The following is a 991,275-nucleotide window of genomic DNA, read 5'->3' as shown; positions in this document are numbered from 1 at the left end:
TATTACCTGAGTTTTGAATAGGTAATCAATGTTTTTCTCCATTTTCACAGCATAAAACTAATTTCGAGTTTGAAGCACATCAGAAGAGGCAACTACATCTGTTAAAATATTAGTACAGCCTAAAGAAGTAATTAACTATGTGAAAAAATTTTGGAAGGATTCTCCTTGTCAAACACATACTTTATCTAACAGTATGCCAAAGCTTGCCCCTTGCATCGGCTATTCTCTCAACCCTTGAAACTAGAATTTCTAAGATGTTTCTTGGTCACTGGCTCTCCTATCACTGATGTCAATACAAGTATATGCAGTTTCCAGCCCTCTCCCAGTTTCTCATTTTTTGCCTCACACCCCTCTATTTCTCATCCCAACTTCTTGGTTTATATACTCAGCTCTCCTCTTCTTTCAAGCTCCTCATTTTTGTTTGCCTATTCTGTTTCCTGTCATTTCTCTGACTTCCGTGACTTTCATACAAATCAGAAAACATTTCATTGGTGTTACCAATAAGATTACTCCTTTCCTTCTGGTCAGGAAACTGACCAAACGCAGGAATATCTTCCAAGTCTCCTACTCTTCTAAACTTTCTACCCATTTTCAAACGGTTCTTTCTTTGCCCCCCACCCCCAGACCAGCATTCTGTTCTCTTCTAGATTTGGAAAAGTTCTCAATGCTAGAACTGGTTGAAAATCTAATCTACATATAATGAAAGTGTATTACACCCCTTTACTTCCACTGAACTGTGATACGATTGAAGACAGGGACTGTTATCTTAATATAGCAGCATTTGACACAATACCTGGAACACTGTAGCCACCAAACAAGTGATTACTGAATGAATAAAATTCCAATGTAAATTGCAGTTTTCTCTGATTTGTACACTTTGTTGTAAAGTAAGGCTTTGACAAGAGTTTTTGTATTAAATAATAATTCATGACTTAAAATGATACTTAAGTATGAAATCTCTAATCATAACTTCTCTTTTATACTGCTTTCAATAGAGTATCTTCAGTTGAACCTCCAGAAAGAATACAGTAAACAGTATTACTTATGAAGATTTCCAAAGGAACAAAATATAATGAATGTATACCTAAATGTACACTTTATATGTTACCTAATTCCACTCTTAAAACAGACCCCCAGCCTCTGGCTCGGTAGTTCAGTTGATTAGTGTCATCCCTATGCACCAAGGTTCTATGTTCAATCCCCAGTCAGGCACATATAAGAATCAGCCAATGAATGCATAAATAAGTGGAACAAGTCCATGCTTCTTTCGCTTTCTCTCTCACTCTCATTCGCACTCTCCCTTCCTTTCTCTCTCTAAAATCAATAAATACCATATTTTTCGCACTATAAGATGCACCTGACCATAAGATGCACCTAGGTTTAGAGGAGGAAAACAAGAAAAAAAATATTCTGAACTAAATGATGTACTAAAATATTTAATAAGATATAACAGAATAATATTTCAACCATGTAAAGTGAACAGCAGTCAACAGCAGTATTGAGAACCATCATTACTGTCATTAACAAATGAGGAGAGATTTTAAGGTTCGAGTACTCTTCTAGTTCTCTGGGAACCCCAAGAACTCATCATCGCTAGTCTCAGAATTTATGAAGTTCAGTCACTCACAATCACTGGTATCACTTTCTTTGCTATCTTCATACTGACCAGATGCCCTGAGATTCAGCAGTAAAGTGGGACATTTAAGCGTCCCCAGGGTTTTCGCGTGGGCCCACCGCTTCCTCTTCTAACAGCTGTCGCCACCGCTGACAGGTCAGGTAATACACATCACTGTCTGTGACACAATATTCACTCCATAAGATGCACAGACATTTTCCCCCCACTTTTGGGGGAAAAAAGTGCGTCTTATGGAGCAAAAAATATGGTAATTTTTTTTAAAGACCAACCCCCAAAGTTACTGGTCAATCCATTTAATTTGAAATTTTTTAGCCTCCCTTCTCTATCAGCAAAGATGGTCGGGAGTTATCTAGAATTCCATATATTGGTCTCTCACTGTGCTAGAGAAACAGTTATTTTCAAAGACCTAAAAACAAGAAAGACAGCAGTTCAACTGGGATTCCATGCCCAACATTGAGCAGCATCAAGTGTCTTGTTCAAGAAGCTAGTCAGAGTCCCTGGGTGTTATTTGTGCATCACTCTCCAACTCAGGTCTTTTCTATACATTATATTTTTCAATGAAAAACAAATCAGTATTTTTCCACTTGATATTGAAATAACTGGGGTTAAAAAGAAGTAACAACTTCCTTGGTAGACTCTCTAAATGGAACATTTTATTTATTCAACCTACTATAAACCTATGATTAAAAATTCCTTCTTTAATTTCAAAGGTATTATTGTCCTTAACAAAACTCATCAAAGGTTCCTGTAGACAAATAAAAATATATAATAATGACTTTCTGGTGCACCTTAATCTTCCCCACCAACTTACCCAACTACACAGGTAGCCATCCCTGACCCACACTCATAGTCAAATATAGTTCCTATTCCTTAACTGTACTTCTCCTTACAACTAGAACTAGACTGAAGCAAGAGAGGCACCTAGGGTGCAAAATTTATGGAGACATTCACTCTCAGGGCCGAGCAAGTGCCACCCGGTAGTTATATAACCCTAAAAGTCTTATTTTGTGTCCTAGGCATCTCTTATGCCTCAGCGTAGTCCTGGCCCTACTTTTCTGTCCCACCTCTACTCCTCTTACTTCTCTAATAAATAACAAACCACAATCTAATACTGACAAACCAAAGATTGAAAATTAAGCAACACTTTTAAATATAATTTTGCACCATTGAAAATTATGTTTTCAAGGAAAATCTCTTGCTCACAATGTGATGTTAGGTGAAAAATAGACAAGGCAGGAATGCCTATATACACTTAAGATTCTTTTTCAAATGTTTAAGGTACCTTATTTTCCACCCTGACTCTGAGTCCATGTGCTTCAGACCATGTGGATGACCACAGTTCCAAGAGTTACCACCTGGTCCAGATATGACCTATCATCATATGCTATCTCCCTGACTATAGGAATAAATATGGAATATGACCCAATTTATTTAATGAAATATAATCCCAAGACCAATACTAAAACTATGGGTAAGAGGAGCTCTTTTTATGTTGGGCTTGCTAAACTGAAAGAATGTAAGCCTATAGCCACCAGAGGGATCCACATGGGACATGGGGAAAGCCTACCTGGAAGTATACCTAACACAAGAGAAAGCCGCTGGGAATGTCCTAAGGCCATTGTTTGAGCCCACTGAATCCATCTATACCTGAAGAGAGTATACTTCTGTGCACCCTAGAACCCTAAAAGAGTATGAGTAGGATTTTGTCTCATACAACTGAAGAAATTTAAAAATCTAATATTATTACTAGTTACCAGAAGAAACTGATATCAGTATTCAAATGGAAAAACTAAAGTCGCTTATTTGTCTAAATTACTGGAAGCACAGATTCAACCCCAGGAGGGTCTAATATCCATGTTCTTTCCACTATACCATATTCTCAAAAAAAGCTGGAAATTCTTCTATGCTTTATAATTTTCTGTAACCAAAATGTAAGTCCTTACATGGAGTGAGTACTCTATTAACACTTGCTGAAGGACTAAAAAAGGAAGAATCATATGCCTTCCTGCTGTCTGTCCCATTCCTGCAATAACTCGCCTCTTGTGTGGCACAGAGCATTTTTGCATTATTTTTATAACATAAGCTCCCTCAAGGACATGTCTATTTCTTTACCATCTTATCCTCTTTCAAAAACCATGATATTACTGTATATAATAGCAACTGTTCTTAACTAAGCTAAGTCACTTCGATCACAGAATTCCTGTTCTGGTCACAGGATAAATCAAGATCCAAAATACAAACAAGAAATAAAAAATTAGAAGATGCCATCACCAAAGTCTAGCTACTATTCTGTTATAATCAATTGTGAAATTCAAATAAGAACATGCATATTACCCTATAAGTGAGATGGTGTTGTTTATGTTAATATTTTAAGATACTTGTAATAAAAGCATTAACTTCTAAAAAATATCAGCTACTTATAAACAGTCAAATCTCTTTCAAATGTTATTGTTGAGGGTGAGAGAGAAGAGTAGTGAAGCAGGATTTGTGAATATAATATCCCTGACATTTTCAAGAAATCCATCTAAAAACTATGAGAATTTTTGTCAAGAGTTGGAACACTCAATAATAAATGTTTCAAAACTTTTGTTTCCCTAAAAGGTGTGGTGGATTGATTCATATCCAGATCAAAGACACGGATTGAACATTCTTTTTTATAACTTATTCAGAAATGTCCTTTTTCTGGCTATGATCCACAACTTTCTTAGGGTTTTGTTAAGGAGGACTGAGAAAATATAAACAAATAATTATACAAATGTAATATAATATGTTTATGTTACATATATCAGTAAGAGAAAATCAGCCTCATGCTTTCCAAAACAAAGTTCTTATTATATATATATCTAGACAAAGATCCATATAGTTTTCCAATATAACTGTTTATAAATTGGGATAGTGATCTAACTATTTGTCATTAATAACTATCTGAGACAACGGCATTGTTTAGTTCCCTTTAATTACTCTACTATTCCAAATTTACTCAATACATAGAAAGTAAAGAGGCCTGACAAAGTGATGGTACTAAACAGAATATATTAGTTTGTAGTAAGTTCAGAATGGATATGAAATGTGATAATGACTAGATCTGTATCATTAGAAAGTCTCTATATTGAAACAAACAAAAGGTGCAAGCAAAAATCTGAAAAGCCTTAGTGAAAGTTAAAATGATGATTAACCATATAAGAGTGTAGAGAAAGCATGTGATTCTGAAGGAAATATAATTAAAGAGAAAGTCAGGACATTGTACAATCCATTTCATGAAGTAAGAGGTGGTGTGACTGCTAGGGTGGCTACTAACCCAATCATTACCAAAATTGAATATTAGAAGAGTCAAATGCATTTTTCGTTGTATAACGTAAAATTAACAAAAGAGCCCTACCAACTGATGAGGCAAACTTGGGAAACCCTCCCAAGTTAGGCATTTAGAGAGCAGAACGGACACAAACTATAGAAGTCTCCAACTCCAAGGAGACAACACACTCAAGAAACAACAGCAAGAAGCAAGCATTAGAGTGATCAAGGACTAACTCTTCACCTTTGTGACAAGGCTAGAAATACTCTTGTTCTGCAAACCCCAGTACACAAGGATCAGGAATAAGAACCTTGCATGTATACTAATGGCATAATGCAAAAACATCAGCCTTCATTTTGAAAGCAAAATATAGTTTAACAACTTTAATGACTTGAGTCCTATTATAAAATTGTTAAGGGTCTAAAGGAATCACTTAAATTTGACTGTATTTTATAGAGCTAGTTAGTTATGTCCTAGATCCACAAAAGTTTCAAGAAATACCACTTGCTAATATCAAGGGTCTCATAAACATTGTTTTTCTTTTTTCTTTGTAATTTTTGTTTCTTGATTTGAGAGAGAGAAGGGAAAGGAGATGAGAGGGGAGATAAGAGGGGAGGGAAGGGGAGGGAAAAGATATTTATTAAATATTGTTCCTTAAAAACTAATCATACATAAGTAGGAGGCAGAAAACATTCAACTAAGAGTTTTATGTATTACTACACTTGAAAACAGTTTAAATTTTAAATAGATCAAGTAAATGTGGTTTAAGGTAGAGAAGAACACTAGAGGTTAAGAAAGTAATATTTAGTTTTCCTGTACCACTTTTAGGCAAATATAGGCAAATATTTGTGGTTTAAATGAAAGGAACTGTAGCAAACTATCCAACAATAGATGATAATCTAAGGTGAAAGAAAAATAATTCAGGAATTCAGACAAACTAGACATGTTTTCAGGTAAAAAGCATTTAAACTTCTGACTATCTCTACTGAGATAGAGTAATCAAAGAACCGTAAAAGAACAGCTAATTACAGATATTTCTAATTATTTGCTCTGTCTACAAAAATACAAATGTCATTCAATTTAAGTAAACTTAATGTAATTATTTTAATTTCCTAAGTCTAAAGTTTTGGACTTTTAGGGTGGTAGAATAAACACAGTAATTCTAGGGCAGATAAAATTAAAGATATAATGTAAAGAACTTACATAATATGGAAATTGAGGGCTTTCTAAATTGAGGCATTTCTTCTTCATAACCTTGTGAGGCAATTTAATCATCCACATTTTACAGATGAGGAAACTGGTTTAAAGAGATTAAATAACTTGCCCAAAACCCCACAGAAAAATTTCCAGATTTCTAACTGAAACCTAGATTGTCTGGCTCAAAAAAAAATGAATCTTCTGTCACTACACACTGGGACCTAGCAAGAAACACCTATATTAAAACTGTCAGTCTTTTAATTAAAATCTTCTAAAGGAGGAGACAATGTCAAGCTTATATTAAGTAGTAATAATTTATAGACTAAAAGTCAGTCATACTTTCATAAGTATAATATGAACATTTCAGAAATAATTCCAAATCATGCATGACATTAAATTTTTAAGAGCTGAATAATTAATATCCCAAAAGTGAAGAAATCTGAAAATTTTTGTAGAAAGACACTAAATAAACTTCATCCTACCTAGCTATTTTGAACTTTAAAGAAAAAACTTGAGAGGCCCCATGTTGTGTCAGCCATAAATCAGTTTCATATGTGTACCTAGGATTATATTTTTATTTATGAAATAAGAAAAAGTAGATCATTGCTTAGGTCTGATTCTTTTGTTCTGACTTTAATTTGTCCTCTATTTATTATTTTCCATTTTTCTTCCAGATCTTGGAGATCTTTTCTAACTTAAGGTAACTGAATCTACAGCTCAGGAACTCCTGCAAATTTAGATGCAAGTGCAGATATACTGCAAAGAAAACCATAAAATTGCAATGATTGGTAGTGTTGGCAAAAAAAAACAAAAGTTTCAGTTATTTTCCAAAGCATTAATCTTGTGAAATTATTGGTGACTTTTCTTCTCTAGGGTTTTTATTTTTTACTGTTTATTTTAAAGCATTTAATTTTTACATAAAAATCAAAGAAGAGGATGAAAAGGAAAGACAGAGGAAGGCAGGGGAAAAAATACCTAGAGCTTTGATTTGAAAACATCTAAGCATCTTATTCTTTCCAAAGTCCCAGGACTATGACTTGCTTGATCCCTTTACTCTCAGTGATGTGGTAAATTAACGATATATAAACGTTCCAAAGGCAAATGAGATATGAAAAAATGTTTAATCAATCCAAAGATCTATAAATTCTGAGACAGAGCTCTTACTTGCAATGCTTAAGAAATTAGTTATAAAAACAAGGTAAGTATGAAAAACAGATTTAGAGTAAACAAACTAAAAAACAGGATTAAAATACTTAAAAGAGTGCAGAAGTTTCCTAACTATGGAAAAATTACAAATACAATAAACACATATGTGAACTTACAACAATTTCTTATTTTATTATAAACAGAAGTCCTGTATTAAAATATTCCCTTACCAACATCATGAAACAACACCCAACAGTTTTGAGTTCTATCTAAATACAAATCTAATTACTTCATTTTCCATGAAATAGTTCTTTTAAAAGTTCACATGTGTAACCTTTCTTTTTCCATTATAAAACATATTTAGATTAATCCAATATATTAAGTATATTACCAATACTTTGCATAACTGATAGTCCCTTGAACCTGTCTTCAAAAAAAAGATGCTTATTTAAAAATCAAGTACGAAACTATAATCTATTAACACAGGAGTCCAATTTTAAAACAAAACTTTTATTTGTATAACAAGTTCATTAAATTTTGATTTTTTCTGATTATCAAAATAGAATTTACTCATCTGGGCCTTCATTTGCAAATATGATGACTTCTTACAAGACTGCTTTATAATAGGTTCATGGAATTAAATTACTATAGGTTTTATAAACAGTATTCCCATCTACAAATGGAAATAATCACCTTACAATATTTTGGTATGATATATATTTGTGCTGGTTTTCCAACTTGATCATTTCAGTTTCTCTGTTCCTTAAAATGTATTATTTAAAAACTGTCTTAAAAATGTTATTCCTGTGTAGGTAGTTGGGTAGTTACTGAACAATTCAAGTTTTCTGTTTGAAATTTCTCATAGTGGAATATTGGTGGAAAGAAAATAGCAAATTTGAAATGGTCGCAGACCAATGTTATAGTTACCTAACAGTTGAAGATGATCTCAAAAGTGATATTTTTACCACAAGCCTGGACTATTCCTTCCAAACTTCTGGCATCAACCTTTGAAGTAGTGCAGAAGCTGCATTAACAGGACCCTAAATAATTTGACATGTATATGCTTAATGCTGCTCACCATCAGTGCAGAAGAGAAACAGATCTTCACCAAAGGTTTCATGAAGAAAACAGAAAATGTTTCCACTATGCCTATGTACTTTCTTAAGACATCCCCAATACTTTTGGAAACATAGTTCCCTTGGTTCAAGAATATCAGCAAAAACGTCCTGATTGGTGTGCTTCAGTGGGTTAATCACTGGCCTGAGAACCAAATGGTCGCCAGTTCAATTCCCAGTCATGACACATGCCTGGATTGCGGGCCAGGCCCCAGTTGGGGGCCCATGAGAGGAAACCACACATTGATGTTTCTCTCCCTCTCCCTAAAATAAATAAATATTCCTTTAAAAAGATTATTAGCAAAAAAAGTGTTCCTGAATTACAAGATATACTAAGCCTTCCTTTGCACTGACAAACTTGTGACTCTTCACAAATGTCTTTGTTCATACCAAATATGTATACCAGGACTACAACACTGCACTTTTAAAATAATTATATTTTTGCAATAGTTTTTTTTTTTTTATCCTGTTCCAATTCCATAGGATGAAAAGCACTTTCTAACCTTTAATCACTAGAATGGTTTTGGTCTATTCTTAGTGATTTTTACGTTATACTTTTATATACAGTGGCTCCATTTGAGAACATTTTTATTATCTTAAAATACCATTAGAAAAATGGTATACTACCCCCACCTTAGAGCAATTGGTATCAAAGTGACAGTGAGATCACTATGATTATATGCACTTCTTACTAATTTAAAAAATTGAGGCTTCTTTTTAACCATAAGGCAAACGAAAATAAAAGGCTACATTCCTTAATAACTTTTTAGATTTGGGATTGCACAGCACTAAGGGACATCAAAATGTACAAAGTAAAAAGCGACAACGCAGTTAAAGTCCTTAATTCGTGCATGACAGACCCAAATAGGGTTAAGAAAGCTGACACTAAGGGAGACTCCAATGGCAGAAAGCTGATCCAAAGGTGCCACCCAACATCTCAACCCTAAATGGCAAGGAGCAGAAATCGCCCCAGCTGTACTAGCTTCACACTTAATAGTTTCTCTCTCGACTGTATCTTCAGAGTCACGTCTGGCCCAGACAGGACCAGGGACCAGACAGGACCAGGAATAGAAGGTGAGGGGAAAAGCGGGAGGTGAGGAAATTGACCTATGGGAGAAGGCTTGGGGCCAGACCGCAAGGGTCAAAGGAATCTGAAGGGCCCCATGGGCAGGAAGAGATTGGAGAATACCTAGGGGTTTCGGGGCGGCCGCCACAGCTGGAGGGCCTCCCCAGGAGAGCAGCACACAGAGAGAAGGGGATGCAGGAGCAAAGGGCGGTGCCTACAGTCCAACCTCCCTGGCTCCACATCCCGCAGCCCCCCGACCCGGTGATGGGGCGGGGCCGAGGCGCCGGCCTCAGCCTTTTCGCGCCGGCACCCGCCCCCTCAGCCTCCTGTCCGGGATAAGTGGGAGGGGTGGGCCTCGCCGGGCCCACGGGCGGCCTGACCCAAAACCCGAACCATGAGTGCTGCACCATAAGCAGAGTACAGGCGTGAGACCCCACAGCCTGGGGCGGGAGGGGGGTGGCTGAGAGCGGAGGAAGAACATTCGGCGCAGCCGCGGGAGCTAGGGCTGAGTCCCAGGCACCCCTCTGCGGGCAGGGAGTGTAACCTGGGTTCTCCGCTGCCCTGCCCTTCTCTTCCCCCCATTCCATGGCGTTGCCCCGGGCAACAGCGCCCGCGGCAGGCGCGAAACTCACTTACCTAGAACCTGACAAGCAGGAGCCCCTCAGACACGGGAGCCAGTCACCACCCCGCGTCACGGGGGCCGCCACAGCCAATGGGCGCCGCTGTCATGAGCCTCTACGGCCAATCCAGCTGCACTCCGGTCTCCGGGCACCCGCGAGGCCTCAGCCAATGGGCACAAGCGGAAGGCGGTGCTGCCTGCCGGCCCCCAACCCCCTCCTCTACCACCTCCCTGGAGGCGGGGCGCGGCCGATTGGCCCAGACCCGGGAGGGTGGGACTTGGACTTCAGGTCCGGTGGGCATGTGAGGACCCGCGGCAGCGGGCGAGGCCGCTCCCCTCTGGGCCCTCTCTCCGGTTAGGGTGGGGTCCTGAGGTCCGCCTGTTTGCACTTCTCTCCTAGTCCCCCCCTAGCCCGCTCCTCTGCAGCCCGTGTCCAGGGCCGCCGGGTGGGAAGTGAGGGCGGGATGCGCCGGAGGCGGACAGCGGCGTCACAGGAAACTTTGGGAGAATCGCCTGGCCCTGGTCGGGAAGTGGCCGGGCCCGGTGTGATAAACTGGGGCCGCCTGGAAGGGACTACCCTGCGGATCAGCAGCCGGAAAGGAATTCAGAGGGTGGGGGAAGAGGTGTGATTAAAATATTAAGTGTGCCTGCGGGGTGCTGGGTGACCCCGGGATCTGAAATCTCCTGGAGTGAAAGCTGCTTTGGGAATGTGCACACCCGACCCGTAAATACGCATTTTTCGTCCTCAGAACCAGTGAGTTTTTCCTGTACATTTTACTTGCATCAGTTGTAATTTCATAAGGATTTTCAGCTTCCTCAATGCACTCTTGATTGACTTAAAGGCAGGAGCTGTCTTTCTCGTCCCTGTAATTCCCGTGCCTGAGATTAAAAAAAAAAAGGCTACACCCTCAATGCTAGAATTGTGATTGTGATAGATGCTGTCTAAAGCGTCGTGTGAGTGGTCCTTATAAATAAAAGTCCTTACTTATTCCAGAGTCTAGAATGCATGAAGAACCCAAATTGGTTTGCTCTTCCAGTGAAGCAGTTTCTGAAGCATACTTCACCAAAAGAATTTAGTGGAAAATGAATAATGTGAGCTAAGCAAAGATAACTAGGTGATCTGTAACACCATAATAGGTATTAGTCACTAATTCAAGGGTGTGTTCCTGTAGCCGACTTTTTAAGGCATTGTATCAAGTACTTTGCCTGAACCACATTCTTTGCCTGGAGTAAATCTTAACTTCAACGAGCCCCATCTCCACCCTACACACCTTTAACACTGTGGGAGCCAAAGAAGAGGGGTGAATACATATTTTTTCTAAACAGGGTTATTTATTTGACCATTGTGAAACTTCTACCCATAGGAAAGCATATATTTTAATTGGGCTTTTTCTTCTTTACTGTTTCAAAGACCCCAGACAGTGTTGTAAAGACAGATTTTAAAATAAGTGATGCAGAGGGATCTAATCAGATCACTGGGGAGGAAATGGGAGGAGTGGTAAGAGGAGGTTGCAGAGTCAATGGTAAATAGTCTAGCATTGAATTAGCTAAGAAGCTGAAAGGCTCCAAAGTGCATAGAATTGCGGGCCAGAAGATTTAAAATAAAAAGAGTGCAGAGAGGGGCTCTCGCGCTCTTTTCCTCCAGGATGCCTGGATGATTGTGCTGCAGCTGCCTCTATTTCCCAAAGAACGGTATTTTGGGTGGGTTTTGGATAGGAGAAGAAACTGGGTCCAGCCTAGGATCAGTCTGGCCTGGCAGGGTTATTCTTTGGGTGTTTCAGAGGGGATGAGCTCTGAGGCAGAAACCTGCCATTCATCCAAAATTGTGTATCTTTTGTATCTTATGTTGTTTTAGTTTGTAAAATAATCCTACAGAAATAAGATAAAAACTAACAAGGGGAAATAATAGGAGAACTCAGGTGTTAAAGATTTTAACCTTATTGATAGGCTTAAGTGATTAAAGCTTAAGTGACTAATGTCTGTGGAAAGCTGTTATTCCAAAATTGTGTAGCTTTTGAAGAAAGACTCCTTTCCTTTATCTTTGCTTCTAGAATTTTGCCTAAGGGTGGTAACAGGCAGCAGGACCGCACTTGCTGCTTAGTGTAACAAAAGACACTTAATTCTCCCCATCCATGATGAAGAAAGAGATTTTCCTTCTCAAATCATTTACCTTAAAAAACTTGTAGTTGTTAAGTACTTTCTTATCTCTTTGAAGTTAAATCATTTTGATGGCTATGTAGGTCTTCTGTCAGCTAGTGTTTTGTCAGCTTTTCTTTCCAGGAATGTCAGCCTCAATGTCTCTTTGAAATGCAAACATTAAGAGAGCTAGTACCCATGAATGGATAAAGGAAGGTGGTATATATACAATGCAACATTATTTAGTCTTTAAAAAAAGAAGGAAATCGTGCCATTTACAACATGAATGGACCTTGATATCATTATGCTGTGATATTAGTCAAACAAAGAAATACAAATACTATATGATCTCACTTCTATGTGAAAATTATTTTAAAAGCTCATAGTTACAGGGACAGTGGGAGAACTAAGTGATGAGGAGATAGCCAACCTAACAGAGGAGGAGATAACCAACCTAATAGATGTAGAGTTCAAAACACTGGTGATAAAGATGCTCACAGACTTAACAGATATGCTTGAGTACAGCAAATGCAGAAGAGAAGAAATGAAGGCTAAACTAAATGAACCGAAGGAAAATCCACACAAAACCAATGGTAAAGGGAAGGAAACCATGGTTCAAATCAATGATTTGTAACACAGGGAAGAAATAAACAGTCAAACAGTACAGAAATGAGGAAACAAGAATTTACAAAAATGAGAAGCTTAGGAACCTTTGGTACAACTTTATAAACGGGCGAACATCCACATAATAGGGGTGCCAGAAGGAGAAGAGGAAGACAAGAAATCGAACGCTTATGTGAAAAAACAATGAAGGGAAACTTCCCAAATTTGGCCAAGGAAATAGATATACAAGTCCAGGAAGCACTGAGAATACCAAACAATTTGGACGCGGAGAGGACCACACCAAGACACATAATTATTAAAATGCCAAAGGTTAAAGATAAAGAGAGAATCTTAAAAGCAGCAAGAGAAAAGCAGAGAGTTACTTACAAAGGGTGCCTATACAACTATCAGCTAATTTCTCAAAAGGAACTTTGCAGGCAAAAAGAGACTAGCAAGAAGTATTCAATGTAATGAAAAGCAAGGGCCTATAACCAAGACTACTCTGTCCGCCAAAAGTATCATTTAGAATGGAAGGGCAGATAAAGAGCTTCCCAGGCCCTTAAGGTAAAGCTAAAGGAATTCATCATCACCAAACCATTATTATCTGAAATGTTAAAAGCACTAATTTAAGAAAAAGAAGATCAAAACTATGGACATTAAAATGACAACAAACTCACAACCATCAACAACAGAATCTAAAAAATAAAAACAAACTAAGCAAACAACCAGAATAGGAACAGAATCATAGTTACGGGGATGATTTGGAGGGTTATCAGCTGGGAGGGGGAAGGGGGAAAAATGGGGAAATGGTGCAGGGATTAAGAAGCATAATTGGTTGGTATAAAACATACAGGGGGGGAGTTAAGAATAATATAGGAAAGGGTGAAGCCAAAGAACTTATATGCATGAGCTGTGGACATGAACTAAGGGGGTTGGGATTGCTAGAGGGAAGGGGGTTACTGGACAGAAGGGATGAAAGGAAAAGAAATTGGGAATACTGTAATAGCATAATCAATAAAATACACTTTAAAATAAAATAAAATGAAATTAAAAAAAAAAAAAAAACTGGGAAGACAAAAACCTCATCCCCAGGGTAACCTTTCCCCTATGGTCTTTCCTCTCTGGAGATAACATCTAGGCCTCAGTAGTTCAGCTCCAGGCCCAGAAAAGCAGCAAAACCAGGTGGGCAACACCAGGACCAAATGCAGTGAGTAAAGACCCCCTATCCTGCCACTGACCAATCAAGGGAGACCATGACCTAAAAGGACACACACCTGGAGCACTGAAGAATATTCTACTGAAACCCACCCCTGAGAACTCCCCTAAGATTCCCACGTGCAAGAAAGAGATAAAAGCCTCAAGACAAAGGACCCAGGGTGTGTGCTGTCCCTCTGGGGAGTAGCCTGCACCATTTTCCTTTTCCTTCCACACCTACACCCCCTCTTCTTTCTTCACAGACATGACATCCCCTAAACTCTAAGGCAATGGGCATCTGGCAGCTTGTCCCAGGCTAATCCCCTGAACCTGCCTCAAAGCCCCCTTTTCTCTGAGTTCCCAGTGAGCTAAGGTGGCCCAGCCTAGGCTCTCCTGTTGCTTCTTCTATGCTAAGCCCTTTCTTGTTTCACTGTCCACAGTTTTAATAAACATACGCTCATATTCACAGGGACTCGTGTTGTGAGATCTTTCCTGCATGAACTCAAAAACCCACACACTACAGCTGGCTCTAGGCATGCCCACTCAGGGCCAGGCCCCTGTCCAGTAACACCTTAATGCTGAACTACAAATACATTTTAATAGAGTCAAAAATGATAATAAATAAATGCTTATTATGTGTTTTGTAGTGACTAGTAACTGCACAAACTAAGCCTACGTGAACAAAAACCTCTTAAAATAGAAAAAATTTAATTTTCTGTAATATCAAATAAAGGTCTGATGATGAAAACAGAACTGTTTGATCTATGATGTATATGTGTTTTAAGGAAATCAAATCTCTGGAAACAATAAGATTCTTTCTAGTGCTTCAACAGTTCTCTCAGTTCTCACCTATTCATTCAAGAAACTTAAAAACTGGCATATGCCAAGCACTTTGCTAAAAAATGCAATTTTGAATGAATGTACTTCAAATAAATGAATGTGGAAAAAACCTGTGCTGCATTTTTAAAACTGGTAAAACAATTACAACAAGTCCAGTTTAAAATTTCCCCTTTGTTATAATCACTTTGCTTTGCTACACTTTTAACAAGCACTTTCTTTCACCTGAATTTAAATACACTGTTCAATTTCCTTACATCTTGTAAATGTAGGAAGAATATGGAAGAATAAATGAAAATAATTTCCTGTCTAGATGATCCATGGGCTTCATAAAATACTAGCCACCCCCACAGCGCCTGGAGGGATATTATTTCAGTTGAAGCTGTTAGCATTAGATTTAAGAGATTCATCATCTACCATTAAAATTTAGATCTATACCAGGTACTGTCATAGCTTTGAAATGCCAAAGTACAGCCCAGGTATAGAGAAATACTAAGTCCTTAGTATATATTCCATTTTCCCAAATACTAGTTTTTGTCTGTTCTAATAACATTACTTACCTAGACAAATGAATACAATAATGTAGATATCAAACCTTAGGCAACTAGTAAAAAATAATCTTAAAAGTTCCTCCTTTACCCTGCCTCTCTATCACCCCCAACTCCCCATTTTCCTGTTTAATAGTTTCTCATAATAGTCTTCCAGAGAAATCTTGGCTGTGTGCTATGTAAGTCATACCATAACTATCCCTCCCTTTTTCTTTATCTATATTTCTTCTCTTTTCCTCCTTTCTGCCAACTCCTTTGCTTTGTGACTTTGCTATTTCTAATCCACAATTAATACCAAACCACTTGCACATACCACTCCTAAAATGTAGATAATGATGAGGTATGCAACAAGGGACTCATACCTATCTTTATTCTACATGTGCTGCAGTACCTGCTTTCAGAGCATATAAATATCCTTGACTTTAAAAATTGTTCTCTTGAATGAATCATTTCAGTAGAGAGTACATTTGTGTGCAATATTCTTTAGGACTTCTTTTTTCGACTTCCAAATTTCAAATTTCAGAATAGCTATATGGCTTCCTTTATTGAACAAATCTATATAAGGAAAATAAAGGAGGGAAAGAAGAAAAGAAAAGGGAAATAAAATTGGAGGAGGAAACCTCCTATTCTGCCTTCAAAATAGATATTGAATTCATTAACATCATCTCACAACCATCCCTCCCAGAAAGAGGGTAGCTGTCTTCCTAGAATTTCAATATTGTTTCCCATGCTTACCTGACCTTCTGCTCGCCATTGAGAAATACTAACACCAACATTCCCAACCAAGTCATACTCATTCCAAAATGCCCCTGTCCCCTTTTACGTCATCCTTTTCTCAGAATTTACCTGTCCTTTCCTTCATGCCCTTAGTCCTAGCTCATTAGACCTTCAAAGATAACTGTCAAATGTGTGCTAGTGGGACAGTGGTGAAGTAATGATTTCCACACGTAGGTTAATGCACTAGCATTGTCAGAGTCACCTGGGAACCTTTTCAAAGTACATGCTCCTAGAAAAACAAATACCATATGACTTCACTTATATGTGGAATCTAAAGAACAAAATAAACAAAACAGAAACAGACTCATACAGACAGAGAACAGACTGGCAATTGACAGAGGGGAGGGGTAGGAGGGCTGGGTGAAAAAGTTGAAGGCGTTAAGAAGTACAAATTAGTAGTTACAGAATGGTCACAGAGGTGTAAATCACAGCATAGGAAATACAGTCAACAATATAATATTAACTATGTATGGGTCCAGGTGATTGCTTGAGGTATCAGGAGTGCGGGGACCACTTAATGAGGTATGTGGCTATCTGGCCACTGTACTGTGCGTCTGAAACTAATACATAATGATATTGAGTGTAGGTTGTAGTTGAAATTTTTTAATTCTTGGTAAAAAAATTAAAATTAAAACATTTCAATAAAATATATATTCCTAGATTTACCCACTAATGATTCTGACTTCGATGGTCTGAGAAGAGTTCATAAAATCTGTGTTTAGAATGAGACCAATAAATCTGGTCAATATAGTGGGCTGATCACTTATTCTGCTCCTTCCCAAACTCCTTGAAATAGCATAAATACAGCTCGAGATCACCAGGAACCTAAGACCAAGGGGTCTCAGAGGATATAGGTGAGAAGAGAGGCTGAAAACAACAGAATCGGTTGGCCATCTATATCAGGAGTAGGTAAATCTTCAGACCACTCCCCAACTAAGCAGTTAGGTAACACACTGCCCTAACCCAATCCAGAGACAATAAAATTTATTCCCTGGTAAGAGTAAACTAGAGAAGCTCTGGTTGAAGAAATCCAAATTGCTGAGTTTAAGGATGAGGTGTCTTACTGGATATTGGGATTAAAGGAATAAGTAGAAGTCAGTCTATGAAACTTCCTTTGCCACTCAACACCAGTAATGACTGTTCCCAGATTTATATCCTGCAGAGAGGATATTGGAGGATTCCTTTCTCAGAAAACTGACTTCCCCAAGGAAAAATACTTTTATGGATACAAGAAATAGATAGTTTCATCCCCTGCCTAATCACATCAAGAATGAGGTCTACCAATCCAAAAATTCCAGCCATGCAGGTCGTTTCTTTCACTCTTAAGCATAAATAGACATCTGGGAATAACCACCACTTTTAAGGAAACCCACAATCATCAAAATCAGACACCAAAACAAACAAGAAAAAAATTGGGGGTGGGAGTAGGGTGTTGTTGAACCTAACCAAAGCAGAGAAAATAAAATTTCAAAACTATGAATAATATCCTTAAAGAAGATATGAATTAAAACAAGATGCTACTTTTGAAAGAAATATTCAAAGAAAAAAAAATGAGCTCTTGGAAATTAAAAAATAATGAATTTTAAAATTCAATTGTGGATGGTAAAATGAAGTTTAGGTCGCAAAAGAAGGATAAAAACACAAACAGTTTAAAACTATATGAGAGCAAAGAGATTTTAGGATCAATCTAGGAGATTGTACATCTAACCTAAGAAGTTCCAAAAAGGGAAAAGGAGGTTGTTGGTGAGAGATCGAATCATCAAAGAAAGGCCTTTTCCCAGAATCAAAAGAAGTGTGTTTCCAGATTGAAATGGATCTCGTGAGTGCCTTGAATAAATGAAAAATACTCTCACAGAAAGGCACTTAATTTTAAATGTCAGAACAATAAGATGAAGAAAATTCCCTAAATGGTTCAGATAGAAAGACAAACAGATTGCATACAAAAGATCAGGCATAATAATAGAGAATGATATTGAACTTTTCAACAATGATACTGGAAGCTAGAATAAAATAGAGAAATATCTATACATTCCAAAGGAAAGATTATTTACAATCTGGAATTCCCTATAAAATCAACCAATTAATCAAGTCTAAGAGCAAAATAAAGATATTCTCAGACATACAAGATTTCAAAAATTTTTTTCCTATGGAAGCTTTCCTCAGGAAGGTACTCGAAGGTGTTTTTTACCCAAAAGAGGGAGTACAAAAGAGAAATGAAGACATGGATCGACACTGGAGAAAGGAAAAGAAATTTCCCAGGATGATAGTGGAGGAAATTTCCAGGGTAACAACTGACAGGCCTAAAAATCAGTTAGATTGAGCCAGGAGAATGGAAGTCTCAAAAACTGATGTCTTCAAGAAAAAAAAGGATCATTAGATTATCAATGTATTTCACTACACGAAGGGATGTATGAGTTATAACATAATTTGGAGATGACTTAAAAGTAGGCATATACAGGAGAAAGCAAATTAAAAGTTAAGCAATTATTACATACAGGAAAATCATATTTAAAAAGAGAAACTTTACATTTAAAAATGTAATTATAGTATAGATGCGACTCAGCCTTAAAAAGTACTGTAGTTCCTACAATATTGCAGGAATAGGATGAGGGAAACACTTGGGTGGAAATAATGTGAGGGAGCTAAACCTTCTTCCATGGTAGGAAGTCAGTAGACAATTTCTAATACTGAAAAGGCAAGAAAGGGTATTGTAAGAATGCTTCCAGGGTGGGAAGTGTAAAATCAGTGTTTAGAGTTCTACTATGGGTCTGGTAATGGAACTGAAAAGTAACAGTGGTTAGGGCTGCGGGCTCCTTTATGTTATAAATCTTGGGCTATCATTTCATTTATATGGCTTTGATTTTTTTTTTTTTTTAATAATCTGCAGGTGAGTGCACAGGCAGCTTTGAGAACTACTAGGATAAAAAACAAAACAAGGAACACCTGTCCCTATCACTGCAGACAGTATACATGTTTAAAAGGATAGTGCCAGGTAATAATGCTCTGTCTTTGCTTTCTAACTTGTATGGTTATTCAGTCAATGAATATTTGTTGTTGAGCACCTACTATGTGCCAAGCACTGTGACAAACTCTGAGGATACAACAGTGAACTTCAGGGACAGGACTTCTCCTTTGAGATCAAGTGGGAGATACAGACAAACAAGAAAACAAATTAACATACCATCACAGATTGTGATAAATGCTAGGAAGGAAATGAATAAAATGATGTAAGAGAATAAAGAGACTCAGTGAGAACCAACTGAGATTCAAGTCTTAGTTTCACAATTACATAGTGTAAATTTCAGCAAATCCTGTTATTTCTTTCTTCATTTTTGTGTCTATTAATTGCAGATAATAATTGTAACCTCACTGGTTCTTAGGAAGATTGAGATGGAGTAAATGAATGAACTCATAATTTATAACTTCGTATTCAGGTAGAAGGTGTATTACCCTTATGGGCATCCTTATTGATTCTTAATTGGTACCCTTGCCCGCTTGCCTAGTGTACTATGGTACACATTATCAACAGATTAAGCCATGTAACCACCATTTTCACTTTTATGTTCCCGCATTCAAATGCTTTGGCTTAGAGCAACAATTTTCAACCTTTTTCATTTCATGGCACACAAACTAATTACTAAAATTCTGTGGCACACCAAAACATATATTTTATTCTTGCTAATCTGACAAAAATAGGTATAATTTTGATTTATTTGCACCATATGGCTATTGTGTTGGCTATTGTCATTTTTTATTTGATAAGCTAAGCTAAAAGAGGTCAGTGTCCCTGATAACTAGTCAGGTATTGCATGTTTTAAAATTTCTTGGAACACACCAGTGTGCCCCTTGCATCACATTGGTTGAAAATCACTGGCTTAGAGGTAAGTCTAGTTTCTTAACCTTGGTTAAGCAATTTAACAATCCAGACTTCTCTCCCACCTTGCTGTTACATCTCTCCATTCCTCCAGCAATAGAATACTTTATGCCTCTATATGTAATTTATTTTTAATTTACATACAGTAAAATTACTCTTTTTGGTGTACAGTTCAATGAGTTTTGACCAATGCATAGCCATGCAACCACCACCACTATCAAGATGTGGAACAGTTCCAAACACTCCCCTCCCTCACACACACACACACACACACACACACACACACACACACACACACACACAAAATCTCCTAATGTTACCCTTTGGTAGTCAACCGTAAGCCCACACATGTCCTGATCTGTTCTTCATCCCTATAGTTTTGCCTTTTCCAAAATGTTATAAATACCATCATACAGTTTTTAGCATTTTGAGTCTGACTTTCTCCACTTAGTATAATGCATTTGAGATTCATCTATGTTACTGTATGTGTTAGCTGTTTCTTCTATTTTATTTCAGTGTAGTATTTCATTGTTTATTCATTTTCCAGTTGAGAGACATTTGTTTTTTTCCAGCTTTAGGCAAATCTGAACAAAGTTACTATAAACATTCACATATAGATTTTATTATGTGAACATACACTTTCGTTTTTCTTGGGCAAATACTGAGGAGTAAGATCACTAGGCCATGTGGTAAGTGCATATTTACCTTCAGGACAAACTGCCAATCTTTTCCCAAAGGGGCTGCATTCCCACCAGTAATGACAGTTCCAATCTCTCCTCATTCTCACCAACACTTGGTATTGTCTGGTGTTCTTCTTAGGGTGGGAGATTGGTGGGTTTGTTTGTTTTGTCATTCTCTTAGGTGTGTACTAGTAACTTATAGAGGTTTTAATTATATCCCCTAATGACTAATAATGTTGAGCATCTTTTCATGTGCTTATTCGCCATCTACTTATCTTCTTTGATGAAGTGTCTGGTCGAAACTTCTGCCCACTTTAAAAATTAGGTTGTTATTTTGAAAAGGAAGAACAAAGTTGAAGTATGACTAAGACCTAACTTGAAGAACTTATAAAGCTAGAGTAATCAAGAGAGTGAGCTGTCAGTTAAAACAGACACACAGATCAATGGAACAGAATAACAAGCCCAGATAAATACCCATGTAAATGTGGTCCATTGATTATAAGCCAAGCTGTAAAGATAATTCAGTGGAGAAAGAATAATCTTTTTAATAAAAAATGCTGGAAAAATTGGACATTGACATACAAAAATTTTCTGTGGCTTGTCTTTGACCAATATACTCAAAATGGAGCACATATCTAAATACAAAATGTTAAACAACAAAGCTTTTAGAAGGAAACCTTTGTGACCTTCAGTTAAGAAAAGAGTTCTTAGATAGAACACCAAAAGCACGATACATAAAAGAAAAAATTGCAAATCGAACTTGATAAGAATTAGAAATTTTACCCTATGAAAGATACTGGAAGAAGGAAAAGATAAGCCACAAAAAAATATTTGCAAATCACACACCTGACAAAGGGCATGAAGCCAGTATAAAACTCTCCACTAAAGATATGATTTCCAGTTTTTTAAGTATATTTTATTGATTATGTTGTTACAGTATTCCCATTTTTTTCCCTTTGCTCCCCTCTGCCCAGGAACCCCCTTCCCTCCAGCAATCCCATCCCCCTTAGTTCATGTCCATGAGTCATGCATATATGTTCTTTGGCTTCACCTTTTCCTATATTATTCCTCACTTCCCCCTATTTTATACCAACCAATTATGCTTCTTAATCCCTGCACCATTTCCCCACTTCTCTCCCTTCCCCTTCCCAGCTGATAACACTCCAAATGATTCCCTTATTTATGATTCTGTTCCTATTCTGGTTTGCTTAGTTGGATTTTGTCTTCATTTTTTAGATGTAGTTGTTGATAGTTGTGAGTTGATCTTTTTCTTAAATAAGCCCCTTTAAATTTCAGATAGTAATGGCTTGGTGATGATGAACTCCTTTAGCTTTGCCTTATCTGGGAAGAACTTCATCTGCCCTTCTAAATAATAGCTTTGCTGGATAGAGTAATATTGGTTGTAGGTCCTTGCTTTTCATCACATTGAATACTTCTTGCCCGTCTCTTTTTGCCTAAAAAGTTTCTTTTGAGAAATCAGCTGATAATCTTAGAGGAATCCCTTTGTAGGTAACTCTCTGCTTTTCTCTTGTTGCTTTTAAGATTCTCTCTTTGTCTTTAACCTTTGGCATTTTAATAATGATGTGTCTTGGTGTGGTCCTTTTTGGGTCTAGCTTGTTTGGGATTGTGTGTGCTTCCTGGACTTGTATGTCTATTTCCTGCACCAAATTTGGGAAGTTTTCCTTCATTATTTTTTCACATAAGCTTTCAATTTCTTGCTCTACCTCTTCTCCTTCTGGCACCCATCTGGTTCAGATGTTGGTATGTTAAAGTTGTCCCAGAGGTTCCTAAGCCTCTCCTCATTTTTTTCAATTCTTATTTCCTCATTCTGTACTGGTTGACTACTTTTTTTCTTCCTTATGTTCCAAATCATTGATTTGAACTCCAGGTTCCTTTCCTTCACCATTGGTTTTGTGTGGATTTTCCTTCAGTTCATTTAGTTTAGCTTTCACTTCTTCTCTTATGCGTTTTCCATACTCAATCATATCTATCAAGCCTGTGAGCATCTTTATCACCAGTGTTTTGAACTCTACATCTGTTAGGTTGGCTATCTCCTCTTTTATTCGGTTGGCTATCTCCTCATTGCTTAGTTCTCCCACTAGAACCTTGATGTGTTCCGTCTTTTGGGCCATACTTCTCTGTCTCCTCATCTTGACAGGCTCCTGTGTCTTTGCCTCTGTGTCTTAGGTAGAGCTGTCACACCTGTTATGTTGTAAGGGGCAGAGCCTTAGGTATTGGTCAGTATGGGTGACCCATTTCACCACGTTGTGGTGCTTGTGTGAGGGAGGGGTCTGAGAGGAAACAATGCTGCTTGCTCAGCACTTGCCCCTTTTCCAGGCACTTCTACCACTTCCATATGGGACTGGCGCCTCTCTAGCTCTTGCCCTGGCCTTCCTTCACAGAATGGGTGGGTCTGTGGATGTTCTAGGACCATGAGGGCCCTTTAAACAAGTGGACTCTGCTGTGAGACAGGCAGTTTCTGCCTCCACCCCAACCCCCACTAGTTTTCACAGTCAGAAGCAGTGAGGCTTTATTTTCCCCGGCACTAGAACTATAGCTGTGTGGTCTGGTCTGGTGCTGGGAGCACTCCCCAGGTGTGCCCCCCTACTTTTTAAAATGTGTGACTGAGCTTTCCACTGGCCTGCCACTGCTGCGATTACACCACATCCTCTCCACCCTGGCTCCCCCCCCCCCAACTGTCTGGGTGAGTATTTCTTCTTTATATTTTTGTTTGTTGGACTTTCATGCAGCTTGGCTTTCTGGAACTTCCAATTGTCTCTATTTTTGAGGTATTTTTATTCCTTCTTAGCTGTAGGGGAACATGCAGCGTATCTGTCCAGGCCTCCATCTTGGCCAAAAGTCTCCCAATTATGATTGTGACTTCCATTTTTTCAGGTTCAACTCAATTCTCATCTCTGTGGAAACTTCAAAGAGCGAATGAACTAGAATTCATGTTTCTGGACCATTAGTGAATGAATGATTGAGCATGTCTTGGCCATTATTACTTCCTATAAAATAATATACTCTAATAAATATACTCTAATATTCTGGACCCCTTTTAACTAAAAATCTGTGTGTATTTGCCAGACACTTGACATCCTGCAGTACATTACCATGGAATGAAATAAAATTTTATTGACTGAAACAAAGAATAAGTTCCATGGATGGATGGCATCATCTTACCTATCCCAAATTGCTCACATTATGGCTTAGCCTGAGGGCAGAACTGATACCATATATTTTGTAACTGTGTATAATGTCTTGTGTGGATCTGTGAATGTGCATTTGTCTCAGTATACAGTTATAGAAAGTTTAAGATGTTTTGGAAAAGTTCTAAATTATATAATTTATTCTGTTGAAATAGCAACTCTATTCATATTCAGCTCTTCCCAAATATGTTGTTGCTTTATTATTTCTTTAAAATCAGAATATTTTGGCTTTGTCAAAACCATTTAGTCTAACCTCATTTTACAAAAAGCCTTGATTTGCTATATTTAAATGCAGCCCTATTGCTAGGCCTATATTAGTATGAACAACCAATTGAGGAGCCCTTAAAAATTAATGTCCTGAGCACTGATATTTCAGGAGTCTGGGAAAATATGTCACCTTGATGCTTCTCCAAAAGATTATAAGACAATGGATTTACAATACAGATTGCTTCCCCATACTTACACATACAAGGAAGGGGAGCCCATTCAGTAAGGTTTACACAGGTACAATGGCTGGCACAGGTACAATGCAGTTGCTCAGGCTCCTGCACACAGAAGGGTACTGTCCTTGGTTTATTGCTCTTCCATTGCCACTTTGAAATTCTTAATAATTTTATCTTTGAACTTGTGTTTTTAAGTGAAGTCTAATGAAACAATGGAGTGTATGTTTAAACAGAGAAGATATGCACTTGCCATTCTGTTCTCTTTAGTATTCCCAATGCCTCAGGAATACAGTCTGCCAGTGACCCCACAATGCATGAGAGTTCAGTTAGCTCAAAGTGAGTGTAAGGTCAGTATGTGTTACATCTATGATTGAGTAAACAGGGGTACTGACAATCCCAAAAACCATGCTTCCATTCAAACCAGAAATAGCTTCAAATGGAGAAAGAAGGCAGTGGCATTTTAAGAAACATGACTATCTGAAGATAGAGGTGTAGGTTGATCTGCTTCGCCTCCCTGCACAACCACAGACAGAATTACAACTATTTCTCAAAACAAATAACAATCAGGAACATAAGAAAATAGAGCTGTATGGAGTTCAACAACCAAGGATTTAAAGAAGCCATATTCATCCAGACAGGTTGGAGAGGCAGAGTTGTGCAGACTGGTAGAGAGGTGGGGAGACAAAAGTGTCACTGTCACATGAAGAGGTGGCAGAACTGGGGCTCCACACTAATGTGTGGTGGATAAAAATCAGGAGGGATACCTTGGGAGATAGCAATCTCAGCCCCAGGCAAAACGGCAGAGCCCAGGATTCCAGCACTGGGAAGATAAATCCCCATAACTTCTGACTGTAAAAAACCAGTGGGGGTTGGGGTGGCAGGATAAACTGCTGGATTTTCAGGAAAGTTTGTTTAAAGGGCCCATACAGACTTAGAATGTACGCAAACCAACCCTGTCTGGGATTCACCACCAGGGCAACAGCTGGAAGGGTGCCAGTCATATATGGGAAGTGGGTGAAGTGACTGGAAATGGGGCGAGTGCCAGGCAAACCTCCAGAAGCCAGGCACCAGCACTGAGCCCTCCCCCGCCACAGAGCTAGAAAGCAGTGAAGTGGGTGGCTCCACCCCACACAATTTACAGGTGCCTTTTATAGGGAGTCAAAGCAGCTCTACCTAATACATAGGAACAAACACAGGGAGACTGCCAAATTGAGGATACAAAGAAATATGACCCAAATGAAAGAACAGAACAAAACTCCAGAAAAAAAAAGGAGACAACCCAACCTATCAGATTCAGAGTTCAAAGCACTGATAATCAGGATGATCAAACAACTCAATGAGTATGACAAAAACATAAGGGGAGATATGAAGGTTACACTAAGTGAAATAAAGAAAAATCTAAAGGGAACCAACAATGGATAGGATAAAGCCAAGAATCAAACCAACAATTTGGAATACAAGGAAGGAAAAAGCATTGAATCATAACAGTAGGAAGAAAAAGGAGTTAAAGGGGGGGGGCGGTGGTAAGCGTGGGAACCTCTGGGACAACTTTAAACATACCAAATCCAAATCATAGGGATGACAGAAGAAGAGGAAAACAAGAAATTAAAAACTTATTTGAAAAAATAATAAAAGAAAACTTTCCTGATTTGGTGCAGAAAATAGACATACAAGTCCAGGAAGCACAGAGAGCCCCAAACAATTTGAACCCAAAGAGGACTACACCAAGACACATCATAATTAAAATGCTAATGGTTAAAGATAACAAGAGAAACTTAAAAGCAGCAAGAGAAAAGCGGAGAGTTACCTACAAAGGAGTTCCCATAAGATTATCAGCTGATTTCTCAAAAGAAACTTTGTAGGCAAAAAGAGACGGGCAAGAAGTATTCAATGTGATGAAAAGCAAGGACCTACAACCTAGACCACTCCATCCAGCAAAGCTATTATTTATAATGGAAGGGCAGATGAAGTGCTTCCCAGACAAGGTGAAGCTAAAGGAGTCAACAGAATCTAAAAAAAAAAAACTAAGCAAACAACCAGAATAGGAACAGAATCAGGTATGGAGATCATTTGGAGGGATATCAGCTGGAAGGGGAAGGGGGAGAATGGGGGAAAAGGTACAGGGATTAAGAAGTATAATTGGTAGGTACAAAATAGACAGGGGGAAGTAAAGAATAGTAAAGTAAATGGAGAAGCCAAAGAACTTATATACATGACCCATGAACATGAACTATAGGGAGGGGGGTTACTAGAGGGAAGGACATACCTGGCAGAGGGGAGCAAGGAGGGAAAAATTGGGACAACTATAATAGTATTACCAATAAAGTATATTTTTAAAAAAGAAACATGAATATCCAAGGAACCCTATTCTTTCTTACTCATGTCCTATATTAGCCAATACTTATACTAAATAATGACATAGAAGGAAAGGGAAAGACAGGGTATCATATAGTTACTTTCATTTTTTGTCCTTCCTTACTCATTAGTAAGCCAAAGATAGAGAGCGTTCATAAATGTGAGCATATCAAGAAGCAAGATAAAAAGGTGAGCTAGTTTTGTGTAATTTCCAAATCCTGTTAAAAATGAAATACATATTCATATATGAGCTACAAAATATGAATTCTGTAATTTCAGTAATCCACATAAAATTTAAATGTTCTTACATTTTCATGTAAAAATATTACACATTAGAAAAACAACAGTAAAGTTCATGTTAATAATTAAAGTTACGAATTCCCTTTACTTAGTAGCAAATAAAAAATACCATCACAATTTGAGAGAGAGAGGGACTGAAGAAGGGGAAAAGCCTTCTAGCATCTTTATAAGAACTTTTTTCCTGGTTTTTGAACAAAGTGGAATTTTCATTTTACACTGACGGGTACTACACATGTCCACCAGCTTAGCTGAGAAATAGAAGCTATCAAAAGAGCCATTCATTTGCCTAAGCCAATCTGTTTGTTCTGGCATGTGTTTTATAACCATAATTTATTATTTAGATTGATACTCAAGCCTCTCAGAAGAGTAAGCAAAATATGTATCTCAGTAGTTTGTGTTTGATTGCATTTCCAAATTTTAAAAAATAGATTGAGATTATAATTTTATATTATCTACTTTATCTCATTTACTGGAGGATATCTAGAATATCATAATAAACTAAATATAGTAATATTTTTCCTTATTTATTTCTAGGGGCATTTTAGAGGAAAACAATTGAGTGTTCTTACTTGAAAATCACAGTCTGCTTTGGAACATCATGATTGTCACTAAGAAGAAATTTAGTGAGTAATGCAAAATGAAGTTTCCTAAACTCTTTATATTTTAAAAAATGTAATTAATCAGAAAGTAATTAACCTAAGAGACTTTCTCCAAGAGTGTAGAAATTGGCCCTGACCAGTGTGGTTCATTTGGTTGGGTGTCCTATTGCAAAGGGAAAGGACACTAGTTCCATTCCTGGTCAGGACACATGTTTCTCTCCCTCTCCTCTTCTCTCCTTTCCCCTCTCTCTAAAAATAGTAAATAAAATCTTTTTTAGAAAAGAGTGATAGAAATTGTGTTCCACTTGTCCCTTTCCTCCCCCTACTTCAGCCAAAATTACAATTTCATTATTTGAATAATTGAACGACATTGTATAAGTTTATATGTTATATAATTGACATAATTACTGTATTATATGACATTGTGTAAGGTGTACAATGTGTTGACTCAAAACACTTATATATTACAACATGATGACCATCTTAGCATCAGCTAACATCACATGATCATTTCTTTTTTTGTAGTAGGAACAATCAATATCCAGTCTCTTAGTAATTCTGAAGCTTATAATATAGTATTGTACATGTAATTACTATTCTGTGCATTAGCTCTCCAGGATTTATCTACTAGTTCCAAGTTTGCACCCTTAAACAACTTAGCCCTATTCCCCCAGAGTCCCATCCCCCAGCTTTGGTATCTACTATTCTATTCTCTGTTTTAAAGAGATTGGCTTTTTAGATTACACATATAAATGATATCATACAGTAATTGTCTTTCTCTGACATCTCACTTAGCATAGTGCCCTCAAGATCCATTCATGTTGTCACAACTGCCAAGATTTTGTTTTCTCATGGCTGAATAATACTTGTGTGTATGTACCATCCTCTTTATCCATTCATCTGCTGCCCTCTGCTTCCTTCTAGGAATTTTATGTTTAAATCTAATCTATTTTTAGTTAATTTTTGTGAGTGGTATAAGATAGTAGTCCAGTTTTCTGCTTGTGGAATCCAGTTTTCCCAACACCATTTGTTGAAAACTCTATCCTTTTACCATTTAGTGTTGCTGGCTGCCTTGTCAAATATTAGTTGACCTTACGTGCAGGGGTTTATTTCTGGGCTCTCTGTTTTGTTTCATTGGTCTGTGTGTCTATTTTTATGCAACTACCATAATTACTATAGATATGGGGGATTTTCATTTTTAAATAAATACTTTGAAATCCTATTGCATTGTATGCTTTTTAATTTACCAAGTAGCATTTTATTAAGTTCCTAATACATACTAGTAGTAATCTTCCATTTCAGTGGTGAAAGGGATATAAACAATTAAGTAAATAAGATTACTTCAGATAGTGCTAAATTCTAGTTAGAAGGTGAAACAAAGTAATGTGAGATAGAGCATGTAATGCTAGGTGCAGAGAGGGTCCTTGCTAATATTAGATAAGGAGTCTAAGAAGGCCTCTTTTAAGAAGGTGACACTTGAAATAAGAATTGAAAGGGGATAAAGGAGCCATCCACAGGAAGATTTGGAAGCAGAATGTTCTAGACATCAATTCCAGATGAGAGCCCATGTAAAGGCCCTAAGATGGAATACTTTGGAGTGTTGCAGGGACAGAAAGAGAACCAGTATAACTGGAGCATAATGAACAGAGAGGAAAGGAGGCACGTAAATAAGATGGAGATGAGCTCAGCTTTATGGGTAAGAACAATACTCTATACTTTATTATAACTGCAATAAGAAGCCAACAGAGTTTTAAGCAGGTTAATAATATGATTGATTTTACTTTTTGAAAAAAGATCACTTATGCTGCTGCATGGAGAATAAACTGTAGGAGAGCAAGAGAGAAAATAATTAAGAGACTGCTAAAATGGTCTGGGAAGTGGTGACAGTGGTTGGTTTGGATTAACATGGTACATTGGGATGGAGAGGAGGGAAGGAACTCAGGATATATTAAGAGACATCTTTAAAATGACATTATTATTGTAGAATAATAGATTCTAATATAAATGAACATAATTTAAACAAATTGCAAATATCACTCAATTCATTTCAACAGTGATTGATTACATGTGTCTCAGGTTTTATGTTATATGAATCCTAACTCATAAGGTAGTTTTCTCAAGAAACACAGTGTTTTATTTGTGGAAATATCTGTAGTGATAAAAACGATCTCCAATAAAGGACATTGCTTTAAAAGTTATCAAGTCAAAGTCAACTGAAAAATTAAAAATAAAAATAATTTTATTCCAGACTATTTCTAAAAGAATTAATGAAACTTTAGGAAAAGAGGTTTGAACTCAGCTCTCTCTCTCAAACTGTCAAACTACTGGCATGGGAGGAGACTTGGATACCTTTTTTGGACTACACTGAAAATATACAGAGTTCTAAATAATCATTGGGAGCCCTGTAGTACAATGTATAAAATTAAAATGTAATATTTCTTAAGCAATATTTAGAAAGAAACTCCGTGGCATGCTCTAAAAAGAAAAGAAACTTGGCATTACAATATGCAAAACACCAAAAGCTCTGCTGTTATGGGCTATTATTTTATCTTCCCCAGATCCATACATTGAAGCCCAGTACTTCAAGATATGACTCTATTAGGAGATAGTCCTGTTAAACAGATGATTAAGTTAAAATGAGGGTTGTCTTGAAAGTAAGTACACTAATATGCATAGAAGATTAAATGATAAAAAAGGTTCAATATACATTATCTATTGTTACTTCAATAGTACTCTCCATTCACAGTAGAATTCAAAGGCCAAAAAATGTTACAAATGGCATATTTAAAGAATCTTTTTGTGAATCCTTTTTAAAATAAACTTTGACTAGTCACATCCAGATGTATCTGTTTTCTAAATCTGGATGTTCATATACTAGGCTTCAAACCACAGTGCAGCAATAATGACCATCAATATTATCTGTGTAAGAAGGACCAACCAGAAACTTCAGTAAGCAAGGTTTGTTTGATAGAAAGAAGGCATTGTTCATAAATCCTCTTTTTGCAGAGTGAGCCCAAGCTTTTGCTGCCTAGTTATGATGTTAATCAATGTCAAAATTTAGAAAGACCTCATTAGTATTTAGTTCATCATCAATGGTATAAATACAATGAAATTGCTTTTCCTATAGGAGTTATAGATTACATTTAGTCACCTTTTACTTCATCTCCTCTTCTCCAACCTTGAGTGATCTACTCAAGGCCCAAAGGGAGCTAGAGGTAAATGTTTTACAGCAAACACTAGCTAGGCTTCTGCTTCTTCATAGGCTCTTGTTAGAGAATGTTATTAAATGCACTATTGGGTCCCAATAAATACAATGTAAATTGAGTACTTCTGTGCTCAGATTTGTACCAAGTGCTTTTACACACACTGTCCTATAAAAACCCTGTTGGGTAGGCACTAACATTATCCCAATTTACAGATATTAAAAAAAAAGAAGAAGAAGAAGAAGAAGCCCTGCTGGATGGCTCAGTTAGTTGGAGCGTCATCCCATACACCCCAAAGTTGTGTGTTCAATCCCCCATCAGTGCACATACCTAGATTTCACGTTCATTTTCCAGTCTGGGCACATATGGGAGGCAACTGATCGATGTTTCTCTCACATCTTTCTCTCTCTCTCTTTCTCTCAAGTCAATAAAAATATCCTTGGATGACAATTAAAAAAAAAAAAAAAAAGAAACAGAAGTTAAATGCATGATTTATAGTCTCACAGCTTGTTAGTATATATATTGTGATTTGAATCCAGGTGATTGAATGCAAGAGCCACTTAACCATTATCTATGCTTCCTTGACAGTTAAGTCTATTAATTCACAAGCAGAGGAGTGACTTTAAGAGGAAAAAGGATGATCAACATCTGTGCAAAATGACAAAACAGTAGGTAGGATAAAATCTTCTGAAGTAAAAAAGAACACAGCTAATATAAAAATCTCTTCATAGCTCTAAATGTCAAACTTAAGTTTGAGAAGCTGCACCACAATTTCCCACCTATGTGGCCTTGGGAAAATTACTAAACTGAGTCTTAATTCTCTCATTTTTAAAATAAGGATAATAAGAGCACCAACTTCATAGGGTGGTTGTGAGGATTAAATGGCATAATGCACATAAAGTGTTTATTATAGTACCTGGCATTTATAAATGCCCCATAAATGTTAGCTACTGTTACTTTTGTTTTATTTTAATTTTATTTATTGATTTGAGAGAGAGAGAGAAAGAGGGAGAAATATCAATCTGTTGTTCTACTTATTTATGTATTCATTAGTTGCTTCTTATATGTGCCCTGACCGGGGATCAAACCTGCAACCTTGGCATAGCAGGACAACACTCTAACAAATTAAGCTACCCTGCCAGAACCTACTTACTGTTATTTGTAGTATTTTGTTTTCTTGAGCTTCTTGCCCACAAAGAATTTTTTTTCTTTTGCCTTTGTGTTCTATATTCTTCCTACAACCCTGAGCTAGAGTTGAGCCCTACTAATAAAAGCTTCAGACAACCAGATATCTTCACTTTCTTCCTGCAATTCTATTTGCCACCATCTATATCTCTACTGATTTACTGCCATGTTAGAGATTTTTATCCATATATTGTAATTTAGAACCTTCCCTTTTATCTGGCTTTGAAACATGTTGTATTAAATTCTCAAATGATAACTTTAGAGTTTACTGCAAAGTCCTTATTATAGCCTTCAGAAAACTTAAAGTTGTTCTTAGGGGAACAATCATTGCTTTGCATTACATTATTGAATTGAAAATGTAGAAGAACAATATCAACTTTAAAATGAAATTATACACCTGGAGAGGGAGTATAAATGTAAAAAGGAGAGCACCTTATTATCACTCTTTCAAGCTGCTGGAGTAAAACTTAAGTCATTGCATATTCCAACATCAAAAACTCTCTTGGATATACTAAAGAACAGCATTATGCACACAGCAGTAAAATAAGGAAGTTATTAGAGGGAGCCACTAAGAATAAAAAATTGCCGAGAGATTTTTTTAATGGATAATATAATAAGCTCACTAATAAGAATTCTAAAATAGCTCTGAGATTTTCCTACTGAAACTGAATTCCTTGGGGTACTTAACTAGTCAGGGACATCAACTTGATTTTTTTCCTGTTTAAATTATCCATACCTCTTACTGAACCATGCAAGAATGTTTCTAACTATATCAGCTAAACCCAAAGAAACATTGGATTTTGGTATTTTTGATATTTGTATTTATCAGAGTACTCTATGAAAATAAGTGGAATTAGACTTTCTTTTAAAGACCTGGGAGAATGACAAAAGCTTTTCGAATGAAGACTAAGTATTTAAAGGAGTCATGCTTCACCATCTTGCTATAATCCTATAAACTAACTTCATAATGTAGAAACTCTTCTAATTGCAGAACGTTTAAGAATTATTGCATGTCACCTCAATAAACCTAGTCATGAAAGTTTGTTTTTTTTTCAGCTGACATTGTTTTGAAACATACCTACCAGTTCATTTCCCTTGCTAATTTCCATCAACCTAATAGAGTAACTTGTTTCAAATGGGATTCAATGCTTTTGGACTTATGAACTCTCTACCTTTTATGTTTATGGTTCTAATGATGTAAAATTTCCTCCCTCTCCTTGATGACTGTGTACTGATAAATTTCTGAATTAGTTACTGAGTTGGCCACATTGTATAGTACAGCAAATGGTTGATCCTTTTTTGTTTGTTTTTAAATTATTAAAACTGTTAGTTCGGGGGGCGGGGGGGGGGGTCTTGGTCCCATGCTCTGCCCTCTATAGACTTAGGAAATTGCCTGGCATGAGGTTCCTTCCATTGACTTCCACCCCATCAAGGCTTCTATAGCAAGAATTAGAACCATAATTAAGGAAATACACAATAAATCACTTTAAAATACTAGAGACAAAACAAGAAATAGTCGTTTTTATTTTTCTTTTTTGCCACGCAGAAAAAGAGGGTGGAATTTTTTGGCAAAAATTGACCACGTTCTCTACTTTCAGAAATCAGAACTTCTCCAGAGTCAGCCAGTACGTGGAGGGGAAACAGGAGCCGGAGCGTCCTGCTCCCCTCCTCGCCTTCTCCCGGCTCTTGCTCCAGCTCGCATTCTCCGGGATTTACGCAGGGACCCACCCGAGACCCAGGCCATTCCTGGCCTGGCCCAAACCGAGAGGGTGCGGCTCCGGGCTCAAACCAGAGCCCAGTCCCAACAACAGAGAGGAGTCCCCTCCAGCGTCCTAGAGCGGCCGCGGAGCCGGCTCTGGGAGGAGCCGGGGTCCAGGCGGAGACTCCTTACCCACAAGTTCTCCAACTGTTCCAGGTCCTCCAGAAGACGGGGCTGCCTTTGTTCTGGGTCTAGGTAGCAGAGTCCCCGCACTAGGGTGCGACCCTCGGGCGGTGCGATTCCTCTCGAGGAGCTGGGTTCCCGCCTGCAGTGCTGCCGCGATCTAGGGCGGTTCCTACTCCGACTCGCGTTGGCCGAAGATAATCTTCGTCCCGCCCTGGGCGCTGCCTTCCTCTGGGAGCCTCCCTCCAACCACTGAATCCGCTGCAGGCAGGCCTCTGTGGGGAGCCTGTGGGCTGCTGCTTGGGGGAACTGAGACGAACCCAGCCAGGGAAGTGGACGGTCTGGTGCCCAGGCCGCGTGTAGTTGTTCTGGTGTCACCCGACGTCCAGCGGGTTAATTTAGTTTCTGGATAGACCACATTATACCAGGTTTAATAGTGCTCGGGTTTTGTGATAATGAAATAAGAAAATAATGAGAATATCAGTAAGTGCTATCTATTTGTATAGTTCTTCCTATGTGGGTGGCATTGTTAATTACCTAACACAGACGCTCATTCATTCATTAATTCATTCAATGCACATTTATCACAGGCTGTGTATCAGTACAGCAAGGTGTTGGCGATGAATAACCACCCCTTGGTGAGGAAATTTTTCAGGATCCCCGCCCTTCTGAAGCTTATTTAAGGATGGAAGTTTGGTTGGAGTATGGAAGGGAGACAAGACTCTAAATAACCATAAAATATCATTTATTTACGAGTTTGAGAGCTTGTAACGGAGGTATCTATGGGGAGGTGGTGGAGATGGGAATGAGGAACAAAGGGAAGACTTCCTAAGCAAGTCCTATTTTAACTGTGACCTGAAAGATGAGGAAGAATCGGCCAGACTCAAATGGTGTTCCAGGCCTAGGAACAGCACCTGTGAGGGCTCAGCTGGAAGGAGTACTGCCCTAGCACTGAGCGTGCCATTCCTCTTCTTATCTCCCTCAGTACCCGTAGCAGAGTGGTGAAACTGGAAGCTAATTTTGATCCTAACAATATTTCCTTCTAATGAGCACCTGTGCAGTTTCTTCCTATCTCCTCATTGATCAAAATAGATATTTTTGAAAATATGAAGAAAACAGTTTTATGTCACTGTGGTTTTCCATTGCCTTCTAAATCAAATGTAAACAACTAAACTTGCTTGAAAAGTTCTCTGTCAAACCAAGGATCCATAGTCAATTCCAGCTTTTGCTCTGATGCACTCTTCACTCTTCAGTTGATGTTGGCTTCTTTTGGAACAGTGTATTTTCATCTCAATGCTCTGATCTACAAGCCATTCAGAGCACTGCATACATGAAGCAGTTGTGTTCTTGGCACAATGACTCCTGGTATCCCAAATATCTCCTTGTCTCCAGAAAATGTTTACTTCTTAACCACTTCCTACTTGTACAACACAGTAGGAACTATTACTTTACATAGTTTCAAGTACTGGATGTAGCACCCTTTGTATTTATAAGAATTCTATCCCAATCCAACTATAAATTGTTTATTGGGCACTGATTCCTTTTCTTCCCACGTTGGAGCCTGTCAGCTCCTATTCAATTCCAGGTGTAGGCTAGGCATTGCAGAACCATCTGATGGTAACAGGATGGAGGCTGACTCAACCTCACCCCACCAGCTATCTCCTTTTCTGCCTTAAGGGAGATTGTGTATATATCTTACTCTTTCATTTCCTTTGCTTATTGCTGCTCCCAGTGCTGTACTTCTACTGTAGTAGAATTCATATCCATTACTTTTTTCTTCTTTCCTGTTTATGATTAGATTACTTTATCAATCTGTTTTATTTATGAACCAAAAAAAGAGATAGCAAGAGCCTAGTACGTACTATAGGATGCTAGTAATACTACCTGGTATAGCTAACTGAACCTCCTCTTTGTTCCCATAATATCCTGTGAATATGCCTATGATTATTTTTACCAAATTGTATTACAAATAGTTGTGTTAGTCTCCTCTTATTAATTAGACTTCCTTGAGGGTAGAGATTAGAGTCTTTTTTTTTAAGATTCTATTTATTTATTTTTAGAGAGAAGGGAAGGGAGGGAGAAAAAAGAGGGAGAGAAACATTAATGTGTGAGAGAACCATTGATAGGTTGCCTCTCACACACCCCCAACTGGGGATCTGGCCCACAACCCAGGCATGTGCCCTGGGAATTGAACCAGTGACCTTTTGGTTCGCAGGCTGGCACTCAATCCACTGAGCCACACCAGACAGGGCAGAGTCTTTTTTTTTTTTTTTCATTCATTTGTTTTTCTCTGTCTAGCACAATTGCTAGCATGTTGTAAGTACTCAATGAATATAATTTGAATGGATAAAAAAATTAACAATTTATGGTTAAAGTTTTTAAGTGAAATGGGTGTGAATTGGAGGCTAACTTCTAAAGTCTGAAAATACCTAGAAATTGTCTTCAGGATCTTCACACATCTTCATCAAATTCTTACCCTCTAAATAAATATACTTTCCCTCAAACATTGAGTTAGGGTGTATGTGTGCTTGCATGTTTGAGTGCGTGTAGTTTTATTTCAACTAAACAAAAGGAACAAGCATGTGAGGTATCAATTCCCCATTTTACCAATGAGAAAACAGTCTCAGAAGGTTAAAAATGGTCATACTCTTAAAAAGAAAACCAGTGTTCAAACACAGTTGGGTTTTTTTTTTACTTCACAAACCCAGGTTTTCTGATACCAAAGCCAGTGTTCTTTCTTTGATAGAAATCAAACTTTGTATTTTCCTACTATTCAAGTAATTAATCAATAATATAAAAAAATAGAAATTTCAGATGAGCAAAATAAAACAAAAAATACATAATTTCATCATTCAGGGCCAACCATTGTTAATGTTTTTGTGTATATTTACATATATACATATATATATATATACACACACACACACACAGTACATACATACAGATACACTTTTTTCCACAAAAATTGAATCACACTAAATTTAATCTTGTAATCTCCTTTTTTGCTTAATATGTGATCACTCTCTTGATTCATTTATTCCAGGGTTTTTGACCTCAGCGTTGCTGACACTTGGGGCCATGTGACTTTGTTGTGGGGGTCTAAGAGGCTTTCCTGTTCACTATAGCAGATTTAGCAGCATCCCAGGCCATTAGTACCACTTCCCGCTTCATTGTAGCAACCCAAAATATATCTCCAGATGTTGACAAGTATCCCCTGGGGGACAAAATTAATAATATATAACATTAATCATTTTTCCTTTTATTTAAACCGATATACCTAACGGCTATTAGAACATCAATAGTAAGTGCTTTGCTTTTTAAATTTTTAAAAATATTTTGTTTCAGAAATAATATCAATTGATACTGGAAATTTTAAAAAATTAGATGTTTTAACAATTTATCAAACTCCGAAGTAATGCCAGCACACTCAGAATAATTTTTCACCTCTTAGAATATCCCCTCTTTATGGCTTTTGGATTTGTTAATGTTTAAAATACAGTTAAGTTTCATTGAAAAAAGCATAAGTTATCTCAAAGCAAAGATACAGTAGCATCGTGAGAAATGCATGGGGACTGATAGCTTTTGGGAGGAGTGAATTTGCTAAATGAGTGATCTTGATAAAGTTTTCATACACAGATATGAAGTTGGATAGATTTTTATCATGGCAATCTCTTTTGTATTTTTAGTTAAACCAACTTCTAAATCAGGACATTCTTACACTAAAAGTTTAAAAACATCTTTCAAAAGCTATTAAAAAATTCAGGGAAGTTTTTAGAATCTTATATTTTAGTTCAATTATTTATTTTTAAACGAAAGTCACAGAAAATTGCATAATACATAAATATGCAGTTCAGTGAATTACTACAGTATGAACATTGTGTAATCACCTATTTAGGCCAAGAAGTAAAGCTCAAGAAGCATGCCTACTTCCATGCCCAGTCCCAATCACAGCTTCTTCTCTCTTCTTAAGTGTAGTCCTTTCCTGATATTTATAGGGAAATGCTATGTAATTACTTTCTTGTTCCTTTTATTTGTTTACCACATAAGCATGCATCTGTTTACATTGGAGTTTAGTTTAACTTGTTTTTAAACTTTATAAAAATGGAACCATAGAGTGTGCAGTTTTTTCTCTTTAGCTCATTATGTTTGTCTGCCATTGCTTACACTATAATTCATTTATTTTTACTGTTGTATTGATTTACATTGTATGAGTATATCACTGCCCTTGACATTTAGTTGTTTCTCATTTTTGGCTGATGAACATTCTTATGCATGTTTCATGGTATACATGTGCACACATTTCTGACAGGCATATATCTAGAAATTGAATTGCATCATAGAGAATACAGTCAACTTTATGGCATAATACCAAATTGTTTTCCAAAGTGATTCTTCCAATTTATACACCCCACCAACAGTGAATGAGTGTTCCTGTTTCTCTGTATCCTCACCAACACTTAATATATTTAGTCTTTTTAATATTTAGCCATTTTGGTTGGTTTGTAGAGGCTTTAATTTATATTTTCCTGATTAAGAATGAGACAGAGCACCTTTCCATGTGTTTACAGAAAGATATGCCTCTTTGATAGTTTCTTGCCCATTTTTCTATTGTTTTCCTTCAGTCTTTTTCTCAATATTTTGCAGTAAGTAATTTCTCAGTATGAGTTATTTATGTCTTTCACTCTGACTTGCTTCTTTTTAATTCTCAGCTTTTCTAGGCACTCTGTATTAGGTATATCTCTTGTATATCCACTTAATTAGATTTTGTTTCATAATCTTTCTGATGGTCATTTTGTTTCCATAGGTAAACTTATTGATATTATAAATCCCTTCTTATGTTTTCTATTTATATTTTATTGTATGTGGTCTATATATTTTTATAATTGCATTTTATATTTATATGTGTGTGTTTCTTCTAAAAATGTAAAAAAATATTGTATTCTAGGTCGTGTAAAGACTAAAAGTTACCATAACTTTACATATTTTATTTTCTGTTTTTACATATTATATATTTTTTCATATGGAAAAAGAACATGCAGGTTATAATTATTATAATAGTTTTAATATCCCTCCATGCTACTTCCTACTCTCTAAAACCTGTGTTTAATTAACTCCATTATTTTTCTGTATTTTCATTTTCTGCATTTTCTATTTATTGAGGTGACATTGGTTAATAGGATCATAAAGGTTTCAAGTGTACATTTTTATGATACTAGATCTGTATATTGCACTGTGTCCACCATCTTTTTTCTGTAGTTTCTAAATTTATTTTTATATCTTGAAATATGGTTGTAAGTTTTTCACTTGCTCTATCAGCTTTAAAATGTAATTATAACCTCGGCTGTAACATAGATAAAATCAGCATTTTACATACATCTCACCTTTTCACTCCTTTTGCCTCTCCTATTTTGTTAATTATATTATTTCTACATTGTCATGATTCATAAAATTACATTCTAATATGTAACCATAATTTACACAGTTGTTTTGATCTTAGTCTTAAATTAAATGCATTCAATGCTTTCAACCAGTGCTACTGGAAATAATACTAGCTTCCCAAGGTTCTTAAGATCAATGAAAATATTCAGTCAACATTTAATATATTACAGGCCTTATACCAGGGCAACAACAGAGGGCAACAACACCTTCTCTGCCTTTAGAGCACTCCCATGTCTCATAAAAGAGACAGACCATTTCAGTACAGTGTGATAAGAGGTGTGTCAGAAATTAAAGTGTTCTTAAGTGGCTTGGGAATGAGGCAAAAAAAGGATTCCTGGAGTGGGCAGGTGGCAACTGAGTTGCATCCTGGAGGATGAACAAGTTATGGCCCACTGAAGATGGGAAGAAAGGTGTTCCTGGCCGGGACAACAGCAAAGACAGACACGTAATAGAGAATCCACAGTGACTAATTTTCAGTAATCCTGAATGTCTGACCTTGGACATAGGATGTGACTGGGGAAAAGAGCAGTGATGGGGCTAGAGACACAGTTAAGAGGGGGATGATGGAGGAGATGTGGAACCACTGTGTAGTCTTAAGTAAAGAAGTGATTGATTAGATTTGCATTTCTGTTGGAACACTGGCAGCCAGAGAAATGTGGTGCTCTCTCTAAATTCTGTTAGGTAGGTGAGGGGGAGGGTAAAGAGAAAAACTTCCTGGGTCTTCTGTTTCTGAAAAGGAATCCATCTAACATAACCCTCATGCCAAAGAGACACACTTGGGGGTGGCAAATTTTGCCCCCTACACTAGGTATTGCACTTTTTGCTTGATTAAATAATTCTAAATTGAGTTTGGAAATAAGATATGTATTTGACAAATATATTACATAATTTTATCCTGGACATCTCAAAGTGACCTTGATCTAGAGAGAAGTTCTCATAACAAACAAATGTTAGGACAAAATGGCCTTCTCCTGTGAGAACCTAGATTGTATTTATGATTTTCTTTTAAGTTAACCTAGTGTCCAATATCCTATTCTAATCCAGAGAAAGGACACTACTAATCTAGAAGTGAATGACAGTTTTATATTTTCATGGTTAAATACATATACTTTTAATGTTTAAACACACTATTTTTAGAACCTTAATTTTGAACATTAAGAAACTAAATTTTGGAATAAGTCATTTATTCCACTCTTCATAGCTTTGGCATAATTTCTCCCTAGGAAGTCATAAAGCTTCCTCAAATAACAAATATAAAATAAGTGTCCCCAAAGACTACAGGAGGTGGAAGAACAGGTCGATCCTGTAATATAATGAAAAGCATTCCGGTCTGCAGGTCAGATGGACATCAATTAAATGGCTGCACGTTTTGGAATTAGCTAGTTCTACCCCTAAATGGCTGCATTATTTAGGGGTAGTTGGTTAACTTCTCAGGTTCTAAGTGTCTCCATTTTAAAATATGAGGACATTGATGTCTAACTTTAAGGCTGATGGGGAATCAGAAATAATATGTGAATAATATATAATATACGTAGTATATGCAAAACACTAAACACAGTCAAGCCATGTAAAAAATGCGGATTAATTTTTAATATTATTCCAAAATATAAAAATAATATTGATACTATACAAGAGTGGACCCCCAAAACCTGGAACTTATTTATGAAAAATTGTGTTTTTATTCTTACATGTTCAGTCACCTTCAAAGTACTCTCCATTTGATGCAATACACCTACTGAGAGTTTTTCCACTGCTCAAAACAGTTTTTGAACTTGTCGATTTTGATACTTTTTGTACTTTTGACATTTTTTATTTCACCTCCTCCACATCAGCAAAACTTTTCCCTTTGAGGGCTTTTTGTCATCCAGAAAGATAAAAATAAAGTTGCTTGGGGTGAGACTGGGTGAATAGGGAGGGTAGGGCACAGGGGTCATGCTGTTTTTGGTCAAAAACTGTTGAACACTCAGTGCAGTGTGGGCAGGTGCACTCGTAAATCAGCCACATGAAACAGGCAAACATGATTGAAGGGTCTTCAAAAAATAATTCACTGAAGCCAAATGCAACCTCTCACAACAATGCCAGCTGGTACACTGATACAGATGGGTTCCTAGAATACTCACCTAGCAGGGGAAGTCTATACTACAATGGGCCTGCCCTCCAGAAGATAATTTCATTGGGGGCGGGGGGTCCCTTCTTATAATTAATTTGGTGTTCTGAGACTGTAACCACAAAACCAGCTCAAAATGGTCCTATCCTGTTTGCAACAAGATGGTGAGGTGCCTTTCAGAATCAACAGGCCAAAACCACAAGTCATGTAGCTGATGAATGCACAGAGGAGAGAACTTTTACCTCCAGCTGCAACCAAAAGCAAACTCTCCCTATCCTGCCTGCCCCATACCCTCCCACCAAAGGAAGGAAAGGACTAGGACATAACTGGAACTTGAACACTGGAACCCTTGTCCAGAAAGATCCAGTGCTAAAGCCCCTTATAAATGAGCAAGTTCCAGGGTCCTCCAATTAAAACTTACCCCACCAGTGCTTCCACACACCTGTTCCCTCTAACCCCTTACAGACCCTTCCCAAACTCTGGATGGAGAAGGGGAATTTGGGCTCTGTCCCCATCTCCCCTTTTGGCTGCCTCTCAAAAATAAGCTTGTTGCATACTCTATGCTTTAGTGATTGGTCTTCCTGCATGACAGGCATTCACACTTGGAGTTTGATTATAGGACCCAGTTTCCAATGTGTGTGAGGGATTCCTCTATACCAACAACAAGCAATTCTCAGGACACCAACAGAGTGTTCAATTCTGACACTATCTACATGGAGATAGCTTGAGATTCCAAGGGTAAAGACTCAGTCCTGTAAGACTTGTACCCTCACTTTCAAATACCAGTCACAAGTATAGGTTGTTACCCGTGCTTCTGACCAACTTGTTATAAATTGGAGGTTCCCTTGTCCCCCTCCTTGGGTTCAATTAATTTACTAGAACAGTTCACAAAGCTCAGGAAAATAGCTTCCTTACATTTACTTGTTTATTATAATAGGATATGATTAAAACACACACACATGCTCACACACACATGAACAGCCAGATAAAAGAGAGGAGTAAAACAAGGTTAGGTGGGAATAAGCTTGGAGCTTACATGCCCTCTGGGGGTGCCATTCTTTCACCACCTCCACATGTTCGCCAACCTAGAATCTTTCTGAACCCCATCCTCTTGGGTTTTTATGGAGGCTTCATTACATAGACATGATTGATTAAATCATTGACCATTGGCAATTGATTCAACCTCCACCCCCTCTTCCTACCCTAGAAAGTCAAAGGGTGTAACTGAAAGTTTCAACTCTAATTACAGGGTTGGCCCTCCTGGCAATCATACCTCATTGTTAGGAGGGCTCCAAAATTTACCTTGTTAACATAATAAAAGATGTTGATCATTTTCAGTACTAAAGATATTCCAAAGCTTTTAGAAGTTCTGTGCCAGGAAAGGGGTTGACCTCCAAATATATATTTCTTATTATAAATCACAATACTCACAATATATTAATGGAAAGGTCTACATTTATCTATTATTGAGATATAGGATACTTTAATATAGTTAAATTTACTAATATTTTCCTTTATAATATGCACATATTGTATATATCTATCTATACAATATAGGGTACTCTGGGGAGCTTTCACCCTAAGGAGGAGTCAGCTGGCTGCAGCAAGCCTGGGCCCTGAGTGTAGATTTTCACAGGATGCTCCCAAGAGAGTCTAGGCAGACAAGGGGGGGGTGGTGATGGGAACTTAGTTGTGTGGCTCTAGGGTGAGGGCCTTTATCCCCTTGCCTGCTAGACCTATACCACTGTTCCCTTGTTGAATCCTCTCTTGATATGGCCAAATCTTAATTTTTTTTTTTTGTCCTGATGAACTGTGCTGAACTTATTCTGATGACTTCCTGAGCCCCTGCCCCACAACAAAGGCTCCCAGGCCCCAGGAGGGTGGTGGCTGGCCTTGGTGAACCTTGAGACTTATGCTGAGTGGCCTCAGACCCAGCACTTGCTCTGACTTTGAATCTGTACCTGGTAACTCATGAGAACCTACCTCATGCAACTTGCATACATGTCAGAGGGTCTTTCAGAGACTGAACCTAATAGGGAGCTGGCAGGCAGAGGCGGATCTTGGGGTTCCTTGGGGCTTTGCTGACCTGCCTGTGCGTTCAGTGCTGGTGTAAGCTGGCCTTGGTATACAGCTGAGCTCCTCTCACACACACCCAGGCCCAGCAGAGGCAGCCACAAACTGTGAATTGCTTTATAGCTTCAAACGGGTTCCCAGGACCAGTCACAGGTAGTGTCTGACATTGATCTAAAATGGAGTAACTCCTAAGAGGTCCCAGAGCTGACACACCCAGTGGCAGGCTTCAGACCACATCACAGCATGACCCAATTATCTCCACAAGCAGCACATCCAAAGGGAATCTCAGCAGGCACCAGAATCTGCTGGGCCAGATTCCACTTTGTGGGGTCAGCATCTTCACAGCAGCTTATACATTGTGGTTGAGAGCAATCTTCACAGTCAGCCAGCCTGAGGATTGACCCCACCCATGAACAGGACAACAGCAATCACACTCAACTACAACAGGGGGGTTCACATAACCCACACAATAAACATTCTTTAAGCAACTAGTCAAACTGTTGAGGGAGACTGCACTACTGAGCCCCACGAGACACCTTCTACATACATAAGGCCACCCTACCAAGAATGGGAAACATAGCAAATCTATTTAATGCAAAAAAACAAATACAGAGAGATGGCCAAAATAGAGAGACAAAGAAACATGCTCCAAATAAAAGAACAGGAGAAATTCCAGGGAAAAAGAAACTAAATGAAATAGAGGGAAGCCATCTACCAGATACAGAGTTCAAAACAATTGTTATAAGAATGCTCGAGGAATGTAGGGGAAGAACAGATGAACTCATTGAGAACTTAAAGAGATAATAGGCATAAAAAAAGGACATAAAAACTATAAAAAAGAATCAGTCAGAAATGAAGATTACAATAGCTGAAATAAATAATACATTAGAAGAAATCAACAGCAGACTAGATGAAGCAGAGGACTGAACCAGCAATTTGGAAGACAAGGTAGCAGAACACACACAATCAAAGCAGCAAAAAGAAAAATAATTATTTAAAAATGAGAATAGTTTAGGGATACTTTTGGACAACATAAAGTAAAACAATATCCACATGATAGGGGTACCAGAAGGAGGAGAGAGAATAAAGAATTAAGAACATATTTGAAGAAATAATGACTGAAAATTTCTCTAATTTGGTGAAGGAAAAAGAAACACAAATCTAGGAAATGCAGACAGTCCCAATCAAAATGAACCCAAAGAGGCCCACACAAAGACACATCATAATTAAAATGTCAAAGGTTAAAGAGGAAAATGTAGCAAGAGAAAGATAGTTGCCTACATGAGAGGTCTCATAAAACTGTCAGATGATTTCTCAACAAAAAACATTACAGCTCAGAAGGGATTGCAATGGAATATTCAAAGTGGTAAAAAGCAAGGACCTACAACCAAGACTACTCTACCCAGTGAGGCTATGATTTAAAATTGAAGGAGAAATAAAAAGCTTCCTGGATAAGAAAAAGCTAAAGAAGTTCACCACATCAAACTATTCTTATAAGAAATGTTAAAGGAACTTCTTTAAGGAAAAGGAATAAAAGGAGAAACATGATTATGAATAATAAAATGGCAATAAATATGCACCAGTCAATAATCATTTTAAATGTAAATGGATTAAATACTCCAATCAAAGGACATAGGGTAGCTGAATAAATAAATAAACAAGACCCATACATAGTCTATCTAAAAGAGACCCACCTCAAGCCCTGGCTGCTGTGGCTCAGTGGATTGAGCGTCGGCCCGTGAGCCAAGTGTCGCTGGTTCGATTCCCAGTCAGGGCACATTACTAGGTTGTACGTCAGGTCCCCAGTTGGGGGAGCGAGTGAGAGGCAACCACACAGTGATGTTTCTCTCCCTCTCTTTCTCCTTTCCTCTCTCTCATATAAAATAAAATAAAGAAACAAATAAATTATTTTAAATAAATAAATAAATAAATAAATAAATAAAAAATAAATAAAAGACACCCACCTCAGAAGGAAAAATACATACAGACTAAAAGTAAAGGGATGGAAAAGAATATTTCATGCAAATAGAAATGGGGAAAAAAAAGCTGGGGTAGCAACATTTATATCAGACAAAGTAGATGTTAACAAAGTCTATACTAAGACACAAAGAAGGACACTACATAATGATAAAGGGATCAATCCAACAGGAAGATACAGACAGCTCTAGTAAACATTTATGCACCCAACATAGAGACACCTAAATATATAAAGTAAATATTGATGGACTTAAAGAGAGATCAATAGCAATATAATCATAGTGGGGATTTTAACACCATGTTGACATCATTGAATAGATCTTCCAGACAGAAAATCAACAAAAAAAATAATTGAAACAGACTCATAGATACAAAGAACAGACTGATGGTTGCCAGAGAGCATTGAGGGTGGGGACTGGGTGAAAAAAGGAAGGGATTAAAAGATGTACCACTTGGTAGTAACAAAACAGTTATGGGAATGTAAAGTACAGCATAGGAAACATAGTCAATAATATTGTACTAACTTTGTATGGTACCAGGGGGAACACTTTGTAAAGTATATAATTGTCATACTTATGATGTACACCTAATATTAATACCAAATATTGAATGTAAATTGTAATTGAAAAATGAAATTTAAAATATATATATTTGTTTCCCTTTATTTTAAAAAAATTAATGAGTTTAAATGTATTTATTTAAGTGGGCAAATGGTACTATATTTTTTAAAAAGATTTTATTTATTTATTTTTAGAGAGGGCAAAAGGGAGGGAGAAAGAGAGAGAAAGAAATATCAATGTGTGGTTACCTCTTGCATGACCCCAGCCAGGGACCTGGCCCACAATCCAGGCATGTGCCCTGACTGGGAATCGAACCACTGACCCTTTGATTCACAGACTGGAGCTCAATCCACTAAGCCATACCAGTCAGGGGGCAGATGGTACAAAATTATATGTCAACTTATTTTAACAAAGGGAGAAATTATGGATTTTGTTCTATTTTTAATTATGAAATATAACATATATACATAAGAATGTGTAAAATGTATACACGCAACTTAGAGAAAAATTATAAAATGAATATTTGAGTATCTGCTGTTCAAGTTACAAAATAAAATATTGTCAATATTTGTATGGATGAAAAGGGAGCCATATACTAAACCTGACAGGCTCAGGGGAGACCTGCATGGAGGGCCTTATAAACTCAGAGACCAAAAGCAACCACAGGGTTATCTGAACAAAAATATTCTTAACTAAAAGCATGTCATGACTGGTAGTCACATCCTAATCCTGTAGCTTCCTTGACAAAGGTCAATCTTCACCTTAAGTGAGCCTGTCTATCATCTCTTTACATCTAAGGTAACATACCTTTGAAATGTCAGAGTAACTTCCTTTTCCAGACAAAGCAGGGCACACCCACTGCACCAGAGCAGGAGACCACAGAACCTCTCCTTGTTTTCTTGCTCCCCAAACACCATTTCTATGTGCTGTACATGTTAATTATTAACTATCCTGTACCCACCTAAAAAAGAAGTATGTGTCTCTCTGTTTTACTTTTTATCTAATCCCAGAGATTTCCCTGCTTTACTTTCTCTTGTTTCCTTAATCTACCACTGATGGATTTCATGTAACCTTCCTTATATGTCCTCCTTTGATTATAATGCATAAAATAAGATGCAAACTGCTATTCTCTGGAGTGTTCTCTCAATCCATTAAGATTTTGCTTTCCAGAAATGATCATTTTGGCTCAAACTCTTATAAGACTTTTTCTTCAGCTGGGCATTTTTTGGTCGACATTAGGAAGCTCTTCATGCACCTTTGCCCGAACACACCTTTTCCCCTCTCCCCAGAGGTAACAGCCATATTTACTTTCATATCATTCTCTTCCTTTTATATTTATACAATCTATATATGTATCCCTAATGACAAATTATTTATTTTTGCCTGGTTTTAAACTGTATACAGTGCAATCCTAGTATGTGTATTGCAGTTTTACTTGCTTCTGTCACTCAGCAACATTTTGTGAAACTCAAGTTACTAAGTGTCTGTTTTCACTGCTGTATGGTATTTCATTATATGAATATATCACAACCTTTTAAGGTATGCTACTGTAATGAGTATCTTCATTATCTTCAGTTTCTGTATATTATGAACCAAACTGCTATGAATGTTATTATACATGATTCTTTGTGCCCAGGAACAAGAATTCTTTTAGAGCACTTACCCAGGAGTAGGATTCCCTGGGGGTAGAGTATGAGTGTAATGAATTCAACTAGATATTACTACTTTTCCAAAGAAATCGTACCAGCTAACACTCCTTCTAAGAGGAATAAGAGTTTCCAATGTTCAGTAGCAGAGTACTTGGAATTGTCTGATTTCACATTTAAATGTGCATTTCTCTGATTAATAATGTAAGTAAGCATCTTTTCTTATGTGTATTAGCCACTAAGTTTCCTCTTTTGTGAAGGTTCTTGTCCAGTTACCTGCCCATTTTTAGTGGGTTATAAATCTTTTTCTATTGTATTGTAATTCTTTCTACATTCTGTATACTAGCTTTTTCCTCACATTTGTATTATAAATCTTGGCTTAATTTGTGAGTTGTTTAATTATTTTTATCATGTCTATTAATATACAAAAGTTTTTATGTAATAAAATATAAAAAATATTTTTCTTTGTGGTTTACGCTTTTTGTGCCTTGTTTTGGGAATTTTTTATTAAAGATCATAATACCTTTTTGCAGATTATTTTAAAATTCTTCCTTATGACAATAGCATAAGGTTCTTTTATTTACACTTTTCTTCACATTAGGGACTTGTTTGTTTATGTGTTAACAATGGCCATTAACAGACTGAAGACTGGTGCAATCACTGTGGAAAACAGTGAAGAATATCTTCAAAAAACTGACAATGGCAGTGCCTTTTGACCCAGTGATTCCACTGCCAGGAATATACCCTAAGAATTGTGAAACAGCAATACAAAAGAACCTATGCACACCCTATGTTCATAGCAGTGCTATTTACAATAGCCAAGTGCTGGAACCAGCCTTCATGCCCATCAGTAAATGAGTGGATCAAAAACTGCAGTACATTTACACAATGGAATACTACATAGCAGAAAGAAAGAAGGAGCTCCTACCATTTGTGACAGCAAGGATGGAACTGGAAAATATTATGCTAAGTGAAATAAGCCAGTCAGTGAAAGACAAATACCATGTGATCTCACCTATAAGAGGAACCTAATGAACAAAATAAACTAACAAGCAAAATAGAACCAGAGACATGGAAATATGGAATAGACTGAAAGTGACCAGAAGGGTATAGGGAGAGGGATAATGGTGGAGAAAAGGGGAAGGAACTAGTCAAAGAACATGCATGAATGACCCATAGACATGGACAACAGGGCTGGGACTGACTGTGGGAGTGCGGGGTGGGATGGCTGTAGGAGTGCAAAGTGGGAAAAATTGGAACAATTGTAATAGAATAACAATACAAATATTATAAAATAAAAAATCAAAATAAAAAACAAAAAATTTAAATTTTTAAAAAATAATCATGAAATTAAAGAGCATAAACTATGTTTTACATATTTTATCTCATTTAATCCATATGATAATCTTATGAGATAGATTTTATTATCCCTATTTCACAGGAGAGGTTTTAAAGATGCTTTCTCAAGTTCACAGAGCTCATTAGTGAGCAGTAGAATCAGAATTCTCGTGCAGGTCTACCTGATTCTAAAGCCCATTCTATTCTTGCTGTTCTGAGTATATTATAGCATTAAAATTACATTCGGGAAATTATAACTTTTTAAAAGGTAGTTTTTGTTATGTGATCAGGGTGGAGTTTCAGAGGAGAGATCAAGCCAGATGATTCCATGAAGTTAAGAACTGAAGCTGGAGGAAATAAAAATGGCAGTGACATATCAGCTATTTGATGTCCAGTAATGAAACTCTGGAGATGAGTAGCATTCATTGCTAAATGTCCCATTTTTTCTAAAAATTTTATGTCACATAAACTCTGACCTTTCTTACTCAGAGGTATGCTCAATTGGCCCTTTCTGAGGAGTCCCACAATGTTATTTCAATAATGATGCCCCAGTGTTACAGAGAATTCCCACCCTGGTGGGGAAAAAGAAAATAAGTTAGATAAGCGTCTTTGGGACAGAACATCTCATTCATCTCTGTATTCTGATCACAAAGACTAGCGTGCTGTTCATGGGGCTCTACTCTCTGAGTCTTATTGAAGGACTTGTTTATACTCATTAACATTAATGCAGTGACTGTCTTCCAGGTCACCTTGTCCTAGCAGCACAGAAAAAGATATTTATGTCTGCCATCCACCTAGCTTTCTTTCCTAATACCACTGCTACCTAATATTTAAGCACAGATAGGTATCATTTAATAAAAACACTTATAAGAAGGTTGAAAGAATAATCAGTTTTAACCTTGACTCAGCAATTCTCAAAAGAGAGAAACCATTACTACTACAGAAAACAAAGAAATTCTCCAAGGACAGCAGTCAAAATGTAGAATAAAAACTAATACCCAGATTCTTGACGAATAGGTAATGGAACAGTTAATTAGAAGCCACTTTTCCTCCCCTTCACAAGCAAAGAGCAAGAAGAACCTAGACCAACCCATCTTTGACTTTATGACAAGTCTCATAAGAAAGGTGTGGAAGTTCTTAAGCAAGAGGCCATAGTTCAGCTAACTAAACTCTACATCCTTCTTTTCAGATATCTTTCTTGTTTTTATTGCATTTTTACTTCCTCACCTATTTTATGCTATTAAAGTGTTTTGGGTTTTTTTTAAGCCTTTTCTAAATGGATCTGCCTTTTGACCCAGTGATCCCACTTCTGGGAATATATCTGTAGAAACCCAAGACTAATTGGAAAGAATATAAGCACCCCTATGTTCATTGCAGCGTTATTTACATTCACCAAGATATGGAAGTAGCTCAAGTGTCCATCAGTAGATGAGTGGATAAAACAGCTATGGGACATTTATACAATGTAACAGTACTTGGTCATAAAAAAGAAGAAAATGTTACCCCTTGTGTCAGTATGGATGGACCAGAAGAACATTATGCTAAGTGAAATAAGCCAGTCAGAGAAAGGCAAATACCATATGATTTCATCATATGTGGAATCTAATGAACAAACTGAACTAATAAGCAAAACAGAGACAGACTCATAGAGGGAGAGCAGGATGGCAGCTCTGGAGTGGGGAGGAGGGGGCTGGAGGGATCAAGCAAAAAGGAAAAAGGACATGGACAATGAGGTAGTGATTGCAGGTGGAGGGGGTGTAAGAGGGATAAATGATAATAGAAAAACTACAATAAAAAATAAGATAAAAGTCATATATATATAAAAGAAAATAATAACAGTTTAATAGTAATTGTTAAATCATAGAATACAATAAATGTTATTCAAATGATCAGGGAAAGAAAATATGGAAAGAGGGGTGTGGAAAAAAAGAACGGGTGTAAAGACAATAATAAAAGCCTGTTAGTGAAAAATCACAAACATCTAACTAGCAAGAAGGAAAGAAGAGAAGCAGAACATGCTTATAAAAGACTAATAATAGTAATAATAGTGATGATAATTATAGGTAAAACTCCTATTTGAAAAGTGAAATGAAGAGGAAGCCAAGGAAGACTGCTAATTATGGAACAAATAACTCCTGTTTCAGGTTTAAACTTTAGAATTAAAAAGGATATAAAAAGAGTGATTTACCATAGTAAGGAAAACTGATACTTTGAAACAGGAATTCTGGCTGCTCATTTTAGTCTCCCTAACTGAATGGCATGATAAAGTATAGTACATGCAGAAATATCTGACCTAAGTGATGTTAGAGAGGTTTCCTCAAGATTTAGAAGCCTGAGAGCTATACGGTAAAAGACAGTTCAGGGTGAAGTAGGATGTCTATGTTCTTGACAACACAGAGAATATGAGCCATATTTCAGATTAAGAGAAAGATTCCAAAAGTTAAGAATTTCTCATATTTCATTTGGCAAGTCAATTAGACTTCTTTTTCCCAAATAAATGAAATATCAGGTACTTTGTAAGCAGTTTCCTTACCATAGACAGTGCTTTCCCTTGAAGGTAGCTTATTAAATTTAAGGAAAAAAATATTTTTTCCTAAATAAATGAAATGATAACTTAAAAATTAATTCCATCTTATGCAAAGTAACCATTATTTGGTAAAGTTTGCTTGCAACATATTGTAAAACAGTGGAAATAGTTATAACCTAGTTTAATATAAATTTTAATACATTTTTTAAGATTCACTTGATTCATCTAAAATGTTACTCTACTGACAGTATAATTTTGAATCATGATAGTAAGACAATAATCAATTCTCTTAAAGAATAAAAATGAAAAATGAATTCACACTTTGTAATGTTTTACATGAACCTAACCTGATCCCATCCTCAGTTTTGGTGGAGAAAAATTAAAATCAAATCCCTATTTCAGGATTGGACTAGAATAAAATATCTAAGTTGTTTAGATCATTAGTCACTTTAAGTAAAATATATCAGATACATAATGTCTCAATGAAAACAAATGACTCTATGATGCCAAGCTTAGTGAAACAAAAATACCACTATTTATGCTTCTTTTCTCAGACACTTTAGCCTTTAGCATCTCATAAATCCTAGCTAATTATATTTCAAGAGAAAGGTTTAATTATAAGTTTAATATGCTTCCCTTTTTATCAATGAATCAATATCACACATGGAGAACACTATGGGAATAGGACAGAAATGCAAATACATTAAAATAATTACCTTAGTGGGTTCTATATGTGAAGAACTTCCTAAACAATGATGTCATCACACAACAGAAAACACTGCCTCACTAAATAGGCTATTCATTTGACAACCATTTATTAAGCACTGACTCTGTTCCAGCCATGTTGTGCTAGGTTCTGGGTTGTATAAGGAAGAAATGTAGGTAGACAGCATTTCTGCTCTTAGAGAACTCATAGCTCTGGGATAGTGAATCCGTCTATTTGGAGGTGCTGTCCCTGCAGTTCCTTAAGAAGCCAATGGTGCATGACCCCTTCAGTGCTATCAAAGTCAGTCTGTTCATTGTTGCTTAGGCTGCAGACCTCAGGGGTTTCTTCTTGCCAAAAAGTTTTTGACTTAATTTCTAAGAGAGGTATAGACTTCTAAATACCACAGAATTTTATAAATTTAAAGCAACATGTAATAACTTAAATATCAAAAAAGAGCTTTACTATACCAGGATTATAATTTCATTCCACAATATAAAAGAGAATAATAACATGTGTTCATTGATAAGTCATTTCAAGATCACTCTGGTGTCAAAATTAGCAGTGCTGAAACACTATGAGCTGGTCTGCTAATTACATTCCCCTTTAGTAAGCTGTGCCTCTCTAAAAACATCAATATAGCTTTCCCCGTTTTACTTACTCTATTTGAAAGGCCATAGCATGAGTGTCAACTTAATCCTCCAATGTGCTGTGATAATGAATCAATCGTTTTATCTATTAAAGTATAGATCTGCTTTTAACTGGAGACTCCGTGATTGTGTCTCCTTCCAGGAAGATTTACTTTCACAGTGCAGAGAAAGAGAATATACTTCTTTCTCCATTAGGGAAATCCGTCACCAAGGACCTAACTGGTGGGTATTGCTGATGCAGAACAAATAACCTTAGTGTTAACGCAGCACATGGCATCACTAGTGAAAGCATAATGGCATCTGGGTAATGAACAAGGTCTGTAATTAGCCACTCTACAGTCTTATTCAGATTACCTAAGGATAATCTGCTGTATAAAATAATTTGACTGTGCAATATTTTTACATAAACTATCTCTAACCTTTATTACTGTCTAAAATAACCTTTACAATCTTCATTTTACAGTAGACATTTAATCTCAAAAGTAAGTGAAATTGCCAATGTTACAAAAAATAAAGCAGCCAGAGTCAGCATTTGAATCCAGATCAACCTGGATCCGTACTTCCTCTTATGACACAGCATTGCCTCTGCAACAAACCCATTCTCTGCCTTGAAATGGAATGGTGGTTCTATATTCAAAATAACTGCCTCAATATAGAAGTCAGCAGCTTTTATAAAATTGGCAGAGTGGAATCATCAGTTTCTTCATAAAGCAACATGATTAATGAGATATTCACCAAGACATTGGAAATCTTTCAGTTCTACTTTGCTGTGTTTCGAACACAGGCCTGAAGCAAACATGTCTAGCCTCAGCACAAAACCTGTCAACTTGAGAGTCACATCTTCATTTCCCATCTCTCCAAGCCATTTTTAAAGCAACGAGTATTGTGTATGGACAAAAGTGCAGAAGTGCAGCAGGAGGGCTTAAATTTGAGAGTAGCAAAGCAGATATTCATCCCTAAAGGAAAGACTGCAATTTCATATTTTCATGCAAAACAAGTCTAAAGAGGAAGCTGTGTTACACTTTGTGACTGAGGTGAAACTATCATGCACCAGCTAATGCCACATGTAAACTGTGAAATCCCTCTAAAAAGGTGACAGAAATTTTGAAATAATGAGAGGCTGGTATGACCAATCTATACCTTTTGTAGAGCCATCATTAAAGGGTCAAGCATCAGTGTGTCAGAATGTCCTGTTGCCTTTAAACAGAGTTGCTTAACTTCCAAAGACATGTGGTTCAATTGAGGGAAAAAACCTGTGTATTGTGTTAGTTTATTGCATAATTTTTTAAATTTCTTTCTTAATGATGCATAACCTAATGGCGTATCTTGCAATCAATAATATCTTAGTTTCAATGAAATATGACTCAAGAAAATCTAATTACCATGGCTGGCACATGGTATGTACTTTCTGAATGTTAGTTATACAATAAGCAACGCCCCCTCCCCCAACCGCAAAACAAAAAAGGACTATAAAGTTGTATGTGTACATATATAACTGTAAACATTTAATCAACAAAGATATAGAGAGAATATAAACACACAAATGAAATTATTTTTAAATAAGTTTGTATTCAACGCTTTCCTGTATTAGTTTCGGGTATATAACACAGCAGATAGACATCCATATAGGTTACAAAGTGTTCCCTCAGATAATTCAAGTGTCCACCTGGCACACAATGATATTATGTTAGGTTGGTGGGTTAATGGATTTTTTTTTTTTCTGTTTGCACATTGTTACAGAAACTTGCCATTTTCTTATCATTTAAAAATGTTTTAATTAAAAAATGTATTTCGTGAGCATGTTAAAAAAATTAAGTTTAAATGGTATATAAATGAAATGTCTCTCTGATCCCAGACCCCATTTTTGTTTTCTAGAAGCAATTACTGATTTCATTTTCTTATATAACCTTCTTGAGTTTTTCTCTGCAGAAACAAGCATGTGTGTGTGTGTGTGTGTGTGTGTGTGTGTGTGTGTGTATACGCACACATATAGTATATAAGGAGTACACTTTTTCTTACACAAATGCAAGTATACAAGGTCTGTCCAGAAACAGTACAGCCATTGTTAATATAACAAGTACAGTTTGCACAGCATCGGTGTAACCTGACAGCCAAGGAGAGTGGACTGGAATGCGCATGCATGAACAATGATGACTTCACTGTACTAGTCAGTGGGGGCAATAGACACCATTAAGTGAGCAGGTGTACTGTGTGGCTGTCGCATTCAAAATGACTGAGCGAGTAGAGCAAAATGCATCACATTTTGCATTAGGCTTGAACATTCCTCTGTGAAAACTATTTCTGAGGCTTTCAGGGATGATGCAATGAGTGCAGCACAAATAAGAGTGTGGCACAAATGCTTCAAAGATGGTCAAGAATCTTTTGAAAGTGATCCACATTCTAGAAGGCCTGCAACAAGGACACCTGAGAATGTTGAATGTTATGGGCTGCAATCAACAAAGATCGGCAACTGACAGTGCGAGAGCTAGAATCCAATCTGGGGATTCCAAAAACTACTGTGTCTGAGATCTTGACTCAGGATCTTGGCATGAAACATGTTTCGGCACAATTTGTTCTGTGTCTTCTGCTACCAGAGCAGAAGGAGCATCATGCTGCAGTTGCTAATGACTTGATTTAAACTGTTACCAATGAACCGGATTTCCTCAAGAAGGTCATAACTTTGAAGGAGATTGAGGCATCATTGTCCTGTGTACAATGTTTCTTGTATCTTGTATCTTCTTCAATAAATGTCTCGTTTTCATATTACATGGCTGGATACCTTCTGGACAGACCTCATACTTTACATACTATTCTCTACTGTTATTTTTATACTCTAATGCTATACCTTGAATATTATTCTATAGCCCCTATAGATTTCAATTCCTCTTGACATCCATATAGTATTTTTATCTGTTAGAGTTCAGTGTAGAAAACAGAAATCACTCTAGGTATTTCAGGTAGGAAAGTGTTTAAAGCAGGAAATCAGGTACTTACACAATTGTAGAATGGGTTCAAGGAAAAGACAGTAGTGTGCTACTAGGCACCGAATTCAAAGGCACACCACTGTAATACAGAGGTCAGCAAACTGCTGCTGTTTCCACTGCTTCCGCCTCACAACCGCCTCAGTTCCCCCAGAAGGTGGTGACTAGACACTGACTGCCACATCCAGGCCACTGCTTGTAGATAATGACAAAGCTGGTAACTCGACACTGTACTGCTAAGACTGACTGCAAACACTAATGAGCTAGCAGCTCGTTAAAAAGCATGAGGCCTCTAGCTTACTTCCACCTTCAGGTGCCTCTCATTGGTGGAAGAAAATTCTCATTCAGAGCCCAGCTGCCGGAGAGTTTGGGAAAAGAAATGGGAAGGAATATGGAAAAGGGTAGAAATGGATGTTAGTGCTAATTGGCCATAAACAACACAGTATTGCACAGTATCAATTGGCTACACATTATTTAACCAGTCCTCAATTATGTGTATGTGGAGGGGAATGATATGTTTGTTCGCTACTTAATGGTATTTTGTTATAACAAATAATGAGGCAATAACTGTCAGTCAAAATAGTTTTCTGAGCATCAAATTCTAAGAAGTAAAATTCCTGGCATTACCAGTTGGTTGTACACAGCTTTACACAGTAAGAAAGGAAAAAACACGTTCCACACTGCCTGAAACACAAACTGTCATTAGTAGCTTAATTATGACATCAAAGATAGATTTAAAAATTTTTAAATGTTAACCATGTAACATTTTAATCATACAAAAGAATGCCCCACACCCCCACCTGCTCCCCTATTGCTGTCATATATACAAGCATTTTAGAAACACCTTCTTTCCTCTATCTCAAAATACACAGTAGATCTGGGTTTGTAGTTCAAGCCTCTCATCAAAATCTCACCCCCTCTGTGGTTTCATTGTGTTTACCAGTCCTGCCCTAAGTGGTGTGGCTGTCACAGGTGGGAACAGGTAACCAGGTTCTTAGTGATTGTGAACAATGCATTGAACCAAACACACAGGGAGTTTATAGCAGAAAGAGAGAGAGAGAACAAATTTATTAGGTGATAGTACACTCCACTAGACCAAAAGCCCACTTTTTTTTGCTGAGAGACTGCCTTCCAGGATCTTGGGTTATGTTCATAATGGTAAGATATTGAGGTAATCGAGTAGTAGTAGGAGCTCCTGCCACTATAGTCACTGTGACCCCCTGGGGAGGCTTTGCCTACCATGAGGCCACTTTAAGGAAACTCACTAACACTACAGAAGTCTCCAAAGATACCTCTGATGCTCTAGCTGGACTATCAAGATCAAGAGACTCACTGGCAAATGTAGTTATGGATAACTGCCACATCCTTGACTATCCTTTAGCAGAATAAGGCGGGGTATGCACTGTTATCAATAAAACCTGCTGCACCTATATAAGTAACTCTGGAATGATCAAAACTAACATAGAAAATTTATGAATAGGCAGAGCGGCAACAGAAATACAACAAATGGGACCAAGGAATTAGGAATACCCTGACCTCCTGGCTCCCTGGCTTAACATGACTACTATTCCTCCTAGGTCCCTTAAAAACATTGCTGCTCTTCCTACTTTTAGGACCTTATTTGTTTAATTTACTTGTTAAGTTTTTATCTTCTAGACTTAAGCAGTTCCACATCAAAATGATAATGTTCTGAGGTTTCCAACCAATTCCTAAGGATGATGTTGAAGCTGACCAACATACAGCATCCATGATCGCCTCAGCAGTTCCTTTTCAACCTCTAGAAAAAACAGGATGAGAGTTCTGTGGTTCTCAATAGTCAGGGACCACTGTTCCGTCTAAGGCAGAAGTTACAGAAGAATGATCTGTGCCCTATGACAACCCCAAAAAGATTTTTGAGAACAATGTCTCCCAGGGGGAAGTTGAGGCAGAAGGTAGTCAGGAGTGAGGAAACTCTGGAGGTGCCCCATGACTTTGGCAAAGTGGCTCATTTATTTTGTTTTTAGATTCAATCATTGATAAATACATATTTATTGCATTTTATTGTTCATATTTTTTATCTTTTTTCTTCTTTTTAAAGAAGACCTTCTAACATTTTAATCTAAATTAGCCAGATAACTGGCTGTTGTTTGCTATCAGGAAATCCAGAGGAACAGGACATTTGGGGACTTTGGGGCAGGGACATGAAAGTGCTGAGTGACAGTGGTCTCCAGTGGTGGTGAGGGGTGCAATGACTGAAAGAACATGCCAGGGTGTCTGCAATGGACAATAGTGGCAAGAGTAGGGGTTCTACACTGCCCTTGGACGGTCCCAGAGTGCCACCTGCTTTACAAGAAAGGCTGAGGATAAAGACCACTGGAGACTGAGTTATAGTCCAGTCACTGCACACTTTAGCTATGTGACCTTTTTAGGCATAAGTTTCTCATTCACACTTGACAATGAGGAACAGACACCCAAAGAGCTCTTCTTGGGTTAAAATTCTGTAAGTGTCCTTGATCACCCCAGACATCCAAGATTGTAATGTTTTTTCTGTTTTTAAACATTTTTAGGTTCGATTCCCAGTCAGGGCACATGACTAGGTTACATGTCAGGACCCCAGTTGGGGGCGCGAGTGAGAGGCAACCACACAGTGATGTTTCTCTCCCTCTCTTTCTCCTTTCCCGTCTCTCTAAAAATAAATAAATAAATAAACAAACAAATAAATAAATAATTAAAAAACACATTTTTAATACATTGTTTTATTTTTCTATTACAGTTGATATACAATATTATAGTGGGTTCCATTAATTTGATTTACTTTTTGTCCAATAAATATGTATAGGTTACATGTTTCTAGTAATAAATCTAACTGTTTTTACTGGCAAAAGGTGCCTTCCTGACCCTAAAACATCTACTTTTACCAAAAGTCTGAGTAAAAAATAATTTCTATATAACCATATAGTATAAGAGTCTTAAATATTTTTATTTTACCAAATTAAATTAAATTAATTTTATAAAGTAAATAATTCAATATTTATTTAATGAATAAATAAGTGTCATTCAAAGATTATTTCTGTCATACCACTTCCCAAGACACTATATTCTGAATGTGTATAAAATTTAGTGAAGATTATATTAGTCAGGATTCTCCAAAGAAATAGAACTAATAGGAGATTTTAAGTAAATAGATTTATTATAAGGAATTGGCTCACAGGATTATGTTGGTTGGCAAATCCAAAATCTGAAGAGTAGTCTGGCAGACTGGAGATTCAGGAAGAGTCAATGTTGCAGTTCCAGTTCAAAGGCATTCTGCTGGCAGAATTCCCTTCCTTCCAATGAGGTCAGTCTTTATCTGATTCGATGAGGCCCACTCACATTATGAAAGGGTAATTTCCTTCACTCAAAATCTACTGAGTTAAATGTGAATCTCATCTAAAAAAAAAAAAAAAAAACTTTCACAGAAACATCTAGAATACTGTATGACCACCACCCCCCATATGTGGGTGTGGTGGCCTGGACAAGTTGACACACATAACCACCATGACACATATGGTTAAGTGTTAAAATAAATGGAGTAGACAGTAAATGCTGTCTATTATCATGGAAAGAAAGGAAAACCCACTTAACTATAGTGATTGGGGAAGGCTTCATGGAAGTGGTGTGGCTTACACGGTGCCTAGGGATAGGTGAAGATGGTGAGAGTTTCCATTTCCTTCTCACCAAGACAGTGAATGGCAGAGACATAGGCAAGGAAGATTTTTCCAGATGTTCCTTAAACACTTACCTTCTCCATGAGCCCATCTGAAGCCTAATTAATTACTCCAGATAAACACTTATTTGAAATCTTTTAGAAGAAAACAGAAAGCTATTAAACCAAGCAATCGCAGCTAACATTTCTTATTTACTATATGTACCAATCACTTTGCTAAGTGTATTATCTAATTTAATAGAACCAAGACATAACACCTTAAAAGCAGGTGTTGCTATTATCCCCACTTTATAGTTACAGAAGACTGAAGCTCAGAGAGGTTAAGTCACTTGCCCCACACTACCCAGTGATAACTAGATAGGAAGCCAGGATTGAAATCTAGGCCTGCTTGATATGAAACTCACGATTTTAAACACCAAACTAGATGTAAAAAGAAAAAAAATGCTATCAGGACAAGAAATCGACAATGCTCTAAGTTTATCTTAATTTTGATTCCCCTCAAAGCAAGCTTGAGAGAAGATTTCAGATGCCTATGAGCACATCTGGAATGTGCTCTTGGGAAGCACACTGTGAGGAGGTACAGCAGAGAAAGGACATCCAGTAAAGAATGTATTACTGTGTGGGCTCAGTCCCCCTGAGAACTCTAAGAGACTGTGTAGTACATGGCTCAGCACTGACCCACCAAGGGGCAAGGAGGCTGGCACATTTACCTACCAATTCTCAACCCTCACTGATTGACTGTTTTTCCTAAAGAGATGAACTCCGTAACATTATTGACCTTCAGCATACGTGGGCTGAGCAGGATTCGTCGTCGTCGGCAGCCGTCCGTCTCGAGAGAGGATGGTGTAGCTTCTTAGGAGTCTATCTGCACCGCCGAGAATGGCTGTGCAGTCCGACTCGGGAGTGACACGGTATCTGTCTCCTCCCGTGTTGAATCGACATCTTGCGATGACGGTGGAGTGTCCTCTCCAGTGAAGCTGAAGCTACAGAGCCTGGGCAGGGTGATATGGAGCAGGATTACAGGTGCTTAAAGAAGGAAGCCCTTGGTGTAGATGGAAACTGCCACTGAAATTACAGGTGAGCTTCACATTGGACACATGGGATACAATTGGGAGATTAACAGCATCTGTTACAAGATACAAATTGATTAAAAATAATTAATAATGAGATAATTTCCATATTGTATTAGAACAGTTCATTTCATAAATAAATGGATTTAGGCTTCAATGAAATTGTGTCATGAAATAAATTAGTTTTCATCCTTCAAATTCCCATTTTAAGTAACTCATAACATAAAAAAGGAACTAGCTCTGGCCGGTGTGGTTCAGTGGATTGAGTGCTGGCCTATGAACCAAAGGGTTGTCAGTACTATTCCCAGTCAGGGCACATGCCTGGGTTACAGGCCAGGTCCCCAGTTGGTGGCGCACAAGAGGCAACCACACACTGATGTTTCCCTCTCTTTCTCCTTCCCTTCCCCTCTCTCTAAAAATAAATAAAGTCTTAAAAACAAGAAACTAAAATGATATTCGTTTCTAAGAACATATGAGTATTCATTATAGATTCACATATTAAAAAATATTTGCAGCATCAACCAGACCAACCCACCATTGCTCTGGACAGCCACTAACCACTGTAAATAGATAATCACTGCTTTTACTCTTGCTGGAGACACATGCAACGTATGTGGATATGTGACTAGATTGTCCTTGCAAATCAGAAAGTCAGCAGTTGTTCTGGAGAACAATTTCCTATCTCTTTGAAGTGCCATCTTAATGACTTTTCAAAACAAACTGTGTGTGTACCTTTATAACCTAATTTTGTGTATTTTTCCTTACATCAGATCATCCTAAACGTGCCCTACAATTTGGTTAAAATCTGTTCACCTACTTTTTTTCATGATGTAGTTATAAGCAAGCAGAGATTCCATTTTATTTACAGAGATACCATTTTTCTTATATAGGTAACAGACTGGATTTCAGAACTAAAATAAGTTAAGGTAGCAAACACTCAAGTCACAATTTCCCCAAAACCATGAGCTTGGGGCTATTTTAAAATTGCTTATTTCCTTATCATATGACTAAAAAGTTTAATTGCTTCTAAATCAAGGGTTCCAAGAATCGTTTTCTCTATGCCTCTCCTAGCAGAGGGAGAAGTGGCCCAAGTGTTTTCCTGTGAATTTTGAATGCTGTATAATGACTTCCTAACTAGTGAGTTCACAGGATGCTTAAGGACTGACAGCTTTAAAAAAAAAGCATTTGTGATCCTTCCCCATGTGGGAAGGCCACCCCCCCTCTACACCCTCACTCTTATTAGGGATTTCTGGACCCAAGGGTAGGTAGGACGACGACCATGTCCAGCTTGAAGCAGCTAGAGGAGCTCGAGACCTTCACCCATTGTCCTTTATAAGATTATAAAGGGTCTTCAGTCTGAGGGGGAGGGATTGTTATTTTTTATTGTTAAAATAATTAATTAATTAATTAATTATTAAAAAAAAAAGAAGAAGATACATGAAAGGGAGAAGCGGGAGAACTTGTATGTACGACCCATGAGCATGGACTTGGGGTGGCGGTTGCTGGGGGAGGGGGGTGCTGGGCGGAGGGGAGCAAAGGGAAAAATATTGAAACTATTGTAACAATATAATCAATAAAATATACTTAAAAAGAAGCATTTGCTATGAAGAAAATGAGAAGTTTATTTCAGAATTTTTAGAGCTATTTTCTTAATATATGTGGAGAGATCTTGAAGAAAAATAGAAAAGTGGAGTGAGATGCCAGTTCAGTATCATAGAGTTAACCTGAGGGTGTCCTCCTGGAAATACTCAACTGTCATCAGTCTGAGGCTAAAACACCCTTTCTCTTTCTTAGCCTGGAATTTATTTCTATAAACACGTCAGCCATTGAGTTTATTTTGCAGAAAGTGCAGTTATTGCCTCATTAAAAACAAAGCACCCACAACCTATTTCCTAAAGGACAGAGATTGATATTTAATCCAGAAGTTGTTCTTAAAAGACTAAAAGTCCCCAGGGTTTGAAAAGTTGAAAACTATATTTGTTGATAGGAAATACTGTAGTATTCATTCTAAAAAAAATTTTATTTTTGCCTTCTAATAAAAGTAGGCAAAAGACCCAAATGTGCTTTAGGATGTAATTTTTATTTAATATGCAGTTATCACTGTGGACATTTTCTTTAAATCTAGAAAAGTACCTCAAGGATAATTAGACCAAATAATAAATTAAGAATGAATTATAGAAGACTATCTTTTTTCCATCATAATCAAAGTCAAAATCACATTTCTAATTTAACATTCAGTATCTGAATCCACCTAAGTGGCCTATCCTTTGGCAATTTGAAGAATCTTTTTACTACAAGTTCATTCAGCAAAAAACTGCAGACTTTGTATCCCGTGAATATGAGGTTACTCTTGAAAATTCTCTGTGTGCCAGGCTTGTCTGCATGGATTTCTTAGGTCTCAGTCACAACTTATTTTAATAATTTGTTTATGTAAGGACACCAGGAAGGCAGAACATATTCTACCTGTCCTTTGCAACTGGAATCACCAGTTTCACCATTAGAATTATTATACAAGGTTCTTTTGCTATTAATATCTGCTTATAGACATAGCTAAATATTTGAAGTAAAAAAACAAAATACGAAAAACCCTTGCTAGAGGTAATAAAATAAAACCATTTCTAAAACAGGATGTAAAAATTTTAAACCCTACTTAGGGGGTGGTAAAAGCAGCCAGTCTCAGAGTCTATCTAATTTGTTTTCAAAGCTGAAAAAACAAAACCTAACTACAGTGGAATGGATAAGAATGCAGTACTTCATTTCTTATCACACTCTGTCTATATTAATGGAAAAATAATCCAACCATGTATACTTTTAGGATGTTATATTTTCATAAATACGAGCACAAATAAGTTTCTCATAGTGTCAATTACAACTGCTTATTTATAGGAACAAAGTTATTGCATTTCTTTCTGTCCTCTATTTTCTTTCTTCATTTTCAGTACAAACATTTCTGCTGTTGTGTTTTAGTACTTATTCACTTTGAATGAAACTTCTCCTTCTATCTTTGGCAGTATTTTTGTATTCTCCAAAAATTTTAGTGTGTTTATTGAATTATGCTCATTCTACTCTTTCATTAAGACAGCAGTTGCTGGAAGTAGTTTTCTGTATCTGCTGCTGCCCTGGAACCCAGCTGTAATCACGGTGTCATTTTCCGGAGATGTTTATCATTTGAAGATACTCAGTTTATGAATTAAATCAGACAAGGAATTTACAAATGTTTATAAATGTTCAGTTACCATTTTTGAAGGTTGAGACACATCTGCTTGGTGAACCTCATCTTCCTCATCTGTAAAGTGAGGAGGTTAGAATATACAATCTCTAAGGTTTCTTTCAACTCTAACATCCTAGATTTTAGGCTGTGGGACCAGAATGCATAGGTCTTAATTCTGGTTATTTCTTTGTCTGCCTTAGGAAAGTTACTTAACCAATCAGTTAATAAGGATAATAACACCTATGTAACAGGGTTGCAATAAAAATTAAATAAATCAATGCACGTCAAACACATTGGTCAGTGCCTGGCATATAAGTATCCTTTAATATTAGCTCCTGTTATTATTATTTTATAATATTATCATTTTACAAGTAGATATTCATTTAAGCTTTCGTTTATTTATTTAAAATTTTTTTATTCAACACATTCAGTATAGTATTGGGAACTTAAAAAATCAAGTGAAACATTATTCTTGATCTCAGGGATACTAGAGTCTCATGGAGAAAAAAAAGCAAGTAAATAAATACTTATGATTCAGTGCAGTAATTGCTTTAACAGCAGAAAAAAGTGTGGGCATGAGCAGGTGGTGTGAGGGCAGGCTTATAGGATGGAAGAGATCATGACTAAGTTGAATGCTCACACTTGAGCTAGGGTTAACTAGAGTTAGCAAGGGAACAGGGGTAGGGACTGGGGGATGGAAGGAGTGAGGATGTCCATGTAGAGGGAATATCACAACATTGAAGGATATGTGAGTTGTCCCTAATGAAAGAAATGTGCTCATGGTGAAATGAGCTTATTCTCTCAAGAGGATTTGGATCTGAATTCTGCCTCTTCCTTTATCAATCATCTATCTTGGGTTCCAAACCTTATTGGTTAGTTTCAAGGGGGAATTGGAAACAGTGATAATATATCCCCAAAGTGTGGATTCTAACAAGGTTCATAAAAAAGGAATTATTATTATTACTCACATAAGGATTACATTTCAAGCTGTATAAAAATGAGAGCCAAAGCCTATTTTGAAGGCATAGTGAGTCAACTAAGGCTAAAATCTTTAACTCTTATGTTCCCCTATCATTCCCCCCTGTTAGTTGTTAATTGTCTTATTTCTGTAAGATCAATTTACAAACTAAAACAACATAGGATATATTAGTGGTGTTGTTGCAATAGTCCTTTGAAAGGTCTACCCAGTATTTCACATTTTAGGAAAAGTTTTCATTTGGGCTGGTGTGTGAACATGACTTCCTTCTAGCTCCGCATTAATGCTAGTAATGTTTACGCTTATTCTGTTCTGTTGGTTCATCTTCTGCTTTGGGTAGTTTCTTAATATGCATGCTTACTCAAATCATTACTTAGCTAAAGCTGTAAAAAAAGCTCTCTTCACAGCTGTCACTTTCCTCAGCTTCCTTCTCTCCATGACCTTGCACCAGAAATTCTAGCTACCTTGGTCTCCCTGGACTTTCAATTCATGACACTGCTGGGCCCTGTTTGGATTCCTTTACCTGTGCTGTAGCCTCTCCAGGAAGCAAACTGGGGTAATAATAGGCTCCTTGCATATTACAGCACTGCACTATGCATTGTCTAATATTTGAAAACCATTATTTTACACATTCCATCTCATTTTTTAACTGTTAAAGTTGTGAGGGCAAATCCAATAACCCATTACTTCATCATGGCAGAAAGTTTTTAGCAATCTTTTAAGTGTACAAACAAATATATCTTAAGTATACCTATTTATTTAACAAAACAATTTATAAGCACTTATACAGCCACCTCCACAGGAAGTATGTCTTAAGAAAGGAACTATGTCAGTTCTGGCTTCTACAGTCCTTATTTCAACAATAGGTGGATCTGTAGATCAAAAACTGATCTCAATTAAGGAGCCGAAAGACTGCCAACAGCCTCATTCATCCTCTCCAATCTAATGTGATTCAGAATTTGAGTAGGTGGCTCACGGTAATCTCTTAACCGTGCATCCTGCTACCCCTTAGTCACTCCAATCCCCAGGTTGAGTTTCTATGGTCCTGTCCATTCACTATGACCCTACCTGCCATGAACAAAGCTGACTGCACTAGAGCTGGGCCAATCAGTGAACAGAAATTGGGATAGACTCTATCTATCATCTATCTACCTATTTATCTACCTATATACATGCATACTTATCTAGAGAAAAGGTTACAAAACATGAAGGGCGATAAAGAGATTCAGAGTCTGTTAGGCTGGACTACAACATGTGAACTGGAGCTGTGAGCTGCCACATTCTGTGTGGACCAATGTGAGTCATCCACAGACACACAGAGAAAAGAATGTAACATATATACATTGAAAAATAAAGATGGCAGAACATGGCCTGAATTCCTGATGATTTTCCTGTTCTTCATTCCAATCTTTTCTTAAATTCTTGCCATTGGATCCTATGATACCTCTTTGTACTCCTATTTTCTTAAAACTAGTTTTCAATGACATGTTACCTCCCACAGACCTAGAATTTGGGTTGCTCAGAGCCAATTACCAGGATTCCGCATTTCTGAGCTTGCTTTGCTGCCTGTCAAGTTTGGAAAACACCTCTTGTCCTCTGACTGATATTCTTTCTACCACTGTGAGTTTTAGTTTCTAAGACTTGCCTTTTCCTCTGGTCTTACTACCCTCTCTTCCCCTTGCCATCTTCTCCTGGATCACTAAAGCCCTGCCCTGACACCTCAGTGACTGCAGCCCCTCTGCCTTTTCTGTGCACTGACCTCTAGCATAAGGCCCATCAGACTCAAGGACCGCCCATCCGGGACCCTTGGCTCCTGTGCTCCTGCCCTTCAAGAAAGTGATGAATCACACTGAGGAGGCTGCCACTCTTCCTACTTTCAAGGTCAAGCCCCAATGTGATGTAGATTTTCCTTCTACATAATTTCTGGGGCAAAGCAGGCTGCCATGCTTTGTGATATTCTTCTTTCCAATCCAGCCAAAGTCACGGTAGGAGTTTGGCAAAGAGAGAATGGATATCATTCATCATGCCTCCCTTTTTCCTCTCAAGAGAGCACCTAGCTAAGGCCAACCTATATAAAAAGGTATAATTGAACACATTAATAATCAAGGCTTCATTATGCTATTTTCCATGGTTGCAGACACACTGAAACATGGCACTTTCAGAATAAAAATGGACATGCATTGCCTCCTATATCTTGAGTATGTATTATTATGAGAACTCTTCTTTTCTTTCACACACCCATGTTTCTCTCCAGCTGACAATAAATTTGCTAAGTCCTGCATAAAACAATTTTTAGCAAGAAGATACATGAGGGCAGTAGTAGTGGGTTATTTAAGAAAGAGAAAAACATAAATATTGCTGAACAGGTCACAAATGAAGTCTTAAAATGAGTACTTAGATAACCTAAGAGTACTGATTAGAGAAATAAAAATGTTAGAAGATTCCATGTGAATTTGGATTACAACTATTAAACTCTTTCACAAATCTACCCAAACTCAATAGATATGAACATTTTTTAAAGAAGAGAAGTTTTTATGTCTCTAGTGAGTTTCAGGCTTTTGTTTTTCATTTTATGAACTAAAAAGCCAAGATAAACTTTTGTCTTGTAATCATATGCCTCTCCATCCAAACAAGAAAGACATTAAAATAAGAAGTACATTATAATCAACTTTAAAAAATGACTGCTTATCCTCAAATTCCACTTAATAACAGCAGGAAAAAGCAGCCAAAGACATGAATAAACAATGCACAGATAACTAAACACAAGTACAAATAAATGCTGTATATAAAAACATGTTTAACCTTTTTAACCAAGATGCAAACTGATATCACAACATAATACTCTTATTTCTCCATCACATCAAGAGAAGTTAAAAAAGATAATAGTTGATGCTAGTAAAGGTACATTGAAATAGTTGCTCACATATTACTGGTAAGAGTACAAATTGATGCAACCTTCTCAGACTAAATTTGGCAATCGGTATGAAGAATATTAAGCATGTTCATTCCTTTTGACCAATGCTTTTCTCTTCAAAGATTCTATTCTGGGAAATAATCTGAGATATGGGCAAAGACTCATGCATAAAAATGGTTATAACAGCAAAATTTATGAAGTATTTTGTGTCAGAATAACTTTAGCTCTAAGTACCAGAAACTCTGACACTAGCGGACTTAAAAGAAGAGGAATCTATTTTACAGAGGAGGAGGTAAGCTTCAGGGTTCCTCAATGTTGCAAACAAACTAGGTTTCATTCGTCTTTTCTGCAGTGTTCAGAGCTGGCAGAAAGTAAGAAGGCTGTACATCACAATTCACAATGTCTCCAAAAAGAAGAGACACCATTCCCTTGTATGGCTGTGTCTTAGATATGAGGAAATTGCCCCACATCTCTCTGTTAGAACTTCCCTTCACATTAGTGGCTATAAGTGGCCATATGCCATTTCTGAACCAATCAGTGGGAAAGAGAATTGTATTATTCTTAAGCCTACCATGTCCACTCCTGGAGCTTATGGTGGAATTATTCTTTCTGAGGTGCTTAGCTACACAAAGGAGGAGTACATTTCTGAACAAACCTTTGTACTTTTTGAGAAACAGAAAGGGCAACCAAAACTTCACATTACATGTAGATATAAATGAATTAAACTAGTTGTTTGGTAAAATAAGTTATGGTACATGCATGCTATGTAGTAGATGATGGTCTGGCCATTATAAATGTTGTGTTTGAAGAATGTTTAACATAGGAAACTTTTCATGCTATAATGTTGTCTTAGTCTGCTAGGGTTGCAATAACAAAATTCCACAGAGTGGGTGGGTTAAACAAAAACTTATTTCTCACAGAGAAACTGGAAAAGCCATTTTCCTGCTGCCTGTCATCTGGCAGACCCAATAAGCAGAGACAGGGATTGAATCTTTATAGGTGCTTTATTCAGATGGTCAGCGATCTTAGAAGACAGAGGGTTTGTACCCTAACAGACTGCCTTAAATTCCATTATAAAAAGACCCTTTTTATAAGGAGAGGAAAAGTGTAGGTAAGGGGTTTGGAACTCAGAGAAAAAGTTAATCAGATAAAAGCTGCAGCATTCTTTCATCTGTGTCCTGGGTAGTGGCCCTTGTGCCCTGGGCAGTGGTCTTTGTATCCTGGGCATTGGTCTTTGTGTTCTAAGTGGTGGTCATCTCACCATGGAGCACACGGCTCAGATACCATCTTTATTGCTTGCAGTCCTCCTGAGGCACAGAGGTGAAACTTCTTATGGTTTCCTGGAGTCAAGGTGCGTCATACCTCCAATTCCTGAAACAATAGCTTTTACATACATGGATTACTCAACTTAGTTATTACCTGAAGCTAAAACTTTCCAAAATTTGAGTCCCCCATCAATAGTTCCGAAAAAAATTATCAAGGTACTGGCTAAATCAGTTCCTGGTGAGAGCTCTCTTCCTGGCTTTTAGATGGCTGCCTTCTTGCTGTATCCTCACAGGGAGCAAGCTCCCTGGTGTCTCTTCCTATAAGGGAGCTCATCATGAGGGTCCCACCCTCATTACCTATCTAACCCTAATCACATCCAAAAGGCTCTATCTCCAAATATCACCACTTTGGGGACATAAACATTTCATCCACAACAAATGTTATGTCAAAAAAGGAAGATTAGAAAACTCTATACACATTATATCTATATAATACATATGCATGCATGTTAGTATATAACGAGAAAAATAGGGAAGAAATGACAAAATGTGGGTGTCTCTGTGTTATAAAATTATTGGTGATTTTCATTGTCTTCTCTATTTTATTTTTTATCTTTTTCTACATAGATACACATAGAAAAGAATAAAAGTAATTTTATTCATAAAAATTCCACTCGTATTTGATGTTAATGACAGCTCTAATTTTATAAAAGTCAATCCTGTACTATTTACTCACTGTATATGATACAATATTTTAATACTATTTAATGACCTCTGTTTCTAAGAGTACTGGTTGAGGACCTCGGTGGAATACTGCTCTGACTAGCTGTTGCCATACTAATATATTTGAGTAAGTTGTACCTTTTCATTATCAGACTAATTCAGGCTCATTGGACCTTCTTATCATCTATCCCCTGTTTACCTTAAAGGGACGCTGGTGGAATTGACTAGGAAAAAGTGCAAGGATTGGAACAAAGGCTTTTATTTTAATCCTCCTGACAAGCTGGTAGGGTCAACAACTATCCCAGTTTGCTCAAGGCAAGGAGGTTTCCCAGGATGTGGGACTTTCCATGCTAAAACCAGGAAAGAAGTCGTGACAAAGCTGGGATGGGTTGGCCTCCCTAGCCACAGTTCCAAAGCTGCTCAGGCCAAGACTCACACCTGGGTTGAATTGAAAAATGATTTGGGGAGCTAAAATATATTCATTTTGGTTTTTTTGTTCACTCTGTTTTTTTTATTAAAGTCTCTCTTGGAGCATTCCAAGCTGTTTCTGTTATGCTACTAAGGAATGGAATTTTTTGTAATTTTTCAGCCAACAGTCAAGGGAAGCAGAAAGACTCAAGAGGCTGGGTGGGGCAGCAGCATCAGGAAAGCCTTAGGAGGAAAAAAAAGTAAAACTCAGTAGGGAGGGGCCTTTGTTGCTCAGACATCTACAGAAATCTTGTCTATTGGAAACTTTCTTTTTAAAAAACTAAGGATTTGATCTTTTTATAAGGTCTACCACTCAAGTTTTTATTCATCTTTATCCTCACTTTCAGTTTTCTTGAATCACGAACTGAGTAGCTCAAACTTAATTTTAACATAGGCCTCATATTTATGTACAGAGATTATGTGCAAAACCATACCTAGTTTTCACAGAATTACACAAATAGATGCATTCTATGAGGTGTGTTATACACAGCCCTTTTCTTGTTTTAAAAAAAAGTTTAATATCATTTTGTATTAGTTTCAGGTGTACATCATAGTGGTTAGACAATAATATATTTAACAAAGTGTTCCCTCAATATTTCCAGTACCCAGCTGACACCATACATAGTTATTATATTATTGACTATATTTCCTATGCTCTACTTTACATCCACATGACTATTTTCTAACTGTCGGAGCAGCCGTGCTCTGAGAAATCACCCGGAGACCACTGTGGGACCAGGCAACGGGTTTAAAGAGGGAACAAAGGGGGAAGGAGGTGGAGGGGAGAGGCAACTCCCAGAATGAGTTGAGGCTCCTAGGAACAAGTGGAATGGAGGGCAAGGGAAATGGGGAATAGGGAATGAGGACTCCCGGTCCTCCTCGTGGGCCCATAGGAGTCGTACCCACACTTCTGCAGGTGCCTCTTTTATACTTGTCAACCACACATTTCGGTGAGGGTGAGTCTGCTTATCAACATATTCAGTAGGTCATTTGCATCTCACTGCTCCCCGACCCCAACCAGGTTAGTTAACATATCCTGCTGGCCTGGTGTGTAAATCCATTAACATATCTTCTGGGAACAGACTAGGTTCATTAACATATCCAAAGCCCAGGTGTGCATTCTAGCTTCCTCCATGTTCTGACAGTAACAACCAATTTGTACTTCTTAATTCAGAAACCATTTTCACCTAGTCCCCCAAATGCCCTCCCCTCTAGCAAACATCAGTCTGTTCTCTGTAACTGAGTCTTTCTATTTTACTTGCTCATTTATTTTGTTCTTCAGTTCCACATACAAGTGAAATCATATGGTATTTCTTTCTCTGTCTGACTTATTTCACTTAGCATAATACCTTCATGGTCCACCCATGATATCGCAAATTGTAAGATTTCATTTTTTTTAAATATATATATATATATATATATATATATATATATATATATATACACAGTACTATTCTTTTCCGATACCCCTGGCTGGTTTGGCTCAGTGGATTGAGCGTCGGCCTGCGAGCTAAGTGTCGCTGGTTCGATCTTCCAGTCAGGGCACATCAGAGAAGGAAAACTCTGATTCCAAAAAACCTCCGCTGCCTTGCGGCATACCTCTTCAGGGGAAAGGCTAAGGGAGTAAACCCCGATAGAAAATCCAGAGCCGGAGTCCCTAAGGCGGTTTGACGTTGTAGTCAACACCGGCAACTCCTGCGGCGCACCTGAAGCCAAGCTGTATTGACTCCGTCTTTCCCTTGGACCCTTCAGCTGCGAAGAGAGGGGGGGTCTGCTGCATGGGCAACAGCAGACCCTCCATATCACCCTGCCCAGGCTCTGTAGCTTCAGCTTCACTGGAGAGGACACTCCAGCGTCATCGCAAGATGTCGATTCAACACGGGAGGAGACAGATACCGTGTCACTCCCGAGTCGGACTGCACAGCCATTCTCGCGGTGCAGATAGACTCTTAAGAAGCTACACCATTGTCTCTCGAGACGGACGGCTGCCGACGATTCTTTTCCGATAAATGTGATTATCAGAAAGCTCAAGAAAAAAACTTCAAATGTGAAAATCCGTACATAGCTAACAATAGCATGCAATCATTTAAGAATATGAAAGTTAAAAGATTATTTATAAAATGAAGATCACGAAATGAATGAGAAAAGGGTCACATACTAAACTTGACAGGCTCAGGGAAGGCCTGCATGGTGGTCTTACAAACTCAGAGACCAAAAGCAACCACATATGATGATCTGATCATAAACTTCCTAACTAAAAGCATGTCATGGCAGATAGTCACATCCTAGTCCTGTAGCTTCCCTGACAAAGGTCAATCTTCACCTTAAGAGAGCCTGTCTATCATCTCTTTGCATCTAAGATAACATACCTTTGAAATGTCAGAGTAACTTCCTTTTCCAGACAAAGCAGGGCACACCCACTGCAATAGAGCAGGAGACCACAGAACCTCTCCTTGTTTTCTTGCTCCCCGAACACCATCTTTACATGCCCTACATGTTAATTATTAACTATCCAATACCCACCAATGTAAAAGAAGTATGTGTCTCTCTGTTTTACTTTTTATCTAATCCCACATTTCTCCACTTTGCTTTCTCCTCCTGTTATCAATGGAAGTGGGGTTCCTGTGGTATAGCAAAGAAAAGAATTTCCTGAGACAGGCACAGGAACGTGGGCCCTGTAGTATGATTTATTGATGAAATACAATTAAGGGGGTTCCCCTCCTGACTTCCCAATGTTCCATCTCCACCCATCTCACCACGGAAAAAGCCCATTCTTGTCTTCAGTAGGGCCAGGATGAAGGCCACTGTCCAGAGTTTATGTTCCATATTAAAATCCAGTCCAGTCCAGCATCCAGCTAGTTTAGCGTGTATTTCTAGCTGTAGTCATTGCTTTACTTTGTTATTCAGGCTCCCTCATGGAGGCCATGGGTCATGCGGCTGCTAAGGCCATGTGGCCATGGAGAGAACAGGTGTGTTCACTGTGCAAGTGTGGGTCACTAACAAGAAAGCTGGGGGAGGGCTCTCCTTTGTTCCCCTAGGGATATAACCAGGAGTTTGGGTTTGGGACAGACCAGATGCTTTCTCAAAATGACCAATCAACTTCTCAAGTTTAAGCAGGCTTTGGATAGGGTCCATCCCCCAGTTAGATTTACAGGCCTCTGTGGTCCAGGACCTTCTCCTGAACCTTCTCCCCCACCAACAATCAGGGGGCAAGGGAGGAGTTAATCCTCTTGGTGGAGCAATGCTATGATCCCCTGGAGTATGAAAAGCTGTAGCTTCCTGGTGATATTGATTGGGGGACTCAAATGTTAGAAAATTTTAGTTTCTGGTAACAGCTAATAAGTTTAGTAATAAATGTATGTAAAAGCCTATTGTTTCAGGAATTGGAGGTATAACCCACCTTGACTCTAGGAGACCATAAGCAGTTTCACCTTTGAGCTTCAGGAGGACTGCAAGCAATAAAGATGGTATCTGAGCCATTGTGCTCCAGGGTGAGATGCCCACCACCCAGGACACAAAGACCACAGCCCACAGCCCAGGACACAGATGAAAGAATGCTGCAGCTTTTATCCAATTAACTTTTTCCCTGAATTCCAAACCCCTTACCTACACTTTTCCTCTCCTTATAGAAAGGGTCTGTTTATAACAGAATTTAAGACAGTCTGTTGGGGTACAAACCTGCTGTCTTCTCAGATCATCGACCATCTGAATAAAGCGCCCATAAAGATTCAATCCTGGTCTCTGCTTTCTGGGTCTTGTAGATGACAGGCCGCAGGAACACTCGCTTTTCTGGTTTCAATACAAACAGACTTTTGCTTCCTAGTTTTTTACGTTCAATGTCTAGTCTCTTTTACTCCCCTTTCTCAACAGCTAGCTAAACAACAACGGTAGCACTGCCTCCTTAATCTATCACCAATGGATTTCATGTAACCCTCTTTGCATTTTCTCCTTTGATTCTAATGTATAAAATAAGTTGCAAAACTGCCATTCTCTGGAGCATTTTCTCAATCTGTTACGATTTTGCTTCCCAGCAATTGTCAATAATTTGGCTCAAATAAACTCATAAAAATTCTCTACAGGTTTGGACATTTCTCACATTGACAACTATAATTTCCAATATTGGATGGCTACTGAGGAGAAAAAGGTATTTAACATTAGATTTACTGCTCCAATCAAGTCAACTGCACTGAATGGGTGGTTAAACTCAGACTCTAATGGTTTAGGCTAATGAGATGTACTTGCTTTGTTTTCTTGAATTAGTATGTGTATGCATGTCCATTAGCACCAGGATGTTTTCTGTGTTTGTTGAATGAATTGGTCTGTTCTTAGGGTGTGTGGCAGGAAAATATGTTTGAGAAATTAACCTCTATTATTTTTTCTTTTTATTTCTTCTACTCCCTTTCTCTCCATTCAGGTTAAGTGTTGATTTGATGAGATGAACCATTCTGGGTATTTAAGCCATAGTCCACACTCATAAGAAATTTTATTGCACCCCAAATATGGCATACAAGCTGCAAAGAGCTACTGGTCTTGAAGGAGCTGTGCTAACCACCACAATGCCCACTCTGCTATAAACTGGGCAGGTGGACAATTGCTGTTCAGAGGGCTCCATCTTTGTCCTGTGTGTCTGGAATCATCCGCAACTGGTGGGAGGGAGGTAGAGGATGGAATTGAGTTCTGTAGGTAGAAAGTAAATCTCTCCGAAAAGACAGTTTAAATTTTCTGAAGGCTAAGCAAAATGGGGACTGACCAAGATGGCTCTAACATTCCCCTCAGCTTGACTAAACTTTAGACAAGCTTCTTTCTGACCATAGGCTCCTCGCGGTCTTATTTTAGAGTATTTACTTTAGAAAACTTGGAATTTTAAATCCTTTCTCACCTCTTTGAAATTTTCTACAACTCAGGAATGCCTTTCTTAAGGATATGGGAGGCATCCCTTTAAAATATAATTATTAAGAAAGATAGTGCCCCTATATGGAAGTCTCTGGGGGAGGATAGGATCCTAATACTCAACAATTAATAAATACAAATTGTTACCAGAACACGTCTATTCTGAGGCTGGCCCTGTCCCAATTTGGTCTGGGACCTTTTGAGTGTCAGACAACCTCCCAATTCTTGACTCACCCAGGAAAAATTTCAAGGACAAGTTTGAGTGCAAACAAAGCATGTTTTATCCAGGTAGAGAAAAAGAAAGAGGCTGGGACACAGGAACCGCTGTGAAAGAAGAGAAAAATCCAGTCTGAGTGGACACAGGCCTACTCACAAGTCAATTAGTTCTTAGGATTGTATGTATTTCCAAGGGTTAGGGAGCGGGGCGAGACTTTCTCCAAGCTTTGTGGCACCAAATTCAGGCTCTGCCTTCTAGCTGGGAAGGCGATCCATTCTGGAAATGTCATGGCTTTCACCCCCTTCTACTTGTGGTGTCAATTTTCTCTAATATAATATAATGAGCTTTGGGGTTGTTCTCTGGCCAATTTTCCTCCATCTTGGATTAGTCTGGATTTAACTGGTTCTTTTGTTATCTATCTGCCTGACTAAGGTGATTTAAACCATCTGCTCTTAAGTGTCTTTAGTTAGGGAGGATAGGGTGTTGTGATTTATCAGCTGGCTGTTGATTGCTCAGCCATTCCAGCCATTTGTTCAACCATTTGTTTCAGTTTCCGCATTCCACTTACCAGGGAATTTTCCTAGTTTCTTACTAACCTGCCTCAGGATGACCTAATCACATTGATCAACTTTTTTTCTAAAGTTCTCAGTATTTTTTCATGAGCTCACCCAGCATTTCAAAATCTTCCTACCTTTTGCTTCTGTGGAGTATAGTTTTTCTCCTCCATTTCAACAGTCTTTTTCCCCTATTGCAATAATCTTGAATAAAGTTTTTCTTGTATGTTTAACTGGTTTGGCAAAATTTTTCTTTTATAGGATTCAAAAGTAAACAGTTAAGCTGTCATGTATACTTCAGTTTGTGGCCGGAAAGTCAGAAGAAATAGAAACATTTCTGCTCTGTAGCTGGCTCCTGAAATCATGGATATTTTGGGTATTAGAGTCCGATTCAAAAACAAACTATTTCTTTACATACCTGCTTCCTTTTTGAAATTATGTTTCTTGTTCTTACCATCAAAAATGGACACTTTTCCCCCCAAAATTGATTATTTATATTCCCTTCTGGGACATAAAAGTTGTTATGAGAGTTGAAATTAGGATCTGTAAACTGAATAGCAGAGCCTAGCCCTTGACAGCCATTCAGCCAATGCAAAGGAAGTTGCACTCTTTCATCAAAGGGCCAATATATTCAATAGCCCATAAGTAAAGAAGAGAAAGTTCTAATTTGAGGAATTATCTTTCACAGCTTGAGAAGGTGATATAAGGTTTCTTTGTCAATTATAAATAATAGAAGAACTAAAATGAAAACAGCTTAAACAATAAAGACTTCTCAAGTTCCATATAACAAGAATGAATGGTGTAAAAGTTTTCTACTATTGCTGTAAGTAATTACCACAAACACAGTTTCAAGTGTCAGAATCTGGGCACAGCATCTCCTTATTGGATCTTCTACTCAGGCCCCAAGAAATCAGGCTAGTAGCTGGTCTGGGCTCTTATCTGGAGGTTTAGGAAGATTTTGCCTTCATGCTCATTCAGGTTTTGTAGGAATTCATTCCTTGAGGGTTATAGGAGTAAGCTCCCATTTCCTTGATATGGCCCTCTGCATCTTCAAGCCAACAAACAATGGCACCTCAAGTTCTTCTCATGCTTCAAATATCTGACTTCATCTTCTACCAGCTGGAGAGATACCTCTGCTTTTAGGCGCTCATGTAATTGTATTGGAAAATCCAGGATAATCTTCCTATTTTAATGTCATTTGATTACTAATCTTAATTACATATGTAATATCCATTCTACCTTGTAAAGTAACATTCACAAGAGTAATACCAAAGTCAAAGGTCATGGAGACCAAAGTTCTGCCCACCATAGATGGATTTGGAGTATATTTTGGAGGCAAAGGAGAAAATATTTGCTTCAAGAAGTATTTAACATTTTATCTAATGAGACACCGACCCCTTATCCAGAAACTTATTAAAGGCCCTCACATTTTCCTTTAGTACTTGCATTCATTAATCTACATATATGCACTGTAGGGAAAAAGTGGGCTTACAGCTGTGAATACACCAAACACAGAGTTTATTCTTATTATTTATTACTTATTGTATTATTTGCCATACAAACAACTGTAAACCTACTTCTGCCCCATTCTACTGCTTGGGTGTTTTCAGTGTGCAAAAGAGGGAAAAGACAACTATCACTCAAGAAAAATTTGAATGTGGTAATCAGAATTGTGGTTTGTGAGGCAGAGACATGATGAAATTAAACAGGAATTTTTCAGTGCCTAAGTCACTTTTTCCACTGTCTCCTCCCATATGGTTGTGCTGGCATGAACAGAAGAAGCAGAAATGAATGAAGAGGAAGGGCATTTGGGCCTTGGGGTCACATATAATATGTGAGGAGGGGAAACCAGAAGTGTATTATATTAAAGAAGTTAAAATGGCAAAAGGAAAAAAAAAGACTCAGGAAGTCCTAATTAGGAAAAGGCCAAATAAAGGGAGAAACAGTGTTAGGACCACACAATGTCATCAACCAACCTTTCTGGAAGAAATTTTATTTGAGAGGTGCACATTTAAAAAACTTTTTTTTTTCATAATATATATACTCTCACTACTTAGAATCAGTCCTGTCATTTTATAATGATATTCAACTACTTACAGAATCCTTGTCAAGTACATTGTATACATACGTGCATGCATACATACATACTACTCTTTGGGGGGTACTATCTTGGGGAGAAGAAAACCTAAGTAAAGACTGAATGAACAGATTGATAAACCTAAGATGGGAAAAGATGCTAAACAAAAGGGCTGCCTGGAGTGTGCTCTATTTTCTCTAACAAGCCCAGAGTCTCTGGGGGGAAAAAAAATCCACAACGATGGAAAATGTGCATTTTATTTTGTTGCTCCTTCTAGCAGATACTATTTTGGATTTTTAATAAAAAACAAGCTTGCATTCATGATTCAAATTTTAAAACCTCTAGGTCACTGTGTATTAAACAGATTAATAGATTTTGCTTTTTATCACCTTGGATCAGCCAAAACAATTATGCCCTCTAGCCTCTGAAATTTGTACTGCAAAGGCCATTTTAATTACTTGCTTCAGCTTTATCCTCCTCAACTTTGGTTCTTGAAGTCAAAAGTCAGCAAAAATGTGGTTTGTGTTCACAAAGACCCCTCTAGGTGTAAGTAAAGCAATTAATCTAATTTGGCTGCAATAATATGGCTATTGTGAGGTTAATTTCTCCTCTTAGTTCTACCAGGGGGGAAAAAAAGCATTTTTAATTGCTCTTATGCTACGCTTCTATAATCATAGTTTTTTAAAACTATAGAAAAAATACTCCCTAAAATTTGCTAAGGAGGAAGTTATCCATCATATCCTAATAAAGGCACATTTATAATCACAAATTATTGGTGTTGCCTGCCTAACCTTCATTAATCATCTGACATTTAGGATGTTGATTTTTAAAAAGCCCCCTCAGCATCTATTAACAATGCTTTGATTTGTTCTATTTCTACTCTTAGAGACAATCAGATGGAGAGTTCTGAAACCTGTTTATTAATTTGTTCCTTTGAGCCTTTTGTGTCCCGTCTGCATGCTAAGGCAAACCTCACCTTGAAAGAACTCAGTAGCAGTTCTCAAAAACAGGAGTTTCAATGCCCTCATCTGGAGCTACCTTTCAAAGAATTTCAGTACATATATCTGAACACACTGACAACATTTTGACCAAGTCTCTTTCATAGAGTTGGAATTCAGATAAGTTGTCAGGTTTTTGAAAATACCTCCCTACCTAAATTGGATCACTGCTAATTGCTCTGATAAACTGCAATGCATAGTTAAGAGAGAGAGTAATATTGAAAAGAAACCTTAGTCAGGAGAGCAGATGATGGCGGCCAAGTAGGTAGAAGCTGAGCTCACTTGCTCTTGCCCCCAACTCATACGATTCAACACCAGGAAGACAAACAACTCAATTAAAAAATGGGCAAAGGAATGAATAGACACTTCTCCAAGGAGGGGGCACATGCAGAGGGCCCATAGACATATAAAAAGATGCTCAACATCACTAGCCATCAGAGAGATGCAAATTAAAACCAAAATGAGATACCACCTCACACCTGTCAGAATGGCCATCATCAACAAATCAACAAACAACAATTGCTGGTGAGGATGTGGAGAAAAGGGAACCTTAGTGCACTGTTGGTGGGAATGCAGACTGGTGTAGCCACTGTGGAAGAGAGTATAGAATTTCCTCAAAAAACTAACAATGGAACTGCCTTTTGATCTAGCAATCCTACTGCTGGGATTATACCCAAAGAATCCTGAAACACCAATTCAAAAGAACTTATGCACCCCTATGTTCATAACGGTGCTATTTACAATAGCCACGTGAGGAAGACCAGGAAAGAAGAAGAGGTGACGTTAAAGATTAAATGCTTCCAGCCCTGGCTGGTGTGGCTCAGTGGATTGAGTACTGGCCTGTGAACCTAAGAGTCGCTGGTTTGATTCCCAGTCAGAGCACATGCCTGGGTTGCAGACCAGGTCCCCAGTTGGGGGCACATGAGGGGCAATCACACATTGATGCTTCTCTCCCTTTCTTTCTCCCTCCCTTCCCCTCTTTCTAAAAATAAATAAAACCTTTAAAAAAAGATTAAATGCTTCCAGTTTCTGGGTCTTTAAACTGAAGTGACAAATCTCATTTGGTTACTTTAAATCTTACTTGGAACTAAAATGGGAGTGGTTTGAGGTATCCTTCCTGGCATACAGAGGATCTGATTCATAGCAACAGCTACATGTACCTGGACATTCTGTGTCACACAAGCATCTGCATTTGACATGTCCAGCAGAGAGAAAAAATAAACATACAAAAATCACCTTGGAGCTCTAAAAGCTCAGATTGTCCTGGAACTTTGAGATATCTCAAGTAGGAGAATGGGGATGTTCAGGAGCAAAGGCAGTTTAAACCCCAGGTGAGTGTCTCCCCATGACTTAATTCTTCTTAAATTTTGATTTTTTTACATTGCCTAAAATTCTTATCAGTGAGTTTCACTTGCTTTATTAATATCAAAGCCTCTTATAAGGATAGCAAACACCTCTGGGATGGTTAAAGAAATTGCTATCATGCACAAATAGATGAATATAACTGGGCAGGATCGGTTTAATAAGTCTTTGGGACAAGAAAAGGACATTTTTTCTTAAGTTTTTAGAATCATATCACATGGTAGGAAATTCAGTATCAGTCATGTTTGGGAGGCCCTCCTCCTCTCTAGCATCACAGAAGAATCCCAAGTAGCTTGTGCTATCCGAAAAACCTGGGGAGGAGAGCCCGGTGCTGAGCTCATCACAGCTGCACTGAGATCCTCGTTATTCGTGCTCATGTGGCTCTCTGCTGACATGGCATCTGCCACCTCTGCACAACTGCCAACCACCAAACCCTACCACCCCTCCACTTCCAGGCTCTCGGAGGTGTCCATTCTCATAGCCCTCTTGTTCAATCAACAGAGCCCACCCCATCACTGCCCTCACCCCCTCACATATCCTGCTGTTAAAAAAAAAAAAAAGGCAGGCTTTTGAAAACAAAATCTTTTTAACTTTCCACTGAGCTAAGAAGGCTCCTCACCTCCAGGGTATTTGCCCTTTTGAGAAAGGGAAGGTAAAAGCCTCTTTAATGGAGAGCTATTCTGTTCATGTTTCTACTTGCTGGATAACCGCCCACACCAAACTGGCTAAAAACAATAGCAATTCCTTATTTTGCATTCAGATGTGGAGCGGACAGGGCTCAGGTGGTTTTTATGTTGGGATCTCTCATGTGGTTGCAGTGACAAGGTGGCTGGGCCTGGGGTCTTCGTAAAGGCTTTTTCACTCATAGGACTGGCCCCTGGACTGGGCTACTACTCCAACAGCTGCCTTCCTCTCGTGTGGTCTCTCTGTGTGGTGTAGGCAGCAGAGCTCTTACAAGGCAGCCAAGCCTCCCAGAGAGACTAGAGCAAGTATCTCAAGAAATACCAGCAGAAGCTGCATGGGCTTTTCTAATCTGGCCTCAAAAATGACTCAGAGTTATGTCCACTGAATTCTGTTCACAAAGATCCACTCAGGTTCAAGAGAAGGCTCCACAGACTTCACCAGTGATGGGAAGAAAGTGAAAGAATGTGTGGTCATGTTTAAAAAACAACATAAGACTTTCTAAGAAAAAAAAGAAGTGACTTGTTTCTCAATTAGGTTATTCTTCTCTCTTGTGTCCACCCATGACTGCCAGGCTGCTGCAAACTTTTTCTGGATTAGAAATTCATCCACCTTCCATTTCCCATCCTCTTTGTAGAGCTCTCAATTTTGGTACCGCTGATCCAAGTCCTGATGATCTCTCTCTGGACAAAGCTGGGATGAGTTCTCTTTCTGATCACTCTTTGTAGCCGTGTGTACTGAAACTCGTGGGCCAGTACTATTTCTACCCCTGGGCAGGCTGCTGGGAACCAGGTTCCAAGCCTGGGCAAGAAACAGCTTTGGTTTTCTGGAGGAGATATTGAGGAAGTGTTTAGAGGCACTGAGGCTTGAAGTGAGCAGGGCCAAAAAGAAAGGTGTGCATATAGAAGTGGCAACAGCTCACAGGACTTCCTCCTCTGTGACTAAAAATTGGGTAGAATTTCTCTGAGCCTCATGTCTTTCCTCTTGAATGTCACGGCCCTCTGACAGGACACAGAACACAGCTGCATAGTGCTCATCTTGACTGCAGTCCAGGAAGGTTACCTCTGGGCCTCCACTCCTGCTTAGAAAATGGGCAGCCTTGCAGGATTAGGGTCTAAAATTTCTATCATGATATAAGCCTGGCCCATATTGGTTCTGTAGCTGTTCTTTTTTTTTGCAAGATGTATCGTAACCTATAAACTACCAACTTACAAAATGAGTGTAAACATAAACCCACTGTAAATTGGGTATTAATTGTAATAAGCAAGTATTTTACCACATTATGATTCTAAATCAACTTGCAGCACAAATTGTTTCTGGCACTTTTTAATGAATCATCACCCGGGGATATGTTTATTGATTTGAGAGAGAGAGAGAAAGAAACATTGATCAGTTGTCTCCTGTATGAGCCCTGACTGGGGATTGGACCCACAACCTAGGTATGTGCCCTGACCAGGAATCGAACCTGTAACCTTTTATTGGTGTACAGAACAATGCTCCAACCAACTGAGCCACCTGGCCAGTGCTCTGACACTTTTATTGAACTGTTTTTTTCAAACAATTCACAGAACTGTGGCAGATTAGATTAATTTTGGACTTTTAAAATATTATGTAAATAAAATTCATCCTCAAAGAAATGCTTCTTCATTACATATAATTCAGTGAACTTTTAAAAAATGAACTATTTCTTTTAGCTTCAATAGAAAAAACAGAAAAGCAATTCTGTTGCCTCTTATGTATATAATAAATCTGTTCACATTTCCTGTAGTTAATTTATTTAAAAAAATTTTTAAATGGTGAACCATGCTTCTCCTATTTGTCTGGGATGTTGTGTGGTTAATAGTCCAGTCTCACATTTGCACAGGGCCCGCTGTCAAAAATGGCACCACAGGGAATCCACTATAATTTTAAGACATGTTGCAGAGTCACATATGTCCATAAATCTAAATTCACTAGAATGTTTATGGGAACACAGTCATCACCAGATTTGAAAATAAATCCTTTATTGCTTTCATTTTGAACTTCACCCTTTACTTGACTGAAATTATCTTTATCAGATAATGAATGAGGGGCATCATAATGTGTGAACAAGTTTCGCAGAGCAATCTCATTTGGAAAACTTCTTTAAGTTCTTGTCAGGGCCCATTTTGAACATAACCAAGGCAATTATCTCTATTCCCTTTTAAAAATATTGACCTTGCTAATATTTGTGATACGTAATAATTAACATGTAATGAGAACAATAGCCAAAACCATAAATTCACTTAAGTACAGATTTAAGAAATCTAAAATCTACATATATTGCCCACCAATATGGTGCCTGCCTATAAAACTGTCTCTACCCACTTGATAAAAATTATTTTTATTTATATATAAAATAGCCTGAAGTTCATTAAAAAAGAAAGAAAAAGTGGAATTCACCTCAAATACTTCCTCATCAGTTCTTGAAAAATCAATGTAGTTCCTATTAATTTATTTAATCACCTAGGATTATAACTATGTAAGTCATAGTCTCCCTTCTTAAATATTCCTAAGAAGTATAAAATCTTAATAAGTACATTTTAATATTTATTTATTTATTTATTTTAAATATTTTATTTATTTATTTTTAGAGAGAGGGAGAGGGAGGGAGAGAAATATCAATGTGTGGTTACCTCTTGCATGCCCCCAACTGGGGACCCAGCCCCAAACCCAGGCATGCACCCTGACTGGGAATTGAATCGGCCACCCTTTAATTCACAGGCCAGCACTCAATCCACTGAGCCACACCAGCTAGGGCATAAGTACACATTTTTAAAAGTAAGTATAAAATAATATTTAGATGAGATGTTAGCATCTTCTCCCCCCTCCTCCCTACCAGCCACTTCTAGATCTTTCAACACACAAAAGTTGAGGAGAATTGGGCATGGTCCTTGAACCTCTCTGACCCTTCAGGACATCATCTGTGGGCATTATGTACTTGCATGTGGGGTAATTAGATAGGATGCAGAAGTAAAGGTGGTCAGTTTATTATTCCTTTAACTGGGAGTAGTCTCCTTTCTCCAAACCTGGGTTTTAGTATATCACTGTTTAAAATAAGCTACCAGCACCCTCCTCTCTGTTGAGGACAGGACATTGCAAATGTCACTCATTCATAGTCTCCAAAGGTCCAAGTTGATGCAATGGCAGGTAACACAAATCCTCCTCTCACTCACCACTGTTCCACCCCTGTGAACCGCACTGCCCCCTCAGAACCATTGTGTAACATCACTGGTTCTTATCAGGGCCCCCTGAGGAGTGGTGAAGAAAATCCCATGGCTGGAGTGTGGATTGATCATTCTGTCCTCAGAAGAGTCCCTTCCGGCAGCCTTACATGCACCCCAGAATCTTCTTGTTTCCATTCTCATCAGGTGCTGTTTCACTTGGTCCCCCTCTTGGTCTCTACTCTTCATTCTTTCAGCACATGATCTTTCCTCCTATAACACCAGGAAAACGGAGACCCCAAGATGGATGCTCAACCTCTCAACTTCTCCCCTGCTCCTGTCCTAGCTTTGTTCCTCATTTAATTTTATCCCATTTCTAGTGTATCTTCAATCTTTCCCTCTTCATTGACTTTTCCTTCATTTATAAATGTAACCAAGCCTCTCCAATCCACAAAGAGTTCCTGTCTATCCTGCTATCTCCTCTAACCACTTTCAACCACCAGTCTTACTTCTCTGTCACTGATGGTGTTTCTGCAAGAGTGTTCTGAACTCATCTCCATTTTTATCCACACCGGGTTCCACTCCTCCTATGTTATAGATGCTATTATGATTATTGAGTACATCGATTAAGTCAATTACTAGCAATGGTGCTAGGCATTGGGGATATAGCAATGAACAAGGCAGACATAATTCCAATCATCATGGAACATAAAGTCTAAGTGAGTTTGTCAGTTTGGGATCTCTGAGAAACATATGCCAAGATGAGATTTGATGTGCGAGAGAGTTATTAGGGGAAATGCCAGGACAGGGTAAAGGAGCTAAAGTAGGCAGGGAGAGTTCTTAGACCACACTGCGGGTCTGTTACCTGTGAAGGGAGAGAAGGAAGAAAGGGTTGGCTGGGAGAAGCCACAGACCACAGTGTAGCTCTGAGAAAATCTCAGCTGGCTGATGGGATGTCATTTAACAAGTTTCCTGTTAATGAAATCCTGTGCTGTGCTCAATTAATGGTTGGGAGAAGCCTCTGAAAGTGGGGTCTCAGTGTTCCCTGGGGGTAGAAGTTATCAATAAACTATGCTTCTTTCAGCAGGCTGGAGATGTGCACAGCATGTCTCCATGATCACCCCCGTCTGCACCACCAGCTGCACAGATTCACTTCTCCACGCAGGTTCTCACGGTCCACATGTGCCTCTATTCCTGAAGGGAAACTAGAAGAGGGAGTCACCCTGTAGAGATAAACTGTAGCCCCTGTTGTCACAGTTGGTCTCAATCTTTGATGATAACTGTCCTCTCTCTCCTCATATCTGAATGCCCCCATCCTCAGCTATCTCTTCTGCCAGTCTTGTTGGCTTTCCTAGTAGTAAAACCCCAAACCTCAGTCTTGAGGGGTCCAATCTGTTGAAAATATTAACCTTTTCACACCTAAGCTGCTGCACATGTCCATTCTATTACAGTCGGGCAAGGGAGTAACCAGAAACACCTAAGTGAACCACCTCGGTTCCACCCATCTTCTTTGGCACCCTCATTTTGTCAAAGCAGCCCTACTTTTCCTGCGGGCTGGGACAAATTACCTCTGTCAAGATGGCAAACTCCTCACCCTACCTGCTAGTCCTTGGATGCAAGGGGTCTATAGTGATCTGGCAGAAGCCATAGCTTGTAGTTCACAGGGACCCCTGCTATGTTTCCTCACAACAGTGTGCCCCTCCAGTGAAGAGGACTGCCAACACCGCAGAGTCCAGAGTCCAATGAACCTCTGAGCGTTGCTGGTGCCCCTCCTCCAGCACACTCCTGATGGCCATGGTGAATGGTGTGTCCTTGGGGCCCCTCCACAGAGTATGTTACCCTGCATTAGATCTGGTTTCACATAATATATCCACTCTGGCATCCCACTTCCTTTAGCCTTTTTATTTTCTCCTCTACCACATTCAGGGCAACTCAGGCACTTCCACTTTGTTTAGCTTAGTACATCATTTATTCCAGGCTTCTAAGAGTCATCCTAGTTGAGTTAGTCCCATCCCTTTGGGTCCTTGCCAGGGTAGTAAATCCCATGTCCTGAGAAAGCATCACAAGTTACTGAAATTTATGTCTGATCCCCTGATCAAGCACCTTTAAGATTCAACTTCAGGGGAATTCCCCCAGCTTGTGTATACAGATGCTGGCTAATTCTTACAGTTTCTTCGATAGAAATTGCTTTCCTTCTTTCTCAGGTCTAAGGATTTAATCCTGGTAATTATCCTGGCAGCCACCAGTGCAGGTGGAATAGCTCCTGAGGTCATTATCTATTGCTTTAGGGTAGAAAGAGCTCAGCAGAATCTTTCCTCTCAGGACTTCTAGCCCTTTCCTTCAGAGAGCTAGGCCACTTCTCCTAGGTCTGAGATTTTGGGGCTCTGCAGTTAAAACTCACAGAAGCACCAACCCAGATATCCCTGTTTCATGTGTCAGGATCCAGGCTGTCCCAGCCTCAGCCCTTACCTTAGCACATAGACCTCCTTTGACTAAGCATTTAATATCACTGGAGTTTGGCAGTTTCAACTATCACAACTTGATTTTGCTCTTTGGCTCTGATTGCTCTCCCATGGCAGGGGATAAGGTCTTCTTTGTAAACCACCGGATAAGCTCTCACATTTAGACTTTAACCTTCAACAACTCTTATAAGGATTTCCAGTCATCCCTCCATGAGGCTTCAGTACCACTTAGTAATAACCAGCAGACTCCACTGTTGGCTTTGTTCTTCCCATATTTTTCTAGTGCCTGCATCATACCACTCTCAAGGGCATTCCCATCCCTGAAGTTTCCCAGGTCATCAGCTTCCCAACATCATACCAAACTTCCTTCCAACCTTATCTGCCATCTGTCTCCTCTCATAAGCACCCTAAGCTCCTCACAGTTCTCCAGGCATGTTTTGTGGGATCATGGCTACATGCCTTTGCCTATGGTAGTGCCTCTGCCTACAGTTTTCCTCTTCTCCACCTCTGTAACCCATCATTCAAGGTTAGCTCAAGCATCAGCTTATGAGAGAGTCATAATGTAGACATTTCTTTGCTATAAGGTCAGTCAGACCTGGGTTGTAATCCCAGCTATATCACTAACAGCAGCTTCTTCAGGATGTAAACTCTTCTGTTAATGCTCAAACTACAGAGATAATGAGTCTCCTGGGAAGCCCCAGAGTGCAGCTCCATGTTATAATAAGGTTGTAGTAAGGTGCTCAGCTTGAGTGCAAGTGGGAGCTGGACTGTCTTTGGTTCTTTTAAAATGCATCCAAGGGCTCCTAAAGGCCAGACTATCTCTGCGGGCCAGAGTGGTGAGATGTCAAGCAGTTGAGTTAGTGGTTAAGACTTTGGAGCCAGATGGGTCTAGATGCAAATCCTGACTATGCTGAATGGCTGTGAACAACTTACTTAAGCTTCTGAGCCTCAGTTTCCTCCTGGGAAACCTGGAAACAGTAAGCCTAGCTCATAGCATGGTGGTGAGGTTTGATTGAGAGAATGTATAGAAAGTATCTGGTACTCTGCTCAGCATATTATAAGAGTTGGATGAAATGTAGAAATGACATTGAGCAGTTCATATTCCCATCTCCGGTGAGGGTCTGTCTTTAGATAGAGGACCTGTCATAGATGGTCGAAAGGATATCCTAAGTGGGTTTTATGCCTGGTGAGCGGAGCTGGCCTCCTTTGTCTTTAAAGCTCTTTGCCTCCTCCTTCCCTGACTCTTGTTCTGTGTATCAGTGCTTCATTTCTGCCCAAATTGCTGAGCACAGTTCTCCCCAGCTTGTGCCCAATGCCCTGAATCTCATTTACTCTCTCATTTCATCAACATGTTCTGCCTGCACCCATCCTTCTCTGATTAGGGCCTTGCTGGGGAGCTACCTAATTAATCTGGTGAAGCAATTAAGGTCAGGGCATTAGTGGCTGATAATGCTGCATTCCTCCTAGGGAATCTGCTGTATTTTAATGGGAATGTCCTTCACTTGATGCAAAGGAGTGACTAATGGGCTAATTTCAGGACACTTGCAAGGTCAACATCATTGGGACAGCAACCTACATAGAATCCAATTGCAAAACAGAATAGGAGCGTGAGTGCCGGACACTGGCTGAGAGATGAGCTCTCCTGTCCCTTGAAGTTGGTTCATGTAGCTGAGGGAGCACAGCTGCTTCAAGGAGCACACCAAGTAAACTGTGCAGTAGAGCTGGCTCAGGTGTGTGCATTTCTGAGACACTGCTTTGATTCAGGGTTTCAGCCTCCCTTGTTTCTCCACAGGTTTCCCTGCCTCCTTCAGCAGGTCTCTTTCTAGTCTCTCTTCCATACCACTGATGGGGAAACTTTAGAAGATATCATCCTGAGGATGTAACCCTCTTTGCTTAAAATCTGCTATCAGGTCCCTGTTACTATCAAGGTAAAGTCTAAACTCCTCAGCCCAACACATAAGCCCTTGTCCTCCGCTCCCTCATCCAGGCACATTTCCACCCCCATTGCATACCAACACCACAGACCAAACACATGACTTGCTGTTCCCTAAAGTCCCCCAGATCTAGGATTTGCAATTCCCAATGCCTGGATTGTCTTCTTCCTTACCCCAGCCTCCTACCACACTCAGCTCCTCCTTTTCCTCCTCTAACAGATTTTCCCATGGGCTCCTATTCATTTCTTCAAGACACCTCTTTTATCATATCCAGGTGAAGTCTTCATGATCCTTCCACCCTCACTTTACCCTGGCAAAGTGAGTCATTTTCTCTTTTGTCCTACCAGCAGTAACTCTGTTATAATATTTCCACTTTAAAAAGTAACTTGTTCTATATGTTTCATGACATATTAAGGGAATGCTCTTTCAGCATGTGGAGAGTGTCCTATTTGTTTAAATGCTTAGCCTCAGAGATTCAAGGTGATCAATAAATGTGTTCTGGGTGAAATGAATATAGCTATGAATGACCAGAATTTAATTTGTATTCTGTATCTTCCACATATTATTGGGCAAATTATTTAATCTCTCAGTGCCTCCATTTCCTATTTTGGAAAACTAGAATAAAACACCCGCTGAGGAGGATGGAAATGAGACTTCAAGTATGGAAGTGTCCTGCCCGTGCTGGACACAGATGGATGTCACATTGTGCTGTTGCCCCCACTTTTGCTCACCTCCATGCATATAAGTCTAATTGAGCTACAGTACTTTTGAAAACACATAACCAGTCACTGGAAAAATCAAGAGTCTGGGAGGGAAAGCCAGTGTTTGCTGAGCACCTTCCATCGCCTTGCCTCATGCTTGACAGTTTAGATGCTGTTCCCAAAGCTTTCTTCCACCCAGTATCCCCCTTCCCACCAGCAATCCCATCCCCCTTAGTTCATGTCCATGGGTCACGTGTGTAAGTTCTTTGGTTTCACCCTTTCCTATACTATTCTTAAAACTCCCCTGTTTATTTTGTATCTACCAGTAATGCTTCTTAATCCCTGCACCATTTCCCCATTTCTCCCCCTTCCCCCTCCCAGCTGATAACCCTCCAAATGATCTCCATACCTATGGTTCTGTTCCTATTCTGGTTGTTTGCTTATTTTTGTTGTTATTTGTTCTGATTTTACTTTTTAGGTTCTGTTGTTGATAGTTGTGAGTTGTCGTTTTAATGGTCATAGTTTTGATTTTTTTTTTCTTTAATAAGTCCCTTTAACATTTCATATAACAAGGGCTTGGTGATGGTGAACTCCTTTAGCTCCTTGGGTGCCTGACTCGCTCACTGCATATAGTCAAAGAGTAACAGTGGTTGCTCAATGAACACTTTTATTTAAATAAATTGAATATAATATTTTTTATGTTAACTCAGAGTTTGAGGACCATTTTATTCTGCTGTACCTTCTCAGTAATTAAGTTACAGATTTTCCTTGAACAATTACTATTATGTTGACACACACACACACACACACACACACACACATACGTATGTGTATCTTTAGCCTGGAATAAATGTATTTAGCTCCTGGGTTGTGCCAGCTTTGTGAATAAAGAATTTGAAGAAATACATCTCTACTATAAATTGACATATTCTCTACTAACAACAAATAGAGAAAATGAAAGAGAGAGAAAGAGAGAGAGAGATTGCTGTACGTGTATAGATCCATAGAGAGATAATAAATCTCTCCTCCATTTGACAGCTATTTGGAGCAAACTACTAACCTGGTATCTTGGAATAGCTTACTTGTTAAATGTTGGGAGAATCAGGTAACTGTAAGGGAGTCCAATTGCTATGGAATGTCAATCTTTGAGATGTATTTTCTGCTCAAAGAAACTGACAAGGAAATCTTTCAGGAACCAGAACCAGAAGACATTCTGGATATAAAAGGAAAAATACTACAATAAACTCTTGATTACGGAACACTTTTAAAACAAATGGAAGTGACAATAAAATGTCATTTCCGTGGCCCTGTACAGATTCAGTCTGTCAGTACCTGGACAAGACTCTTCCAGTCCTTCATTATTATATATGAATTATAATATTTATATGCTGTTACTTATTGCTTACAGATGTTGTCTCTTAAATAATGTATATCCCCAAGGGTACATATATAATGGTGTTGTGCTCATGTTTCATTTGTATATATTTGTGACTGAGGAATTATTTGTAGTGTTCCCTATATATATCACGTAGTGTTTTAGGTACTGGGTATATAGCAATAAGTCATTGTCTGTTCTCACGAAGTTCACGTCCTGAGGCTAGAGCTGAGGGTAGATGGAGACAGCAAGGGTGTTAAATAAATTGATTAACAAGAAAAACATAATAGAGTGGAAAGTGCTATGCATAGGCAACATAAAGTCCGTACAGAGGTAATAGGCTTGGCATGTTGAAGGAACAAAGGTGACATTGTTGGACAGAACTGGTAAGTGTAGTGATAGAAGGCAAGGTAGAGCATCAGGCTTGGAAAGTCTAGGTATTAAGTTTGGATTTTATTTTCAGTGCAATGGGAAGCTGTTGGAGGAATTTTACTCTGAGTAGTGACAGAATCTGAAAAACATTTAGAAATGTGGGCAGAGAATAGATTCCTGTGAGTTGAGACTGGAAGCCATGTTGTATGTCAAATGTAATTGAAAAATAAATTTAAAATAAAGAAGTAAGTAAGTACATAAATAAATAAGTAATATTTCCAGTTAGAAGGTATGATTTTGGGTTGGGAAAAACATGATGGTGGCACAGACCAAGATAATACTAGTGCAGACACAGTCATTGGAAAGGTTCTACATATGATTCACATTTGTTTTCTGTTCATTAACTCCTCATGAAACTTTCCTAAATAAAATTTTAGCTGTGGGATCAAATTCCCATGAGAAATTATTTCAGTGCTGCCAAAGGTGTGGCAAAAGAATTAGAATATCTCTTTGTCTTTTTTACTAAATAGTAAATGTAAGCCAAGCACCATGCTTTATGCTTCATCTTATTTAATCCTCATTCCAACACTATGAAGGAGATATTATAATTATTCCTATTTTATGGGATTGGAAAACTGAGGCTCTGAAGCCTAAGGTTGCACAGCTAATTACAGGTATAATTAGAATCTTAAAGCAGATCTATTTCTATCAAACCAGAGAATTTAAAATTTAACCAACTTAAACCACCTTTCAAGAGTGAAATACATAAGTTATTTGCTATAAATATCTAGTACATTTTCATCCTGTCCGTCATAATTTTACCAAGGACTCTAGAACTCTATCACTGAATAAATTGGGGTCAGGAGAATATAATTGAGTCTGTGGCCATGACTTTGGAATAAAGTACATCAAAGAGGAGCAAGGAGTTGCCAGGTGGATTGTATGTTTCTTATGAGCTCTAAAGTGAGGGCAGGTACCTCACCAAGCACTTACAATAGAACAGTCTTCTTAAGTCAGGAATTGCTGAACAACCCGTACTTGTGTTCTAATTTAAAATTCTGTTAATTCTATTTAAGTGCCTTTTAACCTTGTAGCCCTTTTTCTACAGCCTCTTTCAATATCCTCCTTCAGGTCCGTATCACCTGGTGCCTAAGCAGAATAATGCTGGTATTGCTTTATAGTTTACAAAACAACTTTTTACAGTACATTATTACCTCAACTCGCACAACATTGGGAAGTAGATATCAATATATTTTGTTGGTTTGTTGGTACATATGTCGTTTTTCACTTTTTAACATATTTGTGGTTAGAATATGGTTTACACGTAATGACAGCTTACAATTGCTACCAGCCTGATAGCAGTTTTCCTGTAGCTGTCATTAACTATGATAGCTCAGTATGACATACTTTCCCTGGTGGTATGCATGGAATTCACTGTTTTCAACAGCTAGCTCCTTACAGACTGTTTAAGGAATATGAGTCCTGGTTATTGCGTAAAAAATTTTCTATTGAACACCTTGGGAAATATCTAGTAACAAATTTTTCAGAATGAATGGAGCTTGAAAACATTACAGAGACAATAGTGGAGCACTCTTTTTAAAATGGCACATCACCAATGCATCAATGGCACAGAGAATGATACTGTATAGACAAAATATGGGTGCATACTGTTCTGAATCAAAGGGTGATTTAGAAGAGTTGCACTGTGAATATAAAAAATGTTTAGAAAATACCTACACTCAGACATTCTTAGTTTATGACATTTCTAGGGTCTCAGTGCTTTTTCACAGCACTCTTAGGCCAAAAAAACATATCAAACTGTTCCATTTATTAAACAGTTAGGTCTAATAACTTAGAAACAACTTACATTTTTAAAAATTTTATTCTTATGTAACTAGAATTGCCTTCTAATGAGATTGATCTGCTTTTAGCGTACTATACAACTTCCAAAACAGAATCAGATTGGACACTGGAACCCATCTCTCCTGTTCCAAGTATGTGCTTATATATCAAAGCAATTGCCAAGAACCCAGCTTCACAAAGTCAGTGTCATCAAAAGGAATGCACCTGACCTAATGTTGGAATTGTGAATAACCTTCAAGCTCATAGTTTGTACCATGTCTAATAGATGTCAAGTATCACTGTTTTCCTTGAAAATATAAACTATCCCACATCACCCTTGTGAATCACTTCGGTTTCTTCAGGTGACTGGGTGCATGTTTGGGGAACCATGGCCTTAACTATTTTCTTTGGCTCATAGTTTAGTTTTAGGAATGCATAACAGTAACATATGATAAAACACCATATGTAAATAAGTATACAGGAGCAATTTAATAACTTTAAAGTAAAAATTCCAAAGTGATAAGAAATCGTTTTGTCATAGTTTTATTGACAAAAATTTGGGGGTACGTAGTGCTTTTTCGTAACTGATGGCATCTTAGATTCTATTTTATTTATCAAGGTAATAAGGCATTCAATTCTGAATTGATCTCCTTGCCTTTAGGCACTTATAAAATACTTTGTTGCCAGGTCAGTTGCCCTAACTCATAATTTTTGTTATGACATTTCCCTGATAAAAATACTCAGTAATTTGCCTTTGCCTACATAAAATCTAGGTTTCTCAATGTGACAAGTAATGCTCTCTGCAGTCTATTCTAATGGACTTACAATTGGAGCCTTAGCTGAGGAGACTGTCAGCCTGCATCTCCTATTCAATGGTAAATCACTTTTCCACTCTAGGCCTGAGTTTCTGCATCTATAAAATGAGAGGTTGGAGTAGATTAATAGTTCCTAACATTTTGAAAAAATTTGGACACTGACATTCAGTTGCCAGAGTTTTAGTCTACAATAAAATTTAATATTCACAGAACTCTGTCTTAATAGTATTGTGTTGCCAATAAAGTGGATTATAGCCTAACATAAATAACAAAAACCCCTGAATAAAGTTAACTGTATAAAAAACTTAACTTTACTGTCTTGTTTTAATTTAGATATGGACCTTATAGGTTATTGAGCACTGGCTCTTACTCCAGCATTTGGCACCAATGAACTAGACACTATTTAAACTGGAGCCTTAGACCAGGAGCATCACATCACTGGGAGGGTTATTGGAAATGCTGAATTGCAGGTCTGCTGAATCCAGGTCTGCATTTTAACATGATTTCGGGTGATTCGCTTGCACAATGAAGTGTGAGAAGCCTTAGACTAGATGCTTTCCAGCAAGAACATTCTCTTTTATCTCTAATTCTCTTGTACAGCCTTGACACAGCTGTCAAGCCATGGCTTGGATTGAACTAATCTTGTACTTTTCTTCCACATTTCTTATTGATTGGCCAACTCCATGCCTTCCTCCCACCTGTTTTTCGAGGATTGGCTTGGGTTCTACCTTTGCTCCTGTAACCTCAGGTCTATGTGACTTCAGTCAAGTCGAGTTTTCAGTCTAACTCACAATTTCCTTAGCCATAAAATAGGAATAAACATATCTATTTCATAAGGCTGTTAAAAAGATTAAATGAGCTAATATATGCAAACTTTGTATCACAGTGCTTGGTATAATAGGACCTTGATAAGGAGTAGGTGCTATAGTTGTTGTCCTTGTTCTTACTGCAGCAGTAATGGAACAGTGTGCCACACAGACAAAATCCCCTGCCCAGTGGAGCTTACTTTCTAATGGGCGCCACTAAGTAAATGCTTGTCGGGTGATGTAATTATATCTTAACTTGCCATACAGTCATTCATAGGCCAAGTGAGTCCTGGAGATTGTCAGAAAGCTAGCTGTGAGATTTTTGTATGCTTATGATCTTTACCATATTATGTTTTTCATAATGGCTATTTATGCATTTTCTGGCTCATCAAACTCTAAGTGCCTTGCCCTGGCACTTTACACATAGTGGGTATGCTCAGCACATGACAGAATTTTAGGAAGCCTCTCTTTCAGTACTCTCTTTGCCTTCCAGTGTGAGGCTGCTGTGGTGAGGGCTGTCTGAGCAGCTTCTTAGATGAGGGTGTTCCTGGTTTCAATCAGACACTGTTCTCTCTGGATTACACTGCTTGCCCTAGCCATTTAAGGTGAACATCTGTATTTCTAGCCTCACTGTTGCTAACTTGCCTCATTATGGATGCTGATGGCTTTAGGGAAAACTTCCAGCTAGAAAAGAAAACAATGCCAACCACAGGCTGGTGCTGAGTGCACAGGCTTTCTGTCCATTACTGTACAACATTTATCCATTCTCTCTGACTTTGTGATGTGACCTTTCCTGCAATGTCAGATGGCTATCATAAAAAGATCTTGGAAACTTTTGACTTAAATATAAAAATGATCTCTAAAGCAATTTCAGGAAAATTAAATTAAAAAAAAAAAAAAACTGCCATGGGGCTCCATTTGGCCTTGTCTGCCCCATGATCTAATTAACACCCATTCTTTTTCAATTAAATCACCAGATTTGTTTTGGCAAATCTAAGATAAATTCAATTTGTCCTCTCTCTACTACCCACTTTGGTAAGATCAGGGCTGGTGCTTCTGTAAATCAATTTCCTGAAACTAGGTCAACACCAGCAGAAAGGGCTTGGAAACCAAGATTGTCTGGTTCACTGGAACAACTTAAAATTACCCCCGAGCTGGGGCTGCCCTCCTCACTGGAGCCTCATCACCAATGTGCTGATTAGCTTCTTTTTCTGTAACAAGCCCCAATAAAGCTGCATCTCTCAGAAAACACTCATATTCTCTACATCCTTAAATCCACCATCAAAATCCAAGATGCTTGGGGGAGATCATTAATTCAGACATTTGACTGAACAGCCCTTTATTTCTTTTTTCCCCTAAGTAGCAAGTTATGCTAAGTGCAGGGGAGGAAAACTCAGTAATTCACGGAACAAGCATTCATCTTACTTTTTTACATTTAAATCACTAGAGTGAAGGGTCAAGAAAGGCTATGACAGAAATTCTTGTAGAAGAAAATCCCTCTGTTGCCCAGCGCCAGTCATCTTTCTGCTGCATAAATCATTGCATTCATTCTGTGGAATGTCAGCTCCAGCTGAAATCATAGTACCCAAGAGAAGGGCTCTCTTCAGTGTTTCACACTGTGACAGTTGTAGTTATCTGGGGTCAGCCTGACTGATGTAACAGCCCCTGCAAAATAGCAAGATTCATTAAAGAGTCGCTCCTACTCAATGCTTGGTGCTGCCCTGGCCACACGGTGGGAGTGAGGAATCTGCATTGCTGCCCATGATCTCCACCTGCAGCACACCTAGGCCTCCTGTTCCCCTCCAAGGCCACCTGCGGTGGCTGGCCACATGCTCCTGCTTCACTTCTTTTGGAGAGATACCAAAACATTTAACAGACAAGGAGGGTGCTGCCTCTTGACTCTAATCTGAAAAAAAAGAATGAGCAGAAAGTGCAATAAAGCTAAATTTTCTAAAGTAGATATCTCTGGACTTCCTTAACCCCTTCTATCCTTTTCTGCCCTCTTCATTGTCAGGAATAAGATTAAGAGCCAGGCAGGAGGCTGGCCTCAGGTACACAGGGAAGGACATGACCTTTGGCTTTGGCAGCCTTGTCCTGCCTTTTGCCTCTCTCCCAGATGGCACCCTTTCCTTCTCATCACCTGTTTTCCCAACTCACCTGCAGGTCTGCACTCGTGACTCCTCCCCCACTACCCCAAGGTTCCCACTTCTGCACCTGCTCCCTTCACTATTGTGCCAGACCCTCTCCTTTATTATCTCCAATGACGATACACCCTCCACACCACACTTCTATGTCCCCACCTTGACTGAAACCTCACTCCTAATGGAGCCCCTGCTGACAGGGGGAGTAAAGTTTTGTTCTAACTTATTTTCAATCATTACCATGTTCACTATTTACTTGAAGCAGGCTGCCTTTGGCTACCAGAAGACATCTGCTGTGGGCAGCCATACCAGAGGCTTGCCTGTGGGGTAGGATATGAATGCCACGAGGCAAGAATTTCACCCCTCTCAAACAAAGCAACCACCTCACAGCCCTGAGAGAACTTTTCCCAGGTCAGTGGTTCTCAAATGTGAGCATGCATCAGAATCAGAGGGAGGGCTTGGTAAAAGAGATTGTTGGCTCACCCTTAGAAGTGTGGAGTCAGTAGGCCTGAGGTGGAGCCTGAGAATCTGCATTTTTCCTAATTCCCAGGATGCTGATGCTGCTGATCCTGGGACTACACTTAGAGAACTGCCATGTTAGGTAAGTGTAGTAGGTTAGCGTAGTAGAAATTAGTGATTAACCACCAGCGAGCTTCTGAGGAAAGGGTAGCCTCGAGGAGGTGAAAGAGTTGGGTTGATCTTGGGCATGAGACTGTCCTCTGACCTCATCATCAGCCCCGATGTTTTCTCCTGCTCCTGATAAGAGGGGTGAAACACAGGAGCCAGGTTGCTCTCTTTCCTGGTTCCTCCTCTTCTTCCCATCCTTCCTTTTTACTTTCTTTTCTTTTCTTTCTCTCTCTTCAAAGTCACCTTATCTGAGATATGTTGTAAAAGATGTGATCTCAAAAGTAGATTTACAAGTAAACCAGAATGCCATTTCGGCAACAGATTTCACCTGAGATTGGGACTCTGGGAGGGGGGTGGTATAGAGGAGGGTCCTACAAGGAGTGAAATGAGAAACTCAAGAAGAACAATAAGACTGGATCCTTCTCCAGATTCAAACTCCCTCTCACAAGTTATTTTTCACTAGGAGACAAAATTAGGCAAGTTAAACACAACATTATTGCTTCTGTACCACATGTATTTTACTCAGTCTTCACAACAAGGAAGTATGGTTACTAATTCTTTGTTTTCAGATGAGGAAATTGAGTTTTCAAAAGGCTAATAACATGGGAACACTCACTCAGCAACTCTGACCCAGAGCAAAGATCTTAGTCCCGTGTTTGGGATGAATTCCTTCACAAGATCTGCTGGAATGATGGTGACAGACGTGGGTGATTGTGGGGGAGTTATAATCCACAGGGGAGTTATTTTGACAAATAACTAGAGACTTGGGACTGGAAAGATTCTACAGCCTGGCTAACAAACTTAGAGGATTAAAGTACAACTGAGAAATAAAAAGTAAGAAAGCTAAAGGAAGAAATGAAAACTTTCAATTGTTAGAAAAGAATCAGCTAGCCACACAATTTGCCCTGTACTCCTTCCTTATCTCTGTTACCTATCCACAGTGACGAGCTGGGCAAAACCCCAGGCCCATGATTACACTTCAGTACCTGTAGGGACCCCCACACAGCAGCTAGGTGTGAACATGGAGACCAGCTGGACTGGTGACTCCTGCTCTAGCACTGCTCCCACCTTTCTGCCCCCCAGGATTAGCTTGGTGTTTCCCACTGTTATCTGTGTGAACTTGGCTTTACCTCTAGGGCCAAGACTTCACTTTCCAGCTGCCTGATGAAAATCTCTACCAGGAGCCCACCTATCCTCAAACTCAGCACTTACTGAGCTGAACTAACTTTACCACCCAACAGACTCCTCTGTTTCTACAGCTGATCAAATTTAAAGACAGCAATCATTTTGATGTCTCATTTTCTCTTCTACAGAATTCAGCCAATGACCAATCTATCACCTTTCAAACATCAGGACCACAAGTCTAGCTCAGACCCTCACTTTCTGTTTCAGACATTATCACTGGATCCTCTTATCTCTCCTCACTTTCAGTTGCTCCCAACTCTGACTTGTCCTCCATGCCAGGACCACACCATCCTGGAACAGCTCTAGTTACGCTGCTTCTCCACATTAGAATGTTCAATAGCTCTCCGTTGTTGAATCAGGCACATGTTCTTCAGATCGGTTTTAGACCTTCCCCCGCAAAAAAATATGACCCCTGGAGGGACATCAACTTGTTTTCCCATCCAGAAACTAGTGCTTCTTTTGGTAGGTGGCTTTAAGATTATTTATGGGGACCCATGCCCTCCTCCCTAATCTACATGGTTTGGCTGGCACTGATCCCTTTTCTTGGCTGTAGGAGTGAAGACATGACACATCCTTCCAGACACAGTAATTGATTCAGGGACAGGAGGAAATGACTTAAATCAGACCAATGAGTCTCTATTCTAAAGCTTTTGTCTGAACAACTGAGAAAGAGAAGCTCATTTTCTGTTGAGACTGCTAGAAGTAACTATGAAAAAAGACTGGAGTTCCCAGGAGTTAACAAGTATAACATGATAGTAAAGCCAACAGAAAGAGAAGAAGAAAAGTTTAGAGAGCAAGGCGGGAGTCCCTGGATCCAGCTCTGATTGAAGCAGGAGCACCCCCTGAGTATCCAATCAGGTAAGGCAATGCATACCTTTCTGAGCTTAGTCCAATTTTAATGTGCTGCAGTCAGTTCAACCTAAAGAATCCTGGCCAGCTTTCATCTCTCTTTCAAACATCTCCTACCCCTCTACAATTATACTGAACTATTTGCTCCTGTCTCAAAAGCATATGATTTTACATATTTGTGCTTTTGCTTGTGCTATTCTTTCTATCTGCAAGAGTCTGCAGCCATCTTCATCAGCCCAATTTTTTACGGTCTCTTTCAGATGTTTTCTCCCATCTGATGCCCTTTCTGCTTTTCAGCCACGTGGAGTTTTTCCCCTGTTTGAATCCTACCCACCCTACATGGAGTCTTCTTTATCATTAAATACAGTATCTTTCACCAGTGGTCCATATTAGATGCTCAGTAAACTAGTGTGAATTGGCCTAAAGGAGAATGAAAGGTTTTACACATAGAAATGAAGCTAACACTTGTTAGATTCGATTGACTTTACGTCCTGGGAAAAATAACAGAAAATAGCTCATTATCCTTTTTGACTTTTGTTTCTTCCAGCAGACAGGTAAGTATTTTCATTGCTACATCCTTAATCACACATGTCACTGTAAACTATAATTCTGCAGCACAAAAACACTTTAGCTTGAACCTGTGGGAAGCAAGAGAACTTCTGGTCATAGACATTTTATTACTTTAATATTGGTGCTTCCTTTTACAGAGACTTTGTTGTTTTGTTGTTGTTTCTGTGTTTGGATTTTTTCTCAAAGTCAATATTGAAGATTTATTTCAATATTTCAGTATTTCTGAGGCTGCTGTATTGCTTGCTTCTTCTGAGTACTGAAAATTCTTTCAGCCTTGTTGGTTTTACTATGACACTATTTGAAAGGAATGTTCAGTTGCATTCAGTGTTTATATAACAGCTGCCAGTTCATCCTCTGAGTGATTACAGCTTCTCTATGGAAAAAGGAAAGTAAGGACACTGCAGTTTGGCAGAAGAGAGGCTCTTTCCATAGATGCTAATGTCAATGGTTAATAAGAAAAAGCCAAATGCCTTGAGTTTCTTGTCTATGTGAGGCCAAAGACCCACTTTTTGTCCCTTAAGTTAAAACAGTTACTTTGATATCACATAAACACAACCTGTGGAATCAGGCATTGAATTCAAAAGGAATCCTAGGACTGAAATCCAGACCTTTTTTCCTTCATTGCCACAAGCTACATCTACTTGAAGAGCTTCTTTATACATTAGCAGGAAAACAAAACAAAAACAAAAAACCCAGAAAGGGTAGATTTATTTGGTAAGTAAGTTAGAAAAGGAACTCCAGATAGTCTCTGCTTTGTTCCAACTTCCTGCTCTAATATTCTTTCATATGGGACTTTCCAGGAAAGGCTAAAAGTCAAAGGAGCATGCTGACCTCTTTACAAAGTATTCTCCAAAGCCCTATCTAGCTTCTACTGGCCCATTCATCTACTTTTCATCTCGGTTTTAACCGCTCCTATTGCTTTTCAACTTCTCTCCACTTTCCTTCTTTCTTTTACATGGCTTCTGTTTATGGCCTTCCATGTCTTTCCTTCCCTCTCTGTGTATTTCACTTTGTTCTTAATGCAAATATAGTACAATATTCCCTCACTTATCACAGGTATTAAATTCTAGACCCGCCGTGAAGTAAGAACCTTACATTTATTCTACACTTTTTTAGATTTTATTTATTTTTAGAGAGAGGGGAAGGGAGGGAGAAGGAGGGAGAGAAACATCAATGTGTGGTTGCCTCTCTCATGCCCCCAAATGGGGACTTGGCCCACAACCCAGGCATGTGCCCTGACTGGGAATCAAACCAGCAACCCTCTGGTTCAGAGGCTAGCACTCAATCCACTGAGCCACACCAACCAGGACAATTGGTTGTCTCTTGAATACACCCCGACCCGGGTCAGAACCCACAACCCAGGCATGTGCCCTGACTGTGAATCTAATCAAAGACCTTTTGCTTTGCAGGACAATGCCCAACCAATTGAGCCACATGGGTTAGAAAACCGTCAGTATCTCTTAAAGTTCTCTGGGATTGAGGACTACATCCTTTGTAAAATTCATAGCAAGGGAAGGGAAATAATGCCTGGTATAGTCAAGAAGATCCCATGAAGAAGGCATATGATGTTTTTGGCACAGAAGAAGGAAATCGGCTGGAATGTGAGGAAAAGCCTGGGCAAAGGCAAAGAGCTGGAACTGAGGCTGATTGGAGCTCAGTTGGAACACAAGTTGGACAATAGTAGGGTACTCTTGTTTGAGAAATGTGCAAACATTTGGAGAGGCAAGGTGAGTTGTAATTGGGATTTAGAAGTCAGGCCTCACACCTACTAGAATGGTAAAAGTCCAAAAACAAACATTGGTAATACCAAATGCTACAAGGATGTGAAGCAGGAGGAATTCTAATTCCTTGCTAGAGGGAATGTAAAAAGGAACAGTCACTTTGGAAGACAACTTGGCATTTTCATAGAAAACAAAAACACAAACAACAAAAAAATGTATTCTTAACATACAATCCAGAAATCATGCTCCTTGGTATTTACCCAAATGAGATGAAAACTTATGTTCACACAAAAACCTGCACATGGATGTTTATAGCAGCTTTATTCATAATTGTCAGAACTTGGAAGCAACCAACATGTCCTTCACTAGATGATAATAAATGAAGCTAAACAGAATGAAAAGCCATGAAATGTCATAGAGGAATCTTAAATACATATTACTAAGTGAAAAATGCCTATTTAAAAAGGCTGCTTAATATAGGAGTCCAACTATACAACACTCTAGAAAAGGCAAAACTATGGAGATAGTAAAAAAAGAAAAAATCAGTGGCTTCCAGGGGTTAGGGGGAAGGAGCGATGAATAGGAAGGGCATAAAAGATTTTGGCGCAGTGAAACTATTCTGTAAAATGTTACAATGGTCAATACATGCTATTGTACATTTGTCAAAATGTTACCATACAGCCACTGGGGTTCTGCTGCCCCCACCTATAAACTCCAGAGGCAGAGGTTTGGTGAAAAATGAAATGATTTTTTAAATTTAAAGGCTATATCTACAATTTGGAAAAATAATGGGCTTCTGCCTCAAAGCCCATTCCCTTTAAAATACCCGAAGGGAAATAACCCCTCCATCTGTGCCTGATCAGTTCAAGGCTGTGCCTGGAACCCCATTTCCCATTTAAAAAATACCATCCTCTGGGAAATAGGTGGCTTAGCTGGTTCTGGTCACAGTTCCGGTCAAAGTTCCACTTCAGGCATCTTTTGGATTCTGCAGCCAGCGTTCTACTCGTGGTTGCTGCACTTCCCTCTGGCCACTGCCAGCTAGCCCAGCGAATGCACCCCGGCCCTCCAGCCATTGTCTCGCCAATGCATCCCTGTGCCTGGCCAAGCAGGGCCACGCAGCACAGGACCAGTCACCAGTGGGGCTGCCGCTTCTTGGCTGAGGAGGGTCAGAAGCCCGTTGCTGGGTCACGCGGTCTCCAGGGCCCGCTGGCCCAGGAATGCTCAGGAACACTGGGTTAGCAAAGGGGAGGAAAGACGGTGAGCTTCCACACGCAGCGCACTCCGTTTTAAGGTCTCATCCCCAAATCCTATGCGTGCTGGAAGCCAGTAGGAGGGTCTTTTCCTCTGTCCAAACATTCCACTAGCCACGTGTCTCTCTAAGTTTCCTTCTGCTATGTCATGACACTGCTCGGTTGCCAGAGCAACACCCACTGACTTGCTAGTTGTTTATCTTTCCCTGAGGGATGGAATCACTGTGCTGGCTTCAATCTGCCACCCTGGGGTTTCCTCTGACTTCTCCCTTCTCTGGGGAGTACAGCCTCTAGCACCAGATTGGAGTTCCCCCGCTTCCCAGCGATCTGGCCAAACCCTACCACCCCCGTTACAAAAACCCAAGTGTACAACACCAAGAGTGAATCCTAATGTAAACTATGGACTTTGGGTGATAACGGTGTGTCAGTGTAGGTTCATCAATTATAATAAATGTATCGTTCTGGTGCAGGAGATTGATAGTGGGGGAGGCTGTGTATCTGCAGGGACAAGGAGTACAAGTATATAGGAACTCTATACTTTCTTCTCATTTTTGCTGCAATCCCAAAAGTAGTCTACAAAAGTCTATTTTTAAATTTTTATTCATTGATTTTAGAGAGAGGAAGGAAGAGAGAGAGAGAGAGAGAGAAACATCAGTTTGTTGTTCCAATTATTTACGCATTCATTGGCTGATATTTGTATGTGCCCTGACAGGGGATTGAATTTGCGACCTTGGCATATCAGAACCACACTCTAACTAACTGAGCTTCCCAGCCAGGGCCATAAAATAGTCTATTTTTAAAAATGGGGGTGAGAGAAATGACAGACTGAGGATTTGAAAGTTTGGACTAGAGCAGCAATTTTCAACCTTTTTCATCTCATGGCACACATAAATTAATTAATAAAGCTCTTCAGTACATCAAAAGTATATATATATATATATTTTGCCAACCTGACAAAAAAAAAGAAAAAGGTATAATTTTGATTCATTCACACTGGATGGCCATTGTTGTGCTGGCTGTTGTCATTTTTTTAATTGACAGTCTAAGGGAAAAGAGGTCACTGCCCCTGACTAAATAGTCAGGTGTTGCATGTTTTAAAAAATCATGTAGCACACCAGTTGAAAAATCACTGGACTAGAGGCAGCAGGATGCTTTATATTTTATGAACAGGGAATAATGTGGTATGAGCAATGGTTTAAGAAGAACACCTTGACCACAATTTATAGAGTAGATGAAAACAGCAAGAGGCTATAGCAACAATGAAAATGTAAAGATGAGAGATGGTTGGAGATTTGGTGAGAATCTGAAACTCAGTGTGAAGGAGGCCTTGATGATTGACATCTCATCTTGAGCCTTATGGTTCTCTTTTCATTATCCTGATAAATTAAAGCAGTGTTGAAGTTATCCAAAAGGGAAGGAGAAAAAGTATGAAAAAAAGAATTGAAATGTGCACTAGGCTCTGAAAATCTGTACTTTAAATGAGGCTGGAAGGGGGCATATGTGAAGCACTTGAGTACATTATAAAGTCACCATATGAATTATTTTTAAAATCAAATTTGCAAAGGCCATTGCCATTGCTTGGATGCATTTGTAAATCAGGCAGTTGCTTAAGTCATCTTGAACAGCTAATGCTATAATTTCCATGAAAAGGCTCAAAATATTAAAACATTAATTGAAAAAGAGCACTTTGAAAATCTTGTTTGCAGACTTCATTCAGCTGGGCAGGATAGGGTCAGACCAGTTTTTCATCTGCAGGATAAGCTAAGCCTTTTTGCATGATTGCCCTGGAAAACAAATCCTTCATACAGTAAATGAATGACTCCTTGGTCTGTTTGCTTTATTAAAGGCTATCGCAGTCCTTTTTATTTATTAGGCTCTCAGTTTCTACTAAATTCTCAAACTTGAATATGAAATCTCCTGTGTTATTTAATCTGCTAGCCTTTGTTTATTCCCTCATTTTATGAAGCCAGGGCTGGCAGAGTCAGCTTTTATTATAATGACTGTAAAGTGTCTGTGGCATCTGTGATGAGAATCAGCCTGGCAGGACAGGGGTCTGCTGTTCCCTGCTCTTCTCCTGCAGGTTAGCAATCTGGGGTAGTGGGCACAGATGCCTCCCCAAGCACTCCCTCCTGTCCCCCAACAGCTCCTGCCAACCTTTAGTTCCCCTTTAGAGAGCAGAGGGTAACTCAATGTCAGCAACTCAGGCAAGCTAATCTTTCCTCTGAGGCAGTTGACAGAAGCTGCTGAGAACACGGGAGTGATTCTGGGCTCCCTCTCTGAAAGTGTCTGTTGATTTCAAGGTCATGTAGGTAATGCACATAAATGGAGTTTTAATTAGAGCAGACACTACAGAGTATGGTAGGAAACAGAGAAGAGGGAAGAGGAGAACTAATGTGCCTATTCTGGCCCAGGTACTTCATTCAATTTAGCACATTTTATTTTACCATCTTATGAGAGAGAGAAAAACATCATTTTCCTCTTTTATAGGTTAAAAAATGAAAGCACAGGAAAATAAAACAACCCACAGATAGGTATGCAACTAAGAAATTACTGGTCAGAGATGGAGCTGGGGGTGTTAACCCAGGCCTGCCCAACTTCAGAACCTGAGTACTTTTCATTTTACTGATTCTTGTCTTGGTTCTATTACCAGGCCCACTAAGACCCCCAGGGCTCTGTGCCAACCCTGTCTGTGTGACTCATTCCTGAAATACTTCTGAGGTCCTTGCCTGAATGGCAGAGCCAAAGGGCTTACCCGAGGAAACTTACCTTTCTGTCCCTCCCAAACTGCGTGTCAGCTGGGAAGTTCTCATTCTTCTCACACACACGGATTTTTGTCAGTGGTAGGATTAATTTAGCTCATTAAGCTCCTTCCCATTAGGTTTGTGGCTTAAGTGAGGTGTCAAAATTTGATGTGTAATATTTTGTTAATTCAATTGATGTGCTACTTCTTTGAACCCTTTTCAGAGCCCATGTTATGACCATCTGGACACTTCCTTCTCTTGGAGTTTTTGGGATGGCAGCCAAAGCAAGTACAGAATGCTGAACAGATCAATATAGTTAAGCGCATTACCATAATCCACAGACATTAAAACGTCAATACCTCATTCCCCTGACAAAGCTTACATCAGACAGAAGGCTCCATGGCACAGGAGATAGATTCATTAGGCTTTCACCTCTGGGAATGGGTTTCAGCACAGATGAAAAGATGAGTTTGATGTTAACTTTGCCAAACTTTGTTTATTGGCATTTGGGCTCCAAGCATAATCCAATCAGGTTAACAGCTTTTCCTTACAAAAAAGGGGCACTCTCCACATTTGTCCCATGAAACACATGATGTCGATACAGGAATCCATTTGAGCTCTGTGTGACTGGTGCCCCGTTCTATTAAAAACACCTGCAAACATTAGATGGCAAAGCTTCACATATAAACACATCAGTAAGCTAATCCAAGACATGAAGAATTTTAAAACTCAGTGAGTATTTCTCAGGCATCTACTGTGTGCCTGATACTGAAGATGTAGCAGGGGGAGCACAACAGACTAGGGGCGTCAGGTAACTGTAGATGCTATGAGGAAAACAGATGTGAAAATGTGAAGTGGGGACTCACAGTGTAAAGTAGAGTGGTGAGAAAAAGATTTGGGAAGAATATGGACCATGGAAAACAGCAGCCGTACAGAAGGTAAGGAGTTAGGGGTGAGGCATCCTAGATAGAAAGAATAGTAAAATGCCTTGAGTTGAGAATAAGCTTAATTTATGAGAAACAGAAACGAGGTCATCAGGGGCCTTAAAGTCAGAGAAGTTGACACAGCCTTCCTAGACAAGGTAAAAACTGGGGGAGTCACTGGCGGATCTAAAGTAGAAAAGTGACTTTATTTTTTATTGTTTTATTTTGTATTGTAATATTTGTTATTATTATTAATTACGACTCATTCTTTAAAATAAATATTGTTCTGGCTATAGCAGTGGTTCTTCAACAGCAAGCAATTTTACTTCCCCAGGGGACATTTGGCAATGTCTGGACACTTAGTTGTCACAACTGGGGTGTACTACTGACACCTAGTGGGTAGAGGCCAGGAATGCTGCTGAACATCCTGTAATGCCAGGGATATCCTCCTACAACTAAACAGCCAGTCTAAAATCCTGAGCTGTGGTATGGAGAATGAATTGTTGGGAAAGCAGGACAGAGTGAAAGCAGGAAGCTGGAGCAGGATCCCTGGAGAAATTATGGTTATTTGGTCTATAATAGCAGCAGCAGGGTTGGAGAGAGGTATATTTTGGAGATAAAGTTGATAGAACCTGCTGATAAATCAGCTATGGGAAGTAAACGAAACAGGAGTCAAGGATGACTCCCATGTTTTTAGTCTGAGTAACTGGGCATACAGTGAAGTCATTTATCAAGCTAGGACAGAATGTGCAAGGAATTGGGTGAGGGGAGAAGAACATGAGTTTTATTTTAGGCACGTTAAATATGAGATCTGTTAGACTTCCCAGTGGAGATACCGAGTGGCTTAATACACACACCTGAAACTAAAGGTAGGGGTTAGTTATGAGCATGTAGATACCATTTAAGACCATAGGACTGAATAAAGATAATCTCCTAAGAAGAGAAGATGGGAGGAGCAGGGGAGGGAGTGCTCATCTGCCCAATATTTAGGCGCCAAACCGAGGAGGAACTGGCCACTGAGAATGAAATAAGAGCCCCCCCCCCCAAAAGACCCCAATTTTGGCTGGCTCAGTTTGGTCAAGGCAGTGGCATCATGCTTTGGTGACATGGACAGTACTGAACCCTGATTGGAGTGGGTCGAAGAGAGCACAGGGTTTTAGGAGATGTAATCACAGAATTTGAATTCTTTCAATAAATACTGCTGAAAAGAAAAGCAGAGAAATGGGATGGTTGATTCCAATTGTAGAACAACAAGTAAAGGGTTTTCTTCCTTAATAAATCCTTTCTTTTCTAAATCCTAATTTGTAATAATTACTCATTAAATTAACCAGTAAGAATTTAAATCAATATTTTTTGTTGTTTCTTAGGGATTGATATTTAACACATGTATTTTATTAAAATTAAAACTACTTTATGAATGAAATTTAAGAAAAATCCCAGAACCACTGAAGAGCCACTAAAACTTCAGAATAGTAGTTTTTCTAAAAATATTTTGGAAAACCACTACACAAAATTAATTTAATTTTAACAAAATTTCATGTGCCAGTCATTAGAGCCATAAACATTTACTCCCAATAAGTCCTTTCTCCTGAACCTGAAATTATAGCAAAATTTTAATCTTGGTACAGTGAAGGAGAAATAATGCCCCTGGATTAGGGTAGAGAATTATCTCTTGAGATTCTAATCTATGCAGTTTCTTTCCTGGGGTAGCTTTCATGATGAATGAATCCTACATTTAAACATGACACTCACCTGAGCTTTTGAAAATAAGGAAGGTTCTCACTCTCACACCAAGTCAATGCCAATGAGGACTAACCAAGTTTGTGATAGTTTCTGCCATGCACACATCTTTTATGTAAGTTATCTTATTAGGAGCTTCCAAACTCACTTGAGTGAGGAAGCAGTTAGACAAAGTCCACAATCCTTCCCAAATTATCAGCATCTTCAGTATAAGACTTCTGATACAGAAAAGCTTCCAAAGGCTCCAAGAAAGACTGTATTAAGTCTTCAGGGGATGTTTCTCCATTTTTGGCATATTTCACTTTCCCTTAATATCATTTTATCTGCCTTGGCATAATTTTACTTTCTTTAAATATATATATTTTAAGTTTTAGGCTGTGTAGAATCATTTTTAGCCTTGAGGTAAAAGTCAATTCATAGCCATTTAGCAGTGTCCAGTGTTCATTTACTGAAAAATTGCAAAATGACAAAAGTAGACGCATTTGAACACATTGCAACAAGTTCACAAGTTTGAAAGACACATAACACTCTGGTTTTGCGCAGAATGCAAGATAAATCTGGTGGCTTGACCTGATTAGATCCTCAGTTAAAACTACATAGTTTGCAGCAAGGACGGAGCGTGGGGGTCATCTAGTTTTACCACCTTAATTCTCAAATAAAAAACTTAAGGCCAAAGCATAGGAGTATCTGGCTAAGGGCAGAAGAATAGGACAGAACCAGGTCCTCCTTCGTAGCATTCTCCTTGAGCTCCCTCCGCAGCTCCCCTCCCTACCTGGTCTTGTGTGCAGGGCAGCCAGGCCTCATTGTGAGCACTGGCCACTCTCTATGGCTGAAAGATTCTCCAATGTGTCAGGCTGTGTCCTCTTTTTAGCACCCTAGTCATGTAACTCTTTTTGCCCAGAATCTATTACTCCCACAATTACCTGGCAAAAATTTAGTTCATTTTCAAGACTCAGCTAGAGCCTTTCCATGAAGCATCTTTAGATCCTCATATGTCAAATAAAACATTGCCTCTTTTGTGTTTCTACTATAGAATCATAATCGCTAACATTTATTGAGCATTTACTATGTACCAGTAATATTACAAGTTATGTCTTAATTAATCCTTATAACATACTGTACGATAGGAACTATTATTTATCTCCAGTTTAAAAACGAGGAAGTTGAAGTTCTGAAAGTTTAGGTAGTTTTTTAAGAACTGCCAGAAGTGAGATACTCCCCCTAGTGGTGAGTCAAGCGTCCACACGCCTAACAATTGTGCTATGTTATTGTATTGTACAGTGGTTGTGGCATAGCACCCATAACATGGAAGTGTACTTAAGTTTGATATAGATTTTTCTTTCCCACTAGACTATAAGCTGCTTAAGGAAAGGACTTGTGTTTTCACTTCTGACAGGGAGTAAGTCCTCAATACATATTTGCTGAATGACTGCATCCATGGAAGAAAATCACTTTTCCTGGCTGGTTCTTAAAGTGCAGTTCCACATCAGTCCATGCATAATGATCATTTTTAAATGAGCAGGCTGGACTAGTGCCGTATATGCCTGAATGATGATTTTCCTGAAAAAACACTACCTATTTTTGGTAAAAATGTCAGACAATTAAAAGGCTTTATGTATTAGCAAAATCAAATATTTCTGTAGGTCAATGAGAACTTCCAGTTTCTCTTTCATTTTTCTTGTTAAGGAAGAAACTGGGAGCAAGAGAGGAAGTAGGGAACAGTAGAAGTAGTGTCAGAGTGGAGGAGAGGATACCTGGCACCCTGCTCTGCAGCTACTTAGCTGCAGGTGACATTCTGGCCATTGGCACAGCCTGTGAAAACAGCCCCTTTCATTTCAAAGCAGGGATATGCTTCCATACATTCTCTAAGGCCTTGTAAATGCAAATATTCTGGAACTCTAAAATTCACCAGATGTTCTGTGGGCTCATCCAAAATACAAGTCATATGAAAAACTCTGTTACTTTGGATTTTCTATATTACAGATGTGAAGCTGCTTTAAAAAAGACACAAAATGAAGACAGAAAATGAGACTGAAGCTATGCTTCTTTTCTAGGGGCAAGGTCTTCAAAGATTTTGTGTTTATGATGGTGAGAACAATTAGAGAAGCTCTCACCTGTGAGTGGTCATCAGCCAGAAGGAGCTGGAAAGATGCTGTGACGCTGCACTAATCCTCTAGCCCACCTTGTACTGCCTGTCAGATGGAAGTGGGGGAGCTCACTGAATATCTCTTCAAGGGCGACTGTTCCATGGTTTATTTCACTTACTCCTGAAATCAACTCATTATCTCTCTTGTCACCACAGGTGTATGTGGATCAGAAGCCTCTGTATGACCTGTTACCATGTTTCCCACAGTCTTTCTATTAATGCTCTAGCTTTGGTCATATCCATTATCTCTCCATGATTATTGCCAAAGTCATATGCTTCTGGTTTGTTTGTTTTTTACTTTGACCCCTGTCTACAATATTTTTTTTAGATGATTATGAATCATCTGAGGAAATGCTCACTTCTGCCACCTTCTAGTCATGAGTCTTAGAAATTCATACCAATCTCTGACAATAAGAAAAATACAATATGCATGCATTTAAAATGTGACACCTGTTAAAAGAAAACCCTTAATTTCATAAATAAATGGTTTCTTTGGTTCAACATTTAAAATTATATTGATTTTTAATTTTCATAATTTTCTCATAAATGCATTTTGCTTCTAAAAGTCACAAAAAAACAATTTAGTGTTTGAAATTAACAATAAATGCTCATTATTTAATTAATAGGAGGCTATCACATTTTCAGTGATAAGCTATGGAGCTCACAGTATATAAGTTTCTGATAATTTTAGACAAGGCATGTCAGCTGTTCTTAATATTATAAGCTTCCTTTTATGTTCTAGAACTTCCTTTTTTAGGCTTACTAGATCTATTTACAGAACATCAAATTTTCCCCACAAGCTCTCTCAATTGCATTTTTCTCAATGATTATTCTTACAGAACAGATAGGATATTCTTATTTTTTCCATCTTAGTAAATGCTAACAAAGTTTTGTTTTGTCTTTGTAAATTCTGAGGAATCTAGCAATAATGGACAAAAACTAAAGAGTCCAATATCTGTATGTTCTTATTCTTAAAATGGCCATATTTTTGAGATTATCCTTTTTGCAAAGTGGCAGTCCATGTTTCCACTTCAGTAACTTTGCTGTAATGGAAAGTCATGTAAGTGTTGCCAGAATCAATACTTTAGATCCTTCATCTGTCCCAGGCAACAGGATTCATGACGGTAATGCTGTATACCATGTGTTTCTATTAGAAATGATCTGAGTTTCTTATTTGTAGTTATGCTGCAAGATGGTGTGATTCTGAGTCTACTTTCTCCCAAAGTGATACATGATTTTATTGCCTTGTTTTTTAGAAGGCATTCTTTTATTTCTAAGGCATTGTGAAATTATTTCATTTCTCTATATTTATACCAAGAAGAAGGAAGAAATTATCCATTTCTATTTCTTCTCTGTCACATTAGTTACCAAGCTAATCTTCCTTGTGCTTCCAGTGGACAGTTGTCTACCAGTTATTTATAGTCAACTAATGATCACTCTTCAGGAATGTAGAGATAAATGTGTTCCACATTTTCGACTGTAATAAGGCAGTCAGCTGGCTAGAAAGTTCAATGAGAAGACTCTCAAAAACTGGCTTCAAGATTGTCCATATTTATAGCTGGTTAGAAATAGGACTCGGGAAGTATTCATTCTGTACTTGTCACCAACAACACATCAGGGGTTTACGATAAATGGAGACATCCCCTTGGGAATGGCAGTCAAGGTTCCTAAAAGTAGACCTTGTGTGTAATGGCAATTTTGCTATTATTTACATAATTTAAGTAAATCTTACATCTGGCTGACAGGATGATTTTTCTAGGAAATCTCCATTGTCACCAGATCTCTAAAGTCCCAGGTATATGTGTAAGGATGGTGGTAGCATCCTCCCAACAACTGTTTCTTCTTTGAAAGATGACTTGTTTCTCTTTCTTCTGACACCCCTAAGAGCAGGAATGAAATCATAAAAAAAGAAAGAACACAATAGTGTGTTCTTTCCTGACACAGACCCTTTCCCAAGATTTTCCATTTTTACCAATAATCATGCACCTTCCTTGCTCTCAGACGTCAATCTGGAAATAAGAAAATTGTTCTACTTGAGGGTGAGAGAAAGAGAAACAGGGCTCAGAGTTTGGTAAGAGAAAATTTTGTTTGATGTAAAATAACCTGAAATAAAATGCCTGTGAAAGATAAGTGGACTGAGATTTCCTACCTCCTCACTTTGTGAGACATTGACATTTTGTCAGGAGTATGGGTTGAGTTGGTACATGGGACATGGGAACTATTAACTGCAACTTAATAGTGATCTAGAGTTTTTGTCTCTACCAATGTGACAGAAAGATTCCATCTTATCATGGAAGAATTGCTAAAGCACACTCAGGTTTATTTTCTAAATCTTGATCTGAGATCATATACTTTTAAGAAATCACCATACTCAAATAGTATAGATTTAGTATATTCATCTTTCAGATTAGGCAGAAGCCAGACATTCAAAAGAATATTCAAATCTTGAATCTCATGGAGGAGGCAAAAACAATAAAATGGAATAAAGGATAAAGAACAACAGCAACACATTTTAGGCATTGTTGCATTATTTTAAAGACAGTGATAAGGGTAAGTAAAAATTCAATGGAAGCCCTGACTGGTGTGGCTTAGTTGGTAGGGTGTCATTTCACAAACCATAAGGTTGCCAGTTCAATTCCTGGTCAGAGCACATGCCTGGGTAGTGGGTTCCATGCCCGGATGGGATGCATATGAGAAGCAACTGATCAATGATTCGTTCTCACATTGATGTTTTTCTCCCTCTCTTTCTCCTTTCCTTTCCCTCTCTCTAAAAATGAATAAATAAAATCTTTTTAAAAATTCAATGGAAGATAAGTAACTGTAAAAAAACCTGAAAACCCAACTCAACTTGTTTAAGCATAGAAGGGGAATTTATAGTTTTATCAGTCATAGTTGGGGGTATAGGTGAGGTTCAATCAGGGTTGCATCCTTTTCTAAGTAATTCTGTAGGTTTTTTCAGCAGTGAAAAAGCCTTTTTGGAAAATACATACTTTCTTTTTCTTTGTGTTTTTATAAGTCTCCTTAAGCCTAAACTTGCCTTTTTAAATTATATTTCATTAATTGTGCTTTTACAGTTGTCCCAATCTTTCCTCCTTTACCTCCCTCCACCCAGCACCTCCCACTTTCTTTCTCAGGCAATCCCGACACCATTGTTCATGTCCATGGGTCATGCATATAAGTTTTTTGGCTGCTCCAATTCCTTTTTTTTTTTTTTTTAAAGTTTATTTATTTATTTATTTATTTTTTAAATTTTGGTTTTTCAATTACAGTTGTCCCCTTTTCCCCTAATTTCTCTCCCCCACCCAACCCACCCCCTCTCCCGCAGTCATATCCCTCCCCGTTGTCCATGTCCATGAGTCTTTTATACGGGTTCTTTGACTAATCCCTTCCCTTACTTATCCCCCTTCTCTCCCTCTCCCCTCCCCCCTATTGACTGCTATTCTGCTCTTTGTTCTATTTAGTTCCTTTGTTTGTGTTGTTCTTTAGTTTCCTGTATTAGGTGATATCATATGGTATTTTTCTTTCTTTGCCTGGCTTATTTCACTAAGCATAATTCTCTCTAGTTCCATCCATGTTGTTGCAAATGGCAGGAGTTCCTTCTTTCTTTCTGCTGCATAGTATTCCATTGTGTAAATGTACCACAGTTTTTTGATCCACTCATCTACAGATGGGCACTTAGGTTGTTTCCAGCACTTAGCTATTGTAAACAGTGCTGCAATGAACATAGGAGTGCATAAGTTCTTTTGAATTGGTGTTTCAAGATTCTTCGGGTATAATCCTAGTAGTGGAGTTGCTGGTTCAAAAGGCAGTTCCATTTTTAATCTTTTGAGGTAATTCCATACTGTTCTCCATAGTGGCTGCACCAGTCTGCATTCCCACCAACAGTGCAGTAGGGTTCCCGTTTCTCCACATCCTCGCCAGCACTTGTTGCTTGTTGATTTGTTGATGATGGCCATTCTGACTGGTGTAAAATGGTATCTCATTGTGGTTTTTATTTGCATCTCCCTGATGGCTAATGATGTTGAGCATTTTTTCGTGTGTCTATGGACCTTCTGTATGTCCTCTTCGGAGAAGTGTTTGTTCAGGTCCCTTGCCCATTTTTTAATTGGGTTGTTTGTTTTCTTGATGTTTAGTTGTATCAGCTCTTTATATATTTTGGAAATCAGTCCCCTGTCTGTGATGTCATTGGCAAATATGTTTTCCCATATGGTTGGTTTCCTTTTCATCTTGCTGATGTTTTCTTTTGCTGAGCAGAAACTCTTCAGTTTGATGTAATCCCATTTATTTATTTTTTCCTTTATTTCTCTTGCTTTAGGAGATGTATCCGTGAAGAGATTGTTATGTGAGATATCTGATATTTTCTTGCCTATGTTTTCCTCTAGGACTTTTATGGTGTCACAGCTTACATTTAAGTCTTTGATCCATCTTGAGTTTATTCTTGTGTGTGGTGTAAGTTGGTGGTCTAGTTTCATTTTTTTGCAGGTCCCTATCCAGTTCTCCCAGCACCATTTGTTAAAGAGGCTCTTCTCACTCCATTTTATGTTCCTTCCTCCTTTATCAAAGATTAGTTGACCATAGAGGCCTGGGTTTATTTCTGGACTCTCTATTCTGTTCCACTGATCTGTATGTCTGTTCTTATGCCAGTACCATACTGTTTTGATTACAGTGGCTTTGTAGTATTGTTTGATATCTGGTGTTGTGATTCCTCCTGCTGTGTTCTTCTGTCTCAAGATTGCTTTTGCTATTCGGGGTCTTTTTTGGTTCCATATGAATTTATGGAGTATTTGTTCTAGGTCTGTGAAATATGTCATTGGTATTTTAATAGGGATTGCATTGAATCTGTAAATTGCTTTGGGTAGTATGACCATTTTGATGGTGTTGATTCTTCCCATCCAAGAACATGGTATTTGCTTCCATTTATTTGTTTCTTCCTTAATTTCTTTCTTCAATGTTATGTAATTTTCAGAATACAGGTCTTTTATCTCTTTGGTTAAGTTTACTCCTAGGTACTTTATTTTTCTTGTTGCTATAGTAAATGGTATTTTCTTTTTTGTCTCTGTCTCTGCTATTTTATTGTTGGTGTACAGAAATGCCTTAGATTTCTGTATATTTATTTTGTACCCTGCGATTTTGCCAAATTCACTTATTATATCGAGTAGTCTTTTAGTGGAGTTTATAGGATTTTCTAGGTATACTATCATGTCATCTGCATATAATGAAAGTTTTACTTCCTCTTTCCCAATTTGGATGCCTTTTATTTCTTTTTCTTGTCTGATTGCTGTGGCTAGGACTTCCAACACTATGTTGAAAAGGAGTGGAGAGAGTGGACAACCTTGTCTAGTTCCTGAGTTCAGGGGGAATGCTTTCAGTTTTTGTCCATTGAGTATGATGTTGGTCTCAGGCTTCTCATATATAGCCTTAATTATGTTAAGATATGCTCCCTTTATTCCCATTTTGTTGAGTGTTTTCATCATAAATGGGTGTTGTACTTTATCAAATGCTTTTTCTGCATCTATTGAAATGATCATGTGATTTTTGTCTTTCATTCTGTTTAGGTGATGTATTATATTTATTGATTTGCAAATATTAAACCATCCTTGCATCCCTGGAATGAAGCCCACTTGATCATGATGTATGATCTTTTTGATGTATTGCTGGATCCTGTTTGCCAATATTTTATTGAGGATTTTAGCATCGATGTTCATCAGTGATATTGGCCTGTAGTTTTCTTTCTTTGTTGTGTCTTGACCTGGTTTGGGGATTAGGATAATACTGGCTTCATAGAAAGAGTTTGGGATTTTCCCCTCTTCTTGGATTTTTTGGAACAGTTTGAGGAGGATAGGAGTTAGTTCTTCCCTGAATGTTTTGTAGAATTCGCCTGTGAAGCCATCCGGTCCAGGGCTTTTGTGTGCCGGGAGATTTTGGATTACTGTTTCAATTTCCTTTTTTGTTATTGGTTTGTTGAGACTTTCCACTTCTTCTTGATTCAGTTTTGGAAGGTTGTATGTTTCTAGAAATTTGTCCATTTCTTCTAGATTGTCAAATTTCTTGTCATACAGTTGTCTGAAGTAATTTCTAACTATCATTTGTATTTCTGAGGTATCAGTCGTGATTTCTCCTCTTTCATTTCTGATTTTGTTTATTTGTGTCTTCTCTCTTTTTTTCTTGATTAGACTGGCTAGAGGCTTGTCGATTTTGTTGATTTTTTCGAAGAACCAGCTCCTAGTTTTGTTGATCTTTTGGATTGTTTGTTTAGTCTCTATGTCATTTAGTTCTGCTCTGATCTTGATGATTTCATTCCTTCTTCTTGCCCTAGGCTTTGTTTGTTGTTGTTGTTCTAGTTCTTGTAGCACTGTGGTTAGGTTTTTTATTTGAGATTCTTCTAGCCTTTTCAGATATGCCTGTATTGCTATAAACTTTCCTCTCAGGACTGCTTTTGCTGTGTCCCACAGGTTTTGGGTTGTTGTGTGCTCATTATCATTAGTTTCTAGAAATTTCTCGATTTCTTCTTTGATGTCATTGTTAACCCATTCATTATTTAATAGCATGTTATTCAATCTCCATGGGTTTGGGTGTCTTTGATTTTTTTTTCTGAGGTTGATTTCTAGTTTCAAGGCATTGTGATCTGAAAAGATGCTTGATATGATTTCAATTTTCTTGAATTTGTTGAGGCTTGTTTTGTGACCTATCATGTGGTCTATCTTTGAAAATGTCCCATGTGCACTTGAAAAGAATGTATATTTTGCTTCTTTGGGGTGAAAAGTTCTATATATATCAGTTAGATCCATGTGGTTTAGTGTGTTGTTCAATGCCTGTATATCCTTGGTGTTTCTTTGCTTTGATGATCTGTCTATTGTTGATAATGGAGTGTTGAAGTCCCCTACTATGAGTGTGTTGTTGTTGATATCCTTTTTGTGGTCTTCTAGTATTTGCTTTATGTATTTGGGTGCTCCTATGTTGGGTGCATATATGTTTATCAAAGTCATATCTTCTTGATGGATTGTTCCTTTAAGTATTATGAAATGTCCTTCTTTGTCTCTTTTTATTGTCCTTGCTTTGAAATCCATTTTGTCTGATATGAGAACTGCTACCCCGGCTTTTTTTTCCGGTCCGTTTGCTTGGAATATTTTTTTATATCCCTTTACTTTCAGTCTGTGTAAATCTTTTGTTTTCAGGTGTGTTTCTTGTAGACAGCAAATATGTGGATCCTGTTTTCTTATCCATTCCGTTACCCTATGTCTTTTAATTGGAGCATTTAATCCATTTACATTTAAGGTTATTATTGACGTGTATTTATTCATTTCCCTTTGTACCTCTGTTCCTCTCCTCTCTTGTTTTTTCCTTTTTTCTTAGAACAGTCCCTTTAGCATCTCTTGCAATGCTGGTTTGGTGGAGATGTATTCTTTCAGTCTTCCTTTGTCTGAGAAACTCCTTATTTCACCTTCTATTTTGAATGAGAGTCTTGCTGGGTAGAGTATTCTTGGTTGTGCTCCACTTCCTTTACTGTACTTTACATCCCATGGCTATTCTGTAACTACTTATTTGTATTTCTTAATCCCCTCACCTCTTCACCCATTCCCCCACAGTCCCCTCCCATCTGGCAATCATCAAAATGTTCCCCATATCCATGATTCTGTCTCTGTTCTTCTTAGTTTGTTTTCTATATTCTATTGTTGATAGGGGTGTATTTATTGTCATTTTATAATTTTGATCTTCTTTTTCTTAAATAATTCCCTTTAACATTTCTTTTTAAAAAATTATTTATTTGTTTGTTGGTTGGTTGGTTTTTAGAGAGGGGGGAAAGGAGAAAGAGAGGGAGAGAAACATCACTGTGTGGTTGCCTCTCACTTGCGTCCCCAACTGGGGACCTGATGTGCAACCTAGTCATGTGCCCTGACTGGGAATCAAACCAGCAACACTTGGTTCACAGGCCAACACTCAATCCACTGAACCACAGCAGCCAGGGCTCTCTTTAACATTTGTTATAATAATGGTTTGGTGATAATGAACTCTTTTAGTTTCTTCTTGTCTGGGAAGCTCTTTATCTGCCCTTAATTCTAAATGGTAGCTTTGCTGGATAGAGCAATCTTAGTTGTAGGTCCCTGCATTTCATGACTTGGAATATTTCTTGCCAATCCCTTCTAGATTGCAAACTTTCTTCTGAGAAATGAGCTGACAGTCTTATGGGAACTCTCCTGTAGGTAACTAACTGATTTTCTCTTGTTGCTTTTAAGATTTTCTTTTTATCTTTAAACTTTGGCATTTTAATTATGATGCTCTTGGAGTGGGCCTCTTTGGGTCCAAATTGTTTGGAACTCTGTGTTTCCTGGACTTGTATGTCTATTTCCTTCACCAAATTAGGAAACTTTTCTTTCGTTATTTTTTTTCAAATAGATTTCCAATTTCTTGCTCTTTCTCTTCTCCATCTGGCACCCCTATAGTGCAAATGTTAGAATGCTGGAAGTTGAAGTTGTCCCAGAGGTTGCACTGTCCTCATGTTTTTGTATTTTTTCTTCTCGTTGTCCTGATTTTTTTTGTTTGTTTCCTTATATTCCAAATCATTGGTTTGATTCCCAGCTTCATCCATTTGACTGTTGTTTTCCTGTAAATTGTTCTTTATTTCAATTAGTATATCCTTCATTTCTGACTGGATCTTTTTTATGCTGCTGGGGTCCTCACTAAAATCCTTGAGCATCCCTATGACCAGTGTTTTGAACTCTGCACCTAATAGATTGTTTATCTTCATTTTGTTTAGTTCTTTTTTAATCTGTTCCTTCATTTGGGCCATGTTTCTTTGCCTCCTCATTTTGGCAGCCTCCCTGTGTTTGTTTCTATGTATTAGGTAGAACTGCTATGACTCTCTGTCTTGGTAGCATGGCCTAATGTAGTAGATGTTCTTTAGGGTCCAGTGGCACACCTCTATCACCCAAGCTGGGTACTTGAGGTGTACCTTTCATGTGGGCTGAGTACACCCTCCTCTTGTAGTTGAGCCTTGGTTGCTGTTGGCAAGCCAGTCATTTGCAAGGACTGGCTGTGACCACTAACCCCCAACCTCTGCCTCAGTGGAGGATCAACTGTGCAGGGGCAGGGTAGTGGTGCTCTGAAGTGGGCTGTAGCTAACCAGCAGGTGCACAAGCTCTGGGGTTTCTTGGGTGGTGCAGACCAAGGTCAGCCACTACCTGTGTTCTTTCCAAGGCCACACTGCATGAGGTAAAATACAATCTACAGATGTCTGCTACTTGTGTTGGGCTTGGAGGTCCCTAGGCGAAGCCAAGCTGTGAATGTAGGCTGGCTGATGCTAGTGCCAGTCCTGGGGCACTAAGCAAGAGGTATGGTAGTGAGGGTAGCTCACTGAGGCTGGCTGTTCTTTGTTTGAGAGGATTTAGGAAGATGTGAAGCATGCTTCAAGTCAGGCCATTCAAATGGGAAAGCCACAGTTAACAGATTGGGTGGGCCCATAAGTTAGGTTGGGGAGCCTCAGGGGTGGGGCAAACAGTGTTAGCCAGGTTGATGGAGTCTCAGATATGGCACCTGTCTGCCAGCTCTGTGGCTCTGTGAGAGGAGGGCTCAGAAAATGCACAATGACCTCTGTTCACCATTCTGTCTGGGAGAAAGCTGTCTCCCAGCTCTTGCCATGATGCCAGACACTTCAATTCCTCCTTGTATGCTACTGGTGCCTTTCAAGCTGCTACCCCAGTGCTGGAGCTTAGAGGGAGTGAGTCAGTAAATCCGTGTGCAGGTTTTTTAAGAGAAACTGCTTGGGAATTCAGAAGTTTCTTCCACTGACTCAATCTCTGCTGGTTTTTGCAGTCAGAAGTTATGGGGACTTATATTCCTGTCACTAGAACCCTGGGCTAGGGGCCAGGTGTGGGCTGGGACCCCTCACTTCTGAGATAACCCTCCTGAATTTTTATCCACCACATGCGGGCATAGTGAGCCTGTTCCTCATCACTGCATCTCTGCACCTCCTGCCAGTCTGGATGATTGTGGTTTCCTTGCTTCCACAGTTGTTAGACTTCCATTCAACTTGATTTCTGACAGATCTGAGTGATGGTTGTCCTATAGCTTAGTTTTAATTTTGATGTGGTTGTGCAAGTAGGCAAGCCCTGTTTACCTACACCTCTACTTTGATTGGAAGTAAACTTGCCTTTCTATTTTAGGATTCTATTGAAGACCACAGGGCATTCTAACTTACTGATTTTTCTTACCAGGCTTTCTAGTGCTATAGCCTCAGTAGGCACATAGTCACAATCTCTGTGTTTAACCAATTATTTTGCTACCACATGACAATGATTGCCAATTTTTCAGCCTAAAATAAAAGTATATTCACTGTCTTTTACCTAATATCCACTCACTAATTTTTTCACTTTTTAAGTCTTTTACTTTCAACACCTTAAACTAAGATCAAATTCTGAGTCCATTATGATATGTTTGGGTGGAAATAACCAAATATGTAGAGTGACTTCAGCATCAAAATGTTAGGGTGGTTAGTGATGTGGGCTGTGAAAGAATTCACAAATAGATGAAGGTGTAGAGAGTAAAGATTTTATTCACTCTTCAAGAAGGGAGAGGGGCATGGTGTGGAGATATCCACCAGCACTGAGGGATGGGGTTTTGAGCTTTTATTGGATTGCAGTTGGATTTAAAAAGGGTGGGGGTTGCTGTGTGTGGCCCCTGGGCTGTTGGGGCATTGTAACAGGAGGCTGCAGTTTGTTTCAGTGTTATCTTCTGCCTGTGGCTGTAGGAAGATGTTAGTCATGGTCTATTCTTGATTTCCAGTAATTTCCAGTCCTAGGGACATAAGCTTAGTAAAGTAAAATGGCAGTAATGCTTAACAAGGTCATAGGCCTGCTCAGTAAAAAATGCCATGGTAGCAAATGGTCTGACTATATTCTTTCAAAAAGTGCTTTATTGACTTGTGTAATAAACAGTTTGTTGATTTCCAGCATGACTTGATTAGGGCTCTGGCTCCATTTCTCTGTGGTACTAGGCTCTGCCTTTCTCCTCGTGTTAGTTTGGTCCTCAGGCTGGCTTCCTTCATAGTAATGAGGTGGCTGCCAGTGACTAACATGCTACGTGTTCTTTATCACAAATAACACATTTATCTCTAAATTTCACAGATTTTCTGTCGCATTAGTAGAGAAAGAAGCTCTAGTTCACAACTAAGTTGTAGTTAATAGTTTTTGTGTCCTCATGTATTAACTTAATACATACTCCTGACAAAATATACTCGGGAATTTAGAGATCTGGTGGCAATGAAGTTGTCTGCTCTTCACTTCTATGCCAGCTCTGCAGAGGATTCCTAGACACCACTTTGTACCCAGCACAGTTGTATTTTATACTCACAGCTCTTGTTACTCTATTCCTTTTCACTAACACATCAGCAAACCCATTAATTTCCAATTAAACTTCAAACCACTTTCTTAAGAATGAACTCAAATATTAGAATAGTTCATGTATAAACCAGGATTAACTTAGAATGTCCAAACACATATTCAACTACAAAGAAAATAAAACAGGTTATGAGAAAGATGTAGTCAGAATGGTACCTAGAAATTTCCCAGGCAGAGATCCACACAGCCCTCTGGTTCCGTGTGAACTGTTTAGAGGCATGCAGAAAGCAGTCTAGGGACATCAGATGAAAATGCTTTCTTCCTTCTTAAGAGGAGTGCTGGGAAATTCCAAAAGAGGAAGATCAGAAGGAGAGAAATTTGGACAAGACAACATAAATAACTCAGAAATCTCAGCAAACAATATTAGATTTGGTGGTTCAAGCTTATAATTCTCTCTCCGTATGCCATTTTTTGGGACCGTATATAGGGCTTTGTCTTAAAACTCAGCCTTTTCCTATCACAGTGGCCTTTTAGATTTAGATGTCACAACTAAGCAGATACACTCTGACACCTCACCCATTGTGACAACAGATTAACAACTATGCCATCAATGCTGGCTTGGATACAGCTAGAATTCAGTTAGTGGACAACCCGTCTAACTTGCCCACAGCTCAGTGTAAGGGCATCCAGAGTGTCTCAGAACAGCTCTCACTTCTCACCCAGGCAGTTATCCTGTTTCCCAAACTGTTTAACTGCCCAGCAATTTAACCACATAATAAATACAAATTAAACTTTTAGATGTCCCAAACTTTATTATGATCACTGGGGTGAAACCAACTTAAGGGAGCAAGTATTTGAGGGAAGAAATAGTTATTGTATTATCATTGTGCACAAAAGCCAGGGGGATGCAAATTCATCACTTTACTGCTTTGTTTGGTTTGTTTCATTTCCTCTCATCCAGACCTTCTCTCTTGTTCCATAACCTATTTTGTATTCTGCTGGTAGATCTAGCTCCTCTTCCCCAAAGAAAGCAAGCTAAATTGTTTTTAGATAAAAATGTCATCTGCCTCCCGCAAAATGGGAAATTCAATCATACAAATGACTGTACAAATGACTGTGGAGGCTGGTTCTCCATTTCCAATGTGTGTCACTTAGAAGGAGATGTTCTTCAGCCGCTCTTGTGCATTATAATGGAGGCTAAAAGCCCACACCCCAGTCACGGCAGAGGACATGCAAAGATGCTTCTCCCTCCTGCCAACACATCTTTTCAGGTTGTAAAATCTTAATAGTTAAGAGGAGCTAAGAAAGCAGACTGCATTTGGGAAGTCCAGTCCACCAAGCCCGGAGTACAGGCCAGAGACATAAAATGGAAACAGTGACTTGCTGTGTGGTCTGGGGACAAATAAGTCCCTCCTCCAACTGAAACATCCTCTGTGAGATTAAGGCATAGAGAGCCTGAGAGCCATAAGAGGAAAGGGGCCACAAGGTTTGGTTGACATGTCAGCTGGCTTTAACCAAATTTTTGCCGCCTCAAGCTAATCGAGTATTTCCCTGAGATTACCGCTCCTCTCTGTTTGATGCTGTTTTTAGGTAAATTCTGAACATGTTTTTAAGATCCATCTATTTTAAAAACTGTTTTTAAATCCTCATCCAAGGATATGTTTTTATTGATTTTAAAGAGAGGAGAAAGAGAGAGCAAGAGAGAGAGAAACATTAATGTGAGAGAGAAACATTACATTGATCAATTGCCTCCCATATGTGCCCCGACCAGGGATTAAACTGGCAACCTAGGTATGTGCCCTGACTGGAACATGAACCTGCAACCTTTTGGTATATAGGACAATGTTCCAACCGAGTCAACCAGCCAGGGCTAAGATCCATCTCTTTTTAGTAGACATAGTTTAAAGGCAATTTTAGTTTTTGAAATACCCATATTATTCAGACTCAAGATTGGAGGGAAAGACACTAATTGTTAAAGACACCTTGCAAGGAAAAAGTTAGTGGGGATTTTCAGATTATTTTAATATGCTTAGATAACTTTTCCCCACAAGAATGGGAACAATACATTTAAGTGCATTAGCATCCTCTTTTGGCAGCCACAAAGGTGGTGAATGGAATGGAAACTGAGTGTCCATTTCGGGCCAGGACTCAATGTGAGGGATTTTATGTATATTTTCTTACATATTCCAGAAAACCCCATTAGATTGGAATTATTATTTTTATTTTCACAGGTAACAATATTAAGGCTGACAATATTTAAATTGCCCATGTTTCTGCACAGAGAGTGAGTGAACTAGAATTTGACCTGCCTGACTATGCTTTTTTCATTACATTTTTCAATATGCGGTATATGACTTGAAGAAAGTAGATTTCAATAAACCTTTTCTACCTTGCACCTTCTCAATTTCTAGAGAAAGAAATACATGGGAGTATTATGTCTTTATGGGGCAAAGGACTCATACCTCAAGAATGAAAATTTCTCTCTTGTATTTACTCTTCCACAGCTCCCTTCCCTTTTTCTATTTGCATGATCATGGGAATTTGTAATAGAGATAGAAATCCTAGGGAAAATGTGATTATGTCCCTCCAAAAAATACTAAAGTGATAGTCCAGGAGATTCATTTCTTCATCAAAATTCACACTTCCAACCCTGGCCAGGTGGCTCAGCTGCTTGGAGCATCGTCTCATACACTAAAAATGTTGCGGGTTCAATCCCTGGTAAGAGCACATACCTGAGTTATGGGTTCAAACCCCACTTGGGGCATGTATGGTAAGCAACTGATCAATGTCTCTCTGTCTCTCTCTCTTAAACCAATAAACATAACCTTTGGCAAGGATTAAAAAAAAAAGTCACCTTTTCTAAAAACAACAACAACAAAATCAAAACTCACACACACATACCTTATAAGAATTCTGTGTATGTCACCTAGTCTGGATGGTGAACTTCTTGTTTGTTTGTTTTTTCATTAGAACAACTCAGCAAAATAAAATTCTGGTTTATTGGTGGGACAACATTGTTTCACACATACATCAAACAGGCCAAAAATAAATAAATAAATAAACAGCAACTTCATAAACAAAAAGGGGGGAAAAAGCAACCTTTTATCTTTGGCCTTTTTAACCATCTCATTCAAACCAGCTACTTATCGTACAGCTAAGTACATACACAGAAAGTTACTGGAATGCTCGGAATAAGATTGGTTTTTTGTTGTTGTTTTTGCCTTTTTTTACAAGGTTTTTTCTCTCCTTTGAGATTATAATGAACATGGTCACACCGCAAGTAAAGTCGGAAGTAGGACAGAGAACGCTCCAAAGGCTGGTTTGGTCATCCCGAGATCATTAAAAATGACTGACCCCTAACAATATGTACAAAAATATAAAATGTAAATAAAAAATACAAACAAATTTTCCTTTTTAAAGTACTTTTAAGAAAAAAAGCAGGGCCTTGGAAGTTTTGGTTTTTTTCCTCCCCTGTTGCAAATTCACGTGTGGTTTTGGGTGGGTGGTGGAGAGCGTGTGTCATCGGCTGGTGGCGCTGCCCGCAGCGGCGGGAGGTCGGAACTCTCTGCTGGAAGGTGACCATGTTTAGATTCTGAGATGGGAAGTGGAAGGTGAATAGGTCACGGCGGCCTTTTTTTAAGTTTAACTTTTCCTTTTCTGCTGTCTGGTCATCCTCATCTTTCTTCTGCTTCTTGGTGTCAACGTGTCGTCCTCATCGTCTTCAGCTGCCCGTTTGACCATAGCTGTCTCAGCCGCCTCATCTTCATCTCCATCCTCTTCCTCACCATCACCTTCCTCCTCCTCCTCCTTCTCCCCTCCTTCTTCCTCTTCTTCATTTACCTCATTGTCAGCCTCCTGCTCCCCATTTTCCTCATTAGCGTTGCCATTAGCAGGTGCATCTCTTCCATTCTCTGTCTCCTCCACAACTTCCTTCTTCTCTTTAAGTCTTTGGTGGTGATCTTGGAGCTGGTATCCACGGCCACGTCTGACATGGTGGGCACGCCGGTGATCCTATGCAGCGGATTAAAAAAAAAAAGGAAATTCGAGGACTCCGGCGAAAAAGCTGCCGGAGTCCGCAGTGACTGAGGAGGAGGCACGCCGCGGAGGTGGATGCAGCGAGTGGAAGGTGAACTGCTTATGGAAAGAAATCTTTGGTCTTGGACTTCATCATGAACTGAGGACCTCCTATGGGGAGTGAATGGTGGTTTGGCTGGCATGGCCACTGCCCAAATTGCTGGTGTGGGTCTGAGGGATTGTCCTAAGGGAGGCCAGGGTTTAGAGGCCAAGGGACAAAGCAAGCTAGTTGACACTCTGCAGGAGAGATGTGGAGGGAAGGGTCAGAGGTAGGCCTGAAATTAAAGGTGCAGATCCTAGAGGCTAGAGTCTGTTAGAAGCAAAGGTCTAAGCAAAGAGCAGGGCAGAAACAAGAATGAAGATAAACCCCCATCCAACAACTAACAACTCCATTCTTCCCCCCAGAGGACGCATTTCTGTCCTTTTCCTTCCTGTGAGAATAATCTGATTGGACCCCTTCTTGTTGCACTCATGTCATTGCACATCATGTTTTTTCTTACCTCCACTTCTTGCCATATTTTCTATTATCTATATTATTCTAAATGTGACCTACATGCTTTTACATTTTCTACTTAGTTCTACAGTCATTTATCTGCCTCCTTTTTACAAACTACATTGAAAAAATTTATAATCTGTGGAAACAGAGCATTATTACCTATAAAGTAAAATGGAGACACTCAGAACAACGGCATCCAGATAACCCTCTGGACATGGAGCCCAGTAGAAACCTGTCCTCTTGTACAAACATTCCCCTTAGTGTTATACAAAGAAGAATCTGGTACAAGAACAGTCTCCCTGGTAAATACAGAATCACTACTATCAACTTGCTTTGTAATACCTATGTAAGGGACATTGTGATTCAACCTTGAATAATAAAACATTGAAGAACAAAACATTGTTGGGCCTGCTGTTGTACTTAAAATAAAACTGATGCAATTCTCAAGATAAAACTCAGAGAGTAGGTTATTATCATCTAAAACTGGGCTTGGGTTATGATGGGAACCTTCTTGGAGTGTATCTTCTGACTGTCCACCCCACCCTAGAGAAGCTTTTCTTGGCCAATGCACTCACACTCTGCCAGGAGCCAAATAAACAAACAAACAAACAAAAGAATTCTTAAAATAAATGTACCCTGAAGGGAATATCATGGAATATCATGTCAATCCTTCTATCTCCTCTGTGCCTACTTCAGAAAATCAGAGAGAGGTGTCAGTGACCAGGTCAGTTTCAGCAAATCTATGACCCAACTTTATGTCCCATTTAAGGAGAAAACAAGAGGGTGATATTCTCATCCCTCTACAGCTCTGGAGCTTGATTTTATCAAATATCTCAAATCAATACAAGGCAGGTCAGCATCTAAACTCTAAGTCTAAAATGTGCCTGACACAGGTTGCTAGCATATTGAGCCAGAATTTCTAAATTTCTTCCTTCGAATTCAAGAAGCCTCCTGAGGTCTTTTCACTACATTATCACACAGTCCCCTTAGTGGGTTTGTGGTTGGATTGGTTAAAAGCAAATCTGAACATTATCTCACTTAATGTATCTGCTCTAGGCTGAGAGATTCTAACTTAGTATTTGTTGTGTTTCCAGATCTTTTTGATCTCTTATGGTTTGGTTTGGAAATGGGAATGCACAGGTGCAATGTGGCAATCAAAGTAGGGAAGGTGATCATTTACATTCTAATACACACAGAGACTTTGTAGTCTAGGTTACTTATACATCAAATAGATGTCATTTCATAAACACCTCTAAACAACTGTGCTCCATTATTTAAATGGAAAGCAGTGCTGTTAATGGGTATCTAAGGACTAAAATCAATTTAACTTAGAGGCACTCAGCTGCTACAACAGTTGTGAACATGTCTGAATGTTAATAAACACTGATTAGTATTAATATCATACAAGGCTTTAAATGCGGCTAGCATGAAATTTCCAATCTGATGGACAGAGAAGCCTGTTGACAAAGATTTATTCTCTTTATTCCCTTGTCTAAAGAAATTTTCCATGGGTTTGACAGTATTAAAATTAGTTTCACAAAGATATTAAGGCATTTCTTGAATTTTCAGACTATAATACTCTCATGAAAAAAGAGAAGTTGAACACTCATTTGTCACCCAAAAACAACACTGAAATTATACAGAGGAAATTCAGAAGCAGCAAGTAGAATGTGAAAATTAGAAGAAAAGACAGAGTGAAGGTATGCAGACTGTTATAATATAGAACAGCTGGGGAATGAGGGGCGGCTGTTTCTCAGTGAAGCTGACAGCAGCCGTGACCTGAATAACAAGCAATAATGTGGGGACATGGCCCCACTTTTGTTCCCTTTCAACGTAAGTGTAAATGATCAAAATAAAGGCAAGTGAAACATATTGATTGAAATTGCAAAGATGTCTGATTTTAGCAAGTTTCATGTGAACTCTGAATTCTGATTTCTATTTTCTCAATCACCATTAATTGCCTTGACTACCCTGTGATATGAAATGACCGGACACAGAGTAAAGTGCTAAGGTTAGGATTAATATGGATCAGTGGGTTTTACTTGAATAATATCTATTATCTAGGATAGTTATATATTTTTAATATCTTTATTGTGATATAATTGACAAATAAAATTGTATATGTTTAAGGTGCAACTTGTTGTTCTGATATATGTAGACATTGTGAAATGATCGATCACCACAGTCGAGCTAGCAAAATACCCATCACCTCATATAGGCACCATTTTTTCTTTTTCTTTTTCTTTTTTTTTTTAATGTGACAAGGACACTTAAGCAAATTTCAAATATATAATACAGTATCGTTAACTATAGTTACCATGCTGCACATTAGATTTCCAGAACCCATTCATTACAAAGGTGATTTGGCAGTGCAGTGGATGAAAGAAAGATCTTTTCAATAACTGGTATTAGGTAAGTTGGATATCTATATGAGAAAAAATCTGCATGCTCCATATAAAAAAATAAATTCTAAGAGGGTTGCAAATTCTAATGTGAAAGGTCAAGTTTCTAGAAAAGAACATAGGGGAATATTTTCATGACTGTGGCATGGGCAAAATTCTCAAAGATACACAAAGTATTTAACTATAAAAACAAACAAAAAAAAGAATAAATTGGACTGTAAGGTTAAGAAATGTATATCACAGCCCATGGTGTGAGAGAAGATATTTGTACTACAGATATCCAATGAAGACATGGGAACATGTTTCTTCACAGCAAAGAAAACAACAAAATAAAAAAGACAACTCACTGAATGGGAAAATATATTTGCAAATGATATATCTGATAAGGCATTAATATCCAAACTATATAAAGAACCCATACAACTCAATAACAACAAGAACAACAAAAAAGTAACAAGAATCTGATAGAAAATTGGGCAGAAGACATGAATAGACATCTCTCCAAAGAAGACATACAGATGGCCAACAGACATATGAAAAGATGCTCAACATCATTAATCATCAGGGAAATGCAAGTTAAAACCACGGTGAGATATCACCTTTCACCTGTCAGAATAACTACTATCAAAAAGTCAACCAATAAGTGTTAGTAAGGATGTGAAGAAAAGGGAACCCTTGTGTACTATTGTTGAGAGTGGTGCAGCCACTGTGGAAAATAATTTCTTCAAAAAACTAAAAATAAAGCTACCATATGAGTCAGCAAATCTACTTGTATTTATAAAAAAAGAAAGAAAAAAAAAACCCCAAAACACTAATTTGAAAAGATATATACACTTGTATTATTTACAATAGCCAAGATATGGAAGCAACCTAAGAGTCCATTTATAGATGGGTGGATAAAGAAGTTGCGAGATATATATATATATATGTATATATACACACACACACATATATAATATACATATGTATGTATGTGTGTATATATCTCTCTATATAAGTAGATATATATACAATGGATTATTACTCAGCAATAAAAAAGAATAAAATCTTGCCATTTGGGACAATATGGATGGAATAAATCATACAGAGAAAGACAAATACAATATGGTTTCACTTACAGGTGGAATCTAAATAAAACAAAACAAACATGCAAACAAACAAAACAAAAATAGACTCATAGAAACAAAGGGAAATATAGTGAGTACTAACGTAATAATTTTGCATGGTGATATATGGTTACTATACTTGGTCTGGTGATCACATTGTAAGGTATATAAACGTTGAATCTCTATATTGTACACCTGAGGCTAATAGCATATTGTAGTATGCCGACTATACTTAAATTTTAAAAAGAATAATACATATCAATTAGACAATACAAAATGAATGTACAAAGAGACAATAAACATATGAGGATACTCAACTTCATTGGTCACACAAAAAAATGGCACACTGAATTAAATAAAATAGTCTTGCCAAAAGTATGGTTCTGTCATCTTTTAAGATGTTTAGTAATTTTATACTCTCCCTTCTATGTCTCTATGTTAGTGCATATGGCCAGTTAGCCAACTGTGACAAGTAGGTCTCATGTTAGTAGTACACGGGTAAGGAAACGTGCATCTAGAGCATGTGCATAATCATTCCTCACTCCCACTCTGTTGACTTAAAGTGCAAGGCCTATATAGTGCATGTTACTTTGTTTTATACACGGCTTCTGATGTCTTATTAATATACTGTCTCTTTATTTGGAGGCTGATTATACAGGCGTGCTCAATTTTTAAAAACATATCCAGCTGTGTATTCATAATTTGTTTACTTCTATGTATAACATTATACATCTTTTATAGCTCTTACACTTCAATAAAGAGTTTTAAATATCAAATAACACCTGAACTTAAATGTTAACAGGTCCTTATTCTATGCTATAACCTTAAAAGAAAGTTGAAAGATTATTAATACAATGGACACACATGTAATCTATACTAGTTGTTAAATTTTGCCATATTTGATTTCTCTTTCACTCACATACATGTGTCTTATCTAAAGCAGTTAAGATTAAGTTTTCAACATTATTACACTTCATTTCTTTATTCTTCAGTGTGTTTCTCCTAAGAACAAGTACAAAACCACATAAACACTACAAACCACAATTTTATTGAACTTAAAAATATGGGAACCAATCCCATCCCTTTCAGACTACATGTTTTCCAGTAGCATTGGGTTTTAGTCATTTGTGTAAGTTGGAATTCCCCATAATCAAAACAATCTTTGAAAATTGCTAAAATTGTTTGTGTATATAACTTTAAATAGTAATTATAAAGTTTGAGGACTATTGAGCTAGCCCTTTTAAAGGGGGGATGAGATGAAAATCAGCTCTAAATATAGATCTCTTGGCATTAAAATAATTCAGCCTTTAAGATAATCATCAAATCTCTAAATGCAATGAAGAGAAGATGAGGACTTTAAACTGCCTTTGCTTATCTTCAGATTGAATTCATGTTTTAATAGCAGTAAGCAAAGTTATTTTCATATTTGTTAATTTGCGTGTTGTTTTGAGGAATAAATGAGCTATAAATGTGAAAGCACTTAGCCCAGGGCCTAGCACATAGTTGTTCCTCAATAAATAAATATGAACTGATTTTGAGTTTAAGATTTGCTTGGTCAGATCCAAACATATATTAATTTTTAAAAGTAATAGAGAAATACTCAGCTACCTGCTGCCTGTCATTTCATATATACATTTCTTACAACTCTGCTAAACTGCTGTCACACTCATGCACTTGGGAATTGATCTCAGGCCCCTTAAGTGGAGTCACACTCATCCACAGGATAGGTTCTCAAATCAGTATAAAAAAAGAAATGCAATTGAACATCACTAAAGGATAAATGCCTCCTTATCGGTAGCCCAATGCACCATTGATCTTCTCCTTCATTCCCCAAAATCTCAGTCCCCCTTACCATTCACCTCCCACCTGCCACTCAGCAGAGCCCATGGAACCTTTCAGAATGCCCCTTGCTTAGTTTTCCAGTGTGTTTTCCTCAATAAGAATATGCAGTCTCTGGGAGAAATTCCATGACAATTATTTTAATGATCAGTAATGAGACAGAAAAAATTAATAACCCCTTTTCTCTTAATTTTACTCACTTGAGTATTAATTAATTCAGTAGCGTGTGTTTTCTTCTGTACATGTTAGGGGCTTAATTAAAATTAACCCCTAAGAGGAAATACAGCCTGTTTACATAAGTATTTTTATTATCAATTTTATAAGTAAATTGAAAAATATTCTTATTAAAAACACACACAATGCAGAAGGATATAAACTAAAAGATCATAATCCTTACCACTTCCCCCAAAGTCCAATCCACTCTCCAGAGACAACCAACTACTCTTAAAAGCTTTCTGTGTTATCTTTCCACCTTTACTTTTTTGTTCATATATGTATATATACAAATAAAAAGCATGGTATTGTTTTCTTTGCCCTTGTATAACAATACTGAAGTTATGTAACAATGGATTTTAGTTGATTAGCTCTTTTCACTAAATAATATATTTTGGTTAAACTTCCCATAACCATGTTTCACCTCATTTTTTAAAAATTTGCTCATGCAATATTTTATAGTAAAAATGCATCATATAATCTAGTATTCACTATCTGATGAATATTTAGTTGTTTCTAGTTTTCCACTACTACAAATAATACTTCAAGCAACATTATGGTTATTGTCTCTGTGCATATTTGTATTTTTCTAGGAGAGATATCTTGAAGACTTCTTAGGCAATAGGTAAAATTAAAAAAAATATTTTCTTGCTATCCTCTAAAAAGCCTTGGTCTTTATACCCAAGAATGCAGAATACCTGGGTCCTTTACACTCTTTTCCTCAACTGATATTGCCCTCAATTTTTGCAAGTAAGATAGAAAATAAATTATATGTGTTTATGTTAACATGAACTGTTCTCATATCTAAAGAAGTACCCAACTTTACATTAATGTATTTTTCTGCGTCTGCTTGTTTACTTTATGCATTTTAAAGTTTGAATGTTTGTCTTTTTCTTAATGATTTGTAAAAACTCATATAATTTTCATATTGTTTTAGGTAATATGTCACTCATCTTTTAAATTTAAGATGTCATTTTGTCTTTCAGAAGTTTTTAATTGTTATATAGCCAAGTCTTTCCTTGATTATGGTTTCTGAATTTAGGGTATTGTTTAAGAAAGTCATCTCCATTTCAATGTTATAAAAATATCCTCCCATATTTTCCTTTTGTAGGTATTTTTAATAGACAATTCCTTAATCATAGAAATTTCTATTGGTATATGGAGTAAAGTAGTAATCCAACCTTTAAATTTTTTCAAGTGATTCACCTATTATGAAATAAGCTATTCTTTCCTCACTCATCTGAAACATTTCCCTTATCTTCTTTATTTTTAAATTAAATTTGAAATATTTGTTTATATATATATATTATTTTTTTTTACATTTAAAAAAAATGTTATTTATTTATTTATTTTTAGAGAGAGGGGAAAGGAGAAAGAGAGGGAGGGAAACATTACTGTGTGGTTGTCTCTCACTCACGCCCCCAACTGGGGAGCTGACGTGCAACCTAGTCATGTGCCCTGACTGGGAATCGAACCAGCAACATTTGGTTCACAGGCCGATGTTCAACGCACTGAGCCACAGCAGCCAAGGCTATTTCCCTTATCTTATACTAGATACTCATATATACTTGGATTTGTTTCAGAACTCCCAATTCTGTTCCACACAGACACATTTATAAATGGCACAAAATTTTAATTGCTATAATATTATACAGTGTTTATTGTATTTTTTTCATTACCATTTTCCCCCTTATACCCTTCTCCCCACCCCACAATCACCACAGTGTTGTCCATGTCCATAAGTTCTTTCTTTTTTGCTCGATCCCTCCACTCCCACAACACCCCCACAGGGCTGTTAGCCTGCTCTCTACCTATGAGTCTGTCTTTATTTTGCTTGTTAGTTCAGTTTGTTCATTAGATTCCACATATGAGTGAAATCATATGGTATTTGTCTTTCTCTGACTGGCTTATTTCACTTAGCACAATGTTCTCCAGGTTCATCCATGCTGTCGCAAATGGTAAAATTTTCTTCTTTTTGATAGCCCATTAGTATTCCATTGTGTAAAGTCCCATAGTTGTTTTATCTACTCATTTACTGATAGACACTTGGGCTGCTTCCATATTTTGGCAATTATAAATAACACTGCAATGAACACAGGGATGCTTATAACATTGTACAGTTTTTGATACATGATGGAGCACATGCTCCACTTGTTCTTATTTGTGGGTTTCAAAATATTTTGTATAGCTATTAGATCATACTTGTTAATTTAGTTTTTTATCTATTTTGTTGTATTGTTATTCAATTACAGTTGTCCCAATTTTTCCCCCATTGCTCTCCCCTGCCCCACCCAACCCCCTGCTCCCGGTCAATTCCTACTTAGTTGTCCATGTCCATGGGTCCTTTATACTTGTTTATTGAATAGACCCGTCCTCTTCTTTCCCCCTCCTCACTCTCCTCTGGTCACTATCAGTCTGTTCCTTATTTCCATGTCACTGGTTCTAGTTTGCTTGTTTGTTTGTTTTGTTCATTAGATTCCTGTATTAGGTGAAATCATATGGTATTTGTCTTTTGCCACCTAGCTTACTTCACTTAGCATAGTACTCCCCTTTTTCATGCATGCTGTCATGAAAGGTAGGAGTTCCTTCTTTCTTTCTGCTGCATAGTACTCCATTGTGTAAATGTACCACAGTTTTTTGATCCACTCATACACCGATGGGCAGGCAGTTAGGCTGTTTCTAGCACTTGGCTATTGTGAATAGTGCTGCTATGAATATAGGGGTGCATAAGTTCTTTGAATTGGGGTTTCAGGATTCTTCAGGTATAATCCCAGCAGTGAAATCACTGTATCAAAAGGCAGTTCCATTTTTAGTTTTTTGAGGAAATTCCATACTCTCTTCAACAGTGGCTGCACCAGTCTGCATCCCCACCAATAGTGCACTAGGGTTCCCTTTTCTCTGCATCCTCGCCAGCACTTGTTGTTTGTTGATTTGTTAATTATGGCCATTCTGACTCATGTGAGGTGGTATCTCATTGTGGTTTTAATTTTAATCTCTCTGATGGCTAGTGATGTTAAGCATCCTTTCATATGTCTATGGGCCTTCTGTATGTCCTCCTTGGAGAAGTGTCTGTTCAGGTCGTTTGCTCATTCTTTAATTGGATTGTTTGTCACATTGGTGTTGAGTCGTATGAGTTCTTTATATATTTTGGAGATCAAACCCTTGTTCGAGGTATCATTGGCAAATATGTTTTCCCATACGGTTGGTTCTCTTTCATTTTGTTGATGTTTTCTTTAGCCATACAGAAGCTTTTTAATTTGATGAGGTCCCATTTGTTTACTCTTTCCTTTATTTCCCTTGCCCTAGAGGATATATCAGCAAAACATATTGCTGTGTGGGATATCAGAAATTTTGCTGCCTGTTTTCCTCTATGACTTTTATGGTGTTGTGACTTATATTTAGGTCTTTTATCCATCTTGAGTTTATTTTGGTGTATAGTGTAAGTTGGTGGTGTAGTTCATTTTTTGCATGTACCTGTTCAGATCTTTCAACACCATTTACTGAGGCTATATTTACTCTATTTTATACTCCTGCCCACTTTGTCAAATATTAATTGACAATAGAGACATGGGTTTATTTCTGGGTTCTCTAAGCTGTTTCATTGACCTATGTGGCTGTTGTTATGCCAGTACCAGACTGTTTTTACTACAGTGGCCTTGTAATATAGTTTGATATCAGGTATTGTGGTCCCTCCTACTTTGTTCTTCTTTCTCAAAATTGCTGAGGTTATTTCAGGTTGTTTATAGTTCCATATAAATTTTTGAAATATTTGTTCTATAGTTAATTATGTTATTTAAATTCTATGTATACCTTTATTTATTTTTCATCTATTTTGTCAACTTTCTGAGAGAAGTTGGCATTTCCTATTAAAATTGTTTTTTTGACTTTTCTATGTAAATTCATCACTGATTTTTTTTACATATTAGTGATTGTCAACATATTTCAAATCTACTTTTTAGATGCATAATGTTTCCTGACTGTTATGGTTTCTAGGTGAATGATAACTTCTTGTTACGTTGAAATATCACTCTTTTCCTTATATCTTTTATCCCTCAAGTCTATTGTTATGTTTGCTTTATTTGTTATAACATTTGTTTGGAATATTTTTGAAGTTATTGTTGATGGTGGTGGTGATGATGTGTGTGTGTGCACGCGTGCGCGTGTGTGTGTGTGTGCATGTGTCTGAGGATCTTTTTCTCTATATTTGTCCCATCTGCTTTCTATTTTCTAGGAATTCCTTACAATTATTGAACTGCTGAGGGCAAAATTTTAAAATTTGCTTTCTTCTGCTGATAAAGATTTATTCATTGAAGAATATGAATTTTTTATTTTTAAAATATATTTGAGGTAGAAAGGGAGGTAAATGCATGTGCGCATTCCATCACTTTCCTCCAATTTTTAATTTTGATTCTTTTAACTTTACTACATCAAGGCTTTTGTATTTAGGGGCAGTTCTCTAGAGGTAGATAATTTAATGAACTCTCAAGTTCTTATCCCAATCTCTTTGTTCTCCTAATCTTTATTCTTTTCTCTTTAGTTCCCCAAATAAAGAAGACAGAAAGAAAACAAACATGAAAATCAGATATCAATTTTACTTTTGTGCTCATCCACTGTGAAAAAAGTTGATTTTGGTTGAAATTTCTGACTAAAATAAAGCCCCTGAATTATTAGAGGATTTCCTCTTAAACTGAATACCCAATGCATGGATACACAAGCACTTTCATTACCTTCAAATGACTAGAACATTTTGATGAAATAGTCTTATTCATAAGCCATTAAAACAAAAAAAAAGTGGAATCAAGTGAGTAACCTCTCTTAGAGAACTTATGTAAAAGTACTGACAGAGTACAACCTCATAGAGAATAATGAAGTTTCCTAATTTGATAATGAAGTGCAGAGTGTCTTGTCAAGAAATAACGTCTTAAATTAGCCCATGATTTAAGGGAGAGATTTAAAAGAATCATATTTTGAAAGGGGCAAATAACTACTTAGATCAAACAATATATTCAACTCTTATGTACACTGTCCAACTCAGGAACAAGGTGTCAGACTTGAACTAAATTTATAGTAGACTTGAACACTAAATGCATATAAGAGACCAGACCATAAAATCAGTCCCAAGAGAGTAATAGTAACCGACACATAGAACAGCAGGGAGCCATTTCACACGTTCTTTCAGTAGAAAATATAGTAAAGGGGATTAGAGGAAAAGTGTTTCAGAGAAAGCCAGGGCTTGCTAAATAGGCCAGGTGAAAAGAATATTAATTCTAATATACAAGGCAACCATTCAAGGGTGAAGTGTTAGAGATTGTAGTAAATTCTTTTGTGTGTCAAATTGAGTGCCATCCATACCATGCCAAGAAAACGTTCTATATAGGGCCATGAACTCAGTGGAAAATTGAGTAACATCTATAAATTTTATTCACTCCTTTTTTCAGGTAATTAAAGACATTAAACTAGATCAGACCCAACAAGGACCCTTAACAACGCCTTGGTGAACATTGCTCTAGAGTTAATTATGCTATCATTAATCATTTACCCATTGTTCATAATCACTCAAGCATTTTTAATATAAGAAGATTATTATTCAAGCCAGTTTTAAATTAATTTTTCAAATAAGATTTGGAGGGCTTGAGAACAGTGCTACTTCCAGTCAAGATGGAAGCATAGGTAGACAGGCTTTGCCTCTTCACACAACCATAGAAAGAATTACAACCAGATCTCAAAAAACAGTTAACAACCAGAACCATCAGAGAAATGAGCTGTATGGAAATCTGATAACCAAAATTTAAAGAAGCCACATTCAATCAGATGGGTAGGAGGAGTGGAGTCATAGAGATGGGGCAGAGAGGCAGTGTGGCTTGGACAAGTGTCAGTGATCCCACATCCACATGTGGTAGATAAAAATTGGGAGGGTTACCCAGGGAGCAAGTGATCCTAGACCCAGGCTAGACTCCAGAACCCAGGATTCCAGCACCAGGAAGATAAACCCCTATTACTTCTGGATGTAAAAACCAGTGAGGGTTGGGGTGACAGAAGAAACTGCCAGGTTTTGCTGCTTAAAGGGCCCACATGGCCTTAGAACATATGTAAACCCCAGGGCAGCACCCAGAAAGGCACCAATAGCATATGGAAAGTGGGTGGAGTGACTGGAAATGGGGTGAGTACCAGGCAAATCATCAGAAGTCAGACAGTGGCATAGGCCCCTCTCTGAGCCCCCGACCATGAACAGAGCCACAAAGCACTGAAGTAGGTGGCCCTACCCTTGCAATTACCTAAGACTCCACCCCACACAATTTAAGATACCTTTGCTACATAGGCCATGCTACTAAGACAGGGAGTAAAAGCAGCTCCACCTAATATACAGAAATAAACACAGGGAGGCTACCAAATTAAGAAGGCAGACTTCCAGCCAAGAAGGAGGCCTAGACTGACATGCTCCATCTCCCTCCACAACTAAGAAGGAATACAACTACCACAAAACCAGAAATAACCAGAAGTTCCAGAAATAAAGCTCCATGGAAGTCCAACATATGAATTTACAAATAGGTGGTGCTCATCTGGACGGGTAGATGGGATGAAGCCGGGGCAGAGAGGTTAAGCTGTGCTGGCACTGGCAGCTGCAGTGATGGCAGCAGGACAGTGGGGAGCACAGACACCCATATTTAAGGGGAGGTGAGAAGCGCCAGGGGAGCACCCTCAGCTGCAGACCAAACCCGTCAGATCATGATTCCAACACCGGGGAAGGCAGACCCCCATTTCCTCAGACTGCGAGGGCCAGAGGGCATGGGGACAGAGGAGGAAGCTCCCAGTCTCTCAGCAGAGTGAATGGCAGGAACACATCTTGGACCCCCACTCCCACACAAAATGCCACAGTGTGGTGAGAAGGGTCGCCTGGTTGTAACTAGTGCATAGGGCTCTGCCCCCTATAGCGTAGGAGGTGTGACAGCCCCACCAAGAAAGCAAAGGTAAACACAAAACTGTCAGGATGGCACAGATCATGATAGAGATTCCAATCACACAGCTGACCAGAATGCAAATATCTAATCTAATGGCTCAGCAGATCAGAAATCTTTCTGAGGCACAGTTCAGAGCTTTGGTTATATGAATGCTTACAGACCTAACAGCAGATCTTAAACAAGATGGGGAAGAAATGAAGTACTGCTGAAATAAATGAAAACACATATGAAACTAGTGGTGAGGGAAGAAAACCAGGGATCAAATCAACAAATTGGAACATAGGGAAGGAAGAGTCAACCACTGCAGAAAGAGGAAACAAAAAGTGAAGAAAATGAGGAGAGGCTCAGAAACCTATGGGACAGCTATAAGGGGGCCAACATCCAAATCATAGGGTTGCCAGAAGGTGTAGAAGAACAACTAGAAATTGAAAAATTATGTGAAAAAATAATGAAGCAGAACTTCCCTAACTTGGGAAAGGAAATAGACTTACAGGTCCAGAAAGTACAGAGAGTTCCAAAAAACTGGACCCAGGGAGAACCAAACCAAGACACATTATAATCAAAATGTCAAAAATTAAGGATAAAAAGAGAATCTTAAAAGCAGCAAGAGAGAAGAGAATTACATACAAAAGGGTCCCAATAAGACTATCAGCTGATTTCTCAAAAGAAACTCTGCAGGCAAGAAGGGACTGGCAAGAAATATTCAAAGTAATGAAAAGCAAAAACCTACAACCATGATTATTCTATCCAGTAAAGTTGTCTTTCAGAATAGAAGTGCAGAGAAAGTTCTTCCAGGACAAAGTAAAACTGAAGGAGTTCATCAGATCCAAACCACTGTTATATGAAATGTTAAAGGGACTTGTTTAGGAGGAAGAGTATCAAACTATGAAGATTAAAATGAAAACTGTATCACAACAACCAACAACAGAAGCTAGGGAATTGAAACAAAGGCAAACTAAGTAGGCAACGAGAATGGGAAAAGAATTATAAGTATAGGGAACATTTTGGGGGAGGTCAGCAGGAAGAGGGTATAGGGGAAGATGGTACAGGAATTAAGAAGCATAGTAGGAGGGAGTGGAGTAGACAGGAAGATGTTGAGAAGAACTATATTCACAACCAATAGGCATGGACTAAGGGGTGGACAACTTGTGGAAGGCAGGTCACTGGGTGCAGGGGAACAAAGGGAAAAGAAATTGGGACAACTTTAACAGCACAATCAATAAAGCATATTTTTAAAAAAGAACGCAAAGAAATATGGTTGAAATGAAAGAACAGAACAAAACCCCAGAAAAAGAACTAAATAAAATGGAGCTAGCCAACCTATCAGATGCAGAGTTCAAAACACCAGTGACAAGGATGCTCAGAGAACTCAGAGAGTATGGCAAAAATAAAGGAGAAATTAAGGTTACACAAAGTGAAATAAAGAAAAACATACAGGGAGCCAACAGTTATTGGAAGGAAGCCAAGTTCAAATCAATGATCTGGAACAAAAGGCAGAAAAAAACAACCAGAACAGAAAGAAGAAACAAGAATGAAATAAATAAATAAAATGAGGAAAGCTGTAGGAACCTCTGGGACAACTTTAAATGTACCAACATCAAAATCATGGAGGTGCAAAAGGAGAATAGGAAGAGCAAGAAATCAAAATTTATTTGAAAAAAGAATGAAAGAAAACTTCCCTAATTTGGTGAAGGAAATATACATACAAGTCCAGGAAGGATAGAGTCCCAAACAAGTTACACCCAAAGAGGACCACACCAAGACACATCATAATTAAAATGCCAAAAGATAAACAGAGAATTTAAAAGCAGAAAATGAAAAGCAGAGTTAGCTTCAGAGGAGTTGCCATAAAACTATCAGCTGATTGATTTCTCAGAAGAAACTTTGTAGGCAAGAAGAGACTGGCAAGAAGTATTCAAAGTGATGAAAAGCAAGGACCTACAACCTAGATTAATCTACATTGCAAAACTTTCATTTAGAATGCAAGGGCAGATACAATGCTTCCCAGACAAGGTAAAGTTAAAGCAGTTCATCATCACCAAGCCATTAATACATGAAACGGTAAAGGGGCTTATTTAAGAAAAAAGAAAAGATCAAACTATGAACATTAAAATGATAACAAACTCACAACTATCAACAACTGAGTCTAAAAAAACAAAAACAAAAGCAAACTAAGCAAACAACCAGAACAGGAACAGAATCACAGGTATAGAGATCATTTGGAGGGTTATCAGCTGGAAGGGAGAAGAGGGAGAATGGGGGAAATGGTGCAGGGATTAAGAAGCATAATTGATGGGAATAAAATAGACAGGGGGAAGTTAAGAATAGGAAAGGGAGAAGCCAAAGAACTTATATGCATGACCCATGGATATGAATTAAGGGGTGGGGGATTGCTGGAGGGAAGGGGGTACTGGGTGGAGGGGGACAAAGTGAGAAAAACTGGGACAACTGTAATAGCATGTCAATAAAATATATTTAAAAAAAGAATTGAACAGCTTGGATACAATGATCAATTGACAGTTATATCCGTCAGTTGGTAGTGTTCTCTGTCTCTCCTCATTGGGAGCATTTCTGGTAGGATATACCTTCTTTGCAGATCCAGCTTTATTATAGGCATAGCTCCTGTCTGTTCTAGTTGTTCACAACTTTTGTCTTTCAATAGTTGTACCATAAATTTTTAATCTGTTGACATAGGAACAACCAGATGACATGGACCTGAATCACATTTGTTTCTTAAATATCAATTACACATCTGTTTTGTTCCTTATTCACTTTTTACTCATCATGCTCCTACCTTTGTTTCAGGAGCATTCCCTAGTTGTCCACTGGAAGTAACTTGTTGATGTGTTTCTTTAACACCATATAGGTTCTTATACAAGGTCTGTCCAGAAAAATCCAGCCATTCTTAATATAACAAGAACAGTTTGCCCGACATCGATGTAAACTGGCAACCAAGGAGAGTAGATTGGAATGTTCATGCATGAACAATGATGACTTCACTGTACTAGTCAATGGGGGCAGTAGATGCCATTGAGTGAGCATTTGTACTGTGTGGCTACATTCAAAATTAGTGAGTAGAGCAATGAATCTGCATCAAATTTTGCATTAAGCTTGAACATTCCTCCATGGAAATTATTCGGATGATTCAGAAGGCTTTTGGGGATGATGTAATGAGTGCAGCACAAATAAAAGTGTGGCACCAATGCTTCCAAGATGGTCTAGAATTTGTTGAAAGTGCTCATGTTCTGGAAGGTCTGCAACATGCAGAACACCTGAGAACATTTAACATGTACAGACTGCAATAAACAGGGATCGGCAATTGACAGTGCGAGAACTAGAAGCTGATCTGAGGATTCCAAAACACTACTGTGTTCAAGATTTTGATGCTGGATCATGGCATGGAACATTTCATGGCAAAAATCATTATGTGGCTTCAGCTACCAGAGCAGAAGGAACATTGTGTTGCAGCTGGAGGAAATGTGTGAGGTCCTAAGGTGTCTACTTTGAAGGGGATTGAGGCATCATTATCTTATGTACAATGTTTTTTGTATCTTGTATCTTCTTCAATAAATGCCTCTATTTTCCATATTATATGGTTGAATATTTTCTGGAAAGACCTCATATGCTTGCATGTAGGTCACATACATGACCATTTTGGATGTATTAAGTGTTTTATAATATTCTCAGACTACATCTTGAAAAGAGCTAATTTTCTTATTTTTTTCTACAGACTTTACAACAGTTCCATACCTTTCTTTTAAATAAGTTATAGCCCTGGCTGGTGTGGCTCAGTTGGTTGGGTGTCATGCTACAAACCAAATGATCACCAGTTCAATTACTGGTCAGGGAACATGGCTGGGTTGCAAGTTTGATCCCTGCTTGGGTATCATGCATGAGGCAACTAATCAATGTTTCTATCTCACATGGATGTTTCTCTCCCTTTCTTTCTCCCTCCCTTTTTCTCTCTCTAGAACCAATAAAAGAAAAAATTTAAATGTTATACATCTATGCATTCATTACAGGTTCTATTTTTATGGGCTCTTCCCTGTCTCTTTTCTCAATTGTTAACTAATAAAACTTAAGTTTTATATGTACATACTTTAGGATCAAATAGTTCTCCAGGGTTTGTAATGGAAAAGAGTAGTGTCCCATACCCACTCCAGCATTTACCTTCCCAAGAGAAAACAGATTTCAATTCTTAGCTGAATATTTTGATATTTACCTCCATAACTCAAAATAATGAGGTTGGATTCCTACCATTGATTTTTATTTTAGACATTATTTATTGCCTTCCCTCTATGAAATATGGGGATTTTTGTTCATTTCCTTGTCCTGTTCCTACCAAACATGTGTTCACTTTCCTTACCTCATCTGTCCAATATGATTTGTCATAATCTTCATTAGATTAATATCAGGATTTACTATGAAAGTGCTTTCCATAGCTGAAATAAATGGTAAATTCAAATAACTTTTTCTTTCTACTTAACATTTTGTTTTCCCTGTTACCCCAATTATTATTAAATCTTTAAATATAAAATATTCTAATAACTCAGAGTGTCTGACCAAATTACATATTCCAAATAAACTAGATTTTCAGGGTTAAACTTATTTATAAGGAAAAATGTCAGAGGAAGACATGTAGTTTATAAGGACAGAATGATGAGCCTAATAAAATTGTTGGCTGGATGCTCTCTAATATCTTCTTAAACTATGAGATTTCTTAATGAAATTATCCTAGAAATAATTCAAAACTTTTCTTTCCTAGACATAATTCAAAATTTTTTCCCTAAAATCCTTCTCACTTACAAAATGGATTTGGATATTCTAGTTTGTAGAATTATTATTTTGAAAAAATTCATTGTCTTAGTCATAACCAAAGAATTGTTTTTAAGCTGGCTTACCGTGGGGAAATAATTCTGAGTCTCATGATGAATGTATTTTGGAATATCTAAAGTAAACTGTGTGCGTGGTAGTGAAATTCTGCTCAAGGGCATGCCAGTTTTCTGGTAGATCCTACACATTTCCTCAATATCAAGGAAGAACAACTCTCTCTGGTTTCTCTTATTCTCTGTTTTTAAATCTCAGTCTTTTTTATTCACAGTCAACTCTTTGTCCACCATTGAGTCAACTTAAAATCCTAGGCTTTATTGGGAAGATTTACTAATGATTTTTTTAAAAATTCATAAATATTGGTAGTTGGAAGTTCTTTCTTCTTCCATGTTGAAGTTGCTAAGTGACCGGGGAGGGAAGCTACATTAGCATTCACTGTGTACCAACACTTCTCTGACTAGATGAATGTGAGTCTATTGGTACCAGGATGAATTTTATTGTCAGCATTTTTGCTATCTGCATGGTTTTTGCGTTCGTGCTGAGTGCTTTTCTCGGCTTCAAATTTCAGTCTTCATTCCAAATTGACAATGCAAAGGTGTGAGTCACTGTGGCTTAACAATGTGAATAATAGCCCCTCAAATAGGATCTCTGGGCACTGGACCTTTCTTGCCACAATGGACATGCAGCTTTTGTTCTGTGGGAAGTCAAGAGGAGAGAGGCTTGAAAAACAGTTTAGATTAGGAATCTTCTTTTAATTGGGTGATAATTCATAAGGAAAATGTTCTTAGCTTTATGGTCTGTGAGTCAATGCAGTTTTGCTGTCATTTTGAATAATTCAATAAAATTTAAAACCAAGTATTTAATTCAATACATTGACTAAGCCCTCAATCTGTTTCAGGCAATGCAGATTTAGGATACTGTGTGGACATAAACATGAGTCTCTGCCTGTGTTCACTCAGCTGACCTGGTAAATGCTATCCTAAGTTAAGAGACCTCTTTAGCTGTTCTTTCTTCTCATTCATAGCTGCCTTGGGGACAATGAGGTGGTCGGGAGAAACTGTTTGGAGTCCTGGGGGACAAACAAAAATAATGTGTAAGTCAGACAGTAGATAATTAACTTGGATCTTTTTTCTAAATGTTTTCCACTTATTCTGGATCAGGGGAGCAAGTTCTTCCATCTGAAGGCTCTAGTGGTCCATATTTATGGTATGTTTGGGGGTTCAGATGGTTCCTGAAGTTACACTACATTAATGTCACTTGTAGTTAAGTGACAGTACACATAGCTAGTCCTCTCTTTCTTAGATCCTGTCGTTTTTCATGCAGATAATTTGTGGGAAACATGTGCCATTTTTTTTTCAGATTTAATGTGTTTTATTGATTAAAATATTACATTTGTGCCAATTTCCCTTCCCTCTGCTCCCCTCCACCCAGTGGCCCCCCTCCCTCCAGTTGTCCCCCCCTTTTAGATTATGTCCATTAGTTGTGCATACAGTTCCTCCCAACCTCTCTCCGTCTATTCCATTCCCTCCTACCTTGATCCCCAATTCCTATATCATCTCCCTCCCTTTCCCCATTCCCCCTCCCTGTTGACCTCCCCCCAATATGCTTCCCGTACCCACGGTTCCTTTTCCACTCTCGTTGCCTATTTAGTTTGCCTTTGTTTCATCTCCTTAGCTTCTGTTTTTTAAACCAGTCCCTTTAACATCTCATATAACAGTGGTTTGGATCTAATGAACTCTTTCAGTTTTATTTTGTCCTGGAAACACTTTCTCTGTCCCTCTACTCTGAATGACAATTTCACTGGATAGAGTATTCGTGGTTGTAGGTTTTGGATTTTCATTACTTTGAATATTTCTTGCCAGTCCCTTCTTGCCTGTAGGGTTTCCCTTGAGAAGTCAGCTGATAGTCTAATTGGGACCCCTTTGTACATAATTCTTTTCTTCTCTCTTGCTGCTTTTAAGATTCTCTCTTTATCTTTAATTTTTGACATTTTGATTATAATGTGTCTTGGAGTGGTTCTCCCTGGGTCCAGTCTCTTGGGAACTCTCCTTGCTTCCTGGACCTGCAAGTCTATTCCCTTCCCCAAGTCTGGGAAGTTCTCCTTTATTATATTTTCACTCAATTTTTCAAGTTCTAGTTCATCTTCCTCATTCTCTGGCAAACCAATGATTCTTATGTTGGGCCTTTTATAGCTGTCCCAGAGGTTTCTGATCCTCTCATTGTTGCTTCCCATTTCCTCTCGCTGCATTGGTTGACTGCTTGTTCCTTCTCCATATTCCAGTTTGTTGAAATGAACTCTGGATTTTTGTTCCTCACCATCTGTCTCGTATGCGGTTTTGTTCCTTTCGTTATGAAAGTTTTTCGCTTCTTTCTTATCTTTTTCCTGCTCTTTTGTGAATTCTGTAAGCCACCTGATAACAATGGCCCAGAACTGAGCCTCTGACAGGTTTCTTATCTGTTCATCTGTCAGGTTCTCTATCTGCTGCCTGGTGAGCTGTGTCACCGGGATTTCTATAGTTGTCTGCCTCATTTTGACAGATGCGTTTTGTTTTCTTGGGCCGGCTGTAAGGGGCAGTGCCTGTGTACGCGTCACAAATCAGCGACCGGCGCCTGTCTGCGACCTATTTCGCAGCCCTGTGGTGCTTTCTTTCTTTGGGGGCGGGGTCCAAAATGGATTCACACAGTTATTCAGCTAGGAGACCGGGATCCGTCCTCCCGCCCCCCTGGGCCTCACTGTTCAAGGCGATGCGGCGGCCGCTCTCCCCAGCGCTGGGGTTGCGCACTGCCAGGGGCTTGACTGCCGCCGGGATTTTTCGCCCCCCGCCGCTCCGCAAACAGCTTTGCCCTCTTTAACTCTTACCTGCCCGAATGGCACCGCTGGTTTATAACTTCATATGTTGGGCTTCCGTGTAGTTTTATTTTCTGGAATTTCTAGTTATCCTTTGTTTTGAAGTAGTTGTATTCCTCTCTAGTTGTAGAGGGAGACTTAGCGTGTCCGTCTAAGCCTCCATCTTGGCCGGAAGTCCAAACATGTGCCATTTTCAAAATCAGCCTTTAGCCTTAATAAATCTTGTAGACATATTTCTGATGGGTCAGGGTCACTTCTGCAGAATTTGAAAATATCACAAAGGCATAACAGTTTCTTTTAAAATGCACCTTTTAAATATATCTTGGCTCATATTCTGAAAACAGATTCAAAATATACTGTTCATCCAGCTGACATTGCTAGGGAGGTTTCCAACATATACATCATTCTTTATTTCTTTTCTTGTATACTATACAAGTTGAAACCTTGCTTGGGTCTTTCTCTTTCACTTTTGATTGATTCATCTAATTTTCACTTTGGCTCAGCCCAACAGCCATTACTATGTACCACACATCCTTTTTATAACAGCCAGTGTCAAAAATGCATTCTTTCTAGTACACCCAATAGGCCTCAATGATTTTTATTAATTCAAAATTTTAAGTATACATTATAATTATTCTTCCTTTGCTAAAATTGTACCGCATTTCACCACTGGGAGTCCCTTCAAGCTGGTTCCAGTGTTCTCTTAATATATCCCTATTAATTTTTGACTGTTTATTTGCTTTTTGGCAAAACAACTTGTATTTCACCTGTTTATTCAGCTTTTTCTCCAATTAGCCCTGATTCCTGTTAGTGGGAAATAATGTAGAAACCAGGATCTGAATGCTATACATACTTACTGATATATTCATTGACACTGGTCATTTATTCTCACTGAAACAAGCTGGAATTATACATATCATAAAATCACCAATTCCCTTTAAAATAACCAACTCAAATAGAACATTACAGGGCTTTTTAAAAAATTCCTTGTTTATATTTGTATTTCTTTTTCTTTAAACTGAAAATATATTTGTATGATTGTGGGAGAGGGGATGGGTTGGGTGGGGGAGAGAAATTGGGGGAAAAGGGGACAACTGTAATTGAAAAACCAAAAATAAAAAATAAAATAAAAAAAAGAAAAAGAAAATATATTTGTATTTCTATACATATATATACACATATGTAAATCTTAGAATCAATCTTAGAATACCAATATTACTCCTAAAATAAAATGGAAGGAAAGTTTAAAATTTTTAAATATTTTTTCACTCTCTAAGGATATATAGTAAGAGTTTCATGTAGAAAAGCACTTAAGTAATTCTTCTCTTAGTTTTTGATTTGACATACAGCTAAATTCATTTATTTCACTTTATTTCCAATCTAAAGGTTTTCTTTTTTATTAATTTTATTTTTTAATATGTAAAACATTTACTTGGTTCAAAAGTCAAAATAAGTAAAGTGTATTAGAGAAATCTCACTTTTATCTCTATCCTGTCCAACCCTTATTTCCCCCATGAAAAAACACTTTTTATGTGCTACTTTTCTATTATTTAGCAAATACATATATATTCTTATACAAAATGTAGCACAGTATATATACATCCTGTATTACAACGTTTTTTTCAAGGCAATATATCCTGGAGATAACTTTGTATGAGTTACCATCGATCTTATTTCTTTTTTAATAGTCAGATAAATAATTATTTTTCCTTTGTATATATGATAGTCATGCAACCAGCCCACTATTAATGGACATCTGAATCACTCCTAATATTTTGAGATTAAAAATAATGCTGCAATTAATAACCTTGTTCATATGTTTGTTCTATGTTTGTGGAGATGTGTCTTCAGAATATATTTCTTTTAAAAATTTTTATTTAATTTATTGGGGTGACATTGGTTAATAAAATTATATAGGTTTCAAGTGTATAATTCTATAATATATCAACTATATATTGTATGGTGTGTTCACTACGCAAAATCAAATCTCCTTCCATCACCATGTACCCTCCTTTACCTTTCCTTACCCATCTTTCCCTCTAGTAATCATCATATTGTTATTTTTGTCTACAAGTTGCTTTTTTTCTTAATTTCTTCACCTTTTTCATCCAGCCCTCCTACTGCCCTCCCATCTAACAGTTGTCAGTCTGTTTCAGGATAGATTTCTTAAAGTGGATTGACAAATTTTTCTCCATAAAGGTTGTAACATTTGCACTTCCACAAGTAATGTATAAGAATGCCTATTTCTCCAAAGCCCTGATAATAGCATATGTTGTCTATTTGTGAATTTGTGCCTAAAGTGTAAAAAAATCTCAGTTTTGAGAATCTACTCAAAATAGTTAGATTGAGCATCTCTTCTGGTCTATTTCCCACAGCTCCCAACACATAAACACAGAAAACACACACATTCATGCAATTCTCCCTCCTACATATACCTAGAATAGGGGGCTCTAAAAAATAGGCAAATTAGACTTGGCTAGTGTCTCAGTTGGTTGTAGCATCATCCCAGTTTTGATCCCTGTCACTGCACATGCCTGGGTTGTGGGTTCTATCCCTGGTTAGTGTGCATAGCAGGGGCAACCGATCAATGTTCCTCTCTAACATTGATGTTTCTCTACCTCTCTCTCTCCCTTGATTCCCTTCTCTCTAAAGTCAATAAGCATGTCCTCAAGTGAATATATATGTGTGTGTATATATGTGTGTGTGTGTGTGTGTGTGTGTGTGTGTGTGTGTGTATATATCCTGGCTGGTTTGGCTCAGTGGATTGAGCGTCGGCCTGCGAGCTAAGTGTCGCTGGTTCGATCTTCCAGTCAGGGCACATCAGAGAAGGAAAACTCTGATTCCAAAAAACCTCCGCTGCCTTGCGGCATACCTCTTCAGGGGAAAGGCTAAGGGAGTAAACCCCGACAGAAAATCCGGAGCCGGAGTCCCTAAGGCGGTTTGACGTTGTAGTCAACACTGGCAACTCCTGCGGCGCACCTGAAGCCAAGCTGTATTGACTCCGTCTTTCCCTTGGATCCTTCAGCTGCGAAGAGAGGGGGGGTCTGTTGCATGGGCAACAGCAGACCCTCCATATCACCCTGCCCAGGCTCTGTAGCTTCAGCTTCACTGGAGAGGACACTCCAGCGTCATCGTAAGATGTCGATTCAACACGGGAGGAGACAGATACCGTGTCACTCCTGAGTCGGACTGCACAGCCATTCTCGGCGGTGCAGATAGACTCTTAAGAAGCTACACCATCGTCTCTCGAGACGGACGGCTGCCGACGACGATATATATATATATATCCAGAAAGCGAAAAATCTTCAGTCCCCAAGAATAACCAGTCATTAGAGAAAATCCTCTAACAGGACAAAGAGATTAAAACAAGGAAACAGAAAAAGCTACTTGTAGGAAACAGACTCTTCAGGGAGAAAAAAACTCAAAAAAACTGTGTGTGGTGGGGGTGGGGGTGGGGTGGGGTGGTGGTTACCGCTTTGGGAATCTCATTGCATATGCTTCATAATAAAATCATTCAGATTAACAAAGAGCAATAAAAATTAACCATAGCACATACCTGCATCATAACTAGGAAACTGAGAAAACTATGAACTTCAATTTACATATAAGTAAAGAAGCAAATAACCAATACAAGCACAGTCAGCTTCAGATAACACAAAAGATTTTATCATCAAGCAAGGATCATGTGGAAGAGAAGTTCATCTCAAAAAGGTAAGAGTCTCACTTGCGTGGGAAAATACTAAGAGCATATCTGAGCCCTGACTATTAGGAAATCAAAAGAAAGGAGTTGGAAAGGGTGTTAAACCACTGGTATCAACCTGGGAGAGCACTATTTCTGGTTGAGAAGGGCAAAGAAGAAAATTGCTAAATATAAGGACCTATTATAATAAGATAAAACTTAGAAGCTTACAGATTTCTTTAAAGCAAAAGCTAAGGGATGTTTATTGTATCAACAAAAGAAGATAATCTTGAATTATGAAATAATGTAAGCCACCAAATAATTTTTTCCTTGCTGTAGGATTGCTTAGTATTTCTGGACCCAGCAAACACAATACAAATAATCATGAAAAAGAGCTTAGAATTCATGCAAAGTTACTATGTGGAAAAAAACGACAGAACTACTGCAGTTGAAAACAGTGTAAAATTAGCAAAGCAAAATAAAAAATAAAACTATGAAACAGAAGAAAACTAAAACAAAATATCCTCACAAAAGCAATCACAGACATGAAGGAACACCACAAACTGGAAATTAAAAATTCAGAGTTGAAACGAACAAACAATAGGAATACATGAAATAGTATCTGAATAAACTCGGGGTAATTTCTTAAAGACAAATTTTTAATAATGAAGACTTAACTACTAGGTGCCTAGAAAAAATGTGTAGGAGTCAAGGAGTTAATATAAATGACCCATGGACATGAACAACAGGGTGGGATTCACTGTGGGAGAGGGCAAAGGTGGTGGGGCAGGGGATAGCAATGGGAAAAAAATGGAACAACTGTAATTTAACAACAGTAAAAAAATATTTTTTTAATGTGTAGAATTGAGTACAGTAAGGGTCATAGAGAACAGAAATTAAAAGAGCCAAGAAAATCAAAAGAAAGTAATAGATATTGAAAACAGAAAAAGAAGATCCAAAGTACATATAATTGATGTTCCAAAGATAAAATACATTATAATGGGAAAGAACTGTACATAAAATATAATGCAAAAGTTTTCTGAGGAGTAAAATCCTGAATATACATATAAAGGAATCCACTGTGTATCTGGGGAGAATCTCCCAAGTTATCAACTTCAAGGTATAGATTAGTAAAACTCTTGGATCTTAGGAAATAGAACCTTGGGGTTTTCCAGTTATTTACCACAGGAAAATAAAGTTGGCAACAAAATTCTCAACAGCAATAAATAAAGCAATACAGTAGCAGAGGAACATTTTCAAGACACTTAAGGAAAACATGAACCAAAGATTTTGTGTCAGCTAAGCTATCACTCAAGTTTCAAGTGTATAGAAAAACAGTTTTTAAATTGCAATAATTAGGAGAATATTTTTGGTGGATTCAAGATGGTCACAAATTCTTCTGACACTCACTCCATTGAGAGGTGAGTTCTAATCCCTTCTTCTTGAATATGGGCTCCATAACTACTTTGACCAATAGAATATTGTGGAAATCATGCTGTGTTCATTTTTAAGCCAAGGTCAAAAGAAACTGTGCCTTGGCTGGTGTGGCTCAGTGGATTGAACACCAGCCTGCAAATGAGAAGGTTGCTGGTTCAGTTCCCAGTCAAGGCACACATCTGGGTGTAGGCCAGGTTCCCAGTTGGGGGTGTATCAGGGTGTGTGTTTCTCTCACATATTACTGTTTCTTTCCCTCTCATTCTCCCTCCCTTCTGGTCTATAAAAGAAAATAAATATCCCTGGCTGGTGTGGCTCAGTGGATTGAGTGCCAGCTTGCAAACCACATGCCTAGGTTGTGGGCATGGTCCCCAGTAGGGGGCATGCAAGAGACAACCACACATTGATGTTTCCCTCTCTTTCTCCCTCCCTTCCTCTCTCTAAAAATAAATTTAAAAATTAAAAAACAAATAAATAAATAAAATATTAAAAAATAAATTGGCAACATCTACTTTCTATTTCTGGAAAAATTAGCCCCTATTGCCCTAGGGCCACAATGCAAGAAGTCCACTACCTTGTTGGTAAGACCACATGCAGAAGCCCTGAGACTATATGATGAGAGAGAGGCTGAGCCCAGCCTTGCAGCTGTCCCTGTCAAGGCATTAACCATGTGAGCAAAGCCATCTTGAAACTTCAAAAACGAGCTCAGTTGCCAGCTAAATATACAAAGTGACAACAGTCAAAACCACATGGAGCAGAAGAATCACCCAGCTAAGCTCCATCTGAATTCTTGAGATATAATAAAATGATGGGAATTTTTAAGCTTCTAGATTTGGGGGAAGTTTCTTATGCAAAAAAGAAATAGTTAACTAGGAAAATATAGATCTCTTCTTAAAGAATCTGTAAGTAATGAGTCTCATTCAACTAAGAGATAATTGCAGAAACTTCAGCTAAGAACACGTAGTGAACTTTAAAAAAGGTTTAATTGAAGATCTAAGACTAAAACAAGATGAGAAAAGGACTGTAAAAATAGTTAAAATGTTATATGTCTGACAAATAGAAATAAAAAAAAAACACTAAAACAAATGTGAGAAAAGGTAAGCTAGAATAAGTAGAAAATTTTGTTAACTGCTGGAGAGGAAATTGATGGTAGTCAAAGCATACCCTGGAAAACCTTTATAAATAGAAGCTTAAGTAAGAAAAGAGGAAATTAAGGTCATTGTCTAAGGTATTAATATAGAGGCTACATGTGGGCACTTTGGCCTACAACCTCAACTTTGTCCTCAGACAACAGCCATGATCATCCACTAGATATTGGAATGAATAAGCCTTCAGAAGATTCTAGCCTCCAGACTCCAAATCTGGCATCTGAAGCTTTTGACACAATGGAGCAAAGACAAGTCATGTCTACTCACAGAACCATAGAGATAACAAATGACTATTATTGTTTTAAGGCAAGCCTCTTCAGTGAGCCTGACTCAGAAACACCTAACTTGTCCCTAAGAGATGTGCAATGACTGTGCTGACTTCCTTTTCAGGAGTCAAGAGAAAAAGATGTACTGTTTGGCTTCTTATGTCTTAACAAATCATCATGCTTTCACTTGATCATAACACTCTTGGTTGTAAGTTTCAGAAAACTCAACCAAAAGTAGCTTACACAAACAAAGAAGTTTATTCCTTCATCTATTTGAAAGGTCTATGTGGATCCAGCTTCAGATATCTCTGAATTAAAGAAATAAAACAATGTCATCAGGACTGAGTCTCTCTCCAACTTTCTGTGGCTCTGCTCTTTTCCCTGTTTCTTCATCCTTAACTTCCAGGTAGACAAGATGGCTACCAATAATTGCAGGCCAACAACCTTCCAGAGTTAAGTCTGACAGAAAAAAATGTGCTTTCCTTGCAGCAGATGCAGCCAAAAAGTCTGATTGCATGTGCATCCATCTCTGAACCAATTACTACAGATAAAATGCAATGTTCTGATTGGCTACATGAGTCAAGTGAATTTCTTTGAGGCAGATCAAATAAAAATAGAGATGATGATCTAAGAGGATATCAAGGTTTAATGACCACAGAAGGATAGGTGTGTAAAAATAAGAATTGTACAGCAAAATTAAACGAAATGCATATAACATATAGGGCAATGGATAAGCTAAAATTTTCTAAAACATGCTAGTGAAACACCTTTTGTAATATCTCCCCTCCTACATCCCTCAATCCAATGAAGAAGTATAGAGAGTATACTGTTCATAGAGGTTGTTTAGCAATTCCATTTCCAAAGACATTATTTCCCCTCAACTTTTTGAGTCTTAGTTTTCTATGAGTACCTTAGTTTGTATTTTAAAAAATATTTTTATTGTATTTTTTCCATTACCATTTATTTCCTTATGCCCCCACCCCCTGCAATCACGATGCTGTTGTCCATGTTCATGAATCCTTTTTTCTTTGTGTTCATAAAAATGTGTATTTAAAAATGTAACTACAAGTACCTAGGGACTTCCAGCCAAGATGGAGGTCTAGACTGACATGCTCTGTCTCCCTCCACAACTAAGAAGGAATACAACTACCTCAAAACTAGAGACAACCAGAAGTTCCAGAAAGTCAAACTGCATGGAAGTTCAGCAAACAAAGATATAAAGAAGAAATACTCATCCAGACAGGTAAGAGGGGTGGAGCCAGGGCTGAGAGGACTCGGTATGGTGGCAGCAGCAGCGACAGCAGCAGTGGCAGACTGGCAGAAAGCACAGTGACATGTTTTAAAGTCAGGAAGGACACCTGGGGAGTAACCCCAGCACTGGGGAAAATCAAGCCTCTTTGCTTCTGACTGTGCAGACCACTGGGAGTTGGGGTGGAGGCAGAAACTGCCCGTCTCTCAGCAGAGTCCACTTATTTAAAGGGCCCCCATGGTCCTAGAACATCCGCAGACCCACCCACTCTGGGAATGACGTCCAGGGCAGCAACTAGTGGGGTGCCAGTACAGTGCGGAAGTGAGAGAGGTGCCTGGAAAAGGGGTAGTGCTGGGCAGGCAGCATTGTTCCCTCTCAGACCCCTCCCCCACATACAGCACCACAACATGGTGAAATAAGTCGCCCTGTACTGACAAATCCCTAAGGCTCCACCCCGTACAACATAACAGGAGCGACAGCTCTACCTGGGATTTGGAGGCAAACAAACACAGGAGTCTGTCAGAATGAGGAGACAGAGAAGTATGGCCCAAAATTGGGAATAGATCAAGGTTCCAGTGGGAGAACTAAGTGACGAGGAGATAGCCAACCTAATAGATGAGGAGATAGCCAATCTAACAGATGCAGAATTCAAAACACTGGTGATAAAAATGTTCACAGGCTTGACAGATATGCTCGAGTATGCAAACACATAAGAGAAGAAGAGAAGGCTATGTTAAGTGAAACAAAGGAAAATCCACACAAAACCAATGGTGAAGGGAAGGAAACCAGGGTTCAAATCAATGACTTGGAACATAAGGAAGAAAAAAACAGCCAACCAGAGCAGAAATGAGGAAGCAAGCATTGAAAAAAATGAGGAAAACTTCCAAAATTTTGCAAAAGAGATAGACATACAGGTTTGGGAAGCACGAAGGGTCCCGGGTCAGCTGGACCCAGAGGGGACCACACCAGGACGCATCATGATTGAGATGCCAAAGGTGAAAGATAAAGAGAGAGTCCTGGGGGCAGCAAGAGAGAGGCAAAGAGTTGCCTACAGGGGGGTGCCTATAGGACTATCAGCTGATTTGTCAGTTGACAGTTTGCAAGCAGGAAGGGACTGGCAAGCAGTATTCAATCTGATGAAAGGCAACCTGCAACCAGGATTACTCTATCCAGCAAGGCAATCATTTGGAATGGAAGAGCAGATGAAGTGCTTCTCAGACAAGGTGAAGCTAAAGGAGTTCATCATCACCAAGCCATTATTTTATGAAATGTCAAAGGGACTTACTTAAGAAAAAGGAGATCAAAACTATTAACACTAAATGACAACAAACTCACAACTATCAACAATTGAATCTAAAAAGTAAAAACAAAATCCAACTAAGCAAACCAGAATAGCAACAGAATCATAGGTGTGGGGATCGTTTGGAGGGTTATCAGCTGGGAGGGGTGAGCAGGAGAAATGGGGAAATGGTGCAGGGACTAAGAAGTATAATCGGTTGGTACAAAATAGACAGAGGGATGTTAAGTATAATATAGGAAAGGGGGAAGCCAAAGAACTTATATGAACAACTCATGGACATGAACTAAGGGGGGTAGGACTGCTGGAGGGAAGGGGGATACTTGGCAGAGGGGAGCAAAGGGGGAAAAATGGAACTACTGTAACAACATAATCAATAAAATATACTTAAAAAAATCTATCATTATTATTATTGCTGATGCATTCTGGGTTAGTCCTCCCAGGTTAATGTCTTTTGGTGCCCCCTTTTTGTTCTCCACATGTTGGTTGCCCAAAAAGTGGCATTGCCCCTTAACACACAGCATATGGCTCACAAGGTCTATAGCTGGGCAGATGATTGCTATATTGAACAGGAAATCTACCAAGTCCTGAAGTATAACTGAGAAGTATAGTCCAGATTGAGAAGGCCTCTTGTTTCAATACTCTCTAGAACCGATATTTTATTTGGTGCATCCAATGATCCCATAAACCCATATTAGATTAGACAGAGATCAGAAATATGTGTCTTACTTTGACCATCAAACATTTCTTAATGTAAGTGTCAGAGATGAATTGTGTAACAAAGATTAATGGCCTTTTCTGGCTCTCCCAGTGAGCCTGTTTCTTTCCTCGCTCCATTTCAATCAGCATTGAAAGGAACTTGGAAGATACCATTAATTATTTCCCATATTCATTCTCCTTTCTTCCCTTTAATTAAAAAATGCCTTAAGTTTTAGTTTGGAACATTGCTGACCAACTAGAGATTATATTTTTCAACCTGCCTTATAGCTGTGTGAGACCAAAGGGATTCATGTCATTGGGATGTGGGCATTCTGGTCATGTCCTGAAAAAGAATCTCCTTCACCTGGCTTCCTCTTCCCTCTTCCCACCCACTGGAGGAAATGGCAACAACAAGGACCTAGAGGTGGAAACTACATACTAAGGATAGTTGGGCCTATCCAGCAGCCTGGTGTTAGTATGAGCATAGACAGCATAGCCACCCTTTAGTCACATAGATGGCTTACTTTGGGATTTTTACATGAAAAGGAAAGAAATTTTTAACTTAAGCCACAATATTTCAGAGTCTCTTTGTTACTGCAGCTTAGTTTATGTCCTCACTAACGGAACAGCTCAGAAAATCTTAATTGCTGTATGAAACAGCATAATTACCACCATTTGTATTGTTCTAATGATAATCACCTGATGCATTCACTAATAAACTGTTTATGTCAAGGTTGCCTTATTTAAAAGATCAACAATGACAACATACAGCATAGGTACGATACAGTACAGGTGCAGATTACAAAGACAATAGTCCATTTATAACCTGAACAGCATTCTTGTGCTGAGTAATAGGCATGTGCAGACTTCACATCTCTTCTACTAAGACAGGTATCAGAGAGAAGATGACATTCCCACAGATCCTTTGGAAAAGGCAATACTGTGATCAGGGAAAGGGCATGAAGAGATGTGGTTAAAGTATGGAGCCACAATTTGTATCTCTCTTGGAAACACATTTGCTGCTAAGTAACTGGTACTAAAATAAATTCTGAAACTAAAATCGACAGTTTCAGTGAAACTTGAGGGCAAATATACAACCACAGAGGGCAAAAAGGCAGAGGAGTAACATGCATCACCCGGATTAAGGCCTTTTCGTAAAATGCATCTGCTCTTCAGACTGTGAAGTCTATTTCCTGCCACTCCTCCCTTTTGATCCTTAAGAGAGATGGCTGGCTAAGCAGAGACTCAGAGCCGCTGCAGGCTGACAGGAATTCCTGGCAGTCAAGTTGTCTTTATGTTTCTGTGTTACAAGACTTCTATTATCAAGGACTTTTTAAAAAATTAATTAATTTGTTTCTTTGTTTCTTTGTTTATTTTTAGAGAGAGGGGAAAAGAGAAAGAGAAGGAGAGAAACATCACTGTGTGGTTGCCTCTCACTTGTGCCCCCAACTGGGGACCTGACATGCAACCTAGTAATGTGCCCTGACTGGGAATTGAAGCAGCAACACTTATGTGCCATATATTAGAATATTTGTTTTATTCACTACTGCTTATTAGCTACACATGAAAAAGTTTATTCTGGGTCTTAGAAGTTTCACAGACATGTGTATTCCTTTTTACAATCTGGTAAAAAAGACCAAAGTGAGAATTTTTCCTTGGAAGAGAAAACAGCCTCAAGTATCCGAGAACTCCTTGCCACAAATTTACCTTCTCCTGAGGAACTCAAATCTCCTCTCCAAATATATGAATTTGTAAAGAGTCTCTTGTCTTTCATGACTGAGTACATGGGGCATGCAAAGCTGAAAAAAACCTGATAAATAGACTTAATTAATATAGCAATGTGCCTGAAAGCTCTCATATTGGGACAAATTAAATGACTTTATAAAGACCTGCAAAAAATCTTTCTTGCCACAGATCTTGAGAAATATAAGGTATTTATTTTCAATGTTCACTTTTACAATTCACATTAATGAAAATTATCATATTCCAGCAAGGTCAGTGAAACGAGCACTACTGTGACCTCTCTATTGTGTGTCCTATCAATCATATATTGCCTCCAGTCGCTCTTGTGAAGGTATTCACCATTTACACCATGAAATAAACTGTTACTTTGCACTAGGTATTGGTCTGAATAAAAAAAATAATGCCCACTAGTAGTTCTATGAAACTTAGAGTAGCCAAGGAGCAAGATACAAATATGGCAAGTGTAAGACTTTTTCAGAGATTTCAAGGCCAAATGTAATTAGCTGCTAAAAACAGAACAAGTGGTCTAAAAATATAGTGAAAATTCTTAAAGCACCCAGCCCTGGGCCAAGTACTTTCCATTTATTATCTCACCAAATCTGCTGCACAGCCTCTCAGGTATTAACTCCACTTGGAGAAACAAAAGTTTAAAGAGGTAAAGCAATTTGTTTAAATTCATGAAACTAGTTAATTTTTACGAACCAGGGGTATGGACTTGGGGGGTATTGCTGGGGGAGGGGGGTGCTGGGTGGAGGGGAGCAAGGGGGAGAAATTTGGAACTGTTGTAACAATATAATCAATAAAAAACATTAAAAAAAAATTCATGCAACTATTAAATGAGGGGTCTGGGACTGGAATCCAGACCTTGTTTTCTCCAAAGACTTGAGTATAGTGGGCCAGTTAGGCTTTTGAGGAGAGAAGTGACTAACCTGACCAGTTTTAGAGGAAAGAGCATTTGGCCAAGGGAAGAGCAAGGGCCTTCAGAGTCAGGTCTGAAGGGAACAAAGGACTGGAAGGTGGGAGCCTAAGGCTTGCCTGTGACTCAATCCCAGGGAGTGATTACCTCTTCCTTTTGTAAGGACATACAGAGAGGTAAGAAGTTTAGTTGTTTCTACCATACTCGCATTCCACTTTTACATTTGCTCTCTGTTTCACTGGTGGTCTAATTATATGAGTTAATTTGGGGGACAGAAAAATCTGCCTTCTATAGAATTCAAATTAAAAGTCCTCAACTCCTTTTTGTAGAAGGGCATCTGGATATTAGCATTTCCAATTGTGCCTAGCAGCCAAGAAGGAGATAAACACATCGGAAAGTTGACTTTTCGTTATGTCCTTGAGCATATCATTGCAATGGAAACTTTAGTCCAATTAGGATTTATGCCACAGACCTATGGTTCCAAAAAAAGCTACAAAATTTGTAAAGAAGATTCTGTTTTAAACCTGCGGGAAATATCAAGCTAATGTCTCCCAGGGCTTCTAAGATACAGTGGTCTCCAAATTGGCCCTCTGTGTTGTGCCCTAGGGCAGCACAGCAGTGTTGCAATTGTGTCTAATTAACCTCCTGCTACACACAAAATGTCAGGAAGGAAAATCACCAAACTAGAGTAAGATTCTGGGTTGTTGTTATTTTCAACAAGGATAGAACTAGCTATTTCAGATTTTGAGGCAACTACTCTGAAATTCAGCTGGATATTAAGATGTTCATATTAGGATATTTCCATGTCAAAGATGAGATTTGAATATACCTTAACCCGGAGCAGAGAAAGGCAGAGATTATTATAGCTGAATATTAATTTTTTTACGAAGTTTGGTTCCATGAAAAATTCTGTTCTCTGTATAACTCAAGGTGACTGCCATAGCTGGATGTTTTCCTTTGTTCAATCACATGGTAGCTGGACAGGGAGAGCAAAAGACTGCATTATAATTCAGTTGGAATAGGCTAAACTATGCTACAGTAACAACTCCAAAATCATAGTGTCTTTAAATACCAAAGCTTTTCAAACACACTACATGTTCATTGGGTCCACTGGGACCTAGCCTGAAGGAGGTTATATCTCTATGGCGCCACAATTGCCACCTTGTTTTCTATTGCTGTATATCAAATTACCACAAATTTAGCAGCTTAAAACAGCACACTACCATACACACCTGTACTATCTTACAGGTTCTGTGGTCTAGGAATCCAGGCACAGCCTAGCTGGGTCGTTGACTCTTGGACTCTCACAGAGCTGCAATTAAGGTGTTAGCTAGAGCAAGGAGTCTTATCTGAAGGCTTGACTGTTGAAGGATCTACTTTCAAGCTCATGTGATTGTTGGCAGGATTCAGTACCTTGCAGTTTTTTCAATGGGGGCTTCATTTTCTTGCCATGTGGGCCTCTTAGTAGCTTGCTTCACTAAAGCCAACAAGGAAGAGAATGTGCTAGGAAGACAGAATTTACAATCTTATATTATAATGGAGGTGACATCCCATCGCCTTTGCTATATTCTATTAGTTAGTATCAAGTTACCAGAACAGCCTACACTCAAGAGGAGGGGATTGCACAAGGACATGAATTACAGGATGTGGAGATCACTGAAGGCCACCATAGAGTCTGTCCGTCACCCACCAAGACAGAAAAAAGTGAACATGAGGGACCATGCACTGGCTCTTAATGATGCATCACTTCCACTTACATCTCACTGGTCATATCAAATCACATAGTTACATCTATTTTGGGACAGGGAGTATGCAAACCCACTACATGCCAAGAAAAAGGAAAAACAGAACCTTTGCTAACAGCCCCTATGACTACCACATTTTATTCATGAAATAAAATCACTTTATTCTCTGTAGAGGGATTCACCAGTTATAAACAGATCAGTGTAAAATAACAGGTGAAAAATTAACCAAGAAAATTATACCATTGTCTTAACTTGGGTTCCCCTAGAAGTAGACCCTGAGTACAAATTTTTAATTTTGAAAGTGATCACAAGGAAATGTGGATGTGAGAGAAGAAGGGAAGAAAGCTTAGAAAGGGTGTGTGATAACAGTTGCTATTGTGGGCAACTGGGGCTCAGATCCTCTGGGAAGAAATTCTCCTAAGAGTTATCCCTCCCGTGAGATGAGTAAAGTAGGATATTACTCTTTCGGCTCCATCTGTCACTGGCTGAGGCCTGGTCCCCAGGGGGCATTACCTCCTGGACATTTCTGACCAGACCTTCGCTGGGCTGAGAGAAAGCACCCAAGCAAAGAGTTTCAAGGGCTTGTGCTGTCTACATGTACTGGCATGGTGAGTGATAAAAGTTTGCGTTGCCTGGGTCCAAAAGCATCTGCTACAACCATTAGCCTTGTTTTATGTGGGGACTGAAAGTCAAGGGAACTGGGTTTCAGAATCAGGCTCTTATACTATTTATAATTTGTGATTTGTGTCATTGGAACTCTGTGTTCCTCTCATACCCTGAGTCCAACTCCAAAGTTTATAATAAAAAGTAAACTCTAAGCTTCTTAGTTGTAGATAATCAATACAGCTTATGCATTAGTATTATAAGTAGTAATAAGTAATAATAACACTGAAAGACTGTGCATACTCTTATATTATCATCAGTATTAGAGGGGGACAGTTTATTATCATTACCAACAATTTCCCTGACTTTTCTTTTTTTAAAAAAATATGTTTTATTGATTATTCTGTTACAGTTGTCCCAATTTCCCTTCCCTCTGCTCCCTCCACCCAGAGGCCCCCCTCCCTCTAGTTGTCCCCCTCTTTTAGTCCATGTCCATTGGTTGTGCATATAGTTCTTCTTTTTTTTTTTTTTTTCAGATTTAATGTGTTTTATTGATTAAAATATTACATTTGTGCCAGTTTCCCTTCCCTCTGCTCCCCTCCACCCAGTGGCCCCCCTCCCTCCAGTTGTCCCCCCCTTTTAGATTATGTCCATTAGTTGTGCATATAGTTCCTCCCAACTTCTCTCCGTCTATTCCATTCCCTCCTACCTTGATCCCCAATTCCTATATCATCTCCCTCCCTTTCCCCATTCCCCCTCCCTGTTACCTCCCCCCAATATGCTTCCCGTACCCACAGTTCCTTTTCCACTCTCGTTGCCTATTTAGTTTGCCTTTGTTTCATCTCCCTAGCTTCTGTTTTTTTTAAACCAGTCCCTTTAACATCTCATATAACAGTGGTTTGGATCTAATGAACTCTTTCAGTTTTATTTTGTCCTGGAAATACTTTCTCTGTCCTTCTATTCTGAATGACAATTTCGCTGGGTAGAGTATTCGTGGTTGTAGGTTTTGGATTTTCATTACTTTGAATATTTCTTGCCAGTCCCTTCTTGCCTGTAGGGTTTCCCTTGAGAAGTCAGCTGATAGTCTAATTGGGACCCCTTTGTACATAATTCTTTTCTTCTCTCTTGCTGCTTTTAAGATTCTCTCTTTATCTTTAATTTTTGACATTTTGATTATAATGTGTCTTGGAGTGGTTCTCCCTGGGTCCAGTCTCTTGGGAACTCTCCTTGCTTCCTGGACCTGCAAGTCTATTCCCTTCCCCAAGTCTGGGAAGTTCTCCTTTATTATATTTTCACTCAATTTTTCAAGTTCTAGTTCATCTTCCTCATTCTCTGGCAAACCAATGATTCTTATGTTGGGCCTTTTATAGCTGTCCCAGAGGTTTCTGATCCTCTCATTTTTGCTTCCCATTTCCTCTCGCTGCATTGGTTGACTGCTTGTTCCTTCTCCATATTCCAGTTTGTTGAAATGAACTCTGGATTTTATTTCCTTTCCTTCTGTCTCGTATGCGGTTTTGTTCCTTTCGTTATGAAAGTTTTTCGCTTCTTTCATATCTTTTTCCTGCTCTTTTGTGAATTCTGTAAGCCACCTGATAACAATGGCCCAGAACTGAGCCTCTGACAGGTTTCTTATCTGTTCATCTGTCAGGTTCTCTATCTGCTGCCTGGTGAGTTGTGTCACCGGTATTTCTATAGTTGTCTGCCTCATTTTAACAGATGCGTTTTGTTTTCTTGGGCCGGCTGTAAGGGGCAGTGCCTGTGTACGCGTCACAAATCAGCGACCGGCCGGCGCCTGCCTGTCCGCGACCTATTTCGCAGCCCTGTGGTGCTTTCTTTGGGGGCGGGGGTCCAAAATGGATTCACACAGTTATTCAGCTAGGAGACCGGGATCCGTCCTCCCGCCCCCCTGGGCCTCACTGTTCAAGGCGATGCGGCGGCTGCTCTCCCCAGCGCCGGAGTCGCGCACCGCCAGGGGCTTGACGGATCCGGGGTTCCTCGCCGCCCCGCCGCTCCAGGTGCGACTGCAAACAGCACTGCCCTCTTTAACTCTTACCTGCCCAAATGGCACCGCTGGTTTATAACTTCATATGTTGGACTTCCGTGTAGTTTTATTTTCTGGAATTTCTAGTTATCCTTTGTTTTGAAGTAGTTGTATTCCTCTTTAGTTGTAGAGGGAGACCTAGCGTGTCGTCTAAGCCTCCATCTTGGCCGGAAGTCGCATATAGTTCTTCTTGACCTCTTCCTTTCTATTCCATTCCCTCCTACTATGCTTCTTAATTCCTATACCATCTCCCTCCCTCTCCTTCTTCCCCCTCCCTACCGGACTCCCCCCAGTGTGTTCCCCATACCTATAGTTCTTTTTCCACTCTCGTTGCCTATTTAGTTTGCCTTTTTTTCGATTCCCTAGCTTCTGTTATTGGTTGTTGTGATGCAGTTTTCATTTGAATGTTCATAGTTTTGATCCTTCTACTAAACCAGTCCCTTTAACATCTTATATAGCAGTGGTTTGGATCTAATGAACTCCTTCAGTTTTATTTTGTCCTGGAAGCACTTTCTCTGCCCTTCTATTCTGAATGACAGTTTCACTGGATAGAGTATTCATGGACGTAGGTTTTATGTGCTGTATCTTGTAAACATCTTTGCCACAAGCATTTTTGCTGCATAACTAATTAGCTGTAAGGCAATTTTGCCATAAGAGATAAAATAACTAGTTAACAGCTTGGTTTATACTTGACAGACTTAATATATTTTGTCAGTTTGGTTTCATTTCTCCATTGACAAAGAAGTTCTCATAGTATTCCCATTTTTATATTATATAAATCTTAGCCCTTATAGTGGTCTGTACAGTGACAAGTAGATGTAGTGGTCTTAAGAGAGTGGATGATAACAACTATGCATAAAACTAAATTGCATACTATACTAGAAAACGATAACATATCAGTTTACAAATCCTTCAATATGATAACACATCAGTTTCTAAATCCTTCAGTGAGCACAGTCATCCTTCACACCCATTAAAACCAAAACTTTAGCATGCTATGGAAAATATAAGAGAAGCAGCTACTAATTCACAACAGTCTTCAGGGGCATTAATTACTGATTCTTTAGCTGGAAATTGATACCTCTCTTGATGTAGGAAGAAATTGTAGTGAAAAAGAAAAGAAGTGTGATACTGAATGAGATGAATCAACAACCAAAAAGTATTTTATAATACTATGGACAAAATAGTTTGAAGGAAATATTCTTTCATTTGTTGCAATAAAGTCTTTACTTTTTAAAATTAATTTCTTCACACATCATTATGTCCTTTTAAATGTCCCTCTCTTTTATTTTTGTTCTTTTATCTTTCTCTGTGAAATTGCCTTGCAGCCAGTTAAGTGTTTGCAGGGAAAATGCTTGTGGCAAAGATGTTTACAAGACTACCTAGAACACCACAGATGGATGCTACTGAAGCTGTGGAGGTAGTAGGGTCAAAGGCATCTGAGGATGGGGAGCTCTGGAGGTGGTGGAAACACAGGAACAAAAAGATAACCTTATGATCTCCGGGAACTTCCAGCCATGTGTATTATTATTGTTATTATAGCTAGGGCTGTAATAATAAAGTGCCGCAAATTAAGTGGCTTAACCAACAGAAATCTATTGTCTCACAGCTCTGGAGTCTGGAAGTCTGAGACCAAGATGTTAGCAGGGTTGGTTCCTCCTGAAGGTTATAAGAAAGATTCTATTCCATGCCTCTCCCCTGGCTTCTGGTGGTTTTCTGGCAATCTTTGGCATTTCGTGGCTTATAGAAGTATCACCTGGAACTCTGCCTTCATCTTCACATGGTAACCTTCTTATGTATCTGTCTGTGTCCTAATTTCCCCTTTTTATCACACCATATTTGATGAATTCATCCAGACTAAGTTCTGGAAAGGCAATAGTTCACAGTCTTATAGAACTTTACAAACACACATTCCTGGGCCCCATGTAGATATAGAGAATATGCATTTTGGGGATATAAAGTCTAAAAATCTGCATGTTCATAAACTACTTTGGTGATTTTTATGCAGCTATACATAGGCCAGTACTTGGGACCTCTAAGGTAGAGTTTACTTCCCAGTGAGTCTCTGGCTACTGCTTACCAAGTCCAGTGTCATGATTATGTATTTCCAGCCCTCCTGGAACATCATGATGTAGAGTATTATTTCTTAAAGATCCTAAGCATCATACTGGATCCATGATCAAATATGCTTTGGAAATGCTGAGTTAATCACAGTAAAACAAGTTACTGTAGGACTTCTCAAAACTTTAATAGGATAATGTACATTGTAAACTGGAGTAGGGAAGGGTGGTATGCAACATCTTCCTATCTTATTTTACTAAAGAAACTTTTTTTTCCTAGCTAACTTTCTAAGACCATTCTTTTCAAGACATATTTTAGAAAATAAAACGTAATCTGGAGCCATTTTCAGGAGATCTAGCTTCCAACTCCAACATATTATTCAAGGAAGCTAAAACCTCTTTAAATCTTATTATTTTCCTCATCTATAAAATTGAGGAAATTTGCTCCAAAATACTTTTTAGGTCTTGTAAAATTAATTTATTTATTTCTGACTCACATAAGTCATGCTTTTATTTAATATGACATCTACTTTACTCTGGTGCCTTTGATTCTTTCTATCACATTAGGGAGAAACCGAATTTCCACCAAAGAAGGTACTATTCAAGGCACCTTTGGGGGGATGTATGAGAAAGAATCCATGATACCTCTCCTCAGGAAAGTTCTGTTATGTAGGAGAGACAGACAATCACATCTTTGTCTCTTTCTCTTTTCTCTCTTATTATCAGCTGCCATGTCTGACTTTGGTATTCAGAAGATATGTGTTTAGTAAAAAATGTGATAAAGTGCTCTGTTGCTTCTCTATTTATCTTCATTATCTCCAGGGAGATAATAAGCCAACATGAAAATCAATGAAAGGTTAACTGTCCCTTTCTCCTAATAAGGGAAATGTTTTAAACGGGTTTTTAGAAAAATTCAGTCTTCAATCCCCTTGTGGCTTCCTTTAAATGAAAATTAGCAACTGGCGTGGCTCAGTTGGCTGGGTGTCATTCCACAACGTGAAGTGCCACTGGTTTGATTTCCTGTCAGAGCACATGCCTGGGTTGTGGACCCAGTTTCCAGTTGGGGCACATGGGAGAGGCAACTCTTTGATGTTTCTCTCACATATTGATGTTCCTCTGTCTCCTTCCCTTTCCCTATCTCTAAAAAATAAATAAAATCTTTAAAAAATAAAATAAAATTAGCATAGAAAACTGAGTGAAAAGTAAATGTAATGCCATAGGCAAGTTGGACTGACCCAGAAAAAGTGTTTCTGGCATTAGCAAACTTCTGTGTGTTGTGGGCAGTGGATGATACAAAGAGAAAGGGGCTACGCCCTCACACCCTGGGGCCTGTCCCTCTTGATGAGATGTTTCTGTGTCCCCTAGGGTCATACTTCCAGATGTTGGAAATTTGGTTTGAGGTCCTGAACCTGCTGAGCAGTGTATCTCAAGGGACTGGTACCTCCCTTTAGGGTATGGTTGCCAGATTTAGCCAATAAAAATACAGGATGCCTAGTTAAATGTACATTTCAGAGAAACAAGTTTTTTTTAGTGAAAATATGTCCTAAATATTGCACTGGAAATATATATACTGAAAAATTTTGTTGTTTCTCTGAAGTTCACATATAGCATCCTGTGTTTAATCTAACAGTCCCATTTTAGGGAGCTATTTCATAATCTGTGGAGGGCATCTTGCCATCATAGTGATGGAGCAGCAGGAATGCTACATATTGTGCATGTGACAGACAATTTTACACGGTAGAGAATTGTCCCATAGCCAAATGACCTTTGAATATCCCACTGGACACTCATGAAAACAAAGCTGGGATGGTTTTAATGTACACGATTTAACATACAATGAACTCTTAAAAATCAGAATGGAACAAATTTGTAAATTAAGCGGTGATTTTACTTTGTTTTTTCTTTTTCAGCATGTTACCAACAGCTGTTCATAATTCCTGAAAACCATGTCACCTATGGCAACAGTGCCTGTGGTATAAGTCACCAATATACCACACCTGAATCATCTATGGCTGTCACCATCATAATGACTCCTATGAGTGTGTGCAAACACTGGATTCTTCATTATTCCTGTAGTATTCCTGAGCCCAACTTCTTACATTTTAAAATATAGTATTATAAATCATTTTCCTGTTATTTCTCTTTTACATTAAAATTATGGCATTATCCATTATGTTCGAACTATTTGTAGAGATAAATTATTGTTACCTGTGAATTTCATTTTGGGAGAATAAGGAGGGGCTTGGGTCTAATAGTGTTGATACCCATTGCTGGAGGGGCCTGGGAATTCAGTTTTGTCTACCATGCAGTACAGATAAGCTCAAGTGAAAAAAAGAACTTGGAAGGAAGAAAAGTTCTAAAATTTTAAAAGAAAAATCAAAATGGTGTGACTGTGCAACTATATTGCAACCTCTTCATCGCTTCCTTTTTCATCTCTCTAAATCCCGCTGAGAGCAGAGAGCTTAATCTTGATTCTTCTTTCAATGGCTTTAAAATGTTATTTTTTCCCCCCTAAGCTTTCATACACTAATTACATCATTGCATGGATGTATTTCTTTGCATTAATCAAAGTTGTGTTTTATGAATCCCAAAAGATCTAAATAGAAAAATTCAAACCCTGAGGCTGCTTAGTGTTTATTAATATCAATACATCTGTCAGTATAAATAACGATAATGTTGATTAGGATTTTTTAACAATCTACTTCTGAGTGAATACCTTGTCTTGCTAAGCAGAGGACAGACCTAAATCCTGAGGGTATCCAAAAGAATAATAACAATTCACATTCTAGGCTATTAAGCAATTTGTCTGGCAATTAACTTTCAATATGGTATCTTAAACCACTATTATCATAATAAATAGCATTTGGGTAAAAACAATGTTATGGATTGCTAAGGAAAAGAAGGAAAAAAACAGATGCTAGTGACAAAGAGAAGTGACAAAGAGGAAGGACAACAATGAGCCAGAATGTTCTGATTATCAAATGCTATGTAATAACCTCCCCTCAATATTAGCAGATTAAAGCAATACCAATTTAATTATATCTCATAATTTGGGGAGACAGGAATTCAGGTAGCATTGATCTGGGCAATTCTTCTGCTTCAAAGTGGCATCTACCAGAGTCACTCAGGTATTAAACTGAAGGATGAACCAGTCTGGAAGATTCAAGATGATTTTCTTCATGTGCTCAATGTCTTGACAAGAAGACTTAGAAGCCTAGGTTTGGCTGGACTCCAACCTCTTCATCTTATCTTTTCTGTAGGGTAACTGGACTGATCACCTGGTGGCTCAGGGCTGAAAGGATGTTTACCATAAAATGAAACAGCCAGTTTCTTAGGGCTTTGGCTCAGAAACTAGTGCAGTGTCATTTCTGCCATATTCTGTAGGTCACAGATGGTGCACAGATTCATAGGGAAGGAAAATAGACCTCACCGCACAATGGGAAAGGGATCATAGAATTTGTGGCCACTTATACAACCAGATTTAAAGGAAATAAAGATGATGAGTGGGTTGGTGGACACATAATATACTACCCCAGATTCAAAGTACCATGTCATGCAGGAAAACCATTGTGAAAAGAGACAGAGGGGAATGGCACAGTGAAAGATGAACAAGGTCAGCAAAAATGATACTACTATGGACCTGAAGAAGCCTGACAATGAGTTAAATTTATAATGTTGTGAAAGAGTACAGCATCATGTAACATGACAACATCATGCTAGCTAATACAAAAAAGTACAAGCTAATATTTAAAAATATTACACAATGCATATTTTATTTCTGTAAGATTATGTCTCCAAAGGTTCTTTTCCAAGTGAGGAAAGAACACAGCAAAGACTAGAGATTAAATGTCCCCATTTGGACTTCCAAACTAAGTTCATGAAGTCCATGTTATACAAGAATGTGAAAGAGTCAGGTTGTTTAGAGCAAGGAGGAGTTGCAGTTTTAAATGAGCCTGAATTTAGGGGATTGAAGTTATAAAATGTACCGCAGAATAGAAAGGATAAAGATACAATTGTCAAGCACTGGGATGTGCTACACCACATGAACAGTTATCTAATTTTCATATGTGAATACTGCTGATGCATGAGGCATCTGGGCCAGAAAAGAGTTCTTTATTGATACAACCAGATCAACAACTGGAATAACACTGCAGCATGTGTCCCCCACACCTAGTCCCGCAGGCTTCTCCAGGAGAGCCACGGAATCATTTAACTCAGGTGGTGGGTTGTGGAGAGCAATGGATTTTCTCCAGTTATACAGAGAGAAGCAGGTGCTTTAATTCCCCTCCCAGAATAAAACTAGAAAGGAAAAAAACAGAAACAAAAACTTTTGTTGCCTTGAGATTGGGATGGAAAAGACCCTAACCATTTGGATTGTAAATAAAATCTCTCTAGGAGCCTATCACAGGGTGTCTATCACAGGGTGTTTGGCTTTGGGGGAGATAAGGGAAGTTATATTATTCTCTTGAATCAGAGCAATTAGCTACATCATTAGGGAAACAAATGACTACAGATCTAATCCTTATGGTATGTGAAAATGCTTCCAGGGGAAGTGAAAGCTAACATTCTCTATCTTTAGGATGTTTACATTTCTGTGTCTCAGGAGGCTAGAGCTTTTCACAGGAACACTGAGGAATCCTGAAAAGTTTTATTTCCCTGAAATGATGTAACAGTGGTTTCCTGATATGTAGGATGGCAATAAAAATATTTGCTACACTGGGGTGGGGGATGCAGGTAGAGGTTAGGAAGCCATATATATTTCAAGGCAAGCCTAGGATAAATATGGTAGCCAAGGTAATCAATTTTTATTGCTTTTAGCTTCATGTACAAGTGACCTGATCATAGTGACATAAATAAATAAGGGTTTATGCACTAACAAAATATCTGAAGAAAGTAGTTCAGGTCTGTACTCAAGTTATCAATGATCCCAACTCCACCCAGCTTTTTACTGCCACTTTCGTATATGGCTTGCTGGTTGCAAGATGGCTGCTCTAGCTCCTGATAACATGTATACATTCCAATCAGCAAGAAAGGGGGGAAAAAAAAACAAAGGCAAAAGATACATGTCAGGTTTTTTTTTAAGTCATGGAAACAATAGCTTTTGAGAAGCCAACCCCATAATTTCCACTCGTATTTTATTGCCCATCCCTAGCAAAAAGAAGTCTAAAGATGTGAATAGTTCTACTAATGACATTGGGTTTCTTTTAGCAAGAAGCAGAGCTCTCAGAACAGCAACCAGCAATGTCCCCCACCTCCTGGTCTTCGCTTTAAGGAAGGAGAGTGTAAGACTAAAAATATCCCACGTGGTTTGGAAGTAGGGTGAATGTGGGAGAGGTTTCTGCCTCACTTCCTGTCTGGATCTGTGAGAGGAGACTTCCTCTTAGTGTGCCGGCATTGTCACAAGGTGGCTGAAGTAGGGTAGGAAGGAGGGAGTGGCATGTTTGGGCAGAGAGAGGATCAGAGCACAATATGAGGATCATCCAGAAGTTCATGCCTCTCTGCACAGCAACTCAGAAGGACCATAAGGGTCAGAGGACTAAAAAGGGTCCCAGTTGGGGTGAAGAGGATGCAAAAGGCATGGACAGGTCACCAGAGGCTCTGGCAGAAGGACAAACGTAAGTATTATGTTTCTGTTCAAGCCCCCCCGTCAGCCGTGGCCAGGTGCATCAGCAGCAGACGCAGTGCTATGGAGGCCGATCCCTGAGACAGCCACTGGAGGCTGGCAAAGCGCTGAGCCCCACCTGCAGGGCACACACACTGCCCTGACACTCTGATGGCCCGAAGTTCCCCTGTACCCCAGTACCACTGGGGGCTGGAAGGAAAGGCCTGAACTTCAAATTGTGTACTCTAAGTCCTGAAGAAGCCATAACTAACTGAGAGACTAAATATTTACTGAATGTGACTAAATTACCTTTAATCTGAAAAATCAAGATTATATTTTCCACCATCTAAAGAAATAATGAGTGGGATAGGGTGAACTCAATATGGAGACATAAAAACCTCACATTTCCGAACACTTGAGAAGTATGTAAATTTAAAATTTATGGTGATATGTAAAGTTATGATTACAGTGTGGAAGTTAATAAGTTAGAAATATGTGACCATTTCTGACATCTAAGCTAAGTGTAATGATTAAGCTAATTTCTTTACTCTTCAGAGCACAAACATTAACTAAGCCTCCCATGAACAGATGTTGTGTTCCATGCAGGGCACCTTACTGTAACTGGTAAAGTGGAGGGACGGACTGTTTCTGGGCTCTCTGAGCATGAGAGAGGGAACCCCACAGAGGCGAGTGAAGCAAGGTAGCTTCCACGTGCTCATGTCACGAGTAAGGGTATGTGTTAGGCTGAGGAATTCTTAGCAGTTTGGGGTAAGCTGGAGGGACACGTTGTGGACAACTTTTCTGCCTTAGTACCCAATCCACTCCAAGAGGAAAGAAGAAATGGAATGTTCCTCAGTACTTAGTTGTCACTAGGGAATTCGTAAGAAATTCTTAGGAGGAAGTGATAGGAGAGGGAGTATTGTAATCACAAATACTTAAAATAGCTATTATTGGCCGTGAATTTCTACTCTGCAGGAAACATGAAGATAATAGTTACTTATTATCTTCAATTTTTACAATAATTCTTGCATATGAAGAAACAGAGATTCAAGGATATTAAGTCAGGGCTTTAAGCCCCGGCCAGTGAGTGCAATGCCAAAGCAGGGCACTGTTCGCAGTGCTATGGGGCCCAAGCACATGTGCCTATCCCACAGAACTGTGCTAACAGTCTTTGGCCACTTACCCAAGTCCTCTCACTCTGAAAATGGGGAAAGCTTGTTAGAGACAAGGAGTGGGATTTCCCTCCTGTTCCTAGGTACCTCACCTCCCATTCCTGCCAAAAAAGTAAAGGCTGAAGGTCCCTATCTTTAGGTCTGGGTTCCTAACCAACAAAATCTGGGTGCATAAAAAAAAAAGGAACAGGATCTTCCACACAGTTTTGTGATAACAGCAAAAAGGGTCCTCATTTCTAAAAGATGCAGTCAGTCTTCCTGGTAGAAACACAGTGAATTTTTTGAAATTCATAACCAATTACATATGCATTTGGAATTTTTCCATTAAATTCTTTAAGCTACTCCCTTTCAACCTCATAACAAATGTTGTCAACCCTGGGGGACCACCAGGGAGCATAGGAGTTTCATATGTCTTAAATCTGTGTCCAGATTACAATATTTGCAAATATTCAACTTATTATTTTCTTTGGATCACTGGAGTGTAGCACTAAAAAAAAAAAAAAATCTGAATTTCAATTTTTGGTTTATTTCCCAGAATGGAATTCACTATGTCTTAAGTTTTATGAGTCCCTTTAGAAAGTTAGGGGCAGATCTCATCTTACTCACCACAAAGAAAAACAACCATTGAAGATACCCTGTGGCTTGTATGTCTTATATCTAACTTCCTCCTTTTGTTCAAATTCCTAAGGGTCCCCTGGGGTGAAAAGATAGTGAAGCATGGATGGAAAGGAGAATGACAGTGCAGGATGGGAAAGTTTATGTCACCAGCCAACACAATGTAGAGAGATCTGATGTTTGGGAATTAATCTTCCAAATATTTTGAGCTTTTCATATACAACAAAGATATAAAGAATGTGGTATTTATTGGCATGTTTCATTAATTAAATGTAAAACTTTGTTGTCAACGGCTCTTGAGGTAATTTACAACTTGGCCTGCACTTAAGTACCCAATCATATGGATTTATAATAGGATAGTGTCATCTCTTGTGTTGCCCACTAGACCCTCAAAAATGATTCTGCAAGAAGGAAATAAGCCCAAAATGGCAGCATCAAGGCTGAGCATTATTTCACAGCAGGACAAGACACAATGCTTTAGGAGGTCAAGCACACCTAGGCTTGATCTGAGTTGGATCTGGCAAGTGAAGTTTGCCAGAAAGAATTTCTGGAGTAGACTGAGACAAACTTAGCTTGATGTAACAAGGCTTTAGCCAAGTGTTGGGGTAGAACCTAAAGGCTGAGTACGAGGAACATATTTCAGTCCCTAGAAGAGAATGAAAGGAACTAGACAGGGCTTGGGGCAGGGTTCAAGTACCATTAGGACAAAATACTTTAAGAAACTAAAGTAAAAGCCAAGTTATAAGCAGTTGACACAATCAACGTGAAGATGAAAGTCTGCAGCCCGATAATCCTGGGAAAGCCTAGCAGCCACTCTAAGTAACACAGACTGTGTTACAATTGAGAAAGGGGCATTTAATAGGTTCATGATGTTGGATCATGGATGGGTGAGCAAAGAGGCTGCCTCATTCCACAACTCCAAGGGGCATGTGCAAGGCATCCCTTTCCATTACCCAAAGGATGAGATGCAAAGGGAAGGCCATGTGGATAGTGTCCATTAGAGTTGTCCCATTCAATGGTTCTGTATGGGAGATATTTAGTCTATACATGTGAGCCTTTATAACCTTTAGCCTGGTACAGATAGAGCAAAAGGCACTGACTGTAAGTTTCTATTTGTGCATATTTAAGACTGATTTAGAAATCATTCTAAAATATCTTGCTCCAAGTTGAGTATAGCATATTGTTGAATATGAAGAGCCAGAGAAGCAGTTCAACTGAATCAGAATGTATTTGTCAGAGGTAAGGATCACAGAGTTTTAAATAACAAAGTGATTTGATTCTGATCCTTTGATTTATTTGTACAAGTTTCTCACATGAGCCTAGAAAGTTTTACACCAGAGACAAGCATTCAAGTTAAGAAGGGCCTGAAAATTTAAACCTACAGCATTTCCTTGCCAGAGACTCCAGTGTCTGACTGACAGAGACCATTTATTTCTCTCCATTGCTACATCTTCAGGGTGTGCCTGTCCACAACTTCTCACAATGATAAACTTCTCTTTATTCTGGTGTCCACACTCACCTTCCACTCAGACTACAATGATAAACTACAACATGAAGAGTTGTAAAGGTTTGCCTAGAAAATAAATCTCACTTGGATTTTCTCCTGGCATCTTGTTTGGGCCCATGTCTGAAGCTATGATTGATTAAAGGTGGTCGTGATGGCACAAAGCTGGAGCTGTGATCACTCTGTGTCTTTTATTCTGAGAAAAATAAATCAAGAGGAACAGCACTATGTGGCAGGGAAGTGAGGGATCCCAGACCTCTTTCTGTGGCAGGCTGGAGGAATAAGTCAATCTCCCACGGAGCTCCCAAGAGTCTCAACTTTATTTTCATGATCAGGGTAGCTACTTTTCAGAAGCACAATGTGACACTCATACAGGGAAAGCTTGTCTTACTTGGCTCAGCTAAATATGCTGAGAGTGAAAGGGTTAGGAAGGCACTTCCCTTCTTTTTACCCTTAGTGAACTGGAAGGCACTGTGAAAATATATTTTGTGTCTTTGAACATTTCTGGACTCACTGCTGGTAACATTTATAGAAGCCACATGGTGATACAGAAGCCTCACTCTCAAAAGCAAGATGATTGAAAATAATGAACTAAATATTCTGTCCTAGGTTGAGTGACAAGGCAGGCTGAGATGACAGTGGATCCCAATTATCAGAAACCTAGAACTTACCCCCTTAAGGACTTCCTCTCCCTCTGTATCCCTTACAATCAATTATCAACACCTCTCAAGGTTACCTCCTAAATATCTCTTAAATCCCCATTAATTGTTTCCATCTCCAGCACTAATATACCTGGCCTTCAAGCTTTCACTGGGACACACACACACACATACACACACACACACACACACACATGCACACACACACACACACACAGCCCCCCAATCCATGGTCTTCTTCCTCTCATTTCTGGACTTTCACAGTCCATTCCCCATGCAGTAGTCAGAGAGGTCTTTTTATAACATCAATCAAGTTATGCCTTGTCTGACCTCCTTTCACACTGCAAATAAAATCCAAACTCTTTCCCATGGCTCTCAAGGAGCTTAATTACCTGACTTCTGCCTCTCCATTTTCATTTACTACAACTCTCCAATCATTCATGGTCCTCTAGACACACTGACCTTCATCCTGTTTCTCATACTTTGTACTTAACTCCCTTCTCTTTTTAGCATGTGCTTCCTTTTGATTCTGGCTCCTTTGTACTATATAGGGTATCAGATTAAATGTCTACATCATAGAGAGTTCTTCCTGACTACCAACAGATTTTCACTCCTCGCCAAATCTGTCACATTTTGTAGATTACTTAACCATTTATTCATTTACTGTTACCCTCCAACAGACTACAGACTCCATGAGAATAAATATCTCACCTTTATGCCTAGTAATACCTGGCATATAGTAGTTACTCAATAAATACAGCCAGCCCTTCATACCCATGGGTGCCAGACCCACAGATTCAGCCAAGCTCAGATAAAAAATATATCTTTTTAAATGTTATGTTGTTACTGTTATGTACCTGTAGTTAGGCCTAAAATGTTTGCTGCTGTACTGAACATGTATAGTCTTTTTTCTTGTCATTATTCCTAAACAACATAGTATAACAACTATTTATATAACATTTACATTGTAAGTAATTTGGAGAAGATTTAAAGTACATAGGATGATGTATGTAGGTTACATGCAAATACACCATTTTATATAAAAGACTTGAGCATCCTTAGATTTTGGTATCTGCTGGAGATAGGAGTGGTGGAGTTCTTGGAACCAGTCCCCCACAGATACCGAGGGACAACTGTATTTATTAAATTGAATGAAAATGAATTAATGAAGAAATGGCATTCTGGCTCCAACCCTGAACTCCAAGTTTCTGAGTGTTCCAGCTCTCAGGCTAACCTGCTGCCCAGTATTACATTAACTTACTTTCCACTGGTTAAAGGCACCTCAAGAGAGTTTGATATTTCACTTCTGGGCCTATTCTGCTTTGACTGGGTTCTGCTTATGGCAAGGGCCTGAGCCTCTGTGTGGGGCCCTGATGCTGAGTACCAGTTGTACTTATTCAAGTACACTAGCCAACAGCAGAAAAGGATGGTGAGATGAAATAAAGATAGTCACAAATTTATTGACCCTCTTTCTTGGTATATGTTCTGGAGTGTATGTCCACTCCTCTTGAATCTGGGTGTTTTTCGTGACTGCTTTGGCTGCTAGACTACATTGGGAGTAATGTTGTACCAGCATCTGGGTCCAGGCCTTACCAGACATTTCCTGCCTTTAGGAACATACTCTCTTAGACCCTTAAGTCACCATATAAGAAGTTCAACTACATTATAGAGAGACCACATGGAGAAGCCCTGAAATTATAGGAAAGGAAGAGGGGGCCAGCTGAACCCAGGCATCAGTCAACACAAATAAGGCAACAGAAATAGGAATGAATCTTTCTTGGACCCTCCAAATTTCAGTAGCCCCTAGCTGAATATAACTGAGTGACCCCAATCAATGCTCCATGGGGCAGAAGAATTGCCTAGCTGAGCCCTGCCCAAATTCCTAACCCACAGATTTTGAACTTAATGAAATGACAATTGTTTTAAGGCATTACATTTTGGGTTCCTTGTCAAGTAACAAGGAATAACAAGACAAGCAGGTAGATTGCATGTTGTCCTTCAAAGAAGGAATGACCCTCTACTCCTTGAAAAAGATGGTTATAATCACTCAGTGATATAATATGTGAATAAACCATAATCAATACTTAAGAGTGAGGGCAATGAATGGTGGCTTCTCGGGTTCAGAACCAAACGCCTGGCATTTTTCTAGAACAGCCAAGCTAAACAATAATAATATTAAGAATATCTCATCAAGACAAACCGTAAATGAAAGATACTATAATAATACACAATTCAATTCCAATCCAATTTTCCTCCAAGCCTATCTGATGAGACTACCCAAATAGTGTGTGATGTAGTAATTACAGGTGTACTTTATCAGATGCTGATATAGTATCTGATCACAATTTCTAGAGTTTGTTTTTTTTTGAGAATGTACAACATTCTCAGAAATAAATCCCCCCAAAAAACTTCCAGCACCCTTTACAAACCCATCTACCAAACCAACTAACAGATAAGAAAAAAAATCTAGTAATTTTTCTTCAGAGTTCAGACTTTCTAGAGATTGTCTAAATCTGATAATGTACTAGAATATAGTTTCTGTCTTTTTAAATCATTGCTGTATCTCCAGCAACTACAACAGGGCCTAGTACATAGTAGGAGTTCAATAAATATTATTGATAAAATAAATCACTGCATTATAAAATAATAGAGGCAATTCTGGGAGAGATGGTCACTCTACAGGTATCAGACTACCAGCACCTCCTCAGGGCCTCAGGCATGCCCAAGTGTTGTTCAGAGGATTATGTCTCAAAAATATTTTATTTCGAAATTTTAAAGTGTGTTTATATTATTTAAGCAATAAAGAATAAAAAATAACATACCTAATAACCATGTACTATCATCCAGTTTGAGATGATATAGTTGCAGTAATGTCCAATACGCTTAGTGTGGCTCTCTTCATGTAGCTTCCCCACCTTCCCTGAATTATAACCACTATACTTGATTTGGTGTTTACCAATCTCATATACATATTTCTTTATACTTATATAAATATGTATATTTAAGTACCAAGAGTATTATATTGCATGTTTTAAATTGCACATGTTATCTTACTGTATGAATTCTTCTGCAATTTGCCTTAGTTTATATTTAAGTGTAATTCCTTCTGGAATTTCTATACATATACATGGCACACATATATATAGATATACTATACATACTACTCTGTAACCTCATTTTTATGGTTTCTCGCACTAAAATATTTCACAGTGCAAAAAGTAATATATCAAACACAGTTGGATATATCTCAAGTAAAACGTTGCAGATATGCTAGAAGCCCTGTGTGTGCCCTTCCTCCACTGCATTCGTCCCCTTCACTACCTCTCCTCTACTCCTCCCATAGCCAGAATTTGTATTTATATTTTGTATTCCCCAAAATATCTATTATTTGTATTTTTCAAAACTTAATACAGCATTCTCTTCTAAAAAGCAAAATACTAACTTTTTGAGGATCTGGGCTCTACACAGGGATATCATTTCTAATACCCCCACCCCCGTTCCCCCGGTAAGAGCCCTATGCCCAGTCTCAGCTCCACTTCATAGCCACTAAACCTCTTAGTCTCTAGATCCCTCAGGACTGGAGATATTCAGAGCAGTCTGAAGGCATTTTCTCTCTCTCTTCATTTTTCACACTGTGCATTTCTACTGTTTTATTGTGAGCTCATCTATGCATTTTAAAATGTTTATTTTACCTTTCTTCAGCAAAGATATTTTCAGAATATCTAATCTGCCAAGTTCTTAGAAGTAAAAGTCTCAAAAATATTTTCTACATATTCTAAATATATTGTTGTTGGCACATAGTCATTTCCCATAAAAATTTCACAACTTAAATGGCAGGAAGGTATTTACGAAACATCTGCTGGAATTTTTTCTTTTTGTGAGGTATATCAATTTCATCTAAGCAACTCCCTTTGTTTCAGTGTTAATGTGTTCATATGATCATTTTGAAATATAGTGTTTATAGTATTAAAATAAAGAATAATAACATGCCTAATAGGTGAAAAAAACTAATAGATTTTTCATTCATTAGGATACAATCATAGTGAAATCTTCTATGACTTTCCAGGACTGCCTGACTTGGGAGATTTTTGTTCTTCATTTGTGATTTTTATGGGCTACCAAGCTGCTATAACTTTGGGTATTTCTAAAATCCAGGCTAGGTATGAAGATTTCTTATTAAAAATAAAGTTAAAACAGGAGGACAAAACATAATTGCACCAATTTGAGCAGAATCATGTTTATTCAAAGTAGAGTTCTTCTATTATCATTCTTAATAGCTATTAATTATGCTCTAGGGTAAAACATGAAGCATGCCTTTTAAAATAAAAATATTTGAAAGAGGACTTTTTGATACTATTTGATAACTATGTATTCAGTTTTGAAATTATTCACTTAGAGTGTTGCTACCACAAGCTCTCAGTGCTGAACTTGGAAAGCTATTTCAATGGATAGTCATTTAGAACATTTAGAGTAATAAGACAAAATGAGTATTTGAATGAATCATTGACCCAAACAAAAAAAGCCTCCATATTATTTAAAATGCATCAGAAACCCTGAAATAATTAGCAGTGAATTTAAGTGCAGTGGAACATCCCTAGATCTTTGCTCTAGGTGCAAAGTAGTGAATGAATCTTTTGGGGCCTATCTAAAATTAATGTTGCTCAAGGCTCCCTTCGTGGCACTTACTGTAGGGCATGTTTTACTTCATCAGAGAAAAATACGAGGAAGATGGTGTTAAAATATGCAACCTAGCTGGAAAAAATCATTCTTTCTTCTAATTTTCTACTATTCTACAAAATATAACTTTTTGATATCACTATCCAAACAACTCCACAAAAAATAAACAATGAAAATTAAAATGTTAAGGCCTATAGTTCCTACTTTGTTCAAAATGATTTATCTGTTTGAAAGATCTATTTTTACACTTCTTGAAATTAATAATATATCCATGAATGCTGAAAATATTATATTTCTTGAGCTGGATGGTGATTATATATCTTTATTAAAAATTATTAATTTAAGCATGTTTGTGTGTATGCTATACCTCAATAAAAATTTTTAAAAACAGGTACAATAAAAGTCTCTACAATAATATACATGAAGAAATCTCAGTTAATATCTTAGACCAAAAGTTAATCTTCCTAATTATACATAACCATTTTAAAATAAAAAGGAAAAATCCACAACCCAAGAAAAGAATGTGCAAAGTATAATAACTTCAGCTGATGAACAACATGAGCTTGAACTGCATGGGGCCATTTATATGCAGAACTTTTCAATAAGTAAAGTTGGCCTTCTTTATCTGTAGGTTTTGTATCTGGGGATTCAACCACCCATGGATCAAAAACGGGATTTTTGCATTCCCAATCACATACCTAAAATACTGTTTTCAAGCTGCAGTTGATTGAATCTGTGGATGTGAAAACCCGGACTGTGAAGTCACAAGTTATGTGAATTTCCAACTGCATGGGGTCAGTGCCCCAACCCCTGAGTTGTTCAAGAGTCAACTTAGTTCATAGAAAAAACTTCAAAGGGGAGTTTACACATATAAGATAATGTTAAATCTCATGTATAAAAAATGAAGTGCAAAGAAAACTCTATTGAAACACCACTTTTTGTTTACTAGCTTGTCAAAGGTCGAAAAGGTTGATAACACTATGTGGTAAGCAAGATGATAAAGAGACACATTTCTCTATTATAGGCAAATATAAATTGGTATCATTTCATGAAGGATAATTTGATAGCATTTATCACACTTACAGATGAGATTTTGACACAATTCCACTTCTAAGTATTTAACTTACAGATGTGTTCAAGCATGGGCAAAGTGACATATACAAAGATATTTATGGCGGTATTCCTTGCAAGACGAGAAGATGGAAAACAACCTAAATGTCTATAAGTAGTAGACTGGTTGAATAATGGTGCAGTCACACAATCAAATATTTTTAACCCCAGAAAAGAATGAGAATATTCTTTATGAGCTAATAGAGCAGGATGTCCAAGATCTTTTGTGGGTGAAAAATGAAAAGTGTGCAGGACAGTGTACAATATGCTATCATACAAAAAAGAGGGGGATAGTATATATTCATATTTGCTTGTATGTGCACAAAATATTCCTGAAAGATACACCAGAAACTCATTACTATTTATTGACCAGAAAGGGGAACTGGGTGGCTTGGGAACAAAGGTACAAGGAGGACTTTTCACTCTATGGCCTTTTGTATCTTTTGAATATTGAACTAAGGTAATGTGTTTCCAGAATAAAAGGATACGTTTTTAAAAATATACCCATGATTTTCTGTCCTTTCAAGTAATCTTGAGATACCTTGCAGATTGGAATACATCAAAAGCACTGTGGGTGCACAGGGTAATCTTATCCTGCTTTCATGGATCAGCAGGAGAGAGTTATTGTATGCATTACAATTATTTGAAAATTCCAGAGATCATGTTTGTGCCATGTGCTGATTTTTAGTGACTGTTTGTGTTCCTAGTCTTTGTTATTAAAAAGGCAAATTACTAAAAGACTACTAAAAAGGTAAAAATTGTGGTAGAGAATTACACTGTCTCTTTCAATATTAATTCCATTATTCTAAGAAATCCCAGGAATCAGTTAAAGAAAGTGGTTGTTCAAATTCTAATTAAATCCCATAGTTATTGAAATATTGCTTATCTTTTTGAAGAGTGCCTTTTAGAGAATGTCCTAAATAGAAGTTAAAGGATACAAGAAAAGACAAGCTTGGCATTAAGACAACCAGCTTGCTGGACTGGTGCCATGTCTTATTTTATGTTCAGCAGGCATCTAACACAGAAAATAATCAGAACTGGTTTTTGGCAGTTAATTATCAAATGGCTGGGCTAAATAGACAATCTGACCGATTGTGCCAATACCAATCATTAAAGTAGCGGGAAAAAAATCAGACCACATACAACGATGGCCTTAATTACCCCATGGTGTTAAGATTTATGTGAAGAGAAATTATTTAAAATTTTTATACCATTAGGGTAGAGATTGTTTTGTAGTGATCACTTCTGGTTTTCTTTGTGGAAAAAATTAAGTTGCTGATCCTACTGTAAAAGACAGGGTATTTATGGAAGGCCTACTCTGCACCAGGCACTTAATTTTGGCTGAGTAATCTTTAAAACTACATAAGGTAGGTTTAGTTATCCACATTTTCAGATGAGGAAACAAAAACACAGAAGTAATGCATTTGGGAGTGATGGAGCTAGCATTCAAACCAATTTCTGACCAAAAAAGAAGACCAATCTTTTTCCACCATACTTTTATGTAAGCTACTGCCCATAATCCAGTTTTGTCAGCTAAGAGCACTTTTTCTTTCACCAGTGCAGGACTCAGTGTAGGGTTAAAAAATTTCATGCAGCCCTAGCTGCTGTGGTTCAGTGGATTGAGCATCGGCCTGTGAGCCAAGTGTCGCTGGTTCGATTCCCAGTCAGAGCACATGACTAGGTTGCATGTCAGGTCCCCAGTTGGGGGAGCCAGTGAGAGGCAACCACACAGTGATGTTTCTCTCCCTTTCTTTCTCCTTTCCCCTCTCTCTAAAAATAAAATAAAATAAATAAAATAAACAAACAAACAAATAAATTATAAAAATAATAATAATAATGCATTTTAAAAAATTGCATGCAATTGTCAACCACTTTAGCCTCTTAATCTGGAACATCTCCATAGCTTTTTCTCTCTTCTCCAACATTGACATTTAAAAAAAAACTTGTTCCTCTAAACACCTTTTTCCCCATTTATTTATTTTATTTTATTTTTTGAGAGAAAGAAAAAGAGGGAGCAACGTCCATTTATTGTTCCACTTATTTATGCCTACATTGGTTGATTCTTATATGTGCCCTGACCTAGGATCAAACCTGCAACTTTGGCATATTGGATAGATGCTCTAACAAACTGAGCTACCCGGCCAGGGCCCTTGTTTTACTTTTGAAAAATTGGAAGTTCCTTTTACATTTTCCTGATGTCTCCTGTTGATTAGATTAAGGTTTTATTTTTCTCAGTTGGAGAAATAATGTGTTCATTTCTAAACCACAGAAACTGTGCGATAAATGCTTGCTATCTTAACCTGCAAAATTTTAGGACACTTGGTCATGCTGCAAGAGATTACTAATATATGCGTATACACATGCACATATACATTTTAGAAATCCTAAGTACACACTAAGATCTCCCTTCTAACCCCTTCTCACATTTCATATTTGTATGTCCCTTCTTTCTCACTGACAAACATTGCTCAGGGATATTTTTAGAAAAGGTATTTATTCATTTGCTTAAACTGATTATACATCCAAAGTTATTTCAGGATTGCTTCACCATGCCACTACACAATAAACTTATTAAAAGAGACTATAATTTGTTTGCAATTATTCCCTCTTCCCCAGCCTCTTCTCTATCCTAGAATGAGGGTATATAGTTAAATTTCATGTGCACACACTATTCTTTTCTCTTCCTCTGTGTGTGGTTCTGATATTTATTTCCTATAAAACTGTAATAGAAACAAAATGAATTTGTTTGTTTAATCCCAGTTTTAAGGTTTTTTCAATGTACTCACACTTATTGATTTAACTTTTTGCATATGTAGAATATCAACATGTTTGAAAAGCCAAAATTATAAAGTTATTCTCAGAGAAGTGTTACTCTCATCTGTATCCATTCTACTCTATTCACTTCACCATGCTCTTAATAGTAATCATTAACATTCTTTTCTCATTTATCTTTTTCTAAATTTTGTAATGACAAGATATGTGTATGGTTTTTTATTTTACCTTCTTTTTATACAAAATGTCTCATAAAAAATGTGCTCTTTTGGACTTTGCTTTTTTTATTTAATGTTATTTCCCTGGGAATCACCCTATATAATTTCATAGAGATCATTCTCATTCTTTTTTACAGTTGCATTAGTACTTCTCTGTGCATAGTTTACGCTTGACCATTTAGGCAGTTTCCAATATTTTATAATTACAAATATTGCCGAAGTGAATAAGCTATTCATACATATTTTGGATTGTTGGAGGTGTACCTGCAGGAAAAATTCCCCAAAGTGAGAATTCTGAACACAGGGTCAATACCCAGGCAATTTTATTTGATAGTGCAAGAGTCATCTCCACTCTGCATTCCCCCAGCAATGTATGAGGGTACTCAATTCCCCACAACCTCATCAACAAAAAGTGTGGCCCTACTTTTGAGTTTTAATCAATCCATTGAGAAAAATGCTATCTCAGTGTGGCTTTATTTCATATTTCTCTGTTTATGAGTGATGTTGGACATCTTTTTATATGTTTAAGTCTAGCTTTATATCTATTTCTGTGAATTGTCTGTTTATATCTTTTACTCATTTTTTTTCTGCCAGGTTTTCAAACTATTTTTTCTTCAATTTGTAAAAGTTCTTTATATATTGAGAATATTAGCTCTTCACGCATGGTATATATTGCAAAATATTTTTCCCAGTTTGGCAACTGTGTTTTAAATTTGCCTATAGTGCTTTTTGCCATGCTAAAATTAAAAAAATTTATCATTAAACCTATTAATGTTTCCTTTTTATTGTCTCTGGATTTTGAGTGCTGCTTAAAATGAAACTTTCTTCACAAAAAAGCAATTCACCTTTGTTTTCCTCAAATGCCTATGTTGTTTTATATTTTATATTAACATCTCTGATACATTTGGGAATTTATTTAAATATGTCTCATGCAGTGATTTAAGATAACACTTTAATCATATATTAGATTTTTATATACTTGATTCTATATATGGACTTGGTTCTATTCCATTGATCTGTCTATTCATCCCTGTACCAGAATGACATTGTTTTAATGATAAAAACTTTACAGTATATTCCAATGTCTGGTAGTGCTTCTCCTCTTTCAGAAATGTTATTTTTCAATGTTTTCCTAAGTATTCTTTTGTGTTCATTTTCACATACGAACTTTGCAATCAATCTTTTTAGCTCTATTTTTAAAAGTTGTTAAAACTTTTATTGGGATAACATTACAGTTTACAACACGATGGTTTCCTTCTTTCTTGAGATTAATGTAAAAGTATTTGTTGTTGCTTGTTGTCTCTTTCAGAGCTCACCTGATTAGGTCTGGCCCATCCAGCGTAATCTCCCTTTTAAGTTATAGTCAACCATTAGAGAACCTAATTGCATCTATAATAAATATCTCTGTTGCCATATACCCTAACATAATCGTGAGAGTTACATCTAGCAAATCATAGGTTCAGACACACTCAAGAGAGGGGATTATACAGAGGTTGTACACAAGGGGCCAAGAATCTTTAGGGCCATCTTAGAATTCTGCTACAGATACCACAGATATTTTAGAAAGAAAGTAAAATATTCTACTTTTTTTGTTGTAGCAAACTCAAGTGATTACAAAAGTTGGAAAGGTGATTTTAATGAGTAACCTGAGCCAAGTATGGCAAAGTATAGTGTCACGCTTTGTTTATCAGGGAAAGCAGAAACTCACCCCAAACAAATGTCACTCAGGGACATGGACCACTTACCAGATCACCTGATTTTTTAAGAGATGTTAGAAATCTGAATTTGTATGTGGAATCTGTCATTTTAAAAATGCTGGAAACTAGCTCAAATTTAGAAATATATATATGTTGTGGGCAAAACAACTCATAATTAAGACTGTATTCAGACTACTATGTGTTATGGAACTGACCTATTGCGACCACACAACAGTATAAGCAGTGAGGTTAAAAGACGGGCCCAAGCATCACCAAAGTACTTCATGTCAGGGTTTGGATTAGAAACTCAATTTTTGTAGCTCCTGACATTCCTTTTATCCTAAGTAATCACTGAACTTATCCCTTGTTAGGTATTCAAATAACCCACTTGAAATTCAAAGTGCTTTAAATTGATTAATCATTTCTCAAGACATTTACCTTTCAAACTTAAAAAAAAAAAAAAAAAGAAGAATCATTTTACCTTCCTTTTATCTTGAAGTCAAATGCCACAGGGCAGATTTTTATTCATGGTTCTTGTACTGAGATGAGGTATAATTTATCAAGTTTTAGTAACATTTTGATATATTGCTTTTGAAAAAAACAGGTGCCAAGAGATTAGTGATATGACATCTGGATAAACAGTTGTCTTCAAATTGAAAAGCAAAGGTTCCTCTCAATTAACTTATATCATATTAGACAGTTGTGTCAAGTGGTTTCTTCATGGAGTTTGACATCAGGACAAATATTATTAATAACAAATCAATTTTTCAGGTACATCGTAAAATATAATTAGTTACTATCTGAAGAGTGCTTTGTATGTAGGAATGGCTTTATAAATACCAAATAAAATTTCTCGTGAATAGCCCAGAATGTATTTGACATGAATCAAAATTGCCCATGACAATTTTGTGGTATAAACACTGTAATTATAAAACTCAGTGATTCTAACCAAATAGAAGGGTATGAATAGTGTAAATAGATGTATTTTGGAAATAAACACTAATCCAAAAAAAATTTTAAATTGAGGAATATTGCTGTACAGAGAAACAGCAAAATTGTAGGGGCAAACAATAAGATTTGACTATTTGATGATTTCTTTGGTTTAAAATGAGATTATCTTCTTACTTAGAATTAATCATTTGACGTAATGTGAAAACCTTAAAGGAATGAAATCAGGGAATTAACTCTACCCTATAAATCCTTGCAATATTAGGAGATTCATAAACACATCCCAGGGTTATAAACTGGCATCTTTTATTATTGGGATAAAGAAGAGCCCCTTTTCAAAATGCTGCCGAGTAGATAGGAATTAAAACTATTAGAACTCTTACAATTCAGTAAAATAAAAAGACAAATAAGCCAATTAAAAATTGGCAATGGGGGGAGCAATGAGGGAAAAAATGGGACAACTGTAATTGAAAAACAATTTTAAAAAATTGGCAGTGGATATGGATAGACATTTCGCCAAAGAAGGTATATAGATGACCAATAAGCACATGAAAAGATATTCAATAGCCTACCCTTAGCAACTGAATAAATGCAGATTCAAGTCACAATGAGATACTATTTCTTACCCACCAGGATGGCTAGAATCAAAAAGTCAGATAACAATTTTATTAGTGAGAATATGAAGAAATCAAAACCTTCATACACTACTGGAGTAATGTAATATGGTATAGCAACTTTGGAAAATAGTCTGAAGTTTCTTCAAAAGTTAGAAATAGAATACCACATCACAACTATACTAGGGTAGCAATTTTTTAAATAATAATAACAAATATTGGTAAGTATGTAGGGAAATTGGAGCACTCATATGTCACAGATGGAAATGTAAAATAGTGCAGCCACTGTGGAAAACAGTTTGATGGTGCTTCAAAAAGTTAGACATAATATTAATATATGAATTGAAAGCAGAGACTAAATAGATATTAGTATACCAATATGTACTGTGGTATTTATTCAAAACAGCCAAAAGGTGTAAATAATCCAAGTGTCTGTCAATAGATGAACTGATAAACAACATGTGGTGTATACATACAGACAATGGAATATGATGCAGCTATAAAAATAAAGTTCTGATACATGATTCAACATTAATGAATTTGAACATAATTGTGAAATAAAACAGACATAAAAAGACAAATACTAAATGACAAATACTAAATGATTCATTCCACCTAGAATAGGCAAATTCATAAAGACAAAAAGTAGAGTAGAAGTTACCAATGGTTGAGGGGAGGGGATTAGGAATTATTGGTTAACGTGTATAGAGCTTTGATCAGAGTGGTAAACAGTTTTGGAAACAGTGGTAATGGTTGCATAATATTGCAACTATAATTCTCGTCGGCAGCCGTCCGTCTCGAGAGACGATGGTGTAGCTTCTTAAGAGTCCATCTGCACCGCCGAGAATGGCTGTGCAGTCCGACTCGGGAGTGACATGGTATCTGTCTCCTCCCGTGTTGAATCAACATCTTGCGATGATGCTGGAGTGTCCTCTCCAGTGAAGCTGAAGCTACAGAGCCTGGGCAGGGTGATATGGAGGGTCTGCTGTTGCCCATGCAGCAGACCCCCCCTCTCTTCGCAGCTGAAGGGTCCAAGGGAAAGACGGAGTCAATACAGCTTGGGTTCAGGTGCGCCGCAGGAGTTGCCGGTGTTGACTACAACGTCAAACCGCCTTAGGGACTCCGGCTCCGGATTTTCTGTCGGGGTTTACTCCCTTAGCCTTTCCCCTGAAGAGGTATGCCGCAAGGCAGCGGAGGTTTTTTGGAGTCAGAGTTTTCCTTCTCTGATGTGCCCTGACTGGAAGATTGAACCAGCGACACTTAGCTCGCAGGCCGACGCTCAATCCACTGAGCTAAACCAGCCAGGGCATGCAACTATAATTAGTATCACTTAATTGTACAATTAAATGACAAATGTTTGTTATATATATTTTATTACAATTTCAATTTAATTTAATTTTTTAGATTTTATTTATTTTTAAAGAGAGGGGAAGGGAGGGGGAAAGAGCGGGAGTGAAACATCAATGTGTGAGAGAAACATCAATTGGTAGCCTCTCGCACATGCCACAACCAGGGACCTGGCCCACAACCCAGTTATGTGCCCTGATTGGGAATTGAACAGGCAACCTTTCACTTTGTGGACAATGCCCAGCCAACTGAGCCATGCCAGCCAGGGCTACTTTACAATTAAAAAAAATAAGTAACATACAGACTCCTCATCAAGATGGAGGCATAGGTAAACTTGCTTCGCCTCCTCATACAATTATAGCAAACATTACAACTAGACTACAAAACAAATATCACCCAGATTTGTCAGAAAATCAAGCTGTATGGAAGTCCAACAACCAAGGATTTAAAGAAGCCACATTCATTCACATGGGTAGGAGGGGTGGAGATGCAGAAGAGCAAGGAGAGGCAGTGGGCAGGTGGTCTCACATTTGCATGTGGTAGATAAAAATTGGGAGTGATACCTTAGGAGCAAGGGATCCCAGCCCCACACCAAAGCACCCAGTCCAGGGTTCCAGCACCAGGAAGATAAGTCCCCATACCTTCTGGCTACAAAAACCAGTGGGGGTTGGGGTGGCAGAAGAAACTGCAGAAGTCTCAGAAGATTCCCCTTAAAGGGCCTGCAACCAACTTAGGACTCATGCAGACATATGTCCTCTGGTATTCAGCACCAGGGCAACAGCTGAAAGGGCATCAGAGGCATACAGGGAGAAACTGAAGTGACTGGCAGCAGGGCAAGTGCTGGGAGACAGTGTCCTCCCCAGCAAAACTCCACAAGCTAAGCAGCAGCACTATCCCCTCTCTGAGCCTTCCCCAAACACAGCCACAGAACAATGACACAGGTGGCCTGACCCTGGCATTAACTAGGGCTCCACCCCATACAACTTACAGGTGTGTTTTTCTACAACAGGCCATGCTACTAAGATAGGGAGTCAAAGCAGCTCCACCAAATACACAGAAACAAACACAAGGAGGCTGCCAAATTGAGGAGACAAAGAAATATGGCCAAAATGAAAGAACAGAACAAAACTTCCGAAAAAGAACTAAACAAAATGGAGATAAGCAACCTATCAAATGCAGAGTTCAAAATGCAGGTTAGCAGAATGCCCAAAGAACTCATTGGGTACTTCAACAGCATCAAAAAGACCCAGGTAGAAAATAAGGTTACATTTAGTGAAATAAAGAGAAATCTACAGGGAATGAACAGTGGAGGGGATGAAGCCAAGAATCAAATCAATGATTTGGAAAATAAGGAAGTAAAAAGCATTCCATCAGAACAGCAAGAAGAAAAAAGAATTCAAAAAATGACGATAGACTACAGAGCTGCTGAAACATCTTTAAATGTACCAACGTCTGAGTCATAGGGGTGCCAGAAGGAAAAGAGGTAGAGCAAGAAATGGAAACCTTATTTGAAAAATAATTAAGAAAAACTTCCCTAATTTGGTGAAGGAAATAGACATACAAGTCCAGGAAGCACAGAGAATTCCAAACAAGTTGGACCCAAAGAGGACCACACCAAGACACATCATAATTAAAATGCCAAAGGTTAAAGAAAAAGAAAGAATCTTAAAAGCAGCAAGAGAGAAGCAGCAAGTTACCTACAAGGGAGTTCCCATAGGACTGTTAGCTGATTTCTCAAAAGAAACTTTTCAGGCAAGAAGAAACTGACAAGAAGTGTTCAAAGTGATGAAAAGCCAAGGATCTACAACCTATATTACTCTATCCAGAAAAGCTATTATTTAAAATGGAAGGGCAGATAAAGTGCTTCCCAGACAAGGTAAAGCAAAAGGAGTTCACCATCACCAAGCCATTATTATATGAAATGCTAAAGGGAATTATATAAGAAAAAGAAGACCAAAACTATGAACATAACGTGGTAATAAATTCACAACTATCAACAACTGAATCTAAAAAACAAACTAAGCAAACAAGCAGAATAGGAATGTAATCATAGATATGGAGATCACTTGGACAGTTATCAGCAGGGAGGCAGAAGGGGAGAATTGGGGGAAAGGTGCAGGGATTAAGTACAAACTGGTAGGTACAAAATAGACAGGGAGATGTTAAGAACAGTATAGGAAATGGAGATGCTAAAAAACTTATATGCATGACTCATGGACATGAACTAAGAGGGGAGGGATTGCTGGAGGGAATGCAAATACTGAGCAGAGGAGGGCAAAGGGGGAAAACTGGGACAATGTAATAACATAATCAATAAAATAGTTTTTAAAAATCACAAATAATAAAAATAACATACAAAAAACCCCCACTGATCTCTACACTTTAAATGGGTGGATTTTGTGATGTGAATTATATTGTAATAAAGCTGCTATTTAAAAAAGCTATTGTTGCTAAATTTCCAGATACTTCCTAAATATCATCCACACACATGCATACAAATAAGTATATTTATATATTGCATCTCTGTTCTCCAACAAACTTTCCTGAATACCTCTCATCCCATCAGTTAATTCCATGCTCTTCCTTCATAGCATTTACCACAGTTGACATTTTCTGTCTCACCAGATTCCTTGCTCCATGAAAGTCAAGTTCAAGTTTGCATTTAATTCATAGTGCTTAGCATAGTGTGTGCCACATAACTGGTGTTGAATAAATGAATGATTGGGCTCAGAGTTTGCATGAATAACTATGGGTCTCTTGTCACTGATAAGTAAACACTTGCAGAACCTACGGGTAGACAGCACAAAAAAAGTTTATATAAAACAGTGAATAACACATGATTTTTAAAATTACCTTGGGAGCCTACCCCAAGAGATATATCTATAAGCACATTAAATGCAATATGTATATGAATTTACTAAAGAAAGGCCTACCCAACAGTGATTTGAAAGATGATGCAAGAGTTTTCACCACCTAATAGGGTGCTATTTTGTATTTGGATAAAATATTCACTTATACATATGTAAAAATTGAATTTTAGACTGTAAAGTGTTAAGAGGAATTTTAAATTCTGGAAACAAACAAAAAAGTTGCTGCTATGAGAAGGAAACTACCACGAAGAGGCAAAGAGTTCTGATTTATTTAAATTTCAAAAATGATATTTCAGATTAAAAAAACCCTTATAAATAGTGTCTGACTTTAGAGAAACACAGACTTCAGATTAAACAGGTCTGAAGAACAGTAAAGCAAGAGCAAAAAGCAAACTCAGACTGAAATTGAGAAAATATTCCTGAAGCTAATTACAGTAAAAAAGTGGAACCATTTCCTTAAAGAGGTAATTATATGAATTCAATAGTGATATTCAAATGTAAACGTTTATAGAAAATGTGATATTAATTTTTCTGATACAGTAAGTTCTACTAGGTGACTCATGAATTCATTATCCTTTTCCATCTTCTCCTTCTACACTTTTGCTTCCTATGAAGTTTTGCATTTTACCTGAGACTGGGTCTGATGAGTGTTTTACAATTGTGTGCTTAGTCAGCATTTTATATTTTATAGTATGCATTTATCTAAATGTCATATTAAAACTTCACCCAAAAGACTAGGCCCAGTGAAGGTTATATGATATGATTTTCTCAGCTTGAGTTTAGAGAAAGAAATTCTATTTTAGGTCAAAATTTCCCAGCCTAAATGACAATGACAAGTAGTAAAATATTCCGAAACTCTTATTCAAACAGTTAACATTCTATACAAATATGACACATTTAATATATAAGTCAAGGTACAAACTGGAATTTTTGGTTTGAGTAGCTAATTTAGAAATCCTCTCCTAGACCCCAAAAAATATGATAGTAAAGGAATAAACCCATATTATGTGAATGGAGGAAAGATTTTTAGAAATTTCTGGAAGATAAAAAAGGAGGAGAGCCTGTTGGCAGACTAAACAAAGCAATGACAGGAGAACTCCATGCATGCTGTTCAGGTGAGAGGGAAATGCTGACCTTCCTGGCAGAAGTTCAGGGGAAGCAGGTACTGTGAGAAGGGAGGTAGGAGCCAAAAAGAGAAGAGTTAATGGACCATCTATCTCCTGAAGAGCTCCACTGGGCAAGCAGCCACCTCTCCCAGCAGTCCAGCTCTCTGTCCAGGACACCCAGAATGTTATTCCTAGGCAAAAATCTGGGGAGGTTTCTCTTAAGAATTTAGCCTGAGCAGAATTAGATGATTAGGGGAGCCATTGCCATGTTGACATTGGAGCCACCCCTGCTTTATGGCCCTATTCCCGAGGTCTGCAGAGTCCCTGGTCAGCCATGACGCTAGAGAACAGAGGAGAAAAACAGTATAGCCCTGACCGGTGTGGTTCTGTTGGTTGAGTATCAGCCCATAAAGCAAACAGTCGCTGGTTTGGTCCCAGGTCAAGGCATACGCCTGGGTTGCAAGTTTTGTCCCTGGTCAGTTGCATGTAAAAAGCAACTAATCAATGTTTCTCTCTCACACTGAAGTTTCTCTCCACCTCTTTTTCCTTCCCTTTTCCTCTCTCTAAAAATAAATATATAAAGCCTTAGGTAAAAAAAAAAAAAAAAAAACAGAACAAAACAGCACCGGTGCTCCAGGCCAGGTACCTGGCATGATCAACAGTTGAGCAAGATCACAGACATAGGAAGAAGTCATCAACATAGAAGACATAGAAAAAGTTGTTGTAAATTTTTTTTTTTTTAATTCTATGAAAATGGGACCATCCGAAGTGTCCTTGGGCAAAACAGAATGGACTCAAGACAATAAATAAAAAAAGGGGAACAGATAATATTTGTGACATGAGCTAAAAAAAAAGCAACTGTTTCTTCCCTTAAGAAGTAAAAATTTGACCCTGGCTGCTGTGGCTCACTGGATTGAGTGTTGGCCTGCAAACCAAGTGTCGCTGCTTCGATTCCCAGTCAGAGCACATGACTAGGTTGTACGTCAGGTCCCCAGTTGGGGGTGCAAGTGAGAGGCAATCACACAATGATGTTTCTCTCCATCTCTTTCTACTTTCCCCTCTCTCTAAAAATAAAATAAACAGATCTCAAAAGTGGGTCAAACAGTGTTAGCCCAGTTGATGGAGTCTCAGATATGGCACCAGTTTGCCTGCTCTGTTGGGGGAGGGTTTAGAAAAGAGACAATGGCCTCTGCTCACCTTGATGCCAGACACTTCAGTTCCTCCCTGTATCCCACAGGTGGCTTTCAAGCTACTACCCTGGTGCTGGAGCTCAGAGGGAGTGAGTGACTAGAAACAACAGAGGATCCAAGATGGCGGAGAGTAAGTGGAAGCTACACTAGCCTCCTCCCAGGACCAGTTTAGATTTACAACTTAATTTTTGAGAAATCATCTGGAATAACCAACCGAACACTAGCTGGAAAAAAGTCTTATAACCATGGAGAGACAGAAAAGGCCGCTACATCACAACTTGACCGGTAGGGAGTGCGGAGACGGGGAAGGGCTGGCTGGGCTCCCACGGGTGGCAGCTGAAGGGACTGAGAAACACCTCAGCAGCCAGGGGTTCCCCCTGAGAAGGGCAGGGTCTAAACCCCCAGCTGGGCTTCCCAGCCTACAGCAACAGAGTGGAAAGTAAAATAGTATCAGCTGTGGAAACCGAAAAGCCACAGGGTTTCTTGCTAGCCAGAGAGAAACAGCAGGAGAAAAAGAGCTCTTAAGTGGATAACATAGGAAAATATTTTGGCCCCCACTTACCCTGGGCTCAAGCAGAGGGAAGGCAGAGAGGACTGGAGACGCTTGGGGAGAGTTTGGAGCGGTGGCTTTGAGAGGAGAACTGGGGGAGCAGCCGACCGGGTCCCAGTGCTGACTCATCCCCAGTACTGCAGGCAGACCATTGCCCTCCAAGTGGCGTCAGCCTGAGGGGAAGCAAAATCCCTGCCTACAGGAATTAAGCTGCCACACCTATGGTCCTTAAGCCTGACGGCTAATCACAGATTGAATAGATTAACAATTAAAGAAGTCAAACAAAGGCAATAGATTCCTGGAAGTCTCCAACAGGCTGCCTAGGACCAGACTGGTACATGATCTGATGCCACCAGAGGCAGATCCAGGAAATGCAGATCATTCTAAGAAGCATCAATAATACGAGTCACAAAAATGGGGAGACAGAGAAACAACCCCCCATCGGAAGGAAAGGTAGAATCCCCAGAAAGAGTGCTAAATGAAATAGAAGAGAGCCAACTATCAGATATGAAATTCAAAACATGGATTACGGAGAAGTTCAATGAGCTCAGTGGAAACTACAAAGAACTCCAGGGAAACTACAAGGAACTGCAGAAAAAGTACAAGGAACTTACTGAGAATTACACCAGCATGAAAAAGGACATAGAAGCTATCAATAAGAGCCAGGAGGAAATGAAGAATACGATCTCTGAATTGAAGAGCACAGTAGAAGGAAATAAAAGCAGGCTAGAGGAAGCAGAAGATCGGATCAGCGAGCTGAAGGACAATGTAGACAAAAACTCACAGACAGTGCAACAAAATGAAAAGAAACTGAACAAGACTGAAGAGGTTCTAAGACAGCTGCAGGACATGTAACGTAATAATATCCGTATCATAAAAATTTCAGAAGGAGAAGAAGAGCAAGGGATAGAAGACCTCTTTGAAAAACTAATGTGTTGTATTAAATGTGGTCGAGGGCGCAGAAGTAATTACAGCAAGGAGAATGAGTTGGTTGGAGGGCTGCTGCATGCTCTGGCAGGTCAGCAGCGAGCGGCGCAAAGACCTCTCCTTTTATTGAGTTTTACAAGTATAGAAATCAATAGGGAGGGTAAGGAATGAGCTCACAGGCACATTCCAATATTGATTACAATATACAATTACTTGGGATTACAACGCAAGGAGGTTAATATATAAACTATAAAGAATGTTTCCTAACAAAAACAAAAAATAGGAATTCATTCATCTATTCTTTTAAGACTATGGGAACGGATACACTGTTCCTTAAACATTAACAGAAAGCATGCAGGGTTAAGCAGTACCTGTGCTCGGTTTTGTTTGGTTTCCTTGTCAACATCAGGGAGGATGGAGTACTCAGCAAGATTTCTCTTAAGTCACAGAATGTTTTGAAATCCTGAGGCATGATCAGTCAAAGACTGTCAGCGCTAGCGAGTCCAGCTCACCAGCTTGGGTCATAGAACACCTGGACCGAGAGGCATGAGAACATGCCTCAGTTTAGGAACCTTGATTTCCATCATCTCTAATGACAGAAAACTTCCCTAACATGAGGAGAGAAAGAGTCACGCAAGTCCAGGAAGCACAGAGGGTCCCAATGAAGATGAACCCCAACAGGCCCACTTCAAGACACATCATAATTAAAATGCCAACATTCAAAGATAAAGAGAGAATCCTAAAAGCAGCAAGAGAGAAACAGCTAATAACATACAAGGGAGCTCCAATAAGGCTATCATCAGATTTCTCAGCAGAAACACTACAAGCCAGAAGGGAATAGCAAAAACTATTCCAAGCAATGAAAAACAAAGGCCTACAACTATGAATACTCTACCCAGCAAGGCTCTCATTCAAAATGGAAGGTGAAATAAGGAGTTTCCAAGACAAAAGAAGGCTAAAAGAATACATCTCCACCAAACCAGCATTGCAAGAGATGCTAAAGGGTCTGCTTTAAGAAGATGAAGAAACAGAGAGAGACAGAGAGGAACACCAGTACAAAGGGGGGAAATGACAATGAATAAGTACTTATTGGTAATAACCTTAAATGCAAATGGATTTAATGCTCCAATCAAAAGACATAGGGTAGCTGAATGGATTAGAAAGCATGACCCACATATATGGTGTCTACAAGAGACCCACCTTAGAACAAAAGATCTACACAGACTGAAAGTGAAGGCAAGAAAAAAAGTATTTCAAGCAAATGGACATGAAAAAAAAGCTGGGGTAGCAATACTTATATCAGACAAAACAGATTTCACAGCAAAGGCCATAAAAAGAGACAAAGAAGGATATTTCATAATACTTAAGGGAAAAATCCATCAAGAAGATATAACCCTTATAAATATATATGCACCCAACTTAGGAGCACCTAAATATGTAAGGAAAATTTTGAAAGACTCCAAGAAAGATATAGACAGCAACACACTCATAGTAGGGACTTTAACACCCCATTGTCAACAATAGACAGATCTTCAAAGCAAAGAAACACCAAAAATATTGAGGCACTGAAAAACACTCTAGATCAAATGGACTTAGTCGATATATATAGAACTTTTCACCCCAAAGAAGCAAAATATACATTCTTCTCAAGTACACATGAAACATTTTCAAAGATAGACCACATGGTAGGACACAAAACAAGCCTCAACAAATTCAAGAATATTGAAATTATATCAAGCATCTTCTCAGATCACAATGCCTTAAAATTGGAAATCAACCTCAAGGAAAAAACTCAAAAACATTCAAACTCATGGAGAATGAATAACATGCTATTAAATAATGAATGGGTTCACAATGACATCAAGGAAGAAATAAAAAAGTTTCTGAAAACTAATGATAATGAACACACAACAACCCAAAACCTATTGGATACAGCAAAAGCAGTCCTGAGAGGAAAGTTCATAGCAATACAGGCCTACCTAAAAAAGCTAGAAGAATCTCTAATAAAAAATGTAACCCTACAGCTACAAGAACTAGAGGAAGCACAACAAGCAATGCCCAGATAAAGTAGAAGGGAGAAAATCATCAAGATCAGAGCACAATTAAATAACATAGAGACTAAACTAACAATTCAAAAGATCAACATAAGTAGGAGCTGGTTCTTTGAAAAGATAAACAAAATTGACAATCCTTTAACCAGGCTCATCAAGAAAAAAAGAGAGAGGACCCAAATAAATAAAATCAGAAACAAAAGAGGAGAAATTACAACCAATACCACAGAAATAAAAAGAATTGTAAGAAATTATTACGAACAACTGTATGGCAAGAAATTTGACAACCTAGAGGAAATGGACAAATTCCTGGAAACATATAGTCTTCCAAAACTGAATCAAGAAGAAGCAGAAAGCCTGAATAGACCAATAACAACTAGTGAAATTGAAGCAGTAATCAAAAATTCCCAGCACACAAAAGCCCTGGACCGGATGGTTTCACAGGTGAATTCTACAAAACATTTAGGAAAGAAATAACTCCTATTCTCCTCAGACTATTCCAAAAGATCCAAGAAGAAGGAAGACTCCCAAACTTGTTCTATGAAGCCAGTATTACCCTAATTCCAAAACCAGGTCAAGACACAACAAAGAAAGAAAACTACAGGCCAATATTGCTGATGAACATAGATGCTAAAATCCTCAACAAAATATTGACAAACCAGATCCAGCAACACATTAGAAAGATTATACACCACGATCAAGTGGGATTCATCCCAGGGATGCAAGGATGGTTTAATATTCACAAATCAATAAACATAATACACCACATAAACAAAATGAAAGACAAAAACCACATGGTCATATCAATAGATACAGAAAAAGCATTTGATAAAGTACAACACCCATTTATGATGAAAACTCTCAGCAAAATGGGAATAGAGGAAGTATACCTCAACAAATGGTGTTGGGAGAACTGGACAGGGACATGTAAAAAAATGAAACTAGACCACCAACTTACACCATACACCAGAATAAACTCAAAATGAATCAAAGACTTAACTGTAAGCTGTGATACCATAAAAGTCCTAGAGGATAAAATAGGCAGGAAAGTTTCAGATATCCCACATAGCAACATTTTCTCTAATATCTCTCCTAAGGCAAGGGAAATAAAGGAAAGAATAAACAGATGGGGCTACATCAAACTAAAAAGTTTCTTCTCAGCTAAAGAAAACATCAGCAAGATGAAAATGAAACCAACCATATGGAAAAATATATTTGTCAATGACATCTCAGACAAGGGAATGATCTCCAAAATATATAAAGAACTCATATGACTCAACACCAAGAAGACAGACAACCTAATCAAAAAATGGGCAAAGGACCTAAACAAACACTTCTCCAAATAGGACATACAGAGGGTTCATAGACATATGAAAGAATACTCAACATCACTAGCCATCAGAGAGATGCAAATAAAAACCACAATGAGATACCACCTCACACCAGTCAGAAAGGCCATCATCAACAAATCAATAAAAAACTTGTACTGGAGAGGGTGCGGAGAAATGGGAAGCCTGGTGCACTGCTGGTGGGAATGCAGACTGGTGCAGTCACTATGGAAAACAGTTTTGAAGTTCCTCAAAAAACTAAAAATGGAACTACCTTTTGAACCAGCAATTCCATTGCTAAGATTATATCTGAAAAATCCTGAAACACCAATTCAAAAGAACATATGCACCCCTATGTTCATAGCAGCACTATTTACAACAGCCAAGTGCTGGAAACAACCTACGTGCCCATCTGTAGATGAGTGGATCAAAAAACTGCGGTACATTTACACAATGGAGTATTATGTAGCAGAAAGAAAGAAGGAACTTCTACCATTTGCAACAACATGGATGGAACTAGAGAGAATTATGCTTAGCGAAATATGCCAGGCAACAAAAGAAAAATTCCTTATGCTGTCACCTATTACAGGAAACTAATGAACAACACAAACGAATGAGCAAAATTGAACCAGAGGTATGTAAACAAGGAGTAGACTAACAGTAACAAGGGGGGAGGGGGGAGGGAGAGAAGGGGGAAAGAAGGGGAAGGGTCTAGTCAAAGAACATGTATAAATGACCCATGGACATGGACAACTGAGTGGGGACTAAATGTTGGAGAAGGAGGGTACAGGGTGCAAGGAAGCAAGAGGGGGGAAAAAAGTGAGACAACTGTAATGGAAAAACAAACAAAAAATTTTTAGTGGAGAAAAAAATGAAAATATGAAGAATGGAAATGCCAGTTCAGTGAATATTAGAAGGACAATGATTTTCCTTCACACTGTATATTTTTCTCCCTATCTGATCCCTCCAGAGTTTGGCATTCTAAAGAAGTAAGTAATGACATAAGTTTCTTTGCATAAAACTAATAAGAAAAGTTGTTAATAGAGGTTTTTTGTTTTTTTTTTTGACCAAGACTTTGACTGAAATGTCATGCCTAAAGGACACATGCTTGGGCTCTGGTTGTTACCAAAAAGTCCTGAGGAACTGGGAATGACTTTTGAAGGTAATAAAAGCCCACGAGATAAAAGGCCTGGTACCATGGTTGGTTGTGCGGTCCACAGCAATTATTCCAAGGAGGAAATAAAGGTTGTTTTCCTGAAAGATGGCTAGAAGGGACCTTAAGGCACAATGGAAAACCAGAAGGATTTGGAAAAGATTGGTGTGTACAGGCAAGGCTAAATGCCAGGTATGTGCCTCAGCTTCTGTGCCCTGAAGGGCAGACTGAAGGTCACCCTAAATGTTCCTTGCGTAAGTTACAGCAAAGCAGAACTAAAGATCATAAGTGATCATTTTCTGCTCTTATTGTGTTTATGCAAATGAACAGGATAAATTAAAAATGGACTTAATGCAGTCCCTTTAATGACAAGGAGGGTAATCTTAGAAAAATCATTATTCAAGGAAAATCACAAGATCAGTGGTTGACTATAAAGTAGTGTAGCTAACTGTCTTTAAAGTTTCTTTTCATTTAAAATATGTTTTCGCTTGAAAGTTAAACTATGTCTGTGTTATCATCAAAGATATTTAATTTACAGGCAAGAAGAATGTCAAATGCCTTGCAACTGGGTATCTTTACAATAAGATAGTCTTACAGATTTAGAGACTTGTTTGTGGGTTATGTTACAGAAATTAACATGCGTTTTCTGTTTTCAAAGGGCATAAGCCTATGATCTCATTACCTGAGTGATTATCTGTACCTATAGGCCTCACTTAATCCTGTCTGCATTGCTGCCTCCTGAGACTCAATGGTTTGGCTGAACTAATTGGCTGGGTTGGTGAAGAACGGAGTGGTCTGTGGGATTCACTTTAAAACTGGTTCCTCTTTTCTATCCTAATGGCTTGGACCAAAACGCCCAGAGGTCTGAGAGGGGGGAAACCTAAAATATTTCTCTCAGCCCAAACTAAGTATAATGGGCAAAAGAGTTTTGGACAGGTGAGATGTACCTGGCACACCTTCCTCCAAAGAAGCCCCCCCCTTTTTTTCCCTAATATGGGACATTGAAAAATTAATCCCTGCCTTTTGTCATCTAGTAGTTATGAATTGAATGATGTCTTTTAACCCTTCTGCCAAATCTTTGCCCCCAGAATACAACAAGGATGCCAGCCTGTTAAACCAAGCACGTCACTGTCCGGGGACAGCCAACTGACCTGGAGTCTGCACGATCCTTTGCCATGTGGGAAGGCCACCCTCCCCTCCACACCCCCACTCTTATTAGGGATTTCTGGACCCAAGGGTAGGTAGGATGATGACCATGTCCAGCTTGAAGCAGTTAGAGGAGCTTCAGACCTTCGCCCATTGTCCTTTACAAGATTATAAAGGGTCTTAATATCTGAGAGGGAGGGATTGTTATTTTTTATTGTTAAAATAATTAATTAATCATTTATTTATTAAAAAAAGAAGAATATATGAAAGGGTGAAGCAGGAGAGCTTGTATGTACGAACCATGGGCATGGATTTGGTGGGGCATTGCTGCGGGAGGGGGGTGCTAGGGGGAGGAGAGAAAAGGGGAAAAATTGGAATTATTGTAACAATATAACCAATAAAATATATAAAATAAAACAACAAAAAATAAAAATAAAAAATAAAATAAAATAAACAAATAAGTAAATAAATTATTTTTTAAGAAAAAGAAGTAAAAATTTATTTGAAACTTCAGAAAAAATATAAAAGTCGTGGTTTAAAAAAGCAAACTAAGTTATGGCTGCATTTGATGCAAAATATGAAAACAGAATTTATGTAAGAATATTCATTATACAAGTATTGGTCTTTGTTGGCTCAGGGGTCATGACACTGAGACCCAGCACACTCCTTTTCTATTCAATGCACCATATTTATGCAATGGTTAATAACATAAATATTCTCATCTAACTTAACAGAAGTAAATAAAAATTCTTTAAATAAACAAATATTTTAGACTTCCGGCCAAGATAGAGGCTTAGACTGACACACTTGGTCTCTCTCTACAACTAAGGAATACAACTACCTCAAAACAAAAGATAACCAGAAATTCCAGAAAATACAACTACATGGAAGTCCAACATATGAAGTCATAAACCAGCGGTGCTCGTCCAGACGGGTAGGAGGGGTGAAAAACTGCGGTGCTGTTTGTGATAGCAGCGGGGATATTAGTGGGACTGTGAGAAACGCCAGGGGAGCAATCCCGGCTGCGGTCGAGACCCTGCAGCTCGCGATTCCAATGCTGGGAAAGGCAGCCCCCCCATTGCCTTGGACAGTGAGGCCCAGAGGGCGGGGGGGCAGATCCCGGTCTCTCAGCAGAGAATAATGGCAGAAATCCATCTTGGACCCCCCCACACACACAAAGTGCCACAGTGTGGCGAAAAAGTTCGCCGATCGTCGCCTGGCCACTGGGTAGTGACGAGTGCATGGGGCTCTGCCCCCTATAGCCTGCCCAGAAAGCAAAGCTAAACACAAGACTGTCAGATTGAAGCAGACAACAATTGAAATCCCAGTGACTCAGCTCACCAGGCAGAAGACGTGGGGCCTGACAGACAAACAAATAGAAAATCTTTCTGAGGCTCAGTTCAGAGCTATAGTTATAAGGTGGCTTATATAATTAACAAAAGATTTGGAACAAGACAGGGAAGGAATGAAAGCTAATCATACTGACATGAACGAAAACACATATGAGACAAGTGGAGAGGAAATAAAATCCAGAGATCAAATCAACAAACCGGAACATAGGAAAGGAACAAACAGACAACCAGTGCGGAAAGAGAAAACAGAAAGCAAGGAAAGAGAGAAGAGGATCAGAAACCTCTGAGACAGCTATAAACGAATCAACATTCGAATAATAGGATTGCCAGAGGGCGAAGAAGAACTAGAAATTGAAAAATTATGTGAAAAAATAATGAAGCAGAACTTTCCAAACTTGGGGAAGGAAATAGACTTACAAGTTCAGGAAGCACAGAGAGTTCCAATAAAACTGGACCCAGGGAGAACCACTCCAAGATGCATTATAATCAAATTGTCAAAAATTAAAAATAAAGAGAGAATCTTAAAAGCAGCAAGAGAGAAGAAAAGAATTATGTACAAAGAGTCCCAATTAGACTCTCAGCGGATTTCTCAAAGGAGACCCTGCAGGCAAGAAGGGACTGGCAAGAAATATTCAAAGTAATGAAAATCAAAAACCTACAGCCACAAATACTCTATCCAGTGAAACTGTCATTCAGAATAGAAGGGCAGAGAAAGTGCTTCCAGGACAAAGCAAAACTGAAGGAGTTCATTAGATCCAAACCACTATTATATGAGATGTTAAAGGGACTGGTTTAGAAGAAGGAGGATCAAAACTACGAACATTCAAATGAAAATTGCATCACAACAACCAATAACAGAAGCTAGGAACCAAAACAAAGGCAAACTAAGTAGGCACCAAGAGTGGAAAAAGAACATTTACATATTCAAATGCAACCAACAAAAGAACTAAAATAATTAGTACCAGAAACTATAATAAGTGGAAAATGAACTAAGGAAAAGAAGTGATCTAAGTCTTAATCTTTCAAGGCAGGAATTAAAAGACAGTGGCTTAATTGACAAACAGGAAAGGGCATTATCGAGTATATTTAGTGGTATGGAGATAATCACTGGAAAAACATTTTAAATGTTTAGTAGGCTACATCTGTGGTAAAAAGGGGATAGGAGGTTGTTACTTTTCATTACAAGCCTATATATAACACTATTTTGGAAGAGAGAGATATTCTTGTTGCTACATGAAAATATTGCTTTGGTAAAAATTAAAATGAAAAATTGTTTTTCTGAAAGTCAGTAAAGGAAATACTATATTTGAGCCATCATTTTTTCATTCATGCGAACATTAAGTGATCAGCTAAGCTGGGAAACATGAAGTAAACTAACAGATTCATTAGGGCTTGCCCCTAACCCCTGAGAAAGTCAAATGACTTTAGGATTCAAGGAAAGGTTAAAAAAAAAAAAAAAAAACAACAACAACAACTAAAAACTTATCCTAGGACAACTATGATGGTTTGGCAAAAGACATAGCCACTGCTTCTGAACAAGGTGAAGCCATTGCTGGAAAAAGAGAAACCTAGAACAGAAATGGCCACCAAAGATGGAGAGGGTGTCAGGAAACCATTAGCTGGGATTGCCCACCCAAAGGCACCAGAGCCCACAGAAGGTAGGGGTCTCACCTTGGATGAGATACTAGAAAACAATTGTGGGGGCTGCTGCTTTAGACAACATAATCAGGAACTCCCTCAGATAAGTTAACATTCGAACAGAGACCTATTAAAAAGAAAGAAAGTTTCAGACAAGGAAATCATCAAGTGAAAAGGCCCTAGGGTAGAACCCATGCTCACGGCAAGACATCCACCAATGTCTCAAAGGTTTTTCTAACTAAATATGCCCCCAACTAGACTGGATGTCCCCCTCAAATTAGTCATCTTCCAGCACTCCCAACCTTAGTAAATGGGACAAGTGCACTGCCACTGGCCAGGAAGCTAGGAGTCATCGTTCACAAGAGCTTCTTCCTATCTGCAATATCTAATGCATCTAATGCATCCTGAGGACAACCATCCTAGTCCACAGCACCCTCATCACTTGCAGGGACTCCTGTAGGAGCTTCTCCATGCTCTTCACCATCCACTCTCATTACACTCTCTACCCTGCAGCGTGTAAAAATGCAAGTTAGGGCATGGCAATCTCTTACTAAATTAGTGACGTTTGGTGACTTCCCAGTGCTCTTAGTATAAAGACTGAAATAATTAGTTTGGCCTAAGATGGCCCCCATGATCTGGTCCTTCTGACCTCTCCAGTCTCACCTTGCACTCTCTCGCCTTTGCTCTCTGCACTCTATTCACAATGGTTTTCTTCAGGTGTGAGAATACTAGTGTTACTCCTGCCTCAGGTGTCTGGCATCTGCTGACCACTGTGTGTGGCCATGCCTTGAGAGGTATATTTTATTGAAACTTTAGATCTCATTTCAAATGTCACTTCCTCAGGGACAACTCCCCTGATTAGGTCAGACCCTAGTTCTATCACTTCTTGTACTTTTTCTTCCTTATCAATCTCTTAAGTTCTCTAATGGAAGGAACAGTGTCTATTTTGTTTATATCCCCAGCACTTACAACAGTGTCTGGCATATAATAGGTATTCAATAAAATAAACTTTCCCCTCCCAACCCCCTGGATATATATCAGTTCTTGGCCTTCCCTCGAGACCTCCAACTTCCTCTTTAACTCAAGGGACAGGAAAAGCCACACAAAACTTCCCCAGCTATTCCCTAGAGTAGGGGGTGAAGAGAAGGGATATGCTTGCTTCCTCTAAATCGGCCAAGTGGAATCTCTCTTATTACCCTTTGCAACACTGGTCTGCACCAGAAATAATAAGCTTGGACCAGAGAGAGAAGAGAGGACTCCTGGGTGTGCAAACCCTGGCCACTGATTCCCGACACCCCTGGTCCACTAATAGTGGAAGACCACCACTGATGCAAGACTTCCAACCCCAGAGCTCCCAGCACCTATATAATGGTGGGAAGGGGCCCAACAGGTAACAAAGGACATTCAGAAGTTCTTAAAATAACTACAAAAACAAATAATAAATATGTATTATTTACTACGGGACAGGCACTGAGATAAGCATTTTAAATGAATTACCTTATTTAATTCTATCAGCAACCTGTAAGCCAGGAACTATTAATATTTTGTCCAATTTATAAATGAGGGAAGACATCTAGAGAAGTGCTATAATTTATCTTAATATCAAAGGTAAATAACTGGCAGAACAAACTTTGCAATGCAAACCACTGTGTTATACTGCATTGGCAACATGAACCTTCTAATGGTAAAAGTGGTGTAAGCTACTACAATTTACCAAAGCCAGGCCATTAACTAGGAAGTCCAAACATATCATTAGGCAATTTTTCTAACAAATGTGAACTAGTGCCACTTTTTTAAAAATCACAAATTCAGTATTCTTTGCCTCATATATTCATGGTTGTGATTATTCAAACATCATATACATGAGCATAATATACATGACTTATTTTATTTTATTTACTCATTATATTTAAACTTTATTGTATTTTTTTCCATTGCCCTTTAGTCCCCTTATTCTAAGGCACAGTAGCTATAAATGTGTTATAGGGGACACAGGCTCTAATATGTCCCATTATTGAAGAGTATCTGTCTATAGTCAAAAGGTCAATAAGCCCTGTGGCTGGGTCAATACTATACTCATCATTCTGATTGGCTTGCCACCACACACTTTGCCTGTGTACTACAATGTGCTGGAACTCCCAACTGTGGGTATGTGCAAAGTGGTGGAAATATATATGAGCCATGTAGCTACCAATTCCCCAGCTACGAGCAGGTGCAATGACCCTGCTGGTGATCCCCAGTGATTTCAGTGAATGTGGTCTTAGGCAGCTTAGAGAAGTAGAGTTCATTGCTCTTCCCCATAGGGGATTCTGCACAACATACTTTGATCTTTGCCTATTCCATTTTTTTCCCAATTTCCCATACAACCCTACCTTCAAGTAACAAGGAGGTCTGGCCATGGGCCTTTAAGTCTATATGGATGATGACCTCTCCTGGCTGCTAAGATTAAGAAATATATAGCTAAATCCCCTCTTCAGGAAAAGGAACGTTTAAGTCTACCAAAAAAAAAAAAAATGCCCTAAAGATTCACAGGACTAGTTGACAAATTAACAGAATTACTTTGCTGTTACTGCATCATGCAATGCAATAAGAACACTTTTTAAAATTCTGAAAGCTTCCTGCCATAAAATCTCTGAGTATAAACTATTATTATGAAAACAGTTCACCTTTGCTACATAAGTGAGGCGGTAAAAAGTCCAAACCACCTATATCAGGCAAGATCTGAAAATTAAGGCTTTGTCAAACTGAAAGAATGAAATGCATGTCACAGCCTCTGGAACCAGCCAGCAGGTCAAGGTTTGAATCTGTTTCTGCCATTTACTAGCTGAGTGACTCTGGGCAAGTTACTTTACCTGTCTGAGCTTCAGATTCCACTAAATGGGATCCAATACACCACCTAGCTCTTAAAGTTTATGGTGCAGGTTACATACAGCACTTAACAAAGCCCCTGGCAGTATTAAGTACTTAATAAATGGTAACAATTATTGTGACATTGACAGTCATGTGAAGCAATGATCTCCAAAGGTCTTTCATTATTCATTTCTATTAGGAAAAGAAAACCTGGATAGTGCATCTCAATACATATATATTATTTATAAATCATATCCATATATACGAATGTGTTATGTGTAATATTCATTAATTAATTTGAAATAGAACTGTTTGCCCTGGCTGATATGGTTCAGTTGGTTGGAGCACCATCCCATACACTGAAATATTGCTGGTTTGATTTCCAGTCAGAGCATATACCTAAGTTGCAGGTTTGATCGCCAGTCAGGGCACATATGGGAGACAACTGATCAATGTTTCTTGCTCTCTCAAATCAATAAATATATCCTCAGATAAGGATTAAAACAATTTTTAAATAGAACTGTTTCAATATTAACACCTTATCAGATGTATCATTGGCACATATGTTTTCCCATTCAGTAGGTTGCCTTTTCATTTTCTTGATGGTTTCCTTTGCTCTACAAAAACTTTTTAGTTTGATGCAGTCCTATTTGTTTATATTTTGTTTCCCTTGCCTGAAAAAATATATCAGAAAAATATTGCTATGAGAAATGTTCAAGACTTTACTGCTTATGTTTTCTTCCAAAATTTTTATGGTTTCAAGTGTAACATTTAAGTCTTTAATCCATTTTGAGTTTATTCTTGTGTATTGTGTAAGAAGGTGGTCTGGTTTCATTTTTTTTTTTGCACCTATCTGTTCAATTTTCTCAACACTGTTTATTGAATAGACTATCTTTACCCTATTGAATGTTCTTGCCTTGTCAAATATTAATTAATAATAAAGGCATGGGCTTATTTCTGATCTTTCTATTCTGTTTCATTGATCTATATGTCTGTTTTTATGCCATTACCATGCTTTTGAATTACTATGGCCTTGTAGAATAATTTGATATGAGGTAGCATGATTCCTCAAATTTTGTTCTCCTTTCTCAAGATTGGTGTGGTTATTTGGGGTCTTTTATGGTTCCATATAAATTTTTGGAATACCTGTTTTAGTTCTGTGAAATAGTCCATTTGTATCTTTATAGAAATTGCACTGAATCTATAGATGGCCTTCCTTGGGTAGTATGGACATTTTAGTAATCTTAATTCTTCTTATCCATGAACATGGTATATATTTCCACTTATTTGCATTTTTTTAAATTTCGTTTTTCAGTATCTTACAATTTTCTTAGTACAGGTCTTTTACATCCTTGGTTAAATTTATTTTGGTGAAAATGCAGACTGATGCAGCTGCTGTGGAAAGCAGTATGGAGTTATCTCACAAAATTAAAAATGAGCCCCAGCTGGTATGGCTCACTTGGTTGGGCATTGCCCTGAAAACCAACAGGTCACCAATTTAATTCCCATTCAGAGCACATGCCTGTGTTGTTGGTTTGGTCCCAGGTTTGGGTGCATATGGAAGGCAACCAGTTAAAGTTTCTCTCTCACATTGATGTTTTTATCCCTTTTTTCTCCTCCCATTCCCCTCTCTCCAAAATTAAAAAATATGTAAAATTTAAGAAGTATTTTAATTAAAAATGAAATTATCTTATGACCCGGTGATTCCACTTCTGGGAATATATCCAAAGAAACCCAAAACACTAATTCAAAAGACTATCTGCACCCCTATGTTCATTGTAGTGTTATTTATAATAGCTAAGATTTGGAAGCAGCCCAAGTGTCCACCAGTATGTAAGTGGGTAACAAAGCTGTGGTGCATTTACACAATGAAATACTATTCAGCTGTAAGGGAATCTTATCATTTGCAACAGCATGGATGGACCTGGAGCATATTATCCTAAGTGAAGCAAGCCCCTCAGAGAAAAACAAATACTTGATCTAATAAACAAAATAAACTAACAAAATAGAGACATATTTACAAACTGACAGCTTTCCAAGGGGAGGGTGAAAAAGGAAAAGGGACTGAGAAGAAAAGTCATAGACATAGACAACAGTACGGTGGTTACAAGAGGGAAAGAGGGGTGGGTGTGATAGAAGAGCGTAAAAGGGGATAGATGGTAATGGCAGGAGACTTAACTTGGGGTGATGAACACAAAATAATGCACAGGTGATGTGTTGTAGAATTGTTACACAAAAAATAAAAAAGAACTGCCTGAATGATGAAACAGAACAAATATAAATTTGTACAATTTTCTTTCCAATGAATTGTCTCGTGAACTCCTAATGTATTGCACCTTACCGAAGACTACTGTTCTAAAGGCTCAAAATCAAGAGCATTTCCCAAAGGATCTAGGTCCAAGTCCAAGCTCATATTTCTCCCCTCTAACTTCTCAACATCCCTCTCTCTAGATTTACCTTCCACTGCTCCAAAACGTTAAATCCTATAAACCAGTGTGGGGAACTTCTTTCTGCCTCCCTCATAAACCATACTCACTGCACTTGAGAGTTCAGCTCATGTCCCACGTATTTCTCAATATAAGGCCCCGTTTGGGGAGTCCTGTCCTGCCTATAATTAGCTCCACATGAATATATGCCATCTTGGACTCCACATCTTGTATTTCTAGCAAGACCATGAGACCTGACACAGGAACCATGTCTTAGGCTTGCTGGCGATCTGTGGTACCCAGACAGACCTGATGCTAGTGAATAAGAGATCTTAAAAAACCTGTTGAATCATTTACATGCAATTTATTTCTATTTTTAAAAAGTATCTTGATGGTCTCCCTGTCTAAAGTTTGTTCCACCATATAAACTAATCATAAAAATCAAAGTTTCTTGCTACACGTTATTCAAATCTACTTTTTAAAATTAAACAATCTCAGAGGTAAAAAGAACTCCCTTATTTTTCAGATGTGAAAACCAAGATTTGGAGAGATTAAGTGACTTCACTGTTTTAAACAGTTTTGAAAAGAAATTTTCAGAGTTCAAGATAATTCTTTATTTGTCAGAATAAAAATGTTTGGCATGGATGGGGAAAGAGTTTAGACATTCCTTTTACAGCTTGGCTCAGATGAGATCCTTTAGAACAGGAAAACCTCTTTCAGTCTTGCCTCCATTTTTTAGGGCTCTGGGTATTATTTTACACTGTAAAAAAGCACTATGCTTCTAAAATCTGTCACACACACACACACACACACACACACACACACACACACACACACACACACAAATCAACCACCCTTGTTGTTATATCAGGTACACTGAGAATTGAACATAAGCAGTGTTAGGCAGTTAGATGTCCTAAGTATAAGATGATGACTATTGAATAGAGCAAATCAATTACCTTTTTCCCTCCTCAGACAGTGGCCTACAGGGGATAGATATGTGCAGGCTGTAAATAGTTTATTACTTGGTAGCTCTTCCTAATGGCCAGGCAGCAGTGAAGCTGACAAGGTAACAAGTAGTCATTCAGTCAAAGGTCACTTTCTCTTGCCCAGCAGCCTTTTCACTTGGAAATACAATCTGGGTCTAATGTTGGTTTGAAAGGAAAGGTCATTATACCACCTAGTTCCAGGCATCAACTTTATAAAAGTTTTAAAATTGTACTTCTTTTAAAAATGAACTCAAACCTCTGATATTTGTGCTTTATTGCCAGTGAAAAGAACTGATTGCCACGGTGAGCATAACTGCTTTTATGGAGAAGTAATAGCCAAGTAGTGGAGAATAAATCTTGTAGCTCTGAGAAGGAAGTCTGAAACAAAATTCATCACTCCATTTAGTTTTCAGAAATAAAAATGATGAACATGGGTCTCTGGGTTTTTCTATTATAATTGTCTGTGCAAGCAGATAGGGAGACTGTGAGGTCTGAAGGGTGCTGCCCTGGAGAGGGGTACTGGGCACTTAAAAGTAGAGGGGAGAAATCTCCTGACAGCAGAGGCTCTTGTACAGTAGCAAAGGACTAGTTCTGAGTCACTCTGTGCTGGGCAGAAAGACTAGAACCTCAAAGACAACTGGATTTACATTTGCAGTTTCAAAAAAGAAAAATTTAATGTTGAAGGTAGACCTAGGCAATTCTACTAGGACAGGGGAAGTAAAATCTACATTTAAGATGTAATTTTCATTGCATTCACGGAGAAGACTCTTCCAATTCTGGCTTTACTAATAATATTAGGAATGTTGGCCACAGCCAGTTCAATTAAAATCATTTGGCATTGATTCAGGTTTGTCTGTTTTGGGGCCAAGTAACTCCAAAGTGAATAATACTGATTATTACATACAATATGTTTTTCCTAATTTTTTCCCCTATTTAATCTCTTGCACTATTTATAATCACAATTTTTTTTAACACCTCTTGAATCTATCTCCCATTATCTGTAGGTCTTCACATTCTTTAAATAAAGCTAGACTAACTGCTTATTTCATAATTCAGCCCTTATTTCTTGAAGAGAGAAAATGACTCATCCTCAATATAGGTGCATTTCCATAGTTTATACTTTGAAATCTAACCATGGGCAGGCTACTTGGCATGTCCACTAATTCCTTTGAGAATTTTTCTCGGTTATGTGAATATACTTCAGAAATGAGTTATTCAAGTTTAGATTTGTGTGTTGATCTTGTAATAACTCCATAATATATTGGCCATAATTCTTTCAGTTGGACAGTCTCTACTTGTCCCACACTGCAGCAATGCAGCTCTATCTTAGGGCCATCACCACTGTAATCTCCATTCTTCAGATGTACAGCATTATAGGCCATTTTGAATCACATCAAGCTGAAAGCAGAGCTGCAGTTTCTATATCTCCATGAAGGAAATGTGTTCCTCAGTTTTAAGCTGACTAAAATGAGCAAAGGGTTGGTCTTGCATCAAGGAGGGTAAATGAATTCACAGCAATTCATAGATTAATTAAACCACAGGTTGGGAGGAAAACTGCCACAAACATTACAACAGGTTTACTATCAGTATTATGAAAGGAGAAATAAAAAATTTAAAAAAAAAACAGTAAGACATTAATAAATGAAGTACAAAGTGCATAGAGACAATCCTCAAAAGAGTAAATAAATAGCTAATAACCAAATGTGCAGAAATATTCAGTCCTACCAGTAATCCAATAAATACAAATTTTAAAAAGATATAATTTCATCCTTTAAGTCAGAAAAAAATACAAAAATTAAAATACTCAATATTGCTGAAATGGCAGTCTAGCATGTTAATACAGGCTGCCAATCACATTTTAATTTGCTCATCCCTTTAAAGAACATTTCGACAAAAAGCATTAAGAATGTTAAAACCCTGCATACTGACCTGACCAGTGTGGGCAGGTGGGTGGGCATTGGCCTGCAAAGCAAAGTCACTGGTTTGATCCCTGGTCAGAGCACATGCCTAGGTTTTGGGTTTAGTCCCAAGTTGAGACATGTAAAAGAGCCATCCAATCAATGTTTCTCTCTCTCACATTGATGTTTCTCTCTCTTTCTCCCTCCCTTCTCCTCTCTCTAAAAGTGAATAAAATCTTTTTAAAAAAATACATACTTTTGATTCAATAGTTCTAAAGAAAGTAATAATCTAAAATGAAAAGAAAAATCTGTTGTGCATAAAGCTATTCATTTCAAAATTATTTGCAGTACATTAGCAAAAATTTTAAACAAATTGAGTAATCAAAAATAGAAAAATATGCCCTGGCTAGTGTAACCCAGTTGGCTGGAGCATTGGCCCATACACGGAGAGTTGTGTGTTCAATCCCTGGTCAGGCCATGTGTGGGAGGGAGCTGATCAATGTTTCTCACATCGATCTCTCTCTCTTTTTCTCTCTCTCTCTCTTCCTCTCTCTCTCTTCCCCCCTCTTCTTTCTCTATAAATCAATAAACATGAAAAATCAGAAAATGCTAAACATATGGCATATTTCTGGTCAGTACAACAGTTAGAGCTGTGGGAAATATTCCTTCTCTATCTCAACTACATTAAAATCTAATTTAAAAATTTTAATCTATAAATAATCTTAATATTTTTAAATCCTCAATGCACAAGTTGAGCAGTACACTAAAAATACAGCAGTTTCCCTTCCTTATACTCATTTCACTTTCCATGATTTGTTACCATGGTCCAAAATATTATATGAAAAATTTCACAAATAAACAATTCATAATTTTAAAATTGTCCACCATTCTGACTAATATGATGAAATTTTACACTATTCTTCCCAGGATCACCTCTTTGAATCACCCCTTTGTCTAGCATCTCCATGCTGTGTACCTGCCCACCATTGTCACTTAGCAGCCATCTTGATATTCTGATCAACTGTTACAGTGTCACAGTGCTTGTGTTCACGTAATCCTTATTTTACTTAATAATGGCCCCGAAGCACAAGAGTAGTGATGCCAAAGAGGAGCCATGAAGTGCTTAAGTGAAAAAGTGGAAGTTCTCAACTTAGCAAGAAAGAAAACCATACGTTGAGGTTGCTAAGATCTACTGTAAGAACAAATCTTTTAGCTGTGAAATTGTGAAGAAGGAAAAAGAAATTTGTGCTAGTTTTGCTGTCGCACCTCAAACTACAAAAGTTACAGCCACAGTGTGTGATAAGTATTTAGTTAAAATGGAGAAAGCATTAAATTTGTAGATGGGAGGTGTGAACAGAAAACATGTTCCCATTGATGGTAATGCATTGCACTAGAAAGCAGTGAGCCTATACAAAGACTTCAGCAAAGGATCCCTTTAAACTATTAACACCAAGCCATTTGCTGCACATAAAGAATGGTCACACAGATTCAAGAACAGGTTTGAACTGAAAAATATAAAAATTATTGGAGGGGCTGTGTCTAGCAATGAAGAAGTTGCTTCTACATTTCTGGCAGAGTTGAAGTCGATTAAGGAGAAAGATACCATCCAAAGCAAATCTTCAATTGTGATGAAACTGGGCTCTTCTTGAATATGACCAATAGGATGTACGCTCATAAAGTGCCAAGGCGTCACCAGGGCATAAAAGATGGGAAAACAGATTAACTCTGTTACCATGTGGGAATGCTACAGGGCATATGATAAAGCCAGGGTAGTGTACAGAGCGAAAAACCCACATGCTCTCCAAAATAAAAACAAAAATTATCTGCCCATGTTCCTGCAGCATAATCAGAAAGTGTGGGTGATGGCCATCATGTTTATGGAATGGTTCCACCAATGCATCACAAGAATAAGAGTGGACACAGTACAATAAAATATTTTGAGAGAAGACCACTTTCCCATAGTTTTCATTACAGTATATTGCTACAACTTTTTTATTCTATTATTAGTTATTGTTGTTAATCCCTTACTGTGCCTAATTCATAGATTAAACTTTATTATAGGTGTGCATGTATGGAGAAGAAACATAGTATATATAGGATCCACTACAATTCACGGTTTCAAGCACCTAGTGGGGGTCTTGGAACATATTCCCCGTAGACAAGGGGGGACTACTGTATAGCCAAAAAATAAGTATTGAATTGGGAAACAGATCTAGAAAACCCACTGAGCAAGATTTTTTAAAAAGAGAAAAGATAAAAGAGGTATTAAGCAACATGTGGGACAGAAAGATCAGGTCCAATATGTATGTAATCGAAATTTCAGGAATAAAGAATAGAGAGGATGGGAAGAGCCAATATTTAAATTAAAAAAATGGTTTAGATTTTCCATTTGGAAAGATACATGAGGTCTCAAGTGAAAGAGGCACACCAAGTTCTGAAGAAAGTAAAGCCAATACACACCTAACTCATAGTAAAGCTGCAAGTATCAAAATCACAGAGAAAAATGCTAAAAGCTACCAGAAAGAAAAGTCATTTTACCTATAAAAAAACAAAAAAGAGCTCAGGTAACTCACCTGTGAAGTGTATCCACACAGTAAAGAAAAAAAATCCCAAAGGTATTACTGAAAATTCTGAAGCCCTCTACTAGTAGTTGGGTTTATCGACATTGCTTGTTACCTTTATTTATATCCGGTACTTATTTCCCTATTTTATACCTTGCTGCCTTACTGAAGTCTCTCAGTGTTTACATAGTTTTCCAGTTGATTCTCTTGTGTTTTCCATGTATACAATTATATCACCTAGAAATAACAATACTTTTATCTCCTTTTTACCAATGTTTATTTATTTGGTTTCTTGATTTTGTCTAATTGTGTAGACCAGAACTTCTGGAACAATCTTGGAAAGCCTTGTTTTGCTCATCACTTTACAGACTACTTCCAGAGTACAATCTTAAATTAACATAATGTCATTTGATTCCTGTTTTACTTATGGGATATTTATAAATGGCCCTGGCTGGTGTGGCCCAGTGGTTTGAGTGCCAGCCTGCAAACTGAAAGTCCCTGGTTTGATTTCCAGTCAGGGCACATGCCTGGGTTGTGTGCCAGGTCCACAATTGGTGTGTGTGTGTAATAGGCAACCCATTGATATATCCCTCTATCTCCTGTACACTGATGCTTCTCTTTCTCTCTTTCTTCCTCTCATCTGCTCTCTCTAAAAGTAAATAAAATCTTTTTAAATAAAAATGAATGTTGAGCATTATTAAATACATTTTCAGCATCTATGAAATTGATCATATAATTTTTCTACCTTCATTTATTAATATGGTAAATTATGTCAATAGTTTTTTTCTGATGTTGAATTATTCCTGCACTCCAAGATAAAATGCTTCTTGGTCATGGTTTATTATCCTTTTAATGTGTTGCTGACTTTTGTTTGTTGATATTTTATTTAGATATATTACATGGATATTCATAAGAAAAGTTCACCTTTTTCTTTTTTTCTCCTGTCATTTTTGGGTTCTGGTACCAATGTTTTCTCATTTTATGAAAAGGATTTGGAAGCTTTTCCTATGTCCTATAACAATTTATATAGCATTAGAACTGTCTTTTAGGAGTTAATAAAATTCTCCTATGAAAACATCTGATGGTGTTTGGGGAATTATATTTCAATACATTCCACGTTTCTTCTCTCATAATTCTTGCATGTATTTTTTAATCTCTTCTGAGATTAATTTTAGTAATTTAATTTCTCCTATTGCATAAATCTTATTAAGATAGTTTTATATATTTTATATATTGCATATGTGTATATATACATATATAATCTCAAAATTAAAGAAAAAATACTATACAAAAATGGTGTTTACCCCCAAACTTTTTGAGTGACTTGTTGACCATCATCACAAACATGAGTATCATTTTACTACAAACAAGGAAAGCCTCCTTTATAACCCAAATAAAAGCATCAAATTCAGCAAACAAACATTGGTATATTACTACCATCCAATCATCAAACCCCATTTAGGTTTCACCAGTTGTACCAATGATGTCCTTTCAAACAAAAAGATCTAGTTCAGAATCATGTGTTCTATTTAGTTATCACATCCCTTCATTCTCCTTCACTGTGGAAGGAGACTCATTCTTTCAGTGACTTTCATGATCTTCACACTTTAAAACACCATAGATTAGTTATTTTGTCGAATGTCCCACAATTTTGGTTTGTCTAAAATTTCCTCATGTTGAGATTCAGATTAAGTGTCTTGGCAGGAATATTACAGAAATGATGGGAAAATTTTTTTTATTTTTGTGGTTAAATTTATCACTCTTTATTATTGTCTCTGGATTTTGAGTCATAATTACAAAGCCTTTTCCACACTACGATTACATAAGTAATCACTCATTTTTCAGTGATACTTAAGTTGTTAGCATCTTACCCTTAGATCTCACCCTTAGTTTATTCTTGTGTATATTGTGAGATCTAATTTTACCTTTTCCCAAATGGTTACCCAAGTCCATCTTTAACTCAGTGATTCGAGATGCCACACTTATCATGTACTGGTTTTCTACATGAAGTTGGATCTCTGTCTGGGCTTTCTATTCTGTTCATTTTTATAAGTCTGTCTTTATATTCATTTATCACTACCACACTTCTTTATTTATAGGGTCTTTGTTGTTGTTTTGGTGTTTTTGCAGACACTTCTTGCATGTTTTTTTTTTTTTCCATGCAAACTTTAAGAGCAATTTTTTTAATCCCATATTACAGCTTGTTTGTGTTTTTGTTAGGGTGGCAACATATTAATAATTTCACTTCAAGAAAATGTCATGAGTTTTCCTTTTCTAAAACAGAGAATTTTGCTCTTTCAGGAGTGTTTTAAGGTTATAGAAATTTCTTAACTTTATTCTTTACTTTGAAACTAGACAAATTTGCCTTGCCTCTGCAGTTCCCTTTCTTTCTTCTTTTACATAAGTTGTATACTCCTTATACCATCTCTCTACATGTACATCCTTCTCTCTATTCTTTCAAACAAGGTGAGGTCCCAGCATGTGCTAGGCAGGGTCACCACCTCTGGTCTCTGTAGGTGGTGCATTTCTTGTCTCTAGGGTATATCATGCACACTGCAGTTCATGTTCCTATGCAAGGCCTTATCAGAAAGCCCACAGCATTATCTCTATTAAGCATACAGAAAGGACATAGTAAGGTCTATACAGTATGAATTGTCAATAGAATTACATCTGGAAATATCGTACAAACATTAATCACTTTGTTCTTTGAGTAGCTTATATCTGATTATGTGTTGATTACATGTCCATCTTCATTCATCTGAATCTTTCTTTGAGGGAAATAATGACTTATTTATGAATTAACAGTGTTTGGCACATAATACTAGATGTTCAATAAATATTTATTAATTGACTGACTGAATGAATGAATGAATGAATGAGTGAGTGAATTGTGTCCATCACAAGCAGGCTCTACTCTATATAAGACATAGCTGTTGCTTCTTCCAGAGTTTTATTTTCTATCCCATGCCATTTCAAACTTGAGAATCTTTTCCTGTGTAAGAAAAGGATATAATATTTTAGACTACTACATTACAAGATGCACTTAAAGTAATATTTCTCTCAAAAGTAGTTCTTAGAGTGTGGCTACTCTTCAATGATATCTTTAGTAGACATCTCAAGATATCAAAGCCATTGGATTACTTACAAGCTCTCTGCATGTTTTCAGACAGCAGAGTTTGTAGATTTGTTGTCACTATGAAAACTCCTGGAGCTAGACAAGAAAGATTTCTCTCTAAGTATTAAAAATGAAGAATATTAGAAACAAAGTAGCTTTTAGCTGAAATCCACTGCACACAGCCACATTCTCTCACTCTAGTTTTTACTCCCTCAAAAACCTTAAATTGAACTCACAGTGAGTTTTTAAAGCTTCAGAGGAACATAGTGCTTTCTGACATTTTCCTGGTTTACTTCTTCAGGCAAAGTGTTGTTCAATTTCATTCTAAGTCATTCAATTTGCTTAATCTCTTCACAAAAAAAAAGAAACATTTAATACTTTTTACAAGCACATAGCACTTTTCTTTCAAGAATCCTCAAGTAGTAAGTAAACAAAAGCAATATTCTTAAATAAGATTATGAGAGGAAATAGATGTTCCCATAGAATCTCTTCTTCCTTGGTAGAAGTGAGAAGAAGGTGAAGTAAAAAATGTAAAAGATAAAGGAAAGAACCTCAGAATGACCTGATCAAATCTAAATCTCTCAAAAAAGTGCCATCAACTTTCAGAATCAATATCTTAATGGTCATTCATTTCTGGTGGGCTTATGTTTGCAGCATGTGGGAATGGGAAATGAAAGAGAAGGGTTAGTATGATGACTAAGGCCAGCTCATTTGGGTGGGGCTAAGCAGGTGGTAGACCTTCCCCTCTTCCAATTTGTTGGGGAAAGCCATTGCTTTTCATGAAGCACAAGGAAGGGATGTTACCACAGTAACTTTTGAGGCAGGAAGGAGGGGACAGCATTCCACTTTGTGTTATGAAAAAATGTTCTTGAAATGGCATGCACTAGTGACTGGATCCAGATTGAAAGCAACTAAGAAGTGGTCCTTATGTTGCTCCTAGCCATGAAAATACAGATTCTAGTTTCCTGTCCTATATAAAAAAAGGGTTTTTAAAGAAATGTCATTTGACAGAGTTCGTAGGGATGAACTCTCATTCTTTTTTTTTTAAAGATTTTATTTATTTATTTTTAGAGAAAGGGGAAAGGATAGAGAAAGAGAGGAAGAGAAATATCAGTTGGTTGCCTCTTGTATGCACCCTAACAGGGACTTAACCCACAGCCCTGGCATGTGGCCTGACCAGGAATCAAACCAGTGACCTTTTACTTTGTAGAATGACACCTGACCAACTGAGTCACACTGGTCAGGACTGAACCTTCATTCTTATAATTTGGGAGAGAATAAACACCTCGGATCTCCTAAATCAGTTTTATCTCTACTTGCATTAAAACTACAATTAAGTCATTACAATTATCTCCAAATATAGGGTCTGGATTTCCTGTTATTTCAGAAAAAAAAATAAGTAGACAAGTTAACAGGTGATCACAATGTGAACAAGAAATGTTTGGAAATATAATTATTTGTACAACCACTGTTCAATATAAATATACATTTTTAGTTCCAAATACATAAGTCAAGGTGAAAAAAATCACTTTCTGTAATCTAAGATGTTTTAAATATTTCCACATTTCATGTGGAAGCTACAACTTTTCTTCAGATCCAAGCCATCACAAGAATTCTTGAAAAACACACTTTATGAGACTCTTCTTTTTGAGGGAGATTCGCACAATCTGTGATCACTATTAGGTTTAAAGGCATTTAGAGTTATTTTCTAATTGCCTTTGAATCTAAAGTCTTGATCATAAGATTAAAGGTTATCATCACCTTAATATTAAAATCAGGATTTTTAATATTAAAATTCTATTGATACCTTTTGGTTAGCTAAAAAAACAATTCACCTAGTTGTTCTTTAAGTTATTCCAGCCATTCTTTTGACTTTCCCTATAGCAACAGAACTTATGATATCACAGGAGGAATAGTCATTTTCTCTGCTTGGATTAACTATTTTTAGGACTAAAAAACAATAATAAAATGAGCCTACTTTAATATACATAAAAGAAGACTTCCAGCCAAGATGGAGGCATAAACTGACATGCTCTGTCTCCCTCTACAACTAAGAAGGATTACAACCACCACAAAACTAAAAATAATAAGAAGTTCCTGAAAATAAAGCTACATGGAAGTCCAATGTCTGAAGTCATAAACAAGTGGTACTCATCCAGATGGGTAGAAAGTGTGAACCCGCAGCTGAGAAAGATCGAACTGTGCTGGAGGCAGCAGCCACAGCAGTGAACAGCGGGACCTGGTAAGCAGACACTCGTATTTGGGGGGAAGGAGAGAAGCACCTGGGATCCAACTCCGGCCCCGGCTGCAGACCAGATCAGTTGGCTCACGATTCCAACGCTGGGGAAGGCAGACCCCATTGGGAGGCGGCCCTGTCCCTCAGCTGAGAGTAACAGCAGGAATCCATATTGGACCCCCACCCCCATGCAAAGTGCCACAGTGTGGTGAGAAAGGTGGCCAGGTTGTGACGAACACACAGGGCTCCGCCCAATATGGCGTAGGAGGTGTGACAGCGCCCCCACAAAAGAAAAAAAGATAAACAAAACGGTCAGAATAGCAGAATTAATGATTGAAATACCAACCACACAGCTAACAAAAAAAAATAAAAGCCTTGACCGATGAACAAATAGCGAATCTTTCCAAGGCTCAGTTCAGAGCTATAGTTATAAGATAGCTTATAGACCTAACAGCGGGGCTGAATCAAGACAGGGAAGGAATGAAGGCTAGTCCTGCTGAAATGAACAAAAATACATACAAGACAAGTGGTGAGAAAGGGAAAGCCATGGATCAAATTAACAAATTGGATCATAGGGAGGGAACAAACAGTTAACCAGTGAAGAAAGAGAAAACAAAAAATGAGAAATATAATGAGAGGCTCAGAAACCTCTGGGACAGCTATAAGCAATCGAACATTCGAATTATCGGATTGGCAGAGGGTGAAGAAGAAGAACTCGTCGTCGGCAGCCGTCCGTCTCGAGAGACGATGGTGTAGCTTCTTAAGAGTCCATCTGCACCGCCGAGAATGGCTGTGCAGTCCGACTCGGGAGTGACATGGTATCTGTCTCCTCCCGTGTTGAATCAACATCTTGCGATGATGCTGGAGTGTCCTCTCCAGTGAAGCTGAAGCTACAGAGCCTGGGCAGGGTGATATGGAGGGTCTGCTGTTGCCCATGCAGCAGACCCCCCCTCTCTTCGCAGCTGAAGGGTCCAAGGGAAAGACGGAGTCAATACAGCTTGGGTTCAGGTGCGCCGCAGGAGTTGCCGGTGTTGACTACAACGTCAAACCGCCTTAGGGACTCCGGCTCCGGATTTTCTGTCGGGGTTTACTCCCTTAGCCTTTCCCCTGAAGAGGTAAGCCGCAAGGCAGCAGAGGTTTTTTTGGAGTCAGAGTTTTCCTTCTCTGAGAAGAAGAACTAGAAATTGAAAAATTACGTGAAAAAATAATGAAGCAGAACTTCCCAAACTTGGGGAAGAAAATAAACTTACAGGTCCAGGAAGCACAGAGAGTTCTGGATAGGCTGGACCCAGGGAGGACCACACCAAGACACATTATCATCAAAATGTCAAAAATTAAGGATAAAGAGAGAATCTTAAAAGCAGCAAGAGAGAAGAGTATTATGTACAAAGGGGTCCCAATTGGACTATCAGTGGATTTCTCAAAGGAGACTCTACAGGCAAGAAGGGACTGACAAGAAATATTCAAAGTAATGAAAATCAAAAACCTACAACCATGATTACTCTATCCAGCGAAGCTATCATTCAGGATAGAAGGGCAGAGAAAGTGCTTCCAGGACAAAGTAAAACTGAAGGAGTTTGTTAGATCCAAAGCACTGTTTATGAGATGTTTAAAAGAAGGAGGATCAAAACTATGAACATTAAAATGAAAACTGTATCACAACAACCAACAACAGGAGCTAGGGGATCGAAACAAAGGCAGACAAAGTAGGCAACAAGAGGGGAAAAAGAATTATAGGTATGAGGAACATTTTGGGCGAGGTCAGCGGGGAGGTGGAAGAGGGGAAAAGGGAGGGAGATGACACAGGAATTAAGAAGCATAGTAGGAGGGAGTGGAGTAGACAGGAAGATGTTGAGAAGAACTATATGCACAACCAATGGGCATGGACTAAGTGGGGGGACAACTGGAGGGAGGGGGAAAAAGGGGGGAAAGAAATTGGGACAACTGTAACAGCATAATCAATAATAAATATATATATATATATATATATATACATAAAAGTGTCAAGAATTTTAAAATAAGCTTTATAAGAGATCCATAACTACTTCTCTTAGTAACTTGAAAACAAGCAGAACATGCAAGGTAACCAAAGAAATTCTGGATTTAAAATCCCTGTGGTAGCTATTGATCAGCAAAAATTCAACAGGTTATCTATGGCTAAATCATGTGACTTATGGTCAACCACACTGATATTAAGGTGTGTCTGCTTACTACTATAGAGACCATATTTTTAATTGTGGGGAAACAGTTGAAACACTTTTGCCAACTTCAGAGACTCCACTTGTGACTTAAGTTCAATTTAACTATCATGAGATAGCCAGCACCTCTATGATCAACATCAGAAAACAAGAATGTTCTCCTGTAATAAATACTAGCAAAAGATATGTATATTTCTGTTTTTCAGATGGCTGTATCTTTTTAATACAATTTTAGTTCAAAGTTCCATTCATCTCTGTTTCTGCATTAGAGAAAAAAAATTACTTTATTTGATTAACTATGAGGACTGGGAAGAAGTATCCCATCTATCTTAATATCTAATTCAATGCATTCATTAGGAAGAAACAATTCCATAACCTCAAGTAAATCATCTCAAATTAGAATGGTCAAAACAAAAAGGTTAATATCCAAATAGAATTTAGTGTGTTACATAAGCATGTGAAATCATCTAAAATTAAAACTACTCATTTTGTACCAGAGCAATAATAAAAGCCAAAATTCTGCTCATTGTTCTCCAGTGAAGCATGAATAATTTGTGATTCAGGTAAGTTTTTCGTCTCCCTGAGTCTTCCACAGATTTTATCAATTTCATTATTCAAACTAGTTATTTAAAGCACTTTAGCTACCCTAGAACTGATGACACTAGATGTTGTACCTTCTGATGTTACTATTTGTAGATCTGTCCTTCAGCCCTCATGGAAAACAGTTTGACCATGTCTTATAAGACAAAGGAAAATCCCAGGGCCTAGCCTTGCTTCCCACTCTCCCTGAATCTGGCCTGGTCCTTCTCCATATTCTCTAACACTCTCCCTGGATTTACATCTTTTCTCATTCACAGTTATCTGATCCTATCTAGTCTTTCCAGAAATCTGCCTATAGTGGAATTTTTAGATTATCCTCTTTTACATCTGGAAACTCTTAAATTTATTGGGGTGACATTGGTTAATAAAAGTATACAGCTTTCAAGTGTACAATTCTACAATGTGTCACCTGGATATCGCATTGTATGTTTACCACCCAAAGTCAAGTCTCCTTCCATCACCATATATTTGACCCCCTTTATCTTTTTCTACTTCTCCACCACCTCCCTTTCCCTCTGGTCACCACCACACAATTGTCTGTGTCTTGTTTGATTGTTTGTTGCTTTAAGTTTTATATCCCACATAGGTGAAATCATGTGGTTCTTGAGTTTTTTCATCTGACTTATTTCTTAGCATATTCTCAAGATCCATCCATGTTGTTTCAAATGACCGTATTTCATCTTTTCTTAGGGCTGAGTAGTATTCCATTATCTATATGTACTACATCTTTTTTATCCAATCGCCTACTGAAGGACACTTTGGTTACTTGCAAACAACACCTCTGATAAGGGGTTAATATCCAAAATAAATAAAGAACTCATACAACTCAACAACAAAAGACAATCCAATTAAAAAATAGGCAGAGGACCTGAACAGACATTTCTCCCAAGAAGACATACAAATAAGACAACAGATACATTAAAAGTAGGAGTATCCAGTGATTGCGGAGGAGGAAGAATGAGGATAACAACTCTAGAAAAGGGGATGAACATCCTCAAATGTGGAAAGTTGTGAAAAAGATCAGACGTTTTCAGACAGAGGTTCCAAATTCCAGCAGTATGTGTGGATAACTAGAGCAGACTGAGTGGAGGGCAGTAGGAATTGGTGAGCACTGAGACAACAGGAGAAAACAGGCCACTTCGAAGGGGCCAGCCACATGGAGAGCAGTCACACAGAAGTCTCAAAAGAAAGCAGAAATCTGGATATTCATAGAACATCTTGAAATATTATATTTCATTGTTAGTGACATGTTTTTAAAATTACCACTCTGTGGGCTGTATGAAACATATCTCTGGTAGGCCCACAAAGATATCCAGATGCTAATCCTTGGAACCCATATATTTGTTACCTTCCATAGCAAAAGGGATTTTGCAGATCTCGATATGGGCAGATTATCCTGGATTATCTGAGTGTAGCCTAAATGTAATCCCACTTGTCCTCAGGAGAGGGAGGCAGAGAGAGGTTTGACTGCAAAAGAGGAGACACAATGGAAGCAAGAGGTTGGAATGATGTGAGGATGGGGTCAGGAGCTAAGGAATTCAGGCAGTCTCAGAAGCTATAAAAAGCAAGAAAACACATTCCCCTCAAGGGTCTCCAGAAGGAAAAAGTCCTAATAACATCTTGATTTTAGGCCAGTGAAACTGATTTCAAAATTAGGGGTTCCAGAAATGTAAAAGAATAAATCTGTGTTGCTTTAAGCCACCAAGTTTACGGCAATTTGTTACAGAAGCCACAGGAAACTAGAGCATCTTCTGACCCACTTCAGCTCTTTGAGAAGTCAGTTGCATGTATGTTTGTGTGTCCAAGTAGAAAATGACTCAACATTAGACTATTGAGGTGACTCTGGACTAAACTGCTGGTCTTCCTCCTCTACCCTCTTTGAAAAACATTTATTTATAAATCATTCTGCCTTATTAGTCTCTGAGTTCCTTAAGGACAGGAACTGCATCTCACTCTGTTTATGTCTCTATTACGTACCAGAGTTCTTGGCACATATTCTTTGATTATTGACTAGATGAAAGGCAAAGTAGAAAGAAAAGTTGGAGCCAAATCACCAAGGTTTTATTATTGCCATGCCAAGATATTTGAATTTTATCCTGATGGAGATGGGGAAAAAATAAAACATTTTAAGCATAAGAGACATATGACTGGTTTTGCTTCTTAGAAACTGATATTATCTTAAGGACATTTTAGAAAGCATAACTAAAATTAGGCCACTGGTTGGAAATCTGTTGCAGTAATACAGTAATGCTATAAACCAGGACTAAATCAATGGTAATAAGTATATGAAGAAAATTGATCAGCTATTGGGGTTTAAATTGATGGTAGAAAGACTGATTCAATACAATAAAAGAGGGCAAAGGAAAAGTCATGATGGCTCTCACATTTTTGATGGCAAAAGTAAGGTGGAAAAAGGAAAGCTTGAGAAAGATCAGTTCTGTTTGACAGGTTGAGATTGTAATGCCCATGAGACACTAAAATGAAATGTTTGGTTGATTACATTTTCTTGAACTTAGAAGGGAAGTATGAGATAGAAACTGAGGTTTTGTCAATAATCACTGCCATTGAAGCCACTAGTTTTGATGACATCACACAGAGAATGTGCATAGATCAAGAAGAGTAAAAGAGAAGAAAAGAGAGGAATGGAGAAGAATGGAGAGAAGAGAAGAAGCTCAAGGACTAGAGCAATTTAAGAGACGATTACAGAAGAGTAACTCCTAAAGTAAATAGAGAGAGGACAAATAATCAATGAAAAGAAGAAAAGTTTTTTAAAAGGCAAATCACCAAAACCAAAGATACAAAAAATACTGAAAAACAGGGGTGTGGTTATCAGTATCAAACATGGAAAATAATTGAGACAAAAATATTGAGGTTTGTCCAAGAAATTTGGCAGCTACAAGAATATAACTGTTCTTAGCAAGACAAGTTTCAATGATAGGGCAAGGTGAGGGCATCAGGCAGAATTAAAATTGTAACTGACCAGTCACAAATTAAAGGCAGGAGTATAAAAACAGTAAGCAGAGGGGTAGGGATTAGCTCTGGACTCTGAATGCAATTGAATTGGTAGACATCCTGGAGGAAATTGAAGAGGATTCTGCTTGATTAAATCTAGTTTGTCTGTGAAATTATGTTGCAATTCTCTTCTGAGAGTAATGTGAATTAGAAGATAAGATGTGAAATAGTAATCAAACTGATGGAGAAAGAGAGCTGACCAGGAGAATTAAAATAAAGTCCAGGAAGTATGGGAGACCAGCATACACTGGATGCCATGAATTTATGGAAGTTCCATATGACCCAGTTGTATAATTTTTCTCCATGGCTGGTACAGTAGAAACAGGGACCAAAGAGTTAAGAATATTCATGTGCCACGGATCTCTGACAGAAGGAAGAAAGTGAAGCCAGGACAAAGCTGATGGCCTGAGAGATGGTGAAGATACTAAGGGATAGGATACTAGAGAATAAGAAAATCAAAATGATAAGATGTTCTAGTCATATAATAACATGTAGGGATCTAATATTTCAGTTGGATCCTACCTGGTTCAAAGATCAAACCATGAAGCAGTTGACTAAATGGGAGTTGGAAAAAGCCCTCAGAAGTGGCTCTGGCAGGGTAGCTCATTTGCTTAGAGCATTGTCCCCATACACCAAGACTGTGGGTTTGATCTCAGGTCAGGGCAAATGCAACAATCAACCAATGAATACATAAATAAATGGAACAACAAGTCAATGTCTCTCTCTCCCCCCCCCCTCTTTCTTTCTGTCTAAAGTCAATTTTAAAACACTTAAAAGAAAAAAAAGCCCTTAGATCCAAGAAGGGAGGAATCCTAAGACAAATGTGATGCTAGGAGAGTAGATACTGATGTCACACAGAAGGATTGCAGGGGCAAAAGAATGTGACATTTCAATAACTTTTTCTAACAGTCCCACTTAGTGTCCGGTACTGTATTAAGCAATGAGTCAGACCCTATACAACTAAAAAAAAATGAAATTAGTAAATAAGTATATCCCATTTAGTATGTGATAAATAGTAATTGACATGAAATACCCAACTACAGTAGGCATTCAAAGGAGCAAGTATAGTCAACTTGACAAGTTCAGAGAACACTTCACGGAGAAAGTGATGTTTGCCTGTTACTAAAGGAAGTGTATTACGAAGTAGACAGTTGACAGTGATAAAGAGGAGTTAAGGGCAGCCAGTCCTTAGGATGTGTAAGTGAGAGCTGCAAGCACAAAAAGTGTACAGGACTAAAATGGCATTTTGCTTCCAACGTCTCCAGCTGCCCTAAAGCCCAACTAAACCATTCAGCAGCACACCATCACTACACCTACTGGCCTTAAATGCCACTTTCAACACTTCCGTTTCCTTGTTAAATCCTTTCATTTCTTTCCAGTTCCTTTATCATTAAAATAAAAAGCCTCAACTCTTACATCACAAAGAGAATGTTGTAAAAGCTGTCCTACTTGCCCCACATCCCCTGTCCATCTGTATTTCTCACCATTTATCTATCATGCAATATGTTATCAGATTCCCTTCTCTCTGATTCATATGTTTTCTTCATCTGTAATATTTCTCCCAAATGTTCCTGCCAAATAAGGTCATCCTTCATAAACGGGCTGATGTTCTGTGGCTCCCATGCCTTTCCTTGGCTATCTCTGTATTACTTTACTGCATATTGCAGTTCTTAGAACTATGCTATCTCCTGGAATTCTCTAATAGTCCATTTGTGTTAGACTTGTCTCTTCAACCAAGGTCCCTGAGGAGACAGACCTTGTTTTATACCCTTCAATCCCCACAGTGGTTTGTAGAATGTTGAATACACTGATGTTTGAGAGACAAATTAGTATGGTAAAAAGTACCTGAGTCAAGAGATCTCACTTTTTAATTCAACTTTGTCCCTCAGGCTATATTCTCTTTCTTTGTGAATTGAGGAGCTTAGACTCATGATCACCTGGATCCCTTTCAACCACTGCAATTTGATTCTAGCAATACTAATTATTTTATTTATTTGACCAGAAACTGTGATAGTGTACATACACATACATCATACTGTTGTGATTCTAAGATTCTATCACATGGCATGCACATATTTAATAAAATAAAAACAAAATATTCAATGTACACTTTCATTGTAAGAGGCAAGTGCAACATGGGGTCTATTACAGATATTCAATAAATATTTATTAAATTCATTCATTCATTAGCAAATATTTATTAAGTACCTATTATGTGTCAGGCACAATTCCAGGTTCTGTAGGACACAGTGGTAAATAAGATAGACAAGGTCTTTTCTCTGCTGGAGCAGATAGCAAATAAATGTACAATATCACATTACATGTTACATGTTACATGTACTATGTTACTTATGTCAATAAGTGCTACAAAGAAAACTAAAGCATGAAAAAGGGATAGAAAGCCATGGGGTAGTTATAGATGAGATAGTCATCTTTCAATTTTATAAAGTAAAGATATGGGTATATTTATAGACAAGGACCTTGATAAGTGTAGATGTAAACCCAGAGATATGTATAGATATACAGATAAATAGAGATAAAAGCATTTTAGATACAGCACTATGTGCCACATATTAAGCTGAAGTGTGTCATAGTCACTAGTTTATTAAATCTTCTCAACGGTTCTCTGAGATGTACTACCCTGTTTTGCAAATGAAAAAAATTTATTGGAAGAGTTTAAATAATATGTCCAAAGTCACCTAGCCAGAAAGTATCAACAAGAGAAACCACATTTCATTTGCATACATTTGCATAAGCAAACAAGCTATGCTGAGTTTATTATACAAATATCTTCAAAATAAGAATAGGAAGAAAACTATCAAGTATTCTGTTTACCAGGAAAGAAAATGTATTTTCACCTTAATTAATCTTAAAAGGTCAAAGGCCCTCTGTATATTTAAGAATTTTAATAAAATATTATACCATCATAAAGGGCAATAACATAGATAAATATGAAGAGATAGCCAAGATATATTTTTATATGAAAAATAAAGGTGTAAAAATGTAATATATTATGCTGCCATTTTTGTATAAAAGTGGATGGATTTTTTTGCTGTGCATGTATATGCATAGGATAGCTCTAGAAGGATACAAAAAAAGTTGAAAATAGTGATTGTGCTAGAAATGAGTAGACAAAGATGCTTACTTTTCACTGTATGTATGTTTTATAACTCTTAAAGCTTTTCGTATGTGCATTTATTGCTTATATAAAAATAAATTTAACATTTTTGAATTTTTTCAAATGGAATAATTAATGTCAACAGGATGCCCGACATTAATTGAACAGTCATGTGCAAATAAATCTTTTTCTTAACAAAGCATACAATTTTCCATGAGAGCTTTCACTAAGTTGGACAATATCTGGACAGTAAGAAGTTAGTTAGAAACAGTAATTTTCCACCAGACATCTAAAACATGATAGGATCCAAAAAGTTGCTTGTAAGTATAATGGAATTGAACTTTGGGTTATTTTTCAAACCTTTCCTTCTACATGACATTTCCCCTTCAAACTTTTAAATCTCCACTGAGAACCCATGAAGGAACATATTATTTACAAGAAAATGGGAGGTAAATGAGAAAATGTCAAAATTTCTTTGTATAAAATTACAAGAATGCCAAATGCCCATATTATCCTGTTATTTAATGTATTTTAAAAATAAAATGCAGTTTATAATAATCATTTGTTCTTTTGAGGCATAAAATGTAAGCTTTAGATGTAATATGTATAGTAAGAAGTTTCACCTCATTCAAATTCATGACTCTATATTGAAATAGAAGGTAGAGTCCAGGGTACAACTTCAGTATAATTCACTGTGAATTCAGACCTGTAGATAGACATCCTTGGTTATCACAACTTATAGCTCAATATGATTGCAACTGAGAAAGCATTTAACTGGCACTAAAAGCTTTTTATATATTATATATGCTAGCTTTGTGTAGTTAGTCAAATCTGTAATTAACTCTCCTTTATAATAAGCTTTGGGGAAGTATGTGGACATGCAGGTAATGAAATCATGGCAGGATGATGCTTTGTGTCATTTTGTGGGCTAGTTATAGCTCCAGAAAGAGAATGGTGCTGGATAAACACAAATTAGAACACAGCATTACAGAGATCTTTAATTTGAGATTACTTAGAAAAAAATAACTAAGGTTTGACTTACACTAGCCATGCATCTATAGAAACGTGGGTTTTTCACTTTCAAACTTCACTTCACAGGGGTAAGGCTGCCACTCAGTTTTCTTCTTCCTAACAGGGCAGGTAGATCATTGAGATGGTTGTCTATGCTAAGAAAGTAGTGTACATATTTAGAGCAGAAATTTCATCAGCATAAAACTAATTGGGTTGAAATGAAGCTCTTTTGACCTTACTGTCATTAGCTTCCTATTGTAACCAAACAACCGAGATACCTTTGAATTATTCACCGGGTCCTATAATTTATTAATGGAGAATCTGATGGCTTGCCCAATTAATGATATAAATTTTATCCAGGAAGGATTTTATACCTCTCTAATAAGTGTTAACCATCTTGTGAGGTTAAAAAAAATATAGAATTTGGGTCAAGAAAACTCAAGGGATTGATGTGACTCATTAGCAAGTGGTTAGAATAAGAGTAAAATAATTTTCATCCAGAATTTACAAAAATAAATGGAGTACATTTTCCATTAGTGTGGTTTCAAAACAGAGAAGAAACATACTGAAAAAGATTTCCTTTGACAAAACATGAAGATTGAGCCATGACTGGTGTGGCTCAATTGGCTGGGCATTGTCCTGCAGAGCAAAAGGTTCCCAGTTTGATTCCCAGTCAGGATACATGCTTAGGCTGCACATTGTGGTGGGGGTGGGGGTTGGGGGTTGATGAGCATGCACAACAGGATAGCAAGTGTGAGAAGCAACCATTCAATGTTTCTCTCTCACATCAATGCTTCTTTCCCGCCCTTCCTCTCTCTCTAAAAATAAATAAATAAAATCTTAAAAAAAGAAACATAAAGATTGAGATGGGAATAACAGAATCATAAAGAGATGTTCTATAGTTGGAAATACTAAAGGTCCGTGATTCAAAAGCTGTATTAGTCATATATCTTGACTATATGCCTGAGACAAGAAATACTCTATATCTGAAAAAAAAGAATGCCTGAAACCATCTTATGTGCACAGGTGGACCTGATATCTTATCTTTTGCATATACAACTAGATCCTCTGAGCCAAAGTTTTCTTTAAAGTCTTACACAGATGTACAGAAGTGGTCAAAGAATTGCTTTTCCTACCCACTCCAACGTAGCAGGACAATACCCAGACAACTTCCTACAAAGAAGGCTTTTGCCAAGAGAAACAAATATATGCACAAAGAAAGGCAAACAATTTTGCTCAAATCACTAGCCTTCCTGTGCTGCTCTATAATCCTTGATTGAGCAGATGGCATTTTTTTCCTACCAGACATAAGACAAGATGACGGAAAGAATATAAAAAAGATACTACTGAAGAAAAGAACATGCATTTACTCAGAGCAGAAATTAGCATTTTTAGAGATAATAAGCTAATATATTCCCAAATAGAGAGCAATAAGTGATAATATTTGATCAGTTCCCCAAAGAATGGGGAAGACTATGCAATAAGCAATTACAATGGGGAGTAATTTATGTGGGCCAGAGTTAGAGTCGTGGAAATATCAGATGGTGAGATGACTTTGGAAACAAGAGGGTTAAGAGAGGTAGAAAAATGTGTCTTAGCTCAAAGCAACAATTTAAATATTTCATATAGCCCTGGCTGATGTGACTCAGTGAATTGAGTGCCGGCCTGCAGACTGAGGGGTTGCCAGTTCAGTTCCCAGTCACGGCACATGCCAGGGTTGCAGGCCAGATCCCCATTTGGAAGCATGAGAGAGGCAACAGATCACTGTTTCTCTCACACATCATGTTTCACTCCCTCTCTTTCTTCTTCCTTTCCCCTCTCTGTAAAAGTACATAAACAAATAAATAAAATAGGGAAATATATTAAATAAATAAATAAATAAATAAATAAATATTGCATATAGGCAAGAGCAAGCAAGGTAAATTCATGAAACAATGATGAAGCCAATGATTGTTCTGGATTGCCTAGAGAAGGCAGAAAGGGTCAATTTGGAAGAATGGCTGATATAAAATAATAGAATGTGGAATTGTTCCTCTTGACATTAAACACCCCCATTGGAATGCCACGAGCAAGGGAAAATTAATTATTCATAAATGCAGAAATTACTATATAAAAATTCCCTGAAGTTTTCAATTTGTTATAAAAGCACTTTACTTAACCAAAGGTCACATCCTCATCTGGACATGGCTGAGAAAACTAGAAGTAAGCAACAGCAGCCTTTGAATATATAGAGGGGAAAAAATAGCAAACACATACATTAAGGTCACCAAATTTGCCATTAGAAAACTGTCTCCCACTCAGAAGCTTTCCCCTCTTATTTTAGAAAAATTCCAACTCCCCTCTCCATTACAGATGAGAAGCAAGAAATTAAAATGGGTAGTTTCTAGACTCAGGCATTCTGACAGTTGTAATATTTGATAACTGACAGCCTGACAATGAAGAAGAAGGTAAAAAGGATACTGAAAGCAGCCATAAGTTGAGAGATTTGGGTAATAATTTCTTTTAACTAAGATCAATTACCTCAGTAAAATATCTTCATTAAGTTATTTTAATGCTTTCTTTTCACTATCTAATAACTTTGCTCCTAATAACAGAAGCTCTTATTGTACAATACAAGTCAAAAAAGAATAGCTTAAAAATATGCAAAAAAGCCAATTTTGTCCCATTTTCTGACCAATTACAGATGTTACATCCTTTTACTTAGTTTTCCATTGTAACATGTGGTTGTATTTACACTGAACATCTATAATACTTGCTTCAAGACAGCTGAATGAAGGCTACTGTGCAACTACAATATCTTCCTTCTAATGCTGTAATCACATCTTTGCAGAGAAATAGCAAATTTTTAATAACTATGTTAAAGGCGTATATATTCCAAGAAAAAATTTTTTCTTCTTTTTACTAGGCAGAGTTCTTGCCAACACAGTTTTCTTCTCATTGATATCATATCATACAAACTGGTCTAAGTAAACACATGAAAATGGAAATTGCTTCAAAGTTGAATACAATCCTGATATAGCAGTCATACTCTGTTGCTTTTCTTTATTAATTATTAATGCACAAGAAAGTGCAAACATGCTAAGATTTATTCTAGAGTCATGTGTTTGTACCTTGGGCTTCGAGACCCTTGTCCAAATGTATCTGGAGGAGCAGATGAGGATGGTATCATGGTGTGCAAATATGGAGTTCCTTTCTGGGGCCATGTTATGATACCTAAAATTAAGAGAGAATAATAATCATAATGAATATATTTTGAGTATTTATTATGCCCAGGCACTCTTCTAAGTTGTTTCCTAAATTAACCCATTTAATTTTTTTAAAAAACAACAAGCTCTATTAGGCAGGACAATTATTATTATTATTCTAAATATAAGACAACTGTGGCTGAGAGGTTAAGTAACTTGACCATAATCACAAAGCTGTAAATTACAGCCTAAATTCAAAAGCATGCCCATCACAAGGAAACTCTTCAGTGCCGCAACTGGGGTTTCCCCTTCTATTTATTAATTACTATACCTTTCAAAAGAATACTACAAGATTTAAGATTATAGAGTTGACAAGATGATACAGCACTAGCATTTCCCTAGTTATTGTTCTCTGCCACTCCAGGTTTATGAAAAGAATAAAGGACAGCAGAGCAGAATTCTAAAACACAGCAACAGTAACCTGTAGCACAGTTGCTGATCTTCAGGAACATGTTAACAGTTGACTTTGTGGACCCCCTTTTCAATATTAACAGAAGTGCTCAATATAACAGAAGTGCAAATATCACACATAACTGCTCTTGAGATTTGGTTTGTGGTCATTCCCATTATGTTATTCAGGATTCTTTCAGTTGCAAAGGGATGAAACCAACTCAACTAATTTAAGCTAACGTAACTTAAGCTAATGTAATATTAGGAGTTTACTACTGGTTTCAGATCAAGCTAGATATAAGCATTCAAACATGTAGTTTATATATTTTTCATCTCCAGCTTGGCTTACCCCCATGTTGCTTTCATTCTCAGGGTGACCTCAATTGTGTGCAAATGCTATCAGCAGGTCTAGGCTTAGCAATCTCAGAAAACAAAAGGGTTTCTTTTTCCCAGTGATTTCAGCAAAATGTCCTAATCGGATGTTTATTGCTGTGACTGGCCCACTTGAGTCACAGGCCTACCTCTGAACAAATCTCTGTGGCCAAGATGTATATAGCTCTCTCTGTCCTACATAAACCACTGGCTTCAGAGAAAGGTTCAGCACTAGCTGAATCATAGGAGTGTTTCCCCAAAGGAGGATGGTTTCTGCTCAATATAGGGAAATGGATGTTGAGCAAGAATAAACCACATTTATCCATTATATCTATCATGCCAGAAGAATAAGTTGTCTTCTAGTCATACCACTTTGAGATTTGGGTTTCTCTGTCGAACTGACTTCCCTACAATTAATTAACCTGTAGTGAGTCAAGGCAAAAGTGAGCCAAATAATACTTACAAAATTTCACTGAATTATGGCAATGAAGATGTGTAGATAGAGCAGCAGCAGAAAACTTATCTGTTGCTGACAATCAAAGATGTTGTGGTTTTAGGGCAAAGGCAACCTTTAGCATAGAGAAAAGAGAGGCATTGCTGATAAAGTATTATACTTTACTATACCACAGTCAGTAGTTCAAATTCACATAGATGATGCTTATTATGAAAGTAACTGCAAGTTACATACACATGAGACTTTGTAGCTTTGCAAATATTCCAAGAATAATATTGTCAGCAGTAATATCTTTAAATGCCAAGAATGCTCTTTGGAAATAAAACATGAAAGTACTTTCAATATTTTCCTACACATGAAAGTTTTTCTAATTTAATTCAATTTCTCATGGTACTTATGCTTCCATTAATCTAAGGTTACAGTCACTCAATTCAGATAGTTCTATTCTTGTAAATATAGTGTTAAGAAATTTCATTTGCAAGTCGGTGGTTTAAAGCTGGAGTTGATTTTCCCATTGAAAATTTATTATAAATAGTGACTGGGTTCCAAGGCTAGCCCATGAGTATTAACCAAGTAATTTGAATGTGCTAGGTATAGGGCCTAGCACATTGTAAACACTTATAGATTACGGCTATTATTGCCCTGACCAGTGTGGCTCATTTGTTCAGGCATCTTCCCACAAAGCAAAAAGTCTCCAGTTCAATTCCCAGTTAGGGCACATGCTTGAATTGCAGGCTCAGTCTCCAGTCTGAGTTGCATGTGAGAGGCAACAAATCAATGTTTCACACATCAATGTTTCTCTCCCTCTCTTTCTCCCTTCCTTCCTCTCTCTCTAAAAATTAAAAAAAAAGATTATAGCTATTATTATTAGTTATAATATGATAAGCATGAACAAAATAATAAAATTACTTTCAAAATACAAATAAGGATTAAACTAATGAGCATTTAGAAAAATAACAGACAGGGTCACTCAGTAAGTTACTATGGAGAAAAAAAGCCTTATTTGTTTTAATTCCTAATTCCACTTCAAAGAATTTGAATTTAATGCATTTCAGCTTAAAATGTTTTCATTATTACTAAAAGAGAATTTAGGGAATTATCTTAACACTTTCAGTATAGAATATTTTAAAATTATTAATTATAATTTAAATTTTGGGATTCCATATAGCTGCAAAACTGAATCAAATATTGTTAGTATTACTAGATCTGAAGATATGGGAATAATATTTAATGAGTTGCTTTTTATTTACCAAGAACTTTTCAGAATTTCTCCTTCCACATGCTTACATCCAGATGCAATTCCATTTATAAATTGAGGACACAGTACATTGCTATTACCAAAAAGGAACTGTGATGGGGACACAGCCATATATGAATTTACATCTTAATTATTTACACTCTTCTCTTTGTAGTCTGAGTATTCTGTGCCTCACAGCTGTTTTGCAGACGAAATATCATCCAGTATTAGTAATGCAGGCACTACTTTCTGGTAAATTGCATAACTTCTCAGTAAAATTAACTTCATCTAAGAATTAGCCTTGGCTGGTGTGGCTCAGTGGATTGAACACTGGCCTGTGAACTGCAAGGTCACCAGTTCGATTCCCAGTGAGGGCACATGCCTGGGTTGCAGGCTGGAACCCCAGTTAGAGGCATGAAAGAGGCAACAGATCAATGTTTCTCCTGAACGTCAATGTTTCCCTCCCTCTCTTTCTCCCTTCCTTTACCCCTCTAGAAATAAATGAAAAAATTTTTTTGACAAAATGAATTAATTCCACAGATCTATTATAAAATAATCTGATGTTAATTTTTTATGTTTTAAAAATTGTAAAAATGTTAAAAATATCTAACTGCTATCATTTATCTGACCACTTTTACTTTAGTGACACTTTTGGGGAGACTTTTAAAAATTAGATATCTACTTAAAAAATAAATAAATGTAGAGAATCATGGGTACCTCATTAGGGTTTGAACTGCTCCTTTCCAAGTATCTGGCACATTGTCACACACAAAGATGAAGAGAGAACATCAGACCAAAATTTCCTTCATTTTTGCATTCATTCAACAAGCACTTAATATGTGTCAGACATGTTTCTAGGTTCTAGGAAGACAGAAGAAAACACGACAAAGGCCTGATCCTCCCTGGGACTTATATTCTGCTTGAGGAAGACAAACAATAAGTTATTAGGTAATCTTATTTTCCCAATGAAGAAAAATAAAGCAGGGTTAAAATAAGGTGGGAGAGAGAGGGGCAGTGATCAGGTAAGACCTGTCTGAAGAAGTGACATTTGAGAAAAGATTGAAGAGATGCAAAATCAGAGATGACCAGGATGTGCAAAGGCCCGGAGGTGGAACAAGCTTACTATGTTCAAGGAACAGCAAGATCCTCGTGGCTAGGACAGTAAGCAGTCAAGAGGGAGAAAGACAGAAAATTAGAACACAAAAGTAGAGAAGGCCTGACTCTGTAAGGCAGGCAGGCCATGGTAACGAGTTTGGGTTTACTACAGTTGCAATGGGAAGTCACTGGATGTTTACAAATAAAGACTGACACGATACAAAGTTTGGAGAACACACTCTAAGGAGAGAGGAAGCCAGCCATTTCTGAAGTCCAAGCAAGGGCTGATACTACTGCAATTTTACAATATTGACTCTTTACTGCCTAATTTCCAAGATGAAAAATAAAAACTATTTCTGTGCAAGTGGTGTGTTGGGAACAAAAAAATCAGCTATTTAGTTGAAGTGGTACAAATGCAGCTAGAATAAAATACCTGTTTCTATAATAACTGTAGAGAAACTGCTTCCCCAAACTGCCAATTTATAGAAGTTTTTTGTGGATGGTAAATTAGAGAAGAGTATAAAAAGTCAGAATATTTTGAAAAACATCTACCACCTTGTCTCTCAACCCCTCCCCTTAGCAACAGTCTAACTCCTGGGTGCTGTTCTGAATAGAAAAGCAGGATGTGTACTGCAGGCAATGCACACCTTCTTCCAAAGTAAAATGCTGCCGTCCTGAGGTTGCTAGAGTACTAAAATAATGCAAAAAAACAAAAACTTGTTTCTGTTTGACATTTCTGTGAGCAAGGTATTTGATTTGGAAAGTATAATATATAAAGATCATTACTGTAAGAAAAACAAGAAATAAACCTGACTGATCTCACTCCCTTGCTTTGCTTGGCCCAACCTGTGTTCTATTAAATGGATCTGTTTACAGTTGATTTTGAAAACTTTCTTTTTTAGTGGGCTGTTAATTCATTACAGATAGAGTATATGTTTATGGGGGGGGGGTTCTCCCCTCTATAGCAACTAACATTAGATCTGGTATCTTTTCAAATGGTAAATCTTCTGAACCCCTTTCATGATTATTGACCTATTTAGGATTTTTATTTATTCAATTTTGATAAATTATATTCTTCTAGGAAAACACCAACTTTTCCCATATTGTCAAATTTACTACCATAGAGTTGCATATAATAGTCTTCTATAAAAGTTTTAGTCTCTCATCTATTCATATTTTTAATCATTAGAATTACAGCTTTTTACTTTCTCCTATTACTACAGAATTTTAAGCAGAGAGGACTGCCTATAGTAGCTTAGCCAGAATTTGAGCCCAGGCAGTCTGACACAAGAACACTTTCTCTTAAACAGTAAGTAATATTGCCTCTTAACATAGATATGATTATTTATTAAAACCTGGAAATGTGTCATTACAGTAGAAAAAATGAATTGCTAACATATTATAAGATAATCTGATATTTTTAAAAATAAATTATAGCAAAAAAAAAACAAACCCATTTGTGTTCATATTCACAGAGAAAAAATCTGTAGAAATAGTCACCAAACTGTTGACAGCAGTAGTAATTTCAGGGTTGGGGTGCAGATTTCAAGACATTTACGTTTTTTATTACATATTCTCCTCTCTAAATAGAGCCGGCATGAAATAGTAAGTCATTGAAAGGAAGAAAGAAGAGGTGAAGGACAAAGAGGAGGAGGAAGTGATGAAGGATGAGACTTCTGTCGATGTTGAAGGCTGTACAACACAAATAGGAATGGGCTTGTGATACTGAGATGTCTCCTCAAATTCTTTCAAGTCTCCAGCATTTTCATTCTCTCTTCTTTCTAATATTCCTAAGTATCCCTCATCGTGATTTTACAACAAAAGGTACTTTCACCCTGAGGATTCTTCCAGTTCTTTATTATTTTTTTTCCCTTTCCTTTTTCAAAATAGGGCCCAAGATCACCAATGAACGTTCTTTTTCTTCTATTTCCCCTCTACCCAGTCCTTACTTAATATACCACATAAGCTCGTTTCCAAAGCAAGAGCCATGCTGAAATTGTTCTCTTGAAAGTGAGCACGGACAGCAAAACCACCTCCTTCCCGGCACCGGCCCCAAACCTGGAGCGGACAGGCCGGGCTGGCGCCGGCGCCGGCGGCTGTGAGGCCTCTTGGGCACAGCGTGCTGTGCTGGGCCGGCGGCGCTGCTGGGGCCCAGCGTTCGCGCAGCTCGGCCTTGCAACTCCAAGGGCCGCAGGGAGGCGGAGCGGGTGGGTGTGGAGGAATCAGTTCCACACTCCTGTCCGCACCCAGGCACTCAGCTTTGCGAGGTAGGACCCGGAGGTTTTAAGTTGCAGGAGCGTGACCCAGAAGGAGATGGCCGACTGTGCATTTAAAAAGGAGAAAAATCTTTCCCGGTTCCGCTGTTCTGCACCACAACCATGGCAGGATGAGGCGTGATTTTATTAAAGGAATCCACAGCATTTCGTTACAAAATGATGTCTTTATTACCATATGCAATGGACAGTAATCATCGCCCCACTTCCTCAAGTGTATTACCGTGAGGTAACCGAAATTTCCTGCAGGGAGGCGGGCGAGGCAGATCTCCCGATCCTACTACACAGGCGAGTACCTGACCATCCTTCCCCTCCGATGGAAGAAGAATAAAGGAAAAGCCTGCTTTAAGGAAGCCCCTGTCCTCCGGCTTCCGAAGTGTTTCCTCATCAGAGGCCCAGAGTGGCAGCCTAAAGAAGAAAGCGAGAAGCCCTAGTAGCCCGGCCATTGGGTCTTTCCTTGTCTGCCCCAGCCTTCTGGGGACGGAGAAACGCTGGGAGTGAGACCCTACTGGCTATGCAGCAAGGTAAAGAGAGGGATCTAGAGAAGGGGCAAAGATTGCAGCAAAGACCAGCTACCGCAGAGCCAGGGATTTAGGCAGTGATCTCGTGGAGGCAGGGGCCCCCAGGATGACCCCTAGGCCCAATGGTGCCGGGGCTCAGAGCAGTAAGGCGCATCCTGCTCTATGCGGGACCCTTCCTCCTCAGTGGGTATACCCCAGCTTTCAGATTGCTGCCAGGTACATTTGGACACTGTAGGATGGGGGTAGCTCTGGAAGAGAAAGAAGTATCCCCAGGAACCCATCAGGGATCCTGATGAGGGAAGAAAGAACTTCATGGGAATAGGATTTACCCCAGCTCTTTACATACCTGTCTCCTTCCTCTCAGGCCTCAGCTCTAGGTCACCTCTTCGCTAGGGTCCTCTGTGCTCATCCTGACAAGACCCCTTCCCTAAAGCCCCTCTAGAAACCAGTTGTTACCACCTTTGGCTTCTAATAATAATCAGAATAAACTATCCTGTGTATTCATTTCTTTCACTTGTTTATTGTCTCTCTCTCCCAAGTGATAAGTTCCACAAGAACAGGAAGTAGATCTACCTTTTTCTGTGCTATCTTAGTTTGGTTTAACTGCCCCCCCCACCCACAAAAATAAATAAATAAATAAATAAATAAATAAGATTTTCGATTGAGGAGTTAAAGCCAGGCAACACTGGGAAGAAAGGAACAGGGGAGAAAGGGAAGAGAGGAAAGCCAATAAAAAGGAGGTCACCACTGGGGCCAAACTGAGCTTCAGCCCTCCACTGGTGAGGAGGCTGGGCATTTATCAAACATCTGGGCCTCATTGGCTAAGGAGCCTCTGAGGTGTTTATGAATATCTGAGCATATATGCAGGCCTAGAGAGCACTCTTGTGGGAGAAACTTGAGCACCCATTGCCTCAAGTAGGAACCGTTGGCAGGCAACCTCCAGAGAAGAGGAAGTGAGTATGGGCTGTGCAAGAGCAGGGTAGCCTGTGCTTATTACAGAGAGCATCCGATCCACATCAGGGGCTAGCACAAGGTATGTGCTCTATAAACTACAGCTGAATAAAGAAAGGATTGAGGAAACTAATAAACAAAGCAAACAAATGAGCATGATAGAACCAGACACATGCAAACAGGGAACAGACTGACAGTGACCAAGGGGGATGGGAAGGGGGGAAGGAAGAGAAGAAGGGGAAGGGTCTAGTCAGGGAACCAATAGGAATGACCCGTGGACATGGATAACTAAATGGGTTTGGTCTGTGGGAGAAGGGGGAGGTTGGTGGAGCTGGGCAGAGCAAAGGGGAAAAAATGGGAAAACTGTAATAGAAAAACAATATATAATTTTTTAAAAAAGGATTGAGACATGAATGAATAAGAGAGGAGATGACTAGGATTCTAGTAATTATAATGCCAGAGAAGCTTTATTTTTCTTGGTGTTGGCCTTTATTTTGACCCATGTTCTTAGGTTTTTGCATCCTTCTTCTGCCAGGCTGAGAAAGGTTCATCAGATTTTTCCTTCCACATGCTCCTTCTCTTCCTCTTTCTGTTCCTCTTTGGCTCCTTGGCCTCTGCTTCATATTCTTCCTTCCTCATGCTTATCCCACCTTCAGGGGGAAAAAAAGCACTTCCCAATGACTTCATCTGTACTAGCTTTTCAGTAAGAAAAATATTGCTAGGTTTCATGGAAATAAATATAGCATTATTATTGATCCTGTTTCCCTGGTTTGTAAGTTATGGCCTATAAATTAGTTGGCCTATTTTTAGAAGTTGCATTAATTCTTTTGGGCCAGTTGAGTACCCTTTAGTGCACAAACAGCAAGAGAAGTTAAATTTACAATATTGCACACTGCAACCATTAATCTAGATCAACGCATGCTAGGGACAACTTCCCCCTTTCCTTCTTTGCATATATGTACTTTTCATCTGGGCTATGAATAGGACATCATTCATGTCCTAAGAAAAATAGTATTATATCTTAGGGGTATTATACCTAAGTTCTTGATTAATAATAGTCAAAATATTTTAAGCTTAAATGAATATTGCTGATGTGCACATTCTTTTTGGTTTTCCCCAGGAACTCTTGGTTCATATAAGCCTGGCTTTATTTTATTACATAGCAAGCTCTCTGCATGAGTGAGCTTTCTTTAACCATGCAAACAATATTAGTGAATTTGAAGTCACTAAACACATCTGTTTACATATCTTTTTTTAAAAGATTTTATTTATATTTTTAGAGAACGGGAATAAAGGGAGAAAGAAAGGGTGAGAAACATTGATATGAGAGAAAAGCATTGATTGGTTGCCTCTTGCACACACTCCAATCAGGGATGTGACATAGGCCCTGACCAGGAATCAAACCGGCAACCTTTCACTTTGCAGGATGACACCCAACAATCTGAGCCACACCTATCAGGGCTGATTATATTTCTAGTTGTTTTCTATAGGAACTCCTCTCTCATTTTTCATAACAAATAGTTTTTCCGATTTCATAGTTAGCTGCTACAAAACTGGATAATAAATGCAACTTTTCTGGCAGAGGTCAGCTGCATAGTACTATTTGAACTTAAAAGTATTCAATAAACTCACTTCTCTTCATGGTTCCTGTGATGGTTAATTTTATGTGTCAAATTGACTAGGCCATGGTACCGCAGCTTTTGGTCACACACCAGTTTAGATGTTGCTGTAAAGATATTTTTTTTAGGTATGATTAACACTGAAATTAATAAGACTTTGTATACAGCAGATTACCCTCCATAATGTGGGTGGGCCTCATCCAGTGAGTTGAAGGCCTTAAGAGAAAAGACTCAGATCACTCAAGGAAGAAGGAATTCTGCTAGTAGATTTCCTTCAAACTTGAAATTGCAACACCAACTCTTCCCTGAGTCTCTAGCCTGCCAATCTGCCCTGCAGATTTCAGACTTGCCAGCCCCAACAATTGCATAAGTCAATTCCTTAAAATAAATCTCTCCCTTTATTTACATAAGAACTGTATTAGTCAGGGTTCTCCAGAGAAGCAGAACCAATAGGATAAATGGATACATATATATCCATCTGAAGGACCCTGACTAATTCAGTTCCTAATCTGCAAAGGAAGTAAATTTTTAGTGGAAAGCCCTATATGAATTTTTGTATGTTTAGAATTCCTTCCTTGCCTCTTCTCCATCCTTTCAGACATCAGGTTGTGTTAAGGACACAAAGAAGAAAAGGCATGGGTATTCCTAAGCAGTTTCAATATGATGAGATGATATCAGAATACATGTAAGTGAAGCAGATATATACCGAAGTAAGTAGGCAGACCCAGTACCAGAAGATGCTGGGGAGGTTTGACAGAAAAATCACACTGACACTGAGTGTTGAGAGATTAATAGGAGGTGTGGGAAGTATAGAAAATCTAGACAGTTACAATATTTGGTTCAAAAAACATGGCAGCCACCTCTAATAATCATTGATACATTCAAAAAATATTTATTGAGTATATGTTTTCTGCCATAGATGGCTTTTGTCCTTATTTTGACTCGTTTAACAGCCCCCTTCCTAGGCTTGTGAAGATCCATCACATGTATCCTGCTAGATGGCTGCCTTGCATAGTTCTGTTCCCTTCAGGTTCTGCAGCAGATGTTGGGGATAAAATGGCGAGCACAAACAAAAAGAAGATGTTTAGGATTAACTTTAGTGACTAGTGACAGAAATCCTGAAATAAAAATGGCTTAAGCAAAATAGAATTTTATTTCTCTCATCTAAACGTCCGGATCTGTGATCTACAGTTCGAATAATGGCATTAGGCTTCCTTCACATTCCTGCTCTTTCAGCCTCCTCATGCAGTTGTCACCTGATGACCCAACAAGCCTGCTCCAGCTCCAAGCCAGCAGAAGGAAAGAAGTTGGGGGTGAGCATTCATCTTCTCTTTACAGACACTTCTGAAAGTCACATACATCACTCTCATCAAATCCCATCTTATCGAACTTAGTTATCCACCTACAGCTAGTCCTCACTAGTGGCAGCCAAATACCCAGCTAATAATTGAAAAAGAAAAAGACAAATATTGAGAGGCAAAAGAGTGTGTGGCAAAAAGGAGGGAATCAGGATCTCTGAAAACTACACCCTTAAGTTCAAATAGAGAGTTGATAAGCAGAAGATAGTTGGGTTTTTTTGTTTGTTTGTTTTTTAAAGTCTTTGCTACATAATTACATTGTTTTAATGATAGCCATCTAGAGCCAGTTGTTTAGAAGAAAAGTGTATTTGAATTTTTCCATAAATCAAGATAAAAATGTATTTTATGGTTTTTCTGTGAGTTACTTGACCAATGGTTAAGTCAATTATTTGTTTGGCCTGGATAATTCTTTTGTTTGTTTGGCCTGGATAATTCTTTGTTGTGAGGTCCTGGCCTGTGCTTGTTAGGCAGAGTTGCCAGATCAAATACAGGGCACCCAATCAAACCTGAATTTTAGATGAACAATGCTGTTAATGTGATTCAACTTCAACTGGGCGTCCTATACTTCATTTGGCTGCCTCACCATGTGTATTTTTATTTGCTAAAGCTGGCAACCTGATTACAGGATATTGAGCATCCCTAATTGCTATCTACTAGGTGCCAGTAACACACCACAGCTCTGCCCCTCCAGTTATGACAACTATATGTCTCTAATGTTCCCCCTCCACCCCAGCCACACCCACCTTCCCCCCTCAAACACATCTTAAGGATCACTGCTCTATAAGGTATGTAGAACAGTGTACTTCACAGAAAAGGTCCCTTGGCCTAGGAGGCCTTGTCTAAACACAAAAATCTTTGGGGCCAAACCTTTAAAGTCAAGTAGTGAAGGTTTTGTGTTTGCTTCTCCGCCCTGGCATATCCCTGCTCAAGAGTATTTAGTCACTGTTGTCACCAATTCAATGCCAGAGGAGTCCCCAGTTTGGAGACTTTTGAAGGGAAGAGAGACTTTATTCAGTGCAAAAAGCTGAGCTGGCCACAAAGGGGCAGTCTTTGATGGAAACTGAGAGTGTGCTCCCAAGGCAATTGTTTCTTTAAAGATAAATAATAGGTATATTTTCATTCTTTTGTGTTTTGAATCCTTCATATGATATATATGTGAGGAAAACACAAGCAATGAAAACAGAAAGTAGAAGTCAATAATAAGGTTTCTCACTAATAGTAAAAGTCTGAAACACTTTTTTTTTTTTGTATTAAACCATATTTATGTGATGTCCATGAAGGAGCAGCATAGTCGGACTTCCCCCTCAAAGAACCTGTTATGAGGAGCATTATTGACACTGATATGTCTCTGGATTCTTGTAAGGTTCATAACAAGAACACACAGCCTCTGGCTGCTCCAAGCCAATAGCTAAGCATAGCAGAGATACCAAGGAAGTACCCTGGTTCAATAGGCCTTGCAGCTCTGCTCTCAGTCTTCATGCACAACACCACATGAGAAAAAGGCACCCTCTTTGAAGATAAAGAACTAAGTGGAGAGGGTGGCTCAGTCAGTAGTTGGTACTAACCACCAGACCTGTGAGGACATCTTGAACCATCTAGCTCCAGTAAGTTTCCAGGTGACTTGCAACCACATAAATAATTATAGGCAATACCTACATCAGATCCACCTGTCTGAGTACAACCTACCTTGCTGGCCCACAGAATCATGAAAAAATCAAGTGGATGTTGTAATCATCTACTAAATTTTGGAACGACATGTTAAGCAGCAATAGATAACTGATACACACCTAAAATAAGGTATAGATGGCTAAAGATTAACATATGTGTGTATATGTATATACACATACACATATTATATACATATATACACGTGTGTGTGTGTGTGTGTGTGGTCTGTCCAGAAGCTATCCAGACACATAATATGAAAAATAGAGGCATTTACTGAAGAAGATACAAGATACAAGAAACATTGTACATAGGACAATGACATCTCAGTCCCCTTCAAAGTAGGGACCTTGGGACCTCATACAGTTCTCCCAATTGCCATCAGCTACCAGTTGTATTTTCTTGAATCTCATCAATCTCTTCCCTTTCAAAATTGATTTTAGTTGTGGAAAAAGCCAGAAGTTGCAGGGAGCCAAATCTGGGCTGAAGGGGACTGAGTCATCTGGGTGATTTGATGTTTCACCAAAAAACTCTGCAGGAGACGTGATACATGAGCTGGTGCATTGTTTTGAAGAAGCTGCCAATCACCAGTTGCCTATAGGTGCGGCCTTCTGAATCATCTCCATAATTTCCTCAGAGGAATGTTCAAGCTTAACCAAAAATTTGATGCAGATTTGTTGCTTTACAAGCTCAGTCATTTTGAATCCGATGGCCACACAGTACACATGCTCACTCAATAGCATCTACCATCCCCACTGACTAGTACAGTGAAGCCGTCCTTGTTCATGCATGCACATTTTAGTCCACTCTCTTTGGCTGCCAGATTTCATTGGTGCCATGCAAACCATTCTCGTTATATTAACAATGACTGGATTTTTCTAGGCAGGGTACCTGTATACATATATATCACATACTAACAAAGTGAAAGTTTAACTCTTTATATTAATATCAAACAGAATAGATTTTAACACAAAAGCCATTACTAGAATTAAAGAGAATCAATATAATTCTAAATTGTGTATAACTAATAAAATGTTCTGAAAATATATAAAGGAAAAAATGGAACTACAAGAAGAAATAAATTCACAATAACACAACTGTATTAGTGATTAAAATAGGTCAAGGTATCCAGCCATGTATACCAGGATCTCTAACTCGAGTCCTCGAGTCCCCGAGTCCTCTAACAAGGACCAGAAAGGTAACATAAGTGAGTAAAACAGATTAAGTTTAAAAGAATATGGTATGGTGGAGTCTTTGGTAACCTGAGGAGCACATACCCCAAACAAAAGCATCTCAGATTCTATGAACTGGTTCTGACCAGTGGGCCTCCATTTTCCATAATATGTGGTACGTGTATATCTGTTATCTCTACCACAGCTTGGTCAAATTGTATCATAGTTAAATATTTTTATATCTGCCCCCCCCTACACACACACACACACACAGTGAGAGCTTCCACATGCTGGAACAATATCTTATTTATCTTTATATCCCACGATAGATCCCCTAACATACAGTAAACCTGCACTAAATGCTTGTGACAGAAATGGTAAATGAATGAATAAATGACCAGGAGCCCATAGCAGCAAATTATCCAGACCAAGGCATTAACTGGATAATGACAAGAATAATCAAATCATGGACATGAACATGAAGCATCTCACAAAGGTCTGCTTCTTTGTGATGTGACAGGCAACCAGTTGACAGCTCTCTGCTTACTGACAGTCTGTAACCTGAGATTCTAGAAGCTCAGTGTTTGGAAAAGGCACTCATATCTTTCATTTTTAATTAGGTGACCACCGATTAGATTATTATTGCTAGAGACAGGCTGATTAAGGAGTCAGTGAGGAGTCATTTGTCCTCCTAGGAGCCTGTCATTGGGGTACATTTACATAATGACAGCTCCCCAGCTGGAAGCTCTACTGTCTGCTAGTGACACTCTGGTGATAAATGCTGGTCCCTCACTCTTTGGGCCTTCAGTAAATTTTTCCTAGCAAGAAGTCTTTTAGAGGAAATGTTATTCAAAAAACTTTAGAAATGGAAATTAACCCAAGAGAAATTTGTTCAGGCTTCTAGGTCTCTCTTCTCTTTTTTGTAAAAAGTAAGTTTCTTAAGGTGGTGGTGGTAGGATGGTAGAGGAAGGGAGGGTTTATAAGTTCTACCTTAGAAAGACCCCTTTGGGGCTCTTTAATCACCTTAAAGGGGATGGGGAGGTATAAGGAGTGTGTGTGTGGGGGGGAGTCTGGGATAGGCATTGGAGAGTGGGGGAAGGGGGATCTTTTTCCTAAATATTGTTATATCTGAAAAATAGAAAAACATCTTTTCACTTGATAATTATTTCAAACTAAATCAGTCTCAAACCTCCAGGTTGTCTTTTTACTGTTTTTCCTTTTTATTTTCAAAAGACTTTCAAGGCTCATTGTGCTTCTCCATTTCTACATAAACAGTTGATTGCATTCATTAAATGAAGCATTTATTGAGCTAAGAAAGAGAGAAAGAAAAAGAAAGAGCAAGAGAGAAAATTCTGCCTCTGATTAATTAAGATTAGTGAAGCCTCAGTTATTTTTTAAATGGAATGCCATTAATCAAGTCCTTAAGTTGAATCATAAAAAAGACAAATGGAAAAACCGAACTTCAAATGCAGCCTTAAAAACAGCCAAATAAATATAGGAAAAACTAACTCATTTGGAGTAAGTATTCCAAATTAAAGAAAAATCTAATTATAAAAACAGAAAGAAAACTTTTTAAATTCTTTTTTTATTGTTATTCTATTAGTTGTCTCAATTCCTCCCCTTTTCCCTCCTCTGCCCAGGCCACTGCCAATCCCACAGTTAATTTCCACACTGTTGTCCATGTCCATGAGTCATTCATAGATGTTTTTGAATAGTTTCTTCCCCTACTTTCCACCATTGTCCCCCTTCCCCCTCCCCTCAAAATACAACTTTTTAATAGCATTGCTAGGGAGGAATCCTTATGGGCCACTTAATGATGTACTACCCTACCCATTTGTCTGAAATGTTCTGAAATAGGTGAAATATTTTTTTCATGCATTCTTTTAAAATTATTAATTTTCTTAGTAAATCTATTGTTTTCATAAATGGTGACGGTTATGCTCAGTACAGGTCCAAATTGTGTAAGTACGTCAATATTAAAAAAGAATATATTCCAACTTCCGGCCAAGATAGAGGCACAGACAAACACACTACATCTCCATCCACAACTAAGAAGGAACACAATTACCTCAAAACTAGAGACAACCAGAAGTTCCAGAAACTCAAGCTGCAAAGAAGTCGAATAAAAAAAGATATAAAGAAGAAATACTCATCCAGACAGGTAGGAGGGGCAGAGCCATGGCGGAGAGAACGCGGTGTGGTGGTGGCAGGAGATGTGACAGTGGCAGCAGTGGCAGTGGCAGGCCTGTGGAAAATGCAGTCACACATTTTAAAAAGTCAGGAAGGACATCTGCGGAGCATTCCCAGCCCCAGACCAGGCCGCGCAGCTCACAGTTCCAGTGCTGGGGAAAATAAGAGCCTCATTGCTTCTGACTATGCAAACCAGTAGAGGTTGAGGTGGGGGAATAAACTGCCAGTCTCTCAGCAGAGTCCGCTTGTTTGAAGGGCTCCCATGGCCCTAGAACATTCACAGACCCACCCACTCGGGGAACGATGGCCAGCGCAACAGCTAGAGAGGTGCCAGTCCCATACGGAGGTGGGAGAGGTGCCTGGAAGAGGAGCGAGTGCTGAACGAGTGCCATTGTTCCCTCTCAGGCCCCTTCCCCACACACAGCGCCACAGTGTGGTGAAAGGGTTGCCCTATACTGACGAATATCTAAGACTCCACCCCTTACAACGTAACAGGAGTGACAGCTTACCTAAAACACAGAGGCAAACAAATATTGGAGCCTGTCAAGATGAGCAGACAGAGAAGTATGGCCCAAAAGAGGGAATGGATCAATGCTCCAGTGGGAGAACTAAGCAATGAGGAGATAGCAACCTAAAATATGAAGAGTTCAAAAGAGTGGTGATAAAGATGCTCACAGACTTGACAGATATATTTAAGTATGGCAAATGCATAATGGAAAAAAGTAAAGGCTATCCTATCCAGAAGGAGAAGAGGAAGAGCAAGAAATTGAAAGCTTATGTGAAAAAATAATAAAGGAAAACTCCCCAAATTTGGCAAGGTAATAGGCATACAAGTCCAGGAAGTACGTACAGAGAGTCGCTAACAAACTAGATCCAATGAGGACCATGCCGAAACATACCATCATTAAAATGCCAAAAGTTCAAGATAAAGAGAGAATCTTAAAAGCAGCAAAAGAAAAGCAGAGAGTTACTGACAAAGGGGTGCTTATAAGAGAGTCACCTGATTTCTCAAAAAGAAACCTTGCAGGCAAGAAGGGACTGGAAAGAAGTATTCAACATGATGAAAAGCAAGGACGTACAACCAAGACCACTCTATCCAGCAAAGCTATCATTTAGAATGGAAGGGCAGATAAAGTGTTTCCCAGACAAGGTAAAGCTAAAAGAATTCATCATCACCAAGCCATTATTATATGAAATGTTAAAGGGACTTACTTAAAGAAAAGAAGATCAAAACTATGAACATTAAAGTGATAACAAACTCACAACTATCAACAACTGAATCTAAAAAATAGAAACATAATCTAACTAAGTAAACCAGAATAGGAACAGAGTCACAGGTATGGAGATCACTTGAAGGGTTATCAGCTGGAAGGGGGAAAGGGGAGGAATGGGGAAATGGTGCAGGGATTAAGAAGCATAATTGGTAAATACAAAACAGACAGGGAAAGTTAAGAATAATATAGGAAAGGGTGAAGCCAAGGAATTTATATGCATGACCCATGTTCATGAACTAAGGGGGGTGGGGTTGCTAGAGGGAAGAGGGCTGCTGGACAGAGGGGAGCAAAGGAAAAAAAATTGGGACTACTGTAACAACATAATGAATAAAATATACTTTTTAAAAAACGGTATATTCCCAGAACACAAAGGATTCAACGTCATAACATCTACTAATGCCACTCACCATATTAACAGATTAAAAAGAAAAAACATAGCAACACCAATTATTTGTTTTGCTCATAAATCTGTAATTTGGAAAGGACTTGGTAAAAAATAGTCCATCTCTGCTTCACACAAGTTGGTTGGAGTGGCTTCACTGGGGCTGGTAATTCAACTTCCATGATAGCTCATTTATAAGCAAGTTGATACTAGCTATTGTCTAGAAGCCCAGCCAAAATTTTTAGGGGAACCTAAGTTAGTTTTCACAGGGTTGCTTGGGCTTCTTATCAGCATAAAGCTGGGTTCCAAAAGGAAGTGCTCTGTAAAACCTAAGTGGAAGCTCCAAGGCTTCATAGGATTTCTCCTTGGGACTCTCAGAATGTCATGTTTAATGCAGTCCATTAGTTACTCAAGTCTCTTAAGCCATCCTAGATCCAAGGGGAGGGGACTACTTAGTCTGGTTTGGAGATGCAAACTTTCATAAGAGTTGTATAAGTATACAAGCTGTGTGCACCTGGAAATCGTGGGGTTTGTGGAAAGGTATTGCACCCCCCTCTCTTATGGAGCAGATGTCACTGATCCCATGGGAAGCTGAACCTGGCTGCAGCCTCTCCACTAAGCAGAAGAAGTAAGCTGGGTCTCAGCTCATTGATCAAATGACCAACAGTGAGCACCAGTGAGTATTTTAGTCAATCCTCTCATTGTACTCCAGGTCTATTTGTCTATTCACAGCCATTATGCCAGACACTTCCTAGGTTCTGTTAGTCTGGAAACTCACATCCTTCAATATTTGAAAAATTCAGATCTCTTTGTTCTCTCTTGGCATTCCTATTATTTGAACATTGAATTCTCTGGACTAGTTCTCTGATTTTCTTATTTTTTAATTCCTATTTTTCATCTCTTTTTTATTTGCCCTGCTTACAGGAAAATTTTTTCAATATTATCTTCCAATATTCTATTGAGTTTTTTTCCCATTGCTAACATGTTTTTAATTTCTAAAACTTATTTTTGTTCTTTATGAATTTTTTAGGATCCTCTTCTTGTTTTATAGTTAAAACATTTTATCTCTCTGGGAATATTAAAGATAGTTTTGGTTCTTTTTTTTTTTTTTTTTTTTTAAAGTTTTCTTCTACCTGGCCCTGACTTGTGTGGCTCAGTGTGTTGAGCATTATCCTGCAAACTGAAAGACCACCAGTTTGTTTCCCGGTCAGGGCACATGACTGGGTTGCAACCAGGTCCTCAGTTGTGAGCATGCGAGAGGCAGCCAATCAATGGATGTTTCTCTTTAACATTAATGTTTCTCTTCCTCTCTCCCTCCCTTCTCCTCTCTCTAAAAATAAATAAATGAAATATTTTTTAATCTAAAATAATAATAACAATAATAAAGTTTTCTGCTGCCTGGATATCTGTTGTCCTCCAAGTTTCTATTTTCTGTTCGTTTTTGTCCTATGTTAGCTTTTCTCATATACCTGAAAATCCTTGGCTTTCCACCCTTGATAAAGAGTAGGGAACTAAAAAGCATATCAATAAGGCCTATACTCAGACTTCTCTTAAAAAGAAGACGGGCCATTTGTTGAGAAAGCTATAATGTTGTTATATTTAAGTACTCCTCTTTGCTCGGTCATATTTCCAAGAGTCTTCTGACACTGACTAGAGAGCAAGAGTCTAGTTGACTGTGTTCTGGAAGCTAAATGAAGGATGAGGTCTTGATGTCTGTGCAGAGGCTCTGTTTTACCTTCTCTGGAGATACACTTCCAGCCTTCTGCCTAGATACACAATGGGCAGTTGCCCGATGGCGTGAAGAGAAGAAGGGAATTTTAAAATCTAAGCATTTCTCAAACAGCATTTGCCCCATAATCTTTATTATAGCGTGACTCCCAACACACCTACCCATACACAGGACACGCTTCACAGTCAGTTCAAAATGTTCCTGGAACTAATAGTTCCTAAGCCTTTTCAAAATTCTGCAGTAAATTCTGAATTGTGTTCATTCTCAGCTTTCTCAGCTGTTAGTTTGAGGTCTGGTTTTGGCAGTCAGTTTGCTCTCAATCATCTGCTTTCAGCCTTACAAGTTTGTTGCTATTTCCTCCTCTCAGGATGTCACCATATTGAGAGTTTTTGACTTTTTAAAATATATATTGTCTGTGGTAAAAAGGTACAAACTTCCAGTTATAGGGTAAATAAGTCATGGGGATATAATGTACCACACGGTGACTACAGTTAATAATAGGGCATCATATATTTAAATGTTGTTAAAGAGTAAATCTTCTAAGTTCTCATCACAAGAAAAAAAATTTTTGTAACCATGTGAGGTAATTGATGTTACCAAAATTTACTGTGATGATCATTTTGCAATATAAAATCATTATGTTATACACCTTGAACTACTACAATGTTATAAGTCAATTGTATCTCAATAAAACTGGGAAAAGAAAAAATAAGCTATCTGTAGTTTTTGTATGATTTGGTAAGGAATAACATTATATATGCCATTATATCCCAGTCAGCATTCTTAACCTAGAAGTTTTAATTGTTTTATTTTAACCATATATATATATAGTTACTGAGCAAAGTGGGGCTTGTTCAGCATAGTGCCTTGGTGTAAGACCCAAAAATTAGTGTTGAGGAAAGCAGGTCTTTATTTACAATATTCCAACCTTGGGAGGGCTGGAAGCATTCCTGCTCAGTGCCCTGTTCTCTCATGGGACCCAGCACTTCCCTTGCTCCCCAAAAGGCTATAAGCCAAAACCAAGCCCCATTCCTTATCTGTCTGCTCTCTCCTTCAGGTTCTGAGGTACGTTGTCTTCAGTCTCCATATAATAGTCCAGGAAAGCATGTGTCATGCTACACTGGATCATGATGAAGTCCCAGAAAGGGACAAGTCCTGAGAGTGTCCTCTCCACACGTCCCAAGTTCCAAGAGTCCAGATAGAGTCTGGGTCTGCAAGGCAGAATCCCTTGTGGCTTTGGAGCCAACTGAAATAGGCACTATCAAAGCAGCAGCATGCCTGCTTTCTTACTAGCCCAGACCACATGGCTGGATCCTGATTGCAAATTGCATAGCTGCCTCTCACATGTCTGCTACAACCTGCTGCTCCATCATGCTCCTCTAACATGCTTCCTCTATTCTGGATCTTCACATGGCCAATGGGCCCTTCTTCCCATCAGACTTCATGGTGGACTGGCAGAGTCCCTCTGCAGTCTTTCAGACTGTGTGGCCCAGCCCACAATAGCTGCCGCCTTTCATTTAAATCCTGACCATGGCCTGTGATGCAGTGGGTGTGGTGACCAGTTGTGGCTACCTGCTGGAGATCTTGCACAGTCTCTGTGAGCTCTCCGCCATCACTCTATGGTCAAAGTTTCTCCCATCTCATGAGCTCTCCACTGCCACTCCATGGCCACAGCTCCTCCCGTCTCCCCTATGCCAGGAGGCAGGTGCCACAACCATCTGCATAACTAAGAAACTAGCTACCAGCCATAGATATGCAAAGTACCTTGAAAGCTGCACTATCTCCTTCCTCCATTCCCAAAACCACAGGCTCTGGGGAATTTGGGGATTCCCTCTGTAACATTAGCACCTGCTGAACAGTGTTTAAGATTTTTCCGTACTGAAAACATTAGCCTCTGAAAGTAAGTAGGTAAGACAGACACAAAATAATCTAGTCTAAACTGGGGTGCTACAGATTTCTAATCTATAACCAAGCTTGTAAAACTACTCTAAAATAGGTAACTACTGTATATTCTATGGTAGTTTAACTTATACAAATTTTAAAGTTTATTGGTGTATAAAAGTTTATTAGATGACATAGCAGTAGGACCTAGCACCAGACTTCATTGTTGAAACCCAGACCTTGAGTAGTTTATTAAACTCTTCTGAGACTCAGTTGTTCAATTCTAATTTCATTGAGAGGATTAAATGAGTGAAATCATATAAACTGCTTTGAATAGTGCCAGGTACCTAGTAAGTATGCAATAAATTTTAAGAATGAGAATTGAAATGCAATTTAGCATATTGACATTAATTTTTTTATGTACAAATCCTTAAAATACCTTTTGTACAGTACTCAAGAGATTAAATTGCCTTACATACAATTGAAAAGAATGGCTTTCAGAAAAATTTAATATTGTTTCTTCAACAGGAAAATTTGAAACATTTACAATAATTTCTAGTTTGTACTTACCTTAAACTTTATCAGTTCTGCCAAAGCTTAAAAGAAAAAGATACTTTAAATTTCTATCATAATTGTACTGTCATAAAATAAACAATGAAGGAGTCACACTGTGTATGTCAATTTAATAAAGCCAGTATATATTTAATAGCGAGCTAAGTTCCATGTGACACGTGTTTTTAAAAATTACCACTTCCATTTGGTAATTAAAGCCAATTAAACTTTTTTGTCTTTCTGCTATCGAAATGAACTTCCTTTTATGCTTAATTAGCAGATGTAAGGCTTCCCTGCTGATAAAAATATTTTACCACTTGAAAACCAGCATCACGGTACTTACAGTATGAAGCATGGGTGACATCTGGTGGTCACATAAGCTCATCACATAAAACTATGCACTTGGAATTACTTCATTTGTGGTTTTAAGGCTCCTTTTTATAAAAAGAAAATAAACTTAAAAATCAAAAACTTTTAAGTGAGTATTTTTATATATTATAAACTTCAAAAGTTGTTTTTAGGTGAGACATGTAAAAGATTACAAAATTTACCCTGCTGTAAAATGAACCAATGACATTGAGAGATGTTTAAAATATCCACACAAAGCAGAGGAAGAGGACAAAAGTATAAAGAAAACTGAGAAAAACAAAGATAACAGATATAAAACAAAGACAATAGAAAGCCAGAATATGAAGAATTAGTATAAATAAAAGGACAGGCCCTGTGGAACACAATTTAAAAAATTTTTTGAAAACTGGAGGCATACCTAAATCTAAAGATTTAAAGGGACTGCTGTATTACACAGTTAAAAATTAGCTAGAATTAACTGTTCCTCAAAATCATGTATAAATACAGTTAATACCTTCTTTATTCAATTTAATCACCCAGTTTCCCAACTGCTTTATCAGCAGGAAATTCAATATCTCCCTCTGGAATCTCCATCCTCTCATAGATATGCAGGAATTCTCATGGCCATTACAATCTCTCAAAGGTCAGCAGGAGGATACTCCAGCCTTCACATCCAAGCAAGAATAGAACTGCACCATGACCAGCCCACTCCTGTGGTCCCCACTGAGCTCAACAAGTTAATGAACATCAGTTCATATAAATGAGGGAAATAGCAAATTACCATTAGACAAATAACACAGTAGTAATGTGGCAGACAAGAACCATCAATGGACACTGAAATTACTGGACAAAGTATAACAAGAAATAGGACAGTCTCAAAGAATCTCCCTCTAAGGTATGTATTAATTGAAAAGAGGAAAAATAGAAACGTTGCCTTGGAAAAACCCTGCAGACAGCACTTAAACCATGTGGTTGAGATGGATGTTATCACTGGTGATGTGACATTAACATCACTCCTGATGTGATGCACTTCTGTGGGGCTGGGGGGTTGCCAAAATGCATAACTTCTATCTAATCAAGCATGATAAAACACCAGACAAACCTAAATTAAGGGACATTCTTAAACAGATAACTGACCAGTCACTACTCTTCAAAAGTACCAAGTCCATGGAAGACAAAGGAAGACTGAGAAAATGTCGCTAAGTGCAATGTGGGTTCTTGAGAGGAATCCTCAACTAGATACAGTACACTAGTCAAGAAACTGTCAAAATTTGAATAAAATCTTTAGTTTAGTCCATATCATTGTTTCGGTGTTAATTTCCTCGTGTCGATCATTATAATTGTGTAGTTTGTTGATAACTTGAAGAGAACCTGAGTGAAGGGCATATGGGATTTTCTAAACTATTTTTGCAACTTTTCTAGAAGTCTACAATTAGTTCAAAATAAAAAGGTTTTATTCAAGCCCATACAGTTCACTTAACCCTGATACAGATCCCACTCCAAAGAGCATTGTCCTTGGAGAGAAATGATCAGTCTCAGTGCTGTCCCAGCCACGTTTGTTTCACCCCCTGGGCTTCTGGGTGAGGAGCCTTTTGTGCTCAGCTCTCCCCATTTTTTATACACAGATACATCCCAGGGTTTCTGTTGGGCCAGAAGTTCTGGGGTAGGACTGAGTTCTGATTTTGGTCTCTTCACGATGTCAAAACCATGTCTGCCTTTCACCGTAGAGAATGATTCATAGAACAAGTAGCATTTTTAATTTTTAGAACATGAAGGGTCTGATTACTGCCCTTTCCCTATGCTATTCTCATACTCCTTCAGAACTGCTAGATGTAGCAGACATGGTTGGTCCCCAGACCACACCCCCTCAACCCCATGATCACTTGATGAGGTTCCTGCTTTCAGTGCTTCTCACTTCTTTACCTGAGAGCTCTTTATGACACTGAAGAAGCTTAGTCCTGGCCAGCAGGTGTAACCTGCAGTGTGGAGGAGTTAAGACTCTTGAGGGCCAAGCCAGGGGAGCAGGAAGTGGATGAATAAATGCTCCATTTTCCCTCTCTCCAGGGCTAATACACAGAAGGCCCTCTGCAGGCCCCAGTTGCTCATGGTGGTGGCAGGTTCCACTGTCTCACTCTTATTACTGATCCACTTGTGCTTCCTGGGATCACCTTTAAAAAAATTCCCTGCATCCAAACTATCACAGAGATATTTAATGATATAGAAAAATGTCCTCAGGGTATTCTGAACTGAAAATAAAACTCATTAGAAGGCAGTATAAGCCCTGGCCAGGTAGTTCAGTCAGTTAGAGCATTGTCCCTATATGCCAAGTTTTCAGATTCAATCCTTGGTAAAGGCACATAAAAGAAGCAACAAATGCATAAGTGGAACAACAAATTGATCTCTCTCTCTCTCTCTCTCTCTCTCTCTCTCTCTCTCTCTCTCAATCAATAAATCAATTAAACATTATTTTAAGAAAGAAAGCAGTATCATCAGTTCCTGTCTAACTAGCACAGTCTATGGCTTCCTCCCCTACAAACAACCACAGACGTGGTGCTGAAGCTCAAGGGAGGTAGGTGTGTCCCAGTGTTAACCCCCAAACTGTGGGAAACGTGGGTCATGGAGTGTGTGCCTGGAGGATAGGGCTGTGTGGAAGGGAGGGGAATGTATAGGTTGGAATAGATGAAGGCCAGACACCAGGGACAAGCATGAACTACTGGGCTTCATTAGTTCCTCCCTTTTTCTCCTCTTCCTCCACATCTTCTGGACAAGGCCATTGATGGTTGAATGCATTGTGTAGCAGCCCAATCCAAGTGCCATCCTGGGGTGTTGGGTAACACTGGGTAGTGCAGGAACTTAGTTACAGGCTGGAGTTGATAAAGGTCAGTGCAGGCTTATATTCTCCCCTTTTCATGGCATCTTCCTATGTCATCAGGACTCCACCCACATCCCCAACAACCATGGCCTAATCAATTACAACAAAGGGAGGCGCCCCCACCCCCCACCCCTGTTCCCTGAGCAGTAGGCCTAAGCTAGGGGTGGGGCGTGAGATAAATGAGTCGTTGATCCTAGATTTCTTTATTTCTAGACACAGCACCACTCCTCATTAATGTAAGATGACACAGGTTGGGCTTAGGCTTTTATCCCTTCCCCAGCTAAACATTTTCAGCCAGGAAATCAGACCCAAGGAAATATAAAGAGGTAAAAGGAGACTTCTGAAAAGTATGAACACTATGAAAGAGATTACCTTTGTAATTAAAAAAACTTAGGAAAAAATATTAAGACCCATTTCACATGACGATTAAGTTTAATGCACAGAATGCATCGCCCAAGTATAAAATTTTGTGCCTGTGTAACAAAGAGGGGTGCCAAACACTGGAGGTAAGTTTGTATATTTGGAAGTTAGAAGATGAGGGAATGTCCCCAATTGCTTTTAGTATTTCCTTTGTGTCATAGGATATGAGGGCATTTACCTAGAGCAAAGGAGAAAGTTTTGAGGTGCTTGAGAGGATCAGAGGGGAAGGTTGGAAGTTTGAGGAAATAACCTCATGGAGCCAAGACAGTGAACTGCCACGATAAAACCAGCATGCTTGATGGTCATGAGTTTATAGTGGGGCTGATCTTCTCTGCCACGTGACTTCTGTCATCAACACATGGCTGCACTTTTGCAGACATGAACAGAGCAGACAGAGGGTTTATCCAGGTAAGGGTTTTCCAGACATGAACAAAAGATAAAGGGCATAGAAGTTCAGAGAACTGGCGAAGGTGTAAATGAAATGATAAAGCATTCAACTGAAGCTGGAAAAAGAAATATGTAGAAAAAATGGCTGCCAGACAGGGAGAATGCGGAGACACCAATGACTACATTTATTTTTACATATTTTCATCTTTATGTAGATTTCCTACAGCTTGTTGAATGAACCAATTATGTATCTTTTAAAAGAGTGACCCTTTTATTTTATTCTCTATACACAAGTTACATACTCCTGTATATATTTAATTTTAGTCACAAAACATTTTATAAGAATAGAGTGCAGAGGTAAAATTACAACATTTATTTCCCTAATAAATCTCTTTGCAAGTTAGCGTATATAGTCAAACTGTTCATTAACAATGGATGAAAGCCATGCTTTGTTTCTCAAAGCTCTGTATCTTTAGATAGCTGTTCTCAACAAGCCTCCATCTGGGGTAAGAAAGTATTGTAGGTAGAACTGACAGAATGAACATGTTATCCTTTAGGAAGCCTTGCTGCTCACAGTTGCAATGTTCTAGGGTCTTTCGATCATCAGACAAAGAATACAACCTGACTCATGCTAGCAAACTCTCCAGCTGCTCCGGTCTGTCAGCAAGGCCTAGTGGAGTTACATCACAGCTCAGGTGATGGCAAAATGACTGCGACAACTTGAAGCCACAGGAAAGAAACTTCATAGAGATTCCCCAAACCCCACGTGTGGAGGCGACCTCAGCTGCAGCCACCGCAGCCTCTGTCAGGCGAGCGAAGTGTCTGCAGCTGTGAATTTAACGTCACCTCGAGTCAGACCAATGTTCTCTTCTGCCATCTAGTGACCATTTGTGGAAATGCAGACCCAAAAATTCCCTCAAAGACGATGCGGTGGTTCTGGTAAGGAGCTGGCCAAGAGAAGTGGAGAGATTTAGAAAATAGATGTGAAGAGGAAGCCATTGCTCTTTGAAGGTCACTGTGCTTAGAGATGATGTGACAGATGGACACAGAGGTGCTGTAGGGCTCCACTTTGTACTCATTCCTTCTGGCCCCACTCCCAGTCCATTCTGACAGTTGACTGTTCTGACCAGCAGCAAGGCAACCCCAGGCCCACCACCAAAGTCTCTGCTGTGAACTCAGAGACGACAGCCAAGAAGAGGAAACAGCGTTCCATAGACTTCAACACCAGCCCTTCAGAGTCCCATTCCAGCAGCCGGATGTGCCTCGTTTCCCTCCAACACTGACTTGTCCACCAGCACCAGTGTCAAAACAACGGGTCTTTTCCTTGTTCCTCCAACTTCTTATTTTGAACTTTACTTCTCCCAAATGTGTACTGTCCAATTCCTATAAGAAATCCTTATTACGTATACTTCGTGCGTCTGCTTCCCTGAGTGAACTTTGTTGAAACACTCCCTCTGCCATAATCCGTGACCGCCAAGTTTCCCGTTAAACTCAGCTCCAAATGCAAATCTCAGGAGGTGGCATCTAATTGGTGGAATCTAATTCATGTTTACATTCAAGAAAATATGGAAATTGGGAAATGTATGGTTTTGTGGGGTAAGTAAAGGAGCAGATAATGCAACCAGAGGGGTTTGGAGGGAACATCTGTTAGGAGCTGCTGCCTGCTGCAGAGGTACAGCGATAACCCACTTTCACCTGTTGTCAGGGTTAAATATCCTGACCACTCTCTCTTCCTGCCCTCTGGACCTCTTCTGGGCTCTCCATGGCTATCTCAGGGCTTTTACCTGTACCCCGCTTATGTCCATACCCCGCTGAGCAGTTAATTCCTGACCACATTTCTGATATTACATCCAGTATTACTTCCATCAAGAAGACTTCTGTATTTTCAGCAAAACTTTTAAAATCCATTTTGAAGATATTTAAGGCCCCATGGAACCATTTATAATAGTGATTCTCAATTTTTAAATTCTACATCATTATAGACCAATGTTTGAAAATTACAAATCAATTAGAAATAAATAAATAAAAATAAAACAAATAAAACACAAGACAAAATATTTTATTATTAGATTCAACAGTATATGTCAAATTGCCATTAAATGTTTCTTAATGCATATTCTCAATAAAGTGTTACCCATTGATTCTCTACCCTGGCTACTGTCATGAGGGTAACTTGAAAGTATCACCTGGGGAGATTTTTTAAAATAGCACTAATTCCCTACTGATCAAAATAGCTGGGAGGTGAGGCTTGACATATATACAAGTTATACATATATTTAGTTCCCCTATATGATTCTAATATAAGACTATGGTTGAAAATCAATTACCCAGACAATAAGTTGGCTAAAAGAAGAAACATAGTATAAATGATCCATGGACATGGACAACAGGGTGGGGATTGACTGTGGGAGAGAGGGTGGGCAGGGTGCAGGGGAGAGCAATGGAGGAAAAAATGGGACAACTGTAACAGAAAGACAATAAAAAAATTTTTTTAAAGGAGAAACTGTCTTCTTTCTCTCTAGTTGCTAAGTGTAAAGCCTAGCATGAGTTTGTTTCTTATCACCAACTTAATTTATTCACAAAATATTTACATTGAAAAGCCCTGTCTGCTAAGCATGTAGCTCTAAATACTATAGTTTTTTTCAATACCCCTTTTTATTTCATATACTGTATATATTTATTTATTTTATGCTCAGAAGCAGTTTACCTAAATTACTGCATGCACTGGGGAATTATTTTAAAAATATTTTATTTATTATTTATTTTTAGAGAGAGGGGAAGAGAGGGAGAGAAACATTGATACATGAGAGAAACATTCATTTGCCTTTCGCATGTCCCCAAATGGGGACCTGGCCCACAACCGAGGCATGTGCCCTGAGCAGGAATCAACCCAGCGACTTTCCAGTTCTCAGGCTGGCACTCAATCCACGGAGCCACACCAGCCAAAGTTTAGAAATTAATTATTTTAAAAATATTGCCCAAAAGGCTTTCTTCTTTTCTTTTTCTTTCTTTTTTTCTTTCTTTCAATTTATGTAACTGCTCTTGTGAATTTTTTTTTCTGTTTTCAACCCAACTCTGATGCCTCTTACCCTTCCAGCAGGCCAGCCTAAAAATGTCAGATTGGGCTAATCCATATCCTTAAATATCTTAGAAGATTTTTACATAAATTTATTCATTTTTTCCAATTAAAACTGTTGTCTTTGTTTCTGTGTTTGTTTTGCAGTTGGGTCTCCTATTTTTTTCTTAAGAGTTTTCATGGAGCTTCTCTATTTTCTCCAGAAACATTCTACTCCCCCACAATCTCAAAGATCTAAAACTGCACACTTTCAAATGTTTTACCATTTTCTTCATTTCAGCTTTAAAGATTCTAAAGCCCCTTTGTGAAGATTTTGGGGGTTCTGGAAAATTATTTAGGAGAATTTTTAAAAAGTTATTCTTTGTTTGCCAATTTTCTATTCTTAAATATCTTAGTGAATTTTTCTAAATGAGAGGTTTCAGTGTAATTTGATTTTTTCTCTTTCTCCCTATTTTCTTCTTTGACAGCCTGACCATAAAGACAGAAGCTGAAAATTTCAGATGAAACTCTGGGGAATATATTAGGAGGCTGTCCCTGAATCTATTTCTTTCTCTTCTACTTAATAGAGGTTTTCCTTTCACCCCTCTGGGCTAGAAAGTGTTTTATAAATGAACACCCCTCCCCCTACAAGTAGCCTAGTTATAAAACTGAGGGTGAATTTATTAAATATGAGAATGTTCTGGAACTCATTTCTTCTCTTTCACCTTCAACAGTTGCTAGCTTCTTGTAGGAAATCCACTTTAGGAAATCTTAAAGGCACTTGGGAATTAATTAACGAGGAATTTTTCATGAAGTTGTGGTTTTCCTTTCTACTTCAAATACCCTGCTTTTTCTGCAAGCCTAAGACATGATATGGTGTTCTCTGATGAAGAACAACATTATGTATTTAAGTGTTGACTCAACCTGGTGCTGCCTTGTGGCTGGGAAATTAAGGTGGAGATGAAAGAACATGGGTTTTAGAGTTAGAATACAGAATTCAAGTTTTCTGTCACTACCACCTATTAACTGCATATTTGTAATTAATTTGCTTGGTCTCTACCCTATTTTCTTTATCCCTGAAGCGGCGGTCATATCTACTCCTATAGAATTGTTGAGAGAATTGAATTTGATAATATACATAAAAGTGTGAAACACAGGACTTGGCACCTAGGGAGGCATTCCAAGGAGAAACAACTAGGTCTTGATATCCAAGAGAGCTGTTGATTGGTGGGAACAGAGATTGTCAAACAAGCCCCATTTTCCACTATCCTTGACTATGCCCTAACAGTCTTGTTATGTGCTTTCCCTAATATGCTGGTTTTCAATACTGGTTACATATTAGGATCACTTAGGGAATTTAAAAAAATAAAAATGAAGGTGAAGGTACAATGACAAATGAAATCAATCTTTGAAGGTGGAAGGCAAAGATATATGTTTCTCAGGTGATTCTAATATCTAAAACAGGATTGAAAATCTCTGAACTAAGCAATTTTATACTAAGAAAAGACATCATAGTAACTTTAAGAACAATTGTATAACTGTTAACAACAACAACAAAAAACATGTCACAGACTGGGAGAAAATACTTGCAAAACATAAATCTGATAAAAGTTTATCCAGAATTTATAAAGAACTCTTATAGTTCAATAATAAGAAGACAAACAACTCAATTTAAAAAGTGGGCAAAAGATATGTGCAGATAATTTGTATTAATCATGTTTTTCCTTATATTTTCTGCATATCATGATGTTCTGACATCATACAAAGTTTGATGGATGGGAAGAGACTGCCCCTTCCAGAGCTGACCTCTTCTTAGAAATAGCAAAGACTGGGCTGGGGATACATCTATTATGTATATGCAAGCCAACCACTCCCAAATCTGTAGCCTGAGCTACCTCTTTAATTCTGACACACCAAGCCAATATTTCCCATGCCTTAAATCATCCCAGGGCCAGATACTAGACAACTGGAGACTACCCTATAACCTAAATTCCACTGCAATTATTCATATTAGCCCACCCTAAAGTGATACCCTGCCCACAGAAGAAACCTAAATGAAGCTGATTTCTCCTCCTTTTTTCTCTTGCCCAGTCTCAAATGGAGGGGTGGGGGAAGAGAGTTGGTTTAGTAGCTAGCATTAGGGCTGCTCTTTGGGAAATTTGCCAAGTAGATGTGAGTGTTTGGATTCTTCGTCAATGTTTTTATGCTGTCCTCCAAATTTCCCAAGGCCTCTCCCTTTTCCTGTCTTCTTGTTCTCCCTGTAGGAACCCAGTGCCCCTTCCACTTCTCTAGGGCAATTATCTTGAAACATTTTTCCCACTTGTCCCTTAAAATAAACATGAAAATTTGTGCACACTCATGCTCATTTTAAGTTAATTAACATTTTATCATATATTTAAATAAGTCAATTTCTTGTTAACAGAAGATACAAAATAATAAATGTTTTATAAGATGAAATAGGATAATTGATTATAATTTAAATCACTGTCTCAAGATAAGATTTGATGAAATAGGTCTAAACTACCTTTTCGAATAAACATATTCCACCTAAAGAAGTGACATTACATTTTTATCTGGCAATTTTATCCAATATCCCTCAAATTTTTGGTAGCCTCACAAAACATTTCATTTGCATTTAACATAACAAGCACCATTATCTATTCTTCCTAGCCTGTCATGAATTCAGTGTCCGAAAATGGGTAAAATACCCTGTTTCTCAGGCCAGCTTTCACTTCTAACAGAAATGTGTACAAGATATGTATGCTTTAATTATTGCAAGGGGTTTCCTTGAATGAAAAACTTTGATATTTCTTTGGCTCCTCTGAAGTATTTGTATTCCAGAGCCAAGCCCTGTGGTGATTTGGGTTGGGGGTGGGAGATAGGTATGCCATTCTTTCTTTTTTTCCTCCTCACCTGAGTTTTTTTTATTTTAAATTGCTTTTAGAGAGAGAGGGAGGGAGAGAAAGAAACATCAGTGTGCAAGAGAAACATCAATTCGTTGCCTTCCATAATGTGCCAGGATGGTACGTGACCTGACTGGGGACTGGATTGAAACCTAGATATGTGCCTTGATGGGGAATCAAACCCTAGACCTTTTGGTTATGGGACGATGCTTCAGCCAACTAAGTCACACTGGCTAGGGTGGGTATGCCATTCCTTCACAGCAATGGGGACTCAAACATTTCAGGCATATCAGTTTTAGGTAAGGGTACATAAAGATGTTGACATCTCTTAAAACTATTGATGTAACTGCACATTTTATAAAGTTTCCAGCTATCACCATGGATGTACATAGCTATTGTAATCTTTTAAATCTTAATTCTATTTGAAACTTTGTATTTATAGAATAAAAGGATTCACACTGTTTAAAGAAACCTTAGATATCATGAACCTGGTGGTGAGAGTATTTGGGAAGGTGCTAGAACTTGTCCATTGCCCTGGAAATTACTCAGTGATTGTGGCCATCTATTGTCTCCTCTATTCTTAGATTAAAGAGAAAATCCATAGTTAAGCTTTATTTCTGAATGTACTTTTTTTTTATTTCCGAGCTATTAAAGTATAGATGTCTTTTTAAGATTACTTGCAAAAGCTATTTTGTCTTTCTCTATTTTATATATAATAAAATTTAGTTTTGACCTAAACGACTTAAGATTGTATTCATTTAAGAAGATTTTAGTACATTTTCATGTATGTTTGTCTTAATATATAGGTGAATATATTACTTGAGAAACTTCAGATGGGGTTAAACAATATTTTATGACAAAGAAAAATCACATAAATATCAAATTTCATTGTTTATCAATGATGTTTGATGGAACCCACAGGCATAGTCCCTTGTCCATGGTGGCTTATGCGCTACAACAGACAAGTTGAGTAGTTGCACCAGGCTCAAATGTCTAAAATATTTACTATATAGTGTTTTACAGAAAATGTTTGCTGATCTCTGCATCAGATAATTATCATACAATTTAAAAAGGTTGTGTTCCAGGTAGAAACAAAATGGTGTACAGACTAAGTTTATTTTCAGCATAGTTTTTTTAAAGGAAGACATAAAAGAGAAAATTTTTTTCTTTACTCTTCTAGGTTCTTTTGGCTGGTCTTCTAATTAAGTTGACATAAGACATATTAATAAGAGAAAACAAATTCAATTTCATATGTATGGGAGCGTCACTTAGATATAAGAGGCTCTCTGATAGTCAGGCAATTGAGGCTTATATGCCATACCGAGTAAAGGAGAAGCAGGGTGGGAGGGTGGGAAGCAAGATGATTCACAGGAAGATGGAAAGAGCAAATGTCTGTCAAACAAATATGCCATGAAGAAACAATGGGACACAGCGAAGACTGAACAAACAGGCCCTGTCAAGCTCTCCCCAGCTCATAAAACTTAGAGCATACTCTTTGTAGTTATTCCTTGTGAAAGTTCGCTTCCTGAAAATGACCTTCTATCTAAATTCTTTAGGCAGTTAATAGGGAGGTAAAAAGCTCTTCACGAGTTTTTTGGACCTTGAGTGTCTTTAGTTCTAAATAATCCACATGCCAAAATGGCACATTCTGGGAAGACTTGTTCTGAACCCCTTCATAGAGTAAACCAATTCTAAATGGAATCCTGTATAGTACTTTTCTAAACTATTCAGAGTGAAGTCCAAAGTCATTAGCATGGTAAACAATGGCATTCTTAAAACTGCCCTTACCTCTATAACTTCTGCTCTGCCTCAGTCACTCTGATTCAGTTGCTGTTCTAGGACTCCAACTTCAGGACCTTTGCACTTACTAGATGTCTCTCTCTCTCTCTCTCTCTCTCTCACACACACACACACACACACATCAGCATACTATTATTGGTCATTGCATTCCTTGTCCTGATCAAATGTGATCTCATGTAGAGGCTTTCCTTAGCTGCTTAACTAAAAATAGTGCCCAGTCACACACATACTCTATTTTCTGCAATGTAAGCCCCCCTGACTCAGGTACTTTCAGAAAGTTTTATTCAACACTATATTTTAAGTATTGTATTGTATTTATTTTTTTTAGAGAGAGAAGGGAGGGACAAAGAGAGGGAAAAAAATTGATATGTGAGAGAATCATCAATCGGTGGCCTCTCAAATGTTCCTAACTGGGAACCTGGCCAGCAACCCAGGCATGTGCCCTGACAGGGAATCAAGCTGGCAACCTTTCCAGTCACAGGCCAGCACTCAATCCACTGAGCCACTGCCCCCAGAGCTCAACACATATTTTAGAAGTCTTTGGTTCAGAGTAGATGCTCAAAACTATTTGTTGATTGAATGAATAAATGATCCTCGAAATGGATATAGGTAATTTATCAATGAAAAATTTGTATCTAAAATGCTGCAGTTTTGTTGACAAAATATATGCATGCACATACATACCATCCCACCTGGTTAATGAAAAGATTTAAGGAATGAAAAAAAAAAAAGTGAGTAGAAATGTGGATACATTTGCAGATAAAACTGAACTACTATTGTCTAGACTGCATAAACCTGGAATAGCTGTGGACACTTGGAAGCCAGTCACAAAGGATCAGTGGTGCACAGAAGAGGAAGCCCTGAGCTGGGCTGGAATAGAACAGCAGGGAATATGAACCTGCAGGCTGTGTGTTAGTCCCTCTCACTCATAATGGCTCATTACCCATTTAAGAGGCCTGTAATGCAGGCCTTTTACAGATAAGGAAATTAACTCCTAGTGAAGTAATTTGCCTTAACCTTCTCTCACTTTCTTATGCAATTAAGCTAGTGAATTAATTGTTAAGATTACCAGCAGAAAAATAACACATTGTTGGTGATTTGCAAAATGAAATTATACCTTATTGGAATTCTGAGAAGCAGGAAATGTGGACAGAGGACAAATGGCTGACATTATGGTTCTTCCTAACAATTCACTATGGAAATAATACAAGGACATGATATGGGTGGGATTTGTCTAAAACCAAAAGTTGTGCTGGAGCTAGGAAGCAAATGGAGGAAATTAATGATTTCCTCAGAATTAGTGGTAGAATCCATCTTACTTAGCATCTTTATAAATGATCTGGAGGAGACTATCAAAGAATTATTGGATTTAAATTGACTTTTCCCTTGTATAGCTGGAAAGGTTTAGATAAGAGATAACAATCATTGAGATGTTAATAAACCCTATCTTCACCTGAGGGATTTGAATAGCTGATCAGTAAAATGAACTATTTCATCCAAAAAGAAGGTGTGTCTGCATGTGTGTTGGGGGTAGTGGGAGAAACACCGAATGACTAAAGTACTGACTGAAGGTGGAATCAAAATGGGAATTTTGGGAAAACACAGATGGGGACAGAGTGAGTTTTGGGTTAAAAAAACACAATTATTAGTATTTCCCTAAGAGGTAACTGAAACCTCTCCTAGGAAATTCTGACATCACCATCAACAACCACCCAGGCTAGTGTGGTTCAGTGTGTTGGGAGTCGTCCCACAAATGGAAAGGTTGCTGGTTTGATTCTTAGGCACTGCACATGCGTGGGTTGTGGGCCAGTTGGGGGCATTCGAGAGGTAATAGATGGCTGGTTCTCCCGAATATTGATGATATTTCTCTCTTTCTCCCACCAATCTCCTCTCTAAAAAAATAAATAAATAAACTCACTAGAAAAATGTGGGTAGGAGGTGGCTGCTTATAGCAACTAAGAGAACATAAAAATACTAGGTTGAGGAAAATGGAGGAATATAAGATATTGGGTAAGAGCACAGTGGTTTTTATTTGTTGTTTTTGCCAGTTAAGATCTGCTAAGGTATGCACATCTTTTGCTGGTTTCCTGAGTGTAATTTAATACTTCACCTTCCCAGGATTCAAACTGCTTTTCCAAAATCATTTCATAGTTATTCGTTTATTCATGCCTGCCCCTGTAACCGAGCAAACTGGGCCCATTCCAGTGGTGCCTTGGTGTCTGACCCAACAATTAGTGTTAAGATAAACAGGTCTTTATTTATAGGATTCTAACCTGGGTGTGGGGGGAGCTGGGAGCACTTCAGCTTAGAGCCCTGTTCTCCCATGAGACCCAGCACTTCGCTTTCTCCCCAAGAGGCTATAAGCCAAAACCAAGCCCAGTAATTCTCCGTCTCCTTATCTGTGTTTAAACCAGCTGTGTGAACAGTTCTCCAGTCCCTCTGGAAAGTACACTCATGAGTTTTAGAGTCACCATCCTCTCGCAGCAGCTCTTTCCTTCAGGATCTGGGTACGTTGTCCTCAGCCTCCTTATAATAGTCCGGAAAAGCAAATTATTTCTTACACTGAGTTATGGTGAAGTCCAGGAAAAGCACAAGTCCTAAGAGAGTGTTGTCTCCATAAGTTTTGAGTTCCAAAAGTCCAGAGAGAGTCCAGATCTGCAAGGCTAGAGTGGGCATGAGCAAAGCAGCAGCATGCCTGCTTTCTTACTAGCCCAAGTTGCATGGCCAAATCATCTCTACAAACTGCATTAACTGCTGCTTCCCACATGGCTGCTATAACATGGCCCTTTTTCTTTTAAATCCTGACCCGGAACTTCCTAGGAGACCTCATCATCTGAATCCTCTCACAATGAGCTACCTTTGCCAGTTTTCCTCATATCGTTTACATTCTTTCGGCTGCCGTTTTTAGCCACAGAAAGAGTTCCCATCACTGGGGCTTCCATGAGTCAGGATACATTCTGAAAGTCACATACACCTTTTGCCCCTGGGGGCAGTAGCACAGCTATTATCTAGCTACCAACTTGCCATAGATATGCAAAGTATCTTAACCACAGTATGGTCTGCTCTTCCCTTTCCCCATCCCCCAACCATGGGCTTTGGGAACTTTGGGGACCTCTCACCCGGTTTCACCCCCACCATTATTAGCTCCTCGCGTGAGGGAATCTTGTTACATTCAACTGCAAAATTTGTTATGTATCTCCTTAATATTTCTACCAGATTTATAAAAAGAGTAAACATATTTATGTTTTTCTAAGATGATGTGATTTCTTATAAGATTTGAGGAACATTTAAATAAATTGGGAGGTTGTGTGTATTGTTTATAATGTTTTAGCACAACCAGCATAAATCATTAATTCTTGTATGAGGAAAGTGATTGTAAAATCATGAAAATTTGTTATGCTATGCTTTGACACATATCTTTGGTACTTTCTCAAAATATTCTTAGGAATTCAGTTTGGAGAAAGAAAAATGAGAGCTTGAAATAAATTCTAGCTATTTGAAGACTACTGTCATAAAAGTTAGGATAGAAGAGCTGATATGATTAATACAAATTTTTATTGATTGCTTTCTTAAAAAAATGAAAATAATTAGATTATTTTCCAAGATACCACCTGTTATCACATAACTTCTTTTCTTGTATTTTCTTAATTAATGCAAGCTTACATAATTTTCTTCAGTTTTTCTCTAAGCCATTGTTAAAGAAAATAATTCAGTGGCATTTGTTAAAGACAGTAAGGCAGATTTACTTAGTAGGAAAGAGATTGAGCTCAACTCTGAACACAGCGCTGGCAAGTGGGAATTCATAACCAAGGTGGAGGAGTGGGATGGAGGGGTGATGTCAATGGATGGAAAATTACTAAGAGGAAACATCAAATAAAGGTCAGGGAGATTTAGGCTAAACTACCCTAATAGGATTAATGCGGAAGGCAGGCCAGCCAGGGCTATCAGACACCTTCTGGGGGTGGGGCGTGGGGTTGAGAATAAGATCCTTGATCAAATGCACCTGACTATTGGAGCTCTTATGGCCTGCTATGAAGTTTTGTATAAAGTCAGAAATTCTGAAGATCAAGAAGAGCCATGTTAGACTGCGCAAATGTTGATCCTACATCAAAACTTGTTTTCCCCCCAGCTGGTGTGCCTCACTGGATTGAGTGCCAGCCTGTGAACTGAAAGGTCTGTTTTGAATCCTGGTCAGGGCACATGCCAGGGTTGGTTGCAGGCCAGGTCCCCAGTTAGGGGAGTGCAAGAGGCAACCACACATTGATGTTTCTCTCCCTCTCTTTCTCCCTTCCTCTCTTTCGCAAAATAAAGTCTTAAAAAAAAACTTGTTCCCTATATACTGTCTAAAATCTTTTACTTCTTTGCTACGCATTAGAGACACTTTCACTTGGAGGTTTTATTTAGGACACAAGTATCTTTACTGTTGTTATAACTGTTAGAATACCTGCATCTTTGGGATGATAAGGTGTATAGGGTTGATAACTCCTTATTATAAATTATTTCATTCCTAGTGTTTTCCTGAAAGGTAATGGAGATGAAATGGATGGAACCAAAGGTGGGTGGGGCTTGTGATGAGGGAGGTGAGGGTGGAGAAGGGAAAGGGCAAGCCTCACTGGGATGGCTTTGTGAGGATTGTGGGGAAGAGGCACGCTGAGAGGTGGGAGAAAATCGCATCAGGAAAAACTGTGGAAGACTTTGAAAAGGGGGAAAAGATTCATGAGTGGTCTATGGCAGGGGACCCCAACGCCTGTGCTGCAGACCAGTATAGTCTGTGGCCTGTTAGGCTGCACAGCAGGAGGTGAGTGACTGTGGAGCAAGGCAGTGAAACCTCGCTGGCAGTACTGCCTGAGCTCCTCCTGCCTCCTGTCTTCCTGTCCCCTCTCCTCCATGGAAAAATTGTCTTCCACAAAACCGGTCCCTGATGCCAAAAAAGTTGGGGATCGCTGTTCTATGGAATATTAGGTGTTGTCTAGCTCAAACTTCTTGGGCTACATGATTCATTGTTTCTGACAAGAAGAAAATTCTGAGATGCCCTAAATTAAATTACTACAGGCCAGAGGCAAAACCAACAAAAGATTTCTCACACTCCTTAGTATTTGTTGGAATTATTAAACTAACTTCCAGTTGGCTATTTCTGAGATTATCTAAAGAGAGAGAATAGCCAGGGGCTGTGGAACCTTGGGAGCCTCTGCATCTAGTTTACAAGTTTTATGGACTCTGCTGCTCCCATCCCAGAACTAGCCCATCCCCTTGTCTGTAGCTAATGTAAATCCCTGCAAAGTGGCTTATGTGCTTCTCCCCACTAACTAGTTGTATAAAAACACTTGCAAAACTCTGGGACAACTGGTGGACATATTGTCTTTTCTGCCTGTTTGACCCCTTTTTGTTTTTTCCACCCTCTAGCCTGCTATAATGTAATTTAGAATATCTCAAATTTTTCTTCTTGTCGTCTAAGGGCTATCTCATCACTCTATTAGCTACAGTAAATAGACAGTAATATAATGGGGTTCAGGATGCACTACGCTTAAATATGGCACCTTGGTGTACTGAGTATTTTAAGCTGAAGGAGTTTGAGAAAGCAGCAGAAGCAAAAAGGTATTTTTTACCTTCTCCCTCCTCCTTCTCCCCTGAAGAGGTGTCCTCTTTTTACTCAAAAGAAAGTAACATCCTTATCTTCAATATAGAGGGACATCAAGAATCTGACTAACAGGCCTTGCTTAATTTCCTCCAACTTACTACACTTACCTCATATCCTTTGTCCTCTCACACTTCCTCATGACCACCCACTCTGAGGCAGACCTAGCATGAAAGCACCCAGGTTTAACTGTTTCTTAGGTCTTCATTTCCTTACAAGTTTCCCATGCCACATAAAACTTACATTAAATTATTTCATCTGCTTTTCTGCTGTTAATTTGCCTTTGCGAGTTTAATTTTCAGACCCAGTCAGGGACACTTAGAGTGCCAAGGAAAACATTTTTTCTCTGCACAAATACAAATAATTTCTTGTCCATAACACACAAATGCATTTTTGCTAGTGAGGATGCAATCGATTTATTGTCCTGTGAACATTGAATGTTGACCAGTTTGACACCTGTTGCCAAATTATGTCAGCATAGCTGATTGCTTATATTTCTGTCTGCTCTTTGATGTCTCTGTTGTTTTTTTAAACACTTTCTTGGTTCCTTCATTAATTACTGAGTTTTAAAGAGTCTTTATACATGTTTTGCATTTGATTAACAGCTATGATTTTGCCTTTTAAGAAACTTAAACCTTAATGATTTAAGAGATCATACTCCAAGATGCCCAATGGCTTCTCCACAAAGCCAGCTGAATGCACACTTTGGAGAAATATACCTCCAAGGCAGCCCCAACAGGTCTGCTATGGTTTCCAGAGGCAAATACCTAAAAATATGAGACCTTTCACTTTGCTGACTCTTTCCCCAATTGCCACACACTTATATAGACCAATATGTTTTTGAGTTTCTTTGACTTATCTGGACCTATGGCTGAAGATGTATTGTAGAACTTAAGCTGTAAGTACTCAATGTGCCTTTTTATATGTGTTTACAACTCAGAAATGCCTTTACCTCTCATTTTATAACTGTAAAAGGTTTTCCTGTCTTTGGAGAATATTATATACTAGTTAATAAAGTTTCTTAAACAACTGTAGTCTGATTAATTTATAGACAACTAAGTGCTTATATAGATGGAATATTTCTAAATTACCAGAAAATAAGGAAATCAAATATCTATTACTTTAAAAAAATCTATTTAAAAATAAAGAGAAACAGCTATATCAGAAATATTTTTAAAATCCAAATTTACATAATTAAGATGAATGTTTGGTAAATGAAAATAGTTTTAATAATTTTAATTAAAAAAAGAGCTATTCCTTCTCTCTGATTTATGTTTTAAGTATAATATAAGTGTATGTCAGGGAATAAAATTTTTCCTCTGGCATCTTAGGCTCAGTATTTGATGGCCTTTGAATTCAATTGACAAAAAACAGATTAACAAGAGAAAAGATGGATGTAAGTATCTGAATAAAAATCCAGGAATTTACAGAAAAATGTGACTCAAGGAGCAGTTAGAATTAGGGATTTACATACCATCTTAATAGGGGCGAGAAAGGGAGAGAAAACCATTTACAGGAATACAAGTTACTTTTTGGAAATATAAATGAACCATAGAATGGGAGATAGATGTTTAGGAGTGCCGTAGACTTCTCACCTCTGGGGATGGGAGTCAGTCTCTCCTGGTTGCTCCCAGGGAGATAATTTATGACAACTGAGTTTTTGTTGTGGTTGTTTTTTGTTTTTTGAGTTCTTTGGGGAGGCTGTACTTTCAGGCAGATGGGGGTGTCAACAATTCAAATGCCTCCTACTCAAAATAACTTTTATGCCACAGTGGCATACTCTGAACCCCTTCATTTATATTTTATTTTACTTGAATTTGTTTTTTCTAAGCTACAGGTTTATTGATCGAAGTTGTTGATATTACTCTGATACAATGTTTAAGGTTTTCAAAAATATAAATTTTGTTCAATTAAATTGAATCATGAAACTTTAAATTTCTATAGTAATTATGTTTTATAGTATGTCAGCTTTAAGATAATTCCCAAGATCTGTAGGTAACTTAAGACTTTGGACTGTTATCAAGTTAAGTTAATTAGTAGGTAATCATTGATTATCAGGACAATTTTTAGGTAAATCAGAACACTGAATCATTGATCAAAAAGCAAAGCTTGAAATTTATCTACTTTTCATTTTATTTTTACACTACAAAGAGTCCATTTATTCAGTCATGTTAACAAATATGTTCATTTTTTGCCATTTTAGTAAGACACAAAAGAGATGTGCAATGCTATAGAAAGTTGTATTATGTGTTTTCCCATGCTAGTTGCTCAAATGCTTGTGCATGATATACAGTTCAACAATCTATCCCTGTCGGAAGCAAATAAAAGTCAATTAGTTTGTTAAAAGTTATTATTATTAGAGGCGGTTTAGGTTATAATAGGAGCAAGAATGACAGTAAAATAAATTGTGCATGTGCTTTGTTTTTTTTAAGTAGCGTTTTATTTTTCCCTAAAATAAAATAAAATAATTTTAAAAATTCTCTGAATTTCTTTACACTTAGAAGTTGGGGGGGGCAGCAAAGAGTTTTTGTTTGTGTGAAAAATGTAAAACACATTTACTTTTTGAATAACTAAAAAGGAACAATAGCATATAAACCCATTGCATATTAAAATAACAAATAGTATTTTAAAAAATTAAACAAAACTGCGTTTTTTTAAAACCAAAAAATATGAGAAGAATGGTATTGTTTTATGTTTTGGAAAATTTTTGACGTATCTGACTTACTATAAAATAGCTGGATTCTCATGTCTGCTTTTGCATTTAATCTGATGTGATAGCCTCTGTACTGTACAGTTGTGAGAGAATGAAAATTAAAAGGGCAAATAACATGTTAATATTATTATAAAAATAAATTTTAGTTTATGCATCTCCTGAAAGAGTTTTAAGGACCCTAGAGGTTCAAAACCACACTGCATCCTTGCCATGAACAATGTTTGCTTCCCACCAAATTGCTGTGTTGAAAACTAGTTCCCAATGTGATGGTATTAGGAGGTAAGGCTTTAGGAGGTGATGAGGTCATAAGGGCAGAGCTCTCATAAATGGGATTAGTGATCTTATAAAATAGATCTCAGACTGCTCCCCTACCCTCTTCTGGGTATGTGAGAACGCAACTAGAGTTACTGTTTATGAACCAAGAAGTGGGCCCTTACCGGACACTGAATCAGCCAGTGTCTTGCAGAACTATGACAAATAATTGCTTATTGTTGAAGCTGCCCAGTCTATGGTATTTTGTTATGGCAGCCCAAATTAACTAAGACAGTTCCTAAGAAAAGGGTCAGTTTATTTTAGATTATAAAATAGGATGGCGAAGAAGACTTGAAAAGTGAATTTTATTTTCCTTGTTTTTATAATACCTGAGTTTGTAAAATCTATAAAGTAAGTTAAATTTTACCAAAGATTACTCAGTTTTAATGCTTACTTCCTTGATTAACTGATTACTAACCTTCATTTTTAATACGAAAAGTTCACCTTTTGCTTTCATGCTATCTGCCTGTGTTGCAGAAATTCTGTGGTTTATCAGAATAGTTTTGTTTGTACTTTATGTTGATTTAATTATGTTCTTAATTATTTAAGAAAAAAAGAACAAAAGTCCTTTTTTTTTTTAAGGACTAGGTTTCTTTACATTCATGTTACCTTCTGTGCTTATTTAAACAATCTTTTATTGACACTTGAATTAAATAAGTTACCAAGTATTGTTTCTAGGTAACTTATTGATCCTACCTTAATTAAATGTTCACATATCCTCTGACAACTCTTGAAATTGTCTTCCTCACACTGGAATGCTAAATTTAGAAAATAAAAAGTAAAAACTTCAAGATATCTTTTACACTTAAAAATATCTTTAAGATTCTCAAAAAGATCCCAGGGGAAAAATCACAAAGATTTGGTTTTTCATGTTATTAAAAGAGAAATACTAGAAATAATTAGGCTTGTTTGAGATGTTCCTGTTGTAAGAATTAGATGGGAAGAGTTGTCAGATCAGAAGAGATTGTCACTCATCCAGTGGATAGATTTGTATTGATAAATGTTGTCAAGATAAATTTTCAGAGATTGTATATGTTATGGGATCTCCCTAGAGCTTTGCCAGTGCCCTTGCTACCAAAAATAGGTTTTTACTTTCATGAGAAGTTGGATGAAAACTCATGAAATAGTAATGCATTGCACCCTGATAGAGAATTTTACTTTTTCATTCTGATATTTTTGGTTGTAGTAATAAATGAACTACAGCTTTTGAGTCTTTGTAATGTACAGATAGTTTAAAAAATTTTTATTCTGATATTTAGCTCCTGAGAACTCTGTTATAAGTTATAGCCCAGAGTCTGTTTCTTCAGCAAATAGGGACAGTCCAGAGAGTAGTGGTAAAGGACCATAACAGGTGTTTCAAACTATCAGCATTTCAAAACAAAACAGAACAAATTCTTGCTCAGGATTCTGAGTTGATGTCGCTTAGATAACTTTCAGACCTTACCAATGAACTGAGTTAGAATTTCCAAAACTTTTTTTAGTCCAGAGACTGGTGTCTTTATAAGAGCAGACAGCTAACCAAGATCTAGCACAGCAAAAGTTATTTAGAGAGGATTGAGTGAAGTGACGAGGGAAATTTTATTGTGGTTATTTGTTTGGAATATTGTTGATGAGTTACTGTTCTATTTCTTGGATATATAAGAAAGCCATTTCTTTTCTTAAGCAATCTAACACACAATTTAGTGGACTGCTTTTGTAAGCTGAAATAAGACATTTTTATATGGTATTTGATTCTCACTGACTCCTCAAATTCATAAACTTTTACTAAATCTTAGTGCTTTTCATGACAATACAGTTACATGCATACATTCAATAAGAATTTGTCTGCCTTTACACCAGAATATAACAGGACAAATTGCTTGGAATATATAATTTGAGAATGGTGCTTTTTAAACAGCTATGATATGTTCATTTTTATGGAAAATGAAGGTTTACTTTACATATGAAACCAATACCTATTAAGCCCACCCAAGAAAATTATCTTCCAGGGTCCCAAGCTTACAAATGATAAGAGGATGTTCACTTAGGCAAGTCAGGAAACTTAGCCAATTTTGAAGACCTAAAAAAAAAAGAGGAAGTCATCAAATTTATAGGTAATACCAAAAAAAAAAATGAAGAGGAGTTTTTCTACTTGATTTCTTACCCTCAGGATAGAAAATAATAGAAGCTTTTAAGATGCCAATCCAAGCTTCCTTCCAAAATCTTTCAATCAGAACTTTATTTTGTGGCCTATTCATGCTTAGTGCTTAAGTTTGAATAGCAAACTCAAAGAAGCTTATAAAGCTGATTAACCCTGTTGCTCATAGGCTTTTCTCTAAGAACCAGTAATAAATATTCAAGGCTTTCATCAGGGCCAGGTGAGGCAAGTGAGACCTAGCAGTGCCATGCCAAGCCAAACTGGAGCCTGAAGCAAAAGAAAAAATCAGTAATATTGATCCTGTCTTTGTTTAAAATTTTGACATTTTGGCCCTGTGTGGGTCGCTCAGTTGGTTGGAGTATCATCCTGTACACCAAAAAGTTGCGGGATCAGGGCGCATAACACTGTGGGTCCAATCCCTGTCAGGTGCATATGGGAGGCAGCCAAGGGATGTCTCTCTCCCTCTCTCTCTCACGTCCTCTCTAGAATCAACAAAACATATCCTCAGGTGAGGATTAAAAAAAAAATTTTTAATTTGACATTTTGTTCATTTTTTTGCATTCTTTTTGATTTTGAAAAATATTGCATGAAAGTATTATTCATTCATTATTCATTAATTAGTTTTTAGTTCCCCCTTAAATCTTGTGCCCCAGGCAAGTACTTCATTGCCTCACCCTGATCATGGCTTTGTTTTGTGAACCATGTATTCTCTCTGAGGCCTTCTCAATTCTGACATTGTAGTGATAAAGCAGCCACAAATGAAATGTTAATGAATGATCCTAGCTATATTCCAATAAATCTTTAATGATGAAGATTGAAATTTGATTTTATGTGTCACAAAAAATTATTTATCTTTGATAGTTTTTAACCATGTAAAATATAAGAACCATTCTTAGCTCACAGGAGGTACAAAAACAGGCAAAAGGCTAAAATTGGCCCACAGGCTGTAGTTTGTGGATTTCTTCCCTTGCTTTACTTATGTAAACAATCAGGCCAAACTTAATAAAATTAGCCTTTTTTTCTGTGTGTAGTTAAGAGTAATCTTTGAAATTATTATTATTACAAGGGGAGGAGACTGTCAGGAAAAGTTGTGAAATACCTTAAATGACAAGAGAAAAAATATTACTGGGTGTCTTACAAAATGCTAGGTGTCGTCTAGCCTACTCTCCGTTGTTATTTGTCCAATATGACCTTCAAGTCCTACTATGTTTAATAATGTGATTGTGTGAAAATGTGTTATGCATTTCAGGGAACTTATGTTAATTAAAAACCTTTGTAACATCTCTATAACTTTCTCAAATAGAAGAGGAAAAGGTCCTACTCTCATAACTTCTTATTACTACAAGATTAGGAACAATTTACCAATGACTTTTAATTATTCTGTTGTATTGGGAACTGACTATATTATCCATGGGTTGCATATATCTTTCTAATGATGCTGTTATTTCAGAGAATGTTTCTCAAAATTCTTTTCTGGAATTGACTTCAAAGGTATCAGTGCATTATTGTGAATACCTCAGTGTACATATTCATCCACTTAAGAAAGATTTGATTTTAGAAAGAGTCAAAGTGTTTTGGAAATAATTTTGGTCTCAATGTACAGATATGAGACCAAGGATAAAAAATGATAAGGCTTTAGATGGCCTCCTTTCCACCTTGACTCTTTTACCACAAGAAAAGTAGAATTTATCCAAAAGTCTTTTAGCACTTTAAAGCATATGAAGTATTAAGTATAGAGTACTAAATGAAATTTCCACTTGGGTTCTTCCAATTCCTGCTCCCCAGCCAAATTTACCAGTGGGTACTACTATTAACAAATATGGGTACAAATATTAACAAGTCCCACTATTAGCAATATGATATATATAAACACTAAATTATTTAGGAGTTTCTAAAGAAAGATCTATATATAATAATTATACATATATTTAAAAAACCTGAATCATGTGATGTATATTTGCCTATAATTTTCCTTTTACTCATAACCATCATGGGCATTCAGTATGCAATAAAGGTGATATTTTATATCACAGTGTTTTCATTGCACCTAAAAGACATTATCTGGTGAGTACAACTCATGCCTACAGATTTTCTCCTAGTTCCAATAATGATCAGCATTTCTCATGAGTCCCTCACATCTTTGTTGCAAATACCATAATATTTCACCTTCAATATTTCAGTATGCACCTCTTAACAACAACAACAACAAGAAGACAGTTTCTTATATAATCATGGTATTCTTTTAATGCCTAAGAAAATTAAGATAATTATATAATATCACCTAATATACAGTTCATATATAAATATCCCCATTTGTACAAAAACAATTTTCTTAATTGTTTTGTTAAATTATTTTAAACTAGAATCCATTCTATGTTCATACATTTCATTGGGTATTTTTGCTTCCTCAGTCTTCTTAAATCTAGTTCAGATATTCTATTTTGTTTTAATGACATTTAATTTTTAAAGAGTCTAGGTTAGATGTTTTATAAATTATTGTCCTATATTCCTTTCTTCTAAAGTAAGGTTTATTGAGATGTAATTTATGTAGTGTAAAATTCATCCTTTTCAGTGGATAATTCTATTAATTTTGACAATTACATTTAGTCATATAACCACCACCACAATCAGAATATAGCATACTTCTAACTCCCCCAAAAGTTTCATTCTGCTTTTTTGTAGTAAACTCCTCCCCCGACTGCTAAATTCTGGCAACCAATGTTCTATTTTCTGTCCTGACAGTTTTGCCTTTTTCGGGAAGTCTTGCAAGTATTATTTCGATTCTGACTTCTGAGTCTTACTACTTTCATGTGTTAAAGACTTAATCAATGTGTGATACCACAATTTATTCATTTGCCAGTGGAAAAATTGTTGGTGTGCAGGGTTCTATTTTTTGTTCTAAAAATTTTATTTATACACACATAACAGAATTAAAAATTTTTTTTATTGTTTTTCTATTACAATTGTCCCATTTTTCCCCCCATTGCTCCCGCCCCCCACCCAGCTCACCCCTTCTCCCATGGTCATTACCCATTGCTCCCCCCCCACCCAGCTCACCCCTTCTCCCATGGTCATTACCCACCCTGTTGTCCATGTCCATGGGTTATTTATACTAGTTCCTTTACTAAACCCTTCCCTACTCACCCCCTTCCCTCCTCCCTCCCCCACCGATAACTGTTATTATGTTCCTTGTTCAATTTTGTTCATTTGTTTGTGTTGTTCATTAGTTTCCTGTATTAGGTGATATCATATGCTATTTGTCTTTTGTTACCTGGCTTATTTCGCTAAGCATAATTCTCTAGTTCCATCCATATTGTTGCAAATGGTGGTAGTTCCTTCTTTCTTTCTGCTGCATAGTACTCCACTGTGTAAATGTACCACAGTTTTTTGATCCACTCATCTACAGATGGGCACTTAGGCTGTTTCCAGCACTTGGCTATTGTGAACAGTGCTGCTATAAACATAGGGGTGTAGTCTGCAGGTTTTGACAATTATGTATAAAGCTGCTATAAATATTTGCATACAGGCTTTTGTGTAAACATATATTTTCATTACTCTTTAGTAAATATCTGGGACTGAGACTGTTGGATCATATAGTAACTGTGTGTTTAATTTTATAAGAACTGGCTGCATGTTTTTCTCTGGTTGTTCCACATCCTTGCTGACACTTGCTATGTCATTTAAAAAATTTTTAGCCTTTCCAGTAGGTGTGTAATGGTATCTTATGTATTTAATTTGAATTACCTTAATGAATAATGATGTTGAATTGTTTATTTCTGAAGGGCAAAAACAGATAGTTTCTGGACTGAATTCCATTAGAAAGATCCTACCCCCAAAACAGTCAAGTCATTTCTTGATTTTTTCCCCCCTCCTTTCAAGTTTTCTCTCTTTTGGCTGAGATCATAACTAAGCCCCAATGCCTGCCCCAGTTTAGTGAGAAAGCTGACAGAATTTCAATTCTAAAATCTTTTATTTGCTTGTGTGGATTACAGTTTCTCTACCAAAGGAAGAGAATAAGCTAAAGTTAGGAATTGTGTGGTATTTTTTGAAAATTATTTTCAATTGTAGCTTACACAAGGTGAAGCTTTAGTGCTATGTCTCTTACTCTCTTTCTTTTTCAAACACACATACGCTTGACTAATGGCTTCCCAGAAAATGTATTCCATACTCATGTTTTACTTTTTTTATTTTAGAAATTATTATTTCCCCATTAATCTACCCTTCAGAGTTTCTATTCAAAGTAATCATTCTACAACTTAATATTAGCAAATATTCCTTAATGTGCCTGGAAAGGGATTATTAATTTTCTTCACAGATTATTCTCCAAAACTACATTTATAAGAAGAGACTATGAAGCACATCTCAATATTGTTGAGTATAATCTGGACTAGAAAGGCACAGTCAGAAATGAGACATTTCAGGGGTAAGGGGAAGAAAGTAGATAAAACAGCAAGGGATAGGCAATACAACTTAAAGTAGGTTTTAGAGTTAATTTCCCTTAGAATTAAAGTTCCTGTTGAAATAACACATTTTCTTGCAACTCTTTATAGATGCTTGTCACTTTCCCATGACTCTGTGCTCCACATACCTTTTTAGTGAAGATTGTGACACACTTTAGTTCTCTTAAGACATCCAAAATAAATTTCCTCCTTCATATATGTGTGTGTGTGTATATATATATATATATATATATATATATATATATATATATATAGTGTAGAATGTTGGTGATGAGGAGAAAGTTATTTATCACTTCATGGTTGACAGGGAAAACAATATATTAATTTGAGAAATGGAGTTCCTCCAGACCCCAGCACATGAAAATGGCACTTACCACTATCTGCTGTTGTGTGACATAGTGACAAGTCAGCAGTGAACACCTTCAACTTGTACTCCAAAAAAGATTCAAATTATTCGAATTAGACCTGAATCATTAATGTTTAGGGATATTAAGTTTTAAAAATATAGAAGAAAATAGGAAGAGATACTATATTGATTTGTCAGTGAAAATCATTGGCAAAACAATAGGAATTGGACAGAAGCCCAAGATACATGTGCATGCACACACACACACACACACACACACACACTTACAAAATAAGGTTGAAAGGAATCTATAAGACAGTGGTGAAAGGAGATGAAGTCACAAAGGACAGCATGCTTCCTAAAACACTGGTTCTCAAGCTTTTTTGAATCAATTCCCTTGGATGGGGCAAAAAACCCAAGCACATACTTCACTTGTTCTCATATTTCAGGTGGGGGTGGGAGAGGTGACTCTTAATAACAATTGTTGTTAGACAACCAAATTTAGAAGAGGTTACGTTTCTGTCTGCTTTGACAATAGGGTTTTAGAGAATATAATTTTTAACCCATGTACCTTTCGCTTAACATGTAGTTAGTGGAAAATAATGGACCCCAAAGAGGGTTGCATTGGCATCACTGCATGCTGCAGGCATAAGTGAACAAACACACAACAAACTAAATTAAAAATGATTTTAAAAAAGTAAAAAGCAAGTAAATACAATTGAAAGGCACTCAAGGTAACACAGGGGATAAAATGATAAAGTCTGTCCTTCCAGATAGTGGAGGAAATTCATATAATTTATGAAGTTAAAGAGGACAGACTCCCAAGTCATTTCTCCCATTGCTTTCACAATTAGATATGACTCTAACTTTGTATTTTTAAAGAAAAACATAACTTTAAAAAATTACTTTATTATTCCTTTCTATATCCAAGAAGGATTATCGTACTCTCCGAGTAGTGACAAATAACAATGTCTAATCACTTGGCTCAGGAGGCAACAGAAGACAAGTCTCCTAATCAAGGGATTAATAAAAGCCAACAGTGTCAGACACAGGATCGGAGGAGAGGTGAGAGTTGCCCCTGTTTTAGCATCATCCTTCCTTCATCATCCTGAATTCGTCCCAGGAGGGATTACACATGGCACTTAAATAGTTCTTTGAATTCATACAGTTTGTGGATCCTGATTATAATTGTTTTATCTATAGAATGGGAGATAAAACTCATTTTCTATAGGGAGCAGGTCAGGAAGCTGCAACCTGCTACTAGTAATCAGACTTGGAAGTGGAGCAAATAAATTTGGAGTGTCAACTATTAGTTATTTTACTAATAACACAAATTTGTCAGTGTGTAGAACTGTGGCTCACCATTTGAGTTACTAAAAGTAATTTTAATTATCTGGCCTTTCTTTGTTTATTCTACTTAACTATTTTAGAATTATATAATAAGAAACCCAACCATTAATAAACTAAGGAGGAAAAACATGAAATTGGCTAGGGAGACTCATGTAACTTAGTTGTTTCTTCTAAAGGCCCTGCTTTACCAGTTGAAAACAAGAGAACATCAGTTATAATATAGGACATAGCTGGGCACAGAATTGAAAAAATATAAATGGTAAAATATCATTGTTTTATTAATTTCATTTAAAACATAAATATATGTCTTAAGCAAAATAAAAAGTCAATAAACACTTACCTTGACTTCAATTACCCAATTAATTTTTTATTTTTAAATATATTTTGATTATGCTATTACACTTGTCCCAATTTTTCTACCTTTGCCCCCCTCCACCTGGTACCCACCATTCCCTCTGGCAATCCCTCCCTTTAGTCCACAACCATGTGTCATGTATATAAGTTCTTTGGCTATTCCAATTCCTATACCGTTCTTAATATCCCCCTGTCTATTCTGTACCTACATCTTAATCCCTACACCTTTTTCCCCATTCTCCCCCTTCCTCATCCCAGATGATAACCCTCCAAACAATCTCCATATTTATGATTCTGTTTCTGTTCTGCTTGTTTGCTTAGTTTGTTTTTTAGACTCAAGGTTAATAGCTGTGAATTTATTGCCATTTTAATGTTTATAATTTTGATCTTCTTTTTCTTAAATAAGTCCCTTTAACATTTCATATAATAAGGACTTGGTGATGAGGAACTCCTTTAGCTTTAGCTTGTCTGGGAAGCACTTTATCTGACCTTTGATTCTAAACAGCTTCGCTGTATAGAGTAATCTAGGTTGTAGGTCCTTGCTTTTCATCATTTTGAATACTTCTTGACAGTCCTTTCTATCTTGCAAAGCTTCTTTTGAGAAATCAGCTGCCAGTCTTATGGGGACTCTTTTTTTCTTGCCGCTTTTAAGAGCCTCTCTGTATCTTTAACCTTTGACATTTTATTTATGATGTATCTTGGTGTGGTCCTCTTTGCATCCATCTTATTTAGGACTCTGTGTGTTTCCTGGACTTGTATCTCTATTGCCTTCGCCAAAGTTGGGAAGTTTTATTAAATTATTTTTTCAGATAAGTTCCCTATTTCTTGTTCTTTCTCCTCTCCTTACAGCACCCCTATTATTCAAATGTTACTACATTTGAAGTTGTCCCAGAGGCTCCTTAGCTTACTCTCATTTTTAAAAAATTATTTTTTCTTCTTGTTCTGATTAGTTTTTTCTTCCTGATGTTTTAAATCATTAATTTGATTCTTGGCTTCTTCCACTCCACTGTTGATTCCCTATAGGTTTTTATTTCACTTAATGCAAACCTCATTTCTGCTTGTGTCTTTTTTATGTTGTTGAAGTACCTAATGAGTTCCTTGAGCATCCTAATAATCAGTGCTTTGAACTCTGCATATGATAGATTGATTATTTCCATGTTGCTTAGTTCTTTTTCTGGAGTTTTATTCTATTCTTTTATTTGGACCATATTTCTTTGTCTCCTCATTTTGGCAGCCTCCCTGTGTTTGTTTCTATGTATTAAGTAGAACTGCTTTCACTCCTTGTCTTAGTAGCATGGCCTATTGTAGAAAAGCACATGTGTTTCGGCCAAGATGGTGGCCTAGACAGACACGCTGCATCTCTCTCCACAACTAAGAGGGAATACAACTACCTCAAAACTAGACACAACCAGAAGTTCCAGAAAATTGAGCTGCATGGAAGGCCAACAAACAAAGATATAAAGAGATACTCACCCAGACAGGTAGGAGGGATGGAGCCGGAGCAAAGAGGACATAGTGTGGTGGCGGCAGCAGTGGTGGCAGCAGCAGGCTGCCAGAAAGCACAGTCACACATTTTAAAAAGTCAGAAGGGACACCTGGGGAGCACTCCCAGCACCAGACAAGACCATACAGATCATGGTCCCAGCACTGGGGAAAATCAAGTCTCATTGCTTCTGACTGTGCAAACTAGTGGGGGTTGGAGCGGAGGAAGAAACTGCGGGTCTCTCAGCAGAGTCCACTTGTTTAAAGGGCCCCCACAGTCCTAGAACATCTGCAGACCCACCCGCTTTGGGAACGACAGCCAGGGCAACAACTAGAGAGGTGCCAGTCCCATACAAAGTGGGAGAAGTGCCTGGAAAAGGGGCGAGTGTTGAGCAAGTGGCATTGTTCCCTCTCAGACTCCTACCCCACATACAGAACCACAACGTGGTAAAACAGGTCACCCTCTACTGATGAGAAAACATAAGGTTCCTCCCCTTACAACATAACAGGAGTGACAGCTCTACCTAAAACACAAAGGCAAACAAACACAGGAGCTTGTCAAGATGAGGAGACAGAGAAGTATGGCCCAAAAAGGGGAATAAATCAAGGTTCCAGTGGTAGAACTAAGCGATGAAGAGATAGCCAACCTACCAAACAAGGAGACAGCCAACCTAACAGACACAGAGTTCAAAACATTGATGATAAAGATGCTCACAGACATGACAGACATGCTTAAGTAAGGCAAATGGATAAGGAAAGAAGTTAAGGCTATGTTAAGTGAAACGAAAAAAAAAAAATCCACACAAAACCAGTGGTGAAGAGAAGGAAACGGGGTTCAAGTCAAGTATTTGGAACATAAGGTGGAAAACAACAGTCAACCAATACAGAATGAGGAAACAATAATTGAAAAAAATGAGGAGTGGCTTAGGAACCTCTGGAACAACTTTAAACATGCCAACATCCGAATCATAGGGGTGCCAGAAGGAGAAGAGGAAGAGCAAGAAATTGAAAGCTTATGTGAAAAAATAATGAAGGAAAACTCCCCAAATTTGGCAAAGGTAATAGGCATACAAGTCCAGGAAGTACGTACAGAGTGTCCCTAACAAGCTAGACCCAATGAGGACCACACTAAGACACACCATCATTAAAATGCCAAAGGTTCAAGATAAAGAGAGAATCTTAAAAGCAGCAAGAGAAAAGCAGAAAGTTACTTACACAGGGGTGCCTATAAGACTGTCAGCTGATTTCTCAAAAAGAAACCTTGCAGGCAAGAAGGGACTGACAAGAAGTAGTCAATGTGATGAAAAGCAAGGACGTACAACCAAGACCACTCTATCCAGCAAAGCTATCATTTAGAATGGAAGGGCAGATAAAGTGTTTCCCAGACAAGGTAAAGCTAATAGAATTCATCATCACCAAGCCATTGTTATATGAAATGTTAAAGGGACTTACTTAAGGAAAAGATCAAAACTATGAACATTAAAGTGATAACAAACTCACAACTATCAACAACTGAATCAAAAAAATAAAAACAAAATCCAAGTAAGCAAACCAGAATAGGAACAGAATCATAGGTATGGGGATCATTTGGAGGGTTATCCACTGGGAGGGGGAAGGGGGAGAAATGGGGAAATGGTGCAGGGATTAAGAAGCATAATTGGTAAATACAAAACAGACAGGGGGAAGTTAAGAATAATATAGGAAATGGTGAAGCCAAAGAACATATATGCATGACCCATGGACATGAACTAAGTGGGGTGAGATTGCTGGAGGGAAGGGGGGTACTGGGCAGAGGGGAGCAACGGGAAAAATTGAAACTAACTATAACATAATCAATAAAATATACTTTAAAAAAGAGAAAAAAAAGAGAAAAGTACACGCATAACTTGGATTCAGCAGAGCCTTAGGCTATCTCTAGGGTGGGGTAACTCATGTGAACCAGGTTGATGGAGTCTCTGATATGGTGTCACTGCTCTGTGGCTCTGTGAGGGGAGGTCTCAGAAAAGGGACCATGGCCGCTGCCTGGCCTCTGGAGTTTTGTCTGGGAGGAAGCTGTCCTTTAGCACTTGCCCTGCTGCCAGACACTTCAATTTCTCTCTGTATGCTGCTGGTGTCCTTCAGGCTGCTGCCCCTGTGCTGAAGCCCAGAGGGAGCTAGTATGAGTAAGTCCTAAGTTCAGTGTAGGTCCTTAATGAGGAGACTCTGAGAATCCCTCAGTTCCTTCCACCATTCTAACGCCTACTGGTTTTTACAGTCAGAAGTTATGGGGACTTATCTTCCTGGCACTGAAATCCTGGACTGGGTGACCTGGTATGGAGCTGGAATCCCTTGCTCCTGAGGTATCCCACTACACCTGGATGTGGGACTGCCCATTCCACATCTCTGCACCTGTGTCTCAGTGTCTCTGCCCCTCTTACTGTCTGGATGAATGTGACTTCTTTAATTCCTTGATTGTTGGACTTCCATGCAGCTCGATTTTCTGACAATTCTGGGTGATACTTATTTTGTAGTCTAGTTGTATTTCTGCTGTGGTTGTGTGAGGAGGTGAGCCATGTTTACCTATGCCTCCATCTTGACCAGAAGTCCCCAATTAATTTATATAGAAGTAGAACAATGAATTCTCTGATTTACCTCTGGTTAACTGTTTCATGAGCTTGAATTAATCTCTGAAAAGTTATGAATAATTGACTGTTTTGCTCTCTCCTGTTAAACTACAAGTCTTGATTTCCACAGGACGGACTGTGTTTTGCTGGTTCAATACATTTTCTATTCCCACAATAACAAATTACCAAAAATGTAGCAATTTAAAACAACACCTATTTATTATTTCACAGTTCTGTATGTCAGAAGTCCTTGCATAGGCCCATTTGGATTCTCTGCTCAGGTCTCAGGCTGAAATCAAGGTGTTAGCAAGGCAATGTTCCCTTTTAGTTCGGGGTTGTCTTCCAAGCTTATGTATTGTATTTGTTGGCAGAATTCAGAATTCTGTAGGACTGAACACCAGACTTTGGCTGGCCAACAGCCAGAGTCCACTCATTTTCAGATCACCTGCCATTTCTTGCCACATCCTCTGGCCACAGCACTTCAAGGCCAAACAGTAAAGCACACACTGCTTTGAATCTCCCTGACTTCTTGACCTTTTTTTGAAAGAGCTCCCTTGACTACCCAGAATAATCTCCCTTTAAAATGCAGCTGAAAAGGTATTTACAGGTGCTGGTGACTCCCAAGTAAGCAAAGTAGGGGTTGATTCTGATAGAAGTGATAATCAAATACTGAAATACCACAACTGCACACTGTGGTACCTGCTGTGAAGGGAATGAACTGGGTGGTGTGGGAGAATGACTACAGAACAGCTCTTGTGACAGGAGGTGCTATCTGAGCTGAAACCTGGAAGATGAGCATGAATCAGTCATGAGAAGAGCTGAGGGAAGAACAGTCCAGGCAACAGCTGAATTTTTTAATATTATACCTGAAACAAACAATTCAAGAGTACAGATTGTCCTCCTGAATAGACATTTCTGAAAGCCTGTTTTCTCTATTATCTTTGACTCTTATTTCAACAAAAACACAATTCAATAAGGAATTAAATGTATTGAATACTTGGAGTGTTGCATGCTTTCTGGATGCATAAAGCAATGTCTTCTGCCCCTCATTGTCCTTTTCAGTCATTTGGCTATCCATTGTACCTACAATCAGTGGGATCAATGGCATGTTAATGGTGCTCTACCTCTGTCATCAGTGCCATAGGATGTTTTTAGCTATTTATAACAACCATCATTACCCACTGGCAAGCATTAAAGCCTTTTATACATGGGTCTCATTTATATGTAAATGTGAATTTCAAAGTAAGTGCATTCTGTCAGCAAAGAAAGAAAAGGCTTTCCAGTTAAACTGTTTTTAACATTTTAAATCTATATACTAGATTTTAGTGTAAATCTATGTATAACACAGGTTTACCTCAGTTCTGAGTTATATTCAAATATGAAAATAAGTCATTATTGTGGGTTTCTTCATTTCCTCCCTATCATTCCCTTCTATCTAATTCATAAATAACTAAATCCTGAAAACCCCTTGTAAGAAATGTTTCTTAACCCTACTTCATTATGCCCACCATGATTGTCTTAATTCATGTTTTTAAGGCCTCTCCATTGACCCTTTGAATAATATTAGTGTTCCTGCTACAAGTCTCTTCCTACTGTGGTCCATCTTCCATACAGCTGCCAGATTATGTTCCTAAAAACTGAACAAACTGTGTCCTCATGAAGCTTACATTCTACTGGAAGAGACTGGAAGTTAAAAAAAAAAAAAGGCAAAATAAATGTGTGATAATGAAGTATAAATAAAAACAGGGTAAGAGGAAAGAGGAGGAAGTCATTTTATTTTATTTCACTTTATTGAGATAAAATTGATATAGAGAACTATATAAGTTTAAGGTGTACAGTATAAGGGTGCAGTAATTTGATAAGGTGGTAAGCTTTGCTTATAAAAATTGTGAATGTCTTTCAGCCAAAGACCAGCAGGAACACATCCAGTCAAACCAAGTTGGGTTTATTGATTTGTCACAAGGAAACAGATAACACACCATGAGGAACTGTGGAGGGTCTCAGTAAGAAGGTGTTGTAAAAGACATAATAATGTATGTCAACTGTAATTAAGATTAAAAATGATTAAAAAAAGACATAGGATTGGGCTTGTGTTAGGTGATTTTGGGAAGGTTCAAGGCTTTGCTCTGGAAATGGATGCTGTCAGGAAGGAGAGGTAATTCTATTATTGGATATTTTAGTAACTGTTATCTAGAAAGTAGGAAGAATGAAGCAAAGCTAAGGTTATAATTGGTCAAGAAATAGAAGTCACTTTATATTTGTCAGAATGTTTGGTTGTTTGGAGGATGTTCTTGTATTTGCTGTGGTTAGACATGATTATGAAGGGTCTTATTTTTGTCTTGTCTATCATGGTCACAGGGAGGTCCTGTCTGATGTTGATGTTTTGTGAAATTATGTTCAACAGAATACGCAGACCTATCTTATAATGGCAGTGACACCAAAGCCTACTTAATAGTTCCAGGCAAGTTCCCAATTGTTCAGGCTGCTTTTCTTTTTGTAACAAAGCCATCAAGTGCTACTATTATCTCTAAATAGCAATGTATAATACTTTAATTGGTTCCTGAATATTTAGAGTATCATCAGTGTTATTACTTAGGGTAATGAGTTCTAATATTCATTACAGCTCTGGTGAGAACCGTAGTTTACTAAATCATCACTGTAATATACAAGACTCTCTGCTACATGCCATGGTAAAGAAAAAAACAAAAACAAACAAACAAAAAAACAGTCACCTGCGTGTGGCTGAAAGACTCTGGAATTGGAAGTTAAGAATTAGTGCTGGGATTTTCAGAAACCACTTCAAAAGTCTCTAACTCACTTGCCTCATCTCTGAAACAAGACGTTAGATTATATGTGTAGTTCCTGAGAGGTTTGCATGGTGTCAGGGTGCCTGGGAAGTAATCACATGGGGAGATTGTTACCAATTCTAGAATCTGATTCAGTATAAGTTTTTGAGATTCATTCTTGTTTTATTTCTTCCTTCCTTCCTTAAAAAAAAAAATTACTGAGTAGTAGCCATTAAATGAGTATACCTGTTTATTCATGCTTTCTCTACTGATGGACATCTGGGCTGCTTATAGATTTTGGTGATCATGAATAAAGCAGCTATAAACATTTTTTGTGCAAGTCTTTTCATGCATATATACTTTTATCTTTCTTGGATCAATACTTCTAAGTGAGATCGCTAGCTAATTGTGTGTGTTTCACTTACATGAAACTAATGGGTCCACAATTTTGACATAGTGAAAGTATTTGAAAAGCTTAGAACCCCTCTCCTTTTGTTCAAAGTGTAGCCTGGTAGAGATGGCAAAGGATATTTTAACAGGCCTCGGGCAATCCCGGTCACTCCTAACCTCTTGTCCTCAAGAATCAAGCTCTGGGGCCCTGGAATATCCCTCTACAGCCGGAGGGATGAAAGCTGTGTGGATAACATAAGTAGGTAAACATAGTTTGGGCAGTGCTTTTGGTAGTAACAGGTATGTAAAACCCTTTCATAATTCTTTGCCTTTAGATTTCCTGGACTTCCATCTCACTGTGATCAAGCTCAGTAAGGGAGATCCCTGAATACTGGCAGAGACCTAAAATAAAAGTCATTCTTAACAAAGAGGCAATTATTAGCCAAGGTTGGATGGTATGTTTGGGTGAAGGCTAGGGAAGGCTGGCCACTGTGGTGGGAAGGTCACACAGGCTCAAATAATAGTCTCTATGGGGATGGACCTTCACTCTTGCTTGCTCAATTAGTTCTCTCAAGTTCTTTAGTAGCTTTTAAAAACTGTCACTGTCCTTCCACCCTTCAGCAGGTAACCATATGAAAGAAACTTTCACTTCCTTTCCAGAAACATACACCTACTTGTATCCATCTTTTGCCCCTCCTTTCCTTATTCCTTCCAATCACAATGAAGATGGTATCATCCCTCCTAAGGTACCTGCCATCCCGTCTTCTCAAGGGCCTTGTTTTATTATCTCTTATCATCTCCTTATCTGTTCCATTAAACTGGGTTATTGCCATCACTGGGCCTCTTCCAATTTCTTCTCCCTCCTGAAAGCTTATCTCCCATCACCAGGTACGGCTTTAGTTATTGTCCTGTCTTTTTGGTATCATTCTAGTCAAACCATCTAAAGGGCTGTCAGCAAAGCATATTTCCACTTGCTCATCACAGTCACCAAGGTCTACCTAGAACCATGTTATCATATAGCAGGCACTTCGAAATCATTTTTAAAATATATGATGGATAGACAGATGGGATTTCAAGGGTGCAGACTTACTGGGTTGACAAACTATCTTTCTGGCGTGTATAGGTAACTTGATATATACTTTCATCTTGAAATAAAGTTATGTAGTTAGTAGTCTGCCACAAGTAACAAAGTATGAAAACGAGGAGAAACACAACACTGTTGCACTACCAATTAACCCTTCACGTAAGAACACCGGTTTTGTTACACATCTGCCACTCCACCGAAGAGGCAGCCCGGGACACGGGTCGGCCTTCAGACGGAACCCTGGTTACCGGTCCTAAGTGGCCACAGTCGCCAAGTCGGGGAGTGGGGTTGAGCGGAAGAGCTGAGCGGCTCCGGGCCAATGGCAGTTCTTGAACTTACACCTACAGACGTCACCGCGGCTTTGCAAACGGATGTCACACAGCTGGCTCCGAAGGGTTGCCTCACCCTAGCAAAGGGGCGCTGGCCTACCGACCTCCGCGCAACCCCTAGGGACGGGAGGCAGCCCTTAGCCCATGCTGGCCAGCGTTTCAGCAGTCCCAGCCCAGCGGCTGTCTCGGCGAGTAGCCGGAGCCCGCAGCCCCGCCCGGCGCGCGCCGCCGCCGCAGCCAGCTCCGCCCCCTGCCCGTGCTGGCTGCGCGCTCCTGCAGCTCCGAGCTGTGTCGCGGGCGCGCGCGCCGCCGGCGGAGCCGCAGTTAAAATGGTCCGAGCGGGACTCTGCGTTCCCCTGGCCGCCGCAGTGACTGACTGAGCCGGCGGGTCAGGCTCGGACAGGTCGCCCAGCCGGAAGGCTCGCTCTCTCCGTCGCGTCCCCAAAGCTCGCGCCCATCGTTCTCCCGGCTTCCCTGGGGAAAGCATGTAGTCCCCGACGGGCGCTGAGGCGGCCCGCAGCTGACGCCCACCCCCCCACCGTCGCATGTGTGCCCGTGTGTACGTGTGTGTGCGCAGGGAGGGCGACCCTGCGGCGGGCCGGAGGCCCAGTCGGCGAGCGGCCTGCCCTGCTGCCGGGAGCCCGCCTGTCCGGGCCTCCCTGCTTCCCCGCCCCGGTCCCCCTCCTCGGGGCCTTCTATATGGGCCACCTTCTCTCGAAGGAGCCGCGTAACCGCCCGAGCCAGAAGAGGCCTCGCTGTTGCAGCTGGTGCCGCCGCCGCCGCCCTCTCCTCAGGCTGCCCCGCCGGACTCCGGCCAAGGCGTCCCCACAGCCGGCGGCGCCCCGGAGCCGGGACTGCTTCTTCCGCGGGCCCTGCATGCTCTGCTTCATCGTGCACAGCCCCGGCGCTCCCGCCCCCGCCGGCCCAGAGGAGGAGCCGCAGCTCTCGCCGCCGCCGCGGGACGGGGCCTACGCCGCGGCCGCCTCCCCTCAGCACCTGGCGCGGCGCTGCGCGGCCCTGGCCGCCGAGGACTGCGCTTCCGCCGCCCGCCGCTTCCTACTCTCCTCGGCTGCTGCCGCCGCCGCCGCCGCCGCCTCGGCCTCGTCGCCCGCCGCTTGCTGCAGAGAGCTGGGGCTGGCTGCGGCCGCCGCCTGGGAGCAGCAGGGCCGGAGCCTTCTCTTGGCCAGCGTGGGGCCCGTGCGCTTCCTGGGGCCGCCCGTCGCGGTGCAGCTCTTCCGGGGGCCGCCGCCGCAGCCGCCGGCCGAGCCCCCCACGCCCCCTGAGATGGTGTGCAAGCGGAAGGGGGCCGGGGTGCCCGCCTGCACCCCCTGTAAGCAGCCCCGCTGTGGCGGTGGGGGTGGCGGCGGTGGCGGCGGCGGGCCAGCGGGAGGGGGCGCCTCGCCTCCCCGGCCCCCCAATGCCGGTGGCTGCCAGGGCTCCGAACAGCCGCCGCAGCCTCTCTGCCCCCCGCCCTCCTCTCCTACTTCCGAGGGTGCCCCCGCCGAAGGCGGCGGGGACGCTGTCCGAGCGGGGAGCGCCGCCCCCTCGACTGCCCAGCAGCAGCACGACTGCGGCAACGCGGACTGTCAAGACCCCCGCGGAAACCCCTGCGACTGTCCTAGGGAATCGCCCCCCGAAACCCCAGACATCAACCAGCTGCCGCCATCCATCCTGCTCAAGGTGGGTCTGGGCGACAGCGCGGGACGCGCGCTCCCCCCCCCCACCCGGCCCCCTCCTCGAGGTTTCCTCTCTCCTCCCCTTCAGCGCGGAGGAGGGGGTTCCCTGACAGCCGGGGACGTCCGAAGGGGAGAGTGGGAGACCAATGGGGCGGATGCTTAGGGCCTCCTTTTTTGAAGTAGGAAAACCTGGAGTCTACTGAATGTCTTTTAAGAGCTTGGATTTGTTGCACACACTTCAGGGCTCATCTATGATGAGATTCCCAGCCCAGTGGTTTGGAAACTATTCCTAGGTTTTCTGTGAGATATTTATTAATTGAGCAACTTGCACTTACTGGGTAAAGACTTTTTATATTAGTATTCGAAAGTCTTCAAGCTACTTTCAGGTTTGATAGCTGGCAGTCGATGCTAGTAAGTTAACTTTTTTGAGCATTTACTATGATCAGGCATTGTGCCAGAGGTTTATATAAATAGTGTCTTAAGTTAACCCTCCAGTGACTGCTATGAGTTAAAACATTGTTAACATCCTTACTTTATATAAGAGGAAACTGGTATTTCAATATTCTATGTCTACAGTGCTAGGTCAGGCAGAAGTGTTTGTTCATGGAGCTCACAGCTGAGTGTGGCTTGCAGACGATGAATGACTTGTCCAAGGTCACACATGGAAAGTAAGAGGTACATCTGGGGAATTTAAGCTTGCTTGACCTGAAAACCCTTTTGTTGAGGCTGTGTTGTATTAGCTTCCTACATTTTAACCCTTACATAAAATTATACAGGTTACCAGAAGATAAGGACAACTAATTTTTATTGGGGGATGGGTGAGTGGAGAAGGGGCAGGTGTCCTGTGGGAGCTTTGTCTCACTTTCAAGTACTAAGTAAAATTGCAGTTTTGTCATTACTAGTGATAAACTTAATTATGTGATAGAGTTTGTATTATTATTAACAAGTGATTTCCCCCCCTCATTTTCTCCCCCCCATCCGCCCATTTCTGGAACTTAAATGTAAACCTCCTTTTCCAGTGTAGATGATATTTAAGACTAGGTACAAGTAACTTAGATAAAATTTGGCTACTTTTATTGTTACTGAAGCAACTGTCATCAATTACAATTGTTACTGTCACCAGTATACTTTGTTTGATTAGACTTTTTGCATATTTATAATCCTGCGTCTTTCTTAAATGTTTTATTGTGACATTAATGTTCTTGAAGGTTATACAACTAGAGTGGGTAACGTTAACTTTTCCATGTGTCAAAACGTAATGACTTTACTCTTAAGGAGGTATATTTGTTGAAGGAGTAATTGTCTCCTTTGTGTGTTCAGGATGTGCATTATAGAGCAGTTGGAACTTTCTTGAGTCCTTTAACTCTGTGGCTGACATGGACAAATAAAATATCAACAAATATTTGGTATAGAGGTTTGATAGCTCTCTTGTTATTTGGTAAGCAAGACTGTTAAAAACAAACTGAAATAAAAAACCAGGTACTTCCTGCTTTCTACCAAAAACCATTATTTCTTGAGGTAGAGAACATTTTAATACATTACAGGAAAAAAAAAAAGGACACAATTTTATAATAAAGAGAATTCCTGTAGGCAAGTTTATTCTACTTTTATATGCTACATTGTTCTTTTTCACATTTTTGCTGTGGACTGTTGAAAACTTGCTCTAAGGTACATTTGGGAATTAGTAGACTTGCCCTGTTGTGTTGGAGAATTTGGACATATTACATAGAATTTTTCCCTGTGTTAGAAACTTGAATAAAGATTGTGCGGGTTTCATGGTCCTAGTTGTATTCAGCAACAAGTGAGTTGGATTGTCTGGAATGAATTGAAATCAAGGTTTATCAGTGATTACCAATCCAAATAGAATTTTCAGGAATAAGTCTTTTGGGGGCAGAGGCTCTCTTGACATAGATCTTGCTTATTGCTGTATCCCCTCCACTAAGTGCAGTGCCTGGCATTTACTAGCACTAATATATATTTATAAACAAATGAATGACCAAAAGTTTAGAAGTCTGGACTGAGACTCTGGGTGAATATGCCATACCCGTAAGAGAAGTGTCTAAGAAATATTTATATCCTGACTCGAGTTTTTGTTCTCAGCTGCAACAGAGCCATGTGATGTTGAGAGTATTCTGGCTGTTTTTGTTGAGAACTGAAGTGTTTGGCTTGGAGAAGAGAAGACTTAGGGGAGCTATAGCTTTATTTTTCTCTTTTCTTTTCTCTTTTCTCTTCTTCCTTCCTTTCTTCCTTCCTTCCTTCCTTCCTTCCTTCCTTCCTTCCTTCCTTCCTTCCTTTCTTTTTTTACAGTATAGAAAGTGTTGTTGCACAGAGAGGCACAAATCCATCACCTCCATTGGAAACATTCTTAGAAAGTATGTATACTCTATGTTCTGCTACCTTGATAATGATTTAATAGCCTTTATGACTGTATTTTTGTACCTTTTGTATCAGAAGTTACTGTAGTTGTAAGAAATAGGGTTATAGAGGGGCAAGAGAAATGTGAGGAAATAAGATTTAAAGGATGTTATTACGGAAAGCTCTCATACTCCCCCAATTTTTTTCAGGTATGGCAAAAGCAAAAGAGAAGAACTGAATTCTATCTTCGGTGCTTCATAGGCAGATTTTTGGCTTACTATTAACAAGGCCTTTCATTTTTAAGTTTTATTTTGTGTGAATAATAAGTGTTACCTGCTTTAAAACATTCAAACAATGCAGGTAAAGCAAAAGTTTGCCTTTGTTTACCTCTACATTTCCTTGTAGTTTCTTCTCCAGAGGGAACTACTAACTACTGTTACCGGTTTAGATTGTTCTTCTAGACCTGTGCTGTTAAGTACAATAGCCACTAGCCACATGTGGCTATTTAAATTTAAAGTAGTTAAAATTAAATAAAATTTAAAATTCAGTTTCTCAGTCACAATAGCCACCTCAATAGTCATGGGTGACTGGCAGCTGTCACTGGACTGTGATCTAGAACATTTCCATCATTGTAGAAAGTTCTGTGTATACCTTGATAGTTTTTCTTTTTTTTTCATAAATGGCATCAAAAATGTACATGTTCTTCAATTTTTTGTTTGTTTATAGTATGGTTTGGAGATCTTCTCCATTAGTGAGTATATGGTTTCCTTCATTCTTTTTAACTGCTCCATAGTATCCTATAGTGTTGGGCTACACTGTATTTATTTCTCTAGGAATGGATGTTTCTAATTAATTGTTATTACACACAATGCTAATTGATTTGTTTTTCTATGTACACGTGATCATCTTTTTCTAGGGTAGATTTCAAGAAGTGAAATTTCAGGTTTGAAGACTATTTGGAAATTTAGAAAGTTTTCTAACAGTAAGAGCTGTGTAAAAATAAAATGAGTTCTTTCTTGAAATAGTAAGCCTCTAGAAATCATAATTATGTAACTTCAGAATAGGAAGAGACCTTTGACAGCATCTGGTCATTCCCCATGTCTTATGCATGAAGATACAGGCTGGAGAAATAAAATGGTTTATTTACCCCAAGACATCTTAGATAGTGAATGGCAGACAATGGACTGGAACCCAGTTTAGTGTTTCCAGGTCCACAGATCTTTTCAACATACTGTGTAAGAGAGCTTTAATAATCTTCTCTCAGAGATTTTATGAAAGAGATTCATGAATGAGGGTGGGCGGGGTGGGGAGGCTGAGGAGGAGCTTATACCAGATGACTGATTTCTAAGCTCTTATGAGTCAGAGGCTAATTTAAAATTGGGTCTGTAGGGTTGAACTGTGATCTTTAGTATAGGAAATTTGAGGAGCAAGGAATAGCTTTTCAAAGGTCAACTGAGAGTAGTATTTTAAGTACTTAAGCCTGTTAAAGTTGATCTTTGGTTAATGGATTGTTTTGGATCAAATAAGCTAGCTTCAATTTTTGCTGCCTGTTGCCTTTATAACTTAAGCAACCTTGCCTACCGATGTGACAATTAGTTATTTATATGGTAGAATAATTATGCAACAATTTTACAAATTATAAAAGTGGAATATTTTTCTTTGTAATTACTATTTGAGTAACTGGGTATGTTGTGATCTATATTTAAATTTTAGAGACTTTATGTGCTGTCTTTAGATATCTTGCTCTTTGTCAGCAGACCTATTTCTTTACAAAGGAAACCAGGTGAGAGATCCAGAATCTATCACCATCATTAGGAAACCACTTCACCATGCATGAACCCTTGATAATGTGTCAGTAGGTGTTAAATCTTTATTTTTACAGCTTTATTACCAACAGGTTGTTTTAGTGTTTGAGGAAGAGTTTTTTAAGAGAAGTGTGCTTTGGAGGAAAGCTTACATACCTGATCTGTTTTGTTTCAGATATGCTAAAAAGGATGACACAATGGAAATTAGTTAAATGAAAAAAACTATCACTTTTTAAAGCTTTGAATGTAGATTCCTAGTGGGTAAGAGGAACTAAATTACATGTAGTATTCTATGCAGGCTTGATTTAAGGCTTCAGTACCAAATAACCTCTAGAAGGTATGTCTCTGGAATTCTAGGGATAGTTTTAGTCAGCATTGAAATGAAATGTTCTTAGGAAGTCAGATTCAAGATTTTTCTTTGCTGGAGAATGCTAAGCAATCTTGATTAACAATCAGGTTACAAAAGGTGAGATTTGTTTTCTTAATTTAGGAAGTCTCTAAATTGTGGTGCCTTATACTGAGTAGCTGTCAAGGGAATAACCTTGTAAGGGAAGGTAAGTGAAGGCAAACACAGAAGCATTTAATATTACCATATTAGTTGCTTAACTTTGGCTAAATATCCCATTTTATGCTTATCGAGAGTCTTGCCCAACTCTTGGCCAATTTGGAGCCCAACTGGTGTGATAGTATACATGTGGAGAAAAAAAAAAAATAGCAGTAGTAATGGGAAATTGATTAGGTACATACACATAAACATACACATATTCCCTAGCTCTGCCACTGAGAGGGCCTTAGAGCAGCAATACTCAATAGTAATGAGTACATTTAATGTATACATCTTTGCTTCTAAATACCATTCTCCAATAAAAGGAATCAGTGCTCCATGGAGAAATAGCTGGTTACAGGGCTAGGACAAAGAAAGTACAAGATGAGCTTAGAATATTTTGTGCCAGAACACAAGGAAGTCCTCCAAAAGTACTGGAGATATGTCAAAAGGACACTTTGTTTCATAGTATCTCCTCCCAAAATACTTCAAGAAAAAGTCTTTAGTGATTGGCTTTAGAATAAAACTTGTTCTTGTATAAATTTTATAATATTTGACTTTGCTATTAAGTAACACTCTATGTAGAAATAGTTGGGCTTTTTTTAGTTTGCTGAGCTTTAAATTTAATAATTGTGAGAAATTATTTTTAATTATAGACGAGAAAATAATTTTATAGTTTGTGATTTCCCTATGTCTGTTTAGTTAGAAAAGTACCAGGAGTATATTTTGTGCCTCTTTTTCTAAATGGTGCTTTATTTAACAGACTATTCAGTAGATTTTGCTTTCAAGCTTTTGGCAGGCAATAAAAATAGAATATTTAAGGAAGAGGGCAAGATATGATGTACATGGGAAAAAGATCAAAAAGACCAGAGAAGAGGAACTTAGTTGAAATAGTTAATTCTGAGAAACTTTTAGAGAGGGGCTCTATCTGAAGCTATAGGATATTATCTGCTTAGTTCCTAACCAAAATGTGTGGTATGTGCATGTGTGTGTGTGTATTTTCTCAAATAATAATTCAGAGGTTCTGGGTGGAAAGATGATAGAATTATGAAAATATAGAGCTTGTGGACTTTTCTAGAAAAGCATCTTTAGTGGTATTTGTGTACCCATTTAAGTGTAAGTTGAGTTTTAATAAATATATACAGTTGTGCAACCATCACTACAATTCAGTTTTAGAACACCTCCACCACCTCAGATACTTCTCTTGTGCCTCTTTGCTGTGATTTTCTGTTCCCACCCCTAGCCCAAGGCAGCCACTCACTGATCTGCTTTCTGCTTTTGTACTTTTACCTTTTCTAGAAAGTTCATATAAATGGATCATACAGCTTGTAGTCTGGAATACTGTGTTGCATTGTTAATACCTCTGTGTCTTTCATGACATCTAGCATAGTCCCTGATGCACAGGAAATAATCATTGTAAAATAACTACACAGCTTTACTCCTTTTCAAGTATTTCTATACAGCATGCTTCCTCATAAATCTTAACTCCTTTTTACAGTACTATCTAATAGCAGATAAGATCTTCTGATATGTTATATTAGTGATTTTCAGCTGGTGTGCTACAAGAATTTTTAAAACATGCAATATCTGACTAGTTAGGGACACTGACCTCTTTTCCCATAGACTGTCAAATTTAAAAAATGACAACAGCTAACACAACAATAGATGTCTGGTCTGAATGAATCAAAATTATACCTTTTTATTTTTTTATTTTTTGTCAGGATTGGCAAAATATATATTTTTTGGTGTGCTGCAGAATTTTAGTAATTAGTTTATGTGTGCCATTGTTGAAAACTGCTGTCTTATACTAATGTCTCACTCAAAAATTGAATCTATCAAAAGGTAAAGACTTCCAGTTATAAAATAAATAAGTCATGGTGATTATAGTTAATAATACTGTATTGCATATCAGAGTTGCTAAGAGAGATATTAAAAGTCCTTATGAGAAAAAGAAAAAGAAAAATTTTGTAACTAGGTATGGTAATGGATGGTCACTAGACTTGATTGTGGTGATCATTTTGAAATAAACTCATATAATGTTATGTGCCAATTATACCTCAATAAAAAAAACTTTAAAAAGAGAAAAATTATGATCTCCCACCCCCAAGAATCTTTCAAGGTTTAGAATAATTGGATATCAGCCTGGCAGTGACTTTCTCATAATTAATAGCTTAGTTATATTGTCCAGATCTGTCACTAAAGATCAGGAACATTAAGCTTGTTTTAAATTCAGGTCCTGACTACAAGTCACTGCTGTTTCCCAATATCCATTCCCTTTATATTCTTTTTAGTAAAGAATCCACCATGTTCCAGCTAGGCACATGACGACCTAATTAGACTTTCTTTCTCTTTCTTTTCCTTCCTTCCTTCCTTCCTTCCTTCCTTCCTTCCTTCCTTCCTTCCTTCCTTCCTTCCTTCCTGCCATTCCTTCCTTCCTTCCTTCCTTCCTTCCTTCCTTCCTTCCTTCCTTCCTTCCTTCCTTCCTCTCTCTCTTTCTTTCTTTGTTTCTTTGTTTCTTTGTTTCTTTGTTTCTTTGTTTCTTTGTTTCTTTCTTTGTTTCTTTGTTTCTTTCTCTCTCTCTCTCTCTCTCTCTCTCTCTCTCTCTCTCTCTCTCTCTCTCTTTCTCTCTCTTTCTCTACCTCTATACCTCTCTCCCTCTCTCCCTCTCCCTCCCTCCATCTCTCCCTCCCTCCTTTCCTTTCTTCCTTCCTTCCTTTTAAAAATATTTTATTTATTTAAATTTAGAGGGAGGAAAAGGGAGGGAGAAAGAGAGGGGAGAAACATCCATCAGTTGCCTCTTGTACACACCCTGACTGGGGACCGAACCTGCAACCTAGGCATGTGCCCTGACTGGGTATTGATTGGATGACCTTTTGGTTGGTGGGAAGATACCCAACTAACTGAGCCATACCGGTCAGGGCTAGATACTATTTCTTAGCCTCTCATGGATAGGTATGGCCTTGCGACTAAATATTAGGTATTAGGTACTAGGTCAAATACCATAAAAGGCAGCTGCTTGTCCTTTCTTTTTTTTTAGGGGTAAACCACCTGGCTTATAAGAGTAAGCCGTCTTTCACCTTATAAGTGAGGGCAATGATGGGAGAGTAATGAGATTTAAGATGATAGACCCCTGAATTTTCTACATTCTTAGAAAACCTAACTTATCAATAGTTTGGACTTCTGTCATGTTTAAGACATTGCTAACAGGCCTCTGTTAAAGTAAGCAGTTTCCTGGCTTGATGTACATGCCATCCAGTTTTTCTCAGTGTCATCTTTTCTTTTTTTGTAGTTTTCCTTATTCTACAAACATATTGTTCCAGATCAGTCCTTTACAGACCTGTGTTCTCTTTCTTCAAAGCGACCTTTGACATGTTTTTTTTTTTTTTTTGAATCTCAAATTATCCAAAGGTAATTCAGAAATGCCTTTGAGTATAATCTTAAAGCCAGTGAACAAATTTCATGTCTTAGTGTCTCCCACAGAAACCCAGGGACATGTACACAGAAGTTTGTGAAATAACTTTGGGGCTGAGTGGTTATTTTCTGAGGAGTTAGGATATGGGTGAGATAGCATTTTAATGACAAAGAAAAGCAGGAATCTTAAAACATGTATTATCTATTATGTAATAGGTTATGCCAGGACTTAGCAGTTTAAAACCACAAACATTTATTATTTTATAATTTCTGTGGGTTTGGAATCCCCATGTGGCTTAGCTGTGTCCTAACTCATGGTCTCTTTATGAGGCTATAATCAATGTGTTGGCTGGAGCTTGAGAATTCCCATCCAAGCTTATTTGTGTGGTTGTTGACATGCCTGTGGTCCTCAGTGGCTGTTGGCCAGATGCTTAAGTTCCTTGCCATGCCACATGGGCTTCTCCATAGGGCTACTTAAAACATGGCAGCTTGCTTCTCCCAGAGTAACAGATCCAAGAATACACAAAATGGAAGCCACAGCTTGTTTTTTACCTAATCTCAGCAATAATATCTTATCATGTCTGCCATACTCTGTTCTTTAGAAGTAAGTCAAGAAAGGGCTGTGGGCAGAGACAGAAGAGGGTAAAAGTGGGGCGGGATAAATGGCAATGGAAGGAGAATTGACTTGGAGTGGTGAACATACAATACAATACACAGATGATGTGTTATAGAATTGTACCCCTGGTGTACAATTAACCAATGCCATCCCAATAAATTCATTAAAAAAGTAAAAAACAAAAACAAACAAAAAAAGAAGTGAGTCAATAGATCGAACTCACATTGAAGAGGATAGGATTACACAGATGTAAATACCAGAAGAAGGGATCATTATGGGCCATTGTGCAGGTTGCTTACCATAAATCATATGCAAAGATTTACTATATATGCATTGATATTTAAACTTAGTATTTTGCCTTTTTACTTTTGTCTGTCTTCACTGGTACTGGTTTTATCTTCCCTTTACCTACTTACTGAATTTCCTTTCCCCTGAGTGAATAAGTCTCATCTAGGTCCACTTAGAGTTAGTCAGTTACTTATGGTTTATAATGATCATCTCACTTTCACAAGAGAAAACTAATGTTTAAAGAAGGTGCTATCCAAAATGAGACATACTTTAAACAAGGTGTTTCTTGGTTATAACGACCATGCTCTACATATTTTCTATTTGTTAAGGGACAAACCAGCCCTTTAAAACCATGTAGTGCTTTAATCTTAACCAGATGATCGAGTCTCCCTGAATCCCAATTTTCTCACATGTAAAATGGGGAAGAAGGCATAAAAATATGCATAAGGGAGGGACTTTCAGCTATGGCTGCACGAAGAGTTTGGTGACCCTTTTCCACAAAAAGCAAAAACAAAAACAAAAAAACTGACCAAAATTCTCCCAAATTGTTTGGACTTTGGAAATTGACCAAAGGCAGGCAACAAATTTCTTGCTTATTCCTAGGAAAACTGCTAGAGTTTCAGGTGAATAATGGAAGTCTACAGCATTCTTGTGTGAGACCCCTACTGTGGCCCCATCCTAGTACTTTTGGCAAAAACTAGAGTTTGGAAAGCTTGCAGCTTCGATGCCAAAGAGGCTAAATACGTTTGGGGCAATCTATTTGTCAACTACAAGTGATGAACTTGGTGGGAAACAAACAGGGAAAATCCACATATTTGCAAGGTTCCGATTGTGGTGCCAGTGGGATCAGTAGGGGACCAGCTAGAAATTTGACAGACAGACCTTGGAAATGAGACAACTATAAAAGGATAAACTTTCCATCTTTATTTTTGTCCTATTGTGAAACCGTGCATATGTGCAGTTGGAACCTGAGAGTGTCTAGCAGAAAGCAAGGGCCAAGGCAGACTTGAAAATGACTAAGCCTGAATGTGCTCTTCCCACACAGAGACTGTGGATTTCCACAAATCCATTGTGTTACAGTTGCCTTGAGTATTCAGTACAGATTTGTAGCCTCTGAGCAGTAGGCTATACCATATAGCCTAGGTATGTAGTAGGCTGTACCATCTAGGTGTTTGTAAGTGCACTCTGTGATATTCACATGATGAAATCACCTAATGTCATATTTCTCAGAATGTATTCCTGTTGTTAAGCGATGCATGACTGCTTAATTGTGGGGGTTCCTGAACCCGCAGTTGCCCCATCGTGGATGAAGAAATTGACCCAGAGACGAAGGACCTGAGGAGGAAGAAGAGAGTGCCCCTAGGGTGGGGTCACTCCTGATATTCTTCTCAATAGAGCTTTTACTGAGTTAGCTACACGCAGAAATGCTTGGGTTGCGAAATCAGCCCTCCACCCAAACATAAAGAGGATTACCAAAGAGGAACATAGATCAATATATTGTAACAATCGGTTAGACTTTCTGGCATCAGAGCACATGGCAAAAGATTAGATTGTACTCCTTGAGTTAAGCATTCTGTTGATAGCAAACATCCTGCTGATACAGACCTAAAGCTGGATAAAGCAGGACAGTCCTCAAAAGATACATTGCATTCCTATTTCTTCCCTCTAGCAAGTGACCAGTGGTGTGATATTTGGAGCATGCCACCAGCTGCTTCCTGTTTTCGGTCAAGTCTTACAGTCCCATTTTCGGGTCTGGCTTGCGCAGCGGTTACAGTTCCCTATACCCACAAAATGGTCTCCTACACTTAGTTACTTTCCTAGCATTTGCCCTGAGATTTATAATTATCATGATAATTTATAACAATCTCATTTTGATTAATACTGTACTGTTGCTCTTGAGCCTATCAATGGTAGTATCCTTGGTCAGAAATGCCTACAGTTCTTGCCCAGTCACACATCACTTCTAGCAAACTTGAGAGACTTGTCCCCCAGTAGGATGCTTATTTATGGTTGGGCCTGTTCTTTTGGTTCTTATGACTGCAGGACACACTTCAACAAGGAACCATCAGAGAACTTTGAGGACAAGATTTACTACTCACAGATCGTGGATGGCATATGACACTTTCAAGGGCCCCACAGTCAGGTCGCAGGTAGAGAACGTGGACTTGGGGCTCTGCCTTTAGTATAATCCAACAGTGGGATGTTTAGCATTTTATGGGTTTACTTTTATTGGCTAATTTAAAGCATAAGAGCAGGAATTACGGCACAGAAAGGGAGAAATGAATTCCACTCAAGTGGTCAGTTATCTAAATTACCCAGGGTTTTCTGAAAGAGGGACATTCATGAGTGGTGATGACCTCGTTCCTTATCTGGTTGTTTTGTTAGTAGCTGTGCCATATAGCTGGCAATATCTTTATTCATAATTGAGGTCTTTTGAAATAGATGTCTTGGCAATCAAAGGCTCAGTGTTAGACACACTACAATAAAAAGAGCTTGTCAGATGCTTGCACTACAAATACCAATTTAGTTTCAATGGTATGTAAAAACTTTGTTTCTATATTTATGTTGTTACTGTCACAAATTACACTTGTATATGTTTTGTGTCCATAAAATTATCATAGATGTCATAGATATATAAGTATTATTTTATGTAGTTGTCTTTTCCATCATTTAGAATTGGAGTTTAAGCCAAAAATGTATTAACTCTGAATTTTATATTTACTTACATACGTACCTACTTTTATTGGTGTTCTTTATTTTTTATGTGGTTTCAGATTACTGTGGTTTCAAATGCTCTTTCAGCCTGAAGGACTCCCTTGAACATTTCTTGTAGGTAGCTCTCCTAGTGACAAACTTACTTAGTGTTTATTTATCTGGAAATACTTTGATTTCTCCTTCATTTTTAAAAAAAATATACTTCATTGATTATATTGTTATAGTATTCCCAATTTTTTCTTTCCTTTGTTCCCCTCTGCCCAGTACCCTCCTCCCGTCTAGCTATCCCACCCCCTTTAGTTCATATCCATGGGTCGTGCATATAAGTTCTTTGGTTTCACCCTTTCCTATATTATTCTTCATTTCCCCCTGTCTATTTTGTACCAACCAATTATGCTTCTTAATCCCTGCACCATTTCCCCATTTCTCTCCCTTCCCCCTTCCAGCCGATAACCCTCCAAATGATCCCCACACCTATGATTCTGTTCCTATTCTGGTTTGCTTAGTAGGATTTTGTTTTTATTTTTTATATTCAGTTGTTGATAGTTGTGAGTTTGTTGTTATTTTAATGTTCATACTTTTGATCTTTTTCTTAAGTAAGTCCCATTGACATTTCATATAATAATAGCTTGGTGATGATGAGCTCCTTTAGCGTTACCTTGTCTGGGAAGCACTTCATTTGCCCTTCCATTCTAAATGATAGCTTTGCTGGATAGAGTAATCTTGGTTGTCAGTCCTTGCTTTTCATCACGTTGAATACTTCTTGCCAGCCCCTACTTCCCTGCAAAGTTTCTTTTGAGAAATCAACTGATAGTCTTATAGGCACCCCTTTGTAGGAAACTCTCTGCTTTTCTCTTGCTGCTTTTAAGATTCTCTCTTTGTCTTTAAACTTTGACATTTTAATGATGATGTGTCTCGGTGTGGTCCTCTTTGGGTCTAGCTTCTTTGGGACTCTGTGCTTCCTGGACTTGTATGTCTATTTCCTTTGCCAAATTTGTGAAGTTTTCCTCCATTATTTTTTCACATAAGTTTTCGATTTCTTGCTCTTCTTCTCCTTCTGGCACCCCTATGATTCGGATGTTGGCGTGTTTAAAGTTGTCCCAGAGGTTCCTAAGCCTCTCCTCATTTTTTTTCAATCCTTGTTTCCTCATTCTGTACTGGTTGACTGTTTATTTCTTCCTTATGTTCCAAATCATTGATTTGAACCCCGGTTTCCTTCCCTTCACCATTGGTTTTGTGTGGATTTTCCTTTGTTTCATTTAGCATAGACTTCACTTCTTCCCTTACGAGTTTGCCATACTTAAGTATATCTGTCAAGCCTGTGAATGTCTTTATCACCAGTATTTTGAACTCTGCATCTGTTAGGTTGGCTATCTCCTTGTCGCTTAGTTCTCCCACTGGAACCTTGATTCGTTCCCCCTTTTGGGCCATACTTCTCTGTCTGCTCATCTTGTCAGGCTCCTGTGTTTGTTTGCCTCTGTGTCTTAGGTAGAGCTGTCGCTCCTGTTATGTTGTAAGGGGTGAAGCCTTAGGGATTTGTCAGTACAGGGCGACCTGTTTCACCATGTCGTGGCACTGTATATGGTGGAGGGGTCTGAGAGGGAACAATGCCATGCCACTTGCTCGGCATTCTCCCCTATTCTAGGCACTTCTCCCACTTCATATGGGACTGGTGCCTCTCTAGCTGTTGTCCTGGTCATTGTTCCCAGAGTGGGTGGGTCTGCGGACATTCTAGGACAATGGGCGCCCTTTAAACAAGTGGATTCTGCTGAAAGACCAGAAGTTTCTGCCTCCACCCCAACCCCCACTGTTTGCACAGTCAGAAGCAATGAGTCTTTAAATTCCCTGGTTCTGGGATGGTGAGCTGTGCGGTCTGGTCTGGTCTGGTCTGGTGCTAGTGTTGGTGCTGGGAGTGTTCCCCCCAGGTGTCCCTCCCTATTTTTTAAAAGATATGACTGCGCTTTCTGCTGGCCTGCTGCCACTGCTGCCGCTGCTCCTGCCTCCCTGACACCACGACCTCTGCCCTGGCTCCGCCCCTTCTACCTGTCTGGATGAGTATTTCTTCTTTATAACTTTGTTTGCTGGACTTCCATACGGCTGGATTTTCTGGAACTTATGGTTGTCTCTAGTTTTGAGGTAGTTGTATTCCTTCTTAGTTGTGGAGGGAGACACAGCGTTTCTGTCTGGGCCTCCATTTGGCCGGAAGTCCCTGAAGTATCTCATAGTTGGTTCAATTCAGGATTTCAATATGGTCCACACATTGTATTTGTTGATGTCTCTTAATTATTAAAGATCTGTATATTGGAGATGGGGAGAAAAGGTGACAGAAGGAGAAGGTCTAGTCAAGGAATAAGTGTGAATGACTATGGACATGGACAACTAAATGAAGATAGACTGTGGTAGAGGGGGGAGGTGGGTAGAGCAGGGGAGAGCAAAGGCGGGAAAAATGGGACAACTGTAATAGAAAATCAATAAAAAAAAAAAAGAGTATTGATCCTAACCATGATCATTTAAAAAATAATTATTACTTTTTAAAACAAGCTTTTCATTTTGGAATAATATTAGAGATGTTGCAAAGATAGTACAGAGGCCTCATGTATTCCTTACCCACTTTCAGTTTCCCCTAAAATTGATATCTTATATTACAGTGATACATTTGTTGAATTGTGAAATTGGCATTGGTACATTTTTTTTTTTTGTTGATGGCCTTTTTCCAATTCAGGAGTGCATTAGTTGTCATTCCTCCATTTTCTCCCCTCACCTTTGACACTTTCTCAGTTTTTCCTCATTTTTCATGATCTTGATTTTTTTTAGGAGTCCTGATCACACACTTCGTTGGATGTCTTACAGTTCATGTATATGATACTTTTCTTGGGTTTATAAATTCCTGGAAAAAAATACCATAAAGATAAAATGTCCTTTTTATGATATTTTTATTTAAAAAATTATATAAAAAATTCACCTGGTTCTAAGGTCAAAACTATAAAACTAGGAACCTTCAGAGTAGTTTCACTTTCATTCCTTTCTCCTTCCTGTTTTCTCCCTTCCCATAAAGATGAGTATTTTTTAATTAATTTTTGGCTTCTTCTTTTACATTTTGTAAATATTGGAAAACACACACAGACCCACACAAACACACACACACATATTCCCCTGCTCTCCTTTTCTCCTTTTCTTACATGAAAGGTAATATTAGTCCATGTTCCTAACTCCTATACAATACTTTCTCTTTAGGACAGCCTGTAACAATGACTCTCCTAATAATGGCTACTTGTATTCAATAAATTTTTGTGCTTTAATGATAATATTTTCTAAAAAATATCATATGGCCTTTTTTTTATTCACAGATATTTTCCAATTTATCCCTGGATGAACGTTGCCTTTCTGCATCATTGGTTTGCAAGTACTGGCGTGACCTTTGTTTAGATTTCCAGTTTTGGAAGCAGTTGGATCTTAGTAGTCGTCAACAGGTATATGTAATTTAATTCTAAGAAATACTCAATTTGATCTATTAAAAAAATCTTTATTCCTCTTCACAAATCACTTCTTTCGTGTTGTAGTTCTCAAGATAGTTTAAATGACTATAATCTATAATTCTGTGCTTTAGTATATTTTGTTTCTGAATTTAAGTTAAAAGCTAGGTTTTTATGGTCAAGAATGTGTTTTTTACTGTGGATTGGTAATTTTGGGTTGCTTCTTAATCCTCTTTGTTTTATTCCTGTTTGTCTTCCCCTTTTTTCATTATTCTTTAAAAAAACTTTAACTTTCTTCTTTTTGGAAGGGTCATATCATGAATATTAGTTTAATAATAGAAGATTATGGCAAATGTTTAGATAGTGCTGCCAGTGTGCCATGTACTGTTCTATGGGTTTTAGACATATGTATTAATTTATGTTATCTTCCCAATAACTTCATGAGTTGATACTATTATTATCCCTGTTTTTAAAATGTATTTTATTCATTTACTGTTGGAGAGAGGGGAAGGGAGGGAGACAGAGGGAGAGAAACATCAATCGGTTGCCTCTCGTCTGCACCCTGGCTGGGACTGAATCCAGAACCTAGGCATGTGCCTTCACCGGTAATTGAACTGGCAACCTTTTGCTTCACAGAATGATGCCTAACCAACTGAGCCACACCACTCAGGACATATTATCCCTATTAATATATTATTATTACAATATTAATAACACTAATCTTATACTATTATCATAGATGAACAAATGGAAGCAAAACTGGCTAACTTACTTAGTTTTAGTTTTACTTTTGATGAATTTTCTAATCCCATTGCCTGGCTGTCCAATATGTTCATTTGCTGGCATAAATTAGGAAAAAAAAGATAGAGTCAGTAGTGCTTATTGCAGACAATTTTCCATTCTTCCATTAAACTTGGTTGTCAATACTGGGCACTGGAAATATATAAAAATATCCAATAAGAATAGGATTTTACCTGGCTGGTGTGGCTCATTGGATTCAGCGTCGGCCTCCAAACCAAATGTCGCTGGTTCGATTCCCAGTCAGGGCACGTGACTAGGTTGCATGTCAGGTCCCCAGTTGGGGTTACGAGTGAGAGGCAACCACACAGTGATGTTTCTCTCCCTCTCTTTCTCCTTTCCCCTCTCTCTAGAAATAAGTAAAACAAATAAATAAATTTAAAAATATAGGATTTTATTAGAGAGCTACAAAATGAGCAAGGTTTTCTGCCTACGTTAGTGTAGTAGTGTAAAATAATCCATTGGCTCTTTACTTCAATACTCTCAGATGTCTGAGCTATGTGTTACAAACTCAGAGTAAAAATAACTTTTTCCTTCTGCTGGCAGTTAGCTTTGGAGATGAAAAATACATAAGGAGGGTTTTAGGAGCTCTGTTCAAGGAACCAGAGACAAAGACCATATATATATTTTTATTATGCCACAGTTTTTGTTATGCTTTAATACTAAGTAGAAAAGTTTCATTTTGATTATGCTTTTCATGCTATAATCTAATTATATTGTTTATTGGGGAAACTTTAATAAAAGAATAGAAAATAAATTTCTACATTTAGGGAAAGTTTAATTTTGCTTTTTTCTCTCTCATAGGTCACTGATGAATTATTGGAAAAAATTGCATCAAGAAGTCAAAATATAATTGAAATCAACATTTCTGATTGTCGCAGTATGTCTGATACTGGTGTATGTGTTTTAGCATTTAAGTGTCCTGGACTTCTTAGGTATACAGCCTACAGGTGTAAACAGCTTTCTGACACCTCTATTATTGCAGTTGCCTCTCACTGTCCTTTACTTCAGAAAGTTCATGTGGGCAACCAGGACAAACTAACTGATGAAGGACTCAAGCAGGTAAATTTTAGCATCTATAAAATTATTTAACTCATGTTAAATAAAAATGTTTTCTTATAGCAACACTTTAAAAGATTGCTATGTTAAAAGTAATGCCCAAACTAAAAGAAGTCATGTTTTTAATGTATCTATGAAAATTTGTTTGGGTTAATGAACTGGTGTGCCGTTGTTATAATTGATAAATTAACTTGTGTTTTATAGTGAGTGCCTGAACTTCTGTGACCAGCTATTTAATCAATGTATTCTTTTGTTACTTAAATTTTGTACTAAATTTTGCTTAGGTAACAATAGTATGCAGTTTGGCTTAGCACTGAATTTTAACTTTTAATTTCCCATTTATGTTACTAAATAATGTGCTTACATGCTTTAAATATCTGTTCTAAGGCATGAATGAAGTCCAAATTAGAGAGTATAAAATGAAGAAAAAGGTGGTAATCATCTATATTTAGCACAAAAGTTGGATTAAAAATGATATCATATGTATTTTATGTTTGATCCTCTTTCTTTGGAAATGGTATTTAATGTTTCTTGCCTCAGAGTTCATTATTCATTCAATGAAAACTGAGTGGATTATATGTGCCTGGCCCTGAATTTGTGAATATTTCAAATATTTGGTGATGTTCCTACTATTTGTACTAGGCACTTCTTGTATTTATTACCTTTAGCTCTTGAAATAACTGTCAAATAGTTGATCTTAAACTCATTTTGTAAAGCAGAAAATTAAGGCTTAGAGAGACTGATGAATTTGCCTAGTATTTAGCAGATGATGGAGTTGAGAGTTGAAGCCTGGATTCTCCAAATCCATTATTTTCTTTCCTCATTTCCAGGCCAATAGACTGTGCTCTTCTAGACTTCGAATAAAGGAGCCTGCTCCAGGAGGGCAGAGGCCATGCACACTTACCAGTCTACCTACAGTACCTTTAGCCAACACTTACTCAAAGAAAGAACTGATAATTTCATTCAAGAACTTTGTCAGGATTAGTATTTGAATTTGGAATTGAGATACGGTCTGAATACTTCTCGATAAAACCAGAGTGTCAATAAAGTCCTAGATTTAAATCTGATATGAGATGAAGTTAGAAATAAAATGAGATTCCTACATTTAAAGATTATATATGAATTAACTGACAACTTCAAGACTAAGTAAATCTTCTGTAGAATGTGAGGTATTTTGAATTCATTAATTTATGATAGATTAGATGTTTGTTTCAGATTTGCATGGTCTGAATTATGAATTAGTTCTATGTAAGGTAATAATCTGAAGAAATAGAAGAAGAATCTAAATCTTTTTCATTCTGAAATAATTTTTTAAAGTGACTGCACTACATTAAGTAATTACACATAAAGACCTCATTGTAGAGAGTAATAATTTCCTATGCTTATGCCATATAATCTCATCTAATATAGGAAACTAATGAACAAAACAAACAAATGAGCAAAATGGAACCAGAGGCATGTAAACAAGGAACAGATGGACAGTGACTTGGGGCGGAGGGCTGGGGAAAGGGGAGAGAAGGGGAAAGGTCTAGTCAAGGAACTAGTTTAAATGACCCATAGACATGGACAACAGGATGGAAATTGACTATTGGGGGAGTGGACAAGTTGGGGGAGAGCAATGGGGGGAAAATGGGGCAACTGTAATAGAAAATCTGAAAAAAAAGAAAAAAAAAGACTGCTATAGCAGGGGTGTCCTAATCTAGCCTCTTTCTTCTCGTGAAATTGTGTTGTGGTATAATAGAAAGAGAATGCCTTTTCTATAAAGATAGAATAGAAATAAAAATTTTATGAAGCAATATGTAGCCTTATGTACAGTACACATTACTATTTTCTATTCTATACTACAGTGTGCACAAAAGTAGGTTTACAGTTGCATTGTGGCATTCTTTAGAGTTAATAAAACTATTGATTCCAACAATCATAACCTGCATGTCTTTTTCCATACAAACAAGTGTAAAACTACTTTTGACCATTCTTGTATTATGTTAAATAAGTGTTGGCCTTGACCAACTTAGTAAATCAATTTCATGACCCAGTGATGTTTGATGAGTTCTTCTGTGGGAGTGTATTACGGTTTTAGTTAACTTACAACTTAAAAATGCATAATGAGGTTTTAAAAGGCCTAGGATGAACTATTCATAATTTATGATTTTTCTTTGAATTGTTATTTCTTACTTATAAACATGGCAAATGATTGAAATGTTGATTTTACGGATCAGGTAGCAGGATATTTTTTTCCCCTCTTCTGTTAGTAAAAACTGATAAGTGTTTTAAGCATAATATAATTTTTTTTGATAATGTCTTTAAAGTGTATTCCAACCATAACCACTGTAATTTTTGACCACGTGAATTTGTTTTTTTTGAGTGGTGTTTATAAAGGCAGTTACATGAACTATTTCTATTTGGAGTTCTGATGGTTCTAAAATTTAATATTTTAATAATTGCATTCTGCTTAACAGTGTTTCTCAAACTTATGGTGAAACACCTGAAAGTCAGGCTGTTTTTGGCCAAACACTATGTTTTTTTTTTTTTTGTTTGTTTGTTTGTAAAATACCACCTTGAAATCTTGGTACTTTTATTTTCATAAAAATAATTGCAAATAATTGTACCAGTGGGATGTATTTCTATTATACTCTTCTCATAAGATAGTATGGGGAAAAAGAGCTAGTTAAGAATAATAGGCTATTTCAGTTTTTCTAGAATTTTATTACCATTTTACCCTTGTCAGCAAACAAAAGAGCGCAGTATTAGAGTATTCAAAGAAATCTAAGAAATTGTATCCTTTATGTTAATATTTTATGTGACTCTGTAGAAATTTCTGGAAATAGTCACTATTTCTCAAATTATTAATAAAATGGTACAAAAATAAGTGTTGCATTGGTAAATATCAGTCTTGCTACATTATGAAATTTTAGGTCTTTAAAAAGATATATGTAGAATGATGTCAGCAAAATGGCAGCGTAGTCAGCTCCAAAATTCCATTCCTTTGCAGAAACATAAAGAAATAGCAGAAACTGTTAGAACCAACTTTGAGAAAACAGTTAGTACTTGACAGCAACCAAGTAAATGCTGAACCAAGAAAAAGCCAATTAAAAAGTGATGGAAAGGCTTCGTGGCGTTTTTACTTGTCAGTGCTCTCCACCTTCCCCAGCTTGGCAACAGGTTTGAATAGCAGCTCACGTTCCCAGGGTGGGACCAAGGTCCCTGGTTCCAGATGGAGAAAAGCACACTTTATTGACAAATTACTATATTTGTATATTCTGACCCTCCTGGAAGCTTCTTGAAGAACTGGTGCAAGGTGCTCAGATCTGTACACTGGATTAAAATTACAAACTTTTGTGCTTCAAAGGACATCCTTTTTTTAAAAAAAAAATTATTTATTTTTAAAGTATATTTTATTGATTATGCTGCTATAGTAGTCCTAATTTTTTCCCCTTTGCTTCCCTCCACCCAGTACTCCCCTTTCCTACAGCAGTCCCACCCCCTTAGTTCATGTCCATGGGTCGTGCATGTAAATTCTTTGGCTTTACTTTTTCCTGTCTATTTTGTACCAACCAATTATGCTTCTTGATCCCTGCACCATTTCCCCATTTCTCCCCCTTCCCCCTCCCAGCTGATAACCCTCCAAATGATTCCCATGCTTATGATTCTGTTCCTATTCTGGTTTGCTTAGTTGGATTTTGTTTTTATTTTTTAGATTCAGTTGTTGATAGTTGTGAGTTTGTTGTCATTTTAATGTTCATAGCTTTGATTTTCTTTTTCTTAAATAAGTCCCTTTAACATTTCATATAATAATGGCTTGATGATGATGAACTCCTTTAGCTTTATCTTGTCTGTGAAGCACTTTATCTGCCCTTCCATTCTAAATGATGGCTTTGCTGCATAGAGTAATTTTGGCTGTAGGTCCTTGCTTTTCATCACGTTGAATACTTCTTGCCAGTCCCTTCTTGCCTGCAAGGTTTCTTTTGAGAAGTCAGCTGATAGTCTTACAGGCACCCCTTTGTAGGTAACTCTCTTCTTTTCTCTTGCTGTTCTTAAGATTCTGTCTTTATCTTTCGCCTTTGGCATTTTAATGATGATGTGTCTGGTGTGGTCCTCTTTGGGTCTAACTTCTTTGGGACTCTCTGTGCTTCCTGGACTTGTATGTCTATTTCCTTTGCCAAATTCGTGAAGTTTTCCTCCATTATTTTTTCACATAAGTTTTCGATTTCTTGCTCTTCTTCTCCTTCTGGCACCCCTATGATTCGGATGTTGGCATGTTTAAAGTTGTCCCAGAGGTTCCTAAGCCTCTCCTCATTTTTTTCAATTCTTGTTTCCTCATTCTGTAGTGGTTGACTGTTTTTTTTCTTTCTTATGTTCCAAATCATTGATTTGAACCCCGGTTTCCTTCCCTTCACCACTGGTTTTGTGTGGATTTTCCTTCATTTCACTTAGCATAGCCTTCACTTCTTATGTGTTTGCCATAGTCAAGCCCATGAGCATCTTTATCACCAGTGTTTTGAACTCTACATCTGTTAGGTTGGCTATCTCCCCGTTGCTTAGTTCTTCCACTGGAACCTTGATCTGCTCCTCCTTTGGGCCATACTTCTCTGTCTCCTCATCTTGACAGGCTCCTGTGTTTTCCTCTGTATCTTAGGTAGAGCTGTCACACCTATTATGTTATAGGGGGTTGAGCCTTAGGTATTCATCAATGTGGGGCAACCCAGTTTACCACCTTGTGGTGCTGTATGTGGAGGAGGGGTCAGAGAGGGAACAATGCTGCTCACTCAGCACTCGCCTATCTTCCCATCACTTCACCTGCTTCTTGTATGACTGGCACCCGCCCCTCTAGCTGTTGTCCTAGTGATGGTTCCCAGAATGGGTGGGTTTGTAGACCTTCTAGGACTAGGGCCTTTAAACAGACTCTCGTGTGAGACTGGCAGTTTCTTCTGTTGCTCCAGTCCCCACTGGTTTTCACAGCCAGAAGCAATGAGGCTTTATCTTCCTGGCAGTGGAACCATGAGCTATGTGGTCTGGCCTGGGACTGGGATTGCTCCCCAGGTGTCCTTCCCGGATTTTATAATATATGACTGCTCTTTCTGACAGTGGCCACGTCCCCTGCCTTGCTGCCACCACTGCCACTACAGCCACCTCACCACGTCCTCTTCTCTCTGGCTCTGCCCCTCCTACCTGTCTGGATGAGTATTTCTTTATATCTTTGTTTGTTGGACTTCCATGCAGTTCAGTTTTCTGGTACTTCTGGTTGGTTTTTTTTTTTTTTTGAGGTAGTCGTAATTCTTTTTATGGTTGTGGAAGGATCAAAATGTGTCTACCTACACCTCCATCTTGGCCAGAAGTCTCAAAGTACATCCTTAATGGAGCAAACAGACAATCCACAAAATGGGAGAAAGTATTTGAAAATCATATATATATATATATATATATATATATATATATATATATATATATATGTGTTTAATACCCAGAAGATAAAGAACCCCTATAACTCAACAAAAACAAACAAAAATACTCCACCAAAAAATCAGTCGAAGAGTGGACGAAATGCTTGAATTGACATCCAAAGAATAGATACAAAAGGCTGACTAGCACATGAAAAGATACTCAACATTATTAGTCATCAGAGAATTGCAAATCAACAACCATAATGAGATACCATTTCACACCTAGTCTGATGGATATTAAAAACACAGAAAGAACCAGAAAATAAAGTATTTCTTTGGATGTGAAGAAGCTTGAACCTTTGTGCATTGCTGGTGGGAATGTAAAATGGTGCACCTGATTTGGAAAGTAGTTTGGTGTTTCCTCAAAAGATTATACACAGAACTGTCATCTGAACCAACAGTTCTTCCATACACACACACACCCCCACACACACTTGTTCACTAATTGCCATAGCAACATTATTCATAATAGCTATAAGGTAGAAACAATCCAAGTGTTTATTAAGAGATGAATGAATATACAAAATATTATATGTACAATGAACTATTATTATTAAGCCATATAATGGAATGAAATGCTGTTACATGGTACCACATGCATGAACCTTGAAAACATGCAAATTTAAGTAAACCTTACACAAAAAACAAAGATTGTATAATTCTACTTATTTAAAATACATTGTATAGGCAAATTCATAGAGACAGTACAAAGAGGTTTTTCAGGGACTGGAAGAAATGTGGAATGGTTATTTGGTACAGAGTTTTTGTTTGGGGTGATGGAAAGTTCTGGCTTTGGATAATGAGTGGTGATAGTTGCACAACACCAAAAATGTCATTAATGTTTCTGAATTACACACCTAAATATGGTTAAAATGACAAAGTTAGCAGTATATGTATTTTACCACAATAAAGGAAAATAACATTGTTTTCAGATTTTGAATTAATGTAAGGTAAAGGAAAAAGTCAGCCTCACCTAATCTGTCTTTACATGTTTCAGTGATATTTAGTTAACTAGGTAAAGAGCAGTTTAAGTAATCTTTATTGAGCATCTACTATGTGTCAGGCACAGTTTATATATTATAACAATTCATATGTTTAATTTCTCTACTTACACACAATCACTCTGTGAGTTAGGAATTGTTCCCTTTTTATAGATTAGAAAGCAATTACAGAGAAATTATAAGTAATTTTTCCAAGGTAAAGTTGTACGTGATAGCGCTGACACACATATCCAGGGATTTCTAGAGCTCATTCACACTTAGCTTATTCACTACCTTTTTCAGATGACATGACACTCATTTTATCCTTATAATGATAATTGATGTTTATAAGGAGACGAGAAAATTCTTCTTTATCAAAATGTGTTATATTTAGGTAGTTTAAGAATGCTTTAAGTATTATCTTTTTAAATTAGCATCAAAGTTAGCAAAGGGAGATATGTTTTGGGTGCTTTTCATCTGACAGGCATTGTATTGTGTGCTTTCATAAATGTTATCCAATTCACTCTTCATTACAACACTGATGTGGTATTTCAAGATGAACAATGGAATCTCTTGGAGTAAAGTAACTTGCCTAAGTTTGATTCTGCTTGATCTCCAAAGCCTAGGTATCATATCTAGAATTTTAAGCTGGTATGTCCAATGACTAGAGAAAATATTCTCCACATGTAATTGTATAGAATCTTCATTTAATGCCAAGAAACTTTATTTTTTTCTGAAAAAATTTCACTATAGCACTTTAACAGTTCTTTTAAAAAAAATCATTATTTTAAAGTGCATTTTATTGATTATGCTGTTATAGTAGTCCCAATTTTTTTCCTTTGCTTTCTTCTGCCCAGTACCCCGCTTCCCTCCAGTAATCCCTTCCACCCCCGCCTTTTAGTTCATGTCCATGGGTTGTGCATATATGTTCTTTGACTTCACCATTTCCTATATTATTCTTAACTTCCCCCTGTCTATTTTGTACCAACTATTTATGCTTCTTAATCACTGCATCATTTTCCCATTTCTCCCCCTTCCTCTTCCCAGCTGATAACCCTCCAAATGATCCCCATACCTATGATTCTGTTCCTATTCTGGTTTGCTTAGTAGGATTTTGTTTTTATTTTTTAGATTCAGTTGTTGATAGTTGTGAGTTTGTTGTCATTTTAATGTTCATAATTTTGATCTTTTTCTAAAGTAAGTCTCTGTGACATTTTATATTATAATTATAATAATAGCTTGGTGATGATGAACTTCTTTAGCTTTACCTTGTCTGGGAAGCACTTCATCTGTCCTTCCATTCTAAATGATAGCTTTGCTGGATAGAGTAATCTGGGTTGTAAGTCCTTGCTTTTCATCACCTTGAATACTTCTTGCCAGTCCCTTCTTGTCTGCAAAGTTGAGGAGGCAGTTTGCACAGACTTCCCCAGGCCAGCACTATCTGACAGAAATATATTGTAAGTCACATGTTATATAAAACTTTCTTGTAGCCATATTAAAAAATAACAAGGTAAATTGATTTTAATACTATACATTATATAGCACAGTACATTCAAAATAAAATATTATCTTTCAATATATAATTATTATAAAAATATTAATGAGCTATTTTAGATTCTTTTCTTCTTACTAAACATAATTTACATTTACAACACACCAAATTTAGATACTCAGTTTTTATGGGGAGTGTCGAAGTGTATGATCTTATTTCCTTTAAAATATATTTTGTTTTATTTTTTATTTTAAATATATTTTATTGATTATAATAACACAGTTGTCCCAATTTTCCCTTTGCACCCCTCCACCTGATGCTCCCACATTCCCTCCAGCATTCTCCCTTAGTTCATGTCCATGGGTCATGCATATAAGTTTCTTTGGCTTCTACATTTCCTTTACTATTAACATCCCCTGCCTATTTTGTACCTACCAATTTTTACTTCTTAATCCCTGCATCTTTTCCTCCATTCTTACCCTTCCCCCTCCCAGCTGATAATCCTCCAAATGATCTCCATATCTGATTCTGTTTCTGTTCTGCTTGTTTGCATAATTTGTTTTTTTAGATTCAGTTGATGAAAGTTATGAAATTATTGCCATTTTAATGTTCATAGTTTTGATCTTTTTCTTATACAGTTCCCTTCAACATTTCATACATTGTTGGTTTGGTGCTGATGAACTCCTTTAGTTTTACCTTGTCTGAGAAGCACTTTTATCTGCCCTTCCATTCTAAATAGCTTTGCTGGATAGAGTAATCTAGGTTGTAGGTCCTTGCTTTTCATCACTTTGAATACTTTTTACCAGCCCCTTCTTGCCTGCAAATTTTCTTTTGAGAAATTAGCTGACAGTCTTATGGGGACTCCTTTGTAGGTAACTGTCTGCTTTTCTCTTGGTGCTTTTAAGATTCTCTCTTTATCTTTATCTTTAATCTTGGCATGTTAATTGTGATATGTATGGAGTGGTCCTCTTTGGGTCTTGCTTGTTTGGGACTCCCTGTGCTTCCTGGACTTACATGTCTATTTCCCTCAACAAATAAGGGAAGTTGTATTTCATTATTTTTTCAAATAAGTTTTCAATTTCTTGCTCTTCCTCTTCTCCTTCTGGCATTTCTTTGATTCAGATGTTGGTACTTTTGGGGATGTCTCAGAGGCTTCTTTTATCCTTGTTTTTTTGAATTCTTTTTTCTTCTTCTGATTGAATGCTTTTTCTTTCTCGTTGGTTCCTTGTAGATTTTTTTTTATTTCATTTAATGCAGCCTTCATTTCTGCCTGACTCTTTTTTATGCCGTTGCACTACCCAGTGATTTCTTTGAGCATCCACCAGGGTTTTGAACTCTGCATCTGATAGATTGCTTATCTCCATTTCATTTAGTTCTTTTCCTGTAGTTTTTTTCTATTCTTTCATTTGTGACATATTTCTTTGTCTCTTAATTTTGGCAGCCTCCCTGTGTTTGTTTCTGTGTATTAGGTAGAGCTGATTTGATTCCCTGTAACATGACTTGTTGTAGAAAAGTAAATTGTGTGGGGTGGAGCCCTAAGTGATCTCTAGGGTGGGACAACCCATTTCACAGCTTTTTGGCTCTGTGTGGGGAGGAGTCAGAGACAGGAAAATGCCGCTGCCTGGGCTCTGGAGATTGCCTAGGAGGAAGCAGTTTCCTGGTACTCTCCCCTTCTTCTTGTATGCCACTTGTGCCCTTCCAGCTGTTGTCCTGGTGCTGAATACCAGAGGGGGTGGGTCTGCATGAGTTCGAAGTCTATTGCCAGTCTATTCCCTATTTCAAGGGAAATCTCTTGAGAATCCTGCAGTTTCTTCCTGCACCCCAACCCCCACTTGTTTTTACAGCCAGAAGTTATGGGACTTATCTTCCTGGTGCTGGAACCCTGGGCTGGGTGTTTTGGTCTGAAGCTAGGATCCCTCCCTCCCAAGGTATCCCTCCTAATTTTTATCCACCACATGTGAATGTGGAACCACCTATTCTGCAGCCTGTTCGTGCCTCTCCCCATCCCCACCTCTCCTACTTGTATGGATGAATGTGGCTTCTTTAAATCCTTGGTTTTCAGACTTCCATACAGTATGATTTTCTGACAAATCTGGGTGATATTTGTTTTGTAATGTACTTGTCATTTTTGCTGTAGTTGTGCATGGAGGCAAAGCGTGTTTACCTACGCCTCCATCTTGATCTAGTTTATTTAATATTTAATGTAATATTTATGTTATAATTATAGTTAGAAAAATAGAAGTTTGGGAACTAACATCATTGTTATTTGGCATTTCCCCCCCCCCTTGAATGTTTTTTTGATATTTGCTATTTCAATGTGTCAATTTTTTTGTGGTAAAATATACATAAAATTTGTTATTTTAACCATTTTAAGTATATAATTCACTGGCATTAAATACATTTATAATGTTGTGTAATCATTACCAATATCTATTTCCAGTACTTTATCATCATTATCAAATAATAACTACATACTTATTAAGGAATTACATACTATTCTCCTGACCTTTTCCCACTACTCCCTAGTAAGTTTTATTCTAATATGTGTTTATGAATTCTAGGCCTATTCTGGGTACCTCTTGTAAGTGTAATCATACAATATTCTTTTGCATCTGCCTCACTTCACTTAACATAATGTTTTAAGGTTCATCTATGTTACAGTATATATCAGAGTTTCATTCCTTCTTATGGCTTAATAATATTCTATTTTCTGTATAAACCACATTTTTTCCCTATTTATTTATTGATGGACACTTGATAGCTTCCTATATTTTTAAGCTAAGTTGTAAAAGTTTTAATCACAGTATTTTTTTAGTTGAAATACTACTAATAAGTAACAAAGGTTTGTGTATTGGTGTTAAATTAGCATTTTTGCGCTTTTTCTAAAAATTTAATATCTTTTCAGTGTGTAATCGATTCATTAAGTGGATATCCTGTATATGTTGTGAAGTCTCATTTGATCTGATTTTTAATTATACACCATGCCAATACAATTTAAAAAATAGTATTAGTTCATATTTTGTGAGCTTATGTAATATATTTTCATTGTATTGAATGGAATTGTCTTTGAACAAGGAAAATTGAACAATAGAAATGTAGGGAAAAGATTCAAATTTGAGCCCTTGAAGTGGGTTAAGTTAGTGGCAGTTAGAAAGTTTTCTTTGCTTTCTTCCATATCTCATAGTCTGTGCTATTCTGCTATACATGAAGAAATGAATGAATCAAGTTATAAAATTTTTGTTTTTATCATTTTACAAACAAGAACAATTAACATAGGTGAAGTCACTTGAAGTTATGGATTGGGTTTTGTTCACTGTCTGTTTTGCATGTCTGTAATAGTTATAGCGGTGACACATTTGGAATGGAAAGTAAGAGGAACAGCTTTCTTTTATTGAAGGTGGCACACCTGACGTTTTAAGAATGTTTTCTTAATATTGGTTTTGAGCAGCTTTCATGTGACATTGGAAGATCAATCCTTATTTTTTTTACAGTGGGTCCCATCTTGTGGTTTCAGTTGTCTGGCTTCTTTGTCAATTGAAGTTTACTCTTCCTAAAGTGTTTGTTTTATTATAAAAGTAACCTAGTAACAACAGATGGCTTCTTAAAACATATTTCTTTTGTAAATTCTCAAAGGTAGTATGCAAAATTTTAATTAAAATTTGAGGTGCTGGTAAAATCACCTCCCAACATCTTATAGAAACATTTGAAAAATACCTTTGGATGTTTTTGAGTAAATTTGTAAATAATCTTGAATAATTATTTTAAATAAGAAAAGGATGAATCAAGAACAACCCATTTTCTATATATTACTTACTCTAGTTTATTTACAGTTTAGTTACTGCCAAAATGAACCATGGCTTAATGGGAGCATAGACTGGCTTCTTTTATAAAGATTTTATTTATTTATTTTTAGAGAGAGGGGAAGGCAGGTAGAAAAGGAGAGAAACATTGATGTCAGTCAGTTGCTTCTCCCACACCCCCAGCTAGGGACCTGGCCCACAACCCAGGCATGTGTCCTTACTGGGAATCAAACCAGAGAACTTTTGGATCGCAGGCCAGCACTCTCTCCACAGAGCCACATCAGCCAGGGCTAGACTGGCTTCTTCTAAGTGAAGTGGCTACACCCTTTTCATTAAACACTTTTTTTCAGGATTGACTGGTGGGTGCCCTTGACACATTGTTCTTCTTGAGTTAGAGGAGAGTTTCTGTTACTAGTCATCTGACTTGTATTTTGCCTTGGGACCCTGACTGGTATAGAATTTTTATCTGTAACATCTTAAATGACATACTAGAGTTCTGTGTTTTAGGTTACCCATTTACTTGGGTGAAGAATGAGAGTTAGAATTATAGAGTGCCAGGTACAAGTAACAATGAAGTATAGGCTGGGTGTGAATGGAGAGGTCTTGTTAGAGATGAAATTCCACAAAGCTGGTAACCTCCATTACCTGGAAGGGCCTTAGGGAGGCTGTTTTCCAGTATCTAACCAAGGTGAGTGGTGATAACGCATCCAGTCAACATCGACCAGATAGGTATTATTACCTGATGATAACTTAGCATTTCACAATGTTCTTTGGTAGGGTATAAAGTATTCTTCAGGTAATTTTGAGGTGTTAGTAGATTCTTTAGGTACTGATGTTTTGCTAGGATAAAATGAGAGTAAATTATTTATTTGATACTGGAGGAGATCAGTTACAGTTTGGGGTTTCCCACCCTGGCACTAGTTCCTGCAGAGGGAGTTTTGTTCTAGTTGGTTTCTGCTCTGGCAAGTTGTGATTTTGTGCATCCAATTTTTTGTCTCTCCAGTTTTGGGGGCAGTGGTGTTCCCTGTAATCTTAATTTCTGATGAATATAAGAAGTGATGTTGATTTTTCAGTTTGTTTAGCTTTTTATTTATTGTTAGAATGGAGTGACAGCTTGTAAGTTCTTTACATGCTGGTCTGGAATCCAGATGTTGATATATATTTTTTAATGGCATTGCAATTATAGGATTATCACCTGGATCTTGTTTACACTCAGTTTTATGCTTGAATATGATAGATCAGTGAAAAGCCCAAGGTCTTTCCCAACCCCGTTTAACTTGGATGGTCTAGACAAGACCTTACTCTAGAGCAGTGGTTCTCAACCTTCCTAATGCCACAACCCTTTAATACAGTTCCTCATGTTGTGGTGACCCCCAACCATAAAATTATTTTTGTTGCTACTTCAGAACTGTAATTTTGTTACTGTTATGAATCGTAATGTAAATATCTGATATGCAGGATGTATTTTCATTGTTACAAATTGAACATAATTAAAGCATAGTGATTAATCACAAAAACAATATGTAATTATATATGTGTTTTCCGGTGGTCTTAGGCGACCCCTGTGAAAGGGTTGTTCGGCCCCCAAAGGGGTCACGACCGACAGCTTGAGAACCGCTGCTCTAGAGTCTGGTTCTTACTCTGTAGTACTACCCATTTGGTGTCTCAGTTGGATGCCAGGGCTCTTTTCAAGATCTGTCCACTTTGCCCCTGACTGGTGTGACTTTGTTGGGTGTTATCCCACAAAGTGAAACGTCGCTGGTTTGATTCCTGGGTTAGGACACATGCCTGGGTTGTGGGTTCTTTCCCTGGCTGGGGCACATACGAGAGGGAACTGATCAAAGTTTCTCTCTCACATTGATGTTTCTCTCCCTCTCTTTCTCCCTTCCCCTCTCTCTAAAAATAAATAATAAAAAAAATCTAAAAAAAAAAAAGATCTTTCTATTTTGTTAGAGCCGGACCTACAATGTCTTTAGCACTCTTTTCCTGGATAAAGAATGCTGTATTTAGAAGAATTATACTACTGCTGCTGCTGCTGCTGCTGCTGCTGCTGCTGCTGCTGCTGCTGCTGCTACTACTACTACTACTACTACTACTACTACTACTACTACTACTACTACTACTACTGTGTTTCAGATAGATGACTAATTGTGTTACATTCAGGGCATATTGACACGGATATTCAAATAGGGCTTGGTTGATGTCCCCTGAATGTTTTTTTGTGGATGATGGACAGATGGTTGCAGCATTGAGAGATTTGAACATCAGCAAACCTGGGAAATACACTGGGTATAATGATTGTCTAGTGCCTGGATAGTCTGGAACATTAGGGCATTTATGGTTGGGGTAATGGTGATTAGTATAGATAGGCACTGATGCATATGCAGTCTTGACTATTACATCCCATGATGGTTTCTAAAACAGAACATCAGTTTCTGCAGTGAGACTAAATGACAGTAATTATAATTATAAACAAGGCAGTTTTCCCTAACAAGTTGCTTAGGTCCCATGCTGCTAATATCTGTTGAGGTCAGCCACGTGGTCCTTATCTGTGTATGGCTACTCATGCGGCCCCTACATCTATGGAAAGTTGTTTGTTTGTAGACAAAGCCACCAAACCCGCTTGCTAAGGTCAAAACTAGATGCAATCAGTTTAAATCTCTCTCCCAGGCTGCAGCAGTATGACTTGACCTATCTTTACATGAGGTCCTACCAACCTGTCTTCATATGCTGATGTCTTAAGATCATGCCTTTTTAAAAAATTTATTATTTTTATTTATTTTTCTATTACAGTTCTCCCCCCCCTTGCTCCTCCCTCTTATTCATGCCTTTTATGTAGATTGTATTTTTTTTAAAGATTTTATTTATTTTTAGAGAGAGGGGAAGAGAGGAAGAGAAACATCAGTACATGAGAGGCATGGATTTGTTGCCTCTCACATGCTCCCAATTGGGAACCTGGCCCGCAACGAGGCATGTGCCCTGACTGGGAATTGAACTGGCGACCTTTTGGTTTGCAGGGCAGCATTCACCAGACAGGGCTAGATTCTATTCTTCTATGGTGCCCTAAGTATGGTACCTAGAATCTGATCAAGTTGGCAAATAAAATAAAGGAATAGTGACAGAGGAAAAGTATCAACTCGATTATTCAGAAAAGATAGATTGGAAAATGTTGCTTAGTAATAAAGTTAAATGAGATTGCTGACTCAATGCTGTAGTTTGGCTGCCTGACTCACTTATCATCAGGAAGGCCAGTCCAGCAGAGTGGCCTGCCTCTGTAGAAGTGGAGATTGCTTGCTTCCTGTGAATAGTTTGTTCCCAAGATGAAGAGTAGAAATTAGCTGAACATACATAATTTATTAAATACAAACTAAGCAGTGAAGAGACCAGGAATTAGATGAATTGAACTTCCTCCGGAAGAAGTAAGCAGTGGTAGAGAAGAAGCATTTTCCTTCTATGTGTGTATTTTCTTGATTTATTTGCTTTAGAACATCTATACTAATTTCTTGCTATGGAAGTTGAGCATTTAGCTCATTTATCCTTCCCTGTCTTCTTTCCTTTCATTTTCCCAACATAATTCTATTATAATTTTGGTTAAATAAGTATTCAGTGTTTACATTTTATAATTATGTACCTATCTTTTTCTCTGTAGAATTTTGTTTTTATTGAAATTAACAAATGTCTTTTTCTCCCCTTCAGTAAATTTTTATTTTTTTTGTTTCTGTCTTTTATTAACCCAAATAAAATTACTTGCCTTTTGGTTTGTTGAAGCAATAGATCAGACATTTGCCACAATAATGTCTGTGAAAGTGGTTGGTCATAAAAATTCCAACACCACATTCATCTGAAAGCACTTCTGACGAAGGCAACTGATTTTGTCTTTCTCATCCACTTTGTAATATTTCAGAATAGCCAGCTTAATCTTCTTTTTCTTATACTTATTTTTCTTGGGAGTAGACTAAGACTTCTTCCTTTTCATAGCACCACTGTGAAGTCTCAACACAAGATAAAGAGTGGACTCCTTTTGAATGTTGTTGTCAGACAAACTACATCAATTTGCCAGTAGCTTGCCAGTAGCTTGCCAGCAAAGATCAGTCTTTGCTGATTAGGAGGAATTCTTGGATCTTGGCCTTTACATTTTCTGTTGTGTATGAGGGTTCAACCTCAAGAGTGATGGTCTTCCTTGTAAGGGTTTTAATGAAAATCTGCATCTTGGCAGTGATTCCACTGCAGATGGCAGATTGGAAAAAGCTTGTTTAGTTTTTGTAGTTTTTACACTGATGGAGCCAAAAGCATTTTCCTACTTGTATCAGTTTATCTATATGTAGATGCTTAATCAAAATTTATCTCCTTAAGCAGATTTTCCTGGCATAGTCTGAAGGCTCCATGATGGACTTCTTGTACTCTTGCATTAGTAGTCATTTTAGTATCTTATCTTCACCATTATCCTTAAGGCATTCCTCATCTTGCTGTTATGTTAGATGTTCTATTACTCAGATGTCATGTCTTCTTTCTCTTGGTGTATCATCATGTTACAGCAATAGTTTCTTGATAAAGAATATATGAGAGATAAATCTTTAAGAAGTTGCATGTCTGAAATGTATTTTTTCTACCCTTACACTTAATTTATAGTCTGAATCCTGAGTATAGAATTTTAGGTGTGAAATAATTTTCCTTTAGGATTTGATGGCATTGACCTATTTCCTTTCAGTGTTATTTTTTTTTTTTTCAAAAGATTTTATTTATTTTTAGAGAGGGGGAAGGGAGGGAGAAAGAGAGGGAGAGAAACATCAGTGCAGGGTTGCCTCTCGTATGCCCCCAACCGGAGACCTGGCCCGCAACCCAGGCATGTGCCTTGACTAGGAATCAAACCAGTGACCCCATGATTCACAGTTTGGTGCTTAATCCAGTGAACCACACCAGCCAGGGTTCAATGTTATTTTTAATTAGTTTGATGCCTTAAAAAAAAAAAAAAAAAAACAACTTAATCCTTTGTATGAAATCTCTTTCTCTCTGAAAGTCAGTAGAATCTCTTTTTATACTCATAATTCTGTAATTTTGTGATGATTTGCCTTGGCATCAGTCTATTTTTGTCATTTGAAGTGAACACATGAGTCAGCCCTTTCAGTCTGGATATCTGTAACCTTTCATCATGGAACATTTTATAGAGTTAATTTTTTGAGTTCTTCCATATTCACTGTATAAGCTTTCACATTGTGCCCACATTTTCAGCAGTGTGCTTCTGCTCTCTGGTATGAATGGTGTATCCCAGTCTGAAGACCCTATATTTTTTGCTCTCCCAATTGAACTCCACTCTTTTACTATTGTGGGAGAATGGCAAGTTCAGGTTGTGCAGTAATGGGAGATGGTCGGGTGGTTAACGCTAAAGCAGACTTTAAAGAATTCTGTGTTTTTAGCACCAACCTTGCCCTCACGGCAGACATTTGTGAGTCTATCGGCGATTCTGTAGGGATTATCAAGTTGCTTCTGTGCTTTCCCCACAATTGATTTAAATTCAGGTTTCTCAGGTATAAATAATGTGCCATTGTACATTTGTTCTAGAAATATGTGTGCCTTTTAATGCATTATAAGATCTGGTAGGTATCTTAAGGAACTTGATGAATACTGATGAGCAAAAATGACATTTCATTGTATCTGCAACAACAGTAATATATAAAATTGTCCTTGATTTCTGTTGTTTACCAAGTCCCATATACTGCTAAATACTGTTTTGTTTTTTCTCTTATATTCATGAGTGACAGAAAGGCTAAAGTTGATTTAGAGGATAGTATGAGAATATAAAAATGTATTTTTTTTCTCATTCACTTTTCTGTAATCTCTGATTTCTACCCATGGACTCAATTTAGAACTCTTGAATTAACTGAAACATGAGACCATAATCATGGTTTCCTATATTTGTCCACATTTTTCAAAGTGATTTCTATAGTGTGTTAGTCTGATCAACCTTTCATTCATTCAGCAAATATTTACTAAGTATCAACTAAGTGTATGACACTGGGTACCAGGGATACATTAGTTAACTAAACAAATTTTTATCATCGTGGAGTTTATGTATCTTGTGGAATATATAATTGGTTATAGTGTAGTGTATGTTTAGATACATAGTTTATATGTATCACCATCCCTAGAAAAATAGCTGAAATCACTTACTTTCTAATTTAAGTGCTTACTTCAATTTTAATGACTATATAATAATCTTATGAATGGACCCTAATTTATACCTTTAGATTTTTTCCTACTGTTTTAAAAAAAAGATTTTATTCTGGCCCAGCTGGTGTGGCTCAGTTGGTTGAGTGTTGTCCCATAAACCCCAAGGTCGCAGGTTTGATTCACAGTCAGGGCACGTCCCTTAGTTGTGGGCTTGGTCGTTGGTTGGGGCACCTGCAGGAGGCAACCAAGAGATGTTTCTCTCACAAGGAGGTTTCTCTCTCTCCCTTCCTCTGTCTGGAATCAGTAAATATATATAAAAATTAAAAAATTCATTCTGTTAATTTTTCTTAGCTAAATCTTTACAACACACCTTTAGTTGATTATTCCAACAATTTATTATTAAAAAATTTAAATATATGGAAAATTTGAATTTTACAGTAAACACAGATCCTCTACTTAGACTATATAATTAATATTTTAGTATGCTTACTTTACTACATATCTATCCAATTACCCATTCCTCTTTAGTTAATTTTTAAGTAAATATTTAGAAGCAGAGTCATGCATTTTTCAGGCACATTTAAAAATAATTTTTTAAATTTATGGTTAAGTAGCCATCCTGGGAAATTTTTATTATTAATTTACACTCTAACCAGTTCAAAGTTCATACTTTGAACCCTTGCCAAAACTGTGTTTTAATTGTTTTTATGTAACTTTTTGCTAATTTTTGATATACAGGTTGTTTCTAAAGTAAGTTTCTCCTTTTACATATGACTCTCTGCATATGTAATACTCATAAAACAGCATTTATAATTTTCTTTGATCTAATCTCCACTGTAGATTTTGAAAAGAAATATATATAATTTGTTCTTTGTTGATACATAATGTTTTTAAATGGGAACATTGTGCTTGTTCATCAGTTACCTCAGGTGCAGTTGGGATTTCAGTCAGAAAATCACTATTCCTTTTTTATTTTTAGTTTATGCATTACAGTAGGTGAATAAGTACTCGTAGAATGTTAGCCATAGCATGCTCAAACTTTTTCCTTTTTCACAGAGTGGTTGTGCCAAAGGTGAGAAATGATTTACTGGGACATTCAGAAGTAGAACTAGAATCTCATGAATTAAATTCTTTCACTCACTGGTCCTTTGTTTTACTTCTTGGGCCTTTTTTTTATGCCTTGGACTGGTGTTCCACTCAGTGCAACACTATAATTGCTATAAAGACTCAGAAATAAAGGTGTGCATTTGAGGTCTTAAGCAATCGAAGTACTTAGGTGGGCATGTAATGGGAGGTAGTTGAAGCAAGAAGTTAGATTAGAAGATGGAAAGGCTTACACAATACTATTTGAAATGATAGATTGCTTGTGTTTTATTTTAAAAGTAGTTTATAAACAATTATATAACTTTGGTATGGCTGTTTTTAAAATAATATGGAAATTTTACCAGATATATGTTACCTTTGTTATTTTCTAAGCATTTAGCCAAATCTTTTTGTTCACAGCTGGGCTCAAAATGCAGAGAACTGAAAGATATTCATTTCGGCCAGTGTTACAAGATCTCTGATGAAGGCATGGTCGTCATAGCTAAGGGCTGTCTGAAATTACAGAGAATATACATGCAGGAAAACAAATTAGTAAGTACTTATATTATCCTTGTGTTTTTGATTTTGTTTCTAACTTTTAAATTCCTTATAATTTACCTTGTAAATTTTCATATGCTTATTATTATTACTTTTTGGTGGTTTAGAGGCAAATCCTACTTAATAGCAAGAATTCTCTCAAAACAATGGTTTTACAAGTTGATCCTCTGATTTTATAGGTGCTTGTATGTGGTCCTTGCATGACAGTCAGCTAACTCAGATATATTGGAAAAAATTAAATTTTGGTTGTAAAACGTAAGTGTGTGGTTGTAGTCCTTTCTGATTCCCCTAGAGATTGTAATAATGTCAAATAGTTTGGATTTTTTAAATATTCTGACAGATATACACTTGTGAAACACAACCTTTCACTAAGTATGGTGAAAAATGGTGATTCAATAAATTGAGGCAGATAATCTTGGTTGCTATACAGTAGTCCCTCTCTGTATCATGGTTCACTTATCGCAGCCTCACTGTATCACGGGATTTTTAAAAATATTATATTTAATTATTTATTGCGGATTTTTCACTATAATGTGGGATTTTGCGGTACTGTATATGTATGTTGTTAAAGTTACGTAGGTTTAAGAGAGTAGAATATGTTTAAGAACATAAGTAGTGTTTATAAAAGTGTGGAAAAGGTTAATAAGGGAATGGGAAAGGTTAATAAGGGACTGGGAATGGTTTATAAGTGTGTGGGAAGGGCTTATAAAGCCTTAAAATATATATAAATACTAAAATAAATGTAAGGTTCCTGCTTCGTGGATTTTCACCTGTTGCCGGGGGGTGGAGGGGTCTAGAATGTAATACCCGCGATAAATGAGGGAATACTGTATAGGTTTTATATTTTAAGCTCACATATGTGTAACTTAGTTATACTTAATATATTATATGTAATGTATTTAAAACCATTTAATTTTATTGAGATATAATTCACATATCATAAAATTCAATTTTAAAGTGTAAATTCAGTGATTTTAGTATATTCACAAAATTGTGCAGTCATCCTCACTAATTCTAGAATATTTTTATTATCATGAAAAAAAACTGTGCTCCTTAGCCATCATTCTCCATTTATCCTTCCTTCAGCCCTTGGCAATTGGTAATCTACTTTCTCTCTCTATGGATTTGCCTGTTCTAGACATTTAATATAAGTGGAATTACCCCGTATGTGGTGTTCTGTGTCTGGCTTCTTTCATTTAGCGTAATGTTTTCATGGTTCATCCCTGTTTTAGCATGTGACAGAGCTTCATTTCTTTTATATGGCTGAATAATATTCAAAATTCATTTAATTTTGATTTGATTGATACACAGTACAAGTTAACAGAAAAAGTTGTCACTAGGGAGGTACTAATAGGGTTTTCAATGCTGAATAAAGGTGCACTTTAAAATATGCAATGTTATTGTGGCCAGTGTGGCTCAGTTGGTTGGAGCACTGTCCCATAAACCAAAAAGTCATGGGTTTGATTTCCAGTTAGGGCACATGCCTAGGTTGCAGGTGTGGTCCCCAGCTGGGGTGCCTATGAAAGGCTACCAATTGATATTTCTCTTTTGCAACGATATTTCTCTCCCTTCCTTCCACTATCTCTAAAATCAATGAGCATGACCTTGGATGATAATCAAAAAAGTTAAAATAGTCAGGGTTGTCTTAAATACATAGCATATTTACAAATACTTCTTTTAAAGATTTTATTTATTTTTAGAAAGAGGAGAAGGAAGGGAGAAAGAGAGGGAGAGAAACGTGGATGTGTGAGAAAAACAGTGATCCATTACCTTTCACGCATGTTTCATCCAGGGACTGTAGCCACAACCCAGGCATATGCCCTGTCTGGGAATAGAACTACAGACCATTCACTTTGCTGGGCAGTATTCAACCAACTGAGCCATGCCGCTCAGGGCCAAAGAAGACTCGCTTTTTAATTGTATCTCCAAAATAAAGAGATCTTTTGTTTCTTCTTAGAATTTATAAAAAATGATAAATACATCTCATATATTAATGTAGGTTTTGAAAGTTTCCTTGAATCATCAGCAATTCAAGTGAGATAATGCTATTTTAAAAATATTTCAGTTAGAAAAATTGGAACACTATGAATTAAGAGTAAATGCTTTTATTACTACATAGAATTATACTTGTCTCTGGAATTATATAGTAAAAATGTTTCACTTTTCTCTTTACTACATTTAGTACAAGCTTAATAATCACTCCTGAGGCAGTATGACCTTGTAGAGGGAATAATGTCTTGGTTAGAGAGACTGAATTTTGAATCCTGGTATCTACTTACTTGCTTTATGATTCTGGGAAAGTTACTTAAGCGCTTATGTCTGAACCCCACTTAACAAATGAGGTTAATACTTGTCTTTTTGCACACAGTGGCTTTGATGATTAAATGACATAATGACCTTAAATTGTCTAGTACGAACTCTGACCCATAAGAGGCTACGAAAAGCCATGGCTGTGTGGCTTAGTTGGTTGGAGCATCAACCCGTACACCAAAAGGTTGGGGGTTCTTTTCTTGGTCAGGGCACATACCTACGTTGCAGATTTGATACCCACTCTCTTTATCCCCTCCTTACTCTGCTAAAAACTAGTGGTTTTTATGAGATTATCACTATATTTATTGGTTGGTTGTTTCCACTTTTCACTCAAGATAAAAGACAGTAAACCCAACTTTTTTTTTTTTTGTATTTAGCACATAATGGGAACATTTGTTGAGTGAGTAATATTTGTTTTCTTGTTGAGTAAATACAGAGAAACATTTTTCTTGGTACATTAAAAATTTTAGTCAGTGGTTTTCCAAAGGAATTAACTGTATGTTTTTTTAAAACTATATATTGTTTTGAAGTTTCTAGTTATGTTCATGTTAGCTTTTTCCTAATATTGTCCATTAGAAAGTTGTTATATACTTAAATACCAAGGGAAACAGTTTTGTATATAGGGCTATTCAGTAAATATTTGATTTCATTGAAAATTTAAAATAATTTTGCCAGATATTAAAGAAAATTCAGTTTAATAAAGTTTTTTTTCAATTGAAGGTTCTTAGAAAATAAAATTTAGAATACTTTGAACTCTTTATATTGGACAATTGCATTATTGATAACCTCCCATAGGAACTTTGCTTTGTAGTTTTGGAATTTATAAAGTAAGGAAGACTATTTGAATTACTTGCAAAACTATAATTTTAAGTAGTTGGGTTGTTTTAAGTCTGAGAAGTGTTGTTATTAGTCATTTAGCAATGAATATTTTAAATAGGGTAAGTAGAAATAATTGTGGTCTGGTTAAAGGCAAGTAATATCTATGCTATTTATATTTTATATGTAATTACAAACAGGAAATATAGACATTATTAAACAGGAAACTATTTTAAATTAACAACTGATAGAAATACTTAGGAGAATATAATGTCTGAAGGATGCCAACAGTATTTGACCTGTGCAGATGTTAATTGTTAGCCATATTGTTTTGCTAATTATCTTATTAAAAAGTGAATTTTCTCAAAAGAGTTTTCGAGTTCCATTGTGTAGTCTGTAACATCTGTGCTATGTAGTATCATAGCATAGTGTTTTTATTTAAATATAAACTTTGCTGACTTTAGAATATCAAATTGGTTGTTTTTATACATTGACAGTATTTGACTGAGTATACTTTTTTCATGTTATACCTTGGCCTTTAGATGGCAGCATTGTCTTTGTATATTTCAGTGATAGCTTTTTGTGTCCTTGATATAACTAAAAAGATAACAATGTTTTTACACAGTTTTTGCAGATATTATGGTTTATTTAAAGTTTTTGTTCTTTAGGTGGTTTTAATGGTAAAAACTTTTAAATTTTTATTTATTTATTTTTATAGAGAGGGGAAGGAAGGGAGAAAGAGAAGGAAAGAAACATCCAATGGTTCCTTCTTTCATGTTCCCAACTGGGGACCTGGCCTGCAACCCAGACATGTGCCCTGACCTTTTGGTTTGTGGGATGACACCCAACTGCTGAGCCACACCAGCCAGAGCAGTGGTAAAATATTTTATTAAAATAATTTGAAGTATTGGTTGCAGCTAGAATGTTAAAAGATGAACTTGATGTTTTTCACAAAGCCAAGATATTCAAACATTATTGTTTGTGGCACTAATTAAAGTAAGATAAACTTTATAATAGAGTAAGGATGCCTGTGTTTACCAGAAGGAAGACGATTATTCACGTGGAAATTGAGGACAGTGACTTGGCATTTTAAGACTCAAATGAATTACGGTGTGGCAAAGAGTTAGGATTTACATCTAAGAATCTTTAAAAAAAAATCTTTTCAAAAGAGAATTAATTTCTGTTTTAGTCATTTTTGAGTTGTACAGGTGTCATGTACCTACATAAATGTATTTTACATTCAACTTAAAACACTTGTATAGAATCTAAAAGTAGATGTGAGGAATACAACTATAGTGAGGGTCTAGTATGTCATATACACTGTTTCCCTGCTCCTTATGATAGCTTGCATACCACTTCTGAGCAATGCCTGCTCCGAAGTTATTTTAAAGGCATATTTAATTTGTGTGTATAGTTACTGATGATCTAGGAACTTCATTAAATATATTCTCTCTGCTTCTTTACTTTCTTTGTTTTAGAGTCTGTTTCTCTAAACAGAGGAACTGTTTGGGCAGCTTTCTATTCTCCTGTAAAATGATGGGGCCAGAGAGGTTATCTATTATTTGTTATCCAATCTGATGTTTTAAAGTACTGTACTAGGATTTTATAAATTATTATGAAAATGGCTTCCATGCTGAGTCCTCTGGTCATCATATTTGATATTATATCTGTATGTGTTGTGTGTATTTTTTAAAAAATACCTTCTACTTGGTAAAGCTGAGTTGTGAACTAGTATAGATTTTCTGTATTATCAAGAAAGTATTAATGCATTATGAATAGATTTTAGAACGTTTTAGGGAAATAATAAATGTTTCCTGATTAAAACTTGATTTTCTGAAAGTTAATTGTGACCTTTTATTTTATTTCAACCTCCAGGTGAATAATTATTTTACTAGTGTTATAATTCTTTGACATCTCCTAGACTCCTTTGGCTGCTTTTACAACATTATTTGTAACATGATTTTTTACTGTTTTTAATTTTATTATCTTTTGGAGGCTTACACAGATAAGGTAGGATCTAAAGTCACTTCCAGGGTTTCTTTCTTCTTCCATGCTGGAAGCATTTAGGGGGTGATTAAGGCAAACACTATGTTTGAATTGAACTGAACAGATTGTGCCTTGATCTTGTGTTTCTTACTCATGTGATTTGGGTTATCTTATATTTTGTGCATTCATTTCCTTATTTGTAGAAAGGATATAAAACTACTTTGAAAATGCTCTTATGAGGATCAGATTAAATGAGATTAAGAGGTAAAGTACCAAATGTGTTTCATAGTCCCAAACATAAGGGATCTTCAATAAAGATAACTTCTTCCACTTCCTACCAGAGTTTATTTCTGAAGTCTGCCAATTTGAATTGGGCTGTATCAGTGACCAATATCATCTACTATGTTCTTATTTCACCCATTAGCTATCTACAGTTTAATTTCTTTTTGCTTCTTGCTGTGATTTGAGGTTCTTGCAGTAGCCAAATAAGTAGACTAGTAATTATGTTATCATCAACTGGGTTATGTAAGGTAAATATTTACATCAGAGCTTAAATAGCAGTAGTTAATTCAGTATGTACTGTATGAAGGCTTATGTTTCTTCATTCATTTACTTTTCCACTTAGAGTTCATGTCAAAGGTTTTGGCCCTCACTCCCCTCAATTCTCCCACTGCACTCCTGATATCTTATTTCTCAAGCACTCCTTGTGAAGTGAGTTTACTTGTAATCTCCAACATAAATAATTTACATTTGTGAGGGAGTCCGTTTTCACTTCAGCCTCCAGATTCTCCCAGGGTAGATATCTGCGTTCATTGCCCTTTCCTCTCTTAATAGAGGAGGCATTTACTTTCACAGAGTGGTAGTTTTCAGTAAACAGTGATTCATGAATGTGGCATTCTAACAAAGGGGACCTGAAGATACTGATCTTCATTTTGCTTATGTATACTACATGTCAGGGTTTTGCTGTTGCTTTTTGATTTTTAAACATATTTAATACTAGTTACCTTTTATTGAGTATTTATAATGTACCTGGCACTGTGAAATTTTACACAATTAATCCTCAAACTTCCATATGTGGTAGCTTATTTTTTTTATTCCATTGTACAGATGAGTATATAGAGGCCTAAAGAGGTTAAGTAACAACAAATCAGTGTCAAAGTCAAGGCTGCAACCCAAATCTGTTAGATTCCCAAACCTTTGTCTCCAAGCTCCTTTGATTACATGGATACATTACTGATGGAGCTAATCCATATGTCTTTGAACCAAGCAGTAATTTCCAAAGGGTATTATCGCCCTTTAAGACATGGACATGTAGTGTGAGACATCAAAGGAAGAAGTTAACTGTTAGTAGGAGCAGATCTCTTTGCTAGGATAACTGATTTTAGGGCAAGCTGTAAATACCAGTGGAGGTATATTAGAATCTTTTCTAGGAAAATTAGTAAAATTATCAAATAAGGAAACAGTCTTCAAGATAATGTTTAATGTTATCTTATGTACAAATAGGAACATAATTAACTTTAACAGAATTGTACTCATTATGTAACAATTTTTACTTTGCAAAATTATACTATTTTACATTTTTTGTGAAATTTGGATTCAGATGCTAATACCATTTCATTTTTGTCCAGCACATCTAACAGAAATTTTAATGGATTAATGAACTGATAACTTTCTTTTTAAAAAAATATTTTATTTTAGAGAGAGGAAAAGGGAGGGAGAAAGAAAGGGAGAGAACATTGATGTGAGAGAGAAACCTCAATTGATTGCCTTCTGCCTTCTGCAAGTGCCTAGATGAGGGCAGAGCACAGAGCCCACAACCCAAGCACGTGCCCTGGCTGGGAATCAAACCCATGACCTTTTGGTTTGCAGGATGACATCCAACCAACTGAGCCACACTAGCTACGGCTGAAATGATAACTTTCTATTCTGTTCCTTAACACTATTTCAAATGTTCATTCAGTTTAGTGAACATTTGAATACCTACTATGTGCCAGCCACATACGAGAGGTGTTGAGGAATTACAAGAATTATATTGCTGAAGAGGAGAGATCTTACTCTAGGCTTAAGTGTGATGGAAGTGTCAATCATAAAAGTAGTTGCTTGTGTGAGAGATAAAAGAGGTATCAGGGATTCCTATAAGTGGTAGGTGATATTTGAACTGGGTCTTGATTGATATATAGTGATATGGTGATTGTGAAGCAAGGAAACATCATTTTGGGGGGGAAAGTGATTGCAATTGGGAGAAATAGCATTAACAAAGATAGCCATAAGGAAAATATGTGGAATGTTTAATAAGCGGTGGGTGTTACAGTAAGAGCTGTACAGGCAGGGTGGGTAGGAGAAGTGTTCATATTTGTGTCTGTAAAGGAAGATAGGGACCAAGTTGTTAAGTTTCTTGAGTCTAGGTATTGGGGATTATATCATGGAATTTCACCAAATGGGAAACATGATCATATTTTTGGGTTTTTAAGTTATTTAAAAATATTTTTTAAAGATTTTATTTACTTTTAGAGATGGGAAGGAAGAAAGAGGGAGAGAAACATCAATGTGTGAGACATACATTGACCAGCTGTCTCTCACCGGCTCCCAACCAGGGACCTGGCCCTCAACCCAAGCGTGTGCCCTGACTGGGAATTGAACTGGTGACCTTTTGGTCTGCAGGCCAGCACTCAGTCCACTGAGCCACACTAGCCAGGACTATTTTTTAAATTTTGAGAAATTAGGGAAAATACAGAATACTAAAAAGAGTAGTAAAATCTATATGCCCATTGCCCAGACATTGACAATTATTTATTTTTAATGTAAATATTTTATTGTTTATGTTATTACAGTTGTCTGAGTTTTTCACATTTTGTTAATTTGGTTCTTTTTCTTGAATGAGTAAAGCAAATAAAGTCTTGTTTTGCCTCCAATGCCATCTCACTATTCCCTTTTAGAGGCAAATAACTATGATGATCCAAAATGCTTTAAACATTAAAAAAAAAAAAAACTTTAAAATACATGATATCATGAACAACAATGTAGTATTGTTTAATTTATAGTCACATATAATTTATATCTGATGTTATTTGGTTAAATAGTCTCACACAGTATATATCAATATGTAATTTTCACTTTTTCTTTTAACTTGTTTATGAGATCTAGCCATAACACATGTATAATTCATTCTTTTTTAATTGTTAGTGTTCTATATATATATATATATATATATATATGCCTTGCTTATTAATTTCCTATTGAAGGATATTTGCTTAGATTGCTTCCAGTATTTTACCATCATAGGCAGTGTTGCAATAAAACTCTGTGCAAGTCTCTTGTGCTTATTTCTAATGCTTAAAAATGTAATTGAATAAGGAGCTAAGATATTTATATTTTCAAATTTTTACTAGATCATGACAAATTTTTCTCCATGAGTAATTGAGATGATGATGCAGGTATATCTTTCTAATAGATTGTCACTCTTTTGAGGGCAGGAAGGTACCTAGTTGTCTCCTTATCCCATCTCTCTCTCATGCTGGCACATAATATTCAGTAAATGTGAGTTTAGTAACAAATGGGTTACTACTGAAATGAACATGCTTTTAAAAATGTATTTCTTCAAATATTTTGGGAACTGCTTTGAAAACTGGATGAATTTGAGTATATAAATAAAAACTTGAAAAATAGCTGAAAGATGCAGTTTTTCTGTCTTTTCTAATAAGTAAATTTCTTTGATCTAGTTACTGTATGAATGATGCCATTTCTTTTTTAATGTATCAGATTTATGTACTCAAAGTCATTAATGTACTCAAGGAGTATTTATTAGGACAGTTGTTTTTTAGCAACATACTGTTCTGATAAACTAGTATATAATTGTTATTCTTTTCAGAATTACATTGACTTGTACTTTCTTTTCATTAATAACATTGGTTTTATATTATTCAAGTGATTTTTTAAAGACCTAATTAAAAGACAAAAGTTATTTGGTAGACAAATATATTAAAAAATGTTAAAATGTTATTTGGAAGATTTTTTCAATTTGAAGAATAAATATGTTACTCATTTATATTCTTTCCTAAAGCTTGATCTCTCACTTTCTTTTTTGTCTATTGGTACCTTTCTCCTTTGAACATCTTTTTTACCTACCAGGTGCCCTGGTTTTTTAAAGAGATAAATGAATTGTATTCTATCATTTGAGAAACATAGAAAACCATAAAGAATGAATGTGAATCTGTGTTTTCTTCCGCTGTATACCAGTATGCTATGGAGGGCAAGCGGTGACTTGGGTAATATCCAAATAATTTTTCTTTGGACTGCATTAATTGTTTTACCCAGCATATTTACCTGCCGAATTATATTAGTTTAGTAATATTATAAGTAGTTCACAAACTTTGGGGACCTGTCCACTGATGATAGAAGATGCTCAGATGCTAACAGAATCTCAGGAAGAAGCTAGCCTAGTATTTAAATGCTCTTATATAAATAACCCAATGATAATACTGCAGAATTTATTATGGTTAAAAATAGGAAACTCCAAATAATATCAACATAGTTTCAGTTTTCTTTCTGAATCAAATTCTGGGTTACTAAAAATATCCAAATTGTTTTGATTTTAACATTTACAGTTGTTAGGTTATTCCTAGTGTTGGGATTTTTTGCTGATGTTATTTTCAACTTATATATTTTATAGTTTAGACCCTTTGTAAAAAATGTAATTTTGTTTACTTTCTTTTGTGACTGCATGTTAAAAAAATCAGATTTGAAACAAATCAATTTATCTCTCAGATGTAACTGCAAGTGCTGTCTCTGGCTTTGTATTCCAGTTTTGGCAATAGTAGTTGGTTGGTTGAGATAAAGAGCCGAGTCATTAGACTTAGCAGATAGAAATTTTATAAGGTTAGATGACAGTGGGATGCTGGGAGTACATTAAATCTGTCATTTATGAGCACACATTCTTCAGCTACCTTTTTAGACTGTCAGTCACTAAGTGAGATGCATTGTTTGGATCTAGGGAGAAGTTTTGGCTTATATATACAAACACTCATGTATTTTTACATTAATGGGTTGCTAGGGTTTTAGGACATCCACAACTTAATCCCATTTATCATTTTAGTGGGTAGGCTTAAAAGGAGAAGGATTAGTTGTTTTGCTTTGTTGTTTTTTTTTTAAGATTTGCCTTTCTGAATATCATTTACTAACTAGTTGGATCTGGCTTTCAGATGATAGGATGCTTCTTTTCTAGCATTTTCTTGTATTTATTATAAAAAAGGTATGTTATCATCAAAGTGCTGTGCCACTTGGGCTTTTATCAGGTGATCCTCTCTTCAGGCAAAAGCTATGCAGTTTATGCTCCTGTCTAGGCAACCTGTTTGGTGAGTACTGTTCCTATTCCTGCTGCAGATTTTGCTTATTTGTGTTACTTAGGTTGGCCTCCTTTTTTGTTTTCCTTGAAGTTCTTGTTCAAGATCTGACATGAAGTTGCCTTCTGGGCAGTAAGTGGATGGATGAATAGTCTTGAGAATGTTGGGGTTAATTTTTTTCCTTGGATTGTACCTTCAGGTGTTTAGGAGCTGAGAAGTTGAAAAGCCAGATGAAAGATGGAGTCTGTTCTACTTTGATATTTACTTATTTTTAAACCCTTCTGTTGCATCTTATTTTGTGTAGCAACATTAGGTTGCAGACAAGATCAATATAGTCTTTTTGTTTTGTGGGTGTCACACTTCACTATTTTTGGTTTCTAAAATCTGATAAATATGATAGAAGTGGGCTACTACAGGGATGTTCTTGGGGGTAAAAAATGTGTAGTGTCTGTTACCAGTTTTTCATTGACTGTTTTGGATTTAAGCATAAAATATAGGTGTTTATCTTTCACTTTAATGTGATATATAAATGAATACACTGAGAATTTGTAATCCAAAGAAATATAGTTATAAATCAGGGTCCTTCTAATTAAATTATGTTTGGGTTATTATTCTTATCTTTTGTTTTCCTCATATTGAATATATCTTTATAAAATTAAAACATTTTTAACTATAGTTAACATTCATTATTATTATTGAATATGTCTTTGATAAAATAAAGAGGAAGATACATATTTATATACATAATTGTATAAATGCATGTACAAATGTCTATATATTATAAAATTATTTCCATCATGTTATGCTAGCTTTTCAGTTTGACTCCTGAGTACATGGTAGAATTAGCTAAACTGTGATTTGTAGATTCTCTGAATGGGGAATCAAAGTATATTTTCATGGGTTTTACTAGGTTAATGCTAACTTTAAATATTTGAAGATAAATTTTAAGTAGTTTGATATTTCATGTATTTTAAATTGTTGCAGGAGACAATTTTTATATACACACTTGTATATACCCCTTTTCCATTTATGGGTAGTCCTATTATGTAATCTATTATACATTTCATAAATTACAATTGTTTTAGGCTTAAGAGTGAAGAAGTTAATGAAAAATAATGTGAAAGGTAAAATTATATTGTATATTCCTCTGAATTCAGTCATATCCTAACAGATTTCCAGAGATTGACTTTATCCTATCCACAATCCAGGAATGCTCTTGCAGGAATCCTCTTGCTAAAATAGCCTTTTAACCACTTCAGAAGTCTATAGTGGCTAACTTCAAAGATTTCTTCAATTTTTAGTCTCTATTCTCATTTCATTCTTAGTTTGTATATTTACTCTTCATCTTCTCTTATCATTTTGCTTTCTTTCAATATGTGTTCATTACCTTCAAGTACAGCTAAATATTTTTGTGTCAAACATTAAGAATTCTACCCCAATTATTACTTCCTCATATTCTTTCAGTTCCCTATATTTTATTATTTCTTATTAACCCATTGATAATTTGTTGTAGACTTCAAGGCTTTCGTTTAGTCATGTAAGCTGCTTGAAATTGGAGATGATGATGTCTTTTTAAAATAAACTTATATGTAGTAACTGACTGTATATTTGTGTGTTTTTTAAAAATATCTTTTTATTATTGTTCTATTTTACTAAATGGTTAATTGTTAGGAGTTCTTAAAAATTAATTTTTTCTAACAAAAATTTTAAAAGTTTCTGAAAAGGACTGCCAATGAAGAAGAACCATTCTACACTCAAGTCTTTTTGGTTTAGGTCTGGAAAAATTCTTTTTGCAATAAGGAAGAAAACTATTAAAAATTAACATTTTTAATGAGACACATTCCAGTGACATTAAAACTTTGACATATACATACAATATAGCTTTTAGGCCATGAGATTTAAATTTTGTTAACAACTGAATTGGTGAAATATGCTTCATTCTATAGCAGTGTCAAGTTATTCTTCATTAGTGTTCATACCAGAAGAGTGGCAAAAATAGTTTGAGGAAGTAAAATCCAAATAAGCCTCTCCTCCTCAAGAATTAAATTTATAGGAAATGATTTCTTAAAAGTGAATGTTGAAACTTGTATCTTTCAATTTTTTGCAAATTACGTTATGTATTTTCATTTTTTGGTTTATATCCCATTGAAGATATTTGATTTGTTTGAGTGCTTCCACCAATGCATTTTCCTTTTCTTCTGCTTTCAGACAATCCTAACAAAAATCTCTCAAGACTACTAAGAATTGTGATCTTTTTCCTTTTGTCATACTTGAATCACTTGACTATTGAAAAGATGAAAGTTAATAAGTTGCTTCTATGGTTGACTTTGTTTAAAAGAGCTTGATTTTATTGTTGCAGTTTAGAAAGAGATAGTTAAATATAATATTTGATACATATCTTGGTTGCTTAGTACCAACAAAATGCACCAAGCAGATCTGGCATACATTTTAGTTAGAAGACTGAAATTGCATGCTTTGAACATGCAGAAATAACATTGAAAAGTGTTTTTAAAAATAGTTTGCATAAAATTCTTAGTTTTTAATTTCATATATTAGAATTTTATTATCTTTTTCTTTAATATGTTCTGATAGTTTTGTAGAATCAAAAATTATGGAAAGAATATCTAAATAAGCATAATTAAATATCTTGTTTCTTAAATTTTTAAAAAGATTAAGTGGCATTTGGAAATTTTAAGGGAAAAAATTGGGCAAGCACTGGTTCACCCAAGTGTCTTGTTTAACCTTGGATTAATTTGTGTTTTTTTCAGTATGGAAGTGATTTTTTCCCTAATATACCTGGATGGTTTTTTTCCTGTAAAGTCCAAGTATATAGGAATCATCTTTTTCTATATTAACGTCTATTGGAAATAACCGCATTTTTTGGAATATACTTTATAGGATTGTATTTTTAGATTATAGAGTCAAGAATAGTTTTCTTAAAGAAGACTATAATTATGCTGATTGGTGATGTGTATAAGAATAGGAGATATTTACAGTCTTTGCGTAGTGGTAAATAATTTTTAGTATATCTTTGTCCAGTGTCACAGGTTAATTCTTTAGACTTGTATGCCTTTTCCTCTTTGCAACAAGGCATGCCTTTTTTACAGCTGTTCTTGAAACTTCTCCACTTATTAGGATCAACATGTAATCACTTTTAATGCTTAATTAATATTCTACCTTTGAGATTCTGTATTTGTACATGTCTTAAGTTAATTATTTATTAATGTTTAGCATATTATATTAAAAGTACATTAAATTTGCATACATATCTTATTGGTCATATTCTTGCTTCTTCTGTCCCTACTTTAAAAAAGTTAAGAAAGGTCCTATTTCTTTAAAAAAAAAAGAGATAGACTTAACCTTGAAAGTGATCTTAAAAGGCCATTACACCAGCTTCCTGCAAATCCCTTTATTGCATGTCTGATAATGAACCATCAGTCATTGTCTGTGTGTCTGTTTGAGGGGGTGTTATTAACAGATGACTGTTCAAGAACGCATGCAGCATTTTAATGACAGTTGAAAAAATATGAGTAAAATGGTACCAAAATGATATTTGACCAGCTTTCTCTACTTTCTAGCATTTTAAAATTATTGTTATTAATGGCCCCTTTAAAAGAAAAAGTTACATATACTCACCATATTATATAAAGACTAGACGATCTCATTTTCAGTACTATTGTCACACTAAATTAATATAAGAATCTGTAATTTGACAATTTAAATAATTGCCTCTTGTGTATAGGTGCATTGTTTTAGGGGACCTTTCCATTTTAGTGTATGGCAATACCCACTAAATAGTGGTCCTCTTAAAACTTTTGTGGTTTCATTTACTATTAACATGCTCTTTGACAGCTGGCCTTTACTAATCTCACAGCATGGGTCTGAAACTTTTTCCTTAAAGCTTCAATACAGTGTGTCCTTTGTTTTCTCCTGGAAAAGGATTTAAACAAACCTTCTATTGCACTTGTTGAATACGTATTTCATAGTAACCACCATGAAGATTGCAGCATTTAAGAAGATGAAGAAGCAAAGATAAAAGGTACACATTCAAGAAGGCTTGGTTTCACAGTTGGTACATAATCCTTTCTGCTGTCATTGGTACCCTAACTCTGTACCTACCAGAACAAAAGAAACTGAATTGGAAATTGTGGGAGCTGGGGAACATTCAGTTGGCAGCCCATCGCATGGCCCATAGGCGTTGTCAGGTCTCAGTTTGATGCCCTTTATTCTTTTTGACAGATGTGAGGTAGGGTCTATGAGGGGGAAGTCATTACTAGAGAGAGGGCAGTGTCAGATCAAAAGTAACCAGTGATCAAACAAGGTAAAGGGCTGTGGAAAATATGCTCTTTCTGGCCTCAACACCTGCCTGATCACTGAAGGGAATAGTCCTATGTGTCAGGGCAAGTTGATTTTCTTTGATGTACAGTGAATTAGAAGTCAGAAGGGAAGCTTAAGTGGGGTACAGAAGACTTTTACTTCCTACTCTTGAACAATTTAGGTGTTTAAATTTTTTACTTTAATTCTCTAGAAGTTATAGAACTCATTCTCGATTGAATAAAATGTTAAAGCTTACCTACACTAATTTTTATCACTATATATTGAGATAGTACTAATAAACAAATAAATTTCAATATAGTATGGAACAAGCCTTAGAAGTCACCAAACTCTTCATTTCTTTCAAGCATATCATTATAATTTTTAATCAGAGCATTTGTATAATTATTATGGTGGATACAAAGTGGATTAGTACTAGGCTTGGTACATAGTAAGTCCCTTTACTGTAAAATTTTGGGAGTTACTTCACTAAGTAATTTCAAATAAGTTTGTATTAACTCTTTCCCCTTAAGTGCTTGTTATTATATTTTCTCTAAAGGTAACCCTTTTCTAAGCAGGCCAGTTGAAAGAAAATTTAAAGAGACAACCTCACTGGAGTTTTGTATGTATGTTTTTTTTTTTACTCCTTCATCTTTGTAAGTATGTGACTAAAGTCTAGAAGAGGGGTGATATTTTTATCTTTCATTAGCTTGCTGTGTGAATAAATTGACAATTGAGGCCTATTTCTAAAGATTTTGGTATTTTCCTTTACATTAAAAGCAGATTGACAGCTACTAGATTTTACTGCCTCAGCTTTTGGTATTTTAAATATGGCTGAATTTCATTCAGGTTCATAAATAAGTCAATAGTCTTTGTCCTCAAATTCTGGAAATAAGAATTTATTTGAAATTCCTGATTTTCCAGTACGAAGAATAAAGATTCTTAGTACCACAGCCTTTTAAAAGTGGTTTTTAATCTAATAATTTGTCTGACTATTCATCTTTGCATGAAGTCACATATTTGTTTATTTTTGATATGGTTATATAACCTTAATTTTCTTTCTTACATTTAGATATATAAGAGAATATAACAATAATATATATTATGTTATATTACCTTCAAAATAAATTAGTATAGGACTTTGAGACTACTGTTCACTATAAATATATTTTATGCTCGAGAAATTTCAGAAAAATGTATTTGAACATACTTATAAATAATGATATTTCTGGTTGATGTTTTAAACTGACTTTGTTCATAACTTGTCATTAAATATATTTGCTTAGGGTCTCTTTAAAGTAGACTTAGGAGTTCTTATGTAGGCATTGAGTTAGAAGTGTTACACTTTTTTATTTGGAATTAATGTCTAGTAAATTAAGATTCTATATCTATTCTTGAAGCCTTTGAAATTTAAGAAATCTTAATACAGATTCATTACACAATCTAAATACAATTAGACTCATTTTTTGCTTTTGATTGTTTTTTAATATGAAGGACTGCAAATTAAAACCAATATATTACTCTGACTTAGGGAGGGAGGAGAATAATTTTGGTTTTTGTCTTGGTTCTCTGAGGGCATCCCTCTAGTCTATCCTTCACTTTCAATATTTGCAAAAAGGATTTGCATTTACTGATATTTTAATATTAAAGTTGAGAAGAAACATTTGTGAAAGGTAAATTTCTCTAAATAAACATCAGTTGTTTTTCAAAATGGACCTCAGCAGCATCAAATTTTACTCATCATCTTTGGCTCATGGCATACTATCATAACTGGCCCATGAGTGATCTTACTCTCTTATAAAAGCTAATTTATCTAAATATTATCTAACACTTACTCAAGAACCTTCTAATTCAAGAACTAGGGTTACCAGTAATTTTCATCTACCTATTTGTTTGTCCCTTTTCTTCGCAGACTCTCCTTTAGAGATAATTACAGGTACCAGAATAACCACTGTCCTGAATTTTAAGTTTGTCATTTTCCCCCATTTTTAATATATATTTTTATGCATAAAACATTTCTAGTTTTTACTTGTGTTTAATCAAGTAGGCCATTGATGAGCTGGTAAAAGTAGTTCTTTAACAGGTAGTCTAATATATTATTATTAGTGACATAATTTAGTAAATTAATCTAAGAGAAGTATGTTTCTGAATTTAAACAATACTATTTAAGTATAACTTTCAAGTGAGATTTGTTAGATTCTCTACTATATTTTCATGGTTTTAGATTTTTAGATTTAAATATACTATACATGTTGATCCCTTGCATTTTCATTTCTTTTTTATAGGTTATGTTTATAAATATGGAAAATGAGGTCTTTTCTTTTTTAGTTTTGGTTTGCTGCAATTGTAGCAATTTCTGTGATCTGATGTGCAGGTTGGAAAAATTATTCTTTTAGATGATGGAGGTAGTTGGTCAGGAATATCTAACTAATTACCAGTTTGGTATGGAGGCAAGTGAATTTTAAGCTTACCAAATGATGTTTATGTTTTACTTATGAGTTTATAGTGTCAGTAATTTAATAAATCCAAACATTGTCTTTTTTTATAAGGATAAAATGAGTGCACTAAATTTCTTTGATTGTTAGATGTATGGATTTAGTGACAGATTCTCAGAGGAAAAAACCTACAATAAATATTTGTTTTGATTTAAGACTTCTTGCTTTCTATAATTTTAGAGCTACTAATTTGTAGAAAAATGAGTGTCCTTTTTTTTTTTTTTTTTTTTGTCTAGCTTAGTTAATTAGATTGGTCAGTAGTGTAGTATTGACCTGATATACAAGTTTTTGTGAAATCAAGTCAAACAACATATTTGGTTGACTACAGGTGGTTTTTTTCTCTAGTTCCTATTTTTTAACATGTAGTCTTTATAAAGTGAGAATAAATATATCTGCCTTCACGCTTTTGCTAATCCTTTGGAAATGTGGTTATTGTAACTAAGAATAGTCAATTAATAAATAGTTAATTAATAAAATGTTATTGGAGATCAAATAAGCACATTTCAACTTTGATTACAACAGATTTTTCTTTCCTGTTACACAAGTTACGGTCATTTATAAGAATGTGGAGTGTAGAATAAATTTTTGTACCAATTTTCACTTTTAGGATATTTTTCAAATGTACAGCATGTGTGTGTGTGTGTGTGTGTGTGTGTGTGTGTGTGTGTGTATACATTTATACATATACACAAATATTACAAAGTTGGTGAAGTGATTTTAAATAAGTGTAGTATAAATTTAAAACGGAGATATTTTTGTTTCATTCTTTCTTTACGTTGTTTGACTGTGCTTCTTTGCTTTATGAAGGAGTCTGAGAAGTTCATATTATTTGTCTTTGCCCTCTAAAATGTATCTTGGTGAGATTGCTTATGAGTGACAAATACAGTTGGCATAAAGTGTTTACGGTTATAGTTTGAGAAACTTCATATACAGTAGTTTATTTATTGAAGTTTATTTAATGTTTTGTAATGCAAGGCACACCTGAAGAAGCAAAACAGTAATCGTTTTCATGATTTTTAAAAGTATAAAATAATTTTATAAAGATAAAATAGCATAGTTTCTTGACTTTTCTCAATGTACACCAATCATTTGGATAATTTAATGGAAAAAGTTATCATACAGTTTACAGGATTCATTAAATACATTGATTTATAGTATTTGGGAGAATAGAAGTTAAGCTTAGAGGTAGAGAGTGGAGTGACATTTTAAACCCTAGAAAATGATATTGAAAGCCTGGAAATGAATGCTGCTTTCCCTATAGGTGGTATAATTCTAGAAAATATATTCTCCTTGACTCCTTTATGGCTACATGGATTGATTACTTTTTTAATAAGTCCAGCCTCCTACCATTCACTTATTCATTAAGCATTTATTGAGTATTAACCACATTTTTCTTGGGTGATGCCAGCATACTTACTTTACAGTAACTATTCACTAACATGAGTTATTACCTTCTTTCTTGTATTTACCTATGCAAGAGCCTGCTGGAGAGGACAGTAACATTGCCTGTCATAGTAATTGCTCCAGAGCCTGGACTCAACCTTTCATACATGGAATACGACATTTTAAGAGTAATGACTTGAAAGTGATGGCATCTAGATAATAGTTTACTTGCTAATTATGATAACTTTGAAGTTATTTTATCTTAGTTACCTAATTAAGATGAAATATTTTGAAGATTAAAATTAAAAGAGCTATTATTAGTATAAAACATGCTATGTGTATTACAATGACTCTTTCTGTTAGTTCTTTATAAAGATGCTTTGCTATTAAAGAAAGACTTTTTTCACTGAGCCATTGTAGTACTTGGGTAGTACATGGTCAGTATTACACAAATAATAATAATGAATTGAGTTTTCTGTTATTCCATTGGGTTAATGTTTTAGTTATTAGGACATTGTCAACTCTATGACATAGAATCTTTCCTTATGAGAAAGCTCAGTTAAAAATTCCCTCTGGTCATAGTACTAGGGAAAGCTACATTTCTGAGCAATTGTTTCCTTTATTATTTTACTACTGTGAATTTTATAAAAGATGTTTTGGTCTCCTTTACTTCTTTGCTTTGGCATCTTAGAAATCAAGAAACAAATTAGTAATTCATTTAAGACCAAGCATTCAGGACTTTCGTCTTTATTATAGAATAATTTCCTTTTAACCCTTACTTTCTTGTTTCAACTTTCATTTCTACTTATTTTTCTCTTGTAGGTATATTTCCATGAACTACCTCAATTTCTTTTTGGAAAGAGGAGGGTTATAAATTTAATTGGTATGAGCATATTCTGTTCTACAACACTTCATTATTGGTGGCTACTTAGCCTCTTTTTTTTTTCCATAAGAAACAATAATCATAGAATAATTTTTTTTTAATTAGAAGACTGTATTTTCACATGTATCCTTTATATGATTCTTCATCTCCATTCCTAAAGTTTTTGTCTTTTCTTTTAAATAGTGACCTTGTCTGCTTCTGGAGTTTTCTAAGACAATCAAATAATGTAACATCTAGAGGCAGAGATATGAATAAAGATGGCTTACAAAAAAATCTTTGATAGTCTTTACTCAGTCATACCATTAGGAAATTTATACATACACAAACACACACACACACACAGACATATATGTGTGTATATATATATTTTAAATAAGAAGTAACTGATGCTTTTGTTTGGGACAGGCTAGACAAAGGGCCATGCAGTGACAGACTTCTCAATGCTTACTCTCACTAAGAGGTTGTAGAAAGGTAGCTTTATTTTTTAATCCTTACCCAAGGACATTTTTTCTTTGCTTTTTAATTTTTTATTAATGTTTGAGAGAGAGAGAGAGAGAGAGAGAGAGAGAGAGAGAGAAAGAGAGAGGTGAGAGAAACGTTAAATAGTTGCCATCTTGCATGTGCCTAACTGGGGATTGAACCCGTAACCTGGGTATGGTCCCTGACAGGGAATTGAACCCATGACATTTTGGTGCACAGGAGGATGTTCCAAACAGCTGAGCCACACTGGCTGGGGAGAAAGGTAGCTTTTGTGTTAGACGGATATTTATGTCAATTCCAGCATTACCAGTTTAATTAACACGTTGTAGATTCCTTTTTAAGCACTTAAAATTAAAATCTTGCAGATTTAATTTCTTTATCTACAAATCTGGGATGATACCATTTACTTTGGTCATTGAGAAAATGAAATAAACTGTGATAGTTTATTTAAATTGCCCCAAAAGGCACCTTGACAAATCACAGTTGTTCATAAAATGTTAACTTCCCCTCTTTTCCTGTTAACTTGCCAACTGTCATTTCTCTTCTGTGTCTTCTTGACCAAAGGAAACCTGGAAGGAAGTCATTGTTAGATCTTTGCTGGTAGTGAATTCTTTTGTTATTGAGTATCTTGCTTAGCAATGGGGAGAAGTAAAGGATGGTCCCTTATGCATTTGAGAGGGTCCATTGAGCCTTTCATCTTGTGGGGAATTTCTGAAAGAGTAATTTTTAACCTCTGGTGTTACTCCTAATAACTTAACCATAAAAGTTTCCCAGTTGATTAATTTTTTTCTTGGATAGCTGTTTCCCAACCACCCATCACCACCAAATCCTCATTTTTAGCAGTTAAATTCTCTTACTATTTAGTGGGGAATATTAAATCATTAATTATGAGCTACATCATGTCAACTATAACATATTTGATTGCAAGTAAGAGAAAATACAGCTCAGGTTTCTTAAATAATAAATTTATTGACTTATAGCTGGACTGTCTCTAGAGGTAGTTCAGCCTTTAGGGTTGATTTGATTCGGTGTCACAATGTATTTATTTATGGGACTGGATCTCTTTGACTTTTTGCTTAGCTTTCTGTTGTGTCATCTTAGATCTAAGTCTTGATCCACTTGTAGTTCAAAGATTGTTGAAAACAATTCCTGAGTATGTGTTGTGCCTGCATCGTTAATTTCTTTTTATTACTGCATATGTTGTGCCCAGTTTTGTATTTGGTACAAAATGTAAACATAACAATTTGTTTTTCAATTTACCTGTTAATGAACAATTGGGTTTAATTGTAAAAAAATTACAATTAAAGTGACTGTGAACATTCATGAATGAGCCTTTGGATGAACAAAAGATTTTATTTCTCTGGAGTAAATGCCTAGGATTGTTATGGCTGGGTCACATGGTAAGTATTTGTTTAAATTTTACTTTGTGAGAAACTGCCAAAGAATTTTACAAAGAAATTATGCCATTTTATGCTCCTTCCAACAATGTTTGATAGCTCCATTTATATTCCATCTTCACCAACAGGTAGTAATGTCAGTCATTTTAATTTTAGCAATTTTGTGTGGATGGCTGTGTAATGGTACCTTATTGTGGTTTGACTTCATTTTCTCTGATGTCTAATGATGTTGAACACTTTTTTATGTGAAATTAGTGAGACATTTCTGTCTCTTTTGTGATGTGTCTGTACAAATGCTTCGCCTATTTTTTAAAAATTTGGTTGTCTTATCAAGCTGTAAGAGTTCTTTATATGTTTTGGATTCAAATTCTTGTGTCAAGTATATGCATTGCAATTACTTCTTCCTTGTCTGTGTCTCTTCTTTTTATTTCCTTTCATTTTGAAGAGCAGAAGGTTTTAATTTTGATGATGTCAAATTTATAATTTATAATGGCAAGTACTTTTGCATCTTGCCTAAAGTAATTAGTGTTTCCCCCCTTAATACTGTTTATGTATTATGCCCGTCCACTAGAGTGGAAACTCAGTAGAAGTATGGAGCTTACCTGCTTTATTCACTAATGCAGCCTCTGCCTAGAAGAGTACCATGCACATGACAGTTGCTCAAAAGTAATTTTTGAATGAGCTAATTTTTTTGTCTCATAGACTAGAAAATTTTATCCATTGTTTCTCTTATTCTCTTTTGTCCTTTATATTAGACTCATCATTAGACTGTCATGTGTCTTTTGATTGATTCTTTGCTTCTCTAGTCCTACTGCTAACTCTTTAATCCTAGCCCCTTTGTTTTTGTGTGTAAATTGCAGCACCTCCTTTGCTTGTCAGATACCACCCCATCCCCATTAGGTTTACCTCTAAGCCAATTTTCAACAAATTAGTGGGGTATTTACTCTTTTCTCAATAATGTTACTTTCTTGTTTAAAAAACTGATTGAAGCTGTATTATAGATAGTAAGGTGTAGAGCCTGATCTCAATTTTTCTCTTTTCCTTTGTTCTTGTTTTCATCCCAATTTGTTTTTCTCTTTCCTGGAATACTATCCCTTTCCTTCCTGCCAAAATGAATCCCACTTATTCTTCAGGTCTTTAACTTATTTTTCAGATCAGATTTTTGCCTGATTTATCTTCCTGAGTATTTGTCCTTCTGGATTCTTTCTTCCTTGAGATAAGAATTCATGCATTCTCCTTTGGTAAGGTTTTGGTTACAGAAGTGATGCTTCTTGCTTGATCACTCCCTTCTTCATTTGACTGAATTTTATAGTGACATTACATGGGAAGGGAGTATTTGACTGAATTTTATAGTGACATTACATGGGAAGGGAGTGACTGTGTTTCAATTTTTTACCTCTTTTAAATAATATTTTACTTTTAATTGTGGTAAAATACATGTAACAAAAATTTGCCATCTTAACCACTTTTTAGTGTGCCTCTAGAACTCTTTTCATCTTGTAAAACTGAAAGTTTATACCAGTTAAACAGCAAGGCTCATTTTCACTCCCCAAAGTCCCTGGCAACCTTTATTCTACTTTCTGTCAATGACTTTGATTCCTCTAGGTACCCCACAAGTGGAATACAGTATTTGTCTTTTTGTGACTCAGTTATTGTATTTAGCATAATCTCCTCATAGTTAATTTATGTTGCAGCATGTGTCATAATTTCCATCGTTTTTTGAGGCTAAATGTTCAATTATATGTATTTACCACATTTTATTTATCCATTCATTTGTTGACAGAATTTGGATCGCTTCCATGTTTTGGCTATTATGAACAATGCTTCTAGAACATGGGTGTATAAATACCTCTTCAAGACTCCTGCTTTCAATCCTTTTGGGTTTATAAACAGAACTGGGATTGCTAGATCATATAAAGATTCTATTTTTAATTTTTCAAGGAACAATGATGCTGTTTTCCACAGTGGCTGTACCATTTTTATTCTCATTGACAGTGTTCAGGTTTTCCAATTTCTCCACAACTTCACTTTACACTATTACTATTTTTTTTTTGATAGCATCCATTCTAATGGGTGTGAGATGTTATCTCATTGTTGTTTCGTGTTTCCCTAATGATTAGTGATATTCAGCATCTTTTCATATCCTTGTTGGCTATTTGTATATCTTTCGAAAATTGTCTATTCAAGTTCCTTGCCTGATTTAAAATCAGGTTTTTTTTTTGCTGTTATTGAATTGCAAGAATTCTTTATATATTCTGAATATGAACCCCTTGTCATATATATATATATATATGTGTGTGTATATATATATACACACATATATATATATGTGATTCATTAATATTTTCTCCTCATCAATAGATTGCCTTTTTTCCTTTTTTGATTGTGTTTTTTGATGGACTTTTAACTTTTTTGTAGGCTGATTTATCTATTTTTTGTGCTTTTGGTGTCATATCCAAAAAACTCATTGCTAAATCCAATGTCAGGAAGCTTTTCCCTTCTGTTTTTCCTAAGAGTTTTAAAGTTTTAGCTCTATGTTTAGGTGTTTGATGTTATTTTGAGTTAATTTTTTTATGTGGTGTGAGGTAAGGGTCCAACTTCATTCTTTTGCATGTGGATATCCAGTTTTCTCAGTGCCATTTGTTGAAAAGGCTTTTTACCATTGCATGTTCTTGCTACCCTTGTTGAAAATCGTTAGACTATATATGTGAGGATTTATTTCTAGGCTATTCTCTTCTGTTGTTATATAAAAGTCTGTCTTTATGCCAGTACCAGCTTTTTGATTGCTGTAGCTTTGTGATAAATTTTGGAATCAGGAACTGTGAGACCTCCAACTTTGTTCTTTTTCAGGATTGTTTGGCTAATTAGGGCACCATTTTAAGGTAGATTTTTTATTTCTGCCAAAATTGCCATTGGGATTTTAATAGAATTACATTAAATATGTAGATCACTTTGGATGGTATTGACATTATAACAATGTTAAATCTGGTTTGTGATCATGGGTTTTTTTTATATTTATTTGGGTTTTCTTTAATTTCTTTCAACAATGTTTTATAGTTTTCAGTATGCAAGTCTTTAACTTCTTGGTTAAGTTTATTCCTAAATATTTTATTCCTTTAGATGCTGTTATAAATGGGATTGTTTTCTAAATTTTCTTTACAGATCACTCATTATTAGTGTAGAGAAATACAACTAATTTTTGTTTGTTGATTTTGTATTCTGCAATTTAACTGAATTCATTTATTCTAGCAATTTTTTTGCCATAATCTTTAGGTTAAATCTATGAATAAAGATAATTTTACTTTTTATTTTCATTTTAACTTTTTTATTTATCTTTTCTTGACTTTCATTAGTGTATTAAATAGCAGTGGCAAAAAAATGGGCATCCTTGCCTTGTTCTTGATGTCAGAAGAAAAGCTTTTAGTCTTTCACTATGGAACGCTATGTAGACTGTGGGCCCTTTCCATCAGTTTTTATTGAACAATATTGGTCACATCTCATGTGCACAGTGTACTTTTTATAGCTAAAAACTGACCATGCTATACTGGTATTAAGTTTTGAATCTTGGTCTTTTCTTTTTTTCTTCTAGAGACTTGCATACAGTTAATTCCCAGGTAATACTTTTAAGACTGTATAGGTATTAGTATGGTACATGCTGCCTTATCACCCTTCTTAGGAACACCTATTAAATAATTGATGGCAATTTTACAAATTGTTTTACAAAGCAAAAGTAGTAGTTTATCCTTCTAATTTCTGGCAAAGTCAGCACTTTATATATATATGTATATATATATTTTAAGAAAGTTACTGATTGAAATATAAGATTCTTTAAAAAAAACAAACCACATGCTAAGAAATTTTTCTTCTACTTATTTTCATATTCTTCCTTGTTTCCTATGTGTAACAAGTATTTTCTATGCAAATATGAGAATGTAGAATCATATATTCTGATATTCTCTTCTTATACAAAAACTAAATAGTTTTGCACAAGAGACAGCATGCTATTTACACAAAAGTTAAATTTGTATATACTGTATACTGCACTTCTACTTCTTTTACAGCACAGATTTCTTATAATAATTTTATAAGGTCTCTTTTTTCTCTTTTGTAAGTATGACATAGTATTTTATTATTTGGAGGTAGCATGAGTCATTCATTTAGTTCTTGATTGGTGACACTTAAGTGGTGCTCACACTCTTGATATTGCAAGAATTGTTATATCAGTTATATGTATATTATTTTGTACAAATTAAGTGTTTTTGTAGGAGAGATTCCCACAGTGGGATTGTTAGGTCAAAGGATGCAGGCACTGATGTTCCCAGTTTCCCCTCCTTATGGGCTTTCTCATTTACATTCCCATAAGCAATGGAAGTGGATTAAGAGTGCTTGTTTCCCATTGCCTTGCCAATAGTGTGTTGCCAATCTATTAGACTTTTGCCATTTTGACAGGCAAGAAATGGTGTCTGAGTCTTCATTTGTGTTTCTCTCATTATGAATCCGATTGGACATCCTTTCATATGTTTAAAGACCACTTGGATTTCTTTTTCTGTGATTACTTATCCTTGGCTCATTTTCCTACCAAGTTGCTGATTTTCTTTTCTATGTTACTAGGTACTTTTTATATTAGTGATATTAGTTCTTTATATGTGATTAGAGTTATAAATATTTTTCCAGTTTGTCCTTTGGCTTTTAGTCTTTGCTTATAGTATATTTGTATTACTGGCTTGTATTTTTAAAATTTATTTACATTTATCATTTTTTCCTTTCTTGGCCCCTGAAGTTTGAGTTATAAAGGAAGAAGCAGCACTTTCTGAATTGATTGGAATGTCTTAAAAAGCATTAGCTAACATAAATTATATAACTTGGTGTATGGCAGAGATGTTGGAATATTTTCAGGACAATAGCATGCAGATGAACTTTTAGATAATAACATTCAACACCACTTTATGTTTTTATAAATAAGAGGTTTTTATGTCTGGGAAGTGTGGAAAGAGTGACCATTCTTTTAAACCTGTACCAGTAAAAAATTTAATTTGGTCAGCACTTGGGAAAAAGCGTTTTTCTTTATTCTTCTGTCCTCAAAGGAGAATAAATATTTTAAAGTTATGAACATGTCTCCAGCCATAGTCACTTTGGTATTAATTTCTTTTAGTTAGTGCCTTGTTAGTAATATGTTCAGCAATTAAGGATTTTAAATGTGGGTATTGCTGTAGATTTAAACATTCAACTGCATACATGATGTATGATAGATATATTGTAGTAATAAAATTAATAATAATTTTTACAAGAAATAGCCCTTTGACATCATAATAATTATTCTCATTAAATATATTATTGAATGCATACTCTTAGGACACCCTTGCTAGGTGAATCAGTTGGTGATTATTTTATTTTTTAACTTTAAATATTTGTCGTACAGTTATTTTTTTTCCAGACAGGCATTAAACCTGTGTTTTTTTTTTAAAAAAAAAATTTGTATGACTCTTCTGAAATTAAAATCAGCATTATCAAAAATTGTTTTAAAGTTAATCTGTTTTTTAAAAACTGTTTGAAAATAGCCTGCTCAAGTATGATGTTATGTTGAAAATTAAATGTTTAAAGGCTTATGGAATTGCTTTAGTTCATTAGTTGCAAAATGTTGGCGTTTTTTAGTTTTGAATAATCTAGCAGTCCCTTTTTTAGTAATTGATGCTCCCATAGTTAGAGCAAAAATTGTAGGAGACAAAAAGAGTTTAACCTTCTCTCAGATTTAAGTATTTAAATAAAATTAAAAATTCTCAAAACATTAAAAGTCCTAGCTTATAAACATTTTATTAAAAACACTTGTGAAAGAGGTTGAATTATTATAGTCCATTTATTTTCTAAGTCATCTTTTCTAGATAAGAGAGGAAACGAAAAAAAAAATTGGATGCTTTCCAAGAGCTGTATGCATGTGCATGAGAAGTTATAATCACTTGATTCAAGTCTGAGTTTTATTGGACAGGCTTGTCTGAAGGGTTAAAATCCCTTCATCATCTCCCAGATGATAACTGGCTTGTTTTTCTCCCCTTAAAACAGTAAGAATGTATTTTTTATAGCTATCTCTAACATGGTGACATAAGCCACTGCTAGCTTAAAGAAATAATGAAATATGAAAAGACAAAAACAGAAAAGGGCATAAAAGAGAAGGTAAAGAAAGGAACAAATCTCAAGGTAAAAGAACAAGAGAATAATGAGGATTAAAAATGATGGAGTAAGTTCAAAGTAGTAAGGGAGGGATACGTGTGCAGTGCTAAATGTTCTAAAAGGGAATCTCCTCATCTTAGAAAATGCCTTTCAAGGTAAGAGAATAGATTTTTTTTAAATGAAGAAATATCAAATTTGAGTGATTTTGTATTATGTATAAATAATATTCAAGGCCAATATATTATTTTTTGACCTTAGGGAACAATTTTAAATTATGTTAAACTTATTTTTTACTGTGTCTTTTACAAAGTAGAGTGATCCAGCTCTGTCAGATCAGACATAGTCCTGGCTGGGTTTGCCCCTAATTTGGGGATGTGCTATAACTTATTTTTTAAGTGAATGTTTAATTTCCACTGTGAGTTTTAAAACTGTTAAGTTAAAAGTTTTAAAATTATTAATTGTAATTTTCCTTTCATTAAGTATAATGAACATTAGACGATTGTTCTCATAACCATTGTTTGACTTATATTTTTGAATGCCATAGATGGGAATGTTGCACATTTCGCTATTTAAACACAGTGAAATTGTATCATTACCTTGTGTGCTATTAATTCTGTGTGCTCAAATTCTAAGTTTCTGAAGCCTAGCAAATTGGCTATTTCAAGCCTATAAAACTGGCCATTGTTTCCTATTTCCTGTTTATATTTGCATACAGTGCCAGAAAAGCTTAATTAAACACCATTTGGGTGAGGAAGAACTAAAATAATACTTCATATTTGAAAAAATATTATGCAAGTAATAAAAGATATTAAATGATTTCAGTCTTTAAAACTAGTTTTCATTTCTTGTATCAAAATTTCAGGGCCTGTTTGCACATTGGTTATTTAGGAACTTTTTTCAGTATACTTGTGTTTTTAGCAATATTGGAGTATTTGGGATTATTTAAAAATCAAAACAAAAATAACTGCAAATATATTAACCCATAGCACAGTATAAATATATAATAGGAAGTTAGTAAATATAGTACTTTTGGTTGATGTTTGTGCATCTGACTGTTTCAGCAAAACCATAAGAAGTGTGAAAACCTGCTGATAAGACATTGTTACTGGATGTTTTATTATTTTATGTTAGAGTATGATATAATGGGTGGCTCATTACTGTTTTTTAAAATTAAACTAAGTGATAATTATTAAGAACACTGGACATCTTTTTGTTGTGTGCATTTTTTTTTCTCTGTATTAGGAAGCCTAACATTTGTTTGTTAATAAATGTTTACAGCTGTTATAGCTATCTATTGTTATGTTATTTTATTGTATTTACAGGCATTGAAATGTTTGGTGAACTGTTTCATAAAAGACATTTTGAATAGGAATCATGTATTTAATTTTATTGTTGCTTAATGATCTATTAAAGATTTTATTTTGGCAAATACAATTTTATTAAAAACAATTAAGTCTCTTGTGATTGTTTATTTGCAGCTAGCTGGCTAACTAGATAAATGTACACATTAAATTTTTTTGAATTTAAATCTATAGATTTGTAAGGTGAATGTACTTTTATGCTAAATTACACTGTTCCATATGACAGCTGAAATTCTGTGTAGCTCTTGGAATACATTTTTAATCACATTGTTTTAAGATAATATTTTAATATGACTAAGTATTTACATATTGGTATAATTTTTTCATGAATTTGGCTTATTAAGATGCATGGATATGTTCTTTTTGTGTACTTAAGGTAGTTAATCTTCAGTGTAACATATTTTAATTTCTATACTAAAATACTTAGAGTACTTTTTATCAGATTGCAGAAAATTAGTGTTTATTAAAAGTACTTTTTATATCAAATTTTTAAGACAGTTATGACCAATGTTTTGGGAGTTAGATTTTGACAGATACATAATATATGTTGGCTTAATTTTTAAAGAACTAATATGTCAACTTTATATATGTTTTCATAAAGCTTTATAATGAAAAATATAATAGAAAAAAGTTAACATTTAGCAGAGCACCTGCTCCACTTAATACCTGATGACATTTGATGAAAGCATAGTTTCTGATCTAGAAATTAGGACCATTATGTATAATTTGAAATTATTATAGTAAAGAATTTTAAATATGAAGGATAAATACAAAAACAAGTAATTTTTTAAAAAGCTGAAGTGGATAAAATGATATTGGCTTAATATTATAACTGGTATTTTATGTCAGTTGGGTTCACAATAACTTATAAGGTCTCTAAAAGTTCAATAATTTGGTGTGATTTAGTGATTACTGATCTCTAAAATATCAACAGCGTAATTTTCATTGTGTACTATTTATTTTATGGTCTCTTCTGTTATCTAATTTATGATCTGTTTATTTGATTTAGAATGTTATTATACTGTTTAAAAATTACTGCTTGATTGAGAAGGCTAAATTATATTGAATCTAATTTGTGTAATAATGAATAGGCTTAATTGAACAAAGGAAAAACGTGTTGTCTTCTGAATTTGAAGATAGTCCGTGCTTTTTGGTTTTGATAATTTAATGTTAAAAATCTTACAGTTTATACTTAATGACAGCTATCATTTATATGAACAAACTTTGAATGCCTGATATATAAAAGGTAATATACAATGATGACTACTGCTTATGTTTGGAAGATATCATCTATTAAATACCTTTTAGTTTTAATTTGTAACTCTGACAATTTATTATAGGGAGTTATTTCATGAGAAATTCAGAATTTAAAATTGATATTGTCATTTAAAATGGTTTACATTTCAAATATATTTTTTCTGTTGTTGGTAAACAAAATGTATTTGTTTAGCAAGTATTTTAATAACAATATGTCACCAGTTTTTTTCTCCCTTAAGTTTTAGAGGGTCACATAGCAGGAAGGATTTTATTGAAAGTCTAAATTTTTGTTAAAGATAGCATTTTATTGGATTCATAATATATCATTTTTTATGAATCATTGTACATAATGTTCAGAATAGATCTGGATGACCTCATTGAAAGAGCTTTCAATGCTGAAGACTGTTAAATACATCATGAGACAGCCTCATCAGCAAGGTGTGTGTGTTTGTAGGACAGTATCATAATTAGACTCTAGTTAATGTGCCTGTTTTGAGATGTTTAAAATGAAGGCTATTTACTTACTGGATTTATTCTGCATATTAGAGCTATTAATCTGTTTTAAAATATTTTGTATATTATAAAATCTTTGGAAGACCTTAGATTTTTATTCTAATTACATTACCAAATGATAAATAATTGCAAACAATTTCAATTGTGTGAGAATCTTTGACATTTTATGAGACTTTGATGCTGAATTAAATAAGCATATGTTTGATGCTTTGTTGCTTAAATGATTCTTTTTTCTTGACAAAGTTTCTATTTTGGGGAGAAAATAAGTCTTTTGTAATTGGAAGAAAGAGAAAGAAAATTTGTTAATAGATTTGCTTAATGTACAACTTTGGGGTAATTTTTAGTTGTTAACTTCAGTTTATTAACATAACTATTTTGAAATATAGTATATTTAATACAATTTATTTACAGCAGTGTTTTAAAAATTACACATAAATTACATTTTCACCTCACCACTCAAAAGCACAATATATTAAATTATAAGTGAGTGAATCTTTATGCTCTTACTAAGATACTTCTATTTTTAACACATTTAGAAAAAGTAAAACTCAGAACAGGCCACTCAAGCTGATTTTCTACCTGTCTTTTCCTCTAGATGTTATAGCTCTAGATGAATTCTAAAAAAGATAAACCAGAGTTCTGTTTTTGAATGTGTTTATTTTCTTTTTACTTCAGTAATAAAGTAGACTTATTGATGTGTTGTTTTCATAAGCCTTTAAATTATTTCCCCCTTTCTAATGGGTTGCATTTTTTCAGCCGTATTAATCGATCAATTCTAAAAATAATTATTACTCTTTTTTGCTTTTATTTTTTGAATTTAATTGGGGTGACATTGGTTCTTAAAATTATGTAGGTTTCAGGTGTACAGTTCTATAATATGTCACCATCACCATTTTTACCTCCACGCCCTCTTCTACCTCCCACCAACACCCTCTGGTAACCACCATACTGTCTGTGTCTATGAGGTGTTTTTCTTTTTTTTTCCTCCCTAATCCTTTCACCTTTTCCATCCAGCCCGGAAACCTAATCTATCATTCTTGACTGATTTTTATGGATATTTCTCCTAGTGAACATAATGATATATTACATGCTGAGTATCTCTTTGTTCTAAAAGTGTAAAAAAAAAATGGAAAAATTAGTAAAAAAAATTTTTTTTGTTACTTTATTACAGTGGTCCCAATTTTTCCGCCTTTGACATCCTCTACCCCGCCCTTCTTTAGATTATGAAAATAAGAAAATAAGTAATTTAAATTTAATACAATAGCTTTTAAAACTTACCTGTTAAATTGGTATTATAAAACCTGTCTTTATTTACCATGCAATGCTATGAAACTAAAATATTTTACAGATTTTAAATTATTTTATAAAGTATAAATCTTATACAAATATAGTATTATTTCTTATGGCCGTCATGTGTTTCTTGCCTCATTTTAAAATAAATGAAATAGACATATTTCATCACTCTTAATAAATAGTAATTTGAGAAACTGCATGTTAATATTTACTCTGGCTTTTTTTATTTTGTGCCTAATTTCTGGGTAGTATGGACAGACTAACTTTCAAACACTGTATTAATATGAATTAAATTTGTAACATAGAAGAAGTACAGGGTGTGGCAAAAGTAGGTTTACAGTTGTGAGTACATGAAACAGTTTATTCTTGCATTATTGTTTATTAATGATTATATTATTTTCAATATGAATAGCTATAAACCTACTTTTTCCCCGCCCTGTATTCTGGCTAAGAACAAAATTTAGGATTGAAGTAAATATTAGTATGGCATTTGGAACACACCACATGCTAACCATATAAGTAAAATGTTAAATTGTAAATTAGTTTCCTTATTGTGCTAATTTCTGAACTCATTTAGAGGATAATCTTAGGAATTTGCTGCTTCGTACTTAGTTTTAAAATAAATCTAGTTTTTGTGAACAATTTCAGAACTTTTTAATTATACCATTTCAATATTGGCAGACAGTGCAAAGTCCATGATTATTTTAAGGAGTGTATTGAAGTATTGTTTTTTTTTTTAACCACATTTCAGGTGCAGTTATATTCAGAAGAATGTGGGAAAATGTTAGTGTATAAATCTATTCTATTACTTATTAAATATTGTTGGTATTAAAGAAATGTTTTAAGTATGGTTTTTCTTGGTTTTAGATATTTAAATTTTTTATGTTGAAATAATTTCAAAGTAGAAGTGTTAGAAGAATATTACAAAGAACTCATACACCCTTTACCTAGCTTTACTAATTTTTAATGTCTTTCTACAAATGTATTTCCTATCATCCTCTATAGTGAATGTGAAAGTATACCTTTTCTTTATGGTAACTATTCTTCTTATTAAAAACTTTATTTCTAGATCATTTTATATCAGGTTCTTCTTTACTAAGCTATGTAAACCTTTTATTATAAAATAAAATAAAGTGAATACTGTAACTGTAGAATGTTCAAAAATTATTTTTAGGTGTACTTTGGGACTAAATTGAGAGGCATTAAATAATTATAATGTATAGAGCTGTAAATGTTGATATTCACCAACATATTTTACAGAATATGTTGTGTTACTGTCACAGAGACTGATGAGTGAAGTGATAATCCTTATCTTAGTAGGGCTTACAGGAATAATAGAAAAAGAATACATGCATAATATGTATATTATATCTTAATAATATATTATGGCCTATGCTTAATCCTTACTTTGCCACTAACCAATTCTTATGAAATGTAAATGAGCAGAATAGTTTAGCATAGCTACCAAGAGTGTAGTTTTACAGTTGTTAGCTTGCAATAAATGAATGACAGAACTAGGTCTGTCTGTTGTAGTTCCTCTCTAACACAGTGATGGACTTCTATGTGACAAAGGTAGTGCCAGAATTAAATGGCCTTAAGTTTCTGTTTTTTTAAAGGTACTTGGCCTATTGTTTTCAAATTGAAATATCTTCTCCCAAAGGATGTGTATATAGTCCAGGTGGCTAAGACTGGAAGCAAATTTAAGTGGCAAGTAGGAGTTATTCCAGAGGAGTTGTGATCCCAGGTACTTAACTGAGTAGAAGTGCTTATATATACATCAGTATTGTTGGAAGGCTTACTCATCAGGTAGAAAGTTGGAATAGGTGAATTCTTCTTTCTAACAACTTGGAATTGTCTAATTTATTCATCATCTTTTCTTAAAAATTTCCTATCTATTAAATGGATAAGAAGTGAAGAAGAGCCAAGAGTAGATGTTGGGAGGAGAAATAAAAGCAGCATGAACATTAGACAATAATATCTTTAGTAACTGAGATTTGGCTATATGTGAAATATTTACCTTCATTTAAAAATATGATAGAAAAGATAAATTGGAGTTTGTAATTGATTAAATTTAAATTACAGTTTTATTTTATATCAGTAACTTGGTTCTGACATAAAAGGCTCTGCCATTAGCTTATTATGGTGAAATGGGATAAGAATATGTTTTAACTACTGAAATGAATTATGCAGTAACTTAGAAATTGTTAGTATTTAAGTATTTTAATTAAAGGGTCCTAAAAAAAGAATGTACATTTTTGAATATGTTACATAAAATATTAGGTTGCTCTGTGAATAATAATGGAGTAAAAATCATCCCTTTTGTTTTTTTCAAAATATTGGAAAATTTATAGTTATATTTTTAAAGATATAAAAAATATTACTTTACTACCTATACGTTTGAAAGTAACAAGTTTAGAATTGAATAAATAGCAGGCTTTTTCCCTTAAGTTTTAAAAGGCTCTTCAGCTGAAACTTAAGTTTATAAGTTTCTTTGCTCACACTTTGACATTTGGGCAGTGTCATAATACGTGTGACTGCTGAAGTAGGACATATATGTGGCATTACTTTCAACTCACTGTTGGGTTGCTTTCCAGCAATGGATTGGACTGCTACATACAAAAAATCTGCTACTCAGGATATTTAAGTTGAGAAAAAAGTTTAATTTTTTTCATATAGGAAGATAGGAAATTGTTTTTTTTTACATGGAAATGTTGCTATACCATCTGTGTTTACATTAGAAATATAGATAGTTCTTGACATACAAATGAGCAACATTTCAAGAATTGATTTTTTAAAGTTTTGTTTTAGACTTGAGTAGAACTGGAAACTTTTTTTAAAGGCATGCTTTTGTAATGGGTCCCTAATCTAGTTTACAATAGCTATTTACATGAACTGTTATGCTAATGGTATGAAATCCAGCCACCTTTAATAAAAATATTTTTGTAGAAAAGTATATTCAGAGCACTAGCTTAGGAGGTCTAAAGGACACAATTCTGTCTTCTCATGGTAACTCCAATGACCTGGACAGCAGGAAATTGAGCAATTTGATAGTTGGAGGCATAGGAATGGGTGTTGGGGGCTGAAAGGGTTTTCTAGTTCAGAAGCTGAAGGGTATGAATAGAACTCTATCCAGAACATACTCAGCATTCCCTGACATTGGCCCTTCATCTCTTTTTCTTTTTTTCCATAGGTTCATTATTCACTTCTTATCACCTATTTTTTGTTGTTGTTGTTGTTACTAGGATTTCTTTCTTCTTCAACTTAAGACACAAAATAGTGTTAGCATTTTTTCTCTTTTCCTCTTTACAGAGCAAGTCTATCTTTTTTTGAGGCTTTCTATGGGCTGACACAAATAATAAATGGAGATTTGGAGAAGGTATAAAAAGACTCTTAGGGAAGCACATAAAGATATGAGTAGTGGACTTTTTTTGAGAGCCCAGAAACCAGAAGTCATTTTCTGTGTATTTGGAAGAACACTCACACTTCCTTAGAGCATTTCCAAGGAAGAACATGAAGTAGAATGGTGATGAAGAGTATGTGAAGAAAGCGTAGATAAGTTAACTTTTCTGAAGTAGGGAACTGAAGATAGAATGCAATAATTTCAGCAGTGCTTACCTTTCTCTGATTCCTTTTCCCACTTCTGTCCCAAATTCAATTTCTGTTTAGCTGGTCCTGAATTATTCCCTCCTTGAAGCCAGAATGGCAGTGGCAGGACTTATTTGAAGAAATGAGGAGACCTGAAGCACAGAAAGGTGATAGCTAGTAAATTTCAGGGCTAAGGTTAGAGTCTGGGCAGTATGGCATCAAAATCTATGTTCTTAACCACTATTCTGTACTGCCTTTATTATAGCAAATTGTTTTGAATCTAATGTTTTAGACCTGAAAGTAGTTAAAATTCTTCTTTTAGACCTATATCTTTTTCTTATATTGTTATATCCAATGCGTAACTACTAGTTTCTTTCTCATTCATTGCACAGAATCACAAAATTAAATTTCCAGGAATACTTGAGGCACTGGGAAGTATATTTTCCCTGTATATCTAAATACTCAGAGAATAATAATAAACATATGTACATATTTTTCAAGAACATGGATAGAAATTTACCCTCAGAATAAAAATTCTTTAAAAACACACCAATTCATGTATTTCTCTGTTTATGTAAACAATTATGGATGAGTTAGTTAAAAACTCAAATGTAATGACTGTTGGATATTGGAGTCTGCTCTTAGTGCTACAACAGTACTTTAGATCAGCATTATTCTGTCAGTAAAGACTTTAATAGGGGGTTTTGATAAAAATTTATTAGACCCAAACTTGGCAGGTTATTTTTTTTATAGGAATGGAAGCAATCAGTTGTATTACATAGTAAATGTCAGTATTATTTTAAGGAGCTTTAGTTTTAGAACTGGATAGATAAGTGTATGGGTGTTTCTTTCTGTGGAGATGGAACAAAACAATTGGAAAAGGACCATCTCGCAACTGCTTGAGTTCTTATTTATGCTACTCACTGCATGCCGAGACTGATGAGTAATTCTCTTATTTTTAGTCTTTATGTATATTTTTCAGTTTAAACAGAGCATGACCAAAACTCATTTGGACTGAACTTGTACTCTTACCCCTCTTCTTTCAATGTATTTTTCTTCTCTGTTCTCTTCCTTGGGTAAAAGTTGTCAGTGGTTTTTCCTACTCATTCATGATAAAGACCCCACATGTCTTAGAATATTTGGCAATATTCCTCTTGGCCTGACTTCTGCTTAGCAAGCCTTATTTCTACATGCCCTTACAAGCCTATTCTGTCTTAGTGGAATCCACATGTGGTTTTCTGAACATGCCACTCACATGCACGTCTTCCTGCCCCAAATTCTCTTTCCCCTCTTTTCCATTAGGTTTATCTTTTAAGGCGTGTTGATTTATGACAGCTTTATGAGGTAGGTATTATCTCCCTGTTTTTCAAATGGAGAAATTAAAGTTTAGAAAGTTTATTTTCCCCAAGAACTGATCAAATTTTTCTACTGGGAACTAGAAATTGGGAAAATGAATCAGTTGCTAATAGAAAAGTTAAATTTCTATTTTATTCTAGAGAAAGATCAGGAAGAGGTATTGAGACTTTCCCCACAGGGGAAGAAAGTTAATTTAAAAAAAAATTATTTATTTATTTTTAGAGAGAGGGGAAGGGGGAGAGAAAGTGAGTGAGAGAAACATTGATGTGAGAGAGAAACTTCAATTGCTTGCCTTGACCTGACCCACAACCCAGGCACGTGCACTGGCCAGGAATTGAACCAGCGACCTTTTGGTTCATAGGCCAGTTCTCAATCCACTGAGCCACATCAGCCAGGGCAGAAGTTAATTTTTTATTGAGTATGTATAAGGCTAACATATGAGGTAACAGAAAAGAAATATCGAATGTGATAGATAGAATACCAAGTGGAGGAGAGGATAAGAGCTCTCTTGGTGCCTAGACCTTTTCATTCTTGTGTTGATAATTAATTATAAGACATTTTCTTTCCCTGGAGTTCATTTGAGTTGATTTTATGTTTTTGGCAATTCAGAGGTCAAAAGTGATGCAGAAGTGTTTATTTGTATTTACCTACTTTCTACTAAGTAGAGGAAATCTTCACTAAAAGGTGATTGTATCAAACAGGTTTATTAATATATTTTATTGAAATCTAGAAAGTGGTTTCTCATGAAAACAATTATAAATGATAATTTTTTTTTGCAATTTTATTTTATTTTATTTATTTATTTTTAATGTGTTTTATTGATTATAATGTTACATTTGTTCCAATTTCCCTTCCCTCTTCTCCCCTCCACCCGGTGGCCCCCTTCCCTCCAGTTGTCCCCCCCTTTTAGATTATGTCCATTAGTTGTGCATACAGTTCCTCCCAACCTCTCTCCGTCTATTCCATTCCCTCCTACCACGCTTCTTAATTTCTATATCATCTCCCTCCCTCTCCCCCTTCCCCCTCCCTGCTGACCTCCCCCCAATATGCTCCCCGTACCTATAGTCCTTTTTCCACTCTCGTTGCCTGTTTAGTTTGCCTTTGTTTCGATTCCCTAGCTTCTGTTGTTGTTTCTTGTGATGCAGTTTTCATTTTAGTGTTCATAGTTTTGATGCTCCTTTTTCTAAACCAGTCCTTTTAACATCTCATATAACAGTGGTTTGGATCTAATGAACTCTCTCAGTTTTATTTTGTCCTGGAAACACTTTCTCTGCCCTTCTATTCTGAATGACAATTTCGCTGGATAGAGTATTCGTGGTTGTAGGTTTTTGCTTTTCATGACTTTGAATATTTCTTGCCAGTCCCTTCTTGCCTGCAGGGTCTCCCTTGAAAAGTCAGCTGATAGTCTAATTGGGACCCCTTTGTACATGATTCTTTTCTTCTCTCTTGCTGCTTTTAAGATTCTCTCTTTATCTTTAACTTTTGACATTTTGATTATAATGTGTCTTGGAGTGGTTCTCCCTGGGTCCAGTTTTTTTGGAATTCTCTGTGCTTCCTGGACCTGTAAGTCTATTTCCTTCTCCAAGTTTGGGAAGTTCTGCCTTATTATATTTTCACTTAATTTTTCAATTTCTAGTTCATCTTCTTCGCCCTCTGGCAAACCAATGATTCTTATATTGGGCCTTTTATAGCTGTCCCAGAGGTTTCTGATCCTCTCATCATTTTCCTTGCTTCCTGTTTTTTCTCTCTGCACTGGTTGACTGTTTGTTCCTTCTTTGTGTTCTGGTTTGTTGATTTGAACTCTGGATTTTATTTCCTCACCATCTGTCTCGTATGTGGTTTTGTTCCTTTCAGTATGAGTGTTTTTCGATTCTTTCTCATCTTTTTCCAGATCTTTTGTTAATTCTGTAAGCCACCTGATAACAATGGCCCTGAACTGAGCCTCTGACAGGTTTCTTATCTGTTCATCTATCAGATTCTTCATCTGTTGCCTGGTGAGCTGCGCCACTGGGATTTCTATAGTTGTCTGCCTCATTTTGACAGATGCATTTTGTTTTCTTGGGCCGGCTATAGGGGGCAGTGCCTGTGTACTTGTCCCAACCCAGCGACCGGCGCCGATCCGCAACCTTTCTCGCGGGAGCTTTGTCGTCACTGCCCAGCAACCAGTGGCGATCCGCAACCTATTTCGCAGCCCTGTGGCGGTTGTGTGGGGGCGGGGCTCCAAGATGGATTCACACAGTTATTCTGCTAGGAGACCGGGATCCGTCCTCCTGCCCCCTGGGCCTCACTGTTCAAGGCGATGTGGTGGCTGCTTCTCCCAGCGTTGGGGTCGCAAGCTGCCGGGTTTTGACTGCAGCTGGGATTGTCCTCCCTGCCGCTGGGATTGCTCTCCCTGCCACTGTCCCAGGTGCGACCGCAAACAGCGCCGCCCCCTTTCGCTCTTACCTGCCCAAAGGGCGCCGCTGGTTTATAACTTCATACGTTGGGCTTCCGTGTAGTTTTATTTTCTGGAATTTCTAGTTATCTTTTGTTTTGAAGTAGTTGTATTCCTCTCTAGTTGTAGAGGGAGGCCGAGCATGTCCGTCTAAGCCTCCATCTTGGCCGGAAGTCCGATAATTTTGTTTTTTAAGTTAGATTATGTTGAGTTTTCCTGTTGGGTTTAACTGTTCAATATTGTAATGAAGTGAAAAATAAATAACACCATTGAAATATGATTAAAACGAAATCAGTCATTCAAATCAGGACTAAATTAGTTCTCAAATGCTGGTAGTTGAAGAAAAGCAGATTCAATAAAAAAGCATAAGGTAGTGGATATAAATTTTCATGGAAACTTTAGCTGCTTCCTATTTATTTAATACAACTGTGCTGCAATGTTTAGTGTTCATGATAGATTGTTTTGGGCTTAAAACTATAGTAAAATTAAAAGGGATGGAGATTCACGTTTTTGGGATGTGAAAGATAAGAGGAGGGAAGATGGTATATGACCTTCCCCTCCGTTAAAAGCAGGTGGGGGACTTCTGGCCGAGATGGAGGTAACTACATGCTGTGTCTCCTCACAACTAACTAAGAAGAAATTTACAACCACTTTAAAACTAAAAAAATCCAGAAAATTGAAACTACAGGGAAGTTCAGCAAAGAAATAAAGAAGAAATAATCAGCCAGAAAAGTAGGAGGGGTGGAGCTGGGAGAGAGAGAAAGAGGAATGGAGCAGTGGCTGCAGGCTGGCAGCACAGCTAGAGGCAGGACGGCTGGTGGGAGCATAGCAGGTGGGCGCAGCCAGCAGTAGCCGTGGTGGAAAACACAGTCAAACAGTTAAAACCTGAGAAACAATCCTAGCCCCCAAATCAGACCACATAGCTTGTTCCAGCGCTGGGGAAAATAGAGCCACATTGCTTCTGACTGTGAAAGCCAGTGGGGGCTGGGGCAGAGAAAGAAGCTACTAGACTCAAAAAGAAGGCAGCTTGGCTAGTACAGGAAGGGGGAGAAGTGCCTAGGAAAGCAATGGCAAGCAGCACTTTTCCCTCTCAGACTCCTCCCCCACAGAAAGTGCCAAAATGCAGTAAAACAGTCACCAGCACTAACGAATACCTAAGGCTCTGCCCCCTTTGGGTGACAGCCCCACCCAAATCACAGAGACAATAATAGAAAACTGTAATGATGAGGAGACAGAGAAGTTTGGCCCAGAAGAGCGGGTAGATCAAGGTCCCAGTGACGAAACTAAGCAATGAGCAGATAATACGTCTAACAGATGAGGAGATAGAGAGGTTAACCGATGCACAGTTTAAGGCATTGGTGATAAAGATGCTCATAGACTTGACAGCAAAGGTTAAACAGGACGGGGAAAGAATGAAGGCTACCGTGGCTGAAATGAAGGACAATTTATATGAAACAAGTGGTGAAGGAACGGAAACCGGGGTTCAAATCAACAAATTAGAACATAAGGAAGAAACAAACCGTCACCAGTACAGAAAGAGGAAATGAGAATTAAAAAAAGAAGAAGAGAGGCTTAGAAACCTCTGGAACAGCTATAAATGAGCCAACATTCGAATCATAGTGTTGCCAGAAGGTGAAGAGGGAGAGCAAGAAATTGAAAAATTATATGAAAAAATAATGAAGGAAAACTTCCCTTATTTGGGGAAGGATATGAACATATGGGTCCAGGAAGCACAGAGAGTCCCAAACTAGATGCAGGGAGGACCACACCAAGACATATCATAATAAAAATGCCGAAGGTTAAGGATGAAGAGAGAATCTTAATAGCAGCAAGAGAGAAGAGGAGAATTACCTACAAAGGGGTACCTGTAAGACTGTCAGCTGATTTCTCAAAAGAAACTTTGCAGGCAATAAGAGCCTGGCAGGAAATATTCAGTGATGAAAAGCAAGGACCTACAACCAAGACTATTCTATCCAGTACAGCTATCATTTAGAATGGAAGGGCGGATAAAGTACTTTCCAGACAAAGGTGAAGGAGTTCATCATCACCAAGCCATTTTGTATGAAGTAGTAAAGGGACTTATTTAAGAAAAATAAGATTGAAACTATGAACATTAAAATGAAAACAGTATCACAACTATCAACAATAGAAGCTAGGGAATGGAAACAAAGGCAAACTAAGCAGACAACTAGAGTGGGGACAGAATCATAGGAATGGGGAGCATGTGGTGGAAGGGCAGCTGGAAGGAGGAAGAGGGGTGAGGGAGGGAAATGGTGCAAGAATTAAGAAGCATAGTAGGACGGGCGGAATGGACAGGTGGGTGTTGAGAAGAGCACTATGCACGACCCATAGACATGGACTAAGGGGGGGTACTGCTGGAGGAAGGGGTGTTGCTGAGTTGAGGGGAGCAAAGGGAAATAAATTGGGACAACTGTAACAGCATAATCAGTAAAACATACAAAAAGTAAAAGCAGGTGGGACCAGATTTCCTCTGTTCAGTGCTTCTCAAACTTTTTGGTGTGAACCCCTTTATACTCTTAAAAATTATGCAGGACCCCAAAAAGCTATTACTTATTTTGTTATACATATTGGTATTTTTGCTTTTGAAATAAAAAAACTTAGACATTTCAAACATACAAGCATACATCCCATTTGTCATCAAAATGTTATTACAGTGTGTTTCTCTGTATAAGAAATCCTTCATTTTAGATCTTCGACATAGGCGATTATTAAAGGATATATATATATGTGTGTGTGTGTGTGTGTGTGTGTGTGTGTGTGTGAGATAATGTGTGTATGTATGTGTATATACATATATACACACATATATATTTGTCTTCCTGACATAATACCTTAAAACCAGATGGAATATTTTGGTATTGAGTGAAACTTTAAAAAATTATTTTAGTTTTTAAGTGTCTAATTTTTTTTAATTAGTGCTATAAATATGAAATCATTTAATCAACAGAAGCAATGATTAGTTTAAGATGTTTTTGAAAAATCTCATGTGAGATCCTGATATGTTTTATATACATATGGGTAAAGTTCCTGATATGTTTTCATATATTTCTGGTTTAAAAATTACTGTTTGCTTTTGTTTTTTCTTGTGACTTTAAAGAGGTAAGGAAGAGGTTGTTAGACATTTGCACTTTTTTTCTGTTGTAATTGTATAGCCTGAAGTCAGAATTATTTTATTATTCTAGTTGATAAATGAAGGAAGATTTACTGTAAAAAACATTTGGCTCTATAAACCTCCATTAGCAGGTTTCAGGAGATCAATCGAATAAATATGTGAACTACCCATGATATTCTTGTTGTCCAATATGATATTACTTGCCAAAAAAAATACAGATTACACTGGGTGAAAAAGGTGAAGGGATTAAGAAGTACAAATTGGTAGTTACAGAATAGTCACAGAGATGTAAATTACAGCATAAGGGAGTATAGTCAGTAATATCATAATAACTATGTATGGGGTCAAATGGGTACTTGAAATATCCGGGATGAGGGACCACTCTGTAAAGTACATGATTGTCTAACCACTGTGCTGTACACCTGAAACTAATACAGAGTAATATTGAATGTAAATTGTAATGGGGGAAAAAAAAAACCCCAAAGATAAATGCAATGTGGAATCTTAGAAGGGATCTTGGAACAAGAAAAAAGCATTAGGAGAAAAATAAATAAGGTCTGTACCTTAGTTAATAGTGTTGTACCAATGTTAATTTTTAGGTTTTGAAAGTTTTACTGTGGCTATGTACATTGTTAATATTAGAAGAAGTGGGGTTTGAAGATATATAGACTGTGTCCTATTTTTGCCACTTTTTATCAAGTCTATAATTACTGCATAATAAAAGGCTTTTTAAATACAAAAAATTACAAATTACACAAACTCAAAACTGTAATAAGAGTTCTCTGTGATACTGGTCACAGAAGTTTTATTTTTCTGAAACTTTTTAAGTGTTGGGACTAACATTTAGGTTCATTTTACCCATCATTTCAGATGTTCTGGGAAGAAATATCTAATGATTTTTTCCATGACATCTACTCTTTTTTTCAGATTCTCGACTGACATTTTATCGTGTTATTGTGTTCCACGCTATTTAGTTCCTCCTGGAGCCTTCCGAATTTCACATGCAATGCTTCAATCAGCTCCTGCAGAGTGGATTTACCTAGGGACCTAGGCCTTACTGGACAAGCAGCCAGTCATGAACAGGGGCAGACTAGCCTTATTCTTTTTAATTTTAATATTGATTTTTTTTGTGTGTTTCAGAGTATAGATATTCATTTTAGCAATTCATTGAAACACGAAAGCCTGTGAGTTTTCTGTAGGAAACATATGCGTATATCTTTACCTAAAATGGATGGATTATGTAGAAATGAGCCTACCTGCTGGTTTTTCTTTCCTATTTTCAATGACTTTTACATTTGACTTAAACATTTTTCTGTTTCTAAAATCTAAGCATGTCTTTGTTATTTTGTTTGTATTTCTGCAATGTAAATCTGCTTGTGTAGATATTTAAGAAGTTTGAAACTGTTCTGTGTATGCACAGAATATGCCTTAATGATATTTTGAGCAGGGATAAGAACCTCAGGTTTACTAAGGAAGTAGAAGAGAGGGATTTCCTTAAGAAGCTTTAAACTAGTTCCAAATTAGGAGTTTATCTTGTATGTCATAAAGATACCACTGTGCTATCAGTTTAAAAGAAAAACAAGATATTGTTAGAATCTTGACTAAATGACTTTAAAGGTATTAAATTGTTTTTTAAAAGCTGTTATAAATCAGACTGCTTTGGAATAGAAACAAAAATTTGGGGCAACTTTTTAGGCGTATAGCTGATTAAAATTAGGTTTTAATATTGGTAGTTATGTAATAGAGAAAAAAGTACTATATTGTATTATAATGAAATCATGGCACTGTATAAAACTGACAGTTAATTTTCAATATTATTATTTAGATCATTGAGCCAGAATTTCAATGTAGATATGGAAGAAAAGGCTCTTATTTTATAAACTGCAAGAATATATGTATTTTTAAAATGCTGAAATATATATTGTTTAAAGTATTGCTTTAAATTTTTTGTATCATTTTGAAAAATTGTAACAACTAACTTAGGTTTTTAATTATTGTTAATGCAATAAATAAACATGGGTCTGAAATTAAATAAATAGAATGAACTGAGAACTCTAAGACTTCTGGTACCTTAAAATTCTGCATGAGAGAATGGCTTACATTTAGAATTCAGCCAGGCATTTTATCTTAAGCTATTTTTGCAAATAAAGAATATCATGCTATATAGAAGCTTGAATTTTCAGAAATATACTGATTTTGGTTTATCTGACTTTAATAGTTTTTGTTGTTCTAAAACTCTAGCAAAGGATACAATGTCAAATACTGTGTAGGAATTGTAAAGTATGAGTTAATCTAGTAAAAATGATTTAAATTAGTTATATTTTAATTTTTAATAAACACTAGGATAATTTTTAAAACTTTACTTCTGAGTTTCTTGATATTTTTTGTAGTACTGAATGTTACTTTATAAAAGAAATGCTTCAGCAATATTTTAAAAACTGTTTTAGTTAAGTCTTATCTAGATGAATGGGCAGTCAATGTCAGTCTTAAAATTCCTTAGCAAGATAACCAAAATTATTTTCCTGCAACATAGAAGCAGTTAAAATAATTTATGCATTGGGTTTTCTGATGTTTAAGTTTGAAAAATTGCCATATAGTCTGAAAATAATTTCAGTGTTCTGGAAATGCTTTGGGGATATTTATTTTCTTTATAAATGGAGATTGAGCACCACCTGTTGGTCAAACTAATGTATTTTAATTTGTGAATTCAGAAACAAAAATTAATGAAGTGATTATGTATGTTAATTACTGAGGTCTTATATATCATATAATTTTGTCAAAATACAGATTTATTTATAAAATCTTTACTTCCTAAAATTCACCAGAATGCTTTTATTATAAAATGATCCATCTTTACTATTTAGATTTTCCTAATTTTGTTCTCTACTACTGGTTAATAAGTAGTCCTTTTAAGGAAGTGAATGGTCTTAACCCTCTGTTTATTATGAAGTTATTAAAAGAGGTGATTATTTTATTTTCATTAAGTGGGAATTATAAAAGTAAGGAAGAACAATTAGACATTTTGTATGTAATTATGCTAGATGTGATCTTTAGAAAATTAAATCATTTCTTTTTTTTTAAATAACAATTTGCAGTAAGAAAGTAACAGCGAATTCTTGTATTAAAAGCAGCAACTATTTTTATTATAGTTATATATTTTTATACTTTTTATGTTGGATGTTTTATTTGAAATGGATGCTTATAATTCAAGTAGGCTTCAAGAAAATAAATTATTAATAATAGATATTATTACAAATATTAATAAAATAACCTAATTTTCTCAGAGCAAAGCAAAAAATGTCTGATGTCACATTTGATACTCTCAAGCATATTACAATATATTTTCTTTAAGACTAGGTACGGAAGGCATCTGTGGTAGTTCTTCCATTAATGACTCGAAGTGATGCTACAGCTGTATCAAACAAAGTCTTAGAAACCCTCATATATTAATAATTACTGTAAATAAAGTAGTGCTTTTGGGTTTTAGGGAGATCTTACTATTTTAAGTCATAGTTCCAAAGAAAGAATTACTCCATGTGTAGTATTAAATGAGTAAATAAGGCTAAAAGAATCTTACATTAGTATTATATATTTCATACCAAAAAGTAACAGATTTTTTAAATATAAAATCAGGCTTATAATGTCTGCTGTATTAGGTTGTTTCAAATCATGCATCATATCCCAATTCCCCTCAACTCCTGCTGCTTTTTCCTATATCCATTTAATGTTATCACTTCTTCCTAGTCTTCTAAACTAGAAACTGCAGACTCAGTCCTGCCTCTCATCTCTGCTGTCAAATTCAGTTTCTAAGCTTTGGAAATGACTCTTCATTCTTTCTTCTTCCCATATTCTTGCCCTGCTTCAGTCTTTCTCATCTCTGACTTATTCCAGAAGCTTCCCAACTGTCATTATTTCCAGTTATTATTTTTTCTCATTTCACTCTATTGTCAGCAGCACTGAAATTTTTTTTGTTTTGTTTTTCTACTAAAACATTCGGCTGGTCATATTAAAAATTCTTCTTTGACTCTCAATTGCCTATCACAAATTAAATATAAATTCCTTGTGGTGGCATTCACTGGAACCTTATAATCTGGTTCCAACCTAGTTTTCTAGCCTTACTTTCTCCTCTTCCTATCCCTTGAAACCAAATGTTACCTCTTTTTGGAGAAGTCACTTTTGCCCTGTTAGCAACTGGATTTTACCACCTAAAGATCTTTTTATCACTAGAAGGGTTATTGGTTTATATGCTTATAAATAGTTAAGAACTTTTTGAAAGCAGTGACTGTCTAGTGTGTTTGTTTGTTTGAACTTTGAATCCAAGTACAAAGCATAGTTCTTGGAACACAAGAGGCTATAAACTTACAGTAAAAAGTATAGACTCTGGGGCAAGATTGTCCGGGTTCAAATTCCACTCTACTTTGTCTCCTGGAGCACTGTACTTAATTCATCAGCCCCTAAATATGTTTAGACATGTACTATGCTTAGAACATTGCCTAGGACATAAAACATAACAATTATTGTTTGAAGAATAAAATGAAATGTTTAGTATTTTAAAATTTGTGAAAGTACACATATTTGAAGTAAAGTTCTTAAAGATTGCTTTTTTGCAGCATAATATCACATTTTAAAACTAATTTGAAATATTTTCTTGAATATCTGAAAACCATTTGTTTAAAAGTTTAGTAACTGAGGACCTATATGTGAAAAGTTTTCATAAGTCTGTCCTTTGGAATTAAAAAATACGCACATGTGTATAGGTAACTATATAATCTTTTAAAAAAGTTTTGTTGTAATATGTTAAAGTAATGACATTAGCTGTAACCAAAATGTGTTTTTTTGGGGGGAGATGCAGAGAAATATTGTTAAATAAAATAAGAAATTGGTACCATATTTTTTTAGGTAGATTTTTAAATTAAAAAATGAAGACTTAGCATAGGCTTTTATTTAGTTACTTTTTAAAGGTAGGTTGAACATAGTAACATCAGTAGGTTTTAAAAGACAACTCTGGGATTTTTGAAGTAGGTCATCCTGTCACAAGGCTTATGGCAGAAATACACTTGTTTGTGACTCACAGTGTCTCAAATTTAATGTTTAAAAATTTTTTTTACTTCCATTATTTTGGCTTAATTTTTTATCACTTCCAACCATGTTCAAAGTGATTTCCCTGATTTTATTTTTCTTTCGGTAGTTTTTGGAGGAAGAATGGGTGGGTACATAAGGAATGCCAAGAGGAAAAAAAAATCTGTCTGTGTGGTTAAATCTTATTCTATCAGTTAAAGATTCTTATTTACCATTTGGCATTGGTAAGATGAAGGTTACAGTATCCTCTGGGATATATGCTACTGAATCCAGACAGTTCTCCTCAAAAATTCATAACAGTCATAAGGAATGAGAGTCACTGAGTAATGTTAATATTAGCTTAGATTGTAAATGTATTTTTAAGAAGCTTACAACTTTTTGGAATTATAAAAGTGTGTATGTCAAACAATAGTGAAGAAATTTGATCCTTTGTTTCGTTGGATGTTGTATTTTGCAGTCTAATATTAAGAGTATACATATTGCATAATTTAAAAAGATATCACTAATAAATATTTTCTTTCTGTGGTTGAATGCTAATGTTAGAAATAAGGATATATTTGACAGTCTGTGTTAGTGTAATATTTTGTGTGTTGGCTTTGGATTTGTCCTTAATGATTGATATACCTTACTCCTGAGATCTTTACTGTGATGGTACTCTTAAATAATTTGTGCAGTTGACAGTTAATATTTAACTGCAAATGGCTCTCTGCTCACTTTTGTATGTTCTTTCATCTTATGATTGTAAAATGCACAATGCATTTTATTTTATAAAATGCAGTATGATTTCATGAACCCATGTCTTTTGGGAGATTTAATTAAATATTAAAAGATAAATATAGTTTAAAGACCTGTAATTATAAAGTTATATTTTTGTTTAGTAAATTGCATGCTGTTCTCTAAAAGTTGTGTGCTGAAAATCATGTAAGGATATTAAAAGAGGAAACAAATATTTAAAAATTATTTTCTAGGAATAAAATTATGTTTTTCTCCATTATTTGATAATATCTGTAAATTATTGAATTCACAATTTTCACTTTGCTTTAGATTAGAATACCTTTACTAATTTCTTAAAATTAGTGTAAAATATTTCAATTTTATATATAACTCATATAAATATGCAGTATTTTACTTTATTTTTTATTTTATTTTATTTTTAAGTATATTTTATTGATTATATTGTTACAATAGTTAAAATTTTTTCCCCTTTGCTCCCCTCCACCCAGTACCCCCTTCCCCCAGCAACATCCCCCCATCCCCCCGCCCAGTTCATGTCCATGGGTCATGCATACAAGCTCTCCAGCTTCACCCTTTCCCATATTATTCTTTTTTTTAATGATTAATTAATTTTTTAAACAATAAAAAAATAATCCCTCCCTCTCAGACTTAAGACTCTTTATAATCTTATAAAGGACAATGGGTGAAGGTCTTGAGCTCCTCTAGCTGCTTCAAGCTGGGCATGGTCGTCGTCCTACCTACCCTTGGGTCCAGAAATTTCTAATAAGAGTGGGGGTATGGAGGGGAGGGTAGTCTTCCCACATGGGGAAGGATCTTGCAGACTCCAGGTCAGTTGCCTGTCCCTGGACAACAGCGTACTTGGTTTAGCAGGCTGGCATCCTTGTTGTATTCCAGCCACTTAGTTCAGTATTTTACTTTATAATGCTAATTTCTCATTGCAAGATAAAGTTACTTCTACCAAGAAATATTTTAATTTTTAAGTATCAGTGATAACCATGTTTTCAGATTAATAAGGAGGCAATAGAAATACACAGTGTTTTTTTAAAAACAGATTTATTTGTTGTCTAATAAATACTGGCACTGTGCTTTAAGTTTGGGTATTTCCCAATTAAGTGTTATTTAGGAAGAAAAAGATACACTAATAGAGAATTAAAATGCAGTGTTATATGTGCTGTAGTAAGTCATGGTTTAGAAATAACTTAGGGCAGTACTTAAGTCTCCGGGGATTTAGAGAATATTTTTGTGAGATGATGCTTCAGTTTGTTTACAGGGAACTGAAAAATACTTCCAAGTGGTAATAGAAACTAAAGAAGGAATTTTAAGCTGAGGAAGCAGTGTGTCCGGAAGTGTGGAGGCATTCAGAGAGCAGGGCCAGGAAGAGGAGACTGTGGACTCTGAGTTTGACTGGAGATACAGGCTATAAAAGTTTTTTGGATGTTATGCTAAGAATTTTGGATTTTATCCTGTAAGCATTGGTGAGGCATTAAAGAATTTTGAGCAGGATAGTAATTACCCATTTACATTTTTGGAAGATTATTCTGGTTACACTGTGGAGGATGAGGGTAGACAGACCAATTAAAGAAATTACTGCTGTGGTACAGGAAAGAGATGACGAGTGCCTGGACTTAAGGCAGTGGCAGTGAGGGTTGAAGGAGAGGGTATTCATGTGGTAGAGTCAGCCAACAAGTCTTGATGATTAATTGGATTTTGGAATGCTTTAGATCAACGTCTGTGTTTCTAGCTTGAGTTGCTACTCACTGGCATAGGGACTAATGGAAAGAGAATACAATTTTGAAAGTGGATGGACTTCAGTATAAACTTGTCATGTTTGAGATGTTAGAGAACCCTAGCTTAGAAATGTCAGAGGAGGCAGTTGGAGGTCTAAAGGCTGAAGTCTAGGAAGAAGAGATTTGAAAAGTAAATATACTGTTCCTGAACTCATTTCATCAGTTGTATTTTATAATTAATGACTTAGACAAGAGTAAAATGATGAATGGAAAGAATTTAGAACTTAGGTTAGAAAAATTTTGGATAAGTAAATATCTGTATAGCCTCTTTTGAATTCAAGGAAACTGTCAGGGATTCATTTCTACTGCTAGTAAATTTCAGTTATTTTCCACCAGTTGTTTCATGTGATTAGTGAAGTTTTCTTAAAGGAAAAGAGAGCAGATGATGATCCACCTATTCTGGATACTTATAAATTTAGGGGAATTAACATTTTAGTGAATACCTAACTCAACAGGGTGGGTTATCTGTGATTTTCTATCACATGTGATAATGTTTCTCTATGTTGGTGTGGGTAGTTGAGAGTTGACAGAATAAAATCATTAAAATGAACAAGAATAATTCAGTATTTTATATGTATTATATAAGTACATGTTTTTAAAAATTTATTTATCAGCTACATTTGACATAGAATATTTATTAGTTTCAGGTGTACAGCATAGTGATGAGACATTTATATACCTTACAAAGAGCTCACCCAGATATCTAGTACCTATCTGAGAACATACAGTTATTACAGTATTAGTGAATATTTTACCTATGCTGCACTTTACATCCCTGTGATTATTTTATAATTGGTGACCACCAGTTTGTTCTCTGTATCTATGAATTTGTTTGTCTTGTTTTTTTAATTTATTTTATTTTTTAGATTTCACATACTAGCAAAATCATATTGGATTTGTCTTTCTGTGTTTTCAGCTTTTCACCATTGGGTATGATGTTAGCTGTGGGCTTATCATATATGGCCTTTATTATGTTGAAGTGTATTTCCACTATTTCCATTTTGCTGAGAGCTTTTATCATAAATGAATGTTGTTGTTTTTTCAAATGCTTTTTCTGCATGTATATGATCATATGATTTTGAGCCTTCATTTTCTTTATGTGGTATATCACAGTAATTGATTTGCAGATGTTGAACCAACCTTGCATCCCAGGGATAAATCCCACTTGATCATGCTGTATGATCTTTTTAATGTATAGCCAAATACAGTTTGTTAATATTTTGTTAAGGATTTTTGCACCTATGTTTATTAGGGATGTTGGCCTGTAATTTTCTTCTTTTGGGATGTCTTGGTCTGGTTTTGGAATCAGTAATTCTTGCCATGTACAATGAGCTGAGCTGCCTTCTTCCATCTTCAATTTTTTGGAAAGTTTGAGAAAGATAATTGTTAATTTTTCTTTGAGTGTTTGGTAAAATTCACTAGTGAAGCCATCAAGTCCAGGACTTGTGTTTGTTGGGAGTTTTTTGATTAGTGATTTGATTTTGTTAGTAGTTCGTGATCTATTCAGATTTTCTTTTTCTTTTTGATTCAATTTTGGAAGATTGTTTACTTCTAGGAATTTATCCATTTCTTTCAGGTTGTCCAATTTATTGCATCTAATCATTCACAACATATTCTTTCATTCCTTGTGTGTGTGTGTGTGTATGTGTTATTTATTGCTTCTCCTCTTTTATTTCTGATTATATTAATTTGGGTCCTCTTTTTTTCTTGATGACTTGATTAAAGGTTTATCAATTCTGTTAATCTTTTTAAAGAACCATATTTTGGTTACATATTTTTTATTGTTTACTTTAAGACTTTTTGTTTATTTCTGCTCTGATCTTTATTATTATTTTTCCTTGGGTTTTGTTGTTGTTTTTTCCTTGGGCTTTGTTGTTGTTTTTTCCTACTTTCTTTAGGTATAAGAATAGATTGTTTTTTGAGATTTTTCTTGTATCTTGAGGTAGGTCTGCGTTGTAATGAATTTCCCTTTTGAAACTGCGTTGGCTATAGATTTTGGGTCATTTCTTTTCATTTGTCTCAAGGTATCTTTTGATTCCTTCCTTGATCTCATTGTTAACCTTTTCATTATTTTGTAGCCTGCCATTTATCCTCCACGTGTTTGTGTGTTTTTTAGATTTTTTCTTGTAAGTGATTTTTCACACCTTTGTGGTCAGAGAAGATGCTTGATACGATTTCAGTCTTCTTGAATTGGTTGAGATTTGTTTTGTGGCATAACATATGGTCTTTCCTAAAAAATTTACGTATTTGTTATAGAAAAATAGAAAACTGAAGAGAAATAAAAGAACTGATAACACACATTTATTAAGAATATACTATGGTCCTGGACAGGTGCCTCAGTTGGTTGAAGCATTGTCCCATACACCAAGGGTTATGGGTTTGATTCCCAGTTGGGGTCCTTATGGGAGGCAGCCAATGCACGTTTCTCTGTCACATCAATGTTTTTCACTCTCTCTGTCTCTGAGATTAATGAACATATCATGGGGTGAGTATTAAAAAAAAAAAGTGTGCGATGTACCAAACATTTCATGTGTATTATCTCATTTAACCTACAAAAGAACAGTCATATAGATACTGTTGCTGCTCCTATTTAGCACATAAGAAAAATGAGGCTAAGAGTGTCATTGCTAGTAAATAGAAGAGTTCCAATTTACCTAACAAAGTCTACACCCTTTCCTCTCTGGTTTTCTGTTTCTAAACTTGATATAAATGGCATCCATGATGGATTTAACATACATCAGTTTCTTTTTTCCCCTGATATCCTTTCTGAGATTTTGTCAGTGTTGATTCATGGAGTTTCACTTCATTCATTTAATTAAAATTTTTTTCAGAGGGCAGTAAGTGTACATAGTTTAAAAGGTCAAAGTATGTTAGGCTCAGAGTGAAAAATGGATCCCTCCCTCAGTTCCACCGAGACAACTGCTTTCAACTTTTTGTTGTTGGTTTCTGCCTTTTATTTACCTCTGTATCCTCCCTTCCCAAATCCATACTACCATTATCTGACTTTTCAGTTCTAATAACATAATGTCTTTCTACTATGAAAGAAAATGATTTAGCATTTTCCATCCTTTCCACCACCATTTTCTTTTTTTTTTCTCTTCCCATCTCTGGTATATTTATTTCATATTAATATGACTATGTGAACATTAACAACAGAGCTATGTAATTTACTATGTTTGCTTTCTTTTGTCCTTTGTGTAAATTTTTAAAATTTAATAGTTCCACCTCCATTTGCTTAGTTTTCTTTGTACCACTTACTAATTCTTACCCTAACTAAACTCTGATAACCTATAAATTCTTTTCAGTCACTAAACTAATACATAAACACGAGGAGTCAGCCAAAATGGAAAAACAAACAAACGATGAATTAGGAAGCAGTGTCAATTATTTAATTTATTAGTTGGTGTCAAAAAATGTATCAATTATGCCTGCCCTGTGTTGATCCCACAAACACTAAATAGATATTTAAAGAATTATTGGTTCGTAAAGGTGCCCTAACCTCCTCCTCTATTTTTACTCATTCAACAGACATTGACCACTCACTGAGTTAAAAAAATGTAGAAGAAGGTATAGGGAATGTTACTATGCAAAATACATGGTTTCTACACTCAAATTGCTTACTGTAATCAGGATAGGGAAGCATTAGAGACAGTAAAATGTAGTGTGTTTGACATGTCATAGCTTTGAAGTCCTACAGTCTGGTGTTTCAATTTTGGTTCTGCAATTGTATTTTGGGAAAAGTTTTTAAATTCTAAGTTCCAGCTTCCTATACAAAAAGATAATTATCTTGCAATGTTGCCTAAGGATGAAGATAATAATCCTTAAAACAACTATCACATGACATACAGGTAGGTATTCAATATTCTGGTAATCTTAGTCCTATTAGAATTATCGTAAAAGATATATGCATTCAGAATGGGAAAATTGAGTGGAAAAGCCTTTGTACATGTTATTTACTTTGTAAAAGTTGCACGAAAAAAGATATGAGTAAATGCTATTCAAAACCTTAGAGTGAATTTATTTCCAGATAAGAGAGACCAGGGAATATTTTTGTGAAGAAACAGGTATTTTAAAAACCATGCCTAAGTGTCCATCAGTAAATGAGTGGATTAAAAAACTGTGGTACGTTTACACAATGGGATACTATGCAGAAGAAAGAAAAAAGGAACTTCTACCTTTTGAGACAGCATGGATGGAACTGGAGAGTATTATGCTAAGTGAACTAAGCCAGTAAGTTGAAGACAAATACCATATGATTTCACCTATAAGAGGAAGCTAATGAACAAAACAAACAAATGAGCAAAATAGAACCAGAGGCATGGAAACAAGGAACAGACTGACAGTGACCAGAGGGGAGGGAGTAAGGAATAAGGGTGGAAAGAAGGGGAAGGAACGAGTTAAGGAACTAGTTAAGGAACTAGTTAGTATAAGTGACCCATGGACATGGACAACAGGGTGGAATTGACTATAGGAGCAAAGGGTAGGCTGGGTGGAGGAGAGCAAAGGGGAAAAATTTGGAACAACTTTATAGGACAACAATAAAATTTTTAGTAAAAAAAGAAAAAATGTTCCATATATTCTAAGACACTCATGTTTCTGTTTCAACATCTCTAAAACAATGTATGCAGCAATGATATATCAGTTTTAAGTGGCAAAATTTTTTCTTGTGGTACATAAAATAGTGATGCATCTTAGATTCAGTGCAGTATAGCAGATAGGGATGAGGTGAATTCTGTAGAGAATGGCAATACCAAAGGCATGGTACTGGATTTCTGGGGGGGCATGAATAGTCCCTTAGAAAGTTTAAGGTGAAGGAAACTAGGGGTGGTGAGCACACAATCTAATATACAGATGATGTATTATAGGATCACACACCTGAATCCTATATAATTTTATTAACCAATGTTACCCCAATAAATACAATAAAAAAGAAAAGGTATGAATGAAAATACAAAAAAAGAAAAAGTTTAAGGTGATATTAATTATTTTCTAAATTCAGTAAAATCAGATAGTAAAAATAGATTTCTTATTCTGTAGTTAAATAATTGGGGAGGAAAAATATAGTGAGCTGGAGCTTGTTGAATCTTTCCCCCTCCAGTTTAGTGATGTCAGAGATTTCAGAATAGTTGAGTTTAATAAATGATGAAATTCTTAGAGATTTAGAGAAAGCAAAGGTGATATAACTCCTTATATAAAAGAGGTGATGTCAGTTGTAAAGCAGTGTCATGGCTCTGTTTTCATTGATATAAAGGCATTCATTTAAAGTAATTCTTAGTTTAAATGAGAACATTAAATTGAAGTGTTTAAAGACATTAGAATCAAATTTTTATATGAAGATGTCAAAGGTACAATCTAAATTTATATGAAAAAAATTTTTTTCTAATTGTCTATGGAGAAAAATCAACCAGAATATGCTAGTTGGCTTACTTTTTATGGTTTTTAAGTAAAAGCTTTCTGTTTCTGACATTGCAGAGAAGCCTTTTCACATAAATAACCTCCCCATAAATCATTCAAAATGTCTATGGGCCTGAATAATAGTTTTTTTGAGTAGTCTGCAAATGACATCTAGTCATTAACTACTTTAGGATGATAAAAGCATTTTGCTAACATTGAGCTTCATTCAAAAGCCTTAACTTTAGATTGGCATATGCTGTTTATAGTATTGTATTTGACTTGTTTGTTAGATGCCTTTTTTTCCCCCTTAGTAAGAAATTTTACTGTTACTTAGCTTGTCAGATATCATTATAAATAGAGGGATAAAAATCTTCATGGTACATTGCAGTGTTTTATACTGAGCATTATTGATCCATAAAGACTTAACAATACATTCTAAGATTGTCATTGCTAGAAAGGACTGAGGAAGGATTAAGAAACTGCATTGACAGAAGTCATCATTTTAATGACAAGCAATTTAGTTTGAGGTAACTGAAGCAGGGAAAAGTGCAATCAATCATCACAGCAAGGATTTTCAAAAATGTTTACCAGTCTATAATGAATGTTGTGTAGATCATTGAGGTCATTTGATAGCTTCTCTTGAGTAATGTTTTCATATTCTAACAAAACAATTCAAGTATTTTAAATGAACTATGTGCTCATTTCCTAAAATTCTGTGGCATGTTAAAGCAGTAAAATATAAAGGATTAAAAAGTTGATAAATATTTTAAAACTCCAGCTGATTCATTACATATTGAAATTAGAAATGTTTTTCTCTCCAGTGATAGTTTACTCAGGTGTCTGGCTAAAGAATACACATAAAGGATACTTCAACATGGGATCAAATTTATTTTCTTGTTATTTGTTTTCAAGTTTTAATAGAATATTAAACATTTCATGTTTAACATTTCTTCAAATTATTTCCTCTTGGTATTCCTTAAAGGGGAAATTTACATGCAGGATATACATTTCCTTCTACCCAGATTCCCCATTAGCTCTGGGATAGTAAATGTGGAGTTGTGTTGAGTTAGGATATAGAGCGAGTGAAGAAAGTGATGGTATGTGTTGCACTCTGAGCATAGCCAAGGCTACTTCTGGAATCACTGGTTGATGCTTTGGAGTTAGTTTTGGATTCAAATTTAGGCTCTATCCTTTACTGGATGGCTGATCTAATCAAGAGATGAAAATCTTCTTTTTGTTCTCTATTTTCTTTCCTGCAGGATTGAAATAATAATACTACCTTACCCATGTGGTGCTTGTAAGAATTAATCTCACAGCCTTTGTAAGGACATTACTGTGTAGTTGTTGACATAAAAGAGCAGTTTAAACATGTTAATTAATTCCTCTTCCCCACCTCACTTGCCTGAGAGCAAAGGTAGTAAAACAGTTATCTTTGTAGTGGCAATAGCGGTAGGGAGAAGGGAAGCATGGTACTACTTTACATTCCAATGAAAATATACTCAGGGTAAGTTACAGTAGGTGTACCCTAGGCCAAGGCTACCTAGAAGGTGAACATTGTGGTGTGCTTTTTAAAAACTGTTTTAATGATTTCATGTTAACTGTTCTGATTTAAATTACTAACCCCATTCATCCAACTAACGCAAATAAAAAACCTTACCTGGCTATTTATTTGACCAAATAGTTTGTTGGAGCGTTGTGTTGTACTAGATCTCTCATTGTAGTAGTTTCATGGTGAAAGAGGTGTCCTGGTCATGTAATTTATGAGTTAAACATTTGCATTTCATTCAACATTCATAGTAAGTAATCTTAAGGGTAATTAAATCATTTATATTTATAAATGTCATTAAATTACATATTTATATTGAATTCTGGGTAAGATGATCATTTGTGGATGCAGTGTTTATACTGATGAGCAGTTCTGGTTTTGGGGTTACACAGACTTGGACTTTAATTGTGAATCTGTCATTTCCCCTGTGTGGAATTGAGTAGTTATTTAATGTTGCTGGTCCTCAGTTTTCTTATATCATAAATCAGAATAATAATAGTACCTACATTTGTGGTTGTATGTTTAATTAAATAAGATAATATGCATCTTGAGAAAGAAGAACAAAGCTGGAGTCATCATGCTCTCCGATTTCAAATTATATTATAAAACTGTAGTAATCGAAACAGTGTGGAACTGGCATAAAAACAGACACATAGATGAATGGAACAAAACAGGCCAGAAATAAACCCACACCTACATATATGGTCAATTAATATATGACAAAGGAGCCAAAACTATACAATGGGGAAAGGACAGCCTCTCCAGCAAATGATGTTGGTGACACTGGACCACTGTCTTATACCGTACACACATTAACTCAAAAAGTCTTGAATACAAATCCAGAAACCATAAAGCTCCTGAAGGAAATATAGGCTAAAGCTCCTTGACATTGGTCTTGGTGTGATTTGTTGTTGTTGTTATTGTTGTTGTGTGTATGAGCAGAAATAAGTAGGACTATACCAAACAAAAGGCTTCTGTATAGCAAAGGAAACAATCCACAGAATGAAAAGGCAACTTACAAAAAGGGAGAAAATATTTGCATATCATATATCTGATAAGGGGTTAATAGCCAATATATATATAGAACTCATAAAACTAGCAAAAAAAAAAAAAAAACAAAACGATTTGATTAAAAAATGGGCAGAGGATCTGAATAGACATTTTTCTAATGAGAATATACAGATAGCCAACAGGTACATGGAAAGATAATCAACATCACTAATCATGAAGGAAAGCATATCAAAACCACAATGGGATATCATCTCCCACCTGTTAGAGTGGCTATTAACAAAAAGAGAAGACATAGGAATGTTGGTGAGGCTTTGGAGGAAAGGGGTCTCTCATGTTGGTGGGAATATGAACCAGTATAGCCACTATAAAAAACAATGTGGATGTTCCTCGAAAAATTAAAAAAGAAAACTACCATATGTTCCGCAATTCCACCTCTTGGTATTCATCCAAAGGGAACAAAAACACTAATTAGAAAAGATGCATGCATCTATATGTTAATTGCAACATTATTTATAATAGCCATTCACTATGAACGTATGATGTCCATGCTGTTATTAGCCACATTTTATAGATGAAGACACCAAGGCACAAAGAAATTAACTTTCTCAAGGCCACATAGGTTATAAGTGGTAGAGAGCCAAAATTCCATGTTCTGGAGATCTATGAAGAGTTCTTAATTAATGCCTTCTTCCTAGTTCTCTTAATGAGTCTTGGGAAGGTTTTTTCCAAGTGGGTCAAATGAACTCCATGAATTATTAAGATGCCACAAATAGATATATTGGCAAAACATTGCATTTATTACTGAGTCTTTCTGAGCATGTTATTTTATAGTTGTTTCATAGTTATATATTTGCAGGTATATCCCAACTCGTATGTCACAAATTTGTTCTCAAGAAGTTGACTATAAAAATGTTCTCAAGACAGAGGGCCATCCTTTGTAGTATATGTGTTGTAGCACCTTTTATTTTTTCTTGAGTTTGAATCTTTGTTGTAATGATTAAAGAGAACTCTTATGGGGCCAGATGTCATGGACTCACCACTATTCTAAATCTGTTTTGTTCTTGTATGTGCTTGTGTGTGTGTGTATGTTCCTCTACCTCCTACCAAATTACTGAATAAGTGAGTAGAGGAAGAATAGAAAAAGTATAAGAGAGCCCAGACATATTTTATGGAGTAATACTTGGGTTTGTAGCAACTTCTCTCCTTCATTTCAGTGTTCTTTGCCTCAGCATAGATCCTTGTCTAGCCAGGCTTTGGGCCTGGGACCTAGAAGATGCTTAATAAACATGTGATGAATAAATATAAATAAATAGATTAAATGAATGTTCTGTTTAGCTTGTAGCTTTCTTTTCTCATCACAAACAGCTATGGGGTAGAAAGTGGGGAAAGGAGAAGCAGCTACCACCCAAGAATGTGACTTGGACATTTGTAAGATTAATAGAGAGGATAAGACCTTTAACAGCAGTGGAAGAAAGCTTCAGTTTTAGAGGTTTATTTATTTATTTATTTATTTTTATTTAATCTTTATATTATTATTTTTCCATTACCATTTAGTCCCCTTATAACCCTCTCCCCCCAGGAATCACCACACTGTTGTCTGTGTACGTAAGTCCTTTTTCCTTTTTGCTTAATCCTTCTATCCCCTCCTTTCTCCTCCCCTCCCTTCTAGGTGTCATCCTATGAATCTGTCCCCATTTTCCTTTTTAGATCAGTTTGTTCATTAGATTCCACATATGAATGAAATCATACGGCATTTTTCTTTCTTTGGCGTATTTCATGTAGCATAATGTTCTCCAGGTCCATCCATACCGTCACAAAAGATAAAAGTTTCTTCTTTTTCATGGCCGAGTAGTATTCCATTGTGTAAATGCCCATAGTTGCTTTATCCACTCATTTACTACTGATGGACATTTGGCCTGGTTCCATGTTTTGGTGATTGTAAATAATGCTGCAATGAATATAGAGTGCTTATGTTCTTTTGAGTTAGTATTTTGGGTCCCTTCAGATATATACTCAGAAGTAGGATCGCTAGGCGAAAAGGCAGATCCATTTTCAGTTTTTTGAGGTATTGCCGCACTGCTTTCCATAGTGGCTGCACCAGTCTGCATTCCCACCAACAGTGCAAAAGTGTTCCCTTTTTCCACATCCTCACTAGCACTTCTCTGCTGATGTATTGATGATAATCATTCTGGCAGGTATGAGATGGTTTCTCATTGTGGTTTTAATTTGCACTTCTCTGATGGCTAGTGATGTTGAGCATCTTTTCATGACTACTGTATTGGCCATCTGTATGTTCTCTTTGGAGAAGTGTCTATTAAGGTCCTTTGCCCCTTTTTAATTTTTTTTTATTTTTTGGCATTGAGTTTTGTTAAGTGCTTTTTATAAATTTTGAATATTAACCCCTTATCAGATGTATCAGCAAATATGTTCTCCCATTCTGTGATTTGTCTCTTTATTTTGTTGATGATTTCCTTTGCTGTGCAAAACTATTTTAGTTTGATGTAGTCCCATTTGTTTATTTTTTATTTTGTTTCCCTTGCCTGGGGAGACATAACTGATAAAATATTGCTACGATCAATGTCCAAGATTTTGCTGCCTATGTTTTCTTCTAGGATTTTTATGGTTTTGGGTCATTTAAGTCTTTGATCCATTTTGAATTCATTCTTCTGTGTGTTGTAAGAAAGTGGCCTAGTTTCATTTTTTCTGCACATACATGTCCAGTTTTCCCAACAACATTTATTGAATAAGCTATCTTTAGTCCATTGTATGTGTTACTTCCTCTTTCAAATATTAATTGACTGTAAAGGTGTGGGTTTAGTTCTGGACTCTCTTCCATTGATCTATGTGTGTTTGTTTTTTTCTTTACTGGTACCATGCTGTTTTGATTACTATGGCCTTATAGTGTAGTTTGATATTAGGCAGCATGATTCCTCCAACTTTGTTCTTCTCTTTTCAGATTGCTGTTGCTATTTGTTGCATTTTGTGGTTCCATATAAATTTTTGAAATATTTGTTCTAGTTTTGTGAAATACATAATGAGAACCTCGATAGGAATTGCACTGAATCTAGATTACTTTGAGTAGTATGGACATTTTAATGATGTTAATTCTTCCTATCCATGAATACTGTATGTACTTCCACTTATTTGTAACTTCTTCAGTTTCTTTCTTCAGTGTCTTATAATTTTCTGAGTACAGATTTTTTCATCCTTGGTTAGGCTTATTCCTAGGTATCTTATTCATTTTGTAGCAGTTGTGAATGGTATTGTTTTCTTAATTTCTCTTTCGGTTAGTTCATTACTAGCATATAAAAATGCAATTGATTTCTGGATATTAATTTTGTACTCTGCTACTTTGCTGAATTCATTTATCCATTCTAGTAGTTTCTTGGTGGAATCTTATGAATTCTCTATGTACAGTGTCATGTCATATGAAAATATAGACAGTTTTACTTCTTCCTTTCCAATTGGGATGCCTTTCATTTCTTCTTCTTGTCTGATTGCTGTGGCTAGGACTTCCAGTACTATGTTGAATAAAGGAGATGAATGCAGACATCCCTGTCTTGTTCCCATTCTTAAGGGGAACACTTGTAGTTTTTGCCCATTGAGTATGATGCTGGCAGTGGGTTTGTCATATATGGTGTTTATTATATTTAGGTTGTTACCTCTATTCCCACTTTGCTGAGAGTTTTTATCATAAATGAGTGCTGGATTTTATCAAATGCTTTTTCTACATTTGTTGATCATGTGCTTTTTACCCTTCATTTTTTTTATGTAGTGAATCACTTTTATTGATTTGTGAATGTTGTACCAACTTTGTACTCCTAGAATAAACCTCACTTGATCATGGTGTATAATCTTTTTGATGCATTGCTGTATTCAGTTTGCTAATGTTTTGTTGAGGATATTAGCATGTTCATCAGGGATATTGGCCTATAATTTTTTTTCTTTGTAGTGTTTTTATCTGGTTTTGGAATTAGGATAATGCTGGCCTCATAAAATGAATTAGGGAGCCTTCCCTCCTCTTTAATTTTATAAAATAATTTGAGAAGGAGCGGTATTGGTTTTTCTCAGAATGTTTGGTAAAATTTTCCTGTGAAGCTATCTGGTCCAGGGCTTTTGTTTGTTGGGAATTTTTTGATTACTTACTTCTTCAATGTCACTAGGTATAATCTGTCGATTCAGATTCTCTGATTCTTCCTAACTTAGTTTTGGAAGATTGTATGTTTTTAGGAATTTATCCATTTCATCCAGGTTGTTCAGTTTGTTGGCATATTGTTCCTAATATTTTCTTACAATCCTTTGTATTTCTTTGGTGTCAGTTATTATTTCTCCCCTTTCATTTTTGTTTTTATTTTGGTCCTTTTTCTTTTTTTCTTGATAAGTCTGGTTAAAGGCTTGTCAATCTTGTTTATCTTTTTAAAGAATCAACTATTGGATTATTTTATTGATTCACTAAGGAAAGTGAGACTATCAGGTGTCATGATTTCTGCATGATTTGCTTAGTAATAGGTATGGATTTTTATTAATCATATTCTTTCCTGTTACTGTTATTTTCTTTAAAACATTTTTACATTGTCCTTTTTTAGCAAATCATTTGTCTTCATCATTTCCACTCACTTCTGGCTTGGATGTATTTATTAGGAAGGGAGGAGCAATGCATGAGCATATAGGGAGAGGTTGGAGGGGGAAGAAGGAGAAAACAGAAGGATGCTTACCAAGAATAAATAGACTTTGGGGTAAATTTCAGCAATCTATTGTTCTTTATTTTTATGTGATTTCCCCCTTTTAGTAATGTTAAAGGGGATATGGGAGAAATAATTTAATAAAATATTGTTGACTTAGAACTTTATATAAACTTCATACTGAGAGAGAAAGTTTTACATGGCATTTTTTCTCAAAATATCTGGCTAATGAACATTCTGTTTCCTTACTATTAATAGATAGATTTCCTTGGGAACATGCAGTTTTTAAAAACAATTAATCTAAAGCTCTGCTCTTTTTTTATTACCATGACTGTTAAATGAGTGACTTAGTTGTATTTGGAAGTGTGTTAGGAAAGTACCCTCTTATCAACCTACCAATGGAATGGAGGATAAAGACCATGATTTCTGTAGGTTATTTGCAGATATGAAGAGTTTCTCAATATTTACAGCTATGACTTTTTATGATAACCCTGTATATGATAAAGTGCCTGGCATCCCTCTTTTCACTTCCCATGGATGTCTCCTAGATTCTTGGAAGTTATTTACTTCTCTTTTAAATTAGATTTGTTGGAGTGACATTGGTTATTAAGATTAAATAGCTTTCAAGAACATTTCTATGATATACAATCTGTATATTGCAGTGTGTGCCCACCACCCAAAGTCAAATCATCTTCCATCGCCATATAACTGACCCCCTCACTCCTTCCCTGGTAACCACCATACTGTTGTCTGTGTTTGTGAGTCTTTGTTTTTCTTGTTTATTCATTTTTTTCTTTCAGCTTTATGTCCCACATGAGTGAAATCATATGGTTCTTTACTTTTTCTTACTTAAACCACTTAGCATGGTATTCTCAAGGCTGATCTAGTATCTTTTAATCTACATGTTTGAAAACTTCGATTCAAAGTTGTTGAGGAGACCTTTTAGCTTTGGATACTTGCAGTTGCTCTTTTGGTGGGGGGTGCAGGATCTGCCTAGTCTCACATTGAGGGGGCAATAGCCACACTACTTTATACTGATATTTACAGGAATAAGAGTGTGAAATGCATTTCATGGCAGTACAAAGGTTTTTAATATTTCCAGTAATAAAGTAACTTGGTGGAAAAACCCCCCATTTTAAGGATTTCGGCTAACATTATTTATTCTTTCAACATCTGTTTTGTGGCGGTACTGTCTTGGGTACTGGAGACTCAAAGATAATGGTTCTCTTTTTAGGGAGATCTTAGTTTGTATGGTGGTGGAAGCAGGGCAAGGGTGGGTGAGATGGAGATCCAATACCTATATTTTCATATTCTTACCTCGCCTCAGATTGCTACAAGTGTGGAGAATGAACATTCTTTTTTGTTTTGTGCACCAGCTTCATGATCCCACCAGGCCAATGCTGATATGAAAATTAAATAAAAATAAATTTGGTGGAGGAGGAATAAATAGGCAGATCACAGAGGGTTTTTTAAGGTGGTGAAAATAATCTGTATGATAACACAATGATGGATACATGTCATTCATTATACATAGTCCAAACCCTTAAAATATCCAAGAACAAGAATGAACTCTAAGGTCGTCGTCGGCAGCCGTCCGTCTCGAGAGACGATGGTGTAGCTTCTTAAGAGTCTATCTGCACCGCCGAGAATGGCTGTGCAGTCCAACTCGGGAGTGACACGGTATCTGTCTCCTCCCGTGTTGAATCGACATCTTGTGATGACGCTGGAGTGTCCTCTCCAGTGAAGCTGAAGCTACAGAGCCTGGGCAGGGTGATATGGAGGGTCTGCTGTTGCCCATGCAGCAGACCCCCCCTCTCTTCGCAGCTGAAGGGTCCAAGGGAAAGGCGGAGTCAATACAGCTTGGCTTCAGGTGCGCTGCAGGAGTTGCCGGTGTGACTACAACATCAAACCACCTTAGGGACTCCGGCTCCGGATTTTCTGTCGGGGTTTACTCCCTTAGCCTTTCCCCTGAAGAGGTATGCCGCAAGGCAGCGGAGGTTTTTTGGAGTCAGAGTTTTCCTTCTCTGATGTGCCCTGACTGGAAGATCGAACCAGCGACACTTAGCTCGCAGGCCAACGCTCAATCCACTGAGCCAAACCAGCCAGGGACGAACTCTAAGGTAAACTAGGGACTTTCAGTGATTATGATGTGTCAATGTAGGTTCATCAGTTATAACAAAGGTATTTGGTTGGTCAAAATGTTCATTTAGTTTTTTTCATGCAATGGTTCTAAGTAGTGCTTAGTTATCTTCATTCAAAACAATATTATTAGATTGTATTGTGACAGCTGTTGTATCAGCGTGCATTTAAATAAAACATCAAAATTGGTGAATTTTGTGCAGCCATTTCAATATTGAAGATGAAAGAATATATGAATTTTTTGCATATTATACTTTATTATTTCAAGAAAGGTAAAAACACAACTGAAACACAAGAAATAAAATAAAAATAGATTTTTGAGGGTATGGAAAAGGTGCTGTGACTGATCAAATTTGTCCAAAGTCGTTTGCAAAGTCTCTTTGTACTATTGACATTGTGGCCAAATAGTTCTTGCTGTGGGGCTGGCTTATGCATTGGAACATGTTTGGCAGCACCCCTGGCCTCTACCCACTAGAAGCCAATAGCGAGAGATAGCCAACATACACACAATGTCCAGATCAATAACGTTATTGGTGAAAATGAAAAATATGTCTTTTATGGAAAATACTAAACAGACTTTGTGGCTGACTCAGTACCCCCCACAGGGCATGCTGATAACGGGAAGGCTATTCATGTGTTGGATGGGGGCTATTTGGGGAATCACTGTACTTCCCTTTCAGTTTTGCTATGAACCTAAATCTGATCTTAAAAAAATAAAGTTTGAATAAAAAATATGAAAGAAGTCACACATTTCTTCATCTATAGCCGATATATCTAATTTGATGAAGTTGGAACTATTGTGTACATTATTTACATTAAATTCTTCAGATTATTTCTCTCTTGGATTAATTTAAGATAATAGACTCAGCACTTTTGTTCTGATCTCACATACACTAAAGATTGAAAGCCTTCCTAGCAGTATAAGAAAATATACATTTCAAGGTAACTCCATCCATATAGTCAATTTTAAAGTCTTTTAATTAAAAACCTACAAAAGTTATTTAATAATTGATATAAATTTCTTTTGAGTGGTGTTTATATATCTTTAAACAAAATAAAATTCTCTGCCATGTTCTAGGGGTTGAATTCTAGCTTTTTAGTTTGATACTTAAAAATAAATTTAATATTGTTCTGATTGAACAGTTTATCAGGGAGGAAGTGAAGAGGCTTTCTGCTATGACTGAAGTATTGTGCCAAGTGTGTGGTGCATCTTAGAAGAAAAACACGATAATTTATATAATCTAAAGTTCTGGTCCTTTTCTGATAACATTGAACCGTTTCACAGTTACAGATTTGTCTTTAAACCTTATGCTTTGAGATAAAATGCTTTAAAAGTAAGAAGGGAAAGTGCTAGATGAAGTTAGGTATAAAGTCATGGCATATTTGCACATGTGTGCATAATATACACCCACTCCATTAAAACTGTTACCTCTTTGGAATAAAATGAAAATAGAAATGCCATTTATTTATGATTTACTTATGAGCTGCTTTCCAGTTTATGAGTTTTCCAGGTTATCCTCCATCCTCTGCCTACCTGTAAACCTCTTTTTTTTTCTTACTAAATTATTTATTTATTTATTTTTAGAGAGAGGGGAAGGGAGGGAGAAAGAGAAGGTGAAAAACTTTGATTGTTTGCCTCTTGTGTGCTCCCTGACTGGGGACCAAATCTGCAACACAGACATGTGCCCTGCTCAGGAATTGAACTGGCAACCTTTGCTTCGTGGGACGAACCCTAACCAACTGAGCCAGACCAGTCAGGGCTAAATGTTGGTTTTTAAAAATAAACTCAGAGAATGTATTTGAAACAAAAAGACATGGTCATTGATTTTTTATAACATCTTAGAGATAGTTCCTCACTCAAATATTACTTCTCTAATTTAAGCCTGCCATATAGAGAAGCCCTAGTTATTTCTTATGCTCTTATCCAACTTAATCTGTTTTCATACGAGTTTTTCATTCACGCACCTGTACATTCACCTGTATTCTATGCTTGTCTTTTGGTGTCATTACAGGTGCTGTGTGTGGATTACTCTTAGGGCAGTGCCTACCCAAGAGCAGGTACAAAATATTTGTTGAATAAACCATAGGCAAGGGCAGCAATTTTTCATTTTATTTTATAGAAATGGAAATTAATACTTAAAGATAGCATTACTAAGTTTACATTATTAGTAGTAGGGGTAGGATTAAGTAACACCCTGAATCTTATAATGTACATCTTGAACACTGACAATTTACTTAATTGAGAATTTCCAACCATTTAAATTTGTTAATCTCCATATAAACTAGAAGTTGAATACTTTGTGGTTATGTATCATTTCATAGTGGAGTTTTTATCTTTTATTTAATGATCTATCCTCATCCAAGGACATACTTACTGGTTTTAGAGAGAGGGGAAGGGAAAGAGAGAAGGAGAGGGAAAGAGAGAGAGGGGAGAGAAACATTGATCAGTTAGTTGCCTTTTGTAAAGGTCCTGACCAGGAATAGAACCCATAGCCTTCTGGTTTGTGGTACGACACTCCAACCAATTGAGCCACACTGGCCAGGGCTCATAGAGGAGTTTTAAAAATTTATGTCCAGTAGTAAAAAATTTTCCATTTTATAAATGTCTTTTATAAAGCATATCTTAGAAATACTGTCTTTGCTATATTTGGGAATAAAAAAAAAAAACCCTCTGATCCCCTTCACCCATTTTACTTAACTCCTTGCTGTGGTATCCGCCAATCTGTTCTCTTTATCTGTGGGCTTTTTTTCTCCCTGTTTGGAGAAGCCTGTGCATAGCTGTTTTAAAAATATTAGATTTGCTGTTATACATTAACAGAGAACTCCATTGAAAAAATATTTTCAAATATTTAGATTTCTGTGTGTTAATTTAGAGCTTTGGAATAACAGTAGGGTGAATATTTTAGAAATCCAAAATTAATATTTTCAAGGTGGCATTTGTGTTAATTAATAAATTTGTAATCCATATCAATCTATAAAAATATGATTAAGTATATACATTATGCAGAATTTTCTAGAAATACTTTGAAGATGTAAATACCTGATGTTTGTTTTAGTCTGTATAATATAATGCCAAATATACAAAGTATTTTTTTCTTTTTTAATTATTTTTCTATTACAGTTGTCCCATTTTTTCTCCTTTCCTCCCCCCTAGCGCCCTCCCCCCTCCCCAGATATACAAAATATTGATCATAGCACTAGTTTTTTTAAATTCAGGTTTTTTGTGATTTATATTTAGGATGCCAACTAAATTTTTAACGATTCCTTAAATAATTTCTACTGCATTTATTAGGAGAAAATCCTGAAAATATTATGCTAGTTTTTAAAAAAAGCTTACTAATACCTTAATGTCAAATACTTTTAATAGTAAAAAACTGCCTTTTTAAACAATTTTTTCATGGGAACTTTAAATAGTTGCAACTTATTATGCTCTAGAATAAATCTAAATTGTCCAGTCATTGAGTTACTAAGAATTATTTCCTCATATTTAAACATTAAAGTTAGTAATATAATTCCTGTTATTAGTTGCACCTTACTTAAAGGTACAGTGTGAGATTTCAAGCAAATTTTGGTTCAGATTTTCAAATCTTGAAAAGATTCATATTGTTTATCAATGCCTCAATTCTACCACACTAATCTATCATATTCTAAAGTTGAGAAACTTGAAAGGTTTGAATTAGTTTACCTCTGTAAGAGAAAGCTGGAGGACATCTAAGTATCTATATATGAAGAGGAACATTGCATTTCTGTTGAAGTTAAACTTAATTTCAGTCTTGAACCTTGCTACTTAAAGTCTGATCTGGGGACGACCAGCATATAGGCAACTCTTAAAAGTTTGTTAGAAATAAGAATCTGCATTTTAACAAGATATGATGTGTATGCACATTAAGGTTTGAGATGCTCTGGTTTAGAATAAGCTGGTCAAACAAAAATGAAAACAGGGCCTGACTTTAGGATGATTAAATACTGTTTTTCAGAGATTAAGATATTTAATAATAGCATAAGTTCCATCAGTCCCAGTAGAAGTAAGCATGCTACTGTATATGTGAACCCTAAGAACAATGTTTGCTTTAGTTATCTCCCAATGAATGATACGGAGGCTGACAAACAGTTGAGCATTGGGAAATCACAAGCAGAATCTTCAGTATATTGACTTTATTCATTAACTCATTTTAAGGTGGTATTGGGTTGAATATACACTAGATATAAATGGGAATAGTTGAAAAGAAGTAAAAAGTTTTGGCTATAATGGTTTTTGGTTTCTATCATTTGAAAATATATATATATATACTTGGGACAATTATATAGAATTAAGATTTGTGTTAATATCTTTAAATGTCAAATTGAAAGCCCTTTGCTACAAGTTAGTACAAATAGTTTTGTTCTTTGATTAGGTAGAATGATAAATCAATATTTCAAGAAATAAGGGAACATTTGCTTTAGTTTAGTTATATCATCAAAGCAACTAAAAGAACAATGAAATAATCAGTGTCCAAACATGAAAACAGAAAAAAAAAAATCTTTTCAATGTAGGCAAGTTATTGATTAAAACAAAATTCTAAATTATTCTGTTGCTTTTTCTAAATAGAGTTCTGTGTTCCTGCCAGTAGTAATTCATAAAATAGTTTTAAAATATAGAACAAACCTTTGGATCATGGATAAAAGAAATATGGTTTTGACTCTATGACTATGTCAATAAAAATTAAAATATATTTCTTAACTGTTGCTATAATTTTAAATAATTTTTTGTTTATTAATATTGCATAGCATTAGAAGATGTAAACTAAGGAAGTAGAAAATAATTGACTGGTTTATTCATCATTTATTGAAATTAGAATAATTATAATTGGTTCTGGTGAAGTTACTGTCATGGGTTGATAAAGCTGGCAAGGCTGAGAGAGCTCTTAACTTCCTAATTCACTTGTGTCAGAAAATTTAAACTTATTTTGAAGTGAAATTCCTTCATTTTAATTTTAAGCCTCTTTATTTTTCTAAATTTAAAAACATTGAAATGAAGAGCTAGCATAGCGGCTGGGATCATCTTGTTATCTTACTTTGTATAATGATTTATAACTTGACAAAAATTTTTGTCTTCTCTCTTTACACTTGAAATACTTTTAGTTCTATCATTGGCTTTCTTTTTATCTTTTGACCATTTTGATAATTTGGGACAGAGCACCCTAGAATGTTTTGGGTGCTCTTAAATGTTTTGGGACAAAAGTAACTGTTGTCTTTGTGATTCAGTTGGGACCAAATGAGTTGATTGAAAAAAGTTGTTATATGAAGAAAAATGGAGAGATTCTTTAAAACAACCACTCTACATTGAATATTGAAATTTTCTTTTCATATTGGGTCATTTGTTCTAATGAAGATAATTTTCTCTTCCTCCCTAATTATGGTTTTTGAAGAGTTAAGTGTCACAAACAACAGGCGATCTGATGAAGTCTATGCAAACGTTCTCAGGATAATGTTAAAGTACATATATATGTGAAATACACATTTCTTTTTAAATGTATTAATGGCTAATAACTCATACTTTTGAAATAGTAGTGAACATTAATGCTATTTCAAGGTATCTTCAACAGCTGTAATGTGATCTGGAAACAACTGTGATTGCTATTGGTGACAACTACTGTGGTTTGCTGCCTATTATGTAATTGAAGTAAGTGCTAAATAAAAGAAAGGGAAAATAAAATGTAATAGAATTAGAGAAAGTAAATAGAAGTTTCTGAATGTAAAAATTAATTTATTTTCCCATCCAAATTTATGAATTTATTAGAGCTTATGGACTGTATGATCAGAAAACCCTTTAATTTATCTGACAACCTTGCTAAACTTTCTTATGAAAATTTCTAGGTAGATATTTGTATCATCTAAAAATAATGATTTTTCCCTTTATTTCCAATCTTTAAAAATGTTCTTTTCTTTTCCATTTTATTTTGACCAAGAGTTTGAGAACTGCATTTAAGAGTAGTGATGCTGGTAATCTCCTTTCTCTTGTTCCTGATCTTAAAGAGAAAAAAGGTCCTACATTATATATGTTTCACGTTAGTTTTTGCCCTATAGGTATTCTTTGCTATCCAAGATTGCTTATAACCTGAATTCAGATAGTTGCTGGAGCAAGGTGATTTTGTTTATTACTTATATATAGTTAATGACTTGGATAGTGAATGATGAGAGCTAAGGAAGTGAGAAAAATTGAAAACTGAAAATTTATTGCAAATTATTTTGCTACTGAGTTTCATCATCAGGTGTTCAGCTAAGTTTGGGTGGAAAGTATCCCTGTGCAGCTTATACCAATTTGAAACAGTTCTCTTCCATTTTTAATTTGTTAAGGCTTTTTTCTTAAATTGTAGATAGGTAATATACTTTGTTACTTGCTTTTCCTGTGTTAATTGAGCTAGTCATTCGATGGTATTTAACCACCTTTGCATTGCAGAACACCTTATGGTATCATTATGTATTATTATTTTTTAATATAATCTTGGAAGTAGTTAGCTAATATTTTATTTGGCAGGGTTTTTTTTTCTTTCTCTCTATCCATAAGTGAAATGGGTTTATATATTTCTTTCTTTTAATGTCTGGTTTTGGATTCAGGATTCCATTAATTAAGACTCCTAAAATAAGGTGGAAATTTTCACACTCTTTCTATTTGCTGGTAAAATTCGTATTATAAAGCCATTAATGTTTCTTAAAAGTTCATTAAAACTTCATAGTGGTTATTGAGCTTTTTAGAAAGGGGAGTTTTGTTTACCATTTAAATTTATTTCATGTTTTATGATACATTCAAGGTCTCTATTTCATCTTTTGCTAATTCTGGCAGTATTTTTCTAGGAATTTATCCACTTTATCTTGACTTTCAACTATTAGCCTATATTTAATATTTAGTGCTCCACTTTTCATTCTGTATCTTGCATTTTTGTTCTATTCCCCACCTCACCCCTGTCTTTGATGAAATGGTTGTCAATATTTTGTAATATTCTTCATCTTCAGAAAAAGCAACCTTTGTTAATCTCTCATTGCTTTTGTTTGGTATTTTGTTGATTTCTGCTCTTTATTCTTTCCTATCTTTTTGTGTCTTAAGATTTTCTTAACAAGGGGTTCCCCTTTCTTTAGTTTGTGTTAATTTAGCTTAATTGGTAAGACAATAACAGATAAAATATTTGATAAGCCTTATATCCTGTATATTTACATTATCTTCCTGACTTTGTTTCTTTTTTTAAATTTCAGTCCCTCTCTAAGATAGTTTTCAGTTTGGGTCTTTGTGAGGCAAACCTTTTGTTTCCTGGTATGCCTGAGTAATTTTTATTCTGCCCTTATTTTTGAGAAACAATTTGGCTTTATATAAAATTCTAGAGTCAAAATTATTTTCCTTTAACACTTTAAAATGGTACTGTTGTATTGTGTATACAGTGTTGTTCCAAAGTTTATCTGCTTTCTTTCTGGAAGCTTTAGAAATTTTATCTTTTTTTTCTTTTTAATTTAAAATGTAACCATAATGTGTCATGGTGTAATATTTCTTATTTTTCCTGTTAGGGGCACCTTTCATTCTGAGTTATTTCATCTTTCATTCTGCAACATTTATTTTAAGTATTCTGTCAAAGATTTAATTTGTCTCTCTACCTTCGTCCCCCCACCATTTTTCCTGAGACGCCTGTTATTTGGATGTTTAGGCATCTGCTTCCATTTGTTGGCTTCTTTTTCATGTTATTATATCTTAACTTTTTCTGTTGCCTTTTAGGAAAGATCACCAGTGTGATTTTCAAAATCAATAATTCATCCTTTAGCTGTATCCAGCCTGCTGTTTGTTTCTTCTGCTGCATTTTTATTACAGATGTTATATTTTTATATCAGTATTTCAAAGTATTTTTTACTCATGCTTTACACTGCTGATATCATCTTTGGTTTATTGTGCTTATTTTAAGTCATTGGTACATCTGTTCCAATAATTCTGCTTCAGCAGATACATAAAACTCCTCCAAAGATAAAGGGAGTCCAAATTTTTAATTGTGCAAGTGCAAGATTGTGTGATATTGATATTGATGAAATGACTAGAGTAAGTCTATGTAGTTCAACCAGTGAGAGTTTCTGGGCATTGGGCGAGAGCCAAACCTGTCTTCATCCAGGCTGTGGTTTGGGGCCCCATCTTGTTCATTGACTCCTTTGGTTTAAATTTCCAGGGGTACAATTGAATTTACCATGGTAAACTCCAAAACAGCAGCAACAATGATTTCTGGCTAGCTGTCTCTCATTTTGCAGGGCTGATTGAAATGCTTAGTCTAGGAGAAACTTGAGGGTGTAGGAACCCATTCTCTTTCACCCTGCTTCTAGAAATGGAGTTCAGTGACATGGCTTTGCCCTCTCTTTCACTTCTGATCTTTCACCCTTTCCTCACTCCAACCAATGGAAAGGGAAACTAGATCTACTCTTATTCCAAGGATGTAGCTACTCTGCCTCTTAAAGTGAATTAGGAAGGATTTAGGTCAGTTTTTGGTCCTTGTTAATCTGGCATTGAACTCCAGGTACCACTGACGTCCTGTTGATCACTCATTTCCTCTTTTTAGTGGTTTGTTCACACCTCACAAGAACCTCTACGCTGCCTGGCATTACCCTGTTGACATTAATAACCAGGCCTTTGCTGCCCAGGTTCTACATGGTGTGGTGAAAGTGTATGATTTGCTTAGCTCAGAGGAGAGGCAAGAGTATTTAAATCTTGATATCAATAGCTATGGAAGAAAGTGTGCTTTTAGGGTACTCTCAATATCCTTAATGATTCTTTTGTTTTGGGAATTTTTTTTCCTTTTTATTTTGTTTTGCTTTGTATTTTTACACCTCATCACATTGTGACACTGAGAAATTGTACATGCCTTTACCTTCTCAGATGCTCTCACTTCTTTTAGCAGCAACATTTTACAAAGTCCTCTTACATACCTTAATTATATTCATTCTAACTGACATTGTGTGGAGGAGATTGTAATGCTCGTAGACGAGCATCATATGGTAACAGCCAGCAAATAATGGTGAGCCAAGGATGTAAACCCAGGACCAGCTGCAGTTCCAGGACTCTATCTGCTACACTACAGCTACACTGGGAATAATTTTTTACAGCAGAATCCTCTGAATGCTTTGAAACTATGCTCAATTCTAGTTTTGTAAGTGAAATGAGTTTCACAGTTTTTACTGTTCAGAAACTTTTAAGTCAACGATTTCCCACAAACCCACATATTCCATATTCATAAGAATTTTTGATGGATTATACTATATATTTTTTAAACCAGCATACTTGCTTTATACTTGACTGCCTCCTAGATGAAATATCTCTTCAATTCCTGATCCTCACAGCTTTAAAAACTGTTGTATGTTCCTCCTTCTCTCCAGTTCAAATTATGATGTGAAAATGATTTATAGTAGCTAAGAACTTATTGTTGGGGGAAAAATCCTGCCACTCTCAAATTATAGAAACTTATTATTTAAATGGAAATTGTGTGATTGTTTTCATTATGATCTATAGACTGCCTTGGAAGTATGTAGCCTCTGGTATAGCATATTATGTTTAGTTTTTCTCTTGATTAGTAGGATCTAATTTGTGTCATTGGAATTTAAAAAAAATTATCTGTGTGTTACCACTTCAAGAATACTGTATATTCTGAGCAGACTCTTCTGTTGATTAGTTTTTCACCACCTAGATTATAGATTCTAGCATATTTTATCAGAAAAAAATAAAATAAAAGATCATATAGCTTGACTTCCTTGATTATATCTGAGCAAATGGAAGGATTAAACAACCTGGCCAAAGCAAATAAGGGTCCAATCTTTCCTGACTCCAACTCTATTTCTTTACATTATACCACTTAATTTTCTAATAAATGGTAAACAAGAATTTTGTATTTTTTTATTTGAATCTTTTCCTCTTGTTGGAATCTCACATTATTTTTCTTTTCAACAACTGGCTGCTTCTTTGCTACCTTTTTTTTTTTTTTTTCTTTTTTTTTTTTTTTTACCCCTCCAGCATATAAAAGGGTAGAAAGAGGAAGAAAAGAGAGCTAACCTTATGAAGTTCTTTCTCAATTCCTGTCTTGTATTAGTCTGCTTGAGTTGCCATACAAAATACCATAGATTGAATGTCTTAAACAGCAGAAACTTATTTTCTTCCAGTCTCAAGGCTGGAAAGTCCAAGGTCAAAGTCCTGCAGAATTCAGTTCTGGAGTAAGCTCTCTTCCTGGCTTTCAGACTGCCACTCTTGCTGTGTCCTCACAGAAAAGTGGGTAGGGAGAGAGGTGTCTCTTACTCTTATAAGGCCACAGTCCTTCCCCAACCTTTAGGACCCCATTGAGCCTCAGTTACTTCCTAAAGACCCTTTCTCCAGGTAGAATCACATAGGGGTTAGGGCTTCAATGTATGAATTTTGGGGGACACAATTCAGTCCATAGCAATTTCTATGTATCATAACCATGTGAATTAGCTCACAGCTGCTAACATGCCTGCTCCAATCTCCTTAATGTGATCTCTCCTCAATGCCAAGGGACGACTGGTATGACTAGATATAAGCATATTGATACAAGCATAAGTTCTTCTGTAACCTTTGGCAAAGCACACACAACCTCATAGGTTTGTTCCTAATTCCCTGATTCAGGTGCAAATAGGCCTTTCTTTTGAAAAGTTTTAGTATAATGTGTGTGTGATCAATTTAAAATAATTTCAGCCATTGAAGTCACTGTTTAAATCTTTATGGAAGGCATCATCAAGCCATGACTGTGTGCACACGTGCACATTCTTTGGCATCAGAATTCCTAGGTTCAAAGGTTCAAATCCTGGCTCAATCACTTAGAATTAGTGAACTTGGACGAGGTATTTGTCTGCCTCAGCTTCTCCTCTGTAAAGTGGAAAGAATTACCTCACAGCTGTTGACATTGAGGATTAACAGAGATAGTGCCTGCTAAATAGTAAGTATCCAGTTGTTAATAATGATTGTTATTATTTTAATTTGCTACTCTTCCTGGCTCTTGGGGCTCAGATGACTGTAGCTCATTTATTCTCTGTGCTTGCTCTAAAAGTTATTTAGGACTTTGGTAAGTTTCAATTTTATGTCTTGTCTTTGTTGGGTAAATTGTTACAGGCATTTTTATCCAGGTTTTTATTATTCTTAAGTTATTTCAGTGCCTAGAGAAATCAGAAATCAACCGATGATATCCCAATAATCTTTTATAGATGAGGAAACTGAGGCCCAAAAGAAGTTAATAACTTGTTCAGTTACTGTAAGCTAGAATTCTCTACAAGGTCTGTTCCCATATCTTGTGCTCTTTCTGTTACACCATGTTGAAACATTTTTAAATGATACCTGATTAATGTAAAGTTCTGTAACATCTGAAATATCTGTAACCCATATAAAACCCAGGCAGTTTATGACCTAGTCCTAAAAGAATCCCATTCAGTGAAGCAAGAGGTTGCTAACTAAAAGTGTTATAAACAGTTTAATTACTTGTGTTGCTCCTAAAAATGCCAAACAGCCCTAATGAACATCAAAATTTCTAAACTATCCTCTGACAAAGAATGTGGTGTTGAAGTCATGATACATACTTAAAAAACAAAGCAAGATAAATATAGAGCATTAATAACAAAACCCCAAAACATTTATTAACCACAGGTAAATAAAAAGTTGTACAGGAAAGAAGCAGTAATATCTCACTATACTGCTTAGCTCTGAATTTTGTTTATATTGTCATAGTTATGTAAATACAAAATATGAATCTAATGGAATTATAATACAGTATTTTTTTTTCTTGTTTTCCTCCTCTAAACCTAGGTGCATCTTATAGTCAGGTGCGTCTTATAGTGCGAAAAATATGGTAACTATATAGGGAAGATTGTGTGTATGTTGGAGCTGGGGGAGAAAATAGAGCTCAACCTTTATTTTCATATTGAAAAATCAACAGATAATGCCTAACATATGAAATCAAGAAGCAACATTAGTATGGTATTAGGAGGTATAGAAGTGAATTCCAAAATAATCTCAAGTAATTGAAAATGCTTGTTATTTCTTGGAAGGGGTAAATTGGAGTGGGGGAAGAGGAGTTTACTGTTTTTTTGGTTTGTTTGTTTTTAACAAACCTTCTGAAGTTATTTACTAATTTAAGCCACATGCATATATACTTTTAATAAAATGAAAGCTAAAAATAAAGAAAAAGCAAACTTTTGCTTAATGATAAATATTTTCACTTTAACTTAGCTGATGCTTTATATGAATGTCCACATAAGCACTGATTTCTTTAGAAGGCGTCACACTTACCTAATTTGTCTAATACTGATTGAATGTCTGTAATGTGCCAGGCATAGCAGAGGATGTAGATATAAACTAGACAATAATCCTTGCTTTCAAGAAAGTTATGATCTAGTCAGGAGATGAGATGTATGCAAATAACCTGAATGGAAGATAGTACAAAATGCCTAACAGCAGAGCAGGGTTTCTTGAGCTTTCTTGACTTTGACCTTGGCCTCAGAACTTGGGTGAAATAATACTGCTTGTATTTCTAGTGACCTGGGCCTTATTTATGATTTGCAGAGGTACCTTAGAATGCAGGTTGCACAGTGCTCTATTGCACTAAATCTGTGACCGAGTATCCTACATATGTGTAGACTAATCTGATTAACTTAAACATTGATACTGAATATCTTTCTAAAGGACAGGAATACCTCTGGCAACCCTAGTGAGGGGAAAGCAGAGGGTAGGGCTCTCCTTTGTTCTTTGTTCTCACCATTATAACTTAGCTCACGCATGTGGGGTAAAAGTATATTTTTGTGAAATTATGGCTCATGTCAAATTATTAAATATTACTTCTACAAATTAACATACTGAATCTTTCCTTGGAATAGTAATCTGTCACTCTTCAACATTACAGAATTAATGCTTGAAAAATCAGAGGCATTTATTATTCCCATTTTGCCTCAGTATTCAATTCATCATTTGGGAATAAGTGATATTTATAGGGTGTCTTGATCATTATTTTAAATCCTTATTGGATCATCCAGTTTAGTCACATCAGTGATTTAAACAGTGGAGAGAAGGAAAGCAGGGGGTACAGAGTTTCCTCTCTAGGTGGATATTGAGTTAGGGAAGAAGCTATGTATATACAGAACATTTTGAAAATTGGTAATTGGTGTCTTGTTTCATCTGAAATACCAGAGAATATGTTAAGTTAGCTAAATTCAAGTTCAACTGGGGGAAGTTGACTTAAAATGTTGTAATTAAAAAAAATTTTATTTCTATTCTTTCTAGAAGCACAGTTTACCATTTAAGAGCTATTTTATGAGCAACTTTCTCATTTACAAGTTAAGTTTCTTTAATATAATACAATTGAAAATTCCTTAAAAATAAAGTTTTAGATTGTAATGAAAAATATTCATGCCGAATTAATTGTTTCTGTGAGTTCAAAACACAAATTTATCTACGGATACCTATATTGTAGGAAAAGCTGATTTCACATTTGTTACTAGTTTTATGTGGCTACTTCTTTACAGATTTCTTATTTTGCCTAATTACTTCTTAAATTATTTCTAGTTCTAATTATCCCTGATAGTTAATGCTAGATGTTAGAGCCAAGGGGGATGGACTAAGTAGGGGGCGTCAGCTGGTGTAAAGATCTGACATACTTTATTCATTTGTTTGGTAAAGAAAACAAGAAGAGGTAGAGTGAATGGACTAGAATTTTAGGAGTGATATTGGTAATATGACATTGAAACAACTATTAAATGGTAAGATAGTGCTTCCTCAATCCACAGGGCTTTGTAGAGGTGGTATTTTATGCTATACTTTAACAAATTAAAAAATATCAGTAAGGATGTAAAGTAATACATTTAATAGATGTGAATCATTTGAAGACAGTCTTCAAAAAACCATCTCACATGCTTCAACACAAGAATTACCATTATAGAAAACCTGCTGAGGCACAGAAATGAAAATATAAAAAATACCTGTTTTTCTAGGATAAAATGTTCTTTCTCTATTTCATATGACCTTTTTAAAGGGAAATTTTATATACAGGTTGTGAAAGCTTTGCTTTTCTACATTAGCTTCAACAGTTGCTTTGATTATGTCGTTACAATTCTGAATGTTTGTTCTGAGCATGTTTTATTGAAATGGTGATCTGCCTTTAATTGCTGAGCTGATTTATAATTATAGTCTTGGGACTCTTAGATCATTAATACAGAATCTAAGTAGTCATTTAGAAAATCCAAAGACAACTCAGGGGCTTCAGGTCTTCTTCACACTAGCTTATGGCTTTTCTAAGACTACAAGTGTAATGGATTCATCGGGGTGGTGGTCCAGATTTACTATATATAATGAGAATTTTAGAATTTTTCAATTAGGACATAAGAACAGTAACAGTACCTGTTACCAAGCTTTGTGGATAAATTGATGTTTCCTCTCTGCGGCTAGGGAAATTCAATTTCTATGCTCTCTTGGGTGCCCTAGAGTTATTTCTGTGACTTTTTACCTTCATGTCAAAGTAAGACATAGTCTGATATGTGTTTCATATATCTTTCTATATGCAGTAAAATATACTTAAATGGTATTAAATTCTCGGTCACATGGGTATTGCCAATTTTCAGAAAACAAATGATGGCTGGAATCCACACCAAATTTATATTACTATGCTTTTACCACATCTTAGTCATTTGTTCTAGAAAAAAATTTTAAGTATGATTTATTGATTATGTTGTTACAGTAGTTCCAATTTTTTTTCCCCTTTGCTCCCCTCTGCCCAGTATTCCGCTTCCCTCAAGCAATCCCATCTCCATTAGTTCATGTCCATGGGTCATGCATATAAGTTGTTTGGCTTCATCCTTTCCTATATTATTCTTACTTCCCCCTGTCTATTTTATACCAATTATGCTTCTTAATCCCTGCACCATTTCCCCCCCTTCCCCCTCCCAGCTGATAACCCTCCAAATGATCCCCATACCTATGATTCTTTTCCTATTCTGGTTTGCTTAGTTGGATTTTGTTTTTATTTTTTAGATTCAGTTGTTGATAGTTGTGAGTTTGTTGTTATTTTAGTGTTCATAGTTTTGATCCTGTTTTTTTAAATAAGTCCCTTTAACATTTCATATAATAATGCCTTGGTGATGATGAACTCTTTTAGCTTTACCTTGTCTGTGAAGCACTTCATCTGCCCTTCCATTCTAAATGATAGCTTTGCTGGATAGAGTAATCTTGGTTGTGGGTCCTCGATTTTCATCAGTTCAAATATTTTTGCCAGTCCCTTCTTGCCTGCAAAGTTTTTTTTTGAGAAATTAGCTGATAGTCTGATGGGAACTCCTTGTAGGTAACTCTCTGCTTTATTCTTGCTCCTTTTAAGATTCTCTCTTTATCTTTAACCTTTGGCATTTTAATTATGATGTGTCTTGGTGTGGGTGTAGCTTGTTTGGGACTCTCTGTGCTTCCTGGACTTGTATGTCTATTTCCTTTGCCAAATTTGGGAAGTTTTCCTCCATTATTTTTTCACACAAGTTTTTGATTTCTTGCTGTTCTTCTTCTTCTGGCACCCCTATGATTCGGATGTTGGCATGTTTAAAGTTGTCCCAGAGCTTCATAAGCCTCTCCTCATTTTTCTCAATTCTTGTTTCCTCATTCTGTAGTGGTTGACTGTTTTTTTTTTTCCTTATGTTCCAATTCATTGATTTGAACCCTGGTTTCCTTCCCTTGACCATTGGTTTTGTGTGAATTTTCCTTCATTTCACTTAGCACAGCCTTCACTTCTCTTATGCATTTGCCATACTCAAGCATATCTGTCAAGCCTGTGAGCAACTTTATCACCAGTGTTTCGAATTCTGCGTCTGTTAGGTTGTCTATCTCCTCATCTGTTAGGTTGGCTCTCTCCTTGTCACTTAGTTCTTCCACTGGAGCCTTGAAATATTCCCTCTTTTGGGCCATACTTATCTGTCTCCTCATCTTGGCAGGCTCCTGTGTTTGTTTGCCTCTGTGTCCCAGGTAGATCTGTCGCTCCTGTTACATCGTTAGGGATTCGTCAGTACTAGGTGACCGGTTTCACCACGTTGTGGCGCTGTATGTGGGGGAGCAGTCTGAGAGGGAACAATGCCGCTTGCTCCGCACTCGCCCCTTTTCCAGGCACTTCTCCTACTTCCATATGGGACTGGCATCTCTAGCTCTTGCCCTGGCCGTCGTTCCCAGAATGGGTGGGTCTGTGGATGTTCTAGGACCATGGGGGCCTTTTAAACAAGCCGACTCTGCTGAGACCAGCAGTTTCTGCCTCTACCCCAACCCCCACTGGTTTGCACAGTCAGAAACAATGAGGCTTGATTTTCCCCGTGCTGGGACTGTTGGCTGCGAGGTCCGTCCCGACTTTTTAAAACATGTAACTATGCTTTCCGCTGGCCTGCCACTGCCGCCACTGCCACCACTACCACACCGAGTCCTCTCTGCCCCAGTTCCGCCCCTCCTACCTGTTTGGATGAGTATTCTTCTTTATATCTTCATTTTTTGTGTTTCCATCAGCTCAATTTTCTGAAACTTCTGGTTGTCTCTAGTTTTGAGGTAGTTGTATTCCTTTTTAGTTGTGGAGGGAGACCCAGCGTGTCTGTCTAGGCCTCCGTCTTGGCCAGAAGTCTGTTCCAGATAGTTTAGAAGCAATTTGAAAATGATGTTTCAGAATTCTTGTTTGTCAGAATTTGTTATCAATATGGTATTCTATCTTAAGAAAAAGCTTGCTGATTTGATTTTGTACTCATGATGCTTTTTAACTCCATTAAACACTGTTCTTCAATTGTATTGTTACCCATTATTGTTTAATTGCTGTGAATACTCAAGACCTAAGCCAGTTTTTTGTCTGAAAAAAATATTTCAGTTATGAAATTTAAAAAATTGGAAGAATTTTAGGAATAAACTAGTTCAAACAGATTAAACAGCTTTTCAAGATATGACATATTGATCTTCAAAATGCTTATGCTGATTTATGCTCTCACTAGTAATGGAAGGGAGTTCTCTTTTCTTTATATCCTAACACTTGTGCAAGAACTTCTTTAAGACTAAGCAGTTCCTCTGTGTGTGTGTGTATATATATATATATATACACACAAACACACATAAACATCTCACAGAGGCTATTGTAGATGTGGTCAAAGACTTGCAAGAATGTTCACTGCAATATTGTTTGTAATACATTAAACTAATTAATAAGATAATTCATAAATAAGCCACTTTTATAGGTTGGTGCAAAAATAATGCCCGATTTTGAGGCCTATTTTAAAACTAAAACTCGTGATTATGAAAATATTTATTGGTTAACATAACCTCCTTTGCTTTCTAGAACCTCATTCCATCTGTCAACTAGCTTATAAATGCCATGGTTGTAAAATTCTTTAGGTTTTGAAGCAGAATATGAATCCAACTCATTTTCAACCTCTTCTCTTGATGTCAGCCTAAGACCATCAAAATGGTTCTGTAGTCCCTGAAACAAGTGATAATCAGAAGGAGCAAGGTCAGGAGAATATGGAGGATGAAGCAATATTTCCCAACCAAGCTCTTTCAAGAAATTTTTGGTGAGTCGAGCTGTGTGAGGACAAGCATTATCATGATGGAAGGTTACAACCTTTCTGTTGACTAAGGAGGGTCACTTTTGGTTCAAAGCTGCTTTCAAATGATGAGGTTGTTCACAGTAAAGATTAGCAGTAATTGTTCGATTGTTGTCTAACAGTTCGTAATGGACAATTCCTTCCATATCACACCGTACACTAAGCATGATCTTCTTTGAATGAAGTCCTCCTCTTGGTTGTTGAACTCTTCGTCCTCTTCAACTGATCCATGATTGGCAGCGTTTAACGTTATGGTAAAGGATCCACTTCTCAGCACCTGTAACAAGCCTACCTAAAAATGGTGCCTGAAGGTGTTGTGAAAGCAATGATTCACAACAAGCAACACACTGTTGCAGATTCTCTGGAGACAGTGTGCAATCCATTTTCCAACTACTGAAACCTTTCCAATCCTTTTCAGTGGCATAGCATGGTTGTATGGGCTACGTTAAATTGTTCTGCAAGTTTCCTAGAGGTAATGGTGGGGTTTTCTCTGACAACAGCTTCCAACACTTCGGAATCAAGATTTTTTTGGACGACCCTCTTTTGTCTTGTTTTTCAAACTGAAATCCCCACTTTGGAAATGGGAAAACCACCTCCTGCAACTTCTTTCTGTCACTGCATCATCCCCATAAGTGCTGTGAATACTTTGCTGCTGTACTTGCATTGGCACCTTTATGAAACTCATAGAGTAAAACATTTCTAATGTGGTCTTTAGATAGGACAAACATGGGTGCAAATATTATGGATGATTTTGAACAATAATAATCTGAAAAAATAAGTATAAGTTAGTCTCTGGAACATCAAAAAATTATAAGAGGCACAAGTTTAATAAATACTATATAAAACTTTCCTTAAAAAAAATTGGACATTACTTTTGCACCAGAATTGGACATTGTTTTAAATTAATGGAGTAGATCTACAAGTATCAATATATCTACATCTCAGCAACATAATGTTGAATGAAAAGATTAAAGCAAATTGTAGAAGGATATATAAAATACAATATTTGAATAAAACCTGTAAAAAAGGATAAAACCTGTAAAAAAGGATAAAACCTGTAAAATACTCTTTAAATGGGATTGGTGGAATATTATTTAGCTTTACAAAGGGTTTATAAAATGTGAAAGTTTGTGTTATATATAATAGGGTAGAAAATTACCGTATTTTACACATTATAAGACGCACCTGAGTAAAAGACACACCTAGGTTTAGAAGAGGAAAACGAGAAAAGTGATTCTGAACCAAATGCTGTTCTAAAATATTTAATAAAATATAACAGTAATATTTCAAATGTGTAACGTGAACATCAGTCAACAGCAGTGTTAAGAGCCATCATCAGGACTTCTGGCCAAGATGGAGGCATAGACAGACACGCTGCATCTCCCTCCACAACTAAGTAGGAATACAACTACCTCAAAACTAGAAACAACCAGAAGTTCCAGAAAATCAAACTACATGGAAGTCCAGCAAACAAAGATATAAAGAAGAAATACTCATCCAGACAGGTAGGAGGGGTGGAGCCGGGGTGGAGAGGACACTGTGTGGTGGCGGCAGCAGTAGCAGCAGAGGAGTGCTGGCGGAAAGCCAGTCACATGTTTTAAAAAGTCAGGAGCGACACCTATGGAGCGTTCCCAGCTCCTCACCTGACCTCATAGCTCATGGTCCCAGTACTGGGGAAAATCAAGCCTCATTGCTTCTGACTGTGCAGACCAGTGGGGGTTGAGGTGGAGGCACAAACTGTCCATCTCTCAGCAGAGTTCGCTTGTCTAAAGGGCCCCACAGTCCCAGAACTTCCACAGACCCATCCACTCTGGGAATTACCACCAGGGCAATAGCTAGAGGGGTGCCAGTCTGGTGCAGAAGTGGGAGAGGTGCCTGGAAAAGGGGCGAGTGCTGGGCAGGTGGCATTGTTCCCTCTTGGACCCCTCCCCCACATACAGCACCACAATGTGGTGAAACGAGTAGCCCTGTACTGACAAATCCCTAAGGCTCCGCCCCTTACAACATAACAGGAGCAACAGCTCTACCTGGAATGCAGAGGCAAACAAACACAGGAGCCTGTCAGAATGAGGAGACAGAGAAGCATGGCCCAAAAGGGGAAACTGATCAAGGTTCCAGTGGGAGAACTAAGCAGTGAGGAGATAGCCAACCTAACAGATGCAGAATTCAAAACCCCAGTGATAAAGATGTTCACAGGCTTGACAGATATGCTTGAGTACGGCAAATGCATAAGAGAAGTGAAGGCTATGCTAAGTGAAACAAAGGAAAATCCACATGAAACCAGTGGTGAAGGGAAGGAAACCGGGGTTCAAGTCAATGATTTGGAACAGAAGGAAGAAAACAAAACAATAGTCAACCAGTGCAGAATGAGGAAGCAGGAATTGAAAAAAATGAGGAGGAAAAAAAATGTGACTATGCTTTCTGCCAGCGTGCCACTGCCGCCACTACACCACGTCCTCTCCGTCCCGGCTCCACCCCTCCTATCTGTCTGGAACCAGAGGGTGAACACACATCATGCTCCCATCGAAGTCCGATCTCGTCCCTTTCCTCCTCCGGTCCCCCGTTGCTGCTGACTAGACGTGTAAGCCTGCCGCCCTCACCCATCAGCGCGGCCCCTGATCCCCCATCAACATGGCCCCTAACCCCCCGTCAGCGTGGCCCCTGACCCCTTGTCAGTGCGGCTCCTGATCTCATCAGCGCAGCCCCTGACCCCCAGTCAGCATGGCCCCTGATCCCCCGTCAGCGCGGCCCCTGATCTCCTCATCAGCGCAGCCCCTGACCCCCCGTCAGCGCGGCCCCTGATCACCCCATCAGCGCGGCCCCTGATCACCCCATCAGCGCGGCCCCTGACGCCTGGCTCCGAGTCTCCCTCTGGCCCCCCACTACCCCCCACCCCCGCCTCCATGATCATTGCCTCCTGCTCCCAGGCCTCCTGTGGCTCCCGGCCCAGCTCTCACTTCATTCATGTCCGCCGGAATGGCCCAGCTTCCCCTTCACCCTCCCCCGGGAGCCACACCTGGCTCTGACTGTCCAGCCCAGCGCCCAGCAGGACGTCCTCGCTCTCCCTCTGGAAGTCCATTTCTGCTCTCTGCTAGAAATTTCCCTGGATGCCCCTCTCTCTCAAATCCCAGCCGCATCCTCTGCATCTCCTCTGCATTAGTCATTGTCAGCCTGCGCCCTCCCCTGTTCCCATCCACACTGAGGCCGCGAGGGGAAAACAAATGAGGAAAACTTCCCAAATTTTGCGAAGGAGATGGACATACAGGTCCAGGAAGCATGGAGGGTCCCGGTTGAGCTGGACTCAGAGGGGACCACACCAGGATGCATCATGACTGAGATGCCAAAGGTGAAAAATTAAGACAGAGTCCTGGGGGCAGTAAGAGAGAGGTGGAGAGTTAGTTGCCTATGGGGAGTAGGGGGTCTGGTGCCTATAGGACTAGGAGCTGATCTCTCAGAGGACACTTTGCAGTCAGGAAGGGACTGGCAAGCAGTTCTCAATGTGATAAAAGGCAACCTGCAATCGGTTGGTACAAAACAGGGGGATGTTAAAAATAATATAGGAAAGGGTGAATCCAAAGAACTTATATGCACGACCCATGGACATGAACTAAGGGGCGTGGGATTGCTGGAGGGAAGTTGGGTACTGGGAAGAGGGAGGTCAAGGGGAAACAATTTGGAACCACTGTAACAACATAATAAAATATACTTAAAACAATAAAATTTAAAAAAAGACAAAACATCATCACTGTCATTAACAAATGAGGAGAGACTTTAAGGTTTAAGTACTCTTCCAGTTTTCTGGAAACCCCAAGAACTCATTATTGCTAGTGTCAGAATTTATGAAGCTCAGTTGCTCACAATCACTGGTATCACTTTCTTCACTATCTTCATACTGACCAGATGCCTGAGATTCAGCAGTAAAGTGGGACATTTAAGCGTCCCCAGGGGTTTCGTGTGGGCCCACCACTTTCTCTTCTAACAGCTGTTGCCACCGCCGACAGGTCAGGTAATGCCATCACGGTCTGTGACGCCATATTTACTCCATAAGATGCACAGACATTTTCCCACTTTTGGGGGAAAGAGAAATGTCTTATGGAGTGAAAAATACAGTATCTATGATTATAGCTACAATAAAACTACACAATATAGGATTGGTCAAAAGTATGTTTACAATTGTAATGCAAATAAATACAATAAGAAATAATATAGAAATAATCTGTGTTTCACATACTCGTACAGGTGTAAACATACTTTTGCCCAGCCCTGTATGTTTACTATTGTGTGTCCTTCTGTTTGTAGCTTGCTTTTCCTATCATTTTGCTTGCTTCTTTTGGCTCACTCTCAAGGAATCTTGTGAATTTTGAAAAACAGTTATTAGATTGTATCAGGATAATAAAGTCTGACTGAATCAAACTTTTTTGATTCATCTGATAAGGAGCCAGGCATTTATTTAGAAGCTGTTTTGTATGAGGTTCTAAACTAAAGGGATCAGACTGATTTTTCTGTTTTAACTAAATAAGAAAATAATAATATATGAAAACAAGTATCTGTGATTAAACAGATGAGAAAATTTATATGCTTATTAGTAACAAAAGAACTCCAAGTGAGAGTAACATTGAGATCTTTATTACCCTGCAGATTGGCAAAATTAAGAAGTGTGATAATTGCTAGTGGTGTCAAGGATATGGAGAAAGGGATGTTCTCTTTAATGGCTGATACCAGTATAGTCATTCTGGAAGACAGGGTAGCAAAAATTCTCCAGATTGAAAAGGCACATATTTCTTGATCCAGGAATTGTACTTAAAAGAATCATTGTGATGCTTTCCAAAATACATGTAGAAGAATATTCATGGAAAGATTTTTGCAATGACAAAACAACAAAACAATAGGAGATAACTTAGATATCTATCAGCATGTTATTGGTTTAAATATATTTGCATTTTCACATGATAGAATACAATGAAACTGTTAATTGATTGAGACAGACTAATGAATGTTGCTCTGAAAGAGTTTCCAAGATACTGTAAGTAAAAAAACTGCATAATAATCTATCAAGTACATACATTGTAATATGTTTATATAAATTAAATTTAAAAGAAAAAATAAGTGCATATAATATATACAAGCATATGCATTAAATATTTTAAAGCAATTGTAAGAAACCTAAGAGTGATTACTTTAGTAAGAGAGATTGGCTTTTACTTTTCATTTTGTATCTCTCAGTACTCTTTATATTTTCTAAACTAATAAATGTTTAATTTATTTTAATAAATAATTTTATTGCCAATAAGACTTAACTCAGATTTTCTCTCTCCTTACCCTCCACCCTTATTCCTACTTTCATTATAAAATAACACCAGCTACAACAAGGAAACAAGTAAAAATCAGCAAGTGACAGAGTGATTATATAAAATAAAAAAACAATTATGTTTTCAGTGAGCATAGATGGTCACTGAAAAACACCCTTCAAAATAGGTCATTATTATAGTTATTTATTGTCTTGTTAGTTTAAAACATGATGTAAAGGTCAGGACAGTAATAGCTAAAGCCAGTTGGTCATTAACTGTGGTAATCATTGACCTTAAAAAGGAGAATTGGTCTTCTAAATGATTTTCTGAAGTTGTTAATAACTGTATTTGAAGATTTGCAGTTATATTGTGATGGTGACAAGCATGCCAAAAGACATTGGCCCCATTCATATGAAAAATTATGTTTTTAGTGTGCAATTTGCAATAACATTTATCAAAATTATTCTTTCTAAAAGGAAAAAATTGATTAGCAGCAGTCACAGTGCCAAGGTTAGCATTAATGGTGCTGAAACATCTAAATTTCCTGGCTTTTAAACCTTGTAAAAACCTTTGAAGAGATTTATATGGCTTTTTGGATATGTAACAGTTCTTAAAAACTAATATGGTCACTTTTTTTTTTCTTGCAGGCAAAAAGTGTTTTTCCTAGAGGTAGATTGGTCAGTCTTTCCTAACTGTTCTTACATTCTCTTCACTCAGTAGGGTTTACTTCTGGGTAAAAGAATGAGGAGTTACTTTTCCTGTCCTTATGTGTGGCTTCCAATGTAACTTTCATTGCATTTATATTTTGTTAGTATAGCAAAATGTCTAACTGTGGGCAGTTGACCTCTAATAGTGTGTTCCATAAGTATGGGTCACATATGTGTTGTCATTGTCAGCTCTGCACTGTTCCTCGGGGCATTTTGCTTGGAGTAGTGGATTTTGAACTGAGGCCAGAAGAGATAGCATTTCTGAATGCAGAGTGCAATGCTTCCTTTTCTTTCTGTTTCTGTGTAAGTTGCTCTCTTTTTCAAGTTTATGTCCTTCCAAAGGTAACAGACCAACCAACTTCAATATTTGAATAAGTTAAATGTAGAATTCTCCTAATTTGTAATAAAATATGTATGATGCTGTTTATAATACTAATTAGATTCCTAAAAATTAACATATTAGTACAGAATAAAGCAGTATATTTAGTTGTGTTTGGCCAGATCATAAGTAGGTAGGAGTCAGACTAAACTTTTAATCATTTCCTGACATAGTTAAAAATCATGTTCAGAAGTATCCTATCAGTCAGATGCATTCCTGTCTTCACAGTCTTCCTAGCAGGGGAAGAGACTGAAATTCTCCTTTCTTAAAACAGTGACAGGGATAGAGCATGAACTAACTAACCATTGTAGTTTAGAGTCAAGAAGGGGTGGACAGATCTCTAGGCCAAGGGATAAGGATCAGTGTCTCCATTTGTTGGTTGAGAAAAAGAAAGTAGTGGGAAGTGGACCATTATGATAGGCTGAACTGAACTGTAAAGTATTTTCAGCCTGTTCTTGGTTGAATGTTTCAATGTCAGTTACAATTTAGAAAATTCTAAGACAAGGAAAGTCTATTGTATTAATCCATATTTTTACTTTTTCTCTTCCTCCTTCCCAATATTCCAAGATTCCTTCTTTAACAGTTCCTTTCCATTTTAAGAACTTTTATTTTCTTATTCTTTTAGGGTAGTTCTGCTAGCAACAAGTTTTATTTCTTTATCTGTGAATGTCTAGGTTTCCTATTCCTTTCCGAAGGATATTTTTGCTGGCTTAAATTCTGGCATGACAATTCTTTTACAACTTGAAAAATGCAGCCCCATTTTCATCTGTGTCCATGTTTTCTCATGAAAAATCTGCTGTAATATTGATTTTTCAAAGTACAACTGGAGAGATTTTGCTGCTTTCAAGATTTTTTAGTCTTTAATTTTTAGGAATTTGATGATATTATGTCCTGGCACATATTTCTTGGGGTTTATCTTTTTAGGGGTTCATGCATCTTCTTAAATGAATAAGTTTGTTTTTTAAACTAAATTTGAGGAAAATTCTGCCATCTTTGAATACTATTTTAATACCACATTCTTCTCTTTTTCTGGACTACTAAATACATGAATGTTAAATCTTTTTATGTAGTGACATAGTTGTCTACAAATTTTAATTTTTTTCAGTTTGTTTTCTCTGTGTTTTTCATATTGGGTACTTTCTATAATTCTTATGTTTCAGTGATTCTTTCCTCTCTTGTCTGCATTCTGCTATTGAGACCATCCAGTGACTTTTTCCTTTTGGTCATTTTACTTTCAGTTCTAAAACTTCCATTTGGCTATTATTTATATCTTTTATTATTTACTGATACTTTCTATTTTTATTTGCTTCAAGGATTTCTGTAATTGCTCATTGAAGAATTTTTATCACGGCTGATTTAACATTTTTGTCAGATAATTTCAACAACTATATCATCTTGGTATTGATGTCTCTTGATTGTCTTTTTCCAGGGAACCTGAAAACAACAAAGTGGTGAATTCTCTGGATTGCCTTTTTGCCTCATTATATTCCTGACTGGGTGTTGGAGAAGCCAGCAACCTGAAAACATTTGTGAATATAGACAAAAAAAAAAAAAAAAAAAGCCACAGGATAGCTCTGCTGTCTTGCTGTTTATAGCCAAAAGATCAGAGTCTTCATGTGTTTATTTTATATATGGTACGCAGTATGTTTTGTACTTAGCAGGAAGATTAAAATACTCCATCGTGTTCTGGACTCAGAAGTGTTAGTTTGAATGTTAATTTCTGTCGTCTGGTTAATATGAATTGTGTCACTTTCTTAGCTTCATTTAGTTGAATGATAGCCATAAATATTTGAAGATGTTTAGAAAGTAGTAAAAGTTAAATGCCATAAGAAAAATTAAAATATGCTCAAAACTTAAAAGAGATCAACTTTGAATGCCAAAGTTTTAAATATATTAAGTTTAAAGCGTATTATGTTAAAAGTTTCAAACCTGAGGTTAGAAGGAATCTGATATCACAGTAAAACAGTTACCTATAATATCTTATTTTTTATGAATGACCTTATATATGAGAAAACCTTAATCTGATAATCTTATCTTCATTGTAGAGAATATAAAACTAATGTACAGAAGATTAAATAATGTATCCAAAGTGGCCATAAAATCTACAGCAGAGCCCCACAGTCAGTACCTGGATTCTAAAATTTTTACCATCTTATTTTATACATTCTCATCTCTGGTCCCTTGTACCTATTGTTCTGAACTGTTCCTGCCTTAACCTCCATGCTTGGAGTGATCTTTTGAAGGTCTTCCTTTGGTAATTTTTGAGATATCATTTGGTCCCCACACAAATCCATAGTTAGTTGATTTTTCTTCTGTGATCCGAAAGCAATGTTTGCAATAACTAGTTTAGCATTTGTCTTTTGTTCTTAGGGGTATCTATCTGTTGAATATTACTCTTCACTACTACTGCACATGCACACATACTACACAGGGCATTTACATAATTGATGGTAAACATTTGTGAGTTGAATTAAAATGAAAATCTCACTACCAGTTAGGCACTTATTTTATTATTTTCTCCCCTGAATATAATGAACTCTGCAATGTTAGGTTAAGTACAAATTGCCCAAGATTTCAAGAGACCAAGCTTCCTTAACTAACTAAACCAGAAACTTCATTGAACAAAGATAGGTTTCTTTTAAAGCTTTAGTGTTTTTGTAATGAAATTCTAGGTTTCACTTCAGATTAACATATAGTATGTTCTGTCTTTTGCCAATTAATTGATTTATATGAAAACAATTATGTTGAACTTATATTGTATAAGTTCTTTACATGGATTATCTCCTTTAATCCTCACATCAACTCAATGGGAGTAAGTACTATAGTAGCTCTGCTTAAGATGAGAATTTAGGATTTTGAGATGTTAAGTACAAAGCTGATATTTGGTGAAATGAGTGATTCAGTTCCAGATCCAAGTCTTAACCATCTGAAGTTGTAGAGATACCTGTCCGCCCATTTCTTCTTATATACATAGTGTTTGCCAGTTTCTGATGTGTATATTTTGAAAACATGAGGAAGAGGGAGATATTTGTGGTGAGGAGAGTAAAGATAGGCACAAGTTGTATGGCATCTCTTCCTCATTCAACCCCCTGTACTTGGTTTTAATTCCTTTCGTTAGAAGGAGAGAGGTCCAGAAACAAGAAAATGTGTGTGTGAGAGACAGGTATTACAAGATGGTGGACACAAGCAGAATGTCTTTGGTGGTTAAGGTGATGAGGGAGGTTTGGTGCAAAGTCAGGGAAGAGGCCATTGGTTTCACTTCCGCAAGGCTCTGGCACTCCAAGGGCTGGGAGCTATAGGAACTGCAGGAGATCACCCTGTGACGTTGGTGCCTTCCTAAGACGCAGGAAAAGCCTTAAGCTGTGCCCAGTGGCACTGCTGCAACAGACATGGAGACTACAGGTGCTAGAGCAGGAGGGGCAGAACAAGTCAGCAGTTTGTGGGGACAGTAACTAAGAGATGGGCATGTGGGCAGGAATGAGGCACTACTTTTGGTATCTCAGAAATGACTATGGAGAATGTTTAGAGATGCTAATTTTCCATCAGTTACTAGTAGGGGAATTCTCGCTCCCTAATTAGGTCATTAAAGGCAAATGTGACCCTATTTTACAGTCCCATGCAAATAAGGTTTGGGATAGCTTTGATTTTATATTGTTGTCAGACAAAATATAGGAGGGAAGCTGTGTAATACAAGGACATTATCACCATATTGCTGAAGCAGTTGGCTTTGAGAATTCCTGGAATGCATACATCCACTAAACATTGTATATTTTTGTGCATATAAAGTACCTTTTTAATACTGAGACCTAACTGTATGTCTTGTTTGATAATCCAGTTAATCCCGTTATATATTGAAACAGTTATTTGATTAAAAAAATTCTAATTTGTATTTTGTTTCTAAACTAGAGAATTGATTCTTCCTGTTTCTTAATAATTTTTTAATTTACATTTTTTTCAATACATAGGAAAAAATAAAAGCAAATTTTCAAAAACTGTTGTTTTGGCCAACCTAAGCAAGGTGTACTTAGATGTATTGTTTTATAATACATTTTCTTTTTATTGCCAGGTTTATAGAAGCTATTTTGAACGACTAAAGGCCAGGTAGAACTATGATACTAATTTATATGTTAAAACAATTTATATTCTATTTTTTAAACTTCTAAGAAAGTATAAAAATTATCGTAGTTTGAATAACGTTTAAAAAGCCTTCTCCCATTTTTTCCCCCTTTTATTCTTTTTTAGCATGTGTTTTTTTGTGGACTATGGGAGTATAAAAATATTGATGTAGAATTTTGGAAATAAGGAAAGCATAAAGTAAAATCACACATAAAATTTCACTGCAAAGAGGTAGTTAACATTTTATCCCCTCAGTTTTTCTCTCTGCACATATACTTGATAGAGTGATGTTTATGCTCCTCATAATAGTATATCCTGCTTTTTAATTACATTGTATTTTCTACTTCATTAAATGTTTTAAGGAAAGATGAATTTTTCATTGCCACATAGAACTCTCTTAAAAATATACACCATCATTTAACCATTATTCTATTTAAATACATTTGGGAGGTTTCTGTTTTTTCATTACTGTAGATAGTGCTATAGCGAACATTCTGGTCCACAAATCTGTCCACTTCTCTGCTTAACTTAGTGCTTAGAAGTCCCCAGAAGTCCTATTCTTGTAAACATCTTTAAGGTTTTTATACTGCAGTTTAAATAAATATAAATAAAAGTCATCTAGCATAGTGCTTTACCAATAGGCACTCCAATATTGACTCTTTCTTAACTATAGAAATTTTGCATTGATTTGTCATTTCATCCTGATAGGGTTTCATCATGATTGGGTTTTTCTAGTATCTGCCTTTCCTTCGTCCCCACCTCCCTCCCTTCTTTCCTTCTTTCCTTCCCTCCCTCCCTCCTTCCTTCCTTTTTTCCTTCCTTCCTTCCTTCCTTTCCTTCCCTTCCTTTTTTGTTCATTCATTTATTCATTCATTAGTTCATGTATTCAGTAAATGATTATTGAGCACCTACTATCTGTGAGGCCCTATTTCACTGGTACATGTTAACTTGGACTTGAGGAGAGTGTTATGAAAATACTTATCTCCGTTGACCCCTATACCTGGAGAATTAAATCTGTGTCTTGACTGCTGTTATAAACATGGCCTCTGCCTTTTTTTGAGGTTCTAATTAAAAAAATAAAATGAAACCTTTATGTGATATACTTTTCCCCTGCCAAATTGACAAAGAAAATATGTTTTTTACATTTGTGTTACTTAGCACGGCTTCTTTTGTGAAGGTTAAATGTGCAGATCAAATGGACTAGGTCAGGTGGATGAAAGACTCACCATATTACTTCCAATTATTGTGTGACCTTATTAAAGGAAGTGGGATTTTATAAGGTGTTTGAGATGTAAGAAAGAACATTTAGTGAGCTGTGAATATATTTGTTCGACATGATAAAAAATGTATAACCTAATTTTAGGTTTTGTTTTTTAATGATAGGTTTTCTTGTTTAAAGAATGTTAAACAGGAATATGTAAGAAATGTTCTATATTCATATGTTAAGGTGTTTGTACTCTTTTATAAGCAGGTGGTTATTGTCTTTCATTTATGATTAAAATACAGATTGCTTGGGCTTTATACCTTGGTAGATATTATTCATCCTGAGAAGCATTTTCTTCTGTTAAAATATTAAAGCCTAATCTGAAATACTTTAACAAACACAAGTGACTTTTTTGAAGGTTGTGCTCTTGCTTCTATGCATTTTCTTTTTGCATATTCTATATCAACCTTTCAGGGAGGAGTGTGTTCTTTGTTATAGAATATTATACATTTAGGTCGGATCTATTCATATTAATGGATTAAACACCTTAGTGGAAACCTTGTAATAACAAATAAGTAACTTTGCTGTTATACTTATTACCCAGGACAGTGTATATTTGGGAGCACTACAAAGCCTGATTTTGGGTGTTCACACTTTGTTGTGCTTTCCAAAGGCTTTAACAGCAGGGATCTGCTGTCATAACCAAGTGCTATTAGAATAAAATGATTTATTAAATTAGAACATTAAAAATAAAATCAATATACTCTAACAAAATAAAGTTCTTCCTTTTATTACCCATCATTTAAAATCTATTGCAAAACACAGGTAAACCTGTTGCGTTTAAGCAGTTAAACTGATTACTGATATTTTACCAATTGAAAGTCTTACTGAACTTGCATTTCCCTCTTGATATATAACTTTGGCTGGTGAACAAGTATAGAATAGAACAGTTTATGTATTTTCATTTCTTCCTATTTTTAAAAATTAAATTTATCGGTGTGATATTGGTTAATAAAAATATATAAGTTCCAGGTATACAATTCTACAATATATCATTTGTATATTGTATTATGTGGCTGGTTTGGCTCAGTGGATTGAGCGTTGGCCTGCGAGCTAAGTGTCGCTGGTTCGATCTTCCAGTCAGGGCACATCAGAGAAGGAAAACTCTGATTCCAAAAAACCTCCGCTGCCTTGCGGCATACCTCTTCAGGGGAAAGGCTAAGGGAGTAAACCCCGACAGAAAATCCGGAGCCGGAGTCCCTAAGGCGGTTTGACGTTGTAGTCAACACCGGCAACTCCTGCGGCGCACCTGAAGCCAAGCTGTATTGACTCCGTCTTTCCCTTGGACCCTTCAGCTGCGAAGAGAGGGGGGGTCTGCTGCATGGGCAACAGCAGACCCTCCATATCACCCTGCCCAGGCTCTGTAGCTTCAGCGTCATCGCAAGATGTCGATTCAACATGGGAGGAGACAGATACCGTGTCACCCCCGAGTCGGACTGCACAACCATTCTCGGCGGTGCAGATAGACTCTTAAGAAGCTACACCATCGTCTCTCGAGACGGACGGCTGCCGACGACGATTGTATTATGTGTTTATGACCCCAAGTCAAGTCTCCTTCCATCACCATTCATCTTGCCTTTACCCACTTCTACCTCTGCCTACGCCCCATGCCCTCTGGCAGTCACCACAATGTTGTCTGTGTCCACAAATCTTTCTTTTTTTCTTTGCTTAATCCCTTTGCCCTTCTCACTCAGCTGTCAATCCCTTCCTCTCTGACAGCTGTTAATCTGATCTCTGTATTTGTGAATCTGTCTCCACTTTGTTAGTTTATTTTGCTCATTAGATTCCACATATAAGTGAAATCATATGGTATTTGTCTTTCTCTGACTGGCTTATTTCACTTAGCATAATACTCTCTAGATCCATCCATGCTGTTTGAAAAGGTAAGATTTCCTTCTTTTTTGTGGCTTAGTACTAGTCCACTGTGTAAATACCACAGCTTTTTTGTTTACTAATGGGCATTTGAGCTGCTTCCAAGTCTTGGCTGTTGTAAATATTACACTGCAATAATCATAGGGATGCATCTATTCTTTCAAATTAGTGTTTTGGGTTTTTTGGGATATAGTTCCAGAAGTGCAATTGCTGGGTCATAAGGCAGTTTCATCTTTAATTTTTTGAGATAACTCATACTACTTTCCATGTTGTCATTTCTATTTTGAATGACTTGGAGGTGGGTAGTTGGGACAAATCATAACAGATTTTTTATTAAGTGCTGATTTATATATCAAGTATAATGATAGGAATCAAAGTTAACTTTCTATAATACAATACTGTTTAACATGTGAGGTCCAAGGAACTGGGGAAAGGAAGTATATACCTTGAGTAACAGCTAATCTTTATTGAGCTCTTTATATATGGTATGTGCCCAGTACATAGGATTCTCTTGGAATGCTCATAAGAACCCCATTAGGTTTGTATCTCATTTTCATACTTTTGGATAATAACTTCTTTAAGGTCACACAGCTAGTAAGATGATGTGGAGTTGGATTACAACTCAGGGAGTCTGAGCACCACAGCAGTTTCTTAGTCATATAATCTGAATTTCTTTTTGTAATAAATAAAAGGTTTCTTTTCACTGATTTGGAGTTAGTACAGTAATTATGCTTTTATTCCATGTATGAGCCAGTTAAAAAAAGGTGTGACTGTGAGCATAGAAGATTCAGAAGAAACATGAGATAAAGGAAAGGAAAGAATCAGAGAAAGGAGATAAGAAGAGAGATGAAAATGCAGGAGAGGGGAGAGGACAATAAATGGTGGAGAGGAATGAGTATTCAGGCAGATGTTGAGGAAGGAAGCAGAGAATGCCTAGTTTCACAGGTAAGGAAAGAACCATAGACAGTTTGATAGTCTAAGTAAATATTTTTTTTTCATGTCTGGCTTTCCTCTTTATGAATTTTAGCATGCTTTTTGAAATACAAACTAGCTCTGCTATTCACAGTTCTTCCACTGTTCTTTGTGTGTTAGCCCTCTGGGACTTAAATTCATTTCATCCTTTATGATGAAACTTTATTCAAAGTTAGATGATTCAGAATTCAAGTTGTATATACTACTACTATTTTTCCCCCTATTTTCTTACACAACACATGATACATCCACACAGTCACATTTGGGTAAGTGATTTGTTTGGAGGGTTTAATTTAGCTTTCAGTGAAAGTCTTGTGAATTTCTCTTTAAACTTTTTGAAATGAATTCTCAAACTTACTATATCTGTTAGTTTAAAGGTTAATTTAGAAATGAAATAAAGTGTGACAGCATGGAAGAGACTTAACTTTGAGAGAATTATGACATTTTTCTGGTGTGATATGACCAAAGAATTAATTGTATGCTTATAAAGCAACTACTTCATTATCAGTTATGTTTACTAATTACTTATTCTCAAATTTAATGCCCAAATAGATTCTTTGGTTGTATTTAAGTACATTGTTGAGTATGTTGTAATGAAATGAGCACTGGGCTCACATGTAACCTTGGGCAGGTTACTTTGACTTCTTTGTGTCTTAATTTGTAAAATGGAGATTGTACCTGTTAAACTGGGTGAGTGAACAAATGCATATGTGTAGTAAAAATGCTTTTAAATATTATTGCTAAATATAGGTATGGTTGTTACATTAGTATATTACTTTTTAGGTTACTCCTTTTATTAATTAAAGGATGAGAAGGTATAGAATAGACTAATTCTCCTGTTTCATTTAGATTACCCAAATATTGAATTCAATAAACTGAAGCATTATTACTCAAGGAAACTTGGTCAGCAAATGGAATGAAAGTGATTGAGTCATATGTAACTACTCATAGGTCCTTTTAATAGGGAAAATATATCTATGTCATTAGTTCTGGACCAGTGTGTTTCCCTTTCACAGTATTTTAATGCATAACTTATGAATCTCTTTTTATCAACCAGTCTGACTTTTCCACACCCAGATTATCATTGAGCAAGATAGAGCAAAAATCAGGGAAGGTCAAATAAGCAATCAAATCATCTGGTTCTCATTGGACACTAATGGAATTTTAGACTTTTAGGAAGTGATTAGTTAATTGTAATGCCCTTGTTGACAAAGGGTCAGTTGTAAAATTGTGGTAAATTTCTAATGAAAATTTGAAATTACTTTGTTGGATTATTATCTCCATTAATAACTATATATAGTTTATTTTTCATATTAAGTCTCACACAAACATTTTTGTTGAAATGATAATGGTAATATGGCTATGATTTTTAAAAGAGTCTAATCTTTTAGAGATATACTGAAATACTGACAAATGTGATGTTTTGTAAGTGAATGGGGCTATTGATGAAACAAGGTGTGCCTTGAGTTAGTAATTATTGAAACTAGATGATTGGTTAATGGAGGTTTATTTTAATATTTTTGTTTAGTTTTGTATATTTTTGAAAGATTTTTTATGATAAAAAGCTAAACACATTAAATTTTACTGCTTTGTGTTTCTGATTAAGGAAATGGTTGTATCATGCTAATTTAAAGTCACGTTAATGAATATGAATTCTTAATTATTGTTTTTCTTGGTATATAATAGGAGTGTTTATTATAGCTCTTTACTAAAATGATAACAAGCATATAATTGAGACTTATTTCAAAATGGGAAAAATTTAATTTATAATATTTGAGTATAGTTTTTAGTTACATTTTTGGGTTCTTTCCATGTGAACTACATAATTATGACATGTAGAAAGTAATAATTCATTGACTGCTGCAAATGACTGTATTCATATAGTTATAACACTTATTATAATTTAACATTTTCTCTTTTCACTAGATTATAAGCTCCATGAGCATAGTCTGTCTGCCTTAATTATTGTAAGCCGCACAGTACTGGGTACATAGCATGCTCAATAAATACAGGAGTCTAACCATGGTTAAAAAGAATATTTATGTACACATAATCTTCTTTTAGATTTGTTTTAAAAATTTACAAAATATATAAAGTGTTCACTAAATGAAGAGTGCAGTGATGAAGGTCTTACTGGACTGATCATAAAGTAAATTCATACCAAGTGTTTTGTCTCCATATTTAACTATTTTCCTTTATGTGACAGGCGCTCACTTGTGTGTTTGTAATACTATTTCAAAGGTGAAGGCTTTTTAGTGCATTAATTTTAATGCACATAGTATACCCTTTGAAAAACATAATGCAAAAAAACAAAGGAATGTGAGAAAAAGAAAGAATTGTTATATAGCTCTTGAAGAGTTGAGTAAACAAATGGAGAAATTTTATTGTGTTCCACTATTTAAACTCTTACAAATATAATGGTATAATTATTGTACTAGGTAGTTAAATAAAATTTCTTCCACTTGGGATTTTTATCATCACAGTCCTTCACATTCTCTTTGTCAGTTGTCAGATGTGGATGGTTTGTGACTCTGTTCTGTGGTGAGGTCTTACTGGGGTACCTCTTGGTGTTCCTTGGGGGCAGGGCCCTGCTGCACATATAGCCTCCTGGGCAACCTTTAGCTGGTTCTGTGTACTGTATACCTTCTGGCCTTCGAAGTTTAATATTACCCTCATCACCCTTCCCTTAGAACAGCGGTTCTCAACCTGTGGGTCGCGACCCCTTTGGGGGTCGAACGACCCTTTCACAAGGGTTGCCTATGACCATCGGAAAACACATATATAATTACGTATTGTTTTTGTGATTAATCACTATGCTTTAATTATGTTCAATTTGTAACAATGAAAATACATCGTGCATATTAGATATTTACATTACGATTCATAAAAGTAGGAAAATTACAGTTATGAAGTAGCAACGAAAATAATTTTATGGTTGGGGGTCACCACAATATGAGGCACTGTATTAAAGGGTCGCGGCATTAGGAAGGTTGAGAACCACTGCCTTAGAACCTTTAACGAATGGCTTCATCAGTTAAAGACATAGAGTATGTTGGGACGTAAAGTTTTTTAAGCCTTATGTTTCTCATATTACCAGTAAAATACTCAGTCAATATAAAGTCATAACCATTCTGCTTGGCTTTCAAACCTCCATAATCTGGCTTCCCCTTTCAGAAGGCCTTGGGAGACTGAACTGGACTAAACTAAACTGGGGTGCAGTGTTCAGATTAAAGTATTCCCAGAAACTTCATGAGTAGCTGTGGGAGCTAGAATTATTCACATCCCAACCTATAGTTTTTGCTCTTGGAGGCAGGGACTCACCCTTATTTTAATACTGCATATTTATTGAATTAAAGGGATCTAAGAGACTTTTCAACCCTGAGTGAAACAAGCCCTTCAATACACACACTATAAAACTGACATTTATATTTTTAAAGGTATTGCTGAATTCTGGACTGGGGTAGCCATTTACTACTGGAGTCATGCCTCTTCTGCTTTCCTAAGCCAGCACTGCATTCGTATGGTTAAAACATGCTGCATGTCAGAGGGGGAACTTAGACAATTAAACACTCTTCCAACTGACTCCTGCCCAGAATCCATATGGCTCTTCCAGTCTAGTGAATCTCACTGAACTGATATACAATGAAATGTTTTTTTCTGTTTAGTTGTAAAGCCCACTTAGAACCTAGCCTAAGCAGATTTCTTTATGCTGGTTTTTATTTTGCATTCACAAGGTAAGGGCACTTCATGGGCCAGCTGACCACTCTGGCTGGAAGACATAAAAAGTAATTTTCCTCCTGGAAAATTACGTAGGAAGTAGACTCACTATGCCCTTGATTCCTGTGGCTTTTCTCTTTTTTTATTAGAAGTGAAAGAAGGCCTTGAATTGGTCTGAGGTTCTGGGTGAGATTAGGTAGTAGCTCCATTAATTTCTTAACATTAATTTTCCAGTTCACTCCAGAATCAAAATGCTGCTGCTGCTTTTCTGGAAAATCCTATCGTTGCCTTTATGAAGCCATTATCTCACTCTTAGCTTCTTTGTGCCACTTGGAACCAATAAGATCAACATTTAAATTTTTTTGATGTTAAAAAGGATTCATTTTCAGTATTGAACCAATAATTCATTAACATGCACTAAGACAGTACTTCATCCACTCACTCATTGTTTTCTTTTTTTATTATTGTTATTCTATTTCAGTTGTCCCAGTTTCTCCCCTTTGCCATCCTTTGCCCAGCCCAACTCCCACAGTCAATTCCCACACCATTGTCCATGTCTGTGGGCCATTCATTCATGTTCTTTGACTAATTCCTTTCCCTTCTTTCCACCTTTTCCACCCCCCCTCTCTCTGGCTGCTCTCAGTCTCTTCTGTGTTTTGAGGTTTCTAGTACTATTTTACTTGCTAGTTTATTTTGTTCATTAAATTCCTCTCATAAGTGAATCATATGGTATTTGTCTTTCACCGACTGGCTTATTTCACTTATCATTGTAGTCTCCGGTTCCATCCATGCTGTCACAAAGGATAGGACTTTATTTTTTCTGATAGGTAATATTCCGTTGCCTAAATGTACCACAGTTTTTTAATCCACTCATCTACTGATGGGCATTTAGACTGTTTCCAGCACATGGCTATTGTAAATAGCATTGCTATGAATATAGAGGTGCATACATTTTTTGAATTGGTATTTCAGGATTCTTATGATATATTCCCAGCAGTGGAATTGCTGTGTGAAAAGGCAGTTCCATTTTTAATTTTTTGAGGAAATTTCATACTGTGTTCCACAGTGGGTGCACCAGTCTGCATTCCCACCAACAGTGCAAAAGTGTTCCCTTTCTCCACATCCTTACCAGCACTTGTTGTTTGTTGATTTATTAATGATAGCTATTCTGACAGGTATGAGATGATATCTCATTGTGGTTTTAATTTGCATCTCTCTGATAGCTAATGATGTTGGATATTTTTTCATATATCTATGGGTCATCTGTATGTCCTCCCTCCTTGGAGAGGTGTCTGTTCAAGTCCTTTGCCCATTTTTAATTGGATTTTTCTCATACTGGTGTTGAATCATATGAGTTCTTTATATACTTTGGAGATTAAACCCTGGTCCAATGTATCATTGGCAAATATGTTCTCCCATACAGTCAGCTCCCTTTTCATTTTGATGATAGTTTCTTTAGCCATGCAGAGCTTTTTAATTTGATATAGTCCTATTTGTTTATTTGTCCTTTATTTCCCTTGCCCTAGGAGATATATCAGCAAAAATATAGTTACATGGGATACCTCATTGCCACTAGGACTTTTATGGTATTATGACTTATAATTAAGTCTTTTATAATTTGGGTTTATTCTGGTATATGGTGTAAGTTGGTAGTCTAATTTCATTTTTTTGCATGTACCAGTCCAGGTCTCCCAACACCATTTAGTGAAGAGGCTATTTTTACTCCATTGTATGCTCATGCCCCCTTCGTCAAATATTAATTGACCATAGAGACATGGGTTCATTTCTAGACTCTCTATTCAGTTGCACTGATCTATGTGTCTGTTCTTATGCCAGTATCAGACAGTTTTGATTACAGTGGCCTTGTTTGATATCAGGTATTGTGATTGCTCCTAATTTGTTCTTCTTTCTCAAGATTGCTGAGGCTAATTAGGGTCTTTTTTTGTTCCATATAAATTTTTGAAATATTTGTTCTAGGTCTGTGAAATATGCCATTGGTACTTTAATAGGAGTTGTTTGAATCTATAGACTGCTTTGGGTAGTATGGGCATTTTGATGGTGTTCACTCTTCTAATCCATGAACACAGTATATACTCCCATTTATTTGTACCTTCCTTAATTTATTTCTTCAGTGTTCTGTAGTTCTCCAGGTACAGTTGTCTCCTTGGTTAAGTTTATACCGAGGTACTTTATCTTTCTTGTTGCTATAGTGAATGGGATTTTTCCTCCTGTATTCTATTTCTGATATTTCATTGTTGGTATACAAAAATGCCTTTAATTTTGAATATTGACTTTGTATCCCGCTATTAAGCCAAACTCACTTATTACACTGAGTAATTTTTTGGTGGAGACTGTAGGGTTTTCTATGTATACTATCATGTCATCTATAAACAATGACAGTTTTACTTACTCCTTTCCAGTTTGGATGACTTTTATTTCTTTTTCTTGTCTGATCATTGTGGCTAGAACTTCCAATACTATGTTGAATAAGAGTGGTGAGAGTGGGCACCCTTGTCTTGTTGTTGATCTTAAGGGAAAAGCTTTTAGTTTTTTCCCATTGAGTATGATGTTGGCAGTTGGTTTGTTATATATAGCCTTTATGATGTTGAGGTATGCTCCATGTATCCCCACTTTACTGAGTGTTTTTATCATAAATGGGTGCTGGATTTTATCCAATGCTTTTTCAGCATCTATTGATATTGTGATTTTTGTCCTTTATTTTGTTTGTGTGCTGTATTACATTTACTGATTTGCAAATATTTGTACTATCCTTGTATCCCTGGGATAAATCCCACTGGATCATGGTGTATGATCTTTTTAATGTATTGTTGGATCCAGATTGCCAATATTTTGTAAAGTATTGGCCTTTAATTTTCTTTCTTTGTTGAGTTTACTTGGTTTTGGAATTAGGATAATACTGGTCTTGTTAAAAGAGTTTGGGAGTCTCCCCTTTTCTTGAATTTTCTGGAATAGTTTGAGAAGGACAGGATCAGCTCTTCTTTAAATGTTTCGTAAAATTTGCCTGTGAAGCCATCCTGTCCTGCACTTTTGTGTGCTGAGAGTTTTTTGATTACTGCTTCATTTTTGCTGCTTGTTACCCATCTGTTCTTTCTGCTTCCTCTTGATTGAGTTTTGGAAGGTTACATGTTTCTAGAAATTTATCCCTTTTGCCCAGGTTGTCCAATTCGTTGGCATATAGTTGTTCATAGTAATTTCTTACAATCCTTTGTATTTCTGTGGTATTGGTTGTTACTTCTTCTCTTTCCTTTCTGATTTTATTTATTTGGGTCCTCTCTCCTTTTCCTTGATGAGTCTGGTTAAAGGTTGGTCAATTTTTTTTTGTTTGTTTGTTTTACCTTTTCAAGGAACCAGCTCCTGGATTCCTTGATTCTTTGAATTGTTTTTTAGTCTATGTCATTTAATTCTGCTCTGATCTTGATTATTTCCTTCCTTCTACTCATTCTGGTCTTTGTTTGTTGTTGTACCTCCAGTTCTTTTAGATATAGGGTTAGGTTGTTTATTTGAGATTTTTCTATCTTCTTTAAGTAGGCCTGTATTGCTATGAACTTCCCTCTCAGACTGCCTTCTCTGTGTCCCATTGGGTTTGGGTTGTGTGTTCATTTTCATTTGTTTCTAGATACCTTTTGATTCCTTCCTTGATCTCATTTTTAACCCATTCATTATTTAATAACATGTTATTCAGTTTCCATGTATTCGAATGCTATTGAGTTTTTTCCTTGAGTTTGGTTTCTAGTTTCAAGCCCTTGTGATCCAAGAAGATGCTTGATATGATTTCAATTTTCTTGAATTTGTTGAGGCTTGTTTTGTGTTCTGCCATGTGGTCTATCTTTGAAAATGATCCATGTACATTTGAAAAGAATGTATATTTTGCTTCTTTGGGCTGAAATGTTCTGTAAATATCAATTAAGTTCACTTTATCTAGAGTGCTGTTCAAGGCCTTGTTGATATTTTTGTTTGGACGATCTAGCCATTGTTGACAGTGGGGTGTTGAAATCCCCTACGATGACTGTATTGCTTCGATCTCTTTCTTAAAGTCCTCCAAGATTTTCCTTATGTATTAAGGTGCTTCTGTGTTGGGTGCATATATTTTTTCAAGGGTTATATCCTCTTGTTGGACTACTCCCTTAAGTATTATGTAGTGACTTCTTTGTTTCTTGTTATGGTCTTTGTTTTGAAGTCTATTTTGTCTGATGTAAGTATTGCTACTCCAGCTTTTCTTTTTTTTTTTGTTCATTTGTTTTTTTCATCCCTTCACTTCTACCCTGTGTAGATCCTTTGTTTTCAAGTGGGTCTTTTGTTGGTTGTGTTTTCTTATGTTTTCAGCTACCCTGTGCCTTTTGATTTGAACATTCAATCCATTTACATTGAAGGTTGTTACTGATAGGTATTTATTCATTGCCATTTTTTTCCGTTTGTGCCTGTGTTCCTCTCACCCACTTCTCTTTTTTTCATCTTCTTAAGGCAGTCTGTTTAGCACCTCTTGCACTGCTGGTTTAGTGGAGATGCACTCTTTTAGCCTTTTTTTTTTTTTTTCTTTTTTCTTGGAAGCTCTTTATTTCACCTTCCATTTTAAATGAGAGCCTTGCTTGGTAGGGTAGTTCTAGTTGTAGATCTTTGCTTTTCATTACTTGGAATATTTCAGGCTGTTGCTTTCTGGCTTGTAGTGTTTCTGTTGAGAAATCAGCTGATAGCCTTATTGGAGCTCCCTTATAATGCTACTAGCTGATTCTCCCTTGCTGCCTTTAAGATTCTCTCTTTGTCTTTAGATTTTGCCATTTTAATTGTTATGAGTCTTGGAGTGGTTCTCTTTGGGTTCCTCTTTATCGGGACCCTCTGTGCTTCCTGAACTTGTGTGACTTTTTCCCTTTGCAAGTTAGGAAAGTTTTCTGTCATTATTTTTTCAAACAGGTTTTCTACCTCTTGCTTCTTTTCTTCTACTTCTGGTATTCCTATGATGTGAATATTTGTACATTTCATGTTATTCTGTAGCTCCCATGAATTGTCTTCATTCTTTTTGAGTCTTTTTACATTTTGTTGCTCTGACTGGGTGGTTTTTCCTACCTTCATTTTCCAACTCACTGATTAAATATTCTGCTTCGCCTAGCCTGGTTTTAATTCCTTCTAGTATATTCTTCAGTTCAGATATTGTATTTTTCATTTCTTCCTGGTTCTTATTCAGAGTTTTTGTGTCCTTTTTTTCATGTTGATGTACTTCCCAGTAAGTTTCTTGTGGTTCTCACTGAGTTCCTTGTGCATCCTTATAACTATTACTTTGAACTCTATGTCTGATAAATTGCTTTCCTCAGTTTCATTTAACACTCTTTCTGAGGATTCCTACTTTTCTTTCAACTGGGTGGTTTTTCTTTGTCTTTCCATTTTAGGTGACTTTTTGTTTGTTTCTGCATTTTAGTTTGGTCTACTTTGACTTCTTGTCTTCATGGGATGCCTTCTGTGGTAAGAGACCTGTTGAACTCAGTGGTGCAATCTCCTTGATTTTCCTGAGCTGGATGCTCTAGGGATGTCCTTTATGCAGTTTATGCGAGCTTTGTTATTGTAATTGGGTTTTGGTTGTTGTTGTCTCATTCATTGGTGGGTTCTGCCCTCTGGCTGACTAACTTAGAGTCACAACCCCCACCACAATTGGTAATGCTGTTGTGCAGGTGCTGCCAGAACAAAATAGAACAACCCAGCAAACAAAACCCACACCAGCAAAAATACTCCCCAACCACAACTGCAATATCAATAACAAATGAGCAAATATTAATAAAGATGGAAAGAGTAAGAATATTATAAGAAAGGAAAAAAATATGAGGTTACTAATGGAAAGAAAAATGATTTTGAGAGGGAAGAGGGAGGAGAAATAATAAGAGTAGGGAATATAAACAAGGCCAAGAAAGGGAGAAAATAAAATTTACAACATAAATAAAAAAGGGATGGAATTACAGAAAATGGATTAAGAAAAGGGAAGAGTATAATGGGGATTTAAATTAAAAATAGTGAAAAAATAGGAACCACATTGCAGAAAAACAACCACTGTAGCAATATCCATGACAAATGAGCAAAGATTAGTAAAGGTGAAAAGAGAATAAGAATATTATTAGAGAGAAAAGGATAAAAAGAGAAAAAGGGTTATGCAATGTCAAAAAGAAAGAAAAATGATTTTGATAAGATAGAGGGAGGAGAAATAATAAACGTAAGGTTAGAAACCAGGTTAAGAGAGGGACAAAATAAAATTTAAACAAAAATAACAGAGGGCAGGAGGAAGGCAAAACGGAGTAGGACAGGGAAATCGTAAGATATGACATTTGACATAAAAAAATAGTGAATATCTAGGAATAAAATGGAAGTAATGCAACAACAACCACACTACCAATGACAAGCAAAGATTAATAAAGGTGGAAAGAGAATAAGGATATTATAAGAAATTGAAAAAAGATTGTGAGATGACTAATGGAAAGAAAAATGGTTTTGAGAGGAAGGGAAGAGGAAAAATAGAATGAGGCATAGAAACAAGGCATAGAAATGGAAAAATAAAATTTAAAATGAAAATCAGAAAGGGAAGGAAGAAGGCAAAATGGAGCAAGAGAAGGGATGACCAAGACATAAGATTTGAAATAAAAGTAAAATAAAAAATAGTGAAATAATAGGAACAAAATTGATGAAAAAGAACGTGGTGGAAATTGTCTCAGCAGAGTCTAGTTTTTCCTACTGTTTTCTCCTTCTGGATCAGTCTCTGGTAATCTCAGATGATATCCCAGTCTACCTTTATGGAAGCTTGTTTGAGGCTACTAGCGATCCACAGTCTGTGGCTGTCTCCTTCAGGCTTTGCTGGTCCTCGCTGTTCTGTCCTGCTGGCTTTTTATAGGCATAAGGTCCAGGAGTGGTTCATCTAACATCAGACAGCACTGCATGCACCACCTCCACCTGCCTCTAAAGGGAGCTTCCAGTGCAATCAGGAGGGTGTGATCCCTGGTTCTCCCCTGGGACGTGCTGTTCAGTTCTCAGGGAAGATGATGGGTGTCTTTCCCTGCCCCTGTGCCACACATCTTGGTCTGTCCCAGGTTATTTCCAATAATGCGTAGTTTCTGATGAATTAGTTGTCCCTTTCATGTGAGGGGCCAGTATGTAAAAGGGTCAGGTCTTTCCTGCTTGGTGTTGATGGCAGCTCTGTATGAGAGCTGAAGCTGGGTGGGATCCTGAATATCCCTTGCCGTGCCAATGTCTAATCTCTCTCCTCTGCTGTTTTCAGTGTAATAAGGCCCAAGGAGGAACTAGCGTAGCTTATTGAATCTGATTTAAAAAAGTTCAGAAAGGGCTCTTTTGAAGATTCCCCTTCTTTCCTCTGTAGATATGAGCCCAGTAAGTGGTTCCTGAGCCTGGCCTTACTGTTTTTCAAAATTTGCAATCCTGTAGGGGGTGGTTAGGCACGCCTTCCTCTTCCCAGAACTTTGTACTCCAAGGTGTGAAGGAACCTGCCTGGCTGCAAAGAATCTCAGGTGCTCAGCTCTTGCCCATTTAGTTCACAGCTCACTGCTCTCGCAGGAGGCTCAGACCTGAACTCTCCATTCTGCTCTCAGCCCCCTACTCACCAGCTATGCTAGGTGGGGCCCTGAAATCAATTCCTGTCCAGCTAGATTCAGTGGGTACAGACTGCTCTTTCAATCTGGTTTTTTTTTTTATGGCAGGGCAGCTGCCCACACAGGGGGTCCCTGCCCAGCCATGTTTCAGCTCCCTTTTTAAAAAGTCTCCCTGTGTCACCCACACTCCCGTGCCAAGTCACTGTCTGGTTCTCTGCATACTGCACGTCCCCCCAAAAGCAAAACAACTCTGGTAGTTGTAGGAGATGGGATTTCTCTCAGGAACTCTCTCAGCTGGCACTGCAGCTATGGATGTGCTATTCGCTTGTGTGTGCAGCCTGTTTCTCCTAGACTCTGTGTATCCTCCCAAGTCTCTTCTGATTAGGGTAGGGGGTTCTTTACGAGGGACTGGCCCCCCCCCCCCCCCCCAGCTCTGGGATGGGAAGGAGCTACTACCGCTGAGTTTTCTGTCTGGTCTCTCCTCTGCTGCAGGCAGGCACTCACACATGGTGTTTCCCCTTCAACTTAAAAAATATCTTACTGGATCGTGCAAAGCATCCTCTGTTCTCTTTGATTCAAAAATTCATGTCAGCCGAGACTCTGTTGATTGTTCAGGTCACTTGTTGGAAGATCAGCCGAGAATCCATGCTGGGACATGAGCAAGTGGGCTCAGCTTCCACCCCCTCGACTGCCATCTTCCATACACTCATTGATTTATATATTTGAAGTTCCTATTATGTTCCAGGCCCTGGGTCAGGCTGTGGGGACAGAGTGGTGGATGCGATAGATGGTGAGATGAAATGAGGTGGAAGAGATAGGAAAGACTCAGATCATGCAGGGCCTTGTAAGTTATATGAGTTTGGATTTTATTCTTAAAATAATTGGTACCATTGGATGATTTTTAATAGCGGACTGGCATGATCTAATTTGTGTGCTGTTTGGGAAATCACTGTGGCTTGATGGGTGGAGAATAGATTTTTGAGGTCAAGTGTCAAAAAGAGGTCCAGTGTGCAGTCTATTGAAGATGTACATGAGAAGAATGATATACGACATCTGTCCAGAAGGTATCCAGCCAAGTAATGTCAAAAATACATTTATTGAAGAAGACACTAGATACAAGAAACATTGTACATAGCACAATGATGCCTTAGTTACCTTCAAAGTAGGCACCTTGGGACCTCACACAGTTCTTCCAGTTGTTGTCAGCTGCCTGTCATATCTTCTTGAGTTTCATTGATGGTCTGAAATCTCTTCCCATTCAAAGGTGATTTTAGTTTTGGGAAAAGCCAGAATTTGTAGGTTGCCAAATCTGGGCTATAGAGGGGCTGAGTCACTTGGATGATTTGATGTTTTGGCAAAAACTCTGCACAAGATGTGACACATGAGCGGGTGTGTTGTTGTGATGAAGCTGCCAATCACCAGTTGCCCGTAGATGTGGCCTTCTGAATCATCTGAATAGTTTCTGCAGAAGAATGTTAAACTTAATGAAAAATTTGATGTTGATTTGTTGCTGTTCTCGCTCATTTTGAATGCCACAGCCACACAGTGCACATGCTCACTCAATAGCATCTACCACCCTCATTAACTAGTACAGTGAAGTCATCATTATTTGCGCATATGTATTCCAGGCCACTCTTCTTGGCTGCCAAGCTACATCGATGTTGTGCACTCTTCTCATTGTGTTAATAATGGTTAGACTTTTTCTGGATAGATCTTATATCTTGGACCATGGTGTCTGTGGTGGCAGTAGAGATGATAAAGAGATAATCTCAGTGTATACTCAAGGCCATCTTCAGTATGTACTAATATTTGGAGGATCTAGTTAGCTGTGGTGGTTATAATTAGTCATGAGATTGTTTCTGGACTGATTCCATATGAATCATTATGATAATTATTAAGAGTATATACTTCTGAGTCTACCCTGGCTGGTTTGGCTCAGTGGATTGAGCGTCGGCCTGCGAGCTAAGTGTCGCTGGTTCGATCTTCCAGTCAGGGCACATCAGAGAAGGAAAACTCTGACTCCAAAAAACCTCCGCTGCCTTGCGGCATACCTCTTCAGGGGAAAGGCTAAGGGAGTAAACCCCGACAGAAAATCCGGAGCCGGAGTCCCTAAGGCGGTTTGACGTTGTAGTCAACACCGGCAACTCCTGCGGCGCACCTGAAGCCAAGCTGTATTGACTCCGTCTTTCCCTTGGATCCTTCAGCTGCGAAGAGAGGGGGGGTCTGCTGCATGGGCAACAGCAGACCCTCCATATCACCCTGCCCAGGCTCTGTAGCTTCAGCTTCACTGGAGAGGACACTCCAGCGTCATCGCAAGATGTCGATTCAACACGGGAGGAGACAGATACCGTGTCACTCCCGAGTCGGACTGCACAGCCATTCTCGGCGGTGCAGATAGACTCTTAAGAAGCTACACCATCGTCTCTCGAGACGGACGGCTGCCGACGACGACGATACTTCTGAGTCCTGAATTAAATTAGTAAGTTTGGGGTGAAGTCTAGGGAAAAATTTTTCTTTAAGTTTTCTGAGCAAGGTCAAGAAACACTTCTTTGAGAGAGAAGGAGAGAAGGAAACATCGATCAGTTGTCTACCATATATGCCTGATTGGGGATTGAACCCCACTCACTTTTAAAAATAGAGATTGGTTTTCATTGAAGCTTCAGGCAATTTTAGTGCCTTAAATACCTTTGTTAACATAATATTTTTAGAAAGCTGAGTGTCAGGAAGGCCCATTTTTTATTTATTAGTAGCACCTTTAGTCTGAATATGCTAAAGCATACTTTACTTTTGAGGGCAGAATTAATCTTTTATCAGATGTACCATGGATGCTGTTGGTTTTATTATTTTAGGAAAACGCGCTTGTGTTGTTTTAGAATTAATGCTACCTGCATACCTTTATTTTCCAATACTTATTCAGAATGGATAAAGAAGATATAAAGTAAGAGTCACCAATATTAAAGTTAATGCAAAGGAGATGTAAATTGCTATTTGAAAAACTAACAAAATTGTTCAACTGGATTTCATCTTGACTATGAGGAAAAAGAATATGAAAGTAAGCCCATGATAGAGAATATTTGGATCTTCTTTTATAAGCTACACCTTTGAACAATGAAGAAAATGGTAGCACAATTATAAGAAGATAATTTCATATGTGGGAATTTTTAGAAGTGGGGGGAGACAGAAAAGGAATTGCATCCTGCCTTTGTTTAAATAAAGTGGGGCCAGGTACATGTGCCAAAAGCTGTCAATGTAACTTCACAGCACTGAGGCCTCAAACTTTCACGTACTTAAGAGTCACTCCAGGGCTTATTAAAAATACAGATCTTTGGGCTTCACCCCTTTTGGCTCTGAGTTTTTAATAAATTCTTCAGGGGATTCTAATATGTATTGCATTAGTCAGGGTTCTCCAGAGAAACAGAACTAATATGAAGTGCGTGTGTGCACGCATGTGTGTGTTTTGTGTGTGTGTGTGTGTGTGTGTGTGTGTGTGAAGAGATTATTGTAAGGAACTGACTGATGCAATTACAGAGTCAGAAAAGGCCCAAAATCTGTAGTTGCTTAATCTGGAGACACATGAAAGCTGATAGTTTGTTTTAGTCTGAGTCCAAAGGTTTAGAACCAGGAGAGCTAATGGTGTTAAATTCCAGTATGAGTTTGAGTCCTAAGGAAGGAGATCAATGTCTCAGCTCAAAGAGTTCAACAGAGAAAGAGAGAACAAATTCTTTCTTATTCAGTCTTTTTGTTTCATTCAAACATTCAGTAGGTTGGATAAGATCCCCACCCACATTGGGGAGGACAATCTGCTTTACCTTTTCAAATGTTAATCTCATCCAGAAACACCCTTACAGACATGCCCAGAATAATGTTTAACCAAATATATGGGTACCTCGTGTCAAAGTCAAGTTGATACATAAAATTAACTATTATGCCATTCAAACCTAAAAAATTTGAAGCAGGAAAGGGCAAAACAAAAGAAACACTTGGCAGAAACACTTGAAGTGAGAAACCTTAAAAGGAGGTCATTGCTGCACTTTAGAAACCAATTGTATAATTTTAATTATAAAACGTCTCCAGAGTAGGCAAATCCATAGAAAGAAAGTTGCCAGGGGTGGGGGATGGAATACGGAAGTGACTGCTAATGAGTAAGGGGTTTCTTTTTTCAGTGATTAACTCATTCTGAAATTTGATATTGGTGATGGATATACAACATTTTGAATATACTAAAAACCACTGAACTGTATGTACCCTTTGAAAAGGGGAATTTTGTAGTATGTGAATTATATGTCAATGAAAACATATCTACTGAGTGAGAGAAGAAGTGGAGGTAGATAGTGTTGACATCTTTGCGATTTTTCTCTATGAAGTGGAAAAACATGGAGTGATAGAAGAGATGTGGGGTAAAGGGAGGATTTCAGAAAAGCCCATAAGAGATATTGCAGCATGTATGCAAATCAATTCAAATGATCTAATGGATAGGGAAATATAAATAATGCAAGTTGGGCAGAGGGAATTTGAGGAACCAAATGCTTAAATCCATTGGAATACTACCTTGAGTGACTTTCTTCCTGTCTCTTCCCTAGGTGACAGATCAGTCGGTGAAAGCATTTGCTGAGCACTGTCCTGAACTTCGGTATGTTGGCTTCATGGGCTGTTCAGTAACTTCCAAAGGAGTCATTCACCTAACTAAGGTAGGAGCCATGACTGTTTTTCCTTCCTGTTTCCAGTTATGATTTATATCAATGCCCTAGCACTGTTAAATGTTCTTGAATGAGACAGAGACCATAATAGAAGCATATAGTGTCTGATAAAGTTAAAACCAGTTTAGGGCAACAATATCTAACCTGCCCTTTACAAAATGGGTCACTTATTTATTAAAAAAAAGCTTACTTTTTTGCTTTCTTTATTGCTAATGACTATGAAATATATACATTAAATAAACTGTTATATGTGACAAAAATTGTTGAAATGTTAACTTAATGTGTTGCATTTAGAAAATATTTTGATTGAAGTGTTCAGTTATTATTAGGTCACCTTTTAAGAAGGGAATATGGTCAGTGCATATTTTTCAGCTGAGTATGTAAGATGAAAGAAAGGTGAATGTATATCTAAAATTAACCTTATAGCTTTCATATACATATACCAAATATATGAAATCTTATATGTTAGTAATGATAAAAGTGCTAGTTCCTTTGTAATCTCTCATATGCATGGCATCTCTACTACTTTCTGGAGCTCTAAAATAATTAGGAGTTAGTTCTTATATACATGTAATGAAAAAGAAAAAACTGGCTCTAAAATTGACCTGTGTAATATTTGATATTTGTCACTGTATGGATTTTAACTGTATTACACAGTACTTAGGAAAGTGGACGTGATTCTTGCCTTTTCCACTCTATAGCTGAGTAACCTATTTATTCAAACTTCCTTCAATTCAGTACTGTTAGAAAATTGCTGTGATAGCAGCACAATACTGAAATAAAACAGGGAAAATCCCAAGTTTGTTTGGGCTTGGTCTCCTCAGGTCTCTTGAAGCTTACAGTTTTAGTGGAAAATAATGTTTTCCTCTTCCCTCCTAGGAAAAGAGCAGATGTTTACAAGTTACCTAGGACTACTGCAATAAGACACTTGGATAGGAGGCGGGGCTCTGTGGTTGGCTTGGGTTTGAATTTTGGCTCTGCCACTTACTAGCTAAGTAGGCAAATAGTTTTTCAGGGTTTTAATTGAAGTAATGCATGCCTTAGCATTGAGATTGCGTAAGTGCTAAACTAAGCAAATGTTAGCTACTAATATTAACTTGGATATCTGAATTGCTGGAAAATCAGAAGTAAACTTTTAGAAAAAAATATCAAGTCACCATTCTAGTCTGATATATCTAAAACAGAGGCTGTGATTGTCCTGTGTCTGAAATGACTGATCAGCTTTAATGGTATTTTGAGGATCAAACCTAAAACCAGTGGAGAGGATAGGCACCTTGTTCTCAATTATTGCTCTATTAGAAAAGAACATCTTATATAACCATAAGTAATGTAATGTTTTGTTCATTTCCTATAACCATGGCCTGAACATCTTGGTAGATGAATGTTTCTAGTCATATTCAGTGCTCTTTATAATGTTAAGTAGAAATGCCTTTAGATGAACAGATTATGTACAAGTGTCATAAAGACCATACGTGGGATTTTTATGAACACTAGAAATTGTACTCATTAAAGACAAAACAAGACTTATTAGATCATTAAGTGCTTCTCTGAGCATTTTGAGGTAGCCAAAAATTATGGTACACTGGTACTTAAGAAATCAGAATTATTCTGTGTGACAAAATAGCAGCTACAGCAAATGTCTGAACTGGAAAGCTCAATTTGCAGAGAAGGTTCTTAAGCTTATAGGCCAGGATTGGTGGTTTGTCCCTTCAGCAGTCAACCTTCTAGATTAATATGAAAGCTGGTCCACAGAGTTTTGAGGATCGTATCTGTTGGAAGACTAGTTTGTGGTATAATGCCACTTTATTTCCTGGATTTAAGTAAAGGCAAGATAGCATTTTATTATTTTTATTCTTTTAATATATTTTATTTTATGGTATTACACTGGTCTATGCCCTGGCTGGTTTGGCTCAGTGGATTGAGCGTCGGCCTGCGAGCTAAGTGTCGCTGGTTCGATCTTCCAGTCAGGGCACATCAGAGAAGGAAAACTCTGACTCCAAAAAACCTCCGCTGCCTTGCGGCATACCTCTTCAGGGGAAAGGCTAAGGGAGTAAACCCCGACAGAAAATCCGGAGCCGGAGTCCCTAAGGCGGTTTGACGTTGTAGTCAACACCGGCAACTCCTGCGGCGCACCTGAAGCCAAGCTGTATTGACTCCGTCTTTCCCTTGGACCCTTCAGCTGCGAAGAGAGGGGGGGTCTGCTGCATGGGCAACAGCAGACCCTCCATATCACCCTGCCCAGGCTCTGTAGCTTCAGCTTCACTGGAGAGGACACTCCAGCGTCATCGCAAGATGTCGACTCAACACGGGAGGAGACAGATACCGTGTCACTCCCGAGTCGGACTGCACAGCCATTCTCGGCGGTGCAGATAGACTCTTAAGAAGCTACACCATTGTCTCTCGAGACGGACGGCTGCCGACGACGACGACGATTACACTGGTCTTAATTTTCCCCTTTTGCCCCCTCCACCTGGTACCCCACATCGTCCCCTCTTAGTTCATGTCTGTGGGTCATGCATATAAGTTCTTTGGCTACTTCATTTCCTATACTGTTCTTAACAAACTTGTCTATTTTGTACCTACCAATGTGTACGTCTTAATCCCTGCACCTTTTCCCCTTTTCTCCCACTTACCCCTCCCAACTGATAACCCTCCAAATGATCTCCATATCTGTGATTCTGTTTCTATTCTGCTTCTTTGCTTAGTTTGTTTTTTAGATTCAATTGTTGATAGTCGTGAATTTATTTCCATTTTAATGTTCATGGTTTTGATCTTCTTTTTCTTATATAGTTCCCTTTAACATTTCGTATAATAATGGTTTGGTGATGATGAACTCCTTTAGTTTTACTTTGTCTGGGAAGCACTTTATTTGCCCTTCCATCTAAATGATAGCTTTGCTGGATAGAGTAATCTTGGTTGTAGGTCCTTGCTTTTCATCACATTGAATACTTCTTGCCCGTCTCTTTTTGCCTACAAAGTTTCTTTTGAGAAATCAGCTGATAGTCTTATGGGGACTTCTTTGTAGGTAACTTGCTGCTTCTCTCTTGCTGCTTTCTTTATATTTAGCCTTTGACATTTTAATTATTATGTGTCTTAATGTGGTCCCCTTTGCATCCATCTTGCTTGGAACTCTGTGCTTCCTGGACTTGTATGTGTATTTCCTTCACCAAATTAGGGAAGTCTTTCCTTATTTATTCAAATAAGTCTTCAGAATTTCAAATAAGTCTTCAATTTCTCGCTCTTCCTCTTCTCCTATGGCACCTCTGTCATTGAGATGTTGATATGTTTGAAGATATTCTAGAGGCTCCTTAGCCTATCCTTGTTTTTGTTTTTTGCTGTTCAGATTGAATGTTTTTTCTTCCTTATGTTCCAAATTATTGATTTGATTCTCAGCTTCAACTCCTCCCTGTTGGTTCTCTGTAATTTTTTCTTCATTTTACTTAGTGTAACCTTCATTTCTTCCTGGGTCTTTTTCTTGCTGTTTAAGTACCCATTGAGTTCATTGAGCATCCTAATTGTCAGTGTTTTGAACTCTGCATCTGTTAGATTGCTTATCTTCTTTTTGCTTAGTTCTTTTTCTGGAGTTTTGTTCTGTTCTTTCATTTGGGTCAATTTTTTTTCTCTCCTCATTTTGGCAGCCTCCCTGTGTTTGTTTCTGTTTGTTTCTATGTGTTAGTAGAGTTGCTTTGACTCCCTGTCTTAGTAGCATAACCTATTGTAGAAAAGTGCATTGGTAAGTTGGATGGGGCAGAGCCTTAAGTAATTGCCAGGGCAAGGCAACTCTTGTTGTCACTGTGGTTCTTTGTGTGTTGGGCTCGGGGAGGGGACAATGCCTTGCCTGGCCTCTGAAGTTTCCTCCAGGCGGAAGCTGTCTCCCAGCACTGGCCCTGATGACAGTCACTTTACTTTCTCCCCATATACCACTGGTGCCCTTCCAGTTGTTGCCTGTGCTGAAGCCCAGAGGAAGTGAATCTGCGTAAGTGCTAAGTCCATTGTAGGCCCTTTATTTATTTATTTTTGAAGATTTTATTTATTTATTTTTATAGAGAGGGGAAGGGAGGGAGAGAAACATCAATATGTGGCTGCCTTTTGTGCATCCCTAACTGGGGCCCTGACCCGCAACCCAGACATGTGCCCTGACTGGGAATCAAACCAGCAGCCCTTTTGTTTGCAGGCCTGCACTCAATCCCCTGAGTCACACCAGCCAGGGCTGTTGAGGGCCCTGTAAGAGGAAACTCCTGAGAGTTCTGAAGTTTCTATTGCCACCCCAACCCCCAATGGTTTTAACAGCTAGAAGTTATAGGGATTTATCTTCCTGGCACTGGAACACTGGGCTGGGTGGTCTGATATCAGGATTGAGGGATCCCTTCCCATTTTTATCCACCACCACATGTGGGTGTGGGACTGCCCCTTTCTCATCTCCATGCCTCTATATGCCTCTCCCTGTCTCTGCATTTCTGCCCTCCAACCTGTCTGGGTGAATGTGGTTTATTTAATTTCTTGGTTGTCAGACTTATGTACAGCTCAATTTTATGAAGATTCTGGGTGATATTTCTTTTGTAGTCTTGTGTGGGTAGGCAAGCTGTGTTTACCTATGCCTCCATCTTGACCGGAAGTCCGATAGCATTTTAAATATGCTTTAACTTTTGAAAAGCCATTTAAATTTTTTAATCTCTTGAAAACCAAGGGTAGAACTCAGGTTTAACTAAAATGAAAACATTTTTGTTAAAATATTTGCATTCTGACAAAATTTGTACATACTAAAACACTAAAAAATGTAATTTACATTCACAAAATTTTGTAAATATATAAAAGTCTTTAGCTCTCAGTTTGCTGATAGAGGGAAGTACCATAAAATTTCTGTGCCTTAGTTTACTACCTATGAAGATAATTGCCTGGATTAGGTGATTTATCTCTAGATATAGAATTTGTTACACATGGAAGAATCTATGAATTTAAGAATCATTGACCTGGAAAGGACTCTGTGGGGGTTTCACTGAAACTAAGAAATGTGAAGTTTTTAGAGAGTTAGAAAGGAATTTTGGGGATTTGTGACAACTTAGATTCTGAAACCAAGGGCAAGAAGACAGAAGATTGGAAATAGATGGAAGAATATATATTTAAGTATATATATTTTTTACACTTGGGAGCATTTAATAAATGCCCCTCTGTGTGGCTTCAGGCTACCAGGACACTGGCCCCACCCATATCCTTAATCTCCACAGCTCTTCTGCTGAAGAATTTGGCCTTCACAATGACACACTGCTTTGGGAGCTTTCTCTTCCCCAGAACTTTGTAGTAGCCCTATCGTACCACATTAATGATAGGAGCAGCTCCATTCTTCTTTTTAGCAGTATTTACCCATGCCTGATCACTGACTAAGGTCCACAGTTTATCAAGGTTGACAGTAGGGAAGAAGCTGTGGTTCTTCTTTAAACAGCAATGCCTCATACCAACCTTCCCAAAGCAACCTGGGAAATATTTATCGAAGTTGATCCTGTGATGATACAAGCCACCATTGTTACCTCAGCCTCCCAGGTGCTTCCTGTGCTTGCCAATGTGGCTGTGGCCATGGCTCATGTGGCTCTAAAGTTTCTGGGTCTTCCTCAGTCTGGGTGGCGTGTTGATGGCCAAGATGCAAGAGCTCAATGAAAGAATTTTGATAGTATCTTAACAATGGTCCCTTGGATTTAATTATACTTGGCTAGATGCTAACTTACTTGGCAATATTTATTGATGACGCACCCTTTGTCTTCAGATAGATTCTGCTAATATCAAACAATACTAGAGGAGGCCACCTTCCTTCTAAGCTGCTATGACTGTGTAAGTGAGAGTCCTAGAAATAGCTAAGACTGAGTGAAGACAGATTGAGAAGATAAAGTCAGGTTTAGTAGACCATGTTTGGAAAAGTAAAGATCTATATTTAGGAAGAAATTATAAGCACTTTTGAGGTCTTCATTTAATAGTTGAAGATGTTAGTGACTTGTTGTATGTGGCAGGATTGAGTCTCCTCCATCACAGGTACATTCTTTTTTATTGCAATATACCTATTTATAAATATAAAACATCTCTATCTTGCTCTTCCTCCTACTTTTTAAAAGTAAGTTTAGCAAATGCAAATAAATTGTGCCTAAATATCATTTGCTCCTAAAGAGACTAGTAGAAACATGTCAAAAGGACCCAGAAGCCAACATGTAGTGGCTCCCACTGGCCTAAGTTGGGATACTTTAAGCTTCAAAAAGGAAAGTGATTGCAATGGACTAAAACAAACAAAATGTACAAAAATCATGAATGATATATAAAGAACAAAACAAAACTGGTTTTCTTATTCCAGCTAAGATGGAATAATAAGGACCAGATTTATTCTCTTCTCTGGAACAACCCCCCCAAACAGACAAAATGTATGAAACAGTGGTCTTCAAGACATGGGATATCAAGGACAAGATTCCTGAGATAGGAGAAACAAACAAGAGGAGCCCTATGATTGCCTCTGTCTAATGCATTGAAAGCATTCCCAGCATGCAACACTGGGACGGGTGAGCCAGGCACAACTTGGCTGACTGTCAGAGTTGAGATGGATCAGAAAGTACAGATAGACCAAGGCAGTCAGGGTTCAGAGGACAGAGTACCAGGGTGGAGAGAATTGCATAGAGAATCCCAGAAATCTGTGGTTGATCTCCCTTGTGCATTCAATGCTAAATAACCCATGGATAAACAAGAAATCAAAAGAGAAATTAGAAAGTTCTTAGAACTGAAGGAGAATAAAAACACAACACATTCGATTTAGTGTGATGCTACTAAAGTACTCTTGGTAAAATTACAGTAATTCTCTGTCCCCTTATGCCCATCTGTGGTTTTGCTTTCTGTGGTTTCAGTTACCTGTGGTCAACTATACTCTGAAAATATTAGATGGAAAATTTCAGAAATAAACAACTCATACATTCTAAATTATGAGGTGTTCTGAGTAGTGTGAAGAAATCTTGTGCCATACTGCTCCATCTCTCCTGGGACATATGAGACAGACCACATTCATACAACTTTTGTTACAGTATATTATTATAATTGCTTTATTATGTTGTTAATCTGTTGTCTAATTTACAAATTAAACTTTGTCATAGGTATGTATATATAGGAAAAAACAATATATATAAGGTTTGGTACTATCCAAAGTTTCAGACATTCTTTGGGGGTCTTGAAATGTATCCCACACAGATAGGGGGGACTACTGTAATAGTATTGAACACCTACATAAGAAAAAGTGAAAGATCTCAAATCAGTGATATTAACTTCTACCTTATGACATTTGAATAAGAAGAGCAAATTAAACTCAAAGTAAGCAGAGAAAAGAAAATAAAGTTTAAAGTAGACATAAATGATATGAGAAAGAAATGTAACAGAACATTAATAAAACCAAAAGCTGGTTCTTTATAAAATAGATAAAATTGATAAATCTCTATTCAGACTGATTAAGAAAAAGAGAGATATAGAGAACGCAAACTGCCAAAATCATGACTCAGAAGAGTGATGTAACTTACAGATTCTACAGATATTAAAAGTACAACAAGGAAATATTATGGACATCTTTATGCCTATTAATTTAACAAATTTGATGAAATGGAAAATTTATTTGAAAGATACAAACTACCAAAGCTCACTCAGGAGAATATAGATTATTTTAATACCCCTATGTCTGAAAGAAATTACATTTGTAGTTAAAAACTGTTAGCTTTAATATATATAACAAATATTTGGTAAGATTCACCAGTGAGTGATCTGGGCCTAGAGTGTGTGTGTGCGTGTGTGCGTGTGTGTATGTGTGTGTATATATATATACATATATATGTATATATATATGTGTATATATATGTATTTGCTAGTGAAATTACAAAGTGTTAGGGATTTGGTTTAAAATAGTATGAAGTTAATAAAAAGGAGAAAAAGGTAAAAGTGGATAAACCCATAAAGGAGGCAAAAATGACAAACTACTGATAACTGAGCTGGGTTATAGGGCACGGGGTTCATTATTCTATTTGCATTACTTTTGTTTATATTTGAAAATTTCTGTAATAAGAAAAAAAAGCCTGTAAGGGGTCAAAAACTTTAAAGTGTTGTTATTAATGTAACATGATAAAATCATACTATTCAATATTATACCTTTTAAGAATGCGTAATAGCATGTGAGGTGATCAAGATAATAATCTAAATATTAATTTAAAAATCAAATAGGCTTTTATGGAGTCTGAAATGTCAAATGGCAAGTGATTTTTACATATAGTTGGAGTGCAAACCTCATAAATGCTGTGAGTTCATGAACTTAATACACATATCTGTTATGAATTGACTTATACCAGATCAGTTCAAATGATTTCAGTCAAGATTTTACTTTAAATAATTTAAGGAAGATGTCAAAGAAGTTTTGACAAGAAGTTTATTTTTACAATATACTTATATAAACCTTTTATATTTTTCATAATTTAGGGATAGATAAATTTTTTAGATTGTTGAAATATTATAAAGTTGTGACTGTTAATAATATTCTGATAACACATTAAATCTTTTTTTTTCAGTTATTCAATTTATAAGCACGAACTGAGTTCTTAAGATATAATACGTATGAGCTTGGATGAAGATTTTTATGTTGGCTAGTTGTCGGCAGCCGTCAGTCTCGAGAGACGATGGCGTAGCTTCTTGAGAGTCTATCTGCACCGCCGAGAATGGCTGTGCAGTCCGACTCGGGAGTGACAATCCCTGCCGCACTTGGTACAGGTGAAGGCAGATGGCCGTTGTTGCTGCTGCTGACGCTGCTTCCGCCTCGATCTTTTCTGGACCGCCTCCTCGTTGCGCGCAGCCTCCGCGCGTGACGTACCTTGCCTGACCGCGAGCCTCCAGGCTAGGCGGTCGTCTGCTTGAACTTCCCATGTGTTGAGATTGATGGAGCATTGTGTCATGTCCTTTTTGCAGATGTCTTTGAACCGCAGTTTTGGGCGCCCTGTCATCCTCTTGCCTTCTGCTAGCTAGCTCGCCGTAGAGGAGGTCTTTGGGGATACGGCCTGCATCCATTCTTTTGACATGGCCGAGCCACCTGAGGCGTCTCTCGCTAAGAACTGCATGCAAACTGCTCATGTTGGCTCGCTTCAGCACCTCGGTGTTGGGGACCTTATCCTGCCAGGCGACATGCAGGACGCGTCGCAGGCACCTCATGTGGAAGCTGTTGAGTTTCCTTTCGTGCCTTGCGTAGGTGGTCCACGTCTCGCTGCCATAGAGGAGAGTGCTGAGTACGCAGGCTTGGTAGATGCGCAGTCTGGTTTTCTCAGTGAGGCTGGAATTGTTCCACGCTCGCCGGTTCAGTCTGGCCATAACTGTGGCTGCCCTGGCGATTCTCCGGTTGACCTCCAAGTCGACTGACAGAGAGCTCGAGATGGTGGACCCGAGGTAAGTGAAGTCGTTGACAACCTCCAGGGTGTACCCGTCGATGGTGATGCATGGGGGAGTCCCCGTGCCTTGAGCCATAACATTCGTCTTCGTCAGGCTGATGGCTAGTCCGAACTCCTTGCATGCATGGGAAAGGCAAGTGACTAGCTGCTGGAGTCCCTCTTCGGACTGTGATGTCAAAGCTGTGTCGTCGGCGAAGAGCATCTCACGGATGAGCACCTCTTTGACTTTGTTCTTGGCTCGTAGACGGGCCAGGTTGTAGAGCTTGCCATCGGATCTGGTGTGAATGAAGACACCCTCGCTGCAGTCCTTAAAGGCGTATTGGAGGAGCATGGAGAATAAGATTCCGAACAGCGTAGGCGCGAGGACGCAGCCCTGCTTTACTCCGCTGCTGACTGGGAAGGCCTCAGAGGTTGCGCCGTTGTAGGACACCGTGCTGTGCATGTTGTCGTGAAAGGACATGACCACAGCAAGCAGATGTGGTGGACAGCCAATCTTCCGTAGCAAGCTGAAGAGACCGCTTCGACTGACCAGATCAAACGCCTTCGTAAGGTCGATAAAGGCGAGGTAGAATGGTTTATGCTGCTCGTGACACTTCTCCTGCAGCTGGCGTAGGGAGAAGATCATGTCCACTGTTGATCGGCCAGCTCTGAAGCCACACTGGGACTCTGGGTAGACACGGGAAGCAAGGGTCTGCAGGCGGGCAAGAGCGACCCGGGCGAATACTTTGCCGACGACGCTGAGGAGAGAGATGCCCCGGTAGTTGTTGCAGTCGCTGCGGTCTCCTTTGTTCTTGTACATGGTGATAATGTTGGCATCTCTCATATCCTGGGGGATGTAACCCTCCTTCCAGCAGCGACAGAGTAGATGGTGGAGCGGCTGTAGCAGGACTGGTTTCCCGCTCTTTAGGATTTCTGGAGGGATTCCGTCGCTTCCTGGTGCTTTCCCGCAAGCGAGGCGGTCGATGGCTTTGCTGAGCTCTGCCGCAGTAGGTGGGGTGTCTAGCTCCTCCATGACTGGTAGGTCTGGGATGGCGTTAAGAGCAGTGTCTGTTACGGTGTTCTTCGTCGCGTACAGCTCGAGGTAGTGCTCGGTCCACCGCCGCATTTGCTGTTCCTGGTCAGTGATGACCTCACCTGTCTTGGACTTAAGGGGGGCGATCTTGGAGGGGATTGGGCCTGTTGCCTTCTTGATACCCTCATACATTCCTCGTGTGTTGCCTATATCGGCGGCTTCCTGAATGCTTCTGCACAGGTTTAGCCAATAGGTGTTGGCACAGTGGCGGGCGGTCTTCTGGACTTTGTTCCTGGCAGCCCGTAGAGCTTGAAGTGTACTGGGAGTGGGCGTGGTCTTGTAAGCCAGTAGGGCCTTCCTCTTAGCCTCGATCACGGGTTCCATTTCTTCCCAGTGAGCCTCGTACCAGTCAGCGTTCTTCCGCTCTTTCTTCCCGTAAGCAATAATGGCGGAGTTGTATATGGCGTCGCGGAGACGTGGCCAATTGGATTCGATAATGTCATCTGCCGCCACTCCCTCGCCGAGTGCATCTTCCATCTTGTTGATGAATTGCTGGGTCTTAACTGGGTTGCTGGCACAACTGGTGTTGATGCGTGGGCGACCCTTCATCTTGGAGTGGTGCAACCTCTTCGGCGTTATGCGCACCTTGCTTACCACGAGGGCATGGTCCGTGTCGCAGTCTGCATTGTGGTAGCTGCGGGTGAGGAGGGTGCTGCCAATATCCGTTCTTCTGGTGATGACGAGGTCAAGCTGGTGCCAGTGGCGGGAGCGGGGATGCCTCCATGACACCTGGTGGATCTCTTTGCACTTGAAGAATGTGTTTGTCACGCACAGGCCGTGGTGACACGAAAGCTCAAGCAGTCGCTGACCATTCTCATTGATCTTTCCTCTCCCAAAGTTTCCAAGGCAGGTGGGCCAGGCCATGTGGTCGGCTCCTACTCTTGCGTTGAAGTCTCCAAGGAGATAGAGAGCGTTACTTCTGGGGATCTTGGATAACGCTTCGTCCAGTGCATGGTAGAACTGTTCTTTCTCTTCGATGGTGGCGCAGAGGGTTGGGGCGTACGCACTAAGAATGCTGACTGGGCCGAAAGTTGTTGACAATCGGAGGGTAAGTAATCTCTCTGTGCCTCCTGTGGGTGGCTCTATGGAGTTAACAAGCGTGTTCTTCACAGCAAACCCAACACCGTGCTGTCTTGGTTGGTCCGGAGACTTCCCTTGCCAGTAGAAGGTGTAGTTGGTTTCTCTGATAGTTCCGTTGTCGGCCAACCGGGTCTCCTGTAGAGCCGCAATGTCGATGTTTAGTCATGCCAGTTCCCTATCGATGACAGCAGTTTTCCTGACACCCTTGATCCACGGAAGGTCTGCAGTAAGTCCGGGGCACATGGTCCTGATGTTCCAGCTAGCGAGGCGAAGAGCCGGAGGCTTCTTTCTTGTTGTTTGCTTGGAATTAACTGGTGCGGGTGTTTTGTGGCCCACTTTTCGAGAGGCGCCTCTCTGATCCCCACGCACCCAGTGGGGCAGGCGAGCCATGGCGAGACGGCACCTAATTGGCTGGGGCTGCCCAGCTTGAGGCGGGCGGTAGCTGTCCAGTGAGGTGCGATGACCTCTCCCACCGTCAGAGGAGACCCCTGGCGCTCGTTTCCTTCGCCAATCGGATGAGCTTATAACCGGTATCTGTCTCCTCCCGTGTTGAGTCGACATCTTGCGATGACGCTGGAGTGTCCTCTCCAGTGAAACTGAAGCTACAGAGCCTGGGCAGGGTGATATGGAGGGTCTGCTGTTGCCCATGCAGCAGACCCCCCCCTCTCTTCGCAGCTGAAGGGTCCAAGGGAAAGACAAAGTCAATACAGCTTGGCTTCAGGTGCGCCGCAGGAGTTGCCGGTGTTGACTACAATGTCAAACCGCCTTAGGGACTCCGGCTCCGGATTTTCTGTCGGGGTTTACTCCCTTAGCCTTTCCCCTGAAGAGGTATGCCGCAAGGCAGTGGAGGTTTTTTGGAGTCAGAGTTTTCCTTCTCTGATTTTAGAGATGTCCTTCCTCTTTCCTCCTTTACAGGAGTAGAGATGGCTAGTGCTTACCTTTAAACAGAGTTTTTTTGGGAAGGTGACAGCTAAATAAAATGCCCAAATCTCTGACATTTTCTTAAGCCATAATCACATTTAAAGAACTTTCTTTAAAAAAAGTCACCATTTTTAAAAGCACTTATGCTTGAAAATATGAAATGTGTTAAAAAAATTGATTTTTTTAAGTCAATTTAATGTAAGTAACTGAAAGTTTGTTCATTCATGGAGCTAACTCAATTTTCATCTTCCTTTTCTTGGTTATTCAGAGACTAGAAATAAAAAATGAACTCTCTTGCCTTTTATATTTCCAAACAACTAATCGGTTAAGAATGTCTTATTCTAAGTTTAGGAAGAATATACTGTTTATTTTGCTACTTTAGAGGTAATATTACTGTATAGTCATAGATCATAGATTATAACTTCAGTTGTTTCTGATTAATTATAGTACTTGCATGATATTTTGATATGTAAAAAATACATATTTTTAAATTCATTCAGCTCTGAAATATTATGTAGCGAATATGACCAAGTGAGTATTATGAAGGGGTCTGTGTTGCATGACTATGTTTTCAATTCTTTTTAGCCTTCTAGGAGTTATGAGTTGAGCCAAACACTGAGTGTTGAGAATATCTGTGCCTGATTCAGTCCATTAAATTTTTTCTTAAAGATTTGGAACTGAAAACCAGATATTGCTGTCATCAGAGCTAATGGTGTGACTACTAATTGTATAACCTTAAGCAAATCACCTCATCTCTTTGCCTCAGTTTTCTAATCTGTCAGATGAGGATAATAATACCATCTACCTTCCCCTAGGATTGTAGAAGCAGAGGGCTTCAAACATAACTAAAGAAGCAGTTGAAAAATATAATGAATAAATAAAATAATTACTGAGAAAAATATTCACCGTGGTATATGGTAGTTCTTATATCTTTAGTCCTAACCTACTTATATACTTTCATTAAAATAAAAATGTAAAATAATTTTTATAAAATAAATCTTACTTGAAAACTTGATGAACCTTGTTTCTACATGAGTGTCAATGCTGAATCTTAGTATTGGTAATTGTCTGCTCTTCCTTTTTTTTTCCCTGCTGACCTTTTTAGGGTTATTTAATGATTTAAGTTAACACACTGAACAACTAAAATAGCATCTTTAATAAAAATTATTTAAAATATTCCTACATAACAATACACAGAATTGGGTATACTGTTATTCCTTGTTATTGCACAAATTGGTGACCAGTTTTTGTTTTTCTAAATTAGTATAGGCAATGTTTACATAAACTGTATTAATTTACCATATTTATTTTTTTCATTCTGTTAAGTCAGTGATACCTGTTCTGTGAGGCTACTCTTTTTATAACTCTGTTACTCACACTCTAGTTGCAATGTGTGTGTATATATACGTGCTACATTTTCATTTCAGCAGATGCAATAGCAGGATATATCAATATGACAATAGTAAAATAAATGAACTCATCTTTCAAATGACTCAGTTTGTGGAAGTTCTAACAAGCAAAGTGAACAAATGAGTTTCTTTGTTGCATCTATTGTTTGATAAAATGGTTGCTTCAGGCTTAATATAAATATATACACATAAAATGAAGAAACTTGGCAATCTTTTCTGAAAGGGCCTTTCTTGGATCTTGACTTTATATTTTAAATATTATTTTACTCTACTTACATTATTCTCAGTTAACTCCTTGAGTTTTTATTACACCCTTGTTTATAAATTGTGGGGGACATTTTTTGCAAATATTCTTGTAAAACTGTATTTCAACTATATTTATTTGGTCTCTTAACACATGAGGTCAGTCTTTATCCAAGAAAGATATTAGGAGTTGTTGCTTTCATGCTCCTTTAGATTTCCAAAATCATTCACACTGTTTTTTTGACAGAAATTTTATTTAAGGATCAGTGTGAGTCTTCTTACACAGTCTTGTAGTTCATATCCAAAAAGTGATGTTGGACATGGATGGGTTTCATCTCTAAGTCAACAGAACAGACTACAAATCAGGGAAACCAGATTTGGGGCTTAATGAGAATAAGTTATATGTAACTTAATGAGGAAATACACTACTGAGGGAAAAAAAGTAGATAGATCATATTTATTAATTTAACATAAACAGTTATTAAGAACTACAGAGTTGCCCTGACTGGTTTGACTAAGTGGTTTGGGAGTCATCCTGAAAACCAAAAGATCACCGGTTCGATTCCTGGTCAGGGCACATGCCCTGGTCATGGGCCAGACCCTAGGTTAGGGGCATGTGAAACGCAGCCTATTCTCTTACACATTGATGTTTTTCTCCCTCTCTTTTTCCTTCCCTTCCACTGTCTCTAAAAATAAATAAATAAAATCTTTAAAAAAAGATTACAGAGTTAAAAGAATCTAATTAATTTAAAATCATATTCAATTGATAACAAGCATTGGCACTTATATTGACTTATTTTTTTAAACATTTATAAAATATTTAACAGTGTTTTATTTGTAATTAGCTATCTTATTTAAGCACTATTTTCACTTGACCTAGGCAGATCAGCCATGGGAAGTACCTGCATGTATACATATTATATACTGATTCACACACATATTTAAATATAGTACACACCCAATCAGTAATCATAGAGAATCCAAATAATCGTGATTTTATTTACAACTTTATTTAACACTGTGTGATGTTTAGAGTGAGAATGTACAGGGGGTCCTGGATACCGAAAGGAAGATTATGTTGTGCCTTTATTGTAGCCATATTCTTTGAAAATAGGGAATTTATTTCTATAGTAACTGTCTATTACTCAAAAATTAAGTTATTTATGCTACAGTAGGGGTGTGTATTCTGAAACTTTAGCTTGGAACTTCAATATTTAAACAGAATTTGGGCCTACATATTATTACTCATTGTTTTCCATAATACTTTTTGGACTAAAGTTTGGTTCTGAGCTCACTCTTCTCCAGACATACTGGCCCAACAACTGAGTCCAGTCGAGTCCACTGACTAAAGGCAACTGAACTCCTCACATGTTTGCTCTCTAGCCCAGAGGGATCACAGGCATTTACACAAAAGGTGTTTATCAGAGTGTATTTACAAAACCTTTAGAAATATAGCTGCTTTCCCTACTGTAGACTTCCTTTCAATTGATTGTATCCCATTGGGATGATTTTTTTCCCCCAAGAAAAAGCTTCCCACTGGAGCCTTCTCTTATATTCACTAGAAGAAATGCTTGATCATTATGTTTGATCAGAGGTACTTTTTCAACATGCAAATTGGCTATCAATCTCGGATCTTTAAAAATGAAACAAGACCCCTGAGCCTGAGAAAGCAGCTCAAGTTATGACTTTTACAGCTTTCATCTGGCTTAAAGAAGAAAACAAAATTGATCAGCTTCTGGGTTGTTAGATTGACTACTTCTCTTCATTGTTGGAAACTGGCTTTCCTTCCCCCTTCTTTCTTTTTGCCTTAATGCTGCTCCTAGGTCTGTTTGCCTTCAGGTCCTTTCTTCTGTCTAAGCATACTTTTCTGTATCATAGGGACTTCACTCTATAGGTGCCATTTAGTGGAAGGCAGGAAGGCCAAAGAGAGGGAGAGCTAGAGTATTTGTCTCCCTTCCTCTCTATCAGGAGGCATTTTGGGTAACATCTTTATCTACTCCTTGGTTCCAGCCCTGGACAGATCCCTTGAAGCTCCAGATTGTATTGGATGACCATGGCCTGTGGGCTCCAGTAACACTGACTCTTCCTTTGGTCCCTCCAGCCTTGGGCTGCCTGTGGTTTCCTGCTGTTGCTAAATCTCTGACCTACATAGCCTCTCCAGTTCATCTTCTCAGCTTCTACTTAATTAGAATAACCAATTTCCTTAATGAAATTCTCTTCATGTCGTTCAATAAATACCTGTAGTGGTTTCTGTTTTCTTGCTTAGTCCCAGTATATCTTCCTTTCTGTGTCATTTTGTGTTTCTTACAAGAGAGTACATTTGAGAAAATAGAACTGATATATATTTCCTCTCAGAGAATCTTGTGACAATGAGGGTCAAAGCACAAAGCAGAGAATTGCACATAAGATAAGATTTAAATTATACTTGATCCTTCTTTAGACTATCACTAGTCCTGGATGTAGACAAGCTATCACTAGAGAGATAGGGATAGCTAGCTATGTGACAGTTGAGAGTAATGAAGCCATGGTGAGTCCTAAGAATAGGATAGAGGGATAGCTGCCTGATTATAGAAAGATACTTTTTATACATGCTCCTAGCAAGAATAAAATTTAAATGTTTTCCTAGAGCTATAATATACAATGTCAAATCATAGAGGCAATGTAAAGAAAAATATTTGACTAAATAAGAAGTGAATTGTTTTGAATTAGTAATTTGAGTCATTAGTTATTAGTTACCAGTTAATTCAAATTATACCTTAATGGCTTTGGCTGACAAAAAGTAACATGCTGTCATGTCGGTACTTCTATTTATTGTTTTAATTAAAAAATTAATTTTGTATGGTGTAAGTTGGTGGTCTTGTGATCTCCCAACACTATTTATTGAAACGGCTATTTTTACTCCATTTTATGTTCCTGACCCCTTGGTCAAATATTAATTGACCATAGAGACATGGGTTTATTTCTGGGCTCTATTCTGTTCCATTGATCTCTGTGTCTTTTTGTGTCAGTACTAGACCGTTTTGATTACCGTGGCCTTGTAGTATAGTTTGATATCAGGTATTGTGATCCCTCCTACTTTGTTCTTCTTTCTCAAGATTGCTGAGGCGATTCAGGGTCTTCTTTGGTTCCATATAAATTTTTGAAATATTTGATCTAGATCTGTGAAATAGGCCATTGGTATTTTAACCCTTTGAGTGCCATGTGTAATTCAAAATTTGGATCAACATGAGAAAAAATTATATCAATATATAACCTGAGGTACAAAAAAAGAGAACAAAACAGAAAATAAAAATTATTCCATTGTTATTTACATTTATAGCCATCGAAAAAAGAGTCGCTGGCACTTTTGGGAAAACGTGTCAGCGTCACTCACAGCAACGTTGGCACTCAAAGGGTTAATGGGGATTGTGTTAAATCTATACATTGTTTTGCATAGTATAGACATTTTGATGGTGTTAACTCTTCTAATCCATGAACACAGTATATACTTCCATTTATTTCTACCTTCCTTAATTTCTTTCTATTTCTGATATTTCATTGTTGGTATACAAAAATGCCTTTAATTTCTGAATATTGACTTTGTATCCCGCTATTAAGCCAAACTCACTTATTACACTGAGTAATTTTTTGGTGGAGACTGTGGGGTTTTCTATGTACACTATCATGTCATCTACAAATAATGACAGTTTCACTTGCTCCTTTCTGGTTCGGATGACTTTTATTTCTTTTTCTCGTCTGATCTTGTGGCTAGAACTTCCAATGCTATGTTGAATAAGAGTGGTGAGAGTGGGCACCCTTGTCTTGTTGTTGATCTTAAGGGAAAAGCTTAGGTTTCTCATATATCGCCTTCATTATGTTGAAGTATGCTCCCTTTATTCCTACTTGGCTGATTATTTTTATCATAAGTGGGTGCTGTACATTATCAAATGCTTTTTCAACATCTGTTGATACAATCATGTGATTTTTGTCTTTCATTTTGTTTATGTAGTGAATTATGTTTATTGATCCTTGCATTCCTGGGATGAATTCCACTGGATCATGGTGTTTGATCTCTTTAATGTATTGCTGGATCTGTATTGCCAATATTTTGTTGAGAATTTTAGCATCTGTTTTAGCATCTGTGGTTTTCTTTCTTTGCCTTTACCTGGTTTTGAAATTAGGATAATACTGACCTCATAAAAAGTTTGGGAGTGTTCCATCTTCTTGAATTTTTTGGAATAGTTTGAGAAGGATAGGAGTTAGTTCTTTAAATGTTTAGTAAAATTCACCTGTGAAGCCATCCAGTCCAGGGCTTTTGTGTGCCAGGAGCTTTTGATTACTGCTTCAATTTCACTAGTTATCAGTCTTCAGGCTTTCTGCTTCTTTTTGACTCAGTTTTGGAAGCTTGTATAGTTATAGAAATTTGTCCATTTTGCCCAGGTTGTTCAATTTATTGGCATATAGTTGTTGATAGTAGTTTCTCACAATCCTTTATATTACTGTGGTATTGGTTGTAACTGCTCTTTCATTCCTGATTTTATTTATTTGAGTCCTTTCTCCTTTTTCTTGATTAGTTTTATTAAAGGCTTGTCAATTTTATATTTTCAAAGAACCAACTCCTGGATTTATTGATCCTTTAAAGACTTAAATATAAGCCATGACACCGTAAAAGTCCTAGGGGAAAACGTAGGCAGTAAAATTTCAGATAATTCATGCAGCAATGTTTTCACCAATATATCTCCTAGGACAAGGGAGATAAAGGAAAAAATAAACAAATGGAACTACATCAAAATAAAAAGCTTCTGCGTGGCTAAAGAAAACATCATCACTTCCGGCCAAGATGGAGGCATAAACAGACACGCTGCATCTCCCTCCACAACTAAGAAGGAATACAACTACCTCAAAACTAGAAACAACCAAAGTTCCAGAAAATCAAACTGCATGGAAGTCCAACGAACAAAGATATAAAGAAGAAATACTCATCCAGACAGGTAGGAGGGGTGGAGCCGGGGCGGAGAGGACGTGGTGTGGTGGTTGGCATCAGCAGTGGCAGCAGCAGACTGGCAGAAAGCACAGTTACATGTTTTAAAATGTCAGGAGGGACACGTGGGGAGCTTTCCCAGCTCCTCACTGGACCTCACAGCTCACAGTCCCCGCACCGGGGAAAATCAAGCCTCATTGCTTCTAACTATGCAAACCAGTGGGGGTTGGGGCAGAGGCAGAAACTGCCAGTCTTTCAGCAGAGTCTGCTTGTCTAAAGGGTGCCCACAGTCCTAGAACCTTTGCAGACCCATCCACTTGGGGAATGAAAGCCAGGGCAACAGCTAGAGAGGTAACAGTCTTATACGAAAGTGGGAGAAGTGCCTGGAAAAGGACCGAGTGCTGAGCAAGCAGCATTGTTTCCTCTCAGACCCCTCCCTCACATACAGTGCCACAACTTAGTGAAACAGGTCTCTCTGTATACAAATCCCTAAGGCTCCACCCCTTACAACATAACAGGAGCGACAGCTCTACCTAATACAGAGAGGCAAACAAACACAGGAGCCTGTCAAGATGAGGAGACAGAGAAGTATGGCCCAAAAGGGGAAACGGATCAAGATTCCAGTGGGAGAACTAAGCAAAGAGGAGATAGCCAACCTAACAGATGAGGAAATAGATCACCTAAACAAAATGAAAGACAAAAATCACACGATCATATCAATAGATGCAGAAAAAGCATTTGATAAAGTACAACACCCATTTATGATGAAAACACTCAGCAAACTGGGAATAGAGGGAGCATACCTCAACATAATAAAGGCTATATACGAGAAACTGACGCAAACATCATACTCAGCGGAAAAAAACTGAAAGCATTCCCCCCAAGATCAGGAAGAAGACAAGGATGTCCACTCTCTCTACTCCTACTCAACATAGTGTTGGAAGTGCTAGCCACAGCAGTCAGACAAGAAAAAGAAATAAAAGGTATCTAAATTGGAAAGGAGGAAGTAAAACTGTCATTATTTGCAGATGATGTGACAGTGGACATAAAAACCCTATAGACTCCACTAAAAAACTATGCGACATAATAAGTGAATTTGGCAAAATAGCAGGGTACAAAGTCAATATACAGAAATCAAAGGCATTTCTGTACACGAATAATAAAATATCAGGGATAGAAACTAAAAAAAAATCCCATTTACTATAGCAACAAGAAAAATAAAATACCTAGGAATAAACTTAACCAAAGAGATAAAAGACCTGTACTCGGAAAACCACATAACACTGAAGAAAGAAATTAAGGAAGATGCAAATAAATGGAAACAAATGCCATGTTCATGAAGGGAACAAACAACATCATTAAAATGGCCATACTACCCAAAGCAATTTACAGATTCAAAGCAATCCCTATTAAAATACCAATGACATTTTTCACAGTCCTAGAACAAATACTTCAAAAATTTATATGGAACCAAAAAAGACCCTGAATAGCCAAAGCAATCTTGAGACAGAAGAACACAGCATGAGGAATCACAGTACCAGACATCAGACTATATTACAAAGCCACTGTGATCAAGACAGTCTGGTACTAGCATAAGAACAGACATATAGATCAATGGAACAGAATAGAGAACCCAGAAGTAAACCCAGGTCTATATGGTCAACTAATATTTGACAAAGGGGGAAGGAGCATAAAATGGAGTGAGAAGAGCCTCTTCAACAAATGGTGCTGGGAGAACTGGACAGGGACGTGCAAAAAAATGAAACTAGACCAACAACTTATACCACACACGAGAATAAACTCAAGATGGATCAAAGACTTAAATGTATGCCATCACACCATAAAAGTCCTAGAGGAAAACATTGGCAGGAAAATTTCAGATATCCCACGTAGCAATATTTTCACCGATACATCTCCTAAGGCAAGGGAAATAAAGGAAAGAATAAACAAATGGGACTACATCAAACTAAAGAGTTTCTGCTCAGCAAAAGAAAACCTCAACAAGATGAAAAGGAAACCAACCTTATGGGAAAACATTTACCAATGATACCTCAGACAAGGGATTGATCTCCAAAATATATAAAGAACTTATACATCTCAACACCAAGAAGACAGACAACCCAATTAAAAAATGGGCAAAGGACCTGAACAAACACTTCTCCAAGGAGAATACACAGAGGGTCCATAGACACATGAAAGAATGCTCAACATCACTAGCCATCAGAGAGATGCAAATAAAAATCACAATGAGATGCCACTTTACACCTGTCAGAATGGCCATCATCAACAAATCAACAAACAGCAAGTGCTAGTGAGGATGTGGAGAAAAGGGAACCCTAGTGCATTGTTGATGGGAATTCAGACTGGGACAGCCACTATGGAAAACAGTATGGAATTAATTACCTCAAAAAACTTAAAATGGAACTGCCTTTGGAACCAGCGATTCCACTGCTAGGATTATACCCGAAGAATCCTGAAACCCCAATTCAAAAGAACTTATGCACCCTATGTTCATACAGCGCTATTTACAATAGTCAAGTGCTGGAAACATCCTAAGTGCCCATCTGTAAATGAGTGGATCAAAAAAACTGTGGTACATTTACACAATGGAATACTATGCAGCAGAAAGAAAGAAGGAACTCCTGCCATTTGCGACAACATGGATGGAACTAGAGAGAATTATGCTTAGTGAAATAAGCCAGGCAATGAAAGAAAAATACCATATGATATCACCTGATACAGGAGACTAATGAACAACACAAACAAATGAACAAAATTGAACAAGGAACAGAATAACAGTTATTAGGGGGGAGGGAGAGAAGGGGGATAAGTAGAGGAAGGGTCTAGTCAAGGAACGTGTATAAATGACACATGGACATGGACGATGGGGAGGGATATGATTTTGGGAGAATGGGTGGGCTGGGTGGGGGGGAGCAATGGGGGAAAAATGGGACAACTGTAATTGAAAAAATTTTAAAAATAAATTAATTAATTTTAAAAAGAGTGTTGAGGATGCAGAGAAAAGGGAACTCTAGTGCACTGCTGGTGGGAATGCAGACTGGTGCAGCCACTGTGGAAAACAGTATGGTATTTCCTCAAAAAACTAAAAATGGAACTGCCTATTGACCTAATGATTCCACTGCTGGGATTATATCCTAAGAATCCTGAAACACTGGTTCAAAAGAATCTATGCACCAATGTTCATAGCAGCATTATTACAATAGCCAAGTGCAGGAAACAGCCTAAGTGCCCATCAGTAAATTAGTGGATCGAAAAATGATGGTACACTTACACAACGGAATATTATGCAGCAGAAAGAAAGGAGCTCCTACCTTTTGCAACAGCGTGGATGGAACTGTAGAATATTGTGCTAAGTGAAATAAGCCAGTCAATGAGAGACAAATACTATATGATCTCACTTATAAGACGAAACTAATGAAGAAAAACAATCTAACAAACACAATAGAACCAGTGGCATAGAAACATGAAACAGCTGACAGTGACCAGAGGGGTGCCGGGAGGGGGATAATGGTGGAAAGAAGAGGAAGGGACTAGTCAAAGAACATGTATGAATGACCCATGGAAATGTACAACAGTGTGGGGACTGATTGTGGGAGCAGGAGGTAGACTAAGTGGAGGAGGGCCAAGGGGAAAAATAGGGACAACTGTAATAGAACAATAATAAAATATTTAAAAAATAATTGAGAAGGAACTCCTACCTTTTGTGACAGAATGGATGGAAATGAAGAGTATTATGCTAAGTGAAATAAGCCAGGTGGCAAAAGACAAATACCTTATGATCTCACCTGTAAGAGGAACCTAATGAACAAAACAAACAAATGAACAAAATAGAACCAGAGGCTTGGAAACAAGGAACAGACTGACACAACCAGTGGGGTGAGGGGAAGGGGATAAGGGTTGAAAGAAGGGGAAGGGTCATCTAGTCAAGGAACATCTCTAAATGACCCATGGACATGGACAATAGGGTAGGGATTGACTGTGGGATTTGGGGGGCGGGGTTAGTGGGGCTGGGGGAAGCAATGGGGGAAAATTGGGACAACTGTAAAAGAATAACAATAAAAAAGGCAATAAATAAATACCATTACATAAGCCAAAAAAATTAATTTTAATAAAGGCTTTCTATTGATGTAAGAAGATATAAGTGATTCAAAGTATATAACATTAAAGTAAATCATAAATCAGTATTTAAGGATTTACCTTAGATATATACAAGACATTGTAATTTTCTCAATTGGTTGAAGCTTTTCAAGTCATAAATGAACAAAATTGGTTGAGAGAACAGAATTACAGATGGACAGTTTTTTGTATTAAGAAGTAGTGCTTCAATATATAAATCAAAGTTATAAATTTTTTTGCAGTTAATTTTGAAAAAAATTGTATTATCTAATGGTGTAATTTTTTATATTTTGTATTACTTAATGTCAAGGAAAACTTAAATATATTTTCTGATTATTGTTTCTTATTGATAACTGATACACTACCTATAGCATAGTCATTAACCTAGAATTTTAGATCATTCACTTCCAGCTGTTAAAACTGAGTGCGATTAGGGAGTCAGGAACTAAAACTTACCAATTCCAAATTTAAATATATTATAAACTAAATGCTATTGCTTCTTGGAATTGTTATTGTGGAATAAAGGTAAAACTAAGTGAAACAAATGGGATCTGATTCAATGTTTGGAGAATTCCTCATGTGGCTTTTGGGTATAAATCCTTACATGCAGTTTAAAATGTTTGAGTCTTCTTAGGCCATATTTTTCCCTGGGAAAGTTTTCATTCTTTCATTATCATATGTGGTTGGGGCACTTGGATACTGCCATGAAGAATTAAATCAAGTACAATATGAGAAATGAAGACTGTGGAAGAAATAGCATTTTTTCCAAATTTTCATCCTGATTTGGGGGGTTGGAGAGGCAGATGAGAATCTGTGACTACTTTCTCACTAGTAGGAGTGATCTGATTGGTTCATTTTTAGATTGTTAATATCAAGCTTGTTTTTCAACTAGAAAAGGCTTTATTGGGGCCTTAAGGAGTAATGATAGGGGTAAGAATTACATGTATGTTCTGGAATGTTTCTTCTTTTACAAATGGCTTAGAGATTGAGAGGCAGGAAAGCTGCTGATGGATGCCTAGGCTAGCTGTTTTCTCCTGGTGTCATCGGGTGCTCCAGACCTATCAGTAACCCTTAGAGAGCAGCCACAGGTACCTGTTGATGGGGCCTTGTGCTGTTCCTCTTAGTGTTAGGAAATCTTTTCGGGGTATAGGGAAGGCCCAGGTGGCTCAGCTGGTACTTATCCTGTGTGCCAGGGCTTTTTGAGTCACTCTCTCTGAAACAACCTGGTCATAGAAGAGGAATACTAATTTTTGAAATTAAGGTTTAGGCACTTTTTACTCTTAGCTTTGGTTTTAGACTGACACTCAGAAATGAGATGTAAGGCTCAGAGTATTTTGATGTGGAGGTGAGTCCCAGTTGCACATTCTAAACCAGAAAGGAAGTAAAAAAGACATTTTTTTAGACAGTAGCTACAACATTTCTGTAACATTTTTTTGTAAGGACAAAAAATAAGAGGATATGCCAGAGTATTTTTAAAAATTAAACATTATCAATGTCATGCCTTTGTTTTTTAGCTTTACACATTTAGAAATAAAGAATGGAATACTTTGACTGTTTTGCTTTAATAGTGTAAGATGAAGAGGTCAATGTACAGGCCACTGGGCTTGGATATGATAAGTTTTGGTGTTGGACTAATAGCATTTCAATTATTTTAGTACTTTTAAAAATAAGATCACAAAATTTTTATTTGGAATATAATTCTAAAACTTTCAACACATCATAGTGCGATATGTGGATGCAAATGACTAACATGGGTTCAAAATTCCATGAACTGTCTTTTGTTTTTGTTTTTCAAATAGATATCTGAACTTAGTAGGAGGAAAATGAAAGAGAAGTATACAACCAGTCCTCTTAGATAAAGTAGTCTCTTCTTGCCTGCATTTACACTTGACTTAATTTACCCTTAATTTATTTGAGCTTTGATTTATTTTTCTTAACTAAAACAATGTGAACATTTTATTTTTTACTGTAATTGAACAACAGTTCTGTTTCTTTGTTCCTGCTTTGTAAAAAGTGATAGGGCTGTTTAGTGCTGCTAACTTTTTAGTGCTGTTTGTAACTTGTTATGAGCTCTAAAGTCTTAGAGAAGGGAATTTGGTGGAAAGAAAAGTACTAGAGAAAAGTCAGATAGAGACCATGCTGCCTGCCAGAGTGAGAGAGGAGTACCAGAGCAGCCATTCTGAATTGGTTTAAGAAGCAGAAATCCAATTAGCAAATCCATGTTTCTGCAGCAGAAGACAGTGACTAAAATGTTGGTGAACTACTCAAAATTCTTGCCTCACACATCAAAACTGACAACTTATGGAGGCTTTTAAAAAGTTTTTTCTTCATTTTAAGAACAAATATGTAAATGGAGAACCGATTATGCTTCTTGCTCTAAAATGACCTTTAATTGTGTGGAATGGGAATTTTTTAAAAAATTAATGCTTACATCTTCCTTAAGTTTATGTTCAGTTGTATCACTTTTAAAAGCATGTAGCTTCAGAGCTGTGGATCCTCCATTTGATACAGATAAAAAATGGAGACTTGATCTCTGGAAACTTAAATAATTTTTAAAGTTTAGATCCTGGTTCTCTTCTTCTCAGAAGAGGCCTGAGGTGACTCCTGAAAATGGTTTGAAATTCGCTTGACCCAGAAAACCCCACAAAATCATGAAAAGCAGGAGATTCAAATCTTCATGTTTATTTTCAGAACACTCATGAAACTGCCCAGGGCATCAAGGGTATGCATATCTGAAAAGCCACCAAGTATCTGAAGGATGTCACTTCACAGAACCAATGTGTGCCATTCCATAGGTACAGTGCTGGAAGTGCCAGGTGTGCTCAGGTCAAACAGTGGGGCTGGACACAGGATTAGTGTTCCAAAAAGAAGTGCTATGTTTTTGCTATATTTGCTTAAAAATTCAGAGAGTAATGCTGAACTTAATGATTTAGATGTAGACTCTCTGGTCTTTGAGCACATCCAGGTGAACAAAGCTCCTGAGATGTGGTATAGAACTTACAGAGCTCATGGGCGGAGGAACCCATGTGTGAGCTCTCCCGCCACACTGAGATGATCCTACTGAAAAGAGCAGATTGTTCCTAAAGCAGAAGAGGTTGTACTGAAGAAAAAAATATTCCAGAAGAAGCTGAAGAACAAAACTTTACGGCCTGGAAGTAAATTCAACATAAAATAAATGCTAATAAAATTTTTACAAAAAGTTTATATCCCGATTTCAAATATACCCATTTAGCAATAAGCATTTAATAAATGTGTTTGATGCACCCATCACTGGTGTTAGGCACTGGTAACACAAAAGTGAGTAAGACATGGTCCCTGACCTGCAGTACCTTGCCTTTGACTTTAGTGTAAGGGACATACGCTTAATTTTATTATATTTAAATTTTTAAAAATTAATTTGAGAGAAAGAGATGGGGCAGGGAGAGGGAGAGAAACAGAGAGAGAAATGTTGATTTGTTGTTACACTTATTTATGCATTCATCTGTTGATTCTTGTATGTGCTCTGACTGGGGCCCTATCTTCATGTATCAGGACAGTATTCTGACCAACTGAGGTACCTGGCCATGGCAGGCACATGCAATTAATTAGACCAAGTTATAAAGCACTGTGTTTAAGGCTGTGGTGAGAGAATGAGCTATAACCTTGATGGGTATATAGAGGGCAGAGTCTCTTACTCTGGCTGTGGGCATCCCAGGAGGTTTCAGAGAGGACATGTGCTGGAGCCATGAAGGCTGAATTCTGCTTTCATAGGAAATGAAGACAGCTTTGTAACTGCCCCAGGTGGCTCAGGACATTGTAGCTGTTAATGCCTTTTTTTTAAAAAGAATCTTGCGGTGCAGGGACTAAGAAGCATAATCAGTTGGTATAAAATAGACAGGGGGAAGTTAAGAATAGTGTAGGAAAGGGTGAAGCCAAAGAACTTATATGCAGGACCCATGGACATGAGCTAAGGGGGGTGGGATTGCTGGAGGGAAGCGGGGTATTGGGTAGAGGGGAGCAAAGGGAAAAAAATTGGAACTACTGTAACAACATAATCAATAAAATATACTTTAAAAAAATCTTGCTAACCCACCATGTATTATATTTTATTATTATGGGTATGCATGCCTGTATATTAATTCAATCAAGTAATAATTTATTTTTTATTCATTATATATTATAGGGTTGCTATGATTGTACCTAGCTTAGCACATTTATATATAATCAGTACTTTTATATTTTTAATCTAGAAGAGTCAATGCCATCTATGTGCTAATGACTCCACAATTTATTTGATAGGCATCTCAGACATAGCATATTCAAAACCAAACTCCTTTTTCCTACCTGTCCCCAAAGCATCTTAATTAACTGCAACAATACCTACCAGATGTTCAAATCCCAAACCTTGGGATCATCCTTGATTCTCCTTTCTCTCACGCCCCTTAACCTATTTGTCAAAAAATTCTGTTGATTCTAATTTCTAATTTCAAATATATTGAGAACCTGATCACTTCACACAACCTCCAGCTGCTGTTACTGTTTCCAAGTCACTGATATTGCTTGATTGGATTCATTCAGTACAATCTCTCTGCTTCTATCCTTGCTCCTCTTCTAGACTCACAGAAACTAGAATGATCATTTAAAAATGTAAGTTATATCATGTCATGCACCAGCTTAAAATCTCCAGGAGCTCCCCAAATTCTTTAAAGCAAAATCTAAAAACTTACTCTGGCCTATAAGGTCTCATAGAGTCTGCCCTACTTCACTCACTTCCTTGGCCATGTCTCCTGTTAGGTTCCCTTCTACTCACTCTGCACCAGCACCTCCAGCTCCTAGCTAATCATCCAAAATGCTAGGGCAGTTCCCATCTCAGGGCCTTTTGCACTAACTCTTGCGTTAGACATCAGCATGGTTTTGTTTGCTCTCTCACCTCCTTCAAATCTTTGCTCTGATGATCGTGTTTTCAATGAGATCATCCTTGACTGCCTATTTAAAATTATGCCCCATGTTTCTTCCCTCCACTGTTTTCCATCTGCCTTGCCTTGCTTTATTTTTTCTCTATAGAACATAACACCATTCAACATACTATATAATTTGCTTATTTATTTATTGTTACCCCTGCCCTCTTCCAAGTAGGGAATATAAGCACCCCATGGACAGGAATTTTTGTCTGTTTTGTTTACTGCTGTATTGTAGCAGCTAGAATATTTTCTGGTACATAATATGTATCCAGTAGTTATTGCCTATATGAATTATATCATCTGCATTCTTTTATGAGTAAGTGAAGAGGCTGAGCTTAACAAATGATTTCTACACTTGAAGTGACTGTATATTTATATATTAGTTGCTCTGTATTAGGGAAGTGTTTCCTAGTCCAGGCTGAGATCAACTGGGTATCTTTTTCAGAAATAGTAACGGTTGGCCTCATCCCAAGCCAGTTAACTCAGAACTTTTAAGGATGGGACTTAGGCATTACTACTTTTTAAGAGTTACCCACATGATCCTGAAGTGTAGCCAAGGTTAAAGCCAGATATTCGGGAAACATTTAAGTGTGAATAAATGAATGAAAGTGCACCACAACTACTGCACCAGAGACCCAGGTTTGGGTCAGCTCAAGCATTAAGATTAGATGTCAAATGTTCATGCAGTGAAGGTCCTTGATAGGCAAGCTCTGGGATTCCCTTTTGCAGTTGGGATATTTTTATTTCCTAAAGGTTTCAGAGAGGGTCCTGAGCCACACAGCCCAGAAAGCACTGATAGGGGAGGACAAGGGGAAAGGGAGGGTGAAGGAGATGGAGAAAACAATGAGGGGACCCCCCAAGTAGCTATAGCACGAAGGCAACTTTGGTCCCATGGTCCCTTGGCAGTTATCAATTGATGATTCCTGCCTAAAGGGCATAGTTATATTGAGGACTGCCTAGATAATAATTTATGTTAAGGCAAGTATATTTCTATGACTCGCCAATTTTTCCTCTCTTTAGACTAATCAAGAAATGAGATCAGTTTTAAAGTAATGAACACAGCTCTCTGAACACAGTGAGAAGAACTTCTTGAAATGGGGAAAGAGGTCTGAGCTAGCCTAACAAATGTCAGGGAATGGTGGGATGGACACTGAAGGGCCTTGATAGGAAGGTTCTGGGACTCCTTTTTACACCTGAAGTATTTTTGTTTTCTAAAGTTTTCAGAGAGGGTGTGAGATGTAATCAAAGTGATTTAAGGAATATTAATCTGGCTGGTAATGTGGCAAGAAGGAGTTAGAAGAGGTAGCTCTGAGGAGAAGCAGTGCAGTGAACTGTCCTAGAAAGCAGAACAGAATGTGGATAAAATGGAGAAAGATATCAGATCCTGCAGGAGAGTAAAGACCAAATAGGCCTTGGATTTGGAAATAAAGCAAAGAGACAGTGGCCCAGTGTGAATAAGAAGGCAGTGGTTGGAGGGAATACATAGAGAAGGTGCTAGAGAATTAACATGGTAGCTACTGTGGATGCGATAGCATTTAAGACCCTGGAGAGTCCTATTTTCATGAGTACAATTAGAAATTTTTTTTGTCTCTACCAGGCCCTTGCGCTTGTTACTTAAAAGCTTTCAGTTCCCATTGAGGTCCTCAGTTCTATGAGATGCTGGAAAGGATTTGCCTGATGTCCTAAATGTGTTTTATTTAGCTTTTATTACCATTTCTGTACTTGAGTGCCAGCTTTAACAAAGCAGAGGTTCAGGCCTATTGATGAGAAGAAGGAATGCTCTTTATTCTTTCTCTTGTCCAACCAAGTTCTTCTCTAAATGTACATAGCAGGCCCTGTCTCTAAAATGTGGAAGCTTTCCTACGCTCAGGGAGAGAAATTCTCTCTGCCCCTTTTCTTTTGATATTTTTTTAGGTTTTACCATGCCGGAATCCATGCTAAAGCTCTCTCCCTTTCTCCTGTGTCTCCCCTCCCTGTCCTTAGTAGAAGGCTTTCCCCAGTTTTCTTATAAATGCCTTTCTCTAACCCTTATATCCCTGTGCCTTTGGTGTCTGCAGTAATCCTCTTGGCAGCCTGACAGGTGATTTGCAGATGAGTGTGTGGTACTGATCTACAGGCCCAGTTTACCCTGTCAGGGCAGCCTGTCTTAACCCTTGGCTCGGATCCCTAAAGATAACAACCGATTGCTCTGAAACTCAGTCCCAATAAGGCCAATGTCTGCAGGGTTGGCAAGAAGTAATTTAGGTACTAGTTGACATTTGAACATATTTAACTACACAGAAGTGTTCAGTCATTTCAAAAATTATCACCTCCAACTGGCGTCACATAAATTATCCTTGTTAGCCTGAAACAGTGGAACATCCCTACTGTCTTTGCCAAGATTCTGTGAGTCTTCTGTTGTTTTAGTCACTGTAGTCAACCTGTACAATTGAGAATTTTGTTTCATTTTTTGCTTTTCCAAAGTCTTAAGAAAATTTAGAAGCCATTTAAGGTATTTTTATAATCCTCCAAGCCTGTCTCCTAGGTAACATTTTAGTGTCTCACTTTATACTTAAATGCATATACGGCCATACCAGTCATTGGCTAAATACAGTCTTTAACCTGAATTGGTCAACGTAATATTTTCCCCAATAAAAGCAGTATTAAACTGAAAGTTGATTACCTACTTTCTACATTCTGACTCAAGTTTCTTTTAAAATACTTTACTAAATGTTTAAAAATTGGAGTGAAGCATTTAGAAGATCTTGGTTGTATGGCTTTGCTTATTCAAATCCTCTGTGATTTGTATAACCCAAGACTACCAGTGAATTTATAAGGAAAGTAAGTTTAATTAAAATGTCAGTTTCGTAAATGTAATTATTTGTTTCAGACTCCAAAGGATTATTTTAGGTAGCTTTTTATGAAACACTGGAGGGCACTATTATGAAATTCCCATAGCAGGGGAAAGAATGTGATGAATTTGACAGAGCTGTTTGTGGAGTTTTGAATGAAAATATGCCACATCTCCTAGAGGTGTTCAGTATGTGCCTTATAATGATGCAGCTTACCAGGAATTAAGTTCCTGGGACTGCCTTTGGATACTGTCATATTTCAAGCTCAGCTGACTAAAATGGTCATAGGGAAGGCCATGAGAGCCTAGCCAGTGAGTGTCAGCTAAAGGGGGAAAAAAAGAGCCGTAATTGAATCGAAGAATAAAACACACTTCAAGATCTCAGTGGAATGCTGACATGTGGGAACGAAAGTAAATCTGTTTCCTCATATATGAATTTGTGCTCCATTGCAAGAGTAAGAGATGTTCCATTTATGGACAATACGTACAGGGTGGTATCAGCCACAGTGGCCCAGTGCCATCACCTGACCCACCTTGCAATGGGAATTGGCCTGGCTGCCAGATTTCTAACAGCTCAGGAGGCAAGCAACCAGAATTAGAGTTTTGTCACATGTAGATAATCACTGGAATTGTTAGTCATTGATATTCCATTGTTCTAGAAGATACCTTTAAATTTTTCCAAGTCTATAAACAGTGTAGTTTAGATATGCTAGCATCTCTCTCCCTATAATCTGTACTTTAATAAGTTTTTCAAACCTCTTTGGTCCTCAATTATCTTCCCTAACGTGAGAGGACTGAACTGGCACCAACAACTTAAAATTTTCTTCTCTATGGAACTTTATAGTATGTTCCTACTATGTCCTGGTTGATAAATGAGACTTTTTTTATTGTGGTAAAAGGCACATAATATACAATTTACCTTTTTAATTATTTTAAAGTGTATATAGTTCATTGGTATTAAGTACATTCACATTGTTGTGACAAAGAATTTTACAATAAAGGAAGCTAAAAGATATGTAAGAATTTACATAGAAATTTTGTGTCAGAAGCTGTGCTAGTTCCCAAAATATACATGTGGAGGAGATATTTGTGTGGCTGGATAAAATTTTTATGAATATATGACTTCCAAATGACTATAATAAAGGATAATTGGGAAAATACAGTGAAGTTCTATGTGTATTATATCTGGCTGTATTTAACAGTTCACGTATGTATGTGGTTATACATAATAAAATTCATCCTTTACATTCATAGATTTAATAGTCATGCTTCAAAGTATTTTCAAGAAATCCTGTAAGTCCTTTTCATGTATTTCTGGTTTTGCTGTGGTGTAGACATGGAGCTGCTCTCAGGACAGGAGCCCTGCAAGCCACCCAGCACCTGCAATTCAAAGAGGCTATTTGGTGTTTTACATGCTCCCAAAGAGTACCTCTCCAAAAGCAAAAAAATTTTGGGTGTTGGGATTAAAAATACTCTGTAAAAAGAGCTAACTGTAAAAATAATGTGGTTTAAGAAAAATCATGGTTTTTCTATAGAGAGTAGAAGTATAGGGTATATTACTGAGGGGAACATTAGTAAGAGTAATTAATAACAAATTTGACAGTGATGTGATTCTTGACATGTACAAGTTTATCTGTGCTTAATCAAGAATAATAAAACTTGACCAGTGAAACCAATATAGCCACTTCTTTAGCCCCAATGCAAAATCTTATGGGAAATAAAAGTTTAGTGAGTATAAAAAGATGGTTACCTTGTGGTGTTAAGATATGTATAGGAAATGTGACTGTTCACAAAATATTAATTGAGTAAAAGTCAGGGATTGGTTTGAGAAATTTAGCGAGACTCTCTTCCCCCACATCTGACAAATGTGGTGCTAACAAAACGGCTACATCAGAATTTCCTTTCTTCTCAGAAAGTACTTTCTTGGGAACTGAAGGTACACCTAGAGGAGAAGCTGAGTGGACCAAGAAGCTCCCTCTGTCCTTCTGTGGGCATATGCATCTAATAAAGGGCAGTGAGCCTCAGTGTTTAAAGCGACTGAGGATATTCTTATTGTCTTAAGAGAAACCTGCCTTATCCTTAAGGATACAAAGTTCCCTACAGAACACTGTATTAATTTTTTATTGCTGTGCAAGTTATCACATACTTAGCAGCTTAAAAGGATGTACGTTTATCATCTTACTGTTTCCATGGGTCAAGTGTCCAGATACTACAAGTTGGTTTTTGCCCAGGGTCTCACCAGGCCATAATCAAGGTCTCAATTGGTGTTGCATTTCTTTCTAGAGCTTAGATGCTCTTACAAGTAAATGTTATTAAGCAAAAATAACTTATTTGAAAAGTAATTTATTTGAAGAGGATAACTAAGATCCTGTTATCTTTGTTTAAGTGACATTATTATTTTTCTTTAGAGACTAAACATCAGAGGAAGACAGGAAACATCAGGAAAACTGTAGAAAAAATGGAGAAATGGGGAAAGTGGTATCTGGAGAAAATATTTACTTCTTTTTTTTTTTAATGTGTTTTATTGATTATAATATTACATTTGTGCCAATTTCCCTTCCCTCTGCTCCCCTCCACCCGGTGGCCCCCCTCCCTCCAGTTGTCCCCCCCTTTTAGATCATGTCCATTAGTTGTGCATACAGTTCTTCTCAACCTCTCTCTGTCTATTCCATTCCCTCCTACCATGATCCTTAATTCCTATATCATCTCCCTCCCTCTCCCCATTCCCCCTCCCTGTTGACCTCCCCCCAATATGTTCCCCGTACCTAAAGTTCTTTTTCCACTCTTGTTGCCTGTTTAGTTTGCCTTTGTTTCAATTCCCTAGCTTCTGTTGTTTCTTGTGATACAGTTTTCATTTTAGATTTCATTGTCTTGATCCTCCTTTTTCTAAACCAGTCCCTTTAACATCTCATATAACAGTGGTTTGGATCTAATGAACTCTTTCAGTTTTATTTTGTCCTGGAAACACTTTCTCTGTCCTTCTATTCTGAATGACAATTTCGCTGGATAGAGTATTCGTGGTTGTAGGTTTTGGATTTTCATTACTTTGAATATTTCTTGCCAGTCCCTTCTTGCCTGCAGGGTCTCCCTTGAGAAGTCAGCTGATAGTCTAATTGGGACCCCTTTGTACATAATTCTTTTCTTCTCTCTTGCTGCTTTTAAGATTCTCTCTTTATCTTTAATTTTTGACATTTTGATTATAATGTGTCTTGGAGTGGTTCTCCCTGGGTCCAGTTTTTTTGGAACTCTCTGTGCTTCCTGGACCTGTAAGTCTATTTCCTTCCCCAAGTCTGGGAAGTTCTCCTTTATTATATTTTCACTTAATTTTTCAAGTTCTAGTTCATCTTCCTCGCTCTCTGGCAAACCAATGATTCTTATGTTGGGCCTTTTATAGCTGTCCCAGAGGTTTCTGATCCTCTCATCGTTGCTTCCCATTTCCTCTCGCTGCATTGGTTGACTGCTTGTTCCTTCTCCATATTCCAGTTTGTTGAAATGAACTCTGGATTTTATTTCCTCACCATCTGTCTCGTATGTGGTTTTGTTCCTTTCGTTATGAGTGTTTTTCGCTTCTTTCTCATCTTTTTCCTGCTCTTTTGTGAATTCTGTAAGCCACCTGATAACAATGGCCCAGAACTGAGCCTCTGAAAGGTTTCTTATCTGTTCATCTGTCAGGTTCTCCATCTGTTGCCTGGTGAGCTGTGCCACCGGGATTTCTATAGTTGTCTGCCTCATTTTGACAGATGCGTTTTGTTTTCTTGGGCCGGCTGTAAGGGGCAGTGCCTGTGTACGCGTCACAATCCAGCGACTGGCGCCAGTCCGCGACCTATTTCGCAGCCCTGTGGCGCTTTCTTTGGGGGCGGGGGTCCAAGATGGATTCACACAGTTATTCCGCTAGGAGACCAGGATCCGTCCTCCCGCCCCCCTGGGCCTCACCGTTCAAGGCGGTGTGGTGGCTGCTTTCCCCAGCGTTGGGGTCGCGAGCTGCCGGGGGTTCGACTGCAGCCGGGATTGTCCTCCCTGCCGCTGGGATTGTTCTCCCCGCCGCTGTCCCAGGTGCGACCGCAAACAGCGCCGCCCCCTTTCGCTCGTCCTACCTGCCCAAAGGGCGCCGCTGGTTTATAACTTCATATGTTGGGCTTCCGTGTAGTTTTATTTTCTGGAATTTCTAGTTATCCTTTGTTTTGAAGTAGTTGTATTCCTCTCTAGTTGTAGAGGGAGACCTAGTGCGTCCGTCTAAGCCTCCATCTTGGCCGGAAGTCAATATTTACTTCTTAAACAACATGATATATTGCTTTCCACACAGTGAAGCACACAACCCATAATAGTACCATTTGGAGTACATTGATAAAATAGCACTGAGATATCTCTGAATTAATCACTTAACTCATATATTATCTTTTTAAAAATGAGAAGACCTATGGAAAAATAGCATAATTGTGAAGATAAATATTTGAAATTGAACAATGTTAAAGAGAATAATCCTATCAAAATGTGGGTACTTAATATATTTAACAGCTTCCTTACCTACTAGATTGCTAATTTTTATTTTTATTATGCCTCAATAAAATGTGTTTTATTTTAATGTGTTGTCATTTATATATTCACCAAAGATTTCTGCCCTCATTTCTCATTCAGTATGTAAAATATTATTTAAACACTTAGTTTAATTAAATGATTTGGGAGTATTATCTATTCAAATATTATACAGTGATACTCTACTTTGTAATAAACTACATAATTTTTGAGAATGAAGGTAACATTTACTTTTTTCATTTTTATTCTCTTTATCTCATCAGCTAAGAAACCTTTCCAGCTTGGACCTACGTCATATCACTGAACTGGACAATGAAACCGTGATGGAAATTGTCAAGAGATGCAAAAATCTTAGTTCTCTCAATCTCTGTCTGAACTGGATCATAAATGACAGGTAATGAGTGTAACATCTTAAAAACAGTCTTCCAGGAAAAAAACATGTTTTCTATATACCAAGTAGTACTTATCATTATAACAAGGTATGTCAACTTCAAGGAAAATTTAATATAGCCATGCCTTTTCAAATAGATGTGTTTAAGTTTTGAAAACCTAGGTGTATACTTTTAATCTATCCATTGCATATATTTGCAACATGGTTTTCATGTACTAAGATTCAAATATTTGCCTAAACAGTTATATCAACAGCAGTCTCTTGAATTTTTTTCTTTGTCATCCATCCAGGATAACTTGCTTCTTTGTCAACTTCAATATTTTTTGCAACTTTTGTAGTTGATTTTACCATTCACTTATCAAGGAAAATGATTCTTAGAAACTATTTCAAACATTATACATTCGGATCCTTTCTCAAGGATGGTATTTTGTTCTCTGTATAAATATAATTTGTTTTCAAAGTGAAAGTCATGTGATGGTTAATTTAATATATAAAGATGTGTATAACAAGTAGTTTTTTTCATATAAACAGTGAGAAACTATTTCTTTGAAATATTGCATGAAGGAAAAATAATGATGTAAAAACCCTCAAGATTAAACTTTTCTTTTATAATGAAAACAACTGCAAAGTAGTGCTATTGTACTGCTCCTGGTTAGTTTAGGTGGGCTCTTAAATAGAGGAATGAGACAAGATGTTTTTGTTCAGTGACTTCTCAAGAATAAGTTTTTAAAAAAACAGACCACCAGAAATATATTGCTTTTAAAATAGGAAGAACTGTTTAAGTTAAAAATAGAACCTATTTAGATTTAAAATTTTTTTTTCACAAATAGCAGTAATAATTTATAAAGTTTGTGACTGATAATGCTTTAATTTCAGGACACTTTTCCCTGCCACTTCTTTTAAAATTAAATTTATTGAGGTGACATTTGTTAGAAAAATTATATTGGTTTCACTCTCCTCCACTTTTAATTTCCTTTTATACTTTGAAAATGAAATCACGTTGTGGTTTCATTGTGGTAAATTCTGATGACATTTTCTTAAATTAACCTGCATACTCTTTAAATTATGTGATAACCTTTGACTTGGCTGTTTCTTAGTAAAGTTTTCTTGAAAAATTTACTTACCTAGAATGAGCACAAGGTCATCATTTATAAAAGGTGTTTATTGTTTTTGAGTAATAGTCATTATATGAAGTAAATTGAAATCTAAAGAAAAGTGATAAAAATTGTAAAAATAAAATTCTCTATAGTCAACATTCTTCATAAATAATTATATGACAGCTTTAATCTTTTAAGTGTCTTTTCATAACAACTAATAAAATAAAGTACATAAAAACATTTTCCTATAATTTACACACCAATGATATTTATATATAAAATTTTTAGTTTTCTTTTTAAAAACTAATCTCATTTGTTTTTTTGATCATAGGTATCAAGTGTTCATTTCTTTGTTTTTTTTTAAGGTGTTTACTATTAGCTTAATATTGAGATAAACTTCTTAGTAATGCATCAGATTAAAAGGAGAAAACTGTTTCTGCAACAAAATGATTATGAAAACGAAGGCCTTTCATTCCACAACAATTTCCTGTGTACCTGCAGGGTAGAGGAGTCAGTACTTGAAGAGTAAATATGATGCAGTATATATATAATTATCAGGGTTATCTCCTAAGCAAATAGTTTCTTAGATTTGAATCATTTAGGCAAAGACATTCAGGGATTTCAAATCTTCAAGTTCTTGAAAAATTTACTTAGTTTAACTTGGTATTTACAAATGGAAAACTGGGCAGTGCTCACTTTGCCTTTTCTTCCCTTTGTTAGGCTCTATCCACTCTGGCTTCTTGCTGTTTCAATCAGTTTTTTCTTACTTAACTGTAATGGTTATTTGCCATTTGATCCTAAATATATGTACTGTAGAGATTTCTTTGCAAGGAATGAAAACATATTTTTATATTTTTAATGGAAAAGTTTGGATTAATTGAGAAAACATGCATTTTAATGAGGTTGAGCAGTAGAGTTTTAAAGATCAGACTCTTAGGTTTTAATTACACTGCTTGCACTTATCCTGTGTACTGTAATAGAAGTTGCGAACATTAAAACCCACTTTGCAGTACCATCTAAATTACTCATCTCATTGTTCTTGCCATAGTCTTTCACTAAGCTAAGTAATATTTGTAATTATATTGGTATAAATCTAGGACTTCCCATCAGACTTAATTATAATTTTAGCACTTAGCTCAAATGGGACAGTAACCTTTCATATAGAGGGCATTGGGATGCACTAATGCATTTAGCCTATCAATTAACATCTCTTTTACATTTGTTCATTATTACTATCTTCTAATAAATTAGAAGCATTCATTAAGCCCCTACTAAATACTTGGTACTGTGTCTCAAACTGGAGGGCCCTCAGTGCCTGCTGCTCTCAAAGGTTGCTCTCTAGGTGACATAAGATTTCCTGAGTAAGATAATAGTGAGCCATGTAAGGATAAGGGGAGAAAAGTAACCTTCATTACCCTTAATTCTTTCACTATCTTTTTTTCAGTGGAAGGTTATACTCTTCCTATTAAACTTAGACCATTTTCTCGACTTTTCTTTGGCTTTTAATATGGACATATTTTTCCATCCTTGGTCCAGTAAACACTTGGTGAGGACAAACAAGAAAAAGCAAATAGCTAGTTAGTCAATTTTCCATTTCGTAATTGGGACTTACACACCAATGATATTTATATCTAAAAGTTTTAGTTTTCTATTTTAAAACTAATCTCTTTTTTTGATCACATAGGTTTCAAGTGTACATTTCTGTGATACATGATCTGTATATTGCATTGTGTGCTCACCACTCAAAGTCAATTAAAAATTTTTTTTTCAAAGTCATTATTTTCTTTCATAATTGAAGTATGATAGAACCTTTGATAATATTTTATACATAGTATATGTAAAAAGGATATATATTTAATGTTGCTAGCTTTAATAAAGGATTCCTCACATGAAGATGAACTTTGGTACTCAGATCTTAGACGTAAGATTTACTCTAGATTTAAAAGTTCTTATCTGTAAATTTTATTTTGAAGTTCAAAATTTTAAAATGCGGAGTAATTGGAAGTCTTTAGTGTCCTGCTCATGATACCTTTTAGCATTTTGAGGTTCTCGAATTGATCTGTGTGACTAAGACATGCTGTTCTTTATGTTTGTTTTGCTAAGAGCACCTTTTGTATTTAGAGAGTTAAACAGCATGATATTTTCTTGTATTCAGAGGATGGTCTAGTCATTTGACATTTACTATTGCTTTTGAATACAAGTAGAATGTAAGTGGTTTATGAAAAGAAGACACTGACTATTTCTATCAATGATTTAAATTAAATATCTGGTGGTTATATCTCCACTCTCTCTGACTCAAGTTTATTGAAATATTTATTTGTATTTGATATAAATCTTTTGTTATTTCACATCCAATGTGGTTTTCATTGTTTTGTCATGGAGTCTAAAAGCAGTATGCTTTGGATGTAAGAAATTGATATGTAAAAAAATTGAATGGTTCTGAGCATTTTTACAGTGATATGCTTATAATGGCTCTTTTGTTGTTTTTTGCTAATAAGAATTAAGTGAAATCTAATTGATTTTAATAGATTTGTACAAAAGATGTTTTTGATATTGAAGTTGGCTATAAGGAGGGAATTAATCTTCCCATTTTGGATTTTTGACATTAGTCATGAAAATAAAGTTCAGTCACACACACACACACACACACACACACACACACACTCATTCACTCACTCAACTCACTCACTCAACTCATTATCAACTATGTGATTTTTTTTAATTGACAGTTGACCATGCTTTCTCATGAATTAAGATAACGGTAGAGGATAACAATACAAAAGAAATGAAACATCCACCAGCTAAAGTCACAAATCATAACAAAAGTCAAGCTGGTTGTTTTAGTAAATTATGTTGCCAACTAGTTGATCTTGCCTAGCTAGAGATTTATTCTTTAAATTTGCATTTAAAAACATGTTTAATGTATCGAACATTCTTTAAAGAGTTAATTTGCTGTGTGAATCTTTTATTTATGTAAGTGGGCTATGGCATCAGTGAACACTCTCTAAAATTTGGAGAATTTTAAATCTTAGACTGTTCTTACCAGTTTCTTTCAAGTATAAAATAACATTTGCAATATGTTACTATTTCACTTGATGTATACAGGACTAGTATTTAGAATAGCAACTACAGATATTTTCTCTTTAAATAAAATTTAAATAAGATCACTTGAAGTCGTAAACGTGAGTTCAGTCCCTGAAGCTGTTTTGTTTGGCCTGTACAATATTTTAAACATTGAATTATTTGCCAACACTTTAACGATTGGGATAGTTCACATGAAAATTCTGAATTTGGGCCTTCTCTTGGAAAAGTGGCGGATCTAGGAACACTGGACCCATGTATTCTCATGTCATCAGTTTTCCCAGGATAAGGAATGGCTGTTCTCTTTGGCCATTCTCCATTTCTTCACCATTCCACCAAACATGATCTCTTATTTTGTATTATCTCCCTGTCTCCACCCAGTCTACAAATTCAATTCTCCTTTATTAAAATTCAGAATGTAGAGATTTTTACATATTTTTGGTTTTATATCTAATAGTTTTTAAAATTGAGTTTGATAAAAAATATATTCACAGGTAATAGAGAGTTACTCAGTCTACCCAAATTGTTTCTTCATTATTTCAGGTATCAGAATTTTGGCCACCAGGTTACAGGGGGAAACAGAATTCAGCTTAAAATAAGTTAAAGCCTTCATTTTCATTGACTACCTTCCAAAATGGAGAACTCACTTTCACTTAGGGTTCAAACTGAAGTGTTACAAAAAAGTTTCCTGAGTAGTAAAGAAAGTTGAACTGGTTTACTGAACTCCCTCTGACTCCGAGCATATGATTTAAAATGAACTTATTTGCAGTGCTTAGTATATGATTCATGGTTCCTTTGTTTACAATATTAAGAGGAATCTTAATGCTGTTTTTTCTCTTCTACTTTTCTGTGTGTAGCCCTTTTATTCTTTTAGGTATACTCAGGTTGAATTTGTAGAGTGACAGATTACTTCACCACCCCATTCAGGGAGACTGACAGCACCCTGGCTCATGTAAAACTCAATGAGGCATTCTATAAAGATTTTTCTAACTCCCTTGATCTTCTCTGGATGTTTATTCTGTTTCTTCTTTCAAATTTCCGTTGATTCAATAAAAAACGGTGACATTTAGAAATAAAGTTCAGAGAGGATTTGAGCAGGTGTTGGTGATATAAGATATTTGCTGAGTGCCCATTGTGCTTTATTTCCAAGAATTGTTTTGGAACATATGCTATATATTGTATTCATAAGTGTTTGAAGACTGGGTGGATAATCTACCATCTTCCTGTGAATGTCATGTCACAATGGACTTTGAATTTTATTTCATTTCAATCCCCTAATATTACTTAATTCTCCTAGAGACAGAGGTTTAAAGATTGCCCAAGGGAGACAAACCTGTCCATTAAATCAGCAAGCATAGATGAATTTGAGTTTGAGAATATTTTGTTTTCTATTAAACTTAAGTGGTCTGTAGGAGAGGAATACTTTTCACCTTGGAGTATTGAATGTGAGGTTTGCACAGTTTTCTCCTATAAAAGCCTGCAAACTGGAAATAAAGAGGCAGAAAAAATAATGTTGACTATCGAAGCAGCTCTGGTGATATTTATAGCAGAACTTTCCTACCTGGGAAGAATGCTGAGCAGTCCATCTGCATACTTTTGGTGCCTAATAATGTGGCTGTGTTGGTTAGATGGAGCTTTACCATAACTGAATTTTTGCTTATTTTTGTAATCTGCATAGTTTTCTGTATGTTCTGTAATATTTATTTATATTTTTGGAAAAAAGAAGAAATATATCTTACTGAGTTCTGGGAATATTGTAGGACTGGAACAGAGTGTTTCTGAGCTAGTGACCCTTGTTTGAGGTTGGCATATTTTTGACACTCTTTTATAAGGCCATTCCTAGAAGAATAAAATGGTATCGGAGTAACTACTATTCAGACTCCCAAACTATTTACAAACATGATGCCTTCTGTGTTCTCCTGTCCATTAGACCATTTCTTTGAAGCCATGTTTGGTTTCTCTAGTGCTAGTGAGGTCAGAGTATATATTTTCTCTCTTGTTTTTGGACCAAAGATAATAACAACAACTAACAGTAGCTATCATTTATTACTGTATAAGCTGTGCCACAGAATGTACTAGGTGTTTAGATACAATGTTTCATTTAATCTTTACAACAATCCCGAGGAAGAAATTAACCTCATTTTACTTTTTTTCTTTTCTTTTTCCTTTATATTTTATTGATTATGTTATTACAGTGGTCCCAGTTTTTCCCCCTTTGCCCCGCTCTACCCAAAACTCCCCTCTCCTCAGGCAGTCCCCACACCATTATCCATGTCCATGGGTCATGCATGTAAGTTCTTTGGCTACTCCATTTCCTATACTGTACTTTACATCCCCATGTCTATTTAGTAGCTATCTATTTCTTTTTTTTTAAGTATATTTTATTGATTGTATTGTTACAACAGTTTCAATTTTTCCCCTTTGCTCCCCTCCACCCAGCACACCCCCTCTCCCAGCAATCCACCCCCCCAACCCATACCCATGGGTCGTGCATACAAGTTCTCTGGCTTCACCCTTTCCTATATTATTCATTTTTGAAAAAATAATTAATTTTTTATAACAATAAAAAATGACAACCCTCGCCCCTCAGACTTAAGACCCTTTATAATCTTATAAAGGACAATGGGCGAAGCTCTTGTACACCTCTAGCTGCTTCAAGCTGGGCATGGTCGTCGTCCTACCTACCCTTGGGTCCAGAAATCCCTAATAAGAGTGGGGGTGTGGAGGGTAGGGTGGCCTTCCCACATGGGGAAGGATCATGCAGACTCCAGGTCAGTTGGCTGTCCTTGAACAACAGCGTACTTGCTTTAACAGGCTGGCATCCTTGTTGTATTAACCTCATTTTTCAATGAAGAAATTAAGGCCCAGAGAGGTTAGACGCTCTCCATTTAGTGGTGTAACTGAGACTGGAATCCATTCTTGTGTGTCTTCAAAGTCCAAGCCATAACCATGAGATGCTCACTGTCTCCCAATACCTTATTCTACTTCCAGTCTAGAGTGATCTAATGATTTGATTTGCTCTGGACCATTCCTGTTGTTTTGGAATTCTTTGAGATTTAGCATTTCTGATGCTGCTGCCTCCTTCTGTGTTCCGAAGTGTGCTGGTTTGGATGCTAAATTATAGGGTCATCAGATCTCAGACTACATTTAATCATTCTGAACATCATTAGAATTTTACCTTCTCTTTTCCCTATGTGGTATCCTTGTGTTATCTTACTGCATACACAGAACTATAGAGTTTTACAACAACTTATTTTGGAATAAAAATTAAAAAAATTTCCCCAACAACTTCATTAGTAAATACTGTTCACTTCCTTCAAAGTTACTTGAGGTAAAGCAGAAAGTTTTGTGTCTTGTACTGCACCTGGCTTATAGTTGAAATTAAAGAAATCAAATTAAATTTGAATGGGTATTTATTTAAGCATGTGATGATATGCATTTATTTTACATTTTTTAAATCCATGCTTGAATATGTGTTTATTGCTTTCAAGGGATAGAAAGGTGTGTTGTGTATGTTGAGGGGTAGGGAGAGATAGAGAGAGAAGGGCAGGGAGGAGCATCATTGTGAGAGAAAAACCTCAATCAGTTGCTTCCCAGATATGCCCGACCTGGGAGCAAACCCACAACCTAGGTATGTGCCCTGACTGGGGATTGAAACCCCAACCTTTTAGTGTACAAGACAATGCTTCAACCAACTGAGATACCCAGCCAGAGCTACAAATATTTTATTATATAAAAATGCTCCCTGTCAGTTGTAGCAAATATTTAACCATTTCAGAGTAAAAGAGAATACTGGGTATGCACTTTAAATTAGTTATTACCAAGTTAAACAATAAAAAGAAAGTTAACTTTATTAAAAGTTACAGTGGCTTTGTAAAAAGTAATTGCCATAACTAATCTGTATTGCTTTCCTAGTGTAGGGATTTCAAATAACTAATGATATTTTTCTACAAAAAGTGAAGATTCTGTGATGAAATGATTTATGCTTTTTTAACTGATGACATTCTTAGTGTATTCAAAACGTAACTTTTTCATTTTTTTGGTATGTAGTAATATTGAATATTGGCTCTGATATTGGTCCTTTAAATAATTGCCTCTAGTTACCAAAAATCATTTTTGGGGAAGTATTAATTGGTATATGACACTAGAGTACTTAACTTGAAAGGAAGTATCTGCATGGGATGTACATGTCTCAGCCTGCTTTGATTTTTTAACTCCAGTTCTAGAGATGGATGGAAACTAGATTTGATGTGAATGAGTTTGTCTTATTGATTCTCCATGCTCACATTATATTGTCTTATAGAATAATGTGGATTTTTATGATATTCCTAATATATAATGCTAATTTAAAATTTTGGCTTTTGTCTTTGGTCCCTAGTGAGCAATAATGCGTAGGTGAACATTTCTGCAAATAATAAATAAAAGAGCTTCTATAGGATCATAGTATTGGTATTCTTGGATGTGATACTCAAAACGATTCTACCACTTTTTTGTTTTTCAGGCAATATAAGATCAGTAACAAATATATTAAGAATTTAGTTGCAGGACTGAAAAGCATGTTTTACATATTATGAAATAAGAATTTGTGATCAAATCATGGGAAAGAACAGGACACATCTTATATGATAATGAATACAGTGCTAAACACCAATGGACCTGGAAGCTTTCTAACCTCAAACCTGTTTTTATATTGTTAACAATGAAGAAAAATCTTCATTTATTGAAGATTCATTGATGAAGAAATGATAATAATTTATTGGCTGGACAAATTTATGACCATCTGTCCCTCTCCTACTTTCTCCAGGAGTTGTCTTATTTTAATGCCCAACCAGAAATAATATTTAAAATAACTCACTGTTGTCAAAATTTTATAATGTATGATAAATGAAGCCCAGTACATAGTGAAAATATGAGAAAGGTAATTAAATCTGACAATTTTCTTGTAAAAGACTTAAGATGATTAGTTATTAATTTAGTACAAGAGATTTAGCTTCAGCTTAAAATAGTTTATAAACAGTGGCATTAAGAAATATTTTAGAAAATAAGTATACACGTGCTTAACCATTAAGAGGAGAAATTTCTGGACCTCGATTGATAGTAATTAAAAATGGCAGACCTGACATGTACGTGCCTGGCCTATTTTCCATGTGACAGTTCTTTCAGAAATTAAGAAAGAAGACATGAAGAATGACAGTACTTTCAGCTTGAACCCTTTGCTTCATGAAAAAGGAAAGGTTGTATGTATATCATTTATCAACTGATAAAATATTTAATTTAAGGTAGCAGAATAACTCCTCACTTACTGAAGTCAAAAAAAGCAAACATGTTTTATTAACATAGACAGTTGCACTACTAATGATTTATCTTAAAATGAATGTGAATTCTTTTATATTTAAAGCAAAGATGAAATAATGTGGTGTTTGTAATGAGTTGCTGCATCATGTCACTGTCCAGCTGAATCCATTATACAGCACTTACTGGTGGCATATGTCATTGTGTGGCTGCATAATGTTTTGTTTATTAGTCTCCTTGTAAGGGGACCAGTGTCTTTATCTTTGGGCCACTACCCTCACCTAAGCTCTGGCACCTTGCACAGGGCCTGACACAGAGAATTAATTTAATACTCGTGTGTTGGAAGAATGATATAAGTGCTACTTTTGTAGGATATATAAACCTGCTTTTAAATATGGCTTGAACTTTGGATGAAATCCAGGCAATTTTCTTCCAGATATATTTATTTCTGAATAAAGATGCTACTTTATAAAGTGAGGATTTCATGCCATTGTATGAATTCAGAGAGAGCTTGCTTTATGGATTGCATGCTATTTATCTGAAAGCCTGAGCCTTTTTATTTGAACAATAAATAGGATTTTAATGTTGAATCATTGGGTTCTGCCCTTTTAATAAGGTCTTTGGTATACTTTTAAGTGAAGAACTAGAACCTTCACTTTCTTTTCATATGTAATAATACCTTGTATTAAATTGACAAGAGACAGAGAAGACAGTCACAGCTTTTTTCTGCTTCTTGGTGAGAAAAGCCTGGCTGTATGAGAAAGTGTTACAAATTTTTCCTTAACTCTTTTTGTAGCACTTTTAAGTGGTGCTCTTTAATTGTATGTTTAATATTTGGTTATTTGCCACTATGAACCTAAACATACTGATTAAGGCAAGGTTCACATTAGAACAATTATCTGGTTAATTGCTCTGCTGCAAAAATGGGCTAAAAAATCATCAAAACATCAAGTTGTGAAAGCACTGGCAGGAGTTTCAAAACTACCATGCATACCTGCTGCAAATCACATCAGCAAAGCAATTAATTTAGGCTAATTGCTTTTCTGTTCATTCAGGATGCACTTTGGAACTATCTTTTGAAATTGTGGCAATTGAGATTAATAAGCAATATAATTAAAGAATGTTAGAATAGTCATTGTTTTTCTAAAGTGATAACTATTGCATGTGAACCTATATATTATATTGGTCACCCAGGTAGGACTTCGAAATAATTAAAGCAAAATTAGAGCATTATAGTCATTTACACAAAATAAGTTGAGTAAATTACCTGTTATGAAACTGTAGCATGGGGTTATCTTTAATTCCTAGTTATCAATTAGAATTATCTAATTTCAGTAATTCACGCTAAGGTATACCATCAGAGGGGAAGTACCTTGCCACCAAAGAATGCACTGGGTAGTGGCATTTTCTCTAGATGAATGTGTATTTGGCTTCTCATATAGCTTCCATTAATGTGATTAGGACTTTTAAATGTCTTATAAACCAGATTAGGCACATTTCATATTATTGAAAATTTCTGTTATTTAGTATCATAATTTTGGCAGCACCAGTTTGTCTAAAATGGAAAACTAATTGAGTTCCTATTTCTCTGTAAAGCAATGTTTTAACAGCTCCTCAGCAAAAAAAAAAAAAAAAAAAAAAGGCAAGTTTAGGATTCAGTTCTTTATTGGAAAATTAGAAACCTTATTAATGGTAGAAATTGCCATTTCCCAAACTGCTCTGCTTTTCACTCTATTGTCAAACAGCAAGTAGCTCTTTCTTTCACTTCTTTCCTTCTATAAGGAGCAATTCTTATACAGTATGTTTAGTGGCATATCCTCCCCCATGAAATTCTCCGAAGCAAATAGATTGTATTATATTAAGGACTGTGGCTCTTGAATATTTTAGAGACACATATGGTAAAAGAAGTCCTGGTAACACTGATCACTTTGTGACTTTCTGGGCTGGGACAAGAAATTTAGAAAGATATTTTAAACATGAGATTAGATGCAATAAATTAAAGATAAATTTCAGGTTTTGTTTTGATGTTCTACTGTTTGTTCATAGATACAACAGTTATTTTATGATAATTTCTTTTTCTTTTTCTCTTTTTAATTCACTATGAATAGATCTCTGAGTCTAGCTAATTAACAGCATCACAAAGCTAAATTCTTCTCTGAGAAATATTTTCACAGAGAAGGACAAAATTCTGTATTATTTTTTTTACAATGATATATTTACTTCTTTTCCAAACTTCATAGTTTCTAGAAGTGCTTTACACTTGATTCAGATTTCTTGGTGATTCTACTTGTGGAATGTTCAATTAGAAAGCTACTTATTGAAGGTAAAAATAGCAAAACATGAAATTTGTTGATTAGAGCAACTAGAAAAGTGTTGAGGACTCAAAGCACAGAAAAACAAAGAAACCAATATAATGGTATCAGTCACTGTGTCTGGATGTTGGTTTTCTTTTGAAATCTGTCATTGAACCAACAGAACAATGTTAACTCTAGTTTGGGAAAAATTTCAAGCTAGTACTTCATTTTTGGCTTTCAAAACTTGAATTTTGCAGTTATTTATATTTGAAAGATAACATAGGTTCTATAACATTTTATCACTATTCTGCAGATTTAGAAGATTGCAAATTATAGCCACAAATTTTCCCCTCCCTGTCTGCATGCGTTTGTGCAACGTGGCATAGCCTGTTGCCACGCCAAGAGGTAGTTTGTTTCCCTGTCCCCTTCCATCTGGGCTGCCTTTTTGTCTTGCACTGACCAATAGGATGTGGGGAAAATTATGTTGCAGGACTTTCAAGCTTTGGTTTCAAGAGGCCTTCCAACTTCTTTTCTTGCCTTTCTGGAATGCTCCTCCCCCTGAAGAAGCTCACACTAGTCTTCTGAGGATGAGAGATCTCACAGAGATAGAGGACTGGCCAACAGCCAGAACTACTTGTCGGATATGTGAGTGAGGTCATTTTAGACAATCCAGCCTCAGTCAAGCTTTCTGATTCCTGTGGTTTGTTAATGAAACCAGGAGAACTGCTCAGCTGAGCCCAGTTCATATTGCTGGCCTACAGAGCTGTGAGTGTATAAGAGCTGTATTTTCTTTTAATCTACTAAGTTTTGATTAGGTTTGTTCTATACCTGTGGATGACTGAGTCTAATTTTGTAGCTGCTTTATGTTGAGAATTCTATATTAAGTTAAGCAAGATACCAAGGATATTTTGTTCATTATCTCATTTAATTATCAACTCTGTGACATAAGTATCACTACAACCTATTTTATAGATGAGGTAAAATGTGGCTGAGAGAGGTAAAGTATCTTGCTGATTTATGATCACAGCTCTTAAGTGCAAAATCATGATTGAATGTAGATCTGCCTGACCTCAATCCCATCTATCAAATTGCCTCCAGCCGCTTATTCTGAGTTTAAAAATATAGTTGGTTGCAATAAGCAGTTAAACCTACTAATGGAGTCTGCTAAATGTAAGTGTTAGCTAAATACCATAATAATAATATTATGATAAAATGAATATCATTGTATAAAATAAATATTACAATAACATGACATCGACTTGCAGTTTTTAGTGTTACTGTTTAATCTTAAATATTCATCTTAAAATATATGGGGAAAGAAGGCAGCATTTCTGGTTTCATAAGGACCTTGAGTCTGAAAGGAACAGTGCAAATACAAATTTAAACATTAATTTTATATATATTAGGAATAGTTTTTGGTGCGTCTTAGTATTAAGAATATATCCTTTTCTATTTTATTGTCAAGTTAGAAATGGGATTGAGAAGACCCTCCTTTAGAAGAGTTGTAGCTGAGGCTTAATTACCATTATATTTTTGTCTTCAGCATCTGTATCTTCTAATAAGTCTTGGAAGAACATAACTTCTATGGCATACAGACAATAATGGTACTAATACCTGCCACAAAAATTCCACAGGTAGAAGTAGAGTCCATTCATTTTTGAAATTATTTTATTCTGATATTACAGTACCCTATATCAACAAATCAGGTAATTCTGGTAGGTGATTCTGACATATTTATCATAGCTTACCTTACTATTTATCATACCAGCACACTAATAAGACCTGTCATGGGGTTTTATTGCCTGTTAAATAAAGCCTGGGAGCATTTCCTTCATGATTTATTAAGGTATTTTGAGAACTGGTTTCATTTGGGAAATACAGTTTCCATTTCTTTTCTTTTTAACTTTAGTTTACACTGAATTCTTATTTTTGATTTTGATTAATCTTTTCTTTTTGTTATCAATAAGTTACCAGTGTATTTTAGTATTTTAATATTTTATTGTATTGTACAGACATACACATGAATGCCTTGTATGAATATATCTGGAGAATCTTATGTTTGGGATGAGGAGAGAAAATAAGTTCCATTTTTTTCTTTTAGTTCTAGTTTAGACTCATATGGATTACAAATTTATTGCAATGTTACCTTGATAACAGCATAGAAAATAAAATTATGACTCTTCCACAGCACTGGACACCCACCCAGAAGCTCACTAAGTGCATGTTGATTGGTTAGATGGCAATCAAACCTAGTGAACATAGCTTGTGTTCAAGGTAAGAGGGGGAAAAACTGCATGTTGGTTACGAAATAGCACAGTTCAAAATAAGTTAGTCAAAACAGTTGAATTTATTTAGTGGTTGTAGACAGAGTCTTTGAAAATGCTTTATAAATGTAATTGAAGAGTTAAACACTCACTGAATTTTCTAACATAGAGTGGTGGTTTATGTGTGAGGCACATGAACACAATTTTAGTCTGATTGACAACATGGTAACCTTACTAGATTAAAAAAAAAAAAAAAAAAAAAACAGAATGAAGAAGTTGGGGAGAAAAACCTTGGAGAAATATGATATCCTTGACAAAATATGTCAAGACTATGCCCTGGCTTTCTTTATTGAATTTAGTAATGAATTTGAAAAAAGAAAAACAAAAAAATTTTATGACATTTCTTTCTGTAGATTTATATACATTTATGGAATACCTGTGTTTGAAGAAATACATATTACTTAACCATACAGTTAATATCTTGGATCTTCTGGTCTTATTAGAATTAGAAATATTTAATAAATTATGTTTTTAAATAGAGGTCCATCTTCTTTTTGTTTCTAAGATTTTCTTTCACAACTTTATCCCTAGTACTGAGACATCATTATGGTATAGAGGAGCCTCCTGTTTTTGGGCGGGAGGAGTGGGTGATGGCTCTTGGCAGCCATCCATCTCCAAGTAGGATGTAACTGTGACACCTGTTAGAGGCAGAGAAGTATCACCTCGCAAGCCCTGACAGACAGCCACACAGATATTGCTGCCACTTGATGGCCATCTCCCGTTTTGAAAATGTAACTGTTTAAAAAGCAACAAGGTCACAATGACTTTACAGTACTACTCTTGTTGCTTATTATGTGCACATATATTATGATTCTTTCCCCATTGACGCTAGTTCTCTAATGTTTGATTTGAATGGTTACATTTATCTTCACTAACTTGTCACTGTTAGTTGCATACTGTAACTTTCATTGAATTTGGTACTTAGAATTTGTGATGACCCACACTGCTGGGCTTGGGAGTATGTTTCGGGGAGAACGTAGGATATACTCCACAGTAGCAGGAAATCCTAACACACACCTCCCTATGTTTTATTGATGTCATATTAGCATTGATTTTACTTTATTGTTGGGGTAATGATAAGCATTTAGGTGGACAAACTGCCTAGGATTAAACCTGTGGAATGGTTATCCTCAGTCAGTTTGTCCTCAGGCCATAATCAAAAGTGTACATGTGTTCTTTTGAAAGTTCTATTAAATCTATTATTTGAAAGTGCCAGTCATATACAGATGAAAATTCCAGAATATATAAAAAAATATATTCTTATCCCCAGTAATAAACTTCAATCATTGATTTCAATAATCACATTTGCAAGCTAGCTCCATCTAAAATAAATATCCCAAGTCTTAGTGTAAAAGTAATTTTTTCAGTGTAATCAACTCTTTTTTTTTTTTTAATTTCAGAAACATAGATACATCCAACTGGGTTGTTTGATTTTAAGCATTGTGCAAATGAAACTTATTTTTAAAGACTTCTAAGTGGGAAAATCAACAATCTTTGACTTTCTATTTTAAGGGTAATAAGGGGGAAATTTCTCTTCCATTTCTATGTAATTTACTGTGACTACTTTTTGACATTTACAAATTATGTCTTTTATTTTGACATGCACATGAAAAAATGAGTGACTTTGGGATTCAGATCTGAAGAACCCTCATGAGTGCTTAGACATGTTGCCTTCATCTCCCCACTTCTCTTTCCCCCAGGAACAGGACGATTTCTAAACAAGATGTAGTTTTCCCATAGCCTTTGTAAAAGGAGCCTTTCTTCACCTTTCTGATCTATTACAGAGCATTTAATTCTTGGGTAATGTTTTCCCCTTTTAATTTTTGTCTTCTTCCCTTACTTAAGCTGTTTATTTTACTTTTTTTTTTTTTTTTTATATAGTCACTGATGACATTTTCTCAGGTAATTTTTCCCCTTTAACTTGGATCTTCTTCTATTCCTTAAATTGGTAGAATATTTTCTTTTATCGTTGTCAGTGTCACTGATGACATTTTCATCTGATTCTTGACATATTCATTTTATAATACAGAGCATTGTAAGAAGTATTTTTGGTCAGTGACATTTTGGCAAACATTTGCCAGTGGCCACCAGAGAAGGTCAGTTAGACTCAGAGCAATGGAATAAGTTATCTCGAAGGGCTTCTTCATAATACTAATGAATAGGGCTTTTTTTTTTTTCCCAAACTTTTATCATTGATTCATTCACTATATAACCTTGGTAAACTTATTTAAGTTCTCTTTTTATAAGAAACATTGTAAGGCTTAATCATGTCTCAAAAGCACCTTGAGTATGAATCATTAGTTCATTACAGGATGGTGGCCTGGGTGGTGCCATCCATCATTGATGATTTGTCACTGTCGGGGCCACGTGGTTCCTGCAAAGCAACAGCAAATATCTTCATCAAGCTTTTAAAAGACACTAGAAGGTTACTTATTGCTTATTGTGTAGTAATACTGAAGTGTTCACAATTATCTGAAGAAAATAAGACAATTAGAATGTACTCATTATTATGTATTTTCATATACATCTTCAAATAAGACCCTTTAATAACTAGCTACTTTATCTTTGTGAAATGTTTCTTTTTCTTGCAGTTTTTACCCAAATATATTTTAATGAGTTACACTTCTCAAAATATTATTGCATTATCTCTACACACACATATTCACGTGCACAATGGACTAATAGGAGATTAAATGAAATTTCAAAATATTCTAGGAAGCAAGACTCTTAATTTGTAATTTTTAGTTCAGTGGAGAAAATATAATAACTAAAAATTAAGGAAAATTAACTTTACTTTGAATATTTCTATGTAATTCTGAGTTTGAGGTAGTTTATAGAATCTGCTTTGGAAGTAGTTTGAAAGGACACTCTTCTGTAAGCTCCTGACTCTTTACTGCCTAAAGTTCTTCTTTCTACCTCTTTTCCTTCATCTATCATCTGTATCCATTTAATTAACATATTAAATCACACTCTATCTGACACAATGCTTCTTACAACGACAAGATCAGCACTTTCTTGAAGTGTTTAAAATCAGGTTATTTATTCTCCGTTTAAAAACAGACTACAATACATCCCCTTAACCTTAGAGCTTGGCAGGTCTATGAGAGGTCTTAAAATACAGAGAAGTCTCTCTGGAGTGTGTTTTGTAGGAGTGGAGCAGGGAGGGCACAGTGGATGCCAAAGGGCAAACCGCTGGAGGGAATTCACTGCACATGCAGATTTCCCTTTGCTTGTCTTGTTCTGTTTTTCCAGCCCTGTGGCTTGCAGGTTTATTAAAATGCTAATGAGGTTCATTCTATTTTTATTGGCAGCTCTCCAAATTTGATTATTGATATATCTGAATAGCAGTGGAATGCAACATCAAAGTCTCACTTGACTCTTTTCCTTAGATTTTTGTCAGTAGAAATATAAATACCAACATGTCAGATGGATCATATGCACATTTTTATCTGTGTAAAAGTGGAATATTATAAAAGAACTGTCAGCTCTTTGGAAATGAGCTTTTTTTTTTTTTTTTTTTTTTTTTTTTTGGTTTTTCAATTACAGTTGTCCCCTTTTCCCCCAATTTCTCTCCCCCACCCAACCGGAAATGAGCTTTTATTGGGATGGCGATTTGTCTCCCATGGGCTCCTTCTTAAGTATACTGTCACAAACTGAAGAGTAACCATAAACTGAAGAGTAACCATATTTTCAGCAATGAGTGCCCAAGTATGTCTGTGGGTTTCCATTGTTGTTCTCATTTTCCTGGGCTCTGGTATTTTATATCTTGAACAAACTGACTAAAGTATATACTAATAAACTTAAGAATAATCCACTTGTGACTAGAATGTGATTGAGAAATTGTCATATCTCTACCTGCTCTTTCTGAAAATTTTAACCGGAGACCCTTAAAATTGACAAGAACTTCTGAGAATAACCATGTGACTCCGCCATTCTGCAGTTTTAAAACTGGGACTCTGAGATCACCTGTGACTCATCCAGGTTCACACAGCTTGCTAGTGGCTAAGGTGAAGCCCGAAGGCTGCTTTCCCTGGACTCTTAGACTCCGTGCCCCACGTGGCTGGGTTCCCCCTCACCATTGTTTACTAGCCTCTGGTTTGCCACCAGCACTTGTTTTCTCTCATGGCCTAGAATAGACGGAATATTGCTGGATTGTAGGCATCTGTATGTCTTCTATGCCCCTTTACAACAACACATATAAGTAGGTTTTTAGTAAATATTTTTTTGAAAGATTGAGATTACCTGAAATCCCGCTATCCAGATATTTGCACTGTTCACATTTTGGTGAGTATCTTTCCAGATATGCACATACGTGCATGTATTCTTCCCTTCCTCCTTTTGGAATTACATTGCCTGTACTATTTTGCAGTGTTTCTGTAAGTCAACAATATACTATGGATTTATTTTTTAATAAACATGTTTATATCACCATTTCTCATGGATTTTTGGTAGTTTTAGCACATTGTATTTAATTTAACTGATCTCTTAGTGGTAGACATTTAATTATTTCCAACTTTTACTCCTATAAATACCTGTATTATGAACATTCTTTTCTTTCCACCTTTCTGACTTTATTTTTCGTTTTTCTTTAATTTTTTATTGTAGTTTTTTCCATTACCATTTAGTCTCCTTATATTCCCCTCTGCAATCACCACACTATTATCCATGTCCAGGAGTCCTTTCTTTTTGCTCAATCCCTCCACCCTATAACCTCTCCCCTCCCCCTTAGCTCTCATCCTGCCCTCTGTCTGTGAGTCTCCCTCTATGTTGCTTGTTAATTCAGTTTGTTCATTGGATTCTACATAATGAGTGAAATCATATGGTATTTGTCTTTCTCTGACTGACTTATTTCACTTAGCATAATGTTCTCCAGGTCCATACATACTGTCGAAAAGGGTAAAACTTTCTTCTTTTTTACGGCTGAGTAGTATTTCATTGTGTAAATGTCCCATAGTTGTTTTATCCACTCCTCTACTGATGGACACTTGGGCTGCTTCCATATGTTGGTGATTGTAAATAATGGTGCAGTGAAAATAGGGGTGCTTAAGTTCTTTCAAATCAGTGTTTTGGATTTCTTCAGAGATATTCCCAGAAGTGGAATCACTGGGTCAAAAGGCAGATCTGTTTTTTATTCTTTGAGGCATCTCCACACTGCTTTCCATAGTGGCTGTACTAGTCTGCATTCCCACCAACAGTGCATGAGGGTTCCCCTTTCTCCACATCCTCACCAGCACTTGTTTTTTTTATTTATTGATGATAGCCATTCTGGCAGGTGTGAGATGATATCTCACTGCGGTTTTAATTTGCATTTCTCTGATGATTAGTGATGTTGAGCACCTTTTCATATGTCTTTTGGCCATCTGTGTGTCCTCTTTGGAGAAGTGCGTATTCAGGTCCTTTATCCGTTTTTTAATTGGTTGGGTTGTTTGTTTGGCATTGAGTTTTGCAAATTCTTTATAAATTTTGGATATTAACCCCTTATCACATGTATTGGTAAATATATTCTCCCATTCTATGGGTTGTATTTTTATTTTGTTAATGCTTTCCTTTGCTGTATTTATTCAATAAATGGTGTTGGGAAAATTGGACAGATACATGCAGAAAAATGAAACTAGATCATCTTCTTATACCACACACAAGAATAAATCCAAAATGTACTAAAGACTTAAATATTAGACCCCAAACCATAAAAATCATAGAAGAAAACAGGCAGCAAAATCTTGGGCATTGCTCTTAGCAATATTTTGTTGGATGTTTCTTCCCAGGCAAGGGAACCAAAAGAAAAAATAAACTAAAAAGTTTCTGCACAGCAAATGATGTACATTCTTACACTTCTTTGTATACTCTTAGTTTTGTCTCCTTAAGGTAAAATTCTTGAAATGGAGTTTTTGCATATGAGGGTATACATATCTAAAACATGTAGCTTAATTATTTATAGAGATGATTAAATCAATATATGTCTGCAGTCCTGCAAAGAGTGTCTGTTTGTCCATACCTATACCAACTTTGGATGCTATCATCAACTATTTGGAGTATTTAAAAATGACTTTAAGGTTTAATAACTGAAAAACACTTAGAATAAATTATTTAGGCACAAGTGTATTTTCCAATAAAGGACTGCAGAAGCCTAGATTTGAATCCTGGCTCTGCCACTTCCTACCTGCTTATCATTGACAAGTTACTTAACCTCCGTCTATCTGATTTTCTTACATATACAATGGGGATGGCAGTAATATTTACTTCATAAAGTTTTTGTGTGATTTAAATGTGATTATACTTGTAAAGCACTTTGAACAATTTATGGCACATAGTTAACTGCTCATTACATGCCCCCTATAATAATTATTATAATTATTACTATCAGTGAGTATTTGCTTACTATCTACAATTTATAGTGCACAATGCTGGAATGTTTAAAAGAAAAGTTACATATTCAAGTTAAATAACAACATGAAATTACAATATGTCATAAGTACAGCCTTTGACTAAAATATTATTAATTACCAAATGAATGGCATATTCATGAAACAGAATCCCCTTATAATATTTGGAAGTTTGGTCTACTGTTTCATATTCTTATTTTCTAAAAGGAGCAACTCTTCTTATTATTTAGGGTAACCATATGTCTCAATTGGTGCAGTACAGTCCTGGTTTGTGTCTGGCCTAATGTCATGATCGGATGATAAGTTGTATGGTTACCTTGTTTCTGATCAGTATATTCCTTCGGTGGATGTCATTGTGATGATGTGATGTCAACTTCTTGCTTTGGCAAGGGAGCTATTTTACTATTATGTTTGCTCATTTGTTCTATTTTAAATTAGTTTTGTAATTTAATTTGGAGGATAATCTTATTTTCAGGTGCTCAGAGGAAATCTCATTCTTACATATCATGTACTGCTTACAATTGTTAGGAGGTAGACTCTGGAAAAATAGTTTATTGCCAGGTTTTAGATGATCTAGCATGCTGCATCATGGTACCTACCGAGACTTTATTTTTCTGAAACCAAAGGGAGAAATATTCAGGATGAATTATGGCAGTTAGGTGGAAAATTTTTAATCGTAAGTAAAACAAATCCACTCTTTCTTGAGTTCTAACATATTATTTTGCACACAAGTATGCTTGTAATGCTAAATACATTTTGAGCAATGTGTAGTTCTCTGTATCTTCAGTACAGATTTTTTAAAAAGTTAATATCCTGCATTGTTGACATTTTAGCCTTTTTCCCAATATTTGATTGTCAATTGAAACTTCTTATCTGTTTTCCTTGCCATTGATGTCACAATAATACATATAAAGGATTGAGAGTTTAGTTTTTGAATGATAAATAAATGTTAAAGAGGAATATAAAGGAACAGAGGTTGGCTCTATGATTGACCCTGGCAAAAGTGAAACATTTTAATCTCTTTTATTATAACTATCTCTTAATTAGGTATTATCAAATGTTAGGGAAAAATGCTTGTCACATTTGGATTATTATTTAGGAAATTCATGCTTTGAATCATAATGGGTCTTGATCACTTTTTCTGATCAAATGAGAACACTGTAATATTATTGTTTGATTCAATACAGCTTGTATTCCTTTTTTAAAAAATCATTTATTATGTGCTAGGCACTGTGCTTAGTATCTTATTGCTTGCAATACATTGTTGAATAAGAAACAGCCTCTGCTCAGGTGTAGGGTGGAGGGGAGGAGGCTAATAAGACCAGCAATTAGCCATAGGATTTTCGTAACTTCCCTGCGTATTATTCCAGAATAACAGCAGACATCACTAACACTTGTATAGCATTGACTCTGATAGTCACTGTTCTAAGTTTTTTTTGCATATACAGTATTCCCTCACTTATCGCAGGTATTACATTCTAGACCCCACCCCTACGAAGTAGAAACCTTGCATTTATTCTACACTCTTAAACTTACATAACTTTAATAACATATGTATACAGTATTGCAAAATCCCTTAATATAGAGAAAAATCCGCGATAAATAATTAAATATAATATTTTTAAAAATCCCATGACACAGTGAGGCCGCGGTAAGTGAACCGTAATATAGAGAGGGACTACTGTATTAAATTTCTAACAATCCCTTGAGGTAGATACTATATAATGTCCGTTCCCATTTTTCAAATGAGGAACCCAAGGCACAAGAGATTAAGTTGTCAGTGTCACATAAGTAGGATACTATTTTCTATCCGACATTAACTTTATTTTTTATTTTTATTTTTAAATTTTTTAAATCCTCACCCAAGGATATGTTTATTGATTTAAGAGAGAGGAAGGGAGAGAGAGTGAGAAAAAAGAAACATCGTTGTGAGAGAGAAACTTCGATTGGTTGCCTCCCATACATGCCCCGACTGGGGATCGAATCCTCAATCTAATTATGTGCCCTGAGTGGGGATCAAACCCTCAACCTTTTGTTGTGTGGGACTACAACCCAACCAACTGAGCCACCTGTCCAGGGCCCAGTTGAACTCTTTAAAGAAGCATTCCTGATTCACATGTCTCTGTTTTGTATATCATAAATATTATGAATGGTTACCTGTGTGAATCAAGAATATGTGAGAAAAAGACTCATGGACATGGACAACGGGGAGGGATATGATTGCGGGAAAGGGGGTGGGTTGGGTGGGGGAGAGAAATTAGGGGAAAAGGGGACAACTGTAATTGAAAAACCAAAAAAAAAAAAAAGAAGAATATGTGAGAGAAAATTGCTGATTATGATTTTATTTATTCTTCATTTATTCATTTACCAGATATTTATTAAGCATCTACCATGACCAGGCATTTGGGATAGGCAGCGAGCAGAACATTAACATTCCCTGCCTTCACAGAGTTTATAGTTCAATAATAAGCACCTCTGACAGAGTCAAGGGATTTCTGGATAATTGTATGATAACTTTTGCCAATTTTCACTTTATCATTTCTATTTACTCCTTTTGACTCTGCTGATCATTCTGAAACCTTATTTGCTATTCCTATAATTGGAGAAATTAATGGTCTCTAATTTGCATGTGTGGATAGGTTTTAATTACTGTCCATTATACTTTCTGTAACCTGGATTTTCACATATTGTACTATGACTTTATTAAACTATATTTTATATACCAAATTTCATTGCTCTAGCTGATAACAGATGGTTTTTGGCTTTCATTTAGATTTTCTAACTTATTTTCAGTGACTAGCAAAACTTCCTATTGCAGTTATATTTCTTTTTACATAGAGGAAAAATGAGTAAACTTTTACTGTCCTAATGAGAAACTAATCCTGGGTCCTGAGTTGCTTTATCATTATCCAGTGGTGTGACTCCTTGCCAACTACTCTATCCAGTTGGTGACTTTGACCTCTGTGGAAACCTTGGGATGCTAATGGGTGGCAACTTTTGACAAGAACTGACCCACTGGTTGAGTTTGCATTGGATTTTCTTTCAGCGTGTCATGATTCTCTCCCCAGAGTCTCTCAGACAGGTGATCATTATGCAGTCTTTTCTGCTATAAAAGAAATCTCCCATCTGTCCTCCAGGGACCCAGGGGTTCACATTGTGAAGGCTTAAAGTCTTGGGGGCTGGATGACCTTCTCCTGAGGCCCAGAAACAGGGTGGAAAAAAGGGTGTTTGCTCTTAGATAAGAGAATTGGCTCCTGTCACAGCCCTAGCCATGAGTCTTCCGGGCTGACTTGGCAGCTGGCTTTTCCCCAGAGCCCCTGTCAAGACTCTTATGGCCTTGTAGAATTAGGTTGGCCCCAAAAAGCCATGCCTGCATGGGCCACCATTAGGGACTTTATTATTATTATTTTTTAGATCTTTGAGAATAATCTTTTCTTTGCTTCTGCTCTCCCTCGCAACTGTCCCAAATAATATCTGAATTCATTTTTTTTTTTCACTTTCAAACTTGTTTTAGGACTTTTTCTTCCCTCACATAGGGAGTCTGCATCTAAGTATATGAGAGGGGGCTTTCTTCTTGGATTTTTGTCTTTATTAGGATATTAAGCTAAACATGGAACATAATTTGGGAAAAACTATTTTTCTTACTGGTGGCTCATTTTTTGCCGGTAGAATGCCAACCCAATTTTACTCTGCATTCTTAAAACTAGTAACAGAGCTTTCTTCCTCTACTCTTCTATCAGAAGCAAGTAGTGGTTTGTCTAATTACTGTACTGTGGTTACAATTATAGAGAAAAGGTCAGTCTAGTCATGGCAAATTAAAGTAGGGAAAAGCTACATTTTTAACCACTAAGAGTGGTTCATGCTGTTCATCAGCATGTAACCTGTTTTCTAGGATATATTAAGTTAGTCTTGGTATTGTAGTACACTCACTCGGTTAAAGACCTTTGGTGCTGCGGAGATGAGATTATAGCACACAATTTATATTAATTATATATCCTTTCACTGTGTCTCATCATGAATTTTAGGATCTGGATTTTGTAAAACCTGATAACTGTAATGAGTAGTAATAGGCATTTCAAGTCCTTAGTTGACCCTTTTATTTTTAGGTGTTTAACAAAGTAAAATGATCTGTTGAGATTTAGGATTTCTTAACTTTTTAATGGTAACTAACAGGGATATACTATTTAACTAAAATTCTTATTGCAGTCATGTTTCATTTTATATATATGAAAAGTGCATAAACCTTTTACTAACTTGAGAAACAAGCCTGGTATCTACATTGATTTAACATCGCTGTTTTAACTTATATATCTTTAGGTAATATTTAAGCATTTTAACTTAACATCATGGTTTAGTACAAGTTAGTACAATGTGATGGAAAAGTAAATATTTGTGTTAATAACCCCTTCTGAAAAATCTGAACAGTTCTCAATATATCTTTCTATGCTATGCAGGATGTATCACACATCACCAGGTTTTTATAGATCTGAAATGTAGTCTTTCTAAGTAATCCTTTGAATCAAATTGCATAATCAAGAAAAAGGAGGTGGAAAAGTTGAGTTTGTCTGGATTAGACTTGTGAGGGATATGAGAACAAACCTACATTTTATATTCTAGAGTAGATTTCTCTATTTAAAGTAATTGTATGTGATATTAGGCCGAGGACATTCTGATCTTGAATCTCTGAGTTCTTCATAAATCTAAAAGATGATATTACCGAAATACCATTATTTACTTGCTAGGGACTTCCCTAATATCTTGGTCCCCTTTTCCTCGTAGTTGAAAGGTTCAAGTTATAATTTTGGGTCTTCGAAGCTCCCCATAGCTGTATCTGTCTCTTCCAGGATCTTCTATACCCAAGAGAAAACGTAAAACTGAGTAGATTTATTTGAGGTCTCAGATGCTATCATTTTGAATTCCTTAACTGAGTATGTCATGGTTGATTATGTCAACCTTCCCACTGAGACTAGTTTGCTCTAAGTCAAGCTGGAGCTGAGATATCCCACTTGACTATGTGGTCAGAGACAGTGACTTTTTTCTTGATACCATAGAAATCAAATTTTGAATTTAATTAATTTTAGGATTTTAAATATTTGGTCTGTATGTCATTTTGAGATAGTCCCTGGCTCTGTTCTTTCTCTTTCAGTCCTTCTACTTACTAATGTTTGAATAAAAATGCTGCCTACCCCAATGATCCATACCCATACACATACGCACACACACACACACACACACACAGTATTAGAAGTTGGTTGTGATCGCTTTATAATAAAAGTTTTATTTGTGGAAATTTGATAATATCCTTAAATATCATAAGATACAGCATTTCATATTTGCTTAAGCCATGTTTTGAGGTTTATAACTTTCTTATTGGCTCCATATATTTCATATTAAATTTATTTTTTATCTATTCAGTAACTTTATTGCTGTTGTGAATGATACCATTTCAGTGTTTAGTAACTGGTTATTATTGGTAAATGAGAGTACATTTTTTACACATTTTACATATATTTTTGTATGTAAATTTCTAGTTGATCATATTTTTGACTTTTTTATAGTTTCTAAAACTCTGGTAGTAGATTCTCTTGGATCTTAAGGATAGTCACATCAGCTGAAGATAGTGACAATTTGCTGTCTCTTTTTAAATATTTTTGCCTTTTATTTCCTTCATATATTTGATTGCATTTTCTAGAACATCAAGAGGCAAGTTTGTTGCTTTTCCTAAACTTTTCACCCCTTTTTTCCCCTTTTTTAAAAAGCATATATATTAAGTGAAGAAAAAAGGCAAGAAGTATTAATAGAAAATTTCCTTTGCCTGGGTAGTTAGGGTTGAAGGGTGGTTTACAGAAGTAATTGGTGCACTCATTTTACTTAACATTGAACATTAAAATAGCTAAACTGAGGTACACTTTTGTTTTTAGTTACTATCAAGCATAAATTATTGGTTTTTAGAGCTTTCTTATCTACAGCTTTTAGTTGTTTTTCTTAAGAAAAATCAAAATTAAATTCTCTCATTATTGTGTTTTTGTAGATCACAGCAAATATGATATTTTTAAATAAAAAAGTGTTGAATTAGATTTTAGTGAATTTATTCTTTAAAAAATGGAACCTTCCTGTAAGAAATACTTTGGCATGTTTTCATGATTAAATCTATATAGAACATACATTAATAGTGATGTACAATTGTAGAATGTTGACAGAATGTATTTTAATTAATCTGTATTGTACAACAAAATGAATGATTTAGAATGGATAAGTCTTTTGAGGATTTAAAACCCTTTTCCTTTCACTTATTTAAATAAAAGAATTTTCCGTAATCATCTCACATTTGTATGTTGTCTTAGCTTACTTTTTTTCCTAGTTTGTTTAATATCATTCATAGGCGTGTATGAGATAAAAAATCAAATGGTACATGAATCATATTATCAAATGGTGGAAATTTGCGTACCTGAGAGCTAGATATAATTTTGATTTGATTCATTACATAAAATAGACTTATTGAAAGTCTGGTTTTTTAATTTGAATAATAAAGATCATTTTAAGAATGATTAAAAATAAAATTATATCATTTAATTTTAAAAGATTGATATTTAGTTCTTTATATTACTAATTATACTGGTTCCACTATTTTAATTTTTTAAGTGTATGTTTGTATGCAAAAGAACTAACTATCCATATTGGAATCAAATTATTATTCTTACTACAGGAGTATAATTGCTGCTGTTATCTTTTGTTTTTGTTTTTATTTGATGTATAATGCTAGAAGTTATTTTTTTTAAAACTCTATTTTAGATAGAACCATCAAATGATTCCTAAAACTTGTTTTTATGAAAACTTGTTGACATTTTGTTTTTATAACGTATTTATAATTTCTCTTAAGTAATGAAAAATAAACAATAGGTGTGATTCAGAGTAGAATACTAAAATATCAGCAAGCTTTGATACTTTCTCTACTCCAGATAAGTTAAACTATCAGATTATGGAAAAGAGAACTATTATTTTTTGTACTTCAATATCATATGTCTAGGACATACAAGTAGAGTTTTGTACTTAGATCTTTATTAATTCACATTTCTCCAGAAATTATTTATTGAATTAAATACATAGATTTTGTTCCTTAGGTTGAATGTATTTGCATTTTATATTATATAAAGGATTTTTTCCTCATTAATTCAATGAACTCAAATATATATATTGCACCTAATGTATTTTGACACTGTGCTAGGTGCTGGGCACAAAAAGGTTAATAAATATAGGCATACCTGGGAGGTATTTCTGGTTTGGTTCCAGAACACCACAATAAAGCAAGTATCACTATAGTGAGTTACACAAATGTTTTGGTTTCCAGTGCTTATAAAAGTTATGTTTATACTATACTGTAATCTATTAAGTGTGCCATAGCATTATGTCTGTACATACCTTAACTTAAAAATAGTTTATTAATAAAAATGCTGACTATCATCTGGACTGTCATTGAGTTATAATCTTTTTGCTGGCAGAGGGTTGTGCCTCGATTTTGATGGCTGCTGACTCATCATGGTGGTGGTTGCTGAAGGTTGGGGTGGCTGCGGTAATTCCATAAAATAAGACAGCTTTGAAGTTTACCGCATCAAGTGACTGTTCCTTTCAGACTATTTCTCAGAATTCAATGCTATTCAATAGCATTTTACCCACAGTAGAACATCTGTCAGAATTAGAGTCAATCCTTTTAAAGCCTCCTGCTGCTTTATCAACTAAGTTTATATAATATTATCAGTCTTTTCTTCTCGTTTCAACAGTCTTCATAGCAACTTCATCAGGAGCAGATTCCCTCTCAGAAAACCCCTTTCTTTGCTCCTTCATAGTAGCAACTCCTCATTCATTAAAAATTTATCATGAGATTACAGAATTTCAGTCACATCTTCAGGCTGCATTTTTAATTATTTTAATTCTCTTGCTATTTCTAGAATATCTGCAGTTACTTCCTCTACTGAACTCCTGAATCTCTCAATGTCATCCATGAGGGTTGGGATCAACTTTTTCCAAACTCCTGTTAATCTTGATGTTTTGACCTCTTCCCATGCATCGCAAATGTTCTTAATGGCATCTAGAATGGTAAATTTGTTTCAAGAAGATTTTCAACTTACTTCGCCCAGATCCATCAGAGGAATCACTGCCTGTGGCAGTTATTGCTTTACGAAATGCATTTCTTAAATAATAAGACTTGAGTCAAAATTACTCCTGGATCCATGGACTTCAGAAAGGATGTTGCATTAGCAGGCATCAAAACAACATTAATCTTGTGTGTCTTTGTTAGAGCTCTTGGGTGACCAGGTGCATTGGCAATTAGCAGTATGAGCAGTAGCTCTCAACAATGGGCATAATATATTCAGTAAACCATGTTGTAAATAGATGTGATGTTATCCAGGCTTTGTTGTTCCATTTATAGAGCATAGGCAGAGTAGTTTTAGCATAATTCTTAAAGGCCCTATGATTTTCACAATGGTAAATGAGCACTGACTTTAACTTAGAGTCACCAGTTGCATTAACCTCTAACAAGGCACTCAGCCTGTCTTTTGAAGCTTGAAGGCAGGTGTTGACCACCTGTCTAGCAATGAAAATCTTAGATAGTATCCTCTTCCAAAATGTTTCATCTATATTAAAAATCTGTTGTTTATTGTAACTATACCCTCATTAGTTATGTTAGCTATGTCTGCCCAACCAGCTATAGTTTCTACATCAGCACTTGCTGAGTCACCTTGCACTTTTAGTTATGGAGATGGCTGCTTTCCTTACGCCTCATGAATTAAGCTCTGCTAGCCTCAAACTTTTCTTCTGAAACTTCTTCACCTTTCTCAGCCTTCATAAAATTGAAGAGGGTTAGGACCTTGCTTGAATTATATTTTGTCTTAAGGGAATGGTGTAGCTGGTTTGACCTTTTATCCAGATCACTAAAATTTTCTCCACACAGCAATAAGGCTGTTTTTCTTTCTTATCATTCATCTGTTTACTGCAGTAGCTTTTTTAATCCTCTTTAAGAACATTTTGTTTCCACTCAGAATTCTGCTGTTTTGTTCAAGAGGGCCTACCTTTCATCCTATCTCTGCTTTCACTGTACCTTTCTCACTAAGCTTTATTATTTTTAAATTTTGATTTAAAGTGAGAGATGTGCAATTCTTCCTTTCTCTTGAACACTTAGAACACTTAGAGTTATTAATTGACCCATTTTCAATGTTGTTTCTCAGGGAATACGGAGGCCTGAGGAAAGGGAGAAGTGGCTGGTCCAAGCCGCAGTCAGAACACAATCATTTAATTAATTTGCCACCTTATATATGTGTGGTTTGTGGTGCCCCCAAACAATTACAGTAGTAACATATCACATCACTGATCACAGGTCACGATAACAAATGTAATAGTAATGGAAAACTTGGAAATATGAGAATTACCAAAATGTGACACAGAGACATGAAGTGAGCAAGTGCTATTGGGAAAGTGGTACTAATAGACTTGCTAAATGCAGGAATGTCACAAATCTTCAACTTGTGAAAAATGCAACATCTGCAAAGTACAATAAAGTGAAGCTCAGTAGAATGAGGTCTGCCTGTAATGTTTTAAGTTGCTCATAGGCACCAGTAAGGGGAAAGACAGACTTAAGAATGAATAACTAGGACTTCCGGCCAAGATGGAGGCTTAGACGGACACGCTAAGTCTCCCTCTACAACTAGAGAGGAATACAACTACTTCAAAACAAAGGATAACTAGAAATTCCAGAAAATAAAACTACACGGAAGCCCAACATATGAAGTTATAAACCAGCGGTGCCATTCGGGCAGGTAAGAGTTAAAGAGGGCAAAGCTGTTGGCGGAGCGGCGGGGCGGCAGTCAAGCCCCTGGCAGTGCGCAACCCCAGCGCTGGGGAGAGCGGCCACCGCATCTCCCTGAACAGTGAGGCCCAGGGGGGCGGGAGGATGGATCCCGGTCTCCTAGCTGAATAACTGTGTGAATCCATTTTGGACCCCCGCCCCCAAAGAAAGAAAGCACCACAGGACTGCGAAATAGGTCGCGGACAGGCGCTGGTCGCTGACTTGTGACGCCAAACGGCGCCGGTCGCTGGGTCATTACGAGTACACAGGTACTGCCCCCGACAGCAGGCCCAAGAAAACAAAACGCATCTGTCAAAATGTGGCAGACAACTATAGAAATCCCAGTGACACAACTCACCAGGCAGCAGATAGAGAACCTGACAGATGAACAGATAAGAAACCTGTCAGAGGCTCAGTTCTGGGCCATTGTTATCAGGTGGCTTACAGAATTCACAAAAGAGCAGGAGAAAGATAAGAAAGAAGCGAAAAACTTTCATAACGAAAGGAACAAAACCGCATACGAGACAGATGGTGAGGAAGAAAAATCCAGAGTTCATTTCAACAAACTGGAATATGGAGAAGGAACAAGCAGTCAACCAAAGCAGAGAGAGGAAATGGGAAGCAACAATGAGAGGATCAGAAACCTCTGGGACAGCTATAAAAGGCCCAACATAAGAATCATTGGTTTGCCAGAGAATGAGGAAGATGAACTAGAACTTGAAAAATTGAGTGAAAATATAATAAAGGAGAACTTCCCAGACTTGGGGAAGGGAATAGACTTGCAGGTCCAGGAAGCAAGGAGAGTTCCCAAGAGACTGGACCCAGGGAGAACCACTCCAAGACACACTATAATCAAAATGTCAAAAATTAAAGATAAAGAGAGAATCTTAAAAGCAGCAAGAGAGAAGAAAAGAATTATGTACAAAGGGGTCCCAATTAGACTATCAGCAGACTTCTCAAGGGAAACCCTACAGGCAAGAAGGGACTGGCAAGAAATATTCAAAGTAATGAAAATCCAAAACCTACAACCACGAATACTCTATCCAGCGAAATTGTCATTCAGAATAGAAGGACAGAGAAAGTGTTTCCAGGACAAAATAAAACTGAAAGAGTTCATTAGATCCAAACCACTGTTATATGAGATGTTAAAGGGACTGGTTTAAAAAAACAGAAGCTAAGGAGATGAAACAAAGGCAAACTAAATAGGCAACGAGAGTGGAAAGGAACCGTGGGTACGGGAAGCATATTGGGGGGAGGTCAACAGGGAGGGGGAATGGGGAAAGGGAGGGAGATGATATAGGAATTGGGGATCAAGGTAGGAGGGAATGGAATAGACGGAGAGAGGTTGGGAGGAACTGTATGCACAACTAATGGACATAATCTAAAAGGGGGGGACAACTGGAGGGAGGGGGGCCACCGGGTGGAGGGGAGCAGAGGGAAGGGAAATTGGCACAAATGTAATATTTTAATCAATAAAACACATTAAATCTGAAAAAAAAAAGAATGAATAACTATAGCATGATATAATGCTTATTATAAGGAAATCCTTTAGTAGGGCTATAGAAAATATTCACTGTAACTTTTAATAATTTATGCTGGGTAAGACTGTATACAACTGGTCAGAACTATATATAAGTAGCTTCTATAAAATTAAAATTATTTTAATCAGTGGTGCCTTTTTGGAAAAAGCCTCTATAATCACCTAGCTTTCCAGGCAGTATTTAAGAATCATTTAATTTTAGTATGCTATAAATGAAAAAAACAAAATGTGGAGATTGAAATACAATCACACTTGAAAGTAACCTGATTGTGTAAAATATATGTGACAAGATGGATTCTTTGATAAAATTTTATTTTTATTTTTTGTTCTAAATCAGAATTTATTCTAAGACTAATTTATACCTGAACTTTCATGGTATGCTGAATGTTTACTTACAGATAATCAGTTATAGACTGGAAGGTAGGGAAATTAGAAAGGCACACACTAGTAGTTTCATCAGAAATCAAGATAAATTGTTATTGTACATTTCTGGGATCTTCTAGTCAGGATTTATTTCATTGTTCAAACTCAGAGAGCCTTGTGTACTTGGAAGTTAATTCTAGAGGCCGATACTAAAATTTGTATTAACCTATCTCTAATTGGAAACCACAAACAACTATAAAAGTCAGCTTTATAAAGTATCTCAGTTTTTTTTTGTAGAAACTTCACTTGAAGACAACTTTAAAATGTGTAATTTATTTTTCTACTTTGTTTATAAAATGATTTAATTAGTTTACCATGAATATTAGTTTTATTAGATCAGTTTACTGGCAGCTAATTAGAAGAAAGTGGCAAATCTAGGTTGTTTTTCCTTTTAAGTCTGAAGGGAAGCCTGATTTGTTTTTTATCTCTGACACTTACTGCTTAAATTTATGGAAATCCCTGGTTTTTTTACTCCAATCTTTGGCTTCTTGCTTTTAGAAAGGTCTGGAAGGATTGCAGTCCTGCCTTATTTCTCTGGTGTTGGTTGGTCTGCTCAGGAGTAATAATTGGGTAAATCTCCATGTGTCCTTTTTTCACTCCTTTCATTCAACTCCTTTTCTATCATCCTTTGGTCTTCTTTTTCATCTCTCTCTCTCTCTCTCAATTTTCTCATTTCATCTTTGAGATTATCTGTAATCCTTTCCACAGCATTTTCTTCTTTCCTCTCTTAAATTTACCCAACTCTGTTTCTGTATTTCCTTTTCCCTTGTTTCTTCCATCCTACTATTTTGAAGTTACTAATCCTATCTTCCAAATCAAGTGTTCACATCAGTGGTGTTTGGTGGAAGGTGGAGCACAGTAGAATAAATCTCTTTGTTACTAGTGTTACCCTGACATTAACCTGACATCCCATTAGGAGATTTGACTAGTGGGCCTTTGGGATATGTGGGAATTATTACCCAACCTGGAGAAGGAAACAACACTGCCTGCAAGAAGGAAATTTTACAAGTTGACTGGGACCTGGACACCTAAGTAGGACACACAGATATCAGTGTCAAAGGTGTTTGTGCATGTTGGATTAAAAAAAAATAAAGTTCTTTGACACATTTTACATAATAATTAATCATCTGTACACAGTCCTGACAGCAGTGGAGATGAGTGTTCTCATTAATTTTACCCTTTACCAGAGGGTGGTGCAAACTTCGAATAAAGCCTCGTGTTCAAGAAGGCAAGTTAGTCACTGATATTTTTCATTGAAATTTCCAAACTCTTGGTCATAGGTGCCATGGTCCTTGTATTAATTGCTGTTTCATGGGACTGTGAAACAGTATAGATGGTGGCTTCCACAAAAAAACAATATTTTATCTTAAATTCTTACTTCACTGATACTTATAGTTCATAAGGCATTTTCAGAAATATTAGGTTTCTTGAGCCTACCAACTCTGCAAGGTATGTAGGGCAAATAATGTCATTATATTGAGGGGAAAAATGCAAGTTCATGGAAATAACTTATCTAGTGTTATCTAGCTAGTTGGTGCCACAGTTGAATTTGAATTCAGTTCAGTGCCTTGTGTCATAGTGGTTTCTATTTGTTGAATAGCAGTCTCAAAAGAGTAAAATAAAAGTTTCTTATTTAGATCCATATTTTAAGATTCCGCAAGTATGCTACCTACCACTTTAGGGTTGCCAAATAAAATACAGCAAGTCCAAGTTCATTATGAATTTCAGATAAAAATGAACAGATACTTTTTAATATAATTACAGGGGTAGGAAAAAGTAGTTTTACAGTTGTTTGTATGGAAAAATAGTACAATAATAGTATAAGAATAAACTCTATATTTTATGTATTCACAACTGTAAACCTACTTTTGTTCACCACTGTATTTCTCATGTAATGTTTGTATTTTTATTTGCTAAATCTGGGACCCTACACTACTTCTGTGGTCTTTTCCTATTTTTCATTTTCCCAACTGAGGAAGCTCTGCCCTCCTTGAATTCTAGGATTTTGGTTTTCTTTCGATGGTTCTTTGTATTTCACTTTGTTTGTTTGTAAAACTGACTTCATTTCTATGGGACTAAAAGCACCTGGAATAGAGTTTTTTAGTTTTTGATATTTTGGTGCTTTACCCACTGAAAGAATGAATCCTTAAATCCAGTGCCCTGCTGAGCTTGAGGCAAAAATGTTTTAAAACATGTTCTCTCATATTTTGTATCAAGTAGAAAAATAAAAGCTCTGTTGTCAAAAAGTAAGATATATAAAGCACATTGACCACTCTTTTGGACAACGTTATCAACACTAATAAACCTTGGTGAGAAAAGCCTTGTGCACAGGGAACTGGCAATAGCTGATTGGAAGTGCTGATTCCTGCTGTATAATAATGCAGGGTCATACAACAAACAACATTGACCCATCTTTGGAAAAAATTTATATTTTGTTCATCCTTGATGTTTTCATTAATTTTTATTCTTTAAAATACTGCACGAAACTATTGTTTTGATTACTAAGTATTTTTGATACCTTTTTAAATCTTGTGCTTCTGGTTAATTCTTTGGGAATGCAAGAAGTTATTTTATTTTAGTATCTACTTATATATTTATATCCTAGTCACCTATATATTCAGTTTCATAGATGACTTTGAATATAAATCCTTAGAACTCATTAAGTCTTATCTCTTTTTTGTAGATAAAGAAACTGAATACAGTGGCAAAGTTGAGACTAGAATTCTTTGCTCACTGTGATTTCTGTGGACCATTTAGGCTTCCCTGTGGAAGAACGTTATCATTTAAGTCTATTTTTTTTTTTTACCTTTGACATTAAAGTTCCAGAGAATAAAGAGTGTCATTGGAACATATTGTGTTCATTATTGGAGAGATTAATGCATATTGTTTATTCCTAGATCACTTATTTTAAAAGTCTGTCAGGTTTTTTACAGAGGAAGAAAATATAAGTAGAAACATAGGTGCCCTTATTTAAATTGCATTTCTATTTTGCATACTAGAAACACTGGTTTTGATTTTTATGGATAATATTTAAGCTTAGGTTATAGTTACACTCTCAGAAAGTTCTACTGTTGTAATTATCTGTCTAAGCAAAAGTTTCTACAGGGTGTCTATAGATGGCTGTGTTCTTTCTAGGAATGCCCTCTTGACTTCTGATTTGGGAATTAAGATTTTGATAGAAACCTTATCTCACCTTTCTATGCAGCTTGCTTCATTAGAGCTGATGAAGTATGAGCCACAGCAAATATAGAATGCTGAGATATGACAGACAACCTAGTACACATCCTTTCGGAGACAAGTTGAAGGATTTGATTGACAGTTTGTCCTGTAATTTTGTGAAGCAAAGAGATTTTTTTTTTTTATTAATCAATGACACAGATGGGCTCAAGTTTGATAGGGTTAGTTTGGTTCTGCTTGTATTTGGATGATTTCTTATCCTTTTTGTAAGGCAAGCAGATACGAGTTTGTCCAATATGAATTATGAAGTAACTAGTATGTAAAATAAGATAGTTGATGTTCTTATTTGAAGGAAGTTTAAAGATATAGAAAGGACACAAAAGTACTGTACACTGAAGACTTCAGCAAACTTGTGCTAAAATAATAGGCCTCACAAAAGAACCTTATGGTATGTTACTTAATCAGGCATTCTGAGAAGGATAGATTGGGTTAATACAGCAACCATAAGGAATGAGGGGCACACATAAAAACTAAAGTTAACAGAATTACCAATATGCTAAAATCATTGTGTGGAAAGTTGTTGGGGAAAAGATAGTTTTGTAACATCACAGATTATTGATTGTGAAGGGGCAAAAGCTGCTTTTACAATGGCGAAATCCAGCAGAACTTACTTTAATCAAATGATCAATCCTCACCATCAACAATGAAGAAACTGGACATTATGGGTCTTTGGATGTTATCCTGTGCATATTACAGCATTTACTATAGTCTGATTGCCAAAATAAATAAATAAATACTTAATCTGAATTTAATTGCAAAGAAGTGATCAGCCAAATCAAGATTATGGGACATCCTTTAAGACAATTGATGTGGACTCTTAAAATATGTCAGTATGATGAAAGGCAAGAGCAAAAGTTAAACCTGACAATTAAATGCAATGCACGATCATTGGACTGAAAGGAATGTGTTAAGTACTTAATTGGGACAAGTAGAGATTGTATAAGAGAAAAATGTATTGAAGTTAAATTTCTTGGGTGTGATAATGATACTGTGATTTAAGAGATTTGAGAATGTCCTAGTTCTTAGGAGATATATTTTGAAGTATTTATAGATAAAATGTTAGATGTTTGAAACTTTCAAATGATTCTGTAAAAAAATAATAATACAATGTATGTTGAGAGAGCAAAATGGCAAATGTCGTGAAATGTCAACAATTGATCTGTGTGAAAGGTTGTAGGCATCCTCTTTCTTCTTTTCAGTATGTTTGAAATTTTTTCAAAATTAAAAATTAAAAGCAAACAAATGAGCGTGAGACCCCTAACCATATAGAAGATTGAAAGTTAAGGGGCATAGGATTAGGGGAAATCTCCCAAGAGTTATCTGTCAGTGGTTTTCTCTCTTTAATACATTAGACTTAGGAGCAGGAAAAAGGAGTGTTTTAAAAACACAAGCCACATGGTACATAAGAAAACTCATAGAGAATGTGGGATATTTTAAAGTTAAGGCTGTTTTTTCTCATTCGTAATAAATTAATGGATAATTAACTTGCACTTCATATGAAAAGGAATGAATATGACTTCCCGAAAGTACAGAATGTGGGCTGTGATACTTGGGTTGGTGTTTGGGATGCTAAATTGCAGCCACTGTCATGTATGTCCAAAGAGTCTCATGTGTCTAGGGTAGTAAATGAAGCTAGTACTAGAGCCCAGCTCTTTTATGCTTAACACATGCTTAACACACTTCTAAGTAGAGTCTGAGGAAATTTCAATGTAAGATTGACTTACATTTAAGTTATATAAATGGGTGAGATATCCAAGTAGTGAGAAACCAAGCGCCAGTCAAAAGCTATCTTTGAAGGAGAAATTTTGTAGCTAAGACATCCTTCAAATGGCAATTTCTCTTATGTTTATATGTAGTAATTAACGTTTAATCATTTATTTAGTTGTGCTATTTTGACTTTAATAAAAGTCTCCTTCTCCTCCATAAAAGCCCATAGTATGTACCTTATTAAATGACTTCCTCCAGGGCTCAGATTAGTTCAGTGTGGTTGATTTTGAGTCTGGATCATCTAACTCAGCAGTCCTTTATTTCAGTTTGTCTCTTACACAGCTCCCTCAGAGAATTTGTTATAAGGTTTAGATGATATCATGTATATGAAAAGGCTATAGAAATTAAAGGGTTTATTCCATACATAATTCAGGTATTTTTAAATAGAATGTTTATTTTGAAGGCTATAAAGAGAACTAATCAGATGGGTGCCTACCACGAGGGTAGGCTTTTGAATGAGATATGATATGTCTATAAGACACTGTCATTCTACACTGCACTGTGGTATATGCCACAAAACAGTGATTTGAAAAGAACAGGCATAGAAGTCGTATAAGTAGAACTCCACCTTTTGCCATGTGCTATGTAACCTTGACAAAGTGACTGAGTCTTGGTTTTATTATGAGGAAAATGAGAAACCCCAAGTTTGCTCATGAGTCATGAGGAGTGATAATGTCTTAACATAACAGAGTGACTGACACATAGTAAGCATTTCATTGGTAATAATAATGATATTGTTGTAACCTATTTTTATTTAGTTCAACATTCTATATTTTCATCAGAACCAATAGCACCACTTGGTGGCAGCCATCAGAATTACATATGCTAATATCGAGGATCAATGCAACCTGTTGTGTCATTTGAAACCTCCATGCAGTAGTAATCTGTTATCTCTGGATGCACTTATTTATTTATTTATATTGTTTGTATTTATTTGGTTTGTTTCCAGTTTTGGCTATTACGAGCAGTGCTGCTGATGTGAATATTCTTTATACACAATTCTCAAGCACATGTCAACAGTTTCTGAAGGGCATACAGCTAGGAGTGGAACTGGTGAATTATAGGATTGTGCATGTTCCTCTGCCCAGTGACGTGCCAAACTGTTTTCCAAAGTGGCAGACTAAATTTACACTTAAAACAACAGTCCTTTTGTCCCATATTCTCACAAAGCTTGTGAGACCACCTTATAATTATTGTTCAAACTAGTGAGGCTTAAAAAGAAATCTTATTGTAGTTTTAATTTGCATTTCCTGGATTAGAGAGCCTGTTTTTCAATTTATTTAGGGCTTTTTTAATTTTTAAAAAAGATTTCATAGTTTTCACCAAGAACTAGTACATATTTTGCTAATTATTCCTAGACATGTCTCTATGGCAAATGGTACTTTTTTCTTTTTTTTCCCCCAATTTATTGTTGTTCTGTTACAGTTGTCCCATTCCCCCCACTTGATCTCCTCTGCCCAGCCCACCCTATTCCTCTCCCACAGTCAGTCCCCACCCTGTTGTCCGTGTCCATGGGTCATTTATTCTAGTTCCTTGACTAAACCCTTCCCCTTCTTTCGCAAATGATATTTTTTTAAAAAAGTTTTCTGACTCTTGCTGGTATGTAGAAATATAGTAAACTTTTTAATGTTAATTTTTGTACCTGACAACTTTGAAATTCTTATTAATTTAGCTGTAGGTGTTTTGGGGTTTTCTACATAGACAATAGCATTTGTGAATGATAACAGTTTTATTTCTTATTTATTGTATAACTTTTTGTGTTAGGTCACTTTATTAGGTTCTTACAATTTTAGAATTTCTGTATTTTTCTGTTGAGGAGAATGTTTAATTGTTCTGTCATGACTTTTTTCCCTGTTAATGCTTTTCACTTCAGGTGTCTTTTGTTTGATATTAATATAGCACATTGGCTTTCTTTTAAAGAGTTTAATATTAGCTGCAGAGCTTAATCCATTTGCATTTATGGGACTTCTAATATATTGGATTTTTTTTACCAAGTTATTATTATTTTTATTTATTTCACTTTCCTACCCTGCCTCCCTCCTCCCCCATTTCCTCTTACTTCCATTTGTATTCACTAACATTTGTTTTTTCTCTGTTAGGAAGATATATTCTCAGTGTTGGTTCTTTTAATAGTTACCTTCACTATTTTAATATACATACTTAACAAAGTATAAAGCTAATTAATATATACTTTTTGCCAAACTTACCTTTCCCTTTTCCCATGAGAAATTACTATTTTATACAATTGATGCTTATATAGATTTACCCATATATTTACCAGTATTTTTGCTTACCATTTCTTTTACATTTCTATCCTTCCTACTCCATGGTGTTCATTAGAATATCCTTTAATGAGAGGCTCTTTCAGTTTTTGTTGTTTTGAGTATATAGTTACTTTATCCTTGTTCTTTTGGAAGATAGTTTGGCTGAGTATAAAATTCTGGTTTATGTTATTTTCTTTCCTCTCAATGAAGATATTTTAGTGTCTTCTTCTGAAATCCTTTATTGCTTTTAAGACGTCATTGTGAGACTTAATTAATATTTCTTTATGGATGATTTGTCTTTACTTTCAGGCAGGTTTTAACATCTTCTCTTTGTCTTTCATATAATGGGGTTTTATGATGTATTGAATGAGGTGTGGATTTTTTTTTTTTATTATACTTATAATTCATTGGGCTCTTTAGATCTGAGGATTGGTTTTCATCAGTTCTCAATAATCTGTGCCATAATTTCTTAGAAAATTTTCACTTTTTCACATGCTGTGTGTTCTTCTGGAATCCTGATTACATATGTGTATTTTCTTCTATTTAACTCCTACTTAATATCTCATTACCTCTCCATCATATTTCTCATCTCTTTATCCATCTGTGCTACATTCTAGGTAATTTCTTCAGATATATCTTAAACTACTGGTTCTTAATATTGATTGTTTCTAAATTATAAAATATACAGTGAAGGCAATTGAGATATAGAACTATATTCTATAAGAATTTTAGGCATGAAAGTGAATTAATTTGCTTTTCTCTCTATGGCTTATTCCAGTAGAATAATCACACCATCCTATAGGAAAATATATATTAATAATTTTAGATGAAATCAAGGGTAACTTTGTTTTATTTGCATCTTTTACCTTTCATTTAGCTGTTATCCATATCAAATTCTTCTAATGTGAGTTTAAAAGAAATCTATTATTTTTTAAAAGTGCGTCTCCAGCTGGAGGTGAACTTCATACATTTCTCCTACATCTTTTTCCTTTTCATTTTCAACCAGAAATTTTAATCATTATTTTCTAGAAAAGTGGCTGTATATCAGATAATTCCTTAGTCATTTATATAAAAAATAAATATGTTTCAATTATTCCATCTATTTGATTCAATATCATGACACTAATACACCTTAATCATGTTATTAAAATTGAAAACACTTATGTTTATTTGAATTTGAGTTGCTGAATTACTTAATATTACTTTTAAAAATTCAACTAAATTTCAGGAAGACACAAAATGAACAACACAGAAAAGTAGAGGAAAATAAAAACCATGTTCATAGGTTTTGGTTTATGGAAGTTTCTTTTATTAATATGTTTCATTGATTATGCTATTACAGTTGTCCTAGTTTTTCCCCTTTTGCCCCCCTCCAACTGGTACCCCCATTCCTTCCGGCAATCCCCCCCTTAGTTCACATCCATGGATGATGCATATATGTTCTTTGGCTACTCCATTTCCTATTCTGTTCTTAACATCCCCTGCCTATTCTGTACCTACCAATTTTTACTTCTTAATCCCTGCAACTTTTCCCCCCTTCTCTCCCTACCCCCTCTCAGCTGATAACCCTCTAATTGATCTCCATATATATAATTCTGTTTCTGTTCTGATTGTTTGCTTAGTTTGTCTTTTAGATTCAATTTTTGATAGTTGTAAATTTGTTATTTTAATGTTCATAGTTTTGATCTTTTCCTTAAGTCCCTTTAACATTTCATATAATAATGGCTTCATGATTTTTATTCTGCTCCAATTTCATGCTGCATATGGGAAACCTCTGAGTTCTTATGATTCTTCTTGCCTTTGATAAAGATTTCACAGATACTTTTCTGCATGAACTTGTCTGCAGGTTTCTAGCTTTCACCAGAATGTGCCCACCTCAGGACACAGCTTCTCTGAATTTGTGTCTCTTCCTCTTAGGGGAACTTTTGGATAGTTTTGAGTGTGGGAGGAATAACCAACTTTTCCGAAGTCTTCTAGATCTTTAGTTGATGGCATAACCATATAGCTTAAGTCTATAAGACTTTTGAAGCTTAAAAACCAGATCATTGCAATTCAAAAGCTTCAGTTTATTAAACTCAAGGAAGGGTTTGATTCTTATTTTCATAAGATTCCTTCTCTAAGTCAGTGAGATGGATTCCTGCCACTTAGACTAGGGGATATGTCATGGCATACCAGGATCTGCTGGAAGGGAGGAAGTCCCGTTATGTCCCTTTACAGTGATAATGAAACAGAAAGTAACCCCAGAGTATTTTAGAAGCCATGAATTAAAAACAATCATCAATATATATGGTGATGTGTAAATATTTTGTGCCAAAGAGGTGATAAGTTAATTCAGATTTTAAGATTTTGTTTGCTTTGGTGATAAGAGGCTTAATAGCCTATGCTTAATTACTACTGCTATCATGTGCATATGACTATGTCTGAATTATAGAGATTTTTCTTTTTTTTAGGCAATAGAGATGTAGTGCTATATTCTATAAGGTTTTACTCTGTCCTTTAATAATGGCCTTTGGAAACTATCTGAGACACCTAAAGTTCTGATTTCAAATAACTGTTTGAAACTGACCCCTCTGTTGTATAGAATAATTCTCTTTATCTGATCATTCACTTCCTTTATTTGCAGAACTGGGGCTGAAAATATCACCTGTTTCATATTCTTGACTTTCCCACAGGAATAAACATTGTAAGACACTTCTTAACATTTGTGAAAGTAAATGAAGGACATTGATGAGTTAGTATGTGTTTAATGATGGAAACTTTTAAGTAACTGGTTTGGTGGGGAGATAAAATGAGCTTGTCTTGACCTATCTGATGATGGGTTATACAAACTTGCAAGTTCAATCTAGCTCTGAGATGTTGGTATAGTAAATGATAAGAGTTCTGATTGTTGCCATGCGGTCCCTACTCATTTGCTTTTGTTATTAAGTTGATTGTTTTGTTCTTAATGCTTTTATTCTACAAATACTTTCTAATGCATGAAGACAGAGTACAAAATGATCTGTCAAGTAAACTTTATGAATACATTTAAAATCACAAACTGTGTTTCTCAATTTTTCATTGTCAAGGGCCATAAACTAGACTACGTATATAAAAGTATATGGAAAATTTGGTCCTATTTTACATTTAAAATAGCTGTGAAACTCTGATGATGAAACAGCAGTTTTCTCTATTGCCATTGTTTCTTGGTTCTGGTATGTTTGAATTGAAAATGCATAGTTCTAAAACAATGTCTTTAAAATGTTATTGTACTTCTCTGTTGCATTTAAGTTTTTAAATATAGATAAGTTTTCAAAATTATCAATCTGTGAGTCTAACTAAATTACTTGAATATAAAACATGTTTATTTTCAATATATATGGAGATTCAGAGTCATGAGCTCCATTTTACTAGTTTTTCCAGGTAATATAGGCCAACTAAAAGATTTTGCCAGTTTCATTCTTATTATGATTTCATTTAGTTTGAGAGTTTTAGTAGATTGTATGTGTTAAAGATAAGAAAAAGTATGCAAAATCTATTAGACATACTGTATGAGCAATATTTATGAAATAGTTTAAAATATAATATGTTGGCAGTCCTGAATTACTAGGCATAGTTTTTTTTTGTTGTTGTTATTTTTTGCTTACAGCAGTCGACTATCAAATAATTAAAAATCTTGGCATGCTTGGTATATCTTTGAAAGAAAAATCTGCAAAAATCCATATCTACCCTTGACAAGTTTCCAAATCCATGTATTATAGCATTTTAATATAATTTTATCTTTATATATGATTTAAAAAATATTTTTTTTTGCTGTGGGAAATGGCTTTCTCAGTTGACAAACGATGAAATGATGGCCTTTTTATTTTAGAAATAATTCTAATGTATTTATAGTGGTCCATGAGAGTACAAAAATATAAGCTCAAATAATTTAACATTTATCATATCATTTTAGGTTCATATAGAATTATTTCATTAAACACCTTTCAGGAATAATCTTCCCCCCAAAAGTCATGGGGTTGTAAAGTAGAGCACAGGCAATATAGCCAATAATATTGTAATAACTATGAATGGTGCCAGGTGGGTGCTGGAAATACTGCGTGAAACACTTTAAGTGTATGAGTGTCTATGCTCTACACTTGAAACTAATTCAAAATAATATTATATTTTTTTAAAAATCATAAAAAAGAAAGAAGATTAATTCATCAGAGAAAAAGTGAAAAAACATTTACTGAATGAAAAGGCTAGATTGTTCTAATCGATAAACTCTACAAGAAGAGTTTATTCTTAGCTAATATGTTTTTATGTCTCCAATTTATTAACAATAAGAAATAATCCTTGACTTCCGGCCAAGATGGAGGCTTAGACGGACACGCTAGGTCTCCCTCTACAACTAGAGATTAATACAACTACTTCAAAACAAAGGATAACTAGAAATTCCAGAAAATAAAACTACACGGAAGCCCAACATATGAAGTTATAAACCAGCGGTGCCATTTGGGCAGGTAAGAGTTAAAGAGGGCAGCGCTGTTTGCGGTCGCACCTGGAGCGGAGGGGCGGCGAGGAATCCCGGCTGCGGTCAAGCCCCTGGCGCATCGCCTTGAACAGTGAGGCCCAGGGGGGTGGGAGGACGGATCCCGGTCTCCTAGCTGAATAACTGTGTGAATCCATCTTGGACCCCCGCCCCCAAAGAAAGCACCACAGGGCTGCGAAATAGGTCGCAGACAGGCGCCAGTCACTGAATTGTGACGCGTACACAGGCACTGCCCCTTACAGCCGGCCCAAGAAAACAAAACGCATCTGTCAAAATGTGGCAGACAACTATAGAAATCCCGGTAGCACAGCTCACCAGGCAACAGATAGAGAACCTGACAGATGAACAGATAAGAAACCTGTCAGAGGCTCAGTTCTGGGCCATTGTTATCAGGTGGCTTACAGAATTCACAAAAGAGCAGGAAAAAGATAAGAAAGAAGCGAAAAACATTCATAACGAAAGGAACAAAACCACATACGAGACAGATGGTGAGGAAAAAAAATCCAGAGTTCATTTCAACAAACTGGAATATGGAGAAGGAACAAGCAGTCAACCAAAGCAGAGAGAGGAAATGGGAAGCAACGATGAGAGGATCAGAAACCTCTGGGACAGCTATAAAAGGCCCAACATAAGAATCATTGGTTTGCCAGAGAGCGAGGAAGATGAACTAGAACTTGAAAAATTGAGTGAAAATATAATAAAGGAGAACTTCCCAGACTTGGGGAAGGGAATAGACTTGCAGGTCCAGGAAGCAAGGAGAGTTCCCAAGAGACTGGACCCAGGGAGAACCACTCCAAGACACATTATAATCAAAATGTCAAAAATTAAAGATAAAGAGAGAATCTTAAAAGCAGCAAGAGAGAAGAAAAGAATTATGTACAAAGGGGTCCCAATTAGACTATCAGCTGACTTCTCAAGAGAGACCCTACAGGCAAGAAGGGACTGGCAAGAAATATTCAAAGTAATGAAAATCCAAAACCTACAACCACGAATACTCTATCCAGCGAAATTGTCATTCAGAATAGAAGGACAGAGAAAGTGTTTCCAGGACAAAATAAAACTGAAAGAGTTCATTAGATCCAAACCACTGTTATATGAGATGTTAAAGGGACTGGTTTAAAAAACAGAAGCTAGGGAGATGAAACAAAGGCAAACTAAACAGGCAACGAGAGTGGAAAAGGAACTGTGGGTACGGGAAGCATATTGGGGGGAGGTCAACAGGGAGGGGGAGTGGGGAGAGGGAGGGAGATGATATAGGAATTGGGGATCATGGTAGGAGGGAATGGAATAGACGGAGAGAGGTTAGGAGGAACTGTATGCACAACTAATGGACATAATCTAAAAGGGGGGGACAACTGGAGGGAGGGGGGCCACCGGGTGGAGGGGAGCAGAGGGAAGGGAAATTGGCACAAATGTAATAATTTAATCAATAAAACACATTAAATCTGAAAAAAAAAAGAAATAATTCTTTGTAAAAAATTGATTTTCTAAGAGACATAAAATCTTAAAAAAGAAAAAAAGTAAAAGAAAAATCAGCTTCCCTAAAAACACATACATTCATTCTTAGAGGGCATTAGAGTGGAACTGAATGTGCTAGATTGCATTAATCTAATGAAGTAGACAGTTTCCTCCTTTGTTTGAGAAATTGTTCAAATTAACAAAACTTTTATTTAACTTTTTATTCTTTTTAATTTCGTCTAATTGTTTCGAAAATGACAGTGAACTATAGAGCCAAATGAAGGTTTCCAGGGTTATCATGCATCCTTAGTTCTGCTAACCTCTTAGAAACATTGGTTGCTACTATTTAAGAGCTGCAGATGAAGAGATGTTGTAACATCTCTCTATAATTTTTCCATCATATTTTTTTTTTCATTAGCTCAGGTTTTGTAAAAAATCAAGATCTCTTTATTAGCTTCCTAGGACACAAATTAAAGAGTGAAGAGTGTGAGTTGTATTTTTCCTGCTAAAATGGAGTCTTTTACCAAATTCACATGGAGACAAATTGCAGAAGTTCCCATAGACAGGATGAATGTCCATTTAAGAAAGCAGCCATACTTTTAAATTTTTTTCCTATGAAAGAATGCAAGGTAACAGGTAGGAAGACCAGTAGAAATGCCTTCACTTCAGTTCAAGGGCTCAGTGAAGGTTTATTGTTTGTGACTTTGTTAGAGAGGTCTGGGCTTCAAAATATACTTAAATATTTTCATACATAAATAAGAATGGAGGTGTTTTAGATGCTGATATCGGTAAAGACAGAGGCAAAAGAGAGCAGAGTACAGTCAGAACACTATTTTATTGTGACTGAAAGTGTGGGCATAAAAGGATGACTCTTTATAAAATACTGCAGCAATGAATAAATATAGCAATGGCATGTTTTTTAAAAAATGTGTATGTGAATGCTGTTCTTCTGGTAAAATACATTAGTAATCCATATTAATTTATTGAAGAATATATTTAGTATCTTAATAATTCTATCTAGTGGTACTTGTCATATTTTTTTTCTTGAGATGTATTATATAAGGACATTTTACAGTTTAAAAGAAATCTTGTCCAATTCCTCATCTTTTTTTCTTATGGTTTTTGTTTCCAATTAGTTTTTAAATGAAATGATTAATATTATTTATTAGTATTACTAATCTAGGCTCCAGGGGTAAAAACAGTTAACAAATTGATGTTGATTTATAAACAGACAGCATTTTTGGACAGAGGTGCTCTGTGGTGCCAGTGCATTGCTGTTTTGAGTTGATTTAAGGAAATAATAAGGAGTATCTGAAAATTCAAACTCAACTGACTTACCATTTACTGTATCATTTTGGGTCTGTACAGTTTAGCTCATTAAACACCTTTAAAGAATCTCCTTTTTCTGGAAGTAGAGTGGGAAAAATTTCCCAAACAGTCTTTGAAGAGTAACTGTTTCCAAAAATGATTATATGGGAGGCAAAACATTGAATCCAAAGTAATTATAATTAGAATGCAGCCTCTTATAGTTTCTAAAGTGCCAGTACAAAAATGATAAGAATGGAGGAAGAGAATGTTTTAAATGTAGACAAATTAATGCCAACTAAAATGGGTTAGAATGTATTTGTATTTTTGTGTTTGTACATGCTTATTATTTTCTTAATCACCCTGCTAGCACTTGAAACATGGACTTTTATGTGCCTAAGATTTAAAGATAAATGTAATATCTCCGCCTCTCAAGGAACTGACATTCTAGTAGGAGAAACAAACTTTTAAACAAATAATTAAGGTGCATGAAGTAAAAATGTCAAGTTATGTTAGAGGTACACCAGAGGGCAGGTGATCAACTCAGCCTGGAGTGAGAGTGGTGGAGTCTAGAGGTGTGATGCCTAGATAAGTGCTTTATCGAGGTGTAATGTCTTGAAGGATGAGGGAGATTTTCCCAAGTGGCCCCTGATGGAATGCAGGACCCAAGTGTGTAGGCCTGGAGGCATCAAACAACGTGTTGTCTGACATTCCTGGAATGTCTAACTTGAAGGTGAAGGAATAGAAAGTGATTATGGAGAAACAAAGTTCATGTAGGTCATGTAGTTACTTGGATGTGATCTTGAGGTACTTGGAAAGACCTTCAGAGATTCCTCATTGCCTCCAGATTAATTCGGGATGTAACCTGATCAGATCTGTTTTTAGAAATACAATTCATATAGATGTGTGGAAAGAGAAAAGGGACTAGAAAGAGAAAAAAAGAGTGCCCTTTTATCATTGAAAAAAAAAAAATTGTTGGGTCCCTACAATGACCTGAGCAAGGTTTGAGATACTGGTGTTACAAAGTAAAGAAAACCTTGCCTGGCCCTGCTAACAGAATAGCAAGCACAGACATTTCAGCAAATCCGAATATAGTGTGGAAAGGTCTAGAGTTATAGAAGTTGTTTTGACAAAAGGAAAAGAAATGGGAGAAACTACCAGATCCGTTTGTGTGTTAGGGGTAGTAAGTCAGGGGAGGGAATACAAGGGTGGTTTATGTGAAGAAGGGAGGAACACTCCATCCGAGACCTGGAAGTTGAGTGGAATTTTGTCAAATAGATGAGCCATTTTGCCATAAAGAAGCCATTCTGGGCAGACAGAATTAGGCCATAAGAGGAAACATCTTATGTGGAGGAATAGAGATAGTTCATTGTTACTAGAGCAGAAATGGCAGTAAATGAAATGAGAGATAGATAGGGGTCAACCTGAAGAAAACTTTGAGTAGGGTAGTGAAATAATCACATATCCTTGTTAGGACAAATAGGAGAACTTCTAGATCAGAATTCAGGCAAATCTTTGTAGGGCGACACTTGGGTGGTCTAGGTAAGAGATGCTGTTGTCTTGACTTACAGCAAAGATAGGGAGAAAGTACTAGGGGAAATAAATGAAAAAAAATTGGTTAGGAAATAGAATTAATGAGTCTTGGCATTTGGTGTGATATATGTAGCAAAAATAAGGTATGGCTTGAGTTTCTTGTGGATATAATTGGGAGGTTGGTTATATTTTCTGACTAAGATATGTCATCTTTAATTTTGTGAGATACCCTTGAGTTTATATCTACTTGGCTGTTGAATCTAGAGGGTAGAATGTGGAGCGAAATCTGAGTCAGGTTTAGGGAGATGTCAATATATGGTGGCTGTTAAAGCCTTGGGTTTGGTCACATTCTCTCAGAATTGAGTATATGGGCCCTGACATTACCTCAACAAACACCATTGGTAGGAGGTAGACAGAGGAAGCTGAAACCCTAGAGAAAATGAAAAAGATAAATCAGAAAAAAGTTTTTACTTGAAACCTAAGGAAGAGATAATTTCAAGGAGTGTCATATGCCTCAGAAATAGTTACAAAATTACAGACTAAGGAAAGACCTTTGGATTTAGCACTTAGGATCATGCTGACTTTGTGAAAACTGTTTTAGTGAAATTGGGTGAGGGAAACCCATTTTATAGTACAGTATATATAGAAGAGTTTTGTTTGCTTTTCTTAAGGAAGGTGAGACTTGAACATGTTTAAAGGCTGAGGCAAAGGATTTAGAAGAATGAGAGAGATGTGAGATGAGGGGGAAATTCATGGAATGAGGTCTAAGAGGAATTCAAGGAGCTTGGCTAGGAATACTGGAATGCCAGGAGGAATTAACCGTGAGAAGGAGAGAGAGATATCCTTTAGCTCTGCAAACAGGGTAGATGCTGATTAAACATTTGTAGAGTTAGTGGAGTAAAAGACGTTGAAAGGAGTGCATGCTTGATGGCCTCTAATTGTTCTTTGTCGCCAAATGAGTTCTGAAATAAAAGCCTGAGGCAAGAAAGGAATGGGTAGGGCCCTTAAGACAGGAGCTGAAATTTGGAAGAGCTGCTTTGTGAGAAGTGGCAGAGGCAGCTGACCAGCGGCATGCAGAATTGCTGAGTGGTTTTGAGAGCTTGGAAACCATAAATTTGCAATGGCACCAGCCTACATGGTTGTTGTATTTCCTCCAGCAGAACTCAGGAGCCCAGTTATGAAAACTCAAAAAATTGTTGATTGAAACTGAATCTGGAGATGCTGTAAAGCTAGGATGATATAAGACAGCTATCAAATTCCATTAATTCAAATTTGTAGATGACAGAATAGGCTCAATAATTCTGTGGATTTTAAAATTAACAGGTCCTATATCTCAGATGCTAGACAAAATTTGTTTTCTCCTTAGCATTTCCTATTTCTATTCAGAAATATGCTCAGTTACTTAAACACTGTACACAATCAATGCAACCCCCCTCCCACCCCTAACACATATACACATATGCTAAGTATGATTTGATTTTAATTCTCTAAGTGCCTATTTTATGCCTGGAAGCTTCCTTATTTCAGTCAGATTATTGTATCTAAATATTAAAGATTTCTAAATTGGTCATGAAAGAATACAAGTTTATTCATTAATGAATGACGTCACTCAAAGGCAGATAAATTCTCGTTCCCAATGAATTAGTAAATCAGAATCTAGCTCTCCTGTGTCCCTCACCATAAAACTGCCCCCAGTAATTCTTCTCCTCTGCCTAACTGTTCTTGTAGCCTCTTTTTCATACCTGTCTCTATAGAAGTTATCACAGAATTCTGTGGCTTTTTCCATATAATTTTGAGTTCCGTAAATACAGGGACTGAATCTTACTTATCTTTGTATTTCCAGTGTCTCCCTGTGGCCTGGCACAAATTAGACACTAAAGCCCCAATAAGTAAATAACAAATGTGTGAAAGACTCATTACTTCCCCAATGTAAGGACCATGAGTAAGAGAGAGGAATAAAACCTTGACTAGTTATAACTTTTCTTTGCCCCCTTTCACCACTGCAGTATCATCTGGTTTACCTTTAATCAATTTAAGAGGAAGTGTTTGCTTTTGTATTTGGGATTAGGCCCAGTTGTTCTAGGCATTGCAATAGTAGAAAAGCATAAAATCCATCTATAATTCAAAAGCCCACACAAAACTCTTTCATCAAACTTACTGATAGGCAAAATACTGAGTTTTACATTTTCTCTTTTATTCTCTATGCTTAAGTTCTATGGATATTGCATATTTAGAGTAAAGCCTATGAAAAATTAGCCAGACTTATCAGGGAGAAAGAGAAAAGAGGAAGTAAAGATTTTCTAGTAAATGTCAGTAATTTGGATGTTTATAGTCTGAACCATATTCTCTTTACTTGACCTTGCTTTACTTTTGCTCCTAAGACTCTTTTCCCCAATTAGCTAGTCTATTTTTAAAATAACTTGGGGAAGATTACTGAATAATATATTGTCTTGCCAATAATCTTGTTGTCTTTTTGATTTAGGATCTTTAATTTATCTTTGCATTATAAACATCTTACTCCTGAGAATTTTTCTGGTTAGTAACAAAAAAATAGGCACAACAAGTTTAGAAAGATAAGACAAAGTAACATCAAATTCAAGTATTAAGCAGTTACAGTTTTAATAGTTATAGGGTTTTATCTTAGATGTATACCCAGATTATCAATAGGTTAGGTATAGTGTATTTCTTAGCAGCTCATTCAGTTTTCACTGGGCCTAAACTTAAATGTGATGTTCCTCTTTTCCTCATAACTTGAAGTTTCACTTTGTTCGACAGCTGAAGTATGAAATAAGTGTATAAGTGGTCAAGTTAGATTATAATAAGGAAGAGGGGCTCTATTGAGATAGCTGACCAGAAGTTGTGGTTATCAAACTGATTTCATGACTCTCACTAGAAATAGATATTTCACAAGTATAGTGCATTTTCTGAAGCAGATAATTGTTAGGCGATGATAAGCTCTAGAATAATTAAATACTCTCATCAGTGTGAAGTCATCATCTATGGCAGCTTTTTTCAAAAGCGGCATGCTACTTTACTCTCATGCATAAGATTACCAGCAGGTGATCATGCCAGTTTTTAAAAACATAAGAGGTTATGGTTGACATTGCTGATTTTGTGAACGTGGGTGGTAGGGAGATAAGCAGTGACATCATGACATGGAGGCACAGAGCAGGGAACAGGTTTTTCCAGGTAACACAAAGGAAAGTACAGTGGCTGATCTGCATACTCTCCCGCCACAAAAACAGCCTTAGGTGCCACCACCATGTGATGTTTATCATGTGCAAATTAACCAACGTTCATAGCGTTAGAATGAAATGAAGTACAATTATAAGAGCTTACACTGAATGTAATTATCCTCCTTTAAAAATAACAGTTCAAGATTTTTCCATATTTTATGATTAACCTTATGATTTTTATCATAGAGGAGATGTATTTAGTTCATAGAGAATTCCAGTGAATGGCAACTTCTACAATACTACAGGTTAATGTAGAATTTCTGATAACTCTTAATTTTTAATTTTTATTATCTTTTGTTTAAAAGATTGGATGATGTTATCTGACTATCCAAATGAGTTTCTTGGAATTTAAAGTTAATGATACCTATTCTTTATATGTAAATGTACTTTTAAGTTATAGTTTTAAAGTGATTAGTAAGTTAAAAGTTATTTCAGAATAATATCAACAACTCTGGATTCATTAACTTTTCTTTTTGCTATGTTTAGAAAAAGTATAATGGGATCAATAAGGAAGGGAAAGAAAAGGAAATACAGTGGAGTTTAATGTGTAGCAAAGTGGAGGGCAAAGAATTATAATCTGAGTATTTCTACAGAAGAAACTGCTAACTTTGGGGTGACTTCAGGACCCAGGAGCATGTTGGAATTAGGATTGGAAACCAACAGATACATCAGCGTACTACATTTCTTACACATTTGTAGGATTTTTAAATCTACTACTTCGTAGAGTATTTACTCTTGTCACAATATTAGTCTGCCTCTGTAGATATAATTATGCTTTTCTTTCCTTCACTATGCTGTGCCAAGAACTTCTTGGAAAAAGAATTCTGCTAATGTCCCAGAAAGAGTGACTACACAGTTATGTGGTTTGAGAAAAAAAAAAAGGTTCATTTTTATTTGTCATTTTCTAAAATTGTATCTATCTGCTATTTTAAAACTTATGGGTAGGCATACAAATATTCCCCAGTTTTAGAAAACCTATGTGTGAACTTAAAAGTGACACAAAGTTAACAGGAGATTATTTTTGTTATAAATTGATTTCTTAAACCCAAAAGGAATTCACTCTATGGCTTCCTGATGCATTTTCTATATTTATTACTAGACATATGTTTATATATTTTTTTCTAACTCAAAGTTTGAGATGAAATACAAAGGTTTTTTTCCTTCCATCTGACTTCCCTTAGTGGATTATTATGGTCAAATAACAAATACTAGAGTTGTTGCCATTGGACTTAAAAGTTGCTATTCACTGTTTTGTTTTATTGCCATTTTGGGGAAAAAAAATGAAGCTAAATTTTGGGCTTTGCTAAATAATCTTCAAAACAGCTAACAATGACAACCACTGTTCAGACCAACTTTACTGACAGTGCTTAAATTTGTAGTATTAGAACATTGGAAGTGATTTAAAAATATAGTTTTCAAAGTGTAGTTAGGCATCGATAGGGTGGCCAGTATTACTGAGCACCTACTATGTGTTGGACTTCTGCTAACTTTTATACAGAGGCTAACTCATTTGATTATCATTTTAACTGATGAAGAAAAGGGAATATAAAAATTTAAGCACATTCAAGTTTTCAACTAGTAACAGTAGACAGAATTCAAGCTGAGATGTTTGATTTCAAAGGTTAGCATGCCTTCACTCTAATTCTGTGTTCTCTTCCTCTTCCTTTCTTTCCCTTCTACATACCGAATGCCATCTTTTCCTTCCCTTCCTCACCCCTTCATTTCTTTCTTTCTTCTTCTCTTCCAAAAAATCTGTGCATGCTGTCGATTCCTGACCCTCTGGTTAGTACTGGGAATTCAGTGTTGCCCTCAGAGAACTTAAATTCATTCTCTAGAATGGGCTGTTGATTTGCCCACTGAGTAAATGGGTAAGTGAATGAATGGAGAAAATAAAATAGAAACTTTACATTTTTCTTACAATTTTGAAGAGCTTATTATTGCTATTAGTAATAAGGCTATATTGACAGATAAAATTCAAGTACATATACTGTTCAGGAATAGTTATGTGTAGTGTACTAAATCTCAGTGGTGGCGATTTACCCCAGACATAGTATTAGTTGCTGACCCCTCAAAGAAAAAGCCAAACAATATAAAAATTTTTAGACATGAACAGACAGAAAAAGGATAGAGTTAAAATTCATTGAACTATTTCATAATTTTGGGCGAAGTTTAATGCTTACATTAAAAATTTCAAAATTGTAATGTTTTTCTCCAGCCCTTTATTAATAGTGCTTTTAAAATTATAATCATGGTTTCTCTAATCTTTGCCTCCATGTTCCTCCAGAATCCTAAGAATGATCATGTAAATGACTGGATTGCTGTCAAATGTGCTTCTGATGGATGCTTACCACAGTTTATATAAACATTTCAAATTCCCTCTTTGAAAGAAAATTTATTAAAATAATTTCTAATTTTTACTACTGCTTAATACTGCAGGAAAACTCTTTATGCATGTAACATTTCTTTGGGTTTTGTGTTTATGTGCTGAGTTTGAGGTAAACTAATTAATGCAGGACATCCAAATGAAGATGTTCTATTCATGTTTGGAATTATAGAGCATGGATGAGGTTTAGCAAAGTAAGCTTAACTAGTTTGTGGTGATGGTCACATAGGATGCCCTGGAGGATTAGATAACTCCTTGTACTTTACGACAACCATTATTAAAAAAAAAAAAAAAAAAAGTAAATGAAGTGTTTGTTAAAAGGAAGTAATAATGAAGCAAAGGTATTTTGTAGATCACTTTTTACTTAAATGAAACACTACTAAAATGTAAATTATTTTGAACTTACTAATCAAATCAATTTGAAAAATGTAAATTCCTCTGAAGTAATTCTTAAAGAGAAAGATTATTTATATATAATTCCAGATACCTATTACAGACACAAACACAACATATATATGGAAAAAATTTATTCATCTATAAAGAACACACAGTAGTAGTATTTTTAGGTAATGTGTTCACTTTGTCTAATATCTGTTAATAAGGAGTAAACAGTGTATTAATTAATTGGGAATGTCCATTGCTTTGTATGTAACGTTAATCACAGCAAACAAATTTCAGTATATTTTGATTATTGTTACATGTACCTAAGAGATAATTTTGATTTTTAAGAGCTGTGTGTGAATTGTTTACCCTTGTGTATTTCTTAAAAGCAACTACCTTCAAAGTTTTTTTTTTTGGAAAAACACATGATTATATTTCTAGTAGAATACTAGTTTGAATATGAATGTATGTGTAAATTTGTGTGCTAGTTACTCTAAGATGATTTCATAAAAAAAAAAAATCCCTAAAATTCAGCCTGCACATTTATTGAGATAATTTTAGAAATCATAAGAGAAAACTAGAAGTTATAATGGAACCATAATTACTATACTTATATAATAATTAGCACTCCTAATTAGAACAAATAATATAATAATTATTTCTTTTTTACCAACCAGTGTTCTAAATTCCCTCTGTAATAAGGATTTATATTTTGATGAAAATATGGTCTGTTGGGCTGGGTGGGGGAGAGAAATTGGGGGAAAAGGGGACAACTGTAATTGAAAAACCAAAATAAAAAAAATAAAAAAAAAAAAAGCCATAAAAAAAAAAAAATATGGTCTCTTGCTTCCCTGAGAATATAAGGGAATTCACAGTGGTGATTAGCTTGTATGGAGTATAGCCTCTCCCCCCAACTTTTTTTCTAATGGAATGTTTTATTAAGATTTTCCTTCAAAGGTATTATTAAAACCAATAATGCCCATGTAGTTGTCGTTCCACAGAAGCATCTGCCTCACTACAATTTTAAATCATTTATAGTCATCCTATTAATGAGGACCCTGGGGGTCTCTTCATTTGTGATTTTGGTACCTGAATTCTTGGGCTGCTTGCACATCTTTCACAAATTACTCTTATAGCAAAATGTTGTTACCAAACAGTCATGAGTTTATTTATAATGGAATTCAGAACTTCCAATGGTGAATAGTCAGGGAAACACATTTATTATTTAAGATTCATTAGATGCTCAAGGAACCCTTTAAGGTAACCAGGGAGTAATAATTTAACTGGTGTCAGAAATAACTTGAACCGAGCAGTTTGTGTCAGAATAGACATAAAACAGAAGGAGTTTTAAACTTGCAAAATTGTTCCTATTCCTGTTTGAAATATGTTATTTATTTCAGTAGCAGAGTCAAGAATTGCATAGAGATTTATGTTGATAGTATGTCTCATGAGTTTTGCTGTTTTTCTAAAATTTGAAGGTTTAGAAAGACTTAAACTATCTGTAGTAATAAAAAATACTACTTATTCTATCTTCATTTGTCAGAATCAAAATCTAAATGAGAAATATATTAAAAATGAGGACTAGAACTTGGAAGCCCATCTTTTAGGTTAGGTCCCATCCATATGGGGCTATTATTTGCATTTATAAGAGCTATCCTAATCTCAGCACACCTGTTTAATGTGGTTGTAGTCACCTTTGAGTGTATAAATCTTATTATTTTATAGTTAGAGCATAATTATCCCAGTTTAAATAAATACAATGGGACTTGAAATCAGATTTTAACACTTTTGTCCTGGAAACTGATAGATATGCCCATAAGGTAGCAATAGAGAAGAATTGGTTTGAGAAATTTTCAGCAACAGTCTTTACATAGGAACTTGTTCTATGTTTTCACATTTTACTACCTGGAGTAAAATCTTGAACACATAGCCATTTTTTTTCTTTATTTATATAAATTGAATACATATATCATATCAGTCCCTGACTCCCCATTCATAAACCTCATAATTACATTGACACATAATCATTTCATTGTAGTTTTAAGGGCATCTCCCCCAAATTGTGTGACTATATCCAGATATCTATGAATGCCTTTTGTCTTTTCCACTCCTTCCCCCAGCTTCTTGTTTATTAAAATACGTGATTCTCTGCTAATTTAAGGTTTATGAATCTTAGGTTAGAATGGCAAGTTCTTGTTTTTCTTCCTCTCAGTTTTTCCCTATTCTAAGTCTCAGTTTTGACTTCACAAACCTTTTTAGTGTTTCTTTTACCACCTATAATAAAAATGATATTTTAAAACTCAATTACATTTATTATTATGTAGACAGTTATATAAATATGAGTGACAAAGTTGGGAAGAGACATGAAAAATAAAAATAGTTTAAGTATAATATTCTTCCTTTAAAATAATTTTCATCTTGTTAAAATGTTATTTTTATACAAAAAATTATTTAAAAAGAATTGTTTACATAGACTTACCAGAACTTGTATCAATTCTTATATTGTCTGGTAATTTTTATTAGAGTAAGTATATAAATTAAAGACATAGTTTATTTAGAAAAAAGACTATGAAACAGTTTTTTAAAAAACCTATTCAAAAATATTAATTTAACATTATGTTAAGTTTAAAGGATCTTAATACACTAACCAATATTGTTTTCATGTATTTTGAAAAATCTCTGTTCTAGTCAGATTTTAGAATAGATTTTAGCAATCTATCATAGTAATGAACTAGTGCTTTAAGGAGTGCTATTTGATATATTCTCAGGAGTTATGTAACTACCATGACATATTTTTACTCAGTAATTTTCATCTCAGTAGAGACATATTTAAATAACTAATGTTATCCAAAACTGTTCGTGAAATCTTTTGACTCCTTTTCACTGTATAGAAAATATTAAGGTTAAGACTGCAAAGTGATTGAAGCTAAATAGGAGCCTTCTTTGATTATAAAGGAAAATGATATTCAGTTAGACAATTTCATAACTGTGAGACTTTTCAACAGATAGTGGTAGGTTGTCTATTTTAAGAGCATAAATCAGACAGCAAATGGATGCCTTAGAACTATGTATGCAACCCTGCTTCAAGATGCATCCCCTTAATTTACAATACTGTCATCCTGTGACTGACAACTAGTGAGTACATTGCATTGATTTCATAATACCTGACAGCCTGTACAACTGCAGAACAAATTGGTAAAATCCTACTTCCTGAAAAGATGGTGTTACAACAGCCATTCTTCTGGCTTTCCCTTTTTTCACTCATGTGCTCCGTCAGGATGCAATAATATAGGTAGATTGACTGCTTACATTTGAAAGAAAATACTTCAGTTCAGATTTTCTGCTAACAATAATCGACTTGAGTGCATTTTTAAGTCAATCTATTTGATACAATTCTCTGAGAATGCAATTCTCCATAGCAATTGGTATCAACATCTACTTAAAAATCACATCAACCAGAAAATTCTATTTAAATAGCTAGATGGGGAAACGATTCTTACATATGAACACAAATGTAATAATTGAATTTGGCTGAGCTTGTTTTTGTATTGCAGATATTTAAATATCTAGAAGTTCCTGCTGAAATTATATATATTATTGAAAATTTTATTTTCCTTACAGCTAGCATTATCTGCAGATATATGCATTGGTAGCTGTACTTTAGTGTTGCATGATCTGTATCACATTAAAATTTTCAGTTGCTTTAAAAATTGTGCTGTGGATTTTCACATAATTTTTAACTGTGCTTTGTAGGCTCTTGTGTATTTCGTTATTTTAATCAGCTATCATGACAAGCCATCAAAAGTGTTGTGTTAAGGGAAGGTTTTTTGGTTGTTGTTTTTATCATGGAGTTTCTGTGTGCCACAGGGCAAGTTATAATAAGGTGATAAATTATAGTTGGTCTATTAACCCTTTCAATTTTCATCTATTTCATAGCCTTTATTGTAATAACATTTTTAACATTGAAGCTGAGCCAGTCTAAATGACTAAAAATCCCCAGTAGTGCAATTGACTGTTAATATTAGAAGAAACAATACCAAAAATGAAGCACATAAAACAGCAGCCCCCATCATAGATGAAAATCCAGTGAAAAAGTGAAGAATTATGACTGGATTATGATTATATTTCCTGGTAAATGGATGGTTATGGAGAAATTTTTCATAATTGATAAGTAGAGAAAGCAGAAAACAATAGTATTGTTTTATGAAAACTCACAACTCTGATTAAAAAACTGCTGATGGGTTTATTATTCAAACATTTTTCAATATTTGGATGAATTTACACATAGAATACTTAAAGATCAACTTTCAATCCATGCTTATATTTTACTAGATTGATTTTATTAAAATAAATTGGCATTAGGGAAGAACCTTTTTTAAAAATGCTAAAAACTGTGATTTCAAAAAAAACTTGATCTCTAGTTCATATCATATTACATATAATTTTTTTGAAACAGAATTTTTATAATGTATTAAACAAAGATTTTTCTTATGGGAAACAATGGCCTGCTACAGAATATCTTTCTTTCTAGATTTTTGTTTCTATGCACCTCTTTCCCCATCGTCTTCCTAACATTGAGGGGGTAAGTTTGTGTAAATAACCTTTGAAACCCTGAGTTCTGTTAGTTATGCTGACTGTGCATTTACTTATTTAATACATGAATAGAGCGAGCATTGATGGCAGCTTTGAAAAGGGGGTCTTTGCATAGTCCCCATGTGCCTGCCCCTCTTTTTCTACACTGTTTTCCTTTGTATTATGTTTTGAACAGGACAATGACAGCAGTTTGGTATTAGTCATCATTGTAGTTGAATATCAGAGTTTATCACTGTGGCCTCACTATAGCTTCCATTCATACTGCAGTGGGCATAACAGGCAATTTGAAAGCTACTTCTACAAAGACATAAATGTCTGAATCTTACAGATTTATAATTACTTTCTTAGATAAAAATGCTTTTTAGATTTTATATTTATATCTTTCTCCTTATTCCCATTGGCACAAGCCAAACAACAACAAAACACAATACAGAGAAACAAAGACAACATTGAAATTGTATTGATTTGAGGATTTTAGATACCCAAAGGATTCTGGTGGCTTTAAATGGAATCTGTGTGATGTTTGTAATGTTCTCTTCAGTGACCATTTAAATGTTTTCTTCTAAGTGATTTTTTTTTTATTGTGTCTTTTAGTGAACTAAAAAATAGACCAAATCTAGTTATCTAAAATGTTGTACCTTAATAGTGTTAAAGTCAGTAAGCTTTTTCATCTGACCCTTCTTTTAGGAAATAGACATTTAGCTTACCCATGCTATATATTTGCTCTAAGAATTAATGATATATATACATATGTAAAAATAAACTGTAACTATAGTAAAAATATAAACAGGCAGTTTCTCCTAGAGTTTTAGTTGTCAGAATGTTAATAAAATCATTCTTAATCTGAAGTAGAAAGAGCCTGATTTTAATTGGATGAAATTTTCAGGTATATTACTTTGGCAGACAAATTTTTAAAATGCTTAGTGGTTTAACAAAAGCAGCTGAATCTTAAATGAAAACAGAGGGAAGTAAGTGAACCTTATGTAATTTTACCTATAAAACCTCCAAAATAGTTTCTAACAAAATGTGTCTTTGGGTGATATCTCATATGCCAAGTTCTAGCCTAGGGTACAATTTTTTTTTCTACTTGATTTTTAAACTGATCAAATTAGAGGCTAAATTATGCTTTCTATTTTAGTTAAGCCATGTGCTATTAGCAGGGTACCCTAGGACTATCTCTGGTTTACAGCTGACCAGAAAATACTTGTCTCTGCACCTCTTATAACTGCACATGATTGCTCTTGAGAAAATTCTCAAAAGCCCCATTTCATCAGAGCAATCTAAAATTAAGGAGTTGAGAAACAGGGTTTTTACACTTGTGGGCTTTCAGAATTTTTGTTGGCTTTTTAGGCCCTTTGGACTGTGAGAATATACAGGTGTTATGTTTCACTTGGTTACGTTTCTCAGGAAAATAAAGAACATTTATGGATTGAGCAGTAGTTTTCTAGTTCCTTTTCAGTTTTGGATATTATTTGAATGAAAATATCATTAAAAAGGATTCTCTCCCATGCACAAACCGTAAAATAGTTCTGATCACACAGTGAAAATTATATGCAAATATCAGCCAAAATATCCATTAACGTAGCCAACCAGAGCTATCACCATCGATCAAAACTATCTTCCATTTTTAAAACATCTGATAACATTTTATTATCTTCCCCACCTCCCAAAGACTCTTATAGTGATTTATAGATGTAAATCTCATTTAGGAAGTTCTTATTTCAGTCTAACTTAACCTCTAATTGATGTTTAAATCTTACTCATTTTGTTCTCTTTTGACCCTGTCCTATTTTTATTGATTTTTCTGGATCTTTAATAAAACTTTCAATTTTTTCAAATTTGTTTATGTATAAATTTATCTTGTTGTCTTTCTGGATAGTATAAGCAGAAAAGGTTCTAATATTTAAGATTCCTTTTCTATGTTGCATTACATTTGTTTAGATATATATGTTATTTTAAAAGCATCTTTTCTTTTTAATAAAATGCAAGATTTTATAGCTTCTAGTACATTGATAACAAGGAACAATGTTATTAGCCAGATTTCCAACCTACAGCCCTTTTCCTTGGGTAATTAGTTAGATAATTTCTGGGATGGTTTTAGTTTGACATGGGGTTTTATACTTAGGATATTGCCCTAGTCGTTTTCCTTTCTCAGAAAAGAGATATTTGATTGCAGTTAAATTGTGAAGTTCTAAAGCTATGTTAGCTAAATTTTTTACTATGTCAGCAAGCAAAATATTGTTTGCACTTCTTTGCTTTTTAAATGTTGCTCAGGGAGCTGCGTACGTTATAATTGATGCACAGAAGAGATTTGGAATTTTATATGCCTATAAATTGGCACTGCTACATAGACTAGAAAGATGAGATTGGAGAAGTTATTTTCCCGTGAGAATGATACAAATTACTGTCAAACTGTTTATGCTTGCTGTAAAAATATTTTCAGTGTACAGGTATTTGCTTACTAGCTGTGTAGCACTCTTATTAAAGTAGAATAACATTTTGAGCTAAAGCGAAATGTTTTCAGTTCCACTGCATATTTTAACAGGCCAATTTAGTTATTCTAGGCTTAAATACCTGTAATTATGTTCCTTCTTTAAAGCTCAGATGAATTTGCTTAATTTTGAATTTAAAATTTTTAAGGGATCATAAAGTTTATCTGGTCTAGCATTCTCATTTTACATATGAAGAGGAATTAAGGAATATGCCACGGTCAAAGATCTAGAAATTTGTATAATTGGGACTAGCATTAAGTTTGCCTGCATCACTTTGGTTCTTTTCTGACATCTCATATCTGATGAAATTGCCATGCTTAATATATGTTTATTTTAAGAATATAAATACCCTTTTCTCAATCAGCTTAACTTATAGATGACCTGGAATTTGCAGTGTTTAAGATGAATTTGTAGGACTTATTTGATGAAGTTTGTCAAAACTTTAAAACCATAAACAAACCCAATGTTTATCTTACTTTGTCAAGGCAGTTAGTAATGTCAACATGGGGAGTGTGAAGTGATTCTTTACTCCAAATAAATTGGCTGTCACTGACTCAGACTTAGTGCATGCTTTAATATAGTTACAAACAGAATAGTAGTTGGTAGGTGCTTTGTTGTTGGTACTCAGGAAAGGGACTCATAGACCGAGGTACCCAGGAATTTCAGTGCTTCATTTTGTATTTTCTCCTAATAATAATGTAATATGTTATATATAAGAAAGTACTGATTTTGACTGGCTGTTTCAAAGTGTAGGTTCTTGATTTTGCTTTGCCTTTACCCAATAACAGAATCTAAGATGTCCCATGTTTTGCAAGTTATTTTTTTATTGATATATTTGAGGTGTGCTGAAATAGGATGAAACTAGAGTTTGCTTTCATTCAGACTGCTGTTTTTTTCTTTCATTCTGTAAAGTAAGCTCTAAGGAGAAGACTCGATGATATGTCCTTACTAAAAATTCAATAATGCAAAACACGAGAATGTAATTTGTTTACATTAAAGTTATCAAAGGGAAATGTAAACATAGTACCTGAACATATTTCAGTGCCTACAGTGATGTTTATTTTAGGATTTGTCTTTAGGAATTGGCATACGTAATGATTACTGATCTTTAGGTAGCCTCCATCAATTATTTTAAGGGTTGCTTGATGTTAATTTTTGGAGCTTTGCTTGTACTGAGGGGAAAAAAAGTGAGGTTGAGGGAAATTAACAGGCTCATATACTTCTCCCAGGAGAAAGCTGTTAAAAATAGAGGTATTTGAGTAATTCCTCCAGAATCTTGTGTTTCCTATGGAAGGTTTTGCCAAAACTGTAGTGGCAATTGAAAAAAGAAAAGGGCAATGCCCCTGCCCCCCCAAAACAAAAACAAAAACAAAAACAAAAACAAAAATCCTCAACCAAGCACATGAACACAACAAGCAGTACCAAAATGAAAACATCCTTTCCTAAAAGACCCAGCATGATGAAGTAGGAAATCTTGTATGCATCTACAGAATAAAGAGTAAAAATCAGTTAGAAGATGAGAAGTTAGAATGTTTGTATCCCTCAGCACAAAGTAAGGTCATGTGTTGGTGGTATCAGAAGCATATGCTCTAGTAAACTAAATGTTAGGTTAATGAATGGGATAGTGCAATCAATAATTGGGAGTAGCTGTGGGAAAACACTGTTTTCTTGTACATGCTTTTCTGAAATGCTGCTGCAATGAGAGCTCTCCATGGGAAGAAGCTGGGGCTGTGCTGCCTGAGCAGCTCTTCATGGGCTTATTCTGTACAGCCTTTTGCTGACAAATAATGTACTAGACACTATTGAGGGCCATGTGCATTTGCCTCACTGACTTTGAGTATATGTTACTCAAGTCTTTTTTTTTTTTTGTATGAATACAAAATTGGCATATAGTTTTAGATAATGTTGATTTCTTTCTAATTTTAGGTTTTTCTCCCTAAAGGTTATTTATTCTTCCCTTTATTCATGTATCTCTCAATCATGGTTATATGTTAGGTGTACATTTTAAGGGAAATTCATAAGTGGATTTATTAGAAGACCCTGTATGTACTTATCTTTACATCTTCTAACAATGTTACTTAATTTATGATACTTTCACAAAAAATTAAAATCCATTTTTGTGTGAAATATAGCATAGTGCTTAAGAACATGAACTCAGGAGTCAGACTGTCTAAATTTGGATAATGGCTCTTACTAGTTATATCACTTATTAGCATGTCACTTAACTTCTGTGTGTCTCAGTTTTCTCATGTTTAAAATGGAGGAAATGATGGTAATCCACTTCATGTAAGCCAGCTTTTTCATAAAATTTGAGTATTAGGTGGTGCTTTGCTACCTGATTTAAACTAGTTTTATTTACGGTATGGACTATCCTCTGTGTTCCTAAAGTCTAAAGAGCTGGAATAGGGGAGTCTTCTGCCCTCTCCCTATTTTATAGGGAGTTTGTGTTTATTGTAATAAATTTAAGCTGCTGCCCTCAAATAAATTTCCCTTCATCTAGCACCTAGCACCTAGCTTTGAGAATGGGAGGAAGGGTAGATGAGTGTTAATTGTAAAGGCAACACTAATAGTGCAAATGCAGCATATGTTAACACCAACAGCTGAATGGTGAATGCAGTGTGAAGCAAGGCTAGGGCCGGGGTCTGATCAACTGTGTCTTGGAGCCAGTCAGTGGCTCGTCAGACACCACTATTTGCAGCCCATCTAATGTATTTTATGAAGTATTATATATCATCAAAATCCAATAACTGGTTAATTTTTATTAAATCTTGTTTTCTGGAATTACTTGAAAACATAGAGATATGATCAGGAATTGTTCTTGTTATAATATAGGGTGAGTACTAAATAAATCTCAAAATGACTAGATCATGCTGACCTGTATTCTCATTACAAAGAAACTTCTGCAAAATGTCTAACTCATATAACAGTTACTGCATAGCCAACTTCCCATTGGAGTATTAGATGCACTTATTTAATTTTCTGACAGAAGTATTAATGCTGTACTTTCATTGATCCTTATGGTCTACATTCCAGAACTTTCTTCATTCAGTTTTAGAGAGATGGGAAATACATTCTTTCTAAAGTTGAGACTTGATATCCTCAGTGTTAACAATGAGCCCTATTATACTGCTTCCAACTGAGCAAGGCTAGGAAGGACTTCACAGTTGGCTGGGCACCTGACATGCCCAAGGCAGGTGCTCTGACCTGCTCATATAGCCCTGGTTCCTCCTGGGGAGGAGAGCAGTTTCCTTCTCCTGAAATGCCTGATTCGTTCCAGGTTATTAATAGAATGAGCTTGTTGATTTGGGACTAGTGGCATTCCCCGTGCACAACCTGAGGACATGATTACCCATGCCAGGGTCGGGTGGGAGCTTCCCATCTGACCCTGTGCAGTCCTCACCCTGGGCACTTAACAATGCGAGGCTATTGGAATGTCACATTCTCTCACATTTATTGATATTTTTAAGACAGCACTGATATCCTCTTTTGCTTTTATCTGAGCCTGACTTTATAGTAATTTGATTACAAAAAGTGTGTTAACTCAATGATGAAAAATATTAATTCATGAATCCAGGAAAATCATAATACTGGAATATTGCCTTTTTATTTTTATTTTATAAAGATTTTATTTATTTATTTTAAGAAAATGGGGAAGGGAGGGGGAAAGGGAGAAAAACTTTGATGTGTGAGAGAGACATCCATTGGTTGCCTCTTGCCCCCAACCAGGGACCTGGCTGGCAACCCAGGCATGTGCCCTGATCAGGAATCGAACCAGTGACCTTTCACTCTTTTGAATGATGCCCAACCAACCAAGCCATGCTGGTCAAGCTGGAATATTGCCTTTTAGAATCATATGTTTTTGAGTTCCTAATGCATGCAGCCCACTGAACTAGGTTCTACCAGCAACAAAAGAAATAAAACAGGAAACAATGTTCCTGCTTCCAAAAGAAGAAACACCCTAGAGACACAGAGAAAGGTTGAGAAGCAAGTAGAATGAAACATATTAATGAATAAAATCTTATATACCTTAGTCTAACTAAATACCTTGTAAGTTGTATTTAAACACAAAAGACAAATCACAGAAAGAAAGTGACTAGGAAAGGTTTCTTGTAGTTAATAAATTGTACCATAAGCCCTAGAGTGTTTACAAAAGAATAAAAGACTAGCTGTCTTGAACAGTTTTGTCAAGTAGGGAAAACTGGTATCTTCTTAGCTGGGGCTGCATCTCTCCTAACAGGGTAACTTCTACTTGGTGATTGCTCAGGAAATATTTGTTGAATTGAATCAATTTTCTCCTTAGGGGAAGAGAGACAAAGGTGTCTGATGCTGTCAGCAGAATCAGTTCAAGCCCGTCAGATCCTCATATCCTTCAGCATATCCATTTGTGACCAAGAGAGATCTATATTAAAATTAAGATGTTTGAATCTTCAGTATATTTTGTGTTTCAGTTGTAGAAGACAGAGGGGACATTTATGATTTACTGTTGAGAAGGAAAGGAAGGAAGGGAAAAGAAAGAAAAGGAAGGGAAGGGAAGGGAGGAAAAAAGGAAGGAAGGAAGGACGTAAAGGGAAACAAAAAAATAAGTTGAAGTAATAGACAAGGATGTGAGATAGGCATTTCTGCTGGAGTTAAAATAAGGCAAGGATGGAAATGGTCAAATTACAAACTTAAGATTTTTAAAAACTTATTTTAAGATGGCTTAACTCAATTTAGGTACTGTACTAGATGTTAAAAAATTTTTAAATTTTTTATAAGTATATTTTATTGATTATATTGTTATAATAGTTCCAGTTTTTTCCCCTTTGCTCCCCTCCGCCCAGCACCCCCTTCCCGCAACAATCCCCCCTCCCCAAGTCCATGCCCATGGGTCGTACATACAAGCTCTCCTGCCTCACCCTTTCATATATTCTTCTTCTTTAAAAAAAAAATTTAATTAATTAATTAATCATTTTAACAAAAAATAACAATCCCTCCCTCTCAGACTTAAGACCCTTTATAATCTTATAAAGGACAATGGGCGAAGATCTCGAGCTCCTCTAGCTGCTTCAAGCTGGACATGGTCGTTGTCCTACCTACCCTTGGGTCCAGAAATCCCTAATAAGAGTGGGGGTGTGAAGGCGGGGGTGGCCTGCCCACATGGGGAAGGATCGTGCAGACTCTAGGTTGGTTGGCTGTCCTCGGACAATGGCGTGTTTGGTTTAACAGGCTGGCATCCTTGTTGTATTCTGGGGGCAACAGATTTGACAACAGGGTTAAAAGACATCATTCAATCCGTAACCACTAGATGACAAAAGACAGGTATTAATTTTTCAATGGCCCACATTAGGGAAAAGAAGGGCTTCTTTGGAGGAAGGTGTGCCAGGTACATCTCACCTGTCCCAAACACTTTTGCTCATTATACTTAGTTTGGGCTGAGGGAAATAGTTTAGGTTTCCCCCCTCTCAGACCTCTGGGCTCTTTCTATCCAAGCCATTAGGACAGAAAAGAGAAACCAGTTTTAAAATGAAGCCCAAAGACCACCCCATTCTTCACCAACCCAGCCACTTAGTTCAGCCAAACCATTGAGTCTCAGGAGGCAGCGATGCAGACAGGATTAAGTGAGGCCAATACATACAGACAGTCACTCAGGTAATGAGATCATAGACTTATGCCCTTTGAAAACAGGAAACACATGTTAATTTATGTAACATAACCCACATACAAGTCTCTAAATCTGTAGGACTGTCTTATCGGAAAGACATCTAGTTGCAAGTCATTTGACATTCTTCTTGCCTGTAAAATAAACATCTTTTATAATACCACAGACATAGTTTAATTTTCAAATCAAAACAAACTTTAAATGAAGATAAACTTTAAAGACGGTTAGCTGCACTACTTTATAGTCTGCCACTGAGCACTGTGATTTTCCTTGAATCACAATTTTTCTCTCTAAGATTACCCTCCTTGTCATTAAAGGGACTGGATTAAGTCCATTTTTAATTTATCCTGTTCATTTGCATAAACACAACAAGAGCAGAAAATGATCACTTATGATCTTTAGTTCTGCTTTGCTGGAACTTACTCAAGGAACATTTAGGGTGACCTTCAGTCTGCCCTTCAGGGCACAGAAGCAGAACCACATACCTGGCATTCAGCCTTGCCTGTACACACCTGTCTTTTCCAAGTCCTTCTGGTTTTTCATTGCGCCTTAAGGTCCCTTCTAGCCATCTTTCAGGAAAATAACCTTCATTCCTTCCCTGGAAAGATTGCCATGGACCGCACATCCAACCAAGGTACCAGGCCTTTTATCTCGTGGGCTTTTATTACCTTTGAAAGTCAATCCCAGTTCCTCAAGGCTTTTTGGTAACAACCAGAGCCCAAGCATGTCTCCTTTAGGCATGACATTCCAGTCAAAGTCCTAGTCAAAAAAACCTCTATTAACAACTGATCTTATTAGCTTTATGCAAAGAGACTTATGTCACTACTTCTTTAGAATGCCAAACTCTGGAGGGATCAGATAGGGAGAAAAATATACAGTGTGAAGGAAAATCCTTGTCCTTCTAATATTCACTGAACTTGCATTTTTATTCTTTATATTTTCATTTTTCCCCCACTAAAAATATTTTTTGTTTGCTTTTCCATTACAGTTGTCCCACTTTTTTCCCCCTCTTGCTTCCCTGCACCCTGCCCTCCCTTCTCCCACATTCAGTCCCCACTCAGTTGTCCATGTCCATGGGTCATTTATACATGTTCTTTGACTAGACCCTTCCTCTTCTTACCCCCTTCTCTCCCTCCCATCTCCCCCTTTGTTACTGTTAGTTTATTCCTGTTTACATACCTCTGGTTCAATTTTGCTCATTTTTTTGTGTTGTTCATTAGTTTCCTGTAATAGGTGATAGCATAAGGTATTTTTCTTTCGTTGCCTGGCTTATTTCGCTAAGCATAATTCTCTCTAGTTCCAGCCATGATGTTGCAAATGGTAGAAGTTCCTTCTTTCTTTTCAGTACTTATTCATTGTCATTTTCCCCCTTTGTACTGGTGTTCCTCTCTGTCTCTCTCTGTTTCTTCATCTTCTTAAAGCCGACCCTTTAGCATCTCTTGCAATGCTGGTTTGGTGGAGATGTGTTCTTTTAGCCTTCTTTTGTCTTGAAAACTCCTTATTTCACCTTCCATTTTGAATGAGAGTCTTGCTGGGTAGAGTATTCTTAGTTGTAGGCCTTTGTTTTTCATTGCTTGGAATATTTTTTTGCCATTCCCTTCTGGCTTGTAGTGTTTCTGCTGAGAAATCTGATGATAGCCTTATTGGAGCTCCCTTGTATGTTATTAGTTGTTTCTCTCTTGCTGCGCTTAGGATTCTCTCTTTGTCTTTGAATGTTGCCATTTTAATTATGATGTGTCTTGAAGTGGGCCTGTTGGGGTTCATCTTCATTGGGACCCTTTGTGCTTCCTGGACTTGCGTGACTCTTTCTCTCCTCATGTTAGGGAAGTTTTCTGTCATTAGTTTTTCAAAGAGGTTTTCTATCCCTTGCTCTTCTTCTTCTCCTTCTGGAATTCCTATGATACGGATATTATTACGTTTCATGTTGTCCTGCAGCTGCCTTAGAGCCTCTTCAGTCTTGTTCAGTCTTTTTTCATTTTGTTGCACTGTCTGGGAGTTTTTGTCTACATTGTCTTCCAGCTCGCTGATCCGATCTTCTGCTTCCTCTAGCCTGCCTTTAATTCCTTCTACTGTGTTCTTCAATTCAGAGAGCATATTCTTCATTTCCTCCTGGCTATTATTGATAGCTTCTATGTCCTTTTTCATGCTGGTGTAATTCTCACTAAGTTCCTTGTAGTTTTTCTGGAGTTCCTTGTAGTTTCCGCAGAGCTCATTGAGCTTCTTCATAATCCATGCTTTCAATTCCATATCTGATAGTTGGCTCCCCTCTATTTCATTTAGCACTCTTTCTGGGGATTCTATCTTTCCTTTTGATGGGTGGTTGTTTCTCTGTCTCCCCATTTTTGTGACTCCTATTGTTTGTTGGTGCTTCTTAGAATGATCTGCACTTCCTGGATCTGCCCCTGGTGGCGTCAGATCCTGTACCAGTCTGGGCCTAGGCAGCCTGTTGGAGACTTCCAGGGATCTACTGCCTTTGTCTGACTTCTTTAGTTGTTAATCTATTCAATCTGTGATTAGCCATCAGGCTTAAGGACCGTGGGTGTGGCAGCTTAATTCCTGTAGGCAGGGCTTTTGCTGACGCCACTTGGAGGGGAATGGTCTGCGTGCAGTACTGGGGATGAGTCAGCACTGGGACCCAGCTGGCCGCTTCCCCAGTTCTCCCCTCAAAGCCACCACACCAAACTCTCCCCAAGCGTCCCCAGTCCTCTCTGCCTTCCCCCCGCTGGAGCCCAGGGTAAGTGGGGGCCAAAATATTTTCGTATGTGATCCGCTTAAGAGCTCTTTTTCTCCAGCTGTTTCTCTCTGGCTAGCAAGAAACCCTGTGGCTTTTCGCTTTTCACAGCTGGATACTATTTTACTTTCCACTCTGTTGCTGTAGGCTGGGAAGCTCAGCTGGGGGTTTAGACCCTGTCCTTCTCAGGGGGAACCCCAGACTGCTGAGCTGTTTCTCAGTCCCTTCAGCTGCCACCCATGTGAGCCCAGCCAGCCCTTCTGCGTCTCCGCACTCCCTACTGGTCACGTTGTGATGTAGCGGCCTTTTCTGTCTGTCCATGGTTATAAGACTTCTCTCCAGCTAGTGTTCGGTTGGTTATTCTAGATGATTTCTCCAAAATTAAGTTGTAAATTCAGACTAGTTCTGGGAGGAGGTTAGTGTAGCTTCCACTTACTCTTTCGCCATCTTGTTTTCTCCCTAAAATATTTTTTTTAATACCTAGAAAATATGCCACCTGAGTCTTAGTGGGAAAGGCAATACAAAGCAAATGATTGCAGCGATTTAAAATGAGTGCCTTTTGCATATGTGAATAAAGTACAGTAAGTTAGCACAGAGAAGGAAGTATATGAAGGGCAGGAGAGGCTCCCAAGAAGAGATGACATTTCACTTAAGTCTTCATTGATGAGGTCGGAGTTTCTTGGAAGAAGAGAGTAGTAAGGGCTTTCCAAATGGAGAAAATTACAGGGTCATGGCATATACTAGGAATACAAGAAACTGGAAATGATTAAAACACAAGTTATGTGTAGAGGCCATTGTGAGAGAGAGGCCTAGAGAGGTGAATAGGCCAGAGCATGAGGGACCATGGCTCACACTAAGGATTTAGGAAATTATAATTTATGAAAGATGTACAGCCACATCCTGTGCAGTGGGTGAGAGGGAGATCAGAAGTAGGGCGACTTGATAGAAGACTATTGCAGTGGTCAGGGGAATGATTATGACATCACAAGTGAGAAGCAGAATGGAAAGGAAAGGGCAGACTTGAGAGTCATAGGCCTTAGTGATATGAACGCTGAGGGAGATGAGTGACTCTACAATTTAGTTTTGTTTTTGGTGGGATGCTGTTACTAAATTGTGGAAAATTGGGGTACAAACAAAACAAATTTTGTGTGAAAAAGAATGAAGTCAGTTTTGGACATCTTGAATTTGAAGTTGGCATGGGTCACCCAAGCAAAGATGTCTGGTAAGTATCTAGAACATAGAGTCTGAATCTGAAGATGTAAATCAGGACTGGAGAGAAAAGATTTTGAAGCCATCAGGATATAGATCGTATTGCAAATAATGTATATGGATAGGGTTTAAAGAAAAGAAGAGGCTCAAGTATAATAGTCACAAAAGCATAATTTTGGAACCTGGCTACAGGTGAACATCTCCTGGGGCAAAAGGATTTCGTTTTATTAACACAGCCTACATGCCAGCTGTGGTGTGATACTACCAAATAATGGAAATGCTCTTCTCCTATAACTGCTTTTTTATTCCTTATGGTGCCCGCATTCTGACTAGGAAGAATCTTTGAAGGAGTTTTTCATAACTACCTAATACAGGGTTTCCCAAACTATGTTCCAAGGAGCACTTCTGCAATTCTGTGATATGTTAATAAACATTAAGTGAATTCCTATGTTAAAAGAAAGTGAAGCATCTATTTCTCAAAGTTGATAATGTATACTAGAAATTTTCAAGAGAACGATATAGTTCATAGCTCATTCCTGAGTTTTTCTTATTTTTTTGAACTACAAACTTCTTTTCTTTATCGGAAACGTATTGATAGCTCAAGGTGTCGCAAAAGATACTTATCTCTCACTTGAAGAAATTAGTGTCATCTTTATAGAGTCATGTGAGCTTTTAATATTTCAGTCTTTTATATTTGAAAGGAATATTCATATTGCTTTGTTTTAAATTAACACTCATTTTTTAAAAGTTCTAAACCTCAAAGCTGAGTTTTTCTAAGCCTCTAAGCTCAATTTACAGTTCCTGTCATTTTAAAATCTAGTAATTTTAAGTTATATTTAAACACTCACTTTCATTTTTTCTTTGATCAATGATCAATTAGCTTATAAATTTGACAGACTGAATTACTCTATACATTTCATATGATTTTTCAAGCTTGATGAATTAAATTCCTTTAGACATTTCAAACTATAAGCCCAACATTTAATTTTCCTAAGCACTCTATAAACCTCTATGCAAAATAGCTTTCCAAATATTATAAAAATCTTCCTCAGTAATACAACTTACCAACTGGAAGCCTAATGTATGTACTAGTCAGTCAGTTTATAAACACTATGTGTAAATTTAGTCAATAAAGTATCCTTAAAGATTTCAAATTGAAATCTCAAATTAGCTCCTTTTAAATATTTTAAATAAACTTCACAAGCCTAAAATGTCATATTTCCTAATGTGTCAGATTCTCTTAAATATTTCAAACACCCTTAATAGCATATAAAACATCCCTAATCCTAACAAAGTATAAAAATCATTGTTTTGATTCACTTCATTATTTTTGTATGTATCCCATCACTCTTTGGGGTAACAGGGCCCCTTACCTGACAAAGTACAGACACCGTCTCAGTATCACTGTGGCTAAGGATTTAGGGTTGCTGGCCACACTGGAGATTAAAAACTTAGGTGTTACTCCAGGATGGGTCTATCTGAGCTGCTTTTGAGAGTGATGAAATCTTTTGTGTCTCTAATTTTCTTGAAAACTGCCATGTATCCCTCATCCCATTATCCTTGATCTTTTTTTTATTATTTTTAAATTTCTAACTTATTTTTTCAATTACAGTTGACATTCAATATTATATTAGTTTCAGGTGTACAGCACAGTGGTTGGATATTTATACAGTTTATGAAGTGCTCCCCCTGATAATTCTAGTCCCACCTGGCACCATACATAGTTATTAACAATAATATTGAGTGTATTCCCCATGCTGTACTTTACCTCTTCACTATTTTTAATTGTCTAATTTGGATTGATGATATTATTTACTCTTCCATTGATTGCTGTTAATCTCATTACCTGACTTGGTTCTGCACTCACTTTCTATTTTGCCTCCTTGTCTTTCTCCTGGAACTTCCTTCTAGACTCATTTTACTGGTATCAGTCTGAGGGTCTTACAGCTTTCCATGCTATATTCTTCCTTGTTTTTAGGATTTTTCACTCGGGTTTACTATAGTTCCTTTAAGGAAATTTTATTCCCTGTCATCTTCATTTCAAAATTCCTGTTATACCTTTTTTTCCCCTAAGCCAGGGCTTGTTCAATAACATTGCTTAATCCAATGGTTATTTAGCTTAAAAGCAAACAAACAAAAAATAGTTGTGGAATGTGGTCAACCTGTGACATGTAATTTAATTTCAGCCTCATTGTGAACAAGTTTATTTTAATCTCTTTGCATTCTGGCTGCCTGAGCTTTTAAACTAAATGAATATCTTACCTATCTGAAGGCAGGGGGCCTTCTCTTCCATTTCTGATGGCTCGAAGTCTTCCTCCTCTCATCTTGCTAAGTTATTCATTACTAACATGGTCTATATGTATAGATCATTCTGTAGAACTGTCCAGAGAAATGACTTTCTAAACTTCTGATTAGTTGTAAAAATATAAAAATAGGGAGATATATTAATTGTTTCTCTTAAAATTGGAAGATATGGAAGTATTTTGTCTGCATTCCTATTACCCCCCACCTCCCAGCAGTTTGAGCTGAATATTGACTATCACCTCTCGGGACTAATGTTTATATATATGGTAATATGTGCATTTTAAAGAAAAGTATCTTTTAAATTATTATAAATATATCTTCATATACCAGATTTAACATATATATCCTCACATTTAGGTTTAAAAATTAATAATTAAAGTCCATACTTCTAATGTTCTTGTGTCCCTCTTCCTCTCCAGTGAGAACATTCTGATTTTTACCATGAGTACTTGGAAAGGTCCCATGTTATGTTTGCATACATTGAGTACCTGCTTTCCTAACAGATTATTATACCTGGATATATATTTCCTAATGATTATTTCTCATTTTTCTAGTATGTCTTGAATTTGCCCAGTTATCAAATGATTGATGCATTCATTAAAAAAAATTGCTTGGGGATTATGAAGTTGTATACATACCATATTGAAATGACTGTGGTTTTTTGGGCTACGTTTTTATATAGGATTAGAGACACTGTGTTAATATTCCAGATAAAAAAAGAAATCTACGATCTGTTTGTCATTTACCTTGGTCTCTGGACTTAGGACATGAAATTCTATCTAGCAGCTTGAGAGCAATATTAAAAAATGATGTAGCATCACAAGTCAATGGTAAATAAGTTCACCATAAGAATTTAAATGTGTTGAGTAGATGCAGCAGTGTGATTAGCATTCAGTGGCCTATCTCTAATTCCCTTTTCAAACTTGAAAAGCCAGCTGAGCTTGAAACATTTTTGCAGTGTGCCAAGCATTTGTGTGCTCCATTCAGTATCCGAGTAAATTTTGCCCATTTGAATGTCATTCTGATATATACATAGTTTGAAAAAGGAATTTGTACAGATAAGAATATAAAAGTCACAGTATCCTACACCATCACAAAGAATGTGGGGCTACTAAATATACAACTTTATTTCTCATTATTGGCTATAAAATTATTTTCTTGCCTAATTTGTTTCAATCAGACATTTAGTGATGTGTACCTAATTGTATTTTGGTAACAATAACAATTTATATAAATGATGATTTATGCTTGATGTCATACTGAATTTATAGTAATTTTCAAGCTAGGGACAATAACAAGGAATTGAATGAAATAAATTCACTAATATGCTAACAAATCAAAAGTAAGAATAAACAAGTTATTACTATGCACAATAAATTCATAAATATTTGTGACATTCTAGGACTTGGAATAAAATCTGTATATGTTTTATTAACAAAATGGTATATAAAATCATTTGGGGAGTATTTTCTTGTTTATTTATTACAGATAATGATGACCAAGATTAGCTTTATGATCTTCATATATGGCACTGCTACATAATCCAAATAGGTATCAGCACAAGTCTGTTCCTATAGTTGGAAAAGATATGTAAAGGATTGTTGTGTAAATGACTCATAAAATTAAACATTTAAGTTTTTCCTATATGCAAAAATTCTAAAAAACAGAAGATATCAAAATGTATATTTCTTAATTATTGATGTCCTAAATTCTGTTGTGCTTTTTCTTTTGAAAAACCAATTTTCTGAAGAACAGCTTACACAGCTGCATTCCTGGATGGGTAGCTTAGGTGTAGTGTTCAAGGATTATTCCAAGGCAGAGGACATATTGCGTAGAGATTCTGAGGACAGATATTCCAGGTTCACAAGAAAGGAGGATTTAAAAATAGGCATCCCAACCTGGCCAGTGTAGATCAGTTGGTTGGAGTATCTTCCTGTAACTAGAAGGTTTTGGGGGTTTGATTCCAGTCAGGGCACAAATCTAGGTTATGGGTTCAATGCCCAGTCCTATTTGGGCACCTGCAAACCCTGGTTGGGATACACAGGATCCCCGGTCCAGCTGTGTTTGGGAGGCAACCAATCTATTCTTCTGTTTTGCAATGATGGTTCTCTCTCTCTCTCTCTTCCTCTCTCTCTAAAAGAAATGGGGGGAAAAAAGTGTCCTCAGGTGAGGATTAAAAAACAACAACAACACATTCTTAGAGTTGGATTATTTGTGAGGAGTGTTTACTTCTAAGGGGACATTTCTCAGAGACTTATCTGTTTTTGATGGTTTCTTCATGTCTGTTTTAAGAGTCCTTCAGTAGTTTTCCTGCCTCTGAGAAAAACACTTTTTGCTTTTCACTTGTCATTATTTCTCATTTGCTTTACTGGATTGACTCACGTATATTATCCCCATTCATATTTCTTCCCATCCTTGATATATTAATAGCAAATTTTAAGAAAATAGAATTTTCCAATATATGATTTTATATTCAATAGTTATTTTTCTATATTCACAGATATCAACTTTAGTCATTTTAAAACTATTATGACTATTAGTAACAAGTAATTTTGCTACACTTCTGACTTGATTAGTAGCAAACTACCCTATTTATACGACTTGGATTAGGGCAAGGCAGTAATATTTTTCTGATTATCAAAATGATGTAGATATTCATATATAATACTAGTAAACATTAGATCACACCTACTCTAATAAAAGATACTGTGTTCCCCTCTCCCCTTCTTATCTCTTCTTATAGAGCTCCTCATTTATCTATTACCTTCAAGAGTTATGTCCCCAGTGCCTCACCTAATAACTAACATAAAGCAGATGCTCAATAAATACTTGTAGATAAATGAGTAAATACATCTGATATTGGAGGTGACTGGTACAGATAATTCAATAGTTTTTAAACTAGATACCCAGGACCAAAAGGAATGAAGTAGTGAAAAGGGGTTTGTTTTTATCCCCTCTCCTGTGCTCCCCTCCAATACACACAGATGTATTTACTCAGGAATAACATAGCATATTCCATCTTGCTTCCTGTGCTTTAAGGGCTCAATGGTTAAAAAGTGTTTAAAAATTGCCAATTGAGATTGACATCTTAATCTTGATTAAAGATTATCTTCTTTTTAATTTAGAAGGTAAAGAGACTGAGATCCAGCCACACTAACTACATGTCCTTGAGGTCTTCAGACAGAGGCAGAGCCCATGTGAAAGCTCTGGTCCCCAGACCTTCTCTACAACACCCTGGAGGAAAGAGGTCCAGATAAGAGTAAAATTGTGAGAAAGACATGGTGAGGTGCTGACAAAATAAGTTACATTCAACCGGATCACTGTATAAAATAGGACTAGGATGATGAGAAATATTAGAAAGATTGATTAAGACTGAATGGAAGATTATGAAAAAATTTGGAACCAGTGAGGTATGACATAGTTATTTACCCCCATTTTATCCATTTTGGAGTTTAGACAGGAGAGGAAACCACAAGAAGAAGTTAAAAGACTTATGAAAATACAATATTTGTTAAATGTAGAATTTTTTTTATTGGTTCACAGCTTTCTCTTATTTATTTATTTTAAAGATTTTATTTATTAATTTTTTGAGAGAGGGTAAGGGAAGGAGAAAAAGAGGGAGAGAAACATCCATGTGTGGTTGCCTCTCGCATGCCCCCAACTGGGCACCTGGCTCACAACCCAGGCATGTGCCCTGACTGGGAATTGAACCAGTGAGCCTTTGGTTCACAGGCCAGTACTCAATACACTGAGCCACACCAGCCAGGGCATATGTAGAATATTTTGATCTAGAAGTTTGATTTGGATCTTTTATATCTTCAGGTCTCTCCAGATTGTACTCATGGTTGCCTTCTCCTTCTTTAGCAGCAGTATGTTAATAATAGCCCATTCACTAATTCTATCACCTACACCATTTCTGTGTCTGTTTCTATTGATTAACTTTTCACCTGGTTATGGGATATATTTCTTCCTCCTTTTTATGTCTGATAATTTTTCATTGGATGCCAGACATTGTGTATATTAGGTTGTTGAATGCTGCCCTTCCACTTAATGTACTGTGGATTAGCAGATTTAGGAGAAATTTCAGGAATTTCCAGGTGTTGTGAGCCCAGACATTGTTCCAGTTACTCCTAAATGATGATTCTTTCTTTAGCCTCAGTAGTTTTCTTCTGTGGACAACCAGACTAATTTTCAGCCAAAGGCTCGACTAGACTGCTGTGCATAGCTGCAGAGTGCTCACTTGCTCTCCTTATGCAGCTCTATTCTGTGTAATGCTCTGACTTGCAGAGTCTAGCCACGTTCCTGTTCTAGAACTCTGAGCTGTGTTTGGGATCTTCTTCCCCACACAGTGACTGGGAAACTCTCTTAGGCAGTAAGTATTTTATGTGTAGGGCTCACTTGTTTGTTTCCCTCTTCTCAGAGATCATTGTCATGCATTGTCAGCTGTTCAGTGGCTGAATACTGATTTTTTAATATATGTTGTTGTCTTTGTGGCTTTCTGAGGTAGTAGGGTCAATTTGGTTCCTGTTCTCATTGTGGCTGGAAGCAGAAATTGCAGAATCCATTGAAATTTTATTGTTATAACATTTAAAATATTTAAGCTAGTGTTAAATTATTTAAGATTTTTGATCATTTAATTAGAGCCTGAAGTTAGAATCTTTTGGTCAGTTCAAAATCTGATATAGGGTCCTAGGTTATGACACAGAGCTCTGATGTGAGCCAGGGAGTGGGGTCTCTGTGAACACTGCCTGAACTTCTTTTCTGTAAGCTTCTCAAGGACTGGGACTGAGAAATCAGTTCATTTGGCAAATATTCACTGAGAGGTTATTATTGTGATAGGATTTTGTTAGTCACTGGAAACACAGAAATGAATAAAGCATGATTCCGTAGCCTAGTGGGGAGAGGCGCATGTACAGTTTTATACATCAACCTGAAAGATGGCAAGAGTGGTGAGACTGAGAAATCAGAAGGTCTGAGGATGCTTTGTATTTGCAGGATGTAGCATATAATTGACTCTTGTGCACAGTCGTGTTCAATAAATACTTATGGATGAAGGATACTGCAGCTAATTTATAGGCCTATTCTGCCCAGAAATATGTTAACTTGCTTTTTTCTTATTTCTCTATAGAAGTTTAAATACGTAGTAAGTATATTGTTATATCTATTTTTCAAAGTCTAACTTAGTCTAGCTTGCACTACCATGAATATTATTTATTGACAGTTTTAAAGACTTCAAATGTCACATTGATATCTAAGTTATATAGACCTGCTTTGTTTCTAAATTGTTATATCAAACATTTAAAAGCACCAATTCAATCAAACCTTTCTTTTTACCTACTGCTCCCTCCCGCTTCTTTTTCATATTCCTGTTCATATTTGAAAAACAGCGTCTGCAGATAGTTATTTATATGTATGAATTCACTGGTTCATTCTAGTGCGAAATAGGTCATTCTGGAACAGTGAGAAATGTGATTGCTGAATTTCAAGCAGTTTTTGCTGCTCAGCTGGATCCTGTAGGAAAAGAAAAGGGGTCAGGCCAACACTTGTTGAAGATTTCTTGTTGTCATTGTCCTAGTGAGAGAGACTTGATGCCGATGAATATGGACTCTTCAATGTATTGACAAGAGGGAGGAGGCTTAGGATCTCAGGTTTAACAACTTTGGGGGTATTTTATTTGAACCACTAATTAGAATCAAGGAAACACATAAAATGCCATCCTAATTAAAATGTGTGAAACTTTTTCCTCTTCAAAAAATTTTAGGTATAGCAAATGGTAGATGTATTTCGGACACAGTTCTTTCTTTTTTTTTTTAAAGCATGCCAATGTACGAAAAAGAAAGAAAACCACCATGGGATTGACAAGTGATGATTCTCATAAAAAGTATTAAAAATCTTAAATAGTAAAATAGAGAATATTTTGAAAAATTCTGCATTATTCAACATTTGAAAATTGAAATCATTTAAAGTCTTCTTTTTCTCTATGTAGAAATTAGGGCTGTAAAAAGGAAACTACTTTTAAGCAGTAAACTTTATTGACAAATTTAATAAAGGGCCCATTAATTAAAATCTGATTCTCACAGTTAAGTGGCAAATTTGTTTATGATACATGTATTAATTCATTTCTTTTTTAATGAGCTTAACTATAATATGCACTCTAATTATTTCTATTAATGTCCAGTTAAAAGATGTCAGAAATTCTATTTTTGAAAATACATATTTTAGTTCATTTTAGTTGTTACGTGGATAAATATATTGGATTACTAAAAATTTGTTTCAAATTGAAGTTGAAGAGAGGATCTGATAGGAGATGAATTCAAAATTATACCTCAGGTTCTGCTTGGGTGTCCTTGAATCCGTTGGTCCTTCTCATATCCTTTTTAGAGAGAGTGAGGAAGGGAGCTGACAGAGCAGTGAGAGCTTTGCTAGGCTGGCTCAGCAGCCAGGTGAGCCAGGGGCATCCATCCCAAACAACAATCATGTTGTAGTGTCGTTTTATTGACCCATTAGCTAGAATATAATAAAGGCATTTGACTATGTCGTAGGACAGACTATTAAAAGAAAATCTATTATAAAGAGAAGGAATTATTTCTCTAATTTTAACAGAGCAGATGTTATTTCCCCCACCCCACCTGCAATAAGTTTAATGTGTTTGATATGTGAAAAGTCATTCAGATAAAACATAAAATGTGGGTATTACTATAAAAAATAGCATGCCCTGGCTGGTGTGGCTCTGTTGGTTGGAGCATCCTCTGTAAACTGAAAGATCTCAGATTTGATTTCCAGTCAGGGCACATACCTAGGTTTCAGGTTTCGTCCCCAAAGGGGCGCGCTCAAGAGGCAACCAATTGACGTTTCTCTCTCACATTAGTTTCTTTCCCTCTCTCTTTCTCCCTTCCCCTCTCTCTGAAAAATCAATAAGCATGTTCTTGAGTGAAGATAATAAATAAATAAAAACATTAAAAATATCACAAAACATCTTAATCCTGAATTGTTCTCATGTTTTATATATATATATATATTTTTTTTTTTTTTTTTAATTTATTAAGCATATACAATAAAATAATTAAGGTCTGCATGTTTGGGAATCCTAGGAGCAGAGCACTGGCCAATATTTCATTCTCTCTTTCTCCATTTGTTCTTCCTTTTGCAAACCCCAGGTGCTTCTTTGCTTACTCTCTTCCTTTACTTTCCTAGGAGGTGTTTGTCTGAGGTTGTGAGTCTTTTGGCCCACTGGAGAACCAGATTAAAAGAGGGTGCTTTCTCCCAATTAATCTTGTTTCAAGTAAGGACACAGATCCAGGATATCTAAAGAGTATTCTACTTACAGTAGTGCTAAAAAATGGAGAGGATTTAAAAAGTATTTTTTTTTTTTTTTTGCAATAAGGAAGCCAAAGGAAAATTTTAAAATCTTTAGTAATAGCTATTCATGTCTTTATTCAAATATATTATCTATTCTTATCTGGTATTCTTAAACACAACTTCTTTTATTCACAAATCCATCTCGCTATCCTTCAGACTTTCCAGGTACTTATCCCTAAGGGTAAAAGATGATTCCTATATCTAAAGAGCTCATAGTCTAAGCACTGAGGTTCACCTGATTGTTTATTCATTTAACGAATACTTGCTGAGCTCCTTATTCTTGGCATTGGAGTTACAACAGTGAACAACAGCCAGACCCTGCTGTCTTCATAGAGTTACATTCTAGTAGGAAGGTTGCATGATGAACTACATCAGATAGTGGTAAGAGCATTATAACAACTGAGGTGGATGTAGGGAGTAGGATTTGTGCCTAAGGGTTATTGGTTGCTGTTTTCCATAAGACATGAGGAGGGGTAGGCCTCTTTGAGGAGCAGAGACTTAAGTGAAGTTAAGGAGTGAGACATGTGAATCAGTGAAGAAATAGCAAGTACTAAGTCCTCAAAGCAGGAAGATTTCCCTCTGGTAATCACCAAACTGTTGTCTATGAGTATTTTTTTTCTTTGCTTAATCCCTTCACCTTTTTTCCTCACACCCCCAACCCCCTCCCTTCTGACAGCTGTCAGTCTGTTCTCTGTATCTATGAGTCTGTTTCTATTTTGTTTGTTAGTTTATTTTGTTCAATAGGTTGCACATGTAAGTAAAATCATATGGTACTTGTCTTTCTCTGACTGGCTTATTTCATTTAGCATAATGTTCTCCAGGTTCATCCATGTGGATGCAAAAGGTAAGACTTCCTTCTTTTTTTACAGCTGAGTAGTGTTCCATTGTGTAAATGTACCACAGTTTTTTACCCACTCATCTACCGATGGGCACTTGGGCTGTTTTCAAATCTTGGAAATTGTAAATAACGCTGTAATGAACATAAGGGTGCATATATTCTTTCAAATTAGTGTTTGGGTTTCTTTGGATATATTCCCAGAAGTGGAATCGCTGGGTCAAAAGGCAGATCCATTTTTAATTTTTTTGAGGTATCTCCACACTGCTTTCCACAGTGGCTGCACCAGTCTGCATTCCCACCAACAGTGCAGAAGGGTTCCCCTTGCTCCACATCCTCGCCAGCACTTTTGTGTGTTGATTTGTTAATGATGGCCATTCTGACAGGTGTAAGATGGTATCTCATTGTGGTTTTAATTTGCATTTCTCTGACGATTAGTGATATTGAGCATTTTTTCATATGTTTAGTGGCCATTTCTCTGTCTTCTTTAGAGAAGTGTTTTTTTAGGTCGTTTGCCCAATTTTTTTATTGGGTTGTTTGTTTGGGGCGGCTTTTTAAATGTAATGGAAAACTGTTGGAAGATTTTGAATGAGAGAATGGCATGATCTTATTAATGATTGGAAAGAATCACGCTGGCTGATAGGTAGTGAATAGACTGTACCAGGGGAAGGATAGAAGCAGAAAAATTACTTAAGTTATATTATAATAGTGTAAGAAAGATACCATGGTGGTATGGACCTGGATGAAAAGAGTGGAGATTGTGGGAAGTGGCCAGATTTAGTATAAATATCAAGGCTAGACCCAGCAGAATTTGCTGCTGGATTGCCTGTGGGAAATAAAGAGTAGATTTGAGAATGACCAGTCTTGGCACCCCCTTTCATACACAACTCCAATCCTGTGTTGCTGCCCACACTGCCACTAAGGCGTGGAGCTTCCAAGGTGTTTAGTACTTTCCCAAAGCTTGTTTTGTTTCGAAACCTGGACTAAGTGAAAAAAAAAAAAAAGTATTGAACTCTTGTAGGTCCGTTGTTTTTTTCCATCTCCTCCTTTTCAGAAAACTAAGACAGTTCCATATTTAAGTAAGGAGGCAATAGTCTCAATATCAGCATTATGAAATACTAAACGCTTATATTATTATTTTGTCACCATAAAGACTACAGAAAATTTTCTTCCTTCCTTCCTTTTTTTAAAGATTCTCGGTCAATTTCTTTAAGATTGTTTCCTCTTTTCCACTCCATATGACCTTTCCTAAGTAGTACAACAATGAATGACTGACAGCCATATGTAATTTAGGGGGAGAAAGGAATGCTTAGAAATGACTCATAAAACAGGAACAGAATAGAGAAAGTAGGCTATAAGTGGATAGTAAAAGGGATATTGGGACTTAAAATTACTCAGTTATGTGTTTTGTTATCTCTCTATAGTGATAGACCTAACACCCCTTCTTCTCTCTGATGTGGGACCCTCTGGCAAAGGATGATCTGGGTGGTTTTCAGTGGAGTGAGCAGGATAAGGAACAGAGGCAGCAGACCTGCTCCTTGTCCTGTGCTTTGTCAGCCTGGATGTCCAGTGGGATGAGGGCTGACCCTAGTGCAAGCTGCAAATAAAGTAGGGACTGCAGGTTGTTTGTTTTCATTATTAAGGAATTAGCTAACTCTTAGGTTGTGCTTAGGTTGTATTATGCACATGGCACTGATTGAAGTGCTTTGCATATATTTATTTAATCCTCACACAAGCTTGCAGGGAAATTACTATTATTTTCCTATTTTAATATGAGGAGCCCTGATCCCAGAAAGGTCAGGTGACTTAACTTGAGTTCATCTAATTATAGTTAATGAGCTAGGATTAGAACACAGGAAGTCTGGCTTCCCTGTTCTGTTCTTACCACTGTACCATACATCTCATGAGGGGTAAGTATGTATTGAATCAAATGGAAAGGGAGAATGTTGTTTACATTTCATAGTATAGATACTCAAGTTCTGGAAAAATGAAAAGGAATATAGGTTTAGAAAAAGTTGTTGCCTGATATAATTCATTCAATTTCAGTAAAAACAGAATCAGAATAAAAGTGAAAATCAGAAAGAGATGAACAGAACAAAGACTTGGGAGGGACGTATATGAGTCAATCCTAAGGAAATGTGTGCGCATTCTGACCTGTCAAAGTTTTTATGACTCCCAAGAGGCATATGTACTTTATCTATGTGTCATCTGTCCTTCAAAAATATCATTTGCCTTATCTCTTCATATTCCATTCCAATGAAGTATTTTATAAAGGCAGTCGAGTTTTGTAATTCACATTTTTATTCTTCATGGCTTTAAGTCTTGTGGATAAAAAAAAATGAGGCTAACCTTAAAAGAGCCTAATGAAATGAAGTTTTTAAGCTGAAAAAACTGAATTATAAAATAATGCTTAATCACAGTTTAAAAGCTTTCATTTCTTTATCTCACTTAATTAACATAAAATGCCAAATAATGTAATTCTCACAGCTGTGTTTAAAATTCAGTGGTTGTCGGGAAAGAAATTCTGTGTAATTTATTTTTGTAATATTTTCTATTTAAATTATTTTTGTTTTACTTAAAAAATAGCTTTCTTGAGAAATATTTTATATACTATAAAATTCTCTGTCTTAAAGTATGCAATTCAGCAGTGTTTACTATGTTCACAGAGTCATGTAACTATCACCACTATCTAACTTTAGGATATTTGCATCAGTACCCTAAGAAACTCTGTAACCAATGGCAGTCACTCCCTTTTACCCCCTTTCTCTAGCCCCTGGCAACCACCAGCCTACTTTCTGTCTCTATAGATTTACCTATCCTGAACATTTCATATCAATGGAATAATATAATATGGTGCCCTTTTGTGTTTGGCTTCTTTTAATTAACACAATGTCCTCAATGTTCTTCCATGTGGTAGAATTTATCTGTACTTTATTCCTTTTTATTGCCAAATAATATTTCATCATATGGATATGCCACATTTTGTCTATTCCTTCTTTAGTTTGTGGACATTTGAGGTGTTCTTAGATTTTTGGCTGTTATGAATAATCCTATTATAAACATTTGTGTACAGGTTTTTATGTGGACATAGGTCTCCTTCCTGACTATCTAGGAGTGGAATGACTGGGTTATATGGTAAGTTTATGCATAATATTTTGAGGATTGCCATATTTTTTTCCAAAGTGGCTGCACACTTTTACAGCCCTACCAGCTGTATATGAGGATTCCAATTTTCCACATTTGTGTCAACACTTGTTATTGTCTGTCTTTTAAATTTCATTTCAGTTTTACTATTTAGAACTGGAATCCTGTTCTGCTTGGTTATTTTACACATCTCAGTTTCCTTCTGCTGTATTCAGTGGTAGAGATAGTAGCTGTGGTGTATTTAAAAAAGTCCTAAACTTACAGTTGGCTTTTAGGCCCATTTTCTACTTACTGCTTGAGTGATCTTAGGTAAATCAATTACTTCACTTCCTTGAGCCTCAGGTGCCCACTATTTCAAGTAGGATTTATCCCTTAGTTGTGGCAATGGTCCAATAAAATAATACGTAAAATCAATTTATAAATGATAGGGCATCAGACTCTTTTTCCTGATCTTTTTGTCACTGTCCTTTTTATTCTCTCATTGATGCATATTAATTAATTAAATAAATAGAGGAAAATATTAAGTATTTTTGCTTTAAGAGCATTTTTCTAATAGAATATAAATTCTAAAAAAGCTTTAAGTGCCTTTCCTGTCTTTGTATTATTAGTTAACTTTAAAAGTATTTATATCAGCAAAAATGTTGAAAACAAAGCTTGTCTTCTGTTTGGGAGGAAGAATTTTATAATTTTGTCTAGGGTGAAAAATGAATACAGAAAATGGAGTTGAATATATTCAACTTACTTTTCCAGCATTTAACATTTTTTCCCCACATTTTTCCTATTTGTGTTTACAACTTGGGTATGAATTCAAAGAAGGCCATGTTTTCTCTATTACCTTCTTTTGTAGTTAAAAGCAACTTTGAGAAATATATGCACGATCTAATGGCATGACGACAACATTATATCAAAGCCTTCACCAGTTTACAGCATCCAGACTTTTCTACTACAGTTTTACCTGAAACTTCTTTTGAAGCCAAATTGGCACAATTACAGTCCTTTGCCAAGTGCCAACAACTTTTCTTCCATAGTGCTTTGCGCTGTCTCTGCCACAAGCTTGGCCCATTACTCTGCATCTAGTCTTCAAGGTCCATTCCAGTTCTGCCTTTTTCAAGATGCCTTCTCTTTTCTTCACCCATCTGAATCTATTTTATTTAGCACTAGCTCTTCTTCTTCTTTTTTAATACAAAAAGAAACTCATACTTAAAAAAAAATCAAACATATCTGAATTGTGTGAAGAGAAAGGCAAAGTCCTACCTGGTCCCAAGTTCCCTGTGTTTATTGTTCCAGTCATTTGTAATATTTAGCCAAATACATTTTTAACAGAAATGGAAACATTATGTATATGCTGTTTTGCAACACTTTCTTTGTCACAATACTATGAATCATCTGTTACATTCATTGAATTCATTAGTCTTTGTTTGTTTTTACTTAATTTTTTAATGTGTGTTAGTCATACTTTCCCAACTAAAATAAGAAGCTTCTTGGAGGACAAAGGCTCTATCTTAAACTTTTGTTCTTCTCCATCAGGAATACACAGAGGTTCGTCCTGTAAGAGACATTTAATATGTATTGGTGGTTGAATTGGACATTTTGAGCCTCTATCTTAGTGTGATCTTCTATAAAGTCAGAAAGAGTCTTAGACGATTCATTAATTTTTTTATTTTCAATGTATGTAATCTTCCTAATAATTTAAATATGCAATTACCTATAAAATTAATATTTGGGTGAATGGAGAGAATAAAATTGGTGAATGGAATTTGAGAATGTCCAACACGAGGCATAGTGTCTGGAACAATTTGGTTTGTGGAAGAAGGGAAAGGTTAGAGGGGAATAAAGAAGGGAAGTCAAGAGCATAAGAGGGACTGGTTGTGGACTGTGGCAAATGGTGAATGAAGGGAAACCTTTTGAGAAGTAAAATAAATATAATGGATACAGAAGAGACCTGTTATCCTTTTAAGTATAAAATAAGAGCCCTACTGGCTTCCAAAATGCCTCTTCCATTGAAGTAGAGAGATGTTAAGCTTTGTGGTAAATAAAAGAGAAAAATATCTTATTTGCCCCAAAACAGCTGAAAAATAGAAAGTTTTGTTACAAGAGTATAAGATATCACAATTTTTTTTTTCACTTTTGATGCTCACCTCATAAACCTCTGCTGAGGAAGGTTTTATTTTATTTTTTTCTTAAATTAGGTAAGTAGTGTCTTATACTAAAGGTCTACATTGGAGATATAAGTGATAGGATACACTGACCAAGCTATCATTTGAAAAACAACAACAACAAATTACTGTTTGTGAAGCAGAGGCAATGACCTGGCCTTGTGTGTTTTTCTAATAAATGCTGTTTGAATTTGAAAAGTTCTTCATGTCACTGGAAAGCAAAATGGCCGCATCTCAGAATTGTAAGCTGCAGGAAGTTTTCTAAAGTTTAGAAATTGAATTACTGAATACAAGTTACCTTCTTCATAATTGTATAAAGCAGGTGAAATGGGCCTCTTTTGCTCTGATTACTTTCCAGATTCTTTCCAAGTGAAGTCACAGCTGATGGTTTTAAATAGAGTAAGGACAGAATAACTTTCTCTCATAAAATCAAACTGTTAAAGACAGAAAAATTAAGTAATCCTGCAGCTTCATAAGATGTTATACATATTTGCAAAACATCCAGTAATTCTGATGGCACAAATCTTCTTTTCCTTCTCTGACTGGCTTCTTTGTGGTGTTTATAAGATATTTACCTTTTCCTATTAGTCAATATTACCTCCTTTATTTAGTCTCTCAACTCTGACTTTACAATGTTTAGAAGAGTAAATGTTATTGGCAGAAAAAATACCATGAGAAAATTGCTTTGTCATAAGATTTTCAATCTTATAAAAGGTGTGATTTAAATACTTCTGCTAGGGATTCTTTAGATAGTTAAGCATAGTGACACACAGGGAAAAATTATGTCTGTGTTGTATTTGCAGAAATGTCTTCTCATGAAGGCTTTTTAAGTCTTGTGTTTTGTTTTTGTTTTTGGTATGTTTTATTGATTATGCTATTACAGTTGTCCCAATTTCTTTTCCCTTTGCTCCTCTCCACCCAGCAACCTCCCTCCCTCCAGTAGTCCCCCACCCTTAGTCCATGTCCATGGGTCACGCATAAAGCTCTTCTTAACATCCCCCTACCTGTTCCCACCCTCCTACCTTGCTTCTTAATTCCTGCACCATTTCCCTCCCTCTTCCCCTGCTCCCTCCCAGCTGCCCTCCCCCCACATGCTCCCCATACCTATGATTCTGTTCCCACTCTAGTTGTCTACTTAGTTTGCCTTTGTTTCCATTCCCTAGCTTCTGTTGTTGGTTGTTGTGATATTGTTTTCATTTTAATGTTCATAGTTTTGATATCCTTTTTCTTAAATAAGACCCTTTAACATTTCAAATAATAATGGCTTGGTGATTATGAACTCCTTCAGCTTTACTTTGTCTGGGAAGCACTTTATCTGCCCTTCCATTCTGAATGATATCTTTGCTGGATAGAGTAATCTTGGTTGTCGTCGTCGGCAGCCGTCTGTCTCGAGAGACGATGGTGTAGCTTCTTAAGAGTCTATCTGCACCGCCGAGGATGGCTGTGCAGTCCGACTCGGGAGTGACACGGTATCTGTCTCCTCCCGTGTTGAATCGACATCTTGCGATGACGCTGGAGTGTCCTCTCCAGTGAAGCTGAAGCTACAGAGCCTGGGCAGGGTGATATGGAGGGTCTGCTGTTGCCCATGCAGCAGACCCCCCCTCTCTTCGCAGCTGAAGGGTCCAAGGGAAAGACGGAGTCAATACAGCTTGGCTTCAGGTGCGCCGCAGGAGTTGCCGGTGTTGACTACAACGTCAAACCGCCTTAGGGACTCCGGCTCCGGATTTTCTGTCGGGGTTTACTCCCTTAGCCTTTCCCCTGAAGAGGTATGCCGCAAGGCAGCGGAGGTTTTTTGGAGTCAGAGTTTTCCTTCTCTGAATCTTGGTTGTAGGGCCTTACTTTTCATCACTTTGAATATTTCCTGCTAGTCCCTTCTTGCCTGCAATGTTTTTTGTTTTTTTTTTTGAGAAATCAGCTGACGGTCTTATAGGCACCCCTTTGTAGGTAATCTTCCTCTTCTCTCTTGCTGCTTTTAAGATTCTCTCTTTATCCTTAACCTTTGGCATTTTGATTATGATGTGTCTTGGTGAGTAGCAAAATTACAGTTATGAAGGAGCAATGAAAATAATTTTATGGTTGGGGGTCACCACAACATGAGGAACTGTATTAAAGGGTCGTGGCATTAGGAAGGTTGAGAACCACTGCCTTAAACTGTGCTTCTTTCAAGTTATCTATCTCCTCATTCGTTAGGCATGCTTTCTGCTCATTGCTTAGTTGTGCCACTGGGACCTTGATCTGTCCCCGCTTCTGGGCTGTACTTCTCTGTCTCCTCATTTTTCTGTGTTTGCCTTTGTGATTTGGGCAAGGGCTGTTGCACCTCTTACGTTATAGGGGGCAGAGCCTTAGGTATTCATCAGTACAGGGTGACCCATTTCACCTTGTGGTGCTGTATGTGGGGAAGGGGTCAGAGAGGGAACAATGCCACTTGCACAGCACTTGCCCCTTTTCCAGGCACTTCTCCCACTTTCGTATGGGACTGGCACCTCTAGCTGTTTCCCTGGCTGTCGTTCCCAGAGCGGGTGGGTCTGCAGATGTTCTAGGATCATGGGGCCCTTTAAACGAGCGGACTCTGCTGAGAGACTGGCAGTTTCTGCCTCCGCCCCAACCCCAACTGGTTTGCACAGTCAGAAACAATGAGGCTTGATTTTCCCTGGCACTGAGACTGTGAGCTGTGGGGTCTGGTCAGGAGCTGGGAATGCTCCCCAGGTGTCCCTCCGGACTTTTTAAAACGTGTAACTGTGCTTTCCACTGGCCTGCTGCTGCTGCAGCTGCTGCTGCCACCACACCATGTCCTCTCTTCCCAGACTCCGCCCCTCCTACCTGTCTGGATGAGTGTTTCTTCTTTATATCTTTGTTTGGTGGACTTCCATGCAGCTTGATTTTCTGGAAGTTCTGGGTGTCTCTAGTTATGAGATGATTGTATTCCTTCTTAGTTGTGGAGGGAAACCCAGCGTGTCTGTCTAGACCTCCATTTTGGCTGGAAGTCTAAGTCCTGTGTTTTTATTGTTAGTACCATATGTACAATGGTGAATTTAAATGAGAGCAAAACCAAAGAGAGGGCCAACAGTGAGACAATTGCTTTAGACTGGAGCATTTCTGATCACCAGAGTCAACTAAGCCTAAATAGAAAAATATTCCACTACCATACACACTCTAAATTCAAAGCAACAGTGTAGGTATTATTTCCGTTTTACAATTAAGGAACCCATTGCTAAGAATGATTAATTTGCCTTTGGTCCCAGTTAGTGGTGAAATTAAGATTTGAACTCAGATATGTCTGATTAAAAATTTTAAATCTTTAATCACCACACCCATGGTTTCATTTCCTTGTTCAAAAATTTGGTAGAAATTAAGCCATTTTTAGTCAAAGGGAATTAAAACTTGTAATCAATTATTTTTCTAATTTGAGACTGAAAACTCTAACTAGAAATTTCAAGATTAAAGTAGTACACATCACTTATGAGTTTTCTTGTTTCGGATTAGTATCTCTGAGGCCTCCTGTCTCTCTCTCCATATTCCATTTCCATAAATCTCATTCTCTAAAGAAAGAAACCCTAGTTTGTAATGGCCATCCCTACCTGAAGGATGGCAGGGGGGTGTTGTTTAATCCCCATTCCTTCAAGACAAGCTGCCTAACCTGATTCAACATGCCTCATTTGAGCCCCAGCCACTCACATTCCACGTTGAATCAAGTGCTCCAGCCCCAGAGCACACAGCAGCCCTGGGAACTGGTGAACCCAGCCACACGCATCTCTGTTAATTAAATACACCATTTTCTCAAGCTTGCTTGCTTTCTTTCCTTTTTTCTTTCTTTCTCTCTTTCTCTCTTTCTTTCTTTTCTTCTTTGCTTCTGTGATGTCTATTTTAAAAATTTTACAAAGTACATCATCATTTCTCTCAACTGAAGTAGCATCCTTTGTACCTTCAGTTCTATATTTGTAGTGGTTTTGAAAAATTTTTGTTAGTTAAAATAAAAGCAATGGATTAGTACAGGTGATGATTTTAAGAGTTGGTACTTGTTGTCCAGTTTCCCTGCCAGTTGTGAAGTATGGATGAAGGTGGGTTAGAAAATTTCTGTCACAAAGTATATTTTAAAGTGATTTATAAACAGTCTCTCTTTTTTGTGTTAAAATACAGCGGAGAGACAACTCAATTTAGTTCAAAAGCCATTTTCTAAATGAGAAGAATTAACTGGGAACAGTGTTACATTAATAGACACTGCCAGCGGCTGGATTCTGCATACAGAACATTTGTTCATGTTTTCCTTGAACTCTTTTTGATTGTGCCCAGCACTAAGTTTATACTGAATGGGCTCAGTCTGGTCCTTGGCAAGCATCAAGGAGGAATGAATAGTGGAACATCGAAAGGCATAAATGTCCTGGCACAAGCCCTTTGTCAATATGATGAGCTAACCATGGCATTGTTCAATGAGAAGGCCCTGTGCCCTTTTGGAAATGAAATATTGGCCTATGGATAGAGGTCTGTATCCACACATTGAATTTCTCTGTCTTTCTGTTATGCTATTCCATTCACAACGAAATTTTGAAAGCAAAGTTCTGAAGAGGTTCTTGAATGCCTTTCTTCCTAGTATGCCCAGAAACAAAAATGACAGAGCCGTACCCTTTTATTTGGTAGCTTTCCGAAATTCACATCAAAGACTTGAAGAACAAACTCTTTAAGCTAGAAAGCAGTGTAGATATTCACTGCTTTTTCTCCCTCCAGATGTCTTCCCTCTGAAAACTGGTAACTTACCACTGATTTACACTATGGAATTTGTGATGTTCTGATCTTTCTGTTTATAACTCCGTCTGTATTTGTAGTGAAATGTCTAAATTTGTCTCAGTACATCTAAATTCCAAGAGTGAATTGGTCTTCTTATTAGCACTTTTGCCTTGAAAGCAAAGAAGAAAAATTAAGCTGTAGCATTTGATTAAAACTATGACGTTATAACTTGCTTTTCCTTTGCAATTTTTATTCTTAAAAACAGAACAAAAATTCTGTAATCAGAGCCTACCAGAAAGTACCTGAAGAAGCCAGGAATAGAAACTTATTTTAGCTGATTTAAAACTGCTGTCTCTATTGTAAATTATCAAGAAGAGCCTCCTAAGAGTTCTTTGAAAGCATATTTTACTTCTATGTTATAAAACCAGGCTCCCAGTAGGGTGTAAACAGGTAAAGAAAACCACCAAGACCTACATTGTATAAATATTAAAAATCTGAGGATGTATTAGAAATATGATTTGAAGTACTTACTAATATAACAACATAGTTTCTGGGATTTGCTTCAGAAAACCATTTGAAGTGGGAAAGGGAGTAAGGAGAAGTGGGTCAGCATATATGTGACATAAGATTGGCCATGAGCTAATCATTGTTGACCTGGGGGTGCATATATGAGTGTTTATTATGCTATTTCCTCTACTTTCTTATATGTTTGAACTTTTTTCATAATAAAAAGTAAAAAGAAAAATCTGATGGTTCAGAATGATGGTTTAAGAGAATGAATTTTTTTTTTAACTAAAGAAAATCCAAAAATCTAAGATACTTTTTAAAATCTGAAAAGTTTTATGTTATGATGCAAATAATACTAGGATTTGTAAATACTATTTCCTTCAGTGATTGTGTTTAGAGTGCTTGTGGAGGATGTGGACATGAAAAATTGTGTTATGAATAATGTGTTAACTGAAATGCTAGCTAGGGTCCTTGAGATAACTAGGATAGTTACATTAGTCTCTAATATAGGTGATCCAACAGTTGAACAGTCTTCTAGAACATTGCTATAGTGCAATACAAGGAGTAAACCCGTATGAAACATAATCTACTCTATAAGGCAAGTAGAAAATGGATGTATTTTTATTGGTATGACTTGTCATCCCATTACGGACATGGGAAAAATTGGTGAACAGAAAGAGTGTCAGTTATGAGAATGAAAGATGTGTCTTGTGCCACTGTAGTTTATGAGTATGTTAATGTCTGTTCATACTCACATAATAAACTATTTTATACTTCTTTTTTGTTTAGCTTAGTTTGACCCCTAATCAACTATGTTAGAGTTCAGTGTTTGAAACTATGTGTAGAGCATTGCTTGGTAAGGGATGGGCATATGTTGATGGTTCCTTATGGGAAAGCTTTATTCCAATGAGGCTGTTAATTTTAGTGTCAGAGGCAAAAAGAACATCAGATAGATACTGATGATTATCAAGGAAGCAGACTGAGTCTTTGATGACTCTGTTTTGTTCTGGTGCTATTCTTAGTATTTCCTTTAGTAAAATATGTAAGAATCTAGGTAACTGATCATCTATTAACTGAATAATGCTATACCCTAAACATGTCCATTTACTTACTCAACAAATATTCATTTAGTGTCTACTAATAGTTTTACTAAGTTTATAGGAGATCCAGCAGTGAATAGAATAGTCAATTTTGTTGCTCTCATAAACTTCATTTTAGGGCTTGTGGGTAGATAAATAAGGAGGAAACCTTTCAGATAGTAGGGAATGGTATTTGAAGAATGAGAGTAGCATGATGTGATGGGGAGAGTGTTGTACAGTTGGGGGTGGGGCACCTCTGAAGGTATAATCTTTAAGCGGCGACCTGAATGTCACATAAAGATGAGTTGCTTAGTTGTTCTGTAAAAAACTAAAATCTTAAAGCTGTACCTCACCTTCATAGTGATAGGATTTTATTCAAATCAAGTGTACTTTAATTCTACTTGACCAATCAGTAGACTAAAATATTCCATAGAAGTGCATTTAATCCATGCCATTTCTTCATTCATCAACACACTCTGTGTTGGCTTTCTTCCTCATATGTTACAGGGCTCTGTAACTTCCAGTGCAAAACTCAAAGCAGGATGCTTATGTTTGGCATTCCTCCCTTGTCTTTTCAGCCATTGTTGTGGTGCCTGCCCACTCCATCCCCAAACTTCATACTGCCTTCTGATTGCTCGACAGCTCCTTAGTTCCTTATCTCTTTCCTTTTATACTGACTGGCCATCCAGGCACTTTGTACAGCCTGAAGTCCGCCCCCCCCAAAAAAAAATAATGGAAACCTTTTTGTTGTCCTTTGTCTGCTGGATGCCAAACACTTTTTCTTCCAGCAGTTACTCGTGGGTAATCTGATGTCTGAATTTGAGCAAATAGGCGAATGCAAGAAAGCTTAACTATGTTCTCTTTCTCTGTCGTCCCCTCCACTTCTCCCAGCTCTCTGTCACATTCAAGATAACATAAACACATTTTCTGGTGGTCTTTTGGGACAATAATTCTAAGTTTGGTGTTAATTTTGAACTGCGACCAAAGACATTATGGAGAAAATGGACCTTGTAGCACTAAAGTTGTCTCATGTGGGTAATTGTCTAAATCAAGAGCTATTCCTGCTTATGTCTGAAAAACACTATTTTCCATTTGCACAGGAACAGTATTTTTGATAATGAAGTAATAGTTTCTTACTGAGCTGAAAAATCATTTTGCTAGTGCTTCATGTTTGATTTCTCTTTGCCTAAATAAATTGTGTTTTTTTTCCCCAGTGTATATGCAAAGGATAACTGACATTTATTAACAAAATCAGGTGGGATATTTCGTGTTGCAATAGTTGATCACTTTTTTTTACTCTTAATTTTGTGAAATTGCTAACAAGCATAACAGTTTTAAAACACTGAGTCTATATTTAGGAAGAAAACTAGACTGATATGGTAATCATGCTGTTTAAAAAGACAGAGTATTTTCAGCTCATTATAATTTTAAACTTTAAAAAACAATTTTATCTCTAGTTTTAAAAGTTATGTTTTGGCATGTCCACGTTTAGCATTGATTTTACCTTTCTAGGAAATTGATTTGTCAGTTTGTCTTATTTCTAAGAAGACAGTTTTTTCTTTATAAAATCCCTAGTTCTTTTCAAACTGTTGAATTTTTTTCATTTTTTCTGGCATCTGACTTAAAGATGAAAACTATGAATGATGCCATTTATCATCACATCAGCCCTTATTGTGAATATAATATATTTGCCATTTATTACCCAATGTTAACAGTTATAACTTGTACATAAAGCTTCCTAACATATACTGTAATATGTTCCTACTAGAACAAATATTAAGATCTGTTTAAGTAACAGAGAAATGATTTCAGTTTGCAGAAAATTATCCAATTAGATGCTAGATGACATTTTGTTAAATTGAATAGCTGCACTCAATTGATTTATTCTGTATAATATACAGGATTAAGGCTGGAGATTTCTGTTCTTCAATTTCTTTGCTAATAGCTTACTAACATTATTTATTTAAGTTTTATGTGTCTTGAGTTTTTCCACATAATGGGCACAAGTACCATCATCTCTCCTTCTTCCTAACAGTATGGTAAAAGTTAAATAAATATCGTTGAGTGAGAAAGTGTCTGAGGTTCCCACTGATTTACCTACATTTTCATATTGTAGGTAAACAACTTTGATGGTATTTATAAACATTGTTTAGAGATCCTCAGAAGTCGGATTCTGTAAAATACTGACTTTTAATAGGAAGAAAAATACATGCCCCTTGTCCCCTAAATGTAAAGCTATGGCATGCTATGATTTTTAAATGAAGGCATAAATGACATATTTGTTTTCTAATGAGACTCATTTATATAAAATGTAGTAAAGCTAAATATGTCTCTTATCATATTTGGCCAGAGAAGCAAGTTTTTTTGCTTTGTGTTATGATCAATAGTATTGCTTCTCTACCAATTTTGAAATTCTCTGATAATATGCATAAGAACTAGGCATGCCAATATGAACTTTAGTTTCCGTAAGGTTTCTAATAATAGTAAATCATGTAATAATTAGTCCCCAGGAGTGGTTTAGATAGTAACATTTTTAGAGCAGACTATGAGCCTTTACTACAGATTTTGAAAGTAATAAAAATATATTTCATTACAAAATGACCTTTCTCCCATTAAACACTAGGAATTTGCAGCTTTTGTGTATTTTAATCACAGATGCATTTTTACACACAAATGAGAAACTGCTATTTATTGTGAATGAGCAGAATGATGTTTAGAAATAGTTTTCTGTAGAGATAGAACGAGTGAGTAGGGAGAGGTTTCCTGGATTTTTTTTCTCAGAATAGCCATACTGTTTTACACAGTGTTATATACTTGTCCTGCTGGCATTTATATTAAGGAAATCTCATCATAAAACAGTCGCCTCTCCCTGATAGAATCATTGAGTTTACCAGGGTTTGGACAGAGTTTCTGGATATGAAATACACAGAGATTCATAATTAACTTTATCCATTTTATCAGAAAGATAATTTTGTAACTTGTTTTTACAGAAGAGCTTGTCCCTTGTGTTTTGCCCTTCCTTTTTGATTAACTGTTCACAATGAGCTTAATTTGCACAAAATAATGACTAAAAAGACATGCGGCTCAGTGCCACAGATTGTGTTTTATACCAGCACTTTAGTAATCATTTTAAGTTTAAGAGCCCAAGGCTGTTAACTGTGCCACCTTCAGAGAGCATACTATGTGCAAGTACAGCTTTTTATGTTTAAACCATAGATTTTATGCTGCTCTTTTGGGACACTGAGTGATCAAGGAACTGTAAAGGAGAATATGGACATCTAAAATTAAGGACTGTGCTACCTGTGGATGAGTTCTGACTCCAGCATCTTGAATCTGTGGCTTTCTAAGGATTTAATGACTTTGATTTCTTAAAGTCATGCTCCTTTCTCTTTCCACATTATCATAAATTTTACATTACATTTTGAAATAAAGTTATGCATTAGAATAAAACAGACACCCTACTGAGTCAAAGATTTTAAATCTTCCTCTTTCATCCTTACCCTGACACAGATCCACCCACTTAATTCTCAGGTCTGCATATAATCTTTGCAAATATACATTCAGTAAAATTGCTAAATGAAAGGATGTTAAATACGGCCAGTGTAGGATTGTGAACATGAATGGGTAGTAAAGTAAATTTTTCTAAGACACTCAGATGATGAACACTGTATGCTATAGTATTAGAGAATATCTAGCAGTGTAAATTTCCTTTTCTGCTTTTGAATGCATTTCAAGATGGACTTCCTTATTAGAAAGTTAAAGGAAATATTCTTTATTAATCATTTTAATGCTCCACATCATTGGATTTGACTTTGCTTCCTCATAAAGTTTTGCTTTTTCTAAGTAAATTACTGTCAGAAGACAATGGGGTTTGGATGCATTTCTATCTGCCTTAAACTACTGCATTTATATTTTTAAAGTAGACTAAGATTCTTAGCGTGATTATTGTCAGAGTTGACTATGCATGTAAAATATAGAAAGGGGATCTTTTTCAACCCTGAAATATTTACCAATTTTAATAAGTTATCAAAATTGAATTTTGACACTTAAAAAATATTCATGAGTAGCATGATATTGGGGTTTGGCAAGAGGATAATGCAATGTAAAGAGGTCTATGTACGTGTAAGGTTAAAATTTAATCAATAACCGCATTATTATATGTCTAGGAAAATAGTTTAGAAATCTTTTATTTTCATCTTCATTGCTGATTCTCTGTGTTATCTCACAGATTGATTACGTATTTATTTAATTTGAGAATTGAAGAGAACATACTCTTATTAGTTCCTCAATTCTTAGTTTTTTCCTTTCTTCAAAACAAAACTAACATAACTAAATTTTCTACAATATATAATACATCTTAACAGTATGCACAAATCCAGCATTTACTTTTTAGTTTTATTCTATTCCCTTTGGGAAACATTCATCTCACGTATGTAATTGAAAAGATCTACAGTATTCCCTCACGTATTTGTGTACTCATTTCAGGAAAGCCTTTAATGAGATCTATACACGTTTCTTGGCAATGAAAAGAAAACAACTCCAAATTCTGTAAGTTTTGTATTTATATAAATATAAACCCACCCAGCTCGAGCCTCATCCTCTAGTTTCACAAGGCTGAGAATGTTGGTCTCATTGAGCAGTTGTCATAGTGTCCACCTGTCTCTGGTCAGTAGAAAAAGTTCAGATATGGACTGGTCCAAGTGTACAAACCAGAGCCTTTGTAGAGATTCTGTGATCTTTATCTACAATAGTTAATTTTGGTTGGCATATTCAAACAAATTTTAGTATAGAAAGTAATATATGGAACTGAAAAAGACTTGCTGTCTGAAGTCACAGTTTTTCTCAGCCTAGCAGATTACAGCATGATGCCAAAGCCAATGCCAGAATGTAAACAGAAGAGGGATGTTGTGTTTTCTGGACAGAGGTGTGTGATACATAAATAAACAAGGGAAAATGTGTTATAGATTATTTTTTACTGTTACTAAAACTAAGTATTTTATTTTGCTATCCACATATTATTTTAATCTGAAATATAATATAAGGATTAGGTTTATTAAAACATTTATAAGAATTCTTATATCCACCTCAATATAATTGGAATGTATTTAGGCACAATGTAGATTTAAGGAATTCATAAATAAAGTGAAAAATTCACTTATGTAAGTAGCAGTCTATTTCTTGGGGGCCTGCTGTGTGTTAAAGCCTGTTTTAGGGGAGTGTTTGAGATAAATACATATATATGCTTTGTGCATAAAGAGTGAAAGATATATCAATAGTATAAAGAATGGGAGAAAAAGCTGAAGGTTTGATGTCTGTCCTCACGGAGTGTATTTAACAGCCTGCTCATAGAAGATGCAAGTTTCATATGAAACAAATAGCCAAGTAATAAACAAGAACATCCAATAAAGTGCCAAACTGGGTGGCATATTAAAGGAAAAATAAAGTAAGAGCAGACCCCCATTTCCAAATGAAATTGCATACAAAACACCAACACAGAAAACAGAGAAATGTGATTTTTAAAAAATTATAACTTTGTCATACAGTTTTAAATACATGTAATATTTATTCAAGAAAGTATTCAAAAAGCAGTGCCATTTAAATGAACCAGAAAATTTGAGTAAGTAGCAAAGAGGCTGGTCTATAATAAGGATTCAATAAATGTTAATTACTCTTATTATTGCTATTATTTTTAAATTATATGCTTTAGATAGCAGTTGCAATACAAGATTAGTCTCAGCTTTCAACTTATTTCTGTATTTTGTTCAGGTTACACATTTTAGAGAAAAATCTGAATTCACACAGAAAAGTAATTGTACACGCTAAGGTTTTGTTTGGTTTTAATAGCTTGCTTTGCTAATTTAACATTGTGATAGTCTTTAGTTAAATCAAGATGGCAAGAGAAGAGATTCTTTCAAGCAGATCCTCTCCCCAAATTGGGTTAAGGGGCCAGAACTTGGTGGCACAAGTTAATTCATTGGTTATTTTAGTATACAAGGAAAAGAAAAAGATGAGTGTATATATGTGTGTTGTGTTAATGCATAACCACGTACAAAATAGAACCAGACATTTGAGACCTCCTTCAGATACCCTCATATAACACAAATTTAGTAAGGTATTCAATTTGGGAACCCCTGTGTCTTACAGGACCTTTGTCAACAAACTACAGATGTAAGTTAAACCTAGCGCACTACCTGTTTTTGTGGGGCCCAGGAGCTAAAACAAGTTTCTATATTTTCAGTGAAAATAAATAAATAAAAATTTATCATGACACATGAAAATTTGGGAGGTAGAACCAACATAACTTGGAAATGAAATTGGATGTGGGGAGAGAGTTAAAGAGAGAGAGGTGCCACTATTTGGTTTTGGTTTTTCATTGCAGGATTAATAGTAGTGCCATTCTCTGAGATAGGCAGCTTGGGAGAAGGGCTGTTGAGTTCAGTCTTCAGCATGTGGAATTGAAAGTGCCTTTGAGACATTTATCTGAAATGTTCTGAGTAGTCTGCACATAAGTGGATTATGTGTATCTGTGTATTAGTAATATGCGGATAGGTGCCGCCCTAGACCTATCACTATAGCTCTGAATTTTAGGGATTGTTTATAAGGTGAGAAGGGAAAAGGGCCTTGGACCGGGCTTTAAGGGATGCCTTATAATGACTGGATGAAGAGAATTAGCCTGGAAAGTTTAGAGAGGCAGAAAGGTGAGAGAAAACTACGTGTTGTGTGCTAGAAGTCAAAGGAAGAGAAGTGTCAAGGGACTGATAACTTTAGAGTAGTCAGCAGAAAGTGATGAGTGTCCATGGGTTTTGGATATGAATGTCTTTGGTGACTAGAGTAAGAAATGTTTTGATGAGTCAATGAGAATAGAATCCCTAAATTACTGTTTTATTGAAGTTATTTATACGTTTAGCTACATTAATTTTAAAGAAAATCTGCATTCCCAGGTGTGATTTTTTTCTTATTCAATTGATCTCCAACTTTATGATTCCAGTTAATTAAAAAATGGGATTCACCTAAAAGCAATATGCTTCACAGCAAATTTTGATGGAAAACAACTACTTCCCATGACCTAAATACTTGAATCTTACCCAGATTATACATCAAATCCTCTTTAATAAAAAAGGATAACAATGAGGGAAAAAGTTGTTGATGTAACATTCAAAGTGACTTTTTAAAAAAAGCAAAACTGGTGTGCTCAGTGAAAATAATCACACTGCTCATAGACCTTGTCAATTTTAAGTAGGTTCCAAGCCAATTTGTGTTACTCCAGTTTATTAAATAATGCCTTCCTCTTTTACCAGGATTTCTTCTATGTGTGACTGAAGGAGACAGTATTATTACAGGAAGTTTGGAAGAGGGGAGGAGTGGGCCAAGGCAAAAGAAAAACTATGTTATGCATTCTCTTTACAGGGATTTGGTGAGGGTTTTTCTTTTATGGTATCACATAGCATTCAATTATTTTTCTTCTGTTTCCTTGTTTTGTTATAATGTGCTGTAATGTGAAAGTGGACAGACTCTTATCTGTCACTGTTCAGTTCCTTGGAATCAGACACTAAGATGAAGGTTGGTGTGTAAGACGTTTATTAGGGAACAACTCCTGTGAAAGGAAGTATGAAGGAAGGATTGGGCAGAAGGACAATTCAAATGGTGATGCAGATGAAACACGGCTTTGACCAACCCTGCAAGGAGTTGTGGAGTGAGTTTTGTTTGTCCAGGTGTCCTGCTTAGGGCTGCAATGGGTGGGTATTTATGTCTCCTTGCTTAGCCGCTGTTGCACGCTGCTGCTTGGGTGAGATGGCTCTCTCTAGCCAAGAAGAGCTGAGGCTGGTGCTGTCTGCACCCCATACTTGGTACCAAATCCTTCCTTTGAAGGGGGATCTGAGCAGTGCATCTCATCTCTACCACACTGTCTTGTAATTTTACACATAACTGAGTTGAATGCCTTGTATATGTTTATGTTGGTTTGAATTCTTTGTGTTATAGGTAACTACAGCCACTCCTCACACTCAGTCAGAGACTTCACTTGCTCATGTAAACAGAGGCCCTGAGGTCGGGTGGGTTTCCTTAAATCAGCAGCTCCAGCTCCATTCTCTGGGATTCTTTTTTATTTTGTCCTCTTCAGGGTATCGAAGGCTGCTTCTGCCTGCTGACCTCCAGCAGTAGCAAAAGGCCGTGGTCCCACATCTGCATATCCCCAGGAACAGCCCAGGAAAGAACATCTAGTGTGCACTATGCAATGCTCAGTCACAGTCCTGAGACAGCTCTGCCTGGAACACGGGAAGTTTTAGTTCAGTGGCAGAGGTGGAGAAGGCGCTCAGCAGCCTATTCCTGAAGCTGAGGGTAGAGCAAGTTTCTAGAGCCCCATGGATTTCCAGGAGAAGTCGGTGTCTGTCAGAAAGGGAGGAAACGCCACTCACAAATCATGAGACATGCATGAGTTTTTGATAACTACCCCTAGCTGAGTTGTTGCTGATAGTATTTGCTTTTCCTTACCTATGTGGGCATAATTACAGATCAAGTTATTAATATATACTAGAAACTTAGTTACTGACACCCAATTTGCCTTGTTCTATAAGCTGTTACTTGGGCGATAAATTAAACTGGTAAACACTAAAGCTGTCACAGAGTTTTAACATCCAATGCAGGGAAGGAGGATGGAGGTCCTATGCAAGACAATGTAATCAAAATTCGTAATTGGTATGTTTGAGTTTCATCTTGTCTTTTTTGCTCTGGTTCCCCTCTGGTTGGAGATAATAATGAGGAGGGGAAAGTAAAAGACTCAAGGAGCTCAGATGATTCTAGACTATAAATCCAAATTAAATCACTGAAAGTTGGCTTTTGGGTCAAGTGAAATTCCAAAGAGAAAAAGAAAAATAAATTAATACTGGAATATAAGAATTGTAAGAGTTAAAGTATTTATCCACTTAACAAGCTTCTAGTCCCATCTGGTATACCCATTGTATAGATAGGAAGTAGACTTTATAAAAATTTCATATTCTTAGAGATTTTATTGAAGTTTTTATATAACATCATCATTATCATTTAATTTTCCTGCTTTTACTAAGTGGTTGAGATTGCAGACTGACACTTATTAATTATACCAGATTTCTATTTTTAATTAGAGAATCTCTTCTGAGACCAAACCTTTTTACCATTAGGCTGTTTGGAACCTATGAGATAAAAAGGGAGGGTTCTTTCAGAAAATTATTTACATGATTTTAATTAATGATTCTAATCTCCGTGGTCATTTTTGCAAAAGAGCATTTAATCCCTGAACCAGTTTTCATGATTTGCATTTTGCAAAAACATGTTGGCCCTGCAGGCTTATTATCTCAAAGTTGTGTGGTTTTTTTCCAGATGAAACTTATTTTGGGTGAGTTTTATTTTGCTACTGTTCTGAGCCCCTGCTCATACCTTAACACCTGTTTCTCATGCAGAGCAAACCGATTGGTAGAAAAGTAAAGTTTGTTTTCTTTTGCCAAGACAGAACATAGCCCTTGGCAAGGTTACCTTTGAAAGCAGTTTTTCATGCAGAGACCGTATACAAGTAGCATTGCTGTTGCCAAGATCCTCCGACTAATGAAGGGTCGGAATGATGGTGTCTTCTTTTTCATTGCTCACGGCACGTACATGTAGCATTTCTTCTGAGAAAAGGCACTCTAGCGGTTCAAACAGAAGCTAGAAGTTTAACCTTCTAGTAGGAAGGTCAGTGTTAGTTTTATTGATAACTCAGAAGAAAGCCACTTTATAAGAATATGAAAGCTAAAGTCTTTGCTAAAGTAGAAACGATTAAACACAGTGAGTTTTTTACCTTTTGTATGAAAATCAGTTTGAAACTATTTTCCATTTGTAAAGTTGTTTTTCCCCTTTCTGAGCTGAAGTGTCAGTCAGATCCTTTATACTGATAATGCTAAGCCTGTTCTTGAAACTGTGAACACTTGGACAGGATTCAAGGCCCAGATCCCTGGATATGGCTGCCTACTCGATTGTGGTGCAGTTATGCCATATATAGTGCCGGTTGTTTATAATTATATTTTATGAGAACATTTACATTTCTAATATGTTTTAAGCTGTCTATAGTTTAATGGTTTCACAGACTCTGAGACCAATTGTTCGTTTTACAAGTGGGAAAATCTTAGAGATCAAAGTTTTGAGTATGCGTGGAGCGGGGAAAGAGGAATGGAAAATGTTTATTCCTGTATACATGATCAAAATAATTGCTCTCTTAATATGTGTGTATTTTGAGGTGAGGGTGAGGGAGAAGGCATGAGGGGTCTAATGTTTCTTGCTTTATTTCCCTCCTCAAAAAATAGTCATTAGCTTTGGCTGGTGTGGCTCAGTGGATTGAGCACCAGCCTGAGAACCAAAGAGTTTGCGGTTCAGTTCCTGGTCAGGGCACATTCCTGGGTTGTGGGCCAGGTCCCCAGTTGGGGGCGTGCAAGAGGCAGCCACACATGGCTGTTTCTCTCCCTCTCTTTCTCTCTTCCGTCTCCTCACTCTAAAAATAAATAAATAAAATCTTAAAAATAAAAGTCATTAGGGGTATGTTTTCCACCCTTTAAACATTTTCTATATTTATACCTTTTTAAACATCAATTATTTTGGTGTTATATTTTTTATTGTTTTTCCTTACCGCCCCCCCCCCCCCCCCCCGCTTCTCTTACAGTCTTGGGCAAGGACAAAATAATGGCCTAATTCCACAAAATTTCAGCAATATCAACGCATAATGTTTCCTTCCTAAACAAATGCAACTAGCTGATTAACAGTTGCAACATTTCTTTAAATAACAAATTTTGTTATCTGAATTCTACTGAAAGGCTCCACTTACCCCTAGGTATTGCAAGAATTCAACTACTTTCACTCCAGTTCCACAGTCTTTTCTTAATATTTTTTGCCAGAGATTATTTAAATACACCATAGTTTAATCTGTTCATCCAGGGTTGAGAAATAAATTTTACAATAGGGACTGGAGACAAAACAGTAATCCTGTCATTATAATTTATTATTATTATTTTTATGTTTTACAAAAAGAAATTTTAGGAGGTCACTCTGGCTGTCACTGTGGTTCATATTCTAGTGTACATTGCAGATTCTAAAGGAATGTTTCCAGGACTAGAAATTTAAAAACCTGAAATCAGTAGAAGAGATTGCTGCTATGAAGTTTGGTCTAATGCGAAACAGAGGCAGGCATGCCAGGTGCCTCCTGCATGCCTGTCTGTGGTTGGAAATTTTTAGAATAGCAACTAACATATATTGAGCATTTGTTATGTTGTCAGGCATTATTCTGGGCACAAATTGATAGTATCAAGTAATTTAATTTTTATAACAATGCTATGAGGAGTATCACCTTTTTAGAGATGAGAAATCAGATGTTTATTGTTAGGGCTGAGGTTTGAACCAGACAATTGGAGCCTACAGTCTGTGAGCTCTTTCTGCATGACAACATTAATGTTTTGGTGCTAGACGAGGCTTTGAGAAATCCTCTGTCACCCTTCTTATTTTACATATGTCCTCATATGTAAATATGTAACTGCTCCAAGACATTGAGTAACTCTTGGAAGGTCACAGTCACGTAGTAGGGACAGAGGTGGAATTACAGTGGAGCCTGTGTGCTTCCTGGTTCCAGATTTTCTCACCTTCTCAGGTTGCCCTGGTGAAGCCTCTTTCCTCAAGCTGTAGAATTGAGAGTTTCAGCTTAAGCTTCTTCTTCTTGATAAACTTGCAACCTAGAGGATGCTAGAGTATAGCTAAATAAGCAGAGGGCAGAGTATTTTTGGAGAAGAGAAGAAAGGAAAGGAAACTGAATGGGTCCAGATGTAGCAGAGCCTGGGAAAATGACTTACTTGGACATTATTTGTGATGAAGCTTGAGTACTATTTGAACATATAATTATAAGGAGTCCCTGTTACTGTCCATTCGCTTTTATCTTTAAAATTTTTTATTTATTGTATTTTTTTCCATTACCATTTAGTCCCTTTATACACCGTCCCCCCTCCACCCCTCCAATCACCACACGTTGTCCATGTCCATGAGTCCTTTTTCCTTCTTGCTTAATCCCTCCACCTCTTGATCTCCCCCCTCCACCAGCTGTCATCTGCTCTCCATCTATGGGTCTGTCTCTGTTTTGCTTATTAGTTCAGTTTGTTCATTAGATTCCACATATGAGTGAAATCATATGGTATTTGTCTTTCTCTGACTGGCTTATTTCACTTGCTGGCAGCCTGAGCAGATAGAGCTCTAACTCAAAATGCAAAGGCTGTGTTCACATGGGCACTTGGTTATGTGACTACTGATTTCAGATATTGCCTCTACTAGCAAAGTGGGTGATTTCTCCATAATGGAATGGGAAATGCACATCCTTGGTGGAACATAAGAATTGTTTCCCCATGCCAATTTGGTTGGAAACATCTAATTGCAGAGGAAAATTCTACTCTCAGTATAGACAGGAATAATCCATAGGCCAGATCATTATCCTTTGTATTTCTATGTGAAAATTAAGAAAATTAGGCTTTTACTTTTTTAAAAGCACCTCTTAATAAGTTAAATTTATCTGTTTCTAATTTTCCTCTAAGATATTTACTTTAAATCCTGTTCATTCATTTCCATCAGCCATCCCCCCAGTGTCACAGGGATGCACCGAATAAATCATGTGCCTGCAGACAGTAGGTGGTGGTGTTCAATCCTTATGAAAGTGCTGTATAATACAGAAATACTATGCTTAATATCTGCCTCCCTGCCTTGTTTCTTAATTGGATCTGTGCTCTAGGGGGCATTAGGTTGAAGTGAACAACAATGTAGAAACAACATTTCATTCCTGAAGCCAAGTCAATTAATCACACAATGCAACTCAAAGGAGTTACTTCTAAGTAATTGTGCTGTAAATTAGGCCCATTGCAATTGCTGGATAGTAAACAAGAGACTTCGTGCTGTATGCAACCTAAAACACATCACAACTTTGCCACTTCCAACCCCCTTTGAAATAATACTTACAATCTCATTGCTCATTCCCGCAAAATAACTACAATTTGCAATACCATGTTGGTTATGTTTTCTCACTAAGCCTATAATTACACATTTTACTTTTTCAAGCAGTGGTTAATACTGATGAGATTTTTGAGTTAGGAGATTAAAAAATTTTTTTCCTCTAATGACTTTCTCTGGTCCTTGTATAATAGAATGTAGTAAATATAGATAAAAAAGGCCTTGTCTTTAACAGCATTGAAACTCCATCCTATGGCTTTCTTTACATCAAAAAACATCAGATATATCACAGTAGTCCCTCTCTATATCGCAGCCCCACCGTATCACGGGATTTTTTAAAATATTATGTTTAATTATTTATCAAGAATTTTTTGCTATATTGCGGGATTTTGCGGTACTGTATATGTATGTTGTTAAAGTTACATAGGTTTAAGAGTGTAGAATATGTTTAAGAACATAAGTAGTGTTTATAAAAGTGTGGAAAAGGTTAATAAGGGAGTGGGAAAGGTTCATAAGGGACTGGGAATGGTTTATAAGTGTGGGGGAAGGGTTTATAAAGCCTTAAAATATATATAAATACTAAAATAAATGTAAGTTTCCTACTTTGCATATTTTCACCTATTGCGGCGGGGTCTAGAACATAATACCCGCGATAAGTGAGGGAATACAGTATTTATATTTTTATTTTTAATCAGGAGTCTGCAGTTATATCTTGATACTTCTTACTTCAGGAATATGTCCAAAATTATAAAAAAGACCTTTGTGGAGAGAGTTTCAGCATCACTTTGCCCAATCATTATACAAATTAGTTTTCAGCACCATAATCAAGATGCTCAGTAAAAGTTTCCCACTGGTCACATTAGGAAACACCCAGCTTTGTAGTAAGCATGCCGAGGAAGTACAATTTCTTCCTAGGCAAGACTAGCCATTTCAACTTTGCTATTTACACTTAACCATCTTCTCAAGCATTATTTTTGTTTGGCTTCACACCCTTAGGGTAGTGTCCTGAGAGGGCTTGTTTAGTGATTGTTCTGAATCAACTGTAAACATAGTTCAAGTTCACCAGTTCAGTGCAAAGGATGGGAAGGTATGAACCCAGAGCTTACTGAGCCGTGGCTCTGAGTTGTGCAGAAAAGGATTTTGAAAGAATGAAGCCAATTTATAGAGAGGAATGGAAAGAGATGTTGGTGGTGAAATGGGACCAGGTCTAAGACCTGTGGGGCCAAGACTCGAACTATAAGAAAGTTTATTTAGAAAGTCACAGAACAAGAACCATGCTGGTTCTTATGGTCTTCACTAATTGGTCTGCACCAGGGCAGGGGGTCATTAGTCAATGCAGTTTGTCCTGATGTCAGCCATGGCATCACTTGTCTGGTTTTGCTCCTTTTCTGGGCCTAGATGTTATCCCTAGGGGTTAATGCTTAATGGAGTGGTCATGCAAGGGCCCACATGGAAGTTGTCACTAGTCTGCCGCATGACTAGTGACATGTCAGGGGAGGGTATGATCCTCAAAACCAGTGATATGCTAGGGAAGGAAAGGTTACCCTGGGGGCAGGTCCTTGTTTTCCCAGTTTTGCCCGTCCCTGGGCACCCGGAGTTTTCCACCCTGGTGACCTTTTGTACCAGGCCCTTTGTCTTTTCTCTGCATATGAAAGTAGAACGTGAGTATCCCTACTTTCAGTTTTAATTGGGTTTCTTTCATATTAAACAAAAAACACCTTTTGTGTTAGATACATCTGTCCTAGGTTTCCACAGCATTCCTACAAACCTCTGTGATTTCAGTTACCATGTCTTCATTATTACTTAGCGCAGAGTCTGACAGATAATTGTTAATACATAAATGTTGGATCAGGAATGAGTGAATGAGCAACCATATAATTTTCAGTGTCCTTTCCTTTTTCTCATAAGAATTAGATTTAAATATACTTAATTTTAAGTGATCTGGTCATATAATGGCTCATTATAAGATGTGCATAGAAGCTGTAAAATTTTTTTTATATTAACCAATTTTTCCAATAGTATTTCCAATACCGTAAAAATGTAATAATGTATCCCCCCCTTTTTTTTTTCTTATTTCTTTCCTAGCTAAATATAGTTAATTCCTGGAGCCTGGTTTCATGAGATTGACCTAATCCTCAATAAGAATTTATATCTATGTTATTTCAAATATAGAAAATGCTTTTTAGATAGAGCACCGAATGCTTTCCATAATAAGGGCCTTAACATGATGGATTTTTAGGGAAACTTGCTTAGTCTGTAAACCCGTGTTATATTTTGTCATCTTCAACTGCTGAGCCTTCCAGGTAGAACAGGTTAATTACTTCTTTAATTTTTCATTTTTGGTTATCTTTCATTTCCTCATGTGTAGTATTTTATGTAAGTTTTTACATCAGTGTAGGTTCATGTAGACAATACATTGTAATTGTAGTAATTAAATTCATGAGTAATATTTCCTTTCATTTTACTCCTGTTTCAATGTTACAGAACTGCCTATGCTGTTCTGGCACAGATGTGGGGCTTGATTGCCCACCACCAAGAAGTGTGACTCCCAATGCAAGAGTCTGGTGCAAAAGGAAAGGAGTTGTTTATTTAAAGGTTATACAGATTTAGAATAATGACATATTTCTGCTCTTAGGTCCCACTCCCTTTAAAACACCCAAAAATACATAATCCAGTCCTTTCCCCACCACCACCACCACCGCCACCCCTTGCTAAACCAGGCCGATTTCAGAATATGCCAGTCAGAGGTACTGTCTTTCAGAAAGGCATAAGTCAGCAGCTCAGCATTCCTGATCACAGTTTAGTTCAGCTCCAAGCATCTGCCATAACTCTGTGCTTGGTTAGACAGGTCCCCACACAACTCCATCAGCTCTGCTACCATCTTCTCCAGGCAGGCTTCCCAGAGGGTCTCCTCTTTCTTACTCCAGCTCTTACTCCAAACCATGTGACATCTCCTTATATAGCAGACCTCATGGTGGACCGGCCCCTCATCCTACACCCTTTCAGATTGTGTAGCTACTCTCCCTCTCAGCCCACCCTTATTTTAAATGCTTGGCCCGGAACTTCCTATGTGACCTCATATCCAGCCCCTCCTATGATGTGCTGCTTTTGCCAGTTACCCTGTATCCCTTACCTTCTTTCAGCTGCCATCTTTAGTCAGGGCAAGAGTTCCCCAAGACACAGAGACTTCTACCTCCTCTGGCTATGTCAGGAGTCACTATGTGCCCTTAAAGTCACATACACTTTTGCCCAGGTTGGCAGTCTGCTCTGCTTCAGGAAAAACATGGCTGTTGACGTGATTAACTTGCCATTGTTATGCAAAATACCTTAAAGCCATTTCATCCACTTCCCCCTTCCTCCAGTCCAGATTTGTGAGACCATTGTGGGAAATATTCCAGGGAACCCCTGCTCTCTACCCCATTACATCAAGTCTTCATAGATTTTTTTCAGAAAATAAGCAAAGTTTAAACAAATATTTAAAATACTGTTCTCCTCACCCCTTGGCTCACTTTAGCTCTGAATTTCAATACCAATGTAGTTCAATCTTTGTCTGTTGAGTAGTTTCCCCCTAGATTTCATGTTGTAGAGACTAAAAAAAAAATCAATGCTTTTCCTCTCACCTTCTAGGTTCTTCTAAACTGTACTAATAAAGAAATTAACTGAGACAAATTAACAGGAGAAGTCAAGTTTAATACATGTGCCTGGGGAATTCACAGAGATGTAATAAATCCATGAAAATACTAAAGATAGTGAGGCAACATTGGGTATATAAGACATTTTTAGAGAAATGGGTGGGGTGGTAGGGGGTATTATATTTCAGAAGTAAGAATGGGCAATTTACAGGTAGTTGAGGAAGTGTAGAACATAGTTGGCAAGAAAATCCCTGTCCGGCAACTCAAAAACCATGAGGCATAGCGGGTATCTAGCTAACAGGTGCACCTGAGGGAACCCTCTGGTTTACCACACTTAATTAAAATTATGCTCAGGTAACATCCTAAAATATCCTTCCTGAAGCAGTTTTCTCTGTCTGAGTCTCTTAAGCAGTAAAGGGAGGAGTGTCAAAGCTTCTTTCTGAGTCTTGTTTCTTAATAAACAGCTTAAAATCAATATCCCAAAAGGGCAGCTTCAGGGTGGCAGAATTTAGGTTCCCTCAGTGTTACGTAGGAGTATAGACACAGGTTTTACTTATTTTTCTTAAATCCTCACTTGAGGATACTTTTACTGATTTTAGAGAGAAAGGAAGGAGGGAGTGAGGGAGGGAAGAATTGAGAGAGTGAGAGAGCAAGAGACAGACAGACAGACAGAGGGAGACATTGATGTGAGAAACATCAATCGGTTGCTTCCTGTATGTGCCCTGACCAGGGATTAAACCTGCAACCTAGGTATGTGCACTAACTGGGGATCCAACCCGCAACCGTTTGGTGAATGGACGACGCTCCAACCAACTGAGCCACCAGCCTGGGCCAGAGTTGTTCCTTTTTTATTTTGTCATTTTTACTCTGCCATTTAACCAGCTATTAGTATTGTGGAAGAGGAAGAAATTTTCGTGTACCCTTCTAGGTTCTCCTGACTAGTCAGATAATTAAATCAACATGAGACATATTAGCAAGAGAAAATAACCAAGCTTAATTATATAGGTAAGTATGGGCACCCCACATATATGAGAAAGTCAAAAACCCCACAAATGTGAGAGGTTTAGACACAGAAATGTGAAAGTGGTTATATATGACATTCTGAGCTAAGGAATGAGGCAAAGCACTTGGGGCTTCAGAGGAGAAGAATGTTATTTGCAGCATGTTAAGAAGAGCAGTTATTCAGTAATTAGGCGTTTGTTCTGCCCTATGGATAGGTCACAAAAGGTTTTTCTGGTAATAGGTCTTATTATGGACAAGCCTCTCAATTTAGATTCTTATAGGTAGTTAACGGAGGAGCAGAAGTTTCTCTTGAACCCTCAGGGTCTCAATTGCCTTCCACTCAAAATAATGCATATTCCAAAAATAATAATAATAATACACATTCCAAAGAAGCACATGTTGGGGAGGCCTTTTCTGAGCCCTTTATTATGAAATATCATGAAGATATAATCTACTGGCATTTCTAACCTTTGTAACTTAACATGGGACTAACAGTATTCTTCCTGAAGCAAAAATATGTGTAAGTGAAAGAAGGATATCATGAAATAAACATATCTGTTTCAATAATTTTTTTGTATATGATCCCATATTACCTTCATCCTTTTCACTTCAGCTCTGGTGCCTTAATTGTTTAGCTCTGTAGCATCCTTCTGCTAAAAGCAAATTATATTTCATGTTGAGAAGATCAAGTGCCCCTCAGCTTGCCTCTAGGCACCTGAAATGTGTCTAATGCAAAAGAGTTAATGAGGAATAAATTAAAAAGTGTTGTTAGTGGTTGAGATCAAGATATGACTGAGCACTTCCTTGTTACACTCTCTAGGAAAGTTTCTGCAGACGGTAGTATTGTAACCATTCTTGACTTTGCTATTGTGACAGCTTGTGGGTGTTAGTAAGAATATTGAAGAGTGTCATTACTTAATTCTTTACATTTTGTCAGGTGAGCTCTCTAAAACTTTAGGTAAAGTAAGATATGAGAAGATAAGGATGACCACTGGTTTTAGACATACTGAATCTCAGTTGAAGTCGATGGGGCAAGTGTTGCAGGAATAAAGATTAAGAATGAAGATCAGGGCCTTTGATACATTTGGGAGTCCTCCAAGGCAGAGTGATCTACCCACTGTCAGGGTAGCCCTGCTCTGAGAAATCGCCCAGAGACTGCTGTGGGAACAGATAACTGGTTTATTGGGGGAAAGGGGTTAAGGGGAAAGGCAATTCCCCGGACTGACTCAACGGCCTGTAGGAGCAAGGGGAACGGCGGCGGAGGGGGTGGGGGTAGCTCCCGGGATGGTGATTCCCGGTTCTCCTCGTGGGCCCGTAGGAATCGCCCCTGACACTTCTGCAGGCACCTTTTTTATACACCTTCCGGTAAGGGGGAGTTTGCTTATTGACATATTCAATAGGTCATTTACATCTCATTGCTTTCCCCCTCCCACACCAGTTTAGTTAACATATCGGGCTAAATTCAATAGCATTTCCTCTGGGAAAGTTTCAGTCCATCAACATATCTTTTGGGAGATGCTAAGTCCAGGGCCAGGTTGATTACCAAAGTCCAGGTGTATATGTTCTGACACCCACCACTTGTAATGAATGAGGTTACCCTGTTCCAGGGAGCTGAGAAAAGACCTCCAACATCATGCTGTGAAACTAATAAGCAATCAGGAAGATGAGGGAAGAAATTGATCTGATGCTGCCAGAGAGAGAAAACTGTTTTATGAATGAGGTATTTGGTAAATCCTGTTATTTTTGAAGTTGTGTAAGATGAAATCCAGATTTAGACTTTTGATATAGGAAATTCTGTGACTTAAGTAATTTTGCTGGAGTGGTACTAAAAGATATAGGGGATAGAAACTAGGTTATAATGTACTAATGAGTAAATGACAGTTGAGACAGAAGGGACAGCAAATAGCAAGTTTAAATGATTTGGTCTGTACCCATGAAAGGAAGGGGAGAAAGTTGAGCATGAAGAAACACTGAGATAGACTGTAGCTGGGAAAGAGGAAAAAGAGGGAAAAATAAAAACGATCAGGTATGGTTTTCTCACACCAACAAGCAATTCTCTGGTGCCAGCTGGGTGTCCTGCAGTTAACATTAATTCTGAAACTATTTATCCAGAGAAATTATCAGATTGCACAGTGAAGGGTTCAGTCCCACATGACTGACCTCCACTTCAGATGCCAATTTCCCAACTGACTCTAAATTGCAGGTTCCAAAGACCCCCTCCTTGGGTTCAATTAATTTGCTAGAGTGAGTCACAGAACTCAGAGCAACATTTTATTTACTAGATTACCAGTTTATTATAAAAGAATAAAACTCTGGAACAGCCAAATAGAAGAGATGTGTAGGGCAAAGGGTGCATAGCTTCCAAACACTGTGAACATGTCATTTTCCCCATATCGCCCTGTACTCACCAACTTGGAAGTTCTCTGAACTCCCTCCTTTGGGGCTTTTCTAGAATCTTTATTACATAGGCATGATTAATTAAAGCACTGGCCAGTGGTGATTGATTAAACCTCCAACCCCTCTTTGGTTCAGGAGAGGTCAGTGTGGGGGAAGGATTCTGGGGAGGGTGTGGGGACAGAAAATTCCAATTCTCTAATCACAGAGTTGGTTCTTCTGGCTTAGAGGCAATCAGGAGGTCACCTTGTTACAGAACCCCTGGGCTGCTCCAGTTGAAAACAAACCCGCGGGCTCTTTAGTTAGGGGCCCGATTGCCCGCCGCCAAAATTATAACTCTCAATACCAGAGTTTAGTGAAAAGAAAAAGAATAGTTTATTTAACAGTTATATAGATTTAGTTATTTGCGGATTTCTGTTGTTAAGTCTTATGTTCTTTAAAACACCCATAAACACATATCCTTGCCTCCCCCCTACCAAACCAGGCCAGCTTTAGAAAAGTCAGAGAAACCCTTTCCCTACTTTCCAAACACAGTTCAGCTTTACCAGTAGCTGCCAATCATTCAATCCTGATTGGGGAGACCTCGTCTGTGTTATGGGGTCCACCAGCTTTTAATCCAGAACCTCATGGATTCTCAGCCTCCTTGTAAACTGTATAGTTAGTCCTTTTGTAATCCACACAGTCAGCCTCAGCCTTAGTCCAATCCACACAGTCCGCCTTAACCTTAGTTAAATCCGCACAGTCAGTCCTAACCTTAGTGAAATCCGCACAGTCAGCCCGCCTAAAATGTCTGCCGCTTAATTTTAAATTCCTGACTACATCCTCTGATGTAGTGGGTGCGGTAACCAGTTCTGACCATTCACAGAACCTTATGCAGGTTCTGTGTGCTTTCTCCATACCATCCCCTGGTTCAAGACTCCTCCCATCTACCTGAGGCTTTGGATGCATTAAAGCCATTTTGCATAAAAAAAAGACACTAGCCACCGGCCTCAGGCATGTGGAGGCATTCTGAAAGCTGCTTCCTTCTCCCCATCCCCCAGCTGCAAACTCTGGGGTTTTTTTGGGAACACCCCTGTTTCTGTAACAGTTTCCCCCCTCTCAGACTTAGACCCTTTATAATCTTATAAAGGACAATGGGCGAAGGTCTCATGCTCCTCTAACTGCTTCCTGCTGGACGTGGTCGTTGTCCTACCTACCCTTGGGTCTAGAAATCCCTAATAAGAGTGGGGATGTAGGGGAGGGTGCCCTTCCCACATGGGGAAGGATCTTGCAGAGTCCAGGTCAGTTGGCTGTTCCTGGGTAGCAGCATGCTTGGTTTCCAAGGGCTGGTACTGCTGGACAAGCTGGCATCCTTGTCGTATTCTGAGGGCAACAGATTTGGCAACAGGGTTAAAAAAAAACACAATTCAACCTACAACCACTATATACAAAAGGCAGGAGTTAATTTTTCAATGTCCTACATTAGGAAAAAGAAATGGCTTCTTTGGAGGAAGGTGTGCAGGGCATGTCACACCTGTCCAAAGCCCTTTTTGCCCACTATACTTAGCTTGGGCTGAGGGGTATAAATTTTGGATTTCCCCCCTCTCAGACCTCTGGGCCCTTTCTGTCCAAGCCATTAGGACAGAAAAGAAACACCAGTTTTAAAGTGAAGCCCGCAGACCACCCCATACTTCACCAATTCAACCACTTAGTTCAGCCAAACCGTTGAGTCTCAGGAGGTGGCAATGCAGATGGGCTCCTTAAGTGAGGCCTATATGTACAGATAATTACTCAGGTAGAGATCATAGGCTTACGCCCTATGAAAACAGAAAGAACATGCATGTTAAATCACACAACACAATTGACAAACCAGTCTTCAAACCTGAGAGACTGTCTTATTGTTAAGACATCCACTTGCAAGGCGCCTGACATTCTTCTTGCCTGTAAATTAAGCATCCTTGATAATGTCACAGACTTGGTTTAACTTTCAAATGAAAAACAAACTTTATAGACAGTTAGCTGCACTGAGCATTGTGATTTTCCTTGAGTCACGATTTTTCTCCTTAAGATCACCCTCCTTGCCAGTAAAGGGACTGCATTAAGTCCAGTTTTAATTTTAGCCTGTTCATTTGCATAAAAACAACAAGAGCAGCAGTGATTGATCACATATGATCTTTAAGTCTACTATGCTGGAACTTACGCAAGGAACCTTCATGTTGACTTTAGTCTGCCCATCAGGGCACAGAAGCTGAGCCACATACCTGCCATTCAGCCTTGCCTGCAAACACCTGTTTTCCCAAGTCCTTTGGGTTTTTCCATTGTGTCTTAGGTTCTTTCTAGCCATCCTTCAGGAAAGCAACCTTCGTTCCTTCCCTGGAAAGACTGCCATGAACCGCACAACCAACCAAGGTATCAGGCCTTTTTCCTTCTGGGCTTTCCTTAGCTTCAAAAGTCAAGTCCAGTTCCTCAGGGCTTTCTGGTGACAACCAGAGCCCAAGCATGCCTCCTTCAGGCATGTCACTCCAGTCAAAAGTCTTGGTTAACAATACCTTTATTAACAACTGGTCTTTTTAGTTTTATGCAAAGAAACCTAATGTAATTACTTACTCCTTTAAATTGCCAAATTCTGGAGGGGTCAGGTAGAGAGAAAAATACACAGTGTGAAGGAAAATCCTTGTCCTTCTAATATTCCCTAAAATTGCATTTCCATGCCTTATACTTTCTTTTGTTCATTTTCCTACATGTGAAGTTTTAACTTTCTCTGGGAAATCTCAATTTTCCTTTCCGATTATATGGCCAGTACCAATACAGAGAATTCCAGACCTTCCTTAGGTCCCCAAGAATTCTAGACCTTACATAGGTCTCCAATGGCTAATGCCAAACCAGAGAATTCCAGACCTTCCTAGGTCTCAGAGAATTCTAGACCTTACATAGGTCCCCAATGGCTAATGCCAAACCAACACAGGGAATTCCAAATGACCTTTCATAGGTCCCAAGGCTAAATGCCAACACAGGGAATTCCAAATGACCTTTCATAGGTCCCCAATGGCTACATGCCAATCCAGGGAATTCCAAATGACCTTTCATAGGTCCCCAATGGCTACATGCCAATCCAGGGAATTCCAAATGACCTTTCATAGGTCCCAAGGCTAAATGCCAATCCAGGGGTACAGTAACCATACAATTAGACCACAAGTAGTTGAGGTTTCCCTTTTCCCAGGTTTAAAAACTTTTACAACATTTCTATATATTTACCCATTCAGATTTAACCATAACCCATTTCCAATTCTTTTCCACACTGTAAAGGACTCTACCCAAACTCATTATTTGGCAGCTAAAATTTCTCTAGATTTGCAAGCACATGCCTAAAGCAAAAGAAACACTTTTAATCTGTGTTTCAGTTCACTGTCCTTTTTTTTCGAAAGAGTAATTTCAAATCTTCTTCTGGAGTGCAGGTCCAGCTTTCCCTTTCTGTGTCAATCTTAGCAGCAGGGTCTGTGTCCTCCTCAGGCGGTGCTCGTTTTACCCGTGTGTGGTGTATCCAGGACTTGATTCCTACCAGCTTCAACGAAGCATGTGTTGTTAGCAAAACATCATAGGGACCAGTCCATTGTTCAGCCAGTTGCTGCTCAGGACCTTGCGTCTTCCAGGTCTTCATTAAGACTCTGTCCCCAGGTCCGAATGGGTGCAAGGGTTCATCGGATGGATATACTGATCTGCGATGAGCAAACTTGTGAAAAGTGGTCAGTGTTTGCCCTAAATGTTGTACATATTGCTTAATTCTTGCCTCGTGTTCCAAATCCAGAGGGGGTGTTCCTAAACTGGAGATTTGGAGGGGTCTCCCATAAACAATTTCAAAAGGGCTCAGTTTAAGCCCACTTCTGGGTGCCACCCTAATTCGGAGCAGAGCAATGGAAAGTACCTGGTCCCATTGTAAATGTGTTTCTTGACATATTTTTGCCAGAGTTTTCTTTATTGTATGATTCATTTTTTCAGTCTTTCCTGTAGATTGAGGTCTCCAAGATGCATGTAATTTCCACCGTATTTGTAATGCTTGTCCAACTTTCTGGGAGATTTCCGAAGTAAACGATGGTCCGTTGTCACTTTGAATGCTGCGAGGAAGTCCAAACCTAGGAATTATTTCTTTAAGCAACAGTTTTGCTACCTCAGTTGCCTTTTCAGTTCTAGTTGGGTATGCCTCTACCCATCCAGAGAAGGTATCTACAAAAACTAACAGAAATTTGAAATTGCCCCTGGTCTTAGGCATTTGTGTGAAGTCCACCTGCCAGTCCTCAAATGGGCACTTCCCTTTATATTGTATGCCCTTTTCCATTGGGACACGCTCTGTTTTAGGATTGTTCTTGGCACATATTTGACAGGCGTGTGTGATCCTCTGAACAGTCCTTTGTAAATATGGGCCACTTAGATAGGGCCTAATAAAGTTCATTAAAGCATCCCTTCCATAATGGGTCCCTTCATGCAAGTGTTTAAGGACAGGATACACCAGAGCTTCAGGGAGTAAAATCATACCATGGTTGTTGACCTTCCACACAGAATTGGGGTCCGTGTTAGTGAATCCCCATTCACGAGCCCGTTCCTCATCCCGTTCTGTGTAATGAGGTTTAAACTCTGACAAGTCTAGATGTGGAACTAAAGCCCCTAGGCATGGCGGCTCTCTGGCTGCTTGTCTGGCTGCTTTATCTGCAGCTTGGTTTCCCTGGCTCATTTGGGATCCATCTCTCTGGTGTCCTGGGCAGTGCATTATGGCAACCTGGTCTGGTAGATTCACTGCCTCCAGCAGCTGCAAGATTTCTTCTGCATGCTTAACATCCTTGTTACCTGCAGTTAAAAGTCCCCTTTCCCTCCATATTGCTCCATGGGCATGGACTACCATGAAGGCATATCTGGAGTCTGTGTATATGTTAGCCTTCTTTCCTTGGGACAGCATTAAGGCTCTGGCGAGGGCTATTAGTTCAGCCTTTTGTGCTGAAGTTCCTGGTGCCAGGGCTTGGGCTTCGATTACCTTGTCGATGGTGACCACTGCATATCCAGCTCGTCGCTGGCCATTGTCCAAGAAGCTGCTCCCATCTGTGTACAGCTCCCAGTCTGGTGCTGCCAGCGGCTGGTCCAGCAGATCTGGCCTGCTGGAATAAACTTGCTCAATAACTTCTAAGCAATTATGCTGAAGGGCTGAGTCCTCCTCTACATCTGGAAGTAGAGTGGCTGGGTTCAGGGTTGTGGTAACCTGTAAGGTGACATTCGGATTGTCCAGCAGAATGGCCTGATATTTCCCCATGCGCCCTGCCGTCAGCCAGTACCCTCCTTTTTGTTCCAACAGAGTTAATACCTGATGTGGTACCAGTACTGTAGTGGGCTGTCCCAAAGTAAATTTCTCAGCTTCCTGTAGCATGTCACAAGTAGCTGCCACTGCCCTGAGGCATGGTGGCCATCCCTTTGTTGTATGATCCAACTTCTTTGAGAGATAAGCTATGGGTTGGGGTATACTTCCCAGAGTCTGGGTTAGTACCCCTAGTCCAATTCCCTGCCTTTCATGAACATACAACTTGAAAGGCTTCTGTAAGTTAGGCAATCCTAGTGCCGGGGATGAAACTAGCTTTTCCTTCAAGGTATCAAATGCTACCTGACAATCCCCTGTCCATTCTAGGGGTTCAGAGTCCAGTCCTTTCAAGGAATTATACAGTGGTTTCGCTATGAGTCCAAAGTTTGGAATCCAAATCCGACAAAACCCTGTGATTCCTAAGAACCCGCGAAGCTGCCTTCTGTTCTCTGGGACTTTTAATATAGCAATGGCTTGCCTTCTGTCTGCCATTAGGCTTCTGGTACCCTGTTTCAGTTGAAATCCTAGGTACGCCACCTCCTGTTTGCAAATCTGGGCCTTGTGAGGTGATACCTTATATCCTTTTTCTGCCAAATGGTTTAGGACTGTAATGGTATTGTGCAAACAGTCCTCATAGCTGCTGCTGGTTATTAATAGGTCATCCACATATTGTAAAAGGACTCCTGACTTCAATTGAACATCCCTTAGGTCCTTTGCCAACACTTCCCCAAATATAGTTGGGGAGTTTTTAAATCCTTGCGGCAGCACAGTCCAGCAGTATTGGAGTGTGGCTTTAGTTTCTGGGTTTTGCCATTCAAAGGCAAATAGTTGCTGAGCCTGTTCATCTATTGGGATGCAAAAGAAGGCATCCTTCAAGTCTAAGACTGAAAACCATTTACTGTCCCCAGGCACCATGGTCAACAGGGTGTAAGGATTAGGCACTGTAGGATGGATATCCTGTACAATATCATTAATGGCTCTCAGATCCTGTACAAACCGATACTCATCAGAATGTGGCTTTTTAACTGGCAAAATGGGGGTGTTGTAGGGTGACTGACATGGTCGAATTAGTCCTGATTTTAAAAACTTTTGCAACACTGGCTGGATTCCTTCTAATGCCTCCTTCTTGAGGGGGTACTGCTTCTTTCGTGGGACCTTTGCCCCTTCTTTTAGATTAATCTTAATAGGTTGCACATTAACTGCTTTACCTGGGGTTCCATCAGCCCAAACAGTTTTGTTAACCTGCTCATTGATCTCAGGTGGGAATGGTTCACCTCTGGGATCTTCTGGACAGGTCAGAACTGCCTGTAGTCGAAAAGCATGCTCCAGCGGGACTTCTACACATAGCTGCTGTTTTTCAGGAGAAAACGTTATTTGTGCATGTAACTTACAAAGTAAATCTCGGCCCAGTAATGGAATGGGACAATCTGGCATATAGAGAAAACTATGTATTAATTTTTGATCCCCAAGCTGGCATTCCAAAGGTTGAAGGAATGTTTGTTTTTGTAACTGGCCAGTCACCCCAGTAACTGTTACTTCATTCAGACCTTTTTTTGCTAATTTTGTATTCAATACTGAATACGTTGCTCCTGTATCTACGAGAAAGTCAACTTGCTGATTCCCCACTTTCATCTTTACCCGGGGCTCCCGTGGGGAAATAGTAATAGGTTGAGAGATGTCCAATGGAGCCCCTGGGTTTCCTCATTCATCATTGTCCTGCTTTCTCCTTCCGAACATTGCCTGGCCAGAGTTTTCATTTCTACTTCCCTTCTTGCGATCTGGACACTCATTCTTCCAATGGCCCTCCTTTCTGCAATAGGCACATTGGTCCCTGCCCAATGGCTCTTTTTCCTTCTCTTTAGGGTCCTGTCTCTTCCTTTGGCCTTTCCAGCTTGTCTTAAAGAACATCAGGTCCTGTCTTCTCTTTTCTACTCCCCTTGCATGGTAAACTTTAAATGCGATGTCCACTAACTGAGAGGGGCTCATTCCTAATACTCTATCTATACGCTGGAGTTTCCGTCTAATATCTGGGGCACTCTGCCCAATAAATGTCATGTTCACCATTCTTATGTTCTCTTGTGCCTCTGGATCAACATCAGTGTACTTTCTATAGGCTTGATAGATCCTCTCTAAGAACTCAGAAGGATCCTCATCTGGTTTTTGTTGAATAGTCTGTACCATATTCAGGCTTTTTGGCTTGGGTACCCCTTTTCTAAGTCCTTCCAATATACACTTCCTGTAGTGTTTCAAAGGAACTAGGCCTCCACCATTTGGGTCCCAGTTAGGCTCTGCCCAAGGAATTGCCACAGTTGGGTCGGGTGTCCCATGGGGATCCTCTCTATGGAGCCGCTGAGCCTCTTCATTAGCCTTACTTGTAACCAGTCGCCTCTCATCCCCAGTTAGAAGAATATTTAGGAGAGCCTGTACATCTGCCCAGTTCGGGTTATGAGTGGCAAAAATGGAGGCAACAAGCTCTGCCATTTTCTGAGGATCTTCCCTATATGAGGGGTTAGAATTTTTCCAATTTAGCAAATCTGAAGTGGAAAACGGAGTATGGGCCCAATAGTAGCCAGAGGGCTGGCCTTGCTGATTTATTCCACCTATTGGGTACTGCCGTAGAGGGAATTGGCCTGCTCCGAATTGGGAGGTCCCCTGACTATACTGAGTTCCTTGGCGGGTTCTGGCAGGGGAGACCCACTCCTCCTCCTGTAAGGATGGAGTTATTGACCTTGCAGTCACTTCAGAGGCTGGCTCCAAAAAGGGTGGCGCGAGAGAAGTCCCTTGAGCTTGCAAAGGGGCGGGCGCCCCGGAAGGCATTTCCACCTGTGAAGGTGGTACAGCAAGAGCTGCGGCCACCTGCAAAAGGCGCTGAGCCTCAGTAGCCACCGTCTCTGAAACCCCGGGAGCTGCCGCTGGCGCCACAGTCCCGGAAGCCTGGGCCCCCTGCAGAGGGGGTGGAGCCACTGCTGCGGAAGCTCCGGCCTCCTGAACCGCCCCCACCTGTGCCTGGCTTGGCGCCAAATTAGGGCCTTTGTCTCCCAGATTTAGAGAGTTAAAGAGGGCTACCTCCTCATTTTCCCTTTCTTCCGGCGTTTGACTCTCAGGAAAAGGCTTTTTGGCCTCTTCTTCCCTCTGCACCATTATTTGGCCCTCTATTTTTGCTAAGGTCTTATTATGCAACTCTACAAATGCATCTAGATAATAAACATCTTCCCAATTTCCCGATTGCAAACAGTACTTCTTTAATTGATTAATCATAAGGTAATTCAGAGAACCATTCACAGGCCACCTTTTCTTACCACCCAGAACATACTCAGGCCAAACAGTGTTACAATAATAAATTAACATTTTCTTAGTCATAGGATAACGACAGTACATATCCCAATTTTCCAAAATTCTCTTCAGTGGGCTGCCATCAGGGACTTGCCCAGAACTGCATTTATTGACCCAGACATACATGACAATGGCTAAAACCAGAAAAACTCCAAAGACCAAAAAGCATATATACCACTCAGGCATCCATAGTTCTATTACTTCCAGGAATTCTCCTAATCGGACAAACAAATCTAGTATCCACAATGCCATTATTTCAGAAATACTTCAGAAATAAGTTTTAGCAAACAATCTTACTTCTCTAATCCCTTCTCGGTTCAATTTTCTTTTCACCAGACTGGCGTGCTTAGGCGGTCGGCGCCCTCAGAGGGTGTCTCTCAAGGGGGTCGACCTGCCACGGGCAATTATTAACGTCCCATCTGGGTCGCCAAATTGTTACAGAACCCCTGGGCTGCTCCAGTTGAAAACAAACCCGCGGGCTCTTTAGTTAGGGGCCCGATTGCCCGCCGCCAAAATTATAACTCTCAATACCAGAGTTTAGTGAAAAGAAAAAGAATAGTTTATTTAACAGTTATATAGATTTAGTTATTTGCGGATTTCTGTTGTTAAGTCTTATGTTCTTTAAAACACCCATAAACACATATCCTTGCCTCCCCCCTACCAAACCAGGCCAGCTTTAGAAAAGTCAGAGAAACCCTTTCCCTACTTTCCAAACACAGTTCAGCTTTACCAGTAGCTGCCAATCATTCAATCCTGATTGGGGAGACCTCGTCTGTGTTATGGGGTCCACCAGCTTTTAATCCAGAACCTCATGGATTCTCAGCCTCCTTGTAAACTGTATAGTTAGTCCTTTTGTAATCCACACAGTCAGCCTCAGCCTTAGTCCAATCCACACAGTCCGCCTTAACCTTAGTTAAATCCGCACAGTCAGTCCTAACCTTAGTGAAATCCGCACAGTCAGCCCGCCTAAAATGTCTGCCGCTTAATTTTAAATTCCTGACTACATCCTCTGATGTAGTGGGTGCGGTAACCAGTTCTGACCATTCACAGAACCTTATGCAGGTTCTGTGTGCTTTCTCCATACCATCCTCCCATCTACCTGAGGCTTTGGATGCATTAAAGCCATTTTGCATAAAAAAAAGACACTAGCCACCGGCCTCAGGCATGTGGAGGCATTCTGAAAGCTGCTTCCTTCTCCCCATCCCCCAGCTGCAAACTCTGGGGTTTTTTTGGGAACACCCCTGTTTCTGTAACAACCTCATTTACATAAAAAAGACACCTTCAGCTCTCTTATCACTTCAGTTTTAGGAGCCCAGTGCCCGAAATAGGGAGGAAGACCATATATATATATTCTTATTGTACATCACACTATCACAGGGGGACTGAGGAGATAAGGCTTGGAAAGGAGTAGAGCTACTCTCTCTGGGACATCAGGGCAAGTTTAGAGGATGGTCTGATTCTTACCATCCTCACTGCTCAGCAGTGCTGTGGATGAGGAAGGAGACTTGGAATCAAGTTGGTGTCAACTTGGATCTGGATTGAGATTGGCATAGTGAGGAATCCCTGCACTTCAATGAAGTTATCTTCACAACTGGAGATGCCAATAATAAGATGAAATTTTGTCTGATCTCATTCCTACCCATGAAATATGTGACGTACCTGGAGTTAGATGTTTCAAATGCTACTGCATCCTGAAGCACGTCCTGTTACAGATTTTGCTTCACTGTCTTTTATCTCCAGATTTCACATAGACAGGCCAAGTATAGTAGGATCATGAAAATCTTAGTACCTGCATTCCTACTATCAAAGCGGGATATTAAAATGCAAGTTTTGGCAACCAAGCCAAGGTTGCATTTGGGGAATTTTGGTGAGATGACTGAGTTTGTTCCAGCAGTGCCACCTATAGGTGGTAGTGCCATTTGTATTTTAGTAACGTAAATGTTTTCATAAATTGGTCTTCTATTTTGTGAAAGTTTATCTCAAGGTTCTTTGGATTTTAATTAATTCAGCTTTTTCTTCATCAAGAAACTGCATTTGATATGGTTTTAAAAAGAAGTGTAATAGCAATACCTTATCTGCTTCCTCTGTAAACATAGTGAATTTTTTCTTCTCTTTAAAAGGCTCACTTTTATTTACATCGAAGAGTTTCTTTAAAATCCTGCTGCAAATTGAAATTGTATTTCCCAGTAGTAGCTACATGGTAGTGGGTATTCTGGGTTGGGGCATCTTTATTTTAGAAGGTCTTTATGCTCTGCTGCACTCTGACACTACTCAGCTCTAAATTATCTTAATTTCACTAGTTCCAGATAATAAGGACCAGGGTTAGTAAAAAGTGTCTAAAGCAAACTATATATTTTTAATTAAGTGGCTTTAACTTGGATATCTTTATATCTGTGTTTTCAGAAATGCTGAGATCCTTGCAATTGAGGTTTGGTCTGACCTAATGAGTTTACACTAATGGGTACTGTTTTGATTTATGCAGTAGAAATGACAGTAGTAAAAGCAGATGCATCTTTTCAGGTGGTTTCAAAGCATTTGTAGTGATAAAGTATATCTTTGTTAAGTAAGCCCTTTTGGTGACTTAAAAACAATATAATTTTTCACTTTTTATTTTATAACAGTTTCTTTATACTGTCATCAAAAGCTCTTTGCATTTGCCAGCATGAAAAATAAGATTTTTAGTAATAGGGAAGAACTGTTGAAAGTATCTTTAAAAGTTAGTGTCTTTGAACCTAACAGTGGTTTTTAAACACAACTATGCTTTATATGTAGATGAATGCAGTTCCAAAGGAAACAATTGTTAACCTGATCAGAGCCTCAAAATTAGATGTGTTATTGAAGCTTTTGCACAATTTGACTTTGCAGGACCTTATTGGATATAATGGAATGACATAGTGAGTATATTAATTTATGATGAGATTTCCAACTTTGATAGATTCATTTACAAATCTGTTACATGGAGAAATACTTCTACTTAATTTGCTGTTTTAATGTATAATATTTTAATTTGAAATATATTCCATGTGACCAAAGAAATATCTTAGGACAGCAGTAGAGACAGAATAAAGCGAGAAACTCAGATGAGTGATTCTCTTTGTAAGAATATTCTACAGATTAGTGTTGTTATTTGACCACTGGAGTGCTGTCTAGCTTCAAAATATTGATAATTATACAGGTAGCTAGTAGTCTAGAATATAAAGTGAAAATAATCAGTTATCAGCATTATAGAACTTCATTTTAGTCATCTACATGAGGAAGGTTTTGAAATTAGAAAAATATGCAAGAGGTGTCAGCTCTCATTTCTTTCTTCAGTTATGTGGGGCAGGACATCCTTTGAAACCATGAAGCCACTGACTAACCAATGAGAGCCAGGGTGAGAGTTGGGGATAGGAAAAATAATTTTTCTTTCCTCCAATGAATCATCAAGAACTTTAGTTTACCTCTGTGATTTCTTGACCAACAGGTTATAAAATCTAGCTTTTTAAATTTAATTTTTATTTTTAAATTAAATTTATTGGGTTAACATTGGTTAATAAGATTATTTAGGTTTCAAGTATACATTTCTATGATACATGATCTGTATATATATGTTTTTATTTTTTTAAAAATGTTTACTGATTTTAGAGAGAGAGGAAGGGAGAGAGAGAAACATCAGTGGGTTGCGTCATATATGTGCCCCGACCGGGGATCGAATCTGCAACTTAGATATGTGCTCTGACCAGAAATCGAACCTCCCAAATTTTGGTGTATAGAACAATGCTCCAAACAGCTGAACCATACCGACCAGGGCCATAATCTGTACATTGCATTGTGTGCCCAACACCCAAAGTCAAATCAGCGTCTGTCACCATATGTTTGGCCCCATTTACCCTTTACTACCTCTCCACCCCCCTTCCCTCTGGTAACCACTATACTCTTGTCTGTGTCGATGAGTTTCAGTTTTATATATCACATACGATTAAAATCATATGGTTCTTAACTTTTCAGACTGATATATTTTACGTAGCATGATATTTTCAAGATCCACTCATGTTGCTCACTAAAGGCAATATTTTATCTTCTCTTATGGCTGAGTAGTATTCCATAGTATATACATACCACCGCTTCTTGATTCAATCATCTAATCAAAGGGCACCTTGGTTGTTTCCATGTCTTGGCCACTGTGAATAGTGCTGCAATGAACATAGGGGATGTATATATTTTTGCTAAGAAATCTTTTCAAAACTTTTGGGTAGATACCCAGAAGAGGCATTGCTGAGATATATGGTAACTCTGTTCTTATTTTAAAGATTTTATTTATTTTTTAGAGAGAAGAAAGGGAGGAAGGAAAACAGGAAGAGAAACACCCATAGGTTGCCTCTCACATGCCCCCAACAGGGGTGACCTGGCCTGCAACCCAGGCGTGTGCCCTGACTGGGAATCCAACGAACGACCTTTCAGTTTGCAGGATGATGCCCAACCCACTGAGCCACTCCAGTCAGTGCTGCTAACTCTATTCTTAATTTTTTGAGGAAGCACTATTCTGTTTTTTATTGTGGCTATATGCTTTATATTCCCATTAGCAGTGAATGGGGGTTCCATTTTTCTCCATAACCTCTCCAACATTTGTTATTACTTGTTAGTAATAGCCATTATAACAGGTATGAGGTGCTATTTCATTGTAGTTTTGATTTGCATTTCCCTAATAGCTAGTTGAGCATATTTCCATATATCTGTTGGCCGTTTGTATGTCTTTTTGGAAGAGGTGTCTGTTCAGGTCGTCTGTCCACATTATAATTGCGTTGTTTGTTTGGTGTAGAGTTGTATGAGTTCTTTAAATATTTCGGTTATTAACCCCTTGTCAGAGCAGTTGTTTGCAAATATCTTTTCCCATTCGATTGGTTATCATTTTTCTTTATTTGGCAGTTTCTTTTGCTGTGCAGAAGCTTTTTGTTTGCTATAGCCTCATTCATTTATTTTTGCCGTTACTTCCTTAGCCTTTGGGTTCAAATTCATAAAATCCTCTCTAATACCAAGGTTCCTAAATTTAGTATGTATGTTTTCTTCTAGATAATTTATTGTTTCAGATCTTGTATTTAGGTTTCTTGAATTAATTTTTGTACATGGGGACAAACTGTAATCTAGTTTCATTCTTTTGCATGTGGCTTTCCAGTTTTCCCAGCACCATTTACTGAAAGGGCTTTCTTTTCTCCATTGTGTATTTATGGCTCCTTTGTCAAAAATTATTTCCCCATACACATGTGGTTTTATTTGTGGGCTCTCAATTCTGTTCCATGGATCTGTGTGTCTGTTTTTCTGCCAATACCATGCTATTTTGATGAACTTAGCTCTGTAGTATAATTAAAAGTCAGGTAGAGTGATACCTCCAGCTTTGTTCTTTTTTCTCAGAATTGCTTTATCTGTTTGGGGTCTATTGTGTTTCCATACAAATCTGATGATTTTTTGTCCTATTTCTTTAGAAAATGTCATTGAGGTTTTGATAGAAATTACATTAAATCTGTATATTGTGTTGGGTAATATGGACATTTTAACTATGTTCATTCTTCCAATCCATTAAATATCTTCATTTCACTGTGTCTTTTTCAATCTATTTTAATAATGCTCTGTAGTTTTCAGTATATAGGTCCTTCATTCACATCCTTTGTTAAGTTTATTCCTAGGTATTTTATTCTTTGTGTTGCAATTGCAAAAGGAATTGGTGTTTTCATTTCTTTTTCTGAAATTTCATTGTTATTATATGGGAATGCAGTGGATTTTTGTACATTGATTTTTTTATCCTGTATTTGTTTATTGTTTCTAATAGTTTTTTTGGTGGAGTCTTTGGGGTTTTCTATATACAGAATTATGTCATCTGCAAAAAGTGACATTTTTATTTCTTCTTGCCTGATGTTCTGGCTAGGACTTCCAGAACTATGTTAAGTAAGAGTGGTGACAGTGGACATTTTTATCTTATTCCTGATTTTAGAGGAAAAGCTTTAAGTTTTTCAACATTAAATATGATATTGGCAGAGGGTTGATTATATATGGCCTTTAATATATTGAGGTACTTTACTACTATACCCATTTTATTAAGTGTTTTAATCATAAAATGGATGTTGTATTTTATCAAATGCTTTTGATAAGGTCATATGATTTTTATCCTTTGTTTTGTTAATATGGTATATTACATTAATTGATTTGTGTATGTTGAACCATTCTTGTGCCCTTGGAATGAACCTCACTTGATCGTGGTGTATTATTTTATAAATGTGTTGTTGTGCTTTATTTGCTAGTATTTTTGTTAGGATTTTTGCATCTGCATTTATCAGAGATATTGGTCTATAGATTTTTGTGTATGTGTTATACATGCCAGATTTTGGTATCAGGGTTATGTTGGTCTCATAAAATATTAGGAAGTATTACCTCTTATTCAGTGTTTTTGAAAGAGTTTGAGAAGGATGGGTATCAAATCTTCTTTGAGTGTTTGGTAGAATTCATTCATGAAGCCATTCGGTCCTGGACTTTAATTTTGGGGGAGGTTTTTGATGGTGGTTTGAATTTCCTTACTATTGATCAGTCTATTTAGATTCTCCAATTCTTTGTGGTTCAGTCTAAGAAGGTTATATATTTCTGGGAACTTATCCATTTCTTCTAGGTTATTGAATTTGGTGGCATATAGTCTTTTATCATATTCTAGTATGATCCTTTGTATTTCTTTGCTGTCTGTGGTAACTTCTCTTTCATTTCTGATTTTGTTTATTTGAGCCTTTTTTCTTGGTTTTCTTTTTTCTTAGTGAGTCTAGGCCGCGGGGTTGTCAGTTTATTAACCTTTTCCAAAAACCAGCTCTTTGTTGTATGAATTTTTTATATAGTCTTTTTGTTCTCTATTTTATTCAGTTTTTTCCTAATTTTTATTATTGTATTTCTTCTAACTTGGGCTGCTTTTGTTCTTCTTTTTGTAGATGTAATGTTAGGTTGTTTGCTTGAGATTTTTCTTGTTTATTCAGATAGACTTGTAATGATATAAATTTCCCTCTTATTACTGCTTTCGCTGTATGTGAGAAGTTTTGATATGTCATATTGTCATTCTCACTTGTCTTTATATATCTTTTGATCTCACCTTTTATTTCTTTTAGGACCCAGTCATTTTTTTAATATAATATGTTGTTTAATCTCCACATATTTGGGTTTTAACTTCCATTTTCAGTTGATTTCTAATTTCAAAGCTTTGTGCTCAGAGACTGCTTTCAGTCTTTTACATTTGTTGGGGCTAGTTTTGTAACCCAACATATGATCTGTCCTTGAGAATGTTCTATGTGCACTGGAGCAAAATGCGTAATCTGGTGTTCTGAGATGAAAGGCTCTGTAAATGTCAATTAAGTCCATTTGATCTAATGTGTCATTTAAAGCCAATATTTATTGGTTTTCTGTTTAGATAATCTACCTAGAACTGTTGTTGGAGTATTTAGGTGTCCTATTATGATGGTGTTTTTGTCAGTTTCTCCCTTAATTTCTGTGAGTAGTTCCTGTATATATTTTAGTGCTCCTTGACTGGGTGCATATATATTGAGACGTGCTCTGTCTCCTTGATACATTGTCCCCTTTATCATTATAAAATATCTATCTTTGGCTCTTGTTACCTTTGCTATCTTGAACTCTATTTTTGTCAGATATAAGTATGGTTACACTTACTTTCTGTGTATACTACTTTCTTGGGAGAATCGTTTTCCACTCTTTCACTTTGAGTCTGTCTTTGTCCTTGCAGCTTAGTCTCCTAAAAGCAGCATATGGTTGGGTTTTGTTTTTTTGATCCGATCTGCTTTATTATTGGTGCATTCAGTTCATTTTCATTTAGGATAATTATTGATGTATGAGGATCTCCTACAATCATTTTATCTTTTGTTTTCGGGTAGCTCTGTACCTCCATTTGTTCTTTTTCTTTGTGTTTCTGTCTGTTGTTTTTGTTTAGTGGTATTCTATACATTATCCCTCTGTTTTCTGTTTTTTGTTTTGTTATATGTCTCAGTTTTGGGGTGTGTGTGTGTGTGTGTGTGTGTGTGTTTGGTTGTTGTTAGGTTTACAAAAAAGAAAGTTTCATATATATAGTAGTTCATTTTCTTTTGAGTGCATCTGATCTTCATCCTCCTTTGCAAATTCAGACCTTTACCCCTCCCTTTTATGTTTTTGTTGTCACAAATCATTCCTATATATGCTGTAAACTTGTTGGTGATCTTACTTGTAGTTTTGTGACCTTTTTTTCTTAATTTCAGGTAGACTAACCCCCTTGAGTATTTACTGCAATGGAGGTCCCCTGGTGATAAGTTTCCTCAGTTTCTGTATATCTAGAAAAGTCTTTCTTTCTCCTTCATATTTAAAGGATAACTTTGCTGGATATGTTATTCTTGGCTGGTAATTTCTCTCTTTCAGTAGTTTGAATATTTGAGTCCACTCTCTTCTGGCTTGTAGAGTTCCTGCTGAGAAATCTGATAACTTCCTTTATAGTTTACTTTCTTTTTTTCCTGAGCTGCCTTGAGAATTCTTTCTTTGTTATTAATTTTTGATGTTTTTAATACAGTGTGCCTTGGATATATCCTTTTTGGATTGAGGCAATAGGTGTTCTGTTTGCTTCTTGGATTCAAGGTTCTGGCTCTTTGAATAGGTTTGAGAAGTTCTCATCAACTATTTGTTTGAATAGGCTCTTCATTCCTTTCTCCCCCTCTTCTTCTGATATGGCTAGTGTTCTTATATTGCTCTTTTTAATGGGGTCAGATAGCTGTCATAGAATTCTTTTATTTATTTTTATGCCCTCCCTCTGTGTTGTCTCTAGATTTCTATTTTTGATATCATTATTTATTTCCTCCATTTGCTCAGTTCTTATTTCCTATGCTTGCTAGTTTATTCTTGATTTCTTCTACTGAGTTCTTAATCTCCAGAATTTCTATTTTGGTTCTTTCTTAAAGTTTCGGTCTCTTTGGTAAAGTACTCATTTTGTTTGTTAATTTTGTTTCCGAGTTCAACAAAATGCTTGTCTTTGTATTCTTGCCTCTTGTTGAGTTTTTTTTTCCCAGAACTGCTATCTTGAATTCTCTGTCATTTAAATAATACTGTTCTATTACTTTAAGTTTATTTTCTGGAAATTTTCAAGTTTTCTTTTTGAGCTGCCTTTTTACCTTGGTTATTCATGGTATTTGATGGATTCCTTATCTGTCTAGGCATCTCTCAGGCAGTATACTCCATGTGATTTTTGCCTATTTTCTAGAGGTCTGTAATCAGATATACACCTTGAATTATTAGCTTTGAGAATAAGAGAGTAACTAAAAGGAGAATTGATCAATTTTGATGTGAGTGCTCCTTCTTTAAAAACTCATAGAAATTCAATTTATAGTCAGACTGAAAGGGGTTAATTGCCATGTTGGGCTTTGAATTTCAGGTTTTACTATTATAAAATATGTGAAAAATTTGGCAGTACTTTCTAAATAAAAAAAAAAATATATATATATATATATATGTCCTTTGTCCCAGAATTCAGCTTTTAACATTTATCTAACAGATAAATCCCCACATGAGTGAAATAGTATTTAAGGATATTTACTGTATGTGTTATTTTTATGTCCAATGTACATGTCAAAACTAAAAAGTTCTATATATGGAAGTTTAAAAGTAAAACACAAAAGCAGCATGTATACTCTGCTATAATTTATAGGGAGACTATATATACATACATACATACTTGCATACACACATGTGTATGGCACATATTTGTAAATGCATAGGTTAGCTCTGGAAGGCTATTCAAGAAATTGTTTATAGGGTTGCTAACTTCCAGAGAGAGAAACTGGGCATCTGCAGAGAGAAGAGGAAAGGAGGTTGACCTCATTGTCACTATATTACTGTTGTATCATTTAATGTAATGCTTATCTAAAAATAAATAGAATGTATAAAATTAAGTTTAAAATTTAAAATTAAAAAAGCAGTCCAGATGAGAACCTCTGACAGAAGAAACCACAGGAACAAAGATTGCTCTAACCTGGTTAAGCCTAGAAACCCTGAAATAAAATCACCAAGTCCTTTAGGTCTAACTCTGCCCATCACACAAGTTCTGGACTATAAATTTCTGTGTGGGTGAGAATGCACTAGTCTGAAAAGTCCAGAGATCCAGCTTGCATTACAGTATTGTGTTAATCTAATTATGTAGCAGTTCAGTTTTCATGAGTTAATCCCAGAGAGGCTTCTCAATATCCCTGTAAGCACAAAATCATCTCTGGAGTGCTAAGGTGGTGTCCAGGTTCCTACTGTAGTGACTCAGGTTGAAGTGCTGCCTTGGAGCGGCCCTGCCAGGCCTCCCCTTGGCCCCTTCAGGTGTCACTACTGCTCTGTTCCTGTGGCAGGGCTAGATATGCATGTGGTTCCCCGCCCATCCAAGGTTTCCTCTGCCTTGAATTTTAGTTTCTGTTCTTCAAGTTTTATTTCATAGAAAAAAAATAAGCTCAAATCCCAAAAGAAGTGGAAGAATGAGTTAGTGCTCATCTACATTGCAAGTTGTGAAAGTATTTCTCAGAAAGCAGAACTTGATGGACTCATAAAAGAATGCATGTCTATGCAGAATGCCTCAGAATAGAATATAAAGCACTCTAAATGATTGATCGACCTAAATAGAAGAGCGCCTGCAGTATATAATAAACAGGTCTATAATATTAGGGGCCTGAAGCAATATGTTTCATATTTTAAAATACCAAGTAAAAATTATCTTTATATTATGAATGCTTAAACAGTATTATTATTGCTTCTCAATATATAACACACGTAAACATACTACTATCATTTTTATTGCCAAAAAGGAAAAAATAATTAAAACTATAAAAAGCTGTTCTTAGTGTCATTTTAATGTCTTTGTCATTGCCATTTATCTCCAGAGATAATATGAAAAAAGAAATTGAGAAATAATGCATCAGTAGATGATCAGTTTTATTTATAGTACACTTCACTGTTTTTTTTTTTAATCCAAGAGCACAACAGAGAAAATAAGAAAGATGTATCTATTATAAATGTGTATTGTGTTTACATCATTTTAAAAATAAAGGTTTGCTTTTCTCCTACATTTTCAGTTTAGGGTTACTTTTTGTGGTTTCCATCTTACCTGATTTTCTTAAACATCAGGAAGAATTTTATTCATTTTAATGACTGCATATGTCAAGGAATTTCTGTCACACACTTACATTATAGGTATACACACAGATCCTTCACTTGTGAATCTGACAAATTAGGAATAGTAGTTCCAGGATTGGGCTTATTTCCTTACATGTTAACAATGATAGGCTGAGGATCCCTGAGGGTGAGAGAGCTGCAGAAGAGAGATTGATAGTTCAGGTCTTAAGAAACTAAGTTAAGGTAAGGTTACTAAATAGCTTGTATTTCATACTTAACCTCACATCAGACTTTCCTGTACTATAACTGAGATATGAAGCTAAATTCTTGCATAGTTGAGTAAGAGAAACTTTGGTTCCCTCCCTAAGTTTAGATACCAGTAGCCAAAATGACAGAGTTCTGGGGACAGTCAGCTTTTCATTGTGATAAAGTGATTTTTTGAAAGGAAAAAATAAATTTTAACTAAAAAAGACACACATGTTCTGGGTATAAAACACTGCTTGACATTTTAACTGAAAAGAGCATGATATAATATTGTGTCTCTACTATAACATTGTATGAGATACAAGAAAGAAAACAAACACTCATACAAACAATAAAAAAAACTATGTATTGGAGCACAGTAAAGGAAATACATAAGAAATGACTAATGACTTTTAGGATTACTTTTCTTTTTTTATTTTTATATTTTCACTTTTCTGAACTCAAAATTTTATTTTATGAAGACCTACCCTTTGGAAATTTGATAATTTTGTGTTGTTTATGTTTTTTACAATTACTTCTTTTTGCATTATTTTAATATTATATAATTTATGTATAATATGTCAAAAAGAAAACATGAGAATGGAAAACAAGCCACAGAAGGGAATAAATACAAAAAGAATATTTAATATATGGTTTATTCTGTCCCAAAAATGTTGGTATAAAATTGCCTTAGTATTTTAAATCTTAGATTGAGAGTATTAAATTACATTTGGCTAGGAAGTTTATCTATTTAATGTTTCCTGTAACAAAGAATCCAACTGACTCTCAGCTACCAAATAGCTATCTCTTTAGAGAGTCTCTCCCCATTCCTTTCTTTTCCATTTTTGATAGAATAGCTGACTTTGTTAGAAAAGTTTATTATTTCAAATTAATATTTATACTATTAAAAATGTGAATTTTATATAGATCCATCTAGCTTTATGTTGGATTGCCCACATATCTATCGCCACATAAGTGTGATGTCTGTATGCTAATATGCTTACTTAATCTTTAATACATTATATTTTAATAATATAGGAATGCCAAGCTACGGAAGAGCAAATGAAAGGGTCATTTTTTATTCATGTACTACTGCATGTACCTTCTGCTTGTGGCTCATTATACATGCAGTTGAGCCCAATTTTTTAAAAGTGGAAAGCATGCCAAATTAAACCACAAGTTTTGCGACTGATATTCCTTTTCTAAAAGGAGTGTTCCCCATCTTTTCAATTTTATTTATTCTGACTGCTTGTTACTCATTTGTGCTTCTCCGTTCTCTATTATAGTCAGAATTTCTAATCCCATTTCAAGCAGAAGGCTGCCACTTTTCATCAGAGAAGAGGCAATAAACATGCATCACGCTTATATATGTGGGCTTTCATCTGGGGAGCTCAAAGTGTTTTATGCATAAGTAGCATTTCCCCTGGCTTTTTTTTTTTTTTTTTTTTTAAGTAGTAAAAATGAAGGTGAGAGAGAGAGCTTAAATGACTGAAGAAAGCCCACACCTGCAACAGTGAGTCCTGATTTTAATGAAATATATGTCTGTGAAAATATTCAGGATTCCTTGACCTGGATATCAATCTATGTGCTGTGCTTAAAGACTAACAAAATTGTGGAGAGAAAATTGGCACTAGCACATTCTTCTCGTAGCTCAATTAGAGAAAATAGTGACATAATGAAAATGAGCTTTAATATAGACTAACTTCAAGAACCTAACTCATTCATTTATTGCCTCAAATATCAAAATTATGAAAAGAACTCAACTACATAGAAGGGTTTTCAGGATCAAAATTTTAGAGTTTTGTGACTGTGGTTCAAGGGCCAGAGAAAGGGCAGCTAGCCTGTGTGTGGGGTCTAGTCAGGGCAGCAGGGAAGGCTGGTTCTCAGGAATGAGCCCCTCCCTCATGTAATTAGTCTCAATTTATCTCCTTCCCTCCCTCTACCTCTCTGTCTCTCTCTCTTTCTCTGCCAAAGACATAAGTGATCTCAACCATACTAATTCAAATGTGGATTATTAGTTGTAAATGCATGTGTAAGAGATTAATAAAAAATAGAGAGTTTTTAAAAATACAAATAAATAACACTGCCACCAATAATAAAAGACTGTCTTGTTCTCAGAATGTCTGGATGTAGGTCTGTGATTCTCAACCTGCCTTGCACTGGATCTGCGGGGGTGGGGCTTTGGGGATGTAGAAATTCAAAGGAATGAGAACTCAGAATGTCCTTTTCTAGCCTCCACTTTCAGCAGTGTTGTGCAGATTGGTTTAATGCATCTGGGGGATGGGGCAGTGGAGGGGTAAAAGGAGTCTGGGAAGTTTGATTTACTTTGAGAAGGGAGGTATAGAGTAGGGAGGAAGAGATGGAATGAGTAAAATTAAAATTAAGGAAGGCTGTGTCTTTGAAAGAGCGATGGGGAAATTTAGAGATTTAAATGTAGAGGTTAGAGGTTGTTGCTTTCCGTCATGAGTGGGACTTTAGGAAAACAGATTTCTGGAAAGGATTCGAAAGTGTAGCTAGATAGTGGAAGACTAGTAACTAGATGAAGTATTACTATTTAAGGGATTACTGAACTCGCAGGCATGTGACACTTTTGCCTGCTGGAAAAAAAAATAATTATAACATGTTAGATGTGTCCCATACATTCACATTAGAGTTGGGTGACTGAGCTAAGTATATCAAATAATGAATTGGCTGAACAGAGAGGAATGTCCACATGATCTCACTGTACCTCTTTGCCATTTATAATGCAAACCAGATTAATTTCTTAAAATAATTACTGAATCAACTAAGAAAAACTGGCATTTCCACTTAAATGAAAAAATGGACCGAAGCAGAATTTACTAATACTCAACAATATGTTTTTTTTAGTTGTGATATGTCTGTATAAACATATGGATATAGAGATATTTAGGTAGAATGTAGGTACATGCTCAGCATAGTATTACTGCATATATAGAAACTTAGAATTTCCTACTGAATTCCAAGATATATATTTACTTCCACTAGAAAATCACTTTAAAAGCACCCCCTATCCTCCTACGAAGGCGTGTCTATGGTTCCCTATCTTTGGACACGTAAGAATTGGAGGCAAAGAAATGTGGACTTGGAGAAGTCTGGGGCCAGCTTGCTCCCTGCAGGCTCAAGATCAACCATCCCACATAGAAAAAAAAAAAAAGTACCCCCTATGTAAAGATGATGAAAAGTACTTAATTCCCCTTCCCCCAATTATTCTTATAAAATTTAGATTACTCTTGGGTGTTATACATGCCTGTTAATACACTACTTGGGGGAAATTTGTGGGTATATTAGCCTAGAAACAAACATCTTAGGATGTCAGACACATGCCTGATATTCTCACTACAAACATTGCATGCTCAAAATTGCAACCTGACTATGTTTGGGATTGTCCTTTCGGAGAACAAAACAACAAACCAAGAAGGCAGAACAGCATCCTGAAGCAGTATGATCTGGTCCCACTAGCTACTCTCCCTTAACCTTGCATGCAGTGGCCCTGGAACAGGCCGGCAGGGACTGGAAGGATGTGCCGCATGTGGCGCCTCTGACATGCCACCCTGCTAAAGTGCCTTGGCCTAGCCTAGTGAAGAAAAGACAGCACTCATTAGCAGAGCAGCCACTTTCCCAGGTCCTGTGACCTTGGAGGAGGTACTCAATCTCTTTAGGCTCTTGTTTCTTCGTATGTAAAGAATGGGTAAGACCCTACGGCTTTGCCAAGTTTAATACCCAGGGAGGACACCATTTAGTCTCACCTGCCCTGAGGTTAATCTTTGTCTGTACCTTTAGAATAATGCTCTACAGGTTAGTACTTATAATGGATAATGAACTATAAAGATTCCATTATGTAGTAAGTGTTACAACAGAAAAGCACTGTATGGTTCATACTCATAGATTACTTTCAGAGTCAAGTCTCAAGTATCAGAAGTTATTCGCTAGAATATTAATAGGTCTTACACTTGGAAAACACTTGGTTAATCCCAGCTAAACGGGCCGTGGCTCTGCAATACTACTCAAGGCTTTTTCAGTGCTCGTATGTATTGTGACCCAAGGGTCTGGGGGCTCCAGAAATTCAGTGTCTTTACAACTGATTTTAATGAAGTTTGTCTTTTGTGTGTGGAAAGTCTGTACACTCTGGGAAATGATGTTTTTGCTTCTTCTCAATTTGTTCACAGACATATTCATCTGATCATCAGATGGAGTGAGTGTTCCTCATCCTAAAATCTGCCCTTCTCCTAACTTGTGTTAAGTTCCAGAGGCAACTTCTACAGAAGGCCTCAAGGCATCAGGCTACTTAGTTCAGTGTTAGGAAGACGTGGAAGAACAGCAGAATCTCAGACTGGCCTCAGTTTACCTGGTGTTCGAGTGTATTTCCCTCTCTCCTTTCTCATGTAAGAAAACATCCATGTAGACAAAGTAGTAGAGAAGGAGTACATACTTTAGCTTCTGAACTATTTCTAGCTTTATTTTTTTTCTCTTAGGGAAAAAGCATGAACTTTGTAATTATAACCATGCAAACATCAGCTTAAACATCAGCCACTTACTATCAGAATGAGCTCCTGTTTCTGCAGTTGTAATATGGAGATGATAAAATGGTAGAAATGGTGTAGTATTTTCCAGAATCAAATAAGTAAGTATTTAGCAATTACCAGCTATTGAATGCTCACTAATATTAGCTACCTTTATTCTTTCATTGTCTAGCTGAGAGGTCCTACATCTAGGAGTGAGTACTCTGTTCTCATCCCACCATTAACACATTGCTAACTATCACAACATGTAATACTATTGACCCCAGAACTTAATGTCTCCATAACTCAGTCCTCTCACTTGACAGATGAAGATAAAACTACTACATGGTGTTTTTAAGTATAAACTGAAATAGTAGATGTGTAATTAATATCAAAAGATTGTTTTAAGTAACAATTAATAATACTTATTTTTAGGAGTAGTAAAATTACTCCTATTAGTCTGAGAGTGGAACCTTTTTGTATCCAGTGAAGTATCTATTGTAATGGGATTTCTGAAAAGAGCATGCTACTTTAACAAAATCCTTTAGGACAGATTTAAGATAACATGCTGAGCCCCTTGTTTTTTATCTTACACAGGAAGGCTTTGTACTTTTTAAACATGTGTATACAAGTTCTTTCATCTTCAACTGCACAACTGTAAAAGATTTAGAGTTTTTGAAGATTGTACAGTTAATTTTGAGCTGAATTGTATATAGATCAAATCCTTGCATCATCAGAAAGTCTCTAAAAACAGAATTTATAGAGCTTGGGGAGATGGAGTTAAAAATTTATAAGTCTTTGGGAACCTTAAATGGAAAAGATGTGAAAAATGTGTTTTTGGCTTAAAACTATATTTTAGAACCATGGGAAAATATGCCTTGTAAATTCTTACATGAAAACCATACTGTTCATTTCTTCTATCACATTTAAGGTATGTCATTATTAAATATTAATTTCAAAGTACAAAGACACTATTGACAGAAATTTGCTTCAAATTATCTTAAAGCATTCCCTGTTTAAATTTATTTCTGATGTGAAATTTTAATAGTTTAGTATAAAAAGCTTAGACATTTCAAAAATAAAAATTTAAATATATTCTAAGACACATATTATGTTTACCTTACACTTTGATTTTTTGTAAAACTTTCTTTGCCTAAGTTATTCATTTATATATCTGACCTCTTTTAATGGATTAATGGTTTTTAAGTCAAGCCATTTGCAAAATATTTTGGGTGGTAGATAGCTTACCTGTCTTTTTTGATAAACCTTGATTTCCTTCCTGCATATTTAGAAAAGGGATCTAGATTACCTAGGTATATCTCTAAAACTGTGGTGGCTTGTCCTGTCTATGGCAGCTATATATTCAGAATTCACTTAAGCTGATAGGTGGGTATTTTATAATTTCCTGTAGGACTTAAGTGAGTAGATCAAAAAAGCCTTAAAACTGTATTGTTGAGAAGAGATTTCAAAACATATAATTCATTGGTAACATGGTATTCCATCTAAGATGTGCTTAAACTGGTGACATTTCAAAAAATCACAGGCCAGGTGTCTATATTCTTGACATAAATGATAGCAAAGAGTACCTTATAGTTGTTTTTCTAGTTCATTGTAGAGTATATGTATGAATACATAAATTTCTATATAATAAATTCCATTCCTGGGTACAGCACTGTTTCAACAGATTGGCATGAGAAATCCTTTCTACTTAATACCCAGTCATGAAAGTTCATTAAACATGAGCTTCCTGTGTTTGGAGGAAGAACATTCTTAGGTTGAGAATTTTAATATAAACTACTAAAGAAAAAAGAACTTTTAAAATATTTTATAAATATATATTTTCTGATATAGGAGTATTTAAGAATAGCTACCAATTAAAATAATAATTGAGCACTTGTGAATATGAAACACTATATATACATTGTACAATTTAATCCTCACAATAACTTTACAAAGTCATTATTTCCGTTTTATTATTAAAGCAATAGACCACAGAGGTTAAATAACCTGGTCTTTGAATATGGATCATGATACAAAACCAGATTCTACCCAAGTTCTCAGATCCAAATCCTGTGCTATAATTCTTTACATTTACTGATACATTATTACAATTTTTATAGCTACTTGATTGCCCCAAATATCTAAACCAGATCATGCCTACATTACCAAGTCTGCACTCTGCCTTTGTATTCTTACATATTTAATGTCTGTTGGCCAACTTCATGGTAAAAACCTCATGCCCACAAAGCTGCAGAAATTATTTCCTTATTCCTACAAATCATTTGGCAATTTACTTACTGTTTTGAAAGAAAGATGTTGAATCCAAACCACTTTAAGAATATATAAGAAAAACAAAGTAATCTTGTAAAAAGAATTGTGTTATTTATGCTGCTTTGTGACATTTTTTCTTAGCAATACTATTTCTTGAGATATTTATATGTCAAGGAACATGTGTATCATCCAATTACATGCCTGCATCTGAATACCATACTTTATTTAACCTATCCTATTTGTGTTTTCAGTGATAGAATTTCTGAGTTACAGGACATATTCATTGCAAGTTTTGTTCATCCTGCACCACTAGGATCTGGTATATCCATTGGACATGTGTGGTGGTCCATAAGTGTATAAATGAAACAACAGTTTTGCTGATTAGTGCCTCTGCCATGTATATTCATTCCTCCCACAGCAAGGTGTAACTAGGTTCACGGTGTCTTTTTTATATAAGTAAGCTGCTTCTAGAGTGAGAGTGGAAGCTCCAAACAATCAAAGACATACTGGCAACTGTGCTCAGGATGGCTTCTGGACAGCAGCCCATGTGCTGTGGAAGAGGCAGTGCCTGATTTATAAATGGTTATTCATTATACAAGATTATATTATACCTAACTTTAATTCTTATAATTTTAAAAGTTTGGTTTAAAGAAGCTATAATATAAACTTCTCTATTTTGTTTCTCAAGCTATAAAGTAATATGCTTCAACATTTTTACTATTTTTAAAATAAACAACCAGCCAATGTCATTTTTAAATTTCTGGTGATGAAGAATTCTGGCGTGGGGCTTTAGGCACTAATTTATTATGTATTTATTTTATGCAGATTTGCTGCTTTGTCACATTTTCTCAACAACTTTGAGATGAATGCTGTAATTAAATCTGATTTCTAACAAAATATATTTTATTTAGATCAGTTTTTGAACACATAGATCAGGATTTTGATAGCTTTCTGTGATTATACTATTGTCCTCAAAGTGTATGAATGAAACTCAGAATTATACTAGTGCTGATATTTAGCTGTTTTAATAAAGTGGTAATTTTAACAAGAAAGATTTTTAAATTATGGTACTTTATAATAGTGACTGAATGTTTTATATAACTTAAGTTATATAAACAACGAAGCTTGTTTTAAGCATTTTTTTCCTTTTAGAGCACAGTTCGAAGATATCTCATTGTGTTATAACTAGCTAAAATAAACATTTACTTTCATTTTAAGCTATTTCCAACTCTTTTATTAAGTAGACAGAATATAAATGATTTGTCACAGCAATAGTATTTACTATGTCTAGTTAATATCAGTACATTTTATTGTATATTTCACCTTCAGTCAAAATGCAAAATACAGCTGTTTATAATTTAGAAAGGCCTATAGTTTCTAGATTATATTTATGAGGCTTTAGTTTTATTTTTAAAGAATAGTATAAATGTTTATTTTTTTGTATAATTCACTTTGCTCCCATATTTTTACAATATAGAAAAGTGTGTTCTTTGACTAGCTCTAGTAAATATAAATGTAATCTTTCTACTTTGGGATGTAAATAGAGCTTTAAAAATTATATAGCCAACTTTCCCCAAATAGGCTTTCAAAATTGTTGAATCAGTGTGAATATTAATCTTGTTCAGGAATCTGATGCAGATGCCTAAATACAAACAGAAAGGAAAGGCCTTAATTCTTTAGCTTCTTGAAAATCAGAAGAACTAGTAACATTTGATTGCACTTTTAAACAGGTTATATGATAGTTGTGGTTATATGATATTCATTATTAAAGATATAAAACATTTTCTCAATTTATAACATTTTAACTATATATTATGAGTTCATTTAAATAGTTGAAATGATATTTTGAACATGATTTTAAAACAGAGATAATCTTTGGACTCACTAACTTTTAAGAAGGGGTCTAACAGTTTTATTAAAAAACAACAAAACAAGCCCCTCTTTTCTGCTCTGATGTGAATTAGCACTTGTTTATTTAAAGAGTTAAGGGAGGGATTGTAAAAGAAAATATTTATAGAATTAGCATTATTTAAAATTAAATAAATGCCCATTTATTCATGTGTGGCTTATCACAAACTTTTGTATGTCTTGAGCTTTACTTGACTACTTTAAAAGATTTGTAGCTATTTCTTTCTCTGATCCTATTTGGAAGCCATGTTCACAGAGTTCTTTAAATACCTGGTTTTGGTCGCTTAACACAAACCATAAAGATCATAGGTGAATCATTTTATGTGAGCCATAAACAAAATTTACAATGGAATGAAAAAAGATAAACTGTCAGGTTAAATTTTCTTGATCCTTTTTATTCTGTGTTTACTTATGATTAGGAAAAAAAAGCATTGACTTGTCTCTTCTGCAGTACTGAGCACATTTATGTTCATTTGGAAAATTTCATGGTTTTCAGCATGTTTCAGTGAATATTTTTATTTTATGTGTAGTATATTTGGTGTGAAAACCAGTATAGTGTGTGTTTCTTGAGACTGGGCAATTCACTTACATAATTAGAAATAGTAAATGAAAGAAAATTTCTTTTTAACCTAGTGATTAACGAAAACTCTACTGAGAGGGCCATTGTCTCCTGCTTTTACTATTTGCTGATTAATGCCAGAGTCCTAATCTATTTCCTGGCAACACATATTTTAAAATACTCTTTGTGATATGAGAATCAGTCTGCCTTGTAAGTCACAACATTATGTAATGTATTCCACCAAATACTCAGTTAAGATAGAAAATTCAAATGAAAAGCTTCATGTTTACAGACGAGATCGGGCGCATTCAGGGTGGTATGGCCGTAGACGCTTCATGTTTACAGAAGAAATTATAGTTTGGGGCTGATTTTAAATTGCTTTCCAATTTCCAGTTGGAACTCACAAAAGATAAATAATGTGGAAGGTGACATACAATGTAATATTAAGGGCTAGATGAAATGACTGAAATTTGTTTGCCAATGTTATTTGGTTCTTGCTGGATAGTTTGGCTACTTGGAATACAGATGATGAAAGAAAAAGAATTAGCCATGAAGACATCTCAAAGAATTAGCAGATGGAATGTTGCATATGGGCCCAAAAACTATTGCAAAAGAGACTGTACCAAGCATTGTCTGTATAATGAGTGAATTATATATGTATACTTCCGCCGTGCTTTTTTTTTTAATTCTAAAAATATAGACATTTAAAAATATTGATTACTATTCAGTTACCATCTGTTGTTGTGTTTTCTTAAAAGATAAAAAGAATAGAATTATTATCATAATGGGATGGCTGAATTTTTAAATGTTCACCTGGCCTGCATTACACAGGCACCAGAATGGCTAAAAGTGTGATAACATCCACAGGGGTGAGGAAGTGAAGCAGTGAGAGCTCTCCTAAGTGTTGGTGGGAATGTGTAACAACTTCAGAAAGAGATTTTGCAGTTTCTTCTAAAACTAGTCATTCATCTACTTCATACATGCTACTAATACTCTGTGACTCAGAAATTCCACTCCTAGCTTTTTACCCATAAGAAATTGAGTATACGTCCACAAAAAGATTGTACAAGGATGTTCCTAGTGGTATTATTCATAATTTTTCCCAACGTACAAACAACACACATGCCTTTCAAGAGAAGAATAAAGAAACTATGCTATATTCTTTTTTTTTTTTTAAGATTTTATTTATTTATTTTCAGAGAGAGGGGAAGGGAGGGTGAAAGAGAGGGAGAGAAACATCAATGTGCAAGAGAGACATCAATCGGTTGCCTCTCACAGGCCGCCTCATGGGGACCTGGCCTGAACACCAAGCATGTGCCCTTGGGAATTGAATCAGCAACCTTTCAGTTTGTGTCTGGTACTCAATCTACTGAGCTGCACCAGCCAGGGCTAAGTTATATTCTTACAATCAGACACCTCTTGGCAATTGAGAGGTATGATCAGGAAAAACTACTAAAATATGAAACAATGTACTTGTAGATGAATCTCAAACCCTTGCACTGAGTTTTTTTTAAAGCCTTACACAAGAGTACATATTTTATAATCCTATTTTATGAAGTTTTAGAACAGACAAAACTAAGCAAAATAACAAACATCCACAATATTAGTTCCCTTTGTGGGTGGGTGAGGGCATTGACTGGTACGGGGCATGAGGGAACTTAGTGCGATGCTAGGAATAATCTAGATCTTGATAGTAGTTCAAGGTAGACAGACATAGGCATTTGTCAAAACTGATTACATTTAAGATTTGTGCACTTCACGGTAGGTAAATCCTACTGAAAAAAAGAACATTATGAACATTGAATTCTAGTTAATGATGTGTATGCTAAAGTATTTAGGAGTGAAATGTACTGATGACTGCACTTACTTTGAGATGCATTAAAAATAAGATAAATTGATGGAGAGATAGATGGATACATCTGAGATAGGGCAGATGTAAAAAATGTTAATCACTTAGAATCTAGGTGATGAATAATGGGTTTTCATTAAACAATTATTTCACCTTTTGTGTATGCTTGAAAATTTCCATATAAAATGTTGGAGAAAAATAAGTGTTTATTTTAAGTAAGTTTAGAAGACATATGTTTTTGGAATTTATCCTAATTTAGGCTGAAGATATGATGACATTCTTTAAGGTTTTCCTTTTTTGTCTATTTTACAAGTTAAAATTTTCTTATCCAATTATGTCATCTTAACTACAATTAGCTTGTTACCTTTATAAATCATATTCTTTGATGCCACATGTGTAATTTAGTGATTGGCGTAATACCATTTATTAGGCATGGTATTTCCTGTGGCTACTGTAACAAATTATCATAATCCTGGTAGCTTAAAAACAACAGGAATTTATTCTCTCACAGTTATGGAGGCCAGACATTCAAAATCAGTGTCTTTGGGCCAAAATCAAGGTATCAACCTCCCTTCAGAGGTTCTGGAAAGAATTTCTTCCTCTTCTTTCTAGCTCCTGGTGGCCGCAACATTCCTTGGCTTTTAGCTACTTCACTCCAGTATCTGCCTCTGAGGTAATAATTGCCTTTTCCTCTCTATGTCAAATCTCCATCTGCTTCTCTCTTGTAAGCACACTTGGAATTGTATTTAGGGCCCATCCAGATAATCCAGGATTATCACTGCAGCTCAAAATCCTTAATTTAATCACAGCTGCAAAGTTTCTTTTTCCATATAACGTAACATTTATAGTTTCAATGGGTAGGACCTATTATCTTTTGGGGCCATTATTCATCCTACTATGGACATTTTTTAAGATGCCCAGTTCTGTGCTAGAGCCTAGAGAATAATAATTAATATGTAATTGCTTACTTTGTACCAGGTGCCATCCTATGTGCTTTACAATCATTTTTTATTTTTACTAAGGAAAATTTGATTTGATTTAATGTGAACTTATTGGATCATACATTTCTTTCTTGCATATGTCAGCTAAATAACCATGTCTCATTTGTGTGGAGGATGTTAAAGTTGACAAGATTGTGAATTCCCTTTGGGAAAAGACTTGTTTTATTCATCTTTGTACCCATATATATAGTTAGGTGCATAGTAGGGGTTAGGAAATGTTTATTGAATAACTGAAGGCACTTTTGCAAACATGAAATGTAACATTAAAAAAATCCTTCAGGGTGGATATTGTAATTTCCATTTTACAGAAAAGAGAAAAAGAAGTTGAATTAACCCCAGGACTGTGTCAAACACACACACACTTGGACAATCTGAGCATTCAAAACATATTTTTTTTATCCTTAACTAATTGATTTTTCACATCAAACATTAAAATTTAGTAAAAGTCTGATGTAGCTACTATCTTTTTTATTATTGTATTATGTTATTAATCATGTGCAATATACTTTTTGTGCAATATACTTTTTAATTTTTAACTTTTTTTTGAGAGGTCAGTTTCTTGTGGATTAAGTCCACACTGATACTAAGAAATGAGAGGAAACTTTTTCAATTATACAGAATATTTTAATACTTTCTTGAAACTTTAGCCTTTCCCCCAAAATGCTTCAAGTATATTTAGTCTTTTTATAGCTTTTTTGAAAATTAGATTTGAAAGAAAATTATTGGTATTATGAATCATATAAATACTGTTAATTAATTCCCTCTTTAATTCCTTTAAAGTGTATTCCAAAACCTTATCACACTTGTGGAACCTTCTTAGGACTGAATCATGTGACGCTCCTGAGGAATAAATCCCTAACTTTATTATTTTATGATCCATATTTTCAACTTCCTTGACTCTCTCAAATATTTTATAGTTTTGTATGCATTTCTAGTGGAATAAGGCTGGATAGAAATAAATAGATAAAATAAATTTATGACCCTCAGTAACTATGAAATGTATGGATATATATTTAGATATATTACATATATTATATATTACAAATATTCTTATATTGGGTTGGCCAAAATGTCTATTTAGGTTTTTTTTCTATAAAATAAAAGAAACATTTTTCATTTTCACCAATAACTTTATTGATTTGGATATTTTGAGTATGTTGGCTATCTCCTACTATTGGCTCTAGGAGTGCTGCTAAACATCTTCCAGTGCATAAGACCGCCCCTCAGCAAAGAATGATTTGGCCAGAATGTCAATAGTACCAAGAAACTTTGCAAACCACTTTGACACATTCAATCAGTCACGGCACCTTCCTAATACGCTGCACAGATCTTTTCTTGCATTTCGTTTGTGTTTTTACCTTTCTTGAAATAATCAAGCATAAGACACTGCAAATGTTGCTTATTTTCTTCCATCTTCAATATAGAAATGGATGCACAAAAGTTCACCATTTTGATAAGATTTTTAAAAAATTCACACTGCTCTGACACCTGTCACAATACAAACTAACAAAATTGTTTAGAATGAAGTTAAAGAAAACCAAGTGCTACTAGAGCCATCATACAGAAAAAACTAAATGAACTTTTTGGCAAACCCAATATTTTCTATATATTTTTTGCTTATTTTTCCTCTTTATAGTAAGTATTCTTTACACAACCTTCATTCAAGTCATAACTTCAACTTATGTGTTCCTGAGTGTATGTCATGTTCATTGACTTGCTTATACTATTATTCTTTATAGTTTTTTTTTTAGCTTTTTCAAAGTGTGACATGAATTGCCATTATTTTTCAGAAAGTTCCAAATTTTGCCAATTGGCCTAAATGTGTTGTGTGTCTGATGACTATGTATTTACCTCTCAATAAAAGATCACAAAAATAATTTGTGCTCTTTTTTATATAAAATTCTGTTATTAACATGACAAAACTCATGACATCCTCAGAAGGTACAGAGGCACAAAACTGATCAACTGACTCTAAGCACATTTACCTGGCATCCCTTTCAAACACCTGGCATTGCTCTTTCCTCTTTATTTCACAGAGGACTTTTGCAAACAATAAACTTTCTCACCAACTCTCAATCTTGTTTCCTCCTCATATGAGCACTTGAAAGAAGTGTTTATTGTGTAGAGCAGAAATATCAACACTGTTACTCCATTTTGCTACATGATTTGTTGATTATGCAGGCAGATCAGTAGCTATAATAATCAACAATAAAAGTATACCAGAGATGTACTGTTCCTTTTGATTTATCTTTTAAAATAATATAAAGCTGAGTACTGGAGTTGGGAATGTTGCTTGTTCCTGCTGGCTACCAGACATGGTGTTTAACACAAATATTAAAATATGCCTTCTTCCTTTTCCATGCTTGCTTACTGTCTTGTGTTTGCAACTTTCTGAGATGGGAAAATGAGTAATGCTTATCCCCCATAGTGTCTAGCAGTCTTACACACTAGTTTCATTAGCTTTCCAACACTCTCCCTAAGAACAAAGAGATGTATCTTTCCCTTCGTAGGGGACAGACTTGATGACTACTGCAAGCAAAGCAAAGCAACCTTGATGTTAGTGATTATGGCATTTCAGGGGCTAGATTGCTAAAATTCTTTTACCAGGTGCATCTATAACAATTATGCTTTTGTTGATTTAATGACAGTATGTAAGGGAAAAATGTATTTAAGAATATTTATAAATGTATATACATAAATGCACACATAACACTATATATTCCTTTGAATATAAATTAGATTGTTGCTAATAATTAGGCCTTTACATTGGTGGATAAAAAGTTTATGAAGAATCCTCTAGAAGTATATATTGTGGACAAATAGACTTTTAACATCAGGAATTATTGAGTTGGCCTGGTAACCAGAAAAGCTAAGTATAATGTTCCATTCCATAGCCTTTTCCTGAAATTTCTACATCTCATTCTATTAATTTGTATATTATTTGAGAAGAAAATAGGAAGGACTTTGTTTCTCTATCCATTAGATAAATAAAAATGAACTGAAATCAGCTGTCATCCTCTGTTAGGATTTTTAAAATGTAAACTGCATACTTTTCATAAGACAATTCTTGGTTAATGTCCCTTATTTTTATTTGTAGAAATATGTGACTTTTTTTAAAGTGTAAATGTTATTTTTTAAGTAAAAATATTATCTCTCTGTGTAAACATAATGTACCAAAACAACTAAACATGATCTGCTGTCTCTCTTTGTTGTAAATCTTAGAGCAAAGACTATTTACCTTTGACATGAATAGTAACATATAATGATATAGGAGAAAATAGGAATCAAGCAATGGCAGAACCAGAGCCTTGTAAGTAGGTTTTATGAATTCAGCAGGGATGATCTGTAAGCCTCAAATAGTTCAGAGTTCAACCTAGCTAAGTATCAATATGGTCAAATTGATGTAGTGTCCCTGCCTTCATCAAGCCTGTGTGATCTTTCTTCTCTCTGAATAAATATATGCGGGTCACTTTGTTCCCACTGCCTATACTTTTCCCCCTCTCTATTCTAGAACTCCTTCCTCATGCTTTCTTTTTTTCAGAAAGTAACAAGACCTCTTCACCTGTTTTTTTCTCCCAATTGCATAATTAATTTATTTTACATAATTGTTACTGAAAATCACGTATGCATTTTTTTATTGGCTTTTGATAAGACCAGAAAGTTGCTCAGCTTAAAGGTTAATGACAAAGTATAGGCTTCTTGAGTATGAATACTTGAAACATGTGGGAAAAACTTAGAATGGAGAATGTTGATTTGTTTTTCTTTGTATCTTATTACACCTATCTAATTATGAGCTTCCCAAGATATCAAATTAGGTGTTGTCATTGTGTGTGTGTGTGTGTGTGTGTGTGTGTGTGTGTGTATGCATTTCTCAAACAAAATTTTGACTTAATTTATTGGGATGTTGAAAATCATTGTTAGTTAAAGTAAAACCATTCTTTTGACTTTCATAAGTTGTCTTTACCTACTGTGTTTTATATATAGTCTTCTGAGAATTTGGCTTATTCAAAAAGAAATTATATGCCTTCCCAAGTGAGAAGGAAACCTTTTGTCAGCATCTTGTCTGAGTTAACTCCTTGGCTACACAGGTCATGGGAGGTCTGTGTTGAACATCAGTCTTTGGCTGTATCACAAAACTGGTATTGAAGCATAGGCCAACTCCCTGAGTACAGGGGTTAAAGAGGCAATTAGTCACTACAAAGCCAACTTGTGGAGTCTTCTGGTAAGGAAGTACTTAACTCTTTCCTGAATGCTGCCTGAAATCTCATTTTCTGGGTACCTTTATATTCCACTAAAATAATATTCTTAGCCATTTTAAATTAAAGGTGAGCTTAAAATATATAACATTTGTTGCATTGAGACTTTCTTAATACTTACAGCAGTTAATGTAAACAAGTATGAGGATGGGCAGAGAGATTATTATCAATTATATATTTAATATTCTACCTAAAATTTATTTTAGCTGTTTGGAAGCCTAACATGTCTTTCGGAAATATTACTATCTTCAGCATTAAAGTTCTTATTTATTATATTATTGGCAGGGAGGAGGAGTGTGGTGGGGTGGAGGGAGATGTTTGGAGCTTGCCAGAATTTGCCTTTGCCTTTTACTTCTTCACCCAGTCTTTTGCTTTCACCCAGTAAATTTTTGTTACATAAAGGATAATACAATCTTTTCTTTTGCCCTCTTTCTTAAAATATGCCAGGATACCATGAGATAGCACCAGTCTTAACAGTGTCAGCATTGTGCAGTGCCTGGATTTCCCAAGACTTATTGGCTATAAATTGATGGACTCCAAACAGCTTAAAGGAGGAGAAGCTTTCTGAACATTTCCTAAGCAACTACATTTTTTTCCCCTGTTGAGGAATGAATAAACTGCTAAATTCAGGAAGTCTTGGTTTTAATTTTTTTTTCTTCATTTTCTTTTAGCATTTCCTTTGATCTCAAAATACAACTGTTTTAGTTAATTTCCAGGGATGTAGAGAAAGTGATATAATTTTTCTGCTCCTAGGTATCAACATTAATAGTTTGCACACATTAAAACATTGTTGAATTAAAAAAATAAATAAAAGCTTAGTGTTTTTTTGTTTTGTTTTTGCTTATTACGTATTCTGAGGAATACACAGAAAAAGTTAGCACATGTTGTTATATAATGGTTCTGTGTGATTGTGGCAAAAGGATGGAACAGCTAAAATTAAAAATAAGACTTTTGGATAAATATATCTGAACTATTAAAGCCAGAGCTAGTTTATAACTAAAATGTTATTGCTCTTACTCCTTCCCCTTTCGAAAAAAACTTTAACCATCTTGTTTCTCAGTAGCGTAAAGAAAATGTGCATTTTAAAAATATTGCAGGCTTTATTCTATTTGAAAAACATTTTTAAAGTATTCTAAGAAATATTCAAAGTAAATTAAAACATGTTTTGCTATATAAATGAAAAAACAAAATGTTTCCATAAGAGCTAGTTTGTGATACATTCCTAAATATATTAGAAAATATTATTTTGTTGTTCTATTAATCCTTTTTCAGTGCTGACCCCTACTTACTCTCCAGTTAGGAAACCTACCCAAGGTCAGAAATGCTCAGGGAAAGGGTGGTCCAGAAAGAATCAGCAAGTGACAGTATCTGCTACGCCTTCCTCAGAGGTGGGACAACTCTGTTGACAAAGATGCAAACTTATAAAATTTAAATTTCAATAACATTTAAGTTTATAGGCCACTTATATGGTATGTCTCATTTAAAAAAAACAACACCACCGTTCTAACTACGTATTCTCACTTTGGAACCTTTCTGTATCTCTGTGCTACAAAACGGGCATCAGTTGTCTGCTGTTTACATAGCAAATACCTAGGTTAATCTTGGACTCACTAATCAGATGAATAACATTTGGTAAGTGAGAACTTAGTGAGAATCCCAAGATAATTGTTGTTAACTGGTGGAGCTGGTGACATTTTACATGTCCCTCCTTGTCCTTGCCCAGTGATATATTAAGAATGTGCTTTTAGCAAATGCTTTAGCATTTTGATTGCAAGTCAACCTTTAAATTAAAAAAAAATCTCTTTTGCAGCAAATATCTTTATGAGATGTTTTATGAAAATATCTTTAGTAGTTTATATGAAAAATTGATTTAAGTATATATTTGGTACTATGTTAATGAGATAGAAGAACATTTACAAGGAAGTGTACTGTAATACAAAGAGCACTCAATATATCACTTTGATGCCATGTACCACTTTTCCCAAATAGTCTTTCATATTATTATGTGCAGTTAAGTTAAAAATAACTATTACCATGCTATTTCTGTACGGTTAAGGTGTTGTGTTACTAAAAAATATACCTACAAATAGAATGCTCATAATAGAAATTATATTTACATAAAGGGAAACGTACTGTGAATAGATTCATCTTGTATTTATTTATTTATTTAGTACATAGAAATCTTTTCTACATTGTGTTTTCTGAAAGCAGGACATACCTGTGAATCATGCCCATTCATTTGCTGCCCTGGGATTGAATTATTCTTCAGTAAAACTTGATTTGAGGCTTAGGGAAAATTAATCAGATATCATTATTCTTTTTGTAAGATGCCAAATTGTATTTTGGTGACCTTTGCTATCATTTAAATGACCCATATATGAATGAGTTAATTAGGATGAGCTTCCGCAACACTGAATTGGACCAGGTTTATTCTCTTGTTGCTGCTCTCTTTAGATCTTGTAAATCCTTTTTTATTCTTTGTGTGTGTTTGTTGCAACTTCTTATGCTTTTACTCACAATCTATGTAAGGTGGGGTGGCTTGTTAGCTTATTTAGTTTCAAGGAATGATGAAAATGAAGCCCTATTTCTAAAACCTCCCAATATATCCCTTTTACAAAGTGTCTGTGTTTCAGGAGTTTTAAGACTTGATCTACCTGTTTTGTTTTTTTTTTCAGCCTTAAATGTACCTACCTCCCTGCAACACTTATTTGCCAATTACTTTATGACATTCCTTATACTTTTTGTGTTAAACCTGTGGGATTGTTTTGTCTTATTGCATTTTTTCCTTTGCTCAGAGATAGATCAATTATTTAAATATAAAAATAACTTAGGGAAGAACATCTTAAAGTTTATTTAGAAATTCACCAAGCCACATACTAATGTATGTCTAATGGGGACATTTCTTTTCACACCTCTAAGGTGATTGAGCCTGTCCTTAAAGTGAAATTTGCAAAACAGTGTCTGGCAGCTCCAATTAGCTGCTTTTGGGTTTGAAGCACATCACAAACAGTAACAAGGTCTCCTAGGACACTCCTCTTGCAAGCAATGTAGTCATATTTCCTCATTAGTTCTTCTCAATTGTCACTAATGTCGTGTTCCTGCTTCTGAGTAGGAGACAAAAAAACATAAAATTTGGAATGTATGTGGAATGGGCTATTGTTTTTCCATAATTCAAGGCTCTTTTGAATTCCTTTGATAGTCTTGAAGCTTACACAGCTTAATTCATTAACCTTTACCCTTCACATAAATCAGGTGATTAGGAATCTCTTGCTAAGGAGACAGATTTTTCCCTCCACTGAAACTAAGAAATACCTTTCTTTATTAAAAAAAAAATCTATATAGCTTACTACAGAAACCTTTCTGTTGCTTTTCAAATTTCATCAAATGTTTCAGGTACATTTTAGAACATTATCAAAAGCAAGTGAGCATAAAATTATATTATTATAAAAAATAATTCTGGTTGCTTTGGGGTTTTTTGTTTGTTTCTTTTCTTTTTATTCTTTCTTTTCCTGAATACTTTGGAACAGGTTTTCTGGCCCTTTTCAATATTCTAAAGGAGTTTATATATATATGTATTCAACAGCTGTTACTCAAGAATTTACAATGGTTGCATTTTTTGTTCTCTTTAGAACCCTGCCAAAACAATAAAAGCAAGAAATTAATCTGAGGGGAGCAAGTTCTGAATAAACTAAATATATTTAAATGAACCTAGGGCATTTAGGCCCTCCTTGTATAGAGAATGCTGATGGGAGGCTCCAGGGAAGTAGGTGGTTGTTCTGTGTTCCATGAAAGTTAGACTAGAATGCATGTCTTCTGATTCTTTATTTCCTCTTGTTAAGACATCTCCCTTTATTTCTCAGAACTTGATGTTCGTGGGCTACTTTTAACAGTAGTTTATATTCTTATGCATTTTTCCCCTATGCCATTTTTCTTTTTTAAATTATATTTTATTGATTATGCTATTACAGTTGTCCCAATATTTCTCCCTTTCCCCCCTCCCCCCAGCATCTCCCACTCCCTCAGGCAATCCCCACACCATTGTTCATGTCCATGGATCATGGGTATAAGTCTCTGATTACTCCTTTCCCTATACTGTACTTTACATCCCCATGGCTATTATGAAACTACCTATTTGTACTTCTTAACCCCACTCACCTCTTCACCCATTCCCCAGCACCCTCCTCCCATATGGCAACCCCAAAACACTCTGTATCCATGATTCTGTCTCTGTTCTTGTTTGCCTAGTTTGTGATTTAGATTTAATTGTTGATAGATTTGCATTTTTCCCATCTTATTGTTCATAGTTTTGATCTTCTTTTTCTTAAATAAGTGCTTTAACATTTCATATAATAATGGTTTAGTGATGATGAACTTCTTTAGTTTTTTTCTTGTCTGGGAAGTTTTTTCTTTATCTGCCCTTAATTCAGATGATAGCTTTGCTAGGTAGAGCAGTCTTGGTTGTAGGTCCCTGCTTTTCATGACTGAATATTTCTTGCCAGTCCATTCTAGCCTGCAAAGTTTTTTTTGAGAAATCAGTTGACAGTCTTACGGGGTCTCCCCTGTCAGACACTGCTTTTCTCCTGTTGCTTTTATGATTCTCTATCTTTAAGCTTTGGCATTTTAATTATGATGTGGCTTGGAATGGGCCTCTTTGCATCCATTTTGTATGGGACTCTCTGTGCTTCCTGGACTTGCATGTCTATTTCCTTCACCAAATTAGGGAAGTATTCTTTCATTATTATTTCAAATAGATTTCAATTTCTTCCTCTTTCTCTTCTCCTTCTGGCACCTCTATGATGCAAACATGGACCTCTGAAGTTGTCCCAGAGTGTACTTATACTACCCTCATTTTTTTTTTTTTATTCCTTTTTCTTCTTCTTGTTCTGATTGGTTGTTTTTTGCTTCCTTATGTTCCAGAGCATTGATTTGATTCTTGGCTTCATCCACTCAACTGTTGTGTCCCTGTAAATTGTTCTTTATTTCAATTAGTGTATCCTTCATTTCTGACTGGATCTTTTTTATGCTGCTGAGGTCCTCACTAAGTTCCTTGAGCATCCTTATAACCAGTGTTTTGAACTCTGCATCTTTTTCTGGAGTTTTGATCTGCTTTTCATTTGGGCCATGTTTCTTCGTCTCCTCATTTTGTCAACTTCCCTGTGTTTGTTTCTGTGTATTAGAGCTGCTTTGACTCTCGTCTTGGTAGCATGGCCTACTGTAGTAGGTTTCCTGTAGGGTCCAATGGCACAGTGTCCACTATCACCCAAGTTTTGTACTCAGGGTGTGTCCTTTGTGTGGGCTGAATACACCCTCCTCTTACAGTTGAGCTTTGGTTGCTGTTGTCAGGTCAATGGGAGGATTTACCCAGGTCAGTCAGCTGCAGGGATTGGCTGTGACCATTTACCACCAACCTTTGCTCTCCGTAGTGGATCAGATGTGCAGGGGCAGGGTGGTGGTGCTCCAGGGTGGTCTATAGCTGTCCACTGGGTGTGCTGGCCCCAGGGTTTCATGGGTGGTGCAGGCCAAGGTCAGTCCCCACCTGTGTTTTGCCCAGAGCTATCCTGTCTGAGCTATAAAGCAGTCTGAGATGGCTGCTACTTGTGGTGGGCTTGGAGGTTCCCAGGTGAAGCCAAGCTGTGAAATGAGGCTGTGTGCTGATATTGCTGGGCCTGGGGCTTACTGAAGCTAGCAGTTACTTGTTTGAGATGTTTTAGGAAGTTGTTCAGCAGGAGCCAAGACCAGCCATTTATATGAAGAAGCAGCGTGGGTGGGGCCATAAATTGGGTGGGACAGAGTCTCTGTTGATCTCTAAGGTGGGTCAAACAGTGTTAGCCAGGTTGATGTAATCTCAGTAATGACACCAGCTTACTGGCTCAGTGACTTGGAGGAGGGCTCACCTTCATATGAGACAACCTGGTTTCTCCCTGTATACCACTGGTGCCTTTCAAGCTGATACCCAAGTGCTGGAGCTCAGAGGGAGTTAGACTGAGCAGGTGAGTCCTTGTGTGGGGTTTTTAAGGGGAACTACTTGGGGCTCCAGCAATTTCTTCCACCCACTCAATACCCACTGTTTTTTTAAGCCAGATGTTATGGGGACTTATCTTCCTGGCACTGGAACCCAGGACTGGAGGGGGGAGGGCCTGGTGTGGGGCTGGGTCTCCTCACTCCTGAGATATCCCTCCCAAATTTTTATCCACCACACGTGGGTGTGGGGCCATTCTGTTCCCCATCTGCACCCCTCCTACCAGTCTGGATGGATGTGGTTTCTTTAATTCAGTAGTTGTCAGACTTCCATGCAACTCAAATTCTGATGGTTCTGACTGATGGTTGTTTTATATTTTAGTTGTAATTTTGATGTGGTTATGTGAAGAGGTAAACTATGTATATCTATGTCACCACTTTTACTTGAAGTCCCACCATTTTCCTATATTATGAGTTTCTCTTTAATAATCATATAGATTGTTACTCTCCCTAAGGGTATCATTCTTTTCCCAATTTTTATAACTTCTTAGGTTGTCGTACATGAAATGGGAAATCTTTAAATGTATTGACCCATAGAGAATGTCAGTCATATGGTATTCTGAGTTTTGTTCTTAGGGCTGGTGGAGAGAGGGGGTGGAGAAGAATGTGGAATGTTTGAATTCTGGATTATGAGTTTAGGAACTCATTGCCTGCCCCTAGGGACAAAGTATAGTTTTTCACTGAGAATAATACACATTCTACTATGTGATATCTGTGAATAGGAGGAGATAGAGAATCAAACATTTTAAATGCAGTCTTTGGTTCTAGCACTGTCCTTCTTACTTACAAATTATCGATTTGTAAACATTTCTCTCTCCTATTGCTACCATTTTTAAAACACCCCTTTAAGAACTTACACAAACACCTGTAGATTAAGTAATTTTAAGTTTAAATGATCACTAAGCTTTAGTTTAAATAATTATTAGGCATCACCACCTTGTTGGTTGCTTGCATGCAGTATGTACAGTGAGTTGGGAAATGCTCTGATGTTAATACGCTATAGGTCATGACTAGAGCCAGGATTCTTTTTAAAACACAGTAGAATTATTTAGAGTAATGTGGTCCACAGACTTGTGTTATATTAAGTACTTCTGTAAGTGTGTTTTAGAATGGGCTCTAAAAGTTTCAGGAGAAAAGGACAGTCACCACCCATGGACTGTCGTAATGACCATCTATCAGTATAGGTTGCAGGGGACACTAGATCTAGACTAATCACAGAGCTTTAGGTGCTAGCCAGAGACGTGCTGCAGGCTTCCATTTCCACCAATTTGTAGTAAAAGGATAATACAAACCAGTTCTATTTTCAACTCTCGAAACAATGGCTATTTTAACTATTAATTTGAAACACTCAATTTTGTTTTAATATTAAATTAAGAGTTTTAATCCATATTCATAGAACTTGGGGTTTCTTTTCTCAAATATTACATCAGTAAATGATGTGATATTTAAATTTTAAAAATGTGCTACAAATCTTCTAAGAATTTTTTTTTCCTTTGTGAATTCTTATTTGAAGAGTTCTGTGTTGTACATAACTTCTAGCATAATGTAATTGAAGGTATTTATAAAACTGTATATAACTGAACTTTCAAAAACAGCAGATTTCACGTAAGGTTTCTGCAAAGGGTCTTATATTCTTCTTTTTTGTCTACAAGTTACTTCCTACTTACTTCTAATCATGTGTTATCTCTCAGTTACTGCCTCTAGAGTAAGCTAAGTATATTTGCAGTATCTATTCATAATAACTTCTTTGTTGTGTAGGGAGGAAACCTGATGCTCATGGCCTTTCATCAGTTTTAGGACAGTTTTCATCCAGTGATTGATTATCTTGTTTTATATGAATACTATTTCCTGTTGCCTATGAAATAGCATTTGATCTAGCTTGTGCAGTAAAATCAATTTGTGTTATTTGCTCTTTGTAATTTGCTCAGTGCGTCTTTAATGTTATATGTGCTTCTAGCGTATTTAATATAAAATCAAGTGACAGGAACATAAATAGGGAATTACATTTTTTTAGTGTTTTTCATGATAAAATATAAAAATGCATTTTTAACTATTTGAAAAAAGCAGCAGAACAAAATTAATGATATGAAGGTTATTTCTGCACTAATTTATTTCATTTTGTGGTGGTCATCCAAAATATTGGTTCTGATAACATTTTTTGGTAGGTGATAGTGGGCAATGAGATACGTATCTCTGATATATTAGAAAGTACTCAGACTTTTGTTTTAACTACTAAAGATTTTGTAATCATCTAGGGACTTCATTATTTGCATGTGAAAACTAGTTTTTAAGGTTATATGTTGAATATGGTTGTTGCCTGTAATGTTTTATTTTTTATTTTATCCTTTCTTTTTTCTGTTTGTTAAATGTTACATTAAAGCCAAATGACATGGAATTAGGTTTTTGAGTTTCTCTTCATAGTAAACTGTATCCAGCATAATTACATTCTGTCCATGTTTTATATTTTCTTTTGTAGCTATGAAAGTCCTTATCGATGTTATCATAATTTTTAAAATAGCCAAAAGAGAATGTTTATTCAGTTATTTGGAGTAACTTTGAAATGTTTACCATTACATTAAAACAATATTTTATAAAAATATATTTTAAAGAAATTTTACCTTTTCTATAACTAATTTAACCTTCAATAATGAATTATGTGAAGTAAAATTGTATAAATTTTTCTGACATTTTATGAAGATACCTACAAATAAGCCAGACAGCAAATAAAATATCTGAAAGACAGAGATGGATACTCAGTAATTTTTTTGATGGATTATACACATAGGTATCAAATTACTTGATTCTTACTTCCTAGAAAAGGTTAATGACTGTTTTTTGCTTTTACCCTTTTACTTAACTGTTATTTATAAAGATTGAAACAGGGACTGCACTGAAGGATGCATGTGCCTATGTGTCACTATGACTGTACAGGTTTTTTTCTGATATTATGGGGAACAGAACTACCAAATGGACAGTGTTGTTGATCATTATTTTTAAAGTTCATCCAATTCTGTACTACATGTTCCACTAAGGCTATTAGAGCAGAGTGTACCATTTGAAAACCTTTTAACTTAAACCAGAAAAGACTATAAATCTTACATATCTATACCAATGTTATTTAAATGGCCTGTACCTATGCAATAATTCACTTAAAGTATTAAGAACAAGCTTTTTAAATTAAAAGATTTTAAAGTTCTTATGTGTGCATATTTTTATTTCTATACTCAATGTTATAGTTTTTAAAACATTTTATGTTAAATAAAATTTCACAAACACATGTGTTTCATATTAATAATAATTGAACCATAAGCAATATTACCATCCACCTGTAATGACCATCCATGTGTAGTCTACGGTTTTGTTATAATCATTTTTATATTTTATTATATAAGTGACATGTTTATTATGTAGCATGTTTACTAGTCTTTTATTACCAAATGTAACATTACTCTTCTAGGAATATCTCTTTTTTTTTCATCACTTTGGCTTTAAAAGATGCACTAGTCATAAATGTATTTAATTAAAGTCATTTAGGTATTAGAGCACTTGAGTTTAAAGCAGGGAATATAATACCTTTTCCTGAAGCACCATGAAAGGAGTTTGCTGAAAGAAGAGTGCTATGGCATTCGTCAAATGCTAACCTCTTCTTGTTGTAGTCTGGCCAAACTCTTGCTAATTTAACTTGAAACGCAATAGTGTAACTCAGCACTTTTTTGTGTGTTTCAGGTGTGTGGAGGTTATTGCAAAGGAAGGTCAAAACCTGAAAGAGCTGTATTTGGTATCCTGTAAAATCACAGATTATGGTATGTAATAAGTCATTATTCTAATCCTTTTTAAGAATAAAAAGTTACAAAGTTTTGGAAAGGTTTTAAAAAGAAATCAAGAGCAATATCTCATAAAGACTTTTTATCTTTATTTGGGCTAACTCCAATTAGACCAAAATAAAATAATGAAGAAATTATGAGACTAAACCAGAATCATGTACATGTAGTATATCACTTTATCACCACATGCAATCACATACACATGTGCACATACACACTCAATGGGATTAAAACGTGGAGCTAAAGGTGTAAATAATGAAAATAAACATCAAGATAATTAAATATTTGTTATAATAAATACAACCAAAAATTATTACATTGAGTTGATTTGCTTAATTTAATGTCATGTCAAGTGCATTCCGGCTGATGTTCCAAATGCCAAATTCTTAATGCTTTAATTTTTTTAAAGCATTGGAAACATTCATGTTTAGATATAGAGTAAAGGAAAAAATATACATTTGTATGCAACATTTTAAATTATCTTAATTTTCAATATCCCTTTAAGGTGGAGAAAAACCATGTTGTTTTATAAAAACACGAAAGGTATGAAATAAACAAAAATAACCTAGTCTTTCCTTTTTTATTTAGGATTATGTTTTTTCTTATTAATTTGTGTATTTAATCTAGAGTTTTAGCCAGATATTTGGCTTTCTGGAGACTGAAATGGTTTGCTTTTCTCTTTTCTGATAATTTAATTTGTTCATTTATATTTGAGAACGTGCCTTTTACCTTGAGGGAAACGAATAATCTGTTGTTTTTATTATTACTGTGACTCCAGTCCTCGGATGTTATGTTGACCAGCTGCCCTGAGTAGGAGGGTTGTATTTTATCAGCTTCTAAATTCATCCTTTGGAAAAACTCTACTAAAGCTATAATTTAAAATAACATTAAAAAGATTTGGCTTAAAAATAACCCTGATTTCTTTTCATAGTTCATTTTTGAGAAAAGTGAGTGTGTCTTACAGATTTATCCATAATGTTTCTGGGTTTTTGTTTTTTTCTTAGCCATACCGTGCAAAAGGAAAGTTCTGATATTTTTTTCTTTCCTTGTAGTTAGTTTTCTGGTTTGGCTTATTGTATTACCACTTAGATACAGTAACTCTAAAACTTCCGATATCTCCCTATTGTCTAGGCCTTAGAGGGCTTTTTCTTCCCAATGCAGGGCATAACTCAGTACCTGCGGATTTGTTCATTAATTAGTACAGTCATTCATTCCAAACTCTTTACAAATGGTTTTTACCATTAGTCCTCTGTCTGCCCCTCCAACTTTATTTTATATTTCTTCCCCTTACCTATTCACTGCCAATGTCAGGTTGCTAATAGCCAGGAGAGCTGTGGAATAAGTTCCTTAGAAAGAATCCTTCAAGGTCCTGTAGTGCAAAATGTTCCTGAAATTACACTCTGTTCCAGCACCTGTTAAGTTAGCCAGTGCAAAGAAATGTTCCAGAAGATACGGAGAAGAGAAAAATCTTTGCACTTGAGACAGATCAGGGATCAAGTTCTGTCTTTGTTCTTTGGCCTTCACATTTCTGAGGCTCAGTTTCCTTATTTGTAAAAGGGGGGATTAATGTTTGACTTCATGCTCCTGTACATACCAGACATTCAGTTTAATGAATTAGCACAGTATATTTTACTGCTAAACATCGCTTTTCCTACAGAAGGGGGATGGAGAAGAGATTAACAAAAATTTTTTTCATTGCCTTTCCTTTTGTAAGTCTTGGAGGAGGTCTCTTGTTTTGTTATTGTTGTCATTGTTTATTGTTAGTGATAGTCTTATGTTCTGGTGTTTTGAGATTTTTGGGTTTCTTTTCTTCTCATGAGGTGAAATATGTGAAAAACCTTATACTTTACATTTTTTCATATCTTTGAATTATTTAGATCAGTGGTTCTCAACCCTCTCTGTACATTTAGAGTCACTTGGGCAATTTCGAAAGCATGCCAGTGTGTGAGCTTTACTCAAGAATCAGAATATCTAGGAGGTAGGGGCCCAGGCAACAGTTTTGTAAAACCTGCCTGAGTGATGTTAATGTTAGCCAAAACTAGGAACTGATTTAGAACAGGTGAGAGGAACCAAAAATGAACATTTGCGGGACTTACCCACATGGTGACAGGAAATATGATTTTTTTTCATACCTCAGTTCTTCCAACTTTCAAGGTCTCTGTCCCACCCTGTCTCTCTTCCTTCTTTCCTGCAGTTTTTAGGCATTCAAAGGGGATGTGGTGAAATTCTCTGTGCATTTTTTGGTTATGTTTTTCAAAATGTTGGGGCGCAATTGAGGATGAGGGGAAAGGTCCATAGATTATGAGATTGTAATATAATTGCTATTTGATTATAAAATTTAAACAAATGGGTGAAAACTTGTTCAAGCTCATCTCTCTCTTTTTTGGTACCATGCCAATACACGCAAATAATTTTTGTCAAAAAGACAGCAAAAAGGATTTTTTTATTATAACCAGAGAAACAGCATGTTATTAAAGTAACTGCTCTGCTAGGGGAGGCTGTCTGTGATCCCTTACCCTTTGTTAATTACAAATTTTAAGAAGGAAAAACTCATTACTCGTTTTTTCTTTAACTGGATAAATAAAAACATATCCTGTAGAACTTCATTGGAGCTACTTAGAAATTGTAAAATTTGATGTTACCCGATACTGGGAAAATTTCACCATTTAAGGGACTACTCCTACTTCTGCTTCCTGTTGCTTTACTCATATTCCGGCTAGTTAGTCTCCTCTCCTCTCTACATGGTGCGTGTTTGTACATGCTTTCAGTACAGTAAACTGAGACTTGACATTTTTTGCATGATATATTAATTTAGAAACAGCTTGCCTGGCATATCATTTGTAATTTTTGTCAAGATTCTCACAGATGTTTAATGTGGTATTATAATACTAAGCAACACCTGGCCAGGCTGTTATGAAGTTATGCTTATTTTAATTTATATTTGATATAGTTATCATGAAGAAAGCTGTCATTCCAATAGGCTTCTTATTCCTCAAATTGAACATAGATCTTTATGGTAAGGTATAGCAATTATAAACAAATCACTAAGTGGCACAGCTAGATGGGAAATACAGTCTTGGAAAATTGTTCCCTGAAGAAGAATCTAATATTGTCATTCTTTTTTCACTGAACAAATATGTTACAGGAAGTACTGTGGGAAAAATGTAAACTTAAGACTTAGAGATTGTGTTAGAATTTCAACTTTGGCTCTTCTTTCCTTTGTGACCTTGAGCAAGTTACTTCACCTCTTACTTTTGTCATCTGTTAAGCACATGATAATACTCACATCAGAGGTAGTGAAAATGAATATAAAACATCTGTGTTGTTCCTGGTGATATGTGGATACTCATACCAGTGAGCAGTTCTTATAATAAAATCATCTCTTTTTTAAGAAGAAGAATCAGCCCTCCTCCTCTGAGTGTGGCTTTTTTGTTTGTGGGAATTATTATTTACAAACTTGACCTATATTAGTCTATCCCTGTCTAGCTGACTTCTATACTAAGCTCTCTAACTCAGGTTCTTATCAATAGGGAATAATGAGAGAGTTATAGTAAAAAGTTTAAAATCTTTAATTTGCTATGTTAGGTTTCTGCCCTATCTCTTATGTATGTTACCTTCATTTTTGTTTGGATAATTTTCTCTTGGTTCCCCTTATGCTTTTCTTTGTTCCTATTATAATTTGTCAGCTGATAGTTTCCAGCCTACCTTTCTGCTCACCTTCAAACACTTTTCTGTTGAAAATTCTCCTTCTTTGGAAAAGTGTATTTTTAGGATCCAAAGGCAGACAAGGAGTAGATATCAACATGGATCATCCAAGCCTGTGGAAGTCAGAACCAGCCTTTCTCTTGGGCTGCAGGGCACAGATGTGTGGTGTAATAAATGAAATGGATGAATAAAGTGCAGATCTCTATTAGAGGTCTCCTAGTGAATTCTACCAGTGTGACCCTGTGTCAGGGGGCAGATGTAAAAAGGCCCCAGGTTTCTTTCAGGATCGTTATTACATTTCTTTCGATTTTAGCACCCCTGGAGGCCCTAGAAATAAATGCTAGAGGACATCTTTTGTCTTCCCTTCTCCGGTTGTCAAGTAACCGTTAATTAAAGAGGATTGCAAACACTCAACTACTGACAGCGGTGTTTGGGGCCTGTAGGGTCGCTGACACCTACAGGCTGAGCCTGCCCTGCTCCTCCTGTGCCTCTGTCCCTCCCACAGGCCCTGGGGCTGCGCCCCTGGGTGCTCTTGGCTAGCCCTAATTCTGCCGGTGCAAGTGCTCTCATGCCAGATCTGGGACTTCTAAACCTGACCCAGAAGCTTGCCAGAGAAGCTTTGGATTGCTCTGGAGTAAAGGTGTACAAAGTCAGTGAGGTCACTGTTCCCACAGTTGTCATTTCCAATGTCACTGCAATTGGCCTGCCACATGGCAGACATGATATATATTCATTATATCAACAAATACTGATTCAGCACCTACTATGTGGTGGGCTCTGTGGTAGAAGCAGGGCATGTGTAGTTTCTGCATTCCTGGAGCTTTCATCCTTGCTTTGGTGTAACCCATGCCTCACCCTGGCCTTACTGAACTTCTAAAACTATTGAAAGATTAATAGGCTGTACAGTACATTCCCAACTTCTTCTTGGTATAGCAGACCTCGTTAGCTGTTAATTAACCCAAAACTGGGACCCAGGATACGTTATCAAAGTAATAAGCACATTGGAGAAGCAGAAAGAAAGCCCAGCAAGCATTCTGGGTTACACTAGTATCAGGAGTGCTTCATCTTTTCTTGCCAAACCAACACTGACAAATTATTCAAGAAAAAATAATATTTCGCCAAAAATAATTTTGTTCTTTATTATATCATCTTATTTTTTAAAAATATTATTAGATATGCATTACATACAATGATCTTCCATTTAAAATTAAATTCTATTTTTTTCCTTTTATGTTTTGTTCCATTTTCAAGTTGTATTTCAAAGATTGCTGGGTAAGGTTCAACTCCTTTTGTCAGCAAGAATAACAGTTATCAAGTGGCGGAAAAGAACTTTAGAAAATAATTTGCAAATCAAAAGGAATATCTTATTGTTTACTGTTGATAATTCAGGTTTTCTCCATTCTGTCATTTAAATATGGATAGCTTATATTGTTTCTAACAAAATAGTACTAAATTGCTAAATCTATTGTTTCAAATTTCCCTTTTTTATGTGTCCATCTTAAAAGTTATTTCTCTTCACTTCTGCTTCTTTATTTTGTTCCTGATGTTCCTCTTTACTGAATTTATATTGAATTTATGTGTCTGCTGTTATACTTAGCAAGTATTATGCTCTTTTCCTCTTTTCTTCTCGGGAATGGTCATGATTTTCACCAAATATTTGAATTTAATTATAAATTTTTCTAAATGCTTTTCTTTGCTTGACAACAAAGAAATTGTGACTTCCTTCCCTGTTTCTTGTGTCATCCTAAAAGTGCAGCTATATAACCTTGAAACAAAAGACTGAACAATGAGAATGTTTATCAATGTGTTTTGCCATAATAAACTGCAGATCTCAAATCTATTTAGAAAGACCTCTTAAAACATTTCTTCAGGAATAACTCTCCTGTAACCAATTCAAAGGCCAACTCTAGCTTCACATGAAATAGTTTTTTCTTTTTTTAATTAAGAAACTTTGTAATCTATATTTAAAAGACAAATGGAGCAATTTCTGTGTGCTTGCCCCTAAACTTTCTTATAGCTCCAAAGATGTTGTTGCTCCAAATTAGTTCAATTTTTATAACTAAATACTAAATTTCCGTACTTACCTGAATTATTAACAAATATTAATGTTCAAATTTACTTTCCTCAATAATTTTAGCGTTTCTAAAATATGTTCCATTTTAATTAGCTGTTTTAACATAAATCTTGTGGAGTCCTTTTATAGATAAAATAATTTGTTTCAATAACATAGTCATTTTTCACAGCGTTCCTATCTTTAACCCTCATTGCTTAGTACCCTTGAGTATGCAGACTAAGCATTTGCTTTCCTTTTACTATGCTGTGGTATCAATAGAATCATTATTTATTATTATCAGTATTATATCACTGATGAGTAGAGAAAAAGGGGACTGCAGTGAACACCAATAAAACTGCAATCATACTAGATTTCTAATATTACACACAGGAAACAACTTCCTAACATTTAAAATGTCTTGAAAATTGATGTCTTGGGTGGTTGTGAGTTCTCTATTACAGAAGTTCTTCAAGCTGAGATAAGCTCTTGAGGGGGACATGGAAAGATGGAAGCATTTGGTTAAGGAATTGATCTGTATGATGTTTAAAATTTTTTCTAATCCTGGGATTTATTCTGTACTGGTTTTCTGTTTGTTTCATTCAGCAAATGTTTGTCGTCTGTGTGCTGGCAGGGTGCTGTGGAGAATACAGATAGGGTTGAGAAGTACGTACTCCTGTTGAGAAGGAAGATGTAAGCATTGAAAGTGTTGTCTAAAATATTAAGCAATATCATGGTGTCAAATTTTAAAGTGACCTGGTAAGATGTAGGGGCTCAGGATGACTGGGTCATCAGAGATTGAAGTCATTGGGAAAGGATTTGTCATGTAGGAGGAATGGAAGGACAGAGTGCATTTGAGGGGGTACTACCCCAGGAAAGGCTCAGTGCAAGAACAGGTGTTGGAAATGATGAATTTGTATGCATTGGTTAATCTAAAGAAAGAACAGAAATCAGCCAAAGTGATTACATGCACACACGGACAAATTTTGAAGAAACTTTATGAAAATATTCTAGTTGAAAATTCAGGGTAAGTTCCAACTTTCATTTATACTTTTCCTGTCGTATTCACCATTCCCATGGTAACAGCTTCACTTAACATGTATAAAAGGAAACACTACTTTGAGTTTTAACTACTAATTAAGTAACCAGTTCAATTGAAAGAAGTCAATATAAACTTTCAAAACAATGACAATGATAGAATAGTTAACATTTATTGGGTGTTTTCTTTGAGCATTATTCATTTAATCCCCTAAGTGCCCCATTATTAATATCCAAGCTTACAAATGTGGAAACTGAGACCTGGAAAGGCTCAGGTTCATGTAGTTTGTGAGTAATGGTGTGGTATGGATTTAGTATAAGTCATTTTCTTGCATTATCACTCAAAGGCCAGTGACATGCTTAGGTTGATTACTAGAAATATTTGCTGCACTTTCTCAGTTGTCAGAGTTTAAAAACGCAAAAATTTTATACTACCATGTTTGTCCATCTGAGTATAAAAAAAACAATGTCACAAAGTAGCTACCCAATGAGATCTAATTGTGTAGTTACAGAACCTAATAGATTTAATGTGCTTCCTCACATAACTTTGTTAATGCTGACTACAAATATTAGTTGCATGCTACGATTAAACAGCACCTAGCCAAAAGGTAGAAACTCTCGTTGATGTTCAATTTGTATTCACGTATTCAAGAAATGTTCTCGTAATAATTTCCAAACTGCATGTAATTCTTCTTGAGTTAAAAAAAATTCGTACATTCCCCTTTTAAATTACTACCAAAAACTTATGAAGGAAGAATAAATATTATTATTCTTTAATAGATGAGAAATTTGAGCCCAGACATGTTTTAATTAATTAGCAAACCTGAAACTAAAATCTCCCCACTGCAAATCATTTACTGTATTATGTCCAAATAACTTCTCAGGTTCCTCTGCTTTTCATATAGAGATGATCTCTTCATTTAAGTGACCCCTTAAAAGCAATTTTAGCCAACACTGAATGACAAAATTTCATAGCAATTTTTAAAAAATACAGATATTTCTAGAGATACACAATTGTAAACATGAACAATTTGTTTTCTTAAATTCATCTTCTTTAAACCTGGGCTCCAAAGTTCGTGGGGCCTGCCTCGGTTGCCTGTTACTGTTCTTCCCTTAGAAGAACCTCTTCCAAGATTGTTCTCTGCAAAGTCAAAACTGAATTCCTCTTCAGAGTAGCTTTACTGTGTCTTCTCTATGTTCTTTAGCTTTAGTGTTCCTCGTTTTCTGAGCTGTCATGAAAAATAGGAGCAGAAAGGGAGGAAAAACCCAAGAGCTGCATGCCTCCCTTAGAAGCATCAGTCCACATCTTCTCCACGTAGAAGTGCTCTCCCAGGCTTTTACCTTCTCTTTGAGATAATTTTGCCCTTCCCAGCTTACTAAATCTTACCCTGCATTATTTACTGGCTAATTAGCCTACTTAACACATTTGACATCTGATTTATTTTGAAAAACAACAGCAACAAAAACAAATAAACATCTGCCAAGTTTCCCATTATAACATGATAGAAACACTCATAGTAAAATATAAATTAAACATTAAAATAATTAATTCTGCTCTATCACTAGTTAGGCTCACATCATTATATTCACTAATATTGATTGATAGGATAAAGCATTACCAAAAGGTCTTTCTCTTTTCATTTGTCAGCAGGACTTCATTATATTAAGAACAACTTTTCTTTATCAGCCTTTTGGTTTATCTGAATTTAATTTATATAGGAATGGGAAGAATAATATATGATTCATTCTCTTTATTTACCAGTTTTCAAAATATTGATTTGGTTTCCATCATCTTCCAAAGATGAGCGATGAGGAGTTATTGCTGTTTAATTATCATTATAAACTCAACAATACATTTTTGTACAACAATACAAAATAGTCATTTTTCTTATTGATACTCAACTTTCCTATCTTTGGTAGTAGTAACTTCCTCACATTGGTTCCCCTACTTTTTGACATAGATTGATTCTGTCAAGATACACCACACTTACCTTACACATTTCATACCCAACACATAGCATCAGCCTTTCTTTTTTAAAGAACTCTGTTCTTTTTTGTTTTTTGTTTTGGAAAGTTTCACCTTCTAAGTCTATGCCATGCTCTGAATCTTGAATTTCCTGCCTTTTATTCCTCTAGTTTAAAGCCTTTTTTATATCTCATCACAAGTGCAACCTCCCATCACAGCTCAGCAACATCAGCCCAGGTTTTAAATCATCCTCATTGAGGGATTCCCAAAACGCTAGAAACTTCTAGTTCTTTTCCCCAATACGCTCTTAATACCCACATTTTCTCCTTTTGGGGAAGGTAGGGGTGGGACATGGGAAGGATTAGTTTTACAATTTAGCTACTTCAACTTTCTGGAGATTTTCTTCTGATTTTGTTCACTCAGATTTTCTCCATTTGTTTTAAGTAAGTGCTAAAATTGGACATCTTGGGCCCATTTGGAAATAAGTAGGAAAGTGTTCAAAATCTATGGTCTTACATAATCTCATTCAGGGCTTTCAAACTTCCTTATATTACAATGATAAATACCTTTCACATGTAATATGCGTGGTGAATTCTCACTCAGCTGACTTTGTCACTTAGTAGAATGACCAGCAGTCTGAATAACGCTGCTCTAGCTCAGTTTCTCCATCAGTGTTTAGGCAGGAATTGGATGTGTCAGTCAGTGACCTGCTGAGCAGTAGGCGAGTGATGGGTTTTCTTGGTGCAAAATGGACAGTTCTTCTCAAGGTAGAAGATGCCTGCCTTCCCAAGCTTGTCAAGTCCCATATATGGATCTTATTACCTGTGAAATAAGGGGTTAATAGTCTTTCCATTTCATATTTTGGGCAATAAGAGAATTGAACAGATTTTCTTGATGATTTTATTTTAGGAATGTTATTAAGGGGAACTTTCTTCTGAGGCAAAAAGGCAGTTTTGTTAATTTAATTTCCTAATTAAGTAAATCAAACTTACTTTTTAACTTTAATATTGAGCTAGTCATTTTAATCCTTCCCCTAAAACATTCCCTTGGGTTTGTAAGACTGAATCACCTAGAATTCATCTGTCAAACGTGTCTCTTTTCTTGGGTTTATCTGCATGACATTAAATAAATAGTTTGAACTTTTCAACTCTTCAGACAATTGTGAGAGTTGACGCGGCTGATGCAGCCCGTGTGTCTGTCTGCAGTGTGTGCCGATGCCTGAAACAACATGTCTTTCACTCAGGATGACAAGTGTGGGCAAAGAAAAGGAGATTTTAAAAATTAGAAGTAAAGAATAAACAAAAGAAAAGTCTCTGTGTGTTCAGGGAGTTGTAGTACTTTTCTATTTGTTATTATTTAGCCTTTTTAAATGAATTCCCTTCATGTGGATATATAATATATATTTCTCTTGCCAAGATACTTTTATAGGGTAAATAATTCTTAGGAGCAGAAAAAAATGATGTAGAAACTACCTAAGTACTGTTTGATTTTTGCTACTTATAGCATGTTTTTAATTATCTCTATCTCTTTATTAGGTAAAATTTTCTATTTTTACCCCCTTCCTGTTATCTCTTTCCTCACATGTGGCTCTACAATCTTCTCCAAGAAAGCAGACTGCTTTGAAGATACTTTATTTCCTCTCATAAAGGATTATTCTGTTCTTTTATATTTCAAATCACAATAATATCCTAGTAGAATCCAGCCCCTTCCCTGCCCTCTGTGTATTTGAGAATATCTCCAAAGTCTGCTCTGGAAAGTCTGAGTTGTGACTTGAAGTCCACATGTGAGGACAGGACAGCCATGCAGGAAGCAACTTGTGACCAAGCCAAACCATCTAGAATGACACTTCATGAACATGCTTGAGAATAATATACTTGAAAATTTTAGTCATGTATACTCTTTAGTAAGCAAAAAGTCCTTTTAAGTGAATGACAATAACAGGGGAATCCAGAAAAAACTGGAATTTTTAAATAAAAATTGTGTATTCCTACATGTCTAAACTTTAGTCACCTTCAAAGTACTCTCCATTTGATGCGATACACCTATTGAGATATTTTTCCCACTGCTCAAAACAGTTTGAACTTGTAGGCAGGTGCACTCATAAGTCACCCATCATGAAATGGGCAAATACATTGAAAGAGTCTTCAAAAAAATATTAATTGAAACCAAACACAACCTCTCACAACAGTGCCAGCTGGTACACTGATACAGCTGGGTTCCTAGAACACTCACTTAGAAGGGGAAGCCTGTACTACAAGGGGTCTGCCCTCCAGAAGATAATTCCATTTTGGTGGGTCCCCCCTAAAACATAACATGTATAAGACATAATAGTTATAATAGCATACATACATGATATTTATACACATATATCATAATAAATAAGATCAAGTTGATTTTGAACAGAATAAGGAACTTAACATTTCAGCTCTACAAAATAAATGAAGAGTTTGAAATTCAATTAGTCCTATTTTGTGTTGAGGCAAATGTACTTGGCTTTTTCTGAGAATCATACCTTCTGCTCTGGTTTATGAAAAAAATTGGACGAAATCTTCTGAAGCATTCATTTTCAACTTACCATTCCAACACACCTTGCAATCAGGGTTTGCAAATGCTATACTTTCTAAAAAATTATAAATTAGAACATATTTAGTGATTTCTTCTCACTCACTTGAATCTGATAAATTTCCTTTCTTGAGTGGCAGAAGGAGGAGTGAGTTTGGCAAGCATGCTGAAACTTGCACATGAATTGTGGCTTCTTTGTTGTCATAGCTTTTGGTGCGTGTGTGGTATTCACCAGATACCGTTATTATTTGCGTGCTTGTGAAATGTATTATTTTGAAGGCCACTCCCCATATGCATATTCTGCTCAAATTTCTGTCATGCTCTTTTACTTCCACAGTATTTGGGGGCTAGAACAAATTCAGGGAACGCTACAAATATCAATATTATCCATCACACTGATTCTAGAGCTTGGGGCTTTGAGGACAAAAAGGGTGCCAAACAGCACAAGTCTGAAGAGAGACTGTCCCCTTCGCACACAAAAATTATGAGGAGAGGCTCAGCCTGTCCACAGTTATGCTGCTGCCCTCGCACCGCGCATTCTTCGTCTCTTTGCTAGATAGACTGATGATTTGGAATCTATTCTACTCTCCTGGATTTATGCAAAAATACAATTTTTAACTTTTTATTCAAGTGTTTGGTCTTTATTTTTAATAGCCTACATAGCATATACTTTTAAAATAGTTACGTTAAGATACAACACTTAAATTAGACACCTACTATAATTTGTTAAGGTTTTCTGGTATATAGTAAGGCTCCTTAAAACATTTTTTACATGCAGTGGGCTCTACAAATATTTACCTCTTTTTCTTTCTTTCTTTTTTTTTTTTTTCAACTTTAAGAAACCAGTTGAAAATTGTAGAATGAGACTTTGGAGCCATGTAGTGTATTTTTGGACTATTACAAATCTATTTAAGTCTACAACCTGCTAGGAAAGATCAGATCCCTTCCAGCTTGTGATGATAATATATGATTTGTGTGGACTTGAGTCTGTCTCTCAAGTGCATTTAGTATTTTCTGAACTGAGCATCTGTTCTGTGCCAGGTTGGCTTCTAACTGTGCATGTTCAGTCCCCTGATTGACTAACTGAGAGTCAAGTTATTCTCACTAACACATACTCAATTCCCAACTACTGCAGAGAAGATGGACTCCAGGGTCAAAACTGGACCCTCGCTAACAAAGCTTGCTTTCTGCCACTAGTAATACTTACACAGTGAATGAAAATTCAGTGACCCATATTCTTCCATTGAAATATTTAAACATTTAAATTAAAACTTTTTCAACAGTAATTCCAACCATACTGAGGCAAAAAGAGCGTTCCCTGCAATCTGGCAGCACTAAATGTAATTCATAGCTATCAAAAATCCGTTTTCTCTGCATAACTTTTAAGAACGCTCCTGATGTCTTGAAAATTCCATGCAATTTTCTTTAAAAGTTGGTTTGGAATGCCACTGTGCATCTTGAAGCCCCCATACAGTGAGTTAAATTACAGCAATAGCATATTTCTCAAGCATCATATAGTTGCAAATCCTTTATCCTAAAGTACATAGTAAAGGATTTTCTCCTTGAACAGTGACGAAAGTTGAACTTTGAGGTTGTTTCATTTTAACACATGATGTGCTGGTACACTTAAAAATGTGTTTTGCTTTTTCTACTTTTTTTTTTTTTTTTTTTAATCCCTGCTTCACCTAAAAGGAATTAAGTGTGTAATGTTGCTTATTAAATCGAATCTATAATTACCGTTATTCTCACATCATCATTTCCCCACACTGGCTTACATAAGTGCTTACTTTTTGGTGGGTTAATCTAAATGCAGAGTGAGTGGCTGTTTGTTCTTCACCACCATGTCTCTCACTTCTTTGTAACCGTTACTGGTCTCTGACTCAGTGAATGGCATCACTATTCACCTGTTACTCCAGCCAAAGCTTAGCTGTCCCTGATGCCTCACTATTCATTGTATCTCTCATCACATCCATTAACAAGCCAGATGCGCTCTACCCTCCAAGTATATCTCATATTAATAGCTCCACTGACAACTTCATTAGCCTCTTAATGGTTCTCCCTATTTGCCTCCTTCTTACCTTAGAGTCTGTTTATCACAGTTAGCTAAAATGAACCTTCTAAAATATTCTTGAATGAATGAATAAACCAAAATGTTATAAAAATTAATTTGTTTTAATTTGTAATTAAATTGTTAGCAATATATTGTTTATCCTGAGTTACAAAAGAAATACTGAAAATTAAACATCTAGGTGCATTGTCTACCATGACATCTTATGAGGTTCAACTGAACATTTGGACATTGAGCTGTCATAGGCCACCCTTGGCCCAGTCCTCACAGCAGGGTGAAGAATGGGAACCTCAGCCTGTCACAGAGCAGTGTCAGACAGCCCGTTTCCGTCGGGAACCTTGCAGTAGTCCGTGCTACAGGGCACCCAGCAGTCAGCGAAGCATCTTCTTTCATCCACCAGCAGAAGGCTGAAGTGCAAGGAGGTGAGATCCACATGGCATGGATGTAGGCCTCATCCTGGCTTGGAAGCTTCTAACTCCCAAGAACTAGTATCTCTTCGAACAATCAACAGGTACAGCATCTAGCATCCCCAAAAGTCACATGTTCAGTTATAAGAATGACTGCTCTGAGGGACTCTAAAGCAGTGGTGTCCCCTGCCAGTATTGATAGTTGTCTCAGACTGGACAGATGCCATCTACCAGTTAGAGTCACTGTTACTGTAAGCAATGTTGCCTAGTAACATGGTTAATATCCCATTTTAGGGGAACACATCTAGGAAGTTAACCGAAGGTCATATCCGCATTCAGAAAGGGAAAGGGTTTTGTTACCTTTTACCCACTATAGGATTTTTAAACCAGCTTTGGATTTGGCTTTAAATGTTAAAATTATTTTATAGTTTATTAGAGGGCAGACATTTAACCACCACCTACACCATATTTCGTGCCTCTTCTCCACAGAAGTTAAAAAAATAAATGAACAAATATCTTTGATGGAGGGTGTGAGCCATTTGACAGGGTGGCAGTGCTGTCTCCAAACCCCTGTGCTCCAGCCTCTGACACCTTACACACGGTCCAGACATGGCCACAGGCACAAGCACCTTTAGATTTCCAATTTATTTTTGTACAAGGGAGAAAGCCTACCTAGTATCAGGCAGCAGAATCACTAAGAATATTGCTTGTGCCTAATGTATCAGTCTGGCCCCAAATGACATAACTGACCAGGAAAAACAATCTTTGAAAATATGCTACTGTAGCAATTTCCTTTGCTACCGTTGGGAAGACCTGTGTACTGACACCCAGTATCCCCTAACTAGTGTTCTCCAGCCAGCACAGTGTTCTTAGGAAAAAGCTGTCAGTTTTTCAAACACCTTTTAAAGCAGGTGTTTCTATTATTAAATCTCCTGCGGCTGCGGAATGTGGCATCAGGATTGGAAACTTCCTAGCTGATACAATTACTAGTGTGAAAATATTGCAAGACTGAATTATATAATGTGCTACAAATTCTATTTAGAATTATTTCCACCTGACTTGGTTCTGAGATTGTGGAAGATATGTTTCAGAGACATCCTATAGGATTGGGCTAAAAAAAATTATCAGTCTTGAGAGCTGTAGGAGTTGTTAGAAAATGTTAATTCTTATGAAGCCCCTCATTTGTATAGAGGAAGAAACTGAGGCTCAGTTTCCCTCAATTCTAAATCCAGAATAAACCTATCTTTTTTCCCAGGTTGGGGGACTTCTATCCCACAGCCTAACTGTGGTACCAGCTCACTTACCCAGGCTTCTTTGTGAGACCAGCCAGGCTTACCTTTCCTCTGTAGAATTGCAAAGGTGGCAAAAAATGTTTATTGTTTAAGTGAATTGTCTTATGTGATAATAGAATATTATTTCTTTTGTGTAATGATTTTAGAAATAGTTTTTATTAACTTCTTATGTAAACTTTCTGGAAATAATATATAATTTTGTGCCTAATTGTTTAAAGTAAGTAGGATAACATTCCTATTTGTCAGTTCATTTAAGAATTGGAAAAATTGTGTTCATTAAGCAAAATACAAAAATATTTTTAAAATATCAGATCATATTTCAGTTTATGTTCTTGAATGATATTTAGCTGGGTACACAATATAGAAAATTACAGTTATTTTCTTTTAGTATTTTGAAAATACTCCATTGTCATCTGACTTCCATTGTGTTGAGAGAGCTGCTAGCCATCATTATCTTTCTTTTTCTTTTACTGCTATAAAGTTTTTCTGTAATAGCCCTACTTAGGTTTTTCTTTTTTTCCTTTTTCTTTTTTATTTATCATGCTTGGAATTGGAGAGCATTCTGAATCTGAAGACTCAGTTTTTCAATTGGTTTGGGGAAAGTTTCAATAATTATTTTCTCAAACATCAACTTCCCCCCATTAGCTCTATTATTTTCTCATGGACATATAATTAATCAGATATTAGACCTTCTTGTGTTAGGTATATCAGTCTCTCTTTTGTATTATCTTGTGCTGTAAAGGGTGCTGTCTTTAGATTTGTCTTTCAATTTACTAATTTTTCTCCAGCTCTAATTTTCACTTTAAGATACCTGTTGCATTTTTAGTTTCAGTGAGCATGTTTTTAATTTCTAGAAATTGATTTGTTTTCATATAGTTTAAGTACATATTTATTACACTTATTTCTGATACTCTAAAATCTAGTCCTTTGGGGTTTTATTCTTTTGTTTGTTCTTTTTGTTGGCTCTCACTCATAGTGTCTTAGATATTTCATTTTTGTTTTGTAATTGTGGGCTGTTTGTTGGACTTTATCCGTGGGAGTCTGCATGTGCCTCCAAAGATCTGTTTTTTCTTCTACAAGGAACTCTAAGGCACTACCAAAGTGGACACTTCTTTGAGTTTATTTCTTGGGTAGGTGTTTCCAAGAGCAGGAAAAGAAGGGTAATTCACAACCCAAAGTTATGTGAGGGGTGGTGGCCTGTTGCTTAATTCTCAGAGGAGATATTCTTCTCAACTGTTTTATATGGGCCACTAAACTCAAGCTACCAAGCTTAGCAAGTCTTCTCAAGGCAACTGTTGCATTCCTCCTTCGTCTGGTGGCCCATAAGTTTTATCACTTACTTAAAAAAAGAACTTTATTTACATACCATAAAATTCACCCATTTTATGCGTACAATTCAATTATTTTAGTAGATTAACAGAGTTGTACAGTTATCACCACAATCTAGCTTTATAATATTTCTATCACCTCAATAAGATTCTTTTGTCTGTTTACAGTTAATCCCTGTTCCCATATCCAACTTCAGGCAGCTACTATTCTACTTTATCTATAGATTTGACTTTTCTGTATGTTTCATATAAATTGAATCATATAAGATGTGATCTACATTTGCCTTTCATTTAGCATTATGTTTTTGAGATGTATCAATGTTGTGGCATGTATCAATATTTCTTGCCTTTTTATTGCTTAATAGTATTCCATTTAATGACTGTTCCATATTGTATTTATCCATTCACCAGTGTATACAGACATTTGGGTTGTTTCTACTTTTTTATGAATAATACTGCTATGAAGAGTCTCATATAAGTCTTTGTATGGATGCAGGTTTTCTTTTATCTTCAGGGGATAGATACTAAAAAGAATTGCTGGGTTTAACAGTAAATTTTTTTCTAATGTTCTTAAAAATCAGCTAGTATTTGAAAGAGTGCTTATTATATTTTATCCCTAATTTCTAGCTCTTTTGTAGTAAAAGGATTTTTTTAGTATATCTGGAGCACAACAGTGTTTGAAAGAGGAATTTGTTTGGGTTTTTGCCTACAAATTTGTGAGTTGAACTTTTGTCATTTGAAAATATTAACTACAAAACAGTGATCACATTTATGTGTCTGTGTCTTCCCTTCTCAGTCTTGGTCTCTCTCTCTCTCTCTCTCTCTCTCTCTCTCTCTCTCTCTCTCTCTCTCTCTCTGGTTCTCTGGTGACCTTTAACAGAACTAGAGGAGAACATCAATAGAGTGTCAAAAGTATTAGCCATGGAATGTTTTGTTTGTTTGTAGTTTATTTTTGTTTCATTCTAGGACATAGGAGGTCTAATGCTATGAAACTTATTTTCCTAATTTCTCTTCTGCAATTTCAGCCAAAGAATTAGGTTAAAAGAAATACATTTTTAATTTTCTCAAATATTCAAATTCAGATTACTTAAAGTCTACTTTTATTATTGTAATGAACATTACCTTAAAATTTTTGTAATGATGTCTCTGATTGGTGTGGCTCAGTGGATTGAGTGTCTTTTTGCAAACCAAAAATTTTATCAGTTCATTTCTCAGTCAGGGCACATGCCTGGGTTGTGGGCCAGGGCCAGGGTTGGCAGTGTGAGAGAGGCAACTAATCAGTGTTTCTCTCACTTTCTTTTTCCCTCCCTTCCTCTCTCTTTAAATGTAAATAAATAAAATCTTTTAGAAATTTGTAATGATAAAATCATTTACTCGGAAATTAATCCCATTTTGGAGACTTGGTATTGACTTGTTATGCTTTTTTAAAAAAAAATTAAAATATCCACATGTACCATTTTTATTTCTCTGGGATTTTCTTTTCCCTATATTGGATCACAACTAGTTAATTGGTTAGAATTGTTATATATAAAAATATTGTAAAACTAGCAAAGACTACAAAGAGAGCATTCTAATATTGTTAGTTGCTTTGAGGTCTTATATTTGCAGATCAGTTTAATGATTATGTGCATCAGCTATTTCATAAGTTTTATGTGTCCTTGGTAAATGGAAGTAAACACAGCTGATTTTGATTAACTGTCACCTGTGAGCACATTGTGATTCAAGGCATTGTGTTATATTCCACCTGGTAGATGATGTTACTTAACTAGCTAAGCGCTTTAAAATAATTTATTGTGCTATGTTTCTCTTTTTCTTTACAACAAAATCATTTTTGTAAAGTCTTTCTAAATGGGTGTTGTTTTTGTTCATGGAAAACTTAAGAAACATAATGTTGATTTAAATGCTCTTAGCCAATCACTTATCTTTAATGCACTGAATCATCGAGATGCTGAGAGCAATTTAAAGTTCTGGTACATGATACTCTGTAGTGGGATTTCATTGTCTTGAAATTCTGGCATATCTCTCATAATAGAAAGTTGGAGATAGGGTTTCAATTCATTGTATGGATTGCATTAGTATAGGATGTTATGAAATTTACATTTCCATCAAGTATATATATTAAATTTTATCAGTAATTAGATACCCATTGTCATTTCTAAAATATCGTTACTGTGCTGAGTGTGCTGTCTAAAGAAGAAACTTGATTTTATTGGTAGATTCTCTGAAACAAACAAACAAAAAAGGTGACTAGGTAGATTTCTGCCTTATAGTGCTCCTAAAAGGAGCCTGTTCTCATACCCTGCTCACATCCTTCCCCTTACCAAGTGTAACCCCTTCTTTCCTTTTCACCCTAGGCTGGTGAAGCCTCAGCAGTAAGTATACAAGAAGCTTCTGGTCAGACAGCCTTATTTTTAAGGTTGCTAGAGTGATGTTGTAGTTATTGTTACTATTATTCCTATCTCGTCGGCAGCCGTCTGTCTCGAGAGACTATGGTGTAGCTTCTTAAGAGTCTTTCTGCACCGCCGAGAATGGTTGTGCAGTCCGACTTGGGAGTGACACGGTATCTGTCTCCTCCCGTGTTGAATCGACATCTTACGATGACGCTGGAGTGTCCTCTCCAGTGAAGCTGAAGCTACAGAGCCTCGAGAGACGATGGTGTAGCTTCTTAAGAGTCTATCTGCACCGCCGAGAATGGCTGTGCAGTCCGACTCGGGAGTGACACGGTATCTGTCTCCTCCCGTGTTGAATCGACATCCTGCGATGACGCTGGAGTGTCCTCTCCAGTGGAGCTGAAGCTACAGAGCCTGGGCAGGGTGATATGGAGGTTCTGCTGTTGCCCATGCAGCAGACCCCTCCTCTCTTCACAGCTGAAGGATCCAAGGGAAAGACGGAGTCAATACAGCTTGGCTTCAGGTGCGCCGCAGGAGTTGCCGGTGTTGACTACAACGTCAAACCGCCTTAGGGACTCCGGCTCCGGATTTTCTGTCGGGGTTTACTCCCTTAGCCTTTCCCCTGAAGAGGTATGCCGCAAGGCAGCGGAGGTTTTTTGGAGTCAGAGTTTTCCTTCTCTGATGTGCCCTGACTGGAAGATCGAACCAGCGACACTTAGCTCGCAGGCCGACGCTCAATCCACTGAGCCAAACCAGCCACAATAATAATAAAGCAGCTTTCATTCATAGAGCATACCAGACACTTACTTGAAAATTTGGAAGGGAGCATTAATTCCATTTTACAGATAAGAAAACCAAGACCCAGGAAAGTCCTCTAATTTTCCCAAAGTTATTCAGGTAGAATGCAAATCTAAAATCTTTGATTATAAAGTTCATTCCCATAACCTGTAATCCTAGCCCTGACTTTTTTGGTGTGGTTTCTGCCCACCTTGTCTTGCCTTTCATTGCCTCCTCCCTGTGTGTTCTTAATTGGTAACCCATTTTAACTTGTTTATTTGCCTTGACTGTGGTATGTGAATGTACTTCAGAATGTTGAATAGCTTGTGCTCAAGCACCAAAGAACATGAATATTCACTTATCCATTTATTCAATCACCTGGCAAGTGTTTATTGAGTATTTATTATGTGTAAAGTGCTCTACAAGATATTTTAGGGATCATGAAGATTTGTGACAGCTCTGCCTTCTTTTGCTTATGTCCTCCTTGAAAGAAATGCCTAAGAAGTTTAAGAATGAAGGGAAGAATAAAAAAAATACCTAAAGGATTTGGAAGTGGTTGATTTTAGGAAGTAGGTTTTGGAAATGAGTAAGTATACAGCATGACACTTTTGATTGAAGTATTTAACTTTAAAATTAACAATATACATGTGTTATTCTAATAAAAGTAAAACAAAAGTAAACACATTTCAAAAAGTAAAGCATTCTAAGTTCTGATAGAATGGTGAGGATGTAGATCATAGTTGCAAGAAAGTGCTAGATGTTTCAGAAACATGAGAGTTTTGCATGGCTAGTGTGTAAGATGATAAAGAAAAAAGAATGTAATTCTTTCAACCAAAAAAATTTACTGAAGACCTAGTTCATGCCTATCACTGTACTAGATACTAGAGACACAAATTTGAAAGAGCAAGGTTCTTCATCCTAGTCCCTGTCAAACTGATCTTGGGTGGGGTGATAGCTCTATATGTACAATGTAATGTGATGAGTGGAATATATGATGATAGCCATATACCAGATACCCAACAAGTATAGATAAGGCCATCCTAAGTCACCTGGGGTAGCACTGAAGACGAGGAGAGATCACCAGCAGACATGGAGGGAGACAAGGGCAGCAGAGCTATGAGCAGGTTTGGCATGGTTGAAAAGGGCAAGGCATTCACCTGCGTTGGAGAATTCTCAAAGGTGAAAGTGGAATGGTAGTTTGGAGTGAGATGTTGGCAAGCTTGAACTCTAAAGAATTTGGACTTTATGCTATAAATGTTGGGAGTTATTGGAGGTGTCTGGAGGGGAAAGTGACAAAAATCAAATTTACCTTCCAAAACAGAACTCAGAACAGCAGTGTGGAGGATGAGTTGCAATGAGACCAGTGAAGAGACCAATGATAAGGAAGATATAGGAGCAGTTTAAGAAAGAGATAAAATCTCAGGTTCCATAAGGTTTTTGGTTTTGACTTTCTGACTTCAAAATGTTTATATATATTTATCTACATTTGTCTCTATATCTATGTATCTGTATCTATTCTATATCTATATACTGAACTCTGTGGTTTTAGTGACATCCTATCATTGTCACTATATATATTTAAAATGTGTATTTATATCTTAGAATTAATTCTGAATATATACAATAATTATATATTCTAAAAATAAAGTTCTTTAAACATTGTCTCTGTCAATCATAATCTTAGAAAGCAAAATGTTTCAAGTGGCAATGTAACACGCTAAATACCTACTGTATAACAGCACATGAACATTTGTGATTCATGAAATAGTTTGCAAATGGAATTTTTAGTGAAGTTCCACCTCTCTTGTTTGAATTGAAGACAGTATTTCTCATATTTGGCACTTGCCTGAATATTAAAAAATCTCTGATTCTCATTCTTGGTCAGTACTGTCCAATAGAAAGTCACAAATGTGAGCTACATATGCAGTTTAAGATTTCCTGGTTCCACATTGAAAAAAAGAAAAGAAACAGGTAAAATTCATTTTAACTTAATTTAATAAATGTATCTTTAAAATATACCAAAATATCATTATTTCATCATGCAATCAATTAAAAATATTACTACTAAGATATTTTACGTTCGTTTTTTAATACTAAGTCTTTGAAAGCTGGCGTGTATTTTACATTTAAAGCACATTTCAATTTGGACTATTCACATTTGAAGCGCTGAATAGCTATGTGTCTACTATTTTGGAGAGTGCACTTCTAGATTAGCCATCTATAGTGTAAAACTCCATTTCAGGAGTCATTCTCAATTTAGTGAAATTTGAGAAAAATGCATATCAATGTGACTTCTGATTTTCTTTCTTTGTGGCAAAAATGCAAACAGTCACTGAATGTGGATCGTATTTATTTTTTTGCCTTGATGACTTGGGATGTTAATTCATCCATCTAGTTAATAGACATTAAATTTACCTTTTTCTTCATCTTTCTGAGGCTTTTGATTCTTTTTACAATATTATCCTTTTGTTCTTAACTGTAGTGTCACTTATAAATAAAGCAGACTGTTCATCTGACATCTTGGAAGACAGACAGAAACAAATCAGACAGAAATAAAAAGGAAGCCATGTCCTTTATAACTCCTTGCCTTCTTGTAATGAAACCTGTATTATTTGAAATGATAATGAATTCTTGAAATTATTTTCAAGATGTCACATCCTTAATACTCTTGGGTAATGAATTGCAAGGAGCACTATTCTCTCATTAGGATGCCTGGAGGGTCACAGAAGCCCATGTGCAGTGGATCCTCTGTAGAGGACACACGTCTGATTTCTGGGCTGTGCATTGTGATGAACCCCTGCAACAATGAAGTGTCAGTAGAATACCAGTGTTCAGCATTTCAACATTACATGTAAGTTGGGAGTGGGGAAGAGAGACTACTACCCCTGAGTATTTTGTTAGCAATTTAACGTACATGGGCTCCACTAGTCTTCACATTATGGTCCTTCAATATCCTGTATTATTGTTCTTGTACTGATAAGGAAATATGCTCAGAGTATTTGCAAATGTTGCTTAAGAGTACAAAGTAATGGTAGAGACAGGATTTAAACCCAGATCTCTGACTCTAAATCTGTACCCTTTCCACTACAATATGCTGCTTTCTTAGACACAGTCTTTCATTCTTGAACAGTCTATGCTGTGATTATTCAGTGGAGCATGGTGTAAAGGAGCTAGGAGAAGTGTCTAGTCCCTGCCCTGACTCTGATGGGGTGTATGAACACGGGCAAATTCTTCATCTTCCTTCTAATATTTTCTATGTCTGTCTCAGGTGATGTGCTAGGAGTATTGAAGTTCGTAATGCAAGTCATTTTCTGGGAGAGGTACCATGATAAAATATAATTCTCTCTCTGTCCTTTAAAATCATCAGCTGCTTGAAGGTGGAGGCTTTATACTTTGGAGCCAAGCATCCAAAAATGCAGAGCCCAGTCTTGCTTCTCAATATCTCTGTGAAGACAGGCAAATTATTTAATTTCCCTGAGACTCAAATTTTTCATCTGTGAATCAGACTGTTGTAAAGATTCAATGAGGAAATATAGGTAGAATTATTTTTCTTTCTCCCATCATAAAAAAATGAGAGTTTCATTCATGAGACACTTCTTACATAAGGGTTAAGTTCTTAATGTCAGAAGAATGTGGAGAAGTTAAAAGATAACTGAGTGTGATCAAGGAAGATTTCAGAGAGGATGAAGGTTTCAGGCTGGTAGAGAAAAGAACTTGGACAGAAACTGGGCAATACAATGAGCAGTGTTGCATTTAAAAAGATGCAAATCAAGCATGGTATGTATGAAAATATTCAGAATTTGTAAATGATTTATGAGCATTTCTTTATGGTTCAGGTTTTTGGCCATAAGCTAACCGTCAAATTAAGTAGCTTCTTCTGCTGCTGTTGTGGTGGGCTGTCTCTTCCAGGCTCAGCCAGCCCACCGTACTTCTCCAGCCGCCAGTTCCAATTTTCGACTCCTTTAATGTCTGCATTTTTCCGTGTCTACATTTTTTAATTTCCTATGTTCCATGTCCAGAACTTTCACCTTCTTTTAGAATAGCCATTTTATGCCTTTTATTAGGTTTCACAGAACTAATTTAAATACTCATTGATTTAATACTATTTACTTATTTATTTAATATTATTTATTTTTATTTGATAATATTATTAAATTAAACTTTAAATGAGACCAGGCTGCTTGAATTTCTTACTACACATCTCATCATTTTTCAAAAATAACCTTTTAAAGGTCTTGAATAATTTATAAAAGCTCTCAGAAAGTTGAGTTTATTAGGCTTTTGGTTACATTGATACACACATATGCAAACTCTTATGGGACATATGATATTTTTTTCTTAAAACTAAGGGCAATTTTACAGTCTCTAAAATAAGGCCTTCTGGAGTTGAGGAGGAATATATCTCTGTTTTTGCTTTTTTTGATTCACCTAATAGAGATAGTTTAAATATCCTGTGTGAAATATTTCATCTAGCCATCTTTACTCTTAAAGGAAGCTAAGTCACATTCAAAATTGTTTTCTAATTCCTCAAAGAAACGTGTATTTTAAATAAATCAGGTTAAATAGGAAATAATTGCTCTTGCACAGCACTGAAATTAGAAAAACACTTCTATATTATATTGTATTATATATTTTGAATGTAAAAATATTGACTAATATATAGAAATTCAGAAGTACCATAATGCTATAGGTGATACAGTATAAAAGTACCATAATGCTATAGGTGATACAGTATAAAATGGTCTAAAATCATTTTAATTCATTTTCTGCTTTAAAAAATACCTTAATATACAAAAAGACAAGTACACGTACATCAGTGAATCTTCACAAAGTTAGTACAGACTATAACCAGCATCCATATCAAAAAACAACATTCCAGTAGCCTACAGTTCTCACCCCCATGTCACTTTCCAGTCATGACAGTATAGATTGATGTTTTTAACATTTGTAGTTATTTAGCTTCAAATTGAGGATTTTCCTTTGAAAATCATTTTTTGTTATATCATGCAATTAGCTTTTATTGGCAATAATTTTGAAACCTCCTAGAACAGACAGAAGAAACGATCCAGCTTTATGAATCAGTGTTACTCGGTCTCTTCTAAGCCTTCTTGGTTAATAAGACACAATTTTTACCTTTAAAATTTATTCAAAATATGTAGAATTAATTAGAATAATAATTTCAGTATGATTTTAATGTAACTTTGAAATCCTCTCGTTACTCTCAACCTCTGCACCACAGCCATCGCTGGGGCACTGAAGGGAATGTGTATTCTTGAGCTAAAGGATATCAGTCTGAAGTGAGCTTGATCTGGTAGAATGGATTCTATTCAAAAATTGGTCAGCTGTGGCATTCTCAGATATAAATTTTGATTTTTGCACTACATCCTGTTTTGGCATTTCCATGAGTTAACTATTTGAGAAAGTGCCATGATACAAAGAAGTATCATTTGAAGGAAGTCTCCTAAAGAATGATAACACATACCCTTTCTTTCAATAAGCATTGTATTAAAAGAAGATATTACATATAAAAAAGTGGAACACCCTCAAGAAAATATATATTAGATTAACTAGTTTAATGAAAATATAATAAATTTTTCTATTTAGGTAGGTGTTGTTGGCTTTAGAATCATGAAAAGCATCTGCCTAGAATATTTATTGCTTAGTCAAATGAATGTAAAGGTAGAGGCTGTACTGACATTGAATTCTCCTGATATGTCAAAATGTCAGAAAACTATATTTCTATATTTAATATATATTTTTAGAACATGTTTCAATATGAGGGTTTAATAAATCCCTGCACCTCTAATTTCTTATATGTTAATATATTTTAATAGAGCTACAGATTACATATCAGAAATACACTTGGATGAAGAATGATTAATTATCACCTTACCATGCTAGTCTAAGAGAGTTTGTTTTTTCCAGGCAAGCTTATAAAAGCGCTAGGACTTAGGAAAATTTTTTTTTAGGAATTAAAAAGTACAAGAGATATGGCTTGAAACTGAAAACAAAATCCTAATTATTCAGAAACTTGGTAATAGCTTGAAACTTCCCCACCACCACCACCGCCCAATGATACGTTATCCTGTTTGGCATTTCCTTTAAAATAATCCATTCAGTGCACTCATTGGAGTAGAGGGAGTATGTAGGAGTACAAATGTAACAAGTTTGCCTATGTATTAATGTTGAAATTAGGTGATGGATACATGGGAGTTCATTATATCATTTTCTTCTACTTTTATATATGTTGTAAATTTTCCATAATAAAAAATATTTTTTAACTTTGTCCACCAAAGCACTTAGAATGATGTAAGTTCTTCCTGTTTCAATGGCACAAGTGCCATTGGTTATTTTTTTTCATCATGTAGAAGGACGAAGAGGACATTTTGTTTAGTAATGGCAAAGTTTATAACACTAAAATTTAATTATAGAAATGGGAAGAGTCATAGCCTTCTTTATATGTCTTACTCCAGGCCAGCAGTTTTTGGATTCTACTTGCAGGCAAACTATTCTTATCTGATATCTGATAATGGAAAATTTCACTTTTCTCTGTATTTAACTTTATACTTTTCTTGTTAGTGCAGGATATTTATTATATGTTATACTTCCATATAGAAAGTCAGTTCCTTCCTAGTCTTGACTAAATATATTGATCATTAAACTGTATAAAGAAAGGTGAGTTCTACCTACTTTTTCCTAGTTCTTGTTTGTCCTAAGGAAAATTCTGTCATACATGTCATATACCTGCCCCAATTAAATATCTTTAAGTGATTGTGTGTATATAATTTTTATCTTCATATTTTTAGATGCAAACAAGTGAAGTCATGTTTCATCATTACTCTCACTTTGAAAGTAATTGTCATTAGGCAATTTGTTCTTTATTTTGTTAATACTATGGTTACACCTCCCTACCCCTAATCAATGGAATAATATTCTTAAAATATGTTTCATATAGGGTACTCCTGAAAATAAATTATGTTAACTCCTCATTTTGCAAGCTGATGAAAGAATACTGTAAAATAGCAGATAAACAATGCATGGTTGTTTTTGTCTCAGTATAAGCAATATCTAAATACCACAAACAGAAAAAAATAAAATGCAAGAGGATCTTAGATCTGAAAGACTGACCTTCAGGTTATTTCAGGGGGATTGGATGAAAGTTACATAGTATATTTGTCACACTGGAATTTAATTTTTTAATCTTAACCTATAAATTGGCTTAATCAGTATACCCCAGTTATATTTATAGCTTCACTGAGTACTGTAGCTCATGCAAAGTAAGAGCTCAGGAAGCATCTACTGGCAATGACAACGGCATATCGTCTTTTCATGGAAGCATAGGAATGACACCTGGTTTTGTAATAAACTGCTCAATAGGGCCCACGCTACACAGCTCTGATTGCACCTTAGAATCATTTGGACATGTTTTATAAAACACCAGTGCCAGATTCCACCCCAGACCAGTGAAAACAGAGTTTCTGGATATCGGGGGCTGGGTAGTGATTCTAAAGATCAAATTGAGATGTGTGCATCCAACCCTGGTACTGGCTTCAAATACTCTGAGTATCTTGGGGATTGGTGGGGAGAGTGCAAATTACCATCCCTTTATCAGACATGTTCAATATGACTCTTGCAGTGGTGGGTGGTGGTGGTGATGATGGTCTAGGGCTGGCGGTCAGAGCTCTATAGGTTTTTGCTAATGTTACTTAGTGTTCCTGTGATGAGTTTTATAAATAGATTTAGGTTAACTGTTCCAGAGAACATTCTTCTTTAAATAAAAATGTACATTCAAATATATGTAATATTATATAAGTATATATATTCTAAATATCTGTAAATATATATTATAAATATATCTTCTGTGTGTCAGACATTTGCTTTCCGTGACACTTCCCAGGCCTACACTCTGTGAAGCTTCTCCTTACCTTCAGCCTTGTACTCCTGTCTCTATGTACAGAAGGACTATCTACCTGTTCCAGCTGTTCACACTGTCATCACTGTTAGTTGTGTACTTATGTTAGATAAACCAGAAGCTTTCAGGACACAAGACAGACATAAGGAGCTGAGAAGACAGGTTGTCATCCTTTGTGTTTATGGCTTCCAGTTATCTGCAGTCATGTACATTTAGTTCTTCAAGAAGTCTTGAAGATGCCTATTAATACCACTTTTTACAATTGTTTGCTAATAAGTCAGACTTGAAGTATAATGTTGGGCCTCTTCAAATGTAAACAGAGGGTTAGTTGGTCAGCCTCAGATTTGGTCCTGGCCCCATTCTGATAGTTGGTGTCTGTTTTAAAGACAAAACTAGATTGTTAATAATATGGCACCTCACCTCAGGAATCCTGACTCAGTCCCTAAGAAGCTTGTGCAATGCCCCAAAACAGGTTCCCTGCAGGGAAGGACTTTGTCTTTCTTGTTTGTTTGCATGCTTTCTTGCTTAGCTGCTTGTCAGGCAAGACTTGCATTATTAATATTTCTTATATTAAATAATTTTCAATAATAAAAGCTAATATTTACTGAGCACTTGTTATGTGTCAGTCCTATTTTAAGGGTTTTGTGTTTATTAACAATCAATTCTCACAACAGCCCTACTAGGGAGTTATTATTATTTTTATATTACAGCTGAGAAAACTAAAATACAAAGAAATTGTTATAACTTGCCCTAAGTTATGTATTTTTTAAGTGATGGAGCTAGAATTCAAATTTGTAGAGACAACTCCATTGCTTACACCCTTAATCATTACTCACGTAATAAGTAATTGTTAAGTGAATACACGATGGTGAACATCTTGTTCCCAAACCTGATACAGAACTCTAAAAAAAAAAAGAAAAACTTGGAATGCACCATTTGTCTTGGTTGAAGGATCAAGTGCGTTCTTGGGCTTAAACACCTTCTTAGAATTTGTAATTCCATTGAAACAAAAAGGCACACCCTCCTTCACCTTCACGTTCTCACTGGGCAATAGCTCCAGGTCTGTCTGCTCATAGTGAATGGATAAGGGTGGTAGGGAAGTTGCTGGGTGGAGCCTCATAGTAGAATACCAAAAGAAAGTAATAGTCTCCACAACAGGTAAAGAAAAGCTCTTATTGCCTCTGAAAGTTTCATCCCCAGAACATGTTGCTCAGTTGCCATCCTGGAATCCAACTTCAGATGCACACTCCTCCTTCATGGACAGAAATGAAGAGCAGTTAGGGGAAGAGCAGAGAGGGAAGTCAAGGCTTTCCCCCTGAAGCCCAGTGCTGGTGGTCCTTTAGAGTAGAGATCCACCAACAGTTCCAGTAGGGAGAACCTGGGAGTCACAGTGTGTCCTTATTTTTTTTATTAGAAACATTACAAACTCAATGTATCAAACACACTCCTATTTAGATGTTCAAATGACAACATCCCCATGGGCAAATAGACATGACATGAGGCTAACTAGCCATTTGGGATTGTCCTCTTCATTATCAGGTGTAATAAAGAGTTAACTTCTTTGCACAAACTATTTCTTTGCCAAATTTTTGTTGCTATCTAAGAGAAAATTTAGCATGGGGTTAAATTCCAGGTAGGCTGTTACCTACATTAAGCTAAACAAAAAGATCAGTTCATCATGCTGTTTTTCACTTTTAAATTTAATTAATGGAGCAAAAAATTCAAATGTAATACATATCTAGATGAGTAATTTTATTCTTTTAATCCATTGAAGCAAAATCTTCACGTTTAAAAACTGAACATCCAAGTTTGGTCTATTATCATTAGTTCCAGTAATTCGTGTGTTTGATGATTTGTTCATATGTAATAAAAGATTTTTAATTAGCCCCGATTGGTGTGGCTTAGTAGGTTGGACATTGTCCTGAAAACTGAAAGGTCACTGGTTTGTATTCCCTATCAGGGCACATGCCTGGGTTGCGGGCCTGGTTGGAGGGTGTGCAAGAGGCAACCGATCGATGTATCTCTCATACATCAATGTTTACCTCCCTCTTTCTTCCTCCCTTCCCCTCTCTCTAAAAATAAATAAATAAAATATTTTTAAAAACCTTTAATTACAATGCACTGCTCAACTTTTATAAAAGCATTTCTTTGGCCCTCTGCAAGAATACTAGTTATAAAACTAAACTACTTAGAAAAAGGACTATTTGTAGTAGCTTACCTATTTAACTCATACCAATTTTTCAGTACTCTAAAGGTGTTGATTTTTGTTAGAAAAGAATTAGCACCCTGTATAACATCTTCAAGAGAAAATGATTGAAATATTTTTTTAATTGCAAAATTGAAGGAAAGTATTTGACCAATGAGTTCTCAGATTAATTTGTTTATGCAGTAGAAGAAAGTGGTAATGAGTGGAAAGGTGATATCTTAGACTCCTGGATAGAGTATTACTTGGTTTTAGACTAATCACAGAATTCAGAAAGTTGTAGCTATATTATATACAGTATATATTATGAAGAGGACTTCTGAGTTTTTTGCTATCTGATCTTTATATTTAAAATTATTTTTCTTTTAAAAAGAAACATTTTTTAATTGGCCCCGTGCACTAAGGAAATCCACTAATATTCTTTTTGTATCGATTTTAAATTATCATTCGTATATTTTTGTTTTAAAACAGGTATGTACAAAAAAAATCCAACAGTAAACTTCCAGCCAATGATTCTCTCAGCTGTCAGCATTAATTCAATTTCACTTCATATATCCAGGATGAATTAAACACCGTCAAGGTGTTGTCTTTGATCATAAAAATAGGTATAGAGCTTCTCATTCCTAGGCCACTTAAAACCCCTTTTCCAGTTGTCTCATACTCAGCCATGTTGTAGAGCATCTGTTCAACATCCACCAAATTGCTTGGCTTTGAATATCTTTATCATAGACATTGGTTAAAAACAACAAACAAGATACCCACTGGAGATAGGCTTTATTGCTAGACATTTAGTACGTCGAGAGCATGAGCAGGCTTCGGAACAAGCCACTACTACTGTCTTTACTAAATGTGTGTCCTGAGCTACTAAATTTACACAAGCTCCTTTCCTCACTTGAAAAAAAGATGAAGCATTTAGGAAGGAGAATATGAGAGAACTTCTGCAAAGTACCTGGCTTATGGTAGGTTCCATTCTGTAATTGATTGTTGTTATTCTTTTAAAATAAAATTTAAATTTTTTTCAGGATAGGTTTTAGCACCTGGAGAGGGAGAATTTACTTATCTGTCTCATTGTAATGAATCTGAATTTCTTTTAGAGAAGTTGACTGTTAAAAAATTATGCAGTAGCAGCTTTAAGTAGCTGAAACTCCACACTACTAATGTATTTTTTTGGCTTTTGTATATCACTTAGAAAATATATCTTCTCATAATGACACTTAAGAAAAATAACCAAAGACTGTATAGACAAAATATTTAACATGTATGAGCTGTAATATATTTTAAATTCCTACTCCTGTGTTTCCCTGTATGTCTCTTCTCAAAGGAGTAGATCATTTCCAGCCATTCTTTTATAAATTACTTTGCTCAAAAATAGGTTAAGTTTCAATTATGTGACTTTTGGCCTAAGTTTATTGGTAATTTTGAATTCAGTATGTCAATAAATTTGTATAGACTTTTGGAAATTTTAGTAGCATTAAAATCAGGAAAAAAAATTGCTCAGCCATATAAACATAATTTTTCCAGAGTTGATCTTAGAGATTAAAATTATATTATTTGTTAGATATTCCCCATCCTCAAGTCTTATTCTTGGACTATATTGTTAAGTTTTGAGTGATTGGTAGTTTTTGAAATTCTCACAAATAAGCTTACTTATTTGTACATGTATTACTTTGTTAACTAAAAAGTTTAGTGTTACTGTATCATGCTTTATATTTTTAATGAGAATATATCAAGTTGTCAAAATAATTGCAATAATATATAATTTAAAATGCTATTCTGCATATACTTATATTTAAGTGATGTAATTTAGATCTGTTTTTAAAAGTTTACTTGATTTCAGTATGTATCACAGTTATATTTTAAAAGACTATCAAGATATGATATTGAGATTTGAGTTCTTTTAGTATAAAGGAAGATATTCCCTGCAGCCTGAACATAAAATGATACATATATTTACGTTAGTGTTAGATTTGCACTGTGTTGTTCTAACATTTGGGTAAACTACATTTTCCTTGTGTTTAATAATTTTCCTTAGCCTTAAAAAGGTTTACTTTGAAAGCATTGGTGTCTTTTGTGATTAGAAGTTAAGTATGCCAACAAAAAAAAAAGTCTGTTAAAATAATTGTTTACTTCAGGTTTCTTTTATTACATTAGTTATGGTTGGTTTGACAAGTCAAGAAGTATAGTTATCAATGTAAAAACATCTACTTTTGACATTGAAATATTTACTCTAGATACAGATATATTTTATCTCAGATTTATTATGGTTACTGTGCAAAGCAGATTATTCAGTACTGATGATTTAGTAGATTATATTCCTACTCTGTAAAATAAATTTATTTCAACCACATTTAATAAAAAACATAACCTTCTAAAGTTGCTATGTTTCATGTCTTTAAAATATTTTTATCATGAAAAATTTCAAATATTAACAAAAGTCTCTACAAAAAAAAACAAAAAAAACCTAAAATGAAACCCTATGTACATATTACCCAACTTTAACTATTAACAATAGACAGCTAAACCTGTTTCATCTATACTCTCACCTTCTCTACTCTCTTCCCACACACGGAATTATTTTGAAGCAAATCCAAGAGGAATTATGATATATTTACAAGTAACAATTAGTATGCCATTTAATAATTTAATTAACAGCGTTTTGGGCTGTGTTTAATATTTGGCTGTATTTTGACTAGCTGCAAATTCATAGATGGTTGACCATGTACCTCTTGCATAGCGTTATTGTTTTTTTAGACAAATGGAAAACATTGCATTATCTTAGGGATTCCTTGTCATAGTTTAATACCAGAGCACTCTGATATACATAAATCATAATAAAGGCGGGAAAGATATGTGAATATGGATGGCCTGATAGAATGCCTGAAGTTACTTTATATTAGGTTTCCCAAGAGTATGGCAAAAGTGAAAAAAAAACAAGAGATCAACCTAAGGAGGTCCACTTAGGGCAGTTTGAAAACACACATCACAGGCACAAAGAGAATAGATATGAAACTCTGACAAGCTTTCAACAGAAAAGCCAGAATGTTCTCTGAGGTAATCCTGGAATAGCTACACAGTCTGCACCACCTCCACTGAACTTTTAGCTTTCTCTTGAGACACTTGGCAACACGCCATATCAGTCTGATGCCAGCAGTACAAGGACTAATCATCCTTAGACGTGGCATGCTCTGAAGGTGCATATATTTCTTTCAAAAACTGAAATAGGATCACAAGACTGAGGCATCTATTTCCAATTAATTTGGTCACAGGAGTTTATCTGTCATCTTTGTTCTGTCACAGCAGTTTGTGGTAAACCTGCTTCACATGGATTATCAAATATTAAGAACAGTGGATTGCAGAATTTTCCCCCCAGTCAATTCCTATTTTGTCACTTTTGGTTTAAAGTAGATGAAACTAGCCATGGGATTAAAAATGAACTTGACATTTTCAAACTTCCATGGAAAGGAATTGGTCAAACTTCTGGCACGATGACATAGTAGGTTATCATATACACCATACTAATTCATTCTGATTTTCTACAAAAGCTTAGTATAAAGTTTTTACCCTAGAAAAGTATATACAACTTCAGCAACAAAAAATTCCCTTGTTTTAGCACAAAAAGGTAAATGTGATGATTCTATGCATAATATTTTTATTGTGTACTAAAATGAATATACTAATTATCTGAATAGTAGCTCTCAATATTTAAGTATGTTTTATCCACCTTAAAAGTATAACAAATTATTTTCCTCTCTATGGTCATATAAGTCCAGTGTCAAAGACATGGAAATTTAGATGGCATGATAGCTATTGTTAATTTTTATTTGACTTTGATCCAACTATATTAGGTTATTTTGGTTGCAAGACACAAAATCTTGCTTGGGTTTGAGCAGGGACAAAGGTCATTAGAAGGATGCAATGTATGTTATAGCAAATAGGCATCTGGAACTCATGGGCATCTGGCAACTGAAGTTGTACGCTGGCTTCCTATACCCAGGAAATAGGTCCAGAGTACTTCTGGGGATGAGACCTTTGTTAATATTGTCATTCCAACAATATGCACTCACTGGTTAATTGTAAGATAACCATGTCTGAATTTTGTAAAAATAAGAATTAAGTACAACTGATGTTACAAGTTTATAAAATTAAATAGTTTGTAGATTCATTATGGGAGATGGAAATGGGACTAAGACTCTTGGAAGTGTTTTAAATATCTAAACTTGTCTTCATAATAGCTCAGGGAAGTTAATATTATAGTCTCTGAATAACTTGTCCAATTTGATGCAACCAGCTCATAAGGGAGACAGATGAGAATCAAAAAAACCCACATGTACAAACCCCCAAGGCTGTGCTTGCTCACAGAGCACAGTCTGCCCATGATGGAAAGAACAAGACTTAAAAATTACTTATGTTTGAGGGGCAACATTGGCTACTCCATTTCTTCTTTTGTACTTCAGTTCTTTTTTGTTCACTTCAAAGCAGGCTGAACCAATCCAGAACAGCCCTCCCACCTTTCCTGTCGTGCCTGCCTCTTCTTCCTGTCTCACTCTCAACTTCTGTTATTCCTTGCCCTGCCCAAGCCCTTCCATTGCCATTTCTGGTGTGCGTTAATGCAGGTAGGATGTGATGCATCCACCCACAATAATTGGGGAACACAGCAAGGTGTCAGTTTCCAGCCCTACCCAGACTCTGCCCTCCTTCCTGGCCTAGCTGTTCTGACATGCTTACTGTATCAAAGCGCTACTTTGTGATGGCCCTTAGAGGCTATAGTTTTATTCTCTGGATTTTCTCGTTAATTTATGTTTGTTTTGGGAAGAGAGGTTCCCCATCCTTCCTGTTCTCTTACCCCTTGGTCATCTCATATTGATTTTTTTTATGAAGTTCATTCATTGTTATTCAAAAGGCAGCTCAGACAGAGGGCAGCCAGGTTTCTTCCAGAACAAACAGCAGGACAGCAGCTGGACTGGGTAAGGAAATGACATCAAAGGGAAACCATCACGTCCACTCTTGATGTAGGAGAATGGGACTCTTAGGAGAGTAGGGAAAGGGAGAAGCGGAGGCTGATAGCAGAGGCAAGCAATCCACAAAAAGAGAGGGAATGACATGATAAAAACAAAGGTGGCTAATGATCTAACAGCAGACTTTTTTCTGCGTCTTGCCTTATAGGTGTGTTCCCCATGGCTCCAAGTGTCAGTGGGGCCTGAGGGGAGCACGTGGTCAGAGCCAGGGAACATGAAAACCACTCCCTCTGTTGCCAACCTCAAGTCTTGATCATAATGAAAATGCTGCCAGACCCTTAATTTTGAAAATACAACAGAACATTAATATAATTCATCACCTTTTAGAAGGAGTATTTGTGGGCTGTTTTACTAGAAGCCTATTACATATGACATCAATACAGATTGCTCTCCATTTCTTAACATGACATTGTAATCAGGATGCAGGTGCAGTAGGATGGTTTATAGCCTCTTGTCTGTGGGTCCTATCAACTTAAAATCTGTGTAAATAAAGTGTAGCCAGGCAGCACCCTAAGCAATTGGATGTGTTTTTGCTCTGGTTCTCAGTAAGGTTTCATTTTGAAATATTAGGGTTGTTTTCATAGCAAGTTCATTGCCACATATTATATGTGTCAATGCATTGAGTTAAAGGATTATAAAATAGAATACTTCTTAGTTGTGTTATTGAATGTTTTGTTTTTGTATGAACCTGGTTCAATTTCTTGACATCCTAATATAAAAGTCTTTTGTACAGGTAAGGTCAATATTGATAGCTGGCCGGTACTAGAATCATGTAAAGTATGCCCTAATGTATCTCAGTGTAAAAAATATCCTTGTGAACTTTTCTATTTACAAATGAAAGAAAATCCATTCATGTGTAGTCTGCATACCAGTTAAAGATGAGAATTTCTCTGACTTTAAGTGGAGAGTAATGTTATTTTCAAATGTATTTTACCTTTGTGCTCAGAGTTCATCCTTGGTTTTTTTTTTTTCACCTAAAGAATATTATGTGAAACTCTCCTCATTAAGTTATCATTATAGTCAGGGCCCACTCTGCATTACTCTAAAATTATATTAGGAATGTTGCACAGTGAACAAGCTGTCATGTTTATCATTTTCATAATCAGGCTTAGTTAAGATCTCTTGGTACGGATTTCTCTAATAAAGTTAAATGCAAACATACCTTCTCCATTGGGAGGCCTTGTATTTTTGGTTATATGAAGGGAAGTGGTGGAAGAGGTCAACCAACATGGTGAAATATAAAAGTCATTTGGGCGTGGCTCTAGAATAAATATTTGTTTTTCCTTACTATGTTTATTCGTTGGTTTTTCCCTCCTTCACATGCTGGCAAGAATATGAAGGAGAATGTTTTTCTTGTATAATGTCCCCTGCCCTGGTGCCATGTTATGTTATGCTTTAAAACAGAAGCTGCCACTGCCAACCCAGATTTCTTTAAAGAAAACATACTTTCTTCTGACTGGAGTAGAGCCAGTGTTCATTATGCCAGTGGGATGCTCTAAACTGAATGGAGTGGGTAAGCGGTGTTAGTTTCTCCTTCTTCCTCCATCATTCCCTGTCCAGACTGAGCAGCTTTCCACCTCTGCTCCATGTGTCCTGCTCCTAGCAAGGGTTTACTCCCAAGACCCATCTCTGTCCCTGTGGAGACAGAAAAGAGCACTGACCCACAGCTGTGTCCTCTCCTTGTAATCATATTCTTCGGTGTATGTGTGACCAGCACAGAGATGTAGAAACAGTAAAGATTAAAAAAAAAAAAAAAATGTTAACATGACATCAGAATTCTGGCTAACAAGGCCTTTCTTTGGCTTTGAATAGGATGACCAGGTCCATAGCATTCATTTTCACCTCCAGGTCTCTATTTAGTGAGTCTTTTCTCTTCTTTCCAATGTGAACTCCTGCTCAAAATAAACTGGGCTTCTTTTCACTCTGCCTTAAACATTTCACCCTCCCTCTGCTTACTGTGACCTTGGCCACACCCCAAATACCTTCCCTCTTCCCCTCAAGATCCTGTCTCATCTCCTCTGTGAATATCAGTTCCCTAATAAAGCAAAGTACTTACCCACTTTTGTATGTATCCCAGAATTGAATACAGGATATTTTACTAAGGAGACACAGTAAATTTCTGTTGAGTCAAAAATAATAAGTAAAATATCTGTGTAGTTGTAGTCCTGTATTGTCTTTAGAATTAAGGTTAAGAATTTGTGAAGGCACAAAGATGCATTTATATTTTAAACTATTCATGGTAAAGATTATTTCTTTATTTTTAGCTGTTTCTTTTCTTTGTATATCTTAAATGTAAGTAAGAAGAACATATTTCATGAAACCTAAAGGCATGAAAAAAATCATTTCATTGTGTTCAAGTGTATACGTGCCCCCCAAATTAATGTTCTCTGAAGGATAGTTCATAGTTCATAATGAATACTTGTTGAAATGAAACTATAAAAGTCCTCCTTAGTTGTTAGTCCCAAAATAGAAACGGTCATTATCAGTAATCAAGCCTCTGTAATACAGCCTTACTCTTTTATTGGAGACCACGACATTGGCTGCTTTGCTTCCAGAGGGACTTGTGAGAGAATTAGTGCCTGAAGTCACAGCTCTCAGACTCCGGAGTCTCAGCAAGGCATGCTGGGTTGGAAAACCAGCTTTCCAAAGGGTCAAGGAAGCAGAAGCTGATTTCTCACACATCATTACATGGTTTAACTAACATAACAAATGCCAAATAATTGCTCGCACTAATGCGTAGGTGGATGTTTACTTGATGTGGTTGCCATGGATTCCCTTAGCATTGACAGGCCTGCCATGATTGAAATGCTAGAAATTTAAGGAAATAGCAATGATATGACTAGCCTGACTCAATAATATAAAAAGGATTTATCTGAAAAACCATTAAAACTACAGTCATTCCTTGGTATCTATGGGGGATAGGTTCTAGGACACACCTCCCCTCCCCCAGCAGTTACCAAAATCCAGATGCTCAGGTTCCTTATATAAAATGGTGTCGTATTTGCATACAGCTTACTCACATCCTCCCATGTATTGGAAATCATTTCTAGATTAGTTATAATACCTAATATAATTTAAATGCTATGTAAACAGTTGTTATACTGTATTGTTTTAGCAATAACGACAAGAAAAATAAATCTGTACATTTTTAGTACAGGCGTAACCATTGTAAGCCTAATTATACAGCATCCATTGGCAACAACAGAACATTTTTTAAAAAAATATTTTCGGTTGAATCAGTGGATGCAGAATCTGGGGATACGGGAGTCTGACTATACAGTATGCCCAACTTGCTTTGATTTAATATATTATCCTGTCCTATGGGATTTGTTTCACTATTATATAATTATATTTAATTTAAGGAGGTTATATCTATATCTATATATATTTATATATATTTATATATTTATATATAGATATAGATATGGAGAGAGAAAGAGCGCCATTGAATTTATGGATTTATGTATAACATGTATTGAGCTCTTACTGTGTGTCATGCAATGGAAGAAGCACTTCACATGCATTATTTTCATTTTTTTTCATTATATATTGTATAATCATCCCCATTTCACAGATTATAAAACTGAGGTACAGACAGGTTAAGTAACTCATCAGTGATATCACATTAAGTAAATAGTAGACCAAGAATTTAAACCCTATTGGGCTCAAGAGCCTGCCTCAGTCCGTATGTGTGGTTGTCTACCCAGCAGCCATCACCATTACCTGGAAATTTGTAGAAATGCAAATTTGGAGACCCCACTACAGCCCCACTGACTTAAAAACCCTGGGGATGGTGCTCAGCAATATGCTTTCACAAGCCCTCCAGGTGATTCTGAAGTTTGAGAATCATAGCCTTCCACTATTCTTTCCTTTTCAAGCCTGGGTTCCCAGCCAGCTTTCCTGACCTGCATCTGTCCCAGCTGCAGCTGCTTCCTGACTCTCCCCTTGCCTCCCTCCCCCATTCTCACCCTTCACCCCCAATCCCCCAGCTCCTCCTGTAATCACCTTTCTGTCTTTAATGAATCCAACTATACAAGGGATTTTACTTAAGTTTATTGAAAGAACAAACTATGTACTTGGTTTCTCTTTTGAACAAGCACTTTAATCATTATCTGATCAATGTTGTGAACCTGCTGACCAGAGAAATTCACATATTTGTGTCCATGTAGAATTTGTTAATCATATTTCCCAGGAGGCAATTCATGGGCTATCCATGGAGATTAGGTGAAGACTCCCAGGCAAGGCTATAAAGAATTGCCAAGGCCCATAAGTACCCCTCATGCAACAATAATAAGCAGTTTATCTTTGTTCATTAGTATTATTTCTTTGAAAAAAAAATGTGACTCCTGATAATTATCTATGTACAAACCTAAGTAAGACTAACCAAATTGAGTTTCAGCTTTTTCTCTGTAAGCTAGGGTTAATAATACCTACCCTGTAGGATCTTTGAATTTAACAGTAATAAATTTAAAGCTTCTACCATTATAGTGGAGCACTTATTAAGTTGTATATGTGCATTTGGAAAATACAGAAAATTACGAAGGAAATAAATAACCCATAAATAAAATAAATCACTAAGAAATTATCATAGTTACTTTTCGTTTTAAAAACATGTTTGAGGTATACCCAGTGTAGTAAATCCCACTTTTCTTTATAAACCTGCTTAGAAAGAATTATCTCCAATGAATAATTAAGCATAATACACTAGTAAGGTTTAGCCCCTGCCTGCATACACCCAACTATGAATTTTTTGTCTTATAATTGTGGCAAGAGATAAGCATTTTTTAACTTTAATTTGGTGCTTCCATAGCAAACGCCCTTGAGATTCTCAGACCTCTTCTCCAGTCAATTCCCAGTAATAATGAGTTTGGAAAGAAGGAAGAGAGAAAAGACGAGTGCAGATTTAAAAGCTCTCATTCTCCTATTGTATTCTAATACTTACATCATTTCTGCCACAGACTAGAATCAATTGTGTTTATCTCTCCCTGTTATAGTTTGAGACCTCAGTTTAAACACTATTCATGTTGAAGTCTGTTCCATGATCTTTTTCACTGTCCTTTTTTTCTATTAATTGCTTACCGTAACATGAATTGTCTCAAAAACAGAAAAAATGTCACTAAAGCATTTTTAAAATAATGAAATGTGTCTCTTTCCTCTACACATCCTATCTCCCATAATTGTTTCACTGTTGTCTGGAGCAAATATCTCCAAATAGGCAAAGTGAAAGCCTGAATTATGGACTCACAGGACATCATGGGCTGACCCCTTCTGCCCTTAGGTCCTTGCCACCAGTGCCGCCGCCACCTAGTCTTTGAGTTTATACAGCATGAGCCCTGAGAGGGATAGGATAGGGTCTTTTTTTTATCTCATGTTTTTCCAGTAGCTAGTACTGCATAAAATTAAGTTTACCCAATAACCCTTTGTTGACCGAATATTGTCTATTAGGTTCAGATAAGTATGAACACTTTAAATCAATGTCAGTAATTGTTGGTTAGAAGGAAATCTAGCCATGAGAAGTAAAATTACAGAAGGAGAATTCTAGATTCTTCTGTTTCCTTAATACTTAACATGTTCTTTATACTTGTTAACTAGTGGAGATAATATAGACTTTTAAAATGAAGTTGTAATTCTTCCAAGTGGCCATGTATCAGCCTTGGCAGAAGTCATCATGCATCATATATAACATCTGGAGATTTATGATTCCTTGGAAAATGCTAGCAGAATTGCAGTCTTCTCAGAATTCTATCTGGCTTTTAAACTTTTTTATATTAACACCTTTTTATCTGTCTATAAAATGATATCTATTCATAGTCAAATATTTGAAAGATGTAGAAATCGTAAGGGGAAAAAAATCACCATCACCAGCATTGAAATATACAGACATAACCATTCTAACATTCTGTTAAATTTCCTGGTATCATGTCCACATTTGTTAAATGTACTATAAAACAAAGGTTGGAGTGAACTAACATATCAATTTAGATGTTATACAACCATTTTACAACATTCCTAGTATTGGTATAATTATCTTCATCTTGGAATATTAAACATATCCTCCATAAAACTTTGTTACCTTTATTAGGTCAACCATCTTTATGTTTCTTTTCTGAAAAATCAGATTTAACTAAAGTAGGACAATCAGAACAATCTAATAAGAGCAAGACGCCTTTTGAACTGTATAAATGACCTCTGATATTATTTATAAACTTGTTATATCAAAAACTCCAATTACCGTTGTAATAAAAATAAACTGTCAAATTTACATCTAAATTGATTCAGATTCCATTTATCCTTTTTCTTTTGATTTCTAGCATTCTTTTTTCTATTACTGAAGAAAACAGTAAGTTCATTCTTCTCATTTCAATTCATAAGTCAAATTTCACTAATTCTAATGCCATTACGATGAAGAACACTATAATAAAAATGTATCCAAATCTCTAGCAGTGATACATTTTTTCAAGTACTCTTTAATTGAATAGATTGTGCCAAAACAAATTTATAAAACGTGCTAATTTTAAAAGGTTTCATCTACATCTTTATTCTTGAAACTTACATAAAATAAAAAAACAAGTATCAGATATTATTTAGCAAGAATACATTATATAAGCTGATGATATATTAGAAGTGAAATTATATATTATTTCTTTATGTGATCACTTTATTTGACCTTGGACTTAATCATGTTAAATAAACACATTTCAAGAACTGTAATGAAAAATAAGCTTACTATAGGGAAGTCAATTACCATGTTTTTGGCAACGCTTATAACTTGATAGATTTGCGTTGCCCAGCCTGTCTTGTCCTGGACGTGTTAATGAGCAGCTAAAGCCAATACAGGAAGAAAGGAAGGAAGAGAAGTAGTATTTGGGCACATTTACTGGCAATCCATAGCTCAATGACTAGACGCTGAATATCTGATCATTGATTTTATAAAATAGCATATATTAAGAATGAGAACTTTCTCAAGTCCTTTTACTCCCAGAACAAAGACTGTAATCTTACTATATTTTTAGCATGCTTGTCTAGGGCAGGCTTTTGATATAAATAAATGATGCATTAACATTATATGCAGACAGTGTATACGCCAGCAGAAAACTAAATGGGGGGGATTATATTTATAGAATACAATTTAAGGTTAGCTCACAAACTCTTTAGTGAATATCACAGCTCAGATTTTTTTCTTCATTTGATAAATGTTACTTTTTCTGTTAACAGCAGGCACCCCTTTATCAAACATTCCATAAACCTGAGTCTAGTGAGATAATTTTTTGTAATTCTCCCTTGACCCATTTCTGTGCAGTTTTGTGAATATCTAACAAACAGTTGCACAAAAACACCTAGCAGTCTAAAATAACTGAAACTGGAACTAAAAGAAATTAGGAAATCATCTAAGACTCTGTATAGCAATTGAATTTTCAGTCAATAAACATTTTTTTATTAACTGACTGACCACTGTTCTTTAAGGACGTGGTTGTTAATTGTTTCTAGGTTCTAGATGTTGTTTATATTTTGGGGAGATTGTAGCACCAGTGAATATCTGATAGAAACTGCCTTAGGATCAAATATTTTTGAGTGGAAATTAATAGTTAAAAATTACCAATGAAGAAAGCCTTCACAATTATTAAGATATAATTGATTCACTCTTTTTTTTTTGTTTAAATGTATAAACAGGGTGTCTCGTTTGTAGTTTATAAAGTAATGGGATTTTTATAGCTGAATTCATTTAACTTTAAAGTTACTTTTTACTAGTTTTTACCTCTCTGTACAGTTACTAAATATTGATATTTTGTCAAGTCATTCAGCAACTTTATTTCATGACAATACCACTATCATGGCCACCAAGATGGATAAGGTCCCTTCATTTAGCTTCTTATATTGACTTAAAAATCTTTTTACATTTTAAGTAGTTAAACAATTTGGTATTGCTTTATTTTTAAGTTCCTCAGTGACAATAAAGTAAAGATCACCATCACAAAACCTTGGTAATAATTTTATCTTTCTGTTTTGTGCATAGCAAATTTACCCAGTTATATAATTTTCTTCTATGATGAAATATTAATCCACCCAGGCTAAACAAAAGCAATGGATGGAATCATTATCAATTTACTATCACCTTTAATTCCATCTCATAAACTGCTACCCTTTATGAAAAACTAAGAAGAATTTGTCTCAGTAGATCTCATCACAATTAGCTACACGTGCATTTTTACCCTCTAAAATCCTTACCCTAAACCACAAGGCCCTTCAGGATCATCAGGATTCAGTCTGGTGCCCACGTTAGAATCTGTTCTGCATTTTCATTCTTTCCTGGGTGACAAAATAAAAGGCATACTGATTAAGTTTGGAGATTACACTAAGCTAACAGGAGTTACAGACACTTCGAAAGCTAGAACCAGAATTCAAAATGATCTTAATAAATTATATAAATCACATTTCAAAAATATGGAACAAAGTCAAGGTTATATCCTAAGCAAGAAAAGCAAACTATGCTGTGAGCAGAGGGAGGAAGATTATCAAAGCCCAAATCAAACAAGAAAAGGACTGTGAGTTCAAGGGGAGTCAGCAGAGTGGTACCCACCCTAAAACAAGATTACAGAGGCCAGCTTTGCTCTGCAAAAGGCCCCCTTAGCTCATTTGTGGCCAGAACTACAGAACTTTAAGATGAGGCACCCCTGGACCATGCTCCACACCCCAAAGACTGTGCTCAAAAAACTGGTGAGAGCAGGCACAGAGGGTGTTGCATGGGCTCAGGGCACCTTTAAACAACTATTCACAGGGAGAGAGTATGGGTGCCAGACCCTTTTCAGTTACCAGGTATTCAGAGAGTCATGAGGACTAAGAGGCACAGAGAGGTGGTAAGAGTTTGTTGGCTTTAGCAAAGCATGCTATAAAACACATGTGATACTGGGATTTAGGGAGTTAGGAAATAATCCTTTGTTATGTTTGGCATTGCATAAGCTTTTATTAAACTATTTTGTCGACTTTGAGTTTGCACATTTTAAAAGGAAGTGTGAAAATTGGAAAAGGTCTGTAGAAGAACAACAGAAATGCTTAATGGGATGTAAAATAGGTCATGTGGGGAAAGATTAAAGGAGTTTGGTTGCTTAGCCAGGAAAATAGAAAGTGAAGAGATGACTTAATAACTGTCTTGTAGTGTAACAGAGGCTGAGAGGAAGACTGCTGACCAGTTCTCTATTCCTACAGAAGGAGGAACAAAAGAAAATTAGTTTAAAGTAGCAAGGGAGAGCTGGCTTACATTTTAAGAGATTTCTTGATTATAAAATATCATTAAGCATTGTCTAAGGCTACCAAGAGGCAATATAATATATGAAGGTGTTTAAAATGGAATGAATACCCACCTGGTTGGAAGGCTCACGAGTTGGCCTGCTTTATGATATAACTGAGCCAGAGAACCCCCTGAGGAATTTAACAGTTCTATCATGGTTTTAAAATATCACAATCATCTTCCTTTTGTTACTACCTATAAATAGAAATTTACATTATTTATAAAAGGCTTCATTTGACAATTTCAAGAGATGACTTCACTTACTATTTTTCCATCTATAAATAAGTACATTTGTTTTCTGTTTTCTTTCATTTATTCAACAAGTGTCTATTGATTGCTCTGTCTGTGCAAGGTACTATTCTCAAGTCTGTGTGATACAAATAACTGGATATTCCTTTATTCTTACTGTACTTCACAAATATTTGCTGGGCATCTCCCCTGTGCTAGAAACTATGCTACATACTCAGATTTAAAATCCATGTGTGAAGATGCCTCTAAAGAGCTCAGAGTTTACTGAAGAAGTAAGCAGAATTGCAATGTGTTACGTTGGAGCCTGTGCCGAAGGTATAAGTATGCAGCCTTGAAACACATGGCACAGCGGATGCATCCTATATAGGTTGTGCCAGTTTCTGGAGTTTGGTTAGCATTTGCTGGAGGAGTTGACATCTGAGCCAAATTGGGGGTGTGGTAGGAAGGGAGCCCAGTGCTCTCTAAATGCCAAGAGGACTATCACATGAACTGATTGTTTCTACCTAGCAAGAGATATAGAAAACATTTGTTTCATTTTTGTCAACTAAAATGTTATTGATTCTGTCCTCTGCCCTTTCTTTGATCTTTAACAAAACAATGAAATCTGATTTACAGTCAGCTCTGTTGTAAGGTGACATATATGTTTCTAAATTCATCCTGCTGCACAGAAACTTGTAGGTTACAGGGAAATGGGGTTAGAGGTGAACACTCAAAAACTTCATCAGGGACACACAACATTTTTAAAAGATAGGAACCTAATAAAAATGGTTGCACAATTTTACACATGTTAAATAATTAAGGAACACATACTAAATACTACACTAGTACATAGATACTACAATAAATGTGGCAGAGTACCTTGAAAAAGATTTGGAATTTACCTGTGGAAGTCAGAGTCAGAGGGTGAAGCGGTGGTCGGAGGAGATCTGGAGTTCAGTGGAAAGTTGTGACAACAGACGGGCATGAATGTGGCTCATAATTGAGTCACAACACAGGAAGTGCCACAAGAAGTCTGAGGTGTGTGCTTGCATGTGTTTTGTGAGTTTCTCCACAGTTCTCCACAGTTTAGTTCAGCTGGGTATGGTTTTCTCTGCTCACTCGGTGTATGACACTAAGAACTTGGCATAAACAAATGCGAAATTTGCATTATGGTCCTTAATATCATATGTCAATCCTATTGGAACAATTTTGCAAAACAAGAACTGTGTGAGGTGGCAAATTAACTTCAGAATTTTTTTTAACTTATCTCCTGAAATTTCTAGCATCATATATTTAGATTCTGTTGGACATCAGGATTCCTCATAAATCCAGTTTTCTTCTTAACTAATGCTGACATAAGTGGCTTCCATGTCTTCGAAAGCAGCATTTTCCTCTCAGCTTCTCTAACAGGGGAGCATCCACAGGGAACTTGGCAAAGCAGGTGAAATGGTGTTTTGCAGTCTTGAGCGTCTGTATTTGCAGCAATCCTTGGGGAGATGCAGTAACAAGGACAGCAGATGTTTTTCACTTGGACAAGGTAAATGCCCAAAAACTGCGAAGGAAAAATCATGTAAGTGCAGGGCTTTGGCCAGGGATTGGACTTTACTACCAGGCACACAGAGGGAGCATACCTATAGGAATCCAAGTGTTGCCTTATAGTGAGTGGGGAGCCAGTTGGTCCAAGAACTGGTCTCTTCTATTCTCTCTGGGAGAGTCTGGCCTAGGAGAAGAGGAAAACCCCACTGAGAAAATTAAAGTTAAGGACAGAGGTTGTTTTGGTATCTATGCAATCTGGCAGATTTTTTTTTTCTACCTAATTCAAGTGTTCCTGCAAGAAAGGCTGCTCTTTGTTACATTATCTAAGGTAGAGGAGAAGAGACAGTTTTGGATTTGGATTTGGAAGTGGAGTAATCATGGGCAGTGCATGCTGTGTTCTTGAAGTGGGCAGAGTCCCCTTGTTCATGCTGAAGCCCTGAGTCGCAGGCCCAGCGAGAAGAAACAGTTTCGTCTCCCCAGTTAGACAGCCCCAGTATAAAAATTGGGATCTGAGTGGTTAAATTACACCAGATGATAAAATCCTTACTTAGCCTTAAGCAAACATTCAGCTGACAAAAATGTTATTGTATGTTCTCTCTTGAAAGTCTTAAGATATGCTTGGGTTAATTAGATTTCCAAATATGCAAATATGCCCTAGTGAGGTTTTTCTGAAATGTACCACTTTAAAATTATGTAGCATGGCATTAGTGTTCAAAATATGGAATTGTAAGACTTACCCTGAATAGCTTACTAACATATCATATAAATTCATAATTGATCAAACACATTTATTCCCCACTGTCCACATTATACTGTTCAAATTGAGTTAGAAAGTTTTATGGAAATTAGGTTCTCTAGCATGCTTTGGGGAAGATCAAGGAGTAGTTTAAATTACAGCAATAGTTGTTCAAAAAATGCCAATTCACTTTTCTGATATCAGCGCTTCCAACATGCTCAGATTAGGGAACATGAGGCTTCTATAGCCTTGAGACACGGATCACCTGAAGGAAATTAAAACACAAACTTTCATCTTACGGGGTCGGGGGGTATTTTAGCAAGGACATCTGAAATGATTTTATGTTCACCAGCTTTTGCCAGGGAGTAATTTTATTATTTCAACTTTTGAATAGTTTTATTTTTTTTTGAAAGAATAGATTTTCCTTTAGAAATAGGTCCTTTATTTTGGTGTTCCCTATAAACAATTTTCTGGTTAACGGAAATGTTCGTGCTGTGTCAGTTAAATAATTAACCATTTCTTCCTGGAAACCTTTCTAAAATGCCTTACATCTTTTAATGCTTTATTAAACAGTGTATATGTAATAAAGTATACTAAACATAAGCCAGCAATTTCTGGATAACTCAGATGTGCTGAGCCCACAGGGCCCAGTGAGGTATGGAAAGCTATTCATTGACATTTTTAATGAACTAGACCATGAGGTTGGCAAACTTTTTCTGTAAAGGGCCAGATAGTAAATATTTTAAGTTTTGTAGGCCATGTGGTCTCTGCTGCTACAACTCAACTCTGCCACTCACTGCTAGAGCAGCCATAGATAATATCTAGTGAACGAGCACAGCTGATTTCCAATAAAACTTTGTTATTGAACAGGAAGAGATTGAATTTATCTCATAGGTTGAAGCTGCACAACCTCTGACCTCAGCTACCATCTTTCTCTAGTATTTTTTTTTTAATGGTCATTTCTTGATGCTTTGATGTTCTTACCTTTTTTTTTTTTTTTTTCCTTAAGCAATATCTCATCCTTTTCTGTTTATTGCTTTTGATGTGCTCTGGAATACAAGAAAAAAATCTAGCTTGTTAGAATTGTACCTAAGATAAGAGTTACTAGACTACAAGGGAGGGTCAAAATGCTTTCTAGTGAAGAAAGTACATAGTGCATTTACTATGACTTTACTTCTGAATGCTTGTTCAGTGGCCATTTTTAATTTACTTATAGGTTCTTAATCAAATTGTTGATAGTAAAATAATTTTTGTTAAAAGAATTTTGTTACAGTTTGATGGGTTTTTGTAACTATACATTTGCTTCGAAGTAAGAATAAATTTTTCAACTACATTTTCACGGGCATAGTTTAGTGTGTCTCGTCCAGTGTTTTCCATATTTATGAATAGTTTATCAAGACTAACAGATGTGTCTGCTTTAAAAGAAGAGACTAAATTGCCTTTAAGACGAGAAGAAATCGCCCTGCCCTCACCATGATGAGTGTACTGTGTTATGCTTAGTCTTAGATTTACTTCACTCAAATAACTAAACTTTGTTTAAGAGTTATTGGGAACTCTAATCTGCCCACATAGCTGAGTTGTTGAAAGCACTGGACCTGGGTTCAAATGGCAGCTCCATCACTTAGCTGTGTGATGTTAGGCAAGTTGCTTAACTTCTCTAAGTCTCAACTATTTCATCTATAAAACAGTGGAGACAAGGGTACCTACCCGAGAGCATAGTTGTTCCGTTTCTTTGATGTTGTTGCCCTTATTGTTCCTCTCTTTTTCTCCTCCTTTCCTCAAATAAACCATAAGTTTAAAAGTTAATATGCTATTTAGATTATACTATCCTTTTTCATTTTAGTTCCATCAGTGAAGCAGATAATACCTGAGATTAAATGATATAATTTGTCCCATTTTCAAATAGTGACTGCAGTGATACATGGGATATAGCTAGGGAGGATTCGTAACATAAAAAAGCTATATCCAAGTACAGAAAATATTAGTTTATCATTTTTAACATTGCATTATCAGATGTTCAAGGTATTATTTACATCTCATTTTTGGTGCATGCTAGGTAAAAATGTTGTATTAAACTGTTCTAAAATAAAGTCTGCCAGCTCTGGGAGAAGGTAATAAGTTTAGTTGTCAGCATTGGTCAGAAAGTTCTTCCAAAGCCTTACATCTAAGACATTCCAGAGATTTAATTCTATTATTCAGTTCTCTTGTTGCTGTCACCATAAAACTTTAGGAAGATACAGCTTACCAAGCAGTAGTTAGTTATCCAACAGTTACTGTGCTAATAATTTCTACAGAGATATAATCCTCAATCTCTTTTGTATACACAGTTTAAAACGGTGTACCAAAAAGAGATGATCTAAACTCACAAGGCACCCAATAATGATATAACTAGTACATTTAATTAAAAACACCCTGCATGGGTAATTAGGCAGTCACATTGGTACCTTGAACAAGTTGCTTAATCTTTCCAGGTAAGAATTGTCCCATCTATAAAATGAGAAGATGGGACTTTAAGTATCTCGATGATAGAATAAAAACATTTCCACACTCTTCTCTTGAAAATCACCTGCAAAACTAGGAAAAGAAGAACAATTATGATTAAAGTAGGAGATCACCTTAACCTTAAAATGCAACCAGTGAAGCTGAAAAGCAAATAGAAGAATGATAAATAATTGGGATAATGAAAAAGTTTTATAAATAAATAATGATGTTGGATGTACAATGTGAGTATAATTGTTGCCACCGCCCTGGCTGCTGTGGCTCTGTGGATCGAGCATCGGCCTGCGAGCCAAGTGTCGCTGGTTCGATTCCCAGTCAGGGCACATTACTGGGTTACATGTCAGGTCCCCATTTGGGGGCGCGAGTGAGAGGCAACCACACAGTGATGTTTCTCTCCCTCTCTTTCTCCTTTCCCCTCTCTCTAAAAATAAAATAAGCAAACAAACAAATAAATAACTTATTTTTTTTAATTGTTGCCACCAAACTGTGCATTTAAAATAGTTAAAAATGGCAAATTTTTAATACATATTTTATCACAATAGAAATATTTGTAAAGGAATGAGAAGTGGTTTAGAAGAGAGAAGGAGGTCAAACAAAATTACTTGCATGTTGAGAGTACCAAAGAACAGCTAGCTAATTTGCCACCCAGAAAACTCAGAAATTGAAGGCCAGATAGTAATAAAAGGTGAGAGTATCAAAAACAGGGATTGCTTGAAAATGTGTACAAGTTGCAACTAGACCACTAGATCTATACCCCTCCCCCCAGTTTCACTGTCCTTGGTCAGATGACCTCACCACTTACATCCCTGTACATGATGCTCTGAAAACCGAATTAGGGAATCTCAGGACTTGGAGACCACAGGGACTGAAGAGCATGAGGCACCCTGCTAAAAACATGGGTGAAAGTCTAGTAGTCTTCCCCTGAAGAACTCCAAACTGCAGATAGTCAGGGCTCATCCCTGTGAGCTCTCTCAGTAGAAGAGTCATAGCTGATTTGAAAACATGAAGGTGAAGAGCCAAAGCAGTGGCTGAAAGAGCTGAAAGTTGTTTGCTCTGGAGAAGAGGAGGGGGAAGAGATGGGACAAGTAACCCTGGGTTTTGAACAGGCCTTTTATTATTGTTTGATTCCTAAACTACATGCATGTAAAACTTCGTTGTTTTTTTTAATATGATTAAAATAGATTTGAAAGTCACAAGGGATAATTTCTAAGAGCCCATCTTGCCTTTTGTTTGTTTTAGTCATATTCAATCATATTTCCCTTTATAGAAAATACTGTTTCTAGACTTGATATTTTTCCCTAAGGGAAAAAAATCAGCAAAATAGCTATTTCCAAAGAGTGCTAATTAGTGTAATGTATGTTTATGTTTGTAATAAGATACTTGTTTTCCCCTCTAATAATTATGTCAGTACACTAGACTGTTGTCTATTTCAATATCACTAAGTTGGTCCTAATTTAAAATGTCTAATAGTATAACCTGGACTGCACCTAGCTTCATTTTTATTTTTTTCCTCTGAAGAAACCATTGACTAAGTAATGGGATGGGGTACATTTAATCCCATATTTGAAGGAGAAATGTCCTCCCTGACATCTAGCTGCTTTGTAATTTGCATAGACCATTTTTGTTAATTACAAAATGTCATATCTATACCGCAGTAAGTTATAGGATTTTATATTTTACATCATCTTATTTCCATGTACAGATATCTCATTGGCCTGCTCATTAAATGGGTTGATATTTTAATTCATTTTTATGTGTCTAAACAATGAGTTGAACTACCAGACACTGTTATAATAGGTATTTTTCAGCAGACTACTGCAGTTCATTTATGCAGTTCTTTATGTTTGCTCCTATGAAAAGACCATTTTCATCTTCTGTTTTTTATTTTCCAAACATACAAGGGTCACTAAACCTCTTTAGAAATTGCTTTAGAATAGTCATTCTTTGTGTGGAAAAACTACAGTATATTCCTTAAGTGAAATTCAATCAACTGCTTTTATGGTAACTGGGCTTAAAAGACATCAGTGAAAATACCCACACAAGCTCTTAAGATTAAGGCATTTGTTTCAGCTGACTTTAGTATGTACTTATCCATTGTGCATCAAATAATGAGCAAAATAGCCAGATTTCTAATAAGTAAGTACAATATAGACAAAAGAGAACACTGATTTAAGGTCCTAGTGTCAAATGCAGTAAAACACTCTGTTTATAGCAGGTCAGGCTTGGGTTTACAATTAGCACTAATTACTGAGAAAAAAATCAAAACCTCAGCTTTAAGGAAGGACACTTTTCACTGCAAGATCAAAGCCAGTCTCTGCAGAATAGGGAAGCCTGTACCACTTAATTGCACTGAAGTGCTAATTGGACTGTAAGGAACTTTCATGAGTTCCTCCAATTAGCCAGCCATCCCTGACAAAATCAGAAAAGAAGAGATTATGAGTTCTTAGAGCTTTTGTCTATGTGGTTGCCATTTGTATACCTGAGTGAATGTAGCCTTGCCTTCTTTTTATGCAACCTGAGGTCTTTGGGGTCTCGGTTCTTAGCTTCTATAAATAGCCTTGACGGTAAAGCTATCCATTCTATATAAAGTCTTAACTGTGTGCTAATGATAATGGGACAATATTTAATGGGAACTATCATTTTTATTAAGATTCTTCATTTAAAATATGAATTGGTGCAGCTTCCTGGCTCAGGATTGTCATTCATGCAGTTAGGATCCAGTTAGGATATTTGTATTACATTTGGCATTTGTATTACACTTAAGTATTTTTCACTTTGCATAATTTTTTAAAAAGGAATAGATAATTAGGAATTTCATGGTGTCTATTCTCTAAGTAATAACTTATCCCTGAGAATTATTCATGGCTGTAACTGTGCTTTGCCCAAACACTGTATCCCCTGTGATTTCTATTGTTGTTGTTTGATCATATAAGGCAGCAACGAATCTGCCAGCTTACCACATGTAAGCCCATATGACAAAGTCATCTCTTTGGGCAAAATTATCCTTTTGGATCAAGAAAATGGGGCCTTTGCTTGATGCCAGGCTGTCCATACACAAAATGAAGTGAAAAATTGGCAGCTGTGCAGTGAATTCCCCCTCACTCTTATTAGAATGGGACCGTAATAAATCTTAAAAAGTTCTTAATGACAAAAACTATTCCACTTTATTCACATTTCTCCAACTTTCTTTATATGGACCTTTGCCTGGGTGACAAATGCACTAGATCTCCTTTATACCAGCAGAGGAAGACAAACTTAAGCATTTATCCAGAATTTTTAGATGTTCTGAATTATCTGATGATTAACCTCATTCACTAGAAAAAAATCTACTTCCCACACTTTACTTTCTGTTAAATAAACCCTAGCGTGAGTTTCCAAATAATAAAATTGTTGATTTACTTATCCAAAATTTGAGAATGCTAAAGATGATAGAAAAAAAAATGTTGTAGAGAAGGAACACGATTGATTTTCCATGCTCCCAAAGATAAATGTGTTTCATGCTCAGTTTTTGTATTTTATGATAAATTGAGATGTTATGATAATAATGGCACCTGCTTTGTATGCAGTTGATACTATTAGGTAAAAGTAGTGCTATCCTCATTTTACAGGTAAGAAAACTTGAAGCTTAGAAAGGTTCAGTAGCACAGCTGTTATGGGACACAACTATAAACTAGAGAAGCCAGGATTAAAATCCAGTTTTTTTCTGACTTCAAAGTCTTATCACTCATCTTATCAAAACCAGTGATCTAATTAGCACCTTATACATATATTATATAGGACTGTAATTTATATCTATATGTTTAATTCTTCATTGGCCATCCATTTTGAAAGCGAGGAACTATGTCTGTCTTATTCACCAGTGCCAGATAAGAGTTCATGGCCCACAGCAAGCCCACACTTAATAGGTGCATGAGTGTGCCAGTACCTGAGCTACAGGCTTCTAACTCCCAAGTTCATATTTTAAGAATTTTAGTAAGGTTCTGAAATTTATAAAGTTATCTTTATTTTAGTAAAAGATCAGGATTCTGTAAATAAAAATAACAAGATACTTTATTCCTTGATAGTTGTGATTACCTCTTGCAAATATTTTAAGTGTTTCCTTTTCTTCATCATGAATACATAATTGTCTGTAACAAAGACCTTTCCTAAAGGAGGATGAGCTTGAGATCATGAAATTATTCATAAAAGCTTTTTAAAATTAGATTATTAGGAGGTATGCATTCTTTAAAATAACTGCCTTCTCTATAAAATTTTATACTTTTGCCAAATTCTGATATATCTATAAGGACTCCCATATAGATCTTGAAATTACTAAAGTTGGTAAAAGAAATTTATCAGTGATATAAATTCATTGATATCCATTTCTGTTGTAGTTATGAAGAGAATAATTAGCTTATTGTTAGGCAAGTTTCCTTAAATAAAATGGATGGAAAGTTGTTCATTTAAAAAAAAAAAAAAAAAACTTAACACTTGCTCTGTTATTTCATTTCAAAGAAACTAGCCTATAGACATATTCTAAAATGCATTAAAGAATGTAAGAAACAAACAAACAAACAAAAAATCCCATTTGTCATGTGAGGTAATAGCAATAACTGTTATGTAATGGTCTTCTAAATTTTTCATGTAAATAATATTTCTTATCCTATTAACATGTACTTCTCATATATAAAATAGAAATAATATCAATATTAAAGTGCATGTTTCATATGTTGTATAGGAAGCTTGACAGCTATTTATATAGTGGAATGTTAGCAGTCACAGTGAAAGCATGGGTTATTAAATAATGTTAATGGTATTTTATTCGACATAACATTTTGTACTATAAATTCTAACATGTATTTTATACATATTTTAATGTTTTGGTAAAATAAAATATGCTTAACAGCATATACCTTTTTAACTTTTTAAATGTAAAGTGCAGTGGCATTAAGTACATTCGCTGTGTTATGCAAGTATTTTCACTATCAGTTTCCAGAATTTTCCAAACAGAAATTGTGTATATGTTTTACTTTAAATTATTATCAATTTTAAAAGAATTAGACAACAAAAATATATTGTACAGGTCTAAGTGAGCATTTACTCTGTTCCCCTTTTTTATTACAAATGCAGTTCACTCTCTTATAAGTCATATTTACCATAGGGAGTAATAAATAAAAGTTACCTTTATAAAAATCTTCTTTTCTTCCCCAGACTCCAAAAACCCATCTCCTATCCTTTGTTCCCTCCCATCTGTTCCCACATACATATACCCCAATCACTTGAAATAAAAAAGTTCAGCTGAGAAAACTGAGTATCTGAGATAGGATTTCTCGCATCCAAATGAAAGCATTCTCAAATCAGGTGGTTTTTAAAGAAATAAATGTTTATCAGGAAAAACATTTTACATTACCATTTTACCACATTGTTCTAGGTTTTGTCTGATTTTGTTTTAACTATGAGTTTTCATCATCTATGGCTGTTTCCCCTGTCCTTGCCTTACTCTTATTACTCACTCCCTACCGTCATTACCTTCGTTCACTAAAAGTTAACTGAACTGGAAGTTCCCGTGTCTGTGCTTCTTGCGTGTATTGCATATTCTGCCTGAAATATCCCTGGACCCCGACTTCTTTGTAGCCATGCTGGTTCTTACTATCACTTTGTGCTCAGCTCAGACTTTACCTTATTGATGAAACCCTCTCTGGGACCCAGCCAACCTACTCTCCTCTGTACTCCAATAACTTCCTGTGTATAACCTCTGGTAATCTGCATCACCTCTACTGAGAATAAATACTCTCCTTCTTTCTTCTAGATTTGGTGTTGTGATTTATAAACAGTTCTAGCACAGTACCTGGCACAGAGTCAGTAAATAGTTACTAAATAAGCACTATAGTATTTTTCCAATTGTAGTTAACCTGTCAAACCCAAGTACAATGGATTTTCAGTCTACTGAAAACCTTTAGGGATTACTCATGGGGCAGATGACTGAGCAACTGTGCTTGCAGGAAACTTAGTGAGAGAAAAGGGAGTCCCAGAACCATGGATAAATGAGTGAGCTCTGGCTCACATGAAAAGCAAGGTATCCAGTGGAGCAAAAATAAAAGGAATTGAGAAACAACAAAAACCACTGTTCTCCAAATTTGCCTTCTGCTGATAATCATTCCTTTTCTTGATTAATCTGAATATCAGTTTCCACAACAGGATAAGGCCCTGGGACTTGTGTGTCATGTGAAAAGGAAGGTACACATTAATTTTAGTCATTGAGAACAGATCTACTGAAACATTCCATGAAGGAAGTATAGATTTTATTACAAAGTGCTGAATAAACCTCCCATAGCTTTTCTTGCCTTTGTTAAGCCATGCTAATTTTGTGAAGGCAAAAACAAACAAACAAAAACTATTTAAAAAAACACACAGGGAACTCTGAGACTATTTCTAGCCACAAGTTTAGCAAATCACTTTAAGCCTTATTCTGTGTCAATCAAGACCGTGTGGGAAAGGACCTGAAACCGATGTTTTCAGTAACAAGTGGCAGACATAGTCCTCATGTTAAAAGAATCGTTACAACAAAACTGTACACTGGGGATGTGAACTTTGTTTGCATAACAAAGCTATTCCTGTTAAAATATAAAATATGGTGATTAACATATTTTTAACAGTGTCCATTGCCATGTACAAAGCAAACTAGTGGATTTGATGAGTGAATGAAAGGGGGGTGGTGGTGTGAGGTTGATTAGAACCAGGCGAAAAGGCAGGTGAGGCAGATTGCAAAATGCACACAGAAATAAAATATATAGCAGCCCTATATATTAAATAATGGTCGTGACTCAAAACACTTTAATTTTCTGTGTAACTGAATAAAAATAAGTTGAAAATACACAAGGTTCTTCAAAAATGATTCCTGAACACTCTTATTTATAAAAGTAGTTTTGTACTCTATTAGCCCCACAGTTCTGTGATTTGTAGTTTCCCTTTTTAGGATCCCAAAACTAAGGTTAGTGATCAGCCCTGAATGCAGAGGGCCTCCCCACCCATGAAGAGAACAATTCCATGGCCCAAACACTCATCAGAAATATCATGGGGTATTTATTGTGCATGCAAGAGAAGGCCCTTTGATGTCAGCACCAAGGCTGTTACCATGGAGACCCCATGATTCAAATCACTTCTTGATGCTAAAGCATCCGATCTTCATGTCTCCACTAATTTCCACAGAACCTTGTCCATACTTGACATTTTAAACCCTAATATGGCAGAATTTATTTTAAGAAAATATGTGATCTCCCCATCATTCATAAAACTAAAGATGCAAAATCTTGAGAGATGTGCAATAATCCCTCTGAAATTTGGACTTGATGTAATTTTTCATTCATTCCTTTATTTTCTTATTTTTAGAATTATGTCAGGATTGCTTTCCATGTAATTTTGAATGTTATTCTTTTAATTTAGATACCTCTGAGAAAGCACAGGCCTGCCTAACATAAGGAAAAGTTATATCTTTGGGTCACATGGGATTAGCCTGGCAGCCAGATAATCTGGGAAGAGACAAGAGACTATTGTTCAGGGACATGCCAGAGGCACCCATAGAAGTGTTCATTTTAAAGCTCTTGGCACCTTTTCTCAAAGAAGGGAGGCCAGAACTTCAGTGATCCCAAAGCCCCCATTAGATCTATACTATGCTTAGGCTGCTGCTGAACAAGTCACAGCCTGGACGTAAGGATCCACTGAGGGAGTGGCTATTGAAGGATGTTGTGGGGCAGGGGGAGGGCATGGGGATGTGGGAGGGAACCTGATAACTTTTCATTTGTGATTAAAGAAGGAGTACTCAATTATATATTTTTCAAGGTGTATAAGGTACAAACATGCTACAAGTCACATTTTAAAATAAAGAACCTGTGGTTTCTTATACATTCTAATTTGTAATGTTGTTTCTACCAGAATTCTAGTTATGTAACATCAATTTGAAATAAAATTAAAGAGGAAGTGGATGTTTTTTTAAAAATAAGGCTGTAAGCCCCGGTTGGTGTGGCTCAGTTGGTTGGACGTCATCCTGTACACCCTAAATGTCATGGGTTCGATCCATGGTCAGGGCACATACTTAGGTTGCAGGTTCAATCCCCGGTTGGGGACAGCCCAGGAGGCAACCAATCGATTTTTCTTTCTCATATCTATGTTTTCTCTCTGTCTCTGTCTCTCTCTGTATGTCTGTCTCTCTCCCTTCCTCTCTCTAAAATCAATAGCCATATCCTCAGGTGAGGATTTAAAAATAAATAAAATTGAGGCTAGAAGGTAAAGGCACTAGTGCATAAGAAATGCAGTGGTCCCTCTCTATATTGTGGTTCACTTATTGCAGCCTCACTGTATCGCGGGATTTTTAAAAATATTATATTTAATTATTTATCACTGATTTTTTGCTATATTGCAAGATTTTGTGATACTGTATATATGTTGTTAAAGTTACTTAGGTTTAAGAGTATAGAATATGTTTAAGAACACAAGTAGTGTTTATAAAAGTGTGGAAAAGGTTAATAAGGGAGTAGGAAATATTAATAAGGGACTGGGAATGGTTTATAAGTGTGTGGGAAGGGTTTATAAAGCCTTAAAATATATTTAAATACTAAAATAAATGTAAGGTTCCTACTTCGCGGATTTCTCCCTGTTGCGGGGCTGTCTAGAACGTTAATACCCGCAATAAGTGAGGGAATACTGTCTCTACATTAAATAGCTAAGTTATTTGTGTTTTGGTTATTTTAAGGACATGTTAACGTGTGACGGGCATAACTAGAGAGAGAAATAATTTAGGCTTTTCTTTCTTCACAAAGGAAACAGGAAAAGCTGTAGGAGATTTTGATTATCAAAGTTTGAGCTGGCCGAAGTGCAGATCATTCTAAAGTCTGTACAGTATATCTTTAGTTCTGAAAGTAAAGATTGTATGTTAGTCAAGAGGAGCATTAAAGATGAATAATGGGAAATGTTGATGGCTGATAAAGGGAAAAGAGATATTTAAATGTCTTGTACAAAAAAATAAAAACAGTTTTATGTACTGCGAACAACTGACAAAAAACAGAATCTGGGCTATCTTCTGTCCTTCTATTTTTACTCATGATTCACTCTTTCTTCTCCCAAGCCCCTCCATGTCTGTGTGCCATACTTGACTCATAACCGTGAGCGAGATGATTATGCTCTCCGCCTATATCACACGGCTGTCGTACTGTTTCCACCTGGATCTTTTCTCTGTCGTGTCAACAGTTAAGAATTCATTACGTGGATGCGGGGCCTCACACCCTGCATGGGATACCTGGGTCCCAAACTGCTGTCCAAGGATACACTCTGCATGTGGATATCTCTCACTCCATAGAATCAACTAGGTCATTTTAAAACGGCTCAGTGAAAATGGCATTATTTTTAAACATCTTTCATTCTCAATCCAACTGAGTCTCTAGGAAGTTTCTACTACAATTATATTTTAGATATTTGCAAACTGTGCTCTGTAGTCAAAATACAATCAAAAGTGCTTACTTTTGTTATGTGTACATAGCTGTGTACTTACCCTGTGTTTGTGCGTACAAAGCAGTGTGGGTTGTGCCTGAGTTAGATGGAGAAATGCAGTGTTGCCCTGTTTGAGGGGTCAAATACCATCAGTGGGAAATCTGTGTGAAGCTCTGACAGATGACATGCAGCTTCTTCTTCACTAATACCAGTTTTAAGTAGAGTGCTTTTTAAGTACCTTCTAAATATGCATGGGTGGGCAACAGTAGGATTACAGTTGTTGGTATAGAAAATAATACAATAATTAATAAATAATAATACAAGAATACTTTGTGTTTCTCATACTCGAACTGTAAACCTACTTTTCCCCACCTCTGTATATTCCAAATAGGAATTAAAGATACTTTTCTTCCTGAGTGATTTTCTTTTGTAATTTGGCCTGAAGCCATTTTTTTCTAGCTAATGAAAAAATCTGGTTTCCTTTCTCTTTTTTCCAGCGTTAGAACTGTTTATTAGCATGTTACTTCCTGATCACACTAATTGGCTGAATATCACGGAACAGTCAGTGGAAGCAGATGTTGTTTACACCCACTCTTCCTGGCTCTCTGTCCCCATTATCCTCACCTGGATTACTTATAAAGCCAATGCCCTCTCTCCTCTTAGCTGTATACTTCTGGTGTAAAGATTCTTAATCAGTGACACTAGGAGGTTGAGAAAGCACAAAGGAAAGAAAATAATCAAGAAGTGACTATATTAAGCAAAGCAGTGAAACTATGTAAATTTAAAATTAAAGGAATCAGCCTCATAGTCCTGAAGGTGATAAATTCTGTCCTAATTTTAAATGTGAAATCCATGCAAATTCACTTGCTACCTTCCCAACACTATCAGTGCCTAGATTCGGGGCATAGAGAAAATTCAGAAATTTACATTTGTTTTGGAACCATTTCTTCTTAGTGCTTTTATTGACTTTCCCCTAACTGTCCAATAAGTAGTCTATCTTCTGTCTACTCTGCAAAATTAATTTTGTGGTCTATGAGTAAAACTTCTCATGGTTTCATCAAATCACCTAATTTTGGGGGGTAGGAGCACACTACCCCAATAGTTAGTTTTTTGGCTGCTTTTTTGAGGTACATTCTGTGGACCAGCTGCAGAACAAGTTAGTTGTCAGTGTGAAAATTGAACAAATAATACTATTTTTGAGAGCCTCCTGTGTGTCAGACTCTTGACACAAACGATTTTTAATCCCCAAAACACCTCTGTGAGGTGCTAAAATTCTTATTTTCAAGACAAGGAGCCCAAATCTCAAGGAGCTGAAGTAACTTGCCCGAAGTTAAATTTGGAAGGGAAGGCTGAGAGTTGGAGCCTTCAGTCTACCAGACCTCTGATCATAACATCTTTAGCCTTTGGAAAGAAAGCTGGAACTTACCAGCACCAAGCTGTGTATAAGTGAAGTGGCTAACCAACTCCTTCTAGAGCATTGGTTCTGAAACCTCATTGTGCAAAATAAAGTACATGGGAAGCAAAGTAAAACTGCAGATTCCTTACCGTACCTGCAGAGATTCCAGGAATGGTAATTCTGAAGTATATATCTACTTTGCGAAGCACATTTCTAAAACTATTAATAAAATTAACTGTACCTATCTATCCATCCATCCATCCATCCATCCATCGTGTGTATGTGTATCTGGAAGAGTTATAAAAACTTTCACTGGAACAAAAAAGAAATTGACTTGCTGCATGATGGTTAAGTTTTAAAATCAAGCTCTTTACAATCTAAGCATTCCTCTTTGTCCACTTTCTTCCTCCCAAGAAAGCTGAAGGGTTGGTTTTGCTTTCTTTAGATTAATTCAAGAGGTCGTTGGTCTTTAAGTCATTTCAAGTATTGCTAAAGATGTTTGCATTTTAATATGATCAGAAGTTTATTTAAGATTGTTATCAATTAGTGTTTTTGAGGAACCTTTCTGATACTTTTAGCCGTGGACATTGATTTTAATTAGTGGATGCAACTTATTTCAAAAGCTCTTTAGGAGATGGACTATTCTAAAACCAGATATAAGAGTAAGCTACCTTGAGAATCTGTGTTTCTGAAATAATGAGTTTGGGGGAAAAAAGGTATAGCAACACTTTCTTTATGAGGAAAAAAAAAATTTTTTTAAGATTGTATTTATTTTTTAGAGAGAGAGGAGGGGAGGGAGAAAAAGGAGAGAAACATCGATGTATGGTTGCCTCTTGCACACCCACAACTGGGGCCCTGGCCCACAACCTAGGCATGTGCCCTGACTGGAAATCAAACTGGTGACCCTATAGTTCAGAGGCTACACCAGCTAGGGCTATGAGACAAATTTTTAATTTAAAAATTAGTTTTTCATAAGCCAGTACATTTTTCATAGAGAAAGGCTGTTCATGACACTTACTGAAGTGCTGTAGCATTTTGCTAATTTAAAAAAGGTCTGCTTCAGATCGATTGCGACCTTATCAATAGGATCTCATTCATCTCCTTTGGAGAATCTTGTCACAGGGAGCTTGCCTCTACTCTAATTGCAAAATCAACATTAAAGAAAGTTTCAGAATCAGTTTGTGGTAAAGTGAAGCATCTCTGTGATCTTCTCAGATACTAGTTTTTTCAAAGTGAAATAACTTAGAATCTTAGTTACTTGTTCTATTATTTGTTGGAAATTATTATCAAATACTAGCAAATATAATAAAAAATGCAGTTCCTAGTGTTCAGCACTTTTAAGAAATCGTTATAAAATTTGAAAGAATAATTTTATTTCCTTGAAGTTGAATAAAATTTGGAGAGTCAGTTTTCAAAATGTATTCCATGTTCATTACTTAACATGCCTAAGGTATGTCAGGAAATTAATGAAACTGGACTTCCTGCATGGCTTTTGGAGTAAATCTCCAGCTTTCAATTCACATTTTGTATTAGAGCAGTAATTATGCATTCCATGAGCCTAATTTTTTAGATAATAATAAAAATGAGGTCAGTTTTCTTAAAATTAGCTTTCTTCCACTTCTTTCCTGCTTTTCACATCTATTAATTTTGTCCTAACCATTTTAACTTTCTAATATTAGTTTATCTCAATTTTCTTTCATTTGTAGTCATCTGTGATCAAAAACCATTTTCCCTCCATCTGCTGTCTTTTCATTCATCTCTCCTCTTAAATTCTGTTTCCTCTCTCGTAGACTCATGAATATGCCATAGTATGTCAACTTTCTTTGACTAATTAGGAGAGGGAAGAGAATTTACTTTTGAGATTGTCATTTTCCTGGAGTACCATCCTGAACAATTAAAATCAGAAGTTTTTGCCTACTAATGATTTCCCAAGTTAGATGTGGGAAATTGAAGTAGGATGTTTTCCTTTTGAGGACCCCAGCATTCTGTAACGATGCACTCTCCATTGCCTTACAGGCCCGTTGATGGCTGTTCAGGGCCCAGTGTAGCCTACTTTCTGAACTGATCTTTCCTAGTGAGACAGCACTGATCTCTTAAAGCTGTTGCTATTTTAAACTATTTTGTGTGTTTTAGATGCGTGTCAAGAAAAATATTTATTTAAATGGTTCTATTTTGGTAATATCTATAATAGCTGACAGTATTTTATTTGCATTTTATTTTGTGTGTAACTATTATTAACCCTCTCACTTGGAAATATTATATTAAATAGATGCTCTTCTAGGAGGAATAGTTATTAAGAACTCTCTTTTCTTTGCTTTAATATTCAAAATTATCAGAAAATTTTTGCAAGTGTCCTATTCATGTTTTAGAGACATGTCAGCCAACAACAAGTTATAGTGAAGTATGTTTCAACACAATGAGACTGTACTGAGTACCTACTATATACATAAATTTTTTTAGGTCTTATGAGAAATACAAAACAATTTAAAGTTTGGTAATTATTGACACTGTAAGATATATGATTAAGTATCAAAATCATTGGTAGACTCAGTCAATGCTCTATGATTTTAGAGGAAGGAGAAATCAGTATGAATTGATGATTTTGTATGAACGCTTGATTGAAGAGCTAGTGTTGCTTTTCTCCTTGAAGGATGACTATATTTCTATATAACCTCCATACTAAAGGACTTCTATCAATTATATTTAAAAAATAAAAGAAAGGAGTCAAGGTGATTTTAAGATTTCATGCTAGGATAACCTGTAAAGTACGGTGTCTATAATGAAAAAAAAAGTCATTGGAGCTGGCTTGAGAGAGAGGGTGAAGAATCTGGTTTTGAACATTGAAGTGTGATGTCCAGCAAGAAGGCTGGCAATAGACACAGTATTGTATATTAGAGAGCAGACAGCTGGGATTGTAGCAACCTATGTTCTAGTGTCCTCCTTGATGCCAACTAGGTGGGTAACATCAGTCAAGTGACTTATGGCTTCCACCTTCCATTTTATTATATATAAAATAAGAGAATCCTGAGAGTCCTTGCATATTTAACATTCCATAAGGAAACTTTTCAGAGTTCCCCATACATAAGTCATGGTTGAATCTACCCAAGTACATCTGACTTCTGAGAAAAGAGGAGTATTTAGGCAGAGGAAAGGAGTAGGGCTCAGTCTAGAGGAATAATGCCCTTTCAAATTAGAAGACAAAGTACAAGGGACTGTGTTGTCATAGGGCAGAAGGTAGTGGTAAGGAAAAGAGAACCAGTGTGTGAGATGACAGTGTAAGCAGAGCAAGGAGAATGACTGAAAGCGTTACAGTTCACGTCTCCTGACTGTCCAGTCAGCCTTTGTTTCTGAGGAGGCAGACAGCATGCTGTGCCTCTGGAGTTGTGTTTCTTAGAAAGTCATAATCACAAATCACAAGGTATACATATGGGTTTCCTTGTTATATGCATTGGATATTTCTATATTATGCATCAGGAAAGTCAAATCAACTTACTGATTTTCTAAAAGCTAGACTTATTTAGGCTGAATTGTATTACACAGCATAGTTTAGTCAGAATATGTGGATACTGTATTTTAATACTGTTTATGTCATTTGAGTAGTTAAAATAATCTCACTTCAATCTCTGATTACTTATTCCAGGTCTGTGTTTTGGAAACATACCAATATTTTAAACAGAATCATTGAAAACATAATTTGATTAAGCTACTTGATAGTATATTAAAATAACACAAACATATGTGTGAACCCCACATTTCATACACATCGGGAAACTAATTTGAAGATGTCCTCAAAAGCCTAACAGTACTTTAATTCAAATTTAACTCCTAAATAAAAAACAATTAAATTAAAACACTTATCAGCAAGAGCTTGCTTCAGGCAATGGTCACCTTGCAGTTAAGATAGAAAACTGCCTGCAGATTCCGTGAGAAGGGGACTTGCATTGATTGCTTGATACCTGAGGGGGACACCCACTCTGTCAGGCAGTGGCAGGCCTGCTACTGCAAGGCAAACCACAAAAGAACAGGCAGTGACCCTACCCTGCTAGGCTGAGTGCCATGAGATCAGGGGAATGGTCTTTTTCATTTTCACACCCTGGTGCTGAGCATGGAGCCTGGAGTAGATGGCTAGGAAGTGAAGGACAGGATATGGAAGAGTTAAGAGCAAATGGGCTTGGAATCCTGGCTCTGCCACGACTAGCCTATGTGACCCCAGGCAACTTATTCCAACTCTTCAAGTCTCAATTTCTCTCTGCAAAAATGAAGAAAAGTTGTGAGGATTAAATTAAGTAATGTATTGAAGTATTTAGTATATAGTTGTGCTACAAAAAAAGGCGGTTAATAGCATCAAATACATTTCAATGATAAAAGCTGCCTAAGAAGTATGAAGTAAGGGAAGATGGAGAAAATGTACAGGATAGTCATTTTTCGTAGCTCAAAGGTGGCAACAAAAGTTCTCTGCATTGTACTCTATGATGTGAATACAAATAACCTTCACTTGTCCAAAGTAAATATTTTTAATCTAATTGGCTTTTTAGCATTTTTCTTACAATGGTTCAAAAAATATGTACAAAAACAAATTCTCATGAGAGTAAACACTGATTCAAATAAATACTTCCTGCCTCATTTTAGTGCAACAAATTTCTTAAAACTTGACTATTAACACTTGCAGAACCTCAATGATAGGAATACACATACATTAAAAAGACAACAACACCAAAGTCCCTTTATACTTCTAATCTCTGGTGCATGTATGAACATAACTGCCAATTTAAGAGTAGAATCATAAAATAATTGACAGCTCTCTTTCAAATTTTTTACATCTATTCTTTGCATTTTTTATGAACTTTCTATGATTTTATCTCTTTTGAGAGGATAAAAAATTGACTTATTTTTTGCATTGCTAATGATCTTTTAAAATTGAACTGGATATTTTAGGTCCTGGAAATTTTCCACAGCTGCCTCCAACATTAATGAAATATCTTAGTATCATCTCTGGGTATAAATCTTACTGCTTATTTGTAAATTCCAGTCACTGAGTTGATATTTTCAAAGTCGTCTGGAATTCTCTCAGGAGAAAAATAGAGAAGAAATGTCGCACCAGAATAAAGGAGGGGTATTACCTCTACGCACTGAAAATATGTTATGCAGTGTGAGTCAGGACTCTGAGGCACACTGAGGGCTGAGCCTGAGCCAGTAATGAGAGTTACTTTTTTCCAGCACCTTCTGACCCACTGCCTGGCCAGTCCATCATGACAACGGAGACAGCAACTGTGCTTAGCTTGCCACATGATGACAGCCTTTCCAGTGTGTGCCTGCCATTTATTAGGACATTAGTGGCCAGCCATCCTCCAGATGCCCAGCCGTGACTATCACACAAAGGAAACATTAGCTTTCTTGGATGCTGCTATTATAATTTGAAAATTAGTTTTGCCTTCATGGCTGCATCGCATTTGGAATCTCCCTTTGATGTTGTTATTAGTTTGGGCTCATGGTGCTCATGATAACTGTCACACATTAATCATGTCTATCATGTGATTCTTAATTTGCTCTATTATGACAAATGGATTTAGACACAAACTTGCAATTACTTATTTTGAGGTTAATAGCATATTTGGGGTTGTAATTTGTTCCAAAATATTCAATTTAGGGAAAGTGTTTCTCACCCAGTTCTAAAATATGTTCTAAATGAGCAAATTGTATTTTTTACTACCACTTTATAATTATACCAGCTGAGACCGTATGAGACATCTGAGCATAGTAATACACTCAAAAGTTTTTTACTATAATAGGATATCTGTGCATTCTGCTCTTTGCCATTATCTCATTTATCCACCCCATTTTTACCTGGGTCTCAAATTACTTCAGAAAATTTTACTTGGTAAACTCTCTCCTTATGGAGAATATTGTATAGTGATTATTCTATTTTCAGAATGTTAACATTTTAATAACTTCCTGCAATTATCATTATTAATCTAATAAAGAAGATTTTTTAAAGGTGGCTGTACCTTTTGATTTTTTTTCTTGAACCTCTTTGTTAAGTATTGCATATTTTAAATGATTGCATATCTAAGACCACCTCAGAAATTCTCTTTATGAATGATCAGCGGCATCTCTTGCAGAGCCCTTTTTGGTTACAGAGTCTTCTTTTTCTCGGAGGGTTAGTGTAGACTAATGTTCCCCTTCTGCTACATCTCTTCTCTCCTTACATATGAATTCCTATATATCTCCCAGAAATGTTATACATTCATCTGTTCCAGAAAAACTTCCTCTTCTAACAAATCTGAGTAACAGGAAATTACAGGCATATGGATGCCAGTTGACAAGGGAATGCAGAAAGTTGTGAGAGATGAAAACAGGGAACTTAGACGTAAAAAAATATTCATAAATTGGCTAGTTTAGATGTTGTAGCATGGAGGCCAACAGTCCAAATTCTGGAGTCAAGGGGCCTAGCTTTGACTCCTGTTTTTGGCTATTTCCTGTTGGACCACAGGCAAATCACTTTACCCGTATCAATTTCCTTATCAGCAAGATGGTAGTATCTCTTCCATAGAGTTACTGTGAGGATTAAATGACTAATTTTCTGAAGCTCTTAGCACGTCATTAAGCGCTTAGTAAATGTTAGCTATTATTATCTAGTCCCCACTCTTATACTGAAAGGAAATTCTTTCCACGTGGTTCTTAGAGGATAATCATTCAGCCTGTACTTAAAACTTTCCCTGTGAAGAACCATGTGTTATTCCTCCAAGTATTTATCTCCTATTTTTGAATAGTTCTAATAATGAAAATTGAAGTCTTCTTCCTTGTGGCTTCTATACTTTGGGTCCAGCTCTGCTCATTAGAACATATACAGTGTGATTTCTATAAAAAGGCTTTTCAAATATTTGAAATGTCTTGTTTATCCTCTCTTCCAGGTCTTTTCTTCCCCAGGCTAATTACCCCTTTACTATCTCAGTTCTCTTAACTATCTCATACACTTCATTGTTCGCAGGTTCTCACCTTCCTCCTTGTCCTAAATTGTCTTTAATTTACATGGTAACATAGTCACGATTAAAGTATGGTGCCCATAATGAAATATCTGACCAGTGCAACATGTGACTTCTCTTGTTTTAGATATAGATAATATCATGGTCTGAGAGTACCTTGTGTGTGTGTATGCATTGGAGTGGAGAAGGTCCGTGGAAACCACTGTGCTCTTTTCTCTTAGACGCTTGCATTCAACCAAAGTCCTTAAGGGCTTTTTACATTAGCTGTGAAGGTGCCCTGAGCCACTTTTGGTGTGTTACTGATATTTTAACCCAAATGTAAGACTTTATGTCATTCAGTTAAATGTAGTAATCTCTTGTTGGTGTAGAAATGAGAAAGAGTGCATGTTGGAAGAAGTATTAATTAAATTAGAAAGGGTTCGCTAGTTTTTTGAAGTGCCTAGTGTAAAATACAAAGTGGATGCTCTGTAAGTCTTTATTGACTAAAATATTTAGATAATTCACACACATTGAGTGCTTGCTCTGTACCAATAACTTTCATAAGCACTTTATAGGCAGGTTCACTTCTTAGCCATATGTTGTAGCATAACATGTATTATGTGAAGAGAGATCCTATAACTGACTCGAGCTCACATAGCGAGTTAATGATACAAACCTAAATGGGAACCAAATCCTGTATGCCCTGAAGGCTGGGCCGTGAGTGTAGATTTGATTCAAAAGCCATTGATATGACATTGAAGAGTATTCCCTGGAATGTGGCGCAGCCAGGTTTGTGACTGCTCTGTGGAGAGGAGAATGGAGAATGGCCACAGTGCAAAGAGGCCACTGGAAGGCTATTAAGGAGTTTAGGCGTTTAGGCTATTAAGGAATTTAGGATTTTAGGCTATTAAGATATTCCTGAGCAGAGAGCAGAACAGCAAAGTACTTGGTTCAAGGTCTGTTCTCAAGTTTGAGTCCTCAGCATTTGGTGGTTGGTTGAATATCTGGTCAAGGAAAGGGAGGATTCCAGGGTGACTACTAGGTTTCTTCTATTTCTTCAGCCACAACATGATAGTGATGATTAACAATACAAATTAGTTAAAAAGAACAAATTGTCTATGTGATTATGTGCTCAGAAAATATCTTAATGGGTAAGTAAATGAATGGATGATATATGTTAAAGTTAAAATAAGAGACTATGTGCTTTCAAAAGGTTAACTTCTTTATTACATCATATTCCTAAGGAAAAGTGTGTAAGACAGTATCCTTAGAAGAAAATGGTGCCTTTTATTTTGTAACCATAATTCCTCGAGAGATTTTTCCCTCTAGAAGAAAATGCTTTTTTTCCCATGGGGAAAGTTGGCAGGCAGCAATTCCCATTTGTTCCTTTACATTTCCAAGCTTTTTAGTCTTCTCTGATGTATCTCTATGAGATTAAATCATGGGTGCATGTGTCTCAACATCTGTTCTGTGGAGTATGTTTGAAATGTTTAGATGAGAGAAGGAATAGAGGTGGAAGGAGGTAGCAGAGATTTTTTTTAAAAGAGTCATAGAATTTAGCTTTGTATTGAACCTTACAGATAATGTCTACTAAACTGCTCCTTTTAGAGCTGAGGAAATTAAGGACCAGAAAAGTTGTTCTTTATTCAAGCTGGAGCCTTCGATTCTTAGTCCAGGGTTCTCTCTTGAAGCTATGTTCTAGAACCCTGCTCTTTAAAGAGGAACTGTACAAGAGGAAACCACATTCTAAGTTAAGGACGTATAATAATAGCCATCACCCAGTTGGTGGAAATGATCATAGCAGGAAAATACAGGGGTGGGCAGAAGTAGGTTTACTTTTGTTCATATGGAAAATAATACAATAATTAATAAATAATATAAGAATGAACTCTGTTTTGCATACTCACAAATGTAAAACTACTTTTGCCCACACCTGTATATCAGTGAGAACTCTATATTTTAGGGATCAGTTGGTGAGACAGGTGAGAAGAGAGAGGAAAGGAGTTTGGGGTGGATACCCGAATGAGAATCAGCAGCACTTGGTTACGCTCAGCCAAACCTAAGTCAGGATATTGAGGGCCAGTAAGTACCCAGGAACTCGGGGTCAAGGTGCAACAAGGTTTCCAAGTGAATTGGCAGGCATATTCTAAGCACCAAAAGAAACCCAGACACCCCACAGCCAATGTAAGACCAGCACCATGGTACATGTCAGAGAGTAAGGCCTATAGACAGAAAGCAATGGGCATGAGGCATTTCAACTTGGGAGCAGAAACCGATATCTTAGTACATAAGAAGCTGAGCCCTTGAAATTGAGGCCCATAGCAATGTCAAGGTAATGGCCATTGTACTCCACCTTTCAGGCCTTGACCATCAGCTGTCGTTTTCTGATCAATCCATGAGAAGGATCAGGTAGACGTGATAAGAAGCCAGAACTGGAGTTCACTGAGAGAAGAAAGTGAGAAAAATAATGTGTCTTTCATAATAAAGGAGCTATAAAAAGTTATATAGTGAAAAGTCTCACTCCCAGTCCTGTCATTTGCTTTGCCCAATACTCATTCTTGCTAACAGCTAGCCACTGTTCTAATTTGTACTTTATGGGTATTTTTCTGCTCATGCAAGCAAGCCAAACACATACAATTTTCTTGTTTCCCATCATTTTTTACAGAGTGGTTCCGTGTCATACATACTGTTCTGCACCTTACTATTTTTATTTGATGAATAATTATAAAGACTCATAATACAGAGTCATCTCAAATTGAAAATGTATCTTGAAGATTGTGTTCCTAACAGAGGTTTCAAGAAACATATTTGTGATTTCGGATTAACCCTTTGCGTGCCAGGCATAATTGCTAAAATTCGTGTGAGAAATTCCAGGCTATTGTGCTGAGAAATGAAGAGTTTATGAAAAATGTCTATAACAGCATTATTAGTAGTAATAGTTTGCTGAAAATTTCACGACATATAGTAAATATACTCTTCTTTTGTAAGCAGTGTTGACACAATTTAGCAAAATAATTATTGCATTAAAATTATAACAATTATTTTAGAAAAAATAAATTCTTTTCTTCAGTATGGCTTTTGAAGTATAATATATGGCATAATATAAAACTTCTGATTATAATTTGAAAAAACACATAGCAACATGGATAACAAGAAGTATATCAAATATTGCATAAATTTTGGAAAAAAAAAACCCTCATAACGTACAAAAAAAAAATGAACACAAATGGCATTTACACTAGAGGCATGTATCAGTAGATATAAACAGTAAAAAACAGTTTATAAACAAAATGCTAACTCAATGGAAATATCCATTAGCAAAAGCTTCCTTATCATACACACTGCATAGAGTTTCAACTATTATTGCAAAGATAAATGAAATTAAAAGGACCATTTAAAATGTAAGTAAAAATTATAACAGAATTAATATGTCAGTATTTGAACAAGCGTAAAAATTCGAAATTTGGAGCAACATGAGAAAAAGTTATATCAATATATAACCTGAGGTACAAAAAAAGAGAACAAAACATAAAATACGGATTATCCCATTGTTATTTACATTTATAGCCATCGCAAGAAGAGTCGCTGGGAGCGACGCTGGCACTTTTGGGAAAATTTGTCAACATTGCTCACAGTGACGTTGGCCCTCAAAGGGTTCAGTGAGATTGATAAAATTAATTATGCTAGAATGTGGGATTTTATGCTTGAGAATGACCTTATGTAATTACACCTCATGTCTGGGATTGTAGTAGTGAAGGTACAGACCCAGCTCTCCTAAGCTTCTCACTGCCCAGTCTGGCATTACGGAGTGGTTGAGTTCTCCCTGCCATTTTCTTACTTGAGTGATTGAGTTATCCCTTTCATTTTCTTACTTGCAAATAGGAGATGGTTAGACTGACCACACTTTAAGGTAAATTCTAATTCTAGAACTGATAACACTGTTCGAGGAGATTAAAATTATACTAGTTTGTTGTCAGAGGCCAGAATATGTATGACCGTTAGATTTATTATTATGGAGGCACATGTATGTTATGGCAACTTCCTTCAAAAAGAATTGTCTTCAAATAAATTAAAATCTTTTAAAAAATAGTTGTCTTCAAAGTGATTGTGAAAGTTCCAGATATTCAGAAAAGCATAGAGAATAGTATACAGGCATGAGTACACCCACCTTAGCTTAAAAAATAAATGAGTAGAGATACAATTAAAATTACTAATTAATATCTATCTTCCCCCTCCAGAAGTAACCACTTTCCTGACTTTGGTATTTATCATTCCCATACACATTCGTACACTTTTGTTCATTTGCATGTTATCTCTGAACAGTATAGATCATTTTTGCAGGTTTTAAAGAGTTACATAAAATAATATTTTACTATATACCTTTTCCGCTTATTCCTTGCTTTCATTAATGCATTTAAGCACTATGCTTTTGTGACTTATCCATGTTGGTGTGTGTCCTAATTCACTTATTTTTGCCACTTCATAAACAAACCAAAGTTAGTTTTCCATTTTGCAGTTGATGGACATTTAGGTGATTTTTTCTCTTTTCTGTTACAAATAGTGCTGCCACAAATATCCTTATAAAATGTCTTTGCATCAAAGAATAAATATAGGAGTGCTTCATCAACTTTATTAGATGTTGCCAATTTGCTCTCCAAAGTTGTGCTAATTTATAATCCCACCATCAGGTATAAGATTTCTCTCATAGTTCAACATCTCTGTCAGCACTTGGTGTTGTCAGCTTTTAATGTTTGCCAATATGATTGGTGTGAAATAGCTTTATTTTGTATTTACTTGATTTCTGATGAGGTGGAAAAATTTTAGGTATGTTAATTGGACCTTCAAGTATTATCTTTTTTTATATTGTCTGTTCATATCTTTTTTTTTTTTTTTCTAGTTTAGGAGATTGCTTTTATCCTATTGATTTATAGTTATTCTTAGAGAATCTGGATGTTAAGTTTTTTCACTATCATGCTTTGCAAGTATTGTCTCCAAATATAAGGCTTTACTTTACTTTGTTTATGGTATCTTCGTGAACAAGTTTTTTATTTTAATGTACTGGTAATTGAATTTGTTCCTTCTAATTTGCCTTTTAGAGGCCTTCCCTATTCAAAATTTATAAAGATAATTTTCTCCTAAAACTTTTACTTCTTTTTTTATACTTAGATTTGTTATCCATCTGGATCCAGTTTTTAAAAAGGTGGTTAACTATTTATTGAGTATTCCATCCTTTACATAATGTCATTTAATTAATTAAACAAAAATACATTCTACGCCATGTAGCATTCCTATCAAAGTTAATAGCCTAACAAAAGTACTTACTTCAATATGGCTGTCATTGTTTAAAATGTTTTTGAAATTTCTCTTTTTCAAATTACATTAAAAGACAACTATAAATTATTTAATTAACATCTGCCATTATAGGTAAATTTTTTCCTTTAAGGGAAAATTTAATTTTTGGAAAGGATTAAAACTCCTTTAGCATAAGTTTAGTGATGAAGCTAGAGAGTTAATTTTTACTTAATTTACAGTGTGATGTAAATGCAAACTGTTAAGACAACTTTTCTTATATGAATTTAAAGTGATCCTTAAGGCAGACATCTAGGAGAAATTTTCAAACTATCTTGAAATAACAGTAACCTCAGTATGAATAAGGTTATAAAATTTTTATTATGTTCATTTGGAGGTTTAATCCTGGTTTATTTAAGCCAATTCCAAATGGTTTAGCAAGGCAACCATATCCATAGATAGAGGAATGAATGAAATACTGCGTTAATGCAAAAAAAAAGAAAAAAAAAATCAAGACCTTTGGAAATAAAGAAGATGTCTAGGGAGGATCTGACCATTAGGAGGAGAAAAGGAAGGCTACATGGTGTAAAGGAGACATCTGAACTGAATCTGAGAGGAGAAGTAGAAAGAAGGTCATGATATGCAAAACACATAGCATATGAGGGCCCCCCCATAGAATTTATTTATAAAAAATTGTGTATTCTTACACATTAATACTTAAGTCACCTTCAAAGTACTCTCCACTTGATGCAATGCACCTATTGAGACATTTTTCCACTGCTCAAAACAGCTTTTGAACTCATTGATTTTGATGCCTTTTAGTGCTTCTGTCATTTTGTGTTTCACCTCTTCCACATTGGTAAAAGGATTCCCTTTGAGGACTTTTTTTCTTTCAGGGAAACAAAGAAAAGTCTGGGGTTTGAGATCAGGTGAACAGGGAGGGTGGGGCACAGAAGTCATGCTGTTTTTGGTGAAAAACTGCTGAACACTCAGCGTGGTGTGGACAAGTGTGTTTATAAATCACCTATCATGAAATGGGCAAATGAATTGAAAGAGTCTGCAAAGCAGATTCACTGAAATGGAACACAGCCTCTCACAAAAACACCAGCTGATACACTTATACACATGGGTTCCTAGAACACTCACCTAGTGGGAGAAGCTTGTACTACAAGGGGCCCACCCTCCAGAATATAATTTTGGGTTTTTTGGTATCTCCCATAATAGGCACAGAAGGACAAAGTTAGCATTAATATGCAAGGCACCTTCAAGATCAGGTGTTTATTTAGTGTAGTCAGAAATACTACATCTGGTAACTGCGATCTGATCCCTCACCACCAGATGTAGTCACAAAAGTTTTTTAAGCATGGAAACAGTGTGATCAGAAATATATTTTTGATCAAAATCCTCCTAGCAGTAGTTTAGTTGGTGACATTTTTCTGTAAAGGGCCAGGTTGTAAATAATTTAGGTTTTGTGGGCCACATAGTCTCTTTCACCATTGCAGCATGGAAGTAACCATAGTACATAAATGAATGAATGTGGCTATGTTCTGATTAAACATTATATAAAGAAACAGACAGCAGACAGGATTTGGCCCTTGGCCATAGTTTGCTGACCACCGGAGTAGAGGACAGAGTGAAGAGAAAATGTACTGAAAACAGGAAGATAAAATACAATGATTGGACTGTATTGGGTAAAAATTTTTTAATGCTGCGGTTCTAAATCAGGACTGTGAAAGCAGGGATGAAGAGAAAGGGATGACTGAGGAAATGTTGCAGAAGTATACTGGCAAAGTTGGTGGTATCCTGGAATGGGTGGAGTTGGGGACTGGTGATGAGGGAAAAATGGCTTGTGGGTCTTGCCTCGAGGAAGTCTTGAGTGTTCATGGAGACCCCTCTGAACTCTCCAAGAAGACAAACTCATGTTTGTTCCTTTAGAGCCTGTCTTACAAGATTTGAGGGAGCATGGTGGTAGGGAAAGGCCTCCTGAGGGAATGTCAGGAGGGAACTCAATAGATTTACTGGTATTGCTTAGAGTCAGACATTAGCCCTGTGCCACCCTGGCTGGTTTGGCTCAGTGGATTGAGCGTCGGCCTGCGAGATAAGTGTCGCTGGTTCGATCTTCCAGTCAGGACATATCAGAGAAGGAAAACTCTGATTCCAAAAAACCTCCGCTGCCTTGCAGCATACCTCTTCGGGGGAAAGGCTAAGGGAGTAAACCCCGACAGAAAATCCGGAGCCGGAGTCCCTAAGGCGGTTTGATGTTGTAGTCAACACCGGCAACTCCTGCGGTGCACCTGAAGCCAAGCTGTATTGACTCCGTCTTTCCCTTGGATCCTTCAGCTGCGAAGAGAGGGGGGGTCTGCTGCATGGGCAACAGCAGACCCTCCATATCACCCTGCCCAGGCTCTGTAGCTTCAGCTCCACTGGAGAGGACACTCCAGCGTCATCGCAGGATGTCGATTCAACACGGGAGGAGACAGATACCGTGTCACTCCCGAGTCGGACTGCACAGCCATTCTCGGCAGTGCAGATAGACTCTTAAGAAGCTACACCATCGTCTCTCGAGACGGACGGCTGCCGACGACGACGACGACGAGCCCTGTGCCATGAGGCAGAAGCAAGCACCACCCAGGAACATCTGTGTGCAGTGGGCCTTCCATGGGCGGTGACCATGGTGGCCCCGTTGAGTGAGCAGCAAACATTTCACGTGCAGCTGCAACTCTTAGCCTTTTGAGAGCCAACATCAGAACCACCAAGGGCCAAGGGCCAATAGTTCAGGAACAGAATTTTGAGTCATGACTGAATGAGGTCCACAGATTGTCTTCCTCTCTTCAAACAGCTGAAATAGTTTAGCTATATTCTGCCACTTGAGCTGTTTTGGGGGAAGGGTGTGTGTGTAAGATGCTGAAATAGGTCCTACTTGAATTCTTTAGTCTTCTCAATGCTGAAAGGTTCTTCTTATCTTTTGAAATGTGAGTGCTAACTTGAAGACAGTAAGGCGTTTCTCTTTCTATATCTCTAACATGGGATCAGGATTATATCCGTCCTCAGCCACTAAGTCTTGTATTAATGGAACTAAAACCCTCTGGGGAAATTTCTGAACCTATTTAATGTTCCCAAGCACTAAAGTTTGCATTAGGACTTTTACATTAGCTGAGGTGTCTATAAAAATACATGCTTGCAGCCAGGTCCCTAGTGGCTTCACATCCGAGGAAACTGTGGAGCATCCGTCATTCTACCCAAGAGCTGGAATAACTTTTACTACTGCAGATGCTTCCATTATGTAACTCAGCTAAGAGTGTTCTGCAAGTCAGGACTCTACAGAATAGTGTAGAGATATTATTGATTTTTAACTATTGTCACCCAAGATGCATTGCTGAAGAATCATGGAATTTTAAGAAAAAAGAGTTTTTAAGATGTGATTGATTTTCTTTTTACCCCTTTAAATGTCATGGCTTTTCCACACTGTCGCATCGTCTAGTGCTGTAACATAACCCCTCAGCAAGCAGCACAAGTCTTGCCTGGAAACCCTTACTACCTTCAGTATGTAATCTCAAGCAAAAGTGTGGTTTTTATTTGACTTGATTTAGCAATAACTTTGTTTGAGACCTTATTTAGAATCGTATCTTATGCAAAATCTTGGGAATTGTTGGTTATGTTTTGCTGTTTATTTAGCAGATGTTTACTGAAAGTATGCTGTGGTTCTCAGCCTTGGGCTGCATATTTGAACCACCTAGGGACCTTTTAAAAATACGGATGCCCAGGTTCCCACTCACATGAATTGAATTTGATTCCATGGGAGTGGAGACAAGGCTCCAGTATTTCTGTAAAAGATCCCAGTGGGCAGCCAGGTTTGAGAACCCCTGCCTTTTAAAATGCAAATCAAATTGTGTGCCTTCACACCTTAAAATCCTTTGTCAACAGAAAACAACCTAATCCCTTAGCATTAAATATCCTTCCTGAGTGGCTCCACCACTTGTCCAGATAAGCTCACAGTAGTCTGCTGTGTACACCCTCCAACTACTCCATTTCTTGTCCAGTTTTATTGACATATGATTGAAATACCGCACTGTATAAGGTGTACAGCATAGTGATTTGAGTTACATATATTGTGAAATGATTACAATGATACTTCATCTATTCAAACAGGCAATTCTATTTCCCATCTCCATATTTTAGCAGAAACTTTGGAGAAGAGACCCTATCCTTGCAAACCAAAGTCTTTTCATTTTTTAAGATGCCTTTTTAGATCAGTACCCTTACTTAGCAAGCCTTTCCAGGTTCTCTCAGTGTTTGCGCCTCTATGCCCTGTGCATCCTTATCACCGTGCATGCACTTCTCTCACTTATCTCTACTTACTGATATATGTCCCCCTCCTCCAAAACACTGGGTTACTTGAGGGTTGGGCTCAAACCTTACTATTCTTTATATAATTATAGGGCCTAAAACATAGTGAGTACTCAACACATGCATAAATGAACTTATTATAAAAGTTCATTTTATGAGTAGTAATAGCAGGAGTTCCAGAGTCTGACTAACTAGGTTCACGTGAAAGCTCTGCTACTTGCTGTGTAACTTTGAGCAAGTTACTTAACGTTTCTAAGCCTCAATTGCATTATCCATTAAGTGGGAATAGTACTATTTCCTCCTTCATAGGCTTGTGAGAATTAAATGGGATACTATTTGTGGCGAGTGTAGTGCCTAATGCATAATACACATTAAAATTATGTTCACTGCTATTATTCTTAATACCGCCTAATTGGTTTTCATCCGGATATAACTATAGGTTTCCTCCATTTTCTGAAAGCAGAGCATTCCTACAAAATCTTTCTTAAACTGAAATGGCATAAAGCAAAGAAGCAGTTACCTTATGACACATCTTAATGGACGCACAAAATAAATCAAGATAAAGCATTGATGTTCATAGAAACAGTTCAGAGCTATGGGGGCTTGGTGCTGAGGTGCTGAGTGTAGTTCCCCAGGAAGGAGCTTGGCAACGCCACTCTTGCTGCTTGGGGTATGACTTGCCTTTGTAACAGTTTGCTGCAAAACAAACCCTGAAGGCTATTTTCACTTTTTGTTTTTATTTGTAAAAGCAAAAAATCCTCTTTGGACTTCTTTGGTTAATGAATACAGGAACTAATGTAGGTCTTTGATAAAAGTGAAGCAGTGTAAAGCGAACTTTTAAAAAGCGGGCATACCTGTGTAAATATTAATTGTGATAGAGAAAGAGCATGAACCAGATGAAACATGGACAGTGAACTTTGTATTATTCTGATCTAGGTTGGTTCAGTCCTCCAAGATCTAATTGGCTTGACTTTGAGAAAGGAGAACACAGCTACATGGAATCATTTGGGAGAAGACTGTGAAAGACAGAGGATCCTGGGCTTTAAAAAGATATGCTATAGCAAGATAGTGAAATAATTAAAATTGTATAAGAGCAGAATTATTGTATACAATTTTACATGATTATAAATAGAAAATATTGGAAACAGGGTGATAACTCCTCTCCCCCCAAAAATCTGTCATGAAATAATAAGAATCTATTGAGGGTAGAAACTGACACTGAATTTCCTACTCTAAGACAGCCTGAAATAAAAAACTGTATGCACACTAATACTTTATGGCTATAGTCATCCACCCAGAGGCACTTACTGAAACCATAGCCCTTCCTGATCCATGGTCTGAGCCATGGAGATTCTGGTAGTGAGGGGACTAAAAGAAGAAAAGGATGGAGACAAAAGACAGAAAGAGCAAGTGAAGAGTCAGATCATTCATTTACTCTTCCTCATGTTACATACCCTACAAGCACCAGGATTGTCAGGGTCTCATATGTACAGAATCACCATTGTGATGACTGAGAATATAATGAATTCAACCTGAAAATAATGTTGCTGTAAACATCACTACTCCACTTTTTACCTACCTTTTACTTGTAGGAAAAATGAAAAATGACATACTATGTCCTGTAGCACAATATCTGGCATATTGTCTGTGCTCAGTAAATAGAAACTGTTGTTGCTATCAGGAGGTTGATGAAGATGATTGATGATGATTTTCTATGACTCATTCATCAGCAAGAGAAAATCCTCCACTGCCAGATCATACTTAGGAACATTGTTTGGGATGATGCATTAAAATTTATGGTAAATTCTGTTAGACTTAAATGTAAATAATAATACTTTCTTGATATTCAAACTTGAGAATTTTAGCATTATAGAAGATAAGTTTGTAGGTCCTAGAAATGCAAATTTTATAAGTGATAGAGGTTATATTTGACTAATTTAAAAATAATTCTTTTCACATTTAGTCCCTTTAGATACTTTAAAATCCACCAAAGAAATAACGACCCAAGGATAAAGAAGGGCCACTATTATTAAGGTATAAAAGTGAAGCATATGTCTGTTTTCTAGATCATATGTTTATGGTAATATAACATATGGGTAACATATGGAGAAAAATTAGGTTGGAAGCCCTCTGGAGAGAGACTACTATATCACCACTAAGCAGATGTAAATTGCAGCGCCTTAGTCACCTACTGACTATCGTTCTTAGCATTACAGGTGCTTTTCAATAGCTAAAAGTGAAGTCATTTTTAAAGGTAAAATTCATTTAGGCACATATTTACATATAGTGTATTTATTTTTGTCCTTAGCATTTAAAGACAATGATACTGGTTCTGACTACCGTTTGTGAAGACTGATGTGGCTAAAAGACAGCTAAATGACTAATAACCCTTTTCACCCTGGATTCATAGAAACTAGTGAGTTTGATGCCTACAATCATGTTTTCCCACATATTTTTTTCTCAGTATGAGCTGTTAATTTCTTGATTACTGATAACCAGATTCATCTCAGCTTCTCTGTTTTCCCAGGATTTTTTTTTTTTTTTAAACCGCTTGGCTATGTCATTTTGAATGGTACTTCACTGAGTTCTTTAAGAATTTCTAACGCTCACCCGGCTTACGTTAATCCCATTTCAGGTCACCATAAAGCAGTTGTTTCATGTCTAATCGGTAGACTTGCATAATCCACAGAAGCCTGTTGTCAGGTGCATTTCTTCAAGCTGGTAAATTTACTGCAGTTTGGAATTGTGTTATTTGTGTTCCTCTCTCATTTTATACTATTAGCTAAAGCATTACTCACAGATGATACTGATGAAATTGCACAGATAACCAGAAGTGGTCAGTTCAGGTCTCTAGCCATATATTAGAAGGTTGGACATTCGTCACTTTGATCTTGACCTTGTTGCTACAGTGAGTGCACACCCTGTGTGCCCGACTCAAAGGTCATGCTGGCCTTCTTGATTTGATTTTCTACTCTGTCAGTCAGCACACCATTAGGCAGAAAGCTGCCAGTGACCCCTGTAATCTCAATGTTGCCAGTGAGCAGCGTGTGGGGTTCTGCTGATGAGGACAAGTACGTGATCTCATGCTGCAATTCAATTTAACGTGTATTTATTGCACACCTGCCATTTGCCCAGAAATGTACATGGTAACACAGGATAGAAAGAAAAACAGGCACGGTTTCTACCTTCAAGGAGCTTACATTATTATTGCATGATTATAAAAGTCCACACCATGATCAGGAGGGACCAATAAGATATGTTGTTGGAGTAACCTTAGCAGCATTTTGGCCCCTGGACTTTGCAAAAACATCTATAACCATGAGCTGTCTTTCTGCATGTGCATTCTTAAAGTTCCCACGTAGCCAGCAGCAGCCTTGAATGACTGTCTCAGGGGCTTTTAATGATATTCAGAGTTGTTAAGTGGAGTTTCCCAGAAGACAAAAATCACAGTCTAACACTGGCTTCTGAGCCCTTTATTCTCAGAGAATCGCTGCACACAATGGATTCAATAAGATGGGGCTGATTTGCATCCCTGCTTCACTCTTTGGTGACTGAGCTTTTCAGCCTTTTTATGTTCAGAGGATTATTGAATGTTTCATATACATTGTATAGTATATTTTTATCACTAAGTTAATACACACCCTTTTGTGTTTATAAATGAGAATATGCAATTTTTGCTTAATATTAGGACTTACTTATTACCCGTTTTCTCTTGACATTTTTTATTTAAAAAACATTTTCCTATGATAACATTGGTCATTGTGTTTTTTCTCAGCCTTTTTTTTTTTTACCTATGGCTACTTTCAGTGATGAATTGTTGAATCTAATTTTTATTTCTCTCTGACTTCTTCATACTGCTAGTTAAACTCCTGCTAACCTGCTTAATACAATACAAAAGTAATGTTAAAGACAAGTTCATGATGGGTAAAGCGGATCATCTTGTTTCTGTTGTAATTTATAACCTGGAGAGTTCAGCATTGTAAATATTTAGGCAAGTTATCTTGCCACCCAGCCTCATATTTACACATGGGATTTACTGGTCCAATGTTTTAGGTCAAAAGTCAATATAAAACAGGAATGAAAGCTCTGATATCTTGTCCCCTGGAAATGTTTTCAGAAAATTCCACAAGCAGATCACTGTACTCTGAAAATAACGGCTGCTTAGCACATCTCTAGACTTCGCCTACATAGAGGCCTTTGTGTAACACATCAGTCATCCTTCTAATGTAGAGTAATCAATAGTTTCAAATTCAAGAAAAGTAGGGCAAAAGAATACTTGTTAGATCCCCCAAGGTGGAAGGAAGGTGGAACAATGGGAGGAGGAATAGTTAGCCAGGAGGCAAAAGAAAAGCAGCAAAGAAGAGAGGATTCTCAGCACCTGGGAATAATAAAAGAAGTAAATAGTGAATAAAGTGATTTATGAGATTATTTGACCCCATTCAACAATAAGTTGAATAATCTTGCCACATGAAACAAATAAATCTTAGTAAAGTATTTGTACTTTCACTTGTTAAGCTGTTAAGAATTTGAACAGGTGGAAGAGTATAAAATAGTGATGTAAACCTTGCATGTAGAGGATACCTTAATGAGAGATTATAAAATATTACATTTGAACAATCAAGCTCATTCTCAAACTCGTCCAGGAGCACAATTTAACACAAACTGAAAGGAAATTATCTATGAAACTTTTCTTGATTGCTATCATACTTGCAGTAAAAGGGGGTTAAATGATAATGGAAAAAAACACCATTAAAAATTTTTAAAAAATAAAAGTAGAACGACCAGAAAAAAATAAGATTTCTTGGGAGCAGATGGCATACAGCAAAGTGATTGGTATAAACTACACTATTATTAATATATGTGTTAACAATATGACTCAGTTTTATAAGTTGAAAAGAGAATTCCCAATTAAGTTTTTGTTTGTTGCTGAACTCTTATCTATAGTAATATCTTCAGTCCCACCCAGATTCTCCAGGATTTCTTGAACTTTTCAGACAATTCTTCTACTTGATTAGCAGGTGGTATGCAGTTTCCTGTCTTCCTCCAACTCTCAGGTTGCTATGGTGATACAATCTCAGCTTCCCCTCCATTGCTTCTTGCTCTCTTCAGTCTGAACTGTAGAGAGAGATCTTGTGAACCTATTGGACAAACTGGTGCTGACACTTGCATTAAGATGTGTTGCCTAACATTCCTCTTTGGCTTAGTATGCCAGCTCACATGTTTACATCTTGCAAAAGTGTCTAAGGAAAAAATTATATGATTCTATTTGATATACCTTTTACATTATCATTACTTCTAAAGTACAAGGGTATAAAATGTTTTTAAGGCAAACCTTAAAAGCGCATTCATCATCTTTCTTAAAGATTTCTAACAATCACTGTAGTAAGTATTCTGTTACCACTGACAACACTTTTTAAAATGGATGTTACCCAGTATTTTGAGATGAGGTATATGTATCTATGTCTATCTATCTATGTCTGTCTTTCTGTCAATCAATCAGTCTATCTATCTATATCTATATATGGAGAGAGAAAGAAGTCTGTGTGTAAGCTTTTTTTATTTTAAAATCATTTTGAGAATCAAGAGCATGATTTTATTTGCTTTAGCTTTATTTTTGCAGAAAAGCTAAGGCAAATCAGAAATATTAATACACTTCTGCTAGGTCTCCTGCCGATGGAAAAGGGACATTAATTACTTCCAAATCAGTTCTTAAGAGTTCTTGATTTTTAAAGGCTGCTGTTCACACATACCAGCCAAAGAGTCTAATCTGGCCACACTTTGCATCTTCTGTAAAGAAACAGACATTTAATATGTAAAAATATCACTTCTCATTTAAACAGCACCTTGTATGTTAAAAGTACAATTATCCAAAATACATTATTGTGTTGGTCTACTGACATTCTTTTCAGTGGACAGATGACAATGATAACATCCTTAGAACAACTCATTTCACAGACCACCTGACTTGAGTTTTACATTTTCAGAACACATTTTATATCCAATTACAGAGTACTATGTTTTAGGCCAATATTTGGCACCTACCTTTTTAACATAACTTTTGGTACTTTACAGCGTACATTAAAGTATGTGATAAAATATGTTTAAGTAGGGCAGTAGTTCAAAATGCATTCCCATATTTTTGTAGGAAATACGATACAATACAGCTTTTGAGACTCTTGAAGTCAGAGGCCTGTCTGAAATGCAGTCATAGCCATGGCTGGGATTCTCTCCCCCAATAAGGACCTTAGGGGCTGCGTTTCAGATAGGGTAACTATAGCCAGTCTGCCAAACAAAGCGTGCATAGTGAAATAATAAGGAGACAATGAAATTAAAACAAATAGGAAAGAAAGTAAGAAAACAACCTTTAACATTGGGAGTATGTACCTAGTTTCAAAAAGAAACAATACCTTTGATGAGGTTATCCTACTTTAAAAAAGGTTTAAGGCATAACCAAACCTTTCTTGTCTGTTCTGTCATATTGACTATTTTAAAATTTAGAAAAAGATTCATTTAATTTATATAAAATGTTCATTTAATGTATTGAATGACAATCAAAAACTAGAATTAGTCACTTTGAAATCTGCAATGCAATATATGTAATTAAATGTCATTTGAGATAACATTTTTGCTTAAATTTTATTTTTAGATTATTATTTTACGATGACAATAATTTCTTTCCTAAAGCCTAGATTGTCATGGAAAGTGGAAGAGGTAAAGCAAATCTGAGTCAGTTACAGAGAAAAAAATTCAGATACCACAAAGGGATGCGAGTTTTTCAGGTCTCATAATGTAGCATCTGAGATGTCAATAGACAGGCCCATACTTAGGGTCTCCTTGAGTCTGTATTATGTGGTAACATAGTAGCAGTCCCTTGTGTTTAAGAGTAGCCACAGTCCTCATCTCACTTTAACAATCCAGACCTCTTCCTTTATATAATTCCTGTATGAAGCTGAATATATGGGGTATGAATTCACATCCTTTCCTCCTCTCCCCCAATCCCCATCTTTTTTTTTTTAAGTTTCTTAAATGAAAAATGCAGTGGTCAATGTCAGATGGGGATTGACATATACTGGAATAAATTACAGGTTGTAAACTTTTTTAAAAAATACATTTATTTGTGATACATCAGTTGGTTGCCACTTGCACACCCCTCAACTGGGGACCTGGCCTGCAACCCAGGCATGTGCCCCAACTAGGAATTGAACCAGGGACCTTTTGGTTCACAGATTGGTACTCAATCCACTGAACCACACCAGCCAGGACACAGATTGTAAACTTTTAACATTACCCTCACACTTTGTAAAAGGAGGACTAGCAAATCAAGATAAAAATCCACAAGCATAATCAAAAGACAAATTGGTAAAAAGTAAGAAAACAAAATCAGATACATTTCAGTGACTATATTTTAACCATCTTTGGGGGACAGGGTATTATTGTTTCAAGCCTACGTACTTCCACAAATTTCTCATATATATGAAATAATTAGGAAGACAAGAACAAATTTAGATTTTCCATTTCTTTGAGTTCCTGTTAACTTAATGAGAAGCCTCTTAAGTCACGTTATCTTAGGTGTAATTTAAGTGACTGTTTATTATTGTAAGTCAGTAGGTGTGATGCACCTTCCCAGGCTGTATGTGCGGAATGGTCTATGAGAAGGAAATTTTTAACAGACTGGTAAAATGGGATAGAATGGCAAATGTCCATCTCCAAAGTTCCAACTCATTCTTTACCTACTGATTCTATTTCTGTGGCTCAGTAAGGATAATTCAAATAAGGACAGTCAAGCATTTACAAGGCACTTGTAACAGATTATAGTATGTCCTTAAGCCATTCAGCACCACTTCATACCTTGAATGAGAAAACTGAGACTCCTTTAAAGTGATTTGGCCATGGTTGTATAACTGGACTTTGAACTTGTATCTTCTGATTCTAAATCCTCTTTCTTTACTGCTGCGTCCTCCTGTCTTTGGATACCATTCTGCTTTCTCTCTTCCAACCACTTATCTCTATTTTCAGTTTTTATAACAACCATGACCTTATACCCAGTAACTAGAATTCCTAGTTTATGTCCACCATCAACCTTGAACTAGGCATCCTGTATATTCCTAAACAGGCTCTTTGCTTTTGATGGTGATAGGTTTTTTAGTTAGAAATCATTTGGATTCTATTTACTATTTTAGAGATAGTTTATGAGGTATTTTCCTATCTGCTATTCTTTCTAGTGTCTCTTTAATCTTATTTTCACAGATATATCTTATTTAGAAATTATGTTCAATTTGAATATTTTAAGCTTATTTTTGATTCTTAAAAACATTTTCACCGTATGCTAAAGGAGAAGAAAGACTGTCTTAGTCCAATGATTTGAGATACTATAATGCTTTCCAAACAAATCAAATTTGCCCCATTAAATACAAAATACATTCGGAGTTGAGAGGTCAGTGGACAACAGTCAGCACTTTCTTTCAAACTCTTTAATGGAATTTCATAAAACATCAAGTAGTAAAGAGTACTTTCCTATTCTTCACAATAATTCCACCTGCTCCTAGCCACATGGCAGTCATTAAAATATCTAATTTCATTGTATTCACAGAAAGTTTAAACATAAATCTATTCCTTAAGTGTAGTCCTTTTTAAAAAATAACTGTTAGCTAATATTAGTATTTAAAAGATAAATTACACCAATGAGAACATTCCATTAGATGTTTCATAAAGTCATAAATTTTCTATTTTTGTGAACATTCAGCGAAAATTTACTGATGCTTATGATATGCCAGGCACGGTGCAAAGTGCTGAAGGAGACAGTAAAAAGTGCTGGGTAAAAACGCTTCTGCTGAGGAGAAGAGACTAGACCAGCGTCTTTCAGCATGTGTTTCTCTTTCCATCGGCATCCAGCTCACCTGCAGAATATGTTAAAAATGCAGACTCCCGAACCTCACCTCTGACCTACCAAATCCTGACCTGCAAGTAGGATCCAGGGATCTGCACTTCTAATTAAGTTATCCAGTTATTCTGTGGTTCATTAGTTTGAGAAGCACTTGTATATCAAGATGACAGGCACAAAAAGAAATAAGTATATCAGAGTGATCATTATTCTAATACAATTGGCACTGATAAATACTTTATTTAAATTTACATTTCTAATGAATGTAAAATGTGACCTATCATATAGAAGGAGCACATGGATACTTATTTATCTAGAATTCTATGCCTTAAGTAACTTTAAATCTTAACAGAAATTAAATATATTGTTCTAGAGATTCTGTCTGTTTTGAACTACAGATGTCAGAATGAAGTCATTCATGTTAAAAGGGCTAGGAATAAATCTGCCATGCAATAAAGTAGAAAGATACCTGTTTAAATATTAAATTACTTGAACTAAAAAATAGCTCAAAAATACTAAAGAGGTCTTGGCTTCCTACACATTTCATAGCAAAAGCAATATCCAGTGACTCTATCTGAGGTCAATGTTACTGCCTGGTCTTTTTAGATGTGCCACTGGCTGAGTCTCGGAAGTGTTCGTTCCTTGGATTTTACTGTTCTGTTTAGTTCAGCCAGCTGCTCAGCTTAACCAATAGTGGGAGTTCACAGAGGCTGTATATATAGCCCCAAGGAAAAATGTCATTATTTACTTTTTATGCAGCAGTACAAAATGATAAATAGAGCTAAGTTCCAAAAGATGCTTAATCAATCAATAGAAAATGTCAAAGTAGAAAATACTGTATTGACAGGCTAGTATAAATAACACTTTAAAAAAACAGGATATACTTTCTGATATTTATTAATTCCTATAAGTTAGTCACCTTTTATAGATAATCATGCAGTAACAACAAACAGTTTGTACGGTAGGTCATAACTATATATAAATAGGTAACAGTGAAGTGAAATATAAAAGAACTTTAGGATGCTGCTAGACCTCTTGTTCACCTCACTTTGGTGTGTGTTTATTCATTTCACAAATGCTCCTTGAGTGATGGTGGCAGGCTCTGTCCTAGCTATGGGGCAGTAGCCTAGAATAAGTACACATAATCACTCCTACCACTTGAGTATGTATATGTGTTGCAGTATAGTCCATAAAAACATGAACAAACCCAGAAATAAAATAGTTCTTAAGGGAATTTGCAATATTCTGTGACAGAATAGTGTGGTGTCCAGGTACTTTACACAGAATTATCAAAGAAGGCTACTCTTAGAGGGAACATCTAAGTCCCAATCTGAAAGATGAAAAGGAACCAACCACAGGAAGAGCTGGATAAGGAAACTGAGGAAATGGCAGCCACATAGGCCCTCCACAGGGAAGGAGTCTGGGGAGTTGAAGAACTGAAGGGAGACCAATACAATAGGAATGACAGAGAAGAACGTACAAGAAGTCAGATAAATAATTGGCCTATCCTATGTAGGTAGTGCCAATGCACTTGACTTTTTTTCTAAATGCAGTGAGAAGCAATTGAAGAGTATTATACAGAGAAATGTGATCAGAAATAGTTTTCAAAACTTACTTTGGATGTTGTATGCAGAATGGATTGGGGACTAGTTAGGGGACAGTTGCTGTGATGCAAGGAGAGATAGTGGTGGCCATGTAGAGGTGGATAAAAATGAATGCATTCAAGGTATATTTTGAAACTAGAATAAACAGACTTTGCTGATAGACTGGATTTTCTTCTAGAGTTTACATGAAGTTGTTAGAGCATTATTTTCAGTGCTAATGTAGCATATAAATCCAGGCTTCGTAGGTGTAAAAATGTAGGGAAATGGGGAATAAAAATTTCACAGCAGCTGGCTCCCAGCTCCCATCCCTTCTTCACTCTAGACTTGTCCTCTTCTGGGTGGTCATCACGGAATTCTTTTGCCTTTGTATACACAGATGGGGGCAGAGATGGAACAGTCACTCTCCTACAGCCTTTCTCTCCTTGATTCCTCTCATGAAGAACTGTAAGCATTGTGAGGTCCTTTAATTATATCAGCAAATATTTCTTGGAACCATTATATTTCATAAGTATTTGGTTCCAACTCCTACTTTTGCCTTTACACCATGTTCATATTTTCAATAAATCAACAACTTAGATTGAGAATAAAATCCAAGAAAATCTGCTGAGGCGTTTAGGAACTCAAAATTCAGAAAAAAAGCATATATTTAAAATACTTTCATTTTTACTAGCATACAATTGTGTACCCTATCAGAGTTCATTATTGTTTTTACAATAATTTAATATGTTTTCCAACTAAGTAGTAGTAAAAGTAATTTTAGAGCATTTAGGTTAACATCATATTTAATAATGCAAACAAATGGGGCTCCTCTTAAGTAATGAGGCTAGAGTAAGAAAAGAAGCATCAGGAAAAATTGGAAACCACAGAATAATTAGATTTAGGCTTTCAAAAGCATTTGGCTCCATATCCTCCACCCTACCCCAAAGGAAATAAAAGGACAAGCCATTTAAAAATGAATTCTCTCAAGACTTTCTCTATTGTGCCTATTTAGTCTTCACAGTGTTCAATATTGACAGTGAGTTTCTTTTACCCCCAATATGGCTAGTTCTTTTGAGGCAGAGAGAGAGTTCACCTTTCATTGCCTTGCGTTATTTCACCTCTACTGATCTATGTAAAGAAAGGTAAATGATAAAATGGCAGTGCACGAGATGGAGAGCCTGAGATTTCTCACTCCTGTGCAAGGAGATTGTTTTCTTTTCTCTGGTGTCAGTGTACATTTTGGGGGGAAAAAATCTACTTTAGTAAGAAATTCTTCCAGCGAGGTAATTAGGAAATATGCAACCTCTACATAAAAGCACACTTTCTACAAATGGCTGCCTGTTCTTCCAGTGATGTCTGCATACTGTAGGAGGCCCTTAGCTGAAGAATAGCCGAGACACTCTTACTCACAAGATGAGGCACGCGTGGCTTTTGCTCTCATAGTAATATGTTAAGTATCAACCCTTTTAAAACCATTACTTGTTTCTCTTCAGACTCTGTCCTTCCCCTAAAATGAAAATTTGAAGCTACTGATCAGTGAACCAAAAGTCCAAAGGACATGCCTTCCTTAAATCTGAGCCTATGAGATCATTTAGAAGTAGTGGTAATTGTTGAGACTTCTGTACATAAAATTAAAATGCAATATTATTTCTAAATGTAATATCTATTCAAAAGGAATATCTAGGAATATTTTGGGGAGGTCATCTTTGCTGACTTTTTAAAAATCAAAGTAGCTTTTTGTCTCTTAGAATAAATCCTAAAGCCACAGTCTCTTAAGTAAACACAGGCTTAAAAGAATAAATGTTTCACAACTAAGGGTGTGATGGATTGCTACTGTATATATATTTTCCTGCAATGCTAGTCAAAGGCTTTTTTCCCCCACTACCTCTTTAATCTTCATGGAAAGCTTTCCTTAGAGCTTGAGCAGGCCCCCTAGGAGCCCTATTTTCTCTTTATGTGTTTCTACATGCTGCTTCTCTTTACCGGACTGTAAGATATCACCACGTTTCATATACCTGTGCTCAAAGAGCAATCGTTTCTTCTCATTATTATTTAGAATTCCATTTGTTATGGTTGAGAGGAACTACCGAAGAACCTCTTTTCTCAGGGTAGCCTTAATATTTTTAAAGGCTCTGTAGATGGATGGTAAGAAATTAATCACTTTATAATATAACCTGCCATACTTAAAATATTTGTATATTTAATATCTAAATGACAAATGAGGTCACTTATAGGAACAGATGAATTTAAAAGAGTAATTGCTAATATGTTATGAAAAAAAGCCGCGTACCTCCTTTATTCTTGCTCCTTAATTTCTTGGAATACATGCAGAATTCTGATCAGCATGTGTCAGGAGAAAGGATTAGTTATGTTAAATGCCAGTTATCATCATAAATGTTTTTTAATTGAGGTTTTTTTCCCTAAAAATAATACCTCTTGGAAATTGAAGAACCTTTTCTTCAGAAGGAAATTACTGTGTTAGTGAAAAATATAACCTTGTGATAGATAACTTTTATATTCAATTTTATTTAGTAGTGAATTGTTATGTATTTACAGTTAGTCTTATGAGATCTTATTAACTGGAGAAATTCTTTTATGGATGTTTTGATTTTCACATTTGGCTTATAATCTTTTTTATAAAAGGAAGTGATTTTCTTAGCTATTGAGCAGATGAGATGCTCAAAAACCAAAGACTTTAACTCTTTCCGTAGGGTCCTAAATTCTCACTTGCTTCTCTCCAGAATTTGGGTGGCAGAGTTCTGGAGCAGGAGTTACCATTGCATGTTTTCTCTCATAGGGCTAACTGCCTACAGCAGGCAGGGTAGCTCTGGGCTGTTATTTAAATATTGTTATTATGGGGACTTCCGGCCAAGATGGAGGCTTAGACGGACACGCTAAGTCTCCCTCTACAACTAGAGAGGAATACAATTACTTCAAAACAAAGGATAACTAGAAATTCCAGAAAATAAAACTACACGGAAGCCCAACATATGAAGTTATAAACCAGCGGTGCCATTCGGGCAGGTAAGAGTTAAAGAGGGCAGTGCTGTTTGCGGAGCGGCGGGGCGGCGAAAAATCCCGGCGGCAGTCAAGCCCCTGGCAGTGCGCGACCCCAGCGCTGGGGAGAGCGGCCACCGCATCGCCTTGAACAGTGAGGCCCAGGGGGGCGGGAGGACAGATCCCGGTCTCCTAGCGGAATAACTGTGTGAATCCATTTTGGACCCCCGCCCCCAAAGAAAGAAAGCACCACAGGGCTGCGATATAGGTCGCAGACAGGCGCCGGTCACTGACTTGTGACGCCAAACGGCGCCGGTCGCTGGGTCATTACGAGTACACAGGCACTGCCCCCAACAGCCGACCCAAGAAAACAAAACGCATCTGTCAAAATGAGGCAGACAACTATAGAAATCCCGGTGACACAGCTCACCAGGCAGCAGATAGAGAACCTGACAGATGAACAGATAAGAAACCTGTCAGAGGCTCAGTTCTGGGCCATTGTTATCAGGTGGCTTACAGAATTCACAAAAGAGCAGGAGAAAGATAAGAAAGAAGCGAAAAACTTTCATAACGAAAGGAACAAAACCGCATACGAGACAGATGGTGAGGAACAAAAATCCAGAGTTCATTTCAACAAACTGGAATATGGAGAAGGAACAAGCAGTCAACCAATGCAGCGAGAGGAAATGGGAAGCAACAATGAGAGGATCAGAAACCTCTGGGACAGCTATAAAAGGCCCAACATAAGAATCATTGGTTTGCCAGAGAATGAGGAAGATGAACTAGAACTTGAAAAATTGAGTGAAAATATAATAAAGGAGAACTTCCCAGAATTGGGGAAGGGAATAGACTTGCAGGTCCAGGAAGCAAGGAGAGTTCCCAAGAGACTGGACCCAGGGAGAACCACTCCAAGACACATTATAATCAAAATGTCAAAAATTAAAGATAAAGAGAGAATCTTAAAAGCAGCAAGAGAGAAGAAAAGAATTATGTACAAAGGGGTCCCAATTAGACTATCAGCAGACTTCTCAAGGGAAACCCTACAGGCAAGAAGGGACTGGCAAGAAATATTCAAAGTAATGAAAATCCAAAACCTACAACCACGAATACTCTATCCAGCGAAATTGTCATTCAGAATAGAAGGACAGAGAAAGTGTTTCCAGGACAAAATAAAACTGAAAGAGTTCATTAGATCCAAACCACTGTTATATGAGATGTTAAAGGGACTGGTTTAAAAAACAGAAGCTAAGGAGATGAAACAAAGGCAAACTAAACAGGCAACGAGAGTGGAAAAGGAACTGTGGGTACGGGAAGCATATTGGGGGGAGGTCAACAGGGAGGGGGAATGGGGAAAGGGAGGGAGATGATATAGGAATTGGGGATCAAGGTAGGAGGGAATGGAATAGACGGAGAGAGGTTGGGAGGAACTGTATGCACAACTAATGGACATAATCTAAAAGTGGGGGACAACTGGAGGGAGGGGGGCCACCGGGTGGAGGGGAGCAGAGGGAAGGGAAATTGGCACAAATGTAATATTTTAATCAATAAAACACATTAAATCTGAAAATAAATAAATAAATATTGTTATTATGTAATGTAGTTACAGTTTTTATTAATAAAGGCTGTTTAGTATGTACAGTATGTCACTCTTATCATGGCTAGTTCATTAGAATAGATTAACCTTTAACATTTTAAATTTTTGGTGAGAAGTTGGTTTTTGCATTTATTTTTATATTTAGTGTATTTATTAGTAGTCATAGGACTTTAAAGACATCATTTCAATAACCACTAAGACCTGTTCTGTACATGACTTTAAGTTTAGCATATTTTTTAACTACTCATTTACCTTACTGTTTATATGTACTGTTTTTGATACATCATTTATTGATTTGTTTTTTTACATGCTTAATCAGTAATTTTATTGTGCTTTTTTTTATTTTTAAGACAAACTTAAGTAAGTAGTCTAACAAAATAAATAGGTTTTCAGTTGATGGGCCAGCCAAATCATTAACTTAGAGAAGTCAGATGGCTAAACAACATGTATTAGTAACTGGAAAAAAAATTTTTCTTGAAGTACTAGCTGTACCTAATTTATTTTGAAGGAAAGAATAAATATTACCTCTAGTACCTTCTTTTCCAACTTCCCTCCACAATACTGTCTTTTTAATGACAACAGTAATGGTTATAATTAAGTAGAGATTTACTTCTTCACCTAGTACAGGCAAGCTGGTTATTCTGCTTTCCTAACTTTTGATGTAAGAAACAGTATTAGACAAGTAGGACATTTGTCAGAGATTCCAACATATGCTAATCATCAAATTTAACATGGGAATACTCTTACCACGCACAAGGGTAGACACTTGAATTTACTTGTTCAGGAGATGCAGGGAGAATGATTAGTGAAAAGATGCAGGTAGCCAGAAGGTTTAAGGCTAGTATAATCAGTAAATGAAGATGCAAGTAATGTGGATTTTTGTGTGTTTGTGACAGCAACTATGTTAGAAACGCCACATATTACTTAATCTCTCTGCAAGCTCAGAGCAAATACATATTCATTAAGTGGACTCCCTACTCTTCTTCCTCATCTAGGCCAATCTCTAGTATAGTGTGGGGTTAAGAGCTTGAACTCTGGATTCAGCCCTGCCGTGTGCATTGGCAGAGCCATCAGCAGGTTACTTACCTTTCTATGCCAGCACTATATCAGCTGTAAAACTTGATTTATGCAACAGGTATTCAGTGTCTTATATTTTTTCATTACTATTCTAGGAACTGAAGCTTAACAGTGAACCAGATAAAGTCTATGCCTTCAGTATTGTCTGCCTCACAAAGCTGTGGAAAGAGTCAGTGGGATACAGAGTTTGACACAGTGCATGACATAGAGGATGTGCTCAGTCAGTGTTAGAAGCTTTCTGCTTCATTATCAGCACCACATTTTTTGTGCAAAGCACCACACTAGGTGTTATAAGAAATGAAAAAAAAAAAAAAAAGTCTTTCACTGGATCTATCCTTTAGCACTAATAGTCTCTTTGCATTTTTAAGTGATAGATTACTTTAGGCTGTAATTCCTGAGAGTAGACTGTGAGGCAGGGATTTGAATGCAGATAGTTTATTTAGCAGGTTATCCCAAGAAGCACTGGTGAGAGAGTAGGGATGGAAAAGAGGGCAGAAAACAAAGCCATTAGAGGATACATTAATGACACATGACTGCAGTTAGCAACTGGACCTCAAGCCCACATGGGGGTCTCTAGAAGATGACATAGGACATGCCTCTGAGTTGTCTCCCCAAGGGGAAAAGGAATTGGAGTGTTTATTAACCATTGCCTTTCTCTCATTGGCCAAGGGCTGGCTCCTTCTGGGGAGTTAATTCCATGGCATTTACAACCACTACCATATGCAACTTAGGCATGCTTGGGGGCCAGAGTGTGCTCTCAGCAGTCGCAGATGCTTGCAACAGGAAGCTGTTGTCCTTTTCAGGAACAGTGACTATTGCAGGGATATGGGATGGCACCCATAGCAGTTCACTTATATGTTCACCCCAAAACTACAACATAAGGCTGGATGTGGCACATTCAAAATACACAGAAACATAAAAGGAGTGTACAAACACTAGATCTGTCATTCTTTTTTAAGAATGAAGGTGAGAACATTAGTATGGAGACACAACACCTGACTTCCATAAAGGAAAAATACTTAAACTTTTTTCCTAAAACTATTATAAGTAATTCTTTGTCACTGAGGAACATTTCATAATGGTCACCACTTTTTTGATCAGATCTTTTATCAAATTAGAACTTAATTACACGACATATATATGGAAAAAAATCAATCCATTTTTTCTTAGTCACTGAAGCATTGGGACACTCCAAAGTAAATTTAATCTTTACATCAATTTTCCAGGAAAAGAAACGATAAAATCTATGTCCTTGAGGTTCCACTTGAAAGGGTCAAAGCAATTCTTTCATTGTATTATACCATAACACAAATCAAAAAATGCAAAGATTTCAGAATTGCTCTATTTCACTTATTATCTCCTTAGCTTGCCTCTACAGCTGAGCAAGGGTATTATTAGGCACAAGAAATTTTGTTGCATTTTTAAAATGGTCTCAAGTATTTTGTGATGGATGGCTTACTCAATTTAAAACAGATCATCTGATGAAATTGCTTTTAGGTTAAAAGGAGGGTTCCTCACATTCATTTTAGAGCAAATCCTTTCAATTACTTCGTTAAGTCCAGAATTGCCAAACTGCAAAGTATGAAGAAGACTGGGTATATTGGTGGTGAAAATGATAAAAAGAGAATTCTTGAAGGAGAATAGAGCAGCCTCAAGGCCAAACCTTGCCTGCTTGGAAGTTTTATGGAGCGCTGGTGCTGGCCAGGCCACTTATGTATCTTTTTTCAGCCCTGCTGATGCTGAATAATCTACACCTTAATTAATGATTATCAGTTTGACATGAAGCTCTATGCAAATGCCCAGATGCCATCTGGAGTATTTTACCCAGTTACATGTAATAAGTGTTTCTCTAATAAGACTCCTTGTACTTGATTAGAAATGTATGTGGCTCTCTGCCATGAAGCTTAGCTTTTAGTGGAAACTAAACCAAATAAATGCAGACAAATAAAAAGATATTTTATGCATTTCCTTCATATTTTTGGTATTTCCTGGTGAAGGCTACAAAGTGAGGTCTCAAAGGAACAGTCTCTCAAAAGTCTCACTGAGCTCAGACGTCACCTCATAGCTACAACTTCTCTGGTTACTTCATGTCAAATAACTCCTCTTCCTGACCCCTCATCTCCATCACCTCATCCTGTTTTATTTTCTTCAGCACACTCATCACTATCTTGTGTTCTTCATTTATTCTTGTTGCTATGTTTATTTTGTATGTTTGTCTGGTTTCTCCCACTGGAATGTTACTGCCATGGAGGAAAAGAATTTATCTGTCTTATTCATTGTTATACCCAATGTCAAGGACAGTACTTCCCATAGAGTAGGCATTCAGTAATTTTTTTGTTGAAAGAATCAGTAAAAGAATGGAAATTAAGAACCCTGTGTCCTTGAAAATAAATGTAGCATATCAAGTACCATAGTGTTTTAGGGAATAATCTTAACTCTTTCTAGTTTAAAAAGAATGCGTTTTATTTCACTGCAGCAATAATATAAAAGTCTGAGAAAGACACAGCCTCTCAGTAATAGAAGCTGTGATTTTCAGACCCCTGGTTTTTTGACAGAGGAGCACTAAGGGCAGGGGTTGGGCAGATGCCAGCAGCAGACACTCTTGGTCAGTGTGCCAGGCAGCTGTGGAACTATATTTGGAAGTACCTGGGAGTTAAGACGATAGAAATCAGCCAGCAAACAGAAGGAATCAAAGGCTCAATAAATCTCCACATTCTCATGGCTCAAGCACCCCAGCCCTTCCCTGGTTACAGAATCTACTGAGCAAGACCAGGAATAAGATGAAAATGCCATCATATGCCACCAGATGAAAGGACAGGCTGAGTATATTTGAGATAAACATGCCATGGGACTTAAGAACATTTCCTGAAATGATAGGTCATTTATTCTTTTAACAAATATTTATCAAGCGCATTTTGTGCACTAACACTACTGAGACTCCAGCCTCACGTCTTCCCTTTCCTCCTACCCCCAAATGCACTGCATACCCATGGCCACAGAGGCATGCTCTATTTGACTTTATTATTTATTGGCCTTTCATGTAAAATCTGGTTTGGCATAAAGGGCTTTGGCACTACAACAAGACTGACAAGTGTTCTCTGCATACCTTATGAACACTAGTAGGGAGTGCTGTAGGCACTAGATAGGCTCCACCTATTTGAAAACACAGAATGAACGCTTTATGTCCTATTAGAATATTCCTTTCTGCCCCGAAGAAGTTGGGAAGTCTCCAAGCTTGTTCTTGAAATCACATCATTTATGTGCAGGCCTGTGATTTCAAAGGTGATCCTGTGCCTTTTGGGTAATTGAGATTGAAGTTAGGTTTCTGCCCGTTAGAGTAAACTGACTCTGGTTTCTTATTTCACTGAATATGAAGAAGCTGGGGTTTTAGAATTGCTTCTGTTATATTTCTGAAGATGTGAAAGTGATAGGAAATTTTGCTTTAAAACAATACCATAATCCATGTACTTGCCAACAGAAAATGTTGGTTTAAAAAAAAGAAAGTCAATCTTAAAGAAATTGGGTGCAGCTAGACTGTTAAACAGGCAAGTCAGTTGCTAAAGAGATCTCATCCTCATTCACTGAGTTCTCAGGGAGAGTTTATTAACCTACTGTGTTTTCAGGGTCTGTATAGTCTTCTGCCCAGTGGGTTATTACCCAGTGGGATTGAACTGGGTGAGATACTTGCATAGACTCAACATCTTCTTAACCATAATGAAAACAATATCACATTGCACTTGAATCTATTTGAAGGGAGAAATATTTTTAGGGAAAAAAAAACTATAATTGAAAAGCTCTGTATTCATCTTTCTTTGCCCTAGGACATTGATTTTTCAGATGTTGTAATGTATTACACGGTGAAACGGTCCTGTGGACTTTCATACATATTAGTCACTCTAGTGCCTACAGCACACATTGCAAACCTTCCACATTCAAAGATTCAGCGTGCCTTGTGGTATTTCTTTCTGACCTCAACCCATTTTGGAAATAAAATGTTTCAGGTGTTATTGGTCTCTCTCTGGCTTTCCTGTCATCTCTCGGTACCTGAGTGGGGAAGCCAGTGGCAGACATCTTTGCTCAAAATCCACCTGGTGATACCCAGGTCCCTGCCCCAGGCTTCAGGACCCATGATTCACTCTGCTGGCTTCCAATAGTACTGTCCTACCTTTGTGGTCACAGGAAATGTGAACTTTGTATTCTGCAGGTGCTCCAGAGATATTGAAATTGAATTGAATAAGGTCTCAGTAAATCTGAGCCAAATCAGGTTTGAGTTGTATGACTATATCAACCCTGGAAATCAAGAAAGAAGGGGGAGGGCTAGCAATGGTAGAAGAAAAAGAGAGAGAAATCAAGTATTTTCCCCCCAATTTCAGGCACAGGAGGCCCATGCATAAAAGAGAAGAGATTTCCTTTATGTATAGATTGAGGAGGAATGTCTCCCTCTCCCAGCCTAGGTTGTGAATGTTTGTCCATGGCCAAATCTCTGGCCCATGCCTGGTTTCTGTTATCAGGTGCCTGTCTTCTGATCTTACTTCTCAGTTGCCCTGCTTCCTGGCTAAGATCAGAGTTGTAATGCAGTGTTTGGTCCTGGCTCCCCTTCCTAGATCAGAGGAATCTGTGCCAGCCATCTTAACTCCTCACCAGTGAAGTATAAGTGCTGGGCTTCTTACCCTGGCAGCTCTCAATGCCCCATCTGGTTTACAGCATCCATAACAACAGCCCACTTGTATTCAGCTCTTCAAGTTCTATGCGGTGTTGTGTTTTGTATAACAAATAAGAAAATTTTGGCTCACTCCCTCTATCTTCTCCATTTCTTTTTATGACCAGCCCTTTCCTTCATGCCAACCCTCCTGTGCCTTGCCCTTTGCCACACTGCTTTCTGCTTCTCAACTGTATTACTTTGAGCTATGAAAAATATATTTGAAGAGCTAATGGATACCAACTTTTGTGTTACTAATATTCTAATGTTGTATATGAAAATATGTGGCATATACAGGCTGTCGTGAGTATGGGAATGCAGCCTACGGGCCCAGCTACTGCCCTCTGCATTGTGTACGGCACTAAAATGAAGAGGAGGGAGGTGGAGAGCAAGTCAGATTTCATTTCTAAAGCAAGAAGCCTCTGGCAAAAATCTGAAATTTTAATCAAAAGTTGGGGGTAAATCTTTAGAATTTTCAAAAACTAGCACATCTCCTCCTAACACGTCCACTTAAAACTCTACCAAATAATGCTCTGAACTGACATCTAAGGAAGGTTCCAGTTTACCATTGACAGAAAGCTCCTCAGACCTTACCAGTCTTCTTTTGACTATTAATAAATATTATTGTTGTAAATTGATTTTTCCCTGAAGATAGACCCTGGCAGCAAAGAATTATGTTTGTGCATGTAGACCTGCACAAGTTCTTAAATAGGTCTGTTTTTAAAGCAGAAAAAAAAAAATAAATGTTTAACAACTGTTTTTATTGATTTATTTTTATGAATTTGACATGTAAATACAAAAAAAATGTTCTCTTTAGATTCCTGCAACATTAAGTTTGAATACTATTGCACTTGGTAAATATAGCACATATTCTCTTTTACAAGTATATAATGTTCAACCTTATATAATTTCTGAATAAACCTCATGGACTATAATGTGGTCACTGTGTTAAGAATGTATAATTAATTTTTTGTCTAGGTTGGAAATAAAAATTCCATGACCACTTCCTTCATTCCCATTTAAATCTGAAACCTTCTATTTACATTGTTGTACTTTCTTAGATGAACAATATAATGCTGTTTTTACTTAGTTTATTGTAGTCAAGCAATGTGAGTTTTAAAATATTTTCTCCTTTGAATATTCACTTGACTATATCTTGTGGCTTTGTAGTATATATAATAACATATATTTTTTCAACAAAGAATCAACAAAGAAGTGCTATAAAAATAGAAATGAATTGTATACCATGGTCCTGACATGAACAACCTAGTTCCTAGTGGGATTATGGAGCAATTTTCATGGCTTTTAAAGGAAAGCAGAAACTTTTAGTAGTGATAAATTATACAGTGGAGACCTCTTAAACTTAGCCTTGGTGAACATTAAACCTGTCTCTTCAACAGGTTTATTATAGGATTAGCACTTCCTGGAGAAAGATTCACTCTGCCTTTGGCATTGATATTAATTTGGTTTCTGCTAGATTTACAAAAGATACTATACAGAAGTCATTCTGTTTTCTTAAAACTTCACTTCAGAACTGGGGTGTGAATTTAGTCATGTCCCAGACATTACCCCATTGTCCGTTAAAGATGACCATCTAAAAATTCTTCTCAGATTCATATTGAGATAGGTCATTCCAATCCTTTATAGTAACTTATAGCCACCTAAATATTGAATGAAGTCTTCCTGGCTACCAGAGTTTTGCTGATTAAGTGTCAAGTGCTGCTAAGACTTGTGAGCCATATATTGAGATTCACATGCACAGTTTCCATATGAATGTACGGTCACTTGGATTCTTAATTTGCAAATTTGTCAAAAAAGATCTAATATGTTATTTTGAAATATCTGGTGGCTGAAGAAGATTCACAACATTAAATAACTTTGCTGCTTTGGCTTAAGGTTTGGGCATGCATTTTGTAACTGTGGCATAAAATGAAATCTTAAAAGGTTGTTTGGTTGCTCTGTTTATCCATCATTCCATTTATTCTTGAAGTATTTTTTGAGTGCTTTTCCCCCAGGCCCTGTCCTAGCTGCTGGAGATAAAGTAGTGAAGAAAATAGGCAAAAATCCTTGCCCTCAGGGGGTTTTACACTCTAATGTAAGTAAATAAGTAAAATCAGCTAAAGATGTAGAGCCCAATAAAGCAGGACAAGGGGGATGGGTGGGAAGAAATGCCATTTAACAAGCAGAGTGAAAGATGCCTCACTGAGAAGGGAACTTGAAAAGAACTGAAAGAGGTGAGAGCATGAACATGAAGATTTGGGGGAGGGAGGATTGAGCATATCTGGGTGAAGGGAACGGTAGGTGCAAAGACTATGAGATGGGAGGACGGTTTGTGGGAAAAAAGAGTGATGAGAGCAGAGTAGGGCCGCTGTAAAGGAGTGAGCAAGAGCAATAAGAAACAAGAACAGGTAGTAAAGAGGGCCAGGGTGTGTAACGCCTTTATGGCATTTGTCATTCACTACTCCTGAGTGAGGTGAGAGCCCAGTCATGGCTCCTGCAAGGAGGAGGGCCTTGAGCTCATTCACTTTAAAAGGATCCCTTTGACTGTTTATGAATATAGATTCTAGGGAGACAAAGGCAGATTGAGAGGGACCAGTTAGGAGGTTTTGCGATCATTAGTAAACCAGGCAGGAGAGGAAATTGGCTTGGATCCCAGTGATAGCAGAGGAGATGGGAGGAAGTTGGATTCTGGATTAATGAAAGGCAGAGCCAACAAGGACTTGCTAACTGAGCAAATACAGTTGTGAAAGGAAGAGAGGAGTCAAGACTGCCAGAGTTATAGTCTTAATTTTTTATGTAGTAGCCAAAACAAGGAATCCAATTTTCATTTAGTCAGTACCCTACATATTTTTCCTCTTTCTGACTCAGTGAAAAATGTGTTTCTCTGTCTATAAAAAGAACATGATACAAGTAGTATTTGTTGCAAAGTAAACAGAGTTTTACTACGGTATAACATAAAATAGAGATACTACTTGAAAACTAAGTTGTCAAATGCCCAGGTTCTGTAAAATACCCCTTCCCCCAAAGTACAATCCACAGGTAATGCAGGCAGAGAGAGAGGCAACTTTGAAATATAAGTAGAACAAAAACAAGAGATCATGCATGAGTTTCCTGGGCTAGGAAACTAATGCCAGAGGAGGACCAAGCAAAGATTGGTTGGTAAAGTTACTACCCTAGCAAGGCTAACCACCAGGAATCAACCAAGGAATATGACACATTCCTGGTCTTTGAAAAACTTTAAGTCTAGTAGAAGCACTTTGCTTCCATAACTTAGTGTAGCACTACTATTTTATTTATTCCATTTACAGAGATATATGTCAATAATGTAACTTTTAAATATATAGATTTATTGAACATTGATCTATATAAATAGTTATGTCAGTGTTTGTTTTTAAGTATGTAGGATGGGGCAAAAAATAGGTTTACAGTTGTTCTTGTGGAAAATAATACAATTATTAATAAATGATAATACAAGAACAAACTGTGCTTTCGTGTACTCACAACTGTAAACTTAACTTTTGCTCCACCCTGTACATAGACCAGCAGTATAGGTATGTTAATGCAAACCTCCAAATTTTTGTTCTCAGAAATTGACTGGCTACTGGGATCAGTAAGAGCAATAGTAAACTAAGAGTTCACATAATCTTCTCAAAGTGTTTTGTCCCAAGAAAGGTCTGTCTGGAAAGTTAGTACCCCAATTAATGAGAAAACTGATCCAATTTCCTTTCAGATATCTTGGGCATTGAGTAACAGGGTCCTCTAATCTCAGATGTGTGCAGGAGTCCCCAGCCAGCTCTGAACTGTGCCCCTGGGAGGGTGCAGCCATTGAAGGAAGGCGGTGAGCAGCAGTGGTGTGCAGATTCTCAGTGGGGATCAGCTTCTCTTCCTTCAGCGCTGGCTGGCATTGCATGCACTGGTCTCCTGCGAGGGAGCCAAGGGAGCAATTCGATTTCCCAAGTGTGTGTAGACCTGCCTGTGCTCTCACTGAAAGGCTTCCTCAGCACAAAATGAGGGCACACCAAACTGAGCCGTGTAGAAGACCTTAAATGACGTCACATTAATGTTTTTATGATCCTGTGCTAAAGTGAAATACACATTTCAACCTTTATTTCTCAGTCTGCCCAGTGGAAGGTAAAGTCAGTAATCTACTTGCTTCTGAAATTTTCTTGTGAAATCTTCTTCAGTTTAACTCATATACGTTCTTGAGGCTCTTCAGTTGTTTTTTTCCCCTGCCCTCACCCCACTCCTAGTTCTCAGCTTTCTTTCTCTTGTTTAGGAATAAGCCAAAATGAAAGAAAATCACACATTCTAAATTGAGTGCTTAAAACGGAACTGAGTTCATTGATTAAATATGAAAGGGAGCCTCTTTTGCAATATGGAAGTCAGGCTTTTAAATCTTCACTGAACATTGGTTAATCTTAAACCATCTTGGCACTGGTTTCTTCGTACAACTTTGCATATCAGGTGTTTACAGACTAAATAGTAGATGAGCTCCAAGTACACTATGTCATTTAATGTCAGTGAGCTAACCGTGTTTATCCGGCTCTGCGCTTAGCAATTGAAATAATCTGCATAAAAGCGCTCAGTATGCTACAATTAAGAAGCATGCTTGTGGAAGGCGTACTCTTGGTTATTTTTTTAAAAGACCATCTGTTTCCTGGTATGCTACTTGTGCAGCTTTTCCTTTCATCTTTCACCTTTAAGAAATCCACAGCTTCCTAAAGCTTTTGATATTATTTCATTCTTAGGTTTTATAAAATGCTCATTCTCTAGGTTTTCAGCTGTGATTTTACCAGCATCCTCACAAATTATTTTAAACCTTCAGGTATCTTAGAAATTAGAACAGGAAAGTAGGGGAGCCTCTCCCAATCTGTATTTGTTCCCTTCCAGCAAGCTGACAGTTCTGTCACTAACTAGTAGTAATAGTTGTAATAGTAGTGGTGGTGGTGGTCATAATCTATTAGTATTTATAAGTTAACAGGGTAAAATGTATTTAAGGTTTATATATTTAAGAAACTTTTGCTCGTTTCTTTGAAGTGCCCCTGGGAAAGGATAGAAGGGTCCTGACAGACTGTGAAACAGGAGATCCTACATAGGATTCTTAGACCAAAAGTTCCTCTGTCTTAGTGACACAGCTTTGATCATGCTCAAAGACTATATTTTTATCATGTTGAGAAAACGGTTTCACATTCTGGGTACTTTTCATACAGAAAACAAACTTCAATCATGTATGCTTGAAGCATTTTCTCATTCAGTCTATTCTGAAGGTGAAGGATGCACATTATTTTGGGGGAAGTGAATAGGATAAAGGGAAGAGGTAAAATATTCTTTAGTTAAATGGCACATTTTATGTTCGGCAGCCACGGGAAATGGGATAGCTTATTTAAGAAGTTTATTTTCTCATATAAGAAAGAAGAAAGATGCTCATAAGCATGTGCTCTGGAATAAAAACAACAAATTTTAGACTTCACTTAAAGTGATTAAACACAATGCCTATTTATTGTTGATTTTCTTGGAGTTTCCTCAGTCTTCTCAAAAATTGCTTATGTACAGATATCTTTATTTGGCGTCATTTTTATCTGGTAAAACTACATTTTAAAAAGGTAAGCAGAAAGTGATGCAGCTTTAAGGAGATTTACAGTGTCGGAAAAAGATTAGCGTAAATGGGATAACCCTACCTACGCGTGTGCTCACCTAGGATGTGGATAACGTGAGGTTTTTACAGAGACTTCAGCCTCAGCTGAGAGCCTTCCCAATCTCTGTTGTACATTTTGTTTTAGACTTTAAAAAGCATGACCTTAAAACATGTTTAGGTGGTCTTAAATTTTATAAAACCTTGTGAAAACAAGGGGTTGATTATTATAGTCTCAAACCACCTACTCTTTATTGAATAAATATGGACCTAATACCTGAGATCTGGGCTTTGTGTTTACTGCCCCATCTACACCACTCAGCGGGGCTTAGGTGAGCTCTGCACTACACAAAGGTTTTTAAGACACCATTTAGGTTCTTATTAAACTGCCCTATCGCAAGAAGAAAAATCTATTGTCTGGAGCAAAGAAAGTATTAAATGAGCCTTTATATAGTGAGAGAAAATAATCTGCAAACAACGAGGTGAGAAGTCCAGCAGTGCCTCTTGGTGAGCTCGGAGACCTGGCACCAAGAGTCTTTTGTCTGCTGGCAGATGTGTCAGGTTCTCTGAACCAGTAGTCGTCAGCCTGAGTGAACGCAGACTGGAGACAGCGGGAACTAGCAATAACGATGAAATGTTTGGGAAGTCAAGTTCGGATTAAAGTATTTGGTATTAGCAGTTGAACAAGGCAGCAGCAGACAAGGCTAGAGTAAACACAGCTCTCCTGTTTAGCTATTGATTTATTATAAGTACCAAATTTACTTTTATTTTTACATGCAAAAATGTACATTCAGGTTCTAAAATTATATGTCCCAAGACTAGATTACGCAAGAACAATGTGGCTCACTGTAAATTTCTTAGAAGCAAGGGGGGAAAATCTCATTACTTTCATAAGTTCTTGCAGAAAAGACTGTTGTATATATTTTCCAGACTATTGGTGGAAATTTTTCTTTACATATAAAGAATAAACCATCCTGCCACCCCAGCCCCTACCTAATCTGGGAAACTGCATTTATGAAATAGCAGCTCTCTAAAATAAAAATACCAAAGGCATATTAACTGGGGTTTTTTTTTCCCTCTTATTGTTGGCATTGAATACAAATCAACATTAAATCTGAGACCATTTTTAGTGTCATATTTCCAGATCTAAAACAGGGTGTACAAATAAAAATAATTGGCAAAACTGTTTTACTTATGTTTTATGCAGCTTGGAATGGTTGAGACTCCCCATTTAGAATTCAAACATCCCGCTCCAGATTCCATATGGAATAAATTTTTGGAAGTGCCAAAAATAATGAAGGGATGCTTGGGTCTAAGCAAATAATATATTATGAAATTGCAATTATAGTAAGAAACTAGCTTTTCTTTGTACAAAAGATCATTGATTAATGTCTCTATCAAAGATGAAGACTGTAGTCTAGTGTTCTATCCATATTTATTTTTTAAAGCATTAATCAAGTGAAATATTAACAGTTAGGTATCCTTTGTTTGCAATTAGTAAAAACACCAACTCAAATGACTTAAGCCAAAAAGGAGGGGTGAATTTGATTGGCTCATGGAACTGAAGAGGTACATGTGTGGTTCGGACCAGCAGTTCTCGGTTCTCAGGCTCCAGGTCTGTTTTTCTGCAGTTCTTTCCACTTTGCCTCCCTCTGTTCATTGATGTTGCTCTTAGGATGACTCTTCCTGTGGTAGGAAAAGGACTATAGTAGTTCTAGACCTAATATCTCACAAATACCATCCTGAGGAAATAAAGAATCTGTGTCCTAGCATTTAGAGCCAAGGTCCTAGAATTTGCTCTGGTGGGACTGACTGATGTCAGATGTCCGCATTGGATGGGATTCACAGGTGTCCTTAAGCTCTTTAAAGCCTTAATTCCTAAATTGGAGATGGGTTTAATCCCACCTGAGTGCGGGTAAGAATGGGGATGAGCTGATTCTTACAGAAAGAGCTGAGTATTCTTTAAGACAAGGGAAGGAGGGAAGTGACTGAATAATGAGAAGGCTGCCAGCAAATGTCCTCTGCAACTGTGAACCTAAAAAATACAGACTTTGATGCCAAGGCTTAAATCAGTTGGGGAAAATTTATCTTGTCCATCATTCCCTTTATTTCTCAGCAGGGAGAACTAATCCAATCTCATTATTTAGGTATTTCCAGTAGGACTATTGCAACCTTATTTCAGCATGTTAATTCTTAACAACTTTTGGAAGCAATGCACCTTTCAAAGGAGGAGTGCAATCAGAGGTATAAATGGAGTCTTCCTCAGTGACTCTAGTGCCTCATCAGTATACCTAAATTGACTGTACTCTGGTTTGAAGCACTCTTCTGATTTCAGGGAACTACTTGTAGGGTTTAGGCTAGATCCACCAGCAAACATTATACTAGTTTTATATTTAGATTTCCTACTAAATCTATAATGAAGTGTTTCTGTAGAATGCTGAACTTTCATATGGTGGACTCCTTGTTATACTTTATACTGCCGTCATTGTGTGAGTTACCTCTTGTGAAAACAAACCTCATAGAGTGAAATCTAAAATCTTTTCCTCTGTTTTTGTTTTGTTTTGTTTCATTACTTATTCCCATTCAGTCCTGTGTGGCATATGTCTTTGTGCTGTTTTTAACAGCACTACAATTGCCCTGGATTGGCCCTAATTTGGATTTGAATTTTCATGCACCACTGTCAGTATTTGTAGAATGAGCAGTGATACTGTTGTCCTTAGCAAATAGCATCCTCACTTGCTGAATTTATGAAGCTAACCCCTGAATGCTGTTCTTAGATATAAAAGGAAAGGATTCTAAGGATTAGAACGTATCCTTCCATCTCTCCTGATTCAAACCCCTAGTCTCTAGAGTATGGTGCACTGAACAGTTTGTGGATCTACCTCACTTAAGGTTCAGAGATCGTCAGAGCGGCTATAATTTTTTTGTACCAAGTAGTGTTCCCAGAGAATCAAGGGGACCGACAAGATGACTTATCATCATTGTCCTAATCGTCACCATCATCTCTTCGCATCTATCGCAGAAGAAATGCTACTTCTCCTAACCCAATGGTCTGTATATGTGCACCTCTAGTCCCATCTCCTCTGCGATGCTCAGAGACCTGACACAATTTCTGTACCTCCCTCTCAGCCTACTCAGAATGTAATGAAGGCAACAAAACAAATCTCTCTCTTGTCTGTCAATTTCACGAAAATACCACTTTTCTTTCTCCTTCACGTCTCCTCTATTGGTGGTCGGTAGTCTATACCAGCTTCCTCAACTCCTCCTATCCTCACCCCTCCACAAAACGCATATCATCCTAAAGTTCCTTCAACAAGTATTTATTGTGAGCCTATTTTGTGAAAAACTAATCACTATTAAGACACAAAAGAAATAAAATATAGTCTGTACTTTGAAGCCACTTACAGTCTTATAAGAGTTCTTTCGTACTCTAGTCAAGCCACTGAAAACCCCTCTCCAAGAGTCCCAGTGGCCCCTGAGACCTCAGACCTATTTTTTTCCTTATGTCCTTACACTACACCTTTCTTACAATTATTTAAGTCCTTGGCCAAATATGAAAAGTTAGTAACAAAGCTGGAATTTGAATCTAAGCCTTTTGGGCACTAAATTGTGAACTTTCTTTATTATTACATTTTATTTGCACTGATAGTATATGCATACTGTGTCTTTTAAAAGCATGTATAATGTTGCAGCTAAAACTGAAATTCCTTTTAGCTAACACTAGTGGAAAACATTGACAGGTTTGGTTCTTTCAGACTATTTTCATACATATGAATATGTATGTACCCACTGAAAATATATGGTATTTTTTTTTGTTTTTATGTAAATGAATGACAGTGTAACTATCTTTTAACAACATGTGCCTTTATTCAACAGTATTCTTTTGAGGTTAATTATTACTGGTATGCTTAGATCTGTTTCCCTATTTTAACCACTCAGTAAATCTCATGAAATGAATATACTGTGTTGCACTTACCGGTTCCCCATTTGATGAACGTTAAGTTACTTTTCATTTTTCACAGTTTTAAATTTCTCAGTGGACCTTCTTGTCTGCAAAAAAGCAATATATTTTACTGGTTAAATCCCAGCTTTCAGTTTACTAGCTGTGGGGCCTTGGTTGAGTTACCTAAACATTCTGAGCTTCAGTCTCCTCATCATAGAGTTGTTATAAGGATTGGATGAGCTATATAAGGTGCTGAGTTACAGGCCTGGGACGGAGTGAGCACTCCATAAAGTGAGCTGTTAGTATTGTAAATGTCTGGATCCTGATTTGTGTTCATTTACAGTTTAATTGGTACTTCTGAATTACCCTCCAATGTGGCCACATTGATTTATAATTCCCTCAGCAGTATGAGTGTGTTCATTTTCCTAATTCGTCCCAACACCTTGTATTATCAGACCTTTTTATTTGCTGTTCTGCCCAAAAAGAAATGTTCTCTCAGTGATATTTTAACTTGTATTTTCCTGACTGCTAGTGTTGAGTATTTTTTATGTACTTATTAGCCATTGTTTTCTTCCCTAAATTATTTGTAGCCATTATCCATTTTTCTGTTTTTGTAGACTTTTGACAAATTAAAAAAAAAATTGTGATACTAATTATTTACTACATGCTACAAATATTTTCTCTCAGTTTGCCTCTTACTTGCCTTTAGCTTAGAGATCAGATTTTATGGGTCCACATTTATCAATTTATTCTTGTATATGCTTTACATATTGACAGTTAAGATTTGAATTCCAGCTCTACCACTTACTGACTCAGAGATCCTGGACAAATTACCTAACCTATCAATGTTTTTAATCCTCAGCTATAAAATAGGGTTAATAATCATACATACCTCAGAGATTGATGTGAGGTATATGTGTTAATACGTGTAAAGTGCCTACCACAAAGTGAACACTGTTTTCTATTTTCTGTTTTCTATTATTAAGTAAGCCCTCCCCAACCCAAAGTCAAAAAGATAGTCTCCTATAGTATTGTAATTATTACAGTTTTCTTTTGAAATTTAGGTCTTTAATCCTCCTATAATTAATTTTTTTCATATGTGAGTTTAGGATCTACATATCTTTAATGTAATGATCATAATCTGTCTCTACATCATTTATCACCATCTTTTCCTCTCTGATTTGTTATATTACTTCTCTCATAGACAAAATTTCTTTTTCAGTGGTCTGTTCCCGGAATCTTTTCTGTCCATTTGTCTATTCTGTCACAAATGCCATACTGTTTTAATTACTGTTACTTTATATTTTGACTAGAAATCTAGTAGATTTATCCCCCTTTAATTCTTTTTCAAGACTGTCTTCCTCATTTTTACACAGTAGTCTTCCATATTAATTTACAATCAATTTTTAAAATTTTATTTAAAAACTATGTTGGCATTTTGGGGAGATTACACTGAAATGTGTAAGTTTTTCTGAAGAGAAAGGACTTATTTACAGCATTGAATTTTTCCATCCATAAATTAGAGTTAGCTCTCTATTTCTGGCCTTTTACATACTTGAATAAAGTTTTATAATTTTGTCCACAAAGCTATTTCATGTTTTGTTAGTTTTACTGTGTAACATTATCTTTCACATTACTACTGTTAATGAGATCTTTTTTTCTCTTTTAAATTCTAACTGGTTTTTGTTACTATATTGGAGTGAAATTGGTTTTATGGCTTTAGTAACTGGCCAACCTACTAAATTTCCTTAGTATTTTTAATAGTTTGTCGGTTTAAGTCTCTTGCATTTTTTTTAGGTGAGTAATCATAGTTTTTGAAAATCCTGATCAATCTGTCTCCTTCCAATTTTTATGCCTCATATTTCTTCTTTTGGTTTTATTGCCATTAGCTAGGACCATGAATACCCTGGATGCTTGGAATGTCCGACATCTCTGGCCTGTTAATGGATGCTTACACTATAGTACTATTCAGTCTGATGCTTGCTGTAGGTTTCTGATGGTAAAGTCACTTTAATTCAATGTATGTAGCTCTCCAAGAATAATTAAGTGAATGTGCTTTCCTAAAGAAGCAGATTATTATAATGGAACCTATATGTATCCTATACATTAAGCCTCTTAGTAACAATAATGGTATGGTAAGTATAAACATTTTTTTTTTTTAACCTTCCTCAAGATTTTATCCCTGAAGGGTTTAAACTCCTTGAACTGGAGGACGGACGACTTTGTTTAGGTCCCAGTGCCTCGAGCACAAGGCTTACTAAATTTGGAACAGGGAGCCACGTTAATCAACGTTCACAGCTCTCCCCATCTTTGCGCGCAGCCCTTCCACTCACCTCTCATCTCTGCATTCATCTTTTTTTATTTTTTATTTAAACTCTCAGAATTCAGTGGGCAAGGATGGAAAAGAGATGCTGCCATTCATATTATGTTTTCTTGAACAATCCCTGAAGCAGAAAGGCCTTAATTAGTGAGAAAAGTAAGATTATGCTACTTAAGCTTATGATGCAGGATGGGCTTGAGAAATGTTTTAGTTCCGGGAGAAGATGTTTCAAAAGCCTGCAGAACTAATAGCTATTCTTTGTATTTCCATCATGCACATTGTAGCTTAAGGATTTTGAAGAAGATTTCATTCAACCACCTTCCTAAAGTTCCATGTGCTCATTAGGCAAGGTAGCCAATTATGGTTTGAAGCTCTGTTAGTCTAAAGAATATGCAAGTTATGTGTAGCCACTGAGCAATAAACGTTCACATATAGTAGGTATTTGAAAGCAATTTAACAGACTTGAGACTATGCACAAATTGTGGTTCTTCTCATGCAAATTTGGTGCAATTGTTCTTTCTGAACTACTCAGGATCCACTTAGCGTTAATAATGGGTCTTCAGATGGTCTGACTAGAAATACTTCCTTCACTGTATTTTTACTCAGTCAACGTTGATTCTCATTATAGACTTCTACTTAATTTTGTTCTTTTTTCCCTCTAGAATCTCATAGGTTGCTCTAAACATCTACTAATGCTCATTTAAATGTGCAATTGAGATTACGTATCACAGTTTTGATTAGTCATAATTAACATAGGGACAGAATCTATCACTGTGGCTGCTTGCGTGGCTGCAGTCAACAAAAGTTTGTGTTGGCAAAGCATTAAAAAAATTTTCAGAAGGGGATCTCTGGCCCCAGATTCATAAGTGTAAGGTTTTGAGGGCTTTCAGTACAGTTCAATTTCCCAAACCAGCATTTAAGGCCCCCCTAGGAAGACCCCAATCTGTATTTACCACTTTGATTTCCACTGTTTCTCTCCATAGATTTATATAGTCACTGGTATGCTTGTTGAACTCCATTGCGCCATGTGTGTTCCCACCTCAGAGCCTTTGCTGCCTCTCCCCCCCCCCTTTTTTTTAAGATTTTATATATTTATTTTTAGAAAAAGGGAAGGGAGGGAGAAACATCCATGTAAGAGAGAAACATCCTTTGGCTCCCTCTCATGCATGCCCCAACTGGGGACCAAGCCCACAACCTAGGTATGTACCCTGACTGGAAACCTTCTCCCTTTCTAGCAAGCCCTCTCATCACTTCTTAGCCATTTCCGCTTTGCTGCCCAGCTCACAGCCCACTTCTAACTAAGTCCTGCCTGACTACTCCAGCACACAGAGGAGTATCCCTATCTTTGAACCCTTGGGTCTTTATAGGGAATTAATTGTATAAAGATTCTTTTTTTTAAAGTATATTTTATTGATTATATTGTTACAATAGTTCCAATTTTTTCCCTTTTGCTCCCCTCCACCCAGTACCCCCCCCAAACCCCCCCAAGTCTATGCCCATGGGTCGTACATAATAGCTCTCCCACTTCACCCTTTCATATATTCTTCTTCTTTTTTTAATAAGTAAATGATTAATTAATTATTTTAACAATAAAAAATAACAATCCCTCCCTCTCAGACTTAACACCCTTTATAATCTTATAAAGGACAATGGGTGAAGGTCTCGAGCACCTCTAGCTGCTCGAGATTCCTTTAAATTTAAATGTATGTACATTTTGGCTTTAAAATATATATTTTTATCTGTCTCCTACCCAATCCATTCTTTCATATTTCAATCCTTAAGAACTGTGCCTGGAACCTACTATATAGTTATAATAGTTTATTAAATAAATGAATGGATTTCTCTGCATGCAGATGGAGGTATTGAAATATCAGTGAAATTAGCAAGTAAATCTAACTACAACTAAATAACCTAAATACTAAGAACTAGTGAAAATTAATTCTTAGCATCTTACTAGTTATAGGAAATACTAAATAAAATCCTTTTAGTTATTTGTGTACATAGTTGATTCCATTTTTTGTTTTGTATTGCTTTGCTTTGAAGGGAGATTCATTTGCAACTGTCCTGAGCCAGGCACTGTGCTGAGATTCCAACAGGTGTTTAGTACTGAGCTTGTGTGTACTCTTGTGACTATTGCACGTGGAATTGCTCAGTAGCAATGCACAAAGGTCATCTTTAAAGCAATGTGACTGATCTTTAACCAACACACTAGAATGTTCCTACTTAGATCACTGTTATTGCCTTCAAATCAGTTGTCTTTTAAGACTATTACTTATTCATTACACTTTAGTCACACTTCATAGAGCTTTACAAGGTAAATGTGTGAAGTGTAAATGGATGATGTGGTCAAGGAGAGGTAGAGGACAATAGGTAGGAAGGTGCAAATTAGCTACTAATATTTTTCTCCCCATTCATCAATGAATTAATGTACATGTCATGAGGGTTTTATCTATTTTACTAAGATATTAACTGTGATTCAAGCATTGACTACATTTCTAAGTCTGACTAGGAAATGTCTGCCCTTGAACCCTAGTATCGCATTATTTTTGATGCAGAATGGACAGTATTACAAAGATATGCATAATTGAAAGAAAATTAAGTTAATGTAAGAGCAGTAGCTAAATATTGTGTGCATGACTGTGTAGTATCTTTCTTTCCTTCATACTGCTTAAACAAAAGCTTATTTTACTACTTAGTTGCCTTTGGATTTCTTTGGTTACTTTAGTTTACTATTCAGAACAATTCACATTTATTAGCCATGCTGCTAAACATGTCCACCCCACCAAATAGTTTTGCCTTTATTCATTTATGAGTTTTATCAAATTATCCAGCACTATGAGGTGAGATACTGGAACCTGGACAGTCAACAGACCTGGGCTACAGACCCTGTTCCTGCTTCTTATTAACTGTGGTCCTTAAGTTATTCAACCCCAATTGAAATGTAGCCTCCTTATTTGCATGACAGAAATAGCATCTACATCACAAGAATAGGATGAGGATAATTGAGTAAGTGCATATAAAAGTACTTAACATGATGTTACCAGATAGCACATATTCATAAACTTGTTCATTTTGTTATTATTTATAGTCTCTATATTGCTTTATCTTTTAGTTTACTTATATTTAAAGTATATTTACCCATTATCCTTTAGTATATGAACCTTAAAGTAATAAATTCTATATAGAGATTTTATTTGCATTTAGCATGTCCATGCTAAATATAATATATCTTCAGTACCTGTTATGTTTAAGGAACATGCTTTCAAAAAATATGTATTAATAAAAATTATTCTCACCATTTAACTGACCTGTTGTTTAGTTTCCAAGAAAATGTCAAAAGGTACATTTGGATCTAGGGAATTTAACCAGATTTGCCAGACTCCCTGAGGGGGAAAAGAAAAGGTACACACTAGGCATGAAGTCTGCCTTTCTTCCTTTTCAGTTCATTTGGACATAATATCAGATTGGTTCCCAGTGGGGTCAAGCCTTTATATTCTTGCTGAATTTGACTGCAGTGCCATATTTTATTCTCAAGAAATGTTGCCCAGAGGCACAAAGATAGACCCTCAGATTACTGGGGAGGGAGGGGGGAGTTTCAGCTGCCTGAGGCAGGTGAGGGCCAGAGAAAATATGAAACATATAGAATGTATTAAAAGGCAAGTCTCTACCCAAAGTATGATATGAAATTCCATTCTGAAAATAATTCCAGATGGACAAAGGCTTGAAAATGGTCTTTTAGTGTAGGTGAGTTATATAGCCTCATCTATATATCCAGAGAGGATACACACACATACATACATACATACATATACACATACACACATATATGTTCTGATTTAATGATTATGTTTACCTGTTACTGGCTGTATTTAACTACAGGTATCTGTGATTGTGTGTATTCGGTGTATTTTAAGTTCCCATTTTTGCAGTATACACTACGTGCTAGGTATACATTATTGCCCAAATAGTAAACGCATATTAACATAGAAGTCTGAGGCGGCATTTCACACACCTTGTTTCAAGGACACTCCTGCTCAGTAAGCAAAAGTAGATTATGTGAGAAATCAAAGCAAAAGGAATTGAACAAAATAATGTATGAAATCTTGTCTTGGGGATAAGGTCCTTTTAGAAACACATCAAGTATTTTGTAAACAGAAAATCTTTAAGAAGATACAGAATCCAGTTTTATAGTTATGAAGGAGAGTTTGTTTTTGTGTTAATGATTATTTTGTTAAACGCTGCATTTTATAAAGAGTCATAATGCAGTTATTGTGTTGTGCGTGCAGGGGGGGGTGGGGGAGAGGGGGGGGAGAGAGAGAGTGAGAGAGAGAGAGAGAGAGAGAGAGAGAGAGAGATGACTGACCCTGTTTGAATTGTAAACAGGAAACTGGGAATCCACCTTAACTTGGGCTTTCGCTTTCCTCTTGCCTCTGTTTCTCTCTACCCTCCTCCTCCTTATACTCCGCTCCTGGAACGGGGGAAGTACCAGAGGTACTTCAGCAGAATTCAGGATTCTTTAGCAATCTACTGGAATATAACTCCTAGAATAAAAAGTTAAATAGCAATTCAGCATCAGTTATACACGTATTTTCCCAGAGTGATAACACATAAGCATTGAAGTTGTTATTCTTTTATACCTTTGATACTTCAGTGATTTTATTTAGGGAAAATACACTTTGGTTTTGTTATTATATTTGATTATTGTTATGCATAAACATTCCATTAAGAACCTAAGTATATAGGCCCAATTTTGTCAGTGGGTGTTACCTGGTAGAAAATTGTTATCCAGTGTTTATTATGTTCCTGCTTTTGGGTCTAAGCCCTGAGAGGTTGCTTTTTAATCTTTTAAATACGTTTGATATAACTGGAAACTAGGAAGTGAAAAGTACCAGAAAGCTTCTTTTCTGTGAAAGCTAGGTTAAAGTGGGGTAAGACTGGAGGCAAGGAAACCAGTTGGGCTGTGTCACTGGTCAGCAAGAGATAATGAAGTCCAAACTAGAGCAAAGGCAGTGGGGATGGAGAAATTGGGGAGACTGAAGAGCTCTTTAGGAGGCAGATCGATAATAAATTACTGATTAAATATAAATGCTGGTGAAAAGAAGGAGTAAAGGATGTCTCTCCTGGCTTGGTTCTGAGCAACTGATTGGTGCCATCACCCGGTAGGGAGTAGGAGGAGTAATCACTCAAGACTGGTAGGTTTATTTTTGGACTTGCCTTTGAACACCTCTGGAGCATCTAGGTAAAGCCCCAGATGCAAAACTGCAACATGGGGCTCTGGAGAGGGGCCTAGACTTGGAGTCATTAAGGTATTAGAAGTTCATTCTTTTATAGTGTCTGTACCCATAGCAAAGTCAAAATGTTATTCTTATAGATAGGTAATTATAGTGTATTAGAGAAAGCTGCACTTGTAGTCCTTGGATCGTAAGACCAGGGCTTCCTTCCTGCCAACTCATGACCTGAGACGTTGATGGCCTTGAAACAGTTCTGGAAATGAAGAGGGGCAGAGCAAGACTGCTTCTGAGGTTGCAACATAAAGCTCAGATCATGGTGTGAAAGCAAATGTTCCATCATTTTGTACTTTGTGGTATAATGATTTCCATTTTTCCTGGTTAATTGTGATATTACTATTTTCTCCCCAAGCAAACTGTACCCTCTTTTAGTTAATAAATTATCTTTCACCTTTTTCCCTTTTTCTCTGTCTTCAGCTATCACATGCCCCCACCATAGTAGCTCTTTTGTGTAGAATACAGGCTTTGGGACCTGGTGGACCTGGGTGTGAACCCTAGCTCTACTGTTACCTACCTAATATATGTGACTATGGGTAGGTCATTCTGTATGCTCAGTTTTCTCTTTGTAAGAAAAGACTTCGCTAATAATACATAATAGGTAGAGCTGTTTGCATTTGCTTATATTCAGTATACAAAAATAACAATTTCATCTGGTTCAACCTAATACTGTGCAATGTTACAGTGAGGATGAGATACTGTGTTTAGAGTACTTTGAAAGTACTCAAAAATAAATTTTCAATAATTAATATACAATTGACTAATACCACTATAAATATACCTTAATTAACTATTTTCAATGATACTTTCTTTTAAATATATAAGTATCAACGAAACCTAAAATTGCTTAAATTAAAAATCTAAAGTAAAGAATTTAATGTAGCAGAAAATGTCTCACTGTAAGCTCTGTAAGATCTGTGAAATATGAAATACTTTCCAGAAGTATGTGGCCTAAATCTTTTGGTTTAAGCTTAGATTTATTATAAAGATAAAATCAAAATAACTTAATGGTTTTTATTTTTATTACAAAAAAGTTGATGAAATATACAAGGAAAGTTTTTCAGTCTCATAACTTACTGAAATAAAACACAAATCTCTGTTTTATTAAGTATTTAGTCAATACGATGAATGATGATTTTTCTTATATATACTACAGTAAAATTTCAATTGTCTGGAGATCAGTGATCAGTCAACTTCAACTACAACACAAACCAAAAGCTTGCGACTTATGGAATAAAAACACTTTTACAATTAAAATAGATACCACAAAATACAATACATGCATAAAATCTTTGTACTTTTGTTTTTGAATTTCCATAATAAGAACTTCTATAAAATAAAGGCAGATGATAAGAAATTATTAGAAGATATTTTTAGATGGAAGAAAGAATACAGATTTGGAGATACTCATGCTTTGCTTAGGTACCAAAGGATAATCCTAATTTAGCTTTTGGAAATTTTACAGTCTTAACAATTTTGATCACATCTTCTACCTTGAAAGGGGAATGCTGTAATAAGGTAGTAAAACATCGCACCTGCTCCTCTTGCTTGTCCCTCTGACACTCCTAAGTTGCATTAGTATTGTACCAATAGTAAATAATTCTTTAAAGCCTGCCCTGTGCTGTCATGCTGGAACCAATAAAGTAAATTAAAATATTTTCGAAGAAACCTCTTGTCCTTTACTACTGCAGAACCCATTCATTCCAACTTTATATACTGTTGTAACAATTAAGATTATCTGATTTCTCAAGCTCTACAACAACCTTAGGAGCCACTGAAAAATAGCTGTGACAACAGGGGAGACAGAGAAATACATAGAAAGACTTAAAAATCACATAGCAGAGTGTGGGAACATTAGAGCAGAGATTCCAAATGATTGCTTCATGGGACATATTCATCTCACAAACAGGTTTTGTTTATTTCCCATTATGTTGATCTATAGTTATTTTTGTTTTTGTTTGTTCTGTTGCTAATAATTAAGTATAAGTGACCCACATTTAAAAAAAAATGATTTCAAGTCTCTAATGAAGAACTGAAGATCTGGCAGCACTAAATCTGTCTTCCTAAAAGGCATTAGTTCTTGGGAGTTTAGATTGACGGCAGTGTATGTGGTATCCAGTTTGCCACAGTCCCCACTTTTAGAGAGAACATTTTAATATTCACAATCCCCATTCACTGCTCTTCTCGCCCTGACACTGAGGCTTAGTGTCAGTTGCCATTTGTCTTTGTTTATTGTCTTAGCAGGCTGGCTGAGAAGAAACCAAACAAAGTATTTGTTGCATCTGAGGCTCCATCAAAAGTGGCAAATGGGAAGGCAGGTTTAGTGGGTTGAATAGTGTAGAAAGAAAGCGAGCAAGGGCCTTTTTTTTTTTTTATGGAAGACAGAATATTTCTGTATGTGGCATGCAAACAAAAAGTGTCTGTGTCCAAATAACATAATAAAGCAACTTTCTCACTTACTTACATGGCCCTTTAGCTATATAACCCTTCTATAGTTCTGAGCACAGCTTCTTATGACAGTAGAGTAGGATCATAATAATCAAGGCAATGTATGATTAGGTCTAATAAATGCTATTTAAAGAGGTAGAGTCCTGGCTGGTGTGGTTCCATGGGTTGGGCATCATCCTGCAGACCAAAAGACTGCTGGTTTGATTCTCGGTCAGAGCACATGTCTGGGTTGCAGGCCAGGTCCCGGGTTGGGGGCGTGTGACAGGCATCCAATCAACATCAATGTTTCTCTTCCCTTCTTTCTCCCTTCCATCTGCTCTCTCTAAAAATAAATAAAATCTTTCTTTAAAAAAATGAAGTATGTAAAACTTTCCAGGAACATATCTATCTAAAATACTTAATATATGAATTTTTTGGTATATAAGTTGAACCATATCAACCTCACAGTAATTAACCTACTGTAAAAGAATAGGCTTTTTCTACCTACTTATTTCACTTACATGGAATTCTTTTCCACAATACCAAATAAATGAGACAGTGCTTTGTCTGGGTTAATAAAGTTCATAATGTACTGATGAATAGTTACAAATATGTGAATCTTACAAAAGCAATTAAAATATACAGTATCATATTTTGTTATAGCCTACAATATAGCTTATGTTCACGGATATGATAATATACTCTTGAGTATTATGATTGAAAACATTCTCAGTTGATAAGCCCTTCATTATGAGAGGATAGTAGCTTTACAAATCTTTTAATCCCTCGAGATGTAATCCTCTCTCTGGAGAGGGTAATTCCCTTTAGCATCTAATAAATATGTCCTAGAAATTAACTAGATTGCACTTTATTAGTTCTTCTCTATGGGTGCAACTTTCTGCTTTTATGTAGTTCACCTAAAAAAGAGACCACCTGAAATTCAGTAGATTTTTAATGAAGCTTTGGGAAATACAAAAGATTTAAATAGAAGCTTTGGAACGAATACAATTTTATTTAAAATCTTTCATTTCTTGGTGCTGAACAATTCTTCCAAGTAATGTATTTAGTGACACAAATACTTTTTAAGCACATAATGATTACTATATGCTGCATGCATATCTAAAAATAAGTGAAATGTAATCATTAGTGGAGAACTACATTATCTGAACAATTTTTTTTTGTAGAAAGCATAAAATTCCAGAGAACTAAAATGTTTAAATTCTGCATTTTAACTTTAAAAGCTACTATCACTGAGGATAAATTGCATTTCTTAAAGTAATAATAGTTTGTTTATAACTGTATATATAAATATTTATGATATTACGATATTACTAATTGAAGGGAACTGTCAATCATACTCTGTTTTCTTGAAGACGTCTCTCTCTGGACCTGAAAAATAGTTGGCTGAATTTATTGGCTATTACATATATTGTGGATAGGCAATGGAATGAAATAAACAGAAGCACAATACAATTTATCAAGATTTGCTACAATTAAACTGAATTAAATTCTCTTACTAAAAAGACATACCAAATCAAATCATGTTCACAAACTTATCATAGCAAAAACTAGTCTCTTTGTTGAACATATCCTTTTGCATAAAATACCAGATTTTTACTTGTTTGTTTTCAAATATCTTGAAGTAAAAATATTTATTGTATTAAGGTGTTGGTGAAATCAGAAAAAGTGTTCCAAATATGTTATGATAGAAAGATTCATGTTATAGAAACTAGCCCTTGAGAATATATGGAGAATTTTCAAGCATCTGGGATTTAATTTTAAATATTATTTTACTCAGTTGTAGATACAATACTCCAGTTTATAAAATAGTTAAAGTACATCCCAGTGGTTTTTAAAATATTGTCTTCACCCATACAGATTGACCTAAACTTAGAGCAGAATAAAATAAAATATAGAGCAAAGTAACAATGCAGAAACCAGGAATAACTAAAAATTTGTTATTATTTAATTATTAGGTTTATATTTTTCAGGATATACTGCTCACCCTTAATGATAAGTTATCCTGTTTTTACTCTGCCTTTGATTTTTGTTTTTAATAGGCTGGGTTTGTAACATACATGCATGTAATAACTGACCTTCTCTTTAATTATATATTTTAGTCAAGCCCAAAGGAAGCAATCTTTAATGAATGCCTAAAACTGGAAAAATTAGGCAAGACCATAGATTTCCCATGTTCTCTCTCACCAGTTGAAATGATAGACCACAAGCATTTATCTTCTCTCCCTTTGAATATCTTGCTAAAATGACATTAAGGGGAATAGGAAAGGAGGTAAGGGAGAATGAGAGATGTCAACACATTTTTAGAAAACAGAAATCAGAAAGATTTCTTAATAAACCAGAGAGACTCATAAAACTTAAAAGATATGAAAACAAACTGAAAAATGTGGTTAAGAGGTAACAGAGGCAATGCTGATAGCAGGAGAAAACATCAAAAACCCTAAATACTATTCTCAGAGATAAGAAAAGCAATTACATCCTTTAACAGGCTGCTATGAAAGAAAGAAGGATATAAGTTTCCATACTGAACATATCCAAAAAATTTCCAACACCTTGTATTAAAATTGATCTACATGAAAGCACATCATCATGAAATTTTAGATTTCCAAAAATATAAAGAAAATTCCAAAAGTTACCCCAGAAGCGAGACAGGATCCATGCTACTGATCAGAAATAAGAGTGGCTCCAAATTTCTTAAAAGCAATGTGGCCGTAGTCATTTTACAATATCTTAAGCATATCAAATCAACACATTGCATACCTTAAAATTATAGATTGTTAGATGTCAATTATTTCAATAAAACTGGGGAAATAAAGCAGTATGGGAAGCCAGAAGACAATGAAGCAGTACCTTCAAAACTAAAGAGAAATGGTTCCAATCAAAAATTTTATACACTTCCCAACTATTAATTAACAGTGAAAATAAAATAAAGATGCTTTTGGACATTTAAGGACTCAAGTTTTACCTCCCATTAACCTTTTAGACATCATATTTCATCACAAAAGTGAATAAAGTCCTGATAGGGAAAATTCAGGGGACCCATAGAACATCTGAAAAGGGAAATCAGGATTTCTGTGCACCCGTCACTAATGGCCTTAATCTCAGCCAGGAGCAGGAGTTTGGAGGGCTTTAGAAGGGAGTACATAGAGATGGGAGGGTATGTTTAGGTAGTTGAACTAAGTTAATTGTGTATTTGAGCTTTTGAGAAAATATTGATAGAGACATTTAAAAAATAATGATAAACAAAGTAAACAAAATATCAGCCGAACGTAGACTCCAGATAAAAACTGAGAAGCAGACAGTGCCAGAATTTAACACAAAAATCACCTAAACGGTTTTGTTGTAGCAACATATAACATCTTGGACATAGACATCTCAGAGGACAGATGAGTTGGGATAAAGGAAGTAACACTGTGAAGATACTCAATACAGATTCCCAAGTAGTTGCTGCAGACAGTTCTAGCTCATTGCTCACCTCTCCATGTTCCCAACAGATCACCAGCTCCAGTCAACGAAAGAAGAATTTGAAAGGAACAAACAGAATTATTTAGAATATCTATGCCTACCATTTTATTTATGTGCATCATTTGCAAAGAGGTGAGGGAGAAGTGAGGCCAACAGAACAGGAGTGGAACACTTCTGTGTAGAGTTTTGAATCTACTAAAATCAAAACGGTCTGCCAAATCCAGGAAAATAAACCACTGCCGAATGATTAAGACATACCCTGATAAAGATGTTGATCCTAAGAGATAATGGAAAAATCATATGGCTTCCAGACCTTAAAAACAAAACATGTACGAAGGGGAAGAAATTAGCTTGGATTCCTGTTTCTCCGTGGCAAAACTGAAGAACCTATTTATAAAGCTCTGAAGGTAAAAATAAGTATGACCCCCAAATTTAATACTTGGCCACATTGTCCCTTAAACATAAGGGTAACAGCCTTTCCCAAGCTTTAGGAACTTAGGGAATATATGATGAATCTTTCTTAAACAAACTACTCAAAGATGGTATCTAGCCCCCGTAGGGATTAATTTAAAAAAAAAAAAAAAAAAAAAAAGGCTCAGGAATGAAAAAAAAAATCTTGGAGAAACTTGTGCTTTTTAGCCCACTTGATATTTAACCAGAGCAAAACAACCACAATAATTGTGGTTACAAAGGTAGATGGAAACATTGAAACCTGACAATGTAAAAATAATAATATAGCTAACAAACATGAGAGGAGGAAGGAAGAAGGAGAAATACCTGTCATTTTTTCTCATTTTTGCTAAAAGGGAATCAATAGATTCTGTCTGGGGTTAAATTTTTTTAAATGACTCCAAATTCTTAAAATTTTTCATAAAATGTTTAAAAAATTTATGTAGACTCTTAAGAATTATCATCTTCTATGGTGAAGAAATATTTAACGAAACATCGATGATCCTTTTAGTTTCTTATTTTGGTTCAAATAAAAGAAACTAAATATTTTTCATATAAAACAAATTAAATACTTTTAAAAGCATAATTACATATAAGATTTCTGAAATTGCTGTTATCTTCTGCTCTGTGTATATACAAATGGTGCTGAAAGAATGCTTACTAAGTGTTAGTGATGGTATTTCTGGATGGTGGAATTTGGGATAATTTTAAAGCTTTTTTTGTATTTTTCTTTATTAATTTAATTTCTACAATAAATTGCACCATTTTTACACAATTACTAGAATCGTTGTTTGAAAATCTTTTAAAAATATATGAATAAAGCTATTTTAATGTTTCTACTGAGATAATGAGCACAGAAATTTCAATAATATCTACCACAAAACAAATGTTTATTAGCTGAGCCATATTCATATTTTTTTGCTGGTGTGACTCAACTGAGCATTGTTGAGAATCCCTTTGGGTTTTTTATGTTATCATAAAGAATACTGAGTTGTCACATGCAGAGTTTTCTGTGTCAGTTAAGATTCTTTGGTCGCAAGTAACAGAAATCAATAGAGGCTACTTTAACTGAAAATAAAATGGAGAACAAAAGCAAAGAAAGTATTGGAAGAAAATGGGATAACTCCCAGAATCAAAATGGAAACTAAATAAGGTAGGCCTTGGGAAAGACAAGAATATGGGATCCACAGGTAGCTGAGACTAATGGGAGGCTTTAGTGAACCTCCTCCAGGGTGGATTGTCTCCAGCTGTTTTTCTTCATAAGTCCTTCCAGGCAGAATTCAGATGTCTGCCAGTGAGTTGTCAGGTTTGAGACACATGCCCACCTGCAGCCTATAGAAGGAAGGGAACCTTTGGTTACAGTCTCCCGAACTAAGGAAAGTTACAAATTCGTTACCGGAAAGTGGGAATGGATTCTGGGGAGGTTAAAAACTACTGATGCCACCCTAACTGGTGTGACTCAGTGGTTTGAGTACCGCCCTGTGAACCTAAGGGTCGCTGTTTTGATTCCTGGTCAGGGCACATGCCTGGGTTGCGAGCCAGGTCCCCAGTTAGGGGCATTCGAAAGGCGATCACACATTGATGTTTCTTTCCCTCTCTTTCTCCTTCTCTTCCCCTCTCTCTAAAAATAAATAAATAAAATCTTTTAAAAATAAAAAAATACTACTGATGCCCTCTATTTTTACCTCACTTTAAACTTGCAGTCAAGTAAGCCTTTCTCCCACTTAGTATGCCCCTGGAGGAATTAGCTGATTTAGTTTCTTTATCAGATCTGTTCCTTCATTCCTTTCAAAGTAATTACAGTCTGCTACTTCCCTGTTTCATGACACTGATTATTAGCTAAAGCTAATTCATCAGCTAGATATAGGTGAAACACCTTTAGCTATCTTTTAGAAAAAGCTTAGTAAATTATTTGTCATGCTCCCACCCAAGAAATGTTCTTTCTACAAGTAAAAGTTTATTGGATACCATGAGAGGTCTTTGGGTTCAGCCATTTTCTATCCCAACTATAATTAGAAAGCTAGACAAATTGTATTAGGTTTCAGGGAAAAAATCTACACACATACTCTTTTTAATAAATCCAATTTACTCTATTTGCTTGGTATTAACAACTGTTAATGTTATGTCCAAATTCCTTTCCTTCCTTGTTTAAAAGAACTATATCACTGCAGCCGGTACATACAAATGGATAGTTAAATACTCAGCACAGAGGGTTATGTGATTCATCATGGCAATGTGGAAGTGACTATTGGCAATTGTCAGCCTTTTCCAAACTGCATAGTCTTATATGGTTTATGCCCTAATCAATAGTGGCAAAGATCCAGAAAGAAATATACCTAAATCTCAGAGACTCATTAAACTGATCAGTCTGTAGTCCTTTGTCAGTGATTTCCAGCCTGGCTGTGTATCAAAATCAGTTGATGACATTAAAAAAAGAGAGAGATAAGGAAAAGATACAGCCTCCATTCATCTGCAAAGCCGTTGAATCAGAATATTCTGGTTTGAATTGAGGTCAAGGTCAAGATTTTTCAGGGCCTGGGGTTTATATAGTTTGGGGTCTCTCTCTGAGAAAAAAGAAAATACAAAAGGTTTTTTTTTGTTGTTGTTTTGTTTTGTTTTGTTTTTACAGATTTTATAAAAATATATTATTATGTGAATACACCTCTAGGACCCCAACCCTTGGAAACATCCATATAAATGATGGACCCTGAGGCTTACCCTTCATTAGCTTCAGGGTAAGTCTACCTGTGGGTTAGGGCCTAGGAGTAGCTGTGTGTTTGTATGTCATGTATGTGTCTGTGCACACGGAGCACTTACACCTGTGTGCATGGTTCAAGCTCTCAGGTGAGAGGATACAAACTGGGACTCTCCCTTCTTCCTCAGAAGCAAAAAGGAATGTAGAAGGTTCAGTGTTCTCTAAATTTTAATCTACTTCTCTACTAAACTTTAAAATCTCAAATAGAAATACTTTTGTTTTCATGTTTTTATTTCTATTGCCTTTCTTTTATTTTCCTTTTGCATATGGGCAGAAAGCCCCATAAGCAAAAGTTATCACCAGTGTCTAAACTAATCCAGGCCCCAGACAACAGCCCCTGAGTTACAACTGCTCTGGTTACAGTTAGGGAGGAAGAACAGCTCAGCTTCTTGCATTTAGTTTGCAAATAGCTTTATGCTTTTTTTCACATGATTTTAGGTATTGAATTTTGGCACCAGCAAATGTGTGTTAGCCTTGAGGAGCACAGTAGTAGAGAGAAACTCCACTGTAGGAAATGTCAAGCTCTTCACTTTATTCTGGTAAAATTAAGTGATCTGTCCCATAGCACTTTTTTAAAAACTTGTTTTTAATCCTTTGTAAAAGTTAAACACGCCTAGTGTTGACCTTTTTAATGCAAAAACATATAAGGAAATATATATATTATATATAATCTCCCCGAAGATAACCTATAGTCACCACAGTAATTGACACACTGTAGCTACTCAGTAAATATTTTTAGAATAAAAGAATGAATGTGAATTCTAGAGAACAGAAACAAGACCCTTTCTGACCATTTTTCCCAAAGTGCTTATAACTGTAATATCTAAGATACGTGTATTTAAGTGAACATATATTGAATACTAATAAGGAAAGGCCCTATGCTAGACAATGATAATGTAAAGATGAGTGAAAATGGTCTTTGCCCCTGTCAGTGGAATTTATGTCTAGTAGAAGAAACTAATATGTTCCTTCCAGTACAAGGACACTTAGATACACAAGGGCACAAGAGCAGCTATGTAAAATCCCATGTAGGAAATTTATTTCGAAGCTAAGTGCCAAACAAAAATATTTATTTTCTCTTAATATCCTTGACTCTTCTCTTTCTCTCAAGCTACATCTAGTCTATCAGCAAACTTTATTCCTATTTTTTAAATTTATTTATAATTCTACTCCTTCTCTCCCTCTCTATTATGCAGTCCTGGACCGAGCCGTGTCACTTGTCTGGATAATTGCAGTGTCCGGCTTATTGGTGTCCCTGCTTTTGTTCTTGCCCCCTTCCAGTCTGTTCTCAACCCAGAAGCCGAGAAGTCCTTTGACAATTTAAGTTAGATTATATCACACTTCCACCTGAAAATCTCGAATGGATTCCCATTGCATTTAGAGTGAAACCCAGTGTCATTCACTTGACCTGTAAGATGATTTTGTCCACTCCCTTTACTATTAATTTTCCCAATCTCAGAGCCACTAATCATCCTCTTGCTCCTTTCCTCATTCTAGAAGAAGCCAGCAACCATCCTACCTCACGGTCTTGGCCCTAGGTCTTCACTGCACAGAATGCCTTTCCCTTACAAACCTGTATGAGTTGCTCCCCTGCTCCTTCAAATCTTTGTTCAGGTGTCACTTTCTCTATCAGGTCTTTCCTGCCCACTCCAATTAAAATGACAGCAGTCCCACCTCTGGTTCCTGCTTTATTTTTCTCCAAGTCATTCTTGCCATCCAAAAAATTATACATTCTAATTATTTATTTGTATTTGTAACCTAAACTCCATGAAGGCAGGGTTTAGATCTTTTTATTCCCAGTTCCCAAAACATTTTCCGGTTCATGGGCACTCAATTAGTATTTGTTGAAAGAAAGTAGATTATGTGTTCACTCTGCTGACATCCCCACATGTTTTTTCCTCTTCCTGTGTGGTTTCTTTCCCTTTCAATATGGAGATACTTTTACAATGCTTTTTGGGCAGCCTGACAGCAACAGAGGTTGTCACCAATGTTGGTGTCTAAGTGGTAGTTGCTGAAACTGCATCCTACTTTGCAGCATGCTGGGTTGGCTGGACAAGTGTTTGTATCTGACTCCTACTTGAAACATGCTTTGTCTTTATGGTGGTCTGGAAAATTCAGTTCAGAAAGGTGGAAAGGCAGGTATTTGACAGAGACCCTAATGTATTTTTTCCATATCCACAAACCAACATATTTAAGCCCAGAATTCACTTCTCATAAAATGAGGAAATGTAATGTCAGGATTTTGTAAAGGATGCATAATTCTTTGATAAGTAATATATGATGCTCATATATATTTATGGAGGCTATAATGAAAAAGAATCACTGAACTAGGGACTTAAGGTTCTCAGCTAATGTTAGAGTGGTAAGGCTTTTTCTTCCTTATCTTGAATTCTAAAATTTAATAAGGGGACTGTCAGAGGAACCTAACATTCCACTCAAAGGGTTGAGTATCACCAAACACAGCACCACTGAAAACCAGAGCAGAAGATCAGATTCCTGTTAAATGGAAGGTTAGTTCTAAATACATCCCTTGCTCATTACATTTTTGGAAGTCACATATTCAAAAATGGTTTCTACTTACCCAATCAGATTTCTGTCTTTCCATTATTAAAAATAATTAGGAAGGGACAAAGGAGGGAAAATACTTATTCTTGCTCTTGATGCATTAAAAGACCTTTTATAAAAATCCTTCTTGAACTCTTTACTTTTCCACCAATTTATTTATCTCATAGAAGGGAAAGCAGACGCATCCTATAAATAATGCATACATTTCTGTTTCAGGATATACATAGGGCAGAAGAGCATCCTCCCTAAAGGTCAAGGGCCACAGCCAGCTTACTCCCTTTGTGAGTCAGTCCTTGCCTGCTGCTATTCTGATGCAGTAAGCAGAGTTGTGGGAAATGAATGCCCTTACATGCAACGTCTTGAACATTTCTAGCACACTGTAAAGTTTTTACTGTGATGTTAGCCACCATTGTTGGACATAATGTTTCCTTTTCACTTGATTTTCAGAGATTTAGAATTCCTAAATCATACTCCGTAATCTTTGAAACTTCCATAAATAAATGAGCATTTTGAAAATATTTTTATAACCTTTTCTCCCTGAAGTTACTTTCTTATTTTAAGAAACTTTAAGACTTTTCATGTCTTCAAAGGATAGGCTAGGTTTATTTCTCTGGTACTTTCTTCAAATTACATGAAAAATTATCTGTTGTCTAGAAAGCTATTCTTTGCTATAGTCTAATAATAGAAAAATATCTGTGTTCCTTTCCTTCTTCACCAGTTTAATTTTTTAATTTTTTTTTCTTTTATTGATTCCAGAGAGAGGAAAGGGGAGGGAGAGAAACATCTATGTGAGAGAGAAACATCCATCAGTTGCCTCTTGCACGTTCCCAGACTGGGGACCAAACCTACAGCCCAAGCCTGTGCCCTGACCAGGAATTCAACCCTTGACCTTTCTGTTTGTGAGACAACACCAAACCAACTGAGCCAGGGCTTCATCAGTTTAATTTAATAGATATCTACAGGCAGTAAGCTATGACTTACAAGTAACATATGACACCATAAAAATACGCTCAACATCATTAGTCTTTAGGGAAATGAAAATTAAAACGCACAATGAGGTACCACTCTACACACACTAGAATGGGTTTAATCAAAGAGACAGACATTACCAAATATTGGCAAGGAGACGCTGGATCTTTATACATAATTGGTGGGAATATAAAATGCAGGAATAGCCACTTTGAAAAACATTTTGGCAGTTTCTTATGAAGTTAAACACAAACTTGCCATATGACCCCAAAATCCCATGCCTAGGTATTTACCCTAGTGAAATGCGAATATATATCCATACAAAGACATGTTTGCTATTGTTCATAGCAGCATTATACATAGTGGCCAAAAAGTTCATTTCAAAAATCAGAATACTAAGCTGTGTGTCAAGACAGTGGTTATCCTTTTGAGGAAACAGTAGTGACTAGAGTGGGGGGTGAGAGGGCTTTTCAAGTACTGGTTATGCTCTGTTTCTGAGTTGGATGCTGTTACGCAGCCTTATTAACTATCAAAACTCATCAAGTAGTACCCTTGGGATTTGTGTAATCTTTTGCATGTATGTTAAACTTCCCAAAAATTCATTAAAACTATAAAAAAATGAGTGACACTTGATTTTTGGAGATTGAGGGGTCCTAGGAAAGCATTCTTCATATTCGCTGCTTCAAAGATTTTACGATCCAATAGGAAGGCAGACATGTTGATAAATAGTTCTAATATGAAACAAACTGATAAATACCGCATTAGAAAAATACATAAATGCAATGAAGTAAAGAAAAATATTTACAAAAAGGGACAACCTGAAAAATATTATACAGTGCAATCACAGTTGAGTTTACTACATAATAATTAATAGGAGAAATATACTGTATAAAAACAGAAGGACAGGATATAAATTAGAAATAAAGGGATTAAAAAGTACTGAGTTATATACAAAAAGTCACTACTGTTTGAGAGGCAGAGATATTTTGTAATGTCAGAACGCATGAGCTAATTATATCCTTAAAAAAGGAGTTCTTTTGTTTTTAGTTGACTGACTTTGCCTGAGTTGTAGGTTATTCTGCTCAGTGGTTCTCAGCCCTGGCTGCACATTGGGATCATAGGGACTTTCACGGCTTTTCCCAAATCAGACTCTCTAGAGGTGGGACTCGGATATCTGTACTTTTTCTAGGCACCTGTGATTCTCCTGAACTGCTAGGGCTAGGAACCACTGCTGTGGTCCCTGTGAGGGGGAGGAGGACTCACAGGGACCATCGCACAACAACAAATGTCTCTGAAAGTGTCAGTTCTTTGTTTTTGGAGCTTATGTGGTTTCCACAGAGATGAGCACTTTTCATATTTGTCTCTTTGTATTCGTGCCAAGAAATTTCTTTGCAAGTGGCTTTTATCCAAGTATTACATGAAAGAGGTTAATCCTACTGTTAAATTTTAACCCTAATTCTTTCAAGCACTAGGGCATTTCTTCTGATTTTATCACAGGATCCATAGCAAAAGATAGAACTGGAAAGGACAAAATGACACATGTAGGTCACTTGTTAATGCACTTGTATGACTAATCTTCCTATGAGGAAAAAATGTATCTTTAGTCCTAACATTTATGTATCAGATATTGCAGTGTGAAAATACTACCTGCTTTCACTTACAAAATTTTAGTCCTCTACTTAGTTCATTCATTATCTATTATTAGATTATTTATGTTTTATTCTCTTTGTTTTGAAATAATTTTAGCCCTGGCTGGTGGCTCAGTTGCTTGGAGTGTGGTCCCATACACCAAATGTTTGCCGGTGCAATTCCCAGTCAAGGCACATGCCTAAATTGCAGGTTTGATCCCTAGTCAGAGCACTTAAGAGAGGCAGCCAATAGATGGATTGATGTTTCTCTCTCACGTCAATGTTCCTCTCTCTTCTCATCTCATCTCATCTCATCTCATTTTGTCTCTTCTCTTCTCTCCCTCCCTCCCTCCCATACTTCCTCTCTCCCTGTCTCTAAAATCAATAAAAACATATCCTCTGGTGAGAATTTTTTTAAAAAAGTAGCGATATAATCAACAGTCTCTAATGTTACAATTTATGTAACCATAGAACAATTATCAAACTAGGGAATTAACAGTGAAACAATAAGATTACCTAAACTACAGATCTTATTTGAATTTCACCAGTTTTTTCTCTACTTTCCTTCTCTATTCCAGGATCCAATCCAGGATACTACAATACTTCATATTTAGTTGTCATGTCTCTTTAGACTCCTTCAATCTGTTACACCTCCTTATTATTATTTTTTTTATATTCCATTACCTTGACCCTTTTGATGAGTGTTGTTGAATTATTTTATATAATGTTTCTCAGTTGGGGTTCGTGTGATGTTTTCTTATGAGTAAAATGAGATTATTCACTTGGGCATATATGTGTTGTTACTTGTAATGTTAACCTTGATCATTTAGGTAAGGTGGTGTCTGCTGGTTCTCTCCACTCTAAAGTTAAAATTTTTTGAAAATATATTTGGCATTCTGCCCATATTCTGTTTTTCCTCAAACTTTCACCGACAGAGTTAGCACCCATTGGTAGTTCTTGCCTGCAAGAGTTATTACTGCATTTTTTTGCCTGATGATTTTTTTTTTATTTTCCTCATTCCTTATATATTTAATTAGAATTCTTCTTTAAGGAGGAGCTGCCCTTGCTTGTCTGTTTATGTATTTGATCGTCTATATCGGTATGGACTTATAGCTGCTTTTTCAGTTTTTTTTTTTAATTATAATACAATACTATTATTATTTGATGTTCACATTGTTCCAGGTGTAGCCATTGGCAGCTCCTTCTGATTGAATCCAGTGTCCTTTAAAATACACTCATTCCTTTTAGGTATTTTTTTTTTATGAGATCACGAGATTTTCCAGACTCATCTTGTACTTGTCCTGCCCCAGACTTGGAATCAACAATTCCTCTAAGCAGCCCTGATTCCTTTTATTGGAGAATGATGTTTTGAGACCAAGATCTGGGTGCTAGTAAATCATTGCTTCTGAGGTGTCATTGCTCTAGTCCCTCTCAGCAGAAAAAGCAAGGAAATATAAGTATGTATACTAAGTCATGCATGCACAGACATCATATTTATTATTTCTATATTATGTGTGTGTTTGCATATTAAAATGTTTGTGTACCTCCGATTTCAGTTCCATACCACAAGGTTCATAATAACCTTCTCCCCTTTTCTTATTTGTAACTTATTTCTCTAAAAGACTGGCTCTCAGTATTTACAATCCTGGATTACACATAAAGTAGTTACTAAATTGCTTACTCCTACCCCTGTGGGAAATAGATTTACTAACTAGAGTACATCATTTGCTGACAGTTCTTTTTGGTTTTTCGCCTTATAATATCCAGTCAAAATCAGATTTTCCAAAGTGACTTAATTCCCATCCTCTTCAGTGTGGTTATATCATTTGGCAGTTTCATGCTATTCATTTGTAATACAATTAGGATTTATTTATTACTGTTGTTTCTACTTCAGGTTCCCCCACATTCTAGTTGGCTTTAATTCTCTTTATTTTGGGAGGTATGTAAAGCATTAGTATGGTTCAGAGTCAAAGCTATAGCCAGAGATATTTCAAGTAGTGTCTGTCCCTCCTCATATTTCACCCCTGCATTTTATCCCCTCTTCTTTCCTCTCTCTTCCCACCCACCCCTATAGTTAAATAGTCTCTGTATTTTCTGGTTTATCTTTCCCATATTCCTTTTTCACAAATAAGCAGATTCGTGTTTTTTTATTGTATTCCCCTTTATGTTGTGGTAGCACACCATATAAGCCCTTTTGCATTTGCTTTCTTCACTGAATGATTTGGAAGTTCCTAGTGATCCATCCCCCTTTTTCATTTTCAGCTGCATAGTGTTCAATTAAGAGGGTGTGGCATAGTTTATCTAACTGCTCTCCTATTATGGGCATTAAGGCTGTTTCTAGTATTTTGCAAGTACAAACACTGCTTCAGTGAACAAACTTATATATGTGTAATTTTGTTTAATTAGAAGTGTATTTTCAGATAAGATTCCTAGAAATGGAATTTCTTCATCAAAATTAAGTCCATATGTGCACGTGTCTTTCAGTCACTCTGTATGACTATGGAAATGCCTTTTAGTGGGTTAATCTTTATCCTTTCTTGATCATCATATAAGTTACTGAATTACAGCTTTTAATTTGTGTAACTTAAAAATTTAACTTTATTAGTTGCACGTAGCACATAAAAAGTTATTAAAATTGCATGGGGATTAGGAAGTAGTCTCACGTAATTTATCCCTTTTCAAGGCTCAATAAATATCATTGTAATGTTTCAACAGCCTCTAATGAAGGTAGTAATCATATATACATTTACAGCCCTATCATCCCAGGTGCAGTCTACAGGGTCAGTGAACACCGATGGAAAGCAGACAGTTCAAGAACTCTAGTAGTGACATAATGACTGAGTGCTTATATAATGCTCTCATTTGCCCAGAGCTTTTCATTTTTTGAAACTCTTTCAAGTCTTTTCATTTTATATCAATTGCACTACTGTAGAATGCTTTGGGGCAATATCAAATAAATCATGACATTTATGTAGTGCAAAGTCCCTTACATGTATTATCTCATTTGAACCTCAAACCAACACTATGAAGTAGGCAGGACATGGAGTCAACATCCCCATCGTCCACTGAGGAAGCTGAGACTCAGAAATGATAAATGTCATTCTGAGGTTGGACATCTGCTACGTTGTTAGGCTATGAGAGAATCTGAAACCACACTACACATTTATTTCACAGCTAGATCATGAACGACAATGAAAAGATATCCAAAGATAAGGTACAGTCACAGAGTAGTAAATAACTCAGTATGTATTTTAGAATTTAAAGGTTCTATAAATCTTATGGTCACCAATGTTTCATTCCAGAATTGTGATAAAAGGAAATGCATCCTCAACACAGGTAGTCTCCTCTCCCACTCTGGGTGCTGCTGCTGTTGGTAGGAAGAGCATTGACTTTGGAACAAAACAAACTGAGTTTGCACCCTGGCTCTGCCACTGATTAGGGATGGGGCCTTGGTGAGGTATTTAACCTCAAGTTGTTTACCGCTAAAATGGGTATGTAAAAATAACTTTATTAGAAACACTTTACTCAGTACCCCCATCTTAATGTTATTTTTACAGAGATCAGTCATTACCTTCAGAGCACTTGCTACAATTTAGAATTATATATACTTTGTTTGTTTCACATCTGTTTCACCAATTAGAATACAAACTTCATGAGCAGAGGACTCTTCTTATTTTTGCTACTCTTTATATCTCTTATGCCTACCCCAGTGCTACTAATTATGAATAAATATTGCTATAATAAATCTTACCACTTCCTTTTACTTGTTTTATTTCAGGCACACAGAAATACGTGCAGCTCCCTTGTTCTTTCACATCCCTCTACGCTGACACATGCTTTTCCTTAGCGCTACATACTTGCCCTCATTCCTTTGTTTTTCTAGAGAACCCTTGCTTATCCCCCAAGACATAGCTTAGCTCTTCGTGAGGACTCCCATTATACCTCTCAGGACCTAAAGGGGGAGGGTTGCCCAGGCCCCCTGGGCATGCCTCTATAATTGATCTACACATATTAAAGTCGCTGATGTGTTCTACTCATATTTGTAAGAACTACCTCTGTACCAGGCACTTACTAAATGCTGGACATACAGCAGTGAATAGGAGCTGTCGTTCTAATGAGGGAGTAAATAAACAAACAATTAAATAACATTTCCAATAGCAGTAATAAGTGATAGGATGATCAGTTCTGAGAAGCTGACCTTTCACCTGAGATTTGAAAAGTGAGAGGAATTAGACATGGGAAGAGATATGAGCATTGTGACTTTTTACTCATTTCTCATTTCCACCCAACCCTCCCACCCCCCACCCCCCCAAATTCACTCATCTGCCCTCTGAGCTATGTGATTGCTCTGTCCCCAGTACCCAGCATGGACCCCATGTGTCACATGTCACACACACCACAGTTCCACATGCCAGCAGTGGAGCGGATTAGAGTTCCCCGATGCCTGCCCCATGACTCTGATTTAGTAGTTCCGATGTGCACTCAGGGCTGAAAGCCAGCTCTCAGCTTGTTATCCACTCCCCTACTTACTGACTCGTTATACTGGGAAAGTTATTCAACACTTCTGTGATTGGAAATAACAGGAAGACTTCATAACATTGCTGTGAGGATTACATGAGATAATGCACCTAAAATTCTTAGCCTAGTGCCTTGTGCATGAATAGTCAATAAATATTGGAGAGAATACTGTAGAGTGACTGCTTATGAGATATTTGTTGAATAAATGAATGAGTTAAGCAATAATATCATTTAACTCTTCCTTTGGTAAATAGAACACCCGATTTATATTTAGGTGTCTTATTTACTGTTTATTTTAATTTGGACAAAAAGAAAATACTGAGCACTAGTGATTTTAGCAGATTTCATCTGTTTATAAAGCAGCCTCTGAAAACTCAGATTATTTGGTTTACCTTTCTCTAGCTAGTACTGGGCTTTCATATTCTAGCCTCAAACCTCAATAAGAGTGCACAATCTACTGACGTGGGGCCATCTTGCACCTTGTGCTCTGTGGTCTTTTGAAATCACAGTTTGGGCACTTTGTATTGAAAGGAATTTACTTTTTGTATCTTCTACTTAATTCATCATAGGAAATCCTCAGGACATCATAACTAATGAAAGTTATGACAATACCAGAGATGACAACAATTTTCTTAGGTCAGGGACACCAATGGGATTAACCCTGGGGAACTGCTTCTACTACATGAAAATATCATTCAGGCCCATCAGCAAACCTTTGTCAGCTTTCCCTCCTTGCCCTGCCTTACCTCCTGGGAAAACTGAATGCCAAAATAGCATGTGCAAAGATGAGAGCCTCTACAAATTAGTGGCATGAGGAACTTCCAGAAAAAAACTATTTTTTTCCTTTATAGCATTTGCACTTGAAAATACTAGGATCATGATTGTTTTTTTTTAGGCTTGAAATAGCTGTTTGATACTTGAACGAATGGCAATGAGTTTTCTGTTAAAAAAGAAATTCTGAGGTAATCATCAAAGTGATTTTGCCAAGTCTACTTTTCTGTGAGCTGTAAGAGTTAACATTTATTTACATGAGTAATTCACTGTACCCTTATCAATCTAATCAATCATTTCATCCTATCTTAGAGTGAGGAAATAATTAACAAACGATTTCTCCTTCTTTTTTAATATTTGTGGCATTGTTTTCAAGGGTTTCACTTACATACCAGTGCACTGTAAGCATATTCTGGACTGAGTTATTGAAATCTGTTTTTCTGCCCCACAAATGCAGAGGCATGCATGTCTGTCAAATTAGACGTCCATGGCAAAGAGCCACAGTCACTGGTCACTCTGACAGGGTGAGGGGTTATGAGCAGTGATAAGTAGTGCACATCAAATATTACGGGATAAGTGGCTGTACTTTAGTAGTGCTTCAGCGCTAAACAGTCAAGAAGACTAGAGATACTTTCATAGTTTTCAGATAACAGGTTTCATTTTATATGTCAATAGAAGGAATACTGCTGATATGATAAAGAAATTTAGCATAACAAATGCATTCCCTTTACTGCACTCTAGCATGGCACCAATTAAATTCAACTGTATGTATAATGTACTCTTAATTCCTAACAGTCCCAGGAAGGACTATGTGAAAAGTATTACATATTCTTACATTTTACATATCATAAACAGATGGGCAAATTTATGCCAATTGGTAAAGAAATTCATATGCAGTATAACACACCTCAAAATGGTGTTTATGTGGGTTTTTCATTTTTTTTTTAATTATTGAAGTTGTCATGAGTAGAGTTTAGCTACTATTTGGGGTTTTGTGTAAGATTTTATGTGTAATTCGTTTTAATTTATTCCTTCTAAAGATATGAATGTTTGAAAGTATAGGTAACCTTGCAATGAATATAACTGATAAAACGTTGTGAGGTTGTGTTCCAATGAAAGGGAAATTATGAAATGATTATTTACTTTGTGAAAGGGTAGCTCACAGGGCAAGCTTTCCTAGAACATTTTAAATTTAATTTTGTTTATAAAACATTTATTTACATACCACATTTCAGGAACAAATTTAGTGAGGGAATAGGAGAAATAGTCATAATAAGATAGAGACCCCTTGCATTACCAACGTTTATTCTTGCCTTCTCCCTGTCCCTTCTTGCAGCACTGATAGCCATTGGGCGATACAGCATGACAATAGAGACTGTGGATGTTGGATGGTGTAAAGAAATTACAGATCAAGGAGCCACCCTGATTGCACAGAGCAGCAAGTCTCTCAGATATTTGGGGCTGATGAGATGCGATAAAGTAAGAGTTACCTTTCAAGTTTGCTTTCTACCTATTCTCTATGTATGTATGTATGCATAAATATATGTAGGTATATACGTACACATGCATACACAGGTACTGTTGACAGCTACATTGTTTAGATGCCTGATTTTCTAAACTAATCTGAGATTATATTTGTATTTCTCTATTTAAAAATGAATTTTGTGCTTAAGCAGAAAGAAAAAGCAATCATACTTACAGTCAACTTAGATTTTAGCCTTCTATCCATAAAGCCTATGAACCAAAATTTATAATGTTTTCATGGTATACTGCAATGTGCAAAGTCTAACAGTAAAATTCTGTTCTGGGTTCCAAGTTTCCTGCAACAGGAAGGTAGAAGGAAAGGGCCAGATTGTTTTTTTTCCAATCTGAAGTACGCAATTTCAGTCTCAACATCTGTGTATTCTGGCCAGTGTGGGGATGTTATGTGGTAATTTGCATCTTCCCACACTTAACATGCCGCTTTTAGCACATGATGAGAAACGGTCCCAGAGGTCCCACTGCAGGTCTGTGGAGCTGGCCCAGACACATGAGCATGAGTGGGGGAAATTGGGCCACATTTAATATGGGCCCCTTTGAAGATGTTTTCCCTGTAACAAATCTAAGACATAGTTATTTATATTGTGAAGGGGAGAACATAGAGTCTCAGAAGGACCATGCACTGTCTCAAGGCCACTTATCCCAGGTGTTGCCCCAAGTCTTGGGAGTTTATGTCCAGTTCTTGTGGCATATCCTCGGGGCATCTCCAGCCGCAGGGACTGTTTCCTTGGAAAAGATTCTCCTTAGATACTTGTTCAGAAAACGCTGGCATATTATAATGATTTACATATGTGTGCTACTTTTGCAAATGGTGATGAGGGACATATCTAGTAAAAGAGGGAAACTAAACAGATACGCCTCTCAAAGCACATGCATTTTCTACATGTAGCAAAATTGCAGGCAAATAGAAGAATGGTCCAAATCCTTTGTGTGCTTTGTCATTTCTGTTAATTGACCTAGTTTTTTTCTCCAAATGCTTTAAAAATCCCAACTTATACTAGGCCTTTGCCAGTTGGTTAAGTTTAGAGAGATCTTATTATATAGTCTCAGCCCAGCCTAGAAAACTGACTTTGTTTCTAAGCAACAGCACTGAGACCCAGGGGTTGCAAGTCTTCCTCAAATTTCACTACTAACTAATCTAACACTGCTACTAACTGTCAATTTAAAATGAAATTCTTTTAAAATAAATTAAAGAGTCCACAGTAGGCAGGGTATTCTAGAAACATTAAACAATGACAGCAGAGCTCCTCAGCTTCTGCCAGAAGGAACTCCTATTTGAGTACTACCTAAGAAAGGGCACCAAAAATGTATGCATTCAAAATGGATAGCTGTATCCACAACCATTCTCAAAATCACCATATTTTTAGTCTCTAGATTTGTGGAGATCAGCTCCACCTTCAGAGATAAATTGTAGAAATTTATGTTCTAAACAAAGCAGAAACAGACTCATACATACAGACAACAGACTGATAGTTGCCAGTGAAGGGAGTTGGGGGACTGGATGAAAAAGGTGAAGAGATTTAGATAGTTACAAAATAGCCATGGGGATATGGAGTACAAATACAGCAGAGGGAATATAGTCAATAATATTGTAACAACTATATATGCTGCCATTTGGGTATTGGAAATACCAGGAGGAACACTGTGGAATATATGATTGTCTGACCACTACACTGTACACCTGAAATTAACACAAATGATGTTAAATGGATATAATTGAAAAAAAAGTTAAAGTAAATAATAATGAATTTTAAAATGTTTTAAATTATGTTCTGATTAGTACAGAAGATTATTTCAGACATATTTGCTGACCAGAATTTTGCTAATTTTAAGTTAAAAAATAGATCCTTTTCTACTTAAATGCAAGTTAGTTCAAAATGAGTTGGGGAGGCCGTTCTGTTTGGTAGGACCCCTGAGGATTTAGCTGCCTCCTTGGGGCATCTGAATCCTTTCTCCAATTGGAGAGCTGCTATGCGAGCTGCTTTGGCTCTAGTACCATGTGTCTGACCATAGCCCGCAGCCTGGCCCAGGGGTGTGGGACCCAGTTTTGCTGCCTGGCACCCTCTGGCTCAAGGCAGCTCAGAGCCAACATGAGAGGTTCTGTGCAGATGAAGTTGTTACAAAACCACACACAAAGTGCAAGTAAAGCCTTGCACATGAAAGCCTGCTGGTCGATTTAGTTGGATGGAAATCTATAGTAATAGCTGTTCAGCTTTCAAAATTTGTATTATGTTATCTATCTCTAGATTTTATATTTTTATCAAGATTCAAAGAAAGATTTGAGTAACAACGAAAACCAGTTAGGAGTTGAGACTAGAGGCTCTGGAGCCAGAGTTCAGGTTGAAATCTGGTCTCAACACTTCGTTGTGTCATCTTGAGCAATTAGTTAGCATCTTGGTGCCTCTGTTTCCTTGTTGTAAAATGAGGATAATAATAGTACCTAGCTTAGAAAATTGTTGTGAGCATTTAAATGAGTGAATATATATCAAACCCTTAGAATAATGTGTGTTATATATAAATGCTTAGTGTTATTGATTACTCTTATCGACAAATCATTCTATTAGCCTATGGTTCAATAATCAATATATTGAATTTCCAAATGAGAAAAAAATGTAATATATTGCCTGCTATCGCATTTTGAAAGAAAGTTAAAATGAGAAGAAAAAAGTAAACTCATTACAGAAGATTTTCTCACTTTAAAATTAAGATTCTTTTCTATACAAAGATGTCAATAATCATATTTCTACACACTTTACAAAGGAAAACTAAGGTATCCATGGGACACATTTTATTTGGGATCAACTTACTAATTCAGGCATAGAGAAAAGGGTGAGTTGGAGATAAGACCATTCAAATAGGTAGGGAAACAAAAAGAAAGTAATAAGAAAGATAATGGGCAAAAATAAGAATGAAAACCAGAAACACAGAGAAATTTTGATTAGGATACGGAGACAAAGATTTACTATATCAGTGTGAACATCTGTACCAACAAAGAATTAAAGAACAAAATTAATTTGGGCCTTTCACTCTTCTCCCTTTACCTTAACCAAACAGCTGACCAATAATAACGCATTAACTTGAGTTCTCCTTCCCCTTTCTGGAGCCAAAGGAGTGGGCGAGAGATCTCAAGGGTCTGCACAATTAACCCCCTTGTCAGGAATGTTCCGTGTGTCCCTGAACTGGTGAGAGGTGGGCTTGGTAGCACCTATGTCCCAGGACTCATGTTCTGTGCGCCTGTGATTCTGAGAAATATTGAAGCTAGTCATATTTTCTCTCATATGCAGTCAGTTTCATTTGGGGCCACTTACACTTAATTTGAAAGCTATACTTTACCAAATTTCTGTTGTTTTCCTCACTTGAGCTTTTGAGAAATTGTAAGAATAACAAAATGCATTGTATTTGTTGTAGGAAAGTGTTTTTCCTCCATGTCTCTCATTAGGTAAACAAAGAGCAGATGAGAAACATTAAACTTATTCCTTGCAGATGAAAGCAACATGTACTTTGATTATCAGACAATGTCTAAGTGAAACAGCAGTAAAACTTGTTTGGCTGCAACATTGATGACTCCTTGGTAGGAGTCCTCCAGCCATTTGACAAATGCGGCATTCCCCAAGCACTTGTAAAATTAGGAAGTGCATTAAGGAAGCCCCTGTTTTGAATAGCTTTTCTGATTGCTGGATGGATAAGCATGTTAGAGGCATTACTTTGGGTTTTGAAGCCTATGCCACTTAATCTTCTAAATGTTAGTGAATTGTAAGAACCAAGAAGAAAACGCTGTGTGAGATGGCTTTGATGAATTGGGGTGAACTTATATTCTTAAAGGCTCTTCAAAGGCTTACTTGACCTTGGGAATTAGAGTTGACCTGAAATCACCTATCAACTTAACACGCACTTACTTGGTGGTTTAGTAAAAACTACTTGTATAATCAACGGGACTCTCTAATAAGAGCAATATGTTTACTCTACTTTCTTTAGTTATAGACAGTGGCTTTGGTTGTAGAAATCATTTTCACAATTTCATTGAATTCTAGAGTCTAAATAGATCCATTTTTTCTAATATATTTTTCTCGTTTTTTACAAGTCAGTTTGGGTAGAAAACAAAACTGAAAAAGACCAAAAAAATTCATGGAAAAGCTGTAGGGCAAATGGAAATGCAGTGTTCAAAATTAATGAAAAATGTTTGGGGTAACAAGGTTGATGAAAAGGGAGGGAGCCTGGTGGCATGGCACTGGCTGAGAAACCAGACCTCGCCAGAGGCAGCCTGGCTGGTTTGGGAAACCTCGGTGATAAAACGTCATGGTGGAAACCTCTGCAGTGCATGTTAATCCAGAAGTTTGGAGACAGAGGGCCTGAATTATGAGCAGCGAATAGCATCATAAATGTAGCAATTCTCATATGCCAAACTCTTGTGAAAAGCCGTTGGATGGAAAAATGCTGGAGCTTTTAAAAGCTCCCTTTCACTTAGTTTTTTTTTTTTTTTTAACTTCATGCAGAACTAATTTTATACACTGTTCATTTGATTTGAAAATGCCAGCGTCTGGGTATCATTAAAGAGCGTTATTGAGGGAGCCACTCTTGGCAAAGCATTTTGCTTAAAGTGCTTATTAGTTCTTATGTCCCTGAAGAGTTGTAGACAGGACAGAGAAAGTGTACCTCCATTTACCTAACTCCACTCCTCTGCTTTTGTCTGGAGCAGGTAGCTGCCCTTCTGTTGGGAGGCTATTTCTCCTTGGTCCATGAAGGCGCCAGGAGGCTGTGGGGGCCATGTTCTTAAGGAATAGACATAAATAGATTTTGAAAGGTCCACTCCAATGTCCTATGACCAAAGCCTCTTGGAATTTCTTTGATTTCTAGTTGACATAAATTAGAATTACACAGGCGTGAAGAGTCTGCCCAAAAAAGATCAGAGAGGCTGCTGGGGGGAGGAGAGGCTTCTGTGTGATCCTATTGATTATCCCGCTGCCTTCAGGCCAGGGCCTCTGTGGAGGCTGACTATTATTGATCCACACTGTGGAAATAATCAAATTAATTCATTTTTTATCAAACTGCCATTGCCAAGACCTTTTTCCTCACCTGTCCCAATCCCTGAAGTACTTAGTTGAGGAGTGAGATAGATGATTTTTTTAATAAGAAATTCTTTCTTGAGGTCATATGAAATTTTGTTTTCACACAAATTCCTCCTTTAAATGGTGGAGATATTTCATTTAGTCAAATCAATGAAAAGCCGATACAGAAAACAAGTAATAAATAGAAACCAGTCAGTTCTTTAACGCCAGGAATCTGCTTTACAACCTTAAAATACCAAGGTCCAAGTTTTGTGTGCCCAATTTAATGTAAAAATATTCAGGAGAAATTGACCACTGCATTTTTCAGGAAGTAATTATGGTTAAGAGAAAGCCTCAGCAATCTAAATATTTCTTTGGAGAAAATGGAGTTTTTATCAGCTTGTTTAGGAATCGTAAGCGGGAAAGCCCTATGGGGAAAACAGTATAGGACTCTGTAACTAATATACAGAACTAACTGGGAAAATCAGTTTAAGGGAAAATAATTTGTGGGGCACTGTGTCCAGGACTGTTTGGGTAGCAATTCAGCCATGAAACAAAGTGTGTACCTGCAGAGACTCCCCTCTCCCCCCGCAACGTAGGCACAGTTGTTTCCAGATTGCCCATAGCCAGAATTTAAGACTGAAAATGTATGCCTTATCAAAGAAAATAAAGTGAAAAACCAACAAACAAAAGAAAACGTTCTCTCCTAATAAGGCAGGAGTGGTCTGACTGCATTGGATCTTACAGTCCTAGGTTGTGAGCAGCAGAGCCATTATAGGAGCAACCCGCAGTGCCAGGCTGTGTGCGCCGAGGGGAGGGGGGTGGGAGGGGCAGAGGGGGCGCGGTGTAGAAAGTGGTGAGAGTGAGGCCAGGGCTGGAAAACCTGAGCTTAGGTCCTTCACTTGAAATATCAGCATCTTGTTTCTTTTGCTGATAAAACAGTTTCTCCAGGTGATTTTCACATAGGAGCACTTTAAAACACATTTTTACAGCCCTCTCCTGATTATTCCTGGTAATTGGAACAGGGAGAAACACATCAGCTGAAATATAGAGGTTACCACACAACCTCATTTTAGCCAAGCATTCCCATTTCTTCTTCCAACTCCATTCACCTGAACTTTTATGAAGTGGTAGCTGAAAAGCCTTTCCTGTGTTTAAATATTAAACCAAGAAAACACTGGCCTAGAGCTTGATGGCAGAGGTTTAATTGGTGAACACTAGTGTATTCAAGTTCTACTTTTATCACTTTACTATCTGTGGGACTTTGGAGAACTTCATCTCTAAATGCCTCAGTTTTATCATCTGAAAAATGAGATATTATTTATCCCAAAGGATTGTTACAAGATTGAGATATTGCAATAAAGCACTTAACCCAAAGTCATTCACACTGAAAGTACTCAATAAATGTCAACTACTATTAACTGTTATTATTACCATTACTACTTATTCATGTAGTATACACACCTGGTCTGGAACCATGTATCTGATATTGAACTATGATATGAACCACCTGGCTCATAATATTCTAGCCATGAATGCACATTTTATATGCTAAGATTTTATAATGAAAATAAGGCAATAATTTTTTTTTAATGACAATAATTCTTGAAAAAAACAATAGAATCTATTTTTTAAAAAATAGTTAGGGTCAATCTAAATTACAGTCAAATTTATAGAGGGAGAAGAAATCTAGAGACCAACACATCTCAGTTCTTTATCGTGAGCAGAGAGAGTAAAGATTTGCCAAGTCAGACAGCCAGTCAGTCAGTGTTTGGTTTGTTTCTTCAGGAAAATCAACATCTCCCTTGAACCATCCTTTTCAGGGAGGGTGCTGCAAATAGCTGCTTATATTTTGCTCGCTTCTCTTTTGGGATTGATGTACAGTAAAATTGTTTGTTGTTGCTGTTTATTTTTTTTTCTTTTTCTTCTTTAAATGAGGTAGGAAAGGGCCAACTCTTCCCCAAATGTTGTAGGGTAGATGGACTGTTTGGTTGGCATTTGCCTGAAGACACCCTGGAGCGTCAGTACTTTTCAGTAAATAATCTTCTTAGAACTTTGATTTGGCCTAACTAATTATACAAAAGAATTAGGTCACGGGATCTTTTTTTTTTTTTTCTTCCTAATTTAGCAATAGAAAAAGTAACAGCAATTTCTTAACAGAGCTCGGCTTAGATCCCAGAACTCCTAAGCAACTGACTTCATAGAGTAGAAATGAGAATGGCCCACAGAGGCCCTGGGAAGGAACCTGCCCAGCCTGCCCTGGAGGCCAGCTACACAGCATCAGGCTTCAGGGCCTGCCGTGCGAGGCGTCAGGAAATCTTAGTTCCCTCCTTCGTGAGAATGCTTTTCTCTTGTCTTCCATGTCACCAGGCTCCTGGCCTTTCTCTCTCTATCCCCCATACTACTTCTCCGTGCCTCCATCTCCTCATCTGTACAGTGGAAATAAAAATAGCACCTATCTCATTGGCTATTGAGAGGATTAAGTGAGTTAATGTGTGTGAAATTTCTTACCTGAAGTAAGTGATAAGCAGTAGCTCTTATTTGTCGTGGTGGTTAATTCTTACCTCTTTCACCCCCATCACTCTCCTCATTAGAATGTAAGATCCATGGGTTTCTCCTGTGTTGTGGTGCTAGGCTCTACCACAGTGGCTGGCATATTATCGTTGCTAAGCAAGTATGTATTGGATGATGGGTGGGTGGATAGATAGATGGGAGGATGGATAGATGATGGTTGAATGGATTGGATTGTGTTTCCCATCTGCATTCTGTGTAATACCAAGTTTCTGAGGAGGCTTCTTCAATCCTCTGGGATGACAGAGCTGCTAAGAGGGCGCAGTGACTGGGCCTCGCAGCTGTCAACCAGAGCAGCGCCACTTTTGTTGCTTTATTTATTTACTTATCTATTATTCTGGTTCGCAGAAGTATTTTACAGATAAAAGCAGGTTTCATCACCATTAGATCCCACTGCTTCTTAATAATTTGATTAGAAAAAAGTATCTAGGCAGAGGGGAATTAACAAGTAAGTGAGAAAGACGACACCTTGGATTTAATACGTGCCCTGCAGCTGGGCAATTCGGAGTATAGCTAAAGCTCTCTGGGTTCCGAACAGACACAGAGTTCAGGCATCTGATGAGTGATTGGACTCAGCGTCCTTCAGAGACTAACCCTGAAATGCTCTGATTTGTATAGTCTCTCTCTGAAAACCCAAAATATGAGTTGTTGTAGTTTTCTTAATCTGCAGATTTACAGATTTCTTTTATGCAGAATAAATATTTGCTGATAGTAAATTTGTTTTAGGAAACAGATCAAATTCATAAATTCTGCCTGATGTAAACTGCAGTTTTAGAAAGAAATTTTGTCATCAGATGTCCACTGGTGATTACCACTGCCATAGGCTTTATGTAAGAAAATTAAAAACTGAAATAAAGAAAGCCATTAAGCACAAGAGAAAACACATTTTTTAGTTCTGAGAGTTTTCTCCTTCAATTGTGTTTTTCAACTTAATTTTTGTGAGTTTAATTTAGAGATGTGTTCCATAAATACATTGCACTCACCATTCACTGACTACATTAATTATCTTATTAGGGCCCAGGTTTTATTAAATATCTGATCTCTTGCTGAACCAGTTGGAGTGCTACAGATGACTGCCCAAGTGTCTCTCTCCATCCTGGTGGGCCTCACATGTCTGTTTTGGTTTTCATCTGTACTGCACATGTGTATCTATTTTTAAAAATGTACAGATCTGCACGATGGGTTAATTCTATGGCTATCAGTTTGTGGCCTCAGAATGGCCTATGCAGGGCTGTGTATCTGGAGCTTACACTGGGCTTGAAACATCCTTTTTCGTGGAGGATCGCTTGGTGAAGCAGGGAATGAAAATGTCACTAATTTTCTCTCTGACAGTGTGGTTGTTGGACTCCTGTCACACTAATCTCTAATTAGAGGCTTCAGATTGGCGAGCCCTGAACCCCAGTTCTCGCTTAACTTACAGGCCTTTCTGTGATCCTTATCCTCCCAGGTTCTCTGCTGCTTTCTCACTGTGCTAATTCAAGTGAAGACAAGCAAGGCTAGTGTTAACAGGCAACCCACATTTCATGAAAAAGAGACAGCATGAAGCCAGGCCTGTTGCGATATTGACAGAGCATAGCACTTCCAATCATTGCAGATTCTGAAATGGAATGACTGCATTTGACAAAATTGACTGAATTTATGAGCCTGCCCCTGTCAGGTTCATTGTGTTCTCAGTATCTGTCTCTTTCTATGCTTTGGGATATCTAGGTGAGTGTTTTGTTTTTTTTTTTTGCCACCCAAGAGTAATATTTCTTACCTCTCTATTTAAAAATACATCTCTAAAAGCCTCAGGCTAACACTATGAGGTTTATGTATGAAGCATGGTACTTTATGGGTGGCCTGTAATCAGCTGATTCTCATAGCAGGTGGTTTTTAGGCTCCAGTAAGATAATCCATTTTTCTTTTTAAATTTATAATAAATACATAGTCTTCTATGTCCTCTCCCACCTCATGGGTGGTCCCTGGAGGAAGCACTAGGTCCATGTGAGAACAGGGTTTGGGGGAATTTTTCCTTCCCTTAGCTGTTGGGAAAGTCAGGTGGCTGCCTCCTTTGGCTATACCCAACTAGAAATCTAAGACCAGTATTGAAGGAGAAGAAACCAGTCTGGTTTACCATATTGAAAGAATATACCTTTCATTTCAGACAGTGATGAATATTTGGCAGGGGGGAAGATGGGCTAATAAGGCTAATAAGCTGTTGGAGCAAGTGTCTTTCTCCAGAACCCCTGACTCAGAGTTTACTGTGGAGGGCAGCCCAGGAGACAGGTGAGTGGTTGTTACCTTTCAGCAATCTTGGTTCAGACCTTGTCTTCAGACTCCCTGGTGCAGAAATCATCTGCACCTTCTAGGGGCTCTTCAGTGGGAAGCTTTAGACCAGCAGATCTCAACCTGAGCTGTACTTGACAGTCTCCTGTGAGCTTTAAAAAGTACTGATGCTAGGGCCCCACTCCTTCAAGATTTGGATACAATTAGTCTGGGATATGGCCTGGTGATCAGGATTTTTTAAAGATCACCAGGTGATTCTAACAGCTGAGAACCACTGTATTCTTATTCATATTCTTGGTTGCAGACTTTAATTCATCCCACATCAATAGACATGTATCGGACATTTGTTATATACGAGTCACTTTGGGGTTCGTAGAGAAGACCTGGGTGTGACCGAGGAAGGAAGAGGGAAGGAAGGGAATGTGAGTAAAGGAGCAGCCAGGTGCCCTAACTCCCACCCACTATCATTTCCACAGCCCACCCCAGGCTGGGAGGGCCTCTCACCTCCCTGTGGGCTCTGCTGCAGCCTGTTCATGACTATCTAGCTACTGCTTTATCCTCCTGCAGACTGCTGGGAAGCTAGCTCAGCCTTGCCTCTCAAGAGAAAGACAAAGAGGTGAAGTGAGAAATTGTAAAAGTGATGCCTACTTCCTGGGTGTCCTGGGCCTCCCTGCTCTAACCTTAGAGAAACATCACCAGGATGTGGCATGTCATACAAAGGATGTGAGAAGTCCTGCCACAAAGGGAGGGAAATAGAATCATACAAATCTACCCAGATCTGCAGAATGCATGTTGTTGGCTGAGCAGTGTCCTGGAAAAATGAATATATTGTCTGCTCTTTTATTATTTTTTCTTAGTGTCCTGTTCAAAATATTTTAACTTCATTTAGATGACTCATCTAATTTACATACAAATCTGAGCTGTTACTAAAATTCACATTACCTTTATTTTACTCATTTTAATATGTGGCCATCATGGGGCCAGTGGTCACTTGCTGAAGGAGCATTTGGGTCTCATTTGAATATGTATTGCCCAAGATGACTTTTGTGGGAGTTTGGTGAATGCCAAGTTCCACAACAGCCAATAAAGCTGCCCAGAGAGCCAAAAATCTCAGATGAACAGACTCTGGAGGCCAATTGCCCCAGAGAGAATGCTCTGCCTCTGGGCCCCAGGAGTCAGCCTCTGGGGCTGTTAGCAGTGAATGACATTGCCCAGGGACTCTGAAGAGTGACAGGCCATGTAAGGGCCCGTGCCCTGAATTAGGAGGCAGGAGCTGAGAGAGCTATTTGCAACACCTTAACAGACATACTGTGGGCTCCTTACTTTTCCCACCTGTAGACAGTGAGATCCATTTTCTTCACTACCACCAGCCCTCTCAGAGAAGTGCTATTTGAAACAAGAATTTACTTCAGTCATACACCTGAGTGAGTATGCAGTATGGGCTGGAGCAATACTGGCTGCAAAGCAGAACAGATTGTTTTACCCGAGCTTACAGGCAGGTTTCCTTTCTTCCCTGAATAATATGTGTATATTTAATGCGTGTTGTGCACAAGCTGATGCCTCCTTGTCCTTAGAAGTCCATTTAAATGATACTTCTTGTGCAAAGCCCTTTCCAACCAGCCTGGAGAAGATCAGGTGCCTACTAGGTTCTCCCGCCCACAGCAACCTGCACTTCCCCCAGAAAGCACTCCCCAGGATTTGCTGCTGCTGGTTTAAGGTCCATCTTCCCTGTTCTAAGGGGGGGACATATCTTTCATGCTGGCCATTCTACCTGTGGGACACAGGCAGATGTGTTGATGGGAGAGGAAGAGGAAAGAAAGCATTGCAGTTTATGGCATGGGGCAGTTGGCCCTACCGAAGGGCCCCTTGTTCATCTTGCAGCTTAATCATGTTTCCGTCATGCTTTAAAGTCTCACACAACCACAGCACATGACAGAATGTTCCAAAGGCCAAGTGATATCCATTATAATTTGTATTCCCACAGAGTGGTCATTTTGAAAAGATTATAATGGGCTTTGAAGTGAATTTATACATAAACTACAATCATTTTTCTTGATTATAGATGAAAAATGAATGTCAGTGAAGCTGTGAGACCCTGTGTGAAATACTAATGCTGTTTGGGCCAGTTTATCTGTAACTGAGGGGCACTAATGCTTAGAGGCCTGGGGAATAGTAGATGTTCACTGAATATTTTTCCCTTTCCCTCCTCCTCCATTCTTCTGGAATGTGGACATACTTTTATTTTGCTGTATTAGTTATTTGGATGAAAAGTGAACAAATTATATTCAAGCATTTCACCAAAATAAATGATGCTGAAGGGAAGAAATATGTTTGGTATGTCCCCTACTACACGAGAGCCTAGTACCGATGAAGACAAAGCTTCTCAGTGAGGAGCCCAGGACAAGTTTGTTTGGAGAGTTTTTCATCCCCTGGGACTGTACCATCCTGTTGCAGTATTATCTCCATGCTCCCTGGGACAACAAATGTCAAGCACCACTGTGACAATGAAACCAACAACATCAACAAAAAGCCCTCAGAGTTCCACTTTCGCCCAGGTAGCAGTGAAGGGATGTGGAATTGCTGAAGCCCAAGAAATCATTGGGTGGAAATAGCATTGTTTTAAATCAGAAGATCTGTGCACAGTTCCTGCTGTGTTACCAGATAACTGTGACATTACAAGGGACCTTAAATGTCACAAATGCTCTAAATCTTCTCTGGGGCCCTGGTCCTGCCACCCTGAGCAGACTGCTGATGCTCTAAAGTATTAAATCTTCTGAACCATGTGGGTTTTGGCAGTTTTGGAAACCAAATCCTAACCTGTTACATTAACATGTTTCTCAGTGTTATCCAGACAGTGTAGTGTCATTGATCTCCAATAGGATGGCTAGCCTCATTTAATCTGAACTATAACCTAGTCATTTCCTGAGTACTGCCTGAAAGCCACAGGGCCCAGCAGAAATTACTGGATCACCATCATGAGCTGCTTTGGGCTGCTGTGCAATATTATTGGAAGCACCAGGGAAGGTGTATCTGGAAAGAGGCACCCAGTGATGTCAGATGGAAGGGAGAGTAGCACAAAGAATCACCCTGGGTATGAACTTGAAAGGATTAAAGGAGTTTGGAGCCTCCATAATGTCAAGACTTTAGAGGCTGCTACCTCTGTAGATGGAACAGTCTGGGAATAAGGTGAGCTTATCTTCACAATTTCTGATGCAGTATTATTTAGTGCTTTTTTTATTTACTCAATACGTATTCATTAATCAGCTACTGTATTAATTTAGCCAAAAAATATTTATTGAGTACTTACTATGTGCTGGGCATTCTGTAGGTGCTAGTGATTTGGCAGTGAACAGAAACAGCCAAAACTCCTATCTTGAGAGCTTATATTCTAGTGGGGCAAGAATATGCAGGACAGTGTGTATAAGATTGAAAACAAAGAGATGACTACACTACTCCTTGTTGTCAAGGAATTTAGAATCTAGGAATACAATACAGTTAATTGTTGTTGGTATTGATATTTTAATTAGTATTCACTTTTTTTCAGTGAAATTTTCTCCATTTAAAAAAAATTATTTTAAATGGTTTGTAGGCATACCTCAGAGATATCACAATAAAGCAAGCTGTAATCTTTTTGTTGGTGGAGGGTCTTGCCTTCAATTTATAAAAAATGTAGCATTTTGAAGTCCAATAAAGCAAAGCGTAGTAAAATGAGGTATGCCTGAATTGTATTCCTAAGTGTGATTTTAATATACTCATGTTTCAAATATTTCCTCCAACGATAAACATGTTCTGTTTTATAACATGAGTCAAAGAGGAAATAAGAGTCAATGTAAATGGATTCTTCAGCAAATTTTATCAGAAATTCTATTTTTTTGAATAATGTGTATCACTGGGGAGATAATTCAACCCTAGGCTTACACTTATCTAAAACTTTCTGGGGAAAGTATCCATAAAGAGGTGAAGGGACAGTGTGATGGTCTAGACAAATTGGTTAAACTGAATCTTGGAAACACTAAAGGTGCTTTCCTTATCCTTCCATAGTAGCAGAAGTAATAGAATGAAACTGTGGTGTGATTTACCTTAATTAGCACAGCAATTTACCTCACATTTTTTAAAAGTACTAATGGATGTTAACTCAAAATAGATTAGAATAGCAGACAAATTGCTAATACCTTAAAAAAGAATGATAATAATTTTGAAAATGTAAATTATGGTTATGCAGTCTTTGGCAAGAAATATAAAATCCAATATTTTTAATATATTTTTTAAAACCCTGTGGTGCATTTTTTTCTCTTTAATCACAGTAATTTCCTTAAGTGAATCACAGCATATTTCTTTAGGAAGATACGAGGGGGACACCCCCCCCCAAGGAAAAAAAAAAAAAACAGAATTATCTTCTGGAGGGTGGGTCTTTTGTAATTCAGGCTTCCCCCCACTAGGTGAGTGTTCTAGGAACTCATCTGTATCAGTGTACCAGCTGCCATTGTTGTGAGAGGCTGTGTTTGGCTTCAGTGAATTTTCCTGAAGACTCAGCTCGTTTGCCCATTTCATGATGGCTGATTTACAAGTGCACCTGCCCATACCACACAGAGTGTTCAACAGTTTTTGACCAAAAATGGCATGACCCCATGCCCCACCCTCCCTAATCACCCAGCCTCCACCCCAGCGACTTTTTAAAATTTCCTTGGATGAAAAAAGTCCTCAAAGGGAAACATTTTGCTGATATGAAAGAGGTGAAGCCAAAAAACAGAAGCACTAAAAGGCATCATAATTGATGAGTTCAAAAACTGTTTTGAGCAGTGGGAAAAGTCTCAATAGGTGTATTCCATCAAATGGAGAGTACTTTGAAGATGACTGAAGTTAAACATGTAAGAATAAATACACAATTTTTATAAATTCTGCTTTTATAGGGGATCCCCTGCTTGTACACTGCAGTTTTCAAGTTGCATGTGTAATATAGGAGTTGCCATTGATAGTTTTCATCAAGGGGAAAATTGAATACCAAAAACCAGGGGTCATGGGAAAATTTTTTTTAATTTATCTTTATGTTGCTTTTTTTATATTACATACATTTTATAAGTTGGAACAGAGAACAGTTCTTTTCATCCTAGCAAATGGAGCGGTGCCTGACAAAATGTCTGCAAACCTTATATGTAGGCGTAAAGATTTAAAATGATGTGGAACCTCCTGGTGTCTCACACTGAACTCCTTCTCTAAGGGACCAAAATGCTTATAAAGTCTGTACAAAGAGGTGAACGTAATTTGTACTTCGAGTAAGTAAAAGAAGTGTTAGTATAAAACTGGTCACACTGATTCTCCAGGAAACACTGTAGGTAAACGATGGAACTTTTCCACATGTTTTTCCCTGAATAACTTTTACCCAATAAAGCTCTAAAATGGATTATTTGCATTTACCCCGCTGCTTTGTTTTCCAGAATTTACAGAGCACAGTTAGTAAAAAGATTGCTTCGAAGACACATTATATCCACAGAGGAATTCCAGTATCATTTTTCAAGCAGCTATACAAAGCCAAAGTACTGTCTGTTCTTGCCCATAACCTATGAAAGTCAGAGAATTAACAGTCTGTATTCTCACCTATAAGTGTATCTTAATTTATACAAGAGAAATAGATAAATTGAATTTTGCTAAATAAAAGGATATATAAAACCCATTGGGAGAGCTGACAAAATAGGTTTACCCTCCCATGAAAGTATTTGCTAAAGCGAACAATTATTCTCTTAATTTATGTACTTCATAAATCCATATCTTCATGTAGCAAGTTTGCTTAAGATGAATTGTATCTCTTCCTGCAAAACAGTTATCACATAGAGTTGTTTTCTATTTTAAAAAATAGGACCTCCAAAATAAATTGTCTGTCAACCCTAGGTATAAAACTTGTTACAGGCCCTTATGTAGTTTAGAAAAGATGTACCATAGAAGACAGTCCCCATCTTTATGGTCAGCTTCAGTGTTTTCTCTTTTCCATCCTTTTTCATCTTTTCAATTAGTTGTTCCTTGAATGCTAAGTGGCTTGGAGCGTGTTTCCTTCCTTTGTAATGTGATATAGGTTTTCTGAGAGTCCTCTCTGACCAAGTGACTTCAGCTCTCCCTTAGTGAGATCTGCACCCTTCTGTGTTTCTTCTAACAGGAGAGAGGAAGGTAACCTACCTGTAGCATGGGGAACATCAGTTAAAGTAAAAGGAGGATTTCCAGAGAATATCTTCTTAAGGAAAGTTCTGGAATCTCCTCCAGAGTGGGTTAAGAGAAAATAGATTCTTCTTGTTTGTGAAGTATATTTTAAAGATTACTTCTTGCCCTGTGATTATTTTATTTTGAACATTATAACTAATGTTATAAAAATTTATTTCTGAAATATCTCAGGAGTAGAACAATATTGAGCCTTGCTGTAGAGAGTGAGTCATTCTAACATATGTTAATGAACTCATGCACTCAATAATCGGGCCTGCTATATAATAATAAGAGCTACCATTTGAGGGCCTTTTTTGTCAGTCACAATGTTAGGCATATTATTACAATTAAACCTTTATAACAATCCTATGATGTAAGGACTTTTTATCCTGTTTTTATAGTTGAAGAAATCAAATCCTAAAGAGGTAAAGTGAAACCATGATTCAAAACTGTTTCTGATTGACTCAAAAGTCCATGGTATGGACCATAATTGATATGTTTCTTCTTGACAAATGCACAGCTCAGTAGCCTTAATGAAAGGCAGAGGCTTTTGTTTAGGTGGAGGAGATAGGCAAGTAAAGAGATGATGGCAATGCAATATAGGAGTACTTAAATAAAAGACAAATCTTGCAGGGTGCCAGCCATGGTGATACCTAACCCAACCTCATGGGGAGATAGCCTTGCTAGGGAAGGCTTCCTGAAGGAGGGGATTCTTGAGCTGAAGAGTTTTTCAGGAAATTGTTGGTCTTTATGATTATTAATTAATACATTAATGTCTAACTTTGCCTTGCTCTTGGGTTTCTGTGTTTTATTTATAGTGTGTTATTGTTTTATCATTCATTCACTAATAACTAGATCTGGCTCATAGGTGCAAAAATGACCATGGGTTCTTATGGATCTTACATCGGAGGAGGAGAAATAGACATTTAAAAAAGCAATTATACACTAACTTTATAAGTGCCATGCAGGAAAAGTAGACCATATTGGAAGACTGAATAACCTGGAAACCTGACCTCGTTTAGAGAGGGGAGCAGGGATAGGGCAGTGACCAGGATTACCTGGGGAAATGACATTGAAGCTAAGAACTCAAGAATGAGTATGGTAAAAAAAAAAAAAAAAAGAAAGAAAGAAAAGAAAAGTGAAGGGGAATATTTTCAATAATATTGTGATAATTTTGCAAGGTAACAGATGGTTACTAGACTTGTGATCATATTATAAAGTACATAAATGTTGAGTTGCTCTGCTACATACCTGAAACTAATATTATATGCCCAAAATAGTTTAATTTTTTTTTAAAGAATACTTAGGAAATAGGAATGAGAAGGTTGTTTTAAGGGGGAAGTATATTTTAAAATATTCCTGGTAAAGAGAACAACATGTACACAGTCTCTGAGGTCAGACAGAATGGCTTGATAATCTGAAATTAGGTCAGGTGACTGGACAGGATAAAAAACATGCTAGAGAACTAGGGCTAGGTGATGCATGACCTTCTAAATATATTCATATAAGCTGCCTCAGCTAAAGCAAGACTTAGAAGATAAATTTAAGTTAAAATAAAAAATTATATTGCTTAAAAATCTACTTAAGACAATCAGTTCAATTCTCAGCTCTGATTTGTATGTCAGTTTTTTTAAATTCAAAATTACATCCTATCTATGTCACAAAAAGTTAACTGCATGTCTTGTTTTAATTTAGAATAAAGTTGATTTACATAAAAGCAAGTCTTGACTAGAGAAATTATGACAAAGATTAAGTATCATCCACCCAGTGTTGAAACATCAACTCTCAAATTTAAAAAAAAAATTATAACAGTTTTCCAAATCCCCCAGAAAACATCATGCTATTTCAGAATAGTGCAAGTGACTGAATGTCATGGTCATCATTCTTCTAAGCAGGCTTTCAAAGGCAAACAGCGAGGATTTCGTGTTGTTTTAGGTTTTTCCTGGTGGTCCTGATCTTTTTTCAATAATGGGCAGATATGGAGAGGCAGCACAAAAATTTGTATCACAGCACCTATTTTCAGACCAGCTTACTTAGGATAAATGAAATATTGATGTCTTTGAAAATGCCCAAGTGTTCAGTGAAGATTTTAAATAAAGCTACCTAAAAGTTGTGGTTCTTAGGTTAATCATTTATTTATCTAAAGGATGAGGGAAGCTGTCTGCTTCTGTGATATGAACTGCAATCAGCTTTAAAATAATTGACAAATTAATCCCTTCACAGCACAGCAATTGTAAAGGTGTTAGTTTTAATTAGGCCTGTCTGATTGCCTTGTCTAATCGAGAATCAAGGTGGTATCTTTGATGGTTAAGGTCTAGTGGGGCCATCCCTGACCCGCCAGCCATGTAGGTTTTAATTATTGATTCCTCACATTTCAGCCCTTCTCACAAAGGGACTTGAAGTTTGCGATACCTTAACATTTAAAGGAAAGAAAAATAAACATTTTCCCCAACACTTCAATCTAGGATCTTGTGTAACCTCTCCACCAATCTACAATTTTGTCCTAAAACGCCTGTCAGGCTGATGAAAAAGTCAAATGCACATTCGAATGCTCTCTTACAGCAGCAGCCTTACCTCCCAAGCACTAGATTTTCAATGGACATTGTTAGGATCTCAGCAAGTCATAGTCATTTATGCTTCTAGAAAACACATTTGGTTTCTTGCTTTCCTGTCTTTTAAAAAGTCTGTAGGGGTGAATGAAGGAAACCAGAGTGGTCAGACAAAAAGGGGCGAGTACCTTCTCTCTGAGAGCGTCCTCACACTGCTGTCACACTGCTGGGGAGGCCGCGGGGGAGGCTCCTCGTGCTGTCCTAAGCAGCCAGTGTGGGCAGCTTGTGGTCTCAGTGGTCCGTGTGCATGACGGTGGCTCTTCTTTGGTTATAGGTCAACGAAGTGACGGTGGAGCAGCTGGTGCAGCAGTACCCCCACATCACCTTCAGCACCGTCCTCCAGGACTGCAAGAGGACCTTGGAAAGAGCCTATCAGATGGGCTGGACCCCCAACATGTCTGCCGCCTCCTCCTAACACTCCTGCCCAAGCTCAGGTCCACTGGGATCGTTCGGCAGGGCAGGGAGGAATTATAGATTTGGGCGGGGTGGGGGGGTGATCTCTTGGAAAGGTTTTAACTATCACATGTCTGTCTATGTGTGTATCAAGTGTGTATATTTGTGTCTCGTTTGCATACCGCATAGCGTAAGCGCAATTGCTGTTTATTCCCAGGTAAGCTGGGTGTTTCTTAAAAGTTAAAGATTTTAAAAGCCACAAATCTTTTTAAGTTCAAAGGCTTATTTCTCTAAAAACAAGAAAGTTTGTACCATGGAATCAAAATATTAAGTCTATTATTTTGAGCTTCTAATTCCTGCCACTTGGTGATGCCCCGAAGTGAAGACAGCTGCTTTCTATTTCTGATGAGATAGACTATGTGCTTCTGCTGACGACATCCAGAACATAAGTGATGTTACACGAGTTAGAAACCTGGAAACCAGAAATTTTCAAATTTTCACCTACACACATACAGGTTCTTCCACTCCCTCACTAGGGCAGTTTCTTTCTAGATCACTTTCCGACAAAGAGGCCTTTCTCCAGGCCACTGAAAGAGCATGCCTTCCACCATGGCTCTGCATAACTCATGTATCTGCAGGTGGCCAACCTGCTGTCTGGTAGGTGACTTAGGAACTAGAAAGGACAAAGCCTGTTGTGACGTTTTTATATGGAGGCAACAATCCCCTGGCCAGCTCACAAAAGTTAATTATTCATTTTAAAATGTGTTCTGCTGAACATTTTAGTTGAGTTTTATATTAATGTTGTGTTAGCTTTTATTTCATGGATAGTAACTTGTCTGGATATATTTTAATGATATTTGGAGCTAGTCTTAGCATTATCCACATTAAGACCACCAATGTAATTAATAGTGTGAAGTTATTTTTTAAAAAAATCTACAGATCATTTAATTATTTTTGTTAATTTGGGTAATTATGAAATTATATTTCTGAGATTTGGGGTAGTCACGTTAATAGAATATTAATGAGTGAGATATAAGTAGACAATCCTTTTTTTGCTTTGCTTTGGGCTTTGGGCTTTAGAACAGGTTTTTTGGTTATTTGCATGTTATCTTTTGAATAGTTCTTATGCAGAGATCTATTGCTGGTTAATGTGTGAAATAAGCATTTCTTTGTTTAAAGATTGACCCCCTTCAGTTAAGAAAATATCTATCAGTAAATGAATATATGTTTTGATTTCACACATCTTTAGAATTAATTCATAGTAGGGACTCAGGCTCAAATAACCTTTCCTGTGTCTAGACTTATAATCAAGACAGCAAAGAGCCTTTTTACGCTGAAGAGTGATTATCTTTCCCAGTAGAGCTAGATACAAAACCCTGACTTGTGAGTTTGCTATTTATTCTTCCCCAGTGTGGACATAGCTGTATTTTGGTCTTTAACAGGTATATACGGTTTGAGTTTCACTCTCTGTAAGTCCCAACTGTTGCTAAAATGAGACTAGCTGTAAGAAACAAAAAAATAATCTTGCATTCAAATGTCAGTCACTTATTTATAATGACTCCAAAAAATATAAACAACTTTTTTTGATTATGTCAACATGTTTTTGATGTGGCTTTTTATTTTATTTTAATCCAAATCAGTTAGGAAAATCTAGTCAGTACCCACTAAGGGTATTTTTTCTGTCACTAAATAGATTATTAATTTAATTTGAAGGGAATAAAGTTTGTGTAAGGAAAAAAATTGTTTACTATTAATAAACTCTGGTTCTTCTTACACCTCAAACTGTATTGTTTTTATTTCCCCTCCACTGAAAAATACCTTAAATCATAATATTTTAACTCATTTTTAATCCAATACTAATTTATAAGACAGTATGTATAGTACTAGTAGCTTGAGTGAATAAGCAAAAATTTAATTTTTATATATGTCACACTATATTTTAAATAGTTAAAAAGACTGAAGGAGGGAGAGCCATCGATGATATAGATGGTGCCATTTCGGTTCAAAGTTGTATAATCTTTGGAGTGTTACAGTTTGGTTGTCAAATGGTTTCAGAAGTGTATAATTGATTTTTACAATGTTGCGTTGTTTGAATCTACAGTACAGCACTATAACATGCTTTCGCTTGGGTTGGGAGGGTGGGGGGACTTGCACTTATTCTTTAAAATGTTGACTAATCCAGAAAGCCTGATGCAACATAGCCTGGAAAGCTGCTTTGGTATACTTATAGAGATCTGTAGAAATATCACATCCAGCCTCAAAACATTAATCTCAAAAAAAAACAGAAAAAGCATACCTTGAGTGATCCTGTGATGGTTGTTAAATGTATTCTCATTAGATGCTTTGAAATGAGGCTTAAAATGATTTTTCTGGGCAATGTAGAGTTTCTTTTTTTTGCTTAGAATGTCATAAAGATATGTGAACACATTTAATGCAGGGCTTTTTATCCTCTCCAAAATGTCAACAGTATTTTCAGAATAAAGACTACAAAACATATTGCTGTAGTAGAAAATTCTAGTCCCTTGTCTTTAATGTCTTTTTGAGTGGATAAAGGAAATTTAACCGGTTTGTAGTTTCTATATTTCTGTGACTCTTTTGACCTTGCAATGGGTTGCAATAAAAGAGAAACAAAGCACTGTGTCTTTGTTTTATTTCAGAGACAATAAATGGTCTCGCTGATGCTGGTTGGGTGTGAGGCATGCAGGGGTCTTTGTCCTTGTGTATTTCCCTGTGGACTTTATGGAGGTTTGACTAACCAAGAATAATAAACAAGACTGAGTCTAGGAGCTTCTAATTTGGCTAGGGATTACTGAGATAAGATTAAAAATCAAGAGTTTAAACAAGTGATGTGTTTAAAATCTCATTCCCTAAAAATTCACCCATTTACTTAGCCATTTTTTCAATTTTTCAAAAGTAAATAAATATATTTATTGAGTAAAAAACACATGCCAGGCACTGGGCATTTAAAGATCTCATTTTCAAGTTGCTCATAGCCTAGCAAGGAGACATTCTTTAAAACTAGCAATAACAATGGAATACAACAGTTATAATCGACACAATTAAAGGGAGCAAACATAGGTCAAGAGTAGCAGCTTTGGGAAGGAAGGGCTTCACTGAGAAGAAACTTTTTTTTTTAAGATTGTATTAATTTTTAGAGAGAAGGGAAGGGAGGGAGAAAGAGAGGGAGAGAAACATCAATCCATTGCCTCTCACATGCTCCCAACCATGGATCTGGCCCCCAACCCAGGCATGTGTCCTGACTAGAAATCGAACCAGTGACCTTTCAGTTCTCAGGCTGGCACTCAATCCACTGAACTGCACCAGTCAGGGCCCTAGGAGGAGCTTTTTAAAAAATTAAATTTATCGGGATAAGATTAGTTAATAATATTATTATAAGTTTCATGTGTACAATTCTATAATACATCACCTGTATATTGCATTGTGTGCTTACCACACAAAGTCTAATCTCTTTCTGTCACCCTCTTCATCCTCTCCCTTCCCTTTTCCTCTGGTAATCACCATAGTGTTGTCTGTGTCTGTGAGTTTGTTTTCTTGATTTGTTGCTTTCTGTTTTATATCCCACTATCATATGGGTTTTGACTTTTTCCATCTCACTTATTTCACTTAGCGTAATATTCTCAAGATCCATATGTGTTGTCACAAATGGCAACATTTTGTCATTTTCTTATGGCTGCCTAGTGTTCCACTGTATAATTGTACAGCATCTTTTTTATCCAGGCCTCTGTTGAAGGACACTTAGGTTGTATCCATGTCATGGCTATTGGGAATAATGCTGCAATGAACATGGAGGTACATATATATTTTAAAATAAGTTATTGAGTTTTAGAGGGTTAGATACCCAGATGAGGGATTAATGGGTCATATGGTAGCTCTATTCTTAATTAATCTCCATACTGTTTTCATAGTGGCTACCTTAATTTACATTCCCACCAGCAGTGCACAGGGGTTCCCTTTTCTCCACAACCTCCCCAACACTTGTTACTACTTATCATGTTGATAATAGCCATTCTAACAGGTGTGAGGTGGTATATCATTGTGGTTTTGATTTGTATTTCCCTAATAACTAGTGAAGTTGAGCATCTTTTCATGTATCTATTGGCTATCTGTATGTCTTTTTAGGAGAAGTGTCTGTTCAGGTCCTTCACCCGTTTTTTAATTGTATTGTTTGGTTATTTCAATTGTATGAGGTTTTGGTTTTTGTTTTTGTTTTTTTGTATTTTGAATATTAGCCCCTTATTGGAGATATCCTTTGCATATATCTTCTCCTATTTGGTCAGTTGCCTTTTTGTTTCGTTGACAGTTTCTTTTGCTGTGCAGAAGCATTTTAGTTTGATGTAGTCCCATTCATTTATTTTTGCTTTTACTTCCCTTGCTGTTGGAGTCAAGTTCACAAAACCCCTCTGAGATTAAGATTCATAAGCTTTGTACCTAGATTTTCTTCTAAGTATTTTATTGTTTCATTCTTTTGCATGTGGCTTTCCAATTTTCCCAGCACCATTTATTGGAGAGGCTTCCCATTCCCCATTATATGTTTTTGGCTCCTTTGTCAAAAATTAGTTGCCCATATTTGTGTGGGTTTATTTCCGGGCTCCCAGTTCTGTTCCATTGGTCTGTGTGTCTCTTTTTTCTGCCAGTACAATACTGTTTGATTACTACAGCTTCGTAGTATACTTTGAAGTCAGGGAATGTGATACCTCTGGATTTTTTCCTTTTTTTCAAAATTGCTTTGGCTATTTGGGGACTTTTGTGGTTCCATGCACATCTGAGGATTTTTTGTTCTATTTCTTTTTTAAAATTTCATCAGGGGCCCTTACTAGTATGGCTCAGTGGGTTGGTTGTTATCCAACAAACCAAAAGGTCACCTGTTCGATTCCCCGTCAGGGCACATGCCTGGGTTTCAGGCCAGGTCCCTGGTTGGGGGCATGTAACATACAACAGATCAGTGTTTCTCTCCCACCCTTTCTCCCTTCCCCTCTCTCTAAAACTAAATAAATAAAATCTTTTAAAAAAATAAAATAAATAAAAATGTCATTGGGATTCTTGTGGGGATTGCTTTAAGCAGTATAGCCATTTTAACTATGTTAATTTTTCCAATCCGTGACATGAACTGTCTTTTTATTTCTTTGCTCCTTCAATTGCTTTCAGCAATATCTTGTAGGTTTTAGTGTACAGTTTCTTCACTTCTTTTGTTAAGTTTATTCCTAAGTATTTTAGCCTTTTTGTTGGAATTGCAAATGGAATTTTTAATTTTTTTTCTGACATTTCATTGATATATAGGAATGCAACAGACTTTTGTACATTAATTTTGTATCCTGTAATGTTACTGTGTTTGTATATTGTTTTTAATAGTTTTTGGTGGGGTCTTCAGGGTTTTCTAAACACAGAATCATGTCATCTGTAAATAGTGACAGTTTTACTTCTTCATTCCCAGCGTTATGCCTTTTATTTTTTTCTCTTGCCTAATTGCTCTGACCAGGACTTCTAATACTATGTTCAATAACAGTGGGGAGAAAAGGCATTTTTGTCTTATTCTTAATCTTAGAGGAAAAGCTTTCAGTTTTTCGCCATTGAGTATGATATTAGCTGATGGTTTGTCATATATGGCCTTTATTATGTTGAGGTACATTTCTCTATATCCATTTTAATGAGTGTATTAATCATGAATGCATGAAATGGATGTTGTATCCTGTCAAATGCTTTTTCTGCATTTATTGGTATAATCATATGATTTTTATCTTTTATTTTGTTAATGTGTGTCATTTTATTGGTTTGCATGTATTGAACCATCTTTGCATCTTTGGAATAAACCCCACTTGATTGCAATGTGTTATCTCTTAATGTATTATTGTATCGAGTTCCTGGTGTTTTTGCTTAGGATGTTTGCACCTATGTTCATCAGAGATATTGGCCTGTGATTTCTTTTTGTGTGTGTTTTTCTTGCCTGGTTTTGGTATCAAGGTAATGCTGGATTTGTACAGTGAGCCAGGACATATTCTGAGGAGGAGCTTTTAAGGAGGGTTAAATGAGTAGCAAGACTTTACCAAACTTACTGTGGGGAAAGAAGGACAACCTCGAAAGTGGAAAAATATGTACAAAGGCATGAGGGAATGAGACAGAAAGCTAAGTTCAGAGTCTTTGAGGTAACTGAGGAAAACAGAAGTGTACGTTCCATAGGGGCAGAGAGTGGAGAAATGTACTAGGGCTAATCATAAACTTTTCATGGCTTACTAAAGATATTGGACTTGTAGGAAAAATCAGATCCGCTAGAAAAATCTTGCCCTAAATTCTTTCAATATGTAAAAACTTTAAGTGCATATCTTCTCTTTCTGGCAATATGGTAAGATATGGATCCTAAAAGATATTTTTTACTATGTAAATTAAAATTTTTCATTAAAATATATTTAAATGCTTTTTAATTGGCTGGCTGTGTCTGCAGGACAGCAAAAGAAACCTACTATGGCCAGGATCAGAGTGGGAACATCTATCTAGACCAGGGGTTAGCAAACTATGGTCCCTGATTAAACATGGCCAGGTGCATATTTTTGTGAAGTTTAATTGGAACACAAGAACACACATTTGTTTATGTATTCTCTATGGCTGCTCTTGTGCTAGCACAGAGTTAAGTCATTTTGACAAAGGTCATGTGGTACATAAAGTAAAAAAAATTTACTATCTAGCCTTTTACTGACCCCTGGTCTAAAGGAGTGGTTCTCTAAGTAGTTTTCCCAGATTGGTCACATCATCATCACCTGGGAACTTGCCAGAAGTACAAATTCTTTAGCCCAAACTCAGATCTGCTAAACCAGACACTCAGGGAATAAGGCTCAGCAATCTGTGTTTTAGAAAATCCTCAAGATGAGACTGATGCATGCTAACCTTTTACCACCAAAGAGATACGCTTAGAGAATGTGTAAAGAGCTTTGGACTGGTGAATAATTGCAAGCTGAATCAGAGTCTACTTCACATTAAAGCCAGGATCCTGAAAGACAATATTCTTTTACAAACTGAATTAAAATAAAACAAGGCAAACAGTAAGGAAATTTACCATTTTCAGTCTTGGCTATGCATTTTTTTTTTTTTTTTAAGTTCTGAGAATTAATAGCCATCAGCTACCATTCAAATTGGTTTACTACCTGATTCTACACTCTTTGTATATTGTGATACTAATAGTTGCAGTTTTAAAAGATTCATTTCTCATAAAAGCAGACAAAAATCATCTCTGGAGCCTTGATTGGTGTGACTCAGTTGGGTGCAGTCCCACAAAGCAAAAGGTAGTGAGTCCAATTCCTGGTCAGGGCACAGGCCTGGGCGCAAGTTTGGTCCCTGGTGGGAGCGCGTACAAGAGGCAACCAATCAATGTTTCTCTCTCACAACAATGTTTTACTCCCTCTCTAAAAGTAAGTAAATAATCTTTAAAAAAAGTTTTCTCTCGAGGAAGTTACTGTCAATCTAGGCCTCAAAAGACATCTCACAAATAGAGTGCCAGCCAATGTAAACTCAATCCAAATTCACAGAGAACAACAGGAAACAAGCCAACATCACTGCAACTCAACAACAACACAGAAATGACAGATCACATTCTCAAAGACTTCAATTTTAAATTTTATGATACATAAATTAATGTTTTATATATTCAGAGGTAAAAAGTTATTTAAAACATGTATAAGAAAAAAGAAACTACCAAAAATGAACATATACATTTTTAAAAGAAGTAAATAAAAGTTTCAAAAAGGAAATAATGATTTAAATAAAGTTAAAATGGAAGGCTTGAGTAGCAAGATTGAGTTAAAGGGAGAATTTGTAAACTAGAAGGTGGATCTGAGTAAAGTAAAAAGACAATTGAACTAAAAACGGGCATTTTTTGTTGTATAGATAATTTCCATATGGAAGACCTAGAGGTTAAGCCCCATGGGACATAGTATGAAACTTTCCAAAATATATAATCTTACAGAAGAAAAAAATAAGGGAAAGGCCATGTTTAAAGAAACAATGGCGTTTCCATTTGTGAAGAAGGAAAAGAAGATTTTGGAGAAGAATATCCGAGGCTTGGTTTTGAAAGAGTTAATTTTGAGATGCTCGTTAGACATCCAAGTATGTTGAACATGCAGTTGGATATAGGAGTTTAGTTCAGAGGAGAGGTATGTCGATGGTCTAATGGTGGCATTTAGAACCATGAGAGTTTCTGAAATTATCCTCAATCATCATCCATTAGATAGAAAGAGAATCTAAGGACTGTGCCTTCAATCTACCAACATTTGGAAGTCGGGGAGAAAGGGAGGAAGCAGAGTTTACACAATGCCACATCTGGGCAGGTGGCAGAGGTGAGAGAACACACTAGTCTCACCCTTCTGAGCATCATGTTGCATAAGTTTCTGGTTTCTATCTGACCATCATTGGAATTCTAAGCGGAACAGCTGTCCATGTGGTGCTGAGGCAGCTGTGAGAATTCTTGTGGCGTATCAGTCATATCCTCAACACAGAAATCAAAGGACCCCTATACTGTTTTGTAAAGCAGTGGGATGCCCTTTCATTATCACTTTGTTTTTAATTATACACATAAATCTGGTATCAAAACCTTTGAGTAATCTAAGAGTCTTGTCTGATATTTGATAATCTATAGTAAGAACAGTAAGTTAGGGTTGGGTCTATTTATTTCATTATTTGAATAAACCACAATTTATTTATCCATTCCACCATTGGTGGATATTAAACTCTTTGATATTTGGGGCATTATGCTTATTAAAATTAATCTCAGTTTCTTAAGATATTTAGTAGATACAGAGGCAGCAATATAGCTTCTCAGTCCTTGAAATGCAACTGAGCCCATATTTTCAGTTTTATAAGGTGATGCCACACCGTTTTTCAAAGGGATTGAAGCAATTCACATTTCCACCAGCAGAGTATGGAGGTCCTTACTGATCACCTGTTTGCTTCTGATTGCCAGGGAGTGGTATTGTATCGTGGTTTTAGTCTGCATCCTCCAGAATATTAGAAAAGTACCATTTCATATGTTTGTTGGCCACTTAGAAAATGATGGTTGTAAAGACCTTTAAACCAACATTTGTCTTCTCATTTTAGAGAAGAGAAAGAAGACAGACAGGAAAGAGTTGATAAGATTGTGGCAGTTGCACTGTGGTTGGAAGCCTTGGTGTAAAAGTTTTGCAAAGAGCAAGGGCTTTGAGGGACCCTTTAAGAGGTTTATAGATTAAAAAAAAACTTTCTTCCCTTCCTGTGACTTGATTACATCTTGATGTGTGGAAGGAGACTGGTTATCTTGGATTTAAATGAGAAGGGATCTGAGCAGGGCCTATATGCAAGATTTTATGGCTAATGTGATGATGTACTTAAATATTATGTAAACCCATGAAATAAAGGAAAAGAGAGAGTTGTCACTCCTCTGCTATGAAAACAAAGTTGAATGCTTTGGAAATCCATACGAAAGGAGTAAAAAATATATCTTTCAAATTAGTCGTAGGGCACGCAGATGTAGAATGTGGCAAAATGATAAAAAAAAAACCAAAGGGACTTTGCATTTAGACTGCTTCAAAAATGAATTTAATTTCCTACTTTTTAAAAAAGAAATTGAAACAAGAAACCATAGATGTTACGGAGATGGTTTATACAAGAATGACAATGCAGGATGAAAATCAAAGGAAAAAGGCTTTGGCTATACATCAAAAGATTAGCAAGTGAATATATTATATATATGTATATGTACATTTATATTTTAAATAATTTTTAGTAAACTTTTAATTAAGTAGCTGACTAAATATCCCGACTGCACTAATGAGGCTTTCACTGCGCTTGTGCTTAGGCCAAAACAGATACCAACTGATGGGAAATCATGTTTTAAAAAGCAACGTCTTTTGTCCCAGCCAGTGTGGCTTAGCTGGTTGGGTGTTGTCCCACAAACTGAAAGGCCGCTGTTTCGATTCCCATTCAGGGCACACGCGTGGGTTGCAGGTTTGATACCCAGTCGGGGCGTCTATGGAAGGCAGCCAATTGATATTTCTCATTCACATCAATGTTTCTCTCCCTCTCTTTTTCCGTCCCTTCCCCTCTCTCTAAAATAATTAATTAATTAATTAAAATTTTAAAATAAAAAGCAACAGTATTTTTCAATTGAGGTATAATTTCCTGAAATAAAATGCACATAAATTAAAATACAGTTTCCTGTATTTTGAGAAATGCATAGACTTTGTAACAAGTTCCCTGAACAAGCTATACAATATATACAACACAGGATGTACAGTGTATGTGAGTGTGTATATATATACCACCCAGAAATTCCCTCAATCCCCTTCCCACCATAGACAACCACTGTTCTCATTCCTGTTACATACTGCCTGCTTTGAACGTCTTATAAATAAAATCATACAGGATGTGTTCTTTGTGTCTAGTGTCTCTCCCTCACTTGATTGTTTTTGAGATTCATCTATGCCATTGTGTGGCAATCATTGCTGAGCCATATTCCATGGTATACCACAATTTATTTACCCATTCTTCTGTTAAATAAGCATTTGAATTGTTACCAGTTTTTGACTATTATAAAGCAGCTATAGATATTTTTATACAAATTTGTATGGGATATAGTTCTAGGAGTGGAATTCCTGAGTCATAGGATATGTGTATAAACATAGACCTTATAAGAAACTGTTAAACTGTTTTCTAAATTGGTTGTACCATTTTTCAATATACCAGTTTCAATGAAAGAGAGTTCCAATTATTTCACATCCTTACCATTTGATATTGTCAGTCTTTTAAAATTAGCTATTTTAAGGGCCCATTTGCACTTTAATTGGGATTTTATTTCAATGTCTAGATGAATTTGAGGATAATTGACATCTTAACAATATTGATTCTTCTAGTCCATAAACAAGGTATATTTCTCTATTGAAGTTTTTAATTACTCTCAACAATGTTTTACAGCTTTCAGAATAGAGGTCTTATACTGATTTTATTAAAGCTATTCCTACGTATTGTATGCACTTCAATTTACTATAAATATAATTTAAAATTTTTCATTAAATTGTGACTAAAATATAGATATATATTTAGTTATATATATTGTCTTTTTATGCAGCAAATTTGCTAAATTCACTTACTAGTTTTTTGTAATTGTTTTGAAATTTTCTAGGACTTTTTTTATCCAAAACAGATATTTACAATAATAAGAATAATACTTTATTTCTTTCCAATTATATATGTCTCTTATTTCTTTTACTTGATTGATTGTACTGGCTTATCACTTCCAGTTCAATATTGAATAGTCATAATGAGAGTTGACCTACTTGTTCCTGATTTTAGGAAGAAAGCATTTACTCTTTCACAATTCAGTATAATCTTAGTTGTAGGATTTGTAAGATCTTAGTTCACAGGGTCTTTCATAAGATTGAAAGGATTCATTTTGTTTTTAGTTTGCTGAGAGTTTTATTATAAATGGGCATGGAAATTTGACAAATGTTTTTCTTAATCTTTTAATATCTACCCTCATATTTACCGTTTCTGGTGATTTTCATTAATTCATGTTTATTAAATTTCTTCTGATATTTTTTTTCAGATTTAATGTGTTTTATTGATTAAAATATTACATTTGTGCCAATTTCCCTTCCCTCTGCTCCCCTCCACCCGGTGGCCCCCCTCCCTCCAGTTGTCCCCCCCTTTTAGATTATGTCCATTAGTTGTGCATACAGTTCCTCCCAACCTCTCTCCGTCTATTCCATTCCCTCCTACCATGATCCCCAATTCCTATATCATCTCCCTCCCTCTCCCCACTCCCCCTCCCTGTTGACCTCCCCCCAATATGCTTCCCGTACCCACAGTTCCTTTTCCACTCTCGTTGCCTGTTTAGTTTGCCTTTGTTTCATCTCCCTAGCTTCTGTTTTTTAAACCAGTCCCTTTAACATCTCATATAACAGTGGTTTGGATCTAATGAACTATTTCAGTTTTATTTTGTCCTGGAAACACTTTCTCTGTCCTTCTATTCTGAATGACAATTTCGCTGGATAGAGTATTCGTGGTTGTAGGTTTTGGATTTTCATTACTTTGAATATTTCTTGCCAGTCCCTTCTTGCCTGTAGGGTCTCTCTTGAGAAGTCAGCTGATAGTCTAATTGGGACCCCTTTGTACATAATTCTTTTCTTCTCTCTTGCTGCTTTTAAGATTCTCTCTTTATCTTTAATTTTTGACATTTTGATTATAATGTGTCTTGGAGTGGTTCTCCCTGGGTCCAGTCTCTTGGGAACTCTCCTTGCTTCCTGGACCTGCAAGTCTATTCCCTTCCCCAAGTCTGGGAAGTTCTCCTTTATTATATTTTCACTCAATTTTTCAAGTTCTAGTTCATCTTCCTCGCTCTCTGGCAAACAAATGATTCTTATGTTGGGCCTTTTATAGCTGTCCCAGAGGTTTCTGATCCTCTCATTGTTGCTTCCCATTTCCTCTCGCTGCATTGGTTGACTGCTTGTTCCTTCTCCATATTCCAGTTTGTTGAAATGAACTCTGGATTTTTTTTCCTCACCATCTGTCTCGTATGTGGTTTTGTTCCTTTTGTTATGAATGTTTTTCGCTTCTTTCTTATCTTTTTCCTGCTCTTTTGTGAATTCTGTAAGCCACCTGATAACAATGGCCCAGAACTGAGCCTCTGACAGGTTTCTTATCTGTTCATCTGTCAGGTTCTCTATCTGCTGCCTGGTGAGTTGTGTCACCGGGATTTCTATAGTTGTCTGCCTCATTTTGACAGATGCGTTTTGTTTTCTTGGGCCAGCTGTCGGGGGCAGTGCCTGTGTACGCGCCACAATTCAGCGACCGGCGCCTCTCCGCGACCTATTTCGCAGCCCTGTGGTGCTTTCTTTGGGGGCGGGGGTCCAAGATGGATTCACACAGTTATTCAGCTAGGAGACCGGGATCCGTCCTCCCGCCCCCCTGGGCCTCACTGTTCAAGGCGATGCGGCGGCTGCTCTCCCCAGCGCCGGAGTCGCGCACCGCCAGGGGCTTGCGCAGCCGGGATTCCTCGCCGCCCGCCGCTCCGGGTGCGACCGCAAACAGCACTGCCCTCTTTAACTCTTACCTGCCCAAATGGCACCGCTGGTTTATAACTTCATATGTTGGACTTCCGTGTAGTTTTATTTTCTGGAATTTCTAGTTATCCTTTGTTTTGAAGTAGTTGTATTCCTCTCTAGTTGTAGAGGGAGACCTAGCATGTCCGTCTAAGCCTCCATCTTGGCCGGAAGTCCCAAATTTCTTCTGATATTTTATTCACCCTGAAAAACTTCATTTTAGTATTTCTTGAAACCAATTGACATGATCATATAGATTCTCGTTGATTTTCTTTTGTTATATTGTGACATCATCTTATTCATTTATTTTCTGAAAGAGCTTATGTGAAATTGGTATTATTTACTTTTTAATATTTTAAAGAAATCCATCAGTGAAATCACAGGGCCTGGAGTTTTTCCTTGTGAAGGTTTTCTATTTGTTTTTGTTTTTAATTTTTATTTATTGATTTATAGAGAGAGAGAAGATAAAGGAGGAGGAGGAGTAGAGGAGAAGGATGGGGAGAAAAAGGAAAAGGAAAGGAGAAGAAAAAGGAGGAGAAGGAGAGAGATCAATTTGTTGTTCCACTTATTTATACATTTATTGGTTGCTTCTTGTATATGCCCTGACCTGGGATCTAACCTGCAATCTTGGCGTATCGAGACAATGCTCTAACCAACTGAGCTATCTGTCCAGTGCTATTGGAGGCTTTTGTTTTTCAATTTTTTAAATATCAGAACAAAACAAGGGATTTTTTAAATTTCATCTTATAGAATTTATTAGCATAAAATTATTCAGAATCCCTTGTTATCTTTTTAGTGTTTGTAGGATCTATAAAAACACCCCTTTTCCATCCTGCTACTGTTGATTAGTATTTTCTCTTTAACCAAGCCTCCACAAGTTCGAGATCATCAGCTAATAATTTAACTGCCTAATGAAAAAAAGTAAAAAAAAAAAAAAGATTAATAGAAGATAACAGAAGCCAGAATCCTACAACATATGCTCTATAATGTCCTGTGTACAATTAAAAACTAATAGATACATGAAGGAATAGGAAAATCTGACTCATACTCAAGAAAAAAGTCAGCCAATTGAAATAGACTTGATATGAACCAGATATTGTAATTAGCAGACAAGAACTTTAAAGAAACTATTATAAATATTCCCAAGTACTTAGGAAAAAATGGTCATAATGAGTGAACAGATGGGGAATCTCAGCAAAGAAAAGGAGACTATATTTAAAAATGGAAATTCTAGAACTGAAAAGTATAATATCTGAAATAGAAAATACATTGAATATGAGTGTAAGAGCAAATGTGAGCTGGCAGAAGAATCATAGGATGTGAATATATAGCGAGAGAAATAATCTAATCTGAAAAATGGAGAAAGAAAAAAGCTGGGGATAAAAGAACAAAGCCTCACTAGTCTGTAGTACAAGTGGCCTAATATATGTCCAACTGAAATCTTAGACAAAAAGAAAGAAAAGAATGGGGGAGAAAAATATTTGAAAAAATAATAGCCAGGTCCCTCTACCTTGGAGAGACTTAAACCCCCATTCTTTTTTCTCACTTTTCTTGGCTGAGCTGAGAAGTCTCTTTTTAATCTTTTCAGCCTTCCAGTGGTTGCTTTCATTGGGCCATTTACAGTCTTCCCCATGTGCACACAGGAGTCAGCCAAGGACTAGCCAAGAGTTTAGGTGCAAATTCTAATGGGTCTCTCGTTTCCAGGATTTCCCCACTCAATCTTTCATCTCTTGAACCCTTCACTCACCTTCTAAGTCTCTATAGAGCAGCTTTCTGCTCAGGTTTAATCTTCCCTGGTACCATATAGACTGGGGAGTCTTCTCAGGGGAAAAGTCACGTTAAAGGGGATCTTGCACAATGAAAGTGGTTTCCTTCTTTAAATGGTTGAATTCCTTTAGTAACTGCCCACTTGGGTTGTTCCACAGTAACTTCAAAAGGGTTTTCTGGCTTTTTCCAGAGTTTATTATTTGTGGGAGGGTTAGTCCAATTCAAGCTGCTCGACCACTACCAGAACCATAACTCCTAATGACGTATTGCTTTTAAAGAGGCCAAATTCAGACGTACCAGAAGACTGCTTTTAGTGCTACATGGACACTGTGCAGTAACAGAGACAGCTCAGTGCCTCCCGATACACACATTCTCTTTCTTCCTCAGGAATAGAGCCTCAGTTTGATGTAGAGTCACAATGCCGATTTCCCAGTCTCCCTTGCAACAAAATAAGTTCTGGCGAGTGAGATATAAGTGTAAATTTGGAAGGAAATTTGTGGAAGTCTCTTTACAAGAGAGACAGCAGAATACAAACCCCTTCCCCTCTCTATCTTTCTTCGCACTTTTAGCATGTGGTGTGACATAATGGCTGGAATTTCCACGTCTGTCTTGAATCATGAATTGACAATAGAAAGATGAAGCAAAAAGTTAAAAGAAGAGGGAGTCCCTAGTTTCTGCAGAGCCACTACACCAGATCTGCCTACCACCAGGCTTCTTTTAAGTCAATGAGATGTATATTTTCATCTTGTTCTAGCCACTGTTAGTAGTCGATGATGCTAATCCTAACTGATATGACTGCCATGAGGGCCTCATAGAAGTAATGTAATGTTATGTATGAGTATATGCATGATACAGGACTTTTATCAGGGAAGAAAGTAGGAGAAGCAGAGAGGTCATTAGCCTGAAAACCAGGAGATCTGAATTCTAGTCCTACCTCTTCCAGCCATAGTTATATATTTTTATGAAAATTCCTCATTAAATCAAATAGTCCTTAATTTTCCTTCCCCCGTGTCACTGAAAATCTCCATAATGTTGATCACATTTTTGCTATTTTAAAGAGTTACAAGGTTTTTCAATTTTTTCTTTAATTTGATCATAAGCCTTCAGTTACAAACAAAATTATCTTTATCCCTCAGTTTCCAAGAACATATTGTGATCAAAATCAAAGAGTGGCTGTTCCCATTGATCTGTGTCTCTTGACATTATGTTTTAAATGGCAAAAATAATTTTTTTGCAGGGTACCTGTCTGCTCACAAATATTTTCCTAATTTTTTATGAGACTAGAACCAGTCAGTAGTACAAATCAAACAAATAAAACACATTTTCAACAGCGCTGAGGCTCAGAACTGTGGCTGAGATGATTAAATGGTTTTATTTTCTAGATGACTATTTTTCAAACTAGAAATATGTTTTGCATCAGTGATGTGTTAAGGTCAAGTCAGAAAGAAACAATGTGTCCCATGTCATGGAGACCAGGATAATGAGAGTGTTCTCAGAACTGGCTCAGAGGCTGTTCATTTCACCAGCAAAAGGTTATAGCAGACAGATTGTTTCTCATTTGATGTCTTAAATTAAACTGCTGACATGGCCTGCCTCAAAGTAAGAAACATACGTGTTTGCCAAACAGATCCTAAAGAAAATCCCTGTGTGAAAGAGTTGGTTCTTTTAGCTGCAGCCTTCAAGTCTTTCTATTTTAAAGTATGCTTAGGAATTAAACCAGGTTTTCAACTCAGTGCTGCTCCTAAAGTGCTCATGAAGGTGGCCTGATGAATCTAAGACTTGGTGGCTTGTCAAAGTGCTACGGGATAGGAGTTGGTAAGTACAGTTCACGAACAACAACATTCAAGATGCACATGAGATCAAAGAGGAATTACTGAGGTTAGAAAACTACCTATAAGAGATTCTTTTCAGCTGTTTGCCTCCCTCTGGCCTTGCCTTGCCCTCCTCTTTGACCAGCTCTACCCACCACCAAATCAGAACTAAAAGAAGACCCAATGTCCCAGTTAACAGTCCCCAGACTAGCAACACCAGCATCACAGGCCCTACCCAAGGCATCAGAATCTGTATTTGAACAAGATCAGAAGGTGATTCAAAAGTCTTGGTCCGTGCATATCAAATAGGATTAGACAAGGGTGATGTACCAGGTGTAGGTCTAGGTTTGGAGGATACAGCAATGGGTATAACAGACAAACTCTGCTCTCGCTGAACTTATGCTGTAATGGGGGGAAGCGGGGAAGATCAATAAATAAACAGGCCAGAATTTTGTATGTGTAACAGTGATGTGTCAGGGCAGGCAAAGGAGACCAGTAGTGTACGCATGGAGTGGGAATTCCTACTTATAAGCTGTGACCAGGAAAACCTTCACTGAGACAGTGAAATTTGAACAGAAATGTAAAGGAAACGGGAGCAAACCAGGGGTGAGTGGTCAGAGGACCCAAATTCCAGTCCTGGGTCTCCTCTCTATGAAGTGCAACATTTTTGCAAGCTAGTTACACTTCCTAGCCCTTGCTCTCCTCATCTTCCCACCAGGAGTGAAAATACATCACGCTTTGGAACATCAGATATGATGCCTGTATGCACTGGAGCTATTAATCCTATCAGCCAGGGTCTAGGCCACTTGGCCCTTTGCCTCTGACTCACAGGGAGACCAGCCTGGTGTGATTCAGGGTCACAAACAGAAGTACAAGAGTTGAGCTTTGCATGGTCACTCTAAGTCTTTCCTGAGAGTCTTACACAGCTGTAGCCTCACTTCCTAGAGCAGAGGTGTCTCCACATGACCTTCCATCACTGATTTCCTACCTGACATCCTCCAAAACTTCCTCCTTCTCTCACTCCCACCTCCATGCCCAGCTCTTTAATATCCACTCTCCTCTGATGTCACCAGGTCACCGTTTCCCCAGGATGTGGCCACTTCCACTTTCCTCTGGCAAGGAGTCTTTCTCACAACTCAGGAACTCTTGATGCATCTACACATCCTCCTTGCTTCCATTCATTTGGAGCTGTGCAATGTGTAGCATCGGTCTGCTTTGGGACCCCTGAGGCTACAATATAAGCCCTTTTCTATGAACTTAGACTTGGAATGCTCAGTCTCTCCATCCCGATTGCTGGGTCAGCCGATGAAGGGACAGTCAACTGACCCACCTATGAAGTGCCCCACTAATGTCATGTTTGATGGAAAAGACCCCCGGGCAAGGGCTGAGCTGCAATTCATGTTGTGTTTATTCATTCTTTCTGGTTAATTTGAGAGAATGTCTGTATTTGGTGTTTCTGTAATTTTATTTTGTGTTTCAGTTGAGTAAGTGTTGCTGAATATCTGTAGAATGTGTGATAATTTTTTTGTAAAAAACTCAATAAAAGAAACATTAGCATAGGAAAATATTTTATGTTGTGTAAAACACTTGGCTGAGAAAATGTTTTAATGCATTATATCAAAATGCTGCAGACACTCAGCAGCTACATTATAGGAGCGAGCTGTGTCTGGCACTGAAGGAGACCCAGCTCAGCACTGCCAGGTTGGGAGAAGGGCACTCTGGGGGGGCCTGGGTCAGAAGAAGGAGTGGGTGCTGGAGGTTTCTCTTCAACCAAATCAGCATGTATTCAGCACCTTCAGTGAAAAACACTCTACTAGGCTGCGTGGAAGACATATTGATGAAAAGCACATCCAACCTATCTTCCTGCAGCTCATAGGCTAGAGATGGCACGTGTATAAACTATCCATTGGCCCATCTTCATGGGAGTTACTGTGAGCAAAGCGCTGTGTGGGATGTTGGGAAATAAAGATGAAACAGATGTGGACTCAGTCCTTGGTTCCAACAGGGGTGAGAAAACATGTTCACAAGTTGTCATAAAAAATGTCAAATGTGATGAGTGGTAGATTTTTACTTTAATGACTTTATATCGTGCTTTTAAACAGTTCACAGGCCTGTTTGATGGGCTTTTGTTCATAGGATTTTCCTGACTTACAGAATAGCAAAGGTCATGCTTTCCCTCTGTTCATGCTTCCGATTCTCACTGAAATGCTCTTCGCACCCCTTGCACCTCTCTTTTTATCTGACCTCATGGGCATCTCCCGTAGTAAATGCTCAACAAACGTGTGCGCTGAATGAATTGGACCTGCCGTGTGCTGGCAGGATATATCTTGGTGCCCCAGTCCACTTAGCACACATGTGGTCTCCTGACCTTACACACAACTCAAGCACAGTATTAAAAGGAGTTTAATGATAGCACTCTCTCCACCTAGGAGGACAGATGGCCCTATATTCAGGCTGCAAACTTGCAGAATCCAGGCCACAGACATCAGGCATGTTCTGTTTCTTTGAAAACATTTGGTTTTGAATGGTTGAGGCATTTACTACCAACTCCAGTTCTAGTATTCACTGCCAGCCCCTCCTTTTATTTAATCCGACTGGAAACCTAGCACACTTGAGCTGTCCACTCCTGAGAGCCAGCAATTCCAGACTTAACCCATCTTGATTCAGGGGCTGAATTTGCAGTGGCATGTAGACCACTGAGGCTCTAAGTCTATATCATCCCTAGATCATGAAATTTAGTGCTGCAATAACCTCTGTTCCCAGCTCACTGGAGAAAAATGGCTGAACATCTTAGTCCGCTTCTAAAGGCTTGCTGATCCCCTGACCTACACAAAGGTAATGGTCACTGAAAAAGCGTTGGGAGAGATATCATAGGGAGGCCTAGAATATTGGAGTCTTAATACGCTACAACTGAGGCTTTAAAAAAAAAAGTTCTATGACTTAACAGGATCTATTTTTTTCATATTGCATAAAAAAGTAAAAGAAATAGGAAGTATATCAATTTTTAATAAATACAAGCCACAAAATAAATTTAATAAATTATAAATGAGAAAATTATTGAAAAATTAAATATTAAACATTCCCACATAAAAATGTAGAATATTTATTAATTAGGGAGCATTTTCAGAGTAATACTTGCACTTTAAATTGCTCATAACTTTTTAAATACTCAGTGCTGTAGACCAGCATTCTCCACCCTTTTTGGCACCAGGGACTGGTTTCATGGCTGACCAACCTACCTGGTTTGCTCAAGACTTTACCAGCTTTTCAGTCTGAGCACCGAAAGTCTCTCAGTCATGTGCAAACTGGGCAATTGTTCACCCTATGCACAGGCAGCCTGCATGGGTTTGGGTCCTGTCAGACTCCCAAGAACAGTAGGTTATGGAGGCCCAGCAACAATCCTTCATAAGATGGATGTGATTCATTTGGGATCAAGCAACTGTCCGGTTTCCCCACCTCTAAAAGAGGCCACGGGAATCCTAGAAAACTTGCCCCCTGACCATATAGAGAGAAGTGGAGCCAAGCCGCCCAAAGGGTGGACCTTTGTGGATAGTGAGATGTGCCTCCTGGGCCCCCTCCAGGGAAGGACTTGCCGCCCAGCTGTGGGGACACAATGGACACACAGTTCCAACTGTCAACTTTGTCATGATCTGTCTCAGCAGCAGACAGTGTCTTGCTCGAGGGCATCCTGTTCCTGGTGTCACTCTCATGTGGTGACTGATAAAGGCAGAGCAGTATGAAGCGTGGCTATTTCAGTCCAACATAGTATATGCTCCGATGGGCAATACACCGGGTTGGCTGAGGTTGTTGGTTGCATCATAGTTTCAGTTCTTCTTCCCATCCTGCCTTCTCTGCCTTCCATTCACAGCCATTGCTCCCTAAAAATCATCTTGTACCAGAAACATCTAAACATCTGCATCTGGATGGGTTCGTTCCATTTCAAGATTTTAAAGGATCTTTTGTCCCAGAGCCAGGCATCAAGAAACGGAGCTGAAAATTGTCTTCTAATCCTGCAATAGATGCTTGGAAAGCCACCTTGCAGGTAAAGGACTGTCCTGCAGCAATCTCAGGTTAGGGCTGGGCAAAGCAGGGCTGTAAGGTGGCAAGTGGAGAATAAAGAAAAGCTCTAACCCACTTCTGGGCATCAGTCAGAGCAGAGCCACTTTCAGGGCTTGAGAGACCCTTGACTGTGAAGGTTTGGAGCACACGGGACAGGCATAGCCTGCTGACGTGAGCAACCAGCATCAGATACAGATGTGGTGCTCAGAGTGGAGTCCAAAGAGAACATGATGAGAAGCAGCAGGGAATCTGCAGATCCCAGTGGCAGGCCCTGTGTTCATGTGTCCTGTTAATGTATCAGTCACCTTCCTGCCCAACTGCCTGTCTCTTCTTCATGGCAGTGACTAGGGGTTCATTTTCTGTGGTCACTGCAGTATCCAGCTCAGCCTATACTAAGAAACATATTTGTAGGACTAAATTAAACAATTGAAAGTAGCCAACAAAGAGGCCTTATAGCCCAGATGACCCTCAGCCTTCTAGCACAACCTTAAAAAAGTCAGCTTAGCCTCTTGAGTGGGTCAGTAAGGAGGGCAGCACTAGTGATCACTGGGGTGATGTGAGAGAGCCAGAGTTCCAGGAAACCTGTGTGTGGGTTTAGTTAAAACAATGGGGTTTTGTTTTGTTCATTTTGTTTAGTTTTGTTTTGTTCCCCATGTCTGGCATGGCCTGAAAAGTAAGTGTAATATTTGTTTGTCACATGAATGGATGGATGAATGGATGGACGGGTGAACAGGTGGATAGGAGGATGGAAGCAAAGATTCAGAGAAGGAGATAGAGAACCTCTTCTGCAAAGAAGAGAGCATAGATTAAAGTGACATCAAAATGTGGTGTTTATTCTCTCACATAAGAAGTTTGGTGGTGATATTATCAGGGACTCTGTGTCTGTGGTTTTCTGTGTTGACTCCTCCTCTGACTTGAGCTGATTCACAGTCTGAACCCTCACGGTTGCAAGATGGCAGCAGCAGTTTCAAGAGTCCTATCCTCACAAAACAGTCTCCAGGGTAGGAAAGGGGACTATTCTTTCTTGCATTTTATACCTATTTCTCAAGAGCAAGAAAAGCTGTATCAGTCATGATAGAGTAGATTACACTGTAGTAACAAATAAACCTCCAAATCTTAGTGGCTTCAAACAATAAACGCACACTGCTTGCTCATGCTCCACATCTTGAGCAAAGCTGCTGCTCACCATAAGTACCCAGGCTGATTGAGGCTGTCACCTTAAAAAGAACCTCCGATTTTGGGGGTGGTAGGGAAAGAGCAGGCTGGAAAGCGCAGTTCCTGCTGTTACATTTTTTGACCTCAAGTGATACATGTCACTTCCTCTTAGATTTCACTGCCCAGAATTCTACATAGCCCTGCCTCACTTCAAGGGAGGAAGACACAAATTACCATGTTCTAAAAAGAGAAGGGAACCAGAAATTAGTGAACAGTCACTATGTCTTCCAAAACAGTTCCTCCCAGAAGTCTCACATCTCCTAGGTCTCTTTGTCAAGAATTGGGTCACAAGAAAACCCAATCCAGGAGGAACTGAGTCACTCTCAATCCACTGGGGCAGACAAACGTTTGTCCCAGCAAGTCAGGAAGGGGTTTGACCTGGGTAGGCACACAGCTTGCTATGAACGGATTTGTTTAGCAATGTTTGTGGGTCAATAACAAAGGTCCTTCATAAGAAGGTTTCCTTTTGGTTTAGAAAACAATGACTTCCATGGGTTAGCACTGCACTCATTGACAATTCCTTAGTCACCTTGGTAGGGTAAGACCAAAAGAGGTCCTGCAGTGGGTACTGTTAAGGATTTTACCTTCTCTTCTAAAAGCTTTGAAAAATGAATGATGAACTTTAGACAATGATAAAACCTCTGGTTGGTTAGTTTTCCCAGAAAAATTAATCCAAGCGAACAGCCAGACAAAAAGCCTTCGAAAGAAGCCAATTAGTTTTCTTATTCAGAGTTAATGAAGGACAATTGAATCCATGTTCTTTTAGCTTCCTCCTTCTCCCCTCTCTCCTTACCCATCCATCCCCCTCATAGAATACAACTACACCAAGTGTCGTGCCCTGTTTGCCGCGGCTGCGGCCTCAGATGTTCACGATTCTGTGGCTGCATGGGGGCTGTTTAAGTGGCTGGTTGGAAGGGCAGGGGGGAACTGCAGCAGATGGCTGAAATTCCAGAAAAGTCAGCCGCAGCACCCCCACTGAGATGGAAATTGCTCTGTTTCTGGGTGGGTCCAAACCTGGAAGCTTTTTACCTATAGCCTCCTTCAAAGAGAAAGCAGAGGGTTGGAAGCGGAGTCCAACCAACTTGATCCCAGCACCAAAACAGGCATGCAGGGGGTGTGTGTGACATATGGCAATTTGAAACAGTTAAAGTTATGAAGAATGTTTTTCATTCACAGATGGTTAAAAAAAAAGGCACTTATTTTTTCATATAACACATTCCTGGGTTTGGGAGCCAACTGCCTCCAGGGAGGGTCACAAATCCACCCAGTGCCTCCACAAGTCAGGTTTATGTTTGAAGGCTGGCTTCAGCTGAGACACGAGTAAAAGTGGGGTTAAGTCACACATTCCCTGGCCGAGGGGCACTGGTTATTTCAACAAGGCTACATGAAAAAGTCCAATTCATAACATTTGCTTCAGATGGATCCACCTGCTTGAGGCAGCTGAAGGAACGAAATGCATCCATTCGACTAAATCCTTCCCATGGCATTTAGCTGGCACCTGGTGCCACAGCTCTTCTGAGAGGGCTTCTGAGGCTGTGGCGAGAAGGATGGAGGTGGCTTTCCCATGGCAAGTACAGTCATGTGCCACATAACATTTGAGACAACTACAGACCACCTATACAATGGTGGTCCCATAAGATTATATGGGAGCTGAAAAATTCCTGTCGCCTAGTGGTATCTTAGCAGTCTTACCGTCATAGTGCAATGCATTACTAACACTTTTGTAGTGATGCTGGTGTAAACAAACCCACTGTGCTGCCCGTTGTATAGAAGTATACAGGGCAGACAGTCACAATAGTAGGCTATAGCATGGAGGCTGGTGTAAGTGCACTCTGTGACTTCCGCACAACCAAATCACCTAATGACACAGTTCTCAGAAGAAACCCCCATTGTGAAGCAGCATATAACTGTACACTCTCCTTTTCTCTAGTGAATAAAGTATTGTTGCTTTCCAAGGTTTCTTTCCTGCTGCTATGAGAGCAAATTAGGATGCAGACTGTCCAATCAGGGCACCAAAGCTCTGCATGACTTGCAAAGACAATGATTCCATTGGGGCTTTTGACAGTGGGAAAGGAGAATTAATTAAATCTCATTGTAAAATTAAATAGCATAACTATATATTTTATAAGTAGTGCAATTATGCCGTATCTTGGAGTGTTGTAAATTCTTTAGGCTGTGATGTATTAGCAAAAATTTTCATAGGATTCTATAACTCAAGGGGCTTTAGAGATCACATAATTGAGCAACTTCCTTTTATAAAGATGAGAACAATCCCAGAGAGGTTACGTGACAGACTAAAGCCTACAACAAGTCTCCTGACTCAAAATCTAGTACTCTTGCCATTTCATTTGATTTGCATTTTGCACAGAGATGAAGTCTATACCAGGTAAAAACAGCGGGTGGACAGAATAGCCTCTGAAAATCTCCCAGAAGGGCACCATGCTGGAAGCAAACACATGTCTCCCACTGAGTCCAACATAGTCAAGTTGTCCTTAAGAGTAGCAGACTGTATTGCTTCTCAAGCTATGCACCAGATGAAGTAGTTGGCTGAGGTTTAGAGGCCCTGTTATGTGCAAAATGTGTCTTTAAAGTCAAGAGTCACAATCTGCACAGATCCTCTCACCATGAGAAGCACTGAGAACTGAGACCAACTCATGCATCAAGCGAGTCCTTGGGTGAAGACTCAAGAGCACCGCAATCTCTGAAGCTTTCTCTACAAGAGCTCTAACCTCTGTGGCACTTTGCCCTGTGAAGTCCAACTTTCCTGGCCTCGCTGAATTCCACACTCTGTCTCCTCAACTTAGCAAGGCTATAGACTTATGGGGGTCTCCCTCTCTGGTCCGTAACCTGGAGACTCTCCAGGCAGTAGGTTGTGGCAACCATAGGCTCACTTTGGGCTCTCCAGAGAAACAAAACAAGAGATTTTATATATATATCAATGGCAGTCAAGAAGGAAGTGTTCCCCCTTACTTATAAGAACCTTTTTGTCTCTTCAGGACTTTAACTGATTGGATGAGGCCCACCCACTCCAGGGAGAGCAGTCTGCTTTATTCACTCGACAGATTCAAATGTTAAACTCATCCAGAAACAGCATCACAGATACATCCAAAATGTTTAGTCAAATATCTGGGCACCCTGTGGCCTGGTCAGGTGGACACAGAAAATTAACTATCACGACTATGCTGTGCTACTTTTTGCTTCAAATATTTCTTCTTACGTTGTTTAAAGTGAGAGTACATTTAGTTTTTCTTACACAACATGGCTAAATGTAGAAATCTAGCAGCTGCATTGTAATTTTGAAGGGTACTGTCAAAATGCCTCTATAGAGCTGACCATTCTGCACTCTGACCAGCATGAACAGAAGCACGCCTCTCCCTGCCTCACCTACAGAATGTGTTGTCTGACCTTTGGGTTGTTGTCAGTCTCTGAGGGAGAATGACTTCTCTGTATGGTTTTAATTTTCTTTTCTCATTATGAGTGATACTGATAATCTTGATATATGTTTTGCACATGTGTTTCTTTTTCTAGAAACTGTTGCTCATGTCATTTGTTCCTTTTTTTATTTCAGATTGTAATCCTTTTTCTTTTCTAGGAGCTCTTTATACAGAGAAATTAGCACTTTGTCTATATATGTGAGTTGCAATTATTTTTACCTTTGACTTCCTTTATGCTAATTTTGCATGGGTAAGATTTTGTTTTTTAAAATGTCATTGAATTTATCAATCTCTTCCTTTATGAACTCTGAATTTTTAGGCATAGTTAGAAAGGCCTTTCCTATACCAAGATTATAAAAGAATTCTCTGGTGTTTGCTTCTAGTACTTCTGGGCTTTCATATTTCACATTTAAATGATTAATCTTGTGTATTGTGTAAAGTATGAATCCAATTTTATCCTTTAGCCCATAACACTCATTTGTCCCAGAACTCTGTATAAAAAGTCCATCTTTATCGTATTCTAAATTCTATATGTATTTTATCATTCTCCTGTAATTTTTATTCTGTTCCAAAGGTCTGTCATTTTATATGGCAGCACCACACTGTTTAAATGTAGAGGCCTTTTATTATGTTCTAATATCTACTACAACAGGTCTCTAACATGCCCGCCCTGGCCAGCTGTTTTTCAGAAATTTCTAGGTTATTTTGATTTTTGATTTTTTCCACATGAACTTCAAAATCAGCTTGTTTAGGTCCAGAAGAAGTCTATTGGTACTTTTATTGAAATCATGTTAAATTTATAACTTACCTTAGAAAGAATTGAGACATATATAATGAAAAGACTTTTTGATCAAGAACATTTCACATCTTTCCTTTGTAAAAGGTCCAAGGAGATGCTGATGCTTTCCTACCACTGCCCTGCAGGCTCAGCAGTAAGCTCTGCTGGACAGATACTGGGACTGCACTTTACTCCAAGACTGACTAACCCAGAAACCCAGAGCTGGAGAAGACCAAGTGTCTGCAGGGTGTTTTGGTGGGAATTCTACCTACATTGTTCTTAACAGTGTAGAACATGTGAAGTCTCTCAACTGGTAGATTATTCTAAGTGACACCTCCACAGGGCTCAGCAAAGCCATTTTATTACTTTTGGATCCGACTGCTCCTATGAAAAATTATGAAGTGGTCAACTTTTGGCAACCTCACTCTTCCCGTTTTTTATCATTTCCCCCAACACAGTATCCCGTCTCTCCCCCAGGGCACTACATCAGCTTTTGATAATAACTCCATGTTCCCTCCTAAATTTTTATTATCAAAACCCATCCTTGGGAAAGCATCTGATTTCAGTCATTTACACCTTAACGTGGAATTCCTTCTATGTCACAGTGGAAAAAAAGACTATTTAAAAACGTTTTGAGCATCTGGGAGCAATTGGAGGAAGCAGGCAAAGGAGCCTTCCAGGTGTCCCTGAAATATTATGGGGTCGATTTTGCACCTTCTAAGGCTCGGCTTTTGGGCATAAGAGGACCCTGCAGACCCCAGGAGATGGTCTTGTCATCGTTCTTCCCATATTCTGAGCAGAGTCCCCAGACAATACAAAAGATTTCATAGTGACTGCAGATTACAGGGAGGCTGTCCAAAAAGAATAGTACATTTACCTTACCTGCCAGGCCCAGCCATGTGCATCTGAGACCAGGGTACTTGTAAGCCAGAAAATGGTGTGCTTAGAAGCAAAAGTATAAAGTACATTACATGCAAATTCTCTTGTAACACATGCAAAGTGATCAATCTTAACCTCTGGCAGCCACACCGGGGAGTGTATCTTTTCCTTTTTATTTATAGACTTGCCCTTGGACAGCTTTTAACGTATTTGTTCTTGTCATCCCAAGGTTTTTGCTTAAAATTCAGTCAATCCTGTTTCCTTCCTGGGATATCGATGGCTCATCTGTCATCTATCTTCAGAATTAGTGACCAATCCCCATGCCATATTGTAAAATAAAGCCTGCTTTATTCTGACTTGACATGGAGTCTTTTCAGCTCAGCTGTTCAATGTTTGAATCAGCAAAAAGTCTCCCGGTTGGACTCAGGCTCTGTCTGGCTCCAGCGGAAGGTCTGAATCCACAGCCCCTCAAACGTGACAATGCTTGAGACCCGGCCAAAGAGCCTTGATGTTCCTCTGGCTCCATTCTCCACTGCTACTGCTTTGGAATGGAAATTTTGTGCCGTCTCCAGACACACATTTGAACAGTTGGGAAAAAAAAAAAAAAAAAAAAAAAACCTCCAGAGCTTCACCCTCAGGTGTAAGGAACAAATGTGAAAGGAGCGTGAGCTTACTGAAGTTCCCGAATGTGAGGCGCTGCGGCTGAGAACTGCACTTCATGTTTAAGCACCTCGGCGGAGTTACTCTGCTTCAAGAACTCGCTGCAGTGCACTGCGGCATTAAAGGGCCCAATTACCGCCGCCATGCCTTCTTTTCTCTCAGCTTCAAAACTGAAACAGTACTGTAGATGGGACTCAGGAAGACAGTGAGGAGGACGTACTTCGGTCGGAGGAGACAGCCTTGGCCCACCCAGGTCCGAGGTACTCCTCCTCCCACCTGCTAACCTCTCTCAGGCACCCTGTCTAGTTTCACCTCTGGACTTTTCATTAGGCTTTGATAAGGCTGCACATCATAAGTCAGGGGTCCAAGACAGGTAATAGTTTATTTTTCTTTAGTTCTGGTTAATTTTATATTGAGCGCTGGATCTGCTGAGGCGGAGGGAACTTACCCTCCATTCACTGAAGGTTCGGCCTTGCTTTCTCTCTGGGGTGGCCTCTGTGGTCTGCGGAGCGCCCAGAGGCGCTGGCCGGAGAGAGGGTGGGAGGGGATGCTTTGGTCCCCGGAGGGTCTGTCACTCAGATTTGTGCAAAGGAGTCTGTCAGCCCTCTGCCGTTCTCTTCAGTCCTTTTCTCCTGCTCATCTGGACCCCTGAGGTCAAATCTCTCTCGGCTTCCTGGTGCCGTGCTCCTTTCATGCGTGTGCCGTGCTGAGACATGAAAACCTCTGAAAGACACTCGCACGTCCTGCCCTACCTAAATTCACTGCACAAACATTTCACCCCTTGGGGAAAGGACATAGCTGCCCTCTGGTCTCAGATTTTGGAAAGCACCTTCGGTTTCCTGCTTCCAGAGGGCTCAGCCCAGGAGACAGGGCCAAGAGGCCCTTCCATCCAGGAGCACCGCCATCTGTAATCCTACGGGCTACTCCCCATCTCTATTCCATCTTCTGCAGACTAGGGGATTTTTCTAGTCTGAGGAGTTAAAGGTGGTCTAAATGCCCTTATTTCTATATTTTCTTACTCAGATCCATAGCTTTATTTATTTATTTATCTGGTCACTTTCTCTCCTAAGGACACTCAAGGACCCAGGCGTTTGGATGACATAACTTCCCTTGAAGTTATGTCTTTCAAGTGGCCCTGCTGTTTGAGTGGGTATAAAATACATTGATTGGTATTTCAAAATATTATTCTGCCACAAGAATAAAAGAGCTTGATAAACAAAAAGCTCTACTTGAAGGGTCTCTCTGGTGCAGCTCCTAATGCGGTCAATGCTGGCTTGCTGAAGGGTGAAGCATAGCCCCAGACAAACTCTCTATTCTGGCAGCCGTTTTTCAAACCTGGTTGCTTTTTACCTTACTAAAGTTTGTTCCTACTTTTTGTAAAGGTTGTATTCTAACATCCTGGCTTAAGAACTGTGGGCATGTTCTAAAGCCATTTTACCCGTATGGTGATGAACACCAGGACTTCTAGCAGAAGCTGTCTGGTTCTCTGCCTGTCTTTGTTTTTCCTGTTACATCCTGAGGGCAAACAAAATTCATATGCAAATGGAGAGTGTGGCCCTCAGATTTTGCTCTCTTTTTTTCTCTCTAAAATCCCTTATAAGTATTTTCAAAATTTTCCTACTTAAAATCCAATATTTACTTTGTAATAGATACTACTTTTTCATATGCTTAAATTTTCAGCAAACTATCATATAAGCTTCAAGTAAGTGGAACTCATTTTGACTTTCCTTTGTAATTACAAGTTCCTTTTCCATATTTTGGGGTCAGAAATCCATTTTAAAAGGAATAGTTCTTTTTATTGATTGTACCAGTTGGAAATAAAAATAGCTATTAAATAACTTTAAATTACCTATGTTAAATAATATAAAAAGGGAAGCTATTTTGAAATTCCTAAGTGCACTACAGGGAAAATCACTGTTCAGCTCAATATTTAATGGTGTGCATATGAAGACATAAATTCACATATATGCACAAATACTTATAAGTGTACAGATATACTCAAGAGGGTGCTAATATGGAGCTGAGAAGTGGGTGGATCATGAAGCAGAAAGGAGAATGGTGCCCAGGAAGGGAGAAAAGAGAGTAAATTAATGTACCTGCTTTGTGCCTGGTCCTTCTCAAGCCTGTGATGTTCACATTATTACTTCCATTTTGCATAGAAAGAAACCAAGACTCAGAGAGTTAGTTAGCTTGTCCAAGGTCACAAGTCTACTTAGCAGCAGAGCTTGATTTTGAATTCAAGACTGTGGGGCTCTACAACATCCTCTTTTCATAATAACATTTAGTTGTGGGCTGTTTAGTGCTCACAGAGTGCCAACATAGGTGTCTGGATAAACTTACCTTGTGTTTTTTATGCTTATAAAAATCCATGCCAAAGGATTAGCTAGCAGGACTACAATGGAAGGATATAGCCTACTGTATGTTCTTAAATACACTGTATTCATTTCCCACATTGAAACAAGGCTGACTACAACAAATCTTGTTGAAGATATTGATTTGATCAGTTCAATCTTTCAAGATATGATCCAGGTCTTTAGCAAGTGCTAAAATATTTTTGCAGTCCATTGAGTAGTGACAGGAGTTCATTTCACACCATCACAAATTTCCCGTGGGAGCCAACAAAAGCTTGCAGCTTGGTTACATGTGGGAAAGTGCAATACGCTACTCACAAAGTAAAAGTAATATGTCACCATTGCATGGCACAGTAATAAACTATGTGTGCATTGTAAGTGAAGTCGAGTTGGGTGGAGGGGGCAAGAATAAGTCTTCATACAGAGAGTGCATTGTGGACTTAGAAACATTAGGAGATGCTGCATTTCTCACAATAGACTCACTTATAACACTCAGGTTAGCAATTTGTGGTCTAAATGCCTTTGTTTCTTTATCTTCGGCATAGGACTGGAATTCAAATGCTTTAATTTTAAAATCAGTTTTTACAAATGTCACTTATTATAAAAACTGAGATCAACAAAACTCTGGTATCGTCGAGCCAAACAAGGTAAAATGTGGTTTTCTATACTCAGCAAGTTAGTATGGATTTTTTTTTTTAAGATAAAATTTATTTCTGAAATGCCACACATTTACAATAATGCAGTTTCCTTTAATTGCACTTTTCTTTGCCATCATAGGGAATTTCAAAGACATTGGGAATTAGATAAGCTTTCGTGTGTCCAGGCATGTCACGACCACCACCATTGTGAATATTTTTTTACATAGGGAAAATAAAAAGATACGAATTAAACAATAACCACCCCCACCCCCAGCCATTTTCTTTTTAAATGAAGCCTTCTTTTCAGTTGGGGATTCACCTATTTAACAAATATTCTGCTTGGTGCTACCAGGAATACAGGGCCCTTCCATGAAGGAACTTGAAGGGACTCACTATGCAGTAAGTGTTGACTGAACTCAGCTGCTGAACTGAATGGAATTGGGATGGCAGATGCATGTGACAGTATAGGAAAGTGAGGGGTGGGACCAAGGGTTGACAGATGTTGACTAAAAACTCGTGGCCTAGAGAGAGCCGTCAAAAGGCAGCAAGGCCAGTGGGGAAGTGTGTTTGCTTGTGTGTATAGGCAGATGGAGTACAATTCTGCTTCTTCTGTGAGGTTTATTCTTGTAAATATGCAGATTGATAGATGAAGGTAAATGAAAAGTATACAGGTCAGAATTTGGTCGGCTAGCTACACATGCAGGTCTATTTATTTGACACTTTTAGTAAAATCTGTTCTTTATTTAAAAAAATAAGTACCTCTTTCTCTAGTTGTAAAAGTTACTCTACTTTTTCTTTTCATTTTAAGTTACTAATTTGGCTTTCCAAATTAAAATCTAATTTTACTTATGTTATCATCTTACCATAGCTTATAAATATTTTTTAAAAGGGAACAAGATATAGGTGAAGAAAAAATTAGTCTCTTTATATGTATATTAATGTGTTTCATTTCACTTAGATGCCTTCCTGGTGAATTAGGCTGTTATGGGGCTAAGCACTGAGCTTAGTGTTGGTTTTGTGGGGAAAAGGCTAGTCAATTTTAATTACTTGTTGCCTTATTCTTAAACAATGCACCAAGCGTGGAAATGTTCGAAATATCTTTCCTTCTGTCTGATTTCACTTTAGTCAATCTAACTTTGGATCACTGCTTTCTGAAATATTTTTGATTGTAGAGCAGTTGGTGATTTTAATAATTTAGTGTAGAGGAGAGAATGAAGAGAAAGAAATTGGAATTTAAAACACAACGGCAAAATGTTAATTTAAAGTGATGTTTGGTTTAACAAAAACAGGTTCCTTTTGCGATGCTATCGTGCATTTGAATGGATTAAGGGAACTGACAGGAAGGGACTTTGTGGCATCTCAGTGACACCCTCTGGGGTCAGCGCTTAGCTCCTACCCTCATGTTAAACAAGTTTGTCAATTTTCCATCAGATTGATTTTTCTCACAAGTCTGAAGGCTTTGTCTTATTTTGCCTTATTTCCACAGGGGTTCTTAGCATTGCAAAGTTGTATTTACTTTTGTGTCAAATGTGAAGAGTGATTTTTATCTCTGAGAGATAATCAAAGAAGAAACCTTTGAAATTGTAACACCCTGCTTAATAAGTGGACCATGTTAGTTGTCTATCATGTTCTTTCATTATTTCTTTTTCTATTGGAATGAATCACCGTTGAAGGATAATCATGTTTATCTAGTATACCTAGTGTTGTCTTCTGAATTTGATTTTTTCAAGTATCCACTTACAAATTCATTTTGAAGAAGATCAAATGGGTTGGTTGCTCCTTTCAAGACAAGTGAAGTAACTCTGGGCAGATTCCAAATAGACCCTGGGGTCTCACCCACTGACATTAGCAAGAATTCAAGCACTGAGTAAAGAAGCTATCTCCTGGCTCTTAATGTTCACTTCCTTCATGTTAAATATTGGATCCCTCGGGTCTCTTTTTCTTTCTTTCTTTTTTTTTAAGTTGTGTTCTGTTAGTTCCAAAAAAGAAAAATCACTTTTACTCCAAAGAAAAAAGAAAAAAAGTTTCTTAAAATGACTTCGGTCTTATGACTTCCTTTTGAGTTTTTTTGAAAGTGTGTAAGAAAAACACCACATTTCCATAAGCAGAATCAATTATGTCTTCCATTGCTGTCTTTACACGTGCTTGACTATTTCTGATCTCTATAGGAAACCCCAAAAATATATACACATCATGCATTTCTGTTTTCTTAAACTTTCCAAACTGTCTTCATATACATGAGCCCTCCCAACAGTGCTGTGACTTAAGGAGGATGGGCATTACCATTCCCCACTTAGAGATGGCGTCAGTGTGTCCTGCCCTCAGACACACCAGCAAATGCAGAGTGTGGGTTAGAATCCCATTCTTCAGACTCCTCAGCTGACGCCCCTTCTGCTGCAGCCTGCTGCTTGAAAGAGTTTGTCAAAGATGACAGACCCCTCAAATTGATTCCCTGGCAATTCTTTTTTAAAAATATGGAAATGGTTTCTTCACTCTCAAGACTATAATCAGTTTATCACATTAATAGGGAAATCTTCTCATTTCCAGACCTTGACAAATACTTTCCAGTGAATAAATGAACTCTGCTGTCTCTCCTACTTGCTAATTTATTAGCTGTTTTCATATTAACACCCAGGGCCAACCTCAGGAGGAGGCAAAACAGGGTTCATGATGCCTGAAATCCTACCATTGTAACATTTACTCTTTGCTTACTTTTGTTTTCAGTAGAAATGCAAATAATTCTCAGAGAATCATGAAACATTAATTGAAATTTTCTTCTGTACTAATCTCTGTGGTTATAGATACGAATAATAACAACATATGTTGAACCCTTAGTACCACTGTGCTGAACACTTTCCACATCTCATTTAAGTATAAAACAACCCAAGAGTTAGGTTCTATTAGTATCCTTATCTTACAAATTAGGAAATTGAGACTTAGGTTAAAAAAACTTGTCCAGAGAAGTAAGTAGTGTCAAGATTTTGAATTCGGTCAATTTGGTTCTCAATCCTTTGCTTTTTATGATCACACTATAGGAATTCAGTTTCTTCCCAGCAATCTAGTCAGAGAGAATAATGCAGGTGAGCAGAAAAGCATGGGAACACAGAGGAGAGGCAGCGGAGAGCCTCCCTCTGCCTGTAACAGAGAAGGCTTTACCAGGAGGAATGTTGGGGGCTGGGGCCTGAAAGATGGGTAGCAGTTCTCCAGGAGGGTAAAGGGTAATATAGAGAGGGCATTTGGGACAGAGGAAACAGCCAGGATGAAACAGAGAGCGTAAAAATGTGTGATGTGTTTGGGAAATCCGAATAGTTTAGTGTAGGTGGAACAGAGACTTGTAGGAGTGGGAGCATGGGTAGAAAAAGAGTTGAAAAGCTGCAGGTAAATGCCGGGTTATGCAGAATGTAGAATGTTTTATGCTGGATTTTAGAATTTTTCTTTTCAACCAAAAAGGACCCATAAAATATTTTTTAGGTAAGTGAATATGATTGGATTTGTGGTGAGAAAAAGTAAAGTATAGAATAAGGATACCATTTATCAGGCTGTTATGATGCCCTAGAAACCACAGAACTGTCTGTATTAGTTATCTATGCTATAACAAATTATCCCCAAATTTAGCAGCTTAAAATAACAAATGTTTATTACACAGGGGAACAATTTTTAACATAATTTCTGTTGAGTTAAATTTTTTAGCTGTTTTAGACTTAAATAGGCATGCTGATTTCAAAACTGAAGTTAGTTTTCTTCTATCGTATCAAGTTTTTCTCTACGGCTTATCTTAATATGACCACTCTAGGCTGGATTGAGCCTGGATCGAGGGAAGCACTTGTGCTCTTCTATTGGTTGAGAGCAAACCTCCCTCAAGTGGAAAGGGGTGGGGGATGACCTTGGAGACCAGCAACAGCTTCATACTTGTCTAGGCTATTCAGTTACACATGAGACAGTGTGGTGAGAGGTTGTGTGCCACTCTATATAGTGAATCGTATTCTGAAGTGTAGTGCGAGTTCTTGTCTGTATACGAGGAGTTAGCAGCATTTATTTTTTAATTTACATACATACTTATTTCCTTTCCTTCAGATCATGTCTACCTCTGCTATTTCTCGTCGTAAGTGTCTAAACAACCCTGATTTGTTTTGTTATATCTGTGGCAGTTTTACCATTCCCACTCAAAGGACAAACATCAACACATTTGTCAGGCAAGCCTATTTTGCATATTTTAAAGTAAAACTTGGTGATCAAGATAAGTCTTGGGCCCATCACAAGCTGTGCAAGCAGTGTGTCGAGAGTTTACGGTTGTGGATGAAGGGAACATGTGATAAATTGCCATTTGGTATACCTATGGTTTGGCGCGAGCCCAGAGATCATTCAAGTGACTGTTACTTTTGTATAGTGAAAACGTCAGGATATAACAAGAAAAATAAATGTAAAATAGAGTATTCTAGTCTGGCATCAGCTATACACCCAGTTGCCTCATTCAGCTGAAATCCCAGTACCAGTTTTCATTAAACTACCCTCTTTCCAAAAACAGGAATATGGTGAAGAACTAAGTGACAGCAACTATGAAGATTTTGAAATTGAAGATGACTCAGTTCATAAGGGATTTGATCAGCATGAGTTGAATGATTTGGCACAAGATTTGGGACTATTCAAAAAGGCTTCAGAACTCCTAGCATCAAGACTACATGAGAAAAACTTGCTTGAAAAAGGAACAAGGGCATCCTACTTTCAATCAAGAGAAAGTACATTTCTGCAGTACTTTCAAAGTGACGATGGCTTTGTGTATTGCCATAACATGCATGGTTTAATGGAAGAACTGAGAATTCCAATCTATAATGCAACTGAATGGCGACTGTTCATTGATAATGCAAAGTGGAGCTTGAAGTGTGTCCTCCTCCACAATGGAAATTTAGTCGGTGCAGTCCCAATTGGCCATTCAGTTTCTTTTCATGAAGAATATGAAGACATAAGAGAGTCATTGATCTGTTGCAATATTACAAGCATAAGTGGATCATCTGTGTTGACTTTCAAATGGTCTGCTTCCTTCTTGGTCAGCAACACAGATACACCAAGTATCCCTGTTTTCTGTGTATGTGGGACAGCAGAGCTCATGAGAAGCATCGAGTAGAGTCAAATTGGCCTCAAAGATCTGACCTCAAACCTGGTGATCCAAGCATTCTACATGAGCCACATGTTGACAGAAAGAACATTCTATTCCCACCTCTGCACATAAAACTGGGTCTCATGAAGCAATTTTTTAAAGCTTTACCAACTGAAGGAGACTGTTTCCAGTACCTCATTTTGGCATTTCCTAGCTTGTCATTTGAAAAGATAAAATACCTTAATATGTATGTTTGGTAGCAGAACTTTACTACTTGTATATAATTTGACTTACAGTAACAATATATAGCCTTTCTATAAATAAAATAACTTTAAATAAACAGTATATTCAGGTAATTTTTGCTTTATTTTTCTTTGTATGTACATTTTGTATGATTTTTGTGACAAAGGGAGGGTATCCTGTACCTTAAAAAGTTGGCATGATAGAGAAAAACTGGGGTCATTTTGGATTCAGATGCCGAAAGTTAGTTAAAAACAAGTGTCAGATCTAACTCAGTGAAAATTGTGTTCCCCGGTGTTATCTTACAATTTACATGGGCCAGGAATCCAGGCATGGCTTACCTAGGTCTTCCTGACTCAGAATCTCAAACAAGGCTGCAGTCAAGGTACCACCAGCTTGTCTTGGGGAGGATCTCCTTCTAAGCTCACTCACATGGCTGTTGGAAGGTCTCAAAAGACCCATTTCTAAGCTTCTTGTATAGCTGTTGGTAGACCTCGGGTCCGCATTGGTTGTTGGCCAAGACATTAGTTCCTTGCCACATGGCCTCTCCACACGGCTACATACAACCTGGCAGTTGGCTTCCCCCAAGAACAAGGGCTCAGCGACAGAGAAAGAGAAAGACAGAGGGAAAGATAGAAATGATGAGAGAGCAAGATATGGAGAACCAAACTGATATCAGAGTCTTTTGGGAACCAACTGCATAGTTGTTAATATCTCATAACTTTTGCTGTATTCTATTTGTTGGAAGCAAGTCACAAGGTCTAGCCTCCACAAGGGCATGAATATCAGGAGGCGGGATCATTGGGAGCCATTCTGGGGGCTGCCTACCACATTGGCTTTTTAGAATGTTAATTTCAAACTGTCTCTGGGGTCTTTAGTCTTTAGACACTGGTGTCAATTGGGTAGTCGAAAATATAGGTTAAAGTTGAGAAGAAAATCTGGGCCAACTATAATTGTCTGAGAACATTTTTTAGCTATCTCAGGAAGCTTTGTTTGAATATGGGGCATGCCATAGATGTGTTCTCATTCACTTAGTGAGTATTCAAGCACCCTCTGTGTATATGGTAGGCCCCCAGATGATGCTTCAGCATGTCGCTCTTCTGTTTCGTAATGGGGCTTAGGCTCTTGTGGCCTTGCAGTAATTAAAGCGTTTATGATGGTCTGGAAATGTAAAGTCAAAGGACCGCATACCCTCCTGTAGTACTAAACATGACTAAGGGAAAGGCCATGCACTGAGAGTGATGACCTTGGCAAACGAAGCAACTCATATAACTAGCCCACGTGAAGGGCCAGGCTAAGGAAAGACAGTGATAAGGAAAAATTGAAGTACACTGTGTGCAAACTGGTCTAAGCAAGGACCTCGGAATACAGAACTGACTAGGACAAAAAGCCCACACCCGCTGCTGCCTTCATTCCAGTGAATTCAAGATAAGTTTTTTTGCAAGAACCATAATTTGACTGTGGCAGAGTTCACTGTCTGCAAACCCAAATTCATTACTGATAGGGACATTTTCTGCTTGTCTCTACTTAAAGTGGATTATATACTTAACAACAAAAAAATGAAGTAATCATTTAGGCCATTTTCAAGATAATTCAAGCAGGTTAAATCAGATTATAACAGATACCATTACAAGGATAACAGCCTATACAACTGAGGTCTAATACCCAAATGATGGCTCACTTCTTGCAAATAAGATTCAATATTCAAATAATTAGGGCAATGTCTTAAAGTTTGTCGAAATTGGATTTTACATATGTCCAGATAATTAAGATGAGTCTGTGGTTTTCCTGAAACCTCCAGATAATTGCTTCACTTACTCTCTTAGAGGGTGTGGGACTCACTAAATTCCTGTGCAATTTAAGAAAGAGTCCCTGGTGTCCCAGAGAAGCAGTAAGTACCTCACACTTTGGTACGACATCCAGGTCATTACTCAAAAAGCAAAGAAAGTACAGCAATTTTCAGATAATTAAATGCCCAACCTGTCAACACTCAATGTGATACATTAACACGTGAGAAACTGCAGTGAATTAAAACTTTCTGGAGAGATGTATGACTAAAGCTTACTAGGGAATAAATGTCACTAGCACCAGGGAAGTAATGTCACTATCCTACCCAGATATGCCTCAGATCCTTCCATGATGCTAATTTATTGATCTCCTGTGAAGTTATTCTTTGTTTCCCCACCCAAGACTGTTGCCTACTGTGGCACGCAATGGAGCTGTGGTTCCTGTGGGGCAGGAAGAGCCCTTTCTATGGAGCGCTCTTCACCACCACCATTTCTTTGGCCTCCCGGAACCGTCCAGGTGCCTGGCCTTGCTTCTTTCTCCTAATCCACTCTCTTCTTTCTTCGTGCACCTCTTCATCCAGTTTGACTTGCAAATGCCAATAGCTGAGGTGATTGTGAGGACCGGCGCTCTGAATCAGTGCGTCTCACGAAAATCCAGCAAGTAGTTGAAGCTGGTGCGCCATGTGTCTATATGTTTACAACACTATTATGTTTGGGATATCTGAACTGAAAAGCTAACCTAACTTGATAAATGAGTATCAGAATCATGTCTTATATTTTCCAAGCCTCCAAATCTGTCTATCTATCCATCTCTCTATCTATAGTTTATATTTTAAGTGAAGAGATGGACACAGCAAGTTGAGCCATTTATTTAAGTTCATACACATTTGGTGACAGAACTGAGATGATATATTGTTCGTTTCCAAGGAACTTTGTAAAAATAAACTCACAATACCTCTCCTCCCTATTTCATCAGTCAGTGCAGCGCACAAGCCCTGTGCTACATGGATTCTCAACGATCCCGCTGAACTACTCTGTCACCTGTTTTCTTCCTGGCTCCTGACCCAGCTCCCTGAGCCTCAGTCCAGCACCATTGACACTTCTACCTTGCTGTCTGGGATCCCCAGAGTCCAGAAAAACAGCTCTATACTCTTTTCTCAGAGTGCTTGTCTCCTTTATTTGACACTTGGCTCTCGCCCAAGGACTTTGCAACCCCTGCAGCCCTTTCAGGTCATGGCTGTTATTAGTTCTTTCCTTTCCAGGATGCCTCAAGGCTGGAAGAAGGGCTCAGAGTCCGTCCTCTTTGCTTCCTGCGCTGCTCCTTGACTATAGTTCTCCCCAACTCTTTACCTGCAAGCCAGTTCCATTGTGAACTGTATCATTCAGCTCTATCACCCTGTCCCCATTTCAGCTGCTTCCATCTACTAACTTACGAGGTCTTCCGCTTTACCTTTATTTAATTATTTTTTAGCCAACATGAACTCCTTGTTACATCTTTTTTAAATATACATTTTTTCAAGTACCCTCACCTCCTCAATACCTTTGTGTTTTCCTTCATGCTGTCTTCCTGACCATCTGAGCCCATAGACTCTGCTTTTTTACTGAACATTCATACCGGTCCTGGTACTGCTATTCTAACCACACCACTGCCATGTCCATGACCAGTACTATTACAATGACTGCTAATGTATGATATTACCATCCCTTTCCACTATACATTGTGTGGATGTTCAGTGCCAGCCTTGTGCCAACTGCTTCACATGAATTATCTTTTCCATCTTTACAACAACCTTGCAAGTAGGTACTATTATCAACCCCATATTACAAATAAAGTCTAGGTTTTAGCAAGACTTACTATCCTTAACACTTAGCATGCGTCTATATACATTTTGAATACAGAGACCTATATTCAATGGCTCAATGAGTTGTCGCCAATGAAGGTGACTTTAATGATATTCAACACAATTCTAGGATGATCAACTATACATCACACTAATACAAAACCCTGGGGATACAATGATTAACAAAACAAGTAATTGCCCCTTTACTATTTATGGTAACATGGTGATAATTAGACATGCAATTGTAATCGGGCAAGCTCATACTTTGAGGGCCAGGATGAAAGTACAAATAGAGGCCCACATACCATATGCCTAAATATTTAAAGCTAGTAAATTGTTAAACAAAATATGTCTATTTTCCTCCCTTGAAAAATATATTTCAAAGAGACAAAATTGAAGAAATTTTAAAAATTATTGCCTTTAGATGTTTTAAAGCTGAGAAAACATCAAAAATAACAATTACCACAGATATCTGGGTGTTCTTTAGATGAACTGGAGATGTCTGAGTGAATAATAAAATAAAGACATACATAACTCATAAACTATCATATATTTATTCCATAAATTTTTGTTTTAACAAAATCACTAATTAAGATGTTATAGTCAACATTTTTTATATAATTTGTGTTCTTATGAGAGTAATATCTAAAGGCAGCCCGGCTGGTTTGGCTCAGTGGATTGAGTGTCGGCCTGCGAGCTAAGTGTCGTTGGTTCGATCTTCCAGTCAGGGCACATCAGAGAAGGAAAACTCTGACTCCAAAAAACCTCCGCTGCCTTGCGGCATACCTCTTCAGGGGAAAGGCTAAGGGAGTAAACCCTGACAGAAAATCCGGAGCCGGAGTCCCTAAGGCAGTTTGACGTTGTAGTCAACACCGGCAACTCCTGCGGCGCACCTGAAGCCAAGCTGTATTGACTCCGTCTTTCCCTTGGACCCTTCAGCTGCGAAGAGGGGGGGGGTCTGCTGCATGGGCAACAGCAGACCCTCCATATCACCCTGCCCAGGCTCTGTAGCTTCAGCTTCACTGGAGAGGACACTCCAGCGTCATCGCAAGATGTCGATTCAACTCGGGAGGAGACAGATACCGTGTCACTCCCGAGTCGGACTGCACAGCCGTTCTCGGCGGTGCAGATGGACTCTTAAGAAGCTACACCATCGTCTCTCGAGACGGACGGCTGCCGATATAATATCTAAAGGGCTAAAATAGTGATACAGAATTGTATTGAAATACATACAAAATTTGAATTTATTTTTATAAAAATATAAATAAAACTAAAGCTTGAAAATTTTAAATTAAATTGTCTTATATATTCAAATAAGTTTTTCTTTTAACAGAAAGTACCATGGTAGTTACCAGGGGCTGGAGGGAGGGGAAAGAGTAAAGTTGTTCAGTAGGTATAGAGATTCAGTTTTGCAAGATGGAAACATTCTAGAGATCTGTTGTGCAGCAAGGTACATATAGTAACACTACTATACACTTAATATAGTTAAGATGGTAAATTTTATGTTATATGGTTTTTTACAATAAAATATATTTTAAAATATTTAAAATGATCTTTTTAAAATTAAAGGGTACAATATAAATTATAGTTGTCAAACTTTTAAATAAATAATAAAGGCTAGGTTTTTCTTTAACATTAAATAAATATAAATTTTATCAGATATTTTTATTTTAAAAAGCTACTTTCAGTCCTACTGTTAAATTTCCACCTAGCTGTCAATGTAAAGAATCAGTATCATGCTTCACTAATGTTATATACAGACTGATGTATATATACTAATTTCAGAGTAATACACAGCAGTACCTATGTGTAACTGTTGTGAATGCCATGTTAGTATGTGAGTACTTTTGGAATCCCCAGCTGGAGAAAAAGAGAAGCAAATGGACACCTGTCATCACTGAGAAATTGTGCTTTGTTGTGTAAGAATCCTTTGCATTTGAGCTTTGTGAAAGGATGAATTTGAGGAAGTCAATTATTGGATTGGCCAAAAAGTCTGTATGGTGTTTTTCCATAAAATAGAAGACACATTTTTCATTTTCACTAATAACCTGATTGATTTGAATACTTTGAATATGTTGGCTATCTCTCATATGGTATAATGTTGATTGTTCACAATTAATGTCTTAATTTGATCGCTATAAACTTCAACTTGTCTACCAGATCATAGAGCATCATCCAGCAAGAAATAACCATCAGGAAACTTCACAAGCCACTTTTGACATGTTCAGTCAATCACAGCATCTTCTCCATGCACTGCACAAATCTTTTCTTTTTGTGTTTCATTTGTGCTTTAACCTTTCTTGAAATAATAAAGCATAACATGCTGAAAATGTTGCATATTTTCTTCCATGTTCAATATTAAAATGGCTACACAAAAACTCACCAATTTTGATAAGTTATTTTTAAAATGCACATGGATATGAAAGCTGTCACAATACAATCTAACAAAATTGTTTTGAATGAAGTAAAAAACAAGTGCTACTAGAGCCATCTTACAGAAAAAAACCAAAGGAACTTTTTGGTCAACCCATAATTCATTATTTCTCTTACCTAACCACTTGATCCTCCTTGTATTCTCCCACCTGAACATAGACCTTCATGATTTTTGGATGTGGTGGCCATTTGTTTTGAGGACCCCAGACAAGACATGTGAACTAGTGTTTCCCTGGACTGTAAAGGTGTTATTCAGGGAATGGATGCTCAGGATTACAGGCAGCCATGTGCTCACACTGAAGTTAGAACCTTGAATAACACAGGGACCCACAGCATTGCTAAGTGAGTAATGTTCAGCATCTCCTGGCTTTCCCTGACTCAGTCTCTGGAGCTCCTTCTTTCCTTTCTCCTAGCACTGGGGGTTTCACGTCTGCCACTAGCCACACACTGTGGCATCCTCTCTCATTAAGGGCACATGTTTTCTCCCTTTCTCATTTCCTTTCCCACAACAGAATTGCTGCTACTTCTGCTTCAAAGTTTGCAGTTCACTTATGACTTGTACTCTACTAAGTGATGTGATTAAATACTTTCCCTGAGAGTTCTTTCCCAGATTACATTCTTGAGTTTGACTGGTATCTTCTGGATCCAATGCCTTTTCCTGCAAAGATCAACTTCAACACTCAGAATTCAGGTTATTGGAGACCACAGTGAAAAACATATTTTGAGAAAGACAGGTGGGCCTTAGCGTCTCTAAAACATTTGTTTTAAAAATGTCACAGCCCAGCCATGGCTGGTGTGGTTCAGTGGATTGAGCACCAGCCTGTGAACCTGAAAGGTCGCTGGTTCAATCCCCAGTAAGGGCACATGCCTGGGTTTCAGGCCAGGTTTCCAACTGGGGCATGGAAGAGGCAGCTAGTCCATGCTTCTCTCACACATCATTTCTCTCTCCTCCTCTTTCTCCCTCCCTTCCCCTCTCTAAAAATAAATAAGTGACATCTTTAAAAAAAAAAGTCACAGCTCTGACCCATGGCTCAGTTGGTTGGGTGTTATCCTGCAAGGCGAGAGGTCACCGATTCGATTCCTGGTCAAGGCTCCTGCCTGGGTTGTAGTTTTGCTCCCGGGTCTTGGCACAAGAGGTCTGGGAACCTGAGAGAAGCAACAGATCAATGTTTCTCCCTCACATCGATATTTTCCTCCTTCCCTTCTCTTTCTAAAAATAAATACAATCTATTTTTTTAAATGTCAGAAATGTGAATTCTTTTTTTTCCCTCAATTCAAATATTTGTAATTCAGTTAACAAATTCCATCTCTATTAACCAGTTCTTAATTTATTTTTCTTTTTATTTTAGCCTACTTTTCAAGGGTCAGACCAGTGTTGCTTTTAACGCCCCACAAAGAAGCTCCCAGTGTTTGACATTTCTTCCTGTTTAACAGCAGAGCCTTCAGAGATGTAGAGGAAGTCAAGAATCTGACTGGGTCTTTGATTCACGACTGCATTCTGATTCAGGAATATGATAAATTACCCTTTGGACCGTCCCAGACCATCGCCCATCACATGTCCTTTAAAGTCAGGCTTTGTAAGAAACCTTACCTTATATACTAATGACTTTATGTGACAACAATAGCAACATTAGTGACTATTAAAAATTCCATTTAAGGATGGCAAGAAATCTAAAAATCTTTATGAAAGGTAATGAAAGTTCATTTGCACAGACACTTCTCAAAATTAAATAGTTGAGACCCCTTACATTTTTCTCATAATTCTAAAAACAATTAGATCACAATGTGGATTAATTCCTTGCCACATTCAATTTTTTAGATAGAAGCTGTTGTTCAGTTGAGCACCTTCCAAAATATGCCCCAAATGAAACCATTCAGACAATGTTGCTCCCCTTCCTCCTAGAATTAGGACTGTAGCCCAGGATGGGATTTTTAGTCTGCTTCCTTATTTTCTTTCAAAAAAAATATTAAAAAATTATTAAACAGTCAAATTGTTGGTTAAGAAAGAAATTCTCATATTAACTCCTTACAATATATCCTGTTTGAAATCTTATTTCAAGAGCCAAAAATGGAAAAAATATAGTATCCTGCCAGCCATCATGTCTATTAAACCAGAACCCTAGTTGTGAAGATCTTTGACTCTACTTTTAGAAAGATCTCGGTTCAGATGCCAGCTCCAGTGTTCATTCCTTAGTGACGTTGAGTAAGGGCTTTCGTCCATCTGAGCTTTGGTTGCTTCTTCTGTAAACATGAGATATTGAGACCTACTCATTGGGTCAATGTCAGGATGAAATGAGACAATAGGTGCAGAGCACTTAGCAGAGATCAGAGTTCCACTTATTAGAGAAAACTACTTTGGGGAAAGCAGCTTGACTTTTAGAATATGACAAAATATTGTCTCCTTGGTGTCAAATTAAGACTCAGAGATAATGAAATGGCTTTGAAACAGAGAATGAATCAGACCTGCAGTGGACCATCTCAATCCCAGGCTCTGAGAGGTTATGGGACACTTCAGATTTAAGGATGTGGTGACAATTTTAGTTAGTGTTGCCTCTTGTGTTTCTCAGGAAATATGTGACCCCTGAACTCCCAGCCACCTGGCCTCTCACCTGTTGTGCAGGAACTCCCAAGAACAGGATCTAGGTCAGGGGTGATAGCAAGCATGCCTGCCTAGGGGGCTGGAGGGAGCTGCTGTCGGGGGACACCTGAGGAAACATCCAACAGCTTGAATTTAGTAGTGCTTGGCTGGGGAGACCTGTCCAAGTGGGTGGGCAGCATCTGTTAAGGATGGCCAGCCTTGTTCACTGGCTAAACACCCTCTCAACAGCTGAGATGGAGGCAACCTAGTGGGGAAGCCAGAAATCTGGGCCCTTAAGCCTAAATGAAAGGATTTTCATACACCCTCCCAGCCTCTCTTCCACCACTTTGTCTGCCTTTCCTTCTCTGATCCACTCTGCTTCGTCTTCAGCCACCAGATCCAGCCCGTGGCCTCTCCCAGCCCATGCAGTGTGGGAAAGCATGGGCTCTAGAGCCAGACTCCAGAGTTCAAATCCCAGCTCTGCCGCTCGTTAGTATTTGACAACTTACTCCATCCTTTGAGTCCCCATTTACTCATCTGGAAGATGGGATCAATTTGTATTATTTATCTCACAAGAGGTTGTTGAAGATTAAATTGTGTAATACAAATTTCTTAGTAAGCACTAGCTCTGATAACCCTTCAGGAAACAGTTATGTCCTGAGTGTCTAGTGTGTGCCAGGCAGGTGATAGAAGACGGAGATTCAAGGGGAGGAAAGCTGTTCTGCTGACTGTCCTCAAGGAGGAGGGGACCGATTTCAATAAATAATCACACAGTGACCACAGGGATGTGAAGAACAGATAGCTAGAGCGTACGATGAGAAAATACAGTGAAGGATCAGGAAGACTTCCCAGAGAATGTGACGACTGGCTGATACTGTCAACTTCTGCACAGCACTGCCTGCCTGCCCCTCTGCCGGGCCCTAGGAGTCCTTCAGTACACCCTGCCTTCCCCTGCCCAGTGATCTCTGTTCTCTGTCCTCAGGCCTTTGCCCTGCCCAGGAAATAACCAAGTGGTCTTTGTGTGTGGGTTAATCCGGAAGGGAGCCCTGGTCCAACATTAGCCGAGTCAGAACTTTGGTCCACTTTGCGAAGGGTGTCTCAGTGGCAGGCATGTTGATGCATCTTCAGTGAAATGAGTGAGTGTTTTGGGGAAATGATCTTGATGGGACCATGGTTCAAGGATGACCCCTTGATAGGAGATTAAACTATGAAAAGTTTAAACATCCATGTTAGCCTGTATGAAGTGAACCAGAAAGTGGAAGGATTCTTCAGGTGACCAGATCGGTGATACCACTCACTGATTACCATTTCCCAGAGCTACCAGAGCTGCATGTCCTCCTGCCTGACCTCCTGCTGTCCCTAGATTGCCCCATGTCCTCTCTGCGTAGGTCCTCAACTCTCTTTCCCAAAAGTAAAATTGACCGCTCCACCTTCCACAGCATCTGCCAGCCCTCTACTTGTCTGCCTTTCTCACCAGCCGGGGCTGATCCAGGCCAGCAGATATCTTTTTGCATCCCCTGTGCCTGGCACAGAGTGGCACTCAATCAGTATTTGTAAACTCACACTCTGTGACCATCCCTGAAACTCTGGTACCCTATAGAGCCTGAGTTCATAAAAGCCAACAGTATTTAGGAAGAAAACACCACTTCTGTTATATCACCTCCTTATTATATACTGTCTTCCAAATCTTGATTCTTTCATATAGTTTTCTATCCTAAACCCTACCCTTATTTGAACTCTGCATGAATTCTTGGTATTTTGGAAAGTTAATAAAAATGCACTTTAGCCTGTTTATTTGCCCCAAAACCATGCTCAAATGTGTACATATATAGATAGAGGCAGAGCATAGTCCCATAGATATTTATAGTGTTTGATTCCAGAATGATGCCTGGCATTTTTGCTGGGTCAGCCATCTGGCCCCTGTACTCCGGGCTGTCTGGTGTCTCACTGCGGTGCCTCCCAATGTTCCATCCCCTTGCGCAGTTGGGTGACAGCTGGCTTCGGTGGTCAGATCCAGTCCCCGGCTCCTTAGGCCCTTATCCCACATAAGTCAATCTCTGAATAGGTACAGCGAGCATAGCTGAGGCAGTGGCCACTTGTCAGAGGTGGAGGATGGAGAGGAGAGGAGAAGGGAAGCGGGGAGCTCCCAGATGCATGACTGTCAGGGCTCCTGGTGGAGGAATCTGACGGAGTCAGGAGGTGAGAGGAAGACCAGCTGCTTAGCAGCTATTTATAAGACTGTCATATGGGGAAGTGTGTCTGGCCTGCAGAAGCAAAGGGGTGGGGGGTGGACTAAACTGGCTCCTTATTTAGCTTGGTGACACACATGCAGCCCAACTGTGAGAACCCACTCTGTGAGGAGACACCTGGTCAGATCTGCCTCCACCAGACGGTGGGAAAAAACATTGACATTTCTTAATGGAACTGAAAAATGGCAGTGCAATCGAGTTTTTAAAAAAAAACTACCTTATTTTCCTTCCTTGCTCAATCATGGGCTTCCCCTCAAGTGGACTGGTGCTACCCCAAGTCCTGGTACCCAGGAGTCCAGGCCCGCAGCTGGATAGTTGGGCAGTGCTAGCCAGGAAAAAAAACACAAGTGGGCAGAAGCCATCACAGGCTGGAGATTTTTACACCAGCTAAACAGCGGGCAACAGAGGGTCAGCAACTCCTGCAGTGGAGGGAGGTTGATAGCGTGGTGCATTTGGGGTCCGTCTGGGGAACCAATGCTATTGAATGTGTTTATTATTGATTTGGAGGAGCGAGGGAATAGTAAGTTAGTGCAGGCTGTGGAAGCAACTAAGGTATTTCACTTAGTAAACACTACAGAGATGGTGGAGAATTCAGGGATGATTTTCCATGGAGTTAAAGAAATTAGAAATGAAAACGATGATGGACCCTCATCCCAGTGGGCCAACATAGAATCGTTGCCGACAATAAGAAATATTTACTATCGTTTAATTCAACCTCAATTTGTAAATGCCTTGAGTGTCCTCGCCTTCCTCTGGGAATATGGAAGTTCTGCCTCTTTTCTAATGCCTGTCTCAAAGTTTTCTTTTTAAATTCCTCCTAGAGTGTCTTAGAGTTATACCACAGGGATAGGTAATGTTTGCGGCTTTTCGGTATTCCTCTTCATCTGCACACAATAAAGGCAGAACATTAACATTCCTCTAGCCACTTGTGCTCCAAATTTATTCTTTTATCTTTTCTTAAACTATTTGGTCATTATTTATTCCTCCTACTCTCCAAATCCTGGTAGCTACCCCACCTCCTAAGTTCCCTTTCAGGTCCCCAAAGTAGTCTGGTTCCAGGCCTAGCAAGTTGTCCTGATAGCTCCATCTCCAGCTCAAAGGGGAGAAAATTATGGGTATGTCATATAAACATGTATTTGTGCAACTGCCTGTTTGTCTGACACAATGGCTTGTGGTTGAAATGCAAAGTCCTAAAATATATTGTTTGCCAAGTGAATATATTGAAAACTCTTTCCCAACTTGCCGTCTCAGCTCCCTCCCAGCATTCTCGAGCTCCAAGTACCTACCGAGCTCTAGCTGCCTGTTTCAGCTCTGTCTGCCAGCGGGCCGCTTTGCAGTTTGCAATTCCCAGATCAGGGAGTACTAGGCTCAAGCGAAGCTGCGTGGAGCAGTTCTTGTATAAAACGTTTTTAAACAGGTTGAGAAATGGAGCCCCTTCCTGAGAGATGGTTCTTTAAATAAATGTAATTTTTTTTTTTTAATTACACTTCTCACCTTGAGGGTTAGACTGTATCAGAAACGTGGGTGAACATGAGTCGAGGATGGAGTGTAACATGTGTCCAGCCAATACAGTGGAGGAGACTCTGACTGTTTACCCACTGTCAATCCGTTCTTTCTTTCCATTTGTGCCCCTCCCGCAGTTGCATTTTACCTCTTACAGACCTTCCCTACTCCCCAGTGCAGACGAGGAAGGCGTGGCACTGGAGAAGCTGCATGGGAAAAACCTCCTTCCAGCTTGGTTGTGATTTAGAGGACTTTCATAACACTTCCTTTTAATGACTTTCTAATACTTTCTTCCTTATAACGCTGTTATTTCAAAACAGGCTTCTACTCAGAAGTTTCCTTATATTGCCTCTTCTTGTCTGGGAAGAAATCTGGTACTCTCAGCCCCAGATACACACTTGGGGAATTGCAGAATGTTTGAGCCAGAGAAATCGTAAAGGTCATTTTAATTAACCCTTTTGCTTCCAGGCTGGAATGAAGAATCACGGGGTTTAAAGTCTTTGTTTGAATGCATGAAACAATTCCAGCAGCTCACCCTTAGGAGGAAAATCAAGAAAAATATTTAACAAATGTAAATTAAAGAACCATCACTTTGTCCGCAGTTGCAGTGTGACTAAAAGTGGAAAGCACAAACTTGTTTGAAGTGTGTAGCAGGAGAGCTCAGCCTCACTTATATCTCTCACCAACAATCTGTCTTCTCTCCCTGGAAATGTACCTTCTTAGCCCATTTGCAGGTTTGGGAGCTTTAGGGGAAGAACAGGGTACTCACCTAGCCAGCTGTCTCAGTCTAATCAACACTGGTAATAATGGGGTGACATAGATCACAGCCAGATTATTCTCACATCAAAAATAAATAAAACTCATAAGCTATTGTCAAGAGCAAATTCACTTATGTGTGAATAATAGCAAATGAGTAATGTCTTGTCTTCTGAAGTACTTCCCACTCTCCATTTCAATATCTATCTCTGTAGGATGCTGTAGAGGATGCGGTGGCATGCCTTCCAGGTCCCTCCCCACCACCAGGACTGAGGGCGTCATTCCTCCAGGCGGGAGTGAGGGTGGAGGTGGCACCTGATAGCTGTCAGCTGACTCACACCAGGAATGGACTAGGGACTGAAGAGAGCTGTCTTGCCCCAAGTCACATCCCTGACAGGGAGGAGCTAATGACTGGCCTATTTCACTCCCAGCAATGGTTCATCCCCAAGAGCACTCCCCAGTAAACTTCTTACCTGCTCCTTCTCAGTGTGCTTCCTGGGAATCCTGACCTAAGATAGATATTCGGGACAGGCAGGATCACGCCCACAGTGAAAATGCCAGACTGGAAGCTCAGAGTGGTCAACACTTCCCTTTTCATGGCACTCATCATACTTCATCATTTAATTATATCTCTCATGTGCTCCCATCAGAAACCTCAGAATCACTGGAACACTGTCTCCAGTTTCATATGCGTGGGCTGTACTCTAGAAATGTTCTCAGCCCTGTTAAGTCTGGGCTGGAGTCTCAGTAGCTGTAGTCTGAAAGGTTTCCCAGGTGACTCTGAGCAGTGTCCTTGTTTGAGAACACCTAGGAAGAGGAGGCCAGTGCATCTGCTCCTTTTCCCCAGCACTAAGACAATGCCTGGTACATGGCAGCACTCAATGAATGTTAAATTAGTGAATGAATCCCCTAGTCGTAGATTGGTTTATAACAAAGCCTTAGAACCCTTGGCCCATCGCTTTCAGAACTGGAGGTATTAAAAAAGAAAAGAAAAGAAAAGAAAAGAAAGGAAAAAGAAAAACCAACTTTCTCAGCAATATCTTTATTATTACTCCCTCTTTGGCAATTGTTTATTTAACTTCTTAAAATTCCTATCAGTCATGACAATAAAAATAAAACCACAAAAAGGCTGCATACTAATAGGCTCTCCTAATACTTGCACCACAAAATTATATCGTACACTCTCCTCTGCCACCCCCCACTTCAGAGTCACATGTGGGAGAACAATGATGGATCTGCGTATTCGTCTCTAGCCATAATGAACACATCCATTATAAAAGCAATAGTTGCTGCGACGGGGATTATGTGCTTGGTGAAAGCATCTCCAGTGCCTTGTAAACACCTCAGCGTTCTGGCAGCTCCCCTGTGGACCTATTTATGCCTCGACGATGCAAGGTACCTACTGTCTAATTATACACAACTGGCTTGGTTAATCCTGTATAATAATAATTAAAAACAATTCATATTTTTTTCTCTTACTCTCTTTATTAACTTTAAACTTTTAAAGGCTTCAGAGGTCCCAATAGAATCAAAAGCTTATTAAAATATCAAGACAGGCGAGCCTTTTCAAGTGTATATTATTACATTTGTTTTTGTTAACATGACAAGGCCCAAAAGAAACTCAGCAGACTTTTGTAGATCAAAACAAAGGTGTCCTGAGAGAAACTGGAGACCTGCGCCATGTCACCCATAGTCGTGAAGAAAACAGCGGGCCCCAAAGAGCCTCCCGCAGCAGCAGCAGCCCAGAGGGGCGGGCAACCTCAGGGGACAGAGGACACAGCTTGGGGAGCTGTCCCACCTTGTCTGCCTCCTCAGGGAGGCCTGCCTGGGCTCCGGGGACTTTTGGCAACTGTGATTACCTGCCCATGCATCAGTTTTAGCCTGCCAACAGGAGGATCGGAAAGAGGCGGGGTGGGGGCAGGGGGAGGAGAAGGTGCTGCCCCAGACATTGGCTGCTGGAATTCTTTCCTAGGGAGCAGGTGAAGGAGCTGGCTCCTTGCTTCAGGGAAAATAGAGGAGTAAATCTTACCTATACATAAACCCGTGTGTACATTCTGCGAACATAGACACAAAAAACACTATCTCCTGGCTGTGGGCTGTGGGTAAAGCTATGGGCCTGCTCTCCAGGCCACAGACTTCAGGCTACCCTTCCTTGATTCCTTTCCTCTTTTGGAAACTGCCCTGTTCCTTATTTCACCCGCTTTGAGGTTGGGAGGTGGGGCATTGGGGCTGCTCTGTGCGCCTGGAGCAATGGAGCTGCTGGCCTCCCTGGGGTGACCTCGGGCCCTGGAGGCTTTTGGGTCAGCCCAGGTAAGGCTCATCACTAATTCCCAAGGTGACCCTTTTTGTTCCCTAACTGAGAGAGAAATCCACAAGTTCTAGGGAGTATCAGAGCATTAAGCTGAAGTGTTTGGAGCAGTGGGGAAAGGAAAGTCTCTTGCTTTCTCAGACTGACTAATTAGCACTAAATAATTTTAATTGGTCTTAAGAAGCAGAGGAGATTGTGAATCCACATAGGCCACACACAGGCAATTGCTATTCTGAGCAGAAAAGGAACATTATCTGTTGAGTACCTTCTGGACTCGCACTGGGCGAGGTGTTTTACAACTGTGTTACCTCCTATTTGAGATGGGGAACTACATGTTATTCAAATTAAAGTACCTAGGACAGTGATGACACTTAGTACATATTTAGTATGTGGATTGACTATAGTATTTATAACCCTCAACCTCACAAGAGGCATTAATATCCCCATTTAACCAATTCAGAAATTGAAGCTGGGCCATCTGCCTGAGTCCTCGCCTCAACGGTTTCTTCCCTTGGCTTTCAAGTCACTCTTCTCTTGTTCTCATCCCACACCGTCCTCGCCCTTTCCTCCTCTTCTTCCTGATTTCTTCATTTGGGAGTAATGTCTCTAAATGTAGTCCCTTGGTGATCTCACTGAACCCCATGACTTGAAATACTGACAATCCCTTCTTTATATCTTCAGCCCAGATGTCTCTCCCCACTCCACACTGTACACCCAACTGCCTTCCAGCAGCTGTTTGGAGCCCTATTGGATATTTCTACCTCAACACATGGAAAATTAAACTCCTGATTTTTCCTCATCACTTCTACTTCCACTGACGCCTCTCCCCCTGCCCTCTGCGCACCGTCCCCCCACCCCCGACTCAGTGATGGCAACTCCACTCTTCCAGCTGCTCAGGCCAAAACCAATGGCACCATCCTTGGCTCTGCTCTTTCTCTTGTGTCCTATTCTTCTCTATCTTCAAATACCTTTTGTCAGTCCTCTGGGATGGACACCCTGGTCTGAGTCTCCAATATCTCTTACCTGCTCTCTCTGCCTCCAGTCCTGCCCATCTATAGCTGCAGCTAGATCATGTCACTCCTTTGCTCAAAATCCTGCAATGCACACTGTTTCACTCAGAGCAAAAAATAAAAAGTAAAAACCCTTCAGTATCCCACAGTGCCCAGTGCAGCCTATGGCCGGCCATCCTTTACCTGTTGGGCCTCATCTTTACATTTTTTCCCCTCCCTCCTTCAATCCTAGTCTTTTTCCTTTGTTCTGGCTTTTCAAGGAAACAGTCACACCATGTACACAACTCAGCCCCAACGCCTCACCTTCCAAGACTAGAAGGAGGTGAAACAAGGCAACGGGCAGTATCCAGCAGAGTATTCTGCCCCAAATGCTCTCCCTGCAGACAGTCACAAGGCTGACCTGCCTTGCACATCGTTGTGCCGATTACCCTTCCTCAGTGGGGCTTGAGGACACCGTGGCCCAGTCTGTGAGATAAATACAGAAATGGAGAGTGTGTAGGAATTTCCGTAGCAACTTGGTGTTGTGACGTCGCCTTGACACCCATGCGCGTGGTCTCTGGAGCAGCGGATGGGCCAGTCTGGGTATTGCTGCTCGCAGCAGTGAGCCACATGTGCTGTGAGCTCGCTCACTAGTTGTGCGCAGTAGAACTGTTCCCAACAGATTGGAACTTTATTATTTTTTTTTTGTCAATTAACGTTATGTTTTTAAATTTTATTATTTTTTAATTTTATTTTTATTGTACTTTTTCCATTACCACTTATCCCCTTTATATGCTCTTCCACCTCCCCCTGCTCCCCTCCCCCCACAAGCACCACACTGTTGTCCATGTCCGTGGGTCCTTTTTCTTTGATCCTTCTGCCCCCTAACCCCACCCAACCCCCCAGAGCTGTCAACAGATTGGAACTTTAAAATCTGCTTCCCTGTCTCAGTGAGGTTGAGAACTGACTCTTCTACAGAGCACATGGGTGTTGAGGAGACTGCTTAATGTTAGACTGGGCTTGGAGTGCGGGGAAGAATTCTCTCCATTGTCTCCAGCTGACCTCTCACCCTCAAGCTCCTACAAGTTCACTTTTCCTTTCTTCTCTCACTTTATCCAAGGCCTTTATTTTCTTTTCCACTAGAAGGTGGTATGTGATCCACTTATTAACTTGGAGAGAGAGAAGGAGAGACAGAGGCAGAGTGGCAGCAAACCCAGCTGCCCATCCTGACAGCTGTATTCTCTCACGGAAACTGGGAATTAACTGAATTGCAGAGATTGAATAGAATTAGCAAACTGTTAGATGTACCCTCTGGGAACTGGGTCCCTTGGAGCTGGCAAGGATGGGGATCTGGGAGGAGGGCTGGGATGGGAATCTCCCTAAAGAGCCTCTGGGTGAGCACTCACTCCCCCTGGATCCGCTGGGGCTGCAGTCGGCCCTCCTGCAGGCTTCCCCGGTTTTTGCCCCTTCTCAGAATCTGCCCTACCTTCCCTCACAGAAGACATTTTCCTCCTTTCCTTTCTGTTACCTGTGGTAAAGTAGTTATCTTGATCAGAGAAGCATGAAGGGCTCTGACATTTTAATTATCATCTGTCTCCTTGAACAACAAGAATAAGAGGAAAAACAAATCCCCTAAGAGTTACCTGCTGGAGGGTTTTGCCAGGTCTCATTTTATCCTCCCTCTCACTGTAGGTAGTTCAGCAGGGTCTGGGCTGGGCATCACAGATGGGGTTCTACGAAAATGCAAGGCTGTGTGTGGTGACTGCAGAGCAGAGCTAGATGGAGCCCAGGGGCGTGGCCTGTTGTGCCAAGGACAGCGTGATTCTGTCTCCGTTGCTGAGCACTTGCATAGATCCTAAGCAAGTCAGAAATTCTCTTTGCCTCTGTTGCCTAATCTGAAAATGGGGCTAATACTAATATCACTAGGTGGATGTGAGGATTAAATGTATGAGCAAAATATACATAAGGCCCTTATCACAGAGCCGAAGACCTTATAAGTGCTCAAATAGGAGGCAGTGGTGGTAGGCGCTTTTCGTGTGCTTTGTTTATGTGTATTTCACTAATTCCTGGGCACCTTTTACTCTCTGCCTCCCTTGGCGTGGTAATCAGAGTAATGCTCCCCTTCCTGCCCAAGAGGGGTATAGCCTAACGCCTAAAAGCTGTGAATACATTGTTATATGGCAACAGGGAATTGAAGGTTGCAGATGAAAGCAAGACGGCTAGTCAGCTGACAGCATCACGGGTTATCCAGGAGGGCACAATGCAGTCACAAGGGCAATCAGAAATGGAAAAAGGAGGCAGAAGAGAAGGCCAGAGTGATGCAGTGTTAGGACTCAACATCCCTGTTGCTGGCTTTGGAGAGGGAATAAAGGGGCTGCGAGGCAAGGCCGCAGGCGACCTGGAGGAGCTGGAGAAGGCAAGGGAAGGAACTCTTCCCTAGAGTCTTCAGAGGGAATGCAATCCTGCCAACACCTTGATTTTAGCTCATGAAAGCCATTTCAAACTTACAGCTTCAGAGCTATGAGATAAATTTGTGTTGTTTCAAGCCACTAGATTTGTAGTCATGTGTTACAGCAGCAACAGGAAACTAAAACACACCTCACTCTGTCTGGTGTTTGGAGAGCTGCATGAAGGCCGGGTTCTCACGTACTAAATGTTCTGCGCATGCTCACTGAGCTCCTGCTGTGTACATAGCCTTGTTCTAGGATCCTGGGGGAAATGGAAATAATGCGAGACTCTGATAGGACAACCTATTTGGAAAAGAATACACACGTACATGTGAAATTTATGATACAAAGTAGTTGAAGAGTTATGGGAAAGAGAGGAACATTCACTATGGTCTGAGTTTGAAGGGCTGTCTAGGTTCTGGATATTTCACAGGCTTGACACGCAGATGTATGTATAAAAGGATTAGGTATGTTTCGTAATGTACATAGGAAGGGAATGCAGCTGGTGCGACTTTTTGCATTTCCGACAGAGATAGACAATGGGTACAAGTGAGGAAGTGTCCTTACTCTGCTGCTTCTTAAGGTATGTTATTTTATCATCTTCATCTATAAAATATGGAATGATTATTTCTGGAGGATTTTTAAAAGGAGTAAGTAATATGTAACCTGTGAAAGTACTTTATAAGCTATAAAGAATACATAAAAATAAGTATTTTTTCCTCTAACCTTTTTTGTAAAAATTAGTAGCCTATATCTAACTGGCATCCGCAATTGTCAGGCATCAAAGCTAAGGCAAGCAACCTCCAGTTTCATGCAGAGACAGTCAGATATAGACATAGGAATGCTTTTGGAAAATTGCAAATTTTAGCTCTCTCCTGTAGCCAGGTACCTCTGTAAACATCAGAATGGGGCAGCTTCTAGAAGAGCCCTTTGGGGAAGTAGGAACCAGTTGTTCCACATATGGTGGGAAAGGGCAGACTTTCAGACTGACTTCATGAAGGCTGGGACTTCAGGACAGCATGCACTGTACATAAAAGCTCTCTTTAGGGTACAGGGATATATCAGGTATTGGAGTCTTAGGGTTGTTTTTGACCAGGAAGTGTAGATAAGTCTGGTCTGACAGCCATTTCCATTCCTTTTCTGATCTGAACCATACAGCCCCACAGTGCAGCAACCACCTCAGATCTTCACAGTGGTCCCTGCCCACTCCACAAGGTCATCATGAAGACTAAGTGAGCTGAGACCTGTGAAAGAGCTCTGCAAACTGGAGAACTGTCTCTCAAGGTGTGATTCTGGAGAAGCAGCAGCATCACCTGTTAAACAAGTACTCTTGTCCTGGCTGAGTAGCTCAATTGGTTAGAGCATTGTCCTGATACATCAAGATTGCAGGTTTGGTCCCTAGTCAGGACACATATAAGAATCAACCGGTGAACACATAAATAAGTGGAACAACAAATCAGTGCTTCTCTCTCTCTCTCTCTCTCTCTCTCTCTCTCTCTCTCTCTCTCTCTCTCTCTCTCTCTCTGTCTCTCTTCTTCTCTCTCTAAAATCAATCAATCAATCAATAAATGATTTACAGTACACTCTTGGCTTCTACCCTACATCAGAAATTCTTGGGGTGGGACCCAGCACTCTGTTTCAGCAAGCCCTGCAGAGGATTCTGATGCCTGCCACAGTTTTAGAACCGCTGCTGTCCAGTTAGAGCATTACTTCTTTTCCAAAGGGTTTCCTGGCACCTCTACTTACCCACCTTGGAATGTATGACTCCTCTGGACTCCCAATTAAGAGAACCAACAGTCCTAGTTTGCCTGAGACTGTTCCAGTTTTACCACTGAAAGTTTCCTATTCCCCAGACCCTTTGGTTTCAGGCCAGTCGGGATCGTTGGTCTCCCTAGTAAGGACTTCATTCATGTCGTGTGGCTCTAGCTCAGCAGCATTCTCCTGCTGGCCCTCAATTCACTTGGCACCACAGCCTCAGTTCAGACCTTTACCAGGCCTGTTCTGGCCTATTGAGAAAACTTCAGTCAGTGAAAGGCAAAAAAGCATGGGCTTAGCATGATGCAGAGCTGGTTCAGTACTGGCTCCATCCATTCATTTGTCTGTCCGTTTGTTCGTCTTTGCCCGTACTCATACAGCACCTACTGGGCAAGATGTAAAGGATACAGAGATGGAGAGCTTGGCAATTCACTTAACCAGCAATGTCTGAGCTTTCACCTCTGCAATTAAAATGAAAATCCTAGCAACTTCTTTATAGAGCTATGATGATAAAATGAAATCATAAATAAAAATCATATACTACATAGGTTTAGCACATTCAACAAATGCTTGCTCCTTTATCACATGATCTCTCTTCCTCAATTCCTCCCACTTTGCCACCATAATCCAGCTCTGATTATGTTTCTCCACAACACAAAGACCTCCGAGGGGTCTCCCTAATTGAACATCAATATGGCCCTATTCTATTATGTCTTATATTTTTTCATGTCTTTCTGGGGAATATGTTATCCTAGGATCCCTGAGGGCCTTGCAGAGAGTAGGGGCCATATACAAACTGTTTGAGGGGTAAGCACATTAAGCCATCATTGTGAAGCAAGTGCAGAGACAGAGATGTGTACAGGTGTCCTAGAGGCATAAGGACACCAGATCATCTTTACAGGAACAGGGAAGGCTCCCAGGAGATGAGGATCCCTAAGATTGGATGGAATTTTGCCAGCTGAACAGCATTGGGGTACGTTCTAATTCTGTTATCATACGGACAAATGCTTCACCTGTTTGTGCCCAAATTAGTGGTTTGGGCCATGTACTAAGTAAGGCAGAAGTCAGGAAGAGACTGTGAGTGACCGGCAAAGTGTGAGAGACCCTGCAGCCTAAACATATGCCCTCTGAGTCTAAAGGGGGAAGGCCTCTCCATTCCAGCCTAGAATTTCCTGGTAGGACTGTGTGCCCTGTGATGTCAGGTTATCCAGTTTTGTAAGAGCAGCTAGAACTTCTGATTTTTCGGTAAAAGCTACTGATTTTTAAATGCTGCCTCCTCATTCACCTTGTCAGCCCCACAGATGGGCTTGATGCAGCCCATGGGCCCTAGTTAGTACACTCAACTCTCCCATCAGTCTTGGCAGGCCCAGGCTCAGTGGTTTTCAGAGATGTCCTCCACCCGCACGTCTTCCCCTGTGGCTCCAGCAACTACCCCACTGATGCTGGTTATGGGGATTGATGTCGTTCTTTATGGTGCCTCCAGAAGGGTTCACTGTGAGACCACAAGGATTGGGGGCAGTACAATAAACTTCATAGCCACTGGACTGTAAGTATCCAAATTCTTACCTCTGTAATACAGTAATGATATATTTATTTCCTGGTTGTGGCAAACTATACGATGTTTTCTGTGATCCTGATAGATGTATAAGTAATAAGTACACTTAATTTTAATAGATGAATTTTAACACAAAGAATATGTTAGGAGAATCATTTTCCAGGCAACACTGTGTATTAAAAGGTGGTACTATTGGGTTGGCCAAAAAGTTAATTTAGTTTTTTCCACACAATGGCTCTAGTAGTGCTTAGTTGTCTTTAACTTTATTTAAAACAATTTTGTTAGATTGTATTGTGACAACTGTCATATCAGTGAGTATTTTTTTTAAATATCAAAATTGGTGAAATTTTGTGCAACTATTTTAATATTGAAGACAGAAGAAGATATGCAATATTTTTGGCATATTATGCATTCTTATTTTCAGAAAGGTAAAAGCACAGCTGAAATGCAAAAAAAGATTTGTGCAGTATGTGGAAAAGGTGCTGTGACTGATCATACGTGTCAAAAGTGGTTTGTGAAGTTTCTTGGTACTATTGGCATTTTGGCCAAATCTTGCTGTGCATTGAAAGATGGTTAGCAGCACCCCTGTCCTCTGCCCATGAGAAGCCAAGAGCAGGAGATGATCGACATACTCAAAATATACAAATCAATAGTTATTGGTTAAAATGAAAAATGTGTTTTTTATTTTACAGAAAAAAAGTACAGACTTTTTGGCCAAGGTAGAGTTATTGTGAAGATAACATTTCTCAAATTTTTACCTTTAATTTGTTAGTTTTCAAAGTGACACTTTGGAATAATTAAAAATTGTTTTTTTGTGCACTCTGTGCACACAAACACACACTCACAAATTTGTATGTGAAGAGGTTGCAGGGTCTGTTTGAGATTATTTTTTACATTCTCTCTCTGTTTTGTTCCTGGATTGGCTTGTCTTGCGTGCAAGGAAACACTCAGCACCTTATCTACCTTAAGTGATTAAAATGACTTCATGATAGAAAGAGTACAATTTTCACCTTGATGGATGTGAATATTAATTAATGCAATTTGTATGAGGTTTGACAATTTTTATTAGAGAATATTACAAAAGAATGTTTATCCCAATGAAAATTTTAGACTATGCTTATTGAAATATCAGTCAGAAGCCATATAAGCCTGATGAAAATAAGAGTTGCTTTAAATTCTGGTCTGTTTATTTTTCTCAGTTAAATTGCTTCTCCACAGAGAATGCTACTGACAAAAACAAACAACAGCAACAACAACAACAACAACAAAAACAAAAACAACAAAAAAAAACAGTGAAAATCAGCCAAGCACCACAGAAATTAATAAAAGCCCAGAGTGCTCTTCCTAATAGAGGGTATCTTCTGTGTATCTAGGATGTTCAAAAGTGAACGAATCAGTGTTGTATAAAATGCTACCATGTAGTATTTAACTTCATGAGGATTTCTGCATAGCAAATATTTTCTAATTTTTTTAAGTGAAATTGCCACTCTCGTAACAGTTTTGAACTAGTTAATTCCTGGTTAGGGAAAAAATTGTAGTTTACATTGAAGGATAGGGTCAGGGGGAAGGGAACCAACCTAGTTGTAAGTCATATTTACTTCTCTCTAGTTTTGAAAGATTTTTCAGGTTTTTAAGAAAAGGGAATTAGCATGAAGTATTTCCTGGGCATCTCTTAAGGCTGAAAACTGAAGAAAATTGAAATAATGGCCCCTGTGTTTTGCTTCCTTCCTCCCTAACTGAAAACTCTTCCATATGTTTGCTGTCTTTCCTCTCCTCACCCCCAACTCGTCTCCTTTGGATTTCCGGGATGGTTGATCTTGCTTTCCTGCTCCCCCGTTTCCCGCTGTTGTTTGGGAACAGCAGGCTGTCCACAGGATCACTCTCTGACTGCAGCAGAGTATTCTCCTTGTTGGGATGTTGTGTCCCTGTGTCAGTGACTAGAGCACTGAGAATTTGAGGGGTTCAAATCATTTTGTCGTTCGCAACCTAGGGTTCAAAAATCTCTTCAGAATTCAAAGGAGTCAAGAAAGAAAAGTAAAAAAAAAAACCTAGCTTTTTGTGGGCAGCAGGAAATGTGGCTCCAGGAGAGAGGAGACACACCAGAGGCTTTCAGGGCCAGACCGCGGCAGGGCTGCTGTCGGCAGTAATGCACTGACTGCTGCTTTGGGGGCTTAGGAAAATGGACATAGCACTTGGACAGCAGCTCAGACTTAGTCGGGTGCAGGGAGTTGGCCATGCCTGAGCACATGGCTCAAATTAGAGCTTGTTAAGGGGCATCTGGGAACCACATTGAATGAACTTGCCTCATACCGAGAGTGATTTAATGCTGAGACCCATTTGAGCTCCTTACTTCACCCAGAATCAGGACATGCATCAGAATTTAAAACCCTGTCATGCTCACTATGTAAGCTCCTTTGTGAGGGCAAAGACCATTCCTAAAACTCCACATCCCCAGTGCACTGCAGACTCAAGTTTAATTCATACCTCTAAAAGCAAACTGTTCAGATGCTATATACTCCAGTATTTTCTGTACCTATTGCCTATTAACTTTACTAGTTGGTTGATTTTCTTCTCTCCACTGTGTTTATCTTTGCCCTTAGACTTAGTGTTCTCCTTCCTCTTTTTAAAACTGTTCTTCAGGAGTGATCTGAGTCAGCCCTTTCTTCCTTAGTGAGAAATAGAGCACATATATCACTTCTCCCAGATGTTTCTATTTATCCATAACAATCGCTTAAACATGCATAGGTAAATTTTAATAAGAGAGTCTCACATTCAAATAGGATTGATGTGAACTTGAATGAGTCAAAAACATTTTAGTCCTCTGCCCCATCCAGTCTCAGTTAGGGGCCTGACAGCTTCCTTTGCTGGAATAGCTTTGAGTGACCAGTCATTAGCATGGTGACTGCCCTACTGTACCCAGCTCACCATCTAGAAGTTCTATGCTATTTCCCACTTCCTACCATAAGAAACCTTCCCCCTGCCATGTACAAGTTAGGTAACTTAAGCTCTTCAAAGGCACAGAATAACCACCATGAGATACCATCTCACAACAGTCAGAATGGCCATCATTAACAAATCAACAAACAACAGGTGCTGGTGAGGCTGCGGAGAAAAGAGAACCCTAGTGCATTATTGGTGGGGATGCAGACTGGTGCAGCCACCATGGGAAACAGTAAGGAATTTCCTCAAAAAGCTGCCTTTTGACCCAGTGATGCTACTGCTGGGATTATACCCAAAGAATCTTGAAACACCAATTCAAAAGAACTTATGCACCCCTATGTTCATAGCAGCGCTGTTTACAATAGTCAAGTGCTGGAAACAGCCTAAGTGCCCATTTGTAGATGAGTGGATCAAAAAACTGTGGTACATTTACACAGTGGAAAACTATGCAGCAGAAAGAAAGGAAATCCTACCTTTCATGACGGCATGGATGGAACTAGAGAGAATTATGCTCAGTGAAATAAGCCAGGCAATGAAAGAAAAATACCATATGATCTCACCTATAAGAAGAACCTAATGAACAAGACAACAAACAAACAGAGCAGAACCAGAGGGATGGAAACAAGGAACAGACTGGCAGTGACCAGAGAGGAGGGGAGAGGGGGGTAATGGTGGAAAGAAGGAGAAGGGACTAGTCAAGGAACATGTATGAATGACCCATGGACATGGACAACAGGGTGGGAATTGACTGTGGGAATGGGGGGCAGGGCTGGAGAGCAGAGCGGAAAAATTGGGACAGCTGTAATAGTACAACAATAAAATATTTATTTAAATAAAGCACAGAATAAAACTTAAAGTGGTCTGAAGGTCAAGGAGCTTAGAGTCATAAATCTCTTCTGCTTTTATAGCACATGGGTTGCGTAGAGATGGGAGGATAGAATTCAGGAGATGATGAGGAGATGCAGAAAACTTTTGTGCATATTTCCTCTTCTGAGTCCTGTCTGGACCAAAATATTGCTTGATTATTGTTTGTGATAAAAGGTAGCCAGTAAACATACTTGAATTCTTTTTCTTATCATTTCTGTCTTCTCTGTGCTACCCTGCTGCCAGAAGATCATGCTCACTTAGGTTTGCATTTTAAGTCTTATTTTAAATTGTAAAATGAAGGACTTGGAATTTCAAGCCTCCTCAAGTGTGTGGATGAGTTGGGTAAGGGTCATGGAAGAGTGTGCTTGAAGTTGTGCTATACATGAGTAAGGCAGACCTGGTTGCTCCATCCTCATGGTTGGTAGCAAGAGGGAAGAGGGGCACAATGAGTCTTTCCTTGTCTTTTTCTATTAAGTGCAAAAATAAAACCTTTTAAAATATTTCTCTTTGACTAAGCATTCTCAGTTGAGGGCCTCATATCTTATATGCAGAGAGATGACCAAAACCCTCAGTCACCAGCTTTTTGACTGTTTATAGACACTCTGGGTTTATAAGGGAAACTCTAAGTAAATGCACATGTTTCATGTCTAGAGATATTTGACCCCAGATGCCTCCCAAGAGTCCCCAATCCTAGAGAGCTGGATGCTCCAAGGTCTATGGCCCAAGTCTGTCAATTAGACCCTCATACTGGTGTTGGTTCTCCAGATCTTACTAGTCAGAAAGCAAGAAAAGGCAGAAAATGGTAGAAAAAAGAGTAAGAGAGAGCAGTCTTCTCCCTAAAGTCTAGAGCATGTGGCCTCTGCCATCCACTTTCTGGGTCTTGATACATGAAGCCTACCTTGGACCCATGGGGCCCTCTGCAGGGGAGAGTGGGAGGGAAGCCATCTTCTTCACAAGTTGGAAGAGGTCTGGTTCATCCCATCATAATAACTATGGGAAAAGGGACAGAGAGACCAAGGTGAGGGAGACTAAGGTGCCTGCAGAGAAACTCTAAACAGGGTATTTATGTAGACGAATGAGCTTTAAACTTTTTCTGCTTGGGAGTCTCATTGTCCAGAGTCTAATGGCCTAGTAGCATCTGTGCTCTTGACCCACATCACTGCTTCTCCTTAGAGCTCCTTCTGGACAAGGGCAGTTTCACAAATCCTGATACCTACATGGCCCAGGCAAGTAATGTGAGCAATGAGAAAGTAACCAAGTAGTGGCTGAGGGGAACTAGATGGCACAGTGGGAATAGCTACTCATTTCCAGCTGATGGTGGTCATGAGAAACTCCATTCCAGATGTTCCAATTTTTTAAGTGAAGCTAGAAATACAGATTTTTATGTGAACCTAGAATGCTAGCTTGGTTAAAAAATACAAAACCAAAACTTATACCAAATATAGCCTGTGGTTGGCCCATTACCAATCTTTGCCCTGACTGAGCCTTAGACATTAAAGTCACATTTTCCGACATTGGTCATAAGAAGTGTTATGTGTTTGGCTGATGGTTGCCAGAAGGGGGAGGAGGATGGAGATGGGTGGAAGAGAGGGAGAAAGTTAAGAAGTACAAACTTTCAGTAATAAAATAAGTCGTGGGAATGTAGTGTATAGCATAAAGAATATAGTCAATATCTTAATAACTATGTATAGAAGTAAATGATCACTAGACTTGTAGTGATCGTGTCCTAAGGTATATAAATGTTGAGTTGCTATGTTGCACAGCTGCACTAATATAATACAGGAGAACAATTTTTAACATAATTCCTGTTGGATTCGATTTTTCAGCTGTTTTAGACTTAAATAGGCATGCTGATTTCAAAACTGAAGTTAGTTTTCTTCTATCATGTCAAGTTTTTCTCTACAGCTTATCTTAATGTGACCACTCTAGGCTGGATTGAGCCTGGATTGAGGGAAGCACTAGTGCTCTCCTATTGGCTGAGAGCAAACCTCCCTCAAGTGGGGAGGAGTGGAGGATGACCTTGGAGACCAGCGACAGGTTCATACTTGTCTAGGCTATTCAGTTACACATGAGACAGTGTGATAAGAGGTTGTGTGCCACTCTATATAGTGAATTGCATTCCAAAGTGTAGTCTGAGTTCTTGTCTGTATACAAGGAGTTAGCAGAATTTATTTTTTAATTTACATACGTACTTATTTCCTTTCCTTCAGATCACATCTACCTCTGCTATTTCTCATCGTAAGTGCCTAAACAACCCTGATTTGTTTTGTTATATCTGTGGCAGTTTCACCATTCCCACTCAAAGGACAAATTTGAGCACATTTGTCAGGCAAGTCTATTTTGCATATTTTAAAGTAAAACTTGGTGATCAAGATAAGTCGGGCCCATCACAAGCTGTGCAAGCAGTGTGTCAAGAGTTTACGGTTGTGGATGAAGGGAACGTGTGATAAATTGCCATTTGGTATACCTATGGTTTGGCGAGAGCCCCAAGATCATTCAAGTGACTATTACTTTTGTATAGTGAAAACGTCAGGATATAACAAGAAAAATAAATGTAAAATAGAGTATTCTAGTCTACCATCAGCTATACCCCCAGTGCCTCATTCAGCTGAAATCCCAGTACCAGTTTTCATTGAACTACCCTCTTTCCAAAAACAGGAGTATGGTGAAGAACTAAGTGACAGCAACTATGAAGATTTTGAAATTGAAGATAATTTTAAAACCCCCGTAAGGGGTTTGATCAGCATGAGTTGGATGATGTGGCACAAGATTTGGGACTATTCAAAAAGGCATTAGGACTCCTAGCATCAAGACTGCATGAGAAAAACTTGCTTGAAAAAGGAACGAGGGCATCCTACTTTCAATCAAGAGAAAGAGCATTTCTGCAGTACTTTCAAAGTGACGGTGGCTTTGTGTATTGCCATAACATAGATGGTTTAATGGAGGAATTGGGAATTCCAATCTATAATGCAACTGAATAGCGACTGTTCATCAATAGCTCAAAGCGGAGCTTGAAGTGTGTCCTCCACCACAATGGAAATGTATTCGGTGCAGTCCCAATTGGCCATTCAGTTTCTTTTCATGAAGAATATGAAGACATAAGAGAGTCATTGATCTGTTGCAATATTACAAGCATAAGTGGATCATCTGTGTTGACTTTCAAATGGTCTGCTTCCTTCTTGGTCAGCAACACAGATACACCAAGTATCCCTGTCTTCTGTGTATGTGGGACAGCAGAGCTCGTGAGCAGCATTGGGTGGAGTCAAACTGGCCTCCAAGATCTGACCTTAAACCTGGTGGTCCAAACATTCCACATGAGCCACTTGGAGTCAAACTGGCCTCCAAGATCTGACCTTAAACCTGGTGGTCCAAACATTCCACATGAGCCACTTGTTGACACAAATGACATCATATTCCTACCTCTGCACATAAAACTGGGTCTTATGAAGCAATTTTTTAAAGCTTTGCCAACTTAAGGAGACTATTTCAAGGATCTCATTTTGGCATTTCCTAGCCTGTCATTTGAAGAGATAAAATACCTTAATATATATGTTTGGTAGCATAACTTTACTACTTGTTCACAATTTGACTTACCGTAACAATAGATAGCCTTTCTATGAATATAATAACTCTAAATAAACAGTATATTCAGGTAATTTATCTTTATTTTCTTTTGTATGTACATTTTGTACAATTTTTGGAACAAAAGGAGGGTACCCTGTACCTTAAAAAGTTGATGTGATAGAGAAAAACTGGGGTCACTTTTGGATTCAGATGTCAAAAGTTAGTCAAAAACAAGTGTCAGATCTAACTCAATGAAAATTGTGTTCCCCAGTGTAATTCTACATATCAGCTATAAATTTAAAATGTTTTTTAAATATATTTTTGGAAATTCAAGATAAAGTGAGTCACTAACACATAAAAGCCATGCAGTAGCTTATACTTTAGAACACCCAAACATAACTAGAGAGGAGGACAGCCTCAAAATAATCCAACCCCTTCCTCCTACCTTCACTGCTAATTCCCTGAGCCAAGCGACCACCAGCATCTCTTGCTTGGACCACTGCACTAACCTCCTAAGCCATCTCCCTGTGTCTATAATTGCCCCTTATCTCAACACTGCATCCAGAGAGATCTTTTTAAAACATGTCAGATCACATGCCTCCTCTGCTTAAAATGCTGCAATGGCTCCCATTTCATTCAGACCCAAGGCCAAAGCCAGAACTTTCATTGGCCTCTAGGGTTCTTGATGTTCTGGCCCATTCTTCCCATTTTCTATTCCTCTCTCCCTTGCTCTTTCTGCTCATGCACCTGCCAACTTTGGACTTTTGCACTGGCTGTTTCCACTGCCTTGAATACTCTTTCCCCTTCTTTAATGAAGAAGCCTGTACTGACCACTCAATTTAAAATTGTCACTCGAGTCCATGCCTGGCATTCTCTATCTCCTTTACCCTGCTTTACTTTTTTTTCCATTCATAGTACACGTCCCTTCCAACATAATATCATATATAACTTATTTATGTGTATTGTTTATTGATTATCTCTTCCCACTGAAGTGTAAGCTCCATGATGGCAAAATTTGTGTCTGTTTTGTTCACAGATAAATCTCCAACACGTAGCCAAGTATGTGCACAAAGTACAGTGGGAGCACTCATCATATCTTTGTTGTAAATGAATGAATGAATGATTTCATTATGTGTGGAAATCTATCTCAGCACAAACCCCGGTGCCCTAGCAGATAATAATGCTCTAAGGATAATGGGTGCAGCCTGAAGCCTGAGTGTGGCTGGACTGAGTCTGGAGATTCAGTGACTCTTTAATGTGTCAGGGACCACACACGAGAGTGCCAATAGAGCAGAAGGCTCCTTGAGTTTTGCTCTCATGAAGGTGCTGCAGGAGAATGCACCCTGGGAGTGGTCAGTCTGAAGCTGTGCACAAGTTTCATAGTCCTGTGCTTCCCCTGCTTTTTGAAATCTGGTCTAGAATGACGTCTCCTTGGCAAAAACTCAGTCCCCACAGACCTGACTAATGTTCCGTTAAGACCTTAAGGTAGTGAAACCATTTCTCCAGGGAGCTCGGATTGAACTCTGGCAGAAAGACAGGCAATCCATCCCCGTGCGCTGGCAATTGGCCTCTCCTCAACATCTGTTCCCTTCATTTTTCCTGATACCACACACATGCCAATTAATTTTTAAGTCCATTAACACTTCCTGCCACAATGCCCACCGTCCTTGCTCCCTTCCTGACTCTCCTTCAGACCTCTCAGGAGAGGGAACATTCTCAAGGCATGATCCCAAGTGAAGTTTACTGAGAGAATTGATGTCTCACTGGAATCTAGTTTCAGCCTAAGCCCACTACACACTTAAAAAATAAAACATGAGACAGTACATAGTTTACCAGCAAAATTTTTAACTTGAAAACATGAATTGCTTACCATAGCAGGGAGGTCCTAATCCTCACTAAATCTCCCCTCCCATCACCTACCCAATCTAGTCCCACCTAGAGAAAGCCTGGGATTGATTACTTGGGGAAATGGTCAAAAAGCCAGCCCGAGGATAAAAAGCTTGAGAAAGGAGTTTATAGGGAACTGTCCTATGGGAACTATGAACAGTCCTTACTTTCATTGACAGATGGGGCCAGAGAGGACAGCTTTCAGCCTCTGGAGCCCTCAAGAGTTGAAAGGAACCAGATTGAATCACTTTAGTGGCCTAATGGGAGGGGGGGTTAGAGCTTCGAAGTTGGCCTGGGTGGGGTCTTCCAGTTGGGCTGCTTTCCCATTCTCTCCAGTTTTGGTCACATTTAATCCTCCCTCCAGGCCTTTGCTCACTTTTTGCTCCCACCCCCCAATCCACTTCCATCCATCTTAAAGGCCAGCCCTATCCTCTCTCTCTCTCTCTCTCTCTCTCTCTCTCTCTCTCTCTCTCTCTCTCTCTCTCTCTCTCTCTCTCTCTCTTTCTCACCCTCCCTTACTCCTAGGACAACAAATCCAATATCTGGAAAATGCCTTGTGTCCCTAGTCCCCTTGCCACTCAGGCTAACATTCCATTGCTTTGAATTATTCCATAGATTCTTTCTTCTACTGCCTTACCAAATCATATTCTCCATAATTCAGTGCTGCTACAATGACGTGTAGTAGAGAGGATCTCAGGTCCAGACTAACCAGGATAATGTGACATGATGTAAAGGAATTGGGGTGTAGTTCCAATGTGGAGAATAATGATGTTATATCCACATTAGAGGTGTGTGCTCCAGGGTTCCCAAGTTGATCCACTCAGTTAAGGGAAGACAGTATTAGAACTTCTATTTCCTTTTAAGATTTTCTGTTGAATGTGTGTGATGTTCATATATGTATTATTTTAGTAAAGTAGTATAAGTGTGCATAATATATAAATATGTTGCACAGACATTGGAGGGGCTAGGTCAAAATTATTTTAGAGGTGGTGTGTGCAGTTTAAAAATCTTCGAGAATACTAGCATAGCAGTCCAAACTGAAGAAAAAAAATACCTTGATCTGTCTACATGACCCTCAATAAAATAGCAAAATGATAACCTGACTTTTAAAGGAAAGAGTCTTAATTATCTATTATAGAGTATAACCCTAAACCATTGTCATTTCTGGCTATGGTAAGTACTGTGACATTTGAGGAATCTTCCCTTTTAAAACTATTTGGTTCTGAGATTCCAAAATATAGCAGTTTATTAATATTTGTGAATTATGGGACCAGGAATAGTGAGCCTTAGTCTCTGGGTAAGGGTAATCAATGAATAATTTGAAACTGGATGGACCCTTTCAAGTCCTTACTTGCTAAATCCTGCTTTTTGGCTGTGAGGTAGGGGTAAAGGAGAGAGAACTGAGTGACTCCCATGAGACACGCCCAAAAGATTGATCCAAGAAATTTTACAAATTTGATGTTATCTAATGGTACAGTAAAGGATTAAGTAGCATGCCTGAGTTGTTCAGACCCTTGATATTCCTAAGAAAGGAATGGGCCTTGACTGGCTCCTGGGAGATAACTTATACATCTCTGACATGTCCTGCTTCATAAGAATGGCTTCAAATGCCTGGGGCCCTAGCTGTCCCAGATATGTGATTGATGGTGGGAACCTTGGGCCAGGCTCTATCTGTTTGACCTTGGTAGGGCAGGAGACTGAGTAACTACAGTCAGCCACATGGTACTCCATGCCTACATGACCAACCCTCATGCAAACACTGGAAAATCAAGCAAATCTGTGTACATGTTGTCACGCATAATTGCTGAGAGAATGAAGCAATTTCAGCAGACTCTGCTGAGAGAGGATAACTGGAAGCTTGTCCCTGGTATCCCTTGGAATGTGCCCCCTACTCCTTTTCCTTTTGCTGATTTTAATGTGCATTTGTTCACTGTTATAAGCTATAACTCAAAGGAAAACAGCTTTTCTGAGTTCTTTGGTGGTTGTTAGTGAATCATGGAATCTGAGAGGTGGTCTTGAGAACTCCATCACAGTGGTAAGTACATCCATGATGTAAATGATAATCTTTTATAGGGTGCTATTGCATGAATGAGGAACATGAGACTCAGAGAGATGAAGTGACTCGCCCAAGTTTGCACAGCTGGGAAATAACAGAGCCAAGAGTCCAAACCCAGTACTATTTAATACTAAAACTTGTACTTGATTTCTTGCAATGAAATACCAGCTCTGCTACTTACTAGCTGTGTAACTTTGTCCAAAATATTTAATATTTCTGTGCCTTCAGTTAGTTCCTCTATAAAGCAGAGATGATTAAAAGCCTGAAGTGCTGTTGCAGCTATAAGGATTTAATGAGATAGTTAGTGCATATAAAGATATCTAGAAGAATGACAGACATGTGGTAAATAGCAGTTACTAATTTATGTAATTATGATGAAAGCAGTATTTGAAACTAGATTTATTCTAAACTGAAGAAAGAGCCCTGGCTGGTGTGGTTCAGTAGACTGACCACAAGCCTGTGAACCAAAGGGTCACTGGTTCAATTCCCAGTCAGGACACATGCCTGGGTTGCAAGACAGGTACCCAGTAGGGGGTGTGTGAGAGGCAACTACACATTGATGTTTCTCTCCCTCTCTTTCTCCTTCCTTTCCCCTCTCTGTAAAAATAAAAATAAATAAAATCTTAAAAAAAAAAAGAGAGGCCACTAGCTATAGAGTCACATGAGCATACGTGTGTGCATGTGTATGCATGTGCATGTGTATTCATATCAGCTATTCCCAGATCTCATCCCTGCTGCTCCTCCACACAGCCATTTCCTTCATGTGTTGTTTATCTGGACTGACCTTATTAAATGGGAAGAACTGGATTCTGTGCTTTTTCTGTCTCCCTTTGGGTGTAGCTTCTGTTGCTTAATGGCAGCAACATTTGCCGTAGGCTGAAGTTGATGCTGATAGCAGAATGAAGAGACAGAAAGAATATCAGTTCTGGATAATGTCCTGGAGCTGCTGAGTCTTGGCGTCTGCCCTACTTTTATATTTCCAGTTATAAGAGTTAATACATTTCATTATTGTTTAGTCTCTTTGGGTTAAGGGATTTATTTATTTTTTGTAACTTACAACCAGAGGTATCTTAACTAATACAACTCAATTCCTTTAGTCAATTTTCAACTTTGCTACTCTGTCCAAGAAAGTCTAAAAACAAAGGAAGTTCTCTTCCCTGCAGTAAACTAAGATTCTTCTGTTGTATACAAGAGAAACCCAATTCAAACTAACTTGATCACCAAGGGGCTGGACTGGTTCACGTAACAAAAAACTCCTTAGGCAGAGTGAACCTCACGTGGTGAAAGCTCTGATTCCATTCTCTATTTTGTTTTTCAGCTCCATCTTTTTCTCTTTGTCAGCTTCATCCTCAAGCTGGCTTTGTAGGATAGCTAAGTGGCTAGTTCTGTTTCTGCCCTTCCACTAGCCATTTTCCTACTCCTTGGCACCTCCACACTAAGTGGGACCCTACTTTTGTTTTGTGTGTAACAGTAATTCCCTGACTTCAGGGAAGGTGAGTCTCAGGTCTGGTTTAGAAGTAGGTGTGTAACCCAGTCATGTTTTGGAGGTGTCTGAGAAGGATCTTTGTCATACCTGATGGATGGAAAGCTTGGGAAAAGAAATAATGCCCTCCTCTGCCCCTGGCCACTGAATATGAATTTTGAACATGAAGCTTCTGCAATAATGATGCCACATGTGATACATGGAAGTGTTACCTCAAAACCACTGAGCTAATGTCAGCAATCTCTCCTCTCTGGTCTTCTTGTTCTTAAACAATAACAAACACTGTAAGCAGGTGTTTTGGTTTGCATTCTTGACTAATGCAGACTAACACATCAACACAGATAACATGCTTCCATGTTCGTATCTGAGAAGACAGAACCTACTACTAATTATCCCCACTAAACGAAAGTCCTAAACTTCATTCTGATTGACCCTTCTGTGCCCCAATGACTGTGGCACTAGAGATGACCTATTCCTGACTGACTGCCTTGATTCAACATGGAGGCCATTTTTCCCAAGCCAAGAGTTGCCATGTGTGATAATTTGGGGATAATAACCACACTGTTCATCACACACCTCAGATCACATAGGCAAACATTAATAAGCACTGTGGTGGGCACGGAGGTATACTGCTGAGATACCACTGCAAAAGAGCTTTTTTTGAAGCATAGATGCTGCTGACAGCCTCTAGCCATTGCACCTGTGGACCCACCGTGGTGTTCAGGTAGAAGTATTAAATTCAGGTCATTTCTGCTTACAGTGAGGCTCTTCTCTACTGTCAGTTTTGTTCTTGAGCTCCCCATTGGTCAGCCTGACCCTTTGACAGCACAGCACTGTACTCTGAGGCTGCTCCTAATGGATGCTGTGTCCCTCTTTCCTTTGATCGGACTCAGACCTGCATATTAGTCTACTGAGACCCCCACCCAACCACACGAATGCATGCACACACACACACACTTCTTCCTTCTTCCCTTTATTCTTTACAGACATTTCCCTAACAACTCTCTTGCATATCTACTTCTGTCGTCACATCTGTTTCTCACAGGCTCAAACTGACATAAGCATCTAACGGTCAGTTCAGTGCTGCACATGTCTGAGGACATAAATGTCCCAAGAGCAAGTGCCTCTCCAAGTGAGGGTACCTTGGAGGCCTCATTTGCCACCCTAGTCCCAGTCCTGTGACAAAGCAATATTTTAGGGTTTGTAGGTTATGTAGTCTCTGTCATAACTACTTAACTCTATCACCATAGAGCAAAAGCAACTGTAGACATATAAACTGATGGACATAACTCTATTCTGATGAAGCTTTATTTATAAAAACAGGCAGCATCCCAATTGGGTCCGTGAGTTATAGTCTGCTGAACCCTGATACAGAGGATTTCTTGGAGGTAAAGGAAAAATAAAGAGTCAATTAACATAGTTTGATAAACCTTGACCAGTGTGGCTCAGCGGGTTGAGCAGCTTTCCCCAAAGCAAAAGGTCACTGGTTTGATTCCTGGTCAGGGCACCTGCCTGGGTTGTAGGTTCCTCCCTGGGGTTGGGGTGCCTGTGAGAGGCAACCAGTGTGTTTCTCTCTCACATTGATGTTTCTTTCCTGCTCTTTTTTCCTGCCTTCCCTTCTGTCTAAAACAAATAAATAAATAAAATTTAAAATAGTTCAGAAGACAATGACAGAGTAAAATAAAAAAGAAAGCTTTAACTTCCTTCATATTATAAAATAAGTGCATGTTAATATTTGAAAAGTGAAATTCATAGAAAATACAAGAACAAAAAATCAGCCATGGCCATTTTTTTCTTTGTATTTCCTTTCAGTAATTTTCTACTAATTTTCTGGTAATTTCCAATAACTTTCAGCAATATTACCAAATTCTTTATAGTTATGTATTTTAAGTATATTTTATTAATTATGCTATTATAGTTGTCCCAATTTGTTCCCCTTTGCCCCCTCTACCCAGTACTCCACTTCCCTCCAGCAATCCCCCCTTAGTTCATGTCCATGAGTTGGGCATATAAGTTCTTTGGTGTCTCCATTTCCTTTACTATTCTTAACATCCCCCCTGTCAATTTTGTACCAACCAATTGTGCTTCTTACTCCCTCTACCTTTCCCCCACTCTCCCCCTACTCCCTTTCCACTGATAACCCTCCATATGATATCCGTATCTATGATTCTGTTCATGTTCTAGTTGTTTGCTTAGCTTGCTTTTGTTTTTTAGATTCAGTTGTTGATAGTTGTGACTTTGCTGTCATTTTAATCTTTATAGTTTTGATTTTCATATAGTTCTTAAATAAATTCCTTTAACATTTCATATAATAAGAGCTTGGTGATGATGAACTCCTTCAGCTTTACCTTGTCTGGGAAGCACTTTATCTGTCCTTCCATTTTAAATGATAGCTTTGCTAGACAGAGTATGCTTGGTTGTAGGTCCTTGCTTTTCATCATTTTGAATACTTCTTGCCAGCCCCTTCTTGCCTACAGAGTTTCTTTTGAGAAATCAGAGGATAGTCTTATGGGAACTCCTTTGTAGGCAACTCTCTGCTTTTCTCTTGCTGCTTTTAAGATTCTCTCTTTATCTTTAACCTTTGGCATTTTAATTATGATGTATCTTGGTGTGGTCCTCTTTGGGCCCAACTTGTTTGGGACTCTCTGTGCTTCCTGAACTTATATGTCTATTTCCTTTTCATCATTTTTTCAAATAAGTTTTTAATTTCTTGCTTTTTCTCTTCTTTTTCTAACACCTCTATCATTTGAATGTTGATACATTTGGAGTTGTCCCAGAGGCTCCTTAGCTTATCCTTATTTTTTGAATTCTAGCTTCTTCATTCTAGAGTGTTTATTTCTTCCATATATTCCAAGTCATTGATTTGAACCCTGGCTTCCTTCCCTTTATTGTTGATTCCCTGTGGATTTTTATTTACTTCACTTAGTGTAGACTTTATTTTTTCCTTTATGCCTTTACTGTACTAAATGAGTTTTCTGAGCATCCTGATCAGCAGTGTTTTGAACTCTGCATCTGATAAGTTGGCTATCTTCATTTTTCATTTAGTTCTTATTCTGGGGTTTTGTTCTGTTCTTTCATTTGAGCCATAAATCTTTGTCTCCTCATTCTGGTAGCCTCCCTGTGTTTTTTTCTGTGTGTTAGGTATAGCTGCTTTGACTCCCTGTCTTGGAGCACCTGTTATGTTGTATGGAGCAAAGCCATAAGTAATTGTAGGGTGGGGCAACCCACATGACCACTTTGTGGCTCTGTATGTGAAGGAGAGGTCAGAGAGGGAACAGTGCTACTGCCTGATTGCTGGAGGCTTGCTTGGCATTCACCCCATTTCTAGTCACTTCATCTACTTCCCATATGCGACTGGCACCCCTCTAGCTGTTGCCCTCATCATGATTCCCAGAATGGTTGAATCTGCATACATTCTAGGACAGTGTAGGCCCTTTAAACAGACTCTCCAGAGAGACCAGCAGTTTCTTCCACGGCCGCAACCCCACTGGTTTTTATAGCCAGAAATTATGAAGCTCTATTTCCCCAGCGCTGGAACCCTGGGCTGCGTGGTCTGGCCTAGGGCTGGGATTGCTAGATTTACCACACCTGAATGTGAGACCACCCACTCCATCAGCCACCACCACCTTGCTGCTGCTGCCTCACTGCCACCACAATGCATCTTTCTGCTCTGGCTCCCCATCTCCGCCCCTTCTATCTATCTGGATGAATATAGCTTTTTAAAATCCTTGGTTGTAGGACTTCCATACAGTTTGATTTTCTGGCAGTTCTGGTTGTTTTTTGTTTTGAGGTTTGTTGTGATCCTTCTTATGGTTGTGCAAGGAGGTGAAGTGTGTCTACCTACACCTCCATCTTGACCACAAGTCCTATAGTTATATATTATTTTTACTCAATATTATTATATCATTAGCATGTCTCCATATTAAAAAAAATCTTTAAAGAGTTATTTCTGATGGCTTTACAATATTTTAGTGTGTATTCTATAATTTTGTCATTCCTTAATTGATATGTTTAAGATTGGTTTCAATATCTCAACAGAAAGGAAACTTGAAGACTAATTCACTAAGACCTGTTTTTATTAAAAAATAAAAAATTCTTTGAATGATTTTATGTTCTCCAATATTCAGGGAAAGTTTTAGAGTTTATGACCTTTTTAGAAAGTCACACTATTCATTAGCATATCAAAACCCAGAGAATTATGTATCAAAAAGGTGAAAATTCCTTACTTTGTATTAACTCAGAATTTCCCAAGTACACTTGCTCATTCAATCCTGTCTCCCTTTATTTTGGCTAAAGACCTATCATATCTTGTATAATTCTAATATTTCAAAAAATAGATTTTTGAAAAAGCTTCAACAGAGTTTTTCCATAATAAAATGAAACTAGTAAGAAAGTACTGTCAGCAGAATGCAGTTCCAGTAAAAGTACAAATGACTCAGTGGCTTTAATAGGTAAATCTGGAATATAATCAATGACTATAAATATAACACACTGATTTTTTAAAAAATTATTTCTAAAGACCCTTATATTGAAATTAGGGAAGGGATTAAAATATGTCAAACAGAGATTATAGATGGCCACTGAAATAAGGCAAAAAAATGAATTTATTATTATTATTAATTCTGCTACAATTGGAATTTCAAAGTTAATGAAAGAGAACTCATCGGTTAAGAGTCATAGATTTCTATAGTTAGAAAGGAATGATAAATGATAAGAACTGGTAGGATAATTTAAGAATGGAATTCAACAGCTAAATATTATTTATATTTTATTATATATCAAGAATATTGCAGTGTTAAAATTTCATCTCAAAATATAAATCTAGAGACAGATTAATCTGCACCTGCATTTCTGAAATAATGAAATCCTCAGATGAAATTGGCACACTATGCATTTGTATATTCATTGATACTCTTGTCATTTTGTGGAAACAGAGAAAACAGAAAGAATATTTTATATTTTTCAAGGAGTTCTGCTTCATTTTTTTCATGAACTTTCATTAGCAAGAAACAGTGGAATATTCTTTTATTGGGTATAGTGATTTCAGCAGCTGTAAAAGAAAAGTACTATCTTATTACTGCACAAAAATTAAGCTTGCATTTCTGAACACAGGTAGGCCATACAAAACACCTTCAGTGCCATTACAAGAGGGCAAACTCCAGGCTATGTCCTATTTGAACAACTTTTCAGACTGTCATATTAGGAAGAAAAGGGGAATTTTATAATGTCTGAATTAAATGTCATAAGCGTTGCATATGGAACCAAAAAGTTTATAGTATCTGTTTTAAAAACTAGTCACTTTCACCACTGAAAGTTCAAAAGGAATATAATAAATAAATAAAATTAGAGCATTAGTCTTAATTCACATAGATATTATCCTTGGCCAGCATTACAATATTGGACAGGGAATAATAAACAGGAAAACCATGTGCATGTTTTACAAATAATGTGTATTCATAGTGATATATATATACATCTAGTTACCAGTTTTGTTGTGTGGAGCTAAAAAATATTAATACTTTTCTCCCGCCTTCTAAATTCTTCTGGCTGGGCTAATAATCTAATTAACAGAGACAGATTAACCAAAGGAAATCAATTTTTTAATACATTTGCATGGGGAACTCACATAAGCATGAATATTTCAAAGATAGTGAGGCAACTTGGGGTATATAGGGCTCAAAATATATATATTTTTGGAAAAAGTAGAAAGTGGGGGACCAGAGTATTAGATTTCGGAAGTGAGAATGGGCAATTTGCAGGTAGTTGAGGAAGAAGGAAGCATACAACAGACATATCCTTGCTGGGCAGCTCAGAAACAATGGAACACAGTGGGTATCTAGCTGGCAGACACCTGCCTGAGTCCTCTTATTTACCATACTTAATCCGAGTGAGAATAAGGGGACATCCTAAACCATCTTTCCTGAAGCAGTTTTCTCTGTCTGAATCTCTTGGGCAGGAAAAGGGGGAGGGTCATAGGTTCTTTCTGTGTCTTTTGTTCCTTAATAAACAGTTTAAAATCAATATCCAAAAAAGGTAGCTTCAGGGTGGCAAAACTTCAGTCCCTTCACTTGATGTTTTAGCAAAATGTTTGTGCAAAAGTCTTTTTTCAGTAATGCTATCATATTACAATGTCATAGCAATAAACTCTTCAACCTGATCTCAACTAAGACTGAAATACTCAGGAATAGTTAAATTTACTGTAATATATTGTACATTCCTTCTATTATCTTCATTAACACATCACCTAACCTTTTCAAGACAAATTCTGAACTTATTCATATTTTGTTAGTGACCAATGGAACTTATCCCAGAAATGCAATGTTGATTTAACACCTGAAAATTAACCAGTGTAATATTAATAAAGGACAAAAGCCACATATCATCTCAGTAGAGGCAGAAACAGCATTCGGTAAAGTTGACCACTCATTCATGACAAAAATGCTAAAATAACTAGGAATGGAGGGAACTCCCTCAAACTGATGAAAAAGGGCCACATACTAAACCTGACAAGCTCAGGGGAGGCCTGCATGAAGGCCTTACAAACTCAGAGACCTAAGGAACCACATAGGATGGTCTGAAATTAAAACTTTCTACTTAAAATTGAGCCATGATAGGTAGTCATGTCGTAGGCCAGTGTCTTTCTTGACAAAGGTAAATCTTTACCTTAACTGAGCCTGCCAGTTGTCTTTTTGCATCTCTGATAACATACCTTTGGAATGTCAGGGTAATTTCCTTGTGATAGACACTCAGGGCATAATCTCCAATCAGAACTGGAGAGCAAACACATCGCCTTTTGTTATTGTTATTATGTTAATTGTTAACTGTCCTATATCCACCTATGTAAAGGAATTCTGTATCTATCCCTCTTACTTTTTGTGCAATCCCAAAGATTTCCCTGCTTTGCTTTCTCCTGACTCCCTACTCTTTCACTGATGGGTTTCATGTAACCCTTTACAACTCCTCCTTAGCTTGCAATGTATAAAATAAAGTGCAAAGCTGCCATTCTCTGGAGCATTTTCTCAATCTGTTGAGATTTTGCTTCCCAGCAATTGTCAGTTTGGCTCAAAAAAACTAATTAAAATTCTCTACAGGTTTAAGTGTTTCTTACAATTTCAAGGTCATCTATAAAAAATAATATCTAACATCTTAATGGTAAAAGGCAAAATGCTTTTTCCCTAAAAACAAAGACAATGAGGAAGTCTGCTCTTGCCACTTCTGTTCAACATGATATAGGAGATTATAGCCAGGGCAATTAGGCAAGAAAAAGAAATAAAAGGTATCCAGATTGGAAAATAAAAAGTAAAATTAGCTCTATTTGCAGATGACATAATCTTGTATATAGACAGTCCTAATGAATACAAGCACACAAAAACTATTAAAACTATTAAAGGAGCTCAGCAAGGTTGCAGGATATAAAAATCACTAGCAATGAACGATCACAATGAAATTAGGAAAATTATTTCATTTACCATACTATCAAAAAGAAAAGAAAAGGACTTAGCAATAAATTAAACAAAGGTATAATCTTGGAACACTGAAAACTACCAAAATATTTTTAAAATTTAAGAAGACCTAAATAAATAGAAAGCTATCCTATGTTTACAGAAAAGGAGGCTTAAGAATGTTAAAAGGCAATCATTCCAAAATTCATCTACATATTCAATGAAATTTCTATTAAAATCCCCACTGCCTTTATAGTAGAAATTAACAAGCTAATCCTAAAATTTATACAGAAGTGGAAGGGACCCAGAATAACCAATACAATTTTGGGGAAAAAATATAAAGTGAATGGACTCACACATCTCAATGTTAAAACTTACTATAACGCCACAGTAAAGAGAACAGTGTGATGTTGACATAAGGATAAATGTATAGACTAATGAAATTCTACTGAGTTTCTAAAATATGCTTCTACACTTGGTAGTTAAATGATTTTTTTACAAGGATGTCATGAGTATTTAATGTGAGAAAGTACAGTCTATTGAACAAACAATGCTGATAAAACTGGATATTCACATGCAGAAGAATGAAGTTGCTCTCCTACCTCACACCATATACAAAAATTAACTTAAAATGGGTCATATATTTTAAATGTAAGAGCTACAACTATAAAATCCAGGGGGAAAAATGGAGTAAACCCTTATGACCTTGAGTTAGACAGTAATTTCTTAGATAGGATATAAAAGCACAAGAGATAAAAGGAAGAAAGAGATAAATTAGAAAAAATTGGAATTCACTTAAAATAAAAGCTTTTGGCCTCAAAAGATATCCCTAATAAAGTGAAAAGATAACCCACAATGAAAAGATATTTGCAAATCATATATGTGATGAGGGATTTGTATGGAATATATGAAGAAATATTACAACTCAATATAAAAGGACAACCCAATTTTTTAAGCAAAGAACCTGAATGGACATTTTTCCAAAGACATGCAAATGGTCAATGAGCACATGAAAATGTGCTCAACACCGCTAATCATGAAAGTAATGCATAGCTAAACCACAAGGATATGTAAAGAGAAATAGATAAAAGCCCTAGAGTTAGATTTTAACTGATTTCTATGACAGATCAAGTGGAATAAAAGCTAAGGAAAGAGAGACCTAACAAACATTTTTAATACAGTTGACGCAAATGATAAGCAGTTTCACCTTTAAGGGACTCCAGGGCCCTGTACTTAAAAGGACTCTCAATTTTTCAATCCCATAAAATTGATTTAAAAATACATGGGATTTTTTAGGAGCCTCCTTCTCTCTGCATCTGGTGCTCAGCTTTGGCATATGGTGACTAGAAATCCTCAACATCCATATTTTCGTTGACACTATTCAGGGTCCTAAGAAACACTTGCCCACCTCTCTTGCCCTATGTCCAAATGATCTGGGAGTTTGGGGCTTGTGCTGCTCTCTACAAATGGAGAGTGCTTCTGAGAGTGGGGAGCATTGAGCTGAAGGTGCTTAGTTATAAGAAAAGAACATTAAATAATTTGTTAGGTTATTTGTATCAGATAGCATGAATGTTACAGACTCCTGCATAACGAAGTATCATTTCCTAAGGTGATAAGCAGTGAAGTGTTTGGGCTAATTCATGCACAATTGTTTAAAAGACAGGAATTTTGCAAGGTAGTTTAAAAATTGCTGGAAGACTGAAATTAGCCATTGTGGGCATATTTATACCCTGGAAATTTGTAAACACTACTAATCAGGGCACTCTCCCTCCTTCCCTATACTGGTTTAGTGACATACTACTAGTTAGAATTATCAGAGCAACCCTCCCCAAAGTCCCCACAGCCCATGGTTTTGGGGATATGAGAAGGAAATAATACAGCTTTTAAGATACTTTGCATATCAATGGCAAGGAGATAGTCAAGCCTTTCCTGAAAGGGAGAGGCCTAAGGAAAGGAGAGAGCCTTAAAGAAGGGGGCTGTGCTGTTTGAAAGGAGTAGAAGGGCACCATCTGCCAGAAGCAGCACAGTGGAAGGAGCATTTTAGAGAAGAGTGATGGAGCAGCAGGTTGTAGTGGCCATGTAAGCAGCAGCTATGCAGATTATAGTCAGAATTTGGCCATGTGGCCTAGGTTAGTAAGAAGGCAGGCATGCTGCTGCTTTAATAGTGCCTGCTCCAGCTGACTAAGGACTCCACCTTGCAGACCTGGACTCTAGCTGGACTCTTGAAAGTTGGGACATAGGGAGAGAACACTCTCTTAAGACTTGTGCCTTTCCTGGACTTCACCATGATCCAGTGTAACACGGCACCTGCTTTTCTGGACTGTTATATGGAGGGTGATGACAATGTGCCCCAGATCCTGAAGGAGAGAGCTGACAGATAAATGGAACTATTGGCTTGATTTTGGCCTGTAGACTTTTGGAGAGCAAGGGAAGTGCTGGGTCTTGTGAGAAAACAAGGGCTTTGAGTAGGAGTGCTCACAGCCCCCATAAGGTTGGAATATTGTAAATAAAGACCTATTTTTCTCAACACTAATTGTTGGGTCTTACACCACGGGGCCATGTGAACGAGCCCCCTCTGCTCAGTAACATAGTCATTCTCTGTTTTGGAGGCACTTACAACTGAGTTTCATATGGTACCAGAGGAACATTTTGCAATATTGAATAATTAATGTAACTACTAAATTTGTATATTTATAGGTATCATAAATTGCAAATGAAATTAAAATGTTAAAATTGTATATGTATTGTAAAAATAATAAAACTTAAAAATGAAATTGAAAATTTACTTTTAAAAGCTTACTTAAAAGTTTTATATTTAGTAATTGTAATTTAAAATTTGTCTTTTAATACATAATTTTAACATTGTAGAACAAAAATAGATTTTTAAAAATATATGGAAACTAATACTAAATTTTAATGTTTGACTTAAAATTTTGATGAAAATGTGTTCACATTTTATATACTTTGATTACTATTACCTTTTACATTTAGCATGTTAGATGATTTTTGGAAATAGAATAAAAATTATGTGAAAATCTTAATTATTACAATATAATTTTGTTCGTGGTTGCCAGAGGTTGGGGGAATGAGAAAGGAAGAGTAACTACTTAATGGCTATGGGATTTCATTTGGGGATCATGAAGATATTTTGGGATTAGAGAGGAGTGATGGTTCCACAACCCTGTGAACATACTAAGGGCCACTGATTGTTCACTTTATACAACTCAACACCAGAAGACAAACGATCCAAATAAAAAAATGGGCAAAGAACCTAAATAGACACTTCTCCAAAGAGGACGTACAGATTGCCAATAGTTATACAAAGAAATGCTCAATGTTACTAATCATCGGAGAGATACAAATTTAAACTACAGTGAGGTATCATCCCACATCTGCCAAAATGGCTATCAATAAATCAACAAACAAGTGCTGGTGAACATATGGAGAAAGAGGAACCCTTGTGCATTGTTGGTGAGAATGCAGAGTTTCCTCAAAAAATTAAAAACCATACTACTTTTTTGACCCAGTGATCCCACTGCTGGGGATATATTATAAGAATCCCAAAATAGCAGTTCAAAAGTAAATATGTGCCCCTTTGTTCATAACAACATTATTTACAATAACCAAGATTTGGAAATAGTCCAAGTGACCATTAGTAGGTCAGTGGATAAAAAAAAAACCTATGGGATATTTACACAATGGAATGCAATGCAGCCATAAAAAGGAAAAATCTTACCTTTCACAATAGCAAGAATTGATCTGGATATTATCATACTAAGTGAAATAAGCCAGTCAGAAAAAGACAAATACCATATGATCTCACTTATACGTGAAATCTAATGAACAAAATAAGCTAATGAACAAAATAGAAACAGAGGCACAGATACATTGCATAGACTGAGAGCTGTCAGAGAGGAGGGAAAACTGGGGGGGCTGGATGAAAGAAGGTGAGGGATTAGACAAAGAACATATATGGAAAATTCAGAGACACAGACAACAGTGTGGTGATGGCTAGAGATAAGTGGGGGATGGGTAGAGACAGGCAAAGTGGGGGGAAATGGGGAAATCTATAATAGTGTCAACAATATAAATAAATAAATAATTCAAATGGTTAATTTTATGTTATGTGGATTTTGCTTAAATAAACTTAAAAAAATAAATGAAACAATAAAATTGTGCTGACAGGAGGCAAGAAAAAAATTAGACAATAAATATATAATATATGATTTACACAGTTTATTTTATTATTCATTCAAACATCAGCAGCACATCAACAAAACATCCAGATGCCTGCAAGAATAACTGAATTCTATCATTCTAAAATATTTTGCTTACTTTCAATCATATAAAAACTGTGTTTTTATATATTACTCAATTTTGTAATTATGAACAAAGGTAGAAGAATAATCATATATTTTTTTATTTTTAATTTTATTTATTTATTTATTTTTAGAGAGAGAGAGAAACATTGATTTGTTGTTCCATTTATTTATGCATTCATTGGTTGCGTCTTGCATGTGACCTGACTGAAGATAGAACTCACAGCCTTTCTGTAGGCCTTTCTGTATCGGGCTATCACTCTAACCAACTAAACTACCAGCCAGGGCTAATCATATTTGATTAAGAGTGCTAGTTTTAATGTGTAACTTTTGTAATGTTTAGACACACTGTATAGCTTTTAAATATTTAGATATAGGATATGTTGGCCTATATTTGTGCGTCTGCTTCAGACTCTACCAATGGTAAAGGTGGGTGTGTCCTTCAGCATGTGATGCGTCAAAAGACACTGAAAGGGACAAAGCTCTGGGCAGTTCTTGAAACAGTTCATCCAATGATGTGTGGGAGAGTGTTAGATAACAAGAGATACTTACCAAGGGCTACTTTGGGGTAAATGATGCAATCCATTTTCATGAATTGACTTTTCAATCTGATTCCCATGTTTAATGTTCATGACTCCTTTAGTGATATTTCAGAAGACAATTTACACACAGAAGATCTCATTTATTTGTTTTTAAATTTTATTTTTCAATTACAGTTGATGCTACAATATATTAGTTTCAGGTGCACAACATAGTGATTAGACATTTATATACCTTGTAAAATATCGAGTAAGTCTAGACCTATCTGACACCATACACGATTATTACAATGTTATTGACTGTATTTCCTGTGCTGTTCTCTATATCTCCATAACTATTTTAATAATTGGAAATGTATATGTCTTCATCCATTTTACCTTTATCATCCATCTCCTCAACCCCCCCTCTGATCTAGTAACCACCAATTTGTTCTCTGAATCTATGAGTTTGTTTCTGTTTTGTTTGCTTGCTTGTTTTGATTTTTAGACTTTATATATAAATGAAATCATATAGTATTTTTCTTTGTCTGACTTATTTCCCCTAGCATAATATCCATAGGTCCATCTATGTTGTTGCAAATGGTAAGATTTTATTCTGTTTATGGCTGAGTAATGTTCTATTGTATATATAAACCACCTCTTCTTTATTTGTTTGTCTATTGATAGGCAATTACATTGCTTCCATATCTTAACTATTGTAAATAATGGTGCAGTGAAAATAGGGGTGCATATAGCTTTTTGAATTAGTGTTTTGGATTTCTTTGGATAAACACACAGAAGTGGAATTGCTGGGTCATATAGTAGTTTTATTTTTTATTTTTTGAGGAACCTCCATACTGTTTTCCAGAGTGGCTGCACCAATTCACAATCCTACCTACAGTGCATGAGGGTTCCCTTTTCTCTACATTCTTGCCAACACTTGTTGATTTATTGATAATAGTCATTCTGACAGGTGTGAGGTAATATCTCATTGTAGTTTTAACTTATATTCTCTGATGCTTAGTGACATTTGAATATCTTTTAATATGTCTTTTTGCTATGTCCTCTTTGGAGAAGTGCTTATGCCAGTCTTCTGCCCATTTTTTAATCATATTGTTTGTGGGGTTTTTCTGGTGTTAAGTTGTATGATTTTCTTATACATTTTGGATATTAACCCTTTATCAGATGTATCATTGGTGAATATTTAGAGAAGGATATTTTAGAAGTTTTTTATATCAGTAATATCATTTCAAAGGACTTTGTTAATCTCTTAAAATTTAAAATATACATTATGAAAAATGGAATATCTTAGTATTATCATTTAAAATAGTGGATTGTTCATGTGTTCCATTGCTCTAAATATGGCTTCTATAGTCTTACCTCTCAAATTTAAATTTTTTCATTGAACAAAGATTAAAAGAGTAAATAAATAAACAAGTAAATAAACAAAAAATTGTTTTTTTAGAAAACAAAATTTTATGTTTCCATAAATGAGGAATGTTCATTTCAGTGGAGTCATAAATCTGAATACCAATGGGTGTGTGCACAAGACTGCAAAATAGGTGCATGGATAAGCTTTTCTAATTTTGGCTAATACTGTGCCTGATGCTTCATATAATTGTATGCATGTATGTGTTTTTGTGTGTTCAGATTGTTAATGACAGTTTAAGATCATATATGTTGGAGACAGAATGCCTATGTTCAAATTCTGGTTCTTACTATTTGTGTGAACTTAGGAATTTACTTCATCCTCCCTGACTCAGTTTCCTCTGTAAAAGACACATAATAATAATGCCTATTTTATCATGCTGTTTGCTAGATTAAAAGAAATCATTCATATGACCTGGATAGAATAATGCTTAGTGCACAGAAAAATAAAATAGAGGATTGCTTATCAGTAAATAGAGGTTTACCTAACCACTGATTTCTTAAGTATATCTAATAAGATATGAAAAAAATATGAGAAAAACACAAAAGAGGTATTTACTTACAGGGTAGATGTATACCTTAAATTAATAGACATGGTAGAACAATGACCTAAATATTTTATGGCTTTCATAGGAAGCTAAGTGATCAGTTGATAAATTTTATCTAGAGTTCTCAGTACTGTTTAGAACGGTACTTTGGAATGGTATTGATCAAACTGTTTTGTTGTGTGTGTGTGTGTGTGTGTGTGTGTGTGTGTGTGTATAATTATACAAAGTATTGCCATCATGAAATAACTTAGGCACATGACAAATATCCTCTGGTAGCCCCAACTACAAAATAATTGTTCTCTCATTCCTTTACAAAAAGTTAGAATCTGCAAACATTTTTAAAGTCAAAAGAGTGACCTCCATTTCTTTTGTAGCTAACTTTCAGTACTCATGACTCCAGCTGTACTGAGAGCTGATGTCACATTACAATTCTAGAAGGGTTTGATTGACAATACTGCATGATAGCTCATCCAAAAAATTAATCTGTGTTGGAAGCAGTGAGATGCCCTTAAGACACTCAGTCTGTTGGTTCTTTTTCAACTTTTTCTTAGAGATAGTAAGGATTATAGCGATGCTTCTCAGTCCTTGAGAAAAGATACCATGCAGACATCAGAGCAGCATCTTATGTCTATTTTCAGCAGGTCAGCCATCTGATCTGAGAGCTTTAGTCTTCTTTGCAATCATACTGAAATGTCAGTTTTGTCAAAAGATAGCATCACATCCATGTCAAACGTCTGGGTGGTGGGGCTGCACTGGGCCATGGTGACACTATCTGTGATGATGGAAGAGTTTGAAAGACTATCACAGAAGCATTGTTGCTACATCCGCAGCATCTTCCTTTGTCAGCTCTTCAGAAACTCCTTCATAACCAAGGAGTCCAAAATAATCTTTCATGTGAAACATTTCAAAATGTCACATTACAATTGTTATTCTCCCAGCAAGGATGGAATTTTTATGGAGCAAAGAGAGCAAAGAGGAGAAGTGATTTTGAATCTAAACCCTGAGAAAGCAGGGACCCATCCTTCTTCATGATCTGATGGCTATTTTAGTTCTCAAAGATGCATATAAAGATGCAGGCTTAGGCACGAAATAACTTTGAGGTTCCCTTACACTAAGAGATTGGAATGGCCTCAGAGGTGAAATGTCACCTCAAACCCTCATACCTTCTCTTTATTTTCTTCATTCCCTTGAACCTACAACTACAGTCTACACTCTTTGACATATCTGTGATCTTTATAATCAAAGGAGAAATCGGGTCTTACATAAAACCAAAGTGACAATTCAGTGGTTCTACTCTTGCTCCTCCTACCAGTTCAGACCTTGGAGAATGACAGACTTGCCTTAGCCTGTTTTTGGTGAAACACGAAGGAAAATACCTTTGAGAGGAGAAAATATATATATTAATATAGCAACAGACTGTCAAAAAAGAGCACATGACAGGAGAGGGTTTGTTCATTTCCTACCATAGGAATGATAGGGACAAGATCTTGAACACAATCCCTTTGGGCTGCAAGGCAGACCTTAAATTCTGCCACCGGAGTTGTGCCCTGTCTTGAAGGAAAATATCACAGCTCTTTTACTTTGCAAGAGATAAAAATACCATGTGTAGAGGAGCGAGGCCTGAGAGCTATCATTTCCCCTCTGACTTCTGTTTGCTGCAGCCTCCTGAAAGATGTTATGGCTGACCGACCCTCAAAAATAGACACTGTGATGGTGATATATTGTGGCCGTTGAAGAATTTAATTGTCAAATTGACATTTATCCAAAGCTTTAATGCATTTGAAAGATAAATTGTGCAAGTTTGGTTCAGATCAAAGAGCCCCTGTCTTTCTCCATTCACAGTGCAGGCTGGCAAGTCATGTGTGAAAAATGATCTCCTTCTACTCCCAACTCCTTTAAGCACTGCACTGGTGACAGATAATCACAAATTTAAATGTTAGCCTCCTCTTCAGAAAGTTCTTAAAATAATGGAGAACCCATTGAGACCATTTGTATTTGAAAGGCATGCTAAATAATTCAGTGTTTGGGAGCAGAATGCGCTGTACTGGGCAGATAAATGATGAAACCCCAGCACAGACTCTCTTCAGCAGTTGCCACACTAATTACAGATCAATTACTTCCCAGTTGTTTGCAACCTTATCAAAGAATGGTAAATTTACTGAGAGTAAAGTGTGATAAGATGACTTTTCATTATTACGGTAGATTTGTTGAAACAGCTCTGACACTGAGATTAATAAGAGCTCTCCCAGAGGTAATTGGATCTGTACATATATAAGGAGAATTTAAGAGGTGAAAACTGGATGCTAGACGCTATCATAAAAATCCTTTCTCTCATTAATTGTTATCATGAGTATGTTCATAATGGAGAAGTAAGACAGGGAAATGACCCATTCACTGAAAGTCGCCTGAAACAGTGTAGCTCTTAACTCCCTAAGAGAAGCATGCTGAAAAATCAAAGAAAAGTAAAAGCATTTGGGTTTAGAAGAGGAATGTGTATGGGGGGGGGGGGGCAATGAGTGTGTGTGTGTGTGTGTGTGTGTGTGTGTATCCTAGCTGAATTCCATTTTCATTAGGACAATCAAAGAGGTGGTCTGTCCAATGTCACTATAAAAGGAAGTGTCAATGTTTTTGAGGTAGCTGTCAGTGTCATCACTAAAGAACTGACCCCAATAAAGATTTGGGGTGGCTGCTAGGGTCACACAGTAGCAAGATTACTCCTGGGAGTAAAGGCTTGGGAGAAAAACCAAAGGGCTCATAGAGGCCAGGGAATCTTCAGATTGGAATAAGGTATGTGTAATGTTCTTAACACAGTCTACAGTAGCTATGGAACCCTATTTTTTTTAATGGAGAAATAACTCATTGAGGAGCACTTACATGAGTTAATGTTAACACCAGTGTGCCAGTCTACTCACTTTTTAGGGGCCACCTCCACACCTTTTGATAACCTCAAGTCTGAATGGACACTTGAAAACCCATGGAACTGTTTATTCAAAATTGGAAGCTGCTGTTATTTTAAGTATAAGATCTGGTCAAGAGCATCTATGGGAAACGAAGAGAAACTTCCACCATGACTTGGGTAACTAGCCTCATGTTTCAGATACCAATGGAAATGCATTAAGAGAGAAGTTGGGAACCAACAGCCAACTTTGAGGAATGGGAAGTTTTTTATAAGAAATTGTAATAAACTCATAATTTTTTTTCTGACTTTTAAGTGAAATAAAAAAATAATAGAGGGTAAAGGTCAAGCCTATTTGTGAATTAAAAACTAGTTAGAAAAGTGAAAGAATTGGTGGATTTTGTGACACTGGTGAATTTAGTGACAAAACATTCCTCCTCACCCTTGTTATTGGTAGGATTATGAACTGAATATGATTTTCCATAAATGATGTTGAACTTTATTTTATAAGACTTCTATTCAATTAAGCATTATACAGTTTTCCTCAATTTTTGAACACTCATGTAAACTAAAGCCGGAAGGCAGAAGATAATTCCTTTCAGATCCCTTACAGAATCAAATCTGAAGCCTTATTGTAGATGCTCAAAGACAGTTAGTCTGTTCACTCAAGGTTAAGCTACAGCAAATTTGGAGACACAAGCATACAACCAAGGTACAACCAACAAATTGGGAAGGAAGCTTAGGGAAAGCATAGTATTTAATTTGAACAAATGAAAGGAAAGGTATTATAATAATGACTGGGGAAAGATAATAGAAAGCTTGTCTACATTAAGCTTAATTCATATACATACAAACATAATTCAAACACATCCCAAGGAAAAAAAGATGAAAAAGTCAGTGTGGCATCAACAGTTATGCTTATTTCTGTTCGGTCACTTGATGTCTTTCCGCCACTACAAGAAATATAAACAAAAACTATAGGAGAGTAATAAGCTGTCTTCTTCAAAATTTTTCTCCATTAAGTCTAGAAGAAGGTAGTAGAAACACCCAAAGCAAACATTTGTGTCCTCTTTTACTCAATGAGCCTAAGTATGAGTGTCTGTAAGGTGAGAGAAAGAGAAATCTCAGAAAAGCCTTTGAAAACCAAACAATTTTTCTCCTCTCCCCTTAGTCCTCTCCCTTTGCCATCTCCCATCTCACTCGCTGAATTTGATTTATTTCATTCTTGATGGTTATTTGGACATAACATCATACCGCTTTGTACATTCCTGTTGCAAATGTGTTCTTCTTCATTTTAAAAATCAGGCTGGGAAAACTCTAGTGTGTGTATGTGTACATCACTGTTACATAAAGGGGAGGGCAGAAGGGAGCTGGCATGGTATATGAATTACACATGTGGAAAATACTTAGCATGGCCTATCTTAAAGCAGATGTGCTTGATGTATTCAAACACGTGCATATTCAAAAACCATGAGAGGTGTTGGGAAAGCTGATCAGTTCTCTCCCCACTTCCTGCCCAGAACATCAGAACAAAGGATCACTTGATGAAATTGAAGGGCAGAGATTTATGAGGGGAGGGGGTACAAAATGAAAGGAAATTCCACTTCACATTACATTCATTCAACCTTCTGAAGCTGCTCCCATGGAAATCCCTGATTTAATACTGTAGTTGGATTTTAATAAGGTTAATTTTCTGACTGATCGTACAACTTGTACAAGGTTTAGCTGAGGTTATGATAAAAATAAGACAATCTCTTGCTTTGGGTTGTAAACCATCCTTGGAATGATTAAGTTGATTCTGTGCAGTGTTGGCAGAGTTGGGGTTGGATTCATTTTCCATCCTCAGAAGCAGTGTTTTGGGATCATTACTGAGCTAGATGAAACTTTCTGCTTTAGAAAATCCTGTTCATGACAACCTGAAACCCACTTTGCTGAAGAAACTAATTTATTTTTGCATTAGCTGTCATTTTCTAAAGTATTAGGGCTAAGCCCAGTTTAAAAAACTTATACTTCTTACTCTTTAAAAACGTAATAGTGCTCATTTATAAAAATGAGGAAAATTAAGGAGGAAGAGAAAAACAGATATCATGCAGACACAGCTATTGTTGACTTTTCAGTGAATTTTTCCCTAATCCTATATTTTCTACTCAGAGGATTTTTTGCTTGTTGGCTGGCTGGCTTGTACAATATACAATCATGCTTATTTAGAATTTTGCATCTTGCCTTCCTGACAACATTTTACATAAGTATTTTCTATGTTACTGTATAATCTTTATAATCATTGCAGTGGTTATATAACATTTCATTGAGATCATAAACAGTGGTTTGCTTAACCATTCCGCTATTATTGAATTTATTTATTTAATTTAAAAATTTATTATTTAACCTGTTTTCTATTTTTTTGCTGTGGTTTAGAACTGTTTCCTTAAAATAACTTTTCTGCAAGTGGTATTGTAACCAAGCAAATAGGGGCCCATGCATGTGGCACCCTGGTGTATGACCCAACAATTAGTGTTGAGAGAAACAGATTTTTATTTACAAGATTCCAACCTTGCGGGGTGGAGGGCTGGGAGTACTTCAGCTCAGAGCCCTGTTCCCCCATAACACCAAGCACTTCCTTTGGTTCCCGCCAGACTATGACCCAGAAACAAACCCAATTATTCCCCATCTCCTTATCTGTACATAAGTCAGCTGCACAAACAGTCCTCCTGTCCCTCTGGAAGGTACACTCGTGGTTTTCAAAGTCACTATCTTCTCACAGCAGCTCTCCGCTTTAGGATATGGGGCACATTGTCCTCAGCCTCCTTATAGTAGTCCAGAAAAGCATGTGCTGCATTACACTGGGTCATGGTGAAGTCCAAGAAAAACACAAGTCCTAAGAGAATGTCCTCGCCATATGTCCTGAGTCCCAAGAGTCTATATAGAGTCCCGGTCTGCAAGGCAGAGTCCTTGGTGGCTTCAGCATCAGCTGGAGCAGGCACATTCAAAGCAGCAGCATGCCTGCTTTCTTACTAGCCCGGGCCACATGGCTGAATCATCCCTACAAACCGCATAACTCCTTGCTGCTTCCTGCGTGGCAGCTACTTCATGGCCCCTTCTCCCCTCATGGCTGTCTGCTCTTCTTTTAAATCTTGACCTGGAACTTCCTATATGACCTCATATCTGACTCTCACAATGAGCTACATTTGCCAGTTTCCCATATTGTTTATATTCTTTCAGCTGCCATTTTTAGTCAGGGCAAGGGTGACTCAATGAACCCCGGGCCTCTGCCTCCCCTGGCTATGTCAGGAGCCAGGATACATTCTGAAAGTCATGTACAGGTAACGCCCGTATAACACAGTTGTTAGGTTCCTAACAAATGCCATGTTATGCGAATCCATGTTATACAAAACAAAGAACTAGTACAAAAAGGGGAGTTAGGTTCCAAAACTTAAAAAAAATACTATTATATTTTTATAATTAAGAGAAATATCTTTATTAAAGCAATTTTCATCAAAAGTATTACGTATTAACATGAATTAAGTAATGTTTTCTTTGTCATCACTACTAAGCTCCATTAACTGAATGCGTTTTCTTTTTGACAAGCTATCCTCATCCTCTGAACTTTCTTCAGCATTATCTTGATTTCTATGCTCTAATTTTTGCAAAAAAACTGTTATCTTAGATTGCTTGCTTTTAGCTGAGGGATCTTTATAAATTTTGCTATACGGTGCTAAGCACTTTTGAAGTTCTCTCAAACTTTGTGCTGCTTTCAGTGCAAGGATCTTCATTTAAGAAATATGACTCCAACTGTTTGACTAAGTCTAGGCCTTTATGCTTTTTAGAGTAAACTGTTTAAGTTCTTCACTTTCATCAGTGCTATCGTCCCCTAAGTTATCTTGGCACATTTCTAATGTCATTTCCATCAAAATTACCTCCTCAGTTTCTTCTTCTACCAGCAATTCTTGGATATCTTCTACAGTCATGTTATGTTAATGTGAAACTGTGTCATAGAAGTATTGTGTTGTATGAGGGGGTTTCCCCAATTCTCCGTGTTAGAGCAAAACTATGTTATAGAAGTACCGTGTTATATGTACACACCTTTAGCCCTGGGGTGGCAGGTTAGCCATTACCTAGCTACCAGTTCACTCCTTTTGTTATGTAAAATATCTTAGTCATGGAATCATCCACTTCCCCCATCCCCCAACCCATGGACTGCAGGAAACATTTCTGTTTTGGGAGCCTTCCCCTCATTTCAGTATTAGCAAGTCAAAGAACATAAATATGTGTATTTTAAAAGATCTTACTAATTTGAAATGCAAATAACTGGAAGAAATAGATTGATTGGTTTGTTAGATTCCATATTTCAATATTTAAAAAATAGGGCACCCAGTTAGCTAGGAAAACAGCAAAGACATGAGCAGACTTACGTCTGCTTCATTATAAAGATGGGACCTGAGGTCACTGCTGTGTTCCAGTGCCCTTTGTGGCACCCATACCATGCCAGATGGCCATCATTTTTTATAGGGCATAAGCTTCAGAACCGGTTTATTGACTCTTGCTAGAACCGGTTTATTGACTCTTGCTAGCAGCCTTTTGTCACTTTTACAAAGCACATTCTCAAATTCCCCTTGTGGAAAGCATCTACAAGTGCTGCCCTGACGCTTCTTGATGGTATTTTTCTTTCACTGCTTATGTAAAATTGAATTTGTTTTCTTTTTGCCTCTTAGGTAGCAGAGCAAATTCACCCAGGCACACTCAAGGAAAGATCTGCTAACACAAATAAAGGGAGTTGGGCTGGGTTTCATAAAGAATATTTAGAATGATGAAACAAGTTTTAGACTATATGAAGTAGGTTTTTTAAAAAATGACAATTAGACTATATACAGAGCAGCCACAATTCCTCCAGCCAGAATGTTCCCGTCAAAGGAGCAAACATTCCACCAAGGAGATGCAGGGCAGGCCCCGTGGGGGTACCATCCTAGCCCTGCTGCCCTGGGGTACCCTTACATGATGACAGTGGCAGAACTAGGAGGTCAAAATGCCACTTTTTGTCCGTGGCTCAAGACCCTGCTTATCTTTTGTCCTGGATATACTTAAACTTGCTCCTACTGGCTGTGTGGCACTGAGGGCATCTTGCCAGGAGGGAGAAGGGTGGAGCGGGTCTGGTTCAGAGCTTAGAGATGCCACCAGACCTTCCAGGTAAAATTAAGAAAATGGTTGTCCTCGGCCTGCAGTCTTTCCCGACAGGAAAATAGGTCATACTCTAAGGCAGCCTGCAGGCTAGTTAGTCCAGCATTGTTAAATTTTTTAATAAATTGCCAACCTTTAAAAATTGGGTGAATTTACATGAAAATTTAGGATCCTTATTTCTTGTTAAAACATTCAAAGGGTAGTGTTATTGGAGAAACCCTGGTTCTTCTCATTGATATGGGTAAGAAGCACAGATCTGTGAGCCTATTAGTGTGCACTCAAAGTTTATTACTGAATGGGGGAGCAAAAAAAAAAAAAAAAAGGGTGACCAGAGGCCAGGTGGCAAGCTCGCCCTAGGGTGGCCAGAGGACCTGTGACCAGAAGGCCAAGAGCACCATGAGTGCCATGAGGGCCAAGAGAGAGTCCTTTGCTCTGGGGACTTACATAGTTGTTGGGATGGGAGTGAGGGAGTTACATTTTGATTGACAGGTAAAGGTGGTGCCAGTTTTCCAGGACTGGGGCATGGATACCTAAAGGTGCTAATGGGCTTCTTCCTTTAGGCACTATGGGCCCTTTCCTGTCTTTTGGGCCTTGGGATGTAAATACAGTTTCAAAGGCTTTTCTTCCCAGACAGTGGAAAGGACACACAGAATTTCAAGGACTTTTCTCTTCCCATGTGAACATAGTGTTTCTTGTGATATTGAAGCACCTGACACTGAGTTAGCGGGTGAAACATGTCTCCCTCTGCTACTCATTTGACTGTAACAGTAACATCACAAGGCTGCAGTTTCATAGAATGCTAGTCTGAATGGCAGCTCCCCCACAGCCCCATGCACCATGAGACATTCTCTCCCCTTCACCATGGTTCCCAACATTTTCTATTTATTTCTTATACCTTCCCAGTTCAATCACTCAGTTCTCTCTCCTGGCCAAGTAGGCACCTAAGTCTGTGACTTTCAAGATACAAGAGCATGCTCGGGAAGAATTATGGGGTGCCATATCCTATATCAGGCATGACAATACCTTGCCTGTGTATTGGATGACAGCTTCTTTGTGTTAGGGGCCAGTGTCATTGCTACTCCAACTCCTTTGACCATAGTAACACTTTCAGGGCTGTTGGCACTTGCTTATACAGATCCTTGGTTGTTCACCTGCACAATCACATAAACAATCCTGTTCACATTAACAATGGACTTAACATCACATCATCTTAAAATACAGCATGGGAACTTATCCTTTTTATTAACTAAAATTCTGTGGGATGTGTTAATTATATTAGTGTGATGCTTATTTAATAAGAAAGTATAACCCAATCACTAAAAATTGATGTATATAAGAAACTGTTGAATCTGAAATGAATACAAAATAATTTAGAGGCATCTATAATTTAATAATAAAATTTAAAAACAAAAACAAAAACTGTTGACCATGGTTCCTTAACCTTGTAGAGGAACACTGGAATCTACAGTGGGAGCATTCCTTTTCATTCCATCACGTTTCTCATTGCATTAATTCTTCTCCCACCATATAAAGGTGTAAGTTTTATTTATAAAAAGCTACTGTTAATTTTTAAATAACATACAATGATGAAGGAAAACAGATTTAACTTTAAATGAGAAATCCAGGTACAATATTATGATAGCAGCAGGACCCCAGTTTTACAAAAATGGCATTTTATGTGCATATAAAAAGTCTGAAAGGGAATAGTTTACAATGTTAATTGTGATTACCTCTAAGTTGTAGGAGACAAGTAAACTTTCTTCTTTAAACTGTATTTTGTTTATTATCTTTGGGTCAGGGCTATTTTATGTGAGATTGTTGTTCTAGAAATTCTTGTGATTATACAAATTGAAATAGCATTCTCAAATCTTTCTTTAAAAATACATCAGCTGTTAGTATGGTGAGACTATGCTCTATATTGATGAAATTCAATGTTCATATCAACTCATTAAATATATGTTTCTCCCTTTAAAACAAAAGGAATCATACTTCCTATCAGATTTCCAGGTCTGATATGGGGCCAGCCCATTTCACAGACAACATAACTGAGGAAATACCAGGAAACAGGCACAGAGGAGGAGACTATATATCACATACCAACCTGTGATACTTTTTAGCTAAATAGTAATTTTACCTCACTCTTTCCCTTCTGGGTTTTAGGGAACAAGGATGTGTAAAAATGGCAAAAGGAGTTGAAGATAATTCCTGCATTGGTATGGAAAGCAAACTCTCCTTTCCTTATCGCTTGTGCCACGTGACTAAGCATTTCGAACAATAATGTAAGAAGCTGAGATGCAGATTACAATAAGACCTGAGATTTTAAAAAATAAACATCACATTTAACAATATTCGTTGAAATAATTCAGTTTGATATGAGTGGGTTGAGATCTCCAAGGGGAAGTTTCCAGAACTTTTCACCGATTTATTTATTTTGCCAAGAGAAAGCACTGCATTGGATCAAAGTTAAGCTAATTACCAGAATGTATTTAGACATCCCTAAACAGAGGCTGGGATCTTTATAAACAACTCCTGCATTCTAGACTGGAGATTAAACAGAGATACACCATTTAGAAGACCATGTAAATTATTTTTACCAAACCACTGAGCAAGTTTGAAATGACTTTATTGAAAAGTTTCTCCCTCAGAAATCAATTGTGTCCTGGTGCCCAGAGCGCCCTGGGTTCTCTCCCTGGCTTCATCTCATTCTGGGCTCCTACATCAAAAGCAGATGATAAAGGCCATTCTCCCAGGCATATTTTTTAGCTGCCACTATTAGCATTTTCCTCTCATTCTTTTTACAATTAGGAAAGAAAAAAATAAGTAGAGCTCTTTCCCAAAATTATTGCTTTCCTTTCAGCTGCAGATGGGGCCACCTGCAAGTCTTTCTAGTCACCTTCCGTTTGTATAGAGGGGGAAAGGGAGGCGCTGTGTTTTCTGCCCCATGACTGCTCATCCTTGTGTCTATAGAGCACCCCAGAAACACAGTTGTCACATTTTAAGCAAGTGGGTAGAAAGTGAGAATTAGAAATTTCCAACCTTTTTTTCAGATCAAGGAGCATTCTGTTTTGTCTGCTCCCCTCTGGTGGAAGAGGTGTTTTGGTCTGACAAGTTCCTCTCCCTCTGTGGCAGGGAGGCCCGGGGTGACACACAGACAGACAGAGATGGACCAGGGCTGGCTTCTTCCTTCCTTAATTCAGTGCCCATGAAAAGTAAACTTTCCTGACACAGTTTCGTGGTTCACTGCTTTTATCCCCCCTGTTCTCTCTGAGTACAGAACAACTTTTAACTTTACCTCCTTAATTAGCCCCTTCAGACAGCTGAGATTTAAGTCTCTTCGAGAGGTGGTAAAAACATTTTAAAGAGCTATGACTGAAAACATTAGTCTACTTCACATTTTTAGAAGCTTGCTTCCAAAATCCCTTCTTTTTCTTTCAGAATTCTTCCACTTTGAATTTGAAGAAATTAAAACCTGGGCAGAATACCAAATACTTAATTCTCAATAGATGCTTCTTAATTTGCTCAGGCCAATTTGTATATAATCCATCTACAAAAAAAAAAAGAACACCTGATTTGTCTACTGTGCCTGTTAACAGTCTGAGTCCTAGAAACATCAGACTTTCAGTACTTTACCCTAATAATCTATTGCTCTCAGGCAAAATGCCAGTCACCCTATTAAAAATCCTGAAAAATTGTGATTGGTGATCAAGACAAAAACCACACTCTACATTAGGGACTAGCATCTGACTTTCTTTCCACTTGCCCGCAGGTGAAGACTGGCTGCTCATGCAATCCATCAACCATGCTGTTAAATGAACTGGTATAACACTGGTGAATTTCAAAATCACTAACAAAGCCGGCCTTGGAGAGAATTTATGGAGTTACCAAACCCCATGGATGTCTCCACTACTCCATTCTTCTTCCTCAAAAGCTCATCTCCTGGGTCTCTTTCCTAAGTCAGCACCCAGTACCCTGGGCCTCCTGGCAATTAGTCCTTCATTGGTTCTATCACCCCCCACCCCCCACCCCCGCTCCAGACCTGTGCTTCTCCCTCCCCAGTGCAGCTGAGCTCCCGCCTACCCACCTCTCCTGAAAAGTACCCTAGATTCCTGCCACTCTCTTAGTATAAACTCTTAATCTAAGACCCCAATCCCAATTCAAGTTCTAGGAGAAAATCTGCGAGAATCTATTGGTCTTCTCTAAGAGACGATAACCTTTCTTTACCTAAATCCTAGAAACGAGTTTAATGGTAAAGATTCCTTACCAGCCTAGTCACCAGAAGCAGGTAGCTGCCAATTTCTCCCATGCAGTGGGCTGGCCCTGCACATAAGTATATGTGTGGGGACTTGAATTGAAGTTAATAAACCTATTATTTACCCTGGCCTAAAATTATTTACTTGCAGGTCTTCCTTTCTGTCATGCTTTATAAATGCAATTCCCTAAAAGTATTTAGGCTTTTCCTTTTCCAGCTACAAGAGCTGTTCTCAACGGCACTCACCCCGTATAGCTGTGTCACAGTCAGCTGTGAGGTGCCACAAGAAATTTGTTACCACTAATAGTTTTGCTGAAGCCCGCAAAGTACTGGCTTTCTTTTTCTAAGAGGAGAGTTTTTCAGGCTGTAGCAACCACCTTCATCTTGTTAAAGCTAGAATAACCCTGATAGCACCCTTGAGAGTGTGTTGCACATGTGAAAGCCATCTACCATGGATGATAAGAAGAATCAACATTGACAAACTCCATGTTCCAGCACTGGATCCTGTAATTGAATATAAAAGAGATGATTGCATCATTTATTCCAAGGGATTCCTATTCAATTAAACCATATGCCTAGAAGAGCAAGGCAGATAATTCACAGGAAGGAGCAGACCACCATGGTGACTCCATGACCTAAGAGAACACACCAGACCAAGAAGGTGGGCAGTTCCCCTGCACTGGCTAAGTGCTGCCACGAGAGAGCACAGACCAGTGTTGACAGGACTCCCAATATTTCCAAAGAAAATAGGAATACAGATTTTAATATGGAATCTCTCCATTTATAAATGTAAGAATGTATGTAAAACGTAGAACCTAATTCACAATTTGCTAAATGCTATTTGTGCTAAATGATTCACCACAAACCAGACTGGTCTGCAGGCCAGAGTTTGCAATCTCTGCATTAAACAAAATATGAACTAGCAAGACTGAGTTAGACTATTAAACATTCAAAGATGAGTGAGACCCAGTCCCTAATTACAAGTGACTGGTAAGGAGGAGAAGGAAAGCATCAAACTGTGGAACATTAGGTACAATATGGTAGGTAAGCTTCCTTAAGGGAAGCAGAAAGTACCATGTAGCTCAGAAGTAGAGCAAACAGAGTCATGTGAGCATGGGTCTTATTCCAATGTTTGCAACTTATTCAGGCCTCTGATAGGGGCTGAGAAAAGTCTGGGTCCTCTTCAACAGAAAAACATCCTCCAACACACCCGCTTCCACTTGGTATTTGTGAGCAGACACAGGACATCTTAATCAGGGCCACCGTTAGCCTATTAGGTAACTTGTGGACACAGCCCCGCATACACAAGGATTACAAGTGGTTGACATATTTACACAGAGTAGGAAAAAAGCCTCTTTCTCTGGGCAGTTTGCAACCCATGACAGGATGCTCAGCTTGGCCAACAGATTATTTGATGGATTTCATCTACCAGCCATGTCCTTGGCTGGGTGCCCTTCTGCAAGACAGAAAATGCAGGGCATATTTACCACATGGCCTGGCTAACCAGCCTAGGTGTGCATCTCCAGATGTGCTTTTTTTGAGCCTCGTAAAATGTAGACTGTGTTGAAAATTGCTTTCCTGCAGCCTTCCTACCTGCCATGTGGATACAAATCAGGAGCCCTTGGGATGTGGAGCTATTTAAAAATAAATGTGGCATATGTAACCATAGCAAGCGATTATATCAATTCTAAATGGACTTTGCCCTAAGAAAAATAAAAAGCCAAGCTTTGGGGTTTTATTTCATTTACCAGAACCCAAGTGAATTGAGCGTGATTGAAGTGCCTGTGTTTGGCTGGGCTCCTCTCTGTAATGCTGGCTTGTTGGACTGGTTTGAGTGGACCCAGCTGTAAAACTAAGAAGCCCCTCTGGACACAATCTCTTCCCAGATGCCAAAAATACCTCCTCTTTGAGAAGCTGGAGGAATAATTCTGCTCCAACAATAGGACATTCTTTCTTTTTGAAGGTTTTATTTTTTCAGGGAATAGGAATGGAGCAGGAGGTTATTCTCTGCCACAAGGCAATGCCCAGAGCAGGGACAAAGTTCTAACCTAGTTAGGAGACTGGGAATTTGATCCAGCATCCCAAAGAGAAAATTGATCTATTTTTCTCTTTAGACACAGCACCTTTGTCTTTATGGCACATCTACTCTGTGTATGTGTGTTGCCGTTTGGGGACGAGAATAACTAAGATTATTGAAACTTAAATCTGTTTTTATTTTGGAGGACATCTCACTCATTGAGTTCTTTCAAAAGGCCCAGTGCTGAAATATCTCACAAAGCCATACTGAAGCAACGTGGATTATGCTGTGGGAGGTATGTTCATTCTCTTCCTACACATCGCTTTGTGGATTGTTGTGTAGCCATCACCTCTTTTTTTTTTTTTTTTTTGAAAGTATATTTGATTGCTTATGCTATTAGAGTTGTCCCAATTTGTCCCCCTTTGCCCACCTCCACTCAATATCCCCCTTCCCCCTTCCATCCAGCAATGCCCACCCCCTTAGTTCACGTCTACAGGTCATACATATAAGTTCTTTGGCTTCTCCATTTCCTGTAGTGTTCTTAACATCCCCCTGTCTATTTTATACCTACCAGTTATGCTTCTTAATCCCTGCACCATTTCCCCCAATTCTTCCCATTCCCCCTCCCAGCTGATAACCCTCCAAATGATCCCCGTACCTATGATTCTGTTTCTATTCTAGTTGTTTGCTTAGTTTGTTTTTGCTTTTTAGATTCAGTTATTGATAGTTGTGACTTTGTTGCCATTTTAATGTTCATAATTTTGATCTTATTCTTTTTCTTAAATAAGTCCCATTAACATTTCATATAATAAGGGCTTGGTGATGATGAACTCCTTCAGCTTTACCTTGTCTGGAAAGCACTTTATCTGTCCTTCCATTCTAAATGATAGCTTTGCTGGATAGTCTTCTTGGTGTAGATTCTTGCCTTTCATCATCTTGAATACTTCTTGCCAGTCCCTTCTTGCCTGCAAACTTTCTTTTGAGAAATCAGCTGATAGTCTTATAGGCACTCCTTTGTAGGTAACTCTCTACTTTTCTCTTGCTGCTTTTAAGATTCTCTCTTTATCTTTAACTTTTGGCATTTTAATTAAGATGTGTCTTGGTGTGGTTCTCTTTGGGTCCAACTTGTTTGAGGCTCTCTGTGCTTCCCGGACTTGTATGTCTGTTTTCCTTCACCAAATTAGGGAATTTTTTACATTATTTTTTTAACTAAGTTTTTAATTTCTTACTCTTCCTCTTCTTCTTCTGGCATTCCTATGATTCAGATGTTGGCATTTTTGGAGATGTCCCAGAGTCATCTTATTCTCCCCTTATTTTTTTGTATTCTTGTTTCTTCATTCTGTACTGGTTGACTGTTTATTTCTTTCTTATGTTCCAAATTATTTATCTGAACCCTGGCTCCTTCCCTTCACTGCTTGTTCCCTGGGTATTTTTCTTTATTTCACTTAGTGTAGCCTTAATTTCTTCCATTATGCCTTTGCTGTACTTAATGAGTTCTCTGAGCATCTTTATCACCAGTGTTTTGAACTCTGCATCTGATAAGTTGACTATCTCTGTTTGGTTTAGTTATTTTTCTAGAATTTTGATCTGTTCTTTAATTTGGGCCATATTTCTTTGTTTCTTCAATTTGGCAGCCCCCCATGTTTATTTCTATGTATCAGGCAGAGCTGCTTTGACTCCCTGTCTTGGTGGACATGTTACATTGTAAAGGGTGGAATCTTGGGTATTCACCAGGGCAAAGCAATCTCTTTCACCACTTTGCAGCACTGTGTGGGGGGAAGGGGTCAGAAAAAGAATAAAGTGGCCTGCTCGGCACTCACGCCATTTCCAGTCACTTCACGCACTTCCCATTTGTAACTGGTGTCCCTCCAGCTGTTGCCCTGGTGGTGGTTTCCAGAGTGGATGGGTTTGGGTATGTCCTAGGACTGTGGGTGCCCTCTGAATGAACTCTCCTGAGAGACAGGAAGTTTCTTCTACCATCACAATCTCCACCAGTTTTTATAGCTAGAAGCTATGCGGCTTTATATTCCCAGCACTGGAACCCTGGGCTGGGAAAATAAATATAACTATAGCCTGGGATTGGGATCATTCTCCAGGTGTCCCTCCTGGCTTTTTTTTTTTTTTTTTTTTTTTTTGCCTTTTTTAATTGTTGTTCTTTTACAGTTCTCCCTCCCTCCCAGCTTTTACCCACCACACATGAATATGAAATGGCCTGTTGCACCAGGTTCTGGTGCTGTCTTGCTGCCACCACCACTGTCACCACACCACATCCTCTCCACCCAGCTCCCTGGCTCTGCCCCTTGTACCTGTCTGGATGAATATTTCTTCTTTAAATCCCTAGCTGTTGTTGTTGCTGCTGTTGTTGTTGTTTTGTGTGTGTGTGTGTGTGTGTGTGTGTGTGTGTGATTAGTTGTGATCCTTCTTATGGTTGTACGAGGGGGCAGAATTTTTCTGCCTACATCTCCATCTTGGCCAGAAGTATTAGCCATCGCCTCTTATGGAAACATTACCCCTCCTTTATTTTTCTGTCAGGGTGTACTCAGCAGTTCTTGCATGCAACCTTATAAAATGGATGTCGCCCTGTTTCATTTTAGCTCACCACTTAGTTAAAAACTCTTGCTTCTTGATTCAATTTGAACAACTGTGAGAGTTCAGATTGAAACAAAACCAAAAAGTATTACCTCTCTGTCTGATGCTGACTTTGAAATTGACTAGAAGGCTCCTGGGATTAAACAGAATATGTGTGGTATCTTCCCATAAGAATAATTTTTTTCTTCTTTTTTAATAGAAATTTTCTGACTGAGACAAAAAGCCAAGAAAGTCTGTTGAAAAATTAGAATATCTTATGTGGCTATGTCAGTGGAAAATAAAAAGGAAACACAAATCTTATACAGCACCTCCGTCCCTATGCAGGAACCATGAATTTAGGAAGTTAGGAGTGGTAATTCACTTCACTGGGGATTTAAAGTAATTAAACGGGTATTGCAAAACCAAACTCTGAATACATTTAAGCCCTTAATAGAGATATGCCATCTCTTCCTTGGAAAGAAGGTGAAAATATTCATTCTGATGGCAAACAAGGAAGCTTTCCATTTGATTCAGTACTTCTTTATAACATTTGCTACTTTCTATCTGCCATATAGGAGCTTATCTTCCTTATTCTAGCAGTAAGAAAGCAATGTTATAGCTTGTTATGTCAAAGTTGTGAGGGAAGTATGTACCTAGCTGGAGAAGCATGTCGTTATTTTTCTTAATTATTTCAGAAATGTCATCTCCGATACCATCCAGTCTTTTGTAACTATGAGGAGAAAATTGAATAACCAGCCATTTCCCGGGAACCACTTTAAAAAGTTTGCAGTCAATTTTTTTCGGTTGGCCATGAAACAATTCAATGATATGGGTAAGCTTGCAGAATGATAGGAGAGCCATTACATGTCATCAGGAAAAAAAATATTATGGTGTATACAGGCAGACTGTTTCACATAGTTCAGTTAGTTTAAGTTACGAAATGTTTTCTCTCAGGAAATGCCTTTAAACCAGGGCTACATTTTATTTAATGATGTGGAAAAATTCCACAAAATATCCTTATGAGAAATGTATTTAATTTTCTCTTTTTAAGCCAGTCAGCAAGTAAAGTGAGCTGCATATTGCTCGCATTACTAACACCGCCTGGCAGAGCTCATTGAAATATGCCTGGTCATGCACATCTAGAGGTAATGTTAGTGGGGAGCTCTTGGTATAGTTGTTTAGCACTTTCCAGAAACTTGATTGACTTCAGCTGCTGAAAATTTCTGCCAGGACATTGACATGTTGAAACCCAGAGTCAACTCCCCTTGACTTTTTCTGTCCCTAAGTACAAAGGAATAAATAGAAGTGCACATTGGCATTGCTAAAAAAGATCCTTACTTTTCTCTGCATTGAACGACTGCGCTGAAGAAAGAGGACTGGTGTCCTGGTCTAAGAGAGTACTTGTCAACCACAGCATCACTGGGGTCAGTGGGTGGGAATAAAAAGGCTCGGGAAATATCATTCTGCTTTAAATGTGCAGGTCACTTCCCTCCCACTCTGGCTACAGTCCCAATTCAATTGATCTTTCTCAGGATTTAATCACAAACAGGTCCCAATCTGTCCTTCTCTGGGTCATCTGGTTTCTCTCTCTGACCTTTGGTGGAGGTGGGCTTGCTCCCCTCTGCCCTATAAACACTGCAAGACAGTAATGACATTCTCAAAATATGTAAGATTCAGTTATGAAAACCACTGGGTGGACAGTGATAAAAGAGTGCTAAAATATCTTTCCCCCTATATCTACGATTTTCAAACTCTATTTTTTACTCTAGGTAAAAAGTAAATGTTAAAGATATAGGCTGATTTTTGATAGAGGTAAATATAATAGAAAATTCTTGGTGCAAAATGTTACTGATTCATTTAAGATTTCCTCTTTTATTTGACCTTCACTCTTGCTTCCAGCTTGAGGCTGCTTGCTTAAACACTACAAAGAGAATGTGTGTCTTTCAGAAGTCATATGCGCAAAGGAAGAATTGTATTGGCAGGGCCGCTTAGGCATTTTAATTCTATTAAAGGTGTCACAGGATAGTGTTTTTTATAAAATCAGCTTCTAAAAATTTTAAATATGTACACTGAGCAACCTGAACTTCATACATGATCAGCAAATTAATAAAAAAATCTATGTACTTAACTAAGGGTGTGAGCACAATAAAATGATAGTCCCTGACCCTGGTAAAGACATTAATTGCAATTATTTATTTCACCCCTCTCCTAGATTAATTGTTGGGAGTTTTCAGTGTGCTAATAGCTGTTAGGGAAGATGTTGGATATCAATTCAAAATGAAATATTGTTACAAAGGAATAGCTTCTGCCCTCTAGACAGCTAATTTGACAGCAGGCCATGGGTAAACTTTGGGGTAAAAGACTGGTGCAGTCACTTAACGCTGAGTATCTGACTTTATCTAAATTCAATGGGACCAGAAAGGAACCAGTATCCTCCAACACACAGTGTGTCATCTCTTTGACCTGAAGACAGATGTTATCTCATGTGTAACAAAGGTTATTTTACACAGAGTTTTCATTTCCCTGGAAAACATACTGGTCATCCTAAGGACCAGGAGCTTCTCTTAAAGAAGAATCTTGCAGAAGAAATGAAGATCTCCCATAAATTATCAAATATTTCCTCCCCCTCACCAGGCATCCAGTTTCATTATTAGCCAATATCTGATCATTCCAAAACAAATTGATCATTGGTCCTGTAATGCAGTATGTGTGATGTTGCTGAGCAAAGGAAATATATGTAATCTCTTCTGTAGATAGTCAATTAATGACCTAATTGCTTTTTTTAAAGTATATTTTATTGATTATGTTGTTACAATAGTTCCAATTTTTCCCCTTTGCTCCCCTCTGCACAGTACCCCCCTTCTCCCAACAATCCCACCCCCCCTTAGTTCATGTCATGGGTCATGCATATAAGTTCCTTGGCTTCACCCTTTCCTATATTATGCATTAAAAAATTAATTAATTTATTTTTTATAACAATTAAAAAAATAACAATTCCCCCCTCTCAGACTTAAGACCCTTTATAATCTTATAAAGGACAATGGGAAAAGATCTCATGCTCCTCTAGCTGCTTCAAGCTGGACATGGAATGACCTGGTTGCTTTAAAGCTTCAAATTTTCTATAAGAGAGATTTCTAGAATAATTTTTAATACTTGTAGTAACAAATATAATTAATGATAATAAAATATAAATGTCATAATTTCCTAATGTAATCGTTGACAAAATATTCTATACTTTAGCTAAATAGAAAGTGAAATATTAGCTCATATTTTTACTAATTTTTCTGGTTATTAATTTCATACAGTGTGCCTTTTTCTCCCTTAGCACTGATAGGTTAAAATATGGAGTTGCTCAGATTTCATTGGGGGATTGACTAGCTCAATAAAATCTCTAATAACTTTTCTATATTCTAGAATAAAATAATGTTAGACTATTCAGTTTTATACCATGTATATTGTACCATCCGTCTTAAAGCCTCTATCTAGAGTCTTAATCCAGAGTGATACCCTTAACTCCTACTATGCTTGTCTAGCCTAAATATTCTTGAGTAAAGCCACCACAATTAATTATACTCTTTAAGATAAATATTTAAAATATATATTTTTAATTTATTGACGTTAGAGAGAGAGTGGAAGGCAGAGAGAGAGAGAAACATCAATCCACTGGTTGATTCTTATATGTGCCCTGACTGGGAATTGAACCTGCAACTCTGGCGTATCGGGACAACACTCTCACCAACTGAGCTACCCAGCTAGGACAAGATAAATATTTTAAGAAATGTATATTATAGTTTTTTGCTTTAGCCATCTTTTCTGATTATAAAATAATACATATTCATGATAGACAATTTGGAAAAAAAACAAAAAATATAAATCACTTATAGAAAGGAGTGCTGGATTAGTTATTCCCCCCCCCCCCATTTTGTTGTTCTTACTTAGAAAGAATTTAAATTAAATATTGATTTTATTTTTTACTTCAGAATATATTATGATTATAACTGCATATTGATTCAATTAGTCTTTGAAACAAGTGTTTTTGAATTTAAGAGACTCACAGTTTTTAAATTTCTTGTTTCTCCCAAGAACAGAATACCTTTGTAATTTCCAGAAATAATTCCTTTGCACTAATAGATGATAGGACCCAATCCTCCAACCTTTGTTGAAGGAAAAAACTCCTAGTGAAGACTGATGTTCAGGTAAGAACTCAGCACTGGGGCTGTATTTTATGTCCTGACCAGTACTGTGGCCATTCACATGTGAGTCCTCCTGGGACTGCACAATGAATACCATCTGGCTTTGGAGACTTGAAACACTTACATGTCTTAAGTGCAACGTAATGACTTCCTGGAAGACTTTATTCTCCATCAACATTGTACTAAAAATGATTGCAGGAGAAATTTTTGTTTTACCTTAAATTTCTTTTGTTGAAACTGAGTCTAAATGCTCAGCTTTGTCTCATGTTCTTTGTGAAATGTATCTTTAGCTACAGTGTTTCATCCAGCTTTTAATCTACACTATGTAGTTTCCATAAAGGTTCTCAATACTTTATCTTTTGTACCATCTATTTATTTACCCCGTCTCATCTGAAATCAATATATGTATTTAATACTTCCATACCTATAATTATAGCCAGGTAGATTTTTTGTTTTCTGCATTATATTTTGCTTAAAAGAAATTCTGTTTTCTTTGTGAAGGAGTCCCATCGGCATTGCTTTTTCTTGCCCTTACACTTTACTTTTCAAAAGTTTAGTGACCTTCAGTGCATTTATCTCAATGTGGTTATACAAGTCAAGGCTGATACGAGGCTGCTGGGGTTGCAGGAAGGGGTTTGTTTTTGTTTTTGTCTCTTCTCTGGACTAAATTTTCCCACTGGGCTATTGCTGGTTACCATACAAAGAACTGTATAATTGTAGCCTCACTTGGCGTTAAAAATCTTCTCTTAGGTTCATTTTGTGTCATTGTTCTTAATCTTTTGTATTTTATGTCCAACCAATGTGACTAAATTGTAAATTCCTTGAAGGTAGAGATGGTAACTTATTAATATTAATCTAAATATCTCCAATGTCTAGCATAAACATTGAAGTACTCTATATGAAGTACTCTATAAGTATTGAGTGAAAGAATGAAAGAATGAGTAGATCATATCATGATTCAAATGTTCACTCTTTCTTGTTTGACTTTTACTGGTTTATGAGACTATATGTATCATCAATGGACAGTTTTGAAGATATTAAAATTGCAGAAGTACATTTGGAAGTGAGCTTCGGTGCTTTTGCAAAGACAAAATGAAAAATATTTCTGTCTAGAATATACAAGTAATCACATGATGTTGCAAGTGAAATAGAGATTGTTCTGAAGTCCTGTGTCACCTGTACTACTTCTCCAGCCCACAGGTGGCATGCAGCCTGCCAGCTGAAGATAAGTTTTATTTTTAATTTTAATTTTTTTATTTATTGATTTTTGGAGAAAACAAGACAGAGAAAAATATTGATTAGTTTTTCCATCCATTTATGTATTCATTGGCTGCTTCTTGTATGCGCCCTGACCAGGGATCACACCTACAATCTCTCCGTATTAGAGACAACACTCTAACCAAGTGAGCTACTTGGCCAGGGCTAGAAGATACTGTTCTTAATGCCACTTTTCTGACTAGAAAACTGAGACACCAAGATGATAAGTAATGTGTCTGAAGTCACAACAGGACTGGGAGAACTGGGATTCAAACCCAAGCAGCTCCACTCTCAAACTCATGCTTACTCCTCATGCTGTTCTACTTTATAAAAAAAAAAATCCCTTCTTGTATCGCTTGCTCTAAAATCTATTCTCTGTAACGTCCACCCATATACACAACTTTAATCCACTTGCACATGACAGGCCTTTAAATATTCAGTGATGATTATCACATTCCCCTGAGTTGTTCATTCCTGTGGCTCAGCATCATTTATTCTTTTGTTTTATTTTGTTTTAATCAGATCACAGACTGTATCTGATATGGCCCTTTCTTTAATCCTCTGAATTACTCCTCCTACACTTTAACATCTTTACAATAAACTGAACCTAGTTTGGCAGAGGAATGAGTTGGACAATACGAGCCTTATATTTTGGTAATTGTACCTGTCAGCATATCCTAGAATCAGGACCCTTCATCTCCCAATTGGCTCAGTGTGAGTTGAATGTCTTTTAAAACTCTGAAGTATTTTGCAACTATATTCTAGTTTGGCCCTGTCTCTGTCATTGTGTATAACCCTCCCTATTTAAACTTTCTTAGCTGGATTCTGATCTGTCATCTAACAAACGGTTTCCCTCTTACTGTGTCCTTTGTCATGGGCCCCAAAGGTTACAGTGTGTCTTTCTTGCTGCAGAATAATGTGATCCGTCAATCCTCACTCATCTCTTCTTTGTTCCTCCGTGGGCACAGAGACAGCCCAGCTCTTCCCCTGCACCAGTCTCAGGGAGGCTTGGGGTAGTAAATTGGCACTCACCTTGGAGACATATGAACTATGTTATTCCCATGCCTTGGTGACACCAGAGGCTTTCTCAAGACCTCTGTAATCTCAAGACTGAGAGGAAGGAGGAATTAAAAGCAGCTTCTTCTTTCAAGTAATTGGCATTCTATATTTAATTGCCATAAAACCCTGCAATCCAAGGGGTGCGGGACTACAATTTCTGATTAATTTTAGGATATTTGCGTTAGATTGTATTGTTGACATGTTACAGACCTGTGGAAGAGATGAATTTAAAATTAACAGGACTGTCACCAGTTTCTAAGAGAGACTCTGGTGTCACTGCATCACTAGACCAAGAACTATTGTTGAGATTTTGACACATCATCATTTCTTGTGCTCATATGTTTTATCTACCAGTAATAACAGCACTGGCTTATCAGGAAGGTAAAATGATGAATTGATGTAAATGTACTTGAAAATGTACCAAACACCCAATAAATATAGCATTAGGTAGCCTCAGTCTGGTTGTCTCATCCAGCAATCAGTTCCATGGGGGCACTGAGGATGGGAGTAATGTGGGGCAGTCATTTTCCCTTATATGTATTATCCCTTATATGTATCACATATAATACATATGATTATATGTATGTATCAAGACTCAGCATGAATACTGTTAGACTTCAGCCTCAAAAATTTCCAAAATTACTGTAAGTTGAAGTTTCATAGTAAGAATCTGTCTACCAAGAAAATGAGGAAGAAGTAAACACTATGTCATGGGAACTGTTCCCATTTCTACTATAACTAGTTCTTCCTGACAAAAAAGTCCTGAGAAGTGGCTTCTGGAGGACTGTGGCATCTCTTCTTCCCAGAATTCTCAGTGGTTCTCAAAGTGTGGTCCTGGACAATCAGCATTGGTATCACCTAGGAATTTAGTAGATTAAATTAATGGCTGACCTACCCTATTGGATCAGAAATGCTGGGGTGTGGCATCTAGAAATCTGTGTTTTAACAAGCCCTCCAGGGATTCTGATGTGCACTGCAGTTACCTAGTGGTTTATATCAGGCTGTCCTTCCCTATATACCCAAAGTCTCACATCTGGTTAAAATGCCACACTGCAATCCCCAACCTAGAGTTTAAAAAAAACATGCCCTGAAGTTTGTTCTTGAAGCTCCTGGCCTATCATCTTGTTCCTTCTACTCTTCTTTTATCACCCTTTACAGTCCTGTTCAAGTAACATTTCCTTTGTGAAAACTGCCCCAAAAACTCTAACAGGGTTATTTGTACCCTCTTCTGTATGAATTTTGTCATTAGTACTTTAAAGAACTACAAACATTGATCCACATTGCTTCTCCTCAGGCTCATTTGCTTGCCCCTCATCCTCAGCTAACCCCACAAGTGTCAGGAACCTCAGGGCTCTCATTTTGTTCTCATCCATTGGTATTGGTTTCAACTACCATCATTTAGTGAGTGATTTTAAAATCCGTATCGCCAACCTATACCCGTATTACTTACTAATACCTGGATACCTTCAACTCAGAGAACCACAGTGACTCAAATTCAACATGTCTGATATGGAATGAAACATCTTTTCTTACCCCTAACCCCACTCCAACCACTCATTTGCTTCATCACTGTTTCCTCTTAGAGGTTGTCACTGCAGTTGACCCTGAACAATGCCAGAAACCTGGGAGCCATCTTGGACTCCTTCCCGACCCTCTCCCCTAATACCTAAACCATAACCTGTTGTAATTCTTAGGATCTTTCCCTGTTAAGTCTCTCATGTGGATGACTGGAATAGCTTCCTAACTGCTCTCTCACGAAGTTAGTTCCTACCCCGATGCCTACACTGCACCCTGTACACTTCAGCTGAGAGGTCATTTAAAATGTAAATCCAATGAGAGCACTGCCCTGCTTAAACTCTTCATGGTGCCCATTCTATACTCAACGGGAGAAGGATCAAACTCACCCATCTGGGACTTGGCTCCTCATTCAGCCTTAATTTCTTTCCCAACATTTTATTGTGAAAATGTTCAAACACACAGAAAAGTTAAAAGAATTTTACAGTGAACACCCATATAGCCTCTATCTAGATTATAAGGTTAACATTTTACTATACTTATTTTATCACATAACTATCCATACCTCTATGCATCTACCCATCCATCTAATTTCTGACACATTTCAAAGCCAGTTCAAACATCAGGACACTTCCCCCCAAACATTTCAGCATGCATGTCATTAACTAGGGTTCAATATTTCTATACAGGGTTATTTTCTATTTAAGATAAACCTTATATATAATTAAATGCACGAATGTTAATTAAACATTCTGTGGATTTTGACAAATGAATATACTTGTGTAATCCAAAATCCTATGCAAATAAAGAACATTGCCAACACTCCAGAAAGTTCCCCCATCCCCATCCCAGTCAATTGTAACCTCCCTCAGGTACTCACTGTTCTGACATTTTCCACTATGTTAGTTTTGTCTTTTCTAAAACTTCTATAAGCGGAATCTTTGTGTAAAGATTTTTTCCCTCGATACTGATTTGGAGATTCATTCATATTGTTGTATGTAATCAATGTAGTTTTCTCCCATTTTATTTCTGAGAAATATTTCATGTATGAACAGGGCAGAGTTTATTTCTACATTATCCTGTTGATGGACTGTTGCTAGTTTTTAGCTATTGTGAATAAATCTTCTATAAACAGTATTGGATAAGCTTTTGTGGACATGTGTTGTAATTTCCTTTGGGTATATACCTAAGAGTAGAAGTTTGGGGCATAAAGTGGGTTGTACCTATTCTAGGTTATACCTTTTTTTTCACTCCTACCAATAACATTTGAGAGTTCTAATCACTCTACACCTTTGCCAACTTTTAATGTTAGTCTTTTCAAATTTTATCCTTTATTGTGGATATGTAATGGCATTTCATTGTAGTTTTAATTTGTATTCCCCTGATGATTAATGATGTTAAGCATGTTTCAATATACTTATTTGCCATTCATATGCCTTTTTTTGGAAAGTGTCTGTTTCTATTCTTTGTCCCCTTTCTTATTGAGTTATTACAGAGCTGTAGAAATTCTTTATGTCCTGCATACCAGCCTTTTGCCAAATAGATGTTTTGCAAATATTTTCTCCCAGTCTTCAGTTTGCCTATTCATTTTCTTAGCAGTGTATTTTTGATGAGACAAATTTTTTTGTTTGATGAAGTTTAATTTATCAATTTTTTTCTTGATGGTTAGGATTTATTTGTTCTATCACAGGAAAAAAACCTTAACTTACCTCTAAATCATGAAGATATTCTCCTATGTCTTTTCCTAAAAATTTATGGTGTTAATCTTTATGTTTAGGTTTATTATACATCTTGAATTAATTGATGTGTATAATGTGAGCTAGGGGTCAGGGTTCACCTTTTACCATATGGATATCCAATTTAATCAAAGTCAAAGAGGTGCTCATCCGTGAGATGCTCTTCGCCGACGACGCAGCTTTGACATCACACTCCGAAGAGGGACTCCAGCAGCTAGTCACTTGCCTTTCCCACGCATGCAAGGAGTTCGGACTAGCCATCAGCCTGACGAAGACGAACGTTATGGCTCAAGGCACAGGGACTCCCCCATGCATCACCATCGACAGATACACCCTGGAGGTTGTCAACGACTTCACTTACCTCGGGTCCACCATCTCGAGCTCTCTGTCAGTCGACTTGGAGGTCAACCGGAGAATCGCCAGGGCAGCCACAGTTATGGCCAGACTGAACCGGCGAGCGTGGAACAATTCCAGCCTCACTGAGAAAACCAGACTGCGCATCTACCAAGCCTGCGTACTCAGCACTCTCCTCTATGGCAGCGAGACGTGGACCACCTACGCAAGGCACGAAAGGAAACTCAACAGCTTCCACATGAGGTGCCTGCGACGTGTCCTGCATGTCGCCTGGCAGGATAAGGTCCCCAACACCGAGGTGCTGAAGCGAGCCAATATGAGCAGTTTGCATGCAGTTCTTAGCGAGAGACGCCTCAGGTGGCTCGGCCATGTCAAAAGAATAGATGCAGGCCGTATCCCCAAAGACCTCCTCTACGGCGAGCTAGCAGAAGGCAAGAGGATGACAGGGCGCCCAAAACTGCGGTTCAAAGACATCTGCAAAAAGGACATGACACAATGCTCCATCAATCTCAACACATGGGAAGTTCAAGCAGACGACCGCCTAGCCTGGAGGCTCGCGGTCAGGCAAGGTACGTCACGCGCGGAGGCTGCGCGCAACGAGGAGGCGGCCCAGAAAAGATCGAGGCGGAAGCAGCGTCAGCAGCAGCAACAACAGCCATCTGCCTTCACCTGTACCAAGTGCAGCAGGGATTGTCACTCCCGAATCGGACTGCACAGCCATTCTTGGCGGTGCAGATAGACTCTCAGGAAGCTACGCCATCGTCTCTCGAGACGGACGGCTGCCGACGACGACGACGATCCAATTTAATGATATTTATTTCCTTTTATTTATTGTACCATTTCTTGTGAAAAGTTTTATTTCCTAATGGGTTACTTTAGCACCTTTGCTGAAAGTCAAATGACCTACTAAGTGGTCTATTATTACTGTGCTCTCTATTCTGTTCCATTGCTCTGTCAATCTTTATGCCAGTATCACACTGTCTTGATTACTATAGCTTCCCAAAATATTGAAATTAGGCAGTGTAAGTCATCCAACTTTGTTCTTCTTTTTCAAGATCGCTCCAAATGTTTGAAGTCTTTTGCATTTTCATACAGATTTTATAATCAGCTTGTAAATTTTAAGAAAGTCTGCTTATTGAGCCTTAACTTTAGATGTGACACCCTCCATTTCGACTGTCACTACAGACTAGGGAAAGTGAATAAGCTGTTCTCTTTAATCAATTCTTAGCTATATAAGTTTTAGCTGAAGGACAAACTTTTTTTTAATATTAAATTTTTAGATAAAGAGTGAGAGAGAAAGAGAGAGGGAGAGAAATATCAGTTGGTTGCCTCTCACATACACCCGGTTAGGGGACCCAACATACAACCCAGGCATGTGCCCTGACTGGGAATTGAACCAATGACCTTTTGCTTTACAGGACAATGCTCAACCAACTGAGCCACCCTGGCTAGGGCAGGACAGAAGTTTTTAATAGCATATATAAGGTTTGTTCTTAATTCTAGGTTTTGAAAAATAATTCCTCTTTTCACTCTGACAAAGGCATACAACTCTGTTTCAAGTTTACAATGAATATTCTACAAGGACAAATAAAGGAATGTATCTAAATGCTTTACAATAATATGTTTTACCCATTTTCCCATTTCATCACCAGATAATTCTTTCCTCTTAGGAATCTCTTCTGACAAAGATCATTGCTATAGAATCTAGCTGACTTTCTTCTTCATTCTCTTTCTTTTCCTCTTCATCATCTCCACCCTCATCATTAACACCATAGTTGACATTCATCAAGCTTTTACTCTGAGGCTCCAACCCTGTGCTAATGTCTTTATTCATATCTAAGCTCCATGTAGTCAGTGTGTTATTGTGCTCACTTTGCAGAGGAAACTAAAGCTCAGTGAGGTGAAGGACTTTCCCAAGTTCTAAAAGAGAGTAAGAGGTGGTGCTGGGGCTCACACCCAAGTGTTTCTTCCACCAAAGCCTGACATTTTAGGCATCCTCTATAAAAGAATGCTTCGTTTAATCTATGCAATGTTATTTTCTTTGTCCTTCCTAGGATCATTTAAAACTTTTATCATTGTTGTTTCTGTTTCTGTTGCAACATGTCAGGCATATCCCAAAATTATCTTTGTATCCTCCTCTAACTTCAGCATTAGGCAGTTCTGAAGAAATCTGGAAAACAAAGTTGGTTCAGTTGGTTTTTGCATTTCATGTGGTTTTATAGCCAAAGTAATTTAACCTTTTCTCTTTCTCCTCACAGTGGTAAACTATTTTCATAGTGTCTAAGGATTCCTTTATACATCATGTATGCCCCATTCCAGTCCTAAGCTATCTTTATGTATAACTCAGAGTAAAGATTGTCATGCCCCACTGATTTCTATCATCCAAACATGTTCCCGAAATTCCAATTATGATGACTCTTTCTGACTCAGCCATATAAATTCAAGCCCACAGTTAGGATTGTTAAATTTCATTGTTAATATAGAGATAGTCATTAATATATTTTTTTGCATTAAGCTATGTGTAACACTTTGTATTGAACTCTTTGTTTTGCCAAGAATGGAGCATATGCCTCATTATCCGTGCACCCGAGAATCTGAACTTTCCTTACCAAAAAAAGAAAAAAAAAGTCCTTATGGACACAAACTCTAATACAACTACATAGGTAACTTTAGCATTCTGTGCTTTTAAACTGATTTTCAGATGGGGAATTGAAAGCTTACCAGGTGTGTATATTGATATGCAATAACTACTGGGAAGATAAGAATGATGCTTTCTTCACTTGATATAAACAGAGAACAGCTAAAAGACTCACACCCTGGAATCCTTGAGAAAATGGCTTTTCCTGAAGGTAAATGATAGAGGAAGAAAGGAGCAATTACCCAGAAGAAAATACACTTTTTGTTTTAATCACTGGCAACAAATAGATCATCTATCACAAGTTTATCAGGTGGTGAGAAATACATTATAGCTCAAATTGAACATGAATACATTAAAGGGTATAGACATTGTTTTAAAGATGTGACATTAAATACAGAAATTTTCTTTTCCGTATTCATTCATTTTATTAAACAGACACCATACTTGTGTGCTTAATGGCTTTAGGTTGAAATATAGTAAAAAAAATGTTGGTACATTCTCAGTTTAATTTTATAAAGATCACATATTGGTGACAGGTGGAGCCACATGGGGGTGGAGGCAAATTGGACTTCTGTCCCAGATGTCAAAGACATGCTGCAGACATCAGGGAAATGTCTCATGGTTGGGAAAGGTAAGGAAACTCAGCAGGTTGGTCTTTGATACCTAGGGCTTTCATTTTTAATTAAAGAACATAACTCTGGTACAAAGTCATCATATCAACCTATTTTATATAGGGTTTGGATGTTTGCTCAGTAAAGGAGATAATGATTGGAAATATGTCTAACATAGTACTAAAAAAGTGCTACATATCTAATAAAATAATAAAAATTAACATTTATTGTGCATTACCTCAATGACTACTCACATTTCTGTGAAGGAGGCACAGCTATTATACCCACTTGGCAAATGAGAAAACTGATTCTTAGAGCAGTTGAATAACTTCCCCAGGGTCACAGAACTAGGGAGGGAGTGATCCATGAGAAACAACCAGAATGGCATTTTAAAGACTCTGCGTCTACCCAAAATGCCAGATTCTCAGAACCTTTCTTTCTTCCTTGGGTATAGGCTAGATTCCTAACATGTGTGATAGAATCATTTTTTCTCTACATGTATGACCTCAATAAAATAACCCTAAATGAGCCTATCTCTGGAATCTTATCTCCCAGACAGTGTACCCTCCTGACTCAGTGTAGGAAGATGTCTCTCCTCCATTCCTTTGACAACACTTTTCCCCAACATTGGAGTCTGGAGACTTTTTCCTGCTGTGTCTTGGTAATCTCTTTTGCGATGGCCCAAACTGTTTGTCCTCCTCTGAGTAGGAACATGAAACAGCTGCTCACCCTCACTCATATAATAGTTTTCTTAGACACCCAGAAACTAATTGCTAACATTTCCTGCCCCTACCTTTTCTTTTATGAATCAAATCATTCACCCTCCTCCTCCTCCCTCACCTCCTCCTCCTTCATATATAAATTACTTCCACATAGGACCTATTTCCAAAATTGCTAATCATTTTTAGTTCCTGTCCTCCAGACTCTTTCAGCATCTGGATGTTCAGTGAGTGTCATGAAGACATTGCCATACAGTACTGAAATTATGGCATCTGGGAAAAATTTTAAACATGTCCACAGGAATATTTTCTGTTGTTTTACAAATTACAGGCAAAACATTAAAGAAAATTATGGTTTTCCCAGTTCTCAGGTGGTGTTTTGTTTAAACTAATGCAAGATAAGAATGGTGGAGCAGTTTATATTGTTTTCATTGTGGTAGAAATATGTCATTTTGGAAAGATGTTATACTCTTTAAATTTAGTAATTATTCACATTTATGTATTTGAATGTACAACATGAGAAATGCCAATAGGCTGTAGAAATGTAAAGGAAAAAGAAATCACCCATTTAAGGAATCAGGCAAAGCTTCACAGAAGAGGTAGTATTTGTGATAGATCTTAAAGAATTAGTAATACTACGGCATAAAGAACTTGTAAAGAAAAGAAGTTCAAAGGGGAAAACCAGCATAATCAAAAAATTGAAGAAATGAGAACACATTTTTGGAGGAGAGGAAATGGTTTCATTTTGTTTTATCCACTTTGGATGGTGTCAGGAAACATTAGGCAGCCCTGACCACTGTGGCTCAGTTGGTTGGAGAGTTGTCCTATAAACTGAAAGGTCGTGAGTTTGATTTCCAGTTAGGGTACATCCCTGTTTGGGGTGTGTGGGAGAGGCAACCAATCGATGCTTCTCTTTCACATCAAGGTTTCTATCCCTCTATATCCCTCCCTTCCCCTCCCTAAAATCAATGGGCATGTCCTCAGATGAGGATAAAAAAAAAAGGCAATAAACTGGAAATGGATGTTGAGGCTAGATTATTTATAATATTTAAGCAAAGTTGATTTTCCTTTAGGAAGGTAATTCTGGCAAAAATATACAACAAATAGATGAGCAGTAGGGTGATCAGTTTTGAAGCTGACGCAGTTACTATAACTAGGGCTGATATATATTGAGGACTTCCATGCTCAGGAGAGAGTCAGGAGTATAAAGTGTAAAATGAAAAGGTTAGGTGTTCCAAGAAGATGAAAAATAAGAGAAGGCCTTTGGATTTGATGATTAGGAGATTGTTGACCAACTTTGGATGGAAAGTTATCAGGAGAATGGAGAAAATGAGCACAGATAAGTTAACAGGAATGAAGCCAAGAAAAACAACATGAGGACAACTTAAGGGTCAAGGGATATTTTCTTGTTGGTTGGTTTGTAGGAAATGAGGCTTAAAATTGTATTTAGCTAATGTCAGGGGGGCTAATGGAAAGAGAAACATTAAAGAGACAATAATTAATTGATTAACTAATTAATTAAAAATTCCAAAGGGGATGAGAAAAGGTGATGAAGAGGGAAGCATTGTCTTGGCAAGTATAAGAGAGATGTCTTCTAAGATAACAAGGAGAGGGTAAAAGAGTCAAATTAGGGAGAGATTTTGAGGTTGAGAAAATGAGTTCAGGGAGCTCATATTGTCTAACATCAATTCTTTTATTTAAATGGACGGGGACTGATCTATGGGGAGTAATGGGAACAAATGGTACCTGGATTTTAAGGGGGTAAAGGAGATCTGGTGTAATCTCCATGGAGAAGCAATGAAGAGCAGTTAAGAAGCAGTGGATACCCAGCCAAGGAGAGTGACTAGTGCGTATGCATAATGAGCATCTGTGGGATATTTAACGCGATGACAGCACAACATCTGATCAATTCTTCATTTGCCTTGATGATAATTTCATCTCTCAGTTGTAGAGGAATGGACCAGAAAAATAGTAACCTCTCCTTAATTCTGATCAACAAAAAGGGAGTATATTAAGAATAATGGGAGCAGTGATTATTTCTGAAAGTGTGCAGCATAGTCAGACAGGTAGCCCAGATACTGGGCAAGTCAATGTCTGAAAGTTCCTTCAGCTCAGCAGTATGTGAATACGAAAGGTAGGAATGGCACAAAATTATGGTAAATATAGAAGAGAAGCATAAATCTACTTTAGAAATGACACAAAGACCTAGCTAAGAATAAATTTGGGAGACATGACTAAATAGGAGTGTGAGTGAAAATGATTTAAGAGACTCAACAGTATATGCTTTGTACAGGGTGAGGCAAAATATGGTGACAGCTGTTCATGTGGAAAATAATACAATAATTAATAAATAATAACATAAGAATAAACTCCATGTTTTGCATACTCACAAATGTAAACTTACTTTTGCCCCACCCTGTATATCAGTGACATGTGACTAGTGTGAACTTGGACTACATTACTAAAAGTAGCTCGCAGAGCCAAGTACAGCTACCCTATCGGATTGAGTTTTGGGTGCCATGTCCAAGATATGAAATATAGCTCTTCTGTTGTCTTTTGAAACAGACCACAAAGTTTATGAATAAAACAAAGGGGTGTGTGCTAGGTCACTTTTGTAGAACTTGGTAACAGAATGTAAATCCAGTTTGATCGGCATAAGCCCATCACCCACATCCATGGGAGCTAAAAGAGAGGAGCATACTCTACTCCTTGGGCCAAGAGAGAGGCTTCAAGAAAACTCTTTAGGAGGTTGGCACATATCTCTTGAAGTCTGGGACACAGAGACAAGTCCTCATTTCCCCAAAAGTCTACAATGGACAGTTGAGGTGCAGGAACCTCTGAGGAGTACAGCAACGATAAGATGTGTTGAGAGGGACTGTACTGCCACTTGCTACAAAGAAAACATAGTGTCTTGAGGTTTACTTCTGGGCTCAGCTCGGCAAAAGAACACAGGCCTAGAGGTCCAATGTGCCTGCCAGGGCCTGGCCAGAGGAGTAAGTTACCAACCACTGTTTAGACCAGTGCTTCTCAAACTTGAGCTTGCATTAGACTCACGCCGCGGGCTTGTTAAAACAGACCCCTAGGCCATACTCCTGGAGATCGTGATTCCTTAGGACAGAGGAGTCCCAAAAGGTGTATTTCTAACAAGCTTCCAGGTGAGAATAATTCTGTTATTTGTGGACCTCACTTTGATATGCACTGGTTTAGATGTCACCAGCAGAGCATCTCCAAGGAACATGCAAGTGCCACATAAGAGAAAGAATCAACTTTACAATCATTATGCCTAGAAACCATCAACAGATTTAACTGTACCAGCCAATTTCTCCTGGTCTCTCCCACCCCCGCCCCACCAAGGAGTGCTTAGAAACAGGAACTAGTTAGGAACGGAAGAGCTAGGAAACAGTAACATAGGCAACCATACTCTGTCCCACAACTCTGGGCTTCACAGATGCAGTCAGACCTGAGCAGGAGCATGGCATAACACCTAGACTGAATATGTATTTGGAATTTTAACTAAACAGAGGGACTGGACTGGCATTACAGAGTTATTAAATTTTAGTGTCCAAACTAAGAAACTAATATTTCCAATAGGGGAAAAACTATGAGGGTCTGTTTTAAATTTTGTACACAGATGGAAAAAGAACTGGTTTGAAAAGAATGGATACAAGAATACAGTTGATCAAGCCCAGCTTATTTAATCAGCCAATTACACAAGCTTTAGAATGGTATTTTTCCAACACTTAGCAGGTTCGAAGAAGTATAAGTGGAACAGCAGGGCCCAGGAAACCTCACCAGAGAAACACTCATGCAAGGGAATAGGGAGCTTCAGGCTGGGGAAGGTTGAGGAGACATAATGACATGCTTCAAGTACAAAAGGACCATTTTGTGAAGGAAGGATTAGCCTTCTGTATGGGGGCAGAGGCCACAATTAGCTTAAGTTAGTGGAAGTCTGCTTGGGCTCCATATAAGGAAGACATAAGTGAAGCCACATTACTGACACCAGCCAATGGTCACTTGCCTGGAATGTTGCCAGGAGTTTCACACATGATGAAGGGTAGATTTTGGATACTGTCTAAGTACATCAGCTCTACAACAACATTCTGCAGCAGGTATGGTGAAAGGCAGGTTGTCTGGGCTGGGGTAATCAAGCATTGGGTACCCAGTGGCTCCCTGTCCCTGCTTCCCTCCATGTACTTAAGCTGAGACCACCAACTCTACACTGTGGCTCAGTCCTCACCAGGCTCCAAGACTAATCCCGAGATAACCTGGGGTGACTCAGGCTTCTGATGAGGGCAACTCTTCCTCATTGTTTTAGTCTTGGTTAGTTAAAAATTGGTGAATGGGCCTTTGCAACCAGGCCTTTCTAAGACACAGTTACAGGCTAGTCTGGAGGACTGGATCCTGCCTGGTATCCACAGCTCTGTCCTGTTGAAGTAACTGACCAGGGTCTAGGCAAGATGGGAAAGCAGAAAGTAAGAGACAAGGTGAGGTGCATGGAGAGTCAAAGTGCAGACAAGGAAACCAGAAAGATGATGAGCGTGTACCATGACAGAGGTGGGAGGAGAAGGGTAACATGATATTCTCCCTGACTACAAAATGTGGAAGTTTTTTTGTTAGGCCTTGTTTGTACTATCACTGACTAGAATGGTGATTAGAGTGCCAATCAAAACCTGGAGCAGACAGAAAGGCATTGTGTCTCTAGCCCAAATGTTAACATAATCATATAATAATCTGCGATCAAGAAATTCTTAATCCTCCACCTAAAATAGCTTCCAAATGTCTTCAGGGGTGCAGAAGAATATCAGTAGGGTCAGGTGACCACAGGAAAGTGATTATGGTGGCTGCATGCCTTAGCATTTACTTAGCGAAACAATGGCTTTTAGACAATGTCTTTCCAATTTGTTTTCAACATTGCAGCCAGAGTACTCTTTTCAAAGGACAGATCCGATCATGTCACCAACCTGCTTAAAACCCTTGAATGGCTGCCCACTGTTCTTTGAATAAAGACCAAATCCTTAACTAGGAGCTGCAGGGCTTGGCCCCTGTGGGTGTTGAGCCTAAGTGTGGGGGTCCACCTTTGGGCATGCTCTTATCTGGGTCTAGAATGCCTTTCTCAGTTAGCTTTAACTCAGCCTTGTCCTTTAGATCTCAGCTCAAACAGCCTTTTCTTAGGGAAGCCTCCCTGTGTCTGCACCCCCAACCTGGAGTCCTTTGTTCTTTGCTTTTTATAGGGCTCCAGTCTTTTCTTTTAAAGCACTTACCTCAGTTTATAATTATACATTCAACAGTGACAGTATTTGTTTACTGCTCTCCCCATCCCCACTAGCTTCTCAGCTGCATGAGTGAGAAAGGTCTCTTTTTGGTTCAACATCTTATCCAGAGCCTAACATTGTGCCTGGCTAATGGGAAGCCCTCAATCTCTTTTTTATTGAATGAGTGAAAGGACTATCTAAATTGTGCTTTCCTTCCAAAATGCTGTGTTCTACCAAGGGACGAAAGTGTTAATCAGACATCAGAACAAAATTCTTAGTAAAATATTTTCTCTGCTTCCATGCAGTGATACATTTTAAAATTCAGAACCCTATAAGCTCTAATCTTCCTTCATATTATATAGAAATCAGTTCATCTGAATAACCCTCTAACTCTACCTGGTATTCTCATTTATTCCTCATTTTCTCTGGAATGAATTTAAGTAGTCCTTCTTAGGGTTCACCTTCTTTTGGGAACTTGTATGGAGAACATTTTATTTTAGGTTAATTCAGTTGAGATTTTATTTAAAGGCACCCTAAGTTACAGACATTGACAGGTAAATGTTTATGAAAAGATTATATAATGTACACTCTGTATGTCTATCAATCCATCTAAAAATATGTCTTTTCATGACTTGAAATAGAAAAGATTGGATTTAGACAAGGAAATCATTACAGTTTTGCAGTTTCCACCCCCAGACTCCTACCCTCTCCAGCTAAATTTTGCAGGATTTGGAGGAATAAGCAGGCAGTCATGCTTTCCTGATGACTGGCTGAAGGACATGTACTTCCCCTCCTAATGAAATCCTCAAATGGTGAGTCATAATGCCAGTGGCGCTATTCTCCAAGACTCCATCTCCGCCGATTTCTAATCCAAATTCTGAGAAGAGCACAGTCTAGATCTCGCCTTTTAGATCTTTGTGTGAGACTGAAGTACACATTTTCTTTCCGGCTTTTCATGTCATTTCTGATTTCCGCTGCAGTGAGCTGATAGCCAGTGGGCAGGAGTGATTGACTTTAGTGACCACGATGACAACAGAGAAGAAGAAATCCATTGTCATCTGCTGATTGTGCCATCGTGGTGAATGTCTCTTTCAGAAAGCCACAAAAATGGATATTTGATCATTTACTGAGTCATAGGAGAGCCCAAGCCAAATAATCTAGACACACAACTTCTACTAGGACTATCTACAAATGGCAAAATGTTGTAGAAACCTGGTCATTTCCTTTAACAGTATTATTCTGATACTTCTGTCTTTCAGAAAAGATATTTTCTTGAGGTACATGGAAAGAGAAAACGAATCTTAATTTTATTTAACAATACCCACTAGTTATCATATTTCTCATCATCTTTTCATTGCGAGATTCCCTTTCTTTAAAATTTTTTTTTCAATTACAGCTGTCCTATTTTTGCCCCGATTGCTTGCCCCCACCCAGCCCACCTCTTCTTCTACAGTCATATCCCCCCGCCGTTGTCCATGTCCATGAGTCACTTATACATGTTCTTTGACGAAATCCTTCTCTTACTTATCCCCCTTCTCTCCCTGCCCCCTCCCCCCTGATAACTGTTATTCTGTTTCTTGTTCTGTGTTGTTCCTTAGTCTTCTGTATTAGGTGATATCATATGGTATTTTTCTTTTATTGCCTGGCTTATTTCACTAAGCATAATTCTCTCTAGTTTCATCCATGTTGTCGCAAATGGCAGGAGTTCCTTCTTTCTTTCTGCTGCATAGTATTCCATTGTGTAAATGTACCACAGTTTTGTGACCCACTCATCTACAGATGGGCACTTAGGTGGTTTCGAGCACTTAGCTATTGTAAACAGTGCTGCTATGAACACAGAGGTTCATAAATTCTTTTGAATTGGTGTTTTAGGGTTTTTTGGGTAAAATCCTAGCAGTGAAATCACTGGTTCAAAAGACAGTTTCATTTTTAGTTTTTTTGAGGTAATTCGTACTGTTTTCCATAGTGGCTGCACCAGTCTGCATTCCCACCAACAGTGCACTAGGGTTCCCATTTCTCCACATCCTCACCAGCACTTGTTGTTTGTTGATTTGTTGATGATGGCCATTCTGACAGGTGCAAAGTGGTATCTCATTGTGGTTTTTATTTGCATCTCTCTGATGGTTAGTGATGTTGAGCATTCTTCATGTGTCTATAGACCCTCTGTGCATCCTCCTTGGAGAAGTGTTTGTTCAGGTCTTTTGCCCATTTTTTAATTGGGCTGTCTGACTTCTTGGTGTTGAGATGTGTAAGTTCTTTACATATTTTGGAGATCAATCCCTTGTCTGAGGTGTCATTGGCAAATATGTTTTCCCTTATGGTTGGTTTCCTTTTGATCTTGCTAATGTTTTCTTCTGCTGAGCAGAAACTCTTTAGTTTGATATAGTCCCATTTGTTTATTTTTTCCTTCATATCCCTTGCCTTAGGGGATGTATTGGTGAAAATATTGCTACATGGAATATCTGAAATTTTTCTGCCTGTGTTTTCCTCTAGGACTTTTATGGTGTCACATCTTACATTTAAGTCTTTGATCCATCTTGAGTTTATTCTGGTGTGTGGTGTAAGTTGGTGGTCTAGTTTCATTATTTTGCATGTCCCTGTCCATTTCTCCCAACATCATTTGTTGAAGAGGCTCTTCTCACTCCATTTTATGTTCCTTCCTCCTTTATCAAATATTAGTTGACCATAGAGGCCTGGGTTTATTTCTGGGCTCTCTATTTTGTTCCATTGATCTATATGTCTGTTCTTATGCCAGTACCAGACTGTTTTGATCGCAGTGGCTTTGTAGTAGTTTGATGTCAGGTGTTGTGATTCCTCCTGCTGTGTTCTTCTGTCTCAAGATTGCTTTGACTATTCGGGGTCTTTTTTGGTTCCATATAAATTTTTGAAGTATTTGTTCTAGGTCTGTGAAATATGTCATTGGTACTTTAATAGGGATTGGGTTGAATCTGTAAATTGCTTTGGGTAGTATGAAGATTTTTTAAATTAATTAATTAATTAATTAATTTTTTGGATTTAGATTTTTTTAATATGCTTTACTGATTATGCTGTTACAGTTGTCCCAATTTCTTTTCCCTTTGTTCCCCTTCACCAAGTGATATCCCTCCAGTTGTCTCCCACCCTTAGTCCATGCCCATTGGTTGTGCATATAGTTCTTCTCAACATCTTCCTATCTACTCCACTCCCTCCTACTATGCTTCTTAATTCCTGCACCATCTCCCTCCCTTTCCCCTCTTCCCCCTCCCTGCTGACCTCCACCCATAATTTTCCCCATACCTATAATTCTGTTCACATTCTCGTTGCCTACTTAGTTTGTCTTTGTTTTGGTTCCCTAGCTTCTGTTGTTGGTAGTTGTGATACAGTTTTCATTTGAATGTTCATAATTTTGATCCTCTTTCTCCTAAACAAGTCCTTTAACATTTCATATAACAGTGGTTTGGATCTAATGAACTCCTTCAGTTTTACTTTGTCCTGGAAGCACTTTCTCTGCCCTTCTATTCTGAATGACAGTTTCGCTGGATAGAGTAAACATGGTTGTAGGTTTTTGCTTTTTATTATTTGAATATTTCTTGCCACTCCCTTCTTGCCTGAAGAATTTTTTAAGAAACCAGCTGACAGTCTTATTGGGACCCCTTTGTATGTAATTCTCTTCTTCTCTCTTGCTGCTTTTAAGATTCTCTCTTTATCCTTAATTGTTGACATTTTGATTATAATGTGTCTTGGTGTGGTTTTCCCTGGGTCCAGTTGTTTTGAAACTCTGTGCTTCCTGGACCTGTCAGTTTATTTCCTTCCCCAAGTTAGGGAAGTTCTGCTTCATTATTTTTTCACATAATTTTTCCATTTCTAGTTCTTCTTCACCTTCTGGCAACCCTATGGTCCAGATGTTGGCTCACTTAGAGCTGTCTGATAAGTTTCTGAGCCTCTCCTTATTTTCCTCACTTATCGTTCCCTGTTTCTGTACTGGTTGACTGTTTATTCCTTCCCTATGTTCCGATTTGTTGATTTGATCCCTGGTTTTCTTGCCCTCACCACTAGTTTCATATGTGTTTTTGTTCATTTCAGCAGGACTAGCCTTCATTCCTTCCCTGTCTTGTTGAAGATCTGCTGTTAGGTCTGTAAGCGCTTTTATTACCAAAGCTCTGAACTGTGCCTCAAAAAGATTTCCTATCTGCTGCTTCGTTAGATTAGAAATTTGCTGTCCGGTCAGCTGCATCACTGAGATCTCTATCATGATCTCTGCCATCTTGAACAGTTTTGTGTTTACCTTTGCTTTTTGGGCAGGGCTGTAACATCTCCCATGCTATAGAGGGGCAGAGCCCCGTGCCCTCGTCACTACCGGGTGACCCGTCTCACCACGCTGTGGCATTTTCTGCGAGGGTGGGGGTCCAATGTAGATTCCTGCCGTTCACTCTTCGCTGAGAGACCAGGAGTCTCCTCCTCCGTCCCCACCCCCTCCGGGCCTCACAGTCCAAGGCAATGAGGGTCTGCCTTCCCCAGCTTTGGAATCATAAGCTGATAGGTCTGGTCTGCAGCCTGGGATGCTCTCCAAGCGCTTCTTGCCTCCCCTTAAATACGGGTGTCTGTGCTTACTGCTGTCCTGCCTCCATCGCTGCTGCTGCCGTGGACAGCTCAGCTTGACCTCCCCTCCCCGACTTTGCCCCTCCCACCTGTCCAGATGAGCACCACTTCTTTATAACTTCATATGTGGGACTTCCATTTATTTTCTGGAACTTCTGGTTATTGCTGGCTTTGTGGTAGTTGTTTTCCTTCTTAGTTGTGGAGGGAGATGGAGAGTGTCAGTCTAGGCCTCCATCTTGGCTGGAAGTCTCCTGTGTTTGTTTGCTTCCATGTCCCAGGGAGAGCTGTCGCTCCTGTTACGTTGTAAGAAGCAGAGCCTTAGGGATTTGTCAGTAATGGGCATCCTGTTTCACCACGTTGTGACACTGTATGCGGGGGAGGGGTCTGAGAAGGAACAATACCAACTGCCCAGCACTCGCCCCTTTTCCAGGCACTTCTCCCACTTCCGCACCAAACGGGTGCTCCTCTAGCTGCTGCTCTGGCCGTCGTTCCCGGAGTGGGTGGGTCTGTGGATGTTCTAGGAGTGTTTGACCATGGGGGCCCTTTAAACAAGTGGGCTCTGCTGAGAGACCAGCAGTTTCTACCTCCGTCTCAACCCCCACTGGTTTGCACAGTCAAAGCAATGAGGCCTGATTTTCCCCAGAGCTGGGAGAGTGAGCTGCTCTGGTGAGGAGCTGGGAATGATCCCCAGGTGTCCCTCCTGACATTTTCTTTTTATTATAATATAGATTACTTATTTATTTATTTTTAAAGTATATTTTATTGATTATATTGTTACAATAGTTCTAATTTTTCCCCTTTACTCCTCTCCACCCAGCACCACTTCTCCCCCAACAATCCACCCCCCAAGTCCATGCCCATGGGTTGTACATACAAGCTCTCCTGCCTCACCCTTTCATATATTCTTCCCTCTCAGATTTAAGACCCTTTATAATCTTATAAAGGACAATGGGCGAAGGTCTAGAGCTCCTCTAGCTGCTTCAAGCTGGACATGGTCGTCGTCCTACCTACCCTTGGGTCAAGAAATTCCTAATAAAAGTGAGAGTGTGGAGGAGAGGGTGGCCTTCCCACATGGGGAAGGATCGTGCAGACTCCAGGTCAATTGGCTGTCCTCAGTGAATGGCATACTTGGTTTAACAGGCTGGCATCCTTGTTGTATTCTGGAGGCAACAGATTTGGCAACAGGATTAAAAGACATCATTCAATCCATAACCACTAGATGACAAAAAACAGGTATTAATTTTTCAATATCCCACATTAGGGAAAAGAAGGGCTTCTTTGGAGGAAGGTGTGTTAGGTACATCTCACCTGTCCAAAACCCTTTTGCCCATTATATTTAGTTTGGGCTGAGGGAAGTATTTTAGGTTTCCCCCTTTCAGACTTCTTGGCTCTTTCTGTCCAAGCCATTAGGATAGAAAAGAGAAACCAGTTTTAAAGTGAAGCCCACAGACCACCCCATTCTTCACCAACCCAGCCACTAAGTTCAGCCAAAACATTTAGTCACAGGAGGCAGCAATGCCGACAGGATTAAGTGAGGCCTATACGTACAGACAATCACTCAGGTAATGAGATCGTAGGCTTATGCCCTTTGAAAACAGAAAACACATGTTAATTTATGTAACATAACCCACATACAAGTTTCTAATTCTGTAGGGCTGTCTATTGGAAAGACATCCAGTTCAAGGCATTTGACATTCTTCTTGCCTGTTAATTAAACACCATTGATAATACCACAGACATAGTTTAATTTTCAAATCAAAACAAACTTTAAATGAAAAGAAACTTTAAAGATGGTTAGCTTCATTACTTTATAGTCTACCACTGAGCATTGTAATTTTCCTTGAATCACAATTTTTCTCCCTAAGATTACCCTTCTTGTCATTAAAGGGACTGCATTAAGTCCATTTTTAACTTATCCTGTTCATTTGCATAAATACAACAAGAGCAGAAAATGATCACTTATGATCTTTAGTTCTGCTTTACTGGAACTTACGCAAGGAACATTTAGGGTGATCTTCCGTCTGCCCTTCAAGGCACAGAAGCAGAACCACATACCTGGCATTCAGCCTTGCCTGTAAACACCTGTCTTTTCCAAGTCCTTCTGTTTTTCCATTGTGCTTTAAGGTCCCTTCTAGCCATCTTTCAAGAAAACAACCTTCATTTCTTCCCTGGAAAGATTGCCATGGACAACACATCCAAAGAAAGTACCAGGCCTTTTATCTCATGGGCTTTTATTACCTTTGAAAGTCAATCCCAGTTCCTCAGGGCTTTTTGGTAACAACCAGAGCCCAAGCATGTCTCCTTTAGGCATGACATTCCAGTCAAAGCCTTAGTTAAAAAGAACCCTCTATTAACAACTGGTCTTATTAGTTTTATGCAAAGAAACTTAGGTCATTACTTACTTCTTTAGAATGCCAAACTCTGGAGGGATCAGATAGGGGAAAAAATATACAGTGTGAAGGAAAATCCTTCTCCTTCTAATATTCACTGGACTTGCATTTCCATTCTTTATATTTTCATTTTTCCCCAATAAAAATTTTTTTGTTTGTTTTTCCATTACAGTTGTCCCACTTTTTTCCCCCTCTTCCTTCCCTGCACCCTGTCCCCCCTTCTCCCACATTCATTCCCCACTCAGCTGTTCATGTCCATGGGTCATTTATACATGTTCTTTGACTAGACCCTTCCCCTTCTTACCACTTCTCTCTCTCCCATATCCCCCTTTGTTACTGTTAGTTTATTCCTTGTTTACATACCTCTGGTTCAATTTTGCTCATTTGTTTGTGTTGTTCTTAGTTTCCTGTAATAGGTGATAGCATAAGGTATTTTTCTTTAATTGCCTGGCTTATTTCGTTAAGCATAATTCTCTCTAGTTCCAGCCATGTTGTTGCAAATGGTAGAAGTTCTTTCTTTCTTTCAGCACTTATTCATTGACATTTTCCCCCTTTGTACTGGTGTTTCTCTCTGTCTCTCTCTGTTTCTTCATCTTCTTAAAGCAGACCCTTTAGCATATCTTGCAATGCTGATTTGGTGGAGATGTATTCTTTTAGCCTTCTTTTGTCTTCGAAGCTCCTTATTTCACCTTCCGTTTTGAATGAGAGCCTTGCTGGGTAGAGTATTCTTGGTTGTAGGCCTTTGTTTTTCATTGCTTGGAATATTTTTTGCCATTCCCTTCAGGCTTGTAGTGTTTTTGCTGAGAAATCTGAGGATAGCCTTATTGGAGCTCCCTTGTATGTTATTAGTTGTTTCTCTCTTGCTGCTTTTAGGATTCTCTCTTTGTCTTTGAATGTTGCCGTTTTAATTATGATGTGTCTTGAAGTGGGCCCATTGGGGTTCATCTTCATTGGGATCCTCTGTGCTTCCCGGACTTGCGTGACTCTTTCTCTCCTCATGTTAGAGAAGTTTTCTGTCATTAGTTTTTCAAGGAGATTTTCTATCCCTTGCTCCTCTTCTTCTCCTTCTGGAATTCCTATGATACGGGTATTATTACGTTTCATGTTGTCCTGCAGCTGTCTTAGAACCTCTTCAGTCTTGTTCAGTCTTTTTCCATTTTGTTGCACTGTCTAGGAGTTTTTGTATATGTTGTCCTCCAGCTCACTGATCCGATCTTCTGCTTCCTCTAGCCTGCGTTTAATTCCTTCTACTGTGTTCTTCAATTCAGAGATCGTATTCTTCATTTCCTCCTGGCTCTTATTGATAGCTTCCATGTCCTTTTTCATGCTGGTGTAATTCTCAGTAAGTTCCTTGTAGTTTTTCTGGAGTTCTTTGTAGTTTCTGCAGAGCTCATTGAGCTTCTCCATAATCCATGTTTTGAATTCCATATCTGATAGTTGGCTCCCCTCTTTTTCATTTAGCACTCTTTCTGGGGATTCTACCTTTCCTTTCGATGGGGGGTTGTTTCTCTGTCTCCCCATTTTTGTGACTCCTATTGTTTGTTGGTGCTTCTTAGAATGATCTGCACTTCCTGGATCTGCCCCTGGTGGCGTCAGATCATGTACCAGTCTGGGCCTAGGCAGTCCGTTGGAGACTTCCAGGGATCTACTGACTTTGTCTGACTTTCTTAGTTGTTAATCTATTCAATCTGTGATTAGCCATCAGGCTTAAGGACCATGGGTATGGCAGCTTAATTCCTGTAGGCTGGGCTTTTGCTTCCCCTCAGGCTGATGTCACTTGGGGGGCGGGGGGAGATGATCTGCCTGCAGTACTGGGGATGAGTCAGCACTGGGACCCGGTTGGCTGCTTCCCCAGCTCTTCCCTCAAAGCCACCACACCAAACTCTCCCCACGCATCTCTAGTCCTCTCTACCTTCACTCTGCTCGAGCCCAGGGTAAGTGGGGGCCAAAATATTTTCGTATGTGATCTACTTAAGAGCACTTTTTCTCCAGCTGTTTCTCTCTGGCTAGCAAGAAATCCTGTGGCTTTTCACTTTTCACAGCTGGATACTATTTTACTTTCCACTCTGTTGCTGTAGGCTGGGAAGCCCAGCTGGGGGTTTAGACCCTGCCCTTCTCAGGGGGAACTCCTGGCTGATGAGCTGTTTCTCAGTCCCTTCAGCTGCCACCCGTTGAGCCCAACAAGCCCTTCTGTGTCTCCTCACTCCCTATCGGTCACATTGTGATGTAGCGGCCTTTTCTGTCTCTCCATGGTTATAAGACTTCTCTCCAGCTAGTGTTCGTTTGGTTATTCCAGATGATTTCTCCAAAACTAAGTTTTAAGTCCAGACCAGTTCTGGAAGGAGGTTAGTGTAGCTTCCACTTTTCCGCCATCTTGTTTCTCTCCCTCCTGACTTTTTAAAACATGTGACTGCACTTTCCCCCAGGCTGCTGCTGTTGCCGCTGCTGCTACCACCACACTGTGTCCTCTCCACTGGGGCTCTGCCCCTCCTACCTGTCTGGATGAGTATTTCTTCTTTATATCTTTTTTTGCTGGACTTCCATGCACTTTGATTTTCTGGAACTTCTGGTTGTTTCTAGTTTTGAGGTAGTTTTATTCTTTCTTAGTTGTGGAGGGAGTCGCAGCATGTCTGTCTACATCTCCATGTTGACCAGAAGTCAGTATGGACATTTTTTTATTTTATTTTATTTTTTAAATTTTATTTAATTTATTGATGTGGCATTGGCTATTAAAATTATATAGGTTTCAGGTGTACAATTTTATAAATACATCATCTGTACATCATATTGTGTCTATTTATTTTTGTTTTCCTTTTTTTTTAACAGTTCATCTTTCAGTTTAATTTATTATGAGAAAGAAAATTTCTTTTATTTTTTTATTTTTTATTTTTTTATTTTTAAGTATATTTTATTGATTATATTGTTACAATAGTTCCAATTTTTTCCCCTTTGCTCCACTCCGCCTAGCACCCCCCTTCCCCGACAATCCCCTCCCCAAGTCCATGCCCATGGCTCACCCTTTCATATATTCTTCTTCTTTTTAAAAAAAAATAATTAATTAATTAGTTAAATATTTTAACAATAAAAAATAACAATTCCTCCCTCTCAGACTTGAGACCCTTTACAATCTTATAAAGAACAATGGACTAAGGTCTCGAGCTCCTCTAGCTGCTTCAAGCTGGACATGGTCGTCGTCCTACCTACCCTTGGGTCAAGAAATCCCTAATAAGAGTGGGGGTGTGGAGGGGAGGGTGGCCTTCCCACAAGGGGAAGGATCGTGTAGACTCCAGGTTGGTTGGCTGTCTCTGGACAACGGCATGCTTGGTTTAACAGGCTGGCATCCTTGTTGTATTCTGGGGGCAACAGGGTTAAAGGACATCATTCAATCCGTAACCACTAGATGACAAAAGACAGGTATTAATTTTTCAATGTGCCACATTAGGGAAAAGAAGGATTTCTTTGGAGGAAAGTATGGCAGGTACATCTCACCTGTCCAAAACTCTTTTGCCCAATATACTTAGTTTGGACTGAGGGAAATATTTTAGGTTTCCCCCCTCTCAGGCCTCTGGGCTCTTTCTGTCCAAGCCATTAGGATAGAAAAGAGAAACCAGTTTTAAAGTGAAGCCCACAGACCACCCCGTTCTTCACCAAACCAGCCACTTAGTTCAGCCAAACCATTGAGTCTCAGGAGGCAGCAATGCAGACAGGATTAAGTGAGGCCTATACGTACAGACAATCACTCAGGTAATGAGATCGTAGGCTTATGCCCTTTGAAAACAGAAAACACATGTTAATTTATGTAACATAACCCACATACAAGTTTCTAATTCTGTAGGGCTGTCTATTGGAAAGACATCCAGTTCAAGGCATTTGACATTCTTCTTGCCTGTTAATTAAACACCATTGATAATACCACAGACATAGTTTAATTTTCAAATCAAAACAAACTTTAAATGAAAAGAAACTTTAAAGATGGTTAGCTTCATTACTTTATAGTCTACCACTGAGCATTGTAATTTTCCTTGAATCACAATTTTTCTCCCTAAGATTACCCTTCTTGTCATTAAAGGGACTGCATTAAGTCCATTTTTAACTTATCCTGTTCATTTGCATAAACACAACAAGAGCAGAAAATGATCACTTATGATCTTTAGTTCTGCTTTGCTGGAACTTATGCAAGGAACATTTAGGGTGATCTTCAGTCTGCCCTTCAGGGCACAGAAGCTGAGCCACATACCTGGCATTCAGCCTTGCCTGTAAACACCTGTCTTTTCCAGGTCCTCCTGGTTTTCCATTGTGCCTTAAGGTCCCTTCTAGCCATCTTTCAAGAAAACAACCTTCGTTCCTTCCCTGGAAAGATTGCTATGGACCACTCATCCATCCAAGGTACCAGGCCTTTTATCTCGTGGACTTTTATTACCTTTGAAGGTCAGTCCCAGTTGCTCACGGCTTTTTGGTAACAACCAAAGCCCAAGCATGTCTCCTTTAGGCATGACATTCCAGTCAAAGTCTTAGTCAAAAAAAAAATCGTTATTAACAACTGGTCTTATTAGTTTTATGCAAAGAAACTTAGGTCATTACTTACTTCTTTAGAATGCCAAATTCTGGAGGGATCAGATAGGGAGAAAATATATACAGTGTGAAGGAAAATCCTTCTCCTTCTAATATTCACTGGACTTGCATTTCTATTCTTTATATTTTTATTTTTCCCCCACTAAAAATTTTTCTGTTTGTTTGTTTTTTCATTACAGTTGTCTCACTTTTTTCCCCCTCTTGCTTCTCTGCACCCTGTCCCTCCCTTCTCCCACATTCAGTCCCCACCCAGTTGTCCATGTCCATGGGTCATTTATACATGTTCTTTGACTAGACCCTTCCCCTTCTTACCACTTCTCTCCCACCCATCTCCCCCTTTGTTACTGTTAGTTTATTCCTCGTTTACATACCTCTGGTTCAATTTCGCTCATTTGTTTGTGTTGTTCATTAGTTTCCTTTAACAGGTGATAGCATAAGGTAATTTTCTTTTGTCGCCTGGCTTATTTCGCTAAGCATAATTCTCTCTAGTTCCAATCATGTTGTTGCAAATGGTAGAAGTTCCTTCTTTCTTTTAGTTCTTATTCATTGTCATTTTCCCCCTTTGTACTCGTGTTCCTCTCTGTCTCTCTCTGTTTCTTCATGTTCTTAAAGCAGACCCTTTAGCATCTCTTGCAATACTGGTTTGGTGGAGATGTATTCTTTTAACCTTCTTTTGTCTTGGAAACTCCTTATTTCACCTTCCATTTTGAATGAGAGCCTTGCTGGGTAGAGTATTCTTGGTTGTAGGTGTTTGTTTTTCATTGCTTGGAATATTTTTTGCCATTCCCTTCTGGCTTGTAGTGTTTTTGCTGAGAAATCTGAGGATAGCCTTATTGGAGCTCCCTTGTATGTTATTAGTTGTTTCTCTCTTGCTGCTTTTAGGATTCTCTCTTTGTCTTTGAATGTTGCCATTTTAATTATGATGTGTCTTGAAGTGGGCCTGTAGGGGTTCATCTTCATTGGGACCCTCTGTGCTTCCTGGACTTGCATGATTCTTTCTCTCTTCATCTGAGGGAAGTTTTCTGTCATTAGTTTTTCAAAGAGGTTTTCTATTCCTTGCTCTTCTTCTTCTCCTTCTGGAATTCCTATGATATGGATATTATTACGTTTCATGTTGTCCTGCAGCTGTCTTAGAGCCTCTTCAGTCTTGTTCAGCCTTTTTTCATTTTGTTGCACTGTCTGTGAGTTTTTGTCTACATTGTCCTCTAGCTCGCTCATCCGATTTTCTGCTTCCTCTAGCCTGTTTTTAATTCCTTCTACTGTGTTCTTCAATTCAGAGATCGTATTCTTCATTTCCTCCTGGCTCTTATTGATAGCTTCCATGTCCTTTTTGATGCTGGTATAATTCTCAGTAAGTTCCTTATAGTTCTTCTGGAGTTCACTGTAGTTTTTCTGGAGTTCTTTGTAGTTTCCGCTGAGCTCATTGAGCTTCTCCATAATACATGCTTTCAATTCCATATCTGATAGTTGGCTCCCCTCTATTTCATTTAGCATTCTTTCTGGGGATTCTACCTTTCCTTTCGATGGGGGGGTTGTTTCTCTGTCTCCCCATTTTTGTGACTCCTATTGTTTGTTGGTGCTTCTTAGAATGATCTGCACTTCCTGGATCTGCCCCTGGTGGGGTCAGATCCTGTACCAGTCTGGGCCTAGGCAGCCTGTTGGAGACTTCCAGGGATCTATTGCCTTTGTCTGGCTTCTTGTTAATCTATTCAATCTGTGATTAGCTGTCAGGCTTGAGGACCGTGGGCGTGGCAGCTTAATTCCTGTAGGCAGGGCCTTTGCTTCCCCTCAGGCTGATGCCACTTGGCTGGGAATGGTCTGCCTGCAGTGTGGGGATGAGTCAGCACTGGGACCTGGCCGGCCCTTTCCCCAGCTCTTCCCTCAAAGCCACCACACCAAACTCTCCCCAAGCATTTCCAGTCCTCTCTGTCTTCCCTCTGCTTGAGCCCAGGGTAAGTGGGGGCCAAAATATTTTTGTATGTGATCCGCTTAAGAGCTCTTTTTCTCCAGCTGTTTCTCTCCGGCTAGCAAGAAACCCTGTGGCTTTTCGCTTTTCTCAGCTGGATACTATTTTACTTTCCACTCTGTTGCTGTAGGCTGGGGAGCCCAGCTGGAGGTATGGACCCTGCCCTTCTCAGGGGGAATCCCCAGCTGCTGTTCTGTTTCTCAGTCCCTTCAGCTGCCACCCGTGTGAGCCCAGCCAGCCCTTCCGCGTCTCCGCACTCCCTACCAGTCACGTTGTGATGTAGCGGCCTTTTTTGTCTCTCCGTGGTTATAAGACTTCTCTTCAGCTGGTGTTCGGTTGGTTATTCCAGATGATTTCTCCATAATTACGTTGTAAATCCAGACTAGTTCTGGGAGGAAGTTAGTGTAGCTTCCACTTACTCCTCCGCCATCTTGTTTCTCCAGTATGGACATTTTAATGATGTTGATTCTTCCCATCCATGAACATGGTATTTGCTTCCATTTATTTGTATCTTCCTTAATTTCTTTCTTCAGTGTTACGTAGTTTTCTGAGTACAGGTCTTTTAGCTCTTTGGTTAAGTTTATTCCTAGGTACGTTATTTTTCTTGTTGCTATTGTAAATGAGATTTTCTTTTTAGTTTCTATCTCTGATATTTTATTGTTGGTGTACAGAAATGCCTTAGATTTCTGTATATTTACTTTTTATCCTGCTATTTTGCCAAATTCACTTATTATATTCAGTATGTTTTAGTGGAGTTTATTGGGTTTTCTATGTATACTATCATGTCATCTGCAAATAATTACAGTTTTACTTCCTCTTTCCCAATTTGGATGCCTTTTATTTCTTTTTCTTGTCTGATTGCTGTGGCTAGCACTTCCAACTCTATGTTGAATAGGAGTGGAAAGAGTGGACAGCCTTGTCTAGTTTCTGATCTTAGGGGCAATGCTTTCAGTTTTTACCCATTGAGTATGATGTTGGCTTTAGGTTTCTTGCATATAGCCTTAATTATGTTGAGGTATGCTCCCTCTATTCCCATTTTGCTGAGTGTTTTCATCATAAATGGGTGTTGTACTTTATCAAATGCTTTTTCTGTATCTATTGATAGGATCATGTGATTTTTGTCTTTCATTTTGTTTACGTGGTGTATTATGTTTACTGATTTATGAATATTAAACCATCCTTGCATCCCTGGGATGAATCCCATTTGATCGTGATGTATGATTTTTTTAATGTGTTGCTGGATCCTATTTGTCAATATTTTGTTGAGGATTTTAGCATCTATGTTCATCAGTGATATTGGCCTGTAGTTTTCTTTCTTTGTTTCGTCTTGATGTGGTTTTGGAATTAGGGTAATACTGGCTTCAAAAGAAGAGTTTGGGATTTTTCCCTCTTCTTAGATTTTTTCGAATAGTTTGAGAAGGGTAGGAGTTAGTTCTTCCCTAAATGTTTTGTAAAATTCACCCTTGAAGCCATCTGGTCCAGGGCTTTTCTGGCAGATTTTTGATTACTGTTTCAGTTTCCTTCTTTGTTATTGGTCTGTTCAGGCTTTCTACTTCTTCTCGATTCAGTTTTGGAAGGTTATATGTTTCTAGAAATTTGTCCGTTTCATCTAGGTTTTCAAATTTCTTGCCATAAAGTTGTTTGTAGTATTTTCTTACAATCCTTTGTATTTCTGTGATATCAGTCATGATTTCTCCTCTTTCATTTCTGATTTTGTTTATTTGGGTCTTCTCTCTCTCTCTTGCTCTCTCTCTCTCTCTCTCTTTTTTTTTTTTTTTTTTTTTTGATGGGTCTTGCTAAAGGCTTGTCGATTTTGTTTATTTTTTCAAAGAACCAGCTCCTAGTTTTGTTGATCTTTTGAATTGTTTGTTTAGTCTCTATATCATTTACTTCTGCTCTGATCTTGATGATTTTCTTCCTTCTACTCACCCAGGGCTTGGTTTGTTGTTGTTGTTCTAGTTCTTGTAGCTGTAGGGTTAGAGTTTTTATTTGAGATTCTTCTATCCTTTTCAGGTATGCCTGTATTGCTATGAACTTCCCTCTCAGGACTGCTTTTGCTGTGTCCCATAGGTTTTGATCTGTTGTGTGTTCATTATCATTAGTTTCCAGAAACTTCTTGATTTCTTCCTTGATGTCACTGTTAACCCATTCATTATATAATATCATGTTATTCATTCTCCATGAGTTTGGATGTCTTTGATTTTTTCCCTTGAGGTTGATTTCTAGTTTCAAGGCATTGTGGTCTGAAAAGATGTTTGATATAATTTCAATGTTCTTGAATTTGTTGAGGCTTGTTTTGTGTCCTATCATGTGGCCTATCTTTGAAAATGTTCCATGTGCCTTTGAAAAGTATGTATATTTTGCTTCCTTGGGGTGAAAAGTTCTATTCTATATATATCAACTAAGTCCATTTGGTTTAATATGTCGTTCAATGCCTCTATATCCTTGGTGTTTCTTTGCTTCAAAGATCTGTCTATTGTTGATAATGGAGAGTTAAAGTCCCCTACTATGAGTGTGTTGCTATTGATATCCTTTTTGTAGTGTTCTAGTATTTTCCTTATATATTTGGGTGTTCCTATGTTGCGTGGATATATGTTTACTAGGGTTATATCTTCTTTTTGGATTGTTCCCTTAAGTATTATGAAATGTCCTTCTTTGTCTCTTTTTATGGCCCTTGCTTTGAAATCCATTTTGTCTGGTATGAGTATTGCTACCCCAGCTTTTCTTTTTTTCATATCTGTTTGCTTGGAATACTTTTTTCCATCCTTTCACTTTCATTCTGTGTAAATCTTTTGTTTTGAGGTGTGTTTCTTGTAAACATATATGTGGGTCCTGTTTCTGCTACCCTATATCTTTTAATTGGAACATTTAATTTATTTACATTTAAGGTTGTTATTGACAGGTATTTATTCGTTTCCCTTTGTACCTGTGTTCCTCTCCCTCTCTTTTTTTCTTCTTTTTTCTTAAAGCATTCCTTTTAACATCTTCTGCAATGCTGGTTGGGTGGAGATGTATTCCTTTAGTCTTCCTTTGTCTGAGAAACTCCTTATTTCACCTTCCATTTTGAATGAGAGCCTTACTGGGCAGAGTAGTCTTGGTTGTAGGCCTTTGTTTTTCATTGCTCGAAATATTTTTTGTCATTCCCTTCGAGCTTGTCATGTTTCTGTTGAGAAATTGGTTGATAGCCTTATCTGAGCTCCCTTGTATGTCATTTGCTGTTTTTCTCTTGCTGCTTTTAGGATTCTCACTTTGTCTTTGAATGTTGCCATTTCAATTATGACGTGCCTTGGAGTGTGCCTTTTGGGGTTCCTCTTCATTGGGACTCTCTGTGCTTCCTGAACTTGCATGACTTTCTCTCTCCAGGTTAGGAAAATTTTCTGTCATTACTTTTTCTGTCAGGTTTTCTATTCCTTGCTCTTCCTCTTCTCCTTCTTGTATCTCTGTGATTTTAATGATGTTTAGTTTCATGTTGTCCTTCATTTCTCTTAAACCCTCTTCATACTTTTTAAATCTTTTTCATTTTGTTGTATTGTCTGGGAATTTTTTTCTACATTGTCCTCTAACTCACTGATCTGATCCTCTGCTTTGTTTAGCCTGCTTTTGATTGATTCTACTGTGTTCTTCAGTTCAGAAATTGTATTCTACATATCTTCCTGGTTCTTATTAATAGTTTCTATGTTTTTTTTTCCTTTATGCTGGTGTAGTTCTCCATAAGTTCCCTGTAGCTTCCCTGTAATTCTTTGCAGTTTCCTTGGAGTTGCTGGTAATTTCTTTGGAGTTTGTCATAGTTTTCTTTGAGATTGTCAAGTACATTGAGCTTCTTTATCACCATTATTTTGAATTCCATGTCTGATAGTTGGGTTATGTTTATTCCATCTATCTCTTATTCTGGGGATTCTTCTTTTCCTTTCATTGGGAGGTTGTTTCTGTGTCTTCCCATGTTGGATTCTTCTTGGTTTTTTTTTTTTGTTTGTTTGTTTATTAGATTTGTTTGCTTTGATTCTTCATCTTTGTGGTATGAGATTCTTTATAGGAGACCTGGGGGTTCAGTGGTGCAGTCTCTTTGCTCTCCTTAGCCTGACACTCTTGGGGTACCCTTTATGCCATTTGTTTATGCTGTCTGGTTATATTTCAGTTACTCTTTGGTGGAAACTTCCCTCTGGCTAGTTGATTGAGAATCACTCTGCCCACCTTGTCTTGAGTTCTTTTGTGGAGATGCTGTTAAAACATAAACACACAACCCAGGCAAGAAACCCACACCTTCAAAAATATCCCCCACCCACATCCCACTATTGGCAGCAAATGAGCCAATATTAATATAAATGTAGAGAGGTTAATGCTATCATACTATAGGAGAAACAGCTAAGAGTTGTTTTAAATGAAAAAAAAGATGATTTTTGAGAGGGAAGATGATGGAATAATAATAGTAGCAAGTAGGGTCAAGGCTACGCAAAACAGTAAGTAATATTTACATTGTATGTTAAAAAAGAGAGGAAAGAATGCAGAATAAAGAAAGTGGAAGTGTATAGTATTAGGTTTAAATAGCAGTTATATGCTATATATTTAGTGTGAATGGGAGGCTAAACAAAACAAACAAAAATTAAAGAAGAAGGATGAGAGGCAGAGAAAATAGGAAACAGATTAAAGAGTTTTAAAGAAAAGAAAGAAAGAAAGGAAGGAAGGAAGGAAGGAAGGAAGGAAGGAAGGAAGGAAGGAAGGAAGGAAGGAAGGAAGGAAAGAAGGAAGGAAGGAAGGAAGAAAGTTTTTACTCAGTTCAACCTTTGTACACAGTCTTCTTTTTCTGGATCCACACCTGGTCAAAATTCCATGAGTTTCAAATCTTTTCTGGCTGGCTGTGAGGAGATCTGGCTGGTTTATGTGGCTGCTTTCTCTCACTCGTGGGCCTGCTGCAGTTTTCTGCTGTGAGCTGCACTGAGTTGGGTCTCTCCCCGCTTGTCCTGCGGCACCCTCCAGCAATCCTCAGGCTTCTCTAGCAATATTATTCTACTGATAAGCCAGTGGCATGTCCCTAGTCCCTGCCCAGCCTTGGGTCCTGTCTTCGCTCCTCCTCCCAAGAAGTCTCTGTGCTCCAAGCCGTACCGGGCTGCTTCTGTCCCTGGCTGGCAGCGTCTCAATGTTCACCTGTGCGCACTGTTTGCCTGCCTGTGGTCCCCACTGAGTCTGCGTTTTTGCCACAGCTCTCCCGTATGGGTCCCTCTCTCTGGCTCAGTTCTGCTCCTTTTTGTTTAGTGGTGCCGTGATGCACGTACCTGGGGCGCGGGGTTGCCAGCCCAAATTTGCCAGCCCAGGGGGTCCCCACCTAGACTCAGTTCATACAGCTTCCCACAGTCCCAGCCTCTCGCGGTCCTCCCATACCTCCGACTGTTTCAAGGAAACCTTCCTATTGTCTCCCTCTGGGACTCCGCTGGTCCCAGCGCCTATGGCAAGCGGCAGTTTCCAAGCAGAGCCCGGCCAGTGAGCCAGTCTTCAGCTGCCCCTTTGGGGTGCGGTGCGGCAGCGGCACCAGGCTTGGTGGGCCCAGCGACTCCCTTTGAGAGCACAGGCGAGCCTTTTGCCCTTTTCCACTTCGCTCCCACACTCCCTTCCCTGCTCGCGCTGTCTGAAATCTGCACTCACTCGCTCGTCTCCGTGATTGTACTCCAAGCCTTTCTGTGATGGGAGCAAGCAGACAGCACTGCTACCTACTCCGCCGCCATCTTCCAAAATCATTCAGGAGTTCATTTTCACTGTGAGATTTCTTAAAGACTGGCTCTACAAGCCCTCTAACCTTTTCTTTACCTATTGTTTTTCTGAACTTCTCATTTGTCTTCTCACTAAATGCATTCTCATGAAGATTCTAGAACCCTGTTCTAATACTTTTTAATATCCCTTTCCTAATTTAATCTTAGGGAGTTGGCCATTCTCATTCCTCCTGTCCTCCCTAAAGTTTCTAGTTTCATGGACCTGTGCCCAAACACCACTTCACTTCAAGGCCCAGTCTTATCTTGGATTCCTCTTTTTTTTCTTTCTGAGTTCTCATTCATCTTCACATTTTCAACTATTACCTTTTTCAAGTAAGTCATACAGTTTTCCCCCTTAGAATTGAACTCTTCAGAGCTTTACCCTCACCACTTCATCATGTAGTTGACTATCTCTATGTCAATGCAATCCTGTTAACACTTTCATATCCTCATATTCCCCGTTTTCCTTCTCATCCCTCCATGACAATGTGTTCCACTCACTGAGACTTGCAAGCCCATGTTTGTTATTGACTCCTCCTTCTCCTGCTCTGTACCTCCTATCCACTGCTACCTCTAAGGCCCAGGATCTTTCACATTGTCTAGATTTTGGCAACCAGCTTCTGACTGGCTTGCCAACAATGCCTTTCCTCTGCAGCCCACCTGCACCCTGCTGTGAGAAGAATCATGTCACCACTTGATAACATTATTGTCTATAAATTTTCCAAATATCCAAGTCAGGCAGAAAAACACCTTGAGATATTAATTAACTGGGAAACCCCCTTTTATCTCCCCCTACTCTATTCCACAAAGGCTCTCTTCTTCCTTAGTGAAGAGGTTTGAATTAACTGGTGACTTTAAGGCACTTCCTTAAAACCTGCATTCCATAAAGACTTTGAAGGTAACTAGAGGAGGGAGAGGGAGGTTGATTGCTTCAAATTCAAGAAAGAGCTTTGAGGTTGCTGAGATAGGGAAGAGTTTTTCCTCTGTGGCAATGTCCTCAAAAAAAAAAAAAAAACAATGGCTTTAGGGTCTCTCCAGGAAGTAAGACCACATTTACAGTCTCAGCAAAAATTCCTATATGCCAGTGTATTTCAAAATAGCAGATAGTCACAGGACTTCAAGAGGCTATTATGGACACAGTGAATAAGTGTGTTCAGCATCTTTGGACTGGAATAGATAACAGAGATTTAATCCTTTTTTTCTGGGATCCAGGGAAGCTTCCCAGATTCTGGTATGATCCTAGAATGGGAGATTGTAAAATAATGACTGCAATGGGTTTTCCCACCAGTTGGATAGAAGTGTGCTCGGAGTAGGCTGTAATTTGGGACAAGAGTCACAACCTGTACTCAACATGAAAGGCTCTCTGAAATCCACCTACCTTCATTCATTCACACAACAAAAATATACTTTTTGTCTAGTATGCTGCTTGGGAACACAAAAGCAAAATAGAATACTTGCAGTTCTTAAGTCAATAATGGGAGATATAGGCATATTTCCTCATCTCTTCTCTTTTTCAAGGAAGCTTTTCTATGACTTCCTTATCTTGGTCAAATCCCCTTATACATATTTTTAATAATATGTGTTAACTGTGTTAAGTGCTCCATTTGAGTTATTTGAGTTATTATGTAATTAATTCAGTCATCCCCTTCCTCAATAAACTGTAATTTCCATGAGGGCAGGGAGCATGTTAGTTTTTGAGCAATAAATGTTTGGAGGAGGCAGTGTCTGTGGTGAAAATTTTCTTTTCCCACATCAATACCTTCTGCTCTGCTCTTCACAGCCCCAGCCATACTCTCACAAAACTTGAAAACATATCAGTGGATTTCTGCCTCTAAACCTTTCTGTTCACATTCTCCTGCAACTGCATGGCAGCCACAAGGACAACACCCTCACCATCACTCTTGAGACACAAGCTTGAAGACTCTTACGGGTTTTTTTGTCTCTTTGTAATTGTTCTGTCCTTCACCTGGTTGACAAGACTATATTTTATACTAGCCGAAAGTAAGGTACACTTTCCTGGCACTAAAGCAGAAAGACTCCGCTATGCATCTCTCAGTAGCGGTTAGAAACTGCATGCTCTGTGCAGGCATGTCGGAGGCTGTGTACAAACTGTGAGGCTGTATATCAAGGGCACCCCAAATTAATCCCTACTTACTGAATGAACACTGTCTAAAGCAAGGAGACTGAAATAAAAAATTTTCACACCTTTGTGGTGCTCATTCCTCTGACTTTCAAGGACCTAACCCAGGTTCACCTTTATTTTTGAAATGGCAAAACTGTACGAGAACTGCAGGCAAGAGGTTAACTTTAATCAAACAGTTATCTTTTGTTCTTCTTTTTCTTCTATAGAATTTCCTACCTTCTAATTTTTATGTATGTTGTACAGTATTTATGGTTTACTATATGTTTCTCCCACTAGGTTGTAAAGCCCAGGGGGAGAGGAATCTTTGTTTTATTCATGAATGTATCACAGTTGCCTAGAAAGTTTCCTGGTGCCTAGTAGAAACTCAAGAAACATTTGTTGAAATGAATCTATTGCTAATAGCTTTTAGGCATTTGGATTACAGTTAACAATAACAGATTACATGTGCCAGTACAGAGGGTACAGTGACCAGTCTGTGTCAGGGCCTATCTAACATCTTGACGCCACACTGTCATTAGGTGCAAGGTTTTATACATTTCTTGCTAGAGATTGTTTATGTTACATTAAAAGATAAGCAGAGCAAGTTCTAAAGCATAATAAGCATTCTTTAAATCCAATTCCCACGGAAACCCTCTGAGTGGCTTTTGGTTATGTTTCACATGCAGCCTTATGCTGAGACTTAAAGACAAGCACAGCCAGTATGCCAGCGGCAGGTCATGCTTGGGCCGGGGCTACAATTCCCTAAACCACAAGGAGCGGTTCCCTACAGTCATGATTTGGAGACAGCAGCCTCCATACTGTCAGCCACCCCACTCTACGGCCTAATGGTGATAAGAAACTGGAGAGTCAACCACAGGGAGGCTTAAGTCTACAGGTGTGAAGTGATGAATAATTAAGGATTTCATGATGAAAGCAGCTAAAATATTGAGCCATGGTTTCCATTAGGCAGTGAAGGACATAGGGGAAAAGAAATTCTTTCCATGGCCAGGTTGCTCAGTTGGTTGGAGCATCATCCTGTACACAAAAAGGTTATGAGTTCTATCTCAGGTCTGGTCACAAATGAGAGGAAATCAATCAATGTCTCTCTCTCTTTCTCTCTCTCTAAAAATCAATAAACATATACCTCGAGTGAGGATTTAAAAAAGAAAAAAAAAAAAAACAAAACTCAAATGCAAAGGCATTCACTAATACCAGAACCAGAGCCATAAATCAAATTCAAGACTCTTCATTAAATGTAGATTAAATGTCTCTTATTATGATACAATCCAGTAGAAATGACACTTATCAGTAGCAATGCTTGTTAATCTTAGTGTGTTAGCTTACCTTTTTTCCTTAATTTATTTTAATTATTTTAATTTAAGCCTCTCTCCTATAGATGTGGTTCACTTAAAACACCTTGGAATTTCTCAAGACACTCACTTTCCTTCTTCTAAATACAGTATTTTTTTCACTTTTATTGGGTTTTCTAAGTTTTCAGTACATAATATTTTAGTTATTTCAATTGCAGGTGACATACAATATTATATTAGTTTCAGGTGTACAACATAGTGATTAGACAGTCACATATCTTATGAAGTGATCACCCTGATAAGCCCAATCAATACTCATCTGATGCCGTATATAGTTGTTACATAGTTATTACAATATTATTGACTATAATCTTTCTGCTGTACTTTACATCCTCATGACTATTTTTATAAGTGGAAATCTGTATTTCTTAATCCTTTTCACCTTTTTCACCCTTTTCCCTGACTTCTTCCCATCTGGTGATCACCAATTTGTTCTCTATATCTATAAATTTCTTTTTTGTTTATTCATTCATTTTGTTTTTTAGATTCTACATATAAAGAAAACCATGTGATATTTTTTTTCTGTCTGAATTATTTCACTTACCGTAATTCTCTCTAGGTACATCTATGATGTTGCAATTGGTAAGATTTTATTCTTTTTTTTTTATGGTTAAGTAATAGTCTTCCTCTTTATACATTTACCTACTGATAGACATTTAGGTTGCTTCCATGTCTTGGCTATTGTAAATAATGCTACAGTGAACATAGGGGTGCATGTATCTTTTTGAATTAGTGTTTTGAATTTCTTTGCATAAATACCTGAAATGGAATTGGTAGGTCATATGGTATTTCCATGTAAAACATTTTTTGAAGAACCTCTACCAACAGTGTGTAAGGGTTCCCTTTTCTCCACATTCTCACCAATACTTGTTGTTTGTTGATGTACTGATGATAGCCATTCTGACAGGTGTGAGACGGTATCTCATTGTGGTTTTAATTTGCATTTCCATGATGGGTAATGACCTTGTGCATCTTTTCATATGCCTGTTGACCATCTGTATGTCCCCTTTGGAGAAATGTCAATTTAGGTTCTCTGCCCATTTTAAAATCAGATTGCTTGTTTGTTTTTGGTGTTAAGTTGTTTCTTATATATTTTGGGCACTTACCCCTTACAGAGTGTATCATTGTGAATATCTTCTTCCATTCAGTAGGTTTTCTTTCCATTATGTCAATGGTTTCTTTTGTTGGACAAAACCATTTTAGTCTGATGTGGTCCCATTTGTTTATTTTTTCATTTGTTTCCTTCATGTGATCTTTTTCATGTGAGTGAATTATCTTATTCTGCTGTTGTTTCTGTCACACAGACTGGGCTGTCCTCCAGGTGCCAGTTATCCAGTTAGAAGTCATCTGGAAGCTATATGAAATATCTCATTGGCAATTTTTTGAGCAGAACTCTGCTATGACCTCTAGAAAAATGCACACTCGGTTACAGAAAACACATCTTTTTAACTTGCCAAGAACGTTCTCCAGAGGCTTTCTTCATTTAAAGACAGTTACTTCTGAACATCTGATTGGGACACTCTTTCAGTGATATTACATATGAGTGCACACTAACTGGAACCAAAAAATGACCCTGTCATTTTATTTACAGTTTTATTCAAGTTTCAAAAAAAATTTTAGTTAATTCCACCCACTTAGTATGTTTGCTTGTAGCCTGATAAATATTATAACACATCAGTCTTGACTATTTAGCTCACGTGTGTATATTTGGGATACTTCTTAAATGATAAACATCTTCAGGACTGGAATCACATCTTCTGCACCTTTCTTATCATTAGCTTTTTCATTACACCTCTGTACTTTAAGTGCTCAGTAGAAACCTGTTGAGCTGAAGTGCATGGAACTGATCTCTAGAGTTGACAGCCTTGCATCTGGATGGTTTTGCGTAGCGCTGATGCAGATGGGCATCTGAAAGCTCCATTAGTGTTAGAACTCTATAGTGCCTACTTCTCCCATGTATCTAGAGCACAGAGAATGTTGATAGCCTCAAAGTATTTAGAAAGCAATAGGAGCAGAAGCCACATAGCCAAACAGATTTTTTTTATTCCTAAGTGGGTACTATTGACTTGTTTGGCCTCACCTAAAATAAAGGTTTTAAGACAGTTCCCTTATTTTATTTTTATTTGTTTCAAATGCAAGTTTTCTAAGAATATTAATTTCAAGACTGTGATTCCAGAAAGATTTATTAGGTATGTATGTTTTAGTGTCAGCAAAATTAAATTCCAAAGAACATTGTTTATTATGTGATATGGAAGAAGAACAACTCTAGAGACAAAAGTCAACGGTATTTGAACAAATTACTCATGTTGGCCTCTGTCTCTTTACTCTTTATTAAGAATTTATCAATTTCTTACAAGAAAAACCTACTATACTATGACTTTATATCAAGATTTAATGTAATACTGCCTGGAGCACTGGATTGACTTTCTTATTGTGAAAATGGGAAAGGAAATTAAGACTCTGCCCTATTTTCTAATGATAGGACCCTCAGACAAATTACAATTTTGTTGGTGTTCTTTACATCCTAGGAGTGATAACAATCAGGTTCTTTGTGTTTATTGATATGTTCTTGCTAGTTTCATTTTGTCAGACTTAACTGCAGCATTTAATGTTATTGATCAGTCTGGAAAGTGCTAGGATGCCTTAATACTCCCATGTTTATATGGCTTGGCTTTACCTTGTCAAAAAAAAAAAAAAAAAAAAAAAAAAGAGGCCTATTGGTCTTCTCCATTGCTCCTGAAATAGTCACTGTTTTCCTTACATTTTTCTGAGGGTGGTGGTCCTTCGTGCCCTAATATGAATAACATATTAACAAAAATTCCCAACAGATTTTTGCTTTCATTTCTACACCTAGTACATTAAGAAAAAGCTTAATATACACTTGACAAGTGACAATCCTTCTGTTATTTCTCTGCTGCTTGCCTATCTTCCTTTCAGTGTAAGATATGGTGATTCTACAGCTGCCTAGATACTGACTCTATTATCACATCGGTTCACCTAGCACAAAACACAGGATATTCTGTAAGATAAGAATAGGAAAGAGACGGACACTACCTAATAGGTATAGAGGTGTATACTGAATAGTTCAGGCCAAGGCCATATTGTATTGTTTAAGGTGGTCAAGCAATGGGAGCACAGTACTGCTTTTGTTTCTATGGGCTTTTTTTCTGGGATGGCCAACAGCAGAGGCATGAGAAAACTATTCTTATAAGGCAGCCAGACCTGAAGTATCCTCACGTAGTCCTTGGATCTGGTTACAAATGATTCTAGACCACTTTCATGGTATAAAAGTCCTCAAATTTTCTCTTCCAAAAGCATCCCTTAAAGTATTCCTTAAGAACATCTTCTAGCCCTGTCTGGTGTGGCTCAGTGGACTGAGCGCCAGCCTACGAACCAAAGGTTTTCTGGTTTGATTCCCAGTCAGTGCACTTGCCTGGGTTACAGGCCACACCCCCAGTTGGGAGTGTGCAAAAGGCAAGCACACATTGATGTTTCTCTCCCTCTCTTTCTCTAAAAATAAGTAAATAAAATCTTAAAAAAAAAAAAAAAAAAAAAACTTCTCCAGTGTACACTGTTGTGTTTTGTCCCGATGTGCCAAAGCTGTGGGTTTGGCCCCTGATCAGGTCACATGCAGGAAGCCACCAATGAGTCTATGAGTGAGTAGAACAACAAATCTCTCTCTTTTTCTCTATCTCCTTTATCTGTCTCTCTAGTTAGTAAATTTAAAAAATAAATTTTAATTAAGTAAAGGTACTCTTAAAAAATATATGTGCTTGGGAAAGTGCTTGGTGACAAACCAGCTAGACCATTAAGCACATTTGGAGAATTTGTCTCTGAATTCAGCCTCAGAGGCAATAGTTATATTAAAGGCAAAATATAGTTCTTATTCTTATAGCTGTCAGTCCTGGCATTTCTTATTACTTTAAGACCACTATACTTTGAATCATGTATTACCAAGGCCATATGGATGAATCAGGACCAAGAAATTATCTCTTTGTAGCAGGACAGCTCACCATAAAATGCATACATGCCACATCTACCCTTCATCTGTAGAGGACTCTCTTGCCCAGATTTCTGTGCTGACTGGGTTTAAAGTCAGTTGGACAGCTGCAGAATAGGAAACACTTGTTAGTCATCTCTATAGAAATTAAATTCTGCTGATACATTGTTTATCCAAGAAGAGAATTGCTTCCAACTGCATAATTTTATACATATATTTAATTGGTTATACATAAATACAATAATTGGTTATATATATGTGAATGATCCTTGAGTTGTGGATAAAACTATTTTCAGGAGGTGCTTTGAAATCTACACTCAGAAGTAAGACATTTTCTTAGGTATATAAAATATCCATTTATTCTTCTTTTGATAGCATTGTTATTTCTGAGGCTCTCACAGCTCATGGAATTTTGGTGGAGCAGAGTTCAGCTCTAGCTTCAAAGGTGGAAATTTGACCCACACTTGGCCACCCAGGTCATCCCTTCTGCATGGACTTGTTTGGAGACAGGCGGGCTCATGATCTAGTTAGAGACAATGAGACTCAGTTCTAGGATGTCAGAGGAACTGTTGGGGGAAAACTATCTAGGTGCTGGGAGCCGTCCTGATTTCAGGAGTGGAGAGAGAGCATTAGAAGCAACAGAGATGATGGTGGAGCAGAGAGGTGCAGAGAACCAGAGCTCTGATGGTTTATAAATGATCTCTTTTGCTAAATCTAGTTTAAATTGAAATTCTGTCCTCTGAAACTGAAGTAGAACTGAATAATACATAGGTTTACTAATTGAGGGGGTCAAGGAAATGCTGCCCACACCATGTATTAGTATTTTGGCAAGGAAAGTGACAGTGTTTCTTATAAAATCCTTGTGAATGAGGTGTAGAAATATGGAGTGGAGTCAGGTGACTTCATCAATAATTGAAGAGTCATGTCAAAGAATGCTAATTCCATGTCAACCTGAAGGAAATTTTATTGTGGTGTGCCTCAGGGTTCTTTCCTGGCCCTGTCCTTTTTGACATATTTATTAAAGGTTTGGATAAGCGCAATGATGGCCTTCCTATCAAATTCTACAGATGACAAGATGATTGGAACAGGAGATAGTGTGTTGGATAATAGAAATGAGTTTCTAAAACTCTTCATAAGCTAGAATATCAGAATTAAATTTTAAAAAGAAACAAATATGAAAATCTTTGAATTAGATCCAAAAACTAATTACATAAATAACTGGGTAACACTGGAGGCTTAGTTAAGTATAATAATTTCAAAATGACTCAGCAGTGTGATACAGCTGTCTAAATAAATAAATAAAGCCACATTAGATTACATAAATAGGACACAACAGTGATGGAGATAGATGTCCTATTGAACAAATCATGCTTAGACTGGTAGGGCAGAAGGATATAGGGCCAAAGGAACTAAAGTTTTCAGATAGTTCTACCTGAATACCCAATGATCTGCCCCAATGCGCCAAATCATGTAAGCAGAAAAAATAAAAATTACCAGTGGGCATGTTCACAGCCCTCTCTCCGGTCCTACTTTCTATATGGATATTTTATTTCCCCCTTCCCAAAGAGGAAGGGTTATTTTTATTTGGGAGAGAAGTTAAATTGTGCCATATAACGAAGTGGGAAAGGAGAATGGGTAGAGGAAAAGAGAGAAAAGCCGGTGAGCACATATCATGAAAGAGTTTGGGGATGTTGAGAGACAGAGAGACTTCAGAGCACTTTTAAGATGTAAGAAAATAGAGAAAAAGGAAAGGAAGGGGATTTAATTTGAAGTGTGGTGATTACTCATGTATAAACTCAAAATGCATTTTTACCATAATTACCCAGCTTTTGGTAAAATGAGTCCCTAGCTTTATGTTATCTAAACTTTTCATGTACGTATACCCTTTCAGTGAAGTTCTGCCCCCAGCTCCTTCCCCACCACAGACAGATAAAAGTCTATGGGTGAAGCTACCACATTCCTAACCAAGACGATGTGACAGTGAGGTTCATAAGCACATATAGGTCTGGAAGTAAACAAGGATAATTTATTGTCTTATTTCAATCAGACAATAAATTTAAATAAGAGGAATAAAATTTGGAAAGGAGGAGACAAAATCACCATTGTTTACAGAATATATAATGATTACATAAAAATATGAGAAATACTAAACTATGGAAAATAATAAGGGAGTTCAAGGTCAGCAAGAATGAGTAGTTAAAGTATTATTAAAGATAACTAACATTTTTAATGCCAGCAATAACCAATTAGAAAAGCCAATAGGAAATAAAACATCATTTACAAAAACACAAAAGCTAAAAACTATCCAGGAGCCAACCTAATGAAAATCTTTATAGAAGGGGTTTTAAAATTCTTTTAAGAAAGATTTGAATCAGTGGGAAGTCTATCCATGTTTGATATCTTTACAATTTGAAGATACAGATTTCTACAAATTGACCTATAAATTCAATGCAATTTCAATAAAAAATTTAGCAAAATATTTTGAGAGAATTGGATAAACTGCTTCTAAGATTAATATGGACAATAATAAAGACCCATAGGCAACTAAGACAATTTTGAAAAGGAAGAACCAATAAGGAGCTTGACTTAGCAGATATTAGAAATACTACAAATATTAAGAAAAACTATAATAGTTCAAACAATATATGTTACTCATGAAAGAACAAATAAAAAATAAGTAGAGTTATGAACAGACCCTGCAGGAGAAACTTTGGGACCTTGGAATAGAAAGGGATGTCCTAAAATAGACCCTCAAAGTATTATTTCTAGAGTAGAGATGGAGTTTGAGTTTGACAACATCAAAGTAATTCAAGGTTCTTATTGAACTAAGGCAACTGTACACAATATAAAAAGTGACTCACATACTGGAAGATCTTCACAACATCTATGACAAGCATAAAATTAATTTCTAGGATATATTAGAAATTCTCAAAAATTTACATGGATAAGATAGAAACCCAACAGAAAAGTAGGCAAAAGGTATGAGTAGGAAATTCACTGAAAATGGAATGATGGAAACCATTATAATTGAGATGTCCAAGCTCACTTATAACCAGCAAACTCAACTCTATTACTGGATACTATTCATAGTGGAAATTTTTAACTATTGAATACCCTACCAGCTAGCGAGAAAATGGTGACCCTCTTACAAACCTGTTAGGAGTATTATCTGATATGATTATTTTGGATTGCAATGTAATGGGATTTAGAGATACTAAGTAGGTTTTTTAGGGACTCCACTACTAGTACAATGAGGTACAAGAGGACACATAAGGAGGAATACTGCACTATCATTTCTGGCAATGGTATTGAAGGCAACCTGTGTGGCTCTCACTAGGGAAATAGCTATATATGACAGAATATTTGCCTAAGATGGAATAACATGCAGTGGTCAAAAGACATAAATTAGGTCTTCATAAAGTAACATGGCCAGATCTCACAATGGTATATACATACAATGGAATTCTGTCAGCCTTAAAAAAATAAAATAAAATAAAATAAAATAAAATAAAGGAAATTCTGTTATATGTAATAACATGGATAAACCTTGATGATATTATGCTAAGTGGAATGAGTCAGTCATAGAAAGACAAATACTATATGATTTCATTTACATGAGGTATCTAGTCAAGTTCATAGATTGAAGAGTAGAATGGTGGTAGCCAGAAACTGTGGGAACAGGAATGAGGAGCTATTAATTAACAGGTATAAAGTTTTAATTAAGCAAGATGAATAAGTTCTAGAGACCTGCTGCATAGCATTCTACTATAGTCAACAATAATGTATTGTATACTCATATACTTATTTTGTTAAGAAGGTAGTTCTCATGTAAGTGTTCCTATCAACTAAAATATAAAAGAAAATAAAAACATACTTGTAAGTGAACTAAACAAGTCAAATTTATAGCACAATAATAATTATGTAAATTTCAAAAAAAATCACATATATCAAGCAATATTTTTTCAGACTCATATATACATATAAACAATTGTACAGAAAATAGATTGGAAGAATTCACATTGCAAACATAAAATGGGGACCTAATAAAAGGATGGGAAATGGGATCAGGTTTGGGGATGAAGGAGGAGAATAAATTAAAAGGAAGAGTCTTGCATGGACCAATTACATGCTACAAACTAAAGAGCGTAATTAACTCAATTTTGTATAGGCAAAGACCAATGATAAAGGGAAGAAGTGAAGAAAGTGAAAAAAAAGTGATGACTTAAAAAAAATGACTCCCAACTTAGTATTTCCTTTTCCTAAAACATTTGAATGGGGTTTCATTATCTAGATTTTAGATAATAGCTGCTTTTATTTATTTATTTTTCCTAAAACAAAGAACATTTATTACCACAAGTTGCATAAAAAGAGCTTTTACAAAATGATTTTTGATAGAAAAATATCTGAATCCATGTGATATTTGTAGGAACCCCACACTATTGCTGTACCTCCAGCTAAAACTTCAAAAGAACTATATTTCTCATGATCAAAATAGCCAATATTTACCAAAGCTTATCTTTGGAGAAAAGTTCATAGTGTTTTCTGAACAAACTGATGCATTTACTCATTAAGTTACATTCCCATGCCTGGTGGTCACCAGCAGGCCTGTCAAACACAATGACATGTTGTAGTAACTGCCTGCTGGTTGCGCTGAGAGAAATCTGGTGGACCATGTAGTTTACCCCTCACTTTACAGAGGAAAAACTAAGGCCAGAGGGATTGAGAACCCCATTCAGTCATCTTTTAATTAAGTCACAAATAATCATAAACATTTAAAAAGAAAAGTTAACGATTTTACTCACATTGGGAATAGCTGCTTTTAATGATCTGTGTAGGTAGTATCCTTTTGCTTGTTGGGTCCTAAGGTTCAAACTATCTACACATCAAAAGAAATCAACTTAATTTAAAAATTATGCATTTTTCTTCCTTTTCTATGTCTGTATATCTAGTTCTACCCTAAGGGTAATCATGTATATGGTATCATACTACTCAGTGAGGTCTATCCAGAAAGTATCCATCCAAGTACTATTAGAAAGAGACATCTATTGAAGAAGATGCAAGAAACATGATAATGAGGCCTCAATTCCCTTCAAAGTAGGCAACTCGAGATCTCACACAGTTCTCCCAATCACCGTCAGCTACCCAATCATATTTTCCTAAATCTCATCAATGGTCCCTTTCAGAGGTGATTTTAGTTTTGGGTGCCAAATCTGAGCAGTAGGGCGGCTGATTTGATGATTTCTAGGTGATTTGATGTTTCACAAAAAAATTGCACGAGATGTGATATACAAGCAGGCACATTGTTGTGATGAAGCTGCCAATCATCAGTTGCCCATGGCTCTGGCCTTCTGAATCATTCAAATAATTTCTGCAGAGGAATGTTCAAGCTTAATGCAAGATGCAGATCTGTTGCTCTACTCACTCAGCCATTTTGAATGCAATGGCCACACAGTACACATGCTCACTCAAAGGCATCTACCGCCCCCACTGACTAATACAGTGATGTCATCATTGTTCATGCATGCACATTTCAGTCCACTCTCCTTGGTTGCCAGGTTACATCGATGTTATGCAAATTATTCTCGTTATATTAACAATGGTTAGAATTTTTCTGGACAGACCTTTATAAAGCATTGTTAGGTGAACTATACTATTTGATTTCACCAAAATATGTAAAGGTATTATTAAAGGTGAGTCTGCTATTGTAATTATTGTTGTTATCATTATTGGTTTTTCCTTTTATAAATCATAAATGCTCACATTTTGCCAAGGGGTTGAATCCAAATCACGTGGCATAAAATCTCATGATTTTTCCAGTGAATCCATTCTACAGGGGTGAATGTGCCCAAAACACTATTTTCTTTAATAATGAAAACAGGTCTGGGACAAGGGAATTATTACAAAAGGTAAAACTGTAGTTCAGAGGATTTTACCCAAAACCAGGTAAATAGAAATTGCAGGAGCCAGGACTTAAACTCTGCTTCTGTGCCTTAATTAACAAAAGACCAACATTAAAATGGGGTCAGACCTAGGGTCTCTAAGAAGGGGACTTCTTAAAAATCATGAAGCAAATGTTTAAAAATTTACCAGTAGCTGAATCATACTGAGGGTCCACTGAGCCCTCCAGATGCTCCTGTAGTTTCTGAAACTCAGCTTTGGCTTGCAGGAAAATTCTGCAGACAGTGCAGCCAGGGTCACCACAAATCACCTCCAGGTCCATCTGTTAAAGACCACCCAGCTCTCTGCCATAAATCAAGGATAACGTTTCTATCGTGATTAACCAAATTTAATGGAAAGTCAGGAGTTTAGACAGAAAATTGTGCTCATTCCTCTGTAACACAACATTCCTGCCAGGGTCAGTGAAAGCTCCTGAATAGGTCTCAACTACTAATACAGTGTTGGAAGGTCTGTAACCAAACTGAGGAACTGTGGTCCTTAACCCTACTTGGACATTAGAATTACCTGAGGCACTTACAAAAACACTTATGCTTTTACCCAGCAGACCAGTTAAATCAGAATCTCTGAGAGTAGAACCCATATACCAAAACTTTGTTAAAATCTCTCTAGATAATTATTAAAATGTTCTGGAGTTGCATAGTGGTGATGGTTGTAGAACTTTTTGAATAAATAACCACTGATTTGTTCACTTTAAAAGTGTCATTTTTATGGTATGTTAATTATACCTCAATTAAAAAAAAATACTTCCCCAGATTACTCCAATGTGTAGCCTGCGCTCCTTAGCCCACTAGGAAACTGGACAGTGTTTTCCAAACTGGGCTGCACATTGGAATCTACTAGGGAGATCTAGAAATACTGAAGCTTAATCATGACCACCATAGATTCTGATATTATCAATCTGGGTAATAACCTGGGCACCAGGAGTTAAAAACCTCCCCAGGTAATTGTAATATGCAGCCAAGGTTGAGACCTCTGGTCCAGAACAGTGGCTCTCAACTTGTGTTCCCCAGAGAAACACCTGGAAAGTTATTAGAATGAAGGTTTTTAGTCCACCCAAAACTTCCTGAATCAGAAACTCTGGTGAGTTCAGCAATCTAACTTTAATAAGCCCTCCAGGTGATTCTGATACAGGCTTCAGTTTGAGAACCACTGTTCTAGCACTGAAGGAAATTGCATTTCAGTCCAGTCATTATCCTTCAATGTTTCTAATCCCTAAATATGTGTGGAGGGCCTGTTCCAAACATAGAAAAGCTAGCACCAGGCAGGACAAGAGTGAGTAAGGATCTAGCTGGAAAGTGACCCACAAAGAACCAATTAGGAGGGAACTGTCTGAGATGCTGGGTTATAATGTTTCTCCTATGTTAGTTAATTTTAGTTCTCACACAAAATCCTTGTGTTAGCCTAGGTAGCTAGACCTTAATAAAAGAAAGGAGCAAAGCGAATCAGACATTATTAAGCATAATAATCTAGGGAACTGAATTGGACAATGAGCCTGATTAAGTTTGGAAGTTAGAGCTTCAGACACCCCAGGGATTGCAGTTAACAAGGGGGGTTAACAATTCTCCCTCCTCTGTGTAGGGAGGAAGGACCAGTTTTCCAATCTCCCCAGGATACAACACACAGGTCCACTTGCTGGACTAAGGGCGGCGGGAGAATAAAACAATAAATGAGAAATTCCTCCGCTAGGCACTTGCCCAGTAGAAGTCAACATGGTGAAAGAGCAGGTACTTCTACTATGAGGCAAGAACAGTAGGAACAAAAATAGCAACTGCAAGGGGCGGAGCCTAGCCTGGGAAAAGGATCAGATTGGATAAAGGACACAGAACCTGGGAAGATCTAGGAAATGGATTGGTTAGGGGGAGGGTCCATCGCAAGCCCCCCAAAGGATTGGGAAATTGATTATTTTGGAAGAGTGCCTGGTCTTTCCCGAGGTTGAGATAATATAATTGAAGCTTAACAAAGTTCTTTTTCTTTTACTCAGTAACATGCATTCCATCATTCGCTCACGCATTCTCTTTCTCTAGCAGCCATGTGGGCCTAGAAGCCACCCAGACTCCAAGTGGGACCATGAGTAGAGCAATGCAGCACCAGGCAGAGTGAAGCTGGGAGTAAACTATGGTAGCTGGAGAGGGACAGGTGCTGAACTGTACTAAGCTTTGGCATGGCACAAAACCTCTGGACCTTGGCCTTTTGTGGGGGCTTGATGGAGACAAAGCTGGACTTCCTTCACAGGGGCATGGAGCTGAATCCAGGACAGTTTATTGTGTTTGCTCCAACTTCTATAAACATCACAACCACATCTCATTCTCCCATGCCCCATTCAAGAAATGCTTTTCCTGTGACACTGCAGGGACCCAATTTCCACCAGCAAAATTTGAAATCAGAATTGTAAAACACTACCTATGTAGTCTGTTAATCCTCCAATTCCTGTATTTAGAAACTCAAAATATATTTTGTAACCTCAAATCCTTTTTTAACCTTAGCCATTATGCCAGTGATTCTCTTTTTTCTTGGTTTTAACCAATAAATGATTCCTTTCCCCCCCTTCTACAGCCATTTGAGAACTTTATTGGAATAGCTTTGGTATTTTAGAAAATATCATGTTTAGCATCTAAAAGTGTGTAATGAAAAACCTAGATTTAAACCTGTATTGAAGATTTTGTGATTTTCATCTACATGCCAGCCCACAGTTGTGAAATGGTTACTACATCATTAATTATGGATTCTTAATGAAGCACGTTTCCCTAGATTTTACAATTTGATGTGACATGTCTTAACAATATTGATCTAAAATGAGTCTATGAAGAAGGAGATTGATTATTTGTCCAATATTAAGGTACTTTGATATAACGAGGTTGCTAATAATTTTTCTCCCTAACACTAATTACTCTCAAACTACCTCTACAAATAGAAGACTCAGAACCTAATGTTTATCTTAGTTTATTTAAGAACATTATAGACCCTCCCTCACACACACACACACACACACACACAAAACCCTCCAGGCTCATTAACACAGACAGTACATAGCAATATTTCTAGAGCCTGAATTTTGACTACCCTTTCATATGAATAGAGAGATAAGCTAAAAAATCAAAATTATTTTCTTGAAACAGTGAATTAAATTTGACTTCAAGGCCTGTCAGCATCAGAAAGTAGTTTTATGTACCTCTGTCTACCTCCTAGTCTCTCCCAGGTACCAGGACTTAAACTCATTTTTCCAGATATATGCCTCAGCCCTTGATCCATATCTTATTCTCAATAGAACCTTGACTGGTACCCCATCACCATGGTGACATTCAAACATACTTGAAATGGCTTGAACCAAAGCATAGAGCTCATTATCTCTACAGAGTCAAAAGATAGGTGAAAATTGGAAAAGATAGATGAAAACTGTGAAAGGTAAGTAAAAGATAGTTATTAGGACCGTTTATAGGAATTCTTTGGAAGATAGACAAGTAAAGTCAGAGAAGAATGAGGTTGAAAATATTGCAAGTAAGGTTAGCAAACTTGATACATACTATCTACTGAAGAATGAAGTCTTGAAACATCAGATGGTCACTTCTATAATACATTAGGAGTTACTTTGTAAAAAATCATATATAAAAAATAATCTCAGTGACTTGGTAGAATCTTTCCACCATGGAGACCTTTTATATATGTCCCTCACTGATTCTCAGAACTCCTTATGTCTTGAAAATCAATTTCTACTCATTCTTCATAGAGTTTATTGTGCAAATATAATTGGTAACATTTTTTAAAAAATTACAATCATGCATAGTGATTAAACTATTATATTTCACTCAGAACATATCAATAAAATCTCCAAATAGATCATCTATATGCAACATGGTCTCTAAATATAACAGGTGCAGTTAGAAGAGGGTGCAGACTAGATGACAGCAAGGACTAGCTCAGGGATAAACACTTAAAAAAAACCCTACTTCTTCATAAACATTCCCACCTGCAGATAATCAGAAAATATACTTGATAGCATACACATTGTACTATTTTTCTTCCGGTACTTGAATTACTCCTATAATAATAAAAAAGAATTCAGTGAAAAAAATTTTTATTATATTACTAAACAATATATTATGTATTAGTATTAAAGTGAAATTTCACACGCTTTTAAATTCATGTTAGTCTAAATAAGATATTAATAAAATAATTATTAGCATATATTTTAGAACCTCAGTAAAATACCAAGTTACCACTTTTTAGACAGTTAATAAAATATTTTTCTGTGAATTCTGGGCAAGATGGAAGCATAGATAAGTACACTTCATCTCTGTGCACAACTACAACAAAAATTACATCTAGACTACAAAACAAATATTACCCAGATTCATCATAAAATCAAGCTGCATGGAAGTCCAACAACCAAGGATTTAAAGAAGCCACATTCATCCAGATACGTAAGAGAGGCAGAACCATGAAGTTGTGTGAAGAGGCAGCAAACAGGCAGTATGAAACAGGTGTATGAAAAATGGGAGGGATACCTCAAGAGCTAGCAATCTCATCCCCATATGAGACCACTCAGCCCAGGGTTCCAGTGCTGTGAAGATAAGTCCCTATAACAACTGACTGTAAAAACCAGTGGGGGTTGAGGTGGCAAAAGAAACTCTGAGATTCTTAGGAGACCCCTCTTAAAGGGACCACAATGGACTTAGGACTCACACACACCCACCCCCTCTGGATTCAGCACCAGGGCAACAGCTGGTAGGGCACAAGTGGCATGCAGAGAGAAAGTGAAGTGACTAGAAAAGGAGTGAGTGCAGGGACACTGCCCTCCTGGGTAATTTCCAGAGGCCAGGAAATGGCATTGTCCCCTCTCTGAGGTCTCCCACACAAAGACCCACAAAGTGGTGAAACATGTTGCCCCACTCTGGCGATTACCTAAGACTCTACCCTACACAATTTACAGGTGCCTTTTCTGAAATGGCTATGCTAATAAGACAGGGAGTCAAAGCAGCTCTACCTAATACACAGAAACAAATACAGGAAGTCTACCAAATTGAGGAGACAAAGAAATATAGCTGAAGTAAAAGGACAGAATGAAACTCCAGGAAAAGAACTAAATGAAATGGAATTAAGCAACCTATCAAATGCAGAGTTCAAAACACCGTTGATCAGGATGCTCAAAGAAATCACTAGGTACTGCAGCAGCATAAAAAAGACGCAGGCAGAAATGAAGGTTGCATTAAGTGAAATAAAGAAAAATCTACAGGGAATTAAGAGTAGAAGGGATAAAGCTTAGAATCAAATCAATGATTTGGAACACAAGAAATTATTCAATCAGAATAGCAAAAAGAAAAAAAGAATTTAAAAAAATGAGGATAGCATAAGGAACCTCTGCAACATCTCCAAATGTATGAACATCAGAATCATAGGGGTGCCAGAAGGCGAAGAGGAAGAGGAAGAAATCAAAAACTTATGTGAAAAAATAATGGAGGAAAACTTTCCAAATTTGGGGAAGGAAATAGACATACAAGTAGAGGAAGCACAGAGTCCCAAGCAAGTTGGACCCAAAGAGGACCACAACAAGACACATCATAATTAAAATGCCAAAAGTTAAAGATAAAAAGAGAATATTAAAAGCAGCGAGAGAGAAAAGCAGTGAGTTACCTACAAAGGAATTCCTATAAGATTGTCAGATGATTTCTCAAAAGATACTTTGCAGGCTAAAAGGGACTGACAAGAAGTATTTAAAGTGATGAAAAGCAAGGACCTACACTCTAGATTTCTCCACCCAACAAATCAATCATTTAGAATTGAAGGGCAGATGAAGTGCTTCCAAGAAAAGGTAAAACTAAAGGAGTGCATCATCACCAAGCTATTATTATATGAAATGTTAAAGGGAACTATATATGAAAAAGAAGATCAAAACTATAAATGTTAAAATGGCAGCAAATTCACAACTATCAACAACTGAATTCAAAAAACAAACTATGGAAACAAGCAGAACATGAACAGATCATTTGGAGGGTTATCAGCTAGGATGTGGAAGGGTAAGAATATGGGAAGAGGTGCAGGAATTAAGAAGTATTGGTGGGTATAAAACATATAGGGGGATGTTAAGAACAGTATAGTAAATGGAGTAGCCAAAGAACTTATATGCATGACCCATGGACATGAAATAAGGGAGGGATTGCTGGAGGGAATAGGGGAACTGGGTGGAGTAGAGCAAAGGGAGAAAAATTGGGACAACTGTAATAGCATAATCAATAACATATATTTAAAAAATATTTTTCTCTAAATATCTAAAAATCATATAGGAGTATATAAAAATATGAAATGGGAATCTGCATTATAATGGAAAACAGTGTATCTTAACTCTCAAATAGCATTTCTCTACATTTATGCCATGAAAATAAGCATTGCCTCAAGGCTCAAAAGAGAACTAAGTGTTGTTAATGATGCTAAAGGTAGTTGAATAAAACCATCTCTCTCTAGGTTTCAGACAGTTCAGTGTATAGGGAAGTTCTTAATTTGAGTGTGAAAAGTTTTCTGAACCCACTTTGTAAAAATTAATACTTTTTTCAGAGCTGTATTTGATTCCCAGGACAATTGAGCAAAAAGTAGTTTCAATATACTCCCTGCCCCCACCCAGACACAAACTCCCCTACTATTTACACTTTCCTTCAGAGTGGAACATTTGTTACATTTGATGAACCTACATTGACACATCATTATCACCCAAACTCCATGGTTGACATGGCTCATTCTTTATGTCATGGACTCTTATGAGTTTGGACAAATGTAACAAAAGTCCATTGTAGTATCATATAGAGTTGTTTTACTGCCCCTAGGATCCTCTGTGCTATGTCTACTCATCCTTCCCTCCTCCCTAACCCCAGGAACTACCGATCTTTTCCCCATATCTATAGTTTTGTATTTTTCAGAATGTCAGTCATTTAGTTGGCATCTGACAGTATGTAGCCTTTTCAGATTGGCTTCTTCCAGTTAGTAATAGACTTTTAAGTTTCTTCCATGTTTTTTAATGGCTTGATAGCTCTTTTTTTTTTTTTTTTTTTTTTTTTTTTTAGTGTTGAAAAATATTTAGTTGTCTGGCTGTACCAGTTTATTTTTCCATTCATCTGCTGAAGGACATCATGCATGCTTTCGTGTTTTGACAATTTTGAATAAAACTGCTATAAACATCCATGTGCAGATATTTGTGTGAATATAAAGTTTCAGTTCGTTTGGTTAAATACCAAGGAGAGCAATTGCTGGATTGTATGGTAAAATACCTTTAGTATTATAAGAAACCACCAAACTGTCTGTACCATTTTGCAATTTCATCAGCAATGATGAAAATGCAAAATCTGGTGTTATCAGTGTGGCAGACTTCGGCCATTCTGATTGGTTTGTAATGGTGTCTTGTTGTTTTAACTTGAATTGTTACTAATCTCAAAGTGGGAACACTTAGAATTTCTCACCAGTATGTTAGCTGGCAGTATTTTGTAGATAGTCCTTATCAAGTTGAGGAAGTTCCTGTTCTATTTTCTAGTTTGTTGAGAGCTTTTTTTTTTTTTTAATCATAAATGGGTGTAAGATTTTGTCAAATGTTTTTTCTATTTATAAGATCATGTGACTTCTTTTTTTTTTTTTTTTTTGCCTGTTGATGTGATGGACTACATCAATTAGTTTTTGAGTGCTGAACCAAGATTACATATATGGTATAAATCCCACTTGGGTCATGGTGTATAATTCCTTTTTTACATTGTTTGATTTGTTAAAATATTTTTGAGGATTTTACATCTATGTTTATGAAAAGTACTGGCCTATAGTTTTATTTTGTAATATCTGTGTCTGCTTTTTGGTACCAAGATAATGCTGGCTTCATAGAATAAATTAGGAAGTATTCTCTCTGCTTTTATCTTCTGGAAGAAATTTTACAGAATTAGTTTAGTTTCTTCCTTATGTCTGGTACAATTTATCATATAGTTTTGGTATTTTCTGTTTTGGAAGGCTGATTATTAATCCAATTTCTTTAACAGATGTAGGCCTATTCAGATTGTCTATTCTTTTTATGTGGATTTTAGTAGATTGTGTCTTTCAAGGGATGGGGTCATTTCATCTATGTTACAAAATTTGGGAGCAAACAGTTGTTCATAACATTTCTTAACTATCCTTTTAATATCCATGGAATCAGTAGTGATGTTTCCACTTTCATTTCTGATATTAGTTATTTGTGACTTCTCTCGCTTTTTTCTTAGCATGATTAAATATTTATTGATTTTAATGATCTAGTTGAAGAACCAGTTTTTGGTTTTGTTAATTTTCTCTAATGATTGTTTTGTCTTTAATTTCATTTATCTCTTCTTTAGTTCTTAGTATTTTTTTTTTTTTTTTTTGCTGCTTACGTTGGCTTTAATTTACTTTTTGTTTTTATAGTTTCCTAAGACAGAAGCTTAGATTATAGGTTTAAATCTTTCTTTACTAATATATGTATTCACTACTAATTTTTTCCCTATTAGTACGGTTTTTACTGCATCCCTCAAGTTTTGGTGAGTTGTATTTTTATTTAAATATATAGGGAAAAAGTGTACAGATCATAACTGTACAGCTGAATAAATTTTCACAGAGTAAATCTATAATTTTAATCAGGCCCAGATCAAGAAACAAAACATTACCAGAAACCGAGAAGCCTTCCTGTGTCTACTTCTAGTCATTTCCCCTCTTCCCTATAATGGACTTAATATTTATGTCTCCCCAACATTCATATGTTGAAATCCTAATCCCCAATGTTATGGTATCAGGAGGCAGCCTTTGGGGAGTGATTAGGTCATGAGGGTGAAGCTCCTCAAAAAAGGACTTAATTCCCTTACAAAAGAAACCCTGTAGAGCTCTCTTCCCCTTTTCATCCTGTGAAGACATAGCAAGAAGACAGCCTCCTATACACCAGGAAACAGGATTTCACTAGATACCAAATCACCCAGTCCCTTGATCTTAGACTTCCTAGCTTCCAGAAGTGTGAGAAATAAATGTTTCTTGTTTAAGCCACTCCATCTAAAGTTTTTTTTTTCTTTTCTTTTTGTTATAATGGCCTGAACATACTAAGACATTTCCCTTTCAAAAGTAACCACTATTTTGTCTTCTTATAGTTTTGGACTTGGAATAATAGGAACACATAAAACCTAGGGAGGAAAACTCCACTGAATGTTCAGAATCAAGAATAATTCTCTGGCTAGATGTCCCACCTTTCAGTGCCACTGTAAGGGCTCTGTCTGCCTTCTGAAGCCAAGGAGGAAACAGCCTTGCCCCCACGCCTGTGGTGGGAGTGGGAGCCTATGACCTCTGCAGTGCCTTCAGGGTCCTTCTTCCATGCACTGCAAGAAAAGAACACATTCACAGCTGAATTGCTGTGGTCTGGCCCTGTAGAATCAAAGAAGTCCAAGTGGCCTTTCTTCAGTCTATCCCTTTTCTCTATTTAAGTCCAAACTGGCAGTGTCTCAGCTGGTATATTCCCATTTATAGTCCTGGCTTCTGTTGAGATCACGGATAACTGCTGTAGACTTCTTTCAGTTTTCACTAGTACTTACATATACTTATGTGTATATGCGTGAAACAGAACCCATCGGTTGTTCAGTGATGAGGGGCTCAATTGCCCGCCACCAAAAAGCATAACTCTCAATACCAGAGTTTGATGAAAAAGAAAGGAATTGTTTATTTAAAGGTTATACAGATTTAGATTAATGGTGGATTTCTGCCATTAAGTCTTATTTTCTTTAAAACACCCACAAACACATAGTTCTGCCTCCCCTGCCAAACCAGGCTAATTTTAGAATAGAAAAGTCAGAGGTACCATTTCCCTCCAGGAAAATAGAAGTCTGTGGATTTCCCAGACACAGTTCAGCTTTAGTGGCAGCTCCCAATCATCTGTGCTTGATTAAGGAGGTTTTGCCTGTGTCATGGTGTTTTTCAGCTCTTAATCCAGAGCCATGTGGCAAATTTTTACCCACCCAAACTTAAGGCCGGCTGGTGAGATGCTTCTGTTCTTTCAACCCGTGTGGTTCTCTCTCTACCTCCTTGCAAACCAAGTGGAGTTGCCCCCAGTTAATGGCTGCCACCTTATTTCTAAATGCCTGACTATAGCCTGTGATGCAGTGGGTATAGTGACCAGTCGCGGCCACTTGTAGAATTTTGCGCAGGCTCTATAAGCTTTTCATCACCTTTCTATGGTCAAAGCCCCTCCAATCTCCTTGGTACATGGAATGGCCATAGCTGTTTACATATTAAGAAACTAGGTATTTCTTAAGAAAATGGCTGTGCTCCCGAGTGCCATCACTTACCCCCAAACCATGGGCTCTGGGCAGTTTTGGGGGATCTCGCTCTGTAACATGCATATGTGTGTATGTGTTGTTCTATGCAATTTTATCCCACACATAGAGTTTTGAAACTGCTGCCACAGTCAACGTGCAGAACTGTTTCAACGACACAAAAGAACTTCCTTATGCTATCATACCTTTGTTAGTCAAACCCACCTCCACCCCATTCCCTGACAACTGCTGATCTGTGCTCCATCTCTATAGTTTGTCATTTCAAGGATGTTATATAAATAGAATCATAAAGTGTATAACTTTTTGAGATTGACTTTTTAAAAATTCAGCATAATGCCCTTGAGATCCATCCAAATAGTTGCATGTAACAGTATGTTTTTTAGATCAGAAAATGCAAAAGAGATACAAATTGAGTTCTAAAATTTGGATGAAGTTCCTTTTATGTGAAATAAATTGACTTGGATCTTTTAAAAGGCCTCTAGGTTTACTTATGCTAGTTAATGAATAAAAGCATATTTTAAAATTCAGGTGACATTAATTTTTACATTGTTGGATAAATATTAATGAAGGTTTCAGGTATCATTTGGAAGGAAATATAAACTCAGATTGTGCAGTTTTGAATTACGCTTTGCAACTTGACACATTCTTTTAATATAAAAATTCACAAGGTAAATTCAATTTGCCATTGCTACAGATTATCAGGGCCAATATGTGTTTTTTGGCTGTATGTTTGGTGGAAATACAACCCTGGTGAGACTGATTTGGGAGCTTATTTAATTTGAAGAAAGTTTTTTTTTATTTTCCTATTTCTGAGATTTTTTCTTATCTGCCATAACCTCTTATTATTGTCACCTCTCTACAAAATGCTATTATGGTTCCCATATTCAAATGCATTTTCAATTTTATTCATATTTTTGAGCTACTGAGAGCTATCAGTCTTGTGACAGGTAGCACTTATGATAATACACTCAGAAATTGTTTGAAAGAAAAGAAAAGTGAGTGACTTATGTCTTGGGTTTAAGAGGTTAAATTTGATTTTATTGTAATAAGACACTTTGAGACAGACTTAGTTTTGCTGTTGTGAGCCTACTGGAGTTATTATGCCATATTGAGCAAAAGCTTTTATCCGTGTTTAGCCAAAAGACTTATTCATTCTGCAAAAGAAAGATTGCTATCATCACTCAAAGAATTGACTTCTGAGTAGATTTTTGAGAGGGCCTTTATCCTGCTCATACCCTACTTATGTAATACAAACACATGAGGAACTCCCCAAAATACATCTTATTCATGAGAACCATTTTCTTCCAGCCTTCTTCTTTTTCTTGATTTGCTGAAGCCACTTTCAATTGCTTTTCAAACATGGTCATTCCTAAGGTAGTATAAGCTGTTAGTTCCTTTGCCTCTGTTCTTCGACTTACTTTTTCACTCACAAATATTCTTTACTGTAGACATGCATAATTCGGCCAACAAACAAAAACTACAAAAAAAGAAAAGCTTTTGAAAACTATTTGTCTTAATAGCTTTATTGTATTAAAAACTCTGACAAAAACAAAAACAAACAAACAAACAAAAAACTCTGACACACTAATAAAGAAAGGTGGAAAACCCCAGTTGAAATTTGGGGAAAATATCCTGAATGGGCAATTCATAAAAGAAGGAAATAAAAATGCCAAGACTTATATGAAGCAATGTTCAACATATTTGAAACAGAGAATTCAAATTTAAAAAGCAACATTACCTTTTTTTCCCCTTTTGGTTGTTGAAGATTTTATAAAAACGAACATTTTCAGATTTGGCTAGAGCTCAGTGAAACAGTCACTTTGCTCAGTGCCTCCTGGTGTTAATGTAAATTTAGATAACATTCTTAAAGGCAATTTGGAAACAAGAATGAGAATCTTAAAAATGCACAATTATTTTATATTACTGTCATAATTTACATCATTTATAATGTTTTAAAAATTGAAACAAAGTAAATTTCCAAAAATAAGATAATGGAAAATAAATCATGGCCCATCTATAGTATGAAATATTATGAATTATACATGTTTATGTATATAGACAAATCTCTACAATATATTATTAAGTGAAGAGATTCAAGCTTGTATCTATAGTATAATCTCGATTTTATGTCCCAAATATATATAAAAGAAAAAGAAGGCTACAAGAACTTAACTAAATATCAGTAGTGATTATCTCCATGCAGAAGAATAATGGTTAATGTTTCTATTTGTATCTTATTGTATTATTCAGATTTCCCACAATTACCTGATTTACCTAAAAGAAAATAGAAAAGCAGAAATAATTTTGAAATACAGTATCCTAAAATGAATAAATACAAAGGGTTAAATGATAAAAAGTACTGTGATACAGCAAAAGGCCACTGTTCCCACCCCTCCTGCTGTTTTGTTGTTATTGTTTAAGGACTATCGGCCATATTTGTTATTTTCTTTCTCTCTCTCTCTCACTCTCTCTTAGACCTATGTGTTGAACTCTCATCTACCAAACAAAATTAAGTAAAGGTTAATTAATGTGTTTTCTCAATTTTCTTTAAAAATTATAGTTGTTAACCATAGCTGAGGAAATAGTTGTTACTAAGCTGAGCTGACATAACTTCATAAAAAATACAGTATTGCAGTCACTGAGCAACCTGGTTACAAAAAAAATATGCCCAGGTCCATCCCAAATCAGAGTGCAATCTTGTGTTTGCCTGAAGTGACTAAGTTGTTTAAAAACCTTTGAGTTTTTACTATCTCCCAATTTTTGTTCTGCTTTCTCAGGAATTTTCTTACCTTTATTTTTTATGTAATTTTTACATTTAACTGTCTTTTTCTCCAAGACACTTATTTCTTGTTCTCTGTTCTTTGTTTATAATTCCTTCTATTTCATGTGTGTGTGTGTGTGTGTGTGTGTGTGTGTTTTTCCCTTAACTTTCTGGGGAAAATGATGGTCTCTTGTTTCATGTTCTTTTGTGTTGTGATATTAGTTGACTTTTTTTTTTAGCTGTTCAAAAATTTTCACTGAGAATAATATATATTCAGTTCTGTGCACTGATATTCAATATACAACTTGTTGAATTTTTACACATGTATGAATTCATATAACCAATACACAATCAAGGTAGAAAACATTTTCAGCCTCACAGGTAAGACTAACCCCCCCCACCCCGAGGTTATCACTCTTTTAACTTTTAACACCATAGAAAACATGACCTGTACTTAAACTTCATATAAATTAAATAATGTAGTATATAAATTTTTACATCTTTTTTTCACTGAAAATATTTCCTGTAATATTTATCCATATTGTTGCATATAGTAGTAGTTCATTATTTTTTAAAACTTTTTTTATAACTGTTTACAATTCCATCATATGTATATACTATACTTTTTTTAAGTATATTTTATTGATTATATTGTTACAATAGTTCCAATTTTTTCCCCTTTGCTCCCCTCCACCCAGCACCGCCCCTCCCCAACAATCCCCTCCCCAAGTCCATGCCCATGGGTCGTACATACAAGCTCTCCTGCCTCACCCTTTCATATATTCTTCTTCTTCTTTTTTAAAATAATTAATTAATTAGTTAAATATTTTAACAATAAAAAATAACAATCGCTCCCTCTCAGACTTAAGACCCTTTACAATCTTATAAAGGACAATGGACGAAGGTCTCAAGCTCCTCTAGCTGCTTCAAGCTGGACATGGTCGTCGTCCTACCTACCCTTGGGTCAAGAAATCCCTAATAAGAGTGGGGGTGTGGAGGGGAGGGTGGCCTTCCCACAAGGGGAAGGATTGTGCAGACTCCAGGTTGGTGGGCTGTCTCTGGACAACGGCATGCTTGGTTTAACAGGCTGGCATCCTTGTTGTATTCTGGGGGCAACAGGGTTAAAGGACATCATTCAATCCGTAACCACTAGATGACAAAAGACAGGTATTAATTTCTCAATGTCCCACATTAGGGAAAAGAAGGGCTTCTTTGGAGGAAGGTATGCCAGGTACATCTCACCTGTCCAAAACCCTTTTGCCCATTATACTTAGTTTGGACTGAGGGAAATATTTTAGGTTTCCCCCCTCTCAGGCCTCTGGGCTCTTTCTGTCCAAGCCATTAGGATAGAAAAGAGAAACCAGTTTTAAAGTGAAGCCCACAGACCACCCCATTCTTCACCAACCCAGCCACTTAGTTCAGCCAAACCATTGAGTCTCAGGAGGCAGCAATGCAGACAGGATTAAGTGAGGCCTATAAGTACAGACAATCACTCAGGTAATGAGATCGTAGGCTTATGCCCTTTGAAAACAGAAAACACATGTTAATTTATGTAACATAACCCACATACAAGTCTCTAAATCTGTAGGACTGTCTTATCGGCAAGACATCCAGTTGCAAGGCATTTGACATTCTTCTTGCCTGTAAATTAAACATCTTTGATAATGCCACAGACATAGTTTAACTTTCAAATGAAAACGGATTTTAAATGAAAAGAAACTTTAAAGACAGTTAGCTGCACTACTTTATAGTCTACCACTGGGCATTGTGATCTTCCTTGAATCTTGATTTTTCTCCCTAAGATTACCCTCCTTGTCATTAAAGGGACTGAATTAAGTTCATTTTTAATTTATCCTGTTCATTTGCATAAACACAACAAGAGCAGAAAATGATCACTTATGATCTTTAGTTCTGCTTTGCTGGAACTTATGCAAGGAACATTTAGGGTGACCTTCAGTCTGCCCTTCAGGGCACAGAAGCTGAGCCACATACCTGGCATTCAGCCTTGCCTGTAAACACCTGTCTTTTCCAGGTCCTCCTGGTTTTCCATTGTGCCTTAAGGTCCCTTCTAGCCATCTTTCAGGAAAACAACCTTCATTCCTTCCCTGGAAAGATTGCTATGGACCGCTCATCCATCCAAGGTACCAGGCCTTTTAATTCGTGGACTTTTATTACCTTTGAAGGTCAGTCCCAGTTGCTCAGGGCTTTTCGGTAACAACCAAAGCCCAAGCATGTCTCCTTTAGGCATGACATTCCAGTCAAAGTCTTAGTCAAAAAAAAAATCGTTATTAACAACTGGTCTTATTAGTTTTATGCAAAGAAACTTAGGTCATTACTTACTTCTTTAGAATGCCAAATTCTGGAGGGATCAGATAGGGAGAAAATATATACAGTGTGAAGGAAAATCCTTCTCCTTCTAATTTTCACTGAACTTGCATTTCTATTTTTTATATTTTTATTTTACCCCCACTAAAAATTTTTCTGTTTGTTTGTTTTTCCATTACAGTTGTCTCACTTTTTTCCCCCTCTTGCTTCCCTGCACCCTGCCCCCCCTTTCTTCCACATTCAGTCTCCACCCAGTTGTCCATGTCCATGGGTCATTTATACATGTTCTTTGACTAGACCCTTCCTCTTCTTACCACTTCTCTCCCTCCCATCTCCCCCTTTGTTACTGTTAGTTTATCCCTTGTTTACATACCTCTGGTTCAATTTTGCTCATTTGTTTGTGTTATTTATTAGTTTCCTGTAACAGGTGATAGCATAAGGTAATTTTCTTTTGTTGCCTGGCTTATTTCGCTAAACATAATTCTCTCTAGTTCCAGTCATGTTGTTGCAAATGGTAGAAGTTCCTTCTTTCTTTCAGTACTTATTCATTGTCATTTCCCCCCTTTGTACTCGCGTTCCTCTCTGTCTCTCTCTGTTTCTTCATCTTCTTAAAGCAGACCCTTTAGCATCTCTTGCAATACTGGTTTGATGGAGATGTATTCTTTTAACCTTCTTTTGTCTTGGAAACTCCTTATTTCACCTTCCATTTTGAATGAGAGCCTTGCTGGGTAGAGTATTCTTGGTTGTAGGCCTTTGTTTTTCATTACTTGGAATATATTTTGCCATTCCCTTCTGGCTTGTAGTGTTTCTGCTGAGAAATCTGATGATAGCCTTATTGGAGCTCCCTTGTATGTTATTAGTTGTTTCTCTCTTGCTGCTTTTAGGATTCTCTCTTTGTCTTTGAATGTTGCCATTTTAATTATGATGTGTCTTGAAGTGGGCCTGTTGGGGTTCATCTTCATTGGGACCCTCTGTGCTTCCTGGACTTGCATGATTCTTTCTCTCTTCATCTGAGGGAAGTTTTCTGTCATTAGTTTTTTAAAGAGGTTTTCTATTCCTTGCTCTTCTTCTTTTCCTTCTGGAATTCCTATGATACGGATATTATTACATTTCATGTTGTCCTGCAGCTGTCTTAGAACCTCTTCAGTCTTGTTCAGTCTTTTTTCGTTTCGTTGCACTGTCTGTGAGTTTTTGTCTACATTGTCCTCCAGCTCGCTGATCTGATCTTCTGCTTCCTCTAGCCTGTTTTTAATTCCTTCTACTGTGTTCTTCAATTCAGAGATCGTATTCTTCATTTCCTCCTGACTCTTATTGATAGCTTCCATGTCCTTTTTGATGCTGGTATAATTCTCAGTAAGTTCCTTATAGTTCTTCTGAAGTTCACTGTAGTTTTCCTGGAGTTCTTTGTAGTTTCCACTGAGCTCATTGAGCTTCTCCATAATCCATGCTTTCAATTCCATATCTTGTAGTTGGCTCCCCTCTATTTCATTTAGCACTCTTTCTGGGGACTCTACCTTTCCTTTCGATGGGGGGTTGTTTCTCTGTCTCCCCATTTTTGTGACTCCTATTGTTTGTTGGTGCTTCTTAGAATGATCTGCACTTCCTGGATCTGCCTCTGGTGGGGTCAGATCCTGTACCAGTCTGGGCCTAGGCAGCCTGTTGGAGACTTCCGTATATACTATACTTTATCCATTTTCCGGCTGATGGGGTTTTTGGTTATTTCCAGTTTGAGGCTGTTATGAATAAATACTATGAATATTTTTATATGTGTTTTAGCAGACATATAAATTCATTTCTCTTGGGTATATACCTAAAAGTAGAATTGCTGACTTGTATTAAGGATAGGTACGTGTTTAGATTTAGTACATACTGCCAAACAGTTTTCCCAGGTGGTTGCTTCAACTTATATAAACTAGTAAAGCTTGAGAGTTCAAATTGCTCATAGTCCTCACTGAAACTTGATATGGACAATCTTTTTAATTTTAGCAATTCTGGGTGTTTTACAGTAATATCCCATTGTCATTTTAAATGACTTATCCCTAATGACTAGGGATGTGGAGTATTTTTTCCTATGCTCATTGGACATTTGCATATACTCTTTTGTGATATTTGTTCTTGAACCTGTTGGTTAATTTTTATATATTAGGTTGAATTTTATTTATCTGAAGGAGTTCTTTGCATGTTCTTGTAAATATTTTTCCTATTTGGGTCTTTAATGGTACCGTTTGATGAACGAAGTTCTGTAATTTTAATGAATTCCAATATATCAAGCTGCTCTTTATGATTAGTGCCTTTTTTTTTTTTTACACTTTTCCAACAAGTATTTATTATTAGTTAAGGATCCCAGGGTGAGGTGTACCCAAGTCCCCCTTTACCTCCATGGAAGAAGATGAAAACAGGGGAGAGCTATGGTGGAGCCAGTTCCCAGGAAATGTGCCTGCTGTCAGGCAATCCTCCCAGGCCAACACCAGGATATGGGACAAAGGGACATGTACACACACTGGTACCATGCACACACCAAGACATCAACCACTTTAGTGGTCATTGCCCTCTCACAGTGGTGAAAGTCCAGGTAGTTCTGCCAACGGTTCCTGGTCTGGTTCTGGTTGGAGAGACAGATGTCAGAAGGGGCAGTCTGGTGGTTCTTGATTTTGGTCTCAACATCTTCTGCCATGTTGCTAATTTTTTTTTTCCATGTTGCTAACTCTTAAAGATGTTCCTGCATCTCCTGGCAGCTCAATATGACCCTCAGCCATGATTAGTGCATTTTGTGCTCTTCAAGAAAATTTTACTTCTATAAGGTCATGAATGCATTTTTCTATGATTTCTTCTAAAAACTTAATTGTTTTATATTTAGGCCTATGAGCTATTTTTAATTAACTCTATGTGGTGTGAGGTAGGGGGCCAAGGTTTTCTTTTTTTTTTTTATTTGAATTTTCAAACAATATTTTCCTCAGTCTCCAATGGTCTTCTGTATTCAGCAAAATAAATAAATAAATAAATAAAATGAAACACAAAAAGAAGCAAGAGAAAAGCAACCTATTAGCAAGAGAGAAAGCAGTCAACCGAAGTAGATATCATAAGTGATTCAATAAAATCTGATTTAAGCTCTCAGTGCATGGGTGGAACTTTCAGGCAGGTAGACACCACTATGTGGGTGCCATCTGGCTTTTTCTGGGAACCTAAATTCAGTTATTATATTTTTTAAAGGACATTCAGTTCTGCCATAAAGAATCCCCCAATCATTCAACCCACTTGAATACTTAAAATTTCCTTTCATTTGGCTTGGTTAAGGGGAACTAGTAGGTTAAGTTCTTTCTCTATTTTCTTTCAACAAATTATTCAGCCCTACCCCTCACTCCTTTCATTGTGAAAGTGTTTCCAATTACTTAGCCTTTTGAGGGTTTGGTGGGACAATGTGGCTTCCTTGTCATTAATATTTTCCTGTGCACAGACATAGGAATTAGATCCTCTGGGTTTCTACCTTGTAGTAGCTTTCTTACTAAAACCACTCTGCCTCAGATTCATCACCTAATAATCTTTCATTCATGTTGTTGTGAAGGTTAACTGAATTAAATTATGTGAAATTTTTATAATAATGCTTATGTAATAAGTGCTCAAAAATCATTAGCTGTTATTAGCTTCCTTCATTCAACTCATTCTGCTACCATTCCACTTACTTTCATCTTCCAAAAAAAAATTAAATTAAATTAAATTAAAAAACATATACATGTTTCCTTGGCTACTGTCTTCTCTCACGTTCTCTGTTCCTTTAAATGTCTTTGTCATAATTTTTAGAAGATTTTCGGAGTAATTTGATGTAAAAACATGTTCAATCCACATATTTAACTAAAATTTACCCAACTGACAAATATAAAAGTTTAAATTGCTGCACAGTCTCACTTTATAATTTTCCCGACCACAACTGTGTAATCACTGAGCTAGATGATTCCAGAAATCATGATAATGCTGTAGCAAAGATTTCTAGCTCGAAGAGTCCTTACAGCTCAAAAATTTTATGAATTTGTGACATAAAAAAATGTGCTATGAAAATGGTGAATTTCATCTTTTTAAAGGAAGCTCAAATTGTTCACATTTTTGCTTCTTTTTCAGAGTTCTCACATTTCTGCCTGATTGGATATTGGTTGATTGATTGACAGGTGTGAAAAACACTTTAGGGCAGCTTTTTGGAAAGGACATGTAAGGCTATATTAATTCCTTGATCAAATTTAAATACCCTTAAGCAACTTCCATTAACCTAGAACACCTCAAGCTGTTCCCCCAGGCTCTACAACTCACTCAAAACTCAAACCAAATTTAGTACAAGAATGAGTATGAGTCCCTATTGTTTGAATGGATGTAAAAAAAGTTAGGATGAAATAGTTTCTATAGTTATGGAATTTGCTCTGTCTTGTATATCTATTTTATTTATGCTGCATAAGCTATAATAAACACTGTGTTATAGAGGACCATATTATTTTATTTGTATGCAATAAATGTGATATAACCCTAATATTTATAACGTGAAATAACCCTTGAGTTCATTGTTTGTTGCCACTTTCTCAGAAGCTTATTGATTTTTTATTATTGTTTTTATGGATATCAGTGAATGACCTAAAGCTTAGGGATAGTTATTAATTTTTCTCATGAACACATTGCAGCTATGCAATATTTTCTAATTGTGTGTTTGTGAGTACGTGTGAGATCTATATATGTTTGTATGTACATATATTGAAGTGTGTGCGTATATCAGTCAGAGAGAGACAGAGTATGAGAGAGAGAGAGATGGAGAGACATTAGCCTATCCACAAAGACCCAGACTCAGCTGGGTTTAATCATTTAAATATAGAGTGTACTCATTTAAAATTAAATTCAAGTAGTTTTAAGGTGGATTGGGAAAATACAAAACAGAAAAATGGAAATAAGGCAAAAAGTACATATATAGGAGGGCTCTCCTAGCAGTTCTCTATTTTAGACTGGAAGTGATATCCCAAGAGAAGCCAAGGAGGCTCCATCACTTGAATTATTTAAAATTGGACTGGACTAAGCTCAGGAGAATATACCGTTGGGAGTAATCATGCTTTGACAGAGAAAGACCAAGAGATCTTTTCCAATTCTAATTGCCATGATCCTGTGTAATTCAATTTGAAATGGCCTTGCTATTCTAATTCACAAAGATCCTATTTTTACTAACTCTTTCTTTTTCATAATCCTGCTTCTGATATCACTTCTCCTTTAAAAAGAGCCTGGTTCCCAAGAATTCATTGAATTACACTCCTTATTTCCTTTTCTTCCCCCTCCAGACAGACTGTTTTGCAGACTCAGGTGCTGCACTGAGAGCTGGGCAGACAGCGATTATCATCACCCCCTGCTTTCATCCATTAGAGCTGGGCGTTAGCAGGTAAGGGTGAGGGCTGACAAAGAGGTTTTCAAAACTGGTCAGCATAAATGCTTCCAGGAGGCCAATTCAGGATAATCTATTGAAACATGGATCAGAAATATTGCCAGCCGAGGCTGAATACCTCTATCTGTTGCATTTAAGCCAAAGCAAAAGAATACGTTCATGGGGGAAAAATAACAAAAGCCATAATTACATGTGGTGAATTGTCTGTTCACATCATTTGGGGGTTAATTTTGTGAAATGGTTGCCATTCTGTCTGGGTCCAGCATCTGTCTCAGCCACTTTATTTGTTTTGAGATGCTTCAGGGGTAAGATCCCTGGAGACTTGCATCCAGGAGGCCTTCTCGTTTCCAGGAGCCAATTTGTGACATGATCAAAGGGGTCTATAGTCCCTAGAACCTGAGTTACACTTTGGAATTTACAGGTGTATCTCATATTACACAGCACTTCCACGTTTGAATTGTATTGGAGAGTAAATTTCAGTGAATTGAATTTTGTGAACCCACTAATATTATCAAGTGGCAATAGATCCTGATCATTTAATTCATGATCAAAATTGTAGGGGAGTTATGCGATGAATTTCTTTTTAAACTAAGAATGCTTTTGTGATATAATTATCAGTGTTTTATGAGAAGTTTTCTTCCCCATGCAATTTTTATTCAGCAATTTGGGAAATGAAGAACGAGTAGCCCTCAATCAATTATTCTGAAAATTTGAAGTAAAGTTTTCAAACACTCCCAAAACAATAATTATAATGCCTTAAAATTTGAACAGTTATACATAGGTAATATTTAAATTATTAGAGTGATAAAATTTTCCTATCGTACATTACTAATGCTAATTCTTTGATTTGAAATATTTCAAACATACAGAAAAATAAAAATAATATAATACACATTCATTACCCACCAGTCAAAATTTTAAAATACTAACAGATTTTCTTTATTGTTTTTAAAAATAAACAGTTGGAGCACTCAACCGAGGTTTTGAGTTCAATCCCCAGTTAGGACACATGCAAAAATCAGTCAGTGAATACATAGATGGGTGGAACAGCAGATCAATGTTTCTCTCTCTATTTCTCTCCCTTCCTCTCTCTCGAAAATCAATAAATATAAAAATTAAAAAAAATAAACAGAGGTACATACAGTTGAAGAATATTTAACTCCCTCCTTGGCGACATTTTCCTTCCTCCCTCTGCAAAATAACTTCTATCATAAAGTAGGAGTGTACCCTGCCCATCTATGGTCTGCATTTTTACTACATGTGTAGGGTTCTATAATTGGTAAGTAGCATTTTTGTGAGTTCTTAAAATGTCCATAAATGGTTATCCTTTATTCGTTTAATATTTTGTTAAGTTCTATCTGTATCAATACATGTAGATAAAGGTTTAAATAAACTTAACAGGTATGAAATTCACCATCATTACTTATCTGTTCCTCAAATGATGTGTACTTAGGTTGCTTCCAATTTTCACTACAAACTATGCAGCACATTTCCTTATGTATAAATATTCAAATTTTTAAAAAGTCTATAACAACAATTGGAGTTTCTGGGTCTACAGTATATGTGTCTTCAACTTTCCTAGATACTATCAGATTGCTCTCCAAATGTATACCTTCACCAAAAATGATATAGTCAAATTAATCAATCTTTTTCTTTATGGTGTGTACTTTCTGAGCTTTTTAAAAAAGATTTTATTTATTTTTTTAGAGGGAGGGGAAAGGAGAGAGAAAGAGAGGAAGAGAAACATGTGTGAGAGAATAACAGATCGGCTGCCTCTCACGTGTCTCCAGCTGGGGACCTGGCCCACAACCCAGGCATGTACCCTGACAGGGAATTGAGCCAGACCTTTTAGTCCACTGAGCCACACCACCAGGGCTGAGCTGTTTTATTTGTTTGCTTTTTTAGTTCCTTTCCTCTCAAAATTATAAAAAGTTCTTTGTTGTGTGTTCACATTTATATATTTTAATTATTTTGGAATTTTTGGAAGTATGATTTGAGATACGTTTCTAATTATATTGTTTTCCATGTGGATAGTGAAGTTACTTACAAATGCCTGCTGGTTTTTAAGGTCATCGCTGCATGCACTGAGGTCTAATGTAAGACTAGGTATTTGCATTCATTGATATGTTGACCTTCTCCTAATACCACATTATTTTAGTTGATGTAGAGGTACATTAATTCATATCTAATGGAACAAATCCTTTCTTCTTATTTTCCTTCTTCAAATTTGTCTTGGCTTTCCTTAGACATTTATGTTCTCATGGGAATTTTATAATCAGTTTTTAGAAAATCTTTAATATGATAAAGTGGTAGTAAATGTATAATATAATCTATTCTACTTATACCAAATCACTAAATCTAATATATTGCTCATTAGTCAATATTAAGAATATTCTGCCATGTTCTGACACAACTTCTTTGAAAAATAAGATTATCATGTTCCCTTTCTTCTAGAAATATTACTTTCTCTCAATTTCAGTAATTTTTATGTCATTCCCATTCTCCCAACTCACAGCCCTCTATTCCTGCATCAAGCTAACAGATTCAATCATTCCTGCTGTCCTGTTGTAAGAGCATGTTATAAATGTAATTCTCTCTCGGTCCTCCTCTAACTATTTATCACTCCAATCAATTCTACAAAGATCTCGTAGAGCAACTGTTTTCCTGTTTTAACAAAGCCACTTTAATGCCCAAGAACTTAGACTCTTATTTGCCACAGGTCTTAAATGGTCCTCAAAGACCACACATTCATTTTCACTGTGAACATGTAAAAGGATTTACCCTTCCCAGAGCCGCACAGCTAATCAGAAGGGGAATTAGGACTCTGAAGGTAAAACCTAGCCTAGAAACCAGGCTTCTGACTCCTGAACCACTTTTCTTTCTATGTTTTACTTTCCTCTGAACCTTCAGAAATGATAACAACACCACATGGATTTTACTCCATATAAATCCCCCAAAGGAACTTCCCTTTTTTAGTCAGATTTCAAAATCTTCCTTCTTATGGCCTTTGAAACACAAACTTTCATGTTGAAATTCAGTCCTTATACTTTCCACCTTCTTGGAAACATGTACCTTTTATAGGATGTATGATTACTGCTACTACTTATTGCACTCTTACCACGAATCTAGTTATTGAAGGACAAAATCTCACCTTTCTTCATTCCACAGATGTAAGATTTGAACCCAGAGAGGTGAAATAACATGCCCTGAGTTCTACAACCTGAAGTAGAACCCAAATCTCTGGGATTCCAGAGCCCATGAGTTTACCCTTTGTTCTGTGTCTCCTAAGTCTGTATTTAGAACTTTCCAGCATTGGTTTGCTCTTGAATTCAGCAGCACTTACTTGTTAGCTGCTTTTGGTGTATGTATTCTTAACTTTTGTTATAAACGTAGACTTCAGCCTTCCAACTGGACTGTATATTTTCTGAATATAGGGTCATTTCAAACTTTCTTTAGTCTTCCCTCCCTCCTCAAAACATCTATTATAAATCTCTGCTCTGAGCCTTCCCATGACTGATGAGGGTCTTATTAGCCTGGAGTTTCTGAAAACCGTCCAGGAAGCGTCTGTGCTGAAAAATCTTCTATTGTGGCAGAGATTAGAACTGGAACTAATAGTTTTTAACGAATTTACTGTATTTCAGCACAACTTGTTTGTTGTTATTTAAAGTCCAAGAAAATCTCTCTGATTTGTCATAACTTACTATTTCTCTATGGAATATTATATAATGTTAATTAGAAACAAATTGGGGTTATCACGTAAAATTAATTATAAACAATTATGAGTGCATTTTTTGAGGAGAAAACATAAAATTATTTAAAATTGCTAAAATGGAGAAAATGCATAAATATAATGCAATTTTAGGTCCACTATCTACAGTGCTCCAATAGTATTTTCCAGGAGTCTGGATGAGAGCCATCAGTAGCCAGACTTGGACAATGGAAAAAGCCAAGTCTTTTCTCCACTTCATCTTGAGCAATCACCTTTCAGCAGTGAATAAGTAGGAAGTGGATCAATCTTCAAAAGGCCTGTTTAAAATACACTTAAAGAATTTTAACACTGTTGGGTTTTTATTATAAAATTTACAAAATAGTTTTTCAATAATAGGCTTTATATTTTAGAGCATTTTAAGATTTATAGAAAAAGTGAACAGGAAGTACAGAGTTCCTTTTCCCCCCTCTCTGCTCACCCAAAACCATTCTACCGCTCAGTTTCCCCAATTATTAACATCTTGCATGTGTGGTACATACGTGACAACTGATGAGTCAAAATTGATACAGTGTTATTAACTGAAGTTCATAGCTTACATTAGTGATCATTTTTTGTTTTGTACACTCAAAGGGTTTTGACAAGTGCATAATATATATGAGACCTGTCTGGAAAAAGTCTAGCCATTCTTAATATATCGAGAAGGGTTTGTTTGACATCAATGTAACCTGGAAGCCAAGGAGAGTGAACTGGAATGTGCATACATAAACAAGGACTACTTCACTGTACTAGTCAGTGGGATGGTAGATGCCATTGAGTGAGCATGTATACTGTGTGGCTGTTGCATTCACAACGACTGAGTGAGCAGAGCAATGAATCTGCATCAAATTTTGCATTAAGCTTGAACATTCCTCCATGGAAATTACTCAGATGATTCAGAAGGCTGCAGCTATGAGCAACTGGTGATTGACAGCTTCATCAGGACAATGTGCCTGCTCATTGCGGAGTTTTTTGGCAAACACTCTCTACAGCCCAAATTTGGCACTCTGTAACTTGGGTTTTTCCTAAAACTAAAATCACCTTTGAAAGGGAAGAAATTTCTGACCATCAATGAGATTCTGGAAGATACAGTGAGAGGAACTATTTGAGGTCCCAAAGTGACTACCTTGAAGGGGACTAGGCATCATTGTCCCACATACAATGTTTCTTGTATTTCACATCTTCTTCAATAAATGTCTCTATTTTTCATATTACATGGCTGGATACCTTCTGGACAGACCTTGTATATCCACCATTACAGTATGATCAAAACAGCTTTTAAGCTAACAAAATATAGAATATAAAAAGAAGAGTAGTTTTTCAAGGTTCTTTGCAAGGGTACTTGATGTGAAGTTCCAACAAACCATCAGCTGCAGTTGCTGCAGTTCTGTCTTCAGCTTCATCACGTTTCCATTGGCCAAAAATACACTAACTTATCTCCCAGATCAAAGCATTCAGCAAATAATGGCAAGACAGATCAACCAGAAACAATCACCTGATTTCCATGACAAATATGGCAACTCTGTATTAGCTAGTGGGGCCACTTTCTGTGTTGCTACATGGGTATATACAGCAACACAAACTGGACTAGAATGGAACCTGTCCCCTGTTGGCATAGTCACCCCAAAGGAATGGAGAGATCAGTAATCATCCCAGCTGGTATAATAATTAATTGTCTCAAAACCAACTCATAATTGATGCCAAGTGAAAGCACTGTGTACCCATTAAATATGGCATGATTGAAGGAATAAAGTACATTTGAAACCTTCAAAAAAAAAGTAAAGGAACCTAGAAAAAAAAAGAAGAGTATTTGAAACATTTAACTGCGGTGAAACAAGTTAAATGAACTAAACTCAACCAAAACCTTAGTGAACTTATATATTTGTAGTTCCTACAAGACAGAAAAGCAATATAGTAAAAATTAAGTTGTCTTTTTATTTTCAAAATTGTAGTTTTTTTGATAAACAGTGCTGTCAAAACAGCAAATGCGAACAGCACATGCTCTAGCTCATTCTCTTTCACACATGGTTCTCAAGGTTTGGTGTGAATACTTCATAGTGAAAGTATGTCTCCCCTTGAGGATCACACAGCTATTTAATTTCTGTTCTGGCATTTGGCCTGTTGTGTTTATGAGGTTCTATCGAGAAAAGGAATTGATGATTTCTTCTACAACCACAAAGAAAAAATGGACGGTTACTGATTTCAAATCCCTATTACAACCTTTCCTATTTTTCTGGAAACATGTTTTCTTTCCAAAATGAAGAAAGGATTTCCTATTAAACAGCTTAATTGTTTTGTGTCATCCCATCCTTCAATATGTTGAAAAATCACCTCAGACTTGGCCAGAGGAAGGCTTGAGTTCCCCATCTGTAGTTTGGAACCTATCAGATGTTGCTGCCTAGTCTGATTGATCTTTATTTGTTTCTACTTATTGGACGTTATTGTCAGGAAGAGTGGGCTTCACAACTAGGGCTGCCCCCACCTGCCTCCACAGTGACTGCTCTTCCCTCAAAGACCTCCCTCCTAACCCCAATGGTTCTCTGAGGACTTAAATGAAGTCTGCAGTGATGCTGACTTCTCTAACATCTTTCCCCATTTTAAGACTTTTTTTGAGAATTAAAATCCAAGTTGTTATGTACAGCATTTTTGTTGGAACAATGGTTCTCAACAGGGCAAATTTGGTCCCCAGGAGACATTTGGCAATGTCTGGAGAGGGGATTGTTGGCATCCAGCAGGTAAGGGTCAGGGAGGCTGCTGAACAGCTGCAGTGCACCGGACTCCCTCTATATCAAAAGTTATCCAATTCCAAATGTCAATAGTACTGAAGTAGAGAAACCCTGCTGTAGAATTTCAGTCATTCAGCCATTTTTTGCGCTCCCATGTTGAAATACATTGTATTTCAAACTATTGCGTTTATTGAAATAGTAAAGCATTGCATATGGATTTTAAAAAAAGATAATGTTCAGTAATAGTGGGAAATGATTTGTTTTCCTATCACCTTGCTCAAGAATAAAGCTACAATATTTGCAAAGTAGATAACTTCAGTTGTCACTCAAAATGTAAACTGTCATGAGGGATAAGAGATTAACTGATTTCACTGCCAACTTTTATAGTGTCATTATTTACCCTCTAACTACCTCCTCAATATCTTTGCTGGTGAAGTTGTTTTAAAATAGAAGGCAATTAGAGATTTTTTTTATTTATAAAAAAATGAAGTGTTCAGGCACAAAAGCATGCACAGTAGATCACTTATAGGATGTTTCAAATCTCCTTTCATTAAGAGATTTTCTTAAGTGGCTGTTTGTCACTTAATAGGAATTCCTATTGTTGCTAATGTTGTTTTAAAACATAAATACCATCATATGCAGATGGTGAGGATATCCTTTAGAATTCCTCACCCCTTGATTTCATGTTGAGTTGCCTCAGATGATTTTTCATCTGAAATCATATTACACAAAAATTTGCCTGAGAATATGCTAGAAGGTGTTCTACTTTGAGCACAGCACAAGAAGGCGGGGTTCTTTGGAAAAGACAACAATGCTGGGAAAAATAGAAGGCAGTAGGAAAAGAGGAAGACCAAACATGAGATGGACTGACTCCATAAAGGAAGCCATATGTGTGAGTCTGCAGGAGCTGAGCAGGGCAGTGCTGGTGAGGATGGGACATTATGGCTGTTATTCATTCATAGAGCTGCCAGGTTTTGGAGGCCCCTCAAAGGCACAGATACACACATGCACTAGAGAAATCATTGAAAACTGGCAGCCAGAGAACTAGATCCTATGCACAGATAAGTTTTATTTAGCCAGGACGAAATCGAATATTTTAAAAATTAGTTGCCAATATTAAAAAAAAAAAAAAAATCATAGACTGGTCATGAGAACCTGGATTATCTCTTTTTTTTTCTTGAAAAAAAAGGAAAGATCTAGCATTGGGGCTAGAATTCCTTCATGGCAACAGTTCATTGCAAAAGAACAGCAACTGGACATCTGAGACAGGTCAGGCCCCATCCCCACCCAGCCTGAGTCACTCAGTCACTCTGTTGTCTGTCCCCTGTGTGGTCATTTGTTTGCAACCCTTGCACTGTTACAGTTGAGGTCTGTAATGGTTAAGTGTGGGTAGTTAGTATAACCCAATCTTGGCTCACAGACTAATTCAACAACTCATATTTAAAATAACCTGGAGTGCTGAGGCTGTTTAGGAGGGAGGCAGAAAACAGGAGAATGGAAGCCTGAGCTGTGATTGAATGAAAGGGGAGTGGGTCATGAACAGAATCAGACTTCATAGTGAAAACAGACCCTGAGTCTCCAGTCTGCTTCCTAGTATCAACCTTGCAAAGAAATCTTTGGAACTTTGGTGGGAAGAGAACAGACCAAGTAGTAAAAATGGAGAAAAATCAATGATATTTATGACCACATCAGAGGCTCTCTGCCATTTAATTGGCCTGTGTTATCACTTTGCCCCAAGTGGTAGTTCCTAGTCCTGGCCTGTGTTCTTGGAAATGAAATCCAGGAGTAGCTTTGTGGGGTACGAGTCAGCCCAAGGCTGCAGGGGTTGTGGGGGAAGGGGGTGGTGGTGTTTGTAATGTGTTGGAATTACAAAGAGAGGCAAAGAGGGGTTGGGGGTTAGGGGTTGGGAGAAACAAACCCAGTAACAAGATACAAGGAGCATCAGTTACAGGCATTGGATTCAAAGTTTAGGGCCTAAACCAGAAGAAAGATCAGGATAGGAAAGATGTAAATGCCAGTTACTGGCCTTTTGTTTGTTCTGTGAAAAGTCTGTTTTGTATGAATCTACAAGACCCACGGCACCCGCAGTGGTTTGAGTCCCACAGTACTGTGACTCTCTGACAGTGTCTCCTTCCTTCCTCAGCTGCAATGATTTCCTTGTGGACACTGTACTTGATAGAACATTTCTCTAGTCATTTCAGGTCTGGAGAAAAGCCATAGCGCTTCAGGATATTTCCATCTTGAACAGAACAAACAAGATAAAATCTTTAAGCTGCAACTTCCACCTGCACGCTACAATTATGGAAATAAAGGGGGAAATTCTCAGGATGTAGTGAGGAGGGAGAATATGGGAATAGACTGTTTAGAGGGTGTTTAAACCTTATCTGATGAAAGAGAAAAAGAAAGGACTAGAAACAAAGACATTTGAAGAAGGAGGAGAGTGAAAGAATATTAAAATTGCTGTTGGCAGGACTCCCAGGAAAATACTATGCTAGTCTAGGCTTGGCTTGGCTTTTCTTGTCTGATACGTAAAGGGAGACCATATAATTTACCATCTAACTCTGAACTCTTCCAAGAATTAAAGTGGGAGCTATTGGTAAGTTTTCCAAGATAACAGCATGACCCAGGACTGGCCCAGCAAACCAGGGCATCAGGTCTCAAGTGTTAGGGACAAAGTCAGAAGCCTCCCTTCAGATCCAGGGCCCCAGGCTTCCAACTCTAACCTATCCTATTATGATGTAGAAAGTCAACAAATGCTTCTTACCTCTAACTAGGCACCATAATCACCTAGAGACTTCTAAAAGATTACAGATGCCCAGGAAATACATTTTAATTATTTTGGATTGGGCCTAAACAAGGGTACTTTTTATTTTTAAAGCTGCCTTGCGATTCTCATGTGCAAGGTACTCTGAACTCTGCAGTTTCCCCAGGCTTCCAGGGGACCGCCCTTCTCTTCCCTTTCCCCAGCTTTAGCGGTTGCTTGCAAGATGGTGGGAGTGCCTTGCAACTGGGGAATTTCCTCCCCGCTTCCCTAACACCCCCCCCTGCCACCCCATTCTGGGGTAGGAGGAGGTGGGGCTGCAGTAAATTGAGCTTGTGTATTTTAGCTGAGAACGTGTTACTTGTCAAGGACAACTGCTCAGGCCAGTAGATGGGTGGGAACAACCACTGAGTGCTCGTAAGCTGTTCTTCCTCACTCTTAACAGAATTGAAATAAGGTTGACGAGAAATAAAGTTTCTAAAAATAAATAAATATATAAAAACAAAAACCTGAACAAAGCCGGTAAACCAAGTCTGTCACAGCTCCTGGCATGACAAACATGAAAATCTATGAGTCATGCGTGGGTTAGTACTTTTTCACTACCTAGAGCCACGGACATACATTTATTCCTTTGGCTGCCATACCTATTTCATGTACAGGGATGCCAACACCGGATCCACCTTCAGACTCCAAAGATTTTTCATTGAACCCGTATTTATGGGGCACCTGTTGGGTTAAGAGTGCTGGAGACAGCCATAATTGCTGTTGGGCTGCAAAAGAACTCTAGATAGCTTTCACTATCAAGACTGAGTTCCTGAAGAAACACGAGAAACTCAGAGAGAGCTGACTGCTTTGAACTTTGAACTGATAAACTGAGGCATGTTAGAAATTTGAAGGGTTTGAGTAAAAATCGATTTGTACTGGGCAGCGCCAAACCGGAAGTGGTTAGGAGCGCTGCTCCAACACGCGAGTTCAGGGAAAGGTTTATCTAGAGAAAGTGTGGAAGCAAATAAATTATTTGATCGTCTATAGTTTAAAGTCTAGCTGGCTGTGATTGGTTGTTCTTAGTGTTCTGATCTGCTAACTTTGGGGCATTAATAGGCTTAGGTTTTGGTTTGCTTCCGCAGGTTGCCACGGCCTCGCAGCCACCTCAGTCTCACGGCCTCCTTGTTTAATTAATTTAACGAAGCGGCTCTCACCGCACAGTTGGTTATATAGCCAGTGGAAGCGCTATTCGGGTAGGCAAGAATTAATGAAAGGCATTTTAAATCCTCATTGCAGCCTCTTAGAAAATCACCAAGGGATTATATAACCCTCAGCAAGGCTTCGTGGGATCTTCTTGCCTCTGCTCATTCTGCCTTTTTCTCTCTTCTCTTTCAGAATCTCAGCACCGCTCCATCCCTTATCAATAGCTCAGTATTTCATCTCAAATCTCAATATCTTGCACGACTTGCCAAGGTAACTGCTCTGTTTCCTTTCTCTCTCCCCCTCTTTCTTTCTTCACTCTCTCAAACTCTGGCTCCCAGTAAGCTTTTCCTTTTTTCTCCTCTAGCTTCCAGGATTGGTTTCTGGGGCCAGGGCTCTGTTTCCTTTAAGATGTAAATCCTGCAGCTCAGCTCAGATCCTAATCAGCATGACAAAAGGCCAAGCCTGGGGCTGCAGGGGCGACGAGGCTCCTTCCTTCCTGTTAGAGCCTGCAGGTGGGGGCAGGGGGGGCATTCAGTGCTGTGACTGCTCCAAAATGAGCTATTTGCTCTGGGTCTTTGTGTATCCATATATTGAAGTGTAACTACAGAGAGGGCCACAGACAGTTGTCATGAAATATTGTGGAAGGACCCAGATATGATTTTGTGTGAGAATGATATGCACAATACAGAAGTAGATGCCAAATGATTGTTTCTACATTAATTTTTTTTTGTTAGCAAATACCTTTGGAGCACATTAGTAAATTAAATTTTTGCCAAAGGGACCAAAAGTGCCTTTCAGTATTGCACTGTTGTTAATTTTTTACAGTAACAAAATAGAAATTATTGTTTATTGTGCTAATAAGAGTCAGATGTGGAGAGGTATGTCCAAACACTGATAGAAAATTAAAACATGCTTTTTAGTTAGATAGGACAATATAAAATACAATATATAAAAGTTTGCAAACATTTTTGCTTGTTTTTTTCATTAGATTGAGCTCTTTTGGGTAGACTGGATTGCTTTGTTCATCACGGTAACTGTAGTACCTATTTTGGAGCCTAAAATATTAGCAGCAATCATTAAATAAGTAAATAATAGAAGCTGGCACTTGCTAAGTGCCTGGCATAGTACCTCAGTCTATTAGATTTTTTGCCATTGGGTTCTGTATAGAAAGGATTGTTTCACAATAAGATCTTTAAGGCTTATATCTTCCAGTTCTTGAAGATTCTTCTTTTTCCTTCCTCTCTCCTTGCCTACCTCCCTTCCCTCCTTCCTTCCTTCCTTCTTCCCTTTTTTCCTCCCCTCTTCCTTCCTTTATTGTTATTTCAAAATATTTAGCCCAGTGCTGCCCAATAGAAACAGAATGCTAGTCACAAATGTCAGCAACAAAATTATAATATTCCTCATAGCCACATACATTAAAAACTAAAGAGAAACAGATGAAATTCATTTTAATAATATGTTTTACATAACCCAATATATACAAAATGTTGTCATTTTAACATGCAATCAATATGAAAAAAATCTTAATATTTGCATTCTTTTTTGTCATACTGAGCTTTGAAAATCTGAAGTATATTTTACATATTTAGTACATCTCAGATTAAATAGTCACATTTCAAGTGCTCTATAACCACATATGGCTAATGGCTATTGTATTGGACAAAACAGTCTTAGACCATCTGAGTTAGAGATCAAAATTGGTGACAGGTCACTCCAGGCCATTTTCTGAATATCCAGCCTTTCCTTACTTCTATCCAGGATGACACATTTATTGATATACAGATATCTTGTTTGTATGCACTGCACTCAATTCATATTGGTAGAATAAGTGAATGATAGAATGACATTATGGTTTATTTTAGGGAGATAAGATATTAAAAAGCTGCCCTGGCTGGTGTGGCTCAGTTGATTGAGTGCTGGCCTGTGAACCAAAAGGTCAGCGGTTCAATTCCCAGTCAGGGCACATGCTTGGGTTGCAGGCCAGGTCCCTGGTTGGAGGCATGTGAGATACAACCAGTAGATATTTCTCTCACACATTGATGTTTCTCTCCCTCTGTCTCACCCTTCCTTATCCTCTCTCAAAAAAATAAATAAAATTAAAATAAAAAATTTTAAAGGTATTAAAGAGCTTCAATGAGAGGTAGGAGTTAACATTAATAATACCTATTGAATGTGTGTTGAATCCCTGACATCAGACTAGATACTTGTGTACTGCTCACCACATACTTTATGAGACTGATATGCTAAAATCACATTTACAAAGAAATTGAGGCTTAGCAATATTTAGCAACTTGCTCAAAGTTAGACTCCTACTAAATCGCAGTCAGATTTGAAACTATGTTTGTCTGATTCCAGCATGAACTCCTCACCACACCATTACTGCCTTTGTAAGATAGGACCATAAAGCTAAAAAAATAGAAGATTGAGAATGTGTTCAAAATATAAAGTCAGAAAAAAAGACCACTGTATACTGTAGGTGCAGAATTTTTCTCTCATTTTGATAGGAGAATAGAAAGTAGAAAGTATTTTATTTTTCACAAGTTTTTCAATTTGTTTCCACAATGTTATTTGGAAAAACATTTAGTAAATTATTTTATATTCTTTTAAAGAGAGAGGGGAGAGAGAGAATATAATATATGTTGTAGTTTGAAATCATAAGTGATTAAATAGTTTCACAAAGATGTTAGTAGTAGAACCAAGAAGTTACCATTATTATACTCCTCTTCTAAACATCCTCTAACCACACACACACAAAAGTCCTCTGTAGATAGAGGTTACAAATTAGGATGCTAAATTCAGTAAGGCTCTTCCTTACCTGTTCTGTAAGGTAGGCTGCTTGTTGAAAGTCAGAAAATAATGCATTCCTGTGCATGTGTAATTATACAGATAATTGACTCTATCATTTAAAAATATCATTTGCCAAAATGGTGTCTATAATTAATTACATACATTTATTATTGAGTTGACTAGGATACATTATAAAATCCTTTCCCTAAGCTCTTGCAACTCTCCTCCTTTCTCATTTCTTTCAATTTGGTAATACAAAAAAGATTATTTCTTAAACCATAATTCATGTACACAGAAACCGGCAACTAAATTGACATCTGCAGAGGCTGCTTTTTGACTTGAACGTCAAGGAATGAGGGCACCATTTAACATCTCCCATGTTGTTTCATGGATGCTTCTAAAGCAGAAATCCTGGAAAAAGGGTCATTTATTGATATTTAAGCATTATCATTACCATTTTTCAGCCCCAAATTATACATTGTTGGGCTTCAAAGTCAAATGGTACCAAGGACAGAAAAAAAAATTAATTGAAAATAAACAAGTAAATAGTAACCCTGAAATCCTGACATGTAGCACTTACCTAATGCAAATCTAATGTAGTTAATGATCATAGCAACTATTCTACAGACCTCCTGATCATTTTCCTGCTTCTGCTCTGTTCTGAACTCTCTGAAGAACATACATACAGATCCTGTTGTATTTTTATTTGTTAAAACTAGCAACCCTATTCCCCAGAGTAGGAAAGAGGGTTGATGACAGCTCCAAACCTATAGCCACATAACTCAAAGTCCCCAAAGGAGAGGCCTTTTTAATCCTAGTTCTATTTGCAAATTTTAACAGAGACCCCGATTGGCTTGATTAACCCTATAGTGGTTTGTAAGGGTGTGGTGGTCATTTGACATGCTTCATGATAGCAATGGACAGTTTCAATGGGATCAGAAGGATGGGAGGAGAGGTTCTCTGAAGAAAGGATCTTAGACAGACAGGCAGTCTGCTGTAGGACCCAATACTTTTATGGTAAATTGCTTTGTTAATTCTCTGTAACCCGATAGTGATATAAACTCTATGAGGGCAGTAACTAACTCTGTCTTGCTTACCACTATATCCTCAAGACATAACACATATTAAATGCTTAATAAATTTGTAACTGAATGAATGGCAAGCTATATGAGAGGCAAATTATTAACAGTTTGTTGGCCACAGAATAAAGGAGGACATGTGAATTAAATGTTCAATGGTATTGTGCTGAGGCAGTTTGGGGAGAGCTGTTTATAATTTGTGTTTATCTGTTAATTTGACCAGACTGCCCCCCCCACACACACACTTGGAAATTAGCACTGTGAATATGCCTCAGTTCATTTCATTTTCTTTGCTTCGTTTCTGACTGGCTACCTTTGAGTCTGCCACATTCCTTCTTTAGAAATGGAGAGAACTTCATTTAGATCCACCACTAGGTTGCAAGTACTTCATGAAGGTTGGTTTTGTATATATTTTGCTGGCTTTCCTTGTATAGAGCTTCTTCAATTAAACCTTCTGAGGTAAATCCTTTATTTCCAGATCTCTGAGAGATGTTTCTCTCTCCCTCCCTCTTATCCCCACTGCCTTTTGTATAACCCTGAGATTTGGTTCCTCACTGAAACTACAGGGACAAATACAATGTAAAGTACTAGTACACTGGTTTCATTCATTCATTCCATATATATTAATAGAATGCCTACTCTGTGCTGTGCACTGTGCTTGCACCATGTTAAGCTTTGGACAGGTGATAGAGAGCAATTGAACCAGGGAGGGAAGCAGACAAAATGCCACACAAATGTACAATTTTAATCAAGGGACAGATTATACAAAGAAAAGAAATTCAGTGCCATGTGATTATTAGAGGTGTCCTGCTCTATTCAGTGGGGTCAATTCTAAGAGATTTCTCAGAGGCAGTGGCATCTGAGCTGAGATATGAAGGATGAATACAAGTTTAACAGGTGGGAGCCTAAATGTTTCAGGCAGAGGGACAGCATAAGCAAAGACTTGGAGACAGGGAGCTGCATGGCTTCTCTGAGGATGTGGGAGAGGTCATAGTGACTGCAGTTGGTGAATGTAGGGAGGACTCTCTGAGATTATAACAGAGAGGAAGGCAGGGATCAGCTCATGCAGCACTTAGTAGCCATGTTGAGAATTTTACCTTTAACTTGAGAGGTATTAGTGGCGGGTCACATCAGGTTTTCCTCTGGAATAGATCACTCCAGCCATATATATACTCCATGCAGAACATGGAGTTTGGAGATTATAGTGGACAAAGGTAAGAGTGGGTGGCTGAGACCAGTTAGGAGCTAACTTGATATAGAGATGAGAAATTGGGGAACTTTTTTTTTTACATTCCTTAACAGAATGTGGAGTCCTCTGCTTTATCAAGTCTGTCAGCTAGAAGTTCTCATTTGGGAACTGATAAGGGACTTTATCCTGACCTTGACATGCTAGGGAACAGTTGTGCCAGGAAGGGTGTGTCTGGATATGTTGATAGAATATATGTGCTTGGGGGGCTTGCTGGTTTTGAGGTAACAGAGGACAGTCATATGGACAAGTGAACGAGAAGGCTGGAATGAATGCGGGTTCAATGATGGAAAACGTAAGGTCCTCAAGCTAAAGCTAGGGAGACATCCACAAAGGGACTATAATTGGACCTGTGAGTATGAATGTAATTTGTTAAAGATCATGTTAGTGAAGGTGGAAAAGAGGGCTAAAGAAAAGCACTTGTATTTAAGGAATAGATATTTACTCCACAGATACTTTTTAGTGTTCACTATGTGCCTAGCACTGGGCTGGGAATCATTGTCACGCAGTCAGAAAAAACTAGTTGGAGAGAAAAGGAGAGAACTCTGGAAATGTGGAAATACCCAACAACATAGGGTAAGCCAAGAAGGAAGGGCAGCTAAAGGTTCAGTTCCTTTAGAGGAAGAAAGAGAGATGAATGCTGAAGAGACAACCTCGAGTTTGTGGATTAGTCTCCCCCTAGATGGCACACATTGGACATTTGGTCTAGTAAACATTTAGAGAGTGTGTGCATAAGGGCCCTTGACAAAAGCCTCCTTCAATTAAAAAAAAAAAAATCTTTTTAAAATTTATTTTTAGAGAGAGGAGAAGGGAGGGAGAAAGAGAGTGAGAGAAACATTGACATGAAAGAGAAACATCAGGAGAAACAAGATGGCGGAAGAGTAAGTGGAAGCTACACTAACCTCCTCCCAGAACTAGTCTAGATTTACAACTTAATTTTGGAGAAATCATCTGGAATAACCAACCGAACACTAGCTGGAAAGAAGTCTTATAACTATGGAGAAACAGAAAAGGCCGCTACATCACAACGTGACCGGTAGGGAGTGCGGAGACGCGGAAGGGTTGGCTGGGCTCACACGGGTGGCAGCTGAAGGGACTGAGAAACAGCTCAGGAGCCGGGGGTTCCCCCTGAGAGGGGCAGGGTCTAAACCCCCAGCTGGGCTCCCCAGCCTACAGCAACAGAGTGGAAAGTAAAATAGTATCCAGCTGAGAAAAGCGAAAAGCCACAGGGTTTCTTGCTAGCTGGAGAGAAACAGCTGGAGAAAAAGAGCTCTTAAGCGGATCACATATGAAAATATTTTACCCCCACTTACCCTGGACTCAAGCAGAGGGAAGGCAGAGAGGACTGGAGACGCTTGGGGAGAGTTTGGTGTGGTGGCTTTGAGGGGAGAGCTGAGGAAGCGGCTGGCTGGGTCCCAGTGCTGACTCATCCCCACACTGCAGGCAGACCATCCTCCCCCACCCCCCAAGTGGCGTCAGCCTGAGGGGAAGCAAAGGCCCTGCCTACAGGAATTAAGCTGCCACACCCACGGTCCTTAAGCCTGATGGCTAATCACAGATTGAATAGATTAACAACTAAAGAAGACAGACAAAGGCAGTAGATCCCTGGAAGTCTCCAACAGGCTGCCTAGGCCCAGACTGGTACAGGATCTGACCCCACCAGGGGCAGATCCAGGAAGTGCAGATCATTCTAAGAAGCACCAACAAACAATAGGAGTCACAAAAATGGGGAGACAGAGAAACAACCCCCCATTGAAAGGAAAGGTAGAATCCCCAGAAAGAGTGCTAAATGAAATAGAGGGGAACCAACTATCAGATATGGAATTGAAAGCATGGATTATGAAGAAGCTCAATGAGCTCAGCGGAAACTACAAAGAACTCCAGAAAAACTACAAGGAACTTACTGAGAATTACACCAGCATGAAAAAGGACATGGAAGCTATCAATAAGAGCCAGGAGGAAATGAAGAATACGATCTCTGAATTGAAGAACACAGTAGAAGGAATTAAAAACAGGCTAGAGGAAGCAGAAGATCAGATCAGCGAGCTGGAGGACAATATAGACAAAAACTTCCAGACAGTGCAACAAATTGAAAAAAGACTGAACAAGACTGAAGAGGCTCTAAGACAGCTGCAGGACAACATGAAACGTAATAATATCCATATCATAGGAGTTCCAGAAGGAGAAGAAGAAGAGCAAGGGATAGAAAACCTCCTTGAAAAACTAATGACAGAAAACTTCTCTAACATGAGGAGAGAAAGAGTCATGCAAGTCCAGGAAGCACAGAGGGTCCCGATGAAGATAAACCCCAATGGGCCCACTTCAAGACACATCATAATTAAAATGCCAACATTCAAAGACAAAGAGAGAATCCTAAAAGCAGCAAGAGAGAAACAACTAATAACATACAAGGGAGCTCCAATAAGGCTATCATCAGATTTCTCAGCAGAAACACTACAAGCCAGAAGGGAATGGCAAAAAGTATTCCAAGCAATGAAAAACAAAGGCCTACAACCAAGAATACTCTACCCAGCAAGGCTCTCATTCAAAATGGAAGGTGAAATAAGGAGTTTCCAAGACAAAAGAAGGCTAAAAGAATACATCTCCACCAAACCAACATTGCAAAAGATGCTAAAGGGTCTGCTTTAAGAAGATGAAGAAACAGAGAGACAGAGAGGAACACCAGTACAAAGGGGGGAAATGACAATGAATAAGTGCTGAAAGAAAGAAGGAACTTCTACCATTTGCAACAACATGATTGGAACTAGAGAGAATTATGCTTAACGAAATAAGCCAGGCAACGAAAGAAAAATACCTTATGCTATCACCTATTACAGGAAACTAATAAACAACACAAACAAATGAGCAAAATTGAACCAGAGGTATGTAAACAAGGAATAAACTAACAGTAACAAAGGGGGAGATGGGAGAGAGAGAAGCGGGTAAGAAGGGGAAGGGTCTCGTCAAAGAACATGTATAAATGACCCATGGGCATGGACAACTGGGTGGGGACTGAATGTAGGAGAAGGGAGGGACAGGGTGCAGAGGAGCAAGAGGGGGAAAAAAGTGGGACAACTGTAATGGAAAAACAAACAAAAAATTTTTAGTGGGGGAAAAATAAAAAATATAAAAAATAGAAATGCAAGTTCAGTGAATATTAGAAGGAGAAGGATTTTCCTTCACACTGTATATTTTTCTCCCTATCTGATCCCTCCAGAGTTTGGCATTCTAAAGAAGTAAGTAATGACATAAGTTCCTTTGCATAAAACTAATAAGATCAGTTGTTAATAGAGGTTTGTTTTTTAACTAAGACTTTGACTGGAATGTCATGCCTAAAGGAGACATGCTTGGGCTTTGGTTGTTACCAAAAAGCTCTGAGGAATGCGGTGGTCTGTGGGCTTCACTTTAAAACTGGTTTCTCTTTTCTGTCCTAAAGGCTTGGACAGAAAGAGCCCAGAGGCTTGAGGTGGCGGGGGGGGCGGGGGGGGTACCTAAAATATATCCCTCAGCCCAAACTAAGTATAATGGGCAAAAGCGTTTTGGACAGGTGAGATGTACCTGGCACACCTTCCTCCAAAGAAGCCCTTCTTTTCCCTAATGTGGGACATTGAAAAATTAATACCTGTTTTTTGTCATCTAGTTGTTATGGATTGAATGATGTCCTTTAACCCTGTTGCCAAATCTGTTGCCAGCCTGTTAAATCAAGCATGCCGTTGTCGGGGACAGCCAACCGACCTGGAGTCTGCATGATCCTTCCCCATGTGGGAAGGCCACCCTCCCCTCCACACCCCCACTCTTATTAGGGATTTCTGGACCCAAGGGTAGGTAGGACGACGTCCATAGCCAGCTTGAAGCAGCTAGAGGAGCTCGAGACCTTCGCCCATTGTCCTTTATAAGATTTTAAAGGGTCTTAAGTCTGAGAGGGAGGGATTGTTATTTTTTATTGTTAAAACAATTAATTAATTAATTATTTTAAAAAAGAAGAAGAAGAATATATGAAAGGGTGAGGCAGTAGAGCTTGTATGTACGACCCATGGACATGAACTTGGGGGGGAGGATTGTTGGGGGAGGGGGGTGCTGGGCGGAGGGGAGCAAAGGGGAAAAACATTGGAACTATTGTAACAATATAATAAATAAAGTATACTTTAAAAAGAAAAAGAAAGAGAAACATCAATTAGTTACCTTTCACATGTCCCTAGCTGGGGACCTGGCCTGCAACCCAGTCATGTACCCTGACTGGAATCGAACTGGCAACCTTTCAGTTCACAGGCCGGCACTCAATCTGCTGAGACACAGCAGCCAGGGCTCCAATTTTTAATTATAGGAAGATAAGATCTGATGTATATGATTTCACTTTATATCATACTTCCTTGAAACACATCTATTCCACCTATGTAAAGAAAGCTGTACATACCTGGTCCTTCCATGGGTGTCAGCCCAGAGAAGAGATGTAACTTAAGGTTGACAGTAAGATGACCCTCATAGGGTCACTACCATTTCTATCTTATAGCAGATCTTCCTGCTGAAATACAGAGGTGCCATGATGTTAATCAATAGTAGTGAGTGATGTGGAGATTTGAGATGAAGCTAAACATAGCTTCCTTTGATTTTACCTTTTCATTTTTCTTGCTGGGCACCACTTTTGAAGAAGAATCACTTTTGGATAAATCATCTGTTCAGGTTTGCTTTTCTAAGTAAATGATGTCCTGAGAGGATCAGAAGTGTCTGAATGTTAATTGTGTTTATGTAGGGTCCCATGTAAAGATTTTGTGGAAATACGAAGACTCCCTATGAAATTTGCAAAGTAGCAGAGACAACATTTCTGTTAGAAAGATACAGAAAGTTATGCTTGCCAATTATAGATTTAACACCAAATAACTCAATAATGGAAATCTAAGTTGTTGAAGAACAACAATTATTTGAGCTGAATAATATTTTAATTTTTATTTTCAATAATAGAAGAAAATGTATCTGTTACCCAAAAATTTAGTGGGTCAAACCAAGAACCATTTATTCAGGACAGGATGCTGTTGGTTGTCAATTTAAGCTCGATTCAGCTGTGCAGTTCTTCTAGTCCTGGCTGGGAATTTCTCACGCATCTGCTGGCAGCTGCCAGTCAACTAGATAGCTCCACTTCTGGGGGTGGTGAGAACAATGTAGGTGAATGAGCTACATGTCTCATCAGCCAGGAGACCAGCTTCAGCTTGTCCATGTGGCAACTGGGCACGGTTCCTAGAGAAAAAGTGGAAGCTCCGATGCCTCTTGAGGCATGGCTCAGAATTGGCGCAACATCGCTTGTGCCACCTTCTGTAAGCCAAAGCAAGCCCCCAGGTCAGTTCAGATTCAAAGGGTGGAAAAATAGACTCCATCAATTGATGGAGGGGCTAACTGCAAAAGCACACTGTAAAGTGGGAAGGCTTTTGGCCATATTGCTGTCTACCACAGATGATGCATCATTTTTATTCTATTGGATTGTCCAAAAAGTCCATTTCGCTTTTTTTTTTTTAAAATAAAAGACATTTTTTATTTTCACCAATAACTGTATTGTTTTGGATATTTTGAATATGTCAGCTGTCTCCCACATGGTGTGATGTTGATTGTCCTCAATTAATGTCTCAATTTGATCACTATAAACTTCAACTAGTCTACTGTACCATAGAGCATCAGTCCAGGGAGAAATCTCCAGCATGAAACTTCACAAATAACTTTTGACACATTGGATCAGTCATAGCATATTCTCCATACACTGCACAAATCTTTTTTATTTCAGTTGCATTTTTACCTTTTTTGAAATAATAAAGCATAATATGCTGAAAATGTTGCTTATTTTCTTCCATATTCAATATTTAAATGGCTACACAAAAAATTCACTAATTTTGATAAATTTTAAAAAAATGCATGCTGATGTGACAACTGTCACAATACAACATAAAAAACTGTTTGAGATGAAGTTAAAGACAACTAAGCACTACTAGAGCCATTTTATGGAAAATAAAAATCAAACAAACTTTGTGGCCAGCCCAATATTTAATTCACATATTGATAGATAAAATGTATAACATTTGGACAATACTTTTGGAGGGAAAATATTTTTATTTTGTCTTGATGACAGTTTCAAACTAAGATCTTTCTCAAAGCAATCAGTTGGGATAAGATTGTATTAACTGAATATTTTTTACTTCATTTTTGTTTCTGAAACTGTAAAGAAAATCCTTATGTTTTCAGTGGCTATTAGTCTGGGTCTGTGTGACATAACCAATCACAGACAAAACAGGACTTGTTAATGGTAAGGAACGCTACCTAGCTGCTGGCCTGGTAAACTTGTATGAAGATTTTAGAATTGACATTGGAAAAAGGGCATTTACTTGACAAATGGTGCTATTTCCATTTTTGTCTGGCCAATTTTAAATTTCCCCTTATTAAAATAGCAAATTCAGCCTCCAGAATAAATTGAGTAAATGAAATATGGAACTGGAAGGTACACCTTCACCTCTTCACTTTGTAATAATATATAGACATTTTATGGATGCGAGGACATTTCATGGAAAGAAAGTTTCAAAATTACTTTGTATGCATATAGAGAAAATAAAACTTTGTGATGTCTTGGCTCAAACTGAATAGGATCTCACTTAATAGTCCATGTAGTACTTTAAGATGATTTATTATTATGCTAATATTGTAATGTAATATTTATTAAGCATTGAAAGTATGCAGAATACTAGATAGATCATATAAAAGATCCTGATGGATTTCAAGGAAAAAGGCTAGGAAATGAACTCTCCTAATCCCCAAGAAAATAGGGTAATTCAGAATCTAGCTGAACCAATAAATCCTTTTTAATTTAGTATACATCATATGCCCCCCCCCCAAAAAAAAAAAAAAAAGTAGACTAATGGAAATGGGGAATGATAATCTCTGATCTCTGATTAAAAGGTAGTCATTTTAAAATCACACTTTTCTCCCCAGACTTGAGTTTAGAAGAGACAATTCAGTAAAATAGCTCTAATTTTTAAGCAGTTTTGGCCAATAATCCTCTGTATTATCATCTAATGTTCTAAAGTCATAAGTTACAGTGGTTTCTATAGAGACCAGCTTTATAACCATTATTCCAAACTACAAGATGAAATGCTTTTAAAAAAATTATACTTTAACTGTAACTTTACAGCACCACAATAAAATTTACAATGTTGGCATAAGGTATTTGGAAGTATTTGGAGATCTCAGAGTGGGGTTATAAATTTGCAATAAAAGGACACTTTTCCTAAAAATTAATAGTGTATTTTAAAAGACCATCTCTACTGTGGCCAAATGAAATGGGAGGGGGCAGAGAGAGAGAGAGAGAGAGAGAGAGAATGAATTATTTAGACGACTACAAAACAAACAAACAAACAAAAAAAAAACAACAAAGAAAAAAAAAAAAAAGAAATACCAAATCCAAATTCCCTTAAAGAAAACTTTTATCTGGGAAAAAAAAGCGCATAATTGAGGAAGGAGTTCCTTGGTTTGCCATAATTCTACAGTTTACTTTGCTTAGTCAGTTTATATATGGGAGAAAAACTAAAGCCGAAGCTAAAAAAGGGCTTACAAACAACATTTCCTATTTCTTAAAATCATATTCACTGTCTAAAGATTATGTCCTCTACTCATCTTTAAATAGAATTCTCCCAGAAGTTGATGAAAATCTTGGTTGAAATTGATTGAAAAGTAAGATCTCTCACTTTCTCTGTCTCTATGTATACCTACATATATACTATACATGTATATATATG

At 37.2% G+C, this 991,275-nt stretch overlaps 1 protein-coding gene, 1 non-coding gene and 3 pseudogenes across 2 annotated transcripts; 3 read left to right on the top strand and 2 right to left on the bottom strand.

Moving 5' to 3' along the window:
* Positions 1-292,370: 292,370 nt before the first annotated feature.
* On the top strand, positions 292,371-793,102 carry FBXL17 (F-box and leucine rich repeat protein 17). The gene is made up of 9 exons (XM_090276546.1): positions 292,371-293,416; positions 308,494-308,616; positions 310,222-310,479; positions 329,861-329,992; positions 442,954-443,061; positions 478,893-479,023; positions 638,270-638,346; positions 773,735-773,877; positions 792,891-793,102. The coding sequence occupies exons 1-9, from the start codon at positions 292,436-292,438 to the stop codon at positions 793,029-793,031; spliced, it is 2,094 nt and encodes a 697-aa protein (XP_090132672.1). The 5' UTR covers positions 292,371-292,435; the 3' UTR covers positions 793,032-793,102.
* LOC150008792 (ubiquitin-ribosomal protein eS31 fusion protein pseudogene) lies at positions 325,933-326,397 on the bottom strand (annotated as a pseudogene).
* LOC150008791 (small nucleolar RNA SNORA38) lies at positions 615,193-615,323 on the top strand. The gene has a single exon (XR_016511567.1). It is a non-coding gene; the product is annotated as a small nucleolar RNA SNORA38 (small nucleolar RNA).
* Positions 793,103-964,900: 171,798 nt separating the features above from the next.
* Positions 964,901-965,244, bottom strand: LOC150008789 (cytochrome c oxidase subunit 6B1 pseudogene; annotated as a pseudogene).
* Positions 965,245-972,666: 7,422 nt separating this feature from the next.
* LOC150008788 (cytochrome c oxidase subunit 7B, mitochondrial pseudogene) lies at positions 972,667-973,366 on the top strand (annotated as a pseudogene).
* Positions 973,367-991,275: the final 17,909 nt, after the last annotated feature.

This window comes from Furipterus horrens, unplaced genomic scaffold (assembly GCF_987537825.1).
Source record: "Furipterus horrens unplaced genomic scaffold, mFurHor1.1.pri manual_scaffold_5, whole genome shotgun sequence".
Classification (NCBI taxonomy): Eukaryota; Metazoa; Chordata; class Mammalia; order Chiroptera; family Furipteridae; genus Furipterus; species Furipterus horrens.
This window is presented reverse-complemented; position numbering and strand designations above follow the sequence as displayed.

Coding starts and splice junctions, on each gene's coding strand:
- FBXL17 (XM_090276546.1), top strand. CDS start 292,436: ATGGGCCACCTTCTCTCGAAGGAGCCGCGTAACCGCCCGAGCCAGAAG. Junction 293,417..308,493: donor CGCCATCCATCCTGCTCAAG/GTGGGTCTGGGC, acceptor TTTTATTCACAG/ATATTTTCCAATTTATCCCT. Junction 310,480..329,860: donor CTGATGAAGGACTCAAGCAG/GTAAATTTTAGC, acceptor TTTTGTTCACAG/CTGGGCTCAAAATGCAGAGA.